At 42.3% G+C, this 1,091,751-nt stretch overlaps 8 protein-coding genes and 1 long non-coding RNA gene across 31 annotated transcripts; 7 read left to right on the plus strand and 2 right to left on the minus strand.

The window, feature by feature from the left end:
- The first annotated feature begins 251,523 nt into the window (after positions 1 to 251,523).
- On the plus strand, positions 251,524 to 313,706 carry RPS6KA3 (ribosomal protein S6 kinase A3). 2 transcript variants are annotated; one of them, XM_084844039.1, is made up of 22 exons: positions 251,524 to 251,922; positions 259,387 to 259,443; positions 275,813 to 275,929; positions 276,735 to 276,816; positions 280,476 to 280,556; positions 282,685 to 282,764; positions 283,216 to 283,322; positions 284,503 to 284,540; positions 284,729 to 284,871; positions 288,461 to 288,531; positions 294,360 to 294,448; positions 294,548 to 294,612; positions 294,699 to 294,801; positions 295,339 to 295,463; positions 295,992 to 296,117; positions 296,488 to 296,577; positions 301,410 to 301,568; positions 302,352 to 302,513; positions 303,169 to 303,245; positions 304,478 to 304,595; positions 306,141 to 306,281; positions 307,343 to 313,706. In XM_084844039.1, exons 1-22 carry the CDS (start codon positions 251,845 to 251,847, stop codon positions 307,463 to 307,465), a joined length of 2,232 nt encoding a protein of 743 aa, XP_084700165.1. In that variant the 5' UTR covers positions 251,524 to 251,844; the 3' UTR covers positions 307,466 to 313,706. The 2 variants fall into 2 exon arrangements, with proteins under 2 accessions (XP_084700165.1, XP_084700166.1); XM_084844040.1 differs by having other exon boundaries at positions 295,995 to 296,117.
- On the minus strand, positions 292,197 to 318,328 carry LOC146350034 (uncharacterized). Of its 2 annotated transcripts, XR_014789169.1 has the most exons (5): positions 318,075 to 318,249; positions 312,510 to 312,576; positions 295,374 to 295,508; positions 294,539 to 294,605; positions 292,197 to 294,433 (listed from the first exon to the last, which is right to left on the minus strand). It is a non-coding gene; the product is annotated as an uncharacterized LOC146350034 (long non-coding RNA). The 2 variants fall into 2 exon arrangements; XR_014789168.1 differs by lacking the exon at positions 312,510 to 312,576 and having other exon boundaries at positions 318,075 to 318,328.
- Positions 318,308 to 332,475, plus strand: EIF1AX (eukaryotic translation initiation factor 1A X-linked). Its single transcript, XM_084844042.1, has 7 exons — positions 318,308 to 318,517; positions 320,443 to 320,526; positions 326,567 to 326,670; positions 328,871 to 328,921; positions 330,222 to 330,303; positions 330,408 to 330,499; positions 332,140 to 332,475. The coding sequence occupies exons 1-7, from the start codon at positions 318,502 to 318,504 to the stop codon at positions 332,143 to 332,145; spliced, it is 435 nt and encodes a 144-aa protein (XP_084700168.1). The 5' UTR covers positions 318,308 to 318,501; the 3' UTR covers positions 332,146 to 332,475.
- A 9,203-nt stretch (positions 332,476 to 341,678) lies between these two features.
- MAP7D2 (MAP7 domain containing 2) lies at positions 341,679 to 443,183 on the plus strand. Of its 4 annotated transcripts, none has more exons than XM_084844043.1 (18): positions 341,679 to 341,783; positions 398,336 to 398,413; positions 400,108 to 400,271; positions 406,937 to 407,051; positions 407,849 to 407,944; positions 411,036 to 411,146; positions 420,758 to 420,880; positions 421,670 to 421,818; positions 427,969 to 428,096; positions 431,302 to 431,534; positions 434,162 to 434,288; positions 434,586 to 434,790; positions 436,083 to 436,187; positions 436,871 to 436,924; positions 438,205 to 438,283; positions 439,513 to 439,699; positions 440,281 to 440,556; positions 441,639 to 443,183. In XM_084844043.1, exons 1-17 carry the CDS (start codon positions 341,732 to 341,734, stop codon positions 440,528 to 440,530), a joined length of 2,256 nt encoding a protein of 751 aa, XP_084700169.1. In that variant the 5' UTR covers positions 341,679 to 341,731; the 3' UTR covers positions 440,531 to 440,556; positions 441,639 to 443,183. The 4 variants fall into 4 exon arrangements, with proteins under 4 accessions (XP_084700169.1, XP_084700170.1, XP_084700172.1 ...); XM_084844045.1 differs by lacking the exon at positions 341,679 to 341,783 and adding an exon at positions 388,850 to 389,337; XM_084844044.1 differs by lacking the exon at positions 407,849 to 407,944.
- A 5,471-nt stretch (positions 443,184 to 448,654) lies between these two features.
- On the plus strand, positions 448,655 to 485,688 carry BCLAF3 (BCLAF1 and THRAP3 family member 3). 2 transcript variants are annotated; one of them, XR_014789170.1, is made up of 13 exons: positions 448,655 to 448,882; positions 460,922 to 460,995; positions 462,119 to 462,697; positions 463,045 to 463,704; positions 465,776 to 465,954; positions 466,805 to 466,913; positions 467,972 to 468,035; positions 468,555 to 468,673; positions 474,624 to 474,738; positions 476,562 to 476,644; positions 480,517 to 480,603; positions 483,756 to 483,905; positions 485,273 to 485,688. XR_014789170.1 is itself a non-coding variant. In XM_084844047.1 (12 exons), exons 2-11 carry the CDS (start codon positions 460,955 to 460,957, stop codon positions 483,900 to 483,902), a joined length of 2,100 nt encoding a protein of 699 aa, XP_084700173.1. In that variant the 5' UTR covers positions 448,655 to 448,882; positions 460,922 to 460,954; the 3' UTR covers positions 483,903 to 483,905; positions 485,273 to 485,688. The 2 variants fall into 2 exon arrangements, 1 of the variants encoding a protein (XP_084700173.1); XM_084844047.1 differs by lacking the exon at positions 476,562 to 476,644.
- A 9,448-nt stretch (positions 485,689 to 495,136) lies between these two features.
- SH3KBP1 (SH3 domain containing kinase binding protein 1) lies at positions 495,137 to 739,946 on the plus strand. Of its 10 annotated transcripts, XM_084844061.1 has the most exons (19): positions 496,025 to 496,207; positions 525,322 to 525,479; positions 578,272 to 578,395; positions 611,348 to 611,454; positions 620,151 to 620,277; positions 625,134 to 625,208; positions 640,241 to 640,437; positions 661,225 to 661,300; positions 668,233 to 668,327; positions 689,416 to 689,517; positions 702,740 to 702,791; positions 705,139 to 705,219; positions 706,289 to 706,451; positions 707,606 to 707,691; positions 718,861 to 718,970; positions 720,569 to 720,694; positions 722,974 to 723,239; positions 728,202 to 728,265; positions 736,421 to 739,946. In XM_084844061.1, the coding sequence occupies exons 1-19, from the start codon at positions 496,204 to 496,206 to the stop codon at positions 736,460 to 736,462; spliced, it is 2,055 nt and encodes a 684-aa protein (XP_084700187.1). In that variant the 5' UTR covers positions 496,025 to 496,203; the 3' UTR covers positions 736,463 to 739,946. The 10 variants fall into 10 exon arrangements, with proteins under 10 accessions (XP_084700177.1, XP_084700182.1, XP_084700187.1 ...); XM_084844051.1 differs by lacking the exons at positions 496,025 to 496,207; positions 625,134 to 625,208 and adding an exon at positions 495,137 to 495,425; XM_084844056.1 differs by lacking the exons at positions 496,025 to 496,207; positions 625,134 to 625,208 and adding an exon at positions 495,323 to 495,425 and having other exon boundaries at positions 525,322 to 525,453.
- Positions 739,947 to 755,756: 15,810 nt separating this feature from the next.
- On the plus strand, positions 755,757 to 871,878 carry MAP3K15 (mitogen-activated protein kinase kinase kinase 15). Of its 2 annotated transcripts, XM_084844049.1 has the most exons (30): positions 755,757 to 756,511; positions 770,414 to 770,553; positions 772,208 to 772,231; positions 785,232 to 785,309; positions 794,183 to 794,376; positions 805,216 to 805,384; positions 808,996 to 809,102; positions 826,145 to 826,315; positions 828,870 to 828,982; positions 829,501 to 829,660; positions 830,756 to 830,906; positions 833,210 to 833,317; positions 834,908 to 834,957; positions 836,609 to 836,704; positions 838,244 to 838,331; positions 843,302 to 843,435; positions 845,021 to 845,148; positions 848,268 to 848,398; positions 848,620 to 848,725; positions 853,803 to 853,960; positions 856,780 to 856,963; positions 860,682 to 860,859; positions 861,668 to 861,842; positions 865,059 to 865,244; positions 865,748 to 865,853; positions 869,174 to 869,384; positions 870,589 to 870,701; positions 871,275 to 871,372; positions 871,456 to 871,532; positions 871,615 to 871,878. In XM_084844049.1, the coding sequence occupies exons 1-30, from the start codon at positions 756,139 to 756,141 to the stop codon at positions 871,694 to 871,696; spliced, it is 4,089 nt and encodes a 1,362-aa protein (XP_084700175.1). In that variant the 5' UTR covers positions 755,757 to 756,138; the 3' UTR covers positions 871,697 to 871,878. The 2 variants fall into 2 exon arrangements, with proteins under 2 accessions (XP_084700175.1, XP_084700176.1); XM_084844050.1 differs by lacking the exon at positions 785,232 to 785,309.
- On the minus strand, positions 871,770 to 903,127 carry PDHA1 (pyruvate dehydrogenase E1 subunit alpha 1). 7 transcript variants are annotated; one of them, XM_084844065.1, is made up of 13 exons: positions 902,950 to 903,021; positions 891,984 to 891,998; positions 887,505 to 887,568; positions 886,893 to 886,961; positions 885,380 to 885,553; positions 880,764 to 880,890; positions 880,188 to 880,279; positions 879,411 to 879,503; positions 876,793 to 876,948; positions 876,637 to 876,708; positions 874,691 to 874,758; positions 873,819 to 873,927; positions 871,836 to 872,841 (listed from the first exon to the last, which is right to left on the minus strand). In XM_084844065.1, exons 5-13 carry the CDS (start codon positions 885,503 to 885,505, stop codon positions 872,677 to 872,679), a joined length of 1,008 nt encoding a protein of 335 aa, XP_084700191.1. In that variant the 5' UTR covers positions 885,506 to 885,553; positions 886,893 to 886,961; positions 887,505 to 887,568; positions 891,984 to 891,998; positions 902,950 to 903,021; the 3' UTR covers positions 871,836 to 872,676. The 7 variants fall into 7 exon arrangements, 5 of the variants coding, with proteins under 5 accessions (XP_084700189.1, XP_084700191.1, XP_084700188.1 ...); XR_014789171.1 differs by lacking the exon at positions 887,505 to 887,568 and adding an exon at positions 874,174 to 874,300 and having other exon boundaries at positions 872,379 to 872,841; positions 902,950 to 903,127; XM_084844062.1 differs by lacking the exon at positions 887,505 to 887,568 and having other exon boundaries at positions 902,950 to 903,127.
- A 107,781-nt stretch (positions 903,128 to 1,010,908) lies between these two features.
- Positions 1,010,909 to 1,089,172, plus strand: ADGRG2 (adhesion G protein-coupled receptor G2). The gene is made up of 27 exons (XM_084841748.1): positions 1,010,909 to 1,011,218; positions 1,024,974 to 1,025,092; positions 1,028,454 to 1,029,071; positions 1,054,462 to 1,054,515; positions 1,056,106 to 1,056,138; positions 1,059,974 to 1,060,033; positions 1,061,333 to 1,061,389; positions 1,061,771 to 1,061,841; positions 1,062,287 to 1,062,351; positions 1,062,641 to 1,062,680; positions 1,062,777 to 1,062,811; positions 1,063,611 to 1,063,708; positions 1,065,001 to 1,065,073; positions 1,066,772 to 1,067,355; positions 1,068,504 to 1,068,696; positions 1,069,393 to 1,069,549; positions 1,070,816 to 1,070,959; positions 1,071,070 to 1,071,192; positions 1,072,638 to 1,072,683; positions 1,072,785 to 1,072,888; positions 1,074,544 to 1,074,668; positions 1,076,636 to 1,076,904; positions 1,079,230 to 1,079,329; positions 1,080,045 to 1,080,328; positions 1,080,746 to 1,080,847; positions 1,085,276 to 1,085,428; positions 1,086,380 to 1,089,172. Exons 2-27 carry the CDS (start codon positions 1,024,975 to 1,024,977, stop codon positions 1,086,562 to 1,086,564), a joined length of 3,891 nt encoding a protein of 1,296 aa, XP_084697874.1. The 5' UTR covers positions 1,010,909 to 1,011,218; position 1,024,974; the 3' UTR covers positions 1,086,565 to 1,089,172.
- The last annotated feature ends 2,579 nt before the right edge of the window (positions 1,089,173 to 1,091,751 follow it).

Genomic DNA, 1,091,751 nt, shown 5'->3' on the forward strand with positions numbered 1-1,091,751 from the left:
GATTTACCGCCTCACTAAAGTCTTGCAACCCTCAACAACAACTTGCTTCCCTTGTTATGTTCTGCTTTTCCCACATTAGCATTCACTCTAACATTAAGAAAACAAACAAACCTAGGAGTACATTCAGAGCAAAGGGTGATTTACGCAGGGCTGACTGCAGATGCAACTCTGTTCTTAAAAGACGCAAATGAGCAAAGCAGCATGTGCGCTGTGCTGCTGAAGACTGATCTCCACGAACGAAACGAGGACAGATACGAGAAAGCATGTCAGCCACTTTGCTGAGTTCCAAAAGCCAAGACCTCTAAGAGAAAGACAAGTATCACATTTACTTGGATTTACTGCTTTGAGGGCCTCGTAAAAGTTTTAATGGGACTCCATACAAACATAAGAGAGTCATTCATTACTCATTCACTGCAAAATACATTTGTTTTTCTCTCTACAGCCTTCCAGAACTTTTACTCCTTTACCATGGCTGCTCTGTGTAAATTCTTCTGTATTATATGTATCTTTTTCTTCTGTATTTTATGTCTGTGCTCCTGATTATTTTCCGCTTGGTCCATTGACTTTGATTTTTCAAAGCTAGGTGTCCTTTTTTATGTTTCTCCACAGTGTCTCGAACCGATCAGATATTTGCATTCTAGTGTTCCTCGTATCCTCCTTTTTGCTTTCTTTAGGACATTCCAATTTACGATGACCTGAGAATGTAATTTTTGTGCTTTTTGCTAACTCCCTGGGTCAGCTACACATCAATGCATGGATAGTAGCTGGATTTAATTGTTTGCTAAAATAAATGTCAGCCCTTTTCACAGAGAGTGAATTTAATAGGTACCAATTGTACCTCAGTTAGCCGCTCAGGTTTTTAGAACAATATAGCTGAGTAGCATTGGGGGATATTTTTTAATACCTTTTCTAGACTGGATTCAATAAAGAGAACCATTAAAACTGTCCTGTATCTCATTACTCTACATAACAAACCATACAACTGCCAAAGCACGGAGAACATGGGTGATACTCATCGTTCATTTTGTCAAAATTCTGAACACTAATTCACACAGCCATTACTGCCATTCTGTTTGTACTACTAGTTCATCCTCTGCACAGTCAATGAACAAGCTTCGACAGTGATGCTTTAAAACTGGCATACTCCGCTCCCTGTTGAAATTGTGTGCACCCCAGATCCTCCTAGGGTGGCTACTTATCAATCACCCCACCACAAAAAAAGAGGAAATGCATCATCAAAAGGGAGGACAGTGATTTGCATAAATGTCCATATGCTAATGCATATGTATAATTGCAAATTTAGTCATCATCATCATTATTATTGAAATGCAATACTCTCACCATAGTGTGGGGACTATGACCAGGTGACCTGTGTGCTTGCCTGTTCAGCCCATTGCCAGGTGCTGTTAATGGACAACAGTCCTTATGTTTCTTTATCTTTAAACCAGATTTGGACTGGACAGCCCTTCAAATAGAGGACACCTTCAAAGAGAGGTTGGTGTTCTGGCAGCCCTTCAAATAAGATGACTGTCCGCTGTAAAAGAAGACACATGACCACCCTAGCATCCTCCTGTGATGTTGCAAAGAATTATGGCTGTATTTCTTTGCACAGAAAGATGATGTCAGAAGCAGTGCAAGAGTCTAGACTTATGTCCTGCTCCTGACATAGTGGAAGCCCCTTGAATTTTTCCATCCCATGGAACTGCTGAATCTTCCTTTATGGTCAAGCTGGCCCAGTGTGGAGAAATAATTCCATGTAGCACTCTGCCAAAACCCCACCTGTCTGTTTGCATCCTCTTCATTTCCCTCCTTACAGTCAGGTAAGCACTGAAGCTCTCCACACTGAGAAATTTTTCTGAAATTCTCACCCTTTCCCACAATTTTTGAGTAAAATTCCTTTTTGCTTCTCCCCCCAATGTATAGTTGAAAACAAATAGATTGAAAAATTCAGCACAGTGCTAATTTCATATCTTTGCAGTCTGTTTCTATACTGCCAATCTTATTAGTACAGTCCTCCATATACACACACGCACACACACACACATAGGATGGCGGAGAAATCTGCCATGGACTCCAATGAGGCCGGATTCTTTAGAACCCGGCCCCCCAGCGTACCATCCGCTGCTCCGCTCTGCAGCCGTGAATGGTGTCCAGCATAGCAGACGCTATTTGCGTCCCTGCTTTAGCCGTGATAGGCTACATAAATATTTACGTAGCCTATCATGGCAAAGAGCAGGAACGCAAATGGCGTCTGCTATGCCACTTGTGTTGCTACTCTTTTTGTGATAGAGCTGTCACGGCTAAAGCAGGGACGCAAATGGCGTCCCCTATGCCGGACGCCATTTGCAGCCGCAGCCCAGCAGCGGACGGAAGTCTGGCTGCACATGGGCCCAGCTGGCAGCTCTGCGGACTCGCCGCGAAGTGGAGCCAGCCAGGGAGGACTCCAGGGGGAGGGATGGATCACCTCCCCCCCACCGCAGACACCCCCCCCCCCCGGAACCTGGTGGTAAGTATTTCGTACATCCCTATATCTACGAGCCAAAAATTCTTAGTACTTACAGCTGTTTGTAAAGTGGGCCAAAAGATTCTTTATGCAGAAGGCTGGGACATGAAGTTTAACTTTATCAAAGCAGACAGCTGTCAGCTTCTTCAGCCAGGACTGTGTGAGAAGCTTTACATGACTTGCACCTCTCTGTTGCAGACATTTTGCATGGTTGGTAAAAATGGCTGTTGAGTCCTCACCTAGAGAACAAGCTCACATGTGAGAGCAGCAGTTAGGTCACAGTTACATAATATCTGATTACTGCACAGTAATTTCCATAGTAACATTACATTAAAGCTTGCTTGGTTTTAGAAGCTTGACCAGTGTTTAATAAGAACACAACTACACCTTTGTGGATTGGTGGGGAGTGGGGTGTTGAGGAAGGTGAAATTATTCCACAGAAGCTCTACACCAATTCTGTAAGCATTAACCAGTTTGGTGATAGGACTCTGGAGCTTAAGTCTCTTATGCTGTTATGCTCAGAATCATTTCCACGGTGGATTCTTACTTCTCCTCCCCCCAATTCTTTATCCACACAACACCTACATGGTAGGTTAATCTCCAAGAGAGGGGCTTGCCCATGTTTACCCAGTGAGTTTCATCACTGAGCAGGGATTATGGGTGTTTAAAAATCCATTTGCACAACAGTCACAGAGGTCAGTAGTAGATCTGTGCACAAATGGTCTCCCAAAATTCTCCACCTTATTTGTGGGCAAAGAAATTTGGGAGACAATTTCACCGAATTTCTCCAAGGGGAGGAGAAATTCTCAAAAGTGTCTCCCAGGTAGGACTTTCCATTAGCAGAGCTTGTAGTACAGCTTCTTTCTTTTTTTCATAAGGCGGTTTGGGTTTTCATACTGCAACAGCATCAACTGTGTTGGCAGACTGGCCCCCATTTTGTATTCACCACAATGCAGGTGTATGCATGTGTGTGTGGGGGGGGCAGTGTTGTATCTAGCTGAAGGGAAGAGGTAGAGCCAAAATCTGTCCTCCGGTTTCCTGAAGTTTTCTTCCCCTATGAAAGGGGCTTCCATTGTTCTGCCTCATTCTCAGGATGTTTTATAATTCTATTTTTGTGGTGTTTCTGAGCTTACTTAATCACTGCTACCCTTCCAGGCTGCCTGCACCTCCTGATGTGAAAAAGCCCCATGGGAGGAATTACCTCATGATGCCTTCCATGGGGCTTTAATTGAAGTGAAGGAAGCTGAGGAGGCTACAGGCTGCTGGAGAGATGATTGTACAGTGAAAAACAGGACATTTGTGCTCACTCCTTGGCCACTTCCTACACTTCCTAAAGTAAGCCCAAAAAACCCAAACCAACCCATGCGAATTTCTCCAAAATTTCTTCACCACTGAATTTATTTTCAAAAGCAATTTCTTTTCTATCAAATTGAATGAGAATGGTGGAAAAAAATGTGGGAGAAATTTTCGGCACAGCACTAGTCAGTCATAACAGGACATCTCTTCTTCCATAGAGCCTGGAAAGTTTCACCAGAAACACACCAGTTCCTTCCCCACACCTTCTTTTGCTAACTCAGTGTCCTGCTCCATTTCTGTCCACATCAAAGGAGGACTGTGCCCACAGAACCCTAAGGTTCTGCCTCACTTGTTGCATGGTGCACAAAAGACACCAATGGCTTATCCATCGGTAAGTCTGAAAGGGGAGGACTCAATGCAGCTTCCTTTGCTTTTTATGTTTCCCTAGCTTGTCCTCTTAGGATGAAATTCTTTGAAGGACCATCTACAGGTGTATCAACCTGCCTGGCCCCTGTTCACGTAGCCACTAGTAAGATCTGTTAGATTTGTGAGAACAACAGAGAACGCATTTCCTGTGGTGTGCCCATCCTTATGGAAAACCATCCTATGGGATGGCTCCCTCCTTGGCCACTGTAAAATGTGCCTTAAAGACCTGATTGCTCCAGTCTGTTTTTCAAATGAGTGGATGCCCATCTATATTTTATGAACTGGAGTTTTTACTGTTGGTGTTATTTGAATGGTTTTATGCAGTTGTTTCATTTAACTGTATTTTATATTTTGTTTTAAAATTTTAGCTTGTAAACTGCCTGGAAAAGGCTTTGCCTCCAAAGGTGGCATAACAATATTTTAAATAAATAAATAAATTTTGTGTTGATTTGGTCCTGGTTGCAGTTGATTTGGTTCTAGCTCAAGCCTCAGGAATAAAGTCTGTTTTTCCCATTCTTTTCAAGCAGCCAGAACTGTTTCCTTCCACATTTTCCCTGATGGCAACTGTCACTGAATAAGGTCTGAGCATAACATTAATCTCTACACAACTTCTTCACATTTCTAACTGTAGCTAGCTTCTCTGCCTGAAGCTAATTACTTTGTCATTCTTGGTAAGACTTTGCAAAAGAAGTGTTCAATATTACTGCAGAAGAATTCTTATCTTGCTTGAATTTGCCCCAATTAATTGTACTTTGTGTGAGGCGTTGCAACCTAAACTTGACATTTGCATCAATCATTTGCATGGGTTTCCTTTAGAAAATTTGTCAGCGAACATTCCAATTCAGGAGAAGACTGGGAACCAAGGCCCTACTGGTTTCCGTTAAGTCTTACAGCTTAAGACATGGGAAACATGTGTATGAAATCTGCAAGGCCATTAGGGAGACAGAGAGGAGGCTGCCTCAGGCAGTTGGTTTGAGATGTCGTGAAAGGTCAGCCAATGGTCAGTTACTGAATTTCTTATTGATGTATTTTTCCTGCCAGGCAGGAGGAGAGGTGCTTGTGGGATTTGTCTGCCTCCTGTGCCAAAGTAACTTGGCTGGCTTTGGGTATTATGCATCTTGCCTTAGAATAATAGCATAGCATAGTAGGGTTGGAAGGGGCCTATAAGACCATCGAGTCCAACCCCCTGCTCAGTGCAGTAATCCAAGTCAAAGCATTCCTGACAGATGGTTGTCCAGCTTCATACCTGAATGAGGTTTTTTGGGATGTGACATTTGCTGCTCCATTGCAGGCAGCAAAATGTCTTGGGTTAGCCCTGCAAGTTCTTTTTCCAAATTAATTCTGGTTTTCTGAGCAATATCATCTTAACTTTGCTATAACACTCTGTAGCCCCTTTTGGACAAGTAAACAGTTCCCTGAAGAACCCTTCCACTCTTACCTTTAACGTGACTTTTTAACCATACCACTTGCTAACATCAGAAGTCAGAGATCTCATTGGAAGAGCCAGTGCTTTTGCTCCTTCCTATGCCAACTTCCACTCTACCTGTCTGATTTTGGTTTAAAGTTAAAGAACCATAAGAAATGATGGCCATCCACAGTGAGCACCTGGATAGCAGACTGATTAGGCAGGCACATAGTTCACTAGGTCACAGTCTTCCTCACTATGGTGAGATCACTGTATCTCTATTTAAATTATTATAATTCTTCCTAAATTCGCATCTAAACATATAATATAGCATATGCCACATTTATACAAATTACTCTCCCTATTTTTTTTTGGGGGGGGGGTGATGCATTTGCTCCTTTTTGGAAGTTCATAAGCGGTCACCCTCAGCATCAAGTGGAAGGTTCTGAAAGGAGCCATGTTAGTGTTGTGTCCATGTAAGATGGGAAGGTATGAAACGATATAGGAAGATCTGTGAGCATTTGCTCCCTGCCAGTGTACAGACATCAGCTTTTCAGGACAGTTGGAAGCTCACCTCCTTTCCCATTTGGTTTGTGAGCTCAAGCTACCAATGCTGGATGAGGTTAATGCCAGCCTAGGTTAAGGGGAAGTCATACTCATTACTCTGCAGAAAGAGAGGCCATCATCTGCACACAGGCTCTGTCTACTGCTATCACAATGCATTATCATTGTCCTTAGAAAGAGGTTAGGAAGATTACATACAGAAGTTGTGATGGCCGACAGCATGATAAAAAGAGACAGGCTAATTCATAGAACATAGCAGTGTCAACAGCTATTAAACAGGACCTCAGAATGTTAGGAGTGATGCTTCTAATGCTTTGTTCCCAAAACTTTACCACCCATGTGTCTGGGAATGGATGAGAGAGCAGAGAAAGCATCATTAAACACTCGTTCTAGCATTTGGATCTGCTGCTTATTGGTGAAAAGCATTACTGGATTGGATGGACCATTGATCCAAATCATTCAAGCTGTTTGGGTACACAGTTCTAATATCTTTTCAGGAACTTTAAGTTTAACTTTTTCTTTATAGAATGTATCCAAATAGATGTGCTGATGCCTAACAGATTAATTTTGTTTGCCTCACTTCTAAATGAGTGATTGAGAGGTCATCTTCTTCACCAGCAGGCAGTAAATGCTTCTCTGTAATTGTGTTTGCTTCTAATTATTAACATGATCACAGCTGTCTTTTCTGATGAGTGAGAACTCAAAGGCAATAGCAGGGCTCTTTAGCAAAAATTATTTCACCGCTGGTTCCAAGGAAAACAACAGGTTTAAAGGAAGTGGTAATGAAAGTAAATAGTATGGAATTATTTAAATCGGGGGGGGGGGGGTCCAGAGAAAATTAGACACACTTTAGTCTAAATGACTGGGACAAGTCAGGTCCTTGGCTTTCCCTACTCCACAACCCAGTTGCCCCAAATTAAACAGCAGTATATTAAAGAACTAGGTTGGGATCACCAATAGGTTTAGGGGAACAGACAGATAGCATGTAAAGAAACCAGATATTTAAAACTCTAAATAGCCTAGATGTAGAATAATTCTAAGCCGAAGAATTCTGTGGATCAGGGTAGGGCAGATGAGGGAGGAGGTGATTCCACCAATCCCTTATAAGGTAGTGGAAATGGCTTCTAGACCCTATCCAGTGGTAGGGCATCTTCCCACAATCTGCGACACACCTCTTTGGGCAGTGTTGACACATTGTTGTCAAGTAGCTGTGAACTGGCCAGTTGCAATTTCCTGGGATCAAAGGGTCGGGAGGAAAGAGTTGAGAACTGGAGGGATGCTACAATGTCTTCCTGAAAGACATCACAATTATTACAGGTTTCCTGGCTGGGTGCATGTAAGATGCTCGGGATATGAAAGGTAGGGAATTGGGAAATGGCACCGCTGAGGCATTTTGACAGGTAAGGGGGATTCTTAATGGGAGAAGCTCCTGGGCTAATGTTCTCTTCTGCACAGTATCATCCTTAAGGAATGGTATTGGTTCCTTAAGGCAGGATGTTTCCATTGAAACGTGATTGTGCTCTTTCTTGGATTTTAAGATACATGTCATATTTACCCATGGTTTGCATGTAGGAATATGTATATGCCAAAATTGCAAGTCAGTAAGTCTATCAAGAAAAATGTAGTGTTATATATGTGAAAGAAAAGCTAATTCAACAGTGAAAACTAGCTGGCAAATCACCTTCCCCAATGTAGGCCTGTGCAATCGCTTCGCTAAGATCATCAGAGGAGACCTTGTTGGTTATACTGCAACCTGAAGATTTGTCATCTGGTGGCAACCCAGAAGCAGGCTTTCTCCATGGTGGCACCTATCTTGTGGAAAGCCCTCCCCCTGATATTTTGGAGGTGCAGACTGTGTTGTGTTTTAGGCACCTGTTAAAGACCCATCTCTTTACCCAGGCCCTCTCTGATCGACTGTGCTGCCCAGTGAGTTTGCTTAGTACTTACTGTGTTTTTAGTTTTGGTTTTAAATATTGTAAACATTTTAACTGATGGATTTTTGTATTTATTCTGATGTATTTTAATTTTTGATTTTTTAAACCGCTTAAAGATAGATAGATAGATAGATAGATAGACAGACACACACACACACACACACACACACACACATATATATTTCATATGGTAAGTAGCATATAAAATAATTTAATTAATTAAAAGCTAACTAGCTTAGAGCCTGATTATATCCACTGTCCTGGAATCTCTGAGTTGGATATCATGGAAATTAAATAGTCTTGTACATATGCACAATTGCTAATCTGTACCTTCTATGTGTGCAGCCAGTGTGCATAGGTGTAGCTGAACAGTGCAAGGCCTTACACAAGTCCCAGTTGGACAGAACTTGGGCCTGGCATGGAAAGGATTCAGTTACGGGAATGTTCATCTACATCCTTTCACCACCCATGCTATGAAAACAAAAATACACAGAGACACTCGACACCACTTCAAATTCCAAAACAGGTCCAAATCCCATGAATCCTTCCCTAGCAACAGTAAGCTCTTTCTGATATAGCAGCAATGAAACACATTGCCACACCAGTGTGAACCCCAAGCCAGTTTGCAATGCTAACAGAACACCATGGTGCAGTATTGTAGAGGTTGGATGACTGCACTGTCGAAATCTGATAAGGTTCTATCTATCTATCTATCTATCTATCTATCTATCTATCTATCATCTATTTATTTATTTATTTTATTGCATTTATATCCCGCCTTTTTTCCTCTTTAAGGAACCCAAGGTTGGAAACATAATCCTCCTCCTCTCCGTTTTATCCTCACAACAGCAACCCTGTGAGGTGGGTTGGGCTGAGGGTCTGTGACTGGCCCAAAGCACCCAGTGAGCTTCCATGTCCGAGTGGGGACTAGAACCCGGATCTCCCGGCTCCCAGTCCGTCACTCTCACCACTACACTACACTGGTTCTCATATTAATAATGTAGCTTGCAGTCATGTCGGGTGGGTTTTTTCTTTGATCCTAGGCGCAGGGGAGAGGGAGGATTTCCATGAGGGCTGCAGAGCGCAGGGAAGGGAGCTTTAACCCTTCCCACCCCAGCCATGATCCTGACAAAAATCATCCCCTGTACTGCAATTAGCAAAAGGAAAAAAGCTCTCATTAGCACCAAGGGGAGTTTTTTTCTATTGTTACTTGCAGTCGGGGGGCGGGGCGGTGGGTGGGATTTGCAGTGGGACTGCAGGAGGGAAGGATTAGCCCTGATATGGCTGCAAGCCACAATATTAACACAATGTGTAGTTAGGTGCTCCGTTTCTGGTTCCTTGCCTGTTCGAAAGGGAGCAACTATTTTATGAAAACCTGTGTTCATTCTCTCAGGTATTAACAGAGGGGGGCATAAGCAAGGCCTGTAGAGCTGATTTGATTATTCTCCCATAATTTTCTGGTGTAATCACCTAAAGTTCTCATTATGAATAATTCAGAGTTAAACAGCTTGAGTGTGAAGTGGGGACATTCAGAGCAGACAGAGAAGCTAAGCTGAGTCATTCTGAGTGCACAGTTGTTTGTCACATTGTTAACAGTGCACTTCAAACATAATTCTACTCTTTAGAATAAGACAGTATGGTTTTAAAAGGGCCTGATGAAATCTGTAAGTGCAAGTCAATGTCCCTTTCAAATAGTTAACATTTCCCCTTTATTTTACCTAAATGTTTTCATTCAAAAGAAAACAACAAAAATCTTGTCATCTGTGTTAAAAAGCTCCTTTGAATGCCATAGTTTGAAGCCTAGAGCTGCAGTTTTCGACACAGTCCAACCAATATAGAGCTTATTCATTTCCCTGTAGCTTTTGCTGGCATGTTATTCTGTAGTCCAGGCTGGCTTTTCTCAAATGAGGCAGGCTGCTACTGGTGAAGGGATTGTGGACTGCTTGTTCCAGGCTCATAATCTCTTTCCTCACTGTAATTTCCTTCTACTTTATAACTTGGAAGACATAAAATACCTGTTTTATGGCCATTCTGTAATATCGTCTGGTGAAGTAAGCTTAACAATTGTGATTGCAATGTCACCATGACAGGACAGCAGACTGGAATTTCTGCTTACCTGAAACTGGTCTGATTCTCCTCTCCAGAGTTTTGTGTGCAGATCCCAAAGATACTGGCAAAGTAGCTACAGATTTACACCAGCATATGTAGACACCAAACTAGCCATTTGGAACTCCCATATCAGACTGGTTTCTATAGGATTATAACTATTGCTGTCATGACTTAATCCAGACATGACAGAGGTACTGAGGGTTGGAAAACCAACTACTTTGGATGGAAATTTATAACTGGTCTTAGACAGGGTTGCACTCCTCCTATAAGACCAAGTGTGGAGTCTGGGAGTGACCCTGGCTCTGAGCTAACTGGAGAATCCCAGGTGGCTGCAGTGTCCAGGAGTGCCTTTTACCAGCTTAGGCTGGTATGCCAGCTGTGTCCCTATCTGGAGGGAGACCTTGCCTCAGTTATCCACACACTAGTGACGTCCAGGCTGGACTACTGTAATGCGCTATACATGGGGCAGCCTTTGAAAATGGTTCAGAAACTGCATCTCGTACAGAATGCGGCCACCTGACTGTTGGTGGGGGCAAGATGATATGATCACATAATGCCTAAACTGTGCCAGCTGCACTGGCTACCGGTGTGTTTCTGAGCTCAATTCAAAGTGCTGGTTTTGACCTTTAAAGCCTTAAACAGTTTGGGATGAAGTTACTTGAAGGGCCGCCTTCACCCATATCACCCTGCCCACATTTTAAGATCTGAAAGAGAGGCCCTTCTCATTTGCCCACCTGTGAGAGCAGTCAGATGGGTGATCACATGTGAGAGGGCCTTCCCTGCAGTGGCCCCACACCTTTGAAACAAGTGGCCATCAGAGGTCCATCATACTCTATCATTGCAGGCTTTTAAGAAGGCCTTGAAAACATACTATTTTACCTTGGCCTTCCCTTGATATGACTGCTATTGTTGCTGTTACTGTTGTTATTGTTGTTGCTGGTTTTATTGTTGGTTTTTATTGTTGTTTTTATGTTTTTATTGCTTTTAATATTTTAACTGTGTTTATGTATTTTATTGCTGTAAGCCGCCTTGGGAGGGTTTCTGCCCCGAAAGGCAGCCAATAAATGTTTTAAATAAATCAATAAATAAAATGACAAAATTAATATATTGTATACAAGATCAGGAAAGCCTTGCTACACAAAATGATATTATACAGAATTAGACCATGTTTGCAATATTCTGGAATGATAAATGACAACATAATATGTGATTTGCACTTTAATCATCACCACCACCTGCTAGTTCTGACTAAAAACTTAAACCTATTTCTGGGCCTTGCTACTTCAGAATGTAAGTGGGTTCTCATGACTGAATTTTTCTCATTACAAAAGAAGACCTGCATTAAGAAATTCAGCATATCACGGACAAGGCTTGGTTAGAATTCTAGATTTTCATGTGAATGGATTCTTTTTTTCAGTCATGTCTGCAGGCTGAAGTCATATCCAATCATAGGTTTACCATTTCATGGTCAAACCAGACAATACATTAAATAGGAAGATTAGTGCATTCATCGCTCGTGTCCTCAGTCTTACATTTTCAGCAGTTTCAATAGTAAATGAAGAATACAATTTGTTTCAGGAAAATACATTAATTCATCTGCTAAGATCTCCAAAAGTATTCTGTTTGTGACTGAAACATATGGTAGTCTTGTGAATAACTGGCAATGAGCTGGCACACAATAGTGTGATGTTCGTACCTTTCATTATTTTTGTTCATAGCTCTGGGAGTCTTCCTTTATTGCCTTACATATGTTTAAAAGTTTTTCATATCCACTGTGCTAAAACAATGCATAATTCTCTAGTGAGAATTCTCTAGAACTAGAAAACTAAAGATAACATCAAAATATTAGAACTACTCATGGTCAGGGTTGCACATTCATCACATGTATACATATTATGCCAACAAATCTTCATGATCTGAATGCATAGTAGGCAGTATTTATCCTACTTTAGGTAGACATAATAATGAGCAGAATGCAAGTTAGCACCACTGAAAAACCTGGTTGGCGACAACACAGTGGCTTGTCCCCAAGATTCTTCTCTGATCCAGCAATATTGCATATTTACTTTCATTAAAGATACTGGGCTTATGAGTCCTGGAATGTTTTGTCCTGGAAAATAATTGATTATGAAAGAAATTAAGGGCACAGTCCTATGCAGGTTTAGACAGAAAAAGCCCTACAACTCCCAGCATTCCCCAGCCAGCATGGAGAATGCTGGGAGTTGTATGACTTTTCTCTGTCTAAACATGCATAGGATTGTGCCCCAATTGTAATAAATGAACAAACAACTTGCCTGCCCCTACACACACACACAAACCTCTTAGGGCACAATCCTATGCCTGTTTGGACAGAAAAAAGTCCTACAGCTCCCAGCATTCCCCAGCCAGCAGAGCTTAGCCACTGGAATACCAACCTGATGTATCAGAAACAGTGGCGGATCCAGCCAGAGCCCCAGAATAGCAAACTTCTATCAGGGTGGGGCACAGCATTTGACATGGTCAAGCACAGAATTGTATCACTCAGTCTGAATCTGCATGGACAAACAGAACCAGTGGAGGAAAACCTCTGTGCCCTATTATATTGGGAGGTAGTGAGGTGTTGTCCCTGACAAATACAAACACTGGCGCTGAACCTATGTGTGTGCAGCTGACAAATAGGCAAGGAGATGAAGCGAATACATGGTTTAAGGCTCTCAGCCTTCCAAATGAATGAATTTGCTTCAAAGTGAAGGTGGTGGTGATTTACCACTAACTGAAAAGTATTTATCTCTCTGCTCTCATTGGGCCTAATTGCAAGTTAGCAATTGCAGTCCAGCCAGTAAAGATCCTCGCCATGATAAACAGAAAACACATTTGACAATGCAACCGATTTTTCCTAATGGCCATCACAGATTTACGGCTGCCTTACTCAGCCTTTTCACAGCCCCAGCCACTTGCCTCTTCTATACAAGCCATTTCTCAAACACCAGGACAGGCCGAGTGGGCAAGCTTTTCATTATGGCAAATGAAATGCCAAAGGTTGCTAATGGCTTTTGAACAGACACCATTCAAGCAGCAACACTGCATTTGAAAGACACAGTCCTCCCCATCACGACCACCATTAACAAAAAAAAGTTCAATATTTTAATTTCACATCATACAGACATAGCCTGCGGATGCCCTTTTCCTTTGTTAACGGTGAGCCACAGAGCAGTGTTAGCAAAGCACTCTAGCTTTGCTAAGATGAAAACTGCTATGTTGCTCTTTACTTCTGTTCTTGGCCTACAAAGGAAGCTGTGTGTTTCGACTAGGGTTGCTGGAGACAAATCTGAGCAACTATTCAATGTTATATTTCCCAAAGTTGGGGAATCAGCCATTACATGTCTATTTGTCCAAGTAGCCCTAGCTGTAACCCGAAACCTGCAGGAAACCCAGCAGAGTCTAATCCCCCCTCCCAAGTGCCCTCACTAGATGGCTGAAAATGGTCAAAGACAGAAGATGGGGAGGTGAAGATCGCCTCTGATGAGTGATCCCACCCTACCAGCTTCAGCCTGGCAGAGCATAGGAATCTTGGAATTTGGGGGCTTCTGAGCAGCAAGGGTCCAGTCCACAGGATTGCACCCTATATGTGCTTGTTATGGGGCATATGTTGAGAAGCGGGGGCAGTGGCATTCCTTTTTGATCAAATTCCATTTCGGGCAAATGCTCTGGCCATTCTGACTCTGTGCCTCCTCCAGTGGTGCAGCTAAGGCTAAACCTTGGAGGCCAAATCCAGAACCTTGCAATTCAAGGGCCCCCAGTGACTACTCAGAGAACAGGAGGTGATGGGGCAGTGCCAGCAGGCCGGATGTCTGCGCCTGGGCTGGCAAGGACATGCCAGTGCACAGCGGTGCTGCTGCTGCTCACTTGCTGCTCTGCTGCTGCTTCTTGCCAGGTGGCAACCGTTGGGCATGTACAGGGTTACAAATGCTCATTGTATTATTTTTACCTTAAATATATATTATCCATTCAAAAACCACAAAATGAGGCTTATATTCCCAAATAAAGAGCTTAGAGCAGCAGGAAAAAAAATAACCCATTTGATTCTTGTGGTCCTGAGAGTGCTACGATTTAAGTGAGGTTGAACTGCAAAACTGCACGTGTTCAGAGTGCTCCCTTTTCTTTTCTTTTTGGATCGGCAAATAGGTTTCCTTTTGTTTTTTTCTCTAACGTATCAGGAATATAGAATCAGTTATAATGCATGGAATGGTGGTAGGGGTGAGATGTAATGCACACGGCTGTTTGAAACCTTGAGCCCCACCCCACCCCACCCCAGTAAGGCCATTAAGGCCATTAAGGCCAAGGTTTCAAATTACCAAGCCACACCATTGGCCTCCTCACTCTGGGCACAGCCCTAATACTATGAAGGCCTTCCCATCAGGCTGTGCCTGGACTCTCTTCACTAACCTGAAGAGTTCTCTGTATGAGGCTTCCTGGCTTAGCATGATGGATCTCAGCTCCTCTCACTTAGTTGTCAGATCTCTATATCAGAAATGGCAGCCCAAAATGAAAATTTTCCAGTGCTAAGACCATGGCTGTCTACACAGACAGGACAGTGTGAATCCACCAGATCATTCCAGTCACACAACCACATTTAAAGGACTACCATTCAAATTATAAATAGCTGTTTTCCATGTTATTTGCCTCATTCACCAGTTTTATAAAAGATGTGTTAAAGATGGGCAAATTGGGGGTTATCTGTACGACCCTGCAAAGTGTACTCCAGCCACACCCTTCCTTTGCAATAACAGCCTCGCAAATAACACTATATCACGTCTGCAAAGGACAAGGTATAAGTGGGGAATCTGCCTTGTTGCAGAACTTTGACAATGACACAAAGCAGGGAGGCGCAATTGGCAAGACATGTAAAAGATGCACTATTCAAGGGCAACGTATGTGGCAGTGCCAGAGAGCAAAACTATGCATCCTTCAGAAAGAAAAGAAATAAGGAAAACAAGATAAAGCCCATGAAATAGCAGTATTGTTATCAGAAGGAGCTTTGCTGATGTCAGCTAGAGCCGTGTGCTGATGTCAGCTAGAGCCTCTCAAAATTCTCCAGCCTATTTCTGGGCAGAGATATTGGGGGGGCCAATTTCACCAAATTTCTCCTAAGGGAGGAGAAATTCTGCATCAGTTTCTCACAGATAGGGCTCATTATTAGCAGGGGTTGTAGCACAGATTCTTTCCTTGCACTGCTCCTGCAAGTGACAACAGCATCAACTATATTGAGGCTTCCCCTTTTCTGAGGCAGAATTTTGAATTTCTTTTGGTTTTGGAGCTTACCTAATCACTGTGAGGTGGCTGAGGGCGCTGTGTGTATTTTCTCTCTTTATTACCCATCTTTCCATTGCCCTGCGGCCTCCCAGGCCACTAGCCATTCCTGAACTGACCCCCCACCCCACAATGTCTTCCTCAAGATGGCTTTAACTGAAGTGCAGGAAGCTGAGGAGGCTAGAGGGCTGCCACACAGATTATTGTACAATAATTCTCTGTACACTCCATGGCGACCTCATAAGTAAAGTAAGCACAAGAACCCCAAACCCAACCCATGGGAATGTCTCCAAAATTTCTTCTCCATTGAATTTCTTTTCGGAAACAATTTCTTTTCTATCAAATTGAATGAGAATGGTTGAAAAAAATGCAAGATAAATTTTTGGCACAGCACTAACGTCAGCTGCTTTTGGGGTGCAAAGGGTAGGTTTCCTACTTTGAAGAAAGAGCATTTGTATCCTCCACAATAAGAACTGCTCATTGTTTCTGCAAAAAAAAATTCCTACCACAGGCTCGAAAAACAATCCAACATTACAATCCTGTGCATGCTTCCTTAGACATCAGTCTCATTGTGTTTTGTGGTACTTACTCTCTAGTAAGTGTGTTTGTTTAGATCATTCCAACCCCCATCAGCCCGTAAAGCAGATATGACAGAATCCTCTCATTTTTTGAAATCATAATCTAGAAAGGAACTCTGGGCTAGATCCAATTGTCTGAGATTGGACTCAAATTCACTTTATGTATTTTTGATTAAAGAGTGAATTTTTTGGCTGGCACCAGTTGGCACATATTTGGATGACATTTTAAAAGTGTGGCTTTAAAGCAAGCAGCTGTGCATCTAAATGCTAGTGACTGGGTTAACTATGAGCTAGAAATATATATATATATATATATATATATATATATATATATATATATATGCCATAAAAATAAAGATAGATAGCAAAGTTAGACTTACAACTGAAGTTTTAACAAGAAATACATCCAGAGTTGATTAAGTGGAAATACATTATGTCATTTTATTTTTAAAGGGCCTTCTTGGTAGTCAAGTTGTGCCTGGATTCACATACAAATGCTTATTCCAGGGCAGGAAGCATTGCTCTCAGTGTCAGATGCATCCAGATACGGATACAAATGCTCATTCCATTGAATGCAACGTAATCCAAATAAATAGCATCTACAATCAGATGCCCATCAAAATGCCAAGCCAACTAGATAATTTAGATGAGCATCTGAAAGCAGTAGATAGACCATCTGCACTTGGATGCTCATATAGATGCATGCCCCATTTACACTGAGTCTGGTTCTATGGGGATGGGAGATGCTGGACTCAGAGAATGCACATCTAAGGACATGCATCCTCAGAGGCCAATCACTCCTCATCATACTCATCATACCTGGGCTCATCCCATGAAGCTGGTAGGTGGGAGATTCAGGACAGATAAAAAGGAAGTACTTCTTCACATTGCGCATAGTTAAACTATGGAATTTGCTACCAAAAGATGCAGTGATGGCCATCACCTTGGATGTCTTTAAAAGGAATTAGACAAATTCATAGAGGATAAGGCTATTAATGGCTACTAGTAGTCATGATGGCTATATACGTATGACCTCCGGCATTAGAGGCAGTATGCCTCTGTATACCCATTGCTGGGGAACACAAGCAGGAGGCTGCTGTTGCACTCATGTCCTATTTGTGGGCTTCCCACAGGCAGCTAGTTGGCCACTGTGTGAACAGAAGACTGGACTAGATGGATCCTTGGCCTGATCCAGCATGGCTCTTAAGTTCTTAATAATGTGCAAAAAGGCAGACGGACATGCACACGTGCGCGCGCACATACACACACTTTACGCTACCTATAAAAAAATACATGCAGGTGGTCTCTGGAGAGAAAGGGCTGTCTCGGTATTGGTGTGTTTGGATAAAACCTTGATCTTAATGAAGGCAAGGCAAGCTTCCTCTGACTGAAGGATGCTTCAGACATGACTAAATACTGCACTTCATTAAAAAAATTGTGTGCAGTGAAATGTGTATGTGATCATTGTACATGTCACTGTACACATGGCTTGGACACATTTCCTACCCAGAAGTGCTCTGCTGCTTGGCTACTTGCTGGGATCTCAACTGTGCCTCTCAGTAAGGCCTAGATTAAAGGTCCTGCTGTTCACCTATCAATGCCTATTCCATGGGCCTGGATATGTTGCACTCTTTGTCTCCCCCCCTCATTGCCAATGAGATCCCCATGTTATAGAAATTTCAGCTGTAATATGTTTAGTTTAGCTTAAGCTGTTCTACGTAGTTAGATTTTTGTGTGTGTTCTACCTCTGTATAAAACTGCCATGCTAGCAAAGATATAGTGCTTTATCAGAGACTCATGTCAAGAATGTAGTATGCAAGAGTACGTGACTACCTCTCTGCTGTTCCTCTACACATGCTTGAGTGTTGAGGGGCATTGTTTGTGCCAGATAGACAAAGAAGTTAGTAGAGAGCAGGCGTAAGACAACCCCCAAAGTCTTTGTGTATGTAAGCTTCTGGATCACATTACTTGGTTGCCATCTTTGTTGGTGCGATAGCCCCAAAGGTTGTCTTATTCTGCAGAATAAAATCATGTTGGACCAGATCTCTGCCTCCTCTCGTTCTTGGTAAACAAATTGGATGAGTCCACCAGGGATAGAGAAAATTGGAGATATCAAGGGAACGTTTTGTGCAAAGACGAGCATGATAAAGGACAAAAAAGGCAGGGACCTAACAGAAGCAGATGAGATTAAGAAGAGCTGGAAAGAATACACAGAAGAACTATACAGGAAAGATCTTAATGTCCCTGATAGCCATGATAGTGCGGTCACTGAACTTGAGCTGGACATCCTAGAGAGCGAAGTCAAGTGGGCCTTAGGAAGCATAACTAACACAAAGCTAGTGGAGATGACAGTATTCCAGCTGAGCTATTTAAAATCCTAAAAGATGATGCTGTTAAAGTGCTGCACTCAATATGCCAACACATTTGGAACAGTGGCCACAAGACTGCAAGGAGGTCAAATCAGTCAATCCTAAAGGAAATCAACCCTGACTGCTCATTGGAAGGACAGATACTGAAGCTGAAGCTCAAATATTTTGGCCACCTAATGTGAAGAGAAAACTCCCTGGAAAAGACCCTGATGCTGGGAAAGACTGAAGGCAAAAGGAGAAGGGGACGGCAGAGGATGAGGTGGCTAGATAGCATCACCGATGCAATGAATATGAACTTGAGCACGCTCTGGGAGAGAGCGGAGGACAGGAAGGCCTGGCGTGCTATGGTCCATGGGGTCACAAAGAGTCAGACACGACTTAACGACTGAAGAACAACAACCAGGGGTAGAACACAGTTTTTGTAACAATTTCTGGCACCCAGACAGGACTCCCTGTGTGACCTGGGAGCTGGGCAAACGCCAGATCAACCCAAGCGGAGGGTGCCCTGGACCTTGTTTGGTTCAAGGAGAGGGTTGAGACCGTGAGGGTTGAGGCGGCTGTTGACTGGCAACCCAGCTAGCAAAGGACTCCTGAAGAGACGAGGCAAGCAAAGGTCTTTTGGAAGACAGGACACTGTCTGAGGGGTTGTTTGAAGGCTAAAACCACGAGGTGAGTTAAATACATCCTTGTCTAGGCCGTTTGGGGAGTGAAAACCTCCCATTTTCCCATTCAGCTGAGCCTTGCTTAAGCAGCAGTTGAATATATGTAGGACCAGCAGGGATGGGATCAGGACAATCCGTGGAAGAGAAGGGCCAAGACCCATTAGGATGCATGCTTGGGAATTTTAAGTTGTTCAAGCTGGATTGTGGTGTTAAAATGACAAAAGAAGAGCTCATAAAATTTTGTAAGAGAGAATGGGTAATTTTTAGTGTCAGCTGGCCAACTAAGGGAAGTGGGAAAGGTACTTTAAACATTGTTTGCCACCACTGCAGCAGTGCAGGTGGTCTCCACAATGCCTCACTCTGAAGAATCCCTCCCTCAGAGCAAGACATAGATGGGCAAGGTAGCCTGTGCTGCTAATAACCCGAAAGGAAAAAAGAAAGGGAAAGGTGCGGAGGTGGTGGCAGCAGGTCCTCTCCAAATGGTGGGATGTCTTGCACTGCCCCCTTCACTGCTCAGTCGTCACAACTTCTGTGGGTTCGACCTCTTTTTATCTCTCTTTTCTCATGGTTAATTCACATGACCACAAAATCTACCTATATAATACAATAGAGCTTCGGCTATTGGGTGGTAGAGAAATGAAATCAATCTATACATACATATATACAAGAGAATATTAGGTTGTTAACAAACTGGGCTCTAGATCTGCGGGGCACTACTTTGGATCGGCTTAACGTCCTCAGATCAATGGGAAGTCAGCTTGGGGCAGGTGCCTTAATTATTAAGTCTGAGTAGTGATCTTGGGCAGCCCAAAATGCCAACTGAAAAATAAAATCTGATCTTGATGGACTGTTCACTATGTCATCTTGGAGCAATTGGATCCATCTCTTTGGAACCTCAGCTCCACACAAACACCCCTCCATTTTTCTTCTTGTATATTACAGAGTACCCTGTTATGTCCCCCTCTCCCTCCATTTTTTTTCTTTTCTAAAAAAGCATAGCAGTCATGTGGAACACACTGAGCTCAATTAACAGTAATCTTATGATCAGCCAGAACGGAATGAAAAGTTCTTGGTGGTGCACAATAGTTGAAATCAGCCCCCTTCTGCTTCATTTGGCAGTTGGTACAACATGCAGGCAACCAAGCCTCACTTAATACAAGTTTTCCATCTGGAGTCATCCAAAGAAAGAAAGGGAGAAAACTGCTGAGGCACACTGAGGGCAAACTAACCATCTCTCAAGTAGGTGTGAAGTTATTGTTTTATGCATCTCCGTGTGGTTTGGGGCAAACAGCAGAGGTGCACTGTTTAAAACAAATATAGTGACAATCCGTTTGTCAAGGTGTTAATGTGCGATATACATTCTTTTCCCACTGTCTGACTTTGAAAATCTATTTTTAACCTGCCCCCCCTATCCCCACTAATATTCTATCTAATGGGCTCTTTACTCAGCAGGCTGCACTCTGTTTCATTCCTAAGCTACATTTATCCTATGCATATAAAGTACCTGTGGTTTAACTATAGATTTATTGAAGCAAACCATAGTTATTAGCTTTTTATTGAATTTATACACAGCTCTGCCCCTATGCTGTGATACGCACATTTCTGAGCAAGGTAATTTTAAAGACTAATTTAAAATATCTGCAAACGCTTCGATTTTATAGCAGATGTCTGATTTTTGATGATGATGAAAAGTTATTTTGGTATAACATAGTTCAAATAAGATTCATAAAAGTAGTAATCAGTTCACTCCAACACTTTTAAGGTTTGATTGTTGATAGACACCTTCCCCAGAGTATCCTCTGCCTCTGTCTTCAAACATTCTTTTCATGCAATCAGAAGAAAAAGTGCCCCGGAACTATTACCTAACAACTTCTCAATCTTTTACTTAATCAAGAAGGTCACAATGTCAGGCAGTGAAAAGAAACTGAGCACATATTGGTAATTCATAATTATCCATTTAGGGTGCAATCCTATAGCTGCTAAACAGAGTCTAGACAGCCATAGGATTTTTCATTTTCTAGGAACCAAAGAGCAATGCGGAGAGGCCAAAAGGGGGGCATTCCTGGGGGCGGGGAGGGGACAGTGGAAGCACTGTTATGATGCTTCCTATGCACCATCCAGCCTCCCTCCCCACCCAAGGCGCACTGGCTAGATGGCCAAAATCAGGCGTCTAGCCACAAATGCAGGGCGGCCAGAGTGTGGAGAAGATCCCCTCTGTGCTTCACTGCTACCTCTCCGGGACATAGTTGCATCCTGCATTGTAGATCCTGCAATGCAGGTGGGGGTGGGGTTGCATTTGGAGTAGCTGACCTCCAAGAGCCCTTCAACTCTAAATTCTGTGATTTAAATCAACATTACATCACTATGACATTTTGTGGCTGACAAAACCTGGGACAAGTTGCTAATAAGTAGGATTATAATACAAAATCATGAGAACTGGGAGGAAGTAGGTTGAATGCAATGAAATGAGTTTTTACAAAGCACAATGAAGATACAGTACTTGGGCAAGAAAAGTACAATGAAAAGCCACATGAACAAATATAAAATGGATAAATGTGTGATTTGAAAGCAACTCGGCAAGGATTGGAAAGATTACAAATATTGGATATACTTAATTGGCCTAATAAAAAGGTTTAAAGAAAATAACTGGCTTTAGATATCTAAAATACTGACCATTGCTTATCATTGTCACTGAAAGCAGGACATGGAGTGAATTTAAGGTGCAGAAAAAGTACCTACAGTTTAAGCTTCCTAACACTCAGCCAATCTTATAAAAGATCTCCAGTACTTAGGTTTATACAGTCTTTCTAAATCACTTTGCTTAGAAGGTCTTAAGAGCCCATCTGCACATTGTACAGAATTCTGTACCATTTCAGACTGCAAGTGGAGGGTCATGTACTTACCCAATCCCTGCATGTAGTAAACTAACTCACCAGGAAGAAATGTACAATGTGTTCCTTTAATGTGCTAGTTTACAAAAATATGACCATCCCACCTGCAGTTGGAAGTGGTGCAATACAAAATTCTGCCATTTTGGTCTACCATCTCATCCTGCATAGAATGGCTCAAAGATCTACGGAGCAGACATTTGGGAAGGCTAAACAGTATCCTGTGTTGAAGCTTTATCAGTGCCTAGAAAGTAACGTTAATGGCCACAGACTTTTGCCTGTATGTTATTGACCATGGATTGGGTCCAGATGTAATCATACTTACAGTAGACCAATTGAAATCAATAGACTAACTTAAGTCACATTGATATCAGTGGGCCTACTCTAAGTATGACTAAATCTTCATTCCCCCTTCCCCCATTTTTAGCCAAAGGGAAAGGCCTTCACCATTCTCTCTATTTCCAGTTTAAGTCTTTCCATGCTCATGGAGCTGTAGCCAAATTGGCTGGCACCACCTATGCAGAAGGAGGAGGTATCAGCAGAGGTAGGGTTACAGATGCCCCCAAAATCTTTAATGCATTTTCAAAACATTAATTCATTTCAGTGACTTAGATCATTCCTGCGAACATGGCAGCCAGGGGCTTCATTAAAGCAAGTAAACACTTAGTGTTTTATAATCCACCCACAACAGTCTGGAAGTGTTACAGCTATGCCCCTGATGCCAAGATAAAGATGACAGGCAAATTAACTGAAACACAAACATATCCATCAAGTATTAAAGATACAATATATACACACACACTTTATAGCTGTTATAGAGGCCATCAGATTCCTAGCCTGACATATGGTTAATCTGACTAAAATGATTCCCCCACCTGCCCACATTTATGGGTATTGCTGCAGTGGTGTTTGCACCTTCCAAATGGCTGGGCCCTAGCCTGCAGCACATCTAGAATCATGAACCATGTGGGCCCAGTGGCTGACATGAAACCGCTGAAAGTGGTCATGCAGAAATTTGGTCTGAGGCATCACCAGCTGCAGATGACACCCGGGACTATTCCTCTTTTCCGTCTGATGCAGATGAAGTGGTGGACTTCCTGATTCGAGGCTTAGGCATGGTAATTGACTGTATGAGGGTGAACAAATTAAGACTTATTCCAAATAGAAGTACTGTTAGTGGGTGGTTCATCCACCAAGGTTAATGGTGTTCAACCGGTTCTGGAGAGGGTTACACTGTCCCTAAAGGAACAGGTTCTCAGTTTGGGAATGCTTGTGGATTCAATATGGTCATTAGAGCCTCAAGTAGCCTTTGTGGCAAGAAGCACCTATTATCAGCTTTGGCTGATGCACCAGCTGCTATCATACCTGGAAGGAGATAGCGTGGCCACAGTTATCCATGCTCTGGTAACCTCCCCTTTAGACTACTGCAATGCATTGCATGTGGAGCTGCCTTTAAAAATAGCCTATAGGTTCAAACTAGAGCCACAAAATTATTAACTGGGTTTGGGCATTTTGAACATACTAGGCCAGTGCTGTACCAGCTATACTGGCAGCCTGTTCCCATGCCCAATCTGAAGTATTGGTCTTCACCTATAGAGCCCTTAATGTCTTGAGATCATGTTGCCCGAGGGATTGCTTTCTCCTATGTATACCTACCCAAACCACAAGATCTTCTTTGGAGGCCCTGTTTTGTATGTCTCTACCAAGTGAACTGTGATGGGTGACTACTAAGGAGGGGGCTTTTTGGTGGTGGCACCCCAGCTGTAGCCCCTCCAGAGATGCTCACCTGGTACCTTCTTTTTAGACTTTTCAGCACAAGTGAAGGCCTTTTTAATTCACCCAGGCCATTATAAAAATATGTGCTCTAAATAAACCATGGACCCTCACCGTTTTAGTGTGGCTTTTAAAACTGAGGTCCTAATTGTTCTGTCCTCTTTAGAAGGAAAATTGTATACTGTATCTTTATTGTTTTCTGTTGGTTTCAAGTATTGTATTCATATTGCCTTTGGCTCTGTAAGCCACCAAGAAAATATCTGTTGATGGGTGGCCACAGGGATTTAATGAATAAAGAACATTTAAAAATTTTGCTGTGATTCCCATACTGGCACTGCTGCCCATGGGGAAGGGTGATGCTGAAATAGGAACTATCAGTGTTATCTGCCTGGGCCACATTATTCCCTATTCCAAATGTTATTACTGGGATGTGAAATCTTGACCACATAGAAGCAGCCATTACACCCATAGAGGTATACATGACCTTGACCTATATTTTCTCTGTAGAGGTGACTCACATTTCAATTCCATACAGACAGACCCCAGGATAGTGAAGTGGTTCAACATACAGCCAAATCTCAACCCAGATGTGGATTCGTTATTTTCAAGGGTTTTTATCCCAGGAAGTAGGTGGATTGGCAGCTGACCAAATGGCAAGCCGATATATAAGACCAGCTTCTGAATTCATATTGTACAAGTGGGACCTGCAACAAATGTTGCAGTGTGGAGGGTTCCTGTTCAGTGTGCCAGCCAGTGCAATACTCCATTCCATTCCCAACCATTTTCTTGTTTGTTAGCATTCTGTCAGCACCGAGCACACTCAGCCCTCCCTGGGATATTCTTGGGCTTCTTCGCCCTTAGGCGTTTTTCTTGTGAAGATATTTTTGAACATCTGCAAATCTCTCCAAAATCTGCTGAAATCTCCCTTTTTCCATGGGTGGTGCCGTTTTGGCTACATAAGCAATAGCACTCAATGCCTGAACTTCAGAAATGGAGGAAACGATGTATCCATCTAATAGCTGTGGATATACTTTCCCTTTTCTCCTTTTGTATAGATAGCTGCATGGCTGTTGCTTGAATTGTCATTAGCAAATGTTAGTGATAAACACCAGATTTCTTGTCATTGCTGTAATCTTATCGACATACAGAAACATTTACTATTCCTTCCCTCCAGTCTTTAGTCTCTAAGGGTGCAATCCTATGGCCACTAGTCCCTGAGAACCGACCTCCATCCCCCTCCCGCGCTGCCTTGTAGGCAGCGTTGATCGGGCCTGTGCTCCATGCTTGTAAGAGGAGTGTGCAGCAGCAAAAATGGGGCATTCCTGGGGCAGGGCGAGGCGGGCGGACGTGCCCTTCCAACGCTTCCTATGTGTCATATGGCATCTGCCCCGCCCGCTCCAACTTCCCGTGGCTAGACAGCCGAAATTGGCTGTCTAGCCATGAATGCAGAGTGGCTGAAGTGCGGAGGGGAAGATCCCCTCCACGCTGCTCCTGCCCTGCATTGGATAGGCAGTCGCCTCTGAGTTTGAAGGCGGCCACTTATCCCAATAGGATCGCACCCTAATTCAGCCTTCCCCAACCAGCTGACTGGGGATGATGGGAACTGTAGTCCAAGACATCTGCAAGGCACCAGCTAGGGGATGGCTGCTCTAATCTTATAGTCCCCATTAACTGCTAGCTGCCAAAGCTCACCACTGCAGTGCTCAAAGGGACAGGGTCATCCCTCATGGTTCCCTGCCTTCCATTGCATGGAGCTGATGGTTTTTCACATATATGGGCTTTAGATGTTGGTTTCAGCTATAATAATATCGAGTTCAGTGAGCTGTTATATATAGTACTAGAACATGCAGACATAAAGATGTGATCCACCTCGTACAGTGTTCTGGGCTAAAACTCAGTGCTAATCAAAGGCTTTTTATTTCAGTTAATTGCTTACAAAGCATAGTTATTAATTATTACTACCAGCCAGCCATGCCCTCTTCCAAGATACTCTATTCTATTACCCCCTCCTCCCTCAGTTTTCCATTTTTCACCGCAACAGACACTCAGTATTCTGGGCCCATTGAGCATGCTCAGTCATCACTGAAGGTGGGGGCAGGGGTTGCCCCTATAGGGGCAAACCTTGGGGTCCCTCCAAACATAACCAGCACTTGTTTATCAGTAGCCCCCTTTTGGCTACAATCCTGATGACACACCATCCAAGTTCTCAATTTGAGAAAGGATAAGCTTACCGTTCAACATCACAGTAATTCAAGGCTATGCCCCAACCACTGAGGCCGAAGAAGCTGAGGTTGATCAGTTCTATGAAGACCTACAACACCTTCTAGAATTAACACCAAAAAAAGATGTCCTTTTCATCATAGGGGATTCGAATGCTAAAGTAGGAAGTCAAGAAATCACCGGGATAACAGGCAAGCATGGCCTTGGTGTACAAAATGAATCAGGACAAAAGCTAATAGAGTTTTGCCACGAGAACACACTGATCATAGCAAACACTCTTTTCCAACAGCACAAGAGGCGACTCTACACATGGACATCACCAGATGGTCAATATCGAAATCAGATTGATTATGTCCTTTGCAGCCAAAGATGGAGAAGCTCTATACAGTCAGTAAAAACAAGACCTGGAGCTGACTGTGGCTCAGATCCTGAGCTTCTTATTGCAAAATTTCAGCTTAAATTGAAGAACGTAGGGAAAACCACTAAACCATTCAGGTATGACCTCAATCATATCCCTTATGAATATACAGTGGAGGTGAGGAATAGATTTCAGGGATTAGACCGGATAGACGGAGTGCCTGTGGAGCTATGGACAGAGGTCCGTAACATTGTTCAGGAGGCAGCAACTCAATCCATCCCAAAGAAAAAGAAATGCAAGAAAGCCAAGTGGCTGTCTGATGAGGCTTTACAAGTAGCTGAGGAAAGAAGGGAAATGAAAAGCAAGGGAGAAAGGGGAAGATATATCCAACAGAATGCAGAGTTCCTGAGAATAGCAAGGAGAGACAAGAAGGCCATCTCAACTGAACAAGGCAAAGAAATTGAGGAAAACAACAGAATGGGAAAGACTAGAGATCTTTTCAAGAAAATCGGAGATCTCAAGGGAATATTTTGTGCAAAGACAGGCATGATAAAGGATAAAGAAGGCAGGGACCTAACAGAAGCAGATGAGATTAAGAAGAGGTGGAAAGAATACACAGAAGAACTATACAGGAAGGATCTTAATGTCCCTGATAGCCATGATAGTGCACTCACTGGACTTGAGCTAGACATCCTCGAGAGTTAAGTCAAGTGGGCCTTAGGAAGCATTAGTAACAACAAAGCTAGCGGAGATGACAGTATTCCAGCTGAGCTATTTAAGATCCTAAAAGATGATGCTGTTAAAGTGCTGCACTCAATATGCCAACACATTTGGAACACTCAACAGTGGCCACAAGACTGCAAAAGGCCAGTTTACATTCCAATTCCAAAGAAGGGCAATGCCAAAGAGTGTTCAAACTATCGTACAATTGCACTCATTTCACATGCCAGCAAGGTTATGCTCAAAATCCTACAAGCTAGGCTTCAGCAGCATGTGAACTGAGAACTGCCAGAAGTCCAAGCTGGGTTTCGAAGAGGCAGAGGAACTAGAGATCAAATCGCCAACATTCGCTGGATCATGGAGAAAGCAAGAGAATTCCAGAAAAACGTCTATTTCTGCTTCATTGACTACGCTAAAGCCTTTGATTGTGTGGATCACAACAAACTGTGGCAAATTCTTAAAGACATGGGAGTACCAGACCACCTTACCTGTCTCCTGAGAAACCTGTATGAGGGTCAAGAAGCAACAGTAAGAACCAGACATGAAACAACCGATTGGTTCAAAATTGGGAAAGGAGTATGACAAGGCTGCATATTGTTGCCCTTCTTATTTAACTTATGTGCAGAGCACATCATGAGAAATGCCAGGTTGGATGAATCACAGGTCAGAATTAAGATTGGAGAATTATCAACAACCTCAGATACGCAGACAATACCACCCTAATGGCAGAAAGCAAAGAAGATCTCAAGAGCCTCTTGTTGAGGGTGAAAGAGGAGAGTGCAAAAGCTGGTTTGAAACTCAATATTAAAAAAATGAAGATCATGGCATCTGGTCCCATCGCTTGTGGCATATAGAAGGGGAAGAAATGGAAGCAGTGACAGATTTTATTTTCTTGGGGTCCAAGATCACCACAGACGGTGACTGTAGCCATGAAATTAAAAGACGCTTGCTCCTTGGGAGGAAAGCTATGGCAAACCTAGACACATTGTAAGAAGCAGAGACATCACCTTGCTGACAAAGATTCATATAATCAAAGCTATGATTTTCCCAGTAGTAATGTATGGCTGTGAGAGCTGGACTATGAGGAAGGCTGAGCGCCAAAGAATTGATGCCTTCGAACTGTGGTGCTGGAGAAGACTCTTATGAGTCCCCTGGACTGCAAGGAGGTCAAATCAGTCAGTCCTAAAGGAAATCAACCCTGAGTGCTCATTGGAAGGACAGATACTGAAGCTGAAGCTCAAATATTTTGGCCACCTAATGCGAAGAGAAAACTCCCTGGAAAAGACCCTGATGCTGGGAAAGATTGAAGGCAAAAGGAGAAGGGGACGGAAGAGGATGAGATGGCTAGATAGTATCACCGATGAAATGAATATGAACTTGAGCACACTCCGGGAGAGAGCGGAGGACAGGAAGGCCTAGTGTGCTATGGTCCATGGAGTCACAAAGAGTCAGACACGACTTAACGACTGAACAACAACAAGCTTTCAAAGTTCGTTTTGGAATTATGATTGCTATGATTAATATGCATTAGTATAAAGAAAAGGTTTGAATCCCCCTCCCTTCCTTGATTTCTTTTCCTCCAGTCTTTTGGTGAACCCTAATTGTGAGTGACATAGGCAAAGCCAACACATAGAGCTATGGCACTGTACTTCCCATGGCCTATTTTTATAATTCTATGATCTTACACCATCAGTAGACATAGTGTTTCACCAGTGATTTTGAGTGAAGCAAAATGCTTTGAAGCATCTGGTCCCATCACCTTTTCAGGAGAGGCTATACAACTAAAAGGACAACTGGAGTCCATAATTGTGGTGGTCTCTATGCCAGCCTCTCCCAACTAGGCACCCACCAGGTGTATCGGACTACAGCTATTTTCATCCCCATCCCAGCCAGCCAGTTGTAGTCCAACACATCTGGAGGGTGCCAGGTTGATGAAGACTGCTCTCTGTTCTTAGGAATTATACTGAACAAAAGCATGAGTTTACATCTTCTCCGGGATTAGCAACGAAATTAGCCAATGCTTGAATGCAAATAAAATCTTTAGCCTATAGTTCAGCAAAATCTTTTAGACATAAGTGAAGGAGGTGGGAAACTTTTACTTGCCTCTTTCCCACACCATCAAGTGTAATTTTGTCCAAGCCTAATGTTAAAAAGCATCTTGTGGTAAAAACAAACAAACTAGGAATGGTTTATTCTCTAATGATGAATCATAGTCACACACATCTGAGTAATTATTTTTTACTAGTACATTTCCAGAATCCTTATCCAAAACTAGGGCATGGATATTAAAAAGAAGACTATCGTTCTGTAATCATGCTCAGGCTGGCCTGTACAATGAGATTACTGTAAAGTCATTACATTTTGATAGCAATAAGTTGGCGAGCACAGCTGGGTCCCCCTTCAGACCTTCACCAATGCATGGTGCTCAGGTGGATGGAACAGGGTGGGGAAACAGGGGGTGGGGCGCACAACGTTACGGGCAGCATCAGGAGCTGTGGTCCTGCTGCTCCTCCACATTAGCCCTACACGGAGATGGCTAGCAGCTACACAGACCTTAGAATACCATTGGATCAATATCTTTATTATGCAGTTAGCAGATGACTGAAAATATAGAACCAGAGATATTCTGTGTTGTCCTTTGTACAATGGCCAAAGGGCCTAGAACCAGATTCTTATCAGAATTCTTCTCTAATTATCAGCACTTAACAATTTTTGAGTCATTAAAAAAAAAATACCTGCTTTCAGACCGTGACAAATACATCACTTATAGGCCATCTTTTTTTGTGAAAGCAACACAGAACATCAGGAGCAAATCCATGCAAGTAATCCAGCAGAGGCTGGTGGCTCCAATGTCAGTGGGGCAGTGAATCCGCTCTGGGTTTCAGTCAGAGCCAGTCAGAACTCTAAAGGAGCTATTGAAAGTGCTGAACCCTATCTCCAAAATGGGTTCAGCACCTTTGGAGTTCTGACTGGTTCTGACTGAAACCCAAAGCGGATTCACCGCTCCACTGAAATAGGAGCCACCAGCCTCCACTGAAGTAATCACTGTGTCTTCTTGTTTGGTTGATAACCTGACATACCAGTTTTATTTATTTTTATTTTATGTAAAATATTTCTAAGAGCCCTCCCAAGGCCATGTACAACAATAAAATTCATATAATGAAAACCAGTGTGGTAACCAAAACAACAAATATCATCATAAGATCAAACCTACAACATAATTGCAGCTACAGACAGAACAGTCCAATAAAACATAATCAGGGGAAGGGAAGAGTGAACAAGTAAATCTTCAGGGCCTTCTTAAAGGCCTGCAATGATAGGGCCCGGTGGACCCTCCCAATGGCAACACATTCCAGGGGTATGGGGCCTCTGAATAAAATCTAAATGGCCCTGAATAGAATGTGATTATATCAGGGTACAAATTTGATTTTGGCATTGAAATGAAGCTGCAGAGTTCATATTATCCTCCGGAGGTACATGTCTGAATGGTTATTCTTCATAATATGGATTCCTGCATTGAGCAGGAGGTTGGACTCGATGGCCTTGTAGGCCCTTTCCAGCCCCACTTTTCTATGATTCTATGATAATATACAGTTGGCTGTATCACACTGTGAGTTTTACAGTGACCTATGGCTAACTATGGTTTCAAACAAATGAACACTGAACTGAACTTTACAAATACGCCATATTTTGAATTTGTGATGTTTTATTTCAGATCTAATTGTGTAAGAAAATGCCCCCACCCATTCCACCTCGATCAGAAGTTGTCTGCTTATATTTCTTCTGCTGGAAAGAGTTGGAACAATGTCAGGAGCACCTAGTGTTTATTTAAGCCTGCTGATGGATGTATCCTGCCATTGACTCATGGGGTATTCCCAATACAAAGTCCATTAACCTTATTCTGATGACATGTGTAAATTACCTATGGTCAACCAATAGATTCCCAACCTTAATGAAAACCAAACACAAATGTGAGCAAATCAAACAAAACAAGGGCATTCTTCTATTACTACAATCACTGCTTGAACTTCTTTGAACTTATTTTTATTGTGTTGCAACCTTTTGAGATGAAGCAGGTATATGAGACAGTGCTATACCTGTCTAAGTTATTAAAACTTCATAGCTGAAAAATAAATTGATGACCTAATCCTGTGAGTCACCACACCAACCACACAGCAGTCAGGATGAGGCAGAATGTTCTCATTTTGCCATTGTCTTCGAACAGTGCAAAAGCGTCCCTGCAGCAACACAATAGAGTTTGACAATACTGTGCTGATCACCTTCACCATGATCACTGCCACCACCAAGTGTCTTGGGTCACTTCCAGATGGAAGAATAAGAACCCCTCCAATAGAGCCTCACCTTTTATTTCTATACATTTTATATCCAGGAATAACTGTACTATTAAGTTGCTGTTGTTCTCCAAGCTACTAATAATTCATTATGTAATGGGACAGATGGGGCTATACCTCTTTCCAGTCCAGCCTGTATGCCTGGAGGAGACTGAGAACACGCCTACCCTTCTTGCCTGCCCATTCAAATATAGCACAGAGTGTAAAATCCAATGTATTTAGGCCCATTTCACGGAGTCAATTTCCTGAATAATATCTGGTAATTGACTCCATGATCAGAACTGGGACTGCAAATGTTGGATTTTTACACACATAGACCATCATGAGCGTCCAAGGATATCAGAGGTAGAGAAGATGCATCAGGTGGGCAGGGAAGGCAAGCATGCTCCGAAACATAACAATGGTCCTGTTACAACAAACAAAAGGCCTCTCTGCTCCAGTATTGTTTCCACATTGGCCAACCAAATGCCTCTGGGAAGCCCATAAGCAGGACATGAGCACAAGAGCACCCTCCAATTATGTTCCACAGCAACTGATATGGACAGGTTGCTTACCTGTAGCTATGGTTCTTCAAGTGGTCATCTGTGAACTCGCACATATGGTTTATGTGCCTGAGCAGAACAATCATTGAGAAAATTCTAGAGCTGAGTAGAATTGTAGGCAGGATGGCCACTCATGCCCTCTGCACATACTCTGGGCATGGCTCCCACTTGCTGCTCAGTTCCAGGTCCAGCTCAGCAGAGGAAGAGCAAGGCATCAAAGCGGGGAGGAGGATGAGTTGTGTGATTTCATAGATCGCGTCTTGGAAGAACCACAGTTACAGGTAAGCAACCTGTCCTTCTTCGTGGTCTCTGTAACTCACAGACATGGGTGACTGAATAACAAGAAACTTCTGGACGAGGGAGATGTCACACTAAGATTTTAAAGAGGATCATCGTGCTGAAAGCTGCACTTGAATGTGCTCAGATGTCCAGAAGGTAATCTTTAATAAAGGTTGACAGCTGAGCCCATATTGAGGAGCTGTAGAGACGAGGAAGGGAATGCCCTGGAGAAAAGCAGCAAATGATGCTATGGCCCTAGTTGAGTGGCCATGGACATGCAGAGGATGCAAGCTGGTAGGTTCAGAGTATGGTTGACACAACCCACTTGGCAAAGAGTTGTGGGGATCCTGGGTGTCCTTTCATTGGGTCTGAGTGGGACACAAACAGACAGAGGGAAGTTCAAATGAAGATTGATTAGTATACTGATCCCCTAGCACATGAGTCAGTATACTAATTCTCATAGGCCTAATTTAAGAAGATAGAAAAGATAAAGATTGGCATTTACCAAATAAGGAGGGGAAATGGAGATGGTGGACCAAGAGACTGGAAAGCTATACAAACAAGGAAGCTTCATTGCTGGTGAAAATGGTGGACTGCAGGGGTGGTAATGGATAGATTTAGGAGGAAAGGAAAAGAAATAATAGAGCAGGAGTGGCTATAATTACCTGACTTTACAGGAAGGGAAACCTAAAGACTTCACTTCCTGGTTGGTTGCCAAAGATGAGGAACTCCAACCTCTGGTGTAGTAGCCCCTGAGTTATGGAATGCTCTCCCCATAGAGGTCCACCTGGCACCTACCCTAATGTCTAATATCCTCAACACTGAGTTAGATATCCTGTTTCCTCTCTTTAGACTGGAACACCAATATAGTCGTCCAAAAACATTCTGCTGAAGAATGAAGGTGTGGAGAGGATATTTTTTTAAAAATCATTTGCTAATATGACAGACAGACAGACAGACAGACAGACAGATATTTTATGGGTATGGCATCTTTGATTGTTCTGCCACCAAAAAAAAACTTCTTAGCAATATTTCAGGGAGAATGTTGATGAATAGGTTCATTTTTGTCATTTTAAGGATGGTTTTTATATGAGGAAGCATCACCACTTAGATGAAGCTGTAGCAATGCACAGGGCTGGCCCTGCCATGCAGCAGTGTGAAGAAACCTGCTTCAGGCAGCATCATGAGGAGGGATAGGTGAAGGCAGGAATTGGTGTCTGAATGGTGCAGCAAACATTTTAAAGTGTTGGTCCTAGCGGGTAGGGAACGCCTCTTCTTCTGGCACCAAAATGTCCTGTGCTGCTTCTGACAGTATATTCATCCTAGAGCTTCCAAAAGACATAATTTTTTAGTGCCCATCCCATGAAGGCAAAGCACTTCAGAGAAAGATAAGCTTTTGTGTCCATGGAACAGACACAGTTGGCAACAGGTCTATGCTCAAGGCTTTGCAGTCAGCCTTATGTCATGATAGATGAATTTTAATTCCAATAATAGCTGGTGCCCAACATGGCCAAATCTGAGGGCCTCTTCACAACGTTACATCTTTATGAACCTTATTTATGACGTGTAATATGTTTTAGATCCCCATAACTCTGTTACCATTAAGTATTCTGTTTGCTGTAATTTCTGGAGTAATTGCTGCCCTACAAGAAAATAGGGGGGGATGCTTTTTTAAAATCATAATTGGCAAGAAATGGGAACTGATCATGAGCAGCAGCTGGTACTACAGTTATCATCTTGCCAAAGAATAAACATTGTTCAAAATCCCATCCAACCCAAAGCCCCCCAAATTATCATATTTTGAACTCAAATGAAAAATGAATCATAAAATGTGTCACTGAAACCTCCTGCTAGAAAGCATAAGACATTTAAAGGAGATAACTTGATTTTTTAAAACAGAAAAGTGATCCCAAATGCTTCAAAATCCTTGACACGTACTTTTGTGCAGACGGTTCTCCTAAGCGTTTTCTACTACCATTTCTATGAAGTCTAAAATGTGCTCCTGAAGAAAGTGCTGGTTTGCACATAATAACTACCCAGAGTATGGGTTGTTCTTGAATTGTGGGTTGTTGTTGAATTGTGGGTTTTCATTACGTGTGAACCCTGCACTGTGGTTTAACTATGGGCTGTGAACCATGAACAATCCAGAGTTCACAACCCAACAATAAACTATAGGTTTTCTTCCTGTGCTGTTTGTGGTTTACAACCTATGGTTAAACCATAGTGCAGAGTTCACATATAACAACCCACAATTCAACAACAACCCATACTCAACCCATACTCTGGGTTGTCATTATGTGCATACTAGGTCAATGGTTGACACTGGTACAGTTTTGCTATCAGATTACTGTGAATAGGGCAATCACCTCGCAATAATGGATCCCAGTTTGGGATTGGACCAAGGCCTTCCAATAGCCTAGGGTGTTCAGGTGATATTTCTCAATGGGAGCAAATCATCAAATGAATGGAAACTAATCATCTTGGGCTTTTAGTATGCCTTTGTCCAATCCCAAACTGGGATCCAATATTTGCTTTAAGGCAAGCCCAGATGGCCTTATCCATAGTAATCTGAAAGCAAACCCATAACAATATTAAACATTTTCTTCAGGAAACTTTAAGACAGTCTTCCTCAACCTGGTGCCCTCCAGATGTTTGGGATGTTAACTCACATCTGCCCCAGTCAGTATGACCAATGGTCAGGGATGCTGGTTGTTGTAGTCCAGAACATCTGGAAGGCATGAGGTTTGGTAAGGCTGCTTTAAGAGAATGATAGTAGAAAATTCATAAATCTATGATTTGAAACAACTTGTTATGCGTCTGTCAGGAGAACATCATGAATTCCCTTGAGCAAAATGTGTTTCATTTTTCCTTCTGAAGCATATTCTGCTTTAATGCATTGCTTAAACAGGAGAAACCTTTATCAGTTCAGAATAACGTGGAGGGAGCCCTTCTGTAAATTCCCAATACTGTTTGGCTGAACATGGCAATTCCTCTAATGCCAGCATCTGTTTTACCATCTATATGAAATGGCTTTGATTTCTAGTAAGTAGATAAGGCATGAGTTAAAACACAGCAAACTGAATGCCTCAAGTCATTAATGCAAAAGCTTTGAACCAGCCTAAAATAAGCAAACATCTGAGGAAGTCATAGAATCATAGAGTTAGAAGGTATCTCAAAGGTCATCTAGTCTAACCCTGCTGCGAATGCAAGAACTCCACTGCTACAGCATCCCTGTTAGGTGGCCATCCAGCCTCTGCTGGAAAAAGTATGTTTCACTATTAAAAGAGCAGAAATTGTCTTTCCCTATCACAATACTTCACCCTAGAACAGGATTATATCTACACACATATGCTATACACATATTATGTCACACATACATTATGCCCAATTGTGACACATGCACATGCCAGCATGTAAACCCTGTAAAGTACAACTTAGAGTGCAATCCTATCCGGATGCCCGTCAGTCTCCAAACTCAGAGGCTGCTGGGCATCCTACACGGGGGGGGGGGGGATTGCGGAGGCGATCATCACTGCCATGCTCCTCTCACCCTGCATTTTCGTTAGATGGGCAATTTTGCCCATCTAGCTGGGACTCTGCTGAGCAGGAGGGAAAGAGGCTGGGATGGCCAGAGGATTCTTGTTAAGCTGGCTGGCCGACCCAGTCTCTTCCCCTCTCCAGCCACAAAACCGTCCCCTTTCCCTCCTCTCCGAGCTCACGTTTGTGAGCTCGTAGAGGCGGCTGGTGCAGTTCTTTCCATGCCAGCTGTACAGGGGAGGGGCAGGAAGCTCGGGCTCCAGGTCCAAGGTCAGAGCGCTGTCTCTGGCCTCAGATCCAGAAATCCAAAGCATTCTATCTGTCTAGGGGCCATAGGATCGCTCTCTTAAGCAGCCAAAGAATTACTGCTAAGGAATAACTAAGCTGAAATCACACTTTGTACCTTCATGCTAGTGCATACTCTTAAGTATTTTTAGTTCTAGTAAAATGAACATTTTCTATTAGAAAAGGCACTGTAAATTAAAGTTGATTAACTGACTGAGCATCTCCAGAGTGCAAGCTCCAGAACCCCGCGGTATATTTCATTCTCACAATGACTACTGCATTTTCATGTCTGCGGTTTGGGTCATTGCACCTAAAAAGGGATACTGTAGAACTGGAAAAGGTGCAGACAAAGGGAATACAAAATTATGCAGGGTATGGAGAAAGTAGATAGGGAGATATCTTTCTTCCTCTCTCATAATACTGTAACCCAGGGTCATCATACGAAGCCCTTGGTCTAATCCAGCGTGTCTCTTCTTCTGTTATTAATATACAGTGACAACCATGATTTAGGGTTACATGCATGCACAAGAATGTGCTTGTGTGAACCACCATGGTCAAGCACTCTTCTCTCCCCTTTCATTCTCTCGTGTAGCTTGGAGGAGGAATATACCTGCATTTAGTTTCACATTAAAAGATTCCTGGGTTGTTGTCACATGTCAACAAGGAATTGTGATTTTTTTAAAAACTCATCTGTTGCTAAATAATAAGCCAACTTCAAACCCTGGATTGTTTTTTGTGGTTTGTTTAGCAAACTAGAGTCTATCTTAAACCAAAATAGCTGGTTTGCACATAACAACAAACCAGAAATCTCCTAACTTGCTAAAGCAAAACTGAAGCCTGGATTATTCCTCTTCTCAAACATGTGGGGGGAGGAGAGGAGAGGGGGAGCACATGAGTCTGGCATTTTGTGCAGGCTCAGTTCTGCTCATGCATGTAAACCTAAATTATGGTTTGCTGTTATGTGCGAACACAGCCAGTTGTTTCATAATGTGCTTTTGATTCCATTCCTGAAGCAAAATAATTTTAACCAGAATAACTGCCTACTCAAGATGTCAGCTCCAACATCAAATGATGTAATAGCTGCATGCTTGCATCAACCAAGAAGGAAATCCAAACGCCAATGCAATGCATTAATTTTTTCATCTGCTGGATTTGGTTCAGTATGATGGAACATAAAAAAATGATTTACTCAACCCTTTCTTGCTGCTGTTTGCAAGGCCCTGTCACTTAGGTGCCATGGGAACTGGAATTTCCAGGATGCCTTGCTACCTTGGACACACCGTAGGATTGTCCAGATATTTTAGACTGTGAATGGAGCCTAAAGTAAGTCAAAGAGGGGAAGTGGGAAGGATCTCAATCTAAAGAGCATACCAAGCACTCAGCCTTTATCCCTGCACACAGACATGATGATATTAGGGATAAAGTCAGGAGATTGGGTTAATCCAGAGGCGCCTTACCATGCTTACTCTGGAATATTTTTAGGAACATAGGAAGCTTCCTTATACGGAATCAGACCCTTGGTCCATCTAGCCCAGTATTCTTGACCCTGACTGGCAGCAACTCTCCAGAGTTTCAGGCAGGAATTTTTCCAGCCCTACTTGAAGATGCTGGTGCTTGAACCTGGACCCTTCTGCATGCAAAGCAGGTGCTCTGCCACTGAGATGCAGCCCCTCTGATAAGCTTTTTGAAGCAGATGAGGTAGAAATACTCATTAGCATTTACTCCCTATAATTTCAGATCAGTTAGAATGACCCAGAATGACTCAGAGGTTGGGACCTCTCTCTGGACGGGGACTCACTGGAATCATACAAATTGTAAAATATAATCTCTCAGGGGAACTTACAACTCCCCAGGATGAATGATCTTCAACTGACAGGCTTGCCTCTGCTTCCCCTGAAAGTGAGGCTGTATGACAAGAACATAGCAAAGAAGAAGTCACACAGTTGCCTCCTCCTGTTGTCTTGCTGCTGATTCATGCCAACTGCTTTCCCTGACAATCTGGCCAGAAGCTCCTTTTCAGAGCTGCTTCTGGAGTCTTCCTCTCTTAGCAGGTCACAGCTTCTGCCTTCTGTCATCAGCTTCTTCATCACTCTCTTTCTGCAGGCTATGCTATCTTCTCCTTCCTCAGGTTCTCCTTGGCCTGAACTGACTGAGCTGTTTATGGCCACAATTTTGGTAAAAGTAAGGACAGATTAAGGACAGATCCTGAAGCCGAAGCTCAAATATTTTGGCCACCAAATGCGAAGAGAAAACTCCCTGGAAAAGACCCTGATGCTGGGAAAGACTGAGGGCAAAAGGAGAAGGGGACGGCAGAGGATGAGATGGCTAGATAGCATCACGGATGCAATGAATATGAACCTGAGCACGCTCCGGGAGAGAGCGCAGGACGGGAGGGCCTGGCGTGCTGTGGTCCGTGGGGTCACGAAGGGTCGGACACGACTGAACGACTGAGCAACAACACAGTGCTTTACAGCTGCAAATAGTGTACAAGACGTGAATTACGGCCATAATTTTCCCATGATAGAGTAATGGCAGCCACCATTCACGTATCTTGCCTTTTTAAAAGATGGAAAGATGCCCCATGCAAAATCCAGAAGACGTGCAGATAAGGGGGGGCCAGTCCGCTGCAGACTCTGCAGGTCGGATGCTTGGGAATCTGGCCTCACTGGATTCTGCAGCGAATTTCTCCATCATCCCTAACTAGGGCTCAGGAGGGCCAGATGCTCGTCCCCACTCGGCCATGAAGCTCACTGGTTGACTTTGGGCCAGCCACTGACCTTACAGGATTGTTGTGAAGATAAAATGGGGAGGGCACATACACCACCTTGGGTGCCTTGCAAGAGGAAAAAAGGTGGCATATAAATGTAATAATCAAGTAAATAAATAGACAAATAAATAATACTTCTTGATCAAATGCTTCATAAATGTCCCTTGGACATTGGTTTATTCTAGCAATGGCCACTTCTAGAAAACTCCCACTAAAAGAAATAGAATCTTCAAGAACTACACACTCAGTTTTGTATCTTAAATAAATATGTATTAAGGAAAACACACAATAATGAAGAAAATATAAAAAATAAAATAAAGGCCACAAACCAGCACAGGCAGGCCTTGTTAAGAACCTATAAGAGCAATATATGGTACAAGACCAATAGTATCAGGTAGGGCATTTAAGAGCCCTTCACATATTACCTCCATGAAGGGGGGCATCACATGTTTACTGCGATGCACACCGATGCTGCTATATAAATAATCAATAATATTGTTTATGTCATTTGAGTAGCTCTATACAATTGACATATCCAGACATCGGTGTGCAAGGCATGTTACAAAATACGAGGACAGGTCCAAGGAGTTTACAATTTAAAATTTAACACAGGGAAAACAACAGAGGAAGAGGAGGGATGGGAAGTCAGGGGTAAACAGGGAAGTAATATGTGGTGGTTTCAGTTTGACATGCTTAGGCTTAGTTGTGGGCTGAGTTACAGGAGAGCACGGGAGTGAAGGGTGGTGCCAAAGTCCACACAGAAAAGGTGAGTTTTAAGGAGGGATTTGAATGAAGTAAAGGATGTCATGATGCAGGTGTTCAGGGAGGGAGTTCCAAGCATGAGCAGCAAGGGAGAAGGGTGGAGGTATTGAGGGAACAGGAGACCATCAGAGAGTGGAGGGTGGTGAAGCTGGATGAACCAAGGTCACAAGCAGGGAAGTATTGGGATATAAGAGCAAAGAGATAAGGGGCGGGCAAAGCCATAGAGGACTTTGAGGGCATTGTCTAGAAATGTTCCAAGAAGGGAAAATATCATATTATATAGTCTCGTCTAGTTCACGTTATTGACCTGTGTTGTGATGAAGAGATAACAAAGCTGTAGTAAGGGAGACTAAAATGATATTTGATAGTGTCTTTTGACCATTATACCACTGCCTTCAGCTCAGAAGCTATCTATAGACATCTTTGCTTCATGAGGATGGCAAAAAATACAGAATGGGAGTCTGCTATTTCTGGAACGCACAGCAGTGAAATGATGAGCTTATACCAGGAACATGCAGTCAAGGCTCCTATTTGTAGAAAAAACACCCAAACCATTTGAAACTTTGCAAAGGGATGACACAGTTGTTAGGCAAACAGACCAAATCATTATCTGGTTTTGGGCTGTCACTGTGATACTTGCCAGAATATTAACAGAAACCAACCATGGTGTTTAAAGAGATGACACATGGGATATAATAATTTGGGCTCAGGTTCTCTGTCAAAGTTTTATCTGTGCATTAGAATGTCTTTACTAATCTTCTTAATCCTGTCATCAGCTGCCATCATGTCAAGATATGTCAGTGCTAAATATGAAGTCATGTCTCAGAAAAGTTCTGCCTTGGTAGACAGAAAGCTGAGTTCAGATTTAGATAGGGGCAGGAGCATCCCTTTGGTTGCATAAGCCTACTGTATTCATAGCTCAGCAATTCTGTAAAGCAAGAGACAAGTGATTCCAGTATCTAATAGCACCATTTAAAATGTATTTTTGATCACACAAGTTCTTTTACCCATGTTTCAAGTAAAATATAGAACATTCAGCAGAGATCCAGATGGCTTTTCTACATTGATGGGGTTGACTACTCAAAAGTTTCATCATAGCAGCATGAAGGGTTTGAAAGCCAACACAAAATGAGCAAGAATGAAATGGGAACCCTACAGACCTAAAGATCTGTAACTTAGGGAGAGATATTCAGGGCAAGTTTAACTTTACATTAGCCAACTCAGGCAGGTTACCATTTTTGAGATTTGGCACACATCCAGTTTTGCATTAATGCACAGTTGATGCATTAAACATCAACTGTGGAATGGAGCACGAATGGAGTGTAAACATGAATTACTTTTCCAATCCCTCCTCTTTTAGTATTGGTCTGGTGGGGGGAGGAAAAGACTAGGTTGTATCACTTTATTTATAGCCCACTTCTCCTCCAAACTGCTTAGAGTGGCATCTCGGCTGCTTACACAGCTTGTGAGATGTGTAAGGCTGAGAGATAATGACTTGTTTGAATCCACATAATGAGTTTCACTGTAGGTACAAGCAGAAAGAGAACTGAACCTGGGTTTCACACATCCAGATCAAACAATGTAGCCAGCTCTGGTAGCACACTGACATCCTCTAGCTCTCGTGCTTCAGGCAAGAAGGCAAAACATGTCCCATTAAGGCAAACGTTTATTGTGATGTCAGGTCCCTGGTAAAACAGAGCCAGTCACAAGAAACTGTGCATTAAACACTTGGCTACTTAATACGCGGAGTCATGGCAGAGGGGTTCATAGCCCAGTCATAACCCTACAGCAGCTTCACAATACAATCTATTGTTGTCTGTAACAGACAAACAAACAATTGTTTGTTAAACATTCCACAACCTGTTCTCACAGTCTAAAGACTGGAAATGTGTTCTTACCACCTCTCCACACAAGGCATATAATATCATTTGCAGGCAGGTGAGTGGACAGCCTGAAGTGCGATGTCCTGGATCCTTCAATCTCATTTTTTTAGGTAATGCGATCATACATTCTGGCCTGTATGCATGTGAACACACACACAGATATATTGTGTTATGGATATGTCATATGATAGATCATATGCATGATGTGGAAGCTGTGCTGGTGCACTCCACCAGTGCATGTACAGTATTTTCAGATTTCAGATTGTGTAAATTGGCTCAAAATCATGGTAAGAGAAGCTGTAACATACTGAATCTCTCTCTCTCTCTCTCTCTCTCTCCCACACACACACACACACACTTAGCAGACGTGAGAAGTCAGATGAGTTTCTATAATACCACAAATGGCTGAAAGCTAAGCAATTTTCTTTTTTAAAAATAGAATTCCTTTACATGGCCTATTTTCCTTTATTAACTTCCTATATAATACATTTTTCATCCATTGTACTAACATTCTTTAGTTACCCATTTCTATTATTTAAAATGATTTCACCTGGCTTTTAATATCCATTATGCTTTTTATTCCCTAAATAATTCTTCCCAAAACTGTAGTACTTCAACTGGAAAAAAAAAAGTCTGCAACCCTAAACAATAGCAAAACCTGTATTGAAGGCAATGGGACTTACTTCTGCGTAAACTAGTCCAGGATTGCACTGTAAATCCTATTTCTATGAAATTTACCAAATAGTACATTCTTAGTTTTTCAAATAGTCATTAGCCACCAATATCAACTGTTACCAAATGCATCAGCATTGTAGGAAATTCGCAATACACTTGTTTTATTTAGAGAATCCAAAGGGAGAAACCAATGGAAGGAAGGTAGGCCCTGTTCTTATCTCTTCTCCCCAGTCAATTGAATTCCTCCTTCCACCCAAACCCAGTACCCATCTCTTGTTCATACAACACTGAGAAGAAAGTATCTTTCTTACTTCTCCCTCCTTCGTTCAACACCTGGGTAGGGAGTACCTTCAAGATGGCATCTGGGAGGCTTCCTAGAAGACCACCTATTTAGGGGCCATGAAATTTTGTAAAAAAGCAGCCATTTTATAATGTCTGGCAAATGCCATTTTAGATGCACTTTCTCCCAACTGATAGAAGAGAAGGAATCCAACTAGCTGTGGGTGTGTTCCTAGAGCTGATGATGTGTTTTGGGACATGGGAAGCAACTCTCTCCCAACCTAATCAACTCATCCCCTTCTTCCACTAGTCCCTTAGTTATTGCATGCTCAGTAGCTCATATTCCAGAATATAGCCACTGCCTGATACTTATCAGTTTTTTTCTGAAAGGTCAGAATTCTCCAATAAACCAATTTTTGTCCAAGAAAATACGTTGTGTCCTTCAGTTCCTGGCATTGTCTCAATATACTGTAGTCTGCATTACAATTTTTCCCACCTGAAAGATCTACTACAACAACAACACCTTGTAGTTTCATTACCAATCCTCTATCAATTGTCTGTCTGTCTGTCTCATGAAACAGGTTAAGAGCATGTACTATTCTGAATTTTATATCAACATTGCCATTAATTCTGTCACATGGTGACATAAATCCAGAAGTCCTATTCATTCATTACTTCTGTGGTGAAAGGAGCAGTGAGTTTGCTAGCAGAAGGTGTGATCCTTCCCTTTGCTGTTTACTCCTAGAGTCGATTTGGAACTAAAATACTAATAAATTTTACACCAATTTATCATTTATTATACATGTCATATGCAGATAGATCACATACAAAATCCTTCCACTAACCATTATAAGCCTGTACTAAAATCGGGTAGGTTGATAGAGATATATATATATATATATAGTGTGTGTGTGTGCGCGTGCGTGTGTGTGTGTCTGTGCACGCACACACACACCCATACGCCCATTTGCTTTCTTTCTCTGTGACTCATTTGAAAAAAGTTGATAATGTTCCTATAAAGTAACTCAAATGCAATTAAGCACAAGAGACAGCCATTTTAGAAAACTGAGGAGGATTAACATTGTTCTAACTGAATTTCCCACTTTTGATTTTTAGAAGAGTTCTCAGCAGGGCTGTCGTGGTTTGACCTAAAACCATCAGGGATGCTACACCTATTAAAAAGCTCCAGCAGGCAAGCAATGAGAAAATAAGTAAGAAATCAATGGTCCTCTCAGGAGCAGGAATAACCCAGCCGGTCTATCGTGTTATAGTCAGGAGCAGCAGGGTCAGTGTTGCGGCTGGCAGGAGAAGGCAGCAGTTCAATCACAACACTTGAAATCATTGTGAAATCATTGAAATCACTGTGAAATCATTGAAATCATTGTGAAATCATTGAAATCATTGTGAAATCATTGAAATCATTGTGAAAATAACCTTTCTTGATCAGAGGGAAAGCTGGATGTAAACAGGGCAACCAACAGTTTCTGGTGATGAATGCATTTATAAAATGAAGGGTGTTCCCCTCACCCCCACCCCTCCCCCCGGGCTCTGGAGCTTCCTTTCCTTCAGTGGAAACGGCAGCTGAGGGTACCTGCAATGTAAGAAACTCAATAATGGGTTAATCAGACTAATGCTTTTATTTTTATTCTGCCCCCCCCCCATTCCCTGCTCCCCATGAAATCTCAGGGGGAGAAACATACTGATGATATTCTCTTTCTCAGGTGCAGCAATTTACTATCTGCTATCCAAGGCATATCCTAAGTCATAAACCAGGAGCACATTTTAATCAGAGAGAGCTGATGCATATTTGTAGCTGCCTTGCCTAGGCTGAAGCGGCAGGGATATTTTCTCTCCCGAGAAGGACACTTCCAGATCTGATTTCTAGTTAGCTGTGTCATGAAGAGAACCATCTCCTTCTAGTGCAGGTATGGGGAATGCGAGAATCTGAAAGTTGGTGTTTGTTTGTTTGCTTGCTTATTTATTTAAAACATTTATCTCCCGCCCTAGATCATTAAGATCCCAGGGTGGTGTACAGATAAAATCAATTTAAACAGCATAAAACAATAAACAATTTAAATAGCTAAATCTAAAACAATTAAACAGTTAAAACAGTGTGCAAACTCAGGGAATCCAATTAGCCCTCAAAGGCTTTGGTAAAAAGCCATGTTTTAACTTGGCGCTGAAATGAAACCAGTGTCTGGGCCCATCGGGCCTCCAAGCGGGTGGCACTCCACAACCGGGGTGCCACAGCAGAGAAGGCCCTCTCCCATGTCCCACCATAGTGTATGTCTCGCCCTGGTGGGACGCAGAGGAGGGGCCCTCCAACAGATCTCAGTTCTCGGGCAGGTGTATATAGGGAGAGGCTCCCCCTCAAATATCGAGGCCCCAAGCCGCTTAGGGCTTTAAATGTCATCACCAAAACCTTGAATTCTGACCGGAAGCATATTGGCAGCCCGTGCAATTTCTTTAAGACCGGTGTTATGTGATCTTTATGTGAGGTTCCAGTCAACAGTTTAGCTGCTGGGTTTTGCACCAGCTGCAGCTTCCGAGTCATCTTCAAGGGCAGTAAAGTGCACTGCAGTAGTCTAATTGCGAAGTTACCAGCGCGTGCACTCCTGTGGCTAGGTTATCCCTGTCCAGGAAAGGCCATAGTTGGCTGATCAGCCAAAGCTGGCCCCAAGTACTCTGGGCCACAGAGTCCACCTGGGGCTCCAGTGACAGGGATGGATCTAGGAGTATTCCCAAGCTACGCAGCTGCTCCTTCAGGGGGAGTGCAACCCCATCCTGCACAGGTCGCTTACCCAATTCCCAGACTTGGGAACCACCCATCAGTGTTTATTTTCCCACTGATAAAGACCGTTTCGGTCGAAACGTGTACGGGACAGAGGTGTTGCAAAATTTGTATAGCCCAGGTACAGATAACAATTATTATAATATGTACAGTATGTAGGGATACTTGAGGACTGTTTCTTAATCCAGAATGTCTATGGATAAAGTTAAACTACCATTATTCGCATATGCATGCACAGGGAATATAATATTAAGTATATATTACAATTATTATTAATTAATTAATCACTTAATGAAATATTATGAAATACATTTATTATTTATTCTGAGTATTCCTAACCTATTTTTTAGGGCCAAGCCATCACAAAGCAACATACACAAAATGCATGAAAGAATGGTACATTAGGCAGATCATGGAAGTGTATAGTACACCTAGCAAATATATATATGAGAAAACTGCTTTAAATCATACAACCATTAATTAAAATGCAGCAGTAAAAATATACCTTTTAAGATCCCCCTTAAAGGCCTGTACTGAAGGGGCCAAGGGAATGTTAACCAGAAGGGAGTTACATAGCTGTGGGTGGTCACCACTGAGAAGACCCTTCTGTTATAAAAAATATCAGTAACGTAACATTTCAGTATTATACATATAGCATCTCTGCGGCTAATAACTATGGATTTTCCCTCTTTCACTAGGACCAAGTATATAAAAAAGAAAAATAAGACTACTGCTACATACATTCTGCTACTATGTGCAAATTTGATCTTTATAATGAAGAGCAATATTAATTGCCTGTAGCATCACAATGCTACATCTCCATTGCCTTGAACTCTTGGCATTGCACTCACGCATCATTTCTTTATGAAGATAACACTTTCTGACAGCATACTGATTGCCTGTCATTTATGCCATCATATTTTCACACCTGAAAAGTACGCTTCTGTAAACATTTAATTTGTTCCATTATGGTAAAGAAGCCTACCTACTCCAAGTGATCATCATTTTGCCATTATTTTATTTAAACATGTCCTAAAGATTGCTCCACAAATTAATATGCAGCCTCCAAGAAAGAATGTATTTTGAGTAGCTGATTTGATATCAGCCAATGTCTCCCCATCTACAACATATTCTTGGATGGTGAGAAAAGAGTGCTTACTAATATTCTAAAATTGTTTGGTGAGAAGTAGTCATTTTCTCTCTGCCCCCACTGTTCTTCCAAAACTTCTAGAGAGCAATAGTGAAATCTAAACTGGGCTTAAATCCAGAAATTTCCAAACCCACAATAATTCAGAAGCAGACAGAATATTGTGCTACTTTATTCGTCTATTTTGCAGGACTCCAGAATCTGAAACATATATTTGCTTGGTTTTCAGAAAATGCATTTTCAACTCTCACTCTGCTTTACTGTTTTTGTTTTTATTTTATTAATTGTGAAGGTTATACCTGTCCTGGCAGGGATGATCCCCCATTGGAAGATGGAGGTAGCAAACTGAACCATGCTCCAGACCAGGTAGCAAGGAACCAAACGGCAGAGGCTGAATAGCAACTTAACAGGTCAGGAAACAATCGTGGTCAGAAACAGGTCCTTTGAAATCCTGGACAGATACTTTGCTCCAACAAGGGCTGGGTGCTGAACTCTCACATAGTGCCTCAAACTATCCCTCTCAGGCTCCAGCCCTTTGCTGGAGAATGCAGAACCTTAAAGAGGCAGCCCTCTAGCCTGAAGCCACTCTGCTAACTCCTGCCCATGTACAGACTCAGTAGCATGTGACACCCTGGGGAAAATGATGCTGGCCCTGTGGTAGGGTGTCTGGTCCAGGGACTGCAGTCACTGGGTGCCCTGGCTCAGGGGTGTCAGGTTTATAAGGTCCCTGGTTCCTGGACTCTGGTCCAGTGGTGTCAGGATCGAGATCCAGCACCTCTGTTGGTTCTGGGCTTCCTGATTCTACTGGCCTCTCTCCCTCTGAGTGAATGTCCAAGTCTCTCTGGACATCTAGGTCATGAATGACAATACTAGTTCTTCGCCAAAACCGCACCTGCCCTTTCGAACCCTCTTCATTTCCCTGCAAAAGAGGCAGCCGTTTTTCTGCCTTTTCTGTGAGGATGCTGAGAATTTGGAGAAAATTTTTCAGGGTGCAGGGCTTCAGTGCTCACCTTACTGTAAGGAGGTGGCTGAGAGGTTTGTGTGTACTCTTTATTTTTATCCTGTTCTGGCCTTGTGGCCTTTTCAGCTGCTTGAATTTTCTGAAAAGCCCCCTAAAGGACTTCCCTCCTTGGGGCCTTCCAGTGCTGTTGCCGGCTGAGTGCCTGAAAGCTGAGTGTGGTGTTTTTTGTTTTGGTTTCTTGTTAAGTCCTTTTAACAACAACAACAACAACTCCCTCCGCTTTCAGGCAATCCACAGGCAGCAGCACTGGAAAGCCCCAAGTGTGTGTGGGGGGGAGTTTTCTAGGGGGCTTTTCAGAAAGCTCAAACAGCCAGAGAGGAGAGGCTGCAAGGACAGAACAGGATAAAATGATAAAATAAAGAGTGTACACATACGCACAGCCAGCTCCTTATAGTAAGGTAAGCACTGAAGACCTACACTGTGAGAAATTTCTCTGAAATTTTAACCCCTTCCCACAATTTTTGGGTGCAATTTCTTTTTGCACCTCCCTGCAACAAATGGTCAAAAATAAATAGATTGAAAAATTTGGCACAGTGCTAGATAATACCCCTTCCTTCAACACATTCCCAGGCTGGCTCTGATCACATATATTTGACAGGGCAAGTTTATTCATTGCACATGATCTATCTAAGGAATGGGCAACTGGCAACAAATAAATAGCCCACAGCCATCCACCCCTGCCTGTGCCAAATTAGGCATGTGAGGCACTTTTATCAAGCAGCCTCCAGAGGCCTCTGGGACAGCCTTTCCTTTCCCAGTGGGAAGGACACCTGCCAATCAAATGGGACTCTGTTGCATGTGAATCTATCTTGAAACGTCTTGCCACAATTTCTGTAAACTAGATTGATTGATTGATTGATTGATTTGATTTGTACCTCGCCAAGAAAAATGACACTCAAGGAGGCTTACAGTCACAAATAACCCTTGATTAAAACAATAGTAAAAGCAAATACATTAAAACACAATAAAAAACACATGAACAACAGAATAAAAACTACATCTAGAATAAAAACAGACCCACTTACGCACCAAAGGCCTGCTTGAATAAAAAGGTCTTTGCCTGCCAGCAGAAGGACAGCAGAGAGGGAGCAAACCTAGCCTCCCTTGGCTGGGAGTTCCACAGTCTGGGAGTGGCCACTGAGAAGGCCCTCTTATGTGTCACCACCAAATGTGCCTCTGAAAGTGGTGGTCTTGAAAGAAGAGCCTCTCCCAAGAATCTTAAGACCTGGGTAGGCTCATGGGAGAAGGCAGCCATTCAAGGAGCCTGGTCCCAAGTAGGGATGGACAAAAATCACTTACCTGGTCCCGCAGCTTGCTTCGCGGTGGGGGGGAGGCGTTCCGTTCCTCCCTGCCGAAATTCTGGCCCGGGCGGAGGCACCTCCTGGCCGGCCGGGATGCAAATGGCGGCGGCCGTAGCCGCCGCCGTTTGCGTCCCTGCAGTCAGCCATGATAGGCTATGTAAATCCTTACGTAGCCTATCATGGCTGACTTTGGGGGGGGGGAAGCGCGTACGCAAATGGCGGCGCCCATGGGCGCTGCCATTTGTGTTCCTTATTTGGGCACATGTAGTCTACGTAAACATTTATGTAGACTACGGTGAAAATAAGGGCAACACTATCTGCGTTGCCCTTATTTTCGCCGTAGTCTACGTAATTGTTTACGTAGACTACACGTGCCCAAATAAGGAACGCAAATGGCGGCGCCCATGGGCGCCGCCATTTGCGTATGCGCTTCCCCCCCCCCCAAACGTAGCCTATCACGGTGTTTTTGGAAAATCTAGCTGTGATAGGCTACGTAAATCTTTACGTAGCCTATCTCGTTTGCTTGTGTTGTTTTTTTTTTCACTTGGAAATGGCGGCGGCGGCCGCTGGTCGGAAGACCGGCAGCTGCAGCCGCTGCCGGGAGCCGCCAGCGCCAGGGACATTCGGCAAAGGTAAGTCCCATTCTGGGGGGGGCAGGGGGCGGACCGTTTCTCCACCAATTTCAGGGGGCCAAATGCGTTGGCATTCGGCCTCCCGGAGATTCGTGGAGAAATTCTCCGACATCCCTAGTCCCAAGCCATATAGGGCTTTATCGGTCATAACCAGCACTCTGAAGTGTGCCCAGAAACAGATAGGTAGTCAGTGAAGCTGTTGTAACAAGGGAGTCACATGCTTCCTGTAACTGACCCCGGTCAACAGTCTGGCCAAAGCATTCTGGACCAGCTGAAGTTTCTGAACAGTTTTCAGAGGCAGGCCCACATAGAGCATGTTACAGTAGTCCAAACGGGATGTAACCAAGGCATGCGTGACTGTGATCAGACATCTCTCGGAACAGGTGCACTTTCTATATATGTTAGAAATCTTGTTTCCCTCCTTCAGAGTCTCTTTAAGCATACACACATTCAAGTCATCCTTTAAAGAGATCTGTCAATGCAAATGTTTCTGCTTAGCAGGCACTGTAGGGGTTTGACCTGTCACAAAAATCACTGCAGGGCAGGGGGAGGAGAAATATTTTAAAGGCTAGACTGAAAAGGCCTGGCGTGCTATGGTCCATGGGGTCACGAAGAGTCGGACACAACTGAACGACTGAACAACAACAAAGACTGAAAATGTTTCCTTTTTTCAGCTGACCCCCTTCTCACTCCCACTGTGCATTTTAGATGCTACTTGTATCTGAAACTAGCTCCCTGAGAAATCTGGCACATTGTGTGATTGCCAGGGTCGCAAAACACAAAAATGGCTCTTGGATTATACAATTGTCCTTTAGAAATTCAAAGTTCACGCAAATTTACAACAGTCCACTCCAAAGTAGCTTGGGTGAAACAACGATAATATCAGGACCTGTTGCTGCTTTATGTCAGTGTTTAGAGCATGATAGTAACCACTTAGAGATATTTTTAAATATGGTAAGCACTATTTAAATCTAGTATATTAAACTAGTGCAAATCCCATGTCACCATGGGGGCTAGTAGTCTGAGAATACTACTACATTTAAATGTAGTACAAATAACCTGGCAAAGGTGAAAACAAAGAAGATCTTTTTTTAAAAAGATCATTTACCTCTTCTTCCTGGTCTCTTGTCTATATGTTTCCGTCTCTGGTTCTGTCCCTTTTCCCTCTGGTGTCCTTCCAGCTTTCTCCTCAACTTCTCCTCCTCCTCTAACTTTCACCAACTGACTTTTCTTCATCCCCTTTCCCAACATTCTGTGCCTGTCCTTTCATTGGCCCAGCACTCTAAGAGCTCACAGGAGTAAGCATTATGCATGCACACACTGTGTCACATGTTGCGTTACATGCACAGTGCGGGGCATATGCATTAACCTCCCCTTTGCCTCATGCCTCTCTTTTTCCCCTTCCCAAGCTAAAGCTTGAGCTTTGAACATTTTTGAAGTTCCAAAATTTCTGCATGTCCACACTGCTCAAACTTCAGGGTTTTTTTTTTAAAAAAATGAGCAAAATTGGTCTAGCAGTAGCCTTACACTACCATATTCTTATATAAGAAGATAATAAATAAAATAATAATAATGGTACACCAGAGCCAGTGTGGTGGCATTTATCAATCCTCCCCACTAATTTCTAGCAGAACGACACAATGAGACTGCATCTGATATGCTACGCTTTACCCATTATTCCCACACAGGTAGATGGGGGGCAGGGGGAGAGAGAGAGAGAGAGAGATACAGAAATGTCCATAAAGAAGGACACCATGTTAAAAACAAACTGTTGTGATGCCATTTTAAAAGAAAACATGCTGCCAACCATGCAGCCTCTTGGGGTTCCTCCAGGGATCAGGGCTGAGGCCCCAAACCACGTTCTTGGAGTAATCACCTCAGAGGGCAACTCGCATGCACCAGCAATGGAACCCCTGCTGTTATCTCCAATCTCAGATCGGAGATAGCAGCAGGGATGTGGGGCAGTCTGGGCATTGGGACTCACCCACATGGGAAAGAGCAGCTGATCTCCCCAGCATGGGTGAGCCCCAATGCCAGCTGCCTTTCATCCATGCTGCTATCTCCGATCAGAGATAGAAGCGAGGACGAGGGCTGGAAGGCAGCGGGATGTACCTGTGCTGGGGAGAGCAGCTGCTCTTCTCCATGTGGGCAGGTCCTGCTCCCTCACTTCCCTGCTGCTATCTCCAATCTCAAGTTGGAAATAGCAGCGGGGATGTGGGATGGCCTGGATCTCTTTTTCTGTGCTGGGAGGAAGCACAGTTCCATGCCTCCTCCCAAAGAAAAAAAAGGGGGAAAGGGGTGACGCCCCCTGATACGATGTCAGGGACAGCGCCATGCCCCCTGATGTCATCTGGCCCATGGTGGTCAGGGCAGAAGGCAATCCAGCCCACCACCCCAAAAGAGTTCTGCACCCCTGTGCTAACATCATATGAACCATTTGGAACTCTATTGCTATTCTTAATGTATGGTTTGCCAGAAAAAGTCGCACTGAAGGAAAATAGGAAAAATGTTTCACAGCTACAAACCAGAAGCTTTTGTATGAGAAAGACATCTTGGAAATTTCCCAAGCAACTAGGATGTGCTCAGTGCATTTGAATGAGAAGAACACGTTGTACTACTAAGCAGTGGGAAATGTATGCCGCTCTAATACTGAGTGTGTTAGTATTAGACATGGCAATTAATGGAATTCAATCTTTTTCAGAGATTAATAGATCATTTACTTGAAGTGCCATAGAAAGGGGGGGATGTGTCACGATATTACACTGAGTTCTTTTTTCATGGCTTGGAGAGGTGGCTTTCTGTGGGCATTCAAAGAAGCAGCCTACACATGTACACAATTTCAGTAGGCAATTGTTAGCATGGATAAAGACATTCAAACAAGGAAGGGCACAGCATTGTTCAGGCTTAAGGGTTTTGTGTCAGAACCTAGTTTTAATATGTGAATTCTAGTCAATGTTGAGAGGGTCTCGCTAACAGATCTGATGGTTTGCATAGCTATACTACCACAAAATATCTAGGAACAAGGCTCAGGGGTGGCCCAAGACATTTTGCTGCCTGAGGCAAAGAGCAAAATGGTGCCTCCTAGGGATGTGCAAGAATTTTTCTTTGCACTCACGAAACAGCTAAGCATGCCCCATTTGCAACCCCGAATGCAAGCAAGAGCTGGAGAACATGTTCTCTGAAAATGTTCTCAAATTCTCAAACATGTGCTCACATTTGAAATTCGTACAAATTTCAGAGAAAAAGCAGTTCAGAACTGTGCAATTTAGAAAAATGCACATTTTCATGCTTTAGTCTATGGTGGAAAGTTGTGCAGCTTTGAAAAATACTTAAATTTTTGCACAGTTTTCCCATTCAGTGGCATTTGATTTGTGCAATTTTCCAGTTCATGCAAATTCAACATCTACTGCAAGCATTCATGGAAATCAAAGGAGAAACAAGCATCAAGTTGATGCTCAGAGAATCTTGGCAAACATGAATATCATTTATTCACCTGTCCCTAGTGCTTCCTCCCATTCCATGTACAAAAGCCAAATGGACTGGCAGATGACTCTATCTCATAGAATCATAGAATAGTAGGGTTGGAAGGGGCCTATAAGACCATCCAACCCCTTGCTCAATGCAGGAATCCAAGTCAGAGCATCCCTGACAGATGGCTGTCCAGCCTCATCTTGAATGCCTCCAGTGTGGGAGAGCCCACCACCTCCCGAGGTAATTGGTTCCATTGTCATATTGCTCTAACAGTCAGGACTTTTTTCCTGATGTTCAGCCGGAATCTGGCTTCCTGAAACTTGAGCCCATTATTCCATGTCCTGCATTCTGGGATGAGCGAGAAGAGATCCTGGCCTTCCTCTCTGTGACAACCTTTCAAGTACCTGAAGAGCGCTATCCTATCTCCCCTCAGTCTTCTCTTCTCAAGGCTAAACATGCCCAGTCTCTCTTCATAGCGAGCACTGATGACGGAACAATATCTTCCACTGCACCTGAAGGCAGCAGGTGAACTTAGGAAGCACAGAGCAGGTTGCATGACACACAGGTCTCTCCTCCAACACCTTGCTGCTACCTCGCAGCATCTGCCACCTGAGACAACTGCTTCACTCTGCCTAATGATAGGGCCAGCCCTGACAAGACTGGATATCAACATCTGACCTGTCTTTCAGCATGAGGACATATACCCTTCTTTCTATAAGGACCTAAATTCTTTCCATGCTCCTCTGTGGGTTTACTGACAATTTTGTGTGATTCATCCAAAGCTAAATGCATATATCGATGTGAAAAGGATAAAGTTAAGCAAAGGTTAGTGTCTCAGACAAAGTCACTGGGTTTCCCAGCTAGAAAGAAACATGACTCAGGAGAGAGAGTGGTAATCAGACACTTCCAGGTAACGCAACAGCATAAAGAGTTCTGTTCTGCCTGGGCAGAGAAACAGCAGGTGGGCCCCTGCATGCAGTTAATGGGTGATCAGGGGGCGGGGGACAGAGAAATAAAAGGAAGGGATACAGAGAAAGGAAGGCGGTCCTGGCAGTTTTGGGAGCTGGAAGATGTGCATCTGTTTTCAATCAGCATATACAGAGGACTCAGGAAGTCTGTACAGAAGAGAAAGAAGAGATTTCAGACCATTGGTCTAATCCAGCATAACTCTTCTTATGTTCTTATTGTAGCAGCTTTCATTGTGGGGAAACTCCATGGACAGAACCCAATAGCTGGGACGAGTCTGGCCCAGAACAGGTGTCCTGGCACAGAGGGACCAAAGGAACACCCATCTAAGGGAGGTGAAGAAGAGAGAAAAGGAAAACTATCTTCAAAACTAGACTTCAGTTCTTTTCTGCAATTAAGAACCAAGCCAAATCTGGTAGCTGGATTGCAGTGTTGCAGTGTTGTTGCTGCCCCACCTCACTTTAGTGGCCACTTTACTTTAGTGGTATGCTGGCATTCATCTGGCTTGCTTCAGGTTGAATGGGTGCTGTCTAAGTACTAAGCAGAGATTGAAAAGCATTTTCTCAACATACCTGCTTCAGTATCTGCCTACTATATGTTCTGGTCTCCATCCAACATCACATGAGGAAACTTCCACTCACACAGGGAGACTTCCCTGCCTTCCCCCACCCCCCGTCCCTTCCTTGCTCACCCTCCAAGTCTATTTCGGAAGGTCCTTCAATCCTTCAGAGCAGGTGAGGGGGGGCTTCAGAGCTTCAGTGGGGAGGGGGGAATCTATTCCTCCAGCGGTGTCCATTCCTCTAGCAGACAGGCACCACTGAATACAACCCTCTGTCTTTAGCAGATTAATTCTGGAATCGACACGCACCACTGAAGTCATGGGACCTACTTCTGAGTAAATATGGTTAAGGTTGGAATGGAAGTGGCTAGCTTGTTTTTAAAACATTTTTAGCAGAGCTGAATTTAAAAGCTAAATTAACAACCAACTGACTTATTACTCTTTGTGACATTTATGTTTTGTGTCTCATAGTATTGCTGAGTATTACCTAAGCAACTCTGTGTTTTCCTTCCAGTAGAATTGTTTTTAAAAAATTCACTGATAATTATTTGTTTTGAAAAGAGAGAATGCTAAACCCTTAAGACACTGCTATATTTTAATATACCTCATTGGTGTGCAGTGTGTCAGCTACGCAGGGAAGTAATCCCACTTTTAAGCAGTAAATAAATTTTGCCTTCCAAACAAACTGCCATGTTATCTTTATTGGAATACAGACGATCTTTAATAGATTTACAGTGAGCCAGTTCTTTCAATCTGCTGAACATAAGAGAAAAGGTGCCTTTTTCTTTATTTCCCTCTCTTGCTTCTCTCCTTGATGTTATGTTAGTGTTATAGAGATGAGCTGTTGGTTATTTGAACTGCTGTGTGATGTTTTGAAATGAAAAGATATATCACGAAATGAATTGAAATGATTTTTGATATGTATGCCAGTAATTGTAGTGCTGTTCTTGTGTTGTGAGCTGCATTAGCTACCACTATATGGCATACAAATTAAAGTAAGACTAATATGAAGAAATATTTTGATCATGGCGCCAAAACAACAAAACTTTCTTATTGCCAATATTGCCACTTTCCAAGTGCCTTGTTTCATTTGTTAATGGCCCTTCTCTTATCATTCTTTTCTCAGCCAGCTTCAGAGAGGTGTCAATAAACAGTATTGTCTCTTGCTGTCACTTCACCAGGTTTGGGTGTTGGAGACTGGAGGCACATGAGCTTACAGATGGTGCCTGAACAGTTCTGGAAAAACTGATGTCCCCAAGGAGGCCTTTGCTCTTTCAGGGAAATGCAGCAGCAGGAAAATCCTGAATGACTGGGGGGAAAGCCCTGGAGAGCATAATTCTATCTCCAATGTCTTCTTTTTCTAATTTGGCAAAGAATGACTGAGGCTTCAATCCAGACCAGTATACACTTTTCTAGAAGTAACCCATGCTGAATTCAATGGAGTTTACTTCTGTGTAGATGTACATAGGACTGCACTGCAAAGATGTATGATCCATTTCCCCTTGAGATTAAAGAATAGTACTGGAATCTTTGAAGTGGCAAGAAAATTGTGCGGCCTCTCAAAAACAAATGCAATCCTCCTAGATACTTACTGGTAAATTCAGCTCACATTTTACAAACACAGGCATTTCTGCCTCCCCAACTGAGGGCCAAACTAGACATGACTCTAACATGCCTTTATCTGCTTTAACACAGAACAATATTTTTCTAGTTTTTCAGTGTTGTAAGCTGCCCTGAGTATGCATTTGCATGCAAAGTAGGATACATACATTTTTAGAATACATACATAATACACTTCCCCAATAACCTAGGCCCCATCTACATGGCACCGCTTTCATCCCCCACCCCATTGCAACTGCGCAGCAATGCGGCTTCGAACTAGCATCCCCTGTGATACACTCAGGATTTACTGCGCACTTCCCATACAGACTCCCCGTGCCCTTTTTTTTGCCATTATACTTAAATGCGCAGCTGTGCATACCTGTGAGCATGGGGGTGCAACACTTCATTGGCTGTTTTGTATTTTAGGGGTTTTGTTGTGTCTTTCCCTCCCTCGTTAGTTAAAAATTGGTTGTTCTGTTCTTCTTCATTTCCACGCCATCTGTTTGTCAGTTCCCCAGCCCAAGACTCTCACGATGGTTCACACTCACAAGCATGAGCAGTATGTGCCTACCCATCACTCCAAAATGGTGGCTGGAGTGAAGATGGTCCTCCCCCAAGACACACACACACACCCGGCCCATGGGCACTGAGTCCAAAAGCAACCATTGCGAAGATTCGAAGCTGCAAAAATGTGCGAAAGTGTGATTAAATAACTGAAAACGCGTCTCTGTGCCTCTGTAACTGCGCAGCTGTGAAGGGATGAGGGGAGTAAAGGGGCATCACAGAGCAATGCAAACACTACACATTCCTACAACACACCCACCGCAAAATGCGAAGTCAGTTCAGGGAAGAGACGGACGGCTCACAACCATGGGGAAACCTGTAGCAAACCCAAAAAATCGCAGCAAAATGCCACCTTGGAAATCCGCAGTTTCCGGGAGAAAACCACAGATGGCTGTGAAGTGGTGACTGCGTCATCTGTCTCAAGGGACCTCAACTTGCAGCCGCCCCAGAGTAAAAGGCTTATGTAGATGGGGCCCTAGAAAGAGAGAATGGGGGTCTGCTTTTTAACAGCAAAAAGGACACTTTCATGAGAAGTGCAGACCTTCCCTGCTTGCCTCTGCCCACTTGCAACCTTTTTCCCTGAACATGTTTCTCCTCAGCAGAGCTCTAGTACTGAAAGCAGGGCCAGCCCTACCATTAGGCAAAGTGAAGCAGCTACCTCATGCGGCAGATACTGGGAGGTGGAGTGTTGTTGGAGGACAGAGCTGTGTGCATCCCATGCGACCTGCCCTATGCTACCTAAGCTAGCCTGCTGTCCTCAGGTATCCCATTGCCAATGTTGAAGAAAATCTCAACCTACAGTCTATTTGGCTTTTGTATATGGAATGGGAAGGGGTACCATCTTAGCTTTTGCCTCAGGCAGCAAAATGTCTTGGGCCGGTGCTAACTGGAGGTGACTTTGGCTGGGTAAAAAGTGAAGGACTAGGTGCAGGAGTGGACACAGGGAAGGTTCAGCACCTTCACCCCTCACTCCCTTTGCTGCTAAATATCAGACATCTCAACTCCATCTTTCAGGGCTGGTCCAAAGATTTCACTGCCTGAAACAAAGGACAAGATGGTGCTCCCCATTTCACCTGCAGAAGTTAACAACAGGCAGTTGAATCATAAACAGGTGATGGGACAGCATCCTCCACTTCACCTGAGGGACAGAAGACTAGTTTCTGGGGTGCAGGGCAGGCCACGTGGAACACACATCTCTGCTCTCCAACAGAGAGGAATGATGAGGGGCTGACACTGCTGAACTCTCCACACTACCTATCATCTGCTGCCTGAGATGACTGCCTCACTTTGTCTAATGGTAGGTCCAACCCTGCCATCTTTCTACCTGTTTGGGGACAGGGTAGTTCTATGTTTAAGCACTTGGTACTCCTACTTCCATGTCCAGTTTTGACCAGAAACAAAGTTTATGTGTGTTTGATCCCTGTTGTGCCTTGTTGCCTTGCCTCTTTATTCTCTCCCCATTCCTTTGTGTTCTTCCTCCCCATCTGCACTGAGATTGTATGCTCCTTTAAGCAGGGTCTAGTCTTTTTCTTATGTTACTTTATAAAGCTCTGTGTACTGACATTACTACATAAAATAATGTGTTAGATCCAGATTTAGTCATAGCTAAAGCAGACCCATCAAAATCACTAGGACTTAAACCACTGCTTACTCATCCCATTGATTTCAATGGGTCTACTTTAAGCATGACTAAATTTGGATCCAATCCAATAAATATGTTGGATACTACAGGAAATCTTCTGTGGTCAATGAAAAAGTAAATTCCACAGCACGCTACAGTTCTGTTTCAGGTGTGCTTTTAGGGCCCCTTTGGGGATGTACGTATATTTCTGGCTGACACACTGAAAATCGTCCCGCTCCTCAGTCCCTATTTGAAACTGGTTCAAGTATGTAAAGGGGAATATTCCTACAGCCCTCCATTTTGTCACATGGATAACTTGGCTGGGTCTCTGTTAGAACATTGGCTCCTATGATGAGGAAGAATGTGTAATGGATGTTTTGACTATTAGGCATAACAACGTCCCATTTTCAGACTTTCCCAATACACAGAATGTCTAATATACATGTAGTCCAACTATTCAGCTTTCTGTCTCTTGTGGAAATACCCTGACAATTATCCCATTTAGTCAGTGAGTTAATGATAGACTGAGGCACAAATATCTTGGTAAATGATTTTGTTTGGGTTTTCTTTCTTTTGTAAGTTTCATTTTTAATTGCTTTCTTGTCATTTTTGGAAAACACATGTGAGAAAAAGTATCTCCTATTAACTGAAGCAATTACTGGTTGCAAAGGCAGTAAAAATATTGACTAATCCAGACTGGTTTGAGATTTCAGTGGGACAGCAGCACAGGCAGAGAAGACAAAAGATGTAGCAAGAAAAGTCCACCTTTAAATTGTCAGTGGCATACATCTATGCAGATTCAGGGCTTCTTCACATGGAGCTTTTATCCTGCTATTGAGTTTGGTTACTCATAGAAGTTTGTAGGTCCTTTAGATGATGTTGTTAACCTCCAGGACATCTCCTGCTCTAAATGACCTTTATTCTGTTTTTTAAAAGATTGGAGATAATGAGCTACCCAATTACAGCACTTGAGTTCCGCTTGAGTTCCCTTGTAAAAAAGGAAAAGCCGCAATAAGAGGAGCTAGACCACAGCGCCATCTAGCAGCTATATAATGAAACATATGAGTTTAGGGGGGAAATGGTGGGGAAGGAAGCACGTGTAAAGGGAGTCTGTCATGATCCTGCATTTAAAATGGAAACAGAAAGCCCCGTTTGAAATGTGGGATTTTAGGCTGGTTAAAGATGCTCTCACATATTAGGTGCAACCTTCCCCCAAAGGATTTCTTTTCTGTCCAAGTATGATTAATATGAAGGAGGTCAGAGCAGGTATATACATTAGCAGATGTGTCTATTGGCTTCTTCTTGTAATGTTGTGGGCAGTGCAATCCTAAGAATGTTTACTCAGAAATCCCATTAATTCCAATGGGATTTAATCTCTAGAAGTATGAATAGAATTGCAGCCTTAAGATGCAATTGACAAATCACACACAAATGTCCGGCTTTTGGTGCCTTAGGTGCTAACAATGTGAATAAACCTGTCCCAAGGGACTTTATAGATAATATTTGTTACTTGATAGACACCTTTTTTTCCATATTGTTCATGACTAACTAAAGTCCAAACAGATTTCCTCTGTGTCCTCCTACAGCAGGTATTTTTAAAAATATACTCTTTGTCATATCTCAGGTAGGAAGGATTCATCTTTTTCTGTTGCCTCCTTACTCCCAGGTGTAAATTCATGTCTGGTGCCCCAACTGACTTATGTAGTTCACATCACCCCACCCCACCCCTGATTAAAATGATAATGTGAAGTCAGGATTCTGGGCACATACTTGGTCTCTGCATTCGTAATAGCTGAGCCTCTTCGCAGTTTTAAATGGAAATGGCTCTGAGCTTGGAATGAAGTAACTGTGACCAGTGAACAAAGCCAATGGGTTCTTTCAGACCACTGCAGTATATATGCACAGTCCTATATATGCACAGTCTCAGTGTCAAGTAGAGAGAATGGGAAAGTTTGGTTCACTGTCATTACCCAGTTTGATAAATGAGAAGAAATACTATGCAGAAATGAAATAATATTAACCTCAGCAATGGTAGAGTCAGCCAGCCCAAGACATTTTGCTGCCTGAAGCAGAGCAACAAGTGCCCCCCTCCTGCCCCAGTCAAGGTGTAGTATTCAAAGCCACCCAAGTTATTTTGGCATCTCAGGCAGAAAATCCTACATGCACCTTACCTCCTCCCTGGCTGTAAAAACACAATATTAATAAATTAAATAACAATTTCCTGTCTTTTCATGCCACCCAAAATCAGGTGCTTGAGGCAGCTGTCTCAAACTGCCTAATGGTAGGGCCAGCCTGGAGTAGAGCCCGACTCATGGCTCCAAATCATCAAGACCACAGGACCATTTTCTCTCACTAAAACATGACTGCCATCTGTATAGGCATCAGACTTTAGGAAAGGACTGTAGGTCAGTGGTAGAGCATTTGCTTTGCATGCAGAAGGTCTCAGATTCAATCTCCAGCATCTCCACTTATCAAGAGCAGGTAGCAGGTGATGGGAAAGACACCAAACAGCTGCTATCTGATGGGAAAGATGCTTATCACCTGCTACAAATGAGAGAGACCCTTGCTTGAGACCCCAGAAAGCTGCTGCTGGCCAAATAGATGGTCCTCAGCAGGGCTGGCCCTACCATTAGGCAAAGTGAGGCAGTTGCCTCAGGCAGCAGATGCTGGGAGGCAGCAGCAAGGTGTTGGAGAGATCTGTGTGCCATGTGGCCTTCCCTAAGTTAGCCTGCTGCCTTCAGGTGCCGTGGAGGATGCTGTCCCATCATCAGTGTTGAAGACTAGTTCATCTGCCAGTTCAGTCAGCTTTTGTACATGGAATAGGACTATATTCTTTGTCTCAGGCAGCAAAATGTCTTGGGCTGGCCCTGGTCCTGGGCTAAACAGACAAATAATCTAAGCTGATAGAAGGCATATTTGCTTTCTATGTTCCACTGTCACATTCTTGCAAACAGAAGAGCACATCTGATGGAATACATCAACGCCTCCTTCTTTTGCTTCGGCACAACTATTATTCCAGACCTACATCTGTGAAAGCTGGGATCATTGGGCCTTCAAACTCTCAAAAACAACCTCCCACAATATATGTTGCGCTGGTGAAAGCAGGACCAAAGTATTATTCGATAACCCTCCTTTTTGCTTTTACTTTATGCCAAAGCCCACGAGTAGGCGTCATATAAGATAAATCTCACTAATTTTAAAAAAGAAAAAAGCTAGTGAACAGGAGGTGATAAATGCTGTGCTGCCTACTCAGGTTCTGTCACATAAGATGACAGTTCTGTATTTTAATTTTATTTTGTGCTAGTGCACAAAGGCAAGCAGTTTTTACTGCACATTATCCCACCTTTGTTAACATATGTTTTTTCACAGTCTGCAGCAGAACGCCTCTGCTTGTTGATTCTGTCTGCAAATTGATTTTTTAAAATAATAATAATAATAATCCTCAATTTTCCAGCTATTTCCTAATGTCCTGGGAGATAGGCATTTCAGGGGGCAGGAGGGAGTATGCTAATACATAGATTCCAGATTGCCCATTACTAAGTGATTCAAATAATTTGCACACACAGAGAAAGAGAGACAGAGAGACCAGGAGAAATAGTAGCTGTAGTACGGCAACCCTAAGGTGTTCCAAGACACTTTAGTGCCTGTGGCAGATAATCTGAATGGCACTTTGTCAAAAATTTATCATCATCATCATCATCATCTAATAATAATAATAATAATAATAATAATAATAATAATAATAATAATAATAATAATTGAAAGTATTGTTCCCAAATCCTTCACTTGAGGCACTGGGATCTCACCCTGCTGGAAGCGCTAGTCCCAAGCAATCCCAGTTAAATAAATTGGTGGCATTTTTAGGACATTCTAAGCAGCTTCCATTGGGCTAGTGTGACTGAAATCTTGTTTGAAAGATACTGGATGTGCTAAGGCAAAGTTCATTGACTGGCAGGCCCCTGGCCCCATCCAGCCCACATGCTGGTGCTATCTGACCTCCCTCACCTCTCCACTCTGAAGTGACACTTCACACACAGCTCCTACTGGCCCAGCAGTACTGTTTTCTGGACTCCAGACATGATTCTGCTGGAAACAACAGCTGCACACACAGTGCCACTTCTGTGAAGGCTGGCCTCACCTTATCTCTGCCAGAGCTCTTTGGAGCAATGCCCAGGTAGCCACTGTGCTGGGCACCATTATGTGCTGGCAAGAGTGAGATGCTTCTGGCCAGCTCTGGTATGGTGTGCAGCTCTCACAGGTGCACTGCATTTCGCTTGGGCTGCAGTCCTTCCCAGCCTACAGTATAGGAGTACCTGGCTCTAACGCTGCCCAGGAAGACATTGTGGCAAAACTCATGTGTCTATTACTGCCTCCCCTAACTTGGTATCCTCCAGACATTTTGGACTACAATTCCCGTCATTCTCAGCTGGCATAGCCTGTGGTCAGGGGTGAAGAGAGTTGCAGTCTGAAATGTCTGGAGGGTGCAAGGTTGGGGAAGGCTTGTCTATTCTCAGTGAGGCAGTGTGGTGTTGGCCAGTGGGCTAGAGTGCTGGATTGAGAGTAGGGAGGGTCAGGGTTGGGTTCAAATTCCCCACACAGTCATGAAGCTTTCTAGGTGACACTGGGCCAGTCAATAGTTCCAGCTTGACCTACCTCACAGAGTTGTTTTGAGAATAAGGGGAGGGGGGAGAATCAAGTATGCTTCCTTCCTTGAGCTCCTTGGAGGAAACATGGGGTGTAAATGTAAATCATCACCACCACCACCTCTAAAATAGTTACAATGACCTAGAGCTGAAGGAGTGGGCCAACTCCTTCAGCTGGGATGAGTGGGCTGATCTCTCCCAGACCAAGTAGCTTGGGGAGCAGTAGAGATGTATGAACCCTGCAATTTCTGGTCTAGGGAAGGGGTCCACAGCAGGGAAGTCTGGGCCACTTGGGGCCCCACAGATTTCCCCAGAGCCTTACCACATCCATCGGATTTTGTGGGATGGCTCTTCTCCATACTAAATGATGCGATCAGATAATGGCGGCCGCCATTGGCCAATCGTGGGGAAAATATAGCATAAATTGTGTAATTTCCAGCATTTGCAGCTGTAAAGCACTTCCTTCTATATAAATTGTGGCTGTTTATGCTGCAATTTACATAGAAGAAAATGCTTTACAGCTGCAAATGCTGTAAACTATGCAATTTACGGCCATATTTTTCCCATCATCGTACTGTTTGAAATGGAAGAGAGCCACCCCTCAGGAAATCTGATGGACCCAGAGGTGAATGGGATCAGTCTGCTGTGGACTTCACAGGTTGGATTCCTGAGAAATTGGCCTTATTTAAATCTGCAGTGGATTTCTCCACCATCCCTAGGGTGCAGCCACACCCAGTGACATCAACACCCTCTGGGCCAACTTTGAGTCAGAGTTTCTCCTTCCTGGGCTAAGAAATCAGATTTTGGCCCTACCAGTGCAATGAAACCGGACATCCCAAGGGCTCTAGGGCATCCTTTTCCCTGTTCAAGCTGATGGGGCACCTGCTGGCTCAGAGGTGGTGCCTTGTGCAATATTTCTCGCCGTCTATTAGGCTACAGAGCTGTCTGGTAGCACCTCAGCCCTTCCATTACTTTTTGAAGGCTCCCATCCACCCACCCACCCACCCAAAGACCTCTGCATTGGTACAGTCCTCTCTGGGGCTTGTCTCCATTCTGGCCCTCTGGAAGAGTGAGCTATTGTTGGACAACTGGGAAACAACATACAGTCATCAGGCAAGCATGCTTCATTGAGCTTTCCTAGCCCTGTACACAGTAGCAATGCAGTGAACACCTCCTCTCTCCCCAACCCCACCAGTGTACAGGTAACATTCAGATATGCCATAAAGACTTAGAAAAACAATGGGAGAGGCAATTGAACCCCTTACTTCACCACATCAGTCCACACCTCATGCATGCTGATGAACATGTCCCTACAAGCAGAAGACTAGCTAACATACAAAGTAGGTTGGCTTCGTCTCCTACTTTACGGAGGGCAGTCCACTATTTAAAGGTGTCCCCTGTTTGAAGGGATGTCCAGTCCGAAGCCTGTTTAAACATAAAGAACTGTTCTGTCCAATTCAAGGCACCCAGAGGTTCCAAAACCAATGAGGCAGGATATGAGAAAGCAGGGTCAAGCCCAGTCAGTTTCATCAGGTCATCAGGTTAAACCAGGTCAAGTCCAAACAGGTTAGGCTTGCAGAAATAGAAGGCAAAGTTAGACCAGGCACAGTTTTTCAGGACCTTGGATAACTCCCACCAAGCTGAAACACAAAGAACGCTATTGACGCTGCAACAATCAAAGTCTTTCTGAAGGCTTACAAAGGCCAGCAGATGTAGATCTGCAGTTAACCCCGCCCCTTCAGAAAAGCTGTTTGTTTCTTAAGGGGCCATTGCCCAACTTTGTAGCCACTGGCTCCTACTGTGAAGTGGTGAAGGTTGTAATGGGGAGTGTCCTAGGCATCCAAGTACAACCATGTCTTCTGGCCTGGAAGGCCTTGGTGTAGCAGGGTTTGGATTAATGGAGGGAGTCTCCTCAGTCTCAGAGTCTCTTCAGAGCAAGAAGGAGATTGAGTCTGGGGAACACGATACCAAGAAAGGAAGGAATGTAGGGACCTTGAAGTTGCCCATCACTAGTTAGCATCCAGACAACAGCTGACTGAGTTGGCGCATGGCTCACCTGGTCACAACACAAGTCTTCCCCACAAGGGTCAGATTTATTGTATTTCTATTTAAATTATAGTAATTCTTACTAAATTTGCATCTATACACGTAAACTGGCATATGCAAATATTACGCAAATCTGTGTTCCCTCTTGTCCTCTTTTTATAATGTCTAAGTGGCCACCTATAGTAGTTATGGGACAGCAATGGAGACAAAAATAGCTTATTGCACTGAACTAAGGGTGGGAGAATTCCTTCTAGACCCATTGGGTCACTTACTACCTTTTTTTTGTGGAAGAAGACAAAGGGACTTCCTGTTGCAACTGTGCCATGGAAGCTCTGGACTGAGTCATGTCACAAAAAGTTGCCACTGCCAAAAGCCCAGGCCCACACAGAGTCCAAGAAATCCATTAGGCTTGGTCCAGCATAGCAGAGTCTGCCATGTTTCTGTGTGAGCCATTTTCATGGAGTGTCCGCTAATTCCACAGACTGCAAATAAATGAAGCACATTCCTTAGTCAGTATAAGTCAGTGTAGCTCTATGTAATGTTTTGAAAGGCTGGAATAATCAGATGTCACTATCTGTATAGAACTGCAAAGGCAGGCACTTTTATTTTTAAGCTGCTGTGGCAAAAGAAGAGCAGGAATTCTTCCAGCTGGAAAAGATGACAAGACCCAGGGAAAATCTCATCACTACCTTCCTATGGATAAGCCTCCTAATTTTGCTGCATGTAAATAAAGAGGACCAGACCATGCCATCATTAACCAAAAAAAATTACCTGCTGTTATGTTCTGCTTAGCTTGGAGTGATTAAGGAGGAGACAGCATTCAAATTAAACTAGTTTTTCTTGTCTCTTCTGCCCCCCCCCTCTCTTCCCTGCAGTTTTTGTTGTGTCTGGTTTGTTTGTATGTCATTAAAATTGGATATATGATTATATATGTTGGGATGAGATTATATAATACATGAACATGTATTGATACATGTTGGGGAAAGGTTAAAGAATTGTGTCTTTCTTTGTGTTGAAATTTGAGGAAACTTGACAGAAAGCATGAAATAGTAAAAAAATGGTTCTATTATAAGTACAAAATAAACATCTGTTGTAAATCAGCCTGGCTTTCTTCTAGCTCTGCTGGCTTCAGATGGATGGAACCAGTTCTATATGTTAATATAAACTACCTCTCATGTGGGCTAACCCCATCTTATGCATGTTTATGCAGAAGCAAGCCTGACTGTGTTCAGTGGGGCTAACTCCTGAGTGAGTGTTTAAATGACTGCAGTGTTAAAGAGACAGTCCCAAGACTTTCCCAACACTGAGGACTATTGTTGTTGCTGCTGCTGTTTATCATTATAATCATTATCATTATCATTATTATTCCTGGGCAGTTTACAAGAAAAAAAATTAAAATATAAATACAAAAAAAGAAGAAAAAACACCAAATTCCTAAAAGGCCCCAGGACAAGCATAAAATGGACAGCAAGATTAAAAATGTATCTGAACACATATTATTTGGGAAAATAAAAAGGTCTTTGCCTGGTGCTGAAAAGATAATAAGGTAAGTGCCACCACCAAGAAGGCCTTCTCACTGGTAGCCACCACCTCACCTCTGATGGCTGAAGCACCCACAGGAGTCGCCTCCCCTAAATATGTTAATATATAGACAGGTGCATATGAAGACAGGTTGTCCTTCAAATATCTTACTCCTCTCATACTAGTATGATTAGGAAACATTTTTCCATTAATATATGTTCCATCATGTTACATGACATGTTCTAGTAACAATCAGAAGGTGATAGAAAATGGTTATTGTAGGTTTTGATTGCAAAAGCATTTGCCCTTTCAGGAAAAAATGGAATGTAAACTAAAAAAAATAAATAAATCTGACCACGGCTTGTATCTAATTTGTGCCTTCCACTGATGGAACTGCTCTCATCAGTGGAATGGGAGGGGGGATTTCCCCTTCCCCTTCAGCCCCTGGATTTCTCCCAAATGGTTGGGGTACCCTCTGGAGAAGAATCATAGAATCATAGGGTTGGAAGGGGCCTACAATACCATCAAGTCCAACCCCCTGCTCAGTGTAGGAAGACTGATTCTCAGGTGGTCTCCCATCCAAGTACTAACCAGGGCTGACCTGCTTAGCTTCCGAGATGAGACGAGATCGGGTGCATCCAGCCCTTTGCTCACTAGCTCACGCAATGTTGGTTCTCATACAGTGAATAATAGGTATTGCCTCTGTTGGTGAAAAATCACGCAAGCTTGATGCATATCATTTGCACAGGAAATCTGCTTAAGAAACTGTGTACTATTAGCTGAACATGAGATGAGCATTCAACATTTAAGATCATAATTTGCTTTTATGTGCCTTTCATTTTCTGTTTTCGCCTGGGGCCTCAGTAACAAGGGCAGAACCATGGAGTTCTAAGATGTTTCCAGCATGGTGACATTAGGCCTTGACTTCTGAATGCCCTTTCATGCTGAGTTTCAAGGAAGACTGGAAGTCGAATCAGCCAGTGCTACTAGAAAAACATAAATAACGCTTAACCATTTTTTAAAGTCAGCATTGTGGTTATAGAGTTAGAGTATATAAGTCAGGAAAAAATAAGCTCATTTATTCCAAAATCACAACAATGCAAAAACAACTATGAAATAATGCCATATAAATTTTCTCCTGATCACAGTGTTATATGTTATTGCACGTAGCTACCACTAAGCTAAGTGTCATGTTGCCCAATACCATGTTGAAGCCTTGGTACATTCAAGTGCCAGCAGTGTTTAGTTCAAAACCCTATTAATGTTATTTTATGCATATGACACCTTATTATGTGTTATTTATGTTACACCATGCAGCTGGTATGCCTGAAAATAAGAGCTGCAACAAACCTTTTTCTCAGTGAGGTGTTAAAGGAAATCTACAAATTAATGATGCTTTGTGAGCTACCTGGTGGTCAGGGTTAGCAAAGCCTTTTATTAAATGCAGATTTTGTGTTTCTATGAACAGAAAAAGAAAATAGATATATAAGTAGCAGTACAAGCATTATAGGAGAGTTGCCCTGCTATTTGAACCATAAGCCTGAAATATGCAAAAGCAGAAAACACAGGATGGAAAAAATTGTTATTTATATGGCATTCTGCACATATTCCATTAATTCAATTGGACTTTGATACTGCTACAATAGAAGCAAATACTCAGTGGAGAATAAAGAATGAATCCATACAGTGTTCTGCTAGAACACCAATGCAATCCTGAACCCAATCCTGAACATGTTTACTCAAAAGTAGGTCCTGCTGTGTTTAATAGGGCATACTCACTAGTAAGAGTATTTAGGATTGCAGCTTTACTTGATAGTAAGTCTACTCGAACTTAATGGGGTTTTCTTTCAAGGAAACTTATACAGGATTGTGCTACATTTGAAGGATTGTTTTTAAGAAGCATTTATAAAATAGAAAACATAACAACAGTGGGGGGAAATGCTGTCTTGACACAATTTATGCTCTTAAACTGTGGAGATAGACAGACAGACAGACAGCATCGTGTGCCAGAATCAGTATTTTACACAAAAATCTACTGAGGTAGCAATTTAATTATAGAACACATCTGAAGCATCAGATATGATGGGTACTATGGACTAGCAGGTTTTCACTTCCTAGTAAATTGGCATATGGTTCAATTACTCTCCACTACAGAAAACACAACAACCCAGTTCACATGTAATGACTAACCATGGGTTAAAACTCAGCAACCCAGAGTGCCAGGTTCAGGAAACGAAGTGGAAGTGGCGAGTGGTCACGAGACAGTGTGCTTGCTCACTTCTGCACAGCCCTGGCAGCCCATAAGTTAAACAACCCATGGATTGTCATTTCCCATGCAATCCAAACCCATGGATTGCTTGGTCAACAGAACCACGTACTGGCTGACTTGAGAGAGAGAAAATTGTGCTGAACTGAACGGAAATGAAAACTAAGCATTAAATTTGATTTTCCTAAAGTGAAGTGTGAAGCAAATAAACATAGCAGCTGCCAAAAAGAAGACTTAAATCTGTAATGCTTACCCACTTATATTACATTCCTGCTGCACAGACAAATGCTATCTCTAAAAGCATTATACAATATACAGCAATATAATGCCCTCAGTCCTACAAATTAAAAGGGCAAGGGAAGGAAAGTGGAGGGGAAATGTAATGGAGATCAATTTAAGAATGCCAGAACAAAGTTGTGAATTGTAAACAGGCATTTTTATCCATTTGGGCCCAGGTTCATCTTTGTCTTGCCATGCTCTTCTTCCTGGGAAAGAGATGAGGCACAGTCTCCCAATAGCCCCTGTTCTTCTGACTGGTGGCAGAAACTCAGCACTTGCCACAGTGGTACTTACTTCTCAGAAAGCATGCATAGGAGCAGGCAGCATATTAGAAACCAAAGAAATTGTATCTTCTTTGGATCTTGTCATGGCATCAGAGATGGACTAATGACTAAATTTCAGATGCTTGATTGGTGGTGTCAGTTATATAACTATTTTCTTTCTGCTGAGAAAAAGAGGGTTTTTAAATTTTGCTATAGGGGTCCATGACATTTGCTATCCCTCTGTCCACCAAGGTATTGTGCTCTTTCCCTGAGTAGATCCTGCTTCCTGCTGACAGGACCAGACCTTCACAGGAAGGTCCTGGAAGGCAGACACAGCACCATAGAAGGTAGAGACAGATGGTCTACTTGGGCTCTCACAGAAGAGCTTTCTTTGCAAAGAATCCCAGTTACATATGGCTTAATCTTGCCACAAACCACAGGATACATTTTGCTTCAGAACACAGAAAACATATTTTATTGGTTTATAAAATTGCAGTTATAACACAGACAATATATAAATTTAGAAACCTCAGAGGGGTTTTTTGAAAAGTATTTCAGATACCAGTATTTTAATATCATCTATTTTATTTCTATACTGCCCAATAGCCATAGATCTCTGGGCAGTTCACAAAAATTGCAACCCCCCAAATACAATATAATAAAAACATAATACTAAATCCTTAACATACAAAACTTTTAAAAACAATTTAAAACAGGTTAAAAAACAGTTGCAATAAATACTGGGGCCTGATTAAAACAACAGAATTTAAATGCCCCATCACATGCTGTCAAATGCCCAGTAGAAGACAGTCTTATCCTGATGCCAAAAATATGACAATGTTGGCACTAGGCTGATCTCAGTGGGTGGATCATTCCACAGTTGAGAGGCTATCATGGAGAAGTTGGGGAGTACGAAACACTTACCTGGTTCTGCTGGGGCCATCTGTGGGGGGGGGCGCTCCGCCTGCCCCCCAGAATCCTCCCTAGCCAGCTCTGCTCCGCAGCAACTCCGCATCCCTGCCATAGCCATGACAGGCTACATATATATTTACGTAGCCTATCACGGCAAAAGGCAGGAAAGCAAATGGCAGCTGCTACGCCATTTGCGTCCCTGCATTAGCTGTGATAGGCTGCGTATATATTTACGTAGCCTATCATGGCAAAAGACAGGGATGCAAATGGCGTCCCTGTGTTAGCCGTGATAGGCTACATAGATACTTACTTAGCCTATCATGGCTTGGCAGGGATGCAAATGGCAGCCAGAATAGTGGCCACCATTTGCGGCCGCAGCCTGGCAGCAGCCGGAAGACCACCCAGAGCCGCTTCCACCACCGGAGCCGCCGCCGGAGCCGCCACCGCTGTCAGTTAGGCTCCGTCCCAGGGGGATTCCGCAGGGTGGGGGGGATTTAGAATCCGGCCTCACTGAAGTCCATGGCGGAATTCTCCAACATCCCTATGGAGAAGGCCCTTTTCCTTGTTGCTATCCTCTGAGCCTCCCTTAGAGGAGACAATTAGAGAAGGTCATCAGATACTGATGGTACAGTCTGGGTAGGTTCATATCAGGAGAGGCGCTCTATCAAGTAGTGTGGTCGTGAGCCATGTATGGCTTCTAGATTAAATCCAGCACCTTGAATTTGGCTCAGAAATATACAGGCAGCCACGGCAAGTGGGCCAGAATTGGCATTATATACACTCAGACCTTTGGGTCCCTGCTATCAATTCGGTTGCTGCATTTTGCACGAACTGCACCTTCCAAACAGTCTTCAAGAACAGCCCTTGACAGGTATCCCTTCACAAAATATCTTTCAAGTCTTTGCAAAGAGTTTGTGTTTATGATCAATTTATTAACATTCACAACATTCCAGGTTTTCATTCACCACGGTTTGATATACTATGTATGTTCTGAACTTCCAGGGTTTTTGTTGTTGTTGTTGCAACTATAGTTCTTGTGGTGAAACCAAGTTCAGTGTGAACCAGATTCCCTTGGCCTTTATCAAATCCTAGGTGTATAATGAAGGCAAGTATGGTAGCCCATATCCTATTGCTTATTTATTTAATTAATTTATATACCAACCTGTAAGAAGAAATTCTCAGGGCAGCTCACACAATAAAACAGTTTGAAAACAAGTTAAAAACAAGTACCCGCCCCCCAAATCTAAAAACCTAAATTAACTCTGAGAAGCAAAATGTCTTTGCCTGGCACCATAAAGATAATAGTCTGTACACCAGGCAAGCCTCCTTGGGGAGGCATTCCATAAATGGGGTGCCACAGTCGAGAAGGCCATCTTTCTTGTAGCCCGCCATCTAATTTCATTTGGTGTGGGTACCCAGCGGAGGGCCTCCAAAAGTGACGTAAGAGTCTGGGCAGGTTTATCTGGAGACATTCCTTTAGATCAGGGGTCAGCAATATGTAGGCTGACCATATTTCCTTGAGACAAAAACGGGATATTGGGATGACAAAAACAGGACAGGGTTTTTATTACAGCAGAGAGTTCTGCTGTAATAAAAAAAATAGCTAACAGCCTGTTGAACCGAAATATGAGTCTGAAAAGTCCAAATCAAACTGAATGTAGGGCAGAAAGAATCTCTATGGGAGGAATTATGGTAGAAATAACAGTAAGACTCACCCTCCTGCCTCCCACATGCTGAATGGGGCTTAGTGACCGCCTCTTGAATTCCCCGCCACTGCAGACAAGCAAGGGGGCAGCGTCTGATCGTCGCTAGCTCAAGAAGCCTGGCCCTGACTGGATAAAGTAAGTGGAACTTCCCCTTTCGTCACACTAGTAGTTTTACTTCATGCATTGATTAGCATAGAGCCTTATATGATAAACACGTTCAGTTTTTTACAAAAAATTAAAAACGGGACAAAATTGACATTTATATTAAAACGACGGGACGGTCGGGAAATATGAAAAAAAACGGTACCGTCCCATTTAAAACAGTACAGATGGTCAGCCTAGCAATATGGCACTCATGGACACAGCAGCACTCACCAAGACCCCTGACAGTGGCCACCAAGTCCCCTTCCTCACCTACCCTCTTCTCCTGGATGAATTTCAGTTGGTACAACTCGAGGACGTTGACAAGGTGCTTGGACAGGTTTGTGCAACCACTTCTGTACTGGATCCTTGCCCCTCTTGGCTGATAAAAACTGGCAGGGATGGAACAGCTGGCTGGGCTAGGGAGGTGATTAATGCCTCCTTGTGAGAGGGGGTGGTCCCAGGCTGCCTCAAAGAGGCAGTAGTGAGACCACTCCTCAAGAAAACCTCCCTGGACCCAGAAAATCTTAGTAATTTTAGGCCAGTGGCAAATGTTCCTTTCCTGGGCAAAGTTCTTGAGCGGGTGGTTGCCAACCAGCCCCAAACACTCTTGGATGAGACTGATTATCTAGATCCATTTCAGTCGGGGTTCAGGCTAGGTTTTGGCATGGAAACAGCCTTGGTCGCCCTGTATGATGACCTATGTCAGGAGAGAGACAGGGGGAGTGTGATCTTGTTGATTCTCCTTGGTCTCTCAGCAGCTTTTGATACCATCGACCATGGTATCCTTCTGGGATGATTGTCTGAGCTGGGAGTGGTAGGCACTGCATTGCAGTAGTTTCACTCCTACTTGGATGGTTGGCTCCAGAAGGTGGTGTTTGTGGAATATTGCTCAGCCCCATGGATTCTCCAGTATGGAGTGCCACAGGGGTCAGTTCTGTCCCCCATGCTATTTAACATCTACATGAAACTGTTGAGTGTGGTCATCGGGAGTTTGGGGGCACATTGTCATGAGTATGCTGATAACATGCAGCTCTATTTCTCTTTTTCATCTTCTTCAGGTGAGGCTGTGGATGTGCTAAATCAGTGCCTGTCTGCGACAATGGACTGGATAATAAACTGAAACTCAATCCAAACAAGACTGAGATGATGTTGGTGGGTGGTTCTTCTGACTGGATGGATGGTGCTCAACCTGTTCTGGATGGGGTTGCACTCCTCCTGAAGGAGCAGGTTCGTAGCTTGGGGGTTTTCCTTGAGCCAACTTTGTCACTTGAGGCTCAGGTGGCCTCAGTGGCACGGAGTGCCTTCTACCAACTTCGGTTGGTGGCCCAGCTACACCCCTATCTGAGCAGGGTAACCTGGCTTCAGTTGTCTATGCTCTGGTAATCTCCAAGTTAGATTACTGCAATGCACTCTACGTGCGGCTGCCTTTGAAGACGGTTCAGAAGTTGCAGCTCATGCAAAATGCGGTGGCCAGATTGATAATGAGGACCAGAAGGTCTGAACATATAAGACCAACTCTGTCTCGCTTGCACTGGCTGCCTGTATGTTTCCAAGCCCGAATCAAGGTGCTGGTTTTAACCTATAAAGCCTTCCACGGCTTGGGACCACTAGGGGTGGACGAAAGTCACTTACCTGTCGTCGAAGCTTGTTTGCGGTAGGGGGGAGGCGCTTCGCTGCTCCCCCTGCGAAGTTCAGGCCGGGGGGGGAGGGTTCCCGCCTCGCCCAGCCGCGAACTCCAAAGTTTTTTTTAAAAAAACAAAAACACCCCCGTGATAGGCTACGTGACGATTAACGTAGCCTATCACGGCTAGATCTGCAAAGATTTACGTAGACTACAGCAACCAAATAAGGAACGGGAATGGTGGCTCCCTATGGGGGCCGCCATTACCCGTACGCGCTTTTTTTTTTTTTAAGTCACCCGTGATAGGCTACGTGTCGATTTACGTAGCCTATCACGGCTGACTTTGCAAATCTAGCCATGATAGGCTACGTTAATCATCACGTAGCCTATCATGGGGGTGTTTTTGTTTTTTTTCTTTTATTGGAATGGTGGCGGCAGCAGCCGGTCAAAAGACCGGCTGCCGCTCCCGCCCCGCATGAACACCCGCCGAACTGCCGGCCGGACCCGCCGCCGGGAGGGACATTCGGCAAAGGTAAGTCCCGTCCCGGGAGGGTGTGCGGGGGCAGGGGGTGCGGAGAATTTCTCCCCGAAACTTGTTCGGGGGGCCGAACACGTTGGCGCTCGGCCCCCCGAAGTTTCGGGGAGAAATTCTCCGCCATCCCTAGGGACCACAATACTTGATGGAGCGCCTCTCCCAACATGAACCTACCCATATACTACACTCAACATCTAAGGCTCTCCTCCAGCTGCCTACACAGAGGGAAGATTGGAAGACAATGACAAGGGAGAGGGCCTTTTTGGTGGTAGCCCCCAAATTATGAAATGATCTCCCCAACAAGGCCCACCTGGTGCCAACATTGTTATCTTTTCAGTGCCAGGTTAAGACCTTTCTCTTCTCCTAGGCATTTGACAGTATATGATAAGTGTTTAATTGATCCTGGAATGTCTTATGGTTATGGTTGTTTGTTTTTGAGATTGTTTGTTCGAAGTTGTTTTAGATACATGTTTCTTTTATGTATATTGACTGTTCATGTGTTATTTATGTAAATGGTTTTTAATCTCTGTATATTGTATTTTTAATGTTTTTAATCTTTGTAAACTGCCCAGAGAGCTCCGGCTATTGGGCGGTATAGAAATGTTAATAATAATAATAATAATAATAATAATAATAATAATAATAATACCTCCATCCCAAGGAATCCCAGCAGAGGTGGGAGCAATAACAGTGAGAATTACGAAATTAAATTCATGAGGGCCCAAATGACCATGAGAAAAATGGGCCCTTGGGCCCAGAAAAAATGACCTGCAGGCCCAAAAAGGTTGTCCAGCCCTGCTTTAGATACTCTGCCCCTAAGCTGTTTAGGGCTTTAAGGGCGCAATCCTATGTATGTTTAGACAGCTGGCTGGGGAATGCTGAGAGTTGTAGGCCTTTTCTTTGTGTAAACATGCATAGGATTGCACCCTAAAGGTCAACAACAACATTGGCAGATAGAGTTTAAACCCTCATAAGTACTCAGATGTAATTTTATTTTATTCCAAAGTAAGTCCTATTTGGTTCTTGAAATTTTTAGCCATCCTTCAGTAAAGATCTTCCCATTTTGTGTAATTTAAAGGAGTTGCTACTTCTCCTGGCCAATTGGATTGCTGAAATCAACCCTTTCATTAGCCATTTCCTAAACTAGCTGCCTCCTGGCCACCCATCTGGCATTACTGAAATGGACCCTTTAATTAGCCATTTCCTCTTGGCAGCAGATTAATCCCACCAATATCTTGTTCTTTTCTTTTTTATTAATGTAGTTGTGCTTTCACCAAAAAAGAAAAGGACATGAAAATATATCTTGTATTTGTGCACTCATACTTAACCAGTCAGATTATATATTTAAAAAGACAAAACCTTTATTATGGGGAAACAGCAAGGCATGGTAATGGTAGCTCACAAAGAAATGCAGGACAAGCAGTGCAGAAAGGTGGGACATCACCAGCCAAATGACCAACATAGGTTAACACAGGATGCTATCTTGTACCAAAGCAAACAATTTGTCATCTCGCCTAGGATTATCTGTTCTGACTGCCAGTAGCTATCCAGGGTCTCCAGCAGAGCTCTTTCACAACACTGCTACCTGATCCTTTTATTGGCTCCTTCCATGGTGTATCAACATTTGTTTCTCTGTTTGTTTACTATATTTATACACCTTTCTTCCAAGGCATTCAAGGCAACTGAGTTTAAAATACTAAAATAACTAATAATAATACAGCAAACTTGCCTCAGGCCATTGGTGATGTCCTTCAGAGCTGATGGCGTACACTTCCTGGCCTAGACGTCTTCTTTTCTGCCCTCCCTCTGGACACACAGGTCTTAAAGTAGCCCAAGAGAAGACGGGGCAAGGGCTTGGTGAATTCATACTGGATGGTCTGGAGCTGCAACTGCATTCATAGCGAGAAAAATCACCATGAACCAGATTTTTAAGAAGGCAGGGGGACAACATGGAAAACACTGAAGTGCAATTGTTTAGCAGCAGTGTCATCAGGATTCTTCAGAATAACTGGAATGAAGACAGTACTAGAAACATTGTTTGTGTGGAAACAGCCTTAGACAAATGGCCAGAGTGCAGACCTTCAAAAATAGTAGTGTCCATGGGCAGGCAGGAGGGCAGGGAGTGGGGACAACTCTTCATGAGGACAAAGAACTTTAATCAAAATGTTGTATGGACTTTCTTTACATTACTTTAAAAAAAAAATCAGTGCTGCCAAAACCAAGATAAAATCAATTCAGTTAATTAGGCTAGAGGTGCAAAATTTAGATACAAAGTACCATTCGGGGGGGGGGGGAATACTGTGCATGAAAGAATATTGCCCTCAAATGACTTTCTGCTGGATTTATTAATTTTTTTAAAAAAAAATGTCTTCTGTGTGTAATGGGGACATAGGTTTTCTTTCTCCAGACCCAACAAAATGAGTTTCATTTTCATTTCAAAGTGGTAGTTGTTGTCCCTTCACATAAATTCAAGGAAGCTTTTTCTAAGCATCACAAATCAAAATCAAATGTTGCATAACACCGAGTTTTACAATTTCCAAATATCTCAGTTAAACATTGGCTATTATTAACCCCTAGATCAGGGGTCCCCAATGTGGTGTCTGTGGGGACCTCCAACAGTACCCACAAAGCTCTCAACTCCCTGCCCCCTTCAGAATTGTTTAAAATAAAAACCTTGTAAAATGTTAGGACAGTCTTCTTTCTCTCTCTTTCTAGCCTCTAGCCTTACTCTTAGTATCCCCTCACCTTGCTATTTCCCCCTCCTTCCCAGCCTTTAGCCTCGCTCTTTCTCTCCCCTCAGCTCTTTAGCTCATTGTTTCTCCCCTCCTAGCCTTGCTCTTTCTCTACCTCTTTGCCTTCCTGTTTTCCCCTCCCTCCCCCCTCCTTGCTCTTTCTCTCCCCCACATCTCTTTAGCTCATGTTTGACTAGCCAGGTCCCAATGACAGCCATTATGTGACTAACCACATCCTCTGTGGGAGCCATTTTGTGGTGGTGCCCACAACAGTTTCTCAGATTCACAAATGTGCCCACAGGTCCAAAAAGGTTGGGGACCTCTACCTTAGATGCTTTCCACTATAGTCTTTAGTTTTCAGGGGAACTTGTCAGGTTTGTAAAAGAACATTATTTGTGGAATTATTTTTTAAAGTATTTTAAAGTTTACTAAGAAGTTTCATTTGTTGCATTTTAAACTATGGTTCAGATCTCTTCTTCAAAATGTTGCTCAGGGATTGTAGAAGCAAGGACAAGCATTCTCTTGTCACCACTGCAGAGCAGATGGACATCCTGGGACGTCACTCCTGCTCTCTTTCCAGGAGAAAACACCATGGCAAGGAGAAGCCCATCCTATTTTCAAACATCGTCCAGAGAAGGTGTGAGCTTCCCCATGTCCTGCCGTAAAGTACTCTGCTTTAATTGCTATTTGTTCTGGGACTACAGAAGTGAGGGGAAGCATACTCTGGCCTCTGACAGTGGCCAAACTGGGGCCACTGCACCATTGCACCACCTCCATCCCAGCCAGGGGAGATTAGCCTGACCTGTTTGCAGGTCACCACTTCATGACATCACAGTCAAATTGATTTCCGCCCTATACCTTTCCTCTGTACTTCCGATTCCTTTTGTTTCTTGTCTTTTTAGTGTGTAAGCCTGAGGGCAGGGCATCAGTCTCATTTTGTCACTGATGTGAATCGTTTTGGGAGACAGTATTGTCTGAAAAGTGGCCGAAAAACGTAACAACGGAAAAATGAATAGTGGAGCAATTGGGCTATTATTGTTGTTATTGTTATTATTATTATATTTATATCCCGCCTTTTTCCCAATACTGGGACTCAAGGTGGCTTTACAGCGTTAAAACTTATACAGTTAAAACCTATAAATAGAACTATAACTACAAGTGTACAAAAGTTAAAAATATAATTCAATCATCAATATTAAAACTGTAAAAATATCAGAACATTAAAAGACAACCACTACAACAAAAATAGCATCCATACGTCATAGATCTACTCTAGTGCTTTCTATCAGTATTGAAGTGCACTGATAACTGTTGAGGGACATTATGCATTCCGTATACCTCTCTTCTAGCATTATTGCCTGCTTTTTATGCTATATTATCCAAAATACCACAATAGATGTCATTGTGTGTTCTATGAAGTATAAATGCGCAAGAGGGACATTTGTTGTTGTTGTTGTTGTTGTTGTTCAGTCGTTCAGTCGTGTCCGACTCTTCATGACCCCATGGACCATAGCACGCCAGGCCTTCCTGTCCTGCGCTCTCTCCCGGAGCGTGCTCAAGTTCATATTCATTGCATCCGTGATGCTATCTAGCCATCTCATCCTCTGCCGTCCCCTTCTCCTTTTGCCTTCAGTCTTTCCCAGCATCAGGGTCTTTTCCAGGGAGTTTTCTCTTCGCATTAGGTGGCCAAAATATTGGAGCTTCAGCTTCATTATCTGTCCTTCCAATGAGCACTCAGGGTTGATTTCCTTTAGGATGGACTGATTTGACCTCCTTGCAGTCCAGGGCACTCGTAAGAGTCTTCTCCAGCACCACAGTTCGAAAGCATCAATTCTTCAGCGCTCAGCCTTCCTTATAGTCCAGCTCTCACAGCCATACATTACTACTGGGAAAACCATAGCTTTGATTAGACGGACCTTTGTCGGCAAGGTGATGTCTCTGCTTCTTACTATGCTGTCTAGGTTGGCCATAGCTTTCCTCCCAAGGAGCAAGCGTCTTTTAATTTCATGGCTACAGTCACCGTCTGCGGTGATCTTGGAGCCCAAGAAAGTAAAATCTGTCACTGCTTCCATTTCTTCCCCTTCTATATGCCAGGAAGTGATAGGGCCAGATGACATGATCTTAGTTTTTTTAATGTTGAGTTTCAAACCAGCTTTTGCACTCTCCTCTTTCACCCTCAACAAGAGGCTCTTGAGATCCTCTTCGCTTTCTGCCATTAGGGTGGTATCGTCTGCATATCGGAGGTTGTTGATAATTCTCCCGGCAATCTTAATTCCGACCTGTGATTCATCCAACCCGGCATTTCTCATGATGTACTCTGCATATAAGTTAAATAAGCAGGGTGACAATATGCAGCCTTGTCGTACTCCTTTCCCAATTTTGAACCAATCGGTTGTTCCATGTGCGGTTCTTACTGTTGCTTCTTGACCCTCGTACAGGTTTCTCAGGAGACGGGTAAGGTGGTCTGGTACGCCCATCACTTTCAGAATTTGCCACAGTTTGTTGTGATCCACACAATCAAAGGCTTTAGCGTAGTCAATGAAGCAGAAATAGACGTTTTTCTGGAATTCTCTTGCTTTCTCCATGATGCAGCCAATGTTGGCGATTTGATCTCTAGTTCCTCTGCCTCTTCGAAACCCAGCTTGTACTTCCGGTAGTTCTCGGTTCGCATACTGCTGAAGCCTAGCTTGTAGGATTTTGAGCATCACCTTGCTGGCATGTGAAATGAGCGCAATTGTGCGGTAGTTTGAACACTCTTTGGCATTGCCCTTCTTTGTAATTGGAATGTAAACTGACCTTTTCCAGTCTTGTGGCCACTGTTGAGTGTTCCAGATTTGTTGGCATATTGAATGCAGCACTTTAACAGCATCATCTTTTAGGATTTTAAATAGCTCGGCTGGAATACTGTCATCTCCGCTAGCTTTGTAGTTACTAATGCTTCCTAAGGCCCACTTGACTTCACTCTCTAGGATGTCCGGCTCAAGTTCAGTGACCGCACTATCATGGCTATCAGGGACATTCAGATCTTTCCTGTATAGTTCTTCTGTGTATTCTTGCCACCTCTTCTTAATCTCATCTGCTTCTGTTAGGTCCCTGCCTTCTTTGTCCTTTATCATGCCCGTCTTTGCACAAAACGTTCCCTTGAGATCTCCAATTTTCTTGAAGAGATCTCTAGTCTTTCCCATTCTGTTGTTTTCCTCGATTTCTTTGCATTGTTCATTTAAGAAGGCCTTCTTGTCTCTCCTTGCTATTCTCTGGAACTCTGCATTCAGTTGGGTATATCTTCCCCTTTCTCCCTTGCTTTTCGCTTCCCTTCTTTCCTCAGCTACTTGTAAAGCCTCATCAGACAGCCACTTGGCTTTCTTGCATTTCTTTTTCTTTGGGACGGATTTTGTTGCTGCCTCCTGAACAATGTTATGGACCTCCGTCCATAGTTCCTCAGGCACTCTGTCTATCAGGTCTAATCCCTGAAATCTATTCCTCACCTCCACTGTATATTCAGAAGGGATATGACTGAGGTCATACCTGAACGGTTTAGTGGTTTTCCCGACGTTCTTCAATTTAAGCCGAAATTTTGCAAGAAGCAGCTCATGATCTGAGCCACAGTCAGCTCCAGGTCTTGTTTTTACTGACTGTATGGAGCTTCTCCATCTTTGGCTGCAAAGGACATAATCAATCTGATTTCGATATTGACCATCTGGTGACGTCCATGTGTAGAGTCGCCTCTTGTGCTGTTGGAAAAGAGTGTTTGCTATGATCAGCATGTTCTCTTGGCAGAACTCTATTAGCCTTTGCCCTGCTTCATTTTGTACACCAAGGCCATGCCTGCCTGTTATCCCGGTGATTTCTTGACTTCCTACTTTAGCATTCCAATCCCCTATGATGAAGAGGACATCTTTTTTTGGTGTTAGTTCTAGAAGGTGTTGTAGGTCTTCATAGAACCCATCAACCTCAGCTTCTTCGGCCTCAGTGGTTGGGGCATAGACTTGAATTACTGTGATGTTGAATGGTTTGCCTTGGATTCGTACTGAGATCATTCTATCATTTTTAAGATTGTACCCCAGTACTGCTTTTCCCACCCTTTTGTTGACTATGAGTGCTACTCCATTTCTTCTAAGGGATTCTTGCCCACAATAGTAGATATGATGGTCACCTGAATTAAATTCGCCCATGCCTGTTCATTTTAGTTCGCTGATTCCCAAGATGTCGATGTTCAATCTTGCCATCTCATGTTTGACCACCTCCAGCTTACCTTGATTCATTGATCTGACATTCCAGGTTCCTAAACAATATTGTTCTTTACAGCATCGGATTTTCTTTTCACCGCCAGACACATCCACAGCTGAGTGTCCTTTCGGGTTTGGCCCAGCCGCTTCACTCTTTCTGGCGCTACTTGGAAATACCCTCTGCTCTTCCCCAGTAGCATATTGGACACCTTCCGACCTGAGGGGCTCATCTTCTGGCATCATCTCTTTTAGCCTTGTGATACGTTCCATGGGGTTTTCTTGGCAAGAATACTGGAGTGGGTTGCCATTTCCTTCTCCAGTGGACCACATTTTGTCAGAACTCTCCGCCATGACCTGTCCGTCTTGGGTGGCCCTGCACGGCATAGCTTATGGCTTCACTGAGTTACGCAAGCCCCTTCGCCACAACAAGGCAGTGATCCATGAAGGGGCAAGAGGGACATAGCATCACCAATATAGTGGGATCATATTGATATGATACGAGGTGTCGCTCTGGCACCTGTATGGAAGTCTTGCTATCCATGTGTGGCCCTTGCTGCTTGGTTTAACCTTGGAGTCTTGCTGTCACAGGAAAGAGAGCCCTATCTATCCCAGAGCTGGTGTCACGGGCCCAGTCGACCTGTTTCGCAGGACACCCAGTCATGATGCATGGAGAGTTCTCTGTCTCTATTTAAGTAAGAAGCTTCTTCCTCAAGCCTGATATTCCTTTATTTTATCATTCATCTTTAGTTTTCTCATAATGTTTTGTATAACCTTTAACTATGCTCACGTGTAGCATAGTTAATCAGGTGAGCCGCCACGTTCTGCACCAGCTGCAGCTTCCAAACTGTCTTCAAGGGTAACCCCACGTAGAGCACATTACAGTAGTCTACACGAGAGGAGACCAGGGCATGTACTACCGATGGAAGCAGATGGTCGGGAAGGTAGGGGGGCAGCCGCCGTATCAGATGGAGTTAGGACAGTGTTTTATTATGCTACGCTGAGATTTTTCACTTTCAGGAAACAGTTTTGTTTACTCCTCAGCCTGTTATGCTAAAAACTAGGCATGGAGGAGAATTCTGCCATGGATCTTGGTGAGGCCAAATGCCAGTGCATTCGGCCCCCCGAAACCTGTGGCGGAACGAAGGCCCCTGCCCCCCCCCACGAAAGGCACGCGAAACGAAGCATTCACCTGCTGCCGTTTGCGCTGCTCTGTGAATGGCGGCCGCATCTGCAGCCGCCATTCGCTTCACCATTTTAGCCGTGATAGGCTACGTAAATACTTACATAGCCTATCATGGCTAATGCAGGGACGCCATTTGCATCCCTGCGGTGGCGGTGATAGGCTACGTAAATATTTACGTAGCCTATCACGGCAAAAAAAAAAGGGAACGCAAATGGCTGTGGCTACGGCGGCTGCCATTTGCATTCCCTTTTTTTTTTTGCCGTGATAGGCTACATAAATATTTACATAGCCTATCACAGCAAAAAAAAAAAAAAAGGACGCAAATGGCGGTGGCTACGGCGGCCGCCATTTGCGTCCCTGCGCAGCCCAGCAGCGGCCGGATGTTGCTGCAGGCTGCCCCGGCCGGTGGCTCCGCGGAGTTGACGCAGAGTGGAGCCAGCCGGCGAGGATTTCGGGGGGAGGGACGGAGCAGCTCCCCCCCCCCCCGCGGATGTATGAAACAAAACAGGTAAGTCGTTTCGTACATCCCTACTAAGAACAGAAACACTGGACCTAAAGTGCAGCTGTAGTTACGATGTGCAAATGTGCCTGAACAACTATCGGTACTAAATGCCCTGGTCTCCTCTCATGAAACCACTTTGGTCCATCAGGGGCACACGAAGCAAGAAAAGCACAGTATGCACTCCTAAAAATCCGCTTTCATGGGTCACACAGCACTTGAAATGCCCATACTTAGGGGTTGGGTGGGCAGAGTAGAACTGAATGTCATCAACCCCATAGGTGCTGCTCAGCGAATGAGATAAGGTGGTTCCACGCCCCTGTCCATGCTCCCCTGCTTAGGGATGTTTACTGGAACTGCTGAATTAAGCCCCTGTAGTTTACCCCACACCTCTCCCCTCTCATCTACCATTGGGATACTGTGAAAGATTAAAAGATACTGTGCTATTGTGAATGGGAAAAACAGGCTGCAAACTGTGAAAGGGTAAAGCAGCTGCAGCGCTATTGTGAATTCCTGGAACAGCATTACTGCACTCTTATGAATGGGAAACACAGACTACATACCGTGAATGGGGAGAGCAACTACTGCACTATTATGAATGCTTGAAACAATACTGTTTCAATACTTCAATAATGTGAATGGGGAAAAAGAGGCTAGATACTGTGAATGGGAAAGCAGCCCTACTGCAAATGGGGAAAAGGAGGGAATGGCGGGGGGGAAGGGGACAGCCCCATCCCTTGACCAGGTCACTGTCAGGTCACAGAAATAGGCACACGCAGGATTTAATGTGGGAGGATGGGGGACACTGCAACAGAACTGTGTGGGAGCTACATTTAAGGGAAAAAGACGTGCTAAAAGGGCTTTCCAAAAATGTGCCTTTTCCAGGGAAGCTGTGGTTGCTGCAGATTGGTGACAGCGTCATCTGTCCTGAACGACGCTGATGTGCTCTTGCTCTGCACTAAATCAGCCATATAGATTGGGCCCAGGTAAGTTTGTTTTGGATGGCAGCCTTCATTAACCTCCCAAGGAATTCTTACTGACTTATCTTGAAAGCAAATCTTATTCCTTTTAACGGGATTTATATGCACAGCCAAAATTGCATGTCAAAGCATCAATGTTTAGGTAGCTGTTGAGCTTACTTGATGTTTGCAGGGTGCTTTCTGAAGATACTTATGGGTGAAAGACAATAGGTCTTGCTTTTAGGAGGTTATAATATATGAATACCAAATAAGAGAACACATTCCATTTGAGTGTCACTTAAACCAAGGATTTCAAACAATCCACACCTACAAGTGGTTTTTACTTCTTCCGACAAGGAAATCTGAACTGAAGCATCTTATCATGGGTGTGTGTGTGTGTGTGATTGAGAGAGATAGAGAGAGAGAGAGAGAGAGAGACTAAACAAGAGGACATAATACCAAACAAAAACAAAAAACCCAAAACCCTAGAATCAGAAAAAGAAAGAATAAGCAAGAATATCATATGAGCTATTTTATATGAAATTTTCTTAACTGGGAGGCCCAGCTAAATCCCATATGCAGAATGGATTATTAATAGGATTTTATGGAGGAGGCGTGAAATGACAATCCAGGAATCTGTTAGCCTGATGAGAAAGCTTTTAACCAGTTGGGAAGATGTAGTCACACATTCTATACTAAGGATTACTAAGAGATTATGATAGTTGTTGGATGCTTTCATAGGGAGATATTTTATTTTATTATCAAAGTATTGCAAGGATTGGAAAGAAATGATGCCCTTCTATACATTTGGACCCAGGGCCTGCCATAAAGCAAGATGAAGTTTTAGCAGCTTCCAGAAGGGAAGCATTTTCTTTCTTTTAATATCCATCTCTGTGTGACTTTAAAAAAAAGAAAAGAAAAAAAGCTGCAGTCCATTAAAAAAAAGTATGCGAAAATATCTGTGGATGGCACTACTGGAAGTTAGTAGGGTCATACATCAGATTCACTGACAACTGTTCAATTTCTGGGCATGGTTCAAGGTGCTGGTTCTGACCTATGAAGATCTGCATAACTTGGAACCAGGTTATCTAGAAGATAATATTTTTTCATGTTAGCTGTCCTAGCATTTTATTGTTTTTGTTTGTTTTTTAAATATATTTATTGATTTTAAACTTATAAAAATATACACATGGTAACATATCCAACAATCCAACATCTGATCAGGTAGATAGTATGTTCAGTTTGTGTTGCAATTAGTGGATTTCTTACCATTTAAAAACCTCTATCTCATCACATTGCTATATTTGTTTCAGCTCAACATATCTTTCTCATTGTTTTTAGCTGTTTTAAACTCTTTTAAATGTTTGTATCTTAAAGGTTTTATATTATGTTTGATCATGTTGTATCTTACAGTTTTAAGTTTTGTGAACCACGCAAAGAGCTTTGGTTATTGGGCAGTATAGAAATGTAATGAATGATTGAATGAATGATGCTCGTACTAGCCTGCCTGGGCTTTAAGATCCTCAGGAGAGGCCTTTCCACCTGTCCTGCCAACATCCAAGCCATATTTGGTGGGCCTTCTCAGTGGCTACTCCAAGGAATTCCTTGTGAAGGGAGGCCCAGCTAAATCCATCTCTGATAACCTTCCACTATCAGGCAAAGACATTCTTATTGAAACAAGCATGTGTAAATATATTGTAATCGATTTTAATGGATTATTTTCTTGAGTTTGTATTTTCTTTTCTTGTATTGTGTGTATGTGTGTTTTAATTACGATTCCAATAGAAACAAATTGCATTTGTATTGTTGGTGTTAGCTGCTCTGAGCACCATTTGGTGAAAGGACAGGATACAAATTTAATGAACAATCAAATTAATAAGATAAACAGATTTGCTCATCTTCCCAGCTAAAGTTATTGGTAGCAAAAGATAACTGTAGCAGATAACGGATGAGTAGCAAAAGATAGCAAGTTTTAGTAACTCCAAATTTATCTACTTTTTATGCCATTTATAGCAGAATATGATTTAGAGCTCAATCCTATGCTTGTTTAGACACTTGCCCTCAACTTTCCATAGGTCCCAGAAGCTGCTGTACATAGGTATGGGTTTTTAAAATATGGCTGTGTCATCTAATGTATAAGCTAATATAGCATTTCTAGGGAAATTCCAGATTATACAGAAACCATGATCTCATTTTTGGGAGGCCCCATTTCGCTTCCAAACTGATTGGCATGATCAGCCAAGTTTAGTATTGGAAGAAATGAGTATATGTAAGGTTGTGTCACTGTCCGGAAGGTCACAGACCCAGAGATGGTCAGAAGCCAATCTATTCCGCAAGGAAGGAAGACTACTGCAGAGGAGAAACTCACTGTTCCACCAGAAAACTGCACAGCATGTCGATCTCCTGCAACCAAGAATTACTGCAAATATTGGGACAGATGGGCTCGGCAATTCATACCTCAAATGCCATCCAGAAAAGGAGGGAGGGAGAATAACTGACTTTGAGAATGTGTAGATAGAATGGAAGATTTGCTGAAGAATTTGAAGGGAGGCAGATTTGTTTTTTCTCTGAAGGCTTTTCATATTTTGATATAGTTTTTCCCCATCTAACCTGCTATATGGACATATATACTATTTTTTTTCCCTCTGGTACATAAAATGGTTAGCAGATATAGCTCACCTTTCCTGATTACAAATTAGCCCTGAAAGTTTGTCATCACTAGTACATGCTTACTAATAACAGAGGCCAGGGATGTTGTGCATGTACCGTGGATTTCTTGGTGTTATGTTATACTGCCTTTTACAGCAAACTATGGCAGTTTGTAACAGTTTTGCAGTAGGCCTGTAGTCAAGGTGGGATAGGAGGGGCCTGTCCCCCCTCGCTAGATTTTCTCTGCCCCCTAAATATTTTTACAAATAATTAAAAGTTTACAATGTTGTCTTTAAGGCTCCTGCAGAACAGATGAACTGCCCCCCTACTTGTTTGGCAACACACACACACAGAACATTAAGGCTGGCTATGGGCCTGTTTTGCAGTGCCTGGCTTATACACACACACACACACATATCTGTGCACCTACAACTTTGAGGCCATACTTAGACACATGATCTAAGTCCAAGTATAGTCTTACAGACAGTAAGATAAGTGTGTGTTGATTTCTTACATAGATATAGAGTTTTACCAGTGTCCTGTTTAGTCAGTCCACAATGAGTATATGGTAGGTGTCGCAATTATTATTGCCCAAAAGTATTTGCTTGCACACATTTAAAATAAGGTGGTTAATATGGGCAAGTAGAAGAGAATGTAAGGTTATGTAGCTGATACAAAAGCAATTGCATTATTATTACAATTTAGTGAAAACAGACCAATCCTATGTATGTTTATTAGATGTATACCCCATTAAATTCAATGGGACTTATTCCCAAGTAGATTAGAGCCTTCTAGAGCAATCCAATGCATGTCTTCTCAGAGGTAAGCTCATTGCATTCAATGAGACTTACTCCTATGTAATGATGTAGAAGGACTACAGCCATAGCTGTTTCTGTGCCAAGGATCATCATGCACTAGATTACTAAAATAAACTAAAATGGGTTATTTTTTCATGCAAATTGCTAAAAAGATGTAGCAAATGGAGTACATACCTGAGAGGAAAATGTGGTATTTAAAAACAAAATAACTCCTGCCCATCTGTCTGTCAGCCTGGTGAAGATCTGTTTGACTATCTCTGAACACTGATAAATATTTATTTACATTTATAAGCCTGATTAAATGCTTTCCATGGCAATAAGGAAACAGTTGATGTACTCTGAAGTCAGAGGAGGTAATCAGTTTTTGCTATAAAACAAACAAGCTATGCCAGGGTTGTTGTTTTTTTTTAAAAAAGACATGGTTATCACAAGCTTAATGTCAAGATGACTTACTGCTTGCTTTACTGCTGTAAATCAATGTGTTTTTAAAGACTAGCGTTGGAAGCACATACATTTTATTTATTTAGTGTTGGCATTTATAGCTTATAGATGGAGGAGAAAATTCTCAGTGCCAGATAAAGATTCATTCTAATTAAAGATAATTTAAGAGAAGACCCTGAACTGCTGAGTCCCAAATTAAAAACACTGTTTCATTTGTTATTTATAAAGATGTGAGTTAAGAAGAAAAATCAACCAGGCTCATTTTCAGAAGGCTCAAATCTGACACTTTAATTGCTTCGCTTTAAAGTGCATTACCCATAATCCACAATCCCAGGTTACCAAGTCTCTTTACTGGCACTTTGACTTTTCGCTAACAGTCAAAAATTACAACAGGGGGAAATGAAGGTTCAGCAAGGATGTGAGGACGTAATTATCAGTACTGTCCAAAGAGCCCATTGCAGTAAACTGAGAAGAAAGGTAATGCTGAAACTAAATGGGATCATCTGGGGCTGAATCTACACATAGCAGTTATACCGTTATCATACTGCAGTGAAAACTATTGGTGCCCTCTGGTGTCATGGGCACCAATAGTTATCATTGCAGTATGATAATGGTAAAACTGCTATGTGTAGATTCAGCCTGGGACCAAGGAAAAGAAAAAGAAGCACAGTACAAGGGGATGGAGGAGATGGCAGATGCCTGAGGGAGGGGGAAAGATCAGGGCTGGTGTCAGGTTTGAGGGAGACAGGAACAAAGTGCCCTCCAGGGCCTCCCCAGCACCATCCTGATGGCCCACCGCAAGCTTACAAGCGGCCCACATGGTGGGCATCAGGGGTGCTGCAGCAGCAGGAGCAGGGTGGTAGCAGACAGCAGCCTGGCACTGAAAGTGAGGGCAATGGGTACCACTGCACTTTCATTTTCCTGCTGACCTTAGTTTGGTTTTATGTGCTGTAGCATTTAACTCTTTGCTGCTGACTTTCAATTGGTTTTATTACACGCTGGTTTAATTCACTGTTTTACTGTTTGTGTTTTATGTTTTTAGTGTGTGCTCATGCGTACAGTTGACCATCCTTTACCCACTTTGCCAGGTGCTGATTTGGGGCCAGGGGATGTGGAAATTGCAGAGGACAAGTGGGACATAGGGCATCTCTACACCAGCCTAAAATCCTGCATTTAAAACAGGGCTTTCTGCTTCCGTTTTAAATGCAGGATCACAACGACTCCCTTTTTCACCCGCTTCCTTTCCCCCCTCTCCTTTCCCCCTCCTTCTCCTCATATCTGAGTCTTCCATTATCTTCCACTGATCTCGCTCCTCTTCTTGCCTCTTGGCAGAAACTGAAGCAGACACAATGGAGTAATTTGAAAGCTCATTATCTGCATCTAATTAAAAATGGGACAAAGGGCATTTAGTTCAGGAGATGCCCTGGAGGGTCACAGCGTCATGTAAAGAGCCCACAAACTTCTGTGAAGGAGCAATCTCAATTGCAGGATAAAAGCTCCGTGTGAAGAAAGCCATAGGAAGGAGAATGGAGGGAACAGGAAGCCTAAGCAAGGAGGGCCAGCAAAAGCGAGGCTCAAGGGAAATGGAGGAAGACCCAGCAAGGCCATCTGGAAACAGGGGAGGGAAGCTGCAGGTGCTACTCACCTACTCATCCACAGATCAACTTTATGACCATGTTTACACTATTGGAGACTGGCTGAAGAGGAAAGGCTCAGTGGGGCCAGACAGCCCAGGAGATCATAGGCAAATGAAGGAAGAGGGCAGAGGCAATAGGATCTAAGAGAAGGGAACAGATGGGCACAGGAGAAATGGGGCTAAGGAAAAGAGAAAGCAAGGAACCTAAGAGTGGAGGGCTGGAAATGCACAGAATTAGGCAGAAGAAAACATTCCATTTTCAAGCATCTTTCTTTTGAAAGCAATTTTCCTCTTCAGTTGGTTTTCAGTGTCACTGTTTAAAAGTCATGATTTGCAGTGATCCAGCAGTAGCCTTTGTCAAATGGAAGCATAACTCAATAAAAGTGCAATGACTTCTGTGAAAACAAAATGAGTTAGTCAATTTCACATCCCTGTGACAACTTCAGCGATTCAGTCCAGTGCACATTTCCCTCTAACAAGACACATCATGTATGAAAGCAATGATCTGTGGTGCAAACAATAGAAGGGCACTTCCACAGAGTGAAATATGCCAGATGTCCATGCTGGCTCCAGAGCAAGGAAGAGACATCTCCTAGAGGCTGGGAAGAACCTGGGGATTAGTGACTCCAACACCTGAGGAAGATTCCTCTATATTGGACATCCTAAACTCCTGTCACAAACATGGAGATCTTTCTTTGGATCTAAAAGAGCCTAAGGACAGAAGAAAACTGCCTGTTGATATCAGTTACTCTAAATGGCTATATTTGACAAAATCTGTTAATGGATTATTGTTTATTAAAACTAGTAATGTGCAAAATCCCTCTAAGGCAGGGATGTGGAGCCTGTGGGCTTCCAGATGATGTTGAACTCCAACCCCCATCAGTCCCAGCCAGGATGGCCAATGGTCAGGGATGATGGGGGGTATAGTCCAGCAATATCTGGTTCCCCATCCTTCCCTCTTTTAAAGGGGTGTGTGCGTGCATGTGGCCAGTCCTAAACAATGGCTTTCTATCAATAATATAGCCACAAGAACAAAACATGCTGCCAAAAATGTAGATGAAACACAATGGCTGGGTTTGCACAACACGCTAACCCACACTCAGTGGTTGAGTGTGGGTTGTTGTTGATCCGTGGGTTGTTTGTTGAACCATGGGTTGGCTTGTTGTCCAAACCCAAGACATGTTCTGCAGGTTGGCTTGTTAACCATGCAGTGTGGCTTATTTTTCTTGAAAAAGCCACCTTGAGAACCCATGGTTTGTTGCTGGGTTGTTCAGGGTGGTTAACAAGCCACACTGCATGGTTAACAAGCCACACTGTGGAAAATGTCCTGGTTTGGACAACATGCTAACCCACAGTTCAACAAACAACCCACACCCAGTGGTTGTTGTGCTGTGTGAATGCAGCCAGTGCATGTAGATACATGCAGTCCAGAGACCTCATTTCATCATGGCATCATTTGCTGATGTGTAAAGACCCTTACATTGGCAGTACCCTGCGGGGTACAGCTTGCGCTCACCCATCTTGCTGCTGATGTCAACACCATCAAGAGTGCAATTCACACTCTGTAATTTACATGCTGCACACGTGTGCACAGTTCACAGACTCACTGCTTCATTGTATCTGCACCACGCTCTATAGTATGGCATGAATGTGAATTAAGGCACAAGCACAGAAGTATCCAAACCCTCTGAACTTATTACAGCCTATACAGTGTAGATGTATCCAGCTGCTGAATGTCTCCTTGGCAGAAACATGGAAAGGCTAGGTGTCAGGTTTGCCGGAGGTTTGTGCAATCTGATGGGTCTGCATTTGCCACTCTCCCCATTTCCAAACACACATTTCAAGCAGAATTCCACTTTTAGCAGGATTAAGGCAGAGCAAGCTTAAGGGCGGGGTATAGCTCAAGGGTGGGGAGGGGGAGCACATGACAAAGTATTCTTGACAATCTTCTGCCTTAAGTAAAACCAGCAGGGTCAGTATGAATATGATATTCAATTTGCTGCGTGTCACTCAAGAACTCCAGCTATATCTCTTAAAGTGACGTCAGGAGGACTCCAGCTTTAAGAAGCATGGCTCAACCTGCTCACAGTTTGGGGCTGCTTCTGGGTTCAGCTTTGCAGCTGGGTGTCCAGGTGGCTGTAGCTAAGAGTGCCTTTGCCCAGCTTACACTGGTGCGCCAACTGAGTCTGTCCCTGATGAGGTCAGATCTGGCCATGATGACACATGCCTTAGTGACATCTAGCCAGGACTGTCGCAATGCATGGGGCTACTTTTGGAGAGACTTCAGAAATGGTGATTCATCCAGAATGGATCGGGAAGAATGCCAGTGGGGGCACTGGAGGCTGGTGGGTCCGATTTCGGTGGGGCTAGAAATCCGCTCCGGGTTTCAGTCAGAACCAGCCAGAACTCTAAAGGAGCTATCCAAGGTGCTGAGCCCTAGCCCGAAAATAGGTTTGGCACCTTCAGAGTTCTGCTGGTTCTGATTGAAACCCAGCGTGGATTCACCACCCCATTGACATCAGAGCCACCAGCCTCCACTGCCTACAACTCCCAGCACTCCCCAGCTGGGACTTTTTCCTATCTAAACATGCATAGGATTGCACTCTTAGGGACCACCTCCTCCCACATCAACCTTCTCGTCCCCTAAGATCTGATGAAGAGGTGCTTCGCTGTGGTGATAGGAACAAGAGAATAAGGTCTTCTCTGTGGCTGTACCTAAACTGTAGAACTCTTTGCCCCAAGAGACTCAGTTGCCACCCTCTCTAACAATGTACCACTATATGGCAAAAACCTCATGTTTCAGTATTTGTTTTATCAGATGGAACTGTCCAATTCACCTCAGGCATTAATCTATGTATAAAATGGTCCATTAGAATATAAATATTAAAACAGCAGCAGGATGATACCTTTATTAGGACCAACCAAAAACTACAAAATAGCCAGTAAGCTTTCAGTCTGGAAGATAAGTTAAACAAAAACAGAAAAGGGGGGGGGGTGGAGGCATGGTAGAAAAGACTCAGCGTGATCCATGGCATAGTTTCATAAATGAAGAAAATATAATTTCAGAATAAATCTGTTTTCTTTCTTTCATGATTCATGAGATTGTATGTATGGGATGGGGACATGATGTGTGTGTGGAAGGGATGCCTGTTACAAATTTGTACACAGCCCACAAAACATGATGCCTGGGTCATGGTAGTAGCTTCTGCAGTGAGAGGGTGTGAATTCTGATACCTTCTGCCTCTATATGAATGCAAGACCAATAATCACATCACATACAATATTCTTTGTTGCAACTAATACTACACATTTTCTTGTTTTTTGTAAAGATGTACTTTAATGTATGTGTGCAATAGACTCTGTGAAAATGTCCCACAGTGTGTTTTGGCCATTATTAACATCTGCTCATAAAGACCTAAATCACTAGAAAACCTAAATCACTGAAGTTAAGGGGCAACACTGGATTTCCCTCAAGCACCATTGAAATCTCTTGTGAGCTTCTGAGCAAGGATTCAGCCATAAATCTTTACACCATAACTGTGTGGCATATAGCTCACCTTTTCCCATTAGTTCTGGAAAGAAGCACTGAAATAGACAGGTAATGGTTCTGAATGTTCCTTGCTTCATAGTGATAATATTAACCCAAGGCAATTTAAGCACATGGACACAGAAAGTAAAGGAAGAAAAGAATAAAAAGTGCTACCCTTTGTTTGACACCATTTTAAACAGAATTTGAGTTTAGGTTGTAGTTTATATATGCCTTTTCAATCCTGACATGTTTTCCAACATTTTTATGTGCTATATTGCATCATTTTTCGGGAGAAGCCGGAGTTTCTACCACTGTTTCAGCGAGTATTGTTTTCAAAAGTAATTCACACTTGCAACAAGACTTTGCCAAATAACCATCTCAGTGCTGCCAGCTTGGTATAAAATACCTATTTCTAGAGTCTTGCGACTTAAACTTTATTTTCAGGACAGAGGTTTCTCAACTTCATATTTTTGTGTGAAAGCTGAATGTGTGTCATGGGAATATTTGAATGTTTCAAAACTGATATTCTTTTCAAAATCTAATGATCAGTCATTTCAGTTTGGAAACCAAGAAGGGGGCTTTTTAACTTCACCTTTATAATTGTAGCACAGCATTTTAAAAGCTAATAAACCCACAATCCTATGCATATTTAGACAGAACAAAGTCCTACATCTCCCAGCATGCCCCAGCTACCCATGCTGGCTGGGGCAGGCTGGGAATTGCAGAACATTTTTCTGTCTACATGTACATAAGATTGCAGCCTAACTGGGTCATAAGTTGTTGCTTCTTTTTTGCAAGCCAACAATATTTAGTCATGACTGGAAGGATTCTACAGATATATGAAAACTCTTTCACAAACAAACACACACACATAGGTTCAAGTCCTTCTGTCCAATACATTAACATTATTATATATCTTGGGTCTGAGAAAGCTGATAACAGCTATGGGATTTGATCTTAATTTAAGAAGAGAACAATATAGTATACATGTAACTCAACTTTAAATCCATTGATGTGAAAGCCAATGGTTTGGTTCAGTTTAAGAGTAACTTTAGCCAATACTTTTAGCAAAACAGTAACATAGTATCAATTTAAATTATACAATTTACATATGGATGAAACACTGATGGGAAGAAAAATATTCCAATGAATGTGTAGGACTTAGTCTATCACTGTGTAATGGCCCTTCACATCGTTCTATGCTCTCAGCCTCTCCCTACAGGTAGAGGCCAATTTTCATCATACCTGCACACATACTAAATATCAATATAAATAAATTAAATTAATTTATGGTGAACCAAACTTGCCTGCTTGAAAGGTGTTTTTCAAGATACGTAAAACTGATCAATATTCCTACCCTTCAGCCAATGGGGAACACGAGTGGTACAAAGGGTTTTCCTTAGCTCTGCTGTCCGTGGTCTCCATGACAACACCAAGGGCTTCAGGAAGAAGCCATGCATAGCTTAATGAAGGTACTTTGATAACTGTTACAATTTCTCTCCATGCTAAATCTTTAAACAGCTCTTTCCAGCCGTTTCCAGCATCTGTTGCTGTAGCATTAATATGCAGAGTACAGTCTAAAGGTGTTAGTAGGAAGGCTAGAAGAGATGATGATATTCCATGAAATGAGGCTGAGGCAACTTGTTACATGTAAAATGCTTTCACTTAAGCTGTGTTGTTTGTATGCAAAAATCATATATGTCTCTAATTCAGCTCTTCATGCTGGTGTTGGTTGCTGGGAGGAGCCATAACTCAGTGGTGGAGCACATATTTGCATGAATGAGGCTGCCAGTTAAAGCCCCGGCATCTCCAGTTAAATGTATTCAGTGGCAGTTGACAGGAAAGGGTCTGAGACCCTGGGCTGCCATTCAGAAGAGACTATACCTTTGGGGGGCATCCCAGGGGGGATCTTCATGCCAATGGAATGAAAAGCACATTGGAGTATTATCCAGATTTTCATGGAATCAGCTTTGGTCCGTCAGGGGCACATGAAACAAGATAGGCCAAGTGTACCTTTAAAATTGGGTTGTCAGGTGTCACATAGTGCTTGAAAGGAACATACTTTCAGGTGGGGGGAGTAGAACTGAACATCATCAACCTGGCAGGGGCTGCTCAGCCAATGAGAAAAGCTTGTTTCCTGCCCCTGTCCAGGCTCCCCCCTGCTACTACATTATTATGAAGGGAGAACAACTAATTTTCCCCACGTGTGCAGATTTCCCTAAAGAAGCCAAAATCCCCAGTTCTCCAGTGCAGCCTCTGAAGGCTCCTCCTGAGAGCTTCCCCCACCCCAATTTTGCCACAGTGTGCACTTTTGCCTATTGCTTCCAACCCCCCTTTCTCCCTTTCTCCTTCTCCCTTCTAGCAATGAGAAGCTCCCATAATGCCAAAAGATCATTTCTGTGATAAAGCAGAGAAGGGACTTTACATAACAACAGAGAAACAACTTTACATTGGAGAAACTACAGAACATCAAAGAAGCACATTGCAATAGGGATGTATGAAACTCCCTTTACCTGGCTCTGCTGGGAGGGGGAGGCGCTCCGTCCCTCCCCCTGGAATCCTCACTGGGGGGGAGGCGCTCTGCGCCTCCCCCCCGGAATCCTGGCCAGCCAGCTCCGCTCTGCAGGGATTCCGCGGAGCTGCCGGCCGGCTCCTCCAGCAGCCGGACATCTGGCCGCTGGCTAACAGGGACACAAATGGCAGCGGCCATAGCCGCTGCCGTTTGCGTCCCTGTAGTCAGCCGTGATAGGCTACGTAAAGACTTACGTAGCCTATCACATCTGGCTTTTTTAAAAAAACAGAAAATGCACATAAGGAAATGGCGGCGGCTACGGCCGCCTCCATTTGCGTTCCTTATTTTTGGCCGTCTTAGTCTATGTAAATATTTACACAGACTAAGACGGCCAAAAATAAGGAACGCAAATGGCGGCAGCTGTAGCCACCGCCATTTGCGTACGAGTTTTTTTTTTTTTTTAAGCCAGACATGATAGGCTACGTAAGTAAGTCTTTACGTAGCCTATCACGTCTTGTAAAAAAAAACAAAAAATGACAAGGCTGCAAATGGCAGCAGTGGCAGCCGGTCGGAAGACCAGCCACCGCCACCGCCGAAGCCGCCGCCGGAGCCACCGCTGCCTGGAAGATCCAGCCCAGGTAAGTCTCATCCCGGGGGGGATCCGCGGGGTGGTGGGGGGGTGGCAGGCCGTTCTGCCACAGATTTCGGGGGGCCGAATGCACTGGCATTCGGCCTTACCGAGATCCATGGCGGAATTCTCTGCCATCCCTACATCCCTAGCAATTTAAGGGAGCAATAGCAATTTAAGGAAGCAACAGAGAAGCAAAAGAGCGCTTTAGGGCGAGTTACTAAAGTTAGCCTTTAACCCTTTTGCTGCAGCGGAATGAATTTCTTACTTCTGAGTAAACATGCACAGAAGGGGGGGATATGTTAAAGATTTAAAGCAGGCTAGCTAAGGTGAATGAGTATCCCCACTACTGCAGTAATGTGAGGGGCTGCTGCTGCACTCCTGGGGAATTTCTCAATGGGAAAAACTACTTCCATTGGGAAACAAAAGGGAATGGGGCATCCCACCCCCTTGACCACATCACTGCCAGGTCAGAGAGGCATGCCCAGGATTTAATGCGGGGGTGCGGGGGACATGGCACACTGTGGTAAAACTGCCAGGGAGCTGCTAGTAAAAAAACAAGTAAAAGGCGTTTCAGAAAATGTGGCTTTTCAAGAGGGAAGCAGCTGGTTGAGAGCAGATTGGTGACGACGTCATCTGTCATGAAGGAACTCAAACTGCTCTAAATTCACACTAAATCACTTGTGAAGACAGCCCCTGAGAAAATTATTATATGACACTGGAAGGACAAATCTACTCCTGACTTGCAACTGTGGATAACTGACATGTGTTCTTTCTCGACATTTGAACAGTGCAGACAGTTGACAGAGTGGTAAAGAGGACTTTCAAGAAGTCTGGTCTAGTGTCAATTAGGTGTTTGCTAAGCGAGAATATATTTCTAGACTTTTTTTCTTTGTTTTCCCCTTTTTTCTATGTACCATTATATATTCGATGCTAGGACTGTATTCTTAGGATGCATCCAGACAATGCTTTTACCATGTTCTCACTAGGGATGTTAGAGAATTCTGCCACGGTTCCCAGGGAGGCCAAATTCCAGTGAATTCAGCCCCCTGGAATGCGTGGCGGAACGGAGCAGCCCACCCCACCACCCCGCGAAAGCCCCACGAAATGGAGCCTACCTGGCTGCAGCTCCGGCAGCGGCGGTGGCAGCTCCGGCAGTGGCTCTGGCGGCAGATGAACCGGCAGTGGCTCTGGCAGCAGGGCGGCGGCAGCGGCTGTGGCGGCTGGTCTTCCGACCAGCTGCCGCCGCCGCCATTTCCAGGTTAAAAAACAAAACAAAACAAAAAAAGTGATAGGCTACGTAAATGTTTACGTAGCCTATCACGGCTGGCTTTAAAAAAACCACAAAAAAAGTGCATATGCAAATGGCGGCGGCCATGGCCACCGCCATTTGCGTTCCTTATTTTGGCACGTCTTAGTCTACGTAAACATTTACGTAGACTAATACAGCGAAAATAAGGGGAACACAAATAGCGTAGACGCTACGCTATTTGCGTTCCCCTTATTTTCGCCGTCTTAGTCTACGTAAATGTTTACATAGACTAAGATGTGCCAAATAAGGAATGCAAATGGCGGCGGCCATGGCCACCGCCATTTGTGTATGTGCGTTGTTGTTGTTTTAAATCAGCCATGATAGGCTACGTAAACATTTACGTAGCCTATCACAGCTGACTGCAGGGACGCAAACAGCGGTGGCTACGGCCGCTGCCATTTGCATCCCTGCTAGCCAGAGGCCAGATGTCCGGCTGCTGGCGGAGCCGGCCGGCGACTCCGCAGAATCGCTGTGGAGCACAGCCGGACGTCCAGGATTCTGGGGGGGAGGAGCACCTCCCCCCCCACCATCAGCATAATCCCCGAAAGGTAAGTGATTTTCGTACATCCCTACGCAAATGGCATCCACTACGCAGGATGCCATTTGCGTCCGCAGCAGCCCAGCAGCGGCTGGAGGCCCCGCTGCAGGTTGGCCCGGCTGGCGACTCCGCGGACTGGCTGTGGAGCGGAGCCGGCTGGGCAGGATTCCAGGGGGGAGGAACGGATTGCCTCCCCCCCCGTCGAGGATTCTGGGGGAAAGAACAGACCGCCTCCCCCCACCTGCAGACCCCAGTAGAGCCAGGTCAGCGGGGTTTCGTACACCCCTAGTTCTCACCCGGCCTCATTCATGGAACTTGTGGGGGGGTGTCCAGAAAATGTCATCTTTAGTGGAAGCTGGTGGCTCTGATGTCAGTGGGGTGGTGAATCCACTCCGGGTTTCAGTCAGAACCAGTCAGAACTCTAAAGGAGCTAACCAAGGTGCCTTGGTCCCTTCAGAGTTCTGACAGGTTCTGACCAAAACCCAGAGCGGATTCACCACCCCACTGACATCAGAGACACCAGCTTCCACTGGCCATCTTCCACATGCAACCCTCCTGTGACTTCCCAATGCTTCTTCCATCTTTTTTTCTTACCACAGAAAATCCATGAAGGAGAAAAAGTTGCAATAGCTACACAACATCTTCTGACAGGTAGCACTAGGAGCTCATTCCCCCAGTCTAGAAGCACCCTTAGTAAGTTCAGATTACATTATCCTTTTATATTTGTAATGTATTGAACTTATGATATGTATTTCTTTGTGTTTGTTTGCAAACTTTTAAAATAGGGGAGAGAGAATGGACAATACTGGACTAGATAAGCCATGGTCTAGCTCAGTGTAAGGCAGCTTTAGATGTTCATAAGTGTTGTCTATGCTATTTGAGAGGAGTCAGGGCTTGGTTCAGTCCCCTTTAGCCCAAGTCAATGATCTGCAGTGTATAGTATTCACCTGCCTTAGGGCTGAATACACATGGTTTCCAAGTGTCAGGGTCCAACAGGCCTCAAGTTTTCAGTCAAGGAAGCTGGCTTTCGGGCAAAGAATACAGTCCAAGAAAGCCAGAGGTCAAGTAGCTCCATCATCACATGAGAAGATGTTTGCACACACAAAGAGACTTCCCATTCCTCTGCTCTTCCTGCACTCCCCCTTGAATCCCTCAAATCTGTTCTAGAGGGTCCCCCAACCCTCCAGAGCAGGTTTGGGGTGGTGGAGGGGCTGTAGGGGGAGGGGGAATTCATTCTACCGAAGGTGTCCATTCCACAGGCAAATGGACACCATTGGACACAGCACAAGTTCTATGAGAAGCAACAAAAAATCAGAATGGCCAAAAGCACATAGCATACTATTGCCCTTGGTGCCCTATGTGGACAGACTGCTTGCACAAGAACTTTTCTTTGCCTGTGGGTTCCTGCCTTAGGTCAGAATGCAGGTATATTTGTATTAAAAAATGGTTTAAGGACATTCAAGATCCAATGAAATGTGATGGTCCAAATGCACCAAGACTTGAGTTTGTTTGTTTGTTTGTTTGTTTGTAATGGGTGGGCAGTGGTTATATTTGGTGCACCCTAATTCCAGGCCTTGTTATCAGCATGCTGGGAAATGGATCTTGACTGCTACTTGAGGGAATCTAGAAAAGGGAATTTCTTATCTAGAAAATTGCTAAGTTATAACCAAATTGAATTGAACCAAAGTAACAATACTAAGCCTTAATACTGGGTCTTTTCCTCATGATGTGTGCATAATTGAAAGGATGCATGAAAATAAAAGTTGTGGAATTTTACTAGTATGTTATGGCCTAGACCCTGTGTACTGGCAAACAGATCGTGTGATTGTTGGGCAGTTAACATGGTGCATGTGTTTAAACTAGCTTCATTTTTTAAAAAAATGCTATTCAAGTTTCCACTTACCTCTCAACAACGTTGATTACAGCTTCTCTAGTTCATATTTAAAATCTCCAAATAGATAAATGAAGATGAGTCTCATAATTTTTACCCAGCCAGACCTTGCATGATTTTATCTTGCAGTTATTGTCCTGGTCAAGGATTCTGTGGCATATACTTTATGGAATCCATTGGCTTTTTAAAGCTGATTCTTGATTAGTTACTTCTATTGCACAGCCTGGGAAAGAGACATCTTTTTAAACGGTATTGTAAGATTATTATCACACACATACACAACAACCATCTTCCTTAGGAAACAGAATAAACTAGAGCACTTTAGCAATATGTTATTAAAGTTGTTTTCAATTCTGGTTCTTGAAGTAGTAGGAGATTAGATAGATAGATAGATAGATAGATAGATAGATAGATAGATAGATAGATAGATAGATAGATTCCCTTATTATAATCTCTGTCTTGCCTTCATTTTTACACGTCACTCGTTTCTTTTTTCAGCTAAAATATTCTGCCTCTCACTTTTAAGAGTTTTTTCAGGGACTCTTTCCAAATCTGCATCCATGAAATCTGAGTCAACACTTTAGCTCCTCATGCCTCAAGCAAGAGTGGATCAGATCGTTCCATGAAGAAACAGAGATGGGAAGATTTGTGCCTGTCAGCAGCTTCTCTTATGGCTGAGTCCACCATGCGGCAAGGATCACAAATATGTAACAATTTGGAGTCTGAATATGAAATTATAGACATCATTGAAGAGCTACCATTTTGGACACAAGGACATTGTTTAAAACAATATGTATATGCACTATTATAGAGTGCAAGAGGAGAGCATTCCAATCTATTACAATCCAGTGTATTTTTTATCCTATAATGAACAAGGTGTCAACTCTCTTCAAAATATGCTCACAGCAGAAAACATTTATATTTTCATTCAAGTGCCTTTTAGGCATGAGAAGGGGAGAGCTAAGCTGCACAATATCTAAGAATACATTATATTATGACACATAATATAATACATTTGATATACTTAAAACAAACAGGACAAAGTGGTCTCGCAGGCTTCTCATTCTCAACATGAACAAATGCTCTTTTACTAGTATTTAAGACAAGGGACCACAGTACACAGCAAGAGGTAGTAGACTGAGGTAGTAGAATTCTAGATTGTCTCACTTAAGAATGCAGCTCGGAGAGTGGTATTGCTGAATACTCACCCCACATATAAAACTCACTCCATGTAATAAATTAGCACATCACAGGGAGGATCAAGCCAAATACTTCTCTGTGTGCATACTATGTTCACGCCTGCAGTCCACATTCTACTATCTCAGTCCATCGCCATGTAATGTGTAGAAGGCAGCAAGGCTCTCTCAGTCTGATTTTTCAAACAAACCTAACAAAAGTTAGCTATCCAAATTCTGAAATGAATTCACAGTATCATGTTTTATCAAATTAATTAATTGATTTTATTTCTAACCCACCTTTCTGACCCCTCTACCAAAAATAAAAAATGGTGCTCAAGGCTGATAACAATAAAACGCAGATTAACAAAATCTTAATTAAAATATAACACCCCCCCGCAACCCAAATAAATTTTTAAAAGAAAAAGAAAAAATAAACAGTGCTAACCAATTAAAAACCTGTTCAGCAACAGACCAGTTTACACACCAAAGACCTGCCTGAATAAAAATATGTTTGCCTGATGGCAGAAGGACATCAGAGAGGGGACCAACCTAGCCTGCCACAGCAAGGAGTTCCAGAGCCTAGGAGCAACCACCAAGAAGGCCCACTCTCATGTCCTCACCAAACATGCCTCTGAAGGCAATGGGACCGAGAGAAGGACCTCTCTTGAAGACCTTAAAACCTGGGCAAGCTCATATGGGAGAAGGCAGTCTTTCAGGTACCCTGGTTCCAAGCTGCATAGAGTGTTATAGGTCAAAACCAGCACTTGGAACTGTGCCTGGAAACAGATGGGTAGCCAGTGAAACTGTTGTAACAAGGGAGTCATGGACTTCCTGTAACCGGCCCCAGTCAACAGTCTGGCCATAGTATTCTGGACTTGCTGATTACTCTAATTATCATAATATTCACTGCATTTGACATTCCATTTTATCTATTTTTACTTTTCCTCTGATGTTCTTTGCAGATATGAGCTTAGCACCAAGTCAGTAAGTGGTTATCTTGTTGCCTTAATCTGATGTCAGCTTTATGTTGCCTGTTGGCCTGGACTATTGAGTGTAAGTTCCACATGAGTGCTGGTAACTTAACTGGTTTATTAGCAGGATTCTATACAGCTCCACTGCAGGCCTCTTAGCACAGGCCAGCACAGGCCTTTCCTAGGCCAATGGGACAGAACACAGCTCATTTACTGTGATCAAATGGAAGGGATAAGGAAAAGCAGTTGATATTCCTCCTTAAGGGTCCTCCATGAAAATGAGATAATTATTTCACATTATGTCTCGCATCCTTCCTCCTTGTACAAACGTAATGAGATCTTCGAGACTGGATCTGAGTTTCCTTTTCATTATACTTAATCTTTATGAAATTATTTAAAGAATTATTTTAATTATTTAAATAATTATTCAGTATTTTCTGCTCAAAATTTTTGTACCTTTTCAGCTGGCAGATCAACCAGGCAGATTATTTCTAGATGGCAGTGATCCAGTTTGTGAAAACAGAAGTTTTATTTATAAAACAGGGATGACAAGATACAAAGCCACATTCACAGGCCCTGTCTGCGGAACAAAACCTTCCACACAAATAGAGGCCATATGTCTTCAGGATGATCTCTGTTGCTCCAGAGGGCAGGGTTAGAACCAATGGTTGGAAGATGCAGGGAATCAGATTTCAGTTAAACATTAAGATAAATTTCCTAACAGTGAAGGCAGTTGGGAGTGGAATAGACTACGTTGTAAGGTGGTGGGTTCTCCTTCACTAGAGGTATATAAGCAAGGCTGGACAACCATCTTTCAGGGATACTGTAGCTGCATTGTGCATTGCAGAGCCTGCAGTGAGCAGGGGGTTGGACTAGATGATCTCCAGAGTACCTTCCAACTGTATGATTCAATGACCTCTCCTGCTACTGGAGATGCCTATGGCATACACTTCAATTTTGTTTCAATATATTATTCCAAGATTCTTATCTTTTCTTCAAGGATGGCTTCGCCTTATATGTAAACCAGGCCCCTCAAATCTCAGAGGTAGCAGCCACATTTGTGCATAACAATAAGCCAGGACACCTGGCTTACTGTGAACCAGCAGTGTGCATGCAATTGAATGCCTTGTTTGGCCTGGGAGGAGGTCTGAGAGGGCAATTTTAAGTACAATATTAGCAGTGATTTTATGGCTGGTGTAACCTACTCTCTTGCTCGCTCTGGCTCTGGCTCTCTTTCAGTACAGCTCTCCTACTTCCTATAGGGGTAAAATAGACTTAGGATAGCCATGTGTCTTCTTTTACAGAGAACCATCCTCTCTTTGATGGTATCCTCTATTTGAAGGGCTGCCCTGTCCAGTTCCAAACAGCAGTCAACAGTTAGCACCTCGACAGCAGACTGAACAGGCAGGCACATGGGTCAACTGGTCACACTCTTCCTCACCATAGTGAGATGTACTGTATTTGTATTTAAATTGTAATAATTATTTCCAGATTTGCATCTATACAAAACCATTAGCATATGCAGATTTTATGCAAATCACTGGCCTCTTTTGTCCTCTTTTTTGATGATTCATAAGCCGCTATCCTAACTTCACTGCAGGGTTGTTGTATAGTACTGTCACAGCCCAACCTGCAATGTGGGGAACATGGCAGGGATGTTGTAAGCTGCTCTCTCAGATTCAGCCCAACCACCAGCTTGCATTAGGATAGGAACTAATACCTTTGGACAACACTACATGTTTGCTGTAAGTCACTTAGAGCCTGACATGCAATATTCAGTGTGAAATACACTCAGGACAATGAATGGTTGAACTGAAATTTGCATTAGCAGGATTTTTTTAAAAAAAAGTTTTATACTGTTGCTAATCTTGTTCCCAAATCCAGCTACATTAAATTATTTACTTTCTCCATTGATATCTATGGCCAGTTCTTTCTTCCCTCCCTGGGGACATTCTCAGTGTGAATCTGGAAGTGACCTATTGAGAATGGGATGGTATTTCTATCATTTATACAATCAATCTCTCTCTCTCTCTCTCTCTCTCTCTCTCTCTCTGACTGTTCTCCTGTTCTAGCCACCCCATTTCTAGTCCTCCCTCTCACCTCGTTGTCTGGGGAAGGTGGGGTGAGTGAGACCACTCCTTCAGTCAACATTCCTCGCCTCTGAGTTTGGGATGTATTAGGGTTCTATTGCTGCTATTGTGTGTTTTGCATATCTGCAAAACTTGGGGTTATCCCATGTCTGCTGGTACCTTTCTCTTGCCCATAGGAGGTGCCACTTTGGCTCCAATTCCATAAACACAAGAAGACTCAAATCAGTATTATTCTATATAATGATGCGGGGCAATTCTGTCAATTTTTCTTTGTCAGACTTGGTTTCATTTTAGGGCTTGCTGGGCACCATCTATCCCAGGAATCTATTTCATGTTTTCTTCACCCCTTTGCCCCATTATCCATCCTGTTCACCATCACACTAAAATCCATGGAATGGTTTGAAACTAACTGGTGGGTAAACTGCATGGTTGCATTTAATGTGCCTAGGATTTTTTTATTTTGCTTTTAAGCAACAGTCGCAGTGGGCCTCATCAGGAGGGATGGGCGCCAAAGGCAGCTTCCCTTCTGGGGCTAATAGCACCTATGGGGACAATTTTTGTCATGACCATAGGAGAGCACCCTTTTCTCCTATGAGACATTCACATCCCTGATCACTCCCTCCCAAGTAGACACATTCAGTATAGCTCTTATTTAAAAGAAAAAAGTAGACATTAAATGCAATCATACAGTTAAGATGCAAGCCTATGCATGTTTAGACAGAAAAAAGTCCTACAACCCCCAGCATTCCACTGGCTGGGGGAATGCTGGCAGTTGTAGAACTTTTTTCTGTCTAAACATGCATAGGATTGTACCCTTACGGCACAATCCTATCCAGATAGGTGGCTGCCTCCAAACTTGGAGGCGACCGGGCAAGAGATGCATGGAGGGGATCATTCCCTTTGTGCTTCTCCTGCCCTGCATTTTCAGCTAGATAGCCGATTGCGGCTGTCTAGCCGCGGGAGGGCAGAATGGGGGAGGAGGCTGCTGTACAACACATTGGATGTGTCATACAGGCATTTCCGCCCTTCCCGCCCCGGAATGCCCCTTTTCGGCCACTCCGTGCTCCTCTTGCAAGCACGGAGAACGGGGCTATTCCACACCACTTTCAAGGCAGCGTGGACGTGGGGGAAGGATAGTTCTCCAGGAACTGACCTTGGAGCATGGGCTCTGAGGTCAGTTCCCAGAAAACCAGATATCCTATGGCCATCTAGCTGTTGTCTAGTGGCTATAGGATTGCTCCCTCCATGTATTTTCTTAATGTAATGTAGCTTGGCCCTGTGCTGAAGCAATGTCTTAAAGAAACTGGTACCACTCCACAGTAAAAGACACTGTGTGCTTAAAACTTCTGTTCCTTCTGCAAACAAACCATTGGGAGAATGAAGTAAGATCCATCCACAAGAGAACAAGTGTTCTCATGAATTTTCTTACTGCATCCCCATGGCAGCAAGCATTCAGTGACATTGAGAGAAGAGTCAAGTCTGTCCAGCAGCCATCTGCTATAATACTTCTGGTTCTGCTTCATTTATGTTGGTTCCTCTGCCTTCCATCTGAGTCCTGATTTTCCTCTTTGACTCTATCTGCTTGGGTTCATGTTTTAGACATCTTCATGGAACCCAGAATAACTTGGAACATTTCTATTTCCCACCCACAGGTTATTTCTTGAGTTAACATTTGGTTTTAGAATTTAACCTGCACACATGCAGATAGGTTAATTTCCTAAAACTTTGGCTCCTTTTTTTTCTTGCCATTTCCTGTTGGGGTGGTCAGCAAAAGACTATTCCATTTCTCAGGATGAGAAAAACATTTGCAATGTGAGAAAGATGGCACAATGCAGAAAGGCTCATAGAGGAATCAATACAGATGTGAGGTCAGATCTTTATAAGCAAGTATAAACAAGGCCAATGTGATCATATCATGCCAGTACTTTTCCAGCTGCACTGGCTGCCAGTCCATGTCTGGGCCCAATTCAAAGTGCTGGTTTGAATTGGTGAATATCACATTTGTGAGTCTCTGAATTTTTGTTTTGTTCTTATTAAATTGGCAACTAAAGTATATTAACATTCAAAACCCTAAACAGCTTGGGGCTAGGTCATCTGAAGGATCATCTTCTCCCATATGTACCTACCTGGACCCTAAGATCATCTTCAGGGGTCCTTCTCTGGGAGCCCCTGCCAAAGGAAGTGAGGCAGGTGGCTACCAGGAAGAGGGCCTTTTCTGCTGTGGCACCCCAGTTGTAGAATGAGTTCCCTAGAGATGTTTACCTGGCACCTACGTTATACTCCTTCTGGCATCAGGTGAAGACCTTTTTATTCTCCCAGTATTTTAGCATTTTAGCTTCCTAGTCTTTTAGCTTTGCTGTTTTAAATCTGTTACTGTATTTTAAATATCTGCATTGCTGCTAGGTTTTATTTTGGTTGAATTTTTATACTGCAGTTTTAAGCTTTTATATTTTACACTGTTCGTATGCTGTACTTTGTGGTTTTAATTTTTGTGAACTGCCCAGAGAGCTTTGGCTTTGGGTGGTATACAAATAAAGAAAATAAGTACAGAGCAAGGCAACAACTAGCAGCTCAACTTTCAGATAGTGTTCTATCTGGATGGCCTGTGCCTTGAAGGAGATGTCAGGTTGGGGCCACAGGCCCAGTTGGAACAATCATTAATAAGCTAGAACATGCACAAGTCTTTTGCCTGTGCACGGAACCCCTTCACTCCTCCCTTTGTCATGTGCCTTGGTAGGCCAAGAAGTCGCTAATTAACCATACCTTCCCTTCTGTTCAAACTGGGAAACTGTGTCACCAGTAGTATCTTAAACCAACTTCAAATTGTGGTTTAAGATGTTTGCTTGTTCCAAAGCTGGTAACCATAGTTTCCCAGTTTATATGGAATGGGAATCTATAGCACACCACAAAGGGATAAGTTTCATGTGTGGGCAAAATGCTTGTTTGTATCTCAGCTTATTAACCCAAAAGACAATTGTCTGAATGTATACTCTGGTATATTTTGGAACTGCCATACTCTGAAATCCAAAGAGCTGTGTTAGACTAATTCAAGTGATTGTGGTCACCTGATGGAATTTATGATGACATACCCACCCACCCCTGCCCCATTCCTGCCATCTGTGTCATGACAGTCCATTCCTGCCTTACCAGGAGCCCTATGGTTCAAGGATTGGAAAGGTCTAGTTTGCAGGGGAGCTGTTCAGCAGAGAACACAATAAGAAAGATGTTGCTTCAGCAAGGGCTAGGCTCCAACTGAGCAGTTTTATACGGATATTGTTGCCCTACCCCTTTCTGAGTTGTCATTAGGCTCCGATCCAGTGCATGTTTCCTTCTCACAAGTAGAGTTTAAGGATATTTGATGGACTTACTGAAGATGATCTCTTATTGCTTCTTAAGACAATCCATATAAAGTTATCTTCCTTCCCTTCTGTTTCACTGCTTAATTGTTAAGCCTTTGGTGGGAACAGCAGAAATGAACATAAACTTTATTTCATTTCTGTTATCCAGTTCAGAATACTTGGTGAATATCACATTTGTGAGTCTCTGGATTTTTGTTTTGTTCTTATTAAATTGGCAACTAAAGTATATTAAACCTGTGGTCTCCCTGTACATATTACAAGTTATTAGTTTTTAATTAGACATGCACATAATTATATGGTCCAAGTTACAGATCTGTACTTTGTCATGCATCTATGGGATAATTAGCACTTCTGGCAAATTTGTAGAAACAGATAATTTGATGTAAGCTGTAACAGGAGGGTTTGCCATCAAAGGCTTCTCTTTGTTTTCCTTAATGTTGCTTGGTTAAGGAGGAAGTGTCCAGGACATTAGAAAAATACCAGCATCTTGCATCCATTCTCTTCCATTCTGGTGGTTTCTCATGATTCTCCTTTGGGGATGGGGGATACTACCACTACTGCTGCTATTCTCTATATTTACTACTACCAATGTGGTAGATACTTCAGAGTATAAAAATTACATAGCCCCACTTGTGGAGGAGGAGGAGGCCTTACAGTCTATATAAGACCAGAAGAGGTCCAGGGCTGACAGAAGTTTAGAGCCTCCTGAAAACAAGGAGTGAGGACGGGAACATCAAACAGTTTGGGAGAAAGTAATTGCGTGGTTTAAACAACTGGGTTTTCAATGTCATACAGAACTAACATAGAGACCTCCCATCCTTTGTCATGAAGGAAGGTTTCAGCCCAACAATATAATATATCTGAGCTCTGCCAGGCAAACCCAGGAAGTAGCCTCAATCTCTTTTTACTGTTAAGATTATAGAGGTGTTCACAAAACCCCAACCACGCATTCAGTGTATATGTGAAAGGAGAGAAGGACTCTGCCTGCTGGTCATGCCCCCTTGCACTGATGTGCCCACTAGCTGTCATACTTCTCATTATTGTGCCTACAGCTCTTTATAACCATCAGGAACCCTGGTTGGCCCAGGATCCCTGCTCATGGGGGAAAGGTCAGTGCACGTCCTGATGTACATACAGAAAGCCCTTTTTGACTGGCCCTGAACCTGCAGCCACTGGAGGCATGGCCTGTGGATATGTTTTGGCATCAGGGGTGTGGCCAGTGATCCTGCTCCTCCTCCAAGCAGTCATCAAAGACCCCTTCTGTGATATCATTATGGATAGCAGAGGATAATAATCTGCAGCAAATTAATTCCGCACACATTACTGCTGACTCAAGAGAAGTAGGGCCAATCCACATTGCATCTGCTAGCGCATCGAATTCGGTAGTCTGGTGAGGTAAATGCCATCGCATTAAAACGTGATTATCCACACTCACCCTGTTTCCCTATTGCAGTACTTCATCGAATGCGCAAGCATGGTTCACACTTGAGTGCTGTGCTGTTTTCCTATTCTTAAAGACAGTGGCTCTCATTGGAGGAGCAGAAACTCTTCCTGTTTCTGCTGATACACCACCCACCATCCCCCTCTTCCTCTATCCCTGTGTGTGTGTAGGGATTGCGTGAGCATCCTGTTGGGGCTTGAAGCCTGCCCCCCCTGCACACCAGTTCTCTCAGCAAGAAGAGGGGAAGAAGGCAGCCCCTCTCATCCTCCCCCCATCATTGCTACAGCAGCAGGGCACCGGAGAGACTGGTCATTTTTTGCATGTTTTCCTGGCCTTAGGGGAAACAACCAGCTTGTCCCTTGCCACCACTGCTGTAGCAGGTGAGGGTGGAGGGAAGAAGGAGGCACCTATACTCTTCTCTCCCACCCACCTGCTGGAGGCCAGGGCAAGAGGCTGGGGGGTGCCTGCCAATGCTCTTTTCCCTGCACCAGCCCTTGACAGCTGGGGCGAGGAAGAGGGGCGGTAGCAGCGGCACCCAGCGCTTGCGTTTGGAGGCGGGCTGCTAGCATCTTTGAAGCTTCGCATCTTCAAAGACCACCCTGTGGTTGTCCCCCACTCCTGAGATGACGTTAAAATTGTCCACGGACATTTTTATCAATGTTAGTCCATGGACACTGAGGACTGTCTGCCTGGATATGTGTGTGTTTTTCTTTCCATGCAGCGAGCATGGATGGGACTGTGGAAACATTTACGCTTGCCTGGGCTTGCCTGGACAAGTTTGCGGAGCAATCAGGCTGGAGAAGCTCGATTCTTCAAAGATTTGCTTCTTTGAAGATTTGAAGATAATGCCTTAATAAAAAAAAAATTAAAAGCTGAAGAGGGGGATAGAAGGGGGTAAAACTTAGTCTCATTTGAAGGGATAGAACAACCCCCTGCTCATTGCAGGAGGCCTGATTCCCAGGCAGTCTCCCATCCAAGTACTGACAGGGGCCGACCCTGCTGAGCTTTCGAGATCAGACAAGCACACACACATCCAGCCCTTTGCTTGTTGCTGAGGAAACATTGAGTGCTGAGGAAGCTATGCAATCAGTAGGCGGAAGACGACATGGGGCCATCAAGAGCTGTGATTAGACAGGAGGGAAATAAAAACACCACCATATATGGACAGGCATGGGAGGGGACTACGACCAGATATGGTAACAAATGCAGAAAAACAGAGCACATTAAGGGGAAATACCAGGATATCAGGGTATTCAAAGCGGTAGCACAGAAGTGGGAAATTCCGGTTCCAATTTGAGGCAGGTACTGCATAGTGTGAAAGACGGGTGGTGAAACCTCATTGGAAGCAGAAAAAAAATGTAAGTGTAGATCAGCCCGTAAGCACACCAGTGTGGACAAAATTGTAGTCCATGTTGTAGCCATTCCTGATCTGGTAAGTAAATTCAATTTGCTCTGCGAAAGATACAAGCAATGTATGCTGTTAATTTGGGGAGGGGAAAAAATAATTGTAAATCCTGTCCCCACTCCCCAAATTAACAGAATTCCTCTTATACAAATGGCTGTAAAACCAGGAAAAATGTCAGCATTTTATGTTCAAATTAAGTTATGGAGTGCGGGGAGGATCTTCTTTACATTCATGTCTATAGAACTCCAGTCACAAAACTGTTAGAGATAGCTTATTACATACTTTAAATAGACACTTGATGAATAGCCCACACCCCAAGGACTAATTACCAGCTATATGAAGAAGACAAGGAATTTAAACTAGTGTAGCTAAGTCTACATACTTTAAAATGCCAAATCAAATTCGTTTTTATTTCTTCTCTGTCTTCTTGCCTTTGTTTTCCACACAGAAAGAGGATACAAACACTACTTGGACTGATGTGTCACCAGTCAGTGGATGACATGCAGCTCTACCTCTCCTTTTCATTTTATTCAGGAGAGGAAGTGGATGCTCTGTGCCAGTGGTTGGGAATAGTAATGGACTGGCTGATGGCCAATAAATGGAGACTCAATCCAGACAAGATGGAGGTTCTGTTAGCGGATGAGCTGTGGTGGGATAAGTACAAGTCACTGTGATTCACTTGGACTAATGATTTGATTAGAAAGAGACACATATCCAAGGCTTGGATGTTCATGCTTGATGTCAGCCTAGTAGCTGGAGGAAAGGCTGCAGTGCAGATATAACCCACAGGCTCTCCAAGAGAAGAATTTCAGTCCTTCTGTTTGCTTTCAAAAGGGGAGCTAGGTACATCGTACTTAAATTTGGTGAACTGTGCCTTTGGAGGATGCTAAATTCTGCACTCATTAGTTCCAGGCTTGCATGGTATGATCATTAAATCACAGCATGAACATAGCCCTGACTACAGTGTCGCATTTATCATGGAAGGCTTAAAGACATGCTAGTCAGAAAGCTAGACAAGGATGTTATTGTCTCTCTTAAACAAAACAGCAACAGGAAACTCCTGACACTACCCAGATAACACTAAATCCAGTACCGCCTAATGACTACACAATATAACAACATTATTTACATAGCATGTGTATACAGTGTCCTAGGTGCTAACTATATAGTCAGAAGTGGCATAGGTCAACTTCTCATTAATATTTTGAACTTGGGTAAGGATACTCAAGTACACAGCTCATCAGATATTAAAAGCTCATATAGGGTATAAACATAGGTGGTTTCTACTTGCACAGGATGACCAGGAAAGGAACCCCCAAAGTGTACAACTTTTGCTTGAACTGGGAACTGTACTATAACCCTTCCTTTACATTTTGTGTGCTTATGATCTGATATTTCTTTCCCTCTGGCAGAAAATCAGCACAGCAGAAAGTACTTGGCACTTGCACTTTGACCATCTATTCTAGACATTTCCCAGAACGACAGATACTGTGATGCAGCATTGTGATATAGCCTGGCAAGACATACAGCTGCATTACAGACAAAACTACAACTGCTCTTCCTTCTCAACATGTAGATGTGTGAATTACGACTACCCTAGGAATATCTTCCATAGCTGTTCAACTATTTTTTATTTTTCATTTTGGCACTAGTGCTGATTCTCTGAAACACACATCTGAATAATAAACATCCACAAAAATATTATGTTCCCTGCCATTTCTTAAAAAATGATCTGAGGGAAGCTAAAACTCAAGCAGTAATATATTGACAACACCTCCCACTATTTTGTTCCTAAACTTTGGAAGACAATTTTAAAACTTACCATGTTTGCTAGATGTAAACGGAGCCCCAAAATAATAGGCGTTGTCCACATCCTATTGAAGTCAATGGCAAAGTTCCCACTGATTTGAATAGAGCTGGACTGCACCCAACACTGACTGTGCCTTAGTTAAAAGAGTCCATCTAAATGAAATTTCCTATACTTTTTAGCACTTTGCAAACAATCTTCTTCAAACATAAAAAAGGGAAACTATCAATCCTGTGGCTTTCAGTCTCCACCTTCCCATCTCCATGAAAATTCATCTAGGGTTCCATCGGTCCTTATTCCCTTCACAGCTGACTGGAACCCACATTGGTATCACGCACCCCCACCACTAATACAAATAGATGCAGAAGAGGAATTTGAGGTCCAGGATATTCTGGACTCCCAAGTAATGAGGGCGTGGCTCCAATATCTAGTTGACTGGAAAAGTTACGGTCTAGAAGAGCTCATGGGAACCTCCATCCATGTCCAGGCATGTCAACTCATCCAGAAATTTCATTAATGATACCTGTCAAAGCCTGGATCAAGTCAGCTGAGGAGAAGCATGTCTGGGGAGGGGGATTTTGAGGCTCCACAGTACCTTGAGGAGGACTTGGATTCAGAGAGATCACAGGTTATCCCACTTCAGGGGCAGTCCTCAGCACCCTATTCTATACCTGCAGCTTCCCCAGGTTCCTCAGCCACCAGGACCATGAGACTACAGAAACTGACACCAATCCATTCAGAACTGCAGTCAATGACCAACATGGGTGGACCCACAGAAAGACCAGGCTCAGCCAGCCTTCTTAAGGCCTCAGTTGACTACACTCCTTCTCCAGAACAACAGCTTCATGTGGGAGAACCTTCCAGTCAGCACTTCACTTTGCTCTCCAACATCCTGCCTTGCCTCCAGCCTTGCCTCCAGCCTTGTCCAATGTGGATCTTGCCTTACTTACTGTGACCAAGAACAAACCATGAACACAATGTGCAGACTGCTTCCCTGGGCCTGACGCCGAGCCAGGACGCCTCCATTCATAAAGCTTCAGGGCAAGCATTCAAAGCAAAAGCCCCTCCATTCATGCAGTTCATAGGGACATCTCTGTCATCTCCCCTGAGAGGCACAAAGAAGAGTGCTTAGACATGGATGGTGAGCCTGTAGTGTGAGATGGAGTGTCGAGGTCAAGTGAGTATTGAAAAAGGCTGCCTCAGATCAAACTCTAAGCCTTATTCAAATGTGATGGGGGGGTTAGCCCTGCAACTACCAGACATCCCAACCCATTCCCAGAAGTCCCACCTCTGGAAGTCCTGTCCTGGAAGGAGGCATCACCTGACAGTGGTCATGTCACCCCTTTACAAACTCGTCATGCCACTGTGGACCAACGGAAAGATGGTTTAGACCTCTCCCATACATGTGGGGGACAGGAAGTGACCATGCAGCACTTTCCAAGGAGCTAAAGGGTTGTCACACAGAAGAGGGCTACAGTCTGTTCTCTGTCATCTGAAACATGAACTAAAGGGCTTACATTACAGGAAGTCAGATTTCAGCCGAACCTCAGGGAAAACTTTCTAATGGTCAGAGCAGTCAGACAATGGAACCAACTGCCTAGGGAGGTGATGGACTCTGTCACTAGAAGTATTCAAGCAGAGACTGGACAGCCATCTCTCAGGGATGCCTGAAACTGGATTCCTGCACTGATCAGGAGGTTGGACTCAATGGCTTCAATGGCCCCTTCCAACTCTAGGATTTTGCAATTCCCCTCGTTGTATAATCAAGGCATCAAAAAAGTGTCCCACAGAATTTTGCTCTGAAGAGAACGGCTGTGGATGGGTCAAGCCCCCTCTGAAAATCAGCTGGGCTGGTGATTATATTTGGGGGTTTTATGGGCACCATATACCTGCCCCAGTTCCCAAGACCCAGTGGAGGGTGGCACCATTGGGATGCAGACTTCCAACTTGCCCTGAGAGCAGAAGAACCAGAAACAGCTTCCCCAAGACAAATATTTGTTTGTCTTGGGGGTGTTGTTGTTGTTGTTTTGCATAATTTTTATTCATTTTTATTTTTTTAATAATTTCATGTAAACTGCTTTGTCAGTCTGAAAAGCAGTATATAAATACCTTTAATAAATCAATATCCATCTCATTCTCTCTCTCTCCTTCCTCTTCGCTTTTCTCCTTTCTGTGTAGCAAGACTATGAGAGTCCCACCCAGGGTTAAGGGCACCAATTCTTCAGAATCAATATACTGAAGGCAGTTTAAATTTTCCAAACATCTCAGTATATTATGCAGCCTCATATTTGAAAGTTATAGCACAGCTGCTTAATGCAAAGGATGACATTTCTTGGTATATGCTCAAGTAGAATTGGCCAAACATTCTGGTGAATGCTCTATCTGGTATGATAGGAGGATTATTTATTTAAAGCCTTTTCATCCCACTCTTCAACCCAAAGGGGCTTCCAGAATGGCTTTTACATCAATTAAAAACAGCCTAACAGTCCCATTCCTCAGGCTTACAATCGAAAAGCGATGACACAAAAGGAAAGAGGGGTGGAGAGGGAGGAAAAAAGCAAATGCAATCACCAGTTCTTTAAGTTATAGTGCCAAGCTGAGATAGAAACAGTTCAGGCAGCCTGATAAAATGGCTGCTGCTAGGTGACAGTAGAGGGAGAGGCATGTCTAAATAAATGATAAAATGCTGCATTGTCATTAAAGCAAAACCTGATTATATTAGCCATTTTACAAAACTTGGGACCAGTCTAGGAAGCCTCATCACCCTACGATCTCTGTATCAATTTTTCTTATTTCTTTTAAATGGACCAGCAACATCTCTCTTAGGAGTCTATTTTAGCCTGATGATAGTTATTGCTAGAGTTACTCACACTCCATTTGGAGTTCTACATTTTAATAGAGAGAAAATTAAAATAGCCTCCTCTCCCTCCTTATGGTTCTTTATCTCTAAAACAGACATGGACTGGACTGCCCTTCAAGTCAAGAGCACCTTAAATAGCAGACTGTCCTCTCACAGACTTTTGAATATAGGACGGCCTTCTGTAAAGCACAACATCGGGCCACCCTAGCCCCAGGGTCTGCAACGTGGTGCCTGTTGGCACAAATGTACCACAGACACCTCTCCTGGTGCCCACCAGGCTCCTTGATTTTAATTTTACTTCATAAATTAAAATGTTTTTTTTAACTGAGAAACTTGCTTGCTGCAAAATAAAGTGCCACCCTCCAGGGCCCTCTTTATTTGTGTTCAAAAGAGCAGTATTGTGTTTTGGAGCTTGGACCCCACCTCTTGCCTTGGACTTAGGTTCTTGGGCAAGTGACTTTTCTTTTAGCCTCACTATTTTGCCTTCTGGAAAATGAGTATTTTGTGACTGGCCATGCTCACCATGGCAGCCATTTTATGAATGGGCAAGACACCCTTGTGGCAGCCATTTTGTGAGAGTGACCATGACATCCTCTCAAAATTCCAAATGTGCCCACTGAACCAAAAGGGTTGGAGACTGCTGGCTACTGCTGCTGCTTTTTATTGGTCTTTTCTCAGCCCCCTTGGGACATCTCTTTCCCTCTTCAGTTTCCTCAGGAGCTTTCTTCACCATCTCTGTCTCCCTTTATCTACTCAGAACCTCCCTTCCTCCTGTAGTCCTTCAGGGTCAAAAAGGGATTGAACTCTAGACATTCCTCCCTGAGGGCTATATACTGAACAGGGTTACACCAGTTTTGTCCAGGGTGTATTATACCTTTCGGGTATCAGAAAGATTCTGTGCACCTGGGGCAGATTTGGATCTGGAATCTCTTAACACCTGCCAAGATTTCAATGGCCTCGAAATGGCACATCCCTCCATATTACTCGATGAATGTTTGCAGAAACATGGGGTAGGTAGCATTTAAGGGCAGCATTGACTAGTTTCATGTCTCTTGTTGTTCAGTCGTTCAGTCATGTCTGACTCTTCGTGACCCCATGGACCATAGCACGCCAGGCCTTCCTGTCCTGTGCTCTCTCCCAGAGTGTGCTCAAGTCCATATTCATAGCATCGGTGATGCTATCTAGCCTTCTCATCCTCTTCCGTCCCCTTCTCCTTTTGCCTTCAATCTTTCCCAGCATCAGGGTCTTTTCCAGGGAGTTTTTTCTTCACATTAGGTGGCCAAAATATTTGAGCTTCAGCTTCAGTATCTGTCCTTCCAATGAGCAGTCAGGGTTGATTTCCTTTAGGATGGACTGATTTGACCTCCTTGAAGTCCAGGGGACTCGTAAGAGTCTTCTCCGGCACCACAGTTCGAAAGCATCAATTCTTCAGTGCTCAGCCTTCCTTATAATCCAGCTCTCACAGCCATACATTACTACTGGGAAAACCATAGCTTTGATTATGCAGACCTTTGTCAGCAAGGTGATGTCTCTGCTTCTTACTGTGCTGTCTAGGTTTGCCACAACTTTCCTCCCAAGGAGCAAGTGTCTTTTAATTTCATGGCTACAGTCACCATCTGCAGTGATCTTGGAGCCCAAGAAAATAAAATCTGTCACTGCTTCCATTTCTTCCCCTTCTATATGCCAAGAAGTGATGGGGCCAGAGGCCATGATCTTAGTTTTTTTAATGTTGAGTTTTTTTAATGTCTCTACAAGATGCAAATTAGAGTGTTCGTTATTAAAACTGCTTTGGGGACATGGGCAGTATTAAAGGAGGCTACCTCGGCATGGGCACCAGATGTTCTTAGCTGTGCCCAGAATCTTTAGAATTGCCCCAAGTGCCATCATCCACCTTAAGTGCTTCTTCCCTCAGAGCTAAGTAGCCTTGCAGCTGCTAGGAGACCTTAAGACACTCCTTTAGCAGACTTTGTTGTTGTTGTTGTTGTTCAGTCATGTCCGACTCTTCGTGACACCATGGACCATAGCACGCCAGGCCTTCCTGTCCTGCGCTCTCTCCCGGAGTGTGCTCAAGTTCATATTCATTGCATCGATGATGCTATCTAGCCATCTCATCCTCTGCCGTCCCCTTCTCCTTTTGCCTTCAGTCTTTCCCAGCATCAGGGTCTTTTCCAGAGAGTTTTCTCTTCACATTAGGTGGCCAAAATATTTGAGCTTCAGTTTCAGTATCTGTCCTTCCAATGAGCACTCAGGGTTGATTTCCTTTAGGATGGACTGATTTGACCTCCTTGCAGTCCAGGGCACTCGTAAGAGTCTTCTCCAGCACCACAGTTCGAAAGCATCAATTCTTCGGCGCTCAGCCTTCCTTATAGTCCAGCTCTCACAGCCATACATTGCTACCGGGAAAACCACAGCTTTGATTAGACGAACTTTTGTCGGCAAGGTGATGTCTCTGCTTCTTACTATGCTGTCTAGGTTTGCCATAGCTTTCCTCCCAAGGAGCGTCTTTTAATTTCATGGCTGCTGTCACCGTCTATGGTGATCTTGGAGCCCAAGAAAATAAAATCTGTCCCCTTCTATATGCCAGGAAGTGATGGGGCCAGATGCCATGATCTTAGTTTTTTTCATGTTGAGTTTCAAACCAGCTTTTGCACTCTCCCCTTTCACCCTCAACAAGAGGCTCTTTAGATCCTCTTCGCTTTCTGCCATTAGGGTGGTATCGTCTGCATATCGGAGGTTGCTGATAATTCTCCCGGCAATCTTAATTCCGACCTGTGGGAGCTAATAGCACCAGCCTTTTGAACCAGAGGGGAGACTATCACCTTTCTTTCCACAGTCCACTCATTAGTTTCATTAAATCCAGAGCCCAAAATTGCCTAGCAGCACCACTGTCACCAGGCTTTCCCAGGGTGTGCCTGACTCTGCAGAAACCTGACCAGCCAATTGCTACCGGGCAATTGCACTTGTGCCCTGAGCCATTGTAGGCCCGGACAAGAGGAAGAGCAGGCACATATCAAATGGAATGCCAGAGCCCTTCCTTACCTGTTGCTTCCTCCAAGCTGGCCCAGGCCCTTACCTTGGGGAAAAGCAGATGTGACTTTGCTTCCAAAAGGGTTTGAATGAGCAGCAATGCCTGAATTCGAGGCAAGTTAATATATAAGTGTAAGACTTATCCTGGCTTGCTGGCTTGTTTGAGTTTATCTGGAGCTTCTTGGCTCTGCAATCATCTTTCTGAAGTGCACGTGCTTTTTGCATGATCCAAGTGGCCAGATTTTGGTGGGTGCATGATCCTCCTTGGTATCAGGGTTTGCACTAGGCTACGGAAAGGTGAATAGATGGGGGGGGGGAGGATAGGAGTGTCTTACTCTTTTGCTTCCAAAAGCCACAATGCCTTGTGGCACCTCAAACACTCACAAATTTACTATGGCATAATCAGCTTTCATGGACTGGAGTCCATTGTACAGACAGTTATTTTGAAACATGTTGCTTTTCATGTAAGTGGAGAAAAATGGCACTTGCCAAAATAAAGGTACATGAGCCCTGATGTCCTCTATTGCATCTGATCCCCCTAGAGTAGCTAGCTTTTTGGCCCCATGTCCTTCCCCTCCTGCTGCATCCCCCTGAATCTTTCTGCCTGAGGTTTTTTTTCTGAAATCAAATGCCCTCCTCTCCCTTGTTCCTTTTTACACACAGGAGTGTTCTTCAGAGACAGGGTCCTTGGAAGACACGCACATAAACATGCACACACATTTTAGAGCCTGAGACAGCTGAACCAAACAGCTGATTTGGGATGTCATGAACAAGCAGCAAATTATTCATTATTTAAATCATTAATTATTGTTGTATTTTCACTGCCAGGGAAAGGGAGAGGTGCTTGTAGGATTTTCGGCCTCGGGAGACAAAACGACGTGACTGGCTTTGTGTACTACCATGCACTGGGGGATAGGGGAGGTGCCGTTTGCCGCTCTGCCTCAGGCAGTGAAGTGTCTTGGGGCCAGCCCTGGACATAGCTGTGGAGACCTGAGGGGAAGGAAAAGGTGGCTGAGATGGTACAGGAAATTTTGTGGAGTAGAAAAACAACTGGAATGATCTGTGGATGGAGACGCATGTTTGGGATTACATCAAACTTACTGTGTAATTCTAAATATGTTTACAAGAAGTAAGTTGTGCTGAGTTCAATGGGATTTACTTCCAGGTAAGTATATGTAAGATTGGAGTCTTACTCCTTAGTAAATGTGCCCAGAGCTGCAACCTGACTTATCCATCCTGAAGATAGTTCCAATGTCTGGATCCAGAGAGATACCTGGGGACTGAGAACTTGGGTAATTTAAAAAACAACCAACCAAAACAAATGTGTGCCTGATGCCAACAAGTGTAGCTTTGCTGGCCCATGAGAAATAAAAACCCCAAACCCACAATCAAGCAATTCCTTTATTAGGACTTATAGTTTGTCCTAATAAAGGTATCCAACTATGTATTTTGGTAATTTAAGAGTGGCATGAGGAGGAGGTTGCTAGAAACGTAATATTGCAACACTTAGTGCAGCCTTTAGGATTTCAAGAACTTAGAACCCAAGAACTGTAAAACAAATGTGCTCGAGAATCCCAGAAACTACCAAAAAAATACCTTAAATAAAATGACGAGCCACCTCCGGCAGTGGCTCTCTGCCCCCTCACCTGGTCCAGGGACCAGGAGCCGCAAAGTAACTTCCTCCAGTCCTGAGGCCTCTGTCTGGTGCTGTTATGCTTGCTGGTAGTGGGGGTGGGGAGAGGGAGTAAGGATTTACTCAGAAGTCAATCCCACTATGTTTAATGGGGATACGCCTAATAATTGTGTAAGTTTGCAGCCTAAGAGCATGAGTTATTATAATCTACAGTATATACCCACACTCTCCCTTACCAGTGTGCCATGTTCAGTTTGCAATTAATTGGCAAATGTTTAAGGTGCCATACAGCAATGTGTTGCCCTGGTGTTGAATGGAGAATGGCTACCCTTGAAAGACCAGGTCCGCAGCCTGGGGGTCATTTTAGACTCCCAGCAGTCCATGGAGGCTCAGGTGTCAGCTATGAGCCGGACAGTGCTGTACCAACTCCATCTGATACGGCGGCTGCACCCCTACCTTCCCGACCATCTGCTGCCATCGGTAGTACATGCCCTGGTCTCCTCTCGTCTAGACTACTGTAATGCGTGCTACATGAGGTTACCCTTGAAGGCGGTTCGGAAGCTGCAGCTGGTACAGAACGCATTGGCTTGCCTGATTAAAGGCAGCCACCGGCGTGATCACATCACGCCGGTGCTGAAGGAGTTGCACTGGTTACCAGTTGTTTTCCAGGCCAAATTTCAGGTGTTGGTTTTGACGTTTAAAACCCTATATGGTTCTGGCCCAGCCTATCTCAAGGAGCGCCTCCAGCAACACCATACAGGCCACTTAACAAGGTCAGCCTTGGATGGCCTTCTCTCTGTCCCATCAGCCAGGACAGTTAGGCTGGTGAGGACGAGGGAGAGGGCCTTCTCTGTGGTGGCCCCCACTCTGTGGAACTCCCTCCCTAGGGAACTCCGCCATGCTCCCTCTTTAATGAGCTTCCGCCATGCATTACAAACATGGTTGTTCAGGCAGGCATTTGGGGTGGGTTAGGGTATTTTTAGAAATACGATGTTTTTAATGTAGAATTTTATTGTTGTAAACTCTTTTTATTGTTGTACATCTCTCAGAGTGGCCACGTGACCGGCCAGATGGGTGATTAAGAAATTCAATAAATAAATAAATGTGCTGGTCCCAGGTCCATCCTCCCTATCTGGATTTGGGCCTGAAAGACCAAGGAAAAGTGTGGGTGCATGGAGGGTATGTTTTAAGCAAGCAAAATTTGGGACATTGCACAGTTCTGTCCTGAAAGCAAGCAAGAGGTTAATTGGCTTGCTTTCTATAAAATTTAAATTATAGTAATTATTTCTAATTATGCACATATATTTGCATGTGCAAATTAGCCTTTGCAAATTTGTGCAATTTGTTCATCCTATGGGCCTATCTTTTAGGTACCTAGCACCGCCCCTGCTACCAACAAGGGAGGGGAGGCTGGGCAGATTGAAAAAAGTCACACAAAGTGGTAGTGTGAATCAACTTGCATATCCAAAGGAATGTGGATTAGGAATAGGGATATAACACGTCAAAGACTTTTCAAATGTAAGTGTTGGGCATTTATGTACATTTAAATGTTGGGGGACAGAGATGTAAAATCCAGCTGAAGACTATTGCAACAACCTCGACCATCTCAACTGCAGATGTCAGCAAATAGCACAGTGTTAATATTCCACATTTAAACAAAATACTGGAGAATACGGCTGAGAATATTAGTTGTTTGAATAGATTTATACTGAAGTTATGTTGACTGTGGAATCAAAAAATAGGCTGAGGGTTTTAGGTTTTATTAAAAGCTATTTTTAAAGGTGCCTTTCTAGGAAATAAAAGAGATGGACAACTGGATTGGGAGAAAATAAGAGAACGGAAGAAATACATAGCATGCATGGTTAAAAGCCAAGATCATAAAATCAAAATGCATTGATTTTTTTTTTAATGGTCAGCTGTGAAGAGAAATTGTGCTTTATATCTGAAAAATACTTACCTGACTGCAATGCTGGCTGCATACAAACAGCTTTTAGTAGGCTAAGTCCACTGATGAAATTCTGCTTTTAGATGATGAACTCCAGATGGATTCAGCATGCTTGTTACATTGTACTCCACAGTAAATTGCATCCCTTGTTCATCAGCCACTGTACAGTTACTCTACTTTCTCTTCAGTGTGCACCTTCTATGGAAACAAGCTAGGGATAATGAGAATTTCCTTTGGGTCATTTTTTTAAATAAGAACTTACTAAAAATTCACACATTTCTTCATAAATGGCTGAGAAAGTACTTAGATTTTAAATATCTGTAATGTGGGACTATTGATAGATTCATCCATCGGGGCAGGGTGCTTAACTCTTAAACATCTAGCTTTGAATCCCTGTGGTTGTGAATTAGGATTGCCACCACTTTTTCTGACAGGCAGTACTAGTCTTTAAGAGCAGGTACAACAGGCTAGGTGGGAATTAAATTTTGAATTAAAACCCTTTTAATTCAACCCTTTTGAATTAAATAAGCAACTTATTTGGTTTGTTTGTTTGTTTAAAAGAACTTACAAACATTCACAGATTTCCTTTTTTAATATATTTTTATTTATTTTATTTTTATAAACAATCCCAAAATTACCAACAACCTAATCAATACTTCAATTTCCCAACAGTACAATATTCTGATGAGGACACCACAATAACAAAGACAGAAGAAAAAAGAGAGAGAAAAAGAGAAAAAGGAGAAAGGGGAGGAGGAAAGGAAGTGAAGAAAAAAAGAAGAAAATTTCCCTCCCCTCCCCTTCCCTCCCCCTCTCCCTCCCCCTTAAAAAATTAAATTTAAACTCCAACACCCTCCGGCCTCCGATGCCATTCTATTTTAAAGACTATATCTATAACCTTAACAATCTTACAGTTTAATAAACAACCTTACATTTCTATATCATATCATCAATCTTATATCAAGGAAACAGGTCTACAATTCATCCCTAAAAGCCTATATTATTAGTAATAATGATGATGATGATGATGATGATGAAATCTGTATATAATATTATATAATAATAAAACTTAATATAAACATTCAACCATCAGTAATAAATTTTATACTAGATATGTTATCTATTTTAAAATAAAAAATATAAAGAAAACAAGAAAAGATAAAAGATAATTGTTGTTGTTGTTGTTGTTCAGTCGTTCAGTCGTGTCCGACTCTTCGTGACCCCATGGACCATAGCACGCCAGGCCTTCCTGTCCTGCGCTCTTTCCCGGAGTGTGCTCAAGTTCATATTCATTGCATCCGTGATGCTATCTAGCCATCTCATCCTCTGCCGTCCCCTTCTCCTTTTGCCTTCAGTCTTTCCCAGCATCAGGGTCTTTTCCAGGGAGTTTTCTCTTCGCATTAGGTGGCCAAAATATTGGAGCTTCAGCTTCATTATCTGTCCTTCCAATGAGCACTCAGGGTTGATTTCCTTTAGGATGGACTGATTTGACCTCCTTGCAGTCCAGGGCACTCGTAAGAGTCTTCTCCAGCACCACAGTTCGAAAGCATCAATTCTTCGGCGCTCAGCCTTCCTTATAGTCCAGCTCTCACAGCCATACATTACTACTGGGAAAACCATAGCTTTGATTAGACGGACCTTTGTCGGCAAGGTGATGTCTCTGCTTCTTACTATGCTGTCTAGGTTTGCCATAGCTTTCCTCCCAAGGAGCAAGCGTCTTTTAATTTCATGGCTACAGTCACCATCTGCGGTGATCTTGGAGCCCAAGAAAGTAAAATCTGTCACTGCTTCCATTTCTTCCCCTTCTATATGCCAGGAAGTGATAGGGCCAGATGACATGATCTTAGTTTTTTTAATGTTGAGTTTCAAACCAGCTTTTGCACTCTCCTCTTTCACCCTCAACAAGAGGCTCTTGAGATCCTCTTCGCTTTCTGCCATTAGGGTGGTATCGTCTGCATATCGAAGGTTGTTGATAATTCTCCCGGCAATCTTAATTCCGACCTCTGATTCATCCAACCCGGCATTTCTCATGATGTACTCTGCATATAAGTTAAATAAGCAGGGTGACAATATGCAGCCTTGTCGTACTCCTTTCCCAATTTTGAACCAATCGGTTGTTCCATCTCTGGTTCTTACTGTTGCTTCTTGACCCTCATACAGGTTTCTCAGGAGACAGGTAAGGTGGTCTGGTACTCCCATCACTTTAAGAATTTGCCACAGTTTGTTGTGATCCACACAATCAAAGGCTTTAGCGTAGTCAATGAAGCAGAAATAGACGTTTTTCTGGAATTCTCTTGCTTTCTCCATGATGCAGCCAATGTTGGCGATTTGATCTCTAGTTCCTCTGCCTCTTCGAAACCCAGCTTGTACTTCCGGTAGTTCTCGGTTCGCATACTGCTGAAGCCTAGCTTGTAGGATTTTGAGCATCACCTTGCTGGCATGTGAAATGAGCGCAATTGTGCGGTAGTTTGAACACTCTTTGGCGTTGCCCTTCTTTGGAATTGGAATGTAAACTGACCTTTTCCAGTCTTGTGGCCACTGTTGAGTGTTCCAGATTTGTTGGCATATTGAATGCAGCACTTTAACAGCATCATCTTTTAGGATTTTAAATAGCTCAGCTGGAAGACTGTCATCTCCACTAGCTTTGTTGTTACTAATGCTTCCTAAGGCCCACTTGACTTCACTCTCTAGGATGTCCGGCTCAAGTTCAGTGACCGCACTATCATGGCTATCAGGGACATTCAGATCTTTCCTGTATAGTTCTTCTGTGTATTCTTGCCACCTCTTCTTAATCTCATCTGCTTCTGTTAGGTCCCTGCCTTCTTTGTCCTTTATCATGCCCGTCTTTGCACAAAACGTTCCCTTGAGATCTCCAATTTTCTTGAAGAGATCTCTAGTCTTTCCCATTCTGTTGTTTTCCTCGATTTCTTTGCATTGTTCATTTAAGAAGGCCTTCTTGTCTCTCCTTGCTATTCTCTGGAACTCTGCATTCAGTTGGGTATATATTCCCCTTTCTCCCTTGCTTTTCGCTTCCCTTCTTTCGTGAGCTACTTGTAAAGCCTTATCAGACAGCCACTTGGCTTTCTTGCATTTCTTTTTCTTTGGGACGGATTTCGTTGCTGCCTCCTGAACAATGTTACGGACCTCCGTCCATAGTTCCTCAGGCACTCTGTCTATCAGGTCTAATCCCTGAAATCTATTCCTCACCTCCACTGTATATTCATCAGGGATATGATTTAGGTCATACCTGAACGGTTTAGTGGTTTTCCCGACGTTCTTCAATTTAAGCCGAAATTTTGCAAGAAGCAGCTCATGATCTGAGCCACAGTCAGCTCCAGGTCTTGTTTTTACTGACTGTATGGAGCTTCTCCATCTTTGGCTGCAAAGGACATAATCAATCTGATTTCGATATTGACCATCTGGTGACGTCCATGTGTAGAGTCGCCTCTTGTGCTGTTGGAAAAGAGTGTTTGCTATGATCAGCATGTTCTCTTGGCAAAACTCTACTAGCTTTTGTCCTGCTTCATTTTGTACACCAAGGCCATGCCTGCCTGTTATCCCGGTGATTTCTTGACTTCCTACTTTAGCATTCCAATCCCCTATGATGAAGAGGACATCTTTTTTTGGTGTTAGTTCTAGAAGGTGTTGTAGGTCTTCATAGAACCGATCAACCTCAGCTTCTTCGGCCTCAGTGGTTGGGGCATAGACTTGAATTACTGTGATGTTGAATGGTTTGCCTTGGATTCGTACTGAGATCATTCTATCATTTTTAAGATTGTACCCCAGTACTGCTTTTCCCACCCTTTTGTTGACTATGAGTGCTACTCCATTTCTTCTAAGGGATTCTTGGCCACAATAGTAGATATGATGGTCACCTGATTTAAATTCGCCCATGCCTGTCCATTTTAGTTCGCTGATTCCCAAGATGTCGATGTTCAATCTTGCCATCTCATGTTTGACCACCTCGAGCTTACCTTGATTCATTGATCTGACATTCCAGGTTCCTAAACAGTATTGTTCTTTACAGCATCGGATTTTCTTTTCTTTTTCTTTATCAAAGATAATAAACCAGTATAAATATAATCATTTATCTTCTGAATTAGCCTGGATCATGTAGACTAACAGTTAACAAAGCTTGTTTAAAGATTCCAGTTCATGGAGTTGTAACAGAATTCTCACACATTTTTACGTTCAGCCATGCCTCCGCCATTTCATGATCTTGAAACTTCTTCATCTGACCTTCAGACATTATACAAAGTGTAGCAGGATATTTTAAGTAATATTGCAAGTTCATTTGTTTTGCCATATTCTTTGCTTTGATAAATTGCCTTCTTTTATTCGCCACCTCTTTGATGTAGTCTGGAAATAACATAACTTTATCTTGTTTCCAGGAAAGGCTTCCAGCCTCCCTTGCCAAGCGCAGGATATAATTCTTTGTGGAGACTTTTGCAAATTGAGCTATGATCGTGTAATCAGTCCCTTTAGCATTTGGCACACGAAATGCCTGCTCAATATGAAGTAAATAATCAGATGGAATAGGGAGTATCTCATGCAAAAGTTTATCCACAAAAATAGGCAATTTTACATCATTAGGCAGATTTTTAATCCCAATAATACGTACATTGGATCTTTTCGTGAAGGCCTCCAGTTGAGAGATTCTATCAGAGATATTTTTAACACAGATTTGTGACATAGTTTCATTTCCTGCCACTCGGTTTTCAAGCTCATTAATTTTTGTCTCCGTTTTTGCCGTGACGCATTAATTAAATCTATAGCTCCTTGCAGGGCGGTGACGGAATTTTGGATTAAATCCAGCCTTTTGATTTGCTCCATAAATTGCAAAGATAAAGTCTTTATTGGCATAAATAATTCCCCTATATCTTCTGTTCTTGACACTTTTGACACAGAGGATGCGGGGGGAGTAGATGCCAGCTCCTTTCTTCTCCTTGGTGCAGACATGTTTCTCTCAAACAGATCTTACAGGTCCTCAGATGTTCTCAAATACTGTTAATGTTTCTTAAATCATCCCTCAGAGTTTGTTGATATTTCTTAAAGCATATATTATTATGGAACACGTCAGCCCTGTTTTCTCCTTTAAAATAGGAGTCTCAGTACAGCTTATTGCATTGGTAAAGCTCTGGGAAGATAATCCTGGAATCCAGCCCCCCCTCCACTATCGCATGGGAGTTACCTTTCTCCAAGATGTTGTTCAGAGCTGTTGCCTTGCCCCCCCCCCTTTCCATTCCAGGGGGGAGATGAAAAGGGTTTTCAACCTTTTAAAAAGCTGTTTGAGAAAGCTCCCATGGAGACCTGTGGGAAGCTACCAGAGCGACATCAGTCCAAACTGGAAGTCCACAGATTTCTTCATAAACAGGGCAGAAAGGACTTGAGTTTGTTTGTTTTTAATCTGAACGTGGGAGAAAGCAAAACTGACAGATTTGTTCATCCCTAAAACGAACCAACTTTTGTCATTCTAAAGATATTCCCGAGCCTATACACCCCAGTTGACCAAGGGTCACAACTGCATGGATATGGAATTGCTTTCTTAAGCAAGTGTAACATGCATGTGATTCCCAAGCCTGACCCAACAGCTGGATGTGCACATGTGTAGTGGTATAATTGCAGGAATCCGTTGTCCAGACAAGAGAGGGGATGAGAGAGAAACCAGGGTACCAAAGAGCTGAGCAGTGCAATATAAACCTTATTTATCAAGGTGACACATATATACCATTGGATTGGAGCCAAAACACGTAAATCCTTAGATCGCATTCCTTGCCCTTGCCCAGCCATGGGAAAGAAAAATGTACTCGTTATTTTACGGACACCATTGGTGCATTTCAGTTAAATACTAGAATACTGATGCTTGTACATTTCATTATATTTCAAACTTCCTATGAACTATGTATTTATTTTATTTAAAACATTTGTATCCTGCCCCCTGTCGTTAAGATACACAGCTCCAACTGACAGTTCCCTGGGACTGCAGACTCTGGCCTCATCCATCGGCTGGAAAATTGAGGCCACTGGGAGGCTGCACCTCCTGCCTCCCAGGCAGAACATCATTACAAGGGGGAGACCAACCTGGGCCTATACATCAGCCAGAGAGGGGGGAGCTACAGGGAGCTTGCTCGACCCCTCCCTGCTAGAAAGATCACATGGTTTTTGGTTGACCCCAAAAGGCTTATAACTTGGGTGAACCACTCAGGGGAGCCACAAGGGAGCATAGGGCCTGGGTTGTAGTTTTAAAAAATTGTTGGTGGGGGGGGGGCTTTGGGGTTGTGTTTGTGATTTTAAGGGCGGGGTGCCCACCTGACAGGCAGAAGTGAGGGAGGCATGTGTCCACCTGGTGGAGTCAGTGGGGGGAGTTCTGGGGGTCAGAACATACGGAGGCTGGATGGCAGATGCTGGCGGAGCACTAGGGGCAGGCCATGCCGGGTAAGGGGAACAGGGGAGAAATGCATAATATCTGTCCCCTGTTCCGGACCTGTCCAGAGCCGAAGGATGGCTGGGGGATGCATAACTCCATCCTCTGGCCTTCGTCAGCTGCTGTGTAATGCCAGGTCCATTGCCCATAAAACATCGCTCATCCATGACATGATCCTGGATGAGGGTGTGGACCTGGCATGCATTACAGAGACCTGGCTAAACAAGGCTGCTCCTCCCACTCTTGCGGCCATTTGCCCAGCCAGATTTTCATACGCACAGCAGCCGAGGGCTGGGGGTCAGCAAGGAGGAGCGGCTGTTATCTACCGGGAGTCCTTGTTCTTCACCAGACTTCCTCTCCGGGAGACCAGGGTTGCTAATTGCATGTACTGGAGTTTGGGCCCGAAGGGTAATCTGGGGATTCTCCTCGTATACCGTCCACCCCACTGCATGACAGACTCCCTGGCCGAGGTGCTTGAGGTGGTCTCTGATATGCATGTGCAGTCCCCTAACTTGTTGGTGTTGGGAGACTTCAATATACATTTGGAGGCCATCCTTGTGGGGGCGCCTCAGGACTTCATGGAGACCATGACTTCCTAAGAGCTTCACCCTATTGCAACTGGGCCCACCCATGTAGCCAGCCATGCGTTAGACCTTGTGTTTGTTTCTGGAGAGGTGGGGAGTGATCTGGAAATTGGGGGTATATCCACTGCCCCCTTGTCATGGTCAGATCACTACCTGGGGTTGGACTTCTTGGTTCCACAGCCCCTCCACAGGGGTGGAGGACCCATTAAGATGATCCACCCCAGGCGTCTTATGGACCTGAATGGATTCCTGACTGCTCTTGGGGATTCTTTGGAGCACGCAAACAGCTGCTTGGTCAAGACCCTGGTGGATGGCTGGAATGCTGCAATCACTGGGGCATTAGACTGTGTGGCTCCGAAATGCCCTCTCCCCCTGAACAGAGCTCAGACTGCACCATCTTTCACCCCAAGGTTGTGAGCTCCAAAGCAGGAGGTGAGATGGCTAGAGTGCCAGTGAAATCTTGCTCTGAAGATGATTGGACACTGGTTAGAGCTGTAGCTTCAGCCTACCACATGTCGATAAGAGCAGCAAAAAAGAATTTTTATGCTGCCTCTATTGTGTCTGCAGAGTGCTGTCCCAGGAGGCTGTTCCAAGTGGTCCAGAACCTGGTCGATCCAGTTGTTCCGGAACCAATGGAGCATTCTAAGGCCTCCTGTGATGAGTTTTAGGGATGTACGAAAGTCACTTACCTTTTCGAAGGGTGACATTTGCAGTGGGGGGGAGGCGCTCAGTCCCTCCTCCCGAAATTCTCTCCGTCCGGCTCCGCTCCACGGAGATCTGCTTTATCTGCCTTATTTCAGTTGAGAAATCCATATTTTCAAAATGCATTTTTACGATCAGGGATATATTCTTTGGAATGTATGGAGTCGGGGCGCCCGCAGCCAGACATCCGGCCGCTGGGCAGCCTGCAGGGATGCAAATGGCAGCTGCCGTAGCTGCTGCCATTTGCGTCCCTGTATTTTGCCGTGATAGGCTACGTAAATATTTACGTAGCCTATCACAGCAACCCCCCCCAAAAAACAGCGGACACAAACAGCGGCAGTTATGGCAGCTGCCATTTGCGTTCCCTTTTGTTTGCCATTTTAGCCTACGTAAATATTTACATAGGCTATTACAGCAGGGAAAAAAATGGAACGCAAATGGCGGCCACTACACCATTTGCGTTCCCTTTTTTTTTTCGCCGTAATAGCCTACGTAAATATTTACGTAGCCTATCTGGGCAAAAAAACCACAACAACAGCAGACACAAATGGCGGCGGCTACGGTGGCCACCATTTGTGTTGCCTTTTTTTGCCGTTTTAGCCTACGTAAATATTTACATAGGTTATTACGGCAAAAAAAAAGGGAACGCAAATGGCGGAGTGGCCACCATTTGCGTTCCCTTTTCCCCCCCGCCGTAATAGCCTACGTAAATATTTACGTAGGCTAAAATAGCGAATAAAAGGGAACGCAAATGGCGGCCGCCGTAGCCGCCGCCATTTGTGTTCCCTTAGTTAAGCCGTGATAGGCTACGTAAGTATTTATGTAGCCTATCACGGCTATATGGAGGAAGCGAATGGCGGCTGCAGATGTGGCCGCCATTCACAAGTCAGCGTGGACGGCAGCAGGTAGGTGCTCCATTCCGGGCCCATTTTGCGGGGGGGGGGGGCTTCCTTCCGCCACGGATTTTGGGGGGCCAAATGCACTGGCATTTGGCCTCACCGAGATCAGTGGCGGAATTCTCTGACATCCCTAATGAGTTTGCAAAGCACTTTGCAGATAAAATTGATCAGATCAGGAGTGCTGTTCCATGCGCTGTGGATACAGTTAGTAAACAAGGGGCAGCCAGTGGCAGACTGGTTGTGTGGGATCGGTTCCAGCTTCTTCCTTCGGAGGAAGTGGACAAAGTGCTTTCATCTTTAAGTCTGACCACCTGCTTACTTGATCCTTGCCCATCTTAGCTCATTATGAGCAGCAGGGAGAGACTTAAGGAGGGGATCAAGGCAGTGGTGAATGCCCCCCTTGCAGATGGAGTGTTGCCATCAGTCCTCAAAGAGGAAGTGATAAGAGCACTGTTTTTGTTGTTGTTGTTTTAATATATTTTTATTTATTTTATTTTTATAAATGAAAAAAACGATACCAAAATTACACACAACCTAATCAATACTTCAATTTCCCAACAGTACAATATTCTGATGAGGACACCACAATAACAAAGACAGAAGAAAAAAGAGAGAAAAAAAGGAAAAAAAGAGGAAAGGGAGGAGGAAAGGAAGTGAAGAAAAAAGAAAAATTCCCTCCCCTCCCCTTCCCTCCCCCTCTCCCTCCCCCTCAAAGAATTGAGTTTAAACTCCAAAACCCCGCAGCCTCCGATGCCATTCTATTTTAAAAACTATATCTATAACCTGAACAGTCTTACAGTTTAATAAACAACTTTACATTTCTAGATCATATCATCAATCTTATATCAAAGAAACAGGTCTACAATTCATTCCCGAAAGCCTATATTATTAGTGTGTGTGTATATATATATATATATATATATAATTTTATAATAATAAAACTTAATATAAACATTCAACCATCAGTAATATATTTTGTACTAGATATATTATCTATTTTAAAATAAAAAGTATAAAGAAAAGCAAGAAAAAATAAAAGATGAAAGAGAGTAAACCAATATAAATATAATCATTTATCTTCTGAATTAGCCTGGATCATGTAGACTAAACACAAACAGTTAACAAAGCTTGTTTAAAGATTCCAGTTCATGGAGTTGTAACAGAATTCTCACGCATTTTTACGTTCAGCCATGCCTCCGCCATTTCATGATTTAGAAACGTCTTCATCTGACCTTCAGACACGATACAAAGTATAGCAGGATATTTTAAGTAATATTGTAAGTTCATTTGTTTTGCCATATTCTTTGCTTCGATAAATTGCCTTCTTTTATTCGCCACCTCTTTGATGTAGTCTGGAAATAACATAACTTTATCTTGTTTCCAGGAAAGGCTTCCAGCCTCCCTCGCCAAATGCAGGATATAATTCTTTGTGGAGACTTTTGCAAATTGAGCTATGATCGTGTAATTAGTCCCTTTAGCATTTGGCACATGAAATGCCTGCTCAATATGAAGTAAATAATCAGATGGAATAGGGAGTATCTCATGCAAAAGTTTATCCACAAAAATAGGCAATTTTACATCATTAGGCAGATTTTTAATCCCAATAATACGTACATTGGATCTTTTCGTGAAGGCCTCCAGTTGAGAGATTCTATCAGAGATATTTTTAACACAGATTTGTGACATAGTTTCATTTCCTGCCACTCGGTTTTCAAGCTCATTAATTTTTGTCTCCGTTTTTGCCGTGACGCATTTATTAAATCTACACCTCCTTGCACGGCGGTGATGGAATTTTGGATTAAATCCAACCTTTTGACTTGTTCCGTAAATTGCAAAGATAAAGTCTTTATCAGCGTAAATAATTCCCCTATATCTTCTGTTCTTTACACTTTCGACACAGAGGATGCGGGGGGAGTAGATGCCAGCTCCTTTCTTCTCCTTGGCGCAGACATGTTTCTCTCAAACAGATCTTACAGGTCCTCAGATGTTCTCAAATATTGTTAACATTTCTTAAATCATCCCTCAGAGTTTGTTGATTTTTCTTAAAGCATATATTATTATGGAACATGTCAGCCCTGTTTTCTCCTATGAAATAGGAGTCTCAGTACAGCTTATTGCATTGGAAAAGCTCTGGGAAGATAATCCTGGAATCCAGCCCCCCCCCCCCCACTATCTCATGGAGGTTACTTTTCTCCAAGATGTTGTCCAGAGCTGCCTTGCCCCCTCTTTCCATTCCAGGGGGGAGATGAAAAGGTTTTTCAACCTTTTAAAAAGCTGTTTGAGAAAGCTCCCACGGAGATCTGTGGGAAACTGCCAGAGCGACATCGGTCCCAGCTGGAAGTCCAGAATTTCAAGTCGATAAGACCACTGTTAAAGAAGCCCTCCTTGGATCCCCAAGACTTGAACAACTTTCGCCCGGTCTCGAATCTGTCATTTGGGGGCAAGGTGATTGAGCGGGTGGTGGCTTTGCAGTTGCAGGCACACTTGGAAGAAGCCAATTATCTGGATCCATTTCAATTGGGCTTTAGGCCTGGGTATGGGACAGAAACAGCCTTGGTCGTTTTGGTAGATGATATGGGGAGAGCTCTGGATAGGGGCGAATGCTCCTTTCTTGTTTTCCTCAGCGGCGTTTGATACCATCGACCATGGTATCCTCCTGGACCTTCTGGAGGGGTTGGGCATAGGGGACATCATATTACAGTGGTTCCATTCCTTCCTCTCTGGCAGGTACCAGAAGTTAGTTCTGGGGGAGGAGACTTCAGACCCTTGGCTGCTCACTTGCAGGGTGCCACAGGGCTCTATTCTCTCCCCAAAGTTATTTAACATCTATATGAAGCCACTGGGGGCTATCATCAGGAGCTTTGGGGTGCAGTGTCACCAATATGCGAATGACACGCAACTCTACCTCTCATTTAAATCCTCACCGAGGTTGGCTGTAGAAACCTTGTCCAAGTGTCTGGGATTGGTGAATAGCTGGATGGAAAGGACTAAGTTAAAACTGAACCCTGACAAAACCGAAGTACTTTTTGTGGGAGACAAAAAGGTAGGGTGATGTTGACCTGGTGCTTAATGGGGTGCGGCTGCCCCTGAAGGACCAGGTCCCCAGCCTGGGGGTCGTTTTAGACTCCCAGCTGTCCATGGAGGCTCAGGTTTCAGTCGTGAGCCAGGCAGCGCTGTACCACCTCCATCTGTTATGGTGGCTGCACCCTTGTCTCCCTAACCATCTGCTCCCATCAGTAGTTCATGCCCTGGTCTCCTGTCACCTAGACTACTGTAATACGATCTATGTGGGGTTACCCTTGAAGATGGTTCGGAATTTGCATCTGGTACAGAATGCGGCTGCCTGCCTCATTAAAGGCAGCCGTCGGCAAGACCACATCACTACAGTGCTGAAGGAGCTGCACTGGTTACCAGTTGTTTTTAAGGTCCAATTCAAGGTATTGCCATTGACCTTTAAAACCCTATATGGTTCTGGCCCAATCTGTCTTAAGGAGTGCCTCCAACAACACCAGGGACGCTGTTCAACGGGATCGGCCTCAGTAGGCCTTATGTCTGTCCCATCAGCCAGGACAGCTAGGCTGGTGAGGACTAGGGAGAGCGCCTTTTCTGTGGTGGCCCCAACTCTGTGGAATTCCCTCCCTAATGACCTCTGCCATGCTCCCTCTTTGATGAGCTTCCACCAGGCTTTAAAAACCTGGCTGTTCAGGTGGGTATTTGGGGTGAGTTAGGATTTTTTACAGCAGTGTTTTTTTTGTTGCTGTTGTTGTTCAGTTGATTATGTAAATTTGTTATTAGTATTGTACACCGGCTAGAGTGGCCGGGTAGCCGGCCAGATGGGCGGCTAATAAATCAAATAAATAAATAAATAAAATAAAGATCTCAGGGCGGTGTACAGATAAAATCAATTCTTATTAATAATAATAGGAAGATAATATACTGCAGTTTAAACTTCAAACTTGGTATACCAGCCTTTCTCAGCGGGGTATCCTCAGTTGTGTTGGACTACAACTCTCATCATTCCTAGCCAGCATGGCCAATGGCACATCTGGAGCTTGCCAGACTGGGGAAGGCTATGATATACACAAGTTTCCAAATGAATTCCTTGAATTTGTTACCGCTGTGTAAAATGACTAGAATCCTGGAAACATTTAGTTAAAGCAAACTTGTGACCTGATGTCATCATATTCACTGTTTCCCTGTCCCTGCTGTTTTACCTAAAGTTTAGGAGATACAGGGAGGAGATGTCATTCAGCAACAGCTATGCATTTATGGTAACCTGTAGTTGCCCGGTACAACTAACTCTAGCGGGATCCAAGCCCATGTACTCAAAGTGTTACTGAGTACTATGCAAAACACAAAATCATGTTAAGACAGTTCAACAGTTTGTCACCCTAGGGGTGAGTTGGGGTCAAATTTAAGCTGTAATCAAGCAGTCATAAACTGAAACATCTAATATCATGAAGCAACATACTAAGTATTCCCCTGAGGTCACTTTAATTTTTTACCGCTATAGTGCATCACGTAATGTTCCAGGATAGTCTTGAATTCTGTGGCAATCACTAGCACACTAACTCTCCCAGTGTGCGCTTTCGCGCACTCTCTCTCAAATGGGAAAATTAATTACAAAAGAGACTAGCTAAATCAGTGAATTAGGGCTCCTGCCATTAGGCACCTGCCCATAACAGAGCTGCTTCACTGCCACTCATCTGGGTAAGTTCATTACTTAAAAGGCTATGAATCAAGGCTTCTACCATTTGGCAAATACCTATAGGAGAGCTATCAGTACACTCCCCAGGCCATCTCCCACACACCGATCACATTTACAGCTTCTAATTGAGAAGGATCGCTCATCACTCTAGTACAGTAAACACCGATAGCTTCTGGAAATCAACCTCTTTGTTGTTTGGCAGCACTCTACACAGTGCTGAGGATACAGCAGGTGACTAGGAACAAACAGGCAAAAGGCAGTTCAAGACCCCAGTAGATTGTAAGCTGCCACTAAACAGCTGAAACATGACACACCAGAAGCAAGAGGGGTGCCATGTGGAGAGGCTGGCAGTGTGAGTGAAAATGTGGTTGTGTTTTAATTGTTCCATGCAGTGGCAAAATGTCTAAGTCCAAAGTCCTCTTATCTATAGCCTTTGTATGTCTTCTCTAAAAGCACAAATAATGTTATGAAAGAAGGCACAGCTTACTGTCTTATGCACAGACCAGTCTTTCTTTCTGGAAGCTACACTTCAAAAGGTAGACACCATTCTTTGCCATTTGCGCTCCCCCCCCAAAAAACTAATATAACTATGAAGAGTCAACGAATGGTTAAATTCAACTGCACAGATATTTGCATTACATTTTCAAATATTTTAAACCCTGTGCCTTTAAAGAGATAAATATTTCTTTCTTTGCAAGTGTGCCAAGAAAATGAATTGGATACCTAGAAAAAGGGTGCCAGGAAAGGGGTCTGAGAAAATATTTAAACATTGAGTTGATGAAAGCTAGTAGGGTATTGTTCAGAGCCACTGGAATGGGTACCTCAGCTCCTTAGCTGGCCAATAATACTGCCTGGTTTAATCTTTGCTGACAGTCTGATTACTGGAATTGTCACTTCTCACTACTCTTTATCCATCCATCATAATTCTTTCTCCTGTCAGACTTTGACTGTCAATTCTTTGTTGAATTCTCTGCCACCTCTGCTTGTATGCCAGTTATTACATTCCACTTCCTAATTATGACTGTGCTCCAAATTCTCCATTGTAAACCATAATATATACACAGTGTTCATTAGCTTTTCATCAGCAGTTCCCTCACTGATAGAGCCCCGTTGAAAAAGTCTTACCACAACTGGTTGTAGTGCCAGACAAAATGCCCTGGGCTTGAAATGGTAGGATACAACAGTTTGACCTGCCACAGGTTGATATAAAAATACATCCCTTCAGTCTTCTTCTTAAGGTGCCATCTCCTATCAGAGGTTAGCTATCATTACAGCTATTTTCGTTTTTGACGCCGCTGCTCTAAATCGTTGTATAGAAGTAAAGCAGAACCATTTCCTCAGATTCTTTAACCATGATGTTCCTTCAACCAGTCTATTATAAAAGCTAAGAGAATTAGTAACCCAGAATTAGGTTTACATTTGGAACATATTACATGAAAGTAATGGACATCTCACACCTTACAAAAATTGTGAAGATCCCATTGGTCGCTATATATTTTCTTAGTATCCGTATGTATTTAATATCCCAACTTTCTGTCAAAAAATGGCACTCGAGGTGGCATATAATCAATTAACAAAAGACCCTTTTTCTTTAACATGTTGTGTTAAGGGCTTTCCACATACACTCAACCTCCAAAATGCCAGGAAATTATGGCTGTTAAGAGCCACACATTATTTAGTCAATATGCACATGGTATAGTATCCTATACCTCAGATACACAGACAATACCACCCTAATGGCAGAAAGCGAAGAGGATCTAAAGAGCCTTTTGTTGAGGGTGAAAGTGGAGAGTGCAAAAGCTGGTTTGAAACTCAACATTAAAAAAACTAAGATCATGACATCTGGCCCCATCACTTCCTGGCATATAGAAGGGGAAGAAATGGAAGCAGTGACAGATTCTATTTTCTTGGGCTCCAAGATCACCGCAGACGGTGACTGTAGCCATGAAATTAAAAGACGCTTGCTCCTTGGGAGGAAAGCTATGGCAAACCTAGACAGCATAGTAAGAAGCAGAGACATCACCTTGCCGACAAACGTTCGTATAATCAAAGCTATGGTAGTAGTAACTACCATAGTAACTTTCCATAGTAGTAACTTTCCCAGTAGTAACATGTGGCTATGTGAGCTGGACTATGAGGAAGGCTGAGCGCCGAAGAATTGATGCTTTCAAACTGTGGTGCTGGAGAAGACTCTTACGAGTCCCCTGGACTGCAAGGAGGTCAAATCAGTCCATCCTAAAGGAAATCAACCCTGAGTGCTCATTGGAAGAACAGATACTGAAGCTGAAATATTTTGGCCACCTAATGCGAAGAGAAAACTCACTGGAAAAGACCCTGATGCTGGGAAAGATTGAAGGCAGAAGGAGAAGGGGACAGCAGAGGATGAGATGGCTAGATAGCATCACCGATGCAATGCATATGAACTTGAGCTCACTCCGGGAGAGAGCAGAGGACAGGAAGGCCTGGCATGCTATGGTCCATGGGGTCATGAAGAGTCGGACACGACTTAACGACTGAACAACAACAACAATAGTATCCTATGCTGCGGTTACTTACAGCTTCACCACTACCTTGGAGCCAGATGGCTGTCAGTGGCAGACTGGTGGACTTAAGTCCCAGGTTCGTCTGTTTGCTGGAATAGACCTATGGAGTATACGCAACTGAAGTTATCACGCAACTGAAGCTACCATTCCATGTTACAAGTACCAACTGGCACCCAATGCCCTTAACACCACATGTTAAATCAAAAGGCTTTTTATTAATTGAATTTCATCACGTTTTGAGAAGGCTATGACTACAATACCAGATGCATTTAGGATAGTTGACATCAATCATATTTGCCTTTAAGAACTCAGCACTGTATGCAGGGCCGGCCCTATCATGAAGCAAGGTGAGGCGCCTGTATCAGGTAGCAGAGAGAAAGGAGCAGTGAATTGCACCACTCTCCACTCCTGCCAGGAGGGCCCGCTACCACAGCAGATGCTCTGGAGAGACCCACTAGCTGCTCTCCTGCCACGACATTTGCTGCAGCCATGGCATTTGCTGCCTGCCCTCTGTTTCCCTCATTGTGTCCCTCACTGCTGCATCAGCTCTACGTAGAGTCGCACAGCTGGAAGAAGCAGTTGTGAGGCTCTCGCAAGAGCGTGCCAGGGACCCATGAGATCCAGCCGAGCTCTCATGAGAGTTCTGCAGCTGGAAGAGCTGACACAGCAGCAGCAGCAAAGGTAAGGGGAAGGGGGTGCTCAACAGGGGAGGGGATGCAATGTGGCGGCAGCAGGAAGGGATATAACGCACCGGGAAGGGGTGCGATGCAGCGGTGTGTGTTCCCTTCGGCCACAAGTGACAAGAAGCCTTGGGCCAGGGCTGACTACTTAGAAGATAGTATTTTAAGCCCCAACATTGATTCTGAGGAGACAGAGATCAGGAAGATTAGTTCTGAGGAACCTCTGAGGAGGGAAGACAGAGACAGAAAAGAGAGTTCCTGCGGAGGGTGTGTAAAGATCAGGAAAAATAGCAGCAGCATTCTGCCCTTAACTGAGTTACCAGACATTAGCAGCTCTATAACCAATAAGCAATAACTGAGGCCTACAGTTACTCGAGTCCTGGACTGCACAGCTACAGGCTTTCTTCACACGGAGCTTTTATCCTGAGATTGAGATTGCTCCTTCATGGAAATTTGCGGGCTCTTTACATGACGCAGTGACCCTCCAGGGCATCTCCTGCACGAAATGCCCTTTGTTTCATTTTTAAATAGATCGCAGATAATGAACTATCAAATTACCCTGTTGTGTTCTGCTTGAGGTCCCTCTATGAAAAGAGGAAAAGGGGCAAGAAGAGGAGCAAGATCAATGAAAGATAATGGAAGACTCAGATACGGGGAGAAGGAGGGGGAAAGGGGAGGGGGGAAAGGAAGCACGTGAAAAAGGGAGTTGTCGTGATCCTGCATTTAAAATGGTAGCAGAAAGCCCCATTTTAAATGCAGGATTTTAGGATGGTGTAGAGATGCTCACGGACAGGTTTTAAGAAATTTGTATAACTATTGGACTCCCTTCCCTCCATTTTATTGTTTAGAGAATTACTTTAAATTGCTTATTCATTTTTTTTGTTTTGCTTCCTCCCCCATTTTCCCTTCTCTGTTAAATAAATCCTAGTTATTCTTTTATAAGTTACTCAGTGGTTACACACACACATACACACACACCTGTTTTCAGCAAACCTGGTGGGCTGGACACACTGCATGCTAGTTTGGGGTCAGCATCTTTCACCCTCATCCACTACTGCATGCACGTATGAACCCACATCCCAGTGGTGCCTCTAGATGTAACCCCACTTTCCCTCCTAGCAACCCTGTGGGGTGGTGGAAACCAATATGATGTCAGGATATCCCCAAGGAACAAAACATTCAGTATTATTAATGGTTTGAAATCTCACAGAGAGCATGCTTGGAATGCCCTTGATTTTTTATTAACAGAGGATTGTGCAGAGACCTGAGGAATGGACAATCAAATGGAAAGTCGTCCACAGCATGAATACATCAGTCTGCCTTAGCAGACTGCACAGCAAAACTCTCCAACCTGCCTCGTTCTATAAATAGTGACATAACACCCCCAAAGCTGTTGCTCACCTTCAGATTCTATTCCCTGTGGTCCAAGAGAAAGAAAGCTGGAATGAGCTGCTGCAAATGAGAAACACTGCAAAGCAATGGCCTAGTTCTAACCAAGGGTGGTAAATCTATCTCTGGGCTATTCAGATGTCAGGTGGAAGCTCACATGATAAAATGCTCCCCATAAAAATAAAGTCCCAGCATATGTCTATGGTCCACTCATGCTGGCTGAAGAACCATAGGTTCCTAACTACACTACACAGACATTATGCCAGCATTAATGAACCACTGGTGTAATGGGAGTAAAGCAGGGGTGTAGGTATTTTTGCCCCTCCCCTTTTGCCTTTGGCCCTGCCCACCCCAGCATGCAACCTTCCAGAGCTTTTGTGAAATGGAATCCAGCCCTCAGGATGAACGAGGTCCAGCACCCCTGGACTAAAGGTTTGCCCTGCCCTACACATAAACTAGCAGTTCAAAGAGAAGGTTAGGCTAGACATTATAGCCCTTCTCTTACATCTAGTTTTCTATATGAAAAGGTTTTTTGTACAGGAGCCTATTCAATCTGTGAACCACTTCCTCAAATAGTACAGCTCAGACATTTACCATTTAAGTGAGAACTAGGCCATTGTGTCTGCCTTATTTCAGTTGAGAAATCCATATTTTCGAAATGCATTTTTACGATCAGGGATATATTCCTTGGAATGTATGGAGCAATCTTATTTCTGAAGTCGAAGCAAATTGGAGAGGGGAGATCCCAGAAAGAATAAAACATTCACAAATGAAGGTAGGGTTGCCAACTTTTTGCTGCCACTGTTCTTGTGCTTTCCCCAGCAGTTTTATCTACAGACATTAACATATGGTGGTGGTTATCCCCATGCTGTGAAAAGCCTCACCAACTGAGGTCTGCAAATCCAGCAGCTGTTAAAGATAGAGGAGCAAGTCAGGCTGCGTTTTTCTAGTCAGTTGACAATTCTAATTGTAGCAGAAGAATATGATTATTGCATTCAATACCTTCATTGTTCAGTGCTGTATAAGAAACATTGAATTAACTGTTATAAAGACATCAGTATTGCATTTTCCTCAGGCAAATGAGTCCATGTTCATTTTTATAAGGATAATCCTATTAGAAATGTAAACAAAAATAGGGTTGTTTTTGTTTTGAATTTTTAACTTTATATATATTTCAAGAGATGCCTGTTTTTATTATGAGAGGGCTTACTTAGGACTTTATTTAAATCTAGTTAGTTGGGTTTTGCTCAGATGTATGATCTTCAACCTTCACACTAGTACCGTGATTCGTGACTCATTTTGTGAGTGGGCTGGCAGCATGCAGGAACCCTCTGCAGCAGCATCTATATATCAATTTCAGAAAGTGTTGTTGTTTTTTTAGACAGATCTTTCAAGTCAGTTCCCACAGGAAAATTAGGAAAGGAATTCATCATTGCAAAGAGAATTTGTGTGCAAGGGTGCTGTCTTACAAGCTGACATCTTATCATCTTGCTTGGTTTTCCTGTCATTCAAAGTCTTGCATACCATTCAGAACAAAAAGATTTTGAGAGAGAAAAGAGCTACAGATAAATCTGCAGTGCACAAATGAATCTCATATTGGAAGGGATACATACATAAGGAGTGGTAAAAGGTGCAGGCAAAAAGGCAAGTGATACAGAAGATGGAGGATATTGTGTTATGATAGATCAAGCTGTCAGGCCAAAGAGACTGAACTGTAAGCATGATGAACTGAAACGAATCTGTACCTCAAGAGGCTATAGAGGGTCCCAAATCATATCAATCCCTTTAGGGCCAGAAGATACTCAATCACCAGGGTGGCTGCTCCAAAGGCCAACTAAGAGCCAAATAAGAGCCATCACCCATAGGGGGGCAGGGGACAGGTGACTCAAAGAACACTCTGGAGTGTTGCGATTTTAGGGAAGGATAAAGCAGAGATCCCAACTAACAGGAAGAAGGGATTGTAAAGGTTCTGACAAGGGAGCATTGTTACTTTGGAAGAGGGTGACAGACTGACACCCTTCATTTCCCTCTCCAGAGCAGCAATCTTGCTGAAAGTATTTGTCTAAAGTGATGGAACTACTCTACCAGCCCCAGGCAATAGCAGAACACCTATTCATGCAGTGAAGAAGAAGAAATGCTACACAGAAGCTTTTACCTAGGACTGTGTATTTTAATTTTTTTTAATAAAGTTAAACATAAAATATGCTTTTTGAAAACAGACATTTTCTGTAATCTCTTTACAGCAGAGACCAAGTGTTCTTTGTTTTTGATGGACTTTTTTAATGGTTGCTATCTTTTAGTTAAGAGTGCCCTCTAGTGAAGAAAAGAAAAAGGAAGAAAAGACTAACTCCAATCTTTACCAAAGAACAGTTTGACGGGATGAGCTTATAGCTTGATGTATTTCTTTTTCACAACTTGCATTCAGATGCAAGTATTTTAGGATTTCCCCCCCCTCCCAATTTGAAATGCCTATTGAAATGCCTATTTGAAATAGCTTATATTCAGAGCCAGCCCTACCATTAGGTAAAGAGGGGAATCTGTCTCAGAAAGGCAGATGCTGGGGAACAGCAATGAGGTGTTGGAGGACAGACTATAGATGCTACGCAGCCTGTCCTGCACCTCTAAACTACCTTGCTATCCCCAGGTATGGTGGAGGATGCTGTCCCATCACCAGTGTTGAAGTAAGATTCAACAATCACAACAGTCTTACTATTTGTGTTGTGCAAAATGGAGAAATGGCTTTTCCTTTAGGTTTTTGACATGGGACAGTTCTTGATGATGGATAATGGATGCAAGTATCCAGTTTGGTATTCCAATAACATGGGGGCGGAAACCAGTTTTCTTTACTCTGTGAGAGCTGCTAGAAGGTTTCTGTGGAAATGGAAGCTTAGGTCCTCTATGAGTTCCTGGGGCTGCGTTAGGACTGGGACTAGCCTTCACAACTACTTCTGGCATTTGGACATTTGTGAATAAAATAACAACTGATGAGAAAGACACAGCGAGGCTCTTTTGTGCTCTGTCCTTCATCCAAAACATACACTGTGAAGGCTGCCCAATATAGAGTGTGAATATCTGTACTCTTACTGGCAAAACCTGGGCCTCAGACAGTGGCATTAGTTGCTCAGCCAGTGGCAGAAGAATGGCAGCACTAGAACCTTCTTGCCTTTGCTTGTTCCTCCAAAAAAAATGCTTTAAGCACCCAAAAGTCTCCCACTCCACCCAGGATATATGAAGTTCAGCTCCAGTCCAGTAATGGACACACCCCTTCACAACCATACTTAATTTTTGCTCTCACACACAAAATGACAGAAAATTCCACTGACTTGACCGGACCCCAGTGGAAGACTCCAGCCCCAAGCCAATGGCATTATACACCTGCAGTTCTCAATGGCCTGTCTTGCAACCTAAGGATGTACAGTATATGCTGTCTGGTGTACCATAGTAAAGGAACTTCCCTAACTTTCAAGCCTCTGTGTGCAGATCTATTTTCTTTATTGTTTTAAGTTCCATGACAGTCACCATTGCTTCAAAACAGGTGGAGGAATGAGGTGGTCTGTCTTAGCATCTGGTAAGTTAGTGCAAACTCCTACCTACCATATCTCAGTTGCAGAACATTAACACAAATTAACTGGGGTTGCAGCAGCTGTAAGGTTGCAATGAAGGCCGCTCATCCCTAGATAGTGACCCTCACCATATTCAGTTCTTCTGCATTGTGGAACGCTTTATATGATAGTGCCTCTGCACCATCTGGTGACAGTTCTGTGAGTGGATTCCTGAAGGCAGCTCTTGAGCTCATTCCACAGACCACTACAATACAATATTTGTAAAACTGAAATAGAAATGTTATAAATAAATAAATAAATAAATAAATAACACTGCACAGGTATAACAGTTGTTTGCCAGACCGTGTGTGTGTGTGTGTGTGTGTGTGTATATATATCATTTATATTTTATATTTGCTGGCACACAAATATACACAATAGTGTGTAGCATTGAGCCTTAGAAGTATCTCTTCATTCTCCACAGGAGAAAATTATTTGCCACCAGATGTAAGCAGTCACGAAAACCACCACCATCACCACCACCATACAGGAAGTAAGAAGGTAGACAGAGACATGCAACAACAGAGGCAGTAAAGGCGAAGAACAAGAACAAAAAGAAGTGGATTTAGATATAAGGCAACACTGTACAATTTGGAAATAATAATGGTAGGAAAGGCAAAAAAAAAGTGAATTGTTAAGTGTTGAAGACAAAATATTTGAATTAAACAGTGACAGCACATGGACTTGGAGTCACCCTCTGTTCATGTTCCATGTTGGTAGTCTACAGCTTCACTTCATTCCTTTTGGCAAAGCTCCATTCATCTCTTTCAGTAGCAACAGAAAAATGCAGGTGGACAAATAGCTGAAAAGGGTGACAGCAGGGAGGGAGCCTTCCCCCTTTTGTCCTTTGAGACTAATAGAAACATAGAGATACACAGTGGGGAAAAATATAATACAAAAACAGCTTTTATTCAAGTTGCTACAGGCAAAATGACAAAGATGCGAAAAGATGTAACTCAAATGAAAAAAGCAAAAGATCAACTGGCCTCATTTAATCCTTGAAAGACAAAGATCTCCTGAACTACCACTGGGAATTCTCTGCAGCCTTACTCTTGTTATCATGTGAACCATGAATTTCTGAGGGTTCCCTGCAGCTACAATGAATTCAGGACACGGATGACAGCGCTGAAAGCTCATTCCTTAGACATGTTCCTTCTGTTGCAAAGGAACGGCGTTCCAGATCTAGAATGGAAAGTGATGCTTTGTTTATAACTGCCCCCTGCTTCATGCAGAATCCTGTAATCCCTTCTGACTGATAAAATGTATTTATCATCGTTTCGGGGGAGGGGGGTGAATGTGGGTAAAGATGCATCAACAGTTATTAAAGGTAGTTTTAGCATAAACTACATGAGCACAATTATGTTTCAGCAATTGTTTAAAAAATGTAGAATACATATACTGCCCTGTTATGAGGAAAGGATTATGAGCCTTGAAACGTGAATCCAGGCAGTGGAGGCTGGTGGCTCCAATTTCGGGGGGGCTATAAATCCATTCTGGGGTTTAGTCAGAACCAACCAGAACTCTAAAGGAGATGTCCAAGGTGCTGACCCCATTTTGGGGATATAGTTCAGCACCTTAGATAGCTCCTTTAGAGTTCTGGCTGGTTCTGACTGAAACCCAGAATGGATCCACAGCCCCACTGAAATCGGAGCCACCAGCCTCCACTGTATCCAGACCAGTGGTGCAGCTAGGGCTGAACCTTGGGGCCAAAGCCCAGGGGCCTGTAACTGGGGTGGGGTGGGGGCATGACTATCCACAGAGCAGCAGCTGATGCCGGCAGCAGGGCAGCAGAAGCAAACTACATTTTCTTCCTATAGCCTTGATAGTGCTATGATTTAAGTGAGTTTAAGACACAAAACTGCACACGTTCAGCATTCTGTCCCATTTTTTTTAATGGATGTTGCTTTTCTAACATTTAAGGAATATAGAAGCAATTGCAAAGCATGGAATGGCGTGGCAATGGGGAGAGGAGGAGGGAAATGTTAGTGCTACGCTTCACAAGTGAAGTAATTCATATGGCCGACTAAAGGGCCCCCCAATAAGACTGTTCATTCCACAGTCGAAAATTACCTAGCTGCACCGCTGAGCCCACCCAAGCCTGATGAGCTACACAGGCCTCTCTACTGTAACTGCAGAGGTATGTCTTTGACTTGCCTTGTAGTCTGTCTCTTCCTTCACTCCTTTTATACATCTGGAGCCTTTGCTCGCATGCCCTTTTAATTCCTCCTTTCTACTTATGGCACATTTAAATCTGGATTGTGTCAATCCTGCTATTGTCTGCCAGGCAAAGTTGCTGGGCAGCTGGACGCTACCACTGCTACTTCTCATGCATGCACAGGGCAGTCTCTATTTCCATCTGTGAAATATTGAAGGGTATGTAACTAGCTGCTCAAAGGTTCTGCTTCCCTCTCTATCTGAATAAGGGCTGGGTTTTGCAACCATGTTTGGGACTTCTTCTTTTTAACCCCGCGCTCATTTGTTTCTTCCCACCTGGAACAACGTGTAACCACATACCAGGTTCCTGACTTCATACATTGTGTGAAAGTGACTCACTAAGGCTCCAGTGGGGCAATTTGCCAGGCAAGTTCCCATCAAAAGACTAAAACATGTTTCCACAAAGCAGACAATTCAAGCCCTTCATAGGGCCTGCATGGAAGGAGAGAGGGAATGGATGAGGAGTAAGCTCTACATGATCCTAAAGGGATCATAAGCAGAATGGAGCTGCGAGAGAAAAGTCTTAATCAGGCATTCCCACCCAGGGCAGAGTAAGACATTTATTTATTATTTATTTATTTTGATATTGTGTTGCAATGTTTGATTTTGCCTATTTTGTAATTAATCTGAAATGTTATTATGTTAATATCAGTGAAATGAGTTGTTTATTATTGTAATGAGGTCCTGTTATAATGATGTATTTGGTATGCTTTTTTGTTGTTACATTACTGTTTTGTTAGCCGCTTTGGGCACTTTTTGTGGAAAAGTGGCATATAAATTAAATGATGATGATGATGATGATATTTAAAATAGTTGTATCCTGCCCTATATCATTAAGATCTCAGAGCGGCATACAGATAAAATCGGTTTAAACAGTATAAAACAATAAATAATTTAAACACCTAAAAACAGATTAAATCATTAAACAAGCTAATACCAATTAAAATCTAAAACAATAATACAGTTAAAACAGTGTACTTCTTTAAGGAATGCACTTAGCCCTCAAAGGCTTTGGGAAACAGTCATGTTTTTACTTGGCACAGAAATGAAACCAATGTCTGTGCCAATCGGGCCTCCAAGGGGAGCGCATTCCACAGCCAGGCTGACATGTGAGGAGGGGGAGTGCACTAGCCCTTCCATCATCAGTTCCACCACCCTCTATACATGCAGGACAATATTCTCAAGGGGAGAGCCTCCTATATCTGTGGAGGCTCTGCAGACGATTTTGAATGCTGTTTTTCAATTGTGTGGACAGCTTCCATGGACACAGGGGGGTCTCCCCATCAGAAGGTGCAGAGGGAGAAGGCAATGGAAATAGCCATGGAGGAAGGAAGGGCTACCTCACTCCCCTTTTTCATGTATTTATTCTGCACTGGATGGGAATGCCTGAATAGGGCTAAAGAGGAGGAGGGATACCGTCTGTCACCATCCTCTCTTCTCACTGTAATTTCTCAGCTGAAACACTCACCCCGACTCCACCCACCATTCCATTTCACTCACCTGCTGTCAATCATTCTTCCACTCCTCCTTCTGCTGCACTGGTTTTGGCCACACAGCACTACAGTCATTCAGAAGCATTCAGTGCTCCAGTCATCAGCGGGAAAGACAGTGGGGCCCTTAATCAAGCCCACAAGCCCCAGTCCTGAGTCCCCCTAATTTTGGCAAAACATTCCCATCATACCTATCTAAAAACAGTAGTTACAAGCTGTCACTAAAAGGGGGAGAGATCTCTGTGTCCCCTGCAATTAAAGTACTGGAAGCATTTTCAGCACTCGAATAAAGCAAGATTTTGGCTCCAGGTGAAAGGCTCAGAAACAACATCCATGTTCAATGTAAGCTTACAAAAACGTTGTATTATTTAGATTGAAAAAGGCCCTCAGGTGGTTCTGAAAATGCTCTTCTATTGTAACGTCCTCTGTTCCTGGCTTTGAATCATTAAAATAAAAATCCAAATGATTTGGCTGCCCCCTGGAGTGTTCTGTGTTTATTACAACTTCATGAAAACTGATGCTTACCTCAAGCTTAAAGAACATGTTGATAGAGCAGCAATATAAGCTACTAACCGTGCAGATTTCTCATGTGGGCATTTAAAAAAGATAAATGGAAAGAGGCAAATCGGGGGTGAGACCAAAGGAATGAGGCAAAAGCTGGTGTTTATAACTGTGTTCAAAGATAAAGAAAACTTGTTGATTCAAAGAAAATGTGGGAGATACAGCTCAAATTTACATGTTATTTAATTTTTTTTTTCAAATTACAGGTTTAAATCCGGGGCAATCACTAATGAAATCACATCACTAGAAGGTTATAAGGCTAACTGTACCACCTGCAGCTTTCTTAGTACATTGAGGTCATTTGTTATTGTTGTTGTTCAGTCGTTAAGTCGTGTCCGACTCTTTGTGACCCCATGGACCATAGCATGCCAGGCCTTCCTGTACTCCGCTCTCTCCCGGAGTGTGCTCAAGTTCATATTCATTACATCGGTGATGCTATCTAGCCATCTCATCCTCTGCCGTCCCCTTCTCCTTCTGCCTTCAATCTTTCCCAGCATCAGGGTCTTTTCCAGTGACTTTTCTCTTCGCATTAGGTGGCCAAAATATTTCAGCTTCAGCTTCAGTACCTGTCCTTCCAATGAGCAGTCAGGGTTGATTTCCTTTAGGATTGATTGATTTGACCTCCTTGAAGTCCAGGGGACTCATAAGAGTCTTCTCCAGCACCACAGTTCAAAAGCATCAATTCTTCAGTGCTCAGCCTTCCTTATAGTCCAGCTCTCACAGCCATGCATTGCTACTGGGAAAACCATAGCTTTGATTATACGAACGTTTGTCGGCAAGGTGATGTCTCTGCTTCTTACTATGCTGTCTAGGTTTGCCATAGCTCTCCTCCCAAGGAGCAAGCGTCTTTTAATTTCATGGCTACAGTCACCGTCTGCAGTGATCTTGGAGCCCAAGAAAATAAAATCTGTCACTGCTTCCATTTCTTCCCCTTCCATATGCCAGGAAGTGATGGGGCCTGATGCCATGATCTTTGTTTTTTTAATGTTGAGTTTCAAACCAGCTTTTGTACTTTCCACTTTCACCCTCAACAAGAGGCTCTTTAGATCCTCTTCGCTTTCTGCCATTAGGGTGATATCGTCTGCGTATCTGAGGTTGTTGATAATTCTCCCGGCAATCTTAATTCCGACCTGTGATTCATCCAACCTGGCGTTTCTCATGATGTACTCTGCATATATGTTAAATAAGCAGGGCAACAATATGCAGCCTTGTCGTACTCCTTTCCCAATTTTGAACCACTCTGTTGTTCCATGTCTGGTTCTTACTGTTGCTGCTTGACCCTCGTACAGGTTTCTCAGGAGACACGTAAGGTGGTCTGGTACTCCCATCTCTTTAAGGATTTGCCACAGTTTGTTGTGATCCACACAATCAAAGGCTTTAGTGTAGTCAATGAAGCAGAAATAGATATTTTTCTGGAATTCTCTTGCTTTCTCCATGATCCAGCGAACGTTGGCGATTTGATCTCTAGTTCCTCTGCCTCTTCGAAACCCAGCTTGTACTTCAGGTAGTTCTCGGTTCGCATACTGCTGAAGCCTAGCTTGTAGGATCTTGAGCATAACCTTGCTGGCATGTGAAATGAGCGCAATTGTACGGTAGTTTGAACACTCTTTGGAACTGCCCTTCTTTGGAATTGGAATTGTAAACTGACCTTTTCCAGTCTTGTGGCCACTGTTGAGTGTTCCAAATTTGCTGGCATATTGAGTGCAGCACTTTAACAGCATCATCTTTTAGGATTTTAAATAGCTCAGCTGGAAGACTGTCATCTCCGCTAGCTTTGTCGTTAGTAATGCTTCCTAAGGCCCACTTGACTTCACTCTCGAGGATGTCCGGCTCAAGTTCAGTGACCGCACTATCATGGCTATCAGGGACATTCAGATCTTTCCTGTATAGTTCTTCTGTGTATTCTTTCCACCTCTTCTTAATCTCATCTGCTTCTGTTAGGTCCCTGCCTTCTTTGTCCTTGATCATGCCCGTCTTTGCACAAAACTTCCCCTTGAGATCTCCGATTTTCTTGAAGAGATCTCTAGTCTTTCCCATTCTGTTGTTTTCCTCGATTTCTTTGCATTGTTCATTTAAGAAGGCCTTCTTGTCTCTCCTTGCTATTCTCTGGAACTCTGCATTCAGTTGGGTATATCTTCCCCTTTCGCCCTTGCTTTTCACTTCCCTTCTTTCCTCAGCTACTTGTAAAGCCTCATCAGACAGCCACTTTGCTTTCTTGCATTTCTTTTTCTTTGGGATGGATTGAGTTGCTGCCTCCTGAACAATGTTACGGACCTCTCTCCATAGTTCCTCAGGCACTCTGTCTATCAGGTCTAATCCCTGAAATCTATTCCTCACCTCCACTGTATATTCATAAGGGATATGATTTAGGTCATACCTGAATGGTTTAGTGGTTTTCCCTACATTCTTCAATTTAAGCCGAAATTTTGCAACAAGAAGCTCATGATCTGAGCCACAGTCAGCTCCAGGTCTTGTTTTTATTGACTGTATAGAGCTTCTCCATCTTTGGCTGCAAAGGACATAATCAATCTGATTTCGACATTGACCATCTGGTGATGTCCATGTGTAGAGTCGCCTCTTGTGCTGTTGGAAAAGAGTATTTGCTATGATCAGCGTGTTCTCTTGGCAGAACTCTATTAGCCTTTGCCCTGCTTCATTTTGTACACCAAGGCCATGCTTGCCTGTTATCCCAGTGATTTCTTGACTTCCTACTTTAGCATTCCAATCCCCTATGATGAAGAGGACATCTTTTTTTGGTGTTAGTTCTAGAAGGTGTTGCAGGTCTTCACAGAACTGATCAACCTCAGCTTCTTCGGCCTCAGTGGTTGGGGCATAGACTTGAATTACTGTGATGTTGAATGGTTTGCCTTGGATTCGTACTGAGATCATTCTATTGTTTTTGAGATTGTACCCCAGTACTGCTTTTCCCACCCTTTTGTTGACTATGAGTGCTACTCCATTTCTTCTAAGGGATTCTTGCCCACAGTAGTAGATATAATGGTCACCTGAATTAAATTTGCCCATGGTTGTCCATGTTAGTTCGCTGATTCCCAAGATGTCGATGTTCAATCTTGCCATCTCATGTTTGACCACCTCCAGCTTACCTTGATTCATTGATCTGACATTCCAGGTTCCTAAACAATATTGTTCTTTACAGCATCGGACTTTCTTTTCACCACCAGACACATCCACAGCTGAGTGTCCTTTCGGCTTTGGCCCAGCCGCTTCACTCTTTCTGGCACTACTTGGAAATTCCCTCTGCTCTTCCCCAGTAGTATATTGGACACCTTCCGACCTGAGGGGCTCATCTTCTGGCATCATCTCTTTTAGCCTTGTGATACGTTCCATGGGGTTTTCTTGGCAAGAATACTGGAGTGGGTTGCCATTTCCTTCTCCAGTGGACCACATTTTGTCAGAATTCTCTGCCATGACCTGTCCGTCTTGGGTGGCCCTGCATGGCATAGCTTATGGCTTCATTTAGTTACGCAAGCCCCTTCGCCACAACAAGGCAGTGAGGTCATAGCTAGTTCTAAAAGTAGATAACTGAGGCCAGATCCTGGCTCTACAGAAAAGGTTGTAGCTGATCTATCATATGCTAATGAAAGAAGGCGTCCCAAGCTGTGGGTGAGCATTTTCACTCAGGACTGCTGGTATCAAAATATATCCCCGATTTGGCATTTTGAAAAATGGTCCGATTCTGCTTGGACTCATTTGGAGGCTGTCTGCTTTGATTCGCGTACCAAATCCGAGTCAAGATCTGGAAATCTGGAGCTTCGTGCTTTACATTAGCTATCATGGGAAAATAAAATATTACTTTTTGTCAGACATGGATGAAATTTGCCAGCATAGAAATTCCTTAGAAAGGGATTACACTTGCCAAGTTTCAGAAAAATAGGTGCAATGTTGTTTTTGGTTTTATTTTGTTTGGATTTTTGTTTTTGTTGGGGGGGTATGTGTGTGTGTTAGTTATTTATTTCAACTCTCCTTTTCTCTCTCTCTCTCTCTCTCTCTCTCTCTCTCTCTCTCTCTCTCTCACACCTAGGGGCTCACAATTTAGGGCAATCAAATGGTTTGGGATATAAAAGAGGCCAAAAGAAATTAAAATAACATTGTAAGCATAAAACCTATTTTTAAAAAACAATAAGAACAATTAATAAATCAAAGCTACCATACCACACTATAGAATCATAGAATAGTGGGGTTGGAAGAGGCCTATAAGGCCATCAAGTCCACCCCCCTGCTCAATGCAGCAATCCAAGTCAGAGCATCCCTGAGATGGCTGTCCAGCTTCATCTAGAATGCCTCCAGTGTGGGAGAGCCCACTACCTCCCTAGGTCATTGGTTCCGTTGTTGTATTGCTCTAACAGTCAGGAAGTTTTTCAGAAGTTTTTACTGATAGGCTTACTAATTTTATCTTTGATAATGTTTTCAACCAATTTATCCAGAACAGACATTCAGTTAACAGACCTGTAATTTTCTGGATCCCTTTTTAAAAATTGGCATTACATTGGCCATTCCCCAGTCCTCTGGTACAGAGGCTGATCTTTTCTATATGTTAGAAGATCTCCAGTTTCACATTCAAGTCCTTTAAGAATTCTAGGATGGATACCATCAGGGCTGGGTGATTTATTAGTTTTCAGATTGTCAAAAAGGCTGAGAACCTCATCGTTTGTCACCACTATGTGCCTCAGTTCCATCAGTGCAGGCACAGAGCATCCCTGAGATGGCTGTCCAGCCTCGTCTTGAACGCTTCCAGTGCAGGAGAGCCCACTACCTCCCTAGGTTATGGGTTCCATTGTCGTACTGCTCTTACAGTCAGGAAATTTTTCCTGATGTTCAGCCACAATCTGGCTTCCTGTAACTTGAGCCCATTATTCCATGTCCTGCACTCTGGGATGATCGAGAAGAGATCCTGGCCTTCCTCTCCGTGACAACCTTTCAAGTACTTGAACAGCACTATCATGTCTCCCCTGAGTCTTCTCTTCTCAAGGCTAAACATGACCAGTTCTTTCAGTCTCTCCTCATAGGGCTTTGTTTCCACTCCCCTAATCATCTTTGTTGCCCTCCTCTGAACCCTCTCCAGTTTGTCTGCATCTTCCTTAAAGTGTGGTGACCAGACCTGGACACAGTACTCAAGATGGGCCTAACCAGTGCTGAGTAGAGGAGAACTAGTTCTTCATGTGATTTGGAAGCTACACTTCTATTAATGTTGCCCAAAATAGTATTTGCCTGTTTTGCAGCCACATCACATTGTTGGCTCCTATTCAGCTTGTGATCGACAACAATTCCAAGATCCTTCTCGCTTGTAGTGTTGTTGAGCCACGTATCCCCCATCTTGTAATTGTGCATTTGGTTTCTTTTTCCTAGGTGCAGAACTTGGCATTTATCCCTATTAAATTTCACTCTGTTGTTTTCTGCCCAGCGCTCCAGTCTATCAAGATCACTTTGAATTTTGTTTCTGTCTTCCAAGGTTTAGCTATCCCGCTCAATTTTGTGTCATCTGCAAATCTGATCAGCATTCCCTGCACCTCCTCCTCCAAGTCATTCATAAAAATGTTGAAGACCACTGGGCCCAGGACTGAGCCCTGTGGCACTCCACTCGTTACCTCTTCCCAGTTTGAGGAGATCCCATTGATAAGCACTCTTTGAGTCCTATTCTGCAGCCAACTGTGGATCCACCGGATCGTTGTTTCATCTGGCCCACTTTTAACTAGTTTGCTAATCAGAATGTCATGGGGCACTTTGTCGAAAGTTTTGCTGAAGTCGAGGTATATTATGTCCACAGCATTCCCACAGTACACAAGGGAGGTTACCTGATCAAAAAATGAGATCAGATTAGTCTGGCAGGATTTATTCTTGACAAATCCACGTTGGCTTCAAGTAATCACTGCATTGTTTTCAAGGTGCTTACAGACTGATTGCTTTATTATAATCTGCTCCAGAATTTTCCCAGGGATTGATGTCAGACTGAGTGGTCTGTAGTTCTCAGGTTCCTCCTTTTTACCCTTTTCGAAGATAGGGACAACATTAGCCCTCCTCCAGTCATCTGGCACTTCTCCCATCCTCCATTTCTCAAAGAGAATAGACAGCGGTTCTGAGAGTTCTTCTGCCAGTTCCTTTATTACTCTAGGATGCAGTTCATCTGACCCTGGAGATTTGAACTCATTCAAAGTAATTAGGTGTTCCTTGACCATATGCCTATCCATCTCAAGCTGCAATCCTGCCCCTTCAGCCTGTAGTTCGCCTTTGCCAGGGGGGGTCATAGACTCTCTTTCAGGAGAAGACTGAGCCAAAGTAGGAATTGAGCACTTCTGCCTTTTCTTTGACATCATTTTGCCATCTTTATTTAATAGCTGAACCTAGGGATGTCAGAGAATTCCGCCACGGATCTCAGTGAGGCCAAATACCAGTGCATCCGGCCCCCCGAAATCTGTGGCGGAACGGCCTGCAACCCCCCCACCCCCCTGCGGATCCCCCCCGGGACGAGACTCACCTGGGGCGGATGTTCCGGGCAGCGGCGGCTCCGATGGCGGCTTCGGTGGCGGCAGCTGCAGCGGCTGGTCTTCCGACCAGCTGCCGCCACCGCCATTTGCAGTCTTGTCATTTTGGGTTGTTTTTTTTTACAGAGACATGATAGGCTATGTAAAGACTTACGTAGCCTATCACATCCCAGTTTTTTTAAAAAAATGCGTACGCATATGGCAGCTACAGCCACCTCCATTTACGTTCCTTATTTTTCGCTGTCTTACGTCTTACAGCGAAAATAAAGGGGAATGCAAATAGCATAGTGGGAGCTATTTGCGTCCCTTTTTGATTTGCCATTTTAGCCTACGTAAATATTTATTTATAATTTGTAATTATATTTTACCTTTATTTTCACTGTAATAGTCTAAGTAAATATTTATGTAGACTAAGACGGCGAAAAATAAGGAACGCAAATGGCGGCGGCCATAGCCGCCGCCATTTGCATATGCCGTTTTGTTTTTTTTTTACCCAGCAGCCACCGTGGCTGGAAATCCGGCTGCGGACAGCCCTGGCCTGGCCGGCTGCTCCGCGGAACCGCCACGGAGCAGAGCCGGCCGTCAAGGATTCCGGGGAGGGAGGACCGGATCGCCTTCCCCCCCATCGGGGATTCTGGGGGGAGGGATGGAACGCCTCCCCCCCACGAACAGAATCCGTGAAACGGTAAGTCACTTTCATACCTCCCTAGCTGAATCACCATTTCTTTCCTCTGTCTTTTACTATGCAGGTATCTGAAGAAATCTTTTTTGTTGTTTTTAGCATCCCTCACTAACCTCAGCTCATTCTCAGCTTTAGCCTTCCTGACGCCATCCCTGCAATTCTGTGATACCTGCCTGTACTCTTCCTTTCTAGTGTAGCCTTCCTTCCACTTCCTATATGTGTGCTTTTTTGTTTTCAGGTCATCTCTAAGCTTTTTGTGAAGCCACATTAGCTTCTTCTGTTGTCTTCCACCTTTTTTTTCTTGTTGGAATTGTTTGTAACTGTGCCTTTAGAATTTCCTTTTTAAAAAACTCCCACCCATCTTGGACCCCTTTTCTCATTAGAGTCACTTGCCATTGGACCCTACTTATCATTGTTCTGAGTTTATTAAAATTGGCTTTCCTAAAATCCCAGGTACACATTTGGCTACACTCGGCTTTTGCTTCCTTTAGAACCAAGAACTCAAGAACATGGTCACTTTCCCCCAGAGTTCCTGTAACTGCTGCTTTATCCACTAAGTCATCTCTGTTGGTTAGGATCAAGTCAAGGATAGCCGATCCTCTAGTTCCTTCCTCTACTTTCTGTAGGAGGAAGTTATCCACCACACAAGTCAGGAATTTCCTGGAGGGGCTATGTTTTGCAGAATTTGTGTCCCAACAAATATCAGGGAAATTTAAGTCCTCCATTACTACTACATCATGCTTTCTTGAAACATTGGCAATTTGCTTTTCAAAAGTTTCATCCTCCTTGATTGGGTGGCTGGTAGTAGACTCCAACCACCATGTTCCATTTATTCTTTGCTCCATTTATTTTAACACAGATGCTCTTGATGATTGGTGGCCCAGATGATTGGCAGCCCATTTTTGTCGGTATCAGAAAGAAAAAATGTTGGCATAAGCTGGGCTGTTTAGTATGCTGCTGTTGATTTTTCCCTTTCTTTAACTTAATTTTCAAAATTAATTTGAAAATTGAATAAAAATAAAATAAAATAAAATAAAATAAAAAGTAAATATCAGATATTCCTTATAGAATATTTCAGTCCCATCCACCCTAAGTCCCACTTTTATGCCAAAAAAATTCACTTGGAGCACATGAATAGAAACATTCATGTGAGATGAAGAAGAGAGAGAAAATAAGCAGCCAGCCTTAATGGCTACACTCACAAGATACACTGTCTTTTTTGTGCGTGTGACTACAACGTTCATCTTTTTCTTGCCATCACTTTATTTATAGAGATATGGCTTTCTCCTCTAAGAGCAAGCTTTTATTGCTGCTAATACGATGGTTTTCTTTTCTCTTTCATCCCTGTCTCTTTTCCTCAGTCCCATCTTCCACATCACTTTTTATAGCAATCAATATCTTTGGCCCTGGCAGGGATCCTCTCAGGGCTTTCAGACTGCTGCTCTGTTTAGCTAATGGTGAAAGCTCCATTTCAGTAAAACACAATGTTCTCCCCCAACAGTCCACTGAGGTAGCTAATGTAACCCTGAGATGGCAGATAATAAAGTCTGCCATGAGATCTGTTTCACAGGAAATAATATAAGAAGAAAATGATGCATTTGAGAAATCCCAAATTCTCCTCAATTTCTAAATAATATTTATTTGATATTTTGTTGAAATTCACTATAACTTTAAAACTCACTGAATGTATTATTCAAAACCTACCACAGTGTTTGTACAAAGCAGTGAATCCCCTTGTAAATCACAAAAAATCCTACACTAGGAAGACTTAGTGTCGGGGGAGTGCATATAACCAGGGCTTACACTAACAAACCTATGGTAGCATCCTCCAAGCCTTGGAAAAGGTGATGGCAAGATTAAGCTCTGTTTTTTCAAAGTAACCCTTCCCCAGATCCTAATTGGTGATCAAAACCACTACAGGCATATTCCAGCTCTCATAGCTCTGACAGAAGTGCAATGGCTCATACATCCTCACCTAAAGAACAGTAATTGAACTATGGGGGATGGAGGGAGGTTCTCTGAATAAAATTCACAAGCCTACCCACAACTCCCCCACCCACCCAATTTCAGCCAAGTCATGGCCCACTGTAGCCATCGATAAGCAGTAGCTAATGGGATCATCGCAAAAGGTATGGGAGACCGCAATATTTCAAGCACTGCTAAAGTGGTCAGCTTGGGTCCAGATTTAGGAACATGCAAGTGGACTTCCCAGCCCCTCTTCCCAACAGCAGACCCTCCACCACCATCACCAGTGCCCTGAAAATGCTACAAAGAGGGTCAAGGGACCCCACTGAATAGGGTGAGGTGTGGTGCAGGGGGGAGGGGGATCCACCCCTCCAAAATCATGCAGAGACACCTTCGATAAGCAATGTCCTTCCATTCACAGAAGGCAGGTCCTGGATCCAACCCCATCAGGTTGTATGAGTTCTGCAACAATAATGGTATCAAGGGCAAAACAACTTGAAGGCCAAATTCTCCACCTTGCTCAGGGGCTCACATGCAATTTTTGACCGAATGTTTCCATTCTTCATCAATTTAATGAACATCTGTATCAAGTAATCATTTCTGGAATATATCCCAAGCAGAGAAACACTGCAAGGGCAGGCAAAAGCAAAGCTTTAAAGATGATCCATTGTCTTTCTGGGTCGCACAATCACCGGAGTCCACCTGGATTATTTAAACCATGATGAGCTGCAGAGCCTGTGGGTGCCAGATTCAAGCCCCAGCTATGGCTTACATCATCCGAACCAGGGCAGGAGCGGTTGTTTGAGGGTTAAACAACCTTCAAATAACCCATGGTCTGATGTGGAGTTATTTGAGGATGGTTCAACCCTCAGACAACCCGCTGCCCTGGTTTGGATGAAACAACAAACCATGGCAACCCCCTGCCGGGGCTTGAATACTCAAAATGGCTTTCCGCACATGACACAATCCACTGTGGCTTAAATAAGCCACGGTGAGTGGCAGTGAACATGCAGACTGGCCAATATTTGGCTCTCTCACCTTTCTGATACAAAGAATATTTGCATACTGTGAACTTGCTTCAAGCTTATGAGCTGATTTAAATGGCAAGCTGGGGATATTCCAGTATTGGATCTACTTGTAACTGTGCCATTGTGCAATCCATATTGCTATTGAAAATGCTTGAATTGGGTGGAGTGTCATAGTGGCCCCAATCTGCAGGCCAGACTGGGGACACCACAGGTAGAATTACCAACCAGCTAGAAGAAAACTGGGCCAATAAGGATTGGGGGGGGGGTAGTTCTAGTCCACTTGCTAGAATGCATGTGTTTTAATGCCAGAAATTTGACCCATTTACCAGAAAGTTTGAGCCAAACTAGATTTTTTTTAAAGAACGTCAGCGACAGCAGCATTTCAATTTACTGTGCATACAAAATGTGGACGGTTATTGAGCTCAACGCCTGCAAGCCACTTCTGCAATAAAAAGTTGGCAATGCAACACCACAAGTTGTGGTATTAAACAGGCAGGGAAGCAGTAGCAATCAATCCTGGCCATACTAACAGTGACACACTAATTATACTGGGCTAAATCTGATCTTATGCAAGCAGTTTCCCTTCCTCACCTCCCCCTGCAGCCCACTGCATACTTCCCAAATCTGGTCCTGAAGGTCTCCTTCTGGAGCAGATCTGGGGCAAATGTGGAGGGATGCAGGGGAAAGGGAAATTTGACCCACCAGCAGTGTGCATTCCGCTGTTGGAAAGATACCACTGCATACAAATCACTGACTACACCAGAAAGAGAATTCCCTTTGTGGCCTTATAGGGTTTTTTTGGTGACTGTATTCTATCAGCAGTTGCAAGGTTTGTCAAGGATCCTCTGCAAAGAGTGCTTAAAAACCTTCCCATTCTGCAAATCCTTCTTTAGGCAATCTTTTATTTATGCTGGACAAAAGGAAGGCTCCTTTGCTTGCACATTCATGATTCTCTCCTACAAAGAGTAATTCACTTTTGCCAACAAAACACAGAAAGTAGCTACATCTTGTTTAGCTTATTATTTGACTTGCAGGTGGGGGAGGGATAAATTTGTATGGTAAGCTCTAAAACAATGAACTGCAAGCAGAGGCCCTTTGATGCTATATACAGGACAATCAGTCAGATTATCCCTTCCCAGGTGCAACTTGAGCATCTGCTGACAGTAGCAGGTTACCTTTTCACAGACCTCTACTTCAGGTAAATTACAGGTCACACAGGTCACCAGCACAACAGCAGCTGAGATGGAGGCTCCGAGCAACCAGAAGGCATTGTGCAGCAATTCTGTCTTTCTTCCTTTTTTTCCATTAACCAATTTTCTGTGGTAAGGAAAAAGATGGAAAAAGTGATGGGGAAACATGGAAGGGCTACGTGTAGAAGATGATGACATCTGGATTCCTTGTAAATGTCAGTGAATGAGGCAAGCTCATGACATCAGAAACGCTTCATCTAGAAACACCCTGGTACAGCAACAAAAAGGGAAGGGGAGTGTTTCTTGGATCCTAAGAAGTTGTTCCACAATGCACTGTCTGTTTGCACATAGAGGTGAAATAAACAGGATGCAGCCATGGTCTCTTTCTATCACAGATAAAAGTTGTATTGCGCATCTGTATTTTATAGTATGGTAAAATGTAGGAGGAAAAATGCCTTTTTTTCAATCCAATATAATTTGTATCCACATAACACTATTCCGACATCAGTTTCCAGAAGTTTTAATGTACACAATACAGATCAAAAGTATACATTGTTCCATTTCAAAGTAGCCTAAATACTAGTTGAAAGAGTGTATTTATTGGACTTCCTTTGGGACTTAGGGAATGAATGGCCTTCAGGTGGTCCTGAAGCCAGACAGTAACATCACACTTAAGCACCTTCCCCTAAAGGAGATTTTTTTATATATAGGGCTTTACGTGGCTGGGGAATATACAATGAAGCTACTTCATCAGCAAATTTAGCTTTTGCTGGACAGCACCGCTTCAGGCTGCAGCTGGGGACCAGCTATGTGAATGCTCCCCCATGAAAAAAAGAAGAAAATGTCTCTGCTCATAGAAAACTAGCATGTCACAGAGGCTCATGCTAGCAGGTCTACATTTACATTTATAATTAACTATTATATAATTATAAATTATATCATTAAATTATATTATTAACTAAAATGTATTATGCTGTTATGAAAATATGATTTTATAGTTGCTTAATGCTTTAAACTACACTATGACACCTGAATTTGAAAAGCCAAATGAGGTCATAACAACCAATTGAAAATAGCTTAAGTGTTTGAAGGTAATCGGCTCAGTAGCTTCTCCTTTTGAAGTTTTCTAAAAGGCATCAGACACCACTTGGAAGGAACATACTAGTCTGAAGCTTGCTATGCAGATTCATGCAGTCAAAATCTGTCAATGCTGTTAAGGTAAAATGTATTAATTGTCCCCCCACCCCGTGAGATCTAGATCCCAGACTATTGTGCACTAAATAGCCACAGTCATTACACTTCTCCCACAGTCGTTACCACTTCCAAAGCCCTGCCAGCTCTCTCCAGCTAAGACAGGAGACAGGGGTAGTAGGGGGATTTTTTTATTTTAGTCCTCCAGTGTTGTTGTTTTTAATCCCCCATTGATTTCAATGGGATGGACATTACTAATGCCAGCTGCAGGCATAGCACAAGCACCAAGCCAGCTCTCTGAGCAGAGAGTTCCACAAATGGGATTCTATAGCCAAAAAGGCCCAGCTCCATGTTGGCACCAACCTCACTGCATTTGGTGAGGAAGAACTTGGTATAAAGAGGAGACTGATGCGGTAGAAGATGTTCCCTCAAGTATTCAGGTGCCAAGCCATGAATGTGAAATTGTGCTTCATGAAATGGACTGGAAGCCAGTGGAGCTCATTAAGCTCTGGCAAGATGTGTTTCCAATGCCCTGTCCCAGTTAGTAGCCTTGCAGCAGTGTTTTGAACTAACTGCAGTTTCCAGGCAGTCTTCAGAGGCAGCCTCATAAACCATGTATTTCAATAGAATTATCAGAGCATGGATAACAGCAGCCAGGCTCTCTCTATCCAGGCAGCAGATGCAGCAGCTTTAGCTGGTGAAAAGCACTCTGTGCCACTGAGGCCAGTTGGATCTCTAGCAACATAGCTGGATCAATGAGCATTCTCAGACTCACGATCCTTTAGCTGGAGTGCAACCTCTTCCAGAAGAGTTGGATATCACTTACCTGGATAAATGAACCACCCACCAACATTGCCTCCATCTTGTCAGGACTGAGCTTCAGGTTGCTGGCCCTCATCCATCACTGTCTCCAGGCAATGAGCTCTTCTACCACCTTACCTAAATCCAACATAAGGGACAGGTAGAGTTAAATGTCATATCCATATTGATAGCACGTACCCAATCCCAAAACTCCAGATAATCTCACTCGGCCGTTTCATGCAGTACAGGGGCGGTCAACTTGTGGCCCTCCAGATGCTTTGGCCTACAATTCCATTCAGCCCTCCCCAGCCTAGCCAATGGTGAGGGATCATGGGGGTTGCAGGCCACAACATCTGGAGGGTCACCCCGATGTGGAAGTTGACACGCATAGGGAGCATGATGGTACCCTGCAGGACTCCATAGCATAGTTGCCATGAGGCCAAACAGAAGTCCCACAGCACCACCTACTGGAATAGGCCCTCTGGATAGGAGTGGAAACAGCAACTGCCCACTTGAGCACTTTCTCCAAGGGCATCTCTACACCAGCCTAAAATCCTGCATTTAAAACAGGGCTTTTTGCTTCCGTTTTAAGTGCAGGGTCACAACGACTCCCCTCTTCACCCATTTCCTTTTCCCCCCACCCCCTTCCCCCTCCTTCTCCCGGTATCTGAGTCTTCCATTAACTTTCATTGATCTCGCTCCTCTTCTTGCCACTTTTACTCTTTTCACGGAGGAAACTGAAGCGGAACACAATGGGTTAATTTGAAAGCTCATTATCTGTGATCTATTTAAAAAGGGAACAAAGGGCATTTAGTGCAGGAGATGCCTTGAATGATCACAGCTTCATGTAAAGAGCCCACAAACTTCCATGAAGGACCAATCTTAATCGCAGGATAAAAACCCAGTGTGAAGGAGCCCCAAGGCAGGGAGATTTCCAACCAACTGATTACAATCCTTGGAGTCTATGGAGAGTTTCCTTAGGCGTGACCTCACAACTACCTCCTTTGAAGCATATAGGACCACACTCTTTCATGATGAGGAATTAATTACCTCCTTCCCAGACTGGGAAGAGGTAACAAGCAGGGTACCATAAGGCTCAGTCCTGGGCGCAGTGCTCTTCAACACTTTTATTAATGACTTGGAGGAGGAGGTGTGGGGAATGCTGATCAGATTTGCAGATGACACAAAATTGGGCAGGATAGCTAATACCTTGGAAGACAGAAACAGAATAAGTGATCTTGATAGACTGGAGCGCTGGGCAGAAAACAACAGAATGAAATTTAATAGGGATAAATGCCAAGTTCTGCACCTAGGAAAAAGAAACCAAATGCACAGTTACAAGATGGGGGATATGTGGCTCAACAACACTACAAATGAGAAGGATCTTGGAATTGTTGTTGATCACAAGCTGAATAGGAGCCAACAGTGTGATGTGGCTGCAAAAAAGGCCAATGCTCTTTTGGGCTGCATTCATAGAAGTATAGCTTCCAAATCACATGAAGTACTAGTTCCCCTCTACTCAGCACTGGTTAGGCCTCATCTGGAATACTGTGTCCAGTTCTGGGCACCACAGAAGGATGCAGACAAGCTGGAGAGGGTTCAGAGGAGGGCAACAAAGATGATCAGAGGACTGGAAACAAAGCCCTATGAAGAGAGACTGAATGAACTGGGCATGTTTAGCCTTGAGGAGAGAAGACTGTGGGGAGATAGGCTAGCGCTCTTCAAGTACTTGAAAGGTTGTCACAGAGAAGAAGGCCAGGATCTCTTCTCGATCATCCCAGAGTGCAGGACACGGAATAATGGGCTCAAGTTACAGGAAGCCAGATTCCGGCTGAACCTCAAGAAAAACTTCCCGACTGTTAGAGCAGTACGACAATGGAACCAATTACCTAGTGGGGTAGTGGGCTCTCCCACACTGGAGGTGTGACTGTACTTCTCCAGCACCTTGTCCATGTTCTCAGGCTGCAATACCTGACATTCATCCCATGAACAAGAGGTGCGCAACCTTTTCAGCCCCAAGAGCCACATGTGAATCTAGCCAGGGCCTCTGGAGCTGTGCACATACACGTGTACCTCAGTGACTTTGGTACAGATAACTCTTTCCTCACGGCTAGTATTTGCTGGGAAGGGAGCAGAGAGCCTTCTCAGGTACCTCAGAAAGGCCACACAGAGATGTAATGACAGATGTTAAACAACAGCAAGTATAACGGAGCAGCAATTAATGAGCCGCATACTATAAGCAACTGCTAAAACAGTCAATGCCATAACGGTTGCTCAGTAAGTAATGCTGGCAGTAAACGTTAAAACAATAATGAACAACTAGGATCTATAAATGATGGATACATCATCACCACAGCCTAGCTCTCAACTCCCCTAGGGCAGCTTTCAGAACTTTAAAAGATAACGAACTCAGGACCCACACATATTCTGTTTCCATCTCTCATTTGAGACAGACAAACCAACCAACTCCCCTCTTCTCATAAGGGGGGTCCAAGCTGCTTCCCAGCTACAGATGCTTGAGACCTAGGGCAGGTGGTCTTCCCACGAACCCAGAGCTGGAACTGGGTGCTGCAACACCCAGTGTGACTCTTGCTGTTTGCTGGCAACTGCTGCAATGTGAAGAGGAGGCCCTGGATGTTAAAGGCTTTCCCTGGTGTTCGAGGTCTCTTGGCTGCTGTTGCAGTGCCCAGTCCGGGGCTGTGAGGGCAAGAGGATATTTTCCAAACCCAGAAATGATCACCCAGGCCAAAATCTGATGAGAGATGTTAGAGTACTATGACAGTGGGATCTCATCACCTGTGCTAAAGATGGGTGTTGAGACTCCTGATGTGGAACTCATGCTCCTTCCTGGCTGCTCTTGGCTCATTCTCCCACCCCACTGGCAGCAGGACCACCATTGTGAAGAGCAGGGTCTAGATGTTAAAAGCACCCATTGCCATTTTCTGGTTGCCACTCCACTGCCCCTCCTGGGAGCTGGAACTGGCACATCTGGGCTTGTCTCCTCAGTCCCTTGACACCTCTGGAAGCAGTGATAATAAGGGAATAGGGGGCTGGAGGGGAGCTGCTCCTAGATGTTTCAGCTGCCACTGTTGTGTCCACTGCAAATGAGCCAACTGTCCAGGCAGTGAGGCTGAATGTCTGAGCCCTGCCTTGGCTCCCCACAAGGGTTGGTTCCCCTTGGTGGCATGCCCCTTTGGAAGCTGACTAAAAGCAGCACTTCTTCTAAGGCTCCCATAGCAGGAGGATGGATCAGAGCCGGTAGAAAAGCACAGCCTTCGATGGTACTGACAGTCTCTCCCCTGCAGCAATTTTAAGCACCATTTATTTCAATGGGACAGTAAGGCATGTGCTTATGTCTCTCCCATTGAAATAAATGGGGCTTTAAAGTGTTTTAACATTTCACAGTTCTGAAATTTGCCTTTAATCAGGACTTTGGATTAAAAAATATAACACAACATATGCCTGTATGAGAAAATCATTTTCCAGATGAGTGCAAAAGTTCCCAAATTAATCTAAAGTGGAAAGGTGTTAACAAAGCGCAACAAAAGTGATTTACTGAGGAATAATTGAACATTATTCATGAAGGTATGAATAACATAGTTTGGTTATTCATTATTGGTTATGTGCCATTTCACATTAGCTGGAAATGATTTGTGCATGCTTATGATTACACATGTAAAATCCAATGTTGACTGAGATAAAAGCTTGTGTCAAAATCTGTATATGAAGTCCAATTGAGAAGAATATCTAGAGTCATGCACTCTGCCCATATAATGTTGGAAGCTAGGAGAAGTAGAGAATCAAAGTACTCAAAGAAAATCAGGAAGTAATCTCAAAAAAAAAAAAAGTTAGCAGATAGTAATTTGGTGTGCTTTCCATTCATTTTCTTTCAACTTATCACATAGGATTATTTCCTGGGGGAGGGGAGACAGTGGAGTACTTTGTATTGCATAAGACATTCTTACACACTTATAAAATGCAAATATTATCCACCCTTGAGGTGGCCATGTGTCCTGTTTTCAAAGGACAGTCCTCTGTTTGAAAGGGCTGTCCAGTCCAAGTTCAATTTAGAAATCAAGAACAGGGGCACTGAAGTTATCCATCAACAGTTAGCACCTGGACAGCATGGGTCATTGTCTGCCTCAGTATGGCGAGCTGTATTGTATTTCTATTTAAATGACCATAGTTATTTCTAAATTTCCATCTCTGTTATTATGCAAACCCATACCCTCTTTTGTCTTTTTTTTTCCCTGTGACACACTTCCTCTTTTTTTGGCGATGCAAAAGTGGCCGGGTGACTTGTGTGCCTGCTCGGTTTACTGTCCAGGTACTAACTATGGATAGTTACTTCAAACTTCCTCCTCTCCCTTCTTATGGTTCTTTATCTTTAAACTGGACTTGGAATCAGGCTTCCTGCATGAGGCAGGGGGTTGGACTCGATGGTCTTGTAGGCCCCTTCCAACCCTATGATTCTAAGATTCTATGATACTAGAGAGGGAACTTGCATATGGGAGAGAACTGCACATGAGCTCAAGCATTACTTTCACGAGCTCACTTTTCTCAGTGCTGAAAATATAAGGTGCTCTTTATACTACACAACACTCATTTTACTGGCAGTGGCTTGCACACACAGTCCACTCCAAAACAAACGTTTCCCTTTTTTGAATCTTGGCCAGTATGTTCAGAATGTAGGTATTAGGTTTACATTGCTGTGGGCTAGATTGTAGCCATATATAGTGATGATCTGAATCACTTAATATGTGAATTGGTAATGAAAGCGACAACCACCTAAAAGTTATATTTAATTAAAGATTAATTAACCTTTTATTTTAAAGTCAGAGTTTGGTATTAGTTGAGCCACAAATATAGAATCATAAATATCAGAAAAAGCCTTAGAGCAGGGGTACAAAACATCAAGCCCAGGGGCCAAATCCGGCCCTCCAGGGTTTCCCAGATGGCCGCACCCCTTTCTCCATCTTCTGACAGTTTGGTGGTTTCCCAGCTTTCATGCAGCTTTTCCCCATTCTAAAAAGTTGAAATGTCTCTTCTAATGCTAAGTTACTTGCCATAAGCACTTTCAGATAAATACACTGGTATTTTTGGCCCAGCCCTTTTGCCTTGGGCCCAGCCCTATTTGCCTTTGGCCCAAACCACCACTGAAATGTGGCCCCTGAGAGCCTCTTTGAAATGCAATTCAGCCGTCAACATCCCTGAGTTAGAGCCTAGTCACACATAATCATTGGCTGTGTATTTTCACATTGAAACGCTCAAGATATCATGGTCCCAGGTGTCATACACCTCAGAGTATGACAACTCAGAGTATGACACCTCCTCAGAGGAGGAGCTGCAGCTTCCAGAGATGAAAAACGCCACATAACAGCCCAGGCCAGAAGACCAGGAGCAGTAAGGCAGTGAGAAAGAGGGAGGCCGGTGGCTGCTCCATCTGCCCCCACTCCCTGATAGGAGTGAGCAAGAGCATAGGGAAAGGCTGGCAGCTGCAGGAGCAGGATACTGGGAGGGAGCAAGTAGCAATGGGCATTGTGGGAGACCTGGTCAGCATGGAGGCTGGTCCACTCAGGGCAGCCTGCCAAACCCTGCCGCCGCCCCGCCCCCCCAAATCTGGAGATGGGCCTGATGTTAGTTTTTATGTTGTATCATTTGTTCTCTTTTTATTTGGAGATGGGCCTGATGTTAGTTTTTATGTTTTATCATTTGTTCTCTTTTTATTTGGTTGCCATATTCTGCTAAATATTTCTTAGCGGACTTGAGGGTCCCATGTAGGATGAAAAAGGGGGGGATAAATATTTCAGTAAACAAAAACAATTATTAAATGTGATACGAATAATTAAATGTGCATTTGTGAAAGACTGGAGAGCACCTGTGTCTGTTTCTATGTGCCATTCCACTTTCTCTTTTCCTTGCAAGTAGCATGAAATCCTTCTAAAATGAAATGCCATCACAAGAAGTCTGCAGGAAGCTAAAAGGCCAGGTTCTGCATGAAGTTCACGAATTATCTTTCTGCATCACTGAAGCCATCCTCGCAAATTGATACTAATTGGAAACCTTGTTGACAGTGTGGGTGCAAAGACCATGGATGACATCAGCACAGAGTCGCTTCCCACACGTGAATCAGATCCTGCTGTGCCTGAAATCAGGTAGAACTCCTGCTTCAACAAGAGGGTCTGGCGTATTTATTTATCACTGCGCGTGACATAATGTTTTCTTCTGGAGATCCAGAAATAGCTTTACTTATTAAAAACATTTGCAGTCTCCCGGGTTTCACTGTAACAAAACTAGGGTAATTAGCTTCCAGTTTTAAAACCGAGAAAGAAGAAACAAGAGGGAGGTGCTGCTGTTGCTGCTGCTGCTGCTGCAAATTCACCCCAAGTGACAAATCTTTCCTGAGCAGTAGAAAAAATATACAGCAACATTTTCTATTTCTCAAAATCTGCCCTGATGTGCTGACAGTGAAGTGAAGAAGGCGAAATGGATGTCTGGAGACACTCTGCTATTAAGCAGAATGCCAAGACTAGAAACAGAGTAAAAGCTTATTTAGCTGCAGGATGTTCCTTTGTCATCAGGAGCAGTGGAGTCCTGATTCAACTACCTCCTAAACGAAGCATGTGGTGGGCTGTAAGTAAAGGATGACAACAGTTTTTTTCTTCCATCCATAAGGACAGTGACTAATGCAGCTCTGTTGGAGGGTGGGTTGCTTTAATGAGTCATGAGGGGTATATAATGATGACCATGAATTCTTTGCAGTCGGGAATTTCTTTTATTATATGTTAATTTTTGAGGACCATCTCCACTATAATCAGGATGTTGTAGGCTGAAGGACATGTAGAAACTGAGTCCTTTTTTATTGGCTTTTATCTTCAGAAATATAGTGATTATGATTGATGAACTCATCTCCTGTTTCCTGAATAAAGGGGAAAAAATAGGCTCCAAGAGGGTAGGGCATGAAAGTGCAGCAGCCCTCAAATAGACCTCTGTGGGAGTTTTGGAGATGATGAGTAACTGATGGAAGTATTTATCATTCAGAAGCAAGTCAATGCAAGATCAGAAAATGAATGGACCCTGAAGGTCTAGGGTGACAGACAATGACAGGGATAGGACTCCAATAAGCAACAATAGGTCTAGCGGTGATGGCACAGCATATAAAGCCAAAAATTCAACCCCCACGCCCCAAATGAGTTCAGTTCCTGTTGAGGTTCAGTAATATTTTTTAAATCCCCAGTCAGACATTAACGCTGCAGTCCTATGTGCACCTATCTGGGAGTAAGTCCTATTGAGCTCAGTGGGACTTACTTCTGAGTAGACATACATAAGATTGTGCTGTAATGCTGCAATCCTATACATATACTTGGGAGTAAGTCCCATTGAACTCAATAAGGCTTCTGAGTAGGCATGTATAGAATTGCACTGTAGGTTTTTAAAAAACGGTTCAGCAACCAATCCAGAAAGTCCTGCTTTGTTCACTGGGATTTACTTCACGTAAGCGTGCATAGATGTTTATCTTAAAATAATCAAAGGTTTGGAACACCTTCATAAAAGAAAGTCTTAGGTATCTGAAACATTTTCGTTTAGAAAAAAAGATGACTCGGGATGAGTAGCATCAGAGAGCACTTATGATTGGCTTGGCTGTACACAGAATTTTTTCTGCATTCGTAACACTAGAATGAAGAAGGACACCCACTGAAGTTGATTGGGAGCAAGTTCAGGACCGTGAACAGAAATTTCTTCATACAGTGCATAATTAACTTAGGGAAGTCTTAAGAAGTTATAAGAGCCACTAGCTTAAACAGATTTTTTAAAGAGTAGACAATTTTATGGAAGACAAGTCTATCAGAGGCTATCAGACATCACAGCTGAATAGAGCATCCATATTTAGAGGTAGCGTAGCAAGCACTGGGGACAAAACAACAGGGGATCTCTATCATTCCATGCCTTACCTCTAAACTACCTGATGCATTCGTCTTGATGTTGACGGAAGCTGAACTTGACAGACTTTGGTCTTCTATTGTAAGGTAATTCTTATATTTTTATTTAATGTTTACTCAAATGAGGCCCATTGATAAAAGAATCTATGTAGGAACTAATAACATTAATAGGCCTTTCTTTAACCAATGCATTTATAGGCCTTTCCTTACATTTATAGGCCTTCCATAGGTCTGCTTCTTGGAACTATGAAGTATATTTCAAGGTCAGAATTGATTGAAAATCAGTCGCACGTCTTTTATTATTATTTGAAATATAGCACTCTAGAAATAAGTAGCCCACGATTTGGTTAGGTTGGCTTTTGCCTTCATCTGGAAGAAGTGGTTTGTACTTGGAGTTAAAGTAAATTAGGAAACAGAAGAAATACCAATCCCAGAATCTGCTTCTATCTTCTTCTCAATGGTTATCTGGGAAATATAATCTCTTTTACCTGCTTTTCTATTTTTGCTGGAAGGCTTTCATACCACTCTCAAAAGAACCTCCTGAGCTTCTACTTATTCAAGCACATATTTTGAACAGGTGACCAGTTTTTGTGTTTAGGGATTTGTTTCCTGTTGATTTTCAAAGCAGCCAAGAGGTTTGAGGTTTAAATCCTGTTCTGGTAAGAACAGGAGGAGGAGGAGGGCTGTCCAACATTTTCTGCAAGCATATTAAAGTATCTCAGGGCACAATCCTGTGGCCACTAGTCAGAGGCTAGATGGCCATAGGATAGGTCGGTTCCTGGAGAACTGACCCCAACTGCCTCCTGCGCTGCCTCATAGGCAGCGCAGAGCAGCCCCACATTCCATGCTCGTAAGAGCAGCACAGAGCAGCGAAAATGGGGCATTCCCAGAGGCAGGGCAGGGAGGTTGGAAATGCCAGTATGACAGATCCTATGGCACTTCCCGATCCCCGAGGTCCTGCAGCTAGATAGCTGAAAACGGCTGTTTAGCCACGAAAGCAGGGCAGGGGCAGCAAGGAGGAGATCCACTCCTTATCACTCCTCCCACCCTGCACTGGATAGACAGTTGCCCCCGGGGCTCGGAGGTGACCGCCGATCCACATAGGATTGCTCCCTCCCCCCACTTTGATGTTAGACCTGTGCAATATTAATTTACCAACTGCTCTATTAACCCTGTACACATATGCCCCAGAAGTCATTCAGATATTGCCTTGTGAGTTGCATTAGTCTATCATGGCATGGATCATATAAAATATGGGGAGGAGAATTAACTGAACAGCTACATTCAAGACATGAGAACATAAGAAGAGCCATTCTGGATCAGATCAAGGGTCCATCAGAACAGAATTCTGTTCACACAGTGGCCAACCAGCTGCCTGTGGGAGACCCACAAGCAAGTTCAACAGCACCCTCCTGCCCATGTGCCCCCAGCAACTGGTGTAGATAGGCATACCGCCTCTGTTCCTGGAGGTAGCACATAGCCATCACGACCAGTAGCCACTGATAGCCTTCTCCAGGAATTTGTCTAACCCCTTTTAAAGCCATCCAAATTGGTGGCCATCACTACCTCTTGTATTAGTGAATTCCATGGTTTAACTATGAGCTGTGTGAAGAAGTACCTCCTTTTATCTGTTCTGAATCTCATACCAATCAGCTTCATGGGATGATCCCAGGTTCTAGTATTATGGGAGAGGAAGAAAAAATGTTTCTGTATCCATTTTCTCCACAAGCTCTACTACTAGGCGGAGCAAGACAGCCTCCTCAGGTGGTGGATGCTAGGGAAGCGTTGGGCAGTGGTGATGTGCTGGAGGTAAGTGTGCTATGTGATCTGCCCTGTGACCAGTAGTATAATGGATCCAGGGCTCGGAGGGACCCGGGGCCTGCGCTTTTTGATTAGCAGGGACACCGACATCATCTGCCCCCCGCCCCCAGGCTTCCCTGTTCCTCTGAGCTCAGCTGCAGTCCTCACAGTAGCTGGGGAGAAAAGGATTTTCCCAGCAACAGTATATTGTTCCCTGCAAACTATTTTGGGGTTTCTTGGTCTTGAGTGGGCAAAAAGAACCATTAGCTTTACAAAAAAAACTTTTCCTTGTGGAGATGAAAGCTGCTGGAACTGCATTGTTGAGACAGAACTACAAGGCTTCCTGAACGTTTGGACTGTCTTTGGCAGCATGGCTACGGGGACTGCCACAATGAGCTCCTACACTTCAAAATTTACCAGTACACCACTGCCCACAGCCACTAAGCCAGCTTACTGTCTTCAGGTGTGCTGGAGGATGCTGTCCCATCATCAGTGTTGAATGGTGTTCCATTGCCATTTTTGAAATAGGATTCAGCTGCTACTCTGGTTAACTTCAGTATGTGGAATGGGAGTGGGAGCATTTTGTCCTTTGCCTCCCAGAGCAAAATCTCTTTGGCCAGCCCTGGCTACATTACTTCAATATTCTGAGGCTGCTCTTTATTTGCTTCTGATTTTTCTGAATCTTATTGGCACCATATTTCAAACGTATCTCTGCTACCATGAGGGCTAGAGACCTCATTTTAAAAAATAAGCCCAAGAAAATAAATTATCAAGCTACTAAAAAGAGCTAGGACTACACTAATATGCCTTCAGGCTTCCATATTCAGGCTCCTATATTATCCTCCCTGCACAGAACTCTGTTGCCTTGGGAAACAATGCTGACTGAACCTGGGGGTGGGGGGAGGGATATTAATGAGCTGATATCAAAAGGTAGGATTAATAGTGCATCTATCCTAATTATATTCTCCCTATATCTTAATTATCCAGACACTGGGATCCATGCAGAGAGCAAAATATCTACTAGTGTGCCTCTACTGCTAAAACATTTGGAAACATCCACATCTAGCCCTTCTTGAAAAAAGGAATATGTGAAGAATTGGTCTGGTTCACTACACTCGTTCATAAGTTCAAAGTACAGTTCCAGAAGAATATGTTCCTTTTTCTATGTAAATCACTGAGCAAAAGAACATCTTATGTTGCTTCCCACAAGGCTCTGAAAACTTACGTGATACTTCACTTTGTGCATAAACTTAGAACCTACTCAGCAAGACCATCAGATGATGTGGTAGCCTGAGGAAAACCTGCTCTTGTTGGCTCCTAGCCCAATGAATACTATTAATGTGCATTCATTGGCACATGCACCATTCAGCATTTGGCACAGCACTGCAAATAACTGAAAGGCAATATATGCGATGGAGTGCCAAAAGTTAAATCCTGTGCATTGTGGCAGATGCACAAAGTGAGCTGACGCAGCCTAAATCCAACACAGGCAATCTCCCCAACAGCTTTTTCCACACTATGTACCCTGTTCAGGGAAAGAGAACTTTACTCAAGTCACCTTGTAAGTGCTTTAGAACAGGGGATGTTAGAAGGAGTGTTTAAGAGGAAAAACAGAGGGCAAGAAATCTGGAAGCACAGGGTCCCATGCTTAATTCCAGACATATTCAGATATTTAATATGTTAATTCTTTCTTTAAAATTGATACCACTTCCTTTTTAAATATGTCCACAGTGGTTTACAATAGGTTCATAATAAAGGAATGAATGAATGAATGGGGGAGGACAATTTAAAACTACAGCATGGAAAGCAGTCTAAAATCAGATAAAATAAAATAAACCCCCCAAAACAGCAACCACCCATAAAAAGCCTTGGAGTCAGTATAGGTTAGTATAAACGATATAAGTATTGATGCTTCCAGAACCTGCCTGAGGAGGATATTCCACAAATTAAGAGTTACCTGAAAAGGCCCCTTTTCCATTTGCCACCCACTTAATTTCTAATTACATGAAAATAATTTTCATACATGTCACTCATTAGTTATGACATCTAGTGAGGATCAAGTATGACTATGAAAACGGGATGGCAGCCACATCAAATAAGACCATGTCTGTTACTAAGGAGCTCAGCTGCACTGTTATTTTTTTAGTTATGCCTCATACGCCTTGATTCTAGAATCTCCATTTGGTCCTACAAGACTGGCCTAGAAAGGGCTTTGGATGAGCAAGGACAAGAAAGCTGTCATGCTGCCCACTAACTTTATTAAATTGCTAGGAGCAACCGTTCTTGGTATACAAAGCATGGGAACTCTGGAACTTACAAATGTTTTCCTAATTGCTGAGTCATCCAAGGTAAATTCTGAATTGGCCAATTCAAAGCCTTGGCCAAGAGAGTGGGAGAGATCCATTGCTATTAGCAGTCACTTATAGCCATTAAGGATAGAAATCTCCACTTAATATTTATCACTTATTACAACCTAGCACCTCTATATCATTGTGCACATGGAACTTGCTATGTACCAGTGGTAAATGGACAACTCAGCTTAATTTTGAACACCATGCTGAAGGTGAAGATTGACCTGGAAACCCTTTTGTTCTTTTGTCCTTGGATAAAAATTATTCCACGGTAGCTCAAAGTCTTAAAAGCAGTTGCCTAACAGGGAACTAGTGTGTTCATCACCTGACTTCTAAGTCAGTTCACCTTCAGCCACCAAGTTCTATCTTTAATTCTGTTACAAGGGTTTGAAAGAACCCAGGTGATTTTGTGGTTGTTGCACTATGTTGTACTCAGGACAATCTAACAAGGTGTACTTACCCTCAAACCCCCCCCCCCACATAGTCTTTGACTGCAAAGCAACGAAAACAACCTCATTATTTTCACAGAGGCAGGGTTACTTGTTCCCCCAGTTCATGAACTGCATCCCTTGTAGCTCTGGGATCTGGTCCCCCTTGATGAACTTCCACTGTGAACCTTTGGGAAAGACCCTTCTTAGACTACATTTTCTCTGGAACATGTAGATATTCGCACTTTTGTGATTAAATAAGTAGGACAGGCTGCAAGCCAACTTTTGTTGTATCTTTCAGAGGTAGACTGCAACCATAAGCATTAATAACTCTTAGGGCTCAATCCTATTCAGATAGGCGGCCACCTCCGAACTCAGAGGCAACCGCCTATCCAAAGCAGGGCAGGAGAAGCATGGAGGGGATCGTTCCCTCCACACGTCTCCTGCCCTGCATATTTGGCTAGACAGCTGATGTGCACCATAACTGCATTCATGCAGTTAACATCATGTCTTGGTTTGGCCCTTACTTAAGTGTGCTTTTAACTGGTACCAATTATGTGGGCAGTAAGGTGACCATAGAAGGACAGGGGCTCTTTTGCCTTTCATAGTTGTGCAGAAAGGGATATTTTCAGCCCGATCATGTGCCGATTTACTCAGAAGTAAGTTCCACTGCTTTTTGGAGAACTTGCCGTTGGGTAAATATGCACAGAATTGCAGTCCATGGTAGCAAGTGCACCAGGTCACACAAGGTTGATAAAAGCTGCAGTGGGTGAAATAAGATCCTGATCCTTATTGCAGCTTTCCCCAGCCTGGTGCCCTGCAGATGTATTGATCTACAACTCCCACTGCTCCCAGTCAGCATACTGGGTGTCAGACAGATCTTCAGAACAGGTTTCTACCAGAGAGTGCAAAAGTTTATTATTATTTATTTAAAGCATTTTTTCCACCCTGCTCATCAACTGAAAGAGGTTCCCAGAGCAGCTTACAAAGAAACCAACAGTCCCTGCCCGCAGAGCTTCAATCTAAAAGGCATGACACAAAAGGAAAAGGGATTGGGAGAAAGGAGGAAGAAAGCAAACTTGGGCAACTAGTTCTTAGTCATGAACTGATACCACCGGCAGCAGCGGCAGCAGCCACTCCTGAGCAAACGGACTTGCTGCCCTGAGCTGTTCCTCAGTTCAAAAAACAGGACTCAGCAAGCCTCCAAGAAATAGTTGAGCCCTGACCTTTTCTTCCTTGCAGGGCAGTTGGATACAATGGCCTCAGTGAGGGGAATAGAGGGGCCCAGGACAGCTCAAAATTAGTGCTTTTTAAAGGGGGTTTGTTTCTTAAAATCTGATAAAGGTAAAAGAGTAAGGTGGAAGTGCTAGAATGATCCCAAGTCTTTCCTCTGCCTTTATCTGACTTTTGTTAAATATTTGTCTCAACAATTGTTAGTAGTAAGAGACATCATGGGATGTTTGGTGAGTCTCCCCCAGCCCCGATACTAATATTCACACTAAAATATCCAGGTGTTTTAAGCAAATTTAGATAAGCAGGGTATTGGTTGTGAACACTATAAGCTACTTGTGTCATGTGTGTATGAGTTTCGGTGTGTGTATATAGATAAACAAAACAAGTAAACAGATCCCCCTTCAAGTATTTTCTTTAATGTGCTTAAAATATTTTTATACCACCCTTCATCAAATTGATTTAAGCATGTTCTGGATTGTAGCAGGATGCAGTCACTCACACACATACACTGCTCATAATTGACCTAAAGTTCAATGTTTTGGCTTCCAAATTTGCCCATACATATATGACAAGTGGGTCCTAGAACAAAATGTTGCGGTGTATTGCCACAACCAACAAGAAGTCCTTCAGTTCATGGCCCTTTATGGCCTAGAACAGGGATGGAGAACCAAAGACTACATTCCCTACCAGGGACATTGAGCAAAGGGCTGGATGCGCCCAGTCTTGTCTGACCTCGGAAGCTAAGCAGGGTCATCCCTGGTTAGTACTTGGATGGGAGACCACCTGGGAATCAGTCTTCCTGCATTGAGCAGGGGGTTGGGCTTGATGGTCTTGTAGGCCCCTTCCAACCATATGATTCTATGATCCTATGATTGCGGCTGTCTAGCCATGGGAGGGCGGAGCAAGGGAGGAGGCTGCTGTACAACACATTAGATGTGTCGTACAGGCATTTCCGCCCTCCCTGCCCCGGAGCACCCCCAGCCATGCCCCTTTCCGGCCACTCTGCACTCCTCTTGGGCTCTGAGGTCGGTTCCTGGAAAACCAGATATCATATGGCTGTCTAGCCGCTGTCTAGCAGCCATAGGATTGCTTCCTTAGGCTCCTTTTCCTGAGCTTCCCTTAAACGCCTTAAAAGCCAGATTAGCATGTTTGCCAAGCAATATGGGACATGATTAAGCCCAAGCTTAGGCTAGGCAAAAAGGGCAAATCAACTTGTTTCTAATTGAGTATATGTATTCAAGAACCAAGCAGAAAGAGGTTCAGAAATGATCCATTGCTTTTAAAATAAAACATAAAATTAGCTAACTGAAACCTAACTCACCACAGCAGCTCACAGGTGGAGGAGGGATGAGTCCCACCAGGGGCTCTGCATTGTGGTTTAGTCTTGTCTTGACTCTTTTCCTGCTTCTTGAAGACAAAGAAAAATTTCCCAAACAAAAGTTTTTCTATGGAGGCTGGGCAACGCCAAGAGAAATCAGGCTGACCAATCAATGCCAGGATGACAATAATACTACTGAATATAAGCTTCTTGTCCCTTGACATTTTTAAACCCATTGGGATAGGAGAGATGGCTATAAGTTTAAGGTAAATAAGGGAGCAATCCTGTGGCAGCTAGATAGTGTCTAGATGGCCATAGGATTTTTTGGTTTATGAGAACTAAGCTTGGAGCCAGCACTCCAAGCTCAGTTCCCAGAAATCCATCTCCCCACTCCCTCTCCTGCAGCCTCGTAGGCAGCGTGGTTCATCCCTGGCTCTGCACTCAGAGGAGGAGCATGGAGTGGCCAAAAAGGAGGCATTCCTGGGGGTCAGGAGGGGAGGGGACCGTGGAAATGCTAATATTACTTTTCCTATGCGCCATCCGGCCTCACCACCACCACTCCAAGGCGCCCTGGTTAGACAGCCAAAATCGACTGTCTGGTTGCAAATGCAGGGCAGCGTGAGCATGGAGGAGAAGATCCCCTCTGCGCTCCGCCCACCCTGCATTGGATAATCAGCCGCCTCCAAGTTTGGAGGCGGCCAACTATCCCCATAGGATTGCGCCCGAAAACCATTAATATATGATTAGTGCTTAGCACAGGTTAAGAATGTATTTAATTGCACTATGACTTAAATTCAGGCTCCAAGTTAAAATATGGTTTCAACTACATGGCTGAATTCCATTTTTAGTGGATTTTTTTTTTTTTTAAACTACAAATATTTTGAGACAATAATGAACAGAAAATAAAAGTGAAAGAGCTCCATTTCATGTAAGCACATAAGAAGAGCCCTGCTGGATCAGACGAAAGGTCTATCTAGTCCAGTATTCTGTTCCCATAGTAGCCAACCAGATGTCCATGGGAAGCTCACATCAGCACACAAGGGCAACAGCACCCTCCCACTCATGTTCCTAGTGACTGGTATTGAGAGGCATATTACCCCTGATACTGCAGGTAATATGTAGCCATCATGACTACTAGCCATTGATAGCCTTATCCTCCATAAATTTGTCTACTCCCCTTTTAAAGCTGTCCAAGTTGACAGCCCTGTTTAGATATAATGGCAGCATCTGGCCGCAATTTGTGGGTTTAATTAATTTAAACAACCCCCAGTTAACTCATGTTTCGTTCTTGGGTTAACTTGAGGGATTTTTTTAACACACAAACAATTCCAAGTGCTCCTGTTCAGACATCATGGAAATAACCTACGAATGCTGCATTCGTAAGGTTGTTCCAGGAAACTGGAAGCAGCTCATGCGTGGTGCACACACCCCCAATTTGTGGATTACAAATTAACCTAATTTGTTAAAATTAATCCAACTACGGAATTGGCTTCCACAACATGCAGACTCTTCTCAGACGTACCATCAGCATCCGACAGCAATTTGTGGGTTGGTTAATTAATTAATTAACCCACAAATTGCCATCAGAAACCGACGTTACATCTGAACAGGGTCTACATGTTGTGGAAGCAAATCCCATACTTTAACTGTAATTGGTAAAGGAGTCCTTCCTTTTGTCTGTCCTAAATCTCCCACCAGTCAGCTTCACTGGATGGCCTTGGGTCCTACTATTATGGGGGAGGGGGAATTTCTCCCTATCCACTTTCCCCACACCATGCTTGATTTTATATCCCTGCTTAATGGCCTTTTTTCTTACACTGAAAAGCCCCAAACATTGTAACGTTTCCTCACAGCGGAGTTGCTCCACCCCTTGATAATTTTGGTTGCCCTTTTTTGCACCCTTTCCAGCTACACAATATCTTTTTTGAGGTACAGTGACCAGAACTGTACACAGTATTCCTAGTATAGTTGCACCAAAGATTTCTGTAAAGGCAGCATGGTATTGGTAGTTTTATTTTCACTCCATAGATGCCTCTTGGAAACCCACAAGCAGCACATGAAGGCAATGGCCTCTCCTGCAGTTGCTCCACAGTGACTTGAATGCAATAGTATCCAGCCCCTGAACTTGGAGATTCCATGGAGCCACCATCATGACCAACAATGACTGAAATTCCAGAGTATTATAGAAAATGTTTATTCTAAATGTTCAGTTTGCGAATACTGCATCTTGATATCAGTAACGACCTATGAAGCTGAATGTAGAAAACAAAGTATCCTTTAATACAGGCCTGCTGAAACCAGGATACAATCTGATGCATCTAAAATTACTAATTTCCCAGAGGAATGATCCTGCTACACTCAGCAAGTACCACAGTCAGCATAAAGAGGAAACATGAACCTTTAAAACGAGCAAATCTGGTCTTGCAATGTGGTTATCACCACACTTAATAGCCAGATACTAATATGCCGTAATACGTTAAGCAGTAGCTTTTAACAGGCAGCACTATTTTTTGTCCCACCGTACACTGCAAAGAGAAAGCAATTTCAGATTTGTTATCTCTACCCACCTCCACATAACAAGAGAGATCTGTTTCTGTTGATTGCCCTTCATCACCTTAAATAAGGTGTCTGACCAGCTGGCCAGAAATGCTTTAATTCCATGCCCGTTTTCCAAATGGAGATAACCTTGTGAAACATTAGAATATAGTGGGAATGTTAAATGTTAATTTTCCTGAAATTAAAATACGCTGGTCAGGTATTTTCTTCTTGGCTCTGGATTAAGGGATATTTCAGACTTGTGCACAAGTAACAAAATGATTATTTAAACTGAATTCACTCACGTTATTATTTTATATAAATAAGAGAATATAAATAGGTAGAAAATGAAATATGGACCATATCTTAGGGAAGGACAACAGCTTAGTGGTAGGGAACATATATTACAAGCAGAAGGTCCCAGGTTTAATCTATGGTATATCTAATTAAAAGAAGCAATTAATGGATGATGGGAAAAACCTCTGCCTGTGACTCTGCAGAGCTTCTGTCTGTCAGAGTAAACAATATTAGGATAGATGGACAAATAATCTGTCCTGGTATAAGGCCGTTGCTTATGTTCCTAAAAGAAATCATGGAAATTTTTAAAGACACTAGATAAGCATCTGTCAAAGTTTATTTAAGTGTAGCGCTCAATGCAAGAGGTTGGGCCACATGGCTGATCACATACATGCCTTCCAAACGTATACATCCTTATCATGAATGTGGCAGAACTGACCATCATGCTTTTGACTTCCAAAACAAGACCCAAAAATCTAGTGTCCTTTCTCCTCAAGACAGATTTATCATGATAGCTTAGCAGCATAACTGGATATATAATAATGACTATGCACTTTATGATAAAAGCACCTAATTTGGCACAGAGAATAACTAATATATATTATGAACAAATCCAGATTTTGGGCCATCACAGATTTGCCCTGACAGCCATGGCAGCCATCTTACAAAACTGTCAGCAGTGGTAACTATTTTTCCACAAATCTGTTCAACTCTGGTGAACTAGATGACATTGACTTGGTTCACACATAACAACAACCCAGAGTATAGGTTGAGTATGGGTTGTTGTTGAATTGTTTGTCCCAACTTGCTGCTGCTTGCTTGGTTGACAGGCAGAGAGCAGGTAGGCAGTGACTTCTACTGCTCCTCCTCCTCGCCACGACCGTTGTCTGGGCCAGTGTGAGAGGCAGGTGAACAGACAGGTGGCAATGGTGAAGAGGAGGAGCAAGTCCAGGGCGCTCTTGTCAGTACACCCCTGCTAAGATGTGAGCTCTCAGCAGGTTCCCAACCATGCCTACCCTTGATGTCAGCCCTGTAAATAGCAGCTGCAAGGGGTGGGGGGTAGGAAACAGAAGCCACTGCTGGCTGTTGGACAGAGATGGATCATGGAGAGGAAACGTTTTTCCTGCCATGTTTCCAACTAAAATCAGTTCCCTGAAGCTGGTATTTGAATAGGGAGAGAACCCTCCATTGACACCATAGGCATGTCTGATGGACATATAAATACGTAACAAACTCTTGGAAGCTTATTGCTAAAATTATCCAAGACATTATAGGAGAAGTCATACCTCTTTTATGCAGCTTTTAGTAATGTGGTAAAAAAAATTAAAAAAATTTAAAATTGTTGCTTCTTGTGCACAGTGGAAGCAGTTCAAAGTGCCTAATTCAGCATTCAAACTAGAAACTAATAACTTTGAGTGACAAATGATATCTTCTTATAACTCACATACTGAAGAATCAAAGTAATTCACAAAAGTGGGTAAGAATTGTTTCAGGGAAAAGTGAGACACACAGAAATTACTTGACTTGCCCAAGGTCAAACAACAAATCAGTAGAAGACTAGGGCATAAAGCCAAACTTCTAAAGATCTCTCTGCTTTATGCTTTATCATCTGAATGACATTTTATTAGGGATGTACGAATCCCTTACCTTGTTCCGGTGGCGGCATCCACTGGAGGGAGGGAGGCGCTCCGTCCCTCCCCCCAGAATCCTTGACAGGGGGGGAGGCGATCCGGTCCTGCCCCCTGGAATCCTCAATGGCTGTCTCTGCTCCGCAGTGGCTCCGCAGAGCAGCCGGCCAGGCCAGGGCCGTCTGCAGCCGGATTTCCGGCCGTGGACTGGCTGCTGGGTAAAAAAAAAATGGCGTACGCAAATGGCGGTGGCTACGGCCACCGCCATTTGCGTTCCTTATTTTTCGCCATCTTAGTCTATGTAAATATTTACGTAGACTATTACGGCGAAAATAAAGGGGAATGCAAATAGCGTAGTGAGCGCTATTTGCGTCCCTTTTTGATTCGCTGTTTTAGCCTACGTAAATATTTACGTAGGCTAAAACGGCGAATCAAAAAGGGATGCAAATAGCACCCACTACGCTATTTGCATTCCCCTTTATTTTCGCCGTAATAGTCTACGTAAATATTTACGTAGACTAAGACAGCGAAAAATAGGGAAAGCAAATGGCGGTGGCCGTAGCCGCTGCCATTTGCGTACGCGGGGTTTTTTTTTTAACCGGGACGTGATAGGCTATGTAAGTCTTTACATAGCCTATCACGTCTCTGTAAAAAAAAAAAAAAAAAAATCCAAACGACCAGACTGCAAATGGCGGCGGCAGCAGCCGGTCGGAAGACCAGCTGCCGCCACCGCCACCAAAGCCACGGCCGGAACCGCTGCCACCCAGAACATCCGCCCCAGGTAAGTCTCATCGTGGGGGGGATCCACGGGGGGTGGGGGGGTGGCAGGCCGTTCCGCCACAGATTTTGGGGGGCCGAATGCTCTGGCATTCGGCCTCACCGAGATCCGTGGCAGAATTCACCGCCATCCCTACATTTTATACAACCCTTTTCTGACCACTGTGTATCGGTGGGTTGAAAACCAAGCAAGAAATAAACAAGTCAACTAATATCTTCATTCTACTTATGCTCCAGATTCAAGTTGGAACCATAAATCTTCAGGACCAGTTTTTCTTGTTATGAGGCTCATTATGTTTTAAATGTTTCTGTGGGTTTGTTTGATAGTGCATCAGGAAGAAGGGGTAAAGTTCAAGGTTGGCCTTTATTTCATATAGGTCTATTTGCTCACAGTTAAATTTGAGGCCTTAAATAACAGCGACCGACATTCAAACTTTTAAAATACAGCTAATGAGTTGCCTGGTAACCATGGCAACAGGCTGAGAAACATCACTGCTGTTATCTGTGGACAAACCAGGCAGAGAAATATTTACATTTTAAACTATTCTGATGGTATCTCTATAGTGCAGGAAACTGAAAGGAAACATAATTAAGTTCCATATTAAAGATCACTAAATATAGTGATCTTATTACAAATCTTATTATTTGTACAATGAGACTGGTTAAAGGGAGGGGTTTAGATTTCCCCCTCATGATAGATTTAAGAATGAAAGAGATTTAAATAGGCATAGGATTCTGCCCCTATAATGCTATTAATTAGACAACATTGTGTGGCTATTTCATCTTTGCTTCCTTAAAGTATTTTTCTGTGGAAAGAAAAAAGAGGTAAGAATCACTGGGAAAACACATGAGGGTTCCAAGTTGAAGACGATGTCATCCGGACCCTTCATACAATTCTGTGAATGAGGCAGTGTGACTGCATGACAAAAGCTTCAGCTGGTAGCGTGACACCAATGGGATGCTGCCCTTACAGTGCTGCTCTATGCATGTCTACTCAGAAGTAAGTTCCATTGAGTCTGATGGTGTTTACTGCCAAGTAATTGTGTAAATGACTGCAGTCCTAAACATTTTAATCCCAACTTTCCCACTTTAGAGTTTAGAAAAAACAACAAAAATAAATATCTAAAAAACATACAATGAATATAAATAGCAAACATAAACCTAACTAAATTAACATATAGCAGTAAGCAGCTGATAAAATTTCCACCACGTCCTGCCCCTTCCCCCGCCCCCAACCCCCCCCCCAGCACGGGCTGTTTCTATCACTAAAGGCTTACCTTAAAAGGTGGGTTTTTCCTGACCACCTACAAATGAGGCTGCTGAAAAGATTCACTTCTGGAGAGAGCAATCCTATGGCCCACTAGACACTGTCTAGCGGGCCACAGGTGATGCTCATTTCCAGGAATCGACCAGAGCTCGCGCTCCGAGGTCGGTTCCTGGAAAATCGACTGCCTCTCTTGTCCGCGCTGCCTCTGAGGCAGTGCGGAGAAGCCCCATCCTCCGTGCTTGCAAGAGGAGTGTGGAGCAAGTGAAAAGGGGTGGGGCTGGGGGGAGTTCCGGGGCAGGGAGAGTGGACCTGCACATAGGACACATCCAATGTGTTGTATGACAGCTTCCTCTCCTGGTCGCCCCCCCCCCCCCACTAGACAGCCAAAAATGGCTGTCTAGCAAAAAACAGCAAGACAGGAGAGGTGCAGAGGGAACAATCCCCCCACCCCCATGCCTCTCCTGCCTTGCTTTGGATAGGCGGTCGCCTTTGAGTTCGGAGGCAGCCACCTATCAAATTAGGATTGCGCCCTAAGAAGCTCATTCCAGAGGGCTGGGGCCATTCTTCCCAAATGCTGACTGTGTCTCCTTAGACTGGGGAATTACAGCTCCAGTCACTTTGAGGGCCAGTTTTGCATTTTTATTATTAACTCAGGAAAACCATATCACTGTGCTAGCCTCAGGCAAGCATTTTTTGCTGTATTTTAAACTTTCTTGCAAGCCATTATTCTCTATTAACCCCCCTTTTCTCACTATGCCATATAGTGCACACTCTCTTCTCAGTCTGCCCCATCACAGTTCTCTGAATCTTCTCCTCTGCCAACCCTCCTGCCTTTTCTATCTCCACACCACCACAATGTGTGCTTTGCCTCTTTCCTCTGTAGTCCATTAAGTGCATGCTCACTTCTGTCTTTTTTCTGCACCACTACAGGTATACATCTCCATCTCTCTGCCCCTTTTCTGTTTTCCCCACCCCCAGGTCTTTCCATAAGCCCATCTTTGTTACGGTTAGCCCCTTTGAGGCAGCAAAAGTACACAAGGGCTGGATCTACACTTACCCCCTTTTTTCTCTTCCAATGAGGTTTCACCGCCTGCCTTTCACACTACACAGTACCTGCCTCGAATTGGAACCGGAATTTCCCACTTCCGTGCTTCCACTTTCAATATCCTAATATCCCGGTATTTCCCTGGGAAAGTTGCTTCACAACTTCGAATCTTCGAAGATCATGCCTGAATTAGAAAAAAAAACATTATGGAGAAGTCCCAATTCTGCGAGGATAACACCTTAATTAAAAAAAAAAACATCCGGAGCGGGGGATAGGAGGGGTAAACTTAATCTCATTTGAAAGGATAGAACAACCCCCTGCTCAATGCAGGAAGCCTGATTCCCAGGCGGTCGCCCACCCAACTACTAACCGGGGCTGACCCTGCTTAGCATCCGAGATCAGGCAAGCACGCACAGGAAAACAACAGGAAAACAGCATAGCGCTCGAGTGTGAACTGAGTTCGCGCATTCGATGAAGCACTGCAACAGGGAAAATGGGTGAGTGTGAATAATCACGTTTTAATGCGAGAGCATTTAACCCGACAGGACATCGAATTAACTGCAATGGCGGGCGCAATGTAGATCGGCCCAAGGCTTTAACTCTCCTACCAATTAATACAACGAGGGAGTCTCAAATGCGGGTGGGCCATGCAGCATGGAAAATTGGTGGTGGTTCCTTCACATGTGTCTGAATATAAGGACAGGGGCATATAAACTAGGGATATACAAAAGTCACTTACCTTTTCGAAGGGTGATATTCGTGGTGGGGGGGAGGCGGCCCATCCCTCCCTCCGAAATTCTATCCGGCCGGCTCCGCTCCGTGGAGATTCCACAGAGCCGCCGGCCGGGGCTGCCCACAGCCGGACATCCGGCCGCTGGGCAGCCTGCAGGGACGCAAATGGCGGCTGCCGTAGCCGCCACCATTTGCGTCCCTGTATTTTGCTGTGATAGTCTACATAAATATTTACATAGCCTACCACGGCAAAAAACAAACAAACAGCAAACGCAAATGGCGGCGGCTACGGCGGCCACCATTTGCGTTCCCTTTTTTTTGCCGTTTTAGCCTACATAAATATTTACGTAGGCTATTACGGCAAAAAAAAAAAAAGGAGGGGAACGCAAATGGCGTAGTGGCCGCCATTTGCGTTCCCTTAGTTAAGCCGTGATAGGCTACATAAATACTTATGTAGCCTATCACAGCTTCCGCAGGGACGCAAATGGCGTCCTTACATTAGCCATGATAGGCTACATAAGTATTTACGTAGCCTATCACGGCTATATGGAAGAAGCGAATGGTGGCCGCAGACGCCATTCGCAAGTCAGCGCGGACAGCAGCAGGTAGGTGCTCCGTTCTGGGCACATTTCGCGGGGGGGGGGGCTTCATTCCGCCACAGATTTCAGGGGTCCGAATGCACTGGCATTCAGACTCACCGTGATCCATGGCAGAATTCTCTAACATCCCTAATATAAACTTATGGGCACAAGCATTCTTCCACATCTACTTTTGATTAGCTTTATGCATGGGACTCACATCCACTTCCTGTACCGTTGAGAAGCCCAAGCCACTCTAGGAAGAGCCTAACATGCAAGGAGCCCTAACCACACCAGCGACATCCTTCCTAGAAAATGGAAGACTGGAGCTTCTTATGTTATAAGCTAGTATAGGAAGACACTGCTGCAGGAACTCCCACAGGAGACACTGTGCTGCAGGAACTCCCAACTCATGGTAAAGAGCCATGAAAAAGGGGTATTTGGAACTTCCCCAAAGCGACACAAATAATCCCATGGGCCTTGGCTTTCAAGGCTACCCTAGGCAATAATAGTTTGAGCCATGTCATTCTTGTCAATCTTAACAGCAGGAGGAGTGGAATGCATCTACATAGAAGTTCTCTCTGGGATATGCAGATCCCAGGCTGCTAAGGACTTCCAGAGGCAATGCAAAACCCAAACCTATTGTATTTGGAAGATAAGAACTTGCTTTATACCAGATCAAGCTAATTTTGAATCTAGCATAGTATTATTTACTCTGACTGGCTGTGGCTCTTCAGGTTCTGAAGCAGAGAACCTGCTACCTGTTTGTTTGGTTTTTAAAACAGATATTTTAAAAGACTTCTACATACAAAGTTTGTATGTTTAGCTGTACTGTTTAGCTGTGGTCCCTCCCCTTGGTCCAGAAGTTAACTAGCAGCCGGTACAATTGCATGTCAGTCCTGACTCCTGTGCAGTCAAGGGAGGAGTGAAAGACAGGAGGAAGCCAAAGCACATCTACAGACAACATAATCAAGTCTCTTAGGGCGCAATCCTAACTAGAGAGGCGTCCGCCTCCGAACTCAAAGCTCCGCTCTCTCTGCCCTGGAACACCCCCCAGCCCCACCCCTTTTCAGTCCCTCCGTGCTCCTCTTATGAGCATGGAGGATGGGGCTTCTCTGCACTGCCTCCAAGACAGTGCAGATGAGGGGGGAGGTCACTTTTCCAGTAACCGACCTTGGGGCGTGGGCTCCGAGGTCGGTTCCCAGAAATGAGCATATCTTATGGCCCTCTAGACAGTGTCTAGTGGCCATAGGATTGCTCCCTTCATTGCTCACACCAATCTGCACTTAAGCAAGATTGACTAAGTGAGCAAGCTCAATCCCAAACCTTGTATGGGGACCAAGGAGTATCATCTGACCCATTCTGGCCTTTCAATGCAAGGAAATTTTCTTGGCTCATGAGGTTTGTCCCCTGCTGTTCTTTCTTTTCCAATCTGTGTGATAGTGCAGAGTTTAAGCACTTGCCTTTTTATTGTGTGTCAAGATCTACAAGGGCTCAAATAAGGTGGGAGAAACATTGGCATCCAATTGAGTTGGCATGATATGTACTATATGTTCACACTACTGTAGTATACAGCTGTTCACATAAGTGTTAGCCACTCTGTCGCTGGAAATATATAAAAGCAATACTTACTAATTTGCTGCAGAACCCTGCCTTGCGTGGATGACTGACATTTAACTGCAAGCACAACAAGGTCATATAAATAGCAGTCATTCATGCACTCCTTTGTACTACACCCAACATTAGGTTAAAAAAAAAACCTTGGTGGTGACTGATCCACTTCCACTACTCTATATTGAACCAAAAACACTGAGCAGAAAAGAACACACTTGGGACAACCAACTCTATACCTTTCTGGCAGCACTTGACACTGTAGCAAAAAAAAAAAAAAAAGAACCCCTTGCCCCACATGAATAATCAGATTTGTTCCAGTTCTACTCTTCCCAGCAAGATTAATATTTAAAGCTACGTAACAACTGTTCTGAGAGAGAACATCACCAGAGCAAATCTGGCACTAGCTCTTTCAGGACTAATAAGAGTCATGGTGACAAATATGTTGGGCCAGTACTTAATGGGCAATGCTGATGTTCCCCTTGCTGCAATCAGATCTATTCCTCTTGCCAGTCACTGAACAGTTACCAGTATTTGTTCTCCTTTTCTGGGTTCTAAAGAAGGAAGGAAATCTTAGTTATATAATGGAGATCTATTTGACAAACAGGTCTAGGGTGAACCACCAGCAATAAGTGCACTGCTAAGTGATCGGCAACAAAACTGCAATAACTAGTCAAGGTCGTTCGTGTAAATGAGAAGCCATTATCTCTCAAATTATGCTTGTGTAACTAGGATCAGACCTCTGCCAAAACAACAACAATGAATGCTTTCCTGGTATTGATATTTGTTAACGATACAACTGTATTTCCTTTTGTTGTGAGTAGTATTTGGAAAAACAAGGTATACAAACAAGACAGAGAAGCCAAATAATTATCTTAATCTACAGCTCTAAAAATTATTTTTCCTGAGTATTTCTGGGACAAATAGACTTGCAGTGTTGCTGTTTGAGCATGAGCTCATTTTTGTTTTAGTGTAAGATCTCAGGCTCACACCTCCCTAGGCAAAGAATGCTGTTGAAAAGCACATCCCATGTGGACTTCTAGCATTAGTAGGAGCTTGTGTGATGAGGTCAGGACTAGGGATGTTGCGGGCACCCGACTGGGTCCAGGAATTCATCGGGCTCCCCCCGCTCGCAACCCCCAGACCGCGCTCCCTGAGACGCTCCTTGTTCACCCTCCGCTCTTGCCCGCTCACGCTCTCCAGGACTCACCGCGATCCCATTCGGTGAGCGCCCACCATTTTTGTGCCTTTGATTTCTATGTAAAACAGGAAGTTCTAAAAAATGTGCATAATTAAATATGCGCAGTTTGGAGCTGGGAAAGCTAAATAAGCACAATATTAGAGGGTTTATACCTCGCCAAGCTCGTGGGCGGCCCAAACACGCATCTGGGGGGTGGTGAGCAGGGGTGCTGCTTTGGTGAGTGCCTGGAGAAACCGAGCTTGGGTGAGTTCTTACATCCCTAGTCAGGACCCAGCTGTGCCCTGACCCCAAACCTGTCTAGATTCCTTTGAAGAGGAAGAAGAGGACTTTGCTGAAGACCCCAGCTCTGACTGGGACTGTGGAAAGTTAACACCTCCTGAGGAACAGCCAGGCACTATCCTCCCAGTACCAAGGGATCCAATAACCCCTGACAGAACCCCCACTCTAATTCCAACAAAAGCCCCAGGACTGCAGAAGTAATGACAGACCCATGCTGAAGCCTAGCACTGAAGATGCAGAGCCTGTTTGGCAGCCCAAAGCCATCCTTCTCTTGGCTCTGCTCAGGAGGAAAAGGCAAGCATTTGTGCACACTCTGGATCAGGGTCCTGCTTAGCTCCAGGAAGAGGCATGGCAGCCAGGCCCACTATTAAACTTCTCAGCCTCTCTCTGCCCATTGCTGGTGTAATAGCTCTGTGAGAAAGCTCCTTGCCTTGTTTAGCTGACCAGCTCTCCTGGACAGCTCCCCTGCTGGTCAGGGCCTCCTGGCAATGCCCACCTCTTACCATCTAGTCCAGTGGTCTCTAACCTTAAGCCACTACCACCCAAGTAAACTACCACCATTGAATGTCCCCACAAGCCACAAGTAAAAAAAAAGAAGGAGAAAAGTGGCACTCCAGAAGACAGGCAACCTAATTCTGTTGTATCACTGTATTTATGATATATGCATATCATACACTAGATCTCAGGCACACATTCAGTGAGACTGTTGTGCCTGATGACCATCAGCAATTCCTTAATGTTACATTTATTTGACCCCAATTGGAACATTTTTGAGAACCTGTTTCTTCATTGTCTTTGTTGCTATTATAGGGCCCACTCTATTGTTTTCTTTTTGGAAACTCATCACACATATTTAGTCTCGTTGCAAATTGATGAATATTACTTTTAGTTGAGTTTCACCCCAGGTGAGGAGGCAGCATTTGCTGTTTGCCCCTGTTTTTGGGGTCTGGGGTCTGGGGCAAACCCTACAAACCCACTTATGCAATTTCTGAATGGGGCTTTTGAAGGATCAGGCACTACCATGGGTACCCTAGGTCAGCGGTCCCCAACCTTTTTGGCACCAGGGACCGGTTTCGTGGAAGACAATTTTTCCACGGACTGGGGGTGGGATGGTTTCGCTGGTAGACTTCCAGCCGCTGGGACATAAATGGCGTCCGCATAGCGGATGCCATTTGCATCCCTGTTCTTTGCAGTAGTAGGCTATGTAAAGATTTATGTAGCCTATTACTTGAAGAACAGGGATGCAAATGGCGTCGGCTACGCGGACGCCATTTGTGTCCCAGCGGCCAGAAGTCCGCCAGTGGCCGGAGCTGGCCAGCAGCTCCACGGACTCGCCGTGGAGTGGAGCCAGCCAGGGCCAGCGAGGATTCCAGGGGGGAGGGACGAATCGCCTCCCCCCCTTACGGACCCCCGCGGACCCAAGGTAAGGGGGTTTCGCACACCCCTACTACAGCCTGGTTCCTAACAGGCCATGGACCGGTAGCAGTCCGTGGCCCAGGGGTTGGGGACTCCTGCCCTAGGTCATACGTTACTTCCTCCATGCAGGTGGAGCAATGGGACCACCCCACCTGGGGGTGGATTTAAAATGTATCTAACAGTCCAGGATTATGACCTGGACTTTCCACATGAATGTCCAAGTGTTCAAATGGTGTGTCTGCACAATTTCTTTCATTTGAAAGTGGGAGGTGAAGAAATAGCACAAAGAGGGCCTCTGAAATATCAGGCATGCATATAGGGAGTTACATCATCCACTTGGTGGCATGAGTTACACCATCTGCTTGGTGTAGGGCACCATGCAAAGACCCAAAGTAATTATGAATGAGCCTACGTTTCTTTGCACCCAAATCTAGATATCTCTGTGTGTTTAGATCTCTTTATACATTCCTAACAATTCCATAAAGTCTATTGGCACCTTAATGACTAATGAATTTATTCTGGCAAAGGCTTTCATAAAACTATGTACATACAGACTGAAATTAATCTCAAAGCCAGCCAGATGGGGAATCTCCACACATACTGGAATTTCCGTGTCTCAAAAAGATATCTGGATTATGTCAATCATGAGTGGAAATTGACAGGGACAGAGGAATTTCCCCAAAGTAGTCCCCAAATGTTCTTTATACATTTGAAAACTTTGGTCTGCATATCCATTTAAAAATCCATACAGAAGGCAACAGATGCTGCTAAAAGGCTACATCTTGATTATATGTCTATTTGAGTTTATGAATCTGCAGCACCTGCAATAGTTATAACAGAATTGCTGGTCAAGCTGTCCAGAGGGAAGCCAAATACAGCAAAACATTTTAATGCACTGTCGAAATGCTTTATTTACCAGGTGAGAATCTATTGTATTCCAGAATGTAGTCAATAAATCATTTGCATGTCAAGTCTTTCTGGGGCCCAGGCTATTATGACTGGTTTATATGTTGTCTGACTATAACATTTCCTTTGGTCAGCTATTTAAAGTACTATTTTTAAATCGAGAGCAACTATAAGTGATTCAACCTCCTTTGTTATCTACCAACAGAATTTGGCAAAGATTTTCCATATTTTCTGCAAAGTATATAATGTTATATGGGTGATGACTGGAGATGTATTGTGTCGTATCATTGGACCAGCTACACTGCCTTGTTGGCTTTTTAGCAGATAAGGCAATATATAAATGTTAATAAATAAATACATCATTTTTCTCTTTTTAACAGTTTTAAGCCATTCTCAAAAGCAGCCTTCTCTAACCTGGGGCCTTCCAGATGTCTTGGATTACAAGTCCCATAATCCCAGCCAGCAATTTAACTCAGTTTTATATTGGACAATTTCTAAAAAGATTTATCCTTCGTATAATTCCTATTTTATATTTTCTGATTTTACCTATAGCTGGCTCCACCTTTAATTTATGGTTACCACAGGCATCATTCGGTCAGTTCTTAGCTGAAAATGTCAAAGGCTGGAATTTGTCCTACTTAACAGGGGCACCTTTTCATTACTTCTGAAGTGGAATGTTTTGCCAACACTAATGTTTTACCAACACACCCTATACATTTTCTGTGTCTGTACTATCTATCTGTTTAGTTCTACCATCAAGCATAGAGGTAGCACACTTCAGTTCACTGAAATCAAAGAAGCTTCACACTTACTCCAACTTCAGAGTTTATAATCAATTAATACAACAGCAATATTCAAGATGCTTTGCCTTCCTTCCCCGAAGTTCCTTTTAAAGATTCAGTTCTGGAGCATCTTCCTATGTTTAAGCCTGATCAGAAGTATGAGAACAGTAAACCTATCTAGTTCACTGGTTGCATATGAGTCAGAGATGTATCCAGTCCAGTTCAGAGTCTTCCTTCACTAGTCTACATGCTTGTTCAGAATAACTATTTTTTGTGCAATTGTTATTCAGGCAATTCTTGGCCTATACTAAGACTTAGAGGAAAAAAAGCTATAAAAATAAACATACTGTACTTTTGAAATTTTATGTGCTTACTGTTTTTGTTTGTAAATACTTGGATTGTGGGGGCACTGATGAGTTTTAAAAGGGCAATTTAATTTTTGTAAGCTTAGCCAAAACAGCTGCTGTTTTTACTCATTTGCCAATTTCATTTTCCTGAACCACACAGAAAACAAATTCTGTTCTTAATAACGAGGCAATTCCAATTACTGTGATTACCATGGGATAGCTACACAATACCTGTGTGTATTTAGGACTCCATTTTGTTTTTATAACACTCTGGGGTATTATAGATTTTATGATAACCACAGCCTCATGCATTATAGCCATGTAACTTAATATTGTTACATCACTGCATGTTTATCTTCTAATATGAGCGCAGCTGGAATAATGCTACTAAAATCATTTTGTTACAACCCTCTTTTCCATGACAGTCAGCTCAGGTGAACAACAAAATGATTTTAAGTAGGTTCCATGAAAAGTAAATTTAACTCATTGTCTGAGACACTGAATCTAGAATACCCATCCATGCAGTGCAGGGTTCCAGGTTTTCAGGTGTCTGCAGTGGGCCCCTGTCCTGAGTGGGTCCACCTTCTCCTTTCTGCTGTCAAAATTGTCCCAATCACTCGCCTTCTCCCTTTGGGCCCAATTGACACCCCTTGCCCAGAGGGAGAATGCTAGGCAAGTGGAAGCCACTTTTTCTTCTCCCACTTGTCACTCCTCATACATTTATGGAGGGCAGGTGAACAAGCAGTGACAGCAAGCAGCAGCAAGGACAGGGCTACAGGGGTTGGCTGTGGGCCCACTGCTGTGGAGAGGGCCTACGCCAGGGCCCACCAATGCCAATCCCTGATGCGGGCTCAGCACCCATATTTGAGCTTCTAAACTGGATGATCTATCTGTGTTCAAAAAAGGGGTGAATTTCTAAAGTCAGACTGTTTCCCTATCCATAGGCATCACGTACTAGAGGTTAGGGAGCATAAACCTCTCCAAATAATTGTTTCATAGTTTCATCATGGCCCTGAGACACCTGAGCACCTTTGCTAAACAGCTTCACTTAAAGGACTGGCAAGAACAAGGTGCCAACACTAGAGCTTTTATATCAACTGCAGAGGAGACATAGCTAAGTGAGGTAACAGACATCAGATAACAGATAATCACGAAGACAGGAAGACAGACATGGAACTCACACAGTGATCCTATCCTTGGGCAGAATCCAACAGAGTGCTTGCGTCCTCACTGAGTCCCTTCCACCCTTTCAATTCCTTTCTGCAAGCAGTGGATCCCGCCAATTCCATTGTGCAAGCGGGACCCACCACTTACACAAGGGAGATTTAGCACTTCCTAGAGGAAGCCCAGAAATGAGCAGAAATGCTTGTTTCTGGAAGGAGGTAGGATGGCAGAGCTCCCTTATGTGAGTGCTGCCACCCCGCCTCCTTCCAGAAATGAGCATTTCCGCTTGTTTCGGGTTGCCCCAGGACTGCTAAATCAACACTGTGCAAGCGGTGGGGGCCACTTGTGCAATGGAATTGACAGGGCATAAGAGAATAAGCATCATACCTTCTGGACAGGGATAGTGTTGCTCCTAAGCCTCTCCTATGCCAGTGGAGCACTGTGCTATGCCAGCAGAAAAATTCACATGGGCATAACTATACCTTTGCACCTGCAGAACGCCACTGCCGGCATAACCTTGCTGGAGAGCACTGCAAGTGCAACAGGTGAGAAGAGGAGAAAGAAAGAATCCCAAGTTTGCTCAGACCTCAGTTTCTGCCCCCTGGAATGGTGTAACAACAGGCCTGCAAATGGGGTGGCATATAAGTTAAAACATAACTTAAATGGACAGCTCCAGAGACCTGTGTTCTGTGGCTTGATCTTGTATACCCTGGTGGTGTTATTGTCTTCACAGTTATTTAGAATTCTATCTTCTGAGGTGGCTGTGTGGGCAAAGACAGTAGAGGCAGGTGGCAATCATCTGGAATATATCCATATTTTGTGGTGAGCCTTGGCTATTTGCTGTTTATGTAATTAGCCTTTTCACCAGTGTATCCATTGCCAAATTCCCAGATGTGCTCTGAGTCCCATGGACATATGGACAGAATGATATAGTCCCAATGTGACATGGCTTGATATATGAGACACTTGCCTTCCTTACAAATATACTGCCTCAGGACTCCAGATACAAAATCCCTCCAGGAATCCCAAATTCACCACTGCCTCTGGGACCACAACTGCAAGGAACCACAACACACACACACACACACGGAAAATAGCTTAACATGACACTTACAAACCCCTTCAATCCTTAACCCTGATCACCCAAATGTGTGCATTCTCCCATGTTTCTAACCAAGGTCCACATTGACTTCCAAACACCCTTGGATTGACAGTCCAGAAGACAGATACTAAAACTGAATTCTTGAGAAATATGATTCTTAAACAAAACTTCAAGTACTTCAAGTTGTTGTTTGTTTACCAACATTTGATATAAAGATGTTGCTTTATATCTTAGGTTATATGATAGATGGCTAGGATGTTTTCATTTTTCTTCTAATGATCTGAAATAGATAGCATGGAGCAAATAAAGATACAGGTGGGCTACAGGTGGGATCTGATGTTGGGTTGTAGGACTACTCTGTCCTCTTTTTTGGTGATTCATGCCCGCTTTTTTGGAGTTATGTAAGTAGTCACCCTAATTATTCATGAGGTTCCACAGAGATAAACATTCAGTAGATGAACCTTCTATAGAGATGAACTTTCCACATCAGAACTGGGCCATGGATATATAGGAAAGAGTGTTTAGTCAGATTCTGGAAGATGCTTAAAAATGACACCATCTGCTGGAACATGCTTTAAAAATGACAACATGAGCAGTCTGCACTGTACTTTTGGCCTTCATCGCTTCCTAGCTTGCTAAGAAATACACATTGCTGCTGGTTATGGAACCTCTTGTGGCAATCTAATTTGCTTTGTTATAAAATTCCCTTCATTTTAAGATGCTTATTGTTCTGTTGTCTATAATGAATCAGGATGTAATTCTACAAATGGATCTCTGTTTTTAAATGATGCTTGTAATAAAATAACAAAAGACAATTTCAGAAATATCTTTTGTGTAATTGTGAAATAATGAAGTGACACTCTTGGGGATCCATTTAGAAATCTAAATGGCTTAAAACATTTTGAAAGACAGGAATGGCGTAGAAATATAGATGGGCTGAAGTAATATAATTGTGGAAGAGGCAAAGGCCCTTTAATTCAAATTGATGGCTTCATTAGAATTTAATGACAGTAAAAAAGGGGGGAAATCAGGGGTTGCCTCTGAATATAGATCATGAAAAACCTAGCTGTGTAATTGAGGTGGAATGCTTTTGAAAGCAATGAATCTGAAAATGTTCTAATCCTATGAACCTACCTGTATAAATCATAGTACAAAGAAAATGCATTTTCAAATATCTGCAGAATTATAGGTTTTACCGAAGATCCTCCACCCCAAGAACCCTTCTGGATATCTAGAAATTAAATTTCACAATGGGGAGGGGATTTATCTCTAGCACAGACATTTAAAATGCATCTGCATAAGAGTTAGGGCACCATACAGAATCCAGCCTATAATTTAATGAAAAGCAACAGCTAAAGGTATATTTTTAACTATTTATAACCTATGTGGGGACAATAATATCTCTCTAGTTTAACTTTTATGGAGAACAAACACTACCTTCTGCCTATGAAACTGACATGCTACACCAGACAAGCTCCACCTAATGAAATACCCTCTTATATACAATTATTAGAGGTGGAGGAGCATCTTTTGCATTTAACCACCCTAAGTAGTAACGTGTACTAATTTTTCTATTCCAGTTTTATGGGGGTCTTTGGTTTCACTGCATATTGGGACAGGACATGCCCTGTAATAGTTTCAGGCCTAGCATCAGGGGTTAGCATGGACAGGCAACTGCCAGGGGCCTAGATGCTTGGAAGGGCCCATTTCTTCTGCTGCTGCTGCCACCATCCACCCTGCAGGCCCCAAACTGTCCCATTATAAAAAAAAAAAAAAAAAGTTTAACTTACATTTTGATTAACACGTCTGCAGAGTGCTGTCCCAGGAGGCTGTTCCAAGTGGTCCGGAGCCTGGTCGGTCCTGTGGCTCCGGAACCACTGGAGCATTCTAAGGCCTCCTGTGAGGCCTTGGCTAGGCACTTTGCAGATAAAATTGATCAGATTAGGAGTGTTACTCTGCATGCTGTGGATACAGTTAGTGAGCAAGAGGCGGCCTGTGGCAAACTGGTTTTTTGGGATCGGTTCCAGCTTCTTCCTCCTGATGAAGTGGACAAGGTGCTTTCATCTGTACGGCCGACCACCTGCTTACTAGATCCTTGCCCATCTTGGCTCATTATGAGCTGCAGAGAGAGACTGGGTGAGGGGATCAGGGCGGTGGTGAACACCTCCCTTGAGGCGGGAGTGATGCCATCAGCCCTCAAGGAGGCAGTGATAAGACCGCTCTTAAAGAAGCCCTCCTTGGATCCTCAAGTTCTGAACAACTTTCACCCAGTCTCAAATCTGCCATTTTGGGGCAAGGTGATTGAGCGGGTGGTGGCGGTGCAGTTGGAGGCACACTTGGAAGAAACTGATTATCTAGACCCATTTCAGTCGGGCTTCAGGCTTGGGCATGGGACAGAAACGGCCTTGGTTGCCTTGGTAGATGATATGAGGAGGGCTCTGGATAGGGTTGAATGCTCCTTCCTTGTTCTCTTCAACCTCTCAGCGGCTTTTGATACCGTTGACCACGGTATCCTCCTGGACCACCTGGAGGGGTTGGGCATTGGAGACACTGTATTGCAGTGGTTCTGGTCCTTCCTCTCCAGCAGGTACCAGAGGGTAGCACTGGGAGAGGAGGTTTCGGACCCGTGGCCACTTACTTGTGGGGTGCCACAGGGTTCCATCCTCTCCCCGATGCTATTTAACATCTATGTGAAGACGCTGGGGGCTATCATCAGGAGGTTTGGGGTGCAGTATCATCAATATGCAGATGACACGCAGCTCTACCTCTCATTCAAATCTTCACCAAGGTTGGCCGTAGAATCCCTGTCCAAATGTCTGGAGACGGTGAGTGGCTGGATGGGGAGGAATAAGCTGAAGCTCAACCCTGACAAGACCGAGGTACTTTTGGTGGGAGACAAGAGGAGGTTAGGGGATGTTGACCTGGTGTTGACTGGGGTACGGCTACCCTTGAAAGACCAGGTCCGCAGCCTGGGGGTCATTTTGGACTCCCAGCTGTCCATGGAGGCTCAGGTGTCAGCTGTGAGCCAGACAGCGCTGTATCAACTCCATCTGATACGGCGGCTGCGCCCCTTCCTTCCCGACCATCTGCTCCTATCGGTAGTACATGCCCTGGTCTCTTCTCGTTTAGACTACTGTAATGAGCTCTACGTGGGGTTACCCTTGAAGATGGTTCGGAAACTGCAGCTGGTACAGAACATGGCGGCTTGCCTGATTAAAGGCAGCCACCGGCGAGATCACATCACTCCAGTGCTGAAGGAGTTGCACTGGTTACCAGTTGTTTTCCGGGCCAAATTCAAGGTGTTGGTTTTGACCTTTAAAACCCTATATGGTTCCGGCCCCGCCTATCTTAAGGAGCGCCTCCAGCAACACCAGACAGGCCGCTTAACAAGATCAGCCTCGGATGGCCTTCTCTCTGTCCCATCAGCCAGGACAGCTAGACTGGTGGGGACGAGGGAGAGGGCCTTTTCTGTGGTGGCCCCCACTCTGTGGAACTCCCTCCCTAGGGAACTCCATCATGCCCCCTCTTTAATGAGCTTCTGTCGTGCATTAAAAACGTGGTTGTTCAGGCAGGCATTTGGGGTGGGTTAGGGTATTTTAGAAAATGTTTTTATTGTAGAATTTTATTGTTTTAAACTGTTTTATTGTATGTTGTACATCGCCCAGAGTGGCTGGGTAACCAGCCAGATGGGCGATTAATAAATTTAATAATAAAATAATAAATAAATAAAATAACAGCGATATGAACCAATCAGATGCTGCCTTTGCAGGTGGCATGGCCAATGGGGGCATAGGGTGGTCTTTATGCTGCTTCTGTGCCCTTGTTGTCTGAGTCTTCCAACAAAGGCAGCATCTGATTGGTTCAGATTGTTGCTACTCAAAACTTAAGTAAAAAACAACACGCACACTTTTAACATTGTGTGTGGGGCCTGTAAGTTCAGCGGGCCAGGCTCCAGGTGCTTTGCCAGTGGGGCTGGCCAGAGGAGGAGCCTCCCCCCAACCAGTTAAAAAAACTCAGGTGAGCGGGCAGGCAGGCTAGAGGTGGTGGTGATGGTGATGATCAGTGGGTGTGTTACAAAAATTTGTGTTCTATCCCTGGTAGACTCATCCAATTTGTTTACCAAGAACAAAAGGTGGCAGAGATCTGGTCCAACACGATTTTATTCTGCAGAATAAGGCAACCTTTGTGGCTAACGCACCAACAAAGATGGCAACCAAGTAATGTGATCCAAAAGCTTATATACGCAAAGTCTTTGGGGGTTGTCTTACGCCTGCTCTCTACTAACTTCTTTGTCTAGCTGGCACAAACAACGCCCCTCAGCACTCAAGCATGTGTAGAGAGACAGCAGAGAGATAGTCACGTACTCTTGCATACTACATTCTTAACATTCCTGAGTCCTGATAAGGCACTGTTTGTTTGCCAACATGGCAGTTTTATACAGAGGTAGAACACACAAAAATGTAGCTACATAGAACAGCTTAAGCTAAACTAGACATATTAAAGCTGAAATTTCTATAACAGGTGACAGATGAGGGGCTGTGGCAGGTGGGGGGCTTCAGTGGCAGTGGTGATGGCAGTGGGTGGGCGGCATCAGTGTTGGGAGGCAGGGACTCATCGGCAGCACTGTGCCAAGGGCCCACTGGAGTCTGGCCCCAGCCCTGAATAGTTTGTGCCAACCAGGGCTCACTGAACAGGGTGCATCTTCCAGGGCTTAAGGCTACCAGAGATGGATAAAAGCTAGAGCCTGAGTAGAATTGAGAAGCAGTTTAAGTCTTTGAGGTCAGTATCTATAAATGAGCCATAGGATTCTAAGCCATCAGTGGTATTCCAGGCCCCTTTTCTGATTATTTTTAAGTGACTAATCCGTGTTCTTATGGAGCTATAAGGAAACACATGCAGATGGCATTCTGCCTAACTGCTCAGCAAGAAGTAACCATGCTCTTGCTTTCCTGTGTTATGGACAATAAGTGCAAAGACACTGGGATAACTGAGAATCAGTAGGCACATTGTCACATTTATAAAATTAAGGCTGCAACCCTATACACACTTACCTGGGAGAAAGTACCATTGAACTCTGTGGGACTTACTTCTGAGTAGACATGTATATGATTACACTGTTAATGTTGTTTTATCAATACTGAATAACAGTTAAATAATTTCAAAACATATCTGGCTACCTGGTTTTCAGTTTTGGTTCTGCTTCACACAGCACATAGATAAACTATGGGATTCACTATCACAAGATGTGGTGACGGCCACCATCTTAGATGGGTTTGGACAAATTCATGGAGGATCTACTTGTCATTATGGGTTCTACCTCTAGCAGTGAAGCATGCCTCTGAAGCTGCTGTGGGAAAACAATGGGAGGCAACGATTGTCCCCATGCCCTGCTTGTGGGGCTTCCCATAGCCATCTGATTGACTATTATGGGAAATAGGATGCTGGACTAGACAGGCCCTTGGTCTGATCCAGAAGGACCCTTCTTAGGTTCTTATTCTTCCTCTGCTCCTGATGTACCCTTAGATCTCCTTGCCACAAAGTTTCTGGCTACCGTGATGCTTATTTGGACTGTCTTTAGCAGCCAAGAGATATGAACCTGCCTAGACTGAGGGACAAACTACACATTATATTATTAACTGCATAATTTGGCCTTGTGTAGGCCAAATTATAATTTGGCACTTGGAGAGCCAGTGTAGTGTAGTGGTGAGAGTGACGGACTGGGAGCCGGGAGATCTGGGTTCTAGTCCCCACTTGGCCATGGAAGCTCACTGGGTGACTTTGGGCCAGTCACAGACTCTCAGCCCAACCTACCTCACAGGGTTGTTGTTCTGAGGATACAATGGTGAGGAGGAGGATAATGTAAGCCGCCTTGAGTTCCTTGCGAGAGGGAGAAAGGCGGGGTATAAATGCAATAAATAAATAAATAAATAAAATTGTGTGATACATTTTTTTAGCTTTAAATAGCAAAGGAAGGGGGGAAGGGGCAATCAAGATTATGACTGTGGCAAGGGAGGGAGGGAAGCTTTTTTAACCCTTTCTTCCTATGCCACACTCCTGACAAAAGTTAAGCTTTGAATCTGAGACTTCATATAGTAAGCCTATATCAGCCCACTAACCTATCGCTCCACATAAGGCCACATAGTCCCAGGCACGGGACTGGGGATAGGGAAGGGAACATGTCACAAATTAGGCCTCTGGGAGATTACCAAGGCCCCAGCTTGAGCTTCTCACCTGTCTGCTATTGTGGCTATGTGGTTATCATGTTGCACTGTGGAGCATGAAGTATAAGCTTCACTATTCCTGCCTTCACTTTTCCCCACCTGTCATTATGGTTGCCAACTGGACCCTGGGCAAGGTTTTGCCTTGCAAAGGCAACATTTCCACCTGGTATACCAACTCTATACTGGCGTAAGGCTCCAAAGTAAAAGCAGCCGTCTTAGTTGGACCATAAGATTGGCTTGCCCATCTCTTCCACCTCTAGCAAGATGGTTTATCCAGAATTTAATCACCAATGGTTAGGTAAATCAAGCATAGCCCCATAGTGTGGGATCCAGGCTTGGTCATGCTTAGAGTAGGTCCATTGAAATTAATAGAACAAATTAGTCAAGACTAGCTTAAGTCCCATTGAATTCAATAGGTCTGCTCTAAGCATGACTAAGGGCACAATCCTATGCCTATTTAGACGGAAAAAAGTCCTACAATTCTCAGCATGCCCCAGCAAGCATGGCTGGCTAAATATGTGTAGGATTGCACCCTAAGTTTGGATCCTCCAATCCATACACAAGGGGTAGGCAACTTGTGGCCCTCCAAATGTTTTGGCCTATAATTCCCATCAGCCCTAGCCAGCCTAACCAATGGTGAGGGATGATGAGAGTTGTAGGCCAAAACATCTGGAGTGCCACAAGTTGCCCACCCTACTATAGACCATAAAGAACATACGTAACTGCCAATTCTGAGTCATACCACTAGTCCATCTACCCTATCATTGTGTACTCTGGCTGGCAGCAGCTCTACTTGGGTTTTGGGCAAAGGTCTTTCCCATCCCATCACCAGGGACTTTTCCATTGAACCAAGGACCTTCTCCATGCAAAGCGTATGCTCATAACACTGAGTTATGACACGCTGGCAATGGAGAAACACAGTTCAGATAACCACGAGAACTGGGACTTCTGCAATAGTAAGGAAAATGAAATAGAACAAAATATGTATCTGCTGGAAATGAATTGATGATTGAGAACTATCACAGATACGTTGTCTTACTTTACATGGCAAGACAATGAAGAACAGTGGAACTAAATTAAGAAACAAAATTGTTTTCCCAGAATACTCCACTAAGTGTCAGGAGCCCATCAGTTTACCATATCATATTCAACTGGACATTCTCCAAGAAAAAGTGCTGCATGGAACAATATGAATCAATGACATAATGAACAGGATGATCTAATATGCTGTTCTCATCTCTTGTTCTTCCAGATTCTATTAGACATCCCCTGAGTGCTATACTTATTATAGCACACTATGGTAACATAGATTTTTGCAGGAGCCTTTCATTGTCATACAAGTATTCTTTCAAAGGGAAATGGGTATAAAAATGGGATCACTGTTTAACTCCACAGCCCATAACGATCTGCAACCCTTTTACACACAGGCTTTCATACTAATGTGGAGAGCTGTGAAAATGACAAGCTGTTTTTTACAGCAGGAATGTATGTGTGTCTGATGTCACTGAGTGACAGAAATGCTCTCTGACATCTGAGATAGGAGCCTTTCACTCAAAAGTAATTGCAATTTAAGCTCTTCAGTATTAGCACTGGGCAAGCAGCAAAATATAACTGACGCCAGCCGTTTGATCAATGTAATCTCTGAATGAGGGGTTTTTCTTACAATTCATTTTCGAACAATACATGCATATTTTGTTACTCTTTTGTTGCTTACAGAATATATGTGCTTCCATTGCGGGATCCATTTTCTATTGCAATGTTATCAACATGCAATATCTTGTATCTTCTCCACAAGTAGAGCACCCCATATTGCAGTCCATGGGGCAGGCAATGTCTAGGCACTAGTGTCCAGGCAATTAGGTACTCCTTGAGACAGACTTCCCCAACCTGCTGCCCTCCAGATGTGCCCTCCCAGCATTCCTAAACATTGACCATGCTGGCTGGGCCTGATGGGAGTTGTAGTCCAAAACATCTGGAGGGCACTAGGTTGGGGGAGGCTGCATTAGGGCAGTGAGCCCACACCTTTGCCGTTTTGTAGGACACAGCAGGGGAAGTTGGATGATCTACCAGCAACTGAAGTAAAATCTCAAAATAGTTGCAAGCTGTTTCTGGCCACTGGGCAGGTCTAGTTATGGCTCCCCATGTTGATTTATCCCTTTATTTACATTTCAGTCCAGCCCTTCCAGTATGCAGCCATGATTTCAATGGTTCACCTTATATTTTCCTAAGGAAAAGGCCACAAAACTCCAAGGCTGCTCTGTTCCATGAATGGCTTACCCACCACTGTCGGAGAACAGAAGAGCCACATATATTTTTCATCTGTCTGATTGTAAATGATGCATGTACACACTGCTTTAAAGAACTTGCATTAAACCTGATGTTCTACACTGGCCAAGTATAAAAGCCAATCTGTAAGGAAAGAGGACAGACAAGTGATGTCAGGACAAACAGGGGCAGCTGCAACTTTCTTCTCTTCCTCCCTATCCCTAATTCTTTCTTACCCAGTGTCATATTACCAGGCTGTCATAAGGAGGAAGTGGATATTAGCAAAGCCACTCCTTGTCTTTTAGATAGTTCCCAGAGGTTAAACTTTTAGGCTCTATTGAACCTCAATTATACTTTTTCCATAAGGGACCCTTGTAAGCATGCACTGAATAAGAATTAGGGACCAAATTAACATCTAGGATGGGAGACATAGGGCCAGTTTGCATGATTGCCAGATCCCACGATGGCTTAAATAACAGCTGGTGGCCATTTTGAATATTCAAGCTGTGGTGGGTGGTCACCATGGCTTATTGTATCATCCAAATCCAGCAAGAGTCGATTGTTGCCATGGTTAACAAACCACCCACAACCCATGAGCTGTTTTAGAGTTGTCGGTGATTTGTTAACTATGTCAAACAGCCAACCTCGCCAGGTTCAGAAGACATGAAAAGCCACAGCGACTGACTGTCATGGCTTGAATATCCAAAATGGCCACTGACACACACCACAACCCACCATGGTTTAAATAAGCCACAGTGGGCTGTAGTGGTCATGCAAACCGGGTCACAGGTAACACGATGGGCTACTCTCTCTTGCCTGACATATCAGAATACTAATGATCTGGTTCTGCAGGGAATTACGGCTATGCCTTTGTCATGGTCAGATCATTGCCTTGTCAGGGTGCAGGCAGGACTTCGTGATCTCTAGTTCTCTGGGTGGGGGGAGTAATGATCATGAACGTCCAGAATGCCAAAGGCACAAGGACACTTTTTTCTCTCTTTCTGAGCCCACCCCTGTCCCAACGCTTTCCCCTACCAACCCTAAACTTGTGTATGTTATAGTTATATCACTGGAGGCAAGGACACACCATTGTGAAAGTGGAAACAGTATCCCCCCAGCGCTAATGTCCACAACCTCCCACCAACCATCCCAGCATACTTCGTGTAAGCTGTCAGGGTCAAATCCATTTCTTCCTCTGCCATCCCTTCCTTCCTTCCTTCCTTCCTTTCTTTCTTTCTTTCTTTCTTTTTGGAATGGAGTTGTTTTCAGCCAACACACAACCTGATCACTAGACTCATACAGTCTGTCTGACTTCTGGTTTCTTTAGGGCCTCCCCCCACCTACATACTCTCACACACACCCTCTCCGGTGGTCCAGCTGCCAGCAATATTATGTAAACTCACCGATTCCTGTCAGGCAGTGTTTTGTTTTTAATTGATTTTCTTTTAATTCACTATCCCATTTTGCTTCAAATTAAGAGGTGCACAAACATCTGAGTTTGCTCTTGGAAGGAAATTATTCTTAATCATAATGTATGCATATGCAAGTTCCTAAAACTGGTTTGGACCAAATTTATATGCACAACAGAGTGTGTGTTGTCCATCGGGGGGGGGGGGGCGTGTTGCAATGCAATAGCAAGATTTTGTGGAATATTTCCTCATCTTAAAAAAAATGCTTTATTTATTTATTTATTTATTATTTCATTTCTATACTGCCCAGTAGCTGAAGCCCTCTTTAAGTATGCAGGAAGCATATACAGGAAATTCAGTGTCTCCAGATATAACAAATAATTTGTTCAAAAGAAACCCACAGGATGTTTTGCAATCTGCTCGACACCGGGATGTCCTTTTATATGCGAGACACACAGGAACCATTGATGCATTAATAACTAAGAGCTTTTCTAGCATGCAGCTGATCAAGCATGTCCTTTAGCAATGGCTTGGTTTTTATCTGGAAATCCTATGGGCGTGATGCTGCCCCTTGCCTGTGTGGTAGGTGCACAGCTATCAGAGCACTTTCACGCCCCTGTCACTAACCGAGGACTGAAGTGGCAGAGATGGAGAGGCTTCTAGTAGGGGGCGAGGGTGATGCAGAAGATCTCCAGCAATCACTGCAGTCTAGCCCCTGTGGCTGCTGTCCTGGGTATTAGGGTCTTGGCGCCCTACCTATCCCTCTTCATCATCCCACAGCCCCCCAGAAAGCAAACAAGGTCTCCCTAAAACTCCATCTGCTTTGTGGCCGTGGCACTGCCTCCTCTTGCGTCAAGCAGAAGCTCGACAGTTCAGGCTGTTCAGCTGTGGCTGTGTTGAAACTATGTCTTCTCCAAGCAGCAATAGGGGGGACCGCAAGGGCCCTGGCTGCTGAACAAAGGTGAGACGGGGGTTCCTTGCTGTGCCAGGCCAAGCATGGCATGGCATTGGGAGAGTGCTCTGTAAAAGCCCTGTACCAGTGGTCTGGATCAGGGCCACACTCGTGGTTGTCCCAGCCTGGCTCTGGCAGCACATGGACAAGTATAATGCCTCTGCAGCTTCCATTTTTACAAGCGCTCAGCAGGATCTTTGACCTGGGGGCATCTCCATGAGGCTTTTACGCGGTACTACTCTGTCCCCAAATCGATCATGTCAGATCAGATGATGCACATAGCTAGTGCGGTGTTTCGTGCCCTGGTTTTTTTTTCATACTCATTTCGTGATGGGTTTTTTCCATCACGGCAGCTTCGGTGCAATTTGGCAGTCCGTGTGACCTCGGCTGGCTTCACTGTGGGCTGGTGGAAGCGACGCTGATTGGCAGAAGGGAGAGTCACATGGAGCGAGAGAATGAGGAGAGCAGAGGGCTAAATGTCCACCTGGAAATAACTCATTGCCCTCAATTGCACTTTGCCTACAGGAGCAGAGGGGTCAGGAGAATTCCTTTGCCGGCCCTTCTTTCTTAAAACTGCTCAATCACTGCCACTCCCTTTAAATATTCATTCTTTGAGCACTGGATAAACATGCTTACTAGGAAGTAGGGAAGGGCGAACTGAGCCTTACTTCACCTGGGCTTAGGGACACTACCACAGCAGTGTCTCTTGTTATCATTATTAGTACTGCTGCAGACTCCCTCTGCTAGCACTCGGCAGGGCAGCTGCCACCTCTGCTTCCCCTGCCCCAAGCTCTTGTTTCCTCCTCTCCCCACACACACAAGCAGGAAAATCACACACACAACAGCGGTAACTGGCCAGTATTTCTGGATGAAAAAGGTTAATGCGCTCTGTTGAAGGGGCGAAACACCGCCATTGTGGGGTGTGGATGAAGGAACCGGGGATGTGACTGTGAATTACTTAATCAAAAGCTAGTCTTTATGAATGAAAAAGGCTAACTGATGCAGTCTAGTGAAGGGGAGAAAAAGTGGGAAAGGAAGCCTGCATCCAAAAGCACCCTGGACAAGTTTACTAGGAAGTAAGTTTTGCTCCTTCCAGTAAGGAGTAAGTCACAGAGAATGTCTGGGAAGCCTCCATCCCATCCTTCTGTGCATTTGCTGAATAAATGTCTTGATTTCAAACACTTATGCTACAATAAATTACTTTATATTTAGGTGACACAGGAAAGGTTGTCTTCATCAACACCAGATGGCGATGTAGAATATTTTTTCTTTGGATTATTTATGTATTTATTTTCTTTATTTGCAATATTTATATACCGCTCCACATCAAAGTTTTTGGAGCAGTGAACAAAAAGATAAAAGAATAAAATCCCATAATTAAAATAATTAAAACATTTTAAAAGAACAGACATATGGATTAGTACATCTTCTGGAACATACTTCCAAAACAACTATATTATATTTACCTTTAGCTGGTTACCCCCCAAAAACCCTGGTCTTTCCCCACCATCACCCAATTTTTAATCATTTTAATAGCATTTTATTGGCAATTACCTTACATGTAGGTCTTAGGAGTCAAAGCTCTTTCACATGTTACAATTTATAGAATCATAGAATAGTGGGGTTGGAAGGGGCCTATAAGACCATCGAGTCCAACCCCCTGCTCAATGCAGGAATCCAAGTCAGAGCATCCCTGACAGATGGCTGTCCAGCCTAGGGATGTCAGAGAATTCCGCCAAGGATCTCAGTGAGGCCGAATGCCAGTGCATTCAGCCCCCCGAAATCTGTGGCGGAACGAAGTCCCCCGCCCCACCACCCCGCAAAAGGCACGCAAAACGGGACACTTACCTGGTGCCGTTTGCACTGCTTTGCGAATGGCGGCCGTGTCTGAGGCCGCCATTCGCTTCCCTATTTTTGCCGTAATAGGCTATGTAAATACTTACGCCATTTGCGTCCCTGCAGAGGCCATAATAGGCTACGTAAATATTTACATAGCCTATCATGGCAAAAAAAAAAAGGGAACGCAAATGGCGGCCGCCGTAGCCGCCGCCATTTGTGTTCCCTTTTTTTGCCCTGATAGGCGATGTAAATATTTATGTAGCCTATCACGGCGAAAGACAGGGGCACAAATGGCAGCCGCTACGCCATTTGCGCCCCTGGTTTTTTGCCGTGATAGGCTACGAAAATATTTACGTAGCCTGTCACGGCAAAAAAAGAGGAACACAAATGGCGGCCGCCGTAGCCACCACCATTTGTGTCCGCAGGCTCCACACGGCGCCTGCAAATGCACCCGGCCAGTGATTCCGTGGAGTTGCCGCAGAGCCGGCTGGGTTAGGATTTCAGGGGGAGGTGCAGAGCGCCTCCCCCCCACCGCGAATCACCCCGTCGAAAAGGTAAGTGACTTTTGTATATCCCTAGTCCAGCCTCATCTCAAATGTCTCCAGTGTGGGAGAGCCCACTACCTCCCTAGGTCATTGGTTCCATTGTTGTATTGCCCTAACAGTCGGGAATTTTTTCCTGATGTTCAGCCAGAATCTGGCTTCCTGTAACTGGAGCCCATTATTCCATGTCCTGCACTCTGGGATGATCGAGAAGAGATCCTGGCCTTCTTCTCTGTGACAGCCTTTCAAGTACTTGAAGAGCGCTATCATATCTCCCCCTCAGTCTTCTCTTCTCAAGGCTGAACATGCCCATTTCTTTCAGTCTCTCTTCATAGGGCTTTGTTTCCAGTCCCCTGATCATCTTTGTTGCCCTCCTCTGAACCCTCTCCAGCTTGTCTGCATCCTTCTTAAAGTGTGGTGCCCAGAACCGGACACAGTACTCCAGATGAGGCCTAACCAGTGCTGAATAGAGGGGAACTAGTACTTCCTGGGATTTGGAAGCTATGCTCCTATGAATGCAGCCCAAAATAGCATTTGCCTTTTTTGCAGCCACATCACATTGTTGGCTCATATTCAGCTTGTGATCTACAACAGTTGTGATCTACAGCGATTCATGAAAAGCATCTTTTGTTACATGAGAAGGAGCCATCAGTCTGGTGTCAGGTTTTAGTAACAGAAACATTATACCAAGTGCTGGTATGAAGGACTCCCAGTTTGAGCTGACATTGATAACAAGAGGGCTAGGGCTGCTCACAGTGAGTTCCTGCTGCTAGTGAAGGAAAGACCAAACATTTCTTTAATTGAAGTGGGGCCGCTAATCACATTAAAGCCCATGTTATGTTAGCAGTTTCTCAACACCGCAGCCTCTATATGGATGGGCATGCTGTCCCATTTGAGCCCTTTTTAATGATGAAGCACACTCTAGGAAGGTTCAAAGGAGTGAAAAGTATTAGTTAAAGGCTTCTGCATTGCATGGACAAATAGGCCATAATGCACTTTATATTAACAAGTGGATTAGTGGCATCATAATACAGCTACAGAGATTACATTTTGACAACTGTTAAACCCACATGGCAGGTCACTGGGCTATTTCTTTATTCTTTACTACCATTATTATCATCATTACCATTAAATTGCTATTATCCCTCCTGAAGGTTGAAAGCCTGGTTAAGAACAGAATATAAGAAGAGCCATGCTGGATCAGACCAAGGGAGGATCTTCACGACAATGGAATAAGAACTGTGTTGGATTATTATCCGGATTTTCACGGAATCAGTTTTGGTCTGTCAGGGACACACGAAGCAAGAAAAGCCAAGTGTACCGTACCTCAAAAATCCAGTTTTCACAGGTCACACAGCACTTCAAAGGAACATACTTCTGGGTTTGGCGGGGGGAGTAGAACGGAACGTCATCAACCAATGAGAGAGGCTTGATCCTGCCTATGTCCAGGTTCCTCCCCTCCTTTTGCCTGAAGAAGCCAAAATCCCTGATTCTTGAGTGCAGCATCTGAAGGTTCCCCCTGAGAGCATCCCCCCAATTTTGCCCCATTCCAGCAAACTGTTGCAGAGTTATTGCTCCCTCCCTTTCCCCAATGTGCGCACTGTTTGATGAAGAAGCCAAAATCCCTTATTCTTGAGTGCAGCATCTGAAGGCTCCCCCTGAGAATACCCCCCCCCCATTTTGCCCCATTCCAGCAAACTGTCGGTGGAGTTATTGCTTCCACACACACACCTTTCTCCTTATCTGGGCACTTTCTCCCTGCTTGCAATGACAGGTTCCTGAGACCTTGCCAGATTGCTACTACGATAAAGCCCTTAGCATTGGAGAAGCAACTTTACATAATATCAAAAAAGTAAATTTACAAAATATCACAGACGGGGTTTAACACAACAATGGAGGAGCGAAGTAATGCAAACATCAGCGAAGTGCATCATCACAAAGGCTAATTACTCCCTCTGGCAAAATGGGAGTGCGGGGTGATTCTGAAAGCTAGAAATGCTCAGCAAAGTCATGGCCAGGTGAAAGACACACCCCTGAGCAGGGCTACCGAAGTAAATGGAGAGGATAGGGGCACACAGGACCAGAAGCGCAGAGAACCTGAATTAAAAAAATAAAATGGAGTAAAAGTAGTCTCAGAAAATCCAGCTTTTCCACCGGAAATCTCCAGGGTGGCTGTGGATTGGCCATGAACCGCCTCGAAATGCTCCCAATTCGCAGCAAATCCCCCGTGAGGACAGCCCCCAAGGGTCCATCTAGTCCAGCATTCTGTTCACACAGTGACCAACCAGCTGCCCATGGGAAACCCACAAGCAGCACATGAGTGCAACAGCACCCTCCTACCCATGTTCCCCAGCAATTGGTGTACATAGGCATACTGCCTCTGATATATAATCCAAAATGTACCATCCCCGCTCTCCCACATCTAACATTTTCAAAGTTGTGTATTTATGCAGTAACAGCACAATCCTATAGAGGTCTACCCAGAAGTAAGTCCTACTGAGTCCTACTTACTCCCAATGAAGTGTGTGTAGGATTGCCCCCCAAATCGGTTTTCTTTGTTTACTTCGTAATTGGCTGTGTTAACCCATGGTTCTACCAACTACAAAAAGCAAATGAATTAGATTTTTTTAAACCACAACAGTATTCACTCATGCTGCCAATTGATTGCAAAGTGAGTTAATCATACATTAAGCTTCAGGCACAGAAGTATCATTATTGTACAGTCACTGTGTGAAGGGCAAAAAGCTTTTCCTTTGGATATGCTTCCTGGTTTCACTGCCAACTTAAAATGACCAAAAAAGTCATTTATAAACCAAAATTACTGACACCGTACGTTGATGGAAGAGCACTAGTATTCTTCCTACAATAATCAGGGGAGGGGGGTGAATTGCAGCAGCATCTATGTGCATTCGTATTTTCTTTATCTACATAACAGAATCTAGAAATGTCTGAAGTCAACCAATTTACAGTTGTAACACTAAGCATGTGCAAAAATCCTTGAAAATTGGTACAGTCAAGTCAATGCCCTGTAACATCCTCAGAAGTATATACTCAGTTTTTCTAATGGATCAACACATGTTTTTAGAACAACGAATTCTGACATCCAGGAATGGGACCTTAACACTGGAGGAAGATGATCTTCTACCACCTGAAGATGGGACTTAACTTTTGCAGGTTGTAGTAATGTGTGACTTTGATTACCCTCACATAGGCTGGATCAAAGCATGTTCCAGTCATGACAAAGAAGTAACATTTCTAGATACTCTAACCAACTGTGCCCTAGAATGGTTGGTCATGGAACCAACCAGAGGGATGCAACCATGGACTTAATCTGAAGTGGCTCCCAGTTAGTGTGTGATGTAAGTGTTGTCGAACTAATTGGGAATGGTGACCAGTGCTATCACATTTAATTTATATGCAAATGGGAAATTGCTAAGGAAGTCCAACTGTCACATTTGGAAACTTCAGAAAAATGAGGGGAGTGTTGAAAAGTAAGTTTAAAAGGAAAGCCAAGAGGCGTAAATCCAAAAACTACAATAATAAACTACACAGGTCTAGTGGATGTGGCTTTGGCCTCTGCTTGTCCAGTTAGAATGGATACTTTCCCATTTGTACAGCCTGAGGACATAGACAGGATCCTTAAAGGATGCCTACCATGTGTGTGCCAGGCCCTTGCCCTTACTGACTTATAAAAGCTGCCAAATGGGTAAGGGTATTGGTGAACACCTCTTAATGGCAAGGTATGATTCCATCTTGCCTAAAGGAGGCTGTGGTAAGACCTCTGTTCAAAAATACCCTCCCTGAACCCCACCACATTAAACAATTTCCAGACAGGCTCCAATATTGCATTCTTGGGCAACATGCTAGAGCATGTGACAGCTTCTCAGCTCCAGGGATTTCTGGATAAAGCAGTTTATCTAGATTAATTTCAATCTGGCTTCAGGCCTGGTTATGGGACGAAGACTGCTTTGGTCACCTTGGTGGATCATCTATGCCAGGAACAGCATGCAGGAGTGTTGGTTCTGCTGAAGTTCTCAGGAGCTTTCGTTACTATCAGTCGTGGTGTCCTTCTGAGGCATCTATCTGGGATGGGACTTGGAGGCACTATTTTATAGTGGCACAGGTCCTTCTTGGAAAGGCGATCTCAAAAGATGGTGCTGGGGGATTCCCAATAGAGGGTGAATGGTGTGCAGGGGAATCCCCTTGCTGTCCCAGATCAGAGATAACAAGGGGATGGGGGAAATAGTGGCTGCGCACTCATCTGGCAGGAGCTTTTATGAGCACCGGATGGTGGGCTTCTGTTGTCCCTCAACTTCCTCATGCAGGGCAGGTGAAGGACAAGCAAAGCCAGGCAGTGTACTCATCTGGTGCTTGCAGAAGCTCCTGCAAGTGCCAGATGAGTGGGCTTCACAAGTCCTTTGCCTTCCCCACATGGGGAAGGTGAAGGGCAGTAGAAGGTGGCCTGAACAGCTTTGTCTGCCCCATGTCCCCTCCCCAACAAAAAAGGCATGGCGAAGGTGAAACAACTTAGCTGTGAGTGGGCCTTCTAGAGTGGGAGAAGACCCACATGCAGCACAGCTGGTTCCCAGTGAATGCGCTGGGAGGATCATCCTCCCGATGCACCTGCTGGGGACCAATTGACACCAGGAGTCTGGCACCAACCCATTGACAGGTTCCGTGGCACAGTGCTTTGCCCCTCCCTGTAAGTAGCAAGCCTAAGATACATCATGCCAAAAACAACAACAACCCCGAACTGTGCAAATTTGCTTGGTTTTCATAATTTATCAAGGTCCTAGAATATGGATTACCTTTTTGCAAGCACCTGGGCTCAGCATTTTCATTTTCAGAGTACACACAAGCCTGTTCATATGTTTGCAATAACACCTTTTCACTCTTGTCTAAAATGACACTACGTTGTTATTTATCTTTCCATGTGAATACACTGAAACTCACAATATTTTTTGTCAGTATATAGTAGAACTTACCTACCTATAGTATACCTTACTCAAGATAGTGGGAGAGGCCTGAAGAAGCCAATCCTATTATCCTGATGGTTGCCAATTCCTTTTGCTGGCTCTGTTCCTGTGCCTTTAGCATCAGCCCAATGTATAAACATAAGAACTTCTCTGCTGGATCAGACCAACAGCCCATCCAGTCTAGCATCCTGTTTTACACAGTTTTACCGGATGCTTCCGGTAAGTCAGCCCATTAGAGGTGGGAGTATTTCCCACATTCTCCCCCACCCCCCGCCACCCCCCAGAATTCAGTAGCAAACTGCTTCTGAGCTTATAATGGCTAATAGTCATTGACAGTCCTCTCCCCCGTGAATTTATCTATTTTCATTTGAAAGTTGTATAAGCTAGTAGCCACCATCACATCTTGTAGTGGTAAGTTCCATAAATTAATTATGTATTACATAAGTAGCCTTTTATTTTGTCTCTCCTGAATCTGTTGCCAATCAATTTCACTGGGTGAATGCAGGTTTCAATATATGGGGATGGAGGGGAGAGTCCTCTCTCCTTTCTCTTCACCATTTATAATTCCATAAACCTCTCTCCCTCCTTGTAGAAAAGGTACTCCAATGCCCTGATCATTTCTCTTGCCCCTTCTTGCCCCTTTCCCAGTTCTACAGTATCTTTTTTTAGAAGGGCTATTAAGCAGGTAATGTAAAAATTTCACTGACTAAATCTCTGAGTATAAGGATGCTGCTAAAGTCAAAAGACTAGAACCAACCTCCCCCCCGCCCCCCCCCCCACACACACACACAAACCCTGGCAGATCTATTAGACATGATGTCATGAAAAGGTTTTAAAGAACTTAATGCTCTTTGCAGCCGACAAATCAGAAGTGAGGGGATGATTTCAGGCCAGGGTTGCTCTCATGTTCTTGGCTGAATGTAAAGATATTTCATCTTTTGAGCTTTTACGCTATAATGCATTTGTTACAGTAGTAGAGTTGTGTCAGTGTAAGAGAAATGGCCTTAGCTATAGGGACCATGTGTGCATGGAATCAAAGGTGCATCCTCTTTTCCCAGGAAAGGGACTGGGGGTCAATCTTCATGGGTGATTTACCATGGAAGGGGAGCACTTTGAGGTCATTTGGGACACATGACGTTATCACCAATCCATAGCAAAGCTGCCACTTCCCTCTGGAAAAGGCGCAGTTTCTAGGGATGTCAGAGAATTCTGCCATGGATCTCGGTGAGGCCGAATGCCAGTGCATTCAGCCCCCCAAAATCCGTGGCGGAACAAAGCACCCCCGCCCCCACCCCGCGAAAGGCATGCGAAACGGGACACCTACCTGCTGCTGTTCGCGCTGCTTTGCGAATGGTGGCCGCGGCCGCCATTCACTTCTTCATTATAGCCGTGATAGGCGTCCCTGCGGAAGCCGTGATAGGCTGCGTAAGTATTTACGTAGCCTATCATGGCAAAAAAAAGGGAATGCAAATGGCAGTGTCTATGGCGGCTGCCATTTGCGTTCCCTTTTTTTTAGCCATGATAGGCTACGTAAATATTTACGTAGCCTATTACAGCAAAAGAGAAGGGCGCAAATGGCATAGTGGCCACCATTTGCGCCCATCTCTTTTGCCGTAATCTATCACAGCCAAAAAACAAAAGGGAACACAAATGGTGGCCGCCATAGCCGCCACCATTTGCGTTCGCTGTTTGTTTGTTTGTTTTGCCGTGATAGGCTATGTAAATATTTACGTAGCCTATCACGGCAAAATACAGGGATGCAAATGGTGGCAGCTACGGCAGCCGCCATTTGTGTCCCTGTGCAGGCTGCCCCGCGGCCGGATGTCCGGCTGCGGGCAGCCCCGGCCAGAGGCTCTGCGGAATCGCCACGGAGTGGAGCCAGCCTGAGAGAATTTTGGGGGGAGGGACGGAGCGCCTCCCCGCCACCGCAAATGTCACCCTTCGAAAAGGTAAGTGACTTTCGTATATCCCTAGCAGTTTCTGCAAGTCCTTTTACTGGGTCTTTTTCCTAAGCAGCTCCCATGTGGTTTTGCCGCAGTGTGCCATGAACCCCCGCATTAAATCCTGGGCCTCCCTCTGTGACATGGTCAAGGAGGTGGGACGCCCCATTCCCTCTTATTTCCCCAATCTAAGTAGCTTTTCCCTTTGAGGAAATTGCCAGGAATGCTGCAGCGACCCCTCACCATACTGCAGTAGTGGGGAAAGTCATTCACCTCAGATAGCCTGCTTTTAATCTTTAACATATCTCCCCCCACCGCCTTTCTGTGCATATTTATTCAGAAGTAAGAAATAAATCTCACTCTCCTGCAGTGAATCTTTAACATATCCCAATGCTGGAGGAGATTCTCTGTAAAGCCCCCCGCCCTTCTGTGAATATTTACTTGGAAGTAAGAAATAAATCTTGCTCCCCTGCAGTGAATCTTTAACATATCCAAATGCTGGATGAGAGTCTCCATAAAGCCTCCCAATATCCCAATACACATGGAGCCACAGTATATTGCCATATCGCTAAAGTGCTAAAAGAGTTAAAGCACTAAAGCCTTTAGCTCTTTAAACGCTTTAGCGCTTTAGCCCTTTAATGCTTTAGTGATATGGCGATATACCGTGGCTCCATGTGCACTGGGATATGTTAAAGATTCACTGCAGGGGAGTGAGATTTATTTCTTACTTCCAAGTAAACATGCACAGAATTTTTTTTTGTGGGGGGGCTTTACAGAGACTCTCATCCAGCATTGGGATATGTTAAAGATTCACTGCTTTAACTCTTTAAGGGTTTAATGCTTTAGCGATATGGGAACCTTGTTTATGTGGAGAAATACTGCCAAGCACACTTGTTGGTGGGATATAGGGAAACTTCCAGACAAAGGTTCTGCACCTTTTCTCTGGATGCCTGATATCCCTTACAATACATTTCCTATCCCTGAGCAGGGGAAGCGCGAGGGGACACCAAGCTTCTCCTACGTGGTTGACTCTGCCCACCCCACCCCAAAGTAAGGTGGATTAGAGTACAATGTGACCTGTGAAAGCCGTTGGTTTGGGAGGGGTATAGTCCTCTCTTTTCAGCTTTGTGTGCTGCTGACAGACCAAAGTCGGTTTCAGGAAAATGCGAAGAAAAGCTGAAAGCAATTCTCAATTTGTCTCCATGAAGATTCCCCCTGGGACTCCTATGTTGGCAATTTGTGGGAGGGGAAACCCTGCACTCAAGGGCAGAACTACACAGTTAAGGTCACATGTACTTTGGGCCTAAAATAAACAATATAACAACTGTATTGTTATATTGTGGTTTTAATGTTCTATATATTTTAAATTGTTTTATTGTGTGTTGTTTGGTTTTAATTTTTGTGAACCGCCCAGCAAGCTTCAGCTATTGGGTGGTATAGAAATAAATAAATAAATAAATAAAACTGAGAAAATGCATAATTCTTCCACTACTCCCACCTCCACATATTGCTGTTTCCCTGCTTCTCTTAGCAGAGAGGAAACAGTGGCCTGGTTTAAATGTAGCACTAACCCATGGCTTATTTAAACCATGGTTTGTTGCCCTACCTAGGGTTTGTCTGACAGATGATCAATCTCAGTCCCTAGGTTATTTGTTTCCCTCTCCCTCCCAGTATTCCAAATGCCTTTGCAGCACTGCACTACTGGCATGTAAAGAGGCTGGGGGGGGGTCGACCACTCTTGCCTACTGCCTCTGTAGCCTGGCGAAACAACCCATGAACAACCCACAAATCTGGCTTCACACATAACAACAACCCATCATTTAAACAAACTATAGTTCACAACTCAACAACAAACCATGGGTTCTCTTCATGATTGTTTGTGGTTAGCAATCCATAGTTAACCATAGTTCTGGGTTCACACATAACAACCGACAATTCAACAAACCATAGTTAATTAAACCATGCTTTGTCGTTACATGCAAACCATGTTAGTGATATGTTCCCTGCCACCTAGCTGATGACTGGGGTAAAGTAGGATATATGGCCACCCTAACTGGCAGAAACAGTAGCGCTGAAAACCTATGCTCACTTACCTGTGACTAAATTCCAATGAACACAGTGAGATTTCTGAGTAAGCATGTTTAGAATTGGGTAGGTAATACAAAACAGGGAGAGTGGATTTTGGGTAACTATTAAAGGGCAGCAGTGTAGTCTACTATTATATTTTACCACCATGGTGTGCCATTTGGATTTTCTGCCTCAGGCCAGCACAAAAATTCCAATGACAGTGAGGATGAAAAAACCAGGGGTGTGGGATTAGAAAACAGCATCTATGGAGTATAGTGATATCTGGTATAAAGTCAAGAGATTCTTCCAAGATGGTGAAAACAGTGAAAAGTAATGACCATTTCTAGTGATGCACTTCATTTTAAGGCACCAAATTTCATTGCTCTGGTTCTATATACCACAGATCTCCAGCAAACAATCTGGCTGGTTATTTCAAACCAATGTGTAAAACTAAACAAGAGGCTGAGGTTAATATTTCATAGTCATTGAATTTACGTCTTCTTCTGAACATCAGATTTCATCAACACTTCATCATATTTACACTGTCTTTCTGGCAATATTGTTAGTAGCAAAAGTAAAATGAAATGTCACTTATGAAATGGAAACCAAACATGCCAAGTGGAAACTCAGAGAATTTCTTCTTATTATTAAAATCTTCCTGTGCAATCAAAAGATTTTGTTCAGATTAAGGCACTGAATAAATTTTAGTGTAAATATTTATACAGCCACTATTGCGAACTACCACTACAGCATATGCAGCTTTGTGAATCTTGCAACTGCAACATCTCATTGATTTAAGTGGTAAACCTATGTTTAGTCTTTGCAATTTCTGGATTTATAGTTCTTACTAGAATGGTATGAAGGCATATATTTGAATTGCCAGTAATTAATTTACATCTGACAAGCGGGAAGTTAAAATTATGGTTATGCTATGCCTGGCTATTAACTTGCCATGATGTCTAGGACTGAAATATGTTGTCCAAAGAAAGAGAGGAGTTTCCCAGCTCCCAAATTAATGTATATTAATGCATTGGATCTCTTTCTCATGTAGGTTTTCTCTTTTTTGACAGATCAGATTAGATTAGGCAGAAAGTCAATAGCTGATATGACAGACAAAGATTCCCCTGTGAAATGTCTATCCAGCATGCTGCTGTTAAAGGGCACCCTGTTTCTATTTTAAATTTACAGAAAGAGAAAAAGAAGCTTTCCAATGAACGAGCATGTTATATTTTGGCTATAAAAAATGCTGAAGTTGACAGATAAGTGAGTATTCCACTAATCAGCTGGAACATGAACAGATAATGAATGTTAAGTCCAATTTCCACATTTGCTTCCTCTGTTAATTTGCATGACTTAGTTAACCAAGACCCAGCCTCAGGGTGTCACTGGCATTCAAGAAAGCATAATATTCCTCCCTCTTTCTCAGCTAGCCAAAGTTTAACAGGTTTATGTTGAACTCCATGACCCGTGGTTAATATACTTTCATGCCAACCCCATTGGTGATTTCCAAGAAGGTGTGCTTAGAAGTAAATCCTGTCAAAGAAGGATGAAAACAAACGTAGCTTAAACTTTAGCTATTATTTTGTAACAAATTTCTAGCAATGTACCTGTAAGCGCTAGATGCGATTAAAGGGTTTTTTTCTTTTTCATTTACAGAAATCTGTATTTCATCTCTCAGAATATTTTTTGCTTTTTATTATGTAAATATCAGGGATTATCAGGATGGATACAGAAGACACAATATAATTTTATGATGCATGCATTCTGAGTACCATATAAACCATATAAACATCATAAAAGGATATTGTGTTTTCTGTATCCATCCTGACAATCCCTAATGCTTACATTAACAAAAAAAATCATATCTACAGATGGGAGCTTCCAAAGAATGCTAAAGATACGCCCATTTCAGAGCTCCTCTGTTGTGCATTTCATAACGTAAGAGTGACCTTGCCTTGTTGGGTAAGACTACAAGTCCATCTAGTAACTAGATCATAGAGAAGAAATTTTTCCTGCCTGGTAGAGAGTGTGTGGGGGCTCCAGGAGAAGCTGGTGGACCAGATGGAGACCCCTGCAAACAGAAGTTCACCATCCCTGATCTAGTTCAACCTTCTTGTCTCCAGCATTAGCCAGCCAGCTGTCAGAGGTAAGCTCATAAGTGGTCTTCATTCCCTGTTCCTTTTCCATAGGATCAGGCAATGGGTTTGTGAACATGAAGTCCTTTATGGCTAATACTTCATTTTATTTTGCTTTGCTCTGTTCCTTCTTGTTTTTCTTGTTCTATTATTTTTCTTTGTGTGTTAGTTGTACACATATGCTTCCTCCTCTTCCTCTTTTAATAATACTAAGTACACTGCACTCTATAGATACCAACAACTTTGATGTGGTGTGCAAAAAGGGGGTGGGAGTTAAGATTTTAGCCTGGATTATTTATGTCTGAAGCATCATTAGTTCCCTTATCACCAATGTCCCAGCCTTTCCATGTTCATTACCATAAAATGCTAAAGCACAATAAGTTAACATACTTTACTGATTTTTTAAATAAATCTGGTATTTTACAATGGTTTAACCTTTAAAAATAGTTTTGTGAATTTGTCAAAACATAAAGGTGGAATATAAATATTTTAGTTAATCAATTGAAATGAATGAAACAAACATGAGACCATTTTTAGACATGCCAACCTGACTCCTCTAATAGAGGAGGCTGTAAAATTCCACTTGTGCTTCTGTTTCTGGAAAAGGGTGAGCATAGGTGGAGGTACAGCATTAAAGACTACTGCAGACACCCAAAATCCACTGCTCCCACATCAGGTCTTCTGGGGGAATAGCCAGCATCACCAAGATGCTTCAGAGCAACCCAAAACTTTGCTGTGCCTTTTCTCAGTCTGACTATCTCACCATCCTCAGAGGGGGTGAGAGAGGAGGCATCTGATTCAGATATTTGCTGGCCATGGATAACGCCAGCTATTAAGAGCCATCAGCCGACTAGTTAGTTCCCATGGCAGCATATCTAATTACTGTACAATGGATGTGCCTGGACCAGACCTGTCTGGCAAGTTTCAGACTCATTAACTTTCTATCCTAGAATCAAGAACCACTGAGTTGGAAGGGACTGCAGGACGTCATATAGTCCACCTCCAATCCCCTAACAGTATTTTGAAGAGGTCTGCCCCTCCCCCAGGCTATCTAAAAATCAAACAGAGTAGCAGGCTTTTCTGTAAAGATATAAATGATCATGTTATTCAAGATATGAAAAGCATTGATGATTCAAAGCACATTGTCACAACACGAAGTTACATTTCCTGTTCATCAATACAAATTTCTCTGAGTCAAAAGTGATTCCCCTTGGTAGTTCCTCTTCAAGCTCTCATATTAGCAATGCAAAACAATGTTCAGCATCAGAATTCTTTCAGGATTGCATTTCCTTCCTTGGCATTACAGGCCAATGCTAAAATTTCTCAATGTAAACAGCATAGCTGGTCTCCATACTTGACAAATACCTAAGGTTATTGGTTTCACTAACTTAGGTAAGCAAAAGATAGGAGTTTTTCTTAGTGACATCAGAGCTGCATTACAGAAGGAAGTATTCACCTAAGACATCCCAGGTTCTGTTTCCTGTAAATTTCTTGCACCATAGCAACACAACCAAACATTTTCCCTTGTAAAGTCACATTTTTCTAGTGAATATTTACATATTTTCTACTGAGTATTTATATAACTTGCTTCCCACAGCCCTGTGTGTGATACTCTAAACAGAAGGAGCCAAAGAGTGTGAACAGGGCAGTTTACCAGGATGAATTAAAGGGGTGGGGTGGGGGGAGGATACTTGAAAATTGTGGATTTGATAGACAAAAAAATGAGTTCCTTGGCTGTTTGGTCAATGATCTGCAAGTAGTGCTTGGGTCACAAAGCCGTTTGTGGGTTTGCCAGACTCTTCTGAAGGTTTACCCAGGACTTTGCCAATTAAATTTGTTTCTCTAGAACTTTACAAATTAAATCCTTCCTCCCATTTGGAGGAAGAATGATGATGTTTGGGGGAAAAACCTCAGTAAACCATACAATCCAGACTGTTCTGCAGTTTTTAAGGCAGAGGCTTCCAACTGGGGCAGGGGTAGGAAACATGTGCGCCCCTGGACACCAGTGCGCCCCCAGACACCTTCCTTGCTGCCTGCCAAGGTAGCTGGGTGTGTGTATGTCTGTAAGAGAGAGAGTCTGTCTATGGGCAATGAGCTAGGCTGAGACAAATTGTATGGGTGGTGATCCAGAGCGAGAAGAGAAAAAGAGGTGGGTGGAACGTGTTTGCTGGAAGGTGGCAGGGAAAGAAAGAGTTTGCTTTGTGTTGGTGCAGAAAACTGTGGCTTCAAAGGAGTTGTTTGTGGGGGGGCTTGGACCCCACCTCTGCTTTGTACTCAGTCTTTTGGGCACATTACTTATCCTTTGTGACACCACCCATGCCAGCCATTTTGTGGTGATGCCCGTGGCAGTTTCTCAAATTGTCAAATGTGCCCACAGGACCAAAAAGGTTGCCTTCCCCTCATCAGGAGTAATTACATCCAGAGTGCAGTGTGATAAAGATTATGCCACACCAGGCTCATATTGCATTATAATATTGGCGAGCCTTCCATTACAGCCCTTTTATGAATGCATTCTTTCTGTCTTCAGAATTAGGACTGTGCCTTGTCATAGACACTGTAGCCCTGTTCAGGTATTCCCCTGACCATGTGAGGGCTTCAGTGGGGTAGAGGGTCAAGCCTGTGCAAACTGGCCTTCACCTACTAAATCCCCAGGCAAGCTGTTGAATTGGCATGGTCTGAATGGGAGTTCTACTTGCGTTTGCTTGAACGTGAGTAAAGCTCCATTCCAACCTTACCAATTCAACACGGCAATGTCTGAACTGAAGGGGGCAAGGCCAGCATGCCTGAGGATGTATGGGGCAGGGCCAGTGTGCACAGCCCAACCCTCTACCACTTTAAGCCCCCCCATCCCTCTAACCTTTTTAAGGCCTCATGCAAACACCTGAATTAAATTTGATTCGTAGATGAAAACAATAATTATAATGGACTAGGCCAATTTCAGGGAGTTTTTTTCAGATTAAATAAATAAAATGTGTTCAGGAATGAATTCATTCGCAAGCAAAACAAAAAGCATATGTATGTGTAACTGCTTATTGGCTATGAAACCATGTTCATGGTTTTGTTGCTGACGTACAAAGCCTTAAATAACTCCAGAATACCTAGGTGGCAGTCTTCCTATACATACATGCAGTTGATCCCTGAGATCTTCTGAGGAGCCTTTACTGGTCACTCCATAGCCAATGGAATGGCATCTGGTAGCAGTACGTAAGCAGGCCTTCTCAGTGGTGGCACCCACCCTTTTGAACATTCTCCCACATGTGATCTGAGAGGCAGAAATGGTGGCAAGTTTTAAATGCCTCTTGAAAACACACCTGTTTACACAGACTTTCCCTTACCAGTGAGATCGTTTTATTGTTATAAATGTTATTGTTATAATGTATTGTTTTTAAATGTTCTTAGCTGTTTTTAATTATTTGTTATTTTTTATCTTTTTGATATGGTTATGTCATATTTTAATGTAAACCAGTTAGGTATTTTAATATGTTAGGTGGTATAGAAGAATTATAAACAAATAAATCTGTATTTGTTCACATTCAACCTTTGCTGCCCTGTTTTACTCCACAGTTCCTCTCCTTCCACTGTTGTCTCTCTCACTGTCAAAATTCAGATTGTGAACTCTTTAGAGCAGAGAGCTTTTTCTTTCTCCTCTTCCTCTTCCTCCTCCTTCTCCTCAGCTTATTCCACTCAGTGAAGTGCCATGCACACTAGTGATGCTATATCAGCCTTCTCCCAACCTAGGGTTCTCCAGCTGTTTTGGACTTCAACTTCCATCAGCCCCAACCAGCACAGCCAACGGTCAGGAATTATGGGAGTTTAGTCCAAAGCATCTGGAGGGCACCATTTCACCTGCCTTTAGCTCCATGCAGGACTGGCCCAAGACTGGGCCGAGACCTGTCTGAGGCAAAGCCAACATGGCACCCTCCCTTCCAACTACAGATGCCAAGTGAATCATACTTTGACAGTGGTGATGGGAAAGCATCCTCCACCAGTCATGAGGGCAGCCGACTCACTTAGGGGTGCAGGACAGGAACATATTCCTGTCTTCCAGTGGGAGGAAACAGTCAGAGGGCTGCTGCTGCCACCCCCTTCATACCACCCAGCGCCTGCCATCTTCCTCTCTCTGTGTTGTGGTAGGTCCTATCTGCATGTTCATGTCTTTTTCTCATAAATCCAGTGATTGAGCATATCTATAATACCAATGTAGACCAGTTTGAAACAGTACTTTCCAAGAGGACCCTTGGGATTGTAATTCTGGGGCTGAAAGAGCTAAGGATCTCTAACAGATCATTTCTGCGCCTCAACGAACAACTCTTTCTAGGATCCTTTGGAAGAAGCCATGATGAAATGGTATAAAACTCATATATGTTTGTAGTGTAAAGAAGGCCACAGAGTAAGAAGGGATAGGTACAAGGCAGATCCGTCTATTCTCCAGCTCTCCATAGATCCACAATCCAGACCACAATGTGCCTTCAGCAAAGAACCAACTGCACTGCAGCAACATGTTTACTGGACAAATACCTTGCAATTACTCATTCAGGTAGACAAATCACAGCTGCAGATAAAAGCAAAACACACAGCTGTAGATAAAAGCAAAACACATGTGAAACACACATACACCAAAATAAGCAAATGATCATGGCCGTTCTGGCTGGGGATAGGAATTCCTTCCCATCCACCAAAACAGAGAAATCTATCAGAGCCCAAACATAAACAAACCCAGATGATTAAGAGCTTTTCTACAAGAGGTTATTAATTCACTATATCTACTTTCAGTTTCATTGCAGAACTGAGATCTGAGCACTACACAAGGAATGTTTCCTTTCCTGCTTTTCCATTACATAACCTCTAGGTGGTACAGTGGTATAGCAGGGTGGCACAATTACACAAGTGGAAAAAGTGTTTGCTTTTGCTTTCACAAATAATACTGCATTTTCCTTGCTATTAAAAGAACTCACCTAAAGTCTGTCTAAAAACAGAAGTGAAACTGGAGTGTCACATCATTATCTAAAGAACCCATAAACAACCATGAGTAGGGAATGACAACTGCACAATAAATGCCTCGTGTAAAAAAGCTCTAAGTCATCATCCCAAGAAGAAATGTATTGGGCATATTGTCAGACCACCAAAACCTGCCCCTTGTGGCAGTTCTTGGTGCCCTGGAATAAGTGAAGATGACGAAGACATGAAAATCATGGGTAGATAATATCAAGTTGCAAAATTCAATACTTTTATACTTTGGGGTAATTTTCCTCTGAAAATACCAACATCCAATGGAATCCATTTTCAGAAATGTTGAAAAAAATATTGTATTAAGAAGATATAATATGGTATTTATTTTTTTGCAAACAAATTTCCATGTGTAGAATTTGCTCCTCAACATTTCATCTCCAAGGGTAAAACAATTCTCATTACAGAGCACGCCATGCTCCTGATCCAGTGTGTCATCTCAACACATCCCCAGACCCAAGATGTTTTCAAGGAAAAATTGCAATAAACCACTATGTTATTGGGTTTTTGTGCACATACTTCTGCCTTTGTAATTGTACTGTAGAAATTCTTCAGCAAGGCAAGTGCCTTTTCATCTATCATTTAGTATCTTTACAGGGAATGTGGATTGTGAATTGCCATCATTTCCACATTAATAGGCATACCTAGTGCATAAAATATTATTTCATCTAATGGAATTCCACTTTCCTCTGGCTCCTGACAATAGTTATGGAGGATCTCAAGGATCTGAACAATCAATAAGCCATTTTCTCATCATTTTATATAGAGATGGTTGACTTTTACAGCATGCTAGCTGGGTACTTTGTCCATGTTGTTCAGTTTAACTGGCGGTATTTTTCCTCCTTTTGCACATTGCACAGCAGGAGTCGTTTTCTGCTTATTTACTGACTGGTGTTGGTGCCAATACCAGCAAGAAGTGTGGTTTGTCTGATCCTTTGTGTTGCAGTATTCTCAGGGCCAATATCCTGAAATTCTTACTCAGTTCATGACTTCCACCGGAATTTTGGTTGACTAAATCCTTTGAGAATAGGTTCTTTGTTTGAGCAATGTTAGTAGATGCAAGCATTATGTTTTGTTTTGTTTTCCTTTATTCAGTAAAGGGGGAAAAAACACCAGAATTCCAGTTCAAGTGAATTAGACTGCTATACCACCTGCAAGCCTTGCACCTATTTTGCCATGCCCCAAAGGCCAGACCACATAAGTCTTTTTCAAACTGCTTTGATGCCCACTTGTAGTCTACAATATGGACCATTTTATCTATATAGTCAGCAAACACTGGATGTGGCTGCCAAAATGGGAGCAGTGTCTTATTTAAAAGTAAGAAGAAGGGAACAAAATTTACCAAAAAAAAAGTGGATGTAAAGGTACCAATTTGGGATGGCTATGTAGGCCAAATTCAACATCTTGAATTGTGCCCAGAAGAAAAGAAAAGCAGACGCTGAGGTCTGACCATGAATTCCTATGCATGTTTAGCCCATTGTGTTCACTGGGGTTTACTCTCTGGCAAGTGTGGTTAGGAAAAACACTTAAATGCGTCATCCTGCATCTAAACATTACTGTGAAACAGCAAGGTATGGCTCCCAGCACTAATGTTTGTGGACTTGCAGTAAGAAATAACAAACAAACTAAAATAAGTATAGATCTAACAATTCATAACTTCTAAAGGATGACAAAAATAAACAGAATCTAAGGAATTGACAGCTATTAAAACAATCTCAGGAAGACTACACAATTGTCATGTATTTTGTTTTTTGCATCATCTTTATTATTCCTCTTTGAATTTTTTCCTCCTTTGTGTCTCTGATATAAATATATGGAGTTCCTTTGTTTAAAGGAACACAGCTTTCTGTGCTCATAAGCTGCCCTACAAAAACACTGAAGATACAGGCATGGTCAAAATTAGCTACCAAGCAATGATGTACATTTATTGATACCTTTTATGTTAGCAAAACACACCCAAATTATTGAGTGTGTTATTGCCCCCTCCAGCAAGAGACATCTGTGCATGAAAGCAGGTTTCTGCATACACAGCTGACATAGATATCTTGTAGATGCGCACACACACGCGTACACACACACACACACTGCAATGCTTAGCCGGAGTATTTTAATGCACATCTGCGTGAAAATATGCATAACAGGGAATGCATCTTTTCATGCAGATGTGCATCTGCATCTGGTGTCACAAGGTTTCTGTGTGTGACCAAAAAGAGCAGGAATTAGGTAATAATTATGGGTGCCTTTACATTCCCAATTTTCCGGAAATGTTATATTTCTAGTTGAGAGGCTCCCAGATTTCCCATGCACATACTGTATGTAATTTCATCAATGTTTTACGATTGGAAGCTGATGGCTGAAGCCGTAACAGAACGATAAATGCTCACAAATTTCATGTTGTAATATTGTATACTGCCACCATAGCTAGGTGGCAACTACCGCTGTTATATGCCATGCATCTTAGTTAGGAAATGGTATGAATGACTGGAAGTATCCACTCCAAAAGAAGTACCTTTTCCTCTGTACATTCATTACATTTTTATCCTGCCCTTTCTCCATGAAACTTCAGGCAGCATGCGTGGTGTCCCACCTTGGATCCCCATGACAACACTGAGAGCTAGGCTAGGCTGTGAGATAGTCATTACCCCAAGGTCACCCCGCAGCAAGCTTTGTGGCTGGTACAGATTTGAACTCAGAAGAATGTTTTCCACACTGATAGTAGAAATTCAGCAGTTACACAGTCCATGCAAATCCCAGAATATTATCTGAGAGACAACCGCAGACTGAGGTCCCTGAAGAGATCAGATGTCCTGAAATTAAATTATAGTCCTGGGTAAGAATGATGTGGATCTGTCTTGAAAGAGAGTTGCAAGTCGGAGAATGCTATGCCATCCGAACTTGCACTGTCTAGGGTCATTAGCTGTACTTCTGATACAAACAAAGTGTTATCAGACTACTTCATGAACATTCTCACCTATGAGCTAAATGTTCTTGCCATGGTGATATTAACTGGTTTGTCAGTGGCAAGCATAGTTATCTTGTCCTGTTTTTTAAATAACACGAGAAAAAAGCAGTTCCAGGGAAAATTTAATCTGAAATGCTTACTTTAAAAAATGCAGTAGAGATGAAAATGGAATAATGTGAAAGAGGAAGTCCATGGCATGTGGTTTAACATTTGCTTTGATGGTTGAAACCTTTTAGCCTTCCCTGGCCATAACCTATAGCTTGAGTCATGATCAGAAAATGTATTCCTCTTATTGCAAATATTAGTTGAAGGCAAAAGGGAAATCCATCTGGGTATAATTGTTTTAAGAAGCCATGTGACGTATGTTCACCATATTCATCTTTTAGCAAGAAATTAAATATTGGCAGAATGGTCCAGCAGGAGGTCAGATCAACTGCATCTGCCAGTTCCTATTTGGCGTTTGGATGCATCACTACAGATGCTAATTAGAATTCAAGAACCATTTGTTCCCAAGGCAAGCCTACAGAATTATTTTTTGTAAACCTGCTACTCTTGCACTTAATAGCTTTTGGGCTCAATTGCATTCTTTCTTTGTTTCCTGAACCCATCTGTGTGTGTGGATATATTACACACTTACACACACACTATATTTATAATCTGCCAACAAGGATAATATTTTATGAATTTGATGACGTAGATGCTAGTTCACAAAGTTTATGCCACAATCAATCCATTAGAATTTAAGGTGCTGTGACTCCTTGTTTTTTTTCTTAAATATCTGCATCTATTAAAGCCTTTATTCACTTGGATCTTCCAGTCTTCTCCCTCTGTTTTCTTCACTCAAACAGGTGGAAAAATATTCTCCAATGATAATCAAGACAAATGTAATTATTTTGAAAACGTTTTTTTAAGATCTAACATATGGTCCATACCTTCCACTCAAACTGTTTAAATAAAATTTCAACAACTGCTACTTTTAAGAGGACATCGTCTTGCATGTGAATGCTATTCAAGGCAGCTAAGATCTATTGTACTTCATATGCATGCTAGCACAGATGCTGTGCAGTAGAAAATAGTATGTCTATGCATAGACATACAACTTCCAATAATTAAATAAGGGAACAATTCTATGACCGCTAGACAGTGGCTAGACGGCCATAGGATGTGCTGTTATCCAGGAACCGACCTGCCCCCCACTTCCACGCTGCCTTGGAGGCAGTGTGAAACAGCCCCATCCTCCATGCTCGCAAGAGGAGTGCGGAGCGGCCAGAAAGAGGTGTGGCTGGGGGTGTTCTGGGGTGGGGAGCTCGCAGCTCCCTGTATGACACATCCTATGTGTTGTACAGCTGCCTCCTCCCCCGCCCCGTGCTCCTGCAGCTATACAGCCACAATCAGCTTTCTTGCAGAAAAAGCAGGGCAGGAGGAGCGCAGAGGGAATGATCCCCTCCGTGGTTCACCTGCCTTGCTTTGGATAGGCAGTCGCCTCAGAGTTCGGAGGCGGCCACCCATCTAGATAGGATTGTGCCCTAAATAAATCAAAGCGAGTATGTACAAAAGGATAGAGTAAACGAGGTCATGTTATATACTAGAGTTTAGAGTGCAATGCACTCTATGTGGGGCTGCCCTTAAGGCTGCTCGGGAAGCTGGAGCTAATGCAGAACACAGCAGCTTGGGTCTTCTCGGGAGCTGCCTTTTTTCAGCATGTAACTCCTTTGCTGAGGAAACTGCACTGGCTGAATGACTGAACAACAACAACAACAACAAAGCCCTAAACAATTTGGGACCAGGATACTTGAGAGAGTGCCTTCTTCTTTACCAACTTGCCCGGTCACTGAGGGCTTGCTTCTGGTGGTTCCACATGGACCTATGGCCCAATTAGAGTCCACCAAGAGAAGAGCCTTCAGTGTGGTGGCCCTCTTTCTTTGGAATTCCCTGCCCCTGCAGGTCGGGCAGGCACCAACACTGTGCTGTTTCCAGCGCCTCCTGAAAAAAGCACTGTTCCAGGAAACGTTCCTTAATTGACCAGTCACGGTTTTTATTGGTATTCTATTTTTTAAAATAGCATAATTTTAATCTGCTGTTTTAGTCTTTTTATCCTTTTACTGTTTTATCTCTGATGTTCACCACTCTGAAATCTGTTCTAGATATGGAGCAGTATATAAATGTTGTAAATGAATAATTAAATAAATTAGTATTCCTTCAGAAAAAGGACTCTAATGAGTTCCTGAACTGTATGTAATGGTAATTTGGTGGAAGGATGGCAGGCCCCAAACTATCTGCCTGAACCTTATTTTATTCATAAATATTTCTATACAAAATATTGTTATGTGCTCCCCACCTCTCCAAGCAATGGGAGGTTTTAGGGGCAGTGCTTTTACAGATTTGGTTTCCTTTGGAGGAGAGATCATAGGAGACCTATGGGGCCAATCTATACAAGTTTTTTTTTTTTTTGTCATTGTAATACCTGTAATACTTGTGCAGCACATGACATACTCTTCAAACCATTCTCCCCATGCGATTTCTGTCCTTATATCCCAGATTTCTACTTTTATCATGGGTTTTTGTTTCTGTCTTTCTGTTTCTGTGCAGTATAAATTCTGGTGGTACTGTAACTTATCCTGGTGGGAGTGGCTTCAGCCTACAAAACCAGTTCATCAACCTTTCTTCCCACTTTCACCTTTCACCTACAGCAGAGGTAAGAGGGGAGGAAGGGGGGACTGTGGAGAGGAAGCAGGGGTTTGGCCTCCATTTTCTGACCGCCATTGATGGGGAAGCATTGTTGGCCATTTAATTTTTTTTAACAGCGTTTGGCAATGCATATCTGCAGAGCTCCACATCTGCAAATAACACATTTTCCTATTAAATTGTTCCTGCATAAGTACGGAGCTTTGTAGGTGTGCACTGAAAAGCATTGTTTAAAAAAAATTAAATGGCTAACAATTTATGTTTGCAGTCCTACAGGAAAACAAGCAGCAGCTCTGAGAATCAGAAAGGCAGTGATGAGCCTTTTTTTGATAGCTTTCCTCCCTCCCGCCCACTGAAGGGCTTCCCTCTTCTTCTTCCTCCCCCCCCTCTCTCTCTCTGCCTTGCCCAGTGAAATGGAGAGTGAGATCAATGCTGCTTCCCCCCACCCCCCCACCCTCCTTTGAAAAAAATTTTTTTTTCAAGCTTTCCCAATTATCTTCCTCTTTTCTTTTCATTTCCCTGCCTGAGAAAACAACTAACTGGCAACACAATGATATACATGTCTACTCAGAAGTAAGTCACATTGACATCAATGGTGTTTACTCCTGAGCAACGAGGGCTTCAAGCAGGGCAGCAATAGCAGGGGGGAGGGGGGATACAGGCATAGTTTGCCTAGGAGGGTTTGGTCCTGACAGTGCCTCACAAATAAAAAATAAAAAATGTGTCTGAGAACATAACAATCAGGGTAGTATAGGAGAGGGGCACACTGGCTTTTGTGTTGGCTTGCAGAGTGAGTTGATTCGAATAATGTATTTTGGTGGAGGGTGTGAGAGGGGAGCATCAAAGTGAAGTTTATGCAGCAGCTGTGTAAAAATAAAAAGGTTTTCCCCTAGTAAAGCAGACTTTCACTGGTGTGCATGCATTAAACAATGTAAAAAAATTAAGTCCTGAGGCAGCAGGGCTCATCTTACAACCATCCCTCCTACTTCTGACACAATGTAAGCACTACTACAAAGCGACATGTGGCAGAATTTCATGTTACAAAGTGACACAACTCTGATCATGTGACCTTTCAAACTCTTTCTTCTCCACAATTGCAACACTATGTATGGCACTTGATCGCATTATAAAAACAGCAGATGCTGTGCTCTGTTCATTATTGTATGCCCACGAGCAGCAGTAGCAGGAGGGGAGGGGGGATACAGGCATAGTTTGCCTAGGAGGGTTTGGCCCTGACAGTGCCTCACAAACAAAAGGGGACCCAGTGTAGATTCTCTCATGGCATTTGGTTTATCAACAAATATACAAGCAGACTGGCATAAGTGGAGGGAAGCGCCATAGCTCTTCTGGATGTGCTGCCTTATATGAGATCCCTGGAGCAAAGCACATGCACTCCAAGGTACCCTCCATTCCGCAGCTCCAACCCTCTCTCTCTCTCTCTCTCTCTCTCTCAGCCTTTCTAGTTTAAAAAACTGCTTGTATAGCTTCTATTCCATGCAAAGTTACCTGCCCCTTCCCTTTACCTTCCCTAAACCAATGGCTTTCTCCATTCACCATTCAGAACATTCAGCAGAGATTTCTGTATCAAGAAAAGATCTTCTAACAATTAACCTTCATTAAAAAGAAGAAAGAAAAACCTATTCGCCATCCTGAGCCATTAACTGCCATTTCCCTAACTAAGGATATGGCTGGTTTGGGTTTGTCAGCATTCTTGACATAATATTCAAGAAGTGGACCAGCCATAACAGGTCTGCAAAACAGAGAACTTTTCAGCTGGCAAAAACAAGGCAGCCAGATGGATTTCCTGGCACAAGGAGTGGCCTGGGCGCTGCAACGGAAAAGGCCCTTTCATATTTTCACCAATCATACTTCAGACAGAGGTGGGACACACAAAATGGCTCTTCCAGCTGACCTAAGTGGATGGGCAAGATCATATGCACGGAGACAGTCTTTTAAGTAGGAGTATGATAAAGGCAGTACAGCACAATAGAATATATATCGGCCTTCCCCAACTTGGTACCCTCCAGATGTGTTGGACTACAACTCCCAGGATTCCTAGCCATTAGCCATGCTGGCTGGGGGGGCTGAAGGAAGTTGAAGTCCAAAACATCTGGAGTGCATCAGGTTTGGGAAGCCTGGCATATATGAATGGTTATGGAGAGTATACCACAGCAATGCTGCTCTGACTGATTTAGGGTGCAATCCAGGCATAGTTGGGGCATTCTGGGGATTGCAGGCCATTTTTCTGTCTAAGTATGCATAGGATTGCACCCTTATAAAGAACAAAGTAGCATAGTTGCATTTTATATGAGTAGATGTGCCCCAAATGCATATAGAGTTAAACTTTCTCCAATCCCAAACTAAAACAAGAAGAGAAGTTTAGCTAAGAAGCCTAGATAGTGTAAGTTGCTCCTGGGAGCAAGGCACACCAATCCTCCTCTGCAGCCTCCACTTTCAGAGAACAATTCAAATGTTTCTTAACCTCTGTTTTGCAAAAATAATCAAACACTATACTCTAAAAAGGCATACCTTTCATGTAGAAATAATATGAAGGTATGTATAGGAAGCCATATGTCCTGATGCAAGGCTTTATTTTATTGTATTCCAGATCACTCCTTAGGAGGTAGGAACCACAGGCAGGATGTTATTTGCTTATAGTATAACCAGAGGTGAATGGTCGTGTCAATAAATATCACTGTACCTGTTTCACTTCTCCTGCATTAACAATTTTGTAGCACATTCACTCTGTTACACATGAAGAATCAGGGCTCTCTTAGCGCCGATCTACATTGCGCCCACCATCGCAATGAATTCGGTGTCCCGTTGCGTTGAACGCTCTCGCATTAAAACATGATTATTCACACTCACCCATTTTCCCCATTGCAGTGCTTCATCGAATGCGTGACCTCGGTTCACACTCAAGCGCTGTGCTGTTTTCCTGCACACACTTGTCTGATCTTGAATGCTAAGCAGGGTCGGCCCCGGTCAGTGGTTGGATGGGTGACCGCTTGGGAATCAGGCTTCCTGCACTGAGCAGGGGGTTATTCTATCCCTTCAAATGAGATTAAGTTTTACCCCCTCCTATCTCCTGCTCAGGATGTTTTTTTTTTAAATTAAGGTGTTATCCTCGCAGAATCAGGGCTTCTCCACGATGTTTTTTTTTTCCTAATTCAGGCATGAAGCTTCACAACTTCGAATCTTCGAAGATCATGCCGGAATTAGAAAAAAAAACATCGCGGAGAAGCCCCAATTCTGCGAGGATAACACCTTAATTTAAAAAAACACATCCTGAGCGGGGGATAGGAGGGGGTAAAACTTAGTCTCATTTGAAGGGATAGAACAACCTCCTGCTCAATGCAGAAAGCCTGATTCCCAGGCGGTTGCCCATCCAACTACTGACCAGGGCCAACCCCGCTTAGCTTCCGAGATCAGACAAGCATGCGCACATCCAGCCCTTTGCTTGTTGCTGAGGAAATGGGGGCTGCTGAGGAAGCTATGTGATCAGTAGCCGGAAGAAGACATGGGGCCATCAAGAGCTGTGACTGGACAGGAGGGAAATACAAACACTGCCGCATATGGACAGGCGGGGGAGGGGACTACGACTGGATACAGTAGTGAAGGAAGAAAATCAGAGCACATTAAGGGGAAATGCTGGGATATTGGGGTATTGAAAGCGGGAGCACGGAAGTGGGAAATTCCGGTTCCAATTCAAGGCGGGTACTGCGTAGTATGAAAGGCAGGCGGTAAATCCTCATTGGAAGCGAAAAAAGGCGGTAAGTGTAGATCCAGCCTTAGTTTATACATACTGGATAACATCTTCTGGATTGGATCCAGGTTTAGTCATTCTTAGAGTAGACCCACTGAAATCAATGGGGCTTACGTAACAATCAATGAAGACCAGTATAGCACAGTAATTGTAGAAATAATCTTTCAAAGCCTATAACTTAGGAGCATCATTTTATCTTCTGGTAAGGAATCAGCAATCTAGACAGGGCAGCCTTCCCCAAGCTGGCACCCTCCAGCAATGGCGGGCTAAAACTCCCATTATCACCAGCCAGCATGTCCAATGCCCATGCTGGTTCAGGACTGATGAGAGTTGATGTCCAACACATCTGGAGGGCACCAGCATGGGGAAGGCTGGGTATAGGGTGAAAGATGAGAGGACAAAGACACCAACAGTATAATGAACATTGTTCTAGATCTAGAGCAGTGGAAGGGAAGTCAAGGGTCAGGCTACAACAACTAGCAACCCATCCTGTAGTCAGTAGGTGCTAGAAGTGCTACCTTATTCGCTAGATAGACATTGGACTCATATAGTACTAGAATCTGCTGGACTAGTTTCTCGGTGATAGTGCCTGGGTCAGCACTACAGCCATCCTGCAAGCAAAACAACTTGTTTCAGTGGAGCATACACGCACACCCCACCATCAGCCACTGTCTGTTATCACACGTAATGCTCACGTCCCAGGGTACTGCCCAGCTGTTTGTGCTGATGGTGCAAAGCAATGCAGCAGTCATGGCTCCCCATGGTGAGAGACACCATGGTACACACTGGTGCAATCACTAATAGGGAACAGAGCCCAACCTCCCTTTGCCTGAAGAAATGAGCAAGTAGATTAGGAGCCCCCCCGCCCCGCACCCCTGTGTTAATAACCCAGTGTCAATTATTGATGGGAATTATTTGAAAGGCCTCTCCTAAGGCTTAGTTACTTACTTAGTTAAAAGCTTTAAGCTTCTCAGTGTCATCCAGCCGAGCTTTTCTGAGAGATTCATGGCTTGCTGCGATCTAGGCCAGGGAGAGAGATGGTGCAATGCTTGGTAGCGTGCTGTGGGAAGTTTGTGCAGCATTTTTGAAGATAAAGTTGCTCAAATCTGCCACAACTTGGGCCTTTGGTCTGTACCTGAAGGATTGTCTCCTCCCATATATACCAGCCTGGACCCTAAGCTCGTCCTCAGAGATCCTTTTCTGGAAGCCCCTGCCAAATGAAGTAAGGCAGGTGGCTACTAAGAAGAAGGCCTTTTCTGTTGTGGCAGCCCAGTTGTGGAATGAGCTCCCCAGAGAGTCTCACCTGGTGCCTACATTGTGGTCTTTTCAGCACCAGGTGAAGACCTTATTTTCCCAGGCATTTTAGTCTTTCAGTTTCTGTACTATTTAAATCTGTTACTTACTTTAAAATTTTGCACTGCTGCTAGGTTTTCTTTTGTTTTTTCTTTTTCTTTTGGTTTTATACTGTAGTTTTAAACTGTTAAGCTTTTATAATATGTTTTATCATGTTGTTTTTTAAGGTTTTAATTGCTGTGAACCTCATTAGTTTCAGCTAATGGGAGGTATAGAAATGTAATCAATAAATAAAGATGACTAGGGGTACAATCCTATACAGACAGGTGGCCACCTCTGAACTCGGAGGCGAGCGTCTATCCAGCACAGGGCAGGAGAAGCATGGAGGGGATCGTTCCTTCTGTGCCTCTCCTGCCCTGCATTTGCGGCTAGACAGCTGATTTCAGAGCAAGGGAGACGGCTGCCAGATGACACATAGGATGTGTTGTACCAGCATTTCTGCCCTCCCCGCCCCAGAAGGCCCCCCTGAACACCCAGTTTTGGCCGCTCCACGCTCCTCTTGTGAGCGTGGAGCACGGGGCCGTTCCACGCTGCCTGTGGGGGCAGCGTGGAAGGGGGGGGAAGGTCAGTTCTCCGGGAACCAACCTCGGCATGCGGGCTCTGAGGTCAGTTCTTGGAAAACCAGATATCCTATGGCCTTCTAGCCGCTGACTAGCAGCCATAGGATTGCTCCCTCCATTAAGTTGTGTCTTTAGAAAGAGCTTAAAGAAATCTACAGAAGTCTGATCTATCAACAAGCTATTAGCCACAATGGTTAAGTAGAACCTCCATGTTCAGGGCCAGTGTACCTCAATGCCAGGTGTTGGCAATAAAAACACAAAACAAAATGAGACTGTTGCTTTCATCATCAGCTTGTAAGATTAGCAGAATCATCTAGCTGGCCACCTTTGGAAACAAAATGCTGCACTAGATAGGCTTTTAGTCTGTTCTGGCATACCTTTTCTTATGCTCTTATAGCTTGAATGGTCATTTTCTTGCTTCACATCGAATGGCTTTATTTTCACAATCTCCTGTTAGGAAATGTAAAGGTATGAAATGGAGGTCGTATGTAAGAACATGAGTGACATCACATTTAATTTGGAATAATTGCTGCTTAATTAAACAAACACATTAAAATTGTAGGAAGAGGACCTCTGAAAGTTAAGATCCATGCACAACAAGCCAGAAACAGCCCAGGTGATGCTTTGATTCAAGAACATAAATCACATTGATTCCATGACCAAATGCCTGTGTAGCTCCTCTGACATTTTGTTACACTCTTTGGGGTTTTTTTCTTTTGGTAAAAAACAGGGGTGTTTTTTGCTTTTTAATCCATATATTGATAAATAATTTTGTGCATATTTAGGTTTAACAAAATATTTCTTGCGTAAGATAATTAACCTCACCAACAGAGGGCTGGTTTGTTTGATTCTTTAAAAAAAAGAATTTCATGGCTCCACTGAATTGAGCCAGAACAACTTATTTAAAATTATATTACACATTAAGCAATAAACCCTGATGGAGTGTGAATCCAGAGCAGCATTTCACACCTACCATGGTTTAAGGTCAAGTGACTTTCAAATGGCAAAGCACAAATTGTCACTCTCTTTTGTATCCAATGTGGAATACCTTGGCTTGCAAGTAACTACTCAGAAGATGAACACCTAATTTTGTGGGCTCACATTTCTTCTCTTTCCTTTAGTCCCTCACTTTATGCTGCTGCTACTGCCATGATCCCAGTTAACCCATCTACTTGATACTCTCAGTTGCTTCAAATAGGGGCAAAATCGCATGTGCAGCCTCCATAGTACTGTATTTTGCATGGGTTCTAAAGTGGGGGAGCCGATATTATGGAGGTTACATGCCTGGCTCACTCATTCTCCCCACTAATCTAAAAGCCAGTATATTTGGCTCAAAGTATTCGCTGTGTGAGGGGTTCACTTAGGCTTGAAGATTTAATACATGTACAGTTGAGTAAGGCTAGCAGAGAGAGCAGTTTGCATGACTGTTGCAGCCCATCATGGCTTATTTAAGGCACGGTGGGTTGCAGCATGTGCCAGCCACTCTTTTGAATATTCAAGCCATGGCAGGCAGTCACTGTGGCTTATTGTTGTTGTTGTTGTTATTTATACATGTCTATACCGCCCCATAGCTGAAGCTCTCTGGGTGGTTTACAGAAGTTAAAACATTAAAATACAATATACAGAGTGTAAAAGCCATTTACAGAAAAGCACACAGACAATATACACAAACAACATATAACTAAAAACAACTTTGAACAGTCAGTCATAACTAAAGACACATCCAGGATCATCATGTCCTGCCAAATGCCTGGGAAAAGAGATAGGTCTTAACCTGGCACTGAAAAGATAACAATGTTGGTGCCAGGCAGACTTCATTGGGGAGCTCATTCCACAGACAGGGGGCCACCATAGAGAAGGCCCTCTCCCTCACTGCTGCCTTCCAAGCTTCTCTTGGAGGAGGCACTCAGAGGAGGACCTTAGATGTGTTGTGCAAACCCAGAAAGAGTGGTTTATGTGAGGGTTAAACAATCCTAAGACAGTCCGTGGGTAATGCGAGGGTGGTTTAACCTTCGCATAAGCCACCCTTGCTGGGTTTGCACAACACAATAAGCCACAGCGACTGCCTGCCATGGCTTGAATATACAAAATGGAGCCGGCATTTTAAATAAGCCATGGTAGGCTGCAGTGATTATGCATACCTGATCACTGCCTGCCACAGGTACAACTGTCATAACACTGTCTGGCATGTTAAACAGGACAACACTATGGAGGCTGCTCATGAAATTCTGTCCCTTCTAGACTTTAGAAACCAGTTTTTTAAGGCTAGAAGAGAGACAAAGAGCCACATGTCAGCTACCACAGTACTGCTTTGCAATAATACAGGGAAACTTCTGTAGCAGTGTCTGAGTGGATCTATTTCTGCTGATGATGTGAGGCCAATTATGGGGACACTCCTCACCTCCTACAACAGACATCTGTTACTTGCCATAGGCAGCCAGATGAGTTCTAAATTACATGGCTGGAATACCATGCTTCTATTTTTTTGTACTTGTTTTACCATACCATTCTATACAACTTACATACCATAAAACAACCTTCCCCAATCTGCTGCCCTCCAGATGTTTTAGGGTTCAACTCCCATCAGCCCCAGCCAGTACGGCCAATGGCTGGAGTTCTGGGAGTTGTCAATGAAAAGATCTGGAAGGCCACCAATTGGGGAAGGCTGCCATAAAAGAAGGGGGGTGTCACTCAGGGGCAATCACACATTACAATAAACTCAGGTTTGGTACCAAGTATACACTGTACAGGGAGCTATGGCTAATCCCAGCTCCTTGATTATAGTATCTGTACTATCACATCAACACTTATTTGTCACATTCATACTTGATCTGATATGTATGCCTAAACAATGTAATGTGTGAAATAGCCCATGGCATCAGAGGAAACATTGTTGTAAACTCACTTCTATACTTCTGCTTTGAGAATGGAGATTAATAATGGGACTCAGCCTGTTTAGGTCAAGCCCAGCTCTTACAAATAATTTCATTGTGTAGATTTCAGTATTGCAGGATGTGGGTGGGGTCTTGAGTGTGGCTATGCCTTAAGATGTGAAATGTCTCAGAGAGACAGTACAATTTGAAAGCCAAATTAAATCCAAACCAATGTTACTTATCAAAGTACAGGGGTGCGTTTCCATGCTATTGGCTTCACCTGGCTTGCAACTTCGTTGTGATGTTTCCCCAATCGCATCTGCTCCTTTTCCAGTTTCCAGTGTTTAAAGTCCCGGCTTATCATGGCTGTAGCCTGGGGCTCTGTGCTGTTTCCACTGAGATCTACTCAAATTATTTTCTTGATGGCTGGGTGGAGTCTGATTACCTCATACGTGTTCCTGCCTTCTCCTCTTGCTGAGTCCCTCCTTCCTCTCCCCCTTCTGCTCCACTCCAGATTCCTGCTCTGGCCAGGCCCTACCTTCTGAGCCCTCCTCCCCTTTAAAGTGAGTTTTAAAGCACAACTGCACTTTAACAAAGAGGAGTGAAAAAGCACATTCCCGTATGCACCACCCCAGTTACAACTTCTCTACACCATTATAAGTCGCTGACACAAACGTATTTCCGGGTGGGGTGGGAGGATTGGAAGTGAACATCATCAAACTGGCAGGGGCTGTTCAACCAATCAGAGAGGCTCCCCACTCCAGGCTCTACTCCCCTTAATGGCAATCTCAGGAACAAGCCTCATTGATCACAACAGGAGTTACTTACGAGTAGACTTCCCAGACGTATGCCCGATTCTGCCCTTTTCCCCCCTTTCCCTCTAATATGCATACCCTCCACGTCAGTATCTTGCTATGACTCTACCACTCTATTGTGAAATAGCACTTACACGCATTTGCACTATCACATGACAGCGCTATTGCGCAATAGCGCATTAGTCCAGGGGTGCCTGCTGACTCCTGTTGAGGTCAAGGAGGCTTGTTCCGGAAAATGTGCTATCACGCGATAGCGCAAGTGCGTGTTAGTGCTATTTCGCGATTGTATGATAGAGCCATAGGAAGATACCGACATAGAGGGTATGCATATTGATGGAAGACGACCTGAGATAAACCTGATTTTCAGGCTGTAGTGGGAGTACTTGCTTGCCCATGATAGCAGGCTTATACGCATTAGTGTTCTAGCGCTTATTTTCAATGACGCTTCAAAAGTTGGCCCCTTGGCATCCTGCTCCAAAATGGTAATGGAACTTCCAGAAAACAGAGAGAGGGGAAGAGTTGGGTCACTGAGGTCACAGGCAGGTGAGCAACACACCCACAAGGGCTGGGCTACATGCCCCATGAGCAGGACTATGATACCGAACCCAGTGCAATTGTGGAAACAGGTCAGTAATGGAGCCAAAGTATGCTGGAAAAGTCAGACTATAACCAGTCTCAGAAGAAGCAGTTTTTCCACGATAAAATGTGGGGCTGGTGCTGAATGACCATGACGTCATGGAAACACAGAGACCTCACCATGCAGCCAGGTTGGAGTAAATCACTGGTGGAAACACAGCCCAGGTTAATGTCAAGTGAGCACCATATGCAATAAGACTAATAAGTAAAGAGATGGCCTTAAAAAAGGCTGTCTTGTTACTCCTGGGGATTTTGGTACCTATCTCTGTAACCTAACTGTGGCCGTCTATCATCAGTCTCCTGTCCTTGGGCTCAATGGGCCACAGTATTGTAGAGGTAACATTTCGAGTCCTCTTCTTCACTTATTTATTATTCTATCTTCCAATGCAGGATTTCCAAAGCACTTCACAAAAAATATAATTAAAAACAACCACCACCATAAGACAGATAAAACATCATTTCTCAGACGCTATGGAAGCGAGTTAAAAACATCTAAATAGTGAGAGCCACTAAGAACAAGTTTAAAACCATTAAAAGCTGAGAAAAACAAAATTGTTTTTACATGGTACCAAAAGATAATCAAACTTGGCACCAGAGAAGCAATATGGGGATGGAGTTCCTTAACTGAGGCATCACCATCAAGAAGGCTCTATCTCTAATAGCTACCCACCAACTCACTTCTGATGGTAGGGGGGAATCCAGAGTTAGGAATACAGGAAGCTGCCTTACAGTGAGTCAGACCATCTAACCCAATATTGTCGACACTGACTGGCAGTGGATCTCCAGGGTTTCAGGCAAGGATCTTTCCCAGTCCTACCCAGAGACACCAGGGATCGAAACTGGTACCTTCTGCATGCATAGCATGTGCTCTACCACTGAGCTAAGACCACTCCCTAGAGTTTGACCTCTGGTGACCTGCTTAAAAACTGGGGTTCATATAGGGGTCAGTCGCCCCTCAAATACCCTGTTTAGGCTTTAAATAGGTTGTTTAGAACTTTAAAGATTAATGCCAGCACTTTGAATTAAACCCAGAAACAAACTGGCTGCCAGTCAAGATCCAGTGAAGTACTGGAGAGATATGTTAATTTCGAGAGTGAGATTCAGTTATTATTTTCCATGCCAGTGCCAGCTGCAGGTTTTTGAGGATCCTTTGGCAATACACCTTCAGTGGCTCTTCTCCCTCAGTGAGTCTATCTTCATTGTCACCACTTGCTGTTGCTCCTCATCTCCTGCCTCATCATTTGCTTGCTTGACCGGCAGAGAGCCAGTGAGCAAGTAGGCAGTGGCATATTTATTTATTTATTTATTTATTTATAAAATTTATTAATTGTCCATCTGGCTGGTCACCCAGCCACTCTGGGCAATGTACAATAATAAAAACAGTTAAAAACAATAAAATTCTACATTAAAAACATCATATTTCTAAAAATACCCTAACCCACCTCAAATGCCTGCCTGAACAACCACATTTTTAATGCATGGTAGAAGCTCATTAAGGAGGGGGCATGGCGGAGTTCCCTAAGGAGGGAATTCCACAGAGTGGGGGCCACCACAGAGAAGGCCCTCTCCCTCGTCCTCACCAGCCTAGCTGTCCTACTGATCACTAGAATCTACTGTTCTCCTCACTGCTGCTGCTCCTTCTCACAGGGCCAGTTCGTACAACACAACAGCCCATTGTGGGTTTTTTAACCCAAGGTGAGATTGCAGCATGCGCAGGGTGTGTGTGGCCACCATTTTGCATATCCAACCTGCACTCGGAGGTTGTTGTGTTGTGCGAACCTGGTGAGTGTGGGTTACGCAAGGGTTAACCCATGATGAGCTATGTCATGCAAATCAGGTCACTATCTCTGTTGTTTGGGCCAGAATGAGAGGCAAGTAAATAAGTAGGTTGAATAGGAGGAACAACTCCAGGAGGCTTTTGTCAGTAAGCTGCAGCAGTGGGCCCTCAGTATGTGCCCTCCTCCATGAAGTTATGAGAGAACAGAACCACACCTGGTAGACTTACTGCTGCCATCATGTCCCCTGTGAGCGAGCAGGCCCCTCTCCTCTGTGCTGTTCAACTGTTGGGAGAATATCTATTGGGGAGGCCTGCTGTATGTACATAGACTCTCCCTGTTATTTGGAACCTACCTGATTCGCACATAATGACAAACCAGAGTACAGATTGAATATGGATTGTCATTGAATCATTGCTTATTGTTGATTTGTGGGTTACCATTTCATGTAAACCCTGCACTATGGTTTAACTATGGGTTATTAACCATGAAATACCCAGGAAGAGAGCCCATGCTTTGTGGTTGGGTTGTGAACTCTGGGTTGTTCATGCTTAACAACCCATAGTTCAGGGTCTGTCTATCTATCTGTCTATCTATCTATCTATCTATCTATCTATCTATTTCATTCCTATACCACCCAATAGCCGAAGCTCTCTGGGCGGTTCACAAAAATTAAAATGTACATGTAACAATAACCCACGATTCAACAACAACCCACGATTCAGCAGCAAACCATACTCAACTCATGCTCTGGATTGTTGTTACGTGCGAACCAGGTAGATTCCAAATAACAGGGAGAGGCTATGTTAACAGCCTTGCCGCTGTATTATGGATCAAGTGAAGTTTCCAAACAGTCTTCAAAGGCAGCCCTCTATATAATAAACAGTAACTTATCCCAGATCTTTAAGGCTCCTGAGAGGCATAGGTATGGCTGCTACTAGTCTCTCCTTCCTTGATCCACCATTAATTAAAAATAAATTGCAAAAAGGTTTCACTGCTAGCATTTTTAAAAAGGATAAAATGGACTGATACATGGCTCCACCATGGCTGATGCAACACATGCATATTCTCCTGCTGGCCATAAAATAGATTCTTGTGTGACTTCTGTAGTACTTTTGAGAGTTTGTACATCACATATGAACTCCATCTCTGTCTAAACATGGCAGTGATTCAAGTCTTTAAAGAGATGTTTCCTGCCATTGCACCTTTTGGTTCCTCTCTGAACTAATAATTAGAAGCAGGGTGCTCTCTGGTCAAGAAATACCCCCTTCAGAAGATCAAACCATAGTTAACACTTAACTGTAAGACTTGCAGACTTGTACAATAATTGTTAACAGTCCTGATTAAAAAAAGAAAACATTCCGAATAAAGGGGAACATACTCCAAAGATAACAAGGTGAATAAAATGAAATAGTCTGTAGAGAGCTCCATTAAATAGCATATTGGCTATGAGTGTGAACTAAGATATCCCATTCCCAAGTCACTGGTTTAAAATATTCCCTCTGTTCCGTCATGGAGGGAGCAATCCTATGGTTGCTAGTCAGTGGCTAGACAGCCATAGGATATATGGATTTCCAGGAACCAACCTCAGAGCCCACACTCTGAGGTCAGTTGCTGGAGAACTGCCCTTCCGCGCTGCCTCACAGGAAGCGTGGAATGGCCTTCCAGTCCGCACTCGGAAGAGGAGCATGGAGCAGCCAAAGCGGGGCATTCCAGGGTGGGGAAGGCAGAAATGCAGGTATGACACATCCTATGTGTCATCCGGCAGCCTCCTCCCTCACTCCGCCTTCCCGTGGCTAGACAGCTGAAATTGGTGGTCCAGCCGCAAATGCAGGGCAGGAGAAATGCGGAGGGAACGATCCCCTCCGTGCTTCTCCTGCCCTGCATGGATAGGCAGTCGCCTCGAAATTCAGAGGCAGCTGCCTATCCCCATAGGATTGCACCCTAAAATGTTTTAATCCCAGTTCACAATTTATTTTTATTATTTTATTTGTTTATTATTACATTTAACAGCCAAAGCCCTCTGGGCAGTTCAAACCATAACATACAACATAATAAAACCTAATATAAATCTTTAAAAGTTTAAAAGTAGCATGTAAAAACAAAGTAAAACCCAACAGCAGTTACAACCCAGGAGAAGCCTGGGTGGAAAGGTGCATTTTAGGAGGTGCTTGAAACACCATATTTTCTGCCTCTCTGAACTGCATTAGGGAGGGTTTTCCAGAGGGTGGGTGCCACTACAGAGAAGGTCTGCCATCAGGGTTCTTCATGGCAACATTCCTTTTGTTTTGGAATGACCAGCAAGGCCTCCTCTGATGATCTTAGATGTTGCCTGGGTATATATAAGGGAATATATATACAGTCAGGGCCAGAAATATTGGAACAAGGATAACTGTTTTGGCAGTTGGCCTCTGTACACCACCACATTGAAGTTGAAAGGAAACACACCCAGATGGGAGCGAAGTCAGGACTTTCAGCTGTCACTCAAGGGGTTGGACAAAAGTGGGGCACTATCCATTCAGGAAGGACAGCCAGTGGCATACACCCCCCCCCATTGTTGGTGGCTCATAAGTAATGGAACGAATGGCTGACAAGCAGCTGCATGGCCAGGTGTGGCCTGTTTCCTGGGTACCCCATGACCAATCACACAGATAAAAGGCCTCGAGGTGGTTCTAAGTGTTACATTTGCATTTGGTAGCTGTTCACTGGAACTCCCAACATGGAGGTATCTATGTGAGTGAAGGAGGCCATCATTAGGCTGAGGAAACTAAATAAACCCGTCAGAGAGATAGCAAAAACATTTGGAGTGGCCAACACAACAGTTTGGAACATCCTGCAAAAGAAGGAATTAACTGGCACGCTCAGCAACAGCAAAAGACCTGGAAGACCATGGAAGACAATTAAAGTGGATGACCGCAGAATTCTGCTCAAGGTGAAGAGGAACCCTTTCACAACATCTAGCCAGGTCAAGAACGCTCTTGCAGAGGTAGGCATGTCATTGTCAACATCTACAGTCAAGAAACAGCTTTATGAATGTAAATACAGAGGCTAAACAACAAGGTGCAAACCACTGGTAACACTCAAGAACAGACAGGCCAGATTAGAAAAAGCCTGCCCAGTTCTGGAATCAGATTCTTTGGAGTGATGAAACCAAGATGAACTTGTACCAGAATGATGGGAAGAGAAAAGTGTGGAGAAGGAAAGGAACAGCTCATGATCCAAAGCATACCACATCATCTGTCAAACATGGTGGAGGCAGTGTTATGGCATGAGCATGTATGGCTGCCAATGGAACCGGGTCACTGGTATTTATTGATGACCCGACTGCTGATAAAAGCAGCAGGATGAATTCTGAAGTGTACAGGGCTATACTTTCTGCTGAGATTCAGCCAAATGCTGTCAAACTGATAGGACGCTGCTTCATATTGCTAATGGATAATGACCCAAAACATACAGCAAAAGCTAGCCAAGGGTTTCTGAAGGCAAAGAAGTGGGATGTTCTTCAATGGCCAAGTCAGTCACCTGATCTCCACCCAATAGAGCATGCTTTTCACTTACTGAAGACAAGACTGAAGGCAGAAAGACCCACAAACAAGCAGCAGCTGAAGGCAGCTGCAGTAAAGGCCTGGCAAAGCATCTCGAGGGAGGAAACGCTGCATTTGGTCATGTCCATGGGTTCCAGACTTCAGGCAGTCACTGACCGCAAAGGATTTTCATCCAGGTATTAAAGGCGATCCTTAAGTTTGACATGATGTTGGTTTGTTCCATTACTTATGAGCCAACAACGATGTGTGTGTGTGTGTATGTCACTGGCTTTACTTCCTGAATGGTTAGTGCCCCACTTTTGTCCAACCCCTTGAATGACAGCTGAAAGTCCTGACTTCGCTCCCATCTGGGTGTGTTTCCTTTCAACTTCAATGTGGTGGTGTACAGAGGCCAACTGCCAAAACAGTTATTCTTGTTCCAATATTTCTGGCCCTGACTGTAGGTATTTGTTAGGTATCCTGGTCCCAAGTTGTTTAGAGCTTTATATGATAATAACGTAACCTTGTAAGTGGCTCAGTAGCTAAAAGGCAGCTAGTGCAGTCCTTTTCACACTGGTGTTATGGGAGCATAGCTGGGTGTCCCAGTGAGCACCCTAGCTGCTGCATTCTGCTCTAGCTGCAGCTTCTGAACCAGGCACAGGGGCAGCCCCACACAGAGCACATTGCAGTAGTCTTATCATGAAGTTCCCCTTCATGGATCACTGCCTTGTTGTGGCGAAGGGGCTTGCGTAACTCGGAGAAGCCATAAGCTATGCTGTGCAGGGCCACCCAAGACAGACAGGTCATGGCAGAGAGTTCTGACAAAATGTGGTCCACTGGAGCAGGAAATGGCAACCCACTCCAGTATTCTTGCCAAGAAAACACCATGGAACTTATCACAAGACTAAAAGAGATGATGCCGGGAGATGAGCCCCTCAAGTCGGAAGGTGTCCAATATACTACTGGGGAAGAGCAGAGGGTATTTCCAAGTAGCGCCAGAAAGAGTGAAGCGGCTGGGCCAAAGCCGAAAGGACACTCAGCTGTGGATGTGTCTGGTGGTGAAAAGAAAGTCTGATGCTGTAAAGAACAATATTGTTTAGGAACCTGGAATGTAAGATCATTGAATCAAGGTAAGCTGGAGGTGGTCAAACATGAGATGGCAAGATTGAACATCGACATCTTGGGAATCAGTGAACTAAAATGGACAAGCATGGGCAAATTTAATTCAGGTGACCATTATATCTACTACTGTGGGCAAGAATCCCTTAGAAGAAATGGAGTAGCACTCATAGTCAACAAAAGGGTGGGAAAAGCAGTACTGGGGTACAATCTCAAAAATGATAGAATGATCTCAGTACGAATCCAAGGCAAACCATTCAACATCACAGTAATTCAAGTCTATGATCCAACCACTGAGGCCAAAGAAGCTGAGGTTGATCAGTTCTATGAAGACTTACAACACCTTCTAGAACTAACACCAAAAAAAGATGTCCTTTTCATCATAGGGGATTGGAATGCTAAAGTAGGAAATCAAGAAATCACCGGGATAACAGGCAAGCATGGCCTTGGTGTACAAAATGAAGCAGGACAAAGGCTAATAGAGTTCTGCCAAGAGAACACGCTGATCATAGCAAACAATCTTTTCCATCAGCACAAGAGGCGACTCTACTCATGGACATCACCAGATGGTCAATATCAAAATCAGATTAATTATGTCCTTTGCAGCCAAAGATGGAGAAGCTCTATACAGTCAGTAAAAACATGACCTGGAGCTGACTGTGGCTCAGATCATGAGCTTCTTATTGCAAAATTTCAGCTTAATTTGAAGAACGTAGGGAAAACCGCTAAACCATTCAGGTATGACCTAAATCATATCCCTGATGAATATACAGTGGAGGTGAGGAATAGATTGAAGGGATTAGACCTGATAGACAGAGTGCCTAGGAACGATGGACGGAGGTCTGTAACATCGTTCAAGAGGCAGCAACCCAACCCATCCCAAAGAAAAAGAAATGCAAGAAAGCAAAGTGGCTGTCTGATGAGGCTTTACAAGTAGCTCACGAAAGAAGGGAAGCGAAAAGCAAGGGAGAAAGGGGAAGATATACCCAACTGAATGCAGAGTTCCAGAGAACAGCAAGGAGAGACAAGAAGGCCTTCTTCAATGAACAATGCAAAGAAATTGAGGAAAACAATAGAATGGGAAAGACTAGAGATCTCTTCAAGAAAATCGGAGATATCAAGGGAACATTTTGTGCAAAGACGGGCATGATCAAGGACAAAGAAGGCAGGGACCTAACAGAAGCAGAGGAGATTAAGAAGAGGTGGAAAGAATACACAGAAGAACTATACAAGAAAGATCTTAATGTCCCTGATAGCCATGATAGTGCGGTCACTGAACTTGAGCCAGACATCCTCGAGAGTGAAGTCAAGTGGGCCTTAGGAAGCATTACTAACGACAAAGCTAGCGGAAATGACAGTATTCCAGCTGAGCTATTTAAAATCCTAAAAGATGATGCTGTTAAAGTGCTGCACTCAATATGCCAACAAATTTGGAACACTCAACAGTGGCCACAAGACTGGAAAAGGCCAGTTACATTCCAATTCCAAAGAAGGGCAACGCCAAAGAGTGTTCAAACTACCGTACAGTTGTGCTCATTTCACATGCCAGCAAGGTGATGCTCAAAATTCTACAAGCTAGGCTTCAGCAGTATGTGAACCGAGAACTACCGGAAGTACAAGCAGGGTTTCGAAGAGGCAGAGGAACTAGAGATCAAATCGCCAACATTCGCTGCATCATGGAGAAAGCAAGAGAATTCCAGAAAAAAGTCTATTTCTGCTTCATTGACTACACTAAAGCCTTTGATTGTGTGGAACACAACAAACTCTGGCAATTCCTTAAAGAGATGGGAGTACCAGACCATCTTACCTGTCTCCTGAGAAACCTGTACGAGGGACAAGAAGCCACAGTAAGAACCAGACATGGAACAACCGATTGGTTCAAAACTGGGAAAGGAGTAAAACAAGGCTGTATATTGTCGCCCTGCTTATTTAACTTATATGCAGAGTACATCATGAGAAATGCCAGGTTGGATGAATCACAGACCAGAATTAAGATTGCCAGGAGAATCATCAACAACCTCAGATACGCAGACGATACCACCCTAATGGCAGAAAGTGAAGAGGATCTAAAGAGCCTCTTGTTGAGGGTGAAAGTGGAAAGTACAAAAGCTGGTTCAAAACTCAACATTAAAAAAACTAAGATCATGGCATCTGGCCCCATCACTTCCTGGCATATGGAAGGGGAAGAAATGGAAGCAGTGACAGATTTTATTTTCTTGGGCTCCAAGATCACCGCAGACGGTGACTGTAGCCATGAAATTAAAAGACGCTTGCTCCTTGGGAGGAAAGCTATGGCAGACCTAGACAGCATAGTAAGAAGCAGAGATATCACCTTGCCGACAAAGGTCCGTCTAATCAAAGCTATGGTTTTCCCAGTAGTAACGTATGGCTGTGAGAGCTGGACTATAAGGAAGGCTGAGCGCCGAAGAATTGATGCTTTCGAACTGTGGTGCTGGACTACAAGGAGGTCAAATCAGTCAATCCTAAAGGAAATCAACCCTGAGTGCTCCTTGGAAGGACAGATACTGAAGCTGAAGCTCAAATATTTTGGCCACCTAATGCAAAGAGAAAACTCACTGGAAAAGAACCTGATGCTGGGAAAGATTGAAGGCAAAAGGAGAAGGGGATGGCAGAGGATGAGATGGCTAGAAAGCATCACTGATGCAATGAATATGAACTTGAGCACACTCTGGGAGAGAATGGAGGACAGGGAGGCCTGGCGTGCTATGGTCCATGGGGTCACGAAGAGTCGGACACGACTTAATGACTGAACAACAACAACAACAACAAATCCTGAGGTTACCAGTGCTTGGATCACCATGACCAGGTTATCCGTATCCAGGAATGGGTGTAGTTGGCATACCAACCAGAGTATTTAATTATACCATTTAAACATGGTATATGGCTCTCAACATATCCCATGATATATTGAGAGCCAGTGTGGTGTAGATGTTAGCGTGTCAGACTAGGACTGGGGAGATACAGGTTCAAATCTACACACAGCCATGAACCTCATTAGGGGACCTTGGACCAGTCACCATCTCTCAGCCTAGCCTACCTCACAAGGTTGTTATGAGGGTAAAATGTGTGTGTGTGTGTTTGTATGGGTGGGTAGGTGGGGACCTTGTACACTCTCTTGAGCTCCTTGGAGGAAAGGCAGGATATACATGTAATAAATAAGTATTATTATTGCTATCGGGTTTCTTCCATAAGGGTAAAATACTCACTTTTCTTTTCCTGTTTGAAGCCATTTTCTGAAGGGGCATCACATGTCTACTTACCACTCAAGAGAAGAAAAACAAATAGTACAGCCATTCATCTTCTGGGGTTTTAAGCAACTTAAGAGTGTGACCCTGGGCCTCTTCCAACATAGCACTTTGTGTTTCTCCCGAAATGAAAAATAGGAGTGGAACATCCTTGTTTAATGTTTATTCAAATGTACTTTATTAGAACTCCCGTTTGTGGCTGCAACAATCCCGCCCACACCCACATTCTCAAGATTACATCAGAACACTTGGGCAGGAACTCTAAATTCCTGGTGGATGTCAATTACACTCCAGGAAGCCAAGAACATAGGAAACCACTCACATGTTGAAATGATCATGCTGATCACAAACGGGATGTCACATGTGAGCATCCCCATTTTTATCATCACTATAAATCCATAGACATATCATCGCATACATATACAGTAGAAAACAACATGAATTGTATTGTCCAAAGATTTTACCCTCTTACAGCCCTTCCCTCCACCACAAATTCCTCAAACCAGCATACTTGCACTTTACAAAGTGTGGGACTTTGAGATCAAGTGAAATAAAACCATTGTAAGTGTAGATGTGATGTGTCCCTATTGATGTAACTTTTGCAGTTTAACAATCCTCCTCATTTACTTGTAAGTAAATGCTGATTCAGCAGGGCTTAGTTCTGGATAAGTAGATTTGTGACTAGTTTTTCTTTCATAATACACACATTGGAATCATTTTGCTTCCATGGCTCGAGGCCACATATTGGCAAGTAAATAAGACACCAGTGTGGCCATTCTCAGATGCTCTTCCACGTATTTTCTTATACGTCATTAAGGGCGTGATCCTATGCATATTTAGACAGAAATAAGTCCTACAACTCCCTGACTTTTTTCCTAACTAAACATGCATAGGATTGCACTTTTTAAAAGTAACAGGAGCTTCACCCCTAAAAACCAACAAGCAACAGAATATCCTTCTTTCTGGTGGTTGCTAAGTAAAGCCTGGGTGTTCATATTAAAGTGTAATAACCAAACTGTATATAATGGCAGCAGACTTGTGTGTCAGGACTTGGGGTGCTTCCAGACAGTTTCCTAGTGCTAGAAATCAAAAGGCATTGTGTACCTATTCTGTCTTTTCCTCCTTAAGAGATTTATTTTTCTGGTAAGAAAAAAGAAGCAACAGCAGGAAAACATGAGAGGGTTTACAAATGGACCCCCTTGTAAAACTCCATGTATGTGGCAGGGCAATTGCAGGATAAAAACCAGTGTGGTGTAGTGGTTAGAGTGTTGATCTGGGACTCGGGAGACCAGGTGCTAGTCCCCACTCAGACAGAAAGCTCCCTGGGTGGCTTTGGGCCAGTCACTGACTCTCAGCCTAACCTACCTCACAAGGTTATTGTAAGAATAAAATGGAGAGGAGGATGACCATGTAAGGCTCCTTGGGTTCCCTGCAAAAGGAAAGAAGGCGGAATATAAATACAATAAATAATAATATAAAACCTCATCTGGAAGAACTGTAGCTCACGACCAAATCTCTACAAAGCAGGGAGTACAGTAGGAGAGCTCCAAAGCACAGAATAAATAGGGCACAGGGATAGCTTGGCCACAGTGTTAACAGGAACTAGTAACCTCAAGACTGGATTACTGCAACACACTCTATGTGGGGCTCCCCTTGAAGCTGGAGCTTCAAGGGTACGGAAGCTGGAGCTAATGCAGAATGCAGCAGCTCGGCTGTTGTCGAGAGCTGCCCATTTTCAGCATGTAACTCCTTTGCTGAGGGAACTGCACTGGCTGCCTATTCGCAATCGGGCCAGGTTTAAGGTATTAGTACTAGTGTACAATGCCCTAAACAACTTGGGACCAGGATACCTGAGAAAGCACTGCCTTCTTTACCAACCTGCCCGGTCACTGAGGTCATCCCAGGTCACCGGACCTATGGCCGAGTTGGAGCCCACCAGGAAGACAGCCTTCAGCGTAGTGGCCCCCTTCCTGTGGGATTCCCTGCCTTTGGAAGTCAGGCAGGTGCCGAAATTGTGTTGTTTTCAGCACCTCCTGAAGAGGTTGTTATTTCGAGAGGCTTTCCCTGAGTGACTAGCCACAGTTTATTATGTTCAGAATCTGGTCTTTTAAAATGTTATGTTTTAATTATGGGGTTTTATTCTTTTACTGTTCACTGCTCCGAAATCTTTGATGTGAAGTGGTATATAAAAACTGTAAATAAAAAAAAAAAATTATGTTTAGCTATTTTTTCTCCCACTGGGACTCTGTGATTGGAAGTGAACTCCACTGGGAGAGAAAAAATAGCAATAAATCAGCAGTAAATAAATCAAAGTCTGAGAGGGGGAACAGACAAGTAGGAGAAGGGTTCAACTCCCTGCTCCCATCCATGCTGAGCTTTAAACCCAGCCCCCAACCTCAGCCCATCTCCACTTCATAGGGATTTAGCACTGCCTGGGTTGGATTAGGGTGCTTTACAGTATACAATAAGCAAATCAGACGGGTCCTTGCCTCAGAAGAATTTACGATGTAAAGTTGGTTAGTGGGATAAACCACAGAAGGAAGGAAGTGAAAGGAAAAGTGAAGGGTACCAGGGCATGATGAACATGTAAAATAAATATTGTTACATACTTGGGATTTCTTTGGCTACCTCCTCAACTGCACTACAGCGTACAGTCAGGGTTGCAAAGAGGGCGAATGTCTTCTGGCACTGTTTAGTTTTGACTGAGTAACGGGACATTAAGGTAAAGGTGTCCCCAACCAGTCGTGTCCGACTCTAGGGTGCGGCGCTCATCCCCGTTTCTAAGCCGAAGAGCCAGCGCTATCCAAAGACGCTTCCGTGGTCATGTGGCCGGCATGACTGAACACCGAGGTGCGCGGAACGCTGTTACCTTTCCCGCCGAGGCGGTGCCTATTTATCTACTTGCAATTTCTTGCTTTCGAACTGCTAGGTTGGCAGGAGCTGGGACTGAAGACGGGAGCTCACTCCGCCACGCGGCACTCGGGTCTCGAACTGCCGACCATCCAGTTTGCAGTTCAGCGTCTTAACCACCGAGCCACCGCGGTCCCTTAAGGGGACATTAAGAAATGTTTTCTTAACTGTTTCTAAGCGCAGGCAAGCAGCGTAGGATGGAGCACGTCCAGCACAACGAATTGCTTCCCGCAGATTGTCTCAACGATTCTTACCCGCGCCGCCGCGCCGCCGCCGCCATAATAACTAAAAGGGGGTGGCAATTATGCCCGATCAGTTCATCTGGGGGCGGCGTGTGGGGGGAGAGTTGTGTCTGCGCTACCACATTTTGTAAAGTGTAAGAGATGACGCGGGAATCTGAACAGAGGCAGAGGAAGGCCTCTGCGCCTTCAGACCGCAGTCAGGGAGCCCCCCGCACTTCGCCCAAGAGGCCGTGACAGAAACCGTGCGCGGAGCCCCAGCCCGTCAGCCCGTCAGCCCGCTCGCCGGCCTCTCCCGCCCACGCCTGTCGCAACCGGATTAAAACAGCCCTCAAGTCCCCCGTCTCCCCCTCCCCGCGTGACTCCGTCCCTTTACTACCTGAGGTTGCCACTGATTGGCTGAATCAGTCCCGCCTTCTGGGATGACGCGATCAGCCTCGGTTTGACAGGCAGGTACGGCTCGGGCGCCGCCATGTTGGGAGCGGAAGCAGAGTGAGTGGCGGCAGCCCGGCTGCGGGGCGAGTCAGGCGCCGAGGCTGGGGCGGCTGTTGGGTGCTTTTTTTAAAACTTAGCGGCTTCTCGTTCGAATGCCTGTCTCGGCCGCGTGAGCGGCAGCGCCGCTGCGTCGTCCGGAGGGGTGGGGGGAGCGTCCCGGTAGTCTCCTCCCCTTGTCGGGGAGGAGGAAGAATCCTGACCCTGAGCCTTAGTGGTACTCTGAGGAGGAGGAGAAGGAGGCGGCGGAGAAGGAGGCGGCGGAAGGGGGCTCGAAGTTAAAGAGGAAAGATGCCGTTGGCGCAGCTGGCCGACCCCTGGCAGAAAATGGCTGTGGAGAGCGCGGCTGAAAGCAGTAACAGCGCCGAGGTAGGCAACCTGGACGCTCGTGTGTGAGAGAGAGCGAGGGCGGCTGTGTGTGCCTCGGCTGGGGAAGCGGTGTGGAGCCCCGACTGTAGCACCCCCTACCGCTTGACACGGCTAAACCCGGGGCGGGGAGGAGGGCGGCGGCGGGGTGGGGGGGAAGAGAATGTAAATCAGCCTTCTCCAGCCTGCCGCCACCCAGAAGTGTGGGACTACAGCTCCCATCATCCCCAGCACTGCCTTCCCTGATGATGGGCGTTGTAGTCCGCCACTTCTGGAGGGCAGCAGGTTGGGGAAGCCTTATTTAAAGCTTGCTTTCCCCTTGAAAAGAGGAACATTACTGCTCTGTTTCCGCCTCGTCCTCCCTAGAGCACAGGAGCTCCGGGCTCTCCTCCTGTCTTTAAAATGTCCCAGGAGACGCTCTCTTTGGGAGGAGGAAGTGTTGAAAGATCACCTCCCGCCTTGCCTTTTGGGATGATCATCTTTAATTCGTGGCCCACTTTTCAGTCCACTCTTCTACCAACCCTTGTCAGTCTCCACTCGGCTCTCATCTTCCCTGTTCGCCCAACTACTCGAAATTAGTTAAGCCGGGCTAGTTGTTACCGCTCTGACCTCACCACTTACTTACAGTGCTTCCCTCTCACCACCGCGCTTGTGCGTGTCTGACTCCGTGTATACACCTGAGAAGTCATTGGGTAACACTTCAAGCGCCTAATGAAGTGGATTCTAGTCCAGAAAAGTCTTATGCTACAACAAATGTTTGTTGTTTAAAGTGCTGCAAGAGTCTTTGTCGTCCTTGCTGCAACAGAGTAACACTGCTATCCCTGTGGAAATTGTTATCCTATACACACTTTTACTTGAATCCTCTCTGCTTCCACTTGCAGCCAGGTAGTATGCACTGGTTTTCTGAATCTCAACCTTTTCAGTATACAGCTACAAGATTCTAATCTATATTAGTAATTGGATACTCTCCCCCCCACCCCACCCCACCCCACCCCACCCCAGAGTGGGTAACTCTTCTGGCTTGATTTGTTCAGGGTACAAGGTATGATCTTCACTATGTGACCTTTTTCTACCCCCACCCACCCCAGCAGGCATCTCATTATCCGGTTCTGAGAACTTCTTTTTTGTATTGGCAGGACATTTCTCTGTTTCCAGTAGCAGTTAGAATGAATTGGTGCAATCCATCTCAACCTTCATTGAGAAGGATTTTGTGGTCTCCCTGTTTTAGACAGATTGTGTGGATGTTTCTTTCCTTGCCACACACACACACACACACACACCCTTGCTGTAGTGGTTGCATTTTGTAGGGAAGGAACATGTTAATCCCAATCTTTAATGCTGCTGATGTCCTTCAGGCTTATTTCAGACAGAATCCTTGTTCCATGTGTGTGTTAGTAACAGTTGTCAAAAGGAATGGAGGGGGCAAGAACCTTGGGTTGCAGGGTGACTCCTGGTTAAGTGAAGGCCTGTGGGTGAAGAAAATTGGGAGAGGGAGGAAGCAAAGGGACTTTCCCATGTACATCCACCAGTGGTTGATATTGCTACTGATCTGAATATTGTTGGAGGAGGAGTCAGTGTAAATCCCTGGAATCTCCCAGTAAGCATTCTCCCCCACCCCACCCCACCCCCTTTCGTGGTCACTGGCCCAAATATAGTATCTTCCGGGAGCTAATAGCATCTGGTTTAGGTGAGTGGGAAGGGGGCTGCTGTCAGATAGTCAGACCGTTAGTAGCAACTGTGGGGCTGAATGATTCTGCTGCTTTTGTTCTCTTTGCTAGTGTCTTCTTGCTTCCACATGTAGTATATTTTTTCTCCCTCCATTCCCTCTTATTTTGCCCAGATGCTCAACTTCCTCCCCACACAGGTCCTAAGAAGGTAGGAGGAAGTTTGTATATGAGAGCTAGTTTTTTCTTTTCTTCTTTTTTTTAAAGGGAAGTCCTCATATCCTGCTTCCGCTGCAAGGCACCAGCATCTGAACTGGTGGTCATGTGCCTCCACATATTTCCTCCCAGTTCTGCTCCAAGAGGCAACTTGGTCCTTATCTAGTCAAGCAATGTTCTTCTTGTTTGTTTAAGTTTAGATAGGCTGGTTTGCTAAGTTACTTTTAGGATGTACTTCAGGGAACATCTCAGATCCAATGGGTTCCTTTTCTTGGTAATGATAGAGTGTTGTGAATATTTACATACTTCCACTGGCCCAATTTCTAGACTTGTTTAAATCACTTAAATCAGAATAGTTAAATCCATTCTGTTTCTCACTCAGAACACTTCATTATTTAATAAACTTTGTACTAAACTGTTTTCAGTTTTGGCTCAGAGTTACAATAATGAGAACATGTTAATCCCTAGTCGACAAACTGCATATAATGTAGGCCACTTCAAATATAACAGCCAACAAAAAGCACTGCTTTATGGTGTCATTCCAGGCTTGAGTGTAATGTTTTAAACAGACTTAGGACATGTGTCATGTTGTTTCAGTAGACCCCCAAGCTAAGCATGAGTCAGCAGTGCAATGTGGCAGCTAAAAAGGTGAATCAGCACAGGTATTATGTCCAGATCATGAGTAGTAATGGTACCACACTATTTTTTGTCAGACCTCACCTGGGCACCACAGTTTAAGAAGGATATCAGCAAACTAGAATGTGTCCAGAGGAGGATGGCAAAGATGGTTAAGGCCTTGGAGACCAAGGTTCTATGAGCAAAGATTGAAAGATGTGGGTATGTGTAGCTTGGGGAAGAAATGATGGAGAGGTGATATAATAGCCATCTTCAAATATTTGAAGGGTTGACACATAAGTGATGAAGCAAATTTGTTTCCTGTTGCTCCAATGGGTAGAACTTGAGCCAGTGGTTTCAGACTACAAGAAAAAGAATTTGGAGTAAACTTTAGGAAGAACTTCCTGACAGTACAAGCTGTTTGACCATGGAACAGACTAACTCAGAAGGTGGTGGACTCTGCTTTGTTAGAGGCTTTTAAGCAGAGACTTGATGGCCACCTATCAGGGATGCAGTAGTAGTGGATTTCTTGCATCAGAAGGGGGTTGGACTAGATGACCTTTGATGTCCTCTCAGATCCATGATTCTTTGTTCTCTGTGCCAGCTCCACACATTCCTGAATATGGGTGGTCCTGTTTCAAAGACACTACATGCTATTGAGACAATACATATATAAGGGATTTCAGAGATAATGTGAAGTGCTGCTACATGGAAGCACTTTTTGGTGGCTTCCTACATGTGGGGGCTACTACATGTAAATTGACTTAGAGGGCATGCTCACATGTCATGACAGCCCACCCTGGCTTAATTTGCCTCTGAGGGCTGAGTATCAGCAACAGGTGCCAAGGCTTGTTTGAGGGTTAGACAACCCTCAAATGACACTAAAAGAAGCCGTGAGTTATTTGAGGATTGTCTAACCTTCAAACAAGCCCTGCCACCTGAGCTGACAAGCTGCATATGCGGCAAGACGCAACAGCCCCCATGGGTAAATTAAGCCATGGTGGGCTGATGTGTCATGTGAACCAGGTCAGAGTGTATCTTCAACCTTTCAAAAAAGTATTTTTGACAAATATATATATCTTGCATTGAAGTAGCTAGCTGATATTTAATCGTGCATAAAATTCTAAATTGACTTATTTTTACTTGTATCCTTTTGAATTAACATTTATTTAACCTGTCCCCAGTGCAGTAATGCATATTCCACTTGTTACTGATATAAACATACTATATCTGTTTGTGTCTATTTTAGAGTTAGACTGATATGTAGTGGTATGCCAGCCACAGAACTAAACAGTCTTTGGTAATGTGTCATTTTATTACGCTCATCATGCTGAAGAAATGGCTAGATGTAATGAATCACATTTCACAATAGGATTTTCAGTAGCATGTCACATACTGCATGTTAGATTTACTGAAGACTGAAATTAAAGATAAATTTCAGCTGTGTATCCTTTGTGTGTAGCACAATTATATGCTATCAAAATGAATACAGAAGTTAATGTAAACTTATTTATTTATAATACTTTTACACAAATTAATATATTAAAATCCCTAAGCAGTTCACATTAGACTACAACATAACAATACAGAAGCAAGATAAAAATATTAAATAATTAAAACATTGAAAACATTTTAAATTACAATACCACAACAATAAAATAGGTCAGGGAAAATTTTCAAGAGGCATTTAAAACATGCCATTGTTTCTGCCTCTCAAGCCATACATGGGGGAGTGTCCCAAAGAGTGGGTGCCACCACTGGGAAGGCCCACTTATGTACCACTACCTGGTGACATTACATTGCAGAACAACTACTAACATTGACCATGGATTTGAAGAGAACTCTTATAGTGTTCCTAATGTGACAGTTCCTTGCATGTGTAATATGTAGTATCATTGCCTTTTCTACATTTTACTTTATACCTATGTAAATGTTTTTCTATAAAATAAAACCTTGTCAGAGGAAGCAATATTTCCATAGTCAGTACTGTACTTCTGTTTGGATTCATGGTAATGACTGAAAATCTGATGTTTTTCTGCTTCATGTCACCTAGAGAAAGTGGCCCAAAACACCTTGGAATATAAATTTCTCAGTTTTCTCTGAGATGGCAGTGGTTGCTTTGCCATTATTGGCACTGAAGGTTGGATAACTGTGGTATAAATAAGGGGAAACTAATAATCAGGGGTGAAGTGAGAAAGAGCCATGCTGAGGTTCCTGGGGTTTTTCCCCCGGTGTGGTGCTTATACTGCACTTCTTGCTCATTGCTGTGCTTATTCCTGCATAACTCTGAAATACATATATCTTGACAATTTGTTTAGTCCTAGGAAGGCTTTTGGAGTAAGTTGCTTTGAGCATTCATAGCATTTGAAGTAAAACCTGTAAGGGAAGCTTGCAGACAAATCCTATGCTCCAGCTAAGATGGCCATTTGCTTTAGTCCTGCTTATACCCATAGAAGCTAATTCAGCTTCTCTTTCCAAGTCACAGCTCTATGGTCCACTTTGTGTATGGCCCCTATGCCATGGGTCCTTTTTGGACCTGTAGGCGCATTTGGAAATTATAGAAACTGCTGTGGGCACCACCACAAAATGGCTCCCACTGAGGATGTGGCAAGTCACATAATGACTTCTGAGGGGGCCTGGCTTGTCCAAAGACAGTTCACCTAAGAAACTGAATACAAGCAGAGGAAGGGTCTGAATGCTAAAGCCAATCCACATATTTGACCCCACAGAAGCTCAACAAAATACCCATTTAAGACTGCAATCCTATGCATGCTTACATGGAACTCAATGGGAATTACTTCTGAGTAGGCCTGCATAGGATTGCTCTGCTCATCCCATCCACACACACCTTTCCTCAGCCGCAAAAGAAAGGAAAATGCCCCCAGCCCTGAAATAAAAGGTTTTCCCTACTTTGATCCCTGGCTCAGCCACTTGGTTCCCCACACGGCCCTCCTACCTCCTCCTCTGCCATCAGAGCTCCCACCTGAGAAGGTGCTGTGTGTGTGTGTGTGCGCACACGCGTGCGAAGAACAAGAAAAGGGGCTTGGAAGGGGGAGAGAAAAAGCAAGGCTAGGGACGGGGAAGAGGAAGAAATAGCAAGATAGAGTGGTGAGACAGAGTGAAAAAGCAAGGCTAGAGACTGAGAGGGAAGGGGAAATAGTGAGAGAAAAAGTAGGGCTAGGGGCTAGGAAGGGGAAAAACAGCAAGGTAAAGAGGTGAAGGGGGAGAAATAGTGAGGCTAGAGGCTGGGAGGGGGAAATAGCAAGGTATAGGGGAGAGAAAGAGCAAGGTAAAGGGATTCAAAGGGGGCTAGTTGCTGGGACAAGAGAGCGTGTGCAAAGAGGAAAGGTCTGTGTGGGTGGAAGAAGATTGGGCAGGGCCAAGAAGCAATTCTTTCCTTGCCTTCCTAACAGCTATCAGTAGCAGGTTCAAGAGCAATAAGAAAAACCTGACACCCTAGCATTTTTCAAGTCTTTAATTAAGAATAAATTTCTGAAGGGCGCAGGAAGTAGAATGCTTTGCCGGTGCTATTGGAGGACCCTGTGGCTGCCGCTTGGAGGATCTCTCCCCTATGCAATGGTGCTAGACTTCTATTTTGTGTGTCTGGCTAATGCCTTTATACATTTGGGTCTGTTTGTTGTGATATCCCTGATAGTTTGAGGGTCTGCTTGCATGTCTTGGGTAAGGATGGTGGAGTATGCAGGCTGAGTGGGTTTTCTTTCAACTTCTGTATGATATGTACATTTACATTTTTGTGTTTTTAGTGTGAGCTAGTTGAGATATGGAAATAAGATCCAAAATATGAAACCGAAATGCGCTGACTAGTTTCAGGATGGCTGTAACTACATCATAGAACTCAGTAGGTGATAAAGACTCCAGGCTGATTTATAGACAAATAAACACAATTCTTTACTAGGCCTGTTATTTGATGGACAAAAAGTTGACTAAGATTTCTCTATTTGATTTAAGTTTGTGTTATGGTAAAAACAGTAGTCCTGAAACAAGAAGCCGCTTATGAGACATTCCATCCTGTCTGATAGAAAAGGTGGAATGTCTCTTAAATCAGGGGTTCAGAACATCTATCTGTCTTTCAACCCAAGGGCTGAATTCCATTTTGGAGAAGCTCTTGGGGGTCACATTCCAGTGGTGGCTGGGACTGAAGCAAAAGGATTGCAACCAAAAATTCCAGCACATTGCAGCTTAAAGCTCTTATTGCCAGTAACTAAGGCTTAGGAGATGAATTTCAACATTTTACAATGGGAGAAAATGGCATAAAATCTGGGAAACCACCAAACAATCAGTGGTTGGGGAAAAGGGCCAGGGAAGGGGGCCTGGCCATCTGGGGAGCCCTGGGTGCTGGATGGGCCTATGGTTCTATACCCATGTCTTAAACAGTGCTTCTCATCTACTGGTTTTATAAGTACTTGTATTTAAAAGTGTAATTTTTTTAAACTGCCTCATTAATTGTTCACCTTTTCTGTTAAGTTTAAGGTTTTTTATGTTATATGTGTTTAATTGGTATATCTAACCAATTAAGCGATTAAGCATTAAGTCCTTCAACCCTATTCTTCATCTTCAGTATACAGTAATAGAACTTTACTATCTTGCAAAAATGAATATTTTTCAATGGAGTCACATCACATGCCATTCTCAAAGCCTAATTTATACATTCATTCTCCCACGTATATAGCTGTCATCCTCTGGTGTTTACAGGTCTGTAGGCTTCTAGCCAGTAGCATTTTAAATAGCTTGTGGGCAAATAAGACCTAAAATTGTCTTCCTTGTGTTCTCTCAAGGAGGTCATATTCTTTCCTGTAACTAGCCTGCATGATAGTAGTTATGGCTATCTTTTATATTCATTGTTTGTTCCAGGCAAACAACACTGTGTTGTTGAAACTTCGTAAGATTTAGATAAATGTGTTTATTTCAGTTGCTCTATTAACTTCCTTTTTTAAAACTATGCTTTTTGCAGAATGGCCAACAAATTATGGATGAACCTATGGGAGAAGAAGAGATAAATTCACAAACAGTAAGTAAAACATGAGTGTTCACACATTGTTTGGACAATTTCAGGCCAGGAAGTTGGGCATACTGGGCAGGACCCAACACTGCTCATCCGCTAGTGGAGCTGGCTGCCGATTTCAGTTCTCGGAAACACTCATTTCAGGAAGAGGGCAGGTCAGCCGGAGCTCTGCCTTCCTGCTCCCTTCTAGAAACAAGCATTTCTGCTTGTTTCAGAGCTTTCCTCCGGAACCACTAAATAGTTGTTCTGCAAGTGGTAGGGGCTGTGTGTGGACCAGAAGTGGCAGGGCTGGTGGCACATGGACCAGAATCGGTGGCCAGCTGTGCTAGCAGATGGACAGCATTGGATTCTGCCAACTGGCAACAACTTGAGATTTTGTATGCAAACCAACCAATGTGACCATCCACCAGCAGAACTGGCAGCTGATTCTGGTCTGTCTGCCACCAGCCCTGCCACTTCTGGTCTGCACGCATCCATGCTAGCAGATGGGCAGCGTTGGATCCTACCCACTGGTAGCAGCACTTGTAGTTTTGAAAGTAAAGGTTTCTGTACAAACTCAAGGTGACTAACAATTTCTGTACAGAATTCTAGTAAAATTACTAGATTTTGTAATCATCTTTTGTAATCATCTTATCAGTTACACTGAGTTTTTACTAAAACAAGGTAGATATGTTCATTGTAAATGTAACCTCTAGGCAGGGACTTGATATAATTGCCTCACAGTTTTAGTAGCAGGTCCAACATAGGGCATTGGCACAGGTGCCACCAGCATGATATCGTGCAAAAGCAACTTTCTGCACTAGATGTTCTGAGTGTGGGAAAATGCAGTCCAAGCATTGAGTGTTTTGGGCTGCAACCCCATACATACTTTCTTGGGAGTAATTCTCATTAAAGTCACTGGGACTTACTTCTGAATAGATATGCACAGGATTGTGCTATTAGTCTACAATCCTAACTACACTGGTTTAGATCAGATTTAAGGAGCAATCTATGGCCCCTAAACATCATCTCAGTGCCATAGGATACTGGGGATTCCCCCCTTCAAGGTCGGAGACAGTGCTCTGACCTCAGAAAGGAGAATTAGAGATCCAGCCCCCCCTCCCCTGCCCCCTTGCAGCTGGCATGGAAAGAACTGTGCTGGCTACTCTCCAAGGCTGGAAAAATGACCTTGGAGAGGGGGGGAAAGGGGGTGGTTCAGGGGGAGGGGAAGAGACTGGAGGGGCCAGGATACCAGTTATCCTAAGCCTTTTCTAGCCTCCTTCCCTCTGCCTCTGAAGCGCCCAGCTAGATGGGCAAAAAAGCCCATCTAGCAAAAAATGCAGGGTGGGAAGGTGAAGATTGACTCCACCACTCTTCCCACGCTGCATTGGATAATTGGAACCCTCTGAGTTCAGGGCCTTCTAATCATCAAGGGCATAATCAATAGGATTGCACCCTTAGTCATATTTAGAGTAGACCCATTGAAATAATTTCTGCTTACATTGTCATGCTAAGTTAAGTCCTATCGATTTCAGTGGATCTACTCTAATATGACTAAATCTGCATTCAACCTGCTAAGTCGGGAGTAAGTCCAACTGAACTTACTTCTGACTAAACATGTTTAAGATTGTACTGTTAGTCCTTTAATTGAGTGCTAACTGAAGGCTTGGTTCAGCCTATCTAAATGTTAGGTTCTTTAAGTCCATTGGAAAATTTTCTCATTTAAATCTTTGGGACTTCAAAATGCATAACTCTCAATTATTATTGTTACTGAATTACTTTCTGTATCAGTCTTGTATTTGTGTTGCTGAAGTAGAGTGAAATATGTAGTAAGGCATATTTCGCTGTATTACTTTAAACTTAGAACATTATCTCCAATTGTTCTTCTTGTGAACTGCTATCAGAGGAAGGCAGTATTGCTTTATCAGCAGAAGTATAAAACTGAGTATTCATGGGTAAACAGAATCATTAAAACAATCTCATCGTCCACTTCTCTTAAAAATTGGTTTGTACTAAGGCATCTGATAGAAGAGCAATGCATTGTGGCTTCTCAACTATTATAAGTGCCAAAATGCTTTTTACAAAACCTGTCATTTCTTGGAGTTCACTTTTATAGTAGACTTGCACTATGCCAATATTAAATTTAGTAATTTCCACACCAGGTTTTATGTTTGTACACTGAAAATAACTTTGTAAAAACCTTAAAGATGCTTCAGACTCAATATGTTTATTCTCATATTTCTAATCTTCTCAGACTGTACCACTGCACTCACAATTACCTGGTCAACGTAAAATGGCCTTGCTGGATCAGACCAAATGACCATCCAGTCCAGCATACTACTTCCCGCAATAGCCAACCAGATGCAAGTCCACTGGAGCGTGAAGGCAGTTGTCCACCTGTATTGCCCCCAAGTAACTGCCTCTGAACATGAAGGTTCCACTTAGCCATCATAGCTGACAGTCTCTTTTACAGCCATTAAAAGACACATTACTTCTTTTCTAAGCTAGTGACCATCACCACATCCTAAAAGTGTGGCTTCCCTTATCCTCCATGAGTGGGCTTGTTTGCTAATTGAATTAGGACCTCTTATATGCAAAGTACAAATCATATCCCTAGATTATCAAGCCTGATCCAAACTCATGGTTGCATGTTCTTTTGCCTCAACCCCTCACCTCCAACACAACCCACTTGCCCTCCCCACTGATCTTAACTAAATTAGCAGGGGAAGTTTGTGCCAGAAGGAGAGATGCAAACTCACAGCTTGATTCATTATGGTTAATAGATTGGAAGCATTACACATGCGTTACATGTTCTTCCTTAGTTTGGTGAAATCCTGTAATTAACTTTAGTCTACTAGGCACTCTAGTAATTAACTATAAATATTTGATATGCCAGCACAACTTGAGAAGAAATATTATTGTCTAGACACTTTGGACTATCTCAAAAGAAAGTTGACAATTCCCCGTGTATCTGGTGAATGTAAAGAAATGCCTATAATCACTGGTGAATCTTAGTGATTGCCTTATGGTAATTATGAACATTCGCTAGTTTTAATTTCATGACTATGGACATTCATCCTATATGTAGGATTGTCAAATTTCCCCTGTGATAGTAATATATTTTGGGCATTTATTTCTACCATTTTTAGTACAGATACTATTGAGCAGGTGTTGCATAGTAGCTAAGGACTGAGCTACTATGTTAGGAAGATCGCATTTGGAATCCAATTTCTGTCATGAATTCTGTGGTGGCTTTTTAAGCAAGTCACTTCTCATTTTCATCCCCACCTCTTCAGTCTGCAAGGGAAGATTATTTTCCCTTGTGGTCAGTATTACCTTTCTTCCAGAAATTAAAATTACAACACAATGTGTGTGAAGCACTTCAAACGTTCTAATATTCTGTATCATTGCTTCATAGTACTACTACTACTACTACTAAAAATAATAATGTGTAGGATAGCAGCAATGGAGAGACTGAATAATGCTTCCTATTAGTATGAGGTGATAATATTTTTTATCATTAAAGCTTTTTTTGCTTATCTTTTTAAAATACCAAGGCATTTTATTTTGTATTTTTCAAAGGAAAAATAAAATTCAAGCCTTCTAATAGGAAATTTTCTAAGTGCTGGAACATCTGGTAGCAGTAAGAATGTTAGGGCTTGGTCTTTCTTGATTGCTTAGTAGGGAAAATTAAAGATTATACTTCCTTAACCATGTTTAAGCTTCTGGCTCTGTATACATGCTATCTGTTAAACAAGGGTCTTTGAAAGTAGCTTGTGTGCTTAAAATTGATAGTATGTTTTCCTGCATGAACTTTTTAATTACTTCTTATGTGTGAATGAATTCATAAGTTGAATATTTTGAGAGCTGCAGACACAGTTAATTCAAATGTAATTTAGAAAGGTTTTTACCTTATTTCAGGGATGGGGAATGTTTGGCCCATGGACCTTACCAGGACTGCAGGGGTTCCCCATCTGGGTCAGCAGCTTCTTCCCTTGGCCCGCAATCTACCACAGGGTAGATAGGAGATAGGTGCTTTTCCCTGCTGAGCACTGAAAAAGGCTTCCTTACTCATTGCTTATCAGGGGAAAGCATTTCTGATCATCTGCTGATCGGAGATAAGAGCTTTTCCCTTGGGGGCAGAGGGGGCAGGTCCATGGCAAGAAGCTGCTGAATGATTCAATCCTGCTTCCTTCTGAGCCTTGTCCTTCTTGCTTGTGAGTGGACATGATGTCTGTGCTTACTTCTGAGTAGAAACGCTGTTTGAAAGTGCTTCAAGTGCTTCTGAGTAAAAATGCTATCTGAAAGGTTTGAGTGATTCAGCCCTGCTTCATTCTTGGGCTTGTCCTGCTTACTTCTGAGTAGACATGCTGCTCATGCTTACTTCTAAGTAGACATGCAGAGGTTTGGTGTTCTGCTATTTGGAAGTGCTGCTGAGTGATTCAGTCCTGCTTACTTCTGAGTAGATATACAGAGGCTTGTCTTGCTTATTTATAGGTAGATGTGCTTCTCATGCTTCTGAGTAGACAGGCTTCCTACTATAAATTGGTAAGAATGGGATTGGAGGGGATTGGATTGCTCAGCCCCACTTACTTTTGCCCATGGTCTTGTCCACTTTTGTCTTTAGCCCTGCCCACCACTGGAATGCAGTTCCAGAGAGCTTCTCCAAAGTGGAATCTAGCACTTGGACTAAGAAATATTCCCCTCTCCTGCCTTATTTAATTTTTTTTTCAGTTTGCCAAGCTGTGATTCTTGAAACTCTATAAATGACTGAGCTTTGCAAGAATAGATTTGAAATTCATTTGATGTGCAACATGTAGTACACTCCTATATATGTACTGGGAAGTAAGCTCCATGGGGTTCAGTCAGACTTATTCCCAGTTATGTGTGCATAGCATACAGCCTTAGTTACACATGACTACTTCAGTTATAACAGCTTTTATAGTAATTATTAAATTAATAAAATTTATATAATGAGTTTGAAACCTAATTTTCATAGTTTTCTGAATTAAAAATTTGAAGATACAATGGTTGGAGCGACGTTTTTTTAATTTTAATTTTTTTACTGAAAGGGAAACATGATTAAATTCCAAAGCAGACAATTTTTGTCCCTAAAGCAGTATAACAAGATTAGCTGGTCTTAATTAACTAAAGCATGGGGTGCACTCAAAGCACTGCTCTTTGATTTCTGTTAAACTTCCTCAAATGTAAACATGCCCAAGATTGAAACCATGATCAATATTCTGATCCTTTGAAATTCACTGTAATCTAAGCTGATGGTGTAGTCTTTCACAGTAGGGCAGAGTGATGCGGCCTGCAGATCCTGGGAGTGGGGAGCAGCAGTGAGGTGTTGAGAGGCAGTGCCATATTTGTACCACATGGCCTGCCCTGTACCCTCAAGCTAGCCTGCTTCCCTCAGGTGTAGTGGATGCTGTCCTGTCTCCAGTGTTGAATTCATCTGCCAGTTACTTTCTGTATATACAATGACAGGGTTGGTTGGGAAAAAGTGAAGGACAAGTGTAGAGGTGAAGGACAAGTGTCCTGTCCTTCACCTCTAGCAGCAAATTGCCTTGAGCCAGCCCTGGTCTTCCATACAGTCTAGGATCACTGGCCACTTTAGCATATGCATCCTAAGATACTGATGGGTTGCCTATACCTTTTAAAAACAGAAAATATATTTTGAAATGATACTATTTCACTGAAATAGGTATGTGTTTCGTCGCTGTAAAAGTAACTGAAATTACAGGAAAACTTTAAGTATACAACTGTTTGACAAGAGTGCAAGCTTTTGATTAACACTGTATTCGTTCATTAAACGGATAATATTATTGATCTAATAGTCTTTATTTTATAGTTTAGGGTTTTCCACGCTCAATTTTTAAACAAAATGATTGCCATTTCAGAATACCTAATTCAGAGGGGTGGTTTTATGAAATATAGTCTGCAAAATTAACTCTATGTTCTATATAGCACATCATAACTAATGACAGCAGTGTTTTTTGTTTTTTTACTTAGTGCTTTGTTTAGGCTTCCAAGGCTCTTAACTATTGTATTTAAGTATAGTTTGTCTTAAAAGAACTAAATCTTGCTTTTATACCCATTGTGAGAAATAAATTCTTTTAGATCATTTCCTGAGTGAAGGGAGTGGAGGAAAAGGAAATTATGTACAAGAGAGATTTATGTGAGAACTGAGTCATCTTTTTTTAACTACTGTGTCATCCAATAATCCTCACTGTCTTAATGTGGTCCAACAGACTTTTTATGCAAGTTAATTTCTGAAGACCTGTTTTAAACTACCTAGTTAAGTTTAGGTGTTCTTCTAAACTCAGAAGTAGGAATCTTTCACGTGTCCTGATGGTTCTTTGGTATCTGCAGTCATTGCTGATGGATTAATACCAGAAGATGGTGGTGGGAGACTGCTGTTCTGCCCTAAGGTCTTTGCCCTGTGGAGTATCACAGGGTTCTATCTCATTTCCTATGTTCTACATAAAAGCACTCGAGCTTTGGGTTGAAGTGAGATCAGTATTCTGATAATATGTAGTTCATCTTATCTCTTCCACTTTCTGATCCCAGGAAAGCAGTGGAAGTGAGTAAACTGAAACTTAATCGAGATTGATGTAGTGTTGTTGGTCAGGGGTTCTGGCAATCTGGGCAAAAATATATGGCCTGTGTTGGATGAAGCTGCACTTCCCCCGAAATATTAGATATGCATATTGAGTCTACTCCTGGATACGGCACTTTGCTGGATGCTGAGTTTAGTGGTAGTCAGGCACAGTTTATAGCAACTTTGGCTGATTTGTCAGCTGTGGTCTTTCCTAGAGAAGATGGACCTGGCAAACAGTTTTTTCAATCCATGCAGGCCTCAAGGCAGCTGAAAATCATAGAAAGCTAAAAATATGATATATATGTAGTTACAAATGAAACACTAATTAGCAAAATTCAAAAGAAGCAGCAGCAGCAAAACCAGAAACAAATGCCAGTAAAAGGAGCAGTCAGTCAGTTACAGCCCATGTCCAAATCATGCAGAAATAGCAGCATTTTCATCTGACATATGACAGCAAGGAGGAAACTGACTAGATATTCTGGAGCAAAGAATTTCACAAAGTGGTGCTGCCACCAAGAAGGTGCTGTCCAGTGTACCCAATTAATGAAGATGATAAGATGTATAAATATGGACCTCAGGCAAAACACATGAGTTGATGAATTCTGCACCAATTGAAATTTCCAAACACTTTTCAAAAGCAGCCTACTAGGGGGATATGAATAAAACATGTGTATCTGTCGCTTCTTAAAAAAAAAAAAAAGTCTTATAGCTGTTGACTGGGCATTTCTGGTTCTTTAGTGCTGATACTGTACAGCAGGGATGGGCAACCTATGGCCCTCCATATATTTCGACCTGCAACTCCCATCAGCCCTCATTATTGGCTATGCTGGCTAGAGCTGATGGGAGTTGTAGGCTAAAACATCTGGAGGGCTACAAGTTGCCCACCCCTGTGATAGTGTGTGTTTTTAGGGATTATTGTTTATGCTTGTATAATTTTGTTGAAAGTTGCCTTTGAGTCTTTTAAGATACAAGTTACAAATGTTTTAAATAATTAAGTAAAATACTTTGTGTGTTAGAATGAGTACACTTTACTACTTTACTTATAAGCTTGTGAAGCTACTGTTGGTATTTAAAATATGTTTTAATCTGCATTCTTAATATTGTTGAAACTTGGGAGCAACACTTGTCTGTATTTTTTAATAAAACAAATAAGGCCATTTACCCCATTGTTAAACATTTGAATTTTCCCAAATCAGTTGAGATGTTCCATAAAAGTGTAGTGTTTGTAACCCAGATAATCTTGTAAGTCCATGCTCTGACCATTAAAGAAATTAGAGCTTTGCAGATTCTTGAAAGAGTTTAGCATATGCCAAGAACTTTTTACATATAATATTCTGGGATGGAAAAGGGACAGAAAATCTATTTACATCTATTTTCAACTTGTCTGAGATGTTATGGTAAAATGAAGTAGAATAAGAGGCAGCACACCTGTTTTTTATTAATGGCTAGTTAAAAACCTGTAGAATTTGCTGGCTATGGTTGGAGTATTGCTGACTGACTTCTTTGATATACAGAGCATAAGAAAAAGAGGATTTCAGAGACCTGCATTTATATTTACTAGCAAAATATATTCATGATTGGTGGCATGTATGGAGAGATGGATTTATACTTTTAAGAACATAAGAAAAGCCCTGTTGAATCAGACTTTCCAGTACAGCATCTGGTTTCCCACTGTGGTCAGCGGGGTGCTTCTGGAAATGAAGGCAATAGCTTTCCCACCACTGTTTGCCCCAGCAACTGGTATTCAGGGGCACACTATAAATGAACTTGCATGTTCTATTTAGCTGCTGTAGTTAATAGCTGTTGATAATTCTATTTTCCATCTATTTGTCTAATTCCTTTAAAGCCATCTAAGGCAATGATGATCATTTCATTTTGTGGTGGTGAATTCCATGGGTTAATTGTCCATTGTGTGAAGAACTACTTACTTTTGTCTTTCCTGAATAAATCAATTCCATTGGATGATCCCAAATTCTGGTATTATATGAGAGGAAAACAATTATCTAACTCATTCATAATTATATAAACCTCTATTATGTCCCAGTCATATTTTTTATAACTAAAAAGTACCTAAACTGCCCATCTGTCCTTGTGAGTAAAGTGCTTTAACTCCTTGTTTGTTTTGGTTAGCTTCTTCAATATCTTTTCCAATTCTATGATATCCTTTTTGAGATGGAGTAATCAAAACTTCACACAGTATTCCAGATGAGGCCACATATGTCATTATATGGCAAATTGTCAGCCTGGTTTGTTTCAGAGTGACTTGTCGTGTTGTCCGAACCTGGCATGATGGCTTAAGCACAGAGTTGTTAACCATGCACAAACCACCCTGAGAAACCATGGCTTGTTGTTGGGTTGGTTTGATTTCAGAGTGGCTTGTTGTGATGTGCAGACCTGGCACGAGGGCTTGTGCATGGCTTGTTTGAAAGGGCTACAGAAATGCCTGGCAAAAGCAGCAAAAAAACCCAACCGCTTCTCATGATCTTGGTTGCCAAACTCTGCCTGGCAACAGCATGCGCAAGTTCAGCCTCTATCCTCCCTTGTCAGTGCCCACTGCCCCTCCTCCTCCAGCTCAGCTCTTCGTTTGAAGCATTTTCCTCTTGTGAGCCAAGTTTCTCTTACCTTCAGTGAGAGACCTTGAAGAAGGTAGCTATTCTTCCTATATAACCTGAACATGATTTAGCAACTATAGTTATATAGTGACAGATTCCATGCTATAGTTATATAGTGATGTACCTCTTCCTAGCACAGCCATTCTTGTATGCGTGATTGACTTACCTCTGGGTAAGCAAGTATGGCCCCGATTCAGTGGCATGGCTATTTGGGAGGGGGGATTTAAGCTTTCCCCCTCCTGTTTTCATGCAGAAATCCCCCCTGCACTTGAAGGAGGGTTAAAAAAAAAAGAAGAAAAAGTCAATCTTTTAAATCCTCCCACCGGGGGCAGGAGTTCGGCATGAAAACAGGAGGGGGGAAAGCTTAAATCCCATCTCCCATATTGGGGCCATGCCCACATCAATCACACATACATGCATAGCTGTGCTAGAAAGAGGAACGTCACTCATCCCTGGCTGCAAGGAACAGCCAAGGAGGCTTTTTAAAGTGTTAAACAAAGAAAATAAATAAACCCCCCAGCCACCTTGTCCTAAAAAGTAAGTTTAGCACACACCCCTTCTCCACTCCAAAGATTAATATCGTCAGCTTTTTGTGTTGTACCACAAATATATATGACAAGAAAGGTGGGGGGAGAATCTCATCTCAGCAGGAGTGTAGATGAGTTGTGCTGGAAAAGTCCCTAGGATACATGCTGGGAGCAGGCGAGAAGACAAAGCGGGAAACAAACCATGGTAAGCCAGCAACTGCCTGATCGTCTGCCAGCAGCATCATGGCTTAGCAAGTGATTAACCAACCCATCGTGGCTTGTTTTCAGTGTAGTTTATCATGATGTGCAATCAAGCCCAATGTTTTCATTGAGCCATGATGATCTAAGGGCTCTTTGCTGAAGAGTCACTTGCCAGTGCAGACCCCTTCCGTGTATATGAAGGTAAGGTTTTTTTGCCCCAATATGCATCACTTTCCTTATTGAATCTCATTCACAATTTTGTTGCCAATTCATCAGGGATAAGCGGGATCATAGTTAAATTAGTCATGTCTAATTTATTTCAATGGGTTTCCTCCTAACTATGGCTAAGTCTGGATTCAATCCACTGATTTTTTCCACTCCATCTGGTTTCTGATATTCCCAGTTTGAACCTGTTCCTGTGCTCTTTAGCAGACAAATGCAGCTCCTGCATTCAGAAGAGCTTTCCCATTCAGTTAAGTAGCAGAGCAGCTCTCTGCATTTCCTAAAGTAAATGGGGATGCTGTATAGCCGGGAACTCTATGTGCATGCTGGAATGCACACACAACTTTTGATTATATGCTTTACATTGAAATACAGAAATGTCTAAAATCACTGTCTCCTTATATACATAAAGTTGGATCCAGGATTTGCATTCCGTTGACGGAAGGGCTCCTGCTCACATAAGGCACTGCTGCCTGATTTTGCAGGATGCCCCTTTCTCTCCTGCACCACAGTACACCCTATTCAGTAGGCTCCCCTGACCTTTCTTGTAGTATTTTTAGGGAGCTGGGAGGGCTGCCATGGAGAAGAAGGGCTGGGGAAGTCTGTTTCTACCAGCGCAGTTACACATGCCTAAATCTGGATGCAACTCATAATATGAAAAATGGGACAGTTAACTTTCATGAAACAATGCCAAAGCTCTACTGTAAATACAGTGTATTGCCAACTTACATTCTTGTCATAAAAGTAGCTCTGACAGGCTTGCCAATTCACTGCAAATGTTAATATGGCGTGGCTCATAAAAGAAAATGTTATCTGGAGGTAACTGAGCTACTTGACTAGGAATAAAACCGTACTTAGAGTTAAGCCTTTGGGGAGTATAGTACACTAACTGTATGGTATTCAATTTCCATGTGTTGTACAAGCCCTTAGGAAAAATTCAGTCTAGATTGAAAATGTTGTTGGTACTCATGTTCTTATATATTGATTGGAAGCCTAACAACACAAGCATATTGCAATCTCTCAACGTTATTGAATATTCTGTACAGCAGTATATTATGTCTGGAACTCTTGTAAGGTTTTAGACCATTGAAACATCACTCAGAAGAGTTTTAAAGGGAAAAAAGTATTGTTCACTGGTAGGTGCAGAACTATGAGAATTCAGGATCATACTGCAATAAGTACAAAGTTAACAGTAAGGATGTTAAGTCTTCAACCTAAAGCACATTGGTAAAAATACATGATTATAATGTACAATAGTTCAATACATATTTGTTGGTTTAGCTGTGCATCTTCTCTTGTGAGCTGGAGTTTTAATCATTTGTACCTCTTCAATATGCAGAGGTAGAGAGCAAATTAAGCTGTGTTTATACATGTGTACATTTTCTGTTTTAGAGTGCTATTTATCGTAATTTCTTACCTGTGAAATTATATAATTTTCTTACTTCCCTGTTGTCACCATGTGCACTGTTCATGTCAGCAAGGACCATAAAGCCAGCTGCTGACAGGATAGTAATTTCTCAGTTTTACTGTTGTGAAACACAAAACAGCAAAGATGTTTTTCTTCCACAACCATAGCTGCTTTCTTTTCTTCCCCTTTATTTCAGTTACCTTGCTTTAGTCCCATTCCTACTTTTTCCAGCTGTTGCTTCTATTAGCATTCTCCATCCCTGCTGAGCTTAAAGCAAAAAAAAAAAAAAGTTAGTAAAAGGCATGTTGTGGTCTTCGTGACCCCATCAGCCATAGCATGCCAGGCCTTCCTGTCCTCCGCTCTCTCCCAGAGCGTGCTCAAGTCCATATTCATTGCATCGGTGATGCTATCTAGCCATCTCATCCTCTGGCATCCCCTTCTCCTTTTGCCTTCAGTCTTTCGAATTCCAGCATCAGGGTCTTTTCCAGGGAGTTTTCTCTTCGCATTAGGTGGCCAAAATATTTGAGCTTCAACTTCAGTATCTGTCCTTCCAATGGTTGGAAGGGTTGATTTCCTCAGGGTTGATTTCCTTTAGGATGGACTGATTTGACCTCCTTGCAGTCCAGGGGACTCGTAAGAGTCTTCTCCAGCACCACAGTTCGAAAGCATCGATTCTTCGGCGCTCAGCCTTCCTTATAGTCCAGCTCTCACAGCCATACATTACAACTGGGAAAACCATAGCTTTGATTATACGAACGTTTGTCGGCAAGGTGATGTCTCTGCTTCTTACTATGCTGCCTATGTTTGCCATAGCTGTCCTCCCAAGGAGCAAGCGTCTTTTAATTTCATGGCTACAGTCACCGTCTGCGGAGATCTTGGAGCCCAAGAAAATAGAATCTGTCACTGCTTCCATTTCTTCCCCTTCTATATGCCAGGAAGTGATGGGGCCAGATGCCATGATTTTAGTTTTTTTAATGTTGAGTTTTGAACCAGCTTTTGCACTCTCCACTTTCACCCTCAACAAGAGGCTCTTTAGATCCTCTTCGCTTTCTGCCATTAGGATGGTATCGTCTGCATATCTGAGGTTGTTGATGATTCTCCCGGCAATCTTAATTCTGACCTGTGATTCATCCAGCCCGGCGTTTCCCATGATGTATTCTGCATATAAATTAAATAAGCAGGGCAACAATATACAGCCTTGTGGTACTCCTTTCCCAGTTTTGAACCAATCAGTTGTTCCATGTCCGGTTCTTACTGTTGCTTCTTGACCCTCATACAGGTTTCTCAGGAGACAGGTAAGGTGGTCTGGTACTCCCATCTCTTTCAGAATTTGCCAGAGTTTGTTGTGATCCACACAATGAAAGGCTTTAGTGTAGTCAATGAAGTAGAAATAGATGTTTTTCTGGAATTCTCTTGCTTTCTCCATGATCCAGCGAATGTTGGCGATTTGATCTCTAGTTCCTCTGCCTCTTCGAAACCCTGCTTGTACTTCCGGTAGTTCTCGGTTCACATACTGCTGAAGCCTAGCTTGTAGGATTTTGAGCATAACCTTGATGGCATTGCCATTTCCTTCTCCAGTGGACCACATTTTGTCAGAGCTCTCCACCATGACCTGTCCGTCTTGGGTGGCCCTGCACGGCATAGCTTATGGCTTCACTGAGTTACAGAAGCCCCTTCGCCACAACAAGGCAGTGATCCATGAAGGGGGAAAAGGCATGACTAGACGTTAAACTATTGGTAGCCGTGCAGCTGTTTCACCACTTACCAAGGACATCATCATACCATTCTGAAACTCCATCACCTTTTATGTATATGCAGAACTTTGCATATTGTGCAGCAAGAAACTGAGTAGTGATTGGAGTTTGCAGGCACTCCAGTTCCAAGTCCCCACTCAGCCAGGAAGCTCAATGGATCGCCTTGGGCAAGTCACAGTGGCTCAACCTAACCTGCCTCACAGGGTGATTGTGAGGATAAGATAACTGTGCATGATAGCCTTTCCCAACCTGGTTCCATCCAGATGTGTTGGGCTGCAACTCCCATAATACCCAGCTAGCACGGCCATTGTCCAGGTTGGGGAAAGCTGGTGTATGTTGTCCTCCCTGAAGTCCTTGGAGGAAAGATTAGATGCAAATTTGACAAAATATTTAGAACAAACTATTTAAATATAAGGAAATACAAATGCATTCATTTATTTTGTGTACTTGTATTTATTACATATTTTGTATTCTTGCAAATTTGGCATTGGGAAGGCTAGCAGCAATGTTGTGAGTGTTGAACAGAGACCCATCATAGAAGCCTTTCATCTTCATTTCATGAAACTCCAGTCATTTTGCACATAACTCAGAAATAGGGAAGGGAGAAGTCCAAGGGACTCACACTTCTGCTTTTCCTGTAGTGTTCTTAGTGGGACTTGCAGATATTTCCTGTAGCAACATCCACAAATCCCCCTTCATATACCGCACAGAAAGTAGAAGTGAGTCACTTGTGCTTCTGCTTTCCCCACTTCTGTGTAAAGTGTGAATTAGCTTTTAGACACAGAAGCCAATGCAGCTTTTTTGAGGAGCCATTTGAGCTAATAGTGTAGCAATTACATATTTAGGGGGGAAAAATTAAAGGACATTTAAATATAATGCAATAATGACTCAAGGCGAAATACAATTAAGCTTTTTTGCGGACAGAACTGCTTTTGTCATTGGAACCAGGATGGGTGATCCCCCCTTCCCCCCGCCCATACACCTTCAAAATCTGCTGTGGAGGTTTGAGATACCCTCTGGAGCAGATTTTCAGGAGCTGCAGGTGGAGGAGAGAGGGATAAAGTTCCATTGTGCGAGCGGATTTCCACTTGCGTGACATTGGCTTCCAGCTTCCGCCCTTAAACTTCTGCTATGCAGCTAAAAACACCAGATGGCTATTTCCCCCTTTTAACTTTTGTAATTTGGAAAAAAGTTATAACTGTATCGACTCTCTTCTGCTATTTTGTATTTTTACTCTATAAACATCTGACAGTGCAATATCAATTGGTGGTTCTAAATAAAACTCTTTATGGAATCTCTACATTGTTATTTTTCTAATTGCACCAACATTTTGTCTAAACTGAAGCCAAGTTTCCTTGCATAGTCAAAAGTGCTGTTCTGGATGAGTCTCACTTTGCTTGGCCATGCATTATGTGTATCTGGAACAAACAGCTCACAGGGACATGAATAAATGGTGGGCAGGCACCCATTGCATGATTCTTAGTTTCTCTGGCCACCCAGTCTTAATTGAACTTACATCCGTGTTTAATCTATAATATGTGTATCCAGACTTTTTAAAAAGAAAATCTAAAAATACTGAGTAGTCTAGTTGACAACATTTTTTAAAATTTTGTTAGAAATTGATCCTCACTATCATAAAGGTGAAATATCTGGATGCTCCCAAATAACTTGAATATTCAGAATTTCATCTTGGATAATTAAGATGTTGTGGAACGGTTTGATGCACCCCACCCTACCCTGAGCATAGCTTTCACTTTGCAAGTTAGTCCCCATAATCCTGTGCACATATCTTTTCTCCTGTGGGGAAAAGCAGCTCTCTGTGTGTATCATTTTAGCACAAAAAATAAGATGTCAGAAGTGAGAAATATAAGAAGCTTCTCTCCCATACCCTCACCCCACCCCGCTACCAATCTTTTGCTCCAGACAGCAGCTACATTTGGGAGAAAGAGAAACAGAAAGACAACAGGTGGGAGAAAAACTGCACCCACAACTATATTTTGACATGAATTCTGTAGTAGTTTGGCCTGTAGGCTTCATTCCAAACACTAATTTAACATACTTGGGATTGGAATATTAAACTGAATCACAAGGATTGGCAAGATAAGTTCTGGCAACATGTCTTTATATAAATTGTCTGAAGTAAGTTGTTACTGAGGACCTGACAAGACAGGCCTGAAACCAAAATATATTATAGAATCCCTTCAATCTCAGGTATTATAGAATCCCTTCAATCTCAGGCAAATATTCATTTTCTCTCTGACTTGGTTCGCATGTAACAAGAAGCCACCATGGGTTAATTTTCCCACAGTTGCAGTCGCACCTGCTATTTTGAATATTAGAGCTACGGCAAGGGGGTGCTGTAGCTTATGTGCGAACCCAGTGAGAGTAGGTTGTTGGGGTGGTTGACAAGCTACCCAGAACCCATGGGCTGTTTTAGGGTTTGGGGTGGCTTGTCAACCACCCCAACAACCCACCCTCACTGGCTTCACATGTAACAAGAAGCTGAAGCAGGTCCCCACCGCACCCTGAATATTGAAATGGTGGTTGCCGCTGCAACAATAAGCCTGCAGAAATTCACCCGCAGTGGCTTTTTGTTATGTGCAGACCAGGCCTCTCCCCTTCCCCCCTCTTTCTCACTCCCTGAGACTAGAGAATGGTGCTTTGAATTTCATAATATTAGATTGGCTGCATTTGAATTAAAGCAATTCTTAATTCACTTTCAGTTTCTGAGACACAGAAAGGAAGTGCTACTTAGGCATCAACATGAACGCCACATGTATTACAGTATTTCAGCAGAATAAATAGCACAATACCCAGAAAAGAATTAGATATTTTAAGGTAGATGTAAGTCCGCTGGTTCTAGGAGGCATCAGGATGCGTAGGCTGTGGTCCTAACTGTAAAATATGTTTGTGTACTTTCATCTCTGCCTTTTGTATTTGTCTTATTAGTCTTTACCATTATAATTGTCTACATCTGTGAATGTGAATTTGTTAAGTATCTGCCTATAAAAAATATTCCTGACATGATTGCTGAGCATTAAATTGAGATTTTAAATTTTATTTTGCAGGATGAAGGCAATATTAAAGAGATTGCAATAACGTATCATGTCAAGGAAGGGCATGAAAAAGCAGATCCTTCACAATTTGAACTCCTTAAAGTACTAGGACAGGGGTCTTTTGGAAAGGTAAGGAAGGAGCTTTTGAATTCGTACAAGCTATCACAATGCTCAGAAGGGTTTGCCAGAGCTGGTACTGACCAGAATTCCCAAAATACATGCTCTGGTTCTGTAATACCAACTCCTGAATCTTTTGTTCTAATCTCCTTAATTGTCAGTTCACTGCCCTAGCTCTGATTTAAATATGCAGGAATGACTATTGTCAGATATTTTGCAATGAACAGTATAAACAAAATATATTTCTTGAAAATTCAGTGGATCACCACACATTTCTTCTATATCTTTTTGAGGTTGAATTAACACAACACTTGGTTTCTGTTACAGCTGAACTATTTGGAGAGTCAGAAATTTGAATAATGCTGCTTGGGATTATGTTGCAGGTGCAACTGTGTTTGTATTGATGGAATCTGAGCCCTATTCAAATGCACCTTTAAAAGATATAGAGTGTATATGTGGAGAAGTGGGATTGTGCCTGCCTCACCCTTGGGTCTAATCATGGGTTAAAAGGTATCCTTTAACTGAGGTCCATTTGTGTGGAGTCCATGCCCTCAAAATCATGGGTAAAGATCACATGGATAGGGCCTCTGTGCATTGGACTTCATACAAGTCAACTCCAGTTAAATTTTACTGGCGGGGTGGGATTGGAATGACAGGCATGCTTGGGTAGGTAGGCGCACATAGTTCTGTTTCCACCCTGCGCACAGTTGAAATAAATGTGAATGATTTTCATGTGTGTGTCTGCAGATATCCTCCTACTCATTCTAATTAATTGTTTGGATCACTGTAATAAAACCATTACATGTGCTTAATACAGGTATTCCTTGTCAAAAAAATCTCAGGATCAGATGCCAGACAGCTGTATGCAATGAAAGTGCTAAAAAAAGCTACACTGAAAGGTAAATTATACAATCTGTGGAGAAATATTATCCTTTTAGACATCATATATAGAAACATCTTTCTATACCTGGGGATTATCTGGAGCACGCCAACAGCGACTCGGTCAAGACCCTGGTGGGTGGGTGGGAGGGTGGAATGCCGCAATCACTGGGGCATTAGATTGGGTGGCTCTGAAATGCCCTCTCCCCCTGAACAGGGCTCGGACTGCACCATGGTTCAATCCGCAGTTATGAGCTCTGAAACAGGAGGTGAGACGGCTAGAGCGCCAGTGGCGGAAGTCTCGCTCCAAAGACGATCAGACACAGGCTAGAGCTGTATCTTCAGCCTATCACGTGGTGGTGAAGGCAGCAAAAAAGGAATATTATGTTGCCTCTATCGCGACAGCAGAGTGCTGTCCCAGGAGGCTGTTCCAAGTGGTACGGAGCCTGGTCAGTCCAGTGGTTCCGGAACCACGAGTATTCTAAGGCCGCCTGTGAGGCCTTGGCAAGGTACTTTGCGGATAAAATTGATCAGATTAGGAGTGTTACTCCGTGCGCTGTGGATACAGTTAGTGAGCAAGAGGTGGTCTGTGGCAAACCAGTTTTGTGGGATCGGTTCCAGCTTCTTCCTTCTGATGAAGCGGACAAGGTGCTTTCATCTGTAAGGCTAACCACCTGCTTACTTGATCCTTGCCCAACTTGGCTCATTATGGGCTGCAGAGAAAGACTGGGTGAGGGGATCAGGGCAGTGGTGAACGCTTCCCTTGAGGAGGGAGTGATGCCATCAGCCCTCAAGGAGGCAGTGATAAGACCACTCTTAAAGAAGCCCTCCTTGGATCCCCAAATTCTGAACAACTTTCGCCCAGTCTCGAATCTGCCATTTTTGGGCAAGGTGATTGAGCGGGTGGTGGCGGTGCAGTTGAAGGCACACTTGGAAGAAACTGATTATCTAGACCCATTTCAGTCGGGCTTCAGGCTTGGGCATGGGACAGAAACGGCCTTGGTCGCCTTGGTGGATGATATGAGGAGGGCTCTGGATAGGGGTGAATGCTCCTTCCTTGTTCTCCTCGACCTCTCAGTGGCTTTTGATACCGTTGACCACGGTATCCTCCTGGACTGCCTGGAGGGATTGAGCATTGGAGACACCGTATTGCGGTGGTTCTGGTCCTTCATCTCCGGCAGGTACCAGAGGGTAGCACTGGGAGAGGAGGTTTCGGATCCGTGGCCACTCACTAGTGGGGTGCCACAGGGTTCCATCCTCTCCCCGATGCTATTTAACATCTATGTGCTGCTGGGGGCTGTCATCAGGAGGTTTGGGGTGCGGTGTCATCAATATGCGGATGACACGCAGCTCTACCTCTCGTTCAAATCTTCACCAAGGTTGGCCGTAGAATCCCTGTCCAAATGTCTGGAGTTGGTAAGTGGCTAGATGGGGAGGAATAAGCTGAAGCTGAACCCTGACAAGACCGAGGTACTTTTGGTGGGAGACAAGAGGAGGCTGGGGGATGTTGACCTGGTGTTGAATGGGGTACGGCTACCCTTGAAAGACCAGGTCCGCAGCCTGGGGGTCATTTTGGACTCCCAGCTGTCCATGGAGGCTCAGGTGTCAGCTGTGAGCCGGACAGTACTGTACCAACTCCATCTGATACAGCGGCTGCGCCCCTACCTTCCCAACCATCTGCTCCCATCGGTAGTACATGCCCTGATCTCCTCTCGTTTAGGCTACTGTAATGCGCTCTACGTGGGGTTACCCTTGAAGATGGTTCAGAAGCTGCAGCTGGTACAGAACACGGCACCTCACCTGAATACAGGCAGCCACCGGCGAGATCACATCACTCCAGTGCTGAAGGAGTTGCACTGGTTACCAGTTGTTTTCCGGGTCAAATTCAAGGTGTTGGTTTTGACCTTTAAAACCCTATGTGGTTCCGGCCCAGCCTATCTTGAGGAGTGCCTCCAGCAACACCAGACAGGCCGCTTAACAAGACCAGCCTCGGATGGCCTTCTCTCTGTCCCATCAGCCCGGACAGCTAGGCTGGTGAGGACGAGGGAGAGGGCCTTTTCTGTGGTGGCCCCCACTCTGTGGAACTCCCTCCCTAGGGAACTCCGCCATGACCCCTCTTTAATGAGCTTCCGCCGCGCATTAAAAACGTGGTTATTCAGGCAGGCATTTGGGGTGGGTTAGAGTATTTTTATGATGTTTTTAATGTAGAATTTTATTGTTTTAACTCTTTTGTTGTTGTATATTGCCCAGAGTGGCTGGGTGACCAGCCAGATGGGCGATTAATAAATTTAATAAATAAATAAAAATCTTTGCTGCAAGACACTGATGGCAGAGCAGTGAGGTGTTCATAATCTGCACGCATAGGATTGTTCTGCTTGAAAAACATGAGTTTCAGAAATGGCTAGAGGCTCACTGGTGAAACTGATAATGAAAGTAAAGTGGCTAGACAAATCTAGAAGGAAAGACAGGACATTAAAATATGTGCAACCATTGCTTTGGATCAGTGGCAACAGCCACATGAGGAAAGAGAGCAGCACCCTATGGCTCCTTCTTCTCCTTGTGCTTTCTCATTTCAGTACTGCAGGGTCATGATGGGATACGCTTGGCTTGTATGAGCAGCTTCTGAGCCCATGCATGCTCTCTGCCACCATGGTGGCTAGATTGCCAGTTCTCATCAATGCTTGTGGTAGTTTAGGAGCATATCTAGGAAGAATTCCTTGTCACACAGGCATGGGTCTTCCACCCTCACTCTCAGTTTGTTGGTCAGGCAATTTAAGTTAATTAAAACAATACATTGAATTTTTTAAAAAAATTGTATTGAGTATATTTAGCAACAGACTAAGGAAGATTGTCAGGGTGATAGTTTGCTAGGTATTCAGTTGCTAAATAATACATGCTACAGATCTCCTTGACTTTCCTTTCAGATCCCTCCATCAGTACTTCCATTAACTTATGGTATTAAGCTAAAACAGCCTTCCCTGACCAGGTGTCCTCCAGATGTTTTGGACTGTAACTCCCAAGATTCCTGATCATTGGCTATGCTGGCTGGGGTGAGAGGGGTTGAAGTCCAAAATATCTGGAGGGCACTGGGTTGGGAAAGGTTCTGCTAAACCAATAGCGGCCAGTCTTCTTGGAAAGCATGCCAGAAAGTACTTTCCAGTTGTACTGTAGAGCACCCTACAGTATATATGCAATCCTTGGTGAGATTTTATCTCTGCTAAACCAATGTCCAGGCAGCATGGGAGAGCTCGGCAGAGGCCTAGTCTGTTGCTAAATATGTTAGAGGCAAGCCCAGTGTACTTCCTGCCCCTGTCCAGGAACATCACAAACTCTTCTGCATGTGCCACAACTTAGCCATTCATTGGCTATGCAAAATGGAGGCTTTCATGAGCTGACTTGTCACTGTCTATTGTATAAAAATCCCTTTTGTCTGCATTTCCACATCCATTTCTACAAGAGTAGTATTTGATAGTGCAATCTGTAATATAATCTAACCAAGTTATCACATCTCAAAATGAAAACTGCAGTATTAATAAAATTGTTATTTTCACTACATCTTGTACCAAAAAAGAGTTCTTGAAAACATTTAGGCTGCTGTTGCATATATAACAGAAACTAAAGTCTAAATACACAGCTAAGAGTAGTATTAATTGGAACTAAATGTCAACATCTCTTATAGTTCGTGATCGTGTTCGAACAAAAATGGAGCGTGACATCTTAGTAGAAGTTAATCATCCATTTATTGTCAAGTTACATTATGGTAAGCTCAATATATTTCCAAAATTACTAAAGTAAATATTGTGAAGGTACCTGTAACCATGATGTTTTATAAGTATGTGCCATCTATGTAAAAAATCCTGATATTGTCAAACAAAATACAGCAAGTTCCATTAAGGAACAATCAACCATCTCATACTCCCAAATAAGGCCATTTGCATAGCTGTCATTTGTTAAAGTGGAAATTGTGTGGGAAAGAGTCATGTCCTTGCCCATCTTTCTTAAAAAGCAAGTGCTTCCGTTTGAAACCCCCTTGATTTTCAATAAAGATCAGTTTCTGCACAAGATTTCTTCTTGCCAAATTTTATGTTCTTTTAATAATACTTGTTTTCTGTAGTCTCTGTGTAGATTAGCCACCCACAAAGAGTTTCTGTTTGGCGTTTGTAGAATTCCTGTTGACTTCAGTACTATTTTAGCCATTTCCTAACTGAGGAACTATTTAGACTATTTATACTGAGTGAATAAGTGTGTGTGTGTGTGTGTGTGTGTGTGTATATACACACACACACACACACACACACACACACATATATACAGGGTTTGATCCAGAGTTCTTTTTCTGTTCACGGAAGGGACTGAAATCCAGCAGGGGCTCCTACTGGAGGAAGTGGGGAGGCAGTCTTCCCTGTGCAGTACCCATCGCCACTTCCCATGCTTTTCTGGAAGGTTTCCCAATCCTGGAGCTGGTTTTGGAACAGCACAAGTGGCTGTAGAGAGAATTGGCAAAGATCGCCTACCCGCTTCCTCTAGCAGGAGAGCCTCACGGGTGGAACTCCATCTATGGGTAGTCTGGATCCAAGCCACAGAAATGAAACTGAAAAAAAGAAAAAAAAATCAGTTATGTAATATTTGAACTGCAGACTGGAAGGTCGGCAGGTCAGCAGTTCGAGACCCGAGTGCTGCGTGACGGAGTGAGCTCCCGTCTTCAGTCCCAGCTTCTGCCAACCTAGCAGTTCGAAAGCAAGAAATTGCAAGTAGATAAATAGGTACCGCCTCGGCAGGAAAGGTAACAGCGTTCCATGCACCTCGGTGTTCAGTCACGCCAGCCACATGACCACAGAAGTGTCTTCGGACAGTGCTGGCTCTTCGGCTTAGAAACGGGGATGAGCACTGCCCCCTAGAGTCGGACACGACTGGTTGGGGACACCTTTACCTTTTTATCTTGAGCAATAGTACAAACTTATTTCTGTTTAATACCATGGGAGGATTTATCCTTGTTTAAATTGATGTCTTGCAGTTTACACATCTCTCCTTCTCTGAGATGGATAGATTTTAAAAAACCCAGCACATTCTATTTCTTTTTGCCTTTTTCTCTTTAAAACTACATTATGCATCACTATTGGTTTTGGAAGGTGGCAGGGGTAAGATTCTGTCATACTGTTCTCCAGACAATGAACTGGAAGTGTTTTGTTGACCAATCCAACTCTTTCACAAGCAGTCAGATCTACAGTACATTTGGCACCATCTAGAGTAAGGACTTCAGTATTCTGGCAAAGATGTTCTTGGGTAGTGTGAGGTCATTGATTAGGTGGAGTACGCACAATGTTTTTGCTAAAAAATACTCTTAAAAGCAACTTGGCAGTGGTCCTTTCATTTCCTGAATGCACATGACATAGCAATACTTAAGAAATGTACATAGAGTCTCATTTCTTCTTCAGATACCGATCACTTGAGTCATTACATACAAAACCCAAAGAGGAGTGTCACATTAAAGCATGGAATATCTTACAACTTCTAAAAATGATTTTCTTTGACTGCGTAAAATATCTATGATCCCAGTTTGGATGTAACAGTAACTTTTTCCCCATTGGTGAGTTCCTGCTTACAGGAGCAGTTGGGCAGCATGCACCAGCATGGTTGCTATTGAATGGTAAGCCAGGATCATGTAGAATTCTGGCTTACTGTTTTGTAAGGATGCGGTTAAAAAGATGCTTGACAGTCATGGCACACAGTAAATGTTAGGGCACAGCACTTGCATTTTAATATTTTTGAATGAACTTCTAATCTAGCATGGTAAAACTATCTTTGTAATAATAGTAACAGTTAAATATGCATGGCTAAGAATATGACTTATTCTTTCTGAAATATGTTAATTGCTTTCTTCCCACCAGCTTTTCAAACAGAAGGGAAGCTATATCTTATCTTAGACTTTCTCAGGGGAGGAGACTTGTTTACACGCTTATCCAAAGAGGTAAACAGTGTTTATATTATAATTATGGCTGGAAACGGCTTTAGTAGAGTTCATGTTCACTTTAGGAATGTGCTCAAATGTTTAGGGAAATATTAATCCTGATTTCTTAATTCATTGAGTCAAGGTTACTTTTCACTGCATGCAATGTTTTCGTATATCTGTTCTGTTGTATCTTCCCTCCCACCCCTGGCCATTTCCTCTACTGGGGAAAATAGAGATGTAAAAAAGATATTGTTGAAATATCATATGATAGCTGATTATGTGGACACATCAGTCTGAACTGCAGATCTTTTGCATTAATAAAAACTTACTTGATGACACCAGTGCCTTTATAAACACATTTATATACACAATTATAAAACTTTATATTTTGAGTCTTAGATTAAATTTGAGTTAGAAAAACACTCTTATGCCTTATTTTTAGAAAAAAATACTATATTTTCCTTTCTAGGTGATGTTCACAGAAGAGGATGTCAAATTCTACTTGGCTGAATTAGCACTTGCTTTAGATCATCTGCATAGTCTTGGAATAATATACAGAGACCTAAAACCAGAAAAGTAAGAATGAATTATTTTGAAACTTACAGAGCTGCAAGCTCTCTCTAAATATACAGAGCCATAGTATTAAACTGTTAAATATTATCAGTAGATAGTATCCAGTGGTGGTGGTGTGCTAGTGCTAATGACTAGCGTAATCCGATGCCAGTGCAACATTATTAGTGCTTGCCAGTGCAAAGGGAAAAAGTGCCAATTTGCTGCTGAAACCTGGTACTGGAGCCAAAATTTGCTGGTAGATTGCCACTTTTTCCTTCTGAACGAGTAAGCACTAATGACATTGTGCAATCATTGTTTATGCTAGCGCAACATCATTAGTGCTAGCGGCTGTGCCACCATTGGATAGTACCCATTATAACCATTAACTAGTTCCTTGTAAATTAGAAGGTTTTATTACTTAAACAGAGAAAAAAACATTTCAAATTACAGCTCTGGTCTAGTTTATTGGATAAAGAAGAAGAGTTTGAGTCCAAACATTTGTAGAGAAAAAAGGGCCAGCCCAAGACATTTTCCTGCCTTAAGGGAAGGACAAAATGTTGTTCTCTACCCCCACCCCCCCGCCAGCCCAATTCCATGAATGGAAGCTGACTGGGTTGGCAGTTGACACCAGTGATTTGACAATACCCATCACAGTACCTAAAGACCCCAAGGTATCTTAGGGAGCACAGGACAGGTGACATGGCACACACAGCTCTACTCTCCAGTACTGCTTGCTCACTGTTATGCCTGGCACCTGCTCACTGCCCAGCATGTGCCACATGACCAGAGTAATGGGTGTACATGCACAATCCCTGCTGGAGTGTGTGGACTAGATTGGCCACGTCTCTACCCATTCATTTGGTCATGGGCAAACATTGCTGTTTGGGTGCTGTTTCAGGAGGATGGGAATGCCAGGGGGCTCATGGGTAAAGGATAGGGGGCTGCTACTGCTCCCTAGCACCTGATACCTGAGGTGGCCACTTTACTCTGCCTCTCTGGCCCTGAGAGCTAACATCCATTTCTTGAGTTTCATAACTTCCATGTAGATTCTATTTTAAGATGTTCTATTTTGCAAGAAATATAATACGTTCTGGCTATATATTCTTGTCCTCTCAGCATTACGTATAATGTTCTCTAATATTAATTAGTTGTTGTGAAGACAGTTAACATACCCAAGTTTCAAACAATATGACTTCTCTTATAGCATACTACTTGATGAAGAAGGACATATTAAATTAACAGGTATGTAAAAGCAAATTTCCCCTCCATAAATAATTTGTAGATACTTTCCTTTGTCTGATAAAATGTACTGGAGAGGGAGAGAGAGATTGTGCTGGTGGAACATATGCTAAGTATCAATAACCTATTTTCAGAACTATTAATCTGCTCCTAAGAAGTCTTACTAACTTTAGTGTGCTTTTTTCCTCCAGATTTTGGCCTAAGCAAAGAGTCTATTGATCATGAGAAAAAAGCATACTCCTTCTGCGGAACAGTGGAGTATATGGCCCCAGAAGTAGTTAATCGGCGAGGTCATACACAGAGTGCAGACTGGTGGTCATTTGGTGTGTTAATGGTACGTTTCTATTGAATTTAAAGTGGTGGTAGATTATTTGGATCCTTGATCCAGCACAATACTTGGAAATAAATTCAATTCATTTTTGTGGAATCTATTTACAAGTGTACTTAGCACAGTAAAAAGTGAAGAAAGTGAAGAAACATCATGCTTTTGGTGTAATGTTAGAAGTCATGTTCAAATTCCAGATCCATGTGGAGTTCATGCACCTCGTTCTGAAGGAGTTGCATACCTCCCTCCCACCAGCCCCTTTTCATGCTACAGATACACAGCAAGTACAAATCAAGGCAGGACAAGTAACTCAAGTTTCTTCTTTTTCACTTGTTGGCAATTTATAATGCCAACATTAAGTTCTGCAATACTGTGATTATTTCATAGGTGAAAAGAATATTGTAAGACTATGATAGGCTAAATCCTGCCAGTATGTATAGTTGGTTGCAATCAAGATGACAAAGGGAAATAATCCCTGACCAAATAAATCTAAGAAACAATATAAAAATGAGGAATAATAATATATTACAATAATGCATTTTTAACTTACTTTTACTATCATATGTACCTTATCAATCATGTATAAACAAAACTGAAATGTTTAAAATACATTTTTGACAACCAAAAAGTGCTAAAGACCACAAAACTGATAGTTAAACCACTAGACTCAAATGTATGTATGACTTGTGCATAACATTAATTGCAGTCATATGTAACTTGCATGGATTGAAATCCAAATATAGACTGACCTGGTTCACATGTCACAGAGACAAGTCATCCACAACCCTAAAAGAGCCCATGGGTTCTGGCTGGTTTGTCAAGTACCCCAACAACCCACCTTCACTGGGTTCATATGTAATGAGAAGCTATGGTGTGCCTCTGCCACACCCTAAATATTCAAAAGGGTGGCCACAATACAAAGCCCTGTGGGGAAATTCACCCATGGTGGCTTCTTGTTATGTACGAACCAGATCAGAGGGATGTTAATTGGTTAACTCTGGATTGTTTAACCCATGAACAACCCAGAGTGTTTGGGTGTCATGCTAACAACCCACAGAAAGGGTGTTTGTGGGTTGTTTATGCAAACCAAAAGTGGCTTGTGCACTCTGCATGTCCCAGCAAATCGTGGGTTAATTAAACCCAAGATTTTCTGTTACATGGTAACTGGCACAATGCCTAAAGGCTAATAGATAATTAACCCTAGCAGGAGATACCAACAGCTGAAATACACACACATGCCTTCAGGCATTGTACATTTGGATTTTAAGTATAATTGTAATAAGTATGATCATAATAAAATGTATATATACATATAAACATTAGAGTCTAATGGTTTATATGGCTGAGTTCGCACAACATGACAACCCATGCTGCAAAATAAGCCACACAGTGTGGGTTGTTGTCTGAACAACCCATGTTCTCCCCCTGTTCTCCCCCTCCTTCTGCTGTCCCTGGCAGGTATCCCAGGGGACTTGGTGGCAGAACTCATCTTGTCTGCTGGCAAGTCCCCCTCGCTGTGGTTCCTGTGATCCTAGTTGCCATTCCTAGCTTTAAAAAATATATTTCTTTCCCCACATTTGTGCAAATTGAGGCTGATTTTTTGTATTATTTTTTCAACCCTGGTAATGTGCACAAATGTCCCTGTATTTTTTATTATTTTATTATGTGAAAAATGCATTTTAACAAAATGAAGGCACAGTGGCAAGTAAAGAGAACCAGGAAGTGCTACAGAGCACAGAACGGATAGACTGGGTTCACACAACATGTCATCCCATTGTCAAGCCATGCTAGGTTGTCGTGTTGTGCGAACCCGGACTAATTCCTGCAGGGTGGTTTGTGTGTGGGCAACAAGCTACCCATGGCTTGTTTTAGGGATTGTTGTACCCACAATGGGTTGGTGTGTTGTCTGAACCTGGTACTGCCAACCCATTGTGGGTTGCGGGCATTAGTGAGAGAGCTGCTTGGCAAGAGTGCTGGTTTGAAATAAATACAAGGGATCAGTGCCAACTTCCCAGCACATAAACTAGTGTAAGCAGCTCAGTATAATTTTAAGTTTTCTTGGCTATCCTTATGCTTTTACATAATATCAAGTTATTAAATTAGGTTCACCTTATCCTTTGTGCAATATAAACTGATGCCATAGTGCCATAAACCCCAGTTCTGTTTCCCCCACAAAGTTCTTACTTTTCCAGTGTCAATTTTTTTGGAATTTTAAAGAAAATATTTTCATGTTAAGAACCAGGACAGTGACTTCTATGAGTTCTAAAATTAGCTTTTCATAATTGTACATTGCTTATGATTTGAAAATGAATAAATAAATGTGCACTCTCAGTCTCATAAACTTTATTCTTCTAAGAATGTGATTGAAATATGTTTTAGGAAAGTGAGATAGAAATGTCTTGAATCTTATGTATTAACCATAAATAACATGAGTGAATGATGCATAAGTAAAGAATTGTAATCAACTTTATAGTGCTTTAGAAATATAATAAGGTTTGATCTCAATACACTTGAATATCATTTAGCGTTAATATGAATGTTTTCTGAATTCTACTTCAACTTACATTAGTAATTGTTTACATAGTTAAAATTGCTCATTATGTATGATTGAAAAGATTATAGTTGTGTTGAGTATTGCAAGAATGATAATTATACAATCTTATTTGGAAGATAATACATTCCAACATGGTGTTTTAGACTGACAGGCACTTGAGGCAGGGAGGCAGTCCTCTCATAAGTAGGTTTAAAAAAACTTAATGCTATGACCTTGCCCATGGAGCAAGTGGAAGAGAAATAACATTTATCAAGATAACTTTCTCCACTGATAGAAAACACGCTTTTATTTAGGACATAGCAAATCTTTTGTTAGATTTTGCAGTGTTATCAGAAAAAATAGTCTCAAATCTAGCCACATTGAATTTTAGTTTACATTTTTTAATCGATTTTATCTTCAACAGCTCTAGATTTAAAATGAGATATCCCTAAAGGTTCAGAGGAAATATAGTTACAAACAGCCATTTTAGAGAGACTTTCCAACATAAGAGTTACTCCACATACTAATGTGCACTAAAAATGGGGTGTGTGTGTGTGTGTGTGTGTGTGTTTTGTATGCATGCGTGCTCCATTGATCAAGATACTAGAGTGGACATTATAACTGTGCTTTTAAATCTAATATGCATATTTTTTCATGAAATAACACATACCAAGTTTGTTTTTACTCAGATATAAGAATTAAAAAGAAAATATCACTATCATATTTAAAGTGGGCAAAATTTAAAGCTCACTTCATTAAAAGCATCTGTCTCTTTATTTTAGAACTTCAAAAGCACAATAAAATTAGAAATTTAAAGCTAACAGAAATATTTCCCTAAATCTTAAATTTGAGAATGTTAATACATTTGGCTGCATTAAATGTAGATTTGTTACACCCTTGAACTTAAAAGTTGTACTGCTGAACATTGCTATGCAGATATCCTGGTTGACATGAACAAATTGTTTTTTTGAAAACCTCTTCTGCTAAGTAGTTATGTAAAAAAAAAAAAAAAAAGGTTTTGTCCAGGTCCTTTAATATAATTGATGAAAGTTTTACTCTATACAGTTTGAAATGCTCACTGGTACTCTACCTTTCCAAGGGAAAGACAGAAAAGAAACCATGACTATGATTCTCAAGTGAGTACACTCTTATTTATTATTTATTATTCTACTGGGGATGCCCCATGGGCTACAATATCTAATTTCTGCTGTTCCTTTATTTTCAAAGGTAGTGATACATCCTGACTCCCTAATACATATTACTGCTATCCCCCCTCCCCTGCAACTATCCTTCCATTCAAAAGTTGTAAGGACGCTTAGTCCAGTACTTCTCTAATTTGTGATAACATCTTTCCAGTCCCATTATCTCCCAATGGCTACTATAAAATATCCTCTGTCTTTTTGCCATCTTGAAAGCGCTAGCGGTGTAATCCAACCTTGGAGAACTTTTACCTTCCTTCTTTGCTACCGCTGTTACAAACAACCGCTCCTTCCAGTGCTTGTCCTGTTTCTGCAACCTTCCCTACAAGCTGATTTAATTCTAATATACATTTCAAGTTGCTTGCAGATAAGCATTATGTTTTCATTGTGGATTATGATCCAATATAGCATGAAGATAAATTTTCCTCTTGTGTTGGCAACCATTTTTGCATTTGTTAGTTCTTCATGTTTAATTTCTTTAACCTCAGTCCAATATTTAATTCGGTGGAATATCGCTATATTCTAGGCTGTTCGTAGTCATATCCAGATATCCTGCTCATTTGATAGATTTGTACCTGCTTCCTGTTTCTTTGCTTGACTTCTGTGGAAGTTTCTTGATCTTTCTTTGTGGGCCAGTTCACACTTTTCTTGTGGGTATGGTTCACCCACCAAGTGTGCTGGCTGCATTTCCCTAAGTACCCTCACTGGTGTGGCTTGCAATGTTGTCCAAACCCAGGTGGCATGGCTTGTTTGTGGGGGGCAGCAGTCCTCAACACAACAACAGTCCATGGTTGTTGCCCCCTCAAACAAACTGTTCCACCTGGGTTAGGATGAAAGGCAAGCCATGCCAGTGAGGGTAATTAGGAAAATTGGGCCAGCACGTGTGGTGGGGCATGGATTGTTAACCATGCCATGGTCATGCAAACCAGGTCACAGTGTATACCAGGGTCCACAAACACATTGTACATTTTGAAATGTGTCCTTGGGCACCACCAAAAATTGCCGTCAGGATGGGTGGCTGCACCTTCTTTTTCCTCTTCCTTCCCCTCTTTATTTTCCCCTCTTCCCTATTTCTTTATCCCTTCACTATTTCCTCCTTTCCCCCCTCCCCCGATCATGACCCTTTTCTACTCCCCCCCCCCCCAATCCTGCCACATTCACCTTAACTTCCAATCTTCAAGAACACAGCAGGAGGGAAGAAAAGGTGATGGCAACAGCAGTGCAGGGAGGAAGGAACAATGGAAAGGCCTTGGTGGGGCATGCACAGTGGTGGGGGAAGAAATGGCCATGGTGCCTGTGTTAGCAGGGGGGAAGGAAGGGTTTGTGGAGGGAGGAATGGCCATGGCAGCAGGGGGAATGAAGGAGGGGTCTGGAGCAGTGATAGGGGGAAGGAAAGGCTGTGGTAGTGGCCGCAGTGAAGGGGGAAAAGGGCCATGGAAGCAGAGGGAACAAAGGTTGGAAAGGGCACAGAGATATGTATGGCAGCAGGAAAGGAAAAGCCACAGTAGGAAGTGGGGGGAAGGAAAGGCTGCTGGGAGTGGGGGGAAGGAAAGAAATGGGGTCTAGCAAGGTCTGGCAGGTGCACTTGGGGGTCTTGGAGAGTGCCAGTGCACTAGCGGACACCATGTTCCTGACCCTGACAATAGTTATGTGTTTATTATGTGTTTGGAAAAAAATAACTAAGTTCATCTCAAATATATTATGGCTCAAAGCAAAAGCCATGTTAAAAATTCATACATATCAACTATAATCAAAAGTACATACAGTGTTTTCAAAGTACATACAAGAGTTAATGTAAAGAGAAACTGTTAGCACATATTCATACAGATAGTAGGTAAGTCGGTCAGATAAAGCAGGATTTTTAACATAAAATTTTGGCTTATTGTAGTCTTGAACTATTAATTGGGTTTTGAATATAGCCAGACCAAATGAGATTACTATTTAGCAAAGGTCCTGGAGTCATCCCCTGCCCAGCAGAGGGATCAGCTATCATATTCTAGTATCTACTTCATGAAGCAAATCATAAGTATGTCTCAAAGCATGGATGCACGCATGAGACTGTTAACTAATCTTATGATAGCAGCCTTCAAGCACTACATAAGTACAATTGATAGTTCCTTGTTTTTCCACAACGTTAGCTTAACTATTTGTGATCAATAACAGTAAGCAAACAGAACGAAACATTATCTGGGAGCTGCCTTCTTTTCCCAAGGAGATAAAGATTGTGGACGAAGAGGAAAGTGAGAATGCTAAGGCCCTTAACTAAACTTCCTTCAGCAAGTTTTAACAAAATTCATCAGGTTGGATCCAGATGTGCCCTTTTGCAAATGGAATGGGTCCTTTTTACAGAAGGGGTTGAGATCCTGTGGAAGAGGGGGAGGAGACAATTTTCACCAGTTCTCTCTTCCCCACTCTACAGTCCCTCATACCACCTCTCACACTGTTCTGGAGGGTCCCCCAACACTCCAGAGTACTTTTGGGGGGGATATACAGGGAACTAGTCCCCACTTGGCCATGGAAGCTCACTGGGTGACTTTGGGCCAGTCACACACTCTCAGCCCAACCTACCTCACAGGGTTGTTGTTGTGAGGATAAAATGGAGAGGAGGAGGATAATGTAAGCTGCCTTGGGTTCCTTGCAAGAGGAATAAAGGCGGGATATAAATGCAATAATAAATAAAATAAAATAAAACTGCAAGAAGAAAGAAAGAATCTGAGAAGATTGCTTCCTTCTCTTCCTGCAGTGGGAGTGTCCCTTGAGTAGAGTTCCACTCATGGAAACTCTGTATCCAGTATTTTCACAGCACATGCACTTCACCTGTAGAACTTTCTGCCATGAATATAAAGGTAATTCTTTAATATATTGGATGAAAAACAATTAGTGATAGGAATGATGGTAATTAATTGAAAAGACATGGAGTGCCCTTCTGTTATTTCATAAGCCTCTAAAATTCCAAATTAAATAGAAGTTGCACCTGAACAATAAAAAACAGACCTTTCCATATCACCATTCATTTATATACTATTTTGTGAAGCTCGCTATTATGAACCATTGTGCTAAAAGGATAAAACATTATGCAGCCCTCTCTAGCTGCTCCCTTACAAGGTTCATTTGTATTTTCCTGATTAGGGGGCTATATATTTGGATGTCTGATCCCATAGTAACTTCCTGTAACTTTTGCAAGTTTAGGGCACAATCCTATTGATTGCACTCTCAAAGATCAGAATCCCCTGAACTCAGATGGTTCCAGTCATCCAGTGCAAGATGGGAGGAGAAGTGGAGGCAATCTTCACCTTCCCGTCCTCCAGTCTTGCATTTTTTGCTAGATGGGCTTTTGTTCCTGTCTAGCAACTGCGTTTTTCCAACCTCAGGGCAGCCAGCATGGTTCTTTCTGCACCGGCTGCGACGGGAATGGGGGTCAGATCTCCGACTCCCCCTTCCAAGGTTGGAGCACTGTCTCCGACCTCAGAGAGCAGAATCCCCAGTATCCTGTGGCCCTTCAGACATTGTCTAGAGGCCATAGGATTCCTCCCTTAATGTCGCCATTCAAAACAACAACCCTGAGTTGGCAATAATAAAAAATAACTGAAATGCACAAGTGATTGAATAGTTCCATAAGCATTGGCAAAGTTGCCTTTTATTACAAATTTATATACATGTTTTTATTATATGGTAATACAAAAATATTTAAAATCTTCTGTCAAGTGAACAATACGCTTTCAACCTGCACGAGTGTGTGTTCTCATTTAATGTACTTAGTGAAAAGTTTGTGGTGGTAATGTCAAATTTATGTTAACCTACCATACAACTTCAGCCATTCCCCTATTTACTGAAAACATTGCAATAGTTTCTGTAGTTACTTATTTTTCTAGGTTGCTTTTGTTCCAGTATCAGGAAATGAAGAGGAGTAGTTTTAAAACTGAGAAACCTGAATGAATCAGGTTGTAATGCCTGAAATAATGACTAATTTTCTGTGCATATCTGATCCTCATACATCAAAGCATGTTTTCATATATACCTGTCAGAAACAAGAAACAGAATAGTCTTCATTCATGCAGTTGTATAATCTAGACAGTTTCCAGTTGAAGCATAGTTTGTCCTACTCTTCAGTGACCAGTCACAAATCAAGTATTTTCAAGGAGGTCTTTTGCTGTAATGCATAGTAGTTAATCATAGCATTCCAAAGATGTTATGACTGGGTTTGGATGATCAGGGGGGAAAACAAGCCACCATAGTTTCTTTACCCTGCCCGTGCTGCTTGTGCGCCCGCCATTTTTGTAACTGCTGCACATGGTGCCGTGTCAGCCAAACCTGGCAAGATGTGTGGTGGGAGTGGCTTCCAAACCACCCCATAACCCCTGCAACAAGTCATGTGTTTGGACAAAATGGCAAACTGCGCCACGGCAAGGGTAAATAGGGAAATGTCAGGCGTGCGAGTGGGAAGAAGCATGGTGGCTCCTTTTTCTCCACTGATTGTTTGAACCTGGCCTGTGTGTTTCAGTCCACAATTAGCAGAGCTAAAAATTCATCAGTGGTTCTTTGCCAGATGCAGACTAATGGAGTGCCTACAGTAAATTTCCCAGGAAGTCACAATGATTCTGATACAGATTTGGTGTTTCAAAACAGTCAGCCTTTCTCAGTTGCTTGGCAGCAATTCAGGTGGTTTACATTGCTGGTTTCAAGGGATTAAACATGAATATTTTTCAGGGCAGTATGAGAACATCTGGTGTGGTTTGTAAAACACTGATTTAGAGTGCAATCCTATTGAGATAGACAGTCGCCTCTGACTTCCTCTGAAGTCAGAGGCTACTGCCTATCCAATGCAAGGCAGCTAAAGCACGGAGGAGAGGATTCCTTCCATGCGCTGTCTGCCCTGCAGTTGGCCTTAGATGCCTGATTTTGGGCATCTAAGCGCAGCTTCAGGAAGAAGGTGGGAACTGGGCTGGAGACTACGTAGGAAGTTGTCTAAAACAGCTTCCGCAGTCTCCTCCCCTCCCTGCCCCCGGGAATGCACTTTGTTGCCCTGTCCATGTTCTGTGTTGCGAGCATGGACAGGCATGGAGGAGCAGCTGCCGTGGTTTCCTCTCCCCCAGCTACAAGGGGTGGGGAGTGGCAGGGAGCACGGCTTCCCAGCTATGAGCTCAGAAACTGAAAAATCCTATCTCACCCAATCACTGACTGGGGGACATAGGACTCTCTCTTTATCTCGATAAATGAACTTCCATCATAGTGTGTGTTCTGATTATGAATGCTATCCTTCAAAATTAATATTGGAAATTGTGCAGGAGCAGGATGTCTGGGGCCTGATTTTAACTGTGGCCCTTTTTGCTGATCTTTTAGAGAAACGAGAGATGCCCTAAAAATCCTTTTGATTCCTAGATTTTACCAGGCATTGCCATCATACTTTTTTAAAAGCTGAGATTCTTAGGATGCTGGATATACACAACCCTACCTGTACATGTGAAAACTGAATTAAGACAGATCATGGATTGCAGTAAAATTCAAACAAATACAATATGATAGCTGTTCATGTTTCCCTTCCCTTGTTTTTCATTATGTTTAGTTCCCATATTCTAACATTACACAGCTGGAATAGGAAACTTTTAGGTTGTATATTTGCATGATTGAAGCAACATTTCAGCTTTTGTGTGTGTGTTTTAACTAATAGGTTTTCAACTATTTCATTCCAAAACAAATATATGTTAAAACAAATGAACATGATTTCCTACTATAAATGTTTGTATGCTGTTAATTTTATTATATAGGGCCAAACTTGGAATGCCCCAGTTCTTAAGTCCAGAAGCTCAAAGTCTTCTCCGAATGCTTTTCAAGAGAAACCCTGCAAACAGATTAGGTAAAGTATTTAGTGAGGTTATCTACTTCAAACCTTAATGTTAAGCTAAACAAGCTAGCTAATTTCTTTGCTATTATGTTCATTACTGACCTCTAATAGGAGCAGGTCCTGATGGAGTTGAGGAAATTAAGAGGCATCCATTTTTCTCCACAATAGACTGGAATGTAAGTACACAATATAGTAAACACACTCTTACAACACACACATGTTGTTTTCTATCTTTCTAATGTGTTAAAATTGTTTGTCTTAGAAATTGTACAGAAGAGAAATTAATCCACCATTTAAACCTGCAACTGGGAGACCTGAAGATACATTTTATTTTGATCCTGAATTTACAGCAAAAACTCCAAAAGGTAAGAAGATATATTTACTGTTTCCAGGAGGTCTTGGAAAGTTATGCTTCATTCTTAAGCACATGCATGATCTTTAACTTTCATCTATGTGCTAAATAAAGTAACTTTTCCACTGTGTTCATGCAGGCACACAGTTCTTGGCTTTGTGTTACTCCCATGAATTTATGTTAGCTAACAAATATTTGGCTTACATATGCTATAGGTCTTCCTTGCTAAGATCGTCTGGAGGGGCTGTGTCCTGCCACTTGCATTTGGCTAGGGAATGCAGGACATAGCCTTCTCAGTTGCTGTGCCTGGGCTTTTGAACTCCCTTCCTTGCTTTCTTGCTGTTAGCCTGCCAACTGGCTATTCCATGAGGCATTTAACCTGCTAACTGGCTAAAATTTTAATCTAACAAGTTTTAAATCTCCTGGCATTTACTTGATCTTTGTTTTATTGAGATTGTAATTTGTGTTTTATTGTGTGAACTGCCTTGAGCAGTATTTATGGAGTATTTCTAAAGCAGAAGTATTTTAAATGTTTGTTTTATTTTTCTAGATTCACCTGGTATTCCACCTAGTGCTAATGCTCACCAACTTTTTCGGGGCTTCAGTTTTGTAGCTATTGCATCAGATGATGAAAGTCAAGCAATGCAGACTTCTGTTGGGCACTCAATTGTTCAGGTGAATGTTCTTAATGAAGAATTATGTTGGCTGGTATGCTGGCAACTGGAAGCAAATCAAATATTGGGTTAAATCCAACAAGTGGACTTCTGGTTGTGCAATGGGAGTTTCCCTTTCCCTTCTCCCCTCTGCAGCCCCTGCACATCCCCAAAATCTGTTCCGGAGAGTCCCCCAACCCTTTGGAGCAGAATTAGGGTGTGTGTGAAGGGCTGCAGGGGTGAGGGAAAATTTGATCCACCAGCTGTGTCTGTTCAGCTGGCAAAAGGACATCATTGACTACAACCCATTGCTTGTCTAGTTTTGCATGTTGATGCACAACCTATACCCAAGCATAGGTAACAAAGTACCACATATACCTTGTCCAAGGATGTCCAGGCTGGAAAAAAAAGTTTAAATTAGATTAGAAAATACTATTTTTAAAAAGTTAATTATTAAGCGTTGTGCAAATCACTTATTTTACTGGTAAACATTTGCTCTTTAATATGAAGAGCTAAAAGAATTCATTAATTGATCATGTTATTTTGGTAGCAGTTGCACAGGAACAGTATTCAGTTTGCTGATGGATATGAAGTCAAACAAGATATAGGAGTTGGCTCCTATTCAGTTTGCAAGAGATGTATACATAAAGCAACAAATATGGAATATGCAGTAAAGGTAATCATTTTCTTACATCATCAGAAATATTACCATATCCTCAAGTCTGTGAGGTTATTGGGGTAGAGGTTATGGGTTGGGTTGGTTTAGGAAGGTTGAAGAGTTTATTGGGAGCCATGAGTCCAGGTGAGGAAGATGGTTACAAGCTGAGTTGGAGGAGGCTTCCACAGCTGTGAAGGAGTTGGAGGATGGGGAAGCAGAAAGCTACAAGTAGCTTAATGAAGGAAAGTAGGTTTTAAAGCTGGCTCTGTCAACCAAAATGCTGTTTAAATCTTTCCCGAGAGATTTAAAATAGTTGTTGTAGGTTCAAAACAACCATGACATTGGAAAACATATATAGTTATTGATTCACGTATGTTTGCTCATTTAGATTATAGACAAGAGTAAGAGAGACCCCACAGAGGAAATAGAAATCCTGCTACGATATGGACAGCATCCAAATATTATCACTCTCAAAGATGTGAGTAGATTCTATAAACATATTTATTGTAATTCAGCCATAAATATCAACATCATACTTTTGACATACAGTGCCTTGCATAAGCATTCATCCCCTTTGACTTTTCCACATTTTGTTGTGTTATAACCTGGAATTAAAATGGATTTAATTAGGATTTCTTGTCACTGATCTACACAAAACAGTCCATAAAGTCGAAGTGGGGAAAAAATCTACATATTTTCCAAAATGATTTACAAATAAAAAACGGAAAAGTCTGGATTGCATAAGTATTCACCCCCTTTGCTGTGATGCAACCAATTGCCTTCAGAAGTCACATTGTGAATGGAGTCCACCTGTGTGCAATCAAGTGTCACATGATTTCAGATTAGATACACCTGTTTCTGGAATGCGCCAGAGCTTGTTGGAGAGCATATTTAAATAAACAATATCATGAAGACCAAGGAACTATCAAAACAAATCTGGGATAAAGTTCTGGAGAAGCACCTATCAGGGTTGAGTTATTTTAAAATATGCCCATGACATCCCCCGGAGCACTGTTAAATCCATTATTACAAAATGGAAATAATATGGCACAACTGCAACTCTGCCTAGAGAAGGCTGTCTGCCAAAATTCAGTGACCGGGTAAGGAGGGCAGTAGTCAGAGAAGCAACCAAGAGGCCAGTGGTAACTGAAAGAGTTGGAGAGATCCACAGCTAAGATAGGAGAAACTGTCCATGGGACAACTATCACCCCATTGCTCCACAAAGCTGGGCTTTATGGAAGAGTGGTGAGAAAAAGGCAATTGATGAAAAAAAAAAAATCAAATTTGGATTTTGCCAAAAGGCATGTAGAAGACACAGCAAACATGTGGAAAAAGGTTCTCTAGTCTGACGAGACCAAAACTGAACTTTCTTGCCTTTACCACAAAATGCTATGTGTGGTGCAAAGCCAACAGTGCTCATTGCCCTGAGAACACCATCCCCACGGTGAAGCATGGTGGTGGCAGCATCATGTTGTGGGGATGCTTTTCATCAGGACTGGGAAACTGGTCAGGATTGAGGGCAAGATGGATGGAGCCAAATACAGGGCAATTCTAGAGGAAAATTTGTTTCAGTCTGCAAGGGACCTGGGACTGGGGTGGAGGTTCACCTTCCAACAGGATAATGTCCGTAAACACACAAAGTTACACTGGAGTGATTTAATACAAGAACCTACGTGTCTTAGAATGGCCCAGTCAAAGCCCAGACCTCAATCTGATTGAGAATCTGTGGCAAAACTTGAAAATTGCTGTTTACCAATGGCTCCCATCCAACCTGACAGAGCTTGAGCAATTTTGCCAAGAAGAATGGGCAAAATTGCAGGATCCAGATGTGCAAAGCTGGTAGAGACTTTCCCAAACAGACTAAAGCTGTAATTGCTGCCAAAGGTGCTTCTACCATGTATTGACTCGGGTGAATACTTACGCAACCAACAAATGCCAACTTGTTTTTTGTTTAATTAACTTTTGTGCCACAATAAAAATACTTTGCACCTTCAAAGTGTTAGGTATGTTGTGTAAATCAAATGCTAAAAATGCCAATTAAATTCATTTTAATTATATGTTGTAACACAACAAAATGTGGAAAATTCAAAGGGGGGTGAATAGTTATCCAGGGCATTGTATACAGTATTTGTCAGGATTTCACAAATCTGTTCACCAGGTCACCAGTGGTAACTCATCCTGTCTAGCACACCCAGCACGAAGATCCAGTCACCTCGCCTAAATTATCTGTGAATTGCAGAGAACTTGGGGGAAGGACAGGGTGTTCTGTTTTAGTTGGCTTTTGTAGAAGACAATGAAATGCTGTTTCTGGTGTCAATGCAGAAGCTTGAGGAACCACCCCTCTTTCTTTCCTTCCCCCCAAGTTATCTGCAAGTTATGTATATATAGTGACATAAGAACATTTGTGCATATATCTTTATATGCAATTCCTGTGCTGCTTACACCAAATTGCAGATCTGGAAAAGCTTTGCTCAAGGCCTTTAGTCTACCCATAATCCTGGTATGCATTTTCTGACCATAAACTAGAAATGCCTGAAGCTAGAAATTCAGTCAAAAGTACTATTTACTAATTTAATTACTTGCTGTTCACTATCTCAGTGACTGTGTTCACATGACACGACAACCCACCATGGGCAGCCAGCCATGGTGGGTTTTTGTGCCATCTGAACCCAGGGCATTTTCTGCAGGGTGGCTTATTTTTCAGGAAAAGGCTACGCAAGAACCCATGGCTTGTTGTAGAGTTGTTCTTACCTACAATGGGTTGTCGTGTCATCCAAACCTGGGAGATCAATTCTGTCGTGGCTGCGATGATCAACTGCAGAGCTGCTCGGCAAGAGCAGCAAAAAAAGCCTGTGCTGCTTGCTTTTCGCCATCTTGCCAGTGACTGCCCTTCTACTGATACTGAAATAGCACTTCAGATGGAAGGACTGTCACTTATTCCCTGACTTTTCAGTGCCTCTAAAATGCACAATTGGGGTTGTAATTTATTGTTGCTGTTGCGCTTTCAGAAGTTCTCAAGTGTACTCTTACAGCTGTCCGATATGTATAGGTCAATTTCCTTGTCAGTTTCATTTGTCAAAGGGAGCAGTGAAGAGGAGTAGGTAACATGCAAGGAAATTGACAAGATATGTTTGCATATTTGCTAATTTGAGCACAGTCGCAAAGGACCAGGGGAGAAGTAGTGCAGGGACCCAGTAGTGCAATTCAGAAGCCCCCAAAATGCAAAGGGGGGGGAGCAAAAGGAGTAAGCGCACCAAAAGTGTGTGTGTGGGGAGAACATCTCACCCTTGGCAACGTGACCCTCTCACCCTATTTGCTGTGTCCTGTTCTGCCACCTTCTAAGGTTTTTTTAAAAAGTCAGGAATATTTGTGTTGCAGGGGCTGGGGGCTGGGAAATAAATGGAAGGGAAATGTACAGAAATTTAAGGACTGGGAAGTAAATGGAGGCAAAATTTGCATGCCTGCAGTAACAGTAACTGCTGTTCTGCATTTTTTTAAATGTCAGGGTACCGCAGTAATCGCAGCAGTAAGTGCTCCTAAAATGAGCCACAAAAAGTGGGGGCAGCCAGTATCTCCCCTTTCTGGAGTAGCTGGAGAGTTGGGGAGGTTTTGAAAAGGTGGGGACACTGAAAAGTGTCAGTTCAGCATTTAAAAGAGGGTCACATTGCCAAAGGGGAGATATTGCTCTCCCCCCCTGTTTTGGTGTATGTATTCCTCTGGCTCCCCCCCCCCTTTTTTGAAGCTTCTGAATTGTGCTACTGGGTCCCTCCTTTCTCTTACTGTTATTTCCCCCCACCCCCGTCCTTGCAACTGTGTGCAGCGTAGCCTATATGCAACCTTGTCTTGTCAATTTCTTTGTGCCACTCCCTTTGACAGCTGAAACAGACAAGGAAATTGACTAGGCAAGATTACACATATTGGACAATGATAAGTGCGCACTTGCAAAAGACAAACAAAAATAATAATAGTTTAAAAAAATTATAACCCCCATTGTGTATTTCTGAGGAGCCAAAAAATAAAAAACTAAAAGCTGGGGAATGGAAAGAGGTAGTGATTGGAGAGACACCAGTTGCGCATTTTTGAGGCACTGATTTTTTTTTTTCTTAAAAGCTGGGGAATGAAAAGGGGCAGTGATTGGATTGAGGAGGGGGAGACAAGATGGGTTTTTGCCAAAACTCCTTCACATTTTTTTGCCGGGGGGGTCTTGCGCAAATGCGCACATTTGAAAGTCCTCTGCTGTGGTTACCAATCCACCTCAATGCTCTGCCCTGAAATTTGTGTATGTTTACCGATTCCCTTCACTGCTCTGCCTTGACATTTGCCTTTGTCTACCAATGCGCCTCACTGCTTTGTAACCCACATGTATATCTGGCAGCTAACAAGGGGTGGGGGTGGGCAGAGAGCGGTCAGCAGCTGCAGGAGAAGGAGGTTTGGGGGCAGATGTAATTACCTCAAGAGTAGGTAAAGCAGCTTTTTTTAAAGAAAAGTTTGCTAACAAGGGAAGCACCAAAGTGAAGAATGAAATTTAAAAGGACAGCAGGCTGCGGGGGTATCAGTATGCTGGGCTAAATAGTAGACAGGCACTCTTGTGCAAGACCCGGGGGGAGGGGGATTGAACGTTTATGAAGATATTACCATGTTCATAAGGGCTCAGAAAATCAGATCAGTTTGGCAATCTGATGTGGGCAGGGAAGAGTTTCCCTTGGGAGCAAGCAACCCCAATGTACCAATTGCAGAAAGAATACTGATGTAGGGAATCACGAAACGAGGGATTCTTCTGTTAAGGTGCCTGGGATACATCCTGGGAGTGGGCAGGAGGATTAAGGGGGAAGCAACCATAGCAAGCTGCAATGTACCTGATCATCAGTCAGGGGTTATGTGGATTATCAAGCGAAAAAACAACATACCATGGCTTATCTTCAGGGTGACTTAGGTGACATGTGAACTCGCCCAATACGTATGGAGGTATATAATTTCTGTTACTGTGCTACTTATTGGATGATCACATGACCTTAATATTAGTTCATGGAGACTGACTTGCTTTAGTCCTCCCTTCTGTTTTACTAACTTTCAAATTTAGCTTAATATTCATAAGTACTGTCAGACATTACACATTTTAATTCTACATCTTGCAATATTTTTTGTGTTCTTCAGATGCTGTACACCTTATTTAAGTGATGATAACCAGCTTTTAAATGCATACTTTGAGGAAGCTAGCATGGTGGCTTCTGTGTTTAGTAGTAGTTATTTTGTATGTCACCTTCTGTAGTATGATGTGACTGACTATTTAAATGATACATTACTTTCCAGGTGTATGATGATGGGAAATATGTGTATCTGGTAACAGAACTTATGAAAGGAGGAGAACTGTTGGACAAAATCCTTAGACAAAAGTTTTTTTCCGAAAGAGAAGCCAGTGCTGTCCTATTGACAATAACAAAAACTGTTGAATACCTTCATGCTCAAGGAGTAAGTCTGCTTTCTTGATTTTATTTTTAAATGCATTATCAGAGTTAATTCTTCTCTCTGTCACAGTACATGTGTTCTTCCATTGTACAAGTGTTTTATTTTATTTTGACTTCTTACAAATCTGTGACACCATCTATAAGTATTATTTAAGTAGACACTGGTGTGCACTGCAGAGATAAGTTGGAAGAATAAAGAGCCAATTAATAAATTTTAAGTAGTGGTTTGGTGGCCATAGAAACCTGCTTTCTCATAGCAATGGCTCCACCTGGCTGCCTTTAACATATGCTATGGGCGTATGTGTATTGGTGCTATTCCGTAGAATATTTCCAAGCCAGTGTTGCCAGTGTTAGTCCACAGAATAATTCCAATCCACAGGATAAGATCTTAGCACTAGTTATTGCTACTACATGGAGCTCCTGCTATGGGAAAGCAGTTTTCAGCATCAATCCTACCACCTCCAAGGATGAAGGAAGGTGAAACTGACAACTTGCAGTTGAAAGGGCAAAGCAGGTTGAAAAGTAGAAAGTAAAAGCTTGGTTGACAATAGGATACAGTGGAAAACACTAGGACATTATGTATTGCTAACTTTTAAAAATGAATGTTCATATTCAGCATGTTCAGAATTTGAATACAGGACACAAGATTATTGTTGTAAAAATCATTGAATATAGCCAAAGTGAAATCTATATTGAAAACATTCTTTTATATCCTATATCAATGACAAGAAAATACATATTCCATGTTTTAAATAGGAACCATCGTCATGTTTGTTTTTTGGTTTAGGTTGTACACAGAGACTTGAAACCTAGCAATATCCTTTACGTTGATGAATCGGGCAATCCAGAATCAATTCGAATATGTGATTTTGGATTTGCAAAGCAGCTGAGAGCAGAAAATGGCCTTCTAATGACTCCCTGTTACACAGCAAATTTTGTTGCTCCTGAGGTAAATATCAGGTTCTTCTTTGGTATGGAGGAGACAGCATGTAATCCTATGATTCCTTAAACCCGGGTAGCATTTCGTGTGTATCAAGCCTAAGCTGTGGTAACTGTATAGACCCACATATAAGACTGTGCATGTACTGGCCAACCACAGGGCTTTCAGTCTTCTAGAAAGAATGTGATGTACTCATGCTCTTTCCTTTTAAGAACATGGAGACTGTCATGAAGCACAAAGTGCTAGGACAAGTGACTTTCTGCTCTGTTCTCCTTCAGTGCCCTGAGGTGCAGAAACAAGGAAACTGTCTTCTAAATGTTGGTGAATTTATCTAGACTGCTTTTCCTCTTATTCCCTTTTTGTGTGATTCTTCGTTGATGCTGGCCTCCCCTTATTTTATTTGAATGACATTTTCCTGTTTCTTTTTTCTTTCTGTGCTCTTATGGTGGCAGTGACTTTTAAACATTATTTAATCAGCAGTGGGTCCTCGCCTTAAGGTGCTCACTTCAGTGAAGTAACTTATTTAATAATACACACGTTGTTTCTTAAATACATAAGGGGGAGAGTTCCACTCTTTTCAGTTTTTCAGTGAGTTTGAGGTAGTAATATTCACAACCAAAGTAATTGACTTTTTCTGTGGTAACTAACAATTTGCTTTCCATAGGTTTTAAAAAGACAAGGCTATGATGCTGCATGTGACATATGGAGTCTTGGTGTTCTTCTCTATACAATGCTGACTGGGTATGTTTGTATGTACTAAGTTAGAAATTCTTAATTTATAGAAGTGGCTTAGAGGTTCTTGTGATTTTTTTTCTCCTCAGCATTTCAGGCCCCATGTGAGTCTTCTCTTGGGGCAAGCACCACCCTCCCTCAATGTTCTGTTAAGATCTGCTTGTGTCCTTTTGCCTTCTGTAATCCTGTTTTGCTGTGCTTCCCTGTTTCTTGCACCTATCACATCCAGATTGTTCATACATGTGCACATGCATACATACCTCTTCTATTGTCCCACATACCTGAGAAAGAAATATTCTCATGATTTAGGTTCAGTAGTTGGTCTCCCTGCTAGCTTTCTCATATCAGTGGCTTGAGCTTGGAGAATTACCTCCTTCCAGAGTTATACAAGTAATTCATAGACTAGCTGTTTGTTTTTCTTTCCTTATTGGGATAAAGGTAGGATGGACATACAATGGACCAGTCACAACACATTATACATTCTCATCTGAAACATTAAGTCAGACAGATAATGACAGCCTCCTTCATAGGTTGTTGCAGCAGTACGTGAGCACCTTCCCATGCTGCTGAGGTAATGTTGGGAACCCCAGAAACTGAACCACACTGAACAGCGGAAGGGTTTATATAGGTCTCACACTCTTTCCTACTGTTTTTCCATTGATATCCTTGCTGGCAAGTATTATTTCACTTGGTTCTTGATGACTTGGTCAGTTCAACATATTACAGTCATAGCTTCTGTAGTGTGGGTGGATAGGTTATCTCCTCAATCCATCTTTACTCCAGGTTTTTAAAAGAATTGTTGCAGAATGAAAACAAAGATAGTATGAATGGATCCTGCACTGATTACTCCTAAAGCAGCACCTCTTACTTTGCACTAAAAACCTTTAATGGCGTCACAGAAAATATGTACCTAGTGTTAATCAGCTTTAAAGAGCTGTGTGGCTATACTAACTTGCAAAATAGCACCTTTTGGTTCTTTCCAATACTGAACAAGTGTCAGTACTGCTACATAAAATGCATCTTATTTTGATTCCCAGGGCTCTGAAACCACTTTCACTGATGTCGCTAACATAGCAACAATCTACTTCCTGACACACATTTTCCCACATAATCTGGTTTTTGCAATTTGATGATGTATAGGGTTTATGTTAATCACTATTTTAGTGTCATTGCCTCTTGCAGTAGTTGAAACTCAGCAAGGAATTTCAAATAATACTTTACAAATATTTGTATTTAATTAGCTATACTCCCTTTGCAAATGGTCCTGATGATACTCCAGAAGAAATTTTGGCACGAATAGGAAGTGGAAAGTTCTCTCTCAGTGGTGGATACTGGAATTCTGTTTCAGATACAGCAAAGGTAAGTATATTTAAATTTTTTCCCATTGTATGTTAGCTGTGTTTTTGCATAATATGTCATGGCACCATAAGGAATAGTCAAAGATTCATTGTTTACCTGATTGGATTATTATAAGGCTTCATCTTTATTTCAGATAAATAAAAGTTGAGTATTAAACTGCATCCATTATAAAAAAAAACACCAAGGCGCAGGTAGGCAGTCCATATATTTGAAAGCACAGCTTAATACATATGCTGTTTAAACTGTCACAACTGGCCAAATCAGCCAATGTATGTACTATAAATCATTCAGTGACAAATGTTCTCGACCACCTGAACTGCTGGTCTGAAGCATCTTCTGATATCATCCCTTGGCATGGTTTGGAATCTCAGCATCAAAAAGCCTTACCTCCACCTTAATAATACAAGCTGCCAAGGAGGGTTCCTGTTTGAGATCTTAGAAATTTATTCTGAAGAATTTCCAACTGTTTCAGCTCTTCTGATCCACAGATGCAAAAAATGAGAGAGGAGGAAGTAGGGGCTATGTGAAAGAAAGGACAGGCTGGAAACAGAAGCTGGGGCTGTCAGTCACTTTACCACTCAGCCACAGATCATCTTTATGGCTACTTTTTCGTGCACATTCCAGCTGTTTGGTGGGCATGTCACTAGTTTTACACACACACACACACACACACACACTCTCTCTCTCTCTCTCTCTCTCACACACACACACACACACACACTCTCTTAAGTTCCAAAAAAGATTACTCATTTCCTTAAAATGACAGAGGCTGTAAGTCAGGGGTAGGCAACTTTGGACCCTCCAGATGTTTTGGCCTACAACTCCCATCATTCCTCACTATTGGCTATGCTGGCTAGGGCTGATGGGAGCTGTAGGCCAAAACATCTGGAGGGCCACAAGTTGCCTATTCCTATTCTAAGCAATGCCTTGAAAATGTGATAGGCACTGCAGCTTACTATAAAAGCTATTTCCCCAGAACACCAGAATATTGCTGAACAAGTGATTTGTTTAAATTAATATGCCCAGTTATTTTCATTCTTTTATTTTAATCATTCTCTGAAAATTCTTGGTCCCATTTCTTGACAGCTGCCTACAGTCCTTGTAATATTTGAAGATATATCTGGAAATATAATAAATGGATAATTTGAAACACTTTCTCGTCTTTATGCAAAGATAGTGGGCCAGTTCACACGATCTAACAAGCCACTGCTTGTTCTAATCCCTGGTGCATGCTGGCTGCCAGTTCCCTTATTACCCACCTAGCTGCAGCTTGTCATGTCTTCTGAATCTGGACAGCATGGCTTGTTTAAGGGGGAAACAACCCTCCAATAACCCATAGCCTTTTTGTGGGTTATTCGAAGGTTGTTTCCTCTTCCTCATTAGATGAGCCATGCTACTCGGGTTTGGACAACATGACAAGCTGCAGATAGGTGGATGATTATGTATATCGCACCTGGCACATGGCATGGCTTGTTTAGACTACAATTGATTGTCTGAACCAAGTCAAACTGTGTTTGTTCAATTTAATTATTTTTTCATTCACAGGATTTGGTTTCAAAAATGCTTCATGTTGACCCTCATCAGAGGCTGACTGCTGCCCAGGTCCTAAGACATCCATGGATTGTTCACTGTGACCAGCTGCCTCAGTACCAACTAAACAGGCAAGATGCTCCACATCTTGTGAAGGTAATTCAATGTTTGTATAATTGCTCTCGAAGCTCAGTTAAGAACACCTTTGGATTTTCTTAAATGTTGAAAATTAACCATGCTCAAATTCTCCATGCCTCTTACCAGTGTCCAAAGTATCCTGTCAGTGGCTGCACTTCCATTACACATAGTTGTTTGCCCCATTATTATTTTTCCATTATGCTGCAGTCTGCCCTTACTCTTTCCAGTTTGTGTCTTCTAGATTTTCTTAGGCTAATGACCCTTTACAATACCATTTTCTTTATATTCCATAATAATGCTTCATCATTAGGACAACAAAACTAGTAATAAATTATGCTACTAACACTTCACTGTCAAGAAAACCCTTTATGTATTCCAAAGAGCAATTCAGTTACGAGCATGTGTGGATTCAATAAAACTATATAAAAACCTGAGTAAATTTATTTTGTATTTTTTTTGTCATCAACTTTAAGCCAGCAGGATACAGATGTAAAAGTTAGGCAGCTGGCAGCATCCTGCAGGTTCATGCTTTTGTGCCACTTGCACAGGCATTCCTATTTTCTCTGTTTCACAACTACACTTAGCATTATGTCTGTTCTTATGTTAATGCTAACCATAGTACACCCAAACCATAGTTTGCGCACTTTTAAGCATGGCTGAAAACTGTGGTCACTGTTAATATCAGTGCATATATACTTCTAACCAAAGTTAGCTCTGCAAGAGGGGAAGAGAGGTATGCAACTCTGTGGGGCACTCCTTATCTAACCATTGTTATGTGTGTACCTGGCCACTATGCGTGAGATGAACCAAAATTTCACAAAATAAAATTAGAGAAATGTTGCAATGTAGACATATAAATTAGGGATAATGGTTTGGTATGTGCAGAATAGTGAGCTTCCACATTATTAAAAATAATTATTTGTTTAAAATCAAAGTACTCCTAGCCATTTATTTATGTTTATATTTTCTTCATTACATTTCTATGTAATAAAGCTCTCTGGGTGGGTCACAAAAATTAAATGTATGATTGTATTGGCAATATACAGATGACAATTATTTTTAAATCCTTATATTTTTAGGGTGCCATGGCTGCTACATACTCGGCATTGAATCGCAATCAGTCACCAGTTTTAGAGCCAGTAGGCCGTTCTACCCTTGCTCAACGAAGAGGTGTCAAAAAAATTACCTCAACTGCCCTGTGAAGTGACCTCAGCTGAAACATTTGGTACCATAATAAGATGATAGCACAAATCATGGCAACAGGTAGCACATATCCAAGATACTTGCAAGCACACTGTTCCAGCTGGTACCTATTATACTGCTGCTCCTGCTTTCATCTTTTCTTCCTTTAAACTTATTGATGGCAAAACATTGCCCTTCAGATGGAATATAGAGTGGAATCAATGGAAAATGAACTATTCGTGGAGATAATGTAGAATTACGGACACCTCTTCTGTCACATTAAATACACTGAATAAAGCACTCTGCACCATATAGCATTATTTTTATAGGGAATGTTTCTTCTCCCTTTAAAATATTCTTCATTACATGTATGGATGGACAATCTATGTTAAGCACTTAGCTTAAATAATATGTTTATATTAGCACTGTATAATTTGTGCCATCCAGCATTTTATATGTTTTTCTAAACTTTTTAGAACAGTACACTTCTGTACTGTTTCCTTTTACATGCCTTCTATTTAGACTAATTAATTTGACAATTAAATCTGATTAAAAGTGGTTAATCAGTATGGTTGGACATCTCTAAAACAGCTTGACTGTTAAACAGCTATTGAATGTAAATCTGTGAATGTGTTTTTCTTTGCCTATGTCTCCCCACAGATACAGTGGGGCTGTTCACATGACATTGACAACCCACTGTGGGTTATTTTCCACGGCGAGGCTGTGGCACATGCGGGGTGTGTGCAGCTGCCATTTTGAATATACAATCCCCACTCAGTGGTTGTCATGTCATGCATACCCAGCAAGTGTGGGTGATGTGAAAGTTAAACGAATCTGACATAACCCATGGTCTATTTTAGGGTTATGCGAGGGTTATTCAACCCTCGCATAACCCACACTCACCGGATTCACACGACCTGACAACCCCTGAGCAGGATATGCAACTTGATGCCCGCAGGTGCCATGGCTATCTGAACCCAGTCATTGTTAGACATAATGGGAAACTAGACCTGTTATAACATTTAATGGTATACTAGGTTTCTCACCATTACACATGTACAATTGGTTCTGTACTGAAGCAAAAAGAAATTGCCTGTACATCTCCAGGGCAGGATTCATCTTTGGCATCCTTGGCAAAATAGTTTCACTTCACTTCAGTTATTTTGAGTTATAACTGGTTGTTCTTTTAACTTTGCTGCTTTAAGAATATGAGTTCCTCTTGCACAGTGCTAAACAGCAATAGTGTGGGGAAATACAATGTTTAAAACTAAAGTAGTGCATTGTGCAGTAATGACCATGCTAGCAAAATTTCTTGTGGCCAGGAAAATACTAATAGCGGGCCTATTCCACTCGGATGATTTTCAAACTGCAATCAGAAGCAGAATGAAATGTGCCCAATGTCTTCAACCTATTCCTAGTGGTCCTGCTGTCAGGTTTGGGCTTTTCAATTGGCATTGCTGGTCTGTAGACTGGCACCCTTGTTTATAGTGTACAATAAGGATCTAAGGCTGCAGTCCTAAACAAACATACTAAAGAGTAAGGTTCAATTAACATAATGGCACCTATTTCTGAGCTTTGTTTTTATCATTTTCTTGGGAAAGAGGGAAAAGGTCTGTGTGCCCAACTTGTTACCAGTTTGAATTGTGTTGGGATTCTTGTTTTCTGGGAAATATTGAAATTGTATTTACTGAAAAGTACAGTGTACTGAAGAACAATATAATTTTGATGGATAATCCCAGAGTTCTGCCAAAGAAAGTATTCTTTATGTAATAGTAATAATATTTCTCCCTGGTCTTGTATTTTGCCAATAATTTAGTCTCAATTCAGTGTGTTAAAGAAAATAGAAGCAAAAGAGGCAACATGTATTACCTTTTTGCTTTTATCAGATGCTTACCTTCCCTTTGATTGCTGACTCCCATGATATGCTTAGTCTTCCTCTTACTTCAGATTTATTTGTAGTACCATCCACTGCTTTACCTCATGCTTTTTTCTTACAAGCTCATGCAATTCTTTTGGTTTTATTGTTTCAGGTTTATCATAGTATTTATTTATAACTGGCGCTTTAACCCCCCCCCTTTTTGCTACAGAATAGTTTGCAATTATGCCTTTGCTTGTATTTCCCTCAGAAACCGCTATCTTAGCCACCCAGGGGCCTTTAACTTACTACTGTTTCTTACTGTTGGTTGGATTTTGGTGTTCTGAAATTCAGTTTTCTTCTATCATGCTTGAAAATCTTTTAAAGTGAATTTTCCACAGTTGTCTGCAGTCTTCATTGCAATGACAAATCCAAAATGGTTGAGCTTCTCTAACTGTGACATCAACTTAAAAGGACAGCTGTGACTCATGGTGATGATTTTTCTGGCCACTTCATATTGATCTGGTAGTATTTCAATATCTGGGCAGTAAACATCCATTATTTCTTCATGTGATTTGGAGTATTCTGTGCAAAGAATGAACCATCCACATTTTCTTGGTTGAGTTTCAGAAGTTTGGTCTACATTTACCCCAAACCTTTCTTTTTCTCTCTCTTATTTTTAACCAGAGGTTTTAAATAGACTACAATTTTACCTCTTTGACCCTAGAGCTTCATCCCTACCTATAATATTTGTCAACTACTAGTTTATCAGCACAAATTCCTCTGAACCTTTTTATAATGCCATTTATAGCTACATAAACAGATGTAAAGAGACAAGCTAAAAAAGCTGAATATTTTTTTTAGATGGAGGTCTTATTTTGTTTTCTACAAACACACAACTTAAAATCAACCCAAAGGAAACAAGCATATCACTTCCTCCAAGGTTACCCTTATTCAGTGTTGTCATAGATGGGCCAGTTGTATTTGGAACATGGCTATCATATCTTAAATTTGGCAAGGATGCTGAAATGCTTGCAGCTGTTGACTAAGGTTCCGACATTTTTGCAAATAGTTTAAAATTCTCATTCTGGAGCAAGGTAAAATAAGGCTATAGGACCTTGTCCTCTTGTTAATAAAGAGCAACCAAAAATAAGTCTGAAATGGGTAACATGCTTAACATCTTAAACCTTGGACAAATGAACTGATTTCTTGTAATAAGCTGCTGTTCCAACCTTCTGTGATCTCAGCTTTAGTAACTCATTTCATAATCTCATAGGAAACTATTTTAGTGTAAAGTGTGAAGGAAGATGTCTTTCAGGAACTGCTTCCTCATTGAAGGATTTTATTAGATGTTATAAAGTACTAGTCCTTTTGCACTTGTGCTGTTAGGTCTATCAGTAACCATAATATTGCTTCTGTAGATAGAAGATTCTTCTTTCACATAAGACTGCTCTCAAAGAGGCATGACTTTGTTTAAATTATTCCCTTAAGAATGTTATGTTTACAAAACAAGTTTGCACAGTTAGATTCAAGCATATCCAGACTTATGTTCATTTGTGGCTTTGTGACAGCCAATTTTTAGTCCAAAATCACTCAGGGTGCAATCCTAAACAGACTTACTAGGAAGTAAGCTCTGATGAACACAGTGGGACTTATCTCTGAGTAAACATGCAATAGGATTGCGCTGTAAGTCTTAGAACTCCTCTTGGAGTGAAAACTTGCATCTGACCCTAGAAAAATACTGTGAATTCCTTCAGCCTAGTGTTTCTTATTGTATTTCCCTAGTTACTGCTTATACCCTTTTCCCATACACCAATGTGAGCATTTCTTCATCTACCTAAGTTCTGCGTTAATAGTATTTTTTAGCTTCTTGGTCAACATTCTGTAGCAATAATCTTGACTTGTTTCAAACAAGACATATCTAAACTCCAGAACTTACAAGTCTATGTCCAGCTTTTCTTTGCTGTGCAGTCATCTATTAATATGGAATGGAATTTTCAATGCTTCATTGTGCTGGTTCACATGACATGGCTGGACCATGGTGGGTTATTTAACCAACGATGAGCTGTGGTGTGTGTAGCTGCCATTTTGAATATGCATTCACGGATCAGAGTGATCAGGGGTTGCACTGTGTTATGAGAACCTGGCCACTGTGGGTTATTTGAGGGTTAAAAAAACCCTTGCATAACCCAATTACTAATTGAGGGTTATGTGAGGGTTGTTAAACCTTCTAATAACCCACTGTGGCCAGGTTCGCATGACATAGCCTATAATAGTGGCCATGCGTGTGCCTGGCCCACACTGGCTCATTGTGGGTTATTAAACCCATGATAACCTGCTGTGTTGTGCGAACGTGGTCACTGAGTGTGTTTCAAAGAGTAACTTATTGCACAAGATTTTTATAGGTGCAAGATAGCAACACTGCTTCAGTTTTTACTTTTGTTTTTATAGGTGCGAGATAGCAACACTGCTTCAGTTTTCACTTTTGTTTTTGATCACTATGGGTAGTGATCTGGCAGCTTTGTTTTCACTTTTTATAAAACAATCCCATAACTAACCAAAACATAATTAAATTTACCATGCGGGAATCTTATTATAGAATGGCATATAAATCTTGTAAATAAAAAAATAAGAAACCACCAGTTCAGTTGGCCTCATTTTACACACAGATATGTTCACAGCAGACCAGTTATATTGCTGGAAGATATTTAAGCATAACACCAGGAAATGTTTAGACTGCCTGAATGCTTAAAAACCTGTTAAAATGTTCTCTTCCCCTTCACCAACTTTCCTTGGTGGGGTGGGGACAGCTTTATTAAACATTTAAACCAAGTTACTATATCAGAAAGTACAACAAAATATAATTTTGAGCTGAAAAAGAATATGATTTTGCAGTGTCTGAAAAGAGCAACCAGCCACACTGCTTTGTCTTGGCTCACCTCTCCTGTGTCCTGAAATATTAGTGTCAACAATGCCTATTGTCATAGAAAAACCAAAATATTCAAATAAATCATATGCTTACAATTGAAACTGATGTTAAAACTAGTTTACTTTAAAATAGATACCATGAGAAATGGTTAAAGAATAACTTTAGAATGTTTAGGACTGCTGACTTATCCATGATTTCTGAAGCATAATTTAGAAAGAAAGAAGTTACTAGGAAAAGATCCCACCTCTTTTATTTAACCCTTTAATTGGTCTTCACTTACCCTCAGACAACCAGTTCATGTTTCCTGTGTATTCGTAACTGTGCCTACTTAGATTCAGTCTTGGCACCTTTAAATCAGAACACTTAATTATTACCATTTTTAATTTTTAGGACCCTGAGACAGTTTTATATAAAACTTTAAAACCTCTCATTTTCTTATTCCCCACTATAAACAGGATATTCAGAATTTACTGTCATCTGATAGACAGAAGTAATTTTATTATCCTGTTATCTCTGGTAATATGAAGCAACTGTCCAGGGCCAAACAAGCAACCCATGAAAAGATGTCAGGCAGCATGACTCTCCTCACATAAGCACTGTACTGACTGACATGGGAAGCTAGAGCTTGGTTTTGACATCCTGAAACACTGTTACTCTACTTTCTTTCTATAAGGCATGAAAAGTGAGATAAACTGGAAAGGAAGAAAGATTTGAGAATTGCAGTTAGATGGCTAGCAAAGCAAAATAAATGATCCGTTACATTTTCTACATCTGAGCAGAGGAAAACTGAGATTTGCTACAGTAGCCCTTCTTAAATTCGCTATCTAGTAAAGAGTAAACAAGTGACATATTTAAAACTGAGTTTTAAATACCAAATCAGGGCATAAGGAAATAAGTGTATTTAGGTTTTTTGTTATTGTAAATGTAGTAGATCAACTAAAGCACTGCTTTTCTGATAATGAAAAGGAAGGCTTTAAGGCATGTAAATCTTTGGTAAGCAGTAATGAATGGCTTTGAACTCATGGAAGTGATGTATATGATTAGCTTTATCTTAATACTTCTGACCTAATCAAAGGGAAAGTGCACTCATGAGGGATGTAATTATTTTACAGTTTTAGTGAAGGTTGGGGGGGGGGTGTTCTACTTAAGAGATTTTTTAAAATATCAGAAAATATTTTTCTACAGTTCTGTACAATCACTCTTTATATTGACTTCCTCAGCATGGCATGCAAGTCTAGGGTACAGTAACAGGGCTTTAACTGTGCTGTACCTTTAGAGTAGAAAATTAAAATATCACCTGTCAGATGCTTTTATTAGCATCACAGAACTGAAATGCTGGTAAAAAGGCTGAAAGAACTGAATACTTTTAATTGTTTTATTGAGAGCTATGTATGTTTTTAAAAAATACTGTATATGTGTAATCAGAATTGTTCCAGACATAACCACAAATGAGCCTGGAAAGATATTATTGCTTGTATCCTTGTCAAAAGGCAGGTTTTGTAGTCTTCAAAAGAAACTGAATTTATACAGCAAATAAACTTTGAAAGACATGAATGTGTGTTTATCAAGTAATCACTCATTTCTCCTAAGTATATTGCTTAGTCAGTGTTGTTCCTAGATTGTTATAGTTTTGTAGCATAAAAATCTGCATATACTACAGGGATCTTAACTGATATGCAACTGGAACCCTGAGTGTATCAGATTGTGCTGCAGCTCGTGGTTTCAGCTGCTGTGCAAATGACAGGCAGATGCCACTCCCTTTCATAGTCATGGGGAAAGCAAAATACAAATAATGGTAGCACGTTGATAATTTGTTCCACTCCAATACTGAACTTAAACTGACGTTTTTAAAAAAGGCACTCAGGAAACATGTTACACATGCACTGATGTCATGACCACCACCACGACCAAGCACCACCCTCAAAGCAAGCTTACCAAGGGACAGAGGGGTGGACAGCAGCAGGAATGGCCAGCGACACAACATCAACCGCCAGTACTCACTCAGCCCAGCTCTGAGAACAGCAGGCCTGGGTGAGGCAGCAGCAATAGTTGCCACCTTAATTTCCCCAGGGTGTCTCAGGGCCGCAACATACTGTATGTTGAGAGTGGGGCCCAGAGGCATTGGGATAATGTAAGTAGTGGTGGCTGCAGCCGCCTTGCTTCGTGCTTGTTTTTTCAGGGCCGGGCCTACATTCTTTCCTGAAATGTAAAAAGTCAGCTGCAGTGGGCCCTCTGGGCATTTACTTGACCATATTGTATGCTGACGCCAAGCATGACTGGTGTTTTTCCGAGTTTCTCTTTAGGCACTCCTCCATGCCAATTTGTCAAATCAACAAATGACTTTAAAAAAATGTACCGGATTAAAAAAAAAACACACACTTTTGTATCTGGTCTGTTTTGGTTTTTTTAATCCTAAGTAGAATGCATATGTTGGTGAAAAATACTTTCCTTTCACCAGCTCCTGCACTCGTTCCTCAAATATTTCAGAAGATTTTAATTTAAGATATGAAGTTTAGTTAGGCTTAATTAAACAGCATGACAGTCAGACAACACCCTGATTTCACAGGAGGGGGGCTACATATTTCCCAGCACTAACACTGAGCCAAGTGCCTGATTTTTCCATAAGTTTCTGCCCCCGCCCCCCAAATGCTGTACATTGTGGCACGGGGGTGGGGGGGATCATGCAATAGCACTTGTACCATACAACTTATAGTTGGGAAATGTAACAATAGATACATGGAGCCCCACCCACATGGAAACCATTTTTGGTACCCAGCTATACATTGCTGACATAACATTTAAAATAGACCTACATATTAGAATTTTGTGCTGTTGATGAGCCAGCTGGTCTCTGAGGTGTCCCTTTGCTGCAATGTAACGGAAGCAAACAAAATGGGAAACCCCACAGGTGATGCCAAAAAGCAATGAGGTAGAGAAAATGTTTTATTCAACAAAATGAATAGTTCCAATGCGTTTTGGACAACATATAGATCCGCTGGAACTATTTTTGTTGAATAAAACATCCTTTTTTGCTATCCCATTGCTTTTTGCTTCTATTGAGTGACAAGGCTGTTCTTTATCTAGAACAGTGGTTTTAAAATAGTGATGCAGGACACAATGGGCAGTATCCAACAGCATCATTCTGCAAACTCAAATAATGCTAGTGGAACTCTGCCAAACCTTTATGTTGTGCAAGCGCTTGTGCATTACGCTTGTGCAACAGTTTGAGCAAAAGGCTGCGCAAACGTAACTTGAGTTGGATTCTCATCTTCTGCATCGTTCAGAACCTAGTTTCCATTAGTGCAATGTCACTTGTGCTAGCGGAATGACACATTTGGATACTGCCCTAGGGTTTCTCAGTAAGATAAATGGTGGAAAAGCTTTGCCAATCTCCCTCTCTGATCTGCAGTCACAGGATAGAGTTAGGTGGGTAAGCAGATCTCAAGCTAGCCATTTCTTCACTTCATTTTTTTTAGTAGAACCCCAAACCTCCAACCAGAGCAAAAGACATACTTAGAATTAAAGAACACATTCTGAGCCCAGGGATTTGTTTTTCCACGCCAGGACTGAACTGCGCTTCGTACAAAAGTCTACTCCTGGTTATCCAAAGGTTTCTCAATTTTATCAGCCTAAGTTAGGTGATAATGTCATTTTGTTGCTCTTGTTAAATAATGGGGAGTCAACAAGCTTTGCTGATCTATTGCAAATCGCCCAAAGCTCTACTTTTGGTCTACTTTCCTGATCGACTTTCTCCCCAGCAGTGCCCTTTAGGCCTGTTACTAGCTCCCTCTGAACTGATTGGCCCTACAAGAGGCCCTCCAATCCTTTTCCACACACACATTCCTTGCAGACAAATCAGCTGCTCCTGAAGCAGCAGCATTTGAAAACTACTGATCTAGGATGTCAAACCTGTTTAAAATGTTTCTTGTTGCCAGAAAGCTAGCATAATGAGCAGGATACAATTGTGCCCTTGTGCAGGTGGCCAGGCCCACTAGTCCTGATGCAAATGTACTCCCTACTGCTGGCAGGCATGATGTAGTATTTCTGGGGGCAAGCCCCCAAATGAGCAGAAATGCTTGTGTCTGGAAGGGACAGATTGCACCCCTTCCAGAAACTAGCATTTTTGCTTGTTTGGGGGCTTGCCCCCATGAGTGCTACATTGTGGCCACCAGCAGTAGGGGCTGCACGTATACCGGGACCAGCGGACCTGGCTGCCTGCACAAGGAACCTGCCTATTTTCTCCACATCTATGAACAGAAGACATAGAAAAAACCAGGGCTGGGTAATATTTTTATGAGGACCAACCAAAATGACACAAAATAATGAGCAAAATTTCTCAAGAATTGTTAATCAGAATTGATGTTAAGCAAAGCTGGCAGAGAGAAAAGAAAAGTTGTCTTGATGTTGCCATAAAGTCTGCCTTTAGGATGCTTCCAGACAAGGCTTTTATTCTTCAATTGCTCTAGCTCAAAACCAGAATTTTATATAGGGTCTAGACAACATCTTACATTTCTAACCCACCACTTCTTCCATCTTTTTTTAACAGAAAAATTCTGTTAACGATGAAACCATGGAATAGATGCACAATGCCTTTTGAATGATATCACTAGGAGCTGTCCACCTGAAATCTTAAAGTAGAGCATAGGAGGAGCTACTTAGGGTGCAATCCTATGGCCCCTAGACATTGGGGGGCTATAGGATCCTGGGATTCCCCACTCTGTGGTTGGAAACAGTGCTCTGATCTCAGGAAGGGGAGTTGGAAATCTTGTCCCACTCCCCTGACCTCTCATTCCTGGCACAGAAAGAACCAAGGTCGGAAAATCAACCCTGGGAAAAGGGTGCATTCTGGTGGGAGACTGGAGAGGCCAGGAGTTAACCTGAGCCTCTTCCAGCCTCCTTCCTTCCCCTCTGAAGCGCTGTTGCTAAGATGCCTATGCCTATCTAGTGAAATATGTGGGGCCGTAGGATTGCGCCTCCACCGCTCCTCCTGCTCTGCATTGGATGATTGGAAGCCTCCAAGTTCGGAGGCTTCTGATCATCGAGGGCACAATCGATAGTATTGTGCGCTTAAGGGGATCAGGCTCAATTAGGTGCTTCATCCGTAGATTGTAGTTAGAATTGCTGAAATGCACATGGCTCATCCCCCATTTTTTATCTCTAGCCTTAAAAGATCCCTGTCAGGTGGAACAAAGAAGTAGACAGAAACAGCAGTTTTTATATTGTGGAAGGATCCTTAAACTGGATGAAGATTATTTTCTATCACCCAAAGATGGGACTTTTCACGGTTGCATTCCCTCCACTCATTAGGTTCTACTACCCAATTTGGTTTCTATTGCCTTTTTTTTTAACCTGCCACACCACCTAAAAATAATCTCCAGCTTTACGTATAAAAACCCATCATGTTTCTTTTTTACTTATGTGCTCTACTTTTGTCTTTTGCTTCAGGCTGGAGACAGAGCAAACGCGGCTTGAGCTGGTTTGATGAAAGGGCGCGGGATAGAAGCGTATATATTTATTTAGCACGTGTAAACCCCCCTTTTCTTGTAAACAGTAACTGATCATGCTGCAATCCCACGCACACTTAATTGAGCGTACGCTCCTTTGAGTCCAGGGGCAGTTCTTTTCGAGCAAACTACTGGACGCAGGACGGGCGCTGTGAATTCACCGTCTCAGGGCGGGATCCTACGCATGTTTAGGCCGGGGGGGGGGGGAACAAGCCTACAGCTCCCGGTATCCCTCAGCCAGCGGGGCAGGGCTGGGAGTTGTAGGGCTTTTTTCCTGCCCAAGCTTGCACAGGATCGCGCCCTACGATGGGGAATCAGGCTGCAGCCGTACGCACACTTACTCGAGTGGACGCTCCATTGAATTCAGTGGGGCTGAGCAGGGGCACGCGAAGCACCGCGCCGACACGAGCAGGCGAGGGGGGCGCGCCACTCTCCGCCCCCCCCCGTGGCGTTCGCGCGCGCGCGTCCCCGGCACGCACCGCGCCTCCGGGGCGCGGTTCCTCCCGCCAGGAGCGGGCGCTGCAGAAGCGCCTCCCGCGCCGCGGGCGGAACTTGCGCAGGCGAAGCGCATTCTGGGGCAGACGACGGCGAGGGGGAGGCTTCCTTCCTCGTTCCCTCTCGGCGGGGCCTGCGCTGCACGCCTCTGCTGTCGCGAGAAGCGCGTCACTGCGTCGCGTCCTCTCCTCTCCCCCGCACCTCGACCGGGCGCGTGAGAAGGGCCCTCTTCCCTCCGCTCGCCTGTGCCGCCGCCGCGCCCGCTAAGCAGCCATGCCGAAGAATAAAGGTGAGGCCTGCGCGCCCCTCCCAGCTTGGTCTCCGCCGACACGGGGTGGCGCCCCCCCCCGCTTCTCCACCTCCGCCGCTTCTCTCCCGCTGTCGTTTGGGGCTGGCTGAGCGCCGCCGCCGCCGCCCGGCCCGGCTGTCGGTTGGGTTTAAAGTTCGCTGCCGCCGCCTTTCTGCTTTGCTCGTTCAAGCCCTGTCGCCTTGTGAGGAGCCGCGGGCGCCCCGTCCCCTCCCTGTTCGGAAAAGCAGTATAGAAATGCAGCAAGGGCACAGTCCTATGTATTCTTAGACGGGGAAAGCCCTATAAATGCTGGCTGGGGAATGCTTGGAGTTGTAGGACTTTTCTCGGTCTAAATATGCGTAGAATTGCACCCGTAGAAAATTAAATTTGGAAATGCGAACATAGGAAGAGCCATGCTGGATCAGACCAAGGGTCCATCTAGTCAGGCATTCTGTTCACACAGTGGCCACCCAGCTGCCTGCGGGAAGCCCACAAGCAGCGCGTGACTGCAATAGCACCCTCCCACCCATGTTCCCCAGCATCTGCTGTACATAGGCATACCAGCTCTGATACTGGAGGTAACATATAGCCATCGATACCCTTATTCTTCGTGAATTTGTCCAATCCCCTTTTAAAGCCATCCAGATTGGTGGCCATCACTATGTCTTGTGGCAGTTAGTTCCATAGTTTATGTGCTGTGGAATAATTGTTTAGCGACTATCTCATCCTTGTTTTTTGGTTGTTGCCTGACCAAATCCTCAGGATGGATAGCGTTAATCAGTTAATTAAATAACTTCAGAATGTTAATGTTAGATTCTGAACTTCAAAATATATTTTCCCCTAGTACATAGAATAAAGTACTGGTGTAAATGTTTCCCAAGCTTATTTCATACAAGTAAACCAATAGTACGTTTTGTGATGAGTCATAGAAATTGGCTTGGTACTAGAACTTCTTAAATACTACATATACGTATGCACATACGCAATTGCAAAGTATTGGTCCAGTGGCAGCAGGAGGGGGCATATTATTATGTACAATAAATCCCACCAAAGTACAAGTCTGATACACATCAGTAGTAGTTATGCATACTGAAAACATGGAGGGTATGTGTTTGCTTTTGGTTTGGTCTTCTGGCAGTATAATTTTGAGGCACGTTCATTTCTACATGTATTTCTACATAGCATTTGCAAGTGTTTCAGAACAGGTGTAAACTTTAATGTATCTGGTATGAACTTGTCTTTTTTGGCACAAATCACACTTCTATATAAAGTTAAAAACAAACAAACTTCTGAAGTAAATTATATACTGTATATTAGCTTACACTAGATTTGGATGAGGTGTGTTGCTTTACCTCCTGTTAGAACATATAAAGTTATCTGTTATGTTAAGTGTTAACTGGGAAAAAGTCTCAACAAATCAAAACAAAATTAAGATATTCATTGAGATCATAACACTATCGAAACTAAATCCTGTTTTATTCCTCCTCCTGGCCACGCAAGAGGAGGAAACAGGAGCATGTGAGCCTGAGGCTTTGTTCAGGCCCCTTTCTATTCATAAACCATGGTTTAGCATTGTGTGAACCATCTCAGTTTGCATGGGCACCTTGGGTTAATTACAGGTTAAACAACCCAGAGTTAACTTAAAATTTATGTTGAAGGATTTTAGTGAAAATAGCTCATAGCAACTGCTACCTTTAGTGCCAACACTTGGAGCATCTTTGGAGTTCTAAATTGGCTTAACCCACCTCTATGCTTTTTGTATTGGATGGTAATCTACTGTACTACAGTACTTTCAAACTGTATGGGAAAAGTGCAGAAGGGTGGTTGGGGGGGGGGGGTCCTGCCAAAGATTCCACTGATTTTGTCAAGACTGGTTTTCATGCAGGATTTCAAATTTTGGTTAACCATTCTTTCTTGCAATTTAGGTAAGGGAGGTAAAAACAGAAGGCGAGGCAAGAATGAGAATGAATCAGAAAAAAGAGAACTGGTGTTCAAAGAAGATGGACAAGGTGAGAGAGAGAATTTCATCTTTTTTCCACTGTATGCATAAATAACATTGAGCAGTTAATATTATTTTGAGTGCTTAAAACTGTGGTGAGTTATGGAGAGACATATTTGTGGCTCCCCTTAATTAGGGAAGGTTGTATTGACAAAGACAGGCCTGTCCAGATTTCACTCAGATGTGAAGTACATGTACTTCATGTACTCATGTACTCTTATCATAAAGAAAACTGCTGTGTAAAATAGAAAGAAGCAACAAGGAAAATGGAGGGAACAGATCAGAATATATGATACAAGAATCGAGGACGGGTGGGATGGAAGAATTTGGGGAAAATGTTGATATTGCATACCTGAGCCTCTCCAGAGAGATCTGTTTTGGTCTAGCACACTTTTTAAACAGTATCAATCTGATATTGGGAACCAGTGGGCTCCTTTTAAAGTCCCAGCTGGGAATAAAGTTAATGATTGATTTCAAAATGACTCCAGTTTAAGATAAACATAGGTTATATTGGTATTGCATTCTAAAAACAAGTCTAACACACACTCCCGGGTTACATGGGATCTCGTAATGTTAAATTCCTCATTGGGATATCAAGAAGCCCTGGATAAGAAAACAGAAAAGAATGCAAAACAGGAATCACTAAATGCCTGGGTGAAATACGTAGTAAATGTAGTGGAAGGGGTCCAGTGAACCCCAATAGCCTAATAGGAATTTGTTTTTTCAGATGAACATTGCAAATTAGAAATCAGTGTTTGAAATTTGTACATGTGAGTGTTAAATCCTGTGTCAAGATAAAACCAATCTGGAGCAGCCCCTATGGCAGCCTTCCCCAATGTGGTGCACTTCACATATTTTTGGACTTCAGCTCCCAACATTCCTGACCATTGGCCATGCTGACTGGGGCTGATAAAAGTTGATGTTTTATCAACTGGCTTATCCAAAACATCTGGAGGGCACCAGGTTGGGGAAGCCTGCCCTATATTAAAATTTACTTCTGGGGTCTAACAGATCTCTGCAGTGCTTCACAGTAAGGACTAATTCTGCTCCAGCTAAAACCAATAAGGTGGTGACTGAGCAAACTGACTGGGATAGCTGCCTCAGGTTTGAGATTGAACCTTATATTCCTTTTATCTTGATATGCCAGTAGCCTGCTTTTTTCTTTCTTTCTATTATTTATTTTACAAATGTATATCCTGCCGTTTTTCTCTGAGGGCAACCCATGGCAACTAACAATTCATATCCTTGAATGCCTTTTTTGGTAGAAAGGTGAGGTACAAGTCAGACGAACAATTAATATCCTAAAATAATATAACAAACTACTTTGTAAAAACAGTAACAACATTCAGAATATAAACATAAAAAAAATAAAAAAACTTTGGTAAGGAACTAGCAGTCAACAGAGTGAAGCCAAAAATGAAAACAATCAAACAGTATTTTGATATATAACAGCCCCCATATAGCAGGGGGCCAGAACATACCGAGGCTGGGCAGCAGGCGCTGGCGGAGTGCTAGGGGCAGGCCATGCCAGGTAAGGGGAACAAGAGAGAGATGTGTAGTATCTGTCCCCTGCTCTGGGCCTGTCCAGTGCCAAAGGATGGCTGGGGGAGGCATGACTCCATCTTCTGGCCTTCATTTGCTGCTCTGCAATGCCAGATATGTTACCCAGAAAACCTCCCTCATCCATGACATGATCCTGGATGAGGGTGCAGACCTGGCATGTATTATGGAGACCTGGCTGACCGAGGCTGCTGCTCCAACCCTTGCAGCCATGTGTCCAGTCGGATTTTCGTATGCACAGCAGCCAAGGGCTGGGGATCGGGGAGGGGGAGTGGCTGTTATCTACCGAGAGTCCTTGGTCTTCACCAGACCCCCTCTCCAGGAGACCAAGGTTGCTGAGTGCATGTACTGGAGGTTGGGCCCGAATGGCAGTCTGGGGATTCTGCTCGTGTACTGTCCACCCTGCTGCAAGACTGACTCCCTGGCTGAGGTGCTTGAGGTGGTCTCTGATGTGCGTGTACAGTCCCCTAACTTATTGGTGTTGGGGGACTTCAACGTACATTCGGAGGCCATCCTCACAGGAGCACCTCGGGACTTCATGGAGACCATGGCTTCCTGGGAGCTGCACCATATTCTAACTGGGCCCACCCATGTAGCTGGTCATGCACTAGACCTTGTGTTTGTTTCTGGAGATGCAGGGAGTGATCTGGAAGTCGGAGGTATATCCACCACCACCCCCTTGTCATGGTCTGATCACTGTCTGGTGACGTTAGACTTCTCGTTTCCACAACCCCTCCGCAGGGGTGGAGGACCCATTAAAATGGCCCGCCCCAGGCGTCTTATGGATCCGAATGGATTCTTGAATGCGCTTGGGGATTTTCTGGGGCACGCCAACAGCCACTTGGTCGAGACCCTGATGGGTGGCTGGAATGCCGCAGTCACTGGGGCATTAGATCAGGTGGCTCCGAAACGCCCTCTCCCCCTGAACAGGGCTCGGACTGCACCATGGTTTAATCTGTGGTTACAAGCTCTGAAACAGGAGGTGAGACGGCTAGAGCGCCGGTGGCCGAAGTCTCGCTCCAAAGACAATCAGACACAGGCTAGAGCTGTATCTTTAGCCTATCACGTGGCGGTGAAGGCAGCAAAAAAGGAATATTATGCTGCCTCTATCGCGTCCGCAGAGTGCTGTCCCAGGACGCTGTTCCAAGTGGTCCGGAGCCTGGTCGGTCCTGTGGCTCCTGAACCACTGGAGCATTCTAAGGCCTCCTGTGAGGCCTTGGCAAGGCACTTTGCAGATAAAATTGATCAGATTAGGAGTGTTACTCTGCATGCTGTGGATACAGTTAGTGAGCAAGAGGTGGCCTGTGGCAAACAGGTTTTGTGGGATCGGTTCCAGCTTCTTCCTCCTGATGAAGTGGACAAGGTGCTTTCATCGGTACGGCCGACCACCTGCTTACTTGATCCTTGCCCATCTTGGCTCATTATGGGCTGCAGAGAGAGACTGGGTGAGGGATCAGGGTGGTGGTGAACGCCTCCCTTGAGGAGGGAGTGATGCCATCAGCCCTCAAGGAGGCAGTGATAAGACCGCTCTTAAAGAAGCCCCCCTTGGATCCTCAAGTTCTGAACAACTTTCGCCCAGTCTCAAATCTGCCATTTTTGGGCAAGGTGATTGAGCGGGTGGTGGCGATGCAATTGAAGGCACATTTGGAAGAAAGTGATTATCTAGACCCATTTCAGTTGGGCTTCAGGCTTGGGCATGGGACAGAAATGGCCTTGGTCGCCTTGGTGGATGATATGAGGAGGGCTCTGGTTAGGGGTGAATGCTCCTTCCTTGTTCTCCTCGACCTCTCAGCGGCTTTCGATACCGTTGACCACGGTATCCTCCTGGACTGCCTGGAGGGGTTGGGCATTGGTTTTGCGTATTGCGTATTGCGGTGGTTCCAGTCCTTCTTCTCTGGCAGGTACCAGAGGGTAGCGCTGGGAGAAGAGGTTTCGGACCCATGGCCACTCACTTGTGGGGTGCCACAGGGTTCCATCCTCTCACTGATGCTATTTAACATCTATGTGAAGCTGCTGGGGGCTATCATCAGGAGGTTTGGGGTGCGGTGTCATCAATATGCGGATGACACGCAGCTCTACCTCTCGTTCAAATTTTCACCAAGGTTGGCCGTAGAATCCCTGTCCAAATGTCTGGAGACGGTGAGTGGCTGGATGGGGAGGAATAAGCTGAAGCTGAACCCTGACAAGACCGAGGTATCTTTGGTGGGAGACAAGAGGAGGCTGGGGGATGTTGACCTGGTGTTGAATGGGGTACGGCTACCCTTGAAAGACCAGGTCCGCAGCCTGGGGGTCATTTTGGACTCCCAGCTGTCCATGGAGGCTCAGGTGTCAGCTGTGAGCCGGGCAGTGCTGTATCAACTCCATCTGATACGGCGGCTGCGCCCCTTCCTTCCCGACCATCTGCTCCCATCGGTAGTACATGCCCTGGTCTCCTCTTGTTTAGGCTACTGTAATGCGCTCTACATGGGGTTACCCTTGAAGACGGTTCGGAAACTGCAGCTGGTACAGAACGTGGCGGCTTTCCTGATTAAAGGCAGCCACTGGCGGGATCACATCACTCCAGTGCTGAAGGAGTTGCACTGGCTACCAGTTGTTTTCCGGCCAAATTCAAGGTGTTGGTTTTGACCTTTAAAACCCTATATGGTTCCGGCCCAGCCTATCTTAAGGAGCACCTCCAGCAACACCAGATAGGCCGCTCAACAAGACCAGCCTCGGATGGCCTTCTCTCTGTCCCATCGGCCAGGACAGCTAGACTGGTGGGGACGAGGGAGAGGGCCTTTTCTGTGGTTGCCCCCACTCTGTGGAACTCCCTCCCTAGGGAACTCCGCCATGCCCCCTCTTTAATGAGCTTCCGCCATGCATTAAACACGTGGTTGTTCAGGCAAGCATTTGGGGTGGGTTAGGGTATTTTAGAAAAAGTTTTTATTGTAGAATGTTATTGTTTTAAACTGTTTCATTATACGCTGTACATTGCCCAGAGTGGCTGGGTGACCAGCCAGATGGGCGATTAATAAATTTAATAATAATAATAATAATAAAATAAAAAAAACAGTAGTCAGGTGGCTCAAACATTTTACAAGAGAGTCAGGTTTTTGCCTGCTGTGTAAAGCCAAGTAGCATCTGGGGTTCCTTGGAGAACGCATTCCACAATGTTGGTGCCACTACCAAAAAAGAGGTGCTCCTAATAGACATCCATCTTTCCTCATTTGGTAAAGATACCTGGAGCAAGGCCTCTGAACCCATTGATTGGCACAGATAGAAGAGAATGACCTCTCAGGCCCTCTTGCTCAGGTTCTGTACTCATCTATTAAAGAGATGAGATGGGCAAGGACGGAAATGACATAAGGGTAAACAGATGGGTAAGATGCAAATCACACAAGGTTGGAGTAATATGTTCTGACCATTTCAGACTGGCCATCATCTTGGCTGCAGCACTTTGTACCACTTGAAGTTTATGAATGCTTTTTAGGGGCAACCTCAGGAAGAATTACCTGGTTCATACATAACGACAACACAGAGTACGGGTTGAATCATAGATTATCGTTGAATCGTGCGTTGTCATTACATGTGAACCTTGCACTATAGTTTAAGTATTAGTTGTTAACCATGAACAGCCCAGACTTCACAACCCAACAACAAACCATGGGTTCTCTTCCTGAGTTGTTCATGGTTAGCAGCCCAGAGTTAAACCATAGTGCAGGGTTCACATGTAATGACAAGCCATACTTTGGGTTGTCATTATGTGTAAACTAGGCCAGTGTGTTAGAGTAATCAAGCTTGGTGGTAACTTGGCATGAAAGGCTGTGGTGAGGTCTAACTTAATCCTGAGAAGGCTGTAGCTGGTGAGCCAGCTGAAGCTGGTAATTGCCGCTGTTTCAACCTGAGATTCTGAAAGATTTCAGGATCAAGGAGTACCTAATCCTTTAGGGAGTATAATTGTGTCCAGAACAGGCTGCTCCCTAATCCTGGAGCAGAAGGGCTACCAACCAGCAGTACTTCTGTCTTATCTGAATTTAGTTTGATTGTCCAGTCCCTTACAGCTAACAGGCAATAGTTCAGGATTTCCACTACCTTCCTAGGACCTCATATAAATGAGAGAGAGAACATGCACATTGGGTGTGATGAGCATACTGATAACTCCTCAGGCCAAATTATGTTCTGATATATCATATTGTAAAAGGCCCCAAGACCCAAAACATATCTGAAGTTGTCTTGCTTTATCTGGACTTGAAAGGTGGATCAGTCGGTGGATCTAGGAATGCAGTAGTAGTGACTATAGCTATCTTGCATTGAGACATGTATTTTTGCTGACTGGATCCATTTTTGTGTTTAGATTTAACATGTATCTATTAAAAACCTGAGATTCTGCCTCTGGTTGATTCAGTAGCTCAAAATATTTTTACTTGAGCAAAATATAAGTTGTAACTGTAAATATATTTTGGTTCTTCTATATAACTGTCAAAACTTAACTGTTGTACCATCTCTTCCAGAGTATGCCCAAGTTATCAAGATGTTGGGGAATGGCAGACTGGAAGCATTATGTTTTGATGGCGTAAAAAGGTTATGTCATATCAGAGGAAAGTTGAGAAAAAAGGTATGTTAAAGCCACTCGGGTATATAAAACTTAAAATTAAAAACCTACTGTCAGCTATGCATATTTCCCACCATTGGTTCCAAAAGCCTGTACTTGCTGAAATGAAGTGTGTAATTGAAGCAAACTAATCACTTGAAGGTTGTTTACTTGAGTAAATGGTTTCCAATGACAATTTATTTAGTGATATTTCTATAAAATCATGCTTGGTACCCTGGTTCGTTGAGGACTAACCTAGAAGATGGGTTTGGCATTACTATATTTTGGACCCTGTTGCTGCACTCTCCTCACCTTCTGTCAACTGTTCCAAAACATCCTTGGCTGACACCACCACCATTTGTTCTCTCTGACCTGGTCTACTGAGTATATCTAGAAAAATATAAACCATTCTGACTTTTCTCACATCTGCTTCAATCCCTTCTCTTTTCCTTGCTAAGTAACTGTACTGAAGCTACACTATCCTAGCACTGCAGACACACTGTAGCAGTAAGAGACATCCCTGCTGCTGAGGTAGTGCAGTCTTGTGATGATGCAATTTTTTCTAACTTTTAAATAATAGCCCCTCATTTTTCTGTTGTCTGGGCCTTGGAGGTGGCATCTTGGTTATGCAGTGCTACTTCTTTTTCCTTGTGGTTTCCCTGTTCCAGGTTGCACAACAACAAATCATGTGAAGTCTTCATATAGTCCAGTAAAGTTAGGAAAAATACATGAGAAGTTTAAAGTAACTGCAAAAGAATTTACTTTTTCAAACAACAATCAGACTAGCATGAGAAACAGTGTACTAAAACCTGTAATGTCCCACTTGATGCAGAAGGTTTTTCCCAGGTTTTATTACAGGGTGATAGGGCTGACCACTCAGGGCACTGCAGTTCGCTTTCCTGTAGTATATTTAGAATCTCCATAAGGTTGTTGAGGCCTCTTTCCAGGCTTTGAGAAGCAGAGGGGCCTTACTCCAACTAAACAGAAAGTGACCCATTAACAGCACAAGACACTGGCAATAATGACACCCCAGTACCAATAATAGCCACTATATATAGAAATGAATAAGGAACTTGTATTATGCGTCCCACGATAAGCTTTGGGTTACTTCAGATCATATACCCTTACCTTCAGGAGAGTGTCCTTTATGGCATAGAATGTATTGGCACCAACATTTGGTTGGTTGCAAGACACTGTCAGACATGGCACTCCCATGCCAATAATAGCCAGTGTATTTAGAAATGAGTAAGGAACTGAGGATGTGCATCCCAAACTAAGCATTGCACCACCCCAAATCAGATGCTCACACCTCCAGGACAGTGTCCTCTATGAGATGGCATAGCATTACATCTGGTCCAGTGGTTCTGGGTGCAAGACATCGTCAAGCATTTAGGGTGGCAGAAAACTTGTGGTGGAGTGCGCACTCTCTGTTCTTTATTCATTTCTACCCACATTAGCTATTATTGGCATGGGGCATGCTTGACAGTGTCTTGTGCCCAAACAAAGCATGTGACTTTGCCAGAAGATCATGACAGAGACTGTTAACATCAACAGATATTGATGCTGATATAGCAAAAGAAACTTACGAGATTAGCTGTAGAAGTGGCAGAGGTTTTTTGTTTTTGTTGTGAATGATCATTGATGTCTGAAAGAGACACAAATGGCCCTATTAAATGTTTGAATGTTTAAATAGCTATTTTTTGTATTTAAAGAGAACCATTTCACCCATAGAAGCAGAGATAAATGTTACTTTTCAGTAATTTTCAGTAACAACTTGGAATTTTTTAAAAAAACTTTTGCATCCAGTTGGGCACTGCAACTTTTAGTATGTTATGTGAATTAAGCTTTGAACCTATTTCAGCAGTATGGTGCTTAATGCCACTCCATGCTCAGCGGTTGAACAGGTAATTGAATTCTGTAGCATCCAAGCTAGGATGTGTTCTTAATGGTCAGCCCTGCTATCTTTCTTAAGACAAATCCATCATTAGCTTAGAAATCTTCAGATAACTTTAGTTGTGCAGTAGTAAGGCATGCTGGATTCACTAACATTATGGATCTATATGAAATTAATGGCAAATGTTTGGGGTGGCTGACATGCTTTGAGGAAAAGAATTCTGAACTTTTTTGAAGTTCAGAAAATCTTACGATCTTTTCTAAATATTAGATTGCAATTGAGGAAGAAGCTCAGGACATTGAATTTTTCAATTGTTTGTTTGAATTTTAGGTTTGGATAAATACATCAGATATCATATTGGTGGGTTTAAGAGACTACCAGGTAACTATCTTACGTTTGGATTTTTTGTAACAAAAGGGTTCCCAGGCACTGGTTGAGTCAGTGATGTTTTATTCTGAATAAAACCTTTCCTTTCTATAGAGGGTGTGAATATGAGAAACACAAATATTCTTGCTCCCTCTTTTGAATCTGTTTTATAAATCTACCTATCCCAAATGGTGTCTTACAGAAAAGGGAAAGGAAAAACTAAAATGTGTGGAATATATCCTGAAGCATGCTTTGTTTAAAGGCCGAGTTACTGAACTTTGATAACTTTGGATTTCAAAACATTTCTGAATGCTGCATCTCAGACCAGACAGTAAAGGCTGAAAAATGGGAAGCTGGCTCCCCCCCCCCCCCAAATCTCAACTCTTCTCCCTGGAATTATCCAAGCAGCTTCTGTCTTGGCAAAGACATGGGTTGTGTTGGGCAAGGATGGTATCAATGGCTCCTAGCCCCAGTGGCCATATACTAGAAAAACAGTGGAAGTGACTTCAGTGAAGGTTTATTGGGTAGTGAAGGCAGGGTGGGAGAGACCTGTATGAAACACTTCTTTTCCACTAGTGAAATGTCTGCCTCTTCATTCTCCCTTCCTGCCCTGTGCTTGCTTGAGTTCAGCTTCAAGGTAAGTAGTAGTATGTATATGTGAGATTCTGAGCTGTGGTTGTATTTCTGGTAAGAATACTGGGTGGTGCAGTATCGCCTAGCTGCCACTGTGCCATAAACATCAATATACCTACCTACCTGAGCTGTGCAGAGGGCAGGGGTGAGGAGATGCTTGTTTCACCACTGGGAAGGTAGGAATGAATAGCACAGACTTCCCTGCTGCCCATTCCTACATGCTGAAGGTAAATGGGAAAAGAAGGAATGGAGGGACTGAACTCCATCAAAGTTAGTAAATTACCAAATTTTGACACAGCTAGGCTGTGTCAAATACATGGCATTCGTATAGTGCTTTTTGAGAGTCAAAAGGGGTTCACATTCTCAGTATTTTTCATATGTGCCAGGAAGCAGGCCTGAGAAAGTGTGGGCTTCCCTTGCATTACCTAATAATGAAAGTCAAGCTCCTTGGTACATAGTTCAGTCTTTTACCTGCTACAGTACAACAGATGATGATGATGATAATAATAATAATACATTATTGAGAAGTGCATGTATCTGGTAAAGTAGAACCTTCCAAGCGAAAGCATGTAAGAATAAATTGGTCTCTAAGGTAAAAGTATTTTAAATGTTCAGACAAAGTACGTTTTTAACAAGATGAAATTCTTCTGAAATACTATTTACTAATAACAATATGATTTAGGATAACAAGGCTGATGTCATTCTAAAGTACAATGCAGATGAAGCCAGAAGTCTGAAGGCTTATGGAGAACTTCCAGAACATGGTAAGAATTTCTCAGAACAAATCAGGTTGTTCTGATGAAGGAGAGAAAAATGTAGTAAAACATCTGTTGAAATGTGCTTCTAATTTGTTTAAATCTTTCTTTAGCTAAAATTAATGAAACTGATACATTTGGGCCTGGTGATGATGATGAAATCCAGTTTGATGATATTGGAGATGATGATGAAGACATTGATGATGTAAGTACCTGGAAACTATTAACCTTACTATTAATATAGCTGTTCAAAGGGGCAGTATGCTAAAACTTTGCAGTTTCTAACTCTAAAGCTTGCCTTGGGGTCCAAAAATTGTATCTGAGCTTGGTAGCCAGGATTTATCCAGCAGGAATATGGTAAAAGTACCTGAAGTATTTGCGGAGAGCCTTTCCACTGAGCAAGTATAACCTTCCATATTCTCCCCTCCCCACACAGTATTAAGGAGGCAGACATATGGTACAGATGGCATTGGTCCCCCTATATGTTTGGGTCCCTGCATGTCTCGTTTTTTGAATAAACACTGCCTAGTCTTCCTAGAAAGTAAACCATAAATTACTAGAAAATACAGATTCCCTCTCACAAAAACCAGGCCTGGTTTTTCCCAACTCCCATTCAGCAGTAATTCAATTCAGCTGGCGCGTGCTGTCCCCCTCCCCCATTAATTCATTTTGAGGGAGTTGGTGTGAAATGTCTTTTTTGCTGTCATCAGCTTTCTGTAATTAGGCGCATGCTGAAGCCCATTGATTTCATTTGTGCCAGAACATGTTTCCCTCCACGCAAGACGTGTGCTCCAGGTTTTTCCTTTCCCATTGGAGTTGGACTCATTTATTTTACATGGGATGTCACATTCACAAACCTTTGGGTGGCCGTGTGGCCAATGAATACTTCGTGGCTGCCTGGGCATGCCCCTGTCCCAAGGCACAGAGTCTGTTCCATGGCTTTGCGCTGCATCTCTAAAGTGCAGCATCAGGTCAGTGACAAGTAAACATGCCTCTGCCACCCCCCTCCAGCAAACAGTGGAGGAGGCATACCTATATCCAGATAGGCTCAGAGACAAGCCAGTGCACCTCTATGCTTCCCCTGCAGCTCAGAGTGAGAGAGGGGAGGCAAAGATTTGTTTTGGCTCTCTGCTTGCACTTCCACAATTACAGAATCTAAAGAAATCACTGGCTTCCACCCATCTTTGGGGCTGGATGGGGGTCAGGGCTCATTGCTCCCCTCTGCAGTTCTAGTAATGCAACAATGTCTTGGGCTTGTGTCACTTGCCCAGAGCTTAGCTAAACTCTCACCGTGGCCAAGCAAGATTGCCTCTTGGCATTCTTACTTGCCAGGATTAAAACAACAACCACAGCCTTGTCCCAGGCACGTTAGCAAATGCTTTTGTAAAACACTGAGCTTGTCACTTGTTCAGTGGCTTACTTGGAGGTGTCCTACTGCCCAAACAATTGACCAGAAAGCCATTTCTGTGCATGAACGGATAGGTCTATATGCTTCCGATCTCAGGGGTTTGTATTTAAGTATCTGAAAATTAACCTTATTAAATTTGCTAGCCAAGTAGAAAGATTAAAGCTTTTTTCAGGCATAGAAATGGAAACTTGTCAGAAGGTCTTAGGCTGCAGTCAAGGCAAAGTTAAGCACTTCCAGAACATTGCTATCAGCAAGACAGAATAATCCACATCATACAAGGGCAGTTTCTTTCAAACTGAGAAGAGTTGTTCAGGGAGACGAGAGACCAAATATCATGGATTCTATTTTACATAGTATTTATTATCTGAACTAGTAAAATTGTAATTACACTATAGTTATTTCATGATCTTTTCATATACCTTTTCTTTCACTTACAGATCTAAATGGAACTGAGAGGTATACATTCCAACTTTCCACCTCAAGAATTTTGCTTTAAAGTCCCTGTCTTTAAGAAGACTGAAACTGCACAGCATTTGTAGTTACAGCAAACCAATCTCAGCCCAATGTTTTTAAGTATTTATATTTCTTTAAAAACAGATAATGTTGGACTCGCAAAAGTTAAATGATATATTACAACTATTTTTCTCTTTACCATAGACTTTTACATCAGTGTGTAAATACACTTACTATAAATTTCCATGTTTGCTCTAACTGTTTTCACCACTAAACTTCACTAAACCTGTTTTTCAAAATAAAAAAATTCTTGCCCTATATTTATCATGGATTTTGATTAAATACCCATTCAGGTTAGTGTCCAATCTGCCAGTGCAGTGTCTTTTCCTAGTATTCCTTGAAGTCAACTTGTAAGATTTGAATAATAGAAAGGGTAGACATCTTCATTAAAATTAATAATACCTGAATCTGCTTTTTCAGTTTTAGTTGCATGTTATTTTTATACTGGTTTTGATACAAAATTTCCTTTCACAGATAAACTTGCCATAGCAGAGAGAAAATAAATTTTAAAAAATTATGTACGTTTGAACTGCTATTCTGTATTTGGTAGTGGTAATGCTGAAGTTAAAACACTAGGTGGCACCAAATTTAAGTTATTAATTTGAAAGATGTGCACTGTTCTCTTGTAATGTGGGTGGGTAGAGATGATTTTCCTTGATTTTTCCTTCCCCCTGTGCTTTCTGAAAAGCAGCTCCAGAGCTTGGGAGGTGGCCCAGGGGGGTGCAGGGGGAGCCTCCCCTGGATCTTGGTTCCTTCCATGAATAGAAGGATCCCTTCTGTTCATGGAAGGGCAAACTTGGATCCAACTCATTTAGAATATTTTTACATCACAAAAAATCTTATGCTTAAAGAATAGTCGATTTTAATCTTGAATTCCATCCATATCAGGTACAACTGTGTAAAGAGTTGGGTGTATAAATGAGATTAATGTCGAGTTTTGAAAATCTCTATCTGAAATTAACAAATTGGAGAAACCAATAAAATGAGCATTTCCAGTGTGAGTGGGAGTGGTGCACCTAAAAAATTCGGTAAAGACTAATATAATCCTATCAATATTTACATTTTAGATTGGGTTTGTGTCTCCTTAGTGTTGTATCTTGCATTCTCTATTTTAACCAAGGACAGTTTATTGCCATTAACTAATATACTACAACAGTTTTCATATGAAAACTCAGTTCTTAAATTCTGTTATGCAGCTAAATTTTCTTAACTGAGAAAACAAGAACTTCAGAAGTGGAAGTGCATTCAGCCACATTTGTTTCCAACTGCATTTACACAGTACTGTGGAGTTAGCCTCCATACATTAAGTTCTGAAGTTGGAGATCTGCTAGCAGGTACTAAAGTCCTTATTTTGCTTGCCTCGTGAGTATTTGATATCAAATGATGTAAACTGTTTGATGTGAATATGAATTTAATCATTTGTAAATGAGGGAGGAAAGTTTTTTTTTAAATTCACAACGCCTACCTACTCTGTTGCACACAACGTATGTGTAGAATAGTCTTAGGCTGATATTATAGGAGCTTAAAGGTGAGAAGTTGCTTGGAGCCTATGATCAGTAAAAATGCAAACACTTACATTTCCTTGAATAAACAAGTATGCTCTTGCATACTTGCATTGTGCATTACAGTACAAATACTCGGTTGGAAACGTAGTAGACATGAGAGAGTGGTAATGACAGAAGTCTTACCACTGTTAATGTTTATACTAATGCTAAGACAAAAAGATACAAGGGATGGTCTAACTTTTTAATATATGAAACCTTATTTTCTTAATAGCAACAAACCTAAAAAAGTACATATAGTATGTACAGTGATAACGAGTCAGATCAGTGGTTCATCTCCAGCTTAATTCTTTTTACTCTGACATACCTGAGATTTTTAATACCTGAGATCCTTTTTTAGGTGTGGAGGTATTGGGGATTGAAATTTAGAACCTTCTACATAAAAAGAATTGTGCTTTGCTACTGATCTGTTGCCTCTTCTAACTTAAGTTCCCAGCTGTACCTATAGCTGTGATTCAGAAGTGTGAGGGCAGTCCCTTAAATACATGTTTTCCCATCTCTCCTCCAAGAATCTTGGTTCAGGGAGGCATGTGAAGTATTTCATTTTATCTTCACAGCAACATGAAATTAATGGGTTGGATTGAGAGAATGTGAGTTGCCTAAGGCTACCCAGGGAGCTTCGTGGCTGAGTATGGATTTAATCTATGCATCCCGCTTCCAATTTTAGTGTCCACTAGCTCTCGAGCTATATATGTCAGACACACATTGCACAATTCCTGTTAAGTTTGTTAATTTAAAAGGCTCCCATCTCTTCTAGGCTGGCATTGCTGGATCATTTTGATCAACTGTAAATGAATCTTCCTCCTCATTACACAAGATGTAAAGTTTGTGCATGTATTAACTTCTAGCAGTACTTTGATTTTTAAGAACATAAATACAAGATAATAAACTGTTTCCTTCTTAAAGGAAAAGCTGGTGCCATGTAACAATGCAGTATGCTGGTCATGTATAGTTGCAAACTATGTACCTACATTCAAGTTGTTTATGGTGGCTTAATTAAAGAACTATGAAACTCAGTTAAAATAGCACTGTTGTCTGAAATCAGGTAACAATTTCTTAGTGTATATTATTCTTATTGGCACCCAGATTGTCAGCTAAAGGACAAGTAGTCCTCTCAGCAGTAATATTTTTCCATGTGGAGCTGTTAAAGTGTTTTCAAACATTAATTCTCTTATGAAAAACCTAATGACCCAGTTTGCACATAACCGCTAACTATAGATTGTTTAAAGCTTTGTTAGTTGCTGTACAACTAACCTCCTGCACACTCATCACTTATGCTTTCTGAAACAACCAAGGAATGCCCCATTCCTAGGTTGTTGACATGAAATGCAAACCTGGCACCCTGGGTTGTTTAGGGTTAAACCCAGCATTTTAACCCAACAACAAACCATGGATTTAAACTCTGGGTTGTTTAACCCTAAGATTAGTTTCACCCTAATCCCAGAGTGCTAGGTTCGCACATCATGACAACAACCCAGGAATGGGGTGTTTGTGGGTTGTTTCAGAAAGAGGAAGTGGGTGGGAACCAGCGTGCTCACAAACTTGCAAACGACCAATGATTTGTTAACCATGGGTTGTTTAATCGTCCAAACCAGGCCATGTGAAATTGTTGCCCCTGCAATCTCCAGAGCTGTGAAATATACTCAGATCACAGAAGTTGTTGTGGCATAGGTTTGAGAACTATTGGAGTGTGCAATGTGTGGTTTGTGTGAATGAATGACTCCAGTGAATGAAAAAGCAGATCCAGTTTAAATTACTAACTAGCTCTAATTGTACTTGCTCAGTAGTTCTGAAAAAAGCAGACATATAGCTGCATTTAATAAGACAAATTATTTGTGTTTGTGTGTGTAAGAAGTTTAACTTTCTCCTTTGCCTTGCTTCTCCTATCCCATAACCATAATTTTTCTGTTTTCAGTTCCCATCTGCCCCTAGATCCTGTCCCCTTTAAACATCTTGCATACTCAGTGAAGGTGAATTAAGGTTGGATTTTATCCCCCCACCCACCTTCTTGCAATTATGTAGGAGGATTCTGACTTGACCCAGATAAATTCTAGCTGATATTTAGCCATTATACTACAACTGCTTTGAATGGTTTGATTGTGCTGGTAGTCTACTGATCTTGTATTGATTGATTGAAAAGATGAGTGGAAAAGTGTAGCTGAATTTAAATGGGTGAGTACAATTGTACTGTTCGGATGAGTTGATGAATTTGACTGAAATAGAAGCATAGGATGGGGAGGTCCAGGTAATTTAAGCTTTGTGCTCTTCTTTGGGGTAGGTTCCTCTACCCAATAAGAACTACTTATTCTTGGTTGGGGTAAGCTGGTCACTCATGGAGGGGTTCTGAAGACTCCCCCTACAGTGCTGGTATATCCACACCATCAGCAGCTCTGCCTATTATAGCCACTGCATGGAAAAGCTACTACACAGATGCTGTTTCAAGCAGCCTTCAGCACATCTTGGTTAAAAGTGATAATCTCTCATTGACATTATGAAACTAATTCAGCAAAACACATGCCACTCTATTTACTCACCTGAGTTCAATCGAGGTATGAAGAATTTAGATTGGATTCTACAAGTTTCCATTTTGCACTTGTGCTTCTACTTTTAGGTTTCACTTTTTTACCTTGTTCAGCTTTCAGAAGAGCTGCGTATAGGCTGAAAAACAATTTTACTTTTAAAAATTAGAACATGTTTTTGCAAAGGTTAGCTTCTCTGAACAGGGGCATGCTTCTGCAGTGCTGTGGAATGTGGAGGTTGATGTTTTCATATCTGCACAACTGTTTTGTGAATGGCCACTGTTAATGTGATTGTCATTGTCATTACTATCTGGATTTCACTTCCCTTTGACCTTACAGTGTATATATTACATTTAGCTCATGATAACACTTCATGCACCTGAAGAAGTGGACTGTAGTCCATGAAAGCTTATGTGATTATAAATCTGCTAGTCTTTAAGATGCTACAAGAGTCTTTGTTTTTCCTTATGTTAACTTCTCCTAGGATTCAAACCATTATCTTGAACGTGATAATCTTAGAGTGCAGTCCTACTGGGATTCCGTCAGCCTCTGAACTTGGAGGCTGACGGATCCTGTGCAGAGTGGGAGGAGCACAGAGGCAATCTTCACCTCTGTGCTCCCCCTCCTCTGCATTTCCACTAGATGGGTGATTTTGCCCATCTAGCTGGGACTCTGCAGAGCAGGAGGGAAGGAGGCTGGGGCAGCTGGAGGATTCTTCGTAAGCCAGCCATCCCAGTCTCCACCGCTTCCCACCCACAGAATGTCCTTCTTTCCCTCCTCTCCGAGCTCATGTTTGCGAGCTCGGAGAGGCAGATGGCATGGTTCTCTCTGTGCCAGCAGGGAAGGGGCAGGGAGCAGGCAGCTTGGACTCCTGGGTCTGAGGTCAGAGTGTTGTCTCCAGCCTCAGATCAAGGAATCCAAAGTATCCTATAACCCCCCAGATTCTATCTGGATTGCTGTCTTAGAGTATCTATTTAAATAAAGACATGAGTTCTGAATACAAAATCTACAGTCTTTATAAAATGATTTACTTATCTACAGCCCAATCCTATGCATGTTTGCTCAGATAAGTCAATGGACCTTATTCGCAAGTGAGCATTGGATTGCATCTGTTGTTCCACTATTTTAGACTTTTTCTCAAAATTACTGAGTTGATTTTACCTAGTGATAGCACCTTATACCAAAAGGTATAATTAGAATAAGAAATTATATAAATCTTAAGTGCTGAGCAAACAAGTGCATGATTGGAAGAGCAATCCTGTGCGGGTAGAATAATCCAATGGAGTTCTCCTAAACCCTTCCTTTTATTTTTTATTTAATTTTCCCTCCGATTGGCAAGGAATATCACAAATTGTTCACTGTAACCACTGATTTCTGTGATTTAGGCTGTAGGATGTTGTGGAACTGCTGCTCCACTGGCAGGACAGCATTTGCACCCCAGGAGGAGCACCCTGTAGGCCAGTGTAAAGCTTTGCTGACGTAGATGTACCACTAGTGGGGTTTCTCTGGTGGCACGGGAGGGAAGGGGCATTCCAGGGGCAGAAAGCCTCATCCTGCCTCAGACGCTTTGTCAGACTTGGAGCCGGCAAAGAGATTTCTGCAGTCAAGGAAAACAGTTTTCAGATCTTCACTTTTTATTTAATTTTTTACATGTATAAAAGTTTATTACAAAGTTATTAAGGTGCAAGGAGAGAAATTATATAGCTTTGAAGATCTGAACCACCAGTAGATTATGATGAACTCTGGAAATTAAAAATACATTTATAAATGGAGAAGAATTTGTGTTTAGAAGGTGGTTAATAAACCAAATGCCATATTAAATATTCAAGTAATTGTCCTTTGGTGGCTGAATGTTCTTGTATAAACAGGCTTAATGCTGAAGGTGAGAAGCAACATCTTTGTACATTTTGTTAAACGTTTACATTTTCTGCAGTTTATTGCCAAGGAAATCCTCATTTGTGAATAACGTTAGTATTGAAGATGTCTGCCATAAAAGAAGTAATCTCTTGCTGTAGATAAATGTGCCAACACTTTGTGCTAGGCAATGAGATCGCATGGTCATTAAAACACATGAGTGGAAGCCTTCAGTGCAGCCTTTGGAGGCCTTCAGTGTGGTATATGCAGCTGGCCAAGCAACCACTGCCTCATCCCACCCCTGTACCAAATGGCTCCTTCACAAACCTACTGTTCAGCAAGCTGAGGAGGTTTTTTTTTTATGGCGCATGGGAACGAATTCACGCTCTGTTGTCTGTGTTAACTGTACTCTTCCCAGCTTGCTTAACAGCTATTTAGTAGGCTGCAGTATGTGTATTTGTATGTGTGGAGGTGAATGGGGGGAAAAGCTGGCTGTGTGGGTCAGCAGCATGTGGCCCTTGAGGGCAAACAGTTGCCCCACCCTTGCTTTAAAATATGGAGTACTCAGGCGATTTTATATTCAACATGAAAAAATGTGCATTCTTTTTATAGATGCACTTATGTTCTATTTTGCTTATGTTACAGGACGGCTCCAAACTTATGGTGTTGATACAAATGCTTTAGTGTAAAGGTGTTTATTGTATCTACCAAAAGTACAGGTAAATTTATATAGATATCAAGTATCTATCTTCAACTCACATGAAAGAATTTTTAGTGGTTTTAGGTCATACATCCCTTGTTTCAGCAATAGAGTACTTTTGGCTTTTCTCCCCTGGGTACTGCTGAGGCAGTATAGCATCTTATTATAGCATTACTGGGGAAAGCCTTTATTTTAGCAAGGAATATTACAGTTAATCCCAGAGCCCAAAGCAATTGTTAGCTGTCTCAGCTAGGTGTAAAAACCTTTGGAAAAAAAATACTTTCATGTAAAGTAATTAACACAAGTGGATAGTTGCATACTATATAAGAACCAAAAGGCTGAATTACAAGAATTTCAAATCTCGTAGCAAGAGTTCTCAATAACTGCACAAAAGAAATACTATCACCTGTACTACAATCAGGTTGGGATTTAAACATCTCATTATACAATAAAAATCAACTCCACTTATGGAGGGGGAATGCCTATATTTCCAGCTGTGGTCCTTGGTTCTGTATCAAATCCTGCTCTGTTGACAGACAACCCAATGAGGTTTCACAGTTCCTTATTCAACATAGGTGCATGAGGAGCATGAATAAGAAACTGGAGATCTCACATTCTACAAAACAAGCTTTGAGCAATTGCAAATCATACAGCCCCCCCCCCCCCCCCGGGCCCTGGCACATTGTCTCATTCAAGATGCCCCAGAATTGGTGGCTTAGTGGTTAAGACGCTGAACTACAGACTGGAAGGTCGGCAGGACAGCCGTTCAAGACCCGAGTGCTGCGTGACGGAGTGAGCTCCCGTCTTCAGTCCCAGCTTCTGCCAACCTAGCAGTTTGAAAGCAAGAAATTGCAAGTAGATAAATAGGTACCGCTTTGGTGGGAAAAGGTAACAGCGTTCTGTGCACCTCGGTGTTCAGTCACGCTGGCCACATGACCACGGAAGCGTCTTCGGACAGCGCTGGCTCTTCGGCTTAGAAATGGAGATGAGCACCACACCCTAGAGTCAGACACGACTGCTTGGGGACACCTTGAAAGCTATATGTTCCTGTGGGGAGGGCAGATCTTTAAAATAAATTTCTCCCATTGATACGAATGGGAGAAAGTTACTAAACCAACCCCTGGGCTGATGTAATTTTGGGTTCTTTTCAGGCACATGCTGGGAAATACGCGAATTTAAGATCCTATGGATCCTCACCTGGCCTGGAACACCCCATTTCTGCCTGTCTCTACCAATGCCCATGGAGTTTTCTATGGGTGTATCGGGAGCCAATGACAGCAAAAGTGCTTCCCTCCAGTGGGCCTCCCTTTTCCCCCTGGCACAGTGGCATTTACACAGCTTCCTACAGGCCCGAGTTAGCCTAATATTGCACCTGGAATTTCACTTATACAATGACTTTCTTGAAAGCCTTAGGCTAGACATGAAAAAGAGGGAGTGGTTGTGGTGAAAAGACAGGAGGGAATGAGGGTCTGGGCTATAAGAAAAGGTGTGATAAATGTTAAGAGGCAGAGAGGATGGAGAGATTAATTGAAACCTATATTGAGCTCCTGAAGACCCTGATGAGGCAGTGTGGCCTTTAAATGTGGGGCCATGCATGGAGAGTGGATGGTGGGGAATTACCCAAGACTGTGGACCTGAGGGATAAATAGAAGAGGAGATTAATGGGGTATGTATAAGTAGCATCTAGAAACTAGAGAAAAGAGTCCACCTCGCCACTGGGAAGTCTTAAGTTCTTCATCACTTTGGGACACTGATTTCTGGTATAAGCTGCAAAACTGAACTTTTTAGTTGTATAGCTGAAGCCAGTTCCCACCGCCAGCTGAAAATACAGCTTTATTCTGCAGTGTTACTTCCTATTTTAACAATCTTGACATTGCTTTTTCTCCATTTTGGTGGTAGGAATTAAAACGGTAAGCCTATGCCGGTATGTGCATTTTTAAAAGGCGTGAAGCAACAGTGTAGGGAACCTACCATAATGGCAAAGGACGGTTCTTGAACCGATTGAAAGTGTCTAAAGAAATGGCGCCCCCCAAAGGGCGGGGGCAGTAAAAACAAAAACAAGGTGCATCTACTGTCCATAGACAAAGCACTTCTGCTCCCTGTGTGAGGCGTTTACACAGAGCTCATGACGCATTTGTACCTTGTTTTCGGAAGAGGGAAAGAGTCGCGAGGGAAGCGCTTCTGTCCCAACACGTCTCTTCTGCCTGCGAGGACGCGCCGCTTTTCATCTTTCCTCGGCTGCCTGATTTATTTCAAATTCCCCGTTAAGTGGAAATGGGCACGTGCTTCAAGCAAAAGTGGTGCGATGACGGCTTGTGGAAATTCCGCCAACAAGCCTGTGGGAGAAGTTGCGGCTCGCTGTCTCCCTCCCTGGGCGTTACAGCGTTAGCTTGCTGCCTTGTTACTGGCATCCAAGGCAGAGAAACGGGCGCAGCCGCGGCGGCTCCTTTTTGGCGAGCGCTCGACAGCAGCCCGTGGAAGAGGAGCTGCTGCCCGCCTGGGGCAAGAGGCGGGAAGGAGGGAGCGCGAGCAGGTTGCCACACGTTAGCAAAAGTGCAGCAGGAATTGTTGAGAGGATGGAATGAAGACCGGGGAAGGTCCAGACGCTGCGCGCTCGCTCCTCTCCCTTCCCGCCACCGTCTATATTTTTTCACAGCCTTAGCCCCCAGCAGCCCCCCACACCTCCCTGCCCCTCTTAACCTCGGGCCTTTATGGCCCGTTTCCCGCCTCCCCGGCTCTACAACGCGCAGCGTCAGGTGTCGTGCCAGAACGGGCAGTGCGCCTGTGCGGCAGCAGCATTATCAGCTACGGTGCTGAAGCGCGGCGCCAGGCTCCAGGGGAGAAAAGTAATCTGCAGCTAGCGCGCCAGAGGAGGAGGAAGATGGCGGAACCGGGGCCAACGCGGACGGCTCCCTTGTACCCACGGGCGTCAGGTAAGGGTGAAAGGCAGAACGGCGTGAGCCCTGGTGGGTGTGGTGGTTTGCGGGAAGGTATTGTACTTCGTAGGGAAGCCCCTCGCCTGTTACCACCGTCCCCCCCCCTTGCGCCACCATTGCCCTGTGTGGGGCAGGAGGTGTGGGGCTGCGAGACGGGGGGGGGGGTCGGGGTTTCTCTCGGAGCAGGTGCCCTTCCCTGTGTCTTGCCCTGAATGCTGCAACGTGTGTTGCCGCTCCATGGCAGATAGTCCGCGAGGATGGGAGCGTGATTTATTCGCGAGGGTGGGTGTGTGCCGTGGCATTTGGAAGGCGGATTCGTTGGAAGTCGCCACGTAACAAAAGCTGGGAAGGCGCCAGGGCAAGCCTTGGGTGGCTGGGCAAGCGTCGGGGGGTGGTGGTGTTACGTTGTAAAGATGATGTGAGGCCTCACTCGGGCGGGGGCGGGTTAGCGCCAAGGAAGAAGCAGGCTTATTTCGCATCAGCGGTTTGTTCCTAGTATTTAGGGAAGGTCAGGGATAGCGCCCAAACCTAGAAAGGGGTGGTGGTGGTTAGGTGAAAAATCAATATTTGGGTGTTGGGCTTTCCTCATCCAGACGTCAGTAAGCTCCTTTGGTGACTTCCTCTGTTAGGGGAAGGCAGTCAGTAAATGCTAGGAAGGGATTGCTTTGCTGCAAGGGGTTTTGTGTCCATTTCACAACCAGAAGATGAAAGCTTTTAATGCTTTAATGGTTCGCTGTCCCCTGTGGTAGTAAACTAAGGTTTTCTTTGATATTCACTGGAGGGGGAGTGTAAAATTGTAGTGTCTTCTGCTAGGCTAAAGGGATGTGGTTGAATATGCAGTTGGGGAGATGACTATTTTAATTCTAAAATCATTTTTTTGGTGGTGTCTTTACTCGCCTTTTCTGGCTTTAAACCTGTTGGGTTGGTGTTGCATGGCAGATCCATGTTCATGAGACAGTTACACAATTGTGGAGTATGTTGCCAGATATTTGAAGTGCTGCTGTTAGCTAAGGCGGGGACTTGGTGCACAAACTAATTTCTAGCAACACTTCGGTCTGTCTTACACAGGCATGGGAACAAAAAACTAGGACAGTGACTTGTTTCTACAGCTTCCCACCACTTCCAAGGTTAAGCATGCTTTTAGTCTAGCTGTTCTGTAAAAGCTAGTAATAGAAGTCTGTCTGCACAATTCTATAATCAGCAGATCAGAGAGGTTCAAAGGCTGCTCAAGAAAATGGTGCCTGACTTTGGTTTCTTGAATTCTTTCATGGGACAAGTAGATGATGATTGGGTTAATGCAAATCTCTGGAAAGCAGTGATGTTATAGTAGTATGGTGGCACTTTGCTGTGACACAACTTTTGTAGCAACCTACCTTGATTCATTCTAGATATCTAATACAATTTACAGAACAGTAGCCATGCAAACTGTTTTACTTTCAGGTCATTTCATAAATTAGTTACTCAAAGATGACAGCAGCCTTATTGCCTTCAAGTGTGTGCGTGCATGCGCACACGCAGGCTCACTCTTCAATTTCAGACTTGAATTGGAAAATGGTAATGAGCTCTAAGTCCTGGACTAATTTTTCAGGCCACATTGCAATGTGCCCTGGATGCATTGAGCAGCCACAGTTAGTGATGCTGTTTGCACATAATGTTAAACCATAGTTTAGTGCTATATACACAACTGGAAAGGAAAGCAGCCTTTGCAAAGTGCCCAGATCAAGTGCTCCTGCTTTCCTCCTCCCCCGCAGCCTGGACAAGGAATAAACCAGCATTCAGTTTGTCTGATTCCTGGTTTGTTATGTGCAAACCAGGAATTGTGGCTTCAAATAAACTCTGATTTGGGAAATAATCCAGCTAAACAAGCCAGGGTATGTAGCTGGCTTGTTTAGCAATTGACTAGAATATTTTTAAACCATAATTCTTGGTTTACATGTAATCACAAGTTAGGAATTGGGCAAAGCAAAACAAAATGATGGTGTATTCCTCCTCCCAGCTGTGTGGGAGGATCACGTGAGCCTGAATCTTTGCTTGGGCTCCTTTCTGTTCCTGCACATAGCACTAAACCATTGTTTAGCGTTATGTGCGAGCCTCCCAATGTTGGCTTCAAAATTGCTCAACAGTTTTGTTGCTCTTTGGCTGCAGCCCAATCCTGTGTATGCTTATTAAGGAGCAAGCTTCTTTGGACACAAAGGGGCTTACTACTGAGTAAACATGTATAGTATTTGTGGCTCCCTATAGTATTTGTGGCTCAAAATTACATGCTTTACAGTGAGCAAGAATTAATTACTGTCATTTAACCATGTTGAAGGAGTTATTAGTTCAACATCTCCATAAAAGTAAGTCACAGAGATCTAAATCCCTGCTGTTATTTCCCAGCAAGGTGTAATTTAGAAATATGCTTGCTTGATCCTGGACTTGCAGCTATTGACAGCCTTAGGGCACAATCCTATGCATGTTCAGACAGAGAAAAGGCCTACAACTCCCAGCATGCCCCAGCCATCCATGCTGGCTGGGGCATGCTGGGAGTTGTAGGCCTTTTCTCTGTCTAAACATGCATAGGAATGTTCCCTTATTCCCCAGGAATTTGTCTATAATTCCCATTACTCTCTTTACCTTGACAGCTGGCTCTGTCAAAAGCAGATATTGAGGCTACAACAGTGCGTAACATTCATAGTGTAATCCTAGGCATGTTTACTTGGATGTAAGGCTCTCCGTGTTCAGTGGGCTCGTTCCCAGGTCACTGTTTATAGGATTGCAGCCTTACGGTGTACAAATCTATTAAGTTAGTGGGATTTACTGATTAGGATGTGGGAATCCTGTTTGAAGTGCAGGGCGATCGTATATGAAGGACAGGAAAGTACCGGGAACTTGCAAAGACTGTGTGCTCAGCTGTATTTCAAATATAGAATTTCGGTACTAAAACATCATTTTTTTTTAACAGCAGGACTCCGTTTTATTAACTAAGTTTGTCACATTACCCTCTTCTTAAGACTTCATGTATCTGGAGTCCAGTTCCACCAGGGGCTGATCAGGCTTCTTCTTGCAGGAGTTCAGGAAGGCTCTGGAGACCAGCTTATTTTTGCTGGCCTTTCTGTCAACTGTGAGTGGCTGGTTCTAATGGTGTTACCCGTTTTTATAGTATTTTATTGAATAGTCATAGCTTTATTGGGGTTTTTTTTTTACGTATTTTTGTGCGGTTTTTATTTTGTATGCTGCCTCGAGAGGGTTCTATCCTTAAAGGCAGCCTAAAAATAATATTGGCCTTCGGCTCCCTTATTTCTGATGTCCTTAATAGATTAATATTTAAAGACTCATGAATTTTGTGGAGGATATGAAGTTCTTTGGGGAAAGTCCAACATTGCCACCAAACCAGTGACTGCGCCTTGTCTACTACATTGTGCTCCAAAGTTCATATTTGAGATTTGCCAGTCCTTCATTTTCTGGCATTACAGATATGTTGTGGTATTTATATGTGTTGATTTGGCTGATCAGCATGAGGAAGGGCTGTACAGTTTGGATCTGGTATAGTATCCATTAGGAAGGTAATGTTTCATACATCCAACACTTTTGTGTGACGGTTTTCCATGTGAAGCTTGCTTTTATCACTTTATCTCTGTTGGAAAGCTATGCAATATGACTCCTTCATACATGGGCTGCACACCATAGTTTCAGTCAAAAGAAACTTCTTGCCTACAGTCCAATAACAGTAACATATGTTCATGGCTTCCCATACTTTTTCTGTGGAAAGGGGTAGTTTTCTTAATTTTCATTCAGGAGTATACCCTACTGCATCTTCTGAATTTTCACAGAGGAGATGCTGCACACCTGGAGCTCTGGATGGTGACAGTTTGTCCTTACTAGGACATAAATCTCTTACTTTGCATCTATTACACTAAATTCGTAGCATGAAGGTGAATTCCAGGAAGATATGTTTTTCGGGGTTTGCCCTTCTGTTACACGTAATAGTCTTTGGCTAGCTTTAAGCTCGGGGGCTGACTTCTTTTTTTATAAACTGTTTAAATACTGAGCTTCATAAATAAATTAACTTTCTCGCACTTTCAGAGAATTCAGTGTTCACACGTTTGTCTTATTGCAAGAGATGGAATTAATATTTGCATGGTAAAAAAAAAAAAATTGTTCAAATTCCAGTAGACGGACCATTTCTCTTCAAAGGCTTTTCAGTAAACTTAGCAGATATAGGATAAGAAGACAGGATCTGTAAGTAGTTAACCATTAAAGAGTGCTTCCAGATGAGGCTTTCATTGCGCAATTGGTCTTTATTCACGCAATTTTACAGGTCCAAATCAAGATGTAGTACTGGTCCAAATATACCATGCACATACATTCTCTCATTCATCCCAGGTCTTCACAAGGATAAAGTCTTACCTGCATCATCTGAGAATGACCAGTGGGAGATTTGCAGACTTCTGTATGCATATAATTTACACTTGTAATATGCAACTGATAATGAGAAGTGCACTGTTATAGCCTTACCTGCACTATAATAAATTATGGGATAGGTTCCATAGCCAAAGTTCATTTTGTAAGATACAGCTGAAGATCTTGACACAAGCCCATAAAAGTTCTTCTAAAACAGACTAACATGGATACCCATATGAATTTAGTTCAAAATAGATTCATAAATGAGCAGCTGCTCATTTCAACAAAACGTTGAAACAGACCACTGCAGTGTCAGTAGTTGGCATCCTGGATCACAATGGCTCAGCTGTCAGAATGAAATCTGTATATAAGGCTTAAAGATGCAATGCAAATGCTATTGCCTTGCTACAGACACTGAAGAATGCAGAACAGATAACTAAGGGGAGGAGCTGTTCTCGGTACAGGTATGTAGGACCGCTGAAAAGCAGCCCTATATGTTATTTAAGAAAGTGAACTAAAATCCAAAATCAAACTATCCTGCACAGAAATCACCACTGGGCAAAATGATTTGTTAGTTCTAGGTTCCTTTACTAGGAGTTAGAATTATCTCTTATCAATATTTCATAATCTTAGTATATCTTCTGCAGTTTTCCATTATTAGATGCTTTTCCTTTACTAAAAACAAGACTGGAAAATATAATCCAGTGGAAATGACACAGATGGAGGAAAAAAGGAAAAAAAAACCTTTTTTCTAAGATGGGAAGTACTTGGGAATACTTGATTTTATTGCATTACTATAGCACTCCATAGCTGAAGCTCTCAGGGAGGTTTACAGAAGTTAAAACATTAAATACAATATAAAGAGTTTAAAAGCCATTTACAAAAAAGCACACAAAAGCACACAGACAATATACATAAATAACATATAACTAAAAAAAAGTTGAACTATCAGCGATAACTGAAGACACATCCAGGACTGATTAAAACTCATCATGTGCTGCCAAATGCCTGGGAAGAGATAGGTCTTAACCTGGCACCTAAAAGGTAATAATGTTGGCACCAGGTGTACCTCATCAGGAAATTTGTTCCACAGATAGGGGGCAACCACTGAGAAGGCCCTCTCCCTTGTTGCTGCCTTCCAAGCTTCCCTTGGAGGGGGCACTTGGAGGAGGACCTTAGATGCTGAACATAGTGTACAGGTAGGTTCGTTTCGGGAGAGGCATGCTGTCAGGTATTGCGGTCCCAAGCTGTGTAGGGCTTTATAGGTTAAAACAAGCACCTTGACTTAAGCTCAGAAGTATATAGGCAGTCAGTGCAAGTGGGCCAGAGTCAGTCTTATATGTTTGGACCTTCTGGTCCCTGTTAGCCATCTGACCGCTGCATTTTGCACAAGCTGCAGCTTCCAAACCGTCTTCAAAGGCAGCCCCATGTAGAGTGCATTGCAGTGATCTAAGTTGGAGATTACCAGAGCATAGACAACTGAAGTCAGGTTATCCCTGTCCAGATAGGGGCGTAGCTGGGCCACCAACTGAAGTTGGTAGAAGGCACTCCATGCCACTGAGGCCACCTGAGCCTCAAGTGACAAAGATGGTTCCAGGAGGACCCCCAAGCTACAGACCTGCTCCTTCAAGGGGAGTGCAACCCCATCCAGAACAGATTGAACATCCTCCATCCAGTCAGCAGAACCACCCACCAACAGCATCTCAGTCTTATCTGGATTGAGTTTCAGTTTATTAGCCCTCATCCTGGCCATTGTTGCAGACAGGCACTGATTCAGCACATCCACAGCCTCACCTGAAGGAGGTGAAAATGAGAAATAGTGCTGCGTGTCATCAGCATGCTCATGACAATGCACTGCAAAATTCTGGATGACCGCACTCAACAGTTTCATGTAGATGTTGAACAGCATGGGGGATAAAACTGACCCCTGTGGAACCCCATATTGGAAAATCCACGGGGCCGAGCCGTGATCCCCAAGCACCACCTTCTAGAGCTGACCCTCCAAGTAGGAGTAAAACCACTGCAATGCAGTGCCCCCAACTCCCAGTTCAGATTGCCATCCCAGAAGGATACCATGGTCAATGGTATTGAAAGCCACCGAGAGATCAAGGAGAATCAACAGGGTCACGTTCCCCCTGTCTTTCTCCCAACATAGGTCATCATACAGGACGACCAAGGCTGTTTCTGTGCCAAAACCTGGCCTGAACCCCGATTGAAATGGATCCAGATAATCGGTCTCATCCAAGAGTGCCTGGAGCTGGTTGTCAACCACTTGCTCAAGGACCTTGCCCAGGAATGGAACATTTGCAACCGGCCTATAGTTATTAAGGTTTTCCGGGTCTAGGGAGGATTTCTTTAGGAGTGGTCTCACCACTGCCTCTTTAAGGCAGCCCTGAACCACTCCCTCTCTCAAGGAGGCATTAATCACCTCCCTAGCCCAGCTGGCTGTTCCCTCCCTGCTAGTTTTTATTAGCTAAGAAGGGCAAGGATCCAATATGGAAGTGGTTGCACAAACCTGTCCAAGCACCGTGTCCATGTCCTTGAGCTGTACCAACTGAAACTAACCCAAGAAAACTGGACATGACTGTGCTCTGGATACCTCACCAGATTCACCGGCATTAATACTGGAGACTCAGTCCTGGCGGATGGAAGAGATTTTATTCTGGACATGCCTAGCCAGTGTATTACAGTGGGCCTCAGATGCTTCCATAGTGTCCTTAGGTCCAGAATGTAAAAGGCCCCAGACAACTCTAAAAAGGTGCGCTGGGCGGCATATGGACGATTGAAGAGAGGCAATGAAATATTTTTTCCTTGCCGCTTTCTCTGCCTTTGAGTATACCTGGCCATAGGGACGCACGAGAGTTCGATTGCATCCACTAGGTGTTTTTCTGCACCTGCACTCAAGCCATCTCCTATTTTGTTTCATCACTCTCAGCTCCGGCGTATATCATGGAGCCACGCAAGCTCTGTGGAGAGGGCGCTCAGGAGTGATTGTGTCAACTGCCCGGGTCATTTCTGCATTCCACAGATCAACCAGGGTTTCAATAGGAGCGCCAGCCATATTAGCTGGAATACCCACCCACCCCGAGCCCTCTGGAAACCATCTGGCTCCATTAGCCTCTGGACCATCTTAATAGGCCCCCCACCCTTGCAGTGGGGAAGAGATGATGTAAGTCTAAACCTCAGCAGGCAGTGATCTGACCATGACAAAGGGGCTGATACAAAGTCCCCCACCTTCAGATCACCATCTCCATGTCCAGTTGAGAAAACCAGGTCTCGAGTATGCCCCGCTACATGTGTTGGGCCAATGACACATTGGGACAGTCCCATGGCTGTCATGCAGACCATGAAATCCTGAGCTGCCCCAGACAAGGTGCCCTCAGCATGAGTGTTGACATCCCCCAGAACCAGTAGTCTGCGGGATCTCAGCAGCACACCCGAGACCACCTCCGTCAGCTCACCTAGGGAGTCTGTTGAGCAGCAGGGTGGGTGGTACACCAACAGAATCCCTAATCTGTCCCACTGAGGTGCAAGCACTCCAGACCAGTAGTGACATGGACAGGGAGCCTGCAGAGGGAGATGGAATTCTTACAGACCACAGCAACACCCCCTTCCCCGGCCTTCAAGCCTTCCCTGATGCTGGACCAATTGTCCTGGTGGGCATAGCTGGGAGAGACTGACTCATCCCTGCTCACCCACCCAAGTCTCGGCTGTACATGCCAGATCGGCCGCCTCATTCTCTATTAAGTCATGGATGGGGGGGGGGCGTATTCTGAGTCAATCTGGCATTTAAAAGTAGTATCTGGAGACCAGAAGGCATGCTGATAGGGCTACCACCAAACCTGCGGGTGCAGGGAGGACTGGAACACGGCATGGCCATTAACTGTCTGGGCCATGTTCCCCTTACCTGGCAAGTCCTCCTCACAATGGCATATCTACCTCTACCCATCACTACACTGATTGCCCCCCCCCCCAGGCCCTCCCAATTGGCCCAACATCCTGTCTCCCGGGCACATACTCAGGCCACCAGAAAGCCAGGCAGAGGAACAGGGTCCGGGTCCTGAAACACTCACAGCTAGGTGGTCTATGGCACCTCTAGCAGCAGTAGAGCCTTTATAGCTGGAGCCACATTGGGGCCCTGCCCTCCCAGGTCAGGTGGGAAGAGCCAGGCAGAGAAACAGGGTCCAGGTCCTGCAGGGCTCACAGCTGGATGTTCTCTCGCCTCTTGAACCGCAGGAGAGCCTTTATAGCTGGAGCCAGGTTGGGACCCTGCCCTCCCAGGCCAAGTGGAAAGAGCCAGGCAGAGAAATAGGGTCCAGGTCTTGCAGGGCTCACAGCTGGATGGTCTCTTTATAAGCTCATTCACCTATTTATTTTTTGTTGGACATGAGAAATAGAATAATACATGAGCAATATATAAATGAATGCATTAAAGCAAGGAAAAATTCAAAAGGTACTGCAGACAAACATCAACCCTGCACCCACTGAAATAGATAAGCAGCTACAGAAGAAGATCAGTGGTGGATCAGACCAAGGCTCATGTAGTCCAGCATCCTGCTTCCCACAGTGGTCGACCAGATGATTTCAGGAAAACCACAAGCAGGAGATGATGTTGCTTCAAATTGTCTTCAGAGTTTTTCACCACTCTGAAAAACTGGTGTCACCCACAAACTTGGCTGTCTCACTGCTCACCCTAACTCCAGATCATTTAAGAAGTTAAAAAGTATTGCACCCAGTGTACTGCATCTTTTTCTTGGTGTGCCCCTCTTCACAGAAGGGACACATTCCCTTGGGGTAAAGAGGACAGGGACCACATACTGGAAGGGGCAGTGGCCAAATCCAAAAGTGGATGGGGACTGCCCTTCATTAATCCATTTTCTGTCCCCTTCATTAGTCTATCGTCCATTCATTCTCTCCTCTACCCCCACAAGCACCCCAGTTCCATTGTAATTTCAGAGTGGCAGAGCAACCACAAAAACCTCCTCTTCTCTCCCTCCCATATTCTCTCTTTCTTACCCATCAGCACGAACACTCATGCCCATCCATTCTCCCTGCACCCCATTCTTACTCTCCCCGCAACCACCACCACGAGCACCCTAGTTATCCATCATCTTGCGGTGGTAGGGCAACACCCTCTCACTCCTCCATATTCTCTCTCTCTCTGATACCCATTCCCCCCATACACTCATACCCATCCCTACTCCCCCATTCATACACTTTCCCCCCATTCTGGGTTGAGAAGAAGAAGCTTATCTTTCTCTCAGTCTAGCAGGGAAGGAAGAGTGGTTGGGAGGTGGCAATGGTCGGGGGAGGGAGGGAGAGATTTGGTGGCAAGGGTGTCTTGGGTACCTAGCGCTAGCTGCTATGAAGGCCTCCAATGGCTGCATCTGTGACCTGGGTTGCTCACAGGCGACCTGGGTCTTCATGAGGATGCAGTTAGCTGAGTAGCCCCATTGATCTCAGTAAGGCTTATCTGGGCTTTATGAGAGGGACTCCCAGGTAATTCACAAGCTGCAGTATGCATACAACTTAGAAGTATGCGGTAGATAGCTGGAAGTGCACTACTTTTGTACTAAGGTATTGCACTATTTGTGGCAGTGATTGCGGACATTTGTGTGATTTGAAGCAGGAACTTATAGTAAGAGAGCCATGGTTTGGGTAAACATGTCATTGGCTGTCTCAAATCAATCTTTTCTACCAAAGGTTTATCTTTGCGTCCATAAATTTAACTCTTAGCGTGGGAGAAGATGAATGAAAAGGGCACCCTTCTTTCAATAACTGTCCAGTTTGTATAGCAGTCTAATTGTACTTCAGTCTTTGCCCTTAAATGCCTCACATAATCTCACTAAATATTTTTTGTGTCATTTCTATATGCTACCATTTTAGGGAACAGTTTCTTCATAGAACCATGACCGTTTAAATCCAGTAACAGTAGCATGTCCTGTTTATGGAGAAAACTGAGTCTAAGATGAATGTTTCTCATTCATGGGAATTTTTTTTCTGTCTTTGTCAGGGAAAGATGTATTACATTTAATTGATCCCACGTTTCACACTGTTTTCAGTCTGATGACATTTTGCAAAGTTTAGTGGCCTATTGTAGCTATAAGTAGTTGCCAGGCTTTCCCCCAGTGTTAAAAATACTTTTCTTTCACTTGTACGTGGTAGGTGTGTGCAATTGGTTGAGCTGTGAGAGAGTAATTGAAATTTATCATGAACCAGGGGGCTGCAGCTACCATGCACGTGTGTGTAGGTGCATATATGTAATCAAACTTTTCAAATGGTAGCTGATTTTTGAGTTTTACAATACTGTGAAAGAATATCTGTCAAGCACAGACAAGTTGGGTCTATCCTTGAAAAAGAACTATTGGGATATGGGCGGGGGAGTACTTCTATTTTAGCATTGTCTCTGAAACTTTAGTATTCATACCAACTTTGAAGGAAAGAGTATATGCTGTTTGTATACCAATGTTAGTATGAATCTCTACTATATTGCCCCCATATTGTCTGTGCCATATTGGAGTAGGAATCTTTCAAGATCATATAGATACACCCTGCCAGGTCTAAATGACATTTTTTGCTTCTCTTTGTGTGTAGTATATTGATTTCATGTGTGTACAGTTCTTCCAAGGATCCAGATAGTTCCTGATAAGTAATAATCAATTCTCACTAGGCAACTGCCCTCCCCTTCCCCTCATAACAGAACCATTGCCCACTTTTAATTGGGTCTGAAATGCTTCTGACTGCTTCAAAAACACCTGATTCACAAACTGTATCTGGGACAGAGTCTTCCTCCTTAAAAGAAAACATTTCTCTTGCTGGTGAAACAAACTTAAGGAATACCTATGGAACTAGCTTGCCAGAGACTGTGTGATAGAGGATGTGTGTTTTTTTCTCTTAGAAAAATTGTCAGTAACTTTAATTCTTCTTCGTGGTCTCTGTGTATCACACATATGGGCTCTGCACCTGTGCTGAGCCCCATCCTATTCGGGAAGGTTCCATAGCTGAGGAACATTTTGGCGGGAACCCTTCCCCCACCGTCCACTGCGCATGTCCCAGCGGGTTCCCGACTGTTCCTTCAGTTCTCTTTCAACCTCCATAGTGGATTGTCCTTTCAGCCCACTCTGTTAGAAGGAAAATTGCTGAGACTCTTTCTTTCTGTGTTATATTTCTTGTTGTTCGTCCTTGCTTTTTCTTCATTGTCTCCCTCATTGTCATTGTCATTGTCCACACACACACACACACACACACACTCCTTCATTGTCTTTGTCATTTGTCCGTCTCTCTACCGCAGCTGCAGTGCTGTCTTATGGCTGCAAAGGTACCTTTTCGAAAGTGTGTTAAGTGGAGTAAATTGCCCCCCACCGACCCTCACTCCCTTTGCCTTTTTTGCCTGGGTGAAGGACACCTCCCTGCTTCCTGTGCCAATCATTTACTAAACAGGCACGAAAGAACAGACTAAAGGCAGAGCTGTGGAGGAGAGCATTGTTGGCTACAGACCCCAAAAACGCTGCATGGTCCTCTATAAGTGGCAAACTTGAGGCGACTATGTCTTATTTATTTATTTATTTATTTATTTATTTCATTTCTATACCGCCCAATAGCCGAAGCTCTCTGGGCGGTTCACAAAAACTAAAACCAAACAACACACAATAAAACAATTTAAAATATATAGAACATTAAAACCACAATATAACAATACAACCACAATAAAACCTAGCAGCAGTACAGGAGTTTAAAATACAGATTTAAAACAGCAAAGATAAAAATTTAGAAAGCTAAAATGCCTGGGAAAATAAAAAGGTCTTCACCTGGCGCCGAAAGGAGTACAATGTAGGCGCCAGGCGAACCTCACTAGGGAGCTCATTCCAGAGCCGGGGTGCCACAACAGAAAAAGCCCTCCTCCTAGTAGCCACCCGCCTTACTTCCTTCGGCAGGGGCTCACGGAGAAGGGCCGCTGATGATGATCTTAAGGTCCGGGCAGGCACATATGGGAGGAGGCGATCCTTCAGGTAACCTGGCCCCAAGCCGTTAAGGGCTTTGAGTGTTAACACCAGCACTTTGAATCGGGCCCGGAAATCTAAGCCAAAGTCTTCTCGCCGGCTATCACTGCTGAACAGACTGATTCTCCAATTCCGGGATGCTCCTTAGCACTCTCAGTCACGAGGAAAATCACAAAAAAGGCAAAGATTCCAAAGTCGGGATCAATTGGCCTGAAAAAGCATTAGAAGAAGGTTGCTGACACCTCTTCGAAACTGACGATCCCAGCACCTCCTCCATTGCTGGACTTGCCAATTCGTGCGCTATCACTGGCATCTGCCATTCCAGTCACCGAACTGATGTTGACCATGTCCGAGGGTGAAATCCTGGAGATTTCCCCTCTGCTGCCAGTCTCGGGAGACCGCCACGAGAGTTTTTACCAAGTGCATGGCAGTCATGTGTGCATACCTGAGGCTGCAAGGCATCGAGCTTTATCCTTATCTCGACAATTGGCTCCTGGTCTCAGATTCAAGGAGGGATCTTTGTTGTGCCATCGGGATTGTTCTTAACCGTTTGGGTGCATTGGGCCTCTATGTCAACAGAGAAAAGTCAATCTTGGAACCGACTCGATGCCTCCAGTTTATAGGAGCATTATTGGATTTGACAGTTGCGTGTGCGTACCTCCCTTGGAACTGGCAAAAGCAATTAATGGCTCTCGTGGAAACTGTCTTCGCCCGTCTCTCAGTCACTGCCCGCACCATCCAAGTTCTATTGGGCTACATGGCCGCAACAGTCTTGGTTGTCCTGTGGGCGAGACTTTGGATGTGACCACTACAAAATTGTCTGCTCCGAAACTTCGACTTCAGCTTGGATGCTCGGTGCTGTCACCTTTTGATCCTGAACAGGGTGCTAATGTCCCTCATTTGGTGGTTGCAGCCATACAACTTGGATCAGGGCATGCCTTTCATCCAGCAGCCTCCTACATGAATCCTGACAATGGATGCCTTGCTTTCTGGATGGGGAGCCCACTGTGGTCCGTTGCGGACTCAGGGCTTATGGTTTGCAAAAGGAAAGACATGCCACATAAAACTTTTAGAGTTTCTTGTGACTTGGAAAGCAATGCGTGCTGTCGAGCCTTACCTTCAAGGCAGACATTTGCGAGTCTTGATGGACAATATGTCAGTCTTCTGGCACATCCAGCAGCAGGGCAGGACGCACTCTTCATGACTTGTCAACTTCACGTTGGACATCTTTCAATGGACAATTCAGCGGGTCATTCTCTTGAGTGCTCTTCATATTGCTGGAAAGGACAATGTCTTAGCAGACACTCGAAGCCCAAGGTACCAGTCTCCTCACGACTGGCAGATGTCGACTTGTATTCTGGATCTCCTCTTCTACCATTGGGGTAATCCAACGACAGATTTGTTCGCCACTCTAGCGAATGCTGTATGCCCCCACTTCTGTACAAGAGCAGGGGGTTGGTCAATCATCTCTGGGCGATGCATTCCAGATTCAGTGGCGGGGAGAACTTTTCTACCTGTTTCCGCCATTTCCGCTCTTCTCCAAGGTGCTGCAGAAGATAGCGCTCGATGGGACAGATTGCATTCTCATTGCTCCTTGGTAGCAGAGACAACCATGGATCCCAACTTTACTTTGTCTGTTTGAGAAGATGATTCCTCCACTTTCATGAATGATCCAGACCTGATATCTCAGGACCGAGGCAGGATCTGTCACCTGGATCTCGATGCATTGAAGCTCACAGCTTGGAGGATCCAACAGTGATCACTTTTCCTCGGGTCCAACCCGAAGTTCAGGCAATCCTCGATGCGGTAAGGAAGCCTGCTACCCATTGTTCCTATGCTGCGAAGTGGTCGTCCTTTCAGTCCTTTGCTACTCTTCATGCTTTCGATCTTCTTCAGGCTTCTTTGAAGAATGTTCTCTTTTTTATACATAGTTTGTTTCAGAAAGGATTGAAATTCTCATCTTTATGAGTTTTTTAGTGGCTCTTTCTTGTTACAGAGGGCCAGTTCAAAGTTTTTCCCTCTTTACACACCGTACTACTCACCAGTTCCTGCGGGGTCTAAAGAACTTGGCCCCTCCAGTTCGAACTTTGGTTCCTCAGTGGAGTCTTTCAGTAGTTTTACATGCTCTCCTCTTGAAGCCCTTCGAACCTTTGGCCATGACGGACCTTCACCTACTCTTGTGGAAAGTTGCCTTTTTCACGATCATTCCCTCTAGATGTGTCAGTGAACTCTGTGCCTTGAGGGTGGACCACCCATACATGTTTTTTCATAAGGACAAGGTTGACCTTAGGCCAGATATTGACTTCCTCCCCAAAGTGGTCACTGACTTCCACATCAACCAGACCATATTGCTACTGACCTTCTTCCCAGACCCTCCTTCTGACCTGGAAAGGAAATTGCACGCTCTCGATGTCAGGAGGGCATTGGCTTTCTACAAATCCAGGATGGCATTGCTCCATACAATGGAACGCCTTTTCGTTTGCTACAGCAGTCCCAAGAGGGGTTCTCCTGTGTACTCCCAAAGACTGGCTTCCTGGATTGTGCAAACCATTGGCTTGGCCTATGGTATGTCAGGATTGGAATGCCCTCACCACTTTGGAGCGCATTCCACTCAACCAGTAGCCATATCTACGGCTTTCACCAGAGGCTTACTGCTGTCGGATTTGTGCAGGGCAGCGACATGGTCGAAACTGTCGACATTTGTGAAGCACTACAAACTTGACGTTCAAGCATGTTTGGACTGTGCTTTTGGGTGAGCCGTGCTATCGTCAGTCTTGGCTTAAGACACCTACCCGCCTCTGGTGAGTGAGCTTGTTAATTGCCTGTATGTGTGATGCACAGAGACCATGAAGAAGCAATGCAGGTTGATTCCCTGTAATTGTAGTTCTTTGAGTGGTCATCTGTGCATTCACACAACCCTTCCACCATCCCTGCTTTGATGTCAGTGTAGCATTCGATGTTGGTACCGAGGTGTGATTGTTTCCCTCGGGTCCGAGGCCACATTGGCAGCTTCAAGGAACTGAGGGAATAGGCGGGAACCCATTGGGACATACACAGTGGACGATGGGGGAAGGGTTCCTGCCGAAACGTTCCTCAGCTATGGAAGTTTCCCGAATGGGACTCAGCGCAGGCACAGAGGCCATATGTGTGAATGCACAGATGACCACTCGAAGAACTACATTTACAGGTAAGCAACCTGCATTCCTTACCTTTTAAAGTTTCTCAGCTTGACTTCCATATTTTTTTTATCTCCAAGTAAGGGATGGTCACTAAACCGTTCAGGTATGACCTAAATCATATCCCTGATGAATATACAGTGGAGGTGAGGAATAGATTTCAGGGATTAGACCTGATAGACAGAGTGCCTGAGGAACTATGGACGGAGGTCCGTAACATTGTTCAGGAGGCAGCAACGAAATCCATCCCAAAGAAAAAGAAATGCAAGAAAGCAAAGTGGCTGTCTGATGAGGCTTTACAAGTAGCTGAGGAAAGAAGGGAAGCGAAAAGCAAGGGAGAAAGGGGAAGATATACCCAACTGAATGCAGAGTTCCAGAGAACAGCAAGGAGAGACAAGAAGGCCTTCTTAAGTGAACAATGCAAAGAAATCGAGGAAAACAACAGAATGGGAAAGACTAGAGATCTCTTCAAGAAAATTGGAGATCTCAAGGGAACGTTTTGTGCAAAGACGGGCATGATAAAGGACAAAGAAGGCAGGGACCTAACAGAAGCAGATGAGATTAAGAAGAGGTGGCAAGAATACACAGAAGAACTATACAGGAAAGATCTGAATGTCCCTGATAGCCATGATAGTGCGGTCACTGAACTTGAGCCGGACATCCTAGAGAGTGAAGTCAAGTGGGCCTTAGGAAGCATTAGTAACAATAAAGCTAGCGGAGATGACAGTATTCCAGCCGAGCTATTTAAAATCCTAAAAGATGATGCTGTTAAAGTGCTGCATTCAATATGCCAACAAATCTGGAACACTCAACAGTGGCCACAAGACTGGAAAAGGTCAGTTTACATTCCAATTCCAAAGAAGGGCAATGCCAAAGAGTGTTCAAACTACCGCACCATTGCGCTCATTTCACATGCCAGCAAGGTGATGCTCAAAATCCTACAAGCTAGGCTTCAGCAGTATGCGAACCGACAACTACTGGAAGTACAAGCTGGGTTTAGAAGAGGCAGAGGAACTAGAGATCAAATTGCCAACATTTGCTGCATCATGGAGAAAGCAAGAGAATTCCAGAAAAACGTCTATTTCTGCTTCATTGACTACGCTAAAGCCTTTGATTGTGTGGATCACAACAAACTGGCAAATTCTGAAAGTGATGGGAGTACCAGACCACCTTACCTGTCTCCTGAGAAACCTGTACGAGGGTCAAGAAGCAACAGTAAGAACCAGACATGGAACAACCGATTGGTTCAAAATTGGGAAAGGAGTACGACAAGGCTGCATATTGTCACCCTGCTTATTTAACTTATATGCAGAGTACATCATGAGAAATGCCGGGTTGGATGAATCAGAGGTCGGAATTAAGATTGCTGGGAGAATTATCAACAACCTCCTTTATGCAGACGATACCACCCTAATGGCAGAAAGTGAAGAGGATCTCAAGAGCCTCTTGTTGAGGGTGAAAGGGGAGAGTGCAAAAGCTGGTTTGAAACTCAACATTAAAAAAACTAAGATCATGGCATCTGGCCCCATCACTTCCTGGCATATAGAAGGGGAAGAAATGGAAGCAGTGACAGATTTTACTTTCTTGGGCTCCAAGATCACCGCAGACGGTGACTGTAGCCATGAAATTAAAAGACGCTTGCTCCTTGGGAGGAAAGCTATGGCCAACCTAGACAGCATAGTAAGAAGCAGAGACATCACCTTGCCGACAAAGGTCCGTCTAATCAAAGCTATGGTTTTCCCAGTAGTAATGTATGGCTGTGAGAGCTGGACTATCAGGAAGGCTGAGCGCCGAAGAATTGATGCTTTCGAACTGTGGTGCTGGAGAAGACTCTTACGAGTCCCCTGGACTGCAAGGAGGTCAAATCAGTCCATCCTAAAGGAAATCAACCCTGAGTGCTCATTGGAAGGACAGATACTGAAGCTGAAGCTCCAATATTTTGGCCACCTAATGCGAAGAGAAAACTCCCTGGAAAAGACCCTGATGCTGGGAAAGACTGAAGGCAAAAGGAGAAGGGGACGGCAGAGGATGAGATGGCTAGATAGCATCACGGATGCAATGAATATGAACTTGAGCACGCTCCGGGAGAGAGCGCAGGACAGGAAGGCCTGGCGTGCTATGGTCCATGGGGTCACGAAGAGTCGGACACGACTGAACGACTGAACAACAACAAGGGATGGTCACACCTTGCATTTATCAAGGAGAGGAGCTTGAAGTAGCTTTTGTGATGTTTTCACTGATTACTGCTGTAAAGTGGTGACCAGCTCTACATGTTGTAATTCTGTATCATGTACCTCAGCTTTCCCAACCTGATGCCCTCCAGACATTTAGGACTTTAACTCCCATTAGCCCAAGCCACCATGGCTAATGTTCAGGAATTCTGGGACTTGTAAGCCAGAACATCTGAAGGGCACCAGCTTGGGGAAGGCTGGCGTACAGCCACTGCCAGGAACATGTAGCAGTGGTATGGAGATGCTTCATATGATGCAGAAGTACAATTGGCTCTACACATTGCCTGGAGTAGTAGCAGATAGAAAAGTAGTCATGGGCTGTTCCAAATCATGTCCAGGTGATGCCAGTAATATAAAGACCAGCCCTATGTCAGAATACTAGCTATATTAGCATACTGTTTTTATGGTTGTTACCTGGAATGCATACATCTATAACCTCTTTCAAGTTCAAAATATTTATGTCCTGAAAGGAGTGGAAGGTATGGAGTTCACAAAACATTCCTTCATTTGCTTCTCTGTAAATATTCAGAATAGCTCATTCTAACCCGTCCCTGCACAAGAAAGAGGGTTGGGGGGTGGGAGGGAAGGAGAGATTCAAGGAAGCCCTGTTTCCTTCTGTGCCTGTTTAGTCTAGATGTTAATATTAATCTATGGAGTACTGTGAAAGAATGTAGAACAGCGCTTATCTGCTCCCTGGGTGAAAAGCAGTCAAAGGTATTGGTGGCCAGACAGCGTAAGAAGATTCCGATATGTCTTTTTTGTAGCTACTTCGCTCAAACAAGGTCAACTTTATAGAAACAAAATAACATGACTGAGTTGCTCATATGGGCAGTTCTAATCAGTGCAACATAGTAGACGGTACAGGCCAGTTTTTATCCCATTATCTTCTTGCCTTCAAATGCTGCAGGTGCATTGTCCTCAGAACCAATTGTGCTTTGGTACAGCTGTTAGATAAACTTATTGGAGCATGGAGGAGTTTGCTTGCAATACTAATCTCCAATCTCCTTTTATTTTAAAAGCATTTTAGGGTTTTCTATACTCTCTGCAACCAGTATGTTCAAATACCTTGATGTCTTTTTCTGTAAGCAAAAGTCCAGTCGATTTGTATAGTGAGGTAGATTTCTGTTCTATTCAGGAAGCATTGTCCTTACTCTGAATTAGCTTTGCTTGCTATGCTACAAAGCCAAATCCTGGCTATGTAATGACATTGCTATTTCGGCTTAGGAAGAACGTTGATCTGAAGGGGGCAGGATGGGGCAGAAGTTGCAGCCCATTGTATATGAAGAGGCTCAGAATGGTGTACAGCCTCCATCACCAGAATGTCAGGTATGAAAGTGCAGTCTACCTGAATGATTGTCTGCAGCTTTCTTTCTACACTGGGGGGAAAGCACAGAACTCCTCAAATCATTGAGTGCTTTTCATAGGGCTACAAGTGCCACCCCTGTTTTGACGGCCCAGTTTCAAAAGCAGTGCGCCATAGGGAAGGCAAGGTGCATTTGAGGAAACAAGTCTAAAATCCCTTTATAGGGTGCTGTGCATCTTGCTCAGGGTATTTTTTTAAGTCTGTAATCCATTCTGTTCTACATGGTTCTGTACCCCATAAGAAAGTAGGTGTTGTGGATTGCATATTGGAATGCACCCCTACATTTTGCTGCAGCTTTAGCCTTAATCCTGACATGCTAGCTTTCCATGGACATGGAGTTCTTGATTTGGGGAAAAGCATTGTCATCAATTTCTCCAGTCTGCATTCTGAAGTACCATGTGCTACATCTGACAGTGTAGACTGGCTACTGCCTTCCTTGCACTGGAGTCAGTGATACAGGACTAACCTACTTCCTCTACTTACACTACCCTACTTGCATGGTAAGTAATTCAGCTAGCCTTGCATACTTCACTGAGGAGCTTCCTCTACAAGCTGACCCTAGAGGCAAGCTCAACTGGTGAGGCTTACTCTGGCTTTCTTCTTGCCATCTCTGTATTCCTGGGAAGAAGAGAGTCATATTGGACTCATCCTCTGAACAATTTTGTGTTAGAGAAAAACTGGTGTTGCCTAGCTCAGTTTCCTTGCTATATGTAGTGGCTCTCCCCCACCCCCCTCCAAACTGCTAGAGGAAACTATATGTTAACAAGAAGCTATTTGGGTGAGGTCCCTACAAACACAGGGATGGTGGGGAACAGGACAGTGTTTTAAGCCTCTCTAGCCAGTCCGGCCTAAAGACAGCACTTTCATTATTCTGTACAAGCAAAGCTTAGGTACTTAACCTGTGAGTAACACAACTTGGCTCTTAGCAGGAGTGTAATCTGTAGCAGGTGGAATCTACAGTTCTGTATAGAAATACAGGGACTGTGGGTGACATGCTGAATTCCTTGCATATATTCAAATCATAAGGTGTTCAGTTTTCTCTACTTTCATTTTTAGCTAGGCATTTTCATGTTATCATTCTTTTACCTACCTTTTTCCTAAAACAACTCCAACTTCTGCAGTTTTGAGCTGGTTGAAACTTAATCCTTGATAATTTAAGTGTTGTCTGAAGGGTCTGTGACATCACCATTTTCCATTATAGTGAATACTTTAATGTGTTGTGTTGCAGTTCTTGGCAGACTATGTCTGTGGTTCCCACCCACTTGATATGTGTCTGTGCTAACACTTGTAGGCCATGTATTTCCAGTTCGCATTGATCTTCAGTATTATGATATTCAGATGTTCAAACAGACTTACGTGGAATGATTTCTCTGAGTTCTGGTCATAGAAAAAACTGTGGTTAAGCACAGAGATTGTCACGTTTCAGGGTGGGGTGAGGGTGGGAACAGAGTGAACAGATGAACACATCTTTTTGCCAAGCTACTGTGACATACATCATCATCCTTGGCTGCTTCATATGCCACTTTTCCATGGTAAATCATGCCAAAGCAGCTCACAAGAGCACCTGAATAGACGAATTCATAACAAAATAAGCATACATAATAAAATGTGACAATCTATATATACATATAACACCTACAGCTTATCTCTTGCATTGCTTGAGATTTAAGCAAAGGCTAGCCTTTGTTTCAATGGCCAGTTCTCTCTATGGAGGGTGGTGCCTACCACTTAGCTGACCAGGTCTTGCAGTTTATGAAGGGGGCTCAGGGCCACAAAAGCTTATACAGCACCTTTTTAAGATGCCACGAGAGTCTGTTTTTGCAGTAGACAAATGATGATATCCCTCTAAAGTTGCTGTACAACGTGATGGTCAAAGTTACTGCTTGTATCATCTGCCTCCTTTATTTTCATAGGACTAAATGTGTCCAATTATAAAAGAACGTCACTCTGGTGTAGAATCGGCATTTGTTGCTGCTGGGTATGGCAGGAGAAATGGATTATAAAAGCTAGTGTGTGAGATTGCCAGAAATTTAACTGACAAACTCTGAAGGAAAGTTCAAGCTCATGTAATCGTTTTGCCACAAGGCCTCTCTTCAAAGGGAAAGCAGGGAGTTAAATGAGGTGAAATCAGTGCTATTAATGAAGGCATAATTGTAGCTTGATGTGGAAGGAGTGCTTGTAGCCAAGTACCTAGTATGCAGACATTTAATTTGAATTACTCTGATGGAAGCTTAGTTCTTGGACAGAAATAGCTAAGGGAAATTGATCTTTGGTAGAAAGTCCACTTGTACTTAGCTTTTGTTTTAAAACTAGCTTGTATTAAAAGTGGTTTGAGGAGGCAAAAATGCTTGTGCTATTATAGCAGCCACCGTACAAGTTGATATTGGGTCTACATGTGAGATTAACCAAGGGATTGATTGCGTGGTTTGGCCTGGAGTACAATGTTTTTCTTTCACAAAATTTTATTTCACAAATTACCCAGTCAGGGCCCTGGCATGGTGGATCGGGGAGCTTTAATCCTCTGCCCCTGCTGCCGTCTAGATTGCCCCCCCCCATCCCACACCTACTCCTGGCATTGTGTATGGGGGGGGAGGTTCCCATTGGACTGAATGACCAACACTGGACAAAGTTTCTTCCCCCTCCCCCAATGCAGAGAGGTGCAGGGCCTGCAATTGGGACCACAATGGGGAACAAAAGGTTAAAAAAAAACCAAAACACCACCCCATGGCAAAGTCCCAATCTGGATATGTCCCCACCCCCCCAACCTGGCAAAATGTGAAAGAAAAATATTGTACTGAAGGAGAAATTACCTGATTTAACCTAATGTGTAGTTTGGCTCTTTCAGATCCTGTCTTGGAAATTGGAGGGTATGTTTATAAATTCATTCTAATAAGTTTAAAAAAATCATTCTAATAAAAGCCAGTGTGTTCTATCCTGTTGAAATGGAGGGGTGGGGGGAGAATTCAAAGCAAAAGATTACATCCACAACAGCATTAATTTAAAAGCTATTGATTCTGAAGTAAGATGCTGCCTGTTCCTCAACTTTGAATCAATTGTAAAAATACAGCACTTTATTCTAAGTTGGTTTGTATGTAATAATAGCAGATATAGTAATAGTAATAGTAATCTCCTATGGTATTTTTGTGTTCCCTCTCATATAATGTGTGTCTGTTTTTTCTGCCTTTAAAAATTAAGAATAAAAGACTTCAATGAGCTTGGATGGCTATCTGGATCACGGAGTTCCAATAATTTGTGAAATCGGAGCATTTCCATAATATTATAATACTTTATTTAAGGTAAATGCATTGAAGCCAGTATTTTTATGCTATGTAACATACTGGATGCAACTCTCAATGTTCTTTTAAAAACTCTGACGTCTCCGGGTTTTTATTTATCTGGATTTGAAATCAGTTTTGCAGTTATACTGTTGATAAATTTAAGGAGCGGCTCTGATTTCTGTCCATGTTGGCTTTCTCCAACCTGGTGCCCTCTAGATGTTTTAGACTTCTGCTCCCATCAGCCCCAGCCAAGGCGGCAGTATTGCAACCAAAACTCTCCCCACGACCTGAGTTCGATCCCAGCAGAAGCTGGGTCCCAGGTAGCTGGCTCAGGTCGACTCAGCCTTCCATCCTTCCGAGGTCAGTAAAATGAGTACCCAGCTTGCTGGGGGAAAGGTAGTCAAGACTGGGGAAGGCAATGGCAAACCACCCCACTACAGTCTGCCAGGAAAACGCCAGCTCAAGTGGCGTCCCTCTAGGGGTCAGTAATGACTTGGTTCTTTCACAGGAGGAACCTTTCCTTTCCAGGAATGCTGGGACTTGTAATCCAAAACATTTGGAGGGAACCAGGCTGCGGAAGGCTGGTCTAGGTGTTCTGGCTGAGAAGGACGTTTGCATGTAGGAGACTGACGTATACCGCTCTGTAGTTCATCATAAAACCTGCTAATCTCAAACTCCTAAGGATTGCTACCTTGCCACTAGAAATTATTGAACCACAACATCCAGTATTACTGTTAAAGTGGCAAGGACTGTTTCAAAGACAGACATTTCAAGTTTGCAGTTCTTACCTGTGATAACCCCCCCTCCCCGACCTATTCTTAGGGTTTTGCTGGGAAAATATATTATTAGAGAAGCATCCTCCAATTACACTGAATGTAGTATGTTTGAGTAACTGTGAATCTGGAAGGGGCACACTTTATGGAATCTCAAGCTGTATAATGAAGGTTTTGACAACGATGTGAAATTCAGCTACCGAACTAGTAAAACCTCAAAAGTCAACTTAAATGGCTGGGCTTGTTTTATCTTGCTTCTCATGAACCAGTTTTTCAGACTACTTGTAGAATAGATTTGGACCCACCACACCCCACTCGCACACTTCAGTGTGGACTCTTTGAGGATAATGATATTACAGTGACACATATTTGGGGGGAAAGGAAGCACTATTGATTTCCTGCAGCAAGTCGTCCATATTGTGGGACCACAGAATCATAGAATAGTAGGGTTGGAAGGGGTCTATAAGACCATCGAGTCCAACCCTCTGCTCAATGCAGGAATCCAAGTCAGAGCATCCCTGACAGATGGCTGTCCAGCCTCATCTTGAATGCCTCCAATGTGAGAGAGCCCACTACCTCCCTAGGTCATTGGTTCCATTGTCATATTGCCCTAACAGTCAGGAGGTTTTTCTTGACGTTCAGCTGGAATCTGGCTTCCTGTAACTTGAGCCCATTATTCCGTGTCCTGCACTCTGGGATGATGGAGAAGAGATCCTGGCCTTCCTCTCTGTGACAACCTTTCAAGTACTTGAAGAGCGCTATCCTATCTCCCCTCAGTCTTCTCTTCTCAAGGCTAAACATGCCCAGTTCTTTCAGTCTCTCTTCATAGGGCTTTGTTTCCAGTCCCCTGATCATCTTTGTTGCCCTCCTCTGAGCCCTCTCCAGCTTGTCTGCATCCTTCTTAAAGTGTGGTGCCCAGAACTGGACACAATACTCCAGATGAGGCCTAACCAGTGCTGAACAGAGGGGAACTAGTACTTCCTGGGATTTGGAAGATATGCTTCTATTAATGCAGCCCAAAAGAGCCTTGGCCCTTTTTGCAGCCACATCACATTGTTGGCTCCTATTCAGCTTGTAATCGACAACAATTCCAAGATCCTTCTCGCTTGTCATGTTGTTGAGCCACGTATCCCCCATCTTGTAACTTTGCATTTGGTTTCTTTTTCCTAGGTGCAGAACTTGGCATTTATCCCTATTAAATTTCATTCTGTTGTTTTCAGCCCAGCGCTCCAGTCTATCAAGATCACTCTGAATTTTGTTTCTGTATTCCAGGGTATTAGCTATCCCGGCCAATTTTGTGTCATCTGCAAATTTGATCAGCATTCCCTGTACCTCCTCCTCCAAGTCATTAATAAAAATGTTGACGAGCACTGGGCCCAGGACTGAGCCCTGCGGTACCCTGCTCGTTACCTCTCCCCAGTTTGAAAAGATCCCATTGATAAGCCCTCTTTGAGTCCAGTTCTGTAGCCAACTGTGGATCCACCTGAACGTTGTTTCATCTAGCCCACTTTGAGCTAGTTTGCTCATCAGGATATCACGGGGTACTTTGTCGAAAGCTTTGCTGAAGTCAAGGTATATTATCTCCACAGCATTCCCACAGTCCACAAGGGAGGTTACCTGATCAAAAAATGAGATCAGATAAGTCTGGCAGGATCAATCCCTGTTTCCCAGGGATTGATGTCAGACCGACTGGTCTGTAGTTCCCAGGTTCCTCCTTTTTACGCTTTTTGAAGATAGGGACAACATTAGCCCTCCAGTCATCTGGCACTTCACCCATCCTCCATGATTTCTCAAAGATAATAGTGGTTCTGCCAGTTCCTTTATAACTCTAGGATGCAGTTCATCTGGCCCTGGAGATTTGAATTCATTCAAAGTAATTAGGTGTTCCTTGACCATATGCCTATCCATCTCAAGCTGCAATCCTGCCCCTTCAGCCTGCACTTCGCCTTTGCCAGGGAGGGGGGGGTCATAGATCCTCTTTTGGGAGAAGACTGAGCCAAAGTAGGAATTGAGCACTTCTGCCTTTTCTTTTTGTCATCTGTTATCATTTTGCCAGCCTTATTTAATAGTTGAACCACCATTTCTTTCCTCTGTGTTTTACTGTGCACGTATCTGAAGAAAGCCTTTTTGTGGCTTTAGCATCCCTCGCTAACCTTAGCTCGTTCTCAGCTTTAGCCTTCCTGACGCCATCCGTGCAATTCTGTGCTACCTGCCTGTACTCTTCCTTTGTTGCTTGTCCTTCTTTCCACTTCCTGTATGTGTGCTTTTTTGTTTTCAGGTCATCTCTAAGCTTTCTGTGAAGCCACATTGGCTTCTTCTGTTGTCTTCCACCTTTTCTTCTTGTTGGAATTGTTTGTAATTGTGCCTTTAGAATTTCCTTTTTTAAAAACTGCCACCCATCTTGGACTCCTTTTCTCGTTAGAGTTGCTTGCCATGTGATCTTACTTATCATTGTTCTGAGTTTATTAAAATCAGCTTTCCTAAAATCCAGGGTACACGTTTGGCTACATTCGGCTTTTGCTTCCTTTAGAACCAAGATCTCAAGTATAACATGGTCACTTTCCCCCAGAGTTCCCGTAACTTCTACTTTATCCACTAAGTCATCTCTGTTGGTTAGGATTAAGTCAAGGATAGCTGATCCTCTAGTTCCTTCCTTTACTTTCTGTAGGAGGAAGTTATCCACCACACAAGTCAGGAATTTCCTGGAGGGGCCATGTTTGCAGAATTTGTTTCCCAACAAATATCAGGGAAATTTAAGTCCTCCATTACTACTACATCATGCTTCCTTGAAACATTGGCTATTTGCTTGTCAAAAGTTTCATCCTCATCTTCTCCTTCATTGGGTGGCCGGTAGTAGACTCGGACCACCAGGTTCCTTTTATTCTTTGTTGCATTTATTTTAACCCAGATGCTCTCGATGGGGCTACCAAGCTCATCCTCCTGTATTTCTGTGCAGAAATATGTATTTTTAACATATAGTGCAACCCCACCTCCTTTTCTGTTCCTTCTGTTCTTTTTGAACAAGTTATATCCTTCAATTGCTGCATTCCAGTCATGAGAGTCATCCCACCAAGTCTCAATTACACCTATCAAGTCATAATTTCCCTCCTGTATTAAGAGTTCAGGTTTGTTCTGTTTGTTTCCCATACTCTGGGCGTTAGTATATAGACATCGAAGACCATGTGCTTCATAGTCTGGCTTTCTTCCTACATGTTTGTGAAGACTGTTATTGGATGCTATTAGTGCTGTTCTCTCCGTTGCGGTGCATGAGCCTTTGTCCATTGTTACCCCGAACTTTATGTCTCCTTTCCCTGTAGGATTCAGTTTAAAAACCTCCTGATGCAGTTCTTCATGCTGTGGCCAAACATATTCTTCCCAGGCTTTGTGAGGTGCAATCCATCCCTTGCCAACAGTCCATCTTCCAGGAAGTATAGCCCGTGGTTCCAGAATCCAAATCTCTCTTGTCGGCACCACCTTCGTAGCCAGTCATTCACCCAGAGTATTTTTCTTTCCCTCTCTATCCCTCTTCTAACTACTGGAAGGATGGATGAGAAAACTATCTGGGCCCCAATGTTCTTGAGTTTCCTTCCCAAAGCTTCAAAGTCTGACATGATTTCTTCGTAGCTCCACTTGGTGGTATCATTTGTTCCCACATGGATGAGAAGAAAGGGATACCTGTCAGTGGGCTTTATGAGTGCAGGCAACCCTTCCGTTATGTCTCTAATCTATCCTCCCGGGAGACAGCATACCTGGCAAGTCCATGGGTCTTTGTAACATACTTGGGTTTCGATCCCACGCAGCAAGGAGTCTCCCACAACTACCACTCTTCTCTTCTTGTTGTTGTAGGCCTGGGTTTCATCACCTCTGCTTGACTGACCTTCAGCCTCTTGCTCACTTGTATGCAGGTTCCCCTATAATTCTTCCTCTGCAGGCTGCCCTCCAATCTCATCCTGAAGTACCTGAAAATGGCTCCATAGTTCCACTGCTTCCACTGGTGTAGAATGGTTTCTAGTTCTTCTGCTCCTGTCACCCTTTTCCAAGGAGTATCCTCTACTGTATTTTTCCTCACCTCAGCATTTCTCTCTTCTGCCTCAGCTTGCTGTTGCTCTTTAAGCTTCTGGTCTTCCCTTTGCTGCTGTAGTTCCACCATTCTGTCCAAGAACTCTTTGTGTTCTCTTATTCCCTGGAGGGTCAACGGTTGCTGCTCCAGTCCTCTTACTTTTTTTCCAGCACTGTCATCAACTTGCACTTGTTGCAGGTGTAGGCCATGTTGTTCTCAGGCAAGAAAACAAACATTGCACACACCTTGCAGGTCACCACCACTGGAGAGTCTTGTCCTTCCATAGCCTCTTTTCCCTTTTTGTGTCTAGCTTCCTTTTTTTTTAATATATTTTTATTTATTTTATCTTCATAAACACTACCAGAATTACAAAAAACCTACTCAGTACTTCAGTTCTCATCCATACAATATTTTAGTTAGGACACCATAATAACAGAAAGAGAAGAAAGAAAGGAAAAAAGAAAAATAAACTTCAACTCTCCCAACCTCCAATGGTATTCTATTTTTTAAAACTATATCTATTATACAATCTTACAATTTAGTAAAACAATCTCTTATATCAATGCAACATTTCTACACTTCATTCCCAAACGCCTGAATATTAGTAATAATAATAATAATCAAAAAGAGAGAGTATAGTATTGTATAATAATAAAACTTAAGATAAATCTTCAACAGTCAATAATAATTTTATACTAGATATTTCGTCTCTTTTAAAATATAAAATAGAAGAAGATACATAAAGAGAAAGAGAGAGAGAAAAAAAAGAATACATAAAGGTAAACAAATATATATAAAGTCATTTCTTCTGAGTTAGCCTAGATCATGAAAACTACACACAAGCAGTTAACAGTACTTGTTTAGAAATTCCATTTCATGGAATTGTGACAGCATTCTCACGCATTTCAACATTCAACCAAGCCTCCGCCATTTCATGATTCGTAAGCTTCTTCATCTGGTCTTCAGACACAATACAAAGTGTAGCAGGATATTTTAAGTAATATTGTAGACCTTTTTGTGTCTAGCTTTCTGATTGTTTTTAACCTCCAGTGAGTAGAGGACCAGGCACAGGCTACTCTAGAACAGAGTCCCACTGGTATGGAAGTGTATGTTACAAGAAAAATAAAGTAAAAAAAGTTTTTAAAAAGTGTTAGGGGCCTTCCCTTTGACCTCCCCTGCCGAACTCCCCTGGCCAACTCCTGTTTGCCCTCCCTCCCTCTGATCGCTCGCTCTCTGGGAGCTTGCTTTCTTCTATAGTCCGTAGACCGGCTGAAGCAGCTTCCTCTCCTCTGCTCTGCTCAGCTGGGAGGCGGGAAACAGACTGAAACTTCCTGCCCACACAGTTGCTGGGAGTACTCTGGCCACACCCCCTCAATTCAGTTGGAGCTCTCAGGATGAAATGATGCTGTTGTCCTGGCTTCATGTAGCTAATAAATACTGTTGCTGTTTATTCCCTCATAACCATTAGGTTTCACTCTCAGCTTGAGGGTAAAGGGATCTGTGCCTGCATGTCGCTAAATTCAAAAGTTATAAAGGCGTCTTGCAGAAGCTCAGTAGGTCTGGTGGTGTCTCTACATTAAACAGAAAACCTGCATACTTACTGTGGCTTTCTGCTTTCATTTTCTTTGCAGGATAAAGATTGCTTCTCTACACAACTGGGTTTCCTTAAATGCAGAACACTACCTGCTTTTTACACTGGTAGCTGGAGCCTGGCGGGATGATATAGGATGCCAGCAGCATTGTATACCCACAGCCCACCTCCTCTGGGGTAGCCCCTCCCCCTTCTCAGCATGTACTTTTCCATTTCAACTTCCTTGCCGCCAATCCCTACCTCAGCCACTTTTACATAGAATCCACAGTACTTTTGCAACTTCCGAAGTCTGTTCCCCTGACCCCCCAAGCAAGCAATTACCCTTTTCTCCTGCTCCCATTGAAAATTGCTGAAAGGAGGAGCAGAGTTCTGAAAGTGGTTGCATGTATAGCATCCACAGTGCTTTTGCAACTTTGGAAGTCTGCTCCCCACCCCCAAAGCAAGCAGTTTCCCTTTTCTCCTTTGTGTGTACATGCAGACTTGGTGGAAAGGGTTAAAACTTTTCTGTGTAGCAACTGCACAGCAATCACCCGATCCCAATTAAAATCTCTGAAAGGAGTCTCCCCACCCCCATGTGTGCAACCCAATTTTGTCCCCATTAAAGCAAGCACTAACACTTTTGTCTTTTGTGTATACACTGGCAGAGGGGATTGAGTGGAAAGAGGCCATTGCAACACATACACTGCCCATCTGCTTAGGTACCCCCGAGACGTGGAGCTGAGCATGGCTTGACTCCATTTCGCTCCTGTCCCTCGCTGGGCACCATGCTGTAGTAGTGAAACACCAGGATAGTGCACCTCCAGAATAGTGGAGAAGCAGGAGGTCAAACGAGGCGTGGAGCTTGGCTCCATTTTGGTCTTGTCCTTCACTCGCTTTTTTGTCTCCCATTAAATGTTGAGCAGGTCGAGGGTTTCCTTGTGGAGCGTTAGCTGTATTAGTGCAAGGCCACTCTGCTGGAAACAGCAGGGAATGACAAGGAGAAGGAAGAGCATAGGCAAGGCGGGGTGATGCTCCCACCCCACCATCATCACTGCCCTCATCATCATAACCACACAGCCTGCAAATGCCCACACACAATGCCTAATTTCACCAGCACACAAGTACACAGGCTGGTGTTGGAGCTTTTATGGTGCGACAAGAGAAGATACTGCATTTTCCCCATTACAGAATAGTATGGGAAAAGCAGGGGGAGAGTGCAGAACAACCACTGGAGGACAGCAACGTCATGTAAAGGATCTGGAAAATTCCATGGGTGTGGAATGACAAATGCACAACAAAACATTGTGTAGAGATGCCCCATGTCTAGTCAGTGTGTGGATAGGATATGGCCTTGCTGGTGAACTTCCTGTATGCTGCCTTGAGTTCTGTGATGGAAAAACGGTGAGATATAAATAAGTGGGAAACCTGCAATTAAACATTACAGGGTATTCCCAGTCCTTAATAGGAGTTCCTCTCTACAGGGCTCCAGCCAGCCTGGAACAAGAACTTTGAAATACTAACTTTGGGGCGGGGGTGGACAGGGGAGGGGGCCTTCAGAGCAATAGGAGAACTACGTCATCCGCATACATCAGAATTAGAAACTTGCTTGTGTCAGGGGTCAGGGGGAAAAGGTTGGGGATTCTATTTCTTGTGCTACATTATTGACAAAAAAAATTAAAAAGGGAGCTAGAATACAACCCTGACAAACTCCTTGGCCAACTATGATTTATTCTGTGAGATGTCCATTTAATCCCACTCTTACACGGGTGACATTATGCTGGAGCATTTTAAGTAGCCAGAGTATTTCATTAGTGTTGGAATCAGCAAGCTTCTCCCAAAGTATTTTATATAAACTGTACTTTCAATTTGTTTTGTTGTATGTAAACTGCCTTGCGAACATTGGCATTGAAAGGTGGTGTATAAATGTGATAAATGCAAATATAACACTGCCTGATTGCAGAAGTTCATATAATTAGTAGACTTCAAAGGGATGAGGTGGTCAGGTAAATATCACAGGTGGAGATCCTGATTCCTTAGATATCAAGTTCCTTAAAACTAATTTTAGTGCCAGTATGAGATGTCGTCTTCTGTGTTGAAATCTTCCCATTCTTGCCTTGTTTTAAGGAAGGATGCTGGTCCATGGCCAAAAATTATTTGGTGGTGGTGATGACAAAGGGTACTGTCTGTGGGCGCCATCACACAAGGCTTTTATCGTGCACTCATGGTTGGTCACTCACGGAAGGTTGCAGGTCCTTTCCATGACATCGACAACCTCCAGGGCACATCCAGTGGTATTTCCTGGCTATTCCATGTTAAAAAGATCCAGAGGTAATGAGGTAATAAAATATCCTGGATTTTCCTTACTGTGTATAGTCGTTGTTGCACTATTAAAACTGCCACTAGCTAGATGGTGCTGTTTCATTGAGGTCTATGGAACACTGAAAATTAAAAACTTCCCTTCTCAACAATCATGTGGTTGCCGTCTGGGAGCCTGCGGTAAACACGGAAAGGCTCAACAACGGGAGTGCGGGTTTTTTCTTTAAAGCAGAGACACCCTTTCAGGGCAATAATATGGAATAGATATCTAGCGCTTCATTTTTCAACAGAAAATGTTCCCTTTAATAAATTCATTAGTAACAATGAATGGATGCCAAATATAAATACAATATTAGGCAAGCATGGCAGTTTCAAAGTTGTAGGTGAGTAGTTGTCAGCATATCTTGCGCAGTTCTTTGGGTTGCTAAAATGTATTAGCATGTCAACAATGTTCAGTATCTTCATTTTTTTCCTTAAATTTAAACAATGTAAGGGAAGTACATGCTATTGTGTCTAAATTTTTACAAGTATTCCAATAAAAAATCTACATAATATAATTTTTAATTGCGCTTTAATTTCCCCCCTCAAATATTTCAGATCAGATATTTGTGGTGTATTGGGACAAAAAATTAACATGTGGAATACTTTATAAAATGTTGTTTACTAAATACAAGTACAATAAACATGCTAAATATGTTCATTTCCGGATGCAAATTATTCTATACAAAGTATTCTAAATCGCATAGGAAAATTTTCTGGATGATTTTCCGATTCAACTTTTTGCACATTACTGTGAGGAGCACTCTGGCGGCTTCTTCCAGTAGATTCCAATAGCCAACTCAAGACACAGATGAAAGGATTTCTTTTCAAAGCTTTAATCCTTTTACAACTTAATGACTCTTTCAGTTGCTAATCACTGGCGACTAAAGCAAGGAACAGCAGGGTAGCCTAAGCTTCAAGTAGTCAGTTGATCCCAGTTTGAAAGAGAGTCACTTGAAGACCCAGAACTTATGGGCTAGGGAGAGATCCTCCCTCTTTCCCTTGGGTCCATGGGAGGCGGCCGTTGCTTGCGCGCCAAACAGGCGCTACGCCTCCTTTTTGTGCCCTCCATCGCTTGTTGCTCTTTGCGTTTGTGTCAAGCGTCTAAGAAGCCCCCCTCCCACACTCCCTCACTGCCAGGGTCACTATCTATCTTAGGAATGCTGGCAGGAGGAATCTCTGCCAGGTGCTGAGCCTGTGAGGGATGAGCTGGCCTATCTCCCACAGATAGCTGTTCCTCCTCAGAATCTGAACTGCTCTGAGGCTCTCTGGGCTCAGTTTCCACCCTGACAATTACTTACATAACCCACATTATTATGTGAAGGCCATCAAAAGGTAATGCAATCCAACAACTAAGTATAAGTAATGTAATTGTTTGAGGTGATTGAGTTTATGAAGTACATTTAATAAAATAAACATTAATCTCAGTGATGGGGGGTGTAATGTGGCTCAGACTACTCCAGAGTAAAGAAAAAATAATTCAGCTACCTGAGCAATATTTTTTTAAAAATGAGAGGCGGGTTAATAATTGGAACTTTTGTTGTGTTCTAGTTTCTACTAAATAATATCAAGTGACTCAGATTTCTCTAAAGAAAACTGTAGATGTTGCACTAAAAACAGCCTTACAGGCAGTTGACTGGACGGAAAATGGCAGTTCAAACATGGATCTTGTGTGGAAAACAAGTATTTAAGCTCTTGTGTTGTGCAGGAAGATTACAATATAAAAGGGCGTAGGCTACAGCAGGCAAGCTTACCTGCTCCTCAGATTGTTTTTGTTAGTTGTGCCTAGTTCAGGTGTCACTAACTACTATCTCTCTGCACATATTTACATAATCTAATAAAATCCTATTGCCATGCTATTTTTAATTGGAGAAGGGAAAATATAGCCTTTTGGTATATCATAGTAAGTGTGAATTGGTTTTGGAGTTGGTGTACTGTTGATTTCTTTGTACAGTAAAGCAGCAAGTGAAGACTGTGCAAGGTTCGGGGGGCGGGGAAGAGCAGAAATGCTGCTTATTAGGTGTTTGGCTATGTTGTTAGGCAGGCCGCCGTGTTGTGGTGGCCCTCAATGGAAGATTGCCTCTTTGGAAATTTGGATTCACTTCTAAAAGTTTTGAGAACATGAGTGAGACAGATGTTGTTCGTGTGTGTGTGTAAGAATTGTATGCATAAAGAAGATTAACTTCGAGTAATGATTTTGATACACTTTCATATAGTTTTGCAGATGGGACTGAGAGAGGAGTGGATTCTCATTCTAATTTGATCAACCACCACCAGTGGCCTGCAGAGGACAGCTGTAGGAACTACCTGTGGTGTGAAAAGCAACTGTGGTCTGGAATACAAATGAACTATGAATTTGTCTCCTATTTCTAGAATTCATCTCTTGCATAGCCTTCATCCTATATTTGCTTTGCTTAGCTTAGCTCTGATTTTAATGATAGATTTATCCTGTAATGCATCACAAATTGCTTTTGAAATTTACTGGCATTGCAATAAATGCAAGCTACTTCATATGGTTCTTTGGACCCAGGCCATGGACAAGTAAATAGTTTGCAGTCTTTCAGAAAGTATTTGAACTCAATAGGATTCACTTCTGAGTAGACATACAGTACATAGGATGGCACTGTAAGTAATGCAAACGGAATGTTCCATTATGTATCAAACAATTACAGAGGAGAAATGGTCAAGAGTGTACATTTATTGATTTGGTATTTTCATTCTTTCATTTCCTTGTGCTCTTACGTTGTGAAATGATTATATTATTTTTTAAATATTTTTGCTTTACATAAATCAAAATATGAGATAAAATTCAGTAACTATAAAGATGTGCAGTTTGCTTAAACCATAATTAAAATGGAACTATTTAGAGGAAATGTAAGTAAATGGCTTTGTAAGTAAATGGCTTGCTCAATAATGCACTAATGGCATTATGAGTTTAGCATCTTAACTTCCTTCCTTTATAAAGAATTTGTCATGTCAAAACTTAATCATTTATTCATACAAATAAACTAATTCAAAGTAGCGATATGGCTGCTATTCAGAAATATTTTCATGGATTGCAATTTGTCCTCCTCTACTGTCTCCTCCATTTCTAGTGAATGAAATAGATGGAACATAAAATTTTAGCAACATTAACAGCAGCTTAGCCCTACATGTTTGAGAGGATTATGTACCTAACAACAAAAACTACTTCAAATATGTGGAACATCTTTCTTTTTTACTTTAGAAAGCCACATGTTCCAATAATAACATGGGAGAAAAATAGTATTAAATAGCTGCCTGTTAATTGGAGGTAAAATCTAGAATATTATGAAACACTTGGTTGTGTCTCCTCTCCTCACAGTATAGGTGCCTATATGTTTTTGCCTTCGTTGGTGGCTCCAGGCAGAGTAACTTTGCGGCAGGAAATTGACAAGGACAGAGTCAAATCCCCCCTCCTGTGCAAATTACCTTCCCCACTTGGCTGCTGTTAAGATTTAAAAACAATAACAACAATTCTGGGAGATGCATTCATGCATTTCCCATGTTAGATCTAGTCTTAGTATATTTTGCTTTCTGGATACCAAGGGCCCTGGATGTGCAACAGTAAGTTTGATAAAAGAATGAATGAAATAGAACACAACAGAACTTAACATTATACCCAACAGCTTAGTGGTGGCCACCAAAGATTTTCTGTTCTACCTTTGGTTCACAAGCACCTTATTGGTATCTGCCTTTTAAAAATTAAACTGCAGCCCTTTATTGTATTTTATGCACCTCATTATTATTATTCAAGTTGCATCTAAGAAGTTCAGAAAAGGCCTTTGGGCAGTAAATGTGGCTTATCCAGCTTGCTTGGAATAAGGGCCTAAGAAAAGAGTCTTCAGTTTACTCCTTTTATCATCTACAGTATACCCTGTGGGAAAATGCTCAGTAATGTAATGTTTGTGTGTCCAGTAATTCTCAAAAAGAACATTGAAATTTAGGCTTGGGCGTGTTTGTTAATCAGGAAAAATATACCTTGCCTACACTGTGAATGCTTTAGAGCAGGCTTCCCCAACCTGATGTTGGACTACAACTCCCATTGCCTGGGGATGATGGGAGTTGGAGCCCAACACATCTAGAGGGCCCAAGTTGGGAAAGGGTGCTTTAGGGTCTCATTAATTTGGATATATTTCAGTCCTTTACAACTAGCTCAGTAAAATGAGGACTTGTTTGCATCGACATAACTTACATTTATGGGTGAAGCATGTAAAACTGTTGCTGATTATGATCTTGCCCCCTCCCTGCTTCATTATTACACCTTTTCCAGTCCTGTTAAATGACACATCCTCAACTGCTGTGTGAGCCTGGATTCACAAATACTATGGCGCTCATATGCATGTCAATGAGAATAAGGATAATAGTGTAAAGAGTGACCGAATGGCAAAAACCACATTTAAAATTTAATAAGTCACACATACACATTCTTTTAATATGTGACCCAAAATGTACACAAAGAACACCAGTACATTCAAAATTCTATATGCCAGAAAAGTATATATATTTTTAAAATGCAATAAAATAGTTCAGGTGTGTTGGGATTTGGGCCATTTACATATGTTATAAAGGCAATGTGTATCAAAGATAGATGTGCCTATCTAGGGGCCTACTGTGTGTGTAAGCAGCTTCCATATGCATAAATCAGATGTGCATCTGACTGTGGATGTTGCCTCTGCACACTGCGTTGCTTTCAGTTGGATATGTGTTTGAATACATATCCTGATCCACAGCATGATGGATCATTCCTGCATTGAGCAGAGGGTTGGACTCGATGGACTTGTAGGCCCCTTCCAACCCTACTATTCTATGATTGGAATGTGCATCCTATTAAAATAAAGGCAATGTGGGTAGACCTCATCTGCACTCGTATGTATATCCACTACATATGCAGAAGCTGCTTATGTTCTTGTCTGTGGAAGGGGTAAAGTGCATGATTTGGAAGGTCTGGGTTAATATCCCACCTCAGCAATGTATTTATTCACTACATGAACTTTATCAGTTCCTGTTTGTAAAATGGGAATCTTTCCTCATATAAGGTGTTCTGATGATTTTAAATACTGGAAAGTACCTAGCATGTTGAAAATATGTGATATAAAATTAACCCTTCCCTGTAATACTGAACCTACGTGGTCCTGTGCCTATTATTTTGGAAGTGAAATGGGTTTACTCCAAAATAAGGTAGTGGTTTCTGCATTCTTGGAGTAGGGGCAACCCAGATATGCACATTGTAAATTAAGAGAGAAATATTAAAACCACAAAAGCAGCCTGGCAAGGACCTGTGCTCCCTGACGTCTGGGGCCTATGGAATGTTGAGGGTGTCAGTCAAGGTGTGTGGGAGAAGGAAAATAGAAGGTGGGAGGAAATTGGCCTACTTGGACTCCTAACAGCTTAATGTATTCTTCAGGAAGTTGGGGTTGGGGATGTATGCCATGAGGTTAAAAAAGAAAAGTTTTTTCCCCATCCTATACAAGGAGGCTCCAGGAGGGTAGCGGGACATAATTATAAGGAAATGATTACCTTGTTAAAGGGCACCATTTTTATTGCATTTTCTGAGGTGATGTTATCCGCTGCACAATAGATGGATCTTCTGCAAATTTGTAGAACCTGGGCTGCAATCTAATACCCATTTGCCTGCGAGTAAGCCCTATTGGACTCAGTAGGACTGACATCTGTGTAGACATGTATAGGATTGCATTGTTAGGGTAGATCTGCTCTTAGGTAAGCATACCAGTCTGTTGCCTCAGCCATCACGCTGCTGGCACCCCAACCTGTAAGTCTGACACAGCTTACATTCCTTTGCTGCTGTTGGTGGGTGTAGGTTGAAAACAGATCAAGAGTAGCACGAGGACATTCCAAGACAAGGAGGGAGATCATAAACAGTACTTCCTGTCTTAAAAATAAATGTATAGTACAACCTCAGAGGACAATTAAAACATATGAAGCATATATCAAGTTAGGTCATTGGACCATCTGACAGGCCAGTAATTCCCCAAGACTTCCAGGCAAAGGTTTTGCCTAGTCCCATGGAGATCCTTTAACTTGGTGATGCTGCTAAACTACCGCTAAACTTACAACCTTTGCTTAGGAGGAGAGCAAAACATCTGAAGATTCAAAGGAACACACTGTGCATCCTTTGAATAAATTTGAATTTATTCAGTTTTGAATTTATTCAATTTAGGAACAGAAAGCAGCCTTTCCAAAGATTATTTTATGTATGACTTAGTTAGGTCATAAAATTGTCATTGTATTTAAAAACTTTTAAAAGTAAACTCAGTAATTATTGTCCGAATAGATTAGAACTACATTAAACGACTGCTACAGCATCAAAAACAGAGGACACTATAGAACAAAACCCAAGCTGTCAATGCACATTTTACTGTCAAGAATGCACAATGGTGACTCTGCTCACATGTTGGGAAACTGAGCATTAATATCTAACAGTAAAATATATTTTGAACTAACTATGCTGGGGTCTTAACAGAGAGGATTAAAAATATTTTTCCCCATGGCTTCATTATTTCTGGACATTTTACATCTCCAGTCTTTCTATAAAAGTGTTCTTACTACATAGTTTTTAGAAATAATTATGTGCAGGGTAAAGGGTCGGTAATAATATATAAATATTTGTCTTAAATTCTAGAAGAAAATATTTCATAATCCAAAGCCCTTCAATTTTTCAGAAAACAACAAAAATGGTCCTCAGAAAAAATTGAGAAACTGTTCTTTTTCTGAATTTTTCCAGTTTTTTTCCAGGCACTCACATCTCTACCTGTGTATCCATCAACCATTGCTTCCAGCCTTCTTCAGCTCTACCTTTTATCTCACTTAGTACTCTATCCTGCCTCCTTCAGCCACTTTGCCTGCTTAGCTGTCCTCTCAGCTGTCATCCTGCTAACAATACACAGTCTCTTACTTTTCCTACCTCTTGGAAACCTTTTCCACACAGCCTTTCTGTGCTAGCTTGCCCAGCACAGTCAGGGTAGGGACTGTGGTTCAGTGGTAGAGTACCTGCTGCTCATGCGGAAGACCCGTGGTTCAATCCCTGGCATCTCCAAGTAAGGCTAGAAAAGAATTCCATCGGAAACCCTGGAAAGCCGCTCCCAGTCATTGTCAACAGTACTGGGGTAGATGGACCAACGGTCTAACTCATAGGAAGGATGGCTTCCTATGTTCCCTTCTGTTCCTAGAGTTGGTGGGAGGTTTTTATCTCAGCCAAACTGGCAGCTTTTCCTTCCATCACTAAGCAGGAGGACTATGAAATTTCTGTTGACCTCTTTAAGTGCTGAATACCAAATAGATGGACCACCCCTTCTAACTTCCTTCACCTTTTCACAGAGCACTAAGCACCACCAGTTACTCAGTTGGTAGAGGAAGTAGAGGTAATGATCTTTCACTGCCACTTCATTAAACGGAGGCACCAAAGCACAACACTAATAATTTTCCAACCGTGTTCATACCTGCTGCGCTAGTAAGGATTAAGTTTGCAAGGGAAGCGAGGGGAGATCGTCGTGTGTGTGGTTGCTTGGTTGCTTGCTTATTTACTTACTTACTTATTTATTTATTTATTTTATTGCATTTCTATACCACCCCATAGCCGCAGCTCTCTGGGCAGTTTACAGAAGTCAAAAAATTAAATACAATATAAAAAGTTTAAAAGCCATTTACAAAAAAGCACAGAGACAATATACACAAACAACATATAACAAAACAACAACAACATTGAACTATCCGCCATAACTAAAGACACATCCAGGACCAATTAAAACTCACCATGTGCTGCCAAATACCTGGGAAAAGAGATAAGTCTTAACCTGGCACCTAAAAGGTAATAATGTTGGCCCCAGGTGGACTTCATCAGGGAGCTTGTTCCTCAGATGGGGGGCAACCACTAAGAAGACCCTCTCTCTCGTTGCTGCCTTCCGAGCTTCCCTTGGAGGAGGTACTTGGAGGAGGACCTTAGATGCTGAACATAGTGTACAGGTAGGTTCGTTTCGGGAGAGGCATGCTGTCAGGTATTGCGGTCCCAAGATATGTAGGGCTTTATAGGTTAAAACCAGCACCTTGACTTGAGCTCGGAAGCATATAGGCACCCAGTGCAAGCGGGACAGAGTTGGTCTTATATGTTCAAACCTTCTGGTCTCAGTTAGCCATCTGGCCACTGCATTTTGCACAAGCTGCAGCTTCTGAATTGACTTCAAAGGCAGCCCCTTGTAGAATGCGTTGCAGTAATTTAATTTGGAGATTACCAGAGCATAGACGACTGAAGCCAGGTTATCCCTGTCCAGATAGGGGCATAGCTTTGCCACCAACCGTAGTTGGTAGAAGCAACAAAGATGGTATACCTGGCCATAGGCACACACCAGAGTTCGATTGCATCCACTAGGAGTTTTTCATCACCTGCACTCAAGCCGTCTCCCATTTTGTTTCATCACTCTCAGCTCCGGGGTATATCACAGAACCGTACAAACTGTACTTTGGAGAGGGTGCTCAGGAGCTATCTTGTCACCTGCCCAGGTCATTTCTGCATTCCACAGATCAACCAGGGCTTCGACGGGAGCACCAGCCATATCAGCTGGAACACACACACACACACACACACACACACACACGAGCCCTCTGGAAACCATCTGGACCCATTAGCCTCTGGGAGTGGACCATCTTAATAGGCCCCCTACCCTTGCAAAGGGGAAGGACTGCTGTAAGTCTAAACCTCATCAGGCAATGATCTGACCATGACAAAGGGGCTGATACAAAGTTCCCCACCTTCAGATCACCATCTCCATGTCCAGTTGAGAAAACCAGGTCTTGAGTATGCCCCACTACATGTGTTGTGCCAATGACATGTTGGGACAGTCCCATGGCTGTCAGGGAGACCATGAAATCCTGAGCTGCCCCAGACAAGGTGCTCTCAGCATGAACATTGACATTCCCCAGAAACAGCAGTCTGTGGGATCTCAGTAGCACACCCTACACCACCTCCGTCAGCTCACCTAGGGAGTCTGTTGAGCAGCAGGGTGGGCGGCACACCAACAGAATCCCTAATCTGTCCCGCTGACCCAACATGAGATGCAAACACTCCAGACCAGTAGTCACATGGACAGGGAGCCTGCAGAGGGAGATGGAATTCTTATAGACCACAGCAACACCTCCTCCCTGCAGCTTCGCGACCGTGCACATATTTCCTAATGCTTCCTGTTAATACAGAAAAATTGGTCACTTGTGTGGGAACAGAAGTGTTACCCTCAGCTTCTCCATCCTCAGTCTCACCCAGCTAGCAGCATTTTCCCCAGGCCATCCCTATGACTTGGATGCAGAGTTTTGACATTGTGCCTTCTCCCATCATTAGAGCACTACAATAGAAAAAGCCGTGCTTGGAGAAATCCTCCCCTCTATGCAACTCTTAAAAGTAGAAAAGACTTTATAGTCTGGATCTGGAAACCCAGGGCTTCTTCACATTGAGCTTTTATTTTGCTATTGAGATTGGTTACTCATGGAGGTTTGCGGGTCCTTTAGATGACATCTTGATCTGCACTAGATGATCTTTATTTGATTTTTTTAAAGATTGGAGATAATGAGCTATCAAATTACAGCACTTGAGTTCTCTTGTGAAAAGAGGAAAACCTACAATAAGAGGAGATAGACCACACCGCCATCTAGCGGCTGTATAGTGAAACATATGGAAGACTCAAATAAGGGGGAAAAGGAGCAGGGAAAGGTGGAGGGAAGGAAGTGCAAGTAAAGGGAGCCCGTCATGATACTGCATTTAAAACAGAAGCAGAAAGCCCCATTTTAAATGTGGGATTTTAGGCTGGTGTAGAGATGCTCCCAGTGACTCAGAAAGGCTTGAAGAGCATTGGCTAGGGGTTGAACTGCACAAACTATCCAGATGCATCGTGGAAGGAAAGAAATGTGGTGAATCCTTGGATGAGCTAGTCTAGGGAACCTCACATAGTTGGTAAAGAGACTAGCATAATGGATATGGGGATGGCACTACTAGGCTTTGTTTTCCCTATCTCTCTTTGCGGTGCCAGCAGTTTGGCTTCCTGAGAAGCATTGCTACCTTTGCCACTCCATGGGGGAGGCAAATTAGGTGGTCTAGCCAAAGCTTTGCTATCGTCCTCCTCTATATCATACGCAAAGCCATAATAGTAATCTTAGAGGAGTACTTAGTGAACTTTTGTTGGAAAATGTTGGCATGAGGGAGGAAAAGTAAATTTTAGATGCACTTCTGTCAGATGCCTAATGCAAAAACTTTATTGTATTTCTTCTATTAATTTTTTCATAAGAATTAGATTTTAAGCAGATTGTGTTATGCTGTCCTTTAGCTTACTAACTGTAAAAAGGCCTCCTAATTAGTTGTGTTCACTGAACCTTCTCTATGGATAGAATTACACTGCCTTTCCTAAGGCTTTGTTCCAAGTACTTGGCTTCCTCATCTGAGGATTCTGAGTACTTCAGTTCTGAGTACTTTCAGAACTGGAGTGAGTACTTTCAACTAAGTTTTCAAATTTTTAATATGTTTTCTCCTCTGAGGCATAGTTCTTGCACTAGTAAGGTTTGTGACTATCCTCACAGAAGAAAATTCCAGTTTCTCTCTTTGTCTTATACTAGCTCACTTACATTTGTTTTAATTTCCCCCATCCCGTTCTTCTAGTATTGGCAATGAGCTTAAAGGCAGCCTGTGGGGAAGAGCAGAAAGGAGAACCAATGAATTGGGCATTCAGAGCTTATCAAACCAAGTCCTGAAGACACATAATCCAGATATGGCCACTTAGAACACGTGTATATTAAATCTACAATGTTGGGAAAAGAAAGTGGACAATTAAACTTTTTCAGACCTGCACGATGTGGTATGGGTACACCTAACCTCTGGTTTTGAATGTTTTATTTGATTTTTTTTCTCTTGGATTTTCATTTTCTGAGACCGGATTTATTTCTCATGCTGTTACTTTATTAATGTTACCTTTGCCCCTCCACCCAGGTGATCTCTGGCTGTGGTGGTGGTGGTGGTGGTAGTAGAAGCACCACAAATCTTGGGTGCATGTGTAGTGTTTACTGCCACCAACCTTAAACTACTGCGGGGATGTTCACACAACACGCTAACCCACACTCAGTGGTTGAGTGTGGCTGGTTTGTCAAACCATGGGTCATCGTGTTGTCTGAACACAAGCCAGGTTGGCTTGTTAATGATGAAGTGTGGCTTATTTTCTTGAACAAGCCACCTTGAGAACCCATGGTTTGTTGTAGGGTTGTTTAGGGTGGTTAGAAAGCCACACTGCATAGTTAACAAGTCACCTTTCCATTCAGACAACATGATAACCTACCCTGTAGAAAACATGCTGCATTCAGACAATATGCAAACCCACAGTTCATCAAATAACCCATGGCTCAAAAAACCCACATGCAAGCACTGAGTATAGATTAGTGTGTTGTGTGAACAGCCCCTGTGTGTCCCATGGATATTCTGGGTGGAATATCCACAGTCTTTACTGGAGCAGCACTTTCACCTCAGTTTCATTCCCCCCCCCTTTTTTTAAGTCTCTAGCATGCAGAGTTGTGTTGAAAAATTGAGAAAATGTGAAACCTGCACCTGCTGACTCCTGCGTCCAAGGTACTTCCTATCAAGGCCAGGCCAACCAGGGATCCCTGCTGTTGGGATGAGCTGCACTAGGACTGAGAGAGGAACTAGGCCTAGCATCTGTCATGTAGTTGTGCTTTCATAGTTTTTAAAAAATAGCTGGGGGTGTCATGAACCAGATCAGGACCATGGGGAAGAGCTTTAAGACTTTGCCTCCACCCTCATCCTGCTATTGAATACACACACATATACACACACACACTATTTGCAACGGGAGAAAAACTTTCCTCCTATTGTGAATAGCAGGCTCAGGGAGGTGACTGCAATCATGACTGTGGCAGGAACAAAGGCTTAAAGCCCCCTTCCCCAGTGCCACAATCTCTGTCCACTTCCCTCCCTTCCCACACATGCATGCACACATTTTAACATTTAGGTTTAAAAAAAAAAACTACTACTGTGCAAAGGGGAGACTGTGTGACAAACATCCTGTCAAGTTTGGTCCTTAGAATCTGGAGTGCAGCAGTTGGAAGGTTGTGCTCTGTTGACTAGGCAAGGGCAAAAGACTAAATGCCTAGTGTAGATGCCTCACCTGACTAATTCAGAGGACTTCCTGTTAATCACAGGGCAGTTCTTGCTCATCTCTACTCCTTTATTTGCCTAAAGAGAGAGGTTTGGGGCCTGAGTGCTTATAGTGATTTGTAGCTCATTAGTCTAGAGTATAGCTTAAAAATGTGGGTTTTGTGGTCTTAAGCCCTGTATTTCAAGGCACAGATGGACTAAAAATCTTACGTTTCGTGTCCTTCCTTCATGCAAAGCAAGGAGAGAGCAGGCATTTTCAGCCGGCAAGTGCGGTGAAAAAAGCTGTGTGGGGGGGGCATGGTTTGCCGAGAGAGATATGAATAATATTACTACCATTGTGCTTCTGCCATAGTTCCCAAACTATTCGATTTTTAAAGTCCTATCAGCTGATTAAAAAAATATAAGGAACAGGGTTTTTTTTCCTTCTTCTCAATAACTTATGCAAGAGATTTTGGAATTTGGCCAATGGCAGGCTAAGAAGCATTTCATGTGAGAACTATAAAATGAATTGCAATTTCATTTAATTAAAGCACTGTCTCTCCGTTACAAAAATAGGACTTTAAGATTACACTTACGATTGATGGAGATGAGCGCTTAAACTATGGTTTAGGTCAGTGATGGGCAACTTCCAAGGGTCAGAGGTGGGCAACCTCCACATTGCCCCCTGGACCCCCCTGGGACTGCTCCTTGTCCCTGCTGCTGAGCCATCCAGATTTGGTTGTGTGGTGGTGGAGGCAAGACTCCTTCCTCCTGTGATTTTGCTAGAAAACAAGGTGTTGTTTCTTGGGCAGCACATTGCCTACTCCTGTACTTCACATCCATATTATGCATAGAGTTTAATGTAGTAAGCATTTAAAGCATTTGAACTTGCCACCGTGAATGAAATACGCTTTTTGTATACTGCCTCTTCATCTATAGGTAGACTGGAAGCAGAATTTTAAGGGGGATAGAAGATACTAAATGTATTGATGTGTCAGCTAATATAACCCTTTGGGAATTGATACAGTATCTGTAAGAAGTACTAAAAATGCAGTTTGCAACTGTGCTAATTACATGGGTGCCTTTGCATTGTCATAATGGAATAATGCACTTCTAAACACAAAAGTTGCACTGTGTGTGTGGATGCAACAATCCTTTGAGGAAAAGTGCTGTTTGTGGTACGGTGGCCTAAAACTGAGTACCTCAGCTGTGTTGCTAGGCAATAAGACTGCATAATTTAAAAAAGTGAAATGCTGCAGACGCTAAAAAAAATACCAAAAGCATTGAAACTGTGATAGCATAATAACTTTAGAGCCAGAAAAATATGACTCCTAGATGCCAGCATCAAATGCTAAAGCACTATGGTGATCTGATTCCTGGGATTTCTATGCTTGTATTTTCACTAGCTTCCTGTTCTTAGAGCAGACCTGGCATGAACACTTGGCATCCTTGGGTAGCTGTCAGGGCCCCCAGAAGGCCCACCAGCACTAACACCTGCTCTGGGTCCTTTCACATCAGGCAGCTAAGTCTGAGCGCCTTCGTTTAACTTTCTCCAGTGCCCCAGAGTGGCACTATGGTGGATGCCCTGGGGCATTGTGGGAAATTAAAATGGCAGTCCCCAGGCTCCCTTTGAGTGCTGCTGCCACTGCCTGGCAAGTCTGAAGGGGGCTGTCAGCAGGGGCCCACCAGAAGGCACATTGAACAGGCCCCCTCATACCTGCAGCAAGTGCTGCTTAAGAGAGAGTTTGGGCCATGGAACTTTGGACCATGTTTTCCATCCTAGCTTAGTCAAGTGCTCTTGTGGTAGTACATACATTGGTAGGGAGAGGGACAAACCCCAGCCTATAGTTATAGATAATTTAATGGACTAATTTAATGGACATTGATTAGTGGAGTATGTCTGCTTGTCTGTGTTGCATAGAATTTTTAAATGGGTGGTCCTTGTGTAAGGAATTTAAAGCATAGTGTTGATTAAACATGCAAAGAAAGATGTATCAACTCATTTATTTAGTATTTTCAGGGTTGTGCAGTTTATATATACCATGCCCCACCCTTGGTCTGCAGGCATTTGGAAGTAGTCTGCTACATTTCATTCTATTTATTCAGTGGCTGCAAGATTTTGATATATATTCTGACAGTCTAGAACACACTGACATAGCTCTGTATTAAACACAACATTTGAAAGTCTAGTGTCCCAGAGTAATTTAACTGGTTCTTAATTTAGTATGGCATTGAAAATCTAGCAATGGGTTATATCTGTATTCATAAGCCACATGCAGCTTAACCGTTTTTGCAAGGACTATTGAAATGAGTAGAGGTTGCAGCATATAATTACTTTCTTGGTTATACCATTTGGTAGTGCTTTAGGTAGTTCTGCCATGCACCAGGTTCTCATGACATACCAACCCATGCTTCAGTGTGGGTAATTACGTAAACAATGGACGCACGCATAGCGGTGGGGGAGAAGCCACAATGGCTTCGTTTCCACCGATGTTCGTCCGAACCCAGTCAGTGTCTCTTCAGTGCTTAATAATTGTCACTAAGCAGTCTCTTGAAAACCTAAAGTAAATATTAGTAATCTCTTATGTACAAAATACCCCTTTAATAAATTAACTTGTTTAATAATTCATCTTGTCTCTTGCGTTGGAGAGTATGCCAGCTACTATGTGGTTTTAAACTATTCTAACAGAATTGGTGGCAGCGAAAAAGGGTCAGCTTGTGGAACCATGAGTTATAGTGGCAGAGAGTTTGACCCTGAAATATAAGCATTTGCTATAAATAAGAAACATCATAGGTGGGATTGCCCAGAGAAGGATCCGTTTCCCTGTAGATGGTGGCAGTGCTGAGGAGAGGAAATCCCCCGTAATGCCTAATCACAATGTTAGTTTGAGAGAGAATGACTGGCTCAAGGTCATTCACTGAGCTTCATGGCTGAGTGAGGATTTTACCCTATTTCCTTTTCATAAAGAATAGACATATTATACTTCTGGCCTAGAACTAAAACAATGATCCAATAATAAAAAGGGCTGAGGGGGAGGGGAACCACTTGTGTACAATATGTTCAATGCCACAAGTCTAGAGGAATTAAAAGTCAGCCCTTTGGGGGGTAAACTGTCTAGTATTGACACTTGATTCTGCAGCACAAGTTTTGTCTGAGTGTCCCTGAAGCACAATGTGAGAGGGAAGGAATCAAGAATAACTCACCAGAGAGGAGTGGGTTGATCATTATAATGAACATGTTGACCATATTTATCCGCTATAGAATGTCCCTCTAAAGATGGGCTACATTCCTGTGTACAAGTCGACAAGCTGGTCAAAATAAACCTGAAACCACAAGTTACTATCAGGAAAAAACTTATTTCAAAATGTTCACAAGGACATGGTCTAGCATATATCAAAATCTCTCAAATTGCCGCTTTGTATTTTCTCCCTGCCTTTTTTATGTTGACCATTTATTGAGAGACACAAGATTGTAGAATTCATTCAAAATTGTGAAAAGAGCACAAGTTTAAATTGGATATGTAATTCTTTAGATCTATGTATAATTCGATATGACTGTAGCTGTTCTGTTTCAAAAATAGAGTCCTCTATCAGCATGTGTTTTCAAAACACACCACTTCCTCTAACTGGGAGTACTGCCAGCAGAGACACTTCAAGATTACTGGTAGTAATGAACAGTGATAAGGTGCACCACCAAGAAGAAGCTCATTAGGCAGTTCACAAAATCCAAGCAATGGAGACACAGCAGCGGTCCAAAGCCATTCATGATATCCAGTTCAGATCAGGAGTTCAGATTACATGAAGCACATACGGATACCGACAACAGATAATGACATTGTTGTCAATGACGGCTTGACTGGCCTTGCTACCTCTTATACAGGCTGTAGCCTGGAAACCCCCAACTCCCAGCTGCAACTCATTTGCAAGCTTTCTGGTGAAGCTGGCTGTATAAAGAAGGCCTTCACAGTGCTGGGTTCCTGGATTGGAGCCTGACACTTCTCCTAAGGGGCTGGACCTGCTCTCTGCATTTCATACATCATCTTTTAGGAAGGCTGGGTGGACGCTCCACTTCTGGCTTGGAATCCAAACCATCTGGGGAAGGAGGAGGTGGTGGAGGGAGGCCTCCTCTTCAGCTGCATGTACTGACACCCTTCGGAGATGCTGCTGCTGGATCATTCTCGAAGAAGTAGAGTCTTTGAGCTCAGGTAAACCAAGTTCCTCCTCTGAGGAGGACTCCGGGGGTGGGGTATGACAGTAGCCAAAGTCGGTTGTGAGGCTATTTTTTAAAAAAAGAAGTTGCCATATTGATGTTTAAACACAAATACCTTTTTCATTGAGTGGTTTTGTACACCAGTTGTCTTAAGACTTTTAGATTACACTCTTATGAACAATTTGGTTCATAAGGAATGATCCTAGCTATAATCTTTCCCTGTTAAAATCAGAGGGATTAATAAACCACCATTGCATTGCTTGAATTTCTGGTCCAGCTCCAAACAAAATGATCAGTTGCAAGTACCTCCTATGTCCACATGGGGTCACCATGACATCACTAAATGCAATAACTGTCTGTAGGGATCATAGAATCATAGAATAGTAGGGTTGGAAGGGGCCTACAAGGCCATCAAGTCCAACCCCCTGCTCAATGCAGGATTGTAGGGATGTATGAGAAATTAGTTCCAGTTTTTTTTTTAAATCAGGATTTACCCAGTTGGCACTTTCTGGACTGAACACAGACTTGAACACAATATGTAGTCGAAGTCTACAGACATCTCTCAGACATCTCTGAGTCTTCAGTGTGATTCGTGGACCCCCCAAATAGATTTATTACGTTTCTATCCTGTTCAATAGCCAAAGCTCTCTGGGCAGTTCACAACAATTTGTGATAAATTGAATAAGTATGTTCAACAGCATGCATACATTTGCAAAATGTGCATGAAAATGCTTTTGAAAAATGCACACAAACACGCTTTAATTGGAGAAGAATGTGCACATTTCAAAGATGTGCACAACTGATGTGTACATTTGGAGAAATATGTGTGGAAATATGTGCAAATTTTATGCAAAGAAAAGCTTGCAATCTCATACGGGCACGAGATGCAACAAGCTTCAAGGTGGGATCTGGATGACTTTGACAAGCTTGATTTTTGCTGATTTACACATCCCTAACAAGACTCTGTTAACATTTCTTAGAATCAGTTATCCAAGGATTAAAGATCAACAATTTGTAGTCAAAGATAAGTTTATATGAACGATACTTTAGATGTAATTTCCACTTTGAGTTACAAGAAACTTAAATGCAACATAATATAAAAGAAATTATAGTAAATTAGAATGTCCCAAGTTTCAGAGTAATATTAAAATTGGAAGTTTTACTCATCTTACAGAACTCTCTGTCTAGGAATATTTGTGTCCAGATATAAAACTTGTAAGTGATTGGGCACAAAAGAATTGTGGGGAAGTTTAATAATGGAGAAGTTTACCCATGAAAATTAAGTGTGTATTTTAATATACAGGGTAGTATCCAGTGCTAGTCCTACACAGAGTAGGACCAGCACTGACACAATGACCTAGTTACATCGCAAGGCATATAAGACCATATTAGGAGAAATAAAATGAAAAGCACTTCCCAAAGTTCCCTTGTTTTTTAAACACTTGCCAGTCTTTGAATTTTAATATATCCTTAACATTTGAGAGAAACCGAGTTTACCTCAAATACCTTATTTGTTAAATTAAAGAGAGCCAGCGTGGTGTAGTGGCGAGAGTGCTGGACTGGGTGCTGGGAGATCCGGGTTCTAGTCCCCACTCGGCCACGGAAGCTCACTGGGTGACTTTGGGCCAGTCACAGACTCTCAGCCCAACCCACCTCACAGGGTTGCTGTTGTGAGGATAAAATGGAGAGGAGGAGGATTATGTACACTGCCTTGAGTTCCTTGGAGGAAAAAAAGGTTCTATATATTTTAAATTGTTTTATTGTGTGTTGTTTGGTTTTAATTTTTGTGAACCGCCCAGAGAGCTTCGGCTATTGGGCGGTATAGAAATGAAATAAATAAATAAATAAATAAATAAAGGTGGGATATAAATGTAATAATAAATAAAATAAAATAAAATTGTGGACGACAGGGATTTGTTACTTCAGCTGTTTACACACTGTGGAGAAGGATATTGTTTGAGACTACGTTTCATTATAAATGTAACCCCATTTCTTCACTGTACTGGGTCCAGTGTTACACTATGAATTCAACTAGCTTTTGGAAGTATAGCTTATTTGCTTTGTGTGATGCCATATTTTCACTTCACTGGAAGTGGTACTACATGCCTTTAGCCCAGGAGAGGGCAACCACTGGACCATTCTGAGGGCCAACCCATCCCATGGAGGGTTGAGCATTCTCCACAGGCCTTGCACCCCTGAGGGTGAGCAGTGCAAAGGGGATTCCCTTTCTTATCTCCAATCAGAGATTGGAGGTAAACTGGGGATTCCCCTATACTACTTCCCACATCACTCAAACCCTGATGGGGACATTTGCTACATGGGAAGGTGCAGCCCAACTTGGCCGGAGCTTGCAGGAGTTGGCCATGGGCATTGCTATGTGGAAGCAAAACAATCCAGAAATTAGATTCACTTTAACTGACACAATAGCATTAAAAAAAATTGTCCACGTTTGGCTTGTAGGTTGCATATTCATTCAAATAATCTTGGATTGAACACAGGATATTTTTGAAGCTCTGAAAACACACTTGCAGCTATTTCTATATCTAGAGCAGGGGGTCCCTAACTTTTTTGGGTTGGTGGGCACCTTTGAAATTTTGAGAAAGTGTTGTGGGCACTCTCACAAAATGGTTGCCAGGGAGGCTTGCCCATTCATAAAATGGCTGCCATAGTAGGCATGGCTGGTCACAAAATGCTCATTTCACAGAAGGCAGACCAGTAGCCTAAGAAAAGAGCAACTTGCTCAAGAACCTAAGTACAAGGCAGAGGTGAGTGTGAACTCCAAAACAAAACAACACTCCTTTGAGTCCAACTACAAATGGCCCTGGAGGGCAGTCCTTTGCTTTGCACCATGCCAGCTTCCCAGTTATTTTTTTAAATTAAAAACATCTTAAAATAATCACAAGGATGACAGTGAGGTAACTTCAGGCATGTTTCATACCTAAAAATGGATGTTTCCCCTTTGGGATGGGGGGAACATTCCTAAATTGTTACCACTTGTCTGTCTTTTACTCCAGTGCATGTGGAGTTTGAAAATATAATTTTCTTCTGAGCAGAAAGAGAAGGCTTGCATCCTCTATGTACCAGGTTGATTTTATGTCCACTTAAAATTTGTTGTAGCCTAAAGGGCAATATTCTATCACTAACCAGACTGAGACTTTAGAATATTCATTTTAATAGGTTAAGGGCACAATCCTGTAGCCACTGGTCAGCGGCTAGACGGCCATAGGATAGGTCGGTTCCCGGGAACCAACCTTGGAGCCCGCGCTCCGAGGTTGGTTCCTGGAGAACCGACCCCCACCCCTTCCCGGAGAACCGACCCCACCCCCGGCGAAAACAGGGCATTCCCAGGGGCGGGGTGGGGCCGGGAAGTTGGAAATCTGGTACGACATATCCTATGTGTCGTCCGGCTGCCGCTTCCCATGCTCCAGTGTCTAGCCGCGAAAGCAGGCCTGGGGGAGTGAGGAGGAGATCCTCTCCTTACTACTCTTCCCACCCTGCACTGGATAGGCGGTCGCCCCTGGGGTTGGAGGCAACCCTCGATCTTGATAGGATTGCTCCCTAAGTTGTATTAGGGAGAAGATGGCATGCAAACTTCAGCAGCTGGCACTTATCTCTGACGCTGAGATGTTATTGCTCATACACACACAAAATGGGCATGTAGTCCATGCAGCCCTGCCCACCTTCGTTTTCTACGGCATTTTTTTTTAATGGCAGGTTATGATACGTTGAAAGCAAAAAGGAGCAACAGGTTACATTATTCTTCTACTTCTTTTTAAAGCGTTTTTTAATAGTTTGTGGAACTCTTACCAAAAGGCATATCTAAATGTAGCAATGCCAGTCTGACCATTTTTGTTTTACTGGAGAGCCGCATACAGTGTGCTTGCTTGTTAGTTTCAACTGTTCTTAGCTTGTCCTTTTCTCCACAAACACTGGAGTAACATGAATCAGATTTACCTTCCTCTTTCTTTCATACCTGTATTAATGAAAGGGATGCCAGTGGTGCCAAGTATGTTTTGAAACAAGTATGTTTCAGAGCCCCAAACCCTCCATGTGCAGCTGCAGCAGTGGTCAACCTTTTTGCCTCCAAGGGCCACAGGCAGTGATGAGGGATGAGTCGGGGGCTCTGGACACACACACAAACACACACAGCTTTCCCTCTCTCTCCCCACGTGCACCATAACAGACACATCCAAATGCTGAAAGGGGAACACGAACACACACACATACACACATACACACACACGCACTCCCCCCCGCCCCGATCTTAGCGTATGAAAATTGGGAGGTTTAAATCTCCCCTCTCTGTGCACTGAGGTTCCTTTGAAAGTGGCGACTGTGCAGGTGAGAGCCAGCAGGATCCTGGCTTTCAGAGGCTCTCGCTGCTGGCATGGAGAAAGGCAAACCCCTCTCCACCCCATCAGGGAGAGATTATGCTCTTCCCAGTCCACCAAACAGTTGTTTGATGGTTTGGGAGGAGCGTGATCTACAGGGGGAGGAAAGTGTGCACAGATGGCTTTCTCTTTGTGCCTTCATCCCCATCAGGGGCAAGGAATTTGGGATGAGTTAGTGCTGCATGCTGGCTATGTGTTGGCCATATGCGTGTTAGGACTTACTACAAATTTGGGTAGCCTATTGAACATGCAAGAGCTTAAAGTGGAGAGTGAGTCAGACATGCAAGCATGTGCCGTTCGGAACCCTGCCTTATTGGGGTTCCTGATCACGGGGGGATGGGATTTTGAACACATAGAACCCTCTTCAGACCTTAACGTTTGATGCACGAAGATCTGTAGCGAAGTCTACACACATGACGATGCTGGGAGTCAAGCTTGTGTATGTGCCCCCTCCCCACTTTAATCCTCATGTGTTCGGGCAAATGCCAGAATAGAACTAGAGCTTTTCTACAAGAGGTTGTTAATCTGTTGTATATACTTTCAGTTTCGTGTAGAATTGAGATCCGAGCTCTACACAAAGAGTTTTTCCTTTCCTGCTTTTCTGTTACATAACCTCTAGGTAGCACTGTACTATAGCAGAATAATGCAATTACCCAAGTAGGAAAATGTGTTTTCTTTTGCTTTCACAAATAATACTCCATTTCCCCCCACACTAAAAAAAACAAGCCAGAGACAAGGTTCCGGCTACATGCTGCAGCTCATTGTGGGTTACTTAACCCACAATGAGCCGCAGTGCCCACAGGTACAGGTTGCACATCCAACCACCACTCATGGGTTGTCATGTCATGCTAACCTGGCGAGCATGGAAGCAAGGGTTATGTGAAGGCTTAACATCCCATGAATAACCCTAAAACATGTCATGGATTATGCGAGAGTTATTTAACCCTCACATAATTCATGCTCACTGGGTTCACAAAACATAGCAACCCCCAAATGGGGGGTGCATATTCAAAATGGTGCCTGCATGTGCCCCCACACACCACAGCCTCACCGGCAACCCATGGTGGGCTGTCATGTTGTACAAACAGCCCCAGAGTGTCTTGTTCACACATCCTAATAAACACATCATGGATGGAGGGTGTGTGGTTTGTTTAACCTCTTCTGCTTGAGTGAGAGCGATTGGGCAGTGTGAACGAGCACAGTACCTCATTCATGATAAGTGCCATGTGAATGTGGCTATTTTGTTACCAATCCTAAGTGGTAGCAGAAAAAAATGCACCTTTGTCTTCTTTTATAATGCACTATCATCTCTCCCCCCCCTTTTTTTTTGTTATAGTGGTAGAGGTGGGGGTGGTGTGGGATAGTTCTATTCTGGAATCAGTTGTGCTACAGGAATGTTCATAGAGCATCTGCTTAACCACTTTTAATTAGGGCAGTGATTATTCTGAAAAATATCACTACTGGAGGTACAAACTATTGGAAACTTGTTTCAATATATGTTCATATATTATTTTTGCAGTTATATCAATACTCTGGATTCCCCTTAAATACTTATTTTGATTTCTTAATTGTGGTGGGGTTTATATTTTCAAGCTTGACAGTTCTGTGTCCATCTAATTGCTGGTGAACCTTTCTAATTATGGGTCCAGAGAGTTGAGTTATCAAGTTTAGCTTACAAGCTCATTCTTCAAGAAAGGTGTTTTTCCTCCTGATTTGAATTTTTTGTAGTTGTGTGTAATCGTGTAGGATGTTGCGGGATGGGGGATGGTTGGGGGCTGTTTTCCAGGATGGGGGATGGGGTTTTTTGGGGTGGTTTTAGAGGTATAGATCCTTCTCAGTGAAGCCATGTGTTATTATAATGCAATGGAAAAAGGGCTAGCATTCACTGTCTGCTGAGCTAGAGAACTAGCCTTCAACAGGTAGGTTGGGTCCCATGGGCACATTTGGGAATTTGAAAAACTGCTGTGGGCACCGCCACAAAATTTCTCAGTTTTCTGTGAGATGGCAATGGTTGCTTTGTCATCATTAGCACTGAAGGTTGGATAACTGTGGTATAAGTAAGGGGAAACTAATAATCAGGGGTGAAGTGAGAAAGAGTCATGCTGAGATTCCTGGGTTTTTTTCCCCCTGGTGTGGTGCTTATACTGCACTTCTTCTTGCTCACTGGGGTGCTTATTCCTGCATAACTCTGAAATACATCTTGACAATTTGTTTAGTCCTAAGAAGTCTTTTGGAGTAAGTTGCTTTGAGCATTCATAGTGCTTGAAGTAAAGCCTGGAAGGGAAGCTTGCAGACAAATCCTATGCTCCAGCTAAGATGGCTGTTTGCTTTAGTCCTGCTTATACCCATAGAAGCTAATTCAGCTTCTCTTTCCAAGTCACAGCTCTATGGTCCACTTTGTGTATGGCCCCTATGCCATGAGTCCTTTTTGGACCTGTAGGCGCATTTGGAAATTAGAGAAACTGCTGGGGGCACCATCACAAAATGGCTCCCACTGAGGATGTGGCAAATCAGATAATGGCTTCTGAGGGAGCCTGGCTTGTCCAAAGACAATTCACCTAAGAAACTGAATACAAGCAGAGGAAGGGTCTGAATGCTAAAGCCAATCCACATATTTGACCCCACAGAAGCTCAACAAAATACCCATTTAAGCCTGCAATCCTATGCATGGTTACATGGAACTCAGTGGGAATTACTTCTGAGTAGATCTACATAGGATTGCTGTGCTCATCCTACACACACACACACACACACACACACCTTTCCCCATCCCCAAAAGGAAAGAGAAAGATTTCCATACCTTGACCCCAGGCTCAGCCACTCCATTCCTCACCTGGCCTTCCTACTTCCTCCTCTGCCATCAGAGCCCACACCTGGGCAGGTGCTGTGTTGTGTGCCTGCATGTGTGAAGAATGGGAGAAGGGGCTGGGAAGGGACAGAAAAAAGAGCAAGACTAGAGGCTGGGAGGAGGAAGAAATAGTGAGATAAAAGGGTGAGAAGGAAAGAAAGAGCATGGCTAGGGACTGGCAGGAAGGGGAAAAGAGCAAGAGAAAGAGCAAAGCTTGAGGCTAGGAGGGGAGAACCAGGGAGGTAAAGAGGTGGTGGGGAGAGAAATAGCAAGGTTAGAGGCTGGGATGGAGGGGGAAATAAGGCAAAGGGGTAGAATGGACAGAGTGTGAGGAGAGGGGTTGGGGAGAGAAAGAAATAGTGAAGCTAGAGGCTGAGAGAGCAAAGGGAAAATGTCTGTGTGGGCAGAACAAAATTTGGTGGGGCTAGGAAACAGCGCTTTCCTTCACTTCCAGCTCACCAAATAGCTGATCAGCAGCAGGTTCAAGAACAGGAAGGAAAACCTGGTGCCCTAACATTTTCCAATTTTCAAATTAAAATAAATGTTTGAAGGGGGTAGGGAGTGGAGACTTTCGAGGGTGCTACTGGAGGGGCACATTGGTGTCCATGGGTGCTGCGTTGGAGACCTGTGCTGTGCTGGTTTGCTCTCTGACCTAAGATGAGTCACAACAGCAGCACTACCGCCATAGAAATAAAAATATAGGGTAAAAAAAATCAAGTGGGTCCCCAAATGCATGTTTGGACTAAAGGTGGGCCTTGGGTCTACTACTGAACTAGAACATAGATTTCATGTAAGAGTGCAACCTTAAGCAAGGAAGTATGTCCCACAGGACTGACTACCAGGTAAACATGTTTAGGATTGGACTGTTTGTCTCTATTGATGTCAGTTGGGTATAGGCACACCAGTATATTAACTTTCACCTAAAATGGGTGATGCTGTTGGGCTCCACCTTCCATCAGCCCAAGTCATCATGATTCATGGGCAGAGATTATGGGAGCTGTAATCCAACAAGGAGCTGGCAGGGAGAAAATGTCTTAAAGCAGTGGGACACACTCCCCTCTCCCATATGCTCCTTTTAGTCTAAAAAGTTAACCCTTCTAGCCCCACTTTATAGCTAAACAAGAGAGCACATGTTTAATAAGCATGTGTACATCTTGTTGGCTCTATAGTAATGGGATAGATGAAGGTAAAAACATGATGCAGACCAAACAAAAATGACTGGTGATTGACACAGGCAGAGGCAAATAACCCGTCTCAGCCCACCCTGAGGGGTAAGATTGACATCTTGGGAGTAATCTTGATCCACACTCTATTACTTGGCAATCAAGAGACATCTATTGCCAGGAATGCTCTTTTCCAACTTTGGACTGGTTGCCCAGCTGCAGGCTGTAGTTTGCAATGATGACCTGTCTACAATACTAGCATCTTCTGGGTTAGATTACTGTAACAGGCTTTATAGGATGCTGTCTTAAAACAAATTTTAAAGGAAACAGGAAGTGAAATTAGCCAAAACATGTAGTGCTAGCTGTTTGTGATTTCGTGAGGGTGTCTGGGTTTTGCATATGGAATTTTGTGTTTATTGTTTTCTGTAACTACCGATTAAGAAAGCCTTGTTTTGCTGAAATTTGCAATACAGTTATGTCAGCTGGAAGCCCTGTCCAAACAAAATAAAAAACGAGCCATAAAACTAGTTTTAGGCACTTGTTATGGCTTTGTTACAGTTCATTTCCCCCTCTCCCCTTCTTTGGTTTTAGCTGTGGATGGATTTCTGAAAACTGATGAAAGGCAAAGACTAGCCAGAGAAAGAAGAGAAGAAAGAGAAAAATACCTTGGTAAGTCGACATTTTCTCATTGGATGTAGAAGGTTACCCTTCGAGATAGGCACACATGAGGAGCTAGGTGTCAGGTGTTAAGCCCAATTTCCTAGAGAAGGAGCCACTTCCTAGTCTATTCTTCATCAAACAAGGAAGAAAGCTTTTACTTGTTTACTTTGTCTAGAGCAGTGGTGTAGAACCTCAAGCCCAAGGGCCAAATTAGGCCTTCCTGGGGTCCCAATCTGGTCCTCTGGGTTTACCCAGAAGGCCATAAACCCTTCCCCTGGCCCCAACCCCTTTTCTTTGACCACCAGTCATTTGATTATTTCCCAGTTTTTGCATGGTTTTTCCCCCATTCTAAAAGGTTGAGATGTCTGTCTTAAGGCTTAACTAAGGCTTAACTTACTGGTTGTAAGAGCTTTAAGCTACATTATACAGGCATTTTTAGTATTTTGGCCTTGCCCCTTTTGCACCACCCATTACTGGAATGCTGTCCCCCAAAGCTTCTCTGAAATGAAATTTTACCCATGGGCTGAAAGAGGTTCAACACCCCTAGTCTAGAACCAGAGGCATTTATTTTTGGGGGAAATAAAATGGGGACTGCTAGGCAACATCACCATAATGCAGTCTCTTTTGCCTCCCCTCTCAAATTTCCCTTCAGCTGTGCTAGTTCAGGCCAGACCACTTAGGATAGTAGCCTAGGAAGGTTCTTTGGAGGACCAACTGCTTCATAAGCACTCTTGCAGCCAAATTCCCCAACCACAGCCTAGTTCCATCTTGACCTTCCCGCCTGTCATGGGTGGGTAAGTAGCAGCTCCAATATTTCCAGAGCAACTGGACTCACACCAATGGCTGTAGTAGCAATCAGGTCACCATAATAAAGTGAATCAAAGAACAGAAATTCAGGAGCAGAAGGGATGTTTGCATCTTGTTCCACCCTGTCTGCCAGTTTGAGCTGAGTGCTGCATGTTGAGTGGGTGTCTCCACCTAACAGCTTATGCATCCAAAGAAAGGCTTACTCACACACTGATGTTATATACAGTGTTCTCACTTTTTATTGAATTTTCCAGTTAATAAATTAGAAAGACGGCATCATTTGATTGCTTAAGTTGTTAGTCATCTTGTGGGGTAGGGTAATGGGTATTGTCCGTACATGAGTGAAAATGTACGCTTGCCCTTACACATACAAACACACACACACACACACACACTCTGATAGCCCAAGACCTTTTTATTGGTATTCTGTGTCATCTCTTTTTCTATATTTATGACAGCTGTTATATTTAACTCTAACATAAAAGTAGATTTGTATAGATGGGATCTGCAACAAAACGTTGCAGTGTGGAATGTGCCTGTTCAGGACACTCTAATCCATTCTCCCCCACCCCTGTTTTCTGCCACTCTCTCCCCACATAGACGCTCAGCATTCCATGGCCACTGAGCCACTTAGTTTTCATTGGGCTATTTTCATGATTTCTTCTACCAACCATCCTGCCCCATCATGCAGTGTGCCCCCCTTAGTTTTTTTTTCTCTATAGATTTTTTTTGAGGGGTACTTCTGCACACCATGGGATTTCCCTGAGCTTTCTGATATCTCCTTGTTTGTGGATGGTGCCATTTTGGCTACCCAACTGGCACTCAAGGGTATTTGAGATCACTATCAACATGTATATGATATCAAAGTAACATTTTTGTTTTGCTTTTAATTTAAGCTGCCAGAGAGCAGCAAATCTTGGAAAAAGAAAGGAGAGCAAAACTTCAATATGAAAAGCAAATAGAAGAACGATGGAGGAAGCTGGAGGAGCAGAGACACAGGGAGGAGCAAAAGAGAGCAGCTGTTGAAGAAAAGAGAAGACAGAAACTCCGGGAAGAAGAGGTAGGCAGCACATGCAGTACTATGATAACTACACAGGCTAGGGCACCAGTTTTTTGGCGGGGAGGGGGAATTACATGAGTGTGACTTCCTTAAATATATTGTTGTGCACTCCCCACATATCAGATTGGTTGGATGTTCTAAGGGCAGCACTACCCAATTTTGGTTCCCTTTGAAGGGGAGAGAGGGCACCTGAAGACAGAGTATTTTTGTAATATTTGCTTTATTTTCAGATATATAAGTGAAACATTGGTAGGGGAAAGAAGCTTGTAGTCCTACTAGGCAGCAGTTCTGCTACCCCACATCAGCTCTCCAGAGAGACACCTGGCCCATGTTAACTCTCTGACCTGGTTTGCACGTAACGACAACCCGTCAGTTTTTAAACCAGTGGGTTGTTGTTATCTGTGAACAGCCCCTCTGTGTGCTAGGGCTCCTTCACACCGGGCTGTTATCCTGCGATTGAGATTGGTCCTTCACAGAAGTTTGCAGGCTCTTTGCATGATGCAGTGGTCATCCCAGTCATCTCCTGCGCTAAATACCCTTCCATTTTTAAATAGATCGCACATAATGAGCTATCAAATTCAATGAAAGATAATGGAAGACTCAGCTACTGGGGGGGTGGGGGGGAAGCATGTGTAAAGGAAGTCAGTTGTGATCCTGCATTTAAAATGGAAGCAGACAGCCCCATTTTAAATGCAGGATTTTAGGCTGGTGTCGAGATGCCCCTAGACTCCCCAAGCCTCTGCTCTTACTACAAAGGGGGTGGGAGAAGGGAGCCTGAAGTTACTTGGCAGGCTTCAACAATGCCTTTGTTTATTTCAATTTTAACTAAAGGACTACCAAGTTAACTACACCTCCTCCAGAGCCTTTCCGCAACAGGACTCTGGGAATAAACTTAAAGAAAGTCACTGGTACAATGAACTAAGAACAAATGCCACTTTGCTCACAAAGTCCGGAAGGGGCAGTCCTGGTTTGTCTCCCCAAATAGCTGTGCCTTCTTGAACTTCCTCTGTGTTCTGTTGGTCTATTCTGGGCTCAGGCTGACCAGGATCCATCAGTGCCAAAGCGGAAACCTTGAGTGCCAGATGGCAGTTCCTAAAGGACTGTCCTCTCTGGAGGGGCCTCAATCTTTATTGGGTCCACCTTTTCTGGTGCCACCACCCAACCCACTGCTGTCTCCCACCTCCTCTGAAAGAGGAAGGAAACTTTATTTGGACTGCTGGGGGGCGGCAATGTTAAAATTTGGACACTCTGTGAATGACCTTAAGGTAGCCATTCATGAAAAAAGGAATTTCAAAGACATGTACCAACAAGCAATTGCTGAAGTACAATTCATCAAGAGATTCTATATCCTATGGTTTGAGTAAGGAGAAAGAGGGTGTTTGTTTTTTGTTTGTTTTTAATCACATTACTTATGTTAATCAACTCACCATTGCAATGATGCCTATGTTATTACCCAGCAATGTTTTGGTTTTGTGAATGACAACTGCTAAGATATTCATCTCTGTCTGTACTTTTTTGCATTTTAATTCCCTCTGAAGACACAGTTTACATCTCCGCACCAGCCCCAGCATGTGTATGTAGATCTGCCCATTTGAGTTAACACTTCATACATCTGATGAAGTGTCCATGAAAGCTTATCCAAGAATGAATGTGTTAGTCTTTAAGCTGCCACAAGACTCTTCATTGTTTATATCTGGACTGTGCCAGATGTTTTTGCCGTTGGCCCTGCCACTTCATCTGTTTGCAGTTTGTAGGGATGGCGGAGAAATCTGCCACGGACTCCAATGAGGCTGGATTCTTTAGAATCCGGCCCCCTGGAGTCTGTGGCGGAATGGACTGCTCCCCACCGCCACCCCACGAAGGCCGGTCGGGATGGACCCTACCTGGCGGCAGCTGGTCCGGGTCTGTCGTCTTCATTCTGCAGCCATCCGCTGCCAGGCTGCGGCTGCAAATGGTGTCCTGCGTAGGGAACGCCATTTGTGTCCCTGCCCTTGGCCGTGATTGGCTACGTAAATATTTATGTAGCCAATCACAAAAAGACCAGGGACGCAAATGGCCAGAATCCACCAGCCTTTTAAACTAGAGGGAAGACTGCCATCTTTCCTTCCTCTCATTGCTTTTTCTCTCCCTCTACTTCCTGCTCTTACATGCCTGCTGTTGGGAGCTTGCTTGCAATGACTTCTTGAAGAGGGAGAGGGAATGGCAGGAAGAGGTCCATGTGTAATACTGGTATTTCACACAGCATCTGGGTTTACTGCCCCAAACTGGAACCTTTGGCTTCTGCAGAAATGTAGTAGCTTCAGCACAGCAAAAGATTCAGTCAGCCTCCACAAGCGGCTCCCCATCCCACTTCTCTTCAAGTTCTTCTAAATAGCTACAGGCCTCAAGATTATTCCAAAAGAAGGGTTAGGACTATGTGACATCATGATCAAGGAAGTGCTAGGGCTTTTAAATAGGTTTTACAGTTTTTAAAAATCAAGAAAAAGCCCTCAGCTACCTCACCTCATATAGTTAATTTGTGCAATCCTTACAAACCCTCCACAGCCTCCTAAATTCCTTGGAAATGCTGTCTCTCCAAAAGGAGACACTTGGCTTGGGGAATTCTCTCTCTCCCTCTTCCATTTCCAATCACCATTCTTTTTGTCTTTTTCTCTCCCCTATCCTGGTCTTCCTACATCTTTATTCCACTCAGAGCATATCTTGGGGAATTCTAAAAGAGAATTCTCTTTGGTGGGCAAGAGCAGTTCTGAACTGTATTTGACTTTATACAAACAGACAAGAGGGTTGGTTTTTCTCCTTCTCATCATCCAAGTCTTCAAGAGAAGTGGGTTCACAATATTGCAGAGGAACGACTCTGGGTTTCTTTTGTTTGAGTTGTCATTAGCCAGCAATAGAAAGGGCTCTAGCTCAGTGGAAGAGCACACGCTTGGCATGCAGAAGGTCCCAGGTTCAATCCCTAGCATCTCCAGGTAGGGCTAGGAAAGAATCCTGCCTGAAACTCTGGAGAGATGCTGCCAGTCAGTATCGACAATACTGGACTAGATGTACCAATGTTCTGACTCAGTATAAGGCAGCTTCCTATGCTCCTATGAACAGAAAGATTCATGGGGCGGGGGGGGGGGGACGTGCTGGAAGCGGAGGGGAGATAAATACTGCTCATTCTTACAGTCCTATGTATGCCTATTTAGAAGTAAGTCTTATTATATTTAATGAGGCTTACCCCCAAGAAAATGTGCATAGGATTCCAGCACAAGTTACTTTTGCAGTGAGGTTTGCAGCCTGATCTTCTGCATGTTTACTCAGAAATAAGTCCTGAGTTGTGAGCATAATACTTACTGCAGGCTTAATACACTGCACGCCCAATTCCAGTCTAATGAAGTGACTGCCCTTTGAGCCCAGTCCTATGCATGTTTTGTCATTTATGGTTTTTTTTTTTTTTCATTTTGCATGAACTCTATAGAGCTTCAGTGGTAAGGGAAAGGCACATAGTAAATGCTCAGAATTTCTCCATAACGCAGCCCTAGTTTTGAAAACAGACTCCTTGGCTGAATCCTGGTGAAGTCTTGGCACAAATGAAGTTGTGGGGAAGAAGATACAATGAGAGCATGTGCATAACAAGGAGGAGGTAGAAGAGACATCTGTTTTTATGAAGAGTTGCTGGAGGATGGTAGAATGAGGAGGGATGGTTGTATAGAAGGGAATAGAATAGGTAGGGGGAGAATGTAAGTGGTCAGTGGTGAAAGAAAAGCATTCTGCATATGCTCAGAGACGCTCTGTAAGAGCTGTGCTGCATCAGACCAGGGTCCATCTAGTCCCTCATCCTGTTCACACAGTGGCCAACCAGCTGCCCATGAGAAATCCACAAACAGGAGTGCAAAAGCACCCCCCCGCCCATGTTCCCCTGCTGCTAACATCGGTGAAATGTAAATAAATTCTAGTAATTTTAAATCTGCATGTATGCATGCAATAATTTTATACACACACACACACACACACACACACACACTATATATCTATATCTATATCTATCTATATCTATCTATATCTATCTATATCTATCTATCTATCTATCTATCTATCTATCAATGCACAGCCCATATATACATATGTGTGTGTGTGTGTGTGTGTGTGTGTGTGTGACTTTATAACATATTTTGCTTTATTTTCACTAAGAGCTGCTGGAGGAGGGAAGGTGTATGGTTCAATGACTTACAGGCCCATCTTCTAATCCTAGGACACATTTTCACCATTGTCTCCCATCACTATGCTTCGGGGGAGGCAAAGGTGGAACCATGAGATGGCCATTCTTCCAGTGCCAGCACACTTAATTATGAAACAGCCTTAAACTAGATTTCAAGCATCATAATTCCCTAGCCCCAGCTCCTATCCTTCTGAAACTTTGCAGGTTTCTTGTCTGCGGGACAACTCTAATGACCTGTGCATTTCATTTACCCCAAAACTATGGGGGATGAAGGGAAAGAAAACTAAATCACTCCCTCCCCCAGACTGAAAAACTCGCCTTCCACATGAACTGCTGCACCTATTCTTCTGAAACATTTCTGTTTTTTTTTACTTATGGACACCTCTAGGCTGTCTGAAATTTTCAGAACAATGGTCCACGAGGAACATAGGGAGATAATTATGTCTTCTTTTGGAGACCTCTAAATGTCAAGGCTACCCTTGCACAAAAACTGCTGGGGTTGTCACTCTGCAGTTTAGCAGACATGACCTCCTCTGATGGGCAATGGATCCTGAAATTTTCATCCATTCTTCCAAGTAATAGAAAAGTTATTAGCAGTTCCCTTTGAAAGAAAATCAAAATATAAAGGCACATAGCACAAAAAACCCTGCTCCTATTTTTCTGACAATGGGCAGCTGTAATCCCATCATAAAGGACAACTATGCCTGCAACTGTCATCCAGTTCTGACCAAGAGAAAAGAGTTATAGTGTGTGTAGGGGGGTTATTTCCCATGATAGTCAACAGGAAGCATAAAAACTCAGTTTTCCTTGACTTGGGTTTGGCACTGAGCTGAAGTGGACTGACTCCAAATTGGCCCAAGCAGAAGCAAGATGTTTTCCAAACCACTAAATCAGGGTCTGAGTTGAAGGGGGTGGGGCAGTCAGTCAGTGCACACTTCTTATGTATGTATGTGTATACACACACACGTTTTAGAGGTGTGCACTCACACACACACACACACACACACACACCCTGGCCGCTTCGACTATATATATGCACAAAAGCACATGCAAATTTGTCTTATGGGCCTGTTTCCTGGATCTTTTAAGAACCTATCAATACCCCTGCCCAATACAGCACTCAAAGATGCATTCATCCTTCAGCAAACTTGCCCTCCACTTTTGTTTCAAAATTACTTCTTTTTGTTTATTTTTGCTGTTGTTGGTGGAGGTGTCACCTTCTAAGCTCTAATAGCCTTCCCATTCAAAACCTTTGAGAGAGCTCCAGCTATTCCCTAGCCATTTGCTTCAACTATGGAAACTTGTACCAATCCCTAAATAACCCAGAATGTCCGGGTTCAGACATCACAATAACAACCTACAAACAGTACAATTGTAGGTTAGTTGAAAGCGGAAGCAACGAGTGTGCCGAACGCAGCACACTCCCTCCCACTAGATTTCAGTAATTTGTGGGTTAAATACCCCACTGCCCTCTCCAACCTGCTGCAAAGGAGGGAGGAATCTGGTTAAATAACTTACAAATCGGGTTATTCGTAGCTGAGCAGGAATTTGAATCTATGTTTCCCTGGTCCAAATACTACAGAGTGGCTGGGTGACCATCCAGATGGGCGATTAATAAATTTAATTAATAAATAAATACAATACAATACACACTAGCTGAAAAGGGATGTGCAAGCCCTGAAATAAAAGTACTACCCATGGTATATAAAAGTCAGTTGTGAGAGTTTTGTATCATCCCTCAGGGTTGTCATGTCGTGTATGACCAAGAAATATTACTTGGGAAAGAGGTCTGGGGAAAAGGGGGAGGGAGATTCTGCATTAGTATCAAGCTTTAGGAGAAGACGATGGGGGAAGTGGCGAGACAAAATGATGGGGGAGAAGGGGTGGAGCTTTCTATCCCCCACCCATCAAGCTTGATAGGCTTTTAGAAAGCAGAAAAAAATAACGAAAATAGTCAGCAATAGTAAACATTTTTTTCAGTTGCACAGCAGGATTTGTTTTTCTTTGATGGTGATAGCATATATAAATTTCTGTGTGGTTGGGAGTATTCACTGCAGCAACTAAGCTTCACCACTGAAGGAGAAAAACGTAGCTCTGCTGAGATGACAGAGTTAATGCTTCTCATGCATTATTCCTAAACAAATTAAGCCCAGACAGAGCCACAGCAGCAGTCTTGCCAGCAGCAGCAGCAGATGCTCGGAGGTGATGTAACTTGTGTTGCTAACTTCAGCCTCTGTAGTGACCTCAGTAGTGACTGCAGACAAAGGATACGTATATTCAGAGGTGAGTGGATGTGGCGATGCCTCCTTTGCTTATTCCTTTTTACAATGCTAGCAATAGGAACATCTTGATCACTGCATGTATGTACAGTCAGAATAAAACTCAATCTTTTTCTGTAACAAGGGTCATATGAGACAGTCAGACCTGTTTTCATCTTTTTCTTTTTTTTGCAATAATCGCTTAGGAACGATTAGAGGCTATGATGCGGAGGTCCATGGAGCGAAGTCAGCAGCTAGAGCAGAAACAGAAGAGATGGTCGTGGGGAGGAGCGCTGGCTGCAGGCTCAGGCGAGAGAGATGGTGAGTGAAACAGGCTGGCTGCATTGCAGATTCCGAATTGCAGAGTTTCAGGATTAAAACAAAAAGCTGCAAAATATGTCTTGGTAGTAGGCTATGATGTAAAAGAGAGGCTTTAGTCTTGAGGTGCGTTATTAAAAAGGATTGTGCTATCACCTGCTAAATCTCACACCCTGATACCTTCTTGGAAGCGGGCCAACACCAAAGTTTGTCTATGCAGATAATGTATCAGAAAGAAAGAAAGAAAGAAAGAGAAAGAAAACACAATTGAAATAAACCCCTGCACTATCAGTGACTATCAGCTCTGTATGACTTTGCAGGAGATAATCTGTTTTTATGTCAGGCACTCCTAAAAGGCTCAGGGGACTTCTTGATGACTGTGCAGTATTTACAGATGAAAATAAATTCTCCTACCTTTTGCTCCAGCTGCTCTCTCTTTGATTTGGTTTCAAAGCGAGTTATTTTACCACCAACCACCATGTATTAGCCTTTATGATTTTCAGAAATCATTCAGATTTGTTTAAATTCACCAGCTTTTTCCAGTAGATTTTGTTAAGGTAAATTATCTTTTTTTAGTGATAAAACAGTTGGCTCGACAATCTTACTATCCCTATTAAAGCTAAAGTATTTAGTATAATTTTTTTCAGAGTGGTACGGAAAAATTCATATGCATCATGAGAAGGGCAATCTCTTAATATTTCCAGAAACATATTCAAATTCCTCTTGTATTGTTTGGGTTTGTAATGCTCTTGATGTAATTTATCACCTTTCTTTGCTCTGATTTTTTTGTTGTTGTGTAGGTGAATCAGAAAATACCCCACCCCCTCTAGGTTTAGCTGCCAACACCCTTCTTCCAGACCCTGTGGCCTCAACTGCTGCTGCTGATCCCTCCAATGGTATTTGAGAGACTCACAGTGCCATAGTGTCGTTTATCACATTAACACATCCACTAATTTTGACCTCCCGCTAACTGCTGTGCTGTGTTGTTTCAGTTCGATCCTTGACAGCATTCTTATTGGAAATTAAGGGCCCAATTCCCCCAAGCACTGCCACTGCCCTTAGGGTTTGTGTGGCAAATCCTATTGAAATGAAATGTGTGGCAGGAGGGCTTGGTGAATTGCACCCCTGTACTTTACTCTGTGTGTGTGTCTCTCTTTTTTTTTTTAGTTTTGTCATAATGAAGCAATGCATGCTTGGCATTCCCACATCATAGTAATGTTTCAAATAGCTTTTCCACTAGTTGTTGTCAAGTTCATCTCTTTTTGCCCGTGTGTGGAACATGTGTTATGTTTTATATGTACTGTGTGCCTTTTGAGTAGCAGCTGCAGAAGAAAATAGTTAGAGGAAAAAAACTGTGGTTTAAAACGTTATACAGTATAAGCACATAGCAGCAATTCCTTGATTGCAATTTTTCTTCAGGAACCATGCCCCTATCACCTAATAACAGAAAGAATTAATTATTAAATGAACCCTTATTTTGAATTAGACCCATTAAAGACTGTAGTATTACTTTGAAGCAAGGTTGTTATGGATTATGGTGAATTACTTTAAGAATTTCTCTTGGGGTGAGTTAGCCTGCTGAAGCAACCTAGTCTGTTGTTATTGCTGTAGAGGCTAGAAATAGTAAAAACCTGAATTTGTTCTTTGGCAGTACAACTGGGCTCTTCCATATCCATACTTAGAGTTAACATAAATGACTCAATAACCAGCAATTTATTTTGTGGCTTGGCATAATAATTTTATATCTGTAAGATACGCAACTTGCTGTTGCCTTTCTACAATGTTGCAATCATGAATTTATACCTAGATGACTAATTACTGTTTATCTGCATGTGTCATCATATTGCAAACGGCCCCTGTATAAGTCAATATCTATGTGCACAGCTTCTAATTCTCCCATTTTTCTCTCTCTGTCTCTCCCTGTCATAGTAGCCCCCATCATACATGAAGGGGGCAGGCAGGGCTGCACCCAGTGTTGGGCACCTTCCTTGGCCCTGACCCACCCCAAATGTCCTCACATTGCATGTGGGGGAAGCCTACACATGTAGTCCTCTAGGGGAGTGGGAACCCCAGTTGCACAGGCTTCCAAGTCCCATGGAAACCTATGCACATAGGATTCCCCTGTTCAGACATCCATGCTGAACACATGGATGTCAAGCACCAGGGCAGCCGGGTGATGTATGGGGTGAAACCAATGGCATGGCCCCTCTGCTCCTTTAAAGGTGTTTACATGTATAATGCATAGGGGCATACTCTTTCCTCCGTTCAATCACACTCCATCATGACTAAGAAATAGGACTCTGGGCAGAGCCATGTACGTATGGGAGCAGTTCAGTGGCTCCCATTGAGTTATTGGATCAAGTAAATGAGTTTCAGTCTGGTAACCAAAGTTCACTGCAGGCAGTAGGACCACAGGAAGGTTTCCTAGAGTGGTTGCCATTTGTTCTAAAGGGAAAAAAGGCCCTATGGAGAAGATGCTGTGTTGATACCTGTGATACTCAGCGGCCCAATGGCTTGCTTACATGAAAACATTCACACCAAGTCTTGTAATGCACCCAACAGAGTGTTGCATAAATGATTACATGATTTCATCAGTGTCTTGAACCGATATTTATATAGGAAATATCTGAAGCCAAAATAGATTGGACTAATCTATATTTAAATCTGTTGGGTCCAAAATAAATTTTGAAATAGTCTTCCTTCACCAAGGCTAAACAGATTTCTTCACTATCGTCGACAGGCGATACTGATGAGGACTATTTATTACCAAGTATTGAATATAAAATATTGCCAAGAATCCAAACATTTTGGCTAGCCTTGGCAGCCAGACAAAACTTGTCATCACAACTAATTCTGCTCTATAAAGGGTGGTATCTTGTCTAGCATCATGTTGAGTTTTTGAGAGAGCAATCCTATGACCGCTAGACAGTGACTAGATGGCCATAGGATATGCCGTTTTCTGGGAACTGAACTCGGAGCCCACAATCCGAGGTTGGTTCCCGGAAAACTGACCTCCCCCCACTTCTGTGCTGCCTCAGAGGCAGTGTGGAACAGCCCCGTCCTCTGCGCTCACAAGACGAGTGTGGAGCAGCTGAAAAGGGGCGTTCCGGGAGGCGTTCCAGGGTGGGGAGAGCGGAAATGTCTGTACGACACATCCAATGTGTCGTACAGCAGCCGCCTTCCCCACTCTGTGCTCCTGCGGCTAGACAGCCGCAATTGGCTGTCTAGCCAAAAAAGCAGGGCAGGAGAAGCGCAGAGGGAACAATCCCCTCTGTGCTTCTCCTGCCCTGCTTGGGATAGGCAGTTGCCTCCAAGTTCAGAAGCGGCCGCCTCTCTCGATAGGATTGCGCCCTGAGGCTCTAGTATTGTTTCGCAAGTCCAGTGCAAGGTCAAGATGAACCCCCTGCCCTTGTCCTTCCAAGTTTGAAACTTGGGAGGAGCAGTACACTTGCTGCTCCCTATCCCAATGAACTTCAGAGGTGCTCAGTATGTGCAAAGCACATTGTAACTCCATCCACTGCTCTGAAGCTGTGGAGTTGTTCACCAGAAAGGAGATGGAAGCTAGCCATGGTGTCAAAAATGGTAGACCCCTGAATTAGTTGGAAATTGTGGGGAGTCTTCCAGCAACTCCACCATGGAGCTGAAAGATTAAAGATGTTTGTCTCATCACACCTGCTTATAAAGGTAGCATTAGTCTTTATTTATTTTTATTTCGCTCACTACTTTTTTCCTCAGTTGGACTGCACTATAAAATAACCTTATACCACATTGTAAAATTGAAATGTTAAGCTTAGAAACAGAAATCCCGTGTCTTGAAGTATAGCTTACAGAATGGGCAGACAGCTCCAATGTCTGGGTTTATCAGATATGCTTTATTCTTTGCCCTGATCCAATCACAAGGACCATGGTAACAAAATTAAAGGTTAGCTCTGGGAGTATTCAGCACTGTGGAATGAATATAAATGTCTTCAATGCGTCTCTCTGCAGCATGTGACAAACTTTCAGCTTCTACAATGAATCTGCCAAAGCAAATGGAGTCGCCTATCAATAAGCGCCTCTCCTCCTCCACAGCAACAATAACATATTCCCCTGACAGAGGCAAGTGAATGTGCTGTTCATTGTCACACCAGAAATAATCTCTCCTTTCGTGTGTTAAATGCATTTCTCTCTCTCTCTTTCCCCCCTTCTCCCCCCGCTGACCCTTTCTTTTCTTGGTTAGTTTATCCCCCTGTAGCAAAAATCAGGGGAAATATTACAGTGTTATTTAGTTACTGGTACCAGTGCAAGCTTCTCTAAGAAAACGAGAGGTGCTTTATTCAGATGTTTCAGTATCACTAGTAACTCAAAAAAATTTAAAGCAGGCCTCAAATCATTTTCATCATAAACCTGATTCATTCCAGTGACGTTAAAGAGTACATCTTAGGGGGATTCTTGCTTTGAAAACATTGTGCAGAGCAGTCCAAAGCGGGTCCAGGGAGGATTAGAATGGCAGACCCACTGCCATATTACAAGCCCTGCCTGCTGATCCTGGCCAGGGCAAAAAATAGGGCAAGGGGTTTTATTTTTCGCCAGGCTGGCATAGCTGTTTGGCCTAGATTGGGTCTATCCCAGGGGAACAGAGTGGCTTTGGATCCAGCAGATACAAAGCTGGCTCCTCATTTGGGGGCTTTCCACCAGCTCCTCCCAGTGAGAGAATCGTCTGTGGTAGCTTAAGACCAGTCTAGGTATAGCAGATGGTTCCTCCAGTGGCGGTTTTCTCCACCAGTGAAGAGGCACCAATACACCATCCTTACACCTGCCAGCCATCAATATTGGGTGGGCGTGGGGATAGGAATATCCCCTCAATATCTTTTTTTTTTTTTTTAAGTTTGTAAGGCTTTAATCTCCACATATCACATTGTAGCTTGCCTTGGATACTGTTGCTGTCTTGGAAAAGCTATACTGTATGGGTGTAATGCAGAATAGGAGACTGCTTTCTTCCAATAATCACTTTGAGCTGGAGATGAATATGGTGCAGAATGGGTGGTTGATTAAACTTTAAGATTGTTGGGTCAAGTGTAGTAGCTAAGAGACTGAGCTGGGAACTAGAAAGGCCCCTAATTCAAACTTCATAGCTTAACGCACGCCACTGCTTTCAGCTTAGGTGTCCTAACTGCAACATAAGGATGATACTGGCCTACCTTATAGGGCCGTTGTAAGGATAGCAGCAAGGTAATGTATATGAAGTGCTTTGAACATTCTGAAATGCTATATAATTAGTCCAAACTACTTTGAGATTCAGTTGCTCAGGCTGTCTTGTGAATAGTGCCAGCTCTGAATAAAATAATATTTGACTCAGCCCCCAAAATTGATATAAGCTTTCTTAGGCTTAGTATTTTACATCACCAGATATGTCAAGAAGCAGAATTGAGTCCTTGATTATTTCCCTTGGGGAACAACTTTGCGTGGTTATTGGATGGAATGTGAACAAAGGTTCCTTTGTAGAGAGGTGGTTTCATACTGTGAGGCAATTCCCCTTGGGGGATATAGGGCACCTGGTAGGAGAGCAAATGTCAGGGACAGATAGGATCCAGAGTCAGGTGTCCTGTCAACCAAAGTCTGGGTGAAATGGATGCCCCCTGTACCTCAATGATCCACCCTGGATTTGTGGAAGTGACTGAACATGCCAATGTGATTTGGGAAGAAGTGAGCTCTAAACAGCAGCTGCCTTATTTTTATTATGTCTTTCCCTGTGCATGATTTTAAGACTGGGTCAGAGAGATGCTTCTCTTCTAATGCCAGTATTGGGATTAGTACACCAATTCAGGGATCCTTGCGTGCATGCACATGACATTACACAAAGATCTCTGCATGATTGTTGCGCTGGGCTGGGCAGAACATATTTTGAAGGGAGGCCCAAGTTTTAAAAGTCTGAGAGATGTTGCTGTAGGCAGAAGGGAGCAGAGAAAGAGGAAGAGACCAAATGTCTGGCCTGAACCTGTCTTGCACATGTTTTGTACAGAACTTCGGTGCTCATAATTTTCACATGTGAAGGTAGATTTATTGGGTTTAGGCCATCCATGCCATGACAACAGTAACACCCAGCAGTGGATGACAGTGAATAATTAGAGCAGGGGTGCAGAACCTCAGGCCCGTGGGCCAAATCCAGCCTGCCCAGGATCCCAATTCAGCCCTCTGTGGTTCCCCAGATGGTTTCGCCCCCTACCCTGACCCCATCCCCTCTTCTTTGGCTGCTGATTGGTGGTTTCCTGGCTTTTGCATGTTTTTCCCACATTCTAAGAGGATGAAATCCCTCTCATAAAGCTTGTTGTTGTTCAGTCGTTAAGTCATGTCCGACTCTTCGTGACCCCATGGGCCATAGCACACGAGGCCTTCCTGTCCTCCGCTCTCTCCTGGAGTGTGCTCACGTTCATATTCATTGCATCGGTGATGCTATCTAGCCATCTTATCCCCTGCCATCCCCTTCTCCTTTTGCCTTCGATCTTTCCCAGCATCAGGGTCTTTTCCAGTGAGTTTTCTCTTCGCATTAGGTGGCCAAAATATTTGAGCTTCAGCTTCAGTCTGTCCTTCCAATGAGCAGTCAGGGCTGATTTCCTTTAGGATTGACTGATTTGACCTCCTTGCAGTCCAGGGGACTCGTAAGAGTCTTCTCCAGTTGTTGTTCAGTCATGTCCAACTCTTCGTGACCCCATGGGCCATAGCACGCCAGGCCTTCCTGTCCTGCGTTCTCTCCCGGAGTGTGCTCAAGTTCATATTCATTGCATCGGTGATACTATCTAGCCATCTCATCCTCTGCTGTCCCCTTCTCCTTTTGCCTTCAATCTTTCCCAGCATCAGGGTCTTTTCCAGAGAGTTTTCTCTTCGCATTAGGTGGCCAAAATATTTGAGCTTCAGCTTCAGTATATGTCCTTCTAATGAGCACTCAGGATTGATTTCCTTTAGGATGGACTGATTTGACCTCCTTGCAGTCCAGGGTAAGAGTCTTCTCCAGCACCACAGTTCGAAAGCATCAATTCTTCGGCGCTCAGCCTTCCTTATAGTCCAGCTCTCACAGCCATACATTACTACTGGGAAAACCATAGCTTTGATTAGACAGACCTTTGTCGGCAAGGTGATGTCTCTGCTTCTTACTATGCTGTCTAGGTTTGCCATAGCTTTCCTCCCAAGGAGCAAGCATCTTTTAATTTCATGGCTACAGTCACCGTCTGTGGTGATCTTGGAGCCCAAGAAAGTAAAATCTGTCACTGCTTCCATTTATTTATTTATTTCATTTCTATACCGCCCAATAGCCGAAGCTCTCTGAGTGGTTCACAAAAACTAAAACCAAACAACACACAATAAAACAATTTAAAATATATAGAACATTAAAACCACAATATAACAATACAACCACAATAAAACCTAGCAGCAGTACAGGAGTTTAAAATACAGATTTAAAACAGCAAAGATAAAAATTTAGAAAGCTAAAATGCCTGGGAAAATAAAAAGGTCTTCACCTGGCACCGAAAGGAGTACAATGTAGGCGCCAGGCGAACCTCACTAGGGAGCTCATTCCAGAGCCGGGGTGCCACAACAGAAAAAGCCCTCCTCCTAGTAGCCACCCGCCTCACTTCCTTTGGCAGGGGCTCAAGGAGAAGGGCCACTGATGATGATCTTAAGGTCCGGGCAGGCACATATGGGAGGAGGCGATCCTTCAGGTAACCTGGCCCCAAGCCGTTAAGGGCTCTGAATGTTAACACCAGCACTTTGAATCGGGCCCGGAAATGGACTGGCAGCCAGTGCAGCTGGAAAAGTACTGGCGTAATATGAGCTCACAGGCCAGTCCCTGTTAACAATCTTGCTGCCCTATTTTGGACCAGCTGAAGTTTCTGGACCGTTTTCAAAGGCAGCCCCATGTATAACGCATTGCAGTAATCCAGACGAGAAGTTATCAGAGCATGGATAACTGTAGCTAGGCTATCTCTGTCCAGATAAGGGCGTAGTTGGTATACCAGCCTAAGCTGATAAAAAGTGCTCTGTGCCACTGAGTTCACCTGTGCCTCAAGTGACAGTTCTGGATCCAAGAGCACCCCTAAACTACGAATCTGATCCTTTAGGGGGAGTGCAACCCCCTCCAGAACAGGTTGAATATCACTTAGCCGGGCAGACGAACCACCCACTAACAGTACCTCCATCTTGTCTGGATTGAGTTTCAGTTTATTGGCCCTCATCCAGTCCATTACCGTGCCCAGGCACTGGTTCAGAACAGCCACTGCCTCACCTGGTTTTGATGAGAAAGAGAGGTAGAGCTGGGTGTCATCCGCATATGGCACCTCAGCCCACACCTCCAGATAACTTCCCCCAGCGGTTTCATGTAGATGTTAAACAGCATGGGGGATAAAATAGAGCCCTGTAGAACCCCATGGCACAATTTCCATGGCACAGAGCAATAATCCCCCAGCACCACCTTCTGGAATCGGCCATCCAAGTAGGAGCGGAACCACTGTAGTGCAGTGCCTCCAACTCCCAACCCAGACAACCTATCCAGAAGGATACCATGGTCGATGGTATCGAAAGCCGCTGAGAGGTCCAGGAGAATCAACAGGGTCGCACTCCCCCTGTCCCTCTTCTTCCCCTTCAGTATGCCAGGAAGTGATGGGGCCAGATGCCATGATCTTAGTTTTTTTAATGTTGAGTTTCAAACCAGCTTTTGCACTCTCCTCTTTCACCCTCAACAAGAGGCTCTTGAGATCCTCTTCGCTTTCTGCCATTAGGGTGGTATCATCTGCACATCTGAGGTTGTTGATAATTCTCCCGGCAATCTTCATTCCGACCTGTGATTCGTCCAACCCGGCGTTTCTCATGATGTACTCTGCATATAAGTTAAATAAGCAGGGCGACAATATGCAGCCTTGTCGTACTCCTTTCCCAATTTTGAACCACTCGGTTGTTCCATGTCTGGTTCTTACTGTTGCTTCTTGACCCTCGTACAGGTTTCTCAGGAGGCAGGTAAGGTGGTCTGGTACTCCCATCACTTTAAGAATTTGCCTGAGTTTGTTGTGATCCACACAATCAAAGGCTTTAGCGTAGTCAATGAAGCAGAAATAGACATTTTTCTGGAATTCTCTTGCTTTCTCCATGATCCAGCAAAAGTTGGCGATTTGATCTCTAGTTCCTCTGCCTCTTTGAAACCCCGCTTGTACTTCCAGTAGTTCTCGGTTCGCATACTGCTGAAGCCTAGCTTGTAGGATTTTGAGCATCACCTTGCTGGCATGTGAAATGAGCGCAATTGTGCGGTAGTTTGAACACTCTTTGGCGTTGCCCTTCTTTGGAATTGGAATGTAAACTGACCTTTTCCAGTCTTGTGGCCATTGTTGAGTGTTCCAAATTTGTTGGCATATTGAATACAGCACTTTAACAGCATCATCTTTTAGGATTTTAAATAGCTCAGCTGGAAGACTGTCATCTCCACTAGCTTTGTTGTTACTAATGCTTCCTAAGGCCCACTTGACTTCACTCTCGAGGATGTCCGGCTCAAGTTCAGTGACCGCACTATCATGGCTATCAGGGACATTCAGATCTTTCCTGTATAGTTCTTCTGTGTATTCTTGCCACCTCTTCTTAATCTCATCTGCTTCTGTTAGGTCCCTGCCTTCTTTGTCCTTTATCATGCCCGTCTTTGCACAAAACGTTCCCTTGAGATCTCCAGTTTTCTTGAAGAGATCTCTAGTCTTTCCCATTCTGTTGTTTTCCTCGATTTCTTTGCATTGTTAATTTAAGAAGGCCTTCTTGTCTCTCCTTGCCATTCTCTGGAACTCTGCATTCAGTTGGGTATATCTTTCCCTTTCTCCCTTGCTTTTCGCTTCCCTTCTTTCCTCAGCTACTTGTAAAGCTTCATCAGACAGCCACTTGGCTTTCTTGCACTTCTTTTTCTTTGGGATGGATTTCGTTGCTGCCTCCTGAACAATGTTACGGACCTCCGTCCATAGTTCCTCAGGCACTCTGTCTATCAGGTCTAATCCCTGAAATCTATTCCTCACCTCCACTGTATATTCATAAGGGATATGATTTAGGTCATACCTGAATGGTTTAGTGGTTTTCCCTTCGTTCTTCGATTTAAGCCGAAATTTTGCAAGAAGCAGCTCATGATCTGAGCCACAGTCAGCTCCAGGTCTTGTTTTGACTGACTATATAGAGCTTCTCCATCTTTGGCTGCAAAGGACATAATCAATCTGATTTCGATATTGACCATCTGGTGATGTCCATGTGTAGAGTCGTCTCTTGTGCTGTTGGAAAAGAGTGTTTGCTATGATCAGCGTGTTCTCTTGGCAAAACTCTATTAGCTTTTGTCCTGCTTCATTTTGTACACCAAGGCCATGCCTGCCTGTTATCCTGGTGATTTCTTGACTTCCTACTTTAGCATTCCAATCCCCTATGATGAAGAGGACATCTTTTTTTTGGTGTTAGTTCTAAAAGGTGTTGTAGGTCTTCATAGAATCGATCAACCTCAGCTTCTTTGGCCTCTGTGGTTGGGGCATAGACTTGAATTACTGTGATGTTGAATGGTTTGCCTTGGATTCGTACTGAGATCATTCTATCATTTTTAAGATTGTACCCCAGTATTGCATTTCCCACCCTTTTGTTGACTATGAGTGCTACTCCATTTCTTCTAAGGGATTCTTGCCCACAGTAGTAGATACGATGGTCACCTGAATTAAATTTGCCCATGCCTGTCCATTTGAGTTCGCTGATTCCCAAGATGTTGATGTTCAATCTTGCCATCTCATGTTTGACCCCCTCCAGCTTACCTTGATTCATTGATCTTACATTCCAGGTTCCTAAACAATATTGTTCTTTACAGCATCGGATTTTCTTTTCACCCCCAGACACATCCACAGCTGAGTGTCCTTTCGGCTCTGGCCCAGCCGCTTCACTCTTTCTGGCGCTACTTGGAAAGTCCCTCTGCTCTTCCCCAGTAGTATATTGGACACCTTCCGACCTGAGGGGCTCATCTTCCGGCATCATCTCTTTTAGCCTTGTGATACGTTCCATGGGGTTTTCTTAGCAAGAATACTGGAGTAGGTTGCCATTTCCTTCTCCAGTGGACCACATTTTGTCAGAACTCTCTGCCATGACCTGTCCGTCTTGGGTGGCCCTGCACGGCATAGCTTATGGCTTCACTGAGTTATGCAAGCCCCTTCGCCACAACAAGGCAGTGATCCATGAAGGGGATACTCCAGTACCACAGTTTGAAAGCATCAATTCTTCGGCGCTCAGCCTTCCTTATAGTCTAGCTCTCACAGCCATACGTTACTACTGGGAAAACCATAGCTTTGATTAGACGGACCTTTGTCGGCAAGGTGATGTCTCTGCTTCTTACTATGCTGTCTAGGTTTGCCATAGCTTTCCTCCCAAGGAGCAAGCGTCTTTTAATTTCATGGCTACAGTCACCATCTGCGGTGATCTTGGAGGCCAAGAAAATAAAATCTGTCACTGCTTCCATTTCTTTCCCTTCTATATGCCAGGACTTGATGGGGCCAGATGCCATGATCTTAGTTTTTTTAATGTTGAGTTTCAAACCAGCTTTTGCACTCTCCACTTCTACCCTCAACAAGAGGCTCTTTAGATCCTCTGCGCTTTCTGCCATTAGGGTGGTATCGTCTGCGTATCTGAGGTTGTTGATAATTCTCCCGGCAATCTTAATTCCGACCTGTGATTCATCCAGCCCGGTGTTTCTCATGATGTACTCTGCATATAAGTTAAATAAGCAGGGCGACAATATACAGCCTTGTCGTACTCCTTTCCCAATTTTGAACCAATCGGTTGTTCCATGTCTGGTTCTTACTGTTGCTTCTTGACCCTCGTACAGGTTTCTCAGGAGACAGGTAAGGTGGTCTGGTACTCCCATCTCTTTAAGAATTTGCCACAGTTTGTTGTGATCCACACAATCAAAGGCTTTAGCGTAGTCAATGAAGCAGAAATAGACGTTTTTCTGGAATTCTCTTGCTTCCTCCATGATCCAGCGTATGTAGGCGATTTGATCTCTAGTTCCTCTGCCTCTTCAAAACCCAGCTTGTACTTCCAGTAGTTCTCGGTTCACATACTGCTGAAGCCTAGCTTGTAGGATTTTGAGCATAACCTTGCTGGCATGTGAAATGAGCGCAATTGTACAGTAGTTTCAAGTACATATCTTTTAGCCTTGTGATACGTTCCATGGGGTTTTCTTGGCAAGAATACTGGAGTGAGTTGCCATTTCCTGCTCCAGTGGACCACATTTTGTCAGAACTCTCTGCCATGACCTGTCCATCTTGGGTGGCCCTGCACGGCATAGCTTATGGCTTCACTGAGTTACACAAGCCCCTTCGCCACAACAAGGCAGTGATCCATGAAGGGACATCTCCAAGAACATCTTTGAAATTGAATTTGGCCCTTCAGCTTGAAGAGGTTTAGCACCCTTGAATTAGAGTGAAGGACTTCTGAGAGAGTGGTTCTGTATTTACTTGTTACTGTTCACAGTTTTTTTCTGTTGTCAACTTAATGGAATTTGAGTCTGGTGCTGTGATAGTCTTTAAACGCTGCTTCAGTGCATGAATATGTTCCACTGATTTCATTAAGGGTGTGTTGGGTCACTGCCTACTCCCTGATCTTGTACATGTGTTTTCCTAAAGTGGTGCAAGTGTTGACTTTGTGATACTGAAAGTGAAGTCCAATTCTCTGCCTGACAATCATTGCAGAGCCTTCTGTTTCTGCCCTGTTTGTCAGGAACTCATCACCACCAGCCCTTCCCTTATTGCTGACTATGGCCAATACATATTTGACCTGGACTCCTCAGGTCTTGTGGTCCTGAAGCTCATTAGTTGCCATGCTGGAAGGACAGGCTGGAAGGGCTCCACTGCTGAAAGATTAGTGTAACTCATGTTGTAGCATGGGGAAAGAACAGCTGTCAGTGCAGTAGTACTTCTGATGTCTCCCATGCTGGTGGTAGGACTTAAAACCAAGATACTAGCACTTGAACCTTTGAACCTGCTGCCTCACTACAGGAGTTTATGAACCAGGCCATTATCTGATGTATACACTCAGAAGGTAACACATGAGTATACCAGTTCATTTATAAAACCAAACCTGGATTTATGTACCAGAGATTATGGAGGATGTGTTATATCACTAATATTGTGTGTGGAACCTTCATGTGGGCACAGGGATATTGAACACAAAACAAGATTCTTGAGTGTTCAGTATGAAGCAAATACTCAACTTGGTGTTCAACTTATGAAGCTTAAACTATACCAGCCTTCTCCCAACCTAGTGCCGTCCAGATGTTTTAGACTGCAGCTCTCAGCATACTTGACCATTGGCCACATTGTCTGGATTTGATGGAAGTTGAAGTCCAAAATAACTGGAGGGTTGGGGAAGGTTGAACTATACAATCAATCCAATATGTCCTTTATGGTAATGGGAAAGTGTGTTGCCTTTCTGGCTAACCATAAAGAAAGATAATACTTCAGTGTCTATTTTCCTTGTTAGACTGCATAAGACATAAGCTGGGTTAGAACAGTGAAAATCAAAACCTCCTTTGTAGAAGAATTAAATCCAAGTATTTGTAATTCACAGAAACTTCTAGTTGTTGTTTGCTTTTCCTTTGTTCGTTTTGTTTGTCCATTCATTATATTTGTTTGCAAGTTTTAGAAGTGGCTTTTTTCTTAATGTTTTCATTTGCTTCCATCCTTCAGCTCATCGCATGCACCTTAGTCCAATGGAAAACTTTATTATTTCTCGACTATTGACTCCTACACAAGCTTCTTTAGCCAGAAGCAGAAGTACATTAATGCTTTCTGAGCAATACAATGATCCAGGTAAACCTAATGTCTTAAGGAATGTGTTAGGCACACTGAAGAAATTAATTAGACACTTCCTTTTTAGTAGAAATCAATTTTATTCCACTTAAAATGATAATCCCCCAAACATGGGGAAAGCTGCAGTATTTTATCCAGAACTTTTCATCTTGAAATAGCCTGGTTCTCTTAATATATATGTTGAATGATGTAGCATTTTATAAGGGAAAAAGTAAACAAAACAAACAAACAAACAAAATACTAAAATAATTCAGTGAAGTTTTTAACTATTTTCCACGAGTCTGAGAAATATGTGTTCTGAAAACATATTGGGCATTTAAAAAGCAGTTTTACAAACACGTTGTATATAACAGTGAAGAACTAAACACGACAAGTGATATTTACCTAGCCAGTGAACTACTGTAATTTAAGGTTACTTATAAAACTAATAACATTGGTACATATGTCAATTTTAGAGCTGATTTCTGGTCATTCCTTACGATACAACTTTAGACGTGTTTCTGAATCTATGTTTATTATCCTAAAACACTAATATTTCTCAGAAGAACAACAATATGAATCTATTAAGACTGATCTTAAAACTTGCCAAAATAAAATTCTTATAAGTTTAGTGAAGGTACTTGGACAAATATGTAGTGGTTCTATAAAGACAGAAAACATAGTTCATTAATGTGTTTGAACAGTTTGTATTGGGTTGTTTCTAATAAGACTGTGCTGTTTTCCTCCCCTTTCCTCACTTCTTTTGTCTGTGTTCCCTATTGCTCTTGCTATTGTACTATAACTCTTTAGTATTCCATATCTGTCCTCGTGTAGCACCAGCTAGCCCTCTTAAATCTCCTTACAAGCCTTCCCCCACTCGAAGTGTGGAGAAAAAGAAGGCCACTTCTGCTTCTACATCAGATGCAATGAAGGGAGCGACTACAGCTGAAGTCTCACAGGTGGGTTTGAAACTTGGCTGGACCAAAATAGCTCTGTTTGTTTTTATATTTATATGTTGTTTTTATATTCTGTTTCTCAAGGATAAAGGTTATATGATTCTCTCTTCCTCTACTCACCCCACCTCCACCCTCTGTTGCTTCCATTTCTCTGCTCACCAAATGTTTTAAGCAATGAACCTTAGACTGGGTTAACGCCTCAGTATTTAGAGAATCTGGATTTCTGACATGGTACTGTGTTACCTAAATGTGAACATTTTTTTTAAAAACTGGGAATACATTACTAGCAGAACAGGTTTTTGATAATCATGTTGCATAAGAATATCCCCTTTAAATTTCATGATTGTCCCAGATTCTCATTGCTGTAAGTGCATTGTAGTCTAAATTGTTCCTGTCTTCCAGGGACTTTAATAAACAGTAAAAAGCTGAGTTAGTATCTCACTACAGATGGTTCAATTTAAAATTTCATTTGACTCTTCTAAAGTGTCTTTACTCAGCACAAAAAATAGCTTCTATTGTAAGAGGTAAATAGCACATATGAAGTTGTACTTCTCACATTTAGTTCATCTGTACTTTGAGAAACTGTGAAGAAAATTAGTTTGTTAATGCTAATTGCAGGGTAGATTTTAAGGGCTTTGTCAGGCTTGTGTACTTGCTACTTGGGGGATTTGTTTTGTGTTTCATAGCTGCACATGGAGCTGGAAATAAGGAAAATTGCTGTTTCATGCATTAGGTCATGTACTAATTCTGCTATACATAGGCAGACACTAGGGGACACTTTTAGCATTCTTTCTGGTTAGACCAAACAAATGCGACACAGAAAATTACGCAATAAGCACACCAGTGATATTTTTCTTCATTACTCATATATGTGCTTCCAGATGAATAAATTAAGAGTTAGAGGAGACAGAGACAGGATTTAACACTAAATATAGTCAAATGTCAAAGATGTGTTTCTGTATATTAGTGCTATGCTGTTCCAAGGTACCGTGCAAACACCATTTATAATGGCTGTGCTCTCCCACATTCCACAGCAGTTATAACTACTGATAATGATGATTATGCAGTTTGGCTGATCCTTCACCATCAACTGTAAATAATGTAGCGATACGACACCATGTTTTAACTATTGGTTGTATACACAAGGCTCAACTATTTGAAATCTGAATTATTCTATAAACTGAAGCCACCTTGAAAGTTTCACCTGGAAAGGTGGGATATCAACCTTCTTAGAATCCCCAAAGGCTTGCTGTGACCAGGTTGCAGTACATGTTGTAGATAAAACACTCAGTTTTAACAGAATCAGAGATGGATGCATCTAGAACACATCTATTCCTTTTGTTTCAGTTTGTGCAACCTGAGGATGTAGACAAACTACTTGGAGGACTGAGGTCTACCACATGTGCTCTAGGCCCTTGACTGTTGAATTCCACCAGAGCTGGTCTGGAAACATAGACCTCAGAGGTGGTAAATGGTTCTCTGAGAGAGGAAATAGTTCTGCTGCCCTTAAGAACTACTTAAGGCAGTAGTGAGACACCTTTTGAAAAAAAATTGAGCCTGAACCATAGGATCTGGGACAACTACTGCCTAGTCTCCATTCTTCCATTTTTGGACAAGGTGTTGGACTGGGTGGTGGTTTGGGAGAATGCAGAGTGTTTGGATCCATTCCATTCTAGCTTCAAGCCTGGGTTTGGGACTGAAACAATTTTGGTTGTCCTGGTGGAGGACTTATGCCAGGGAATGGATGGGGGGGAGTGCAACCCTATTCTCCTAGACTTCTCAGTGACTTTCAATGCAAACAACCATGGTATCCTTCTGAGTCACCTAGCTGGGTTGGGAAGCACAGAACTGCAGTGGCTCCAATCCTTCCTGGGGGAATGATCCTAGAAGGTGGTGCTGGGGGACTTCAGTTCTGCCATGTGGTCTTTGACATATGGGATCCCTCAACGGTCCATCTTGTACATGCTGTTCAACATCTACATGAAACAGCTGGGGATAATTATCCAGAGGTTAATTATACAGATGACATGTAGCTTTTACTTATCTTTCCTACCTTCAAATCCCAGGGAGGCTGTTGAACTCCTGAATGGGTGTCTGAAGGTAATTCTGGGATGGATTAGGGTGAACAAGCTGAAACTTAATCCAGATAAGATGGAGGTACAATGGGTAGGTGTCAGACACCCGCCTCCTGGCTTTCTTTGCAGTCAAACAGTTAAGTCGTATTTCTAGTCAATTACTTTATTATGCAAACTACAAGCAAACAGGCATTGCCTCAGGCCACAACCAGAGTCCTCATGTATCTATTAGAAATGGGCTCTATAAGAGCCTATAAGATCTATTAGAGACTTTGCATGATACAGGATCTCATGGACCTGGGTTAAAGGCCCATGAAATAGAGTTGTTATGAAACTGCCACTGGCTACTACGGGCTTCCCTTCTCAACCTAAGTGGGCTACTAGGTCCTGCCCTCAAGGTGGGTCTTTCTAGGGGGCACCTGTTTGGCTGCCAGTCTTTTGGAGCGTCTCGTGACCTTATGTTGCCCCTCCCTTTTCAACTGATGTCTGACCCTGGGGTCTGGTATTCCTACCCCCTCCTCTTCGTCTTTAGGAGCCTGCATTCCCATGGATTCGGAGGGCTCAGCCTGGTGGTCATCCAAATGATTAGGCTTTCATCTACTCGGGCACTACTATTCTGACCAGCCTCCTGCAACCTTGGTGGCTTGAGAACACTTTATCCCTCCCCCTCCACATCTGACCCAGAATCTGCTCCCATGTCTTCTTGGGGCGCATCTCCAGAGATGCCAGGCCCAATCCCTACAGTAGGAAAGCCACCTCATCTGGGTAGAGACTTGCAACTGGTTGTGGAAGAGGTTGTCTACTGTCTGTAGAAGCACAGGTGGTGACAATGGATAGAAACACCTTTTATCAGATTAGACTGGTATGCCAGCTGTAACCCCATTTAGAGAAGACAGACCTTGCCTCAATCATGCATGACAAGTTACATCCAGGGTAGGCTAGAGCAATGTGCTCTACCTGGGGCTGCCTCTGAGTAGGGCCACTTGCGCTGATTGGGACCACTTGAACTGGTTGGGCTAGCCCAGCCTTCCCCAACCTTGTGCTCTCCAGATTTGTTGGACTGCAACTCCAGGCAACCCCAGCCAGGATGGCCAATGACAACACATACAACACATCTGGAGGGCACCAGGTAGGGGGAGGCTGGGCTATAGATGGCGTTTAACTGAGATAGTTATATTAAGGATGCTGCTGGCTTTTAGATTATTGTGGCAGCACCCAATTGTGTCATTCCACTAGTGCAAATGATGATGCGCTAGTGGGAACTAGGTTCTGAACTATGCACAAAAGAAGAATCCAACTAAAGTTACAGTTATGCATTATGCTTGTGCAACACGTTGCACATAACTCTTGTGTAACGGATTGCACAAGAGCTATGTGCAGTGGGTAGCACAATCAGAATTATGCGCAAGGGGTTGCACCAGGGTTTAGTGCAAGGGGTTGTGCAAGCATGCTTGCACAAATGTAAGCATGCTTGCACAAATCTAATTTTAGTTGTTGCACAACTGCTCGCGCAATGGAAAGATTCAGCAAAGCTCCACTAGCACTATTTGAGTTTGTGGAATAACACTGTTGGATCCTGTCCTTGGTTTTAGAGCAGCCATCCCCAAACTGGTGCACTTCAGATGTGTTGGACTGCTGCTCCCATAATTCCCAGCCAGCATGGCCAGCGGTGGAATTACGGGAATTGCAGTCCAACACGTCCAGAGGCACCAGGTTGGAGAAGACAGTTTTAGAGTATGTGTGTTCTAGATCAGGGGTGGGGAATGTTAGACAACTCCCATGCCCCAGCCAGCATGGCCCATATTCAGGGATGATGGGATTTACCGGTTCCCCACCCTTGATCTAGATTATTGTTTATTTTTTGTCCTTGGATGAACATTGTTTTTAAAGTCTTGTAAACTGTAGTTATTTGTTGCTTTTCAGCATTTTGCTGTGTAATTCATGTTTCAAATTGTGTTTATACTGGAATTCTGATTTTAGAGTATTATTATTATTATTATTATTATGGTCGATAAGCTGCCTTGAGAGGACTATAAGGTGGTCTAAAATTCTTTAAATAAATAATATTTTAAATACTACCAAAATGTTGTTAGAAGTATTTATAAGACAGTAAAACTAATAAAGATAAGATAGTAAAACTGGTTCTCATTTCACCTTTTTTCCTGGAATTTTGGGCACAATTGGATGTTGATTGACTGTTCAATAGTTCTTATTTAAGAGAATAAGATGAGCTCCTTTCACATTTAGAATATTGACATTAGGATGTAAAATGACATAATATTTCAGATCATCCAGAGGTTAAGACTGCATAGAGATAATTTGGGGCATTGATAGTAGTCACAAGTTGATCTGATACCTTTGTTCCCTCCCAAACTTTTTAAAATTCCCCATTTGTTCCACTAACCCAGACACAGCAGGAATAGTTACCTGTCTTAGAGATGGGGAAAAGGCATCTGATGTAGTTCCATTTGTAAAGCATTTGTAAAGGACATGGCAATACCTTCATGGGAAACCAACATGTTTACAGGGCTGGCTCAAGAGATTTTGCTACCTGAGACAGACACAAAATCCCTCCCCCGCCTTCCAGTCAATGTGGATAGTACCCAAGGCTAGCCAAGGTATTTTTATACCTGCAGCAAAACTCCCACAGGCACCTTTTTTCTCTTCCTGACAGTAAAAATCCAGTAACAACAAACTGAATGACTAACAATTTTGAGTATTTTTCACAGAAATAGTTGGAACAATTTTGCTTCATTATTGCTTAGCAAGAGAATCAAATTACATTTGATTGCGTTTCATTTTCTGATTATCCCATTCTGTATACGTGTTTTATATAGTGCCCCTGAGGAAGGATTTCTGAAATGTGTTGGGCCTAGCAATAAATCTGTCAGTATCTGGACTTTCCTCCCGCTTTCCTAGTCTTGCACTAATGAGTGCTCAGATTACATGGGGTCTGGGAGGGGCTGGTCCCTATACCACTTACGGTGGACCCCTTAGCTACTGGGCACCATGATTTGGCTAAAACTGGAGAAAGCTGTGGGTGGAGCTTTTAGACTTCATTAAGGGCCTCCTGTGTTTTCTCCCATGAAAAGCACTGCATCTAGCTCAGTGGAACAAACGCTTGATATTTTCCTCCTCGGTTTCAAAAGCACTGTGCCCTGCAACAAGTCTTAGTCTCTTTGGGTTTATGGAACTTGCTGCATGGTTCTTCATAAAAACAAAAACAAATTAAAAGTCCTTTCCTGAGCAAACTTGATGCAAGTACACTTGATTGGACTACTTTAGCACTGCGCTCCTTTGATTGTCTGTTAGGTATCTTATAGTACTTAAGTGTGATACATCATACGTATGTATGAACCAACATATTAAGGTATTTCAGCTCCAGCCAATCCTGGATGAAACAAATTATCTTGACCCATTTCAATCTTGTTTCAGGCCAGGGTTTGACATTGTAATAGCTTTGGTTGCCCAGATGGATAACTTCTGTCAGGAGAGAGGGGGCAACACTATTGATTCTGCTTGATCTCTTGGCAGCTTTGGATATCGTTAATCATGATCTTTTACTGGATCAGCTCTCTGGGTTGGAGTTAGGAACATATTGATATGGTGGGTCTCATAACTGCCGGGTCAGTTACAGAAAGAAGTACTGCAGGATTTCTGCCTGACCCCATGGTATGGTCACAGAGGAAAATAAATGCCATTCCTTCACCCTTAAATATGTTTAATTTAAAAAACACACTTTTGTTTGTGCATGTATACTAAGCAGTATAATCAGAATCTCTCTGATAAATTTAAAATCCAGTGTGGTGTAGTGGTTAGAGTGCTGGACTGGAGAGACACAGGTTCAAGTGTCCCCCCACACACACACACAAGCTCAGTGGGTGACACTGGGACAGTCACTGACTCTCAGCCTAACCTACCTCACAGGGTTGTTGTGAGGATAAAATGAAGAGGAAGATCATGTACACCGCTTTGTGTTCCTTGGCGGAAAAGGCGAGATATAAATGTAATAAATAGATTTAGGTATTGTTTTCATCAGATACCCAAAGAATCTGTCTCTTCTTCTTCTTTTTTTAAGAATGAGAAGAAAAAGAAAGAAAGAAGGCCCACAACACCAGGCACATCATCTGGTTTGGGATCTCCTCTTAGAAGATCTGATTCCCCAGCAGCCATGTCTAAGCGATCAGCTTCACCTGCAACTCCTAAGTAAGAATATTTTTGCAAACTCTCATTGGCGCCCAAGGAAGATGAATTATACTTAGGGAAGATGTTGGCTTCTGTTGCCTGTTACTAGCTTTCCGTGTTGTCTTTACTATGTGGTTTTAATTTGTTTTTAGCATCATATAAAGTGGGGGATCTATGTGGGGAACAGGGTAGGAGAACACCCCCGCCCTTGCAGAAAAATAGGAGGGGTGGAGCACCATCTGTATTGCTCACTGCAAAGCTCTCCAAACCACTCTTGTGTGCTTAACTGAATTTCCCCAGCAGCACTGGGCAGTGCAAAGGTACGAGGCTAGCCCTGGGCCTACAGAGGGCAGGGGAAATTGTATTTGGATGTGGGAAGAAATCCCAGCTTGCTTCACGCTTTACAAGCATAAGGAGCTTGCTGGGTAGGGACAACTCTGGAAGTTTTCAGGCTATGGTACCAGCCTCACCAGTGTCTTCCTGCCCATTCCACCCCGCCCCCATACATGATTGCTTCTGAGGCAAATGGAGGCTGAGGGCTTCCTTGATCTTAAAAAAGGTACTGGTGGTTGTAGGGTTATACTAAGGGGTTACTGTCCCAGTTTCCTCCCATCTCCCCACCTGGTTGCTTCAAGGATCAGCCAGTCTCCTGCAGCCTACCCTTTGCTACCAAAGCAGTCGGGGGTTGAGGGCAGAAATCAGGCTTGCAGGAAGATTTCTCAGAGCCCAATTTTCCCCTGTCTAATGATCAGGGTGATGTAGTTGGTTTAGAGAAAAGTAGTAAAAAAAAAAACCTGAGCCTTATAGGCACCAGTTTCAGTATCATAACTTATCTGAAGAGAAAATCAGTAATTTCCTAATTGTAGGGTTGCAATAATAATTTATCTTACTATTTTTGTGCTTTAACATTTTGTCACTGCATATGGCGTATTCCTGTTGCTTCAAAATATTCCCTAAGCCGTTCCTGGCCTAAATTCCTCACAATTGACTTCGTAATGAGGTTGCTAATAAAGTGTGTTCTATCTTCATTATTGTTATTGTTGGTCAAATGAATAAGCAAGATTTGTCACTTAGCTTGATAGCATTTGTTTATTAGTAATAGAAAAGACACATTTCTGGAAAGACACATTTCTAGAAACTTCAGTCGCTTGTTTTGAATGGTTCTGGCAGGCCCAATATCAGCATCTGGCATACTGGGGCAGTTACAGGGCTTGTACCTTACCTGCCCCTACCCATAGCACCTGCTGCCGCTTGGGTCCCCTGGCTGCATCATTACTGCTGCCCCCAGCTTATCCCTCTCCTACTCACATGCTCACTCGTGGGCTTCTTTGGTGGCAGCCGATCCATTATAGGCTGCTTCTGCTGGGTAAACCTGCTGAGTTGCAAACACAAGTGGGGAGGCTGGCAACAGCCCCGACCCATTCTGCTCGCCTATGGGCTTATCTGGCATGAGTGCTATGACTGGCTGGGTGCCAAACAGCTTCTCTGCTCTTGGCCCATTACAGAGCTGCCATTGCCTTCTGGTTAGCCACAAACAGGGAGTAGGGAAACTGACTGCTGCCTCACTTTCTCACCCTTGCTTGCAAAGTGACACTGGTGGTTGGCCTGTAACGAACTAGCTGTTGCCAGGTGAGCCTGTGAGCACACAAGGGTAAGGCTGACAGCTGCAGCAAAGCAACCGCTGGAGAGCCCAAGTGGCAGTGGGCACGCAGGGGGTGTGGGGTGGCCTGGCCTGCACACTAAGGCCCCCCCAGCCAGTTCGCTCCACCAACATCTGGAGTTCAGAAAATGTTCATTGACCATAGCTGCTAACAGCTATAAACATAATTGCTTTTATGATTTGAACCCCCATTGTTTTTATGCCATTGACTGAATGCAAGCAATCCAGCTCTATGATAGAAATTAAGTATAGGTGAAAAGATGATTAGCTTAGAATCATCTTGTATACATATGGGGTGTGGGGAGAGCATGGAAGTAGGAATTCTATAAATGTGTAGTTTGTTAGTGTCAGAGGTCAGGAAGACACAGTTTCAAAATGATCAAGAGCTGGAATGAGAAAAGTTGGGGTCAGTGAAGCATATACTCAGAAAATACTAAGAAGTCCCCTCAAATTGTAAAGTGGCTTGCAATGCTGTCTGTGAGAACTGCAAACTCAACACCCCTGTTTGGGTGCTTGAAAGTAGGTGTGCAGTTCTTTAGATCCTCAGTAAAATACAATTTCCAAAGTAATGTTGCATAAAATAGTGAAAACAGCTGGTACATATTCAGGTCTCTGATGCATAAATACAAGATGAATATACTGGAATGCTACTTCCTGCAAGAAGTGCTTTGATAAGAGGGGATCTTTTGAACAGGTTTAGAGAATATAGCGTAAAAATATAAGTAGAAGGAAGGAGTGTATTTTCCCCAAAGGTGCACAGAGTATAAGAGACTGAAAATAAAGGATGAATCTGATACCAAGAAATGCTGACTAGAGGACGAAAGGGACAAAGAGAAGTGTGTCTGAAATTAGAGCTGTGTCAGGAAGTGGTACAGGTATTTAGTGAGATGTCTACAAAATCTATGGAATCTGTTTACAGGGCAAAACCAATAATTTGACTTGTGCTCTCACTTTGAAGTGAATATTGAAGATTTTCAGTCGTTGCCATAGTCAGATCTGTGTTCCCAGTCAAAAATAGATACCTAAAGTTCTTGAAGACAATAATTATCAGGGCATATTCCCATGCAAACACAATGATTCTATGACACTTAAGCTCATGTAATACCTCTGTATTGATATGGGCCCAGGTGTGTCTGTGTCATAGACTCAAGGATTTTTTTCTGCAGTAATGCTTCAAGTATTTTCATGTTATATGAACCTAATAGTCAAGATGAAGTCAAATTGCCTCATGACAGTGTAATTGTGTATGAACAAGTCCTAAATGAATTGTCATTAATCCCAGTTCCAGCAACTACAATGTCTTTCTTTTCTGGCTGATTTGCTGACTGGGACATAATCTGTTCCTGCCAATTTACGGGGGTGTGTGTGTCACAGTCCTATTTTGCCTGAGAACAGACAACTTGCAACTTAATCCTCACTTTGTGTCATGTTTATAGATTATAGTTTCATGATGTACAGGGGTGGAAAAAATCAACAACCAAGGTTAAGTTCAATTAACCATTAACTTCTACTTCCTGGATTCTGTTGGCAGTGTAATATTGAATCATTTATTTGAAATATTTTTAGGACAATCACAAAGACTTACCCTCAGTCTCCCAAAACCACTAAACAGTATCCAGCTTCTCCTGTGAAACACCGTGCCTTGGGAGAAACACCTAAAAAAAGAGCAGAAAAACATAAAGACAATCAGAGGGAGAATACTAGCCAGAAAACCCAACCATCACCTGCTGAAGAGGCTGTAAGCCAAGCTATTGCTGAAAAACCTGTGCCTTCTGCAGGAAAGACTGAAAACAATGAAGGTGTGTAACTTTGCTTCTAAAGCAGCTCCCTAGTACATCTCGGTGCCAACCCAACTATTGGGCAGAGTGAAGTACCTGCCTGAGGCAGCAGATTCTGAGAGGCAGGGAACAGAAAGAGCGGCATGTGCCAGATGGCCTGCCCTCGCAACTGGCCTGCTGCCCTCAGGTTCAGTGGAGGATGCTGACCTGCAATCAGTGTTGAAATAAGACTCAACTGCCAGACTGGTTGGTTTCTGTAGATGGAATAGGGGGCGGTGCCATCTTGTCCTTCACATCAGGCAACAAAATACGTTGCGCTAATCATGTTACACCTTTACTTTATAAAGTATTCATTCAGATAACCAGTTCTATCTTTTCATTCTTGTGGCAAAGGAAATTTGGTGCTAATACAGAGAGTACAACCTACTCCAGGGGCACATAATGCTTTTTACCCTAGGGAATACATTGGGTGCCTGCTGGGGTGGCAGGGGCTACGCATGTGTGGGCGCACACACACACTCACACATTCATATACAACTTGCATACAACATGCAAGTCACATATGTGCATGCATGTGCACACATGCCCACGCCACTCACTCAAATCCAACTCCTGCTCAAGGGCATTTCAGAGCTCTTGCACCTGCTTTGATCAGATAAAATCAATATTCCCTTCAGAAACCCGTTCTCAAATCACTCAGCCATCCAGGGATCCTGGCTCCTAGTCCTTCCCTCCTCTAATCCACTCTTGCTGAAGGATCCTGTCATCCCATGCTCTGTTACCTGGGACGTTTTTGGAGAAAAGAAAAGAGTGGGGACGGAAAAATCATTCTAGGCACAGGCTCCATGAGCAGTATCCAACACTGCCTACGTGCCAGCACTCATAACATTGCACCAGCAGGACTCACCGCTGGCACGACAGAAAGCTAGCACATCCTCAACCAACCTCGTAAATGAGCCGAAATGCTTGTTTCTGGAATGGGACAGGTTCGCAGAGCACCCTTCTGCGAGCTCCACTGATTTGTTCTGTTATGGAAACAAGTGTTTCAGCTAGTTTCCGGTTGCTCTAGGAAGTGTGTTGGTGGTTGGTCCTGCTGGTGCACAGGCAGTATTGGATATGGTCCAATGGTTCCTGTCATATAAGCTCTGTTCCTAGGACATCCTAGGAAGCCGACAGGAGCCTTCAAGCACTGTTTTCTCCAGGGATCCTCTAGGAATGAGGCTTCTATGGCAGGAATCATAGAGCCTGTTCCTAGAGTGTTTTTCTTCTCTTTTTTTTCTGGGTGGCTGCCAGACAGGGCTTGGGGGGCTGCCTGTGGCCTTTGGGATGCACTTTTTACACTACTGACCTAGGCCTACATTTTTCTGAGTGTTTACCTCACTAACTCTTCATAGAATTTTCAGTCAGGGATAGCATCGATGTAATATTACAGCTAAAAATGGTACAGTTTACCTGGAAAGCTCACTGGTAAGCAAAATAAATTTAGGAGCCGAACATGAACTCCTGGTCATCATCTTGTGCTTTTTCTTGGTGCAGCACTGCCCTCTCTCAATACAACATCATGCTTTGCTTTGCTGAAGGTAATATGAGTTCTAGGTGAAATCCTTAATACTCTTATGAAAGTTTTCTTCTACTTTTGAGAAGAGCAACAAAGGGCTCAATAGTTAAGGTAGCTGTGGATAGGTTTATTGCTTGATTCAGCTTGATACAGCTATTTTAATATGCCTACCTGATGTTATCCCTGCTTACAAGTCTTGAGTCACTCACTTTTTCCCTCTCGCCAATTCTATGGGATGTTCAAAGCAGCCCTCACTTTGACACTGAACTTTGTGTAACATCAGGTATTTGTACATTAGTATGATTAGTGCATCTGAGGGGAAGTATTAAATATACATGATAGCATTTCTGAACTCATTGTCTCATTGATACAACCTTAACACTGTCAATTAAGTTCTGTGCTTTTAAAGGCTGAACTACATAGTATGCATAAACACATGTCATAAAATTCCAACAGTTGCTACTTCTAAACCAAAGCACCTTCAGAACAGGATGACTTAGTGTAGAGAAAGATACTTAAACTTCTCATCTGTTCCTTTTCCTTTGCAATTTCCCCCCCTCTCTCTCACTCACTCACACGTGCGTGCACACACACACTCACCCCCCCACTCTCCCCTTTTGATACATGCCTCTAGAGTCTAGAACATTATGGGATGGGGGAAGGAGCAGGTAAGCACCTCTCTCCCTCCTCCAAATCACCCTTTTAAAATACATTTTTATTTGTTATTACTCTGTTCAAAACTAACAGGTAAGTACAGAGCATGCATTGAGTTGAAAGAACACATAGATTTTGTGATAATCAATAAAAGTAATGTTGCAAATAATCAGTTTGTAGTTTCTCCTTTCCCAAGTTTTTGTCATTTGTCTACCATGGTACAAGCTCCCTCCAGAACGTGAACTGAGATGTTTGAGTTCTTGGAGCTTGAGAATGCCTGTTCATAAATATTATAATGTCACCCCTTTCTGAAGTTGCTTTGCCTAGAGGACACAGCCATCAGGGTCTTATTGCATGTATTTGTATGGAGTATGTAGCTTGTTCCTAAGTTTCCTGTTGGCTATCTAATACTCTAATCCCAACGACATATCATTAGGGAAACTTGCAGCAGGGACAACTGATGCTGAGGAAGCTACGCGAATTCTAGCAGAGAAGAGACGTCAGGCTCGTCTCCAGAAAGAACAAGAAGAAAAAGAAAGACAGGAGAGAGAGGAACGTGAAAGGTACTACTTCCCTCCATTAATTACAGTGTACTCCTACACAGCTGGTCACGGTTGCCATCAAGTTAGCCTTTAATTAGATTAACCCTCTCACAGGTACAGGTTAACTGTGCTTCATGTCTCTGATAATCTAAACTATGGTCCATCCTTATCCATGACTTCCCAGTACTTGATCCTGATAATTTGGGACACACTACTTAAATGCTGCTTAACAGGAAAGTACATGATTCTGTGCCATGTTAAATGTAAGAGAAGATGTAGTCTTTCTGCCAGTCTAAAAATACCACTGTGACTTTGAAGGCTAGAGAGAGAACAGCTGAAAAGAAAAGAAGAAGAAGAGAGGGTACGACTGGAGGAAGACGCCCGTAAAAGAGAGGAGGAAAGAAAGCGTGAGGAAGAGGAGGCAAGGAGAAAAGCAGAAGAGGAAGCTAGAAGAAGAGCTGAAGAAGAATGCCTACTAAAGGAAAAACAAGAAAAGGAATTACAAGCTATACTTGAGACACAGGTATGGTCTTTTGGAAGTACCAAACCACCTATTGCTTCAGAAGTGTTCTTTAGGAACCTACTATCCTAAAATAATACTTCTGTAAAGTAGCAAATACAGAAGTGTCACTATGCAATAACTAATTTTTATTTAGGTTTTTCATTTTAGAAAAATATGTGAAGCTGCCTTATGGTCCACCACTGGTTCATCTAAAACAATACTGTCTACTGAGAATCTCAGGCATAGATCTTTCCAAGCCCCGCTAGCTGTGATAATTTAACTAGATATGTTGAAAATTGAAATTTGGACCTCCTGTTAGCAAAGCATCTACCACTGAGCACAAGATCAAAATTATGAAACATATTGTATATTATCTAAAAGGTGTTAAACCTCTGACCCCTGTGGTTGCTGCCCTTTAAAGTGGCATGCATGTTAAAATGCTACCAAAATGCCCTGACTTGGAGTCTGTTCAAATGTTCTGTTAGCAGCATGGCTGTCACCTAAAACTGCATTTGCAATGAAAGGGCTCTGTGTTGCTCGGAAAATGTTTAGAACCCTTTCCTGTGTGGGTCTGTTGAAACACATGGGAACTGCCATAGCTCAGTGGTTGAACACATGCATTGCATACCAAAGGCCCCAGGTTCAGTCCCTAGCATCTTGAGTTAGGGTTGTGAAAGACCCCGGAGAGATGCCGCCCATGAACTAGATGGACCAATTATTAGAGTCAGTATAAGCAGGACTGGTGAGAAGAGTAGGCATAGTTGGGCACCTGTCAAGGGGCCACATCCCAGCAGGTACCCACTGACAAGAGCCCCTTGGACTGGTTCCTCCTTTTCATCATTGCAACTGCTTGTTCATCTGCTTCTCACTCTGACCCAGGCAATGGTGGTAATGAGTAGGAGTGGCAGATGCCATTGACGGTGTTTTGCCCAAGGGCCCTTAAAAACCTGGAGTTGGCATTAGGTTTCAGGAAGCTTCCTATGTTCCTACATTGCCATATGTTTCTGGGAACCGATGTCACTGGTGCATGTACTTCCTATGCAACCTGGCAGGGCCACATGGGGAAGATAAGTGAAATATTCTTGCAGCCAGATGGAACTTCCAACCAGGCAGGGAAAAAATGTCCCCCCGCGTGCTCTCTCTCTCACACACACACACCCTCTCTCACGTACACACACTGCTAGCAGAAAGTTTGAACCAGGTTTCAGAAGTAGATTTTGAGGGAAGACAGTCTATTCAAGTCTTCTGGAGGCTGGTTTCTTGTCTATGATTTAATAAATAAGTTATCTGTTGACTTATGTGTGTTTAATTAGAAAGAAGAAGCAGAAGCAAAGGCCCGGGAGGCAGCTGAACATCTGCGTCTGGAAAGGGAACAAATTATGCAGCAGATAGAGCAAGAAAGACAGGAGCGAAAGAAGGTAGCAAGTTTGTTTATATCAAGTGTGAAGGCATTGTTACTTCTTGTTTGTTCCCTTGATTATATGAAACCCATCTCTAAATAAGGTGGTCTACACAAGAAAAGAGCTAAATGATCTAGTTGAGCTCCCAGTGTAAAATGCAATATTTAATTACAAACCCTATTCAAAATGATTATCCATTCCATATTCTAGAGTATATGATAGTAGAACCAGCTATATACATGGGTTATGTTAACCAGTTGTGTCCCTGCTATATGGGGACATGGTTAGTAGGTCTGTAATAATCCTTCATAGTCTTTAACAAAACCAAGTTAGAGGAAACTTATACATGTGGTAATTGCATTTGAGCTGCTGATATAAAATTGCTAGCATTAGTGACCAGTCACTGCATTATCATTATATAGATAATCACCTTTGGTAAATTACAACTAGAAGGAGAAATGTATTGGGAGATACTAAAAGCAATGATCCAGACATACTGACTGGTGATGGTACCCTTACATTATGTGGCCATCCAAAGATTTATTACTTATTCCAGACCAACATGTCTGCAGAACTCTGTCAATTCAATGAAAGCTCTTAGAAAAAAGCGAAATCTCTTCTGTGTTATATATTGCTCCAAATTCAATTACACTTCAAAGGCAAAGGGCAGTAAATGCATGTTTTGTTTTTGTCCATTTTAGAGAATAGATGAAATAATGAAAAGAACAAGAAAAAGTGAAACACCAGAAATCAAGGTGAGGAGAGTAATTTCCTTCCGCACCAGGATGTGTAGAATTATAGTTCAACATAGAGTACATCCTGTTCACCCAATTTTATTCCACAACTGCAGTTTAACAGAATGGCCGCTTCTGGCCCTTATAGAAGGGTCACAACTCATTCATTTCTCTCTCATGTAGGCAACTGAGTAAACAAATTGTGTGTAAACATGGGCAGCATAATAGTCAATAACGCCACAGTTATGGTTCTATCCTGCCTGTAAAGGGAAGAGGTGAAAATAAGTTTTCTTTGTCCTCTGCCTTAGAGCCAAAGTACACAATACATGAAGTAGCTAATCCTGCTACAGGTGGGAAAGCAGCTTAGGGAGGGCAATTTTGAGCAGTCAAATAGCATAAAGGGAAAGAGCTAAGCAGTCCCCTCCCTTACTGTTTTTCTGCTCTTATTTATAGCCCCCTGTGTCTGCTTTTCAGTAAGGCAAAGGAACTGGGATGCTGGGGGGAGCGGGGAGAGAAATACACAACTGCATGTAACGTGTAGTTGACCCTTAATTGCTTACTACTGATACTTTCCTACTATACAGTCGGTTTAGTCTGAGGATGTTTCCTACAACAGTAATGCTCAGAAAGACAAAGGCAAATTAATGTTAAGTGAAAGGGTGCTTCTGTAAAAAGAGAATGTGTGTAAACCTCTAGGGTGTATGTTTTCCTGTGTTCTCCTTGAAGTGGCAGTTGGTGAGGGGAGGAACTATGCTGGACCCTTCTGCTATTGTTTATGCAGCTATCCACACAAGGGACTTGAGAAATAAAAGACACGAGCTATTCTAAACTCCTGTTCCTCCCCTCGTCTGCCCCTTGACTGATCTCCCACTCCACCCAGCTCCTTGACTGACGTTTGCTTAAAAAAAGAGAAAAAGAATCAACCCCAGCCAGCAAGGCCAGTTGTCAGACATGATAGGAATTGTAGTCCATAACATCTGGAGGGCACCAGGTTGGGGGAAGCCCAGGACGTATACAAGTGCTTCGGCAATGTTTATCTGACACTGTGGCAGTACAGCCATGGCATGTGGATCTTGCTGAAAGTTCTCATTCATCTCCCTTAAGAGGCGTTGTCCTGCCCTGTATGTGCTTCCTTCAAGGTTATATATAGAGGAGGCTACAATAAGAGATGGATGTATTTATTACTGTGTTTGTGTATATCACTTTATTTTTTGCTTAAAATGTTAAGATTTTAATGCTGTTTACTCCAGCTGCTTCTCTGCAAAAATTTATATCTAATGACGCTAACATGTTTGATGTAGAAGGAAGACACCAAACCAGATGTGCCATCAACTCTAAATGTAGACAGACAGACAAAGCCACTTGCCATCAGTCAAGCAGGTAAAAATATTATTTTGCTCTCAGGGTATTTTTGCAGGCTGTTTTTAGTTTGGGCTTTGACCAATCTGCTCTGCTGCTTCTGCTCTGTGTGTGTGTGTGTGTGTGTGTATATGCTATGAACATGTGCGTAGATTTTGTTGTTTCGCTTTGATTGTATTTAACATTTTATGCTTGTCTTGTATTTATTTTTAACCTTGTAAGCCTCCTTGATTTGTCATGTACCTAGAAAGGCAGGGTATAAATGTTAAAATATTCAGCCCTACCCTATCTCTGCACTGCGAGAATAGAAGCAGGTCTGGATTTGAGGGTTACAAGATCCCATAGCTCAGTGACAGAGCACATGGTTTCCATGCAGAAAGTTCCAGGTTCAATCCCTGGCATTTCCAGTAGGGTTGGGAAAGACTTGTGTCTGAAACCCTGGAGGCATGCTGCCAGTCTCTGTAGACAATACTAAGTTAGGTGAACCAGCGGTCACATAAATGCAGGATCTCCTGATTCAGCCATAGGTAGTAGAAGTTGGGTAGTAGAAGAGATATGCTAACCCAAGACCGTCTTTCAGTGTCAATGCTTCCAGGAGATAAGTATTGAACGGGCCCTATGGAAGTGTGCTGAAACTATGATTGTGGGCTCCAATGGCTTAAAGCTTGCCTATTCATGTTAAACGCACATGTGGACACAGCCTCTCCCTGTGAAAGTTCTGTCATTGGAGAATTCTGAAGGCTTCCCCCTGGCAGAGCAAGCCGAAGAGGATACAGATCACACAAGCAGTAAACTGTCTGCCTTTCTCCAACCATTGTTTGTCTCCCACACGTCTGTTCTTAGTGGTTAACCATTAGGTTCCCCTATTGGAAGGGGAAAGAAAAATAGCTGTGAAGAAGTGAGATAATGATGGCTGGAAAGAAAGCTGGCTGCTTTCTTCATTGTGCACATGTGTGATATCATTACCTTCCAGCTTTGCCTGTTGGTGTGGAACCTTCAGAGCCCTCAAGTGGAGAATGTAGCTTCTACCTGGGCTCTTTGATGACACACATTGAAAGTTCCAGCTTGCATATTTTCATCATATACATTTCTGTTTTGAACGTTTTCTAGCCCACTCAGACAAAATATTTTCTATAGAGCAAACTTGCTTAGATATAAACATTATAGATTACTTTCATCTATAACTTCAACCATTTAAAGTTTTGTGTGTGTTTTTTTAATCACCTTTTCTAATGAGATTCTTCCTGTAGAAATGAATGGATTGACAAACTGCAAAGATGATAAAGGCCTAGGATGTGCTGTGCCTGACTCTTTCCCTCATGATGTGTTTTCTAATGAACTTAAGCCACTTATGAGCCTTATTCAACTAGATGCAATGGATGGAAAATCTAACAGCATGGATGATTTAACAGATGAAGTTCAATCTATGGATGTGAGGTACATACATTCAAAAAATGACCATGATACCAAGAACCACACAACTATTTCTGTGCACCTGATGCTGCTATTGACTTGTGTTTTTGTGTGATGTGGTATGGGCTATGCTTCTCAAAGTCTTTTTTTTTTTTTAAAGACAATCTCACTGAATTTGCACAAGCCCCTGTTCAAGGCAAAAGTAATTCACTGCATTTTGGCCCTAAAAAAATTAATGTTTTATTTCTCATGTAATGAAATATGCTGCATCAAAGTTCTATGTTTTCTCTTGTTTCTTCTCTTCTGTGGGCACATTGAAGCAACATTTGATACTCTAACTCTGGTTTAACCTCTGGTTTAACTAAAGTTAACTCTGGTTAACTCAGGGTAACAGTGCATAGAGTTGCAACCTTACTCAGTTCAAGGCTCAAAGTATACTTGGTGCTTTCTACTATCTGATGTTCACCCACTATAAAATGGGTGAGCTGAGTCAGGCTTTTATCTTCTGAGGATAGTTTCATTGTCATGAGTGGCATTTAGCATTTATGTTGTTGAAATATATGGTAATAAGTTGGTTCTTCTCCTGCACCCTCTTATTTATACAGTCCTGCTTCAAAAGAAGAGCTCATATCTATCCCTGAATTTTCACCATTGAATGAAATGATGCCTGGTGTTTCTTTGGACCAAAATGGATCAAATAATGGGAAGGCTCTTGAAGAACTTCTAGATTTCACTGGCCAAGCCACTTATCCAAAATTATCAAGTGAAAGTATTAGTATAGATGATTGTAATAAAAACTTGATTGATGGATTTAACAGTCCAGGACAGGAGACAAGTCTCAATACCTTGTGTTGATAAACACACTACTTCTTGGCAATAAGGTACAGTATTGTTGTGGAGTATAACTGCTTAGCTAGCTCTTCCAGGCAGTCTCTGTGTCTCTGCCTGCTAAGAATATACCACATAAAATAAATAAAAACAACAAAAACCTGAGCCACTTCAGAAGTACTGCTCAAACGTTCACACAAAAAGGAAGAAAACACAGTTGGGAAAAACCCTTTCTCTTGTACCCTAGCCTTCTTCAGACGTAGTGCTCTCACATTCAGTGAACATGATTGGAAGTGGGCCTGCACTAATTTGCTACGCCCCTGATGTGCATGCCCCTCTGTATCCACACAGTGGCCCTTTTGTGCATTCATCACATTTACAACCACCCAGAACTTGAGTTCCCTAGGATTCTGAGTTCGTTTGATAATTCTTTCTAAAAAGGGAAACCACCTTCAATAAGGCCATTTGTGTTGACAAATTATTGTATATGTGGGTTCATAGCATATCCCATACGCTCTTTATTATATATGAATATATATACTGCAAAAGTATCAATTGAAAAGATTACATAAGCTATAAGAACAAGAAGGCTGCTGCAAATGAACCTTAAAAGACTATTTAGTAATCTTTCTCTCTTTGTTCCCCTTAAAAAAAACCTAAGAGGCAGGTTGGATTTTACAAGCAAAACTTATAGCAAAATTCAGTTATTCTTAAACCTAAGCTCCCCCTCCCCATTTGGTCTCTCATTTTACATTCCTCCCTAGTGAGCCTGTTTCCCATGGTTGTCCTTACTTATCAGTTGTATATGAGAGAAGAGTTCTCAGTTTGATTAGCAATCAGCTTTTGTTTCTGCTCGAGGCCTCTCTATGTCTCTTTTTCTCAGTGGAAACGAAAACATGAAATCTAGGCAACAGTCTGAAGAGGCTGTAGATACAAACAGTTGGCTATAGGAAGTGCATTCTCTTGTTTTCTGGATTAATGCATGTTCAGTTTTCCACGTTGTGCTTTTATTTTTTGGAAGATTGGAAATGAAATTGAAAACAAGTTAATGGAAGAACAGTGAGGTATAATATAAATCTGAAAATGAAACATTTAATTTTTGTAAACAGACTACATTTCTTTTTCTCATTGACAGAGGATATTGGAGAATATAGAACACTCTCAATGCTGCTGTCAGTAATTTAAGAGCTTGTCATTTTAAGAAGCTGCTGCAGTCCGCAACACTGGATATCATGTTACTCTGCACTGAGTTTACTGTCTTCCCATGTGCATTGTTGAGTAATTAGTCATTTTGGTAAAGAGTGGAATCTTCCGTTTTGAGTGGTTTCAGGGAATATTTGTGGGAGTTCTTTGTTTAGAATTTGAGCTGCTAAAAACATGGATATTAAACATATGTCTTGGTGGGCTCCCAAGTGAGTCCATTCGTTTATTTTAAAACCATTATTTTAATTTTGTCATTGAACAGTCAGGCTTTGTTTGTAAATGCACATTAGGCTGAAATAGCAGTTCTTGTGTTTGCCTTGTGCCTATTTTTTCGGTTTGTTTTTTCCTTGAGAAAAGATAATTTTATATGCCATTCATGACAAGTGTTTCATTGCAAATCTCAAGCTGAGAAGGCTTGAACAAAATATGCAACTGCTGGAATCCAAGAAGCTTTCTTGCACACAGTGGAGCATTAGGGTTATTCCTCCGTAAAAGATGGCACATAACAATTTTTAGTTGTATTATTTTGATCTATCAGTAACATAGTTGGCACTGAACTGAGCACTGTTACTAATAAAGTGCTAAAAGAAATTAGTAAGATCTTATTACATGGGTCTTTAAAGCATATTTAATTTTAACTGTTCATAAAAAAGACCAATATATTTAATTACATGTATTATATAAGCAATTGTATCATGGGGCAAAACTGATGATATGTTAATGTTCAAGATATAGATAGCATCTGTTATCAATATCCGGTGGTCTTCATTCATGGGATTCACTAATATCCTACAACTCAGCATCATATAATCAACAGCAACAGTATATAGACATGGGCAGCAAGATATTATAACCATGAGTGCTGGAAGTTGTACTTGTGCAACACAATAACCTATTAGCCTCTCTCACTCTACAAACAAGTGTATGAAGAAAGCTCTTATTAAGAAAGTATAGACATTCTATAAGCTGTACAGAGGGCATCATCTGGCCCATTTAAGCTTTTTAAATTTGATTGATTTCAATGGGAAAGTTGAGCACTGGCTTAGATTTCTCTCATTTGGAATCAATGGAACTTAAAACTGTTTAAGTTAGCCTGGTTTGTGCACAAAGAATTTCAGCTTCTGGTGAATTTGAACTTTTAAGCTGTGTTGCCTAGAGGACAATTTTGTCCCATTCTTTACAACAAAAAAGCTAATGAAACTGGAAACTTTTATATGTAGGGGTATGTTAAAATGTTATGTAGCTCTGTTCTTGTGACTCTAAAAATGCCCCCTGTTTAAAAATTAAAGTAGATAATGAAACTATGTAATGATATACACAAATGCTTACAATATTTATGTTGATGTATTTCAGCAAAAATACTTCCTTGGTGACTGTGCAGTATGTTGTAGCATGGTGCAGTGTCTTCCAAGTTAATTCTGCAATTTCCTGCCTAAACAATAAAAATAAACTAATTGAATTTGGTTGTGATACTGTGGTGGTGTGGTTCTGAAATGCAGCATTTTGTCATCTGTTGTGAATGTTAGGAAATAAGGAGACTAAGGGTGCAATCCTATGCATGTTTAGACAGAAAAAAAAGTCATACAATTCCCAGCATCCCCTAGCCAACATGGATTGCACCCTAAAATATTCTGTTGCCCCCCTCTTTTCACATTGTGTTGTGTTTCCATTTCTATTGTACCTCAGAGCTATTTTTTGTGTGAATATGGGATGCAAATCTGTAGCAGTTCTGCAAGTCTAGCTTTTTTGGTCAACTATATGGAAACCTAAGTAGTGGAGAGGTGAAAAGATGAAGTGTACTGAAAGAAATCCAGAGATGACCAACCACAAAATAAAAGCATGACTAGGGATTGATCTGATTAGTTTTCCAATAATGCAGCTTCTCAGTGTCTTCTGACTAAAGATATCCAAAGCCTTCACCTATAACAGTTGTAACTCTGCCCATGGGTTGTATCCAATGTAAAATGTGGACAGAGTACAAGAATTGGTGATGTTGTGCCAGCAGTTACGCAAGTACTAGTGGGACAACTAGCACAAGCACCTAGTGTAATGAAGTCATAATGAGCTAGACGATGGCTTGCACATGGCTTGCACAAATATTGGATTTAATACTTGTGCAAGGATGAAAACAGGGTTTATGAAAGCGGTGGCAGCTTTGGACTAGCAGAATGACACAGCTGGATTCAGCCCTTTTAATAGGTGAGCTAGACATCGAAATGAAGAAAATCGCTGGGGTTGCAACCATTGGTTGGATAGTTTAGTCAAATACCATTTTGTCACTTAGAAACATGTTCCAATTTAATTGGGAAGCAGATTTTTAAAAGAATGAATTGTTACTAAAAACAAAGTTACAAAAATGGCAGATGGCAGACATCATCTTGGAAGATGAATTCCCCAATTTCTCAGTCAGAGGAGGAGACCCCTGATCTAACATGGGTCCTGCTGTGACACATGCATGGATTTGTTTAAGATAATGAGCCAATCATTTTTTCTTCAGAAGTTGATCTAAGGGTGATCAGTACAACTAGTCACAAATTTGGCTCCTATTGAATAGGCGCCATTTTCAAACACAGTATACACATTATTGTACTGAGCATGGAAAATCGTATTGGATATATTGTAAATACGGTGGCATTTACAATATATGCAATAAAAAAACTGACCTCCTGGTACCTAATTTAGTATTTAGTATATTGGTACTTAATCAGGTGAAAATTTATGAAGTGGTTCATAACAAATAGTGGATAATGACATAACTAGCAAAAGAACTGAAGGTGAAAACAAGATCATAGTCCAGTAAATATAGTTGATAACCATAAACCAATTCCACCTAAGACATCTGTAACATTTTTGAGAATGTCTATCTGTCCAAAGGCCAAAAATAAACATCTAGAGCTTTCTTTCTGGGGGAAGCCTGTTTTCCTGATGCTGCCTATTTTTCACATTTATTTATATCAATTTTACCTGTTATTTCCATGCATGATATATATTTTAGCTTAAGAGACAAAATGTTGATAATGAACTAATGTCACTAATACAGCTGTCATGTGTTCTTAACATTTCAATACATTTCACAAAGAATGCTGTACACTGTATTATTTGTGGTAGTGTTCTTAGAGATGTTGAAAGTTGTGCAGTTCTTCAGGAAAAAGGCATGAGAGGCATCATTGCAGTGAGCAAGGAAGGACATGACAATTTGCATGAGAGACTTAGTTCCTCAAGGTGGGCTGAAAGTCCATAAAGCAAGCCATTGTATCTATACATTCAGCGAATGATAGAACTTCTAGACAGATGTAGACAAAGCATTTCAGGAAAGTAATTTCACATTAAGGCATCAGAATATGGGCTGGAGTATGGACAGATACATTCATAGAGCAAATGCTCATGCAATTATCAAAAAGTTAAGGAGGGTTGATACACTGGTTAGGTGTGGGGGTGATGGAAAACCAACAAGCCCTATGGATTGTAAGCCACTCAGCATGCAGTGAAGAACATTAAGAAACTATCTACAGAGAGCTGAACATCGTCTGTTTCTCTCCAACTGTTGATGCTATGTACCACCTGCATAAAATTCATGTCCAGTGTTTGCTATGGAAAACACTTCCAAGTTAATGTGTTTCCAGAACAAAGGGGATGGCAATGTTTACATGGATATCTGTCCAATAGCCACAAAATGTACCAGCACCAGAGAAATTACTCAAACCAATTCGCTGCACCTGCCAAATCACAACTGACTAAACTTACAGTTGATGATGTATATGCCAACTTTATTTTGTACTATGGTTTGCAAGCATTGCAGTGGTAGCAGCTGTACAAGTGCATAACAAATTCTTACCCATGAGGAAGAGGACTAAGCAGTAGCATTGGCAGTGAAAAACCAGTATATAGGTATATTCTTGTAAATTGCTTCAGGGTCAAGATTTGCATATAATAGGTTAGAATGACTATTTCATCATATACTATAATGACTATATTGACATATCACCTATATATTCGGTGTGATGAGACATTAGATACACAGTAGATAGCTTGATGTTCCGCGTTGAACATTTTTTGACAGTTAATGATAAACACAATTTACATTTGTATTTCATTTAGGTATTATATGAAAACCAAAAAAGGTCACAGTTTTTTCAGGCCCGCTTCATTGGTTCTAGATTTTGGATTTTTAATATAGAATACTGGCTTGAACAAAGTGCAAGTGGAATGATTTGGGGTGGAATTTGTTTATGGTTAAGCAATTAATATGGACTTGAGCACGCTCTGGGAGAGAGCTCAGGACAGGAAGGCCTGGCGTGCTATGGTCCATGGGGTCACGAAGAGTCAGACACGACTGAACTACTGAACAACAACAATGTAGTGAGTCTGCTGGACTATCTGTGCTGTAACTCGTTTTCCAGTTTGATGAAATTCCAGCCTAAGTTCCTGATACTGACGTATGATGGTATGCTGGACTCCTCCTTGATTCGAGCAAATCACAACATACTGTGTGTCTAAGAAAGATCACTGCTTTTGAGGGACCATACATGATTCAACCAGTGAGAACTGGTGTAGTGGATGCCTGAATGTGAGCCAAGAACCTGGCTCAAACCACATCTTACTTAGGCAGGTCATTATCTTTCAGCCTCACTTCCCTACCTTAAACATTTATGAATATTCCTACTGATCCACCTTACACGCTGGTAGTTAGGATTATGGAGAATGTATGCAATATTACTTGGAACACCCTAAAATGCTATATAAATTCTAAGTATTGTGTGCGCATAAATTTCATAAACTGCTCTGTTCAATGTTAAATTAGCTGCCTTTGTGCTGTGCCTAACACATCTATTTTCAAAACTCTTCTAGTTACATTTCTACACATTTTCCTGTATCTTTCTAATGACCACCTCCAATTCCTAGGCAGTTGACCCCATCCCTTTAGGCAGGTTTGTGACTCCATGTTCCCAGCCTCTATGCAACTTGCCAGCTATGGCCATGGACTTTTAGGTGACAAATGAAATACCTTGATTTTTAAACTCCATGTGCACTACAAATATGAAGATTTATCAAACACATCATGATTTGTTATTCAATGGCTGCACAAATTTGAGAGGACCAGTGCACAGGGAGATAGGTCTGCATATATTTCTTACACAGGGCTTTTTGTTGGCTTGCCAGTTGGATTTTTTAATGGTTTGAGCAGCAAGGAATAATACATAAATGTGTTAAAGAATTTTAAATATATACATTGATCCAGCCTTTTGGAGTGTGAATGAAAAGTTATTTCGTGTATGTATGTGACTACACTTAATTTAAAATGGACAGAATACTTCTGGCTGGCTAGCTGGCAGGAACCCTGAACTTGTGCTATTTAGTTCTGTGAAATTACTGTGTTGAAGAATTATTATGAAACAGATGGCTAAGAACAGACCCAGAACAGCCAGGTTACTGTTTAGTAGAATGAAGAAGGGATAGTTGTAGGATAAAACAAGAAAGAGAGGATGGATGAACTGAAGAGTTAAAATTGTAGCAGAGCAAAAAAAAAAATCATACATGGGAGGAGAAAAGAAAAGGGAATCAATGTCTCCTGCTATACTTCTGTAACCTCTACAGCCACAGTGTCCATCTGAGCTTAAAGGAAATCTATGGCCAGGAGTAGGCCCATCCAGGGAAAACTACTAGTAGGACCATCCAGAAAAAACCACTGCAACAAAATGTTATGGTGTCCACTGCTCCTGTTCAGGGTTCCTGCCAGCTAGCCAGCCATGCCATTCTCAAGGGAATTTCATTCCATTCCTGCTTCCCCTATTTTGTCACTCAAGGGGCTGGAGCCACTGAGCATGCTCAGTCCTCATTGGCCTCAGCTGTGTTTGGGTCGCTCTTCCCGCACCCCTCAGCCTGCTGACCCTTCCTTCCTGTATGTGGATGGTTCCCTTTTGACGACACAGGGATCCCCGTTTGGAGAATGAGGTTGCCATTTGCGCTGTTCTGGCCCCAAAGGTCCTTGGCCAGATAAGAGTATGTCAGAACCAAGAGCACAAAGGGTGGTTCGAGGGACAAGGCAAATAAGGAGCGATGAATTTTAGGTATCAGACTCTGCGAGGATGGACTCAATGCTGGCGTTACATCAGCAGTAATTTACCCCGATGGCTTGTGTGCGCGGGGCGGGGCACGGGCTGATAATTTCTAAAGGGCGGGAAGATGGTGAGGTTTATTGCCTCCCCCCACCCCCGTGAAGGAGGACAGTTATTGCAATTCCGTGCATATTAACTCGGGGGAAAAGGTTCTCTGCTCAGCGGAATTCGCTCCCATTCAAGTGTGCAAAGCATTGAATTGCAACATTTAAAAAAATTACTATAATTATAAGTGATTAGTGTTGCGTGCGTGCAGAGCCGTGGAGGAGCCTGTTACGTTGTCGGTTAAGGGGAAGCCCTACTGACAGGCCTAGAATAGGTTGAGACCTGGCTAGTTTAAGGGAACCGTTTTCTGCTTTTAATATTAAGCATTGAGGTGGGGAAGTCTTTGCCTCCTGAGCAAGGGAAGAGGGTGCTTAATTTGCAGGGATCAACCCCGTAACATTGGAATGACAGGCCGGAGCCTTGGGTTACGTGACGAAAGAGTTCTTCTGGCCATGTGAGGAGTGCATTCCCTCATACCTTCATACCCCTGGGATTATTATACAGGGAGCAGCATGTGCAGTATCAGCAGTCTTTATGTCCACTATTATACTTTATCTCTGAGGGAGTAACGAAATGTGTTGCTTCATTTACAGAGGGGGAAAAAAGAGGAAGCTTATATAAAGTGGGAAAGGAAAAGGGGAGCAGGAGGACGGAAACATTAGGGGGCGACGGAGGGGCAATAAGGCGTTCCGCTCGGCCCCAAGAGGGTCGTCGGAGGCGTCTCAGCATTCGCTCCTTCCCGCCCCTTTACTTCCGGGGCACTTAGCCCAACCCTCCTGCCTGGGGCGGGGTAGGTAGGCCGGCCTGGGCCGGTGGGGAAAGGCGCTTCCTCCTCCTCCTCGCTGGCCTCCTGCCTTTCCTTCCTCGCCTGGGCTGTGGGCGCGGGGAGCACTCTGAGGTGATCGCTCGGAGGGCGCCGGCGTCCACCAACAGCGGAAAAGGGACCTCAGACACTGCAGTTCCTGGCGGGGAGAAGGAGGATTGGAGGAGAAGCTGGCAGCGGCAGCGGGGCAAGGTAAGCGCCTGCGGGCCCCGCCCCCCTTCCTGGGCCTGCAGGGCTGGGGCTCTCTGCGGATCTAGCTCTGGGGGGGCAAGACAGAGGCGGGACCCCCTCGCGGCGGGGGCGGGGGCTGTCTCGCTGGCGATCATAATGAGGGAGGGGGACTGTACGCCCGTCTGGATTTTGAAGTGGATGCCACTCTAGTTCAGCTCCCCCCCCTTTCTTTTTTACTAAGAATTGCATTGGAGCAAAATGCCACACTTAAGCTGGCCCCTGTAGCACAGTTGAGGCCACCCTCTCCAGTCTTCCTTTCCATATTGAGGATGCGTGGTGGTCTCACTCTCTCTCTCTCTCTCTCTCTTACTTTTTTGGGTGCATGCTTAACAAGAAAAGGGACTTCTTATCTACGTGATTGATTTTGAAAGTACAGAATAGGGGTATGTGGTGTTTTGGTTTAAGGCAGCTTTTCCCAACCTGGTGCCTTCCCGACGTTTTGGATTACAACTCCCAACATTCCAGACTATTGGCTATGCTGGCTGGGGCTGATGGGAGTTGAAGTCCAAGACATCAGGAGGGCACCAGGTTGGGGAAGGCTGGTTTAAGGTGTATACCGGTAGTATATCTCAGTAGTGTCAGATAAAGTGGGGGTAAAAAGCATATGAAGGTGCCCAAATTGTGTGAACACTTGTTCAGCTAAAGCGTTGTATAGTCCAAGGAAAGCTGCATTTGTAAGATTTATTTCAATATTAATTATCCAAAATAGAGTCCCTACTTCACACGTAGTGGCAGTTACCATTTAAATATCCTGATTGTGACTACAAAAGAAGGCTTAAAACAGTCTTCCCCAAGCTTGCACTCTTCAGCCTGGCTGGCTGGGGATGATGGAAGTTGTAGTCCAACCAGTCAGGGGGCACCAGAATGGGAAAGGCTGGTTAGGTAGGACTTGGGTAAAATCACTGTTGATTACCATGGCTTCGTTAACAGCACTGGGAATTTGGTACCGTTTTCCATGTCTGGTTAAGAGATAAGTAATTTATTCCATGAAATATACACCACTAAAGGGACTGGAGACTTTGGATGTTACTTTGGAAAAACAGGTGCTGGAGTGTTTACCTGATTTTTGCACTTCTGGTGCTACACTCAAAGGAGAAACTTGTGTATCTACTATTTAGTGAGGTGTATAAGTCCGTGTCTGTTATCTGAAGCTTATTTATTTCTCCATGAGTCAGAATACCTCTTGGGACATTAAACCAGAAGCTTGTAGATGTACAATGGTGGCTAACCAGATCTGTCTGACAAGCCCACAAGCTCCATAGGAACTGGTACCCAGAAGAAGTGGTAAAAGATATACATGTTGAGAAGCTAATGAATAGGAAACTGCTGCTTTTTCTGCATCTCCTGAGTACCTGTTATTAGGAAGCAACATTGGGAGTGGATTACTGCCCAGCTTGTGGGCTACCCAGAAGCATCTGGTTGGCTGCTGTGGGAACAGGATATCCACTGTAGAGCCTGATCCAGTAGAGTTACCTTTATGTTCATATCTAAACTGAGTCTGACTTGAGAGAACTTTCAAATACTGCCCTGTAGATGTTTGAACTCTTGCTTCCTTTTATCCCGCAATAGATTTTTTTGAGTGTTATGATACTTTTGGGTGCAGACAGGAGTGGGTGATACTGCCTGTATTTGCTGTTGGGTATTATTCAGCAAAGTACCAGGTTTGTTAGCTTGTCCGTAGAGTTATGAAACATTGGGAAGTTAGTTCACTTCAGATCTGAGACTTGCCCAGCAGAGTTTCCTGCAAGATCAGATTGTTATAAATAATATAGTATATTTCTCTTGCTCTAGGTATATTGCTGCAAATTCGTTTTTGTTCAGTCACCTTAAGCTGGTTGTGTACATCTGCTTACTCTTTCACCAGGTGTCTATTCATAGTGTCTTCTCTTCCTTTGCATTCTCTTTGTTACAGAGTAGATGGATTTAAATCAATGATTTTCAGTCATCCAGACAGGCATGATAGATTTAAATAACTGATTTTAAATCATGTTTCCAATTATATAATTCACGTATTTCCTGAAAAAGGGCATAATATGGTAAAACATATTGGTTTGTGATGAATTAGTCTTTTATAACACCTAGGAGTATAATCCAAAATCTCCAGCCATGCTGCCCACATACCTTTTGCGCTATACAGTTATTAATGTTCAGCCTTGCTGAGCACATGTGCAGGTACGTATTTTTCATACATTAACTATTCATAAGTCAAGTTTATACAGAGTTTAGCAACTAGGAGACGATTGCCAGAGCATCCCTAGCAGTGGAAAAAATGTGACTTGACCACTTTGGTTATTCTTACCACCTCTTAAAAATTATCACCAATTTGTTTGGTATAAGTATAGTAAGTATACAGAGTTGTGCACTTTTTGTCTCTTTCTGAAAAGCTAAACTGAGTGCAGATACCTTTTAAAGGAATTAATATTAATCTTCAGTCACAAAAGACAAATTGCAATTTCTAACAGATTGTTTTTCAAAGTTAAATGCATTTCCCAGATGTAGTGGTCTGTGTAGACTGACATCCTGGTTTCCAGTGCCTTAAGGCAGGGCTGTGGAAAGAATTGTTCAGAACCATCTATGTAAATCTTATTAATCTTGTGACAAAATTATATTATGCTTGTTGTTGTGGCAAGTTTCATAAGGAAGAGCTTAAATCTACTAAATAAACTCTTGGATAAATATCTTGTTTCAGGCACTGTTTTTTCTATAAAAATAATGGCGAGACAAACTAAGCTATGTAAGCATTTTGTAGATATACAAGCAAATTGTGTGAGATATATAACTTGTTGCCTATTGTATGTATCATCCCCAGGCCGCTAGACATGAGCAATTTCTGTGGCTTAGTGTTCTGGTTCTTCTGGCATTAAAAAGAAAAGCAAAGCAAACCTTGGCAGAGTATGTAAGGGACTTCTCATATAGACTCAGTGAAGTTTGGTACCGCTAAAAATTAAATTCTGCTGTACATGTTATGGCTACTCAGTCATGATACGCTGGGAGACTTGAAGTACATTTGCAGCTGACAGCTGTTGATTTCCTCCCACCCACCTCACAGCACCTAGCCACACCACCTTGCACTCCACTCAACCTGCTCATATACAAATCTTCTGTGGTGAGAAGAGGCTAATGAGAAGGGGATCATCAAGCCAAAGCCACTTGGTTTCTTGAAACTAGAACATATGCTTACATAGAGGGCTTTAAGCCAAATAACCATGCTTTACTTTGATCATGACTGGAAGCACCACTGCCTAAATTAATTCATGAACTTACAGACAGGTTTGCACCTCCCAGGTCTTCCAATTAGAGCATGGATCATCTTCTGGAGTATATATTAATGCTTTAAAAAAAAACACACAACACTGGCCTTCTTAGATTTGAGTATAACACTGATGTGTGTTGTGCTAGGTTATCTGAAGTACCCTCTGCAGTATGCTAATTTAGTGTGATTAGAAGTCATAACACCCATGAAGGCATGAGAATTCCAGTCATCATCAACATGTCATCCAGTCAAAAAAAATTCCTGAGAAAATCTATAATCAAGCTAGCTTTGATTTCTTAAGTTTATGTAATGTTTGCAGAATATGCCAACGTGACATTCCCACCCTTTGACCCTTCTCAGGAATTGCAATATAAGTGCAACTCTGACTGATGCTGATAAACCTACATTTGGCTCTGCATAGGAGCTCTGCTTTTGCTTTTACCTGAGTTAATGTGAAAATGTGTGTCTACACAGAAAGTTGGGACTCTTCACATGTAGACAATGCCCTATGTAGACATGACTCTCAAGGTCCCCACCTTATCCTAACTAGCAGTTGCGGGAGAATGTGAAAGTGTTATTCTGTCTAGCAGCAAAAACACTGCCACCTGGTTATGGACAGCCCACCCCCCATGTGATCCATGGCCATCAGTTGAGGGGAAAGTTTTCTGTTAATCCCCCTCCCTGCAAAGAGTGAGAAATGTTCCTTTTGCCCAGGTGTAGAAGTTCTTGTGCCCAGGAGAAGAAAAGAAGTGGGATTCTTCCTGTCTCAGAAGAATCCATGTTGTTACTGACTCTAACAGAAATGTATTAAGTAAGGGAAGGGCCATAACAACTTTTGATCCACTCTCACTGTTGAATATGGTAATATCAGTGTGTCTGAAACTTGATCCCATGACAGTTTTGAGGGCTAATTCACCTGAGAGCTGGAAACATAAAGCAAGTCTTAAGTTTTGCTCTGACAATTGCTGCCTAAGTTCAGAGATCATCAGGGATGCTATGGAGCTGAATTCCAAGAACAGATTCCGCAATGGCAGCTGGGAAAATATGGAGGCTGCAAGCCAATGGATGTTTTTGTTGTGAATGCACCAACTGAAGCAATAAAAGGCTTGGAGCAGGTGTGCGCTCTGTTCAGAAACATCACTACTGAGACCTGGTTTACACATAACACTAACCCATTGTTTAAACAACCAGAGTTCACAACACACCAACAAACTATGGGTTCTCTTTCTGGGTTTTTTGTGGTTAACAAGCTAGGTTTCCACATCACAATAACCCAGAATTCAACAAACCATGGGTTAAATGAGTTAGCATTTAAACCATGAGTTAGCATTATGTGCAGACCAGATCAGAGAGTCAAAAGTTTTGGCAAAGTCCGTAGTCCAAGATGAAAGGGGGGAGAGGCAGCATGCAAAGCAGCAGAAGGTCTTCAAATATCAGTTGGGGATTCAAAACAATGTCTAAACCTTGTCAAGATGGAGAAATTAGAAGTGTACATTTGCTTTGTGCTAAAGTCACAAATCTTTTGGTGACCTTCATAGCTTCCTGACTGATTAGAACTGTATCCATTCCTCATTCATTTGTGGTGGTGTTGGATTTTGCTCATTGGTTCTTCAGGTTTATATATGTGAAGGTTCTCTGAAGGATGATTCTTTATAGTTTATTGACACCAAGTCTGCAATTCTATGTATTTGGGAGTAAGTCCAATTGAACTTGATAGGACATTTGGAGTATATATGCAATAGATAGGGACTCATGAAACTAAGATTGTTGTTATTTTTCTGGAGGAATAATGCCTCCAGTCCTTGCTTCTGAATGATGAATCCTATAGCCTTCCTCACTTCAGGGATCAGTACTTCATATACAAGAACTTTTAAATACCTTGACTTTTATGGCATTCAGGCATTTAGTTTCATAGATGCTTCAGAAACAGATTGTAATGCAAGAAAGCAATTGTCAGTCTAAATGTATTCTCTGTTGAAAACTGGACAGATGCCAGTGACCATGTCAACAAAGCAAAAAAGGTGATGTTCTCGTATATCTCTGCATAAGGGCATTTCCTCAAATGGGAAAATGCTACTGCATCTTTCTCCTGAATTAATACTGGCAACTGTACTTGTAATGCATTAGGATTGCAGAGTATAAATACAACAAGCAAGTGATTAGCTGTATAGTAACACACTTTTGATTTTGGGTCTAACTGTACTGATTGTGATCTGCATTCTTATAGCAGGTTTACAAGGTATTTAATCACAGTTCATCAACCAAGTTCCTGTTCCATTATGCTCTGTCATTCAGGTAGTTCCTTAAGTCTTGCAATCTGAGCCTATGTCTGTTTGCTTGGAATTAAACCCTTGATATTTCCAGTTGACGGTCTTGTTCAATTGGTTATATGTAAGCCACTTTTTGGCAGAGGAGCAGCATACTTCAATTAATTAATTAATATGGCTTACTTTAAGGCAAGTGGGCAACATTATTTAGTTAGTTAGCTAGCGATTCCAATGATTTATTAGTTGCTTTTCTCAGCCAAGCTTTTACAAAGCAGCACACACACACAAAATATAAACAACGAAACAATAGGCAGAATATGCAAGCACAAAACGATGCATGAGAAAAACTGCTTTAAACAATTAACTTTAGGAAATGCAGTTGCAAAAAGGCACATTTTTAAGCTTTTCTTGAGTGCCAGAAGAGGCCAATTGAATGGTAACTGGAAGAGAGTTCCACGACTGTGTGGCTGCCACTGAGAAGGCCCTGTCTCATGTGCTCACCAGCCTTACTGGTTATGGGCAGGGTGGTACAGGTGCTGGAAGTTCTTAAGTCGGGGTGATTTGATTTAAATCAAATTGATTTAAATCATGTTTTAAATAGCTTCTCTGAAAGACTCAATTTTAATGATTTAAATCACTGTTTAAATCACTAGTGAGGAAGATTCTATTCAATCATCATTTTTAGTAGAAGTATATTATTGTTTAATATGACCTTAATACATATTCAGAGATGTAGATTTCATTACAAGGTAGGTACACACTAAGCAATTCTGAATTGTTTTCAGATTAATTTTCATAAAAAAATGGGATGATAATTTGGTAATTTTAGTATTAAAGCGAATGAACTTGTGAAGTCATTCAGGAGATGAACCAGCTCCAACTGTTCAATTAATCACGATACTTTTGTCATAATGTGCCAGAATCACCACTACCAAACAGGCTTTTAAATTGTTTATTCTTCTGGTTAGTTTTCTTCTAACGAACAACAACATTAACAAAACAAGCACATGGATTTTTGTGGAGAATACATGCAGCAGAAGTTTCCTCAGGTCAGGACTACCCTAATATGTTCTGTTCACTTTTGGTTTCACTTTCTATTCCCCTCCCCTATCCATTGCATATATATCCAGATTCCTCCTCCTTGTTGAGATCTATTCCATCTCTCCAAATTCTCTATTCATTGACCTTCTCTGTCTTTGTCCTTAGAGAGAGGCAAGGCAGAGAGAGCAAGAGAGTGAGAGCATGCACTTCTGTATACCACCTGCAGTTTAGAATAGGACTGATTAGGTTATCTCCCATCTCTATAAACTGCTGTTAAAATATTCATAGAATATAATTATAAGTCATATAATTAGTATTAATTGTTTTTAGAAAATGTTGAAGCCTGACTTAAATTTTTAAAATCCATTTTTAATTTTTTAAATCCGATTTTTAAAATTTCTTTTAAAAAGTCATTGATTTTTTTTTCATCCTTGTCTTAAGGTAACCTGGTTTAGGGCCTTGAAAGTTAATGCCAGCATTTTGAATTGATCCTGGTAGCCAGTGCAACTGGCACAAAAGTGGTGTCTCATGTTCACATTTTCTGGCCCCCAGTTGGGCAGCCGCATTTTGCACCAATTGACATTTCCAAGCCATCTTCAGCGGCAGCCTATATAAAGCACACTGTGGTAGTACAGTTTGGAAATAACTAGAGCGTGGGTAACTTAGGCTAGGTCCCGCTGTTCCAGATAGGGCTACTGCTAAGTTTACTGCCATTACCTGTGCTTTTCCACTCAGCGATATGTCCAAGACCAACCCCAAGGTGTGTATCTGATCCTACAGGGGTTGTGCAAGCCAATCTGGAAGCAGATTAATACCACTATCCATATTAACAGACCACCCAACCCACAAAACTTCCATCTTATCTAAGTTTAGTTTCAGCTTGCTCTGTCATCCATTCCAAAAGCTTATCCAGATCCTGGCATATTGTGCAGCTATCTTTACAAGGAAGAAAGAGAGAAGTGCCCCTAATGCCATCATTTTTTGTATGCTATCCTGTTGATTGCAGAATGGACTGTGGTTCCTCCCAATCACAGTAGAAAAAGGGACTACATCTTACTTCTGATTCAGATGTTGTATATTTCTGTTTCACCTGAGTTACCAACAATGGGTTTTATTCACTTACATATGTTTTATAAAGCATTTTCAGAAATGTGAAGGCGTGCCACTTTATCCACCCAGTTGCCTAAAGCAGTCACATCCTAGACTTGGGAGCTAACATCCACCCACAGAGTTTCAAATCACAGTGAATGAGAGTAAGCTTTCGGAATAATTTTATCTGTCTTCATCTAAAGAAGTGTCAGTTGTATATCAGCCAGAGTTATGACCTAAAACATATCCTTCTTTCCTGTACTTTAATTTTGCTTGCTTGCAGAAGCAAGGATGAAAAGATCCAAGTTGTATTTTATTAATAGTTAAGAATTTGTGGTAAATTTTTAAACCATTGTTCATATTTCTTTTAAAAGTAGCAAAACAAACTGAGCAATTTCCGTATTGAAGTTTTCTCTCTCTCCCAAGTTAGCTAAATTTCCCTGTCAAGACGCTAAATGACTTGACTTTGGGTGAATGTTACAAATCCTGTGTTAAAACACATGAACAGTTTCTTTCCACAAGGTGAAAGGAGTGTCTGCATTGGAAATTATGCTTGTTCTGCTTATCCCAAAGCGAGATCCTGTGCACGATGTCAGTCTTTCCCACGCTACTAATGTGACTGCATTGGTGATTTGGATGACAAGGCTTTTTTCTTGGCTGTTACTTTAGCCACACATATCCAACTCTTAGTTTGGTAGAACTGTGATTTTTACAATGATTTTCTTGGCTTTCTGTAGTCATTTGGGACACGGATAGGAATGTTATTGAACTTGTAAGTGAACACTACTTAAAAGTGAGCACTGTAGAGACACTTATTTGATATTAGGGCATATGTACTTCATTTTACTGTTAAGCAAAAAGCTGAAGCTGAAATTGTGAATTGTAAATTGGGTGGATATTGCTATAAAAAGGAAACCAGTGATGAGAGGAGATATTAATTAATACATCCTACTTATGCAAAGAAGGGAAAGCGGAAAAAAAAAGGTCAGTTTGCAACCATGATGCACATGTAACAGACCTGCTAGAGTTGTTCCCACATCATATGAATGACTTCCAAAGGACAGCTGTATTATTCAGGTATTAGAACATTCTAAGTGTGGAGGGAAATGCATGGTCATCCTGCCTCTATCCTCAACCTTCCCAAATTGAACTGGAAGGTCTGAAGAGAAGCTGTAATTGCATTTGGCTGAACACAGTTACAGTTCTCCATGCTATTTGGGAGCCCTGATGATTGCATTGAGGACTAGAACTGCATTCAAACAAACATGATTACAGCCTCTCTTCAGATGTTCTAGCTCAACCAGGGAAGGTTGGGGATAGAGGGGGAACGACCAGCATGCATGTCCTTGTATCCCCTCCACACTTAGAATTTTATAACACCTGAATAACAAGGCTGGGGGCGATACACCTGAATAGGGATTCTGTTGTAACAAAAATAGGGAAGTCTTGTGACTCAACAGATTTATTATAGCTTCAGCTTTTTGAAATGGGCTCTACCTAGAGATGTGAAAGCCCAGAAAAAAAACTGGAAAATTCAGAAAACCTCCCAATTCCTAAAAAAGGACCGTTTTTACTTTTTTGTCTGAAATTGAACAGTTTTCAATTATGAAATATTTTCTTTTAGAATTTAAAACAAGGTGCTTATATATTGTTACCAAGCTTTACTCACCATAAATGATTTCTAAAAACTATGTAATAAGAAGACTTTGATAGAAAGAATAGAGATGAAACATGTCTGGAAATAATGAAGCCATGGGGGAAAATGTTTTTTAATCCTCTGAACGATTCTCAGCATAATTATTAATTCCATTTTTTATTGAAATTAAACATTTTGGGATGCTGCAAGTCATGCTTAGTTTCCCAACGTGTGAATAGAGTCACCACATCATAATGTGGAAGAAAATGTACATTCTTGACAGTTTGGATTTTGTTCTACAGAGTCCTGTGTTTCTGGACTTGTCTTCCTCTGCCTCCACTTCTTCCGGCTTCGATGATCAGGTGTTTCAGGGACTACTTGCTGAAGTTCCCTCTGCTCAGACATAAACTAGGAACTTAAAATATGTTATGTATAACTTGGTTTGCTTATAAAATTAATCATGTTGGTATATTAAATTTTAAAAGTTTAGTTTATTCAGACAATAATTATAAATTTACTTAGTTCACTTTTTAGAGTTTTCAAATATAATGATAATTTTATGAGCAAACCAAGATATACATAATACAACTTTAGGATCAGAAATTATGCATAATATACCTTTAGGAATGTAAAAGACTGCTTTACATTCCTAAACCAGTCTTCCTCAACCTGGTGCCCTTTGGATGTTTTGGACCACAATGGCCTGCATTCCTGACCATTGGCCATCTTGCCTGAGGTTGATAGGAGCTGAAGTCCAAAATATGTGGAAGCACCGGATTAGGGAAAGCTATCCTAAAGGAACAAAATGACTTTAGATCTGTAAATGTGCTAAAAAAAATAAGTATTGTTTATTTTTCAATTTTTCCCCAAAATTCTGTTTTTTTCCATGGCTCCAGAATTTCTAGAAATTTTACATTTCTAGCTCTAACCCATGTATCTGATAAAGTGGAGTCTAGTTCATAAAATCTTATGTTACAATAAATCTGTTGATTTTTAAGATGTGTTTGAAATCTTTTGTGGAAGAAGCAAGGAATTTTGATAATTATCTTAAAATAAACAAAGCCAGCCACTAAAACAAATCCTGAAGTAAGACAGCCACTAAAAAAAAATGGTTATCCCTGGCTGCAAAAGTGTTGCCTGAGTAAATTTATTTATTATTTTATTTTATTAAACACCTTATAAAATAAAATTTTCTAGGCATTTTACAAAGACAGAAGAATATGACTGCAATAAAATCAACAGTATGAAACTAATAAATGTTCCAATACAGCATAGAATACAATATCAGGTATATGGTAAAACCAGATTGCAGGGTCTAAAACAATAAAATTTAGAAATACTAAAATGTTTGAAAATACTTAAATATTGCTCTTTAGCAATCTTTTTCTTCCAGATATGCAAGAGGTGTAGTTTGGTCCAGATAAGATGAACCCATTGTAAATATTCAAACCTCTGAATATCTCAGTATTATTAAATTCTGTCCTTTGTCTTTTCTTGGCTTGTTTATAAAGGCAGTTGCTTGATATGACTAGAGTCTTCAGTCGGTATTGTGTTACTGTAGATATCTTTCAGAACTTCTCTTCTTTTTAATTGAGAAGAATGAACAAAATCAATAAATATTAACTGCTAATATTCTACTTTTAACTGCTACTTTTAAAATTAATGCTAAAATGCCTGTTTAGGGCAGCCTTCCCCAACCAGGCGGCCGTGCTGGCTGGGGATGATTGGTCTATAAGAAAGAGAAAGAAAGAAAGAAAGAAAGAAAGAAAGAAAGAAAGAAAGAAAGAAAGTTGTGGCTTACTTATAGGATGCAGGTGGTGCAAAGTGCTCCAAGCCATTGCTTCTACAAAAACGGCTTTAAGCAGCAAATGAATCAAAGAGTAATGTAAGGCTTTGAGCCTGAGTGATCAGGAAAGCATCCCCCCATATTTGGATTTTGGGAGTAATTTTCCCAGGTCATATTGAATGGGGACCATAAAGATTTGTTTTGCCTCCTGCTGACTCACAACTAGTTTACACGAAGGGTATACTAATTTCCATATTGCATTATCTCCTTTTTAAAAAACTAGAATCCCTGTAGCCCACCAATGTGTGTTAAATTCTGACAGTAAGAGAGCGTATACAGGATCTCTGAACAGTTAAGGCACAGCTAAGCTCTGTTAAATGATCCTTGGTATGTGCTCTTAAGAGCATAAATGTGTATCTGATCAAGGTTCACCTAACCTAACATTCTTTATGAGAATCTCAGCAACCAGCCTGTGAAAGTGGTCAACCAGTTATCAGCAAGAGTTTGTTGGTAGACTGCAGCATACCTTCTGCCCATCCCTGGCCTACGTCAGCCAGGGCCGATTCACTTGAATAGGGGTACTACTTTTCTCACCTACCACTATTTTTGTGTGTGTTCCTGTTCAGCAAATAAATTACTGCTTAAAAATTGTAAGAAGAAAAAAATTAGGACTAACTTGTAGAAGTAAAGCCAGGAAATTGCCAATACTTCAGTTTCAGATAAAGTAATAGCTTATAGATGTATTCTGTTTTGGTTTTTCATTTCTGTAGTCTAGTTAATCATTTCAAAACTAAAGGCCTTATCTGGAAATAAACATACTCTGACTGCTTAAACGTTAAACTGATTTTTTAAAAAAAAATCCATCATTTTCAATTGTAACAGATGCTAGTTATTACTAAATAGTAATTTGTTTATATTATCTTTGTAGCTTCAAGAAGTTAGTTTATAAGTATATGAGAAGATGGTTAGATCACGATCAAGATCACCAAGATGGAAACGAAGGTAAATGCTCACATTTTTCTGTTGATCATATAGGTTTCACCTAACTTACTAGAAGAGAAACATTAAATGATGTTGTGAGAAGGGAATTTTTCAGGGTTAAAGTAAGACTGCAGCCCTAATCACACTTTAAAGTGCATATGTTTAGGACTCCAGTGTGAAAGACCTTCTGATCCAATGTGGTGTTCTCCCCCTTCTCCACTGAGCACATATCAGTGCTGATAGTGCTAATCCCCTTTGGAATGGTGTTGGGATGACTGAACATAAGGAGAGACTTAATGAGTTCAGCACTAAATTCACAATTTTGCTGCATTCATGGGTCAATAGATCAGAGTGAGCTTTATTTGCACAATCCCCAGAAGCCTCCTATCTGTATGCTAGGGAAGTTCTACTCATTCATTCATTCATTCATTCATTCAAAGCATTTATATCCATCTCTTCAGTCAAAAGACTCTCAGAGCGACTTACAAGAATCAACCATCAGACAGTCCTTGCCCTCAGGCTCACAATCTCAAAATACACTAGATGCAAGGAGAAAGATTGGGAGGGAGGAGGATTGTTTAAGGCTTGGTGGTGCTTGGTTCAGTTCCCCAGATGGCTGGGAATGTATCAGTTGAACTCAGGTTTGCACTGCATCTATTGTCCATCTGGGCTGACCTGTTCTTTGCTGCCTGTTCCTCTTTTTTGTCTTCTGCAGTTTCTCTTCCTTTGCATTCAAGGTTAATCTGTTTCTCCCTCCGTCAAGATGTTCCTCAGAAGCCCTTCTGATGGCAGTTGAGAGAGGGAGGGGTTACCACTGGGAGCTATATGGTGGGAATTCAAGCGGTCCCTGTTTGTTCTCCCATCCCCTCAGGAGAAGTTGTTCCTCAGAAGCCCATGTGGGAACCTGTTTCAGGTGTAGACTGCCTCTTGCTGTATCCAGGCATCCATTTTAACTTAAAAACAACATGGAAGCGACAAGTTACACCTACAAGGCCTATAAAAAAATTGTCCTCACCCCCATCTGCCAGATACAATAAGCTACTGTAAATAGCCTCAGACAGAGTCTTTTGGGTATCATGGTGCAACAAACTTGCTGTAGTATGGTAGTTAAAATGGAATTATGTTTTTGTGTGTTTATATGTAGGTCTTTATCACCTGCCTTGAGGAGTCAGGAGTACAACAGACAGAGGCACAATCACATTAACTATGACTGTGAATACAAGGTTTTCCGGAAAGACCTGAAGAAGCCTATGCCTTGGAGAGTGGAAGATGGGAACAATGGACAAGCCAATTCTAGATATTCACCACGTGAAGCTAACCACCACCGACTTCATGAGCGGAGGTCATATTCACCAACTCTGAAAAGAATTCCTTCAGAAGATATACATAGTCATAAACCTTGTAGAACACTTTCACCCGAAAGAAATGAAAATATCAGAAGATGCCCGTTTCCTTCCAGATATTCTGAAATGCCCCGCAAAGAACACAATCAATCTTTCTATCCATCCAAAACGCGTGTTAGAGAGATGCATGAAGATACCCGAGCTCTGGGAAATGCAAAAGGGATGAAGACTTTTCATAGGCCATTAGGGACTTCATGTAAGGTTGAAAGGAAGTGGAATGAAAATGACTTGAGGTACCACCAGTTGCAAGAAGACAAGTCTATTCAATCACCTCGAAGATTTTCTAACGAATTTATGCCAAGGAGCTCTTTCCAGAAGAGGTAGAGAAATTGACCAGTTTTAATTATTCTTTTTAATGGTGTAAAGCCTCAAGTGAAAGTCGGTTGTCCTTATAGTTGAAGATTTTTACCCTGAAAAGCGTTTTTTTTCCTAAACAGAATAAAATATAGTTTAATTGTGGGCTGCTGGTGGTAGAGTATTGTATCTTTTATATTAATCCTGTTGGTGGCTAGCATATACAAGGATCATAATTTTCCTCTCTCTTTGGTGGCTTGAGGGATCATGGGGTGACATATTCTACCTAAAGCCTGTGTTTACCAGCATTCTGCATACGTAAGTTCTCATTTTCTTCCTTACTGCAAGTATAAACTACTTTATGTCAACACAGGTATCCTGAAGATCGTGAATACAGAGAATATGGGCATACGTCTAAAAGGGCTAAAGTAATGGAGAGGTATGATGATGGAGAAATAACAAGCAATTCCAAGTGGAAGCAAGATCATTCCTCTGCACCCAACCAAGAAAAGGGAGAGCAAAGAAATCTTGGTCTTCAGACTCATCGACCGGTTGAAAACGAGTACAATGACAGTTGTCCAACAAAGATTACATATGACTATAGTCATAAACGTCATAGACATCCAGATGGAGGAAAATACATTTCTGATGGAAGAAGAGAAAAATATATCAAGTTGGAAGACAAGAAATACACTTACCCTAAAGGAGCTTGGAACAGCAAATATTCAGAGTACTATAGCAATGAAAAAGTGAACCGTTCAGAAGATCCTCATACTGAAATATCAGTGAAATATATTTCAGGGAAAGGCTGCAATTCATGTTACAAAAGTGATGCTGGTGTATTGCCCTTTGATCAAAAAGAGAAGGAAAGAACAAAGAAAGATGTGGATTTTAGGAGAAGAATAGATTTTTCCAGTAGTCACCAGCATGATGCCCATCATAAGCTTTCAGATGTGAAAGTTTCAGATGTCCATACTAGGAAGGAAAAACTTACAGTCAAAGTGGATATGAAGAAAGCAATAAATAAGTACAGGTATTGCCTCTTTAGCTTTAATTCTTTTGGGCTTATCAATTTATTAAATGTATCACTGTTGCTTTGGTAATTATAATACGGTAGAATTAAGTTCATTTACCAGGATCCAAAAGGTTGTGTGCTTATGTATTATGTATTAGGGCTTTTCTCTCCCGCCCCTTCCCACAGCAGCTCCTTTTGCCCCCTGAAAATATGCTCCAGGCTTAAATTTTATGCTTAAGTGGAGTGTGAGGTGCCCTGCATGCACTTAAAATATGTTAATTTAGCATTTCATATGATAGTAGTTTTTGTGGATAAAGATTTAGACATGTCAACTTGTGTCCAAATCCACGTTCTGTCATTAAAGGTGCAATCCTGTGCATGTTTAGACAGAAGAAAGTCCTACAACTCCCAGCATTCCCCAGCCAGCTATGAATGCTGGAAAATATAGGACTTTCTTCCGTCTAACCATGCATAGGATTGCGCTCTAAGTCACTAGTTGGCTTTGTTTAAGCCACTATTAACCTAGACAAGAATGACTAGGTATTTTTGTGTCATTTTCTTACTCGTTTATGCATACTTGTGTTTAATTTGGAGTTCTTAAACTCTTTATTAGGAACGTTCAAGATACGTACTTCTTTGTCGTGGTGCATTCTGTAAATACAGCATGTACTTGTTTTTCAGTTCTTCTCAGTGGTATGGCCAGAATTCAGAGAGGTACATGTGGCCTTCTGCATGTACTCAGGGACTTTTGCTGGCTCCAGAGCTCTTCATGGGTCCAGAAAAGCTGCTCCAAAAGATAGAGGAGAATGACCCAATACATTTTGCTGCCTAAAGCAGAACCCAAATGGCATCTCTTTCCTAATTCCTGTCTTCATTTATCCCCCCTGCACACCGGGTGCTGCTGGAAGTGGTTTGTTTCACCCTGCTGCATGGCAGAGCGAGCCCTGGGAGAACCTCTGGGGTCCAAGGGGCTGCATCTGGAAAGGAAAACTGACACAGTTCTTGTGCACCTATATAATTGGTTTAGGTGTATACATGGGCATCTTTGGATCCTGGCCTCGAAGTAATAGACCTAGTCATTAACATCTAGGGCAAAATGTTCAGCATCTTTGCCCATTTGGGAATCTGTGTCTGTACATCTTGTGATACATTATGCTTTAGATTTGCCAGATGAGAGAAAGGAGGACTTCTCTGCTGGCAGGTCTCTAGGAGCACAACACAAAGACACCAAAACACCTGAGAATGAGAATGCAGTGTGGCAATTTGTAATCCTTATACGGCAGAACCCATGCATCCAATGCAGGGAAAGCCTCTTCTTCCTGAGATAAGCTACACACCAGAACAAAAATGGCAGAGGATTGAAAAGGGAAGGTGGGAGGCAATCTGGTGTGTGCTGTATGTAAAAGATCTGATAAAACTTGGAGCCTCAATTAGCTACTTTGTAGGCACTATTAGTTTTCAAATAGGTCTTATTTTGCCTGGAACCAGTGATGTCACATAGACATTAAAATCTGATTGGCTCTGTGATAATGTCACTGTTCCTACGCAGAATAAGAAAACCAAAAACTATGTCCAAGCAGCAGCTGATCAAGTGTATAAAGAGGCTCACTCTGTACTACTGCTACCACCAGGTGTGTGTGTACATGGGGAAGGGTTAGGGGCTGGATTCCTACACCATGAACACTTTCATACCATTTAATTGTGTGTGTTTAGGGGTGGGGGTCATGTAGCGTTGGGGAGTGCCTAAATCGGCCCAGAATTTCGGCTTGATCTATTTTTGAGTTGGGTTGTTCTAAGCACATTGTAAAAGGTTGTTTGTGGTTTATGTGTGTGATTATTCTTACATTTCCAAACAGGTATGACTGCAGTAGGAACTGTAAGGTGCTCTAGATATCAAAGTAATATAAATTATTAAATAATATTATATAGTTCTAATAAAAATTGTTAACACCATAAAATGTTCCTTAATGCAGTTGTGGATTATCCTTAGTTTCACTTTTCTTTGAATTAATCATTTAAATATATAGTCTTGTTTAAATATTTTGATTTTTTAAGGGAATATTTTAAAACTTTTCTAAATTTATTACAGGGGTGCTTCTAGTCATATCATGGAGAGGCAGACATCACGCGACCTAGTAGCTGTGGGTAGAAAAACTGAAAATTTCCATCCCGTATTTGAACATATAAAATCTGTGACACAGAAGGTAGAACAAAACCCATCAAAAGAATTTGCTCAGGAAATCATCACAATTATCCACCAAGTGAAAGGTGGTTACAGAGTGTTGGACATGCAGATTATATGTGGTGTAGTTTGTGTTTTTATGTAATCAAATTACTATGAATGTTATTAATCCAAGTAGCCCAAGACATTTGAACCATCATGTAGGCTGCATGGAGTTGTGTGAGAATAATTGATGCTTAATGTTGGTGGGACATTTTATAGACTTGAGAGAAGGAAATACAGTAGTTTGCAGCCAGAAAGCCAGGAATCTCCACTTCTTAACAGTAGGGATTATTTGATCTCAGAACTCTGGAAATCTTGGTAAGATGCTTTTAGAGTATGAAATACAGTATTAGAAAATACTAAACAGTAATAGAAGGAATTACCTCTCTTCTATGTCATTTTCCAATTCTAGCATCAGTTTGAAATTAAAGTCACTGAATACAAATGTAGTTATATTTAGCTAATTACTCTTTATGTGATATGGGGATTTTTCCCTGGAAAGTTAAGTGTGTGTGTGTGTGTGTGTAGTTTGTCTTCTACCTTGTTTCCCCTTTTTGAACTTAAGACAGTTTTTTAAAGTAAGTATTGATTTGATCTTTTTGCAATTTGATGGCTGAATAAGGTAGCTGTTATTTTTAGAGTGGCCTATCCTTGCAACCTCAGGGAATTACTGAGTGGTTGTGAAAGGCTAAATCTATGTCCTTAGACAGAATAGTAGCATGCTATGTGTTACCAATCCAATTTTTATGAAGAGAGGTATGGCTGTGGAGATAAAAAGCCATGAGGACATAAATAACTTCAAAACCATCCTTCAGTGTGTTTTCAGTCTTACTTTTAACTGTGAAATTGCTATAATAAGGATTAGCTAATTTTTCCCATTTATCCTCTTCACAGCAAATTATTTTAAAAGTTCTGCACTAACTTTACATGAACGGTTCTCAAAAATTCAAGTCAAACCAGTGGCAAGTGAAGTTAAAAGACATTCTGATCCCAAAATTCACAGGTAAAAGAAATGTATATCTGACCAAGAAAAATTTCTTCAGTTGACTAAAGAGCAAATGAATAAACACTTTTGATAAAAGAAAATCATTTCTAATTACTTAAGTTTAATTCCCACCTTATTCCATTGGCAGATGGTGGATATAGCAGGTTTATCTAATCCCTGCATATATCCTACTGTTCAGTACTAATGCTTGCTTACTCAGAGGTAAGTCCCACTGTGTTCAGTGGAACATACTCCCAAGTACATAGGCTTGCAGCCTAAGGGTGAATTTACTCAGCCACCTTTGACAGAGGATGGTCACCACAAAGTACTATATGTTTGTTTGTTTCTTTCCCCTCATTACACCTCTCCCATTACAACATTTTCTGTTGAATATTTTGCCCCACCTGCAAATGTTGCCAGATCTATATTTTACTACATCCTAGAAGACATTAACTACATTGGGGTATATGCATAAAAATGTTTCAGTAAAGGGAAGTGAAAGGTTCAAGATGAGGTTTCCATGCATGATGGAGGAACAGGATTTCCCTGCCCAGCTGACATGCCTTTCTTGCAGCTTGACATCCATGCATTGAACATAACATTTACATCGACTTTGTGTATGGAGTCCAATTTACACAACCAGTTCCTGGATTTTTTTAAAAATCGGTTTATGATTGCTCAGTTTGGGCCTCTGGGTATTGGACCCTAAAATAAATAGCTTGCATTAACAGGGAGTTAAGCAAAGAGTTAAAACATGGCATTATGCATATGAATGTGGCCAAGAACACCCATCTTTCCAACCTACTTAAATTTCCTGACTCCTGTTTTTTGGGTCCTCCCCATTTCTGTCTATATTCACCCTACCCCTTTCTATTCATATTCAAAATGGTCTGAATGCATTTTCAGACCACAAGCGAAAGGACATGGAGTCCAAAAAGTAAAGCTCCCCATAGCTTTCCATGATTGTAAAGATGTATTATGCAAGTATCTTTCGCATAATTTAGTGTCTGTTGAAGGTGACTCTTGTTTCCCTTTGACCCTCTTAATGATGCTGAATCATGTGGCATTTGCATCAGGAGAATTGATATGTCTCTGGCAGAACTTCAGAATAAACGAGCTATTTCATGTGAGTCTGGACAGGTATGTATATTTATTTCTTAATGGAAGGGAAATTATTTTCAATAACATAATGAAGTGTCGTATTCTTGTAAGCATTCTATAATGCTTTCATTTGTTCAGTATATATACACCTACTTCATTGAAACAATTTGTACTAAAGATTGATTGTATTTTTTATATAATTACATTTATATTCTGACTTTGCTCCAAAATGCTTAAGGGGTGTATGTGATTCTCCTCTCCTTTATCCTCACAACAACACTCAGAGATAGGTTAGGCTAAGAGAGAGTTGTTAGCCCGATCTCACCCAGTGAGCTTCATGGCAGAGTGGGGGTTTGGATCTGGATCACTCCAATCGTACTCCCAACACACTAACCACTACACCAGGCTGGCTCTCATGTCACAATCCATTACATTAACTCACCTCTGTAAAATGTGAATTTTACTTCTAATACTGGGCTTACTAATGAGGTTAATGTAGGAAGAAAAAGGGAAGAGAAAAGTATGATTCAATAATCCATGCATTATTATTTATTTTAGAGTGTTGTGAGAGTTCTAGAAGATCCAAATGATCTAAGACATGACATAGAGAGGAGAAGAAAAGAAAGGTTACAAAATGAAGATGAGAATACCTTTTATGTTGACGGTGTATCACAAAGGTAGATGTTAAGATAAATAATAGTTTAGTTCAAATATGATGGCTGTGCTTTCAAGTTCTAATGGTCATTATCTTTCTTTAACTTGACATGTACCTTAAATCTGTTTCATTTTAGAGTAATTTTTAATTCTGTTTTCCCTTTGACGTTTTCAGTGAAGTGTTTAAAAATGCTAGTATTTTTTTTCTATAATGTTTCTGGAAGATAAAATCAGTTTTAGTTTTGACAACAATCTTCAGCTCCCCCTTTTCCTTTCCCGATATACTGTATTCATTACCTCCCACCATTCTGAATTTCTGCTAGCAAGGGTGCTAAATTAAACTAGTTTGGATCCTAAACTGTCAGCTGTTTTATGTTGGACTGCGAGTAATGATGCATGCAGGCTAATGGTGCAGAAAAGTACTCATTTTGTCCTTTCATTTGTAGCTTGCAATCAAGTAGGAGTGTACTGGAGGCTGTTGCTTTCTAGCTGCACAGCCCATTAGAAATGTCTCTTGCCTTTTGTTGGTAAGAGTAAACTTAGAATCAGCAGTCAGAGGGTGGAGCCCCCATCGTGCTTGCTCAGATTTTGGCTATCTGTCAAAGCCACAAGATGACCATCTCAAATCCATCTACTACCCCCCCCCCCCCCCCGTGCCAAGAAGCATCTTCTGAGTCCCATCTGTTCGGAACTAGTCAGTTTTCCATTAGCACTTTCTCTCCCCAACTCCACTGTTCCGGAGGACAGCTGTTCTTCTTTGGCATTCCTACCACATAAAACTTGCAAAAAGAATAATGATGACATGCATGATGTGATGCAACAGGAGTGGGACACTGACTCTCTTTGCCTATTTTAACACCCTCTTCATCAGTTTACCAAAACTATAAATCATGCTGTTTTACAGTTCATCATACCTAAGAGAGAATGTAGCTAATTAACTACAGGGTGATATTCTAATTGCATTACTGACTGAATATGGGTATGCTGATATTTGTTTGAATACAGTAATTTTAAGAAACAGAAACATATGTCAACATACTCCAAAAAACACTCCTCCTCCCCTCCCCAGACTTTTAGTTTTTGTGATTTCTTTCATGGTGAACGTTGTCTTGGATACATTCTGACTGACCACACCAGTTAATCTGCCCTGACTATTCATAGAGCACGCTAGATCCAGGATTATCGAACGACTACATCACTTAACCTTAATATTTTTAATTTATTCATATATACTCCAAGGTGGCATACATAAAATCAGTATAATAAAAACAAGATAAAAATATAACCTAAAAACAAACATGCAAAAATACCAGTTAAAACAAATGGCAGTTAAACAGCAGCAGAATGATAAATCAGGATTCTAAAAAGTTCAGCTTTGATATCTTTACCACCCGCCTAAAAGGCTGGGATAGAACCACACATACGTCTCTCGGGAGGTAGATCCTAAGTGCCCTCCTCAAGAAGGCCTTCTCCCAGATATCCACCCGCTTTGTCTCAGATGTTGGTAGGACCCAAAGGAGAGCCTCGAAAGTGGAACAAAAGTCCTGGGCATGCTCCTCGTGGTGGTGGTGGTAATTCCTGAGAGATTCTACTCTCAAACCATTTAGGACTTTTTAAAGGTCAAATCCTGCATCTGTAATAGAGTTTGGAAGCAAACTGGTAATCAGGGAGGATAATTGTTATATTGGTGGCCTGATAGAACTGTGAAATGGCATCTTGGTCTTGGCTATTGCTTCCAAGGTTTCTTCTTCTGTTATAATCTGACCCATCAGATTAAACAAAGGGGCAGGCACAGCTAGACTTAAAAATGACTGGATGAATATAGCTTAGATTGAGAATGATCTGCACACCTGCAAGTTACCATTCAAGTGTGCATTCAGTATTCTGAGAAGCTTTAGTTTAAAAATGTTTTTAGTTTTTAAAAGTTGTATGGCCCCTACAGATTTTAAGAAAAGCTTGAGAACGTGTGGCCAATGTTTCTGAGATTATAGAGGTGATACTAGAGGTAGGCTAAACCATTCAAGTGGGCCGTGTGTGTCCTATCTTTAGTTTCTCTGTGTGCCTCTTGGCCTGATCCCACTGCTACTATTTCTTGGCCCATTCTCGTACAACCTTCTATCCATGTTCTTTTCCTATTTCCCTAATTGATTAAACCCGGAATCTTGGCATCCTATTTAAGTAGTTTAATGTAAATTCCTGATAAGTGAAACTGGATTTACAGGATCTAGACTTTAAAAGTTACACAGCCTTGTCCATGTGACAGCAGCAAAGCAATATATCTTGTCTTCAGTCATAGTGTTTGCAAAGTGTTTGCAAAGTGCTGTCTGGCAAAGCTGTTCTGGGTGATGAATGGCCTGGTGAACTCTGGCTTCCGCTGGAGGGTGAGTCATCTTTGGCTCTGTCTAATGAATTTGTTGCCTCCTTTGCAGACCAAATCACCCCATATTTAAATAAAGTTTTATCTCCTAATTGAATAGAGAGTCTGAGTTTACAGTATCAAGGACTTAGTCTAGGTTTATTTACTTGGATAAATTTTAGTCATTGTGATCATCCAGTGTGGAAAGAGTGCTCCAAGGTATGTGACCAGCCGATGCCTAGTCTGCCTGGCAAAAGCCACATAGAAGAAGTTAAATTCTTTACCCACTGGAGTTGGAGGTACCGTCTTTTCAGAGTTACGATGTTAAGGTGCTGTAGATACTTAAACTTGCTGCTTTTCCTGGATTTTGACACTGACTCTCAAGCCATTCACATGTTTCCAAGGCTGTAGAATGGTTGGCTTCTCAACAGTTTCACCTGGATGTAGTCTGCTTTCTGAATCACTAATTTTCTGGTTGTTGATGTACATATAGCATTGAGATTCTGAGGGCACAATCCTATGCATGTTGAGACAGAAAAAAGGTCTTACAACTCCCAGCGTGAGAGTTGTAAGCCTTTTTTTCTGTCTAAATAATCACAGGATTGTGCCTAATAGGTTTAGTTTGCAACCGCTGTCTAGCAAAATTAGGATAATTGTACCCTGTTAATTCTGTTGCAGCTTTCATTGCTTCACAACCTCTGAACAGATTACTTAATGTAATAAAGTGGCTGCCTACAAAGACTGCTTGGATGCTTCAGCTTGGGTCAGAAAACGGGCCACCACTATTACAAGATGATTTGGCAAGAGCCCAGCACTTCTATCTGTGTTCTACTGAGAATACCCTGTTTATTTATTTAAAACATTTCTATCCCGCCCTATATCATTAAGCGCTCAGGGCAGCATACAGATAAAATCAATGTAAACAATATAAAACAATAAATAATTTAACACCTAAAAACATTAAACATATTAAACTAATAAACAAGCTAAAACCAGTTAAAATCTAAAACAATAAAACAGTTAAAACAATGTGCTAGGGAATGCGTTTAGCCCTCAAAGGCTTTGGTAAAAAGCCACATTTTTACTTGGTGCCAAAACAAGACCAGTGTCTGTGCCAATTGGGCCTCCAAGGGGAGGGCATTCCACAACCAGGATGCCACAGCAGAGAAGGCCCTCTCCCACGTCCCACCATAGTGTATGTCTCGTACTGGTGGGACGCAGAGGAGGGCCCCTCCAACAGGTCTCAGTTCTCGGGCAGGCGTATATAGGGAGAGGCGCTCCCTCAAATATCGAGGTCCTAAGCCGCTTAAGGCTTTAAATGTCATCACCACAACCTTGAATTCTGACCGGAAGCATATTGGCAGCCAGTGCCACACCTTTAAAACCAGTGTTACATGGTTTTTATGAGGTGTTCTGGTCAGCAGTCTAGCTGCTGCATTTTGCACTAGCTGCAACTTCCGAGTCGTCTTCAAGGGCAGCCCCACGTAAAGTGCATTGCAATAGTCTAATTGGGAAGTTACCAGCACGTGCACTCCTATGGCTAGGTTATCCCTGTCCAGGAAAGGCCGTAGCTGGCAGATCAGCCGAAGTTGGCCCCAAGTACTCTGGGCTATGGAGTCCACCTGGGGCTCCAGTGACAGGGGTGGATCTAGGAGTACTCCCAAGCTATGCAGCTGCTCCTGTCGAAAATGCTGTCTATGTGGCAGGACCACAGTATGCATGTTCAGATGTAAAGACAGCTTTCGGTAGCAATTCATGGGTTAATTAACCCACGAATCACAGGGACAGGCACTGCTTCCTGTTTCCAGTAACAACCCTCAAATGCCACATTCAAGGGTTGTTACCGTGTCATCTGAGCCCAAGAACTTGGGATTGTTTGTGGGTTAAACAACCCCAAGTTAGCCCAAGAGCAAGCCAGGGATTAATCTGAGGCTGTTTAACTCACGAAGCAGTTTAATCAATTAACCCATGAATTGCTGCCAAAAGCTACGTTTCATTTGAACAGCCCCTATGAGACCACAGAGAAGGATTCTCAGTTGGTTGCCTCACTATTTGAGTCCCATTTTTCCACAACCTTTCCAAACTGGAGGATTTTCATTAAGCGCTTTAATACCTTATTTGAACAGGCTTTCACTGGCCAGCATTATTTTGGTGGGCATTCTACCGTTTGCATTTAATTTGTTCTGGAATTATATTTTGTGTAATACTGTATATGTAACATTTTGGTGCCTTTTGTGAATCTCTGACCTATTGAACTATGTTTACAGAGTGTTGGATCCAAACTTAGTCATAGTTGGAGTAGACCCATTGAAATCAGCGGGACTTAAGTTTAAGTTAGTCGTGACTAAGTTAAGTCCCACCGACTTCAGTGGATCTACTCCAAGTATGAGTAAGTCTGGATCCAAACCAGAAGATTTAAGGTATAGTATGGCTGTGCTATCTTAATATATATACATGTATTTAGCTTCCTAGTTGTGTACATTCAAAGCAACCTACAGCTTCCCATTCTTTTTTCAGACCATTTTAGAACTTCATAAATGAATTCTGTAAAATTGACACATCTAAAATTTAATGGAAACAGTACAGAGAAAAAAAAGGATTTTGCCCTATGTCTCTATATAAATAACTTTGTGACTTTTGATGAGCCACATTTGGCAATCCTACAACAGTTCTAATCTCAGCATATGGAGTGGTACACAAAGGGATGCTTTGCATATTAATACTTGCTGTGGAAAGAGCTTTCCATGAGGCTTTCCTTTTTCTTTTACAGTCTACTATGACTGTAAACTAAATGAGAAATGTTTTCAGCTTTCAAAATCTTAGGTTACTCATAGCAATGATAACTCAAATTTTTCATGGATATTGGGGATAATTCATCCAATGGAGAGCAAACACTCCCAACAACATACCTTGATGAACTATCTTTAGCTTTCTTTCAGTCAAATTATGAAGGTTTTGTGAAAATATACTCACATATACCTTGTGTTTATTTTAGCAGTGTCTATATTTAGTAGTATGAATTTTTATTTGCCATAGATATAGCTTCAGTAGTGAACAGCTTGGTTCACACATAATGCTAGCCCATGGTTTATTTAACCCATGGTTTACCCATGGTTTGTTGCCCTAGCTAGGGTTTGTCTGGCAGATCATAGAACACACCGTGCTTTGTTTTCTTTTTCCCTGGATTGTTTGTTTCCCTCCTTCACCCAATCCCTCCATGTATCTTAAATGCCTTTGTGGTTCTGTATTACTGGCATGTAGAGCAGCTGGTTTTTTTACTGCTCTTGCCTGCCACCTCTGTGTCCTGGCGAAACAACTCATTGTTCTGGGTCAGCACGTAATAACAGCCCATGGTTTAAATAACGCAGGGTTCATAACTGAACAACAAAAAATGGGTTCCCTTTCTGGGTGGTTTGTGGTTTGTTAACACAGCTGTGTTCACACATCATAACTCAGAATTCAACAACCCATGGATTCATTAAATCATGGGTTAGCATTATGGGCTCATCAGCTTATTTTTAAAAATATTAGCTATTCAGTCCTTATTTTAAAACACTGTGCCTTTTAAAAATTGTTTCATTTTAGATTTCACAGCTTCCTATATTTTGTCCAATTAGGGATGAACATGATTGTAGCTTTCCAAACTTACGAAACTCTCAAACATATGGATTCCAGAAATCTTCAAGATTCCTAAATCCACCTTTCAGGAAGTTTATTAGGAGACCTCACATGGTAAGTTGAAATAAAATGGATCCACTTCTTACTGTTATAACTTGCATACAGTCTTTGACATTGAAATTTTTTCATCAAAATTTCATCACTTGATTATGGTACACTTGTAGCCCTTTAAAAAAAAGTTGCAAACTCCAGCACGTCTATCCTTGTCAGCTGTAGAACTTTTGGGAATACCCCTACCCATTTTAAAGTTCTTAACAGGCTCTCTGAGAGAGAGACAGATACAGAGAGAGACAGAGAACAATCTAATAAAAGACATAGTCTCTCTGCAGCTGGTTTTTTTATCTGCTGGGTTGTTGTTGTTTTTACAGCTGTTTGATCTCTATTGTCTTAAGATTGTACACATCCCAGGCTGGACTTGGTAGCCAATCATAATTTCTACTAGCCAGCAGGATTATACGAGCAGACTGCAGGTAGAGCACATTTCTCTTTCCACTGAGCAAGTGCAGCTTAACCCCCCTTGCCATACACACTTATATACACGTGTGTGTGTGTGTGTATGCATGAGCACATGTACACCCAATATGAAAGAGAAGGGCTTGCAGGACAGAATGGCAATGCTTCACGCTCTCCTTTTAGAAATTAAATATCATCCTATACGCCCTTGCCAGTATGCTGGATACAGTTAAGAACACAGTCTCAGGCAGAGCTGGATAGACTTGGCCTCTGAGAAACTAGAATACCAGCCTACCTCTCTGTTGTTTGTCAATGGGTAGACTGCTTTTTATCAACAAGTATATGCTGTGTCCAAGCTGGACAATATCTTGCCATCCATGGCTCGTCTGCCTCCTCCCTCATATAGCTATTGGTTGCCCCATACCTCTTCCAAACTCCTCCATCTCCCCCACCCAGCATGTAGACTGCTTGTACTGCTGGCTCCTGCCACTGTTTTCTCCGCTTATGCGCTGCTCACTCCGCAGTGTCTTCTCCTTCCCCTCCCACCATGTGGCTAGCTAGATGTTGCTGGCACCTTCTCCTCCCAGAAGCAAAATGGCTAAACGGCTGACAAGCACCCAGCTTTTGCGGATCTATAGAGGGTTGGCGATCAGGCAGCGACGGGCAGTCAGGCTCAATCCAAGGGGCAGCTGTGGACACCCGTGCATTCACCCCTACATGGGGCTTAATTTGTGCCTGAGCACTGTCCATCATGAATCTGTTTTCAAGACCAGAACAGAAGACCAATAAACTTTCCTTCTACAGGAACCCACTCCAGATTTTCTTTCCATCTTTGCAGCAGCTCCCTTTTTAATTCTGCCCCAGGCAGGACAGAGCAGCTGAAGTGAGTTGGGGTTGGGCAAGTTTTTTTCTCAACATAAGCGTGGGCGCAGGAGTGCAGAGAGGAGCAGCAAGAACAGAGGCAGCGCTTTCTTTGCACCCAGGGATTTGCAGACAGCAAGTCTGAGGAAAAAGAGCCAAGGTTGGGGAAAAGGAGGCAGACCCTGCTAAGGTGTAGAACCAAAGAGAGCAACAAGAAAGGAATTCCTAAAATAGCGTGGCTGACTTCCATTCAGTCAGTTGGAGGACTGGAGTATGTAGCTGGATTAATGGCTCTGCAGCAGAAGCTGGTCTGGCAGCCTAGTTTACCAACTCTATAGGCGGAAAAGCTCACTAGGGGAAATGCTGGCCTGTTCATTTTTAAAGAGCAAAATACTGCAGCTGTTTCTTGCTGGAGGATACTGGCCAGAATTAAATTCATGATTTCTGTGGCAATGATGGCAACCATAATGGTTGACTCCCTGCATGTCCCTTTTCTACTACTTAAGTGCAAATTTCCCTCTTTTAAAAACAACAACCATATTTGTCCTTCTCCACTTCAACAGGACTTCTGCACTGCTAGCCCTCCAAGTCCATTACATATGAATTGTTGCCTTTGATTCTGTTCTTTGAGGATTATCCTACAAAGGTGAAAATGCAGTTGATTGATGTGTTGATTGGGTGTCTGGATAAGCCTGTAAATAAATGACTGAACCAAGAAATATTTGTTAAGTTATCCACAACAGACACTTATCCAAAGGCACATTAGGCACCTTTTCTCTGTTTTCTGAGAAAGCTGAACAAAATTTATTTATTTATTTATTAAATTTATTAATCGCCCATCTGACTGGTCACCCAGCCACTCTGGGCGATGTACAACCCACCATAAAACAATTTAAAACAATAAAATTTTACCATAATTTTTTTTAAAAAAAAATACCCTAGCCCACCCCAAATGCCTGCCTGAACAACCACGTTTTTAATGCACGACGGAAGCTCATTAAAGAGGGGGCATGACGGAGTTCCCTAGGGAGGGAGTTCCACAAAGTGGGGGCCACCACAGAAAAGGCCCTCTCCCTCGTCCCCACCAGTCTAGCTGTCCTGGCTGATGGGACAGAGAGAAGGCCATCCGAGGCTGATCTTGTTAAGCGGCCTGTCTGGTGTTGCTGGAGGCGCTCCTTAAGATAGGCTGGGCCGGAACCATATAGGGTTTTAAAGGTCAAAACCAACACCTTGAATTTGGCCCGGAAAACAACTGGTAACCAGTGCAACTCCTTCAGCACTGGAGTGATGTGATCTCGCCGGCGGCTGCCTTTAATCAAAATGTTGTAGATATGCCAGAATAAGGTACAGGAAGAAAAGAAAGGAGGATATCACACTGGCAGTTGAGAAATAAAAAAGGGAGAGGCCATTTATGTCTCACAGTACATTGCACAACTACACCTACACGCAGTTGTGCATCATATCAAGGAGAATCAACATAACAAAGGAGAGTTCTGGAGTCCCCCAAAAAATATTTCCACCTGCTGTCACCACCACACAAAGGAGAACTTTAATGCCATTACTGACATGTTATCAAAAAGCATGTATCTATCCCTATATCAGAGTCCATGGAAGGAAGGAAAAATAGAGCAGTGTGGTTATGGTTATTCACACTATATAGCCAAATTATGATATGCAAGTGAACAGAAGAGGGAATTTTGAGAGACTGCTTCAGCCACCCTAACCCCCTCTACCTTAGAGTGCCTTTTAAGATTGACCTACGACAAACAGGGTGCTCTAATCAACCTAATTTAGTAATGCCCCTTACGGTGAGATCTTGGAGGCAGGTCATACTAGAGATTACCCATTGGTTCTTGTATGTAATCTGGTCAGAGTCTAGAACAAACTACTTAAACAGAAAGCATGTCCAGTTATCTTTAAAAGTATTTTCCCTGTGGGGGAAAGAAAGAAACTCTTTGGGATGATGACCAGCTCTCAACATGGTGTTCAACTATTGGGAAAAGGAGATTAGTCTTGGTTAAGCTGTTAGAAGGAAAAGTTCTTCATAGACATTTCAGTTTTTCGCAGAGTCGTGGAAACTTAAAGGAGAGGGAATATAATGTCACTGGAGCTTGTGCATCAGAAGAGGAAGATTATATGCAGTTAGACATTAACGTAGATAGAAGGGTTCATCACACGGAGCTTTTATCCTGCTATTGAGATGGCTCTGTCATGGAAGTTTGTGGGCTCTTTAGATGATGCTGTTACCCTCCAGGGTGTCTCCTGCAATTTCCCCCAGCCTATCCTGTGTTTCTGTGTTTATCCAACACCGAGAAACGCTGGGTTGGATGAATCACAGGTCGGAATTAAGATTGCCGGGAGAATTATCAACAACCTCAGATACGCAGACGATACCACCCTAATGGCAGAAAGCGAAGAAGATCTAAAGAGCCTCTTGTTGAGGGTGAAAGTGGAGAGTGCAAAAGCCAGTTTGAAACTCAACATTAAAAAAACGAAGATCATGGCATCTGGCCCCATCACTTCCTGGCATATAGAAGGGGAAGGAAGAAATGGAAGCAGTGACAGATTTTATTTTCTTGGGCTCTAAGATCACCGCAGATGGTGCCTGTAGCCATGCAATTAAAAGACGCTTGCTCCTTGGGAGGAAAGCTATGGCAAACCTAGACAGCATAGTAAGAAGCAGAGACATCACCTTGCCGACAAAGGTCCGTCTAATCAAAGCTATGGTTTTCCCAGTAGTAACATATGGCTGTGAGAGCTGGACTATAAGGAAGGCTGAGCGCCGAAGAATTGATGCTTTCGAACTGTGGTGCTGGAGAAGATTCTTATAAGTCCCCTGGACTGCAAGGAGGTCAAATCAGTCAATCCTAAAGGAAATCAACCCTGACTGCTCATTGGAAGGACAGATACTGAAGCTGAAGCTCAAATATTTTGGCCACCTAATGCGAAGAGAAAACTCCCTGGAAAAGACCCTGATGCTAGGAAAAATTGAAGGCAAAAGGAGAAGGGGACGGCAGAGGATGAGATGGCTAGATAGCATCACCGATGCAATGAATATGAACCTGAGCACACTCCGGGAGAGAGCGCAGGACAGGAAGGCCTGGCGTGCTATGGTCCATGGGGTCACGAAGAGTCAGACACGACTGAACAACAACAACAACAACAATCCTGTGTTTTCCCCAAATGCAATAAATGTGGTATTTTTTCCAGCCCATGGAATAGGAGCGGCATGACCTCCCTGAGAAATTCTCCAATACTGGAAGAAACTCCATCTGCCTACTGTGGGCGTTTGTTTTCAGTTGCTGGGGGTGCACGCAGTCAGGATGACCAAGGCATTGAGGATGGGAGCGGGGTGTGCAGCAAATTTGACAGGAGCAAGGGCAAGATTTGCCTGTTGATTGGAACTCCTGCCTCCACTCAAGTCTTGCTGAGGAAGGACTTTCCTCGGTTTCCAGGTGTCTGCCATGTAAATGCTTGAGCACATTTCTCGGAGGAGGAAGAGGGTAAAATGGCTCCCTGCAATGAAGGGAGACACATCTGATCCCCCACCCCACCAGGCTCAGAAGCAACATCCTCTGTTGTTTCAGAGCAGCCCATTAAGTTCATTGGGGCTTACTCCCAAGTAAGTGTGCCGAGGGTTGCAGACTTACAGGGTGATCTTATGTCTACTCAGAAGTAAGTCCCATTGAGTTCTATGGGGTTTACTCCCACGTAAGTGTGCTGAGGGCTGCAGACTTACGGCACCATCTTACATATTATGTCTACTCAGAAGTAAGTCACAGGTTTCCTGGGGGCTGTGAGAAAACAATACAGCAGAAGTTAAGCTATGGAAACAAGAACTCACCTCCCCCCCCCCCCGCTCCTTTGTACACATGCCAGGGAGGGAGGGAGGCACCCCCTCAGTTCAAACGATGTGTCTGCCGTGTAAAGGAGCCCTTCCTAATCCCGCAGAGAAACGGAAAGCAGGAAGGTCTGGAAAGGATGTAGATTTTTGTGAGGGGTTTGCTTAATGTAGAAACACCCAGAGTTGAAGATAAACTTACAAAGGTTATCTGAACAAACAAGGATCTACAAGCTAAATCCACTCTGGTGATTCTGTTTAGTGCATCTGCTTCAAGAGTACATTCATAGCTTTAGTTTATAAACACTGGGCATGTCCTTTGGTCACCTTCTTTTAGAGATACTGCAGTGATTGTGTGTCATGTCATCTAAGACTCCCATGGAAGAAAAGGCGTAGCAAACTACTCCAAAGCAGACCTTTTTGGAGAGATGGAGAGGGTCACTTAGGCTTCTGCAGGAACTAAAATTGGCATGTTCACCACTTGATTTGTTGCAGTTAAACTAATTAAACCCATTGGCTATTCATTTTTTCAGCCTTCTCAACAAAAATGCAGTGTGCTACTTTATAAGTACTGTTTCATTTATAATTCACAAACTTAAACTAACGTTTGCAAAGTTACTGTAAATGTTTAAATGTGTAGATGTTCAGTAAATTATTGCAATTTTCTTTTAATCTAGAATCGTTATTACACTGCAAAGTCACGTGATGACATTGTACATGAACAATTTGAAGGCAGTCCTGAAATATCTCGAAGACCCTTCAAGGTATAACTTTTAATTTTTCTGAATTCTAAGGGAGTAGCAAAATTAATTTAATCCATCCTCTTTCTTTTGTCTTCCTCCACCCTCCAGGTTTTACAATATGTGTTCTTGAACTTTATGCAGTATTTGAGTACTGAGGTAAAAGAAAACAAGCCATAGCTTCTAAGACAGTCTTCCCAAGCCTGGCACCCTCCAGATGTTTTGGACTACAACTCGCAGCAGAATCAGTCAGCACTGGCCAATAAGGATAATAGGAGTTGTCATCCAAAACATCTGGAGGGCATCAGGTTGGGGAAGACTGATCTAGGACAATGGGTGACTGAGCCAACTACATTTGAAACATTTTTCCTGCAGTAGAGAGAGAGAGCCATGACCTTACAGAAAGCTAATCTTGATTACAGTTGCAGAAGCATTTTAAACAAGGATGACTTGCATCACTTACTACCTGTTGTGCACTGCAAGCTGCATATGGATCCAATTAGTTTCTACTCACAACAGGAAAGACAACGTGTTCCTGTTGTATTGAAAAATTGGCTTCACTAATTAAAACAGGCATCGTTACAATTACAAAATATTGCTTTTACACTATTTTACATAATGATTTGCTATATGAGACACATGAAATTGTCCATTAGTTCTGATTTCCCATCTGACAATGCAAGCACAGTTCAAATAAGCTGTTATGTTGGGTGGAGGCTATTTATCTTGCTGCTTTAAATACTTGTTGTGAAGATACACTGGTGTTTATAATGCTAAGTTTATTCCTCCCAAAATGGAGAGTGTGGAAGAAAAGGATAGTTTCTGGCCTTCTGGGTATGGAATAAATTGAAAAAAAAAATCTGCGCGCTCTCTTTTCTCCCCTCCCCCTTTTTTTCTTCTTCCTTTAATCATCAGAAGCAGCTTTGATGGAGGATTAATATTAAAAGAAAATATACAGGTTAAGTGCTGCTTTGAATAATGGGCAATTCCTGTGGCTCAGCTGAGAGAACAATTAAGGAATATACCTGAATGTTTATTCTATTTGTAAACATACTCTGTTGAATCATAAAAGCTTTAAAGATGTGTTTTTCTAGGGGATTATTTGAAAACCTTTGTACACATCCTATCTTAGGGTGGTATCCATCCACACTATAGAGTGAGGATCACAATATGGGAGTCAATCTTTGATGGGCTCAGATATGGAATGCTGGCCCTTCAGTCATGTAAGGTTCTGGCCCATTAGTGCCTTCCTTCTGATAGAATGTGCTGAATTACAAGAACTCAGGGGAAAGCCGGAGAGGCTGGGAGAACTAGGGTATAGTATACCATATATGAGCCAGTATGGTTTAGTGGTTAAAGTATTGGACTGGGACTCAGGGGATCTGGGTTCTAGTCCCCACTTGGCCAGGAAGCTCCCTGGGTGACTTTGGGTCACTCAGTGATTCTCAGCCTAACCTGCCTTTCAGGGTTGTTGTGAGGATAAAATGAGGAGGAAGAGGGCCCTGTAAACCACCTTGCGTTCCTTGCAAGAGGAAAAAAGGTGGGATACGGAAGGAAGGAAGGAAGGAAGGAAGGAAGGAAGGAAGGAAGGAAAGAAAGAAAGAAAGAAAGAAAGAGTAGTTGTTGGTGGGAGTTGTAAAGTGGGAGGGTTCCTTAGAGGCCAGCTAGTCCAAAAACCTGCTTGAGCACAAAATCCAGAGCTAGAACGTTCCCAACAGATGGCTGTCTAGCTTCTGCTTGAAGATCTCCAGCACTGGAGAGCCCCACCCACTCATCCCCAGTAATTTGTCAAATATGCTTACTGTCAAGAAGCTTCTCCTAATGCTCAAGCAAAATCTTCTGTCCTGGAATTTAACACATCAACCTTTTGTCCTCTTATATGTGACAGCCCTTTAGATATCTACAAGAGACCTTATCTGTGATGGTGCCTTCGCTGCAATGCTCTCCCTTAACATATTTGCCTGGTGCCATTGTTACTATCTCTTAGGTTTTAACAGTATTTAAGATCTCTGCTTTGACTGCTGGTTTCTGTGTTGTTTGTTTTTAATGTATTTTTTTTTTACAGTTTTATATTGTGTTACATTGTTTTTATTGGTTCTGTAAGCTGCCATGAGGCTTTTTATGTGGAAAAGCAGGATAAAAATATCTTCAATAAAATACATGTTTTTCACATTTGGGGGATGGTGATTTGTTGGGGCTCAAGTGTTAAATCTCTTAGTGGTGGCCAAAGTAGTAACAGTCAGAGACTGGAAAATGGATGGTCTTGCGTATTAAATAAATAAATAAATCATGCCAGGACCAGATTAAAATGGGCAGAGACCAAGTTCAGCTAGTTTCATAATGGTTTGGATGTGTTTTCTGAATTATTATAAGATTTACAAAACATGTGTTTGATTAGTCCTTTGCAGTTCTGATCTGTATTTTTGAATTGTTTTATGATTTGAATGCAAAGGTAGGGAGATGTTTTAGGGGGCTGTATTTTGTTTATTTTTGTGAAGTTGTTTTCCCTTGTGATACAGTCCTCCTTTTAACAGTGTTTTGATGTCAGTCTATTGTTTTTTTTAACTGAAAAATTAATTGCTTAAAGAAAAAGGGATGAGTTGGCATGCAGTTCCCATCCACATTAGGTACCAATAATTATTGCAGAAAGGGTGCCAACATGAAAGGAGTAGTAGCTTGTTTTCAAAACATGCTGTGTTCAGGAATTTCATGCTTGATTTACTGTTGTCTTGTAGCATTGCATTTCTGCTGCATTTAAGACATAATAATTTGCAGCTAAGAAAGGAACACCCATTTCACTCATTAAAGTTGAAGCTTTTATCATTTTAAAAAAATAGCGTGTGTCTGTTTCTACCCAATTCCTTGTCAGGCAGCTGCATGCCTTGTATTTACTGTGTATGCTGTGGAAAGGTGCATTGGGTAATCAGGGCCTATTGTTTTTCCTTGGAGATTATTTCTGCTGTATTCTAGTGAACAAGAATGTGCGGCGATTTTTTTGACCGTGTAGCTGCTTCTACTGTAATGCATGAAGAAGGCAGCTTAGTGTTCAGACTTCAAAAAAGAAATCAGTATGTTAAATACATGTATATAGAATAATACTGACACTCATATTGAAAGTACTTTGGACCAGAATTCCGAAAGCAGTTTCATATGACTTTTTCTTTTTTCCTCAACAGCCCAACTTTATTGATGGTCGACCCCACTTCAAATCAAACTTAGTACAGAAGGGCTTATATATACAGGCTAAATATCAGCGATTACGTTATGCTGGAGCAAGGGGCTTTACCACTAATATAATGAGAGGAGGAATTTTGAGAAAATAACAGGTGAATGAATTTTTGTTTTAATTAAAATTTGAATAGCCATCATGATCTTGCTGAATGTCAGAGAGAGAAAGTGAGATGGTATCTTTTATTGCTGTGATGTTGTTAGCATGCAAGTTTCCGGACTATACTTTTTTTTACTATCTAAGCAGCCAGTGTGGTATAGTGAACAGAGTATTAGATTAGATCTGGGTTCAATTCCCCACTTAGCCAAATAGCTTATTGGGTGCCCTTGGCAAGTTACCCTAACCTACCTGTCAGTCTGGTTGAGAGAACATAATGGGAGGGAGGAGAACTTCGAGGAAGAGCAGGATAAAATTGTTTCTCATTCTTCCTCTAAGAAGCTCAGAGTAGCTTTCTAGTTTCACTAAAAGTGGGTTAACCTGAGAGATAGGAATCTGAGACCACCCAGTCTCCTTCATGGCATCTCACTGTTCACTGCTGGAAACAGAAAGTTGGACTAGAAGAACCTTGGCCTTTCTCAGTAAGCCAGCTGTTTTTTTCCTGCATAATGAGTATTTGAACCTGAATGCCCCATGTTCAAGCTGACACCTGATCCAATAAGCCTGATAAACGTCTTAGGCTTGCTTGTTCCGATGAAGAGATCACACATGCACCATCATTCCTGATTACTTCAAAGTGTGAACAGAGTTCAGAGTTGCATATCACAGACTTGGTTTTCATATTGCCTGACCTCTGTTTTAACCAGGCTTGGTAACCAAGAGGTAGCAAGGGAGAAAGAAACTCTGGGCAGCCTTCATAAAATGTAGAGTGCAGTGTCCATTCTCTGTCTTCCTTTCACTCTGAGAGAGATTTAACTAGTCAAGTGTTAAGTGACCAAGATGCCGAATGGTTCGTTTTTGTGTTTGTAAGTCAGCCCTGGTAGAATTTTACAGTTAGTATGTGTGACATTTTAGCATCAACCAATGTCATTTTAAGTACCCTGCATTTTAAAAATCCCAATAGATCTAATAATGCAGAGAAATACAATATATTGTTGATTGAGTACCACTGAAGATCTAATTATGTAAGATTCTGAAGTTACCCTGTGCACTAGAATTTATTTCTGAATCTCTTGAGAATGCTGCTTCTGGTTAGAAATTATGGCAAGTACAGTTTTCTGCAAAATGTTTAATTCCTTGACCCTGAATCCAAAAGGGTATATGGCGTGTTTTCACTATCATGTGCAGTAGAGTCTCAGAGTACTCTCAGTCTCAACGCAGCGACCCCCACGCACAGTGACATGTGGAACTTTGAAAGTATCATTCCAGTGAAACTCTGAATAAAAATTTAGATTGAATGATTGGTAACTCATGGTAACAAATTAATAACTTGTTTTATGAAAATAATGTTTTTTTCCCCTTTAATAGGGTCTGGAAATTTAAGCTGCAGTCCTGAAGTAGAGATCTCTGATTACAGTGATCGCTGCAGGGGAGCCTTGTCTGCATTTGACAGCTCTGTCAAGAATTGAAATGGAAAAATCAGAACTAATACTTTAACTTTTCTTGATAAAGATTTTATTTTTCAGTAGTATAATGTTGCAGAAGTTTTTTACAGTTTTAATAATGGCTTTTCAAAAACTGCATTCAACTGAACATTGTAGGACTGTTCGTTTTCGTTCCTCTTGCAGGCAAGTCTGAAAAAAAAACAAACTGAAGGGAGGCCTTATTTATTGAATATCTTTTTTTCCTTAAGCATGGTTTTATTACTAGAACTTGAGTTGTTATACACAGAAGTTTATATGTTCAAAGTTTATTGCTTATATAATAAACAAAATGAAAATTGTCTATTTTCTGTGATAAAAGTATTTTGTGATTTTCCCAAGCATTTCCTCTGAGATTCTGCTGCTCTGCCCACTAGGAATTTTTCTTATGGTTAAGAGTTTTGCTTATATTTTGGTATGCAAATATAGAAGTGTATAAATATGCTAGAAAACTTTCAGACATTTCAAAGCTGTTAAAAAAAATAAGGTTAGCGGAATGTGGGTAACATGCATTGCACAGACTTGTAACTGCACTAAAAGCAGATTGGGTGATCTGTATTCAAAAAATACCATGACTCTTTGTAGTTGTCCAAGTTTGACAACCAAAGACTTAATCAAATACTCCTTTACCCAATATATTAATAAGGATTTTTTAGATGTGTGGTTTTACAAATCTCTCCAAGGAAACACATTTCTTTAGGGTAGTAACAGTCATCAGCTAAGTCAGCATGAAGGCCAAAGGAACTGCCTCCTACTTCTTACCTGAATGGCACCCCTCTTCTCTAGTTTTTGTAAAGTCCCAGCCATTTTGTCATACTTCCTACTTGTGTAGACATTATAAGGGTCAATGTCTATCAACTTGTAGCTTGTGTCATAATGTCTTCCATCACCTAGTCTGAGGTATTTTAATGTGAGGCAGGTATTTTGATTCAAATACAGTTTAAGTTACATGCTGCTGCTTCACACCCTTGTGCTTGTTTTGAATTTGAAAAGTTCAAAGCCTGTATTTTGTGATGCTGGTAGCTGTTTGCCTTTTGAAGGTGTGGTTCTGGCTGTCAGAAGCACATTTTCACATTTCGCCCCAGACTCCATACTTATTTCCTCTATTCTCCTAGGCACAAGAAGTTACTTGGGTAATTAGTGACTGTTGATAAATGTGGAGTTCTTTATAGTCATGTTTATATATACTTGGAAATTATTTTTTAAAAACCATCACCTATTGTGGCTACTCTATAAATCTACCTATGTAAGTAAAGAATGTATTTGTTCAGGAGACAGGGAAATTATACAGTGTGGAAAACCATAGCTTATGAAGACATTAAGCACTTTCAGTGAGCCATTAATCACTACATAATTATCATGATGTGTGCATGCATGTGTACACTTGCACCATATGCCATTGAGCATATTTCCAATTTTACTGTGGTAAATGACATGATAAAATATTACCTTAAGCTTGCACCTAAAAATGGCTCTTGCTATACCCATCCTATGCACTCCTGGAAATAACTGAGCATACAGATACACCAATTGTGACCAATATTTAAATAGGACATCCCAGTCATATCTCTAATTCTCATGGCTACAGAGAAATTTAGTACCAGGCACCAATTATGTTGCTTTTTGTAACAAATTGTATCCCACCCATAAAACCTAGCAGCCCTTCCAAATACTGCCTTTTCATTGAAAAACTTTTTAAATACTTTTCTGTTTTATCACGGGTTGGTTAGGAATACGTAGGTTCCCTAAAATGTAAACGTTTCCTTGAACATTGCAATTCACTTGAATAATCGCATCCATATATAGTAATCCTTTACAAATATGAGTAATTGAATAATTTTCATTAGTAAAATTTCCTCAGCTGTCTGCAGTTGACTATTCTTAAGACAGATGTACTTTCTTTTGTGTGTGTGTGTTTTAAACAGCAGCAACAAATCTATTTTGTATATTTTTATCCCACCCTTGCTCCAAGGAGTTCGTCTCCCTCCTTTTATGTCCTCACAACCACATTGAAGTAGGTTAGGCTGAGAAAGGCTAACTTGCCTTGAATCACCCAGTAAGAGCTTTGTGGCTAGATGGAGATTTGAATCCAAACCTCCCTAGTCCTGGTCCAACCCTCCACCACAGCACACTGGGTTATTAAATAAGTTAACTTTCTGACAGTTAAGCAAACAAAACTCCGAAGTCCCTGCTCAGGTAGGCTGGGTTAAGAAGTAGTGACTTGCATAAGACTACCTAGTGAGTTTCATTGTTGCTACATGATCGACAAACAGGCAAGTTCTGGAAATCTGATTTTGGAAAGGTCCTGAGCATAATATGGCAACACTGATTAATGAGGAAGATCTGTAGTTTACTCCTTAGTGGACTGGAGTCTTGCATTGCAAATTATGTAGAAACATAATTTGGGGATGTGGGGGAGGAAGTTTTGAGTTCCAGGACAGACTATTGGATGCAGAAGTAGGTTTAATATGAGACTGGAGAAAGACTTGTGAGTGATGCACCCAGTTGGGGCCTACATGCACAGCACATTTTAACTATTACTTGACTTTTCCAGTTTCTGCTAGCCTGATTTTCAGAGATTTTTTGAAAGCCTGATTTAACATTCCATTTTAGTACTTCATTTTTCACTGCAAGCTGAAAAACAGAGAAATACTTGGTATTCTTGATTTGAAAACAGTTGGCAGTGCCTTAAAGATGAAAAAGTGTACTTGCCTTCGGTAATATGTCAGTTTGTCAATAATACAATGTTGTACAAATATTTAACACTTTTTAAATGACTTTTTTAATGCCAGGGTAAATGTTTGTTCACACAGTGATGAGGAGAACCCTGTTTGAGTCTCAATGTAGCTTTCTTGCAAGAGAAAAATCGGTATATAAATTCAAGAGTAGAGCTTAATTTGGTACTTCAGACTGCAATCTTCTGCACATTTTCCCAGGAGTAAGCTTGGAAAGTAAGTAATGAGTAAGCCCCATTGAACAAAGTGGAATTTACTTCTGATTAAATATGCATAGGATTATGTGGCTAGGCTGTAATTCTACACCCACTTACATGGGGGTAAGCCACACTGAACTCAATGGCAGTTACTTCTGAGTAGGCATACATAGGATTGCACTGTTAATCAAGGAACAGCATGGGTTTGACACTTTTATGATTTCTTGAAGCCAGACGATTTCCTACAAAGTTGCTAGAATCTTTAGCTCCTTTTACACCAGCAGAGATAATGGAGTCTGAGACTAGTTAACCATAGAAGAGTGTCTTCAGAGGGGGAAAAAACATTGTTTTTAATGTTGCATAGTGCTTAAAATAAATTAAGCACTCTACAGTGAAGTAACGTGTATGCCTGAAAGCTCATAATCTATTAATCTGAGACAGGGACAGGGAAGACAGGAGACAAGAATATGAGTAATTTTTTATAAGCACGTCACTTTCATGAAACTGCAAAATCACTAATAGTTAATGCAAATAGCCTTTTTTTCTACCTAATTAAAAGTGCTGGAGAACTTTGGAGATGGGTGGCTGACAGGAGCATCCAGAGGTTACCTCGGAGCATAGAAATTGCACAATTCTAATATACAGTACATAAGAGTTTTCTCTTTGTCACTCTTTTGTGATAAAAATTACGTTTGGATTCCCAAGGTGCTATACTAGGTAGCTGTAAAAAGCCAGTCCCAACTATCCAAGAATGCTTTAATAGCACTATGCATTGTGGTGTGGCATTTAATAGCATTGAACATTGTAGACATAATTATAGGCCCCACTTCAGAGCCTTAAACTGAGGCTATTAAAAAAAAAGACAAGGGATTAGAAGAACTTTATGCAATTACTGTATTGCACTGCATGGTTAGCATATTGTGGGGCACTGGATACAAGTGAGTATGAAAGAACAATTGAAACTTCTTGCATCTGAAATAAAGGTAAAAGGGGAAAAGAAATCACAATGAGAACAAATAGAATTTAACATAATGGGAGGTAGGATTACTGAGTAATGAGGCTTTAATTTCATAGCTCTGGGCAGACAAGATAGGCCCCAGTAGCAAAACAAAAAAAATCAAATCTGTTTCATTTTGTTCACAAGAATGCAGATGCTGATACAAGTTATTAGGATATGGCAATTATAATTGTGGAAACTACAGAAATGCTACTGTCCTGTGTTTATAGGCTATGATCTGGGTCTTTTCGGGAACTATTAAATACAACCTGTCTTCATTTTCTATAGCTGATAATACTTTATTTCAGCTGATGTATCTGATGACACTTATTAATGTTAGGAGGCCTCTGTGCTAAAATATATCCATTAAGATACTGGAGAAATAATAAAAATGTCCCTGCCCATTACATAGCCTATATTTATGTGTAAAGTACCTTATAGGAAAAGATAAGGAGGATCTATACAAATTAAATTATTTGTTTTTCTGCAGTAGTCAGAGAAGCTGCACTTCCCAAAATTATCACTTCCATTCAACAAATAACTATGCAAGAGCCATGGCTTGTATTACTCTTTCAGTTCTACTCCATTTATTGTGCTGACTTCCCACAGTAAAAAGATAGATGGTGGTAACTGTACCAGATATGGTTTCTTCCCTATCCTACAAAAGCCTTTTGTATTTCTTTGTATCACATGGGTCTATTCATAAAAACACACTTGTGACAACTCTGTTATCTCATACATGGCCAGCTTTTGATTTTTCCTATTATGCAAAGTTTTAAAAATATTTGTTTTAAAATCTATAGACAGCTGTAAAGAATATAAGCCTACATATGCCATCTATGTCTTCTATAAAATACAATTCTGTATTCTTAAGTACAAAGTTTGGATAGTTTAATTGAAGCTAATATTGTATAAACAGATTGAAAAAGTAGAATTTATTAATCCTTAATGTCACATAATAATGCTTAATCCTTAGCTCCACTGCACCTCATGTACAGAAGTAGGCACGATAGCTATTATTTTTTTACTTCAGCAAAACGTGTTTTTTTAAGACACCAAAATACAACCTATGAAAATGTAAAGTTGTGATAGGGTTGCTGTTTTCTATGCAGCTTTATTTAGTAAATAACCCATGTTACTTCCATATAATTTTTAATTGACAATTGTTTCAGAATGTATTTGAATATTTATATCCCATCTTTAAGCTACAAGAGCCCACAAAACAGCTTTTGGAGTTACTGGGAGTTGCTGTGGTGGCCACTGCTATACCAAACCAAATATGTTTATTTAGGGCGCAATCCTACCGGAGTAGGCAGCCGCCTCCAAACGAGGCGGCCGCCTATACAGGGCAAGAGAAGCGCAGAAGGGATTGTCCCCTCCATGCTTCAGCTGCCCTGCATTTGCAGCTAGACAGCCAATTTCTAGGGATGTACGAAAGTTCCGCCACGGATCTCAGGGAGGCCGAATGCCAGCGCATTCGGCCCCCCGAAATCGGTGGCGGAATGGCCCGCCCCCCCCCGGGACGGGACTTACCTTGGGCAGATCTTCCTGGTGGCGGCGGCAGCCGGTCTTCTGACCGGCTGCCGCCGCCATTTCCAGGTTAAAAAAAACCAAAGTGATAGGCTACGTAAAGATTTACGTAGCCTATCACGGCTAGATTTTAAAAAAACGCCGTGACAGGCTACGTTAAAAAAACTTTTAGACTTTAAAAAAAAAACGCGTACACAAATGGCGGCAGCCACGGCCGCCGCCATTTGCGTTCCTTATTTTGGCACGTCTTAGTCTACGTAAACATTTACTAGACTAAGACAGCAAAAATAAGGGGAACGCAAATAGCGTAGACGCTACGCTATTTGCGTTCCCCTTATTTTCGCCGTCTCAGTCTACGTAAATGTTTACGTAGACTAAGACGTGCCAAAATAAGGAACACAAATGGCGGCGGCCGTGGCTGCCGCCATTTGCGTACCTGCGTGGTTTTTTTTAAAATCAGCCGTGATACGCTACGTAAACATTTACGTAGCCTATCACGGCTGACTGCAGGGATGCAAACCGCAGCAGCTCTGGCCGCCGCCATTTGCATCCCTGCTAGCCAGCGGCCGGATGTTCGGCTGCTGGCGGAGCCGGCCGGTGGCTCCTCAGAATCGCTGCGGAGCACAGGTGGCTGGTCAGGATTCTGGGGGGGGGGGAATGGAGCGCCTCCCCCCCTGGCAAGGATTCCAGGAGGAGGGATGGAACGCCCCCCCCCACCATCAGCATAATCCCCGAAAGGTAAGTGATTTTCATACATCCCTACCAATTTCAGCTGTCTAGCCATGGGAGGGTGGAGCAGGGGAAGTGGCTGCCTGATGACACATTGGATGTGTCGTACTGGCATTTCCGCCTTCCCTGCCCTGAAATGCCCCCAGGAATGCCCCATTTTCACCATTCTGTGCTTCTCTTCTGAGCGCGGGGCCCTTTTGACCTCAGAGCATGGACTCTGAGGTCAGTTCCCAGAAACCAAAGTATCCTATGGTCATCTAGCCGCTGACTAGCAGCCATAGGATTGCTCCCTCCGTTCACAATTTTTTCCACATAATACTACATAATAACTATTATTAGAGTAAAACAAGGATCAGTTAGGACATGTAGGATAAACAGAATAAAATATATAATGCAACAAATCAAATTAAATACTAAATACATAACATCAAATCAGCAACAGACTTTACATTATAAGCAGTGCCCATATCATTTATCTCCCAATAACCATTACTGTCAGCTATTGTGATGTCATTTTAATAGCCACAGCCAACTATTTGGCTATTTGTTGTTTCAATCTTATTTATGCTAGCCAATGAAAATGAAACATAAAGCCCTTCCAGGCAGTAAAAAAAAGCAACAGAATTATAAAATGGGCCCTTGTATCATTATAAAAATGGCCTCTCTGCCTTTTAGGATCAACTGTAGCACTACCAAACAGATACAAACCACTTTTAAAAATATATTCTCTAAGCCTTTTAACTGTACTGTTATTTATTTCTATACCATCCACTAGCTGAAATTTAATAGTAAACTGGGATCAAACTTTAAGGGCTTGGTGTTTCTATCCTCAAAACATAGGATTCCAATTGTAAATAAAGTGCTGGTAAATTTGGGGGCCAGGGGATGCGTCCTATCTTCATGTGACATCATTGTTGAAAATAGGATTCTAGATGGAACTTTGTTCTGATCCAATATGGCTTTTAAAAATATATTGCTGATCCTAGCATGATACCAAAAGGTGGTGTGTGAGAGAGGCTGAGACAGAGGAGATAATTCATAAGACATGTAGCCCGTATAGACTTTCCCTCCCTTGCTTCCCATAATTCTCTCTCCCCCCTACCCGTGTGTGTGTGTGTGTGTGTGTGTGTGTGTATAGAGAGAGAGAATTTCATTAGTTTGGTTTCACCACATTTCTAATACTCTGCCTGCTTCTGAATGTGAAGTGCCTATGAAGCATTACTATCTTCAACAGTGGGAATGCAAAACCTCTTTCACGGGAGGGATGAATTCCATTTCAGATAAGATCTTGGAGGCTGCATTCCAGCGGTGGGTGTGGCCAAAGGCAAAAGACAAGAGCCAAAAACCAACAAAACACCTGTAGCATATTTTAGCTTATAACTCTTTTCTGCCAACAAGTAAGCCTTAGGAGAGGCATTTTGACCTTTTAGAATGCAGAAAAAAACCGCACAAAAGCCACGAAACCACCAAACAACTGGTGGCTGGAGAAAAGGAAGTGGGGTCAGAAAAAGGGTGTGCAACCTTCTGGCGAACCCTGGAGGGCCAAATTTGTTCCCCTGAAGTTCTGTACCCATTCTATAGGCATGGATGGCCATCTGTGTCTACTGGAAGAAGCGAAGAGCTACACTTAGAAACAGTTAATAGTGAAATGTGGTCCTTGGTTTAGGAAGTGGTAGTGCTGGGATAAGCTGTATATCCATCCCAAGTATTTACTTAGTCCTATTCCCTAAGCATTCTCAGACAGAAGTCAGTGTCTCTTCAGACTGGTGTGGAAGGATACAAACATTACAGGTTGATATCTTTGTGGATACCTTGGTGCGGTGCACGTTTCCATCCTCTAGAGGGCACGCCTACATTAAAAAAGGGTTCAGTATGATCTGATGATCAACACATTAATTTCCTCCTTTTTTTAGGCCCTGCAATTCATGGCTCTTCCTCACCCTCAATTACCTCAGTAATAGTAGGGGGATGTACCGGGTGCCAATCTTTGGCCTTGGAGTTCCCCAGCCATTACCAACAGCGAGGAGTCTTCGTCACAGCAGCAGCTATACTGAGAGAGAAGGTATCTGCTGCTTCTCTGCTTCCCTAACCTACCCGATGCCTTCAAATTATTTGATAAAGCAGTGTTCCCCAATCCAGTGTCAAGATGTGTTGGACTCCAACTCCCAGCACAGCTGGGAATTTTGGACCAAGGAATCAAGTCTGCTTTGGACCAAGGAATCAATATCTTTAACCAGATGTCTACTATGTATAAAAAGAGGACTAATCTCAGCAATCTCTGTTTGGAAAATGTGGCTATTAATCAGGAGTATCTGTATCTCTTGAGTGTAAGGTATTAAAAAGTAACCACAGCACTTGCTCTTGAGAAAAACAGAAAGCTAAGCAGACTTAGGGCGCAATCCTATCTAGATAGGCGGCCACCTATCCAAAGCAAGGCAGAAGCACAGAGGGGATCGTTCCCTCTGTGCTGCTCCTGCCTTGCTTATTCTGCTAGACAGCCAAAGGGGCAGGGGGGGCGAGTGGGAGAGGCTGCTGTATGACACATAGGATGTTGTACATGCAGTTCTGCTCTCCCTGCCCCGGAACACCCCTAGCCCCACCCTTGGACGGATGTGGGGGGAGGTCAGTTTTCCAGGAACTGACCTTGGACCATGGGCTCCCAGGTCCGTTCCAGGAAAACAGAATATCCTATAGCCATCTAGCCGCTGTCTAGCGGCCATAGGATTGCTCCCTGAGGAGCAATGTGTTTGTCCATCTAACCCAGTATCATCTATTATGAAGATGATACTCTATTATGAAGATGATCATCTATGATAATAGATGATCATCTATTATGAACAGTTAAGGTGTTTGTCCATCTAACCCAGTATCATCTATTATGAATGGCAGCTGTGATTTTCCAGGGTCTTGGGTAAAAATCCCATCACCTGCCAGCTGGTAGAAGGAAGGAATTGAGCCTAGAACCTTCTGTATGTAAAGCAGGTGCTCTACTATTGAGCTGTGGCCCTTAAAGTACACAATTTCTTTATTGTTTAATTAAATATGCTTCATGCATCTGAAGAAGTGGATTATAGTCCATGAAAGCTTATGCCGTAATAAATTTAAAGTACCGCAACATCTCTCTCTCATACACACACACACTCCCCCTAACAGGGTGGTACAGACATGTTTCAGCTACACGCATTTCCCCCTTTAAATGTCTTTTGTTTTCCCTACATCAGTGTGTTTATAGATAGAGTATTAAAAAATGAGCTAACTTTTCGGCTTCTGCCCTGTGCTGTTAAAAGTAGCTGTTTAACAGCACAGCTACTGATGAGGGCGGAAGCCAAAAAGCTTAAAATATTTTTAATACTCTGTTGTTAGTCTGTCTTATACATTTTACCTTAAGACTGACTGCAGTCTTTGTGCTATTTGTATGTGGAACCTAGTTCCCTCCCAGCAAAGTTAATTTTAGCGCCGATGGGGCCCCACAGGGGCTTTTGAAGTACCCCACTACACCGCGGTAAGTTGAGGAGACACCCAGCGGTTTTGTGGGTGTGGCGAGGAGGCCTGTGGTCCCTCTTGTGGGAACGTGGTCAGAGCTCCAAACCACTCGAAAACCCGTGTGAATGAGGCCGCGAGAAGGGCCAGCCTGGACTCCTCGGCGCTGCGCGTCCCATTTTCCCCTGGGAAGGCAGGTCAGGGTCTCCCGGCCGCCCTAATCCCACCCTAGGATGCATGCGAAGCGTCAGCACGCGCGGATTTCTGCCGGAGTGTGGGTCGCCACGCGTTGTAGCGGGAAGCGCCGCCTCCTTTTCCCTCATCGCCGTTATACACCGCTCAGAAGGAAGAGGCGGATGACACACTTTCCCGGTAGGCCCCAAGAGGCTCGTGCTGGACCCTTACAGCTCGCTGGGCCGCGCTTTCTCTTCCGGGCGGCGGCTGGCCGCCCCAAGGCGGTGCGGCGAGGCCCCCGTAGCGCATTCTCGCGACACTTCCCTCCTCTAGGCAGCGGTTCAATCGGGCAGTGGCGGCGGCTGCCCGCAGCGGAACAAGCCCGCCCGCGTTGCGGTGGCGCCTCCGCCGCGGACACCTTGGCGCCCGAAGGGTCCCGAGAAGGGGCGCCACCCATTCTCTCAGCCAGCCCATTCCCGTGCAGAGAGCCGCGACCGTCGCCCCTTTGCTCGCGTTCCCGCCCTCGCGCGCGCGCGCGCGCACATACGTGTATGTACACACACACACACGCACACACTCGGTCATTCCCTTTCCTAGGAGCTCCAGGTGGAACCTGGTTTCTTTCCCCGTTTCTCTCCCGTCCCTCACATTTGCTGGTTGCGCGTCAGGTGTTTCGTTTTGTTGTTTTCCTCCCCCCTTCTCTTTACGTCAAGAAAGCCTTTCTCGCCCCCCTCCCCTCCTTCTAAGGGAGGGTTTCAGAGCAGGAAATAAAATGCAGCCTTGCTGTTGCAATGGGTACTGATTAGCCGAGAAGGAAGCGAAGAAGCTGCTGCTGCTGCTGCTGCTACAAGAGGCGCGGGAGGGAAGCATCCCCTCATCTGCACGCCTCCGCCGCCTCGGTGATCTTGCCCTGCCTTCTAAACCTGCAGCCGCCTCAAACTTTCAGCCTGTCTGGCGGAGCCCTAACACGACATAAATGGGTGAGTGTGGACGCCGGCTGGGCTTGGAGTTGGCGCGGGGTCTGATGCCTGCCCCGTCCCTCCGCCTCGCCTCTTTTGGGCTAAAGGAGAGACTTGCTGCGTGGCTTATTGTAGCGAGACCAGCCTTGCGTGGTGAGTCCCTAGACGTGGGTTGCAGGCCGAAGCGGCCGGCCGCCCACTGCTAGCTGCTGCGTTTTCAGCCAAGTGTGGGAAAGCCCTCTGTTTTTAGTATTGCTGTGAACAGTAATACTGTTAAGTCTCGTGAGGCGCGAGAGGATGCACGGGCTAGGCTGATGAACCCGAAGGGTGTGCCTCTTTCTGTCTTCCTCGTTTCTGGGTGTGTGTGTAGGAATATCATGTCCAGTCTCTTCAGGGACCTTTAACTCCTTCCCCCTCTCCCTTCGACTGTGTTGACTTGCTTATCGTCGCGCATGTGAAGGTGCAGGGCTGGCTATTGGAAAGGTTTGAATGAAAGGTGGGGAGCCAAAAAAAACATCGTGCCACACGCTGTCAAAATAATACGGTTAAAAAAAAAAAAAATCCCTTCGCTTTTGCCCGACACGGCGTGGCTGGTGTAATGTGAGAGACGGGGAGGGCGGGTAGAGGCCCGCGGCGGATGAAGTGAAGGCGGGAGGTGGCGGGAGAGAAGAGAGCGCGAGCGAGCCGCGGTCTCTGGCACCCGGGCGAGGCTGCACTTTTCCTGTCGACGCATCTCTCTGTAGTGGGTGAGCAGGCCGATGCAGAAATCAGCTTTCGTTACATGACAGGAAATCGGAGGGGCGTGCTGTGCGTTTGACTTCTTCTTTCTGGGTTTTGTGTGTTTTGTTTTGTTTTTTGGAAGAGGGGAGGAGGAGATTGCTGGGCTTTTTCCCCTCCCCCCCTTGCGCGAAATGCCTGGTTGGCAGCTTTGCACAGCATCTTCTCTCCCCTCCCTTGGAGACGCCTAATAGTCAAAAGAGCAACCCGAGGCTCTGCTGTAGCGCCGCTTGCTTACCTGTGTAGCTCTCTACGCCAGACTCTAGGGGCAGCTCAGACTTGGAGGTGTGGCAGTCTTTTGGAAGAGGCTGCAGCTGGCGAGCCTCATCGATCCTGGACGCCATCCATCAAGAAAAGGGCAGCCTAGGGTTACCAGATGTCGTTTGCCGCAGCACCACAGAGGGATTGCCCCTCATTCGGTGAATTCGGTGGATCCATTGAACATCAGTGCTCAGGAATGTCGTCCTCTTCTCTCCCCCTCTCTTCCTTTTTTCAAACTTCCAGCTGGCAAACCTGATGTGAGACCGCTTTTCTGAAAAGAGAGCAACAAAAAGATAACATTGAGCACAGTGTCGAGTTGATTATGCGCTAACATCTTCAGATATTTGGTGACAAAAAGGCTGAGAGGTTTGCTAGCAATCTCTTATGTGGCATGCCTGCAAGAACTGGGGAATGAATCATCCATTTATATCACGATCAGGGGCTATGGAGAGGCAGAAGAGGCAGCAGTACCAGGCACTAGGAATCTGAAGGGCAAGCAGCCTGTTCTTGCCTGAAGAAGGGACTACATTCACTCTTTCGCCATGTGTTTGTCATAAATACAATGCACTCTCTGTGTTGCAAACATTCAAGCTTTTGGAAAGTGGGGTGTTCAGCTCTTTTGCCATAGCTATCCTACAGTGTAGGCCAAATAGCTGCAGGATATTCTTTTTAATTGTATACAATAAAATATTTTTAGAAGGCAGTAGGGTGGAAGGAATGAACTGAGAGTTTATTTTTTGGAAGTTACTGTATCCCTATTTTTTCCCTGGTAGGTACACTATTAGGGATGGATGTATTGAAGAGGGAGGGGAGTCATTCCTTGTTAATGGCTGAAAAGGCTTCTGTGCTGGGCAAATATTTAAGAAGGGATTTGCAACTGTAATTCTTGTGTGAATCATATGATTTGCATCAGTTTTTCACTGTTGAGCTTCAGTCACTGTTGTAATATAATGACGTTCATTCAGTATGTTGGTATTGCATTCAAGATTCAGATGTACTGATTTGAGTTTAGTTGCTATATTTAATTGTCAGATTATCATGTAGTGCTTCTGATTTTCCAGTATTCAAGGACTGAAGAGAGGTGCTGATCAGCATGAAGGATGACTTTAATATGTATCAATTACACATTTGTTTAATGCATCTTGATGCAATCTGTTGGTTACCCATGAAGTTTATATTGAGAAAACAGTACAGTGTTATGTTTAAATACACTGATATTTTAGCAGGACTTCACTCTTCCAATTAATTTTTGGTGCATATATTTCTGTATATAGAAACATGACACAAAAGTTCAGATTATTTTTTGTAAATTTCATTTTCTTTAGAAGTATTGCCAAATCTGTTTGTAAATGTGACTGAGATTATGGATGCAATTATTATCTGCAGCATTATAGAATGCACTTTAAGTCTTGATCCCAAGTTTATATCCTTGGTAGTGTTTTGCACTACACACTGTTCAGCAGTGATTTTACAGTGATTGAGAAAGGATATTTATGAACGTACCGCATACCATTCAAATTAATGCAAGGCAGTGTATACTGTACCCCCAAAGTCTTTAACTTCTCTGCTAAATGAACCTGCATTCTATTATTAAAAATATATATTGTAACAAGAGAAACATGGCTAAGGGTGTTTACACCAGTTACCTTTCATGACAGTTAGGCTGGAAGGTGCTTCATTCCTTCAGTCTTTCTCCCATCCTGGCTATTATCTCATAATTTGTCAGCATTAACGAGGGTGGACTTCACACTGTAAGGATGCATGTACAGGCAATATCCTGACCAAAGTACATGACACAATTGTGCTGTTGCTTTGTCTTAACATAACTTTTCCCACCTTCCCCATTCCTCTTGGGACTGACTTTTCCCAAATAGCAGCCAAGGAAGGCACAGTTTTCAACAGGATACTGGTGTGGAGCCCTGATCTGGATTGGGAACACATTCCAGAGCTGGAGCCCACGGTTCCTGTTTCTTCCAAATAAAAGCAGCCAGTTTTAGGCACACTTTTAAAAAGCATAAATAACGAAACATGTAGCTTGCCCCTGATATTTACCAGGAATGCAACATAAGTCTTTCTGTATGCAAAGCATGAGCTCTACCACTGACCTATGGTCCCTCCCTTTAACTGGACTCATTTTAGCTTGCTAAAGCAAGTGATGATTAGTCACCAATTCATGTAGACGTCCTAAGCAGCTGTGTTATGAGATTTTTTGTTTTTCTAAAGAAAATGGTTTTCAGTTTGTTATCTAATGTAGATTCATATTATTTCATGTTCATGGTTAAGTTATCAAATAAATGATTCATAATAATGGTTAAATCCAGACTTAGTCATACTTAGAGCAGACCTGTTGATTTCAGAGGTCTACTCTAAGTATTGTAAGTCTGGATCCAGCCTAGTGATTAGAAAGTTTAAATTGTCCCCTACAAATCTGGATTGGATTATCACTGATATATAGCATCATAACTAGTGTGTGTGGCAAAATATACAGAGAAGAAGAAAAGGCGAGTTGGTAGTTCGCTTTAAGAGCAACTTAAGAGAAAAGTATGAGAGACTATATAATGGGAAGCACATTGACATGATACAGAACCATTACAGAAAATACAAGGCTGAGACAGGCAAAATTAGTTTTATTTATTCAAATATTAGTATTTTCTCTAGGTGTGTATTGGATATTGAACACCATAATTCTACATTCAGTATTGAGAAACCTGTAACATTCAGATAAACACTGTTTTTTGTCATGCACACAACATGTCTTTGTGTGTGTGACATAACTTTCCCCTTCTAAAAGTAAATTTACATTACAGAACCAATTTCCTCTATTGCATAAACCCTCATCTCTGGCTTGTGTCTAGTGTGCACTCCGGTGTGCTGTTATTCCTTTGCTGCTGGATAGGAGCATTTAACACTTGGATAACTCTACAGTGCTGATTTTTGTCCATTAGGGACTCGCTCACTGGAGAAAATAATTTACTCTCAAGGCTCTGGGATGAATTAAACTAATAACTTGTGGTTAAAATCCTTGCTAAAGGTTTTTTTTTTAAAGCATGTCTCTGTGAATGTTTACTTTAATATCTACATGGTTTTCTTAAAATTGTTGAATAGGGAGAAACCAAATGGTAGTCTGGTTTGAACCACTTGCTGCAAGGCAGATGAGCCCCAACAAATCCACATGCACAGTCCAGCTCACAATGTACCTCAGCAGGAGAGTAGGTATACTGTGCAAAATGTCACTGCTTAGCAAATGGATCTGGATTATTCAACCAAAAGAATCAATCCACTTGATCTAGGGTTGACCAAAACAATAATAAGCCATGGTTCCTAACTATCTTGGTGTCTGGGAAAATTCTAGCGTAATCTCATATAGCAGTTTATCCAGACCTGGAGCATTAGCAAAACCCATCCATAGATTCTGACCAAGGGAATTTTAATTGAATGCAAATTGTCTCAATCCAAAGTTCTGCTACCGTTGTGGTATGCCCCTGATTTCCATGTAAATTTCTCCTGAGTACCCACATTATTTAAAATATCCTTAAACCCCTTTTCATGTTACAATTTTCTCTCTTATGAGTCTTCCAGCAGCGATTGCTTCTCTTTGTGGGTGAGACATGGGAATTCCAGACACAAGGAAAGAGTGCTGGCGGTTTCTTGCACAAGAGTGCCATGAAATACCAGCGGTAATTCCCATTGCTTTTGTGGCTATTACATGTGCTTAAGATTAAAATGCGTTTTTGACTTTCTAGGCCACTTGGGTTAACTGCAATAACAGTATTCTCTGTCCTCCTTATGATTACTGGTAAGCTAGCTTGGGGGGGACAGGGACCAAGTAGCTTTGTAAGCAAAGTTATGTGTTTCCAAAACATTAACCTCTGTGTGTGTGTGTGTGTGTGTGTGTGTGTGAGAGAGAGAGAGAGAGAGGAAGCAAGCCATGGAAAGTAGGGATTAAAAAGTTGTTGAGGATTCTACTCAGGAATGTCCAGTTGCATGATGGAGGCATTTTCCAAACAAACACCTATAATATAAGCCAGCAAGCAATTGTTCAGTACTCTAGTTTGATTTCCTTCTTAACTTGGACAATAGACTAGTTCTATGCAAACAGCTTTTCACCATGAAGTCTCATTAAAAAAAATAAGGCCATGCTGGGCCATGAGTAAAATTGCCTTGAGTGCCATTTTTTGGGTCAAAAGTATAGATCAAAAAAAAAAAAAATCCAAATCCACAGTTGGGAAACATCTTTATTAGGATTAACCAAAATGCCACAAATTATTGTTTCAAGTTCTCTAAAACTTTTCATCAGGCTAGGTGGTATAAGAGTTGGAGAGTGAGGGAAAAAACAGAAGTTCAAAAATTAGGCCAGATTTTTGTTGCCATGGGATCTGCAGTATAGGCTGTTTCCAAATGGTGGTTGCAGACTGAATGAGTTACTGGTAGTTGTTGCGGGTATCTAATTGCAGCTAGCAAGCATTCTGGAACAAAGACACAATGGCTGACCCACATTACTGAAAGCATAGAAGTCTGGTTGTAACTCAGATCTAGCTGTTGTTGCCCTACCCAAAACACACAGGTTCCCTTCATCAGATAAAGGGCAGTAATTAAGAGAAACATGATCATCTTTATATTAGCAATACCAGAGATTAATTTTAGGTGGTTCACTAGGTAAAAAAAGTCAACTGAAGCCAAATGTTGTAGTATTACCTCATGATTGGTAGGGAATGAAGCCCTGAGAATGTAAAGTTCCTCTTCTGATGGTGGACTCCGCCCTGAATGGCATCTTTTAAGGCACATAAAAAACAAAGATAGCTGTGTTGGTCCATGAATTTAAAAAATCATAGCTATACAATACCTTTATTAGGGCAACTAAAACGCCACAAAATATTGTGCAAGCTTTCAAGTTCTCCAGAATTCTTCATCAGGCTAGGTGGTATAAGAGGCATGAAGTCTGTAATAATTCTTGATGTTCACCAGGACTGATTTTTCAGAGCTGCCTATTTTCTAGCCTATGATCAATTCACAATCCACTCTGCATGCTTTGAAATGTAGGTGAGGTTAAACATTCCGTCAAAGACTGAATGGATGCTGACCGAGTGTCTTAGCGGCCAAACTATCGTTTTGCCATGCATCCAGTTCTCAGGGAGGTTTTGTGTGTGCCATGTGAATTGGCCTTATTTGTAGAGTTGGAAAGGTCTGAAAGGCCATCTAGTTTAGCCACCTGAACTAGAAGGCTTATCTACTCATCTCCCAGGAACTAGCCCCGATATAAACTCAGTCTATTCACAAGGGGCATTTTGATGACACATGCCAATATCATAGTGAGCAGTTACATTGGGTATGGTGTTGAGATATGAACAACCAGAACTTTTTAACATCATTAAAACTTACAGGTCGATTTGCTCACTATGGTCCATATAAATGAGCCAAGGCATGCACTCCAGGTGAAGGCAAAAAGCTGTTCATCTTGCTCAAAGGGCTTGTCTGCAGTTTTTTGTGGGTCAGCGCTGATTACTGTGCTACAAAAGTGTACAAGAATGGAATTATTTCAAATTGGGCCTTTAAATAATGCAAATATAACAAAAACAAACAAAAAAAAATTGGGGGGGAGCCACAAAAGAAAAAGAAGGGAAAAAAGGAAGATCATATATCATAAAACATATCCATACAGAATAATCATTTACATCATCCTTAATAGAAAAGAAAAAGAGTGAAAAAGAAGAATTTGGGCCTTCATCTTATTGGTTGTGTTTCTGAAATTTCTCTTGCCTCTGCTTCCCCTCTGGACCGCCTTATGAATGCCTTACTTTGGTTTAGCCTTACTTTGATCACTAGCAACCACTGTGGTGCAGGCAGTAAGAGCTCGGAAATTAAGCAACTTCCAAGATCTCTGCACATAGGAATTTGAATCCCCTCATAACTCTCACATACAGACATCAGATAATCACCCTTTTGAATGACCAACGTGCAAGGACAGGCAGTACAATAGAACGCCTAGGCAGCTTAGCTGGGAGCAGATGTTTCAAATAAACATGTAGATGTCCCTGGGATAAGAGTTCAAGTCTTGCTGGGAAGCAATAGTCATCTGAGAAGCAGGATACTTTTGCTGCTAAAGGAAACGGAATAAATGGGACAAACAGTTAGGAGAGCCACAATTATGGTCTCACAGGGGATTGGAAAAGGGTGAGGCAGAGTTGAGCCCTGTGAAGGAAAGGGTTGAATATAAAGCCAAACTCACTTTTTGGGTGCCTGCTTAATAATGTTCATGCCACAGGCAACATGTGGGGTGGCAAGCATGCAGGGCATATTTCACAGAGCAGCTGTTCTTACTCCTCAGCCATAGCAGAAGACACAAAGAGCAGCACAAGAGATAGCAGAGTGTAACAGGCATTATTTTCCCCATTGCTCCGTCCCCATGTTGGGTATGGCTTCACCTGTTACATAATTGATTGCCAAAGACCTTGCAAAGATACAGGAGCCCTGCTGGGACAAGAAAACTGGCAACACCACAGAGGAGCAGTAGAAATAGCACAAGTCACTGCTACCTGTCATGCTGTAGGCTTCAGTCATGATCTTCATTGTATTGGGAAAGGGGAACATACTTCCCTCTGCACCTGTTGAAGGGCTACCTCTGGAGAGCCATAAGAGACAGCAGCACAAATGAGTAATTGTCAGCTGCTGCAATTCATAGTCCCCGGAATTAGGGTGCTTCCAGATGGAGGGCTCCTAGCACTAACAGTCGGGAGACATTGTGTAGCTGTTCCGTCTTTTCTTCCTTAATGGATTTTCTGTGGTAAGAAAAAAGGTGGAAGAAGCAGTGGGAAAACACAGGGCTGTTACAAGTGGAGGAAGATGTCACCTGGACACACCACCACCCTGCAAATACAGCAGGGTGATGGCCCAATAAAACACTTGTCTAGAAGCATTGCTAGATGCAGAGCAGTTGTTTGAGTTAGTGATTGAGAGAGAGTAACTATTGCACTGTAGCAAATCTTCCTGGAAGTTAAAAAGTGAAAAAAAGGTAAACTTGGGCAAATCTCCCTGAAGATGGAGGGGGGGAAAATGCTAAATGTGAACAAATCTCCCTGAAGGTGGGGAAAAAAGGTGTTTCTGTCTAGGGAGGCGATGAAGTGGAGGAATAATTTGACTAGTGTCATTTTAAGACATAATAGAGAGGAGATATCATTAGTGAGATTGCGGGGAGCAACCGGGTTTTTCACCACTCTTGCCAGATGGTTCTGTAGGCTTTACTGAAAAGCCATGCATAAGGCACTTACTTTCCCCTCCCCTTCAGGGAACTTTTAATGGAAGTTTGTGTGCAGTGGCTGGCTGTTTTGTTCCATGTGACCTTTGCAAGGCAAATTAATCATGAGTGTCTGACCAGCAGTAGCAATGGTGGGAGTGGAGAGCCTGATATTCAGGGCCACCCTTTCTGCACACTAGATAGGCAATTGGTCTGATCCAACAGGGCTGTTCTTATGTTCTTAAGGACTGTTTATTCAATACAGTTTTACAGTACTTTTAAAAAAAATATTCCACGGGGGGGCGGGGGAGATTTGGAGCAATAATACTTGGAAACATGGATTCCCCCTCCCTTTGTTTACCTATGTGGGCAGCTTTGTCCTTGCATTGGGTTTTAGTGTTTGGAGTGGTGAAGTACTTGGGTTCTGAGAAGACAAGTGTTAGAAATCTGCTCTTCCTCCATGTGTTTTGATGCTAGGCTATTTGTGCGAAGTTCTCCTTTTTTGTGCAAAGTGCCCTTCCTCCATCGTTCCCCTTATATGCTCTAAGTGTGCATGACATAAGACAAAAGAGAGGGTGCACAGCATGGGGTTATCATTTGAGCAATAAGCACGTGTGTGGTTATACTGCAATTGAGTGCAGAGTTTGACACTGTGGTGGGGTGAATACAGCATAAAGAAGTGCAAAGGGTGTGTGATCTGTTTTGGCTCTTCACCGAGTCTACACCAAGTTTTAACTTGCACTGCGTAAGAACAAAGGAAGCTGCTTTGTAATAGGTCAGAGTATTTGTCCTTCTAGACCAGTATTATCTATTTTGACTGACAGTGGCTTTCCCTGCTAGAGTGGCCATGTGTCCTCCTTTACAGAGGGCAGTCCTCTATTTGAAGGTGTTCTCTATTAGAAGAGCTGTCTAGTCAAAGGCCAATTTCAAGATAAAGAACCATAAGAAGGGAGCACAGGGGCCTTGGAATTGCCTGTCAACAGCTAGCACCTGGGCAGCTGACTGAACAGGCAGGCACACAGGTAATGTGGTCACAGTTTTCCCCACTAAGGTGATGTATTGTATTCCTATTTAAATGATAGCAATTAATTCTAATTTTTCTTTGATACATATAAAATAGCATATGCATATTTTATGCAGATCTGCATCCCCTTTTGTCCTCTTTTGGGTGATGTGTAAATGGCCACTGTATTCCCAGGTTTCAGGCAGAGGTCTTCCACACACCACCTGTTACCCAGTCTTTTTAACCAGAGAGGTGTTCTGCCACAATTGGGCATTGTGTTGTTTGTTATGTTGCCTGCTAGGTTCTGCAATTGAAACTACTTTAGTTTTCCCTATACGAATCTGTTGACAACTGATCAGACCTTGTTGTCATGCACTGAATAGTTGTCCGGGTCCCTAGGAAGAGCTTCTAATCTGGTTTGTACCAGCTCTTTCTCAGTTTAGGAGAAACATCCCTCTGGCCTAGTTCTGTGTTACTGTTCTGGGTTGCCTAGCCTTGCATTGTTTTTTCACCTCATCGATCCACTTTTTCCATACCCTTTCTTTCATTTCAACTGCCATTCTCCTCTTTCTACAGTTGAGCACAGATCCTACATTTACCAGTTGTTTACTGTTTAGTTGTGTTTCAGTAAAGATGAAGATATGAGTTACATGGAAATGGGTTAGTTAGGAGTTTAGCTGCCTGGATCGACACACAGTGTGTGTTGAGGCCAGAACACCAGGTGCTGAGCTTGGGACAATCTGCATGCAAACCATAGGTTCTACCGCTAAGCTGTTGTCCTTCCCCTCTTTTGCCAGATAATTTTACACTGCTGTAGGGGCTGCAAGTGGGGTCTCGGAGAGTGTAGGACTCAGACTAAGCCTGCTCCTCACCTGACTTCCACCTATTTCCAACCATTTTCGGCTCCTCTGCTCATACAGTGGCACTGGTTATATGCCCATGTAATGCTGTCCTAGAATATCCCTGACATTATATGGATGTTGGCACCCTGGTGGCGGTGTATCTTAAGATTTGCCAGTGCAAGTGACTTAACACTAAATCCTAACACCTCCAGCCAATGTCACTTGAGCACAGGATTGTGATCTCGGTATACTTTTTCAGTGTACCTCCTCCTTTGCGGATGCTTGTCTTTAAGGAGGTGAGCCAGTGTGGTGTAGTGGCAGGAGTGTTGGACTAGGAGCTGGGAGATCCGGGTTCTAGTCCCTACTCGGCCATGGAAGCTCACTGGGTGACTTTGGGCCAGTCACAGACTCTCAGCCCAACTCACCTCACAGGGTTCTTGTTGTGAGGATAAAATGGAGAGGAGGAGGATAATGTAAGCCGCCTTGGGTTCCTTGCAAGAGGAAAAAAGGTGGGGTATAAATGCAATAAATAAATAAATAAAAATAAATTAAAGGGGTGACATTGTTCATGCAAGAGATCAAAATTTCAGAATGGCTACCTACATAATATACTTTGGGAGTGGCTTTATAATGTTGTGTTGTTGTTTTTAGGATTGTACGTTTTAAATTTCCCTTTCCCATGTTCTTCAAAGTAAAACATTGTTAGTAATTACTGATGAGTTTTCACATCTAAAATAGCACTTTTCTCTTTGAGTGTGTTATTTTTCTTGAGAAACATAATGAAGAAAGGACATTCTTCAGGGGAAATTAAAAGCAGCAGTAAAGACAAAATTAAGGTTGTGAATTAGATATCTCCTCCCCAGCTAATTGATTAAAGTAGTATCTCATACTGGTAGGCAAAGTGAATTTTAAATCACCTTCTTCATTCATTTTTCCCTGTTTACTATTGTCTTCATAATTAGTCAGGCTTTATTTACTTGGTACTATGGCTGGCTTCTTCTTGTTTCCCCATCTATTTCACAGCAGCTGGAAGGGCACGGAAAGCAAGCAGAGTTGCTGTTTCATAAGGTGAAATAAAAGGTACATTCTGCACTGCTCTGTTCAGGCTGCATTGTATATTTAAATTGAATAAAATGCCAGACCTAGTTCTCTACCAACATAGCATGGAGAAGTCTAGAAACATGTTATACAGTGAATGATCAGGGTGTGGGAAATTGTGTTCATGTGTAAATATGCAGATCAGTTGTTGCCCATTTAACCTACGTACATCATCTTCGTGGCATGTGTATATATTGAAACACTTCCATGGGGAAGGAAGTGGAAGATTTCTACAAAACAAATCTGGATTCTTTGTTGTTCAGTCATGTCCGACTCTTCGTGACCCCATGGACCATAGCACGCCAGGCCTTCCTGTCCTGCGCTCTCTCCCGGAGCGTGCTCAAGTTCATATTCATTGCATCGGTGATGATATCTAGCCATCTCATCCTCTGCCGTCCCCTTCTCCTTTTGCCTTCAGTCTTTCCCAGCATCAGGGTCTTTTCCAGAGAGTTTTCTCTTCGCATTAGGTGGCCAAAATATTGGAGCTTCAGCTTCAGTATCTGTCCTTCCAATGAGCACTCAAGGTTGATTTCCTTTAGGATGGACTGATTTGACCTCCTTGCAGTCCAGGGGACTCGCAAGAGTCTTCTCCAGCACCACAGTTCGAAAGCATCAATTCTTCGGCGCTCAGCCTTCCTTATAGTCTAGCTCTCACAGCCATACATTACTACTGGGAAAACCATAGCTTTGATTAGACGGACCTTTGTCGGCAAGGTGATGTCTCTGCTTCTTACTATGCTGTCTAGGTTTGCCATAGCTTTCCTCCCAAGGAGGAAGCGTCTTTTAATTTCATGGCTACAGTCACCGTCTGCGGTGATCTTGGAGCCCAAGAAAGTGAAATCTGTCACTGCTTCCATTTCTTCCCCTTCTATATGCCAGGAAGTGATGGGGCCAGATGCCATGATCTTCGTTTTTTTAATGTTGAGTTTCAAACCAGCTTTTGCACTCTTCTCTTTCACCCTCAACAAGAGGCTCTTGAGATCCTCTTCACTTTCTGCCATTAGGGTGGTATCGTCTGCATATCGGAGGTTGTTGATAATTCTCCCGGCAATCTTAATTCCAACCTGTGATTCATCCAACCCAGCGTTTCTCATGATGTACTCTGCATATAAGTTAAATAAGCAGGGCGACAATATGCAGCCTTGTCGTACTCCTTTCCCAATTTTGAACCAATCGGTTGTTCCATGTCTGGTTCTTACTGTTGCTTCTTGACCCTCATACAGGTTTCTCAGGAGACAGGTAAGGTGGTCTGGTACTCCCATCTCTTTCAGAATTTGCCACAGTTTGTTGTGATCCACACAATCAAAGGCTTTAGCGTAGTCAATGAAGCAGAAATAGACGTTTTTCTGGAATTCTCTTGCTTTCTCCATGATGCAGTGAATGTTGACGATTTGATCTCTAGTTCCTCTGCCCATTCGAAACCCAGCTTGTACTTCTGGTAGTTCTCGGTTCGCATACTGCTGAAGCCTAGCTTGTAGAATTTTGAACATCACCTTGCTGGCATGTGAAATGAGCGCAATTGTGCGGTAGTCTGAACACTCTTTGGCGTTGCCCTTCTTTGGAATTGGAATGTAAACTGACCTTTTCCAGTCTTGCGGCCATTGTTGAGTGTTCCAAATGTGTTGGCATATTGAGTGCAGCACTTAACAGCATCATCTTTTAGGATTTTAAATAGCTCAGCTGGAAGACTGTCATCTCCGCTAGCTTTGTTGTTACTAATGCTTCCTAAGGCCCACTTGGCTTCACTCTCGAGGATGTCCGGATCAAGTTCAGTGACCGCACTATCATGGCTATCAGGGACATTCAGATCTTTCCTGTATAGTTCTTCTGTGTATTCTTTCCACCTCTTCTTAATCTCATCTGCTTCTGTTAGGTCCCTGCCTTCTTTGTCCCTTATCATGCCTGTCTTTGCACAAAACGTTCCCTTGAGATCTTCAATTTTCTTGAAGAGATCTCTAGTCTTTCCCATTCTGTTGTTTTCCTCGATTTCTTTGCATTGTTCATTTAGGAAGGCCTTCTTGTCTCTCCTTGCTATTCTCTGGAACTCTGCATTCAGTTGGGTATATCTTCCCCTTTCTCCTTTGCTTTTCGCTTCCCTTCTTTCCTCAGCTACTTGTAAAGCCTCATCAGACAGCCACTTGGCTTTCTTGCATTTCTTTTTCTTTGGGATGGATTGAGTTGCTGCCTCCTGAACAATGTTACAGACTTCCGTCCATAGTTCCTCAGGCACTCTGTCTATCAGGTCTAATCCCTGAAATCTATTCCTCACCTCCACTGTATATTCATCAGGGATATGATTGAGGTCATACCGGAATGGTTTAGTGGTTTTCCCTACGTTCTTCAATTTAAGCTGAAATTTTGCAACAAGAAGCTCATGATCTGAGCCACAGTCAACTCCAGGTCTTGTTTTGACTGACTGTATAGAGCTTCTCCATCTTTGGCTGCAAAGGACATAATCAATCTGATTTCGATATTGACCATCTGGTGATGTCCATGTGTAGAGTCGTCTCTTGTGCTGTTGGAAAAGAGTGTTTGCTATGATCAGCGTGTTCTCTTGGCAAAACTCTATTAGCTTTTGTCCTGCCTCATTTTGTACACCAAGGCCATGCCTGCCTGTTATCCCGGTGATTTCTTGACTTCCTACTTTAGCATTCCAATCCCCTATGATGAAGAGGACATCTTTGTTTGGTGTTAGTTCTAGAAGGTGTTGTAGGTCTTCATAGAACCGATCAACCTCAGCTTCTTCGGCATCAGTGGTTGGATCATAGACTTGAATTACTGTGATGTTGAATGGTTTGCCTTGGATTCGTACTGAGATCATTCTATCATTTTTAAGATTGTACCCCAGTACTGCTTTTCCCACCCTTTTGTTGACTATGAGCGCTACTCCATTTCTTCTAAGGGATTCTTGCCCACAGTAGTAGGTATGATGGTCACCTGAATTAAATTCGCCCATGCCTGTCCATTTTAGTTCGCTGATTCCCAAGATGTTGATGTTCAGTCTTGCCATCTCATGTTTGACCCCCTCCAGCTTACCTTGAGTCATTGATCTTACATTCCAGGTTCCTAAACAATATTGTTCTTTACAGCATCGGATTTTCTTTTCACCACCAGACACATCCACAGCGGAGTGTCCTTTCGGCTTTGGCCCAGCCGCTTCACTCTTTCTGGTGCTACTTGGAAATACCCTCTGCTCTTCCCCAGTAGTATATTGGACACCTTCCGACCCGAGGGGCTCATCTTCCGGCATCATCTCTTTTAGCCTTGTGATACGTTCCATGGGGTTTTCTTGGCAAGAATATTGGAGTGGGTTGCCATTTCCTTCTGCAGTGGACCACGTTTTGTCAGAACTCTCTGCCATGACCTGTCCATCTTGGATGGCCCTGCACGGCATAGCTTATGGCTTCACTGAGTTACGCAAGCCCCTTCGCCACAACAAGGCAGTGATCCATGAAGGGGCTGGATTCTTAGCAGGACCCTTTAACAAAAACAGCATTATATTTTGATAAGACATTCTGTAGATCAGTGGTATTCATTAGGCAGCCTGGAGGTGCATGTAACCTGCAGTGGCTTTGTGACTCCGCAGTCCCTTACCTTGCAGGCCATCCCCACAAACATCTGTTCAGCAGCAGTCTTGGGTCTGGTTTAAATTCATGCTGGATGCGGAGTTACTTTTAGGCACTCTGTACTGTTTACATAGTTGGTTTGGGAGTATGTGATGTGCTGTTGGTATAGGTAATGCTGTAGGTATAAGAGAAGGGAAGAAGACTTGGGTGGAGGGAGAAATATGGGATCCTGTAAAGATGGGTTTACAGTTGGTGGGCAGCAGGGGATCCTGTCACTGAGGGCAGAAATGGGGGGGTATAGTATCTTCTTTTTTAAGTAGAATCTAGGGAAACCTTTGAATATGGGCATACAAAATTCTCCAGACCTTTATTATATGTGTGAGGACATATGCTCCTGTCCATAAGAATCCCAGAACATAAAAGATAGCACTCAAAACTAGCATAATAGGCAACTCAAGGAGTGTAAAAATATAGTTGTCTTTATTATGTTAAGGAGATCTGAACCTTTAGAAGATATTACTTTCTATGTTTGTCTTATGGGGAGATGGTTGTAATGATTTGCAACCAAAACAGAAAAAAATGTGAACTGATAGATTGTTACATAAAGCGATTCACCCCAAAGTCCTGTAACAATAATAATACATTTCTCCCCTGTTTTGGTTTCTATTATTGTTTATTTAATAATATGTTTCATCTTAGTGGAGGTTTCTGTAGTCCCCTCACTGAATCCCTTGACTTGAGACTCTCAAGGACTAAATCTGAGAGCTCAAATCTGAATTTGAAAAGGACATTCATATTTTGGATTGTTATCTTATGTGTAAAAAAAAATCAGGATGAAATAACCTCCTCCCCTTTGACCTCTTCTATACTTGGCACTGAAACAGCTAATGCCCATTTATTTTTGTATCATTGCGCTCAAGTAGCAGAGTTGCAACAAGTTTTCATTAGTTGCGGTATCAATTAAAGGTCTAATAGCAGATTAAAACTATCCCCTGATTAATCAGTGGGGCTGAGTCTGAAGGGCAGACAGCTATGCAGACTTCCTCGTTTTGCTGAACTTGATGATGGGGGCGGGGAGCCTCAGTCACACACCGTTATCAAAATTGTGCTTTCACAAAAGGCCCACTACGTGTGTACCACTGAAACATGGTACACATCTAGCCCAAGACACCCTGATTTCTAGGAAAGTCTGAAAATAGAACTTTGTTATTTGCCTTGCCTGAAACTTGTCCCATGAAGTCAGTCTCACAAACAGCTGCTGGCACCACTTCATCAGATAGCAAGCAATGATAGAATGTAGCAGTGTGGAATGCTCCCCTTTTCAAACATTTTCTCCCATTTATTGGATTGGTGTAGGAGGGAGTTTTTTCAGGACAGTCTGTAAATGGAACAACCCACATATGCAACATAATAGAGGGATTTTGGAGTTTTTTCTAATTGGAGTAGAGGAAACCTAAAGTAGCCTCCAGAAACAAATCTAAGCTTGCAGAATATATCTGTATTTACTAATTCCATATTCTCTGGTGAAGAAGAAAATATTAAAGATGGCCTTTAACTCTAACCATATGTTTTAATTAGAACAAACCTTTTATTTTTCCTGCTTCCTGAATCCTTAAAAGGGAAGCTATATGGACGGTTTGGTAATATGTGTATAGAATCAGTGAGCCTATTAATCAGTTAAAAGCCAGATTAATCACCTAAACAACTTCATTCGTTCGATAGGCCAAATAAATATATGTTCTAGGATATGCAAGAAATGTCATGTGCAAAGATTTATTTAATCTTTGCTTAGAAGGTTTCAAAAGATTTTTAATTCTAGACATAATGACTACTCAGTTCCTGATGCTTCTGGATATGTCAGTTTTAATTCTGTTAATAGCCTTGCTAGTTAATAGGACCGTTGCCATCTGTGACAGCAAATCCACTTAAAATAGATTGTGTTTGTTTAAGTCTAAAGTAAACTGAAACAATGCTAATTATGGTAGAAATTTGTTCTTGTGTGGACAACCACTGATTGGAGAGCTCTGGAACCGAAGCAAACATTTTGGGTGTTCTGCTTTCTGACCATTGGTCATCATAATGGTGGTTCATTGAAGCTGTATGAATGGACATTTTTACCCCTTCCCCAGGTAATTGCTTCATGCCGATGAAAAGTGGCATGCGAAATGTGAAAAGTATGGGCTGTGAGTTTACCTTATATAAGTAAGAGAGAACTTCTGCCTTTGAAGATGACTGCAAAAGATAGCAAGGATAAAGTTTCAAGGTTTCTGGTTGTCATCCACCCTCCCCCAAGCTGCAGTGACATGCATTTTAAAGAAGAGAATTTGAAAGTATTGCTCCCCTGCCTAGACAAGGATCTATAACTTTGTAAATCTGTAATTGTTTTTATTTCCTTAGGGTTTGCATAGTATTGTAGGATTTTGACAGTGGACTATCAAATGCTGAATCTCACCACCACCACACACACACACACACACACCTCTTTAATGTGTCATAGCAGCATGCACTTATTTGGAGTTCTTTAAAATAGAAGCTTGAAGTGGGAATGCAGTATAAAATTATAATAAAGACAGTGGCACCTGACCTAGGTCTGAACGGCTTTTCCTTGTATTTATGTGGCATTTATGTGCTAGTTACTTTAAATTCTAATTTGCTGAAATAATGTCATCTTTGCAAAGCAGCCAATCTCATGTTGTGTATAGACACTGCTTCCTTCCCTATCCTCCAGTATATTAAGTTCTTTTGGTAAAATAATTATTCCTATTTCTCCTGTCTGTTCCCATGTAGTTGCAATTTTTCAAATAGCTTAGACTAGGGGTAGGCAACCTTTTTGAGCTGTGAGCACGTTTGGAAATTTGAGAAACTGCCCTGGGCACCACCACAAAAAGGCTGCCATGGGAGGCATGGCAAAGGATAAGTAACGTGCCCAAAAGACTGAGTACAAGGCAGATCGGGGTCTGAGCCCCACACACAGTTTTCAGCGCCAACAGAAATTTAGTTCAGAGCAATCCCAGCTGCCAGTAAGAGAGTGGGTTAAAAAAAAAATTAAAGTGGGAGGGATAAGGCCACCTTGGTGGGCACCAAGAAAGGTGTCTGGGGGTGTATTGGTGCCCATGGGCATAACGTTGCCTACCTCTGGCTTAGACAATCCACAAATCATTGCTCATGCACAAGTCAGTATTACTTTCAGTAGGGCTTGCATTGGCGAAGCAGCTTGTGGGTTGTTTTCTTTCAGTGCAATCCTGTACATGGCTACTGAGGAGTAAGACCCATTGAATTCAATTAGTCCTGGTAAGTGTGTTTAGTGCAGCCTCAATAATTCTACTTGCTTAACAAATTAGGGATACAATTAAAATGTCTCCAAAATTTTAAAAACAGTATGTTAAAATAGTGGGCCATGGTTTTGGACCTAGCTTCATAATTTCTAATGCAGATTTTAAGCTGTTCTTATTATGAATGAGGATGATGTAAAGCTTCTTTTAATTTCAAAGAATTGGTACATTGCACCTTGCTAAGTCATCTATGACAGAGTTTTAAAAGCCTTTATAGCCTTTTAAACAGAAGAATGAATGGATACAGCTTTTTCTAATCATTGAGAAGGCTAACATAAGGAGTGAAATATGTAATGTTTCAAAACATAATTTCTGTTGCTAATTACTGTCTTTTCAGGCAAATTCTAGGAAGTATGTTGTGAAAGGGTTGGAAAGAAAGTGAGGACATTTAGTTCTCCCAACTCCATATTTTACCTAATTATAATTCTTTTAAAAATTCATTTCAAGAAATGCAAAGGAGCAAAAAATAAAATTAAAAGAAATACTTGCATGTAGTTAGAATTCCTATATTCTGATTTTAAAAAGAAGTATTGTGAAATACTTGGTTGTGCTATGCTTGCAAAAAATAATACCTGAACTGATCAATATGGAGGTTTGGTTCAGTGTACAAACTTGTAACTCTTTGGGAGTAACTGTGCTTTACTGCTGCAGAATGTTTTGTAGAATGCAGGTTGGGTCAAACAGCTGTAAAGTGTGGGTGGGTGTAGGAGTGATTTTAAGCAGAAAAACATCATACTGGAAGGCCATGTGGAGGCCTTCCGTTGCCTGCTACTTTCTCCACCCACACAACTTCTTCCTCCCCCTTCCCAGCCCATTGCCTTCTGGCAAGGCTTCAAGACTCGAAATATGTCTGGCTGAGGCGGCTGCAACTGGAATGCAGTGGGCGGGCTGTGTGTTTAAAGCAGTGGGTAGGTGAAGGGTTCAGTACCCCTTCCTACTTACCAATACTCTGCTTGAAATTGCTTCATCCATCCCACAGCTTCACACAGTCCATGTTCTGAAATACAATTATGCTGCCAATATGTAATGTTCTTTGACTACTGTGCTTCGTTCTTACTCCGGCTTTAGTGGTGATAACTGCTAACATTGCACAAGCCTCTGTAACTTCAGGAGCTGATGACTGTAATGCACTTTACAGGGCTCTGCCTTGAAGACTGCTGAGAAACTACAGGTAGTTCAGAATGTGCTCCCTTGTCTGTTGGATATCTTCATGGATCATGTAATGTCAATGCCAAGAGAGCTTTGCTGGTTGCCAGTTTGTTTCTGGGCTCAGTTCAGGATGCTGGTGTTAACTTTTTAAGTTTTTTGAATGGTCTGGTTCCAGGGTAACTCAGAGAATGCCTTCTTTATATTCCACACCAAGTGTTAAGATAATCATTTGCAGTCTTACATCCCGGCAAGAAGGCTTTTTTCTGTTGTGTGCTGTCCCTCTTAGACCTCTTCTCTCTGGGGTGCCCTCAAGGCTAGCTCTTCAACTTTTTTTTTTATTTCACTAAGCTTTTGGTACTTAATATCCACAGGCAATGATTAGCTGACATTGAGTGCTGATTGTATTATTGTTGTATCATTACGGTTGTATGATTTGTTTGGATTTTTAATGTTTCAGTTGTCTGTGTATTTGATGTTAGCCATCTTTGGTGCTCTTTGTGAGCTGAAAATTGTAGTACAGAAATGGGAACTCTAGCTGTAGTATATAAAGCCATATAGGAAAGAGAAATGTTTTGATGTATGGTAGCTGTCATTTCAATATGATTGTGCCCATGATTTCATATTCTCTATTAAAGTTTGTAATTGGGCACTATGCATCCAGAAAGATTACCAAAATAAAAAAGAGCCAGAAGTATGCAAGCATGATGAACTTGCATACCACAGTTCCTTACATATTTTAGATGGATCCTGTTCATCAATACTACTATGCTGATTGTGGTTCCCTTGTTTCCTCCTTGGGAACCTTTGCAGCTTGCTAGTTTTGCACAACACAGCACTTGTAGTATGGAATAGATTTTGCTAGTTTAAAGCGGAAGGTGTTAAGGGGGAAAGCCAAATGACCAGAATTGTAACTGAAAAGAATACAAGTTGTTCTATGGCCTTTCAAGATGGAAGGCTCCTATCATTTCTGTGGGTATCATAGACAGTATCATAGAATCATAGGGTTGGAAGGGGCCTACAAGACCACTGAGTCCAACCCCCTGCTCAAAGCAGGAAGCCTGATTCCCAGGCGTTCTCCCATCCAAGTACAAGCCAGGGCTGACCCTGCTTAACTTCCAAAATCATATATTGCATTGTAACTTTATAGGAATGTCTGGCTATATGTCTACAATGCTACTTGAAAGAAAATGTATTTTAGCATACATTTAGCATTATAGTGTATAGTGCTATACTCCCATAATGCTAATTTAAAAACAACTGTTCCAGTTACTTCCAGCTAAAATGGCAATGACTGGAAAGGTGTTTTTTCCCATCATTTTTTAAAAATTTAGATACACAAACACACACACACACACACACACACTACTCTTACCTCACTATCATTAGGGAGAAGGGGCCATAGCTCAATGGCAGAGCACTTGTTTGCATGCAGAAGGTCCCATATCTGATCCCAGGCATCTCTAGGTAGAGCTGGAAAAACTCCTGCCTGAAACCCTGGAGAGCTGCTGCCAGTCAGTGTTGACAGTACAGGGCTAGATGGACCAGTGTTCTGACTCATGTTCCTATAGGAGTAGAGCAACTATTACACTCTTTAAGTTGTATTTCGCTTTTAAAAAATAGCTGAAAGATTATTTTAGCACTACTTAAAACACTGGCTTAAAAGAATAAATGGTTGATAAAAAGGGTATAGTGCTGTAAAGGGAATAGTGAATGTGTTCAGCTGCTCAGCGAGTCACTATCCACATCAGAACCATGCCTCTTTACAAAGAAGCAAGAGTAACACTATGGGCATTGGTGTGGACAAGCCATGCACAATTTCCCCCGATAGTGTCAAAAGCTAACTGCAACCCCACTTGCAGCTTAAAGCAGAACAGCAATGATATATTCACACTTGGAATAATTCCTACTTCCATCTGTTTGGAAGCAGACCTAGTGTCAGGGTGGAAACTGAGCCGATAGAACCCCAGAGCAGTTCTGATTCTGAGGAGGATCAGCAATCCGTGGGAGAGGAGCCAGCTCATCCCTCACAGGCACAGCAGCTGGCAGATTCCTCCTGCCGGCATTCCTGAGATAGATAGTGATCCTAGCAGTGAGAAAGTGCGGGAACAAGGCTTGCTAGATGCTCGACACAGACGCAGGTGACGAGCGATGGAGGGCGCAGAAAGGAGGCGTAGCGCCCGTTTGGCACGCAAGTAACGGCTGCCTCCCATGGACCCAAGGGAAAGAGGGAGGATCTCTCCCTAGCCCATAAGTTCAGGGTCTTCACGTGACTCTCCTTCAAACAGGGATCAACTGCCTACTCGGCGCTCTGCTTGTTCCTTGCTTAGTCACTGGTGAATAGCATCTGAAAGAGTCATTAAGATGTAAAAGGATTAAAGCCTTGAAAAGAATCCTTTTGTCTGTGTCGTCTGTGTCTTGAGTTGGCTATTGGGGTCTACTGAAAGAGGCCGCTAGGGTGCTCCTGACAGCTAGGATCCATGTCTTGAACAGTCTTTTCTTTCTTTCTTTCTTTCTTTCTTTATTTCTTTCTTTCTTCATTTCATTTCATTTCATTTCACTTCTATACCGCCCAATAGCTGAAGCTCTCAGGGCGGTTCACAAAAATTAAAACCAAACAACACACAATAAAACAATTTAAAATATATAGAACATTAAAACCACAATATAACAATACAACCACAATAAAACCTAGCAGCAGTGCAGGAGTTTAAAATACAGATTTAAAACAGCAAAGCTAAAAATTTAGAAAGCTAAAATGCTAAAATGCCTGGGAAAATAAAAAGGTCTTCACCTGGCGCCGAAAGGAATACAATGTAGGCGCCAGGCGAACCTCACTAGGGAGCTCATTCCAGAGCCGGGGTGCCACAGCAGAAAAAGCCCTCCTCCTAGTAGCCACCCGCCTCACTTCCTTTGGCAGGGGCTCACGGAGAAGGGCCACTGAGGATGATCTTAAGGTCCCCCTTTAACACAATAACAGTAATAATACCATCAGTGGTAGAAATAATGAGATTAGTATAGTTCAGTTTTGCTGTTAAGAACCCAAACATGCCAATTGTTACTTTTGTTGTTAACCTGCTGTGCATTAATTGCTAGATAAATGAAAACTATTATGTGGATACGTATATGCCTATAAATAACGGTGAACTAACACACATGCCCATATGGATTTACTTCCCTTTACCTGTATTTTATGTATGCCTTTGATAATTTGTAATTAAACTTGTATGTGATTTTCCCCTACTGTAATCCTTTTCTGGGAAAGGCCTTTCATGTGGCAGAAGTTTCCCCTGTGGTTGCTTCTTTGAATAAAACATACTGTTCCCAGCCCAGAAAGCTAGCATTCTTTTCCTGCTGTAATGACGGGAAAGAGTGGCTACTCTGAAGGATAAAGGTTGATCAGGGCTTGATGTTTGCATTCTGTTGTAATGTGTTGAACCCTACTAGCATCTGGTGGCATGATACAAGCATTACATGGTGCTGGAATGCAGCCAAAAGGGGTGTATGGAAACACCCTCGTGTGTTCCCATACTGATCTTGGACAAGTATGTATGTTATATTTTATATATGCTACAATCACAGGCGATGGTGACTGTGGAAATTCTCCCTGAAAATAAAAATGAGTGCTTCTGATTTCTCATGCATTAGGCCTAGTCTCATCTCCTTCACTGAAGCTTCAACTACACACTACCCGTTCATTTGAGCAAGGAATCGGACTGCTTCCAAAGACTTTATAAATTGAAATATTTCAGTTCTCTGCCTTTTGACAAGTTGGATCCAGAGGAAGCTAGTCACACTTTACTACCGTTGAAATCAATGGGACAAGTTAGCAATGGCTAATTTTAGCCCCATTGATTTCAATGGGACTAAAGCGTGAGTAACTTCCTATAGATCCAACCCAATGGATTGATTCTGATCGTTTACAGCAGCATTTGTGATAGCGGATTTTAAAGACACATCCTGCTTTTTTATATTGTTTGATAATGTCCTGAAGAGCTGATTTTGTTGGCATAAGGATGAACTTTCACTTTTTCAAAGAAATAACTCGTTCTGCTTTGATATGGGGTTTGTTCAAGGGAATGTGTAAGGAAATGTTCACTGTAAGTTACTGAAGTCACTGAAATATTTGCTTTTGCTTTTAATTGGAGCTCTGAGACATTATTTTGTCACAGAGCCCTTATTGATGTGGAAATGCTACATCCCAGGGATGCAAACCCTCTCTCACCCTAAGCCTAAATTTCATTTTGGAGAAGCTCTTCGGGTCCACATGCCACTGGTGGATAGGACAAAGGCAAAAGCAGTGTGGCCACCCCCACCCCCCCCAATGCCAGTATATTTTACCTGAAAGGTCTTCGTGCCAGTAACTAAGCTTTAGGAAAGACATTTCAGACTTCTGGAATGGGGTAAAACTGCACAAAAGATGGGAAACCAAATGATCATTGGTTGGGAGTAAGGGGGTAGGGACAGGGGAAGGGGCACAGCCTGGTGGGGAACCACATGGGGGGGGATTTAATCCCCCAGGCTTGAGGTTCTGCACCCCCTGCTGTAGACCAAAAGTTCCACTTTGGGGAGTCCTGTATTTCTATGTAGATTAGGGCAGCAGTGTGATATGCCTGGTATTAAATTCCATGTTACTAAAATGAAACTACTCTGTGCTAGTATAACAGAGTTTATGAAAGGAGGAAGGGGGTATCCTAACTCCTGGCAGTGTAGGCAGGGACAAAAGGTTGCTTGGAATGACCACCAGTGCAGCAAGGTTGGCTGCCACCACCCCTTATATCCAACTCATCCTGACTCTCTGGGGACTCTCTGACCTTAGGACTCACCTAAGGTTTATGATACAAGGACCCAAGTCAGCCCTTTCTATTTCACCCCCCCCCGCGCGCCGTTTTTATACCCAAAAGCCTATAGCAAATTTGAGGTGATCCCTATTAGCCAATCACAAGCTAGCTGGAAACAAACTATCCAGGCTTTCTGGGGAAAGAAAGTTCCAGCCAACACTCAGCTGAACTCATTCAGCCTAATTAGTGAGGGTTCTGCTTCTGCCCTGCAACAGGGATGGCACGAGATTACACACCAGGTGGCCTAACAAATATGTGCAGGCTCAGCCTTCCAGAATGGAACTGTACAGGCTGTTAAAAACACAAAAGGAAAAGGGATTTCTTGACAGTGTGCAACAGTGTTTTGGGTAAGGTGTTCATCTGGTCCAGGACAGCCCATATAAGACTCTTTCTAAACAAGAGCCAGTGGAGTAGTTCTTCTGGATCTAGTAAACTCCAACTCATTTCATTTGGGGTGTTCAGGTGATCATGGGTGTAAAAGAAGCCATCATGGTTTCTCCCCATTCATGCTATGCATGTTGCATGTGCTATGCGCATGACCATCATTTGCATAATTACTTGCACTGTTATGTGGGTTTGCCATGTCGTCTGAACCTGGCGCACGGTAGGGGTGGCTTTGTACCTACCCTACAACCCTTACTGCAAGTCATGGGTTGTAAGGTGGGTATGAAGCCACCCCCTGCTGCATCACATGCTAGGTTTGTACTACACAGCAACCTGCACTGCAGTGTGGGTAATTATGCAAATGATGGGGGCGGAGGGAGAAGCCACAATGGCTTCTTTTGCCCCCCATGATTATCTGAATCTAGACACTATCTACTAATATTCTAGTTCTTTCTTTTATGCTCAGTGTTGTTGGGATTCCTAGGTATCACAAGCAGTAAGGATTGCTATCAATCCAGAAACAAACCAAGTATTGTTAAAACAAAGGGTAAAATCCAACGTAAGCCCTACTTAGAGTAAACCAATGAAATGACCAACTTAGGTCCCATTCATTTTAACTCTGAGTAGGACTTAATGTTGGATTTTACCCCATGTCATTTCAGGCCAATTAAAATAAATCCATTGCAACTTTTTATTTATTTGTTTGTTTATTGATTACATTTATATCCTGCTTTTTTTTCCTCTTCAAGGAACCCAAGGTGGCAAACATAATCCTCCTCTCCGTTTTATCCTCACAACAAGAACCCTGTGAGGTAGGTTGGGCTGAGGAGTCTGTGACTGGCCCAAAGTCACCCACTGAGCTTCCAGGGCCAAGTGGGGACTAGTACCCAGATCTCCTGACTCCCAGTCCAACACTCTAGCCACTACACCACACTGGCTTATTACTGCTCAGATTCCCCCTAGATGGTCAACAGAGTAACATTTCTGTATTAAAGATTACAGAACCATAGTTACTTCAGCAAAAGCTGCTGCCAATTTTGGCAATGGTTTTAACATGTAGAAGAGCACATGTCTCACAAAGAGAATATATGGTATATGTGTGGGGAAGGAAAACTGGGGGAGTAACTTCCCCCAGTGGGAAGCCCTGTGCAAAACAGGTCAGGGTGGGCTACAGCTTGGGCTTGTTGCCCCACCATGCATTAGAGGCAACATCAGCTGCTGCAAAATATAGGCATGGTCATGTAGATATGAGAGCCATGTAACATTTTATCGTCTTAATAACTGCATTTCAGTAACTGTCTCAGCTGCTTGTTTCCCTGACAACTCCAGTGCTGGCTTATGGCACAGATAGATATCTGCATTGAAAGCTGATGCTTGTTGGTTTTTCTTTACTTGCTCCTTCAACCTCTTAAGTTGTAAATATGCTGAAGGATTGTGTCCTCGGGATGATTCTACTCTGAAAGAGCCTGAGAATGCTGTTGTAGATTCTGGCAGCCAAGCTGCTTCAACAGAATAGAACTACTGGGATGGTTATGTACCAAGATGTTTGCATCAGTGGTGACAAGATCTAGGAATTGCACCTGTAGGGAACATACCACACTGAACGGCATGCACGTAGCACTCCCAATACTGCCCTACAACTTGGAGAATGTTCATTAACTCTTAATACTTAATGTGCTACTCATGATCTGATTTTGAGGGACCCCAAATAGCTGCTATTGAGGTGAAATACTAAATATGTGTTCAGTGTAGTCTTTCCATTCTGTAGCAGACAAATTACTAAGATATACAAGGACTACAAAAAGAAGAAAAGAATGAAAATATTAACAGAAAACATCATTCCATATAAGGAAAACATGGTAGCAGTATATTCTAAGCTCCCTACATGAACCTATCCATCCAGTACAGTCAGCATCCCTCGATTGTCCTTCGAGGGAGGTTTGGAAGTCAGCAACGAGAGAGTGAGAGAGAGCTTTGTCAGTGGTGCCCCCCCCCCCCCAATTATGGAATGATGTCCCCGACAAGGCCTGCCTGGCGCCAACATTGTTATCTTTTCAGCACAGGTTAAGACCTTTCTCTTTTCTCAGGCATTTGGCAATATATGATGGGTTTTAATCAGGTCCTGGATTTGTCTTATGGGTATGATTGATCAAAGTTGTTTTTAGATTATGTCGTCTCCGTGTGTGCTGTCTGTGAGTTTTTATGTAAATGGTTTTTAAACTTTGTATACTGTATTTTTAGTATGTTTTAATCTCTGTAAACCGCCCAGAGAGCTTTAGCTATGGGGTGGTATAGAAATGTTAGTAGTAATAATAACAACAACAACAATCTAAGATGGAGGAAGGGTTTAGATCCTAACTGTCTGTATTGTTGAAATGTTTGCTGCTATTTAAACAGCAGAATGTCTACTAGAGATATATACATAGGCTGAGAGAGGATAAATAGATGTGATTTTCTTCCACTTTAGTAATTGCCAGTTACCAAACAGGCAGTTGCCCTCTAAGCATCATTTTGAAGGGTTGTGGACTGCACCTAAAGAGTGGTCGTCAACAGCTCCTGTCATAACAAGTGGGGTGCTGCAGGGTTCTGTTCTGGGCCTAGTATTATTCAACATCTTTACAAATAATTTGGACAAGGGACTAGAAGAGAGGCTCATCAAATTTGCAGATGAAACCAAACTGGGTGAGATAACTAATCCCTTAGAAGACAGAAACAGGATTCAAGATTATTTTAACTGAGTGGAGAATTGGGCCAAAACTAACAAAATTAATTTTTAAAAAGATAAATGTTCTGCATTTAAAGTAGGGAAAATCAATTATACAAATGCAGGATGGGTGACGCCTGGCTTGACAGCAGACTCCAGCAGTACATGTCAAAAGGATCTAAAGGTTTTAGTAGACCACAACCTGAACATGAGTCAGCAGTGTGATGAGACAGCGAAAAGGCTAATGTAATTCTGGATTGCAGCAACAAAAATACGTTGCTGCAACCCAGGTCACAAGATGTAATGATACTCTATTCTGCTTTGGTGAGACCACACCTGGAGGCCTCTGTCCAGTTCTGGGCACTGCAGATCAAGAAAAATATTGACAAACTGGACCGTGTCCAGGGGAGGGTGACAAAGATGATGACAGGCCTCAAGTCCTATGAGGACAGGTTGATGGAGCTGGGTAAGTTTAGTCTGGAGAACACATGATTAAGAGGTGATATGGTGGCTTCTTCAAATACTTGAAGGGGTGTCACATAGATGGAGAAAATTTGATTTCTGTTGCTGCAGAGGATAGGACCCGAACCAGTCTAAAAGGATTTAGACTAAACATTAGGAAGAACTTCCTGATGGTACGAGCTATTCAACAGTGGAAAAGACTACCTTAGAACTTTTTAAAAAAAGAGGCTGGATGGCCACCTTTCAGGGATCCTGCCGCAGTGGATTTTGTGCGTTGGCAGTGACTAGATAACCTTTGAGGTTCCTTCCAACTCTGATTCTATTATTCTATAAATATGATTTTCTTCTGTACTGAGCACTGTGCATTTGGGAGAAACTAGGAAAGGTGGGGGATGGGAGGAAGACTGTTATGTAGGAATGTCTTCAATATGAATCAATGAAAATTCATTGGCATGGTTAAGGGACTTTGAGGGAAATTATAGTCTAGTTGCCTTCTAGAATTGTGATGGAAGTAAGCAGGATATTTGAAATATTTCTGAGATACTCTGGAATCTTAGGATTTGTGACTTGAGTCTGTGTATTTAGCTCCCTAATGCATTAGCCGGGATGTCCTAGTATTCTGAAGGATCATTTGAGGTGCTATATTTCCTGTGAGTGAAGAAGATCTGGATGATGTTTCATGAATATGTATTAAAGATGATGAATCACAGTTTACATAGACCCAGTTTGCATGTAATGGCAGCAAATTGTGAGTTAATTAATCCATGAGTTGCCATGGCGCATGCTGGGTGCATTCCAAGGACTTATTGAATATTCAGCCCCCGATCAGGGGTTGCCATGTGACGTCTGAATCGGGGGACAACTACAGATTAATCATGGGTTAAATATCCCTCAGTTAACCTGCAATTAGTAATTAGGTTAACTGTGGCTGGTTCAACCCACAACTAACCTATAGTGTCTGGGTTGGGGAGCTGAATATTCAAAAAGGTTGGAGAACACACCCATCATACACCACAGCAAATTAATCCACAATTTGCCACTGATACTTGAGAACAGCCACATAGTGTATAACAGCCACTGATGAAGATGAGAATCTAAGATTATTTTAAAGTTTGGATGAACTTAGGGGTATTTGATTTGAAAAATACTGCTTCCAGCTATACTTCGGAACTTTTCTATAACGTGGTAGCTTTTACTTAGGTTTAATTGCATGCTTGTATATTATAATATTAAAAAGAGCTGATTGGACTCAAACTTCTTAAGATATTGAGATCAACTGAGATCACCTCTTTTGTGAACATCACATTTGTTTTTGGTTTCTGTCTTTATGTTTCTAAGCTGTTTATTGGTTTATTTAATACTACTATATATTGTTTTCATTATGTTTCAGTTACTTAGATTTCTAATGCCACAAAAGGTATTTGCTGAGCTTTTAAAAATCGCTTTCCCCACTAATTCTATAATGTGTGGTTGTGTTTTTCCTTTTAGTGGAGGCGATAGTGGAGTTTGATTACAAGGCTCAGCATGATGATGAGCTGACCATCACTGTAGGTGACATCATCACCAATATCAGGAAAGAGGATGGAGGCTGGTGGGAAGGACAGCTCAAAGGCAGAAGAGGTTTGTTCCCTGACAACTTTGTAAGAGTGAGTACAAAGTGAAAACTGTTAACTGTCTTGTGTCACTGACTTATATTAACTTGTTTAGATGGAAGTTTACCATCTTAGTGATGGGTTTGTGCAAAATAGTGTTGCAGCTAATATAAAACCAATTATTATAAAAGACATCTCAGAGCACCGGAATAAATGTTAACAGACAGATGTGAGTAACGTTCCCTTAATGGGGTGGGCTTATCTTGCTGGCTACTCTCCCTACCCCCAATAAGAAAAAGATAACCTGCTTGAGCCAGGGAGGGGTCATTTTGAAGAAAAACATAGTCTGCAGGAAAGAGGTTAAGCGCTCACCTTCACCAGCTGTTCCTCTGCACCCAGTTGCAGTCTCCCAGGGCTGTTTCCCTGTCTTTTAAAGACTGAGATGTTACACCCATCTACATGTAACATCTAACTTGGCTTTTTCACATGGAGCCAGTTTGCACCTTCAAATAAGCCACCATAGCTTAAGCCACAGTGGACTGTGGCACATGCAAGCAGCCATTTTGAATATTCAAGCTTGTTGTATTGTCTGAACCTGGGTGGCAGGGGTTGTGCAGGGGTTCAGCAACTGTTGCATAACCCATGGCCTATTCTAGGTTATGCGAGAGTTGTTTAACCCTCACACAACCCGCACGATATGACAAGCCACGCTGCGGCTTGAATATTCAAAAAGTGCCTGGCGTGTGCCACAGCCCACCGTGGCTAGAACAAGCCACTGTGGGCTGCAGTGATTGTGCAAACCAGGTCATGGCTATATCTGCTCAATCCGGAAAAAAAATGGAAGTGAAGGCAGTGGGGGATTCAGTGGGAAGGTTAGAAGGAAAAAGGACGGTTTGGAATGGGATTACGCTCTCCCTGAAAGTTCAGGATCACAGTTTGTAGATACGTCTGCACCCAGCTTTGCTCCTAGATTCTCAAGTAACAACTGTGGTTCAGCTTCAGGTGGTACACGAGTTATGTGAAACTGTCTTTCACACAACTATCATTCTGTGAAAGATAGAAACTCCACCATGCTCATACATGCCATAGCACAGACTAGTGTAATGCATTCTCTGGGAACTGCCCATTAAGATGGTTGGAAAACTGCAACTGATACAGGATGTCACTACCTGACTGATATTGGGATTTAGGACTGCATGGTCATATTACACCTATATTAAAACAGCTACATTGGTTATCAGTGTGGTTTTGGTCCCAATTCAAGGTGCTGTCTTTGACCTATGAATTCCTAATGTTTTGAGCTCTGAGGAACACAGGAAAAGTCTGCTCCCATGTGAACCTCTGTGAAGTTAAAAATTATCCAGAAGGGCCCTGCTTCACATTCCAGCTTATTCAGAGGTCAGATTGGCCTTAGTTGCTGCTCCAGAGTTTTGGAATGCCTTTCCATGAGCTCTTGGTTTAGTTCCCTTTTGTGATATTGCACAAATAGGAAGATATATTCTGGCTTTCTTTTGGGAATTAGCCCTTGAATTGTAGGGTTTCTCCTGTTTTGAATTGTTTTTTAAATTGTTTATATATGGATTTGGAGGTTGTTTTAGTTTTGCTTTTGTATTTACACAACTTTGGAAGTATTGCTGAAAAGTGGTAGAGAAGTTTTATAAACAAAATACATACAGAACATAACTTATATCATGACTGTTCACTGGTTTTAACATGGAATCAGTTTATATTACAAGAAGGGGTTCCTACTGTGCGAGCACTGGGTCATTACTGACCCCTAGAGGGACGCCTGCTTACGCTGGCATTTTCATGGCAGACTATAGCAGGGTGGTTTGCCATTGCCTTCCCCAGTTGTGACTACCTTTCCCCTAGCAAGCTGGGTACTCATTTTACCGACCTCGGAAGGATGGAGGGCTGAGTTGACCTGAGCCGGCTACCCGAGACCCAGCTTCCGCTGGGATCGAACTCAGGTCGTGGGGAGAGTTTCGGTTGCAATACTGCCGCCTACCACTCTGCGTCACCCGAGGCTCTATTGCAAGAAGACCTGCACACAAATCATGTTTTAGATCAGTGTTTAAAAAAACAATTACATCAGCAAATGGCCCTAATGCAGAAACATGTATAGTTTCATTCTTGAAATAGCATAGGTGTCTGCCCCTTCTATAGCTAACCTTCCTCATTTTCTCCAATTATAACTATGATCAGAACCAGCATAGGAAGCAGGGAGAGAGAGAGAGAGAGAGAGAGAGAGATGAAGGTGTAGCTGAAGTTGTTGATACGGGTTAGTACAACTTTTCCCAACCTGGTGCCCTCCAAATGTTTTGAACTACAACTCCCAGCATTCCTGACCATTGGCCATGCTAGCTAGGGCTGATGGAAGTTGAAGTCCAAAATATCTGGAGGGAACCATGCTGAAGAAGCCTGATTTAGTATGTATTAACAAAGCAGTTTGAATTTTAGGAGAGGAATCACCTGGTCTTGGGAATGGTTCACACTTGAAACCACTATATAATAGACAACTGAAAGTATGGACCATGTCCATTGAGCAGCATTTTGTTTGAGGCAATATGAAAGTTCTGTAGTGGCTCATTCACAGATACAAGTCATAACTTGGTGAGTGCAGGCATTAGGTTAACAGATACATTTGAGCCAGCTGATACATCAGAAATGGAAGGTGGTGTGTGGATAAATCATTTTGAGAACATTTGTGTGGAAATTGGTATATAAATATACAGTATTTTTTAAAAAAAGAGATACAGCAGTTATTGTGTGTGCATTTCCATAATTTAATCATTTGTGCACGCTGTATATGTGAACTTGAACGGCAGTTTTAGAATGATATCATATTGAATATTTCCCATGTATTCTCACATCCCAGTCATGCTGCTTGCTGCTCTTCCAAATAGTTCCCATAATGCTTTATATAGAGGACTAAAAGTATCTGAATATTTGATTAAAATATTCAGAACATAAGTTGCTTCTTGCATTATCGATTGATCTATATTTCTGTGCCCAGGGTAATGTTGCATGACTGGTCTTGAATCATAATTCTGGAGTCATGCATGTACTACAAGGATCGATTTATATAACATCACATGGAGTATGTTCTATGAGAATTCACCTAAATATTGGGAGATAAACATGTTTTACTAGAAAGCTGCTGAAAATATAAATATTTTAAGAGGAAATATTTTATAGAAGCAAGATACTTGCATAGTTTTGTGCTTTCCACATAGCTACAAGCAGTGATGTGAGTTTTCCGGAAATTTTGAATTCGAAATTGAGTTGAATTAGGTTAATTTGCATAGGATCATTTGCTCTGGAAACCTTTCAGTTTGCATCAGAAAATCACAAGAGAGTGATCTAATTTAGCATGTTTACCAAATACAAGTAAAATAACAAAGCCAAAAAAAGTACCCCATGTTAATTTTTTGTCTCAGTACACCACGACTGAGTTTGGATGACAAACTACACCTGGTGCCCACAGGTGGTAGGTTGAATATGGAACCCCTGCCCAGGTATTGTCATATCGTACGAACATGGCACTTGAGGTTTATGCAAGGCTCAAACAGACCATGGTTTGTGTGAGGGTTGTTTAATTCTTGCATAACCCATACATGCCACTTTGCCTGATGCAACAACTGTCAAGCAGGGAATACATTTTCATAATAGTGGCCGCAAGTACTCCACACATGCCACAGCCTCGCTGTGGGTTAAATAACCTATGGTGGGCTGTTGTATTGTGCAAACAGCCCCCACGAGTATGTGATCTGAAATATTTGAGGGGAAAAAATTAAAGCATGCTTAGGGTCTGGGGGGCCATAGGATTGTTTGGTTTACTGGCTCCGAGGTTGGAGCGCTGTCTCCAATCTCAGAGCCAGTAAACCGCACTCTTCCCCCCGCTCCCATAGCTGGTACAGAGAGAACCGCACTGGCTACCTTTCCACGCTTGGAAACCTGAGTGCGGAGATGGGGAAAAGAGGGCAGTCCCAGGGAGGGGAGGAGACTGGGAAAGTTGCTTTACACAGCTTCCTATGCTCGCCCCAACCTCCTTCCCTCCTTCCCTGAAGCACTGCGGCTAGATGGGCAACATTGCCCATCTAGCAAAAATGCAGGCTGGCCAGAACACAGAGGGATTGCCTCCATGCTTCAGCCACCTGCATTAGGATACTTGGTAGCCTCCAACTTCAGAGACTGCTGACTATCAACATAGGATTGTGCCCTAAATGTGATCTAATGTTTTATTATATACACATTTTTATTTGGGAAAATATATATATATATATATATATATATATATATATATATAAATAAATAAATTTAATGAGAATAGCATATACCTCCCTCATTGTTTAAATGTAAGAAAGAAACACAGGTACTGAAAACTGTTGACACACTAATTCAGCCTTCTGCAAACTGACACCCTTCAGATATGTTGGGCTAGAATTCACGACATCCTTCAGTGAGCATGGAGGGCACCAGGTTGGGGAAGGCTGCACTAGTTAATTTTAGCAAGCCAAAGAACTGTGCATTATATGCTGAGAACCATTCATCTATTTCAGCAGAATTCAACTCTCTGCCATGATGGTTGCTGGGGCACCTTCAGTTTCTCTTGTCACTACTTATTTGTTCAGTTGCACACTGAGATATAGAAGTTTTAATGACTTAGATATGTTCTCTCATATATTTCTAGGGATAATCACCTGAAAAACATTAATTACAACTTTGAAACTGCCACGGTTGCCTACTACTGTATTTGCAATTGGCATCCATTCATTGTTACTAATGAACTTACAAAACAGGACATTTTCTGTGGAAAAATAAAGCACTGGAAAAATTTCCATTTTGGAAAATTTTCTGCCCCACATCACGGGCTACAAGCCACAAACTCGTATTAAGCTGAACATGGAGCTTTTTTGCGCACAAGCAGATCTAAACTTGAAAAGAAATGGGAACAGTACAAATGCATACATGTACATATTTTTACTGCTTTCTAAATTAGCATGGAGTGATTGAAAACAGATGTAGGCTATTCTGTTTCCTAACTTTCTCTGTTAGGTTTTCCTTACTTGTTGTCAAGATGGTGTGGGGAAAATAACATTTATGAATAAAAACACCACGTTAGCCATAATTCAGCTACATCACAATGATCATAAGTCAATAACTGAGCTGTGCTGATGAGATGGTATTTATTGGATGTTCTCTCTGTAGATAACTACCTTGTAAAGTAATGCTAAAGAAACAGTAACATCTACATTTTATTCTTATGTCCTTAATTTTGACTATTGAGAAGTTAAAAAAAAGAAGTGTGGTAAAGAGAAGTCTTAGAACCGAGCCATCATGTATACATTAACATATTTTAGAAGAAAAAATAAAGCAGAGAAATGAAAAGAGGAAGAAGGTAGTTTTTGCAACTTACATGTGGAGGAAATTAACTTGATCAGATAGTTTCCCTTTAGCGAGCTTGTGCTGAGTAAACATAGATGTGTTATAAGAATTGAAGACATTAGTCTTCCGAGAAGTACTAACAGTAAGTTGTGGTGTTTTGTCTTTTGTGTACCATAAGGACAAAGGACATATTTTTAAAGAAGTTGCATTTGTAATCCATGCTTTCCCATACTGGATCCGTGGCGGGGTGGGGTTAAAGCGCTGAGACTTTTTGATTAGCATGGATGCTGATATCTACCACCCCCCTCAAGCTCAGGCTTCCATGTTCCCTCTGAATTTAGCTGCAATCCCCACAGTCAGAGGGGTATGGATTTTCCCAGCAACAATATGTTTTGAGTTACCCCTGTTGTAATGCAAAGTATTTTAGAGGGGCTTGATCTTGAATGGGCAATGAAGATCCATCAGTTTTACAAAAGATCTGCTTCTGCTGGAGATGAAAACTGATAAAACTGGTTAGTTGATATGGATCGACAGGCTTGGATTCATTCCCCTTGGGGGCCAGTCAAAATGAGCACCTGCACTTCAAAATTTCCCACTACGCCACTGTAGTCAAGCAACTGTATTTGAAAATGTAGCAGCTGAGATGTTAAGATTGTTCTGATAGCATAAGGGAGAAATACAAAGCAGGAAATTGTGGCGCCAAAACTGTGCTTGCTAGCTTAATTTGCAAAGGGCAACTATGTATCTGATGTGATTGTGGATTGCTGGTAAATGCATGCCATTTGAAAGAGCCTGTATCAGTGGTCTTATTTTTCTCTGGTTGTTCTCCAAATGACTTGCAAAGTAGGGTAACAGCCTCACCAGGTGCATCTTTTGAGCAACTGAATGAGGGAGTTGCAGGATCTCAGCTATTTCTTGTGGTTGGTGCACAATACTGGCAAAGCTTTTGCAGGTGTATCTGCAGATGGTTAGTGTGCTGTGTATTACTGCTTTAGAAGCTAGAGCCAGCACAGTGCCTTGGCAGTAGTGACTTCTAATATATAATAGCAGAATGCAAGTCTCCAAATAAACCATTGAACTTCATTTATTCTCTCTGCGTAAGATAGCAGATGTACGATGAAACCTAAAGGTATTCGTTCCTGTTCCTTGCCAGCAGACCAGATGAGTGTAGTTGAGCAGCTGCATCTTCTATTTGTTAAATACTGGCATGATATTTCTTTTGGCCAAGAGAGCTTTTCTTTCCTATGCAGTCTTTCTGTTTGTGTACAAGGACAGACATGCCAAAAACACTGGAGAGATTTATGAGGTGCACATAGAATTAAAGACTTTAATTGTAGGTGGTCCCTTCATATTGCATAGTTAAAACCAGACTCAACTACAGAGCTTGTTAACAGTGGGTTAGCTTACACTTGATATTACATCCTACTTGATTAGACACCAGTATGGGTAAATTGTTACTTAACATCGTAGGGTGTGAATTTCTCTCTCTCTTTCTCTCAACACATTCATACCTTGAGAGTTGGTGGCCTCTGACTGGCACATATAGATGGCTTGTGAAAAATATGTATTTATTAATGGTATTTTATTAAAATAATTCTACACTGCTTTTAAGCCAATGGGCCCTCTAGGCAGGTTACAGTACTGAGGGATGCTGGGAGTTGTAGGACTTCTTTCTGTCTAAACATGTGTAGGATTGTACCCTAAGCCTTTAAATCCAAAACAAAACATGTCTTCACTGCTCACCAAAAGGCAATCAATGCAGAAGCCAGTCTGATACCCCCACGGAGGGAGCTCCCCATACAGGGTGCTACCACAGAAAAGGCCCTGTCTCATGTTCTGACCAACTTGCAGTTGGGACACAAAGAAGGGTCTCATATGACGATCATATGGGTGTGCTGATATGGACACAGGCTGTTAAATATCATTAACAGCCCTTCTGATTTGATCTCTGGGGCTCAGAAGGACTGGAAAGAAAGTGTAAATATCCAGATTTCTGCACAGTTTGTAGAGACTGTGTGTGTATGTGTATATGTGTGTATTACAGACCAATACAAGTTTCATACAAAAGAAGGATAAAACTAGTTAAGAGTAGTTAGATAAAAACAATACATTTTAAAATGGGGCCAACATAATTTCCCCCCTAATTTGCGTTAAAATAAGAAAGAAACTTGCAACCTTCTCAGTGAGATAGGATGAGTCATCCTTCAAACAAAACATTACCCGCTCTTCAGAAGATCGATCCGTACTGGGAGAGTTCTTAAGGGGAGAAGCAGCTTCTCTCTTCAGTCTCTGTACAGATTACAGTACAGGAGTACGTGATCAACAGACTCTGTTGCACCCATTCTGTACAGATACAGACGTTTGTTAATCTGGATCTTAGTGAATCATCTACTTAGTGCAGAGGGCAACACGTTGAAACGAGCGAACATGAATAATCTCCTGTTTTTGGAAACGGTCAGTGTATACAGATACGAAGCTCTAACAATTCCATATTTTAGAGGATTGCTTAAAGGTAATGGGGAGTGGGATTTATCAGCTGCAACTCTCAGACATTGGAGATCTAAACCATAGAAAGGGTAGCATAGGAAGTAAATTGCTAGAGATTAAACATCTGTTCGCCTTTGTGACTAAGACTAGATGGAGTACCTGCTCCTGTTGTAGGTATAGTAATTGTAGGTGTAGTCACTCTTGTATTTATTACCAATTTGAAGGGCCTCTATGGACCAAACTAAGCATTTTTCAGAATGCAGATACCGGAGTTATGCATGATTGGCTTATTTACTTCAGTGTAAGTGCTCAGCCTCCCAATTCAGATTGGGACCATAGTGCTCCCTGAGAGGGGATTTAAGTTCCCTCCATCCTGAAATTCCACCCCCCCCCCCATGGGTGGTGGTGGTGGTGTTAAAAACAACAACAAAAGAAACCCGTTGATTCCAAGAAGAACTTTGAAAAATATTTAATTTGGCCCCGAGGTATGTTTATCTATTAATAGTGTTCGGGCTTTTAGAAGCTACCCAGTGAGACCAGAATCGAAGAAACTAAGAGCATATTAAAAGAAGGTGGTATTTTAGAGTCTGCTAGCAAACAAACTAAAAAGTCACTTAGACTCATTTTATTATTTCAGATAACCTAACAGTGATCTAGGAAACACATATTTTAGGGTAGTGCATTGAAGATACTGCCTTCCCTTTTCTACAGCTACCCAGGCATAAAAAGTAAATAATTCTGGCTGGAGAATTCTAAACACATTTAGTCAGGAGTAAGCCTTGTTGAATACGGTGGAATTCTGAATAGACATGCATAGGATTGTGCAGTCAGTGAGTTATATTTGGCGGGCTGGATTCTGAGAGAAACAAATATTCTGCACGTCCCTGTGTGGATATGAAGACAGAGTGGTCCTGACTTATTCCAGCTCTTAGATTTTTATCCTCTTCATGCTTGTAATATTCTTTCCATAAGAACCAAGGAGTGAAATTCTGGTCGCAATCCATGAAGTACATCCAAGCATTTATTGTACATGCTGTAGCTTGCCTAATTTACTGTCCTGTCTGCTGCTCCTTGGCTTATGTCAAAGGCTGTTATGTAGGGTCTCTGTTTTCTGTAAGTGGCTTTTCAGAGAAATAAAGGGAGGCCTCAGAAACCCTGATGGGCTTGCAGAAACTCCGTATTTGGCATTCAGATCTTAGCCTTTGTTTTCATTGTTGTACAAATAAGACTGACCATTTGTTTTCTTTGATATGCATAAAGAAAATGAAATTGAGGAGAAGGGCAGATACTTCAGCCAGTAAATGTTGTTCATATTGTTTTGAAAGAAACATTTAAATATTGCTGAATTTCAGATTAAGCCTTCATTAAATGAGAATTGCAGTGATTTTAAAGTCCTTGTAAAGACTGACGGAATGGTAGTGCAACAATATATTGAGAATAACTTGGACTTGCAGTGAATTGGCTAATATAGATAACTGGCTAACAGATGTGTTATTTCTCCTGTTTTATATTAAATGCAGTTTTAGAACGCCATTCTAAACCTTACTGAAAGTTCATTCTTTTTTCTGTTCTGATTCTGCCATCACCTTCCTAGCATAGTGACTACATTCTCCAAAATATTAAGAAGCTGTTTATTTTCATAATTAGTGTATGTAATTCTCTTGGGAGGTAGGGATGTGGGAAAGAGCGGGGCTTTTGATTCAGTCTATTCTTGGTTTTCTCAACTGAGGCAAAATACAGATTTCCTTGGGGGCTTGTTGTTTTTATCTCTGTTTGGATGGAATGCTGCCTGAATGCATTTCTCGTGCATTTCAAATATTTTTTTTGGTTTCTTTATCTTGGACTTCTGTCCTGCTCCTATCCTGGAGGTTCAATATGATTTGCAGCATAGCTAAAACCAGAAATCTTCTCAAAGTAGGGTTGGCCATGTCCAGGGAGAAAAAGTGTTCATCAATGCAAGAATATCCTAGAGCAGGAGTGGGCAACTTCTAGACCTCCAGATACTTTTGACATACACCTTCCATCAGCCCTAGCCAGCATAGCCAATGGTGAGAAATTCTGGGAATTGCAGTCCAACAACATCTGGAGCGCCACCAGTTGCCCACCCCTGGCCTTGAGTTTCTTCAATGAATTGCCCTTTAGGCTCCCGCTTTTGCCAGGAAAGAAACTCCATAAGAGCTGTCTGTGGTTTTGCTCAGAATTGTGGCAAGTTCTGCTATTGAGAGCGGTGATTCTAATATATTATGTCATGAAGTGGTTGCATAGAATAGCAGCACATGCAGCATGTCTCAGAAATCTTTATGAAAATGAGTCCACAAGCTGGGCCAAGTATGTAGTCACACAGGAAATGTAGCTTATAGGACTGAGTTAGACTGTTCGGTGTACTGCTGAAAAACACTTGGACACTGTAATAATTTAGCTCAACAACTTGTAGTGTGTGCTTTTGGCTGTGTCCCCTTGGAGCTTACAAGGGTTAACTCAACAAGATAAAGCTCTATACTTCTGCTCAGTGGGGACCACAGAGTCAGGTAGACTCAGCTGTGGGTCTGTAGTAGCTTCATCCTGGTACCCCTAGCAATCTAGTGCTGGTTCAGGGCTTTGAGATTCTTTTTGCCCAGAGATTGTGGGCAGCTTGTTTCTTCTCCAGCGATCACAGGGTCCTTTATGTTTCCTACTGGTCTTTGGTTGGGGAATAAAACTTGGGCCTGTGCTTCTCTCCAGTGTCCACGGTGTGCTTCTTGGGCCTACCTCGCCTCTGTGCACCTCCTAAGACCATCCCATGCCTTGAGCCCTCAGGCCCCACCGTTGTCTTTTTCCATCCCTACACCTCACATTTTTCTCCTATGCCTCCACCTCATATTCCACTTCCTCTCTAGCAGCATCCGCCCTTTCTATCTCCCTCCCTGGCCTCCACCCTCAGTATTTCCCCTCTTCTGACATTAACCCTTGCCTCACCTTAACTCAATCTACAGGCCCACCAAGGCACTTCCTTCTCTGACTGCTCCTCTTGGGCTGTCTTCCTCTTCTGGTTCTTCCCTTGATCACTCACGGTAGCACTGTGGCTTCCCTGTATACTAAAAACAATACAGTTGTGGTAGCTAAAGCAGTTTTTCGAGCTTGTGGAAGGTATGCCTGTTGAATTCCACCCAAAGGCATGGGTTGAGGGCCAATGCAGACATTATATTAAAGATGTAGCTTTCTTTTTTGTTTTTACTCTTGTGTAAGTGCACAGGGTCCTGATCTGTATCCTAGACTTTAACCCTTCCCCCCACTGCGGTCCTGATCTGGAGGTGGGCCCATGCATCCGCAATCTATAGTGCCAAACTGTGTTCTATTTGCTTTATCACTATTTTGCAATAGAAATTGCAGTTGTGGGAGGCCTGATCTGGATCAGACCCATAGCCAGGAAGAAAGGGTTAAAGTCTCCCTACCCCTGTGCAACTAAACCAATACAATATAGTAACATTTCATCTCATCCTGAAATACGTGTGTGTGTGTGTGTGTGTGTGTGTATATATATATATATATATAAACTCAACACAGAAACACTATTCCAGGTAACAGATATTACTTGAAAGGTGTAGCCACTTTTCCATTTTAGTAATGTCTGTTACTTGGAACAGTGTTTCTGTGTTGAGTAAATATATATATATATATATGAATGAATGAATTTCAGGATGAGATGAAATGTTACTATATTGTATTGGTTTGGTATATGGACTTCCCCCACTCCTTCTGTTAAAGTTATTTTATTGTTTTTGTATTTTTGTTTATAAATAAATAGTCACAAGAAAAAAACAGTGTTTTGGCCTGGAGAGTGTTGAATGTTGGTGAAAGACAGGTTGTTGCTGTTGATTTTCCTTAAAGGTAATTTATTGCTGCTTTGGTGGTTATTATTTCTTATTAAATTATTTCCAAATGGAAAATAACTTGTGTTAATTTTTTTCCTGTTTACTCCCCCCCCCCCTTACATCTAAAGTGTGTAATGTGTAAAGGATAGGGAACTCCCACCTGCACACTGGGAGCTTGTGTTATACTTACTCTTACATTGAATCCAGCCCGTTTACTTTCACATCACTACATTCAAAGTGCGGCTACATTTGTATGTAAGCACTGAAATGTTTAAATGCTACCAAGTATCAAATAAATCATAGTGTTCATTACATGGGAACATCCACAGAATATTCAAATGCCATTTGGTGAATAAAATTTGAATACACCTTTGAGGATAAATTGATTTTAAAATGCTGGTATTCTAAAGCTTGGTTAAAGAAAAGCTAAAGATTTGATTTAAATGATAGCAGCTTCTAATAGTTGCATTTTAATTGCTAATTGGAATGGATGTTTTAACAACACATCCTAAAACTCTTCATTGTATCCATTGAGGACGTAGCTGCACAGCAGTTATTTAGAGAATGGATATGTTCATACGGGTGTCTTTTATTACTTAAGAAAGGATGGATGAAAATGCTACAACCATAAGCATTTCAAGCCTTTTGATGATCCAACAGGGATTGTGGGCTGGCAGCCATCTTGTCATTTCACTCTACTCTTTAAATCAGCAGCTGGAGTTTATCACTGCACTAATTGCCCATGATGCCATGAAGAGCCTCTTTTATAGAGATCATGACTGGTCATTGAGCACCCAGCTGGTACTCTCCTTCTCATTTATAAAAGACAGTCTTCAGTAGCTGTTTCAGTCTACGTAATTGGCTGGTCCTGGCATTTCTAGAATAAATGTATTCCAAATGTTTCTGGAATGTTCATATTTTGGTTGTAGTTATTTATCTATTTTGCTTTTTCTTCCTTTACAAGAATATCCTTTCTGGGGCAGATCAGTGATCCATGTCAGAATATCATATATCCCACAACACAATTGTGGGAAAATAAAATCCAGCAGCTTCTTAATGGCCCAGTTTGCACATCATGAAAACACAATGTTTTTTTAAAAATCTGGGTTATTGTGAATGAGGCAGCATGCTGGTGCACACTGCCCGATTCCTCCCACTGCAAGCAGGACGAGCTAAACAAACCACAGACCTTCCGTTGTTGCTTTGGTCAGTGTTAACATGTGAACCAGGAACTCTGGCTTGTCTCTCTCCCAGTAAACCAGAGTCATAACCCACAGTTTGTTCTTGAGTTATGACTCTGACTTGTCAGGAGAGAGACACGCTGGAGTTCCTGGTTCACATGTAATGCTAATCAAAGCACCACCAGAAGACCTACAATTTGTTTAGCTGCTCCTGCTTGCAATGGGAGTGATCAGGTTTTGTTTTGTTTTAATGCTGAGTTATCGTGACATGAGAACCAGGCCAAAAGTTATTTGTCTAATCATTGTGTTACATTATGTCTCATTATGTCTGAAACTATGTGTTTTATGAGAAAAGGCATAGCTTGAAAAAGAGAAGGCTTAAGTGGGTGCCCCCTGTTTTAACTATCTACGTACAGTCTGTCTAGTGAGGTTTTGCATCCAGCAATCATAAACATCCTTCATTTTACAGTCATTATGTTTTCTAATTCTAATGACTAACTTTTATAAACCCTTCTTACTATAATAAAATTCTCAAATAGGTTTCCATAGGAACAAGGTCATAGTAAATGAAAGGGAAAAATATTTGATTTGAAAGAGCCAGAATGATAGACATAAAAATTATAATGGTTGCAGAGTCTTAGATCCCTCTATGGGATGATTAGAATAATTTGGCTGCCAAGCTGATCAAAAGACTTCAGCTTCTCTCGACAATTATGTAAAGCTGTGTAGATAGAACCTTGTATGTGCGTGGGTGAGTGTGACACAGAGAGAGAATGAATGATCAGGGTCTTTCTAGGTTGAGGTGTGTGTTCTCTGTTTTCCCACTAAAGTTAAGCATTTTTCACCTTAAGGACCAAAATCTTAGTAGTGTGGTTTGGTTTGAAATCTTATGAAAGAAATAATGCAGTTCCATTAAAGGAATTCATTTGTGTTACGTTATCTAGCCAGAAGCACTCTCTTAATCTTGGTTGTGTTTAAATATTTACAACTCCAAATCTCCCCCAGATAAGTCTCTTTGACAATAATGCCAGAAGTATATACTCCCCAGGCCAAAAGTGCTTTCCACATATGTTTGCACACGTACCCTAGGAATGCGACATGCAGTCTACAGTAAAAAAAAAAAAAAAAAAGTCCTTCAGAGCAGATCCCAGTAGGTACATCATGCATATGTAGAAAATTCCTTCTGCCCTCACAATGCTCTTCATCCATAGGAGCTTCTTGTTGCTGAAAGCCAAGTGATTTGCTATGAAGTTCCTTTGTATCACCTCGAATTGTGGAGAGCCAAAATTGCTCTGCACCATTTTTCTTCACTAAAGTGTAATGAAGTCTGGATAGTATGAGTGAGGTTTGCATATTTACTTGCATATTCCTAAGCCCTTCCAGAACAGATGTCATTTTCTTTATGGATGTAAAACATTCAAATACTGAATTATATCTTGGCATAATCTACAAGAACTAGTTTAATTTTTTTTGTCATACCTGAATGGAAGCAAAATCTGGCTCATTTGTTTTAGAACATTCACTTCTGTTTGTAACAGTAACTTTATAGCTGGAAGCACAATGTTTTCCTGAAGATAATTGTTTTCAGTAGAGTCTGTTGTTGCTTGTTGCAGAAACAGCTTCCGCATTGTCACTGTAGAAAATGTGGAAGGAAATGCATATCTTTATGCCAATGTATAGCAGCAGATGTTGAAGAAAGCTTACTGTTCTGGTGAGGAAATGAATAAAGAGGTGAAAGGAAAGCACAAAGAATGTGCTGTTCTTGAAATGTCTTGTTTCAAAATGGTGCTCATCAAATATTCATGTTTTGTTACTCCAGAAATAATAATAATAATAAAAATATTATTTAGGTTGCCATTAATTCTTGCAATCAGAAGTGGAGGTGGGAAATGGTTGGCATTAGCCATCCATAGGTAGAGGAAGTCCAGCAGTGCAGCAGTACTCTGCCCAGTGTGATTTGTGACCAGTTGTATTGCAGAGTTTCCTCACATACCCTGTTCCCAAATACCTTCATCTGTAGATGGACACATTTCTGTTGTAGGCAGGTTCCTTCCGAAAGATTGGTTTAAGAAGATAGCTTCACCCAGTTCTGTCAGAAAGTTTCATCCGTGTTGTATCGTGTAGTACCCCTTCCAACAAGTCGTAGTTGAAAATAGGGACGCTCCTATGCATGCATTGCTGGGGCAAACAGCAGAGTCCAGCAGACTACTGTTATAGCATGGCAGACCACAGCAGGGTATCACTGTCAAATTGACCCATTAGCTGGGAAACAGGACAAAGCCAGTAGTTGGGATCAAAGACGGGGCCACATGGGCCAGCCACACATAAAAACCAGATTCAAAAATGCAATGAGTAGGTTCTAAAAGCTCATGCAAGCAAATGACTCCAGAAGTGAAAGCTATGAGAGAAGCCGCAGACAAGAAAGTAAGTCTAATGCATACACACACACACACACGATATGCACTATATTGCATTTATATTATTTAAAGGACACCAGCCCTGCTTTACAGCTGGGGAATCTCATTAAATCCCTGACAGGTCAGTCTTTAGGAATTAAGCAGTGGTATCACAATCATTGCCAGCAACTAAAACCAGAGAACACCTACGTTCTATTTCCCTCCACACTTAAGTCAATTTCTTGTTTCCCCCTACATTTTCCTTTCAGCAAAATTTTACAAAGCTGGTTCTTTTCACAGTTCTCTCCCACTTTCTTGTTCATAGGCCTTTTCTGTGGTGGCCCCCACTCTGTGGTACTCCCTCCCTAGGGAACTCCATCATGCCCCCTCTTTAATGAGCTTCCATCGTGCATTAAAAACGTGGTTGTTCAGGCAGGCATTTGGGGTGGATTAGGGTATTTTAGAAAAAGTTTTTATTGTAGAATGTTATTGTTTTAAACTGTTTCATTATACGCTGTACATTGCCCAGAGTGGCTGGGTGACCAGCCAGATGGGCGATTAATAAATTTAATAAATAATAATAATAATAATTCATAGGCAATTTCTGCATTTCTATTCCTGATGCCTCCCCCTCTCCCCATACCCCTTGATTTGTGCCAAGACATCATCAGGACTCAGCCCAGTAGCCTGTTTTCAATGCCACAGCAGAATCCTGGAATATGGGAACAGAAAGTGAGCTCAAATATAGAGATGGGCTAGCAACTTTGTGCTTGCCCATTGAGTGCTTAATGCTTGGAAAACACTGAGAGGTCTCTCCAACCATTTGACCAATGCTCTAATGCCAGCTCTCTGCTGGCTGCAACCCTGACCGCCCCCCCCCCTCGCGCAAAGGTCAGCCCACTTCAGCTTGGCAAAGGGGATGGGGTAGCTGCCAATGGAGGGTTCTAGTGAAAAGTGGAAGTTTATGGTGGATGCCTGCTATCTAGGAATGACACACAGAGTATAGTTTTCTATGGAGGAATCTTAGGGTATGTATTAGAGTTTATAGATCCCCAAAAGAAAAAGACCCTCTGTGCCTCATTTGTCAGTGGTCATTCACTGGGACCCTTCAACTTTTGCTGGAGCTCTCCACTGGCTGCCCCCTTTCCCCAAAGTGAGGGTTTGTTTTTTGACCTTGAGGGAGCAGGCCAAGGTAGCAGTTGGCAGATGGCTGGGGATGAGAGTCATGGAAGCGGTTTGTTCAGGGCAGGCTGTGCCCACACAGATTCTGCTTGGAACAATTCAAGCAAGGGTGCTCACATAGTTGAGCATCCCTGCTTAAATTCTCATTGCATGCCTATTGAAACATACGTAGTTCAGCCATGAATTCTTGGATAGGTCACATCTCTAATTTGGGGGTAACGCTGATTACCTTGCAGCATTTCAATAAACACTAAGAAGATATATGTGGAACATTAAAGTTATATAACTTCTCTTATTGCTTAGTAAGGTGCTCCCACTTCTTTTACCCTTGTTCACACTAGTATTAATCATTAGGATACCTGCACTGTGTTTACGAGCTGGTTCCCTTGATACCTTTTATCTCAGCAGATATTTACCAAATTATTCAAAATATTATGTATGACAAAATGTCCTTGGTGTTTCGAAACATGAAACACACATTTTTAGTTTTATTACAGAAGAAAACTGTTAAATAGTTTTAACTGTGAAATGGTTTATTCTGTGTCCTGCATTATCAATGTGCATTTTCATGGTTCTTTATATATAATCTGTGTGTGCGTGTGTGTGTGCGCGCGCGCACATGCACACACACACAATTGACTATAATACATTGGAAGCTGCACTATATTTTGTAGACTGTGGTTTTATTTTGTTTTTTTCCTTCTCCCACCTGCAAGTGTCCCAGTTCCTTCTGTTTTCATTGTATGAATTAATGTATGCATTTAAAAAAAAAGCTTAACAAAAGCATAATCTGTTAGTTCTACATACTTTTACTAGATTAAAACTACCTTTTTTCCTGTCAGTTACTGGTAACCTATTATATATGTGACCACTGCACAATTTCCTTTTATTACTTGACATTGTGGCAGTTCACATGTTTTTTGATAACAAACTACAATATTTATCTATTGCTTTCCTTATCATCTGATTCATATTCTTTCTAAATGACCCCCTCCCCCCACGTATCTTGAGTGCAATATACTTGCTATACACGAACACTTTTGAAAAGCAGCAAGTCTTGGTGGTTGCTGACTACAGTGAAGTATTAGCTACAATTGTTTGTAAGCATTTGTCTGAAACTGAGCCGGATATACAAACAATTGGCCTAAAAACCCAGCTTTGTTTTAAATGCCTTTATAAATGTCACTACAATGATTAGCACAGGAACCAAAGAGAAACCAGCACATGCTCCTAAAAGTGCCTTAAGAGCCCAGAGAACCCAACTCTGCTGACTTCAGCTGGAATGATGGTCATGGTTTCCCCTTATTAAATGCTCTATTCAGAGCCTGATAAGGATATTCTTCCGGGCTACTTTTGCCTTGGAGTATCCCTCCACTCCACATATACATCTCTTTTCATATGTTAAAATAGCAGCATGGACTAGCCATTTAAAAATAAGTCTGTGTAGGTGTTCTACCTCATGGGAAACATCTGTGTTTTGAGGACCTACTTTATATATGATACTATGCTCATGTGGCTTTCTCATATAATGCCATATATTTATTCTGTCATATACAGTAACAGAGCTGCATTTACACAATGGTGTTTTCCCCCTTCCCCATACCCCTGGAAATTTTCTCATGATGGTTGGGAGGGTACCTTCTGGATCACAATGGCATGGGGGGAGTAAAATATAACATTTGATTAAGGGTGCAATCCTATGCAGGTTTAGACAGAAAAAAGTCCTACATCTCCCAGCATTCCCCAGTCAGCCATGCTAGACGGCCATAGGATAGGTCAGTTCCCAGGAACGGACCTCGGAGCCCACTCTCCGAGGTTGGTTCCCTGAGAACCGACCTCCACCCCCTCCTGCACTGCCTCATAGGCAGCGCGGAACGGCCCCGTGCTTGGAAGAGGAGTGCAGAGCAGCAAAAATGGGGTGTTCCTGGGGGTGTGTCAGGGTGGGGAAGTCGGAAATGCTGGTATGACATACCCAACATGTCGTCTGGCTGCTGCTTCCCGCACTCCAAGGTCCCATGGCTAGACAGCCAAAATAGGCTGTCTAGCCGTAAATGCAGGGCGGCTGAAGCACAGAGGGGACAAACCCCTCCGTGCTTCTCCTGCCATGCATTGGATAGGTGGTTGCCTCTGAGTTTGGAGGCAGCCGCCTACCCTGATAGGATTGTGCCCTTAGATAACAAACGCTTATATATATAAAAGGAAATGAGGTGTATTTTTCCATCTACTTCCTCTTTAATGTCCAATTTAATGCATCTGATGAAGGGTGTTTGCATGCCAGATTATAACCATGGTGTTATAAAGGACTGCAGCACTTTTTTCTACTTTATTTCTTAGTGGAGAAGATATTGAGCTGCAGACACATTTGGGAAAAATATCTACGTAGAGGAAAAATGGACGGGTTCAGGTATTTTCCCATTATGCAGTTACTTTTGTAGTCATGCCACTCTACTTCTAGCAAGCAAGACATCTGAGTCTAAGCACATGTTGGACTTTTTCAGAAAAGCCAGGTCTGTAAGAGTTGTTCCCATATGGTAACTACAAAAGGTATGGTATGATGGGAAAATATAGTTATTATGAATTGCCTTAGGTGGATGCTGCTATAAACAAATAAGAATGATTTGCTAATAGATAACATCATAGTGTGGTTTTGTTTCAGAAAAGATATAATGGTGTAAATTAATGTCAACATTGTAAAAAACTTTGAGTTGGTTAATGATTTTATAAGCAGTCAAGTACAAATAGCCCAATCTGTATATAAAAGTATGCCATGCAGAGAGTGGATCAGGAATGGGTTGACTTCAGTCTTACATGATTTACTGCTTGATCTTTACCCCCCTAGAATCCCAGTGATACATAAGTATGTTCTAAATTTACAGACAAGAATGAATACTGAAGAGATCCTAACAATTACGGCATAACTAATCAGTACGAGGTGATCCTGTGTCTCTACTAAAAAATGTAAAAGTGACATGCTAGAACAAACCAAGGTCCAGCAGAACAGGATTCTTTACAAGAATCCCATAATTGCAAAAGGCTAGGAAACTTTTGCCCATTTGTGTGCAAGATGCTTCTTCCAAGGGTTTCCTGAGATTTGGGTATGTTATGTTGGGTATTGCAAGAGACTGCAGTATGGGGAATGCTGGGAAAGTAATAATAATTTTTTTAAAAAACTGCTCTATGTGCAGAAAATTGCCATTTGGTGTTTAGGATCTTGGTTGATGTGAAACCATATCATTCCAAAATGTCAAGAAGTTTTGACTGTGATAATTGTTTGTTTGCATTTCAATTTAGTGCCCATTTGTTGCAAAATGTTGTCATTTAACTAGTAGGGTATATTCTTTAGCACTTAAGCATTACATAGAACATAGGGAAGGAGTATAATGCTGACTAAGGCTTGTGGAAAGTGGTGGGAAAGGGTTTCTGAATTGGGTCAAGCTGAAAGTCTAAGAGGGTAAAGATGTTAAATGTTGCCTTTGTTCAACAGCAAGTTTGAGCACAGCTAATTCAGACCTAAACTTTAAAATCCAATTAAGTTGTCTGCAGACCGCTGATAATGTGTAGCTAACATGTCTTAAATATATTAATAATATGTTGTTGTTGCTCTTCTTTTTGTGAGGAAAAATTATTTTAAAATTGACTTTCTGTAAGTCGCATTGTTCCTATGCCTATTATGTTTTAAGGCTGTTACACTGTGGTAACAGTATAAACCTTTGTTTTAATGTGAATTTTCATAACAAAGGTAACAATCTAGTGCACAGCTGTGTATGTTTATGCACTGCTTCTAAAGGGTCTAAAATGCATAACCATGCAGTGGTTTATCTCCTGATTCATGTTTAGACTAGCTAGTAAACACTAAAGCAGATATCCTTTAATTAAATCCTTCCTTCCGTCCTTCGCATCTCCAACAGGATCCACAATTAACTTCATCTGATTAATATAACAATACAGCTTTTACCCCAAGTGACATGGCGCATTGTTGTCTGATGCAACCATTACACACAAATAAAGAAAATTTTGGCTGCATATATCTAGTGTGCCTGTTTGGGGGCGGGGGGAGTGGTAAATATCAGATTGGTTTGTTCTAAGTTTGCTTTTTTGTTGTTTAGGTGGTTTTGCTCTTACACATGAATTAGAAAAGGTGGGAAAGCACTGGATTCTAGTAGGCTTTTGCTTGTTTCCCCTGGATCGTGCAGTATGTAAGTAAGGCTGAAATGAATTCAGAAAATACCACATCTTCTGGCTTCCTGAGCATCTTGTGCTTAGGGATGAGATCAATCTGTCAATTTCAGTTTCACTTCATTTTCCACCATAAATTTGTTTCCCACCATTTCCACATCAGTTTATGAATTTGGCAAAAAAAAAAAAAGGCTATATGAAAATTCATATGTATTTTCATGTGCATTTCTCCTAATATATATGCTTCTTTTGTTTGGATGCACTTTTCCTAATGTGCAGTTTTTGCAAGCATTTTTCCCCAATATGCATTTTTGTACACACTTTCCATTAATATATGCATTTTTGTGTTGCAAACTACACTGCAAAATTCTGAAAAGTGAAAATGCCTTTCAGTTCAAGACAGGTTCAGGAGGTGCAAACTGGGTAAATTGGTATAAAAAAATTGGACTGAATGATTTTCTCCTCCATCCTTCCTCGTGCTGTTTATTAAATTGTTTGGTTGAATCACAGAGAATAAAGCATGCTACCTGAGATATCGAGGATATCTAAATCAGAAATATAGGCACTTCCATCTTTGGGTTGAGTATAAGTTTACTTAACCAAACAAAGCTTAGATTTTCACTTAAATTACTGATTACAAAGGTATTTTTAACAGAAAAAAATTATAAAGCACTCTGAGTAACTCTCAGAGTTGGGGGTTGGACTCGATGGCCTTGTAGGCCCCTTCCAACCCTACTATTCTGTGATTCTAACTTGTCTATTAACTGCCTTTCTGTATGCCTACAAATAAGATTAAAAAACTAAAAATTAGTAATCAGGACATTTGGGGTGCTCAATACAGTCACATAGAAGCAAGCATTAAACTGATGATGAAATATTGCCAAACAATGTATATGTTTGGAATCAGAATATAGTTTTCCTTTGGTATTAGGAAGACATTGGTAAAAATAAAGGATATTCCCATTTGCAGCCACTAAGTGCCATCTTCATGACAATCTTCCCATCTGCCCCATAAAACATGATCGTGACATGCCATCCTCCTACCCCACCATCTCTGCAGTTATCTTCAGACTTTGTTGTACTCCTTCTAACTCTAACACCTTACAATTGCCATTCCCAGCTTGTCTCATAGTACTTTCAGTCCCTTTTTCAATTCCCTTTTTCTTCAGGTTTTCCTGGAAGCTGGAGCGTTTAATCTCTACAAATATGAGTAATGACTCTGCAAATTTGTATTATAATGTATTTATTTATTTGATTTGTACCCCGCTTCTCTACCAAAAAAAATGGCACTCAAGGCATCTTACACAATTAGAATTGATTAAAACAATAAAACAGTAGAATTACTGAAGAGCGTGTGTGTTCCCTGTGGGATCCTTGGCTAGTTTTCCTAGCCCAAGAGACATCCATATTGCAAACTGCTTTAAAAAAATTATCCTGCAGTCTAGAAATAGCCAGGCGCTATGGAGAGCCGCTCTTAAGAGAGCCTAAACCTTGTTTGGATGTAGGGATCTGTTTGGTTGGTTTTATGCATCACAGCAATCAAGGCTTATAATATACATCTGGAGCCAGAGGAATGTCTCCCTCTTATGCTAAATATTCCTGTTGCCTGTGCAGATATATGGTCAGATCACGTAGCATAATACAAGAAGAGCTTGTTTAACAACACCATGGGAAATTCACAAGAGAAGAAATGGAAAGTGGCGTAGTGGTGTCAAAGCTTGTCAGAATATTAAGGATATCTTAGAATACTAGCACAGTAGAGAGCACATCTAAATGATGTGTGTCTGTTTCAAGAAGGTACTAATCGGGTAGAATTTCTAAGTTTACTGAATCTCAAATTGTCAGTTTCTGAGAGAATGTAGAAATTCATTAATGATTTTTGGAACCTTGGAAAATTATTTTTAAAAAAATAAACGTGCTTGAGGTTGTTCAGTGCAACTGCAAATGATGACAAGGAAGTAAATCTGTCAAAGTAATAAGGTAATAGTAATGAGCAGCCGTGTGGAAGCACATCATTTTCCTTATGTCCTATTAATGTAATTAATTTGTTCCATAGAATTTTGCTAGATGTTTACTAAATGATCATGCCTTGAAAACATTTTGCTTTTCATGTTACGTTTGCACTTTCCTGGTTGTTCTCCATGTTTGCTTTATCGATTTATTGGTTTTTTCGATGTATCATCCAAGGAAAATGCAAGTAAAACTCTCAGTTCCAGGCTGGAACTGTGGGCAGCTGTACCAACAATGTGTTCTCCAGCTCAAACGTTAGTTTCCGAACCTGGGGACTGGAGATAGAAGCATAACACTGAAGTACAGTCAGCAAGAGGTACTGCTCTGTTGATCAGGCATCTGGTACTGGGCCAGGCCAGTCCTGGAGCTTCCTATTGCCTGCCTGTTGCAGAGACTGATACTGCACATCTTTGGTTCCTTTTGTGCCTGACAAAGGCTCTGATGTCTTGAGTACACACAGGGTGAGTAGGCTAGGTTCCACTTCATGCAAGTTAGCGCCCCAGAGACTGACACATGAGATCTCAGAATAGTATTCCCAGAGTTCAGTGTTTTTCCTTTAATCCATTAAACACTTTTTAGGAGGATGAATGAGTTGGGAACAAAACCTTAGAGAAAATCCTTACGCTTACTCTGTTTTTATATATGGGGTAAACATAAGCAGAGTCCTCTGGATCAGACCAAAAGCCTATCTAGTTCTGCATACTATTTCTGATAGAGGCCAACTAATTTCCAATTGAAAACCCACAAGCAGAGCAGTCCTTTCCTGTTGTATGTTTCCCTGCAGCTGGTGTTCAGAAGCATGCTGCCCCTGGCAGTAGCATATAGCCATCATGACTAGTAGCCATTGATATCCTTAACTTACATTAATTTGTCTAATTCCCTTTAAAGCTGTCTGAGTTGATAATTATCACCACATCTTGTAGAAATTAATTCTATAGCTTAACTGTGTCTTGTGTTAAGAAGTGTACAGACAAAAAGGGTATTTCTCATCTTCATGGAGAGAAAAACAGAGTGGAAAACTAGCAGAGTGGCAGTATCCTACAGAGGTATAGCCACTGTGTTATCTAGTATTACCCAACCTATACACACGCACACACACCCCATTGGCTTCTTTGTGTGTCTGACTGAGTTCTGCCTGTAACAGCTCATGCCACAGAGGATAAATGTATTTACATAAAAACATTTATAAATCTACTGGAGAGGAAGAAAGTAAAGTCTGGTTCCCAAGGCAAATCTGTACTGTGGTTTTTCATTCTGCACTGAATCTGTTCATAGTGCTTGTTAAAGCTTTATTGATGGGTGATGTCATTGTTTTCTACTTTGGATTTGTTTGGGATTGATAGGGAAGGAATGGTGCCAGCAGTGTGTGAGAAAGGCAGTTTACATGGCCTTATAGCCACTGCTTATAAGCTGAATGTAAATGGGTGAGGATGCCCAAGATCATGCACTCTAGGAGGGATGATCTTGGGATCATAAGGGATTCAGCAAGTAAAGAAGAGGAAATATCTGAGAAGAAAAAGAGAGGCAGACATGGAAGTTAGGATGAAATCAAAGCTGCCTCTTTGATCATTATCTCCTCTGTGGCTTATGAAATGCAGATGGGGAACTTACTTAGGATACATGCAAGGCCCAGTACAGTTGCATTGTTTTAAGGCTGCATCTGCCAGCTACATTATTGTACTGTGTTTTCTCAAGGTTTCTTTTCAAAACCTAATCCTTTAATCTTGAAACGGCGTTAAATTGAAGTGTCTTAAGCTACAAACTTCCATATCAAGAAGATATTTCCCCCTAATTGGTCTTGACATTTTCAATCACATAGTTTGGAAAAAGGCTCCTACCTGTACTGGATAGAAAAACAGTTTGTTTGTTTTAAAAATGTACCCCGCCTTTCCATAAAATGTCCAAAGTACCTAACATTTATAGGTTATATATTTTCAGTTTATCAAGCAGTCATTTCCTTATTTTATACCAACTATGCCTAGTTGAATTTAAAATGAAAAATTAGTACAACTAACCACGTTTTGTTTTGTCAACCAAGTCTAAAATAAGACATAAGAACTAAGTAGTTTTTTATATCGCTAAATGGAATTGTCAAATAAAAAGGGAATAAAGTCAACATTCTTTTTGTAGTTGTGATACTGCTCTTGCAGTGGCCTAGTTTGCACATAAAGCTAAGCCATGGTGTGGCTTGTTGAAATCTGGCTTGTTGCTGTGTCTGAACCTATCCCCACAAATAAACCACAAATAGAAGCCATGGTTTGTTCTTGGCTTAAGAAGTCTGACTTGTTTGAACCATGGCTTGTTGTGATGTCTGAATCCAGAATGGTAGCTTGTCCCTGGCTAGGTTGTCCTGCTGTCTGCTCTGAAACAGAGATGCCTGACAACAGCAGCCTGAAAACCAGTCTGAAGGCTTGCAGAATAGTTGAGAAAGAATAAAACCAGAAATGGGGAAAGAAGCTGCAGTTTCTTTGCTTGTCTGCAAGACAATTCATGGCTAAAGAAACAAACCATGGTTAATGTAAATAATTACTTATTATTTATGGTAGAAATAATACCCCATTATTTGTGGGAGATTCAGGACAGATAAAAGGAAGTACTTCTTGACACAGCGCATATTTAAACTATAGAATTCGCTACCACAGGATGAAGTGATGGCCACCAGTTTGGATGGCCTTAAAAGAGGAAAAGGCTATCAATGGCCACTAGTCCTGATGGCTATGTGCTACCTCCAGTACCAGAGGCAGTGAGCCTATGTACACCAGTTGCTGGGGAACATGGGTGGGAGGGTGCTGTTGTGCTCATGCCCTGCTTGTGGGTTCCTGGTTGACAGCTGGTTGGCCACTGTGTGAACAGAATGCTGGACTAGATGGTTGAATGCTGGACTACCTTGGTCTAATCCAGCATGGCTCTTCCTATGTTCATATATTCATTATATATTAACCTAGCCAGAGTATCCACTGTGTGTTGTCTTTGGTTTGTCCATTAGTTCTCAGGAATTTAAGATACATGTGTGTAATTTCTTGATTTCTAAAATGAAAGTAATATGAGTGTTACACATTTAAACGTTAAAATTGCCAGCACGTCTCTTATTTGAGGGACCATATCTGAAGTTAAAGGAAATCATTGTTAGTAATACATTCAGTTTATAAAATGTCAACCATTTATTTATTTATTATATTGATATCCCACTCTTCCAAGGAGATACAGGCAGTGTACATGGTTCCTCTCCTGCTCCCCCATTTTATCTTCACAACTGTGGTGTGAGGCAGGTTCGGCTGAGAGGTAGCAATTGGCCCAAGGGGAGGTTTATGGGGGAGTGGGTATTTAAACATTGGCCTCGCCATCCTAATCCAGGCGTGCCCAACTCACATCCCAGGAGCTACATGTGACCCAGTGCAAGGCCTTTACTGCTCCCCTATGGGTGCCCTCCCCACCCATTACCACTGATTTCCCACTTCCTTCTCCCGGAGGTTCTAATACAAATTTCTGTTTACCCGCCACTGCTAGCAGCAAGGAAAGGCAATCTGAGTCAGGATCGCTGGGGGAGAGGCTGGAACACAGTGAGGAAAGTGATCTGTATCAGGATCTCTGAGGAAGCGGGCGGTGTGGGGGACAGAAGGCTCTTCACAGAGGGATCCTCACATAGATCATGTGTGTCTGGGCCCAGAGCCAATATCACATGCAGCACTCGGGGCTGAAAAGGTTGTGCACTCCTGTCCTCATCCAATAGGCTTAACCCCGGCACTACACTGGCTCCACTGTAATAGATCATAATGTGAAATGCATACTTACCCTTAGTCTGAAGTTAAGTTTTTGTTACTGCATGAAAGCATTTCTACAGCACATGGTGAACATAAAAATACAAACTTTTTTCTTGATAAAGAACAGTTCTTGTCAGCAAGGAAATAAACTGACAAACTATTTGTATTTGCTACTTTTATATATCCTTGCATCTAGGATACTTGTCAGAACAGAAAAAAGGGATGTTATTGGTTGAATTATTGGATCCCACTGAGCAGGAACCCCATGTGAATGGTACAGGAGAACTATACACTGGTGCGTTTACAGTTCCTTGATGCTACAAGTGAGAATGAACTATTTCAGTGCTTAGAAAAGCCAAATAGGTATGCACCATTCATTAAAACAGTTGCAGCTCTTTTGTGAAATTATTTTTCACCAACTTTTTGTGTACGTATGTGTGTAATGAACACCTGCATCTGTTTATTACCTAAAAGAGAACGTATTAACTTCTTTGTTTGGTGGGTTTTTAAAAACCTTGGACCAAATGAACAAATACTGCAAAATATACATAGAGGTAAGGGTCCAAAGGGTGTTTGTGTATGTATGGAACTTTTCAAGCCTCTGCCCCTTGTGCTCTCCCCAAAAATAAATGGAGCAGCATTAAATGCAGTATAGGGGTAGCATTTCCATCCCTCATATTATTTCCCTTGGTGCAGAAAATTGCACCATTTAATGGTGGAATTAAAGCAAAGAAAAACAGTTTTGTTTAAGAAAAAGTGTGTCCATGTTGGTTCTTTTTATCTGAACTAAACATTGCTTGTGTTTATGCTGTTTTCTACTGTTATTGAATACTATATACCGATGTAGATATTGTAAAGCTTTGAAGGAATATGTTTAGAATACATAAAATCTATTCATACCTTGTGGTTGCAATTAAGAGGGCTGTCAGTGAAAGAAAAAAATGTACCACGTGTACAAATCTATGCACAGGTGTGCAAGGCCTTCACAAGCAATGCACAAATAAGCTTCATCTAATTAGACCTGATCGTGGAAATCACATTCGTCTTGCACAGTAAGGTATGGGTGAATGAATGAATGAATTATTGAGTTTGGATTGTGTTTGCTGGAATTTCTGCAGAAACCAGGAATATGCATTTCAAAGAGACTGCAGCCCAAAGATCATGATGGGTGTGGAAGTGGTGCCAAGTTGCATGGGAGACCAGCTGAGTTGTGTGAAAGAAAGGTAGTGGTGGTCATGGTGGTGGTAAATAAATACATAGCATATATAGAAGTTTGGGACTAGAAAAGAGACCAGCCTACATAGTTGTTGGCAAAACTGAATGAGCAAAGGAGAACAACATGCAGTTCTGACTAATTTCTAGCTTGAGATATGGATCCTGAGCAGTTGAGAAAGTCAGTTCATAACATCTCTTTGAGAAACTGTCAGATGCATACAGGCAGTGCTGACACAAGTATTTCTGGCATTAGACTGTCAAGCTGTAGACCTAGTACTGTTTAATTCTATTGTCTAATTTTCAAGTTTAGGGGCCCGTATGGCTCCTCATGTAGGGTGTGATTTGAATAATGATGCTGCAATCGCTGCTGATCAGATAAAGACTGGAATTCAGGCATGGTTGTTTTTTAGTAGTGAAGACTTCTGTACTAAACATATACATGGCCATTTTGTACATCTAAAAACAGATTTTTCTGACTACTTCCTTGAAAAACTAATCTGAAAAGAGGCTTTAAAATACCCAGTGGCTGGCTCTGGTATTTCTGCATTTTGCATATAATAGGATTTCACAATGTTATGTACTTAGGTACAATGGAATTTTCTTATTTGCAGTCTTAACCAGAGAATAGATGCTTGCAGTATAGCATCAATATAGCAAGAGAAAGAATTAAAATGGTAAACTGTGTTAGAAATCTCTAATTTTGAAATCTTTTTTACTTGTCAAGCTGTATGCTTTGAAAAAAATATATGTAGACAATATTTTAAAAGTTGAGGATTTTTACTATATTATTAATTTTTGAAGAAAACTTAACATTTGGAATGCCACTGTGGTTCTTTTTTATATCAAAGAAAATTCATGATAAAAGAAGGAAATCTGAAATGCTTGTGCGTGTGTGTGTGTGTGTGTGTGTGGTGTTTTGCCTATATTGCATATCAAGGGATATTTGGATGTCTTAATATTGTGGTTAGATGATCACATGAAAGTACAGTGCAGCGGGGCCCTGGGCCTTGTCCTATCTTTCCAAGTTGCATGTTGCGTAGCTGATATGTTACCTAATGTTTTACAGTTGTTTTAATGTTTAATATTTTAATGTTACCCATATGCTTGCAAATGATCTTTAATGACTGATACTATTTCCCCCTCAACTTGTTTTTAATCTACTTCAGGCAGGTGCTGGCTGGAAGGCGCATCATAGTATTGGCTAGGATTCAGTCAGCCACTCACTATTCCTATGCACACAAGAATTCTTTGCGCTTCCTTGAACAACAACCTCACATTCTGCATGATAAAACACTTTCGAAACTATAGGCTGTGGCAAAAGCAATGGGCAAAATAGCCTGTGATCTGCTACTCAAAATAAAATACATGTACACTACAAATGTAAAAACTAAATCTTGCTCAGTGAGCTTCTGGGCTACCAAAGTAGCACTTTGCATCCTGACAACAATCTTTATTTTTCACAGGATGGAGCTGGCAGACGCAACCTTAAAACAATGCAACTGTACTGGTCCTTGCATGTATCCTAACCACACTGGTGGTTCAAATTCTATAACAGTTATTTACTATTAGTGTATTAACCCAACATGTGTATACTTATTACAGTAATTTTTATTGGACTTGCTTCCTTGTATTTATTTATTTACATTTGTTATTTCCTTTCTCACTATGGTATTCAAGGTAACAGCAGTAAAATATGGTATAAGATATGCAACTAGGACAATTCTGTGGTCCAGCTAAGATAGCCAGTGCTATGTTGGCGCTTACCCCGGTGTAACTAGTTGGTATCTTACACTCTTCCAGAAGCAATGTCAAAAACCCAATAACAGCAGTAGGAAAGAGAAGTAACACAGCAACAGCAGTGGCCTCTCCTGCGATACTAACAACTGAACACTAGCAGCTTAGTTATTCTCCTCCAAACATAATGTCTTTCCCCCCATATTAGTCATGTATGGAAGGCATTAATCAGCCTATGGTAATTATGGGAATGGCTGGGTATTCCACATTCTGTCATTCCAGTCACAACAGTTGGCCAGTTCTGTAGCCCATGGGTAGAAGGCATGCATAGTGAACCTATGGGCTCCCCAGGAGAAGGGTTCAAGTCTCACTCTGAGACAAAAGTTGTGTAAAGACGAACACCTGTTTTGCAGGTGAGAGGGTAGGGGGATACTTAAACACAGAAGAATGGAAGTTGAAACAGCAAGCTCATATGAGGAGAACTGTACCTGGTAGCTCTGTGGGAAAGAAGAACATTGTCACAGGAAGCAGGAAGTGGGGTTCAGGTCTTAGCTCACATCCTGCTCCACAGAATACTCTAACCACACAGACACAAGAGCAAACAGAAGCTCATGATGGCAACTTTATGGTCTCCTGCAGAGTGAGGTGCCCTGTTACCTCCTCCCACCAACTCTATGCATTGGACAATCCTAGTCAAAAGAGTCTCTATGGGCCTACCATGGAGCTGAAACTAAGCACACCACTCAAGAGGCTCCAGGTCAATACCTAGCTATGGACTTCCAAGAGAAAAGATTGGGTGTGTGCATGTGTACACACACACACACACATACACACACCTGAGGTAGCGTGTTGCTTCTGCTAAATGGAAGGAGTGGTGCAAATCAGTGGCTTTATTCAGATAGTGGTCTGCCTCAGTTGGTCCTTGGGATGCCTTTCATTTTTCCCAATTCTCTTTACTAATCTAGACATGCTTCCCCCATGTTCATTTGGTTGTTTGTCTGTAGCTTCAGTGGTTGTCCCAACAGACCTGCTTACACATCTCCCTTTCGTGCAGTCCAGCTTCATGGTTTATCACTAGTAACACATCGTTTATCAGTAGTAACCAGGGAGACCGTGAGCCTGTCTTCTCACAATTGCTGGTGCTTCAAAGGGCAGCGCAGCCTTCCCCAGCCAGGTGCCATGGCAGGCTGGGGATGGTGGAAATTCTAGTTCAATACATCTGGAAAGCACCAGGTTGAGAAGGCTGGACTAGAGGAGCTAACATGCACATACACACACTGAGCATAGCAGGTTATAGTAGTGGTGAACTATTTGAGTGTCCCATCCTAAAGACAGCTGCAGTGCAGGGTGAATGAGAGATCCTGTCTGCTGATCTTCATTACTATACAGAAACAACTGGGGGGGGGGGGAGTCAAGTATTTTTATTAACAGCATTAGTGATGGAGTTAGTTCTGAAAGCAGTGCAGAAGAGTGAATTGTCTAGCCGTTTTGTTCTGGCAGGACCTCTGGCTTTAAAAGCTGCATGGGCTAAAAGAGATGTGGTGTTAAATGAGTGAATACATTTAATTGGTTTTTCTTTTTTTCTCCCCTTTTAATAATAGCAGCTCCTGGGCGACCCTGAACGGGATTAGGACTGTGGCACAGGATTAGGAGGGTTTAACCTTTCCTTGTGGTTCCACCAAGTCCCTCCTCTTGAACATGCTGCCTGGGAGCCATTGGCAGCTTCCACCCTGGAGCAAATAGTGGCTTTGAGCAGGGGAAGTGAAGAGGGAATGCTTGCTGTGTGCATGTGTTGGGGTGACATGGGGAGTACTGCTACTACTTTCTGAGGTCAAGGATAGAATTCAGGGTCGGTGGGTGGGTTTGGCCTTTTTTTTTTTTAATTTTAGAAGGTGGACCCAGCCTAACTAGCTTGCATTTGCAGTTGGAGGAGTGGAGTTGGGGTTCATGTAGGGTGCCTGTGTCTGGCATCTTGGGGCAGAGTACCTGTAAATGTTCTCAGATGACAGAGAGCAGGAGAAGCTGCCACCATTGGGGAAGAGGCGTGCCTGCTGCTGCTGGGCCTGCTGCTGCAGCCGCCACCAGCACCAGGCCTTCTCTGCAGACTTCTGCCTGGCAGACTGCCAGTCCCTGCAGGACTAGGCCCCCAGGTACCAAGCCAGCTGTGCTGCTTCCAGCTGCCCCTTCCTGGAGGGGCTACATAAGCTGGCTGGCTGAGGTGGCCTGGGAGAGCCAGGGCCTGCAAGGAAAGCTGCCACCATTGGGGAAGAGGCGTGCCTGCTGCTGCCGGGCCTGCTGCCGCCGCCGCCACTGCCACTGCCACCACCACCACCACCACCACCACTATCACTACTGTGGACTCCTGCCTGGCATTATTTTTAAGTGGATTTTTAATTTTTTAAAAAAAATTCTGGGGGATTTTGTTGTGTTTTTAGGGTGGGTAGCCTGCCTGATAGGCGGGAGTGAGGGGGCATGTGTCCACCTGATGGAGGCAGTGGGGGGGACTGTTGGGGGCCAGAACATACCAAGGCTGGGCGGCAGGTGCTGGCGGAGTGCTAGGGGCAGGCCATGCCAGGTAAGGGGAACAAGGGAGAGATGTGTAGTATCTGTCCCCTGCTCCGGGCCTGTCCAGTGCCGAAGGATGGCTGGGGGAGGGGTGACTCCATCTTCTGGCCTTCATTTGCTGCTCTGCAATGCCAGGTCTGTTACCCAGAAAACTTCCCTCATCCATGACATGATCCTAGATGAGGGTGCAGACCTGGCATGTATTACGGAGACCTGGCTGGCTGAGGCTGCTGCTCCAACCCTTGCAGCCATGTGTCCAGCCGGATTTTCGTATGCACAGCAGCCGAGGGCTGGGAATCGGTGAGGGGGAGTGTTATCTACCGAGAGTCCTTGGTCTTCACTAGATCCCCTCTCCGGGAGACCAAGGTTGCTGAGTGCATGTACTGGAGGTTGGGCCCGAAGGGCAGTCTGGGGATTCTGCTCGTGTACCGTCCACCCCGCTGCATGACTGACTCCCTGGCCGAGGTGCTTGAGGTGGTCTCTGATGTGCGTGTACAGTCCCCTAACTTATTGGTGTTGGGGGACTTCAACGTACATTCGGAGGCCATCCTCACAGGAGCACCTCGGGACTTCATGGAGACCATGGCTTCCTGGGAGCTGCACCATATTCTAACTGGGCCCACCCATGTAGCCGGTCATGCACTAGACTTTGTGTTTGTTTCTGGAGAAGCGGGGAGTGATCTGGAAGTCGGGGGTATATCCACCACCCCCTTGTCATGGTCAGATCACTATCTGGTGACATTGGACTTCTCAGTTCCACAACCCCTGTGCAGGGGTGGAGGACCCATTAAAATGGTCCACCCCAGGCTTATGGATCCGAATGGATTCCTGAACGCACTTGGGGATTCTCTGCGGCACGCCAACGGCCACTCGGTCGAGACCCTGGTGGGTGGCTGGAATGCCGCAATCACTGGGGCATTAGATCAGGTGGCTCCGAAACGCCCTCTCCCCCTGAACAGGGCTCAGACTGCACCATGGTTCAATCCGCAGTTACGAGCTCTGAAACAGGAGGTGAGACGGCTAGAGCACCGGTGGCGGAAGTCTCGCTGCAAAGACGATCAGACACGGGCTAGAGCTGTATCTTCAGCCTATCACGTGGCGGTGAAGGCAGCAAAAAAGGAATATTATGCTGCCTCTATCGCGTCTGCAGATTGCTGTCCCAGGAAGGCTGTTCCAAGTGGTCCAGAGCCTGGTCAGTCCTGTGGCTCCTGAACCACTGGCGCATTCTAAGGCCTCCTGTGAGGCTTTGGCAAGGCACTTTGCAGATAAAATTGATCAGATTAGGAGTGTTACTCCGCATGCTGTGGATACAGTTAGTGAGCAAGAGGTGGCCTGTGGCAAACCGGTTTTGTGGGATCGGTTCCAGCTTCTTCCTCCTGATGAAGTGGACAAGGTGCTTTCATCTGTAAAGCCGACCACCTGCTACTTGATCCTTGCCCATCTTGGCTCATTATGGGCTGCAGAGAGAGACTGGGTGAGGGGATCAGGGCGGTGGTGAACACCTCTCTTGAGGAGGGAGTGATGCCATCAGCCCTCAAGGAGGCAGTGATAAGACCGCTGTTAAAGAAGCCCTCCTTGGATTCTCAAGTTCTGAACAACTTTCGCCCAGTCTCAAATCTGCCATTTTTGGGCAAGGTAATTGAGCAGGTGGTGGCGATGCAGTTGAAGGCACACTTGTAAGAAACTGATTATCTAGACCCATTTCAGTCGGGCTTCAGGCTTGGGCATGGGACAGAAACAGCCTTGGTCGCCTTGGTGGATGATATGAGGAGGGCTCTGGATAGGGGCGAATGCTCCTTCCTTGTTCTCCTCGACCTCTCAGTGGCTTTTGATACCGTTGACCACGGTATCCTCCTGGACCGCCGGGAGGGGTTGGGCATTGGAGACACCATATTGCGGTGGTTCCGGTCCTTCCTCTCTGGCAGGTACCAGAGGGTAGCACTGGGAGAGGAGGTTTCGGACCCGTGGCCACTCACTTGTGGGGTGCCACAGGGTTCCATCCTCTCCCCGATGCTATTTAACATCTATGTGAAGCCGCTGGGGGCTATCATCCAGAGGTTTGGGGTGCGGTGTCATCAATATGCAGATGACACACAGCTCTACCTCTCATTCAAATCTTCACCAAGGTTGGCTGTAGAATCCCTGTCTAAATGTCTGGAGACGGTGAGTGGCTGGATGGGGAGGAATAAGCTGAAGCTGAACCCTGACAAGACCGAGGTACTTTTGGTGGGAGACAAGAGGAGGCTGGGGGATGTTGACCTGGTGTTGAATGGGGTACGGCTACCCTTGAAAGACCAGGTCCGCATCCTGGGGGTCATTTTGGACTCCCAGCTGTCCATGGAGGCTCAGGTGTCAGCTGTGAGCTGGACAGCGCTGTACCAACTCCATCTGATACGGCAGCTGCTCCCCTTCCTTCCCGACCATCTGCTCCCATCGGTAGTACATGCCCTGGTCTCCTCTCATTTAGACTACTGTAATGCGTTCTACATGGGGTTACCCTTGAAGATGGTTCGGAAGCTGCAATTGGTACAGCACGCGGCGGCTCGCCTGATTAAAGGCAGCCGCCGGCAAGATCACATCACTCCAGTGCTGAAGGAGTTGCACTGGTTACCAGTTGTTTTCCGGGCCAAATTCAAGGTGTTGGTTTTGACCTTTAAAACCCTATATGGTTCCGGCCCAGCCTATCTTAAGGAGCAGCTCCAGCAACACCAGATAGGCCGCTCAACAAGATCAGCCTCGGATGGCCTTCTCTCTGTCCCATCAGCCAGGACAGCTAGATTGGTGGGGACGAGGGAGAGGGCCTTCTCTGTGGTGGCCCCCACTCTGTGGAACTCCCTCCCTAGGGAACTCTGCCATGCCCCCTCTTTAATGAGCTTCCGCCGTGCATTAAAAATGTGGTTGTTCAGGCAGGCATTTGGGGTGGGTTAGGGTATTTTAGAAAACGTTTTTATTGTAGAATTTTATTGTTTTAAACTGTTTTATTATATGCTGTACATCGCCCAGAGTGGCTGGGTGACCAGCCAGATGGGCAATTAATAAATTTAATAAATAAATAAATAAAAATGAAAAGCATTGCTCATATTTCCTGCCTATATTTGTTCTTTGGGGCTATTTGTTTATGCAAAATACTCCACTTATACAACGTGCCTTACACTAGAGTTCCCATCACTGAAATCCCCAATTGTGTGCCCATCATTGTCTGGACAAGGGCACAGGGTGATGCAGCTCCAGACCACATGTCTTGATATTGAGCTGTATGTGCTTGTTAGTGCTATTATACCCCTGGAGGGAGTTGTACTCTGATTTGGATGCAAATTTAGTCAGTATTCTAGCTTCCATTTGGCAGGGGAATTGTTTTGGGCTCAATGAACATACACTACTTATGACCACTGTTGTCTTTATTCAATCCATGATTAAGTCTGGATTAAAGTGTCCTCTCCTCCAGTCCTTCCCCTGTACACTCCAAATCCCCCATTGCTAATGACAGTGTAGTTATGCTGACATAGACACTGCCTTGTGGTTACAGTGGTATAACTATATTTCTCTGCCATCATTGCCTGGCACACCAATATAGAAGATTTAGTTGTAGTCCTGTCTTTGTCCAGGCAATGTAATTTGCACATAGGATTGTAGGTTTAGTCCCTTTCCAAAGTTTATTGGTCAGGATCCAAAGAGCTACTTTAGGTACACCAGTGGACTTTTGACTTCTTTCACTGAGCTACACGATGCCTCCATCTCATACTCATTCTTTTGAAACCCCTCTATTTCAAAAGGACTTTGTGATGGGACATAGAAAACTGATGTCTTCATGGATGTGGGGAAGTAGATGTGCAGTTCTTTTGATCCAGCCTCCTGTGTACAGTATTATGGCAGCTTTTGCTTTAGTTGGTCAAAGACTGAGTGGTTTCCCTATCTTCCATAAGAACTGCAGTAGACCAATGGCTACTCAGAACAATGAATTCAGAAAAGAAGCAAAACTTCTAACACTATTCTTAATGTATCTAATTGATTTTATTTATATTTTTATTTTGCTGCTTCTCATAAGCTTTAACAATAATAAAAGGATGATAATTGATCAATGTTTATAAAAACAAACCTCAAAATACCAAAAAGTTTAGAAAGTTCTTCCAACACCAGTTTAAGCCATTTGGGAGGGTTAAAAGCCAATTCATACTCATTTGGTGTTCCTGGAAGATGCTCAGCTCTGACTTTGAGTCTTTACGGTAATCAGCGTACTTTTTTATTACTGGTATCAAGAATTGAACTGTTTAAAAATCAAGTATATGTATGTTTAGTTTACAGAGGAAGCAAATTTTGAAACACATCACTATTCTTGTGCAAAGTGCAGAAGTTAGCTGGTGGAAATTTTTCTCTTAATTTTTTTTCCCCTTGGGGTAACTGAAGCAGCACAAAGTTAGTTATTTGATAGTGGATGGAACACTTGTTAAATGTATTGTGTATTGCCATACTCAGAGTCACAACTGTTGGATAATTTAGGTAGACCACTGTACACTAGTAATCCCCGGCCAACTTTTCATAGACCACCTAGCGCCTGCTGATTTTTGCAAAGAATGTTGGACTAGGTAGACCTTTGGTCAGTCAGGATACTCCTTATATTTTTAAGTGGAGTACCTGAGCTCCCTTGAGAGTGCGTAGTTATGCCTTAACTGTTAAGCGATCCAGACTATGCACTCTTGCTTTGCCAATGTAAAATATATTGCTGAACATGGGGATTCTAGCAGGATCAGCGCAAGGATAGATCGCGTCCTTGGTGAGGCACACCTTCAGCACCCCCACCCCATCAACTTATAGCATTCTTTTAAAAACCATTATAGTGCTTACTGTATTTGTAATGCTTATAATGCTTGGTAATGTGAACTCAAAGTAAAGCCATGTTCTGCTTATTTTTATCTAGAACGAATAGCATTAAGCATGAAAATGAAGCATACTTTAAAGTAGCCTTCCTCAACCTGGTTCCCTCCAGATGTTTTGGACTACAGTTCCCAGCATTCCTGACAATTAGTTATGCTGGCTGAGGCTGATGGGAGTTGACGTCCAAAACATCTAGAGGTCACCAGATTGGGGAAGAGCTACTTGAACCATTAAAGCTACTTGATGGAAGTTCATTTTTGTAGTTAGTACCCAAGCGAGCTGTGGGAAAAAACTGTAAAAGACACTGTTTTCTTTCAAACTAGCTCACCGCAGGCAGTATACTCAAGAAACATTGAGTGCTAAACTACACACTATCTTAAATGCGTACCGTACAGCTGATCCTCACCGTTTTGTTTACCTTAGGGTAAGCAAGTGGGGGCCCTATCTAGATTGAGACCACCATTCATGGATAGAAGAGATTTAAACCTTCCCACTCGATTACTTCTTTTTCCTTCCAAGTTCCCACTACCTTCACTGTGGGACTGAAAAAATAGGAAAGTTTGTTTGGTGCCAGTAGAGTTTTTCTTCTTTTTTTCATCCCTGTACTGGGGGCGGGGGGATTTGAGGAGCAAAGTGACTGGGTGCCCTACCCATGCATGGTATCCCAATCCAGATTGGGGCCCCACACAGTTACACTAAGGTAAACAAAATGGTGAGTATTTTACGTCGATTATTTAACGGAATATGCAGGACTAGAGTCGATCAATTCAGCTCCCACCACCTTCAGCTTGGCACCCAGCTTGCCTACCCTTAAGGCTGTTCCTGGATTATAGTAAGAAAAGACCATACAGGGTGGATTGACTTAAATCAAGGCAATTCACATTCCATTGAAACATCTTCATATATTACCTGAACAATGGTGCAAATATGACCACTGAACCATGTTAATTTATAACTAAATAGAATATTATTGAAACTTTCATTTTTGCAAGCAGGCTTTGCTTCTCTTTGACTCACTTTATATATTTTGCATGGTTTCCCTTTTTTTACCTTTAGAGGGGATGTCTTTAAAATATTACAATACAGAGTCTTGTCTTATGACCAGCACCCATGATAGTTTGCGGTTAACAGTGCAATCCTCTACATGACTACTCAGAAATAAGTTCCATTGAGTTCAACAAGCCTTACTCTCATGCAAGTGGTTATAGGATTACAGCCTAAATTTGGGTATACAGGCAGATTCACATTGGACAATTTTGTCTTTTTCTTTCCAGCATCGTTCCTTTGTGCTTCACGCTGCCTTGGCCCAGCCTCACAAAAACTAAGTAGGAAACAAAAATGTAATGTAAAAATGTAATAACTGAGAGGTTGAAGCAAAGTTTGATAGTTACAGAGCAGATTGGTGCAGTGTATTTTCATCAGGTGAAAATAAAATGCCTATTTTGGGGTAGAGTGTAAATATTCATATTTGACATGCCTGCCGCAGCTGCCACTATCTTCCTCCTCCTCACTTGCCCACCTGGCTGGCTCTGCTGGCAAAAAGGAAGTGTCCCACTGTGCCCCATTTTAAAAGATTTTTTTAAAACTTACACTTTGGTTCAGATCACTGTTACTCTATCAGACACTGCCTTAAAGACCAACCATCCTGTGTCCCCACTGGCCCTGTCCCCCACCCCCAAATGCAGTGTCTGATTGGTTCAGATCGCTGGTAGTCAGAATGTAAGTAAAAATCGAACAAACACCTTCTAAAACGATATGTGGGGCCAGGCTTGGCCTGGGTTGGTTAAACAACCCAGGAATTGCCACTGTGACATGAAAAATGGGTCAATGAATCTGGTGGAGGCGTTGTTCAGTTTAGAGATTTAACTATATAGCTAACATGCTTATGTCCACATTATTTAATGTTAACTAGTTATTATTTAAGAGAAGCTTAGTATCTACATTAAAAAAAAATCTTATTTAAAATGAACTGATTTTTTTATTTTTTCTTTAATCAATTTTTATCCACTGTCCTATATTGCCTTTCTTTCTTAACTAATTTCTCTACCTTTATTGGCCCATCTACAACATCACATAAGCAGAGAACATCAGCAAACCTATGCAGCCTGTGTCTTTTTGGTTCGTTTTTGTCAGAGAAGAGCTGGTCAATGGCTGGACAGAGTCATTTTCATGAAATGAAAAACAAAAATGACTGAAATTTCCCACCAATATAAGTGAATGTGACAGAGTCATTAATTCATTTTTATGAGGCTGTAAGTGTACATTTATCATGTTTATGATCAGATTTAATTGTAACCATTATTTTTAAATAAGAGATTATTTTGTTTTTTAAAAAATACATTTTTAAATAATTGACCTCTATCCGCCCTATCTGCTCAGTCCAACAATAGGTGCCTACAGACAAAGCTCTGTTATAGGTCAGTGCTGCTCAGTTTTACTGGCATATTTTAGACCAGTAGTTCTCGGATGATGTTGGACTATAGCTCCCATCAGTGCCATGCTGGCTGGGGATGCTAGGACTTTTCTCCAACAAATCTAGTGACTCAAGTTTTGGAACTACTGCTTAGATAGAGGCCTTTCCAATCCCCCCTAATTCAAATCTGTGTAACTGGGGATGCCAAGGACATTTAACCCTTGCAAAAAAGTACTTTATCAATGAGAGTAGATTCCCAGTAGTAGAAACTCGTAGCTTCTTGGATGGGTTTCACACTCTGCTTGGCACAGCATACAAGCTCACTTCAGCAAAAGAAAGGGATGAAAATGCGCTAAATAAATAAATAACCCCAAATCTTTAGTGGCCCATTCTAAGCAACAACAGCATGCTTAACCCCATGTAACCCCGAGTCACACTTTCCTGTTCTAACCAGTTGATCTTGCTTACATTAGAACTGCAAAAATAGGAAAGTACTGATAAAGTATGGCAATGTATCTGTAGCTAGGATTGGAAGAGGTAGGAGGTCTCATCTGATGCTTTGTTTAGGGGATACAGGTACCAGAGTACAAAATACACATGAACAGCATCAGTTAGACTTATTCAAACAGGTTCATTTCCCTTTGAAGTACATGGTAGATTGGAAAATACTGTGTGTGTATGTCTGTCCATCTGTCTGTGAGTGTGAGCACTTCAGAGTTGGGGTGGTGCTTTGTATCTATAATACAAAGCAGGAGAAGCTACACTCGTGTAAGCCTCCACTGAGTGCTTCGGTTGGAGAACTCCTAAATAATGTTTGCTGTGTTATACTTCACCTATGCCTCTTGTTCATATTTGAAATTGAACAGATCTACTGTGAGAGATCAGAAACCTGGATATTTATGCAATAAGCCTCTTTTTCTAGGCATAAGCGGATCTTTCTATTTATACAGAAGGAAGCAAAAAGAGAGGTAAACTTCAAGCTGGTGTCCTGAAGGGAAATTTATTGGTTCAAATGAATGTCTTCCTCAGGGACAACCTGTTACTAAGGTTCTTTTCCTATAAGAAACAGCTTTTGAAATAGAAGAACTTGTACTTACTGACCCTGAGAAAACATTTTAATCAAAATTCCCTGGGCAAATTTGGTTGTTTGCTGTTCTGCTTCCCCTACCTCCCCCCCATTTAGTACTAATTTTTAGATTCTAGATCACCACCCACCTAAACAAATATGTGTTGTGTTTGTTTTGTTTTCACTTTTCATGAAGTAGTTCTGTAAAACATTTACAGAAATTGACTGCATGGTAAATGAGAGAAAAACAAGAGCTTGATACAGCTTGAAAGATGACCTGCTATCAATTGACTTTGGGAGAAAATTGCATATAGGGCTGTACTGTGCATCTAGGGCAGTAGATTTACTTGCCATCTGTTTGCAGTGTCTCTTCAGTCTTCTATAGTACTTCCCAGACCTAAAACTTCAAGTTCTGAGCCATAGACTTGGAAAAAGGACAGTCAGCCAGCTAAAGATAAGTTAGCTAATCAACTGTTACTTGGTAAAGCATTGATAGCACTACGTAAAAAAAACCCAATTAGCAATCATGGGTTGGATAAAAGGTACACTTTCATGAAGAGAAGGAGGCCTTCCATTTGTGGAAGGGTTCCACAAACAGAAGGGTGGGGGTGATCTTTTGTTGATTCACATCCTCTCTAGAGCACCCATACCACACCCCACACACTCTTCTAGAGGATTCCCCAATCCTCTAGATCAGTTTTTTTTTTAGGGGAGGAATCAGCAAGAATCTCCTCCCCTACTTCCATTTTGTGAGAGTTGGAAGTGCCCCATTCCATGAGTGTAGATCTCTGGTTTCAACCTATTGACTGTCTTTTAACTGACAAAATGAGTCAAATTAATGTAATGTAGTAACATCTCATTAAATATGCTTTTATGAGGATGCCAAATGAATGAGACAGTTTCACTTAAGTAAGAGATGGATTAACTAAAAAAAAAAAAACCCATAAGCTAACACTTGTCCTTGCAAGTGGTGGGGTGAGGGAGATGACTTTCTCCATTATTTCCATTGCATTTTATGAAGCAGACAATGCTATGATCTTTTTAGACTTGTGAGTTTAGTTCACAATTTCTGAAAAGATTTTGTAGTATGCCTCTTGTCTCCCAACAGCTTTTTAGTTTTGTCAGATTTGAGAGATGTACATGGCTTATTCACAAAACCAGGACTAAAGCACACCATTTCTGAAGGCAATGTCCGCTGTCTCATCGAGATATAGTGTTGTTGCTTCTCTTGATTAGATTCTTCATTCATTTGCTCATGAAGGGTACTTCTGGATTGGAAAAATGATTAACATTGACTTTAAAACGTAATTAAAAGTTCATATCTAATTTTAAGGAATATATCTGCTCAACATAAGCTGACTTGAGCACTATTTGGTGGAAAACCTGGATACAAATTTAATAAATATAACAAATAAATAAACATTAATCCTATAAACTAGGGATGAGCAACCCATGGGGCTGCATGTGACTCCCCCTCCACATCTGTTTTTGTAGCCATCGTGCCCCTGCTGCCAAATTGGCGGCAAAAAACAAAGCAATTTTGCAAGGACACAAGGTACACAAGGAGCACACACCTTGTTTGAAAGCAGAATTGCAAAATTCTTGCAAACATTGTGCCACTCACCTCAGAATCTTTTTCTTTTTACTGCCACCACTGCCACCGCACCAGCAAATTTGGCGGTAATTTCAGTGGCGGCAGCAATTTCAGTGGAGTTGGGGCATGGCCTCAGGTAGGCTCCATGGGGCAATATAACCCCCCCCAATATTGCCCACCCTGGCTGTAAAATATCACTGAACCACCTCTTCTGATTCTGAGGTTAAGCAACTGGGAACAGGCTCTTCTCACAGCACGTTTGCTACTGTTGGTTAGTTTCATTTCTGTTTTTTTTTTTTCCCACAACCACAGTTGACGTCTTCTGAATTGGAAAGTTAAGTGCTATGGCTAAACAACAAACATTTACAAAATTAGTTTCTAAATAGAGGATTCCAGCTACTTGGTTCTGAGACTTGGAATGAACCTAAAAATGCTGCCCCCATTTAAAAGCAGAATTCTGACACATGGCAGTAGATCTGTCAGGTGAAAATGTGAAAAAAAAATACATTTCATGTTCTGGTGTGTTCAGGAGTGAAACCTGTTATGTTCTGTGGGATTGCACTGTTCTGGAATAAAGAGTAATCTTTTAAAATATGGAATCCCACACGCTTGTGTTGTAGGAGCCTCATATGAGCAGGTTCATCAAATGATTATAGCTTTGGGCTCTACCCCAGATCAGTTGCAGATATACTTTGTGAAAGTATCTTTTCTGAGAAGGTGGATTGTGAAGGATGAAGAAAAAATTACACCAAGATAGAATTATAGACGACTTCTACGGGTAGAATAAAATACTTAACACCCATGAATACACAATGTTTTAAGAGCAGGCAGAAGGAGGAAAATGCCACCAGTAAAGGTATTAGAATAGGGAAGAACTGAGCGCTTGAATGTCCTGGAGAGGTATACAGCACTTGAGGTTGGAAAAATATGGAGAAATGTTGTTTGTATATGATATACAGTGAGAATAACCTCTAATAACACTGGTGTGTGGGGCTCCATCCTTATCCTTGCTGGTGTGTGCTGTATTCCAGAACACTTGAGGTGCTACCAGATTCAGAGTAAAACAGCTATTATTTCATTTATGCTTCCCTTCCTGCTGGCTGCCACTTCATTACAGTGTAGTCATATTGAAAGCAAAATGCAACTTAGGATCTTCCAGACCTTGCACTTATTCTATAAATTATTCACATTAGTTTTACTTGTGGATTTGTTCCAAAGGATTGCATATTTCCATTCGAGTTCCCCTTCTGCTAACCAAACATTTTAGCTTCCACCTCTCTCAGTTAAGTAAGAATGATAATAACATAACCAGACATTTTTATTCACTCTGACAAAAGCAAAGTAACACATCATTAAATGTCACATTATTCTCTGCTCAAGCTTGTTTATATCATTCTCTTCCTGTGACTTGCTAGCGTTTAATGATGCTTTATTGTACAGGAGTGGGATGTTGGTAATATCTGACTATGTCCCAGATTTCTATGGGACATGCAGTGGAACTATATAGTGTGGCAAAACCCATCCCAGTTCCAGTGGTGATTGGCTCCCCTTGGGAAACTGCAGGAGAGGCAATGCAGTGGAGTGAACCCATCTTTTGGGTTTCTTGGTATTGACCCAGTACACATGATCACTGCAGCCCGCCATGGCTTATTTAAGACTTCTTAATCATCATCGTCACCATTATTTGCCACCATAATTTTTCTTCTGGCTTGGCCACATATTGTAGTGTGCCAGGTGCTTCACAACTACACTGGTGTCAGGAGCGGCCTAGCTGCCTCTTGCAGTCCCCACCAACAGCCAACTCAGGACATAGACGACAAGGAATTCTTTCCGAGACTTTATTCCTTTATTACTTTATGACTCTTTCAGATACTAATCACTAGTGACAAAGCAAGGAACAGCACTGGGGAAAGATAGCAGAGTAGCCTGAGCTCCAGGTAAGGCAGTTGGTTCCCGTTTGAAGGAGAACCACGGGAAGACCCTGAACTTATGGGCTAGGGAGAGATCTTCCCTCTTTCCCTTGGGTCCTTGGGACGCGACTGTTGTTTGCGCGCCAAGCAAGCGCTACGCCTCCTTTCTACGCCCTCCATCTGTCGTCGCTCCCTGCATCTGCGCCGAGCGTCCAGCAAGCTCCCCTCCAGCGCTCTCTCACTGCCAGGGTCACTATCCCAGGAATGCTGGCAGGAGGAATCTCTGCCAGCTGCTGTGCTTGTGAGAGATGAGCGAGCTCCTCTCCCACGGATTGCTGTTCCTCCTCAGAATCAGAATTGCTCTGTGTCTCTATTGGATCAGGTTCCACCCTGACAACTGGAGGGGGGTCTGTTGAGGGGTGTATTGCCCCTGCAGTAGGTCTCTTAATTTAGAGGTGCCAAGATAGTGATAAATCAGATCCAGGTTTACTTACAAGGAGTACTTTATTGAGTACCATCAGCACACAGGCGTACGCAATGGTTGAATCAGACAGCTCTGAACCCAGAGCCATGGGGTAAAATGGGTTTTATACCATACATGTCAGCAGTGAGGCAGCATGACAATAACAAGCATTAATTAGCGTTCATTCCCAGCATAGACTAACAGTGCTTGGTCAAAAGGGAACTTTCCCAGCACAGACACCTGCAGCTTTAAGGCAAACAAGCCTCACTTTCCAGGCACATCTTGATAAGACACCCCAGCTAGTTAGTATGGAATGCGCTGAGGTCGCACTATCAACCTTTGACTCATCCTGGTAAATCAAGAGGCTTGATAGGGAAAACAGCAGCCAACTGACTAAAGTCAGAGAGCATTATGGATCATTTAAACCCCTCTAAAACTACTGATAGCTTGGTTCAGGCCTGGGGCCTTACAAGGGGATGGGGGCAGGATCAAATGTTCTGTGGGTTTATTCTAGCTTGAAGATACTTGCAGAATTTCTTGAGGGGAATGTGTGAAAAGGAGTATGAAACAATGGCAACAAAATAAACAGCAGTGATGGTACAATATTATAAAATTGGCACTGTTCTTACTTTACAATATTTCATGTCTTTCTACTGTTAGGATAATTAGTATTCTTTACATGTCCTCCCTTTAGACAGCTCATGCTTTGTTTGTTTGTTTGTATCTTACTAGGCTTCAAGATTTGGTGGAAACTGGAGTTGTATGTTGAGTTGTTTGCTCTATTATTTGGGCTTTTCCCCATGTTTCCATTGTTTCCCAAACACTTTTGTGGCTGCAAGTAAGATTAATTTAATTTTTATTCTGTTGCAAATGTAGAGAATCAAATGTTATTTTCTAAGCATAAGCTCTGATAAGATTTGCATTGATTTCTGAAACACTGAAGGGCAAATGTGCACACTGTCTGAAACCTTTTAACTCTCAAGTGAGCACAGACCAAGACTTCTGTGTATGTCTGATTATGAGCTCAGTTTACTCATTTTAAAGCAAGTAAAATATTTCTCACTAGCTGAGAATAGCCCACATTTGGAAGAGCTAGTTAACATCACTTAATAGCAAGTTTTTGTGCTTGATAGTTTTCAATATAAAACTTGAGATTCTGTAATTTGGGTGAGCATTGTGTTTGTGTTGAGATGCTACAAAGAGTTGCATTAAACTGACCTAGGAACATTGGTCTGTTTAAACACCTCAAACTGGTATATTTATGTAACAGACAGTGTATTCAGACACTGTACTCATACAAATCACAATAACCACATCACTCTCAACAAACACATTTACCTCAACCTCTGTTCATGGTACAGCCTAAAAATATTGAATATTCCGCCGTGGGAGGAAATACAGCATGTGGTTGAAGCATCAAATGACTGAGCTATACAGTGAAACTCTGGTCATGAAAATATAGGTGGGGTATTGTGTGATGGTAGAAAGCCTGAAAATTAAGAAAATACTGGGGGGTTTAAACCTTAAAACACACACATGTGCTCATAGAGCAGGTGAAGAGTTTCTCATGGAAGCTGTTATTGCATCATTTTGTGCTTTGTTAACCATCTGCCATAATATGTTAGGGTGGAAGCCACAGTGAGGTTCAGTCTAGGCATCTCCTTGCATCCAACTCAGTAGTACTCTGATAGTACAGGCCCCATTAGAGCACTGCTCAACTGTCTGTAAAGTTTCATGGATTTGTCCTATGCACGAGAGAGTGTTGTGAACTTGCCCTGAGAACAAAAACTTTATGTAAGCCTATGTACTAAAGATAAAAATTTTCTACTGCTCTCAAGAATTGGCATAATGTATGAAACTATATAGGGCTAATACAGCATTCAAGATACAGAGGAAAAAAGAACACCTACAATCATAATTAGGGTTGGTCTTTATTACAGGTAACACTGAAAATATTTTCCCACCATTGAAAATAGAGTTATTTCTCTGAGTTAGAACTAAGTTTTTAATTCTGAAGAAGAGGAAATATTTCCTTAGAGGGGAAGTTTTGACTTTAGTTATAGTATCTTAAATATAGGCATTTTGTTTCTAAATGCTGTGAATAAATTCTGAAATGGATCCCTGATTGTTAGCAATTACAAGTTGGCAAAATTGCTGGTATTCTGTTGTCCCACTAACCCAACCTACTCTGAGTAAGCTATCTAGAGTTCTCAGAAACTGTCAGTTATAAGTACTGTTGTTCAGTCATTCAGTCGTGTCCGACTCTTCGTGACCCCATGGACCATAGCACGCCAGGCCTTCCTGTCCTGCGCTCTCTCCCGGAGCGTGCTCGAGTCCATATTCATTGCATCAGTGATGCTATCTAGCCACCTCATCCTCTGCCGTCCCCTTCTCCTTTTGCCTTCAGTCTTTCCCAGCATCAGGGTCTTATCCAGGGAGTTTTCTCTTTGAATTAGGTGGCCAAAATATTTGAGCTTCAGCTTCAGTATCTGTCCTTCCAATGAGCACTCAGGGTTGAATTCCTTTAGGATGGACTGATTTGACCTCCAGGGGACTCATAAGAGTCTTCTCCAGCACCACAGTTCGAAAGCATCGATTCTTCGGCGCTCAGCCTTCCTTATAGTCCAGCTCTCACAGCCATACATTACTACTGGGAAAACCATAGCTTTGATTATACGAACCTTTGTCGGCAAGGTGATGTCTCTGCTTCTTACTATGCTGTCTAGGTTTGCCATAGCTTTCCTCCCAAGGAGCAAGCGTCTTTTAATTTCATGGCTACAGTCACCGTCTGCGGAGATCTCGGAGCCCAAGAAAATAAAATCTGTCACTGCTTCCATTTCTTCCTCTTCCATATGCCAGGAAGTGATGGGGCCAGATGCCATGATCTTCGTTTTTTTAATGTTGAGTTTCAAACCAGCTTTTGCACTCTCCTCTTTCACCCTCAACAAGAGGCTCTTTAGATCCTCTTCACTTTCTGCCATTAGAGTGGTATCATCTGCGTATCTGAGGTTGTTGATAATTCTCCCGGCAATCTTAATTCCGACCTCTGATTCATCCAGCCCGGTGTTTCTCATGATGTACTCTGCATATAAGTTAAATAAGCAGGGCGACAATATGCAGCCTTGTCGTACTCCTTTCCCAATTTTGAACCACTCGGTTGTTCCATGTCTGGTTCTTACTGTTGCTTCTTGACCCTCGTACAGGTTTCTCAGAAGACAGGTAAGGTGGTCTGGTACCCCCACCTCTTTCAGAATTTGCCACAGTTTGTTGTGATCCACACAATCAAAGGCTTTAGCGTAGTCAATGAAGCAGAAATAGACGTTTTTCTGGAATTCTCTTGCTTTCTCCATGATCCAGCGAAAGTTGGCGATTTGATCTCTAGTTCCTCTGCCTCTTCGAAACTCCGCTTGTACTTCCGGTAGTTCTCAGTTCGCATACTGCTGAAGCCTAGTTTGTAGGATTTTGAGCATCACCTTGCTGGCATGTGAAATGAGCGCAATTGTACGGTAGTTTGAACACTCTTTGGCGTTGCCCTTCTTTGGAATTGGAATGTAAACTGACCTTTTCCAGTCTTGTGGCCACTGTTGAGTGTTCCAGATTTGTTGGCATATTGAGTGCAGCACTTTAACAGCATCATCTTTTAGGATCTTAAATAGCTCAGCTGGAATACTGTGATCTCCGCTAGCTTGGTTGTTAGTAATGCTTCCTAAGGCCCACTTGACTTCGCTCTCGAGGATGTCCGGCTCAAGTTCAGTGACCGCACTATCATGGCTATCATTAAGATCTTTCCTGTCTAGTTCTTCTGTGTATTCTTTCCACCTCTTCTTAATCTCCTCTGCTTCTGTTAGGTCCCTGCCTTCTTTGTCCTTTATCATGCCCGTCTTTGCACAAAACGTTCCCTTGATATCTCCGATTTTCTTGAAGAGATCTCTAGTCTTTCCCGTTCTGTTGTTCTCTTCGATTTCTTTGCATTGTTCATTTAAGAAGGCCTTCTTGTCTCTCCTTGCTATTCTCTGGAACTCTGCATTCAGTTGGATATATCTTCCTCTTTCTCCCTTGCTTTTCGCTTCCCTTCTTTCCTCAGCTACTTGTAAAGCCTCCTCAGACAGCCACTTTGCTTTCTTGCATTACTTTTTTTTGGGGATGGATTGAGTTGCTGCCTCCTGAACAATGTTACGGACTTCCGTCCATAGTTCCTCAGGCACTCTGTCTATCAGGTCTAATCCCTGAAATCTATTCCTCACCTCCACTGTATATTCATCAGGGATATGATTTAGGTCATACCTGAATGGTTTAGTGGTTTTCCCTACGTTCTTCAATTTAAGCTGAAATTTTGCAACAAGAAGCTCATGATCTGAGCCACAGTCAGCTCCAGGTCTTGTTTTGACTGACTGTATAGAGCTTCTCCATCTTTGGCTGCAAAAGACATAATCAATCTGATTTCGATATTGACCATCTGGTGATGTCCATGTGTAGAGTTGCCTCTTGTGCTGTTGGAAAAGAGTGTTTGCTGTGATCAGCGTGTTCTCTTGGCAAAACTCTGTTAGCCTTTGTCCTGCTTCATTTTGTACACCAAGGCCATGCTTGCCTTTTATCCCTGTGATTTCTTGACTTCCTACTTTAGCATTGCAATCCCCTATGATGAAAAGGACATCTTTTTTTGGTGTTAGTTCTAGAAGGTGTTGTAGGTCGTCATAGAACCAATCAACCTCAGCTTCTTCGGCCTCAGTGGTTGGGGCATAGACTTGAATTACTGTGATGTTGAATGGTTTCCCTTGGATTTGTACTGAGATCGTTCTATCGTGTTTGAGATTGTATCCCAGTACTGCTTTTCCCACCCTTTTGTTGACTATGAGTGCTACTCCATTTCTTCTAAGGGATTCTTGCCCACAGTAGTAGATATAATGGTCACCTGAATTAAATTCGCCCATGCTTGTCCATTTGAGTTCGCTGATTCCCAAGATGTCGATGTTCAATCTTGCCATCTCATGTTTGACCACATCCAGCTTACCTTGATTCATTGATCTGACATTCCAGGTTCCTAAACAATATTGTTCTTTACAGCATCGGATTTTCTTTTCACCACCAGACACATCCACAGCGGAGTGTCCTTTCGTCTTTGGCCCAGCCGCTTCACTCTTTCTGGTGCTACTTGGAAACCCTCTGCTCTTCCCCAGTAGTATGTTGGACACCCTCCGACCTGAGAGGCTCATCTTCCAGCGTCATATCTTTTAGCCTTGTGATACATTCCATGGGGTTTTCTTGGCAAGAATACTGGAGTGGGTTGCCATTTCCTTCTGCAGTGGACCACATTTTGTCAGAACTCTCTGCCATGACCTGTCCGTCTTGGGTGGCCCTGCACGGCATAGCTTATGGCTTCGCTGAGTTACGCAAGTCCCTTCGCTACAACAAGGCAGTGATCCATGAAGGGGCAGTTACAAGTATAGATAAATATATAATATGAATTCATCATTCAATCATCTTAATGATTACGGTACTGAAATCTTAAGCTTGTGTGCACGTATGTATTTAAAGCTCGTTGAATTTGGAAGTTTCACTTAAATTTTCCAGAAGCTTTCTGGAGTGATTTAGGAACCTAGCTTCCAAACTTAGAATACTCTGTAGAGTCCTGTTGTTGTTTTCAAGATAAAAATCTCTCCAGGAAAATTAAGCATTATTGGAGGAATGCCATTGCCTTGTCCACAAAATTGCTATGTGATCATAGGAACATACCATTTTCTGTTGATCATTTTCCATCCATGCCAGGAATAACTAGAATTATATAGTTTAGATCTCTGTTTCTTGAAGTCTCTCTCTCTCTCTCTCTCTCTCTAATTGTTAATTCTGCTTTGAGAGCAATATGTGTCAGCTGTAGGATGTAGTGTAGCCATTTTTCAAAAGATAATCAGTCATGGTTTTTGAGCTTACTGTGTCTGAGAAAAGTAAGTTTTCAGAAACCAGACATTGGTCACGTAGCACTCTAGATAGGATATAAAAATTTCATTTTCATTAGTCACAGGCTATAAGCTGATCAGAAACCATAAACAGTGGAGTTTCAGATTCTTGATAGCCTACGTTTCAAATTTTCATTTATAGTATCCAACTCGATATGATGTACAAGAAAAATAACAACAGCACTAAATGTCTAATTTAGCTGCAGTCAAATCTGTGCAAGCTGTGACACATGTTCTGGTCCCGAGAACAGAGCAGAAAGATTAAGAAACTATCAGTTGAGATTCTGCAGCCTAATCGTGTATAGAAGGGCTTTTATTTACCAGATCATGTGTGGGCATACTTCAGGCTTACAGGATCTACTTTGCTTTGGCCCACCCCTGTCCAAGAGCACCTTCTGCCAGCCAACTAAGAACAAGGAAATAATATGTAGTCATAGTCAAACAATTTATTTGTATTCCACATTTTTCACAATTTTTCACTGCACTCAAAGCAGTTCACAAAACACATAAATACAATTGCCATAATTATTATAAATTACAATGGAACATTAACCCAATTACAGTTCATTTAAAATGTATTAAAATTTAAATAAGTAGAAGATGAAGTAGAAGGCCAGTTAACAACATCCAGTACCAATAATAACACACTTGCATTAAACAGTTCATTAAACAAGTTCATGTTAAGTCATCGACATCAAACTCACAGCAAAAAAAGGATACCCCCCCCCCCGGCATTTCAATAAGCCCATCCTCAAGCAGCAGAAAGAGTGTCCCACCAGTGTCCCCTTTCCTGAGCAAAGAAAGAGCTCCCTCATCCTCCTAGCACCTCCCCTCCTGGCTGACGTTTGGCAGCGGAGCACCAGGAGAGGCAAGACGGAAAAAGCCTCTCCCTGGGCAGATGCCTTCAAGTTGTGCACAGCACCAGCACCATACACATACCCAAAGTAGCAGAAGCTCCTTTGTGAAGAATCGTAGTGCTGGGGGTATGGCAAGGCAGGTGGAAACAGCCAAGACCTGATGGCAAACACAGTCTCCCCTGTTTGGCACACATCTCCCTGAATTGGATCATTCCAGTTTCTGAGAGCACTATTTCTGGTGTGATGAAAAGTGGGGCATTGGTAGCAAACACGCAGGCGAACTTTGAACCTTGGTGATATCTTAAGCAAAGGCAGCTTCCTGTTTGCTTTTGGTGCTTGTACACATTTTAAAAGCTAGGCAGCTTCAGTATGATATTGACATGAGGACTTCTGCTTGCTGTTGGTCATAGGATAATGTCTCTGGCTGTTTCATCTTGTGTCACAATTACTCATTTGGAAGTGGTGACCTCTATAGGCAGGATACTTTAGATGCCGGAAGGAAATCAAGGAAGAAATACTACGTTTTGGTGTGGTAGCATATTTCACTTTCTTAATATGTTCCCTCTAGCAAGCACAAAAGGCTTTACAGCCTGATCATAACTAGGTCAACCGGGCACCAGGTTTCACTGATGTCAGTGGAGTTGCTTTCGCATTGCAATAAGAATGTTAATTCTGAGAATTTTATTGTAAATTACAGCCTTGTTACTACTTCCACCTTTTGTGCATTGTGTTCTAAATCCATTTGGATTTTTTAGCAGTGTTTTGGAGATATGCATATAAACATGTACTAGGAGACTTGAACTTGGGACTAGATTTTAAAAAAAATTCTGAGAAAAGAGAGATGAGATAAGTTAATGGACTTCCATTATTTCATTTGGTGCCATAAACTAACCAATGTTGGCAGCCCTCTAACCTCCAAGGGGAGGGCATTCCACAGCTGGGGTGCCACCATCAAGAAGGCCTTATTACAAGTTCCAGAAGTATGAACTTCATTTGGTGATCATATAACTGAAAGGGCCTCCCCAGTCAATCTCAACAAGTCATGGGCAGGATGATACAGGGAGCAGTCCTTCTTTGGGTACATTTCAGGTCCTTCTGTTCCCCTCCCCCTGACTTTGGAGAGGAGTGGTTAGGGTACTGGTGACTAGAGACCCTTTGGATGGCTCAGGGTATGCATTTCATCTGGGGCTGGTGAGGCAGCGAGAAGCCCCTTGCTCATCCAAAGGACTCTTCCTCTCTGGCTCCTTGACAGCTGCATAGTAGCATCTGCAGCTAGAGTATCTAGATGAGTAGAGCCCTGCCTGCCCCCACTTCCATTGAAGGGGAAGCAGATCCCCCCTTTATTTTCATGTTGCATAGCTACAGGGCTAATTAAAAAATAAAGGCAGAGATCCTAGCATATTTGCCAGGGAAAAGGTACCATTTGACATAATGCAACTTACTACTGAGTAAAAATTCCCAGGCTCTCGCTATAAGGCTACAGTTTTTCCTTTGCTATGGAAATGGGCATTATAGGATGTTTACAAGGATGTAGCATTGTATTAAGTGCATCTGGAACCACAATTGCTTCCAGCTGATTATGGAAGAGCAATGCTTCAGCAGTGGTAAAATACCTAGTATATTAAAATACCCTCTCTTACTCTTGGTTTCAAAAGGATTTTTCTTACAGTTCTTCAGCGGTAGTAGCTAAAACACATAGTTCATATCTACTTATTCATGAATGTGTCTTCTAAATGGTTCTTCTACATGTCTGTTTTTCTTTCTTACACAGGAGATAAAAAAAGATGCGAAGAAAGAAAGCCTTGCCAACAAAGCACCAGAAAAGTCTATACATGAAGTTTCCAATGGAAGTCCTATACTGCTGTCTGAGACAATTATTAGAGCCTCTAAAAAAGGTAATGAATATTTAATTATAAACTCTAATCAAGTACTTTAAATTTATTCCAATATTTCCAGACATAAAGTTAAAAATTAAACAAATATACTATCCTTATAGATTAAGGGTGGAAAAAGCTTGAAGATGGACATAGATGAGTGAAGCCAATTCAGACATGTAGTCACTGAGGTGGTACGCTGTTCCCATCTGACCATACCACTTCAGTTATTAGATTGGGGGACCCTTGCATATCTTTAACCCTATTGTTTCATTCCTGACTAGAACTATTTTAATTAGTAGCTATTTAGAGAGATGCAACCTAGGAAGTATTAAATGCATCGATATAGTCCCACAAGTAAATGCTTGTCTAGAATGTCTTAAAACAGTTCCTTTCCCTATTGCACAGTGCCTTTTACTGTCACAGTATGATGGGATTTACATAAAGCTGTTTATCTAAAGGGGTCTGTTGTGTCATGGTATGACAATGAGTTGATTCAAAAGTACAGAAGAAGCACATGGTACAGTCCTTCCTAGCATGTACAGTCCAAGTATGTTTGAAAAATGCCTGCCTGAATGTGAAAAGTACTTCCTATATCTAACATGATCTTGCATTTGATTCGCACAGATATAGTGGCTGCAAATAGTTGCTTATTGCATATATGTGTATCACATGTACATGAGGCCACATGGAAAGCTGGTTATCTGTAGTATCTGGCCAGTGGTGAGAAGAATTTGTATATGCCACAGCTTCCCCAAATTTCTGATTGGGTATGGATGAGTGGTAAGAATTGACCCGTGACATGGCCAAATGACAGGAATGACTAGTTTCCTACACAGGTACAATCACCCTGTCCTGAGCTTACAACTAGTAAGTGATCAGATCCATCAGGAGAAGTTTAGTAAAAGCTTCAGTAGTTAATAATATGGTATCTTTTCAGCAGGCAATGTTTCTTCATAAATTTGTTTTATTTATTTATTTACAATATTTGTATGCCACTCCATATCTAAAACAAATTTCGGAGCAGTCAACACAAAAGATAAAACAGTAAAAGAATTTTAAAAAATAAAACACCATATTAAAATTGTGCTTTTTAAAAAACAGGATGCCAATAGAAACCGTGACTGGTCAATTAAGGAATGCCTCCTGGAACAGTGCTGTTTTCAGGAGGCACTGGAAACAACACAGTGTTGGTGCCTGCCTGAGCACCAGGGGCAGGGAGTTCCACAGAAAGGGGGCCACCACACTGAAGGCTCTTCTCCTGGTGGACTCCAATTGGGCCGTAGGTCCATGTGGAACCACCAGGAGCAAGCTCTCCGATGAACCCAGTGACCAAATCTATAGTTGTCATCTGCAAGAGGGCTGAAAGGGGTCCGGACCCCAGGCAGTTCCAACTAAATGTCACTCCTGGGCTGGTGGTGGGCTACAGGGTCAGGTTGGAAAGCAAACAGATAGCACCAGAGTCCCACCAACTAAGCCGGTAGTCAGTATTCAGAACAGCTGATGAGCAGTGTTTGAGTAGGGCAAGAATATCTATGAGGGGATGTTAAAACTATCTTAATGTAGTTGACTAATGTAGGGAGAGTAGGCAAGAAGGAGAAAATGCAGCAGACAAATATGGGGAAGGAAGACAGAGTGCAAGAAAGCTATCATATGGAAACAAAGAAGGCTAATGAGGAAACAAGATTTTGAGGGAAGCAAAAGGAAGAGATGGGGAAAGCATTCCAACGGAACTGAAAGCATTTGCCCATAAGAGCAGGAGTCAACTAGTGGGGAGGACAAAGATGATCCCATGTCTCCTAAGCAAGAGTGGCTGACTCCATGATCCCAAAGCCAAATACCCAGCAACCTCACCCTTGCACTGTCATGTACAAGGGCGAGGAATTACTGGCATAAAGCTTATTTCTCTTCAGCAAGTGGGAGGTAGCTTTTCATCTGCTGCCTCTTCATACTTACCGTATAGTTTTGCTGACAAGGAAATCTCATATACTCAATATCTTAGAAGACCATCCATGCCAAATACTTACCTGCATAGAGTGAAATTTCCCCAACTTGATTAATGGAAAACTTACTCTTTACCTTGTATCTAACTTGGATTGCTGAATAAAGACTGTTTATTTTGATTTGGAGAGGACACTATATTTGTCTCTTGGCTATCAAAGTCATGGATAATGGGGGGCGGGATTGATGTACCACCACCTTCTAAACCTGTCACAATAGCATATTATCTGTATCTATTTTGAAAATATATTGTAGTTTTTTACCTCAGTGCCTCATTGCAATGACTACCATGTTGACTAGGGGTTTTTTTAATGCCGGTTTCCCCCTCTTTTTCTTGCATTATAGTATAATTAAATAAACAAGCGCTTCTCTAATATAATTACTTCCATGCTAAAGCTAGAAAAGCTGATCCTGTTAAATAGAATATATTTTATTATTCATTTATTTTATTACATTTCTATACTGCTTAATAACCCAAGCTCTCTGGGCGGTACACAAAGGAAAATTCCATTAAAAAAAAATAATAAACATAATATAAAAACCTAGAAACCTTTCCTCACCAGTTCTTTCACACTGCCTTGAACCTTTCTACATTTTGTTGGTGTTTCCTCTTAGAATGGCTAACATGACTGACAACAGCACCTGCTTGAGGCGGGAAATCTTTCACCATGTGCAGAGCTGTTCTTGGAGTGAATACTGGCATATACTTTTGGGCACCAATCTAGGAACGAAATAAGGTGTATCCATTATTCTGTTTAAAGGGATTTTTCCAACTGACTCTCTAGCCAGTTTATTTCCTTTCCACTGCTCCTCTATCTAGTTAAAAAGCAGCTCCTAAATATTTTGCTGTTTAAAGCTTTATGTGTAGCAGCCATATCGGGGGTCAGACTAAGTAGCCTCATGCAGTCTCATGCTTCATGTTCTTGCTGAGCTCTTTCTCCCTTGAATATATTGTTGTAAGCTGACGAGACACAGGAATTCCTTATCTTGTCAAAGGTCATACAATTGTATATCTTGTTCTCTGCTGTTCTCTTCTGTTCTCTGCTTATCATGGCTACCCTATAACCCAGTTCTTGTATTATAAACAATGGTGCTAGGAGAAGAAATGTTGAGGACTGCAACCCCACATGGGAGGGGGAGGAGGAGCCGTTTCATATGTGTCACAATGTCTATAAAAACAATGTGCTGATGTATTTCGGGGCTTCTTGCTCTTTGGAAATGATTCCAGCCTTAAGCCCGCGCGTTAAATAAAGAATCTCTTTTTCCTTCAGTCCGTGGTCTCTCTGACTCTGAGTTCTGCAACATATGTATACTACTATCTTTACTCTAGATTAGTAAGGCTTTATTCTTTTACCCTCTTTTCTCTTTGTATCCTTCCTTCTCTCTTCCTCTATATGGGAAGATGAAGAGATACATAAAAAGGTGGCATGAGAGGCATATTGGGGGAGGCTGAAGGAAACATTTAAGGGTAGGTGTCTTAAGATGACTGAAGGTAAAAGGAAGGACGATCTTGAAAAATGGGCCTTTGTGAAAGAATGGTGGAAGGGGAAATGAGTCTGTTTTTCTAAAGTAATTGGTGGGACAATACCATTCCTTAGAAGTAGAACATTATAAACTGTGAAAATCACCCACTTTTAAAAATTCATATTAGATTTCTACTGCCCAATAGCTGAAACTCTCTGGCTTCTCATTGTGCCTAAGGCACCAAATTGCAACTCCCTGGTTCTTAATTGCGCTATCTAGCCTGCTAGGAAGCTGAAAAGACAGGATTTCTCTCAAGATTATTTTTGTGAAGCCCTAATGCTTGGTAGAGAACTGGCCTCCTGCACTTCATTGTGTTCTTGGGACAAAGCTTCAGGATTTTTGTCTGCAGAACATGATAAGAGGGTTTCCTGAAATATTTTGGTTCACCCTGGACTAGGCTCTTGGCTATGCTTTTACTGATGTATGGAGCAGTGTAACATGTGACAGATTGTTTTCCCCTAGGTGTTACTTTGTAGAGTTGTGAGGGGAAAAGAAACCATTCTGCTGCTAATTTGGCATACTATAAAAATCCTGCTCAACATCATAAAACAGTATCTTGTGCAATAGCAATCCTTCTCTCAGTTCACCCATGTAGTGCTACTGCTATGTTGGCTTGTAGATTTGACATTTACCTTGTTAGGATAGCAAGTGACTACTCTGATTTCCTATATGTGTATATTTAATAATATTATGTTCTTAATCCATTCAAAACCCTGTTTTAAGTTTTAATATTAAAAAAGTAAATAACAGATGCAAAGTTGATCTAACAATGATATTTTTTTAAAAAGCCTACATAAGTCTAGAGAATATATGGCCACCATTTACAAGCTTTTCTGTAATTTTGAATTAAAGCTATTTCCACAGTTTCTTCTGTCAAAAGGTGCTGAAGTTGCCCATGTAACTTGTTGTAAGGGGAATGCAACTTCAAAAAGTTACAGAAGCCTAAAATTACACTGACAGCTCATTCCATTTATGAATTAAGTAGTCAAGGGGCCAATTGTAGAAAATGGTATTGTTGCTCTTGAAAATAAAGGATTTTGAAATGGTTTGGATTGCTCTTGTAGTAACTGTTCTGACTTTTTCCCATCCTAAGCGTGAATGTCATGCCATAGGACATAACACAGGAATTAAAAAATCTGTTAATGCCTAGGTATGCCTTGCTTTTTTCTAATTTAAGAACTGGTGCAGCAGCAGTTTCCATTTTCACTTTTAAATGAGAAAGATCTGCTTACGTGTCCTAGGTATCCTGTTGGCCTTCCACGAACAATAGAATCTTCTGCTGAATCTGTAACTTACCTGCCTGGAATGTCAGGTTGTGATGTGGTGGACACTAAGTATAGTGAGGGAGAAGAGCTTAAAGCAGTTGCTAGAGCAATAACAGTAAAATACATATATTTTCATCTATTATTGTGTTTCATAGAACTGTTAAAAGAAGTGCTCCTGAAGGCTTATGGTGAGATTATGATGAGATGTATGGGTGCAGATGTTAATTATGATGAGCTTTTAGGGTGCACCAACACCGACTTGAGGGTCGGGGAGGGGGGGCTGCCGTGGTCTATAGGAATTCAATCTCCCTCTCCAGGCTTCCTGCTCATTCGAGTGCAGATCTTGAGTGTTTGTACCTTGTGTTGGGTACCCGGGACAGATTAGGGATTCTGTTGGTGTACCGCCCACCCCGCTGCCCATCAGACTCCCTGCCGGAGCTGACGGAGGTGGTCTCGGACTTGGTGTTGAGGACCCCCAGGATGATGGTCCTGGGGGATCTCAACTTCCATGCCGAGGCCGCTGTATCCGGGGCGGCTCAGGACTTCATGGCCGCCATGACAACCATAGGGCTGTCCCAACATGTCATCGGCCCAACGCATATAAAAGGACACACGCTTGATCTGGTTTTCTCGACTGGGCAGGAGGATGGTGATCTGAAAGTGGAGGAATTAACATCTGTCCCTTTGTCATGGTCAGATCACTTCCTGCTGAGGTTTAGACTCCTGGCAGCCTTCCCCCTCTGCAAGGGTGGGGGACCTATTAAAATGGTCTGCCCCCGGAGATTAATGGATTCCGATGGATTCCAGAGGGCTCTGGGGGATTTTCCTGCTGGTATGGCTGGTGCTCCTGTCGAAGCCCAGGTCGATCTGTGGAATGCAGAGATGACTCGGGCGGTTGACACGATCGCGCCCAAGCGCCCTCTCCCTCTGAGCAGAGCCTGGCCAGCTCCTTGGTATACACCTGAGCTGAGGGCAATGAAGCAAGAGGGGAGACGGCTAGAACGCAGGTGGAGGAAAACTCGTGCTGAGTCTGACCGAACACAGGTAAGAGCCCACTATCAAGCCTACTCTGTGGCGGTGAGGGTGGCAAAGAGACAGTTCTTTTCCACCAGCATTGCATCTTCTCAGTGTCGTCCAGCGGAGCTTTTCCGAGTGGTTCGCGGCCTGTTACATTCTGGGCCAGGGAGAGAGATGGTGGAACCCTCGGTAGCACGCTGTGACGGGTTTGCACGGCACTTTGAGGATAAATTTGCTCAGATTCGTCATGAATTGGACACCACCATTAATGCAGTTCCATTGGTAGAGGCGTTCAGAGCACCGTCTGGTCCAGTTTCATTGGATGAGTTTCAATTACTGAGGCCTGAGGATGCGGACAAGGTGCTTGGCCAAGTCCGATCGACCACTTGTGTGCTTGACCCTTGCCCTTCATGGCTTATTAAATCAAAAAAGGAGGGGATGTCTGGCTGGGTCCAGGAGGTTGTAAATTCCTCCTTGAGAGAGGGAGTGGTGCCTGCCGCTTTAAAAGAGGCGGTAATTAGACCACTCCTGAAAAAGCCTAACCTGGACCCAGAGGATGTTAACAATTATAGGCCAGTGGCCAACATCCCCTTCCTGGGCAAGGTGCTTGAGTGGGTGGTTGTAGGACAGCTCCAGGCACTCTTGAATGAAACGGATTATCTAGATCCATTTCAATCGGGCTTCAGGCCTGGTTTTGGAACGGAAACTGCCTTGGTCGCCCTGTGGGATGACCTCTGCCGGGAGAGGGACAGGGGGAGTGCGACCCTGTTGATTCTCCTGGACCTCTCAGCGGCTTTCGATACCATCGACCATGGTATCCTTCTGGATAGGTTGTCTGGGTTAGGAGTTGGAGGTACTGCACTACAGTGGTTCCGCTCCTACTTGGTTGGCTGATTCCAGAAGGTGGTGCTGGGGGATTATTGCTCTGTGCCATGGCAATTATGCCATGGGGTTCCACAGGGCTCTATTTTATCCCCCATGCTGTTTAACATTTACATGAAACCGCTGGGGGAGGTTATCCGGAGGTGTGGGCTGAGGTGCCATCAATATGCGGATGACACCCAGCTCTACCTCTCTTTCTCATCAAACCCAGGTGAGGCAGTGGCTGTTCTGAACCAGTGCCTGGGCACGGTAATGGACTGGATGAGGGCCAATAAACTGAAACTCAATCCAGACAAGACGGAGGTACTGTTAGTGGGTGGTTCGTCTGCCCGGCTAGGTGATATTCAACCTGTTCTGGAGGGGGTTGCACTCCCCCTAAAGGATCAGGTTCGTAGTTTGGGGGTGCTCTTGGATCCAGAACTGTCACTTGAGGCACAGGTGAACTCAGTGGCACGGAGCACTTTTTATCAGCTTAGGCTGGTATACCAACTACACCCTTATCTGGACAGAGATAGCCTAGCTACAGTTATCCATGCTCTGATAACTTCTCGTCTGGATTACTGCAATGCGTTATACGTGGGGCTGCCTTTGAAAACGGCCCAGAAACTTCAGCTGGTCCAAAATAGGGCAGCAAGATTGTTAACAGGGACTGGCCTGCGAGCTCATATTACGCCAGTACTTTTCCAGCTGCGCTGGCTGCCAGTCCATTTCCGGGCCCACTTCAAAGTGCTGGTGTTTACATTCAAAGCCCTTAACGGCTTGGGGCCAGGTTACCTGAAGGATCGCCTCCTCCCATATGTGCCTGCCCGGACCTTAAGATCATCATCAGCGGCCCTTGTCCGTGAGCCCCTGCCAAAGGAAGTGAGGCAGGTGGCTACTAGGAGGAGGGCTTTTTCTGCTGTGGCACCCCGGCTCTGGAATGAGCTCCCTAGTGAGGTTCGCCTGGCGCCTACATTGTATTCCTTCCGGCGCCAGGTGAAGACCTTTTTATTTTCCCAGGCATTTTAGCTTTCTAAATTTTTATCTTTGCTGTTTTAAATCTGTATTTTAAACTCCTGCACTGCTGCTAGTTTTTATTGTGGTTGTATTGTTATATTGTGGTTTTAATGTTCTATATATTTTAAATTGTTTTATTGTGTGCTGTTTGGTTTTAATTTTTGTGAACCGCCCAGAGAGCTTCGGCTATTGGGTGGTATAGAAATGGAATAAATAAATAATAAATAAATAAATAATATCCCTCCCCAAGATTATCCCAGGAATAGCCTGTGGTGTTCTGTTAAGCCAATTGTCTCATAGGATATATCATATTTTGTATCACTATGTGAAATCTGTGATAGTAGACCAACATTATACTGATACTGACTGTCAGCCTTTCCCCTGATGCCCTCCAGATGTTTTGGACTACAACTCCCAAGATTCCTGACCATTGGCCATGCTGGCTAGGGCTGACTGGAATTGAAGTCCAAAACATCTGGAGGGTGTCAAGTTAGGGAAGATTACTAAATATAGAAGAGTTACGGTAAAAATTACAGAAGGTTTTTAAAAAATCATTTTCATAGTGCAGCCTTCCCCACCTGGCGCCTTCCAAATGCACCAGACTACAACTCCAATCATCCTCAGCTGCCATCACTATGCTGGTTGGAGATGATGGGAGTTGTAATCCAGCACCTCTGGAGGGCAAAGGAGTTTACAGTCTAACACCAAGGAGTTTACAGTCTAACATTTATCACAAGATAAGACACAGGAAGGGGAGGCAGGGGAAAACAGGGAAGCGATTTGCGATTATCTCAGTTGCACACATTTAGGCTGAGTTCCAGTTGGCCATGGGAACTAGGGGGTTGTGCCAAAGGCTTCATGGAAAAGGTGGGTTTTGAGAAGGGATTTGAATGGAGTAAGAGAAGGTGCATCACAAAAACCTCCAATTAAACTGACTGTTCCATGATGACCCTAGAATTAATTTCAAGTGTAGAGCTTATTTTAATGCCCTCTTTTTTACAAAGCACTGGTGGCCTCCCTGAGCCTCTTGTTGAGGGTGATAGTGGAGAATGCAAAAGCTGGTTTGAAACTCAGCATTAAAAAAACTAAGATCATGGCATCTGGCGCCATCACTTCCTGGCATATAGAAGGGGAAGAAATGGAAGCAGTGACAGATTTTATTTTCTTGGGCTCCAAGATCACCGCAGACGGTGACTGTAGCCATGAAATTAAAAGACACTTGCTCCTTGGGAGGAAAGCTATGGCAAACCTAGACGGCGTAGTAAGAAGCAGAGACATCACCTTGCCGACAAAGGTCCGCATAATCAAAGCTATGGTTTTCCCAGTAGTAATGTATGGCTGTGAGAGCTGGAATATAAGGAAGGCTGAGCACCGAAGAATTATGCCTTCGAACTGTGGTGCTGGAGAAGACTGTTACGAGTCCCCTGGACTGCAAGGAGGTCAAATCAGTCCATCCTAAAGGAAATCAACCCTGAGTGCTCATTGGAAGGATAGATACTGAAGCTGAAGCTCAAATATTTTGGCCACCTAATGCGAAGAGAAAACTCCCTGGAAAAGACCCTGATGCTGGGAAAGATTGAAGGCAAAAGGAGAAGGGGATGGCAGAGGATGAGATGGCTAGATAGCATCACCGATGCAATAAATATGAACTAGAGCACACTCCAGGAGAGAGCGGAGGACAGGAAGGCCTGGCGTGCTATGGTCCATGGTGTCACGAAGTGTCGGACACGACTCAACGACTGAACAACAACAAGTGCCTCTGTGCATTTTTACTAATTGCATCAATTACATTTTTATCCTGCCCTTCCTCTAAGGAGCTCAGGGTGGCATGCATGGTTCTTTTGCCTTCTTAACCTCACAGCAACCTTGTGAGGTAAGTTCAGTGGCCCAAAGCCACCCAGTGAGCTTTATGGCTTAGTGGAGATTTGAAACTGGGTCTCCCTTGTCCTAGTTCAACACTAACCACTACAACTTACTGGTTCTTAAATTGCATCAAGCTTGCTCTGGCAAATGTGAAAAATACTGTCTTAAGCTTAACAGCTTAAGCAGTTTCTTATTTGCAGATTAGTGTTGCTCGTATTGCTGTACTGTGCTGTTTTTGGTTCTGGTAATACAGTCTCTCCAGTAAAGTAGTGAAGGAATAAATTTCTTCGAGATTTGTGCTTAATGGACCAGAAGGAAAAGGGGAACAATTCTCCAAAGATATGAAGCCTATTGAATGCCAATGGGGATAAACATCAGAAAACACTGACAGCTAAGTGTTTTGGGTTTCACAGTATCCTTTATAACAAGGGCTGCTGACTGCAGTCTTGTGCAATCTGTTTTTTTTAATAACTAGAATAACCATGGTCCAACAATCCATCTTAAATTTCTCAAGCAAGAGCATGCATATTGGGGATTGTTTAGTTAAGTGACCCTGGGTATTCACTTCCTTAAGAAAGGGTCCCAGCAGCCAGTAGCACTACATGGTCCAGTAGTAGATCACCATGTACTGACTGTCTGCTCCAGCTGCATAATATCAACCTTTTATACTTCTAGGAGAGGAATCACCACCTGTGGGCACCATAGCACCTGCCAGAAACCCCGTTGTCCCTGCCACTCACTCCTGTTGTCCTACGTACATGCCCTGGTCTCCTCTCGTTTAGACTACTGTAATGCGCTCTACGTGGGGTTACCCTTGAAGACAGTTTGGAAACTGCAGCTGGTACAGAACACGGCGGCTCGCCTGATTAAAGGCAGCTGCCGGCGAGATCACATCACTCCAGTGCTGAAGGAGTTGCACTGGTTACCAGTTGTTTTCCGGGCCAAATTCAAGGAGTTGGTTTTGACTTTTAAAACCCTATATGGTTCCGGCCCAGCCTATCTTAAGGAGCACCTCCAGCAGCACCAGACAGGCCGCTTAACAAGATCAGCCTCGGATGGCCTTCTCTCTGTCCCATCGGCCAGGACAGCTGGACTGGTGGGGACGAGGGAGAGGGCCTTTTCTGTGGTGGCCCCCACTCTGTGGAACTCCCTCCCTAGGGAACTCCGTCATGCCCCCTCTTTAATGAGCTTCCGTCGTGCATTAAAAACGTTGTTGTTCAGGCAGGCATTTGGGGTGGGTTAGGGTATTTTAGAAAATGTTTTTATTGTAGAATTTTATTGTTTTAAACTGTTTTTATTGTATGTTGTACATCGCCCAGAGTGGCTGGGTGACCAGCCAGATGGGCGATTAATACATTTAATAATAAATAAATAAATAAAACATCAATCCTGCGGAGCCAGTTGCCTGCTCCCCATCGCTGGCGAATGTCTATACAGCTGGCAGCCACTGCCATGCCGTATCGCTGTGCTAAGTCTCCGGATGCAAATGGCGTAGTGGGCACCATTTGCGGCCGTAAAGCTGGTAGATTAGCCTAAATGCAGCCATTTACAGATGCATTTAGGTTAATCTACCACCTTTCCGGCCGCAAATGGCGCCCACTACGCCATTTGCGTCCTTGTTCACGTGATAGGCTATGCAAATATTTGCGAGGCCTATCACACCAAAAAACAGGGACACAAATGCCGTAGTGGATGCCGTTTGCCACCGTAAAGCTGGTAGAATAACCTAAATGCAGCCGTAAAACCCACTACGCCATTTGTGTCCGGAGACTTACTTATACAGCGATACAGCACGGCAATGGCTGCTGGCTACCCGTATTGACAAAATTCGCCAGCGATGCAGAGCTGGTGGCTGGCTCCGCAGGATCGACACAGAGCAGAGCCAGCCTGGATGGATTCCGGCGGGAGGGACAGACCGCCTCCCCCCGTGGGCGGATTCCCCTGTGAAACAACAGGTAGGGAATCTGCCCATCCCTATTTGAGTCCAACCTTGCACATCTAAAACTGAAGAGAACAAATGGAGAATGACATTGTAATAAACATTTCCTGGGCAAGGTGCTTGAGCGGGTGGTTGTAGGACAGCTGCAGGCACTGTTGAATGAAACGGATTATCTAGATCCATTTCAGTCGGTCTTCAGGCCTAATTTTGGAACAGAAACTGCCTTGGTCGCCCTGTGGGATGATCTCTGCTGGGAGAGGGACAGGGGGAGTGCGACCCTGTTGATTCTGCTGGACCTCTCATCGGCTTTCAATACCATCGACCATGGTATCCTTCTGGGTTGGGAGTTGGAGGCACTACACTACAGTGTTTCCGCTCCTACTTGGTTGGCCGATTCCAGAAGGTGGTGCTGGGGGATTATTGCTCTGTGCCATGGCAATTGTGCCATGGGGTTCCACAGGGCTCTATTTTATCCCCCATGCTCTGATAACTTCTCGTCTGGATTACTGCAATGCGTTATACGTGGGGCTGCCTTTGAAAACGGCCCAGAAACTTCAGCTGGTCCAAAATAGGGCAGCAAGATTGTTAACAGGGACTGGCCTGCGAGCTCATATTACGCCAGTACTTTTCCAGCTGCGCTGGCTGCCAGTCCATTTCCGGGCCCGATTCAAAGTGCTGGTGTTTACATTCAAAGCCCTTAACAGCTTGGGGCCAGGTTACCTGAAGGATCGCCTCCTCCCATATGTGCCTGCCCGGACCTTAAGATCATCATCAGCGGCCCTTGTCTGTGAGCCCCTGCCAAAGGAAGTGAGGCGGGTGGCTACTAGGAGGAGGGCTTTTTCTGCTGTGGCACCCCGGCTCTGGAATGAGCTCCCTAGTGAGGTTCGCCTGGCACCTACATTGTATTCCTTCCGGCGCCAGGTGAAGACCTTTTTATTTTCCCAGGCATTTTAGCTTTCTAAATTTTTAGCTTTGCTGTTTTAAATCTGTATTTTAAACTCTTGCACTGCTGCTAGGTTTTATTGTGGTTGTATTGTTATATTGTGGTTTTAATGTTCTATATATTTTAAATTGTTTTATTGTGTGTTGTTTGGTTTTAATTTTTGTGAACCGCCCAGAGAGCTTCGGCTGTTGGGCGGTATAGAAATGAAATAAATAAATAAATAAATAAATAAATTTACACCATTTACCTGAACCCTATTATTTAATAAAAACTGTTGGAGGCTCTGAAACAATTCCACCAAACATGACTGATGTTCAGACTAAGGGGAGCAATATTTACTACTGCATCAGCCTCAATTCGCAATCTCTTCAGTTTTAGATGTGCAAGCTGAAACAGTGTTTGTGATTAATACCGCACCCAAATGATATAGGTATTTTTAAAATCAGATTTTAATACTCTGGGACAGCCTTCCCCAACTTGGTGCCATTCAGATGTTTTTGACTACAACTCCCAGAATTCCTGACCATTGGCCATGCTAGCTGGAGCTGATGGGAACTGAAGTCCAAAACATCTGGAGGGCACCAGGTTGGGAAAGACTGCTGTGGGGTGTTTTGGTTTATCCACTGGAACGATTTTCAGAAAATCCTATTGAGAATGTTATGTTTAGTGAGATATCGGGGGGAAATTCATGTAGGTATTGCAGATAAGTAGGTGATCTTTGATTAGAAAGAACAAGCTAGTACCATACAGGAGCCCTATTATGGAATAATGTAAGTTTCTAGGTAGGAAAGTCATATTGGGGAGCCCTGACAACCAAAGTCACTGGTACATTTTCACTGTGACATTTTTGCAATACCCTTTTGGTGTTCTAAAAGATTTGGCGTTGCTTTTGGGTGTGCATGTGTGTGCTTGTGGAAGTAATGGAAGGCTCCGTATAGCATTTGGCAGCTGGGCCTCTGGGATCTGGGGCAGTAGAATGAAAAAGAAGCACATTCTCTTACAGTAGCAACAACTTTAAATCCTAGTAATTTTTAATAGTGTTTCAGTATGCCTGGCCTTGTACTAACCATTTAATTTTTAATCTCCTCTGCAATTCCACTTCTATATGGGACTGTTAAATGTCACAGAATGCCAAAAAATATCAAATGAAGAAGAAAGCTGGGTAAAACAGGGAAAGTGACTATACCAAGGCATTGGCTAAGACTTGTATAAAGTAGGCAGACTTTAAAGAAACCAAAAAATTAAGTGCGTCATCAAAGGTTGTTCTCTCTCTTCATTTTATATGGTAGGCCACCTGGCTCCTTGCAACTTCACCATGGACTCTTGATAGTTTGGATGCACACTGTTTTTGAACTTGATCTGCTCACATCTCTGTGGACTATGCCTGCCACATATGAAAGCTTGGCTGAAAGAGGTATCCTGACAAAGATAAAGCAGCAGGGGACCAGAGCTCTTCTGTGCACGGAGCAAGAGACAGGGATTTCCTCTGTATGAGAGAGGCAATGAATACTTGTGTAAGGGGCAAGCTCATGGGCCAATTTTAAATTAGCACTGTGGTGCACAAAAATCTTTCCAGAAACAGCCCTGTCCCCCCCTCTTGAATTAGATATTTTAGAGAGAGATAAAGGAAAGCTGTAATTCACATATGGATAAAGAGAAGCAGATTGGCCATTGTTCATGAGGCTAACAAATCAGGAAGTACAAATGACCAAGCCCAAACCAGTGCTGCTTACATGACATGATGTCAGTTAATTGTTGCTCTCTGAACAGCAGTTTCTAAATTGGTTCTTTGAATCTATCACTTCTGTTGCTCTGTCTCCACCTTTCCTCTTCTTTTTGCTATCCACTTCTATCCTTTTTCTAACTCTTTCCCCTTCAACTGCCCCCTCCCTTCAAATTTAATCAACTGAATGTACCCTATATGCTTTCTGAACCTTCTGTGCCCCTCACTACAGTGGCGCAGCATTCTGTAGCCCAGGGGTGGGCAACACATGATCCTTGGGCCACATGCAGCCCTCATGCTCTGGTTTGGCCCCTCTTCCTGCACTGCTGCACCAGTGGCAAGAAAATCAATAGTTTGGCACCAAATAAAGTTATATAGTGGTTCTTATAATGACCAGCTGGAATTGCAACAGTTGAAGGACCAGAGGAGCTCAGTAGAGCTGGTCTCTCAGCAGAGGCGATGGAGTTGCCCTGCTTCCCATTTCCTCCTCTGCTGCAGCCAAATATCATTTGTTTAGAGTCCACAGTGAAAAGCCTCTCAAGAATAACGTTGCTGGAGGAGTATAGGACTCTCCTGGACCTTACCCACCTCCGTAGAGACTAGTTGTTAAGCCCCCAAATCTTTCCTCTTTCTTCAAATTGATATGGAGCTGGTAGGTCCTTTAGTTCTGAGAGGAATATAACGGATACTATACTCTGGTATGGCTGTGTTTTTTCCATTTCTGTCTGTCTGTTCCCATGATGAATTGTGACAGGTTTGCTGAGCTTTGGGAATCTCAGTTCCTCTTTTTTTTACATGAGGTAAGCCACTATGACAGTGTTTTGGAATATCTGCTCTGTGAGAGTGTTGTCTTCATCATGTTTAAACACTTTGAATGTTATGTAGCATAAAATTATAGAGGGCGAGAACAAGAGCTAGACACATGGTTCAAAAATCTAATCCTTGTAATGAGTTGCACTGAGGAAGCACTTCTAAGGAAAAAGCTGTATCAACTTTCCCTACCAGACTTGTGGTCAGAGAGGGAAAATCCAGTAGTGCAAATGCAGTTTGGGAGATGAGATTAAATTTGGAATGCCTGTGTCAGGAAACTAAGAGATGGAAAGCCAAGCCAGCAGTCCATTCAGGGAGCAGCTGCATCTCCACAGTGGGAAGAGAGATGGATTGGAAGGAGATGGATTGGAGAAAAATAAGCAGCTGAGGGAATAAAGCACAAATGAGAAAAGGTATATAGGCAAGGGTGTCAGTTTCCTTGAGGATGAAAATTGTTTCCAGTATCTGATGTGGTCTGGTATGGGGGGACCATGAGAAGGGGAAAGTATAAGATGAAAACACATGTTGAGGAGAGACCATTATGGACAGATTCCAGAGAAATGTTAAAAATTCAACTACATTTCTCTATATACTGTTAGATTTGGATGCCTGCTGGACATTTTTATAATGCTAAATCCATTTTTAAATTTCTAGCATGCGTTTCAGCAATCCAGGATATTCATAAATATAGACATGTTTTTTAAAGCATTCAGACAGAAACCCCAACTAATAAAAAGAGAGTGGAAATGGTATTTCTTTTAAAATAATGAGTCTCAGTTGGTTTTCAGCCACCATCCTTTACTCTAGCTAGATTATGCTGTAACTCTAACTCATAAAGCAATCAGCAATTTCCTCTTCAATAGCAGATTTAAGTAATGCATTATTTCTAATCATAGATACTTTTGATCAGATTTGTATTTATTCCTATATGTTTGGAATGCGACATTTTAGAAGATAGTTTGACTTGTCTGAAGACTTGAAAACCTCCAGAGAATGGAATATACAGTTTTATAACCTCAACCTTAAAAATGCAGTGACTTTAAAAATCATGATGGAACCACTATGTTTTCCTTGGGCTTCTTAATTTCAGCCTGTTGTCTTCAGTTTTGGAAAACCGCATAGCTAAGACATAAAACTGATTCTGATTCTAAATCTGAACTATGGGGTACAATGGCCTCCTTTCTTTACAGTGTCTGCCCCCTTGTGGTGGACCCTGTAGCAGGGTTTTTTTATATGGTGAGAATGGTGAGAGTGCAAGTTGGCATAGAAAAAAGTGGTTGCTTTTGTGGCAAGATTGAAAATGAACTAGGAAAGAAATTGAAAATAAAGCTGCCAGTATCATAATGCTTTTAAAAAAATCTGTAGTGCAACCACACTTGGAGTGTACATATGTATGTGTGAGGGGGGGGAGAGAAAGAGAAAATCAGTTTGGATTCAGATTCAAATCTGATGCTCTTCAACTTGGTTTTGCTTTCTTCATAAACTCCATTTGAGGCAAATCAGCCATTGTTTAGAAAAATCAGATATTCAAAGGGTGTGATGGTGTGTGTTGCTAAGGATGTAGGCAACATAAATAACTCGCTATTACGCTGATAAAACAATTTACAGTCTTGAATAGAAAAGGTGTTGGAATTTGGTTTATACCAATAAGTGACTTAAACCTCTCACACAGCTAAAAAAAGGTTTTCTATTCAGTTATGATAGGTTAATTTTTAATAGCATGTTTAACTGAACTTTTTGTAGATGGATTAAGGAAATGGAAAAAATCTAATTCTCCCTAAAGAATATTTTATTTAAACATTTAAGAATTGCTGATATGCTTGGTATTTAGTGAGAATTCATGTGGGAAATGTGCAAATTCAAGTGAAAGGCATTAAATCAACACTTCTGTGGACTACAGGAATTACTTAGCTGTACAGCAAAGCACTGTTGCTCAGACTTTTATTTCTATAGGAACTCTCTTGGGTATTGCTTATCTGCTGATACTGGGTGGGATCCCAAAGTGCATGCCTATAGGATAATTGGTTTTTGAACAACAGACTATCTGCTTTTGAAACTCTCCTCAGAGCCAATGCTCAAGAATCAGAAGTCCAATGTTTTCCTAGGTGTTAATGGATCTATTGTAGCATTCTTTGGATCCTGGCAACTTCATCTTTCTTCATCTCCCATTGCTACAGTTATAAGGATTGCCAGCTTCTTTTTGTATTCTTTGGTTTAACTTGTTAGAAATATCCAAACATCACAAACTAGAGAGCCTCCTTTTGAATTACCCATAAGTATTCTTTGTGCTGAATTACAATAAACAATGTTTACTCTTGCAATTTACAATGAAAGGTGTGGATTGCAAATGGAGGCTGCAATTCTATTCTGACTTACTAGACCGTGATTCCCATTAAACAAAATACAACTTACATGTGATTAAGAAAATACGGGGTGGGAGGTGGCTCTAGTAACTTTTCCAGGACCAAAACAAACACTGATAGGGCCAAAGCAAACACTATTTTAAATTCGTGTCTAGCAGCTACATCTGTCTTCTTTTCTTTTTTTAGAGTAGGTGACCAGGTCCAGATCAGCCCCTTAGCTGGCGGGAGGGTTAAAGCCCCCTATGCCCCATGCTAGGGTCATGATCTGGATCAGGGGTCCAGTGCCTACTCGAGAGTAATTTTTTTTAGAACAGCTGTAGCTTTAAATACGGATTTAAAGTAATGACAGTTTTGGTTCTTGGTAGGGCTTACTTCTGAATAACCTGCATAGGATTATAGTTCATACCCATTGCAGTTCCAACCTCCCATCTTGTTAATTCCTCACTTTTAAAGAGGAATTTAAACTTTTGTAAGCCCAAATCACAAGCTATATGAAGAACAAGCTAACATTATTGAATAGAAAAAAAGTAAAATACAAGAACAGTTTGGTGGAGTTTTTAGCTCCAACTCGCTATAGTGAGACATAACATTTAAACCTCTTATTTCAAATCACATATCATTTTTCTCCAAAAGCATAGGATTTAATTCTGATTAAGGTTTACATAGAGACTTCATTCTCTTACCTTTCTCCTTACCTCTCCACCCTTCAGAGTTCTATCAGGAATGAAGCTAACAGGTGCCATTGTTATGTAAACGTCTGCAGATTTTCAGTTTCACAAAAGATGTTTTGACTAAGCCAGTATAATATGAACTTGTTGCATAAAGTGGTGTGGACTTTACCAGTGCATAAGCAGGCAGAAGTTCAGCAGGCAGAGTTCCATCCTTCCCATCCCTTCCCTAGAAGCCTAGCTAAGGAAGAATGGGTCCCAGGCAAAAAATAAATCCTAGATGCCCCCTCAGTGTTTACACAGCCTCCCATGCCACTAGTTGGTGGTCAGAATCCTTACAAGTATTAGCTCTGTCTCAGTACTGTTACAATAGTCCTGCAGTACTTCCGGTTTATGGAAGTGTAACCTCCTGCAAGGATGCTTGGAACACAATCTTTTTTGGCCCTGAAAAGCTGTCATGGAAGATTCTGAGGAGGAAGTTTTTGTGAGACAATTGTAAGGGAGCATAAAATATCTGAAAGAGAGAAAAGGCCGGAGGGAGACTGAGTGAATAAAAACCACCAGCTAGAGAAGATAGGGGAGGAGAGAACTGCAGCCAAATACACTCATACAGCATTTATCCCACAGCAGCTTTGAGGCCAGAGAGTGGCAGGCTGAGGCCTACAGCCGCACTCTAGTCCAGAGCTGTGCAGCAGGCCTGAGAGGAGGGACCCTAAGCCAGCCTTAGATAACAATACAATTATGGTAAGTCTCTAAACAAAAACCAAACAAAAAAGTAGGAGGGGATGGATTCCATAGCTTTCTCCAGCTGGTGCCCTCTAGATGTTTTGGACTACAACTCCAGTTGGTCTGGATGGACAGTGGTCAGGGATAATGGGAGTTGTAGCTCAAGGTACCTGGTGGGCATCAGGTTAGAGAAAGTTGCCCTAAGCTCCCACTAGTGGATAAATGGTTCATTGGAATCCATCCCCTACTATTTTTGGTTTGGTTTTTGTTTAGAGGCTTACCTTAAATTATATAGTTATCTGAATTGATCCTATTGCTTCCTTCCCGCTTTCCTCCTCCTTATTAAATATGTTCTTGTCAGCAAATATTTTTTACTTTCATTAGCATTTTTATTCAGTTTTCAAAGTTTCACAGTAGTGTTTTTAGTGGGTATATCTGAGGCACAGAGCCTTATAGATTTTTACAAGGGGTTCCCACAAAACCACCATCAAATCATAGGTTATCTTGGATCCACAGATGTGTCCTGTGATTTTATGTTTGTTTGTTTTTAAATCATGAGAAGCTGTGTTATATTTTTGAAGCATGGTGGCAGTGACAATGGCAAGTGCCAGATTTGTACTTTTACTGTGCAGTCTATAGACACCAATGTAAGCTTTAATTTGATTTGGGTTTGGGGAGGAACCCATGTAGAAATCATGCAAGTTCAAGAGGATCCATGTTAATTCTGTTGGATCTGACCTTACCTAAACCTCATGGGAAAGCAAAGTGTGAATGTGGGAAGGGGGATCTCTCTCTCTCTCTCTCTCTCTCTCTCTCTCTCTCTCTCTGGCAGAGGGACGGAGCAACCTAGGATGGGGGAAGAGTGACTAGGAGAAGGCACCTACGGCACTTTCTCAACATTTCAAATGTGTCTACAGTACCAAAAAGGTTGGAACCCTTGGTTTAATCACTAGGTTCCACTGGCCATAGTTACATCTTGGTGGAGTTGGGTTGCTGTTCATATTTGAGAGAGCTGATAACGTTGTTATCTAGCTTCCTTACTGGTGTGTCCTCTGAAGTTTCCATGACAAGCTGTAAGGACAGTAACTGTTGTAGTTTTTATATTGGTTGTCCAAGAACCACTATTAGTTAGTTTTTCAATTTCATACTTGGACAGAGAAGATTTATACTCATTTGTGTGAGTCTGTCAGTCACTGCCATGATAATTAATGATATCTTCATTACAGTGTAATGCATTAAGCATAGGTGGTTATTTGACATACAGATAAAAACTAGAATAGCAGGTGGATCATGATTGAGCTCATAGATTATTTGTGCAGATTTTATCACAAAGAAATTGATTTATCTCTTTTGGAAATGGTACGGTTCTGATGTGTGTTATCTGGCTGCCTTTGTTTATCCACAACTGCCTTCCAATGCAAGGTAGTGATTTACTTAAATACTCCCTTGCATTTTATACAGCTTTCTTTACTGCAGGTGTGCGTGTGTATTAATCCAAATACTGATATCAGGCTAGCTTCATAAAGGGAGAAAGGTGGTTTTTGTACAGATCTGAATTTCTGTCGACACTCCACGGTGTTACGATAACATCAACATGTGGGTTTTTTTTTAATTAGGACTTTTAAGTAGAAATCAACATTTTTTATTGGATTGCATAATGGTCCTTCATTCACGCAGAAAATGTACCATCTGGAAATTATTCAGGTGTGCTTGATAAATTTTTATCCTGGCAAACATAGTCTGGTTATGTTAACCATAATGATTCTGAAAGACCCACAACCCAGCCTGTTTCAGACTCTGGCTCAAGTGGCTTCACAGAATAAGCTATATGCAATCTCAGACTGAAGAATCCTTCTCTGGCATATACCTAAGAACATATAAGCTATGCTATATCACATGAAAGTGCAATCTAGTCCAGCATTCTGTTCCCATAGTGGCCACCCAGATTCCTGTGGAGAAGCTGACAAGCAGGATATGAGTGCAATAGTGCCGTCCCGCACGTTCTTCAAATTCACACATACACGGATATACCAGACATTCCTTATTAGAAAAAGTTAATAGCATAAATGCCTCATGTAGAAAGTCTCCCACTGTGTACAAGGAGTTTTGTTTCCCTTCTGCCTTAAGACAGAATGAAAGATGGCTTTATGTGCAAACTGAACTGAACTGAACTGAACTGATGTTGCAGTTAAATAGGAATTGCCACTGCTGCTTCTCTTGGGCTTCCAGATTCAGTGGAGTTGGGGATAGAGATAGAGAAAGACTGGAAGCGAGATGATGGACCAGGCAACTTCCTGCCTCCATAATTAGTACCAAGACTGTCCCACAGATTATTAGCAAGTTTAATAATATAAACAATAACTGATGCCTGCTGCTTGTTTAACACTTGCCTCTGTGGGACTGCTTTTGGCATGATTCCTATGGAGACACAGGTTAGGAAAACTGGAGTTTGACCTCCAAGTAGGATTTTGTTTTGTTTTTAAAGTAAAAACCCTGCTGTCAGAGTTCCCCAGAAAAATCCATATATATAACCAATTTTCACATAACTTTTTCAGACTTATTCATTGACAGGGATTGTTCTTAAAACACTGTAATAAATTAAATTTAAATACATTTGCAAGGTTTAACCATTCAAAAATTTTGGAGAGACCTTTCCCTAGCCTTTAAGGTTTGTTTATAAACAAAATTGAAAGGAGTGGTGCCAAGAAATAAAGAGGTACTACTTTTCAGTCTAATATTAGCAGCAAGATTAAACTATGCTAAATATCGGGAAACCAAAAAAAGTCCTCACCTGAGAGAATGGTATGTTGAGTTCTGGGGCCTTGCGAAACTGAATAAAATCACCTGGGATATGTACCTTAAACAAGGGAGAGTTAGTGAGAAGAAATCTGAAGAAGAATAGGAGCCCTTTAGAGTTTTTTAGAATGTAAACCGTAATCATAAATTTGTTTATTTATTTATTTATTCATTCATTCATTCATTTCATTTCTATACCGCCCAATAGCCGAAGCTCTCTGGGCGGTTCACAAAAATTAAAACCAAACAGCACACAATAAAACAATCTAAAATATATAGAACATTAAAACCACAATATAACAATACAACCACAATAAAACCTAGCAGCAGTGCAAGAGTTTAAAATACAGTTTTAAAACAGCAAAGATAAAAATTTAGAAAGCTAAAATGCTAAAATGCCTGGGAAAATAGAAAGGTCTTCACCTGGCGCCGAAAGGAATACAATGTAGGCGCCAGGCGAACCTCACTAGGGAGCTCATTCCAGAGCCGGGGTGCCACAGCAGAAAAAGCCCTCCTCCTAGTAGCCACCTGCCTCACTTCCTTTGGCAGGGGCTCACGGACAAGGGCCGCTGATGATGATCTTAAGGTCCGGGCAGGCACATATGGGAGGAGGCGATCCTTCAGGTAACCTGGCCCCAAGCCGTTAAGGGCTTTGAATGTAAACACCAGCACTTTGAATTGGGCCTGGAAATGGACTGGCAGCCAGTGCAGCTGGAAAAGTACTGGCGTAATATGAGCTCGCAGGCCAGTCCCTGTTAACAATCTTGCTGCCCTATTTTGGACCAGCTGAAGTTTCCGGACCGTTTTCAAAGGCAGCCCCACGTATAACGCATTGCAGTAATCCAGACGAGAAGTTATCAGAGCATGGATAACTGTAGCTAGGCTATCTCTGTCCAGATAAGGGCGTAGTTGGTATACCAGCCTAAGCTGATAAAAAGTGCTCCGTGCCACTGAGTTCACCTGTGCCTCAAGTGACAGTTCTGGATCCAAGAGCACCCCCAAACTACAAACCTGATCCTTTAGGGGGAGTGCAACCCCCTCCAGAACAGGTTGAATATCACCTAGCCAGGCAGACGAACCACCCACTAACAGTACCTCCGTCTTGTCTGGATTGAGTTTCAGTTTATTGGCCCTCATCCAGTCCATTACCGTGCCCAGGCACTGATTCAGAACAGCCACTGCCTCACCTGGGTTTGATGAGAAAGAGAGGTAGAGCTGGGTGTCATCCGCATATTGATGGCACCTCAGCCCACACCTCCGGATAACCTCCCCCAGCGGTTTCATGTAGATGTTAAACAGCATGGGGGATAAAATAGAGCCCTGTGGAACCCCATGGCATAATTGTCATGGCACAGAGCAATAATCCCCCAGCGCCACCTTCTGGAATCGGCCAACCAAGTAGGAGCGGAACCACTGTAGTGCAGTACCTCCAACTCCTAACCCAGACAACCTATCCAGAAGGATACCATGGTCGATGGTATCGAAAGCCGCTGAGAGGTCCAGGAGAATCAACAGGGTCGCACTCCCCCTGTCCCTCTCCCGGCAGAGGTCATCCCACAGGGCGACCAAGGCAGTTTCCGTTCCAAAACCAGGCCTGAAGCCCGATTGAAATGGATCTAGATAATCCGTTTCATTCAACAGTGCCTGGAGCTGTCCTACAACCACCCACTCAAGCACCTTGCCCAGGAAGGGGATGTTGGCCACTGGCCTATAATTGTTAACATCCTCTGGGTCCAGGTTAGGCTTTTTCAGGAGTGGTCTAATTACTGCCTCTTTTAAAGCGGCAGGCACCACTCCCTCTCTCAAGGAGGAATTTACAACCTCCTGGACCCAGCCGGACAACCCCTCCTTGTTTGATTTAATAAGCCATGAAGGGCAAGGGTCAAGCACACAAGTGGTCGATCGGACTTGGCCAAGCACCTTGTCCGCATCCTCAGGCCTCAGTAACTGAAACTCATCCAATGAAACTGGACCAGACAGTGCTCTGAACGCCTCTACTAATGGAACTGCATTAATGGTGGTGTCCAATTCATGACGAATCTGAGCAACTTTATCCTCAAAGTGCCATGCAAACTTGTCACAGCGTACTACCGAGGGTTCCACCGTCTCTCTCCCTGGCCCAGAATGTAACAGGCCGCGAACCACTTGGAAAAGCTCCGCTGGACGATACTGAGAAGATGCAATGCTGGTGGAAAAGAACTGTCTCTTTGCCACCCTCACCGCCACAGAGTAGGCTCGATAGTGGGCTCTTACCTGTGTTCAGTCAGACTCAGCACGAGTTTTCCTCCACCTGCGTTCTAGCCGTCTCCCCTCTTGCTTCATTGCCCTCAGCTCAGGTGTATACCAAGGAGCTGGCCGGGCTCTGCTCAGAGGGAGAGGGCGCTTGGGCGCGATCGTGTCAACCGCCCGAGTCATCTCTGCATTCCACAGAGCGACCTGGGCTTCGACAGGAGCACCAGCCATACCAGCAGGAAAATCCCCCAGAGCCCTCTGGAATCCATTGGAATCCATTAATCTCCGGGGGCGGACCATTTTAATAGGTCCCCCACCCTTGCAGAGGGGGAAGGCTGCCAGGAGTCTAAACCTCAGCAGGAAGTGATCTGACCATGACAAAGGGACAGATGTTAATTCCTCCACTTTCAGATCACCATCCTCCTGCCCAGTCGAGAAAACCAGATCAAGCGTGTGTCCTTTTATACGCGTTGGGCCGATGACATGTTGGGACAGCCCCATGGTTGTCATGGCAGCCATGAAGTCCTGAGCCGCCCCGGATACAGCGGCCTCGGCATGGAAGTTGAGATCCCCCAGGACCATCATCCTGGGGGTCCTCAACACCAAGTCCGAGACCACCTCCGTCAGCTCAGGCAGGGAGTCTGATGGGCAGCGGGGTGGGCGGTACACCAACAGAATCCCTAATCTGTCCCGGGTATCCAACACAAGGTACAAATACTCAAGATCTGCACTCGAATGAGCAGGAAGCCTGGAGAGGGAGATTGAATTCCTATAGACCACGGCAACCTCCCCTCCCCGACCCTCAAGTCGGTGTTGGTGCTGCACCGAGTACCCAGGAGGGCACAGCTGGGAGAGAGTGACCCCTCCCAGTTCCCCCGCCCAGGTCTCAGTAATACATGCCAGGTCAGCCCCCTCATCCACAATCAAATCATGGATGAGGGAGATTTTATTTTGGGCCGACCTGGCATTCAGCAGCAGCACCACCAGACCCAAGGGCAGACTGGTAAGGCTGCCAGGAACCATCAGGTTCGGGGAAGAACCAGAAGAGGGGACAGCTGTAAGGTGTCTCGCCCCTCTTCTCGTCAGCTGGCCTGTTAATCCCCCAATGCCATACCTCCCCCTGCCCGTGACCACAGTTATGGTGGCACCTCCCTGACCCCCTGAGTTGCCCAATAGTCCTCCCAGGCACATATTAAAATGTTAGAATATAAAATGCACAACAGTTTAAAAGAATATAAAAGATAAAAGAGATAAAAGAGAACAGCAGCTAAGAAGGAGCAGATAAAGTCCATGTTTGCCCCTTTCCCCTTGTCTTTAAGCTGCTGCCCTCTGCTGCTGCTATTTGCTGCTGGTACTGTGGCTGCTGGTGTCTCTGGAGAGGCAGGTGGGTGGGTCGTCAGATCCTACGCGACTCCAAGTGCAATGCTAAGTGCGCACTTAGCGTCGCACTTGGCACGATGCCGAGGCGCGTGCCGAGGCACTGCCTCTGGCAGCCCCTCCTTAAGTACCTGTGGGCGGGGTCAGAAGCAGGCTCAGGATACACCCGGTGCAGCTGCTGGCTGGTCCTCCTTCCCCAGGCTCCTTCCCCAGCAGCCTCTGGCAGCCCCGCCTTAAGTACCTGTGGGCGGGGGCAGAAGCAGGCTCAGGATCCACCCGGTGTAGCTGCTGGCTGGTCCTCCTTCCCCAGGCTCCTTCCCGAGCAACCTCCGGCAGCCCCGCCTTAAGTACCTGTTGGCGGGGGCAGAAGCAGGCTCAGGCTCAGGGTCCACCCGGTGCAGCTGCTGGCTGGTCCTCCTTCCCCAGGCTCCTTCCCTGGGGTATCCCTCCCTTCCCATGTGAGTATTAATTGCTGTAAAGATATGAAATATTTAATTCATGGTTTCCTGACTGTTAGAAGTTAGAATTAGACTGTTATTTTCTTTTTTTCATTCTCTCATAGAATAACTGTTTAAAGCCCCACTGATTAAAACTGCCCCACACTAATGAACCAACTTATATTTTTGCTTGATCTACCAATTAAATTTACATCCCTGCTTAAAATACAGTGGGAAATTTTTTTTTGGGGGGGGGGGACATCTACTAGAAATAAAACATTTAAAATATTCATTAAATTTATTTGTCATGCCCTTCAAAGAACTATTTTCATGATAAGTTTTTCTAACTTCTGTCTGTGTTTGGCTCATTTTAGTAGCCATTCAAACTATACTGTAAGCAAATCCTCAAATACAATTTTTAGAGACAAAGTCTGGTTTCCAAGGAGACCTACTAGGATAGTGCAGAAATAATAGAATTAGATTATATATTTTGAACAGTTTTCTTAAAACATCTTTGGATTTGGCTTGGATATTTCAGGATTCTGGAAAAATACTTGGTATTGTTGGATGAAATATACAAGTATAAATATATAACATTTTAAAATGAAAATATTAATATAATTTACATTAAAATTGGTTTTTAAAATTTCCTCTATCATTCAGATTAGAAATTATATAAACTCTGTTACCCTACTTCCCAGTTGCTAATAAACACATTTCTACACTTGTTGTCCATATAAGAGAATGGGACATACAAACTTTTTTTTTTGTTACCTGCAAGAAAGAAAACTTAAGACCGAACCCAAAAGAAAACATTTGTTTCCACAGCAGGAAGTGGAGGGGAAGAGAGATTTGGATCACACGAAGCTGGGTTGAAAATATGCCATATTTTTTATTATTTCCATCCTCCATAATTTTTAGGTAAAGTGGGAAGCCTGGCTGATGACAGGGAAACCAAACCAGTCTGCTATGTAAACTTGGTGGGAAGACTATGCTTAGTGTAGCAGGTAATGTGAGTTGCTTGATGCTGTTGGTAATCACCAACTTGGTGATGCATCTGATAGCCAGCTGTTGAACTGTTCTGTATACCCTTAAGTGGGCTTCACATCAAGATTTACAGTGAGCCCACCCACTGTAGTTCCTGCCAGTTTTGTTATTGAGAATCATCACAGTCTATTACATTGGACAAATAATCAGTATTCAGATAAATTTTCTGTGGGAGGTTAAAAATCCAACCCCAACAACCACCACTCCCACCCACCAAACTGGAGGCCTTCTAAAATTCCTTCCCATTTCTATCAAGAATCAGCCAACCATATTCCATAGCAAAGTTGGACATTGATCTACTGAAGTTGCACATAAGGGCTAGGTGGAAAGGCAGGACCCACACTGAGCCTTCTTCTGTATCAGGCCTCCTTTGGTTCTCAAGGGGTGGACCATAGAAGAGCAATCATTAGCCATTCCCTCCTCTGTTGTATGCAAATGGGTCTCCCCACCAAGGGAACTTGGTCAATTTAAGTGTTATTTTAAAGACATACCTGTTTTTCTTTTTTTACTCGAAAGCACAGGGGACCCAATCTGGAATGGGACTCTAGTCAGGGGGTAGGGAGACTTTAACCCTACTGCAGTAATGAACCAGATCGAGAACTCCTGCACATGGAATTTATATTGCCAAAAGTGATCAGTTCTTAGCGTTCTGGTACTCCAAAGGGCTTGGTATTGTCTGAACAACAAATGTTTACTGTAGAATTATGTAAGTATGGCAGGTTAATACTGCCGTTCCTTCTAACCTTTTCGATAGTTGGCCAACAACTTTAGTCCAGTGATTTTCATTCCTGCCCTTACCAGTTTCACTCTCATGGCTTGCGTCTTGCTGGCATAGTACTAAAGTTTAGGTTAACAACTTAATTACCAAGAAGTATATAAAATGCCCCTTTTGTATGGCACGGTTACTTTTGATTATAGGAATTGCTCCACTGTAGGCAAGAAGTAATAATAAATCTTTTAACATGAGAAGTGTAATTGAGGCTTCTTCCTGGTGAGTGTTTCTTCAGGATGGTTAGTTGTATAAATGGACATACTGCAGCTTGATTCTGAGCACTCCTTCAAGAATGTCATGGATTAGATAGCAATTAGAGCCTGCATATGTGTGACCTACAAGCTTCTAGCTCAGGAGGAACTTACTCTATAATACAAGCTAAGATAGAAACTAAAAACATCTTAGTTTAACAAGAGAACAGAGAATATCTCATTTAAACAGAAGACTGAATAAAAACTGATACACTATAAATAAAATATTTCACTTTCATACAACTATGTTGCTAACAATGACGTACCTTTCTTTTACCAAAGCCAGTCATGTATTTTGGAGATGAAAACATGGGGGGGAGCACTAAAAGTAAGTTTTTTTAATTATTTTAGAATAAGGGATTAAATGTATTAAATCCCAAGAGAATGAAGAGTAGCTACATTTGTACAATCAAGAATATATCTGTCAAGTTGCAGGAGTTTTCTGTTTCAGGTGGTGAACATTCTGTATGCTGCCAATTTGTTGTTCAGTCGTTAAGTCGTGTCTGACTCTTCGTGACCCCATGGACCATAGCACGCCAGGCCTTCCTGTCCTGCGCTCTCTCCCGGAGCGTGCTCAAGTTCATATTCATTGCATCGGTGATGCTATCTAGCCATCTCATCCTCTGCCATCCCCTTCTCCTTTTGCCTTGAGTCTTTCCCAGCATCAGGGTCCTTTCCAGGGAGTTTTCTCTTCGCATTAGGTGGCCAAAATATTTGAGCTTCAGCTTCAGTATCTGTCCTTCCAATGAGCACTCAGAGTTGATTTCCTTTAGGATTGACTGATTTGACCTCCTTGCAGTCCAGGGGATTCGTAAGAGTCTTCTCCAGCACCACAGTTCGAAAGCATCAATTCTTCGGCGCTCAGCCTTCCTTATAGTCCAGCTCTCACAGCCATACGTTACTACTGGGAAAACCATAGCTTTGATTATGCAGACCTTTGTCGGCAAGGTGATGTCTCTGCTTCTTACTATGCTGTCTAGGTTGGCCATAGCTTTCCTCCCAAGGAGCAAGCGTCTTTTAATTTCATGGCTACAGTCACCGTCTGCGGTGATCTTGAAGCCCGAGAAAATAAAATCTGTCACTGCTTCCATTTCTTCCCCTTCCATATGCCAGGAAGTGATGGGGCCAGATGCCATGATCTGAGTTTTTTTTAATGTTGAGTTTCAAACCAGCTTTTGTACTTTCCACTTTCACCCTCAACAAGAGGCTCTTTAGATCCTTTTCGCTTTCTGCCATTAGGGTGGTATCGTCTGCGTATCTGAGGTTGTTGATAATTCTCCCGGCAATCTTAATTCCGACCTGTGATTCATCCAACCTGGTGTTTCTCATGATGTACTCTGTATAGAAGTTAAATAAGCAGGGTGACAATATACAGCCTTGTCGTACTCCTTTCCCAATTTTGAACCAATTAGTTCCATGTCTGGTACTTACTGTTGCTTCTTGTCCCTTGTACAGGTTTCTCAGGAGACAGGTAAGGTGGTCTGGTACTCCTATCTCTTTAAGAATTTGCCACAGTTTGTTGTGATCCACACAATCAAAGGCTTTAGCGTAGTCAATGAAGCAGAAATAGACGTTTTTCTGGAATTCTCTTGCTTTCTCCATGATCCAGCGAATGTTGGCCATTTGATCTCTAGTTCCTCTGCCTCTTCGAAACCCAGCTTGTACTTCTGTTAGTTCTCGGTTCACATGCTGCTGAAGCCTAGCTTGTAGGATTTTGAGCATAACCTTGCTGGCATGTGAAATGAGCACAATTGTACGGTAGTTTGAACACTTTTTGGCATTGCCCTTCTTTGGAATTGGAATGTAAACTGACCTTTTCCAGTCTTGTGGCCACTGTTGAGTGTTCCAAATTCGTTGGCATATTGAGTGCAGCACTTTAACAGCATCATCTTTTAGGATCTTAAATAGCTCAGCTGGAATACTGTCATCTCTGCTAGCTTTGTTGTTAGTAATGCTTCCTAAGGCCCACTTGACTTCACTCTCGAGGATGTCCGGCTCAAATTCAGTGTCCGCACTATCATGGCTATCAGGGACATTAAGATCTTTCCTGTCTAGTTCTTCTGTGTATTCTTTCCACATCTTCTTAATCTCATCTGCTTCTGTTAGGTCCCTGCCTTCTTTGTCCTTTATCATGCCCGTCTTTGCACAAAACGTTCCCTCGATATCTCTGATTTCTTTAAGAGATCTCTAGTCTTTCCCATTCTGTTGTTTTCCTCGATTTCTTTGCATTGTTCATTTAAGAAGGCCTTCTTGCCTCTCCTTGCTATTCTCTGGAAATCTGCATTCAGTTGGGTATATCTTCCCATTTCTCCCTTGCTTTTCGCTTCCCTTCTTTCCTCAGCTACTTGTAAAGCCTCATCAGACAGCCACTTGGCTTTCTTGCATTTCTTTTCCTTTGGGATGGATTTCGTTGCTGCCTCCTGAACAATGTGATGGACCTCCATCCATAGTTCCTCAGGCACTCTGTCTATCAGGTCTAATCCCTGAAATCTATTCCTCACCTCCACTGTATATTCATAAGGGATATGATTTAGGTCATACCTGAATGGTTTAGTGGTTTTCCCTACGTTCCTCAATTTAAGCTGAAATTTTGCAACAAGAAGCTCATGATCTGGGCCACAGTCAGCTCCAGGTCTTGTTTTGACTGACTGTATAGAGCTTCTCCATCTTTGGCTGCAAAGGACATAATCAATCTGATTTCGATATTGACCATCTGGTGATGTCCATGTGTAGTGTCGCCTCTTGTGCTGTTGGAAAAGAGTGTTTGCTATGATCAGCGTGTTCTCTTGGTAAAACTCTATTAGCCTTTGTCCTGCTTCATTTTGTACACCAAGGCCATGCTTACCTGTTATCCCGGTGATTTCTTGACTTCCTACTTTAGCATCCCAATCCCCTATGATGAAAAGGACATCTTTTTTTGGTGTTAGTTCTAGAAGGTGTTGTAGGTCTTCATAGAACCGATCAACCTCAGCTTCTTCGGCCTCAGTGGTTGGGGCATAGACTTGAATTACTGTGATGTTGAATGGTTTGCCTTGGATTCGTACTAAGATCATTCTATTGTTTTTGAGATTGTACCCCAGTACTGCTTTTCCTACCCTTTTCTTGACTATGAGTGCTACTCCATTTCTTCTAAGGGATTCTTGCCCACAGTAGTAGATATAATGGTCACCTGAATTAAGTTCACCCATGTGTGTCCATTTGAGTTCGCTGATTCCCATGATGTCGATGTTCAATCTTGCCATCTCATGTTTGACCACCTCCAGCTTACCTTGATTCATTGATCTTACATTCCAGGTTCCTAAACAATATTGTTCTTTACAGCATCGGATTTTCTTTTCACCACCAGACACATCCACAGCTGAGTGTCCTTTCGGCTTTGGCCCAGCCGCTTCACTCTTTCTGGCGCTACTTGGAAATACCCTCTGCTCTTCCCCAGTAGTATATTGGACACCTTCTGACCTGAGGGGCTTATCTTCTGGCGTCATATCTTTTAGCCTTGTGATACGTTCCATGGGGTTTTCTTGGCAAGAATACAGGAGTGGGTTGCCATTTCCTTCTCCAGTGCTGCCAATACTCTGGATTATAAAAGGAATATCCTGGGTCAGAATTAAGGCCATCAGAGACGTTTAGTTTTACTTAACTTTTCTACAGTATGTTAGCTTTATAAATAATAAAACCCAATGAGTTGTATCCAGTTTCAGGCCTAATTAGATTAGACCCATTGAAACAAATAAGGCTTAAGTTAGACTAATATTGGATACAATCTTTGATTGTGTTAATTTTACTGTTCTTGGTTACAAAAAGTTATTTGTGCATTAGAAAGCTATATTCAGAAAATATATGCTGTATTTTAAGATAGGCCTCCATATATAGGTTACTGTTCTAGTTGAGGTCCTATGCTATATGGGAAACAGACCAATTTCCAGTGCTATATGGCAAATAGACTCACATTCAGGACCCAAGGCAGTGGATACTGTGCTCTTCTGACTTGTGCACAGCACTATATGTGATCAGCAGGGTCATCTAATTACAGGCTGTGCTATTGTACCTCAATTTTCCTTTAGTGTTAAATTGCAATTGAAGAATGTAGGCTAGGCAGCAAGAGCTACTGAATACAAGTTCATTTGCTATATCCAATCGTCTAACTATCCATTCCTCTATCAGTGGTGTCTTCTGTACTCAGAATTTAGTTCATATGAAACTTGCTGCAAATACATTAAGCAATAACTCATTTTTTCCTGAGAATAATACACTTTTAACTAATACACTTTTAATTTTTCTTGAGAACAATACTTTTTCAATTAAAAGAACACCCAGGGTAAGTAATAGAACTGGGCCTAAAATGTCAGGATGGCTTTCCCTTCCCTCCCCACATAGTTTGGAAGAACTGTAGAGTAATTTAGAAAATACCATGTCTTGGCTCTTAATAACTGATTTGTGTATTTATTGGTTATGTCAAAATACATCCTATGCAATGAAAATCAAAAGTAAACCATTATTCTTCACTAAAGGAAAATTGAGGTACAATAGTGTAACCCTTCTCCATTTTATCACCTATAATTACCAATAGTGCTCACTGAAAATACTTATTGAAATTTGTGAGTGTTCACAGAAAACATTTACTGAAATTTGTGGAGTTTGTTGCTGATTAGAGGAGGTAAGATTCATATTAATGGATACTGCTTTTTATAGCAAGTTGTGACAAAACTAGTTGGAAACATGTGGTGGAGGAAAAACTCTGTTTTTCCATTCTAGCTAATAGGTCTTGCTGTTAAGGAAAGATTGTTTAAAATTTCTTGATTAAATAAGCTGACTTTAACTACATCTTCGTATTATTAGTAAAAATTGCTCCATTGCATGCTGTTAATGATGAGCAAACCATGAGGCTATTACCATACATGTACCTTGGTAGCCCATGAATCAGGTAATATATAAATACTGGTTTAAAATTGAAGTGAGGGATGCAGGAAGAAGGGGAGAATTTAAATTATAACTTAGAATATGAAATGGAAAACTCACGAATACAAATTAAAGGTTTATTCTATTTCTTTTATGTGTCGATTTGAGAGAGAGAGAGAGAAAGAGAGAGAGATTACTGCATAATGCTGTTCGCTACTTTATTGAGGGGGGAAAGCATAATATAAATGTTTTATATAGATGTTTGCTTTCCCAGAGGTTTTAGCATTCATTTGCTAAAACGCTGCAGCCGCTCAAAATATATTTTGTGATAATTCTGCTATATTAGCAGCAATTTTCACAAGTGTGTGTTTAGAAAGGTAAAATAGCTTCATGGTCATTAATACTTTTAAACACAAATGTTATAATTTTTATTTTTATTTAGGTGAGCAAAATAGACGGAGAAGATGTCAGGTGGCTTTCAGCTACATGCCTCAGAATGAAGATGAACTGGAGTTAAAAGTTGGAGACATCATTGAAGTAGTGGGAGAAGTAAGTAGTGCCCTTAGGTTTTGTAGGATCCACAGTCCTTCTGTCTTTAAAACATTATTCAGTCCATTTTGGGTTCAGTGCACATATACAGGGGATCCAAACAGGGCTCAACAAAGCCTTTTCCTTCTCCCACTGCCTACATGCATGTACAGGCAGCTATGCCGGCATTGCAGAAGCCCATTTGGGTGAATAGGAGTTCTATGCACATCTCATATAACCCATTTTCCCTTGATGCAATGTACTCATGCTCCAGATCATATGTAATGTGAGCTGAGTGAAGAGGGAGAGCTAGTTATGAATATGGGAAGAATGCATGGACCTCTGATTCATTATAATAACCCCTCACTTCCTCTGCACCCATGCAGGCATAGGCAGTCAGGAGGAGGAAAATCGGGTTCTCTTGAGTTTATCAGGATCTTCCACGTGCAAATGATGCATTTGTAGCAGCAGACTGAATGCAGACTTTCATACGTTCTCTTATCAGGATAATTTGGAAGACTGCTGGGTCTGGATTCAGTAGATCTGGGTCAAGCCCTTACATTTACTACTTGAATATATATTTTTCTGGGGCTAATATAAAAGTGCTTGAGCCTCAGCGATTGACTTTCAGACGTATACAAATTAAGGTACATTGTCAAACGATGATTGGAATGTGGAATACCCGTAGTCCATTTATCATGTATATCCGTTTCCCTTGAAATAGGAACTCTGCCTCATAACACTGGCTAGTACTCCAGTATAGCAAGCCGGTGCACAAGTCAGATGGATTTTTTTCCCCTGTAGTGTTCTTTGTTATCCAGGAAGGCAGTGCTTGAACTTGCTATATCGTGGATAAAAATCCAAAATGCCTCTATCAGCAACTGTGCATGGTCAGATAGGAAAACAGTATGGCTATGGCTGTGTTATTTAAAAAGCAGCAATCCATTTAAAATTATCCAGTTGAACCAAAAACTGCATAATAAAATCAGTAGGATGAAAATTAAATCAATGAATCCTTTTCTTGCTACAGGAATCTTCGCTTTTTCTTCTATTTGTTTGAAGGCAGGCATTTTTTTTCATATTAGCTAGATTGCTAATATAGTGATGGATTTTACTGTATACATGTATCTGGAGCCAGGCTGCTATCATGAATAATGCATTTTCATTTGGAAGCTTTTATTGGATTAAATGAATTGCACCATTTCAAACCGTATGGCACAAAGACTGGCCCAGTTTAGGACTTCTGAATCTCAGTCAGCTTTGTATACAGTTTGCAGTGCATTATAATCTGTATCTTTATATCTTGTAGCGCCTTTCATTACAGTTCTTTATATGTGAACACATGTCCTGTCTGTATTCATTTATTCATTCATGTCCTGTCTGTATTCATTTACATTTATTCATGTATAAATTAGAATTTATACAGCACTGTCAATGTGCATGGCATTCTAGATAGTAACAAACAAAAAGGTTTCTTTCTGAAAAGCTTCAACTTTAAAATCCATACACTAGGACGCTACTGTCGGGGTGGACACTGAGCCCATAGAACCTCAGAGCAGTTCTGATTCTGAGGAGGAACAGCTGTCCGTGGGAGAGGAGCGCGCTCATCCCTCCCAGGCCTTGCAGCTGGCAGGGATTCCTCCTGCCAGCATTCCAGACATAGATAGCGGTCCTGGGAGTGAAGGAGTGCAGGAGGAGGGCTGGGTGGTTGCTCAACGCAGACGCAAAGAGCGACAAGCTATGGAGGGTGCGGAAAGGAGGCGTAGCGCCCGTTTGGCGCGCAAGCAAAAGTCGCGTCCAGAGGACCCAAGGGAAATGGGGAGGGACTCTCCCTAGCCCATAAGTTCAGGGTCTGCAAGTGATTCTCGTTCAAACGGGGACCAGCTGTTTCCAACCCAGGGGCATAAGTTACTCTGCTGTTCATAGCTTAGTCACTGGTGATAGAGTTATTAAGTTGTAAAAGGAATAAAGCCTTGAAAAGAATCCTTTGTCTGTGTCTGGAGTTGGCTACTGGAGTAGACTGAAAGAAGCCGGCTAGGGCCCCCTGATAGCTACAGAGGAAGATGGTGGAGAGGGTAACAGATGAGGAATATGATTTCAGTTCAGTTATTACACATTTAGGCTTAGTTTCAGGATGGGATAAAGACTTATGGGATAAAGCCAAAGGCTTCACAGAAAGGTGGGCTTTGAGGAAGGATTTAGAAGAAGAGACAGGTGACATCACATGGGTTTTCTGGGAGAGAGTTTCAGGTGTAAGGGGAGCAAGAGAGTAATGTAAGAAGCAGAAGATTTTTGATAGGTGGAGAGTGCTGGAGCTAGAGAAGCAGAAAATCATGGGCAGCTATATAGGTGCAGAGATAAGGTAGGGAAAGCTATGGAAGGATTTGAAAATAAGGGCAGAGTTTGTGATGAATATAGGAGAAGACAGGAAGCCAGTGTAGGTAGTTCGAGAGTAGTGACTCTCTACTTGTTGTGGAATATTTAACCCATAATGGGTTGTGGCGCCTAGAGGCACCAAATTGTATATGCAACACCCCATCCCACCCCTTGCTTGGGGGTTGTGCTGTGCAAACCTGGCGAGCATGAGTTATGCGAGGGTTAAACAATTACCCCACACTTGCCAGGTTCACACAACGTGACAAGTAGGGATAGCATATTCAAACTGTTTGCCGCACACACCCCACATGCATCTCAGTCTCACCATGGGTTAAATAACCCATACTGAGCTGTCGTGTCGTGCCAACAGCCCCATGGTCAGTACAGTGAGAAAAATGAATGGTCTGCATAGGGGGCAGAGAGGAAGAATGGTAGTTTTGCTATAGTATACAGGAAAAAGCAGCAAGGAATAGCAACAGGAATTAATATTAAGAACACATTAATCAAAGATAAATCCAAGACTTATGCCTGATCAACAGGCTGGATGGTTACATTGACTGTGGTTTATGAATCTGTAGATGAGCATCATGGCCACAGTCTCTTCCATTGACCCCACCCCCCCAGCCACACACAAGCTTTGGCACGTCGATCCTGATGTGCATTAAGTCAGAGTTCCCTGTTACATTTAAACTGGGGTACTTTGGCTTACAAACCAGAAAAAAGAGCCAAGTTTAAGAATCCTTACATAATTGCCTCAATGAGGCCATTGTTGATGGATTGATGTGTTATTTGGATAAAAATAACTATTTTACCTCTATACTAATACTAAAGTATTAAAGCATATATTTTAAATCAGTCTGTCTCTGATGTTTACCCTTCTGTTTATGCATTGAAGTTGGAAATATAAAAATTATAGCAGTAAGCTTTCTATTTTATATGTGAATAATTGAGCTGATATGCTGCCTACACTGATATTATTCAGCAATGTGAACAATCAAATGGGAAAATAAATATAAAAAATAAACTGGATGGGGGTGTATAATTCTTATTTGTCAGAGTGGCTTAGGTTTTCACGGAAGAAATAAACCATTATGCAGTAGCTGGCTGGCTGGCTGGCTGGGTAGGGCAATCAATGGACTGACATGGTTGGACTTTGAAAGTTTGAGTAATTTCATACTTATTTTCTGGTAACCAGGAGATCAGATTGAAATTATTGGTGCTTGTCTAGTAGTAGTGCTTGGTGTTTTGCTTCCCATGAGCTGAATGACAGTTGTATATAATGTAAGTTAAATTTTGGTCATTGGTAATTCACAATACAGTAATGCATATTTACTCAGAGGTAAGCCCCATTTGTTCAGTGGGACTTACTTCCAGGTAAGTGTGTGTAGGATTGCAGACTTGGGGCAATATCCAAGAGTGTCATTCCAGAAACTGATATAGCGCTAGTGGAGCTCTGCATGATTCACAACTGATTACACAAATGGTTGTGCAAATGTGATGCACAACCTGTTATGCAAACATAATGTGCAACAAGTTGCACAACTGTGCTTGCAAAAACGTAACTTTAGTTGGATTCTCCTCTTGTGCATAGTCCAAAACCTAGTTTCTGCTAGTGCAATGTCATTTGCACTAGTGGAATGACACAGTTCTTAGTCTTTAATGAAAAAAACCCTCTTTTATAAGCCTAATGTCTTGCGATTCAGTGGTTATTTAGCAACAACATTATATTCACTGAACAGAATATAATTAAATCAGATTTTTTGTTACATGTGTAAAGGAGACAGGCATCCCACTCTAATATTCAATTTAAGATCTATTCTCTTTGAAAGTATCTCTCTCGCTCGTTGCCCCCAAGTTGTTGGAGTTTTTATAGAAATTATAATAAAACAAGTTATGATATTCCCAGGACCTATGACCCTATCTTCAAAATAACGGCTTTAAGAAAAAAGCGTTTATATACTCTTACAAGTTATCTACCTTTAGTCACATACTTGTTTGACTTCTGAAAGTGTTGCAGTCAAGCAACCTGTTCTGCAGTTGGTAGGCTTATGCATTTCTTAGATTTAAGAATTTGACTAAGGGTGCAATCCTTTGCATTTTTAGATAGAAAAAAGTCCTGCAACTCCCAGCATTCCCCAGATAGCATAGGACTGTGGCCTAACTGAACTTAAGTCAAAGCTAAAAACAGTAATCACCCAGCCATTTCCAATGTCATTTTAAATTTTTATCAGACTGAAAATACTCAAATTCAGATATATCAGTGTGATAAAAGATATTCTACTGTATAAAAACTAAACTATATTTTGCTCAGTTTTCAAAAAAGTTCCAGGTTGGGTGTTTTGTTTTTTCATATCTTTTCGCCAGACCATGTTCGACCCATGTTAGAGTCTGATCTTTCCCATACTGGAACTGTCCTCTTCTGTCACTTTTCTATGGATGGGCAATGTCTGATAGATGGAAATTTTTAAAATGTCAAAGTTATCCTTAGCTGATACAAAAAATGAGTCATTTCTTGCTGTCACATTATAACCCAAGGACATTTGATATTTAGGGGCTGTCATTTCCTAGCAGGATGCTGCCATTCCATATGGAATAGATTTGCATAGGAAGAACTTAATCATTTTACATGACACATTTATTTTCTACTACTATTATGCTAGAAAATAATTCATCCAGTGCTTTCCAACAGAAATTATTTCTGTGTCATCTTGCCACGTACAATGTGTTCAGTTTAGTATACTCAAGTCTGATAGTATAATTCTTTTAGTAAAAGTGGAAAGTTCAAATATTATTGGGCATATTAATGGAAGATAGCCATTTTTACTTTTTCTGTTGTACTCTTGATTAAACTTGCGTTCAAGCCCATAAGGAATTCAGCTTCATTGGAAACTGAACTAATTATAACATGTACAAGACTCAAAATATATTTTGTGATACAGTTGCTATGGAATTAATTTCTATTTGTTATCCTTTTATAAAATACTTCTAATTTGCAAAGTGCTTTACTCTCTTTGCTCTCGCAACAACCCTGTGAGTAGGTCACTGTGATTTGTTGTCACAATTAACAACTAATAAAATAATCATTAAATCACAAACTACTGAAACATAGGAATAGCAATAATGCAAACACCATATTGCTCTGATAAAAACTTACTAGTTTCCACCACCTGCTTAAGTGAAGGCTTTTACATAGCACCCTGAAACATTAGAGCTTTCATAGCAATAACTACCACCTGGAATTCAGCCTGGATTCAAAGCTGTGTAGCTGTAGCACATTAGGAATATTATGTTCCCAATTCCATGTGTTAGTTAAAATGTATATTGCTAAAGTCTGCACTACCTGAAGTTTCCAAGTTATCTTTGGTAGCAGCACCATGTTGAGTGCATCCTACTAATCAAGGTGAAAGGTTACCAATATATGGATGGCAGATACAGGGTTGCAGAGAGGAAAGGTTGCAGCTAGTTGACTAACAGAAGCTCTTCAAAAATGCATACAGTTTCTACCTCTGCTTGGGTTCCAGGAACAAGGCAGGGTTGAGGAGCACTGCCAAATTATGTACCTGCTCTTTTAGAGGGAGTATTACACTATCCAAAAGCCATAAATGCTCTGCTCCCAAGATTGAAAGGCCTGTGCCTCTGTCTTGTCTGGGTTGAGTTTCAATCTTTTAGATCTCATCAAGTCCAAAATGGTATCTTGGCACAGATTCAGGGAGGATTTGATGACAAATGAAAATAGAGCTGAGTGTCATCTGTGTATTAATGGCAGTGTGTTCAAAATTGATGGATGATCACTCTACAGAAAGTAGAGGAAGGAACTAGAGGATTGGCTATCCTTGACTTGATCCTAACCAACAGAGGTGACTTAGTGGATAAAGTAGCAGTTACAGGAACTCTGGGGGAAAGTGACCATGTTATACTTGAGTTCTTGGTTCTAAGTGAAGCAAAAGCCAAGTGTAGTCAAACACGTACCCTAGATTTTAGGAAAGCTGATTTTAATAAACTTAGAATAATGATCAGTAAGGTCCCATGGCAAGCAACTCTTACGAGAAAAGGAGTCCAAGATGGGTGGGAGCTTTTAAAAAAGGAAATTCTCAAGGCACAATTACAAACAATTCCAACAAGGAGAAAAGGAGGAAGACAACAGGAGAAGCCAGTGTGGCTTCACAAAAAGCTTAGAGATGACCTGAAAACAAAAAAGCACATATATAGGAAGTGGAAAGAAGGCCAAGCAACAAAGGAAGAGTACAGGCAGGTAGCACAGAATTGCAGGCATGGAGTCAGGAAGGCTAAAGCTGAGAACGAGCTGAGGTTAGTGAGGGATGCTAAAAGCAACAAAAAGGCTTTCTTCAGATACGTGCATAGTAAAAGACAGAGGAAAGAAACGGTGGTTCAACTATTAAATAAGGCTGGCAAAATGATAACAGATGACAAAGAAAAGGCAGAGGTGCTCAATTCCTACTTTGGCTCAGTCTTCTCCCAAAAGAGGGTCTATGACCCCCCTGGCAAAGGCAAAGTACAGGCTGAAGGGATAGGCTTGAGCTGGATAGGCATATGGTCAAGGAACACCTAATTACTTTGAATGAGTTCAAATCTCCAGGGCCAGATGAACTGCATCCTAGAGTAATAAAGGAACTGGCAGAAGAACTGGCAGAACCACTGTCTATTCTCTTTGAGAAATCATGGAGGACGGGTAAAGTGTCAGATGACTGGAGAAGGGCTAATGTTGTCCCTATCTTCAAAAAGGGTAAAAAGGAGGAACCTGGGAACTACAGACCAGTCAGTCTGACATCAATCCCTGGGAAAATTCTGGAGCAGATGATAAAGCAATCCTTCTGTAAGCACCTTGAAAACAATGCAGTGATTACTCGAAGCCAACATGGATTTGTCAAAAACAAGTCCTGCCAGACGAATCTGATCTCATTTTTTGATCAAGTAACCTCCCTTGTGGACTGTGGGAATGCTGTAGACATAATATACCTTGACTTCAGCAAGGCTTTCGACAAAGTGCCCCATGATATCCTGATGAGCAAATTAGCTCAAAGTGGGCTAGATGAAACAACGATCCAGTGGATCCACAGTTGGCTACAGAATCGGACTCAAAGAGTGCTTATCAATGGGATCTTCTCAAACTGGGGAGAGGTAACGAGCAGGGTACCGCAGGGCTCAGTCCTGGGCCCAGTGCTCTTCAACATTTTTATTAATGACTTGGAGGAGGAGGTGCAGGGAATGCTGATCAGTTTTGCAGATGACACAAAATTGGGCAGGATAGCTAATACTTTGGAAGACAGAAACAAAATTCAAAGTGATCTTGATAGACTGGAGCGCTGGGCTGAAAACAGAATGACATTTAATAGGGATAAATGCCAAGTTCTGCACCTAGGAAAAAGAAACCAAATGCACAGTTACAAGATGGGGGATATGTGGCTCAACAACACTACAAGCGAGAAAGATCTTGGAATTGTTGTAGATCACAAGTTGAATATGAACCAACAATGTGATGTGGCTGCAAAAAAGGCCAATGCTCTTTTGGGCTGCATTAACAGAAGCACAGCTTCCAAATCCCGGGAAGTACTAGTTCCCCTCTACTCAGCACTGGTTAGGCCTCATCTGGAGTACTGTGTCCACTTCTGAGCACCACATTTTAAGAAGGATGCAGACAAACTGGAGAGGGTTCAGAGGAGGGCAACAAAGATGATCAGGAGACTGGAAACAAAGCCCTATGAAGAGAGACTGAAAGAACTGGGCATGTTTAGCCTTGAGAAGAGAAGACTGAGGGGAGATAGGCTAGCGCTCTTCAAGTACTTGAAAGGCTGTCACAGAGAAGAAGGCCAGGATCTCTTCTCAATCATCTCAGAGCGCAGGACACGGAATAATGGGCTCAAGTGACAGGAAGCCAGATTCCGGCTGAACATCAGGAAAAACTTCCTGACTGTTAGAGCAATATGACAATGGAACCAATGACCTAGGGAGGTAGTGGGCTCTCCCACACTGGAGGCATTCAAGACGAGGCTAGACAGCCATCTGTCAGAGATGCTCTGACTTGGATTCCTGCACTGAGCAGGGGGTTGGACTCGATGGTGTTATAGGCCCCTTCCAACCCTACTATTCTATGATTCTATGATTCTGTGATCACGATGGATAGGAGCAGAACCATCATAGACAGCTGCCACCTACTCCAAAAACATGTGGGTAGTCTGGAAGGATTTGAGCGTCAGTGGTGATGTAGACAAAGCTAATGAGAGGTTTACATATGTGAATGAAACTAACATTATTCTAAATGGTTGTCACATGTAGGTTTAGACTTGAGAAGATCAATATGTTTGTTTTCTGTCTTGGCACAGGTGGAAGAGGGTTGGTGGGAAGGAGTTCTAAATGGGAAGACTGGCATGTTTCCTTCAAACTTCATAAAGGAGCTCTCTGATTCTGATGATGCAAGAACTGTCCAGGAGGAACAACTAATACAACCAAGTAAGGATACAAGCATTCACTGTCTCTACTTTATTTTAGCTGAGGGAGGAGGGGATTGTCATGCTGGTATTGCCTCGTTCTGTTTTATAATGTCTGCTGCGTCATATGTTAATGTGAAACAGCTAAGTAGTTGATAGAAGTTGAGGAGTGAACAGTACCAAGTGTTACTGATGTAATGCTCACTGTGGTTTAGCAGTTGGTAGCAGGCTGCAAGATTGTGTGATCCCTCCTCCTGTCCTTCCCCTCTGCTTTAATTACCCTGTCTCACTTAACCATGATTTGGCATTATGTCCGACCACTGGAAACTCCTAAAGTTTTAAAGTGGGAGCATATGATCCTGTGGTCAATGTGATTACTGTTCTGGGGTGTTCCACTTGCTCGACCTTTCTCTTTAGTGTGTTAAAATCTCTTTGGTCTTTACTGTTCCATAGATCAAAAATCAGACTTTTATTACATAAGGGCTTCTCACTCATATTTTAAAGACTCCCTGTCCATGATAATGACTAGTGCAGACTTGCTTTGTAGATTCAAATTTAATTGGGACACTGGCAGTGTTTACATCAGGGATGTGCAAAAGCTGCCTTCACATCTATTTCTGTACGGAAACAGAAAAATGCTCTTTGAGGATATTATTCTTGGCGGCCCCTCTCAGTAGTGTATTGGCAAATTCAGAAGTGCAGGATCCCTTCGTGACAGTCACAGCCATGCCTCCTTCTAAGATTGCAAAACCTTGTAAGATATACAGCCTTCAACTGGGATCCAAAAACAGTCTAGCTGAGAGTAAGGCAGTGGTATTTCAATTGCATGTCTGAGAAAAAATGCAGGGGTGTTAATCTTTTTCACACACTCACTCACTCCAACACAAACATTTTAGGTTTTCAAAATATGATACTCGATGGAAGCGTCACCCTCTCAACTCAGTCCTCACGGACAGATCCCTTCTCATTTAAACAGCCCCCTTGCACACTCCCTTAGCGCCCCAACATTACCCATTAGCCTTTCCTAAGCTCCTTCATTATATCTCTCCCATCCCACAACAGAAACATCCACACACCCAGTGGACTGAAACACACACACACACACACACACACCTCCTTTCTCCTCTTCCCCTCAACTGATTTTTTTCTGTTTCCCTTCCCTCCACCAGGGTTTGTTTGCCCAGATACATGCCAACTTGTACCAAAAAGTGTAGCTGACAGCGCAGGTTGCATTTGGCAATTCTGCTTACTGTAACAATTAATGTTCAAGAATTAACAGTGCAATCCAGTGGGTGTTTATTTTGAATTAAATTTACAGAGATCTTGGGAAGGCAGCTAAGCTGCAGTCCTACTCATACTTACCTGGGAGAAAGCCCAATTGGCAATTGAACATAGTACGACTGACGTCTGTGTAAACATGCATAGGATTGTGTGATCAATCCTAAAAACAGGCACAAACCAGCCACCTGCCCTGCTCCATAAGTAAATAATGGTGGCAGCGCCCCCCCCGCCCCCACTGCTGCCGTGGCCAGCAGCAGCAGCCCTGAATGGGTGGCCAGTGTTGCAGGAGACGAGGGCAATGCCAGGTGCACAGGCACGGAGCAGGGATGGGCAGAGAAGCCAAGAGCAGGGGGCGGGGCAAGAGGAGGCTGCAGAGTTCCCTCAGGCTCCCTCTCTCACTCACTCCCTTTGTCTGGCCGGCTCTGCGTAATAGATGAGAGGCAGCCGCCCACACCCCCTCTGCTCCCTCCTCCTTCCCTAGCAGACTGTGACCTGGCTGGGGGCTGGCTTCAAAAAAACTGCCGGAGCAAAACCTGCCACCGCTGGACCCTCTGCATATCTGTTGACTTCAGTACTACTCTAAATGCTAGCTATGTTAGAAAGTTTTATGCTCACTGTTGCCTCCCTGAAAATGCTCTTTTATAAACTATGGGTAGTATCCTATTATGCTGGTGTGCATGGGACCCACTAGGATACTATGGGTAGTATCCTATTATGATGGTGCTCATGGGACCCACCAGTTGTACAATGGGGCTTTTGTAATTGTAAACATAGCCTGAAATGAGTGGAAACTCTCATTTCCAGAACAAGGCAGTCAACAGAGCTCGCAGAAGGGAGCTCCTTTGACTTATTTTGATCTGGAATTGACCATTTCCCATGATTTCCGGTTATGTCTACAATCACAAAAGCCCCATTGCGCAACTGATGCATCTCACAAGCTCAGCGGAGGCAGAACAGCCCCATTGGATACTGCCCAGGATGCATGATTAATGCCTACAATAAATGTTTAATGCTATTAAAATTATGATTTTAGATATTCTAATTTGTACCTCAAACTGTCCAGCTGCTTTAAGGATTTGCATGCTTACAAACCATTTTTGGTGATACATTGCAATATTGAATGACATGCAGATGTCTATAATATGGTGCTTCCATGGTGGCAGACTTGCACTCTGATCTTATGTATTAGTTTTTCAATTTTGTTCTTAAGAAACAGGCTTCGATTATTTTTTTGAGCGGAGAGGTATAGCTTTATTCCATTTTTATTAGAACAAAGATAATAAGTTTTTGTTTTCTTGGAGATATTTTTTTATAAAACTAATACTACTTCAGTGCATTGCACAATAATTGCACTATGTTTTATAAAGTTAATTATCCCTTTTGAGGCTGTTGCAAGAGAAACATAAATCTAGATTTTTCAAATATTGCTTTGGTCAAAGTGCAATAGCTTTTAGCCTTCTAAAGAATTACCTCCAGTGAAAACAAAACAGTAAAATATAAGTGCACTGCTTCTGAAAATAACAGCCATTTGTCCTGTTTCCATCTCTCTTACTGTAATGACTACTGCAGCTTTCCCCTGTCCTGAAGACATGACCTTCTGGTTTACTGTTCAAATCTACATCATTGACTTGATCCATGCCACCAGGACATGGGCAAGTTGTACTAGGTGTTACTGAGGGAAAGGGGAGGGACTACAAATGTGGCTGCTGCTAAAAACATCTAGTTCCAGCAGACAACTTCCAAGTTATCTTTAGCAGTGGCAGACAGATAATGGCCTTGCTTTTTTTCTTTTTCTATTAAGGTTTTATCATGCTGCCCCCATTCCTGTCTGTATGGCTGTCAGGATTCCCTTAGCCCCCACTTCACTTCAGTGCCCAAACATACACAGACGGGAGGCTTCTGTCTACAGCTTTTAATCCATTACTTCACAGGGTCATACAGATGCAAATTCTCAGAACTCTCCATCTACAAAGGAATGCCTTCAGGGGATTGTATTGACCCTGCAGTAGGCTTCGAACTCTGAATTTAGAGGTGTCAAGATAGTGATAAATCAGATCCAGGTTTACTTACAAGGAGATACTTTATTGAGTACAATCAGCACACAGGCATACCCAATGGTTGGATCAGACAGCTTCTCTGAACCCAGAGCCATGGCGTAAAATGGGTTTTATACCATACATGTTAGAAGTGAGGCAGCATGACAACAGCGAGTGTTAATTAGCATCCGTTCCCAGCATAGGCATAACAGTGCTTGGACAGAAGGGAAACAGTCAGAGCTTTCCCACTACAGACACCTGCAGCTTGGCATAAACATAGCCTCACTTCCCAGGCACATACTAGACCCTGCTAAGTTACTAGCCTTCATTAGCATGGCATGTGCTGAGGCCGCTACTATCGATCTTTGACTCATCTCACATGCTCAGAGGCCCACAAGCAAGGAAATTGCACCAATAATGAACCTAAGCAAGCATGGATCTCTAGGCCCCTCTAAAACTACAGGTGACTTGGTTACAGGCCTGGGCCAATACATCGATCCAAATGGACTTGACGAGAGTTGCCCGCCGTTTGAAGAGGGATGTGGTCTCACTAGCCTAACTTAAGTGGGGGGGTTAAGCCTTGTCATGAGGCTTCTAAGCGCAGCTTTTCACGCAAGGGCAATCAGGTAGACCGTCTACGTTCCGCCCCTTCCTTCTCTCTCTTTGCTCTAGGTCACCCTCCTGTTTGCTGCCTCTCACGGCAGTGGGGGTTGAGGAGGAACCCTTAAGCTCAGCCATCTGTACGTTTGTAACCTGAGAAGCAGGCCTACTCATATCTGGACTAGCCTGGGAAAACACCTCCCCCATGTCTGATGGTTCTCCTTCAAAATCTGAACTGCTATACCACTTCCTGTGCTCAGAAACACCCTTGACAATGGTAGAATGGATTCATAGTAAGATCATTGCCAGCTGCACACCAAAACCTCACACCAGTGATGGAAATTAACACCATAGTTTGTGGAGGAGTATTTTAATATCCATCTAACATAAGCAAGCTTTTAACTGAAGAACAACCGAACAATAAACCATGGATTAACCACTGAGTAGTTTAGCCCCTAAACAACCGAGTGGTCTAGGTTCAAATGACACGCTCAGCAACCTATGAAGGAGCCAATTGTAGGTTGCTCAATGAAAGTGGAAGTGGCGGCCACGCTGCAGGGAGTATGTCCACTCTCTCCCGCTCATCCCCAACAGCTGTGTCGTGTGAACCAGTTTATCTTGTCATACACAGAAAAGGAATATGTGCACCCAAATCTACATTTGACTTTTTATTCACAACTCTATAGTTATCATTTTTCCCTTGATTGGCCATAAGAGATAATCAGAAATGATAGCTGTATTAATCATTTTATGACATAATCCTTAACAAAATGTTGCACTTTTCCTGTTTGAATTGTATATGGTGAAAGTGTAGACTGTTGAAAGTCTTGTTCTTTTGCTAATGAAACTTTGAACACAGAGCAAAAATTAAACACTATTCCTTTCCTTTCTTTTGCCATTATTCGATACTCCTATCCCCTCTTTTTTGTTTTGCTTTCCTTTTCTTCCATTCTGCTGTCAGGAAAGTCTGCCTTTCAAGGGACAGTTCTGTATAAAGTGGCACCAACAAAGATTGACAGCTACAGACGCTATAACAGTGAGTTAATTAAAAGACAAAAGAGGGAATGCTAAGTTAAGGCTGCTCCTTGATTGTGTGCGATTCCATCTGCTTTTGAAATAATGTCCACCCATTGCACTCAGTCTTGGCTACTCCCCATATTTGTCTGTGAGCTGAAATCAGTCCTGTTTGCTTACAGTCCTGCAGCCTATATGTACTGAGAATGTATACAATTTCCTTTCAGCATGTATATGTCTGTACATGTATGTGCAGTGTTGGGAAACACACAAAGAAGTATGGAGCTCTGCTGAATATTTATGTTAGGCCAGTAGTAGAACATGTGCTTTGCATGCAGAATATCCAAGGTTCAATTCTCTTATCTCCCCTCTATTCAGCACTGGTTAGGCCTCATCTGGAATACTGTGTCCAGTTCTGGGCACCGTACTTTAAGAAGGATGCAGACAAGCTGGAGAGGGTTCAGAGGAGGGCAACAAAGATGATCAGGGGACTGGAAACAAAGCCCTATGAAGAGAGACTGAAGGAACTGGGCATGTTTAGCCTTGAGAAGAAAAGACTGAGAGGAGATAGGCTAGCGCTCTTCAAGTACTTGAAAGGTTGTCACAGAGAGGAAGGCCAGGATCTCTTCTTGATCATCTCAGAGTGCAGGACACGGAATAATGGGCTCAAGTGACAGGAAGCCAGATTCCGGCTGAACATCAGGAAAAACTTCCTGAGTGTAAGAGCAATATGACAATGGAACCAATGACCTAGGGAGGTAGTGGGCTCTCCCAAACTGGAGGCATTCAAGATGAAGCTGGACAGCCATCTGTCAGAGATGCTTTGCCTTGGATTCCTGCATTGAGCAGGGGGATGGACTCGATGGTGTTATAGGCCCCTTCAAACCCTACTAGTCTATGATTCTATCTTACCAGCTAGGAAACACCTCTGCCTGAAAGATTGGACTGTCACTTCCAGTTGGAGAAGACTAGTCTAGATTGACCAAACATTTGTCTCTGTATAAGGTAGCTTCACATATTTTGATAGGAGATGTTCTAAGAAAAAGGAAAACCATTCTTAAGCATAATAAAAAAAAAACATGATGAGAAAACCAAAATATTACTCAAATCAGTTTATGAGAGTTGCCTCCCAAAGTATTTGTTTTAAATTTTGACAGATATATAATCTGCCTTGTTTCTTAACAATGGGCACCTGTGGCACCCATCTGTATTCAAAATGCTTCTGACTGTGAAATTTGCATCCAACTAAATTTTTAGGCTATTCCACAAGAATAGAGTTACACATTTGACGAAGAGTTGGGTCTGGGAATGTAGCTTTACACAAAACAGCTGTAAAGCAGGCTAGGGGCGGTGGAGGTGTATGTATTATTTGAAACCTACAAGTGAGAGGTAGGGTATTTTGCCCTCCCCCTGCCCACTGCTTTTCCTCTGTAATCCCCTCCCCCAGTCACTTTTCCAAATGCAGATTTGTCAAGTCACAGTGGAATAAAAGATAAAAGCAGTGGGCAGGAGCAGGGTGGAGTACATCTATTTCATTATTTATTTACTTATTTTTAAAGCCACTTTTCAAGGATAAAAACCCTCTCAAGGTAGCTTCCAAAGAAACTTCAAAACATTAATACATTAATAAGAACCAGCGCGAAAACATTTTTTTAAACTTCCAGCTGAGAAAAATACTAAAAACCATTGAATACAGCTAAAAGCAACCAACAGCAGTTCAAAAACCTCTATTATAAGAAAGCCAAAGAAAACAAATGGATGTTTTTAGAAAACAAATCCTTTATAAAAGCCTGTAAAAATGGGGTCTGATGGATCCCATTTGGAGGTGCATTCTATGCATGGGGCCACTCCTAAAATAAGCCCTTTCTCTTCTGCTTGATTGCTCTTACTGGCAGACATGTGAGAAAGGCCTCAGTTGCCAGTCTTAAAATGTGGGCAGGCTGATATGGGTAGCTTGGGCCCAAACGGTTTGGGGGTTTAAAGATCAAATCCAACACTTTCAGTTGGGCTCAGAAATGAATTGGCAACCAATGCAGCTAGAACAGCATGGGTGTCACATGATCCAACCGCCCAGCCCATGATATTACTCAGGTAGTCACACTGTGTACCAGCTAAAGTTTCTGAACCATCTTTAAAGGGCCCCCACATAGTAGTAGTAGTTAGTAGTACTATAATTGCATTATCGTAGTCCTGTCTGGACATCACTGCTGCACAGATAACTAAGGCATGATCATCTGCTACTTCTCCACCTCAAATCATTCACTTCCACCTTGCTGTTATTTGGGAGATCTAGGTTCCCAGATCTGTCTCTGCTGAACGTGTAGTTCCAGCATCAGTAGAGCTGAAGGCCACTCGGCATGCTGTTTTTCATGCATTCTCAGTTTCATGCTTATTGTCAGGAGCGCCTTGGCGGCCTCTCCCAGTAGATTCCAATAGCCAACTCAAGACACAGATGAAAGGATTTCTTTTCAAAGCTTTAATCCGTTTACAACTTAATGACTCTTTCAGATGCTAATCACCCGCGACTAACGCAAGGAACAGCAGAGTGGCCTAAGCTTCAAGTAGGCAGTTGATCCCCGTTTGAAAGAGAGTCACTTGAAGACCCAGAACTTATGGGCTACGGAGAGATCCTCCCTCTTTCGCTTGGGTTCATGGGAGGCGGCCGTTGCTTGCACGCCAAATGGGCACTACGCTTCCTTTCCACGCCCTCCATCGCTCGTCGCTCTTTGCGTCTGCGTCGAGCGTCTGAGAAGCCCCCCTCCCGCACTCCCTCACTGCCAGGGTCACTATCTATCTTAGGAATGCTGGCAAGAGGAATCTCTGCCCGGTACTGAGCCTGTGAGGGATGAGCTGGCTCCTCTCCCACGGATGGCTGTTCCTCCTCAGAATCCAAACTGCTCTGAGGCTCTCTGGGCTCAGTTTCCACCCTGACACTTATGACCCAAGTATAAAAGGATTTTATGCTTGCATTTTATCTGCCTGACAGGTTTTCTCTAATGAATGACCTGTATAGACATTTCCTCTTCTTGTAGGTCTTGTAAAATTGCTGTCTTCAGGTACTGACCTGGTTTGCATGACGTGACAGCCTACCGTAGCTTAATTTACCTGTGGGGCTCTCACATTGTGCCAGGCACCATTTTTGCATGGTGCTTGCAAGCGCCCAGCTTGCCATGGCTTGTTGTTTTTTGCGAACCCAGGCACCAGGGGTGTTTGAGAGTTATCTGGGTTCGCACAAGCCATGGCAAACCAGGTGCTTGCAGGTGCCATGCAACAATGGCATCTGTGGTTTGGACAACATGGAAAGCAGGCGCCTTCCTAAATTGGTGCCTGTGGGCACCTGGCACAACACAACAGCCCCTGCGGATAAAGTAAGCCACAGTGGGCTGTCATGATGTGCAAAACAGGCTCATGGTCTTCAAGGAGACATCAGCACATAACACTAAACTATAACTTAGCATTATGTGGATGAACTTCTCTGATCTCCCTTCTCCTCCCAAGCAGCCAGGAGGACTTAACCAGGATTCAGTTTCTATGATTCCTGGCTTGTCATTATGTATGCATCAGGAATTGTGTCAGTTTCTATACAAGCCAACTATAACCCATGGATTGATTGGCTGTCTTGCTTAACAAACTAGAGTTTGTTTCAAACCACAATTTCTGGTTTGTACGTAATGCTGAGCCAGGAATCATAGAAACAGAACCTGAATCCTAGTTAAATCCTCCTGGCTGCATGGAAAGCAGAGAGGAGACAGGGAGCATGCAAGTCTGAAGCTTCATTCAAGATTGCAGAGGTTTATCCACATAGTGCTAAATCCTAGTCATTGGATGTATGTGGCTATGACCTGGCAAGTGTAGGAATAAATAAATGTCCTTGCAAATACTTTGCTGTTATGACTGCTTTTGGAATTTGCCCAAGTGTTTCTAGAACTAACATATTGGTTTTGCTACAGGCCAGGCCATAAATGTATTTCCAGTCACTGTGTCGGGATGTCCAAAGACAACTGACTTCTCTAGATTATGCTGAGGCACATTTAGATTTACTCACAATTCTGATTTTTAACTGTGAAATGTTAAATAATTTTGGTAGTTGGAATAAATCCCACTATTTAATGTGCAAAACATAATAAAGAAAATACTAATGATTTCGTACCCCTTTCTCACTTATTAAGTCACCCAAATCATGTGTTCCCTTACAAATCAGACCTTACAGTATAAAGTAAATTTAATAAAACTGTGATAAACACTTGGGCAAAGAACAGTTCTCCTTATTAAAAATTAGCATTCAGTCAGATGTTGCTGGAAATATGAATGTGTAGCAAAATGAGAAGAAAAGCCAGGCTCCAAACCACAGAAAATTATATTTAGGGTCATGATGGGAAATGTTTACTCTGGATGTCATGAAGATCCCTCCCTCCACCTCCACCGTGCCACCCTTGTTATTGCACCTGCTGTGAATACACTGATAAGTACGTGGGGGAATTTAAAACAAGTAAGACAGTGACAGAAATAGGACATGACATCTTACAAATACAATAATCCTTTGTTGAGATAATAGGAAAAGTTGCCTACATCCATGCTGATAACTTCACAGCCATGCTAAAGAGGGCCCTGACATTCATGTTGCACAGATAAATGCATGCTGTCCCATGACAACATGCATTATTCCCCTTTATCATTACCCTGATTCCTGCACAATTTGTTGCCAAAACAGAAGGAGTTAACGTTTGTTTGTCATATATAAGAACTGGTATGCTGAAGAAATTTGATATACTAGAAAAGAAATGACAAAACACTTGGACAATAAAACTGCATCCCCTGAAGGAATATATCCCAGAAATATTTATATGTATGAATATTATTAGAAGGGATGAGGCTTAAAATGCGTTTCTGCATTGTGCAGTAGGCTCACCATTTGATGTTTGTTGTAATTTATAAAACATGTGCAACTCCCCCCCCCCCGCTCCAAATTGCTTTGTTTACTAGGGCCCAATCCACTTGGAAACAGAATGAGAAGCACTTTCTAGTTATATCCAGATCTTCATGAAATCGTTTTGGTCTGTCAGGGGCACATGAAGCAAGAAAAGTGGAGTATACACTACCTAAAAACCCACTTTCATGGCTCAGGAGGTCCCAGATTCAGACCCTGGCATCCCCAGTTAAAAGTGTGAGGTAATAGGTAATGAGGAAGACCTCTCCTAGAGAACCTGGAATGCTGTCAGTCAGACAATAGGGCTAGGGGGAGGCAATGTGGCACCCTTTAGATCTTTTAGACTACAGCTCCCATCAGCCCCAGGGGATTGTGGGAGGTGTCATCCAAAATAACTGGAGACACCAGATTACCTACCCTGCAAGATGGACTGATGATCTGCATAAAGCAGCCATATATGTTTATATAGAAACAGAAAAGAGAAGAAAAGCAACATTAGCTGCTTCCACCCTTGTTCATTTCCCCCCTCTTATCCTTTGCTTCGGGATGTCCCTTCTATTTGTAACTTGACTTAACTCTTCTTTCCTGGCTGCTAGATCAGGTTAAACAGAATCAGTTAGCTGTCTCAGATATCTGCCTCTTACTAAGTCAAGATTGCAGTATTCGATAGCTGTTGTGATGTTGTTTGGCAGAGAACAGTATCTACCCATCTGCGCTAGAATCATACTCAAATATTTTTGTAAAGACATAATAGTAAAAAAATAAACCCCAAATGAGGAATGAAAACAACGTACCTGTAACATAACAGAACAATAGATCGCTCTTGCAGAATTTCCTTCTGCAGCACGAAAACCCTTTGTGCAATAATTTTGTTCCTTTTTATTATTTTTATTTAGAAACCATTGTTTTCCTGTATTTTAAGTGGATCAGAAAGAAAAATAAATACTGTTGTAAAATTAAAAAGTTAATACAGCATGTGTTAGAATCTCTTTATGCTGCAGAATCCTGGACTGATTCCAGCATAACTCTGGTGAAAATTATTATTAGTATATTAATTTGGAAGTGTCAGTCTCCTCCTAGTGTGCAATTTGCAAAGTGATTCTAATTCGATAAAATCTGAGATGTGTGCTCCAGATAAACTCATTAGGGAATTAGACTAGAAGAAAAGCTAATGTTTGTTATAATGTGTGTTTGAAATATATTGCTAGAGCTATGATTAATGGTGGACAAAGGTGGCTTTGATCTAGTTAGTGGTCCCTCATTTTGTGAGTGCAAATATTTCCTAGCACCTTTATTAACACAGGTAAATACTGCTGAACACACGTGGCTGTCTTTGAATAAAAACAGAGGAAGATACAGGGGGAGACACACACACACACACACACACACACACAGAGAGAGAGAGAGAGAGAGAGAACTTGCCATGTCAGGCAAACACTGTCATTGAGAGAAAGAGCCCTTATGTAAGACAAAGAAGAGTACACATTGTGTGACACACGGGAACAAGCTTGCCCAAGTTAAGCAGCCATCACACAGCGAAGCATTATTACAATATAAGTGCCAAAGATGTATATATCAATCAGTCAGTCAAATTTACCCAGTGTAACACATAGTTATATATGGACAAGATGATCAATCCTGGTGGAAACGAACATTAATTCTCAGAAATGCAAATCATCAAAACTTAAAACTAAAATTCCCCCAAGTACTTAAATTTTTAAAAGCCTTGGCACTCGATACTGTTTTGGATCAGAAAACTAGCCCATAACTTCCTTACTGCTAGTGTGTAAAAAGCTACTCTATGGGTAACAAACTTGTCTACATCAGCCAGCAACTATCAAATTTTAAAATCATCTCATAGATCTTCTAGAAATGTATTTATTCAGTTTATTTCTTACATTTCTATACTGCCCAATAACTGTAGCTCTCTGGTAGTTGACAACAATTAACCATAAAATACAAAATGATAAAATACAATATAACCATTTAAAAGTTTAAAACTACAGTATAAAAATACTTACCAAATAAAACCTAGCCGCAGTGCAAAGCTTTAAAAGTCCAACCAGATTTAAAATAGAAATTGAAATGCCTGGGAAAATAAAAAGCTCTTCGGAAAGGTAGGAAAGGTTCCTCCTGTGCAAGCGCCGAGTCATTGCTGACTCGTAGAGGGATGCTGCTTTCTCTGGCGTTTTCATGGCAGACTATAGCAGGGTGGTTTGCCATTGCCTTCCCCAGTCGTGACTACCTTTCCCCCAGCAAGCTGGGTACTCATTTTGCTGACCTCGGAAGGATGGAAGGCTGAGTCGACCTGAGCCAGCTACCCGAGACCCGGCTTCCGCTGGGATCAAACTCAGGTCGTGGGGAGAGTTTTGGTTGCAATACTGCCGCCTACCACTCTGCACCACATGAGGCTCTTCACATGGCCCCCAAATTAGCAGTGTAGGTGCCAGGCGAGTCTGGGAAGTTCATTCCACAACTGGGATGCCACAGTAGAAAAGGCCCTCTTCTTGGTAGCCACCCAACTCACTTCCTTTGGTGGGGCTCCCAGAGAAGGCTTGGTCCAGGTAGGTGTATATGAGAGGAGATGATCCTTCAGGTAACCTGGCTACAAGCTGTTCAGGGCTTTGAATGTTAATACCAGTACTTTGAATTGGGCTCAGAAATTGTCTGGCAACCAGTGCAGATGAAAAACTACTGGCATAGTATGATCACATTGGCCAGTCCCTGTTAACAATCTCGCTGCCCTATCTTGGACCAGCCCAAGTTTCTAGACTGTTTTCAAAGGCAGCTCCATGTAGCATTGCAGTAATCCAGACGAGATGTTATCAGAGCATGGGTAATGGTAGCTAGGCTTTTTCTGCCCTTCAGATAGGGACGTAGTTCATAGAATCATAGAATAGTAGGGCTGGAAGGGGCCTACAAGGCCATCGAGTCCAACCCCCTGCTCAGTGCAGGAATCCAAGTCAGAGCATCCCTGACAAATGGCTGTCCAGCCTCGTCTTGAAAGCCTCCAGTGTGGGAGAGCCCACCACCTCCCCAGGTAATTGGTTCCATTGTCGTATTGCTCTTACGCTCAGGACGTTTTTCCTGATGTTCAGCCGGAATCTGGCTTCCTGTCACTTGAGCCCATTATTCCGTGTCCTGCACTCTGGGATGATCAAGAAGAGATCCTGGCCTTCCTCTCTGTGACAACCTTTCAAGTACTTGAAGAGTGCTATCATATCTCCCCTCAGTCTTCTCTTCTCAAGGCTAAACATGCCCAGTTCTTTCAGTCTCTCTTCATAGGGCTTTGTTTCCAGTCCCCTGATCATCTTTGTTGCCCTCCTCTGAACCCTCTCCAGTTTGTCTGCATCCTTCTTAAAGTGTGGTGCCCAGAACTGGACACAGTACTCCAGATGAGGCCTAACCAGTGCTGAGTAGAGGGGAACTAGTACTTCCCGGGATTTGGAAGCGATGCTTCTATGAATGCAGCCCAAAAGAGCATTTGCCTTTTTTGCAGCCACATCACATTGTTGGCTCATATTCAGCTTGTGATCGACAACAATTCCAAGATCCTTCTCGCTTGTAGTGTGGTTGAGCCACGTATCCCCCATCTTGTAACTGTGCATTTGGTTTCTTTTTCCTAGGTGCAGAACTTGGCATTTATCCCTATTAAATGCCATTCTGTTGTTTTCTGCCCAGCGCTCCAGTCTATCCAGATCACTTTGAATTTTGTTTCTGTCTTCCAAAGTATTAGCTATCCCTCCCAATTTTGTGTCATCTGCAAATTTGATCAGCATTCCCTGCACCTCCTCCTCCAAGTCATTAATAAAAACGTTGAAGAGCACTGGGCCCAGGACTGAGCGCTGCGGTACCCCACTATATATATATAACTATATATATATATATATATAGTTGGTATATCAGCCTAAACTGATAAAAGATGCTCCATGCCACTGAGTCTCCCTGTGCCTCGAGCAACAATACTGGTTCCAAGAGCACCCCCAAACTATGAACCTGATCATTTAAGGGTAGTGCAGCCTCCTCTAGAACAGTTTGAACATCACCTAGCCAGGCAGATGAACCACCCTCTAACAGTGCCTCCATCTTGTCTGGATTGAGCCTCTGTCTGTTGGCCTTCATCCAGTCCATTGCTGCACTCAGGCACTGGTTCAGAACACCCACTGCTTCACCTGGATTTGATGAAAAGAGAGAGAGAGCTGGGTGTCATCTGCATAATTGCGACACGTCAGTCCATATCTCTGGATAACCTCCCCCAGCGGTTTCATGTAGATGTTAAATAGCATGGAGGATAAAATAGAGTCCTGTGGCACCCTATGGCAAAATTGCCAAGGGAACAAGCAATAATCCCCCAGCACCACCTTCTGGAATCAGCCATCCAAGTAGGAGCAGAACCACTCCAGCTCCTAGCCCACATAGCCTATCTAGAAGGATACTATGGTTGATGATATTGAATGCCGCTGAGGGGTCCAAGAGAATCAACAGAGTTGCACTCCCCCATCTCTCTCCCAGCAAAGGTCATCCCACAGGGCAACCAAGGCAGTTTCCATTTCAAAACCAGGCCTGAAGCCCAATTTAAATGGGTCTAGATAATCCATTTCATTCAAGAGAGCCTGGAGTTGGCCGGCAACCACTCGCTCAAGCACCTTGCCAAGGGGATATTAGCAACCAGCCTACAGTTATTAATATCTTCTGGGTCCGTTAGACTTTTTCTGAAAAGAAGAAAGAAATCTATCAATAAGTGAGATATATAAAGGGCAATACAGTGTATAGTGCACAATATCTTCAATCTGGTCTGATCCACACACACAGAGACAGTCATTTATTGCACTCTTTAAAAAACATTGCTGGAAACGTATTCTGTGGGCATGGTTTGAAATCTGATCTGAGTAAATGCATCTCTAACGGTGGGGGGGGAGTTAATGCCTGCGTATAAGCTGTCCATTTATGATCAGATTCAATTTTAATTTTTAAAAATCGTGGCTCTTATGATCAGGGGCATGCTGAGGTGACATTACAAGGGAAATAGACTCAACATCAACAATAATAAAATTGTACCTGGCCATCTCCATCCTGCAAATCTAAAAGCACAGTTTTGCTAAATGTTGGTCTAACGTTGGTAAGAGTTTTTCCGATATAGAATCATGACTTTATTAACGTATGCTTATTATTAACGTAAGACCTACTTCACTTCAAAGTAATGTGCCAGGTGTGCTATGTGGAACTGCAAGCAGTACATATAGAAATTTATTTTGATTATATCAGTTTAATCTCTACTTAAACTACCCCACGTTGTTGCACCATATAACATGCAAGGTTTAGCTTTAGCAGCAAAAACATTTAATGGTGGCTCTAGTCCCTCCGTACAATAAAATGTCTTTAAAGACCCCAATAAATGAAGGTAAATGAAATTTTAAATGCTTCAAAATGAGTGTGCCACAGAACGTTTCAAAGCCCTAATTACTTAAACACTGCTTGATTATATGACCATCCACTTACATAGCTTTTGCCTTTTCACAAATACTACCACATTAGTCTTACAATAATTAATAAAATAAACAAAGATAGCCCTGCTGGTCCATGAGAAAAAAATCCAAAATCCTCAGTTGAGCAATAACTTTATTAGTATCAGCCAAAATGTCACAAAATATTGTGCAACCTTTCTAGTTCTCCTGAACTCTTCATCGAGCAAGGTGGTAAAAAAAAAACACCTGGGGAACAGAAAAGTTCCAAAATTAGCCCAGGTGTTTTGGCCATGAGGTCTGACTGCAGTTTAGATCCAAACTAAAAAAGGAGACCGTAGACTGAATCTTAGTTTCTGGTTGGTATTTCAGGTATCAGATTAGGTTCTGGCATAAATGAGCAATGGCTGAGCCCTATTTCTGACAACATAAAATTACAGGCATCCTTTATAATTTTCTTAAGAATTAACACAGAAATTTTTGAGCTTCCAAAGATAACAAATACTTTTTTTTATTTTGGAGCATATCATTCAGTATTTATAAAGTACTAATTGATACTTTAAACTGGTGATTTTAGTAGGGCTGTGCACTGCTTCGGCCTGAGGCCCAAATCCGAAGCTGAAGCAGGCTGCGTCAGGTCACTTTGAGCCCTTTCTGAGGCAAAGCAGAAGGGGCACGAAGTGATCCGGAGTGGGTCGGGGGCTTTCCAAAGCACAAAGTGCGCTTCGGAGCTTTGGCCCTCCTGGCCCGCCCCCCCCAGTGCCTCCAGGTCCTTACCTGTCCCGCCTTCTCTGCCACTGCTGCCTTCTTGCTGCTACCTTCTTTGCCACTGCCTGCCACTACACCATCATCTCCTGAGGCCTGGACACGTGGCGACTCTTCTTGCAGGGAGTCGCCAATTTTAAAAATGGCGACTCTCTGCAAGAAGACGAGTCGCCGCATGTCCAGGCCTCAGGAGCTGGCGGCGGCGGAGAAAGTGGCAGTGACGGAGAAGGCAGTGGCGCTGTGGCGGAGAAGGCAGCAGCTGTGGCAGAGGAGGAAGAGGAGGCCCAAGTAAGGAGCTGGGGGGGTTGTGTTGTGGCATCGGGGGGCAAAGGGGGTTTGCCATCCGAATCCTGGGTCAAGCCGAATTGGGCCCACCTCAGAAGCCACAAAGCGGCTTCCGAGTCGGATTGGGGGGTCCCTGCATAGCTCAAATTTTGATTGTAGCTCAAATTTAATATAAAATTCAGGCTTTAAGCAATTTTGAACCCCAGGTAGGTGAATTTCCCCTCCAGGGGTAAATATCTGAAACGATCTGCTTCAGTGGAGAACTATATCATTATCCTCCCTATTTCCTAATGTAATATTCTAATTATTATGATTAGATAATTTGTACCCATTCCCCTTGAATCTCCCCAATCTATTATTTACTTGACTCATATTTCCTCTTCTATTCTGTTTATTACAGTTATCAGATTTGATAGGGGTGGCTAATTTATTTCTGTTTGTAGCAATATTTTCCAACTGTTCATAAATTAATTGTAAAGTCTTGGCAACTAGGAGACAATGCTCTGCAAAAAGTTCTAAATTATATTTTATCTACACGTTGTTCATTTTTAATGTCTGTCTCTCTACATTGTGTCGATGCACCATTATCCAAATTTAATTTCTTGTTTAATTTTAATGGAACGAATTGATCTAAATTTAATATAGAAAACCAATTTGAAACCAAAATACAAAACTCCTCTGAATCCTTTTTTAGGATAATTCACTCAATTTCTCTTTGTTTTGGATTTGAAGGGGGAGAGAGAACATCTGCTGAACTATGTTGACTTTTGAGAGATCTCATATTTCATCAAAATATGAGCATACACAAAAGAGAGAGGAAATTAACACACCAAATAACTAAAATTCAAATCCTTGATTAACAGGATTTAGTTAGAATCAAAATTAAGTTATATATCATTCTTAAATAAAACAGTGCTAAATCATAAAAATACAAATTGTGTTATTGTATACAAATAAAATAATAACTCTAATTAAAATTAATTTTGCAAAATCAAAATAGAGAATTTACTTTAACCTTAATCCCAATAATTCAGCTACTAAAAAGCAATACCAGCCAGGTAGTTCTACTTGTATTTCTTTCCTTCCTCCTACCAGAACAACAATGTCCATATTGGCAACAAAGAGCTAAATATACACATCCTTATGGGCATTCAGGCAAGGACAAGGTTCCTGTTCCCATTGTAGCCAGAGTCTAATCTGTTGTCATGTTTTTTAAAAAAGTTCCAAAGCAATAGCCCAGCAATAAGTCTGTAACTAATGAAGCTCCAAGCTTCCAACCCATGGCACTTAGACTTGTTTTCACAGGACCAGAACTGCTGTCATCATTGTTTCCTCCGAAAGACTGTAGAATGCCACAAGGCAAGATCCCTTTGGCAATCACACTGGAGACATGATAAGAGGGTGGGAAAAGCACAACTCAAGTTGGTACCCAGGTGAAACTACTTTATTTAAGATCCCAGCACAGATTTTCCTCCACAAAAAATAGATTAGTGGCAAGGAATTTTTGGTGCAAAATGGAAAGATTTGACATGTCTCGAGTTGGCTTGCTCAGAGGAATATTTGGTATGCAGCCATAGCAATAAAGGTAGCCATGCTCTGTGAAAATGTTAAGTGCTTTGCAGGAAAAATAAGTTTACCATCTAAGTGAATATAAATGGAATAGCCTTGTTCACTGAGGCTAATAAAGCCAATCAGGTTGTCTGTCCTGATTGATTTTATTCCTGCCCAGGGGTGTACACCTTTATAACAAGATTGCCTCAGTTAGAGAGGAATGTAATTAAATGTGTTGACAGAGATAATGTTACACAATGCATTTGATTGGATATTTAATTAACTACTCTTTAACTTTCTATTTCTCTCTTAAATAATGTATCATTTTGATTGTATACCTGGCCTGATATGAGTCATACATATCGAAGGCGCACTATATATGGATTAACTGCAAGGACCTTTTCAGTAGGATTGATATGGTAGCCGACTTGGCACTTCATTGATTGGTAGCTGACTTGGCACTTCATTACAAAATAATTCCTTGGATCTTGAGTAGTCCCTTCTTCTGGAGCTGGGATAACAGTATGAAGCAACGTAATACTGTTGGCCCTTAGTATGAAAACCGTCACCTCTACTCAAGTATCTTCAGGTGTTTCAACTAAAAGCCATAACAGAACTGTTTCCTCCTGCATGAACCTGTCCATGTAATGAGATTGTCAACTGAGACCCTGCTCAAGGTGATGCCACCTTTGGAGCCTTTTTGCTGTGGTACCACCATTATGAAGTGCCCTCCTCCAATATATCAACTTGTGCCCACCCTACTATCCTTTAAGCACTAGGTGAAAACTGTCCTATTCTCCCCAGGTTTTGGTGGGATATAATTATGGAATTCTTAAATTCTTGTCACTTTTAATTATGTTATTTTGTATTCTCTTAGTTTTATGTCTAAGCTTGTGTCTATGCTATCTTGAAGACCACTGGTGGAAAGGCGGGGTATAAAACTTTTCAATAAAATAAATTTAAAAATTGCAAAACAACTTTTAAAACGCAATACAGAAGTGTCATAAATATAAATGGTGATTAATTAAATGCATTGATTCAAATGGCAGTGAAGCACTTGGGTGTCGATGATAATAAATTTCAACTTAGCCTGCATTAAAGCAAGTGACTCAAGCTTTCCAGGTAAAATTTATCTTTTTTTGGTTTGAGTCATGGCTTTTCAGTAAAAGGAGGAGAAACTTATCCCCCACACACTCACAATTATTGTACAGGTAAGTAGTAGTGCAGGTTGTCATTAGTTTTCTCATTGCCTGAATGTCCATCTATTTATCTGTGACAATGTTATGATATCTTCTATATAAAATTACAGAAAAATTGTTATAATGAGAATATTTCTTAATGCAAACTTGGCTGGGTCCTAGAAAAGTTTCAGATCTATGCTTTCAGATCCATCATGGCACTGGCCAAAAGGGACAAGTCATGTTTGGTAAATACATCACACACTATTTTAAAATACCAGTTTTGCAACAGTTTTATTCAAACAACACAGGTAGCCAAGAAGCCATAAAATTAAATCAATACTGTTAGCCTATGGGATCAGTTAGAGTCTGTTAGATAAATTATCTGAGTTGGTATGAAACTGCTCTGTAAAACAAAAGTCTTTTTTCAGGCATGCAAACCGATTTGGACTAATAATTACAAATGTGCAAGTGGACCAGCATTTCCTTAGCAACCCCCACTATTTAGGCTATCGGAAATGCCAGTGGTATAGTTCTAAGAATGTAATTTTGGATCAAGTCAAGATTAGAAGTGCCATAGAATCCCAATATTTCACCATTGCAAAGGTCTAGGGGTACAATTTAGATTTAGTAGGTATTTTAAAAAAAAATTGGATGTCTGCTTTCCCTCATCCATTCTCCTTAATCTTAATACACCAGATGCTGATTGTCCTGCATTAAGTTTTGCTGGAAGAATGTGATTTTTCAGATTCCTAGTATAGAAGAATCAGATATGCTATACAAATCTGGTGAATGAGGTGTTGATTTTCTTTGCTTTCCTTACTGTTATAAAAATCATTGCCAACTTTTAAGTCTTTGGTTTCTTTGTTTCCTTTCCCTCTGGCAGGTTTAAGAGATGCTACAGGCTCTGAAAGCGATGGTGGTGACTCAAGCAGTACGAAATCAGAAGGAGCCAATGGAGCAGCAACAATCCAACCCAAAAAGATTAAGGGGATTGGCTTTGGTGATATTTTCAAGGACAAACCTATAAAGCTACGTCCCAGGTCAATAGAAGTAGATAATGACTTTCTACCAGTTGAAAAGGTACAGTTTGTAACTTAATTCCTCACATATGTAAGGACCTGCTTGGTTTCTCCCCCAATTTTGGCTGTAGGGTTTTGTCCTTTGTTGTGCTCTGGTCAAGAAAGCAAACACTGGTTAACTGATGTAATTGATCATCGTAACTGCCTGGAAGAAAGACATATCACATCAGTGATTCATTCCTGCATGCCCACCTGTTCCTTTTGGCCTCACTAACTATAGCTGAGAGAATAATCGTTCAATGTCTGTCTGACGATTATGCTAATATTATGGGACATGGTAATAGTGAGCAACTGTACTTCCTTCAAGCAGTTTTTGTACTTTTACTTCACCAAGTTGTTGTTTCCTTTATGTTGGACACCATACGTGAGTACTACTGATCTACTGTGGAGCCCATGTTTCCAAAGTGGGTTCTGTGCAGTGTATCCTGGCTCTGTCCCTCCCATGTTATGCCACACAACATGCAATATAGCAGGTCTTATTGCTAAATTTTACTTTGGTACAGTACCACAAATCATTACATACAAAGTGGTATTTTATGCAACTTATGCTATTCTGTTGTGTAAAGTTAACAAATTTGAAGAGTCTAACCACTACATCCCACTGGCTCCCCTTACAGACCACCATTCCACCTCCCACATTGTTCCATAGGGTTCTTTGACACTGCAGGGGGGGGGGGATGCAGGAGAAAGAAGGAATTAGTGACATTTCCTTCTCCCCTTCCTGCAGTCTGAATTTCCTGTGAGTGGAGATCTGCTCTTAGGTAGTCTGGATATTGGCCAAAGAGAAATAAAATGCTCTCTTTTGTTTTCTTTAAGCAACCTCAAATGAATATAATCAAATATTTATAGCTTTCTTTTTCTCATCTTTTCAAATGTTGGTTGTCTTTAGTTTGTCATATCTCTGCCCCCCCAATTTCCCCAAGTTTTATAGAAATGCTTGTGCAAGCATTCTTTAAGAGAGCAGATGTCAGATTCAATGATAGTATTAGTAAATAAAACCAAATGTCTTTTTTTTTAAAGGATAATCCAACAATTCTCCTTTTTAAGTGAGTTGTAGGAAAGGGGGAACACATGTATGATTTGTACTAAAGCACTGATGTTATAAAATGCTGAACATCAGAAATACTTTGCTGTGGTGAAGTCCCATGCATTAAACTGGTATATAAGCATCCCTCTAATCATCTATTCTGAACATGTCCTAACATGAGGAAAAAATGGTAGGTAGGTAGACACACTCTGGGAGAGAGCGGAGGACAGGAAGGCCTGGCGTGCTATGGTCCATGGGGTCACAAAGAGTCAGACACAACTTAACGACTGAACAACAACAAGGTAGACATAATTCAGTGTCACAGAACACAAGTATCAAAATTAGATGGGAAAAAGGGGGTGAGGCTGCTCTTATTGTTTAGCAGCTGTCCCACATTGCACTTTATTTAAATATATTTGTTAATCACTTTTCTCAAAAGCTCAAAATAGGTAACAAAAAATAAAATCGGGAATACAAAACTAAAAAAAAATCATTAAAATCAAGGTTAAAGAACTAATGATTGAACAAACCATCAGTAAACCTCAGTAAATGCTAATTGAAATAAAGATTTTTGCAGCCTTTGCAATAACTCTGCAAAGATGAAGACATCCTTGCCTCTATAGGTAGGACACTCCATATTCTGGAGCCAGCCCTGGTAAAGGCCCTGCTCCTGTGCAGCAGGTCCCGTAAGCAGGACCTGATGACTTGACACTTCGGCTAAAACTGAAAAACGTGGTATGTGAGTCCAGCCATACAGGATTTAAGAGGTGATCCATGCCTTGAAGTGCACCCAGATGAAAACAGGTAGCAAAGGGAGTTGCTGCAAAACAGCCTCTATGTACTCATCTGTCCACTGTGCAACTGCATTCTGCATCAGCCAAAAGTTCTGACTCCTCTTCAAGGTAGCCTGGCATAGAATGCATTACACTACTAAATCTGAAAATTAGAGGCATGGATCAGCAAAACAATATTAGCCCTGTCTACAAAGAGAGCTTTCCGGACAAGAGCAGGTGATTAAAAGTACTTTTAGCAGTAATTCCAAATGGCTCCTGAAGCAAGCTTCTGTGCAGTAGTACACAATCAACAGGCTCTAAACATGATTAGATGTGGAAACAGTAGCCCCATCTATTTCTGACCAGTCAAGTCCCTCTAGACCAGCGTCCTTCACCACCAGCATCACCTTCATTTTATCTGTACCTAACTTCAATCTGATCGCTCAACCACAGCCTCCAAGCACTGGGTTATTATAGAGGAAGCAATTCCTGGTGGCTCAGTTGATGAAATTATGACACCCAGCTCCAGGGCTCTGGAAGATCTCCCTCAGTAGCTTCATATAGATGGGATAGGTCTGATTCCTGAAGAACACCCCCCACCTTCACACACGCACGCACACCCACCCAAATCAGATGACGGTAAGACAGTATTACCCAGTGATTACCCTCCATATCATATCAGACATAAATTAGCAGAACCACTGGAGCACCCCTTTCAGGACAACAACTATATGTTCCTTACAGCCTAATGTGATCCACGGTGTCAAATGCCCCTGAGCTACCAGAGCCATCCTGATTTCAAAACCAGACCAGAAGGCAGACCTAAATGGCTTAGGTAGAGATGTATCGCTCAAGAATCTCTGGAGTTGCTCAGCTACCACACATTCAATCACTTTCCCTAAAATGCGAAGATTAGCCAAACTGTCTTTTGTCCAAAGTTATTTTCCTCAAAAGCAACAAACCACAGCATGTTACAAAGCCCTAAACCTCCACCAGAGAGCGTCATTAATAATTTTGGCCAAGCCAATTAAGCTCAAAGGGCTGGTCTTTAGCAGTGATGATGGGTGTGGGTCCAAAAGCACTCATAATTCCAAGTACCCTTTCCAGGTCCTCCAGAGTAGATCCAAGTGGCTCAAGCAATTACTTTAGACACACAAGAACTTGAGTGGGAAGGAAAAAACAATTGTGTTGCCTATTAAATTAAATGTTTGTATGTATGGAGGTTTGCCCAAGATTGAGACCCACAAAACTGTAGTAGCTAAAGTAGTTTTTCTTTTGTTGCGTTTTCAGTTCTCTGAAACTATAATGAACATTTCCAGTGAGTTGCCTTTAGGGCTTCTTCTGTTTTGTCAGTGACCTTTTGCTTATATATCTCCATTTTATCCATTGTCTGTATTAGTTTCCAGTGTTCACTTTCTTTCACAATCCCCTTTTCAACAAGTTGCTTATTAAGTTCACATCAATCCTGAAATTTCATATGCACTTAAGGGCCACTTGGTGCTGCCTAGAGTTTATGTGATTTTCTAACAGCACTATTCATGTTATATTAGGTATGTCACTTCTTGCACATCTCAAGAAAACATCAATAAAATCAATGTCTATATAGAAGAAATTGGAAGAAAAATGATACGTAATTTCGGGTTATCTTTCCCTCCCTGACTTGAAAACTGTACAAGCACTTTCAGTAAAAGGTCTGTTTTCTTTTTATAACCATACAAACAGAATCCTGGGAAGGTACCTTAGATGATGATGACTCTAGGAAAACAACTCTTCCTAGAATTTCTTTTTCTAAGAAATCATTGTACTGTCTTGGGCAAAGCTGTTTTTCCAAACCACTGCATTTTTAAAAAAACTTCTTTAGATCAGAGAGTTGGATACCTTGCAAGGGTAGATACCTTGCAAGGGAACACAAACAGTTATCAGCTGAATATGTTTTACAAAATATATGTTCTTGTTACTATCCAAATTGGTACAACTCCTTAGGATTATGTTGCAAACAGGAGTCAGTTCTAGGTTCAGGGCTAGCTCTTAGTTTAAACAAACACCGGAATGCTCTCTGAAAGAATGTCTGTATAAGTCTTCCCCAACTTGGTGCCATCCTGATGCTTTTGACTTCAGCTTTCATAATCCCCAGTCACCATGATCAGTGCTGTCTGAGGAAGATGGGAGTTGTAGTTCAACACATATGGATGGCGCCAGTTTGAGGAAGGGTAAGGCTGGCCTGTACAATCATGCTCTTTTGAAATATGGTAGAATTATTGGGATGTACATGCTGTACTTCGTATTCCCTAAGTCAGTGGAAATGGATAGTAAATTAGAGCATGGTGTCTGATAAGATAAAGGGTTTGGCCATAAACGATTGCTTTAAAAGGATATTGGACAAATTCATGGAAAGTAAGTCTCTCAATGGCTACTATTCATGATGGCCATATATTACCTCCAGGATCCGATACCGGTTGCTAGGGAACATGAGCAGGAGAGTGCTATTGCACTCATGTTCTGCTTGTGACTTTCCAAAGGCATCTGGTTGGCCACTGTAAACAGAATGCTGGGCTAGGTAGCATTCCGTTTACTTTGGTCTGATCCAGCAGAACTCTGCTTATATTCACATAAGCCCTGTCATCTTAAATACTATAATAACTTTACACATTAGTTTATATCAGGGTGGGCAACTTGTGGCCTTCCAAATGTTATGGCCTGCAATTCCCGTTATCTCTCATCATTGCCTGTGCTGACTAGGGCTGATGGGAGTTTTTGACCAAAACGGTTGGTCCCCTGCCCCATTTTAGAGAAAAAGCAGAGTCTGTTGAAATAGTAACTATAGTCTGCCTTATATGTTACATCATGAGGGCCAAGGGCTAGGTGTTCTGAAAAATGTCCTTTACATTGGCATTGATAGCTTTTGTCCAGTTCAGAAGATTTTCAGCATCTGTTCAAAATGTTCCTTTGAGATGGCAGAAGTTTCAGGAATTAGGATTGATCAACAAGTATAAGCTTCCATTACAATTATAATACAATCCTTTTAAGTAGTGCTGATGAAGTACTATTGTCTCACTTGGTTTGGAGGTATGTTTCATGACAGGGTTTATGTTAGACATGTAATTCCACCTCTCCAGGTGGGCTCCTAGCACTACTGCAGAGGGCTCCTAGCACTCCTAATCCAACTCACTTCAGCTATTCCACCTTTTCCTCTTCAATTGATTTTTTGTGGGGGGAAAAGATGGAAGAAAAAGTGAGAAGAAGCAGTGGGAAAATGCAGGAAGGTCACAAGTGGAAGATGTCATTGTCTAGATCCACTGTAAAATTCCATGAATGAGGCAAGCAATAGCACAATAAAAGCCTCATCTGGAAGCACCCCTTTATTTTTATTTATTTTTAATTAATGTATTTACAATACTTATATACTGCTTAATATAAAAATTATCTAAGTGTTTCACATATAAATATTAAACATCACATTTAAATACACTATTAAAAACTATTTTAAAAATTTCAGTTACAATAAGAATATAAATATATTTAAAATACAGTGTTAAAAACGATTTCATCCTACAATAACAATAGAAAACAATACAAAGAACAGTGAGATGGAGCAGCATATAATTAATTGCAATTATTTACAAGCCAGAGAAGGCCTGGGTGAACAAGTGCATTTTCAAGAGGCGTTTGAAACATACCAAATGTTTGCCTCCCAAACTGGACATCAGAGGGTGGGCACCGCCACTGAGAAGGCCCACCCTTGAGATATTACATGGCAACATTCTGTTGGTTGTGGACTGACCAGCAAGGCCTCCTCTGAAGATCTTAAAGGTCATATGGGTATATATAGGGGAAGATGGTCTGCTAGGTATTCTTGTCCCAAGTTGTTTAGTGATTGTGTATATCCCTGGTTCCACCCATTTCCTGCACATCCCCTCACCATTATTCATTCTGTAATTAATCACTCAAGATGAGCTAAATATCCACATCCCAGTGCCACCCAGTTTCTTATTCTCTTGCCCCTCTAAAAATAAAATGAAATATTACTGCCTGCTTGGTGTGCACACATTACTTTTGAGGGGCAGGGGGAAGCAATTTGCCATCATACCAACCCGGCATAGTTAATCAAGTTTCCAAATGGGGAACAGCAGCTGAGAGATTGCTTATATGCCTTGGGTTCATAATTAATTTCTGGGTAGATCTGAATTCAAGCGTGCCAGCTCCAAGGCTGACACTCTACCCACTGGCTTCTGAAAATGTATTGTAAAGTTATTTTTAAGATTAAGCTGTTGGAAAACTGGAAGCCTATACTTCAGTGTTTCCAAATGCTGCATTCCATCAGTGGCTTAAATTGAAACTCATCTCTCAGGAAACTGGGTTTGGTGACTCAGTGTGGGTGGCATCTTCCATTCTGTGAGTCAAATCTGAACCTGTTCAACTGCACGTTTTTGAGCTGAGCATTTTGGTGCTGAGGGTTGTCATTATTTTTGTTTATTAAATGTTGAGTGTTTGTTCTCTTAGGACATAAACAAACATGATTGGCAGCACTTACCACATGTATTACCTGTATTTAAACTTTGTTTTCAATCAAGGTATTTACTATACATGTGTCCTTGTAACTCCTACTTTTAGTACATTATACATGCATTGATACCTACATACAGGTTTTCTGCAGTATTGGCACTACAGAAGCCACTTACGTCATCTAGTATGCAATATATCTTACTTAATTAAAACTTGTAATCCACATTCCTGGGTCTTCAGGGTCACTTTGCAGAGAAATAATTATTTTCCACTGTGCAATGGAAAGTCTTAAGAAACAAAGATATATTTGATTGTCTTGTTCTATTATTACATTTCTTATTAAAATAAGGAATTGTACTATAGATTTATTTCTGAATAACTTAATTTAAAAGTATTTTTCTCTCTGAGTTCCAGGAAAAAAATCATACTTTCCTGTGCTCATGTTGTGTTTTCTGCTACTCTGTGTGTGGTTAGAAGAAGCTCAGTTTTTTTCTGTCTGGGAAGGAGAGAAACCACTACCCTGATGTAGCCCAAACTGCTAGAAGTTCCAGGTTTCCTGTGCAATAAACAAATGCAAGCTTTGTTTCCTCATAGCACATATTGGCCTTAAAGTGTGACTCAATTTAGGCTTGGTCTCCCAGAGTTAGTGAGCTCAGCACTTACAAGGAAGTGGGAGGACTCCCAGTGTTGCGCTTGAACGCTTACTATAATCTTTAGAAAGGCAGCTTTACTTCACAATGGGAGAAGAGGTATGTCTTCTTCTTTTTTTAAAAAAAGGAAAACTTACTTTGCTTATATCTCCAAACATGTTGTAACTCGCATAATGTAGAACACAGATGTTGGCAACAAGAGCCTTTGGCTGGCTGTATAATGGCATAAAAACGATGAGTTAAAATTGAGAGACTTTTCACTGAAGTCTTAAAATGGAAAGCAGCTCCATCTGTGTTTGTGAAGTAATAAGTAACATATTAAAACAAGTGATTCCTCTGTAAAGGCAGAATTTGCCCTGGAATAATCTAGGCCCCCCACCCCGCTTTGATCAGTAAACTTACTCAGATGTTTTATGATACCCTTGTTTTACTGTGATTTTTAAAGAATAGTCTTAAATCTTATTGTTCAATTAACTTGTGCTATTTCTATAGGAAGAGTAGGCTTTTCATATGCTTATTTGATTAAAAATAAGAAAAATAAAGGATAGGGAAGGAAGTCCACTTCCAAAATAGCTTAGTTGCGCTTAAGTTCTTGTTCTCTTTTAGAAAAAAGACTGCTAAAAAGACTTGAAAATAAGACATGGTTATGCTTATATCTGAAACCCATTATATTAAATACCATTTTTATATGTTGACAGTTTGTGTAATTGTACAGCAGAGATACAAACTGCTATTATATAATTTGCCAATTCCTTAATCTATTTATCTATAACTTTCTGTGTGTGTGTGTGTGTGTGTAGCAGATGTCTGTGACTTCTGTTTGAAACATGGGATAAGGCTTGATTTACAATGTGGCATGTGTCTTTCTTTTTCCTGTTTGGAAGGGAAGGAACAAAAGACAGCAAGAAAGAGATAGATGAGAGGGGATTTTAATAGTTTGCTACAAGCTGAAATGTCTGAAGTATTTTGAGCACTTTTTGAAATGCATTTTTAAAAATTAACATGCAGTCAATATTGATTCCTTAAATTAAACACTAATAATCGGTAACAATCAGAGACACAATTTACAAGGAATTTTCCTTTTACAAACAATTACAACTGAAATGAAGAGATGTCCAAGAGGTGTCTGTGCTTTTGCCATCTCCCATTCATTTCAAAGAGGTCTATGCAAAAGTTCCTAGAGGACAGAAAGAATTTAGTTTGGTGCCTTGTTCTCAGTGCAGTGATGTGGGAAAAGTGTGATAATGCTACTAACATACAATGAAGTCTTCAACTGGGGCCTGCTCAAATGAAAATTTGTAATAATTTTGCATGCTGCTCCCTCCTGCAATTTTCAGTTGGCAGTAGAGTTCCCAGTCCCTGTACACAAGATCAGCTGCTCCCTGATCATCCCCTTTGTTGACATGGCATACTGCAAAGGAATATTAAGATCTCACCATCTTAGACATCTGCAGTTTGTATTCCACATTTCAAAGCAGCTGACAAATTCCTGTCCGTTCCTATTTTCATAGCCTATGGAAGAAGTTGATACTTAGATGGGTCTGGAAAAATGTGTGGGTTGTCTGTTTCCTTCTTCACTCTTCATTAATGTTACAATTTTACATAGATGTTAGTTTATTCTTTAAAGAAAGCAAACATACACACACACACACACACACATAAAATCCCTGGGGCAAGGACTGGTGAAGAGAGGAGGAAACTGTACTGGTGAGAGAGAAAAATACTCCACCCTTGGGGAGAAAACAACTAGAGAAAAGGCAAATAGTTGGAGAAGTAAAAAAGTAAAGATAACTGTGATGGTCCGTGAGGAAAAAAAATCCAAAATCCACAGCTGGGCATTATCTTTATTAGGACCAACCAAAATTCCACAAATACGTGCAAGCTTTTGAGTTCTCCAGAACTCTTCATCAGTCTAATTGGTACAAAAAGGAGAAGGTGAGGGAAGAAACAGAAAATTCTCACAATTTGTCCCAATGTGGTAGTCATGAGGGCTGCAATTTAAATAGACCCAGTCTCAAAATGGAAATTGCAGAATGAATGAATTAATCACTGGTAAGTGTTGCAGTTATCAGAGTACACCTAGCAATGTATTTTGGGAAAGAGCAACAGCAGTGTTTAATCTCTGTTTCTGAAAACCAGAAGTCTGATTGTAACTCTGATTTGCCTCTTGTCCTGGGCATAATACACAGGTTTCCGAGTCAGCAGAGAGTAGGAGCACAGAGAAACATGGCAACCCATGCATGGCAACATTAGCAAAGTTGGAGATTGATTTTAGGTGATGCACTAAGTTAAAAAAGTCAATTGAGGCCAAATTGTGAATAAGTAAAGTAAGGAAATGGAAGGAAAAAACGTGTGTATGTCTGAATTGAAAACATCATACCCTTTAAAGCAGTATTGAAGATGTATAGGTATGTGGTTGACATGAGTAGCTTTAGGTAAACATGCATTATGACTCTAGACTCTTCTAAGTAGAATAAATCTACTTCAGTTTCAGTATAATTTATTTTGATGTAAGCACGGTAAGGATCCCTGTGTTCATGAAAGAGCATTTTGGAGATATCATTATAGGCTGGAGGAGGATCACCAGAGAGTACTAAACAGATAGAAACAAATATACCAGTGATACCTTTAATGAGTCATATGGCTGCTGTTGAAATTTAGATTTGAGAATGTTGGTGACCTGTCATATCTTCTTAGTGGGTTTTTAAATGTTGCTTGCTTGGTTGTTTTGATGTTTCTGTTTGAGATTTTATTTATATATGGTTGTATAGTCCTGAACTTCAGTCAAAATCTAAATCACAGAGAGGTATAGGAAGGAATTGTGTAGTTTAAAAATTGGGGGGTTGCCATTTCCTGATAATTTGCTTCACCCATTGGAAGCATACTTTTACCACATTAACCTTGGATGACTACTTTTACTTTTAGTCTGTTTTCAAGCTTGGCCTTGGAACAGAAACGGGCTTGGCTATGTTGGTAGATGACCTTTGCCAGCAGATAGAATTGGGGAGGGTGTCTTTCTTGATTCTCCTGGATGTCTCAGCAGTTTTCAGTACCATCAGCCATCGTATCCTTCTAGGCCACCAGGCAAGGTTGGGAATAGGAGACATTGTGTTGCAGCTGGTCCATTCCCACATGTCAGGTAGGTTTCAGAAGCTGGTGTTGGAGGAGTCCTGTTGTGCCTCCCTGGAGTTACCCTGTGAGGTTCCACAGAGTATTGTATCCTGTGGTTCTTAACATCAGTAACGAGCTGGATGAGTTTCTAATAAACCGAAATTCAATCCAAATAACTTAGAGGTCATGAAGGTCACTGGGATTCTGGATCAAATCACCCTTTTTGACTGCCTTCTCATTGACCAATTCTCATGAAACACACTTCATTAGAAAGCTCTTCACATGCCGATTCCAGGAATAACAATGGTTTCCACTCTAATTCAAAGTTGGGAGTTTATTTATGTCCGTAAAGCTTTTTTTTTCTTCTTCAAAGAATTAGGCTATCTACTGTAACAGTGTACTATAAAGTTCTATTTTTAATATCAAAAACATGTTAAGTATAATTAAACAAAAACAATGAATTGCAAGTTGGAGCAAAATGAAATATGAACACAAAAGTCTCTGTACACCTTTGTAAATAGAGGTTCAGGCCAAAGTAAAATGATATGCCAGTAACATACAGCCTGTAAACAAATTATGAAGGGATTAAGAGACACCTACAGTTATAAGTAGCCCAGTCAGAGTTTAGTTATTGCTTAGAAAGGAAATCTCTAGCGGTTAAAGTTTAAAAAAAAAATTAAAAGTCTCTGTACACCTTTATAAACACAGGTACAGGCCAGAGTACGATGATATGCCAGTAACATACAGTCTGTAAACAAATCATGGAAGGATCTACATTGCCATGAGTCATGTACGCTTACTGGCAAACCTCAAGATTCAAGTTGTCCGTAGACCAGAACAAGGATGTTACAGTGGCCACCCTGGAGTTTACACCAGGAACATTGTATGTAAGGAAGTTTTGTAAAGTTAAAAGATGTAACACTTTGAATGTTTCAATAAACACTTTTAGTTAAGTTAAAACTTTCATTAGATTTTATTTTTCTCCGTGAACTGTGTTCATGGGTAACCAACTGGTAATAGATTAATAAATTAATCAATTGCCCACATACCAGTGTGGTGTAGTGGCTGGGGTGTTGGACTGGGAGTCGAGAGATCTGGGTTCTAGTTCCCTCTCAGCCATGGAAGCTCACTGGGTGACTTTGGGCCAGTCACAGACTCTCAGCCCAACCTACCTCACAGGGTTGTTGCTGGGAGGATAAAATGGAAAGGAAGAGGATTATGTATGCCGCCTTGTGCCCCTTAGGAGGAAAAAAGGCGGGATATAAAGGTAATAAATAATACCCAATAAATACATAAGTGTTGTTTGTTTATTTTCTGGATTGTTATTCCACTTTTCAGACAACTACAGTCTCCCAGAGAAGCTCACACCAGTGAGAGAGAGAGAGAGAGAGAGAGAGAGAGAATGAGATACTGCCATCAGGCTTACATACTAAAAAAACAATAAAACAAGAGAATGGAACTGTGGAGGTGGGGGAAGGTAGATGAACTGGTTCTTCAAAGTCAGAACAAAGTGGCGAGCTTTCCAATGATGTCCTGCCATTTTGTGAATTGTTTCTATTCCTTTCTGCCATTTTCTCCTTTCAAGGTTGCAAGCTACCTCATGTTATTACTGGAGCCTGTTATCCCCCATTATTCGTATTTTGAAAAAGTTGTTAAATGGCATCCCCTATCCTGCTCAGCAAGGCTATTCCTCCATCTTATGAGGGCATGATAAAACACCCCTGGTAATGAATCAGGGCATTAGTAAAATCCTAAAATTAAAAATGCTGATTGGAAACAACCATGCAATCCTATGCGTGTCTACTTAGAAACAAGCCCCATTGAGTTCAGTGGTGGTAACTCCCAGGTAAACAAGCATAGGATTGCAGCCTCAGTGTCATCAAAATAGTCTTCCCTGGCTTTGCCCCAGTGAAAAAGCAGAGATAAATGTCAGAATATATGCATATATTACATTTTAAGAATTGCAAGAACAATATAGTCTACTGAGAAATTACTGGGTTGTTTGAAAATTTCTGATATCTGTCAAACCTTTCTCTAGTTGGTTCAGAATTATAACAATATCAAAACGATATTGATTAATGACTAAACTACGTATGAAGGTGGCAACCATATTTGTTCACTCATCTGTTCCATTCAGTTCAAGAAATATAAGAGAAAAGAAGTGGTGCAATGTTGAGGAAGTAAAATGAATGGCATCATTTCAAACCGCAGGTGGTGGTGGGGGGACTTTTTATTATTTACTCTTTCCTGCTTATTGTAAGTTTTTCCTGTTATAAATGAACAATTTTAAAAACTTGAAGACTTAAAAACGCTTTTAGCTCCCTGCAAATAGAAAGCTAATGTATCAGGGAGAAAGATTCTGTCCCCAATACTTGGCCTACTGTGCTAGCTTTTTATATTCAGGGAGTTTTTAATGTCACATTTTTAAGAATGTGATCACCCACCTGCAGTCTGAGGTGTTTGTAATTCAGCATCCTGCAGACTGGAGTTTAGTTATAAAACCATAATGGGGGATGGGGGTCTAATTTTAATACCAAAAGAGGTGCACAAATGAGGGGGGTGAACGGTGCACCGTCCCCCACCTTACCTTACTACGTACTATTCTCCCAGCCTGACTGTAATACTGGAAGTGCACTGAACTGGATAACACGTGCCCAAAGCAACACAGAGATGCAAGGCAGTGGAGCAGGTACAGCTTCCACCCCCATGCGCTTACTTATTTATTTACTACAATAGCCAAAGATCTCTAGGCGGTTCACAAAAGTTAAAGCCCAAATATACAACACGATAAAATATAAAACCTTTAATAGTGAACTCATTTAAAACGTATGTTGGTGTAAACCCCTTACCCCACCAGTGTAGTTTGTATGTGAATATGGCAGGCATGTGACTAACAGATGTGACTACTGCAGTAATGTCTAGTTTGACACTAAGATTCTAATTCTTCTTTTCATAGACTTCATGGAAACAAGCAGAACTAGAATCGTAGTGTCAAAAAAATACAGCCATAGTGGCACAGAGCTATAAATGAAAGCTAGGCAATGTCTCTGCAATCCCACTGATGCATAATATGCAAAATTGTGCAAGTTAATTAGAATTGCTATTATTGGGTATTACAGTTTGTAGCATACTCATCTTTTTAATATCAGTTTAAATAGGATGGTACAATATCATCACAGGTAAAGCAATCAAAAAGCATCTGATTTAAATTGTATTTATTTAATTTAACGTTAATCTTTTTTTGTTTTGTTTCTTTACCATAGAGCAATGGAGAATATATTGTATCAATTAGGCTCCTCTTTCTTTGACTTCATGTGTTTGCAGTTTTGTTCAGTAATTCAGTAATTTGTTCAGTAAAATCAGTAATTTTAATATGATTTGTTGTTTGTTTTGGCTCAGCCTAAACTGTTGCAGAATTCCATTTGTCATTTGGATACATTAATATCAATAAAACCTTCTGGGCTGAAGAATTCTAAATTTCTTACCATAAGCAGTGATTGAGAGATTAGTAAACTAAAACTGTCAAGATTCTTACTGTCATAAATAGTTTCGAATACTATAAAAATAATTACTTCCCCTAATACTAGAGAAGAAAGGCATATTGTGGTTGTATTTTTATTACCTATGTGAAATGTTTGATTTGTCGAGTACAAGTTGAAGGCTTCTATATGAAATCATGGATGGCAACAAGTTGGAAAAAGTAATAGAAATTCCCTCTCACCTGTGGTTCACATCAGACATGGAAGACTTATTTTTTAACTCTTGAGTCTTGGCATTTTAGTGGAGAGTGACAGAAAAATGTATTCGTTTCTCTAGCCTGAGAATCATGTACATTTATTCATTTCTCCTCCCTATTGTTATGCAAGCTTTATCTTACCCATAAGATTATAATTCATAATTAGTGATGGCTGTAAGCTTGCATGTACAGGTTCACCAATCTATGACTGCAACAGTTGGTGGTGAAACACTTTGGCAAAGACTGGCCTTTTTCCTATTATAAACCCCTTGGTATCATTTTTAAATGCTTCATGAGTTGTGGTGGTGATAGTGAGTGAAAAAGCCACTGGAGATCAAACACCATGAAGGGGTGGAGTTTCCATATCAGTGCAGTTCAGAGACATCAGGCAATAGATACTTGTTAATCATCCCTTACAGTAATTCCACACACCATGTCTCATTTGCCACCGGTTTAATGCTGTAATTCTGTCATCAACTGCTGTGTGAGAAGGACAAAGGAACGAGGGAGACAGGAGCAGGCAAAGGGAAGATCAGGGCCTGCTCCAGTTGGACTGCCCCTTGTCCCAGGGCTAACTGGCAACAACCGCCCTGTGGGAAGGAACATCAGATGCTAGCTTCTGCGCCAGTGGAGCTGGTTATGTTTTTCAGTTTTGTTTTTGTACATCTGGCTCTTGTATTCTATAAATATTACAAGCCATTTTAAAGACCCAACCTGAAAAGTGGGATATAAAACTATTAAATAAACAACTATTAAATAAACTGTGACCATGGTAGTACTCTCTGGAGGAAGTGCCCATTCCTGCTGTACTACCTGGGAGCAATTGAATTCCATGGAGTTTACATATGAGTAGATATTCATAGCATTGCTCTGTAAATAGATTTTGTGTAAGCAAGAAATCAAGATATAAATAACTGGGATTTAACAGGGCATTTTTTAAAGGAACATGGATTGTAGAGCTAGCTAACAAGACCAGTGAGGGGAGTCTGTAAGCCAATTTATGGAGATACCCGGATGGACTGCCATGAATAACCAACTCAGTGCCATCTGGCTCAACACATTTGATAATTTAATACCCAGAAATAATCTTTTCTCCTTGTAAGGAGAGAGGGTGCTGCAGATTACGAGCTATTGGAGCTTTTCATAACCATTACAGGGTATACCGTACCTTCACAAGTAAAGAGAAAACCTCATGAACCTTTCCAGCCCTATAAGCAACCTGCCATCCCAACCCTGATACCAGCTCAAAGAGCCCATCAGTCCTCTGTGTTCTACATCTGCATTTGTTTTTATGCCCAAGTTGTGACAAAAATAATACTAATATAATTATATTAAAAGCCCATTTTAACAAATTGAAACTGTTACTATGTTGGCCCTAACAGTAAGATGCAGCGTCCCAAGGAAGAGTAAAAAAAGGGGGAGGGGGCATATTCCCACCCCAAAACTTACAAGTTTTTCAAGACTTTGGGCACCTATGCCCTGGGGACTTGTGCAGTGTGATGTAAAATCTCCACCCTGGCATCTCTTCCAGGACCTCCACAAAAGTGCCTCTCCCTGCAGATGAATACCTAAGAGCAAGGCCATTTACTGAAAATAATTGGAAGTTCCAGGTCAGGTCAATTTCTCTGGAAAAATGATTAAGAAATGAGATTGGCCTAGAGGTATGCTTTTTCATCACTGTGCTACTATTTCATACTAATACATAATGGCTCTAAAACTCTCTTCCATCTGCCAGGGACATATAAAGGAGATCTGTATAAAGGAAGAAGGCAAATATATCACTTGCCAGTTGAACGTCAAGCCTTATTTGTTTTAAAAATAAAACTTTCATTTTTTTAGCAACACAGAATAACATACAGTATGAGTGCATGCATACATATGAAGTCACATTAAAGTTTTTTTTTATCCCTCCCTTGGTTAACTCTAAAGCTAGATTGCAGGATTTCTGAATGTGACACCTGTCATGCCTTTCTTTCAGTTACCATACTGCATAGTTTGACCCATCTCCTCTCTCACCATAAATTAGTGCTTGGTATTATACTTTGCAACATGCAATTTGAGTCAGTGTTCAAATAACTCCAGCAATATTGGATATTTTTATCCAGGTAGCATTGTAAGCAGCAGCTTTTTTAAGTTTTAGGAGGCAAAGCAAAGAGTGGTAACAAGTTTGTTTTTTTTGTTTTTACTATTTGCGGTACTTTCAGGATTTGAAGCAGTAACTCAGTGATCTTTCAGACATTGCTTAATCTTCCTGAAATCTTGCATTATTATTATTTTTTTGTTACTGTGTGATCTAGGATGATTAAATTCTACTGAACAGCTATCTGACTGGCAGCTGTAAATTTACAATAGTGTTCTTATATCTATACAGAACTCATGTAGACAAAAATGATGGCATGAAGCTGTCATCCCAGAATGTATGCTTTATGGTTAGTTAATGTATATAAATAATGATTTCTTAACACCTTCAACTACTTTCTGTTGTACAGATTATACTTAGGACTAAAAATAATAAACGTACACCCACGCTTTCTGTGCATGTTGGCTGTATGGTGGCTATAATTCACAATTGTTGTTGTTGTTGTTCAGTCGTTAAGTCGTGTCCGACTCTTCATGACCCCATGGACCATAGCAGGCCAGGCCTTCCTGTCCTCCGCTCTCTCCCGGAGTGTGCTCAAGTTCATATTCATTGCATCAGTGATGCTATCTAGCCATCTCATCCTCTGCCATCCCCTTCTCCTTTTGCCTTCAATCTTTCCCAGCTTCAGGGTCTTTTCCAGGGAGTTTTTTTCACAATTATTATTTATTATTTATTTCTCAAATGTACAATATATGCTGCTTTCCACAGAGAAATCAAAGCAGTGAACATAAAATACAGTGTGTCAAAACAACAACAAATATAACAATAAAACAACACAATACAAAATTAATCAACAGGTGCTCCAAACCATAGCTGGCTGAGTCACACTTCAGGAAAAGTCTATGTAAAGAGATGGATTTTAAGAAGGCAGTTAAATGTCAGAACTGTGGAAGTCTGCCTAATGTCAATTGTTAAAGCAAACCTCAGGAGCATGTAGCACCCTTGGAAATGCTCCCTCTGATGATCACAGTAATTGGGTAGGGACATAAGGAGGGGCAAGGTGTTCTCTGAGGTAAACATAGTTCCATTGAGTGTGGAATAAAAATGTGACCTTAACGTACATACCTTGATCATCAGAAAGCCAGGCCTTTCGTTGTAGCAGTTCATTTGAACCAGTGCTTGAGAAGTGTTTCTGCATGATGGCTCACCATTCAGCACATATTATCTTAGAAAGGTACTTACCACGTGTGTTGGCCTAATCATGTGTAGTATTTTTGCACCAGGACTACCCATCACTTGGTATGAATTCCATGACCTTTCAGAGATTATTCTTTGCATTAAATAATGATAGAGAGTGAACAGTCTTTGGTGGATGTGGATTTGGGGGAAGGGACTACATAAGATGAGGGATTATATTAGACTAGAAAGAGACCCCCTGGATCAAAGGAAAAGTCTACCTAGTCCAGCATTCTGTTTCTGGCAGTGGCTAGTCAGATGATTCTGAGATGCATACAAACAAGAAGAGCCTTTATTTGTTGTATGTCCCCAGCATCTGATATTCAGAGATATGCTGCTTTTAATATTTACATATAAAGACAGCAATCAAAACATTATCCCTGTCAGAGTCCCTTTTCTGTCCCAAAAGCCTTATCACGTAGTCACACATACCTTGTGGTGACTTTGCTCTGGTATTATCATAAGTTACGTCTTCATTTGGTATCTGTGTTCTTTGGCTGTGTATATTTTCTGCCCCTATTTATAAAGGTAAGGCAACTCTGAGGTATGTGAAAAGAAAAAAGAAAAGAGGACTAGATGGTTTTCCATGTATATTTAAAACCCAGTTATTGACACACAGTTCTGATGTCCTGAGAAGCCTTTTAAAGGGCCTTTTGTTCCTATGCTATAAAAGTACAGCTTAATTTTCCAATTGTACTTCATGGTTTTGGTCATGTGCTGTAACATGATGAGACTTACATGCCCTGACTCTTGGAATATTTAATGTGACTAATACTCATCTTTCTGAATGTTATGACTGATTCAACTTCGCTGTTCTGGCATTAGGACATAGCACAGACCTCAGTACAATAAATAAATATAGGTAAGTCAGTTGTTGCATTGTCTTCTAAGCATTTCTGATATCTGTCTAGTAGAAACCTGAAATGCTCAACTGGCATGAATGCTGCATGTTGGGGAAATGCTCACCCTATGAAGTTACTTCCTTAGTATAGGCTACATGTAAAAAACAATACACCCAAACTCCCTGGAAAAGACCCTGATGCTGGGAAAGACTGAAGGCAAAAGGAGAAGGGGACGGCAGAGGATGAGATGGCTAGATAGCATCACTGATGCAATGAATATGAACTTGAGCACGCTCCGGGAGAGAGCGCAGGACAGGAAGGCCTGGCGTGCTATGGTCCATGGGGTCACGAAGAGTCAGACACGACTGAACAACAACAACAACAACAACTGTTTTGAAGTCTAAGGACAGGCATGTGCTTAAGTTAGGACTAAAACTAGGGCCAAATACAATGTAATGGCAGCAGAGGTAGGGCGGAGCAGTGAAAAGCACAGAAAGGGCACAGAATGGTTTGAGATGTGCTGATAATGGTGAGAAATAGAAAATGCAAATGACATGTACCTTTTGTTTCCTAATTTCTCTTGCCTGAAATGGAACGTTCATTTATCCCCATATGAGATGGGTGGAAATATGAATGTTCTAATCTGGACAAGACAGAGAAGTGTAAAGACAGGAAGCATGGTACAATTGTGCTTCCTGCTCTTTCCACGTAAATGCCATGTCTGAAAATGAGTGTGATGAAAAGAGTATCATTTTTAGTCCTGGGACATCTGAATCAAAATGCTTAATATTTTGTGCAAATGAGAAGCTGGATGTGAAAGTCTAAGACAGAGAATCTCTTGATTGTTATAGTGACCCATGTACACTTATTACCATATGCTAAATCTAATATGGACATTGTTTCCAGGAACCCTGTTCAAATCATGGTATAGTACCCTTTGCTTCTCTTTGTGTTCTTTTGTATGTCCCTCCCCACACACTCCTTTAATTTTATGAGTTCTTGATATAATTTTAAAATTAGCATACTACTGTGTCAGCTTCATTTATGTCTTTGAGACCTATTTTGAACATGGAAAAAAAAACCCTCCATTTTAATTGATTTGCTTAGCCATTGAGGCCTGTCAGTTTACTCTTATAGAGTACATGATTGAATGGCTTTCCCCAGGGAAATGGCACACCAAGGAGGGGGAAGGATAGAAGAACCTCAAAGTGACCTCAGCCTGAAATCTATCCCAATTTCACCTTTATTTGTATTTGGTTACTTATTGAAGTTTGAGGGCAGTGGAAGTCTCAAATTCAGACTCCTGAGATGGGAGATATGTGGTATGTTGTATTCTGAAACACATCAGAGAATGGCAATGACGTCTAAAGAACAATTGCTTTCATGAGTACTGTGTTTATTGTTGGAGAACAATATATTTGCTTTCAGTGGGTGGAAATGAAAAACAAAAATAGTATTTGTTCTGTGTTTTATGAGACATTGGAAACATAAAGCGATAAAATGTTGGGAGCTGAAATAAAGGACATTATGTTTGATGGGGCTCTTAATCTGGAATACAGACCAATACTTCAAACAAAATACACATTTTTTTAAAGGACATCTGGCAATCCTGCTGGCAGATGAAATTCTTCTCAAAGAAAATGTAGTTAATTGGCAGGGTCACCTCTTTGCACCGTCGAACATAAATCAGCTATTTCACTTTCCATACAAACAGCCTGCCAGAAGACAATTTGCTCCCTTGCTACCATAAGTTCTTGTATACAACCATTTTAGCTAATTAATTAAATTAGTTCATGAGACGGATTTGCCCCACACCTCATAAATTTGAATTGTCTTGCTAGGCTCTCTTAATGGCATTTGAAATCCTGTGCCCTGTGTTAATGAATTCTGGAAGCATTCTCTTCCTCAACTGAAAACTGGGATTGTGTTTGTGTGTGCGCCTGTGTGTATGTACAAGAGAATGTTAAAGGTCCCCTAAATGTGTTATCTGTGTTTGGTCACCTGAATCATTCTGTTGTTTTGGTCTTTGACTAAATATAGCAGGGACCATATTTCCATTTTGCTCCTCCGCTGTTTATCTTTTTTCAGGCAAAACTCTGAGTTTTGTGCACTCTCAAGAAGGTGAGCTGTTCAGGATGTCAGCTTCCTGCTCAACTATACTTGCCTGTAGATATAAAAGTAGCAGTAGACTTAAAACTACATTCTAGTCTCTCCCATAATTGTTTAATTCAGTTTTTTTCTGCTCAGTATTGTGGGATATGAAACCAATAAACTTGGTATCAGCCCAAATGCTGTCCGTACAACTAGCTTTCATATACCCATTAATCATAGTTGTTTCTTTTAGCCATTGTCAATTAACAACTTTAACCCACAGTTTTTAACCCCAAGTTAAAATATTATGAAACTGTAAGCATTTACATAGTAAATTACTACAGGGTAACACAGTATTAAATCTGTCTGTATATGCTTATGTCATTGTCAATAAGATAAAGTAGAATTATGAAGTGGTTATGCTGGGATACACAAGTGTCAACAGAGCTTTGATACTTCATGTGCACACAGAGGAGAACTTCCTTTGTCCAAAATAATATATAATTATAAGGTCACAAGGGGACAATTAACTAACCAGTTAAACATCTTAAGGTAATTGTGCAGGTAAGAACTGCGTGAATCACTTCAATACTTAAATCAGTTCTTAAAAAATGTTTTTATTGACCATACTCCTTTAGGGGAGCAAATAGATGAATTGTGGTATTTTGTTCATTATTTATGTTATTGTATAATTAGTGAGATAAAATAAATTAAAGAAGAATCATTTACATGTTTACAGACGGTTGGAAAAAGAATATCCACAGCTGCAGCAATACAGGAGCCGATGAAAATAGAACTGGACAGCAGAACAAAGAGTAGGTGTTGATGCTATTAATTTTTCCTTTTTCTACTCAGTACAGTGAAGCATCTGGGGAAATTTGGGGCACTTTAATTTCTTAGACATTGTCTAATTTCAAAAGTAATAAAGAAAATGCACCACAAGGCTTTGGGCTAAAGATGTGAAGAGAAACTAATTTTGTTTCAGACTTTAAAACTAGCATTATCTTATTTATATCCCAGTCTCTACTACCAAATATTTGATTAAGTTGCACTTCTCTTAGAGAAATCCAATTTGTTGGGTGTTTTTCTGTTAAAAAATGCAGGTGTGTCTCAGAGAAAATATATACACACTTCTCTCTCACTCCCTTACGTTTACTTTGCTGAAAAATATGCTATCAGATGGTAGAGTCTTTCAGAGGAAATAAAAATATAGTAGGGTATTTCCAGTACTATGAATAACAGAGCTTAAAAATGGTTGAAAACTATAATTAAGTGTGTTTGCTCATGTCTCCTTTGCTAGATAGAAAACTACTTACAATTAGGGTCTAAATTATCATCCGGTTCTCAGGCGTTAATCCTTATCTGGGGAAGCTTGTTGTTAATAGTCATTCCCCCAAATTAGGGGGCAGGGGTTAAAAGAAATTAATTAGATTCTTTCTGGGAAAGCCTGGAAGGATGGGAGTCTGAGATTGCAGTGTGCCATGGAAAAGGAGGGTTCCTTCTCCTTGCTATGTAATTCAGTCTTTCCATCTTCCACTGGGGAAGGTGAGCGAGGAGACATATTGAGACTGGGACACACTAGGCTCATTCGCTGACTCGCTCCTACCTCTGTGTGCTGCTTTCTGTGTGCTCCTAAAGGAAATCTGAAAAACATACCTTAATATACAGATTCCTAGTTTAAACAATGAAAAAGTCTGGAGACGTGATTGGCAGCATGCTTTAATTATCTGGACTGAGAAATCTACAAAAATTAAAGATAGGTCCTGCCTGCAGTTTACAATCTGAAGTTCAGGGCTAGACAGATTAGGCACGAGGGAGGAAAGTAACGAGAGGAATAATTAATTGGGACAAGGTAGGGTGAATAGTTGTTATATTCAGTTGCCTTCTTAAGATATAACAGAGAAACACCTTTTGTTCCTGTAACTATCATATGACCTACAGAACCTAATTTGAATGTCTGTAGATCTTGTACCCATAATGAAACTTGCTAGTTACATCAGCCTGCTAGAAGGAAGACAACAGATAAAATACGTTTTTGAAAAGTAATGACTTTATTTATAATAATTTCAAAGTAATGTACATTCCACATTATATGTTTTATATGCTTTTAATATATACTTAATGCTTTCAATTAAGAATCAAGAAAGAAAATAAGCAGAGAGAAGGGAATTGTGGAAACTGGAAAGCAAAGCGACATTCCTTAGATAGGCAGATTTGGCCCATGGGTCACCAGTTGCTGATCTGTATTTTAAAGGTTTTTGAACTTATCAAGCTTAAAGGCTATGGCTTGTGTCCAACATTAATCTAACTTAAGTCCCATTCATTTCAATGGGTTTACTCTAAGTAGGACTAATACGGAATATAACCTCATAGCTTACAAAGGCACTTTACTTATGCATGCGTGCATGAAATATCTCTCCATTTTCCTAACTAGGCCAACATACTTACCAAGATTTAACTCCGGAACAGTTTGTTAAATGCCAAAGCCTTGAATCATATTGCCTGCTTGAATAGGAATTCCATATGCACTCTCCAAACTCATGCAGTTGGAGCTTCAGAGCACCCAAGGGGCAGAAGAAGGCTGAAACCACCTGAAGAGACAAATGCTAAAGTAAAGAGGGAAGAGTTAGCACTATGCAGATGCATATGACTGGAGGGGGTGGAGCTTGTCCAGTTGTTTTGGGTTCTTTTCAGCTTGCAGAACTTGAGGATGTGAACAGGGTATTGGGAATGGTGTGGGCCACCATCTGTGTATTCGACCCTTGCCCTTGTTGGCTGATTAAATTGGCCAATGCAAACCTGTTCCCATGGCAAAAGGAAATTATTAATTCTTCTTTGCAGGAGGGGGTTGTTCTCTCTTAAAAGAAGGCTACTTAAAAGAGGCAGCAATAAGATCTTTACTAAAGAAACCTTCCGTTGACCCAGGAAATCTGTCTAACTTATAGGCCAGTCTCAAATGTACCATTCTTGGCTATGGTGATCACAAAAGTGGTGCTGTTGCAACTCCAGATGCATCGGATGATGCTGATTATCTTTTCAATCATGCTTTCAGCTGGGATAAGGGACTGAGGCTGCTTGGTGAATTCTAAAAGAATTGCTTTCCTTAAAATGAAGATATTTTCTAATGTTTTATGAGTAGCACAGCTTTCTAAATCTTTCAAATTAAAAATCTGTGTAAACTAGTATAATCCCTGAAGCGATAGTAAGTACTAGTATTTGTTATTCCTGCATAAATGCATCACACTGACTACTACGTTTGGTCAAATTTCCTGTGTTCCATAGTTCTTCCAGGGATTGGCTGTGTCTGGAGCTCTATTCTGCTTGTCTTCTGACAGTTTAGTGAGAACTTCTGTACTTAATTTCACATTTGGCACATGTGCAGTTTGCTCTTCCCACACCTTCCTTCTATTTGTTCTCATGATATTTTCCCCTTCCTGATTAAGATACATATCCCCATCTGTGTAATAATGCTCACTTGATTCCCATTTAACCAAAAGAGATCCTTATTTACACAAATATAAAATTTAAAATATTAAGAGAGGTACACCAAAGTCTGTGTGTGTGTGTGTGTGTGTATGTGTTTCCCCTCTTTAAGACATGTATGATCAGTAGCACTGGAACACGCAAGGATATATGGAAACTAACTCATTAGCCTAAGATTGACACAGACTAGCTTAAAATTGGCACAGGCTGCAATCCTAAACGAATAATTCGTTTAGGGTTGCAGATGGCTAGGACTAGGCAGACTGACTAGGCAGAAACTGACAAGAAAGTTTACCATTAATTTGATTGCTGTCTACCTATAGACAGAAAAGAAGGCATCAGTCAGCTAACCGATCTAGTCAGTTTCAGGATTTATTTATTTATTTTATTCAAAAGAGTATTGTACGCACACCTGTGCTGGTGTAGATAATAAGAAAATTAAAATTGTTCTTAAAAAACCTGACAGCATTTAAACTGATGTGGTTTCCCCCTTCAGCCTAATTAAAAGGGCCGTGATCATCCCAAGCCAATTAGCCAGTAATTAATTGCCGCTTTCTTCCCCAGCCAGCCCAGGCAATGGGGCATTTTGTTGATGATGGGCAGGTATGAACATCTGCACCTGGACACATAGTAATACCTGATTTTTTTAAAAAAAAAAGACTGCAGTGAGATTTAAGAAACGGCACTAACCGCAGAGGTTCCCCATTCCACCCATGGAGGCTTGAGCTCCCTCTCTGGACCCTCCCAAGCTCTGTCGACTCCCCAAGCCCCACCCCCTTTCCTAGAGGCAACCAGGGGCTTGTGGGGGGAACAGGGAAGAGGAATCCCTTTGTTTTCTGTAATCCTTAATCGGCGATAACAAGGGTTCCATTGTGCACTGCTCCCCCACCCAGTGGCCAAGTGCACTTCATGTGGGGAAGGCAAAGGACAAGTGAAGCTGGCTGTGCACTTGGCCGCTGCTTCCCCTTGTGGGCAGTGCTTCATCCAGGGAGCCAGTGATGTCAGGGATGTGCCCCTGTCCCTAATGTCACTGACATCATCTGGCCTATGGGGGGCAGTCGGGGGCAATCCAGTCTTCTGAGCCGATATGGTTCCCCACCCCTGGTGTACCCACAGGGGCCCCATCTACACGAGCCATTTACTCCAGGGCTGCTGTGGTCTGAGGACCTCCGGGACATACGACGCAGTCGCCACTTCACAGCCAAACCATGGTTTTCACAGGGAAACTACTGAGTTCCGCAGAGGCATTTTGCTGCAGGTTTTTTTGCTTACTGTGGGTTTACCACAGTTGCTGAGCTGTCTGTCCCTTCCTCGAACTGACTTTGCAGTTTGCGGTGGGCGTGGGATAGGCGTGCTTCGTGATTACATCACTCTGTGACACCTTTTCACTCCTCCCTATTCCTCCCTGTTCCTTTGCAGCTGCGCATTAACAGAGAGGTACACCCGAAGCTCAGAGGGATCCATTTTGGAATGATGGGTAGGCACATACCTCTCACATGGGCATGCCCCTTTGCATCACGAGAGTGTGGGGCTGAAGGGCTGCCTCTGTGATTGTGTACAAACAGTTGGCATAGTAACAAAGCAGCAGACTACCCACATCTTACCAAAGAGGAACAGATAGACACAAAAGAACCCCTAAAATACAAAACAGCCACTAAAACCCAAAGTGTCGCGCCCCCACCCTCACATGGCTGTGCAGCTGCGCATTTAAATATAATGGTAAAAAAAGAGCAGCACGATTGCCGCAGTTTACTTTGCTTTAATGGCCATGTGTCAGGGCACAGTGGATTTTTCCGTTGGAGAAGTCCGCAGTAAATCGCATGTGTACCGCAGCAGAAGCTAATTCGCAGCTGCAATGCTGCGCAGTTATGACGGAGTGAACGTTGAAAGCGGTGCCATATAGATGGCCCCAGGTTCATACCAGATTTCAAACACCGCAAAGAAGATTTATTTAAAGAATCAAATCATGCATGCCCACTCACACTTACAGCAGTGTTTTACACATTTTAGAAATGAAAACCCCAAGAATGGCAGTGCCATTCCATGACCAGGATGAGGTCTATTGGAACTGCTCATTTTGGAAGAAATGTGAAGGGAGAGAAATCCAGAACCTTCTTACAGTAATTCTCATGCTTTGAACTTGCCAGATAGATGTAAACATAGAAATTACTCGAGGGAATTCTAAAAACAATACAGGATGCAGAGTATTTTTAACAATGCTTTCTTTTATTATATTCTTTATTTAGAATGAAATATAAACAGCCTGAAGCCCCATAAATCCAAAAAGAGTCAGAGATGCAAATTACTGTAAATAATTCCTCAAAATTATAAAGCATAGTATCAGCAATTACTCCTTCCCCTCTAATTTATTTCTTCTCTTATTGTATGTTTAGGTGGCCGTAGTTTTGACTAAAGCTTGTCCACTTCCTAACATCTGGTAACACTTCTTAGTAAGTAGATAACATGCCGCAATGGCTAAGGAAGGATCTTATGCAGGAAAAAAACTATGCATATTTACACAAAACAAGATTTAGGGTGCAATCTTTTACATACTTACTATGGAGTATTACCTACTGATTGCACCCTAAGTCTTGTTTGGAGTTGTGGAGTTACCCTCAGAGCTCTGAGATGGGCATGTAGTGAATGGCAGGTATTTTCAGAGAACTGAGAACCTTGTATCAGAAAAGGATCTTCCAGTGCTAGTTATGGAACAAACAAACCAAGACAAATAGTGAGGACAGAAGACAAGGAACAAACACATGATGCTTTAGAGGGGTAGGAGAATTGTTTCAGAAAATCATTTTTCAAATAAAGAGTAGTAACTTTTTTGAGATGCAAGGTATAAATAAGTGAGTAATATTTGATTGAGACTATTATTGGACACTAAAGCAGGTCTGTATCTAGAATTCTGACGTAAAAATATAGACAAACACAATTGTTATGCAGTGTCAAAGTGCAATCTCAGTCAGAAGCCTTTAAATAGAAAAGCGGAAACATACACAAAATGATACATAGCCATGAGTAATAGTTAAAACCATGGCCAGTTGTAGATATTTTAAGCAAGTGAGATGATACCTGTACATTGTTCTTTTTATTTAGCTTTTGGTACATTAATAAGCAAATTATACTTATCTGCTTTAGCTCATGCAACTAAACAGATTTTAAAAGTATGCACAGGGTTTTTTGCATGCTATAGCTACTTTTGGAAATTAAAATTTGGATCACCATATGCTTTTATTCTTATATCATATGGACCAATGTATTAATAATATTTGCATTAAGGTGCATAAGTGATTTTTCCTGGGCCCCTTTCCAACACATTCCTCTCTAAACGTGTCAAGGATTGGAACAACTTATCTAGAAAACAAGTGGATGTGCTTGGACAGTGTTCGTTTTTACTTATAAAGATTCTTCCTTGTCGTAACATATTCAGGAAGAGAGGAAGTAGAACGGCTATCTAGAGCTGCTGTCAAATAGTGGGCATACAACTGCCCCCTGCAGGTATAGCTCCCATGCTTAGAGAGGTTCCCATAAGAAAAACCAGTCGTCCCCTCTTCCCTGCTCTTGGCATGCTCACCTGGTAATTACAGGGAATGGGAAGCCTGTGCTTGCCTCCCATATCCCCATCCAGTCATGTCCCTTCAGTTGGTGAAATTATGCAGGCTCCCTGAGGATCAAAAGAAGGAATAAAAGTTACAACTTTCATAATTATATTATAATAGACATGTTTAGTAAAATTATAACTTGTTTATTTAATAAAAATTATTAAATTTTAAATGTTAGTACAACCTCTCATTTGCCATAATAGCATGGTGCACTGGTTGTACACATGGTAAAAGCACGGCTCTGTTGTTCCCTGGGGGAAATCCCTGCACACAGCCTCAATGTGAATGAGATATGAACACAGCCTTTCCAATTGAAGTATTTTAATGGAATATTTCTGGCTAAAGTAGTTTACTAAAAGCACAATCCTATGCATGTTTAGACAGAGAAAAGGCCTACAGCTGCCAGGATGCCCCAGCCGCTGGTAGGAGCTGTAGGCCTTTTCTCTGTCTAAACATGCATGGGATTGTGACCTAAATGACTGTTTCTATAGAATTCCTCATTATTTTTCTCTGGTAGTATATAAAATGTTTTTATGTTTCATGCACTTTCTAAAGCCAACTGCCTAGACTAGGGAAATGTTAGGAAAGACATTCATTTTGACAATACATGAACGTTTTGGTAGTACAATGTATTGAAATGCATTGGTTTTTCCTTTCAGTAAAGGAGTATTGCAAAGTTATATTTCCATATGAAGCACAGAATGAAGATGAACTGACAATCAAAGAAGGTGATATTGTCACTCTTGTCAATAAGGTAATTGTAACGTTTTTCTGTTTAAAAATAGACATGCATTTTCATATGAAAAATGCTGTTGACATTTGATATAAACTCTTTTTGATTAGTGCTTCTGTTTGATCATGGTGCATACTTTTTAGGGTGCATACTTTTCAAAAGCATGAAGTGTCATGGGAAAAACATTGATAAGTCACTTGCTGTGCCATTGAAAATGTTTCCTTTCCTTGTTTTAAATTGCACTTTTCCTACTGCATATTCATTGGTTCTCCAGACAATGTCTTTATTGCTTTGCATTCAAGATCCCCACTTAAAACATGAATGAAACCTGGTTTGCACATGCAGCAGGATGAAGTGGTTGAGGGGATTTCACTATTTCAGATTGCAGGTGGGGAGCAATAATGCTTGCTTGCATTCAAAGCTCCCTGCAAATAGAGATCCATTTGGCAAAAGGACTAGGCTAGAACCTCTCTACACTTGATATAGTTTCCTATTTTCAGGAGACTGTTGTTTTTAATGTGAAGGAGCATTTGCAAGTGGTTATCCTTTATAGGGGCCGCGGTGGCTTAGTGGTTAAGACGCTGAACTGCAGACTGGAAGGTCAGCAAGACAGCAGTTCGAGACCCGAGTGCTGCGTGACGGAGTGAGCTCCCGTCTTCAGTTCCAGCTCCTGCCAGCCTAGCAGTTCGAAAGCAAGAAGTTGCAAGTAGATAAATAGGTAACACTTCGGCAGGAAAGGTAACAGCGTTCCGTGCACCTCGGTGTTCAGTCATGCCGGCCACATGACCACGGAAGCGTCTTCGGACAGCGCTAGCTCTTCGGCTTAGAAATGGAGATGAGCACCACACCCTAGAGTTGGACACAACTGGTTGGGGACACCTTTACCTTTACTTTTTTATCCTTTACCTATTACCTGAAGTGGTACAGTCCACTCTACCACCTCACCTTTCTGCCACCTTATTTCTGCCTCACTCTGTGGCATGTGTAGACCCAGCCTAAAACACAAAGAATAGCAGGAATACTTTCAAATACACACACCACAAATAATTACTACATGTCTTAAGGTAGCCTTCCCCAACCTGGTGTCCTCCAGATATTTTGCACTACAATTATCAGCATTCCTGACTATTGGCCATGCTGCATGGGGTGCATAGGAACTGAAGTCCAAGACATTTGGAAGGTACCAAGTCAGGTAAGCCTTGGCTTGCATGTGTCCCCTTTATTTATTTATTTATTTATTTCATTTCTATACCGCCCAATAGCCGAAGCTCTCTGGGCGGTTCACAAAAACTAAAACCAAACAACACACAATAAAACAATTTAAAATATATAGAACATTAAAACCACAATATAACAATACAACCACAATAAAACCTAGCAGCAGTACAGGAGTTTAAAATACAGATTTAAAACAGCAAAGATAAAAATTTAGAAAGCTAAAATGCCTGGGAAAATAAAAAGTTCTTCACCTGGTGCCGAAAGGAGTACAATGTGGGCACCAGGCGAACCTCACTAGGGAGCTCATTCCAGAGCCGGGGTGCCACAACAGAAAAAGCCCTCCTCCTAGTAGCCACCCGCCTCACTTCCTTCGGCAGGAGCTCACGGAGAAGGGCTGCTGCTGATGATCTTAAGGTCCGGGCAGGCACATATGGGAGGAGGCGATCCTTCAGGTAACCTGGCCCCAAGCCGTTAAGGGCTTTGAATGTTAACACCAGCACTTTGAATCGGGCCCGGAAATGGACTGGCAGCCAGTGCAGCTGGAAAAGTACTGGCGTAATATGAGCTCGCAGGCCAGTCCCTGTTAACAATCTTGCTGCCCTATTTTGGACCAGCTGAAGTTTCCGGACCGTTTTCAAAGGCAGCCCCACGTATAACGCATTGCAGTAATCCAGACGAGAAGTTATCAGAGCATGGATAACTGTAGCTAGGCTATCTCTGTCCAGATAAGGGCATAGTTGGTATACCAGCCTAAGCTGATAAAAAGTGCTCCGTGCCACTGAGTTCACCTGTGCCTCAAGTGACAGTTCTGGATCCAAGAGCACCCCCAAACTACGAACCTGATCCTTTAGGGGGAGTGCAACCCCCTCCAGAACAGGTTGAATATCACCTAGCCGGGCAGACGAACCACCCACTAACAGTACCTCCGTCTTGTCTGGATTGAGTTTCAGTTTATTAGCCCTCATCCAGTCCATTACCGTGCCCAGGCACTGGTTCAGAACAGCCACTCCCTCACCTGGTTTTGATGAGAAAGAGAGGTAGAGCTGGGTGTCATCCGCATATTGATGGCACCTCAGCCCACACCTCCGGATAACCTCCCCCAGCGGTTTCATGTAGATGTTAAACAGCATGGGGGATAGAATAGAGCCCTGTGGAACCCCATGGCACAATTGCCATGGCACAGAGCAATAATCCCCCAGCACCACCTTCTGGAATCGGCCATCCAAGTAGGAGCGGAACCACTGTAGTGCAGTGCCTCCAACTCCCAACCCAGACAACCTATCCAGAAGGATACCATGGTCGATGGTATCGAAAGCCGCTGAGAGGTCCAGGAGAATCAACAGGGTCGCACTCCCCCTGTCCCTCTCCCGGCAGAGGTCATCCCACAGGGCGACCAAGGCAGTTTCCGTTCCAAAACCAGGCCTGAAGCCCGATTGAAATGGATCTAGATAATCCGTTTCATTCAAGAGTGCCTGGAGCTGTCCTACAACCACCCGCTCAAGCACCTTGCCCAGGAAGGGGATGTTGGCCACTGGCCTATAATTGTTAACATCCTCTGGGTCCAGGTTAGGCTTTTTCAGGAGTGGTCTAATTACTGCCTCTTTTAAAGCAGCAGGCACCACTCCCTCTCTCAAGGAGGAATTTACAGCCTCCTGGACCCAGCCGGACAACCCCTCCTTGTTTGATTTAATAAGCCATGAAGGGCAAGGGTCAAGCACACAAGTGGTCGATCGGACTTGGCCAAGCACCTTGTCCGCATCCTCAGGCTTCAGTAACTGAAACTCATCCAATGAAACTGGACCAGACGGTGCTCTGAACGCCTCTACCAATGGAACTGCATTAATGGTTGTGTCCAATTCATGACGAATCTGAGCGACTTTATCCTCAAAGTGCCGCGCAAACTCGTCACAGCGTGCTACCGAGGGTTCCACCGTCTCTCTCCCTGGCCCAGAATGTAACAGGCCGCGAACCACTCGGAAAAGCTCCGCCGGACGACACTGAGAAGATGCAATGCTGGTGGAAAAGAACTGCCTCTTTGCCACCCTCACCGCCACAGAGTAGGCTCGATAGTGGGCTCTTACCTGTGTTCGGTCAGACTCAGCACAAGTTTTCCTCCACCTGCGTTCTAGCCGTCTCCCCTCTTGCTTCATTGCCCTCAGCACAGGTGTATACCAAGGAGCTGGCCGGGCTCTGCTCAGAGGGAGAGGGCGCTTGGGTGCGATCGTGTCAACCGCCCGAGTCATCTCTGCATTCCACAGAGCGACCTGGGCTTCGACAGGAGCACCAGCCATACCAGCAGGAAAATCCCCCAGAGCCCTCTGGAATCCATCGGAATCCATTAATCTCCGGGGGCAGACCATTTTAATAGGTCCCCCACCCTTGCAGAGGGGAAAGGCCGCCAGAAGTCTAAACCTCAGCAGGAAGTGATCTGACCATGACAAAGGGACAGATGTTAATTCCTCTACTTTCAGATCACCATCCTCCTGCCCAGTCGAGAAAACCAGATCAAGCGTGTGTCCTTTTATATGCGTTGGGCCAATGACATGTTGGGACAGCCCCATGGTTGTCATGGCGGCCATGAAGTCCTGAGCCGCCCCGGATACAGCGGCCTCGGCATGGAAGTTGAGATCCCCCAGGACCATCATCCTGGGGGTCCTCAACACCAAGTCCGAGACCACCTCCGTCAGCTCAGGCAGGGAGTCTGATGGGCAGCGGGGTGGGCGGTACACCAACAGAATCCCTAATCTGTCCCGGGTACCCAACACAAGGTACAGACACTCAAGATCTGCACTCGAATGAGCAGGAAGCCTGGAGAGGGAGATTGAATTCCTATAGACCACGGCAACCCCCCCTCCTCGACCCTCAAGTCGGTGTTGGTGCTGCACCGAGTACCCAGGAGGGCACAGCTGGGAGAGAGTGACCCCTCCCAGTTCCCCCACCCAGGTCTCAGTAATACATGCCAGGTCAGCCCCCTCATCCACAATCAAATCATGGATGAGGGAGGTCTTATTTTGGGCTGACCTGGCATTCAGCAGCAGCACCACCAGACCTGAGGGCAGACTGGTAAGGCTGCCAGGAACCATCAGGTTGGGGGAAGAACCAGAAGAGGGGACAGCTGTAAGGTGTCTCGCCCCTCTTCTCGTCAGCTGGCCTGTTAATCCCCCAACGCCATACCTCCCCCTGCCCGTGACCACAGTTATGGTGGCACCTCCCCCACCCCCTGAGTTGCCCAATAGTCCTCCCAGACACATATTAAAATATTAAGATATAAAATATACAACAGTTTAAAAGAATATAAAAGAGATAAAAGAGAACAGCAGCTAAGAAGGAGCAGATAGTCCACGTTTGCCCCTTCCCCTGGTCTTTAAAGCTGCTGCCCTCTGCTGCTGCTGCTATTTGCTGCTGGTGTTGTGGCTGCTGGTGTCTCTGGAGAAGCAGGTGGGTAGATCTTGCGACTCCAAGTGCGACACTAAGTGCGCACTTAGCGTCGCACTTGGCGTGACGCCAAGGTGCACGCCGAGGCGCTGCCTCTGGCAGCCCCGCCTTAAGTACCTGTGGCGGGGGCAGAAGCAGGCTCAGGATCCACCCGGTGCAGCTGCTGGCTGGTCCTCCTTCCCCAGGCTCCTTCCCGAGCAGCCTCTGGCAGCCCCGCCTTAAGTACCTGTGGCGGGGGCAGAAGCAGGCTCAGGCTCAGGATCACCCGGTGCAGCTGCTGGCTGGTCCTCCTCCCCCAGGCTCCTTCCCGAGCAGCCTCTGGCAGCCCCGCCTTAAGTACCTGTGGCGGGGGCAGAAGCAGGCTCAGGCTCAGGATCACCCGGTGCAGCTGCTGGCTGGTCCTCCTTCCCCAGGCTCCTTCCCGAGCAGCCTCTGGCAGCCCCGCCTTAAGTACCTGTGGCGGGGGCAGAAGCAGGCTCAGGCTCAGGATCACCCGGTGCAGCTGCTGGCTGGTCCTCCTCCCCCAGGCTCCTTCCCGAGCAGCCTCTGGCAGCCCCGCCTTAAGTACCTGTGGCGGGGGCAGAAGCAGGCTCAGGCTCAGGATCACCCGGTGCAGCTGCTGGCTGGTCCTCCTTCCCCAGGCTCCTTCCCGAGCAGCCTCTGGCAGCCCCGCCTTAAGTACCTGTGGCGGGGGCAGAAGCAGGCTCAGGCTCCCCTTTGCCACATTATGTGTGGTATTGCTTTCTTTTCTCTGTTCCACCAACACTCCAGACCAGGAACAGACACATTGTTCCCTTTGCTCCAACAGTGCAGCCCAGCTGGGTCTCCTTTACTGGAAAAACAGCAGGCATATTCCTTTTTTTAAAATACTTTTTAATCTATTTTTTAACTTTATAAATGAAATAAACAATACCAACAACCTAATCAATAACTACAATTTTCCAACAATACAGTATTCCTAAGAGGACACAGCAATAATGGAAAAGAAAGAGAAAACAAAAGAAGGAGAAGGAAGAAAAAAAACATGAAAAAATATAAAGGATTATATAAAGAAATTAAATGTAAACTCCATTACACAGAAACTTCAAATCCCATTCTGCTTAAAAATTATACCTATAACATTAGCAATATTACAATTCAGTACAGTATAAATAATGAAAAACAGCAGGCTTATTCCAAAGTGTCACACCTATGTCCAATCAAGGGGCATTTTGAAAGATGGAAAGAGAGGTGGGATGGCAGTGTGGTCTCTTGTGCCTTATCTAAGTGCCCACAGAAACAAGAAAGTGGAATCAGAAAATAAAGGGATGTGGAGCATAGCTAGACAGCCTTTATAGGATACCATTTCAGTTGCAACAATATATGCCTGAGGTGCCTGTTAGTATAAGTACTTGTTTCCTCAGTGAGATATCAAATAAATTCAAGAAATACTGTGGTGGCAAAAGATCTCACATGCTCTGTTGGGAACTTATGTATTGAATGATGAATATGAAATAGAGCACGTTCTCTCTTGCATTTATGAAGATCTATGGATGTGGGTTTAAAGTAACACTACTATTTCTAACAACCAGTACAACGGATAGTCGTGTTACCCAAATAATGTCCGTATTCACAAAAGTGCTGGAGCAAATTTCAATGAAAAAATAAACACAAGCCTTTCTCGTTTTAGTTCTCTTAACTTGATGTTTTAAATATTGTCAGAAATTAACACGTTATTCATGTCCGATGAAATTATTTCCCAAAATATGACTTCATTATCCCTAAAACTCTTCCACTGTGACAAAGATACACTGTACATATGTAGACAAAATCTACCACGCCTGCCAACTTTGTAGAGTTACTCAAATAAAATGGGTTGTATCCAGAGATTGCATGATAGGAAGGCCATCATTCCACTCTCTTTCTCTTCCCCTTGCCATCTCCTACGCCCCTGAAAAGCAGTCCTGAGTAGCGCAGGCTATGTTGCAGGGGATTGCAGTGGGAAGGGAAATCGCTCCAGATTGGGCAGAGGAACCTTGCGTGAGCTCATTGCTATCTTATTGTAGTAATGTAGAGAAGGGTACAGTAGTATTCCTTTTATTTTGAGTACTTATTAATTTAGAATGAATTTCCTCATGTTCAATTCATTAGTACATAGAAAATGAAATTTTCATTTTATTTGGAGAGAATTCCAACTGAGAGGCGGGAGGGGGTTATCATGGTAAAGGACTACGTTTAATTATGCTGTCCTCTAAATCAGCAGTCCCCAACCTTTTTGGCACCAGGGACCGGTTTTGTGGAAGACCATTTTTCCATGGACGGGGGGGGGGGGGTCGCTGGCAGACTTCTGGCCACTGGGACGCAAATGGTGTCCGCATAGCGGACACCATTTGCGTCCCTGTTCTTTGCAGTAATAGGCTACCTAAAGATTTACGTAGCCTATTACCTGAAGAACAGGGATGCAAATGGCCTCAACTTTCTAATGGTCCACGAACCGGTACCAGTCCACGGCCCGGGGGTTGGGGACCCCTGCTCTAAATGACCTGAGAGAGATGAATTAAAGATTAATCTTCTTACCTCCATCAAAATGACACTTTAAAGACTTGTTAGTACCAGCAAAGGATTTTTTTATGATATGTACGTTAAAAAATGCATACTGGAAACATATCTTGCTGTAAAGAGTACCTTTTCTTCCAAATAGAAATTCCTGAACTCCCACAGCCTAAAATTCTGTCTCACTTGTGGCTTGAAATGTTCTGTTAGACAAGGGGACATAGCTCCTTTTCCTCCTAGGGAACAAGGTAGAACACATGCTCTGCATGCAGAAGGACCCGAGTTCAATCCTTGGCATTTCCAGTTCCAGGGTTCTGATAACAAGTGATGAGAAAGACCTCTGCCTATGCTGCTTCCAGTCAGACTAGACAATAGTGGCCTAGAATCCTGTAAATGACTAAAGATTTGATTTGGTATAAAGCAGCTTCATACGTTCATATGAATTCTGATTTCTATTGTGATATAAACTTAATGAACCAACTTTTGAATACTTGGTGCAAAATGTGTCCTATTTCCAGGCTTCCCTTGTAATCAGAGTGTCTGGATGGCCTCAACTCACCTTAGCTATTTGGGAGTATACTTCTTGTCATGGTCCCAGTGTCATGCCGCCACTGTAGTCATCTTCAGAGGACCAGCCAGAACAGTCAGAGCCAGTTGGCCCCTCAAGAGACCCGGGCACTAATCAAGACAGTTCGGGGCCCTCAGGGGTGATGCCTTCAGATCTGCCTCCTCAAGAGGCAGAGAGCTCAGCTTCAGAGGCAGGGAAAGATGCTGGGCTGCCACCTAGCCCCCGAGAATGCTGGTGCCTTAAGGTCCATGATAGGATGGTTGCCAGGCGAAGGAGTGCTCGCTTACTGAAGAAGACTACTCATGAGTTGGGCCCTCCACATGAGGAGGGCATCTGACGAGCCTCTAACGAAGCAGCTGAGCACTGGGTGGGGTTCTAGTAGCTTTAGCTATATCAGCTCTCACTGGTAACTTGACAGCTGTTGGAAACAATGCCTCTGCTAGTTCTGGTATCTGCTACCTTGTCACCTATGCTTTGCCTTGCAATGGATGCTCTGTGCTACTGACCCTGGACTGTTTCTTTACCCTGTACTCAGTAACATACCTAACTGATTTACTGTGTTTGACCTCTTGCCTGTTACTTTGACCACTCCTGCGGTTGCCTGCCTGCCTGCCTGCCTGCCTGCCTGTGTTCTGACTTCTGCCTGGATTTTGACTGCTCCTGCCTTAGCCGAAACGTCCTTGGACCTGTGTGCTTGACCATTTGCTTGCCAAATTAACTATTCGATTGCATAGCTCCCTGTATTTGCTTGCAAAGAGCCAGGACAAGTCTAGAACAGGATTTTTTTTCCTGTTTCTAGGGAGTTCTTTACAAATGTTATTTTTATAGATATTCTAGTACTCCACATGTCTTGTGCTACATGTGTGCCAAATGTCAGCTTTCTGGGTGGCCTGGAAGTACCTTAACTATTTGAAGATACATTTAGATTTCCTATTTTGAGGGAGGAGGTGCAACTATGCCAGTTTAAGAAAGACGATTTAGTAACTGGGGTTTCTTGGCCTACATGCTCCATCAAATTTCAGGGTTCTAGATGAGCAGGAAGTACTCTTAAAATGTTGATACCAGTAAGTCCAGTAAGTTACAGGGGAGGGGAGAGAGAGATGAACCAAAACAGCTGCCCAGTTCGCCACTCCCATTTACAGGTATTGAATTGCAGCAGTTGTTTCAGTGATTTTGTGGGGCATGGTTCTGAACCTCCAAAACAGTTTTAGTAGGGAGGAGGAACTTTACTATGACTCTTCATTTTTCCATTTATTATACCAGTGTAAAAGCTGCGAGCAATGTCAGCAGCTTCAGTAGCAGGAGCAAACACCTGGCCATTATGCTTTCTCCTCAGAGTGTCCCGGGAATTATTCTAGAATCATGCTAGCATCATTCCCAAGTTATTCTGCAAAGAAAATATAATGGCAGTAGCATGCCTATGCTGGCTTCATCTGCAAGGTACTCTGAGAAGGTAGTATGGCAACCAGAGTTCTGATGGCTTCTAAAGTGTAAAGAGAAAACAAAACAGAGAGGAACCCATAGCTGCCACCAGGGGCTTTGCTAGGTTCTTAAAAGATCCGGGGCACAGGCCCATAACAAAAATTTGCGCATATATATATATCCAAGTCTAAGCGCACGTCTAGTGTGTGTGCATGTGGTGTGCTTGTGTGTGTGTATAGATTACATACATACATGCATACATAAGAAGTGTGCACTGACCCCCCCACCCCAGTTCAACTCAGACCCCGATTCAGCATTTTGGAAAACATCCCGCTTCTGCAATTTGTAGTCAGACCACTTCAACTCACCACGAAACCTGAGTCGATGTTTGGAAAAGTGAGTCTTTATACTTCCTGTTTACTACCATGGGAAATTAGGGGGGAAAATGTAACTTTTTTCTCTTGGTCAGAACTGGATGATAATTTCAGGCATAGTAGCCCCCTAGAAGGAGATTACACCTGCCCAATGTCAGAAAAAAAAATAGGTGCAGGGTTTACATTTTGATTTTCTTTTAAAGGGAACTGCCAATAACATTTTTATTACTTGGAAGAAGTGGATACAAATTTCAGGATTCATTGCCCCATCAGAAGAGATCATGATTTCCAAATTTCAAAATGATAGCCACAGGGGTTTTTGTGCAAGGATGGCCTTGACATTTTGAGGTCTCCAAAAGAGGACATACTTATCTCCCTATGTTCCTTGTGGACCATTGTTCTGAAAATTACAGACAGCCTACAGTTGTCCCTAAGTAAGAAACCAGCAAAGTTTCAGAAGGATACGTGCAGCAGTTCATGTGGAAGGGGAGTTCTCCATTTTTGGGGAGGGAGTGATTTGCTTTCCCTTCCATTCACCCCTTCTCCAACTGTTTTTGGGTAAATTTGTATGAAAATGCACAGGTCATTAGAGGTGTCCCCCAGGCAACAAACCTGCAAAGTTCCTGAAGGATATACATGCATGCAAATTTAGAATTACTAGAATTTATTTACATTTCACCAATGTTAGCAGCAGGGGAACATAGGTGGGAAGGTGCTATTGCACCCATGTCCTGCTTGTGTCCTGCCTATGGGCATCTGGTTGGCCACTGTGTGAACAGAATGCTGGACTAGATGGATCTTGGTCTGATGCAGCATGGTTCTTCTTATGTTCTTAAATACAGAGTGCCTCTGAGCGTGTGCAGAATGTTTTTCTTTCACCACTGAGCACTTACATTCTCCCCCTACCAATTCTATTCCCCTGCATGCAACCATCCCTCCTCACCCTACCATACTCCAGCAACTCTTCATCAAAACAGACGTCTTGTTTTGTGCAATTCTCCTTTACCTCCTCCTTGCTATGCACAAGCTGTCATTGTATCTTCCTCCCCATAACTTCATTTGTGCTAAGACTTCACCAGGATTCAGCCAATGAGTCTGTTTTCAAAACTACGGCTAAGTTATGGAGAAACTCTGAGCATGTACTAGTACCTTTCCCTAGGGATGTACGAAAGTCACTTACCTGTTTGCGGATTATGTTTATGGTGGGGGGGGAGGCGTTCCGTCCCTCCCCCCGGAATCCTGGACGGGGGGAGGCGCTCCGTTCTTCCCCCCCGGAATCCTCCGCAGCCGGTTGTGCTCTGCGGCAGCTCTGCAGAGCAGCCAGCCAGCTCAAGCCGGGCCAGAGCCATCCGCAGCCGGATTTCCGGCCGCGGAGGGCTCTGGGTAAAAAAAACAACTGCGTACGCAAATGGCGGCGGCTACAGCCACCGCCATTTGCGTTCCTTCTTTTTGTCTGTCTTAATCTACGTAAATATTTACGTAGACTATGACGGCGAAAATAAAGGGGAACGCAAATAGCATAGCGGGCGCGATTTGCGCCCCTTTTTGATTCCCCGTTTTAGCCTACGTAAATATTTATGTAGACTAAGACGGGCAAAAATAAGGTACGCAAATGGCGGCGGCCGTAGCCACCGCCATTTGCATACGCTGTTTGTTTGTTTGTTTTAACCCACCCAGCTGTGATAGGCTACGTAAAGATTTACGTAGCCTATCACCTCATGTTTGTTTGTTTGTTTGTTTAAAACCTAGCCATGATAGGCTACGTAAATCTTTACGTAGCCTATCACGTCTTTTTTTTTTTTTTTACAAGAACAAGAATGGAAATGGCGGCGGTGGCAGCCAGTCGGAAGACCAGCTGCCGCCGGAGCCGCCGCCACCCGGAAGATCCACCCCAGGTGAGTCTCGTCCCGGGGGGGGGGGATCCGTGGGGGGGCAGGCTGTTCCGCCACAGATTTTGGGGGGCCGAATGCACTGGCATTCGGCCTCACCGAGATCCGTGGCGGAATTCTCTGCCATCCCTACCTTTCTCTCACCACTGAAGCTGGAGTTCATGAAAAAAAAACAAACCCACAAATGACAAAACATGCATAGGACTGAGCTGAAAGGGTAGTGAGTTCATTAGTCGGAATTGGGTAGGCACTGTATTAAGCTTGCAGTACCATGCTCACAACTCAGGACTTATTTCTGAGTAAACATGCAGAACATCAAGGTGCAAACTTCCCTGCAAAGTAACTTGTGCTGGAATCCTATGCACACTTTCCTGTGGGTAAGCCTCATTAAACATAATGGGACTTCTCAGTAGGCATACATAGGATTGCATAAATTAGCAATATTTATCTCCCCTCCACTTAAAAAACAAACCAAAAACTCCTATTTTTTTAAATTAAAGCTTTCTGTTCATAGGAACATAGGAAGCTGCTTTTTACTGAGTCAGTCCCTGGGTCCACCTAGTGCAGAATTGTTGACACTGACTGGCAGCAGTGGTTCTCCAGAGTTTCAGGCAGGATTCTTTCCTAGCCCTACCTGGACATGCTGGGGATTGAACCTGAGACCTTCTGCATGCCAAGCATGTGCTCTACCACTGAGCTACAGCCCTTCCTATTGCTGGATAATGGCAGCTGACAAACAAAACAGCCCCAGATTTGTTTCTCTGCAACCATGTGAACCCACTCTTCTCAAACGCTTGAGTGAGGAGAAGGAGAAAAACCAACCCTCTTGTCTGTTTGTATAAAGTCAAATACAGTTCAGAACTTTTCTTGCCCGCTGAAGAGAATTCTCTTTAAGAATTCCCCAAGATATGCTCTGGGGGGAATAAAGAAAGGACAGGGAAGAAGAAAAGAAGAATGGTGATTGGAAATATGCGTGAGGGTGCGGGGTAGAGAGAATTCCCTAAGCCAAATGGCTCCTTTCAGAGAGGTAGTACTTCAGAGGAATTTAGGAGGCTGTGGAGGGTTTGTAAGGAGTGCATGTACTTAAATGAACTTTATGAGGTGAGGTGGCTGATGGCTTTTTCTACCTTTTTTAAAACCGTAGAACCTATTTAAAAGCCCCAGCAGTTTCTCGATCATGACGCCACATAGTCCTAACCCTCCCTTTGGGATTATTTGAGTCCTACAGCTATTTAGGAGAAATTAAAGTGGAGGGGGAGAAAGAAGTTTGTGGAGGCTGATGGATCCTTTGCTGTACTGAAGTTATTAAACTTCTGCAGAATTCAAAGGTTCCAGTTTGGGGCACTAAAATCAGATGTGGTGTGAAATGCCAGTATATCACATGGAGCTCTTTCTTCCCTTCCTTCTCCCACTTCAGAATTTCATTGCAGGCAAGCTCCCAACAGTGGGCATGTAAGAGCAGAAAAGTAGGGGGAGAGAGATTTTTTGCACCTCAAAAAAACAAAACAAAAAAACAAAACCTACACCAGAGATTAGGGATAGTGACCTAATGGTCACGTTAAACACCTTCTGATTAGAATCTCTAATCCCCTGGGTGGCTTGACAGTTTTTACTTTTTGTTTTAGACTTTGAGAAAAGAAAACTTTATGCATGGCTAGCGCAAATGCCACTGGACCTAACTGTCTGAAATTTGGTAGGTTCAGTCAGCTCCATAGGGCCTGCCAGGTCTCCAAATTCCATGAAATTGTAGCTCTTTACTTTGACAGATTTTCTTGGAAAAATCAAATTTTACCTGTGGCTAGCACAAAAGCCACTGGACCTAACTGTCTGAACTTTGCCGGCTCAATCATCTCTATAGGGGCTTCCAGGTCCCCAAATTCCATGCACATACGTGGAAGCACAAAAAAAAAAAAAGCTCTTTGCTTTGACACGTTTTCTTGAAAATAGCAAATTTTACCTGTGATTAGCACAAAACCCACTGGACCTAACTGCCTGAAATTTGGCATATCACTCAGCTGCATGGGGGTACCAAGCCTCCACATTTCATGTATTTATCGTACAAACGCAAAAAGTTATGGCCACTTTTGTTTTCCAATATAAGTCAATGGGAAAATGTAAAAAAAAATGGCAATTTGGACAGCTCAAAAGATCCGGGGCACAGCTCAGAAAAGATCTGGGGCCCATGCCCAGGTGGGCCTTGTGATAATGATGCCCCTGGCTGCCACAATGGTAAATATATTCTCCCTTCCCTAAATAACCATTTTGGGGAAAGGGAAGTCTTTGCAAAATGTTCCCTTTCAAATTGGGAGGAGGGGAACATTGGATTTGAAGATGCGGGGGGTGGGGAGACATACATAGGTATGTTCTGATCTATCTCATCAATAAAGTAATTCTATATAACAATTCAGGTAAAGTAGGCAGGAAAACAGCTGCATAATATTCCTTCCAAAATCAATTACTTCTGTATGGCTCTCTTCAAGACTCTTGCTTCAGAGCAATCCTCGTGTTTTAAAGTTATATGTCATGTGCAAATTGTGTGACTATTACAGCCTACCCATATAACTGGAAATGACTTCTGCTGCTGTTTTGAATAAATAAAAGGAAGAATCGCCTTTTCAGATAATTTCACTCATGACTGGTAGAGCTAATTTTTGAAGCAGTCATTTATAAATGTAAGCCAGCCAGAAAAAAAGCTTTCTTAAAAAATTAGTTTCTCCAAAGAAAGATGGTCATTTTCTCTCCAAATTTGGCAAAGTGAAGATGCTTCCTTATGTGCAGGAACTATTTTTCAGGATTCTCTGTATGTACACAGAAACCAAGTAGTTGCATTCCTGAGATGCTAAAAGGTAGACCAGGCTTATTCAGGAGAAGGTGGTTCTTCAAGTTTCCTAGTCCCAAAGCATTTGGGGCTTTAAAGATCATCACTGGCACTTTAAAGTGGGCCAAAAAGTATTAGAAAGCCAGTGCAGCTGTTTCAACAAGAAAGCTACATGCTCCCTATATGCAGCCCCTGTTAACAAACCTGGCTACCACATTCTACACCCATTGTAGTTTCTGAGCACTGTGTTTTTCATGGTCCTTAGGTGGTGAGCCCTACCATTGTCTTCCTTGCACTAGTGCAAATTTATGACTACTTCATTGGCTATTGCTATTTGTATTGCTATTTTAGGATATGTTTGCAGTGAGAAGTGATACATACATTTAATATATTAGTAGTAGTAGTAGTAGTAGTAATAATAATAATAATATAGGAATCAAAGTAGCATTTGACTCTACTGCCAGGCATTTAATGGCATATGATTGGACATTTCTGTCTACCATATTGAAAACATGTTTCCAATCATTGTTTTTTGCTGTTTAAATTGTTTTAAATTTTATATGTTAAAAACCTTTTAGTCTGTTTTGATCATAATGTTTTTTGTAATGCGGTTGTTGTATTTTTTTAAGAATTGTTGTAAAGCACCGAGAGAGCTTCGGCTACGGGGTGGTATAGAGATGATGATGATGATGATGATGATAATTTAAAGCAGAGATGCGGGGCCCTGACATAGGGATGCCATTTTTAGTGGCCACCCCTTGCCACATGTAATGTGTAGTTCCACCCTAATCACTTAGAAAATATTTTTGGAAGTTAACTTGTTGGTTTCACACCATATTTGCATGAAATTTTTAGCTTTATGAAATGGAAATCGTGTATTTAGAAGTGTGGAAAAGTGTATCAAACATTGGAATAAGTTTCCGAATAGTTATCACAGATCAGCAGAAAAAAGAGAGAGAAAGCTACAACTTGTTGCGCAGTTAAACCAATTGCACAGAACGGGAAGAAGTACTAATGAGACCAGATGGATGCATAATAGGTAGCAAGACTTGCTTTGAATGGGGAATGATGAACACTAGATTTGTTCATCTTAATTTGCCTTTAAGTGTGGAACAATGTGCAATAATGCTAAGATATCAACCAACATACAAAATAGCAATTAGGACAATATTCCCCTTATGAAAATTGCATTGCTTTCCCCCACAAGTCTTGTCTTCTACTTAAAAAGGATTTTGATTTCTAAAGAAATGCATGTTTCATTGACCAAGTTCAGAAAATAGTTTAGCATTATGGAAACAAGCCTGCTGAAGTCAGAAGCACAAGAGCTTACCCTCAATCTATTGTCCTCTGATGTGACCACAAGGAAGAGATTGGATACATCCTCTCCCTGGTTTAAACAAAATGCAGTTTGTCTCTATATCCAAACTGGGCCAAACTTTGGCTAGTTTAACTGGTTTATTGAAACAAGCCAAGATTAAACCATGGTTTCTGATCTTGGCTTGTTTAAACAAACCTTAGCTTAAACTAACCACAGTTTGGCTCAGTTCAGATGTAACAATGAATCGCCACTACCAGGAAGTGGATGCTTCCAGTCTCCTCCTCATGCCCGTAGAGAGGATGGGGAGCTCTCCTATGAACATTCGGCTAGGTAATATGGAATATAATCTTTTCAGACTTTAATTAGTTTAGACTACAATCCTGTGCACCTGGGAGTAAGCTCCATTGAATTTAATGGGACTTACTTCTGAGTATACATGCATAGGAGTGTCCTCTTAGGGTGCAATCCTATGGGTTGCGACCTCATGAGACACAAGCCTCCAGACTGGGGGGAGGGGGGACAGTCCATGTATGCAGCGCCCTGCTGGGCGGGTGGGAGGAGTGGCAGAGATTATCTTTGCTTCGTTGTCCTCCAATCATTTTTTGCTAGACTGGCTTTTTTGCCCATCTAACAACAGCACTTCAGAGGGGGAGGGAAGGAGGTTGGAAAAGGCTCAGAATACCTTGTAACCTGGCCTCTCCAGTCTCCTCCCTTCCCCACCCACCAGAATGCCCCCTTTTCTCCCTCTCTGAGGTCAATTTTCTGACTTCAGAGGGCAGCCTACATGGTTCTTTCCACACCAGGTGCAAGAGGGCAGGGGAGGGGGGTCGGATCTCCAACTCCCCCTTCCGAGGTTGGAGCGCTGTCGGTGGGGGGGAATCCCCAATACCCATTGGCCCATCAGACAATGTCTAGGGGCCATAGGATTGCTCCCGAAATCATCTAAACCTTTAGTTGATGAACTTGAGCACACTCAGGGAGAGAGTGGAGGACAGGAAGGCCTGGCGTGCTATGGTCCATGGGATCACGAAGAGTCGGACACGACTTAACGACTGAACAACAAAAAGTGACTAATTTTAATGGGTGGGCTGAAAGCTAAGTGTACATTTGCTTATTTTATGAACTATTTTGCTTCTTGGTTACTGAGCCTAATGGAATGGAAAAGCAATTATTAAAGATGATCTTTCCCTCTAACAAAAAAAGTGGCAGTTAATTTGCCCTTCCTTCAGTTGATTGAGATTGAGAGAGAGAGAGAGAGAGAGAGAGATCAGGGTTTTGGAATATGCACTTACTTGAATTTAAACAACTAAATGGCAGTTTAAAAGACAGGTGATCAACTATAAATAATTTAACCCTCTGACGTTCCCAATATATGAATATGAGACAGAAAATATTAGGTAGGCTTTATTATTTGAGACCTTTATTTCTTTGTATTCTGTTGAAGTCTTTTTTTCTTTTCTTTTTTAGAACCAAGCCATATCTTGAAACAATTGTGTTCAATAAGCATAGCAATCTTGGTTGTATTATGGTGATACATCAAATAATGGCGGGTATATCCATGAGCGTAATGTAAAATCTGAGCAACCCATCTACATGCTTGCCTCCCTTGCTTCTTTTAGAATGTGCAAATCAGGGATATAATAACGTACTGTCTCATAAATGCCAGAGTCCCTTGCGCTATAGTATAGGTCGTAATGCAGTATAGCTCCCGTTTTATATTTGTTTTGAAGGACACTTCCATCAATTATTAGAACATGTATTTAATTTTAGATATGATGTCTTAATTATTTTAAACTTTAGCTATATTTAGGGGTATTATGTTTTTCTACCCATCTAGATTAATTATAGCTCTTTTACAAAAGGCTCTTAACAAATAATTATACATTGTCTTAAGCTTTATTGTATGTTTCCACATAAACCACTTTCCATCTGAACACAGATGTACTTTTGTATTTTAAAATATTGTATTTACTTATTAAGAATGGAATGGAATATACTAGGAATTGTTTAGAATAGCAAAATAACTTTCATTTGTAACAACATTTGTTGTAACAGGCATCTGTTTTTGTTTTGTTTTTAAATCTGTTTTCTCCATTTAGTCTTATCAAGTAGTTTTACATAAATAACTCAAATATTTTCCAGATCTTCTTAACCAATCTATTCTAGCTGTTGTCAATAATATGTAATGATTTTATATCCCTTGTCTTGGCAACATCTTTTATATGATATAAGAATATATTACCGAACAACTTGAATCATTATAGCATTTAGGTTTTCCCAGTTTCTTTTCATATTAGTTGAAGACCACCATAAATAGGTGTCATGTTTGCTAGAGGAACCTCATTTCAGTAATATTAATTATTCATGTTTTAAAACACTTTAATTTGCATATGTTATGTAAGTCACCTTCTAATGATATTAATTAAATGAACCACATGTATTTTTTTAAACTTTTATTGCAGAACTCTAAAGAACATACAAAAATAGGAATGAAATGCATCTAAAATAGCAAAATACAGTTAAACAAAATTAAATTTCCAGCATAACACCACTGAAACCCAACCAATTAGATCCTTCCAAATGCTCTACTGACTGGCAGGACTTGTAGAAGGGCAGTAGGAGTCTGGCTTCAGTAGGCCTTTTGGGATCACTGCTTCCACAGTGTTGGAGCCACAGCATGGGAAGTCCTACCTATTCTACCCTCTCACTATCCCTGACTGAAGAGAATAACAGATCTTAATGTGTGGGTGGGCCTATGTAGCCAGAGAAACTCCCAGGAGTAAACAGGATCCAAGTAATTTCAAACTTTCTACTTCAGATACTTTATCACAAGTATACACTGTGACTTTAAATTTATCTATGCCAAAATTTAAGTAAGTGTGTGTGTGTGTGTGTGTGTAAGACAGAAAGAGAAAAACGCATTGCAAGGGATCTGTTAAAAATCTAGATGCAAATTTAAGTTTATTACGCAGCTCTGCAGTGAACCACCTTATTCCACAGAGTCCAATGAAAGATGAAGGGCTGAAATCCTGTGCACATTTGGGAGTAAGCCCTGTTGAGCTGAATGGGACTTAGTTACAAGCAAACAAGCATAGCATTGTGCTGTACAACAACACCCATATAGCTATAGGCAACAATTTTGGTTATTAAATATAGATTGTGACATACATAAATCTAACATTAGGGTAATCTGCACTTAGAAAGTTAAATGGATAAATCTTTCTAACAATATAGTTTATTTATAGGATTTATATACCATTCTATATCTAAGAAGATTGCCAAGCCATGAACAATAAAATAAGATGTATAATTTTCCTAATTCATTTGATTTAAAAATTACACACACACACACACACACACAAGTGCTAGATTTTTTTTTAAGTTCTTGGTAGTTCTTCTTAAAACTAGATTTTTAAGATTTTTTTTAAGTTCTTGGTTGTGTATAATAGGAACTGTATTTTCCCCCAGAAGGTCAGAATTTAACATGGGGGTGGATAATCATCTTTCTCCAAGCTGTGTGGGAGCCTCTTACCTAGTTATCCCAGTTGTGTAAGATCCCCTGACAGATAAGCAGGTTCCACTCAGCTTGAAGCAAGTCTAAAGGGCACCTTAGTCACACAATTACTCTGCACTTGGCAACACTTTATGTAACTATATTTTCAGAAAAAACTGCTTATGCCACTTTACAGTAATATATGGTAATATTCCACCCTCTAGCTCCTGGCTAGGTCATGTTGTCTTTTGGAAACTCCCTAATAAAAATGGAGTAGTAGTTCTGGTCTAAATTATCACCTCTTAGTAATTACAGAAGGGAGCAAATTGACACTGCTGCAAAGGCTGCCAAGAAAGTAGATACCCTTCCCCCTTTCGGGCAGTCACAGATTTTTGTGAAATAAAGCGAATTTGTATTTTGGTTGGATTTTCTGCATGTTGAGGAGAATATTAAGCCTGAAAAGCTCCTAAAGTTCAAAAGGGGTCATAATCCCAGCAGAAGTCCTGTTGTGCCACTCATGCAACCCATTGGTTTTGCACACCTTTGCATTGTGAACACATGCATACAGGGCACTAAGGGCAGGGCAGAGGTATAGCAAGTTTGTGCCCCGTGTCAAGCTGTTTCATGTGGGTGCAGTTCAAAAGGCCACCATGGCTAGAGTCTGCCTCCCTCTCAGCCCCAGGCATAGTGACAAGTAGCAGTAGTGACATGAGAATATAGGAAGCTGCCTTGTACTGATTCAGACCCTTGGTCCATCTGGCCCAGTATTATCAACACTGTCTGACAGCAGTTCTCCAGGGTTTCAGGCAGGAGTTTTTACAGTCCTACCTGGAGATGCCAGGGATTGAATCTGGGACCTTCTGTATGCAAAGCAGGTGCTTGACCACTGAACTACCACCACACATGCAGCCCAGTCAAAGCAACATGCTGGCTAGCTTGCCTGCTGCTCACTCCAGACATGAGCTGTGGCAACTGCAGGGACTGGGACAAGGAAGAAGGAGATGAGCTATATTTCATCTTGAATCAGCTTAGCCCAGTTCGAGAGTGGGACCACTATTAGGCAATAGCAGCAGTATAGCAATATAGTATAGCAGTATAGTATAGCAATAGCACCACGACCACTTGTCTGCATTACATCTGCTGCTAAGCTTGAGTATCGAGTTGTTCCAGCCAAACACACTGCTCACCAACAAGTGAGAGGGATAACTAAGCAAAGTGACAGGATGGCTGCTGACAGTTTGAACCGAGTGCTGCAGCCAGAGGAGGCAGCTGCCAGCCGTTTCCGCCAGTGGAGAGTGCTTGTGTGTGTGTGTGAGAGAGAGACAGCATGGAGAATGTGTAATAAGTAAATGTTTTCTACATGCTTAATTTTTTAGCCATATAACCCATAATATGACTTGACCCGTACTGTTTGCCTAAGTTGGCTTTCTTTCTTGATTTATTTGCTCAGCATCTGTTCTGCACATACGATTATTCTTCAAATTAGAGGCTCTTAGGATACAATCCTATGCATGTTTAGCTGGCTGGGGCATGCTGGGAGTTGTAGTCCTTTTTCTGTCTGAACATGCATAGGATTGTGCCTTTAGTCTGTGTTTCCCATCTATAAAATGGATAGAAGTTTTCTAGAATGCTCTAAGCACTCAATTCCTTAACAATATGCTGCTTACACTCCATGGGATTTACTTCTGAGTTCCATAACATGCATAAGAGTGCATTATTAAACAACTAGATACCACAGCACACTCTAATTGCTCTGTATCTGTATATCACCACATTAATCACCACCTTACATGTTTTAATTAACCTGCAGAGAATCTAGTCAGCTGTTCACAGCTGACTATTGGGGAAATAACCTGAAAAGGCTGAAAACCTAGTAATATAAGTTTCGGTCCCATTAGGAAAGTAGGTGTTTACATAATAGCGTTCGTCACAAATCCATGTTTGTACTCGCAGTTCACAGGGACAAATAATCCTGACACATTTTAAAAAATTGTCTTCGGACATATTCTCATTTAGTTTCATTTTTTTCATCACGTACATAGGAGTGCATTGACGCTGGCTGGTGGGAAGGAGAGCTCAATGGTAGAAGAGGAGTGTTTCCTGATAACTTTGTTAAGCTTCTTCTTTCTGATTTTGAAAAAGAGGTAGGAGCTGTGTACACTTTATCATAAAACATGACATTTGAATGTAAACCTTTTAGAAACCTCTGCCTTTTGTTTCAAACATGTTATATATAATAAAATATCCAAAAGCTGAATCTTTAAAAAAACACACAAAATTATTTTATGGATACAACCTTGTTTATGATGGCATGTTTGTGTAATTCAAGGTTGCATTGTTTCACTCTTTCAGAATATAGTATAAAATTTTGTTGGCCTGTAAAACCAGCCTCAGCAAGATTGTTCTAAAAGCCCTGCTTCTGTTATACATTGATGCCTCATGTGAAGAAATAGCTGGAGATCATGCTTTAATTTTCTAGATTTGTTGATCCTTAAGAAGCTGCCTTATACTGAATCAGACCCAAATGAGCACCGAATTGTTATGGGCACCGAACTGTTGATAAGCTATATGCTCAGTGACATATTTTGGGTGCTCAGAATAGAGCCAAAACGGTACACTAAAACATTAACATTAAATACTAAAACTACAATTTGCTAGATGTATTTTGATCACAAAAGTGAATATTGTCACATTTCCAAGTATAAATATATTGGACAAGGCTTTTCCTGTAATTCATCTAATTTGGTAGCTCAGGAAACATAATATAACTCTGCAGGTAACAAAGCTTCTGCTTAACTAAGCTTCTGCCTCTCTTTACCCTGATCAAATATAGCCTTAGCTGCAAATAGTTACATAATGTTTTCAAGAATTGGCTGCTAGGTCTTTACTAAACGATGATGCCTGGTCTCCCCTCTCTCACTATGTCAAAGTGACTTTACCTTACAAGCAATAATAATGTAATACCTTTATTTAGAAATAAAAGGGCAACATTCAGAATGCTATTACATTGGGCAAATTTTTATTTCATTACCTCTGGCCATTGTCTATAGCAATATGAATGCCTGCATTGATATATTTGCACAAATATAAAATGTAAAATACAGATAAAATAAAGAATTTTTTAAAAAAATTATATACTGATCATACAGTTCCCACTAATATAACTGTTTAATTGATTTTTCCTGAATTGATAAGGAAAAGAGTGCAACAGATGTTGTAATCCCCAAGTAGGGAAGCCAGTTGCTGAGCAACTGATTAATCGATAATCCTATGAAGCAATGGCTTTTGAAATTTTAAATGCACCATTTATATGCAAAAGCAAAATAAAATAAACAAGGTCCCCTGCCACATTTGTTCTTCAGATATTGAGATGTACTCTTTAACTATAACCCCCTCCATACATTACAAAATGTATAGGAAGTTGCTGCTTCTTTGCCCCCCACCCACCCCCATGATGCACAGAATTGAAATGAAATGCCTTCCCGTTCAAAACAAAGCTAAATTTTTAAATTGGTATACAATGTCAGTCAGATAAATTGAGTAAAAACCTTTCCATTTCAAATCAGGCAGCAGGGCTTTAAAAATAAATTAAGGATTCAATCCTATGCAAGTTTAGACAGAAATCAGACCTACAATTCCCAGCATTCCCCAGCCACCATGGCAGTTGTAGGGCTTTTTCTGTCTGAACAGGTATAAGATTGCACCCTAAATCATTTTACATAGAAGCACTTATAAACACAGGTAGTAGGCATAAGCTTAGAAGAAGCATTTCTCTCTTTCTTGCACACGAGAGGAAATGCCTTCTTCCAGGATGGTGCCTGATAAAAGGGTGCATGCTCTAAAAAGAAAAAGATAACGCTTTTTCATACATTATTGTTTTAGTTATATGTAAATTTAATCAATCAGGTGCAAGACATATGATTTATTAAGTAAGATGCATTTAATTCAGGGACAGTCTTAAATGTGTTTTCTATAAAAAGAAATATCTAGTGGATGCATCCTTTACAGTCAAATGGCAGTGAACATATTCCCAAAATGTGCATAAGCATAAACCAGAATTGTTGACTATGTACTTTATTCTAAAATGTGCTTTATTCTAAAATTTTCACTTACTCTGAGGATATTCATAACCATTTGTGAGGATGTCAGGGTTATAGTCCAATTTAAAACAGGCTTGAAAGGTTTCCCATAATCCTGTTCCAGAGATTGTGTCATAGAAAATTTTTCAACGTAATTACGGTTCTTCGTGACCTCTGTGAACCACAAAACATACAGGTTATGCGCCTGCCCAGAATAGTCATTTGGAACATTCTATAATTAAACAGAGTTTTAGACGGGAGCCTGCCTCTCAGTTCCTTTTCCTCCACTGCAGCGACTAGCAGCGTTTTGAATGTTCTCTTGCCTCTTTAAAATTCTGTTGCTCCCTCCTTCTTTTTCTCTTCCTTTCCTATTTTCTCTGAATTTTCTTCCTCTTTATTTCTGCCCACTCCGGGGTGCATGGCCTCCAAGGCCTTTTCAAAAATTGTACCCACTGTGGCGGGAAGATACCACTGAGTGATGGACATTCCCAACTGCCATGGAGAGGCACACAGGGTGACCAGTGCCAGGCCTTTACTAAGCAGACCAGTGGAAACAGAACAAACACCTTCACATTCTGCTGAGGGAACAAGTCCTCTAGATAGCAGGTACAGCCACTCTAAATTGGCCTTGGCATCCATCTCTAAGCAGCCAGCCCTGGCTCTCTCTCAGCTTCTTCCAGCTTACCCCACCATGGAAGGCGCTTCAGGGCAACTGTCCCCAGTATCGCAGTACCAACTGCTTCGGCCATCACCTCAGACCAACAACTCGAAACCAGCCCTTCGGTACCAACGGTTGAGACTTAACTAAGTTGTCAAATGGACCAAGTCCCAAAATAAATGTCCTGATAACCCCCAGGCTCCAAGACCAAAAAAGAAAGAGGTGGCTCTTAAGATAGAGTCTGAAATTGAACCCAAACCTACACCAGTCCCCAAACAGCTGCCCTCTGTAGAGCTGGCACCCCAGACTCTTATGCAATTGTCGATGCTGATCCTAGAGAAACAACAACTCCCACGGGACCATAACTCACCAGATGATATCCAGCCTGGGGGCTCTGTATTAGAGGGTGAATCCAAAGAATATTTGTCACAGGAACTGTCCTATCACTTCCCTCAAGACCGTTCTCCATGAAAATATAGATCCCTTGGATACCAACAGACCTCACAGGCTTCCTTGGGAGGTTTTCTTCATCATCGCTACAATATGCCATGGGAGAGCCCCTGCTTCTGTAGGTCTACTTCCTGTTATTATGAGGACCATTCATCACCAAGATGGCACCACTTTGAGTACAGACTTCCTGTGCCACCATTCCCATTCCCATTGTTCTTGTTCCCCATACTTTCTAGAATGACCTAAGGCACCTTCTAAGCATGCAGCCCCTTGTCACACAGTAGCTAAATCACCTGATGCTCAGTTACCAGAAACTACCTCCATACCAAGCTTTACGTGTTTACCACTTGCTCTCTGCCCTCCTCTTCCAGCTGACTTCTTTCAGGATGTGATACTGATTCCAGACCACTGGGCACTACACAATCACTGCCAGTAGTGCAATTTACCAAGCATTGTTGGCCTGTAACGTGGCGACACCGGTTAATAACCCCTCCTCAGCACAGAACAACTATTGCTCAGACCCATGCTCCAGTTCATCTATCCAGGCCTCAACCTCTTCTCCAGATGCTGCCATAAGTGATCAAAATCCACTCTCCCCGTCAGATGACATCAGGCCATATGCAGAACAAATCCTCAGAATGGCAAAATCTCTTGGACTAGAAATTAAGGGCCCTCCAGTCCTGGTCATAGACCCGGTCTTTAAAAGAGTGCAACTAGATTTAGCTCCACCAGTTACTATACAGATGCTTCCAACACTACTGCACATAATCAAACCATCCTGGGTAAAACCTCTTCCGCGCTGTCAAGAAAGATAAAAAACCTATATAGGGTTCAGGAAGAGGATTGCTCAAACACACCAAACTAGACTCCATAATAGTGGAAGCATTGCAATGGAAGGCAAAACAAAAGCCTCACTCTGCCCCCATAGATACAGAGGGAAAAATGTTAGACTCAATGGGGCGCAGAATTTACTCCACCACAACCCTGGCACTCTGCGTGGTGAACTGTGAAGCATGTATGGCAGCCTGCCAACAGTTCTCATGGAAAAAAGTAGGAACCTTCTTCAACTGTCTCCCAGAAGACATCAAAAACTTAGTGATGATATTCCAAGCTGAAGCCCACAGGCTCATGGGCCAAGAAATTAACACAGCCCACCATGTGACCGACTGCAGCTCAAAGGCCATGGCAGCCGCTATCTCTCTGAGATGTTGAATTGGCCCCAGGCCTGTAACCAAGTCACCTGTAGTTTTAGAGGGGCCTAGAGATCCATAATGCTTTGCTTAGGTTCATTATTGGTGCAATTTCCTTGCTAGTGGGCTTCTGAGCATGTGAGATGAGTCAAAGGTCGATAACGCGGCCTCAGCACATTCCATGCTAACGAAGGCTAGTATCTTATCAGGGCCTAGGATGTGCCCGAGAAGTGAGGCTATGTTTATGCTGAGTTACAGGTGTCTGTGCTGGGAAAGTTATGATTGTTTTCCCTCTGCATGAGTATTGTTAGCTGGGAAAGTTGCAAATGAACACTAATTAATGCTTGCTTCTGTCATGCTGCCTCACTGCTGACATGTATGGTATAAAACGCATTTTACTCCATGGCTCTGGGTTCAGAGAAGCTGTCTGATCCAACCATTGGGAATGCCTGTGTGCTGTAAGTACTCAATAAAGTCTCCTTGTAAGCAAACCTGGGTCTGGCTTATCATTATCTTGGCACCTCCAAACCTTAGCAGCCCACAGCGGGGGCATACAGATATCATGCTTGGCTCTGTATTACAGGACTCCACCAGGACACTAGATCGAGAGTAGAAATCTCCTGTTCAGTGGTGGAGGCTTTCTCAGCACATCCACAGATGGTATACTTGACCATATCTACAAAATGAAGACATCAACCCGAAAGATGGGAATGGAATCCCAATCCTCATTGGCCTCCCCCAATTGACCATACCCATACTGGCAACAGTAATGGCCACTTTGGTGCCAATTCAGTTCCTAACTGAGCTTCTAAACCAGACACATACTCCTCCTTCCACCCTGGAAACCCTTTCAGAGCAAATAATGCCAATCTACACGAGGTAAAAACCCTGACCAATCTTTTTTGTTTAATTATTTTTTATTGTAAAATTTCTACAAAAGGAAAGAAAAGGACAAAAAGAGAAGAAAATGTGGCAACATAGATTTGAATATATCAATTTGGTCTGCTTTTGTTGAAGTTTATGTATAGCTCTTAAACTTTCAAATATATTTTTACATTTCATAGGTATGCATTGAAACCCTTACCAGTCTAAACGTTATCGTTGACTAGAGGAGCCTCACCTCTGGCTCTTCATCACCCAGACTTGAACCTTTTCTTCCTGCCTTGAGGTCCATCACCACTGACAAATGGGTACTCTCTCTTATCTCCTGAAGCTATTCCATCGATTTCTAAGACACCCTTTCTATAGGGGCTTCTGCTCTACCAGGGCCTTCTGCTCTACCCACTTCACTCGGGTCGTAAGGGAAGAACTCACTACCCTCTTGAGCAAGGGCATGATAAAAAAAAATGTTCCCTTGCTCAAAAGACCACCAGTTTCTTCTCCAGGTATTTCACAGTCCTCAAAAAGGACAGCGGTCATTGTCCCATTGTTGTTGTTCAGTCGTTCAGTCGTGTCTGACTCTTCGTGACCCCATGGACCATAGCACGCCAGGGCTTCCTGTCCTGTGCTCTCTCCCGGAGTGTGCTCAAGTTCATATTCATTGCATCGGTGATGCTATCTAGCCATCTCATCCTCTGTCGTCCCCTTCTCCTTTTGCCTTCAGTCTTTCCCAGCATCAGGGTCTTTTCCAGAGAGTTTTCTCTTTGCATTAGGTGGCCAAAATATTTGAGCTTCAGCTTCAGTATCTGTCCTTCCAATGAGCACTCAGGGTTGATTTCCTTTAGGATGGACTGATTTGACCTCCTTGCAGTCCAGGGGACTCGTAAGAGTCTTCTCCAGCACCACAGTTCGAAAGCATCAATTCTTCAGCGCTCAGCCTTCCTTATAGTCCAGCTCTCACAGCCATACATTACTACTGGGAAAACCATAGCTTTGATTAGTCGGACCTTTGTCGGCGAGGTGATGTCTCTGCTTCTTACTATGTTGTCTAGGTTTGCCATAGCTTTCCTCCCAAGGAGCAAGCGTCTTTTAATTTCATGGCTACAGTCACCGTCTGCGGTGATCTTGGAGCCCAAGAAAGTAAAATCTGTCACTGCTTCCATTTCTTCCCCTTCTATATGCCAGGAAGTGATGGGGCCAGATGCCATGATCTTCGTTTTTTTAATGTTGAGTTTCAAACCAGCTTTCGCACTCTCCTCTTTCACCCTCAACAAGAGGCTCTTTAGATCCTCTTCGCTTTCTGCCATTAGGGTGGTATCGTCTGCATATCGGAGGTTGTTGATAATTCTCCCGGCAATCTTAATTCCGACCTGTGATTCATCCAACCCAGCGTTTCTCATGATGTACTCTGCATATAAGTTAAATAAGCAGGGTGACAATATGCAGCCTTGTCGTACTCCTTTCCCAATTTTGAACCACTCGGTTGTTCCATGTCTGGTTCTTACTGTTGCTTCTTGACCCTCGTACAGGTTTCTCAGGAGACAGGTAAGGTGGTCTGGTACTCCCATCACTTTAAGAATTTGCCACATTTTGTTGTGATCCACACAATCAAAGGCTTTAGCGTAGTCAATGAAGCAGAAATAGACGTTTTTCTGGAATTCTCTTGCTTTCTCTATGATCCAGCGAACATTGGCAATTTGATCTCTAGTTCCTCTGCCTCTTCGAAACCCAGCTTGTACTTCCGGTAGTTCTCGGTTTGCATACTGCTGAAGTCTAGCTTGTAGGATTTTGAGCATAACCTTGCTGGCATGTGAAATGAGCACAATTGTGCAGTAGTTTGAACACTCTTTGGCATTGCCCTTCTTTGGAATTGGAATGTAAACTGACCTTTTCCAGTCTTGCAGCCATTGCTGAGTGTTCCAAATTTGTTGGCATATTGAATGCAGCACTTTAACAGCATCATCTTTTAGGATTTTAAATAGCTCAGCTGGAAGACTGTCATCTCCGCTAGCTTTGTTGTTAGTAATGCTTCCTAAGGCCCACTTGACTTCACTCTCGAGGATGTCCGGCTCAAGTTCAGTGACTGCACTATCATGGCTATCAGGGACATTCAGATCTTTCCTGTATAGTTCTTCTGTGTATTCTTGCCACCTCTTCTTAATCTCATCTGCTTCTGTTAGGTCCCTGCCTTCTTTGTCCTTTATCATGCACAAAACATTCCCTTGAGATCTCCAATTTTCTTGAAGAGATCTCTAATCTTTCCCATTCTGTTGTTTTCCTCGATTTCTTTGCATTGTTCATTTAAGAAGGCCTTCTTGTCTCTCCTTGCTATTCTCTGGAACTCTGCATTCAGTTGGATAGATCTTCCCCTTTCTCCTTTGCTTTTCGCTTCCCTTCTTTCCTCAGCTACTTGTAAAGCCTCATCAGACAGCCACTTGGCTTTCTTGCATTTCTTTTTCTTTGGGATGGATTTCGTTGCTGCCTCCTGAACAATGTTACGGACCTCCGTCCATAGTTCCTCAGGCACTCTGTCTATCAGATCTAATCCCTGAAATCTATTCCTCACCTCCACTGTATATTCATAAGGGATATGATTGAGGTCATACCTGAATGGTTTAGTGGTTTTCCCTACGTTCTTCAATTTAAGCTGAAATTTTGCAACAAGAAGCTCATGATCTGAGCCACAGTCAGCTCCAGGTCTTGTTTTGACTGACTGTATAGAGCTTCTCCATCTTTGGCTGCAAAGGACATAATCAGTCTGATTTCGATATTGACCATCTGGTGATGTCCATGTGTAGAGTCGCCTCTTGTGCTGTTGGAAAAGAGTGTTTGCTATGATCAGCGTGTTCTCTTGGCAAAACTCTTATTAGCTTTTGTCCTGCTTCATTTTGTACACCAAGGCCATGCCTGCCTGTTATCCCGGTGATTGCTTGATTTCCTGCTTTAGCATTCCAATCCCCTATGATGAAGAGGACGTCTTTTTTTGGTGTTAGTTCTAGCAGGTGTTGTAGGTCTTCATAGAACCGATCAACCTCAGCTTCTTCGGCATCAGTGGTTGGGGCATAGACTTGAATTACTGTGATGTTGAATGGTTTGCCTTGGATTCGTACTGAGATCATTCTATCGTTTTTAAGATTGTACCCCAGGACTGCTTTTCCCACCCTTTTGTTGACTATGAGCGCTACTCCATTTCTTCTAAGGGATTCTTGCCCACAATAGTAGATATGATGGTCACCTGAATTAAATTCACCCATGCCTGTCCATTTTAGTTCTCTGATTCCCAAGATGTCGATGTTCAATCTTGCCATCTCATGTTTGACCACCTCCAGCTTACCTTGATTCATTGATCTGACATTCCAGGTTCCTAAACAATATTGTTCTTTACAGCATCGGATTTTCTTTTCACCACCAGACACATCCACAGCTGAGTGTCCTTTTGGCTTTGGCGTTGTCCCATGCTCGACCTTTAATACATCAATCGCTTATATTCGTCCAAAGAAATTTAGGATAACCACTCTCTCCTCCATCATGTGTCAGGGGGACTGGTTTGCTACAATAGATCTTTGTGATGCCTACTTCCAGATCTCTATACATCCTGCTTCTCGCCGTTTTCTCAGATTTGCCCTGGGCAACAAGCTCTTCCAGTTCAAGGTTCTCACTTTCAGTCTAGCCATAGCACTGAGAGCCTTTATGAAGTGTATGGCAGTAGTGGCAGCACACCGGAGACTTCAAGGAATCGTTGTCCTTCTGTACATAAACAACTGGTTCTTCATTCTTCCCTATTACCACCGCCTCAGCGCCAACATCAACATAGTCTTGACACTTCGAGAATCCCTCGGCCTGCAAGTCAACCAAGAAAAATTCTATCTCATCATATTTCGAACTCAACAGTTCATTGAGGCTCTTCTCCACTCAGGACTGCTGCAGACAGAGCAGACACCCTGCAACACCTCACACAGAAACTAAGAGCCACCTGCAAATGTCGAGCAACCAGCATCCAATGTCTCCTCGGGCTCATGACCTCCACCACTACAGTAACTTTGTAGCGCACCTCCTTATGAGACCACTCCAGTCATGGTTGCTACAGTCTTCAACCCAGAAACGAGCAGTCACACTCATTTCTAGTCTCTTCCCAGTTCAGTCCAACATTCTCTAGACTGGTAGCCGGTCTCAACACACTTCCTGCGGGGGGCTCAACTTTCGGACTCCACATCCCTCCATGACAGTCACCATGGTTGACTGTCTTGGCTGGGGAGCCCATTTAGGTTCAGTCACAATCAGGAGATTATGGTCTCAGCAAGAGAGAACCTGCACATCAATCAACTCTAGCTCCTTGCTGTTGCCAAAGCCCTAAGGGTGCTCAAATCACATCGTCAAGGGGTGAGCTGTCCAAATAACTATGGACAATACCATAGTTGCCTTCTAGATAAACAAGCAGTGCAGAATGAGATCTCTTCCACTCCTACAACTTACTCTCAACTTCTGGGACTGGTGTATACGTCACCACATTGTCTTCATCACCATTCATCTTGCAGGAACGTCCAATATCTTTGCAGACTCGCACAGTAGGTCAGAACTGCCCCACACAAGTGGGAGCTCTCCCATACAGTCATATTCAGATTCTTTAATGTGTGGGGCACCCTGACTATCGACTTGTTTGCTACAGCATTAAACAAAAAGTGCCAGTCGTTCTACAGCTGAGCTGATCACGACCCAGACTCTTTGGGATACGCTTTCCTTCTTCACTGGGGTGACACCTAACTTATGCATTTTCTCCTTTCCCTCTCATCACATAGGTGATGAAGGTGATAGAAGACGATGGGATTCACTGCATCTTAATAACCCCATGGTGGCCAAGACAAATGTGGTTTGTGACACTTCTCCTCCTGTCCAACCGCACTTTCCTCTGTCTCCCAGATTTACTCACTATGAGCAACAGGAAGATCAGGTACACTGACTGTATTGATCTGGGGGCCCTGATTTTGTCAGGTCCCAGTCAAAATAGATTATTTGGATTACCAAGATGATACTAGACCACTTGTGAAAGGAATGACACTTTATTGATAGAAAATGGATGTAGAATAAATATGCAAAGAAAGCTCACACCTCTCATCAGCCAGTGAAGCTATCACGGCTGGGGTCTCCAACATAGACGAAAGTCATTCCCCTAGGGCCAGAAAACGTTCTCCAGCTGGTAGCAGGTGTATTGCCCCTTGGAGCAAAACCAAACAACAAAGCCTGCAGGTTGGATTTTCTAGATGTCTCCTTCAGCTCAGGAGCCTGTCATGAGAAACACATTCCCTTCTCAGAAGAGGACAGGAGCTTTTCTTCCTGAAGGTGCTCGAAGCATCGCAGGATGGAAAATCATTCACCCTTTCCCTGAGAACAGGGCCCCAACATGGGAGGGGGAGTTACTCAGCTCTTCTATGAGAATCAAGGCACAATACCCTTATCTTTAGAAGAATGAGGTAGTTTGGCATAGGCCAAACAGCTGTGGCTGTACTTGCCTGGTACTAATTAAGGTATGTGAAAGGCCTTCTTAATTAACTATAAAGCTGTTGGTTTCGCTAAACTACACAGGTCTCTAGGTGGCTACCAACAGCATATAGGAATGCTGTGAAATCCACCTTATTGCTCACCAGCAAACTCACTACATTGACCTAGAGACTCTGTGTCTCACTACATGGAAACTGGGCAATCCCATCAATTTTCCGACAAGGTCTTGGAGGTAACGACTGCTTTCTGCAAACCTTCCACTCGTGCCTCATATGCTGCCAAGTAGAAGGTCTTTCTGAAATGTCTCACCCTGACAGAACAGAACTCAAAATCCTGTGGTGTCCCGAGTATATTGGATTTTCTTCTTTCAATTAAATCTAACAGTTTAGCACTCTTGTCCATCTAGGTCTATCTAGCAGCCATATTGGCGAATCATAATATTGAGGATTTCTCTCTCTTCTTATACCACTATGTTAAATGATTCCTTCAAGGACTTTCCAACCTCTATCCACCAGCCTCCTTGCCCGTCCCAGCCTAGAGTCGTCAGTGGAAGTGGCTCAACTGACGGCCAAGCCCTTTGAGCGTATGGCTACAGCTGATCTTAGGCACCTCTTGATGAAGGTGGCTTTCCTCGTTGCTATTACTTCGGCACAGAGAGCAAGTGAACTGTGTATGCTGAGGTACAACCAACCATTCCTGATTTTTCATAGAGATAAAGTGGTGCCACACGCGGACTGCTCCTTTCTTCCAAAGGTTGTTTCACACTTCCACTTAGCTCAGGAGATCATGCTACCAACTTCCCTTCCTCAACTTACCTCCATGGTGGAGGTCAGGCTTCATTCCCTAGATGTCAGAAGGGCATTTTCATTCTATTTGCACAAACATCATTGTTTGTTTGTTCTGCTCTACTCGTTTATTCATCTGCCACTCAGGAGCCAAAAAGGATTGTCCTGTGTCACCACAAAGCTTCGCTCAGTGGATGATTTCAGCTATACTTCTGCCTAAAACTCTGTTTAGCTCTAGAATGTTCCAAATGACTGTACTGTGCAGGTGCATAACCCATATGTGTGTGAGTTCACAGATGACCACTCAAAAAACCACAGTTGCAGATAAGCAACCTGTCCTTATATTAATTGAGAACATCTTGGAGTTGGATCTTATTAATGAAACAATTGTGTGCAAATGTTTTTGAAAAGCAATAACAATACTTTACAAGTTTAGCCACATTGCAAGATAGGTAATTTTATTCCCATTAGATGTGAACAAAGACTTATAGAATTCCTTAGCTGACCCTAATGCAGTGCCGTTCATGGGATAGCTGATACTTGGGCTGCATATGGAACTCAAAGATGCCTTCATTTACCCTGGCAGGAGTGTGTCCCTGCAACTGCAGCTCTTGAATGCTAGGAGTCAGTATAATTATAGAATCTAAAATAAGGAATAAGAGGCAAAATGGAGGCAATTTCTTTAAGTTCTAGCTACATTGTACAAAAGAAAATAATCAGCTAACAATCCAAGTAGTGAAGGTAGTAAACTAGAGAGAAGTTAAATCAGGAGAGCATATTTGCTGAAAACCTGGAAGGTGCAAACCTTTATTTTAATAAATGATATTTTTAGCTCTCATTGTTCTAATGAGAGCCAGTATGGTGTAGTGGCAAGAGTGTTGAACTGGGAGCTGGGAGATCCGGGTTCTAGTCCCCACTCGGCCATGGAAGCTCACTGGGTGACTTTGGGCCAGTCACACACTCTCAGCCCAACCTACGTCACAGGGTTGTTGTTGTGAGGATAAAATGGAGAGGAGGAGGATAATGTAAGCCGCCTTGGGTTCCTTGCAAGAGGAATAAAGGCGGGATATAAATGCAAAAATAAATAAATAAATAATGGAGTCTGTAAATGTTGCTATACCTTACAAGTTTTGAATGAAAGGGTATCTGGAAACACATCTACTTGAATATAGTGTGCTGTTAACATTTTGTATTCATACTCGAAGACACTTTGTCACCTGTGAGTTATATGCACCTATCTTTCTCTGTGGTCTCCCTGAGCTGTTGAATATAATAAAGAAGAAGGGAATTGGATCTGGAAGAGCTTCTGTAATCATAATCGTTTACTATCCCATTTACTGCAGAGCAGACTTTTTTGGATTAGAAGTGAGTTGGTTAGAGAGAGAAAATAATGACAGAAAATAGGTTGCTGATATACGTAATTAGTTTCTTTCTTCCAACATTAGAAAGCCTTAATAATTGTACTTTATAACATCTTCCCCCAAATGGGATAACAGTCATATAATAGCAAGTGAGAAAAATATATGCTCTGGAGTGCATTTCTTATTAATCATCTGTCAGCTTCTGTAGTGCCTCCGTGTTTCCAAAATAGCTTTAGATGTTTACTACACTTCTTTAGTTCTAGTATATAAGTGGACATATCCATTATAAAGTTGGAAAAGATGTTTCTTTTGTTTACATTTTCTTCATAAATTGCACTTACATGCTACATTGGTGAAAGGCCTTAAAATTTGAACTTTCTTTCCTCATTGAGTTATGGGAACAAAATGAATCTTCTGTGTGGTTCAAATCGATGTTAGTAAGCTTGTGTTCACTTCCTTTTACTTCAGAGACCTAAGAAGCCACCGCCTCCATCAGCTCCTGCCTTCAAACAAGGATCAGGTAATGCACTGCTGTCATACCATAAGCATCAGTAAATACACCTTACAGACAGTGCAACCACTTTTCCGACTCTTAATGGAAGCTCTCAGTATCGCTATATCCACCATGCCATTTAAAAAATTGTTAAATTACTGTTATTTTCTGGCTATAATAGATGACTCTTGAAGTTCCAGAGTTGCTCATATCAGTGAGAAATTTTAAGATAGGCAAGGTTAGTCAAGTACCAGTCCAGTTAGGTGAAAAACTAGAATTTGTTCCATTTTACCAAATCAAGCCAGGCAGAGATTATTGTTCTACTTCTTCATGTATTATAATTCATTGGTAATTATTGGTATTATCACTTTTAATATAGGAGAGCTTTAATTTTATGTCTGAATAATTATTTATCAGACAATCTCTCCAAATCATCCTGTAGCACTAGTATACATTTGACATCTAGTGGTTGTTAAAGAAAGGTGCTAATGGTGGTTGCAAAGTTTATATTCATAATTGAAATTAAAGCCATTAGTGTTTGAAATACATTGTCTGGTTGCAGTATGAGACTTCACTAATATCTGTTTCGAGAAATGGCCGACAATTGTATGAAGAAGTAGCTGACCAAAGTTTTATATAGTGTGAATTACACTGTAGGGCTGTCATAACCACCAACACCCTCTCTGTCTGCCATAGACCCTTTCAATAATGAACTGCATTTGCTTTGGAATTTTGTTAGCAGTGCTATTTTTAAAATGTTTACACAAAGTAAGACCTAATAGATGTTGTGATTTCAGCGTGTGAGGCTGATGAATACACTGGTGCCCAGTCATTTCTATGGACAGCTCTTGCTTATTTTATTTATTTATAAATAAAATAATTAGATTTATTAGCATTGCATGGAGACATTTCTCTTCCTTACCCCTTCTGTGCTCCTTGCCTTTTTTGCCCAGCTGTTATGGATGAGGGACTTTCTTTGAGTTATCTGTGTATAGTTCAGTACTTCGAGAGCATTTAGATCTTCATTTACCACCTAATAGCATATTAAATACTTCTAAACAAAGTGTACACCTAGGAATGTTTTGTGGGTTACAATCCAGGTTTTGTACAAACAAGAATTAGTACAGGAAAATCTTCTTTGATCCATTTATCATTTTTATTATAAATATGCTTATAACATCACATAAAAATATAATTTGCATATAATACCATATATAACCTTTCTGTTATTAAACACAGCATTGCTAAAGATTCTTAAATCTTAACAGCTTAACAAGAAATAGCATTTCTTAACTATTTCTATTTCTTAGATTTCTAGTCTTAATAACTTAAAATAGGAGAGATCTCATTCTAGGTACCAAGTTCCCTATTCAGTACTTGAATAGGCCATTCAGCCAACAGGCAAACAGGCAAGGTGGTGAGCTTCTAAGGAGAAGCTCTCACATTCTAAAATCAGCACATATTTATACCCTTTTTGTATAGCAGTTACCTAATAGCTAATATGATCTGCTGTCCCATAAATTAGGGCTCAGTCTGAGTTATCTCACTGTTATTAAACGTTCTTTAAAAATCAGAACATACTTAAAAAAGCTTACACGTACACCTTTCAGGCTAGATAAGATCAATTTTGAATTATACCTTTGAGGAGATAACTTCTTACCCATAAATTTGCCAATTAAACTTGGGTCTATAAATTTTTCTAGACATTTACATATCAAGCTTTTTGATGTGTATACCTTACACAATATTTTTTGCTCATTAATTGATAAGCAAAAATTCCAGTACGCTTTTGACCTGGAAATATAGTCTCTCTCACACGTGTACATTACTCAAATAAACTTTTGGCCCAAGTGATAGGGCTTTAAATCAGCATTTTCTCTTTGGATACAATCCAGGTCAACTTGACCATTATTTTTATGCCAGTTACCCAGAATTCATTGTGAACTTGCTTATGTTTCTGTGTTGTCTTTAATACAGTTTAATACAACACTAAATATTATCATTAATATTTAGCATTTGCATTTTATAATAATGCATATTGTTTTAAGAGAGGTAGGTTAGCATTTTTTTCAATAGTCTTCCTAGCATGTTCAGTAAAGCAAAGTCATTTGTTTCCTAAAATCCAGGATACAGCTAGCCTGTCTCCTGTCCCTTCCTCCTTTTCATTTCTTCCCCACCACCTAAGTATTTAACACTTCCCCAGTTTTATTTTCCAAGCAACTCACAACATTCCAGGGCTACTGAGCATGCTTATTGGGTGGGGCGTCCCCCTCCTTAGGTTTGATTTTTAATTATTTTTGTACTGGAAACCTCTGTGTGTGTTCCCCTGTCCACGCTGATACCTTCTAAACACTTACATTGCCATTTTTGGCAGCTACCACAGATAGAAAGCATGAAATCAAAAAAGTACCTCCTGAGAGACCAGAATGTCTTCCTCATCGAACTGAAGAGAAAGGTAAGAAGTGTACTTCTCAGTGAAAAAAGTGTATTTGGGTCTGCATGGTCATCTAACCTTTTAGCAGAGAGATCAATTCAAGTTGCTTTATATATTTTCTATGCATACTTTTGTTATTCATATTCAAGTCAAGAGAAGGAAAATAGGAAAGATAGCAGAAATATCCTGTCATCGGTTCTGAGCACATTATTGAACAGAAATAAGGAAAGTCTGTGTTTTAGTAAATGTTGTTGTTCATAGAGATGGGTGAGCTCTCCCCTCCTTGCCTTGGATTACCTCGTGAATGATCCGATTTCCTCTCCCACAAATAGGGAAGAACTCAGATCATATTTCCAAGTCATTCTGATACGCAAGAAAAATTACCACCACCACCCATCCCCAAGATCCCCCACCTCCCCAAAACACCTTCCCCCAGCTAAATGGTGGTGGAAGCAGCAGTGGTGAAATGAGAGAACAATTCCATAGAGCTCCTCCCTCTGTGACTGGAATGTCATCTCTCTCTCTCTCTCTCTCTCTCTCTCTCTCCTGCAAAAGGGACAGAAGAGTTAGAAGGAGGCTCAAGTGATCCACCCCTGATGAATACCAGGAGTGTTCTAAATAAGCGAAGTATTTCAGATATTAGCTAACGGCTGACAGAAACATTTAGATCTAGCAATTTCAGTGAAATATTAAGAATATCTTTTATCAATGGCATTCTGACCTTCACATGGTTTTTGTAGCGGTTCAAGATCACTTTGTTCCCCAGTAATCTCATTGACCTCAAAGAGTCCACTCTGGAATAATTGATTTAAAAATGCAGATTAACAATCTTTAGATTTGCAGCAATGGAGAACAAAGGTTATAAAATAGTAATTCTACTGTGGACCTAAGCGATTCTGTTTATTTTAATAAGATATAAATGGTGTACAAAAATGTAACTTGGTTAGGTTTGAGAAGCTTAATGAATGTCACCTTACAGCAAATAAAATATATGTATATTATGAGTGCCACAATAAAGATGGTGCTTCTCTATGTCAGATAGTTCTGCTTAAAAATGTCTTTGTTCTTTTGGGGGGAAATGGATTTGAAGAAAGACCAGAGAGAGAGCAAAAACTATTAGATTTACAGAAACCTTCTGTTCCTGCTATACCACCGAAGAAACCACGACCTCCCAAAACAAACTCTTTAAACAGACCTGGTACATTGCCTCCAAGAAGACCAGAACGACCAATTGTGCCTATGATCCATACAAGGTATTTTATTGATTGGTTGTTTAAAAAGAAATTGGTGTGTGATATAATACTTAAAATCTTATGCTGCAATCCTGTGCATAGTTACATGTGCTTAACAGTGCAATCCTAGACATCTCTATTCAGGAGTAAGACCAATTGTTTTCATGGGTTCTTAATTCAAGGTAAATGTGTGTAGGATCGCACCTTTAGTCCCTTTTGAAGTATACTCGTATGCAGGATTACAGCCCATGTGTGCAGATAAGAATCCCAAAATAAATATTGTCCAATATTTTCTACTTTTCCCATCAGTGCTCCACCCACCCACCATTTTTAAATTTCCCCAGAGAGAGATTCACAGAGGAATTACCTCTGTATCTCCAGCTGGAGGAGTAATGCAAACATTCTTTACCATGCATGTTCAGGCTAGAAGGAGACTGGCTCAGCTTTAGAGAAGGCTGGCATCTTTCAGCACATTCCCAGAGTTCAAAACAGGGCTAAATGTAACGAAAACATACTAGCTAATTCTGGTCTCTGGAAGTAGACAGCCTATAGTTGGAAAGTAGCAGCACATAATATGTAATATACAATATAATCTGCAGTGGTTCTCTTTTGTTTTCAAAAACATGCATCCCCATTTGGTGCTCATCCACCGTACGAATGCATGTGAAACTGTCAGCAGAAAACCCTTAGTAATTAGAGCCTCAGTGAGGGAACCAATCATATTGTAAGAGCTGCAGCCAGCAGCAGAATTGGGGAGAGCATAACCCCATTATCACAGCTTGACACTTCATACTTTTTTTTTTTCCAGTTAATGCTTCTGCAGTACTTTCTGCCTTTCATATCATTTGGGGGCAGAAATTATTATTCTTAAAATTAGTGATCAAAACGCATCCTTTCTTATTTTCTTCATCTCAAGATGCAGTTAACATTTGAGAAATGGTTTTGGACACTAGTGTGTCTAAAATAGGCCCTTTTGACAGGTGTTAAAGAGAAACAAGATAAGGCTAATCCAAGCAGCACGTCGGTTTACGAGAGATGGCTGTCCCTGACAGCTTGCTGTGACCCAGAGAACTGTGCATGAGGAATGCTTATTTTCCACCCGTTTGTAAGGTGCAAGCTAAAGCTTGACTGTAACAGGCAACTCCAGTACATGTCTCTTTTGTTTCTGACTACAGAAGTGATATCCCAAAAGTAGATCTAGTGGGCTGTACATTGTCCAGCACCTTAGAAAAGGACTCCACAGAAAGAAGCAATGACATTGGTAAGCTGAGGTGCTTTTTACACCTGACCTACCTCCTAAATGCACATTAACTTTGCACTATTAATATAACCATAGAATGTTTCGTGTCTTCAACTAGTAGATACATTTACTGGAAAATTGTTTTTTGTTTTTTTGTTTTAGCGTTCCTATAAAGTCAAGACAATTGGGTACAGAATATTTTAAATGTTTTGTGATCTTTTGTGTGATCGCTGATCATTTTGCTATTTAGGTTTTTTTTTTTTTAAGGTAGAAGTTTTTTTTAATTACCTGAAATAGCTGCTGCTATTTCAAAAGGAGTTGTAGACCTCTGTAGTAGCTGCAAAATTGATTAGACTTCCTAAAGGAACTGATGCTTAAATATGCAAGCCACCTTGAGAAAATGAATGAATTTTAATTTTCCCGCCTTTCACAAATTTGCAATCCATAAGAGATGGGTCCTGAGTTGGTGGGTTAGTGGACTTCTGCAGGAAAGTGAGGTGTTCTGTCTGTGGTCACATCTCTGTAAGCAAACCCAGTGTCATTTTCAGATGGAAATATTTCAATGTCATCTGCTTCAGTCACTCAGTTCAGTAGCAACTGTGCTGCAACAGCAGACACGTTTTTGTAAGAGGCAGAGTATCCTAAATTGTAAGCATTACTACATTTCATTGGTAGCATGCGCTGTTATTTTTATGTTGTGGTTTCTTCTTCGAGCACATGTTGATAAAATGTTGTACTGCCGTGACTAATCTTCCTTTTCTCTAAACTTGGCAGTTTTGCATTTATTTGCAACTGTTATACTAACTATTAAAACCACATTTTTAATCATTAGACTGCAATCCTAAGCATACTCACTAGGAAGTAAGTCCCACTGAACTCAGTGGGAGTTAATTCCAAGTAAACGTGTTTAGAATTAGGCTACCAGTGTGTAAAAGAGCTGTATTTTTGCTCACAAATTTTGAATCTGTTTCTTGTGTGCTTTCCTTCTAAGTGCAAAGTGATTGTTCAGTTCCTAAACTGCGCTTTTCCAGGCAAACTTTTCCCTGGGAATATAATGATATGTAAATTACAAATAAATTGCATGCTTTTTTAAGTGGGTGCATTTAATATGTTCAGTTGTTGTACAGTGCCTAGAAATTGTATGTCCTTTATAAATATTTACTGCTTTAGGTAGTAATAAGTGCCACCAGGATGCAGAGTGTTTTTACTTTTGTGAGCCTTTTATTATTTATAGGATTCCTTATATAACTATAATTTCATATTCAGCAACATTTAAAAATAAGCTTTCAAGAATTAGAACATAATGACAGATTCTACTAGTAGCAATGGATAAAAGACTGATATTCTCTAATAACTAAAATAACAATAATGGACTAGCTGTTGAATTTGGAACAGGGCCTAGTTTTAGTGTGTTTAAAAAGCCAGTTACAAACCATAGAACAGATGAGAAGAACATGACACTAGATATACAATGTTATGGTTATTTGGAAGTATTTTAATTCTGCTGGAGTGAACTAATTGAATCAAAGTACAGGATGGCAACAATTTATAGGAATAAATGAGGGTCAGAGCAACATGCTGTTTGCCATGGCAAATGAGGACTCCTAATAACTGGAATTAAAAAACACTCACATTAACACTGCATTACAATGGAGGTGCTGATAGTCTACTTGTATTTTTAGAAGATTTTTGATGGCCATTAAAAATAACTAAGAAAGCCAAATATTAAGATACAGACTTAAGTAAACACTGAAAAATTAAAGCAGTTCGCTTATCATTCTAGAAAATGAGACGATTCAGGATGGTTAATAGGTTTGTTAAGAGGAGGTAGGAAAAGGATAGTGAATTGCTTCAAGTGTTTCTTAGTGGTACTAGACTGCTGTGAATGAACACAGTGGAGAACAAAGAGATGCTTCGATTTATAAATGCAAATGGATTGAGGGCAGACTGAGGGCAGATAGAATTGCGAGTGAGATAAGAAACATTCTCACTACTGTCTTGGCCATTTACATGGTGATAACCCCAAAAAAGAAAGTCTTCAGCTGCAGTCTTTATAGTTTAATTTGAGGATATTTTGGTCCAAAAATACTGGCTGTTGGCAAGTCTGTTGCATAAATTAAAACAAAAATCGTATCACATTATGGTAGTATCTTCTTAGAGAGGGGAGGGGGAATAGTATTGCCTTTTGGTATCCTAGTCACAAGTTTGCAGCCAGCTTGGACAGGGAAGTGTTGTGTTTAACATCATGTCAAATAGAAATAGATTGTGATCATTTGTGTGTGAACATGGTTCCCCGGAGGATGTATTCGCTTGATGTAATTGCCTTGGCATGAAGACTTAGGATATTTATATCTAATAGGGTAGAACTGCTTCATCAGTGAATAATGGCTAGATTTGATTTTATATGTATCATTTGCTTTTTAATTTAACTATTAGTACATAAAGTATATTCCTAGCTTTATCTGTGGCTTGCAGTCTCTCCTGCTTAAAAAAAGAAGACATTTGTTTAAGTGTATTGTTAAGTGTGTCTATAGAAATCTATTCCCTTTACTCCTCACACTTTTTTCTTTTCTCTTCTTTTTCTACATTTTCAGTGGTGCCTTTCTTTTCCTTTCCACTCACATTTCTTCAAGCTTTCCCCATTTACATCCCTTTACCATGGGTAATTCTTCTTCACTTGATGATGGTAAGGCTGTTTTCCACCTTCTGTCTGTCCTGTCATTATTTTCCCTTAGAATGAACAGCATGTACTGCACCATTCTCTCAGCATCGTGTTGTTTGCTTTGTTGTTACAGATATAGTTTAGTAGAGAGTTGTTGCATAATTCTTAATTTAATGCCTCTGCAAACATTGCATTGGTTTATGCATTTCCATTCTGTTGAAAACTGTTGTGACATTTGTTGCCCCCCTAAAGTTTTTATATACATGATTTGGAACGTTGTTATAAGTTAAATCAAAAGCATTGTTAAAATACCTCTAGCCGTCCTTGGGATAAAATAAAATGCATGCAAGTTGGACCAATACAACATTTAATGGCCATAACATACTGCCCAGAACTTCCTATTATTTATTTCATTTCTATATCGCCCAATAGCCGAAGCTTTAATGCTCCATAAAAATTCAGCGTTTATGTGCTTTTGAGTATTCTCTTGTTAATAGAAAAGAATAAGGAAGCCAGGAGCCCCATCTGCTCACTGGACCAATGGATGGGTATTATTTAAAAATTGCTGGATTTTTTCAGACATCTGTAAGAATAATATAAACCCATTCCTTACTATAATTTTAATTTGATTTTGGAAGACCTCGTATGTTGAACTAATCTTTAAGGAAATTTATTCATTAAATATATGACTTAATTTCTGAAGAAGGTGCCTCAGTTTTGTATAAATTAAAGAAATCCCAAGATATAGGAAGGGGCTACTAAGTTCAGTGTGTCCAGAGAGGGTTTATTTTGTAGAGGGGATAGTTGGATGGCATGTGAGCAAAAAACATAAGATATGCTTAAAATTAGAAAATAAAGGGAAACAGAGGTCAATGCAAGCTCGATGGCACTATTTTGCTGTTTCCATGTGAACAATTGTGGAAACTCTCTTAAAATGTATGTGTTAATAGGTCAGTAATGCTGTAAATGGACACATGTTCCTGAAAGAGTCTTTAATTCTATCATAGAAAAGTAGAGATCACAACCTCAAGGCTTGAAGCATAAATGCTGTTATTGGTTCTTATTTTTCAGAACCAATACAGTAGAATAAATACACATTCCTACTATTTTCTGTCTATATTAAGTTTGTCTGGGAACATAATACTGTTTTTTTATGGCTCAGTTTTCTTTCTGCTAAATATTTTCTGACACCTTCCAAGTTTGAAAATGTTAACGTAATGAAGAATCTCACATCAAACAGCTATCACATTTGTTTTTATCATGTCTTGTTATTATCAAGAATTTTAAGGAGGGGAAATGTATGCTTCTGAGATGTGGTTTGGTTTGCCAAACTATGTTAATTTAGAATTAGGTTGCACTATATCCATTTTGTATGCTTTCCTTTTTTACCTCTACAGGGAATGTCTTTAAAATATTGCCATAAAGGGTCTTTTTATGACCAGCGGCCATGACAGTTTGTGAGATATGGAAATATAGGAATCTGCACACTGGGCTATTCTGTCTTCTCGTCTTCTTTCCAGTGTTGCTTGTTTCTACTTCATTCTGCTTTGCCACTTCTCCACCCTCACAAAAACAAAGTAGCAAACAAAATTAAATGTCCATAACTGATAGGTCAAAGGTAAGGCCTGATAGTTACTGGGCAGACTAGAGCAGTTTATTTTCATCGGCTAAAAATGAAACATCTGTCTTTGGTAGGTAACGTGTAACTATTCATATTTGAGAAACAATCAAATTGATTCTTTATTGATGTAGAAAAACCTCCTTAAACTCAATGAATTTTGTAGATGCATTGTTTCCATTTAGAGACTAAGTGTATAGCTAATATGCTCATATTCAGATTATTTAATATTAACCTATTTGTGCTTTAACAGAAACAAGGTTGTATCCAACATAATACTAGTGGAAAAAGTGCAACAAGTGTAATTCCATTAGTGGTTACTTGTTGTGCTAGTGGTTGTACACGAACCAGCAGAACAACCAGTATAGTCAAAACCTAGTGCAATAAGACTAAACTGAACATGCCTTCTTTAAGGTACCACAACATTCTTTGTTGTTTTAACTCAGGGACGTACGGCAATGAAAAAAAGGTTACAGAACATAAATGTGAGGAAATGTACTTAGGGCTTCTTTGGAATTGGGGATAAGGACTAAGAGGTTAATCCAAATGTTTCATGGAGAAGGTAGATTTTAAACTATGGTTTGGAAGGGAGTAGGTGGCCACTTACACATTGTCAAAAAAGAGGACATGCATCACCCAAAAGGAGGATACCAATTTGCATAATATTTTGCATATGCTAATTTATATATACAAATGCAGACTTAGAAATAATTACTATAATTTAAACAGAAATACAGTACATCTCACCATAGGGGGAAAGACTGTGACTAGGTAAGCTGTGTTCTTGCTCAGCCTGCTGTCAACGTGCTAACTGCTGATGGGCATCTTCAAGGCTCCTGCTTTCCGTTCTTATGGTTCTGTTAGTTTAAACTGGACTTGGTCTTCACAGCTCTTCCAGTAGAGGACACGTTCAAATAGAGGACTGCCCTCTCTAGAGTTGGATACATGGCCACTCAGGGAGTGTTTGTAATGTAGGCATCCTGGGAAGGAGTTTTATCAATGTTCCAGAGTCCTTTACACCACAGTTACAGGGCATCTGATAGTGGCCAACATAATGCTATATTTTCTTCTCAAAAACCCTTTTCTGTTCCTTACTACACCTTTTTACTGGACCAATTTGTACTGGTGATTAAGTGGATAGTGCCGCTCCAGCAGCTCTTAGGACAGGCAGTTCTCTTTAGTAAGGTTCATCCCGAAAACTATTTTGTTCTCTCTCAAGTGTTCAAGGGAGTTTTCAAGCATTCAGCAGGAACACCCAGCACATCCAAATGGCTGAAAAATGCCCCCTCTCCTGCCAGTTCCCCCACAACTAATACCTTAGCTTTGCTAACAAGGAGGAGTGAAGTGGCCTTGAGCACAGCTCATCAGACACAGGAGAGACCTTGCAAGGCCAAACATTAGCACAATTTTCTGTCAGGCAACATGAACTGAATCAGGAGACAGAGAAAACTACAAACCCCAGCATCCCCTGTAGGAAACAACTGTCTTCAGGAAGCATCATTGGCAGCTAGGGAGTACTGCAAGTCCTCTTCTGTGTCTCCTTAAACCACCCTCCTTCAAAAAGGTAAGGATGTTTGGGGAGATGAGGGGAGCTGGCAAAATGAGAGATGGCTAGGGCAAGAACAGAGGGCAAACCCTAGTTGAGCCAGACACAAGAAGTAGTCTGGACTCCGCTTGAAATGGGACAAGGCTTTTGAATGAGGAGAGTTCGAATTCCAACCTTTCCTTTGAATGCCACACCCATCACTATGCCTTCCCGCTTCTCCATCATGTTCCCATTTTTTTTTAAATGGCCTTTTGAACATTACTCCAGTGCAGGGGGTAGGGATGGACCATGCATGGACAACTGGTTTTGGGTCGAGACCACATACTGGTGGCTGCAGAAACCTTTGGGGCTCACATGGGTGGATGGGGAAGCTGATAAAATGTAAAATTAGAGCTTAACCTTCATATGCTCTCAGGATTTAAGGACAAAAGGACATGAGCCTTGCAACTCTTTCCTAGGTGACATTTGCATGTCCTTAGCCCTGTCCCTGTTGATGTAATTTGATTGCTCTGTTCCAAAGCAGATTATGTAGTGCTTGAAAAAAGTATTAATAGGAATGATGAATACAGATATACTAGAACATGGATAAACTATAGTATTTAATAATCATCTTGTCACTTTCCAACTTACTAGCAGCAGTTAACTGTTTGATTAAAGTCCTTTGATAGATAGGCTGAAAATAAAAAAGTGGGTTGGACCCATGGTTTCATGAGTGGATGTCCACGCATGCACAAGGACTCTCCTGTCCCCTTCACCCTACTGCAGCTCCCTGTGCCCTCCAAAAAGCCTCTCCTTTTTGGAAAGCTAGTGACAGGGGCTGGGGGAGATCAGGTTTTTTTTTCTGTGCTACAACACAGGCCTTTCCAAAGGATCCCGTCCTCAGAAGAGGCTTCTAAGGGAGCTGCAGTGGGAAGGAGGCAGGAGGGAAGCCCCATGGTGTAAATGGACTTCCACTTGTGTAATTATGGATCCAACCCATTATGAGCTAATCGTTGCTCTCTCCTTTCTGTATATTAGCATTATTTCAGGGCTGAAAAGAAACACAAGATACATTTCAGAATCAGGCTGGTGTAACTCTCTGTGACATGAGGCAGACTACTATAGCTCATCATGGCCCATTCTGTTCAGCTGGCAAATTGAGTGTGATGGGACTAAAACAAAATTCTGTATCTTATGATTTTCGGAGAAAATCAATTGAGCTTCAGATAATAAAGTTACTTTAGGCTGTTGGACATCACAACTTTAATAGGAGGCTTTGCCTCAGTAATTATTGTATCATATCTTTGGAAGGATCAACTTGCAACTTCATACTCTACAGTGCTAATACTGAGTGGCATTATGTGTAACATTTCACTCTGGTAAGGACAGTCTGCATCCTGCTGGGCTTAAAGGAAGGATTAGAAGCAAAAAGGGAGCATTTGCTTAGAGAGCCAGGAGAGTTAATTACCTAAATAGTTCACACTTGAAGCATTTTGAAAGGTGATGCTTCAAACACTTTTGAACTCCAATTTACACTTCTGGATTTGTTTATTGGAAAATAGAGCAGACAAGAGAGCCATTTTAACATTAAATATGCATTCTGTTAATTTGACTTTTTCAAATCATAGTAAGAAAGGTATTTGAATTCCTATCACTTGTTCCCCTTCATGGATCACTGCCTTGTTGTGGCGAAGGGGCTTGCGTAACTCAGTGAAGCCATAAGCTATGCCGTGCAGGGCCACCCAAGACAGACAGGTCATGGCAGAGAGTTCTGACAAAATGTGGTCCACTGGAGAAGGAAATGGCAACCCAGTCCAGTATTCTTGCCAAGAAAACCCCATGGAACGTATCACAAGGCTAAAAGATATGATGCCGGAAGATGAGCCCCACAGGTCAGAAGGTGTTCAATATACTACTGGGGAAGAGCAGAGGGTATTTCCAAGTAGCGCCAGAAAGAGTGAAGCGGCTGGGCCAAAGCCAAAAGGACACTCAGCTGTGGATGTGTCTGGTGGTGAAAAGAAAATCCGATGCTGTAAAGAACAATATTGTTTAGGAACCTGGAATGTCAGATCAATGAATCAAGGTAAGCTGGAGGTGGTCAAACATGAGATGGCAAGATTGAACATCGACATCTTGGGAATCAGAGAACTCAAATGGACAGGCATGGGCGAATTTAATTCAGGTGACCATCATATCTACTACTGTGGGCAGGAATCCCTTAGAAGAAATGGAGTAGCACTCATAGTCAACAAAAGGGTGGGAAAAGCAGTCCTGGGGTACAATCTTAAAAACGATAGAATTATCTCAGTACGAATCCAAGGCAAACCATTCAACATCACAGTAATTCAGGTCTATGCCCCAACCACTAATGCCGAAGAAGCTGAGGTTGATCGGTTCTATGAAGACCTACAACACCTTCTAGAACTAACACCAAAAAAAGATGTCCTCTTCATCATAGGGGATTGGAATGCTAAAGTAGGAAGTCAAGAAACCACCGGGATAACAGGCAGGCGTGGCCTTGGTGTACAAAATGAAGCAGGACAAAAGCTAATAGAGTTTTGCCAAGAGAACACGCTGATCATAGCAAACACTCTTTTCCAACAGCACAAGAGGCGACTCTACACATGGACATCACCAGATGGTCAATATCGAAATCAGATTGATTATGTCCTTTGCAGCCAAAGATGGAGAAGCTCTATACAGTCAGTCAAAACAAGACCTGGAGCTGACTGTGGCTCAAATCACGAGCTTCTTGTTGCAAAATTTCAGCTTAAATTGAAGAACGTAGGGAAAACCACTAAACCATTCCGGTATGACCTCAATCATATCCCTGATGAATATACAGTGGAGGTGAGGAATAGATTTCAGGGATTAGACCTGATAGACAGAGTGCCTGAGGAACAATGGACGGAGGTCCGTAACATTGTTCAGGAGGCAGCAACTCAATCCATCCCAAAGAAAAAGAAATGCAAGAAAGCCAAGTGGCTGTCTGATGAGGCTTTACAAGTAGCTGAAGAAAGAAGGGAAGTGAAAAGCAAGGGAGAAAGGGGAAGATATACCCAACTGAATGCAGAGTTCCAGAGAATAGCAAGGAGAGACAAGAAGGCCTTCTTCAATGAACACTGCAAAGAAATCGAGGAAAACAACAGAATGGGAAAGACTAGAGATCTCTTCAAGAAAATTGGAGATCTCAAGGGAATGTTTTGTGCAAAGACAGGCATGATAAAGGACCAAGAAGGCAGGGACCTAACAGAAGCAGATGAGATTAAGAAGAGGTGGCAAGAATACACAGAAGAACTATACAGGAAAGATCTGAATGTCCCTGATTGCCATGATAGTGCGGTCACTGAACTTGAGCCGGACATCCTTGAGAGTGAAGTCAAGTGGGCCTTAGGAAGCATTACTAACAACAAAGCTAGCGGAGATGACAGTATTCCAGCTGAGCTATATAAAATCCTAAAAGATGATGCTGTTAAAGTGCTGCATTCAATATGCCAACAAATCTGGAACACTCAACAGTGGCCACAAGACTGGAAAAGGCCAGTTTACATTCCAATTCCAAAGAAGGGCAACGCCAAAGAGTGTTCAAACTACCGCACAATTGCGCTCATTTCACATGCCAGCAAGGTTATGCTCAAAATCCTACAAGCTAGGCTTCAGCAGTATGCGAACCGAGAACTACCGGAAGTACAAGCTGGGTTTCGAAGAGGCAGAGGAACTAGAGCTCAAATCTCCAACATTCGCTGGATCATGGAGAAAGCAAGAGAATTCCAGAAAAACATCTATTTCTGCTTCATTGACTACGCTAAAGCCTTTGATTGTGTGGATCACAACAAACTGTGGCAAATTCTTAAAGTGATGGGAGTACCAGACCACCTTATCTGTCTCCTGAGAAACCTGTACGAGGGTCAGAAAGCAACAGTAAGAACCAGACATGGAACAACCGAGTGGTCTATGCCCCAACCATTTCCAAATTGGTTCAAAATTGGGAAAGGAGTACGACAAGGCTGCATATTGTCACCCTGCTTATTTAACTTATATGCAGAGTACATCATGAGAAACGCTGGGTTGGATGAATCACAGGTCGGAATTAAGATTGCCGGGAGAATTATCAACAACCTCCGATATGCAGACGATACCACCCTAATGGCAGAAAGTGAAGAGGATCTCAAGAGCCTCTTGTTGAGGGTGAAAGAGGAGAGTGCAAAAGCTGGTTTGAAACTCAACATTAAAAAAACGAAGATCATGGCATCTGGCCCCATCACTTCCTGGCGTATAGAAGGGGAAGAAATGGAAGCAGTGACAGATTTTACTTTCTTGGGCTCCAAGATCACCGCAGACGGTGACTGTAGCCATGAAATTAAAAGATGCTTGCTCCTTGGGAGGAAAGCTATAGCAAACCTAGACAGCATAGTAAGAAGCAGAGACATCACCTCGCCGACAAAGGTCCGTCTAATCAAAGCTATGGTTTTCCCAGTAGTAATGTATGGCTGTGAGAGCTGGACTATAAGGAAGGCTGAGTGCCGAAGAACTGATGCTTTTGAACTGTGGTGCTGGAGAAGACTCTTACGAGTTCCCTGGACTGCAAGGAGGTCAAATCAGTCCATCCTAAAGGAAATCAACCCTGACTACTCATTGGAAGGACAGATACTGAAGCTGAAGCTCAAATATTTTGGCCACCTAATGCGAAGAGAAAACTCTCTGGAAAAGACCCTGATGCTGGGAAAGACTGAAGGCAAAAGGAGAAGGGGACAGAGGATGAGATGGCTAGATATCATCACCGATGCAATGAATATGAACTTGAGCACACTCCGGGAGAGAGCGCAGGACAGGAGGGCCTGGTGTGCTATGGTCCATGGGGTCACGAAGAGTCGGACACGACTGAACGACTGAACAACATCGCTTGTGAAAATGCTCTTAGATTAGTCGTTGATCTCAGTTCAGTGCTGGTTGAAAAACCTGTCTGTGCTTGATTAAATCTATTACTTTTTAAAATCTAGTTCGAAACAAAGCAAACTTAGGATTCATCCACTCTTAATTTGGATGAACCTGCTGCACTGTTTAATAATTCTTAAAATATCTGAATAAAATATTTAACTTTATTAGTTTTAAATTACTTTTGTTATATTGCTGTTTTAAAACATATTGTGTGGTGCCCTTAGGAGTTCTTTTAAATAAAAAAGCAAGACAAAAATATGTTAAAAATAAATTAACATTTGTGCATAAAACTATTCTCAATTTAACAATAAGGAAATTCTTTAATGTAATATAATATAGAAAAGCAGTTTATAAATAATCTATTTGGTTGCCTTCTTGAGTAACTTCATATTTATGATAGTATTTTATTTCCCTCCCCCCCCTTACCTCCCCCACCCCGTTTCCAAGACCTGGAAGGGTTTGATTCTGTAGTACCAGTTGCTGAGAAGCTGAGCCATCCAACAACTACCAGACCAAAAGCTACCGGCAGAAGACCTCCTTCACAGTCATTCACATCTGTAAGTACACTCTAAGAGCTATATATTTTCTTTATCTCCCTTATTAATCCAGTAATTCATATTGATCCAGTTTTCTGTTTTCCGTAACTACCCTTTGTAGTTAAGAGATATTCACCCCAAAGCTCAGAAGGTCCCAACTAGGTCGGAAACAATATTTTCATTTCAGTGCATCAGCAGACTTAACAGTTACTATCTGGGATGTAGATTTAGCAGAAAGTAGAGGCTGTCTTATGAAAACTGCTGTAGGTTCGTTTTTTGTTCGTTTCTTTTTTAGAAAGACAAATAAAGGAAGTCAAGTGCTGCTAAAGGAAATTGCTAGAACACAAGAAGTTATTTCTGCTAACCTTTATAAGCAGTTTCTAACTGTAGGAAAATATTATGAGATAGAAAAATAAATCAGCCTGTTAAGACGAATGTTGGATCCAAAGGTGCCACTCCACAGTGGGAGGCATCTTCTGCAAGAAGGACGGTTTTTAGATCTCACCATAGAGAACTGCATGGAAGAAGCTTTTCTGTTTGTGCAAGTCCTTGCACAAGCAGAAGCATGAACTGGCAGTACCAGTTCAATAGCAGTGTGTGTACGTATGTATGTATCTCGCTGCAAGCAGTGATATGGACAGAACTAGCAACTATTTTCCTTCTACTAACCATTCTTTGGCTCTAATGTTTGAAATAACAACAAAGCTAATCTTGTGCCAGCAAATCAGCTAACAAAGAGGCACAAAAACGAAAATGGTAGGGATGTTCCAAGAAATCGGATAGGAGCATTCACGCAAGCAAGCCTTGCAAATACGTGTGAGTCAAGCAGTGCCCTACCTGACTTGAAGATTGAGCACATGCCCCTGCCTCCCAGGCGTGTCTGCAGGGGGGTGAAGGTGGTAGGCTCCCTGGTGAATAGTCCATTCCCACCAGGCAGGGGACTGTGACTGCAATGACCAACATCTCCAGACAGTAAATGGCATGTCAATTTATGATGGGAAATTGTTGCAAGGGTGTTATAAGTAATGTGAATCACTTCAATTTCCCACTGTGAATGCTGGGAATTGAACTGGAAACTCTACCAGGAGCATCAACTGCCTTCCCACCACCAGAGATACATTATAAGGCCTTTGGGGTGCATGGGCAGGAGGAGAAGGTGGCAGTGGACAGTTTGAGCACCTGCCAAATGTGTTGCATGTGTTCACAGGAAGCACACAGAAAAAACTGAGTTCCTTTCAGGGTAAGCACAGGGATGCCAGGGCATACTAGAAAATGTTCTGCCCTAAGGGAAGTTCCCTAGTTCAGTTGTTGAGCACATGCTTTGCCCTCTGCCACCTGCTATCCCATCCTCCTTCCCCAATGAGAGGCTTCCTCCCACCCCCAGGCAGAGGGAAATGGTAGCAGATAGTGGAGTGTGAGCAGAATTGCGGGGGGTGGGGGTGCTTTGTAATTCAGCAGCCCTACTGTCCATTTTGCCCTGTCCCTAGTTAAAATGCGTGTGGATTGTGGCCCATAGCAGGTTATTGTTATAAACCTTGAGTCTTAGTGATTAGATGTATTTGTGTTTTAAACTTTATTGAATAAGTGTTTTGATTTTAAATATTCTTGTGTTTCCACAGTCTTCACTTTCAAGTCCTGACTTTTTCGATTCACCAAGTCCTGAAGATGAAAAGGAAGAGCACACTTCCCTTCCACAAAAAGTAGCTGAGCCGTTAAAGAAAGCAAAGACTGTTACAATATCACTAGTAAGTTATATAGGCTATTTGTAGCACTAGCGTGGGGTGATATCCATGGTCCCTAATGTAGTAATACTGCCACTGTGGTGGGGCACAAGTATGTACAACATAAAATTAAGCAGTCAACACACGATCTAGTTCCTATAGTCTTTCCATCTCAGAGTTGAGACACATGATCACCTGATTTCTACAATCATCATACCTCCCTCAAAGAAAATGAAAGGAAAAATCAAAATGACATGTACACATTGATCACACATAATTGTCTAAGAAATGCACATAATACTAAGCCCAACTCCATGCTCCACCGTGTATAGTATATTGCTAGGAAGTAAGACGCAGAGAATTTCATATCTAAGCAAGGATTTGAACTGGGTTTCCCATTTTTCAAACTCAGTTTTCTGCGTGCTATGCCTTTTCTATATAAAGTCAACCCTATATAGCAAACAAAATTCTCTCTTCCAAAATGCCTGTGAACAGAGTTGTTCTGCTTGTGCAGACATACATCCTTTCTTGTTTCAGTCTTTTAAAATGCAATCCTATACATGTGTACTCATAAATAAGTTCTTTTGAGGTCAGTGGGGCTAAGTGGGTATAGGATTGCAATGTAAGACATTAACCTTTTTTGGGATGGTGGGCACATTTGTAATTTTGAGAGTGTTGTGGGAGATGCGCATTCACAAGATGACTGCCATACTAGGCACGGCCAATCACATTTTACAGAAGGCAGACTGGTGAGGCTAAAAGATAAGTCAAAGATAAGTGAGGCTAAAAGATAAGCCAAGAACTCAAGTACGAGAGAGGTGGATACTGAGTTCCGAAACACAAAATCTCTCCTTTGAACCCACAGCTTTTTGCTCCAGCAGACCACCCATTTCACAGAAGGGCAAGCCAATTAATGTATGGAAATCACTGTTAAAGTTAAGTTATTCTATCACATTTATTTCCCAAATTAATAGGACAGTCGCCCCCAAATCACACACTAGACCAACACACTCCACACTGTATCTCCATCTCTGTCTTCTTTAAAGTTCACCTCCCAAAATGCACACTCTCCCTCTGGATCACGCTAAATGTTCTCTCTGACTTTATCTGTTACGCATATGCACACCACATGCACACATCCCTCCCTTCTCCTCAAACCCTCCAGCCTCCCTCCAGTCACCCCAATATCCTCCATAGCCCTCCTAAGGTTGCCCCTCAGCCTTTAAAGTTATTTAACTTAAAAGGCAGCAACATGGGTGCTTTTTTGGCCGGGGGGCGGGAGAGTTTTAGCCACTGGCTGGACATACTGCAAAGCATATGGCCTGTAGCCTGCCACCCAGGTGGGGACCCAAGGCATTCTGAAGAAGGGAAATGAAGATGGTGGGTGGGTCCATGCCACGTGTTTCACTTGAGCAAGCCCAACTTCCCAAGAATTAAATTTAAAAGAAAAATAAATGCAGAAGGACAGAAGCACCTTATTGGGGATCCCAGGATTATATGTTAGTGCAACTTTCCCCAATGGTGCTCTCCATTGGCTATGCTGACTGGGAATTATGGGAATTGCAGTCCAACACATCTGGGAGGCACCAAGTTGCGAAAGGCTGTGTTACAGACACATTTAGCAACGAAACTTTACAGTTTCCTCCTTTTCCTTTAGAAATTTCATTTCCTTCAATATCTTTACATTCTTTAGTCTCTAGCACAAGTATATAATAGGAACAGACTGTTTTCCATGTCCAGGTCAGACTATTTGTCCATCTCTAGGGTCTCAAGCTTTTACATCACCAGAAGTCTTTAACATCACCAGTTACCCAATAACTGTTAGAAGTTATTGACTAGTTATATCTGATTACTTGCATCTGATATTTTAAAAAACCGCCAAGAGCTGTTACTTAATTTTGTTGTCTTTTATATTGCAGCAATAATATCTTCTCTCTTTTTTTCCTTTGGTGCCATGCCACCTTTGGCATATTTTTTGTTGATATCTTTTCCCCCACTGACCCAGCTTTAGGTGACATTCTTTCTGGTCAGTAATAGCAATTCAGAATGAAGTCTGCCAAGCAGTGACAACCCATGGCAGACACAAGTCAGCTTGATGTTAAGATCATTTTGGAAAGATGTATTTGAGTAGCTGTATAAAATTGTGCTGTATATTCCATGGCCAAGTATATGAAACATCTGGATGGAATTCCTTCAACATAGCTTCTGGGCAGAGACAAAAAAACATAACTAAGAAACTGGAGCTTTTTTTATTGTTGGTATCCTAATACTTACATGTGGTTTTGCTGTCATTTTTTGCATAGGTATCTGATAACAAAACTGCATTGCCTGCCAAGCCAGGGGGCTTAACAAGTGGAAGTAATCTTCCATCTTCATTATCATCCTCATCTGCACTTCATCCAGTTTCAGCAGGAACAACAGGACACAGGTCAAATTCCCCTTCTTTGTTCAGTACTGAAGGAAAGCCAAAGACTGATCACTCCAGCCAAGGTGAAGCAGCTTTGGAAGAGCTAAGAACACAAGTTAAGGAGCTACGAACTATCATTGAAACAATGAAAGACCAGCAGAAGTGAGTGTTTGCTAATCCTTCTAGTATTACTGTAGACTACCTCTTCCCACATATTACCTAGATAGGCAACCATAGTGGGTCAGGGGCAGTTGTCCCACACCCAGCTCCCTACGCTGCCCCCAAATTCATAGTTTATCTCTTCTCTTCTGTCCCTAGTCTTACTCACTGCTGTCCACTGCCCATTCGCTCTTCTACTCATTTTGTCATCATCCTCCACAGGGCAGCGCAAGACATCTCTCAGGCATCCAGGAAGGTTGGTGGAATGGACTAAACTACCTGGATGCCATGAATGGTCATAGTCCATCCTCTCAGGGACGGACTTTAGCTGAAAGGATTAAGGAAAGAAATGTGCAGTAAGGAGACCGCCCTGACCCTATGCTAGATTAATTTTTAAATCTCTGGCTGCATGTATACAGAAAAAACTTGTGAGGAAAGAAGCAAATGGGCAGGGCCTATTTTCTGAAAGCTGAGAGAGCACACTGGAGCAGCTGAGGCCGCAGCAGCAGCATGGAGGTGAAGGAAGACTGGTGCCAAGCATCTGTTTCTTCTGTAGGTAGCAGCAGCAATAGCAGGCTGAGTAGAGTCAGAGTGACTGAGTGTGTGTGTAATTTGTGTTTGTGAAGTAAGTGTGTGTGGGGGGGGGGCAGCCTGCTTGCATGGCAGCCAGTTAAAAACCTTCCAGACCTTCAGTAGACAGTAGCAATATCCAGGAGTAGGTAGGTTTTTTGATAATTTTTAAAGAGTTGGGTGCCACTCTAGGCTCTGTAAATTAATGTTTGAGGCTTATGTACTACTCTAGGTTCTGTATGGCTTTTTTAAGGCTTGTATTGGTCTCTGGTCTAATTTTTTTCAATCTTTCCCAGAAGCCTTGGCTTTGCACTCCCGATCTTTATGTCAGTGTGCATCCCTCAGTTTGCCTTTCCTGTCCAATGGAGATGTGGAGAATTGTTGTGGTGTGTCTCTGCCTGCTGTGAATTCAAACGACTGCTTTTCTGTGTTCTGAGGATAACCCAGCCCACCCCAACACACTGTTTTTCAGCCATGATCTTGCAGCTCACGTACTTCAGTTTACCTTTGATGTGCTATGGGCGATGGATTTCTGGCTGCTGTGAATTCAAAAGACTATAGTTGGCTCTGCCTCTGGTGACCTGCTCTCTGTCCCAACAGCCCCCGTGGGCACCATCCACCACTGCATGTAGTCTGTGTCTGTTTCTGTCCATTATTTTTTTATGTGTTTGTATGTCCCTTATCTTTTTCATTCAGTTTTATGAAAAGGTTAGGGGAAAATGGAAGTGTAGGAAAACATTCTAGCTTTACAAGTGGGGCACCACAACAAAACACTGCAGTGTATCTCTAGCGTGCGTATGCTACCTAAGCCTGTGACTAAGAGGGATTAAAAAAAACAAAATTTAGCTTCAGAGACAGGAGTTCCTGCTATAACTTGGGTCTTACATCATGTGCAAAAATAAGATTTAGTTTTTCAAGATTTAAAAGCACAACCAGTGTGCATGAAAGTCAATGGAACATGAGAGTTCTGCATGCAATTGAGCGTGTGATTTGATCTGGGAGGAGGTCTGAGGGGGCAATTTAAGTAGACTGACCTTAGCAGCAGTCTGAGAAGTATAAGGGATTTTTCACTGAGAATCCAAACCAGCCTCATGTCTGACCTGCAATATTAACAGTGGACTACATTGCAAGACTTCTGTAACCTATTCTCTTTCAGCACAGCCCTCCAACCTACAGTGGAGGTATAACAGTGAACTACACTGCAGGGTTGTTGTATACTATTCTCTCTCATACCAGCTGGTAATGTGAGGATAAATACAATAGGGATATAGTATATCTGGACAGCACTACATAGTTTTTGTATGGCCCGTTTGTCTGGCACACATGAAAGGGCTTTCTCCTGTATTGATCCCAAACTATGGAATATGCTCCCTCAAGAGCTACAATTGGTCCCAACTCTCTTGGCCTTTAGAAAGGATGTAAAGATGTACCTTTTCCATTTAGCCTTTTACATTGTATGGTTAATGTTTTAATGTTTTTACCACTTTTAATGTTCTTGTTTTTATTGTTATACAGTTTTATTATTTTAAGATGTTGTTCACTGCCTTGATGGCTTTTTTAGCAGATGAGGTGGTATATAAATGACAATAAATACATCACTCAGAGTTTGATCTGCAATATTAAGTGTGAACTACACTGCAGGGCTATCATAAGCTTCTCTCTTCCAGCTACAGGCCCTTGCAACCTGCAATATTGACAATGAACTGCAGTTACTTTGTAATTTGCATTAGCAGGGTTATTAAAAAAATATTTTATGCTAAATAAGAACTGAGTTAGAAAGAACAGTGGCTCTTCTCTCTGCTGCTCCCCTTTTAAGTTTTTTGGGGGTGGGGTGTTCAGTCGCAACTACATTAAAATCTTTGATTTCCCATTTGATTTCTATGGACAGCTCTGATTTTTTTCCCAGCATGAACCAGCAAATCAATATGAACACAAAATCATGCGGTGGTTCTCTCTCTATCCTTTTTACATCTATGTGTCTCTTCCTCCCTTCTCCCTTTGCAGCCACTCCATTCCATTCCACTCCGTTCCATCAGGTTTTCTGTTTTCCCCCCAACAGCAAGTCCCATGCCCACTGAGTGTGCTAAGCCTTCATTGGGCTGTGTTGCGGGGTCCCCACCAGATACTTTCCTAAATATGTGTTGTTCTTTTGCAAACCTCAGGTTTCCCCAGATCTGCCAATACCTCCCTGTTATATGTGGGTGCTGCCATATTGGCTACATAAGTTAAAGGCTCTTGAAGAGCTGAATCAGTTTTAGAATATAAGATTGCTGTGGGACACCATTGCACAGCTGCTTAAAATAAAATAAGGGTGCAATTCTATGCAAGTTTAGACAGAAAGAAGTCCTGCAACTCCCAGCATGGCTGGCTGTAGCATGCTTGGAATTGTAGGACTTTTATCTGTCTAAACATGCATAAAATTGTACCCTAAAATGTGACTTTGCCATGTACTCATGTTTACCTGAAGGATTACTGTCTATTCTTCCACAAACTGAAACATGGGCACCATTGCTACTTAGGTTTCATAATGAGACAATTTCTCAACAAGCTGCTACTTCAAGTGCAGTAATTTACTCTCAAGGACTGACACAGGATTTTTTAATTCTTCTGTTATTATTCTTAACTATTTTAAAGGATTTTTATGATGCTTATAATCTCTCTTTTCAAGTATGGTTTTTAAAATAAATTTTTCCAAAACTGAAAATAGTCAACATTTCCATTGTTTCAAGGAGCAAAGATAAGGTATGTTCCACATATGGCCAAAACCAGGCAGAAAGACATGTTACATTATAGAAAAAGGGGTTGAGGAGCACTGTAGGAGTCAAGCCAACATCTGTGGAGCTTTCTGCACACATCCCTAGCTAAGCAATTTTCTGCTTCTCCTATTAGCTTCAGCTACTTAATCAAATCACATTCTAGCAATATGTTATTACTGATTTATTCTCGACATAAATGGGCAAATAAAAACAAACAAACTGAGCTGACCTTTTGCTTTCATTCTAGAGCTTCTGGACCTTCCTTCCTGGCCATTGTCATCCATCATGCCATGCCTACCCCCCATCCCACCAGATAAAGGTTCTCCAGACAATCTAGAGATTCTCTGTAGAGTGTTCCAATGCAGGACCAGGAAATGCAGTTGGAACAAGAAATCTGGAGAACCTACTAAATGTACAGACACACTTGGATACATGCATGGCACTCTTTAAAGCAGAAGAGGGCAGCTTCCCCCCACCATTCATTTAAAAATGGGGCGAGGGGGTTGCATCAGTAGTGGCTATGGAGCATGTTAAGGGTCAAAATTACCTTACTTGCAAGTTGACTTTGACCCTTTTCATGTTTCATAGCCCCAAAGGGTCAAAATTAGCTCACAAACAAGCTGATTTAGACCCATTAACACTCTATAGCCACTACGGATGCCATTTTAATTATTTTTGTAATTTATGTTGGCACCCACGGTGTGGAGGTGGAATCTGGGGGGAGAAAATGGCCCCCGAAGTTCCCAAAGTTGCCCACTCCTTTAATTTAAAACATAATTGCCTTCTTAAAACAGCAAAAATTGTGACATACGTTTAGGACAAAACTAGATGACCTGGGAGGACTTTATTTATTTATTTATTTATTTATTGCATTTATACCCCACCTTGTTTCCTCTTGCAAGGAACCCAAGGCAGCTTACATTATCCTCCTCTCCATTTTATCCTCACAACAACAACCCTGTGAGGTGGGTTGGGCTGAGAGTGTGTGACTGGCCCAAAGTCACCCAGTGAGCTTCCATGGCCGAGTGGGGACTAGAACCCGGATCTCCCAGCTCCTAGTCCAACACTCTTGCCACTACACCACACTGGCTCTCACACATTAGTGAACTGATCTCCCACAACTTATTTTTTTAATGGTAAATGCAGCCACCGTGTGTGTTTGTGTCTGTGTGTGTGTGTGTAAGAGAGACAGACAGACAGACAGACTTGGATCTGGATCATGGTGTTATGGGAGAGGGGTTTAACTCTTCCATGCTGTTTTCCCCATCCTTTCCCAGGTTCTACTATTTGCCTCACAGAGGTAAACAATAAACTTACAGAACTCATATAGGACCTATATGTTGTCTCCTTCACATCCCTTATGGGGCAAATAGCAGCTGTCTGGAGGGAAATGTGTCAACCACCCCTCCCATACCCCTGGTTGGAATTGGGAACCCTCACTGCTGCTTTTGCTCTTTTAAAAATTGCAGGAGATGCAATCACACACCTCCTCATCTAGTTTTGTTTAAGATAATGTTTGATTGCAATGCTACCAAACTCATGGAAATAGTAAACTTCTAGTAGAAACTATTCAATAATAGTTGAACTAACAGTGTGTGTAACATGATAATACAGTCATTTCTGTTTTATTCTTCTCTAGGAAAGAGATTAAACAATTGCTGTCTGAATTAGATGAAGAAAAAAAGATCCGACTACGATTACAGGTATTGTCCTTTTCTACAGCACAATGGTGCTTATTTCCAGTGGGGCAGCAAAAGCAAACTCTGTCTTATGATTTAAGTGAGTTTAAAAAGTGAAACTGCACATGCTCATAGTATTTCTTTTTTAAAATCAGCCTTGGCAAACAGTTTTGTTTGGATGGTTTGTCTAACAGATAAGGAACACAGAAGCAGTTGTAAAACATAGAATGACGGTATGGGGATGAGGAGAGAAATGTTAGTTGTGTGCTTCGCTACTGAAATAATACATATCTAAGGAAGTATTATTTGATATCCCCATGATATCCTGATGAGCACACTAGCTCAAAGTGGGCTAGATGAAACAACAATCAGGTGGAACCACAGTTGGCAACAGAATCGGACTCAAAGAGTGCTTATCAATGGGATCTTCTTAAACTGGGGAGAGGTAACGAGTGGGGTACTGCAGGGCTCAGTCCTGGGCCCAGTGCTCTTCAACATTTTTATTAAGGACTTGGAGGAGGAGGTGCAGGGAATGCTGATCAGATTTGCAGATGACACAAAATCGGGCGGGATAGCTAATACTTTGGAACACAGAAACAAAATTCAAAGTGATCTGGATAGACTGGAGTGCTGGGCAGAAAACAACAGAATGACATTTTTAGGGATAAATGCCAAGTTCTGCACCTAGGAAAAAGAAACCAAATGCACAGTTACAAGATGGGGGATACTTGGCTCAACAACACTACAAACGAGACGGATCTTGGAATTGTTGTAGATCACAAGCTAAATATGAGCCAACAATGTGATGTGGCTGCAAAAAAGGCCAATGCTCTTTTGGGCTGCATTAATAGAAGCATAGCTTCCAAATCCCGGGAAGTACTAGTTCCCCTCTACTCAGCACTGGTTAGGCCTCATCTGGAGTACTGCGTCCACCACACTTTAAGAAGGATGCAGACAAACTGGAGAGGGTTCAGAGGAGGGCAACAAAGATGATCAGGGGACTGGAAACAAAGCCCTATGAAGAGAGACTGAATGAACTGGGCATGTTTAGCCTTGAGAAGAGAAGACTGAGGGGAGATAGGATAGCGCTCTTCAAGTACTTGAAAGGTTGTCACAGAGAGGAAGGCTAGGATCTCTTCTTGATCATCCCAAAATGCAGGACACGGAATAATGGGCTCAAGTTACAGGAAGCCCAATTCTGGCTAAACATCAGGAAAAACTTCTTGACTGTTAGAGCAATACAACAATGGAACCAATGACCTAGGGAGGTAGTGGGCTCTCCCACACTGGAGGCATTCAAGATGAGGCTGGACAGCCATCTGTCAGGGATGCTCTGACTTGGATTCCTGCATTGAGCAGGGAGTTGGACTCAATGGTCTTGTAGGCCCCTTCCGACCATACTATTCTATGATTCTATGAGGTCTCATTAGACCATTAAGTCTAGGGTACACAGGCAACTAGTAGCTTTGGGGGGCAATTTATATCAAGAAAACAGAGCAAGGAAGAAGGTTTAAAAAATTTTTTTTATTTCATTTCATTTCTATACCACCCAATAGCCAAAGCTCTCTGGGCAGTTCACAGAAATTAAAACCACAGCGCGCAGGATAAAATGACATAAAATAGGAAAGCTTAAAACCACAATATAACAGCACAACCAGAATAAAATCTAGTAGCAATGCAGGGATTTAAAATACAGATTTAAAACACCAGAGCTAAAAGACCAGGAAGCTAAAATGCTGGAATACTGGGAGAATAAAAAGGTCTTCACCTGGTGCCAGAAGGAGTACAGTATAAGTGCCAGGTGAATCTCTCTAGGGAGCTCATTCCACAGCCAGGGTGCCACAGCAGAAAAGGCCCTCTTCCTGGTAGCCACCCACCTCACTTCCTTTGGCAGGAGCTCCCAGAAAAAGACTGCTGAGGATGATCTTGGGGCCCGGGCAGGCACATATGGGAGGAGGCGATCTTTCAGATAACCTGGCCCCAAGCATCCTTCTGTGCCTCAGCCCCAAGTCCATCTCCCTTCCCCCACCCCACTGGGGGGCGGGGGGCACAGCTACTTTGAGATTCTCATCATAGCTGTCCCATGTTGGCTTTGACACTTAGAATCTCCTTCCTAAAACCATTACGTTCCAAAGTTCTATTAACTCAGAGCCAGTCTCAAAGGAGCAGAATAATCCTTCTTGATTCCCATTTCTAAAGTTAAGTCTGGTTGGAGTTGCAGATTCCTTTGTGATGAGTTCTGAAATTCCTCACTTTAAATGTTTCATAGCAGTAGAGATACATGTGCTTCTGAAAGCCCCACTTCTTTTCAGTGTCTCCATGGGTATGGTGTTACAGGAGAGACTTTTCTGGACAAGGTCCTAAGGATGGCTTTTTAGTGGCAGTCAAGAGACTGGTGGTGCTTCCAGACAGAGGGCTCCTAGTCCTACCAGTCAAAAGTCATTCCGCAGCTATTCCATCTTTCCCCCTTGAATGGATTTTCTATAGTAAGAAAAAAAAAAGAGAAGAAGAGGTGTGAAAACACAAGAGGGTTACAAACGGAAGATGTCATCATCTGGACCCCTGTAAATTTCCATGAATGAAGCACAGTGATTGTACAATAAAAGCCTTTTCTGGAAGCACCCTAGATTAGGAGAAAATAATATTGCCATGGATTTGAGAGACCTGCATTCCTGCTGATTCATGGTCTTCCTTCAGCCTTTCACTGTCTTCACTAGTGTTAATCTTTTATAAAAAAACTTGAAAGTAGTTGTCTACCTCATATTATTGTTGTGAAACAAACAGGAAAGAAAACAAAGCTTTGCTTGGTAAAGTGTTTTCTTAATAAATAAATCACTTTCTGTAATCGTTGTTGCAGTGATGTGTTAAAAGAAAAAGGAATGACTTTATGGCTCTTTTCTCAGTCAGACAGTAAAGTTTATTTGCTAAACAAAGCCATTGGTCATCACAAACATACAACACAATCAGATTAAAATACATATTTTCAGATGAATTATCTCCAGCACATTGCACTCCATTTTGTATAATAAAGTTGTATCTAATCCCTTGGGCTGAAAGAGCAAACATAGCGACCTTATATGTAATATGTTTGTCCCTATCACCCAATAGGTAACAAATCTTCTCCCTGCTGTTCAGAAAAGGAACTCTGTCAAGAACCTCTTTCAATACAGATAACAATACATAAGGACATTGTGTTCCACCTCTTTCTGGTCACATTAACTGCCATTAACTTGGATGGCAGTTAAAAGTATGGCATTTAGTGGGCAGTTTCTGGGAAGACATTCTGCGACACATTATTTGATGACTGAATGGGAACTCCCAGGGAGTGTCTTGTCTGTGTTGACTTATGAAGGGAACTGTGGGTGGACAGACTTCTACTGAGCATACGATTTTAAATCCATGCCTCTGCTGTTGAGCACATTGGTGAGCTTTTGTTCTGCCAGGTGCAAATGCCTACAGCTGAGCTGGTGCTTTGGTTGTGTTTGAAATTAAAGAGCCATGTCCAGCTCTCTGAACCAGAGGTGGGCAGAAAGTAGATCTCCAGATGTTTTGAACTCCCAGCATTCCTGACCTTTGGCTTTTTGGGAGTTGACATCCAAATCATCTGGAGGATCTACCTCCTGCCCACAACTGCTCTAAAACGAGGAGAGTCACCTAAACTGTTAGGCCTTTATAGAGAAAAGAAACCCTCTCACCTGATAAAATCTTGAGTTTTTAGGGTGGCTTGTGCATCAGTAGAGGATGCATTAGTCATTAGCTTCTTCCGAAAAAGTGACCCCCTTGGGGAGCAATGCACGAGCTAGACATGATCCAGCTTGGTATTGCACAGGCAGCCACTTCAGATGTTACAATGGAACTGTGAAGATGATGAATGACTTGTACATTCTCTCAGCACTTCCTTCTAACACACAGGTGGTGACAACAGGAATATCTGGTGAACTGGGAATAGGACTCTAAAGAACTCCTCACCACACTCATTATCTCCCCACCCCCAGTACTCCCTGTTTACTGCTGCCACCTTCCAGGGCAGCAGAGCCAGGAGCCATCCAACACTTGTTTTTTGCCATTGACAGCACCAGTTATTCCCAATCCATTGTTGTGAGGGCAATATCATCCACCTATAAATCTTACTTTTTATTGTGAATCACTTTGAGAACCATTATATGTGAAAAGCAGTATACAAATATTGTGATATAAATAATGAAATAAACACCCAAAGCTAGTCTTAGTTTTGTGACCACATACCATGGAGAGTATTTGCTAATAAGAAGAGTTTCATTATGGTCACACACAACCAAAGTAGAGACATATATGATGGAGGAAATGGGGAACACTGGCGTCTCCATTTATCATAAGTTACTTCGTTGGCGGAGAGACAGCTTACCATTTCCATCTGGTACTTTTGTGTGTGGGATTGGGCCCTTACGGGGAAACTCCAAAAGACTGGCCAAACAAGGCAAACTTTCAAATGGTATCTCCTCATTGATTCCGTTGATTACAAAACTGATGCTCTACAACTGCCTGTAAAGTGCATATTTTGGTCTGCTGAATAGCTGATACTGCTGTTCTTGTGGCTTCCCTTTCAACTTTTGTCTAATTGAGGTGTCAGCAACTTCAGAGGTCCCAGGGGCCATTTTTTGTCCCCCCAGCTCCCCCCGGAGCTGCCAAAAATGCCACCACAACATTGCTGCCAAATTTGTATTAAGGAAAAATGGCACTCCTGGAAGACTCAGAAGAGCACAATTTACTATTAAAGCAAGGTGCACACTCATCATGAATCTTGCTTTAAAGGGGAAATGCAGCTTTTTTGCCAAAATATGGTGGCAGTGCGCGGGGGCAGAGGGAACTGCAAAACAGGCCGCAGGCGAATATGGCCATGCATTGCCTACTTCTGCATTAATTTGTGCTCTCCTCGATGTATGAAACCTTTGGGGAGATGTTTGTTTCATCTGTGGATTTTTTAAATGTATTTTTCTCATGTTTATGTTTAAAAAATACATATCCGAAGTTTAAAGCGACAAAGATCTGTATTGTTGGATCAGACCAAGAAAGCCAATGGTGTGCTTCTGGAAATTCACAAGTGTGTATCAAGGTTTATAGGCTTCCTCTGTACTTTGTACCCAACCTCTGATAGTGAGGGACACTGCCTGTGAACAAGGACGTTTCATTTAGGCATCATGACTAAAGCCTATTGATATGTCTAATTTTCATGAATTTTTCTTTTAAAAAGGACATCCAACCTAGTAGTCATCACCACATCTTGCAGTAGTGAATGCATATGATATAATACGTAATTAACTGATAGAATATTTATTTTGGTTTTATCCCAAACCTTCTGCCAATCAATTCCTTTGGATAATCCAGATAATACTAAACATTTCTGTTTCTCTGCTCCTTCTACATCATTCATTATTTTATAAACCTTTGCCATCTCCCCCAGTGCTATAAGGCGCAGATAGATAGATAGATAGATAGATAGATAGCCTTTTAACCTCACTATTCAACCAAAACAGACTCCAAGAGGTAGCTACAAAGACCTGTGCTTGTTTTCGGTTTACGGTCTAAAAAGGGAAAGGGATTAGGAGAGGGGAGGAACAAAGCAAACTTTGGCACTAATTCTTATTTACGAAGTTCGTATAGGTGTTCTTGCTGGCAGGGAGGGGTAAAGCAAGCTCCCTCCTGCTGCTACTGCTTCTCTGACAGATGGATGGGGCCTTGCTGTGATGTTCTTCCTGGGAGGCAGAGGTGCAACCTCCCAGTGGCCCTTGATCCTCTGACTGATAGATGGGGCCTTGCTGTGATGTTCTTCCTGGGAGGCAGAGGTGCAACCTCCCAGTGGCCCTTGGTCCTCTGGCTGATGGATGGGGCCTTGCTGTGATGTTCTTCCTGGGAGGCAGAGGTGCAACCTCCCAGTGGCCCTTAGTCTCTGGCTGATGGATGGGGCCTTGCTGTGATGTTCTTCCCGGGAGGCAGAGGAGCAACCTCCCAGTGGCCCTTAGTCCTCTGGCCTGATGGATTGGGCCAGAGTGGGAAAGACTAGAGATCTTTCCAAGAAAATTGGAGATCTCAAGGGAACATTTTGTGCAAAGACGGGCATGATAAAGGACAAAGAAGGCAGGGACCTAACAGAAGCAGAGGAGATTAAGAAGAGGTGGCAAGAATACACAGAAGAACTATACAGGAAAGATCTGAATGTCCCTGATAGCCATGATAGTGCGGTCACTGAACTTGAGCTGGACATCCTCGAGAGTGAAGTCAAGTGGGCCTTAGGAAGCATTAATAACAACAAAGCTAACAGAGATGACAGTATTCCAGCTGAGCTATTTAAAATCCTAAAAACTGATGCTGTTAAAGTGCTGCACTCAATATGCCAACACATTTGGAACACTCAACAGTGGCCACAAGACTGGAAAAGGTCAGTTTACATTCCTATTCCAAAGAAGGGCAACACCAAAGAGTGTTCAAACTACTGTACAATTGCGCTCATTTCACATGCCAGCAAGGTGATGCTCAAAATCCTACAAGCTAGGCTTCAGCAGTATGTGAACCGAGAACTACCGGAAGTACAAGCTGGGTTTCAAAGAGGCAGAGGAACTAGAGCTCAAATCTCCAACATTCGCTGGATCATGGAGAAAGCAAGAGAATTCCAGAAAAAGTCTATTTCTGCTTCATTGACTACGCTAAAGCCTTTGATTGTGTGGATCACAACAAACTGTGGCAAATTCTTAAAGTGATGGGAGTACCAGACCACCTTACCTGTCTCCTGAGAAACCTGTACGAGGGCCAAGAAGCAACAGTAAGAACCGGACATGGAACAACCGATTGGTTCAAAATTGGGAAAGGAGTACGACAAGGCTGTATACTGTCGCCCTGCTTATTTATACAAATAAATAAGCAGAGTACATCATGAGAAACGCCAGGTTGGATGAATCACAGGTCAGAATTAAGATTGCTGGGGGAATTATCAACAACCTCAGATACACAGATGATACCACCCCAATGGCAGAAAGCGAAGAGGATCTAAAGAGCCTCTTGTTGAGGGTGAAAGAGGAAAGTGCAAAAGCTGGTTTGAAACTCAACATTAAAAAAACGAAGATCATGGCATCTGGCCCCATCACTTCCTGGCATATGGAAGGGGAAGAAATGGAAGCAGTGACAGATTTTACTTTCTTGGGCTCCAAGATCACCGCAGACGGTGACTGTAGCCATGAAATTAAAAGACGCTTGCTCCTTGGGAGGAAAGCTATGGCACACCTAGACAGCATAGTAAGAAGCAGAGACATCACCTTGCCGACAAAGGTCTGTCTAATCAAAGCTATGGTTTTCCCAGTAGCAACATATGGCTGTGAGAGCTGGACTATAAGGAAGGCTGAACGCCGAAGAATTGAGGCCTTCGAACTGTGATGCTGGAGAAGACTCTTACGAGTCCCCTGGACTGCAAGGAGGTCAAATCAGTCCATCCTAAAGGAAATCAACCCTGACTGCTCATTGGAAGGACAGATACTGAAGCTGAAGCTCAAATATTTTGGCCACCTAATGTGAAGAGAAAACTCTCTGGAAAAGACCCTGATGCTGGGAAAGATTGAAGGCAAAAGGAGAAGGGGACGGCAGAGGATGAGATGGCTAGATAGCATCACTGATGCAATGAATATGGACTTGAGCATGCTCCGGGAGAGAGCGGAGGACAGGAAGGCCTGGCGTGCTATGGTCTATGGAGTCACGAAGAGTCGGACACGACTTAACAACTGAACAACAACATGCTGCCTGAATGCTTTTCCTTATAGGGAAGATGCCATCTTTTTAAGGTGGGATGATCTGTACCAGGGATGGGGAACATGTGGCCCTCCAAATGTTGTTGGAAACAAGTCCTATCAGCCCTAGTCAGCATAGTCAATAGTGAGAGATGATGAGTCCAAGAATATCTGGAGGAGCACACTGATCTGATCTGTAGAAAGCGTTCTAAATGCGGACAGCATCATATTATATATTAATATAATGGCAATATGGCGCTTGCTGTTTTATTTTCGATCCCTTAATAATTCCTAACTTTGAATTGAAGATGAAGGTAGAGTATGCTGCCACCCCTTTGACTGACAGATGTATTGGGTGGTGGTAACATTTGATAAAATAATTAATTGCATGGAAATGGCTTATCTCCACCTCTTTTTTCCTTTTATAGATGGAGGTTAATGATATAAAGAAAGCTCTTCAATCAAAGTGAATTCTGGATAGATAGAATGTTGTATTATTCATCATTGTGACAGAGACTTTTATGCCCCAGACAAAATAACTTTGTGCCAAATGATTAAAGATCTGCCTACATCCCTTTGTTTGAACAACTAGCACAAGAGTTTTAATAGCACAACACAAATCCCACTGAAGAGAGGAAATGTCCATGAGATACAGTTGCTCTGTCATGGCACTGGTTGTGACTGAAATTGTTCTTACTGTGCTAAAGTCTTCTCTCCTTCAAGTTCAGAGGCAAAATGAAAACTCAGGCAGTTTAGTTCATAGTGGTACTATTTTAATGATATTTTCCATAAGTAAAATGTACTTCAGGTTTATCAGTTTACAGGTTTTATGATTTTGACTTTTTAAATTGTCTTTTGTCACACAGATTCTTTAAATGTTTGTATTGCATATAGCCAGAAATGAATGTTGATATTTGGGTGAGGGGTTGTTTGTTTCTTTCTTTCTCTCTCTCCTTTTGCTTCACATAGAGCAGCTTAATTTGTCTTATTTTAAATTTATTACATATGCAATCTTATGTCCAAAATTGATCTACAAATGAATCTTAGGTTTGTGTACAAATAGTGTATTTAAAAAGAAAAAATGAAGAGAAATCTGGTCTTTGCAATGATTTGTGCCTTCTTTTGCCAGACACTGATTGGAGCTGGTTGTAGTAGGCCAGGTCTTAGAAATGTAGCTATCACAATGAGGCCTGTCAATCCACTAGAGGTCACTCTTTCAGCATATTAGCTGCTTGCTTATAAGAAACTTCTTTTTCTTTCCTTTTTTCCTTTTCTTTTCTTTGCTAAAGCGGTGCAATGACCACAGCAGTTTAAGGCAGCTTGATTTCAACAGCTGTAGCTTTTTTTTATTGTTCAACTGAGAATTCTCTTATGCTTGATTTTCAAACTTTTAAATACCTGCTTTCATCTCCAGTTTTGCACATCTTGGGTGAACAGAATATGCATAATCTAAGAGCGAACATGAATAAAATATAAATCAATGAAAGAGAGTTGTATTATTTTATGCACAGAAAATTGTGCAATATTAACCTGGTGTTTAATGTTAATTGCCACAGGTATTGTGAGCTTTCTAATGTGGAGAAATGAATGATTTTGTACAGTGGCATCCTAGCAACTGACCTTTGTTTCCTAGGATTACATAAAAACAGTATTTGCTAATCTATTTATAGATAGTGAGGATTTCAGCTTTGGAAGGCAATGGAGTGTGTGCGTGTGTGTGCGCACGCGCAAATGCAGTCTCTGAAAATAGCTCATGACAAAGGCTGTAGTTGGGTTTCCTATTTTCAAAGTAGGCACTAGCCCTGTTAAAGCCTTCCTGAAGTGACTTCAGTAAACAAGCAAGTGAGGAAGCACTTTGTAGCCCCACCCACTGACATCGCTCCCTCAGTGTCCCCATGAGCATCTGGAGGGAGTATGTGTGTAGGACTCCTTCCTCCAGTTGTCTGCACTGTATGCACAGATGCCTGGGGGGGCACATCATGAGTGTGCTGTCAGGGCTGGGGCTCTGCAGCTTGGCCCCCCTCCCTATTTTTGTGTTTGCTTAATCCCTTTCAGGAGTGCCGAATACTGCTGACATTAACAGTGCATGTCTACTCAGAAGTCCTGTTACGTTCAATGGAATTTACTCCCAGGCAAGCGTGTACAGGATTGCAGCCCAAGGATACAATCCTAAATACGCTTACTAGAGAGTAAGCCCCATTGAACACAGTAGGACTTAACTTTGAGTAAATATGCCTAAGATTTCACTGCGTGTTCTCTTGAAAAGCTTAGGTATGTATACTGCTAAAACATTCACCATCTGCTGCATAGTGGTGTTTTGCCACTGCTCTGTTGTCAGAGCTACGAAGTTTACATTAAACATCACAGGGTGAATCTGTTTACCATATCAAGTGTGACCATTTTGCATTTCCCCATAAGAATCCACAGTTACTAACTTCTAGTTCTATTTGTGATTGGCCTGGGGGCTTACAACATGGTGGCAATCTCTGTAAAGATTCCTGTAAAGTTGAATTCTATTAATATCTACATGCCAAGATGAAACAAGATTTGAGGTTTAGCAATGCATCAGAACTCTTATGTTAATCGTGTGTATTTCTCATTTGTTAACATTAACACAAGCGCTAATTATAAAAATTCATCACTGTGATACCTCTAGGATTTTAAAACAGCATTACGATCTCTATATTAAAATAACCAAACCCATCTTAATAACTATATTTTACATAGTGCTTTAAGCATGAAGGTACGTCATGGAATTGGCTCCTTGATATTCACAACATCCATATGTTTGATAGAAAGGTCAGTATTATTCTTTATCATTTTATAGAAGGAACTCTATTTCCCAGTTCTAAGACTTACAAGCTCTTAGGATGTTGTGCTGCAACGACTACACCTATGCAGTATCACAAGGTGTCATGCAGTGATATTGCAACATATACACCAGCTCGAGTGCTTAGGAGTGGGCAAAAAAGTTAATGGAAACTTCAGATGTCTACTTGAAATGCCAAAGGTCTGTGGGCTTTGGCATGTGACCATGCCTACTCTTCAGTGGCATGCCATTTTGAATGTTTTACCAGGAATAGATATTTTAAAACATGCACACGTATTGTAGGCTGGGGATCCCCTTGTGTACCAAACGGCAAGAATTAGTGTGGCAAGTAAGTGAATATGCAGAGTCGCCATGATATAGAGTTTCTCCAAGCTACTCTCGGAGGAGCTGATTCATACCTTACTATTGCAGTACAGGAACTGTTACCACATGGTTGCATCACAATGCTCTGGTAATACTAATGACAGAAATCATATGCTTAGTGAAATACTTGGTTTCTTTCCATCCCAGCGTCACTCCTCCCTGGAGCCTAGTGGTACTGGCATGGAAAGTGCTAACATTTTGTCATGATTGCTGTATACAGATGTTAAAAGTGCAAGGTGGGACCTGATCATGTAGAGGTGGCGCCAATTCCAAAACATAAATTGGGCCTGAATCTATGGATGAAATATCTGAACCAGTATTCCTACCATTGTAGTTCTCTTACAATTTTCTAGCAATAAATATTTATAGCTACAAAATTCAGAATTAAGAGAGTTCAACGGGTGGACAGGTAGTGCTTCTGACACAGATATATATATGAAAGATAGAAAGACTAACAAAAGAGTAATGAAACTTGCGAGTTACAGGATAGCATAGTCGATTTCTGATTTCACTCACTTGCAGAACTAACTATAAATAATTAGAGCATGGATTCAAAGCCTGGGCCTTGAAGTGTAAGACAGTTCTAAAATGTTATGGGGGGGGGGGGGGGCTATCCAAATTCAGCACTGACTGACCTGAAATCAGGTTCTCTAATTTCTTTTTCTCCTCCTGTTATGATGGTAAATTGTCATTTTATAAAACTGTGTTGAGGAGTCCAACGTATTGTGATTTGTAAAATAAGATTAAATGAGATTTTGTGGAAATATTCTGTTCAAAGCTTCATTGTTTGGGGAAAAAATGAATTATCCTTCATTCTGCAATACATTTACAAATAGTATTTTACAAAGAAATTACATTTCAATTCTTTTTTAAAAAAAGATGACCAATGATGCATTTACATCTGTAGTTATAACGTAGTTATGTCAGAAATATTTATTTTTCTGGTCAAAGCAAACTAAAAGAGACACATTGCAAATTCATCTTGAATTGATGTTTATTCATCAATTGAACTGAATGTTTGTTTTTATTTGAGTTCTACTAAATTGCCTTTAGTAGGCAAATATAAACTAGCAATTTAAAACTTTATTAGATAACTTATTACTTGCACTTTATTTCATATTTCAAACATATGGCTTTGATCATTATGAAAAGCTGAGGTTTTTGCTTTATAAACCATATGTAATCGTTAAGTTTACATTGCATAGTTTCTACCATGTTTCCTTACATAATTCAGCAAAACTTATCGTCTATCAGTCTTCCCCAACCTGGTACTCTCCAGATGTTTTGGACTTCAACTCCCATCAGCCCCAGCCAGCATGGCCAATAGTCAGGAATGCTGGTAGTTATAGTCCAAGACATCTAGAGGACAACAGGTTGGGGAAGACTGGTTTAGATCTACAGTTTTCTTTCTCTTAGAAATCCCCACATACTAAAATAACTAAGTATTACCATTCTAAATACTAATTCTTAATGCAATTTGATATGCAGATAAGGAATAGAACCTATCTGGAGTGTTGAGTGTGCATTTAGCCTTGGCCACCAAAATTCTCCTGACAAGTGAGGCTGGTTCTGTCAGTGTAAGGGATGGTAAATTAGGGGGAAAGGGCAAAATGTTGCTATTCCCCCTGCCCCCCCACACAAAACCAACATTGCAAATTGTTTGCACACTTAGTGTAAATTCCAACATAAGTCCTACTTAGAGTAGACCCATTGAAATGAATCAGAATTGAGTTATACATAACTAACTTAAGTCCAATTCATTTCAGTGGGTCTACTCTAAGTAGGGCTATGTTGGACTTTACTCCCAAGAGTATAAGTAGAGCCTTCCTCTCATTTCACCAATGTTATCAATTTCAGTTCATACGTATGAGGTGTGCACGTGCACATATATATGAAAATACAGGTTTCTAAGAACTATACATAAACTTCAACAAAAGCAGACCAAATATCCAGATAAGTATCACTGTTCACACCACCAGTTCAAACGTTGAAAGCGTTGAAAGGTCTTCAATCCATTGCATTATAGGACGTACGTGCTTATCCTTCCAATTATGTTATATGAGTCTTTTAGCTGTCAAAAGGGCAGGGAGAATCCATTTACACTGTATGTTCATTTCCAGGAAGCAAGTCAAAAGTTTTTGCTGAGTAAGACGCAACCTGAAATCCATAGATTCATCAGATACAAATGCCAAGGCAGCAACCCACTGATTAGGCAAAATGGCACAATCCAATTCCCTATTCCATTCCCACTTAAGACCCTGTATATCATATTTATTCACTAATAATAAGTACTTACAGACATGGATTGTGGGTCACTCCCTGATCAGCCTGAATAGGTGCTTCCAGTAGCAAGGAAGATGCTGAAGCTGTAGAAGCAGCAGGGCCAACCCTAGATACTAACAAATGTTGCAATGGCAAATATTGCTATTCAGCCATAGCTGGCAAATCATATTTAGCCTGCAATCTAAGCAAAGTCCCTTAGTCCTTCTGCCTCCTCTTTGCTGGCAGAAACCTTGGACCCACTGCTACCACTACAAACCTGCTTAATTCTGCAAATGCCTAAGCCAAATAGATTTGAAGCAATGACACTCTTAAACTGATTTCGGTGGGATAAAAGCAACTACCTGCGTGTTCAGCCATGGTGATGATAGAAGATTGAAACATATAATACCAGAGAAAGGAGAATGGAGGAAGTTCAAGTTCTCAGGTAAGATAATCTGTTTATTATTTTAAAATAACTAGGCCACAATCCAAGGGACACATTACTAAGGAAAACAAAGCAGGTCCTAAGTCCTTCCATACTTTCCATAAATGCTTCCTTACTGATGTGTCTTTATTAGTCTTTTAATTGTATTTGTGTTTTATTGGATGTGGTTTAATTGATTAGTTTTAATGTAATTATAATGTGTAGTTCAGTATTTTATTCTTAGCTGCCTTGAGCGCTATTTTAGTGGAAAGCCGGGATACAAATTGAATAAATAAATATATTACTGTAAGTCTGTTTTTGAGACTAGTTGAAATTTTTGGCTACAGAAAAAGCAAGCAAGCATTTCTGGGTTTTTATGGTGTGCACATTATCTCTGTTCCTCGTGTTAATTGTTTCAATCTTGTACCACTTTTTAATTCTCAACCCATCCTCCCGGTGCAAATGGCCAAACTGTCAAGTGCCAACGCCTGTTTCTGGTTCCTCAGCTACTGATAATTAGAAGTCAGATTTACTGAGCCCTGCTGCAAAGTGGCTGTGTAGATCAGACATGGTGGTAGGGGGTAAGTTTCCAAAGACATTCAAGGAAGGCCAGCAAAGCTATAGTGAAGAGATAACAAAGTGCACTTCAGTGGGACCTGTACTGCAAGATAATTCATAGCATTATAAGAAAACTGTTGTGTTGTCAAGTGAAGCTCTCTAAGCTTTTATCTACTTGCTTAATAGCCTTTGGAAGACTGCTGGCTATTGCAAGCTACTGGAATGTGCAAGTCACATCTACCAACCAGGGTGTAAGCTAAAACTAGCGGGACAGGGTATATATATATGTGTTGCATGAGGGAAACAGTTTGGCCATTTGAATTTGGGGAGTAAGAGAAACAAGAGGAGTGTTGCAACTGGCAGCATTAGGGGAAGCCGCAAGGGTGTGCAGTTGCTTAACCTTTTAAGGAACTGATTATCCTTTGAAGACAAGCACACTGGCTAGGTGCCTGCCCATCATGCCCTGCTTTTGTAAATCTGTGAATGCACAGATCTTACAAAAAAGCCATCAGTCTTCAGTCCTCACAAGGTAACTGATCCTTTAAAAAAAAAAAGCTGTCCCTGAAACTTCCTGCCACCTAAAATTGTGCATATTTTAGATGTGTCTACTATGTTGACTCGCAAGGGCTCTGTGCATAACCTAGCTTGAATCACAGGCCTCAGCCCTGGAAATATGTGATGTAATAAAGAGTGCACAGCGTATGTGCAGCATGCCTTATGGTCCCCACAGGTTAAGCTCATCTAGTTTGTCCCCCTCACACACACACACACACACACACAGTGCGATAGTCAAACTGGTGTTCAAACTTCACATGGAGATTTATGTCATGAACATGCACACCATGAGGGTGGGGACTGACAGAAGGGCTTCTCCCTTCCTCCACCTACTTCTTTTTTGCACATGCCACAAGGCTGTTTTTATTTAATCAGGTTCACTTTTGGTTTTAGTCTGTTGGGAGTGTAGTTTATAAATAACCTGTGAGATGGCATTTGGTGGGTACATAATGGGGGGGGATGGTTAAGCAAAGATCACCCTCTCACCTCCTGGTTCTTCTCTTTCCTGCATTATTTAAAATACATAGTTGAAGATTTCCCACATTTTCCTTCTAACATCTACTTCTGTCCCTAGCCCCTTTGCATCTGGGATTAAGGAACGGAGTTCCCAGGCAGACAATGATTCCTGGCATGCTTCTTAAGCATTAAAAAAAGCTAGAATCAAACCATTTACTATTAGGCTGGTTGTTCTTCTATATCACGTTTAAAACTTACCTGCTACTAGTGGAGAATTGCTTAGAACAAGCTGTAACTTTTATATACACACACCCTCAGAACGGAATTTGCTAACTTCAGTGCTGCAATGTTTACTTGAGTACTCTGAACTACTTTAAAGGAAGTAGATTGGGTAAGATTTACCCATTAGAGGTTACCCATTAGCCATACTGGCTAGGGCTTATGGGAGTTAAAGTCCAAAATATCTGCAGGGCGTCCATTTGAAGAAGGCTGGATATATAAGCAGAACTTTGTGATGCTGCACTTAAATAAAGTGTATTGCTATGAGTTTCAAAATTACCAAGATCACCAGGGTAACATTAGCTTCTATTTTAATCTTGACATATTTTGTACATTTGCCTTTCAGTTAGAAATACTCAAAGCATCTTACAGTTAAAATCAACGATTGGTAAAATAATAAAGCACTAAAATACAAGCCACTAAAAACTCTAGAACAGCAAAAATAGAAGAAGTACGTCCCACTGCTCAAACATTACGAATGTCTATCACCAGCTTAAAGGATGCTTTAGGAAATAAAAATAACTTGACTTGCCAGTGTCCAAAGTGGGAACAAGGTGAGCCTCATTAGAGTGTGTCTGCTCTCATAGATCTAGCTTCTGTAAAAGAAAGTACATGAAGCAGAACAGCACTAGGTGATATCAGTGACCAGAACAGAACATACAGAAGGAGATGCTTCTTCAAATATGTAGGACAAAGTCAGACCAAGCCATTTAGGAATTTAAAGGTAATAACCAGCACCTTGAATTGGTTATTGTCTTGAAAGATGTAGTAAATAGGTAGGCAGTGCAAGGATGCCAAAATAGAGTAATGTATTCTTTGCACTGTTAAAACGTGGGCTGCTGAGTTCTGCATTAGCTTAGCTTCTGAATCATGTTCAACAGCAACCCCAAATAGAGTGCATTAAAATAATCAAGACAGAACAGTGGTATGTAGCAGCAAGAAGAGAGGGGTTGCAGCTGGTGAGCCAGCTGAAATGTCTAGTAAGTACTCCAAGCCCTTACTGGAGTAACACCTGGGGTTACAGGAACAGGGTGGAGACAAGGAGCATGCCAAGACTGTGTACCTTCTCTTTCAGATGTAGCTCGATGCACTCCAGAACAGGTAACCCTCCACCCTGAGATCCAAAGCCCTATTCAGCATCAGCACCTCTTTTTTCTATATGGAGCTTTCAGCCTCTTTACCCTCATCCAGTCCAAAATAACATATAGGCATAGATTCTGGAAGGAGTTAACTGATTTGATGAAGAGGAAAAATGGAGCAGGGCATGTGGGACCTGCAACAAAATGTTATAGCATGGAGTGCTCCTGTTCAGGTTTCCAGCCACTCCCTTCCATTACATTCACACCTGGCTTTCCATTTTTCCCCTCAACAGTAAATCAGCGTTCTGTGGCCACTGACCACAGTCTGCGTCTGGATTTCCATACACCCCATACTTTATACTTCTGAAAATTCTGAGGTTTTCTCAAGCCTGCTGATATCTCCCTCTTGTGTGGGGGTGGTGCTGTTTGGCTACATACGCCCCGACACCCACCTCTGAACATTGGAAATAGGGGGAATTACATCAACAGTTGACAACACCACACTCCACATTGATGAATGATCATTCCCACCCACTGCCAGTAGATGCTAAATGGTACAAGGAAAGCCTTCTGATGGACAGGATAACTCCCAAGGAGTAGAGCAGCAGATGCTTTGTGCTACTTCCTGGAAAAGTCCTCAAGAGGTAGGACCAGCATTACCAAAAAGCAGTAGTGCCACTCTCAGAAGGATTTGATGGTCAACTGTAACAAAAGCCACAAAGAAGTCTTGGACAATCAGGAGATTCGCAGACAGTCCCCCTATCCACCTCCAGCTGAACAGGGCAGCCAATGCAGTCTTCAAATGAATGCCTTATCTGAAGCTGGACTAACAAAGATCTCAAAAATCAGTATAATCCAAGAGTTTTGCTCTACTGCCATTCATTGATTACCTTGCTCAGCAATAGAAGATGAAAAACTGGCCAGTAATTGCCCAAATCCACTTTGTCCACTGGCAGCCTTTCCAAGCTATGAGGCAATAGGAGCTTCCTCCAGCCTGCAAGGCCTCACCGGCTGAGGTGAAGAGGGGTTTATTAACCTTTGCCTAGTCTATCTTGGCTAGATCAAACCAGCCAAGAAGACCAAGGGCCAAGTAGGGTAGTTAGCAAGGCACTGGGCTCCAAAGATCCGGTGCTGAGAGGTTAAACACCCTATAGCACAGCCTCTCCCAACCTCTAGATGCCTTGGACTACATCTCCCATCACCCCCTGCCTGCCCATACTGGCCAGGAATGATGGGTGACATCTGGCCAGTTTGGGTAAGGCAGTTATAGCTGTTGAAAACAAGTATCATTGCTATTATCCCTTTACATCAAGGGCGGGCAACTTGTGGTTGCATAGCCAATAGTTAGGGATGGTGTGTGCTGCAGTCCAGCAACAACTGGAGAGCCACAGATTGCCCATTCGTGCTTTCTGTGGTGATCGCTAGTTGAGGGCTGTAACTACATGTATGAGGATGACAAGAATTCCAAACCCCATTCTTTCCTCATAAGGCAAATGTGTTGGTGCAGGGACACTTGCAAGGAAGTACTGCAGCTGGGACAAGGGAGTGCTTTACCCTTCCTCAACTACTCACTGCCCCCCTGCAGATGCCCTCTCCTTGGGCCATCCCCAGCCAAATTCCTAAACTGGTACAAGACTACATCCCAGCAGCAATTTGTACACTACTTCAGAGACATGTTGTAAGTAGGACTCCCTGCTCTGTAGACTGAGAAGAATATTACAGTACTATCTTAGTAACTTCAGTGAAATTACACCAATATGTCTATTGAATTGTGTGTTAAAACTTTTCTATTATTATTATTATTATTATTTTACATGTTAACATTTAAGATCAGCAATAGAGGACTTTCTCATTTGCCCACCTGTGCCACACCTCTGGAATAAGTTGCAATCGGGGTCCGCCATGCTCCAACATTGCAGGCTTTTAAGAAGGCGTTGAAAATATATGATTTTACTCTGGCCTTCTCCTAATATGATTTCTTTTGTTGCTGGTTTTTGATGTTAGTTTTATTGCTATTTTTGTTGTTGTTTTTTGCTGTTTTTATTGTATTCTTATTGGTTTTGTTGTGTTTTTATCATTCTTAATAGCGTAACGGTTTTATGTGTTTTATTGCTGTATACTGCCTTGGGAGGGCGTCTGCCCGAAAAGGTGACCAAGAAATATTTTAAATAAATCTTGTTGAAATGAATTGCAATTCTGACATTTTGAAATAATTGCATTTTTCTTCTTAATAGTCCAAGCGTATTTAAAAGGAAAGGCATATGTTTCTGGATATATGGGCCAAATACGATGTGAACGAGATGACAGGCTGAGCAGAAAAGTTGCTTTAATTGGTGATCCTCTTCAACTTACCTATTAATTATTTTCTAAAGGAGATCCTAGCTGTTCACTAGTTAACGCTTGTTCATAAAAGTATCACCTTGCCATGCTGGTAATTGGGGAATTGAGGATATGAGAAGGTGTGGGAAGAGAACAATGTTTCTTCTGTATCTCTTAAACCTTCAAAGTTTGGGGGCATGAAAGCTTATTAAAGGGGAAACTAGAGAAACGTATGCCCAAATTCAGTGTGTTTATTCTATGTTTATTTTCTAGCACATATTTTATAATGCTGACATTTTTCAATTGTGAATTTGAACATAGTGTGCTATCTCTGGTGCCTCCAGGTTAAAAGGCAACTCATTAGTATTATAAGCAAAACCTTCCCCTTGGAAATCTCTTGCACCACATCTGTTTTGAATTCCTGGGGCATGCTGGGAATTGTAGGGTCTTTTTTGGTCTAAACATGCATAGGATTGCATCCTTAGAGGCATTAAATAGCTGTTTGTGCAGAGTTGTGGGCAGGGCTGGCAACAGAAGTAGGTATTGTTGGGCAACTTTCAAGGCCCATACCCCAGCAAGGGGGCCCACTGCCAACCTTGGCCCTGCTGCTTCTCTTCCTTGCTTCTTGTTCACCTGCCCTCTTTGAGCATGCAAGCAGTGACCAGAGTGAGGAAATGGAGCAGCTTCCTCCCTTTCCCTCTGGGCTGCTGTGTGGATTTTGCTGAGACTAGAGGGGGAGAGCAACTGAATGGCAGAGGTGACAGCAGCAAGGGAGGGGGGCTACTCAGGGAGTGGGAGCTCTGTGCCCTTCTTGCTTGAGGGTCCTGCAAAACCTGGAGCCACTGCTGGTTGAGGGAGTAACATATATAAAGAAAGCTGCGGGGGAAATGTGATTGCGTGCAAGTTTATGGACTGTGGTTTAACCTGGTGGCCAAACGATATAAGGGGGGCACTCAAGTACATTTTAACAGTACAATATTATACACGTCTGCTCAGACGTCAGCTCCATTGAGTTCAATGGGACTTACTCCCAGATAAGTATGAATATGATTGCAGCCTAAGGGGCTGCCGCTGAGTTGTTGTGTACTAGCGGGCACGCCCCCTACAGCACGCTCACCTCTTCCACTTTAGCACAGAACCCACAATTGGCTCCTTCATAGGTTGTGGAGCGTGACATCTGAATCTGGACCGCTGGGTTGTTTAGGGGCTAACCCAGCGATTAACCCAACAATAAACCATGGGTTAACCCCTGGGTTGTTTAGCCCCTAAATAACCCAGCAATCCGAGTTCAGACATCACACTGAGATTTTTAAACTAATGGGTTGTTGTTATGTGCTAACCAGGTTACAGTGTCTGTGTTGCTCATTATGGCCATCTTTGGTCTCTCTTCTAGCAGACAGTCATAGGGTCTGTGCATTTGCAACAGCTGATAGGCTTTCTGTATGGATTGCATGTGCATCTATTAAAAGACACATTCAGTAGAATCCAGGTAAGCACTGCAATGTGAACCAATATCAGTTTTGGCTTCCCAGGCAAAGGTCTGCTTCCCCATGTAAATAATCCCTTGCTGGATTGGGATGGTGGTGCCTTTTATACAAGGGTTTTTATTTTTATGTAGAAATTATAAAATATAAATGAATGGTTCATTTTTTAAACATGTCACCTCCACTGAAATGGAATGTGAGGACAGCAAATAACTTTATTTCAAAGATATATTTTCTGTTTATAGTTAGTATCCTTCAAACTGCAGCCAACTTTGTTGGCATTTTGTGCATATCACTGCTGAATTATCTATTAACTAGGTACCCATATGAGTTCCACACATGACATTTTTATCTATAGAAACAATTATCCCATACGATTCTTCTAATAATAGTCCTTGACCAGGATCCAGAGAATCATGTAACTATTTCCACAAGCTCAAAGGAATTTGGAGTTATATTTTTTAATCGACAGGATACCCCACACACCCAAATGATGCACCGCAAACCACTTTGAAAACCATAAAAATATAAATTTCACACACACAAAGGTAGCTAAGCCAGTTTACTTTTTGAATATAGATTATCCCTTTAACACTGCCAATTAATTTCCTATTATTTTGCCTGAGGACTTATCCTATAATCTGGGGTCAAAACTATTCACAGATGACATACAGACCCCAATCCAGCACTAGCCATGCACAACGTGCTAGTGGTCTGGGTAGGAGAAGGGACCCCACATTCCCATTAAAATTACTGATCTGGCCAAATTTGCAATTGTGTAATTTAAATGGACCTTGAATATTTTGAACAGGGTCTAGATCTCTTAAAAACAGGGCTTTCCGAAAATGGCATTCAATCCCACCTCCTCTGTTAGCCAACCCTCTCTATCAGCCTCCTCTCCCCTCCCCCTTCGTAAGTTAACCCCCCCCAATCTTTTTGTAAGTTGGCAGGGTGCAAATAACCCACAGTGAGAAAGACTAGCTAGAGATGGGAGATACGTTGCTGGTGTCTCCTTATGTGAAAGTCATGCCCCTGAGCATGCTCAGGAGTGCCATTTCCTGCCAGTTTTCTCTGTCTCCCAAACTAAATTTCTAGGCAGAGGAAACAGCAGTGCTGGCTCACTGGTGGAAATGATGGACAGGGTGCACAGGATGTGTATTTTCCTCTGTTTCCTAATTCAGTTTGGGAATCAGACAAACTACAGATCTCATGGACATAGGCAGCAAATGATGCAATTCCCAGTTAGGAGGAGAACAACAATGCAACAAGTCCTCCCTGTTGGTGGTTCCCACAAAAATAGTTATTAAAAATGTTAAGCTGGAAACGAGTGGCTTTTTTCTACCACTACACCTAGGTAGTTTTCAAACTGCCCAAACCCTTAAAAAAAACTAAGTTTGCATTCAGGTTTTCAGGGAAGCCATAGTTGTGGGACGGGGGAGGAATGCTTACACTTCAAATTCTGACTTGAAAAATTTGAAACATGCACTGTCTCACAAGCTTCACTGTTAATGTTTAAAATGAGTTTTGTTTTGAACAAATATCAAGGTATTGTTAAGGTACTGTTGCTTTTTTAAAAGTCTCTATTCCACAGGGATCTTACTGCGTTGACTGTGTATATTATGCTAATTCACTAGTGACTCTCTCTCTCTCTCTCCCCCCCCCCCACACACACATATTGAACCAATCTACATTACAACTTTAAACTGGTTTCAAACCGGTTTATCTAAAGGGATCCTGCAGTTTCATGAGGGTACTGAGAATTCTTTGCTAGAGACCTGTCTCCTGCCCAAGCGGTCCCTCTTCCTAGAGCTACAATTCCCAGAATTCCTGTATTTGGTAGCCGTAATCACTAAAAACAGGTTTGAAACCAGTTTAAAGTTGTAATGTAGATTGCCCCATTGATGTAATAAAAGATGTAGTGAAAATAATATTTGTTTTTATAAATATTTGCAAATGCAGAAAGTAACTTTAAGGCTGTAATAAATACACTTATGTTTGTAGGCTTCTAGATCCCCTAACTACTATTTCTCCCTTGCTGCTCTTTTTCCTGGAACTTCCTCCCAAAACTTCTTCATGATGTTGCTCCATTTTTCCATGAAGTCCACCTTACTGAATGTAAGCCTACGTACATTCAACTGAGCAGAAAATATAGTCTTCATCTGTTATTGTTGCCTCCCACCATGATGCTGTCTCTCCAGCATCAAATTTTGTGCTATAACCTCCTTGAGGCAGGGACTTATCTTTTTGCCATGTACCATTATAGTGCTGCTATAAACAATGGCAATACTTGAGTGTAAGTCCCATGGAGCTCAGCTGATTTTTCAATAAACAAGCATAGGATCAGGCTGCATAGTTGTTGGGACATTTAGGCCATATACAGACCACAATTCCCCTAAACCTTAGAGTCGAAACTAATCTGAAGTAATAGAAGAAACTATCCTTTAACTACTAGAGTGGAAGTAGTCTGGTTACGGTATCCATAGTCATTCATTCAGTTTATGAGTTGCCCTATAGCTAAGCTGAAGCTCTCAGGGTAACATGCATAATAAAAACAAATACAATCATTGGTAGGGTTCTCTTTTTCTTTTGGTCAGTTTATATGCCTCTGTTTTAAGGATGTTGAAGCATAAAATAAAAAAGCACAATTAAAAGCACATGATAAAATAAAATAGGCCATGAGCAGGCAGACATGCCAGATAAAATGCCCTATGAAAATTAATGAGATGTGTTTTCAAAAGGCAGGAGAAGATAATGATGGTACAAGATGCATGTCCCAGACCAAAGTTTCATAATAAGGGTGCAGCTACAGCAAAGGCTGTCTCCCACATTCACAGCAATCTGGCCTGACAGATGGGATATGCAGCCTCCTTGGTCAGTCTGAAAGGACATGAAGCTTGACAGGTTGAGGCAGTCCACATAACCTGGGGCAAACTGTTTAGGCCAGGGCTGGGCACCTTCAGGGGGCCCAGGGGCACTTTCAACCCCCCATGGGCTGCACTTGAAAGCAGTTGTGGCCCCCCAAAAATAAGTTACCACTGTGGAGGGGTAAAATGGACAAAGAATTGTATGAATGAGCGGACAGGCCTGCTCAGAAATTTAGTGGCAGAATTTTGGACGAGCTGAAGTTTCCAAACCCTTGTCAAAGGCAGCCTCACATAGAGCACATTACAATAGTCCAAATGAGTGGTAACTAAGGCAAGCGTGTCAGCATAGTCAGATCAGCCCTCTCTTGCAATGGGCATACTTGGACCACCACCAGAATATACACTTAGCAATAGCTGCTGTCTGCACACAGCTGGTGACTGTTAATAAAGGAACTGATGCAACTGAAGTTAGTTATGACTAAGTACCATTGAAACCAGTAGATTGAGCTAGTTATGATTAACGTAGGTCTCATTGCCTTCAATGGGATTTAGTCATGACTAACTTTGGGTGAATGTCTGTGTGTGGGTAGGTGAGTGAGTGAGACTATGTATGTGCCCAGAATAGTTATGGAACCACAAAAAGTAGTATGTGACAATCACAGAGAGAGGAATTGTCAATTTGAAAGGAAAAGCCTGTTGGTTGTATTGTCTTATTTCTTTCCCTACCCCTACTCCCATGCATGGATTGGAACAATTGTCTTCAGCAGATCACAACCAGCTTCTTGTCTAGTCAATTTTACACATAAGTAGAACTTTTTTTACCAAAGACAATATTCTTGAATGTTACAGTATTTGCGGTGGGAGACCAAGAGCCTTACTTTTTCTATTTTAAAAGTGCCATTCATTTGGAAGCTGTACATGTAACCTTTTAAAGGATATTCGTGTATTCCACCTATCCTTTTACATACTACATGAAAAAAGAGTATATTTCTATAGCTGTTTCTGGTCTTGAAGTGGGAGGTGTGAAGCAGTGTGCTTTCAGCAGGCCCACAACCTGCCTTGAAACATATACTTCTCTATTATCACAGCACTGGTTGTACTTCTGGGGTATAGTTTTGCATTTTCCAGGGTATTGCCAGTGAAAAGGAATGATAACCTTGCCCAGCCTCCAAGCTGAGCACATCTACACTTGTACCTGTCATAAGGTGCATGCAGTTCCTGCCTATAACATAATCCAATTGCATTTTTACTGTGTTTTGAAACCACTGTATTAACAAGCCAATCTGAAAAACGTACACACACAGCATCCCCCATCACCAGGCACGTATATGTTTATCTCTATATTAATACAGAGCATGACTTTTTGCTCACTCCATTTTGACCCCTAAATATTTTCTAATCGAGTTTGGAACTATCTCAAAGCTGAAAATGCCTAGATTTGCAGAAAAATAATCGCATCCCCGAAAATAAATTGACAGCTTCGCAATTAATTGTTAATGTTTATAATTTGCATCACAGAGACAAACGAGTACGCAATACATGATCGTATGGATTCACTATTGATGTCTAGCATTGCAGGAAAAATAATTCCATTTTTAAAAATTAGTTGAAATGTCAATAATTAAATATTAAAGTTTTTAATGTATACACTATCTCACTTCTCACTGTATTGCGATGCCATTACCTTGCAGTGCCGATCTATGTGTGCTCTCCACCATTGCTATTGCAGGTCATGCTCCATATATTCCCAAGAAAGGCTGGGGTAGGGATGGACGAAAGTCCCTTACCTGGTCCCGCAGCTTGCTTCGCGGTGGGGGGGAGGCTCTCCGTTTCTCCCCCCGAAATTCTTGGAGGGGGGAGGCGTCCCGTCCCTCCCCGCCGAAATTCTGGCCAGGGGGGCGCCCCGTCTCCCCGGCCACGAATCTCGTCTCCTGCCGGGACGCAAATGGCGGCGGCCGTAGCCGCCGCCGTTTGCGTCCCTGCAGTCAGCCGTGATAGGCTACATAAGGATTTACGTAGCTTATCACGGTGTTTTTTGAAAATCTAGCCATGATAGGCTACGTAAATCACGTTTGTTGTTGTTGTTGTTTTTTACTTGGAAATGGCGGTGGCGGCAGCCGGTCGGAAGACCGGCCGCCGCCGAACTGCTGCCAGGAGCCACCGCCAGGAGGGATATTCGCCAAAGGTAAGTCCCATCCCGGGGGGGGGGGGGTGGCGGACCGTTTCTCCACCAATTTCGGGGGGCCGAATGCGTTGGCATTCGGCCTCCCGGAGACTCGTGGAGAAATTCTCTGACATCCCTAGCCGCTGGGGGCATGTATTCCACTGAGTACATAGCCTGGTAACTGCTAATTTTAACTCTGACACTGTACTTACTGTATGGGTGGGGTGGAAAACCTTTTTCTTGTTGAGGTCCACATTCCCTCAGTCAAAACCTGTCCAGGGTTTTTCTCCCACCATGCTCCAGCAGTGGGTGGAGCTAGAGACAACGTGGGTGGGGCCAGAGCAAAAATGTGTGGAGCTAGAGAAATTACTCTTAATTTTGTTCAGCACACAACAGCTGGGGAAAAGACATTTGCATCCAGGTGTTCTCTTTCCCCAGTGTACATGAGCCCCCCCTTTGTAGTTGAAGGAATCAATAACTGCAGTTGGGGTAAATAATATCCGCAACCTGGAGTGGGGCCAAAGAGGGGGCATGGCCTCAGAAAACCCTGGAAGTCCAGATTGGGAGGCCTTGAGGTCTGTATTTGGCCCATGGACCTGAAGATCCACATCCCTAATTCTACTGCTCACTATAGGACGTATGCCAGGGGTATTGAACGTCTTTCAGCCCGAGAGCCAAATTCCATTTTGGAGAAACTCTCGGTGGCTGCATTCCAGCAGTGGGTGGAGCCAAGGGAAGGGGGGGCAAAACACCTGAAATACAAGACTATTGTAGCTTAAGGGCGCAATTCTATGCATGTTTAGACAGAGAAAAGGCCTACAACTCCCAGCATTCCCCAGCCATGGCTTTGCTGGCTGGGGAATGCTGGGAGTTGTAGGCCTTTTCTCTGTCTAAACATGCATAGGATTGCACCCTAAACCTCTTAACTACCAGTCACTAAGCCTTAGGAGAAGCATTTCAACCTTTCATAATGGGGAAAAGACTACACAAAACCCAGAAAACTACCAAACAGTGGTTTCCCTCTCAGTGGTCAGGGGAAAGGATATGTGGCCATCTGTGGAACTCTGAAGGGCTGGATTGGGACCCCAAGCGGGCTGGATTGGGACCCTGGGTCTGAGATTCTGCATCCCTGATGTAAGTAATCCTCAGTGCCTTGGGCTGTCCCTGCCTAGGGAGAATGAAGTATCTCCTTCAGATACAGAAATGTATTTTTTTAGATTACTATTACTACACATTGTTGGTGCCACCAGTTACGAAGATATTAGGACATATAATGGGGTAGTATATTATACTTTTAAAGAAGCAGCTCAAGCATGTAATTTACTAATTGAAGATGCAGAATGGCAAAGATGTTTAGTACTTGAATTGGCACTTTGAATTCTTCACATGCACTTCCGCTATGAAATCTTCCACTGCATGATTTATAAAATGTGAAGTGATTCCTTTAGCAATCAACATCTCGAGTTCCAGTCAGCCGATTTCTTTCTTTCTTTCTTTCTTTCTTTCATTAATGCATTTATCACACAGATTTGGCAAAAAATACCGAAAATCACTTTGGGGGTTAATTTCATCAAAGTAATTGGAAATGTTTTTCTATTATGTATAACTCCAGAACTGTGGGTCATAGTGATTCGTGTTGTTGCTTTTTCATTTTGAAAAAGCTTTCAAAGCTGAACAACTTCCGCGCTCACTGTACCGGCCTATCTCTAACAGCGTTGACACAAATTTAATACGAAGTTGTGAAATCGCAAGATGAGGGGAACAGCTGATTAACGAAGTTACTAAACCAGAAGTTACACGCACATGGTTGCGTATGTTTTTTCATGGCTAGTCGGCATTTATTTTTTCAAATTTGAAAACGGAGCACCAGCGTCTGAAGGACGAAGTCGGCATGCCTGCATGTCCCTCAGGAGCACCTAGCCGTTAAACGAGGTTGGGGCCTGATCGCCAGCGCGGGGCGGCTCCTCTTCTGGGAGGGGGGGGCCCGGGCCAAGGGCCCGCGCGCCCGCCCCGCCCCGCCCGAGGCACCTTGACCATCAGCCAGGCTCGAGCCACACCGCGCGGCCGCTCGGCGCGTTTGCCTGGGCAGGGAGGGGGCGGGCCGAGGAGGACGGCGCCGCCGCCCCTGAGCGCTTCTGGAAGCCAAGATCGGCGGGCGGCGGCCGGCGGGCTGCTCCGCCAAGCGCTACAAGCTCTGCGGGAGCTTTCCGGAGTTCAGCCTCGAGCCGGGCGGAGGAGAGCCGCGGTGGCCGGGGAGAGGCGCCACCTAGGCGTTGCCGCCGCCGCCGCCGCGCCGCTTCCCCGCGCTCTTGGCAGTCGCCGCTAGGCGCGCGCCGGGGACGTTCGCGTTTGCTCGGCTCCCCCCGCGCTCGGGAGGAGCCTTCCGCTCAGCGCCCCGGGGCGGGCTCCCCGCAGGGGCTCCTGCAGGCGAGAGAGACTCCGCGCCCCGCGCGTCCTGCTCTTGCCGTGGGGCGCCCCGCGCGTGTTGCCCCGCGCAGTAGCGAGCCCTATGGAGAACCCCGTGAGCAGCGGCGGCACCGCCGCAGCGGCCGGCGAGCGCCTGGAAGCTAGCGGGGGCTCTGAGCCGCTCAGCCCGCCGAACGGCACCGAGGCACTCGCGGGCTCCGAAGCAGCGTCAGGCGGTGCCGGCGGCGGCGGCGGGGAGCCGGGCAACGGCCCGGCCTCGCGCCAGCGCGCGCTCCGGGCCGTGTATGTGCTCAACGACAACCCCAAAGGCGGCTCGGGGGCGCGGAGCCCTGAAGCCGGGGCGCTGCTGTGCCTGGTGCGCGCTTGCGAGGCCGAAGGCGCCCAGCTCACCACGGTCAACTTCGGCGAGTTGGATTTCGGCGAGACGGCCGTGCTGGACGCTTTCTACGACGCGGGTGAGTGGCGGGGCCGCGGGGCACGAGCGAGCGGCGCGAGCCTCCCTCAGCCGCCGGTGCCTGGGAAGCCGCCGGAAGCTTCGTTGCCGGCGTGGCCGAGCAGCGGGAGGCGTTGGAAGCGCTTCCCGCCGCCGGCACCCCCTTGCGCGCCCGGGTGTTGACGGGGAGCCGCAGCTCAGACGCGGGCTCCGCGGAGGGACTTTTGACGGGACAGACCAGCCGCCTCAGCAAGAGGGACGCGCCGCAGCAGACACCTGCCCTGCTCACCCGCTGGCCGAGGCAGGACAGCCAGCACTGGTTTAGGGTGGCCCTCCCCAACTGGGTGCCCGTGAGCTGTTTGGGGCTACCGCTCCCGGCATTCCTGACCATGGGCCATGTCGGCTGGGGCTGGTGGGAGTTCAAGGTCATTACACCAGGGCGGCACCAGGTTGGGGAAGGCCACTTTAGGCTGAAATCACTGGTTCTTTTCTTCCCTTGTGCAGGCATGCACGCTTGTGTGCCTAACCTGCAGCTTTCTCCACTTAACTCTCCCCCCCCCCCATACTTACCCTAGATATGTAAAGCTTACCTGGGGTAAAACATATCTAGGGATGGGCAACAAGTTGGGGGAAAGCCTAGGTTCCCCTTTTCTCGCCACCGCTTCAGTGCCCCAGTAGCCTTCTCTCAATGCTGAAGTTGGTTACGCGTTCCCAGTTCCTGATTTGCATAAAAGTTCAAAACAGAACTCAATCAGTAAACTGAATAAGGACCTGCACTGTATGAGCCCCCTGCACACCAGAATATTAGGACTGCCCAATACATATATCTCAGTGATTAGGGGGAATTGTCCACTTCAAGAAAATTAATACCAGCACAATGCATGTTTAGATAGAAAATGCATGTTTAGACATTCCTAGCACCCCAGCAAGCATGGCTTGCTGGGGAATGCTGGCAGTTGTAGGAGTTTTTTCTGACTAAACACACATAGGATTGGGTCCTAATTCTCTCCAGTCAAAATGGACATTTTGATGTAATGCATATTATAGCGTGATGACCTCTCAGTGCAGCTTGGCAGCAGTGAATACGGTTGTCAGGTCTGTCTTACTTAGGATGCATCTAGACAGACAGTTTTTAACACTATCAATCAAAAGTCATTGTGCAGCTATTCCATCTTTCCTTCCTTGATGGATTTTTTGGTGGCAAGAAAAAAGATGGAGGAAGCAGTGTGAAAATACAGGGGTGGGGGTTGCAAATGATAGATGTTGTCATTTTGATCTCCATAAAATTCCATGTTTGAGACCTTGCAACTGCACAAGAACAGCTTTGTCTGGAACCACCCTTACATTCATGTTTAACGTGTTGCCCCAGTGGGGAAAATGCATTCTGAAAATATACGGAGGCATTTCTTTATTACTTATTCACATCTTCCAGGACTGAACTGGGATACTGAAAACAACTTACGTGCCTGAATCTTGTTTCAAATTAAACTCAGAGGGAAGTACAGAATAGGAAGAAAGGGAGCAAATGAGAGCTGTGATTGGCTGTCCTTGGGTGGTGCAAAATCTTTCAGCCTTGGTCCACAATTTTGTATGAAAGAAATGATAGTGACTAGCTGGAAAAAGATAAATGAGATAAGAATTGTGGTTTGTACAGTTGTACACAATTTAACAGTGCAATATGTTAAATTTAGTATAAGCTAGAGCCAGATTACATTTCTAAGTGTGTATTAAAAGCAGACATTTTGTGCTGCCATATTTAAAGCCCCCCCCCCCCCGCATGTACAGTGCAATCCCATGCATGTCTACTCAGAAGTAAGTACCAGACCCAGCATCACCATCTGGCAAATCAAGGCATTACTTGCTGAACGGTTCCCCCTGTGGTGGTGGGCTCACACAACTGCATTTCACCAACAATCCTTGTGTATCTAAGGCTGTGGTCACTGGGATTTAATTCTGAGTGAACACATATAAGATAGTGCTGGAAGACGGAAAGGAGAAGAAAAAAATACAGGTGAAAATGTATAATGACAAAGCAAGTTGCAGAAGCGCTACAATTATCTCAGGACATTCATCAAATCCGTAGTCAATACTTTGTCCAATTTAATCTATGAAAAGATACACCTTTCATAATTCTACACGTTTGGGGGGGGGGGGGAAGCATGTCCAATACTTGATCTTGACAGTTCAGTTATGAAGGAAATTTAACCCAAAATGCAAGCATTTCATAGTGGGAGGCAGGAAGCTTGGATTCCTGGGTTCAAATCAGGGCACTGTCTCTCTCCTCGGATCCAGGAATTTGAAATATCCTATGGCCTCCCCAGACACTGTCTATGGGCCATGGGATTGTTCTCCCCGTAAATAAAAAAGAGGTGGCACTAATACAAAAGGATGGAAGACACTTCTTGTGATAGAACACAGTTATATTGAGAGGCCACATACAGTGAGATAAGCTTTTTAAAAAAAAACTGTTTTGTTCCATGTTATCACCTGACCTGCAATCATACTTTCTTTGGTCTACATCTCACATATATTTACGTGACTTGTTCTGCAGTGCACTTAAAGCAATTTAAATTATCGTGTTAACTGAAAATTACTACATTTTAAAAACCTTTAACCTCTGTTATAACCTTCTATTAAGTACTGGTTCATATATTTTAAAATTGTGTTACTAGTACTTTGCATAATATAGAATGGTTTTTATTCAAGAATTCTTTCATTGTCTATTCTAATTTATGGGATTTTACAGGTAACACTAATGGTGACATATCCCAGGCTTGGAGAATTGGACAAGCCATGCCCATTAAGAAGCTATCATAATAAGATACATAGTAGAAATTGATATAAGAAGACTTGAGTTATAAGGGCAACAGCAGAAATCGATAAAGACGCAGGAACATAGGAAGTCCATATAGTTCAGTATTATCTACACTGCCTGGAAATGGATCTCTAGGGTTTCAGGCAGGAGTCTTTCCCAGCCCTTCCTGGGCCCTGTTTCCACGAGTGATTTACTCCAAACTGGCTGCGTGTGGAGGTCGTTAGGGATACATGACGTTGTGGCCATCCAGCAGTCACCCCGGAGCTTATCAGGGAAAAACCAGATTTCCTGAGACTGCTTAAAGTCCAATTCTTTTCCTTAAGTTGGGTTCTGCCCAGTATAGTTGCTGTGTGCCCCAGCCCCTGCATTTACCTCAGGTATGCTAGCCCTGCCCAGGAGTGTGCCTTTCACCATGACCCCAGTCCAGGGCTGTTTCCTGCGTGTTTCCTATCCCTGCATAAACCAGTTAGTGTCTTCTCAGAAGTAACTCCCATTGTGGTCAATGAGGCCTGCCCTCTGAATGCTCACATCAGTACTTACAGGGATCCCCCTCAATTAAAACGGCACCATTTAAAGCCCAGTTCCCTAAGTGCTGTAAAGCGCGATCTCAAGGCCCTAATTCTCCATTGTTTGCTTTATTGCCTTGGGAAGTAACTACTTACAGAGATCCCCCTCCATTGAAATAGCACAGCTTAAAGCCCAATTCCCTAAGTGCGGTTAAGCACGATCTCGAGGCTTCTCCATTGTTTGCTTTATTGCCTTGGGAAGTAACTACTTTGAGCCTTCCTTATAGAGTTCCTGCGGGTTAAAATGGGGGCTGGTTTCCGTCTTTGTGTTTACTGCTCTCTTTCCCACAACAAAACCCATTAGTGTCTCCTCAAAAGTAACTCCCATTGTGCTGAATGAGGCTCACCCTCTGGATGCCCACATCAATACTTACAGAGATCCCCCTCCATTGAAATAGCACAGTTTAAAGCCCAATTCCCTAAGTGCGGTTAAGCACGATCTCGAGGCTTCTCCATTGTTTGCTTTATTGCCTTAGGAAGTAACTACTTCACAGCTTCATTATAGAGATCCTGAGCAGTATCGGTTTAGTTAGAAAGGGGGCTGGTTTCCCATCCCTGTGTTCTCCTCACCCCCTCTTTCCCAGCACAAGCATATGTGTGTGTACTCAGAAGTAACACCCATTGTGTTCAATGAGGCTTGGGGCTCATTGGGAGACTTGTCTTACAAAGGCACACAGGGGGAAGTAACTACTTCACACCTTCCTTACAGAGCCGGGGGGGGGGGGGGCAGGCCTATCAGATTGGTTGAGCAGCCCCTGCCATTCAGATGACGTTCGCTCCACCCCCACCCCAGAAGTAAGTTATGTGAAGCCACTTAGAATGTTGCAATGTACACCCTTGTGGAGCCCTGCCTGGACCAAAAACGGCTCCTACAAAAACATGGGTGAGCCTCTCCTCCCTTCTCTTTCCGTTGTCATGGAAACAGGGTCCTGGAGTCGCCAGGGACTGAAATTGGGATGTTTTGCATGCAAAGCTTGTACCTCTTTTAAGTGAACAACAGCCTATCTCTTCAGGTAACTGCTCTGGCAAAACAGCAAGACACTTTCAGCTATAACATTGTTAACATTTATTTATTAATTTCCTTTCTATTCAAAATATACAAACTGATGTACGATAACATCAAATAGTACAAAAATAAAACCAACAATCCAAATCTGACAAGCGGAACACAACAATGGTAGCAGTAATATGAAAACAGACCAAGTATCCTCCAGGTATAGCTCTCTCAAACAGCTAATTTTTAATAATAGTGATAACACTACAAATATGTTGTAAGGTGGACTTCCCTGGGACAGAGAGTTCCAAAGAGACTGGGCTACTGAGAAGGCCTTCCTCCTAGCAAGCAGTTCTTCCTGACTTGTACACATCATTTATTTAAATTCTGGCAGTGTAAAGTATTTTCTATGGAGAAATAATGGAAAATAAAACTTTTAAGAGGCTAACAAGAGAGCTTAGTTTTAGTTTTAATGGGACACAAGGTAGCTGTCCAACGATCAGATTATAAATTGGTATTAATCTTGTCACTGTAAGCAAAGCCTTGAGTGTATCTGATCATGTTCTGTAGTCACAGAGTTTACCTTCTGAACTCAGATTTTACTAAGGGCATGTCTCTTTACTGAAATAATATCCTCAGACTCATTTTTTTTTTCAAGCAGGGCTGGGAAATTTGTATAGAGAACTGAGGCAAAAAGGCAAGGAAGTGAAATGGGTGATAACAGAATTGTCTAAAGGCCAGTCCAGGCATTATGTGGCAGCAGACTCGGATCAAGTGTACACCTGACAGAGAGTTGCAGCCAATTGTTGATGAATGTACTTCAGGATGCATGTGTCTCTCATTACATTTGTATTCTGAATCTGATCAAGGAAGTGCCACTGGTAGAGGGAGTGTTTAACTTTCCCCCCTCACACCATTTTCCCAATCTAAGTCATTCACTCGAAGCTGCCATTAGCCCTGTAGGATGAAAAATATGACGAAATACCTCAGCAAACTGGGGCCTAGATTGGGCACCAGCACTTGAAAACTAGATATTAAAGCTCTGTCTTTAAGTTTTTATCTAAGATATATGAGGGAAAACACATCCTTTTATTATTAAACACTCCTCCATAAAAATAAAAAAAAACAATAAAGCAACACAGCTGTATCAAAAATGGTCATCCAACTCCCAGAAATTTGCTGGAGCAAGTCAGGGTCAGATAGACAGAGGTCTGGTTAAAATATACTCATCTTGGACTGATATACCATCCTATATTGGCCCAAGAACTAGTTGTGTCCACATGCTTCCGCCTCTCCCTGCTCTGCTCCTAGCTTTGGTGTTGATTGTGACTTGTTTAAACCATAGTTTCCTCTTACATCTGAACTATGAAACTATGTTTTAAGCCTTGCTTACTAACCAGAATATGAAACCAGAATCAGATTGTGGTTTCATATCCTAGTTACTAAGCAAAAATAAAACCAGAGTTTCCTGGTTTGGTTTATCAGCCTGAGATTGCTTTGTCCCAAACAGGCCAGAGATTTGACGTGCTGGATATTTTGTCAAGGCAAATTTAAGAGTTAAGGGCTGGAAAGAGCCATATCAGAGTAGGTGTCTGGTCTTATATTTTATTGGCATGTTATCTTTAGTAGGGAGAGGCTGTGGGATTTTTCATTCATCAGCAGCTTCTAAAAATGACAAAGATATGTGACTTGATTTAACTATGTTTACAAATTCCTTGCCAAACAGACATTTCTACCACAACATATTTGACCTGGATATGGTTGAAATGCTATAATCATGAAATTGTCTTGCATCCTGTTTGATCTCTTCAGGTACAATAGCCACCCCACTGGAATTTGTAGTATATTAGGTCTATGTTCTTTTAGGCGTTTTAACAAAAGGAATACAATTGATAATTTTTGGAGCAAATAGTGGAGTTGCTTTTAAAATATGCTCTAATTATATAATTACATAGTAATTGGAACAAAATGTTTCAGAAGCAGATGCAATTCATTTGATACCTAAACATAGAAAATAAGCAGCATTGCTATTTTTGGCCAGTGATGAGTGTTCCAGGATAATTATGATAGATGTAGTGTTTGGGTACAATTGTAACTCAACACCATAGTCTTGGTATATATTTAGGAGAACCAGTGTTTGATTATATCTGTTACTTCATGCTACTCAATACACTACATGCCGCCTTTGCAGAAAAATCATATACATGGTTTGATCACTATGGTCAGCTCTTTTATGTTTAACTGAAACACGTTGTACTAATAAATATTATGAATGGAACAACTGTTGTGATTCAATTATAAAATTTGCATAATCACCATATCATAGAATAGTATAGTAGGGTTGGAAGGGGCCTACAAGGCCATCGAGTCCAACCCCCAATGTTTCTGTTCATCAACAATTAGTATTTAAGATTGATCTCTTCTGTATTAATGATTTACTGGTAGTGGTTTTATTTATTTTAATTTGTATTGTAGTGGTATTACTTCGTTTTGATTTTTCACTTGTTCTGATCTTTATGGTTTTAAATTTTACTGTTCATAGGCCAGAAAATGTCAATTACTGGGCAGTACACAAATACTGTTAATAAAGAAATAAAATAGATACTGCACATTTCGGCTCAGCCCTACCTATAATTAATTAATGGAACCTCTAAGTTCAGAAGAAGTGGGTTGCGACTAAGTCCCACTGATTTCAATGGGTCTAGTCTAAGTATGACTAAGTGTGGATCCAACCCAGTATGTTTCTGAATACCAGTTGCTAGGAGCAAACAGATAGGGAGGGGCTTGTCTTCATGCCCTATTTATAGATTTCCCATGAATATCTGGCTGGCCACTGTTAGAAACAGCATTCTGGGCTTGATTTATCTTTCGTTCGCTTCAGCAGGTGTCGTCTTATATGCATAAGGCAACTAGTGGGTTTGTGACTGAGGTATATTTTCTACCTCACGCTCATAACTGTCATGCTATACGAATTCTTAAGCTTTGATTGCTAAAAAGCTGACATAACTAGACATTCATGTGAAAAATACCTCTCTTTCAATTAGATAGTGTAATGAGATTTGAGGTTGGTCTAGGTGACTGCAGATTCACTTCCAACTTTGATTTTTTACTCTATGCTTAGAGCCATCAGCTGGTTAGGACATCATCACAGCAATTCCTGGTTTGTTTAACCCAGTAATTGCTGGAGATGAGCACAAGCCACTTCCAATTTCAATTAATAACCCAGAAATGGGTGCTCTGGGTTATTTTTTGATGTCTGAACCCCGAAACCCAAGAACAAACCATGTTTAATTGTTAGCCATGAGCAACCCAGAGTTTCTGGGTTTGGACATCATGAAACAATCCATCCCTGGGTTGTTGATTAAAATCGGAAGTGGCTCATGTGTGACGCTCGTCCCTAGCAATTCCCGAGTTAAACAATTCAGGAATTGCCACTGTGATGTGCGCCGTGGGCCAGTTTCTTGCCCTGAAGGAATGCCTCTTAAGACCTGACAGAAGGTTGTTGATAGCTGGCAACATTCTGGTGATATGTCTCCATGGGAGCTGGCCTGCCCAAGAAGATACAGGTGATGGGTGGAGATGATTCAGGTGGAGATGATTCATCCTTATTCCCCCCTTTAGACCAGAGGGAGCCTGGGCTCTGTGTGAGCAGGAAATAAAAGGACAAGCCTGCAGTTTTTGGAGTGAGTCTGGAATAGAGACACAGAGAGCTGAGTTGCTTTCTGCACTGATCCTGTGGCACCGGTCAGTGGTGTAGTGGAGCAAGGACTCACAGGATCCAAGCGCCAGGACATTTTGATTAGCGGGGAAGCTGGCTCTCACCAGGTTCACATGCTCTGTTGTAGGGTCGTTTGTTAACCACCCCAGCCACCCATCCCTGCTGGGCTGGGACATGATGACAACCCAAGACCAGCAAGGGTAATTAGGGGAATATTAACCATCCTTGTGTAGTTCAAACGGGGCCATTTTCTGCCACCACCACTACCCTTGATTTCTCTTTTCCCTCTGAGCTTAGCTGCACTTCTCACAGTAGCTGGGGGTAAATGGGTAATTACAACCTGTTGGCTTTACAAAAGTCTTGCTCCTAGTGTAGATGAAAACTGCTAGAACTTGTTAGTTTACACAGCTGGCTGCATTTTTTGATTCCCCTTGGGGGCATGGCCATGAGGAGTGGCTGCACTTGAAAATTCACCACTACACCACTGCTGGTGACCCTCATAGAAACTTAATGGGGGAGCAGTATCTGTTGTGCTGATAACGCTGTGAGCCTCCACTTACGCTCAACACACGGACACACATATATGTAAACAAAACTATATGTTTTCTTTGAGGGGTGCAGAGGGCATAACAATATTTAATTATTTATATATAAGAACATAGGAGGACATGTCATACTGACTCAGATCACTGATCCATCTAGTCCAGTATTGGTTACACTGTCTGGCAGCAGCTCACCATGTTCTTGGGCATAGGTCATTGCCAGCCTTGCTTCTTAATCTCCTTTTCATTAGAAATGCCAGGGACTGAACCTAGGGTTTTCTGCAGACGATGCATGTGCTCTGCTTCTGAGCTGTGGTCCCTTCCATTAATTAGAGATTAAAGGATTTAAATAGTCTTCATCTATCACTTAATATGATCATCTGTTTGACTAATGAGATGTCGTTTGGTTAGTAATGAATTGCAAGATGAAAAGGAAAAAAAACACCTTGTTTCAATAAACTATGTATGGGTCATTAATTGTTGCATTGTACTGTGACCTAATTGTGAGCACATTGTATAAATGCTTTCATCAGGAAGACTTTTGATATCATGGCATTGTGCTTCCTGAGTTTGCAAAAGCATAAACCTTACATAGGTGTTAGTTTTTTAAGTGCTATTTTCCTTGCTGTTAGGACTAACCTAAAACAGTGGATGCTTTTCATGAACGCTTTTATTCTCTACAAAAAGCACTCCTCCTTTAGCATTATTTTTTGGTGGGGCTGTGAACAAGGGTGAAAACATTTGCCTATTCAGAGTGAGGATAGGAAGTGGTGCCCTCATTCTGAATTGGCTTTATGCCATTGTTTCATAGCGAGTTCTGATTGGCTGTGTGACATCATAATGTGATTGTGTTCGCTAAGTGATCTCTGACTGATCAGCATCACATATCTTGCAAGAAGATAGTGTATTTAAAGACTAGTCCTTTGAGAAAGGCAGTGAACAGGGGTTAACAGTAACCATTTGGGAAGGAATATTGGTGAGGGGAGCTTTTATGTTTAAAGTGCTTGTGAACATTTTAGTACACTCCTACAGGCTGTTTACATTTTTGTAGAAACCAATTAGAAATAAGCAAACAAGCACACAACTGTAAATAGGTCAAGTAATAATAATATAATGTTATAACAATATGAACACAGAATGAACGTAGTGGGTGTTAGTGGTCTATTTAAGATAGATTGTTGTTGGAACAATATGAATACAATTGTACATATATTGGAAGATAACAGAAGCATCTATATCACAGGTATATACATATAAATATTATAATTAGATCAAGGATCTCAAAGTCCATCCAGAAAGTCTTACAGGAATCCAGTGTAATCCTGTTTCGCATATGAGTTGCTTCTTCGGATAAATAATAACTGTAAAGATATTAAGATATTCAGATCTATAGTCATATATATATGCACACATATGCACACACAGGCACACACCAGTATGTGCATGCATATGCATATACATACACACACAGTATTTGTTGCATTTATATTCACACTAGTTGCTAGTTATTATCCTAATATATACATGTACAAAAACATTATTTCAAATAAACACAAACGTTCTTGTTAGGAATTGTTGCCATAATGTTATCAAAAATTATTTACATGAAAGCAGGGCTGTACTTTATAAACAAGGAAATTGTTTCAACTCACTGTCCTTAGACTCAACAAAAAAACGCTGTGGCAGTATTGTAATCTGAATAGTTTTTTGAAAGAAGCCGCTTAAACCACTTGCATAGCTTGCATTTTATCTCATAGAGCTTCCCAGAGCTAAGAACAGCACTTAAAGCATGCAATATCAGTGCCTTACTGAAAAAATTGTTTGAAATGAGACACAAAGTAACCAAACAAACCTCAAACCACAGGCTGATAATTTCTCCTGCTCTAAAGTCGATGAGTTGAGTTGGCAGCTGTGAGCACACCCATTCATAGCAGGTTTTAAATACCCAGTGTTGAAAAAAGGGGGCTAAGTCATCCACATTACTGTTAAAGGTATAGTGTTGGCTTCATACACCATCAGAAAGATATCCCCAATACAAATGCCTTTATATATTACACAAAAGATACCAGATCCAGAGAAGCATTCAAACCTTTAGGGATCACAGACTGTAATTTGAAAATCCACTCCACCTCCTTACATAGCAGTAAGTTATTATAATCTGTCCAATTGTGTTTGTGAGAACAAATTCTATCTATAACTAGGAACTTAACGTCATTGTGTATGAGCCCGTTCTGCAAAATGTTGCACCAAGGGAGCATCCAAAGCGCGGTTTCTTAATTTGGACCGATAATCCTAGTTCGAATGGTACAAGAGGTTTTTCCTACATACAATAACCCACATGGGCAAATAATAACATAAATGACTCGCTTGGTCGCACAATTGGAAAAATGATGTAATTCAAAACTGTGGGATGGTCAAAGACTTTGGTAAGGAAAGATCACATACAGAGCAGCCCCCTCATTTGTAATGCCCACAAGGTGATGCTACATGTTGTACAAATGGATCAATATTTGAGTGTACTAGAAAGTCTCTAATGTTTTTTGTCCGTCTAAATCCTATATGTGGAACATTGCCACAGCCAGGTATATGGCTTACTATATGCCAATATTTATATATTGCTTTTTTGATAGAGAAGGACAAATTGGAATACTCCAGAGAGATTGTAATCTTATTATTAGATCCCCTATCAGGTGAATTTAACAACATAGTTCTAGAGACTGCATCTGCTCGTGTTTCAGCATCCTTTATTATATTCCTTGGGTAACCACTATCTACCAATTGTTGCCTAAAGACGAACCACTCACTAACAGTATCTTCTTCTTGTCTGATTGAGTCTCAGTTTACTGGTCCTCATCCAGTCCATTACTGTGCCCAGGCACTGATTTAGAACAGCCACTTCCTCACCTGGATTTGATAAAAAGGAAGGATAGAGGTGGGTATCATTCACATATTGATGACACCTCAACCCACACCTCCGGATAATCTCCCCCAGCAGTTTCATGTAGATGTAGAACAGCATGGGGGATAGAATAGAGCCCAGTAGAACCCCATAGCATAGCTGCCAATGCACAGAGCAATAATCCCCCAGCACCACTTTCTGGAATCGGCCATCTAAGTAGGAGTGGAACCACTACAATGCAGTCCCTCCAGCTCCCAACCCAGACAACCTATCCATGGTAAGTGGTATCAAAAGCTGCCAAGAGGTCCAAGACTCCTTCTGTCCCTCTCTTAGCAAAGCTCATCCCACAGGGTGACCAAAGCAGTTTCTGTTCCAAAACCAGACCTGAAGCCCAACTGAAATGGGTCTAGATAATCAGTTTCATTCAAGAGTGCCCGGAGTTGACCAGCAACCACTCAGTCAAACACCTTGCCCAGGAAGGGGATGTTGGGTATAGGCCTATAGTTGTTAACATCATCTGGGTCCAGGTTAGGCCTTTTCAGGAGTGTCATAATGATCATTTTCTTTAAGGAGGCTGATACCACCCCCTCTCTCAAGGAGGAATTTAAAACCTCCTGAATCCAGCCAGACATTCCCTCCCTATTAGATGTAATAAGCCATGAAGAGCAAGAGTAAAGCACACAGGGCTAAGCACCTTGTCTACATCCTCTGGCCTCAACAACTGAAACTCATTCAATAAAACTGAACCAGGTGGTGCTCTAGGCACCTCTACTAATGGAACTGTATTAACTGTGGTGTCCAAATCATGATGGATTTGAGCGACTTTATCTTCAAGATGCCATGCAAGCAAGCCATGAGCCACTCAGAAAAACTCAGGTGGATGACACTGAGAAGATACAATGGTGGTGGACAGGAACTCCCTTTTTTGCCACCATCAGCACCACAGAGTAAGCTCAATAATGAGCTCTAACCTTGTTCAGTCAGACTTGGCACGGTTTTTCCTCCTCCTGTGTTCTAGCCGTCTTCTGTCTTGCTTCATTGCCCTCAGATCAGGTGTATGCCAAGGAGCTGGCCGGGCTCTGCTCAGAGGGAAAGGGCGCTTGGGCGTGATCATGTTAACTGCTTGAGTCATTTCTGCATTCCACAGAGTGACTTGGTAGAGCTTCAACTTGGCCTGTTAATCTCAAATATTACACTAGGTTAGTCTAGAATCAAATGACCTCTGCTTCCAAGAGTTTTAAGCCTGTTGTGAATGCACACATTATGTAGAAAGGTTTACTGCATATTCTCAACATGTCTGATAGCAAACACTGTAATGTTTTAAAGGGGTGTGTGTAAATGTAGGGGCATATGTGACTGACAAACATTGTACAGCCATGATTGGTTACTGTTGCTCTGAAGAACATATTCACATGCGTAGATTCTGGAGTATATTTCTGTAATTGAAACACTTTCCCAAGGTATGTATGTATGTATGTATTTATTTATTATATTTATATCCTGCCCTTTCCTCCAAGGAGCCCAAGGCAGCACACATAATATTCCTCCTCCCCATTTTATCCAAACAATGACCCTGTGAGATAGGTTAGGCTGAGAGTCAATGACTGACAGTGAGCTTCATGCTGAGTGGGGATTTGAACCCAGGTCTCCCCAGTCCCGGTTCAAATGGAACAGGGATTGTCTATTTTAACCAATGCATCGATGAACAGCAACCATAGGAGAATACTATTGAGTAAGGTTTAGGAGAGGGGAAAACAAATTGGATAACATTAAGATGCATTTATTATGGCATACAGAGTTCCTTAGTCCTCTGCCTACAAATTTATTATTAACTTCTGAGTAGCAAATGTTGAGTGTCTCTTACATTTTCACACTAGCACTATGATCGATAATCCCTCCAGGGCAAAATCTTACATTGAGAACACACAATTTCTCTGTGTTTGGCCACCGTTGTTTTCTTTAGTGTGAATCTGCTACCTCCATTGAAGTAAATAGGCAGTCCACAGACGCAAGAGTTACCCCTGTTGCATTGAAGCTTATGTGGATTGGAGCAGAGGTTTAAGAGGAAGTGTTTGCATGACACATCAGCTTCGATTACTACTTTGAGCAGGTTTGTAAATATGTTTTGATTGTAAGTAAAGTGGATCAATCATGTTCCTAGACAAAAGAATACAGTTTTGGAAGGGAAGATCTAGCGCAGGAGTGGGCAACTTGTAATCCCTCACTATTGGCTATGCTGGCTAGGACTAATGGGAGTTGTAGGACAAAACATCTGAGACCACAAGTTGCCGACCCCTGACTAGCATTTTCAGCATTGCTTATAAAAAAAGAATTGGTTTAGAATTGGCATTGAATTTTTCCGCCTAACTTTATCCATTTTTTTCTTGCAGATGTTGCAGTCGTGGATATGAGTGATTTTTCCAGACAGCCATCCCTATTCTATCATCTTGGAGTACGTGAAAGCTTTGACATGGCCAATAATGTTATACTCTACCATGACACTGATGCTGATACTGCTCAGTCACTGAAGGTATTATTCCATTTATTCTGTCAAACAGATGGGTTTGATCACACATTGGTGTAAATAACTTTACTTGCCTGCATAGCACAGGGCTATTCCCATGTATTACAATAAAGCTATAAACACATGTATTTAAAAATTAAATTCTAGGATTTTTTAAAAAAAAATTTCAGTTTCAGCAAAAAGTTAAGGTTTTTATGAATCCATTCTTGCACAGAAGGTATAGAATTGAAATTTCCTCCATATGTTCTATAACTACTAGCTTATACCATTCTCTCCAGCCCCCCAAAAAACATATAGGAAAAGCAAGGGTTCAGTGTACAACTAAGTAGTGCTAGCTGGTACCCACTGGGGCTGGTGGGGTGGAGCCAAGGGTTTGTTATAGGTGGAGCCAAGCAGTCACCATTGGCAGAGCCAAGCAGATCTAGTTCATTTAGAACATATTTACTGCTTATACGGTGCTTGAGTTAAGGCAGGAACCTTAATGTACAATTTCCATGCTTTTTGGATGGTGACTGAATTTAAAAGCACCTTAATTTTTCTCAAAAATGGAAGAATTGTTTACCCTAAAATTTCTATGTGTTTGGAAAAGAAAATTGAATCATGTTTTCTGTAGGGAACATCTGTTATTGGGCAAATTAAAAAAACAACACACCACAAGACGGGGCCTTCTCAGTGGTGGCCCCACAGTTATGGAACTCCCTTCTGAAAGAATTGCACTTGGCTCCTACAGTAAATGGTTTCAAATGGAACTTCAAAAATAGTCTCTTCCAGACTGTCTTTCCCTGGGACTGTTTTTGTGCATCTGGGTTTCTAAGCTGTTTATTTTATTTTGGAATCCTTATGGGATCATCTAGATCAGCCTTCTTCAATCTGGCTGGCTGTAGGATGCTGGGAGTTGTAGTTCAACACATCTGGAGGGCACCAGGTTGGGGAAAGCTGGTCTAGATCTATGAGGCTTAAGTGCTTTGTGCTTTGATGTGTCTAATGTGTCTAATACCTTTCTTCTGTGCATGCCATTTTGTGAGAGAGTAGTCCTGAAAGACACCTATAAATATATTAAATAAATAACTTGAATTGTGAGAAGCATTCCAGATTCCAGTGAAATCAGATGAAGGATGCCTGAATTATAGCAATCTAAGTATTAAATTACTCTTTTAAAAAAAAAATCTGCTCATACAATAGAGTTAGAGAAAGAGTTACAGTGCCAAGTTCTGTTTCCATTTGGACCATCATATGTGGAATTCCGAAGCTCTTACTCTGCGTATACCAATATTCAAATGGAAACTGGAAGTCAAGGTGGTTGTTCTCAGATTGTAACTCCACTGCACATGAAGGAAAACATTTCAAGTTTTTAGACTGCTGCACTTAAAGATTTTTCATCTAATTATATATAAACCTGCACTTTATAACTTGCCTACTATTAACATTAATTAAAATAGCACATTTTTAACCAACTCACTTTAAAACTACTTTTTAATTACTTTAAACTAATTAAAATTGATTGATTTTCACCAATGAAAATTGCATGACAATGGAATACTTGCATTTTAAAAAAGCATTTCAACCTTGAAAATGACAACTTTTAAGGTATACTTTTACTGGCGAAAAAATGGCATATAAACGTCCTTATATAAGTTTGCATTATTCTTTTCTTTTCCAGGATATGGTGTCTCAGAAAAACACAGTAAGTATTTATGATCCTGTGTTTTAAAACGTAAGTGTTAATTTTAAAGGAAATCCTTGCAGAAAAACTGCATAACTTTTAAGTGTGCATGACAAGTGTGCCATGGTTGCTACAAATCATAGTTATGGTTCTGTGCCCAGTTTTGAGGTCAGTGCGTTTCAACAAGCCTGTATTGCCATAAAGTTACAGCCTATTTAACAGAAAGAAGCCTTGTTCTATAAAATGTTACCCTGCATAAAGCAGGGGGTTGGCAAGATGGCCTACAAGTTTCCCCTTCCAGTTTTTCCACAATTCTGTGAATATCGGGCTGAATTCTTCTAATTGAGAATGCGCTGTGTTGGTGAGTTGTTTCAGAAAGTAGTTTTCATTTTGGTAATGACTGAAAATGTCTGAAAGTCAAGTAGCACTCAGTGAAAAGGGGTGAGTCAAAATGTTATTATCTGTGTAAAATGAAATCAAGATCATAAGCGAGTGTGATTATTTTCTTCCAAGAATGCATTTTAGGATCCAGAAAACAAAGCAGATAATAAAACTTACTAGAAATACTAGCAGTCAGTTATATGCCTTTGGTTATTTTTTTTCCTCCCAAAACTGTCACCAAGAAGATCTGAAACGGTCAGGTAAGAGATGGCAAATGAAATTAAAAACTTGTTTTACAGCATTTTGCATGGTAATCTTTTGTAACCTTCTCTAAGCCTTCAAGATAAGGTCCTACAACTAAATACATAATTTATAAATATTAATTATGAATAATATTGTCAGGTATCCATTTTATTAAACTGTTTATATTTTATCAGAGAACCAGAGTGTATTTTAACACTTTATTTTGGAAATGTACATATTTCCAAAATATTTTGTATTTTGTGCACATCAAGCTTTTTTAAAAAACTGAGATATGTTTTGCAAACATGAGTATGTGGTTTATGTTTCTTTTCAACACAGAAGCTTCATGGGAAAGTGAATAAAAACTGAGCAGTAGTATCTTACTTGGTTTATATAATTTCTGGCCCTAAAGGGTAATCCAGAGCTAGAGGTTTATCCCTAATACTAGATTCCACATAATTTGTATAATAAATTGGTGTGTTTATATTCCGCAGTATTCTGTAGCAATACTTTGCTATGCAGAACCGTAGAAGAAACTGTAGAAAACAGTATTTATATCCTAAGAACCAGTGTTCATTTTTTTAAAAGAAAAGCAAGTTGATAGTTCTTAAGATTGTTAAAATTCCCCTACAGAACTCAGTTTATTTATGAGTAAAACCAGTCTCCATTTGACTTCTGCATTCATTTCACGGTAAGACTTACAGGGCTTACAGCTCTGAAACAGCTAGTGAGGAGCAAATAGCAGGTAGAACCACTGTAGTTCTACTTTCCTGATGGGTATTCAGCAGTGGGTTGCTGTTTTGCCCCACATTCCATTTTGAAGATGCCGCTTCTTCTGAAATGAGCATTCCTGAGATCCTGAAACTCATTTCTTGCCTGACCCCCATGAACTCTGCGGATAGCTCTACTCCCAACTGCTTACAGGGTCTTCGATCCAGCCAAATACACTGTGGAACACCCACTACAGAATAGAAATCTGGTTCTTTTCCACAGTGCAGAAAAACAAATGGAAATATCTGTTGGTTATTCAGGGCATAGCACTTGGCTGACTTAACACTGCAGCATCTTTAAGCTTAACGTTGCAAATTTGATGGAGGTTATGATTCATCACTCCATTTTACAACAAACAGTAAGTGAATAATGCAAATTATATTTTACTTTTGCTGTTTAAAGTATTATTTAAGTCTTGAAGATGGATTGGGCTATAAAAGTAAATAGTGCCTGTGCACAATCCTAGTAAATGTAATAAACCTAGAGCAAGGAAAATGAGTAATATATAGCAGAGCAGTTCAGCCTTTCAGAATAATCTGTGAATGGATGCTGTTTTCTTATATTTTTATAAATACCTCAACAACCAAGAATTGGTCAAATAGAGAGTATGCATTTCGTGGGGAGTGGATATGATTATATTCAACAAATACATCATAAGGATTAACACAATAAAGATGTTGAAGGAGACTGTTGGCACACAAACTAATGTCTATAAATAGTTATTGGTACGCTTTAAGCTTGGAGATTAAAAAAAAGTATCACATTTGGAATAGTATTTCTAGAAAAAATACGGGCATGTGAAAACTGCATTTGTTTCAAAATAGAGTTGAACAAATGCATATGAAATCTTATACCTTGGTGTGTACCTATAGTTCTTTGGGACCAGGAAGACTCCCCAGACTCCCTCCCTTCTCATGGTTGAGAAATTAGAAGTCAGTACTGCTCAGAAACTTCTACAGCTAGAGACAAAATTGTGAGTAGGGTCAAGTTGTGCCTGCAGTTGAAACTTCTCATGGGGGTATCAGTGGATGTATTTTGCTTTATGATTGAGGTCTAATCTGTTGCCATATTTTAGATTCAGGAAGGAATTTCCTTCCAGGTCAGATAGGCTAACGATTCTAAGTAGATTATTATTATTTTTATTTAGTAATTTCTGCCTTTTATTTAGTAATTTCTGCCTTTTATTTAGTATGCATCTTTTTTGAATCTCCTAAAGCTATATGTTCTATATGTAACTTGTGAATTTTGTTCTCTCCTGTTCTGTTTGTAGCACACGCTTAGTAAAGATTATGTGGATTAATAGGTCCCTGGTTCAGGGTTCCACAGTCATCTGGTCTCCGTGGTAGTCGGTCAGTATTTCTAGAAGCCAGTGAGGGTAAGGTTTCTCATTTCCTGTTCCACAAGGACTGGTGATGGGCTGTCATCTCTGGGCACTTGCCAAGGCCCATGCCTAAGTACGGGCACCAGTGCCAATCTCTGGAGCCTCCTGGGCCTGCTGCTTCTCCTTCTTGCTATTGCTGCCCATCCTTGTCCCCTTTCCAAGCAAGCAAACAAACAATGAGAGGAGCAAGGAGGAGGTGCGGTAGCCGCAGTATGTTCTGTCATCTCTGTAGGGGAAGTCGTATGAACTGGAGTAGAGGGAGAGGCAATCAAATGGGCAGCAGCAAGAGGAGCAAGGAAGAGATAGTGGGTGTACTCAAGGAGGGGGCTTCTTACCCAAGTTCCCCCCTAAACTTGGAACCTGCAATTCAGCTATGTGTTCAAAACTGAATAGAGAATTGGACCTTTAGTCAACAGCAGTGAGGGGGGTATTGAAACCTCCAAGATAAGACTGCGGCTCTAGGCCAAGTTGGATGTAACAGGGGAGAACTGTGATTTTTTCAAAGATCCGGGTTGGGATGATTTTGAGCTACTGGATATTATTCGGGTGTGTGCATGTGTTTTCTCTTATTCTTCTATATGTTTAGTACTAGTAAGTATAGAATACAGAAAGAAGAAAATAATGGATACACTTTAAACAGGAAATATGGGAAATATTTTTTCTTATCTGCTGTGTAGGGAGAAGGAAGTAGGTTATAAAGCTGAGAACAACAATAGTGTAAGCAGCGGAATTGTTAATGTATCTGTTGGGACATGACCTTTGAGCCTAGCTAAGCTAAAAATGAAAATCGTCACTGGGTTTGTAGGTGCTCTGAGTGATAAGGGGTCTGGCACAGATTTAAGCCCTTAAACAAGGAGGAGGAACTATGTTGTTGTTTTTTAAAACAACCTCAGGTTTGTTATTTCTGTTGTTTTAGCAATGAAATGTTAGGAGATAAGATTGAGATGAGATGTTACTTTCCTTGACTCCCACAAAGCAAACAATTAAAATTCTATCATGGTAATTCATTGCCCCACTGAGGGTCCTAAATCATAAATTATGAACTGCTGATTACATCCTGGAGTTCAGTTCCCATATCAGAATTGGCCTTGCATGTAATTAAAGGTCACAGTTTTCTATGCCCCTTTATGGGATTGAAGCTCCTTAGAGAGTTGAACTCTGACTTCCAATTTCAGTCAGTGATAGTATATGCAGAACTCCACCGACCCTGTCAAAGTACTTATCTATAAAATAAATTACAAATATTCAGTCTTGTGGATTTCTGAGGAGCCAGCATAATATGTAAAATGTATTTCTAATATATTCTTTATGGCAGATTGTATTGGACTTCCTAACTTCTAATTACTACATAAACCTAAGTTGCTGGACTGCACGTTGAAATTTAAAGTTTGCATTAGTGCTTGTTGGGGCAAGGCATGAATAATTTATCCAAGCCTTTAAAATAATATTAATAAATAATAAATATTTTTTAAAAATAAAAACTATCCTACCATGTTTTTTCAGAATTAATCTTACAAGAAACCCAAAGCACAGTCAAGAGGATCAACAGAATGTGTTGCCATTTTCCTAAACCAAGATGGACTAGATTAAATTATTCTTTGGCCATTTGTGTCTTTCTGTTGTGGTATTTAGAATGGGCAGCAATAAAACTATAATGGAATATCCTGTTTATCTGGGGGTGGGGGCTTGTCCTCTACCTGTGTCAACTTGATTAAACATAAATAGAAAACTCTTTCATCTGAGGTCTGATTAATGGAACGCTTTGTGTATCTTTTTGGCCAACAGCACAATTGCAATTAAATTAATGAACTGTGAAGCATATATAACGTTTAATCTGGAATTTGCATACATAGTTATGTTCTTGTCATGTGATAGCATAGAAGTTGATTTAGCTAGTGGAGTTCCAGTAAGACAAGCAATCTGGTGTTTTTTTTAAAAGTGGAATTAAGTAACACTGCACATTTGTGCTGTCATACTCTTCGGATCATTTTCCATGACGTTTATTCATTAATTTTTTGATAGGGTATATAACATATTTAATACCTTCATAACCTGTTTATAAAAGAAGGTGGTTAATATGCCCCAGAGCTTTCAGATTGCACCCAAAGGCCAGTGGTAATGAAGAGTACATATCAGATCAAGAGAACCATAGTTCATTCTGTGCAAAGTAGATTTTCAAGAAAGTGCTAGCATAATTCCACCAATTAGAAAAAAACATAGAAAACTAAATCCTTAGGACCAGAACCTGTCACCTATACTACCCTGTGTATCACTGTGTTTCATTAGTAGTTCCAAATGAAACATGTTTATCATAAATAATAAATGGTACAGTACTGGTAATATTGATCTGGTTAACAGTTTAAGCTATTTCATTTGTTTGATGTATAAAATCATACCAGATGTATAAAATACAAGTTACATGTTTTCTGAGGGATGCACAATTTACAGATGCTTCCTTCTACTAGACACAGGAGATTTTTTATAGAAATGTATACTAAGTTGTTGTTTATTCATTCAGTTGCTTCCGACTCTTCGTGACTTCATGGACCAGCCCACTCCAGAGCTTCCTGTCGGCCGTCGCCACCCCCAGTTCCCCCAAGATCAAGTCCGTCACCTCCAGAATATCATCCATCCATCTTGCCCTTGGTCGGCCCCTCTTCCTTTTGCCTTCCACTTTCCCTAGCATCAGCATCTTCTCCAGGGTATCCTGTCTTCTCATGATGTGGCCAAAGTACTTCAGTTTTGCCTTTAATATCCTTCCCTCAAGTGAGCAGTCTGGCTTTATTTCCTGGAGTATGGACTGGTTTGATCTTCTTGCAGTCCAAGGCACTCTCAGAATTTTCCTCCAACACCACAGTTCAAAAGCATTTATCTTCCTTCGCCCAGCCTTCCTTATGGTCGCAGCCATAGGTTACTTTGAGGAATACCATTGCTTGAACTATGCAGACCTTTGTTGTCAGTGTGATGTCTCTCTCTTAACTATTTTATCAAGATTTGTCATTGCTCTCCTCCCAAGAAGTAAACATCTTCTGATTTCCTGGCTGCAGTCAGAGTCTGCAGTAATCTTTGTGCCTAGAAAGACAAAGTCTGTCACTGCCTCCACGTTTTCTCCCTCTATTTGCCAGTTCTCAATCAAGCTGGTTGCCATAATCTAGGTTTTTTTGAGGTTTAACTGCAACCCAGCTTTTGCACTTTCTTCTTTCACCTTTGTCATGAGGTTCCTGAGCTCCTCCTCGCTTTCAGCCATCAAAGTGGTATCATCTGCATATCGGAGATGGTTAATGTTTCTTCCAGCGATTTTAACTCCAGCCTTGGCTTCATCAAACCCAGCAGGTCGCATGATGTGTTCTGCATACAGGTTGAATAGGTAGGGCGTTGTACAACCCTGCCGTACTCCTTTCCCAATCTTAAACCAGTCCGTTGTTCCGTGGTCTGTTCTTAGCGTTGCTACTTGGTTGTTATACAGATTCCTCAGGAGGCAGACAAGATGACTTGGTATCCCCATACCACCAAGAACTTGCCACAATTTGTTATGATCCACACAGTTAAAGGCTTTAGAATAGTCAGTAAAACAGAAATAGATGTTTTTCTGAAACTCCCTGGCTTTCTCCATTATCCAGCAGATATTGGCAATTTGGTCTCTGGTTCCTCTGCCTTTTCTAAACCCAGCTTGTCCATCTGGCAATTCTTGTTCCATGAATTGCTGGAGTCTACCTTGCAAGATCTTGAGCATTACCTTACTGGCATGTGAAATAAGTGCCACTGTTCGATAGTTTGAACATTCTTTAGTGTTTCCCTTTTTTGGTATGGGGATATAAGTTGATTTTTTCCAGTCTGGCAGCCATTCTTGTGTTTTCCAAATTTGCTGGCATATGGCATGCATCAACTTGACAGCATCATCTTGCAAGATTGTAAACAGTTCAGCTGGGATACTGTTGTCTCCTGCTGCCTTGTTATTAGCAATGCTTCTTAAGGCCCATTCAACCTCACTCTTCAGGATGTCTGGCTCTAACTCAGTGACCACAGAGTCAAATCTATCCCCGATATTATTATCCTTCCTATACAGATCTTCCGTATATTCTTGCCACCTTTTCTTGCTCTCTTCTGCTTCTGTTAGGTCCTTGCCATCTTTGTTTTTGATCATACCCATTTTTGCCTGGACTTTACCTCCGATGTTTCTAATTTTCTGGAAGAGGTCTCCTGTCCTTCCTATTCTATTATCTTATTCCACTTCCGCACATTGCTTGTTTAAAAATAATTCCTTATCTCTTCTGGCTAACCTCTGGAATTTTGCATTTAATTGGGCATATCTCCCCCTATCACTGTTGCCTTTTGCTTTCCTTTCTGGGGCTGCTTCCAGTGTCTCAGCAGACAGCCATCTTGCCTTCTTGGCTTTCTTTTTCTTTGGGACGTTTTTTGTTGCCGCCTCGTGAACAATGTTGCAAACTTCTGTCCATAGTTCTTCCGGGACCCTATCTACTAAATCTAGTCCCTTAAATCTATTTTTCACCTCCATTGCATATTCACTAGGAATATTCGTGAGCTCATATCTAACTGATCTGTGGGTCTTCCCTATTCTCTTTAGTCTGATTCTAAATTGTGCAGTAAGAAGTTCGTGATCTCAACTACAGTTAGCTGCAGGTCTTGTTTTTACTGACTGCATAGATGTCCGCCACCTGTGGCTACAAAGGATGTAGTCAATCTGATTTCGGTGTTGACCGTCTGGTGAAGTCCATGTATAAAGTTGTCTTTTAGGTTGTTGGAAGAGAGTGTTTGTTATGCACAGTGAGTTGTCTTGGCAAAATTCTATCAGCCTATGTCCCGCTTCATTTTGTTCTCGCAGACCATGCTTGCCTGTAATTCCAGGTGTCGTTTGACAACCTACCCTAGCATTCCAGTCTCCTGTAATGAAAATAACATCTCTTTTTGGCGTATTATCCAGTAAGTGCTGCAGATCCTCATAGAACTAATCTGCTTCTGCTTCTTCAGCATCTGTGGTTGGGGCGTATATTTGGATCACTGTGATGTTAAATGGTTTAACCTGAATTCGAATTGAGATCATTCTATCATTTTTTGGATTGTATCCAAGCACTGCTTTAGCCACTGTATTATTAATTATGAAGGCTACTCCATTTCTTCTGTGGTCCTCTTGCCCACAGTAATAGATCTGGTGGTCATCTGATGTGAAGTGGCCCATTCCAGTCCATTTCAGTTCACCGACACCCAAAATGTCTATATTTAATCTTGACATCTCTCCAATAACCACATCCAATTTGCCTTGGCTCATAGATCTTACATTCCAGGGTCCTGTGGTGTGTTGATCTTTAGAACATCAGAGTCGTTGTTTATCACCAGCACCGTCAGCCGCTAGCCGTCCTTTCAGCTTTGAGCTAGCTGCATCATCACATCTGGGGCCAGTTGAATTTATCCTCTGTTCCTTCCCGGTAGCATTTTGACCATCTTCTGACCTGGGAGTCCCATCTTCTGATGGTATACCGACATATCTCTGGTTGTACTGATCCATTTAGTTTTCATGGCAAGAATACTGGGGTGGGTTGCTGTTACCTTCCCCAGGGTAAGTAGTATGTGTTATTTTTTTTCCTCAGGATATAAATGTGTGCCACATTATATAATTTATAAGAATGAAATTGTGCTTATATTGCTTAGTTATATCCGTCACTAGGTCTGTGATCATTTATCTGGTGTTCTTGCCAGTTTCTATGGTAGGAAGAATGGTATCTAGCCTAACTTTTTATTTAAATGTCTGATTTGTAGGATTGACTGTTTTCAACAAGATTAATGAGATATAGTTGGTCAGTTCGACAGTTAAGGAAACATGACTGTAAGCTGTAGTACCATGACTATAACAATCTCTTTCTAATATCCTTTATAGCAGGGATGGGTAACTTCAGATGTTTGGGCCTACAACTCCCCAAATCCTTCACCATTGGCTATGCTGACCAGGATTGATGGGAGTTGTAGGCCAAATCATCTGGAGGGCCACAAGTTGCCCACCCCTGCTTTAGAGATAGGAGTACCCACTGAAACATTCTGGAAAATGTGAAACTTGTTTAGGAAAAATTGGGGCCAGAAATACATGAGAATTTGAAGTCATGCAAGGTGTAACAATTGCTGGAATGTGGTGGCGGTGGTATTATTGTGCAACTGTAAGTCATAACAATATGAAATTAAAAGTTATATAAAACAAATTGTACAAATTTGTTCAAGTTGTAACAATCTCTGATATATGCAAGACCTGATATATAGTGGTCCATATAAATAAAATTATTTGGACCCCCCCATCTATGGAGGCTTCCATATACTAGACATTGTTATCCACTACATCACTCCAGATTCTCTATTGGTTTTCATAAGGTACTAAATTTGAATAAAGATAATGTATCCTAAATAATGAAGTCCATGTTGGGATAGGGCCTGGATTATTTTGTAAACTCATGACAGGCTATACCAATCTGCTGTATATTTATTGCAACATGTGCAAACTCTTGGAGTGCGACTCATATGTTTAAACACAGGGTAATAACCTAAGGTGATTCTGTGGATTGTACTAATTTACTGCTGATAAATTTTCAGTGTTCACAGCTTTTCTTCCCGGCAGAAATAAATGGTGTAGTGGATGGAAGTATTTTATACGTGATCTTACATATACGATCTTACACCTATTAACAAATCTTCCTGAGATGTGTGTGTGTATGCGTGTGTGTGTGTATGCGTGTGTGTGTGTGTTTGTATCTATTAACATGCTCTAGTATGTTTTTTAAGGTGTAAGAAGTCATGAATAAAGCTCGGAAAAATATACACTGGCCAGGATCCAAAGAGCACATTTAGGGGCACAAAAGTTTTGTTTGACATGCAGCCAGGAGGAGGGTGTGTCTTGTTACACAAGAGAAGTCCAGAGGCATCAGATTTCCCGATCCCCCCGGTGTACACACTCAGGCAATCTCGACACAGGACACCCAAATCAGTGAGATTTCTTTATTGCAGGAAATCCCATGGCAAAAGCTTAATGGTCACACTCTTCAGAAATCATATACAGTCAGGGCCAGAAATATTGGAACAAGGATAACTGTTTTGGCAGTTGGCCTCTGTACACCACCATATTGAAGTTGAAAGGAAACACACACAGATGGGAGTAAAGTCAGGACTTTCAGCTGTAATTCAAGGGGTTCAACAAAAGTGGGGCACTAACCATTCAGGAAGGACAGCCAGTGGCATACACACACACACATCGTTGGTGGCTCATAAGTAATGGAACAAATGGCTGACAAGCAGCTGCAGTAAAGGCCTGGCAAAGCATCTGGAAGGAGGAAACTCAGCATTTGGTCATGTCCATGGGTTCCTGACTTCAGGCAGTCATTGACTGCAAAGGATTTTCATCCAGGTATTAAAGGTGATCCTTAAGTTTGGAATGATGTTGGTTTGTTCCATTACTTATGAGCCACCAACGATGGCGGGGGGGGGGGGGATATGCCACTGGCTGTACTTCCGGAATAGTTAGTGCCCCACTTTTGTCGAACCCCTTGAATTACAGCTGGAAGTCCTGACTTCGCTCCCATCTGGGTGTGTTTCCATTCAACTTCAATGTGGTGGTGTACAGAGGCCAACTGCCAAAACAATTATCCTTGTTCCAATATTTCTGGCCCTGACTGTAGCTGAGGGTCAGTAGCTATAGGCTCTATGTAATTCCAGAAAAGTCCAAAGCTAAACACTACTACTTTGACTGAGATCCTCATCGACGTGGTTTCCCAGTTGTCAGTCTCCGTGGTTATGAACACAAGGGAAGGGACTTTGGATTCCTGGATACCTAACCAAGGCAATCCTTTCACAGGGTTCCAACCCTGAACATGGAAAGGGAATGATTCCTGGGATGAACCCATCAGGCAATCAAGGGATAACTTCTTGAAGGGCCTAAACAAAACATAGCATAGAGAGTCCAACTTTGAATCTTTTGTTGATAACTCCAGGCTACATGGTCAAGGCCTATCAAGATCAAAGGAAGGGTAAACCCAGACACGCAGGGAGTTTCGTGGCACCGCTTTCACATTGGTAACTCCACACTGCATGAGTCCAGGCAGAGGAAAGTCCAAAAGTTATAGATCAACCCCAGCCTTCCAGTATGCTGTGCTGACGACAAACAGACATGCACAATCAACAACGATGACAGTTTAAGTCTATGAAAAGCCTCACAGTACTTTTCATGGCAAGTCCTTAACAATCCAAAGCTCCAGTCCATGTGCAGTGTGCCTTCAAAAGTCCAGACGATGATGGATCCAAACAGAGAAGGCTTCAGTCAATGAACATGAGATGTTCCTAATAAAGGCTCTTTGCCTTTGCATCAGCTTAAAAGGGAAGGTGTGACTGTAAGACACACCCTCCGGATCCCTTGATAGTCAAGCGCCTTTAGCCTTTCAGCAAGGCCCCTGTCTAAACAGGGCATAACTGCTCAGCCGTCCAGCACTGACGCTTCAACCTGGGCAACCTTTCTGCAAACCCCACCCCACCTCTGTCAGGTCGTCACAGATAGCTTCCAGCCTCCCTGCCAAGGCCAGACCAGTAGGGTTGGTGGAGAATTTCTCCCCGAAACTTCGGGGGGCCGAGCGCCAACGTGTTCGGCCCCCCCGAAGAAGTTTCGGGGAGAAATTCTCCGCACCCCCCCCCCCCGGGACGGGACTTATCTTTCCCGAATGTCTCTCCCGGCAGCGGTTCGTCGGGTCCTTCGTCAGGGGCGGGGGCGGCAGCCGATCTTTCGACCGGCTGCCACCGCCGCCATTCCAATAAAACTAAAAAAAAAAAAACCGCCCCCGTGATAGGCTACATGACGATTAACGTAGCCTATCACGGCTAGATTTGCAAAGTCAGCCGTGATAGGCTACGTAAATCGTCACGTAGCCTATCACGGGTGACTTAAAAAAAAAACCACGTACGGCTAATGGCGGCCCCCATAGGGAGCCGCCATTCGCGTTCCTTATTTGGTCGCTGTAGTCTATGTAAAGATTACGTAGACTACGGCGAAAATAAGGGCAACGCTATTTGCGTTGCCCTTATTTTCGCCGTAGTCTACGTAAAGATTTACGTAGACTACAGCAACCAAATAAGGAACGCGAATGGCGGCTCCCTGTGGGGGCCGCCATTTGCGTACGTGCTTTTTTTTTTTTTAAAGTCACCCGTGATAGGCTACGTGACGATTTACGTAGCCTATCACAGCTGACTTTGCAGATCTAGCCGTGATAGGCTACGTTAATCGTCACGTAGCCTATCACGGGGGCGGTTTTTTTTTTTAAACTTTTTATTTCGCGGGCGAGGCGCCTCCTCCCCGGCCTGAATTTCGGCGAGGCGGGAAGCCTCCTCCCTGGCCTGAATTTCGGCCGGGCAAGGCGGGAAGCCTCCCCCCCCGGCCTGAACTTCGGGGGGAGAGCAGCGAAACGCCTCCCCCCCACCGCGAAAAGCTGCGAGACCAGGTAAGTGGCTTTCGTGCACCCCTACAGACCAGCAAGTGGACAGGGAGGTATGTGACTCCCCCTGGCTGTGCTTTGAGAACCCTGACAGTGATAAGCTCACACCAGTTCTGACATTTCAGAGGCAGAATAGGCCCAAGCCCTTCCAGGCTACTTCTAATCAAATCTTAGCTATAACCTACAAGGCCCACTGCAGTGCTGAAGCTGAGCCCTGACAGGGGGCCCCTTTGGTGCGTGAAAGTAGTTGCCTGCTTCTTTGCATCTTTGCTCCTGGTAGCACCTCAAGACACAGTGGTTTATCTTCATTTATTTGGTTGTTAGATTGATCACAATTGTGAATTTTAGCTGACAAATGCATCTGTTGTGCCATCTTTTGTGCCAGAAGATGAACAAGTGTTTACTCACGGTAGGCTAGTTTCAGCTTGTGAATTTATCATGGCGTTAGTATGAGAATATTAATTGGTTCCTCTCTCTAGGTACACTTTAAGTTTCCTTAACATTAAGCTTGTAAGCATACCAATGCAAGCATAGTGAAGTTGTAACAATACATTTGATCCTTGGCTTCCTAATGAGTGTGTCTGCAGTTTCATTATAAATACATGAATATTTTTTATTTCATCTGTGTACTTGCTGCTTGATTCTTGTACTCATATTTCACAGTTTCTCTCTTTTTAATAATTTTCTTTCTGTTTTGTGTGTTTTTTCTTTAAAATATGCATACCTCTATGATCTTCATTTTCCCATAATGCCCCATTACAATTTGGAGTAGGCTGGAGTTGCCAACCACAAAGCTTTTCTACGAGTACAAGTACCTCCAGAATACCACAGTGGTGGTATGATGGGAAAAGTATGTATCGTTTTTTTGTATTCCACTTTATGTTTTATAAGTGATGCTATATACTTCTTCCTGTCACATGCTTTTGAAAGCTTTCTTGTGTGTATATTTCAAGTTCTCTTTGTTTTAAAATGGTGTGTAGCCTTGGAGTAGTCAGTATTATTTACCTTACATCTATGCCCACGTCTTACAGTGCTGGTAGGTATCATGAGAAACCCTGGGTGAAATGGGAGGAGCCCACCGTGATGCTGCTTCCTCTTTTGTCCATTTTTGGTGATGCATTTCCTCTTCTTTGGCAAATCATAAATGGCCACCCTACTAGTATTGTCCCAGTTTCCCCAGCTGACATGGGGGAGAAGAGCCACCGTCCATCTTACTGGGAAGGACCTGCGCTGCAGTGTCCCCTATGCTATCAGTGTAACATAAGGCACCTAAGTTGTCATATTTTTGATTTAGTGGGAAATACTGATATATGCAGACTGCTAAAATATATCTTCATTGTAAATAAGACACTTAGGTGACCACATAATAGTTGTGGCTTTTTTAAAAAATGAAACCAATCATGTTTTTACCTGGTATCGAAACATTCCTTGGTCTTTAACACTACCAATAAATTGAAGTCTTGAGCATGCTCCCATAGGCAATGTATTTGGTAACTCTGCAAGTCATTTTAATGAATGGTGTTTCTCTGTCCTTTGCAGTTATTTCTAATGAATGGTGCCTGCCTTGCCTTTGCTGAGCAGTTTTTAAAAATTTATATCTTTATGTTAATACAGTGGGTAGCCTTTGACTCAACAATGTTCCGTATGAAAGCTGAATTAGGTACCTTTAGTTTTCTCCTTTTATAGTTACACAATCTCCTGCCTCCACACACACCCCTCCACATTTGAACATGATTGTTTAAATAGTGAAGTGTTTCTTTATGCTTGAATTGTAGATATTTCCTGTTGAGTGTGAAAAAGACCTGAAAGCTTTACCTTCTGTACACTTTCTTTGCTTTACTTAGGATGAAGGCTTTTAGGCTTAGGACCAGAGTATATAAACAACTGCCTTCTCCTGCATGACCTTGCCTAGCTATGGCCTCAGGCCCAGTTTCCTACTCCATCCCCATTAACTGAAGTAAGGTGGTTAGCGAACAGAGATGAGGCCTTTCAAGTTGTAGCACCTTGTTTATGGAACTCCCTTCCCAGTGAGGATCACCTAGCACCATCTTTATTTTCTTTAGTTCCCTTTTGGCACCAGGTTATTCACCTTGGTCTTTTAATGCTGTTTTTAGTGCTATAATGCTGCTTTTAATTGTAATTAACTGCTCTGCTTTTATTGTTTTATAAGTTGTTATTGGGGTTTTTTTGTTTTGTTTATTTTTTTAGTCACTACAAGAGCTTTGTCAGCTAAAAGTGAAGGCAACCCCCACCTAAATCGTGCAAAATAAATGTGAACATAGTAAGATATGCTAGCTCAGCTTTCCCTGACCTGGTGTCCCCCAGGTGGCTGGCTGGGGACAATAAGATTTGTACTCCAACACGTCTGGAGGGCATGAGATTGGGGAAGGCTGTGCTAGCTAGTGCTATTTTTATAGTAACAATATGTGATTAAAATTTTCATAGACTGTATCTCCAATCCGAACTTTAAACCCCACTCTTTAGCCTAAGGGCTCTCAAAGCAAATCACAAAAATTTAAGGTACAATAAAATATTAGAGCAACATAAAATAAAATTTAAAACAGACCCACTATCATGCTGGGCTAAGAACACAAACCCAAAACAGAAAAAACTAAAACAACTTGGTGAATAAAAAGTTCTCCACCTTGTGCCAAAAAGACCTCAAGGTTGGCACCCGGTGAGCAGTCCTGGGAAGTACATTTTCAAAGTGGGGTGTCATCTCTCAGAAGGCCCTGTTTTGGGTCATAACTTGCCTTAGATCCATATATAGGGGACCATAAGAAGAACCTTCATGAGAAATGCCGGGTTGGATGAATCAGAGGTCGGAATTAAGATTGCTGGGAGAATTATCAACAACCTCCGATATGCAGACGATACCACCCTAATGGCAGAAAGCGAAGAGGATCTCAAGAGCCTCTTGTTGAGGGTGAAAGAGGAGAGTGCAAAAGCTGGTTTGAAACTCAACATTAAAAAAACGAAGATCATGGCATCTGGCCCCATCACTTCCTGGCATATAGAAGGGGAAGAAATGGAAGCAGTGACAGATTTTACTTTCTTGGGCTCCAAGATCACCGCAGACGGTGACTGTAGCCATGAAATTAAAAGACGCTTGCTCCTTGGGAGGAAAGCTATGGCAAACCTAGACAGCATAGTAAGAAGCAGAGACATCACCTTGCCGACAAAGGTCCGTCTAATCAAAGCTATGGTTTTCCCAGTAGTAATGTATGGCTGTGAGAGCTGGACTATAAGGAAGGCTGAGCGCCGAAGAATTGATGCTTTCGAACTGTGGTGCTGGAGAAGACTCTTACGAGTCCCCTGGACTGCAAGGAGGTCAAATCAGTCCATCCTAAAGGAAATCAACCCTGAGTGCTCATTGGAAGGACAGATAATGAAGCTGAAGCTCCAATATTTTGGCCACCTAATGCGAAGAGAAAACTCCCTGGAAAAGACCCTGATGCTGGGAAAGACTGAAGGCAAAAGGAGAAGGGGACGGCAGAGGATGAGATGGCTAGATAGCATCACGGATGCAATGAATATGAACTTGAGCACGCTCCGGGAGAGAGTGCAGGACAGGAAGGCCTGGCGTGCTATGGTCCATGGGGTCACGAAGAGTCGGACACGACTGAACGACTGAACAACAACAACAAGAAGAACCTTAGAGTAAAATTGTAACAACCAGGCAGGTTCATGTGGGAGAAAGCAGTTGTCAGGGTCCAGATGACAGCATCCCAGTCTGGTCTGATAATCAGGGAGGAGCCTGACCTCATGACTGCCAGTGCCTGCTGAAGCAAGAATATCCTGGTTGCCGCAGCAGGAGAGGCCAAGCCAGAGCTAGCAGGGGAGATAAAAGTGTCAGGGAGTCATGGTTCTATTGCCACGGCAATGGAAACGCTTCCTCTCCTGCCAGAAAGCCTGGATGCGTGGGTAGGGGTGGTCAGGGGCTAGCGGTCCTGTCAAGCCTATAGCAACTTGTAGCCAGCTGTTCCCAAACTAGCCAGCCCAGAGTGGATCATCCCAGAGTCCTCTGGCAGTATAGAAAGAGCTGAGGGCAGGAGGAGAGAGCTCAGGCACAGAGGAGGACAACAATGGGTGCCTTGGCCCCTGCTTTTGAGGCCCAAATTAAGGCAATAGTGGTACCGGGCAGCCCCTTCCTTCCACAGTGGTTCCTGTTACGCTGCTCCAAAGTTATTTATGACTCTTAAAGGTTAACAACAGAACTCTGAAGTTATTCAGAAACGGACAGAGAGCCAGTGCAATTGTTTTTAAGACTCGTTAGAGATGTTCCACAGGCCCAAGTAGCAATACAGCTACTGTATTTGAACCAACTGAAATTTCTGAACGATCGTCTAACGCGACCACACATACATGCGCTTGTGGAATCCAGATGGGATATTACCAGAATATAGATAACTGCAGTCATCCTTTCTGTCTCTTTAATAATAGAAAGAGCTCTGCAAAGATTTGCGTGCACAGAGCTGCTTCTTCCAGTTCCTTTTATCACAAAGTTAAACCTTAGATTCATCCGGATAACGTCAGGCAAATCTAGAAATGACATACAAATGAAGAAAGTAAAAACAAACATAAATAACATAAATTCAAGAGTTTCCCCTTTTTATAGAAAAAACATTGCATAATATGGATGTACTTCTCAGTGGAATACAACTAAGTAAACCAACTGCAGTAGTTTGAGACAGCATTTTTAGCTATCCGTTTTGGGTATTTGAGCCTCGTGTGGCACAGAGTGGTGGGCAGCAGTATTGCAACCGAAATTCTCCCCACGACTTGAGTTCGATCCCAGCGGAAGCTGGGTCCCAGGTAGCTGGCTCAGGTCGACTCAGCCCTCCATCCTTCCGAGGTCAGTAAAATGAGGACCCAGCTTGCTGGGGGAAAGGTAGTCATGACTGGGGAAGGCAATGGCAAACCACCCCACTACAGTCTGCCATGAAAATTCCAGCAAAAGCAGCGTCCCTCTAGGAGTCAGCAATGACTCGGTGCTTGCACAGGAGGAACCTTTCCTTTCCTTTTAGGTATTTATGTTCTCTCACAAATGCAGGAGAAGCAGAGCAAAAAATAAACTAATAAATGGCCCAGAAGCATCAGAGCAAGAATAGTTAATGGCTTTTTCCATTCTTGCAACAAGCACTATAACTCAATTTCCTCTGAGTAAAGCCATCAAATTACCTACCTTATGGCGTTTGTTCTTTGGGATATATATTTTTAAAAAATCCTTTCTCTGGGGAATGTGTATGTAAAGGTTTTAAATTATTGTTTTACTCTTAAAACCTTTGCTACTTGAAGTTTGGGAGTTGGAGAGAGGAAGGTAATGCAGTTCTTCAGTTATGGGGAGACAGGCCTACACTATCCACGCCAATTTGAACACTGGGGGAATGGATGTGCCTGTTGAGCCAGATGGTGCCTGCCCATACTTACTTCATCTTAATCTCAACTCCTTGTGTTTGAAGATTTTGGAAACTGTGAGCTAGAAATGGATAGCGCAGTTTACATGGGATGCAGCGCATAAGTTAGTCTGGCAAAAAACTTGGTCACACAGACATTTTTGTAAACGCACTCCCTGCTTAGCACTGGATTTGGATTATAATATATGCTTCTGGGAAGATGTGCTCTACTTTTCACTGTTGTTTGTCTACCCACAGGTGTTGGTCATGCATACTTATCATTATAACTGCTTTTCATTTCCAGTTTCCATGTTCAGATACTGTATAAGAGTGAAAAATCCTTTTCTCCGCAACACCTATCAGTATCTGCCAATATATATGGCAGATGCCCCAGAAGTGACAGAATAAGATCCCTGTGGTGGTAGCTGGTATTACACCATCCTAACTGCTGATGTGTTAGAATTGGACAGATACTTATCATCTTGTTAACAGTTTTCTATAGCCTCAGAAGTGTTCTATACATTCGGGGGGGGGGGGGGGGGGAGAACGGCATGGCTCTCATGGGACTTAATGCATAGCAGGCTGAGGTCTTCATGTTTAAAAGCTTCCCTGTGTTAAAAACACACACAGGTGTATGCATAACTTCTGAACATGGGAAGCTAATACATCAGGGAGAAGGTTAGTTCTGTGACATACTAGCTTTCTTTGGAAACACGAAGGTTTTGATTGCTCCCCCACATCAGTCATGTACATTCCCCCTGACAAAATGTCAGCGGTGATATCCCATGTGACTTTCCATTACAAAAATGCTTATGATAGCAGAGCATGTAGATCAATCCTTAGTGCAGAAACAGTTCTCCCTGAATTGGCCGTGCCATTCCAAATATGCAGGTCTTCCTCACAAGGAAGGGGAAGCACAACTCTTCAGATTAAATTGGTGGCTGGGACAAAAGGTCTGGCAAATACACTTTTACCTATTAAGTTCTCTGCCTCACCCAGGGTAGAAGCATGCTTCTGTACTCCAAGCTGTTCACACATTTTATTTTCCTTGTTTAAAAACAAAACAGAAACCTCTTTTATGGGTCTGTAGCAGTCTTAAGGCAGTTCTGGAGGAGCAGTGAAGAGCACCTTGAAGGTCTGACACTCAGTGAGGTCACTTTAAAAAGGTGTGAGTGCTGGGGTGCTCTGACACTTCCAGCATAGAAATCCCAGGAACAGGCAGCAGAGCTTGACTTGCCAGAAGTCACTTGACTTGCCAGTGGTGCACTTAGGTAACTATAGACTCTGGACTTAATGGTCCTACACTCCTTCCTCCTTTTTATATGGCACTGGGGCTGTTCACACAACACGCTGACCCACACTCAGTGGTTGAGGGTGGGTTGTTTTGAACCATGGGCTATCGTGTTGTCTGAATGCAGCCAGGATGGCTTGTTAACCATGCAGTGTGGCTTATTTTCTCAAACAAGCCACCTTGAGAACCCATGGTTTGTTGTTGGGTTGTTCAGGGTGGTTAACATGGTTAACAAGCCAGCCTGGCTGCATTCAGACAATACGATAACCCACCCTGCAGAAAACATGCTGCATTCAGACAACACGCTAAGCCACAGTTCAACAAACAACCCACAGTTCAAAACAGCCACACTCGACCAGTGAGTGTGGCTTAGCGTGTTGTGTGAACAGCCCTGTTGTGTATTACTTCACTCACTTCAAAATGTGGTAAGCCAGCCCTGCTGCGATTGGTGGCTCTCCTGCTCATTCTGCTGTGTGGGGCCCTCAGCTTCTGCCCCAGAGCCCTATCTGAATGCACCATTGAACCTATTTTGGAATAGGCCTGGCTGTGTATGTGAATGTGTGTGCTTTCTGTACAGCTTTAGGGCTGACTGTATGAGAGAGAACTTTTGGCATTGCTATAAGTCATCTTTGTACTAGATATGCCTCTGCAAAGGCTCCTTCTGTGTGTTGGTGAGGGAATAAAATAGAGATTTGGAACAATAAAGGACTGAAGAGCTATATCAGAATTCCCTTTTCCTTAAATTGCAGTATATTCATTTTTGTAATACACACAGGGAACATTAGCTATTGGGTGGATTTAAAGTATAACAAATAAATAAGGGTTGTTTGTTTTATCTGTAAAAATAAAGCAAACCATATATAAAATATATATGTTGCTCAGTCATTTGTCTCTTTTCCTTTATGGTGTTTGGCTGAGAGTGCAATCCTACGGCCGCTAGACAGCGTCTAGACGGCCATAGGATTTTTCGGTTTCTGGGAACCTGACTCCCTGCTCTCTCCCCCACCGCCTCTTAGGTGGCATGGTTCATCACCAGCTCCACACTCATAAGAGCACCGTGGAGTGGGCAAAAGGTGGGCATTCTTGGGGGAGGGGAGGGGACCGTGGAAGTGCCGTTATGATGCTTCCTATGCAGTGTCTGACCTCTCCCCCACCCTCGCTTCAACATGCCCTGGCTAGACAACCAAAATCGTCTAGCCACAAATGCAGGGCAGCCGACTGTCCCCATAGGATTGCACTTTAAGTGGATAAAGAAACTTTGTCTGAGAATAGTAAGGTATGTGTGCATAGGATTGTAGTCCCAAATCTCTTCACTATTATTAAAGTGGCACCATTAACTACAGTGAACATTTAATTTGGGTTTCCTCTTAACAAGGTTTTGCTTATTTATCTTCAAACCCTAGTTTTAAATCTTGGTTAACTGAACTAAATGTTCATACTGATGTAAAACTGGGCCATGGTTAAGACCAACAAGAATTTATGCAAGGGCCAGAGGCACAGTCCCATCATGTGTCCTTAATTTCTTAATGATGATTAAGAGATTAACAATGCAATCCTATGCATTTCTGTTCAGAATCATTTATCATGGAGTTCAATGAGACTTAGTTCCAAGTAAGTGTTTATCAGATTGCAGGCTAACAATATTAAATCTGCACAAACCCTATGAATTGCACCCTTAGGGCGCAGTCCTATGGGGATAGGCAGCCGCCTCCGAACTTGGAGGTGACCACCTATCCAATGCGGGGCAGGAAAAGCACGGAGGGGACAGTTCCCTCCGCGCTTCTCCTGCCCTGCATTTGCTGTCTAGCTGCGGGAAGGTGGAGCAGGGGAGGAGGCTGCTGGATGACACATAGGATGTGTCGTACCGGCATTTCCACCTTCCCTGCCCCGGAACACACACACCCCCCCCCCGGAATGCCCCATTTTGGCTGCTCTGCACTTTTCTTCTGAGCCCAGAGTGCGGGGCTGTTCCACACAGCCTGCAAGGCAGTGCGGAATAGGGGGAAGGTCGGTTCCTCGAAAACCACTTACCCTATGGCCGTTTAGCCGCTGACTAGCAGCCATAGGATTGTTCCCTCTATAAATTAATAAACATTTCCTCATAGGAAGGCCCAACATTTTTAGACACTCTACATAGAAACTTACCTTTTAACATTAGGTAGGTATAACATGATCCCTGGCTCTATTGGTAACCCAGGTATTTATATGCCATCTGTTTAAACTTACTAAGGCTGCAATTTCATACATATTTAGACAGAAAAATTCCACACAACTTTTTCCTGCCTAAACATGCATAGCATTAAACCCTCAGTTGTTCTATTCAGGTCTGCCATGTTGTATACTGATTACGTATCCTGTGTATTAATAAAACTCTTAAAGTCTCAGAATCCGAAAGGAATGGTTATAAAAGTTGAGCAATTTTTAGGCATTAATAGAGATTTTCAAAACTGTTTGAAATTGTGGAGTTTTGGAGCACAAGTTCTACATATGCTTATTTTTTTTTACTTTCATGATAAATGCTAAGATAGTCACTATTCACTATGGATAGCTATATTGGTCTTAGATTTTAAACTGAGGATTTGAAATGTGCATGGGTGCAGAAAGTTCTGCCTATGTTGTTGCCTGTTGTTTGCGCCTTGTTTCCTAAAAGTTTCAGTTTGAGATTACTCATGAGTATAATTGTTGTTGTTGTTGTTGTTGTTCAGTCGTTCAGTCGTGTCCGACTCTTCGTGACCCCATGGACCATAGCACGCCAGGCCTTCCTGTCCTGCGCTCTCTCCCGGAGCGTGCTCAAGTTCATATTCATTGCATCCGTGATGCTATCTAGCCATCTCATCCTCTGCCGTCCCCTTCTCCTTTTGCCTTCAGTCTTTCCCAGCATCAGGGACTTTTCCAGGGAGTTTTCTCTTCGCATTAGGTGGCCAAAATATTGGAGCTTCAGCTTCATTATCTGTCCTTCCAAAGAGCAGTCAGGGTTGATTTCCTTTAGGATAATTGTTGCTTTGTGCTAATATATTGATCCCTTGTCTTCTTTAGGCTTCAAGTGGCAATTACTACTTCATTCCATACATTATAACACCTTGCGCTGATTATTTTTGTTGTGAAAGTGATGCCCAGCGGAGAGCCTCTGAATACATGCAACCTAATTGGGACTCCATCCTGGGGCCTCTCTGTGTTCCGCTGATGGACAGGTTTATCAACCTTCTGAAGGACATCCATGTCACATCATGGTAATTTTTTATGACTCTTTGGCCTTCTTGCTTACTGTTTTTTTCCAGGGTGTGTTTTTTTTAAACAAGCCCCAGAATCTCTAGGAACTATAGCTCTCCCCTGCCTAATGCATTGGACATGGTCTTAATTTGATCCTGTATCTCCCTCATGCAGCTGTTATGGTAAGCTAGCCATAGGAACTCATTATTATCAGTGAGTAGAATCAGAGCTGCTGACCCAGCCCTTGGGTGAAGAAGGGGGTATAAATAAAGTTAATATGAATTTCAAAGCCCATGGTTGAAACTAGTATCATTCCAGGTGGTTCATGTATGTCAGTCCTGTAGGGCTGTAATTTTAGCCTGCCACACCTATCTATATCTGAACATATCTCTCAGTTATCAGTGAGAGGCTTCACACTTCTCTTTTTTGAGTAGTGAATATTATTTGTAAGATTCACTGTGAGTTGCAGTACTGATTTGCTGGTGGGAAAACTCTTGCTTGCTAATTAAAGAGACACTCAGGAGGTGAATTCCAGAAGAGAGAAAAGGAATTACAAGCTGATGATGAATTAAGTTTTGATCATGTGTATCATTAATCCTGTGTTATTGTCCACTTATTGATGGACACCAAGTATATTCCCACCAGAAAATCAGTACTGGAACTTGCAATGAGTTTTACAAATAATATCACCCATTTATATTTTATCTCTTAATGCACACCAAGATAGTTATTGCCTGTTCATTACATGTCTTATTCAGCATTCTTTTGTTCTGATTTAAAATGTTTTGTTAATCACAAAACATTTTTCTGTTAGTCTGGTACTATGAACATATAGCAAGAGATTCCCTTTCAATAAGTGGCATGCACTTACCACAATTCCTATTCATCTCATACCATGGTAACAGAAGAATAAGTGCTTTTGTATATGGTTTTAGACACTTATCAATACAGTGTTCTTGAAGCTTTAGCCAGTTACCTCTCTTCTTAAGAAGCCAGTATGGCAGAACAAAGTATTACCTTTCAGAGAGACAATACAGTTTTGCATTGTGCTGTCCTTATTATTAATATTTATAACCTACTCCTTACTTTTAGAAAACTCAAAGTGGTTCACATGGAGCTCATAGTTGTTCCATTTTCAGATCTGCTCAGTTTCTATGCTATTACAGTAGTGCTCCCAGACCATTCGCTGGAACTGTTCCCATTAAAGTTAATCATGACTAAGCCCAATTTGGAACCAATGGAATAAGTTTAACTTACAGTGCAAGCCTATGTTGTTGTTGTTGTTGTTCAGTCGTTCAGTCGTGTCCGACTCTTCGTGACCCCATGGAACATAGCACGCCAGGTCTTCCTGTCCTGCACTGTCTCCCGGAGCGTGCTCAAGTTCATATTCATTGCATCGGTGATGCTATCTAGCCATCTCATCCTCTGTCGTCCCCTTCTCCTTTTGCCTTCAGTCTTTCCCAGCATCAGGGTCTTTTCCAGAGAGTTTTCTCTTAGCATTAGGTTGCCAAAATATTTGAGCTTCAGCTTCAGTATCTGTCCTTCCAATGAGCAGTCAGGGTTGATTTCCTTTAGGATGGACTGATTTGACCTCCTTGCAGTCCAGGGGACTCGTAAGAGTCTTCTCCAGCACCACAGTTCGAAAGCATCAACCCTTCGGCGCTCAGCCTTCCTTACAGTCCAGCTTTCACAGCCATACATTACTACTGGGAAAACCATAGCTTTGATTAGACGGACCTTTGTCGGCAAGGTGATGTCTCTGCTTCTTACTATGCTGTCTAGGTTTGCCATAGCTTTCCTCCCAAGGAGCAAGCGTCTTTAAATTTCATGGCTACAGTCACCGTCTGCGGTGATCTTGGAGCCCAAGAAAGTAAAATCTGTCACTGCTTCCATTTCTTCCCCTTCGATATGCCAGGAAGTGATGGGGCCAGATGCCATGATCTTAGTTTTTTTAATGTTGAGTTTCAAACCAGCTTTTGCACTCTCCTCTTTCACCCTCAACAAGAGGCTCTTTAGATCCTCTTCGCATTCTGCCATTAGGGTGGTATCATCTGCATATTGGAGGTTGTTGATAATTCTCCCGGCAATCTTAATTCCGACCTGTGATTCATCCAACCCGGCATTTCTCATGATATACTCTGCATATAAGTTAAATAAGCAGGGTGACAATATGCAGCCTTGTCGTACTCCTTTCCCAATTTTGAACCACTCAGTTGTTCCATGTCTTGTTCTTACTGTTGCTTCTTGACCCTGGTACAGGTTTCTCAGGAGACAGGTAAGGTGGTCTGGTACCCCCATCTCTTTCAGAATTTGCCACAGTTTGTTGTGATCCACACAATCAAAGGCTTTAGCATAGTCAATGAAGCAGAAATAGACGTTTTTCTGGAATTCTCTTGCTTTCTCCATGATCCAGCGAACGTTGGCGATTTGATCTCTAGTTCCTCTGCCTCTTCGAAACCCAGCTTGTACTTCCGGTAGTTCTCGGTTCGCATACTGCTGAAGCCTAGCTTGTAGGATTTTGAGCATCACCTTGCTGGCATGTGAAATGAGCGCAATTGTACGGTAGTTTGAACACTCTTTGGCGTTGCCCTTCTCTGGAATTGGAATGTAAACTGGCCTTTTCCAGTCTTGTGGCCACTGTTGAGTGTTCCAAATGTGTTGGCATATTGAGTGCAGCACTTTAACAGCATCATCTTTTAGGATTTTAAATAGCTCAGCTGGAATACTGTCATCTCCGCTAGCTTTGTTGTTAGTAATGCTTCCTAAGGCCCACTTGACTTCACTCTCGAGGATGTCCGGCTCAAGTTCCGTGACCGCACTATCATGGCTATCAGGGACATTCAGATCTTTCCTGTATAGTTCTTCTGTGTATTCTTTCCACCTCTTCTTAATCTCCTCTGCTTCTGTTAGGTCCCTGCCTTCTTTGTCCTTTATCATGCCCGTCTTTGCGCAAAACGTTCCCTTGAGATCTCCAATTTTCTTGAAGAGATCTCTAGTCTTTCCCATTCTGTTGTTTTCCTCGATTTCTTGGCATTGTTCATTGAAGAAGGCCTTCTTGTCTCTCCTTGCTATTCTCTGGAACTCTGCATTCAGTTGGATATATCTTCCCCTTTCTCCCTTGCTTTTCGCTTCCCTTCTCTCTTCAGCTACTTGTAAAGCCTCCTCAGACAGCCACTTGGCTTTCTTGCATTTCTTTTTCTTTGTTATGGATTGAGTTGCTGCCTCCTGAACAATGTTACGGACCTCTGTCCATAGTTCCTCAGGCACTCTGTCTATCAGGTCTAATCCCTGAAATCTATTCCTCACCTCCACTGCATATTCATAAGGGATATGATTTAGGTCATACCTGAATGGTTTAGTGGTTTTCCCTACGTTCTTCAATTTAAGCTGAAATTTTGCAACAAGAAGCTCATGATCTGAGCCACAGTCAGCTCCAGGTCTTGTTTTGACTGACTGTATAGAGCTTCTCCATCTTTGGCTGCAAAGGACATAATCAATCTGATTTCGATATTGACCATCTGGTGATGTCCATGTGTAGAATCGCCTCTTGTGCTGTTGGAAAAGAGTGTTTGCTATGATCAGCGTGTTCTCCTGGCAAAACTCTATTAGCTTTTGTCCTGCTTCATTTTGTGCACCAAGGCCATGCCTGCCTGTTATCCCAGTGATTTCTTGACTTCCTACTTTAGCATTCCAATCCCCTATGATGAAGAGGACATCTTTTTTTGGTGTTAGTTCTAGCAGGTGTTGTAGGTCTTCATAGAACCGATCAACCTCAGCTTCTTCGGCATCAGTGGTTGGGGCATAGACTTGAATTACTGTGATGTTGAATGGTTTGCCTTGGATTCATACTGAGATCATTCTATCGTTTTTAAGATTGTACCCCAGTACTGCTTTTCCCACCCTTTTGTTGACTATGAGTGCTACTCCATTTCTTCTAAGGGATTCTTGCCCACAGTAGTAGATATGATGATCACCTGAATTAAATTCGCCCATGCTTGTCCATTTTAGTTCGCTGATTCCGAAGATGTCGATGTTCAATCTTGCCATCTCATGTTTGACCCCCTCCAGCTTACCTTGATTCATTGATCTTACATTCCAGGTTCCTAAACAATATTGTTCTTTACAGCATCGGACTTTCTTTTCACCACCAGGCACATCCACAGCTGAGTATCCTTTGGGCTTTGGCCCAGCCGCTTCACTCTTTCTGGCGCTACTTGGAAATTCCCTCTGCTCTTCCCCAGTAGTATATTGGACACCTTCCGACCTGAGGGGCTCATCTTCCGGCGTCATATCTTTTAGCCTTGTGATATGTTCCATGGGGTTTTCTTGGCAAGGATACTGGAGTGGGTTGCCATTTCCTTCTGCAGTGGACCACATTTTGTCAGAACTCTCTGCCATGACCTGTCCGTCTTGGATGGCCCTGCACGGCATAGCTTATGGCTTCACTGAGTTACGCAAGCCCCTTTGCCACAACAAGGCAGTGATCCATGAAGGGGCAAAGCCTATGTATGGTTACTCAAATTAAGTTGCATTGAGTTCAATTTGGCTAACTCTTAAGTACGTCCGTAGGATGGTAGCCTGTCATTGTTTTCAATGGGACTTGGTCATTACTGACTTTAGTTGGGGACATTGGGCTCCTTCACACCGGGCTTTTATCCCGCTATGGAGATTGCTTAGAGAAGTTTGCAGGTCCTGTACACGACGCAGTCCTCATCCAAGGAACCTCCTGCTCTTTGTGAGCTCTATTGCATTGTTTTCCATGACCAGGAAAGTCCGGCATTTTCCCTTCTCTCGCCATGGACTCGACAAAAATGAGGGTGTACAGTTTAAAGTCGCTTTTATTTCAGATAAAACAACACTGCCACCTAGTGGCTTTGTGATGAAACACATAGATCTCATTGAGAACTTTAGGGGTTTTTTTAAAGCCACATGGAAAGGATCTGATCTGATCCCACAAAGATTCCGGAAGCACAAGCCCCAGGTAATTTGCAGGATTTTTAGCCTTGTGTGATGAAGCCCAGTGACTGCGTTCAGTTACCACTCTTTTGAAGCTGGTAATAATGCTTCCATTAATTTGAAATAGGGAGAAGAAACTTGTGGCCCTCCAGATGATGTTGAATTCCAAATCCCATCAACTAGCCATGCTATCTGGGCCTGATGGGAAATGAAATACAACAACATCTGGAGGGTCAGGGGTTCCCCACACCAGTTAAAAAAAAAAACAGAAGTAGCAAAATGTCTTCTATCAATCTTTTCTACTGTTCTTTCCTACTATTTACACTGTAAATACGATACTATTTACAGATACAGATCATACTTGGATGAGTCAGAAATTGTATTACAGTGAATCATAAACCAATAAATGCATCTTGGTTGTTTGTATATATAATCTGTACAAGAGAGAATTTCAGATTTTTAAAAAATATTGCTGATTTGTAAATAAAGTATGTCAAACTCAATAACAAAATTAAAGAAAAAACATCTTGGCAAATGGGAAGCACAACCTTGAATATGCTAGGTGGAATATTGAACTGTACTGTTTCTGTTTGTACACTACTACGTTAAATTGAGTTAAATTACTTTAACACATTGCATGGTCAGCAGAACACTTCCATATGCATCAGGCCCTTTTTGTCATGCTATTAGGATACTTTGCATGTGGTACAGGTACATTTGATTATACAGCAATTTCCATTCCTATACATAGTGATCAGTACTTGTTGTTGTTTTGTCGTTCAGTCGTGTCCGACTCTTCGTGACCCCATGGAACATAGCACGCCAGGCCTTCCTGTCCTGCGCTCTCTCCCGGAGTGTGCTCAAGTCCATATTCATTGCATCAGTGATGCTATCTAGCCATCTCATCCTCTGCCGTCCCCTTCTCCTTTTGCCTTCAGTCTTTCCCAGCATCAGGGTCTTTTCCAGGGAGTTTTCTCTTTGCATTAGGTGGCCAAAATATTTGAGCTTCAGCTTCATTATCTGTCCTTCCAATGAGCACTCAGGGTTGATTTCCTTTAGGATGGACTAATTTGACCTCCTTGCAGTCCAGGGGACTCATAAGAGTCTTCTCCAGCACCACAGTTCGAAAGCATCAACCCTTCGGCGCTCAGCCTTCCTTATAGTCCAGCTCTCACAGCCATATGTTACTACTAAGAAAACCATAGCTTTGTCAGCAAGGTGATGTCTCTGCTTCTTATGATGCTGTCTAGGTTTGCCATAGCTTTCCTCCCAAGGAGCAAGCGTCTTTTAATTTCATGGCTACAGTCACCGTCTGCGGTGATCTTGGAGCCCAAGAAAATAAAATCTGTCACTGCTTCCATTTCTTCTCCTTCCATATGCCAGGAAATGATGGGGCCAGGTGCCATGATCTTCATTTTTTAATATTGAGTTTCAAACCACCTTTTGCACTCTCCTCTTTCACCCTCAACAAGAGGCTCTTTAGATCCTCTTCACTTTCTGCCATTAGGGTGGTATCGTCTGCATATCTGAGGTTGTTGATAATTCTCCCGGCAATCTTAATTCTGACGTGTGATTCATCCAGCCCGGCGTTTCTCATGATGTACTCTGCATATAAGTTAAATAAGCAGGGCGACAATATGCAGCCTTGTCGTACTCCTTTCCCAATTTTGAACCAATCAGTTGTTCCATGTCTGGTTCTTACTGTTGCTTCTTGACCCTCGTACAGATTTCTCAGGAGACAGGTAAGGTGGTCTGGTACCCCCATCTCTTTAAGAATTTGCCACAGTTTGTTGTGATCCACACAATCAAAGGCTTTAGCGTAGTCAATGAAGCAGAAATAGACGTTTTTCTGGAATTCTCTTGCTTTCTCCATGATCCAGCGAACGTTGGCGATTTGATCTCTAGTTCCTCTGCCTCTTTGAAACCCAGCTTGTACTTCCAGTAGTTCTCGGTTCGCATACTGCTGAAGCCTAGCTTGTAGGATTTTGAGCATCACCTTGCTGGCATGTGAAATGAGCGCAATTGTACGGTAGTTTGAACACTCTTTGGCGTTGCCCTTCTCTGGAATTGGAATATAAACTGGCCTTTTCCAGTCTTGTGGCCACTGTTGAGTGTTCCAATTGAGTGCAGCACTTTAACAGCATCATCTTTTAGGATTTTAAATAGCTCAGCTGGAATACTGTCATCTCCGCTAGCTTTGTTGTTAGTAATGCTTCCTAAGGCCCACTTGACTTCACTCTCGAGGATGTCGGGCTCAAGTTCCATGACCGCACTGTCATGGCTATCAGGGACATTCAGATCTTTCCCGTATAGTTCTTCTGTGTATTCTTTCCACCTCTTCTTAATCTCCTCTGCTTCTGTTAGGTCCCTGCCTTCTTTGTCCTTTATCATGCCCGTCTTTGCACAAAACGTTCCCTTGAGATCTCCGACTTTCTTGAAGAGATCTCTAGTCTTTCCCATTCTGTTGTTTTCCTCGATTTCTTGGCATTGTTCATTGAAGAAGGCCTTCTTGTCTCTCCTTGCTATTCTCTGGAACTCTGCATTCAGTTGGATATATCTTCCCCTTTCTCCCTTGCTTTTCGCTTCCCTTCTCTCTTCAGCTACTTGTAAAGCCTCATCAGACAGCCACTTGGCTTTCTTGCATTTCTTTTTCTTTGGGATGGATTTCGTTGCTGCCTCCTGAACAATGTTACGGACCTCCGTCCATAGTTCCTCAGGCACTCTGTCTATCAGGTCTAATCCCTGAAATCTATTCCTCACCTCCACTGTATATTCATCAGGGATATGATTTAGGTCATACCTGAATGGTTTAGTGGTTTTCCCTACGTTCTTCAATTTAAGCTGAAATTTTGCAACAAGAAGCTCGTGATTTGAGCCACAGTCAGCTCCAGGTCTTGTTTTGACCGACTGTATAGAGCTTCTCCATCTTTGGCTGCATAGAGCTTCTCCATCTTTGGCTGCAAAGGACATAATCAATCTGATTTCGATATTGACCATCTGGTGATGTCCATGTGTAGAGTCGCCTCTTGTGCTGTTGGAAAAGAGTGTTTGCTATGATCAGCGTGTTCTCTTGGCAAAACTCTATTAGCCTTTGTCCTGCTTCATTTTGTACACCAAGGCCATGCCTGCCTGTTATCCTGGTGATTTCTTGACTTCCTACTTTAGCATTCCAATCCCCTATGATGAAGAGGACATCTTTTTTTGGTGTTAGTTCTAGAAGGTGTTGTAGGTCTTCATAGAACCGATCAACCTCTGCTTCTTCAGCATCAGTGGTTGGGGCATAGACTTGAATTACTGTGATGTTGAATGGTTTGCCTTGGATTCATACTGAGATCATTCTATCGTTTTTAAGATTGTACCCAAGTACTGCTTTTCCCACCCTTTTGTTGACTATGAGTGCTACTCCATTTCTTCTAAGGGATTCTTGCCCACAGTAGTAGATATGATGATCACCTGAATTAAATTCGCCCATGCTTGTCCATTTGAGTTCGCTGATTCCCAAGATGTCGATGTTCAATCTTGCCATCTCATGTTTGACCCCCTCCAGCTTACCTTGATTCATTGATCTGACATTCCAGGTTCCTAAACAATATTGTTCTTTACAGCATCGGATTTTCTTTTCACCACCAGACACATCCACAGCTGAGTGTCCTTTGGGCTTTGGCCCAGCCGCTTCACTCTTTCTGGTGCTACTTGGAATTTCCCTCTGCTCTTCCCCAGTAGTATATTGGACACCTTCCGACCTGAGGGGCTCATCTTCCGGCATCATATCTTTTAGATACGTGATACATTCCATGGGGTTTTCTTGGCAAGAATACTGGAGTGGGTTGCCATTTCCTTCTGCAGTGGACCACATTTTGTCAGAACTCTCTGCCATGACCTGTCCGTCTTGGATGGCCCTGCACGGCATAGCTTATGGCTTCACTGAGTTACGCAAGCCCCTTTGCCACAACAAGGCAGTGATCCATGAAGGGGGATCAGTACTCACGTTCTGTAAAATTTACCTTTTCAGTAGAGACAGGATCTGTTCATTTAGTGGTAAATAATTCCTAATGATCCCAGATACTCTGCAAGACTTCACAAAGGTCTTCAGGATTTCAGTTTAATGGTTATGTCCCATTTTGTTCAGTGCAGTTTAGACAACCAAACTAATATTTCAAAGTAGAAAAGATCAGATTCAACTTTGGTTTGTAAGGATTTTCCAACATTAAACATTGGCAAGAATTCAAAAAATGACACAAATTCTGTGTTCCCAATGGGGAAATTGGTTCTGTCTTTCTCAAACTGCAGCCTCCTGCCCTGCCACATGAAAACCCCTTTAAAATGGAGGGTAGCTTTAAAAAACCAGTTTGATACATAATGGAGTTCTGCCATGCAAAGAAAACAAATCCCACTTAGCTCATGCAGGCCCTTGGACCTGCTTAAAGTAGCTCTTATAGAAGTATAGCCGTTGAGTTTTCGATGTTCTGCTTGAATATGCAAAAGAGCACCACCCAAACACAAGAGGAGATAGCAGCAGGCATGACAGAACCCCAAGGTTTGCAGAAGTACAAAAATCCTTTAGAAAAAATCCTAAGGCAAGGAGGAAACTTCAAAATCAGACCTATAAGATCATAAGAAGAGTCATGCTGGATCAGACCAAGGGTCCATCTGGTCCAGCATTCTGTTCACACAGTGGCCAACCAGCCGACGACCAGGAATCCACAAGCAGGGCATGAGTGCAACTGCACTTTCCCAGCCATATTCCCCAGCAACTGGTGTACGTTGGCTTACTGCCTCTGATACTGGAGGTAGCACAGAGGCATCAGGACTAGTAGCCATCGATAGCCTTGTCTTCCATGAATGTATCCAATCCTCTTTTAAAGCCATCCAAATTGGTGGCCATCACTACATCCTGTGGTAATGAATTCTATAGTTTAACTATGCACTGTACAAATAAGTACTTCATTTTATCTGTCCTGAATCTCCTACCATTCAGCTTCATGGGATGACCTTCGGTTCTAGTATTATGAGAGAGGGAGAAAAATGTCACCCTATAAAGGTGGTTCAGCAGCCATGGAATACTGACTGACTGTTGGCAGGGGGAGTGGGGGGACAGTAAACTGGGTTGGAGAAGGAATGGAATGGTGTATCATGAAGGAGGGCATCCTGACTGACTGGAACATTGAGCAGAAGAACTGCACTGAAACATTTTGTGGCAGATCCCATTTTTTTTCATCCTGTTATTCATTTTTATTCAGATTTGTTCTCACCTTTTTTTAAACGTGTCAGTATTCAGCACTGATAGCAGCTTTAGCTCTGTGCAGATGAAGGATTACGTAGAATGAATATGTGGACAGGTCATTCAGGATCATACCTGCTGGCTCTGTTCCTAACCTCTACAAGTTCACTGTGATTTAAGCCCTTTTTACACTTTCTAAATTACACATGTACTGAACATGCAGGGGAACTGGGATTGCCCACTGGCTTGGCCTCTGTCTGCCTCCTTCCCTGTATATATTCATTGGAAGGTCTGAAAAGGGATCTGCCTACATACTACTCTGTGCAGGATGTTAGGCTTGTCTAACTTCTTCCACTTTGCAGCTATGTACATAAAAGCTGTATGTGAATAGGCTTGGTATAAATGGGCATAGGGTGGTGTTTCCAGGCACATTCTGACCTCTGTCCTGATCCATTTATTCTCCCTGATACATAATCTCTACAGGGATTTTTACGCAACTAGACAGAAGCCACAGGATCCCTCTGTTCCTTGATGGTTTCAGTAGAGTACTTGGTATCATTCTAGATATTCACCTGGAGATATCTCCCCAGAGAAACTAAGCTTTAATATTTTGGTGGTTGTCTTTCACCCAGTCTTAGCAATTTAAATCATCATGCTTTCCCCCCTGTGCTTAATTCCTTAGTACATATTATAAGGAAACTTTGTTAAATGACATTAGAAAAGCCAGAGATAAGTATCAAGGAGAAGAACTGGCAAAGGAACTGGCCAGGATAAAACTTCGTATGGATAATACTGAAGTCCTGACTTCTGACATTGTAATCAATTTACTTCTGTCATATCGAGATATCCAGGTATGTTACATTTACCATAAAATGCACAATACGCAGTTCCTAATATTTTATTAGGATTTCTACCCATTGTTGGTTTAAAAATGAATGTTTTTAAAGATGATCATTTAATTTCAGAGCCAGTAATTTGCTGCAAATTTTTGTCCCCTTTTCTGTGATACTCCTCATCATGACTTGCAAGTTAACAAAGATGAACCATGTAACTTTCTGCTATCTAAATCTCAAATCTGAGTTTCATTTAATGTGTTCCTCTTACTTAGTGCCCTTGAGATTATAATTGTCTACAATCCTACCTGTAAGGCTGCTATTTTAATTTTACAGTGAGCTTGTCTCCAGCTGGAATTAAAATAATGTGTAAAGAGAAATGTTAACCACTTACGTAGAGTAACACAAGTGGGTTATTAACACGGGCAAGGACAAGTTCTATTTTGAATTGCATTAGTTCATAAATTCTAGCCTCAATAGAGTTGTGTGCTTTTTCCTTGTACGTAGAGAAAGCCTTTCTTCACACGGAGCTTTTATCCTGCAATTGAGATTGCTCCTTCACTGACGTTTGCAAGCTCTTTCCATGATGTCATGTACCTCCAGGGCATCTCCTGCACTAAATGCCCTTTGTTCCATTTTTTAAATAAATTGCAGATAATGAGCTATCAAATTACCCCCCCCCCTTGTGTTCCGCTTGAGTTCCCTCCGTGAAAAGTGTAAAAGCTGCAAAAGAGGAGCGAGATCAGTAAAAGCTAATGGAAGACTCAGATACAGGGAGAAGAAGGGGGAAAGGGGAGGGGAGAAAGGAAGTGGGTGAAAAAGGAAGTAATTGTGATCCTGCATTTAAAACAGAAGCAGAAAGCCCCATTTTAAATGCAGGATTTTAGGCTGGTGTAGAGATGCCCACTATCTTGCTAGCAGACTTTGTCCTAGGATGAAATGGCTGCCAAGAGAAAGACTACAAATCTTTCTTAAGCATCATGGTTACTTTTTCTCTCTTTTTGGGGGGAATATATTTTTATTTGTTTTATCTTTATAAATGAAATAAACAATACCAAGAATACCAACAACCAGATCAATACTGCAATTTCCCAGCAATACAATATTCTTATGAGGACACAACAATAACAAAAAAGAAAAGAAAAGAAAAAGGAAAAGAAGTAAAGAAAAAGAAAAGAAATTTCTTTCCCTTTCCCTCCCCCTCCCCCTCCCCTTTAAAGGATTAAGTTTAAACTCCAATACCCCCCAGCCTCTGATGCCATTCTATTTTAAAAATGATATCTATAACAACAAGCTTACAGTTTGATAAACAACCTTACATTTCAATATCATATCATCAATCTTATCTCAAAGAAACAGGCCTACAGTTCATTCCCAGTAGCCTATTTTAATAATAATGATGATGATGATGATTAAAAAGAAATATAGTGTTATATAATAATAATACTTAAAAATAAACCTTCAACAATCAGTAATATATTTTATACTAGATATATAAATGCATGTGCACAATACACCCTCAAACAATATATTTAAATACAGCATATCATATCTATTTTGGAATAAAGAAATAAAAAAGAAAAGAAAGAAAAGAAGAAAGATGAAAGAGAATAAACAAATATATGTATAATCATTTCTCTTCTGACCTAGCCTGGATCGTGTAGACTAAACATAAACAGTTAACAGAGCTTGTTTAAAGATTCCAGTTTATGGGGCTGTAACAGAAATCTCATGCATTTTTACATTCAGCCATGCCTCCACCATTCATGATTTAGAAACTTCTTCATCTGACCTTCAGACACAATGCAAAGTGTAGCAGGATATTTTAAGTAAGTTCATTTGTTTTGCCATATTTTTCGCTTTGATGAATTGCCTTCTTTTATTCACCACCTCTTTGATGTAATCTGGAAATAACATAACTTTATCTTGTTTCCAGGAAACAAGAAAGGCTTCCACCCTCTCTTGCCAAACGCAGGATATAATTCTTTGTGGAGACTTTGCAAATTGGTCTATGATGGTATAGTCAGTCCCTTTAGCATTTGGCACACGAAATGCCTGCCCAATATCAAGCAATAATCAGATGGGACAGGGAGTATCTCATGCAGAAGTTTATCCACACAAATAGGCAATTTAACATCATTAGACAGATTTTTAATCCCAATAACATGTACATTGGATCTTCGCGTGAAGGCCTCCATTTGGGAAATTCTGTTAGAGACATTTTTAAAACAAACTTGTGTCGTAGTTTCTTATATGGATTTCTCGTTTTAGGACCTATGTTGTGCTAAGCCTTACCTATGTAGATATAGGCATAGCTTAGATTATAACCAGACTCTTTCAGCTATTCTAGACACCAAATGTTTCCTACAATAAGAAAAAAAAGTGTAGCACTGAATACACAATCATATGCAAATACTGCCCAAGTTGTGACAATTCAAGAAAAAGAAGAAATGTATGTCAATGGCAGATGAATTTAAGAATGAGAAATGCATGTGGGCACATTTGGTATAGGTATATAAATGAAAGTCTAGGATGTTTAGCTAAATGAAAAAGTATTGAATGTGTATGTGAGTCTGAGATGGGGGTTCTGAGTTCCACCAGACTTTTAGGCTATAAAAATCAATGTTCTACATCCACAAACAAATGTAAAGCTTTGTGGAAGCATCATATATTTTATTTTTTGGAAGCCCTGGACTCTTGAATGAGAAGATCAGGTAAAAAGGCTTATAAATATTTTGCCTCATGGCTACTTGGGATAATAAGTGAGACAAAAATGCAGGCTATTTCTTTTAAACTATTCAATTCAAGTTTCATTCCCTGCCACTCGGTCTTCTAGCTCTTTAATTTTCGTCTCCATTTTTTGCCAAGATGCATTAATTAGATCCAAAGCTGCTTGCAAGGCGGTGATGGAATTTTGGATTAAATCCAGTCTTTTGGCTTGCTCCGTAAATTGCGAAGATAAAGTCTTTATCAGAGTAAATAATTCCCCTATATCTTTTGTTTTTGAAACTTTTGACACAGGAGGTACGAGGGGATGGGGGTTGGCAGTGATGCCAGCCCCTTTCTTCTCCTCGGTGTAGCCATTGTTGTTGTTATTGTTGTTCAGTTGTTAAGTCGTGTCCGACTCTTTGTGACCCCATGAATTAATGACCTTGCATGTCCTCAGATGTTCTCAAATATTGTTAAAATTTCTTAAATCATCCCTCAGGAGTTGTTGATATTTCTTAAAGCATATATTACAATGGAACACGTCAGCCCTGTTTTCTCCTAATAAATAGGAGTTTCAGAACAGCTTTTTGTGTTGGAAAAGCTCTGGGGAGATAATCCTGGAATCCAGCCCCCCCACTATCTCGTGGGAAGTACTTTTCTCCAAGATGTTATCCAGATGCTGTCTTGCCCCCCCTTTTTAATTCCAGGGGGTAGATGAAAAGGTTTTTCAACCTTTTAAAAAGCTGTTTGAGAAAGCTCCCACGGAGAGCCCGTGGGATGCTACCAGGGCGACATTGGTTCCAACCGGAAGTCACATCATGGTTACTTTTAACAAAATAGTAAGGTAAAAGTAAAAACTACTTGATGGATGAATTTTGTTTAGTGATACTTTCTTTTATTCCCCTATGAACTGTCATTAGGACTACGATGCTATGGTCAAGCTGGTGGAGACACTGGAAATGCTCCCTACTTGTGATCTGGCTGATCAGCACAATATCAAATTTCACTATGCATTTGCACTGAATCGGTAAGATTAAACCCAGTATGTATGCATTTATGGCAAAGGTAGTTGTTCCATTAGCGCAAAGGCATCTGCAACTTAAAATTATAGTTGCAACTACAAATTGGTACATTCATTATATGAGAAGTGATTGAAAAGTTCTCACCCAATCTCCAAACCCAGTTTCATTCTACTTAGACAGATAGCTTTTCAGCCACTCCACTGTTCATATATCTTTAATCTTCTTTGCTCCAGAAAGATATTTGAAGTCCTACAGAGTCCTCATCTGTTCCCACCAGCTGAGCAGTGGGGGAGGCACACAATGGGATCACTGCAGTCCCATCACAGGCTGATGGGTGCTGCTGATGGGTGTACTCCTCAGCAGTTTCCAGCCCCTATCAGCTGAACAGCGGGGAGTGGGGAGGTATGCAGTGGGATCTCAATGCGTCAGGTGGGTAGGTTTGCTGAGAGGAAGAACGAATGGTTGTGAGAAGAGCGGGGGAGGGGGAGGGGGAGGGCGTTTCAAGGTCTTGCTTACTGCTTGTTCAGCCCAAATTCACTGCTGCATGCAGATGTTCAGGGCAAAAAGGCTGCCCACCCCTGATTTCTATGCTACTTGAATGTATCAATATTTTAATTTTTTGGCATATTGTAAATTGAACAAATCCTGAGTGAGAGTAATAGACTGTGTAAGATGTAGACAAAATGGGCTGCTATGTGTGCTTCCCTACTCAACATGTACAGTAGAGAATAAAGAACAACTTCCCATTAAAAGAAGATAGGAGGCAGTCTCCATTTTAACAGAAATCTAGTTCAGTCAAGAATAATTGATCACATTGTTCTACTCACCTTCAGTATATGCTCCTTGTGCAATTGAAATTGATTGTGTTGTGCTTGAAAGTACTGTTGAAGCAGGTGTGTTCAAATATCAAGTTATCCAAAGGTCTTTGTTCCTTATTGTGTTTCAGAATACTTTTGCCTTTAATCCTTTACATTGTCTAATCCTTTGTGGTGTTTAATGGTTGTTGTTTTACTCTTGTGAGTGGCTTTGGGGACCCCTTCTAGGGCCAAAAAGCAGTTTAAAAATATTGTGTGTAAAACAAATGAAACTCGTATTCATTTGTAAGCACTCACAATTCATAGAAACAACTGATTTGAGAAATTAGAGCAGCTGAACAATGAGGTTGTGGTAAGCTTAACTGTGATAATATCTAATGTTTAGCTGTACTCTACTTTGGATTTTACATGTTTATTCATACATTGTTTATTACAGATTTACTTAAGATGGTTAAGTGTAAAACTTGCTGCAAAGGAACCTATAGCACTGGGAGAGTGTATGCAATGTGGCTTAGTGAAAAATTGTGCCTAGCGAAATTACATTAGTTATTATAATTCAAGAAAAATACATTAGGCCTAATCCAGCAATAATTTCATACATATTACACTTAAGTGTATGAGGGAGGAGGGAGGAAATGTATATACAGTGGCCTCAGATACTGTATGACAGCCTTCCTCAAACTGGTGCCCATGGCCATGCTGACTGGTGATGATGGGAGTTGTAGTTCAATTCATCCAGAGGCTGAGGAAAGCTGCTCTATGAAGATATGTATTCCTATCTTTGTAAAGAGACAAAAGGGAGTGTGCACCTGAGTCCACTCTATGCACTTTGTAAGGAACACATGAGATGGTCCACATCTGTGTGTGCATGCACTGTTCCTGACAATATGCTCCAGGATCCATAACTGTAGTTTGTTGACTTCCATGCAGCATACAACATGATAATCCACACTCAGGGGTTGAGTATGAGTTGAGTGTGGGTTGTCACCATGGGCTGTTGTTGAACCGTGGGTTATCACATTGTCTGAACCCAGTTGCGCTAATAAATTGCTAACAACAGCAAACCGTGGGTTGTTCATGGTTAATAAACCATGGTTTGTTAGCGTGGCTGGGTTCAGACAACACAACAACTCACGTTCAACCAAAAAACATGATTCATTGACAACCCGCACTTAACCTATACTCAGCCTTTGAGTGTGGGTTATCGTGTTGTCTGAACCCAGTCATTGATCTGTACTGGGTTGTGATTCTGTTGCTCCCCACACAGCTTCAAAAATTGCCTTTTATAAACTAGTTTAATACTATTTGTCAGTTTATTATTTTACATATGATTTTTTTCAATGTTGAGGCTGAACACAAATATATATAAAGTTTTAATGTGTAAATTGTGCTCTGACAGACATGTGAGTATGTTTACCTTTGCTGGCTTTCCTTGTAACCTGAATCTATAAACACTTTCTCATTTAGGAAAGGTAAGCAAAAATTACTGTGAAGCTATTTCCAGTAATGTTTAATGTAAGGTAAGCTGTATTATCATAGTACAACTTCAGTTTAAGACCAACCCAAGTTATTTTAGATTGTTTGCACCTCAACAGAGGTGCATAGCCTGTGGTTCCCAGAGTGCTCTGATCCCTCCCCCACTGCCAGTGTTCCCCTTGCCTCCCCTTTTCTTGATGATTGTACTGTTGCTCCTAGTGAGGAAAGAGCAATCTGTATGAGGACCTCTGGGGAGGGAATGGAGAGCTTTCTGTGTCAGAATTGGTAGGGAGGGTAGTTTAGAAGAGGCTCTCCACTCCCTGCTCTAGACATCCTCATACAGATTGCTCTTTCCGCACTCTGTGTCAGGGTTGCTGTGATAGGTGCATGCATAGTTGTGTGTGCCTGTGCACATCTGTGCGGCTCCCAACCCAGCATCTCATGTGGCTCTCGGGGCCAAAAAGGTTGTGCACCCCTGCACCACAATATGAAAATGCTGTGTGTACTTATTTTAAACACCAATTACTTTGTGAATGCCTTAATCATACTTATTGTAGGCTCAGCTGTCCTGTATTTTACTTACTGTGCAATCTGGCACTGAGGTTATATTTATACATGATAACTTGGATAAACTGTTGGTGACACCTGTTTCTAGGCTGAAGTTATAGCCTAAATACTATCCGTAGATAAACATGATGAAAAGATCACCAGACTCAGTGCCAGGACTAAAAACATATACTCTTTAACCCAACACCTCAGAGTCTCTTTCAGCTGTTAAACCTTTTCCAAGGAAAAGAAGTTATGAGTAGTATGATAGGACAATTTCTGGTCAACATAAGGATATTATATGCATCTGTCTGTCTCTCTCTCTCTGTCTCTCTCTCCTAATCTATAAGATAAAGGGAACTGAAAAAGCTCCAGGTGGTTTTTTGTGTGTGGGCACATTTCGGAGCTTCTGAACAATGTATGCTTATATGTAATGTTACACCATACCATCTCGCAGGGTGATGAGATGTTCCAGTGGTTCAGCACTTAACCAGTTTTGGTTTACTTTGGAAGGGGGGCAAACTTCAGATAGGATTGTTACATAGTTATATTATGCCAACCAGCTGTTTACTGTGGATGAGTACCAATCTGAGTCACACCCATAATGTGTGTTTTGTCTGCCTTATCAGCACTGACTGCATGTGGCAACAATGTACTTCACTTAAAAAACCATTTTGTTGCAGATCTTGTGTCCAGCAGCAGAGCTGTCATAACAAAACGTGTGTGTGTGTGTGTGTGTGTGTGTATATTGCTGGTTTAAAAGGCAGGATATGAAGATCCCCCCCCACACACACACACACAAAACACACTTCAAATTCAGCTCCAGTAGTCTCCATTATGCGAAATCTATTGAAATACATTGATCCAGTTCACATGATCAAACAAGTCTTGTTTAAATCAGTGGTGCCTGTTGTTGGATTGTTTGAGGACTGCTTTTCCATCAAACAAGCTATACAGCCCTGGTTCAGACAACATGACAAGCTGCACCTGGGCAGGTAATTAGATTAATGGCACCCGGCACATGCCACCAATTTAAACAAGCCACCATGGCTTAAATAAGTGACTTGCTTTGATTGTGCAAACCAAGTCATTATGACAAGAGATTATTCAAAAGTTTTGGTGGGAATCTGTGAATATCCTTGTAGGGGAAAAAATCTATAGTTTAGATGTTGGTAGTGACTAGAAACTTTGAGTGTTTCAGTGTAACCAACAGTATTGTTTGCCTTTATATTTCCATTGAAGCAAGTATGCAAAGCTCAAGAATACATGCAGTACTTTTGAAATTTGAAATCCAAGCAAAAATGCCTCTAACTATGCATGCCAAATTATAAAGTGGCATTTTTTTGTTGGGGAGTTCCAATGTTTTCACTGAATAATTATTTAAAATAATATATCTTGGAAGGAGGACAATGGCCTGTTTGTAGACAGATTGTACATAAAACAATGGCATAGATTCTTTGATTAACTTAAAACTACTTATAGAGGGCATAAGAAGAAGGTACCATTTTTTGTATTCTGTTAAAGGTGATATCTATTTTATTTATTTATTGAATTTCTTAATCGCCCATCTGGCCGGTCACCCGGCCATTCTGGGCGATGTACAGCAATACAATTTTAAAACAATAAAATTCTACTTTACAACTTGTTTCTAAAAATACCTTAACCCACCCCAAATGTGTGCCTGAACAACCACGTTTTTAATGCGTGGTTCATAAACACCATCTAAGAAGGAGAAATAAACTAATTGCCAGAGTTACATGGTGATGAGTGGATTTATATACATATTTATTCTGATAAAGTATAATTTTTTTGTATGCATGGTACCTCTTAAGAAGGCATACCGGCACAGATCCAAAGAGATAATTTCTGATAATATACCTAGCAGTTGTGGGACTGCTTCAGTGATGTTTCACCTGAAATGATCCCTTCAGATGTGTGTCTGTACGGTGGGAATAGCAGGCATACAAAAATTTTGGTAGGTATATGAATATGTGAATCATTTCTGTTTCTAAAAGAATTGCATAGTTTAAAAGAAATAGCCTGCATTTTTGTCTCACTTATTATCCCAAGTAGCCATGAGGCAAAATATTTATAAGCCTTTTTACCTGACCTTCTCATTCAAGAGTCCAGGGCTTCCAAAAAATAAAACATATGATGTTTCCACAAAGCTTTACATTTGTTTGTGGATGTAGAACATTGATTTTTATAGCCTAAAAATCTGGTGGAACTCAGAACCTCCATCTCAGACTCTCATACACATTCAATATTTTTTCATTTAGCTAAACATCCTAGACTTTCATTTATATACCTACACCAAATGTGCCCACATGCATTTCTCATTCTTAAATTCATCTGCCACTGACATACATTTCTTCTTTTTCTTGAATTGTCACACTTGGGCAGTATTTGCATAGGATTGTGTATTCAGTCCTACATTTTTTTCCTATTGTAGGAAACATTTGGTGTCTAGAATAGCTGAAGGAGTTTGGTTATAATCTAAGCTATGTCCATATCTACATGGGTAAGGCAACATAGGTCCTAAAATGAGAAATCCATATAATACTCTCACTTACCATTGCTTTGTATGATATGTAATGTATTCAACCTCCATAATACAAGACTTCTAGGCGCACACTCATTTGAATTTGCTTGAACCATTTCTGAAAACACCAGCAGCATGGGAAGGTCCTAGGAAGGGCCATCTTGGTTGTGGTAAAGATAGAAATACAGTCAAATAGCTGTATCAGTATATGGATGGGAATGATGTATGTGATAGTGAAGGCATGGTACAACCAACACAGGTTGGTTGTGCCCCAAAAGGGAAACCTCCCTTACACTTACCTATTTCATATCTCCATGTGAGGAAGACGGTGGCTCCAGGACAAACTGACTGCTATCTAGGGGATACCTTATGGTAACTCTGTGCCAGTCTCCTTGGTTATGAAACATGGTTATTGCAGCTGCCACTGCTTTCATATGGACCTTAATTTTTAGTGTTAATGCCATATTTTTAAAATAAATTTGTGGCCTGTATAGTATCTACTGTTGCTGTCTGCTTCTTTATTTCCTTCCCACTACAAAGTTATTTGAGTGTTAATATATATAATTAAGACATATCAAAGACAAAAGGTTTAATAGATTTCAGGCTGGCCTCCTAGGAAAATTAGGCCCCAAAACAAAGATGTCAAAATGTCCACAAAATGTGGCAGTTTACTCTGTTGACGAATTGTACAATCAAGTAACACATAAGGGGAATACCTGTAAGGATGCAAGTCCTCGTGCAGCACGTTGGGAGTGGCTGGCTGGCATTCTGCCTCTTTCCCAGTAAAGAAATTCACTGAAAGGACATTAGGAATTACGAAGAATTTACACCTTGCCTTGGTAACTACCTTCATCTCTTTGAGTAGAGTGTGTCTTTGTTTTGAGAAATTGAAGTCCAAACATTGTTTAAAATGTATTGGTTCACTGTATGATTTAGGATGCCTAAAGAGAATATGGACCAGCTCAAATGTCACATTCCCCATCCAATATTGTTTATTCGGTAAGGAATGAGCAACAAACGTGAGTGCTCATTTCTCCCCTCACATGCTCAGCTTAAGTAAAGATTTCCTGATTTGTTAAACCACACTTTGCCATGACAAGTGAAACAGAAAATTGGGTTATTGCTCCCTACAAAACACGATTGCGAACCAGGATCTACCAGGATCAAACTAGATCAAACATAATCATGGTTGAGCCAGGAAGCATTTTCAGTGACCTGGTTCGCACGTAACAGACAATTGTTATGAAGAATGCTTTAATTTACATAGACATATTACATACATGTAAACCAAACACATACTTGAGGGATCTTTTGGCAATGAACTCTGGGCGCTTAGGAAAACCTGATACACCCCAAAATTGAGAGAGTCAGAAACCACAACAAGGTATTTGAAAGCAATTCTTTGATTTATTAAAGAGGAATTTAAAATGAATTAAAATCACACATCAGGGGAACTATACATACTTTTGGGGAATTAGAATCATACATTAACACTCAGAAGGTTAAAGATAAGCATTTAAAGTCAATAGTGAAGTACACTGGAATGCATAGAAAAGCGTGTGTGTGTGTAGGAGGGAGAATGTGGAGGGGGGAGAACTCTTAGCTTGCGATGATTTGAATGGGGGAGTAACAGACTGGGGGGATTGAGAGAGAGTTTTAGAGCAAATGCAGGGTTTGGGGGAAAAGTGGATGGAGAAAGAGCTAAAGCCTAGGAGTTTTGGAGTTTGGTATTGGGTGGAATATTAGGAAAAGGGAAGGAAAGGGAGAGAAGGGGAAGAAAAGATGATGCAGGGATTTACCTCTCCTTATCTGCTGGCATGTGAAGTGATGGGAAGCTCTGTTGAGTTCTTTCTCTGGGAAGGAAGGGGAGCAAGAAGGGAGGAAAAGGGGGTGGAGTTGCTCTTCTGAGCAGAAAGGATGGAAGGAGTCTTCTTTCTCTCACTGCTTGTTCTATGAATTTCAGTTGCTGTTTTTATCCTTTTTCTCTCAGGATGTAGTAAACAGAATAAAACAAAACAAATCTTTCATACAAGATTACTCAAGGATGTGGGAGAATGGATTTTTAGGTGTCAGACATTAAGGGAAGAAAGAAGACAATGGGATTCTCTGTCTTTCCTGATGTGAGAAAAGGATGGGAGTCGATGGGTGCATATTTCTGGCTTTTACAGGTCTAGGTGAGCAAGATAGCCAGGGGGGGTTTGGTGATGGTTAGGGATATTGGAGAATTCCGCCACGGACTCCAGTGAGGCCAGATTCTTTAGAATCCGGCCCCCCCCCATAGTCTGTGGCGGAATGAACTACCCCCCCCGCCACCTCCTGAAATCTCCAGAACATACCTACCTGGCGGTGGTGGCGGCAGCTGCAGCAGCGGCTCCGGGTCATCTTCCGGGCTGCTGCAGCTGCAAATGGCAGCCGCTACGCCATTTGCGTCCCTGTCTTTTGCCGTGATAGGCTACGTAAGTATCTACGTAGCGGAGCCAGGTAAGTGGGGTTTCGTACAGCCCTAGCGATGGTCTTAAGCAAAGGTGACAAAAGAGTCATGTAGGCATGCTTGCTTACACAATATTGGGTTTTCAGGGTCCTACAGCTTTGAATTCTTTATTTTTCTTTCTATTTGGCTTAAACAGGAAGGTTAGAAATCAGCATAAAATATTTTCATGGTGGGGGCTTCTGTTGTTGTTGTCCTGAGGCAAGACCTGAAATTTGCAAGTGTTAACTGAGCAGTTAAGACAATCAGAGCACAGTGGCTGGCCAGAAAGTTTATGCAAGAAGTCTGCATCTCCTCTTGGGTTGTGCAAGTCCTTAACATCCTATGGGACCTATTTTTCTGCCCTTCTCCAAGACCAAAAAACCTTAGTCCCAGTACAGGCCACAGTTTCCCAGATCAACAGAATTTTGGGTACTTTGTAACACAATGGTTTAAACAACCATTGGGTTGTCATGCACAAGTGGGAGAGAATGAGTACACTGCTTCCCACATGCAAATCACTTCCACTTTTAATCAACAACCTACAATCAGCCTGTTTGTAGGTCGTTGAGCATGATGTGCAAATCTGGACCAATGGGTTATTTAGCCCCTACGCAACCCATCAGTGTGGATTCACATGTCACACTCAACAACCTATGAATGAGCCGATCGTAGGTTGTTGATTAAAAGTGGAAGTGGCTGATGCATTGCAGGCAGTGCACCCGCACTCTCCCACTCATCCCTGACAGCTGTTGTTACATGTGAACTGGCCCAGATAACGACAGCTTTTGGATGTCTGCTAAATGGAATAAATAAATAAAAATGTGACATCTGAACCAAGCTGCTATTTATCATCATCCCTCTCTTCTTTCTCCCCATTCTAATAGTTTATAGAATCTGACCAAACACCTAGTGAAGGGAAAAGGAATATTTTTTTGTCATGTGGTGTGTATTGAGTCAAATAGGAATTTACCTTTTGAAGGAATTATTCTGTTTGCTTAAGCACAGCAAGTTTTGTTCTACAGTGGTTGTTTTTAAATGCTTTCAAGTAAAACGTAACATAAGTAATTTATAAATATTGTGATTGCATTTCATAAATCAACATTGCATGAACAATGTTTTTGCGTAGTTATATTTTCCAGAACTGGGTTTAGTTACATTTATTTATATTTATTTATTTAAAACATTTTTACCCTGCTCTCTAGTCAAAAAGGCTCCTGTTGGGGGTAGAGCATTGAAAGTGCCAGTTGCTGTTAAAGATTCAATACATGCTACAAATGGTGTGCCATACCTTGGCAAACAAATGTGGCAGCTGTTTACTACACTTCCAAAAAACCATACATTCTCTTTAATCCAAGGAACTCCACAATGTGGAAAGCACTTACATTATTGGATATTAGAGTTGTATATTGATCTGGCAATGTGTACAGAACTTTCATTCCATTATAAATTAATGAAAGGTTTTGGTCAGTAGTAATTAAATAATCTGATGTGGAACTGCTGATGTAGACTAAAGAAGTTTTATTCGCTCTACTTTTGAATAATGAGAATTTCATACAAATAAGTTATATTCGGTATAGTTGTACTAGAACTTCTGCAGGGAAATTATTCTGTCAATAGGCAAACAGGCCTAGAAGGATGTTTGCACAGTGATGTCATAGTTATCCTTTTATTATCTTTGAATTTATTCAGAAGCTAATATAAATTATCTCCTCTTCATGGATAAGAGTGGAAAAGTACCAGAAAAGTTTACCTGTTGCTGACTTGTTTGACATCACCAATACAATGGTTTTTAATATAAGCATCTTCCTAGATACTTTGGGATCAGCAACTCATCAGCAGATGTGATACTGGTTGATAAATATTTAAACTTCATTGGAGATTAGCAGGATGTTTTGAAGTGGCTTTTAAGCTGCAAAGTATTGTTTGCTTTTACTTGCAAATGTTTTCCTTTTTTTCACATAGATGTGTCATTTTTATGTAAACAGTGAGAGTGAGTCTCACATTTATTTAGTCTGTAAGACCTATACGACTTACTGTTCATGGTTAAATACAGGCAAACTGATATAGTAAACAAAATCCACATTGTTCTTCGTGGTCTCAGTGCATCACACACATGGGCTCTGCACCTGTGCTGAGCCTCGTTCGGGAAACTTCTAAAGCAGAGGAACATTTTAGTGGGAACCCTCTCCACTGTGCGTGCCCCATCAGGTTCCTGCCCATTCCCTCAGTTCTCTTTTGACTGCCTAGCGGTAGCCTCTTTGGGAGATTCCCCTGTTTGTGGATAACTTTTTGGCAGTGTTTTTACACTGGTGCTGAGGTCCTAGTTAGCTTTTTTCTCTGTTTTAATCTTTTCTAGTTGTCTTCATACCTTTTGGGGTGTGTGTTGTTTTTTTTTTACAAATCATCTGTTTGTCTTTTTGTCATCTACCACGGCTGTAGTCTTCTTATGGCCACAAAGGCCCCATTCCGTAACTGCGTCAAATGTGGGAGTAAGTTGCCCCCCACTGACCCTCACTGTTTTTGCCTTTTTTGCTTGGTTGAGGGCCATTTACCTGACACTTGTTCTTTGTGCCAGTCATTCACCAAACAGGCATGGAAGAATAGATCCGACAGGCTCAAAGCAAAGCTGTGGAGAAGGGCTTTGTTGGCTACAGATCCAAAAAACTCAGCCAACTCTTGTGTAAAGGAGAAGACAGTGCCTGCTAGTTCTGCTGAGCAGGTTGATCTTATGACTCCGGGGTGCTCTGTAGCACTTTTGGTAGTGAGGAAGTTTTCGAAAAAGGATAAGGTTCCAAAGTCAGGATCTGATAGCCTCAAGAAGCAAAAGAAAAAGAGGGTTGGTGATAAGCCTTCAAAACCAAAAGTTCCAACACCTCCTCCTTTACTGGATTCACATATACGTGTACTTTCGTCGGTACTGCCCACTTCTGTGATGGAGCCAATTATATGGCATCAGAGGGTGAAATCTTAGAGTAGTCCCCTCAGCAGCTGGTTTCTCGGGACCGAGAAACTCCCCCATCTGGAGATCATCAGTTGTCTTCTTCAGTGAGACATGAGGTTCCTCGACGTCGATTGCTGTCCCCTCCCCAGGACCAAGAGTATCGTTTCCATCCTTCTGATGCATTCAGGTCTCCTTATGGTGGCCAGCATTATGGATCTCAATATAGGGAGAGGTCCAGGTCTCCTCATGGTAATTGGGATAGAAGTTCCAAATGGTCTTATCCACTGCCAAGATGTTACTCCTTTGAGGACTGGCATTGTTCTCGGGATCAAGAATATCACTATGATGAAACCAGATACCTTGGAGCAACCTCGCCTCGGTATCATCTTCAGCCATTGGCGACTATTTCTCATCATCCCACAGGAGATGAGTTTGTTCCACCTCCACCTGTACCTCCTTGATCCTCATCCTTGGTATGGAGCCAGTCAGTAGTGGCCAAGCCAGGTCTGGAGGAAGGCACCACAGGCGAAGGTGGCAACAGTTGCCACCTTCGCCTGTGGTGCCTTCCTCCAGACCTGGCTCCTCGACGAGCTTTGCCTCACAATTTGGCTGAGGATTACCAGTCCAATTCTTCTTCATACTCCTCTGTTCCACCTTCTGTTTCCTCTCCAGATGATGTAGCAGGACTGCAGGAGGCAACTTCTCCTTCGGAGGACATATTTAATTTTTCTGAACAAGTTAGCAGAATGTCCCAGTCATTGGGTATTGAAGTACAACAACTGGAGCAGCATATTCAGAAGCCTTTTTTGATGCAGGCCATACTGAATTGTCGAAACCAATAGTGGTCCCCTTCCTCCCAACTCTCCCCCAAACAGTGCAGCAATCATGGAAGGCCCCATCTTCGATGGCACTGATGTCTAAGCAGCTCAAGTCCCTCTATGGTGCAAGAGAAGGACATCACATTTCTATATTTACATCCACAACGGAATTCCATTATTCTGGAGTTGGTGCAAGGAGAGTTGCAGAAGGTTCATGCTTTGCCTGTTGACAAGGAGCATAGAAGGTTGGATTTTTTGAGGAGGCAAGTGTATCTTCTGCTGCCCTCAGTCTCCATGTGGTGACTATCAGGCCATGATGGCCATATACCAACTCTTCATATGGGAGAAAATGGACTCTCTTTGCGCTTATCTCCCGGAGGGCCAAAGGGATCTCACCAGAGTTTTTCATGCAGAGGCTGTCAAGTTGTCAAGGCAGCAGATTAACAGTTCCTGTCATGAAACTGACTGCAGTGCCAAGTCAATGGTTGGTGTGATCGCCCCATGGAGGCATGCGTGGTTGTGGTCCGTGGGCTTAACTCCTAAGGCCTGATTGCGAATTGAGGATTTGCCCTTTGATAGTGAAGGACTCTTTAATGCCAAAACTGATGAACAAGTGGACTCTGTCCAGAAAGTGAAGATGATCACCCCAAAAATGGGTTTAGGTCCTCAACCTCCACAGCACCAATACAAGTCACGCAGGTGGTTCTGTCACCAACCGTACGTGACCAAGCAGCAGTTTGATCATTAGCCACGATACCAGCCTCCTCCATGGCAGAAGAAGCAGACCACTCCATCTTCAAAGTATCGTCGGGGTCGATACTTCCTCTAAGCGGCGGCTTTGACTTTCTGATGATTGCTGTCCCAAGCCTCCCCAGCCAGTCTTTCTTTGGCTTGTTCTGGCTTGTTTCCTGCCCACGTGGAAAATAATAACAGACAGCTGGGAGTTAAGTATAATCAGTTGGGGTTACATGATAGAGTTTCACACCCTTCCCCAACTGGGTGTTGTTTCAGTTAACCCCACCACTGTCTCAGGCACTTCTCCTGGAAACGACCACACGGCTCCAAAAGGGAGTAAAACAAAGAGGCCTTCCATACCAGCTGTGGGATGGTTTCTTTTCCTAGTATTTCACTGTAGTGGAACAGGACGGAGGCCTCCATCCCATCATGGATTTGAGGAACTTGAACACGCTTATTACTCCCAAGAAATTTAGAATGACCACGATGGCTTCGATCCTCCATCTCCTTCGGAAGAATGTTTGGTTTGCTGCCATAGACCTGAAGGACACATATTCCATATAGCAATCACAGAGGCTCACCAGCGGTACTTGTATTTAACATCGGTACTGATAGATTCCAGTTTCAGGTCCTGCCCTTCGGTCTAGCAAGCGCCCCGATAGTTTTTCCAAAATGCATGGCAGTTGTGTGTGTGTATCTTCGATTTCAGGACATCGAAGTCTACTGTTACCTGGACAATTGGCTCCTCATCTCAGACTCTGCACATTCCTTTTGTCATGCCATTGAGATTGTTCTGAACCTTCTGAGAGCGTTGGGCCTGTACGTAAACAGGGGAAAGTAAACTCTGAAGCCTATACAATGGCTACAATTCATAGGGGTGTTACTGGATTCGACAGTTGCACGTGCTTATCTTCCTTGAAAACGGCAGGATCAGCTGATGGCTCTTCTGGAGACCATTTACTTTCGTTGACAGGTCACTGCTCACACAATTCAAATACTACTGTGGCATATGGTGGCAATGGTCACAGTTGTTCATTGGGCAAGGCTTTGGATGCGACCACTACAGAGCTGGTTGCTCCAAAATCCGATTCCATCTCCAACACCCGGCATTGTCACCTGAAGGTTCCAGATGAGATAGCAAATTCCCTCCTGTGGTGGATGCAGCCATGCAACCTAAGTTGGGGCGTTCCCTTCATCCAAACATCCCCTACGCAGATATTGACAACAGACGCTTCTCTTTCAGGATGGGGAGCCCATTGTGGTCCACTTTGGATTCAGGGCATATGGTCTGCAGTGCAGAAAAAACATCATATGAATTACTTAGAATTTCTCCCTGTTTGGAAAGTGATGTGGGCATTTGAGTTTTACCTTGGAGGAGGGCATGTGCAAATCCTGACTGACAATACTGCTGTGTTGTGGCATATCAGGAAGCAAGGGGACATGCATTCGTCTGAACTTGTCAGTCTCTCAATGGATGTATTCCAGTGGGCAATTCAATGGGACATTCTCTTGAGCGCTGTTCACATTGCTGGAGAAGACAGTGTTTTGGCAAACACTCTAAGCCAGTCGTACAAATCGTCCCATGAATGGCAGATTTCCCCCTCCATCCTGCATCGTCTCTTCCTGACATGGGGTTGGCCAACAGCGGACTTAATTGTAACCCCAGTGAATGAGATATGCAAGATCTGCACGAGAGCAGGAATCGGTCGGTCATCGTTGGGCGATGACTTTCAGCTTCGATGGCCCAGGGAACTGTTTTACCTATTCCCTCCATTTCCTCTTCTCTCACGGGTGCTGAAGAAGCTAACAGATGACAGGACAGACTGCAGTTTGATCATCCTGTGGTGGCCAAGGCAGCTGTGGTTTGCAGCTCTGCTGCATCTGTCAAATCAGCAGTTCCTCCACCTTCCGCACTCCTCAGATCTGATTTCTTGGGACCGAGACAGAATTTGAAACCCCGATCTCAGCATCCTGAAACTCATGGCCTGGAGGATTTGGCAGTGAGTACTGGTACTCGGCTCCCATTGGAAGTCCAGGCAGTTATGGATGCAGCTCAGAAGCCAGGTACGCATCAATCCTATGCGGCTAAGTGGTTGTCGTTTTTGAAGTTTGCAACTCTCCATGGTTTCAATTCCCTTAGGGGATCGATTTAAAATGTTCTTTTGTTTTTGCATCACTTGTTCCAGAAAGATTAAAAATTTTAATCCATAAAGGTTTATTTGGAAGTTCTTTCTTTTTATAAAGGGCAAGTTCAAGGTTTTTCTCCTTTCACTCACCCTACTACTCATCAGTTCCTGCGGGCCCTAAAGAATTTAGCACCTCCTGTGAGAACTCTGATACCTCAGTGGAGTCACTCTATTGTTTTACAGACCCTCCTCTCAAAACCCTTTGAGCCCCTGGCCACGACGGACCTTGGATTGCTTTCATGGAAAGTGGCTTTTTTGGTTGCCAACACGTCCTCCAGACATACTAGTGAGGTCTGAGCTTTGCAGGTTGAGTAACCCTACCTGATTTTTCATAAGGACAAAGTGGACCTCGGACCGGACATTGACTTTTTGCCAGTGGTGGTCTCTGATTTCCATGTTAACCAATCCATCTCACTGCCAACCTTTTTCCTGGACCCATCTTCGGATCTGGAAAGGCAGTTGCGTGCTCTGGATGTAAAAAGGGCATTGGCCTTTTATAAGTCAAGGACAGAATCCTTCTGTAAGACGCAATGACTTTTTGTTTGTTACGGTGGTCTCAGGAAAGGTCTCCCTGTTTCATCTCAAAGGCTAGCTTCATGGATTGTGCAAACTATTGGTTTGGCCTATGACTTGTCAGGCTTGGAGCGTCCATCTCATGTTCATGCACATTCCACATGTGGGGTCACCACTTCTACAGCTTTCGACACAGGTGTGTCATTTTCGGACTTAGGTAAAGCAGTGATGTGGAAGAAACCCTTGACATTTGTAAAGCATTATAAACTGGATGTCAAGGCACATTCCGACTGAGCTTTTGGATGAGCCATGTTGTCAAATACCCACCACCAGTAAGTGAGCTTGTTAATCGCCCATATGTGCGATACACAGAGACCACAAAGAAGAAATGCAGGTTGCTTACCTGTAACTGTAGTTCTTCGAGTCATCTGTGCATTCAAACAACCCACCCACTGTCCCCACTTCGGTGTCAATGTCGAATTCAATGTTGGTACCGAGGTGTGATTTTTCCCTTGGATTTGAGGCCAGACTAGGCAGTCTCAAGGAACTGAGGGAATGGGCAGGAACCCACTGGGACATGCGCAGTGGACGGTGGGGGAGGGTTCCCGCCAAAACGTTCCTCAGCTTTAGAAGTTTCCCGAATGAGGCTTAGTGCAGGTGCAGAGCCCATATGTGTGAATGCACAGATGACCACTCAAAGAACTAGTTACAGGTGGTTGTTGCTGTTGTTGTTGTTCAGTCGTTAAGTCGTGTCCGACTCTTTGTGACCCCATGGACCATGGCACGCCAGGTCTTCCTGTCCTGCGCTGTCTCCTGTAGTGTGCTCAGTTTCATAGTCATTGCATTGGTGATGCTATCTAGCCATCTCATCCTCTGCCATCCCCTTCTCCTTTTGCCTTCAATCTTTCCCAGCATCAGGGTCTTTTCCAGGGAGTTTTCTCTTCACATTAGGTGGCCAAAAAAATTGAGCTTCAGCTTCAGTATCTGCCCTTCCAATGAGCATTCAGGGTTGATTTCCTTAGGATTGACTGATTTGACCTCCTTGCAGTCCAGGGCACTCGTAAGAGTCTTCTCCAGCACCACAGTTCGAAGGCATCAATTCTTCGACGCTCAGCCTTCCTTATAGTCCAGCTCTCACAGCCATACGTTGCTACTGGGAAAACCATAGCTCTGTTTATACGAATCTTTGTCAGCAAGGTGATGTCTCTGCTTCTTACTCTGCTGTCTAGGTTTGCCATAGCTTTCCTCCCAAGGAACAAGCATCTTTTAATTGCATGGCTACAGTCACCGTCTGCGGTGATCTTGGAGTCCAAGAAAATAGAATCTGTCACTGCTTCCATTTCTTCCCCTTCTATATGCCAGGAAGTGATGGGGCCAGATGTCATGATCTTTGTTTTTTTAATGTTGAGTTTCAAACCATCTTTTGCACTCTCCACTTTCACCCTCACCAGGAGGCTCTTTAGATCCTCTTCACTTTGTGCCATTAACAGTTACAGGTTAGCAATCTGCATTTCCCAATGTCACTCTGTTTCTTTAAACAAGATAGTAAAATTCATTTGATGCCATCTGGATTTCCAGTTATTAGAGACAGCTCCTCTCAAGGTTAGTTCCACATTTTATACAAACTTCTTTGTAGAAATTTTTCTAGAGTTGAGTATCTGCTGTTGAGCAACACTGTTCCTTAAGGTACTACTTCAAGCTTATCTAATCACAAGCTGGATATAGCTGCTACCCATTTAATCACTGGGAATCCAGGATAGTGGATATCACATATACTTTAAAGAGCTGTGAAAATCTACATTTTAGTTGCTTATGTTTGCATAAAATCTATGTGCAGTGTTATACCTAGGTGCAGCAACTCCACTAGGAAAAAAATGTATCCATTGATTTATATAGAGGATCACCCTAATTAAACCTAATTCTTATGTATGTTTCTTGAATAGTGACAGAATTAAATAAGCTGATTATCCAAGGTTATTCACATCATTTTCTGCCTGAATTTCAGAAGGAACAATACAGGTGATCGGGGGAAGGCACTGCAAGTGTTGCTGCAGGTTCTGCAGACATGTGATCATCCAGCACCGGACATGTTCTGCCTTTGTGGAAGAATCTACAAAGACATCTTCCTTGATTCAGACTGTAAAGACACTAGTAGCCGAGATAGAGCCATTGAGTGGTAAGATAAGTGATGGTGTGTTAAATGTTTCCATGTAACTATGAAAAGGCAAAGCAAAGTACTCCAGTACTGAGTACTAGATTCCTTAGCAACCAAGCTCCTGTTGAATAGGAGTTCACCTTGTCACAAGAGAAGACAGAATAAAATAAAGGAACATATCTTTATTAGAACATAAGAAGATCCCTCTGGATTCAGTGAAAGTCTAGCATCCTATTTCTTACAGTGGCTGGCCAAATGCTTCAAGGAAACCTACAAGCATGACATGAAAGCAACATCCTTTTCTGGTTATTTCTCCTCCCCCCAGTCACTCCCACTCCCCAGCAATTGACGCTCAGTGGCATACTGCTTCTAAGTGTGGAGATTCCATTTAGTTATTCTGGTTGAAACTCTTGATAGAACTAGCCTTTTGCATGCAGAAAGTCCTAGGTTCAATTGCTGACATCTGCAGGTAGGGCTGGGAAAGACCCCTGCCCGAAACCCTGTAGAGCTGCTGTCAGTCATTGTAGACGATAGTGAGTTAGACCAATGGCATAGGGCAGCTTCCTATGATCTGTGTTATAACCTTCATAATATCTTCTGTTTTCCACAAGGGGCACCCAGTTGCTTCACACCCTACTAATGGTATCACCTTCATACCATGACTAGGGTATGAAAGTGATTGCACCCTCCCTACCAACTTGTTTTCAGTGACATACCGTCACTAGACCATTAGCCACTGATAGCCTTATTTGGCCATGAATTCATCTAATCCTCTGTTAAAGCCATCTAAGCCTATGGCTGTCACAACATCTTGTGGCAGTGAATTCCATAAATTAATTATCCATTGTGTACATAAATCCATTATCGGAAAAAAAACCTTCCTTTTGTCTGTTCTGAATCTGCTGCCAGTCAATTTCAGTGGCTAACCCTAAGTTCTAGTGTTATGGGAAAGGGAGAAACAATTATCTCTGTCCACTTTCTCCATACCATAATTTAAACAATTTCTGTCCTATCCCATCTCTCTTAGCTGTCTTACTGTAACCTAGAAAGACCCCAATGCTTTAATCTTTCCTTGTAGGCAAGGTGCTCCAATATCTTGATCATTTTGGTTGCCTTTTTCTGCAGGTGGTATCCTTTTTGAGATGTGGTGACAAGTTTTACTTGGTGGGTTGTTTGTTACCATATTTAATATCTGCTTTGAGTCATCTGCAGTGTGCATTTGAACCTGCATCTGCTGGCAGTCCAATCCTAAACATGCTTATTTGGAAATATGTCTCAAGAGTGTTTAGTGGGTCTTACTTCCTAGTAAGTATATGGGTAGAATCAAGTTTCATTCATTTCAGTTGGCCTACTAAGTAGGACTTCTGTTGGATTCTACCCTATGTTTAGGAATGCAGCTTGTAACGCACATCCTATTCAGAGCTGTTTTGCACACTATCTTCTGTATTTGCAACAAATCAAAGGACAATTGTGTTTCATTGCAGAAATTAAAAAAATTCAGAAGCTGAAACTAGCTATATTTTGATCCAGAGACTTTGGAATCCTCTGAATTACATTGCAACCCTAATGGCTTATGGGCCACATTTATTTATATTTTATTTTATTTATTACATTTCTATACCTCCTAATAGCCAAAGGTGTCTGAGTGGTTCACAACAATTAATAAGTAATTTATTGTGTATATATCCTCCTTTTCAGTGTAGAAAATATTTAGAGGGCTACTTATGGAAATGGTACTTTATGAAAGTAAAATAAACAAATAATAAACAAAGCAATAATCAGCAAACTAAAAGCAGCAATTAAAACAATTCCACCACTTATTTTTTAATTAAAAGTTCAAAAGCTGGGAAAATACAGAGGTATCCTATACTTGATGAATGATTTTTTGTTTTTGGACAAAATGGAAACAGAGTGGCTTTCTTAGACAGAAAGTAGTTTAACGGCATATGTGTGTCTACTCAGAAGTTGGTTCTATTGAGTTTAATGGGACTTACTCCCAGATACGTGTGTATAATTGAAACATTTCATGTTGAATTGTCTTTAAAGAAGATTTCTTTATGTTTCTGTTGAAATACCCTTGTCACTACTGGAATAAAAAATTGGTTAAAATATATAATGGAGGGAGTTCCTAGAGCTCCAACACGATATTTTATTAGGTAAAATTTTTAAATTTAACTTAATTGGTCCAGCTTTGGACAGAAGTTTTCGAACAACATTATACAAACAGGGAGCTGTTCTTCTCTTGTTTATGCTAATTAAATCTTGCACTTCTAGCTTTGCAGGATAAGTAAAACAACAACAAAAATTAAAATTAAAATACTGGCATTATTTATTTATTTAGGATTCTTATACCTCATTCTTTCTCCAAAGGAACACAGAGCAGCTTACGATAATAATAAAACAACCACCAGTAAAATAACAATAAAATCCTGTTATCACAATAAAACAATTTGAAATACAATAATATTTGTCTAACCTACAATCATTGGGCATAGTTTCTTCATAGTGAGTTGAGAACATCAGATATTTTTCTTTGCAGGTGTGTTCTCCAGTTTGTTAAATTTTGTCTCTGCAGGTATCGTAAAGGGTTTGAGCTCCAGTCAACTCTGTATTCTGGCATTAACCTTGCAGTCTTGCTGATTGTTGCAGGGCAGCAGTTTGAAACCTCCATGGAACTAAGGAAAATAGGTGAATAAAAGAAAACGTTGCTGTAGTAGTGGGGTTGTTAACACCTGTCAGGGACTTTATGGGATGGATCCAAAGGTTACATTCCAGGAAGAAGTTTTCATTTATGGAAAGACCTCTTCCACTCATGGAACTGAATTTTTGGTTCCCTTTATCTGAATGATCATGTACTAAATGCATTATTTATCAGCACTCTACCATCAGTTGTAAATGAACAGCACCAATACTATGTAATTTCTAGTATTTATTTCTGCAACAGAGGTTGTGCCTTTGACCACATGTAAGTGCTACTACTGATTTTTGCTTCAATGAATACATGAAGAAAGAATACCATCTGCACTATTTCCTGCCCTCCAGCGATAAGAGGCTAATGTCTCTCTGCATTTAGAGTTTTCCTCTACCCAATACCCTTTGAGGTTATATTCCCTTTAGTTAGAAATGCATATTGCCCTCTTTTCAGTCTCTTAATCAGGATTGTTGTGTTCACTTGTAACACCATTGTTTTATGTGAATTTGTCAAGGTGTGCGGTTGAACAGTTTGTTGGGAAGAAAAGGGAGTTTGGAAAAAATGAACAATTACTGGGATGTCGGGCAGTTCTTCAGCGTAAGCATGTTGGCCAGTGACATAGGTAAAGCAGTGCAAGCAGCAGAGAGGCTGTTTAAACTGAAACCACCTATTTGGTATGTATCATTGCATAAATAAATCTGTGTAGTTTCATCTATTGTTTCTTTTACTGGACGTTGTTGAGTTCTCCAAAGCTTAGAGCATGAGATAACCATTCTTTATCACATGGTCACAAAGTGATGATATTAACATTCTCTGGAAATATGAAAATGAAGTAATTATGGCCTTTGCACAACAGGGGCGGGGGCAGTTTCCAATGCTTCTTTATGGGGTGTCAGAACGCAGTTCAAAATGGTACTTTGGTATACTTTAATCCAGCCCTGTATCTCTTAAAACATACATACTGGAATATTAAATGGGTGGTAGTGAGCGATACGTCTAAAGTACATGAAAATCTTCCAGAGCCTACCTGTCCTTTTTTATATGATCAATATACCCTGAAAGACTTCCTGTACCTTTTAAGCACTGCATAAATGGGAAACTCTTCATGCTTCCTACCACTGACTGCCTTCTCCCATCATTTCAGCTCTGATGGGGATGGCCATCCTTGGTGAAATGCTCAGTTATATACAGCTGTTAAAAGGTACAGAAATCTGTTAGGCCCTGGTACTGGCAGCCTTACAGTAGCATTATTTCTTCCAAAATAGGACATTCTTTAACCACCTTGGCAAATTATCAATTTATGTAACAGTTATGCAGAAAGCAACAATTTAAGTTTTAAATTCCATAAGATAGCAAATTGCTTCTGGAATATAGGTTAATATTGCAAAAATGCTCCTGAGAATTAATTCCAATAATACACAAGGATTTTTTTTTACAGCATAAAGTGTGCAAGTCCAGGTACTTGTTCTGTCTCTTTGCAGACATTGTTCCCATGATAACCAAGCTGAACACTGGTTTTAAACCGTAAGTTTAAATCACAAGGGGACCTGTGCTTCAAATAAGTGAATTAGCTGGCATGAGAATTAAGTAACAGTACATTGGAAGGTGTATAAAAAGACAACTAGCCTTTGCAAGTTTGATTTTCTAATCCATCTATTTTCAGTGACAGATTTCTGATATTCTAGTGAAAGGACTTTCTTCACCATTAACGTAGAAGAATGTTTTGTTATTTTGGCCATTTATTGATTATATATGTGTGTGTGTTTCAGGTATTTGAAGTCCTTAGTACAGAACCTGATGTTAATTCAGCGTTTCAAGAAACTCACCATAGAACACTCTCCTAGACAAAAGAGATTGAACTTCTGGTTAGATATCATTTTTGAGGCAACCAAAGAAACAACTAATGGCTTGAGATTCCCAGTAAGACTTTGTAATGCATAAGCTGATGTAGAATATGTTTGATTTAGACTGTAGTCCTATACACGCTTACCTGGGAATAAAGCCCATTCAACCCAGTGGGGCTTACATCTGAGTAGACATGCATAGAATTTCATAGTTTGGATTGGATTGAAAGCAACAGAAAATTGTGGTCTGATGTTAGGAGCTACCATGTGAGCTAGATGATAGAATAAGGTGACAGGCAAACCTGTATTAGCCAAATGTAGTGTTGCCTGCCAAGTAGGGCAGAGCTGTCTGGCCACTTCCTTCTTGGTAGGCATGGGGATTGGACCTCAGCAGCAGTGGTGAAAGAGCAGGGCTTGCTCTTTGGTTCCAAAGTTGATTTGTAGGAAAAAATAGTATAGCCTTTGTAGCAATGTCCCCTTAGTTCTGTCACATTATATTTCTGTGTGACAATAGGCACTTTTTTGTATTTTATAAAGGTTTAGCTCTCAAGAATGAAACATGTACTATATACTCTGCAACATGGTAACAATAGCCACGCAATGATATTATTTCAGCTAGCTGAGGAGCTAATGCTGTTCATACATGCCAAGAAAGTGTTAGACAGAATTGAAAGGTCTAAATTTTAGACTCTAAAAGAAAATAGCATTTATGGAGATTTTTTTAAAATATTAAGTGGTATATAAATGTTAATAATAAATAAACAAACTTTGGAGCAAATTTTACTATGAGGGTAGATCTGATCTTTAAAGAAATAAAAATGAGGATATTGGTTAGTGGAGAACTATCAGCAGGATTGCCCATTATTGTTGCTTTTATTTATATTTTTGTTAGCAATGGGCTCTTCTGGCCCCAGGCAAGCTAGGCTCCTACCTAGCTCCATTGAGTCTGACAGTCCCTGTGCAATGTCAAGTCACAGGCTGGCCTTCAATTGGAAAATTAGGCCTATGAGCCTTGGTGGGAGTGGGGCTATAATGGTAAACCAACAGCAAGGGTGTGCTTAAAAGGGGAACCTAAATAGGGAGCAGTGGAATGATGAGCTTTCCAGGAAGGCTGCTTTCCTCTGCTTTCAGGACAGGTGGTGATTGAGCTGAGCTAGGCCAAGCTCAAGGAAGAAGGCACTTCTTCCTGTGAGGGAATCTGAATGGGCAAGCCCCATCCTTTCCTTTTTGCTCTTCCATATGCCCAGGGGTGCAAGAATTGAAGGGGAATGCCTAGGGCAGGGGTCAGCAACTTGTGGCCCTCCAGATGATTTGGCCTACAGCTCCTATAAGCTGTAGCCCCCATAACCAATTATGAGGAATCATGGGAGTTGAAGCCTGAAATGTCTGAACGTCCAGAAGCTGCTGACCCCTGACCAAAAGAGAGAAAAGGAAGAAGGGACAGAGGACCTGTTTATAGCATGATGTGTGAAATTAAACACACACACACTTAGAGTACATTGACTTAGCTATACATGGTTTTGACAACTTCGCCATGAAATCCTGTCATGGAGACCCAAACCCTACCCTGGCAGAGGTCACAGCCATTTAACAATTGACCTAGACTAATTATGATAGTTTTATAATTCTGTAAATTAAAAGTTTGTGACCAATCCAATTCTGGTTGCTCCCAGTAATCTAAAGAAGTATTAGGAATAAACCTCAAACACCTTCAGTTGGTACTTAGCACTTCACAAGTGGCACCTGCTACAATATTTTTCAGTATGGAGTGCTACTGTTACATCAGCCACGCCCTCTCCCAGGGTATGCCATTCTATGTGCCCTCCCACCTGATTATTCATTCCTTTCTCCCCACAAACAGTTAGCATTCCATGCCCACTGAGCATGCTTGGTCCTCATTGGGCTGTTTTTGGGGGGTTCCCCTCCCTAGGTATTTTTTCCCTAAACTTTTTTTATATGTATATGCAAACCTTGAGATTCCCTCAGGCCTGTTGATACCTCTCTCATGTGTGTGCATGGTGCCATTTTGTCTACATAAGGACTAGTACTTGGAGAACTAGGTTAATTATTAGTGTATATGAAGGTATAAATTAATAGAATTACATATTGTACAAGAAACACCAAGAAGGAATCAGTACAAGTGTATAAAACCTTACAACCAGTTAACTGGTTTTGTAATTCCTTAATGAAGGGTGTGTGTGTGTGTGTGTGTGGCTAAACATCCTATGCATGTTTATTCAAAAGTAAATCCCACTAACTGTACTATGTGCTAGTTCCCTAGTAAGTAGGTTTAGGATTACAGCCTTAGCATTAACATTATGCTGCTCATTCTGAAAGCTTGCAGTTATAATTCACTGAACCCATGTGTGCTTTGTTTAGGTGTTAGTGATAGAACCAACTAAGGTGTATCAGCCTGCATATGTTTCAATCAACAATGAAGCAGAGGAGAGAACAGTTTCCCTTTGGCATGTGTCTCCTACAGAAATGGTAAGACTACTAGTAGTTTTTCTTTACTTCTCTAGAAATAATTTTCACACTTCCATACCAACTTCTCTGTCTAGAGCAGGGGTGGGGAACCTTTCAGCCTTGACTTGCTTAATACTGCTTTGAAACTACCAAGGCACTATTTGTCATCCTTTGGGGTTTGTGGGATGGCTGAAGGAGCACTGCTTCCCTTTGTCATGAAAAGTGAAGATTTATCCACATGTGAAGCCATTTAGGAACTGTGTCTGGTGGGGCGGGGGGAGGGAGTTGTTTTGGAGTTGTAGACACAGCTGAATATGGCAGGAAAACAAGGATGCTCAAAGTCGCTCCGATGATTAGACACATGTGCGAGCAAAAGCAACTTTGCAACTTTGCCAAGTGCGTCAGCAAAGGGTGAGGAAGGGAGGAGTCGGGCAGCAAAGGACGGGGAGCGTCGATGGCAGGCACAATCTGTTGCTAGGTAGATCTCATGAACAGGGATTGCTTGAGAGGACCAAAGTAGCAGTGTTTTTTGCCGTTCTTGCCAAGCGGCACCGTAGGGGATTGCCCTAACCCACACTGGCATGCCAGACGACATGATACCCCACTGTAGGTAAAACAACTCTTACTGCCGACCTTGGTTAGCAGGGTGGGTTGTTTGGGAGAAGCAACCAACCATGGGGGAAGAAATCCAGGTACAGATGACACGCTAACCAATTGTTGGTTGTTCCAGAAAACAAACCATTGTTTGTTGGCATTTTGTGTGAACCCAGACATAGTGATGGGTGGCTTTAAAAGGGGATTGGACAAATTGATGGAGGACAAGGCTACTGATGATTTCTGTTCCTGAAAGCTATATGCTGCCTCCAGTATCAGAGGCAGTATGTCTGTGTACACTAGTTGCTGGGAAACATGGGTGGGAGGGTGCTCTTGCACTCAGTTCTGCTTGTGGCCAACCATGAGCAGCTGGTTGGCCACTGTGTGAACAAAATGCTGGACTAGATGGACCCTTGGTCTGATCTAGCATGGCTCTTCTTATGTTCTCGTCTGGCACGACTGCGAGAAGGAGATTGGAAGCTTTTGATTCTGATTGCAGTTAACTATAGCTTAGCATTGTGTCCAAACCCTAAACTGTGGTTAATTTTAATTATATTTATTGGGGAAAAGGCTAGCTTCATAACCACGGTTTGAAGTTAGCTTGTTTCAGCTAACCATAGTTAAGACTAACTTCAGACTAACCTCAGTTTATCTGGCATGGGACATAAACCGTGGTTAATCTAAAATGGAAGCAAAGGCTTCAGTCCTCCTCCTCCCAGCTGTGCCAGCGCAAGGGAAGGGAAGGGGAAGTCTATGAGACCAATAGGTTCATTCTCGCAATGATAACCACAGTTTATCATTACTTCCGAACAAGGTCATTATCTTCCCTTGTTTATTATCTGCTACTGCATGCTCCCTACCCTTTCCATCTTGCTACCTTAGATGAGTTGGAGCAGCCAGTATTGCTGCATGTTGCCCCCAAGCAGGAGGCTTTGCTCTGGCAAAAACTTTGTGACGTATATGTGAAGAGACATGGTTTGTTGCTTGAAATAATATATTTTGCTTATGCATTTGCAGAAACAGATTCATGAATGGAATTTTACAGCATCTTCTGTTAGAGGAATAAGGTTGGTGTTCTTTAAATGGTTTTATTTTTGTTTCACAAAAATAGGGAAACTCATTGTGTAAACAGACCTTCAGCTTGTTTAATTTTGTGTTTCTGGATTCAATGTTTTAAATTTTTCACAAGAAAATATTAGTGATGACCTATAAGTCACACTGGAGAAACTTTCCCCTTTCTTTAGTATTCTCAAAAAAGCACTTTCATTGAGGTTTAGCAATTAGCTTGTGTCTGTGTGTATATTAATTAAAAAAAATAATTAAGAGATGCCACAGATATAATACCATAGCTCTCTTAATGCCATCACTCTTAATAGATATGGGTGTGTTACTCGATCATACACTCTAGGATGTTTAATGAATCTCTCTGAACGAGGGATTTGAGCTGGTTTATCTTGGTTTAAGGAGGATCTCTGGTTAATGATAAAGAGTTAACTTGTATGGATGGCAGTATAGGTTTGTATCAAGAATTAGTCTGGATCCAACCCATAATAACAAAATTTAAGGCTGGCAGGGGAGGGAATTTATTCCCAAGAAGAGAAATGGGAACAATTGTGGCCCTGTCCACATTATCTAGTGTTACATCTGTACTGGCTAAATGTGTTCTAGTTAACCAGCTCAAATAATTGGCTCTTTTCCCTGACACAATTCAGAAGCTTTTTCTCCCTCACTCATTCACTATAGGTGTGAAGTCAAATGCTTCTGGGTATGCCCAGAATGAGAAAAGAATATATGCCTTTCTAAAAATAGACTTTCTGAAATAGATAGCCAAAGGGTTGGTTCTTGGGGGATTCTTACAAATATCTCTTTTGGTATCTCTATTACAATATTGACTGGTGAATTAATCTTACTTCCTGTAGCTTTCCTGAATGCTCCCTTCCATTCTTGAAAGCCTTCATTGCAACACTATGGTTAAGAGTCCCAGTGAAAAACAAGATTCATTACAGAGGTTACAGAGGTCATGGCTACATCCAAATTAAATTACTGTAACATGCTTTATGCCAGGGGTGCACAACATGCTGCCCAGAGGCTTCATGTGGCCACCTAAGCCCTTTACTGTGGCCCCCATGGGTCCCCTGACTCTGCTACCACTGCAGAATTTCTGCCTGCCTGTACTCTCCAGTCCCTTTCCCAGAGATCCTCATACAGATCCAGGAGCCAGAAAAGAGCAATCTGTATAAGGATTGCTGGGGTGTGTGTGTAAATATGTGTGCCTGGCAGTATGCATGTGTATGCGTGTGTCCATGCGCATGCATGTGCCACCCCAGAGCCAGCATCACATGCGGCCCTCAGTACCAAAAAGGTTGTGCACCCCTTGTGGAGCTGCCTTTACTAAAGCATCTAGAATTTCAGTTAGTGGAAAATGCAGCAGATAAACTGCTGACAGGAGCCTGGGTCTCTCAACATAGAACACCAATATTGTACAATCTTCGTTGTTTCCCAATTTCTTTTACATTTCGTTACAACTAGTTGGAGCCGGGCTTTTCAATATCATGGCAGTACTATTATCTCTGTCTGAGTGTCTGCCTCTGAGATGCTCTCTCTCAGTGTAATTAGATTAATTGATTTCCTCCATTTGTCTCCTCACATTTGTACTACCCTTCCCTATCTATATCATTTGTGCCTAGCATAACTTTATTTTCATTTGACTTTTTGCAGCATATCTAAGTTTGATGAACGATGTTGTTTTCTGTATGTCCATGACAACTCTGATGACTTTCAAATCTACTTTTCTACAGAGAGCCAGTGTAGTAGGTGAGAGGTTTATTTTGTTTTGCTTTGTTTTTCCTAAGCACCAAAATAATCCATACAAAAACTGAGTATATGCCTTAAACTGTGTTGTATTCTCACATAAGAAACAAAATTTCATTTGTGGATTTATTTTCTATATTCCTTATGTTTCCTTATCATATTCAGGACATTAAGGTTTTCAGAATCTTGCCCCAAAGCAACAAAGGAGTGAAATGAATGAACATGAACTTTTATACAGTCTCCAAAGCAGATTTTGAGGATGGGGAGGGGGATCCAGGGGGGAAGGAGAATCACTTCCTCCCAGTTCAGCTGACAGAACCAGTTCTGCTGACCAATTCCGTCAGCAGAGCAATACTATGGGATCCAACCCATTACTTGTATCCTGCCCTTATATATAACAGCATCCGAGTATCACATACTATTCACTGGTCCCCTAATATTGTTGGGGTTGACAAAAATAGGACACCATCAACCTCAGGTGTGATTTTTAAAAAGTTGCTTACAAGGGACTCTGAGCCATACCCTCTTACATTTATTTATTTATTTATTTATTTATTTCATTTCTATACCGCCCAATAGCCGAAGCTCTCTGGGCAGTTCACAAAAACTATGTTACATTCATACTTCTTTTACATTCATTCAGTTTCAGTGAGTTTAATCAGTATCCCAAGTGCTGAAAAGGTATATGGTAAACCACCCACCTTCCTATTAATGAAAATTACATCAGAAGTGGTGTATATGCCATTCTAGACAAGAACATCTTGTTTGTTATTGAGGGAACCTATTCCAATCATCCTCAGTTTAATTTCTCTGTTTGTTTTTAGCTAGGCCTTTTTTTAAGTGCTGGCCCTAGTGTTAACGGTGTGTGTGTGTGTCATTCGGAGGAGGTGACTGACTATCGAATGCGGGGTGGGCGGAAAGCAGAGGGGATCTTCTCCATGCTCCAGCTGCCCTGCATTTGTGGCTAGACAGCTGATTTCGGCTGTCTAGCCAGGGTGCTTCAGAGTGGGGTGGAGGGGACGCCGGACGATGCATAGGAAGCGTTGTAATGGTACTTCCGCCGTCCCCTCCCCACCCCCAGGATCACCCCCTTTTTGGCCACTCCATGCTGCTCTTATGTGATGGAGCCTGGGGCGAATCGTGCTGCCAGTGAGGCGGCAGAGGAGGGGCAGGGAGTCAGGGGAGAGGCAGGGAGTCAGTGGAGCACTGGCTCCATGCTCGGTTCCCAGAAAACGAAAAATCCTATGGCTTTCTAGCCACTGTCTAGCGGCCATAGGATTGTGCCCTTGAAGTAATTAAAACAGTCAAGAGTGTTTCAAGAGCTTACTGTTGATTACTGCATACTTTGAAATACTAATATTTATAAGCATTTTAATCTTTATTACAAAAGGGATAACATATCATTGGGACAACGGTGGGTTTGGAAAGGAAATAGTGAAAGCAAGTCAGCAAATGTACTGCTGTTCATATGGGTTATAAAATTGGCCAGTTGAGCAGAAACAGAGATATTATCTTTGACTCTGGGATGTATATGGCTTTCAGATTCTGTGGTATGGTTAAAGAGATTTTAACCGATGCTGTAGGAAGTACTCTGGAACTTGAAGGGGAGATTGATGGTGACACGTTGGAAGTAAGTAATTTTTACTGGGAAACAAAAACTTTGGGTGGGGTGGGGAGGGCTTGCTTTCTGTATTCCTGGAATTATGCAACTAAGAACATAGTTTTTTACAAAGAAAAATGAGCCTTTGGCCATATATTTACATACATACATATTGCATGTGACCTCAACTGAAAACCTATAGAGCTAGTTACTAGGTGCCATATTCTGCCTCTGAAAATCTTTGTCAGCTATCAAGGAAGTGGTGGATATCTGAGAATCACCTCTTGTCAGCTTTTCTGCATAGCCCTTTAGAGCCTGAAGTAGTTGTGTAATGGGTGATGGTTCATGCAGTATTCTGTCCCATTGGGTTTTAGCATGCCCCTGGAAAAGTCTTTAAAAATATGTCAGTGTGACCCAGAAATATGCATTCCAGAGTTATGTATATTATGACAACATGGATCACTTTAGTTGAAAACTGGTGATATCCGTATTTATGGATATGTGAACCTATAGTTTATATAGAATTAAACTATTTTAATGTATTTTTTAAACAAAATATGTTCTTTTATTCACTTTGGCCCAGCCTGCTCATCCACCTGTTCTAGAAAATCACCTCCACAGTGGGGTCTTTTCTCAGAGCGATTGAGCCCATATTCTGAATAATAAAACTTTTTCCCTTGACGTAAGCATCAAATACAGGAGGGAAGCTCCTACCACTCAAAAACTTTTTGAGATACTTGCTACTTTTACAGGCTTCATAATGTTTTTATTACTGCCACTCAGAAATCTTGTTAATCTGAACAGTGTAAAAATATTTTATAAAATACTTAGGGCACAATCCTATCCGGATAGTCGCAAGCCTCCAAAATCAGAGGCTTCCGACTATCCTATGCAGGGTGGCTGGAGCACAGAGGTGACCCTCCCTCCATGCTCCACCTGCCCTGCATGCCCGTCTTGGGGAGGGAAGGGGCCTGGGGACCTGATAGGAAGCTGCGTAAAGTGGCTTCCACAGACTCCTCCCTTCCCCACCCCCAGGAATACCCCCTTTTCCTTGGCTCCATTCTCAGTTTCCGAGCGCAGAGATGTAGCCGGTATGAAGACAACCACACCAGCTACAAGGGGCAGGGAGCACGGTTTCTGGGAACCGAGGTTGGAGCCCTGGCTCTGACCTTGGTTCCTAGACGCCGAATAATCCTATGGTCCTCTAGGCAATGTCTAGTGGCCATAGTATAGCTCCCTCAGTAGTGTGTTGGAAAACAGTACTTGAAATGTATTGAATATCATGCTTTTAACATATTTGTGAGTTACACACCCAGAATATTTTCATCCTAACATTGGGGAAATTATAGAAATCCATTTGACTCAGAACTCACATCTGTGGTTTCCATGCTTGCTCTATAGAAAGCGGGGTTAGGAATGTAGGGTGTTTTTGGTTTTTTGCTTGGTTGTTAAACTATGGTTTCCATGGAGAAATGGATATAACAATAGATAATTGTGTACTGGATTAATACCATGGAAATATTCTATCTCTACAGTACATTAGAGGATGCAGCGGTTTCTTACAAAGAGATTGAATCACCGTTTTAATGACTGATTGGACAGAACATTTGAAAACACTGTAGGACACTAACATTGCTAGGTAGCCAGCTCTCTCAATAAATTGTCAAAACAAAATTCATAAGGACAATGAGAGTGGGACCATAGTTTGGTGGAAGAGTTGTATGCTTTCCTTTTATAATAGACCAAATACAGTCCGTGGTGATTCCAGTTACAAAAGGATCTAGGTTTGCATCAGGAAAGACACAGACTTACTTTTTACCCAAATGCTTCCCATAATATTTGACTAGAAAGAGCTGACACAATGGCAAAAATATTTGTAAATTTTATTTATCAAGGGAAAAAAACTAAAACCTTGCAAAATACCTGAGGAAAAGCAATTCAATCAAAGGGAAGGGGTAGAGTCAATTACTCTAATATTATGAAGCAAATCCATTAAGAACAGTGGTATTGTATTTGGAGGGAGCATTAGAGAAGCTGTGGGTAAGTATGGGAGCAATGGGGAAAGATTCACTATTAACTGAACAATTTTTGCTGATGGCAGTAGCAGGGTAATAGCTAAAAGTTGGAATATTTCAGAACTTTTAACATTAAAGTCTTGGTACATGGAGCTGTGGCAAATAGCTGGATGAACCAACTCAAATGAGGTAAAGGCTAAAGAGATTAAATAAATATGTTATGTTATTATGAAGAACCATAAAAAAATATCTAAGCAACCAATGGATTCCACCTATATTTTTGTCTGTAACCGGGGGTGGGCAACTTATGGCCATCCAGATGTTTTGATCTGCAACTCCCATCAGCCCTTGCCAGCATAGCCAAGGGTGAAGGATCATGGGAGATGTAGGCCTAATCATCTGGAGGGTTGCAACTTGCCCACCCCTATGTGTAAAGTAAAGGTGTGAAAACATTAAATGTACTACCCTCTGTCAATAACTAGATTTAAAGGTGATGTATTTTTGTTTGTTTGTCTTGGTATTTGGGAAATTTAAGTTTTTAAAAAGGACTGGCAGACTTCTGCCAGATACCTTGGAGAGGTGGTAACCACCAGAATAGACACTGCTGGACTAGATGGACCAACAATCTAGTGTCGTATGAGACGGACCGTCATATTCTTAACTATGGCCCCATGGTCACCACTTTTACTAATACTTTGTAACTCTAATTATTTTTCATATAAAAGCCTAAAGGATAAAATAAATAGGAAAAAGTCATGCTTAGCAAAGATTAGAGGACACAATACTGTGTTTTGGGTTTCTCTGCCCAAGTGGGATTTAGTGGACATATCTGCATGTCTACACTCTGAATGCAGGTGTCAACAAAAGTCCTGTAATTTGAACAGCTGTTGTTGAATTCCAAATAGGGTATCTCATGTACTTGACATCAGTGTTCATGCCTTAGCCAAAGTCATGTAGAAGATCAATTTATTCTACTTCTTTGCTCAAAGTGAAGTTTGAGTAGAAGTAGAATACAAGGGCAACCTAGTATGAAAATACAATCCTTCTCTGTCTCTGTCTCTCTCTCTCTCTCTCTCTCTCTCTCTCTCTCCAATCAATTTGGATTTGATTCCTTAAAATATGAAGTGGGCCATAATTGCCATCAGAATACATAGGCTGTGAAATTGTCCATTACACTGACATATTTATCTTCAGGAATTTACCTGAAAGTAAGCCCCATTGAACACAGCAGGGCTTACTTCTGAGTAAATATGCATACGATTGTGCTGTTAGAAATGTGCTAAAAACGATATTGGGGTTAATATTTTGTAAATTTGATTGCTATCTCATCCAGCTACCTCTATCTGCTGAATACTGTTTTTTAGCTGTGAAATGTGAGTGTGTTAAAAAAAAAAAACATTAACAGGTTCTATTTGTGTCATTTTGGGTAATAATGCATATCACATAACAGCTCAGTATGAAGAACTGTGAAATGCTGAAGCATGAAAAATGAAACTGTTTGAAAGGTGAACTAATTTAGGGGGCAGGTCATGTTCGGGTATACAAAGATTTCCCTGGCATACTCTGTATGGAAATAGAAAACTTGGCAATCACTTTCAAAATGAACTGGAGGTGGGGAATTTCAAGGGCGTATTGACAGAAGATCTGCAGAGAACTGAGAGATACTTGTAGAAGATTGGTTTATGTACTACTGCAGAGATATGGAGAAACAGACAACTCACTTGGCAAAACAAGGACTATAGCTAAGAGAATTGGTATCTTCCCTCCTATGAAATGATACATCTATCTATCTAATTATTTTTGTATGCCTGTTTATTAGAATATTTACAAAATTATGATTATTATTATTATTATTTACATTTCTATACCACCCCATAGTCAAAAATGGCTGACATCCGCATTTCCTCTTCATACATGAATTGAGAGATCTGTTTTGATCAAATGTTGTAATAATGTAGAAATCCAATTTAATGTTTAGTTGTGTATGAAAAATGTTACTCAAGTGCCAATAAGTTGTAAAAAACACACACCCAATCTAACCTCCCAAAACTTAGTCACATAGAAAAATTAGAATAGGGCAGGGATGTTGAACTTCTTTCAGCTGAATTCAATCTCAGAGACGCTCTCAGGGACCGTATCCCAGTGGTGGGCGGGGCCAAAGGCAAAACAGAGCGGGGCCAAAGGCAAACTGGGTGCAGGACCAAGGCAACGAGGAGGGCCAAAACACCAAGTATACCAGCATATTTTAGCCTAAAGCACTTATTGCCAGTAACTAAGCCATTTCAGCCTTTTAGAATGGGGGAGGGGGGACTGCACAAAAGGGGGAAGCCAGCAAATGATTGGCAGTTAAGGGAAAGTGGGTGGGACCAGGGGGAGGGGGGTGGGCATCCAGGTAGGCCTGAGGTTCCGTGCCCCTGCAATAGGGGGACCTCCCCAAAGGGAATTAATTTGCATAGGTTGTGTCAGCAGATCTAAAAACACCAGGTGCCTGTTGAGAAGTGAGATGTGCAGCATTTGCATCTTGGAATGTGCTGTCGTCATGTACCAGATTTTTTAAGTCAAATAAGGAGTTTTTCTGTCTTGGCTCTTCCTGCATGTAACATTTTATGTTTGGTTGCCACAGCTTCTATTTTATCATAGTTAGTCCCATTCTGCGTTTTCCACTCACACAAAATATCCCCTTGAAAGGGACAGCTGATTATATAGTTTTAAAAGATTAATCTTTGTATGTCAGTGACTCTGTTGGTGACTCTGTTGATTAGAACCAGCTAGCTCTTATATCAGACAAAATAGTTTTTTGCAGGTTCATCACACACCATAATTGGTTTCACACATTACAAAAATGCTTACTCTTTAATTTCTAGTAGGTCTGTTGATCTTCAAGGCAATAAATTACTAATAGCATGTATTTAAAATCAGTTTGATGCATTCACAATGTTTGTTATTTGTATATGAATGATGAATTTCTCCCCTTTCTGCTTTCAGTACGAGTATGACTATGATGAGAATGGAGACAGAGTGGTGTTAGGCAAAGGAACCTATGGGGTAGTTTATGCTGGAAGAGATCTTAGCAATCAAGTCCGAATAGCTATTAAAGAAATACCAGAGAGAGACAGCAGGTGAGTCTTGATATTTTAGTTAATGTAATTTCATAAAGTTGTCACCCTTCATTCAGGCCAATTGCTGGAAAAAGCTTTAATGAGCCTGACATGTTTCAGAAACTGATTTCCATCCTCAGGGGCCAGTCATACATATATCTTTAAAACTCTTGCTGATGCTTCCTCTGTTTTGAACCGGAGGAGCCGTTTGAAACAAAGGAAGCATTAGCAAGACTTTTTAAGACATACAAGTGGCTTGCTAAAGTCTTACGAATGCTTCCTCTGTTTCGACTGGAAGACCAGTTCGAAACAGCGTCAGGCTCATTAAAGCTTTTTCTGGCACTTGAGAATGTTTTCTATGTTTTTGCTATTATTAGTGCCTTTCCCTCTCATTGTTTTTTCTCTCTCCTTCATTCAGTCCAACTAATGTGTCCCATGTCTTCATTCATGAGTATGGGGGCAAAGAAGTAACTGCAGGTATCCCAGTGCGCTGTTGCAACTATTCCTTGTCCTATTGCAACCTTCTGCCTCCCCTCTCTAGTAGGCATGGCGGAGAATTCCGCCACGGATCTCAGTGAGGACGAATGCCAGTGCATTCGGCCCCCCGAAATCCTTGGCAGAACGAAGCCCACCCACCCCACGAAACAGGCCCGGAACGGAGCACCTACCTGCTGCCGTCCGCGCTGCATTGCAAATGGCGGCCGCATCTGTGGCCGCCATTCGCTTCTTCCATATAGCTGTGATAGGCTACATAAATACTTACGTAGCCTATCATGGCTAATGCAGGGTCCCTGCGGAAGCTGTGATAGGCTACGTAAGTATTTACTTGGCCTATCACGGCAAAACTAAGGGAACGCAAATGGCGGCAGCTACGGCGGCCGCCATTTGCATTCCCTCTTTTTCCGCCGTGATAGGCTACGTAAATATTTACGTAGCCTATCACGGCAAAACAGAGGGGTGCAAATGGCGTAGTGGCTGCCATTTGCGCCCCTCTGTTTTGCCGTAATAGACTACGTAAATATTTACGTAGCCTATCACAGCGAATAAAAAGGGAACGCAAATGGCGGCCGCCGTAGCTGCCGCCATTTGCGTTTGCTGTGTTTTTTGGGTTGTTTTCGTGATAGGCTACATAAATATTTACGTAGCCTATCACGGGCCGGCGTAGGGACGCAAATGGCATCCCCTACACAGGACGCCATTTGCGTCCACACCAGCCTGGCAGCGGCTGGAGGCCCGGCTGTGGGTTGGCTCGGCCGGCGGCTCTGCAGCCTGGCCGCGGAGCAGAGCCAGCCGGGCAGGATTCCGGGTCGCCTTCCTCCCCATCGAGGATTCTGGGGGGAGGAACGGATCACCTCCCCGCACAAGCGGAGCTAGGTAAGCGGGGTTTCATACACCCCTACTCTCTAGTTGATGGTATATTTTCACTGCATAGATCCTTTGTTTGCTTAGGCACTGTGTACCATTGTAGGGGCTTTGCCTGGTCATCCTGTGACATCATTCCATGATTTTAGAAGTGCCAATTCACAAAGTGAAGCGTTATGCCGATGACTGAGATATTTTAAATCAGCAGGTTTTTTATGATTTTTCATTCTATATTTTCATGTAGATATTCTCAGCCACTGCATGAAGAAATTGCCCTCCACAAATATCTAAAGCACCGAAACATTGTCCAGTATCTTGGTTCTGTTTCTGAAGATGGATATATTAAAATCTTCATGGAACAGGTCCCAGGAGGTTTGTATCATACTAATTTCACCTTATGTTCTACCTTACTATAAATCAGAATAGAATCTAGCATTCAGGGTAGAACGATTAACCTCTCAAACATCTGTAGAATATTTTAGACAGTCTATAATTAAAATGATATGGACCCAATCCAAGAAGGAAAATCCATGTGCATCCACATTCTGGTCTAACTAGTCGCACACTGATACCAGTTTTAAATGTGACTGCAGTTGGATCAGGGTGCTAGAGTTAAAGGTTCAAATACAAGACTTTCATTTCTGACTGGCCTCATATTACATTTCTGGAGAGAATTGTCTGAACTTAGTATTAGATTTGGGATGCTGGAAATCCCCCTGCTCCATTGTTTCTATCATAATTATTTATAAAGTGCATAAAATAATTAGGTGTGCCAAAATTAAACACACACACACACACACCCTGCAGAAAACAGAGTGAAAGGGAACTAACTGGGGGCGTGTTTCCATGGTAATGGCTTCACTTTGTTTGCAACTTTGTTGCGATGTTTCCCCAATCGCATCTTCTCCTTTTGCAGTTTCCACAGTGTTAAAGTCCTGGCTTATCTTTGCTGTAGCCTGGGGCTCTGTGCTCTTTCCACTGAGCTCTAATTGAATTATTTTCTTGATGGCTGGGTGGAGTCTGAGTGGAGTCTGGGTTAGATCCGATTACCTCATCAGTGTTCCCACTTCCTCAGCTGTGTTTCCAGGACAACAGAAGGAGAAGTAATGGAGGAGTATGGGATTTTTAAAAAGGAATCAGCTTTGCTGTGAAGAAAGGCTTTCCCCTTCTCCCCCTTTCTCCTTTCCCCTGAAAGTCCAGATGCACCTGCATTTCAGGAGCAAGCCTCATTGAGCACAACGGGAGTTACTTCGGAGTAGATACACATATGCTTATTCTGGGAAAGCAGGGAGGGGGGAGAACACAAAGAGGGAAACTAGCCCGCATTTTAACCCAGAGGGCCTCATTGACCACAAGAGGAGTTACTTCTGAGGAAACACTAATGGGTTTGTTGTGGGAAAGAGAGTAGTAAAGACAAAGACAAAAGCAAGCCCCCATTGTAAGCCCCCGGATAGTTATAACGAAGCTGTGAAACTTCGAAGTACTTTCGTCCTAAGGCAGTTCATCGGAACCTCGCTTGGTTGCTTAAACACGTTTAAGGAATTGGGGTTTAATGTGTGCCATTTCAGTTCAGGGGGAATCTCAGCCTCATGCACCACAATGCAAGTTAATTCTGAGGAAATACTAATGGGTTTGTTATGGGAAAGAGACCGAAACCAGCCCCCACTGTAACGCGCAGGATATCTATACGGAGGCTATGAAGGAGTTATGTCCTAAGACAATGGACCCAAAGCCTCAAGATTAATTGCATTTAAGGAATTGGGCTTTGATATGTGCCATGTCAACTGAGGGGCTTCTCTGTTATTTCTGTGGTCATTGAGAGGGCAAGCCTCATTCAGCACAATGGGAGAAAACACTCCTTGACTGGGGTCACAGGCTGTGTTCTGGTGCTTATTTTCAATGATGTTTTAAAAGTTGGTCCCTCGGCATCCTGCTCCAAAATGGCAATGAAACATCCGGAAAACAGGGAGGGAAAGGGTTGGGTCACTGAGGTCAGAGCAACACACCCACAAAGGCTGGGCTACACACCCCATGGGCAGGACTATGATACCGGACCCAGTGCGATTGTAGAAATGGGTCATTAATGGAGCCATGGTCAGCTGGAAAAATCAGACCATAAGCAGTTTCAGAAGAAGGGTTTTTTCAGTGATAAAATGCAGGGCTGGTGCTGAATGGCCATGATGTCATGGAAACACAGAGACCTCACCATGCAGCCAGGTTGGAGTAAATCGCTGGTGGAAACACAGCCTGGGAAAAGCTGAGGTGAACAGATGTGTCTTAAGGAGGCACTTGAATATAAGTGTCTCCTTAAAGTCAGCACCTTAAGTCAGATAGAAGGGCATTCTAGTCGTAGGGAGCTGGAAGGGGAAAGGGATGCAGGTGGGAGAGAGAGAGGTTGTAATCTTAGATTTAACCAGCATATAAATTAAAGAAGGTAGGGGCTTAAATCCAGTGTCATATGAGCAGATGCCCCGTTGCTCTCCCAGATCTGCTCCAGAGATTACAACCCAAGATCAGATAAGATGGCTATGGATGAACAACATTCTAATACATCCAGTTAATTTTTCCCTGCAGTGAGGGGAGCTATGCACAAGCCTAAGATGAATAATAGGTTGATAATTCTTCCTGAAAAACATTGCCTGATCAGGCCTTGAGTCTTAACTCTCGTTGAGCCTGTATTACAAAGTACATTTGAAGAATTTTATTAATTGTGTTCATTGCATTTTTTATCTGAGCTCGCTCTGGTCTAAAGCCCAGTTTCTCCTGTACGCATATTCCTGATGTTAGAGTTGATGAGGTTTTTCAAACGTTCAGTCTGTTTTTTGAAACATCAAGGAACGAAAAAGGATGAAAGAGTGTTTAAAATAATGTGTTATAGTAACTTAGACTCAGAGAAAGGGCCTTAGCTCAGTGGTAGCACACATGCTTTGCATCGAAAAGGTCTCAGGTTGGTTCCGTGGTATCTCCAGGTAGGCCTGGGAAAGACCCCTGTCTGAAAACTTGGAGAGCTTCTGTCAGTTGTTGTAGCTGCTGCTGCATTAGATAGACCAATGATCTGCCTCGGAAAAAGGCAATGTATTCTCTGAAGCAAAACCTCTCTTAATAGAACACATTAGAAATTATCTCTTATTAGATTGATAGAGCTAACCCTTCTACACTCATAAAGCTGTCTGGTTTGAGATGAGTCCATCTGTAATATTTATTGCTTAGAATTAACGCTTCAGGGATGTACGCAGCATAATACAGTACAAGCTCTTGTGTCTGTTTTGCTCAGAATTAGCAAGTATGTGACACAATACTATGCATATTTACTTAGAAGTAAGTGCTCAGTATAGTAAGTGTACATGCGTAATCCCAGACGTGTGTGTGTGTGTGTCTGTGGGATTGCAGACATAAAGTATATAGATATATGGTAGTAGGATGCAATTATAGCAGGCCTGGATGTCCGGACAGAATAATTTTGTATCCTTTCTCTTCTGCTTTAAACCCAGGAAGTCTTTCTGCACTCCTAAGATCAAAGTGGGGACCAATGAAAGAACCCACAATTAAGTTTTACACCAAGCAGATCCTAGAAGGCCTGAAGTACCTCCATGAGAACCAAATTGTACATAGAGACATAAAAGTGAGCATGCATACATTTCATTACAGTTTTTTATTATATATTACACAAATGCAAGGTTTATTTTATCATTCCACTAATGCAAGTTGCTCTTTCAGGGAGGCTTAAGAAAATCTATTTTAAGAATTGCTAACAAATATGAAGATGCAGCATTCAGAGGAATCTTGGCAGAGTTTCTGGCGACTTGTATAACTGCCTGTTGTTGTTTTTTTCTTTTTCTTTAGGGAGACAATGTTTTAGTGAATACATACAGTGGAGTAGTAAAGATTTCTGATTTCGGGACTTCCAAACGCCTTGCTGGAGTCAATCCATGTACAGAGACATTTACAGGTAAGAAGAGAAGCAGAACTTTTTTTTTAAATGCTGCTCTAGTTAGAGTTTGTAGTGTTGTGTTTGATGGGAGGCTTCTGTCTGCAGGGATGACTAGATTATGCCAGAACTGCACATTCTCCATCAGTGGAACATGGTGTCCTGGAATAGATTATTCCTTGCACAGGCAGGATTTATTCGGAATCTCTGCCCTGACTGTTGGAGTAGTGGTTGCTTCTAGTCCAATATAAAATAGGTTGAACTTTCAAATTCCTGCAAAAGGATATACTTTTTGAGAGAACAGGCTAGCATAAGAAACAAGGTACTGAAGTTGCAATGTTCAGCTTGATGGAACGCCTTTTTCACCTTACCCAGTTGTCAGGCTGGCTTTTTAATAGGGCAAAGAGGGGCAGGCCCTGCTGGCCACCATCCTGTGAAATCTTCAAGGACTTCATGTGGCTTCTGAGGCCTCTTCCCAGACTGAAGAGGAAAGGGGCCATGCCTCAACTAAACAGGAAGTGACCTGTTGACAATGCAAAGCACTGTCAGGCATGGCACCCCCATGTCAATAATACTCAATGTATATATAAATGAATAAGGAATTGGAGATATGAACCCCACAAAAAGCTTTTGGCCACCTAAATCATATACTGAAGCCTCCAGTAGTGTGTCCTCTATGATATGGCCTAGAACTGCATCCAGCCCAGTACTTAGTGCACAAGACACTGTCAAGCATGGTGTTCCCATGCCATTAATAGTAGCAAAAATATTTATAAATAAGATGTGGATGACACATGGCCCATTGGCAGCAGAAGGACAGCCAAGAGGGCCTGCTCTGGAAAAGAATCTCACAATTTAGGTGCGGCCACAGAGAATTTCATGCAACATGTTCTGACAGATCTTACATCAGCCTTGGCTATTGTCAGGACACAAAGAAAAATATCCCCTTCAGGTTTCAGGGACCAGGTAAAATAGTACAGGCACAGTGCCTGCAACTCCTTCTCATGATCAAAACATGAGTCTTGATAGTCCCTTCCTCTTAGCTTCTTTATCAAGTCAAGTACACTTGGAATCCCAGACAGGATCTCCCCTGTCTGATCCTCGTTTGTTGTTTTTGCCAATAGAATCTTTAAGAAGGATACTAACAGTGCAATCCTATGAATAACAACTCAGAAGTAAGTACTACTGAGTTCAGTGGGGCTTACTCTCAAGTAGGTGGATACAGGATTGCAGCCTAAAGTAAAAGAAGTGAACAGGCTATTACAGATAACAGAAGTTACAAGCTTATGATTAATTTGGGACCTAGTGAGTGGTCTCAGAACATGAAATGCTGTAATTTTACTGAAGTTAAGCAGGTGTGGACCTTGTCAGCAACCTGGTTGGGAGAGCTCCCTGGTAGAGCTGGATATACATATAATAAATATTTTTGAAAGCTTGCTGTTTTATGTCCAACAATTCATACAGCCTCGTTATTTGTTAGCTCGTTGTTGTTGTTCAGTCGTTCAGTCGTGTCCGACTCTTCGTGACCCCATGGACCATAGCACGCCAGGCCTTCCTGTCCTGCGCTCTCTCCTGGAGCGTGCTCAAGTTCATATTCATTGCATCCGTGATGCTATCTAGCCATCTCATCCTCTGCCGTCCCCTTCTCCTTTTGCCTTCAGTCTTTCCCAGCATCAGGGTCTTTTCCAGGGAGTTTTCTCTTCGCATTAGGTGGCCAAAATATTTGAGCTTCAGCTTCAGTATCTGTCCTTCCAATGAGCACTCAGGGTTGATTTCCTTTAGGATGGACTGATTTGACCTCCTTGCAGTCCAGGGCACTCGTAAGAGTCTTCTCCAGCACCACAGTTCGAAAGCATCAATTCTTCGGCGCTCAGCCTTCCTTATAGTCCAGCTCTCACAGCCATACATTACTACTGGGAAAACCATAGCTTTGATTAGACGGACCTTTGTCGGCAAGGTGATGTCTCTGCTTCTTACTATGCTGTCTAGGTTGGCCATAGCTTTCCTCCCAAGGAGCAAGCGTCTTTTAATTTCATGGCTACAGTCACCGTCTGCGGTGATCTTGGAACCCAAGAAAGTAAAATCTGTCACTGCTTCCATTTCTTCCCCTTCTATATGCCAGGAAGTGATGGGGCCAGATGCCATGATCTTCGTTTTTTTAATGTTGAGTTTCAAACCAGCTTTTGCACTCTCCTCTTTCACCCTCAACAAGAGGCTCTTGAGATCCTCTTCGCTTTCTGCCATTAGGGTGGTATCGTTTGCATATCGGAGGTTGTTGATAATTCTCCCGGCAATCTTAATTCCGACCTCTGATTCATCCAACCCGGCATTTCTCATGATGTACTCTGCATATAAGTTAAATAAGCAGGGTGACAATATGCAGCCTTGTCGTACTCCTTTCCCAATTTTGAACCAATCGGTTGTTCCATGTCTGGTTCTTACTGTTGCTTCTTGACCCTCGTACAGGTTTCTCAGGAGACGGGTAAGGTGGTCTGGTACTCCCATCACTTTAAGAATTTGCCACAGTTTGTTGTGATCCACACAATCAAAGGCTTTAGCGTAGTCAATGAAGCAGAAATAGACGTTTTTCTGGAATTCTCTTGCTTTCTCCATGATGCAGCAAATGTTGGCGATTTGATCTCTAGTTCCTCTGCCTCTTCTAAACCCAGCTTGTACTTCCGGTAGTTCTCGGTTCGCATATTGCTGAAGCCTAGCTTGTAGGATTTTGAGCATCACCTTGCTGGCATGTGAAATGAGCGCAATTGTGTGGTAGTTTGAACACTCTTTGGCGTTGCCCTTCTTTGGAATTGGAATGTAAACTGACCTTTTCCAGTCTTGTGGCCACTGTTGAGTGTTCCAGATTTGTTGGCATATTGAATACAGCACTTTAACAGCATCATCTTTTAGGATTTTAAATAGCTCGGCTGGAATACTGTCATCTCCGCTAGCTTTGTTGTTACTAATGCTTCCTAAGGCCCACTTGACTTCACTCTCTAGGATGTCCGGCTCAAGTTCAGTGACCGCACTATCATGGCTATCAGGGACATTCAGATCTTTCCTGTATAGTTCTTCTGTGTATTCTTGCCACCTCTTCTTAATCTCATCTGCTTCTGTTAGGTCCCTGCCTTCTTTGTCCTTGATCATGCCCGTCTTTGCACAAAACGTTCCCTTGAGATCTCCGATTTTCTTGAAGAGATCTCTAGTCTTTCCCATTCTGTTGTTTTCCTCGATTTCTTTGCATTGTTCATTTAAGAAGGCCTTCTTGTCTCTCCTTGCTATTCTCTGGAACTCTGCATTCAGTTGGGTATATCTTCCCCTTTCTCCCTTGCTTTTCGCTTCCCTTCTTTCGTGAGCTACTTGTAAAGCCTCATCAGACAGCCACTTTGCTTTCTTGCATTTCTTTTTCTTTGGGATGGATTTCGTTGCTGCCTCCTGAACAATGTTACGGACCTCCGTCCATAGTTCCTCAGGCACTCTGTCTATCAGGTCTAATCCCTGAAATCTATTCCTCACCTCCACTGTATATTCATCAGGGATATGATTTAGGTCATACCTGAACGGTTTAGTGGTTTTCCCGACGTTCTTCAATTTAAGCCGAAATTTTGCAAGAAGCAGCTCATGATCTGAGCCACAGTCAGCTCCAGGTCTTGTTTTTACTGACTGTATGGAGCTTCTCCATCTTTGGCTGCAAAGGACATAATCAATCTGATTTCGATATTGACCATCTGGTGATGTCCATGTGTAGAGTCGCCTCTTGTGCTGTTGGAAAAGAGTGTTTGCTATGATCAGCATGTTCTCTTGGCAAAACTCTATTAGCTTTTGTCCTGCTTCATTTTGTACACCAAGGCCATGCCTGCCTGTTATCCCGGTGATTTCTTGACTTCCTACTTTAGCATTCCAATCCCCTATGATGAAGAGGACATCTTTTTTTGGTGTTAGTTCTAGCAGGTGTTGTAGGTCTTCATAGAACCGATCAACCTCAGCTTCTTCGGCCTCAGTGGTTGGGGCATAGACTTGAATTACTGTGATGTTGAATGGTTTGCCTTGGATTCGAACTGAGATCATTCTATCATTTTTGAGATTGTACCCCAGTACTGCTTTTCCCACCCTTTTGTTGACTATGAGTGCTACTCCATTTCTTCTAAGGGATTCTTGCCCACAATAGTAGATATGATAGTCACCTGAATTAAATTCGCCCATGCCTGTCCATTTTAGTTCGCTGATTCCCAAGATGTCGATGTTCAATCTTGCCATCTCATGTTTGACCACCTCCAGCTTACCTTGATTCATTGATCTGACATTCCAGGTTCCTAAACAATATTGTTCTTTACAGCATCGGATTTTCTTTTCACCACCAGACACATCCACAGCTGAGTGTCCTTTCAGCTTTGGCCCAGCCGCTTCACTCTTTCTGGCGCTACTTGGAAATACCCTTTGCTCTTCCCCAGTAGCATATTGGACACCTTCCGACCTGAGGGTCTCATCTTCCGGCGTCATCTCGTTTAGCCTTGTGATACATTCCATGGGGTTTTCTTGGCAAGAATACTGGAGTGGGTTGCCATTTCCTTCTCCAGTGGACCACATTTTGTCAGAACTCTCTGCCATGACCTGTCCGTCTTGGGTGGCCCTTCACGGCATAGCTTATGGCTTCATTGAGTTACGCAAGCCCCTTCGCCACAACAAGGCAGTGATCCATGAAGGGGATTTGTTAGCTCACAACACTACTAAATCTAGTACGGCTTTTTCTCTCAGTAAACCTCCCAATAAATTATTGTTGTACCCAGTTTACTATCTGAGCAATCAAACTTTTGTATGTGCAAAAACATGGAAAATGCAGTCAAGGGCAATCTTTTCAATCTAGTTAAATGGGTTCAATGTATTTTCTTCCATTTGAAATCTATTGCATAAGCAAAGGCAGCCGCCTAGAAAAATTGTGATGAAATGCAGTCTAGCAGCTGAGAGGTGCTGGATGTGGCACTTACCCATCTGTTAGGTCCATTTATGTTGTAAATGTCATTTTGCAAAACACCTAATGCAGAGTGTGATCTGTTCAATGATGAATAACGTAACTTGTACCTGTTGTTTTTCATGACTTCAGGTACTTTGCAGTATATGGCTCCAGAGATCATTGATAAGGGACCTCGAGGATATGGGGCACCAGCTGATATTTGGTCACTGGGTTGCACTATCATTGAGATGGCAACAGGAAAGCCTCCATTTCATGAACTGGGGGAACCACAAGCAGCTATGTTCAAAGTAAGCGTTGTTAGCCAAAGAGTATGTACTCTAACAAAAAGTCATTGTGATTGATTCCAGTAGTGTCTGAACAGGGTTGTACTTGCTTAGAGGACTCAGCCTTAGGCCGGGTTCACACATAACGCTAACCCATGGTTTATTTAACCTATGGTTTGTTGCTCTGACCAGGGTTTGTCTGGCTGACAGTCAACTAACTAACTGCGGGGGGCAGGGGGGCAGTCCCTGAGTTGTTTGCTTCCCTCCTCCTTTGCCTGTTTCCTCCCTGTGACACAAATGCCTTTGGAATGTAGAGCAGCTGGATTTTTATTTTATTTTTTTACTGCTCTTGCCCACTGCCTCTGACCTGGCAAAACAAGCCATGAACAACCCATAATGACAACTCATGGTTTAGACAACTGAAAGTGCACAACCCAAGAGAACCCAAACTATGGGTTCTCCTTCTGGGTTCTTGTTGGTTAATAAACCATGGTTTGTTAGCACGACAGTGTTTGTACATCCAGAATTCAACAACCCACACAACTGGTTAGCATTATGAGAACCAGGCCTTTCTGAAATGCCCTCAAGGGTCTCTGTGGGGAAGTCATTCCACAGCCATGGGCCAACTGATGTAAAGGCCCTGCCACATCATGGCTTGCCACAGTTCTCAGAATTGGTGTGTGAAACATGGCCTGATTAGGTGACTGAGCTTGAGTGTGGGGCAGTACAAGAAGAGGTAGCCTCTAAGAAATGTGGGTTGTAGGCTGTGAACTGCTTTAAAGGTAAGGATCAGCAGCTTGAATTGAACCTGGAAGCATTCTAGCAGTCTGTGCAGTTGGAACAAAATTGGCTGGATGTATTCACATGCATACTAGGAGATGTGCAGCAGTTTTGCAGTAGCTGAAGCTTCGAAGTTGTCTTCATGGTCAGCCCAATACAGAATGAATTATAGTAGTTAAGACTGGTGGTTACAAAACCATGAATCAGGGTTACAAAAGTTCCTTGTCTAAAGACAACAAATGGAGCCTGATAAGAAAGCACTCTTAGCTGTAGGAGCAACCTGATTATCAAAAGATCTGGGGAGAACCCACAAGCATTGCCCCTGACTTTTCTGCATTCAGCTTTTCAATCTATTAGCCATCATTTACCTGACAGGTGCCTCTAGGCATTGATTCAGGACAGAGACTTCAGCTCCTGGGTGTTTAGTAACTGAAATGTAGAGCTGGGTATCATCAGCATATTGATAATGCCTTACTCCAAAACTCCATCTGCTTCCTATAGATGTTTAAACACAATTGGTGACAAGAACAACTGTAACTAAGCTGTTGGATATTATTGGGAAAGTATCCTAATTGTCTCCTCTCTCAACAATCAGAGTGTGGCATTTTCTATTTCCATAGGGGTTGGAATGTGAAGCTTGGTGTGGCTGCACATATTTCTTACCCTACAGAAAGTACAACCCCTGCCTAGTGAAGGTGGTGGTCTGAATGCATATGAAGGCTCTTATTTGGAAATAATGCATTAATAGCTGGTGCTGTGATTCAGATATTTGCTTCTCTTGTTCAGTATTCAATCAGCCAGCATAAAGAGCAAACTTCTGTTGAATGTCCAGAGCTAAATTGCGATTGTAACTGTATAATAGGGCTACCTTGCATCAATGCTAGTCTAAATGTTCTCCTATTTTAGCAGATGCTTGGCTGGTACTTTATCCATTAAGTTGGTGTTGTGGGTCTTTGGCCAGCTTCAGTTCTGTGCCCATCCTGGTGCTTTTTCCAAAACGCATTTTGTGTAGCTGTTTTTGCAGACGGAATAGGATGCATGAAAGAATTTAAGTTAACTTTGTAAAATTGGCATGAGAGACTGTGAAACGGTAACCAAGGCCAATGCAGCCAGATCAGGGAAGGTCAAGGGTTTAATAAGTCCCTGTGAAATGCTTAGTTATAATTAAAAAATATATAATCAGCTTATGTAAGTGCACTTTACATACCAGTCACAGTAAAATACAGGACTGCAAAACAGAAAAGGAAAAGTTAAAGTCAAAGCACAATGTAGGTCTAAAGAAGACTTAGAAACTCACCACAATATTTCATTATTATTATTATTTATTTAATTTATATACCACCCTTCCTCCCAAGGGAGCCTGGGACTAAAATCTTAGCTGCCTAGTTCCAGCTATGCTGACTCATCCTTTACTACTGCAGTAAGACAAAGGTAATTTATTGTCACAAATATAACTTCTTAAAATGTATAATGTACAGTTACTTGGAAATGAAATCAAAAGCTTCAGATCACCTCCTTGCAGTCACACCAGAAGAGCAGAGGGGAACTGACAAACCTCATGTTCATTCACATAACAATAAGCCATAGTTTACTGTTACATCCAAATGTAGCCAATAGCTAACTTCAGTTAGTTTAAAATGGAAGTGAAAGCTTCAAATCTCTTGCTTGCGGCTAAGCCAGAAGAGGGGAGGGCAACCACTTGAGCCCTGAGGTTCATGTGTATAATAAAAACTAAATGGTGGTTTTGTGTTATGTGCAAACCAGGCTACCGTCTTAGCTTTCCATCTGTACTATGCAATATAGTAAATAGCTAGAAAAGTGTTGTACCAATAATAATAATAATAATTTTATTAATAATAATAATAATGTTTTGGTACTTGATTGTGATACCATGCAAAACATATATGTGGGCCTTTTCTACTTCTAAGAGGAAGTAAATCAGCATGATGCTGTGTAGCTTTAGCTGTGCCATGATATATTATTATATTGCACATAATAAAACAAGTCAACTTCAGATTAATTTCCCTTTCTCAAATAATGTAGATCATCCTTATTACTTGCAGGTTGGAATGTTCAAAATTCACCCTGAAATCCCCGAATCACTATCTGCTGAAGCAAGAGCCTTTATTTTGCTTTGCTTTGAACCTGACCCAAATAAACGTGTTACAGCATCTGATTTACTTAAAGACCTATTCTTGAAACAGGTGAATAAAGGCAAGAAAAACAGAATTTCATTCAAGCCTTCAGGTAAGGCATTATCAGCCAAAATAGCTACAGCATAACTAAGGGTTATGTAAAGAGTTTTTAATAATGATCCTTCTGTGTAATGTCGGATATGCCAGGAAATCAATATGCTACAGGGTTGGTGTCAAGGGTAGGTATGGTTGAGCACCTGCCAAGTGCTCACACCCAAGCAAGAGCCCACTGACAAAGAGCCCCCTGGACTTGCTCCTCCTCTTCACCATGGCAACCTGCTTGTTCATTTCAACCTGGATTGAAAATGACTTGTTCTGTAGATTCCTCTGCCTACTTGCTCACTGGCTCTCTGCCTGTCAAGCAAGCAAGTGGGAGCAATGATGAGAAAGAGGATGAGGAGCAGTAGTGCTGGTGATAATGGTGGTGAGAAGGTAGACTTGCTGAGGGAGGGGGCCCATCGAGGGTGCCTTGCTCAAGGGCCCTCAAAAATCTGGAGCCAGCATTGATAAGTTGTGAGAAGTATTGTTATGGTGTACATTCATCCTAGTGTTCATGTAACAAATTCAAGAGATAAATTGTGCATAATAAGAAGTCCTGTTATTTCTTTAAAAAAGAAAGAAGAAAGTCAGTGCCAAGCTTTCCCAAAGTGACTAACATTTGTTTTTTACTGGAGAAACCTTAAAGAAGTCTGTTTTCAGTAGGCATGTATCCAGCATCTTAAGCTCAGTAAAGTATCTCAGTTGTTGTTCAGTCGTTAAGTCGCATCCGACTCTTCATGACCCCATGGACCATAGCACGCCAGGCCTTCCCGTCCTCCGCTCTCTCCCGAAGTGTGCTCAAGTTCATATTCATTGAATCAGTGATGCTGTCTAGCCATCTCATCCTCTGCCGTCCCCTTCTCCTTTTGCCTTCAATCTTTCCCAGCATCAGGGTCTTTTCCAGGGAGTTTTCTCTTTGCATTAGGTGGCCAAAATATTTGAGCTTCAGCTTCAGTATCTGTCCTTCCAATGAGCACTTAGGGTTGATTTCCTTTAGGATTGACTGATTTGACCTCCTTGCAGTCCAGGGGACTCGCAAGAGTCTTCTCCAGCACCGCTGTTCGAAAGCATTGATCCTTCAGCGCTCAGCCTTCCTTATAGTCCAGCTCTCACAGCCATACATTACTACTGGGAAAACCATAGCTTTGATTATACGAACCTTTGTCGGCAAGGTGATGTCCCTGCTTCTTACTGTGCTGTCTAGATATGCCATAGCTTTCCTCCCAAGGAGCAAGCGTCTTTTAATTTCATGGCTACAGTCACCGTCTGCGGTGATCTTGGAGCCCAAGAAAATAAAATCTGTCATTGCTTCCATTTCTTCCCCTTCTATATGCCAGGAAGTGATGGGGCCAGAGGCCATGATCTTCGTTTTTTTAATGTTGAGTTTCAAACCAGCTTTTGCACTCTCCTCTTTCACCCTCAACAAGAGGCTCTTGAGATCCTCTTCGCTTTCTGCCATTAGGGTGGTATCGTCTGCGTATCTGAGGTTGTTGATAATTCTCCCGGCAATCTTAATTCCGACCTCTGATTCATCCAGCCCGGCGTTTCTCATGATGTACTCTGCATATAAGTTAAATAAGCAGGGCGACAATATACAGCCTTGTCGTATTCCTTTCCCAATTTTGAACCAATCGGTTGTTCCATGTCCAGTTCTTACTGTTGCTTCTTGACTCTCGTACAGGTTTCTCAGGAGACAAGTAAGGTAGTCTGGTACTCCCATCTCTTCAAGAATTTGCCACAGTTTGTTGTGATCCACTCAATGAAAGGCTTTAGCGTAGTCAATGAAGCAGAAATAGACGTTTTTCTGGAATTCTCTAGCTTTCTCCATGATCCAGCGAATGTTGGCGATTTGATCTCTAGTTCCTCTGCCTCTTCCAAACCCAGCTTGTACTTCCAGTAGTTCTTGGTTCACATGCTGCTGAAGCCTTGCTTGTAGGATTTTGAGTTGGCATGTGAAATGAGCGCAATTGTACAGTAGTTTGAACACTCTTTGGCATTGCCCTTCTTTGGGATTGGAATGTAAACTGACCTTTTCCAGTCTTGTGGCCACTGTTGAGTGTTCCAAATGTGTTGGCATATTGGGTGCAGCACTTTAACAGCATCATCTTTTAGGATCTTAAATAGCTCAGCTGGAATACTGTCATCTCCACTAGCTTTGTTGTTAGTAATGCTTCCTAAGGTCCACTTGACTTCACTTTCGAGGATGTCCGGTTGAAGTTCAGTGACTGCACCATCATGGCTATTAGGGACATTAAGATCTTTCCTGTATAGTTCTTCTGTGTATTCTTTCCATCTCTTAATCTCATCTGCTTCTGTTAGGTCCTTGCCTTCTTTATCCTTTATCATGCCCGTCTTTGCACAAAACGTTCCCTTGAGATCTCCAATTTTCTTGAAAAGATCTCTAGTCTTTCCCATTCTATTCTTTTCCTCGATTTCTTGGCATTGTTCATTTAAGGCCTTCTAAACTTGTCTCTCCTTGCTATTCTCTAGAAATCTGCTTTCAGTTGGATATATCTTCCCCTTTCTCCCTTGCTTTTTGCTTCCCTTCTTTCCTCAGCTACTTGTAAAGCCTCATCAGACAGCCACTTGGCTTTCTTGCATTGCTTTTTCTTTGGGATGGATTGAGTTGCTGCCCCCTGAACAATGTTACGGACCTCCGTCCATAGTTCCTCAGGCACTCTATCAGGTCTAATCCCTGAAATCTATTCCTCACCTCCACTGTATATTCATAAGGGATATGATTGAGGTCATACGTGAATGGTTTAGTGGTTTTCCGTATGTTCTTCCATTTAAGCCAAAATTTTGCAACAAGAAGCTCATGATCTGAGCCATTCAGCTCCAGGTCTTGTTTTTACTGACTGTATAGAGCTTCTCCATCTTTGGCTGCAAAGGACATAATCAATCTCGATATTGACCATCTGGTGATGTCCATGTGTAGAGTCGTCTCTTGTGCTGTTGGAAAAGAGTGTTTGCTATGATCAGCGTTTTCTCTTGGCAAAACTCTATTAGCCTTTCTCCTGCTTCATTTTGTACACCAAGGCCATGCTTGCCTATTATCCCAGTGATTTCTTGACTTCCTACTTTAGCATTCCAATCCCCTATGATGAAGAGGACGTCTTTTTTTGGTGGTAGTTCTAGAAGGTGTTGTAGGTCTTCATAGAACTGATCAACCTCAGCTTCTTTGGCCTCAGTGGTTGGGGCATAGACGTGAATTACTGTGATGTTGAATGGTTTGCCTTGGATTTGTACTGAGATCATTAAAGTATCTCAGACTGTGTACCAAAGAAGCCGGCAAGGGATTCTGCAGTAAGGAACCTGGAAGCAAGCGTTAATTTGGCTTCACCGAGGGCGAAATCTTACACAAACAATCTCCATGTTGGAACAGCTGTAAAACCATGGGGCTTGTAGTAATCTTTACCAGCTAGCAGCCTCTTGCATAATTCTTTCAGTGGCTGGGTATCTGACACAAGGTCTTGTCTAGTCCGCTTCCTAGGTGAGCTGTACTAGCAAGGGTAAATCCACTCCTGGTGTTAGCTTGAGAAGAGTTTCACATCAGTCAACACATTTTATTTCTGCTGCTTGCAAAACATGCAGCTTTCCCATATCCAGTAGTTTCATTCCATTGGTTAACGATTTTTTAAAACTGCATTTTTATGGTAGTTCAGTTGTTTTGTTTGCTTAGAAGGTGGTTGGACCTGTTTATCCATGCCTCCTTTTCTCTTTGGCTAAAGATTATAACCGTAGCACGTCTCTCCCTCTGCCAGTCCAAGGGGAGCAGGCTGGCAGCAGCAGCAGTGAACATGGCTCAGTCTCACCAGACTCTGATATGCAACATGACATGTTCTTTGAAAAGACAAAGCGCTCTGTGTCAGAGGTTCAAGCAAAGAATACCTTTTCCCATTTACTAAGGTAAAAACTGACCTATGCAAAAATGCCTACTAGTTCACAGCCAAAGCCAATTGTGCTTATATTTAGTAGAGAGGTGGTTGTTCTCAAAAGTTAAATACATTTTGTGATTGATAGTAAAAGCATCAGTTGATGTTAAATGTCAGCTTTTAGGTCTCTGCAAGCAGTCAGTAAGTCTTGTTGGAAAAATAAGAGGCCCTATCAAGGAAGAATAGGAAGCATATTATCTTCAAATGAGTGTATTCCACATTATGATTAGTATGTCTAATTACAGTAGATTAGGGGTGCGCAACTTGTATGACCCCAAGGACTGCATGAGGTGTTGGGTGGGACAGCCAGGTTGTCCCCTCATTTTACTCACCTCACTTACATGGTCATACAGTCCAAGCAGCAACAGGCAGCTCTATGGTGCAGGACAGTGGCAGAGCATCCTCTGGGTTTTTAGGGGTTAAACAACCCCGAGTTAACCCATGGTTTGTTTCTGGGTTTACATGTTACAAAACAACCCAAGAACAGGGCATTCAAGGTTGTTAATTGAAAGTGGCAAGTGGGCGAGCGGCAGCGCTTGCTTGCTCCTGCACGCCCAGCCAATTCCTGGGTTAAACAACCCAGAAATTGGCCATGATGTGTGAATCTAAGTCAATGTATCTGCTGCATAATGTAAAACATTGGGTTATAGTATATTATAGTACATCATTACGTCATCCACTCATTTGAAGTGGTTGAAAAATTACTTCAAAGACTGGGTTATTATTGTTGTCCTTGTTGACCATTTGTAGTTTTTAGTGAATGTTGTCACTTTCTGACCTAGCGTTCCTGATGACAGCTCAGTTTCAGATGAGCGAAGTGCTTCCCCTTCCCTTGAGGAAAGGGATTCTGGTCTTTTCCTGTTACGGAAGGACAGTGAACGTCGTGCAATTCTCTATAAAATCCTCAAGGAGGAGCAGAACCAAGTTGCTTCCAATTTACAAGAATGTGTAGCACAGGTAATACTACTTTGAGATTATTTGCTTGTTTGGAAAAGGTAAAGATTTGTAAAGGATCGCTTTTAATGAAGGTTTTAAAACATGCAGTGTATAACATTTACAAGGCAAGTAAGTGTTGTGAGCATAACGCACAAGCACTGATGTGAACCATGAACCCCTCCCTGATTTGGGGGGAAAGATCCCCCAGGTTTTTAGATGTGCTTTCACTCCTTTTTTTGCCTGATGGCTCAGCTGTCACAGGATGGAAGACTATTTTAAACACAAGTTTCATGCTAGGGGCTCCCCTGGGCTTTTAGGATGGGTTTCTTTCTTTTCCCCTTCTTTCTTCCACACGTATACAATGGCATTTTACACTCTTAACTGTGAGAAGGGGGCAGATGTGGAGAGGCATCTTCCAGGGAAGTGTAGTCTTAATGATGGACACTCATGGGAAGCATGGGAAGAGAAAGTGCAGCTCCTCTCCTGCTCCCTTCACACTCTCATACAAACGCATGCATATTCTGATAGTGGCAGCAGCCACAAGTCTCCAGATACAGAAACAAACAAAATCATACTTAGATATGGGATCAGAGCTATGTCAAATACTATACACAGCAGGACAAAATAAAATAAAAATAATATGAACCATAGAGAGCTATGCAACTTGTTCCAGTGTTGGTCCAAAAGTCGAGTGGAATTGCTGAAAATCAGAACATTTTAACATCAATTTCTTTAAAGTTTGCTATGAAGTACCATAATGATGGGATTTGTAAGTATTTATAAAGGGAAGCCGTACTAGTTTCTAGCACTAAATAAATTTCTAGTAGTAACGTCTGTAACAGGCTGTTCCCACTCAGAATGCGGATTGCTTTCTTGCCAGTGATTTGCAGGAAGCAGTAGGAAGTCAATATCCGATGCATTTAATAAAAAGGATTATGGCAGAACATACAGGATATGAGAGGGTAGAAGTTCTTAATGCCACTACAGCAGCAGTGAAATCTTGTATGATTGCTGGCTGGAGACTGTGCGTTACAAGCATTTCACATTCTTCTATCTACCTTTCCCACGCTATTAGAGAGACTACAATACAAATTTAAGTTTAAGGACTGAATGGCACAATGCAGCTTTATGGAAAGGTATCATTATCCATTGGATCTGTACCAAAGAAAATGTACACAAACACTTTATTTCAAACCCACTCTTGAGTTTGATTCACTCGTGTTCTGCTTCCTCTCTTGCTAGCTAATTTAATCCATGGATCTAAGTACTTGTGATATGTCTGATATTGTGACATGCCTGATAGAAAGCTGCCCTCTGCTGCTTTGATCATGAACTGACAAACCTGCAAATGAGTCTTCCTGACAGCAGGGTTGAAACATAACCTAGCATATCTGGAGGCTAGTAAATACTGTGCTCAACTTACAAGAGTTTGTTGTAGGTTGCCCAGTATTTAAAGTGTCACAGAACCATAACCCTAATTAATATGAATAATCTTGAGAACTGAGACAATGAATTGGTCATGCCAGCCACAGAAATCCATTCCTGTCAGGAAAAAACCCTAATTCCATCTTGTTGTTGTTCAGTCATTAAGTCGTGTCCGACTCTTCGTGACCCCATGGACCATAGCACGCCAGGCCTTCCTGCCCTCCGCTCTCTCCCATCTTAGCTGTGGTTAATGCTAACCAGGTTTCCTATTTAACCAGGATTTGATTATTAAATGCTAATAATCCTAATTAGTGTTAGCCATGGTTAAGGCTAGTGGCAAGTGTTCTCACTCTTGAGGGTGTACATGTTTGCATTCCTATGGCTGCCTCCCAGCTGTAGTTAATAGGAAGCCAGTGTCGCATCTGGTCATGAGAATCACTAGAACATAAATTTTCATAGAATTCTCAGTGGCTTAAATTATTACTAGAAAGTAATACAAAGTGGGGAACTTGATAGTCAGAAGCAGCGTTTCCCAAACTTTTGATAGAGAGAACACCCTTTTCTGGATTAAAATTGGATGCACATTTTGCTCAAAAAGACAGAATCTCAATCAGCTCCCAAAACAAAGGACCGGCCTCTTCCTTGCACCTACCAGGGGGGTGTCTCCACCAGCGATTTACTCCGAGCTGGCTGCACGTTGAGGTCATTAGGGATACATGACGTCATGGCCATCCAACATCCACCCCTGGAGCTTATCAGGGAAAACCAGCTTATCAGGGAAAACCAGATTTCCTGAGAAAGTCCAATTCTTTTCCTTCAGTCGGGTTCTCTGGTATAGTTGTTGTGTGTCCCAACCCCTGCCTTTACCTCGGATATGCTAGCCCTGCCCAGGGCTGTGCCTTTGACCGTGACCCCAGTCAAGGGGTGTTTCCTGTCTCCCATCCCTGTGATTCCCAGCACAAGCCAATTAGTGTCTACTCAGAAGACACTCAGAAGACACCCATTGTGCTCAATGAGGCTTGTCCCCTGCAAGCCTCATTGGAAGTAATAAATTCCCCACCTCCGTTACAGGGGTCAAGTGCAGCAACGGCTCAGACAGCTTGGGGCTCATTAGGAGGTACTGATTCCCTGAAGCCTTTAAAGCGCTTTACCAAACCTGTGATTCTCCATGGCATGGTTTATTGCCTTAGGAAGTAACTACTTCACACCTTCTGTGTGTGTGTGTGTGTGTGTACACAGATAGATGGATAGACTAGAAAGACCAAAGCAAACAAATAAAAAGGGTCTCAACACCCAGTTTTTATTAAATTACAACAAACCCATTCCAATTAATTATGTTGACTTACTCATGCCTCCCGTGCTGCATTTTAACTAGATAGGCAATGTCACCAGTCCAGCGGAGGCTTAGAAGAGGGGGAGGGAAGGAGGCTGGGGCAGTGATAGGAAAAGGCATAAGCCAGCCACACCAGCCTCCTCCTCCTTTCCCTTGTCCCTGCGCTCTGTTTACCGAGTGTGGAGAGGCAGCTGGCGCAGTTCTCTCCACGCAAGTTATGAGGGAGAGGGGGCGAGAAGTGCAGTTTCCTTGCTCTGAGGTCGGAGCCCTGTCTTCGAGCATGGAACCAGGAATCTGAAAAAAAAACTATGTCCCCCAGATGCTGTCTAGGGGACATAGGATCACTCCTTCCATGATGTAATTAAAGATTTACTATGAATTTCCAGTTGCCCGCTAGGCAAGCAGGCTCTTATATATTCATGGAATTTATTGTTTGCTGATGTAAGGTTTTCTGATTTTGCACGTTCATTTTTTTTCAGAGTTCTGAAGAACTGCATCTTTCAGTTGCTCACATCAAGCAGATAATTGGTATTTTAAGAGATTTCATACGCTCTCCTGAACACAGAGTTATGGCATCAACTATATCAAAGTTGAAAATCGACCTAGACTTTGACAGCACTTCTATCAATCAGATTCATCTAGTGTTGTTTGGATTTCAAGATGCAGTATGTTCAATAAAAATATAATATTTGGGATGTGGGAAGGGACAAGTGTCCTGCTCTTGCAGACTACATTTGCATATATTATACCCAGTTCTCATGGGCCAGCCAGTGTTCATCCACTGCTCTGTAGCCAATGAGTATGTTTGCATGACCTGCAGCCATTCCAGCGGATAACGCTAGGATTATACAATTCTGGGGAAGGGTGCCTGGGAGATGGAAAGAACTGTAGAACATCATGGGGTAGTTGCTGATCTGCTTGGCAGTCACTAGATGAGCCTGCCCATCTCTGCCTTAAGATCTGCAGGGGAAGCTCTTTTCAAGGTGCCTTCTACTTGTATATGACAACTCTGTTGTGGTGCGATTTGTGGAGCAGTTCTTTTGCTTACAGTATATATTTAGAACTTTGGTATTTAAATTGTATCTTTGAAAATATATTTTTCCAAGTTTGGATATAATCTCAGCTACTTCAACTTAAATTACGTATTTATTTGGCCCTTTCCTTATAGGTGAACAAAGTACTAAGGAATCATTTAATTAGGCCTCATTGGATGTTTGCTATGGATAATATAATACGACGTGCAGTTCAAGCTGCTGTCACTATTCTTATTCCAGGTAAGTCAAAGCAGAGCAGTAAATGGTGAAGTGGTATGGTTAAATATGGTGGGCCAATAATTAATGTTTAAACTGTGAAATAAAGCACACTGATGTGCCTCAGGAGAACTGGTAGTGTGAAAGAAATTAATAAAAAAAACAAAAACCCATCCAGAGAGGATACTATATGCATCTGGCCTTTCCTCTTTCCAATCAGCCTCCCGTGTGTGTAGGCAATTCTGTTGCATCTCTTTGCTTGGATAATTCAATCAGTCCTGAAACGAAGAAATGGGAAAATTTATGTGCCCCGAACAGAAGCATGAAGCCAGAACAGTGACTTGTGCAGAAGGTGGGCTCCCTGAGGGCAGGTAGTTCTTTCTCTTAGTTCCTCTAAAAATAAATACACCTTTTGAAGCTAAGAGTGGTGTCCTTCCCCTCCAATTCAGAAAGCTTTAGAACCCCTGCCAGCCTGGGTAAAGAGGAAGAGACTGGATGGTGGCAGCTACCTTAAATTTGTCACCTGTGTGTATGAAATCTGGTTAGTTTTTATATTAAAATTCAACATAATTGTAAGGCAATCTCTGGAATCATGAGAAGTACTCTTTCAGATGTTCATCTTGAGGTATCTGCTGCAAATAAAGTACTCTTATCACTCTGGGACTTGACAGACTTATTGGTTGACTGGCTTATTTAGTTTAAACAGTGTAGGCATATACATCTTTCTCCAGAGTGTGCTACTCACCTACATGTGCTAATGGAATACTGAGTGTGTTTTTAAACAAGCTACTCAATTCCTGCCTCTGTTCATGTGATTATGGCAACAGGCCAAACTACATGTTGTTCAAGCAATCAGATCAGATTTTTCAGTAATTTTATTTATTTTTGCTTTGAAGAAGGCTCAGGTGCTCCAAAATTAATCAGAGCAGAAGGAGAGGCCATTTCTCCATCTAAATCTCCCCCACCCACCCCCTTCCAGAAGCTGCTGTCAACCCTGTAGCAGATTTTTTCCCCCTACTGCAGGAATCACAGTAGGTGGCAGGTGCAATTTTGATAGCCCCTGCTGCTTTAAACCTGCTTTTAAGTAAAAATAAAAAGTGTGGGAGATCCACTCATGGATCTCCTACATCTCATGTAGCTTAGGCCTTCAACTAATTGCAGGCCATCTAGCTAGTAAGTCATAAATTGATCCTGAGAATTGGAAATTGCAAATTTGGTCATACTTGTCCATCCAAAGTTAGAAAAAAAATGAGGGGGGGGGGCTCTATTACTGTCATAATATCTGAAAATAAAAGGGCTTATTGGTTGCCAGAATTGAACTATTGTCCTGTCCCACTATTTTTGCTGCTCTCCTATCCCACTATTTGCAAGTATGATCCAATAAAATTACACAATGGAGAGAACTGTGCATGCAGCTGGAGTGAGTGTGGGAGATTTTCTGATCTCAGTTTAGCTGCTTGCAATGTCAAGGTATCAAATTTCTTTTCAGGTTAAGTTTTAAAATGTAAACTGAATGGATGCAACAGATGGTAGAAGCTTCAGAGGAGGAAAAAGCCATCCCTTCAACATTTTCCTCTAGTATTTTTATTATGGCCTCAGGGACCACAGTTTATGAATCCATGGTATTTTGTAAATGTAGTAGTACCTATGCCTTTCCTCTATGGTAATTGCTTGGAATTGTTATCAAAGATCTTCATAAAATGAGTTGTTTTGACATTACATTTTACATAATGCACTTTACAGATTAACATGATTGTGAATTATCAGTCTGGACAGACAAATCCACAACTGTTTTCTTTTGAAAGGTTCCATATATTTAAATGCAGTAGATAGTGTGGAACCTTCCCAAACAGTCAGTGTGTGAGCATTTAGGAAAAAAAATGCTGTGAGCATAGAGACACGCCATGGGCGTCTCAAAAAGGAGATAAGCCACTAACCTTATCTCCTTTTTTGATGGAGTTACTAGGCTGATAGATCAGGGGCATGCTGTGGATGTAGTATATCTTGATTTCAGAAAGGCTTTTGACACGTTCCCCCATGCAAGCTGGTAAAATACTGTTAAATATATTTGAAGGTGGTTGATGGACCTACTCAAAGAGTGCTCAACCTGGAGAGAAGTATGGCGCTGCAAAGGTCTGTCCTGGACCCACTGTCATTCAACATCTTTATAAATCTTGATTTAGCCAAAGAAGTAGAAGGGATGCTCATCTCATTTGCGGATTGCATCAAAATGAGTGGGATAACTAATACCTTAAAATACAAAAATGATTCAACATGATCTTGACAGAATGGAGAACCGGGCCCAAATTTAAAAAATAAATTTCAACAGAGATAAATGTAAAGTTCTGCATTTAGGTAGGAAGAATCAGTTGCTCAAATACAGGATGAGTGATACCTAGATTAACAGCAGCACACATGAGAAGGATCAAGGGGTTTTGGTAGATAGGAGTCAGAGTTGTGAAGCAGTGGCTTAAAAGGCTAATGCAATTCTAGGTTGTAGCAATAGAAGAATAGTGCCCAGAGTGTGAGAAGTAATGGTTCTGTTCTATTCTGTTTTGGTCAGACCTCATCTGGAGTACTTTGTCCAGTTCTGGGCACTGCAGCTCAAAAAGGATATTGACAAACTGTATGTATCCAGAAGAGGGCAAAAAAGATAGTGAGGGCTGAGGAGACCAAGACCTATAAGGAAAGGTTGACAGAGTTGAGTATGTTTGTTGTTGTTCAGTCATGTCCGACTCTTCGTGACCCCATGGACCATAGCACACCAGGCCTTCCTGTCCTGCGCTGTCTCCCGGAGCGTGCTCAAGTATGTTTAGCCTGCAGAAAACATGATTAAGAGGTGGTATGATAGCCTTCTTCAAATCTTTGAAGGGGTGTCATGTAGATGGGAAAAAATTGTTTTCTGTGGCCTAGAGGATAGAACCCTAACCAATGACAAAAAAGAAAAGAAGATTTAGACTCAGCATTAAGAAGAGGTTCCTGATGGCATGAGCTGTTCAACAATACCTTAGAATGTGGGTCTCTCCTTCGTTAGAGGTTTTTAAGCAGAAGCTGGATGACCACCCATCAGATATGCTGTAATAGTGAATTTTCTGCATCAACATACCAGATAACCTTTGAGATCCCTTCAAACTCCGATTCCAGTATAGCTCTCAAATTTGCCCTTAAAAAAAAATTAAATAATTCTCTAGGCATCTGTATTTTTTGACATGGGCCTAGCAGTTTCTCAGGAAACAGCTGCAAAGATTTTTTTATATATATGTACACACACACACACACGATGCTATATATGTGGTAAAAGCAAGAAATACTTAACTTTTATGATTCTCTTTTGCTTTGTGCAGAACTGCGAGCTCACTTTGAACCAGCATCAGAGACTGAAGGAGTGGACAAGGATGTAGATGAAGTAGAGGAAGATTACCAGCAAGCAGAGCAAAAGAGACATCAGGAACCAGTTACTGCATCTGGAGTGTGTTTGCTCACATCTTGTGTGTCCTCTGATACTCAGCAGCAGCTTAGCTTGCAGTTAAGCAAGCTTAAGCAAGAAACAAACAGGTAATTGACTCCCCTGAATATATATGCGCTTTTTTTTTTTTAAGTGTGATTGGGCTTCTAATTTAGATGTTTCCTGATCATCTGTGGCGTGTATAAACTGCGTTCAGGCAAATAGGTGAGCTTCCTTTGCTCAGGAGGTAGAATTACTCATATAGCCACCATAGATGCTCTGTCTTTATACAGGATTAATTTGTTACTCACATTCTTCCTTCCAGTCTTCTGATTCTTTAAGCCTTGGCCTAATTTCAAAAGCCCTTTAAAAGTGACAAGTGCAGAGGTCTGGCAAGAGCGGTCTCTCTCTCCGCCTGGTAGCCCGATGTGGAGGGAGGGAGAGAAGAGGTGGCAGAGAGAAAGGGAGTGGCCCTATCCACTGCCAGCACTCAGCCCAACAGATTACTCTGTGGGAATGCAGCCCTCAACAGAAAAAAAAGGTCCTCAGCCCTGCTTTAAGGGAAGGGACCCTCCTACTTGAGGCTCCATGGAGCAGCACTATGGCCTTTCCCTTTCTCCCTTTTAGTCTTAAGATCAGGCACATCAGGAGGAGCCAAACCTGCAGCTTTTATAGCGCAAGCCCACGAGTGCTACTACTACGCATGCAGCTTATTTCTTTCAGGCCAGAGACGTGTTTGCATGTTACAAGAGGGCTCCATAAAATATACCTTCAAATGTTCCAGGACAGGCCTTTACATAACCATAGTATGTAAGTTGGGCAAGCGCTAGCTCCGTTTTTAGCCATCGCTATTTTGAAAGGGACAGACACAGTGTGTAAATTCCTGTTATAGCGTTAACAGTCTGTAGTTTGGCTCTGTCACCGTAGTAGGAGTGAGTAATATGGTAAAATCTTTAGCCACAAAATTCTAATCTAAAGATTTCAGGTAAGCCAGAGTGAAATAGAAATGCTGAACTATTCCACTAGAGAAACCTAAACTATATTGTAGCATTTAAAAATCAAGACTACACAGTAGCTCATCATTCAAAGATATGGAGATGAAGTAAGCTATAAGGCATGGATCATACCCACCTACAGAGCCTTCAGATATATCAAACTCCACTACAACATCCTGGTTCTGATAGGCTATTTATACCACTTAACACACTTGTCCCTCAAAATTAGGATTCCTTGTAAACAAGCATTTATTGCCATTTACTTTTTAAGGGGGGAAATGTATGCCAGACCAAATCTGACTCCTATTTTATTCATTAGGTTACTGGAAAGCCTGGTACAGAGAGAGAAAGAATATCAGACACTCCTACAGCAAACATTGGAGCAGAAAATTCATGATTTACATCTCCTTCAGCTACAGTTGAAAACCAGTGGTAGGTATGAGAATGAAAGATAATGTACAATCACTTATGTGTAGTCAATTGGAAGTATGCCTGGAGCTAATTTTTTTCTTTTAGGGAGGAATCCTGTGGCCACTAGTCAGTGGCTAGATGGCCACAGGATATGTCAGTTCCCAGAGAACCAACCTTCCCCCCCCTCCTGCGCTGCCTCGCAGGCAGCTGAGAACAGCCCCGCATTCCGAAGAGGAGCACGGAGCTGTGAAAACGGGGCATTCTGGGACAGGGAAGGCGGAAATGCCAGTATGACACATCCTATGTGTCGTCCAGCAGCCACTTCCCCTGCTCCGCTTTCCCGCAGCTAGACAGCCGAAATTGGCTGTCTAGCCACCAATGAAGGGCGGCTGAAGAGCAGAAGGGATGATCCCATCTGTGCTTCTCCTGCCCTGCATTGGATAGGCGGTCGCCTCCAAGTTCAGAGGCAGTCACTTGTCCCCACCAAATTTGTATAAACTTAATTACCAATTTTACCTTAAACACCAAATTTAGATAGTGTAGGGTTTTTTTTAATGTAATGAATTTAGTTACTCCATATTTGAATTGTTGCAGAAATTCAGCAATCACCATCTGCTCTTGAGCGCAATGTAGATGAAGAACTTATCAAGTGGTTAAAACAACAAAGAGCTGATTCAGATGTGATTGATAGGGTAAGATAAAAATTGAGATTTTCTCATCTCTTTAATCAATTGTTGTATAGTATTTAAGCGCATTGAAATTATTTGTCTTTCAGTTTGTTCAAGAGGATTATACGCTTAGTGATATTCTAAACAACATCAGTAAAGATGACTTGCGATTCCTTAGACTCCGGTAAGAAAAGAACTGCACAATTCTAGAAGTAGTAGTTTTCCAATAGCCTTTTGAGACTATTTTTTTTCCTTCCTTCATACAGTGGTGGTCTTTTCTGCCGAATTTGGAATGCAATATTAAAACACAGAAAACTGAACACCACACTCTTGGAAATGGAAGGTTAGCACTTCAGTTCTGCTAGGTGCTGATGGGGTGAGGTAAAAATGAGAACACATTCCAACTAAATTATTAATTTTTGTACATACTGTCTATATTCTGGTCCTGCAAGTTTTGCACAAAAGACACATTAAACAAGCTTTCTTTGGAAGTGTTATATTAAAGAATAGGAGAACCACAATGTTTTCATAAATAGCATGTTTTGTGAACTTTCTTTTGGAAGTTAGCCATTTTTGTACTATAATATTTAAACATACTAAATATACACGGATCTTAATACAATTTTTTCAGCTATGTAAATAGTACAGTAGCTGAAAAAATGCTTGCTTTAGATATAGATACATCTAAAATTTATCTTATGCACTTTAAGCACTTATATTTAAATGTAAACATGGTAGAGTTCTTGGTATAGCAGCTGCTTTTAAAAATGCATTTGGACAGCTTGCTAATACATTCTGATTAATATAAATGATTATTGTGCTTAGTTTTATAAGGCATTGCATAAAATCAAAGAACCCCTAAAATTGTTCAAGGATCCTAAGCAAGGAGAAAGAATTACATATTCAGTCAAAATATTTACCTAAAAGGTTAAGGTTAAAAATAGACATGCTAAAAGCAGGCTTCTTTTCTTTAGGGAATCATGGGGGGGGGGGGGAGGTAGAGAAGATGTACACAAAGTCCATAGGAAATAACTGCTCAGGAAGTTTTAATATGCCATTTTTTAAACTGTACATAATGTGATTTTAGCTGAAGAATTTTCATAAATACAGCAATTCAGAACACCATGAAGCTTATATAAGTTAATAAACATTGCTTAATTCAGTTCTTTCTTGAGCAGCTGTCTTTCAGGATTCCATGCTATAGCATTGCCTCCCCCCCACTCCCACACACACACAATGTCTATTTTGCTGCCGCATGAACAGATGCAAGAATTAAACCCCAGTATAAAATCCATCAGTTTTAACTAATTGCTGGAGTTAGAATTCACTTAGCCAACAGATTTGTACCTAATCCACTGATTTGGGCCACGCACCTCAAAGGGTGGCTCCTTATAATAGATATGATTGCCTAGTTCTTCCAGAGGTGGTTCAGGGTCAGTTGTGGCAAACTGTGCTGCATCTTCAATCTCTTTTCTTACTTCCACATCTATTTCCTATGTGAGAAGGGGAAAATGTCAATGGAAGAAGAAGAAATCTCTCTCTAAATCCATATAGATCGATCAGTACTAGCTTAAGTTAACACCTGATGGTTTGCAGCTAAATTCACAATACAGATGAACTGTTTACTGCTGTAGTACGCTGTTTGGCTGTCGGTACCTGGTGATTCTAATGCAGATGTGGCACTTTCAAGCTACACCAAGTTAGTTGCTATTATATTTTAGGAGCCTCTGCCCTTCTCAAGATGAAATCTTGATTCACAGTGATCTCAAATGAGCAGATCCACATCTACATTGCATGGGGAAACACTTATATTTAGTTGACTACCCAGCAACTGTTAGAACAACTTGTATATTACCTAAGTCTGACAGTGTAGAAGCAGTTTCTGACATGATGCATGTTGCTACAGATTTCAGATTTGAGTAGGTGGTAAGAAACTAATCCCACACCATTCCTACACCTGGAGATAGATGTATGATGAATCATATTTACCAAACCATCAAGGCTCTTTAGCCCCTCTTTGGCAACAGACGACAGCTCAGTCAACAGAGTGGTAATTACTATACTAAGAATGATAGCGTCAGCAGAATAAGGGAATATCCAACCCACAACTGCTGTCCCTGCTCCTACAGTAAACAGCTTGTGCTGCAGTGACTGGTTCAAAACTCTCCTCCATGTAATCTGATCGGGTTGATGTGAGAACAGGTTGAAGTAATCCCATGTATAACACTGGCTTGGGATCCTCAGAGGAAGGACAAGTTACAAATGTATCAAATAAGACTATGACAGCACAAACGCAGGTCCAAAAAGAAGAATGCTGTTTTAACTGGTTCATATCAGTAATTTCATCCTAGACCAAAATAGGTTTAAATGAGTTTTTGTTTAGTGTAATTTACTATATTTGGGGTTAATACTTTCTATAGTTAACTTATACTAAATGATTTCCATTAAATTTGGAATGAAAGCTTATTACCTTTAGCTCTTCCACACTAGCTAAATTATTGTTCACCATTCTGTCCTTCAGGAGAGTAATGGGATCACTTTTGCTTCTCACTTCTTGAATTTCTTCCCTTGTTCGGTAACTGCAAAAAAGGAAAGCCACTGATACACAATATAACGTCTTGCTGAACTAACTAACAGAACCGTTTCTCCCAAGCACAGGCTGGTCCTCTTGCTATCTTCTTCAATCAGGGCAAATAAGCAAACAGGACAAATAGTGCGTATGATCTGATAAGCAAATCATGGACTAGAAGAGCATTTCTGATAGGTTCTATATACTTTTTTCATAATTGAAGGCATATTTCACTCTTAGAATGAAAAAGATTTACTTTTAGCTAGAATCATCTTCTCTCAAAGAGTGCACATCCTGTATTTCTGCATGAATCCCAGTTCTGAGTTTGCCTCCAGTAACAGCAGGAAATTCTGCTTAGCACAGAGTGTTTGATCCTATAGTACCTGATCCAAAGAAATGACAGAATTATCAGCACTCTCTGGTTTGTGGGACAGTGTGTACGAGGTGATTCGTTTGGGATTCTGATTTATAGGCAAACTATAGTTTGAGAAAACCAGATTTTGCCAGCAACAACAGCAAATCAGTTAGAAAACTTCTGATCTTCTCCCTTCATGTAGCAAAGAAGGAGGATGCAAGCCTGAAGCTTGCACTTGCTCCTAATGGCAGAGTATGATTACGTCTTAACAGAAAATGTAAAAGATTTTGATAGGAAACTGGGGACATTTGAAAATTTAGCTATTTTTCCTATATACCTTCACGCACTAAAAGGAACAAGAAACCAGTTTCTCCCATCCGTTGTTACAATGTTGGAAACATGGAGAGAAGCAATGTACCTGACTCCAGGATCACTCATACTATGTCCATGGTAACGATATGTCTGTAACTCCATCACAATAGGGCCCTGGTAAAATGAAAGTTCAAAGGCTTTAATAGCTTTGAAAAATGATGATAAAGGATAAAATGATAAAATTTTGATGATAAAAGAGGCAATGACAACTAAGTGCATTTTAATATTACTCTTTAGACCACCTTGTTAATAAAGGCTTTGTGTTAGAGATCCACAAACTGTGGCTGACCTTGATAGCTACCCAAAATTTGTGCTGATCACTGACCCCTGACCCTTATTGCTTGCTTTCTGAGTGCTTTTAAAAGCTCAGCACAGTCAGGAAGAACTCTCAACCTTCTTCTGAGCCTGGAGATGATTAGATGTTAGGTAGAAGTAAGCTCTGATAGTTAGTGGGCAGACTAAAGCAGTTTATTTTCATGAGATGAAAATGGAATTCCTCTATTCGTATTTGAGAAACAACCAAATGGGTTCTTCATTTACATAAAGTCTTCTTTAACTCAATGTATGCATTGACTAAGTAGGGCTAACATGTTTATATCCAGATTTAATATTAACCTAGTTATTATTTCAAAGAAACTCACTATTTACAGTTTTTTACAAAGTAAAATCTGATTTTTAAATCCATTTTTATCCACTCTTGCCTTCTTGTGGGAATTCTTCTATACATATCTTTCTATCTACCTGCCCGTGGTATCATTTCAGTGCTAAACGCACTATTTCCAAACACAGACAACATTTTTTAAATAATCACACACAAAAAAGATTTACTAGAAAAGAAATAAGGCAACATAGGTAACTACTAGAGCTTGCATTCCAAATAAAGAAAACATTATCAACTAATTGATCCATTAATTAGATCTCAATAAATTATCATATAATAAAATCAGTAACTGTAAAGATGACAGTACTTTCTTTGTTTTAAATACATTTATGTCATAGTAGGAAATGTTTTAGAAGAGTCGTAATTCCTGCCTTGTCCTGCCTGTTTTTTCTGAGTACTTGCATCAAAAATAGTAACTTTATCTGCTGCCAGATCATTTGGAGGCAATTTTAACTCATTAATCTAACTAACTGATTAAATGTTGTAGTCCTAGCCTACTGGTTTGTAACACTATGAAATATCTGGTGATATTTCTGGTCAGAAATAGCTGGTTCTGACATAATGATCCTGGTTTCCTGAACTACAGTTTAGCAAGTCGGGAACAAGAGTTGGGCCTAAAATACTCCTCTCTCACCCCTCATTGTGTACCAGCTTTGGTACTTCAATGCTGGTCCTTTGAGATCAGCATTCCGTATTTTGGATGCAATGGAGAATTCTTGTTTCAACAGACCAGGACTGAAACACTGAAGCAAGGTTGTGCAGACTCAACACTAATTCCTGGCTTGTTTAACCATTATTTAGTAAGTTGTGATCATTGCATCCAAAAGGGCTCACTCTATCACCCAGTTCAGACACAATTATCTTGCTCTATGCCATGGTTTAAACTGGATCAAGGACAAGTGTTCTGTCCACACACTCCCTCTTCCCCTTCCTTTGCATGCCTTAATGCAATACTTTTGAGGTTTGTTAAACCAGTGTCCCATTACTTCTTAACCTGTACTTTAAGCCCTGACTGCAGTCCTACCTAGCTTGCAAACCGGGATTTGAGCCAGAGCTTAAAACACAGGTTCCTCGTTCAGACATTAATGGGAAACTGTAGTTTAACAAACTTGGGAAGTAGTTCATTAAGATATGCAAAAGAAGAAAGAGGACTGAAATCATTATGTCCTAACCAAGCCTAAAGTGTTTTTTTTATAGCATTAATGATCTCTTTAACTGAAGCATTGAATTCTGGTATATTATTAAACTGTACCTCTTTCCTATTCTGTCATCAGTCCAATTTGTTATGTGAGAGAAACCCAACACACACGCACAACCAAACTACAACTTACTTTTCCTGATCTGCAGTGGTCAGCAGCAAACTTTGTTGCTTCTCTTACAGCAAGAACATCCATGCCATCAACCTGAAGGCAAAAAAAATGTACTTCAAATGTATTACCTCTGTATTCTTTTTTTTTAAGATGGAAAATATTAAAAATTATTCTTACCCTAAGCCCTGGAATAAAGTCTCCCCTTTTATAGTAGTCTGTACTGGCTGCAGCTCTCTCTACAGAAGTACCCATTCCATATCTGTTGTTCTCGCAGATAAAAATGCAAGGCAACTTCCACAAGGCTGCCATGTTAAATGTTTCAAATATCTGACCCTGAAAGAAAAAAGGTTTGGTATACCTTCAGTTCTCTCTCTAATTCTCTCATATGGTCTCATATTACACACATAGGCAGCGTTTCAACTGGTAAATTTAGCCACTTCCAATGGTCGGGCTTCAGGCCTGGGCATGGGACAGAAACGGCCTTGGTCGCCTTGGTGGATGATATGAGGAGGGCTCTGGATAGGGGTGAATGCTCCTTCCTGGTTCTCCTCGACCTCTCAGCGGCTTTTGATACCGTTGACCACGGTATCCTCCTGGACCGCCTGGAGGGGTTGGGCATTGGAAACACTGTATTGCGGTGGTTCCAGTCCTTCCTCTCTGGCAGGTACCAGAGGGTAGCACTGGGAGAGGAGGTTTCGGACCCGTGGCCACTTACTTGTGGGGTGCCACAGGGTTCCATCCTCTCCCCGATGCTATTTAACATCTATGTGAAGCCACTGGGGGCTATCATCAGGAGGTTTGGGATGCAGTGTCATCAATATGCGGATGACACTCAGCTCTACCTCTCATTCAAATCTTCACCAAGGTTGGCCGTAGAATCCCTGTCCAAATGTCTGGAGACGGTGAGTGGCTGGATGGGGAGGAATAAGCTGAAGCTCAACCCTGACAAGACCGAGGTACTTTTGGTGGGAGACAAGAGGAGGCTGGGGGATGTTGACCTGGTGTTGAATGGGGTACAGCTACCCTTGAAAGACCAGGTCCGCAGCCTGGGGGTCATTTTGGACTCCCAGCTGTCCATGGAGGTTCAGGTGTCAGCTGTGAGCCGGACAGCGCTGTATCAACTCCATCTGATACGGCGGCTGCGCCCCTACCTTCCCGACCATCTGCTCCCATCGGTAGTACATGCCCTGGTCTCCTCTCGTTTAGACTACTGTAATGCGCTCTACGTGGGGTTACCCTTGAAGACGGTTCGGAAACTGCAGCTGGTACAGAACGCGGCGGCTCGCCTGATTAAAGGCAGCCGCCGGCGAGATCACATCACTCCAGTGCTGAAGGAGTTGCACTGGTTACCAGTTGTTTTCCGGGCCAAATTCAAGGTGTTGGTTTTGACCTTTAAAACCCTATATGGTTCCGGCCCAGCCTATCTTAAGGAGCGCCTCCAGCAACACCAGACAGGCCGCTTAACAAGATCAGCCTCGGATGGCCTTCTCTCTGTCCCATCAGCCAGGACAGCTAGACTGGTGGGGACGAGGGAGAGGGCCTTCTCTGTGATGGCCCCCACTCTGTGGAACTCCCTCCCTAGGGAACTCCGTCATGCCCCCTCTTTAATGAGCTTCCATCGTGCATTAAAAACGTGGTTGTTCAGGCAGGCATTTGGGGTGGGTTAGGGTATTTTTTTAAAAAAAAAATTATGGTAAAATTTTATTGTTTTAAATTGTTTATGGTGGGTTGTACATCGCCCAGAGTGGCTGGGAGACCAGTCAGATGGGCGATTAATAAATTTAATAAATAAATAAATAAATGTAAACACTATCGTTCAGAACTTCCCTTTTCAACCCACATACAATTAGACTTGCTGTCTTATCATAAGATTTTTCCCTAAGTCACCATATTCTAGCTTGCATGCTTACTAGTTCTTGGACCTCTTTTCAGAAACACCAACATGGATTACTGAATTAGTAAGATCAAACTGTTATCCAATAAACATTTAAAGTTGTGATATGAACTAGGATCCTAATCCAAACTGCTTAGTTTGTACACATATATGGTAAAATTCCACATTTGCCAACTTCTCTACGTTCCTGAACATGTATGGCAGGAGCATGTGCCTGCCCCCAACCTTATCGTCCAACTGCTATGTGAGTTATGCCTCTCAAGTGCAGAGGGAAGGAAGAAAATAGTGCACATGCATACAGGTGAAGATAAGTTGATATACTTCCCATCTCTTCAGTGACAAGTATTTCTTTGTGCCTCTTAGCTGACAGCTTGAAGATGCTGCTACTATCATGGAAGCGGGGGGAGGAGGAAGAGAGGGGCATTATTTCCAGGCCCAATCACCCTTATTGTCTGCATCATGCTGTCACATGGTCATAGTGGAGCAAAACAAAAATATACAGAAAGGACTACTAGCCCATATGTTTTATGAAAAAAAAAAAAGAACCAACTGCTAATCTTGACCCCAAATGTCAACATCTGTCTTGACTGGACGGGAGGTCACCATGACATTCAAGTAAGAAGGAATCACAAAATTGTATCCATCCACAAAATTCTTGCATCCAAATTCCAGAAGAAGCTCCCACATAAACGTGCTGTCTGCCATACTGCCACATACATGAGATTCCTTATAGAAAAGAAATGTGGCATATTCTCAGGTCAAAAACTTTGCACTGTCACCATTCAGGTTTAGAAACATTCTGCAGGCATCAAATAATATGACCAATGTTTTTTTCCCTGTCAAGTTATGTGGCTCTATAAGTATAATCTCTAACTACACAGAGTAAACCTTGAAAGCTTACCTGATTGGCAGCACCATCACCATACAACGTCAGACAGATCTCATCTTTGCCAAAGTACTTGCAAGCCAAGGCAATACCAGCTCCCAAAGGGACCTACAATGAATTACAACATGCAGAGCTTGTGGAACAAGACCACTTTCTGAAAAGCGAATGACAGGCAGCTGCCAATAATAAATTATTATTAAGAGGGCACTTGGGGCAGGATCCAGTCCTGTCTGTCTGTGCGTGGGGCTGCATGCGGCCAGCCCCACCAATTCCATTGCTCAAGTGGTCCCCACCATTTGCACAATGGCGATTTAGCACTTCCGGGGGCAAACCCTAAAACAAGCGGAAATGCTAGTGCCTTGGGGGCAGCTGAGCGGAGCTTCTTTATGCCACGCATTGGATACTGCCCTTAGATTGGAACAGAACCACTGAAACACCATGTCTTCAATTCCTATCCCATTCAGTCCAGAAGAATACCACAGTCAATTAATTGTGCTACTGAAAAGTCCAGGAGTCTCAACAGGGTCACATTCCCTCATTTTTCTCCCAGCAAAAGTCACCTGACAAAGCTGACAAGGCTTTTAAAGTCCCAAACCCATTCCAAAAGCATTGAGGAATGCACAAAATTGAGTGGCCATCAGCAATTTAGGCTACATTAGGGTTAAATATAGTACTAAGGCAGTAGGGCCACAACTGGAAGCACACCTATCTCTATACTGGGCTATGGCACAGATTAAAAGCTATATATAACCCTCCTCCAGAGAAAATACTATGTTTACTTGTAAGCCTTACCTGGGCACCAACAATACCATTCCCACCATAGAAGTTTTTGGCATACATATGCATTGAGCCTCCTTTGCCTTTAGCACATCCACCTATCCGACCTGAAATGGTTAAAAATAGCTCTTTTACATCTGATCTGGTGTCCACCAAAGTCTACGTGAACAGGATAAGGCTATCCTCTCCCTTGCTAACTAACTGGATAAATGTTAGATTCCAGAATGATGTACAAAAACCCTCTTTGGCAATACATAGAAGTTCTTAGGAGAGGACATACTCGCAGCACAAAACATAATTACATGCCAGTATCACAGCTTTACAGGCAGACGTGCCCACATAAGTGTTTAAAACCATAGTGCAACTGTAACCAAGTGTAGGGAAGCTGCAGCTGAACATGCATGAATGAACAAGCCCTAGGCTGCTTGGAGTAAGGGTAGAATACATGTGTAACAAATTCAGTGAAGTCCTCCTAGGTAAATTAGATTGGGATTTCATAGTTGAACAAAAATGTGAACCTAAGTCTCTTTCATCTATCCGCTATGGTGCTATTCCTTCCCACATTTATGTATTATTTTACTGAACACAAACCTGTCAGCTCAGCAAGGATTTCTCGAACTGAAATACCACGAGTGTATGTAAAGCCATGGGCCCGGTAGGCAGTGATCAAGTGATCTGTTCGATTTATGGCAGCCTCAAGTCCAACACAGCAAGCTTCCTATGGTAAAGAAAGTAGGTCTGAAAGTGTACATAGTGCACAGGTAATAAAATAAAAAGTATTATACAAACTCTGGACATTCAATTCATACAACAGTTCAGAAGAAATAGAAACAAGCTCTGTTCAGGCATTTGACTTAACACATGGGGGCTTAAAGTGTGTGGTCCGGGCCATGTCCTGAAAGCCACCCCTGTCTTCAAGCATGCCGGCCTCACCCCCCTCAGTTCAGACCTTGCCGGGTTGAAGCAGCAAGACCTGAAAGACAGTTCTACTCACATTTATCCACGTTCAGGGGAATGCGAGTAGAGCTCCTTTTCCTTGCCAATCGAACACAGCAGTGACTGAATTGAGGGGGAGGGGTGGCATGGCTGGAGACGGGGCAGGGCCAGCGTGCACAGCCCCAATTCTCTACACACATTAAGGACGCATCCAGGTGAATGCCTGAATAGGGCTACAGTATACCTAGGGAAAATGTCACCTAGTGCACACACCCATAGCATCATACATGATGCTAAAGTTAAATGCTGGCAATGACAGGTGTATGAGGTACAGTGTCCTACTGGCTAGTACTATAGATAGTAGTTTATTGTTGAAGGTCACCAGAGCTCTGCCTCTTTGAAATATTTTAATATTTGGAAATCTTATAGCAGCCTTAACAAACCTGGCGCCCTCCAGGAGTTTTGGACTTCCAACGCCTATCAGAACCAGCCAGCATGGCCAATGGTCAGGAATGGTGGAAGTTGTGGTCCAAAACATCCGGACAGTACCAGGTTAGGGAAGGTGGTCTTATAGGATCCAGATTTTGCACATAAACTACTATGAACAAGTGCAGACTGAGGGAGAACTTAATTACTTTTCTCCTGTATTACCCCCAAACTATGGAATGCGCTCCCTCAAGAATTACAATTGGCCCCCGCTCTCTTGCTCTTTAGAAAGGGTATAAAGACACATCTTTTTAATTTACCCTTTTAAAATGTGTAGTGTTTGATATTTTAATGTTTTTACTGTTTTCTTCTTTTAAATTGTTGTCTGCCAAAAAGCCATCAAGGCAGTGTACAAGTCATTATAATGATAATAATAACAATAATTTAAAAAACTCCCTACTAGTAGAACCTCTGCCACAAAGAGGATTAAAATAAAACTAGGTATAAGCCATTTCGATCAAGACAAACCCCTCAGCTGTCTTTTCTTGTAAACTTCTTTCACTTCTCACTGTCCCCCACCTTTTCAACACTTCCCCAACACTCTAGCTACACCAGAAAGGGGAGTTATTAACTCTCTCACCCCCTTAACTCCTTTTTGGAGCAGTTACTACTACAGCTCCCTGACAGTTAAAAAAAACAAACAGTAATGTACGCGACGTTGATATTTCTCCCGGCAATCTTAATTCCAACCTGTGATTCATCCAGCCCGGCCTTTCTCATGATGTCACCCTGCTTATTTAACTTATATGCAGAGTACAGTATACACCCTTGTCGTACTCTTTTCCCAGTTTTCAACCATTTGGTTCAAAACTGGGAAAGGAGTACAACAAGGCTGTATATTGTCACCCTGCTTATTTAACTTATATGCAGAGTACATCATGAGAAACGCCGGGCTGGATGAATCACAGGTCGGAATTAAGACTGCCAGGAGAAATATCAACAATCTTAGATACGCAGACGATACCACCCTAATGGCAGAAAGCGAAGAGGATCTAAAGAGCCCCTTGTTGAGGGTGAAAGAGGAGAGTGCAAAAGCTGGTTTGAAACTCAACATTTCAAAAACTTAAGATCATGGCATCTGGCCCCATCACTTCCTGGCATATAGAAGGGGAAGAAATGGAAGCAGTGACAGATTTTACTTTCTTGGGCTCCAAGATCACCGCAGATGGTGACTGTAGCCATGAAATTAAAAGACGCTTGCTCCTTGGGAGGAAAGCTATGGCAAACCTAGACAGCATAGTAAGAAGCAGAGACATTACCTTGCCGACAAAGGTCCGTCTAATCAAAGCTATGGTTTCCCCAGTAGTAACGTATGGCTGTGAGAGCTGGACTACAAGGAAGGCTGAGCACCAAAGAATTGATGCTTTCGAACTGTGGTGCTGGAGAAGACTCTTACGAGTCTCCTGGACTGCAAAGAGGTCAAATCAGTCAATCCTAAAAGAAATCAACCCTGACTGCTCACTGGAAGGACAGATGCTGAAGCTCAAATATTTTGGCCACCTAATGCGAAGAGAAAAGTAACAGGAAAAGACCCTGATGCTGGGAAAGATTGAAGGCAAAAGGAGAAGGGGACGGCAGAGGATGAGATGGCTAGATAGCATCACTAATGCAATGAATATGAACTTGAGAACCCTCCGGGAGAGAGCAGAGGACAGGAAGGCCTGGTGTGCTATGGTCCATGGGATCACGAAGAGTCAGACACGACTTAACGACTGAACAACAAATGTACGCAAATTTAATGACTGGGAAGTAAATGGAGGTGAGATTTGCACATCTGCAATAACCGAACAGTTACTGTTGGTGCACAAATTTCCCCTCCATTTACTTCCCAGTCCTTAAATTTGCACAAATTTCACCTCCATTTATTTCCCAGCCATTACCTTGCTGTATATTTCCCTTCCATTTACTTCCCAGTCCCAAAAAATATACAAATATTCCCAATGGTTAAAAAAAAAAAAAAAACATAGAGGGTGGTAGAATGGGATGGAGGAAATGGGGCACCAACAGTACTTACACCCAACCCCCACCCACAATGCAGCCCCATTCACTCTGTCCCATGCAGCACCGTTTCTCGGGTGGGGGGTTAAAAACTGTCAGGAAACTGCAGTAACCGCAAAAAGGAGCCGCGAAAGGGAGGGAGTTAGTATCTCCCCCTTCCAGAGTAGCCCAAGAGTCAGGGAAGTGTTGAAAAGGTGGGATCACTGAGAAATCTCAGTCCAAGACTTAAAATTGAGAGGACCATAAGAAACGTAAGTAACATAAGAAGAGCCATGCTGGACCAGACCAAGGGTCCATCTAGTCCAGCAGTCCGTTCACACAGTGGACAACCAGCTGTCGACCAGGAACCCACAAGCAGAGCGTGAGCGCAACAGCACCCTCTCACTCATGTTCCCCAGCAACTGGTATACATAGGCTCACTGCCTCTGGAGGTAGTGAGCCTATGTATGCTACTGCAGGTAGCACATAGCCATCAGGACTAGTAGCCATCAATAGCCTTTTCCTCCAGGAATTTGTCCAACCTCCTTTTAAAGCCATCCAAATTGGTGGCCATCACTACATCCTCTGGTAGCGGATTTCATAGTTTAACTATGTGCTGTGTGATGAAGTACTTCCTTTTATCTGTCCTGAATCTCCCACCACTCAGCTTCATGTGATGACCCCAGGTTCTAGTATTTTGAGAGAGGGAGAAAAATGTCTCCCTATCCACATTCTCCACAACATGCATAATTTTGTAGACCTCTATCATGTCTCCCCCACATTGCCATTGGGGAGATATTGTCTTCCCCCCGCCCTTTGGTGCACTTACTCCCTCAGCTTTTGTCCCCCATTTTCAGTGCTTCTGAATGGCAGCACCAGGTCCCTCTCCCCTGCTCCTTTGCAACTGCCTTCAAATTAGCCATCATGCAACCTTTTTTTGTCCATTTCCTTGTATGTTACCTACTCCCCTTTGCAGCTCCCTTTGACAGCTGAAACAGACAAGGGAATTGACCAGGCAAGACTACACATATCGGACAGCAAGCCTACACATATCACAATATCACATATTGTGAAAGATCGACAATAATAATAATATTAAGGTTCATCCACCCCCACCCCAAATAGGTTCCCCACCCCTGCTTTATAGGAAGTGTGCCGTTATCTGTGCCGAATAGCAAATGGTCTTGGTGAATGCTATTCAGTCGGAATTCCTCTACCTCCCCACTCTATAGCCTATCTTTCTAAACCTTGTTCTGAAAGTATTTTCCTCCAAATTTGTTTTAACTTGAATATTAGAGTGGGTGGGAGGATATGCAACTATAGAGTAGTTTTAAAAGATTCAAGGACCTCTTGCAAAAACATCTCAATAGCCAGGAGAAAAAAAAGAACTGCCAAGGGAGACTCTGTTGAAGGTGGACCTATCCCAGTTTGGTAAATGCTATCTTAGATGACAACCAAATTACAGAACGGAGCAGCTGACATTCCTCAGTACATTAACCAGGAGCAGATAGAAAAACTGGGCCTACATCTAGTCTGGCAAGTATGGCTCTCACCCAGAGTAGAATAGATGTTCTTTTGCTCACTGTGGTGACCATGAACAAACTGCAGGCTGGCACGCACAAGTATTAAGCATTTTCTTAAAACGTTCCTAGCTTAATTACACTGAGTTATCCAATGTTACACCAGTGGAAAAATGACAAGAGTTGGTGTTGTTCCGCTAGCAGCTGCACACCACTAGCAGAACGACCGCAGCTAGCTCAAGCAACACCTAGCCTCATGAAGTTTTAAGCACAATGCCTCTCACCCACCTGGCCATCATATAAATGACAGAAGCCTCGAATAATCTTCTGTTTATATAACTGGTCTGCTTTCAATTCCATGCGCCGAATAGTCTGCATAGTCTTGTAGTACTGCAGACCCTGCTCTCGAGTCATCACGGCTGTGGTGGGTGGACCCTCCTCCAAGCGATGAAGATCATGTTTCTGGGAATAATAAAGACAAGCAGTCACTTCCATTTTTTCATACTAAGATGGCTATTTAAATCTGACTAAAGGCAATCAGAGTATAGCCTCTCCCTAGCAAATATTGCTCTATCTGCTCCCTGCCTTTTCTGCATTGTGTCCATGTAGTCCAGGTTGTAATATGAAAGCAGTGCAGTGCATACAGACTTAGTAGGTAGCTTCCCTGGAACTACCATGGTAACAACTAGCCATTTTATTGGCTGGGGCTTCTAAATCCCTGTGGAGGTTGGAGGAGCAGGGCAAGTCTCCTCCTGGAGTTAGAGCACCTTCATTACAAAGGCATCACAAAATATTTGGGCTCTTGTTGATTAGAAAAAAATCTGCTACAGATCTATAAAATCTGCATGGTGTGGAGCATGTGCATACGAGGGAGAAAAATTTCTAACACTAGAAGTCAGGGCCAGCTAACTAACTGGCCAGCAGGACATTCAGCACAAACAAAGGACATTGCTTCTTTACAATATATAATTAATTTATAGATTTGCTGTCATAAGATGACAGGCTGGATTAGACAAACTGACAGAGGATAGATCTATCAGCTAGCTAAACAAGCACCACAGCATTGGCTACAATAGCTAAATGGAAGGCAGTATGCCTCTGAACACCAGTTGCTAGGGAGCGACAACAGAGGAGGACTACTGCTTTTATATCCTGTTGTGGGCTTCCTGGAAGATCTTGCTAGCACCTGTTTGAAACAGATCATGGGATTAGGTAGGCCTTTGATCCAAAAGAACAGTTACATTCTAAAGCAGACTTCCGTAACCTGGAAGATAACACCTCCAGATATTTTGGACTTCCAACTCCCATCAGCCCCAGGCAGTATTGCCAATGGTCAAGAATCCTAGAGGAAGTTGTCCAAAAATCTGAAAGGCAACAGGTTGGAGAAGGGTGTTTTAGAGCACATGGGAGAAAAAAAGCAGAAAAAGTGGACTACAGCAGCCCACTTACAAGATGGACACAGACATATAAGACACACAGCGAATCCATCTGTGCAAACTACTGAGGGCCTTTCCCATATAATGAAAATGCAAAGAGTAAAAAAAATGAGTTCTAAATTAAAGAGTGTGCTTATCTCTGTTATGCAAAACGTAGTATGTATTGCACCTTCACTTCTAAGAATACTTGAATCAGAAGGGGTGTGCTATTTTATGCTTTTAAAAATACATTATTTCTAAAAACTGAACATACTTGAGTAGAGGCTCCACACATCCAAGACAGTAGTTTTGCAATAGTTGAATAGCATTGTGTTAAGATGCACTATAGTACAACATTAGCTTTTGGAAATAATCAAACTACTTACCTTAATATCAAATGTAGCCTCATTTGCAAAATCTGCATAATTTCGAGAGGTGACAACTACGCGGGCAACCTTTCAATAAAAAAGGAGGGGAAGAAAGATGCATAAATGGCTGTTTTAAACTATTGAAAATTGCAAGTTGCGTTCTACAAACACAACTTGCAAGTTGTGTTCTATAGATGAAGTACTTACACAGTAAGTGTCATCCTGTATTACCTTGTCATACTATTAAAAACACAAAAAAAGAGTACTTGTATACTTACAAGTTACAACCATGAAGCTAGGACAAGCACTTGGAGAGAAAGCAGGCAGTGTCAGTAAGCCTGCAAATATGTTGGGGCTAGATTTGCTATAAACATGTATATGCTTTTAATTCTACATGCATCACACATGGGCAGAACTCCAGAAGAACTCCATAATGACACCAAATTATTTAAGGTAGTTAGAACAAAAACGGATTGTGAGGAGCTCCAAAAAGATTTCTCCAAACTGGGAGAACAGGCATATAAAAGGCAAATATGGTTCAATGTAAGCAAGTGTAAAGTGATGCACGTTGGGGCAAAAAATCCCAACTTAAAGTATAACCTGATGGGATCTGAGCTGGCAGTGACTGACCAAGAAAGAGATCTTGGGGTTGTGGTGGACAGCTCGATGAAAATGTCAACCCAGTGTGCTGCTGCTGTAAAAAAAGGCAAACTCCATGTTAGGCATAATTAGAGAAGGAATTGAGAAAACTGCCAACATCATACTACCCTTATACAAATCTATGGTGTGACCACACTTGGAATACTGTGTACAGTTCTGGTCACCACACTTCAAAAAAGATATTGTAGAGCTGGAAAAAGTGCAGAAAAGGGCAACTAAAATGATCAAGGGGCTGGAGCACCTCCCCTGTGAGAGAAGGTTACAACAGGTGGGATTGTTTAGCTTGGAAAAAGGAGGGTAAGGGGAGACATGATAGAGGTGTACAAAATTATGCATGGTGTGGAGAATGTGGATAGGGAGACATTTTTCTCCCTCTCTCAAAATACTAGAACCCGGGGTCATCCCATGAAGCTGATTGGTTGGAGATTCCGGACAGATAAAAGGAAGTACTTCTTCACACAGCGCATAGTTAGAAATTCACTACCACAGGATGTAGTGATGGCCACCAATTTGGATGGCTTTAAAAGGGGGTTAGACAAATTCCTGGAGGAAAAGGCTATCAATGGCTACTAGTCTTGATAGTGGGAGGGTGCTGTTGTGCTCATGTCCTGCTTGTGGGTTCCCGGTTGATGGCTGGTTGGCCACTGTATGAACAGAATGCTGGGCTAGATGGACCCTTGGTCTGACTCAGCACGGCTCTTCTTATGAACCTGCTCCCCATGATGCAGAAATCCCAGGACAGAGCAAGCAGGACTATAGGCAAACCAGCTGCCTGCCAAGCTTTCTTCTTTGCTCCAAGGTCCATTCCCAAATAACCATGTATTCTCCTCCTTATCTACGTCCCATATGAAATTTCAGATCTAGGTATGCCTGTGGCAATTATTCCTTTTTCCACATCAATGTAACTCCATACACAGGGATGTCCTTTATTCCAAACATTATTGTTGAAGAACCTTATTATAATCTGCCAACTCTACATGCAGTAAAGAGGCTACCAATATGTGCAATACACTCCCAGAGAAACAAGTGGCAGGACTAAGCTCCTTAAAAGGAAGTGAGCAGAGGCAGTTTGTGGTGAAGGGGTGTCAAAGTTTTGCAGGGACAAATGCAGTACTGAGTCATGAGAAGGATAGAAAGAGCAGGACACAAGGGTAATCACACTGATCTTCAAAGGATAGGATACATACTCAAGATTAATTAACATTGGTAATTTGTTAATATACTTCCAAATACTCTTTGGTACTCACAATCAGGGTTGTTAAAAAGTGTGCCAGTGTGGAGTTTACAACTGAGGAGATCTGGGTACAAATCCCCAACGAACCACGGAACCCGCCGTCACTGTCTCTCAGCCTAACTTACATCATGGGGTGTTGCGAGGATAAAATGGGAGTGGCGGGAAGAAGCCAGCCTGCCTGCCTGCCTGACCGCCCACCAGCCTGCCTTCAATTTTTAATCAGCCCAATGACCAATGTTCTCTGGGTGGATTACAAGCAGTGTAACATAAGCCCCTGTAAGCTCTTTGGATGAACCGTGGATAAAAGTTTCATAGATTAATGAGGAGGAGGAGGAAGAGGATGGTTTTGTGCTTTAAGTGCATGTTTAGGTGCAGAGAATTTTAACTGTGATTGTCAATACAAAACCAGCAGTATTTATTAGGGCATAATCTTTTGTATACAGAAGTGGGTGAACCTAAGCAAGAGAGATAGAAGTGGAACAGAAAAAAAGGAAAAGTTGAATGTGTGAGGAGGATGGACACAAAGGAAAATTTCGACTTGAAAAAATCTGTGGGAAGGGGGGGAGAGGGAAGATAATAAAGATAAACTTGAAGTGGTATAGGTATGCCACAGTATCTAATGCACATTGTTTACTAGGTTCTGAGCAAGCTACAGTGTTACTGCTCTATTTGCATAGTTGGTACAGAAAAAAATGAATTAGGAAACAAGCTGAACATGCTAGAATGGGTAATATTCTCTCCGCCCTCTCCCCCTAACACACATTGTACAAACTTTAGGGAACTATGCCACATTCTGCATATCGGAGGTCCCACCAGTTATGGTTGTATTGCAACATACAAATACAAGCCATTATTAACCGGTGGGGCAGTTTGCATGAACAACAGCCCGTGGGTTAAACAAACCACTGACTGTCTAAACAGGAGACAGTGGACCACTTTTGGTTTTAATCAATAACCTACGATCAGCTTGTTCATAGGTTATTGATTATGATGTGTAAACCCAGAGTGATGGGTTATTTAGTCCCGGTTAATCAAACAAGAAACAAGTGGGAGTTAATCCTTTCCTGCCTGCTCCATTCCCTTGCTGAGAAACAGAACACGGAGGTCATGAAAAAACACATCATGTTCATCGTTGTCACCTGGGCTACAGCTCAAAGGCAGGGCACATGCACTGCACATAGAAAGTTCCACTCCCAACATCTCTAATAAAGGGGACTCTGGCTAGCAGAAGCCAGGAAAGATTTTGAGGGCTGCTACTAGTCAGACACACTAGTGGTCTGAGTTGGCATACAGTAGTTTCATATGGCCATATTTTGAAGACTGCAGATCAACTGGGAAGGATGTGTGTGCTTTCTTACCACCTACAAGTTGCTCCTTGTACACTCTCCCTCTGGAGAGAAGAGCCTGGAACCTGGACTGTGACATCAACTGCCAGGGGCCATAAGAGATGATCCCCATCTCCCCCCATTCCCCTCCTGGCCCAGCAACATATCCCTAACTATATTGTACCTTTGCATGGAATTTAATTGTAAGCTGCTTTGGGAGACAATATTAGCTGAAAGGAATGGTAGAAATATAGTCTCACCTAGCTTAGCATGTTTGTTTATGTTTAGGAACATAATAATGCTGTAGACATCATATACCTCGACTTCAGCAAAGCTTTCGACAAAGTGCCCCATGATATCCTGATGAGCACACTAGCTCAAAGTGGGCTAGATGAAACAACGATCCAGTGGATCCACAGTTGGCTACAGAATCGGACTCAAAGAGTGCTTATCAATGGGACCTTCTCAAACTGGGGAGAGGTAACGAGTGGGGTACCGCAGGGCTCAGTCCTGGGCCCAGTATTTCTTCAACATTTTTATTAATGACTTGGAGGAGGAGGTGCAGGGAATGCTGATCAAATTTGCAGATGACACCAAATTGGGCGGGATAGCTAATATTTTGGAAGACAGAAACAAAATTCAAAGTGATCTGGATAGACTGGAACGCTGGGCAGAAAACAACAGAATGACATTTAATAGGGATAAATGCCAAGTTCTGCACCTAGGAAAAAGAAACCAAATGCACAGTTACAAGATGGGGGATACATGGCTCAACAACACGACAAACTAGAAGGATCTTGGAATTGTTGTCTATCACAAGCTGAATATGAGCCAACAATGTGATGTGGCTGCAAAAAAGGCAAATGCTATTTTGGGCTGCATTCATAGAAGCATCGCTTCCAAATCCCGGGAAGTACTAGTTCCCCTCTACTCAGCACTGGTTAGGCCTCATCTGGAGTATTGTGTCCAGTTCTGGGCACCACACTTCAAGAAGGATGCAGACAAACTGCAGAGGGTTCAGAGGAGGGCAACAAAGATGAACAGGGGACTGGAAACAAAGCCCTATGAAGAGAGACTGAAAGAACTGGGCATGTTTAGCCTTGAGAAGAGAAGACTGAGGGGAGATATGATAGCACTCTTCAAGTACTTGAAAGGCTGTCACAGAGAAGAAGGCCAGGATCTCTTCTTGATCATCCCAGAGTGCAGGACACGGAATAATGGGCTCAAGTGACAGGAAGCCAGATTCCGGCTGAACATCAGGAAAAACTTCCTGAGTGTCAGAGCAATACGACAATGGAACCAATTACCTAGGGAGGTGGTGGGTTCTCCATACTGGAGGCATTCAAGACGAGGCTGGACATCCATCTGTCAGGGATGCTATGACTTGGATTCCTGCATTGAGCAGGGGGTTGGACTCGATGGCCTTGTAGGCCCCTTCCAACCCTACTATTCTATGATTCTATGAACATGTTCTATAAATGCGTGGTGGTGGTGGTGGTGATTAAGTATACTAGGAACAAGGAACATTTTTAATGAGACCTGAGATGTTCACAATGTGGAGTCCTACCATGTCCCTGACATTACCCACAGAAGCATAGACTCATGGCCTTATTCTCTTTGCTTGGGTCTGTTTTTTTAAATCCTGCTTATGGCTTCTATAATAACCTTTTTACATAAGGTGAAATTTTTGAGATTTGAGCTAGTATCCAGTTTATGACCTTCTGCTCAGAAACTAGGAACCTGATTTTTTGCAAGGCTAAATGAAGTGACTAATACTATAGTAAGAAAAACAGATCAGAATGGCACATAAAATGTTTTCTACATCAAATTATGTATTGCCAGGTAGGCTGAGGGAAGATCAAAGAATTAAAGTAATGATGTGGGCCTTACCTCACTAACAGCTCCCTAGAGCAGCAGAATTGGGAAGAAACAGAAACAGAAAAAGTCATCAGCTATTATCACACAAATCTAGGAAAAACAATTTCTCATAAATAAATTAACCTCAATTAATTTTAATTAGCCATCTAAAGACCTATTTATTATTATTTAGCAGTGGAGTATTCACTATTCAGGAAACTCTCAGTCAGCTCCCCCCTTCCCTCCATGCCCCCCCACACACATTACCACCCAAACATACGCACTCCTGCTTTCCTGTGTGAGAAATGCACACAGTTCTCAGTTTGCCTCTGTCCCCGTTTGGCTCTGACTTCTGTACTTCTCTCCCTCCAGCCCTCCCCAAATGGCTCTAACTTCCCTCTTTCCCTGCATCACCCCTCCTCCTCCTACTGCTGCTGCTGCTGCTGTTTACGCATTGCTTCCCACCACAAAAAGCAGTCTTGATGGGACTTCACGCACACAAATACAGAAATCCATAATTTCCCATCCTCTTTTCTTCCTTCTATCCACAACACACAGGCACAGCTCACCCACCCTGGTTGTTCTCTCTCTTCTCCAACCCATCCAAAGGCCTGCTGCTGTCAATTACGATGGGAGTTTGCATATGCAGCAAAGGCACAGCAAGCACGGAGAGGAACAGCACAGGTCGGGGGGGGGGGTGGGTCACATGCGTGTGTGTGTATGTAAATCAATCTGGGATGGAAGGAAGCAGATAGGCTGGTGGTGGGCATGATGGCAAGCCTCTGGGGGCACCGGAGTTTTGCTAACTAAGGCAATTTTACAAACTGAAAATGCCATTAGGCTGCCAGTAGAAATATTCATGAAAAATTCCTTTATAACTTTGAGATTATAAAACTTACTATATCTAACTAGAAAACGTATATTTATAGTGTGCACTCTGAAACAAGCAGATCTTACTGAGAACATCCAAAATAAAAAGAGATACAAAACCCACACATGTGCATATGTATGAAAATGCTGAGTATTATTTCATTACCTATTTTCAAGACTGTGTTATATGTGCAAATTACACAGGACTAAGTAAGTTAAAACTATCTGTACAGAGTGAGAAAAAAAGACTCAAGCACAAAGTCCAAGAAGGGAGAACATACCATACTCATGAAAGCTGATTATTGGTCAATTTATCAAGTTTATCAGATAATTAGGTGGGTGGGCAAGGGTTTCATGTTATGTATAAAACCTGTTCCTCCTGGAAAACCAGGGTTGACACTTGGAAATGCTCCTGGATCCTAGCCTGTCCTTGTATCTTCAGGTAGCAGCGTGGTGAGGGGTGCCTTTGCAGAACTATATCTAGTGCACCAGCTGCAATCATTCCTGAGTCAGTCTGATCTGGCAACAGCTATCCATACCATGGTTATATCACGGTTAGACTATTGCAATGCACTCTTCATGGAGCTATCCTTGAAGAGCACCCGTAAGCTTCAATTGGTGCAAAATGTGGCAGCTAAGCTGCTAACTGGTGCACAGTATCGCGATCATATCACCCCAATACTGAAAGATCTCCACTAGTTGCCAGTTCTTTTCCAGGTTCAGTTCAAGGTCTTGATGTTAACCTTTTAAGATCTAAATGGCTTAGGGCCTGCTAGCGCAGAGTCTGCCTATCTCAGTTTGATCCTGCTCAGTTACCAAGATCAGCATGATAAGCCCTTTTGAAGACACCCTCTCTTGCAGAGGCCTGTTTGTCTGGCATGTGGGAAAAGGCTCTCTCCTGTGTTGCTCTCAAACTCTGGAACACACTCCCTGAGGAGTTCCAACTGGTCCCCACTCTCTCTGCAGTCAGGATGGGGGTCAAGTCATATTTTTAACTTGGCTTTTAAAATCGTTGTTATGGTTTTTAGTGTTGTTTTTAATGTTTTACTATATTCACTTACTATTGGTTTTATGTTCTGAACTTTTTGTAAACTGTTTTTGTTGTTCCCCAAAAGGCGATACAGAAATACAATCAATCAATCAATCAATCAATCATACAAATTATTAGTAAAGAGCAGTCTCCAGGATAGCTGCCCATAAACTCACTTAATTTTTCTTTTCTCCATTCACCTACTCTTCTCAGTTCCTAAACAATTCACTTAAGCTGCAACCCTATTCCTACTTACTTGGGAGTAAGCCCCATTGAATTCAATGGGGATAACTTCTGAGTAAACTTGTAGAGGATTGTGTTATTAATCATTCAAACACAGCATTTCCATCCATAAAACAGGATTATCTAGTTATAACTGGAATGGAGACCATACTTGCTACAGCATTTCCCAAGCATTAACAGACTCTGAGCATCGTTGTTGAAGCACATCCCAAACATGTGAAACCTTCAGAATTACTATCCATATCCTTGATAAATCTAGGACAATTGCACCAAAGTAATAAGAACTGCTTTGTATGGTACTGCAACACAAAGATGGATTTACATGATCATACAAAGAACACATATTAAATAGGGATAACCAATCTCTGCATCTCAGGGGCCCATTCTATTTTCCAGTCAGTGGTCAAAGAGTATTATGCCATACAGCTAGAATTCTTTGTGGGTGGTCAGGTTCTATAATAAAGTCAATACTGCCTAAATATAAGGGATTTACAGAGCACATTAGCGAATTCTGCTTTGAGTTAGTTTCCTTTTCTTGACTAAATTACAAAAAGCTTACCCTCTTCTTAAAAAATAAAGGGCATGTTCACACAATCACGGAGAGGAGTAGGGGTACTATGCTGTGAGGAGGGGTAGGATAAACACAACGCATGCACCCACCACATGATCGCAGGGCAGTGTGACTGCCTTACCCATCCCCACAGTGTAATTCCCGTGCTGCCCTCCTACCAATGCGGCTGTGTATGTCAGTGGCCACTGCCATGGGAATCGGGTCGCACCAGCTGCTCCAGCAGTTGCTATGCAACGGCAACCACAGAGTGTCACCGGACGTTCCTGATACTCTAGGGGGCTGTCTCTATGGTTGCCCAGATTTATCAATGGAATGCCCAGATTTATCCACAGGGAGCCTGACAGACAACATGGTAAGTCACCCAAGGGCCCTGCACCCACTCTGCAGAGGGTGAGTAATGACAATGGGTAACGTACTGATCATGGTCAGGCAAAACACCCCTCACATGACATGCTAACCCACTGTGGTTCATTCCCAAATGCGACCCATGATGGGTTAGCATGTCATCTGAACATTAAAGCTGCAATCCTATGCATGCTTGCTTCCTTATGCATGGAATTTGGACTGCATGCCATCTATCTGCATTAGTGTTCTAAACAGTAGCAGGGATAAAAGCAAGGAAATATAGGAATCAACTGCTTTCCAGTTTATGTTATGCTAATTTATTACCTTCTACAAGTAGTTCCATTTATACAGTCAGGGCCAGAAATATTGGAACATGGGTAACTGTTTTGGCAGTTGGCCTCCGTACACCACCACACTGAAGTTGAAAGGAAACACACCCAGATGGGAGCGAAGTCAGGACTTTCAGCTGTAATTCAAGGGGGTTGACAAAAGTGGGGCACTAACCATCCAGGAAGTACAGCCAGTGGCATACACACCCCCCATCATTGATGGCTCATAAGTAATGCAACGAATGGCTGACAAGCAGCCGCATGGCCAGGTGTCGCCTGTTTCCTGGGTACCCCATGACCAATCAAGCAGATAAAAGGCTTGGAGGTGGTTCTGAGTGTTACATTTGCATTTGGTAGCTGTTCACTGGAACTCCCAATATGAGGTCCAAAGAGGTGTCTATGCGAGTGAAGGAGGCCATCATTAGGCTGAGGAAACAAAATAAACCCATCAGAGAGATAGCAAAAACAGTGGGAGTGGCCAACACAACAGTCTGGAACATCCTGCAAAAGAAGGAATTAACTGGCAAGCTCAGAAACAGCAAAAGGCCTGGAAGGCCACGGAAGACAACTAAAGTGGATGACCGCAGAATTCTGCTCATGGGGAAGAGGAACCTTTCACAACATCTAGCCAGGTCAAGAATGCTCTTGCGGAAGTAGGCATGTCATTGTCAAAATCTACAGTCAAGAGACGGCTTTATGAACATAAATACAGAGGCTTCACAACAAGGTGCAAACCACTGGTAACGCTCAAGAACAGACAGGACAGATTAGCCTTTGCCAGCAAACACCTAAAAAAGCCTGCCCAGTTCTGGAATAAGATTCTTTGGACTGATGAAACCAAGATTAACTTGTACCAGAATGATGGGAAAAGAAAAGTATGGAGAAGGAAAGGAACAGCTCATGATCCAAAGTATACCACATTATCTGTCAAACATAGTGGAGGCAGTGTTATGGCATCGGTGTGTATGGCTACCAAAGGAACCGGGTCACTTGGTGTTTATTTGCTGATTGTTTATTTCCTGACTGCTGATAAAAGCAGCAGGATGAATTCTGAGGTGTATAGGGCTATACTTTCTGCTCAGATTCAGCCGAATGCTGCCAAACTGATAGGACGCCGCTTCATATTGCAGATGGAGAATGACCCATAACATACAGCAAAAGCTACCCAAGAATTTCTCCAGGCAAAGAAATGGGATGTTCTTCAGTGGCCAAGTCAGTCACCTGATCTTCACCCAACAGAGCATGCTTTTCACTTACTGAAGACAAGACTGAAGGCAGAAAGACCCATAAACAAGCAGTAGCTGAAGGCAGCTGCAGTGAAGGCTTGGCAAAGCATCTCGAGGGAAGAAACTCAGCATTTGGTCATGTCCATGGGTTCCAGACTTCAGGCAGTCATTGACTGCAAAGGATTTTCATCCAGGTATTAACGGCGACCCTTAAGTTTGAAATGATGTTTGTTTGTTCCATTACTTATGAGCCACCAATGATGGGTGTGTGTGTGCCACTGGCTGTACTTCCTGAATGGTTAGTGTCCCACTTTTGTCAAGCACCTTGAATTACAGCTGAAAGTCCTGACTTCGCTCCGATCTGGGTGTGTTTCCTTTCAACTTCAGTGTGGTGGTGTACAGAGGCCAACTACCAAAACAGTTATCCTTGTTCCGATATTTCTGGCCCTGACTGTACATACCAAAGCCAAACCAACACAATAGCCAATACTTAAAAATGCACTTTGAAGTGTCCATAGTAATTTTGTGGCTTTAAAATACATATTTTAAAGAGAAATTGCATCCAAGTATTAAGTGATTAAACTAGCTGCCATATGGGTCCCACTGGTGATGCATGCAGATTACGCTATTTTATTGTCACAACCAAAGCTGGGATTATAACATTTATTGAAGGCTTTGGCCATTTTTGTGATACGAATCATTTGGTCATTAATTACACCAAAACAAAGATCGTCTTTTTGAAATATAGGAAAATATATAGCCGTGTTCTCTATGGAAATCCAATTGAATACATTTATTTTACGTATCTCGGCATCTATTCTCATCATACTTTAAAAGATCTTCTGCTTAGCAGGTTTTCAAAGATTCTATTTTTCAAACAGTAGCCGACTAGTACACACAGCTTTAGAGGTGTTTCACACTAAGATTACAACTAAGCTCTTATATGGGTTCGCCATTAGGATACAGGGCATAAATAATGAGGTTGAAGATAACAGTCACTTTTCCTCAGAAAAATTCTTGGGGTCCCTAGTTGCATGGATACTGCAGGGTTGTGCTTGGAAATGAGATTAAACTCCATAACATGCATTCTATTCCAAATTGGGAGAAAATGGGGAAATTATTTGAGCTATACATGCATTTACAATAGCCTGTATGACTGTTTTACCATCTGTCATGTTAGACAGGAGATTCAATAAGGGGCTTTCACCCCAATTCATTAACGGGGTTTCATTATCCTGTTGGCTCAGGAGACTTATGGTGCAATCCTATGAGATCTGCCCTTGATGCTCATAAGCCTCCAAATGTGGAGGTATATATGCATTCGGTGCAGAGTAAGAGGTACAGTGGAGGTGACAATCGCCTCCACTGTGCCTCCCACTCTGCATTTTAGCTAGACGGGCTTTTTCGCCTAGCTAACTGGGGCTCTGCAGAGGGGGAGGGAAGGAGACTGGAGAGGCCTGTGGATACTGTGCAAGCTGGCCTCTCCCCCATAAACTCCCCCTTTACCTACGCTCTGAGGTTGCTTTTGCAACCTCGGAGAGGCAGCTTTCACAGTTCTGCCTGCATCCGCTGCAAGGGGGAGGAGACGGGGAGCATGGATTCCTGGGTCTGAGGTCAGAGCGCTGTTTCCGACATTGGATCCAGGAATCCGAAATATCCTACACCCATCCCAGACAATGTCTAGGGGCCACAGGATTGCTCCCTTAGAGACAGCAATCCATGCCTTACTATACTGTAATTCCTATCAGGATATTAGCAGAGAACTGTTTATGCCTTTATTATCTAAGTTGCCTGGTAGAGATATGTTTTATGTATCTTATTGTTTAGCCAGCATCATCATCCCTGTAGTTACAGAAAAGATTCTGAAGTTCTTTTCTGCTGCAGTCAAGAGCCAACCTAACAAGTTCTTGTTTTGTCTAGCACAGATGGTATTTCACTTGGCACCATCCACATGCAAAGCTTGGGGAAACCCTAAGGTTTGCAAAAGCACACACACACACACACACACAAAAACCCTTTAGGAAAAAAAAACCCTGTAAAGGAGGGGATGGACGGACCCAAAACAGTCCAATGAACTGAGCATGCTCAGTAGCTAACCACAGAGCATTGAGTTGGACAGAAAAGAAAGCCACACAGAGAGTGAATGTAATCAGCCAGTAAAGAATAGGGTGAGGACGTGGCTGCAGCAGTCCAGGTGCTTCAAAAGGCTGCTGATCAGCCACCAGGTGGGCAGGGGAGTCTAGATAAGAGAAAAGGCAAGGAGCACACAGAAATAAGGAAGAGAGTGGAAAGTGTGCAGTTATATTTCTATGCCTTTTTCTCCATTGTCCATTGCTCCATTTCTCTCATCTTTCCTCCTCTCAGAGAAACAAGCAACAGACAATGGAGGAAGAGACACGTAAATATAAAAAGGGCAGGGAGAACTCACTGTCTGGACAGGACACTTTCTGTTTCACGCTGAGAAGTTTTATATGTTCCCAGAGGCTGAAGCAATAATGTTCCATATAAATAAGTGGAGAAATCCAAGATTTTAATGTAGCTGGGATTGGGCATCACTGTGCCCTTCATCACCATGATCCAAAAAACCCAACAGGTAGCTGCAAAGAGTTGCTGCTCTTTCGAATTCATGTCTTATTTAGCGTAGAACATTTAAAAATACCCCTGGTAATGCAAGTTCTAATGCAAATGCACTTTGTTGTATCCATACTACAGGTTAGAAGAGGCTGTGGTTGGGAGAGAGTGGCTTATGACAGTCCTAACATGTGTATTCACAGTGAATACTCTGAATAGGTCTGGCTGTCAGTGGTTTGCAACCCTGCAGTGTTGTCTAGAGCTATTAGATCCCTATTGCAACTTGGGGATTGTTGTTGTTGTTCAGTCATTCAGTCGTGTCCGACTCTTCGTGACCCCATGAAACATAGCATGCCAGGCCTTCCTGTCCTGCGCTCTCTCCCGGAGCGTGCTCAAGTTCATATTCATTGCATCGGTGATGCTATCTAGCCATCTCATCCTCTGCCGTCCCCTTCTCCTTTTGCCTTCAGTCTTTCCCAGCATCAGGGTCTTTTCCAGAGAGTTTTCTCTTCGCATTAGGTGACCAAAATATTTGAGCTTCAGCTTCAGTATCCGTCCTTCCAATGAGCACTCAGGGTTGATTTCCTTTAGGATGGACTGATTTGACTTCCTTGCAGTCCAGGGGACTCGTAAAAGTCTTCTCCAGCACCACAGTTCGAAAGCATCAATTCTTCGGCGCTCAGCCTTCCTTATAGTCCAGCTCTCACAGCCATACATTACTACTGGGAAAACCATAGCTTCCATTAGACGGACCTTTGTCGGCAAGGTGATGTCTCTGCTTCTTACTATGCTGTCTAGGTTTGCCATAGCTTTCCCCCCAAGGAGCAAGCGTCTTTTAATTGCATGGCTACAGTCACCGTCTGCGGTGATCTTGGAGCACAAGAAAGTAAAATCTGTCACTGCTTCCATTTCTTCCCCTTCTATATGCCAGGAAGTGATGGGGCCAGAGGCCATGATCTTAGTTTTTTTAATGTTGAGTTTCAAACCAGCTTTTGCACTCTCCTCTTTCACCCTCAACAAGAGGCTCTTGAGATCCTCTTCGCTTTCTGCCATTAGGGTGGTATCGTCTGCATATCGGAGGTTGTTGATAATTCTCCCAGCAATCTTAATTCCGACCTGCGATTCTTCCAACCCGGCATTTCTCATGATGTACTCTGCATATAAGTTAAATAAGCAGGGTGACAATATGCAGCCTTGTCGTACTCCTTTCCCAATTTTGAACCAATCGGTTGTTCCATGTCTGGTTCTTACTGTTGCTTCTTGACCCTTGTACAGGTTTCTCAGGAGACAGGTAAGGTGGTCTGGTACTCCCATCACTTTAAGGATTTGCCACAGTTTGTTGTGATCCACACAATCAATCAATTGTGTGATCCACACAATTAGCGTAGTCAATGAAGCAGAAATAGACGTTTTTCTGGAATTCTCTTGCTTTCTCCATGATCCAGCGAATGTTGGCAATTTGATCTCTAGTTCCTCTGCCTCTTCGAAACCCAGCTTGTACTTCCGGTAGTTCTCGGTTCGCATACTGCTGAAGCCTAGCTTGTAGGATTTTGAGCATCACTTGCTGGCATGTGAAATGAGCGCAATTGTACGGTAGTTTGAACACTCTTTGGCGTTGCCCTTCTTTGGGATTGGAATGTAAACTGACCTTTTCCAGTCTTGTGGCCATTGTTGAGTGTTCCAAATTTGTTGGCATATTGAATGCAGCACTTTAACAGCATCATCTTTTAGGATTTTAAATAGCTCAGCTGGAATACTGTCATCTCCGCTAGCTTTGTTGTTACTAATGCTTCCTAAGGCCCACTTGACTTCACTCTCGAGGATGTCCGGCTCAAGTTCAGTGACCGCACTATCATGGCTATCAGGGACATTCAGATCTTTCCTGTATAGTTTTTCTGTGTATTCTTGCCACCTCTTCTTAATCTCATCTGCATCTGTTAGGTCCCTGCCTTCTTTGTCCTTTATCATGCCCGTCTTTGCACAAAACGTTCCCTTGAGATCTCCGATTTTCTTGAAGAGATCTCTAGTCTTTCCCATTCTGTTGTTTTCCTCAATTTCTTTGCATTGTTCATTTAAGAAGGCCTTCTTGTCTCTCCTTGCTATTCTCTGGAACTCTGCATTCAGTTGGCTATATCTTCCCCTTTCTCCCATGCTTTTTGCTTCCCTTCTTTCCTCAGCTACTTGTAAAGCCTCATCAGACAGCCACTTGGCTTTCTTGCATTTCTTTTTCTTTGGGAAACTTGGGGATTAGGCTGAAGCTAAGAGTGTAGTTTACATAACCCTATGCTGTTATCCACTGTTTTTATCCCCGCACTGCAGGTTGGGGTGAGAGAACAAGAACCATGCATCAACCATGCAGTGTTGATCACTGTGATACCCTGGTTTGGATTCCCAGTCAAAAATTCTCCAAACTTCTTAGGTTGCCACACCAGTCAATCTACTCATATTGTCCTCTCAGGCTAAACCCAATTGAATGCAAGACCCTCAGGCTCCATCCACTGACTTGCGTACAGAGCGGTTGCACTTTCCAAACCCCTTTTAAAAAATGCATGTGAAGAAAGGCTCAACTATGGACTCCCATTTTTTATGCTAACTTTTGTTTTGAGGCCACAGGCTCAGGTAACACACACATGCCAGGAATATACTGCAACATTTTGTCCCAGGGCCCTACTTGCCATATCTAAAACAAGAACGAATCAGAATCAGATAGCTGCCCCCCCACACACACACACACACAACGGAATGCAACTAATTCCCCAGTTGCACCTTGATGTAAATGCTGTTTTAGAATGCATCAACAGGTTTAATTCTATCGCCAGAGGCTTGAATCCTGATAAAAGATTTTATCACACTGTTGGCTTACCTAATGCCAGGCTGTTTGCCAGCAACAACTGTGCTGTGAATGACCACTGTTAATGAGTGGGAAGATGCTATTGCGTTCGGGTCCTACTTGTGGCTTTCACAGGAAGCTAGTTGGTCACTGTGTGAACAGAAGGCTGGACTAGACCGATCTTTGGTCTGATCCGGCATGGCTCTTATGTTCTTAATAATGTAACTGTCACTCTCAGTACTTTCTACATTTAATTTCCCTTTGACCCCACAGATTGCAATTCTTCCCCCACCCCAATAGTATGTATTGTATATAAACTTGAACTTCTCCATAATGCTCCAGGCATCTGATGAAGTGGGCTACATAGTCCAAGAAAGTCTATGCCAGAATAAGGGCACAATCCCACGCATGTTTAGACAGAAAAAGAGCCACACAACTCCCAGCATTCCCCACCCAGATGTTTTTCTTCTGTGTAAACACACATTAGGATTGCGCCCCAAATGCCGCTCTTTAAATGTGGCCTTTAAGATGCCACAAAACTCAGCCGTTTTTGCTGCAATCGGCTAACACGGCTACCCTCCTAGAAGCAATTCCCAAAAGGAGAGGATGCCGGAGAGCTTTTCGAAGTGAAAGGCAGGTTCGAAGACGCCGGGGGGGGGGGGACACCCCGGGCGCATGCGCGTTACATAACCCGCACTCCCTCCCACACAGCCGCGCCGCCGCCGCCGCGTGAGCCCGCCCGGCGGCTTGCGCTCCATCCCCTCCCACAAGGCCGTGCCCTGAGGGGCGGAGGGGGAATAACTGTCATTTCGCAACGGGCGCCAGGGAACTACGGCTGCCAACGGTCCCGTCACGAGGCTGGCGCGCCAGAGGGGGGGGAGGGGGGCAGGGTCTCAGTGACGGGGGAGGAAGAAGGGGCGGCTGCTGCTGCTGGCGCCGCCACCTTCGGCCCCCTCGACCTTTCCAATCCCGCGCCTCGCTCACCGGTCTGTGGGCAGCCGGGCCCTGAAACAGGCGGGAGAGCGCGGCCAGCATCTTGCGCATGGAGTGTAGGGTGGTCGCTGCCTCCGCTGAGCCCCGGCTCTCCGCCCTCTGGTGCGCCGCGCCCGCGGTGACGAAGGCCGGCGAGTCTCCTTCAGGCTTTGGCGTCCCGCCCTCCTCTGCCGCAGCCTGGCCGACAAGCGTTTGGCCCAGAGTGACAGCGGGGACGGCAGCTCTCGCTTGCCCTCTAGCGGCTCCCGACGGGACAAGGCCAACGGGCGCTGTTCCCGGAGGTTTGTCGTCGTCGTCGCCCCCCCCGCGCGCCATTTGTTTCAGATTCAAGAACTCACCTTCCTCTTTTTATTTAAACCACCTAATCTATGGTTCTTTTGGTAATTGGCCGCTGTTCCTGTAGCTCAGCCTTCCCTATCCTAGTGGCTTCTACATGTGTTGGGCTACAATTCCCACCATCCCCAGTCAGCAAGGCCACAGGCCATGCTGGCTGGAGAGGATGGGAGTTGTGCTCCAAGACTTGGAAGACAAATTGGAGGAAGGCTGCTTTTTTCCATCTCTTCCTCCTCCTCCTCCACCACCACCACCACCACAAGAAGACCCTCTAAGCATCAGTTCTGGTTCTTACTCCACTAAGGTACTTGTTCTTCACCTCAGCCAACATGGATGTGATCAAATCTCTGAAAGGAAAAAGTGAAAGATTAACTGAAAGTTAAAATCCAGTCATCATCCTGTTTTTCAGGAATCATGGCTGCAGCAACACTCTCTGCAGGATGTGCAGATCCTGCTGAAAGCTGAACTGCCAATTTTTTCCCTACTCTCCACCCCTGCCACCAACAACAGTTAACAGTACAATTTGAGACATATCTCCTCAAAGGGGACTTACTCCCAGGAAACTGGGTTTAGGATTGCAGCCTTAGTAAAGTAAGGCCTGTGATGTGACATTGCCTCTCCCTGCCCAACCAAGCTCAGTGGAAACTCACAACATGGTCACATTGTATCATGTTCCTCCAATCAATCTACCAGACTCCATGCATCTTGCAGTCCAGGTGACACAAATATGCCAACTGCCTCTTCCTCCTCTTCCTCCTCCTCCCAAAATTGATGAGAGAAAAACCTGAGGCAAGGCCAGAACAAGAGGCAAACATGATCATATGCATGTGCACAAGGACACACACACACCCATCTCAGAAATAATGGCTCATGTGCCGCCCTAAGCATGCTTTAGAGACATGGGTTTCCACAGCAGCTGTGAAGCAAGTTGGAGCTGGATCTCCAGAGAGAAGTACAAGGAGGACAGTGAAAGCAGCGTTTTTCTATCTCCTCCTCTACCATCACCACCAGAAGGATGTCTGATGGCTATCCTGCACACTCTGGGTGTTTCGATACCACCCTAAAATCCTGCATTTAAAATGGGGCTTTCTGCTTCCGTTTTAAATGCAGGATCACAACTGACTCCCTTTACACATGCTTCCCCCCCCTTCTCCCCGTATCTGAGTCTTCCATTATCTTTCACTGATCTCGCTCCTCTGTTTGCCATTTTTATCCTTTTCATGGAGGAAACTGAAGAGGAACACAACGGGGTAATTTGATAGCTCATTATCTGTGATCTATTTAAAAACAGAACAAAGGGCATTTAGTGCAGGAGGGTCACGGCAAGGTCACGGCATCATGTAAAAAGCCCGCAAACTTCTGTGAAGGAGCAAGCTCAATCGCAGGATAAAAACTCCGTGTGATGAAGCCCTTTGTTTCCTTCCTTTGTGCTCTTCTACTCCAGTGCTTGAAATGGCTCAGAAAATTCTTGGTGGGACACACAATCCAACTCCCCTTTGGGAAGATTTTATGCCCTGTCCAGTTTGGCCCTGTCTGGCTCATTTGCCCCTTACAGGACCATCCCACAAAGATGAAAAAAATACAGCTGGGATACTCTTAAGCTAAGCACATTTCTGTGACCAGGCTAGCAGGTTAAGCCGAGGGACATGAGAGCAAGAGCAGGGCCATTCCACCTATACCGCTGAAAGACTTCATTTTTTTCTCTCTTCCCATTCCTTTTTCTTTGTGTATCATGTCTTTTTAGATGGTAAGCCTGCAGGCAGGGATGGTTCTGTTTAATTCATTATATGTAAGGCTTTGGGGCAGAGAAGTGGCATAAAGATACTTCAGATAAAAAATACATAAATACACAATATGGAACCTAAAAAGTTATATCTTGATTTTTGAAGATGCTTTGAAAGGGCACTCACCTTTTCCTCTTTTTTTAGAACAGTCTTTTTCCAGGGTGGTAATAGAAGGGGATGAATGTACATCGAATTACATAAATATACACATGACACTTTTTAAAAAACACTGCCCACCAAAAGCATCGTGGGGGTGGGGTTGGAAGACAGATGTCTGATTCAGCCTTGGAGTGTCTGTCACACACATTTTGAGGGTGGGATGAAATTTCAACCCACTGAAGGAAAAAAAGTGGTGGTGGGTCCTTTTGGAGTGTATATTTGTATGTCACTAGAGGGAGAGCACATTCCATTGTCAGAGGGAGAGCTGTGCAATGGCAAGTTTCATTGTGGGCCATGCTGTGGTGGTCCGAATGAAATTTTCTGGGTCTGAGATGGAGGGACAATGGACAGCTGGGAGAATAACTGGAACTTTTAGGGTGATGCTGTTTTATTGTGGGTTCATTCTCTGTGTTTTTGTTTTTAAAAAATCTAAACCCCATCCCTTTTGACTCTACAGAAGTGATCAGGGGATATCTACATGGGGCTTTTACAGAGGTTCTACTGCACCTCCAAGTTGATCATGTCAGATGACATGCCCTTCTCTGTAGCCAGCACGCTGTTTCTAGCTGTAAAATCCGGTGTTTTTGAAACCGCTTTTCTGACAGATTTTCCTATCGTGGCAACTTCAGCATGCTTTAGGAGTTGGTGTGACATGAACTGCCCTCGGTGCAAGTTGCTGGGAGCAGTACTGATTGGCAGAAGGGAAAGCTGAGGGCAGGGAGAGCGGAGGGCTCTCCTGGAAGTAACTTTAATTGCACTTTTCTGAAGTGCAGCAGACGGGCCTGGAGAATTCCTTTGCCTTTTGTATTAAATATTCATTGATCTCCAGAGTGGGGAGAAAGCCAGCACCTATCTCTTCTCCTAGCCCACCTTGCAGGGTCATTGGGAAGCCAGAATAAGGGAGAAGAGCAACAACAGCCGGGGGCGGGGGGGAGCAAGCCGGGTCTAATGAAGAAGGTGTCCCCCATGAAGCAGTCGCCTGGGGGTGGGGCTTCTAGGGATGGCTTGGTACATTGACTGTATACAAGTTCATTTGTGGATTTCTTACTTCTGTAGTTGGGAACCTGGAAATCAGTATACCCTTCAAACTCAGTAGTGCAAGCAATATACTGCATTTAATTCCATCACACACTGACATATTTAGCAGAGAAGGCCTAGCAGCGCCAGCAGCCTCAGGGTAAGCCACCTAGAAGACTCTCGCTCCCTTGGAGGAAGGAGGGGACCAGCTCCCACAGCCTGCTATCCAGATCACTAGAAGGGCTTCTGACTTCCCTCCTGCTGTGGAGGAGTGGAGGGATGGGGCCGAGCCATCAATCATGTTACAGGAACCAATGATCAGGGAAGGGGAGGGGCTATGGAGCCAGCAGCCCCCTTTTGTCCTGATTGTTCTGTGCAGCTGGGCCCAGCCATGAAAATCCTGGAAAGGATCTGGAATCGAAAGAACCGGTTTGTAGTGGGACAAAAAGCCAGGTGTGAAGAGAGCCTCAGACTCAGCCCCAGGATCCGAAGAAACTTGTCTTAGGACTCCTTGCTCTACCCATCTGTCAAGAGTTGTCCTGCAAATTCAATACACCTTGTCTGGATATAGATGGCCAGGGTGACAGAGAAGGACCCTGGTATTCCTTCCTCTTCAAGGAGGATTCCTTGAAGGTGCTTCATTGTGCCAGGGACCCAGAAGCGAGGGGCCATTGACAGGAGTCCTGGAACACAACATGGGAGCTCTTGAAGCAACAGGCACAACAGACAAGGAGACACCCACCCACCCACCTATCCCTGCTGACTCCAGCTCCTTGCTCTACCCATCTGTAAAGAGATCTCCTGCAATCTCAGTACACCTCACTTCAACACAGAAGGCCGCAGCGATCTCAAAGTGCTCTGGAATTTCTTTACCTTCAAGGAGGATTTCTCAAAGTGTTAAAACTCCATTGTCAACTATGGGACTAGGGAGATCTGTGCATGGTTTTCCCTTATAGCCCCCTGCTTGGAGAGCCTCTCACCACATACAAATCTACAATCAATGTTGCTTTACTTAATAACCAAGAATACTGCTACCTTGGGCACTGGACCTGCTCTCCTGGTGGCAATTTTACTGCCAGTTTTCAGCGTCAGTTCTCCCTACTCCCACTGCTGGGCTGGATCCTCCACTCCCCTGCTGGTAGGGTCACACAAGGCTGGCTACCACCACTGCTTTGCTCCCCATCAGCTCTCCAGCACCTGCTGCACCATGGCCTTAAATGAAAGGAAGGCACCAACCAGAGGAGCTGCAGCAACAGCACTGGCCTCAGTCCACTAGATATGGTCAAGCTGGGGCAGACATGGCTAAAACTCTATGGCAGTTGTGCCGCAATTCCCTCATTCTTCAATCTGGCGGAGAGTTCAAAGCTCCAACTTACCAGATCTTTCACAGCAGGTATTCGCGTGCGGGGGGGCAGTGTTCCTTCTTTGCAGTTCCTGATGCGTTTTCCCAAGAAGCTCTGCAGGCCTCTTTTCCTGTGCTGATAGTAGACCCTCTCGATGAAATGCAAAGTGCTGGTTGCATGACAAGTTACACCTGTTGAAATTCCCACTTCCTCACAACTATTAAAGGGACAGGAGCCCTGTCCTCTTTTTCACCTGGCAAAATAACCCTATTTACCAGGTTCAGTCATATTATCTGGGAATTGTCCCCTGGAAAATCACTCCCTCTGTTTTGTCATTATTTTGCATTTTGTGTGGGGATATTGAGGGGGCTTTAAAACACTTTTGCCAGTATGCACACATAAGCAGTAGAGTTTTCCTGGTTTCAGGCCCCCTTCCATGTAACTCTAGGAGCCTCGTGTGGTGCAGAGTGGTAGGTGGCAGTATTGCAACCAAAACTCTCCCCACGACCTGAGTTCAATCCCAGTGGAAGCTGGGTCTCGGGTAGCCGGCTCAGGTCGACTCAGCCTTCCATCCTTCCAAGGTCAGTAAAATGAGTACCCAGCTTGCTGGGGGAAAGGTAGTCACGACTGGGGAAGGCAATGGCAAACCACCCCGCTATAGTCTGCCATGGAAACGCCAGCGTAAGCAGCGTCCCTCTAGGGGTCAGTAATGACCCGGTGCTTGCACAGGAGGAACCTTTCCTTTCCTTTCCTTTCCTTTCCTTTCCTTTCCTTTCCTTTCCATGTAACTCTAGAAGCAAAATCTCTTGAGTGGAGGGTGGATGCATCTTGAATTTTCTGCGTATGCATGTAAGTGGCACATTCATGTTGACACAAAATTCCAGAGCACATCTAAGTTGGCTTTAATTTTTGTGAATTGCCCAGAGACCTTCTGCTATTAGGTGGTATAGAAAATAAATAAATAAATAAATGGCACATTCCATTTTGATACCTTCTCTTCCATTCCCATCATAATCACCTATCAAGACAGTAAAGACTGCAGAATGCCTTTGAGTTGCAGTTTAAATGTTCCACACTAAACATTCTTGATTTCTATGTGTGTCTCAAACAATGATTTTTGCTATGTGAACAGTAAGGCTACAGGTAGGGTTGTGCCAAATGTTCAATTATAAACATTTTTCATATGAAATAAAGGCCCTTCAGGGGGGAGATGAAATGTTCTCTCCAGGGTGTCATTCTTGCTGCTTTTTTTCAGTTGTTAGCTGCCTATTCATTCCATGATTGGCACAATCTTTTTAAAACAACTTTTTGTTGTCAGGAGAAACTGTGGTCCCAGTGTGTGTGCACTGACATCAAGATTTTTGTAGCCAATTCAGAATGAGGGCATTGCTTCTTGCATTCACTTGGAATGAGTGAACACTGTCTTTCACCCTGTTTGCAGCACCCCATCCAACAAAAGGCGGGTGTTTTTCATGGACCCCAAATGTGTGTGTTTTTAATGCAAATCTTCCTTTCAGCTCAGTCCTAGTTATAACGATATAAACGTGTCCCTATTTTCATATGTAACATGATGGTATAGTATCCATGTTTGTGGCTATCATGGTTGTGATAGAAGATCACACAAACTGCTTTGGTGGGTGTACACACATTGGGAACCTGCAGCTGCTCACAGCTTCCCAAAGAGTACTCACACAGCAAAATAGGGATGGTTCACACATGTATATACATCACTTCATTACTCAATATCTGACAATTGATATCAGAATGTGTGAATAGACTCCATGTAAAAGCATTGTGTTTGATGTTACACTGGGTGATATAATTCTGTCTGCAGTATTAAATCTCTCATGGCCCAACCATACATGCAAGCTCTTATCATCATCATCATCATCTGGGGTTGGCAGATCATCATGGCAGGAAGTGTGGTGGTGGTGGTGGACTTACCTTTTATTTTGCCACGTGGTTCTTGTTTTTCCGTTCCCTCCCTACATTGGTTCCAATGGGGGAGGGAAATGAATTACGCCATCTCCAGGGCAGGTTATCTTCCCCGAAGGAAAAAGGGGCTTTGAATTCAACAGATCCAAGGCTCCCTTTGCCCCACCCCCAGAATGCCCCATTTAGTGGTCTAACACTGTTTACTGCCAGCGGGAACACCACCAGATGTAGATTCATGCCCACAGAGCTTTCTGCAGGCACAACTAGGGCCTCTGGGGCAGACTGGGCCCCTGCCAGTGGAGGGGCATTTCCACCACTGAACCCTTCTTGGATGGTTGTCTTATAGCTCTGTTATTTGGTTTTGCTGCAACAGACATGGCTACCCTATGGAAACATGCTTATACTTTGAAAATTCCACAAGAATTGAAATTTAATGTGAAGAAGCTGGTTAAAAGTATTGACATTTGTAAATAATATACATTAGAACTGAAAATAGCAGGACTGCAACTTTTAAAAAATCCTATTTGCTGAAAGTATGGAAAGCTTGTTTTTAAGCAAAGGCTTAGCTGTTTGAGATTATGTTAAGATTAGGGAAGGGATACAAGGTTAGCTTCACAATAAATATGTGTTGTATTAATGCTATTACTCCGTAACTTGGCACTTTAAATAACTCAAACTGCTAGGAAAAGGTAACTATATTTACATGTTTAAATTCAATCATTACTAATATAACTTTTAATTAAGCACTACAAAAATGCTAATACTATTGATTAGGACAGGATTGTTAATATGATAAATGATCAAAGGGGACATTAGAATGGCAGCAGAATATTTTTCAAATAATCACCATGATTCTCCCAAGTGAAAATAACTGTTTTATGTAATATCTACGTATTGAGCAACAATGCGTTGACATGTGTTAGTTTAATATTAACACACCCAAAGGATTATATGAGGTAAAAAGCTCATTGTTTTCAATCATCCTGGGTGGGAACTTAAAATGCCATCATGTTTTGTATGGCCTTATGACTCTCAATTCTGGCTGTCACATCATAAAATCTGTTCCTCATTTTTTTTAATTAATCTTCTTTCAAATTTCCCATGGCCCTAATTATAAAATAATCTGATTTTTTAAAAATTGTACTCCTTTAGACTTTGGCATGTCCATAGAAGAAGTTGCATCAGACTTTAAAAAAAAAAAAAACACCCTGGAAAGTGCTTTAGCTTCTGTTCGGTTCTGACCGAAGGCCAAACCATATGACTGACTACTCTGTGTGTGGCCAATTGCTTGTTTTCCAAGTCCAGACTGTGGTGTGTTGTCTGGTTAACAGATTGTTGTGAAGTCATTTCAAAAACGGATCACACTTTTGCACACCAACATTAGGAAAGGGTGGCATGCAACATTGTAATCTGCAAATAATGAATTATTCAGATGACCCATTTGCCACATGATGGATGTGAAAAAGTGAAAACAAACATAACACCTTGTATCAAGAACACCATAAGGTGGCACTATGACTTAAGAAATTATAGTTTTCCTTCCCCCATTCAGTTGTTCTCTTCAAGTGGCTATTAAAGTACAGCTAAGAATAACACCAATGATTCATATGCTATAGGTTGCTTAGTTACTTGAAAAAAGTAGTATTCCAACATTATTAATGAGACCACATGAAAATAAACTTGTGTCAGTGCAAAGGGTGTGCCTGTTTAGTTGTAGCAACAATTTAATGTTGTTTGCATCTTTATTTCGTATTCTTTATAGCTTGTATTCTCTTATTTGGGGAGAGGGGTACCATTTAACAGTAAAACCAGGTTTCTCTCTCTTTCCCAGGGATCTAGTGTCTCCAAGTGAGTTTGCATTCTATCTAACTATATCGCCAAGTGAGTTTGCATTCTGTGTCCAATTGTCAGGATTAATATTCAAACAGATTTTTATCGTATAGTAAACTTTAGTGGTAAGTATTGGTACTGCTTCAAAATGGTCTGACTTGCAGCTTTTTTATTTATTTTAATATTTTATTTGCCACCCTTCAATATAAATATTCCTCCATTGGCTTACATTCAAACTATAAAATATCACGGAAATGCAATAAAATAATATAAACAGTCCGGACCTTCAGCTAGTCCAAAATAGGGCAGCAAGATTGTTAATAGAGATTGGGCAATGAGCTCATATTACACCAGTACTTTTCCAGCTGCACTGGCTGCCAATCCATTTCCGAGCCCGATTCAAAGCACTGGTATTAACTTTCAAAGCCCTTAACAGCTTGGGGCCAGCTTATCTGAAGGATCCCCTCCTCCCATATGTGCCTGCCTGGACCTTAAGATCATCCTAAGTGGTCTTTCTCCGTGAGCCCCTGCCAAAGGAAGTGAGGCAGGTGGGTAATTAGTTAGAGGTCCTTTCTGCTGTGGCACCCCGGCTCTGGAATGAGCTCCCTAGTGAGGTTGGCCTGGCACCTACACTGTATTCCTTCCAGCGCCAGGTGAAGACCTATTTATTTTCCCAGGCATGTTAGCATTTCAGTTTTCTAGTCTTTTAGCTTTGCTGTTTTAAATCTCTATTTTAAATCTCTGCATTGCTGCTAGGTTTTATTCTGGTTGTATTGTTATATTGTGGTTTTAATGCTTTTATATTTTATATTGTTTTACTGTGTGCTTTTTGGTTTTAATTTTTGTGAACTGCTCAGAGAGCTTCAGCTATTGGTCAATACAGAAATGAAATGAATAAAATAAATAAATAAATAAATAAATAAGAGCAGTGGATAAAATCAGCATTAAAAATACAACAAAGATTAAAAGAAGCTGTGGAAAGTATTCCATAAACAGGGTGCCACCACCTAGAAGACACTTTGCCTGGTTGCTGCTCACCTCACTTTAGATAGTGGGAGCACCCAGAGAAAGGCCTCAGAGTATGGGCTAGGTCATGTTGAGCAGGCAGATCTTCGGGTACCCAGGTCTGGCCTTAAACCATGAAAGGTAAAAGGTAAGCAACATCACTTTGAATTGTGCCTAGAAACTGATCAGGGGCCCCTGCATCTGTAAGCCAGAGGTAAGCAACTTTTTGCCCTCCACATGTTTTGGTTTACAACTCCCATCAGCCCTAGCCAGTATAGCCAATGGTGAGGATAATGGGAGCTATAGACCAAAACATCTAGTGGGCCACAAGTTGTCCCCCTCCCCTTGGTTTAAGCACTGGCAAGTTATGTTCCCATGACCTGTTTCTAGTTAGCAGCCTAGTGGCTGTATTTTGAACAGCCCAGCCCCACACATACAACACTCTTTAGTAGTCCAAGGCTAGGCAACATGGTTCTTGTGAGCACCAATGCACCGCTGGACACCTTTCTTGGCACCTACCAAGGTACCCTATCCCTCCCACTTAAAAAAATAAAACACATTTTCTTACTGGCAGCTGGGATTGCTATGAAGTAAGTTTCTGTTGGTGCTGAACTTGAACTTGTGGGTTCAAAGAAGGTGTTTAGTGTGTTAGGGCTCAGACCTACCTCTCCCTTGACATATCCGGTTGGAGCCATGGCATCTGGCAGTGACTTGCGGAGTGCCGCAGGCTGCTTATCTCAAACAGCTGGGAAAAAGTTGAGAAACCTTTTGATCTTCCCCTGGAATTAAAAGGAGAAGCTTACAGTACCATCCAGATGAAATCTTGGAAGAACAGCTGCTTCTGTTAAGAAACAGAGGGGCTGAAATCTAGGAATAGATGCCAGAATGTTATCTACTGAACACCGTTTGAAACTCCTAAGCAATTAGGAGACACAAGGACAAATGGCTCCAAATAGCATTTCTGAATTTAAACTACCAGCAATATCTGAGGACCTGTAATTAAATCTGCGTGTTTGTTTTTTTGTTTCTACAGTTATACTTGCTTGTTGTGTTTTGGAAAGTGGAGGATGGCAGTACCAAAGGAAAAAAGGCTGGAAAACGCCACCTACCCCCCCCCCCAATTGCTTCCTCAGCAAAGGTTTCTAGAAATGCCGGAGATGAAGAGGAGTTGCTTGCTTTGATAAAAACTATGTCTTCTCAGCTACCAGAGCAGTCAAAGAAACTTGAAACAATTCAGGATTCAATTACTGCCCTCCAGGGAGCTGTGGATTTAATTAATATCTCTTTTCAAAAGATGGAAACGAAGGTTAATGATCTTGAAGATCAGGTTACTGTGCATGAAACAGCCATGAAAGTGTCCCACAATGTTTTGTCTGCTCGAATCTCTCAACTGGGGGCCTTCACACGCAGATATCACATGGCTACTGATATAGGTTTGGCTGAATTTATGGATAAACTTTTGCATGAGCTATTTGCTTTACCATCTGATTTTTTACTTGATATTGAGCATGCATATCATGTTCCTGGTTCAATACGTGGCACTAAAGGGGCTTCTGGGACTGTTATTGTTCAATTTTCTCGAGTTTCCACAAAAAATTACCTTATGTGTCTGGCAAGAGAACGAGGTGAGTTCCGGTGGGGACCAGCAAATGACAAGATTATGCTTTTTCATGATTATACTAAAGAAATCGCTGACAGAAGAAGGCAATTCACCATGGCAAGAAGTTTGGCAAAGCAAATTAACCTGCAATATCATATTAAATATCCGGCTACATTTTGTATTCTTTTTGAAGACCAGATGAAAAGATTTTTGGGTCCTGATGCTGCAGAAGCATTTTTTATTGGTATTAAAACTAAACTAAGGGAACCAACTCTCTCAGCCTCTGGAGTTGGAACTTAGCCATTTTTACTGTTCTTTTGAAGTGTTGTCTGGGCTTTAGCTGATAAAGATGTCTGGGCAGTATGCCAAAATAAATGTTTGCATTTTTTTTCTTTCTCTTTTTATGTTATATTGTAATAAAGTGCATATTTGTGTGTGTATGTGTGCGTACACATATAAATATATATTTTTAGATATATTACTTAAATATACAAATGATTTGTTCCTGTTTATATCCTTTCTTAAACTTCTCTTTTTCCCCCTTTTCATCACCATTATTATTATTATTAATAATAATATCATTATAGGATTATTATTATTACTATTCCTTGTTGGCTTAACAAGGAATAGTAATAATAACTATTTTTATTAGTAGCAGTAGTAGTAGTAGTAATAATTATTACTATTCCTTGTTGGCTTAACCTTTAATGTTTATTAATACGTGTTAATTGAATGGTAATTTATGGCCAATGGAAATGGAGTGTTTGCTTTTATTTCTGTGCTATAAGACTGTTTGCATATTTGGTTTGTTCTTATTGAAGTTTAATATAATTCTGTTTTTTTCTTTTCTCTTTTTTTCTCTTCCTTCTTTTGCTATCCTCCCTTTTTTCTTTTTCTTAGAATACTGTAACGTTGGAAACTGAAGATTCTGATTATATTGTTGGTAGTGTTTATTTCATTTATAAAAATAAAATAAAAATAGATTCCAAAAAGAAAGACCTACCTCTGCCTTGTACTCAGTCTTTTGGGCAGGTTACTAGTGCTTTGCCATGCCTCCCATGGAAGCCATCATGTGGTGGTTTCTCACATTGCCAAGGCGCCCATGGCCGAAAATGGTTACCTATCCCTGTAGTAGTCTAATCTGGAGGTTATCACTAGCGCATGGATAACAGGTGATCCCTGTTACTGCTGCATCTGCACAGATTTCCTGATGTCGGCAAAGCAGATGATGTATGTCCAATGTGTGTTATATGTGCCTCAAACCAGAACTGGTATATGGTTACCAAAAATGAATGTAGACAATGCTTGAAATAAATCAGGTTTAAGATCCCCTGAGAGCCATGCATTAGTTTACAAGAAAGGAACATCACTTCATACACGCTGACACAAACAGCTCCCTCACTTCCACAATGAATCAGTCAAATAACTAAAACCATGCAAGATTTCCTTCACTGTCATTTGTGGTCCTGATTCACCCTTGTTGTGCCAATGAAGGCTCTATTGATTAAAATGAAACTTATGCAGATAGATATATAGCAAAACGCTGCACTGGTACAACAAAGAAAGTGCTCAGATGTTACACAATTAACTGTCTTGTTAATTTGGCATGGTCCTTGGATTCCAAATACTGAGCGTGCATATTGCACATGAACACCAGATTGGCAGCCCCGCCCCTTTCCCTGTGTCATTGTTGTGTAAATATTAACCCTGGTGCAGGGTGAGGACAGGGTGGGCCAAGGGAGGAGGAAAGTGTAGACGCAGGGAATAATCAATCAGCAATGTGCCAAATCATCCAGCTGTTTTGGAGAACTGAGAAATCCCAAAGGCTTGGGGAGTGGCATGAGCTCTGAACTGTCATAACACCTATCTCCTCTTCATTCAGCATCTTTCTATCTTTAAAAAAAAAATTGTTAGAAATGGACAAAAAGATCTGGGATTGTGGCCACTCTCATATATTCTGCGAGTCAGCTGCAGAGTCTTTCCTTAGACAGCCCAGACTATTTGTCTGGTAGCAGCTTGGTACTGAAACTTCACTTGAGTTTGTTTGTATTTGAATGATAATGTGTTTCATACGAATAGATGTTTTAAATGTACCTAAGAGAAGAATGCGTTCTTCAAAAATGCCAGCAGAAGCCTGTGCAATAGCATAAACCTGGGTGGGCACAAGAAAAAATCAGAAAGGATTACAAAAAAAGGAAAGAAGGGTATAAATTGGTATGCAAATTCATGTTAAAATTCAAGAGTTTTATACTTCAAAATTATTCATTAAAGGGTTTCCAATAGCTGAAGGGAAGAGATGTAAAATTAAGTTTATATAACCAAATAAAACAGTTCTAAAATCTTAAAAACATATAACAAACTTGTTTTATTTGTAAATAGGAGCAGCTGACCGTAATAAATTGCTCCAGATGTAGCCTCTCCTGGGTAATGAGTCATTAGTGGTAATAAATTCAATTATATGATTGTTAGCCTCTGACACACTTGTTTTGCCATCATGGTCCCTGAAAAACTGGAAAATATGTTGGAAAATATATGTGCAAGTGTAGTACATGCTTGCACATATGAAACATGAAGTGACACTCATTCAACACACTGCATTGTTCAGAATTCTGTTAAAAGACAATAGAATTTGTAAATGTTTATATTTTTAAAGGCACTGTTTCAAGCCAAGGTGGCTGAACATTCGTAGATCAGGGTGAGCACGCAACACCCTAAATGATTCCTACATAAGCCTAATGCACAAGACCAGGAAACGGGGTTAGTGCTCATGGCATTTTAGTGTCTGCCTGCACTAGTGGTGCAACCCATCATCACATCAACAGAACTGCATCTGGTCTGCTAATAGTCCATGCTTAAGCCTACGGGATTACAGTGGGCTTAGACATGCCATATGATAGCATGTTATTACCAAAATAAATTGTGTTAAACTCTATCTATCTATCTATCTATCATCTATCAATTATTAAGTGTCATTTTAAGTATGGTAACTGCATGATAATGCTACTGGTGCCAGCCCCCTGTCTGTGTTGCCAAATACGTGTATTAAACTGCCACCATGGGCATATCTCCCCTTCATGGATCACTGCCTTGTTGTGGCGAAGGGGCTTGCGTAACTCAGTTAAGCCATAAGCTATGCCGTGCAGGGCCACCCAAGACGGACAGGTCATGGCAGAGAGTTCTGACAAAATGTGGTCCACTGCAGAAGGAAATTGCAACCCACTCCAGTATTCTTGCCAAGAAAACCCCATGGAACGTATCACAAGGCTAAAAAAAATGACGCCGGAAGATGAGCCCCTCAGGTCAGAAGGTGTCCAATATACTACTGGGGAAGAGCAGAGGGTATTTCCAAGTAGCGCCAGAAAGAGTGAAGCGGCTGGGCCAAAGCCAAAAGGACACTCAGCTGTGGATGTGTCTGGTGGTGAAAAGAAAATCCAATGCTGTAAAGAACAATATTGTTTAGGAACCTGGAATGTAAGGTCAATGCATCAAGGTAAGCTGGAGGAGGTCAAACATGAGATGGCAAGATTGAACATCGACATCTTGGGAATCAGAGAACTAAAATGGACAAGCATGGGCGAATTTAATTCAGGTGACCATAATATCTACTACAGTGGGAAAGAATCCCTTAGAAGAAATGGAGTAGCACTCATAGTCAACAAAAGGGTGGGAAAAGCAGTTCTGGGGTACAATCTTAAAAACGATAGAATGATCTCAGTACGAATCCAAGGCAAACCATTCAACATCACAGTAATTCAAGTCTATGCCCCAACCACTGAGGCCAAAGAAGCTGAGGTTGATCGGTTCTCTGAAGACCTACAACACCTTCTAGAACTAACACCCAAAAAAGATGTCCTCTTCATCATAGGGGATTGGAATGCTAAAGTAGGAAATCAAGAAATCACCGGGATAACAGGCAAGCATGGCCTTGGTGTACAAAATGAAGCAGGACAAAGGCTAATAGTTTTGCCAAGAGAACACACTGATCATAGCAAACACTCTTTTCCAACAGCACAAGAGGCGACTCTACACATGGACATCACCAGATGGTCAATATCAAAATCAGATTGATTATGTCCTTTGCAGCCAAAGATGGAGAAGCTCTATACAGTCAGTCAAAACAAGACCTGGAGCTGACTGTGGCTTCTTGCAAAATTTCGGCTTAAATTGAAGAACGTAGGGAAAACCACTAAACCATTCAGGTATGACCTAAATCATATCCCTTCTGAATATACAGTGGAGGTGAGGAATAGATTTCAGGGATTAGACCTGATAGACAGAGTGCCTGAGGAACTATGGACGGAGGTCCGTCACATCGTTCAGGAAGCAGCAACTCAATGCATCCCAAAGAAAAAGAAATGCAAGAAAGCCAAGTGGCTGTCTGAGGAGGCTGTCTGAGGAGTTTGAACATACAAAGAGTGTTCAAACTACCATACAATTGCGCTCATTTCACATGCCAGCAAGGTGATGCTCAAAATCCTACAAGCTAGGCTTCAGCAGTATGCGAACCGAGAACTACCGGAAGTACAAGCTGGGTTTCGAAAAGGCAGAGGAACTAGAGATCAAATCGCCAACATCCGCTGGATCATGGAGAAAGCAAGAGAATTCCAGAAAAACGTCTATTTCTGCTTCATTGACTACGCTAAAGCCTTTGATTGCATGGATCACAACAAACTGTGGCAAATTCTGAAAGAGATGGGGGTACCAGACCACCTTACCTGTCTCCTGAGAAACCTGTATGAGGGTCAAGAAGCAACAGTAAGAACCAGACATGGAACAACCGATTAGTTCAAAATTGGGAAAAGAGTACGACAAGGCTGCATATTGTCGCCCTGCTTATTTAACTTATACGCAGAGTACATCATGAGAAACACCAGGTTGGATGAATCGCAGGTCGGAATTAAGACCACCCTAAGGGCAGAAAGCGAAGAGGATCTCAAGAGCCTCTTGTTGAGGGTGAAAGAGGAGAGTGCAAAAGCTGGTTTGAAACTCAACATTAAAAAAACGAAGATCATGGCATCTGGTCCCATCATTTCCTGGCATATGGAAGGGGAAGAAATGGAAGCAGCGACAGATTTTATTTTCTTGGGCTCCAAGATCACCGCAGACGGTGACTGTAGCCATGAAATTAAAAGACGCTTGCTCCTTGGGAGGAAAGCTATGGCAAACCTAGACAGCATAGTAAGAAGCAGAGACATCACCTTGCTGACAAAAGTCCGTCTAATCAAAGCTATGGTTTTCCCAGTAGTAACGTATGGCTGTGAGAGCTGGACTATAAGGAAGGCTGAACGCCAAAGAATTGATGCTTTTGAACTGTGGTGCTGGAGAAGACTTTTACGAGTCCCCTGGACTGCAAGGAGGTCAAATCAGTCAATCCTAAAGGAAATCAACCCTGAATGCTCATTGGAATGACAGATATTGAAGCTGAAGCTCAAATATTTTGGCCACCTAATGCGAAGAGAAAAGTAACTGGAAAAGACCCTGATGCTGGGAAAGACTGAAGGCAAAAGGAGAAGGGGACGGCAGAGGATGAGATGGCTAGATAGCATCACTGATGCAATGAATATGGACTTGAGCATGCTCCAGGAGAGAGCGCAGGACAGGAAGGCCTGGCATGCTATGGTCCATGGGGTCACGAAGAGTCGGACACGACTGAACGACTGAACAACAACAAATGGGCATATCTACATCAGCCTAAAATCCTGCATTTAAAATGGGGCTTTCTGCTGCTGTTTTAAATGCAGGATCAAAATGACTCCCTTTCTCATGTGCTCCCTCCCCCACCTTCTCCCCATGTCTGAGTCTTCCATTATCTTTCATTGATCTCACTCCTCTTCTTGCCCCTTTTCCTCTTTTCACAGAGGAAACTGAAGCAGAACACAACTGGGTAATTTGTTAGCTCATTATCTGCGTTCTATTTAAAAATGGAACAAAGGGCATTTAGTGCAGGAGACGTGTCATGTAAAGAGCCCGCAAACTTCCATGAAGGAGCAATCTCAATTGCAGGATAAAAGCTCAGTATGAAGTAGGGATGGCAGAGAAATCCACCATGGACTCCAATGAGGCCGGATTCTTTGAAATCCAGCCCTCCTGGAGTCCGTGGCGGAATGGACTACCCCCCCCCGCCACCCCCTGAAATCCCCTTGGGACAGAACCTACCTAGCGGCAGCTGGTCCGGGTCGCCGTCTTCGTTCCGCAGCCATCCGCTGACGGGCTGCAAAACAAAATGGCGTCCAGCGTAGGGGACGCCATTTGCATCCTGGCTGTTGGCCATGATTGGCTACATAAATATTTACCTAGCCTATCATGGCAAAGAGCAGGAACGCAAATGGCATCCACTACGCCATTTGCATCCCTGCTCTTTGCTGTGGTAGGCTACATAAATATTTACGTAGCCAATCACGGCCAACAGCAGGGACACAAATGGCGTCCCCTATGCCAGCCAGCGGCTCCATGGACTCCCCACAGAGTGGAGCTGGCTGGGGAGGATTCCGGGGGGAGGACCGGATCGCCTCCCCCCACCTGCGGACCCGCCCCACAGACCCCAGGTAAGGGGATCTGTACATCCCTAGTATGAAGGTAGCCCATGTGAAGGTTTAAGGGTCGTCGTTTTTTGCATGCCAACATAGTCATGCAAATCCTGCATGTGTTGGTAGCTCCACACAACTTCCTGACTATATTGGGGCAACAGACACGGAAACTAGGGATATCAGAGAATTCCACCACGGATCTCGGTGAGGCCGAATGCCAGTGCATTCGGCCCCCCGAAATCTGTGGCAGAATGGCCTGCCACCCCCCCCCACGGATCCCCCCGGGACAAGACTTACCTGGGGCGGATGTTCCGGGCGGCGGCGCCTCTGGTGGCGGCGGCGGCGGCTGCAGCAGCTGGTCTTCCGACCAGCTGCTGCCGCCGCCATTTGCAGTTTGGAGGTTTTTGTGTTTTTTACAGAGACGTGATAGGCTACGTAAATATTTACGTAGCATATCACGGCTGAGTTTAAAAAAAACATGTACGCAAAGGGCGGCGGCTACGGCCGCCGCCATTTGCATTCCTTATTTTTGGCCGTCTTAGTCTACGTAAATATTTACGTAGACTATTATGGCGAAAATAAAGGGGAACACAAATAGCGTAGTGGGCACTATTTGCGTACGTTTTTGATTCGCCGTTTTAGCCTACGTAAATATTTACGTAGACTAAGATGGCCAAAAATAAGGAAAGCAAATGGCGACGGCCGTAGCCGCCATTTGCGTACGCAGTTTGTTTTGTTTTTTTAACCCAGAGCCATCCGCGGCCGGAAATCACAGCTGGCCGTTGAGGATTCCCGGGGGGAGGAACGGATTGCCTCCCCCCCCGTTGAGGATTCCGGGGGGAGGGACAGAACGCCTCCCCCCCCCATGAACATAATCCGCGGAAAGGTAAGTGACTTTCATACATCCCTAACGGAAACACACCAGTTTTTTGAGCTTCTACTATGTGACCCTAAGTTAAGCCTTCCCTTGCACTCTTTTTGTTCAGATATTATGTCTATTCATAATACTCGGTGATTTTTAAACAGTGTGAAAATATAATGACTTCACATTTTCATCATTCAGCTGTTTCCTATTTCATTCAGTTCTTTTCTGTATTCTTTGGGCCAAGCCTCAAGCTCAGCAGGTCAGGCCAGCATCTTGTAAAAAATCTTATGAGCATGTGCAGTGGCATAGCTTCTAAGCAGAAGTATAAGCATCGTTGTTCAGATACAGCCTTCTATATGACTAGTAAACATACAACTAATAAACAACAGTATGAGATCAGCACTGTCTGGGCTGATCTAATGGTGTTTCCCAATGGAGGGCATCCAATCAAAAAGCATTGTGCAGCTATTCCCTCTTTTCTTCCTTAACATGTTTTTTTTTTCTGGTAAGAAAAAGCACAGAAGAAGTGGTGGGAAAACACAGGGGCGATACAAATGGAAGACATGGTGATCAGGACCTCTGGAAAATTCTGTGAACACAGCAGTATGATTACACAATAATGCCTTGTCCAGTTCTGGTAGAGTAAAACTCTAGTATCAGAGAAGCAGATTAACAGTGCAATCTTATACATGTCTAGTCATAGGTAAATCCCATTGTGTTGTTGTTTTTGTTGTTTTTCCTTGGACAACAAGCCTCTGCAAGAAGTATCATTGAACTCGTTGTTGTTGTTCAGTCATTAAGTCGTGTCCAACTCTTTGTGACCCCATGGACCATAGCACGCCAGGCCATCCTGTCCTCCGCTCTCTCCCGGAGTGTGCTCAAGTTCATATTGAACTCATTAAGTAATAGTAAAAGAAAATGGAACTATTCTTTGTATTTGATAAGGTGGTCACTTTGAATTTCATGCTATATTAATTGTTAATTGTTGTTGTTCAGTCGTTCAGTCGTGTCCGACCCTTCGTGACCCCATGGACCATAGCACGCCAGGCCTTCCTGTCCTGCGCTCTCTCCCGGAGCATGCTCAAGTCCATATTCATTGCATCAGTGATGCTATCTAGCCATCTCATCCTCTGCCGTCCCCTTCTCCTTTTCCCTTCAGTCTTTCCCAGCATCAGGGTCTTTTCCAGTTACTTTTCTCTTCGCATTAGGTGGCCAAAATATTTGAGCTTCAGCTTCAGTATCTGTCCTCCCAATGAGCAGTCAGGGTTGATTTCCTTTAGGATTGACTGATTTGACCTCTTTAGATCCTCTTCGCTTTCTGCCATTAGGGTGGTATCGTCTGCGTATCTGAGGTTGTTGATAATTCTCCCAGCAATCTTAATTCCGACCTGCGATTCATCCAACCCGGCGTTTCTCATGATGTACTCTGCATATAAGTTAAATAAGCAGGGTGACAATATGCAGCCTTGTCGTACTCCTTTCCCAATTTTGAACCAATCGGTTGTTCCATGTCTGGTTCTTACTGTTGCTTCTTGACCCTCGTACAGGTTTCTCAGGAGACAGGTAAGGTGGTCTGGTACTCCCATCTCTTTCAGAATTTGCCACAGTTTGTTGTGATCCACACAAACAAAGGCTTTAACGTAGTCAATGAAGCAGAAATAGACGTTTTTCTGTATTCTCTTGCTTTCTCCATGATCCAGCGGATGTTGGCGATTTGATCTCTAGTTCCTCTGCCTCTTCGAAACCCAGCTTGTACTTCCGGTAGTTCTCGGTTCGCATACTGCTGAAGCCTAGCTTGTAGGATTTTGAGCATCACCTTGCTGGCATGTGAAATGAGCGCAATTGTACGGTAGTTTGAACACTCTTTGGCATTGCCCTTCTTTGGAATTGGAATGTAGACTGACCTTTTCCAGTCTTGTGGCCACTGTTGAGAGTTCCAGATGTGTTGGCATATTGAGTGCAGCACTTTAACAGCATCATCTTTTAGGATTTTAAATAGCTCAGCTGGAATACTGTCATCTCCGCTAGCTTTGTTGTTACTAATGCTTCCTAAAGACTTCACTCTCGAGGATGTCCGGCTCAAGTTCAGTGACTGCACTATCATGGCTATCAGGGACATTAAGATCTTTCCTGTATAGTTCTTCTGTGTATTCTTTCCACCTCTTCTTAATCGCATCTGCTTCTGTTAGGTCCCTGCCTTCTTGGTCCTTTATCATGCCCATCTTTGCACAAAACATTCCCTTGAGATCTCCGATTTTCTTGAAGAGATCTCTAGTCTTTCCCATTCTGTTGTTTTCCTCAATTTCTTTGCATTGTTCATTTAAGAAGGCATTCTTGTCTCTCCTTGCTATTCTCTGGAACTCTGCATTCAGTTGGATATATCTTCCCCTTTCTCCCTTGCTTTTCGCTTCCCTTCTTTCCTCAGCTACTTGTAAAGCCTCCTCAGACAGCCACTTGGCTTTCTTGCATTTCTTTTTCTTTGGGATAAATTGAGTTGCCGCCTCCTGAAAAATGTGACGGACCTCCGTCCATAGTTCCTCAGGCACTCTGTCTATCAGGTCTAATCCCTGAAATCTATTCCTCACCTCCACTGTATATTCAGAAGGGATATGATTTAGGTCATACCTGAATGGTTTAGTGGTTTTCCCTACATTCTTCAATTTAAGCTGAAATTTTGCAAGAAGCAGCTCATGATCTGAGCCACAGTCAGCTCCAGGTCTTGTTTTTACTGACTGTATAGAGCTTCTCCATCATTGGCTGCAAAGGACATAATCAATCTGATTTTGATATTGACCATCTGGTGATGTCCATGTGTAGAGTCGTCTCTTGTGCTGTTGAAAAAGAGTGTTTGCTATGATCAGCGTGTTCTCTTGGCAAAACTCTATTAGCCTTTGTCCTGCTTCATTTTGTACACCAAGGCCATGCTTGCCTGTTATCCCAGTTATTTCTTGACTTCCTACTTTAGCATTCCAATCCCCTATGATGAAAAGGACATCTTTTTGGGGTGTTAGTTCTAGAAGGTGTTGTAGGTCTTCATAGAACCAATCAACCTCAGCTTCGTCGGCCTCTGTGGTTGGGGCATAGACCTGAATTACTGTGATGTTGAATGGTTTGCCTTGGATTCGTACTGAGATCATTCTATCATTTTTAAGATTGTACCCCAGTACTGCTTTTCCCACCCTTTTGTTGACTATGAGTGCTACTCCATTTCTTCTAAGGGATTCTTGCCCACAGTAGTAGATATAATGGTCACCTGAATTAAATTCGCCCATGTCTGTCCATTTTAGTTCGCTGATTCCCAAGATGTCAATGTTCAGTCTTGCCATCTCATGTTTGACCACCTCCAGCTTACCTTGATTCATTGATCTGACATTCCAGGTTCCTAAACAATATTGTTCTTTACAGCATCGGATTTTCTTTTCACCACCAGACACATCCACAGCTGAGTGTCCTTTCGGGTTTGGCCCAGCCGCTTCACTCTTTCTGGCGCTACTTGGAAATTCCCTCTGCTATTCCCCAGTAGTATATTGGACACCTTCCGACCTGAGGGGCTCATCTTCCAGCGTCATCTCTTTTAGCCTTGTGATACGTTCCATGGGGTTTTCTTGGCAAGAATACTGGAGTGGGTTGCCATTTCCTTCTGCAGTGGACCACATTTTGTCAGAGCTCTCTGCCATGACCTGTCCATCTTGGGTGGCCCTGCACAGCATAGCTTATGACTTCACTGAGTTACGCAAGCCCCTTCGCCACAACAAGGCAGTGATCCATGAAGGGGTCATTGTTAATACATGGTTGATATTTTAAGATAACAACTCCTATCAAAGGACTGGGAATTCCAGGGTATTTCAGCTGTGTTTGCCAGCTGACAATCTGAGATTATTCAGAGGGTGTTTTTTTCTTTCAAAAGAATGGAAACATTGATCTGTTGGAAGCAACAAATGAGATTTTATACGTGACTTGCGCTGATCATTAAGTGAGAAAAGCTGTTGACCTAATTCAACATTTTAAACAGCTAAGGAAATAAGAGGCTGGATTGAGCCCAGTGGTTACTATCATAAGGTACCTGCTACTGATTGCTTTTAAATGCCTGTGGGAAACAGCATGGCAGGGATGGGAGAGTGGAACAGCTTGGGAAGGATTATAATAGGGGAAGTTTGTAAAACAGAAGGAATTGGAAAGAGCAGTTAACAGAACACAGTCCTGGAAAGAGACATAGGGAGCTTTAAAAGTGCAGATTGGAAACTTAAGATCTGTGTGCTATTGTAAGGACTTTGAGAACAGATGGCATGGCATGCTCATAGCAACGGAAGTGCAAAGTAACTTTATTGAAGGCATTCTGAATTTACTGGAGAGATATGGCAGGAAAGTTTATAGAACCCATTACTTTTCCTCTCTTAAATATATATTGTGGGTAGGCAAACAGATTGTATGTTTGGCTGAGTGTGTTTCCATGAATTTTCTAAAAACTCAAAGAAACAAGCTTATTAAATGTTGAGGAGGTGGAAAGAGTGGAATCTGCCAACCCTTAAGTTACAAATCAATTACATCTTACAGATACAAAATTTGCATTGTTACTTGCAGCATAGGCCCCCCTTTTTTTTAGATTCAGTTAAATCACTGCAATTAATATAGACATGCATGTTTAGGGGTGGAGGAAGAAATCACGCTGTTTCACTACACTTTTTACTTAATTGAAAAATTAATTTTCCACACTATGTTTAATCAATGAAGTATCCTGATAAGTAAGTGTTTGGGAGTTTATGACAACTGGATAGCATTATTGCAACTAGTGAGAGAAATGCTAACTATTTTGGTTTTAGTTTCCTATCAGGAAATCAAAAGGAAATAGATAGCTGAGTGGGAAGCTTTTATGTACCAGCCTGAGTCTTTGCATTTTCAGTAAAGCAAACTCCCTTGTTGGGTGGGGGGGGTGGAATATGGAAAGAAGTGAAGACTTTTTAAAAACCTGAATGTTTCAAACAGATGACCAGAGGCTCAGTCCATTGGAAACTTCTCATTAAGTATAACGGGGCTTACGCATGAACAATTCCTAGTGTATTGTGCCTTTGAGTCATCTGTTTAATGTATTACTACATGTGCATCCGGGGTAGGGGAGGGGGGAATAGTTGGACTGTATGTTATTCAGTTTTGGAATATGGACTTGGCCAGATGCTTTGTGCCGGTTTTGGAATATGGACTTGGACTGTATGGTATTAGGTTATTCAGTTAAATTTAGTCAATTAGTTTAACACTAGAAATCCAAATCCAGATATATTTGATGTATATTATGAATATATATAAGGAATGATGTAAAGGATTTCACTGAAGTCACCATACAAAGAAGAAAAAAACACAACACATTAAGCTCAACTTTAGGACCAATATGGAGACAACTGCTAAATATTTCCCAAGACACATCTACAGCTTCCAGAAAAAATGCATGTTCCAGCAGAAATTAGAAAAAACAAAGCTTAATTCAGGCCCAGCATGTATAGCTGTGGGAAGTATCTACTGGTTGCAATTTAGCAGGTACTCCACATTGGGGAAAGAATCCTTATCTATGAGTTATAGATAAGGGAAAGGTAAGAATGCTTAATGCTGAAAAATAAATTGAGAAGCAGATTTGTGAATTAGCTATGGTGTCCACTTACACTTTGCCATAAAAGAGGAACTGCATCACCAACAAAAGAAGGACAGTGTGTGCGTGTGTGTGCCAATCTGCATATTTATATATATAAGAACACATTTAGAAATAGTAACAATTATTTAAATAGAAATAAAATACACCTCACCACAGTGGAGAAGACTGACCAGGTGACCTGCCTGCCAGCTCAGTCTGCTATCCAGGGGCTAAGCGTGGATGGGCAACTTCAAGGCCCCTTTCTCCCTGCTCTCCCTCCTTATGGCTCTTTAACTTTAAACTATACTTGGACTGGACAGCCCATCAAATAGAGGACACCTTCAAAGAGAGGACTGTCCTCTGCCACCTCTCCAAAATAGAAGACTGCCCTCTGTAAAGTAGGACAACTGTGTGCCCTAGAAGTAGCTTGGTCACAGGAGGTTTTAAAAAATACTTCAGCAATTCAAAATAGGCTGGAAGGGGCAGAGGGTGCTCTGCATCGTGAATGAGCAGCCTGCGTATTAACATTAGACCCTGATGTTATTGGTCAAATGATTTAGATCACGGGTGCAGAACCTCAGGCCCGGGGACCACATCCAGCACTCCTGGGAGCCCAATCTGCCCCTCCGGGGTTTTCCAGATGGCCACACCCCCTTTCCCCAGGCCACACCCCTTTCCCCAACAACTAGCCCCAATGCGAGCCTTGCACTGCCTGAGACAAGACAGCACATGTGCCACTGCTGCATCACACGCACCCCTTCCTACATCACACCCCCACCCTTCCCCTTCACTTCACTGCCTTCTCTCATGCCTGTTCGCTCCCCTTTACTGCTGCAAGCCCTGTGACTGACTGGAGGAAACCGCCAGTGCAGCTCTTTAGAGAGCTGACCAGGCCAAAACTCCTGGTTCCGAAGGAGTCCTTCCTCAGAGCAAGGCACGGGAACGGTGTTGCAGGAGAGTGCCTGTACAGGCAATCTCCTGAGACACCCTTCCTACAATGCCTGGCTCTGAGGAAGGTTCCCCTCTGAGCCAGGCATTTCAAGCTGGCCAGCTTTCTGAAGAGGTTTCTCAGCTTTTGTGCAGTCCCCCCCCCCCCGTAAAGGTTGAAATGCCAGTCCTGAGGCTTCGTTACTAGCAGTAAGAGCTAGAAACTAAAATATGCTGGCATTTTTTTTACTTTGACCTTGCCCACCACTAGAATGCAGCCTCCGAGAGAATCTCCAAAATGGAATTTGGCCCTCAGGCTGAGAGAGTTTCAGCACCTCTGATTTAGACTGAGATCCCTCCACCCACCCTGAAGGTTCAGGGGAGGTAACAAAAGTGAAAATCACAAAACTGAATAACATACAGTCCAACTGTACCTTACATACTAGGGGCAGTCCAGATTTTCTAGTAATTGCCCCTATTTTGCCATTGGGGATGCCCTCTTCAAGTTGTCTTGGTGTGAAGTACTAGAGTGGCCATTCTCCCCCTAGGGCTGTGTTTCCACCAGCGATTTACTCCAACCTGGCTGTGTAGTGAGGTCTCTGTGTTTCCATGATGTTGTGGCCATTCAGCACAAGCCCCGCATTTTATCGCTGAACAACTGCTTCTTCTGAGACTGCTCCAACATTTCCAGCTTACCACGGCTCCATTACTGACCTGTTTCCACAATCGCACTGGGTCCAGTATCATAGTCCTGCCCATGGGGCGTGTAGCCCAGCCTTTGTGGGTGTGTTGCTCTGACCTCAGTGACCCTTTCCATCCCTGTTTTCCAGACGTTTCATCGCCGTTTTGGAGCAGGATGCTGAGGGACCAACTTTTAAAACATCATTGAAAATAAGCACTAGAACACAGCCTATGACCCAGTCAAGGGGTGTTTTCTCCCATTGTGCTGAATGAGGCTTGACCTCTCAATGACTACAGAAATAACAGAGAAGCCCCTCAGTTGACATGGCACATATCAAAGCCCAATTCCTTAAATGCGATCTCAAGGCTTCAGTCCATTGCCTTAGGACGTAACTCCTTCACAGCTTCCATATAGCGATCCTGCACATTAAAATGGGGGCAGGTTTCGGTCTCTTTCTCACAACAAACCAATTAGTCTCTCCTCAGAATTAACTCCCATTGTGGTGGATGAGGCTGAGATTCCACCTCAACTGAAATGGCACACATTACAGCCCAGTTCCTTAAATGCGTTTAAGCAACCAAGCAAGGTTCCAATGAATTGCCTTAGGAAGAAAGTACTTCAAAGCTTCGTTATAGCTATCCTGCAGGTTACAATGGTGGCTGGATTCCGTTTACTACTCTCTTTCCCACAACAAACGCATTAGTGTCTCATCAGAAGTAACTCCCACTGTGCTGAATGAGGCTTGCCTTTGAATGCCTACATTGGAATTTACAGAGGTTCCCCCTCAATTGAAATGGCACACTTTTAAGCCCAATTCCTTAAATGAGATTAAGCACAATCTCAAGGCTTTGGTCCATTGCCTTAGGACGTAACTCATTCACAGCTTCCAAATAGAGAGATCCTGTGCATTAAAATGGGGGCTGGTTTCGGCCTCTTTCCCACAACAAACCCATTACTGTCTTCTTGGAAGTAACTCCCCATGTGGTCAATGAGGCCCTCTGAGTTAAAATGCGGGCTAGTTTCCCTCTTTGTGTCCCCCCCCTCCGCTTTCCCAGAATAAGCATATGTGTATCTACTCCGAAGTAACTCCTGTTGTGCTCAATGAGGCTTGCTCCTAAAATGCAAGTGCATCTGGACTTTCAGGGGAAAGGAGAAAGGGGGAGAAGGGGAAAGCGTCTCTTCACAACAAAGCTGATTCTTTTTAAAAAATCCCGTACTCCTCCATTAGCTTCTGTTGTCCTGGAAACACGGCCGAGGAAGCAGGAACCCTGATGAGGTAATCAGATCCAACCCAGACTCCACTCAGACTCCACCCAGCCATCAAGAAAATAATTCAATTAGAGCTCAGTGGAAACAGCACAGAGCCCCAGGCTACAGTGATGATAAGCCGGGACTTGAACACTGTGGAAACTGGAAGAGGAGAAGATGCAATGGCAGAACCTCGTAACAAAGTTGCAAACAAAGTGAAGCTGACAGAATGGAAACACACCCCAGGAAATTGAGAAGTGAAAGTGAAATCTCTGATTGGCCAAAGTGGATGCATCTATTCTTGCTCCTAATGCACCTGCATAAACCTAAAGCACCAGGGAGCCTAGGGCTGTGCCCAAAGTTTTACAACAAGAACTTTCTGTCAAAATGGGGATCAGGGGTAAAAGAACCTATCTTGTCTTTTGCATTTGGGCAGTGATTTTCAGCAGTGTGGTAAAACTCACTGATGCTCTTCTGGACTCCTCTTGGATGGTGGCTGCAATTCACACACACACACACACACACACACACACACTGCCCCAGAATGATGCTATGTTATGTAGCATTGCTCTGAGGGTCTTCTGGGGAGGGGATTGTTTGTCTGTCAGCTGAGAGGAATTAGAAGGAGTACCAGTAGTTGCCCCAGACAGACAAATACATTGCGTAAACTACCCTCTTTGCAGCCTGCAAATGGAGCCATGAAACTGGAACACTATTGCATCCCAGCATTAGGTAGTCCACAGTGACCCATTTCACATAATGGTTGACAACTGACTATGGACAAATACCTCCTTGGCAAGATAGGCTAATGCAAAGGAAATGAATACAACAGAAAGAGTAGAGCCTTAAGCAGTAGGTAAGAGGTGGGCCCAAGGACACTGATCCTTGATATGAGCAGAGCCAGAGGGCACAAACCTATGCATGTTTAGACAGAAAAAAGTCCTACAAGGAGTTGTAGGACTTTTTTCTGTCTAAACATGCGTAAGATTGCGCCCCAAGGGTGTTACAAGTGTGTCTCTGTTTCACCTGTCAAATGCTGAAAGTTATGCAATAAGATTTATCTAAATCAATAATTAATTATATATCTCCACATTTTCCCAATTTATCCTTAAGCCCCCAAAGCTAGCCTAAACAGGTAGATCTTACAATGTTTCTGAAAGGTGCTCAGGCTCGGACATTAGTGAATCATGGGATGGAATTCCCTTAATATTATTTATTTATTTACATTTCCCATCTAAAACAGATTCCAGAAAGGTGAACGTAAGAGGTACAATATTTACAAAGATAAAAATTAAAACACCATATTAAAATTATTAAAAACAGAATGCCAATAAAATCCGTGTCTGGTCATTTAAGGAATGCTTCCTGGAACAAAACTGTTTTCAAGAGGCACCGGAAGCAACACAGTGTTGGCACCTGTCTGACCTCCATGGGCAGGGAGAGAAAGGGGACCACCACACTGAAGGCTCTTCTCCGGGTGGACTCTGATCGGGCCATATGTCCATTTGGAACCACCTGGTGCATGAGAGGGGAAATCACCAAGACCATCTCTCTTTTGTGTTATAAAGTTTTGAGGTCAATCAATTCACAATCAATATGCAAATATGGATGTTTCACTGAAAGGAAATACAGGTTTACCTAGTGTGATTGAATATATGGCTAATAAGATCTTAAATTTAAGATTTCTAATTTCATAAGAATTCTATAAAGAGAAAAGATTGTATTATCATGTATGATATGCCATTTCTCCCTCTTTTAGAATGTATGAGGCAGTGTGTGAAGTGAATAGTGTAGCATATTAGGAACTACTAACAGATATGACAACACTGAGACACGTTTTGAGTTACGTGGGAATGGGAGGTATACATTTTATTATGGAAATCTTAGCTGTCAATTTCAAAATTGTTTTTACACCATGAGTTTTAGATTAGTGACACTTTCATTGCTGCCTTGATTTATGTTATGACTCCTACTAGTTTGCTTCTAGATGTCAAGACCTTCATGGATAATCTGGATAATGCCCTTAATATTACTATTTGGCCTCCACCACAGTTGAAAGAACATTTATAAAATGCACATAGGCAGACAACTTCCAGTTGGACATCCAACTGAGAAAATGAAAGAGCATAAATTATTCCTGCAAAGGTCTGGAATATATTACTCAACAAATTACCTCCAGATCAACCATTTTTTCCCAGACATTAGACTAGGAATAAATTATTCATTTGGTTAAAAAAAGGACAAATCTGTAGCCAAGTTATGCCCCTTTTGGAACTTGGCCATTAGGACTAACCCCAGAAACATGCAGATAGGAAAACGCTGCTCTCGCCTACGGAAGTGATTATTCACTGCAAAGAGCGTGGCTGTGTTATTTCAGCAGAATTTCATACCAAAGTTGCTAATAAACATTCTACTATGCTAGGCTGCCTGCTCCAGATGTTGAAGGCTTCCTGTACCTTTGAGGGTTGTATAAAATAGAGAATTTTGTCAGATGTGACTCTTCCCACCACAGTGCCACATTTTCAAAGGAGAAGCAATACCGGAGAGAATTTCACCTTTTCTTTTTTAATTGTTTTTTTATTGTAAAATTTCAACAAAACAAAACCATAAAGAAGAAAAAATTTAGCTACATAGATTTGAATATATCACTTTCAATACATGCATATGAAGTGTGTGTGTGTGTGTGTGTATATATATATATATATATATATATATATGTATGAAAATACAGCTTTCTAAGAATTATACATAAACTCCAATAAAACCAAAATCCAAATAAGTATCCATTCGCAAGTAGCATCTATATACCACCCGTTCAAAAGTTGAAAGCATTGTTAGGTCCTCAATCCATTGTATTATAGGAGGTGAGCATTTGTCCTGCCAATGTTGTAACATCAGTTTTTTAGCTGTCAAAGGGGCACAGAGAATCCCTTTGCACTGCCCATGTGTTAACTTCCAGGAAGCAGGCAGATAATTTAAGAGGATATGTACATCGATAAATTTATTTATTTATTTATTTATTCATTTATTTACTGCTAAATATAATAAAATCCCTAAGTGGTTTACATATAAATATTAAAATCACATTTAAAATACAATATTAAAAACAATTCGAATTACGATAAGAGCAATACATGGAGCAGTAAGATGGAGCAGCATGGTTAACTAAATTACAAGCTGGGGAAAGCATGGGTGAACGAGTGCGTTTTCAGGAGGAGTTTGAAAGATGCCACATTTTCTGCCTCCAGATCTGCACAGGGGATAGTTTTCCAAAGGGTGGGTGCTGCTACCAAGCACGGCGACATTCCATTAATGTCGAGATGACCAGCAAGGCCCCCTCTTAAAGGTCGGCTGGGTTATGGGAAGACAGTCTGCTAGATATCCTGGTCCCAAGTTGTTTAAAGCTTTGTATGACAACAACATGATCTTCATCATGTAGCTAATAGGCACCCAGTGCAGTTCTTTTAACACAGATCGTATCGAAACATAGCTGGTGTCCCTGTGAGCACCTGTCAAGGGCTCCTTGGAGGCCTCTCTCAGTCTAATCCAGTAGCCAAGTCCAGACACAGACAAAGGGATTCTTTTCAAAGCTTTATTCCTCTTTTACAACTTAACAACTTTACTGTTAGCAACTAGATATGAGCAGCAGAGTACCTATGCCCTAAGTTGGAACAGTTGGTCCCCGTTTGAAAAGGAATCACTGGCAGACCCTGAACTTAAGGGCTAGGGAGAGTCCCTCCCCTTTTCCCTTGGATCCTCTGGGCGCAACCGTTGTTTGCGTGCCAACCGGGCACTACGCCTCCTTTCCGCGTCCTCCATTTGGCGCCGCTCTCTGCGTCGGCGACACGCGTCCATCAAGTCTGCTTCCCGTGCTCTGTCACTCCCAGGACTGCTATCTAAGCTAGGAATGCTGGTGGGAGGAATCTCCGTCAGCTGCTGGCCCTGGGAAAGAGGAGCGCGCTCCTCTCCCAGGAGCGACTCCTCTTCCTCAGAATCAGAACTACTCTGGGATTCTATGGGCTCAGTGTCCACCCTGACAGCACCTTAGCTGCTGCATCTTGTCCTAGCTGCAGGCTCTAGGGATGTCGGAGAATTTCTCCACGAATCTCCGGGAGGCCGAATGCCAACTCATTTGGCCCCCCGAAATTGGTGGAGAAACGGCCCGTCACCCCCCCGCCACCCCCTCGGGATGGGACTTACCTTGGTTGAATGTCCCTGGCGGCAGTGACTCCCAGCGGCGGTTCGGCAGCGGTTCGGCGGCGGCGGCGGCAGCCAGTCTTCCAACCGGCTACCGCCACCGCCATTTTCAAGTAAAAAAAAACACACAACAACAAATGTGATAGGCTACGTAAAGATTTACATAGCCTATCATGGCTAGATTTTCAAAAAACACCATGATAGGCTACGTAAAGATTTACGTAAAGATTTACGTAGCCTATCACGGCTGACTTTGAAAAAAAAAAAAGCACATATGCAAATGGCGGCGCCCATGGGCGCCGCCATTTGCGTTCCTTATTTGGGCACGTGTAGTCTACGTAAACATTTATGTAGACTACGGTGAAAATAAGGACAACGCTGTTTGCGTGGCCCTTATTTTCGCCGTAGTCTACGTAAATGTCTACGTAGACTACACGTGCCCAAATAAGGAACGCAAATGGCGGCGCCCATGGGCGCCGCCATTTACATACGCGCTTTTTTTTTTTTCAAAAGTCAGCCGTGATAGGCTACGTAAAGATTTACCGGGGCATTTACCTCGGGTATGCTAGTCCTGCCCAGTGGTGTGCTTTTCACTGTGATCCTGATCAATGGGCATTTCCTGTCCCCGTGTTTCCCAACACCAACCAATTAGTGTCTACTCAGAAGTAACTCCCATTGTGGTCAATGAAGCTTGTCCCCTGAATGCTAAACTTCATAATTTACAAAGATCCCTCCAATTGAAATAGCACAGTTTAAAGCACTAATTCTTTGAAAGCTGTAAAGTCTCTTGGAGCTGTGATTTTCCATTGTTTGGTTTATGCCCATTCGGAAGTAACTAATTCCACTTTTGATCATCCGATCCTGAGTAGCATCGGGTTAGAAAGGGGGCTGGTTTCCCATCCCTTTGTTACTCGTCCCTGCCTTTCCCAGCACAAACATAAGTGTGTCTACTCAGAAGTAACCCCCATTGTGGTCAATGAGGCTTGTTTCCAAAATGCGCACTCCCAAACTTACTGAGGTTCCCATGAATTGAAATAACGCATTTAAGAGCCTTAATGTCAAAGCTTGGAAATTTCGATTTATTCCAACACAGCAAGGAGAACGCTGTGTTCTTTGTTGCTTTAAGGAAGTAAGTAACAGGGGGTGGGGGGACAGGAGGAGATTGTTCGAGGTTTGGCAGGTTCAAGGCAGAGAGAAAACTTGAACTCTTGTAATGATTGTTGCTTTAAGGTAGTAAGTAATGTAGGGGAGAGAGAAGGAGAGTGATTTTATCAAAGGAAAAGAGGAGGGAGAGCCTGGACAGAGGGGAAGTCTCTCTTATTGGTTGAGCAGCCCCTACCAGTCAGATGATGTTCACTCCAACCCCCCCCCCATCCCATCCAGAAGTATGTTCTGTGCAGCAACTTATACTGGTGCTATGCACTCACTTGTGGAGCCCTGCATGGACCAAAGCACACCAAATCCGATCCCTTGAAAAAATCCAGGTAATCCTCCATTTGCTTCTCCTTCTGTTGTCGTGGAGAAACCCCCCTAGTTCCCTTCACGGTTCTCCCCCACAAAGATCCAGGCATGCTGTCTGCTTTGTATGGGATAACCTTTGGCAGGTAAGTTGTCCTCATTGGGTAGGCTTCCCCACAAATCTCCACATTGCACTGGAGGTGCAGGGGAATCATACCTCTATGAGATATAGCATAAAGTGTAAAATCTATGTCTGCTGATTAATCTGACAGCAGTAATAACATGCCTGTTGGTTTTCTTGACCTCAGCAACAGAGATTCAACACCATATTTATTTTTGTATGTGCCATATTTCATGAAGTAAGGGGACTGTGCACTGCGACCATTTTTTGAGAATCCCACTCAGAGATCATCCATTAATGGGAATAATCACAGGAAACCATTATTCATTGTACCTACAGCAAATAACTGGCTGACTAATAGATCAAGAAAGCAATGCAAGAGGCTGCACGTGTAACGGTCTCTGCCCATGCCTATTTTGTATGTAGTTTATGGGTAAAACTGAATGTGCTTTGGCTAGGGACCCCTGTCCTGTCATCAGCCACTTTTAAATGCTAACATGACAAGAGCAACAGTCAACAAAATGAAAATACCTACTCTAGGGGAGAGCTCCGTTGTAGCACTGTAGCTGAAAGACTGAACTATGAACCAGCTCAGTCCCTGGTTTGAACCTCACCTCTACCATGAACTCAGTAGTCGGCCTTAGACAAGCTACTCTCTCTCAGCTTGAGTTACACCATCTGCAAGGTGGGGGATAATAATGCTGACTTGCCTTACAGGGTTGTCGTAAGGATTACAACTAGATGGTGCATGTGAGCCATTCTGAACACTTGGAAGTTATACTAATGTTCAATTTTTTTGTATCATCATCATCTTTCATAAGCCGCCCAGAGATCTTTGGCTATTGGGCAGTATAGAAATGTAATCAACCCGTCAGTCATAGAATCATAGGGTTGGAAGGGGCCTACAGGACCATTGAGTCCAACCCCCTGCTCAGTGCAGGAAGCCTGATTCCCAGGCTGTCTCCCATCAAAGTACTAACCAGGGCTGACCCTGCTTAGCTTCCGAGATCAGATGAGATTGGGCGCATCCAGCCCTTTGCTCGATGTCAGTCCTCCTTCTCCTCCTCCTCCTCCTCCTCATTATCAACTCTACTACACTTCCATTGACATCCAGAAGATAGTGTTTTTATGCTGATGCCAAAGATTTTGTGCTGAAACATTGAATACAATGTAGCTAAACTATATAAAGACGGATTACACATCACTGTTGTTCATTGCCAAATCCAAACGTCTAGCACAGAGCTTTCCAAACTTTTTCGTGTTGGTGACACACTTTTTAGACATGCATCATTGCGTGACACGGTAACTCAGTTTTACTAGCAAACCGGAGGTTAAACTAACCTGTTATAAGAGATACGGACACATACATAAATTGTAATAACGAAATGTATGGGGATACAACATATCTCATGAAAATATATGATTTGTAAGATAATAACATACATTGTTGTCATTTATGAGTAACAGTATGTAAATATGTGCAAGAATTTTAAAAAGTCGAATAACACCAACAACTACTTACCATTTCCAGGTCCAGGTAGGAGCTCAGCTGCAAAAACAAATGAAGTAGAGAAGCAAAAGTCCAACAAAAATGGTGTAAATATATATGTCTCACTGCAAGGCTATACTGCTGCAAATATTTGCAATGCCTATGTCGAGAGTCCAGTTCCAGCACTCTCTGGTGGTACACTGCCAGTGGGTGGTTAATCCACAATTACAGCAGAGTAAAAATAAAAATAAATGGCAGAAATCAACTGAGCTCCGTTCCGACTGGCCAAGATGGCGGACGGCCCGCTCGGTGCAGTCCCAGGTGGCGTTTCCACCTGTGTGTTACTTTGGCCTGGCCACGTGGCAGCGCGGTGCAGAAGTCCGCGAAGGGCACGCCCGAAACCACACAGGGCTGGTGGCCGCTGCCACTTCTCCGCGCTGGTGTCGGCCGAGTTCTGCTCCCAGGGCAGTGCCTCCCTTCCCCTCTCTTCGCCCCACGCCTCTACCTTTCTGGGGAGTGCAGGCTCGAAGCTCCTCGCCTGCCCGGCACAGCCCTCCCTGCTCTGAGGGCGTCCAGCGGGCTGTTGTTCTCCCCCACTGCCCTGCAGCCGCACCGAGGACGTGGGGAAGCCTCTCACCCAAGCTGATTGCAAATTGCTCGACTAATTGCTCTGCTAACTTCGAATTCTCCACACTCCTCGTGCAGCCAGTGTTACCACACTCCTCGCCGTACCGCTCCAACACCGCCAATCACGTGCATCCTGCATCAAGACGCCACGTGATCCTAAAGCAGCTAATGTTAAAGCACCTAAGCCTTAGCAGCTAAGCTGCTTTAGGAAATTCCGGGGGAGGGACCAAGCGAAGCAAACGTGAGTAAGGGAACTCCGCGGTGCCCTTCCGCACAATTTTCGCGCGACACACCTACACACTGCTGGCGACACACTAATGTGTCGCGACACACAGTTTGGAAAGCTCTGGTCTAGCACATCCTCACTATGCTTATATTGGGTAGTCCTGAAACAATTACTCTAACTGGTAATTCCTTGAAGACTTTTAAATCCAAATGTAGGTTTGTTCATGTAAAAAATGGATGAGCCAGACTTTGAAGCAAGATCTATATGTTGCAAAAGCCCACTTATTTCTGGATGCATTTCATGCATCTGTCAGCTCTGCATAATGCTGTAAAACACTTTTATTGCACATGTATTCTATCATGTATACCAGCCAAACTAACATTAGGTTTAATCATCCTGTAGCATAACTGAAAGCCACACTGTCAGAAGCTTCTATGTCTCTCCACCTCTTGAAGTCTGTCTACAAAATCAATTCAGGCCAGATGCAGGAGTCTGCAGATGATTCCCACCCCGCACCCCAAAATTAAAAGATTATGAAGTTTTACCAGCTAACATTCCTTTCCTGACAAGCCAACTGCTGTACAGAGTTGAACATTGTATATGAGCTGGCTTAGTTAACAGACAGATGGTAAAGCTGTCTTATTAAGCAAGAACACATCACTGTGCCTCCTGGCTTCATGTTCAGCCAGTCCTGGAAAATAAGCCTACAAACGCCCACTGCTAAGGATAGACAGGAGCTTCGTATATGGTCTACGTTTTGGTCATCTCTGTGCCTGCTCCTTGGGAACCGAATAAGAACATAAGAGTGGCCCTGATGGATCAGACCAAAGGCCAATCAGGTCAAGCTTTCCATTTCCCACAGTGGCCAACCAGATGCCCACGGGAAGCCCGTAGGGAGGATATGAGCACAATTGCATCCTCCTGCTGTTGTTCCCCAGCAACCGGTCTACCTAGGCACGCTGCCTCTGAACCTGGAGGTAATATATTTAGCCATCATAATTAGTAGCCATTGATAGCCTTATCCTCTATGAATTTGTCTAATCCTCCTTTAAAGCCATCCAAGCTAGTGGCCATTGCCATACCTTGTGGCAATAAATTCTATCAATTAATTAAGTGTTGTGTGAATAAATGCTTTCTGGCATCCATGGAGCTGCTTTTGATGTTATCTTTCCCTACTATCTTCTTTAAGGAAGAAGTTCACACATGCATGCTCATAATTATTTCAACATTGGGTGATGATTTGCATGTGTGAACCTGCCATCTTAGGCATCTGTGAAACAGCATCTAGTATCACCTCAATGTCATACTTTGGCATGAGCATTTCATATGTTCAGCTACAAGTTACGAAGTGTTGAGTTATCGAGGGAGAAGACACTGAGCATGTAAGTAGATCAGCCCAAAGACACAAGTTAGGGAAGTAGTTAGGAAGAGCCAGCCCAACCATTAGGTGGAGTGAGGCCCAGAGAAAGAGCAATAGGTAACAGGTGGAGACAGAGTCCCTGAAGCTGGATGCACAATAGGCATTTGTGAGGGAGTAAGAAAGGGGTGCTACTTGAATGCTCAGCCACGGCTCATGCCTCAGCCTCCCCCATTGAACAGGGGGAACTGAGAGACTGCAGTGCCTATGAGTATATGTACCCCTTCCCCCTGGGGGTTGCAATGGAATTCCGTGTGTTGAGGGACAGCTTGTTCTGCTCTGTGGGATGTATGAGAATTTTGGTTTTGCTTGCAAAACATCTGAGCATGCCCTGTTTGAAGCCCTGAACATGGTCGCAAAAATGTTTGCAAATTGCCAGGCATGTATTTGCATTCAATTTGTGCAACTTTACCAGTTAGATTTTTGTGCAGATTTCCTAATTTTCACAATCTTCCTCTGCAGTCTGAAATCCCTGCTTTAGTTTATGGAGGAAAGTTGTGAAAATTAGGAAAGTTGCACAAATTTGAGGAAATTTGCACAAATTTCACATTCGGGCGCTGTTTGATTTGCGCAATGTTCCTTGTTTGCTCAGAGCAGTCACAAATGCGAACAGGAATTGGGCACAAGAAAAGAGGCAAGATGACGTTCGGAGAATCCTAGCAATTTCAAACATCCCTAACCCAGGCTGTGATCTTGCAAGGCAAAACACGCTCATGAGTGTTTGCCGGCAGTGGTAATGGTTGGAGTGGAGTGCCTGGCCTTTGCCAACAGAGAGATAACCTGGGTGTGTGGATGAGGGTCTTCCCTGTGTGCAGGGAAAACTGCTCCCTGCTGTTGGTGTGGAAGAGTTTTAGAGCAATAGCAGCTCAGACAACACAGTAACCACATATGGCAAAGGGGGTGGGCGAGAAACATGGGAGAGGGTCACAGCAGCTATACTTTGTAGCATCCAGCCCCTTCCCTTGCTTACCTGAGTGAAGCACTCTGTCCAGGCACTCCCAGTTTTCGTGTTGGGTGATTGTGTCTGGAATCCCACAATGAGGTACCTATTAGAGTTCTAGGCAGAGAAGTGTTAGCACTGTGCTCAAGTTTTCATATATGTTTGGGGGGAAAACTGCTTTGTGCCAACTGCCTTTTCCTCATAGTTTCCCATCACTAGAATTCCCCCTTGTGAGCTCTAAATCTCCTGGACATGAGACCGGAGAGATACAGCCCCATGCCACACACCATGTTCATCTAACTATGGTCTTCCTGTGTGGAGTTTATATACTTTAAGGTTTTAGTATTAACCTATAAAGCCCTAAACAACTTGAGACCAGGACACCTGAGAGAACGCCTCTTCCCATATAGATCTGCCCAAGCACCGCAATCATCATCAGAAGCTCTTCTGGTTGTACTATATCCTGCAGATGTCCATCTGGTGACAACGAGGAGTAGGGACTTTTCTGTGGTGATGCTCACACCCTGGAATACTCTCCCCCGAGAAATAAAACATACACCAATTGCAGTTTAGATGCATGTTGAAAACCATTTTTAATCACCTTGGCATTTATTGGTTTAGGACACCAGTCTTTTGATTTTTAATTTATGGCCACTAATTATATTGTATAGCTTATTGCTTTAGTTATAATGTATATTTATATTATTATTGTACACTGCCTGCATATGTTATATATGACAGGCAATATAAGAATATTTTAAAATAAAGTAATCATAATCATAATCCTGGTGGTGGTGGTGGTGTACTGTGATTGGGTGCTGAGTTACACCATATCCTATGCTCTGTTGTGGCAACATGGGAGGGGGGTTGTCAATGTGAAGGCAGCTATTTTTGTTTTTTGTTTTCCTCTCTTCCATTGAAGTCAATAGCACCTTGGGCTGTGTAAAGTTGCACCATCAGTGGGGCTGTGTCCATGGATGGAAGCAGTATAGGAATTGATGCTCCTCCCCTGTGCGGTCTATGTCCTGCTCACAACTCTGCCCCATTTCAGCTGTTCAGCTTATCTTCAATGGTGGAATGGCTCTGCCAGCAAAGGGTCCTTCCAGTGTATCTGAGGTGATCCGCTGGAATAGTGAGCTTTCTCCCAAGTCCTGGTGGATCTTTAGTATAGGACCTGGAAGGGGCCTACAAGATGGCCTTGTAGGCCCCTTCCAACCCTACTATTCTATGATTCTATGACCGTGCCCTTAATCTGCCCTTTTGTATGCATGAAAATGTTGCCATAGCAAGCCCCAACTTAATGTCCCCCTGTTGAGTCTTGTTACAGAAATGATTGAGTCACATTGTTAGAAAGGTTAATTACTTTACTAACTGATTATTTCACCCTAAAATGTCCATGAGAAAGTCTTTGACTACTCACTTTAGAGCACATGTAAAAATAAATTAATGTGCATCCATTTAGTAATGGGGAAAAATACATTTCAGACTTGCAGTGTGTTATACTTGGAAATTTAAGTGTTTTTATCATAGCGAAAAACCTGCCAGGCCCTTAAAAATCCAGACAGAAATAGTACAGTTGCTGCCTAATGTATGTCTTACTATTAAAGTTCTCATTTAATTCTAATTAAGCCTGCCTCGCCTTTCACTAGCATAGGAGCAAGTGCACTTTGCCACCTGGTTTTATTTTTGAAGAGTTACAGCTTGGTTTTATAAAGGAAATTGTGAGAAAAAGTAAATTGAATACTTCACATAGCAACAATTCAGCACAAAACCCTAGTTTAAGTAGCATGTAGTACTGTAATGAAACAGAACTGATTGGATGACACATTTGTGCATGGCATACATTCCAGATGTAAATATCAAGGAACCTCAGTTTGCTTGTAGATTGTTCTGGTTTATAGTATTAATAGAGGAAACTAATATGATACTGTGGAGGTATCACATAAAAAAAGGCCTACAACCCACAGCATGCCCTGACATGGCTGACTGGGGCATGCTGGGAGTTGTAGGCCTTTTTTTCTGTCTAAACATGCATAGGATTGCGCCCTTAGTGGCTAGGTGCTGGGGGATCGAATAGTCAAGGACCGAACCTTGGCTTAGCCTTGATCAAACCAGAGTTTGAAATGCCAGATACCTGTGTGTAAAAAAACATATTGTTCCATGACTTTTGAAATACAGAAAAAGGAAATGTAGGGGGATTCTTCCCCCTGCCCTAATAGATCCCATCTTCAGTACCTCCTGTGTCTGCTATGTAACATATAATGAAAGTTAAACAAAGAAAACCAGGGTGCATTTTTTGATAAACCCCACAAATAAATTTAAAAATAGGATATTCTTATTGCCTTTCTTTATGGCTGAACAGTAGGTTTTAAGTCTGCTCTGTTGTAAATTCTGAGTTATTATTTCTAGCAAGATCTGTTTTCAAGACCTGAAATGTTATACATTTAGCAGCTTGGATTTAGCCAAACTTGCCTTAATTTTCAAAAGAGCTGAAGTTAAAAATATTGTGACTTTAAGCTACCAACTCATGGTCCAAAAACAGAAGTTACTAGATCAAATAATAGCACTTTCAAGTTAAGCTGTTGCAAAGTGAAGGCCAATTTGCTTGGAAAAGTGCAGAGATGTTTTGCAAAGTGCTTTGCTTTGATCTCACAACCCATTGTTTCTGGAACTTCTATTAAGATTAAACATACCAGAGGAAAGGAAAAGCTGATAAACCAGATATCTAAGCGCCCCTACCTCTAGCAGTCCTGCACATTGTAGCTCATTTAATTTTTCCCGTAGAACTCAATGGGAGCCATGAAGAACCACCCCCATTCCTAACCCCATAGCCATATCTGTAGAGTGCCACCCTGGCTGCTCTTTCTTGGTTATGTTAGAAAGTTGAACTCTAGTTGAACTAAGATGGAACTCTACAGGGGGCTTTTTATTTGTTTGTTTGTTTGTTTTTAAACAATATTTATGAATCCCTTACATTAAGTGAAATTTTTTTAAAAAATTGTACAAAACAATACCATAAAATAGCCTAATAAATACTAGATATTATTACTTTATACTAAAAACAGGATTAGTTTTCTGGGAATGCTTGTTGGAAGAAGTGCATTTTTAGTGGGCGCCGATGCCTGTCTAATTTCTACTGGTTTTCAAACTGTTTTAAATTCATGAATGTTAAAACTTTTATATCATGTTTTATCTTGCTTTGGCTATTGGGCAGTATAGAAATGTAATAAATGAAAATTAATGATAGGAAGTTATATATGAAACAATTCTTATATTGAAGCACATTGAAGAATGGGGCCATGAAAGAAGCCTAAACAATCTTACTTTGAGCTATTTTTAGTTTCCACCCAAAGTAGCACTATCTTAGAATTTGTTCCTACAAGAGTGTGCTTCGGTTTCAGAGAAGGTATTGACTCATCCTAAGGAATGTATTCCATTACATCTCCGCTGGCTTACACCATAACTTTATGTAGAACCAGTTAGTTACCAGGGTGACTGTGACCAATACACACACACAATCAAATCAGGAACCTTTTCAAGACAAGTCAGAGCACTTTCAATTACCATACCCAACTTAAGAATGTTTGTAACTTGTTTTGATTCCTGCCCCCCAGCCTCCCTGCAGCATGAAGCTCTCCAGTAAACATAAAAGCACCCATCTTCACCTTCCCTCCCTCCCCCTGAAGCCATCTCTCTCTCTATTTTTTGTAGATGACAGAGACCAGTGTGTGCTACAAGTATTCCTGCATTGCCAGCTAATTGCTGTGTGTGTGAAACATCAAACAGTGTAATTTATACCAAGAGTTGCTCTTAATGTGTATGGCTTAGAGCAAAGGCACTCTTGGGCAGGGAGGTATTTCTCTCTCTCTCTCTCTCTCTCTCTCAGTCTCAGTCTCTCTCTCTCACACACACACACACACACACAGTTTCAGACCATGGGATAATTATTCCTCAGGAATAATTACTCTCCAGAGGTACACTTCTGGACAACTTTGTGGTTCTATACAATATTATTATAAATAGTCACAGTTGCAATATTATTCACACTTACATGGGAGTAAGCCTCATTGAACATAATCTGACTTCCTTAGTGGGTTGTTTTAATATTGGTTTTTTAAAAATATTACTTCCAAGTGAACATACAGAAGATTGCATTGCACATGGGCTGTCCATTATGCATGGTAGCCTTGCATTTAAGTACTAGCCTGGTAGGAATTGCATGCAGATGAAACCGCAGTAGCCTTGCCTTCAAACACCACCACGACCCATTTAAAGTTGGTGTTTACTATCATTACATAGTGGGAATCAAGTGGGACTAGGACTCTGGTGCCGCCATTGGTTTTGCACTATAGATATTTCAGCAGAGTTTTTAAAAAGGTAGCTTCAGAATCTAACTTAGACAGGAACCCCCAAAGACACTATCTAGTTCTCGTAGGAAAAAAGTGGCTACTAGCATGACATTCAAAATGGTCATAACAGCGTAAAGAGTAGCAATGTCATCATGGTGAACAGGCAGGTCTTCCTACTTTGCTGTCTTCTGGAATTCCATTCTAACAGCATTACATATACTACCATAAAGCAGGTATGTAATTGTGTAAAAAAAAAAGCCTTTAGGGGAGTTTCGATGAATCATCTGTAATCCTATCTCAGCCACAACCCATCTCCTCCCATTACTGTGCAGTGTATTCATTGCACAATGCACTATTATTGTTCCTACAGAGTTCCTTACAGAATGATTGCCAGCCACCCGCTCTATAGCAGTCATGATTGATGCCCCCAAAGCACAACCAGTTATGAAGATGCACAGCAACTTCAAATTCCACCTATTTCCAGCTTAGCTGCCGTAGGGTTATAGTGCCTTCCAGATGTTTTGGATGGCAAATTTCGTAATCCCTGACCATTGGCCATACTAGCAGGGGATGATGGGAGTTGCAGTCCAAAAAATCAGGAGGGCACTACATTGCTTGCCGCTGCACTAGATCTTTTTTTAGTGTATATTTGGAATATTTCAAGTGTGTTAAAAGTTAATACTGGATATATAATAACAATAATATGAGTTTTTCCATAATGTATCAGTGAACAGAACATGCGGTGTCACCTAACTGGGCCCTTCTAAAATACATAGTTATTTAGTAGCTATAAGAAAACAGGTATGTATTTACTCAGGCATTTTGCTCTTTTCAATCTTCTGTGCACAGGTGCTCTCCAACTGTGTTGGACTACAAGTTCCATCGTCCTAAAATAGGGTTGTAGCCCAACACTTCCAGTAGAGCAAAGCTGGCATAACTAATATAAGCAGTAAAACTGTGTTTCCATAACATACTGTTCTAATCTTTTGAAATTGTATCCTATGAATTTTATATTTTAAGATGACAGACAGATTTTATTTTTACACTTGGGAAAAGGAAGATGCTTCAGAGTTATATATTTGATAAATAGCCATTTTCTGCAAACACCACAGATAGTGAATCAAGGCATATTGCTACTCCTTTGGGCAATTTATGGAATCATATACAGGAGGGTTTCCCATCTGAGGACAACAGTTTCTTTCCTTTAAAATTGAACAACACTCATAATACCCTTTATTAGTGTGAAATACGCAGGCATCCTTCAGAGAGTCCTTACTCCTTTCCATAACCTAGCACTCAAGGTTACAACAGCTGTACAAATTTATCTGCATGATCCTTTCTCAGCTGCACAGCCGAAAAGGTAACATACATTTTAGGCTGATGACACTAGAGACACATCCAGAGGAGTAATTCCCTGCATGTCAACCTTGGCAGGCATGTCCTAATTTAGAAGCACAGGCAAGGCTGATCAAAGACATTTTGCTGCCTGAGGCAGAGCAGCAAATGGACTATGGGGAGACATGACAGAGGTGTACAAAATTAGGCATGGTGTGGAGAAAGTGTATAGGGAGAGATTTTTAGGGATACCTATGCCATTAAATGCCTGGAAGTAGAGGGCAGTCTTAACCTAGCGCCAAAAAGATCACGGTGTTCCCCAGCAGTAGCTGGGGAACATGGGTGGGAATGTGTTATTGCACTCATGTCCTATTTGGGGACTTCCCATGAGCAGCTGGTTGGCCACTGTGTGGACAAGATGGACTTTGGTCTGATCCAGCATGGTTCTTCTGTGTTCTTACCTAGAGATGTGCAGTACTAGAAATGTTCAGGCCATGGGAAAAAAATCAGTTTTTTTTTTCTGGGGTTGGGGGGCAGAAAAATTGGACATTTTGGAAAAATTGAAAAATAAGGAATACTTATTTTTTAGCACCCTTTACAGATCTAAAGTCACTTTATTGCTTCAAGACAGCCTTCCTTGGCCTGGTGCCCTCCAAATATTTTGGAATTCAGTTCCAATCAGCCTCAGGCAGCATGGCCAACAGTCAGGAATGCTGGGTACTGTAGTCCAAAATATCCAGAGGGCACCAGGTTGGAGAGGGATGCTGTAGGAACATAAAGCAGCCTTTCAGTTCTTAAAGTTATTTTATGTATGACTTAGTTTGCTCATAAAATTATCATTATATTTAAAAACCTTTAAAAGTAAACTCATTTAGTAAATTTGTAATTATTTTCTGAATAGATTAGAACTACATTAAGGGCACACTCCTATGGCTGCTAGTCAGCGGCTAGACTGCCATAGGATAGGTTGGTTCCCTGAGAACCGACCTCTACCCCCTTCCACGCTGCCTTGTAGGCAGTGCGTAGGCAGTGTGGATTGGCCCCTAAGAGGAGCACAGAGCAGCGAAAATGGGTGTTCCTCGGGGTGGGGCGAGGAGGGCGGAAGTGCCATTCTGACACTTCCTATGCGTCATCCAGCATCCATCCCTCCCCCCCCCCCCGCTCCAACTTCCCACAGCTAGACAGCCAAAATGGGCTGTCTAGCAGCGAATGCAGGGTGGCTGAAATGTGGAGGGGACGATCCCCTCCGCGCTCCTCCTGCCTTGCATTGGATAGGCAGTCGCCTCCATTGCGCCCTAAATGACTGCTGGGAATCTTACAGAGAGGATTAAAAAAATATTTTCTCTCATGGCTTCATTATTTCCAGACATTTTACATCCCTAGTCTTTCTGTAAAAGTGTTCTTATTACATCATTTTTAGGAATCATTCTGGGGGAGTAAAGGATGGGTAACAATATATAAACACTTCATCTTAAATTCTAAAAGAAAATATTTCATAATTAAAAGCTGTTCAATTTTTCCAATTTGAGGTGGGGGGAATGGTCCTTGGAAAAAAACAAAAAAAACTCCCCCCCATTTTTTTCCTGTTTTTTCCCCCCCAGGCCTTCACATCTCTATTCTTACCCCACTCCCCTATGTCATGTTGCATAGTACCAAAGGGTGGTCGAGTTATTTTGGCATCTGAGACAGAAAAATCACACAAGTGCCTCTCACACTTCCTGATGATAAAAATGCAAATAATAATACATTGAGGCTGCAATCTGATACCCACTTACCTGTAAATAATTAACTACTTACTGCTCTTTCATGACACCCAAAATCAGCTGCCTGGGCTGCCTGCCTTACTGTCCCTAATGATAGATCTGGCCCTGAGCACAGGGAGCTAACAAAGCAGTTGCCTATGTGAGAAAAGTAGCACACCAAATGCATTCCAAAAATTTAACTATTCATTTTTACAATTCACTGGGAAAACCCAGAGCAGAAAACGTTAGGTTGTGGAAAAAAAACAAAAAACCCACAAGTGCAACTTAATTGAAAACTGTTCCATATACTGGTCCATCTAGACCCAAGATTGTTCTGGCTCTTTGAGGAGATTATACAGGCCCAACCAACTCATACAGCCTTCTGCTGCAAATATGAAATGTTTCTTCCGAATCACTCACATGGCCTGTTCATCCTAGGCATTCCGGCTTACCTCATAAAGAGACAGTGGCCAGCATGATTTCTGCTGGTTATACTAATATCCAGTGCTAGTTGTATACATAGCATTGCCTCCTCTATGGATACAAGTATGGGGAGGGGCCATAGCTCAGTGTGATAGAGCACATGCTTTGCATGCAGGAGGTCCCAGGTTTGATTCCTGGCTTCTTCAGGTAGGGCAAGGAAAGAATCTTGCTTGAAACCCTTGAGAGCCACTACCGGTCAGTGTCAACAATACTGGGCTAGATGAACCAATAGTCTGACTCGGTATAAGACAGCTTCCTATGAAGGGACAAGTAGAAAAACTAGCATGGCATGGAGTAACCAGCTCTTATAGACTATGGAGGATGACTCCACATGGATGCAATTCTATTCGGTCTATTCAAAACAACTGTAAAGTCCCCTTGTACAGAAATACATTTCTATTAAATTGAAGAGACGTTTTCTCTCCTTATGTTCTGAATTGTATTGCCAGCTACTTAAATTCAAGTACTCTAGCTTAATTACTTCATAGATTGCATCCTTAGAGAGTTTAATTCACTGTAGCCAGAATACAAAATCACTCCTTTCATCCAAGGAACAAGAGGTACTTGTTTAAGTACATACTTATAGAGTTACCAATTAACTCCAGTCATGGAAATTACTCTGCATTTATACCAGGGATATATTGCACAGTGTAAAGTTAACTATGGAATTCAGTTAGACAAATTATTGGAGGATAAAGCTGTCAATGGCTACTAGTCATGATGGCTGTATATTACCTCCTCAAGTATTAGTGGCACTATGCCCCTGAAAGGCACCTGGTTGGCACTGAGGGAAAACCTGCTGGACAAGGTAGGCCTTTGGCCTGATCCAGCAGGGCTTTTGTCATGCTCTTCTTTGTACTTTAACTTTATAAAGCCCATGTTAGGTTCAGCATTTTCACACACAAAAGGATTATAAAATGGTTGTTATTCACAAATCCAAATCAAACTTGCCTATAATGAAGAAGGGGGGGGGGAGGCGAGAATCCCACTCAAAATGTAATTAAAGGCGTTCCTCATTTCTTTTATTGAGATTCTTTATTGCTGTTATTCATTCTAGATTTATAATAATGAATAAGGCTGTGGAAGTTTCTCATGGGAAAAACTGTGGAAGCCCAGTTGACTGAGTAATTTAGAACCATGGATGATGTGCTCAAGTGTGTTGTACGGTGGGGAAAAAATGTGGAATTGGCAAGAAACTGTGTAGCTGATCTAATCAGGTTTTCCATTTCTACAATGTAGGTCCACGATTTATGACTGCAAAAGAATGTGATTTAAGAGACACTACTTCTCAAGATGTTCTTTTACTCAGTGTCATCTTTTCTTTATTTTTGCACATGTCCTTTGTGCAGTTACTTCAGAAATCATCACATAGGAAATAACTAAGGCTGTATGGTCTGCAATATGATTACCACTTGCAACGACAGTATTTAAATACGGCAGCAGATCTCCCCCCCCCACTATTACGTGGACCAGTCCTCAGAATGTTTACTGGACTATGAATAAGTGCGTTGAACGGAGCACAGTGATTGCTGTATCAGAGAAATATTACATAATCCATAGCGCTGGTGTGCTGGAATCGTGCACCAACCTAAAACATTAGGCTGGCTCAACAATTTGAACTTGTGCTACCATGCTGGCTGTAGCTACTACTGCCAGGTATGACAAAGCAGTGTTGTACAAATTCCCAAATGTCAAGTGTATGTACTTGGTGTCGGATACGTGATACTGAATAAAGTGTTCTGCTACCCTGCTGCCTAATAGGCTTTCTGCCAGATCTATCAGAGATCATCTGGGGATTTCAACATCCATGAGTCCCTCTCATTGGGTATAGCTCAGGATGTAATGGCTTTCATGACAACCATGAGCCTGTTCTATCTGGCCCTGCACAATGGCGGGTCATATCCTTGATCTGGCATTTGCACTGGACAGAGAGAGGGTAATCTATAGGTCAGAGAGATTACACTAGTTCCTCTGTTACTGACAAACAATTATGTGGTAGCGTTTAGGCTTATAGAAGCTCTAGAACGCCCAGAGATGAGGAACCTGTTAAGATGGCACACCCTGATGCCCGACAGCTTTGGGGAAATTTCTTGTTGAGTACTGGTAGCTCTGTCTGGCTCCGGGGAACTTCTGGAATGGGGAAATTATCTGATGACATTTGAGTGATGAAAGGATGAAAAGGTAATCTGTGGAGGAAGACTTGCAATGAATGTAGGTGATTGCCTATGAGCTATAGCTAATTTTAGAGCATACTCTATTGTGGTGATGGCAGCAAGAAATACTAAATAAATTACATGACACTGTTGGGGGAGGTTTTCCAGAGAAGTCCAATTGGGGTATCGTGGATGACACCCAGCTCAGTCTCTTCTTGTCACCAAATCCCAGACAGGGCTTGGAGGTCTTGAACCCAACTGAAGCTCTCTCCCATTGTTTCTCTCCAGTAACTGCTTTTCAGTCCTGAACTGGTGTCTGAGAACAGTAATGGAGTGGATGTGGGTAAACAAGCTGGAGTGTCATCCAGACAAAACAGAAATGATGTTACTTGGGGGATCAGTTGATCTTGGATTAGGTGTATAGAGGCATATTGGATAGGGTTCAACTTTCCCTTGAGACTGAGGTCCATGCTTTGGGGGTGCTCCTGGATCTGGCCCTGATCCAGGACATCCAGCTGAGGGTGGTGGCCAGGAGTGCTTTTTATCAGCTTATGCTGGATGGCCAGCTGCACTGTTTCCAGGACAAGTCACATGTGCCTTGCTGGACTACTGCAATTTTATTTGTTTGTTTGTTTGTTTGCTTATTACATTTATAAACCGTCCTTCATCCACAGGATCCCAGGGCAGTGTACATAACATTAAAAACAAACAACAAGTCTAATATAAAAATTATACAATTACACATTAAAAAGCAAATTAAACAACAACAACTCTTCTACCAGCAAGCCAAACAAAAACACATCAATTCAGTTTAAAAATAACTTACTTTTAAAACGTTAAAATATTAAAAATTAAAATGTTAACATTTCCTGGGCAAAAAAGAAACATTTTAACTCGGTGCTGAAAAGGAAACAAAGTTGGCGCCAATCAGATCTCCTTGAGAAGGGCATTCCAAAGTCCAAAGTGCTGTAATGCATTTTATGTGGGCTGCCTTTGGAGGGAGCAATCCTATGGCTGCTAGACGGCCATAGGATAGGCTGTTTTCCAGGAACCGACCTTGGAGCCCGTGCTCCAACGTCGGTTCCCGAAGAACCAACTTCCCTCCACTTCCGCGCCGCCTTGGAGGCAGTGCGGAACAGCCTCATCCTCCGCACTCACAAGAGGAGTGCAGAGTGGCTGGAAAGGGGCATGTCCGGGGGCATTCCGGGGCGGGGAGAGCATAGCTGCCTGTACGACACATATGTGTCGTACAGCAGCCTCCTTCCCTGCTCCGTGCTGTCATGGCTAGACAGCCACAATCGGCTGTCTACCTGAAAACTCAGGGCAGGAGGAGCACGGAGGGAACGATCCCCTCCATTCTTCTCCTGCCCTGCTTTGGATAGGCGGTTGCCTCCGAGTTCAGAGGCAGCCGCCTATCTCGATAGGATTGCGCCCTAAGTGTTTTAGCAGAGGTGCTGTGCTGGTGAAGGAGAAATCCACTATAACCATTAGAGACTTAAGAAAGGGGAGAGCGGTGGTGTGGTACTTCACTACTCTTTCAGTTCCCCTCTACAGTGTACCTATCCCTAACAAGTGACCAAGTTGCAATTGAACCTTCAGTTAGACGTTTATGACATTTTGTAAAATACTATATCAGAAACAACATGCACCATTTATTTATTTATTTATTTATTTACTATGGTGTCTGGAACATTCCTTAAATCCTATATAAAGAGTATGATTATTTCATCTGAATCACACTTTTAAAAATGCATTCCTTAAAAGTAATATTTTTCCTTACTCCAGTCTAATGTTGGATTAGTACCATCCGTATTTAATTAGATGTGAATATTGTAAAAGTGTATGTGGTCAGCATTTTAGGGAGTGTCTGAAAGAAACAAGATGGAGAAGAATTTTGTATAATGTGTTTCTGACTCTGTCCTAGAACAACAAAATGGTAATTATGTGATAAATGTAAATTCAGCTTGCCAACAATATAGGTTGGGTCTACATTATTTCAAGTATTACTACATTCTAAACACTGCAACAGATTTTAAGTGAAAAGCATAAAAGAACAACTACTTCTATTGCAGCCATTTATGTATAAAGACAAATATTTCTTAGATCTTTTGCCATAGTAACTTTAGGTTATAACAAATATACTTTTTCCTGACTAAAGATGCAGATGCTTAATTCATCACATGTCATGCACAAATCTGAATAAGGCATATCATTCTGCTTCTATGAAATAAAGTAAATATGATTATTCTAAATCTAATAGGGGGTATGACTCTGCTCCACAGAGCAGCCCATGGGATTCCACAGAGCCCTATTTTCCTCTCTCACCCTTTGTGAGCTTATGAAACTTGACTGGACATAGGGGCAAAGGGTAAAGGGAGACATGAGAGGTGCATGCAAATGTCTCCCATTACATGAGCTTCTCTGGGGCTCTGTCTGAGAGTGCACACTCGCATGTCAGGAAATGGGGTCACCGGACAGGATACGGAGGGCAGGCAGCACTTCTGCTCACAGGCAGAGATCACGCCTTATATCTTTTAAAAGTGCAAATAAACATGGGTTGCCTATCCGCTACAGAGCCTTGACTGGATGATTGACCTTGGGTAGTACAATGTGCTTAGGAAGAAGGGTAAGGATTCTAAGGGCCTGCAGCAGCTTTAATCTTGAAAGACAAGACCCACATATTAATCTACAGCTTGCATTTCTTTAAATAATCCAAAGAATAGGGCAAGTAACATCTTTTCATACTGTTGGTTCGGTGCCTTAGCGTGACTGCTAAAGCAGAAGTGGGAAGGAAGCAGTACTATTCAAACAAACTATGTGCCATACTGTACAGTGGTGAATAAAACTTTTCAAAACTATTTACTTGGGTTTTGATTTGAATATCTTTTAATGTAGCTTTGGTACTTGCCCCTCCTTCTACACACACATAGACTTTTCCCCTTCTTTTTACTGTATTTCAGGGGTGCAGAACTGAGGGCCAAATCCAGCCCACTTAGGCTTCCAATCTGGCAATCCAGGGTTCCCCAAATGGCCACACCCCTTCTCCTGGCATCATGCCTTTCCCTCCAACCATTGATAATTTGGTGGTTTCTCAGCTTTTGTGCAGTCTGCCCCTCCCCATTCTAAATGGTTGAAATGCCTCTGCTAAGGCTTAGCTACATGCTGTAAGAGCCTTAAGCTAAAATATGCAAGTTTTTTGCCCCACCCCTTTTGTCTTTGGCCCCGCCCACCACTAGAACATGGCCCCCAAGGGCTTCTCTGAAATTGAATTCAGCCCCCGGACTGAAAGAGGTTCGACACCGCTGCTATATTTGATCATATTTTTGCCTATAATTGAAATTCTGGTAAAATTCTGGGGCTTACTGAGAGTTCTATTGCCCTACTTCATTGATTTTGGAATATTTGTTTTATGCAGTACCTTGTTTTGAACATTTCAGAAGGTAGGAAGCTTGCAGAGCAGCCTTCGCCAACCCGGTACTCTCCAGATGTGTTGGACTACAACTCCCATCATCCCACAGCCAGCCTTGTGGATGGCTGGGCAATTATGGGAGCTGTAGTTCAACACATCTGGAAGGTACCAGGTTGGGAAAGGCTGGTGTAGAGTAATTAATTCAGTTAAGAAATGCCCAGATAACAATATGAAGAAACTTAGCATCATTCTACTGCTGAAGCTAAACAAATATGACCTTGTACACAAGGGGTCCCCAAACTTTTTCCACCCGTGGGCACATTTGGCAACTTGCGACCATGGCTGCCTTTACATTAAAGAAAAAACCTGCACTCCTCCCATTGTGGAGCCCTTCTGCATTTACAGTGGGCTCTCAGACAGCAACCACATGATGCTGAGAGGGGAAGTTTTTAATTTTCAAGGTTCCATAGAGATCAATGAAACAGCGCCATCTAGTGGCTGTTTTAATAGCATAACAATCCGACTTCGCTAGTTCATTATTTCTGGATCTTTTTGAGATGGAATAACCAAGAAATAGCTCTGGATGTGCCCTGGAGGATGACGATGTAATGAAAAGGACCCGCAAACTTCTGTGAGTGAGCAATCTCAACAGCAGGATAAAAGCTCCGTGTGAAGAAGCCCCATGCTGTGGTCACCACCACAAAATATCAGTGGATCATCACTTTGGTGTCTACCTGTCACGTCTATGGATCTTAGGCTGTGTCTTATTCAGCAAAAACTTTTGTTTCATGTCTATTGGACACCACAACATCTCTTTAATAAGGGATTGTCTAATTTGGCTAACTGCTGGTGGTGCAATACAGCTAATGAGTCTTTTAAACATATGTTTTGGCAATGTCCAGTAGTTGCTTCTTTGGGGGAGGAGGTTATTACACAGATAAATTTTGTACTGGAACAGTCTTTAATATTCATTGATATACATGCTCTTTTAAATTATTTACCTGCTTCATGGAAATTAACAAAATGGTCAGTGTTATCTGCACCCTTTTGCAAAGGACTGATATTGCAATATTGGAAGGATAAACACTCATCTCCTATAATGCAATGGACTGATGACCTTACAATGATATAAATATTTGAACGGGTGGCATATAGATACTTCAAATACATATGTATTTGGATATTTGGTCAACTTTTGTTGAACCCCGTGTATAATTGCTAGAAAGTTGTATGCATTTCATACAAAACCATGTGCACATATTTGAAAAATGGGGGGGAGTTTAAAAATTCAGGTGCCCCACAGGTGCCATGTTGGGAAGCCAGTAGCGGCTGCTATTGGAAGTGCCCACAGGTGCCATGAAGCCCATGGGTGCTGCATTAGAGTCCCCTGCTGTACACTTCTTGGACTGAAGACCACCTGGAAACCATAGGCAAGCTCTTCTGAACTCTTTAGAGGAGGAGAAGGATGTATAAGTGTAAAAAAGATATAAACTGCAACAGCACTCTGCCATATACATTGACTATCAGCTGTGTTTACTTTGGGCCAGTCACTGGCCCTCAGCCTAACCCACCTCAAAGGGTTGTGGAGAGGAGGAGGATCACGTATACCATCTTGGACTCCTTGGAGGAAAGGTGGGATATAAATGTAACAAATAAATAAATTTACTAGAAGATGTACTGCAGCCTTCTGCAATTTAGTGCCTTCCAGATGTGTTGGAGGGTGCTAGTTTGTGGAAGGTTGCGATAGTGTCTCTAACCAGATACGAGTTACCTGGATGGACTCCATAAGTGTTGAAGGAGATTTATCCTTAAAAAATATTTAGAGAAATCATGGAAGTGTTCACAAATGAGAAGCAAACCTTTTTGGATTGGGGAGGGGGGGATTAGTTACCTGTGGAAAAAGCTTGGTTTGGAAGATCTATAGTGGGTCTTTGTTTGCTTATACAATAGTAATAGTTTTGTGAACTCTGCATTTTCTAATAGTATTGTTTTTCCTACTTAGTATGTATAATATTAGAAGGTATCATATTTGCCATGGAGCAATGGATACAGAAGAAAGTTGAGATGGTGCTAAATGCTGGAAAAGGGTTACAAGATTTTTCTCCTGGCTGCCTATTCTCTAATTCCATTTTCTCTCTTTTGTCTATGAAGCCAGAGGTTTTCCAAGCTAGAGTTATTACTCATCCAAGTCACATTTTCAGCCAAATACACTTCTATACTCAGAGTTCCATAACTAGTCTTCCGAGCCAGAACTTCTCTCATGAGAGCATGATGAGCACTTTCCTTCTTGCTCACTGCAACATACTTTCACTTAGAGTCCAGAATTTCTTAAAACTACCCTTTCAGATTCTTCTTGGAACTGTAAAAACATGCTACACAAATAATCGGATGCAATCTTCTGAAAAAGAAGATTTGAGGTGCTCATTAACAGTCAGCAAACCACCATGGATTTACTAGCTTTTTAACTTAATAAACATAGACTTCTTCTTGGTGGCCAACACTGAGTACACAGCAAAGCATTACTGATTTAAAACTGATGAAAGGAGCAATCCTATCTAGATAGGCGGCAGCCTCCGAAGTCGGAGGCAACCGCCTATCCAAAGCAGGGCAGGAGAAGCACGGAGGGGATTGTTTGCGCTTCTCCTGCCCTGCTTTTTCGGCTAGACAGCTGATTGCGGCTGTCTAGTCGTGGGAGCATGGAGCAGGGAAGGAGGCTGCTGTATGACACACAGGATGTGTCATACAGGCAGTTACGATCTCCCTGCCCTGGAACGCCCCCAGCCACACCCCTTTCCAGCTGCTTCGTGCTCCTCTTGCGAGCACAGAGGACGGGGCTATCCCCGCAGCACGGAAGTAGGGGGAGGTCGGTTCCCAGAAAACAGCATATCCTATGGCAGTCTAGCTGCTGTCTAGCGGCCATAGGATTGCTCCCTCCACCAGACAGGCAATAACCCTCTTCCCCATATTAGCTTAATTATAACCAGAAAAAAAGGGAGCCCAAATACCTGGAATTGCAAGATTTCCGGGTTTGGCATGTCTCTAGAAGAAGAAAATAGGCTCCTCTTGATCTGCAGCTCTTGCCAGCTGGAGATGGTACTACCACATAGTGTGGCCTCACGGGACGCCAGTCTTACAATTGCTGGAGGATTCCAGCTATCACAAGACAAGGGGGAGGAGCCTCATGGGGATCAGGATTTTGGCCCTATTGCAAGGTGGGACTTGGAGCAAGCCTATAAAAGGTATTGCCCATATCTCCCAGCCTCCCTTGTTGAATGGCAATCCACATATCCCAGCTTTTGTTTGACAACAGGCCTACTGTTCTGGTGATTGCTCTTTTGAGGGCTAAGAAGGAATTTTGTCATGCTGTCCAGACAGGCCAGGGATGGACATGCTTTTCACCTTCCTTATGGTACCCTTTATACCATAAGTATAAGTTATATACTTATAACTATATAAGTAAGTAAGACCCATAAGCTATTTCTTGGTTATTACATCTCAAAAAGATCCAGAAATAATGAACTAGCGAAGTCGGATTGTTATGCTATTAAAACAGCCACTAGATGGCGCTGTTTCATTGATCTCTATGGAACCTTGAAAATTAAAAACTTCCCCTCTCAGCATCATGTGGTTGCTGTCTGGGAGCCCACTGTAAATGCAGAAGGGCTCCACAATGGGGGACTACAGGTTTTTTCTTAAAAAAGAAAAAATGTAAAGGCATAAGACCAGTAAGATGGGAGGAGAAGTAAGACCCATAAGTGGGAAGTAGATTCTTGTCATAAAGCATTAACACAGGGACAGGAGAGGCTCTCCCAGGATGGAGAAGACACTTGTATTTGGCTAATGGGCAGTGTGGTGGGCTAGGACCTGGGCAGCTGCTGAAGATGAGGCCTGCTTGCAGCCTAACCATAACATAATGCTTAAGGCTATTGGCAGTTATGCTCAAAGCATGAGCATAGCACACAAGGGACACTTGCAGTATGGACAGCCAGGCCAGTTCTTTTGGTTCAGGTAGAGTAGAAAATCGCTCCTCCCCATTTTTAGGTGATCTCAATTAATCTTTTTGTACCTGCATATAATAATGGTTGTGACAGTATTCCTTCCAATATAAGTGTCCACCTATTTTTTGTCATTGCAAATTCACAGTTGTGGGGCAGCTTAAAGTGGTGGTCAGTGAACTTATCTCAACAGAAATTGTAATTTGCTCATCAAGTTACAAATTCATCTGTCCGATCTCAGATGGAAGTTCTCCATTATTCCAAGAACTTGTTGTGTAAATACGAATTAAGCATGCAAGTCACAAAGTGCAACTTCGGAACTACAGTATGGCATCATGCTATGCATTATAATGTCATGCATCCTTACATTATGTCCTTCCCTAGTTTTTTAAAATATTTTTTTTTATTTTCAAAAGAAATTACAAAACACACACACACACATTAATATTAATTCAGAATCCCTCCCCAATTCCTCCCCCAGCTCAGTTTCAGGGTTCTTCTTCTCCCTTTATTTTCTATTTCTTTTCCAGGATAATATATTAATTCATCCTGTTTCATTCCTTTATTGTCTTCTTTTTTCATGAGTCCCATAGATTTCTATGGTCTTCCACCAAGATTGCTCCATTTGACTCTTTTTTCATACAGTCTATATATTTTTGCCAATCCTTCTTGAAAGTGACTCGTTTCTTTATTCCTCTGTGGACTCTTAGTTTCCGTGTCAACTTTTCATTTATTGCTATGTCCCAAATGTTCTTTTTCCACACAGATATTGTTAGCATCCAGGCTGCCTTCCAATTACTTGCAATTAATTGCCTCACAGCTATCAACAAGAAACCAATTATTGTTTTTTCTCTAATCTCTCTATTTTCTTTTACAGACATATTAAATACAGCTAATTCTGGTATTTTACAAATCTCTTGATAAGTAATTATTTCTATTTCTTGAAATATCTTGTCCCAGAATTTTCTAATTGAGTACCATTAATTCCACATCCTCTTCAGCACAAAGGTGATACATTCTTAATCATTTCTGCTAACTTGACTGGTGTCAAACACCACTTCTGAACCAACTTTAATCCACCTTCTTTTATTCTGGTGGATATTGCTTGAAAGAGAAATCTATCTAAAATTTGCTTCCAGTCTTCTTCCTCTGTCTCCTCATCAGTATCTCTTTCTCATATCTGCTTTATTGATACATTCCCCGCTATCTCCTGCTTTATGAAAATTTTATATATTTGGGTTATTAAACCTTTTTCTCCTAACTGATAATTATCTACAAATTTTTCCCATTCTGTTCAATCTCTTGTACTTTGCCGTCTTATCCTTCTAATTCTTATAAATCTACTGATTTGCGTCCATACTAACCATGACATTCCCATAATTTGTACACGATTATTCCATATTTCTTGTGTTATAGGATTCTGCTGTTCATAAAAATTTCTCATTTGGCTCACTCTTATTTCTTCCAACTTATTTTTCCCCACTGCTTTCCCTCTTATATCAAACTCTGGGTGTGCCCAAATCAGTATTAATGGAGAAACCCCTAGCATTTGTTTCTCTTTCCTGAAGGTCCATACTTTTAATAATCCTTTTATTGTACTTCCATTATTTCTTATTTGTTGTTTTATATACTTTTTAATATAAAACATATTTTGTAATTCCTCTTCCTTTAATCCCATCAACTCCCTTTCTATTTCTATCCAATTTACCCTCACCCCTTTCTTCATTATCGTTAACATATGTCTTCATTGGTGCGCATCATAATAAGATTATAAGTGTGGTATACCCCATCCTCCTTCTTGCATAGCTTTATATCTGAACACCTTTGCTGTTCACAGCCTTTTAGTCCTATAAATGTTTTTTTTCTATGCTGTTTTGCCATATTTTAAACCTTTTTAATGGAATTTCTTGTGGAAGCACATTGGAAGAAATAATGGGGTGAGGTAAAGGCATTTTCAGGTCTTGTCATCCCATTATTTAAGATGCAGCCCTTCATCTCTTACCATCACCCTGTATTCATAACACAAGGTGTCTGATTATATGCCATTGGCTATTTGTATGCAACAAATATAGGACAACGTAGGGCCCTTTATTACAGGTTTTGTATACCTTATCCTGAGATCCCTAAAGGTAACGTTGGTCCAAACAATGCAGCACACACACCTGAAGGCATGAAACGGAGGAGGGCTGTCAGATCATTGGACAAGGTTTTCTGTGCTTGTTCATTAGAGTGAAACATGAGCTTTGCTGAAAAAGCAGGGAGGGGAAGGGAGAGAAAAATGTCAAGGTCATAGCAATTGCTTTGATAAGCAATAAAAAGGGCACATGAGAATGAGCTAATGGCAGGAGGACATTAAAAATTAAAAAGGAGCTATTGATTTAAGAGGTGCTATCTCCAAGGCTAAGTAGCACCAACTATTGACAAAAGGGGGGATTGTATATTTCTGACAATGCATGCAGTGGCCGGTTAGTGTTTATCAGGCTTTCCCAGTTGTCTTGTAAATGTTACCAATTCTGTATTTTAGCAGGACAGTTTGCATCTAGTTTTTAAAACATCATAAATAACGATAATGGGCAAGTCAGCCTTTTCAGAAGTCATTGCAGATGCTAATTAGAGCTTCTGCATTTAGAAACAAAAAGTGGAGGAGGTGGAGAAAAAAAGAAATTATTTTGGGTGTGTGCATCTTTAAATAACCAGTGCCCAAAAGAGAAGCTTTTTTAAAAAAAATCAGATACGTATTGGTTTTTCAATAAATAGGGTGACCTCTTGCCCCTTTAACAGTTGTGTAGAAGATGGGATTTTGGCGACTGCAGTTCATCATTCAGTCCGGAGAAAAAGTTGTGGTTGTTGAAACTACCTCCTCTATGCAACTAGTAAAGGTCCAGGAGACTCATTTTCCGTTGACAGAGAATATTGGCCAGGTGTCTCTACAGAAGAATGAGACAGATTTGCCTCTCATGTTTCAATTATATGTGGAACAGAACAATATACCCAGAAAATGCATTGTTTTCCATGCTGTGTGTGACCGATAGCAACTTTCTAAAAATAATAATGAAAAGATATCACTTGCTTTAGGAAAAAAGGTGTACCCAGTGAGTACACTGTTGTGTGTGAAGACAACATACATGTTTATTTATCTGTGTGTACATGCAATAGGGAACTGAAAATAGCCACATGGCAAATAGCCAAACCAGTTTTTGAACTGAACCGTGAAGGCTGTCTGCTTTAACAGCAGTTGGATCTGCAGTATCCAATCATGTTTAGCCCCATGACATTAAAAACTTTACCTCCTGACTTCTGAATGTCAGTGTCAAACCTCTATTTAAAAAGGATAAAACCTCTATTTAAAAAGGATAAACCTCTTTGCTTTGCTTTTCTGAGCACTTGGTGAGTCTATGAGCCTAGGATTTGTTGATAGCACAATAAATTTTGCTTTAAATCATGGAAGTGCAACTGACATACACAGTACATAAAGCTACAAATAACCAGCATCTCACATTTTGTTGCATTGACTTTGACAAGATTGCAGCCTTCATCATCTCCATGAATAGCATCAGTTGATGGTGCGTAGCAGCAGCTAAGAGCAAACTATTGGCATATTTTTAACGCTTAAAAAAGGAGAAAAATACACACATATGATGAAAGTTCCTATCCACACCTACGTTCCCTGAAATATTTGTTTCTGATAAAGAAACAAGATTGGTAGCAAGGGAAAAATTGTATGGGGGCTTCGAGTTTATTTAATGTATTTATTTCATTTATCTCTTAGCCTCCAATGAGTTCTGGGTGATGCAGCCATTTTAATCTCTCAACAAGCTGTGAGGTAGATTATGCTGAAAGAGAGAGGAGAGAGAGAGGAATGGGTCATGGTCATGAGCTTCATGACTGTGTGGATTTTGAATCTCTGTGTTTTTTAGTCCTTGTCCAACATTCTGATTGCTACCACACACTGGCTGTCTGAGAGTTATTATCCCTGCTTTCTTTCTTAAAACTATAGCCTCTATATTGAAAGGCAATAATGATCCATATAGTATATCTTAACTAGTCTAATATTTAGACTCGTGTTTTAATCTAAGATTCTGTTTTCTCAACACTTTGGCAATCAAACTAGCTACATACAGTCAGGGCCAGAAATATTGGAACAAGGATAACTGTTTTGGCAGTTGGCCTCTGTACACCACCACATTGAAGTTGAAAGGAAACACACCCAGATGGGAGCGAAGTCAGGACTTTCAGCTGTAATTCAAGGGGGTTGACAAAAGTGGGGCACTAACCATTCAGGAAGTACAGCCAGTGGCATACACACACACCCATCATTGATGGCTCATAAGTAATGCAACGAATGGCTGACAAGCAGCTGCATGGCCAGGTGTGGCCTGTTTCCTGGGTACCCCATGACCAATCACACAGATAAAATGTCTGGAGGTGATTCTGAATGTTACATTTGCATTTGGTAGCTGTTCACTGGATCCCCCAACATGAGGTCCAAAGAGATGTCCATGCAAGTGAAGGAGGCCATCATTAGTCTGAGGAAACAAAATAAACCCATCAGAGAGATGGCAAAAACAGTGGGAGTGGCCAACACAACAGTTTGGAACATCCTGCAAAAGAAGGAATTAACTGGCAAGCTCAGCAACAGCAAAAGGCCTGGAAGGCCACGGAAGACAACTAAAGTGGATGACCGCAGAATTCTGCTCATGGGGAAGAGGAACCCTTTCACAACATCTAGCCAGATCAAGAATGCTCTTGCGGAGGTAGGCATGTCATTGTCAACACCTACAGTCAAGAGACGGCTTTATGAATGTAAATACAGAGGCTTCACAACAAGGTGCAAACCACTGGTAATGCTCAAGAATAGAAAGGCCAGATTAGCCTTTGCCAGCAAACACCTAAAAAAGCCTGCCCAGTTCTGGAATAAGATTCTTTGGACTGATGAAACTAAGATTAACTTGTACCAGAATGATGGGAAGAGAAAAGTATGGAGAAGGAAAGGAACAGCTCATGATCCAAAGCATACCACATCATCTGTCAAACATAGTGGAGGCAGTGTTATGGCATCAGCATGTATGGCTGCGAATGGAACCAGGCCACTGGTGTTTATTGATGACCTGACTGCTGATAAAAGCAGCAGGATGAATTCTGAGGTGTATAGGGCTATACTTTCTGCTCAGATTCAGCTGAATGCTGCCAAACTGATAGGACGCCGCCATATTGCAAATGGATAATGACCCAAAACATACAGCAAAAGCTACCCAAGGGTTTCTGAAGGCAAAGAAGTGGGATGTTCTTCAATGGCCAAGTCAGTCACCTGATCTCCACCCAATAGAGCATGCTTTTCACTTATTGAAGACAAGACTGAAGGCAGAAAGACCCACAAACAAGTAGCAGCTGAAGGCAGCTGCAGTGAAGGCCTGGCAAAGCATCTTGAGGGAGGAAACTCAGCATTTGGTCATGTCCATGGGTTCCTGACTTCAGGCAGTCATTGACTGCAAAGGATTTTCATCCAGGCATTAAAGGCGATCCTTAAGTTTGAGATGATGTTGGTTTGTTCCATTACTTATAAGCCGCCAACGATGGGGTGTGTGTGTGCCACTGGCTGTACTTCCTGAATGGTTAGTGCCCCACTTTTGTCGAACCCCTTGAATTACAGCTGGAAGTCCTGACTTCGCTCCCATCTGGGTGTGTTTCTTTTAGGGATGTACGAATCCCTTACATTGTTCTGCTGATGGGCATCTGCAGCGGGGGGGGGGGGGAAGTGATCCATCCCTCCCCCCGGAATCCTGCCCGGCCACAGCCAGACGTAGATACTTACGTAGCCTATTATGGCAAAAGACAGGGATGCAAATGGTGTAGCAGCCGCCATTTGCGGCTGCAGCCCAGCACTGGCCAGAAGACGACCCGGAGCCTCCTCTGCCACCGGAGCCGTTGCTGCAGCTGCCGCTGAAGCCACCACCGGAGCTGCCGCTTGAGCTGCTGCCACTGCCAGGTAGGCTCTGTCCCGGAGGGATTCCGCAGGGTGGTGGTGGGGATTGCCCCGCTCTGCCACGGACTCCAGGGGGCCGGATTCTAAAGAATCTGGCCTCACTGGAGTCCATGGCGGAATTCTCCAACATCCCTAGTTTCCTTTCAATTTCAATGTGGTGGTGTACAGAGGCCAACTGCCAAAACAGTTATCCTTGTTCCAATATTTCTGGCCCTGACTGTATATTTATTTCAGGCAATCTAGCAAAAATAATAAAAGTTGTTGGGTTGCTACGCAAGAAATTGCCCCGTGTCTTGAAATTAAATTTACAGCTGAATTAGGGAACAAGTTGGTGGAAGCATCTGTTTTCTGTTTTCCTGCTTCTCTACCACCAATCTTCTCCTGCCTCCTTTGTAGCATATCTGGACTCCTGCTCTTTACAGTAGGCAGCAGTGTGGGAATACAGGGACCACAGCAAAGACAGGTTTGAGATGCTGGCATTGTATCATCTCTCGGTTCAGCTGTAAATTTAAACCCAAAAGGGCAATTATTTTAATCACAAAATAAGTGATAAAGCCTAAAAATAAGTGAATAATATATATCTCTTAGCTTTAATCTGAGGATTCAGGTTAACATTTATTTTCAGCATTTTCTTAAGCAAAAATGACAGTGGGATAAGGATAATGCATATGTGTCACCTGTTTTACAGGAGGAGATCTAATATCTCTAAAATAAATTATTTCTATAAGAATTTTTGAATAAATAATTAATTAATAAAATCCTTTTATTACAATTTTCATCATTTATGAAATCCCCACAGAGGGCATGCAGGAGCAAATAGAATGTTGGTGATGGAATTTTAGGCGCATTTCAGTCAAAGTTAAATGCATGAGTAATGAGAAATGATATATTATCATGTGTGATACAGAGAGAGAGAATGAAAATGTCAAATTCATCTTTCTCCCACCCTTCTTTGGGGCCGATCTACACTTACGTTTTTTTCCACTTCCAATGAGGTTTCACCGCCTGTCTTTCACACTACGCAGTACCCGCCTCGAATTGGAACCGGAATTTCCTGCTTCCATGCTACTGCTTTCAATACCCTGTTATCCCAGTATTTCCCCTTAATGTGCTCTGATTTTCCATGTTCGTTACCATATCTGGTCGTAGTCCCTTCCCACGCCTGTCCATATACGGCAGTGTTTGTTTTTGTCTCCTGCCCAATCACAGCTCTCGATGGCCCTGCGTCGTCTTCCGGCTACTACTGATTGCATAGCTTCCTCAGCACTCAACGTTTCCTCAGCAACAAGCAAAGGGCTAGATGTGTGCGCACTTGTCTGATCTCGGAAGCTCAGCAGGGTCAGCCCCGGTCAGTACTTGGGTGGGAGACTACCTGGGAATCAGGCTTCCTGCATTGAGCAGGGGGTTGTTGTATCCCTTCAAATAAGACTAAGTTTTACCCCCTTCTATCCCCCGCTTCGGCTTTTTTTAAAAAAAAATTAAGGCGTTATCTTCAAATCTTCCAAGAAGCGAATCTTCAAAGAAGCAAATCTTCAAAGAATTATAGCTTCTCCAGCCCGATTGCACCGCAAACTCGCCCAGGCAAGCATAAATGTTTTCACAGTCCCATACATGCTTCCTGCACAGAAAGAAAAACACACACATATCCAGGCAGACAGTCCTCAGTGTCCACGGACTAACATCGATAAAAATGTCTGTGGACAATTTTAATGTCATCTCAGGAGCTGAGGACAAACACAGGGTGGTCTTCAAAGATGCGAAGCTTAGAAGATGCTAGGAGCCCCCCCCAAAACGCGAGTGCAGGGTGCCGCTGCCGCCCCTCTTCCTCGCACCGGCTGTCAAGGGCTGGCGCAGGGAAAAGAGCATCAGCGGACACCTCCCAGCCTCTTGCCCTGGCCTCCAGCAGGTGGGTGGGGGGAGAAGATAGATGCCTCCTTCTTCCCTCCACCCCCACCTGCTACAGCGGTGGTGGCAAGGGACAAGCTGGTCGTTTCCCCTAAGGCCAGGAAACCATGAGGAAAACAACACCTCTCCCATGCCACTGCCGCTGTAGCAATGATGGGGGGAGGACGAGAGGCCTCCGAATGCTCACCAACCCTAAAACCCACTAAGGTGCCCGCACATACCCATCTATTTAAATCTGACAAATTAATCTGAGTAATTAAATAAAACCACAACAACCTAATAAACTCCCGTACCTCACTGACAGTGTGAAGTAGGCAAAAGACACATAGCCCAGGCCAATCAGACTATGAGCCAAAATTCCTACTCAGCCCCCAAAAGGACGACCAGAGAAAACCCACACTGCATCCAGGGCAGGAGAGAGAGAGCCGCACTTTGAAGAGGTGGAAGGGAGGGGCACCCCAGCCTAAAACAGCCAGTAGGCCCCTCCCCTCCACAGTGGTGCCACCCAGGGAACACCAATCATGTTCCCCTCATCTCTCCCCCCCCCCCGCAAAATCCTCCCCGCAGCCAGGCAAGCTGGACGCGGGGGGAAGGGGCATCTGCCATTCAAGCACAATCCTTTCTTCTTGCATTTTTTAAACAATTCTTTACGTTAATAATTAACAACACTTTTAGTAGTTCCCAGTCACATGACTATGTAAATAATACATTCAAATAGGGGAGGAATGTAGTAATGCCATTGTTAAAAGGGATAAGCAAGAACAGGTATACCCCCTGCCCCTATTACCTTGCCAAATAATATTCAGACAGTATTAACTAATTATGATCTTACTGAGAAACAGATATGTTTATGCTGAACTTTGAACAGGACAAAAATCCCAGTCCATTATTAATCAGTGTTTTATGCAGTGTACTTATCATCTAATCAATACATCTATAAATAATCTATCAGAAAACTGCAGAGGAATACAGATGAAGTGCAATTTTATGTGCTGAGTTGTTCACTGTGATCGAAAGCATTCTCGCATCTTTTGCAATGCCTTACATTTCAACTCAGAAGTAAGTCCAGGTGAATAAGTCAATAGCCCCACGGAAGCAGGTATAGCATTGTAGCTTTATTCATGCACAGAGCTTTACAAGAGCAGAGTCTGTCCCACTTGCTTCAAGCCTGCAGAAACGTTAATTAAGTGCATTCTCTGATATACTGAAGTAAATTGTGCATACATGTTCTGTGTGCAGTCAAGCTCCTTCCCCTGCCATCCCAGCCTGACCACCTGAACTGTTGGATTGATCTCAACTGAGATGACTTTTCTGTGCTTTACAGTGCAACCCTAGGTTGGGTTGGAGGCAGATTGTCCACTGCTTCAGAAGCCCTGACAGCTCATGCTGGACAGGGCCGGAAGTATGGTGGGGTGGACATATATGATGTTTGTCCTGCAAAGTTCTTCTTTAATATTGTTCTAGGAAATCAGTCACTCCAGCTGGCAAGGGATGGGGGCATCCTGTGGCCTCTCACCACTGTCCCACCCCTGGAACTCCCTGTTTTGCAGGGTACCACTGGTGCGAACATTAACGGAAGTATAGTTGACACCTACAGAAATTTCCAGAGATGTAAATAGGACCCCTTGGGGAGAGACAACCACCCTGCTGGTGGAGCTCCTCTCTGCAGATGGTGGGGCATTTCCACTACATCCAGACCCTATTGGACAGCTGTCTGGGGAAGTTTGGATTGATCTATTAGTTGTTAGCTGTTAATAGTAACACTTTCTGTTGGCTTTGTTTCTGTCTTTGTTTTTTTCAGCCCATTTCCTTTCCCAACGTCTTTCTTCACTTTGGAACATTATTCATTCATTCATTCATTCATTCATTTCAGAGACTTAATACCCCACCCTTCAACAAGTTCCCAGGCCAGTTTACAAAAAGTTAAAATGTCCATAAAACAAAAGCATTAAAAAGCACAATAAAAACAGCAGCAGAAAAGTAGTCAGCAGAAATAAAACAAATGTGCAGCATCATAACACCAATTCACAGAAAATAATAAGCCTGGGGAAACAAACAGGTTTTTAGTTCAAGCTGAAATGAAATAAAGGCAGGTTTCAGGTGATTACCTACCACCTATTTATTTCTAATTTTTTATTGTGAGTTTTAACAAAACAGACAAACAAAACTAAAAAATTTAAAATATAACAACATATTCTAAGATATGGAGAGCCAGTGTGGTGTAGTGGCTAGAGTGCTGGACTGGGAGTTGGGAGTTCCAGGTTCTAGTCCCTACCTGGCCATGGAAGCTCACTGGGTGACTTTGGGCCAGTCACAGACTCTCAGCCCAACCCACCTCACAGGGTTGTTGTTGTGAGGATAAAACGGAGAGGAGGAGGAGGATAATGCCACCTTGAGTTCCTTGGAGGAAAAAAGGTGGGATATACATGTAATAAATAAATAAACAATAAATAAATAAAATAAGATCCTCACTTTCAAATATTACAATATGCTAGGGAGAGAGAAAAAGAGAGAAAAATAATAGGTTACACGTAAACTTCAGTAAAAGCAGACCAGATATCCAAATATAAGTCTATTTGCAAGTTACAACTATAAACCTCTCTTTCAAATGTTGCTAGCGTAGTTAAGTCTTCAATCCATTGCATTATAGACAGTGAGCTTTTATCCTTCCAGTATCATAGTATCAGTCTTTTAGCAACTAAAGGGTGTGAAAGATCCATTTACACTGATCATGTGTTACATTCCAAAATGCAGGTAAGTAATTTAAGAGAACATTTATATCAGTAAATATTAAAGAGCTTTCCAACACAAAATTTATCCGTATAATAACTTCCTCCCAAAAGGAGAAAACTATTGGGTATTTCCAAAACATATGAATAAAAGAAGCATTAACTGCATTACACCACCAACAATTAGCTGAGTTTGACAAACCTTTATTAAAGAGACGTTGTGGCGTCCAATAGACCCAGAACAAAAGTTTTTGCTGAATAAGGCGTAACCAAGGATCTACAAAGATATCCGATACAGACAGCAAAATGGTGGTCCATTAATTAGACAAAATAGAACATTCCAATTCCCTGTTCATTTCCTGCTGTAGACCATGCGTATCATATTTATTCATTGATAATAAATATTTGTAAACATGAATCCTTGTTGTTGTTGTTCAGTCGTTCAGTTGTGTCTGACTCTTCGTGACCCCATGTACCATAGCACGCCAGGCCTTCCTGTCCTGCGTTCTCTCCCGGAGCGTGCTCAAGTCCATATTCATTGCATCAGTGATGCTATCTAGCCATCTCATCCTCTGCCATCCCCTTCTCCTTTTGCCTTCAGTCTTTCCCAGCATCAGGGTCTTTTTCAGATAGTTTTCTCTTCGCATTAGGTGGCCAAAATATTTGAACTTCAGCTTCAGTATCTGTCCTTCCAATGAGCACTCAGGGTTGATTTCCTTTAGTATGGACTGGTTTGACCTCCTTGCAGTCCAGGGGACTCGTAAGAGTCTTCTCCAGCGGTTCGAAAACATGAATCGTAGGTTGATATATCTGGTCAGCTTCAGTATGTGTTTCTAATAGCAAAGGACACTCTGATGCAGGAAAACCAGCAGGACCGAATCTAGATACTAGCAAGTGTTTCATTTGCAAATACTCCCTTTCCGCTGTAGTAGGCAAATCAAATTTATCTTGCAAAGCTGAAAATAACAAAAGCTCATAATCAATACCCAATAATTGATCCAGGGTAAAAATGATTTTATCTGTCCAGGTCTGCCACAAAAACATTTTCTTTCTTTCTGGATTTCCCCATAAAGTCAATTTAACATGGGAAAATGGGTCAAACTGTAATTGGCATGACATTATATGCCACACATCTCTAACTGCCAAGATTGTGGGGGGAACACTATCTGCCTTAATATGCTGAGAACGTAATGCCATCCATTTAGAGAGAGACTCCAGACAAGAAGATTCCAACAATGACCAAGGTGGAAAATCAAATCCGAGTGGGAAAGTCCAAAATTTAGTACAGGTTACCAAGTAAGCTCAATGATATGTAGCAAGATCTGGGAAACCGAACCCACCTTCATTAATTGAAAGTTGCATTCTTTTCAAAGATATTCTTGCTGGAAAGGAACCCCATAAAATTTTTGAAACAAAGCATTAAGTTTTGAAAATATTTGCCAGGTATAAGTATGGGGATCCCAAATATAACATAAATAATTCAAGGTATAGTATTCATCCTAAGTGTATTAACCTTACCCCATAAACTCAGCTTTATAGATGCCCATGTGTCTATATCTTGTGAAATATCATTAATCAACTTACTGAAATTTATCCTAATAATTTGAGATATATCTCTAGAGATCGTTATTCCCAAATAAGTAATAGACTCTGGGCACCGTCGAAATTGTCAGTTGGCTAATACACTAGAACATACCCTATCTCCAATCGGCATTATTTCCAACTTTGACAATTAATTGAATAGCCAGGCAATTCACCAAAAGTATTAATCAAGTTCATCAAAGCTGGAACCAACAACTGGAGTTTCGAGATAAACAACAAAAGATCATCAGCATAAAGGCTAATTTTAAATTCTAAGCCAAAATGGACAAATCCATGAATACTACTGTTTTGTCTAATAGCACACACCAGGGGTTCCAAACATAAGTTGAATATCAATGGGGAAAGTGGGCAACCTTGTCTAGTGCCCTGCCCAAGTTAAAAAAAAAAAAAAAAGCTGAAAATAAACCATTAGTCATTACTCTCACTCTTGGAGCTGAATATAAAATTTTAACCCATTTCAACGTTCTATAGGAGAACCAAAATTAGTCAATGTGGTAAAAATAAATTTCCAATGAATTTTGTCAAAGGCCTTTTTGCATCTAGGTATATGATGGCTGCCTGGTCAATTCTTTCAGAGTTTAAAGCGACTAGATCAATGACTAATCTAAGATTATCAGCCCCCTGTCTATTTTTAATAAATACCACCTGGTCCAGTCTAACCAAAGTGGCCATAACTTGTTGCAATCTATCTGCCAAGATTGCTGTTAATATTTTGATATCCATATTAATTAATGACATAGTTTGATAGTTAGCACAATAGGTATGGTCTTTGCCAGGCTTAGGAATCACAGTAATATAAGCATCATTTAATGATGAAGAGAGGGAGCCTGCCTTGAAAATATGGTTACAGAGGCAGTACAGCTTTGGAGCTAAACAACTGGAGAATGTTTTATACCACTCAATTGGGAATCCATCTGGACTGGGTGATTTCATTTTCATAATCACATTCATAATTTCCTCTACATGCAGAGGAGCTAAAAGGAGCTGTTGTTGTGAAGAATCTAAACACAGAAGATTGATCTAAGAAAAAAAGTATCCATATCTTGCTCTGATATCTTGCTACTGGTACTGTAAAGATCAGAATAAAACTTTTAAAATTGTGAGTTTATGTCTGTAGGAGAAGAATATATTTTGCCACTCTCATCCTTAATAGCTGAAATGACATTTTGATGTTGATGCTGTTTAAGACAATGTGCAAGGTCTTACTGGGACATTCACCATTTTTTCCCAATATTTCTGTCATAGCCAAGTCAGGGCAAATTCCGCCTTCTGTGAAAGAATATTATTCAGTTCATGTTTAGTATTCTGAAGCTCTTGATAAAGTTGTGCAGTGGGAGAAATTGCAAACTGAGTTATAAGAGATTTCAGCTTCTTATTTAAAAATGTCTGTTGAGTTTTTAAAAAGTTTTTTTTTAATAAGAAACATAAGAAATACTTCTGCCCCTTATAAAAGCTTTACTGGCCTCCCACTCAATGGCACACGAACCTTCCATACCCTCATTAATATTAAAATACTCTGTTAGCTCAGCTAACATCTGGGTTTTAAACTTCTCATCATTGAGAACAGAAACATTAAAGCGCCAAGACCGGGGGGGGGGGAGGGCTAGGAGTGTCACTGCAGTTCCAAACATACTGGGACATGATCTGACACTACCAATGTGTCAATCTTGCAGTCTTTAATTTGACAAACTAAAGATGTAGAGATCAAAAATTAGCCTAATCTAAAGCAACTGTGGTGAACTGGTAAAATAAAAGTATACTCTCTGTTGGCAGGATGTAAAATTCTCCAAGCATTAATTAAACCATATTCCATCACGTAAGCCTAGAGTGCCAGTCTCACAGCAGACTGGGTCTTAGGAGAAGGTGTACTCCTATCTAACAAAGGATCTAAGACCTACCACCCCTATGGCCTAAATGACAAACAGTCTCACCATTTATTCTGTTGCTTTCCACCCCTCCCCTCAAATTTGTGTAATTATCTTTGTATGTATTTTAAAAAACTAAAAGACAAACAAATAAAAAATTACATAGACATGGATCCAAACTCTACCAAAATACCTTGCTGGTCCATGAGAAAAAAATCCAAAATCCACAGCTGGGCAACACCTTTATTAGGACCAACTAAAATTCCATAAAAGTGTATGCAAGAGTGTGCAGAACTCTTAATCAGGCTAAATGGTGCAAAAAACGGTGTTGGGGGGGGGGCAAATATTAGGCCAGATGTTGTGGCCATGAGGTCTGAAGCTTGATCTGGTTAATGTGTAATGACAACCCAGACTATGGGTTGCGTATGAGTTGTTGAATCATGGATTGTTGTTGAATCATGGGTTGTAGTTACATGTGAACTCTACACTATGGTTTACCTATGGATTAAATTATATATGGTCAGGTGCTATTTCAGATTTTTGAAAGAGGAGAAAAAACAAAATAAGGTCTGATATGTTCAAGATTTAGGCCACAATCCTATGCATACTTACCTGGGAGTAATTGCCATTGAACTCAATGGGATTACCTCCAAGTAGACATGTATAGGTTTGTGCTGAAAACTGCAGAACAGCAGCGTATTTTAAAAGCACCTGATAAAGCCTAATTTGAATGTCTGCATCCTCCTCCCTCATTCCTTCTTAAGACTCTGACTAAATGCAGACCCCACGGTTTTAACATCAGCCATATTTTTCTCCCCACCCCCTGCTTTGTTTACTATCTTGTGTGGTGAAGAGCTCTGGAGAACTTGTAAATTTTCCCATTACTTTGTGACCTTTCATTGGCCTAATAAAGAACTTGCCTTAATATGGTTTTTGGATATTATTTTTTTGGAATTATTATTTTTTATACCCCAGAAGAGGCAAGGTTTCAAAATTCAATGAACCAACATTTTAAACAAGATACTACAACATTTCTATTTAGTTCACAATTATATTTATGGGCACTTGAAATCCTGTGCTTTTTTGTTATTGTGTTGAAGTAACATGTTATACGAAGTCTTTTTTAATTTCTCCCTTGACAATTTCACATCAGCATCATTTATAGTTAACATTAAACAGATTACACATTTTCTGAGACTCCTCAGAAAAATGATAGTGCAGTCAAGTAGTGTTAACACCTGCATCCATCAGTACCTTGGAATTCTAATTATGTAATTGACATTAGCAAGATGTTCAGACAGAACAAGAAACACCCAAACATGACCGTACAGAATCTCCTGAAGATATATGATGCTGCTTGTTATGCACTCCTAAGGGGGGAGAACTTGCAGGGGCTTCAGCACTTTCTCAGACTTCAGTTTCCTAGAAGGAGGGCACTGGAGACTTGTAGCATTTATTTGATATAAGGTTTATTTACCTTGTCCTACTAGCTGGATCGTCACCTTGCTGTGGTGAGTGGGCTTGTGTGCTCCAATGAACCCTGTGAGCGAAGCCATTGGGAGTTATGTACTCCCAGCAGGGTCACCCATGGCGGCAAGGTCAAGGGGGAGGAACCAGACAAAGAATGATCCAAGAAAGTCCTCAATGGCAGAACTGGAGGAAGATTACAAGGTGTATGTTACAATGGCTGAGAAGGCGGATGAAGGCTGCGGCAGATAAAGGACCACCAATTGTCATGATATTCATGCCGTTGGATTAGAGCCTTTTCTGTGAAGACTGTGTGTTGATCATTGTGCACTGATCTCCACACATAAAACAAATTCACGTACAGACGTCTTCCAATCTAAACCCAACCAACCAAAAGTCCCATGGTGATCGCCGAATGGCAACAGGGGCAGGACTGTGAAATCTGGAAGCCCCTAGTCACGGACCGGCACATGGGCGGTGGATACAGATTCAGTCATCCTGACTCAAGGACTGAGGCAGTTGAGTAGTTCGGCAGCTGTATCCACAACTGAGCAGCCCTATTCAGGATCCACTCTGCTCACCCCATATGAGGAGGGGGCTAGAAAAGGTGCCCTAAACATAGTCTGCCTCATCTTCTCCCTGTCTGTATTACCGCATCCAGTGGGGTCACCATTTAGCGGTTGCAAAAGACAAATGAACTTTGGAACATGGAATATACGGACACTGCTGGACAATACAGGTAGTGAATGCCCTGAACGCAGGACTGCCATCATTGCAAGGGAGCTGAGATGTTTTAACATTGACATAGCAGCACTCCAAGAAACTCAAAGAGCAGGAGAGGGACAAATGAAGGAAGAAAAAGGAGGTTACACCTTCTTCTGGAAAGGACTGCCTGAACAAGAACGACGAATACATGGAGTAGGCGTTGCTATTAAAAATGATCTTATGAAGCTCTTGTCAAAAGTTCCTACTGGCATTAATGAACAACTCTCAACCCTCCTAATAAAAGTCACCAAAAACCAGCAGGCAACTATTCCAAGTGCCTATGCACCAACATTAGATGCTGATGAAGACATCAAAGAAACATTTTACTCCCAACTGGACACCATCTTATCAGAGATACCTAAGGAGGATAAAATCATCCTCCTGGGCAATTTAAATGCAAGAGTTGGGTATGATTTTGATTTGTGGCCAGGGACCATTGGGAAAGAAGGAGTCGGCAATAGCAACCAGAATGGAATTCTACTTCTGACTAAATGTGCAGAGCATAATCTTGTCATTACCAACACACTTTTTTGTCAGAAAAATAAATTTAAAACACCATGGAAGCACCCCCGGTTGAAGCACTGGCATCTTCTAGATTATGTAATTGTCCGTGCCAGAGATCACTGTGATGTACTCCTCACTACAGCCATGATGAGTGCTGATGACTGCTGGACAAACCATCGATTAATTCGTTCCATGATGGCCATTAAGATTGTCCCTCAACATAGGATCCAAGGAAGAAAACCAAGGCATAAAATGAACACCCAAGCCCTTCAAGACCCTATTAAGTGAGCCTGCTTTCAAACAGCCCTCAAGGAACATCTACCTATGGAAACCCCCGAAAATGTCCAGGAACACTGGAATAAACTGAAGACTTCCGTTATCGCAGCCTGTGAACAAACTATCGGATACAAAACTAAGAAACATCAGGACTGGTTTGATGAGAATGATAGGGAGATTGAACATATTATTGATAAGAAAAGGAAAGATTTCCAAATATGGCAAAAAGACATCAACTGTGCCGCTAAGAAAAAAAATCTATGCAAAGAAATCAGCAAAGGCTGAGGTCCAAAGAACAACTAGAGAACTTAAGAATACTTGGTCGATAAAGAAAGCTCAAGAAATCCAGCATTTTGCAGATGCCCATGATGCATGGGGCTTTTTTAATGCCACAAAGGCCATCTACGGACCAACAAACCATGGTACAAACCCCTTACGCTCAATAGATGGTGCCAAACTTCTAATGGACAAAGAGTCTATTGCACTGCATTGGAAAGAGCATTACCACAACCTCCTTAACCGTAACTCTATCATGGCTGATGAGGTTTTCTCACAAATCCCACAAAAACAAACCAGAGAAGAGCTTGCAGTATCCCCTAGTTTGGAGGAAGTCAGTAAAGCCATTAACCAAATGAAAAATAATAAAGCTAGTGGACCCGATGGGATCCCTGTTGAAGTCTTTAAAGAAGGTGGGCCTGAAGCTACACAACAGCTTCACAAGCTCATCGAAAAAATATGGATGAGGGAGGAGATCCCAGTAGACTTCAAGATTGCCATAATTATCACTCTCTTTAAAAAGGGTGATAGAACAGATTGTGGAAACTATCGAGGCATCTCCCTTCTAGCTACAGCAGGCAAAATCCTGGCAAGGATCCTCGCAAACCGCCTTCTACCTATCTCAGAAGACATCCTCCCTGAATCCCAAAATGGCTTCCGCCCTTCTAGGGGGACAGTGGATATGATCTTCACCGCATGACAGCTCCAAGAAAAATGCAGGGAGCAAAACCAACCCCGGTACATGGCGTTTATTGATCTGACTAAGGCCTTCCACACTGTAAATCGTTCTGCTCTCTCGATCATCCTTCTGAAAACCAGATGCCCTAATAAATTTGTGAACATCTTGCGGCTCCTCCATGACGACATGACAGCAACAATCTTGGATAACAATGGATCTCAAAGTGATCCATTCAAAGTGGGATCAGGCGTTAAACAGGGATGCGTCTTTGCTCCAACCTTATTTGCTATCTTCATCGCTATGATTCTACACCTTGTTGAAGGGAAACTTCCCACTGGTGTAGAAATCATATATCGAACAGATGGAAAACTTCTTAATCTCAGTAGGCTGAAAGCAAAAAGTAAGTTAATTACATCTTCTGTCATAGAACTTCAATATGCTGACGATAACGTAATCTGCACACATTCAGAGGAAATTCTCCAAACTATCCTAAACATCTTCGCAGAAGCATATAAAAAGCTCAGCCTCTTGCTTAACATCAAAAAAGCCAAAGTGCTTTAAAAAAGGTAAAGGTGTCCCCAACCAGTCATGTTCAACTCTAGGGTGTGGTGCTCATCTTCATTTCTAAGCCGAAGAGCCAGCGCTGTCCGAAGATGCTTCCGTGGTCATGTGGCCGGCATGACTGAACACCGAGGTGCACAGAACGCTGTTACCAATCCCTCTGTAGCGCCATCAATCCAGCTTAACAGTGTGATGCTGGAAAATGTTGATCACTTTTCTTATCTTGGCAGCCATCTTCTCTCCACAAAAGCCGACATCGACGCTGAAATTCAGCATCGCCTGACCTCTGTGACTGTAGCATTCTCCAAAATGAAGCGTAGAGTGTTCGAGGATCGGGACATTTGCAGGGAGACCAAAATGCTTGTTTACAAAGCCATTGTACTACCAACCTTACTGTACGCCTGTGAAACATGGACCATCTATAAACGCCACTCCCAACTTCACGAAAAATTCCACCAATGCTGCCTCCGAAAAATTCTGCAAATTACTTGGGAAGACAGATGGACTAATGTTAGCGTACCGGAAGAAGCAAAGACCACCAGCGTTGAAACAATGATTCTCCAACATCAACTTCGCTGGATTGGCCATGTTGTTTGAATGCCTGATTATTGTCTTCCAAAGCAGTTACTCTATTCTCAGCTTATGAATGGAAAACAGAATATTGGTGGACAGCAAAAGAGATTTAAAGCTCTTAAATTTCTTAAAGCGGATCTAAAAAAATGTAACATAAGCATTGAGAACTGGGAAGCTCTAACTCATGAGCATTCCAGCTGGAGGTCAGACTATATTAAAGGCGCTATGGACTTTGAAGAAGCACGAGTACAGGGCAAAAGGGAGAAATGAGCTCAGCGGAAGGCACGTCAAGCAAACCCTCACCGTGACCGCCTTCCACCTGGAAACCTATGTCCTCACTGTGGCAGGCTGTGTAGATCCAGAATCAGCCTTTACGGCCACCTGCAGACCCACTGCTAGAGATTAATGTGTTGATTGGCCTACCTTCTATGAATGTGTCTAATCCTTTTAAAAAGTTATTTATATAGACTCTATCTTTGGAAGACAATCTTACTCAATCATGAGTGATCACCATAATGATGATTTACCCTGTGCTCAGGATGAAGGCCTACAACATCACAGCCTCAAGCAATCCCTGCTTCCTCACATCTGCCTAGGGATCTTCTGCAAGACAAAAGCAGTTCTCACCTTTTGTCTTAGATTCAGCCTTCCCTCAGCTTCACTTCCTCCTACCCCCTCAGGCTTTCTAGAACAATGGTTACCAATTCAAGACAAATGGAGTTGGGGGAATCCTCACTCTCTTTGTACTCAGATGCACTGAGTTGTAAGAGACCCTGGAAGTAATTTAGACTTACTCCAAACACAATAGCATTGAAGTACATTGGCGCATATCTCTTTGCTTTTGAAATATGATATTTACTTGATTACTTTTCAAAAGTAATTCCTCTCTGCAACTTAAGGCATTCCCCCCCAGATATGTTCAATAAGTTTTTAAATTGTGTATTGCTTGTTACTAATTGTCCATTAATCCATTATTCATTGTGCATGTTTTATCATTCTCCAGTTCAAAGCATTTCATTCATTTGAATGATGATCTCAATGGGTGGTAGAGGATGTTTCCCTACTATATGCCCAGTCCAACTATTTAAGGGTACAATCTTATCACGATCAGTGGTTGCCCCCGAACTTGGATGCAACCACCTATCCAATGCAGGGCAGCAGCAGCGTGGAGGGGATCTTCTCCTCTGCGCTTCAGCCACCCTGCATTTGCAGCTAGATAGCCATTTCAGCTGTCTAGCTATGGTAAGTTGGAGCAGGGGGTGGGCAGAGGCCAGACGATGCATAAGAAGCATCAGAAAGGCACGTCCACCTTCCTTGCCCCGCCCTGCCCCCAGAAACGCCCTGTTTTTGCTACCCCGCGCTGGTCTTATGAGCACAGAGTGCAGGGCTGATTTGCACTGCCTACGAGGCAGCGCGGGAAGGGGTGGAGGTCGGTTCTCAGGAAACCGACCTCAGAGCGTGAGCCTGGACTCCAAGGTCGATTCCTGTGAACTAACCTATCCATGGCCATCTAGCTGCTGACTAGTGTCCATAGGATTGTGCCCTTAGTTACCTTAAAAAGAACTGTTGTAGCCACCTATAAATGGCTTCACATTCGATATTTTATTAGTCATTTATAAATTTAGATCACATTTTACACCAAGTCACTCTGAGCAGTTTACAGTAAAACATGATAAAATACAATGGGCTTGCATCCAGGGGAAGCTAGTCATGCTTTAGTTTAGTGCCATTAATCAGTGGGATACATTAGTCAGGACTAGCGTGTCCCAATGATTTCAATGGATTAAAATATGAATAACTTCCTCTAGACTCAACTCAATAAAATGCCATGCAAAAAATAAAAGCAAATAACAAGGAATAAAGAAAAACAGCCCCAAACCTAATTCCTAAGGTTTAGTTGCTGGCAGTAAGAGTTTAAGCTAAATATGATGGTATTTTTGGCAACACCCCCTTTTGCCTTCAGCCCCACCTATCACTGGAATGTGGCCCCCACAAACTTATCTGAAATGGAATTCAGCCCTTGAACTAAAGGAGGTTCAACCCTCTGCCTTGGACAATCACAAAGCAGGGGAGGGGGAGTGTTATATGGTTATGTTTGTAAGGGGATTCTGCCAAAAGAACAAAAACATCAAAATCTGTCTGGGTTACACCACTGATCTGAGGCTGACATAGACCCTTTCTTAAAGGGTTGGAAAGGGGACAATTGCTCTGGACCAGAATCAGAATCAGGGCAATGTTTGCTGTAGGGATTTGTGGGGTGAGGCTTGCATGAGAACTCCTGCTCCCTACTCACCTTTAGCCCTTGTGTGAATAGGGCTATTCTTTTCGTGTTTGTTGTTTTAAATTATTAATTATGGACTCAAAATTAAACTCAAAACAGATTTTAAACCTGAAACATTCCTTTGCTTACTATAATCAAGAAACAGCAGAAAAAAGACAAGATCTGAACCATCTGCTACCAAGATTAGGGCAGTTACCAGAATTCGCTAGTATCGCTTTTGTGCTCAACTTTAATCCTATTAGTATGTGTTTTGCACATTTAATCTTCGGCAAGCTCTCTTTATGTTTCAGCAAAGGACACCCAAAAAGGACAAAGGAACAAGATCCTATTCTGAAGAGAGAGAAAAACTCAAATCAACATTATCTTTCAGAACAAAGAAAAAGCTAGACATAATCTTTATTAGAAAAAAGTCTGCTTTTCAGATTCACAGAACTCTATGTTGCTATAAAAGTTGTTGCTGCAACAACTATAAAAGTTGTTGCTGCACTTTTTGCCAAGTGAGCAACAGTGAAAAGAAGGCCACTGAGGAAGCCACAACGAGGGCACCTTGCCCGATAGATCCCCCAAACCTGGAGCCAGTGCTGCTTGTAAACAGCGACTATGTTTGTTAGCAGCGAATATGTGAGTTCGTGAGTTAGCTTTATTTGCAGTTTCTTATGGCAACATAATGTGTTGAAAAAAGGTAACCCTTACTGAAGCCTGTAGGACTCATTTCCAGCTAAATAGCATTTCTTCTTTGGGGGTGGGTGAGGGTGAATACAGAAGCAATAATAGATGGGTAACTTTTTTGCTGACAAAACAAAGCCAGTCTTTAAAAACACAAAAATTTCTTTTCACTTCAGGATCATGCCATCATTTTCATAAGCCCCCACCCTCTCTTATACTGCTTTTCAATCTTCATTGTGGAATTTTGCAGATGTGTGAACATTTTCAGCTTCTGCTTGTGGTAAATTAGTCAGTTTATTTAAAACACATTAGCAACTGGTAGAGAAAAAGAGTGCTCTATAAGCAAGACTATTCTGTGAAGGAGCTTCAAGGCAAATGTTTCTTCCTTTCTAATCTCCTTTTCTGGAAAATGCGTGTCTGACACGATTTTCCTTGTGGGATGGAAATTGGAATGTGCCCCACAAAAAACATCAAACAAAACATTTGATGGCTTTTTTCTCCAGCTTCTTCCCATATTCAGAATGTAAATGACATGTCATATACTAATCAGCTAATTAAATGCTAATTGTCTTGTTCTTTCCCCCATGGTCATGTGTCTTCTTTTACAGAGCACAGTCCTCTATTTGAAGGGCTGCCAGTCCAGGTCCAGTATAAAAATAAAGAACCACCAGAAGGAAAAGTTGGGCCTGGAAGCCGCCCATCAACAGCACCTGAACAGCAGACTGAGCAGGCAGGCACACAAGTCACCTGGGCTAGGTCTATACCAGTGCTTTTTATCAGTATTGAAGTGCATTGATAACTGTTGGGCACATTATGTATTCTGTATACCACTTTTCTAGTATTATTTCCTGCTTTTTATTCTGTATTATCCAAAATACCACAACAGATGTCAGTGTGTGTGCTATGAGGTATAAATGTGCAAGAGGGATATAGCATCACTATGATGGGATTGTATCAATATGACACAAGGTATAGATCTGGCCCTTGTCACAATCTTTCACACAGTGGTGAAATGTACTGTATTTCTATTTAAATTATAATAATTTCTAAATTTACATCTATACATATAGATTGGCATATGCAAATGGTATGCAAATTGGTATCTTCATCTTTCTGGTGATGCATTTCCTCTTTTTGAGCAATTCATAAGTGGCTCCCCCATAGAGGACAATCCTCTATTTGAAGGGCTATCCAGTTTAAACATTTGTTGTTGCTGTTCAGTCGTTAAGTCGTGTCCGACTCTTCGTGACCCCATGCACCATAGCACGCCAGGCCAGAAGTGAGAGCAGGGGTCTTGAAATTGCCCATCAAGAGTTAGCACCTGGACAGCAGGCTGAGCAAGAACATAGGTCCTCCCCGCTATGGTGAGATGTATTGTATTTCTAAATTATAGCAATTATTTATACATTTGCAACTATATGGAAACCCTTTACTCAATAGTGAGTGACTTTTTAAAAATAGAGGCATGCTTCCCATCTAATCTCTTAAAATACTTTTAAAAGCCACAATAAAGGGAGAAGGCACAACTACTGGACAGAAGCTTTGACAAAGGAGAATGACATTTTCTGAATGCTACAAATTCAGGTAATGTTTCATTATTTCATGATCATTTGAACTGGAGAAAAAAGGGGTTATTTAGATGAAAGAGAATCTTTTGTCAGAACGCTACAGTTACTATCAGAATTCTAAGTATTGTCATTATCACTTTAAAACTAGCTTGTGTGGGTGGTAGAACTGATTATCACATGAGTCGTGCAATGTTAGCTTAGCTGTCGGAGACGATATTGAAAACAAAGCATCCTTGGCATTTGGAAAGCCATAGGGTTCTTTTATATTAGCTTCCTTCAATTAGGCTGGCAGAGGACCACTTATGTTGCTTCCTCACCCCAACCAGCCAAACTGCCTTTGGCTGATATTTATAAAAGTGAAACAGCAGCAAAAAATCAGCACATATGCTTTTGAGGCTGCATAACTGTTCATATGTCTTATTTTAAAACATTATGCCCACAAGATAAGCTGTCCGGTAGTTGTGGCTTCTCCTTTTACTGTGGCTTTTAAAAGTATTTGAAGAGAAATTATGATAGAGGCCAGATATAAATCTTATGAGATTGAGCTGAACAAAGCATGCATTTTTTTTTTACAGAAGATGTGCTTTAGACTGTCAGCCGGCATGCAGGGTCCTTTAAAGAAATGTGTAGCACCTAGTGATTTTAAATGTAGTAATAATATTAATATCTTAATTTTAGAGGGGCATAATAACATAAAATGGAGGGGACTTGGCTAAGAATTATGTAGTGATGGATACTAATAAATAAGAAGCATTATTATGAATGACAGGATGCTCAAAACAAAAACAAAACAGCCACAAGAAAACATCAGTAAGTACTACAGTGTCATAAAACATGTATTTGAACAAGGTCATTTTAACCAGCTATCCGAATGTACACAGTGAGGTAGGTAGCAGGTTCTCCTAGGACAGTAAGTTCCAAAATGTGGCTTCTGCTGGTGAGAAGGTCAATTGTCTGCATGTCGCAGGGCCGCTCCAGGTGACTGCAGAACACTGGGAGGAGATCCTTCTAATGTCCAGGTCCCAAACCATATCTTTTTCCACCCTCACTCATTTCAACTTGCTTAACAGCAGACACAGTAACTGTACACAGCTACTTTGCAGGTTTTTCCTGAATAATATGAACCTGCCCTCATATCTGAATAAAATGCTTCCCCTTTAAGAGAATGACAGCATATACTTCAAACCCTGGGTAAAATCCAACATGAGGCCTACTTAGAGTAGACCAATTGTAATGAATGGGACTTTGGTCATTATTAATTTTATTTATTTATTTATTTATTTATTACATTTCTATACTGCTCAATAGCTGAAGCTGGGTTATTGGGCAGTATAGAGTCAGACTAGACTCTAAGTAGGATGTATGTTGGATTTCACCCAAATTTTTGTTATAGGGTTGCTGGCTGTACCATGACCTGCAGACTGCCATCTTGCAGTAAATCGGAAGTGGGCCTTCTCTGTGGTGGCACCCACCTTATGGAATCCCCTCCCTGCCTGGTACTCAGAAGGCCCCAGTGTGGCATGCTTTGAGCAGCAATTGAAGACCCATCTCTTTACCCAGGCCTGCGTAGGATGCCCGTTGGAACTCGGAGGCTGATGGGCATCCTGTGAAGAGTGGGAGGAATGTGGAGGCGATTTTCGCCTTTATGCTCATCCCGCACTGCATTTTTGCTATATGGGCTTTTTCACACATCTAGATGGGGCTCTGTGGAGTGAAAGGAGGCTGGTGGATTCTTCATAAGTGGGCCTCCCCAATCCCCTTTCCTTCCCACCCACAGAACTGCCCCCTTTCCCTCCTCTCTGAGGTCGCTTTTGCGACCTTGGAGAGGCAGCTGGCACGATTTTCTCTGCACCGGCTGCAAGGGGGAGGGAAGCTCAGACTCCTCGGTCCAAGCTTTGTCTCCAACATTGGATCTAGGAATCTGAACTATCCTATGGCTCCCCAGACGGTGTCTAGGAGCCATAGGATTGTTCCTTCCATTAATTCCTAGGTTAGCTTAACATCTGTTCTGGCCTGGGTAAATTGGTTGAAGACATCATTAAAGATGAAATTCGTAAGCATATAGAAGGGCAAGCCCTGCTGAAAAAGAATCAACATGGCTTCCGCAAAGGTAAGTCCTGCCTCACTAACCTTTTAGAGTTCTTTGAGCATGTCAGTGAACATGTAGACAGGGGTGATCTGGTAGACATTGTTTACTTGGACTTCCAAAAGGCTTCTGAAAAAGACCCTCACCAAAGACTCCTGAGATAACTTAGCAGTTATGGAATTAGAGGAAAGGTCCTCTTATGGATCAGTAACTGGTGAAAGAACAGAAAGCAGAACATAGGAATCAATGGTAAATAGTCCCAATGGAGGGAAGTAAATACTAGGGTCCCACAGGGATCTGTATTAGGATCAATGCTTTTCAACCTGTTGGAATGATCTGGAATTAGCAGTGAGCCGTGAAGTGGCCAAGTTGACTGTTCTTCGGTGAAGGTGAAGGGGTGTGTGTGTGATAAATATTTCAGTTTGTGTTTTGCCACTGAAGGCCCAGTTCTCCAACTCATACCCTGATCTTGTGATGTAGACAAACTCAGTAATGCAACCAGTTACCAAGGGAGATACTGAGCTGTCCATTGCTTGAGGTCTTCTAGGAACTTAGAGAGGTTCACCTGGTGCCTACGTTGTACTCCTTTCGGTGCCAGGTGAAGGCCATTTTATTTTCCCAGCATCCTTGCATTTTAGCATTCTAGTCTTTTAGCTCTGCTGTTTTAAAATCTGTATTTTAAATCTTTACATTGCTGCTAGGTTTTATTCTGGTTGTACTTTTATATTGTAGTTTTGTTTTTATATTTTATATTGTTTTATGTTGTACTATGTGGCTGTAATTTTTTGTGAACTGTCCAGAGAACTTCAGCTGTTGGGCAGTATAGAAATGAAATAAAATGAATGAATGAATGAATGAATTAAATACAGTCCTTGTCACTGCGCATCAAAAATAATATTGTAGAGCTGGGAAAGGTGCAGAAAAAGGCAACCAAAATTATCATTGGGCTGGAGCAACTCCCAGTTGGGGCTTTTTAGCTTAGAAAAAAGGAAAGTAAGGGGGAACATGATAGAAGTATACAAAATTATACATGATAATTTACATGGAGAAAGAGGATAGGGAGAAAAACCACTCCCTCTCTCATAATAGTAAAACTGAGGATCATCCAATGAGGCTGAACAATGAGAGATTCAGGAGAGACAAAGAAAATACTTCTTCTCACAATGCATAGTCAAAATATGGAATTCACTACTAGTACCATAAGATGTAGTGATGGCCACCAATTTAGATGGCTTCAAAAGGAGATTAGATAAATTAATGGAAGCTAGGTTTATCAATGGCAAGTAGTCATGATGACTATATATTACCTCCAGTATCAGACATAATATTTATTTTATTTTTATTTATTTACTGCATTTATATCCCACCTTTTTTCCTCTTGCAAGGAACCCAAAGTGGCTTACATTATCCTCCTTCTCTCTATATTATCCTCACAACAACAACCCTATGAGGTAGGTTGGGCTGAGAGTCTGTGACTGGCCCAAAGTCACCCAGTGAGCTTCCATGGCTGAGTGGAGGCTAGAACCTGGATCTCCTGGCTCCCAGTCCAACACTCTAGCCACTACACCACACTGGCTCTTTATAATATGCCTCTGTTGCTAGGCAACATGAGAAGGGGGGTGCTATTGCACTCATGTCCTATTTGTGGGCTTCCCACAGGTATCTGACTGGCCACTGTGGGAACAGAATGCTGGACTAGATAGGTCTGATCCAGCAGGACTTTTCTTATGTTCTTATGTTTATTTTTTAGGGATGGTTTAGCTCTGGATTTCTTGATCAAGCTGGAGGTTGATAGCCTACTCTTTGATTTTATTATTCAAACTCTACATAGGATTGGGCTGTATGTAATATGTTTACTCAGATTACTCAAGAAACTACTTTTCACAGATAAGAATAGCAAAATTGGTCCTCAAAAGATCATAATAAACACTAATAAGTACAGTGACTAGCAATGGAGGAAAAATAACCCAGTGCTCCATGTTTATGTCTAAATGTAAATAAACAGTGTGATATCCTTATATCAGGGGTGGAGGAATTATAGACCTTGTTCTTGCCCAGCCATAGAAAACAACAAATGCCTTCCTCAATAGTCTATTGGCATGAATTTGCAGCTTGGCCCATAATACTGGATTTTGCGATTGCCATTGGAATTGCTGGCAAAATAATTTCTTCAGATTTGCAGACCATGAATCCCATGATTTAATCAGAGCAGAATCTCAGCATAAAGTCCATCATATTCCAAGGAAAACAAGATTTCCAAGTAAGTCAAGAGGAATTTATTTCACAGACTGGCATCAACCAGATTTCTGTGTATCTAACAGCACCTTATTGCCTGTGGTGGCAGCACCTTAAAATCATTAGTTATTAGTGCTTTAGTTATAAAGTGCAATGATCTGGAACAGAACAGGCTAGGAGGCAATGTTCAAGGCACACAGCTCATAAGCCAGGTTGCTAATGTCTGTGTGGATGTATCATGCTTGCACTATGCAGCATTTTTGACACGCAGTAATTACCAAGTTTTGATAGATCACCCATTTAACTGTAGCATTTTTCTAAGACCCAAACTTCAGTCTGCACAAATTGTAGTGGGCTACAGGCTAAAGTTGCAATAAGAACATAGACACTCTCTCTCTCTCTCTCTCACACACACACACACCTTTTTAAAGTAGGTGTAACCTGGACCAATATGCATATTTGTGGTAATGTTGCTATAGACTTTTCTGTGTTGAAGAACTACACTTCTCAAGGGCTAATTTATTTCCTGTAAATGGCTGTCATCCAATACACAAAACCTTCTCCATTTTTATTATTAACTAGCAAATGGACCAGCTTCACACAGGTGGGAATAGCCTTTGCAGTGATATAGCAAAGGCTGTGAACAAACATATACATCTGTCATTGTTGGACACATTATCCCTGCCCTGTCTAAGTGAGGCCAGGCCTGTTGGCACCCCAGGAATGGTCCCTGCCATGGCATACCCCTATTGTCCCCTGAAGGAGAGGTCTTCCCACTCCATTCCCCTGAGGCTGCTACTTAGCAGGGAGGATGCATATAACTCTGTCCACAGGCCTACTAAATAGCCCTTAGTTTGATACAGTGAAGCCTTCAAGCAAACTTAACTTTCAAGCAAAGTGTCAGAGAGCTGGACACTTTGTGCCTGCCCTGTCTGAGTGAAGCCATATGCCCACTGGCACTCCTAGACATGGCCCCTGCCTGGTGCACCCCTATAGCACTTTTTTCCACAGAAATCTACATGCCACCCCCTTTTTGGTTCCCTTCACACTAACCACAGCCGCCTTTGACAGCTGTCAAATGTAGCCATCATTACTCTGAATGGGTGCGAAAAAGAGGATGGCTTGTAGATCTCTATGAAAGTAACATGCAGGGGGGCTTGGGCAAATGGGGATTCAAAGCAGGGCATACCCAATAATATTAGGTATTGGGAAATACTTAAAACCCTGGGATCACCCTTCTAAGGGGGTGATCTTCACCCCTTTTTCCTACCTGTCAACTGCCAACGGCTGTAAAATCAGCCTATATACAGTCTTCTTGTTTGACAGCTGACACATACAAGGTATCAGATAAGGTGAGCCTAGATATTTTTGATAGTTGGAGTTGTGCAACTGTGCAACTCCAAAAAAAGTCACTTAAAAAAAAATATGGGGACATTTGTGCACATTTGTTGTTGTTCAGTCTTTAAGTCGTATCCGACTCTTTGTGACCCCATGAACCCTAGCACGCCAGGCCTTCCTTTGTGCACATTACCAGGGCCAAAATAAGAACAATGAAAATTTTGCACTCAATTTGCACAAATGTGGGGAGGGAAACATTCAAAAGAGGGCTTGTGAATGAATGACAGCCCCTCCAAAGTGCCAGTTGGGCAATATCACTCGGCAAGAGTGACAGGGATTTCCACCGCTCTGCTGAGTGGCTTGCTCGCTGATGCCTGCAAGCCACAATGGGTTGGCCATGCCAGGTTCGGATGACATACCAACCAGTTGTGGGTTCAACAATCCCTACAACCAGACATGGGTTGTTAGGGCGGCTTGTTGTTCACACACAAGCCACCCTGCAGAAATTGGTCTGGGTTCACACAACATGACAACCCACCGTGGCTTGTCACCCACGATGGATTGTCATGTTATGTGAACCCAGTCACTGTGTGATTTCATCAGAAGGCAGGTAATTCATCTAATTTTTATCAACAGAGCACTGAATCTACCCCTGTACAAGGATTTTAATCAAGAACTTCCAGATCTAAGGCCCATGTGCTTTCTATTAGACCACACTGTGCTTTCTTATAATAGATTTTCTTTCACTTTCTTAAAAAAAACCCACCACAGTAGTAGTTAAGGAATCATCCGTGGTCTAGTAAATAAGAGCTTTGCTTATTTCAAACACAGTCACAAATGTCTAATACTATGCTGTCTCCCATCATATGGGAAACTAAGGCTGCAGTCTTATAGACACTTATCTGGGAGTAAGTCCCATTGAATTCAATGGGACATATTTCTGAGTAGACATGTATAGGATTGCACTGTCACTGTGTATCCATTTCTTGTGTGGGTATATTATGTTACATGCAATGTGTCATTAGGAATGTTTGCAAAAGAATGGTGTCTGGCACCATTAGCCTCTTTTGAATTTCTAATAATGCAACCATAATTTCTACTGGGAGTACACGATCACTCTTTAGATATTGAACAAAACAAAAGATTTTGATAATGTTGTTCAGTGTCTGCTTATTATGTTGTCAGAAGAAAGCTGTTATGTGTGGAAAACAAGGCATGTATTGCTTCATGTACCAAATACCCTCAACTATAATGGCAATACTTGTTTACAACGTGACTTTTAAAAAACACACACACTGCAATTTATGCTGCAATCTTATCCATGTTTTTCTGGAAGCCCCATTTAACAGTGAGACTTATTTCTAAGTAGACATGCATGGGTTTGTACTGCCCACTATTGGACCGTATAAAGTGTTTTGAAACTCATAGTCAGGTGTAATAGTTTTCTTTCAGTCAGATAATATGTATCACTTAAGGTAATGAACTAAATGGGGGTGAAGATTAAAAGCAAAATTAAACCCAGTAATGTAGCCAAAAATGAGAGCCTAGTTGAGAGAAAAGTAATGACAGATTGAAGCAATACTATTTTTTAAGAATGCCTCTCTTTCCAAGTCTGAATTCACATTTCTCCTGCCCTCTGACCTCTCTGTTGAGTATCTCTTCCTTGATTCCAGCTTACCTTTGACATTGCCTTTTGTGATCCTCTGTCTCACTAAGGTGTGTGTGTAACCTATGGTTCTTAAAGATATACACATCAAACAATGGGAGCTAATAAATATGGAAGGGAAAAAGGGACCTTTTCACAGAAGGTGGACAGGTTGAATAGGACCCTTTCAGCAGTGACCCCATACCTATGGGAACTTTGTTCCACTTGAGGTATACTAGGCTCCATCATTTGAGGCCTTCAAATGAGTCCTAAAACCTCTTTGTTCACTACGGCTTCCTGTTAAATAAATTTTATTGGGTTGCTGTATATATGGCGTTGTTATTTTAGTCTTAATTATTTATCTGGATGTAATTTGTTTAATGATATTGCTGGTTCTTATTATCTCCCAATGTTATTGTTATTTTTTAATGGTTTTTAACGTATTGTTGAAGTTATATTGTAAACATATATGCTGGAAGCCGCCTTGGGATGGCTGTACCCTGAGAGGAAGTCTACAAATATTTTAAGTAAATAAGGATGAAAAGTTTCCAGAGGGTAGCCATGTTAGTCTATTGCAGAAAAAACAACAAAGAGTCTTGTGGTACCTTAAAGACTAAGGGCCCAGTCCTATGCATGTTTAGACAGAAGAAAGTCCTACAACTTTCTACAAAGGTGTAGGGCTTTTTTCTCTCTCTAAACATGCACAGGATTGCACCCTAACAAATTTATTTTGGCATAAGCTTCATATAGTCCATGTGGTGCCACAAGATTCTAAGGACAAATATATATAAGTAGTGATGGTGTTACCAAAAGGAACAAAGATTCTTTTCAGCATTTTGGAGAACAACAACGTTAAGTTGGAACAGTTTCACATCAGTGCAATAGTGTTATGTGGGAATCTGTACCTTGTAACTCCACTTCTTTCCTGACCAGTATCAAGTTTCCTGAAACTATCAAATCCCAGTCCATTGAAAATGTTGATCCACCCCTGTTGTATAAAATATGAGTATCTGGCACAGAAACTGGGAACAATGGTTCTGGAAACAGGCTTAGAGAAATCAGTAACACAAGAGCAAAAATGAACAAACACACACATACAACCACAAACGGAACAAAGGTTTTAAACCCTAGCCCTGATCGTTTCTTTTTGCCAAGAAGCTGTAGTCTCTATGTTGTTTATCTCTCTCACTGGGATTATTTATCTCATCCTCAATTATAAAAACATTTTCCTCACATTGAGTAATTTCTATTGGAAAAATATCAATCTTCTTTATAAAACAATGTTTCATAGAAAATTAGGGAGTTTTTAAAAAATGTTCAAAGCATTTTAGAGATGAATAATATACATATCACAGATGCGTAATGCTACTGACACTTTGTGGCAGATATGAAATCGGGCATTTCAGAATTCATTTCATAGTTTATCAAACAGTTTGGATACCTAACATTTTTTTACTGGGCTTGAGGGCCAAACTTGAATGGATGGAGACAGACCCACACATTAAAATCAGGTCTGCCACCACATTCATATAAAGATGGAGATATAAACCAATATGGGTTGCAATTAATTCTTGCCCCACCCTCACTTTTTGACCACATAGTGCTGTACTCCAGCTGTTTTTTTTCTCACTGAGACTTTGAAACCAGAAGTAACTGCACTGGTAGAAAAAGAACCAGCTGGTGCTGTGGGCAGTATCCAGTGGTGTTAAGCCAGGGAGGCTGATCAAAGGCAGGTGGCTAAATTAAGTGGCCCTAAAAGCAGGAAGCCGAGGAAAGAAAGAGTGATAAAATACATAAAGTCAAAGAAGAGCCAAGGAGAAAACAGAACTGGAACTGTGCTCTGATTTCAAGAAAGAAGTGGGCAGGCAAACAAGGTTTGCAGGCTCTTTTGTGTGTTACATCAACACTTACAAACAGAACTATGTTTCAAACTAAGTTTGAAATAATCCTTTCCTTCAAGGCAGAAACACTGGTTATTGAAAATGTAATCCCAGGACCAAGAGCAGGACTTTGGCTTCACCCTGCATATTTACTGAACCACTGACTTTAGTGGAGAGACCTACTGTTGCTGTGACTCAAGGAGGCTTTGGGGTCATCATGCCAAGTGGAAAATCCTTTTTGATAATGAATGGTGTTTCAAAAGTACCTTGTAATTTGGCATGGGAACGAAGGGAGATATCTGCTGTTCAAAGAAAAAGGGAGGGGGGAAGCCTTTGGTCACGCTTAAGTCCTTGGATGCTCTGTGGATCCTGGCTATTATCTCTAAAGCGCACCACATAAGAAGAATTTGCCATTAGGAGATAAATGCCACTGTCTGTGTATGGGTGCAATATATTTTCATTTACAATGTCAAATTATAATACCTTTGGGCTTTTTTGCCTGAAATGAAATTGTCCAGCACAAATAGAGATCGGGAAGTTCTCCAAAGCCTATCTTAGACTAACTTGGAAATTACCCAAAATCTTCTGGGAAAAAATGGAAAGATCTTAGGTAATTTTTATGAGCCAATTTGAGGGGCTTGGAAAAGTTACCTGCCTATTTTCACCTAACTTCCATGTCCTCAGAATAGTCCCTTGTCAGCCGCACCTTCCAAAACATATTTCCCCTTTTCTTTACCTTACCTTGAAGATGGGCACTTGGAAGATCTGCAACACAAGTCAGTGTGGAGACGTGAAGAGGGAGTTTTTTTCCATTCACATGCTCAACATTGTTTAGACACAACTGAGCAATTTTGATTGGTCTGTTTAGGAGGGGTGTTTCCACCAGCGATTTACTCCAAGCTGGGTGCATGTTGAGGTCATTAGAGATACATGACATTGTGGCCATCCAGCAGCCACCCTGGAGCTTATCAGGGAAAAACCAGATTTCCTGAACCTGCTTAAAGTCTGATTCTTTTCCTCAAGTCAGGTTCTCCCCAGTATAGTTGCTGTGTGGCCAACACCCACATTTGCCTCGGGTATGCTACCCCTGCCCAGGGGTGTGCCTTTCACCATGATCCCAGTCAAGGGGTGTTTCCTCCCATTGTGCTGAATGAGGCTTGCCCTCTGAATGCGCACAGAACTTACAGAAATCCCCCTCAATTGCACAGCGCAGTCTCGAGGCTCTGATTCTCATTTGTTTGGTTTATTGCATTAGGAAGAAACTACTTCCACCCTTCCTTATAAAGATCTGGTGGGTTAAAATGGGGGCTGGTTTCCATCTTTGTGTTCTCCCTCCTCCTCTTTCCCAGCACAAGCATGTATGTGTCTACTTGGAAGTAACTCCCTCCATGAGGCTTGCTCCTGAAATGTAGGTGCATCTGGACTTTCAGGGGAAGGGTGGGGAAGCCTGTCATATTGGTTGAGCACCCCTGCCAGTCAGAGGATGTTCACTCCACCCCCACCAGGAAATATGTTCTGTGAAGCAATTTTTACTGTTGCAGAGAACCTGCTTGTGGAGCCCTGCATGGACCAAATCGCAGCAGAGCTGATTCCTTTAAAAAAAACTAGCTTCTCCTTCAGTTGTCGTGGAAACATGACCCAGGACATTATATTTCCCTTGAGAATGGACAAGCACGGACTTTATCTGTGAAAGGTGGGATGTCTCCTAGCATAGAGGTTGGCTGAGCCGTTTATTAATCCATGTACCTAAATGGAAAACAACTGAAGGTAGTAGTTAATGTAACAAGCAATACTATAGCAGGATAGAACATCATTTGTATGAAAGCTGTTAACAGAGCATTGTGACAAGTGATATCAGAATGATATATAACCTATGGGCATTGGGAATACATGTGCAAATCCAGCAAAGGTCTATCACTAAAATTGCTGACTATCTACTAATTAAGGTAGTTTTCTTTGCTTGTGTACTGTACAGATGTGCTGAAGAACTCACAGCATCACTTGTGTTGCATTTACCCTGGTCTTGCTTAATACTGTGGATCTGGCATCTAATTGTAAGATAAAAGCCCTTGTTAGAGCAAAACAGCTTTGTTGAGTTATTATAGCTGGATAGCTTGCAAGTTGGATCTTAAAAAACTGAATTTGCAAAATGCTAAGTGTTCCAGGATGAAAACTACTTGCCAAGTTCCACCCTGACCAGACTTTTATCGCCAAGTTACAACTCCTTCAAAATATGTTTGCATAATAGAAATGCTGACAAAATGTCTATAAAGTACTGTTACCATAACTAGAAGCTTTTAAGAGTTTACAGGGCTACTCAGGTGCTGTCTTCAGAGCTCTTAGGCTTTGACAACCTTTCTCCCTCTCCTTTCTTTTCATTTGTACCCAGTGAAAAGAAGAGACAAAGTCCCACGATGTAAAAAATAAGGTTTTATTCCTTGGAGAAGTCCAATATGTTTCAGCCCCTGCAACATATATTTCTGGACCTTCTTCAGGGGTTAAACTTTTGAAATGTAGCCTGCAGAGATCTCTGAAAAATATATGTCTCCAAGATCTTGCGACTGGTCACTTCTTTTCGTTTGTACCACCCACAGGTCTTTGGATTATGTCAAGCTTTCAGCACCTCAGTGGGTTGCATTAGAAACATCGCAGTCTGTTTGGCAATGACCTGATAGAAACTCCTTTATGTTTAGGGCTGCCATCTCTCCTGGATACCAAACAAGAGGGAGGTAGTCCATTTGCATATTTAACTGAAAACCTGCTGCTCTAAAACTGCCTGTTGCTTGGCATTAAGGATATGTGAAAAAAGCCTAGCAAGGGGCCACAGACATTCTAAATAATAAGTCTGCTATTAAACTAGCCAGGTATCATCCCTGTTTATTTCACAAGGAAGATGGGAATTCTGGAGTTATTATCTGAAATTGGGTTATTATCTGAAAGTCTGTCCTCTTTAGGAGGAACTGCGCTGTATGACTTTATTTTTGTACCAATTGCTGTTGCTACCAGCTGCTGACTCACTGTGATGTTGTGAAGAAAACTTAAGCAAGACCTTGGGACCAATCTACACGGCCGATTTAGTGCAGAGTGACAGCACATTAGGGCTGTTCACAACAGATGACATTGTCGCCAATCTTCAGCAACCCCGCTGCTTCCTTCTAGAAAAGGCACATTTTCGGAAAGTCCTTTTAGTACATCTTATTTCCTTAAACGCAGCTACTGCATGGTTCCGCTGCCCCTTCATTAAATCCCGGCCAGCCTATTCTGTGACCTGGCCATGACCTGGTCAAGGGGTGGGGCTGCTTCCTTTTTCCTCATTCACAGTAGGGCTGCTTTCCCCATTCACCATATGTAGCCTGTTTTTCCCATTCAGAAGAGTGCAGTAGCACTGTTTCAAGCATTCACAATAGCACAGTAGCTGCTTCACCCATTCAGATTATGTAGCCTGCTTTTCCCATTCACAATAGCGCAATATCTTTTAATCTTTCACAGTATCCCAATGGTGGATGAGAGGGGAAGTGTGGGTTAAACTACAGGGGCTTCATTCAGCACTTCCAGTAAACGTCCTTGAGCAGGGGAGCATGGACAGGAGCGGGGAACAAGCCTCTCTCATTAACTGAGCAGCACCTATGGGGTTGACAATGTTCAATTCTACTCCACCCACCCAACCCCAAAGTATGGGGGTTTCAAGTGCTATGTGACCCATGAACGTGGGTTTGTAGGTAGTGTATACTCTGCTTTTCTTGTTTCATGTGCCCCTGATGGACCAAAGCAATTTCATGAAAATCCAGATATAACCAGAAACTGCTTTTCATTCCATTTCCATTTGGGAGAGCTCTGGCATGTCTCCCAACCTGTACTAGGGTCCCAAGGCACATTCCCACTTATCAACAAGTGCAAACTTGAGCAAGTTGTTCCTCCCCTCCCAATAAAGGTTGCCAATATGTGACAAGAGGAAGGAAAGCCATACATAACATGTCATAGTGCCATTTGTAATGGAGAGGAGAGCTCAGATAAGTTAACTGAATCCAGGGCTGGCCCAAGACATTTTGCTGCCTGAGGCAACAGCCAAGACAGCACCTCTTCCCCTTCCATGTACAGAAGCCAAACAGATGGGCAGTTGAATCTTACTTCAATACTCTACTGCACCTCGGGGTAGCAAGCTAGCTTAAAGGGTGCAGGGCAGGCTGCAGGGCACACACAGCTCTGTCCTCCAACAACTTGTCAGCATTCACTCAGCCATCTCACTTTGCCTAATGGAAGGCTTGGCACTGACTGAATCTCACAGCTTTTAGGGCTGGTTTTGACATCTATTTTGCTACCCGGACTGTGCCAGTTCTAATTTATAAAATGTGAGGTGCCTGGTTTCAGGTTGCTAGAAGTTACACTTCTCTTGAGCTAGAACCACCATCCCTTAATCACAGGTGCATAGGGAGTGGTTCTTGCTGTTAGCCTTGAAGAAAGATAATTTGTACATGCCCAGAGCCACTTTCTTAATTCTTATGTCTTCCATTATTATCAGGCAGCAGAAACTCCCTCCGAAGCCCTGACTCGAATTAAGTCCCAGATGTGCTGCCAGCTACAGAATCCCTTCTTTATGCAAGAATGACAGAAGAAAATTCATAACTATAAGTGTTGTTGTTGTTGTTCAGTCATTAAGTCGTGTCCGGCTCTTCGTGACCCCATGGACCATAGCACGCCAGGCCTCCCTGTCCTTTGCTCTCTCCCGGAGTGTGTTCAAATTCATATTCATTGCATCGGTGATGCTATCTAGCCATCTCATCCTCTGCCGTCCCCTTCTCCTTTTGCCTTCAATCTTTCCCAGCATCAGGGTCTTTTCCAGGGAGTTTTTTCTTCACATTAGGTGGCCAAAAAAATTGATCTTCAGCTTCAGTATCTGTCCTTCCAATGAGCAGTCAGGGTTGATTTCCTTTAGGATTGACTGATTTGACCTCCTTGTAGTCCAGGGGACTCGTAAGAGTCTTCTCCAGCACCACAGTTCGAAGGTGTCAGGGTGGACACTGAGCCCATAGAATCCCAGAGTAGTTCTGATTCTGAGGAAGAGCAGTCACTCCTGGGACAGCTGTTGGCTCCTCCTTTCCCAGGGCCAACAGCTGATGGAGATTCCTCCCACCAACATTCCTAGCTTAGATAGCAGTCCAGGGAGTAACAGAGCGCGGATAGCAGACTTGGTGGACGTGCGACGCAGACGCAGAGAGCAGCGCCAGATGGAGGGCACGGAAAGGAGGCGTAGTGCCCAGTTGGCGCGCAAACAACGGCTGCGCCCAGAGGATCCAAGGGAAAAGGGGAGGGACTCTCCCTAGTCCTTAAGTTCAGGGGTCTGCCAGTAATTCCCTTTCAAACGGGGACCAACTGTTCCAACTTAGGGCATAGGTACTGTGCTGCTCAGATCTAGTTGCAAACGGTATAGTTGTTAAGTTGTAAAAGAAGAATAAAGCTTTGAAAGGAATCCCTTTGTCTGTGTCTGGACTTGGCTACTGGATTAGACTGAGAGAGGCCTCCAAGGAGCCCTTGACAGAAGGCATCAATTCTTCGGCAGTCAGCCTTCCTTATAGTCCAGCTCTCACAGCCATACGTTGCTACTGGGAAAACCATAGCTTTGATTATACGAATCTTTGTCGGCAAGATGATGTCTCTGCTTCTTACTATGCTGTCTAGGTTTGCCATAGCTTTCCTCCCAAGGAGCAAGCGTCTTTTAATTTCATGGCAACAGTCACCCAAGATAAAATCTGTCACTGCTTCCATTTCTTCCCCTTCTATATGCCAGGAAGTGATGGGGCCAGATGCCATGATCTTAGTTTTTTAATGTTGAGTTTCAAACCAGCTTTTGCACTCTCCACTTTCACCCTCAACAAGAGGCTCTTTAGATCCTCTTTGCTTTCTGCCATTAGGGTGGTATCGTCTGCGTATCTGAGGTTGTTGATAATTCTCCCGGCAATCTTAATTCCGACCTGTGATTCATCCAACCCGGCATTTCTCATGATGTACTCTGCATATAAGTTAAATAAGCAGGGCGACAATATACAGCCTTGTCGTACTCCTTTCCCAATTTTTAACCAACTCAAAATTCCTTTTTGATCTTTATCATCGAATCAGCAGTGAAGGAAAAGATTCCTATATGATTCTAAGTATGTGAGGCTGAAGCAGTTTCATACTTCCTTATTCAGTTCAAAGATACAGCTAGAGCTGAGGGAAAGGATCTGGAGCTGGAGGCTGATGACAAGAACTGAAGCAATGAAATTCACTAATACCAGAAAACAAGCAAATTGAAGTCCTGCCAACATAGGGTGTGATGCAAGGCCCTTAGCTTTCAGCCTACCTTCTAAAACAAACAAAATGGATATTTCCTCAGACTAATTTTTTAACTTAAAAACAAATCATATACATATCATTACACACACACACACACACACACGTAAAAGTGAACTCCTGGCAATCTAGATGTGGAACCACTTATATATCAATGTGCCCTACAATATGGACTGCAAACTGTTGAGATGTTAGCTTTTATGACATTAGCTACTAATCCATTACATCCTATTTGATAAAACTTTCTCGCTTTGTCATGAGTCAGCACATGGTATCTGTCTAAAGAGGCCAAAGTGCTTCTCCACCAGTTACAGTTTGTTCCCAATCTATAATATTTGATTTGATTCTGTAGAGTCTCTCCTGCTTGCCTCCAGTCCTCGATAATTAGGTGAAACCAGATTCTATTGAGTAATCGTATCAGTAAGTTAGGGTTGTATCCAATGTTATTCATATGTAGAGTTGACCCACTGAAATGAATGGGACTTAAGTTAGACTGCCATTGGATACAAGCCATTGGATACAATCCTTAGACACAAACCAGAGATGTGATAAGCCTGTGAGTATGATGACTAGGGTACCAACCATGTGATGATAGTTGCTTAAACTCAAGTTGTGAACTCAACAGAGTCCCTCTTGTGTGTTCCAAATTACAGTTGACTGGAACCACAGAGAGAGAGAGAGAGAGAGAGAGAGGGAGGGAGGGAGGGAGAGAGAGAGAGAGAGGGAGAGAGAGAGAGAGAGAGAGCCCTTTCAGTCGTCATACCCATACTATGCAATTCCTTATTCCATTGCTGTTCTTATGATTTTATCTTTCTGATTTGTGCTGCTTCATTTCTTTTTTTAGGTAATGATGTTTTAATGTTTTTAGTCATTTTCATTGTTAGCCACCTTTAACCTTTTGGAAAAGAGGGATATACATCCTTTAAATAAATAACTAAAACAACTCACACTAAGTCCTCCAGTCACACGAGACTCAGGGGGTGAAACCTGCTAGAAACCAAGTCCTCTCAAATGGAAACCCTACCCTCAAATCCCGACTTTTGCTGACAAGCTGGTGGTTGCTCAGTGATGAGGGGAAAGCACTCTGTACATATTTAATTAATATTTTACATTCCCTGCATGTAAGAAGCTCTGGAATTGAGCTCTGATGATCCCTGAACCAAATTAAACTGTGGCTGCAAGAGGTGAGGTACCATCCTGTACAAAGGAACTAGTATATACTCATATTTGTTTTCTGCTTGTCTGTTGCAATATTAAGAAAACACCTTACTTGAGCAATAGTCATATAATATTATTGTTTTTATTATTATCCTGCTCTTCTCATTCTGCATTTTATCTTCACAACAACTCTGTAAGATAGGCTGAGAAATAGTGACTGAACCAAGGTCACTCAGTGAACTTTAAGGCCCAGTGGAGTGGGCCATAGCTCAAAGGCAGAACACACGCTTTGCATGCAGAAGGTTCCTGGTTCAATCCCTGGCATCTCCAGGTAGGCCTGGGAAAGATCCTTGCCTAAAATCCTGGAGAGTCACTCCCAGTCAGTGTTGACAATACTGGGCTAGATGGGTCAATGATCTCACTCGGTATAAGGCAGATTCTTACGTTCCTGTGGCTGAGTGGAGATTTGTACCCTCATTTCATAGGCTATAGCCTGACAATTCTAACCCCTATGCAGGGATAGGCAACCTTTTCAGGCCTATGAGCATACCTGGCAATTTGAGAACCTGTTCTGAGCACCACCAAAAAATGGCTGCACTGGAGATGAAAGCACTGGCCAGCAGCCACCTGCCATCTTCATTTCTTAAGTATGTCTCTGAGCCCCACGTATGGCCCAGAGGCAGTCATGGGAAAAGAACACAGAAGCAGCTAGAGACCCTCACTTTGCTTTGAAGCAATCCCAGATACATACGATGAAATTGTCTATAGTCCATGAAAAATGTCAGAATTTTTTTTAGTTTTAAAGATGCCATGAGACTCTTTGCTGTGTTTGCAGTAATAATATTATTATGTATTACATTTCTGTACCACCCCATAGCCAAAGCTTTCTTAATACACTTTGTTATTTAAAAAAATAAAAAGTTTTTGTGGGGGGTGGGTCACCAGGAAAGGCATATGAGGATGTATTGGAGCCTGTAGGTGCCACATTGCCTACCCCTTTCCTATCGTGATGGCTCTCTTTGTATCTTTCTGCTCACATTCTATGCTTCCAGCAGTTCGGCATGATGATTCCATACCATATCTAGGAATCTTTATAGCACAGAAACTGTACATGCTTCTGTACCAGCTTAGCCTCCTGGGTGCACTCAAGATAACAGGATGTCAATCCACAGCACTTATTGCAGCAGTACATCCTACACATTCATTTGCTAATCAATGGAAGAATTGAAACATAGTGCCTGTTTGTAATAATCACTTCATCAGGCAAGTTGTTATAAAAAACAGATGAGGGGAAAAGGGGAGAGGGAACATGTGACTTGATGGTGAAGTCACATTGTCTGCAGGTTCAAAGTTCCAAGATGGAAAGGGGAAGGAGGGGTCGGCAGAAATTCATTTTAGGCTACGTAGGTCATGTGATGGTTACAAGTATAACAACAACAACAACAACAAATACAAACAATGTTATTTTAAAATTTACAAGCAGTCGATAGGTTTGATGAGGCTGTAATTTTACTGTGCTTTACTGCATAGATTAAGGAGAAAGACACATTTGATTATTGTAAATAACATTGTGCTCTCCATACCCAATATGTTTTCCACATTAAAAGTACACTATAAATTTTCAGATAATATTTTGGTGCTTTCTGGAAAAAGTTAGAAATTTGAGTAAAATGTCATCTGTTCATTATTTCTACAGCCTGTGATTCAGATGGATTGGACATTATATACATTTGCATAAGGGTTTATATGGTGCTCAGATTGTGGTTTTGACATAAATTTCCAGTAGTTCTAGACCTGGATCACTAAATGAAGATGTGTCACCTGCATAGAGATATCTTGTACTGAAATTCCGAATTTCAAAATCTAGAATCTGATGACAAACCATGGCTGGCTTAATGTCAGTAATTTCACTGGACATTGCCCAGTTTTAAAAAATTATTTTACTAGATGGACCCTTGGTCTGATCCAGCATGGCTGTTCTTATGTTCTAACCCTTAAATGTCCATAGTAATTTATAACTTGACCAAACCTTTCCCAGTTACTCTCCAAAGAGCTCATTCTAGAGATAATGCTTGTTTTATACTTCTAAGGCACAATCCTGTGCATGTTTAGACAGAAAAAGTCCTACAACTCTGCTGGCTGGGGAATGCTGGGAGTTTTAGGACTGTTTTCTGTCTAAATATGTAAAGCATTTTGCCCTTAAGCTTTTTACCTAGAATATATAGTCTCTCAAACAGCTTTTTTTTTTTTTAAAGTTATGTGGTGCTGGGTCTCAGATGGCCTGTGTGCGTGTAGATTTTGGAACCTGTCCCAGGCACAGAGATGACTAGTTATTGCAGTGGTGGCTTTTTCTCATACTTTGGACTTCACTTGTGGCACACTGGCCAAAAAACTTTACCAGCATTTATTTCTTTATTAACTCTCACTGTATATACTGTTTTGAAATTGCCCTACTACACTTGCAATGTGTTGGCTTCCTATTGGGGCAGCTTCAGGGGAATCTAATAAAACCTTCAACTCAGTCTTGCCAGCAGAATGATAAAATAGCACCACTATAATTGCAAGACACACCATCATCTGTTTATATATCAGCTATGAAAGAAAATATGTTAGAGTTTGCAGGAGCCTAAATTCAACTTCTTATGGATTTCCAGAAAGGTAAGATTTAGCAGCAGATGTTGTAAAGAGAATAACAATACAGGAAAGAAATATTCTTACAGAATACAGCTGTAAAGCTGTACAGAGTATTATCTGTCCTGAAGTATTTATTAAAACGAGTTCAAGACTAATTAGATGGGCCCCCACATAGCCCTTTTGGAACAGTGTGATGTTGAATCCTGATTGTTTCATAGTATACCAAGTATGGTACACCATGAAATCACAAATTATCTCAAAATGAGTTGAATGGCAAGTGGCATTCCAAATGTGCCATGAAGCAATTAGATAGCACTTTGTCATAGACTAAAAAACAGCATTCTCTAGTTAAACTTGCCTTGCCAAAAGGATCATATGAACTGGTGCTTAGCCATCTTCCTTTGACCAGCAACGTCTCTCCAACTTCCAGTCTTTCGATGTACAACTCTGGAAGAATGGTCACAACAAATATACACATTCCAGCACAGTATTCAAGTAACTGGGCAGAGAATATATAACTCTGTGACTCACCTAACCCTCTTTGTTGTTGCTTATTTTAGCTACTCAAAGCTGTTTTTGAAGTATTCCTGATGACTAACCTTCTCTTTTATCTTTGTGAACCATTATATCATGAAAAGACCGTACACTAAGAATTACCTATTCTCAGATTTGGATAGAATGCTTTGTTGATTTCAATCTGGGGTGGATTTGCTGAATTAGGAAGACACATAAAGTTATATGTTGTAAGGGAGCTGTTACAAGCTTTGGAAACTATTTTTCTATTTAAAAGAAACTTTTGAACAATTTTTTTTATAAAACTGAAGTCTTCATAAAGAATTCTCTATTGTGATGACCATAAATGCCAAGATAAAGACATATCTGAAAAAATGCTTGTTGGTTAGGCTAGAATTATCAGTCAGTGACCTTGGGTACGTCGCTTCCGGATGGAGGAATCAAAAGACATTATGCAGCTATTCTGTCTTTTTGACCTTAATGGGTTTTTGTGGAAAGGAGAAAGATGGAAGAAGCAGTGGGAAAACATGGGAGAGATACAAGATGAAGATGATGTCATTTGGACTTCCATAATATTCAGTGATTGAAGCAGGGCAATATGTGAAGATTATTTTCTTTTGTCGTACTACAACTGCTTCAGGCTATTGAGAATGCTTCCTAAGAAAGCAGAACAACTCAACTGCTCTGTGAACTATAATTTAAAAAAATGAAAACAACATCTGTTCAGCAAGAGAACAGAATTCATATAATCAACATGCTTTACAGAATAGAATATAAACATAGATTGTCTTTAAATATCTACTTGTCTATACTAAAGTGGTCGGCTAGAGTTATGACTGAATACACATTTCTTTCACAAAGACTTGATCCCCAGTAAATAATAAAACCTGAAAGGTTTGATCATGTCAGATCTAAGAAATATCCCTGTCTGAAACCTTGGAGAGCTGCTACTAGTCACTAGTCACTGTGTAGACAAAGTGAGCTATAGTGGTCTCCAGGTTTTTAAAGGCCCTTGGGCATGAAACCCTGAACGGGCTCCCTCCCTCAGTGAGTCTACCTACTCACCACCGTTGTAACTAGCTGCTATTGCTCCTCATCCTCTTTCTCATCACTGCTACTACTTGTTTGCTTTACAGGCAGAGAGACAGGTAGCAAGTAGGCAGTGGCATCTCCTGCTTCTCCTTACCACCACCACTGTAGTCTGGGCAAAAGTGAGAGGTAGGTGATCAAGCAGGTTGCAATGGTGAAGAGGAGGAGCAACTACAGGGCACTCTTGTCAGCTGTCCCCTGCTGGGATGTGGGCCCTTGACAGGTGCCCCACCATGCTAGTCTTGAGGCCAGCCCTGCTGAGCTAGAGGGACCAATGGTGTGTCTCAGTATAAGACAGATTTCTAACAAGAACACAACTCAGCTCACTGTAACATGTCATAGTGCCAAAGCTTAAACACAAGTGAGTTTGGGTTTTACTTTGGTATGTTCTGTATTTGTTTATTGTTATCATATGAACATGGGCCAGTAATTTAATAATATATGTATACATGTCTATTTGGATGCTTCTATACCAAAGCCAAAGTTGAATGAAAATAATATTTGTGGCTCATATTTTATCATATGCTTATGTTCTATTCAAAAAGCAAACCAGAAATTAAAAGATATGTTGGGGATATTGCTCTTATTTTGCTATAACTGTAGATGTACTGTATATGATGTGTTCCCAACATTCCATACAAATATGCCAGTATTAACTTCATTCTGCTGCCTCAAACCCTGCCATAAACTGTTCAATTTAATGTATAGTAAAGTGCAGAGAGGCACAACTTATGATAAATTCTATCGGCTTCCACTTTCAAAATATCATAGGCATAAGCCTCTGTACCAGAGTACTGGAGAGTGACCAATGTAACACCAGTTTTTAAAAGTGATGCAAGGGGATCCGTCAAATTACAGACCAGTTAGCTTAACATCTGTGCCTGGTCCATTGGAAGAAAGCATTACTAAAGATAAAATTATCAAGCATATAGAAATACAGGTCCTGCTGAAAAAGAATCAACATAGATTTCACAAGGGTATCTCCTGTCTCACTAACCTTTTAGAAGTCTTTGAAATGTCAGTAAACATGTGGCCTGGCGTGATTTGGTAGACAGTTCTTTATCTGGACTTCCAAAAGGCTTTTTGACAAAGTTCCTCATCAAAGAATCTTGAGCAAACTTAGCAGTCATGAAATAAAAAGAGAGGTCCTCTTACAGATCACTAACTGGTTAAAGAACGGAAAGCAGAGAGTAGGAATAAATGGTAAGTTCCTGTAATGGAGGGATGTAAAGAGTGCATAAATGACCTAGAACGAGGAGTGAGCAGTGATGTGGCCAAGTTTGCTGATGACACCAAATTATTTAGGGTGGTTAAACCAAACAGGGATTGCAAAGAGCTCCAAAAAGATCTCTCCAAATTGGAAGAACAGGCATGAAATTGGCAAATGCAGTTCAAAGTAAGCAATAAAGAGATGCATGTTGGAGCCAAAAATCCCAACTTCATGTATATGCTGATGGGTTCTGAGCTGGCAATGACTGACCAAGAAGGGGATTTCATGGTGGATAGCTTGATGGAAATGTCAACCCAGTGCATGGCTGCTTTGAAAAAGGCAAATTCTATAATTAGAAAAGGAACTGAAAATAAAACTCCTAATATCATACTGTCCCTATACAAATCTATGGTATACTTGGTATACTGTGCACAGTTCTGGTTACTGTACCTAAAAAAAGGATATTATACAGTTAGGAAAGTGCAGCCAATATGATCAAGGGCCTAGAGCAACTCCATTATGAGGAAAGGTTACAACATCTGGCACTGTTTAGCTTAAGAAAAAGACAACAACTGGAAGACATGACAGAGGTGTACAAAATTATGCATGGTATGGAGAAAGTGGAAAACTTTAATATTATAACCCAGGGTCATCCAATGAAGCTGAGTGGTGGGAGATTCAGGCCAGAGAAAAGGAAGCACTTCTTTACACAGCGCACAGTTAAACTATGGAATTTCTGTCACAAGATGTAGTGATGGTCACCAACTTGGATGGCTTTAAAAAGGAGAAAAATTCCTGGCGGATAAGGCTACAAATGGCTACTAGTCATGATGGCTATATGCTACCTCCAGTATGAGAGGCAGTATGCCTCTGTACACCGGTTGCTGAGGCACAGGAGGGTGCCCTCATGCTCATGTGGGCTTCCCCAGTGGGAACAAGGAATTCTGAGGGGAGCTGGCAGACCATGAGCTCCTTCACACTGGGCTTTTATCCTGCGATTGAGATTGCTCCTTCATGGAAGTTTGCAGGCTCTTTACATGACACCGTGATCATTCAAGGCGTCTCCTGCACTAAATGCCCTTTGTTCCATGTTTAAACAGATCGCAGATAATGAGCTATCAAATTACCCTGTTGGGTTCTGCTTCAGTTCCCTCCATCAGAAGAGTTAAAGCTGCAAGAAGAGGAACGAGATCAATGAAAGATAATGGAAGACTCAGATAAAGGGAGAAAGAGGGGGGAAGGGGTGGGGTAAAAGGAAGCATGTGAAAAAGGGAGTCGATCCTGCATTTAAAATGGAAGCAGGAAGCCTTTTTAGGCTGGTGTAGAGATGCCCCATGGCTGATGAATGGAATGCTTTCCATTCATATAAATCTTTTGATCTTCAGTCTTTTTTCCCCTTTTTCTTTTTAATATGGAGTATTCTGACTTCTGTGTAAGAGCTGGGGAGAGGGCTGTCTTTCACCAGAACATATAGATGGCAAGGTATGTCATCCATGCCTAGCCACATCTGAGATGGAATTGTACAGACTCTGGGTCACCTGATGCCTGATTTAAGGACCATAAGAAGAGCTATGTTGGATCAGATCAAGGGTTCATCTAGTCCAGCATTCTGTTCACACAGTGCCCAACCATCTGCCTGTGGGAAACCCACAAGCATGACATGAGAACACCAGCACCCTCTCACTCATGTTCCCCAGAAATGCGTACACAGAGGCATACTGCTTCTAACACTGGAGGTAGCATATAGCCATCATCATCACCATAATTATATTTATTTATAGCCCACCTTTTCCCAATACTGGGACACAGTAGCCATTGATGATCTAAATACTAGTGCTTATGTAGTCACATTGAACTCACCCTGAGTTGATCAAAAGGGGTATAGCATAGTCTCCTTTTTGTCAATGTACTAGAATAAATAGAGATAATAGTCTGGTTCAAACTTAAATGAACATGAACAAGCCTCGGGCTCACACCCTTCCCTTCTTCTCCTCTGGCATGCATTTGCTTCCTGTTTAACACTAACCACCATTTATTTTTATGTCAAAAAGGACAAGCTGTGGTTACTTTAAACTCTGGTTTATTAACAAGCCCCGAACAAAACCCCAGTTTGATTTCGTTTTGTAAAAATAAACCATAGTTTAAATTAACCACAGTTTGTCTTTTTAAGATATAATGACAAATCACAGCTAGTATTAAAGAAGTGGATACTTCCAATCTCCTACTTGTGGCTGCACTAGAAAGAACAGGGGTGAAGGTGCTAAACCAATTACATCTGAGGGCCAAAACAGACATTACTTGAGAGATGTAACAAATGGTTCATGATTTTGCAATACAAATTGTAGGTGCAGAGGGCCTGATACAGACTGTGCCCATAGTAGGGGCAGGGAAGGGTTAAAGCACCACCTACCCCACACACTAGGGTTCATATTGGGATCCCTGCACCTATTCTAGAGTAAAAATGAAAAACAAATGCTAGCTATATCTTTCAAATAATATCTGTTTTGGCCCTGAACTTATGCCTGTGGGCAGTATCCAATGTTAGTCCTACGTTGAGTAACTCGTACAGTCATAGTAACCTATGAATAACTTGAGTCCCACTCATTTCAATGTGTTTGCTCTATGTAGGACTAACATTGGATACTATGTTGGATAGTATTGGATACATAAGTGACTTGTGTCTTGGAAAACCCATGAAATACAGGTTAAACAAAGAGATCTTATCGTTTACGAGTCTGCAAAAGGCTGGTAATTGTGCAAAACAACTTTCCACCAACCACCTTGCGACCAACATGCAAAAACTGCTGAAATGAATTTGCCTTGATCCTGAGTCTTCAAGGCAGAGTTATTTTATCTAATGTTGTGAGTCACAAGCCACTTAACCTGACATACGTACACAAGAAAAGTGCTATGTTTGAACATACATACAAATACTCTGATTATGTGAATTGCAGATCATATATATATATATATATATATATATATAATCTCCTCTAGTTGTATTTGTGAAAGGAGAGGGCGGGGCGCGGGGGAGGGATAATTGCACAATGAGTACTACAGTGGAACTCTTGTCCCTCACTTGGTTTGAAACGAAACAAAAAATATAGAAACTCTTTTTTTCTTGCATCAGCATAACACTTTTAAAAGTCTTCATAGCTGAAATGTGGTTTACCCAGCCCTCCTAGAACAAATAATAAATGAGATGCATAAGCATGTGCATGCATGCATGGACACAAACATACGTTGCTATGGTATTCTTATCTGCTCACTTGTCAATCACAGAACATTGTTGTTGTTGTTGTTGTTCAGTCGTTCAGTCGTGTCCGACTCTTCGTGACCCCATGGACCATAGCACGCCAGGCCTTCCTGTCCTGCGCTCTCTCCCGGAGCGTGCTCAAGTTAATCACAGAACATACAGATTTGTAAATTAGTTCCCCCAGAATGCTGACCTTACATTCAGGAATTAGGAAGGCCCATAAAGGATTTACAGTGCAATCATAGGATACATATATGTATAGACATACATACTCCGAAGGTAATCCCACTGTGTTCAGTAGGTCTTACTCCCAGGAAAGTGTGCATAGGGCCACAGTATAAAGAAGACAACTAGACTGTATTAGCAGTATCAGAATAAAGCTAACAGGACAGGCTGGGTGGGAAAGCAAAGAAATGTACAGAGAATAGGAAGTGAGCTGAAGAATAATAACAGTAATCACAGTTACTCTTATTTATTTATTTATTTCTATACCGCCCAATAGCCGAAGCTCTCTTATATAAGATAATTTATTTTAATTGCAACTAGTAGCAACTTACAGCTTCATAACTCTGTCTTCAACACTGGTGATGGGACAGCATCCTTCCTTGTACTGTACCTTAAGGCAGCAGGCTAGCTTAGGAGGTGCAGTCTGCAGAGCAGGCTGCATGACACACAGGTCTCTCCTCCAACACCTTGCTGCTGTCTCCCAACATTTGCCACCTGAGGTGATTGCCTCACTCTGCCTAATGGTAGGACCAGCCCTGACATCATACATGTGATCACACACATACATGTGGTTGCACAGAACACTAGCAGCCCCTTAAAGACTGTTTTTTAATTTAGAATTTCCATCTTTTCCTCCTTTGCTGTTTTTTGTCCTTCTGGAAGTTATTTATGACACAGAAGTAGCTTGGAATCTGCAGTTCCTAACAGTGATGTTTCCAGTTTGCTCAAATTGAGGCTAAACAATTTAGAGAGGGAGCAATCCTATTTACAGTCACCTTCAACCCTAGGGGCAACCACCTATCCAGTGCAGGGTGGGAGAAGTGGTGAGGAGCGAATCTCCTCCTCGCTCCCCCCACCCTGCTTTCGCGGCTAGACAGCCAATTTCGGCGGTCTAGCCACGGGACCTCTGAGTGTGGGCAGCAGCAGCCAGACAACACATAGTATGTGTTGTACCAGATTTACAACTTCCCCGCCCATGGGAATGCCCTGTTTTCACTGCTCCAGCTGCTCTTACAAGCGCGGAGCACAGGGCCAATCTGCGTTGCCTATGAGGCGGTGCAGGAGGGGGTGGGGGTCGGTTCTCTGGGAACCAACCTTGGAGCATTGATTGAACTATAGGGATGACTATCCTATGGCAGTCTAGCCACTGACCAGTGGCCATAGGATTGTGCCCTTAATAACTATAATTATTCTATAACCTATCTTTAAATATACACACATCATACCAAGATAAAAGCCACAAAGGCACATGCTAATTCCCAACAGATATACTGCCCTATCATGTTTAATCCAGCAAACTTGCATACTCTGAATAAATAAATTGGATGCAGAATTCAACTATCACAACCACTAGTGTTAAACTGCATATTTAGGGGGGGAAACCTACTAGTATAGAAGCTTAGTGGAAGTACACTGTATAAGTACAGGTAATGTTATGAGAAAATGCAAAAGACTGCCTCGATGGGAATAAATAACCCACTAGCTAAAATCTATGAGCACTTCTGTGTGTCTTACAAAACCGGTGCAAAGTGATCAGCTAAAAAAATGGCAGTAAGTGTGTGCCCATCAGGGCTAAGACATTTCGTTGCCTGAGGCAAAGGACAAGATGGTGTCCCCTTCCATTCTATGTACAGAAGTCATCTGGATTGGCAACTGAATGTTTTTTCAATGCTGGCAACAGGATAGGGGACGCCATCACACCTGAGGACAGCAGGCTAATTTAGGGGGTGCAGAACATGCTGTGGTGCACACCCAGGTTTGTTCTCCAAGATAATTAAATGGCTGGGGGACTCAGGAGGAACAGTTATGGAGCTGCCACTGCTGCGTCTCCAGCATCTGGCATCTGAGGCAGTTGCTTCACTCTGCCTAATGATAAGGGCAACCCTAGTGCTGGTGAAAGGAGTGCAGACAATGTGAATGCTAGTGTATATGAGACAGAAAATGTCAGTAGGCTGTGATTAGGGATGTTGACGAATTCCACCACGGATTCCAGGGAGGCCGAATTCCAGTGAATTCACCCCCCCGGAATCCATGGCAGAATGAAGCAACCCCCCCCCCGCCACCCCGTGAAATGGGCCATGAACTGAGCCTACCTGGTGTCGGCTGTCTGGTGCTCCGCGAATGGCAGCCGCATCTGTGGCCGCCATTTGCCTTCCTTCAAATGGCCGTGATAGGCTACGTAAGTATTTACATAGTCTATCACGGCTCAGAGAAGGGATGCAAATGGCGGCCCCTATGCTGGTCGCCATTTGCGGCCGCAGACCTGCCGCAGCCAGATGTCCGGCTGCGGATGCACCCGGCCAGCGGCTCCACGGAGTTGCCGAGGAGCAGAGCCGGCCAGGGAGGATTTCGGGGGGAGGGACGGAGCGCCTCCCCCCCCCCCCGTTGATGCCATTTATGAAACAGGTAAGTGGTTTCGTACATCCTTAGCTGTGATGCAGGGAAGCAAGATTTACTTTAAAAACAAATTGGGGAACTGTTGACTCTCATCTGGAACTAAGCGAGAGACTTAAAGGGAAAAATAAATGAGGGAAGGATAAGATGAGCAGAACTGTTGTCTGAGCGAAGGGCTGGATGTGCCTGATCTCATCTGATCTCAGAAGCTAAGCAGGGTCAGCCCTAGTTACGGGAGAAGGCCTGGGAATCAGGCTTCCTGCACTGAGCAGGGGGTTGGACTCGAAGGTCTTGTAGGCCCCTGCCAACCTGGGAATCAGGTTGTAGGCCTCTGTAGGCCTCTTGTAGGCCCCTGCCAGCCTGGGAATCCGGCTTGTAGGCCCCTGTAGGCCTCTTGTAGGTTTGTAGGCTCCTGTAGGCCTCTCGTAGGCCCCTGCCAGCCTGGGAATCAGGCTTCCTGCACTGAGCAGGGGGTTGGACTCGAAGGTCTTGTAGGCCCCTGCCAACCCTATGATTTTATGATCTATGATAGAGTGGGAGTTCTCCCTGTAGGCATTCCAACTTTCCTTTCCTAGAGCTTCAGATATTTTCCTCCTCCACCACCATGTTGGTTGGTAGGATCCATGCCATTTAGCCTCATTTCCGGTGACTTTCCCTGGAAGTCTAGTGTGTGGGTAGAAGGATCCAAACCAGTGGTTTGGAACTTAAGGTGATATGAAAGGCATCTGCCAGAGGCCCTGTGGCACCACTGCCAATTAGCTAGGCAATACTGGGGTAGATGGACACAGGGCCAAGTCAAGGGTAGGCATGGTCAGGCACCTGCCAAGAGCCCACATCTCAACAGGGGCTCACTGACAAGAGCCTCCTGGGCTTGTTCCTCCTCTTGGCCGCTGCGACCTGCTTGTTCACCTGCCTCTCCCTCCGGTCCAGACAAGACTGGTGGTGGAGAGGAGGAGAACCAGTAGATGCCACTGCTCACTTGCTCGCTGTCTCTTTGCCTGTCAAGCAAGCAAGCAAGCAAGCAAGCGGTGGCAGCGACGAGAAAGACGACGAGGAGCAATAGCAGCGGGCGACAATGGTGGTGAGGCGACAGACACGCCGAGGGAGGGGGTCCAGCCGAGGGCCTCTTGCCAAGGGCCCTCAAAAACCTGGTGCCGGCACTCGATGGAGCTACTACAAGGCAGCTTTCTCTCTCGTTTCAGTAACCCCCGGATCGCATACGCACCCTGGCCTCATTCTGTTTATAGGTTATGTATTTCTGTCTTTCATTAGAAACGTTTGAATGAACGAACGACACCGCCACCCCCTTGCCAAGGAGCAATACCCTGGCTCTGCCCAGCGCAATCTCCTACTCCCCAGCTTCCTCCTCCCGCCCGCGCTGCTCCCCCTCCCCTCCCCCTCCCCTCCCCTCCCCTCCCCTCCCCCTCCCCTCCCCTCCCCTTCCTCCTCGCCGCCGCCGCCGCCGCCGCATGAGCAGCTCCGCTGCGCCTTCGCCTGCGCTTCAAAGCGCCCGGCTGCCTCCAGCGCGGCGCGTCGGCGGGCGGAGTTTCTGCTCGAGGCGCTCGAGGCAGCGAGGCCGGGTCAGGTGCGCGGCGGGGTCTTCGGGGGCCCGGGCTGGTGGGGACCGCTTGGCGCCACCAGGGCAGCGGGGAGACGGACTGGCACGACAGGCTCTCGCCTCAGCGAACGCCTCGTCGCGGCGCTCTAGCGGAGGGCCAGACGCCGGAGCCGCCGGAGTTCCCGGACTGACCGAGGTGAGAGAGGAGCGCGACTATTTTGTCCTGTTTCGAGCGTTGCCAGATGCCCACGGAGCGAGGGGGAAAGAGATAGGAAACGCTGCTTGTTTCAGTTTTCCATCTATAGGGGGAGGAGTCTCTTCCTTTCTTCTTCTTCTTCTTCTTTTTGAAAGTCTTCTTTGGGCTGCATAAACAAACACAGGATGAATGGGAGAGGGAAAGCTTTCTCCAGGGGCGAGAAGGGTTTTCTTTTAAGATTTCAAATACTGGCAAATGGGGGTGTGGGGGGGGAGATGTGCGGGGAAATGTAGGCGCTGCGTAGTAATTTCTCTTCGCCTCCCTCCGGCGGCGGGGGGGGGGGGGGCAAGATCTGGAAATCGTTGTTCAGCTTTTCCATCAGCCAGATGGTGGAACTCTGGCAAAGAGAGAAAAGAAACGGGAGTCTGGCCGGAACCCAAAAGCCACCGATTGACACTTAGAAAACAGCCACCACCAAACTAAACCTCACATGTTTAGTGGATTAGGAGTGAAATGCGGTTCTCCCGTGGAAACAGAATGATCAACAGGTGTAAGGATTGCCCTCCACCTAAGGAGTACTGTAGAAGAATGCTAAAATAATGTCACAGTCCCCCCCAAAGGAAGTACAGCAGAATTTGCAGGCAAGGGTCAGGGAGTCTAAAGAAATGAAGTGGATGATAACCAGCTGCAAGGATATTATTACAATACGTTAATGCTTAAGTAATTTCTTATCATACATACTTTTAAGAGGTGTTTGAATGTTGGGGATTTTTTTTTTTTTTTTTTAAGTATGCACTTTCTAGTCTTCTGGAAATGTTGAGTGGACCACTGAATGTAATCTGTGTTACTGATTTTTTAGAACATTCCAGATAAATTAACAAGGAATAAACAGAGTAACATAGATTTTAAACCGCCCCCCCCCCACACACAAATAATATGCCTTGAAAGAATGAGAAAAGGTGTATTTTTACTACTGTTTAATCAACCTGGTAATGTAAATAAAAATGTGCTACAGTGTGACTAATCCACCTGAGATGACTGTGGAAGTATTTTTTTTAATGTGGACTCTAATAGGTCACCTTGTGCCCATTAGTCATAATATATGTATGGGCACAATAGGTTCCATTAATTTCAGTGGGACAGAGCTGAACATGTTAAAGGTAGCAATCCTAAACTCCCTTTTCTAAGTAATGAGTCTCATTGAATTTATCAGTAGGATCATTTCTGCATCAGTATGCTTAGGACCATATTGAATAAGTGCTTAGCTTTGGCAAGTCTGAGCCCTACTTTAAAAAGCGCAGTCTAAGCAAAGGTGAGCATTTTTTATATCCCATTGATATCAGTGAGAGAGTTGAGACAAGCTTTAACTCTCCCATTGAAATGGCATGTTTTACTCAAGGGTTAGGGTGCTTCCAGATGAGGCTTTTATTGTGCAATTCCACTATCTCATTAACAGAATTTTACGGGGGCCCGGATGATGTTGGCCTCAATGTGTAGGTCTCCTGTATTTTTCTACTGCTTCTTCCCCACTTTATTTCTTACCAGAAAAAAATCTATTCATGAGGAAAAGATGGAATAGCTGCAGCGTACCTCTTGAGCCCTCCATCTGGAAGTGCCCTTAGTCCCACTTTGTTCAATGGGCTTGCTTCAAGGTTATGTCTATTTAGATCCTAATCCTTAGAGGAAAGGTTATAGCTGAGAAGTAGAGCACATGCTTTGCATGGAAAAAAGGTCTCACGTTCAATCCTTGGCATCTCCGGGTAAGGCTGGGAAATGCCCCTGTCTGAAACTCTGAAGAGCCGTTGCCAAACAGTACCATACTGAGCTAGGTAGACCAATAGTCTAACTCGGTAAGGCAGTTTTATGTGTTCCTATAAGACCGCAATCTTAAGCATGTCGAACTTTGGGTGGCTCGTGACTTCTGATTCTTCTATCAAATCAGCAAAAATGGTAAAGACTGAAATAAGGAAGATAAATTAGTATAAAGAATTGAAATATATATTCATATTTGCTTCATTTTTTAATACATATTTTAGTCGTATTCTGTATTTTAAAGCCCCATTAATTTTCGTGTGGGAGAACGTACCCAACCATTATGAGATGGGCCATGGCTCTGTGGGAGAGCATATACTTTGCATGCACAGGGTCCAGCTACAATCCCTGGCATCTCCAGGTAGAGCTGGAAAAATTCCTGCCTGAAACCCTGGAGATCCACTGCCAGTCGGTGTTGATAATACTGGGCTAGATGGGCCAATGATCTGACTCAGTATAAGGCAGCCTCCTATGATCGTAACTATGCATGCATTTAATGCTGCCATTTAAATGAATGAAACACAGAAGTGCTTAACTTTGGCTGGAATGTACCATATATGTTTGGAATTTGCTTTACATAATTTATGAAATGCATGTACATCAAGCAGAATGTGTGCTTTTTGGTTTTAATTTTTGTGAACTATCCAGAGAGGTTTGGCTATTGGGCGGTCTATCTATCTATCTATCAATCAATCAATCAATCAGAAAGAAAACTTATTCTTGCTCACAGAAAAGATGCACTCTCTTTTTAGTATACAGCCTACCTCATACTTTACAACATTGAAGCACAAAAGGAAAATAAAAGTAGGCAAGGTTTCAACACTGATATGGTTTATTATTACAATGCAGTCTGTGGAGTACGGGCGCCTACTTTCTGTGATTAGCTTGTGTAGCCTAAATGTTTTTTCTCAACTGTGTATTTCTTTGGCAAAACTTCTGTAATGCTTGGTAGAGAAATTTCCTGCAAAGAAGAGCCTGTCATTGTACTTAGGGTTAGTTAGTTATATTAGGGCAGACATGGGGAGCCTGTGGCCCTCCAGATATTGGATTTGCTTGAGGCCAATCGTTGGGGAAAGACCCTGATGCTGGGAAAGACTGAAGGCAAAAGGAGAAGGGGACGGCAGAGGATGAGATGGCTAGATAGCATCACGGATGCAATGAATATGAACTTGAGCACGCTCCGGGAGAGAGCGCAGGACAGGAAGGCCTGGCGTGCTATGGTCCATGGGGTCACGAAGAGTCGGACACGACTGAACGACTGAACAACAATCATTGGGGATGATGGGAATTGTAAGCCAACAACTTCTACTTCCCCATCCTCACCAAAAGTTTCATGAGAAAAAAGAGGGTTTGCGGGGAGAGACTTCAGACTTGAAGAAAGTGTGCACGGTTGCATTGTGCAGATTTCTAGGAGGCAAATAAGGGTCAGCAAAGGAAAAGGGTGGAGTTTGAAGAAGCAAGAAACCTTTGGATGTCGGATGGTTATGGAGCTGGAAGAGCAAAGGCCATGTGATATAAGAGTACAGAGATAAGGAGCCATTGGGTGGGGCTTTGAAGGTAAGGATGAAGAACTGAGCTGGATCCAGGAGTGGGAGGAAAGCCAATATAGGGATTTAAGGAGGAACTGGTCACACGGAGTGATGAGAAGGGTGAATGATTTTTGTGATAGAGTTTTAGATAGAGGTGAAGGGTGTTGCTGAGCTGTGACAACCAACTACCAGGGAAGCAAGGATGTAGTAGTTAAGGTGAGAGCATGAGGTTTTTTTTTTGACAAGGGCTGCATTTTCTCAATGTTGTAAAGACAGAAGCAACATGACTTCTCTTGTCAAAACACTGCACATTTTAAAAATTCCTGGCTTTGAGATTTTGACATAAATTATGGTTTAACTGTGGTTTACAATGCGGGGTTGTCTCTCCCCCAACAACTCACTATACCTGGCTCGCATATCACGATCAACCTAGAGATGGGGTGTCCCTGGGTTGTTTAGCTTCACCCAGTTGCAGCACACTCACTCAGTCCTGATTTGTTTACAACAACTCTTGTTCAGTTGTTAAGTGGTGTCCGACTCTTCATGACCCCATGGACCATAGCACGCCAGGCCTTCTTGTCCTGCGCTCTCTCCCAGAGCGTGCTCAAGTTCATATTCATTGCGTCGGTGATGCTATCTAGCCATCTCATCCTCTGCCCTCCCCTTCTCCTTTTGCCTTCAATCTTTCCCAGCATCAGGGTCTTTTCCAGGGAGTTTTCTCTTCGCATTAGGTGGCCAAAATATTTGAGCTTCAGTTTCGGTATCTGTCCTTCCAATGAGCACTCAGGGTTGATTTCCTTTAGGACTGCCTGATTTGACCTCCTTGCAGTCCAGGGGACTCATAAGAGTCTTCTCCAGCACCACAGTTCGAAAGCATCCATTCTTCGGCGCTCAGCCTTCCTTATAGTCCAGCTCTCACAGCCAGACATTACTACGGGGAAAACCATAGCTTTGATTAGACGGACCTTTGTCGGCAAGGTGATATCTCTGCTTCTTACTATGCTGTCTAGGTTTGCCATAGCTTTCCTCTCAAGGAGCAAGCGGCTTTTAATTTCATGGCTACAGTCACCATCTGCGGTGATCTTGGAGCCCAAGAAAATAAAATCTGTCACTGCTTCCATTTCTTCCCCTTCTATATGCCAGGAAGTGATGGGGCCAGATGCCATGATCTTAGTTTTTTTAATGTTGAGTTTCAAACCAGCTTTTGCACTCTCCTCTTTCACCCTCAACAAGAGGCTCTTTAGATCTTCTTCGCTTTCTGCCATTAGGGTGGTATCGTCTGCGTATCTGAGGTTGTTGATAATTCTCACAGCAATCTTAATTCCGACCTGTGATTCATCCAATCCGGCGTTTCTCATGATGTACTCTGCATATACATTAAATAAGCAGGGCGACAATATGCAGCCTTGTTGTACTCCTTTCCCAATTTTGAACCAATTGGTTGTTCCATGTCTGGTTCTTACTGTTGCTTCTTGACCCTCGCACAGGTTTCTCAGGAGACAAGTAACGTAGTCTGGTACTCCCATCTCTTTAAAAATTTGCCACAGTTTGTTGTGATCCACGCAATCAAAGGCTTTAGCGTAGTCAATGAAGCAGAAATAGATGTTTTTCTGGAATTCTCTTGCTTTCTCCATGATCCAGCGAATGTTGGAGATTTGATCTCTAGTTCCTCTGCCTCTTCGAAACCTCGCTTGTACTTCCGGTAGTTCTCGGTTCACATACTGCTTCACATACTGCTGAAGCCTAGCTTGTAGGATTTTAAGCATAACCTTGCTGGCATGTGAAATGAGCACAACTGTACGGCGGTTTGAACACTCTTTGGCGTTGCCCTTCTTTGGAATTGGAATGTAAACTGACCTTTTCCAGTCTTGTGGCCACTACTGAGTGTTCCAAATGTGTTGGCATATTGAGTGCAGCACTTTAACACCATCATCTTTTAGGATTTTAAACAGCTCAGCTGGAATACTGTCATCTCCGCTAGCTTTGTTGTTATTAATGCTTCCTAAGGCCCGCTTGACTTCACTCTCTAGGATGTCCGGCTCAAGTTCAGTGACCGCACTATCATGGCTATCAGGGACATTCAGAACTTTCCTGTATAGTTCTTCTGTGTATTCTTTCCACCTCTTCTTAATCTCATCTGCTTCTGTTAGGTCCCTGCCTTCTTTGTCCTTTATCATGCCCATCTTTGCACAAAACGTTCCCTTGAGATCTCCGATTTTCTTGAAGAGCTCTCTAGTCTTTCCCATTCTATTGTTTTCCTTGATTTCTTTGCATTGTTCAGTTAAGAAGGCATTCTTGTCTCTCCTTGTTATTCTCTGGAACTCTGCATTCAGTTGGATATATCTTCCCCTTTCTCCCTTGCTTTTCGCTTCCCTTCTTTCCTCAGCTACTTGTAAAGCCTCATCAGACAGCCACTTGGCTTTCTTGCATTTCTTTTTCTTTGGGATGGATTGAGTTGCTGCCTCCTGAACAATGTTACGGACCTCCGTCCATAGTTCCTCAGGCACTCTGTCTATCAGGTCTAATCCCTGAAATCTATTCCTCACCTCCACTGTATATTCAGAAGGGATATGATTTAGGTCATACCTGAATGGTTTAGTGGTTTTCCCTACGTTCTTCCATGTAAGCCAAAATTTTGCAACAAGAAGCTCATGATCTGAGCCACAGTCAGCTCCAGGTCTTGTTTTTATTGACTGTATAAAGCTTCTCCATCTTTGGCTGCAAAGGACATAATCAATCTGATTTCGATACTGACCATCTGGTGATGTCCATGTGTAGAGTCGTCTCTTATGCTGTTGGAAAAGAGTGTTTGCTATGATCAGTGTGTTCTCTTGGCAAAACTGCATTAGCCTTTGTCCTGCTTCATTTTGTACACCAAGGCCATGCTTGCCTGTTATCCCGGTGATTTCTTGACTTCCTACTTTGGCATTCCAATCCCCTATGATGAAAAGGACATCTTTTTTGGGTGTTAGTTCTAGAAGGTGTTGTAGGTCTTCATAGAAACGATCAACCTCAGCTTCTTCGGCCTCAGTGGTTGGGGTATAGACTTAAATTACTGTGATGTTGAATGGTTTGCCTTGGATTCGTACTGAGATCATTCTATCATTTTTGAGATTGTACCCCAGTACTGCTTTTCCCACCCTTTTGTTGACTATGAGTGCTACTCCAGTTCTTCTAAGGGATTCTTGCCCACAGTAGTAGATATAATGGTCACCTGAATTAAATTCGCCCATGCTTGTCCATTTTAGTTTGCTGATTCCCAAGATGTCAATGTTCAATCCTGCCATCTCATGTTTGACCACCTCCAGCTTACCTTGATTCATTGATCTTACATTCCAGGTTCCTAAACAATATTGTTCTTTACAGCATCGGATTTTCTTTTCACCACCAGACCCATCCACAGCTGAGTGTCCTTTTGGCTTTGGCCCAGCCGCTTCACTCTTTCTGGCACTACTTGGAAATCCCCTCTGCTCTTCCCCAGTAGTATATTGGACACCTTCTGACCTGAGGGGCTCATCTTCCGGTGTCATATCTTTTAGCCTTGTGATATGTTCCATGGGGTTTTCTTGGCAAGAATACTGGAGTGGGTTGCCATGTCCTTCTGCAGTGGACCACATTTTGTCAGAACTCTCCACCATGACCTGTCTGTCTTGGGTGGCCCTGCACGGCATAGTTTATGGCTTCACTGAGTTACGCAAGCCCCTTTGCCACAACAAGGCAGTGATCCATGAAGGGGTACAACAACTCTAGGTTGTTGTAAAACCTTGAGTTGTTGTGTTTTTTTAAAAAAAATCCTGGGTTGTTGTGATGTGCGAACTGAGCATTAAGTTTGAAATGAGGATGAAACATTGAAGTGGAAATATCAAACAAGCAATTGGATATGTAGGACTGGATGAACATAAAGTTCTAAAGTAGATCTCAATGAACGTTTTCAGTGTATAGGCAACACTAACGTTTGATAAGGTCACCCAGGAACAGTGTATGTAGAGACTGGACAGCAGAGAGCCAAGAACAGATCCCTGCTAGATTAATCACTGATTAATGTGGGAATGGAATGGAGTTATGAGTGAACACATGCAAAATTGACATGGGCCAGGAATAGACTGATCTGTCCATCTCTAGCTACAAATAATGCTGGGTTTAATATTATATTAGCTTTGAGATCCCTTCTGAACAGCATTTTGTACAGAAGCATAGAAGGAGTTTACAAATGGGCAGCTGAAGCCTGTCTACTCAGATGTAAGTCCCACTGTAACTGTGCATAAGATTGAAGTCTTTGCTAATGTGTCCCAGGCCTTCTAATTTAAAGGAGCAAAGGACACCATATTTAAGGTTCCATCTATTGTTGAACCATTGGAAGATAATAGAAAGGGTTTGGCTCAGCTATAAGCAGGTGTAGTATAGATGGAAGAAACAAGATGTAGCAGCAAGGTTATGTTTGCCATTTGCTTCATTATATTCTTAAGGGTTGTTTGTTTAGGCTTAATTAGGCTGGTATCTTTGTAAATGATACTTCAGTGGAAAGAGCACATAGATTTTGTGAAACAAACACATTCAATGCAATAATGGAACAAAAACCATCCATGATCTTGTTATGGTTGAGAGTTTTGAGCTGGTTTATATTACTGAGACCCAGGTGGATGAGGTTCAAAGAGTTTTTTTGTATCAGCTGTGCTTATCTGGTTTCTTGGCATAGCGCCTACAAGGAGAAGAAGTTGCTGTGGTCTATAAGAATCCCCCCCCCCCTTCCAGGCTTTTCACCTGTCTGGGGTACCAATTTCGACTGTTTGCACCTTGTGATGGGCACTCAGACTGGGGATTCAGATAATATACTGACCACTCCACTCCTTCATGGTCTCCCTACCTAAGATGATGGAGGTGGTTTCAGACATTATTATGAATACCTCAACATTCTGAGACCTCAACATCCATGCCATACCATCTTGTTAGAGCAGCTCAGTGCTTCACAGCCATCATGACAACCATGCAAATCAGCATTTGGCCTGATGCATGCTTCTGGTCACGTTCTGGGCATAGTGTTCTCTGCTGGGTGGGAAGATGGTGATCTGGTTGTGAATTATGTTTTTGCCACTCTTTTGTCATGGTCAGCTCATTTCCAGTGGAGGTTTAGACTGAGCTTTAGACTGACCTTGTATCCTTGGCAGGAGTGATGGACCTATGGAATTGGATGGATCCCTGACAGTCCTTGGGGAGTTTCGTCTTGGTGTGTCTGGCACTGCTGTTGAAGCTTTAGTCACTCTGTGAGCCATGGGTGGATAAGTCAGTGTCGTGGGTGGACATAGAAGTACATTATAAATATTGGAAATGTATAAACAAAATATGGAGATGACTTGGGCTGTAGAGATGATCATCCCTTGAGTGTCATCTTCTGCTATGCTGAGCCTGGTTGGTTCCTGAGAACTAACAGCGATTATTAAATAGGTGATTAAATAGGCAGGAATGCAGCTAAAATGTAAGTGGTAAAAAACTCAACGTGCATACGACTGAACACAATTAAGAGCTCATTATTGAGCCTACCCTGTGGCAGTATTGGCAGTGAGGAAACAGTCTCTGCTGCTATTGCATCCCTGGAATGTCATCCAGTGGAGCTTTTCTAAGTGGTTCAGAGCTGTTTACAACTCTGTAAACGGAACTCTCCATTGTGCTATGTGACATGTTTGCGAGACATTTTGATGATAAAATTGCTCATATCTCCCTTCATTTGGATACATCTAGTCCCAGTGGTGTAGATAGGTAATTTTTTTTAATGCTTGTGTGCCAGGGACATTCAAGTTTATGTACGTCTTCAGGCTTCAAAAGAAGCACATTTGTCTTCATATCTGCTATAAGTCCATATGATGCATTGCTGGTGATCCAGTGAGAGACTTCAGAAAAGCTATTTCATTACTGTATGGGAGTGGGTGTAGTGCTCTTTACTTCAGTGAATTGTGGCTTGCGTTTTCATGCCTCCTGGAAAAACCTACAGAAAAAAATTAGGGCAACATTTTGTAAAGACGTTGCTTCTTTTGCTATTAAATCAGTGCCAGTTTTCACAGTGACATAACACTTTCCAGTGTATGTACCTTGTCCATTATTTTCTTGTGCCAACCTTTAAAAATAATAATAGAAGTTTTACTATTTTTGAATGTCAAATCTGGAAACATAACAGATTCACTTTCTAATAACCACAGAAAGTAATGAGAAGAACAGGCAGGGACCCTTGTACTGCAATGCCAATTTTTGGATAAGTCTCTGTGGTTTTTGTCCATGCATTCACTTAGGTTTGAATAGGGGACAGCTGTTAAAACATACCATGGGTAAATAGGTATACTGCTATCTTCTTCATGAAAGTAAATTAATGTTAACAGCACTAATGCAAGTACTCAAGTGATGTAAAGAAACCCTTTCCGCAAAGGAACATCTGGAAACTATTCTGGAGTAATGTTTAATTAAGTGCTATCCAAAGATTATACCTTGTTTAAAATCATACTACCCTGATCACACTACCTTTTCATTTCACTTGATATTCAAATTACAAGAACTCACACCCTCAAAGTATTCAGAGACTAATTATGTCTGAATGTCTTACACTGGGTGGATGTAACACAGGGAGGTTATAACCCTGCCTTCTGGCTGGCTGGCCACTGATGGAAACAGAATGATAAATTAGATGGACCATGATCTAATCAAGTAGGGAAGTTCTTACATTCTTAAATATAAATGAAGTATTTCAAAGTAAAATAGCTGACTAAGTGAATGATTGGATTGCAAGCTCCTTACACACATTAAACTTTGCTGATCCACAGTTCAACCACATTCAAATATTCAGGCCTGGTAAAGTTGTTTGTTTTTTTTTATTTTATTAATTTGGAATATTTTTGGATCATCCTTCCAGTCAGTGAGTGCTCCAGGCGATGTACAATAAAAATACAAACATAAAAATAAAAAACCTAAAACATATTTTAAAACTGGCGAAGAATGATAAAAACAAAGAGCAGCTTAACTATTAAAAGCTTGGTGGAGCAAGATCGTCTTCACCAGCCATCTAAAGAATACTAAAGGGGCGGCTACCTTAACCCCCTACAGAGGGTGTTTCACAACTGGGGTGCTGCGGCACAAAAGGCCCTGATACAAGTACTCACTAACCTCACTTCTCTAGGAGGTGGGACATGCAACAGGGCTTCAGATTATGCTCACAAAGTTTGGGCAGGCTCATGCAGGAGGGGGCAGTCTTTGAGAGTACCCTGGCCCCAAGTAGCTAGTTCTCATCTTGAGCACTTGTTCTTTCTTTAGTAGCTCTGAGAAATGAAGACATCCAGGACAGTTATTTATCCAGCGTTCACATTGCTGCAGTGAGTCGTGCCATCTGTCTAGCAGGGATCATTCAGGAATCATTCAGGATTTCATTTGTTTTATAGCAGGAGGGAGAGCAGACCTGGAGTACTCTGCGACATGAAATGCCTGTGTTCAGCTATTCAACATGTGAAGCAATGATAAAGAAGCAAATTCCACTTTCTCACCACCAACTATCGGCAGACAGCCCTCATCCTTCTGAGACTGGAGCAAGGGTTTGCACTGCAGAGAGTGTTATTTTCAGGATAGAGAGAAGGCTAGCTCCTTTCTTTCTTTTCTTTTCTTTTTTAAAAAACATTGAGCAGTAAGCTTTAGTGTTGCTCTTTATTTTTGATATAGTATAAGTGTGCAGAATAGCAAATTTGGGCATTTCACAGCAGTTGCTTGTTCTGAGTGGTTTTCTTAAACAACGATCATGGCCTGAGGATTCATTACTGGTAGGATAGCCCAAGCATAGGAACACTGGAAGCCTCTATCATCAGACTGTTTGGACACCTAGATTCTAGTGTATATTCTGACTGGCAGGAACTCTCCAGGTTCCCAGACAGAGAAATCTTTCATGGCACTTGTTATCTGATCCTTATAAACCAAGGGTGGGCAACCTCCAGGAGTCTGTGGACTGTACAGTCCCTGCTGGACTGCCCTGGGGACTGCACTGCACTCCGAACGCCACCAAAATAGCTGCCAAATTTGATGCAGTGGCAAAAAATGTGGCAATTCTGTAAGGAAACAAGATGTAGCGGGCGTGTGTGCCTTGTCTGCAAGCAGAATTGCACTCCAGGTTTCTCTGGAAGCGTGAATTTGCTTGCAAGCAAGGGTGTCCCCCCCACAAACCTTGTTTCCTTGCAAAATCACCATGTTTTTTGCTGCTGTTGCAACTAATTAGGTAGGGATGGGAGTAGTGGGGCAGCGCCCCGCAAAGATAACCATGGGTGTTGAATGTTGCCCACCCCTGCTTTAAACTGAAAATGCTAGGGATTGAACATGGGTCTCCTGCATGCAAAGCACCTGCTTTATCAATAAGCAATAACCCCTCCCCTAAGCTTAAAATAAAATAGTATTATTAACAGATAATTTAATAAGGATCTCCGTTCCTTCCTCTCTCTCTCTCTCTCTCTCTCTCTCTCTCTCTCTCACACACACACACACACACACACACACCACACACACACACACACACACACACTCACTTAGATGAGAGTTTGTTTGGCCCCAAAGATACTAGCCAGGGTCCCAGTAATTACTTTTAAAAAGACCTTTATAAAGATTTGGTGTGCCTAGTAGAATTGCAAACTTTTTTTTAATGTTGAATGGCAGCTCCCCTCCTACCAATCCATGTCACAAACTTCTTTTGAAAGTCCCCTGAGTTTCAAAAGCAATTTGTGATGTGGCCAGGGTGGGGGTGAGGCTTGTTGTTTTGGGAAGAGAAGCTCAAATGCCTTTTGGGTGCATGGAACTAGAAGCGTGTTTCTTTGAAAAATTAATTTGCCATCAAATAACAACATGATTAAAGTTTTACATAAAGAAAACAAAATTATTTAGCTGAGCTCAAGAACCAAAATCTATAAATGTCATGTTTTATTCCAAAAGAGCACAACACCATTTAATAGAAGGACATATCTCACTGGAATACTGAGTAACAAATTGTAATCAAGTATTAAACTTTGTGCTACCAGTGTTTTGGGGATGCAGCATAGAGATAAAGAGTTGTGGCCTTAACAACTTATGCAAAGGAGTCACCTAACTGGTTCTGATTTCCAGAGAGTTGTATGTAATGCTCTAAGCTCTAAAGTGATTTTGTATCAGATATGTGTGGTTTTTAAGTGGAAATATGATCTGCTTTTGCATATAATGTATTGTAGATTAATCTTGGCTACAATTCTCATCTCAGAGAAAGAAAAAATTATCCTAGTACACACATTAGCATTGCTTATACAGCATTAACGGTGAACTAAAATAAAACCTGATGGATGCCAAAAATGTCAAAGTGATTAGGTAGTATCTCCTAGTTTGGTGAATAAAAGAAATTCCTACTTCCAACTCATTCCTGCCATATACATAAAATGTCCAATAACGTATAAGCACAAATTTGTATAAGTTTCTTGGTAGTTGTCTAAATAATATTATTGCATAGGAAAAATACTGGTTTTTAGTTTTTTAAATTGTACTGGCTGCATTTCTTTGCTTGTGAATACAAAATTTATTACATTGTTATTTTCATTTGTAGTCTATTAAAATGATCAGCCTACTAGTAGATAAATGAGTGAACTTCAAGCTTTCCATTTTTGGACCTCTTTCCACATCAACATCCGATGAAAACCCCCTGTTCTTCTGTCATTGTAACCCAGCACACTGCAGAAGATTCTAAGGCATTTTCTAAGGCACGTACTAAGTTGATAAGGTAGCCATGTGTCCTGTTTCACAGAGGACAGTCCTCTATTTGAAGGTGTGCGCTGTTTCAAGGGCTGTCTTGTCCAATTCCAGTTTAAAGATAAAGAACCATAATTACTGTTGTCCATCAACAGTTAGCACCTGAACAGGCAGACACATGGGTCAACTGGTCATACTCTTCCACACTGTAGTGAGATGTACTGCATTTCTATTTAAATTATAATTATGATTTCTAAATTTACATCTATACATATAAAATAGCACATGCCAATTTTATGCAAATCAGTGCCATCGTTTGTACTCTTTTTCGTGATGCATTTCCTCTTTGGGGGCTTTTCAGACGTGGTCAACCTATTCATCTGGAGGATTGGAACAACAGCCCTATTAGCCTTTTCTGCTGCCCTGCATAAACTGACACACCCAGTACTCTCTTGGGACTTCATATGGCGGTGAAGATGATAATAAAGGACAGGCTGTTTTTTTTTAGCAGAGTGTGACCACTGTTACAGATCTTTTCCTTAAAGAAAGAACTTGTGATAAGCTCTCAAGCAATCCTGAAACACAACCTGAAAATCATTGAGATAAGTACAGAAGGAAAAATCCTTCCCAGTTAGGATAATTAATATCTATGGTATGTAGTTGTTTTTAGATGTTTTCTTGTGTGTTCTAGGATGATTTCCTGTGGAATATACCATAGCTGTGCTGACAGAGTATGGGAAATCTTACTAAAACGTAAGGTTTCTCTCTCACTCCTTTTGCTTCAGTTGTTTCTGGCTCCTTCTGGCAGAGGTAAGATTTTATTTTCCACATTAATCCAAACGTTGTCTCTGAAAATACGTCACTGTGAGTTACATTGAAGAAAAAATAGTCTTAAGGCTCAGTCCTATGCATACTTAGAAAAAAAGCCCTACAACTGGCTAGGGTGTGCTAGGAGGTGAAGGATCTTTTTATGTCTAAACATGCATAGGATTTTTTCTGTCTAAACATTAATGAATTATATTTTCATGGAAGTCAGGTGCAACAGGTATATGTAATAATATATTCCAAATATTTTTAAAATACATGTAATATTTATAATTTCTACAGCACTTTTTGATGTATGCTTTCCAGCCCTATGAAGTAAGCTAATTAGGGATCATGGCTTGGTGAAGTAACGTCGGTTCAAATAATAAGGGAAGCAAACCAAAATTAATTTTAGATTTTAAGAATCACTTTAATCAAACTGCTCGTGTTTTCAACACATAACATATGATTTTAAAATGTTAGTGATCAGCATTTGTAGAATTCTAGAACATCTATGGAATTGTTCTTTATAGGGATATTAATGAGTCCAGCTTGGGTGCCTTCATACAAAACTCAGATACTGTTCAGTAGTGCCTGTTTCTCTAGGTAATTAAATACTAGATTTTTCATATTATTTATGAATCCGGTATGAGCATGAGCAAGCTACAGAACCTTTCTCCCACCCTTTCTGTCCATTTCTATATGATCTCCCAGGCCAGAACAGAATGCCTGACTGATCTGAATACCAGCTTTATGTGTATCCAGCAGGGCTGTCCCAAGATATTTTACTCCCTGAGGCTCAGCAACAAACATCGCCCCACCCCAAGTCAAGGTGCATAGTATCCAAGGCTAGCCAAGTTACTTTGGCAGAAAATCCCCCAAGTATTTCTCCCTCTGGCTGAGAGTAAAAGTACAATAAGAATAAATCAAATAACAATTTGCTGCCCTTTCATGACACTCAAAATCAGCGGCCTGAGGCAGTCACCTCACTCTGCCTAATGGTAGGAATGGCCCTGGTATCCAGGTTCTCTCTGAAACTACAGTTCATCTCTGAATTGAAAGAGGGGTATAGATCATGACCTCAGGGAGATATGAACAGATAACCCCAACTTTTGTCTGAGTGAATCATATGTTTCTGTCTGGGGAGAGTGAGGTGAAGGGCAGGTAGTGTCTGAGCCTTTTACTTTTCACTCTAGATTCACAAAATAACTTGCTCCCAGGCTCTTAAATACATCAAACATCTTTGAATAGTGGTTTACTTATATAGGCAGTGTAACTCAGTACTTATGGTCCCTGGAAATGGTTCTAGTCCTGTTTTAACTATGAGTTTTGCACTTGATGGAATTTACATGCACTTGAGCGTGCTTGGAAGAACATGGCAGTTTATCTGGCTAATCTTTTTATTTGCTTCAGTAGATTGCTATTTAGAATATTTCAAGTCATTTCAAACATCTACATATTGAGATTGTGGATAGGGGCTAGTTCTTGGGTTTAATTTGCCCCTGGATGTCATGGGTTTTGTTTGAATGCAAGTGCACAGGACTGTAGCTGCAGCCTGTCCAAATTGTTGCTGATTCCTCTGCTGTCCCTGCCTCTTTGTTCCCTGTCCTGTGGTAAGATCCCTACCACCATGTTTATTTTTATGTGCATAAAAAATACAGCAACCATTGTTCTTGGTTGTGTGCACTGGTCACATTTTTAAAATTAAGTTTGTACATGCATACAAACAGGTAAAGAAAATAGTCAGTTTACCAAAAATGATCTAAAGAAGATAATAAAAACATTAAAATTCTCAGTAAGCATGAAGGTAACCCTGTTACAATATAATATTAAATCTTAGACCAAATCCAGCCAGACTGTATTATGAATGATTACATTGGTCTATATCTATATTATCTATACCAATCTGTCTATGATTATTTCTAGGCTGCCTTTAAGAATGGCATACAAGATACAAACCACACAAAGTGGATTCAGTTTTAATGATTCTAAAACATGTTTCAGTAAAATCTATAAGAACAGAGATTGCCAATTAAAATAAATAAAAACAAGACTTGTCAATAAAACCCAAAGGCACAGACTTAAGGAAAGGCCTGAGAAAATAGCTGGTCTTCAGAGGTTTCCTGAAGACTTGTAAAGGAAGGGAATGTTGAACCCCAGTTAGAAGTTGATTCCAGAGGTGTGGGACCACCACTAACAGCCCTTGGTGGTGGGCAGGTGAGAAGGGCCTCTGTTGATGAACTCAGAGCATGGGAAGGCTGGTATGGGAGAAAGCAGTCCTTCAAGTAGTTTGGGCCCAAACCATTTAAGGCTATAAAGGTTTAAACCAGCCCTTTAAATTGGGCTTAGAAACACACTAGCAACCAGTGCAGCAGGTGCAGTATCGGAATCACGTGAGCTGACTGCCCAGCCCCCACAAATGTCCAGGTGGCTGTATGCTGCACCAGTTGAAGCTTCCAAACCGTCTTCAAATTGTTACCTTTGCATGTGCATAAAACCAAGATTGACAGCAATGAGCAATAATGATTATAGCACGGGCCCGTTTTCTGCATACAGAAGTAGGTAGGACTCAATTATGCCAGTTATGACTACAGTCCTGAGAATATATCAGGGTGTAGGTGAGAAGAGTTTTGTGTGATATTTTTGCTGCAATATTTCCCACTAATGAACAGGTTGGCCTCTGGGGAGTGGAAAGTACTAGGCCAAAATAAATCCAAAAGGATCACACAGTTCACATCCCTTCCCTCATATTTAGTTTATTTGGGTCACAGTTATGTGTATAATAATTCAATCAGCAAATGATGTTGCAAATCTGCTTTTGAAGAAATTACTTGACAGCTTGCAAATCAGTGAGTTCAACAGTGTAAATTAAGAATTGGCTCTATACAAATCTTTAAAAGATTCAGAATTATTGAAACTGGGTTCTTGAGTTACCCCTGTGGCATGGAGCCTACAGAAACACTGCTCATTCCCATATCTTTGGTGGAATTAAACATGAGAAAGCCCAGATCACCTGGAAGGAGTCTGGAGTGTAACTCCTTCCCATACCAGCATTATCCTATTTTTCTGAGGGTTAATGTCCAGTACAGGCTTCTGCCATGTGGTGCACTGCTTCTTATGTTACTCTTGTAACATGAAAAAGGAGTCACACTGCTTTGATTCACCTGCAAACAAAGTAGTACAAGAACTCAGAAGGCAAGATATATGCTAAGAACGGTCAGATGATTTGAGGGATACTACGCGTTTCAAACACAGTTTTACTTGCTCATGAGGTTACATAAAGACAGAAATAAGAAACCAAAATAATGCTGCACAAGCTAGTCATGTTTGTACAAAATTATTTTAAAAGTTTGTTTTCTTCTTATAGCTCAGGATGGTTTCTTAGGACGATACAGAGCTGTGTTTAATACTTCATGTAATGAAGTCTGGACTTTGTCACCTGGAATTTCTGTGCCTCCACTTAGAAACTTCACAGTCTGCATTTATCTTAAACTGTACTATCCAAAAAATTCTTGGACAGCATTTGTCTATAATAACGAACTTGATGGCAATCTGTCGGCATCAGGCCCATATGAACTTGGACTTATAGGAAGACGTGACAAATTGACTGTTTGGATTTTTGGCAAAGAAATAACCTGGGCAGAAAAACTGGATGAGAACACCTGGTACCAAGTATGCATAATATGGAAAAGTGAACAGCAGGAAGTGAGCATATATATAAATGACGAAGAAAAAAAATCTGAAAACATACCTAAAACTGGACCACTTCTTGCAAATGGGAAACTTTTACTTGGATGCTCACAGAATCCTGGCATGTCCTCATCTTCTCCAGATGGGATGATTGGTGAACTGTACATGTTCAGAATGTGGGCTAATGGAGACATAAATCATACTCAAAATTGCCAAGATGGCACCATTATACGCTGGAGGAGTGATAACTGGGTCCATAATAAGACAGCACGACTCAGCAGATCTTTGCCTTGTGGTAAGTAATGTTGTGTCCTTATTTCTGCTTATGGGAATACCTTGACGTAAAGGTGATACCAAATAAAGGCTCTAAAATGGTGTTAACTGGGTATATTGTTGTGCTGACCACTCTTCCTTCCAATCCATTGTCCTAGAGGCTTCTTACCAGACCCATCAAGTGTCAGTGGCCCTGTTTCCTTATTACTTTATGATATTATACGTAAACCCCCAAAAGAGGCCTGTATATTGCAAGTGTGAGTTGTATGTATTTGGAAGCTTGCAAGTCATTGTCATACAGGCTAACTGGAGCAGATAAGACCCGCTGTGGCCAGTGGGTCTACTTCTAAGTAAATGTGGTCTTGCTATCAAATCTCTGACTATTTAGGGGGCTGTATTTTAAAATTATGTTCAGCTTTGCAATATAAATGGGGAATTAAAAAAACCTTTTCAGCTGAGATCACTGTGGTGCCAAGAGAAGAAGTATAAGTAAACTGTAAGCAATAATAGGGCTGTATGTTTAGGGGAGCGTACCAGGATATCATAAAGGAAAGGCAAATATTCATATCAGGCACAAAGCTCCCCACCCTCTGGATCCTTTTGTAGATCCAGCCTTCATTTTTTCAAACTTAGCTCCTCAGCCATGACACTAAAATGCTTTTTAGTAGAAGCAAATGCTTAGATTATCAGAATTCTATGCCATTTCTCAGATTGTGTCAAATTAAATGCAGCATTCCATATGCAGGCATGTGGAGTTCTTCCAGGCTTGCTTATAGAAACCAACATTGTAGCCTAATCATAATGGCAACTGTTTTGCTTCATATATCTGCAGAAAGCTTTGGGATACATAAGGCAGTAGGGAATCGGAACAGTTTACAGGTTGATCTGTGTCATTATCAGTATTTTACTCTTCAAGAGTTCTTTTGTAGTTCTCATGAAAATGAATAAAACTGAAGAATGCATGGTATAGAGGCATGTCTGTATATCAGCTTCTTGAGATTCCAGATCCTGTTGCACAACCAGAAGTGCATGTAAAGACTGTTACCACTGATTAAGGAAAGTTGGCATAAGATGTACTGCCCCCTCCGTTATCCCATTCTGCTGTGTAAATGGGTGTGGCACCACCACAGTCTGAAATCCTCCACATATGGAAACAGACTTTAGAGAAGTTGGAAACTGTTGTTATTGTTTGAAGACTTGTTAGAGGAGACCAAGATGTGGTAACACATTGCAGTATCCTTATTTATGTCTAGTACTGCTCCCTGGAAATACACCTAAAAATAAAAACTTACCCAGCTAACAGGTTCAACATCCATATTTGATTCTCACCAACAAAATGGAAACAACTTCACCAGAATCAAAGTATCATTAAGCCTCAGAAAACCGTCTCCCTATTTGTGCAATGCACAATGTCCATACAAACCGAGGCCAAATTGGGTGTTACCTTTAATACATAGCATGTAGCTGTGTCAGTTTTTTTTCCTACTCAAAAGTAAGTGTGTGAGACCCAATACAGATTGGGACTGTAGCGTGGGGATGGGGGGCTTTAACCCTTTGCTCTGCCACTGTGGTCCCAATCCAGATTGTGAAGGGGGTCTGTGTCTACAATTTGCATAGGAAGGAAAGGTCCCGCCAAAATAAATAGAAGCTTTTGGTCCTATGCAAATTGTAGGTGACGGCCCTGAACTTTTGTTGTTGCTGTTGCTGTTCTCCCTTTCAGGGCACATTGTCCTCACAAGGCAGCTTACAATATTATAAAACATATTACACTTAAACACATACAGCAGCTGCAAAGGTTTTTTTAGGCAGCAAGTGGAATATGTGTCTTCAGGGTTTTTTTAAGCCAGCGGTGATGAGGCCATGTGTATTTCACTGGGGAAGGAGTTCCAAGTGTGTGGGACCGCTACCAAGAAAGGCTTATCCTTAGTACCCACCAGCCCAATGGCTCTTGCTGGTGGGCCAGAGAATAGGGCCACTGATGCTGGTCCTAATGCTTGAGCTGGCTCATCCCAACCCACAATATTTCCATCTTATCCAGATTAAGTTTCATCTTGTTAGTCCTCATCTATCCTATGCCCAGACATTTGTCCAGAATTTCAGCTACCTCCCTGGGATCAGATGGTGGAAAAGAGAGATAGAGCTGTGTGTTACCTGAATATTACCTGAATATTGATGATGTTTCAGCCTAAGATGACTTCTCTTAGTGGTTTCAGGTAGATGTTGAAAAGCAGAGGGACAGGATGTAACCTTGAGGCACCCCAAATGTCAGTGGTTAAAGGGTGGAACAAAAGTCCCCCAGCATGACCTTCTGGATCTGTCCTCCCAGGAAGGACTGGTGCCACTGCAATGCTGTGCCCCTAAGTCCTATCCCAGAGAGATGGTCCAAAAAAACCCACCATGGTCAATGGTATCAAAATCTGCTGAGAGATCTAGGAGAACTAATAGAAGGGGGCAAAGGATTAAAGCCCTTGCCCCATGCTAGGGTCCAAATCTGGATTGGGTTTCTTGTGCTTACTTTTGAGTAGCAAAAAAAAATGGATGAGGCTGCATGTTATGTACTAAAGGTAACATGCAGTTTGACCCTAAGGAGTGTCCATATGAATGTGCGCCATATATATGTATCCCCAATTGATGCAATGCTGTCAGTTTTTCATCAGGATTAGTCTGGATTCAGTACACACTCCCACCTAAGCCAACAAAACACAACATGAACTTTGAAAGGAACTTAAAATTAGTAAATATAAATGAACAGAGTTAAATATTTACAGATGAAAGGCAAACAAAAAACAACTGATATATACAATGAACATATCGGAACATGCAAAATATAGGAACATTCAAAGAGAAGGAATAGTTAACAGTATTCCTGAGGGAAAATAAAATCCATAAACTATAAATCCATCAGTCCTCTGTAATGCACCAGTTCCCTCTTCCAAAACCTCCAGCCTGCTCTCTTGGTCCCTTCTGAACCAACTTCAGTCAGCTTCATCAACTGATAATCCCAGTTGCCACTCCCAAGCTTCTTGTGCTAACATTCCCCCCTCCTACACAGATAAAACGTTTGCAGGCAGGCCTTACGTGTACCCCCCCCAATGCTAAAATTTGTAGTTCCTATAAATCTGTAAGTTGAAACAAATATTAAATATTTATTCAGCCTATACAGCTATACAATTTCATTGATTCCTACACGTGAACCTACTCGTGAGTGCTGTAACAAATTGCTGTAGTGTCTGTATGGACTGTCACTTGCGATTCCAGGTGTGTTAAGTGTTCCACTAACTCTGGTGATTTTTCTGGTTCCTAGAAAATTCACTTCAAATGCAAACAGTGCCATAGAGTCATCTAATCACAGGCCTTACATATAGATTCCAAATTTAGTTATAAATCTTGATACTAGGAATTGGCATACAGAAAATTGTTGCATCAGCAATTCATACAGAAAGGCAATTGTAACTGGGGTCCATCCATGGTTGGCTAAACTCTTTTAGGAGGTGTGAAACACCACACCAAATATAATAAAGGAAAATGCTGAATGTATTTTCCAGAGCAAGCACGAATTACTTCCAGGAATTACTTTTTGGTTTAAGTGCAATTGCTCCACTAGTGCAGCAACGCCTATGTTTTGCTGTATTGTTAATCACTATTTTGTTGCACTTACATGTCCTTTGCAGGCCAGCACGTGTTCTTATGCTTTGGCTGTCATAAGGCAGAATGCTTAAAAGGCTTCCAGATTTAAACTCAGCTCCTTAAACTAGATTTCTCCTGAACTCCTATTCATATATACTAAGCACATGGCTGTTCTTTGGTAGACAAATACAAGCAAAACATAGTGGAAGCACAGGGAGAATGCTTCCACCAGAATCAAGGCAAGCACACACTGCTCATAAAAATTCAAGCAAAAGTTCTCATATGTGAGCGCCCCTGTCTGAATTCTTGCAACACACCTAATGGGCAGCATTGACAATATGTTTAAGACGGTGCTGTAATGCCCTGTTCTATTGTGGGTTTCACCATCTCTATTAGATGGTAACAATCAAGGGGACATAGGGTTGGGGGGCAGCTAAAGTAGGTCTGGATTAGGATAGGTTCAGAACTCCAGACAGAATTCCAGGTGCTGATTTAGGGACTTCAGGCTCAGATTCAGGACTGTGGAGAGCAATCCTGCCACTAAGTAAAGACAAATCCCAGCACTGGCTGAGAGCAACTTCCTTGGCTTTATAACCCCGTCAGGAGAGTCCCTCTGGGCACTCCACCACCTCAAGTGCTGCATCTGGCTTTTTAAGTCCAGTGCCCTTTCCAATAGTCACTGGTTTCTTCTGAGTGGAGAGGGTCTCAGAAAGAGGAGCTGGTTAAGGAATGCTCCCCTGCCCACTGGAGGAGTCCAAGGTCCACTCTTCAGGGTCAGTGGGCAGCATCACCTCCCGGGGCCAGATGGACAGAGTGTGGGATCTGAGGTGGAGGACCACACTTGTGAACATCGGGGGACTGATTTTAACTTCTCCTTGAATTGCTTGTCACCGGAATCCTGAGGAATCTCGGTGCTGGGCTATAGGTAGGGCTGCCATTGTAAACACTTTTAGGAAGGGGAAGAGTTATCCTAAGTCAGGATGGGCAGAAGTGAAGTGGCTGACCATCCACCGCTTCTATATCTTTGCCAGTTCACGCTGCCCAGAGCAGGTTGTGGTGGGACTTACCTTCTTTTCCCCGTGGCTAGCATTTAAAAAATGTATTCCCTTTCACTGGGAAAATACAGGCTGGCATAGGCAAGGGGCTTGATCCTTTGTCATCCCAAGGTAACAGAAGGGATCCCAGTATGCATTGTTTTGGGATCTACTGCCAGTGGGCCTACCAGTGGTGCTAAATTTATGCCCACAGAGCTACCAGGTATAGCTCGGACCTCTCAGGTGGATGTTCCCTCACCCCTTGCTAGTGGAGGTCCTTTCTGGTAGTGGAGGGGCACTTCTGCTCCATCCTAACCATCTCTAGCCAGTGGTTCTAGGGTTAGGATTGCGCTGCAAGTCTGGACCTGTCAGGTTTGCTTCCTGCTGAACATGTTTAGGATCAGGTTGTACATTTCTTTTATAATGTGGAGGATGATTCCATAATGAATGTGGGAGTAGGATAGTTGAGCACTTGTGACCATTTCTTAAACTGGACACATGGATGCATAGTATGAATCCTAATACATATTTTGTATTTGTGTTATGTTTCAGTATTTGGGCGCTCATGCATAAATACCAAACCACCCCTGCTCCCCTCTTGCAGCCCTTATATTCTGTCATTGGCATTATCTCATATCATGCTGAAAATTTTAATGCAATTTTAATGGTGTTTAATATATTAGAAAATTGAAACTTCAAATAAACGTGCAGGTATCGCAATGTGTTAAGGATATTCTTTATTTATTTATTACATTTATATCCTGCCTTTTTTCCTCCTTAAGGAACCCAAGACAGCATACATAATCTTCCTCCTCCTCGATTTTATCCTCACAACAACAACCCCGTGAGGTGGGTTGGACTGAGAGTCTGTGACTGGCCCAAAGTCACCCAGTGAGCTTCCATGGCCAAGTGGGGACTAGAACCCAGATCTCCCAGCTCCCAGTCCAACACTCTAGCCACTATACCACACTGGCTCTCAACTGAACCAACAACACCAATACTAGCAGGAACTGCAGTCGGTTATACTGTCATGTGTGGGCAGGACAGTGGACTGAGATCTGGAACAGCAGGGAAATAGGTAGCAGCATCTTTGGATCTCTGGAAGACTTTCGAACTCAGAAAGTAGGGAAGCAGTAGGCAGCAGTACTTGTGTGTTGAGTATGGGGGCAGTAGGAAGTGTCAGGGACAACAGGCAGTGGCAACTCCAGTGCTCTGAGCCTGCTTAGTGGGTCGATTCAGATCTTTGGTTGGGTTTTTTGGTGGTTTGATTTGGGGTTTTTGGTTTTGAGTTGCTTTGTGTTCTATTTGATGCAGCCTTCTGATTCTGCCTGGCAGAAGGAAAACACCAGTAGGAATCTTTGTCATCTATGTATGGTAAATGATTCTTGTTTCTGTTTTATCTAGTACAAGCATCTGGATAGCAAGCACACAAAACACTGCAAGTGCTCTGCACTATTTCCTGCCCTCTAAAGTGATGCACATTGGGACAAAAAAATCCCAACTTCAAGTATAACCTGATGGGATCTGAGCTAGCGGAGACTGACCAAGAAAGAGATCTTGGGGTTGTGGTGGACGGCTCGATGAAAATGTCAACCCAGTCTGTGGCTGCCATAAAAAAGGCAAACTCCATGTTAGACATAATTAGGAAGGGAGTTGAAAATGAAATGGCCAGTATCATACCGCCCTTATACAAATCTATGGTGCGACCACACTTAGAATACTGTGTACAATTCTAGTCACTGCACCTAAAAAAAATATCGTAGAGTTGGAAAAAGTGCAGAAAATGGCAACTAAAATGATCAAGCGGCTGAAGCAACTCCCCTATGAGGGAAGGTTACAACAGCTGGGATTGTTTAGCTTGGAAAAAAGGTGAGTAAGGGGAGACATGGTTTGTTGTTCTTGTTGTTTATTTGGTCAGTCGCTTCCGACTCTTCGTGACTTCATGGACCAGCCCATGCAAGAGCTCCTGTCGGCCATTGCCACCTCCAGCTCGCCCAAGGTCGAGTCCATCACCTCCAGAATATCATCCATCCATCATGCCCTTGGCCGGCCTCTCTTCCTTTTGCCTTCCACTTTCCCTAGCATCAGCATCTTCTCCAGGGTATCCTGTCTTCTCATGATGTGGCCAAAGTACTTCAGTTTTGCCTTTAATATCCTTCCCTCAAGTGAGCAGTCTGGCTTTATTTCCTGGAGCATGGACTGGTTTGATCTTCTTGCAGTCCAAGGCACTCTCAGAATTTTCCTCCAGCACCACAGTTCAAAAGCATCTATCTTCCTTCGCTCAGCCTTCCTTATGGTCCAGCTCTCGTAGCCATAGGTTACGACGGGGAATACCATTGCTTGAACTATGTGGACCTTTGTCAGTGTGATGTCTCTGCTCTTCACTATTTTATCAAGATTTGTCATTGCTGTCCTCCCAAGAAGTAAACGTCTTCTGATTTCCTGGCTGTAGTCAGCGTCTGCTGTAATCTTTGCGCCTAGAAAGACAAAGTCTGTCACTGCCTCCACGTTTTCTCCCTCTATTTGCCAGTTATCAATCAAGGTGAGACATGATAGAGGCCTACAAAATTATGCATGATGTGGAGAATGTGGATAGGGAGACATTTTTCTCCCTCTCTCATAATGTTAGAACTCGGGGTCATCCCATGAAGCTGATTGGCGGGAGATTCAGGACAGATAACAGGAAGTACTTCTTTACACAGTGCATAATAAAACTATGGAATTTGCTACCAAAAGATGTAGTGATGGCCACCAATTTGGATGGCTTTAAAAGAGGATTAGGCAAATTCCTGGAGGAAAAGGCTATCAATGGCTATTAGTCTTGATGTCTATGTGCTACCTCCAGAACCAGAGGCAGTGAGCCTAGGTACACCAATTGCTGGGGAACATGGGTGGGAGGGTGCTGTTTCACTCATGCCCTGCTTGTGGGTTTACCATCAACAGCTGGTTATAGAATCATAGATCATAGAATCATAGAATAGTAGGATTGGAAGGGGCCTACAAGGCCATCAAGTCCAATCCCCTGCTCAATGCAGGAATCTAAGTCAGAGCATCCCTGACAGATGGCTGTCCAGCCTCATCTTGAATGCCTCCAGTGTGGGAGAGCCCACCACCTCCCTATGTAATTGGTGCCATTGTCATATTGCTCTAACGGTCAGGAAGTTTTTCCTGATGTTCAGCCGGAATCTGGCTTCCCGTAACTTGAGCCCATTATTCCGTGTCCTGCGCTCTGGGATGATCAAGAAGAGATCCTGGCCTTCCTCTCTGTGACAACCTTTCAAGTACTCGAAGAGCGCTATCATATCTCCCCTCAGTCTTCTCTTCTCAAGGCCAAAAATGCCCAGTTCTTTCAGTCTCTCTTCATAGGGCTTTGTTTCCAGTTGGCCACTGTGTGTACAGAATGCTGGGCTAGATGGACACTTGGTCTGATCCGGCACTGCTCTTACGTTCTCATCAACACCCCAAATTTAGAAATTCAGAAAGTTTTATATATTTCAAAAGGATGACTAACCATGGGAAAAACTTTGTAACTCTAGAAACCATACTTGCTGATTCACATGCCTACTTCTTTGTTAAACTATCAAAAGAAAGAGCTCAAATAGTTTGACCTTTTTTTTTTTCCTTTTCACGTGTTTATTTGTTTTTAGATACTGGAATTGCTGTCTAAAAATCACTCTACTAGAGAGCACATGTAATCTGAGGCACCTCACCCTCTTGTCTTTGTGGCACATGCAAATGGGTCTTGTTTCAGCTATTGTCCATCCATCAAGACCTTTAGGCTAGAAAAGGTATATGTGGCTCTTGTTTGTTTGAGTATTCACCGCACATTTTGCAAACAGCTTAGTTTTGACCATTTTCTGGTCAAAACAACACAAAAAGAGGTGTGTGGGGGACTGCTTTAATTCAGCTCACATTCTCGTCTTCCTGGAAGCCGAACAGCATGTGGCATGCTATGTTTGCATGTACTGGTAAACCATGGTTTACATGTAAGACTAAACCTAATGCTTGCACAGGCTGATTATGAAGATGAGCCTGAGCAAGCCTCAGGCTTGCACACTCTGCCCTCCTCCTCTGGGATAGCCATGTGGATGATTTCAGAAGCTTTCACTCCTTTTATTTAAAGAGCAATCCTATGGCCCCTAGACAGCATCTGGGGGCCATAGGATAGTTTGGATTCCTGAATCTGAGGTCGGAGACAGCGTTCCGAGGTTGGAACCAGGCGTCTGAGCTCCCTGCCCCCTCCCCCTTGCAGCCAGCATGGAGAAAACTGCACTAGCTGCCTCTCTGAGGTTGCAAAGGTGACTTTGGAGGGAAGGAAAAGGGGGCGTGCCAGTGGGTGGGGAGGGGAGGAGACCAGGGTGGCTGGCTTACAAACAATCCTCCAGCCACCCCAGCTTTCTTCCCTCCTGCTTCTCAATGCCTCAGCTAGACAGGAGAAAACACTGCGCTCCTCCTGCTATGCATAGAAAGCCCGTCAGCCTCTGAGTTTGGATTGCGCCCTTAATAAGTGCAGTTGCAATGTCTTCTGAACCTGAACAAATTGTAGTTCATCTTTCCTAAGGTTAACAGAAGGAAGTTCATCTTTTGCTAAGATTAACTTTGCTACAGTTTATGAAGCTGGCTTGTTTGCGCTAACCATACTTAAGATTAATCACAGTTTAAGGTTTGGATGACATACTAAACTGCAGTTAATCTAAAACAAAAGTTTCAGCTTCCAGTCTCCTCCTCATGACCACACTGGAGGAGAGGTGAGGAGGCTAGTCTTGTTCTCATAACACTAAACCATGTATAATAGGTTTGAGGTAGGTTTTTGTTTTTTGCCCTTTAATTTGTCTTTTATTAACTCATCTGTTCTGTCCTGAAAAGTAGAGCTGGAAGGGGGAGGTGCTCCCACCCTTCTCAAGTCAGTACTAGCGTAGCACTGACAGTTTCCTGTTATGTATGTAAAGCAACTGACACTTTAGTGAAATGCATGTGGAAATGGAGGAAGGTGGCACCACTGAACAGCAAATGGAAGTGGACCCTGTTAAAGTACAGTGCCTGCCCAGATCCATCTTCTTATTTTATTGTTCTTTATGTATTATAATACATTCTATAAACAATCATACAAAAAACAAGCATCTACATTATCTAACATTCATGCAAAATATCATTCTAAACACGTCTTTAGTATGTTATTACTGTTTCCCGCCTCCCAGCTGAGCAGAGCAGAGCAAGCTGCTCCAGCTAGTCCAGGGACTACAGAAGCAGGCAAGCTCCCAGAGAGCGAGTGAACAGAGCGAGCGAACAGGGGGAGCAAACAGGAGTTGGCCAGGGGAGTTGCAGTGGTTGAAGAGACAAAGGAGACAAAGGAGACAGAGGCTAAGAGGTAAGTGGGTTGCAGGAAGCCCAGGGCGCTGCCCTTTATCCTTCTGACTGGCTGTGAGCTCACCAGGAGCTTCTGAGAGCTCCAACTGAATTGGAGGGGTGTGGCCTGAGTACTCCCAGCAGCTGACTGGGCGGGAAGCTTCAGTCTGTTTCCCGCCTCCCAGCTGAGCAGAGCAGAGCAAGCTGCTCCAGCTGGTCCAGGGACTACAGAAGCAGGCAAGCTCCCAGAGAGCGAGCGAACAGAGCGAGCGAACAGGGGGAGCAAACAGGAGTTGGCCAGGGGAGTTGCAGTGGTTGAAGAGACAAAGGAGACAAAGGAGACAGAGGCTAAGAGGTAAGTGGGCTGCAGGAAGCCCAGGGCGCTGCCCTTTATCCTTCTGACTGGCTGTGAGCTCACCAGGAGCTTCTGAGAGCTCCAACTGAATTGGAGGGGTGTGGCCTGAGTACTCCCAGCAGCTGACTGGGCGGGAAGCTTCAGTCTGTTTCCCGCCTCCCAGCTGAGCAGAGCAGAGCAAGCTGCTCCAGCTGGTCCAGGGACTACAGAAGCAGGCAAGCTCCCAGAGAGCGAGTGAACAGAGCGAGCGAACAGGGGGAGCAAACAGGAGTTGGCCAGGGGAGTTCGGCAGGGGAGGTCAAGGGGGAGGCCCCTAACATTTTTTTTTAAATAACTTTTTCCCATTTATTTGTCTTGTAACACACACTTCCACACCAGTGGGACTCTGCTTTTAACCTCTACTGAGTAGAGGAGCAGGCACAGGCTAGTCTAGAACAATCACAAAGCTAGACACAAAAAGGGAAAAGGGGCTATGGAAGGACAAGACTCTCCAGTGGTGGTGACCTGCAAGGTGTGTGCCATGTTTGTTTTCTTGCCTGAGAACAACATGGCCTACACCTGCAACAAGTGCAAGTTGATCACGCTGCTGGAGGAAAAAGTAAGTGGACTGGAGCGGCGACTGTCAACCCTCCGGGGAATAAGAGAACACGAAGAGTTCTTGGACAGAATGGGGGAACTACAGCAGCAAAGGGCAGACCAGAAGCTTGAAGAGCAACAGCAAGATGAGGCAGAAGTGGGAAATGCTGAGGAGAAGAAAAATGGAGTAGAGGATACTCCTTGGAAAACGGTGACAGTTAGGAGAAGAAGAACTAGACGCCACTCTGCACCAGTGGAAGCAGTGGAGCTGTGGAACCGATTCCAGGTACTTGCAGATGAGACTGGAGGACAGCCTGCAGAGGACGAATCACAGGGGAACCTGCATGAGAGTGAGCAAGAGGCTAAAGGTCAGTCAAACAGAGGCGATGAAACCCAGGCCTACAAGAAGAAGAAGAGAAGAGTGGTAGTAGTGGGAGACTCCTTGCTGCGTGGGATCGAGACCCAAGTATGTCGCGAAGACCCGTGGACTCGCCAGGTATGTTGTCTCCCGGGAGGACAGATTAGAGACGTGACTGAAAGGTTGCCTGCACTCATAAAGCCCACTGACAGGTATCCCTTTCTTCTCATCCATGTGGGAACAAATGATACCGCCAAGCGGAGCTATGAAGAGATCACGTCAGACTTTGAAGCTTTGGGAAGGAAACTCAAGAACTTTGGGGCCCAGATAGTTTTCTCATCCATCCTTCCAGTAGTTAGAAGAGGGATAGAAAGGGAACGAAAAATACTACGGGTGAATGACTGGCTACGAAGGTGGTGCCGACGAGAGAGATTTGGATTCTGGGACCACGGGCTATACTTCCTGGAAGATGGGCTGTTGGCTAGGGATGGGTTGCACCTCACAAAGGCTGGGAAGAATGTGTTTGGCCACAGCATGAAGAACTTCATCAGGAGGGCTTTAAACTGAATCCTACGGGGAAGGGAGATGTAATGTTGGGGGTAACAATGGACGTAGGCGCATGCACTCCAATGGAGAGAACAGCGCTGATAGCGCCCAATAATAGTCTTCAGACACATGTAGGAAGAAAGCCAGACTATGAAGCACATGGTCTTCGATGTCTATATACTAATGCCCAGAGTATGGGAAACAAACAGAACGAACTTGAACTCTTAATACAGGAGGGAAATTATGACTTGATAGGTATAACTGAGACTTGGTGGGATGACTCTCATGACTGGAATACAGCAGTTGAAGGATATAACTTGTTCAAAAAGAACAGGAGGAACAGAAAGGGAGGCGGGGTTGCACTGTATGTGAAAAATACATATCTCTGCACAGAAATACAGGAGGAGGAGCTTGGTAGCCCCATCGAGAGCATCTGGGTTGAAATAAATGGAGCAAAGAATAAAAGGAACCTGGTGGTCGGAGTCTACTACCGGCCACCCAATCAAGGAGAAGCCAAGGATGAAACTTTTGAAAAGCAAATAGCCAATGTTTTAAGGAAGCATGATGTAGTAGTAATGGGGGACTTCAATTTCCCCGATATTTGTTGGGAGACAAATTCTGCAAAACATGGCCCCTCCAGGAAATTCCTGACTTGTGTGGCGGATAACTTCCTCCTACAGAAAGTAGAGGAAGGAACTAGAGGATCGGCTATCCTTGACTTGATCCTAACCAACAGAGATGACTTAGTGGATAAAGTAGCAGTTACAGGAACTCTGGGGGAAAGCGACCATGTTGTACTTGAGTTCTTGGTTCTAAGGGAAGCAAAAGCCGAGTGTACTCAAACGCGTACCCTGGATTTTAGGAAAGCTGATTTTAATAAACTCAGAACAATGATCAGTAAGGTCCCATGGCAAACAATGCTAGCGAGAAAAGGAGTCCAAGATGGGTGGGAACTTTTAAAAAAGGAAATTCTCAAGGCACAATCACAAACAATTCCAACAAGAAGAAAAGGTGGAAGACAACAGAAGAAGCCAATGTGGCTTCACAAAAAGCTTAGGGATGACCTGAAAACAAAAAAGGACACATATAGGAAGTGGAAAGAAGGCCAAGTAACAAAGGAAGAGTACAGGCAGGTAGCACAGAATTGCAGGGATGGCGTCAGGAAGGCTAAAGCGGAGAACGAGGTGAGGTTAGCGAGGGATGCTAAAAACAACAAAAAGGCTTTCTTTAGCTACGTGCATAGTAAAAGGCAGAGGAAAGAAATGGTTGTTCAGCTATTAAATAAGGATGGCAAAATGATAACAGATGACAAAGAAAAGGCAGAGGTGCTCAATTCCTACTTTGGCTCAGTCTTCTCCCAAAAGAGGGTCTATGACCCCCCTGGCAAAGGCGAAGTACAGGCTGAAGGGGCAGGATTGCAGCTTGAGATCGACAGGCATATGGTCAAGGAACACCTCATTACTTTGAATGAGTTCAAATCTCCAGGGCCAGATGAACTGCATCCTAGAGTCATAAAGGAACTGGCAGAAGAACTCTCAGAACCGCTGTCTATTCTCTTTGAGAAATCATGGAGGACCGGGGAAGTGCCAGATGACTGGAGGAGGGCTAACGTTGTCCCTATCTTCAAAAAGGGTAAAAAGGAGGAACCTGGGAACTACAGACCAGTCAGTCTGACATCAATCCCTGGGAAAATTCTGGAGCAGATCATAAAGCAATCCATCTGGAAGCACCTTGACAACAATGCCGTGATTACTCGAAGCCAACATGGATTTGTCAAAAACAAGTCCTGCCAGACAAATCTGATCTCATTTTTTGATCAAGTCACCTCCCTTGTAGACCGTGGGAATGCTGTAGACATCATATACCTCGACTTCAGCAAAGCTTTCGACAAAGTGCCCCATGATATCCTGATGAGCAAACTAGCTCGAAGTGGGCTAGATGAAACAACGATCCGGTGGATCCACAGTTGGCTACAGAATCGGACTCAAAGAGTGCTTATCAATGGGACCTTCTCAAGCTGGGGAGAGGTAATGAGTGGGGTACCGCAGGGCTCAGTCCTGGGCCCAGTGCTCTTCAACATTTTTATTAATGACTTGGAGGAGGAGGTGCAGGGAATGCTGATCAAATTTGCAGATGACACAAAATTGGGAGGGATAGCTAATACTTTGGAAGACAGAAACAAAATTCAAAGTGATCTGGATAGACTGGAGTGCTGGGCAGAAAACAACAGAATGGCATTTAATAGGGACAAATGCCAAGTTCTGCACCTAGGAAAAAGAAACCAAATGCACAGTTACAAGATGGGGGATACGTGGCTCAACCACACTACGAGCGAGAAGGATCTTGGAATTGTCGTCGATCACAAGCTGAATATGAGCCAACAATGTGATGTGGCTGCAAAAAAGGCAAATGCTATTTTGTGCTGCATTCATAGAAGCATCGCTTCCAAATCCCGGGAAGTACTAGTTCCCCTCTACTCAGCACTGGTTAGGCCTCATCTGGAGTACTGTGTCCAGTTCTGGGCACCACACTTTAAGAAGGATGCAGACAAGCTGGAGAGGGTTCAAAGGAGGGCAACAAAGATGATCAGGGGACTGGAAACAAAGCCCTATGAAGAGAGACTGAAAGAACTGGGCATGTTTAGCCTTGAGAAGAGAAGACTGAGGGGAGATATGATAGCACTCTTCAAGTACTTGAAAGGTTGTCACAGAGAAGAAGGCCAGGATCTCTTCTTGATCATCCCAGAGTGCAGGACACGGAATAATGGGCTCAAGTTACAGGAAGCCAGATTCCGGCTGAACATCAGGAAAAACTTCCTGAGTGTCAGAGCAATACGGCAATGGAACCAATTACCTGGGGAGGTGGTGGGCTCTCCCACACTGGAGGCCTTTAAGACGAGGCTGGACAGCCATTTGTCAGGGATGCTCTGACTTGGATTCCTGCATTGAGCAGGGGGTTGGACTCGATGGCCTTGTAGGCCCCTTCCAACCCTACTATTCTATGATATGATTCTATGATTAAACATGTAAAAAAGCAAAACAAACAGTTTGTCAAAAATTGGTAAACTTTACTTCTTGAACAGATTATAACAAGGAAAAACATTTATAACTGTCAATGTCCAAGTTGTATTGAGCCTTCATAAAAACAATAAAAGGATGCTAGGCATTGAAAAAGCATGCAGACTTTTGTCTACCATCTCTTTACTGGACATATTCTGTTAGCTTAATCATCTCTGAAACGTTCCATACCTTACACAACCATTCTTTCAATGTGGGAATAACATTACTCCTCCAGTTTCTGGCAAACAAAATTCTAGCAGCAATCAACAGACTCTGAACCATCTTTTTATGTATGAGATCTATCTGTTCATCTGTATATCTGAGCAGGACTGTTAGAGGGTCACAGGGTATAGTAACTTGTGTAATTATTGATGTTTCACCTACAACCTTTTCCCAAAAATAAATAATTAAAGGGCATTCCTGCAAAGTATGCATGAAATTAATGTCATTTCCACATCATTGTGAATACCATTCTTCACAGTCATAAGTATGACTGAATTGACTGGGTGTCAGATGTATTGACAGAGTATTTTATAATGGGTATCTTTCATATTAACGTGGGGGAACATGCTGGGCCTTGTAAAAATATTTTCTTCCACATCTGTGATGTAATTGGACAGCCAATCACTCTTTCCCATCTAGTTTTAAAGCTATTACCCTTATTTTCATCTCTCTGTATAATTAACAGATAAATATGTGTTAACAAACCTTTCCTGCCCAGATCCTTCTCATAGCTCTAGCCATGTGTGTGCTCACATAGATATCTATAAACTGTCTGGCAAATATAGTGCTGAGCAGCTTCCTAGATTACTAAAGGAGCCTCAACTACATAGCTCTCCAAGAGGTCTAGAAAGTTTTGAGTGGCTTTGTGGTGCTATAGTAGGTCCTGATGATTAGCTGATCAGCAACAATATGTTTCCCCCTGCTCAGTTTTGGGACATGAAGTACTCCCTTGTCTTCAGGCCTTTCTACTCTCTGACTTTGGAATTCTCCAGTTTTATTTCAAGTTGGCATGCTTAGAATCTTGTGCTCATTCCTTTCAATAAATTGAAATCAGAGCCTTGACAGCTTTGACTACCAGGCTTCTGTGACATCTCAGCTGCTAAAGCCAATCGTTAAAGGGTTTTGCTGGTTCTTGCCTTTTTTAAAGCCCTAAGTGGTCCAGGTACCAGAAGAACTGGACCATTTAGGGCTTTATTCTCTTGAATAAACCTGGACAAGTTTTAAGATCAACTTTGCAGTCTAGGTTCCCTTGCCTTCTGAGGTGAGGCAGGTTCTGACTAAGGAAAGGGCATTTTCTGCTGTGGTTTCCCAGTTGTGGAGTGCTCTCTCCTATGAGGTCTGTCTAGCATCAACTCTGATGTCTTCTCAGTGCCAGGTTAAGACCTTTTTATTTGCCTAGCCTTTTAATGTTCATGTTTTAATGCTGAAGCTTTAGATATTTTATTGAGATCAGGCTGATGCTGTTGTTTTAAATTATTCATGATGATGATAAAAAATGTGCCTCCCACCAAGTTGTTTCATCATCATCAACAGGATCACCACCAAGCATGAAACAACTAGATCTGTGTTATCTAAGGTGGAACATGCATACTTCAGCCATTTCATAGTAGAAAAACAGAGTACGGGGGATACTGAGATTGTGCTGACTCTGCAAGACATACTGCTGTGGGTGCAAACATCTTTGCAGAACATCAGCAATACCAGAGGGCAGGCGGGGTGGGGCAAAAGCTCCCCTGAAAGTAATTTGCCACATCCCCGTCCCTGGAACCTTGTGATTACTTGAAGAAAGACAGTTTCCACATAGTTGTACCTAGCTCCAGAAATACTCTTTGCCCCTTCCATAATCTCAACAATATTTTTCCTGGCACCATCACTGTTGCAGAGGACTATTTGGAACATAAGCACCAACAGCTGAAAAGAAAAACCAACTGCTACCCAAAGGTGGACTGTAGTTCAGTGACAGAGCACATGCTTCGCATGCAGAAGGTCCCAGGTTCAATCTCTGGCATCTCGAGGAAAGGCTGGGAAAAAACTCTGTCTGAAATCCCAGAATTCTGCTGCCAGTCCGTATAGACAATACTGAGCTAGATGGACCAGTAAGGAAGCTTCCCATGGATACCATAAGCCAGGTCCTTGTCATCTACCCTTCCCAGTAGGAAGCTGGCACCTGCTACATTTCTGCATGTCATTCAGCTGCTAAATCCTCTGTTGGGAAAATGTTGGCAAGCCTAGTGCTATTCACAAAATTAAGTGTGGTGGTTGCAGAGCCCTTTCCTGCTGAATGTTCCAAAACTATAGATTGGATCCAGACTACGTAAATCATACTTTGGGCCTGTTGAAATGGATGTGAAAAGTTATTCATGACTTAAGTGAAACTAATTTGCCTGGATCCAACCATGTATGTTTCCCCAATAAATACTATATTTTTCCTTAGGTGGTCTCTCCCCATCCCCCACCCCGTCATGGAGATTGTGGCAGGAGTAGTTCATTGATAAAAAATGTGATTTGCAGTTATTTGAGATACGTCGTATAGGATTATATTACTTGTCTTTATTTGTAAAGGCTAATTACAGTGTTCATGATTTACATTTAAACCTGGATTACACTTTGAACCTGGATTACACTGCTTTCAATCCCACTTTCATGTTGATGACTCCTATCTGGAGTTTTGCCATTTTTCTGTAGCGAGGCTTATGAGCAACCAGGAAGACATTCTTCATCCTTTATTCACCAGGAAGACATTCTTCATCCTTTATTCACTGTTTCTCAGGAGGAAATCCTGAAAGGTGTAGAGTTGTCCTGGATGAAATACAGAAGTCCTTTGGAACGTGTAGGATTTGGGCTTTCATTGGTAGCTATGGAAAACAGCCTTTCCTCCTGGAAATCTTGGACATTCTGTCGGATGTCTTTCTAATGCAATAATTTCAGTTAAAGCAGATCTTGATTTTCAGCATCCCACAGGCTATTGTGCTTAAATACTTTAATGACAGGCTCAAGATAAACTGGATTTTATCAGTAGATTATTCAGTTTTCCTGTAGGTGGTAAGATAATATACATGTCTGCATTTTTAAAACTGCAGATTATTTTTATAAACCCAACAGTGGACATTATGGTCATTGACTTGGTTCTTTATTACAGCAAATTATTTTAAAGGCAATTAAGAAAACTTGTGAACTGCATTTGTGGGACACCCATGGTACAAATCTGGGATACTGCCTCCTTCCATATGAACAGCATTATCTAGGACTGTTTAAGGACTGGATCAAGTGGGCGTTTTTGTCCTCAGAATGTTAGGGATGTCCATTGCTGTGGAATCTGGCCCTTTTGGGGCTCGATGGACCCCTAGTGAGCACCCAAATTGGCTTCTGTTTGCTGGCCGAGCTGCAGGGCTTTTCCCAAAATCCGAGAACTTTTTCATTTTTTTTTCTTTTCAAATTTACATAAATAGAAATGTGTGCAAATTGTGAGGCACAATTTGAGTGATTTACGCAAATTTCGGCTGCAATTTATGTAATTCATGTAGATTTCAACCACAAATTGCATAATTTATGCAAATGGCAGTTGCAGTTTGCACAGATAACCGAGATTGTGCCCCGCAATTTGTGCACATTTTTATTTATGTAAAGTTTTTAAAAGGGGGGAAAAATCTGTGAGCTGGCCCAGCTAGATATCAGATTGAGTCAGGCCAGCTCGTGGGGAAATGAGCCGAAGTCGGGGGGGCTGAGCTGATGAAAGCTCAGTGAGCTCTACCCACCCCCTCGGATGGATTCCTCTGACATCCCTACTGAGTGTAGGAACACATTTGCACATGTGAACCAGCACCATAATAAATACAGCAGTTGCCACTTCTTGCTAGTGATTTCTGTGATTGTAATGTCATGTTTTTTCAGTGGCTATGATCATTGGAATCAATCCCCGAGAAGTGGCTATATTTGTGGAGAGCCTCATTCATACAAGCCCTTCTGTGTGTGATTGCATCCATGGCAAACATCACAGATGGACCAAATGGACTTGGCCATAAGCCTTAAATGCACATGTTTACACCCAAGTAGAATTCTGAGCAGAAATGCAATGCTGCCTCTAGAATAATTCCTCCCAGAAAAAAATACAGCTATACAGGACATATGTGTATCCCATAAGTGCTTAGAGTGCAAACCTATATGTTGCATCCTTGTCAGATGGAAGCCTCTGATCCTTGCTGCCAGCAGGATGGGAGGAGCAATGGAGCCAGTTTTTGCCTCTCTGTCCTCCTTTGTTGTTGTTGTATTCTAGACAGGCCTCTGAGGTGGGGGGGGGCTGGAGATGCCATAGCATTCTTTGTAATCTGGTTTCTTCTCTCCCCACCCACCTCGATGCCCCCTTTCAGACCTCTCCAAGGTCCTCCAAGGCTGCTTTTGCGACCTTGTAATGCAGCTGGGATAGTTCTTTCCGTGGCGGCTGCAAGGGGATGGCAGATTTTAGAGCTCTCCTTCTGAGGTTGTAGCAGTGTGTATGCTGTCAGAGCATACAAACAATCCTATGGGACTACAAACAATCCTATGGTTCCTGGGATGCTCTCCAGGAACCATAGGATTGCTCACCTCAGAGCCTGAAATAAGTAGCCTACTTAGTAGCTCAGATGCTTCTAGAGAAGCCTTTATTTTCCAATGGGGTCTCTACATTAGCAAACCCCCCACCAAAACCCCACATCCTTACAGGGGCTTTTTGCTTTCAGTTTCCTTGTGGATTAGGAGGGGCTCCTTTACATAGCAGACACGTGGTTTGAACTGAGGGACCACCTCCCTCCTTGGCATGTGTGCAAAGGAGTGGGGGGAGGGGGAGTGTTGTATCTGTTGCTTAACTTGTGCTGTAGTGTTTCCTCGCAGCCCCCACATAAGCTATGACTTACTTCTGAGTAGACGTGAGTTTGTGCTGTGAGTCTGAACCCTAGGCGCACTTACTTGGGAGTAAGCCCCATTGACATCAATGGGGCTTACTTCTGAGTAGACATGAGAGCGTGCTGTAAGTCCTCAACCCTTGGCACATTTACTTGGGAGTAAGATCCATTGAACTTAATGGGGTGCTCTAAATCAACAGAGGATGTTGATTTTGAGCTTGGTGGGGTGGCGGATCAGATCTGTCTGCCTTCGTTGCAGGGTGACATTTTACCTTCTTCTCCCTCTGATCAAGAAATGTGCTCAAGCATTTACATGGCAGACACATGGTTTGAGTCGAGCAGAGCCCTTCCTCAACAAGTTCATAGCGCTACACTGACATTTCACACTGCTGATAGCCTGCAATTTTTTATATTCCAGCTTATCTCCGATCTTTTTGAAAGCGGGATAAACAGGAAAAGGTGCAGGAGACTTCCTGGAGGTTGATGATATTGTGCAATGGACCTGCAAACTTCCATGAGTGGCCAATCACGAGTGTGCAATAAGTCGCTTGTGTAGAGACACTCCAAATCACCCTGTCTCATTCGTGGAATTTCACAGGGGTCCAGACAATATTGTCTTCCATTTGTAAACATCCTGTTTGTTTTACCACAACTTCCATCTTTTTTCTTACCACAGAAAATCTCTGTTAAAGGGGGAAAGATGGAAAAGCTGCACAATGTTCCTTGATTGGTAATGTGAGGACCCATCCATCTGGAAGCACCTTATGTCATCTGGACCTTTATGCCTTCACAACAGGGGGAAACCTGGACTGAGTTTTTAAGCTTCTTCAAACAAAGCATAAAATGTGTCTGGAGATTTCCTTGTCTAGAATTTACAGCCTTATTTGCTGGATATCAGAGTTTAGTCCTGATATTTTGAATTTGCAGCTTTTTGCCTGACTGTAAGAGCCAGTCTAGAAACAGTTATTTAGATATATCTGCCAAGTATAAATAAGATATGGCATTTATGAATTATTACGTACTGTACAATATCTTTTTTTAAAGATTAAAATTGACTGACCCGATAGAAGGATAAGGGAGTGGATGGGGAAGAAATGTTCAGAAATATGTAAGGTGGGAAATTCCATTGGAGTCTACTTGCTGTTTGAATTTTTTTTGAAGAAACAGCAATTAGATGACTTAAATTCTGAGATATGAAAAGGTATTTAATTCTTCATATTGAAAGAGAAATTTTATTGTTTGCAATAATCCCAAAACTACTATTTTCTTCCATGAGTATGCTTTTGCTGAAAGATATGTTTGTAAACCATGGGGGAATGATAATTGCTTGGCTTCATATATCTCAGAAGTATATAAACTATTCTTAGAATAACTGGCTAAGCAGGATCCTGGCGGTACTGTTGTGCATTAAGGGATTATAGCTGAAAAATACCACCCCCCCAAAGCCATACAGAGTTTTTAAAAGAGGAATAAAAGACTAGAAATTTGACCATATGATTCCTTGTTAATACAGAAAGTAGGAATAAGACATTGGAGCCATTGGTAAGCAGTGTGTCCTTATGTGTGGCGTATTAATTTTTGACAGAAAATACAGTTCTTCACCACATATTCTTTTTGAACATATGCTCATTGCGTGATGGCTTCATGGCAGTAAGCTTCTTTATACAACAGGAGACTTGTGAGTGCTTAAAACCATTAAAATGCCATGTATGAAGTTGAAATGCATCAGATTGCATAGTGAAAGGTTTCAGAAGGGTAGGAAATAACGATGTGAAGTTAGTTGTAGCAAAAACAATGAAGACTAACTTAAAGATTATGGAATGTACTCCTGAAGAATTATGATTGACCCCCACTCTCCTGGCTATTAGATAGGGTGTAAAGAGGCATTTTTTCAATGTAGACTTTTAAAATGTGTAGTTTTTAATGTTTTAATGTATTCATTTATTTAATAGGTTTATATACCACTTATCACAGGGGTCCCCAACAGGGCTTCTGAGGGCTCAGGTGCACCCTTGAGGCCTTTAATTGTGCCCGTGTGGTGATTTCTATGTATACAAGGCATGATTGCTCTATATTTTTAAGTCTATGGACTTGGTTTCTGTATAATTTTAAGTCTATGTACTTCAACTTGCCATTTTGACATGCCCCCTTGCTCTCTGATTGGCCAAAGTAATAGGTTACAAACTGGTGTCCTTACTCCTATTCTCTGCCTGCTAGGAGTGGGCGTGAATGGTGGGTGGCTGTTGGAAGGGAAAGGTAAGTGTTCTCCTTGAATGAAAACCATCAGTACGGGGATGGTATTAAGTGGGCTGGGGTCTTTTCCATCCGAGAGAGGAGCACAGGCAAAGGTAGTGCATTGCTTGTTTACCCTCCTATCTGCATTTTGGGAGGTAAGGGGTATGGTGCTTGGTCTCCAACCCTTTTATTTTTTTGTGTTGGGAAATGGGGTGCTTGTCTTCTGTGCCCTTCTGTTTGTTGGAGGTGGGTGGGTAAAGCAATGGAATTTCCAGTGGGCACTCATCTGCCCACATTGCTTTACCTCCAGGCTTTTGTGGCTTGGGTGGTGATGGGGGGGTCACTTCCCATTCTCCCCCATGGCTGCCTGCCTTGTGTTTGCTATTGCACTCTGGATGTTGTTTGGTGCTTAACTTTTGAGCACGTGCAAAGTTAAGGATTTTGGCTTGTGCTCGATCACACACCTGCACTATTTTTGTTCATCGTTTGTGCTAAATTTCTAGGCTTGTTGGCTGCCCCACCCAGCCCTATTTGTTTTTTGTGGTGCACAGTGGCAGAAGCTTTTTATGGAGGAGGGGGGAAGCCAAAGCCTTTCCCCACTTGCTTGCCCACCTGACTTCTTTCTGACCTGGCCCCTCCCATGGTGGCCATTTTGTGAGTAGCCATGCCCCTATGGTGGCCATTTTGTGAGTGGCCATGCCCCTTCCATGGCAGCCATTTTGTCACTGGTGTCCATGCCACTTTGTCAGGATTCTAAATGTGCCCACAGGCTGAAAAAGGTTGGGAACCCTGACTTAACATGTTTTAAAAATATCTCTAAGCAGTTTACAAGATAACTTAAGTACATTAAAATATAGTGCGATATACTTTAAAATACCGTCAAAATATATAATAATTGCTAAAACATAGCAAACATTTATAAAAGCATTAAAACCAATACAGCACTATCATTAATAAACTGGGCAGCACACTCAGTAAAGGCTTAGGTGAAGAGATGGGTCTTCAATTGCGCCTAAAGCATGCTACACTTGGTGCCTCCTAAATACCAAGGCAGGAGGGCATTCCATAAAGTGGGCACCACCATGGAGAAGGCCTGCTTCTGGGTGGCTGCAAGATACCAATCTGGAGGTTGTGGCACAACCAGCAAGTCTTCCTCCAACAATCTTAACAATCTCACAGGTCTGTATTCGGGGAGGGGGGAATCTGTCAGGTAACCTAGTCCCAATCTGCTTAGGGCTTTATACGCCAACAGCAATACCATATACTTGGCTCGGTAGCTAATAGGTAGCCAGTTTAGTTGTTTCAACACTGGTGTAATATGTGCACAGCCAGGTGGCTCACTCAGCATCCTGCCTGCCACATTCTGCACCATCTGCAGCTTCTAGACCAAGCACAAGGGTAGCCCTGCATAAAGTGCATTAAAATAATCTAAATGTGAGGTTACCAGTGTATGGACTACAGTGGCCAGGCTATACCTGTCTAGGAAAGGGGATAGCTGACATACCAACCGGAGTTAGTAGTAGGCACTCCTAGCTACCAAAGCCACTTAGGCTTCTAATGACCATGATGAATCCAGGAGCACACCCAAACAATGTGCCTGTTCTTTTTGAGGGAGCGCAACCCCATCTAGAACAGGCAAACTTCCCAATTCTTATACTTGGGACCCCCCCCCCCCATAGAATATCTGTCATGTCAGGATTCAGTCTTAGTTTGTTGATCCTCATCCAACCCATCACTGCATCCAGGCACCAGTTCAGAATATGTGTGGCTACTCCTGATTCAGATGTTACAGAGAAATAGAGCTGGATGTCATCAGCATACTGATGATACCTTGCCCCAATTCTCCTAATGACCACCCCCAGTGACTTCACAGATGTTAAATCGCATGGGGAACAGGTATCCCGTGGCACCCCACAGCGTAATTGCCATGGAGCCAAAGCACAGTCCCCCAAGCTACTTTCTGGGACTGTCCCTGCAAGTAGGAGCCAAAGCACTCTAGCACAGTGCCTCCAAATTTCAACTTGTGGAGATGATCCAAATGAATACAGTGGTCAATGGTATCAAAAGCTGCTGAGGTTAAGCAGGATCAACAGTTTTGTCTGTTTTTGTCTTGCAAGAGGGCAACCAAAGACAATTTTGTCCCAACTCCAGGCCTGAACCCAGACTAAAATGGGTCGAGATAATCAGTATCTTCCAAGAATGTCTGCAGTTGCCCAGCTACCACCCTCTTAAGCACTTTACCTAGAAAAGGGGTATTAATGACTGGGTGGTATAAAGCTCCAAATCCAGGGAGGGCTTCTTCAGGAGTGAATGCACCACCACCTTCTTTCTCTATCAAGGATGCAAGAAGTGAACCAATATGCATTTCAAGTTAGCCCTTTCATAAATACAAATCAGTTTTATTTAAAGTAGTCAATGAGCTTGTTCAGACGTAATACTAAAACATAGTTTATTTCTTTGGGAGTGAGCCTTGGGATCATGTGCTCCCTCCCCCCATCCCCTCACATGGCAGAGATCAGAAGCATTTGCTTCCTGATTAAACTAACTGTGGGTTGTCGTTATTCCAAACTGGAAACTATGGTTAGTTTTAACTATGGTTTATCTGAACAATTTAGGATAATAAACAATGGTTTGAAGTTGGCTTGCTCAGACAAAGTATAGTCAAAACTAATCATAGTTCATCTCAGTTCAGATATAACAATAAACTGGAGTTAGGTGAAAACAGGAAGCAAGGGTTTCCAGTCTACTCCTTGGGGCCACACTGGAGGAGAAGTGGGAAGTGGGAGCATGTGTGAGCCCAAGGCTCATTCAGCTTTATTCCCTAGCTCTAAACTCTGGTTTAGGGTTATGTCTGAACAAGGCCGGTATGTTTGACCTTTGGAAGATAAGATTTTGTGGTAATCAAGGTTTTGTGTTTCAGTGTGGAAGGTAACTGCTATTTTTGCTCTAGGACAGATGTAGAAAACAATCAGAGGAAACAAAATATAAATAGATATGTTAGTTTATCTTATCTAGTTTTTTCATGTGAAAAAATAGTTGTTAAGAGATGTTTGCTTTCTAATTTAAAGTATAAACCTCTACTAGCAATATTTGTGCATTTCCTCAAACGTTCTCCTAGCTTTAAACACAACACCCAATTTTAATAGGAAGTTATATATTATTCCACAATATGTACCCAAACTGTTCAAGTGGGATGGGGTTTCCCTGTAAAAAGTGTTCTGTTTTTCCAGTAGAGGTTTTATAGAATTTCCTTTGTTGTAGTCAGTTTACTTTAGTTTTGTGTTGCCCTCTTGTGGTGGATAGTGCAAACTAAATATTGTGGAACAAGAAAGATAACGTTTTTTAAACCCTTTTTCATTCCTATCTAACAAATGCTCTAATCTCTTCACCTTATAGCCAATGCTGTAAATGTCTCGTCAGGATTTGGAAAAGCTCAAGTAAGCACACCAGGTACATCTATTTTTTTAAATCTTTACATAAAGGTAACTATCATAACATATACCATCCTAAAGAGTATAGATCAAAGAAACAACTGGCTCTGGTAAACTAATTATTGCAAACTCTATTGAATATTAGTCCATTTAAAAATCTGGTTCTATGTGTGGATGTGGATGTTTCACATGTTATTTGTACAGAATATATGAGCTAGAAAATTGAAATAACTTGGCAGTCATCACAACTCAGGAGTTAAATATATGCAGTTTTTACTCAAGGAATGCAAGAAAATAAAAGATGCAAGGCCTAAAAAGAAGCCAGTAACTATTTGAAGGAGAAATTGAGTTTATTTGAATTCATTTCTACTCTATTTCACGAATACTGGTGGAAAGTCCCAGAATAAATTATTTGTGCACATGCTATTTGTTTTCCTTCTGTTTATATAATTTTCTTATGATTAGAAGTGTCAGTGTTAGCAGACACTCTGGAAAAACTAACCTGTCTGAGCTACATACAACTGGCACAGCTTTCGAGTTATAATTGGAATTGTATATGGATGAGGAGGGCAGCAAGTTATGAAGAAGCAGTGATAGCAGACACTCTGCGTGCTCTGGGTGTACCATGTTAAAAGGAATTCACACATTTCCCTCTTCTGTGGAGAGATATACAAGTTCTAGATGTGGTAGAATTTATGCATCTCATGATGGGAAGTTGCATAAGTTTTCTCTTTGCTGTTACTCCCTAAGTGAAAAAATGTGTAAGTAATACTGGAAGCCACCTTCAGTTATGATGTCCTAAACTTTGTGTACAGGCAGCTGCAAAGTTCTGTATAGCTGGAATCAGAGTATCTGGAGGACCACCTTTTCCCATATAAGTCTGCCCACTTCTTGTCAAAGACATTTCCAGGTGCTTCCACTTCCTGACGTTCATAGAAACATAGAATTTAAGAGTTGCAAGGGACCCTATAGGTCATCTAGTCCAACCCCTGCTCAGTAAAGGATCTACAATGCAGGATGCAACTGCAGCATCCCTGACAGATTGCCTTCCAGCCTCTGCTTAAATACCTCCAGTGAGAGAGAGCCCGCTACCTCCTGAGGCAGTCTGTTCCGTTGTTGAGTAGCTCTTGCTGCTAAGAGGTTTCTCCTTATGTTAGGCAAAATCTGCTTATCTACAGTTTCCACTCTCTGTTTCTAGACCTACCTTTTAGAGCAACAAAGAACAAGTCTGCTCCATCTTCTGCATGATAGTTTCACATTTCTTTGGATCTTTGTCATAGAGAGCAAATTTTCAGGTTATAGCACGCATGCACAAGGTTATTCCAAAACCCAATAATAACACAATACTTTCTGAAATTCCAGTCACTACTAAGTTTACAAATGAAAGGTATACTGTTTTAAAATTCTTCATGCTTCTCTATCTTTTGAATTGCATTAAAATACTTTATTTATTTGCAGCAGACTCATCCATTGTCACTTTTGTCACCTACCCTAACAGTGCTACAGGCAAGATTTTGTTAATATTTTTGACATAGAGTAGGTTTAGTTTTTTAATTACTTTTCTTCCTCAATTTGCCATTGACATTACTTTTTGTTTTTGTTTTCTTAGATTCATCTTCCATTGAAACTCTGAATTCTATAGGTAAGAATCACCTGCACAGTTTTGTTTATGTAGGTAACTTCTAGCAGAACATTTAATTTCAGCAGAAATTAGGCTTCCCTTTCTTAAAAGATAAAATAAAGGTAAAGGTGTCCCCAACCAGTCATGTCCGACTCTAGGGTGTGGTGCTCATCCCCGTTTCTAAGCCGAAGAGCCAGCGCTGTCCGAAGACTCTTCCGTGGTCATGTGGCCGGCATGACTGAACACCGAGGTGCACAGAATGCTGTTACCTTTCCCGCCGAGGCGGTACCTATTTATCTACTTGCAATTTCTTGCTTTCGAACTGCTAGGTTGGCAGAAGCTGGGACTGAAGACGGGAGCTCATTCCGTCACGCAGCACTCGGGTCTCGAACTGCTGACCTGCCGACCTTCCAGTCTGCAGTTCAGCGTCTTAACCGCTAAGCCACCGCGGCCCCTCTTAAAAGATAAAATACTCTCATAGAATTCTATCAATCTTGATGTAAAATGTATTTAATCTGTTTAGATTAAGGACACAATTTTTGGAGATATAATTCTATTGTAATTAGTTTTTATGAAACTGGTAAAATATTGATTTTTGGCAAGTTCTTGATGGGATGGGGATACCAAGTCATCTTGTCTGCCTCCTGAGGAATCTGTATAATGACCAAGTAGCAACGGTAAGAACAGACCACGGAACAACGGACTGGTTTAAGACTGGGAAAGGAGTACGGCAGGGTTGTATACTCTCACCCTACCTATTCAACCTGTACGCAGAACACATCATGTGATGTGCTGGGCTTGATGAAGCCAAGGCTGGAGTTAAAATCGCTGGAAGAAACATTAACAATCTCAGATATGCAGATGATACCACTTTGATGGCTGAAAGTGAGGAGGAGCTGAGCAACCTTATGACAAAGGTGAAAGAAGAAAGTGCAAAAGCTGGGTTGCAGTTAAACTTCAAAAAAGCCAAGATTATGGCAACCAGTTTGATTGATAACTGGCAAATAGAGGGAGAAAACGTGGAGGCAGTGACAGACTTTGTATTTCTAGGCACAAAGATTACTGCAGACGCTGACTGCAGCCAGGAAATTGGAAGACGTTTACTTCTTGGGAGGACAGCAATGACAAATCTTGATAAAATAGTGAAGAGCAGAGACATCACACTGACAACAAAGGTCCGCATAGTTCAAGCAATGGTATTCCCCGTAGTAACCTATGGCTGCGAGAGCTGGACCATAAGGAAGGCTGAGCAAAGGAAGATAGATGCTTTGGAACTGTGGTGCTGGAGGAAAATTCTGAGAGTGCCTTGGACTGCAAGAAGATCAAACCAGTCCATACTCCAGGAAATAAAGCCAGACTGCTCACTTGAGGGAATGATCTTAAAGGCAAAACTGAAGTACTTTGGCCACATAATGAGAAGACAGGATACGCTGGAGAAGATGCTGATGCAAAGGAAAGTGGAAGGCAAAAGGAAGGGAGGAAGAGATGGATGGATGATATCCTGGAGGTGACGGACTCGACCTTGGGGGAGCTGGGGGTGGCGACGGCTGACAGGAAGCTCTGGTGTGGGCTGGTCCATGAAGTGACGAAGAGTCGGAAGCAACTGACCGAATAAACAACAACAAACAAAATATTGATAAATATGAAGGGCATATGGAAAACCTGCATATAGCAGAGATCCTAGACTGTATGGAGTGTGTCCTCTCCCACAGCAGATGCATATCACTGAGGGACAGACTAACCAGCATCTGGGGTGGAGGACAGGTTTCACCCCTCACTGCTACATGGGGCACCACCACAGGGAAGGCCCTGTGCTTAGCACAATGAGTTCCCCCTGACAAAGGTACCCATAGAGAAGCCTCTCGGGAGATCTTAAGACACATGCAGAGTGGAATACGAAGAGTCGCTCCTTCAGGTATTTGGGTCCCAAGCTGCTTAGGGCTTTAAAGGTAAGCATCAACACCTTGAATTGAGGTCAGAAGCAAATAGGCAGCCAATGTAACTGTTTAAGAATGAGTACCTGAGCTTGAAGTGACAGTACTGGATCCAGGACTACCTTCCTACCCCAGGAGTATGTACCTGCTCTTGCAGGCAGAGTGAAACCGCATCTAGAACAGGATAAACCCCTAATTTCTCAACATGAGAACCATCTGCCCACTGTGCCTCCATCTTGTCAGGATTTAATGTAGGTTTATTGGCTGTCATTTAGCCCATTCCCAACTCCAGACACCAGTGAAGTACCTCACTTGACTCAGATGAAATAGAGAGATAAAGCTGAGTGACATCAGCATGCTGATGAGACTTTATTCCAAATCTCTTGATGACCTCACCAGTCATATAGATGTTAAAAAGCATAGGGGACAAGATGGATCTTGCAGAACCCCACAGCCTAGATGTCATGGAGTTGAGCAGAAACCCCACAATACTACTTTCTGAAACCGACCCTGAAGGGAGGGAGTGGAATGACCATATCACCATGCCTCGTACCAGGGCTGTGCACCGCTTTGGCCCAAGGCTGAAGCCTGAGTTGAAGTGGGCTGCTTCGGGTCACTTTGAGCCCTTCCAAGGCAAAGCGGAGGGGACATGAAGCAACCCAGAGTGGGTCGGGGGCTCTCCGAAGCGCCTTGGTGCGCTTCGGACTTTCGGTATCCGGCCCAGCCACACCAGTGCCTCAAGGTCCTTACCTGAGCCGCCCATCACCATTGCCGCTGTCACCTCCATTGCAGCGACCACCACCGCCGTTGCTGCTGCTGCTGCTGCTACCACCACCTCTGCCACCATCATCGCTGTCACTATCACTGCCGTTTCCATTGCTGCCTCCGTTGCTTCCACTGCTGCTATCACTGCTGCCATCATCGCCACTGCCAGCTCCTGAGGCCTGGATGAGTGCCGGCTTTCATTGCAGGGAGTTGCCATTTTTAAAATGGCAAGTTCCAGGAACTTCCATTGTACAGGAATTTAAATAGGAATTTAAAAATGGCAACTCCCTACAATAAGAGCCAGCGCATGTCCAGGCCACAGGAGCTGGTGGTGGCGATGATGGTGGCAGAAGAGGAGGACAAGGCAGTGGTGGCGGTGGAGGAGGAGGTGGCAGAGAAGGCAGCAGCAGTGGAGGAGAAGGCTGCACCAGAGGAGAAGGTGGCGGTGGAGGAGGTGGCGACAAGGTAAGGATCTAAGGGCTTGCGTGGGGGCATCAGGGGGGACCCAAAGCAGGGTTCGGCCATCCAAATCCTGCTTCGATTTCAGTGCCGAGTCAGATTGGGGGCCCCCTGAATCACCTGAGCTGAATCGGGCCTGCCTCCAAAGACACAAAGCGGCTTCCCAGTCGGATTGGGGGCACAGCCCTACGTCGTACTCCCATCCCATGGAGCATTCCAGTAAAATATCGCATTTGATGGTATCAAAATCAAAGGTACCAAGAATTAGCAGGTCCCCCTGTCCTCCGCCCAACAGAGGTCATGCATCATGTTGAGTGCCATGGAAAACAGTCGACATATTCCACCCAAAATAAAACACATTTTAAGATGCATTGATTTCAATTTGAAGTTGAAGTTTTTTCCAAAGTTTTTGGCTAAATTGTCCACAGGAACAGTGACACCAGTTCTATATACTGTCCTGTTGTTGGCTGGGTCCTGTTGTTGGCTTTGGAAGACAAGTATTTCAAGTACATGTAATTTCCCAGCCAACAATGTAAAAGCCCTAGCTACACTTGCATTATTGAGTTGCATGATGCAACTGAATATTTAGTCTATTTTACATTTTTGTGCTATTATCTACACCAACTACTATGTGTAAAAAAATAAAGAAAATAATTTGACATATCTGCTAAGAACACATATTTCTCTTGGAATGACAGCTGCAGAGAGACTAATGAATACAGGAGACAGTGCTGTATCAACTTCTGCTAATGTGGTTGGTAAGATATAAAATTAAAACTTAATGTATGATTTTATTCATTCATTTATTTAATATATTTATATACCATTGAACATATTTAAAAATATATCTAAGCAGTTAATATGACATAGTTGTATCATATATGGTTGTTCACTCTGCTTAGACAGTTCTTGATTGAGCTGGGCACATTCTTAAATGGTATGAAACCTAAAGCCCACTTTCATTTGTTTCAGCTTTGGTTACAAATAACCGAATAAGTCTTCGTACGACTCTTACATCTTTCTCTGTAGTAGTCGACTGCAAAGTTAGGCAGTTACCACATTTCACCACTTCCTGATCTCATGATAATTATGCTGACTGCTAATGCTATTTAACAATTGCAACTTCAGTTGAAACTGGGGAGTACCTGTGTCGTATTACACGTTTCTGCTGTTCCAAAGTCCCCTTATAACAACTGTAACCAATAAGATGAAACCATAGAACTTCACAGGACTTGCATTTGGAGATTTGTTCTCGCAATATTCCTGGTTGGTTCTCGCAATATTCCTGGTTCCCTGACAAGACCTGTGAGATTCTTATTAGGATGTTATAGGATCCCAAACATATGGGTAATAGAGGCACTGGGGCCATTTCGCATTCTTTGATGGTAATGGAATGAAGTTGTTACTCAATTCCATTTCTTTCCATTTCTTGCTGATTACGCTGTAAGCTTGTGGGCCAAACTGCACATTACGTTCAACAAATTTCTTAAAATTTTGGATCAGGACACTTTTATTTTGAAGGCAAAAGCTGTTTGCAGGCAGCACGTTCTGGGCAAAATAGGAACTAGGGTGGAAATTTTTTATGGGAAACTAGCATGGGGCCCCAATCCAGACTGGGAGTGTAATTTGGATTAGAGATCCATGCAGCTGAGTTCCCTTCAAAATAAAAGTGTCCAGATTATGAACACTTTTTAAAAAGGCATGTTTAACATAATATGCAGTTTGGCTCTGTATCTTATTTTTCTGGTTTCAGCGGCATTAACAAGTACAAATTTTTCCATTCTGCTTCGTTTCGCTATCACCCTTTTTGTATAGATGGTTTAATCCTTTGTGTAGATCCCTTTAAAGCCTGGAATCAATATATTTATTCCACCAGTCTTGATGCATTAAAATGTAGACCTCGCTCAGTTTTGAAAGCCAAAAACGCATTGGTTACATTTCGATTCCATGCTAAAAGCTGCATTAAAAATAGGTAAGAAAAATCAAGGGCAATTATCATTTTAAAGTACAAACTTCCTTTGCAATGTTTGATGTAACTTTTCTGTCTTTTTTTGTAGGAACAGATGTTTTAGACAATAACATGTGTAACTTATCAGTCCTCTGTAAAGACTCAGGTTGGTGGCTTTTTCATTTTAGTTTACAGGAAGATATTTTGATTTGAAATTCTATTTCCAGAGGCTTAGACTTAACTGTGATTCAAAAGCTGAAGCGGAAGCTTTTGATCTCTTCCTCTCATACCCAGAGGATAGAGAAAGGGGGGCATGTGAGCCCAAAGTTCATGCAAACTCGTTCTCATAATAACAAACCATGGTTTGTCATACATCAAAACCAGGCCAAAGGCTATACGGAATACTATAGAGCTTCAAACTTTGCTTCCGTGCAAAAAGCATAAGGTCAAATGAACATTACACAAGGAAGCTAAAGGGTATAACTTTTCTAAACAAAGCTATTCCTGATGATGACTTTTTACTTATTCGATTTTTTTTCTTTTTCAGTTTTCTATATGGGCACTGTGAAATTTCAGTCCAGTGAAAACAGCTCAGATACTTCATATAACCTAACAGTAGTAAGGCTCTTTTATTCTGATAAATTGTTATTCTGGGGTCACGCTTAAGTTGCATTTTTACATTATAACTGAATCTTGTCACAGCCATAGTGTTGGGGCGGGGCATATGCTTATAACAGGAAAGAGTCACTGGGACCAAGTTTACATGATTGAAGTTGACATTAACTGTGCAGGCATAAGTAGGTAGTGAATGGTAGGGAAAATTAACTAGCTTTAGTTGCTCCAGCCCAATGGAGAAAATCACTTCAGTCCGCTACTGCTGTCAATAAACGTTTTGCCAAAGTTTCACAGTATTTGCTTTATTTCTGTGATAGTTATATTCATATTCTGTGACTTTGAGAAAGACCAGACATATATTGGTATAATATCCACTATGTACCCTTTAATAGGATGCTAGCAATATATAGAAGAATGTAATTTATTTCTGGATTCTTCATTTTTCTAGAAATTTTCTAACAACAGCGATCATTACCAATTAAAATCTGCTTCAGCTCCACTACTGGATCTCAAGTAAGTATTTTGTAATACTTGAAATTACGGTTTAAATTTTTTGAAATGTATAATACACAAGCACATTTCATATTGGTTTGGAACTTGCATAGTCGGGCTTGCCTTCCTTGTCTTCCCTGCTACAGCTCCTTGCATTTCCCGAAAAGCTACACAGTAGGTGGTGTGGGTTGTGGTGTGGGGAGCTGCAGTGTTGCAAGAATGGGTGGAAACTAGACTGGAGCAGGGACTGTTTACTAGTGAAGAACATACATGGAATTTCTGATCAAACTGTTGAAAACTTTTGTGTTAGAATTTCAGATTTCAACAAAACCCTTCAGAAGTTAAGTGAGGTATGTAAGCTATAGCTTATTTATAATCCATATTTTGGATGACTGAGTGCATATTTTGATGACCAAACAATTCATTTTAATTTTATTCTCTTATAGTTCTCTCTCATGCAATGTGGTGCAGTAAACCAAAGGTTTGTTTTTTAAAAAATAATTGTTATTGATTGATTTGTTTTGTACCCCTCTCCCCTTTCTACCAAGAAAGATGGCACTCAAGGCCTCTTACAATCATAAATAAAACTTGATTAAAACAATAATAAATCCATGCATTCAAATACAATAATTCCTGTTATATTCCTTCTGATTCTGTAATTGGCTACAAGTGTATTAAAAAGCACTGCCACTTTCAAGTGGAAGCACTGCAGTTTCAGTGCTTTTAACAGAAATCTTAACAGTACTTTGCATTTCTACTCAGAAGTAAGTCCTATTGTGTTCAGTGGGCCTTACTTCTAGGTAAGTGTGTACAGGATTGCAGCCTAAGGCTCTGTGTATAGAATGAGTCTAGAACTGTATGGAACAAGTACTATTTCTAAACAATGTAGTCACTTCGGACAAAATGTGCAAGGAAGGGGATGCCATTTCCTAACCCTCTCAACTGGAAGACCACACACTTCCGAATAAAACCCCCAGCTCCAAATAAGCTACTACACCTACAGAAATCCCTACAGATGCTGAAGTTATTGGAAAGATGAAACTAATTGAAGATGATTATTCTGTAAGCAGGGTGTTGTCTTGTTTTAATTTGATCAGATTAGGTGCAAGAGTAGCAATAAACGTTTGCTGTACAATAACCTAATAGGTCAAGCCCAATGATAATGTATATAGATTCCGTGTTTGATAAGAAAGTGATTTAACTAACTGAGCAGTTACACCATTCTTTAAATAAATCATATACAATTGCGTAGCGTTTACATTTATTTTTTCACATTGTAGTACGTCAGACTGCAATTTCTTAATAAAACTGGAGAAAAAAATGAATATAAGCAACATATTATCAGATTTAAAAGAAAAAGCAGAAATTGGCCCAATTGGTAAGTAGTCATGAATATTCTCTTGTTTGAGATACTAGATATAACAAAGACATATGTCCCATCTGCGCCTAAATCTTAGAATTCTTTTTTTTTAAAGAACCTGGTTTTTCTAACCAGCAAGAATTGGTGCCAGAGAACTCCAAATTCAGGGGTTTAGGGTTTGAATATCAGCCACCTTGTGACCTCAGTTCTTTTAGTTATAAGTAAGGTTTAAAATGGGCAAGCTATCTCTGTTGTATGTCAGTTTTTACAAATAATGTTACTCTGTGCCGATATTTAGTGAGGGATAGTCTTTGATCTATTTTCAACCCAAGCAGTGGTGCATTTGGGACAGCATGGGTGGGAAAGAGTTTTGTCCCTGCCACTCACCTAGGGGAGGAAGAGGAGCCTACGTTCCTATCTGCAAGCACTACTAGGATCCAAACTACATTATGCTCATCACATAGCATGTAGCTGAGGCTTGTCTTTTTTCTTTCTTTTTACTCTAGCATGCACATGTGGGGCTCCAATTCTGATTGGGATCACCCTGCTCTGAGAGGGTTAAACCTTCACCCCCATGCACTGTTTTTCTTCCAAATCCTTCTCCTCTGTAGGGCATTAAAAAAAGAAGAAGAAGTCTCCATTGACACCATGGAGACTCCCTCCCTTTTAAACACCCTCGTGTGTGCAGGGGATTTTGGAGGTTTAATCTTTTCTTCCTGGAGTCTGGTGGCCCCGATCTGAATCAGGACTTCACATGCTTATTCTAGAGTGGAAAAAAAAGAGACGAGCCTCAACTACACGATTAGCATAATGCGTAGTTTGGTTCTAAGTAACAGTGGAGTAAGGAAAGTTAGCATAGTGCATACACTGCAACAAGATCTATAGAGAATGATAGATATCACCCAGCACAGCTGATCATATCATTAGTGTGCTCTAAGCATGCTCCAGGCATCATGGAGTTATGTTCTGTTCCTCTTTTGGTAGTCACACAGGTCCTCCATTGATCGCTGTTCTGGATAAGAGCTGCATTCCATTCCCAGTCCCTGCATACACTGCCACTGCATACAAGCATACAAGTTATCTAACATTTTATTATATTTATTTTATTTCTTATAGAAATTTCTTCCCCACCATGCAGCTTCTCACAATGGCTAAATTATGTCATTATGTATAATGTAATAATTGTGTAGCAATTTGTTAAATTGGACTGCTCTACAAACAATTCATCTTGTAAAAGGATTTAGTGCTTTTCACAATGATCTCCACTGACTGGCAAATTAAAGTGATTTGTGTTTTTAATTTGTTATTAGAGTCGTGCTGTTGTTCAACTTTGCAGTCTTACTCTTGTCCCTCTACTGTTGAAGAGCTGCGACTACTGCAGTGGTAAGCCTGACATAAAGCTACTTAGTTCAGGATGTTTGTGGAGTATTTGTCAACTAGCCGAATAATTCCCCATGTTGATCTGGTTCATACAACACAGCTGGGTCATCCTGGGTTGTTTAATCCATGATGAGCCATGGTGCATGTTGGGTGCATGTGGCCGCCACTTTCAATATGCAACCCCTGATCAGGGCAGTTGGACATTGCGCCACGTCATGTGGACCTGGCTGGCCATCATGGGCTACGCAAGGCTTAAACAATCCTTATGTAACCCTTGATCAGTACGGTTATGTGAGGGTTGTTTAACCCTCATATAACCCATGATGGTTGGGCTTGTACAACACAGCACAACCGCTGATTGGGGTTGCATATTCAAAATGGTGGCTGCATGTACCCAGTACATGCTGCTGTTCATCATGGGTTAAATAACACATAATGAGCTGGCTGTGTCAAGTGAACCAGCCCATTGGCTTGCACAATCTCTCTCAGCACTGGGTACGGTGAGGGAAACAGAGAAGTGGGGTACAACCTGACCTTATGTATGTATTTTGGGTTCCATATTGGGCATGTGACAAGGACAAAGGGTAACATCCCCTTTTCCCCAATGCCACAGTCCTAATCCAGGTCACTCCATCCCAGTGGCTGCTATTTAGAAAACAAAACCAAGAATGCAAAACCAAGAATGCAAGACCCAGTTACATAGTTAATGTCATGTCTTGTCAGCTCTTAGTAGCCATAAACGTTCACAGAAAGAGAAACAGTATGATGACAGAGTCATCTCTCACAATATTTTACAAATCCCAAAATTCTGCCATCCAGGACTAAAAACTTGGCACAAATATATAGAAATGGCACAACACATTGCAGAGGCAAAAGAAGTATGAACAATCCAGTCAGGGGACAATCTTTCTTAGTATGGGTGACCACAGTGCCTTGCTTCTCCCTTCCCTCCTCCTTTGGAACTGACACATAAGCTAATGTTAAGGTATCTCTCCAGAGCATTACGGAGAGTGGGAGGCCTTAGCCTGCCTCCCATATTCCGTCTTGCACAGTGCAGAGAGGGAAGGCAGGATGGGGATATGGAAGGCAGGCTCAGACTTCCTGTTCTCCATAATGCTCTGCTGTGATACAGGCTGTATATATGTGCCCATGTGAGGAAGGACCAGTGAAGGCTGGTGGCTCCTATTTCAGTGGCAGTAGATCCGCTCCGGGTTTCAGTCAGAACCAGTCAGAACTCTAAGGGAGCTATCCAAGATGCTAAACCCATTTTGGGGATCAGGTTCAGCACTTTGGAAAGTTCCATTAGAGTTCTGACTGGTTTTGGCTGACACTCCGAGAGGATTCACTGTCCCACTGAAATAGGAGCCACCAGCCACCATTGGGAAGGACAGTCGTCTTAATGGCTGTGAATATGCTTAAACTGAATGTGATTTCATATTTACTGCAGAATTCCAAATCCCTTGACTCACAAGGTATTAATGAGCATGTCTTGTAAAGAATATCTCTGGAGGCCTGACAAACAAACAAATGTGCTTTATTAACATAAACACAAATAAATGTGATCTTATGCTATTTTAATCATATGCATATAATTACTTATTTGTATTTTGGGGGAGCCCTGTATTTTTTAACTTTTTGGACTGCTGGTATTGGTAAACTAATACCAACACCTGTATAATTTTATCTGTTTTTCTCCTATAGCGGTATGCCTGAACCAACTGCCTGTTTTGGCTCTCATACACCTGGCCCAGCAGTTTCATCTGTTACCTCTTCCCCTGTTGCAACTCAGCATGATGCTCCTTCCTCTAAAACAACCGCTGTTTCTCCTCATTTGACAGAGCCGACAACAACAGATTTTACTAATGGACTTGCTACTCAGATTACAAGTACATTTCTTCCTTCCCCTGAAAAAAATACAGTTGTGCTTCGTTCTGTACCTCCTACCAACGCTACCCATGCATATCTTCCTTCTGCTTCTTTCAAAACAACTAATCCAGTTGTTACAACAGTGTCATCTACCAACGCTACCCATGCATATCTTCCTTCTACTTCTTTCGAAACAACTAATCCAGGCGATACAACAGTGCCATCTACCAAACCTACTACTTATTCTCTGGCAATGTTTTCCACCACACCAATCCCTGCAGGACCCCACACTACATCTTCTGCCAATCCTACAACAGCAATTTCCCCAGCCATATTGTCCACCTCATCTGCCATTAACACTTATTCAAATAAGCATTCCACCACTGATGAAATTGGAAGCCCAAGTAAAACCAGCACAGGTAAACCTGATTTTAAATGGATGAAGACGTTCTCTTGTCACCCAGATCTGCTTTATGCATGCAGTTCACGGTCTGATATGGAACTGGAAAAGCAACCTTATGGAGTTTGCTTCACATGGAAAGCTGCAGTCTAAGTAGCTTACCATGCAGCAGTCACTAGTATAGTTTGCTAGGAAAAATCCATTGGTGGCCATTGCCACCAATGCACCCTTCCCTTTTGGCAGTCGAGTCAGAGTTGGGACAGCACTGTGCAAGTCCACAATTGTCAAGTGGATAGTTGCTCCAGGGTGATAGTTGCATCACCTGCTGGCATCAGCAGCAGGCAGCTATCTACTCAGAAACCATGCATTTGCTTCAGCCCCCCACCCCATCTCTGCCTCCTGGTGCCACAAAATAAGGGTGGGATTTCTCCTTCCCCCTCTGTTGCTGTGCTGTGACTACTGATGCTTTCACCCAGCAAACCGCCGCACTGGCTGCCACTGTTCCTATGCCACAAATTGCATGTGTGAATCAGGCTCTAGTGTGAGCCGAGGGGAGGAATTCAAAGGACTGTCATAAATAAAAGGAAAACCTAGAACACTTTTACACAGGCCATGTTCCAGTATTGCTGATCCATACAAGTGATGCATATCACATGCTAAACCTGCCTTGTCTTCCTACTGATCTGCATAGTAGAAGGACAACAAAGCAGGGTCACCACAGAGGGCGCTAACCCCACTTCAGCCAAGGTACAAGCAGGGCATGAGTTTTCCCATGCCGCATCATATCCGTTTGCCTGTGACCTCTCCCAAACATTTGGCCTGGAGCTAAAGCATGGAATTGGGAACAGGAGAAAGCTCTGTGCAGATGTGCCTTGAAATTGATGTCATAAGGTCTTTTAATCCATTAGAACTGGGTGAGCATTTATCTTACGTTTCAGGTATTAAGGGCAAAATCCTGTGCATGTTTAGACAGAGAAAAGGCCTACAATTCCCAGCATTCCCCAGCCAGCAAGGCTTATCATATGCATAATAGCTTAACTGTGTATTGAAACCAGTTGAAGCAATAAGACCAAAATTAGCTGCTTTCCATATAATGCTTCATTTTGTTGTTTTACACCCTTACATTCAGATAACATGTGTTGCTTTTCTTTCCTCAATCTCTTGCAGAACAAACATATCACAGCCAGCCCACTACCACTAGTACTAATGCCCCAAACATAAACATTGAGAACATAGTTTCTCAGCTGGAGGGCAACTTGACTGCAGAAACAATAGCCCCATCCCTTGCAAGTGCAATGCTGGACAGCGTTAGTAGACTCCTAAACATGTCCCAGTCACAGATATCTCCAGTGTCTAAAAGGTACGCCTCTTTGTAATTTAAAGAACATTTGTGCTTCTCATTCTGATAAGGTTTTATTTGTTGTTTGTGATCCCAATATTGTCAGCCATAATTTTATATTTGATTTCTCTATATAAAATCTTTTTATTGACACAAGCATTTTGCTGCCACAGATGAGTAGAGGGTCTTTTCTGGAAGCCTAAAACACTCCAAGCAAACTAAGGTTGAAATCCACTTTATTTTCTCCACTGATGGAACTGCTTCCATCAGCAGAACTGGGAGGAGGCAATTTTCTCTGTTCCCTGCATGCCCTCAAAATCTGCTCCAGATAGTTGCAAGACCCACTAGAACAGATTTGTGGGCTGGAGAGGGCTGCAGGGGGAAGGAGAGAGGGAGAAAGTCCCATTGTGTGAATGGACATCCACTTGTACAGCATTGGTGTCCACCCTAAGTAATTTGATTATAGGCTACAAAACGTTGAACTTCACCTGACCTTCTGAAGTAAAGTGGATTAAAAAGCCAGATAAAGATTTTTACTCAGCAAAATTGAACTTAAGTCTCAGTTGTCATTTCTAATGGTACATTTTCACTGGAATTTACCTAGTGATTTTTAAGCGATGCAAGTGAAGCTAGTTTTTTATGAAATGGTTATACTTTTTCTAACCAATTAGGAGATGAGACAGCACAATGTAATCTTCTGTATTTTTACCTTAATAGAATAATAAAAATAGTGGATGCAATTGGCTTAAAACTGAACTTCTCGACAGAATCCATTAATTTGACTTCCCCTGCCTTGGCTCTGGCTGCCTTGAAAGTCAATAGCAGTTCCTTTAGCAGTGTTTCTTTTGCTATTAAGGATTCCTCAGACCTTCAGGTAAGACCATTTTCTGTTGTTTATTTTTTTCTTGTTTGAAACCTCCCTCTGAAAATGGGATTTTGAACATATGGGGTTGTATCCAATGTTAGTCCAATTTAAGCCCCATTCATTTCATTGGGTCTTCTTTAAGTAGGACTAACGTTGGATACAACCCATGGCTTGAGTTTGAAGTCAGATACACACAGAATGAAAATGAAAATGTAAGATTTAACTTTGCACATTTTTTTAGTTAACAGTGAAGTCCTATACATACCCACTCAGAGGTGGGTTCAATGGGACTTACTTTAGGATTACAGCCTAAATTTGCTTAAATTTATAGTCGTGAGCATTTGAATTTTAAAAAATCTATAAGGGCACCAAATTTTCACCAGTACCATCTTCCCACTTAAACTCATCTATCTGTCCCTCAAAAAGCTGCTTCTGAGGATTGGAGGACCATCTGTATCAGAATGGGAGGGGTGTGGAAGGCTGAAGTAGTAGCTTATTTTTCTAAATTGAAATGTGAGGTTTTTAATCAGTCTCCTGATGTCACTTTTCAAACCTTTTACATTATCTGATGAATACTGTTGATGAATATTCAGGTGAAGGGTGCTGTTGCATTCATGTCCTGCTTGTGAGTTTCCCATGTACAGTTGGTTGGCCACTGTGTGAACAGAATGCTGGACTAGACAGACCTTAGTCTGATCCCACATGGCTCTTCTTATGTTCTTATGTACTGCTGTAATTGATTCCTTTATCTTGCAGTTTGCTGCCATGCATCTGTCTATCATGCATCTGTCTATTCACATGCATTCTTTTCAGAGAAGGAAATAGAATAAATAGGTGCTTATGTTTTCTGTAAATGTTAGAAGTAAGATGAAATAACAATAGAGACTTGGTATCTGTAATTGCCGCTAGGGAAGAGATGGGAAAGGAAACAAATTTTATCATTTTCAAAAGAAATCTATGTATCATTTATTAGGACCTGGAACAGGGTTTAAATCTGTACAATGTTAATGGTACATGTGAATTTATCTGTGGACTTTTCACCAGTTAGACTGAATGAGCCTGAAGAGGGAACTGGTTCTTCTGCCATAGAAATGTTGCTTCTCTCTGTTGTGGAGAAGCTCATTTCGGTCTCTTAAATACCAGTAGTGTATTAGTGTAGTAGTGTTTAATAATAAATAGTGCCATTTGCAACCACAGCTACAGACTACACTATAATAGCACAGTGCTTACGGTCTAATTTTAAAATTATTTTATCTACTTTTTTTTAAAAAAAAGGTTTTTCTTGGAACTGAAGAGCCTACAAATAGTGTTGGAGCCATCACACTTCCATCATCAATAATGACAAATTTGTCATCTGAAGATAAGCATCAGGCTTCAAGAATTACATTTAACTTTTTTGGGAAGACAACTCTCTTCCAGGTAATTTTTATGCATTCAAAACATATATGATATTTTAACTTTAGTGTATTATTTCTGGCAATAGATTTTAATCCAGTCAATTAATATGCGTGTGTGTGTATATTTTCCAGGATCCCTCACTGAAAAATGTGTCTCTGATCAGCCATGTTATATCATCAAGTGTTGCAAATCTCACAGTTAGCAACCTGAAGACAAATGTTACTGTCACCCTACAAAATGCCAGGCCTAGTCAGGTACAAAAGGAATTCAGGCATTTCACAGGCTACTGTTGCATTTATAGTATTTAGACTAATCAGGTATCACTGTATTACTGCTTCATTGCATGTGTTAAGAGTTTCTCACTTACCTGAACACCTGTATGGTCTTGATTGTTTAATCTTCCTGAATATTCCTAATTTTGTGAAAATTTTTAATTTTCTATTACTATGTAATGTCTTAAATATATCTAGGAAGATCCTTATGAGTGTGACTACTGAAGCTATCTTTTCCATATTTGCATACCATGTTTTTATCAACATGAGGGAACAACAGGGAGGAAGCTTTGCGTTTGCTGCAAAAAGGGGCTTGTTGCTTTTGTACATGCTGCAGTTGCATGCACTCAAAGGATCAATGTTTGTGTGCACTCCCCAGGTGTGTGTGCATAAAATTTTTGTGGTTTCTTGACTTCACACTGCCATCTCCCCCAGGCCCTTTCAACTCACTGCAGTCAAGAGAAGGAGGAGGCAACCTCAGCTTCTCAGTGGAGCGCCCTTTCCCACTGAGAACAGCACTGGGACTACAGGTGCCACTGAGAAGAAGCACACTGAGACTACATGTCCCGTGTCCCCAGTGGGAAAGAGACACTATTCATGTCAATCAATTTATGATGAAGGCCCTTCTTTGGATGTGATATGTATCACTTTCCTGCCATGGGATGCTGGGTGTGTACTCCAAGAGTGCTCCTTGGCAGTGCCACTGCCTCCTCTTTCTGCCCTGGGTAAGTTGAAAGGACCCTGGGGAACAGAGGAAGAGGGACACAGCTGTGGAGGTGGTGAAGATGTGGGTTGAGCAAGACCCTTCTTGTTATTCTAGCACCAGTAGTAATGTTAGTCCAGGTCAAAGGCAATAGAAATACCGTTCATATAGTTCTGCTTGCTTTTGGCTGTGACTGTTACTGTTCAATACATATTTAGTGCTTGGCACAGAGCACAGAAATGACATGGTCTTTTCATAAAGAACTTGTAATTTACATGAAATATGCAAGTTAAAAAAAGAACCACAGGGACTGATAAAAGAATAAGAAGGAGGTGAAGGAGGATTAGATAGTAGTTAGAGGAGCAGACAAGGAAAGGCTATGGTGTTTCATAGAAAGGCTATGGAACCGATTTATCTATATGTAAGCAAAGTTACTTTTAAGAATTAATATATTTTATTCCAAATAAACAAGCATCAAAATTAATTTATCATTCAATCCATTTTCAATTACCTTCCAAATACGTATGATTCCTACCTTCCCAACTCATAATAATTATTCCAAAACGCAATAAATGGATGCCATTTCACAAAGAGATCAGTTTGTTTTCTAAAATCAGACCAACAAGTTACTTTTTGTTTTAATGTATCATTCATCATATAGTATTAGTTTAGCTTCAAAGTAACTTCAAGATATGTAAATTGCCTTATTCTTCTCTCCAAACAGGAGAATCTGACTGTCAGATGTGCCTTCTGGGACTTCAGTAAAAATGGTATGCCTGCATAGTCATGCCTTTGTACTTGTATTAACTTTATAGTAATTTAACATTGTTCCAGTTCTATTTTGATAATGGAAGCTTTTAATTTCTGGCAGGTGGCAAAGGTGGCTGGTCCTATGAAGGCTGTGAAGTTAGAGAGAGAAAAACAAATGAAACAGTCTGTAGCTGCAATCACCTCACAAGCTTTGGAGTTTTACTGGTAATATTTGTACTACATGAACAAAAGCTGTATAGCAGCTCCTTATTTCCCCTAGGTTTTGAAGGTGGTTTGCCCTGTGGCATGGAGGCAGGGGCAAAGTCAAAAGCCCCCCCTTGGGCGGGTAGTTAATTTCAAGTTTTTTTGGATTGTGCTTATAGTACTTGGATTGTGCTTTGATTTCTGTCTAAATCTCAAGATCCTTCATGCATGGGAGACAGAGACAGGGGCCCAGTGGAGATGTACATTTCTCAGTTTATTAAGACAAGATTTGCACAAACCTCATGCCCATACACTCCACCCTTGCGCTGCCTCCTCTCTCCTTCATTCTTGGCATGCTGTGGTTGAAGACTTCTTAAGTTGATTGAACATTGCTTCCCATTATATAAGAACTGGGAAACTAGAGATACCAGAATAGGAAGAAACTGGGATGTTAATCCAACCTCAAACTATATTTTGAAGATCTGAGCTTATTCCGATTCTGGTAGTCATTGTGTGGAATCCGTTCTCTGTGTGTTTCTTATATTCTTAGGTGCCATTCGTTCCACTGTCCATTCACAGACAGATTCAAATTGGGGGTGGGGGGATATGAAAAAATATGCAAAAAATTATAGTATAAGTTTTGCCACAATTTGTGTAAATTTCTTTAGTACGTAACTTTTCGTATACTTCCCCCCATTCCATCCAGTTCCCATGAGCAGAGAAAACACAAAAAAGAGTGCTACATGGAGGCTGAAGAGAGACTGGAGATGTATTAAGCATTAAAAAAATTATATATTGGTTTATTTTTAAAATAATAACACCGTATATGTTTCCTTGGTGTAAACTTCCATATTTTCCAATGAATAAATTTGTGTAAATTTAAGGAAAAAATGGTCAAAGTCCACAGAGTCCGTGCAGCCCAAAGAGGCTGACTTGCTGCTGAATCTGTGGGTCAAATTCAAAGAAATCTGTACTCATTTTAATCCATCTCGGATTTCTCCAGCATTCCTTCTTATCACTAATGACATTGTGTTAACATAAACCAGTGCATGTACAATGTAACTAGTGCAATAGGGAAAAGTGCCAATGCACTGCTGAAATTTGGCGGCAGATAACTTTTTCCCGTTGCAATAGTTCCAATGCACAACCATCGGTTTATACTAGCATAACACCATTAGCACTGGGACACCATTGAATACTACCCATAGTTTCCTGATTTGGATGTAACATTGAATTATGGTTAACTCAGGAAGTCTTCAGTTGCAGCATGCTGAGAAGGGAAGCAGTGGCTTGAAGACGATATGCATATGTATACAACTTGTGTATACCTCAGCTTAAGTAACCAATATATGTATGTCTTGAAAACCTTCCAGAGAGTTTTGGCTAATGGGCGGTATAGAAATTGAGTGAGTGAGTGAGTGAGTGAGTGAGTGACTGACTGACTGACTGACTGACTGAATATGCAAATTGGGCAAGAGAGATTAAGCTAGGAAAACCAAGGTGGATGTTATAATGTCTTAAAAGTACAGACACACACAGCATCTTTTAGCAATGATTTGTTTAGAAATGCTATATACTCAACTGAAGTTTTGATTGTTCTGGTTTTATCACTTATATAGGCTGTGCTTTTTAAACACATTTTCTTAGTTTAAAAAATATTTCTGTTTCCTTTTCAGGATTTATCAAGGAACACCACTATACCTCCCATCCAAGTGCTAATTCTAACTTTCATCACCTACATAGGTTGCGGCCTTTCAGCCATTTTTCTTTCTGTTACCCTTGTTACATATATTGCATTTGAGTAAGCACCTGCTCTTTTTAAATTATATTATGTTAGATATTATTTTATGTAGCTTAAATATAGGCATAATCAAACTGAAGGACATCATATCACATCAAAGGACATCACTATTTTGTTTTACCTGAGACAGAAGTTCAGTTAAAGCATGGCTAAAAAGTGAAGCCCTAGATTAGAATACCGTTTTGTTTAGCTGGAAGGCAAACATAGAAATCTTCAGTCCGTCAAACTGAAGGACATCTTACCACATTGAGGGCACAATCCTTTAGAGATAGACAGGTGTCTCCGACCTTCCCTGAACTCAGAGGCGACCACCTATCCAATGCAGGGCGGAAGCAGCACGGAGGAGAGGATTCCCACTGTGCTGCAGCCGCCCTGCACGTTGCGTTAGACACACATTTTCGTGTGTCCAAGTGCGGCTTCAGAGAGGGGGCGGGAACATCTAAAACAGCTTCTGTGGTCTCCTCCCATCTCTGCCCGCAGGAACACCCTGTTTTCACCCCTCCGTGCTTCGTGTTACGAGCACAGATGTGGCGGTGGTGTGGTTCTTTCTGCCCCGGCTACAAGGGGGCAGGGGAAGGGCAGGGAGTACGGTTTCTCTAAAATCTATGAGTTTGTAGCACTGTCTGTGAGCTCATAGCTGGGAAACTAAAAAAAATCCTATCTCCCCCAGACGCTGACATAGGATTGCTCTCTGAAGATGTCAATATTCTGGGAGAGAATTTCATATAAAAATAGCTAAAAAGTAAAACCAACTTGGATTATAACACAGCTTTGCCGCTAAAGAGCAATCTATCAAATATGATGGTATACATTTTTAAAAATAGAAAATCAGAGTATCCCAGAATGGTCATCTCAAGAGTCAGTGACATATATGAAGGAACGCCTTGCACAAATTTCATGGCAGATGGCAGCCTTCCCCAACTTGGTGCCCTCCAGACGTGTTGGACAACAGCACACATAATCTCTAGCCAGCACAACCATGAGGAATGTTGGTTGGGGCTGATGGGAATTGTAGTCCAACACATCTGGAGGGCACCAGGTTGGGAAAAGCAGCTATATAGCATACCTTTCTGGACTGCTTTGATTACAAAATATTGCCCCTAAACAGCAACCGATGTGACCTGGTAATCTGCTTCCTTTTCTAACTGACACACACAACTCCCCTCCTCCCCACAATCCACTTCCTGTTTCTCATTTCTCTTCTATCATATTCCTTATTTTCCTGCTTATCTGATTGAAAACAGGAGATATAGAAAACAAAAGAAGACTGGATATTCAGTAATTCCATACAGGCCCAAGATTGTAACAATTCTCTCCAATAGTTCTATATCACCCAAGGGGAAAATATGTCTTTTCCCCCAAAAAACACCAAAAATATCCTAATTTTAGTTATATAGCAAAAGTTTATTTATTATTTATTTTATAATCTCTTTCATTTGTATTTGTATTCACTGTTATTGATAATGAAAAATCTTGATTCATTACTGATAAAAGCACATTTTAAATGCACTGATTACATTTGACTTTCCTGTTTTAGAATTTTCAGATTTCTTGGGGAATTGCTATTTTATGCCTTTTTAAGCTACTATAAGATTTACTGCTAAATGAATATTTCTAATATTATCTTTTGTGACTTGGAAGTGTTCTATTTAAAAGGCAAACCTTCATAATGTGTAACATTTTCTTATGACTAAAGAACACATCCGTTCAAACTTAGCACAGCAAATAGGAAATAATGATAACATGAACACCTTTATTAACTACTATTTCAGCTAGAAATCAATAAGATTTCACCTACATATATGGTGCCTGAACTGCATTTGTTAAAGGTTTCAATTTGTGTCTCAAATGGCCCATTTATAAATAAAGATGCAATTAATATTGCCTGCATCGGTGTTTATTGTTTACAGACATAATATTTAAGAAAAGTGACAGCTTAATAGTATTTTATTTATTTGCTTTTATAGGAAAATCCGAAGAGATTATCCTTCTAAAATCCTGATTCAGCTTTGTGTTGCGTTACTTTTACTGAACCTCGTTTTCCTCCTGGATTCCTGGATTGCTCTGTATAATATCAAAGGATTGTGCATTTCAGTTGCTGTATTTCTTCATTATTTCCTTTTGGTTTCTTTCACTTGGATGGGCCTTGAAGCCTTCCACATGTATCTTGCCCTTGTCAAAGTGTTCAATACCTATGTTAGGAAATACATCCTAAAATTCTGCATTGTTGGCTGGGGTAGGTATAACTTTTTATTTATTTATATTTGAAATGGGTACTATATGCCTAATTTGCTTAGTAGGATAAAGGGCCATCTACATACAGAACTAGTGCTTTGGATTGAGACTTATTTGTGGTTAGAGTAGACCCACTGAAATCCCTGGGACAAGTTAGTTATGACCAGCTTAAGTCCCTTTGATTTCAGTAGATCTACTCTAAGCATGAATAAGTCTGGATCCAACCCAGTGTGGATAGTGTGTTTGCATTGGATCAGGATCCAGGAAGACCTACATCCAAATCACTTTCAGCCATGATACACAACCTAGCTGTAGCAAGGCACTATCTCTCTGCTTAACCTACCACATTGTGTTGTTGCAAGAATAAAATAAGGCAATTCTATGTATGTCCTAGTGATGCTTGGTGAAATTTTATATAATGGGCTCATTATATGAATGTTAACTGCTTGTAATACTTGTTTTTATTACATGTTAGGCTCCAGAAATTAGCTCTTACTCTGTAATTCATAAATAGACTATATTGAGTTGATGTCCCGTTCTTGTGGCTGCATAGTCAACATTCATCAGATTAGGACAATAGCCACTTGATTACTTCAACAAAAATAGCCTTCTTTGATGGCCGATTCCAGAAGGTGGTACTGGGGGATTATTGCCTTGTCCCTTGGCAGTCATGTCATGGGGTGCCACAGGACTCCATTTTATCCCCCATGCTGTTCAACATCTACTGGGGGAGGTTATCTGGAAACATGGACTGAGGTGTCATCAATATGCAGAGGACACCCAGCTCTATCTCTCCTTTTCATCAAATCCAGGTAAGGCAGTGGGCATTCTGAACCAGTGCCTGGGTGCAATAATGAACTGGATGAAGGCCAATAAACTGAGAATCCAGACAGGACGGAGGTATTGTTAGTGGATGGTTCGTCTGCCCGGCTAAGTGACTTTCATCCTGTTCTGGGGGGGTTGCACTCCCCCCAAAAGGATCAGGTTCATAGTTTGGGGGTGCTCTTGGATCCAGAGCTGTCACTCAAGGCACAGGTGGACTTGGTGGCATGGAGCACCTTTTATCAGCTTGGGCTGATATACGAATTATGTTCCTATCTCAACAGAGATAGCCTAGCTACAGTTATCCATGTTCTGATGACCTCTCATTTCGATTACCGCAATGCGTGTGGGGCTGCCTTTGAAAATGATCCAGAAACTTCAGCTGGTCCAAAATAGGGCAGTGAGACTATTAATGGGGACCGGCCAACATGATTATATTATGCCAGTACTCTTTCATCTGCACTTGCTGCCAATCCATTTCCAGTCCTGATTCAGAGTGCTGGTACTAACATTCGGAGTCCTAAATGGCTTGGGGCCAGGCTACCTGAAGGATCGTCTCCTCCCATATACACCTGCCTGGACCCTAAGATTAGCTTCAGCAGTCATCCTCTGGGAGCCTGTGCCAAGGGAAGCGAGGTGGATAGCTACTAGGAGGAGGGCCATTTCTACAGTGGTACCCCAGTTGTGGAATTAGTTTCCCACAGAGGTTTGCCTGGCACCTACGTTGTGCTCATTTCAGTGCCAGGTGAAGACCTTTTTATTCTCTCAGGCGTTTTAGTTTTTTAGTTTGTTTTTATCTGGTACTGTATTTTAAATTTCTTGCTGCTAGCTTCTGTCTGATTATTTTATTTTCGTATTGTAGTTTTAAACTTTTATATTGTATTTTATCTATATTGTAGTTTTGTATTTATCATTTTAATTGTTGTGAACCGCCCACAGAGCTTCAGCTATTGGGCTGTATAAACATGTGATAAAAAACTCCCTGGCACATTTTTGGTTATTTTAGCTACTCCTGCTTACAGGAGCACTAGCACGCTGCTTGTTACTGATAAGCCAGAATTATCAGCAATTTTGGCTTAGCATTTTGTGTGAATGCAGCCAATGTATCTGAAGAGCTCTGGACTTCTGAAATGAGCTGTGCAAATGCTTATTATAGTCGTTATACATAGTGGGTTGAATACAAAGTCTGAGCGGAACATGGCTTAAACAGTAGGGGCTTCTTGACTCCTCCCCTCCACTAAAGCTCCTGCATAGACCCCCAAATGCTATTCCTGAGGGTTGATGAACCATCTGGAATAGCCTGGGATATGGCACAAGGGTGCTGCAGAAGGATGGGGAATGGGAGGAATTCACCAGGGCTGCCTTGTACACGCATAAGTGCTTTTCTGCTGGCACTAGACATCTCTGGATCCAAGCCAATGGTTCTCATTGCGAGCTTATTAGTAGCTTAATTATGCATGTTTTCTATTCTCCCCAAACTATGTGATAGCTTTTTATCTTTCAGGAGTACCAGCAGTAATTGTAGCCATTGTATTGGCAATATCACCACATAACTATGGATCTGGATCATATGGAAAGTTTCCCAATGGGTCATCTGATGAATTGTAAGTCAAAAACAGGCAAATGTTAAGAGTGTTCATTTAAGTAGTAACGTATGAGCATGAGTAATTCTTGTTCCTGGTAATGCTGCTTTTTTTTTTTTTTAAGTCCTATGCCCGACATATGACTGTGTTAGGGGCCATGCATAGAAAAACTTGAATGAAAAATTGAAAACTATAAAATGTACTGTATGTGTGTGTGTGAAAATAAAAACAAATTTTAAATGAGGTTTGGTCTTGAGTATCATAAAGAAACAAGATTTATTGCAGGTGTGATTTATCCTCTTCAGATTTACACAATTACGAGGATAGAGAAGGGTAAATTAAATCGGGTTAAAATATGATTAAGCATCTTATTTTAAATCAGTGAATGCAATTTTTGCCTAGTTACTAATATCTGCTGCAATAAAGGTAAAGATGTGCAGAGCTTTAATCAGAATTGAAGTCTACAGTCATGATCAAGAGAGTACGGCATGGAGCAGTAGAGGCTGGTGGCTCCGATTTCGCTGGTGCTGTGAATCCATTCTGGGTTTCAGTCAAAAGCAGCAAGAACTCTAAAGGAGCTATCCAAGATGCTGAACCATATCCCCAAAGTAGGGTGAAGGAGAGAGTGGAGAGCCTCGAATTGTGCATGGAACTAACCTATGCCTTTTAGTTTTCAGTATGTTTAGAATACTGACTGATGCTTTCCTTTTCATCTCAATTTTTTTGTATTTTTTAGCTGCTGGATTAACAATAACATTATCTTTTACATCACCGTTGTGGGATACTTCTGCACAATATTCTTGTTGAATATCAGCATGTTTATAGTAGTGCTAATTCAGCTTTGCAGAATCAAAAAGAAAAAGCAACTTGGTACCCAGCGAAAAACCAGTATTCAAGATCTCAGGAGTGTTGCTGGCCTTACATTCTTATTAGGAATTACTTGGGGATTTGCCTTTTTTGCATGGGGTCCCGTAAATCTTATATTTATGTATCTTTTTGCCATCTTTAACACCTTGCAAGGTATGTACTTTTTAAAAAAATATCTTGTATTAATGTGTAATGAACAGAATAATTCTAGCGATACACAAAAAGCATTCTTTAACATAAACATCGTACAACATTTAAAGAAGCCATGTAATAGTTCTGAATTTCACTACTGTAATATTTAAGACAGCGTAACAGTCAATCCTTTTGAAAACATTATGGAAAAATCATTTAAATAAATATGGCGTCAATGCAGCTAGGACATCATAATTAGGGAGTAAGTTTCTGTACCTATAAACTAGTTGTGTAAGTTTATAAAAAAAATGCAGACTCTATCAAATGCATTCTTTTATAAACTTTATAAAGTATATAGATTCAGGGATATTAAAAATATAAGAAAATCTCAGACTAAAAATTCAGTGCCTTCTTTAAACTTGTAACTTTATTTTGCAGGATTTTTCATTTTTATCTTCTACTGTGTAGCAAAGGAGAATGTTCGCAAGCAGTGGAGAAGATATCTGTGTTGTGGAAAATACAGGCTGGCTGAAAATTCTGGTAAATATTATAATATTATTTGAAGTTACACGGTGTACAGCTACAGTTTGCTGGATCCAAAAGTGCCTTGCTTAATGGAAAAGTACTTCTGTTCTTGTGCAGGGCAGTCCCCAGTTCTGCTGATTCTCCCTTCCACTGCTCCGCTTCCCATACTATTCCAAAGGGTCCCTCAACACTCACAAGTGGCTTTTCAGGGAGTGCAGTGGGGAGCCTGAGAATAGGAAACAACTGCTACAGAAGCAGAGTTCTGCTCATGCTTTTTGTAAATGAGATGGGATCCATTTTTCATTGTTGCCAAATAAAATTGCCAATAGATGTCAAACCAATTTTTTCCCAGCAGTTGTTGTTGTTGTTGTTCAGTCGTTCGTGACCTCATGGACCATAGCACGCCAGGCCTTCCTGTCCTCCGCGCTCTCCCGGAGTGTGCTCAAGTTCATATTCATTGCATCGGTGATGCTTCCTAGCCATCTCATCCTCTGCCGTCTCCTTCTTCTTTTGCCTTCAATCTTTCCCAGCAACAGGGTCTTTTCCAGGGAGTTTTCTCTTCGCATTAGGTGGCCAAAATATTGGAGCTTCAGCTTCAGTATCTGTCCTTCCAATGAGCACTCAGGGTTGATTTCCTTTAGGATGGACTGATTTGACCTCCTTGCAGAGCAGGAGACTCGTAAGAGTCTTCTCCAGCCACAACTCTTCGAAAGCATCAATTCTTCGGCGCTCAGCCTTCCTTATAGTCCATCTCTCACAGCCATATGTTACTACTGGGAAAACCATAGCTTTGATTAGACGGACCTTTGTCGGCAAGGTGATGTCTCTGCTTCTTACTATGCTGCCTAGGTTTGCCATAGCTTTCCTCCCAAGGAGCAAGCATCTTTTAATTTCATGGCTACAGTCACCGTCTGCGGTGATCTTGGAGCCCAAGAAAATAAAATCTGTCACTGCTTCCATTTCTTCCCCTTCCATATGCTAGGAAGTGGTGGGGCCAGATGCCATGATCTTCGTTTTTTTCATGTTGAGTTTCAAACCAGCTTTTGCACTCTCCTCTTTCACCCTCAACAAGAGGCTCTTTAGATCCTCTTCGCTTTCTGCCATTAGGGTAGTATCATCTGCGTATCTGAGGTTGTTGATAATTCTCCCGGAAATCTTAATTCCGACCTGTGATTCATCCAACCAGGCGTTTCTCATGATGTACTCTGCATATAAGTTAAATAAGCAAGGTGACAATATGCAGCCTTGTACTCCTTTCCCAATTTTGAACCAGTCGGTTGTTCCATGTCTGGTTCTTACTGTTGCTTCTTGACCCTCGTACAGGTTTCTCAGGAGACAGGTAAGGTGGTCTGGTACTCCCATCTTTTTCAGAATTTGCCACAGTTTGTTGTGATCCACACAATCAAAGGCTTTAGCATAGTCAATGAAGCAGAAATAGATGTTTTTCTGGAATTATCTTGCTTTCTCCATGATCCAGCAAATGTTGGCCATTTGATCTCTAGTTCCTCGGCCTCTTCGAAACCCAGCTTGTACTTCCGGTAGTTCTCGGTTCACATGCTGCTGAAGCCTAGCTTGTAGGATTTTGAGCATAACCTTGCTGGCATGTGTAATGAACGCAATTGTATGGTAGTTTGAACACTCTTTGGCGTTGCCCTTCTTTGGAATTGGAATGTAAACTGGCCTTTTCCAGTCTTGTGCCCACTGTTGAGCGTTCCAAATTTGTTGGCATATTGAGTGCAGCACTTTAACAGCATCATCTTTTAGGATTTTAAATAGTTCAGCTGGAAGACTGTCATCTCCGCTAGCTTTGTTGTTAGTAATGCTTCCTAAGGCCCACTTGACTTCACTCTCTAGGATGTCCAGCTCAAGTTCAGTGACCGCACTATCATGGCTATCAGGGACATTCAGATCTTTCCTGTATAGTTCTTCTGTGTATTCTTTCCACCTCTTCTTAATCTCATCTGCTTCTGTTAGGTCCCTGCCTTCTTTGTCCTTTTTCATTCCTGTCTCTGCACAAGACGTTCCCTTGAGATCTCCGATTTTCTTGAAAAGATCTCTAGTCTTTCCCATTCTGTTGTTTTCCTCGATTTCTTTGCATTGTTCATTGAAGAAGGCCTTCTTGTCTCTCCTTGCTATTCTCTGGAACTCTGCATTCAGTTGGATATATCTTCCCCTTTCTCCCTTGCTTTTCGCTTCCCTTCTTTCCTCAGCTACTTGTAAAGCCTCATCAGACAGCCACTTTGCTTTCTTGCATTTCTTTTTCTTTGGGATGGGTTTAGTTGCTGCCTCCTGAACAATGTTACGTACCTCCGTCCATAGTTCCTCAGGCACTCTGTCTATCAGGTCTAATCCCTTAAATCTATTCCTCACCACCACTGTATATTCATAAGCGATATGATTTAGGTCATACCTGAATGGTTTAGTGGTTTTCCCTAAGTTCTTCAATTTAAGCTGAAATTTTGCAACAAGAAGCTCATGATCTGAGCCACTGTCAGTTCCAGGTCTTGTTTTTACTGACTGTATGGAGCTTCTCCACCTTTGGCTGCAAAGTACATAACCAATCTGATTTTGATATTGACCATCTGGTGATGTCCATGCGTAGAGTCGTCTCTTGTGCTGTTGGAAAAGAGTGTTTGCTATGATCAGTGTGTTCTCTTGGCAAAACTCTATTAGCCTTTGTCCTGCTTCATTTTGTACACCAAGGCCATTCTTGCCTGTTATCCCGGTGATTTCTTGACTTCCTACTTTAGCGTTCCAATCCCCTATGATGAAAAGGACATCTTTTTTTGGTGTTAGTTCTAGAAGGTGTTGTAGGTCTTCATAGAACCGATCAACCTCAGCTTCTTCGGCCTCAGTGGTTGGGGCATAGACTTGAATTAATGTGATGTTGAATGGTTTGCCTTGGATTCGTACTGAGATCATGCTATCATTTTTGAGATTGTACTCCAGTACTGCTTTTCCCACCCTTTTGTTGACTATGAGTGCTACTCCAGTTCTTCTAAGGGATTCTTGCCCACAGTAGTAGATATAATGGTCACCTGAATTAAATTTGCCCATGCTTGTCCATTTTAGTTCGCTGATTCCCAAGATGTCAATGTTCAATCTTGCCATCTCATGTTTGACCACCTCCAGCTTACCTTGATTCATTGATCTTACATTCCAGGTTCCTAAACAATATTGTTCTTTACAGCATAAGATTTTCTTTTCACCACCAGACACATCCACAACTGAGTGTCCTTTCGGGTTTGGCCCAGCTGCTTCACTCTTTCCGGCGCTACTTGGAAATTCCCTCTCCTCTTCCCCAGTAGTATATTGGACACCTTCTGACCTGAGGGGCTCATCTTCCGGCATCATATCTTTTAGCCTTGTGATATGTTCCATGGGGTTTTCTTGGCAAGAATACTGGAGTGGGTTGCCATGTCCTTCTCCAGTGGACCACATTTTGTCAGAACTCTCCGCCATGACCTGTCCGTCTTGGGTGGCCCTGCACGGCATAGCTTATGGCTTCACTGAGTTACGCAAGCCCCTTCACCACAACAAGGCAGTGATCCATGAAGGGGTTTCCCAACAATATTGATTGCTTATTATTGAAATATACAATTGCACAAAATCACTAACTTTCATTACACAATCACAGAAAGTATTCTACATTTTTGATCAAAGTCAGTGCTAGTTGGCTTAGAAATTGAAGTAGATTAAGAAACAGTGTTATGAAAATGGAATGTTATTAGTGAAGTCAGAGAACTTTGGAATTGCATTTTTAGGGGGCATTATCATTTCACCCCACAGTCTTTAGAGAGGATGTGGATTTTCAGTGTACCATAATGGCCCTTGAATACCCTACATAGAGAATACTCTATGTAGCAATGCATGCATGCCCTGTCCATGCCTTCCATTCTGTGTTGACTCAATGTGTGTTGAGGGAGTGGGATCATAACTTCTGGCCCTGAGCACAGCACGTTCAATGCTACATGAACGTAACTGTACATTCATAGGTTGTTCCGCAGAATCGGAAATGTATGCTATCAGGTTTTCCGACTTCACATAGATAGGGACTATGGATTACAGTTGTACTCATGTAGACCCCATTCATACCTTCCACTGAATGCTGTGGCCAGGTCAGCAGATGTGATCCTGTTGTACACACAAATACACACACACATACAGATTTCAAGATATGAACAGGGCCTCTGTTTCTCAAAAGGTGAAATATGTAATCTACATTTTCTAAATTAGCCTACAGTATCAAGGATGTTATTTATAAAGTTTGACATTTAAAAACAACCAATAATATAAATTCTACAAAATCTGCAAAATGTAGAATTACAAAACCACATGAAATAAGGATTTAAAAATTAGATTCAAGTTTAAATTACATCATTAATTGTGTTTTGAATGGAGTATTAATGTCCATCATTTTCTGTTATCTTTATTCTACTACAGATTGGAGTAGAACTGCTATTAATGGTTTAAAGAAGCAGAATGTTAACCAAGGTGTATCCAGTTCTTCCCATTCCTTACAATCAAACAGTAACTCCACTAATTCCACATCAATGCTAATGAATAATGATTATTCAGTGCATGCAAATGGGAATGGTATGTATGCTAAAATGTTCAACTTTTCAAGCTTTTTTTTTAAATGTGAAGTGGCTGTACACAATAAGAGAAAAAATTGTTACCTATCAATATAGAATCAAAGTGGTAAAAAGTGTTATTTATTCCAACAAGCACTTTATGCATTCTGCTTATGTAGTACAGCAGCACACTTCTTTAACTGTTCCAGTATTTAATGTGAACTGTTCGTAGTAATGTGATGTTCAAAACTATCAAAACTGACCAACGGAAGTTGACTTAATAAAATGGGTGTCTTTTTATTAGCTTAGCTTACATTAGGGTGAATGCAGACTTATTTATACTTGGAGTAGACTCACTGAAATCAATGGGGCTTAAACATGTCATGTCTAACTTAAGTCCTATTGATTTTAATGGTTCTACTCCAAGTATGATTAAATTTGGAATCAACCCTTTGTCTCTTACTCACTAGAATTTAGATAGTGACTAGATAGAAGCAAATACAATAACAATAAATCATTATAGACAATTTACTGAAATTGAATGCAAAAGTAAAAATCCTTGAAATATTATTCAATAACTTCAGATGTTATATTTGATCCTGCTGAAGAACAGAAATCTGTGGGAAAGTTGTTTATATGAAACAGTTCCTTACCAGAGGTGAAACCCTCATTTTCAGAAGATTCACTACTGGGGTTAAAATCCATACGAGGAGCCATTTCCTAGGGACAATTTATATACGACTCTTGATTGGCTTGAGAGCTGATTCCACACGGCAGTGTCTCATATGATTATGAGTTTATGACTCCATACAAATCCTATGTGGAAGGGCCAACACATGATTCCATTTCTTGCCACTGATCATACTGAAAATATAACGTCTGAACTGGGCCTGAGTTCACCAAGGGGGAACTGATCCTGAGGGCCAGTGACATGCCATCGCTGAGTTCTAACAATTTTTTTTTAACACTTCAGGAAATATCACTCGTGAGAAGAATGGTGTTTCTTTCAATGTGCAGAATGGTGATGTTCGGTTTCCTGACTTTTCAGCAAAACAGCTCATATTTCAAGAGAACAATGACACGGGCCATAAAAAATCTTGCATTTCACTGAGAAGGACTTCAAAGAAGGGGACCCTGCACTTTATTGAACCAATGTGACATTTTTAAAAGTCCCCATGGTTTCACACAGTGACTTAACAGGTTTATTTTAACTGTTTTACATAATGTGAGAAGACCAAAAAAAGGACCCTATTTAATATACAATAGGAAAGCTTCAAAGCATTCTTGGCTTGTCACAGAACAGATTCTCAGAGTTTGTATTTTTTCTTTTAATGTTAGTGATATTGAGAAGGTACTTTAGACATAGCATTATGGCTGGAAAACATAACCAGCTTAATTTGTGCTTTATTTAAATGAAAAAAGATAGATTTTAAAAGATCCTTTTACAAGTTCAACGTACAGTTAGGAATAACTCAAAACATTATGCAGTTCTGTTCTGTTAATATAGATAATTGCAAGCTAAACTTTGAGAAGGATGCTTACATTGCCTTTCAAAATAATAATAGGTGATCTCTGTACCTTCCTTTTAATAGGATGTAGCCACAGACATCATAGTATTGTATATAGGTAAAACAGTCTACCTTTGATTATCCTATAACTTTATATTTATTTCTTGTAAATTAAATTTAATATTCCTTTGTATAGAAAAAATAGTTGTGCAGAATTTTGAAGCTTTATTGTAATTATAAATGTGTACAAAGTTAATTATTTCAGTTAACTTGGAATACTTTATAAGTATTTGCATACGGAACTTATACTGTATATGAAATAACTTTAAATGGTCAAGTACAATTTGGGAAGGCATCAAATTGTAAATGGGAATTGTCACTACAGAAGCTTTGACTGCTTGCTGCTTAGTTAGGTTTCTTGTCACAGTTAAGAGCTCTGTATGAAAAGGAGAAAGAACAAGTAAAATTTTAAGACTGTTAGAGGTAAATCTACTACTATTTCTTCCTAGATTGGTCTTATATTATTAAAATAAAACCAATTATATGGGTTGAGGGTTGAAACAGATGCTTCAGGCACTAGGGACCACATGAAATTTGGCAGAGGGATGAATTTCACAGGAAATATCTTCCCCAATTACCACTTTAGAGGGAAAGGGGAGGGCTCAGCCTCCTGTTGCCCCCAAAGCAGCGGTGGGGAGGAATGGTAGTTCCCTTATATTTAAGTGAATATTATTAACTTTTCATCTCTGCTTATGGCTAGCAGCTGTGATAGCCACTTCTGCCAGGGATATTTCCTAGCAGCAGGCAAAAGTGCACATAAGGCATCCATAGTTGGAACCAGTGAGGTGGGTGGAGAGGTTAGGGAAGACCTGGGGACATTTTGACAACCAGTATTTTCCTGCAAAAGTAGGGAAACCATCCCACCCCCTAATTTGTCTCTCAATACAACAGGTGTTTTTCTGCCTAAGACATTATCATTTTAAAAACCTGGGAATGTACAAATGTGAAAACAAATAAGGCAGCCCATGCCTGAAGGCTTATAATCTAATAGACATGACACAAAAGGAAAAAGGGATGGGGAGGGTAAACAAGCAAACTCAGGTACTATTTCTTAAGGTAACACGATTGTTCTTATAATGACCAGCTTGAATGGAGGCAACTCAGGGAGGAGAAGACTCAAATGGCAGCTGGTCTCTCAGCCAAGCTAACTGAATGGATCCTACTGTCCCATCTCTCCTTCAGCTGCAGCCCAGTGGAATGGCTGCTAATAGATGTCAGATCAGGAAGAGGAGGCAGATGACAGATGGGCTCAGACAAGTGATAGAGGTCTTCCTAAGGAGAATGTATGTTCTATGCCACTCTTATTCATCAAGTTTACCTTTCTTCGACTTTATTCATTGTGTGTTAACAATGCCTTAGGAACAATATCTTAAAATAGATGGAAAACACAGGGGCCATTCTCAGAGGAAAAATACTGTGACACAAGTGGATCATACCAATGATGCACACTCTTAACGCAGATATGTAAAGTCATAAGATGCTAGGACCATCATATTTCAATATGAAATATGGATACAGTTGGGACCCTTAAATTTATAAGTATCAGGATCATTACTGGCAACCATCCATAGGGTTTACCCTTGGTTTCTGCAAGGATAATGAGCCAAGATAAAAAAAATGTCTAGCTGCTTCTGTTGTACTGGACACAAGCAAACTGATATTTATATTGCTTCTACCATAAACTGAAATAATACAGTTAGTATTTTTAAAAAATGTTATAGTGGTTTTTCTCTAGCTACATCTTCAGTATGAATGCAAACTTGTGCAGTGGGATATTTTGATGGTGGAGCTGACACCTGACTGGGCTCATTGTCAGATAATCAATTCTTTGTTGGGCATCCGATTATCAAAAAGGCAGTGCTACTCTGCACCCTTCTCTGATCAGTAATTTGCAATCCCCTCTCCTAGCTATGCTTCACCACTCAGTTGGGGCTGGTGGTCATGAGAGCACCAACGGCCCATCTTCCATTTATGCAGCTATGGTATCCCTCACAATCATTAACGTTGAGCCTCAAAAATCTCTTTCTCCAGCCTTCCATCCTGAGTACAGGTAGTAGACCACAAGCATCCTTAGTACACAAACAGCTTGTTCCTAGTTGTAAATTACCATGTATCTGTATGAAGATCATGAAACCAGTGTATGACTTGTAATTGCATATGACTTGTAATTGCATTTTTGTTAATATTTCTGTTGACTGACTGGTAGACTTTGCACATTTTTTTAAAAATTACTCTTCTATTTTTTAAATTTTCAGCAGGATTTAAAAAAAACAAACTTGTAAGGAATTTATATGGTACATGTGCAGATTGTACTCTTCTCTGGTGCCTTCTCAGAAATAGATCTGGATCATCTAGCGTGCCCCATCTCAAAAAATAGCTGTGGGAAAACCCATGCTTGTTTGGGAGCCCATTTTATTAATAAAAACAAACACACATACCCCCGAGAGATGTGGAGCTGACGTCCTGCATCCTTGCCCGATGACTCAGACTCTCAATTCCTTGCTTAGAATTGTATCATATAACAAAAAAACACTGAAAGACCTAAAACAGCCTTCCCTCTGCCGGCTGGGGGATTCTGGGAGCTGAAGTCCAACACATCTTGAGGTCATCAGGTTGGGGAAGGCTGACATAGCAGCCATCATGGAAATAGTGGTAGCTATGCAGGCAATGGTTATGGATTTGGTTACTGATGTTCCACATAGATCAAGAGAAGTGTCAGGGCCTGAGCAACATGCAGATGAAATAGCAGCTGCTTTAGACAGCTTCATGACTGCATCCAAGGTACTGCATGATGGGCCCTGAAGCTTTGGGATGGGGTGGCCTACAAATCAAACATATAAAAACAGGTGGCAGAAGGTATAGGAAAGGGAAATGTTCTCTTTGCTTCCTAGCTATCAAATGTAGGCTGAGAGTGTGCTCTAATCCACATTAATGAGGATCTCCAGCACTTCATTTATGCCTGGTGGAGACAGTTTTGGTGGGGTATGCAGTGGAATGGACATGGGGCGGGTGGGTCCTGGGATAGTCTGCAACTTCCCAGAATCCTTGCAAGCCACTTGTAGTGTAGTAAGCAACACAACCCTTAAATTACACATCAAAGTGATATAACCTTTTCCAGATTCCCAGCATCACTCTAGGGAATGCTCTGTTCCATAGTTATTACTACACTTGCAAAGAACAGGGATGTGAAGGCATTGCTAAGTCAAAGAGAGCTCTTTAGGATAAAAATACAGCTCTCTCAGAAGGTGATAGAGACCTGGTCTCTATTAATCATATTAAAGCATATAACTATATCCTAATCAAGTGTTGTCAAGGATTGTTTCTTCTGTTTGCTTACTATAAGACTGATATGCTATCCGAAGAGCCCTGATGGGTCAGACTGAAGGTCCATGTAGCCAGTATTGCTCTCCATTGTTCCCAGGAAATTCAGAGTCATTCTGCCTCAACACAGAGATTCCGTTTACTTATCCTGGTGAATAGCTGCTGACAGACCTGTCATCTGTGAATTTGTTCAACTGCTTTTTAAAGAGATCTAAGCTAATAGCTAACGGCACATACTGTGTGGGAAATTCCATACTGTGGCACATTTTAAAGGCCTGCATGCATGCACACACATGCCTTATGCCTGTCTCAAAAAGTGTCAAGAGTAGGCATATAGAACAAATTCACCCAAGCTGTCCATTGCCTCAGAGTAGTAGTTAGTTGGCCTTCCAAAGCCTGAGTCACAACAAACTGAATTTACCCTGGCATACAAAACTGACAAAGGGACAAAAGTGAGATGGTTGGAAGGATGAACGTGAACAAAGAGGGTTTAAAGTGACATCCCAAATTTACAAACCACGCAAGAAAAGACAGGAGCACTAGTTAGCAGAAACAGTCAACTTAATGATGCATAATACTATTCAGTATACTGGGGATGAGCAAAAGGACAAACATAATTTGCAGTCGAAAGAGAAGGATTTCTGACTCCTAATGGCTGCTGAAACAGAGTTTTAGGAAAACCAGCAGTTAGTTTTTGTGTGAATGGACAGTTCTGGTACTAGAAACAAATTCCAGGGCTCAGTATGTGCTCAGAGACATCCTGTTCCATCACATGAAGTGTATGCCTTCTGCTTCTCTGCCACAGCTTTGTATCTGGATCCAGCTGGTTGATCCAGGGATTCTAGTTTAAAGAGATACCACAAGCCCGTAGTCTGCCCACCTTTGCAGTAGTATAGGATACTAAAAGTTACATATTTCTGTTGCATCAATGTAAATATATGAAATCCAAAAAGTTTTGAAATCCTGTATTGCATTCAGTTTTGAATCAAAGTCAGTGACATATCTACAATGTAGCCCTACAGCAGCTGAAGGAGCAAAAGTAATGATGTAATTATCTGGTATACCACCAAAATAGGCTTAAAATGTGTTGATACGACTCCCCAGTTTATCAGTGTCAGGCTCAAATGATGTCTTCTAAATAGTGGTTACTGTTCTTCCCACATACACTAGTAGCAAACGGACCCAGCTTCGCATGGGTTGGAATAGCCCTTACTTTGGTACAGCAAAGCCTTCAAGCAAAAGTATCAGAGTTGGACATATTGAACCAGTCTTATTTGAGTGAAGCTATGCTTGCTGGCATTCCTAGACATGACCCCTGGCAGGGTTCACCCCTATAGCCCCCAGAGGGAGGGGTCTCTCCGGTCCATTCCTCTAAGTGGGCCTGTTACACTGCAGGTGGGAGCAGGGCTGTTTCTTGCAGCGGGGGGAAGAATAGGGTGGCTGTCTTGGGCACCAA

This window comes from Heloderma suspectum, chromosome 3 (assembly GCF_057233095.1).
Source record: "Heloderma suspectum isolate Gila_16-S chromosome 3, 16-S_ref, whole genome shotgun sequence".
NCBI lineage: Eukaryota > Metazoa > Chordata > Lepidosauria > Squamata > Helodermatidae > Heloderma > Heloderma suspectum.

Excerpts from the sequence above, each read along its gene's own strand:
- ADGRG2 (XM_084841748.1), top strand. The coding sequence starts at position 1,024,975 with ATGATTTCCTGTGGAATATACCATAGCTGTGCTGACAGAGTATGGGAA. Across the intron at positions 1,062,812-1,063,610 it reads TGTGGTGCAGTAAACCAAAG|TACGTCAGACTGCAATTTCT; the intron begins GTTTGTTTTTTA and ends TTCACATTGTAG. Across the intron at positions 1,085,429-1,086,379 it reads AGTGCATGCAAATGGGAATG|GAAATATCACTCGTGAGAAG; the intron begins GTATGTATGCTA and ends TTAACACTTCAG.
- MAP3K15 (XM_084844049.1), top strand. The coding sequence starts at position 756,139 with ATGGAGAACCCCGTGAGCAGCGGCGGCACCGCCGCAGCGGCCGGCGAG. Across the intron at positions 828,983-829,500 it reads CATGGAACTAAGGAAAATAG|GTGTGCGGTTGAACAGTTTG; the intron begins GTGAATAAAAGA and ends GAATTTGTCAAG. Across the intron at positions 865,854-869,173 it reads TGTCACTATTCTTATTCCAG|AACTGCGAGCTCACTTTGAA; the intron begins GTAAGTCAAAGC and ends TGCTTTGTGCAG.
- SH3KBP1 (XM_084844051.1), top strand. The coding sequence starts at position 495,287 with ATGCATGCGAAGCGTCAGCACGCGCGGATTTCTGCCGGAGTGTGGGTC. Across the intron at positions 702,792-705,138 it reads TGCCTTCAAACAAGGATCAG|CTACCACAGATAGAAAGCAT; the intron begins GTAATGCACTGC and ends CATTTTTGGCAG. Across the intron at positions 705,220-706,288 it reads TCATCGAACTGAAGAGAAAG|AAAGACCAGAGAGAGAGCAA; the intron begins GTAAGAAGTGTA and ends ATGGATTTGAAG.
- BCLAF3 (XM_084844047.1), top strand. The coding sequence starts at position 460,955 with ATGGTTAGATCACGATCAAGATCACCAAGATGGAAACGAAG. Across the intron at positions 465,955-466,804 it reads AATTATCCACCAAGTGAAAG|CAAATTATTTTAAAAGTTCT; the intron begins GTGGTTACAGAG and ends TCCTCTTCACAG. Across the intron at positions 474,739-480,516 it reads TTATTAGGAGACCTCACATG|AATCGTTATTACACTGCAAA; the intron begins GTAAGTTGAAAT and ends CTTTTAATCTAG.
- MAP7D2 (XM_084844043.1), top strand. The coding sequence starts at position 341,732 with ATGGCGGAACCGGGGCCAACGCGGACGGCTCCCTTGTACCCACGGGCG. Across the intron at positions 398,414-400,107 it reads AGAAAGAGAAAAATACCTTG|CTGCCAGAGAGCAGCAAATC; the intron begins GTAAGTCGACAT and ends TTTTAATTTAAG. Across the intron at positions 436,188-436,870 it reads AAAGACAGGAGCGAAAGAAG|AGAATAGATGAAATAATGAA; the intron begins GTAGCAAGTTTG and ends TGTCCATTTTAG.
- EIF1AX (XM_084844042.1), top strand. Across the intron at positions 320,527-326,566 it reads GTTCAAAGAAGATGGACAAG|AGTATGCCCAAGTTATCAAG; the intron begins GTGAGAGAGAGA and ends CATCTCTTCCAG. Across the intron at positions 330,304-330,407 it reads TGGAGAACTTCCAGAACATG|CTAAAATTAATGAAACTGAT; the intron begins GTAAGAATTTCT and ends ATCTTTCTTTAG.
- RPS6KA3 (XM_084844039.1), top strand. The coding sequence starts at position 251,845 with ATGCCGTTGGCGCAGCTGGCCGACCCCTGGCAGAAAATGGCTGTGGAG. Across the intron at positions 276,817-280,475 it reads AAAAAAAGCTACACTGAAAG|TTCGTGATCGTGTTCGAACA; the intron begins GTAAATTATACA and ends CATCTCTTATAG. Across the intron at positions 304,596-306,140 it reads CTGTTTCAGATACAGCAAAG|GATTTGGTTTCAAAAATGCT; the intron begins GTAAGTATATTT and ends TTTCATTCACAG.
- PDHA1 (XM_084844062.1), bottom strand. The coding sequence starts at position 903,009 with ATGCGCAAGATGCTGGCCGCGCTCTCCCGCCTGTTTCAGGGCCCGGCT. Across the intron at positions 876,709-876,792 it reads ACTTTATTCCAGGGCTTAGG|GTTGATGGCATGGATGTTCT; the intron begins GTAAGAATAATT and ends TTTTGCCTTCAG. Across the intron at positions 872,842-873,818 it reads CTAGTGTGGAAGAGCTAAAG|GAAATAGATGTGGAAGTAAG; the intron begins GTAATAAGCTTT and ends CTTCTCACATAG.